The sequence below is a fragment of the Aspergillus fischeri genome, genomic scaffold (genome assembly GCF_000149645.3).
Source record: "Aspergillus fischeri NRRL 181 1099437636264 genomic scaffold, whole genome shotgun sequence".
Classification (NCBI taxonomy): Eukaryota; Fungi; Ascomycota; class Eurotiomycetes; order Eurotiales; family Aspergillaceae; genus Aspergillus; species Aspergillus fischeri.
In genome coordinates this window covers 4,222,227-5,292,270 of record NW_001509762.1, presented here as the reverse complement: position 1 = coordinate 5,292,270, position 1,070,044 = coordinate 4,222,227, and the positions used below count along the sequence as shown (strand labels likewise).

Here is a 1,070,044-nt window from a genome sequence, read left to right as displayed (position 1 = left end):
GAGTATACGAGTCTAGCGTCGTTTTCTGCTTTTCTTTGTTCCCTTCGTTGGTGCGCCGGTGGTCTCGACTGTACTACTGAGATCCGGCCATTCTGCCACTGTCCTCCACCTCTCGTCCTTCCCGCCGACCACTTAGAGCATCGCTCTGACCACAAACGACGGGCCCGCCTGCACGCAACCACCCGTTCGACAATCTCCTTGTTTCTTCTTCTGTTCGACTTGAACTTCGCAGTCTTGCGCAGTGCGAAAATCTTCTTCGTGTGGTTTCGATTGCGCTGCGCCCTTTTTTTCCGTCCGTGTCGACCGAGCCCTGGGATTGCGCCAACTGAAAAAACGCCCCCAAGTCGCATCGACGAGCGGGCTGCGTTTTAAGGAGACCCGAACTTCACCAATCGTGATCACTTGAATTGTTATCATAAATTGGAAGCTGATATGCGGATTGCGACCGTCATCGTTCTGAATTAGCCTCGCGAGGGACTCTCTTCTACCTTGGCAGCGTGACTGGCATTCTTCGATACACCGAGCGTGAAACAGTTCCCGTCGCATTCGGATTCTCTCTATCCTTCGCTGCGACGACAATCGCTAGCACATTGACTTCACTGCTCCTTCTTCGTTCTGGGACTATATAATTCCTGCCCTCCAGCCATCGAGTGTTTACGTGACCTGTCGCCCGGATTATGAAATAGTTTAAGCAACGTGACGTATCACACCTTATAAGCCATCATCGGAATAACCACGAATTTTCGCCATTATCACCACTCGAAACCTCTCGTCCTCTGCCATGGAAACCACTCTCGCCCATCGACCGTGGGAACCTACCACAACAGGGCCGCAGAATGCTCCGGCCTCTTCTGCGCAAACATTACCCTCGATTTCAACTCTCACCGCAAGTATGGCCAGCAATATACCTCTTCCCGCAGAGAAGTCGCCAGGGAACGCCTCGTTGAACACGATAGAACGCGACTCGGGAAACTGGTCTATGCCTCAAAGCACAAGTATGATTAGTTGTTCTACATCTGCCATGTCAGGGACTGACAACCTACCAGGGTCGTCCACCTACTCCACGGCCACAAACGGAACCGGCAATTATCCCTCTCTATCGTTCCTCACTTCCTCTCATCCGTCCCCGAATCGTGGTTCTATCTCCGAGCGATCTCCCTACCCGAATGACCACTCGAACACGAATACCCCTTCTTCTGCCGGCGCTCATCCGTCCCCCAATTTTGGCTCCCAGACGAATCCAGCCCTTCCATCCCTCAACCAGAATTTCGACGCTCCTTCTCAACGCGGCAGCATTGCTGAGCCACCCGAATCGCGGCGCAGCAGTGTTGATAGTAGGATGAATCAGGGAATCAGCTCCCTGGCCATCAATCCCGCCTCTCCTTACCACAGCACAAACGCCTCCCAGACATCAATTGTGTCAGGATTGCAGAGGGAACGTGGAATTTCCATGGACGTAAATATGAACAATTCATACCGAGGACCCCGCTACTCCGGGAGCCAGCCCCTCTCTCCCCTTGGCCCACGAGCCGGAGAGCACCGTAGCTTTGCGGCTGGCCGCACTGCTCCCGCGATTTCATCAAATCCTCGCTCCGAAATTTATGCTGCAGAGACGCCTACCGCCGGTCTTGCCTATGCCTTTCCCGACCCGGATGTTGCGCGATCAAATTCGATGTCTTCCACAAACGATAAATCTCAGCATCCATTCTCAAGGAAGGGAAGCACCGCCGAATCATTGGCCAGTAGTATCTACTCGGATGCGCGATTGCCTCGTGGCCAACATGGTAGGCTTACACTTTTTGTTCTCTGATAGTGCAATTCTAGCTTGTAAACAACTTTGCTGACTGCCCTCTAGAACTCCCTCAGAATGTCCACCACCATACTCTGCAGCACAAACAAGTACGCGATCTCATCGGAGACCCAGAGCCGCCGACCAGCAGTACTCCGTACAGCCGCACGCCCGAGCTGCGAGTAACTCACAAGTTAGCGGAGCGCAAACGTCGCAGTGAGATGAAGGACTGCTTCGAGGCACTGCGCATGCGGTTACCTCAGAGCCAAAACAACAAATCCAGCAAATGGGAAACCCTGACAAGAGGTACTGGTTTTGTCACCGCTTCTTTGATCGCCTTTATACTGACTTTCGTCTAGCGATCGAGTACATTGGACAGCTGGAGAAGATGTTAAGTAATGCCCGTCGTGAAAACGACGTGTTGAGGAGCGAGGTTGAAGAGATGCGAGCTCAGCTGAATCAGCAACAACAAGCACACCAACATTCACGGCCTCCATCAATATTCGAGCACCACCCAATGAACGGACCACAGGCCAATGGACAGTCGCATGGCCCTGGTCCGGCCTTCTCTAATTATGGCCCTAATTCCTCTACAATGATGCAAGATCAACCACGCACATTGCCTCCCCTGGTGAACGGCCCCGTTGCTCCGATGCAGGGAGTGCAATATACCGACGACCGTCGGTAGTCTGGCATCCTAGCAAGGCCCTTGATTTGAATTTTGATACCTCCGCCTCACCCACCTTCAACATAGCGGCAATTTTGTCTCGTGTGCAGCTACATACTTTTGATATTTTCTTTTTCTTCCGACTCTGGGCCCTAGATCTGAAACGGTATGTTACTCGCCTGTAGATCTCATTCGGGTGGTGTATCTTGTTCTGAGCGAGACTTTGTCTGTTTGGCCTTTTGTTCTATCACTTTTGCCCAGGGCAATTCATACCCCGATCATCATTCTTATTTTCGTTCTCTGATCTCATGATATAGTTTTTCAAATATTGTGTGAGGATGTGTATGTGTTACAACGACGGACCACTGTTTTTTGCACGCTCCGACTTTCTCTATTCTCGCTTGTCTCTATTGATGTGTCCTATTTTCTTGCATCATGACATGTTTACTTCGTTCTGCATGGGAGATGGGATTCGCCAAGAGCAATTGATTTTGGGTATGGGATACATTTGATGGCATCTTTCTATCCGTCAAAGAACTCGACCAATGGGGTTGACGATGTTTCTGTATGATCTGTTGAAACAGAATAAAATTTACAGTTTTCAAAATAGCAACATGAAGCCCTCGTCGGGTGTTTTGTATAAGGTGTGAGATGTAGGACAAGAGTATTCCGGAAATAAACAGACTCCAGGACGACGAGTCTGGGTATATTACGCCATCCTCTGGCAGACTCAGTCTCTCTGCGAATAAAATCAAACCGGTTCCTGGCTCTATTTTTGGACAATCTGCTTCTGATTGGCACTCTTGCCTCCTAATAACCGTGCCATTCCTTCTCTCTAAGCGCCCGGCCAGAGTCGAGTGCAGGGCGGCTACAGCTTCGTCAGGACACCCAGCGACCCAATGATATCGTTGAAATCCCATCTTCAACCTCATCCTGCAGAATCTAGTAGTCGACCTCAGTCCAATCAAGAGATTTGGACCGGCAAAATGCAACAGTCACTGTAGCAGCTATGGAGCTCGGAGATTTGCCTGCGTCGTGTGTTGATGCAGGACGAGGTCAACACAATGCTTCATTGGTGTGGTGGGCAGGTAGGTACCTGAAGCATGGGCTCTAGAACCATCGCTAGTAAGGTAGCTATTCATTTCTGCAGAGTTTCTTGCGTTCTGGTCTTCTTTTTCTTTCACGCATCCGTCCGGCTTGTTCTTGCAGGGTACTTGACCGTCTATTTGTTTGCTTTGGGGTACTTTTACTTTCTCTTTCATATCTGCGGCATCTCTTCATTGTTTCCGTGTGATGAGAACAATAGCGGATTCATTGTTGCGTTGTTTCATTCAGTGGTTATAGTCTCTTTTTATTCACTGGTTTCTTGCATGTGCTTTGTTCAGTCTCTTATACTCTCGAATTACTTTGTCGGATCCGGTCCAGAAGAACTTCCTGCTTTTCCTCTGAAGACTCCTGCGGATTTTGTCCTACAACGTACTGGCTTGCTATTAAGGCTTCAAGTCTGTCCTGGTATGTCGTGGGACTGCAGAAACATATACTGAAACAGAGGCGCTCAAGTCTAACACGCTTTCGTACAGTCAAGAGAGGAGATGGCTCCTCAACCGAAAAGGCCAGAAATGCAGCTGCAGATTCCCCAAGTCCCAAATTTTCCACTATCATCCCCGATCACTGAGGAGATCTCCAGCCCGGCTGCGTCCTCAGATGAAGACAGAGAGATGGAACGGAGTCGTCCCTTCGACTACCTGACCAAAGTGTCGGACAAGAACCCGTTCCTTAAAGCAGAATCCACAGGCACGGGGCGAGATCGTTTGGTTGAACGCGAGATCGGTGTGTTTGATACTGTGCGGAGACCGGCGCAGGGGGGTAAACCCAAGGGGTTGAACTTGATCACGGATCTCCCGATTGGAGTTCCCAAGATACAACCTGGGGCCGCCGGTGCTGCCTTTGTGGATCTGAATGATCTGAAGGTGTTGTCAAAAGTTCGTGAGAGGGAGTGGGCCTCGCAGAAGATCAGAGGCATCTTGAAGAACGGGACGGCTCAAGGCTTCCAGCGACTACCTGACGAGACTTCTGAGCCGGGGAGGAGGCGATTGTCCTGGCTCACGTCGGAGAGTACAACGTCGCCGAAGAAGAAGAAGAAGAAGTATAAGGACGAGCTGTCGCCTTCTGATCGGCCCATCATGATCGGGTATACGGTACCGTTCGAGGAGTCGTCGCAGTCTCAGGATGACGGAAGAAAGGGACTGGACAGTGCTGGAAGCCAGCGTACGCCTATGACGCCTTCGATTGTTGTAACGCCTGCAAAAGACGAGGGTTTCTGGCAAGGACTTGCCCCAGAGTTTCATCGTGCCAGAGCCACCTCCAGTATCTATTCTCAGCGCACGTCATTCACTGGAAGTGGCAGGCCTGTGATTCCACCAGTTCCGGCCATACCGGCGTCCCATTTCGAGGAGAAGGGGAATCAGCCCGACGTGTCTCGACGGGAGTCTGTCCTATCAACAAGGAAGCAACGCTCATTCTCAACTGGTACGGTGTTTGAGGAAGAAGATGGTCCACGACAGGGACTGCGTGCTCGTTCTTTCTCCACGGAGAGCTCGAAGAGAGGGCTGGATCGACTGAGTGTGATGACGGAGACCAATCGACACCAATCCCAGGGCTGGTGGACTTACCTCCTGTCGCCTATGCTGGGACGGTCGAGCACGATAGCCAGTAGATCAACACCGACCAGAACGGAGCGGCCCCCCATGCCGACGCTCCTCATGAACTCGACGGTGTCAAGCGATGAGTGGTGGGAGAAGGAAGTCTCGTACTTTTCGCCAGATACCCCCGAGACCACCGTTGCTGCTAGAGGCGAAGTGACCAATTGGCAAGAGGGTGATGCTAACCCCTTCGCGGATGTCTATACCACCGATGAGAAGAACACAGCCGAGATGATGTTCCAGGGGGAGTCGATCCAGGGCGCAGCTGCTGAATACTACCAGGCCTGTGCCCACGAGCTATTCAGCGGAAGGCCGTATTTCGAATGCATCAACCATGTTTGTTCCATCACGCCAAAGGATAGGATCCCGGTTCTGCTTGCCGGCTCTATTGCCGAATCAGAGAATAACGAGAAGAATCTCCTTATCGACGTGGAAGGCGATGTGTCTCAATTAGCTCCTGTGAATCCTTTTGAGAGCGCCTCGCAATCTGGCGCTCGTACGATATCCGGGACCACCGCTGTGGATGACCAACCTGCGTCTCCTTTGATTTCAAACACGGGAAAGAAGTATCTGGAGGAGGACACACCAAAAGAATCAAGAGGCCATTCTCCTGAGCCAGAACCCATCGAGAGAGAGCCTCCTGTCTGTGCAGGTGATCGACCGGAGAAACAAGCCTCTCACCTCATTTTCCAACCAACGAACACTATCGGTCCTGCGGCCACAAACATTAACATCCAACCATCTGAACCTCGACCACCGGCCTCTGGAGCTCCGCAGGAGAGGATCATCCCTCAATATATTGTTGTACCACCTCAGAATCATGGCGGAGGCGGGCATCCCCAACCACAAACACCCGATGCCACGTCTCCTGGTCTACAGCAAGCAACAGCGAGGAGTGGTTCAATTCCATTGACCGAGATAGCTTCTGGACCAGCTCCAGTCTATACCGCCCATCGCAGCGCGTCTCCTACACTGCCGCCTCGTATAGACCCTGCCCCCATCACTCAGGAGCAGATGACGCACCCTTGGTTCGAAAGGGAGAGGATTGAAACGCGACGACGAAGACTGGAAAAGGAGGATGCTATTGGCAGGAAAGCCGGTGGACTCTGGCGAGGCAGAGGTTGTTTCAGTAACAAAGGCTGCTTCGGCAGGCCGGGAAGAGAAGGCCGCCTGAAACGTCGGTGGTATATGGCGATCACGACCTTTTTTGTCCTGATTGTGGTAGTTGCTGTTATCCTGGCGGTCATGCTGACCAGGAAAGGGGATGGCACACCTGTTCAGTCGCAGTGGCTCAATTTGACCGGCTATCCACCGATGCCGACTGGCATTGCGACAATCGCAGGCTCAGAGCCACAGACCCAAAATTCAGGATGCATCACTCCATCTACACTCTGGAGCTGCGCTCTGCCGCCGGAACAGCAGTCAGGCAACAAGCCGTACGCGCCGAATCAGCCCAGCTTCCGAGTCGAAATACGATTCCGTAACGGGACCTATGCGAACAGCACAACGGTTGCCTCCACTTCAAGCCACAAGACCAGAGATATGAATGGATCATTCAACCCATCGCCATCTCCCCCGAGTATCAAAGACCAGACCTTCCTGGGCAATACGACTGAACAGAACGCCATCCCCTACGCAGGTGAAGAGACCCCCTTCTTCATCACCATCCTCTCGACCGCCTCCCTCCGTTCATCCCGACTATCCCGCCGATCCAACAGCTCCTTCCCAGACATCGAGTCCCTCATCCCATCTCCCGATCTCAACTCCGATGGCACAGCCGCAGCCACTACCCTCTATCCACTCCCTGAATCCCAACCCGTACGCCTTTATAACCGGGGCCAGGACACAGAACACTACGGCTTCTACACGTACTTCGACCGGTCCATCTTCCTCGAGACCCTTGCCCCCCTCAACGGCAGCACAACAGACAACTCCGCCGCAGACGCCAACGGCGGTGCCAGCGAGACTGACGCCCGCGTCCGCTGCACATGGGCACAGACTCGCTTCCTCGTGCAGATCTGGACGCAGCCGAGTCGCGCGCGCAAGACGCTCCTCCGCAGTAGTCCTAGCGCTAGCGCTAGTCCTAGTACCACACCCACCCTGTCTTTCCTGTCATCTACCTCCCCCGCCTCAGGGACCAGCAGCCCAACTGCGTCCTCCTCCGCCACGGACTTCGTCCGGCCGGGGTCATTCCCGTACCCGGTGACCATCACAGTGGACCGACACGGCGGTGTCGCGAAGGAGAAAATGGTGTACTGCTACGCAATGGAGGAGAACCAACGTGTCAACTCGACGGAGAAGAAACTGCAGATTGAGGACAGGGGGTTCGGTGGGAAACTGGTCAACCCTGCGCCGGGTATATTCAACCTCACCTCCTCGTCGGACGAGGTCGCAATGCAGGATGGAGTTGATGGTGGGACGGGGGGTTGTTCGTGCCAGTGGGTGAATTGGGTTTCTACGTCGTGATCTTCGAGCTGCATCTAGAGAAAAGTCATTGTCATTGACACCATAAGTACATGTGTCTTGCAGTTTTGTCAGAATCATGGTTGTTCATGTAGAGAAAAGCTGGACTTTGATCTCGAATTGATTAATGATTAATTTGAATTGTTTTACATAGATCCCTGACGCCACGTATGATTGTCCAACAGATTGGCCCATAGCTAAACCAACACCTCATATTAATAACATCATAGCTGATCCCTTCATCTACCCGCCGACATCGTGTCAACTAATGTCAACGACATCCGCTCAAACGAGAACCATCAAGCCAATGGCAAGACTACCTAGAGCAGCGAGGCCAGGCACCACGAGGGTGGAGCCCGGGTTGGTATGACGGGCCGTGGTGGGTTTAGCGCTTTCTTCAGCGTCGTCATTGCTGCTGCTGCTGCTGCTGCTGCTGCCGCCGCTGTCACTGTGGCTGCCACTGCTGTGGCCGCGACTGGTGCTCGACTCCTCGCTGGGATCAACGAGACCAACGTAGTCGCCAGTGCCAGTAGCCTTGGGACGCGCGGCAGTCGAGATGCCGGCGGCGGAGGAACTAGCAGCGGCGGAGGAGGATGCGGCGGCGGTGGGCTTGATGAGAGGGATGCTTGTCGTCTCGGCGGGATGGGCATCCGCGCTGGAGAGAACGGTGGGGACCTCATCGCTCTCGGTTGTTGCGGGGGTGTTGGTCTCGGTGGCGGAGACCTCTTGATCGACGACGGGGGTGGCGTTTTCGGTTGGGGTAGTGGTTACTTCGGTGCTAGTGGATGTCTCGTGTGCTCTTCTGTATAGGCTTGCGTTGGCGCTGGCGGCGAGGGCCAGGCCGGTGATAAGCTGAGCGGAGACACGCATTGTGGATTTTAATGTATGAAGATGGAGAATAGATGTAGAGATAATTTGAGTTGAAGCACGGTGCTAGAAGAGTCTGAGGCAAGGTGCAAGTTGCGAAGGTCAAGGAAATCAGTATAGAGTATCACAGACGCAATAGATGCTTGATAGAAAGGATAGCAGGTGTTGAACGATGTCGAGGGGAAGCTGATCAAAGAAGCCTTGAGGTTCTTATAGACCAACGAGGATCCTTAATGCGGCTTCCCTCGAGTGTATTCGATGGTCAAGCGCATCCATGTTCGTCCTCGTTCAACCAGAGGGCTATTCCTGAATAGGTTGATCGTCAACACGCAGAGTACTGCATCTGGAAGAGCACAGACTGAGCAAACACATGATTGTCCATTTCTAGAACCTGCCTAGGACCATCCCTTGTAAAACACTGCCTGCAGAAGTCTTTCCAGCTGCAGATGTTGATCGCCTCCAAGAGGAATGTTGTGGCACGTGATATACGGCTTCAGGGCTGCTTCAACCCTATCTTCCTCATCGCCGGAAACGGAAAACAGTGTTGCCAACAAACAAACGAACGGATTCAGTTCACTCATGGCAGCTCCTTGCATAAGCCTTTGTTTCCGGTATAACTTGTCCAAAGAAGCACTCCCAGCCAGAAAGGACCGGAATGTGGCCTGGACTGCGTTCTTTGACTTCCCCGCAATCAGCTCCTATCACCTGAGTAAGCATATACGCATCTCCTTCAAGAGTCGATTCGTGATTTAAAGATTTCATGCAATTGACAGAGTTGGAAGACGGCTGGAGGAGATTTTACTGCAATGATATGGTTAACGACCAGCATAGGCTGGCGGTATAAGACCCCGGGTATATTGCATATGCTGGATTGTATGACCGACGGATATTAAGTGACAGCCCTAGACAAACAAATCTCTTATATTGCCAGCGGAAAGGTTGCTGCAGGGACTCAGAAACACTTGCTCTAGCCGTTTATCTTCAATGGACTTGCTGAAGGCCAGCCTCATGGGTCCGACGAGTTCCTGTCCCTCATGACATGTTCTGGCGGTATAGAATTGAGCATATCCAAATCAAGCTTGGGGCGTCTGATTTGTAAAATGTGATAATTGGGCTGCAATAGACACCAGTTATCTATCTGTCCATACGCTCATTCTTCTCGATATCGATGTTAAAGAGAACTGAGTCTCCGAGAAGTGTTGATCGATGGAGATACGTAGTGGAGAGGTGGGAAGAGGCGCTAATCTGGATTAGGTAAGGCAAGGCTGATCCACTTCGACATTATTATGGACGAAGCCACTTGAGGCGATGATTATCGTCTACGGAGTATGCTGGTTGCCATCAACACTCGAACCCTCACTTCTGCAATTTCTACTCTGTGTATGTCATGACAAAGGACCTGCAGGACCATGCCTCCGAGACCTGATCTTCTCAGTCCCTCTCTCCTCTCCCCGGGTGATTACGACGATGATGCCTCCTCCTTGCGATCCCTATCAGAGCAGGACTCTGACCCCGACGATGACGAATTCCTTCGCAAGACTCGCACTACACTAGAGCTAGCCGAGCATGATCGTGCAGTCCTGGAAGAGGAGGAAGAGATGGAGAAATTGTTGGTCAGAAGCGGGCCAACTCATGGTCTGCGACGAATCTTCAGCCCGAACGGCAGCAGCGTCAAGATCGGGAAATACGAGCGGAATCGGGACCGAAGGAGGAAGCGCCACGATGAGCGCAAACGGCGCCGTCGTAGTGCGGCAGGAGAAAACGGAGAGCTAATGTACGAGATGGAAGAGGGCTATCGAGAGTCCGAATCCTCTCTGCTGAGCGGCTCGTCATCGGAGCTAGACCAGCGCCTGGAGAAGCAGTATGCGGATATTCGAGTAAGGGCGGACTCTTAATTCGTTTCTGTCCGACTCAAACTGCTAACCTACTGTAGCCACGGCGAATTTCTAGGACGAAATTGGTACTGGTCTTTGCGGCGGTCTTGGTTTTGTTCCTTATATTCCTGCTGGGTGCATATAAAGCCTCCAGTGGCTTCCGGGCTTCGCATTCTTCCCAGCATCTGCTTTCCAACGGCTCCGCTCTCTTTGGTCCTACTACCATATTAGTTTCCCTGGATGGGTTCCGTGCGGACTTCCTCGATCGTGGTCTCACGCCGACACTGAATGCGCTGATCGCCGAAGGCGTTTCGCCACAATATATGCTCCCCAGCTTTCCCAGCGTCACATTTCCAAACCACTTCACTCTGGTTACGGGCTTATATCCAGAAAGCCACGGTATCGTGAGCAACACTTTTTGGGATCCTGCCCTAAAGGAAAATTTCCACTACACCAACCAGTCAATCAGCATGCAGCCTAAGTGGTGGAATGCCGAACCCTTGTGGATGACCGCCGAAAAGCACGGCCTTAAAACCGGGATTCATATGTGGCCTGGCTCCGAAGCGCACATTGGAGGAGTAGACCCAGCATATTTGGACAAGTACAATGGGTCCGAAGAGCTCCCGCGAAAAGTCGATCGGATCCTGGAGCTGCTCGACTTGCCAGGCGGGGAAGAAGAGTCCTTGATTGTCCCTGAGCGACCGCAGTTCATCGCTGCATATGTTCCCAATGTTGACGCAGATGGGCACAAGTTTGGCCCCAACAGTACTGAGATCCGAAGTACAATATCACAGGTTGACAGCATGTTGGCTGAGCTGATGTCTGGCCTTCGAAGCCGCAATCTGACCGATATTGTCAACCTTGTTATTGTTTCTGATCATGGTATGGCCACAACTGCCACGGAACGGTTGATACAACTGGATGATTTTATTGAGCTTGGTCTGGTCGATCGTATTGACGGATGGCCATTGCGCGGTATCCGGCCGAGAAAGCCTGAGGATCTTGAGATCCTGCAAAAACAGCTGGAAAACCTGACGCTACAATACCCACATGCGGTGGAAGTCTACACACGGGAGACAATGCCTGAGCGATATCACTTTTCCCACAATGACCGAATTGCTCCCCTTTGGGTAATCCCTAAGACCGGATGGGCGATCGTCGAGCGACCAGACTTTGATGCTCAAGAGGCCATCCGAACTGGAAGAGTTTATCATCCAAAGGGTGTTCATGGTTACGACCATGAGCATCCTCTGATGCGCGCCATCTTCATTGCTAGGGGGCCTGCGTTTCCTCATCCACCCAACAGCCGGCTGGAAGTTTTCCGTAAGCGAATTTTCTCCTACAGCAGAAAGATCGAGTATAAGCTAACATGGGTGCAGAGAATATCAATGTGTATAACTTGGTCTGCGATTCTCTGGGGATTGATCCGCTCCCCAACAATGGAACGATGCGCCTTCCTCTACAGCCAGTGGGCCTTCATTCTGATGAAGATGCGCCGATTGTCGACAAGCCTGCTGACCCTCCGATCAGCAGCGCTAGCGTGAGCGTAGTCCCCTCGCAAACCATGACACCGGCCTCAACACCATCAGAGGTGTCGTCAACAGCTCTTATCCAGCCAACTTCACCATCTGAAAATGAGCCCAGCTCTGAGCCGCAAAACGAACCGGAAAGCGACGACGAGCAGGGCCCTACTTGGTGGGGAACCCTCTGGAGCAAAGTTGAGGAGCTCAAGGAATGGGCTACTGATATAATTGAGACCGTCAAGGACAATATTGCGTAAATGTGGATAGACGGGCGATGTTACGAGGGACGTTGATTCATTTCCTGGAGCGTTCCATGTTGATAGAGCCGACTATTGTCGGAGTAATAATCTAGATACCCCTTTGCTTGTTTGATGAATGCATGTTCAATCCACCCTAGAAGCATGAGTAAACACTAACCCATCAATCATGGACCAGAGACCAAACTAAACCCACTTGGAACCCCGATGTCTAACTTTGCTCACTATAAATGTGGACCATCGCCCGATCAGCTGTGGACCTACGGCCAGTTAACTAAAGCGGCGCATCTCGATCGTCGAATGGCTCCGCAGCACTGAGTCAGTCCGGCGCAGTGCCGCCCGACTTTTGCCCAACTTGATCTCCGACGAGGTCCACCTAGCCTCTTACTCATTAGAATGTAGTCATAAGCGCGGCACAGTCAGTTAAAATGACGCCGCCGTGACACTGGCCTTTCTGCATGGGGCTTACGATCATGAGGCTCTTGCTGTGGGCCCAGGCCAGCCTTGTTGATGCTGCCTATTGTTTCCGCCGTGCAACATGCGCGCGGACCTACAAGGCTACCGGCCTATAAAGGCCTGAGAAACCTATATAATGAGCGATGAAGACGGGTAGTCTTCTTCCCTCTTCTTTGACTTCTCGTCGTTTTCGTGGTTGATGGCTATACCGAACATGGCGTCGTATTTGGACAACAATATCAGCAATAATAGTAGAAATGCCACCGCCATCGACACGGCTGTCCTGGACGCCTTTATACCGGGATACTCTATTCTCTCTCGCTTTCTGGTCTCGTACCTCCATATCGATCTATCGTACTACCTGCCGTTCCTTGTGATGGCGGCTGCAGCGGCCGCCTCCCTGCGCTACAGTATTAAAAAAATTATCCGTCTTCTGGGGGAACACTTCACCTCGACGGCGGAGATCCGCCTCGACGACGAAATTTATAATTATCTTATGTTCTGGATGGCGCAGCAGCCGTTCACGAAGCGGACGACGCATTTCGTCGCGGGGACGAAAATCAGCAGCGGGATGCGGTACTGGGATTCCGATAACGGCGAGGGGTCCGACGACGAGGACATCTGCGAGGACGACGACAGCAGTGGCGGCGACAACAGCGACATGCTGGCCAACTTCGATCGGTACTGGCAAAAGGTCATCAGCAAGGACAAGTACCGCACGCTGCGGTTCACGCCCGCCGAAGGGACGCATTACTTCTGGTACAAGGGGCGCCCGCTGGCGTTCATCCGGGAGCGGGAGGAGAACAACGGCGGCGTGAGTCTGCGGTGGGTGCCGGAGCGGCTGTACCTGTCGTGTCTGGGACGGGACCCCAGCATCCTCAAGGAGCTGCTGGCCGATGCGCAGCGGGCGTATGTGGCGCGCGACGGCAACCGGACGATCATCTACCGCGGGCAGAAGAGCGGGGTGGACGACTTCGACTGGGTGCGGTGTATGGCGCGGCCGCCGCGGCCGCTGTCGACGGTTGTGCTGGACGAGGCGCAGAAGCAGGCGTTCATCGACGATATCAAGGAGTATCTGCATCCGAGGACGAGGCGGTGGTATTCGAATCGCGGCATCCCGTACCGCCGGGGGTACCTGCTGCACGGCCCGCCGGGCACGGGCAAGACGAGCCTGTGTTTTGCAGCGAGTGGGCTGTTGGGCTTGACGCTGTACCTGCTCAGTCTGAACTCGAAGAGCCTCGATGAGGACAGTCTGATGTCGCTATTTTCGGAGCTCCCGCGGCGGTGTATCGTGCTGCTCGAGGACGTCGACAGCGCGGGGATCACGCAGAAGCGCGCAGAGGATGACTCCGCGGCGTCGGCCGTGCTCGTCGAAAAGGACAAGTCCAGCGCCGAGGAGAAGGAGCCCGAAACGAAGGCGAACAAGGGTGTTTCGCTCTCGGGTCTGCTCAATGTCATCGACGGAGTCGCCGCCAGCGAGGGCCGGATCCTCATCATGACCACCAACCATGCCGAGAAGCTGGATCCGGCTCTTCTCCGGCCAGGTCGCGTCGACATGACTATTGCTTTCGGATACGCTGACCGCGACGCCATGCGCGAGCTCTTCTCGGCCATCTACAGCATGCTCGAGGGTGACGCGCGCGCATCCAAGATGAAGTCACTTAGAAAAGCGTCTGGACAAGGGGAGAAAAAACATGCCGAAGCTACAGTCACCCAGCGGAAGCGGCAGCGCTTGTCAAAAGAAAAGATCGCTGAGCTGGCATCTGAGTTTGCATCACGCATCCCAGAGGGTGAATTCACCGCTGCGGAGATACAAGGCCATCTACTCAACTATAAGAATGAGCCGGAGGCTGCTATCGATGCGGTTGAGGAGTGGGTGAGAAGTGTTCGAGCCAAACGGAAGGAAAAGGAACAGTCCAAATGATAGAGACCAGTGATACCCGCAACATCATGTGCCATGGAATGATACGTTAAACAGATTGAACCATCACCATGCAGTCTGTGAAAGTTCACCCAACTGACAAACGCTTACTAAAGTCAAGAAAATGGCTAGTTTATACACTCCAATAATAAAGTCTTAGGACTGATATCAATGAGCTCATCATAAAGGCGGAAAATATGTAGTAGTATGTATAGACAGCCCAGTGGCAGAAAATATTGCAAGAAGAGTATCAACAGGACACCTCACAGCCCAATCAGTCAATCATAGAAGTGTAACCTGATCACCATTGATGGCAAGGTTCGCAGCATATGTACACCGCTTGTTGGCCTCACAGAACCCATGGAAGAGCATCCTGTCACCACATCCACAGACGGTACCTCCACCAGGTGATGTTAGTCCATAGTCACCGGTCTTGAATAGCTTCTGACCAATCTTGACATACGGGCCCGTGATGGATTTCGAGGTGGCCCATCGCACGTCGTACTTGGGATCCGTAAAACAATGTGTGGAATAGAAAAGAAAGTACGTGTCGCCGTGCAGAATCAGATTGGGAGCTTCGACCAAAGGTCCGTCGGTATCGTCACGGTCAAGTATCGGAACGGCGTCGCCAAGTGGCGTGAAGCCGTCGTCTGCCACTCTCTGCAGAAGAATCGGCGTAGATACCAGAGGAGGAACGCCGTTGTTGCAGTCTCCACCATGACCGATGCTATTGCCGTCTACTTTGAAGACAACATAGCGGCTACCGTCTTTGTCGAGGAATCCCGCCGGGTCGATCGAACCTCCCTGATCCAGCCGGCATGATAATGGCGTCTCGTTCGGCACATATGGTCCTCTGGGGTCTTTCTCTTTAGAGACAGCGACGCCCACACAGTGATGCCTCACCATCTCTTTGGCCTCGCCTGAATAGTACATAACATAATAGCCATCGTTCTGGAGTAAATCAGCAGATGCTAAGTAGAAATATACTAGAGAACATACCCTTCTGATAACGTCTGGTGCCCAATGATCTATTTCAGTCTCCCACCCTGCAAGCGTTGGCAGTGCCTCGATGTCGAGAAGAGTCCATGTGTTGAAATCTTGGGATCTAGCCACTTGGACGCGCTTGCCATTGCCGTTTGTGCTAAAGGCATACCATGCCCCTTCTGCATCCTGCACAAAACTAGGGTCCGGAAAGTCTGAATTGATTGCCATCCACGGCCCTCTGGCTCGCTTCTCAACGGGGGAAGCAAAGACAGCTGTCATGGTAAAGCCCAAGGCCCAGAATGTTGATCGAGGAACCCACATGCTTGCAGAATGGATGGACAAAAACAGAGGAGGAGATCGTCGAGTTTAATTCTGTATCAGCGAACCTCAGGCTCACAATCTGACGATCTCTCTTGGGATCAACGCAAGAAAGAATTCTACATTACGTCTGTAGAGCTCGGGATGCGTCATTGCTTTATACTCAAATGCTTTCGGCATTGCCGAGAAAGGGAGGACCGGCATTCCCAGACTGAATTGCCCTTCGACAACTATCCTAACTTAGTTTCCCTTCGACGAAATCAGCAGTCATGCGATATCGTCCCACGACAAGTATGCGGCAAGTGGATTCGAGCATTGAGATAGCGGCTGGGTCTGCTGGCCTGGACATTGGGCGCATTATGCAGCATATTAGGCAAGGATCGCTGTAGAAACAACATTTGGTATCATCGGACATTTACTGGGTCATCAACATAAACAACAATAGTCAGCAATATTGAACCATGTTTGGGCCGTCGTTTGGCTAAGGTGGCGCATATTTGTCGTTCTGAGCAATGGCCGAGAGACTAATGCCCATACGACTGTAACACTCGGTCACTGGGTCCTCGTGGATCTTACAGAGCCAAGGAATTTCAATAAGCCTGTAATCTGTATGGTGGAGCAAGCAGTTGTGATGACCCGGAAAAGCGAATGCAACAACCTGCAAATCCACTATCATCTGAAGACTCAAGAATATCCGAAAACGGCAATCGAAGCATGAGTTGTGGAGAAGTCCCGATGCCGAGCTGCCGATCATTTTGTGGGGACTGGCATCTATCAAGCCCTGACGATTCAGTAGCAGGAATATGTCCTTTATCATGGCACACGGATGATATGCTCCGACACTGTGACCTGTGAATGGTGCATTGAGAGCGCATTATTCGCTCAGGGGAGCGACGCAAGGGCGATGCAGACCGCCCATACCCGAAAAATGTGGCTCGCTCGGGCTATTAGTGATGAGGATCGAGGCCTCTGTGGTGGACCTGGTGAAAAAAAAAGGGTGAGCGAATAGTTACTGCAAGGAGTAACATACGAGAGGCTCCCATGTCAGTTCGGTTGGACGCACTTACAATAGGGTCGCTCCAGAGAACTTTCCAATGCTTCTGCATTTTTTCCCTCAAGTACTAGCGCGCCGTGGACACCAGACCCTTGCTTGTCTCCTGCCGGTCGGTATGATTCAAGCCAATCACAATAGTCGAGACGTCCAAACACCATGCATGATCTGGTGTCAGACGTTTTCGGAAAGTCAGATAAGTTGAACAAATAAACAGTGTTGTGTTTGACCAATATGAACACAAGAGGCTAACGAAATCCATGTACCATGTGACTTAGCGATTCCCAGCAGTCCAGCCGGCGAGTTTGTCCTCTTCTGGAGAAGCAGAATAGTAGGGTTTTGCCCGATTCTCAAGTCGACCAAATGGCACCAGGCTTAGAAGAAGTGCCGTCCATCAGAGTCGCAACACATGGCCAAGTGCGCAAGGGACCCCTGCGTATGTAAGGTTTGCATGTCGATCATCAACTTATCCGGGTCGTCTGTGGTATCACACAGACTATTATGCTTCCTGAAGGCCATAGCCTCGATAAAGCGCGCAGGATAAAGGGAATTGATCAGAAGCTATTTCCCACCAACTTCTCCGCTGTGAGCCCAACGGTAGGTAGGTGAAGACAGTCGGCTATGGTGTGGATGCTTTCTGGTCATCTCCGCTAAGAACTTGTTTTGTTGCCCTTAATGGGCACCATTAAGCTGCGTTGGCAGCTTGGCAAGAAGTCATGAGTCTTAGAATGGCACTTCCGTCAGAAGACCTCTACCCCACAAGTCGATGATCTGCATCTAGGGCTGGGACGATAACGCCTAAATCTTGGTGCGGGCCACCAGATTAGCTGGTACGCCTCAAGTGCCGCCGCATGGTAGCATGGATGTGCTTTTTTGCTGGACTCACTGCCTTCAACCACTGACTGAATAGAATACCATGGAGAAGACAGTCATGCGAGACGGTTCTTCGACTAAACCTCACCTCTCGGCGTTTAAGGCTCAGGTGAATCAATTCTAATCCTGGAGAGAAACCGACATGATGCTAATACCAGGTCACTGGATCATGTAGCTGCTCGCAGCAAGTTAACAAGTCACCCTTGATAATGTGGAAGAGCAAACCAACATCAACCGGGGATTATTCGATGAGCTCACTCGCGCATAACAGGCCGTTGATCAGATATCTTCCATGAGGTTTCAAGTGACCTGACCAGGCTGGAAGCGGATACAATCGGATGCAGTCTGTCTCGGGGTTGACAAAGAGTCAAGCCAATCAGTCTCTATAGCTGGTTGATTCAACGAGGCCCTTGGAGAGGTAGTTATATGATGATGTCAGAGTACATGGTGTTGAAAGAGATGAAAAAGCAGGGTCAAGCAGAGAGCATATTCCTGCCAGGTGATGGCCTCGGGTCTACCGATTAGGTAACCAGACTTACCTTATATATATTCTAATGTAGAAACAAGGAGGATAGAACAGACAACCGCATTCCAAGATGATAGACCGACACTCATAGTTCAAGATGTCATTATAATTCCCGAAGAGAAGTATACACATAAGCAAGCCAGCAAAGCATAAGACACCAAACCACCGTAACTCCAGATACATGCACAGAAATATAACATTATCATGCCGATTTTCATTTCACACGAGAACCCGTGAGAAGCCATGACTCAAAGGGGACCCCCCGCGCCTGCTGCTTCCCATTCTGCTGGGAATTATACAGCACAGGCTCAAAGTCACAGGAGGCAGCGTACTGTCTAATCAAGTGTCTCCAATAGCACGACTCCGCCGCCGGAGTCAAGTATCGATCACGAAACGCTCTCACCGCGTTATCGGCGATCCTTTCCGCAATCTCAGGGTTATCAATGAGGAAGCTGATCTTCCGATCGAGGTCTGAGAAATCCCGCTCGACCTCCACGTAGTTCGCTTCAGGACCAGACGCAACCAGCGCCGCATGGTGCGCCTCTCGCCAGACCAGCTTGTGCGAGACGACCACCGAGCGGCAGTTGAGCAGGTACTTCCCGCGGCCGGAGAAGCTGCGCCCCTCCGTATGTGCCAGAAACATATACCGGCAGTGTTCCTCCATCGGCAGCAGGTTGTACCGAACATCATTCTCATTGTCCCAGTCGATAACCCGAATGCTAGCCCAGCTTCTTCCCTGCGCTGCTTTCAGCAGTTTCCCCCTGACCTCGGGGTTCGTCGCCACGCTGCCGCGCCACACGAGCTGTTTCTTCTTCTCTTTGAATTCCATTCCGGGGACCAGGGAGCCGTCGGGGTGCACTTCGCCCTCGTCCACAGCGGCGATGCGCCTCCGAATATCCTTGTACGGGCCAACCTTGACTTCCGGCCACGCCCAGTACCCAAAGTCCGGCATGAGCCAGATACTCTCGTCCTCGTCGCGCTTGGAATACGACCAAACAGGCCCTGGGACATTGCTGAAATCATCCGCCGTGAATACAAACTCGATATCGGGCAGACTGTGTCGGTCCGGAAACGACTGCAGGGCGCGATGCAGGGAGTTCAGTGTTGCCTTTGCTCGGGAGTACGTATACGGCTGTGCCGCGTAGTCAAGAATATACAACTAAGCCACACACTGTTAACAAAATGCGGTCACGGATGAGTAGACACGCTGTAAAGAGGAACGACTTACCTCTCCCCTCCATATCGCGGCCCGCACCATTCCGTCCTCGACCACAACATCGTCCACCTCCTTGAACGTAATCGGTCTCTCCTTTCGCAGAGACACAGTCTTCTCAATCTCGACAAAGAGTTTTGGAAACGCTATCTGACACTGCTCGTCCGAAAGACCGTGGTTATCCCCATCGCGCTGAACCTCAAACTCCCAGTCCGCGTCGGTGCGGTTCGTCGAGGTACAGTGAGGGCTTGGCGGGGTCGTCTTCAAGGAATTCTTCAGAGCGTATTTGGCATAGTCACTTGAATATTGAGATCCCAGGATAAGGAATGTGACGACGATCATTGAGATTGCGGCGCCCGGAACCAGGAAGCGGGTCCAGGGGGGTTGTCCCTGCGTCCAGCGCATTGGGATATACTCGTACAACAAAGTAAGATATATATATATAAATTGATGATAATGTATGAGCAGACTCTGGACAGTAAAAATTGAGACCTGAGAAAGCACTGGGACAATTGGCCGTCCTCGCTTATCGAAGCTCTATCGCTTTCAGCATGATAAACATGTGGCTGTGTTACCATGGCAACGGCCACTCTTGGTATGATATCATCAGAGTATAGGGCTACCATTTGTCTCTTCATGGATGCATTCTTTGGAAATTAAGGACTATTACAGACAATGGCACCCTGGCCCAGAGGCCTAGGCTTTCGGTTATATGAACTGGTCAAATCTATGTGTCAGAACAATATATCTCAAGTATGTACAAGGGGATCCGAGTGCCACAGTAGCAGATGTATGTATCCAGGGGTATCTCAAAAGGAACCAGGAAAAAATGAAACAGAGGGTGCAGTCAACGAATGCTGTATAGACGCCCGACCCTAAGCTCAACCAACGAATAGAAACGTGGGAAGGAATAACAAAGTTGTTGCGACTTGAAAGGGTAGCCAGTTCAACAGGACGGTAGAATGTACAAGTGGCAGCATGAGTCAATAGCTCCGCATTGGGAAGCCATGCGCATCGAATATCATATTAATTTCCGTTGGGTGAAGCACGAGAGGCGCCGTTGCTAAAGTAGCTCTCGTCAATCTTCAAAATCCATTCGACCTTTTGCGCCTCTGTCCGCGCTGCAAAGAGGTATGTGTTTTGCGTTCCATAAATTGCAAATACGTTGGGACGGCCTTTTGCAGACACTCCGCTGTCGGACCCGGAAAGCAGTCGTGCAAAGTCCGGATCGTGATCGACACGAGAGTTGCGCAAGTTGATAGCGTTGATCTCATCGCCGTCCGGAACAGAGTATATGTGGAGATAGGGTCGGCGGAGTTCGACAAAACGTCGCACCCAGTGACTGTTTGTGTCATCGGGAGTCAGTAGGTAGCCGGATTTCAAGGAAGACGTGTTTTTCGGGAGTGTCTGGACCGTTGCGATGAACCGTGGCTTTAATAGTTCCTGGTCTGATACAGAACTGCCATCATCAGAGACTAGTGAAGACTGCTTCGCGCGCGACGCGAAAGCGGCTCCGTCCGATGGAGGCTCCGTGTTGCTTCGAACAAGGATTGCTTCAATGGGGTCGGTCTTTGTCGCCCAAAGATCCAGATATTTCCGAAGAAGTCTCGTTTTCCGCTCATTCAGCTCTTGGCTCCGGAGAGGTGTTGAGCGTCCGCTTCTGACTGGCGTAGGCGCAAGGCTATTGGCACTGAGAGCCCCTTTGGCTGCATTCAGCTCAGCAAGACGCCGGCGTCGTTTGCGAGCTGCAATATAATCTCGCACCAGTGAAACCTTTCGAGGCGACCACCTTGCCAAAAGTTCCTCGCCTTTCACATAATCGTTCTGTGTGTTCATGCGCCAGAGATCAGCGGCACGTTTGGCGGAAACTGGACGGATGGCGAGAGAGAACATGCGAACTGTTGAGTGGACAATTCGAGTCGAATTGAAAAGTTGCTTGAACATGGACTGCGGGCGCACATAGGTTCGCCCTTGAATCTGAAGTGTGAGATCTACCTCGAATGGAACAGGATCTTGCAAACGGGAGGATGTGAGATCCCAGCGAACTGTGACTTGCACGCGATACTTGTCCGCAGTAACGCGATCAAGCAGAAGAGAACCATGTAAACTCGAATCCCATTGAGCGACCAACGTGACGTTAGATGTCCCATCGGCATTATCTTTTACAACAGGCTCCTGAACAAACTTCAATGGCACATCTGGGGTCTGAAGGTCTTGGTCGGGGATCTTGCCCCATGGATCCAGCAGTCTCACAGAACCAACGCGGATATTGGTCAGGTCGTCCCAGGGAAGACCCTCGGTGGAGTTGTAGGTTAGACTGACAAGAACACGACGTTGCAGACCTTGGTGTAGTTGATACGTGCCCGCATCAAGACTATTGCTTTGTACCACCTCGACAGGGAGGTACTCGCCAGACTCTGCCAATTCGAGGACTTGCACCCTAGCAAATACATCATGTCTCTCTTCAGAAAAGAACTCTGATTCAGCTATGCGCGGGGCCTTGCGTTTCTGGGGAGGCAGCTCCGCGGAATCGCGCATCTCATCCCAACTGATGAGCTTATCCAGATGCATCTGCGTCACACGTGCATAGATGCAGATCTTAAGCGCTGACGTCCTTGGACTCGAAAGAGGCAAGCTCATGCTATGCACACTTTCAAAGCGGATAGGACTTTCATCAAAGCCGCTAATCATCTGCGTGGTAGTAGCTCCTCCTTCTTCGGAGATACCCGGAACAAAAAGTTGGGCATGCACATCCGTCCCCTCCCATTCAGCAAAGCCAACCATATCACGCATGACCACATTGAATTTCAGCGTTGATGACGGCGCCTGTGCCGATGAGGGCTCCAGTGACAATCTGACTATACCCACAACGTTCTGTGTGTACGGCGATATGACCTCGACAGAAAAGTCCTGAACCCGTGTCTCGAAGACAGCTGTCAGGGGGATATCGGCATCACCCACAAGGGAGTACTGCGGAGAACAAGGCTCAGAAAAAGGGTTCTCAAGCCTGAAGTGCTGGATGTAATCCGGACGATCTATGTACTGGTGCAATTGGCGCATGGCCTGGAGGCGACGATGGAGCTTCTCGATCGACCAAAGATGGATGACGCGTTGTTTGGAGTCAATCACCCGAACTGCGATGCAAGGCTTCTTGGCCTCCTCAAGAACGATATCCTCATCTCCCGAGATGCCGTTGAGCACGAGGTCGTAAGACGATGCCATATTGTGTCCATGGTCAATGATTGCGAATTGGAAACTGACATTCTTGTCCATGATTTGGCTCATCACCTGGGCCTCTTTCAGGAGCGACGCATGCTGTAATATTTTCTCGGCCATGCGGACGTAGTTGTGCTGGGACCAGTGCCGGAAAACTGAGGTTGCGATTCTGATTTCTCGTTCATCCAGCTTTGCAAAGCCATTTTCATAAATTCTCGGCACTGGCTGGCCCATTTCTTTCATATGATTCTCAAACGCCTCTTTCTGTTTCCTTAATTGTTCTTCGTACTCCTCTTTTGTCGTCCTGAGGGCTTCTTCCATCCTTTCTTTCTCTAAACGTAAGTCATCGGCATCTTGATCGGAGGCCTCAGCAATTCTGAGTTTGTCTTTGAATTCCTCCTTCTGCTTGTCCAATTGCCGCTGCATGTCCTGTCGGGCAGCCTGCAATGTAAAGTCGCTTCCACTTTGTCCCTCGCCATCGTACTGCTGACCAGGGGTCCCAGGCATGGTGATGGCGGTGTCAAGCGAAAAATTGTCAATAGTACCATTTGACATATACTTGTCACGAACTGGGAATGAGCTCAGAGAATCTGAATCGTCTTCATTTTCTACGAGTCCTCGACGCGTTGCTCGCACTTTCTGCACGTCCTCGAACAGAGCATCCAGTTCGTCGTCCGGCATGTGCGAGATGTGATCAGGACCCAGGATCGCACTTACAGCTTCACGACGAGCGTAAAACCAATCTGATTCGCCACCTCGTTGTGCCTGCATTGGCGAGTCGGCCCTACTTGAGTCTCCATCCAGCTCTGAGCCAGTCTTGCTCATAGTTCGGTCGTGTGTTTTGGTCGGCGCTGGCGACCCAAGTTGACTGGTGGTGACAGAATGGCGCAGCAAACTTTGCTCAACCCTTTCGGCGCGAGCCTCTTGCGGATGGTTGAAACGAAAGATGTGGAAATCGCCGAGGATTATTCGAAACCCACTTTTGAGACGCTTGGGTTTGTCGATTCGCAAACCGTTAACCATGACTGCCGCACCCTCGCTGGGTACAATGGTAACGACATTGTCCACATTTTCAAACGTGCAATGGTTGGGAAGGATCTTGGAGCCGTTCAATCTGATCTCCACATGACTTCCTTGCTCCATGTTTCCAACGGTTGTAGTTCCAGGCTTTATATTGTAGACAAGACATTCAGCAAGTAGCGGGTCATCGCTCAGATTGACCAAATGGGGCATTTTCTTCGGAGTGCTCAAGCCAATGAAGCCCTTCTCGATACTGATACCGAGCTCTTCAAGCGCAGCCTCACGTTCCCGGTGGATCTGCTCCGTTTTCTCTAATTTCTCCTCCCAGGTCTGATTCAAGTCCTTGTAGAGCTTTTCGCTTTGATTCAGCTGTTCCACAATCTCCGCCTTGCTGACCTTGGTGATAGTACCGTCTGCCTTCTGAATCGAAACCATCTGCTTCTCCAGAGGCGTGTCGGGTGGATAGTACTCCTCCGCAGGCATACCTCCAGCTGCTCCAGCCGTCGCGCCGCCTCCCAGCTTAGCTCTGAGCTGTGCCAGCTCCTCCTTCAGTTCTCGGATCATTCTGGCATTCGGATCTTCATTGACAACAGCATGGTTCTTGATCCGTTTTGCTGAGTCGGCGTAACGCAGGGTGCTGAGTGTCTCATCGAAGTTGATATCGGCTGGCGATATAGCCGCAATCATCGCTGTCATCGAATTACCTCCCAGAGAATCCTTCAACAACCACGTCAAGATGGAATCACGGTATGGGACCATTGAAGCATTCTTCTTTTTGCCAGAGGCAACGTCTGCGAGAGCTGCAATGACACGGCCGAGGGTTGATAACGATCGGTTGATTTCCGCTCCTTCTTTCAAGCGGGCGCCAGTGGCCCCTGTAGAGTTTGCTCTCTCTGAACCGGCAAGATCAACCAGACTAATTCTAGAAACCTTCTCTGTATCCATCGAGGTCTCGGCATCGTGGCGTTTCTGCGTCAAGGTCAGAGTGAAAACGGCGTGCGAACGACTGGAGGTCTCGTTCATGTTCGTGGCAGCCACAGTTCTAGCCTTGTTACCCTCGTCCATCAGGTGGTCAATCTCCTCGAAAGAGCGCACGGCGAGTTTGGCGAGGTCTTCGACATATGGACCAGTTGACGGATGCTCACGGACCTTGAGGTTCCCCTTGTTTGAAGGGTTGAGCAGATCGCGAACTCTTTCATTGTAGATTTCGAGGTAGGACACTTCGACTGTACAGTTGAGGTTCTTGTCTTCTTGCATCTTGGCTATGCGCTGGAACATCTCCTGGCAGATTCTCGGGATCACACCGTATTCCTTGCCATAACCCATCATCGAATAAGACTTTCCGGAACCCGTCTGACCGTATGCGAAGATACAGTTGTTGTAGCCTTGAAACGCATTGTCCAGCAAAGGAACACCCAAATCCGCAAACAGATTATCTTGACCCGCATAATTGGGAGCATTCTTGTCGAAAGACCAATACGACCTGTCAAAGGCGAAGGTCTTCGGCCCCTCCACCGCACCTTTCCCGCCAGCTTTTCGCGATTTCTCATCAGCGCCGGGCGGTGGTACGAGGATGGTCTGGTTTCCTTTCATCTGCACGATACATTTTGCCCCTCTATCGATCTCTGCCGACCAGTACCCAATCGGTCAGTAGACATTCAATCATCGGAGGACCGCGAGTTCTCACCTCTGCTATTGAACGGTCGCACTCTCACCACCACCTTAATATTTCCGCCGCCTCCTGGAGCCATTTTGACTTATACCCCATACACTCGGGGTCCGCTATGCACCTCCAGTTGCCAAAGAGTCGAGTCCCAGGGGACGGGCGCAAGCGCCAGGGGTTGGGTAACACCGATGTCGCGACCGCCGCAAAGAGCGCCGTGTTTTGGAGGAATCGCAATAGGTGTTTTTCAGGGTCTCCTGGGATTGTAATAAAGCTGTTTGTAGCTTTTTGTTGGTGTTGTTCCGGTTGTTTCGAGATCCCAATTCAACATCAACAAAAGACGTCATGTAGTTTGTTTTCGGGCCGTCATATGCTGTTTCCAGGGGAATCTGGTCAATGGTTAATCGAGTCCGTAGGTCGTCAGTCTGCCATGCGCGCGCAACCCTTCGGTGCAAACTGTCTAGCTAAGTGATTGACGCGAAGGCAGCAGAGAAGCGCGCTAGGACAATCAAGTTGAGATTTGCCTGGGAGGCTCCGTGCTCTTCACTTGCGAGGTGTATTATTATTTTCCAGCGGCACGGGGAACAGCCACATGAGACTCCGACCGAAAAGGCGGGATCGAGGGGTGCATTAGGTAAGCGGCCAATCAAAGTGCACAACCCCCTCCATCCCCTTCATCTTTCCCATGGACTCGCAGAACAGAGGCAAGGTACGGAGTATCTTCTCTGGTACGTACCTTGCTTGGCTCTCCTCTCTGAACTGAGACATGCTTAAGATTAATCTAATCAAGATCTAGGATATTCTGGCCCGTTGTCTATGCCAGTAATGTTACCCAGATTGCTAATAGTCAAGTAGTATGACACCAAATGTCTTGAACGAAGCTACAGAAGTACATCAAATGGGACAGCTACGGTTCTGGTCATATCGTCGGTGATGGAAAATTGAGATCAGCAACCATTAATGGCCCCAATGGAGTTAAGGTACCCTGTTCATGTCCCTGAACAAGGTTTTCCAAGCGTATCATACGCGACAGTATACGCGAAGTGTTGCGAACTGAAGGCGCGAGCGGTCTAATAACCGCTGCTATAATGCAGGAGTAACGCCGAGTTTGGTATCTTCGATAATTCTGGTCTTCAAAAGTACAGGATTCTATCTTCTGATGAAAGGCTAACCACCTATGTCGCCGTCATCCATGGCTACTTTGTCTCCATTGGATTAATTAGTGTAGATCTATGCAAGGGGTATTGCATTTTAGAATTCATTGATGGCCAGTAGTCCATCACAATTCTCACCAAATGATTGCATCTGCGGAAACCGGACAATTACTTCTGTAGCGAAGCCCCATTCAAGAAATAGGCGTTGGCACTGCGAGCGGATGGAAAGACAGTCAGAGGTTCTTCCGGTATCTCTCCTATTCAAGTCATCGGCTTTGCATGGCACAAGAAGGTGTCCAATGATCCAGTAAGAGTAATAGGATTATCTCATGAAGAACGGCTGTTTCGTCGTCGCTGGAGTACATCTGCGTCGACTTACTGCCCCGGGGGCTATGCAAGAGTCATCCGGCAGAGGGTTACTCAAGCAGTAACGATGAGCGTCGAGAATTCTGAGAGCACATAAATAGTGCCCTCAAAACTTAGGTCATGGCGAGAAGACCCTCCCCGTAATGATCTTATGGAGCTCACGGACAAGAGACGAGGCCTTGGCTAAGACATGCCATGTAGGGATGCGGGTCGAAGCCGACACTCAAGAAGCCCTGACATATCAATCATGATTCTCATAAGGTTCCCGTTCAATGTGCAGTGAAACATATGTACCGTGACATTGACATATAAGTCAGACGTGCATCATTCCTAACAGCAACCTAGCAAATACACTTAGTCATTGAAGCATGGGTCCCATCACTGCGAGCCCTGTCGCTTTCGATCTGGAGCTGGCAGGTTTTATAGACATCGAGATCACGCAGCCTATTCCATCGAAGGTCCTGATTTGGATGCTCGCAAGCCCACGTTGCGGATTGTTGATGGCGAGTTCAATACCCTGATCCAAATCATATCGGCCACCGTGGAGTCCAGCCAGGCCTCAGTCACCAACCAGGCATCATTCACCGCTCTGGACACCTCATCAATCTCCCAGAAGTCGGGAAATCCCAACTTGTGTGGGTATTGTCGATGCATATAGGGACATGTATTCCATGTACCAAGCTTCAGGGGTCGGCTAACCTCTGTTCGAGACGAATTGAACGCTGGATCCGCAGGAGTAGGAGAAAGCTATACTCGTTCTGTCATTGTACGCCGAGCGCGGTCACTAGATCCTAGCAGTCTGCCGTAAGGCAAGACATTACCGATTAGCACTTGTGTAACGTTAGCGGACAGAGCTCGTACCGGTGTTGCTTCAGCACTGCTGCTAACTCTCGCAGGTGTTCCGGATGAGCTTGTTGCATGGGAACACGCCCTGACGAGAGTCAGCATTGAGACAGAGAATTAGTACCTTCTGCGCTCGTTTCAACAGGCAGAACTGAGTGCGCTGTTGTAGCTGCGGTCCGAGGAAGTTTGCTGCTACTGAGGCTTGGTACATTATGGCGTTCCTGGAGGCTGTCAAGGTGAAGTATGGCGGGATGGAGATGTTCGTGATGAATGTGACTGGTATGAGTAAAGCTGATGTCGAAATTCTTCGGACAGTGTTGAGAGGGGAGTTATGAAGTGATAATATCCGCTTCAGATCTTGTGGTAGAGACCGGCTGTATACTCTGCTTTTGGAGTTTATACTCTTCAAGCAATAAGGTTTCGAACGTTATGCCATATAACCACATTATGCAGGATGTTTCTTCGCTTTGAACTTACAGATTGCTACTAAGTAGGTATCTGCAACAAGAACCAGGATAAATCTTCCTGGTAGTGACCGCATATAACATAACAGTCGGGACAACCTAACCAATGGCTCCAACAAGGCCAGACAATCAGTCGAATGATAAGTGATGATTGAATTCTATTACTGCATCTAATGAGAATATTCTGACATAGGGCGTAAAAAAGGAAGCATATTTGCAGGTATTCCGATTCCAGTGGATTAACGATCCATTTTCTACAGCAAAGAAATCTAGTGGTGTATGTATGTATGCCCGTTGACGTGGTTCACTTAGTGCCCAACCTAGCAGTCTCAACCTGTCATAAATGATAGTGTTCCCATCTCTGTGGAAGATATTGCGTATGATCATCTCAAACGTAGAATTCCTGACTTGTCTTCTTTCGGCCGGCTATATGGTCTACTTGTTCTGTGTTTTTCTACGGACAAAGATCTCTTGCTTCCCTCAGTAATGGAAAGATGCTCTAAAAGGGTGCCAAAACTGCTGCTGTGTCCATGGAACTATCGGAAAGTATGATCATCGTACGGAGGAATTCCGAATGAGAAGAGCAGAATCAGGATGGAACTGTAGGATGGTATGTGTCCCATTTCTCTGCATCACAAAAGAAGATGTCAACAAGTTCTATTGGTGAACGGAAACGTCATTGCAATCGGTTATTGCTGCTTATTCTGGAGGTGTCAATGGATAAAGGTTTCTTATGGGTCAGCCATCAATGTGTGTCGAGGTCAAATTTGCCTCCCTTGAAACAGGCAGCAGAACATACGCGAAGCTCGGAGATCAAGACTTCCAGTCATAGAGGAGAGATAGGAGGAGGATAGCTAGTCATGAAACAACTACGATGACGAGTCAGGAACCAGCAGAGTTCGCCTAGAACATGATAGCAACAGGCGTCAGCTCCAGTATTGGTTATGAGCGCTTCCAGAAGAGCCAGGATGCCTCGTCGCAGGCTGTATGGCCAATGATACACTGCACTTCTGGCATGCCTCACTGTGAGCTGGTGTATCAGGGCGTAAGCACTCATCTTGAGTGCTGATTGGGCGTGTTTGGATGGGGCGAGATTGAACACCTCGTTTCGTGCATGCACAACGCCCACGAGCTAATTCTGTGAAGTCCTTCGATAGGATTCATACGAGCGAGACGTTGAATCTGCGTATCCACGATATCAACTGCGCCTTGCTAGTCGTATTCCTGTCATGCAAAGCGGGTTCGGCGTCAGATGCGGACCTTGACATGGCCATTGGTCTTCTAATGTCCGCGCTTTGCGACTGGCTTGACCTGGGCTTCTTTGAGCACGCTAATAGACAGCGCCGGTAGCTTATATCCTTGTCATGTGGTTTGAGTCGTGACTGGAGTGCTCTTGGTTTGGCACTTATACCTTGTATAAAAATCATAACGTAGGATTTTCTGGTGAAAAGTGCACCTTGACCACGGTAAAAAGTGCAAGCCACGATCATATGACAAGGTAGCCATTGTCCAGTTTCGCCCTTACACTTCTCGAACGGCGCATCGAACAAAAAAGTGATGGCTCATGTAACACTGCTTTGTGAACCGGAATGAGTCCAATTCTTTTTAGTGCACATGCTTTGGCTAGGATATTTCAGGCTTCACACAGGTGAGTGTCGGGCCTGGTCGTCTCCTTCACGCCCTCGAAAGAGAAGCCTTGTGCGATATCGAAGGAATGTATGGATCTCGGTGACACAGAAGTTGAGTCCACTATACGCGTTTCTCCCAGTAGTACTTGGGGTCAAGATGTCTTTGAAACATGGAAGTGTCGTGTGTCCTGTGACTTCTTGGCTTATCAATGGGTTGGGTGCCAGATGCTTTTGCCTTGCATTAAGCACAATTGCTCCTCCAGGAATATGCAGAAACGTTATATGGATCCTGCAGCAAGTACGCACCTTGTCTGCAAAGACGGAAAGAGAATATTGATGCTGGCAAGGTAACTGTGAACTATAAGCCTGTGGATGCGGATATATATGTTTGCACTATCGGACTTTACAGCTTGAGGAAGAAGATGTGTCCGTGTAGCATCTCAGATTGACTATTCTCTTGCATCACTGATGAGCCCTTTGAATCTATGAGCAAATTCACCTCGAGTTTTCTATCCAGTCTCATACTAGAGCACAATCCCGACGGTCATTTCCCATGTTGATCTGGTGAGGAGAGGCTGGAGAGGCGGTGTAGGGAGCTGTTTGAACTCGCTCCCGCCTGACGTCAGGTGGCCTGAGCTTTATTCCTACCTAAACTCTCAGGCTGTTTGCTTTTGTTCCACGTAATTTTGAACTTGTACAACAATGGACACAGAAAATATCATGAAAAAAACCAATCAGTCATTTACTGTATGGTTTTCTTCGAGTACATCGGAGTCATTCCCGTCAAATACCGAAGTATCGTAGTACTAAGTCTCTGGCAAATGCTCTCTGGATAATGAACTGTTTACAAGAGCGAAGAGGCCTGTATCCAAAGCTCCAAGAGAGTACCATTATTCGTAATTGAAGGGTCAAGCTTCCACACGTGGTGTGGGACAGATCGGCGCCATTTGTGTCAGTGTGTTGAGCGAGCTGAGGACTGGACAGCTGCTCGGACTAAGGTTTGTGGTACAGATTGGCTCGAGTCGAGTCTTATCGGTTTTACGGCTTGGATGGAGTCTCTTACCGTGTAATCATAAATGAGGTTGATACATATGAAGGCGCTGTAGATAGAGATAGTAGCAGTACTGTTTTACTCGTCATTCTCTTTGTGAACTCTGCTTGTTCTGCATAGATCTGCGATGGGTTGCCGCTGCCTGAAACCTCGAGCTTTCGGAAATTGTATTACTATGCCGCTTTCTCAACAACGGAACGAACAGGCAACCCTTCGCTCAGATACTGGTAAAATGACGCCACGATTGCTAAGGTATCATTGAGAGGTTAGGGACCTAGCGAGGCACCCTTGTTATTGTTATGAAGTGGAAGGCCAGCTTGGACACGGGGTTGAACTTGAAAGACAGTTTCCTAATCAAGGCATATAGCCGAGGCTGGGTTAGGCCTTCGCAAGGTATCTACGCTGAGCATTCACTGAATGAAGAAAATTTAAACGAGACGCAATTAACAAGCAATATGAGTACTGAATCTGTGCTAAAGAGTATACAATTCTCTCTCGAGCATTTCGAATTATATGGAGTAGTTGTTGACTTTTAACATATCTTTTCTGCTATGCTTCTATGTGTGTTTGAGCAAGCGTCAATATAGAACCATCAATGGCCAGTCAAAAATTCGCACGGGCAGCAATTTTGACAGAACCAGAATCCAATCATTAATTTTGGAAGGTGGCTGGTCCAAGTCCATCGCTTCCGCTTCTCAGGTTTTGGTAACTTTCAGGTTAGACCACACTTCGGAAACTCCCAGTTCCCACGGTAAGGTAATGATAATGCCGGTGCCCTCACACGTGACGTTCAGGTGGTGGCATGGATCATGTCTTCGGGGTGGCCGGAGCTCTCTGCATAAATCGCAATGTGATACTTCAACAAGTTTCTAAATCATCTAGGGAGTTACCTGCTAATGCTCATTAGGTTACCCGGCAATTGTGTCCATGAGTCAGACCAAGTATTAATGCAAATAACGTAAGGATTAAGCCTGGGTCGTTGGGCATTCTTCCAGACATATGCCTTACCGTTTTACCTGACGTAGACACTAGAATTACAAGTGTATCATCGTGACCTTACACAGACCAAGCGAGAAAAGTGGGGCAAGGCCTGACAGTACAAGACTGTAAGGGTTCTGACCACTCGCTGGTCCGAATCCTCGCCGCCTCGACCGCTAAACGAACCGGCGAGCCAGTCAGCTCCCCTCTGGATGCGTCCGGTACAAATGCCCCATCGCCCGCCCCTTCTCGTCACTGCGGCTTTCTCTCTCTGCTTCCTCTCGTTGGTCATCCGGCCTCTCCAGTCCCTTGCTTGCCCTCCAGTCAAGGCTCACGGACTGCTCGTTGTTCTCCTGCTTGGCTTGCGACTCGTTCACTGCTGGTCGCTGGCTTCAGATCACTGATCTTGTACTTCAGCCAACCCAATCATCATTGATTGATACTCTCTTGGGACCACCCCATCGTCATTATTATCTCCGTTCACCTCGTGCTTGATTGTTATCATATCATCACCATTCTACGGAGAGTTACCTCGATAAGCTCTCTGGTAAGGACACGTACTCTGCGCTTGGATTGGTTTACCTCGACACCTTCTTCTTCCACGGTAGCCGGCCATCGAATCATTATTATCCTAGGTATGTATGAATGATAGGCCTCCCCCTTGCACAACCATTTCCGTCGGTTTCATTTCATAAAATGTACACTTTATTCTTGCTCATATCCAATCGCGTTACACTGATCCCCTTTACAATTCCAAACTGACAAATCACTTTTGCCCTTGTACTTGTCTTTTTCTTTTCTTAATTTCTCTTTTTTCCCACTCGCTCCAGACCAATCTTTGGTTATCCATATCAACCAGCACTTGCGTTGCATTTTAGTTTCCAGCGAATTATACTCCCCTTGCCAACCTGTACTCCTACTATTATTCTTCTTTGTTGTCTGCCATTCGGGTCATTATCACGGCGCGCAGCGACAAAACCCACCCGCTGTGGCTTGTCCTCCGTTTACGGATCAACCCGGGCCGGGCTGACATCAGCGGTAGCCTCGAAGTAGTGCTGGGACCGCCTTTGTGCTGTTCGTCTTCTCGTTGGCAGGGCTCGCGTTCCCCTTCCTCTCATCCCCGCGAATCATCCCAGATCATCCCAGGCCCTCTCCCGTGACAGCAAAAAAGCGGGATCAAATCATCGCGCTGTTTCTGCGCCCTTGATTGCTTCGAATTGGAAGCTTGCTGTCAACAGCCATTCGTCACCCCTAACCCAGGTAATTAGATATATCAAACTTTGTGTCAAAACGTGTTGTTGTTGTTGCTTCGCTTCGCGGGCCGCAGACCACGCGCGATCATTCCCTCGTCTTGTTGATGTTACCCACTTCTGTACACGACTTGATTGTCGCATGTATTCGAAGCATTGCAGAAATGCTCTACCTCCCGGTCTTCTGATGCCGTTCTGCGATATATTGACTATCCATGCACTGTTATACCTGTCAACGTCGCGTTCTGCCCACACCTTTCCCCAAACCGCAATGCGCCCCAATCAGCACGCGTCAATCATATCTCAAGTGTGACTCTATGGCCGTTTTCTAACGCTTCATGCTAGCTTCAGACGTGCAGCATACCTCCTTGCTCGCCCAAATTATAGTCTCTTGTGGTCCCTGTTGCCATCCGCGCGGACCAGAAGACCGGGACTAAACTGGAATTCGTATGCGTCGCATTTAAATAAGGTACGTTGGTTGCATCATAACTCCCGCTTGCCAGCGCATACATCCTTCAGCCGTGAACTGTCTAAATTGCCACGACTGAACCCCCACCATTTTTTTTGACAAACCCCGTTTTACTTTCTGACAACACATATTTCGCATGTGGTTGGCGGGAAAGTACATTGCTGATGATCTATAGTAGAGAAGTCTGTGTACAAGGCCACTCAGGCCTATTCTAATATCGATCCCCCTAAGTCGCGCAGAAGTGGCATTATCATCCGAGACCGTGGAGCAGGACAAATTCTCTCCCACTCGGATTCGTTGGACAGAAGTGCAGGCTACGCTACCAGCACCGCCTCAAGTTTCTTCCTGCCCGTCTTATTCGTCTTGCAGAGACGTGGCCGAGCAACCTGCCACCTTTAGAAGCTGAAACAGGTTAAACAGGGGAGCCTGGCTTTTACGAGGTCAATTTCACTGCGTAGTGACGTTCTTACTCTGGTTTTTCTTATTTTTCCCGCTTGCGGCTTCGCCTCGTGCCGGCAATAGGCAATCGTGCATTGTTATCAACCAGATTGCGTTCTCTCTGACAACGCATCGAGCACCGCACTTTCTCAAGGGCACCCTGTCCCGCTGCATCAGAGCCCAACCACGTTACAGTTGTGGTCAACGTATTAAGAGAGAGTATCCACAAAAGAACCCAAAACATCCTGAAGAACATTGCTTGGAGTCATTTTGGCAAACATACGGTTGTTATCTTTTGTGCTGATAGCTCCAAAGTCAGTCAATTCGCGAAACAAAAGTCAAGGTAAGCTTCTCCGTGCAAGCGCCTCTCTATCCCCATAAGCCCCTCACTAGTGATCCAGTGACCGTTCAGCGCTGCGCTCCATACTGACGCGAAAACAGAAGCCTGCAGATTTGGGCATTTAATTCGCCGAATCATCGGTCGCAAGGGCTCGTCGCTTTTTAAGACTCGATTCTTCTTATTCGCGCCCCTCGGCGATAACCTCAAAAGACCCATCCCTCTAACAACCTCTCATCCAGTCATCTGCTTCTACCTTACTTGACCTCTGCGCAGCAATCACATACTTACTCGAGCTGTTACTGGGTTAAGAAAACCCATCTTAATAAGAAAATCTAACCAATCATCGCGTAAGGTACCAAGGTGACGGAATTACCCGTCGCGTCTCCAGCACGATGGAATACCCTCCACAATATCAACAGCCTCATGGCCAGCACCCTCACGCTCCCTCTCACATGGCCGGCCCTTACCAAACAGCGCCACAGAACGCAGGCTCAACTGTTGGGTCGATGTCGTCGCCCACAAATCCACAGGGACACATGCAGCAGCCTCACCCTGCCCATCAAGGCTCTTCAATCGTCCCATCGCAATCCCACTACCAGCAGGCTCAGAATGCCCCAGGCTCGGTACATCAGCAGATGAACTTTCCTCAGTCATATGGCGTTCCAACGGCTATGCCTCAGCCGTACGGTATCTCTCCTACGCAAGCGGCTGCAATGGCTACAGCAGCCGCATCTGGGCAATTCTACCCATTGCACCAAGACTCGATGGCTGGCCAGATGGCACAAGGCCCCCGTGGTTCTCCTCGCATGGCCGGAGTACAAGTAAAAGGTGACCGGAATCCACGATCGCCGCCGCAGATTCCAGGACAGATGCCCCCAATGGGCACTCAACTATCCATGTCCCAAAATGCTCAGATGCAACAGCGTCGTATGAGTCATGCCGGGAGCCCACATGTCCAGACTGCTCAACCCGTGCTCAATCATATTGCTCGGTCTTCGGTTCCCCCGCCGATGGCGCCGCCTCCTCAGCCTGTTCAGCAAAGCCAACCGTCACCGGAGCTTGTCGCCGGCGCTGCCGAGGAGTCTCCCTTGTATGTCAACGCTAAGCAATTCCATCGCATCTTAAAACGTCGGGTTGCCCGACAGAAATTGGAGGAACAGTTGCGGCTCACATCAAAGGGCCGTAAACCTTATTTACACGAGTCGCGTCACAATCACGCCATGCGACGGCCGCGCGGTCCCGGTGGAAGATTCTTGACGGCCGACGAAGTAGCCGCTATGGAAAAGAAACAGGCGGCTACCGCTGCGGGCTCGGGCCAAGAAAACGTGGACTCCGGAAAGCCTGCCGGAGAGAACCCTTCATCCGCGCAAAAGCGGAAGTCAAGTGAAGTTAACGACGACAACGCGAATTCAGCCAAGAAATCTAAGACTGGTGGAGCTACTCGATCAGCTGAGGATAGCGAACGTGAATCTGCAGAACCAACCGATGAGGATGGTTAAGCCTGACGAGCACGACTCTTACGCCCCGTCAGTGATGACCCCGATGACGCCATTTCGGGACGAATTTCTGTGTACTTCTTTGATCGTTTCGCCACTTTTTTCTCGTAGCAAGCGATGTGTGACTACTCATCTCCAACACAACCCTTACCGTTTCCCCTTTCGCAAAGTTCGCGATCTGATGTCTGTTTATATTGTTATGCTGGGACGAATTTCTGATTATTACCCCTTTGTCGATCGGCTCATTAAGTGATGTTTACAGGATTGACTTGTATGAGATGACCGCTTTTTCTTTGATCTCCTGCACTTTTCTTTCTACACTCTACCTCTGGCGTGGTATCTGTGCCGAGTGGGTTGCTGCTGAATGTAGCCGGCTTTTTTATCCTTTTCGCATGGCTCACTCAAACTTAAGTACTGGCAATTCCAGCCGCTCCTCAATAGCAGCGTCTCCAGGTCTTGTGCCCGTCGCCGACAGTGTCCCCTTGTCATATATACACTGCAACCTCGACCACGCCTTTTGTCTTTTTCTGCCCCTTCGTTTTTCATGTTACTCGAGGTCATGTTTGGGATTTAGAAGGAAGGAATCCATCACTGGTAAAATAAGGACCAAAGAATGATTGACGGAGTGACACGGTACCACTGATATAGTGACAGCTAGTTTGAGCAAGCCTCCGAATGCTGATGGATATACGACAGAGGGATTTCCAAGGTGCATCCCATGACTGGAGGATTGTGGGCCAAGTCAGCCCATCCTGCATCTACTTGATTTGCATGTGCAGTTTTCCTGCTTTGATTGCCTCCTAACCCTTTTTCGCCTTTACTTGGCCTCGATCTCCCTTGGAATCCATGAAAGTTTTCTTTGATCAGGCAGCGCCCACTCAGGTGTCTGATTCACTATGTGCTAGCTGATCCGCGAATCTCGAATACCTGGCGCTGATGATCAAAGAACACACGATTGCCTGCCAAGGAGTAGTGGCATGAGGTGGACATTCATCTGTGCATTCATCCTCCTCGATGTCTCTTTATTTATTGATTTTTCATAAATTTGGTTTCATTTCATTTTCTTCTATATGACCCTGTCCAACGTGGTTTGCGAGTTTGTTCTTGTGATTCCCAACGGGCAATTCCCCCGAATGTTGTATGTACAAATATCAAGTCATACTTACCAGCATATCCGGCTTGACACACAGCGTGACCGGTTGAGTGCTGGTCTGATTGTCTACTTAGTTTGTGAATAACAGCCTTAAAAGACACTTATAACTTTGTCATAATCATTATGAAGTACTCCATAGGTAGCTAGCTGACGAGGCTGTTGCTCCATGATAGTGCCAGTTCCAATCAGGACTAGTGTTAGACAAGGCGGTCAGCCACCAGCCTCACCTCTTCACCATAGTTATTAATGTCAGTGTTAGTCATCAGTTCGCATCCGCCAGTCAACTTGCAGTTCTTCTCTCTTTCTCTCTCACCTCCCTCTCTCAGCTATCTCCTTTGCTTCCTCTTTCTGCATTTCAACCACCAGACCCTGTCCCCGGGGGAACAGCAGTCTCTTTCCGTCTGGATTCGTCAGATTGGACGTGATTGGTGTGTGATACCTCTTTCAAAGGCTACTTGTAGGTTGCCTGCCTTGCCCATCATCTCTCTCATTTCATCGTGTGTCCTGTCACTATCAAGTCACCCTTTGTCTTTTGCCTTCCTTCTATTCCCAGCTCAATTCCTCTCGGGACGAAGCTCCCCCATCGTTGACTCCAGACATACTTGCCTTCCGACATCTATTGTCTTTTCCACCTGTCTTACCTGGGTGTCGTCGATCATCGTCGCGCCGTCCACAGCCCTCGAGATTCTCCGTACCTCAGTCGCATATCTCTACTCTTTCTTTCTTCAACTCTCTCTTTCGCTCTTAGGAGCGCGCTCATCTCCTATACTTATGCTCCTTCTTTCCTCGCTTTATTCTTGTCGTTCTTCTGTCAATATGTCTTCCATATCCTCCTTCGCCAGGCTACGGGCGACTACCTCATCTTCTCTTCACCCCGACCCGTCCCTATCATCCTTTACAGCGTACAAGCTGTCAGACACTCATATTAAGTGAACGAACTTGTTCTAATGTTGACGATGTCGGGTCTTAGCTTACTTCCGCGTTTTTCGCTCTCGCACGCGACCAGTCCGTGCCTTCTTAAGTCACTGCCATTTCGCACCGTGCTCTTCTCTTACCACAGAACGCTCGCGCCGTAACTGCACGTACCCCGTGACATCAACATATACCAGCTTCGAGGGTTTTACGCGCTGTAACACGCGCCATAATGGACTCCTACGAGAGTTTTGGATCACCCGGGAGGAACCGGGAGGGGGATCCTTACGCGGCTCGAACGCAAACGGATTCTTACCGGCGCAGGTCACCTGGTGAGTACCTAAGAACAGCTGATAACGATATTTTGAAACTAATCACTCTCCGCCCTTCCCAGGAGCCCAAGACCGGCGTCGCGGTACACGGGGCCGTTCTCGCTCTCCAGTTATGATTGATCGCTACGAACCCTCAGTCCGCCGCCCTTCTCGCGACGATTACTACGCCTCGACTCGCGAGAATCCCTTTCGAGAGCGCGAGGACCGGCGTGCTGCTCCGTCGCCAACCGTTGCCAATATCGACCGTTACGTTCCTGGACAAGAGTCTGGCAAAAGACCACTTCCAACGAACCCTCTTCCGAACCCGTTAAACCTTGACTTTCAAGTTGGATTCAATTGGTTCGCAGAATGGTGGCGTGCTGAGCAATCCATCAAAGAGGAGAAAGATCGCGCAAAATACGGCGGACGGCGCCCATCTGATCGTGTCAAGGGGGAACGCGAGGCTCGCGAGGACCGGGAAAGAGAAAGGGCGCAGATCCAGGCCGCTTATGACACTTACAAGGTCGATCTCCAAATTAAGATGTCAAGGACGTTTGTTCAACATCATCGAAATGAGGAGTGGTTCAAGGAGCGCTATGTTCCCGAAGTCAGGGATCCTCTTCGCCGACGCCTGATGGATTTCCGTGTGGGTGCTTATCAGCAATGGGAGCGGGACCTTGAAGGCGGTCTGTTTGACGATTTCACCCTGGAAGGAATCTACAAGACTGAAAGCGATGGCGCAGGCGGTGTTATCGAGAAGGAAGAAGGCGAAACAACTGCCGTTGGCGAGACACTGGGTGTTTTGGACTTGCTTCCTGTCAGAGGTGGCGACTTGCGCGATGAGGCTTTGTCACAGCCGGCCTTGCTTATTAAGACTTTGGCACCCAATGTGAGCCGCGCGAAGATTGAAGAATTCTGCAAGGAGCATCTAGGGGAGCAGGACGGCGGCTTCAAGTGGCTCAGCCTAAGCGATCCGAATCCTTCGAAGAAGTTCCACCGAATGGGTTGGATTATGCTCCACCCAGCTCCAGAGAGCGCAGTGATTGAGAGAGGAGATGGTCGAGAGGAGGAAGGCGAGGAAATGGATCATGATCAGGGTGCCAATGGGACTGTAACTGTATCTGCGGCCGAGAAGGCACTGGAAGCTGTCAACGACAAGACGATCCATGATCCCGTTCACGGAGATTTTGTGTGCCATGTCGGTGTACACGTTCCACCTTCCCAGACACGCAAAAAGGCTTTGTGGGATCTATTCTCCGCCCCAGAGCGGATTGAACGTGACCTTGAACTGGCCCGACGTTTGGTCTGTAAGCTTGATGCTGAGATGGGTGGAAACGCCGACGGTTATTCCAAAATTGAAGACCGTGTTGAGGAGCTGCGCGGAAAGGGTTGGCTTCAGCCTCCTGTCACAGGCCCTGTCACTGTCAAGAAGCGGAAACCTGACTTTGACCCCGCTGATATTGACGAGGGTGAAGCGGAAGAAGGTGAAGAGCAAGAAGGATGGGACGATGACGAAGTCGATGATGAAGAACTTCTGGCCAAGAAGAAAAAGTTGGACCTTATGGTCGAATATCTACGCAGAGTCTACAACTTTTGCTTTTTCTGCGTTTTCGAGAGTGACTCGGTGCACGAACTTGCACGCAAGTGTCCTGGAGGTCATCTTCGTCGGCCGCGAGCCGGCCTCACCAGCCAGTCGAAAGCCGTCGCCAGAGCCAGTGCCCTTGGACAGCCATTCCCTGTGAAGAAAAAGGAGCCCAGCGAAGAGGGAGAGGAACAGCCGCCTGTAGAGGAGAAGAGAACGCACCGTTTGTCTAAGGCGGAGCAACAGCTTCAGCGCGCGTTTAACTGGGTCCGGACTTTTGAAGATAAGCTCTTGCAGATTCTCGAGCCAGATAATGTGGATATTAGAAAACTCGGTGGCAAGCCCGTGGAGGAGGCCCTTGAGGAGGAATTATCGAAATTTGTCAAGCAGGAAGATGAAGCGAAGTTCCGGTGTAAGGTGCCGGAGTGCACAAAGCTTTTCAAGGCCGAGCACTTCTGGCGCAAGCATGTGGAGAAACGCCACACTGAATGGTTTGAGAACATCAAGAGTGATGTAAGTTGCGCAACCATGTCCGATACTCGATTGAGCTTACAGCTAACAAATACAATAGCTCTCTCTGGTCAACTCTTACGTTCTCGATCCTGCTCGAATCGCCCCCTCGCGTTCCGATGCCAACAGCAATGGTCATTTCCCTCTCAGCTCCAGTCAAAATCAGACCGGCACCCCTCGTGGTTTCAGCTTGGCCAATTTACCGCCCTATCTTGCAAACAACGTCAACATCCCTGGTGGAACCCATGGTCTCCCCGGCGCTGCTGGTATTCCGGGCTTCATGAACGTAAATAACCAGGCCTGGAACGCGAATGGCTTGGTAACCGGCGAGCATGCTGCTAGTCTCCATCATCCTGGTGTCATCCGTCGTGGTGGGGGTCGTTACAACAACCGGTCCGGACCGTATGACCGGCGCGGCAACCGTCAAGGCGCTTCTGGTGGAGGTCATCTGAGTCCCGTCCGCGGCATGCCGAGCATGTACGGTGCCGGAGGTCGTATGGGAGCGAGTGGTGCAATGCCGTATATTCCTCCTGGCCACCCTGCCGCCGCTGCATTGATGGGAGCAGGTCCATTTCCTGATGCGATGGGATCGGGACCTGGCCAGCAGGGCATGGGACCCCGCGAAGCCACCCAGGGCCGCAGCATTAAGAGCTATGAGGACCTCGACGCTGTCGGCGGAGCAGGCAGTGGTGAATTGAATTACTAAGTTGCGCGTTACAAGTATCATTTCTTGATCCAGCCGGATTTTCGCCTGGATCCCCTTCTTTCCGCCTTAAGTCCTTCGGTCGCCAACTCCTTTCAGGGATGTGCTCGTCCCTTCGGTTTCGCTCTCTTTGTGTCCGGATCAAAATCTGCGACTGAAAATCTCTTTACATACTTTGATAAATGTTGTGATTCCGCATAATTCAGCCATACACTTTTTGCTTTCTTTTCCTCTGTCACATTATCACTGGCGTGGTTCTCCTTTCATCAGACTGGTATCTCTTTTTCTATCACTTGTACTCTCTTTCCTTTCTATTTTCTCCTGTTTCAAGGATCTTTGGGATTTCATTCATGGAACCTCCGGCATCCCCTTAAGTGTACCATACTTGCGGCTGAGATCTAGGAGTTAATGGATTGTTTCTGATGAATATGTCCCCAGATACATTTAGACTTCGGACGAGAGATTGGTGATTCAGGTTGATCATAGATAAGCTGCTTGGTACAGAAAGTGACCCTTTCCAACCCTGAAACTCTGAAGATGCAAGCCGTAAACGGCGATACTGTGATTCTCTGTATAGAAATAAACGTGTAATTATATATGAACATAATCCCAAACCCCGCCAAACAAAATCCAATCCCCTTCGTATAACATATGCCAAGGTACAACCGTACGAGGAATCCGCCACGGACTTAGTCCACGGCAGGCTACGCAAGAGACATGACCAACCCCTTCTTAATGGCGTCACGTTCTTCCTTACCGAGGGGGTCCTTACCGTCAAAGCTCGCCTTCTTGCGGTCTGCTGAACTCCAGGTGGTGATGTCCAGGGCGTCGCCGCCAGGGCGAGTCTTGAACCCTTTCCGGCCGTCATGGTAAGAGGCGTAATTGTCAACGTACTCTTTGGTAGCGCCACCCAAATTCCAGGGGTCACCGAAAGGCTTCTCGTCACGCTCGGGCAGTTCAGCCCCGTCATCCAGGTCCTCAATAACCTCGTCAATGCCCGTGGGCCCGACAAGTTTAATGTTGTATTTCTTAGCGTAGGCGAGGATGTGGGAGGGGAAGTTCGACCGAACAAAGGTGAAAGTCTCGTCCGTTCCATTATTTTTCTTGATCTCGTCGGCGACATCGTCGAGGTCAAGGATGTCCTCAGTGGCAGCAAGCTTAATGTAGAGGGCCATTATGAAGCCGAGATTTTTAACCTCAGAATCTGGCTTCAGGAGGTTAAGGTGCTCGAGCTGCGCGAGCATCGCAAGGAACGTGCGGCCAGCCAATACAAGGGTGGCGTAGACGGCGGCGGAATCGTCGATGCTGTAGTCGAAGGAAGGAGGGTCAGCATATTTACTTTCAAACAGCGTGATTCACCAGGTCTTACGAGTTCAACGGGCCTAAAGCGTCGCTCATGTATAGCATCGCTGTAGCCTCGCAAACTGCCCACTGCTCTTCCCAATCAAAGAAGGCCTCGACGTAGTCGATGAATAGGTTTTGCACGACCTCGAGCGCGCCATAGCCCTCATGGTCGTTGAAGGTATACATGTTGAAGGCATCTGGGCAGCGAAGGTCCAGAAAAGTATGCTGAGTGAACCACTTGCTCTTGCCCGCGTTGGTCAGAATTAAAGGATGATTAGGGTGCTCTGCTGCGGGCTTGTTGCACAGGCATGTCTTGCCCCCGTCGCAGGAGGTTTTGGACGTTTCATCTTCCCTGTCATCTTCATTTTCGCGGTCGTCTTCGTCTTCCCGATCGCTTTCATCTTTCCGGTCGTCTCCATCGTCCAACGGCAGCCGACAGATGCATACATAGGAATATGCCTTCACAGGATCCTCGATGGAGGACTTATATGCAGCGTCAGCATTGCCAGATCCGGAGACTCGCGACCAGCGCGTGCTCTTCATTGTGCGGGGGCCGCCCGATCTTGCGTTGCTGTCCACTTTGGCTTTCTTAGAGCCGCTAGAGGACGTGTTCGAAGCAGAGCGTTTCGGAGGCATGATAACAATTATTTATGGGCGAGGGCAATGAGGTCGAAACAGCAATGTGCGCGACGGATTCAGGACTCAGTGTGATATATTCATCGTTTGTTGATGGTTTGTCCGTCAGGCTTAGTTAGACGCGTCCAAAACGCGGAAGGAGTAAGCCAAGATATCCGTATCACATCGGCTCCACCGCCCTATCCGTCCGATCATGACCTTCGTCTCATCTAGTTATCCACCTGCGGAAGACTTTGTAGTCTTGTAGAGGGGATGATCAGTTAGCATATCGATGCCTACTGATATGAAAAGACTTGCAATAATCGTCTATTGATGAGGCCATTCATGATTCGCCAGTAAGCCAAGCCAGAAGGATGACGTCATCAGATATCTTTGGGGCTTTTAGATATCAAATTGCGGTATCAGGGCATCTCAATGACTACTTCATCGCGACCGTCTCGCCACTGCGCGCCCATTTTGCGAATTCTTCGTTCGCTGGCTAAGAAAAGGAGGAGATACATATGAAGCGCGATCTCCCCCCACGCGTAGAGTTTCAGTATCACGGGCCGAACAAAGCTGTGGGGATTAGTCTTTCCGTCAGATATGATCGGCGCTGTCGTTCTCTGTGGCATGATCTGGCGGTCGGTTGGATCTGAGCAGAGGGTTTCAGGCGCATCTTCCAATATGCACCAGACACCCCAACCAGCCCGACCGTCCTTAGAGATGAAATCCGACAGAAAAGACCAGAAGCGGGAGAAGCAGGCTAAATCCCAGTTCCGAGCCTCATTTTCCTGTAGACCAGGAGTACCAAGGGGTCTGTCTCTTTCAAGCTGCACAATATTGATGTGAAGGTACCAATGGCCCCTCTCCAACTGCTCCAGGTCCCTAGTTTGTTTCACAGGCTTATACGTTCGTGCTGGTTTCAAACGCCTTGTCAACATGGCCAGAGTGGGGGTGACATGGGTTACAAATTGCTCCTTGGACACCGGAGGAAGCGAGGGCTTGATGGCTAGTGGAAGACCATCAAGGGATACTTGTGGTGGTCTCTCGGGATCTGGTTGTGGGGTGATCTGCAGAACAGGATGAGGATCAGCCGACTCGCAATTTCTGTGGCGCTCTTCGTTCAGCTTGGGAGCAAGTATGAGAGCGTCAGAGAGAGGTGTAACTTCCTGTAGCATCGACGATAACCCTGAACAATGTCGTTTGGTGGGAGGAGAGCCAAGGGCTACATAGGAGACCGGGCGAAGCCGGCCTTCAGCTTGGCTACGCATCGCTTCTGGCTGCGAGTCGGGTATGACACTGAGCGGACTCTCGAGCGAATCTTTTACAGCGCGCTCATTTTGCGGCTGAGGAAGTAGTAAGACGGGGCTGATTTGATGGCCATTATCAACCTCGGAATCTGGAAGAATCGTCGAGTCTTTGATCGTTAGTGTTGTTGAACCAGCAGTAGCGTTGGGTAGTCCCTCATGTCCTGGGGTGGATCTGGCTGCATTGGAGCGTCCCACTTCCACATCTTCATCGGGAATCGTGCTCTGTGAGTTAGGAAGAAACGGTTGAATGCATTTCGATTCTCCCCTGGGGTCTGCATCAACGGGTTGATCCGTAGACATTGACTGCCCCGTAGCCGGTGCACCATGGCTCCCTCGACGCTCATCGGACGAAAAGGTGATGAGCTGCCGTGACAGACTCTGAAATCCAAGAATAGCCTCGACCTGAGCTCGGTATCGGACATCATCCCGGACTCCGCTAGGAGCGGAGATGTGGACGAGGATCTCGGAATACTTCATGGCAAGAACATCGGGATTTCTGATTGGGCATGGTGATCAGCTTTAAATCAGCCTGAATGCAAAAAAATGATGAGCAGATGATGCTCAGATCGTAGCTAGTGCATCGTCATGATCAACTCAAGGAAGTGTTCGATTGGTGCCGTTGGAAGAAGCAAAAAAAAGTTGAAGGTCCAGACTTGGCCGTCTCAGGCTGCAAGGCACCAATCCCAGTCAGCTGAGGGGACAGTGGTTTCCGTTGATTTTCCTCTATGGGCGCCTGGCGGCCTGAGGCTAGCGATCGACCATCGACAGTCAATAGTCTCTTCCTGAGGGGTCTGAGCATCGCCGATCTCCCAGCCTCGACTCAGAGGATTACGCTACTCGGTTCCAGGAATCCAGGGTTCTGTGTTTCAATCGGGAACCTTGAGTATCGATTTGGTTTAGGTAAGTTTCACGGCTATGGTCGCACTCGGTGATGATAGCTGTTCATCATTAGCTTCCTTATGCTATGCTATGCTATGCTGTTGATGGTCATGCGCTACCAAGTAGTACCGTACTACCAACAAGCAAGGACCAGATTTCCTATCTCTGAATTCGGGATTCTGACAATTACTTTTGAAGATCGGTCTTCGAACGTGTTCGCCCATACCCGGAAAAAGGTGTTCCAGAGAGTAATTTATCGATACCGGCGATTGTCTTGGTCCCCGACGCGAATCGAGACCGTCACGCAAAGGTTGCACCAACAAGGGAGAGAGGTGGGCAACAAATAAAGAGGGGAAAAAAAAAAGGAATTGAAGAAGTGTAATGATCAGGTTAAGTTACATCACCTCTGTAGGCTTCCAACGCTCATAGTATCGACTTCGAGTATCTGCAGGGAAGGATGCGAGATACTGAAGCAGGCAAATAATGAGTTTCTTCTATGCAACGATCCTGTTCTGCCGTTTCCTTTCCGTCCACTTCAGGTCCCGCTGCATGTCACCATTGCTTAGCTTGGTAAAGAGCAACGTTCCAACTTGCGTTCCCGTCAGACAGCTGAAGTGCTCAATTGCTTGCATTCCTCCCCCTTACGCAGAAACGAGGGGAAAAAAAGGACAGAAGCAGAGACTGAGAAGAGAACCCAACAAATGGTGTCCGGATGATGTTGGACGCTCTCTTGGAAGAGAACATACAAGACCGAACGAGTCTACAAAATTAGTCTATCTATGAGATTGCTTACTCTGTCCTGGTCTAGTGTGGTGACAGACGGACCGAGCGCTGAGATCTCTCAATCTATCTAGGCTAATGCTGGTCTACAGAGAAATCAAGCGCTCTGAATGGCCTACAAAAGCGATAGATCTCGTCAATCAGATCCATTGTTGACACACATGGTGGGTGACGCAGCATGACTGATCTAACTCCTACACATGAAATGCTGGAGAATGAGGTCGAGTCCACCTCGTTGGGTCTTGCGTCCACAGTGGCACTACCCAGTCGGAACTCTGAAGGGAACACTGACAGGGGCAGAATGCAGCCTACGACAGCTCTTACCAACAAGAATCAGGGACACGAGCATTGCTTCTCCAGAAGGGTCCTATCTTATCATTGGTCAGTAATGTGAACGATCATATCCATGGCCTTCACTGGCATTGAAATTGAAGTGGGAAGGTAGGAACATGACTATTGACTGCAGAGTTAGTCTGTCTAGCCGATCGCACATGAGGTGATGCGAACGTCTTGGGTCTTCTGCTCCTCCACACGGGTGGATGCATTTCTTCTTGCAAGGGTTTCCAACCGTCCATCTTTGCTTTTGTCACTACCCTTATTGATTACCTATTGATTCTGGGGATGATCGCTGTCGAATAGCCTTCTCAGTTCTCTCAACTGAGAGCGTACTAAGGTATTAGTAATGACGGGAGTCGTTAGTGTCCTCCGTATTATTACTCTATCGGTAACTGAGGGGCAGAAATTATCTAGCAGAGAGAGAAACCGGGTGGCGCGGTGCTAAAGAACAACCAGATCTCCACTTTTCGTCGACCCGCGGCCAGATCTGTTGAGCTTCGCGCCGACCATAGGTCTACAGAGATGAAGCTCGAAGGAGTTACCCGGTAGTTATCTAGCTATCCTTACTAAGTAAAGAATATAGATAGACAGATTTACGGGGTCTCCGAGGCAGGTGGCAATAGTGAGCACAGATCAAGGCTTAAGTATCTCAAATTATTACATTGTTACTGAATGAATTCCTCGAGATTATTGAGGAACGGATCTCCCCGGCATTCTCCAGTGTGCCGGGCCACTCATCCTAGTTACCATAGTACGGAGTGGTAACCACTAGATGACTAGCGTCGGGAATTCAAATATCCAAGACTCCAAAGTCAAAAAGTCAAAAGTCGATCGACTAAAGTAGACGCTGAGGAACAATGGAGGACTCGTGATTATTTTATTGCGCACAACAAAAACCAGGTTTCTGCGGGTAGTCCCCCATTTCTGGCCTTGGCCCATGGACGATCGCCTGGTCCAGGTGGGATCACCGTTCCTAGTTTAGTTCATCTACACAGTACAGTAGTAGTAGTAGCACTCTTAAGGTAGATAGATAATAATAAGAAGAAGAATGATGGTTCGCAAGGCGCATTACGGAGTCGTTAGCCACCGATCTATCCGTAAACTGATCTCTACTACATCACGATCATACATTCATACTAATAAATAGTTGACCCTACTGGCTGCCGTCGATTTTACCAGTCACTTTAGTCGACTCCGTACACTTTCAGTCGATCTTTCTGAAGTCTCTCCCACTCCTAGTTCCCCGTCCCACTCCCGTTCGTCTTTCACTCTTAGTCTTTGTGGCCCTCTCTGCCTTTCAGACTCCAAAAACCGTTCGAAACCTAAAAAAAAATCCATTCCTTGAACTCATCACTTTTCCATCTCTGCGTTGCTACACTCTCCGTTCCTTTATCATTTCATTTGTTCTTCATTGTCCTCCATCACGTCGCCATCTAAGGATTGTCTGGACTTCTCCCAAACATCTGTTTGAAACTTGTGGCCTGCTCTTCAAGTCAATTCTATCGTGTGCGCATCGGGGAAGCTGTTCGCTCCGTGCGTTCAAATCGTGGAAGTTGAAGTTTCAATGGTGAGAACCCCGGGTGCCATATATTCTTTCTCTTATAATCCTTAGGAGAAAACTGACAGACTGTCTAGATGCTTTGAATGTCAATATTGAAGCCCAAGGGTATTCTTAGAGCCGCCATTAATTCTCGACTACGTCCAATCGAAGTTGCGATCCTCCGTCTACTTTGAAACGCGCCGGTCGCATCCGATATCTCTGAGCCTGTTCGCAGACAAATATCACCACAATGGCTTCAATGAACGGAGGGGTTATGCCCGTGGACTATGGACACACACGGGGTAGGTCATAGCGCTCCGCGTTCCTGTTCTTGGATCTCAAATCATTGTACCTCCCTGGCCGCCGGTGTACTTGAGCCATCACAAGCCCCATTGTTTTACCCATGTACAATATGAACCATCCGCAATGCTTAATTCCAAATTCATGGAATGTGGCCGGGTGATCGTCATGTCAAAGTCGCAGATGGACATTCTCTGGCCATGCAGGGTCGATTGTCATTGATCAGATGACATTCCATCCATCATTCGGTTTGTCAGTTCTGGAATGCTTCAGAGTGATGTCGTCGGGCTCTCTTAGATCTGTTGCTGCCTGGCTTCTTTGTGTTGAGATTTAGTGTACATACATGTGCTAATCAGATGCTGTTGCAGGAGCCCCCTCACAAACCAGCCTGAAAACCCCCACCTCAATGAGCACAAACTTCTTTCAGTTTTTTGGAGGGCAGAAAAAGGTTACCCGAGGTTTGTATTCCATATCTTTCTGGGTGCCTCCTGGCCACCGTTAATCAGGATGGTACCTACTAGATGGCCAACCCGCCAAACGACGAGGTCCCAAGCCAGACAGCAGGCCTGCCTTGACACGACGACAGGAACTGAATCGGCAGGCACAAAGAACCCACCGCGAGCGCAAAGAGCAATATATCCGGTCCCTGGAAACTGAAGTTTCCCGACTCCGGGAGGCTTTCACTCAGGAGATGTCTGCAGCGAACCTCGCCGTTGTCCAGCATCGAGAAATGCTGCAGACGGTGAACGATGAGAATGCGATCTTGAAGGAACTTCTTACCGCACATGGGATTCAATTTGAGGCGGATTTGGAGCGTCGCAGGGCGGAACGACGGTCAGCAGGCCGAGGTTTCCAGTCGAGCCCGTTGGCCGGCAGTAGTGTGGTATCTCAGGCGCCCGCAGCACTAGCAGCCTCCAACGGCAACACCTATACCACACCACCAACCACAGTATCGAACGTCTCGTCAGACTTGAGTCCTCTGGCGATTGGGATGGAACGGGTGGAAATATCCCCCACACACGAAATCACTCCTCCACCCCCTATTGCCATGATGACGGCTTCGTCGTGCGAGATACCAGCCAATCTCGATCTATCGGCCATTGCTCGAAATCAAGAACCTGTCCAGGCTGTTGGGGGTATATTCGAGGTGGACCCCCAGCTTCAGATCGATTTTATACTCACGTATGCTGCCCGCGCCCACCCGTCTTATCAATCAAAGCTAACAAGTGCAGATTGGAATCCCCTTGCCGCGAGCACACCGACTATCTGTGCCGAAGATCTGTCACCGAGGCAGATGACGAGGACATGCCGTTCTCAGGCCACGCTCTGATGGCCACCTGCCCCCCGCCGAGTTACATCGCCAACACAACGCCAGAGCAGGCCTATCCACACAAAACCTACGATCTTCCGCACGCCAACCTAACAACTCTACTCAATCTCAGTCGACAGCTCGTGACAGAGGGGCAGATCACCCCAATCATGGCGCTGCAGTGTCTGAAGAACCACGAACTGTACCGCACCCTGACCAAGGATGATGTCAAGGTCATCATCGAGACGCTCAACACCAAAGTACGATGTTACGGCTTTGGAGCCGTTGTCGAAGACTTTGAGCTCATGGACTGTCTAAGCAGTGTCCTGGGGTCCAAGGTGGATACCAGGTTCTCCTGCGCGGGCGACGATACGATGTACTCGTGATGTGATATCTGATACCTCTTTCTCAAGCGGACTGGGGAGTGTGGAGTTCTTTCCTTCTCAGAAAAAGTGGATGTAAGTGAATGGAAGGTTTGGCGATTCTTTCTTTTTTTTTTAGCCTCCTTTCGTTTCTTTTCTTTTGTTTTTTCTTTCATGGAACAGATGACTGGTTCTTGGTTCTTTATTTTCTGGCGTCTGGGATGCCTAACTTGCCACTCTTTGCTCTTCGATCCCTCCTTGACCTTTGTCTCTACTGGCCTTCCCTTTTTTTTCGGATTCAGCCCGAGGATTACCTTGATCCTCATGTCTAATTTCTGCAGGCCAAAGTATGGCATGTAAAACAGCTACTCGCTAGCTTTTCATTGTTGAACTGTTGAAGTCGGTCACGTATATCAAGTTGGGTTCTACCCTACGATCTAGACATTCATGTACCGCCTGTCAGACTCGACGCTCTCCCGCCCTGACAGCATTCTTAACCAATCCAGCACACAGGCAAGAACCTGCAGTCAACAACCTGCAGTCCTGCAGTTCTGCACGCTAACGCCCCTGCATACCACACACCTACAGTCCTTCCTTATTCGTACTCCAATTTCGAGACAAACCATGCCGCATCCCCACATCACCCATAAGAAAATTTCGCTGCCGTGATCGGGGGCGTCCCATCACATACGATATTCCTAAGTGCTAGTAGTAGTAGACCTCCTTCCCGAACCCGGTAATCGGCCAGTTGTCCTGGCTGGCGATTCTGACGCATGACTGAGATTCGTAAGGTCGAATCATCCATATTTTAGCCCTTAATGGAAAACAAGCTGAGGCTACGGAGTAAAAACGCGTGTTTATTATATATGCCTGGGCCTCAAATTCATGCTCACTAGACGATCTGGATTGATCTACTGGAACGGAAACCTTGATAGGGCTCAATGCTGGGAACGAACGGGTTGTCCGTGCGGAATGCGGAGCGTGGCCGCCCGGACTGGGGATCAAGGTTTGGCTTGTTTCACTTCGGAGGAGGAGCCTATTGTGGAGAACGAGTCGAGATGGAGGGGTGAATCATGACGATTTGGGAAGTAACTCCGAGCGGGAAGGTTTCGACACTGATCCTCAAGGACTGGACGCGTGAGACGGCTTTGCGATTCTATCCAAGTGGATATTATATACCTCTCTACGAGAGACTACCGAATATCTACATGACTCTGCAGCAGGGATGATTATGTAGACCCGGTAGAAGGCAGTCTTGCAATGCCGGACATGCCATCAATCTAAGCAACTTTTGAATATGCACACTATAATCGGAAAGACATCATTATACTCCGTGCGATCATGGCAAATCAATGACATCAACAGATCTACTCCTCGGACTCCTCCTCGGCCTTCTCCTCCTGCTCCTCGGCGGCCTCGTCATCCTCCTCAAAAGTGTTCGGGGGCACGCTGTACAAACGGATGACAGGGCGGTTGGGGTCCTTGATGAGGACGTACTTCTTGACCTTGTCCTCCTCCTCTTCGGCATCGAGGGAGCGGATACGGTCGACGATAGTGCGGACGATACCCCATCCGTTGCCGAGGTTCAGGTTCATCTGGGCAGCGAACTCACGGGGCTTGTAGCCGACAACACCCAGGATGACGTGGGAGGTGGCGGAACGGGGGTTGGCACGCGAGATGAAACCAAGCTTCATGGCGTCAGCCTTGGCGAGGATGGCCTGGGTGGTCCAGCGGGCGAGCTTGATGCTGTTGTTCTTCATCTCGGTGGCCACGACGGCACCGCGCTGAGACCAGAGCTTGCTGCGCCAGTCCAGAGCGCCACCGGAGCCGGGGGCCTTGCTGTCGAACTCGTTGAGAGCCTTGACAATCAACTGCTGGTCCTCGCCGCCGACGGGATTCTTCATGACGGCGTCGACCTCGGTACGGACGATCATGTTGAGAGGCTCCTCGTCACCCTGCAGGGACAGATCGAACCGTCTGTACTTATATCCCTTGGAGGCAAGTGGTTCAGTCTCCTCGGCGGCGTTGTAGAAGGGGTTTGGGTGGCTGAAGGTGACCTTGGATTCCTCGGATTCCACCACGGTCTGCAGAGCAAAGTTGTGGTTGATGAATGTGGCTTCCAGAGCAAGAGCACTGGGGGTGTTGATCGACTCCTGCTTGCCGGAAGAGTCGGTCGTCTCCATAGGGGCATCTGCAGCATTCTCGTTGACGGTGACCAAGTCGATGGAAGCACCCTCGCGCTTGTCGAAGTAGATCTTGTCGCCCTGGTGGACGATAACGATGTCCCACGAGTAGACACTGCGAGGAGCGCACATGAGCATGGACAGAATGTCCGAGGTGGCGAAGACGGTCGCCTCGTTCTTCTCGGCGAGCTCCTGGATAACAGGATCTTGAGAAGTAGTGACGTTGTAAGCGGCACGTTCAAGGGCCTGCAGCTTACGCTCGGCGTTCTTGACGGGGGCCTTGTCGTAAGACCGGTCGTAGTAGTAGAGGAAACCATAGGAGTCCAGATCCTCACCCTCGGGAGCCTCGAGGTTCAACTTGGACAGCCGGTTGAAGTCAACCTCCTCCAGCATGGTCCAGTCGGGACGGACGTTGACCGAGGGCTCACGGGTTCTTTGTGGCTTGTCATAGTCCTTCCAGCCAAAACGACGGCCACGGTTGCCGCGTGCAGAGCGGTTGTCATAGTAGCGATCGCCGCCCTGGCCACGGCCAGCACCGACTCTCTGGAAGCCAGCGCGACCACCTCTCTGGCCGACACCACGCTGACCGCGGCCACGGAAGACAGTGCCACCACCACGGGCGAAGGTACGCTTGGTCGATGTGCGGGTGTTATCGACAACGGAGAAGGAAGACTCGTCCTCGGCGACCTGGATGTTGAACAAGCTGGAGGTGCCCGCGCCGTAAACCTGTTGATCTGGTCCGGGTCAGTACACCAATCTCAAAGACGTGCGGGACGATTGGGACTCACCTCTGTAATTCCGGTTGTAGGCCTGACGACCACCCCTGTCACGATCCTTGCCATCACCGGTCCAGTCAGCCATACGGCCAAGCTTGTCACCCTTTGAGAAAGGAGCGTAGGGAACGCCATCGAGCATGTTGTCGGAGGGAGTGGCGGGGCCCCAGGTGTCCTCAGCGGGGAGGGCAGCCACAAGGTCTGCAATGGACATAGGCGCCATAATGTCTGATAGATACTAGGATAGATACCCAGTGACAGAAAACGTCGGTGGTATCAAGAAGAAACGGCGAACGGTGTGTGCGCTGGCGGCGGGTCGATTCTCGCGGTCCCGAATTTTTGCGTTGCGGGTTGTGTGTCCCTGTGGCTGGTGGCCTTGGCTCCATCAGCCACACTCGCTTTGAGCGCCACTTCCACTATACCCAACTGGGAATATCTACTCCTTTCAGTGGATAGCTTCATGATTTGATCTGCTCTACTCTGTAGTCTGCAGTGATGGTGAATTAATACTGCAAGATAATCATAATCTATAGTAGTAGACTATTAATCTGAAAGAAGGCTAAGGTGAAAGGAAAGCGAGAGACAATTATGGTCAAGGTCAATATGAAGATATCATTATTCTCTTACTATTATCTCAGTTCATTCTTACTATCCACTGGCCTTGACTCGTTCCACTCTGCTCATTGAAAGTTGAATATCAAATATTAAGCAGGATTATATATAGCCTCATCTTCCCTTCTCATCTCCATGTTCCCAGCTCCATCTCCCCATCTGCCAGAAACCCTTTTCGAACATCCACCATAAGCAACGCAGCAGATGACAATGCACAATTTGATTTTATCTTCATGGACATACCCGATACTGGACAGAAGGACACAGGCCTCAAAGCAAAGAAATTCCAGAACACTAAGAAGGATTTACAGGAAGTACTCAACCTCAAAGACAATGATGAATGGCTCGAATGGATTCGTTCAGACATGGTGAGGCCCTGGTGGGTAGAACCTGGAATGATCACTTGAGTTAGGAGCAGCCGAAGGAGCGAGGCAAAGGGATCGGCGACATTCAAACCAGATACTGAGTGGCGAGACACACGGTCTCCTAAAGTACAGCATGCTCTAGCCCATGAAAGAGGACTGGGACGTGCGGATCACCTGGCACGCTTTCAATTTAACGTCAAGAACATCCACCTCGGGATCTTCTTATGTAAGAAGCTTCAGCAACGAGATGATGGACAGGATTGTGTGGGCCTTAAAAGGCTCGCTCTGCAAAATGCATGTATCGTCGTACATTAATAAGGCATATGGTGGCACAGCAATCATGGGAACAAAACGCCAAGGTGATGTGCTCTAGGCCGAACCTGAGAAGGCCTTTTCCACAAGCGACCTAACAAATGATCTAGGTGAGGGGGTCGCTCTAAAGAGAAAGGCCAAGGTAGCAGACGGACAATAAGGACGATAGGCCAGGGGTGATCAAAACGGCACAGTAACCATGACACAAAGTACTACTCACAAGAAGGATACTGGCGACGAGGAACTCGAAGAACTCGGTGAATATAAAAAAGACGATGATATTCAAGTCTGAAAGCACCCGAATGAAAGACTGAGATGCTAAACTCAAAACAGCAGGTGCTCCTTGAAAAGAAAATCAGATGTCCTTGATCCAACCGAGACGTACTGGAAGTTTCGCCATATCATGAGGCACTAAACTACACCCCCTTCCATGTTTCATCGACCTTTTATGCTTGTTTCTATGAATCTAAATATTGCTTAAAACCGTCGTTGCTGCCCATTATTCACACCCTATTCGTCCAGCTGTCCAAGAATTGGTATGTGAGACTAGAGGGCGCCACCATGCAAGGTCCTCAAAACCAAAAACAACTCGACTATTGTATTGATGCTTCGCTTAGGTCCCAATTAAAGCCTCACTATGGAGCTCATTATTTCTCATGCAGCTCTTTATCATTGAGACTCCATAGACTCCGTAGATCGCCGGTACCTTGCTGCCGATCATCAGCGCATCACTGATCCGATTCGACGCCAGTCCAGAGTGGCCTCAGGGTTCCAGATCCACTGAGATAAGGAATTCTCACATGAGTTGATGGATCACTATATTTCCTCGAACTACTGACTCTTTTGCTGAAATATTGGATTTACCTATTCTTGGCCTTCAGTGCCGTCCGCCTCCGAAAGTGCTACGGACCTGACTAAAACGCTTCATTGGGTAAATATGGTTCCTGGCGACGATCTTCCTAGCGCCGAGCCATGATATATCCTTGGTTTTCGGTTGCAGCATCATTGTTCTCTATCTATTCCCAAACTCGGTTCCGCTTATCTTGAATCCGTTAATGGGTAGATCTCCTTTCAACCGAATCTTGCGAATGTGACGCTGGCTATCAGCGCCGTCTTTCCGGCTGAATGTCGTTGTGTACTCACTGGGCCTCGAGGCCCAACCTCATATTTCCGGATGTTAGAGATAAGGATCATGACAACATGATTGGGTTAATGGACCATCTCATAGATTTTCTCAAAGGGCTCCCTGGGTAACTTCCTCTGCCAGTGAGGATATAAAGAGCTCGAAATCATCTCGAGGTCATTTCACAAATCAAGACACTATCCAACCGAGACTCTCAAACATCCTCTATCTCCACGTACCTCAGCAGTACCATCAAACTATTCAATATGAAGCTCTCCATTGTCACCTTCCTCACACTTGCAGCCGTCACCGCGGCCATCCCCGCCGAGGATCCGACCACCTCTGCTCTGAAGTCGCGGGTGGAGGAGATCGCTGGCCAGGTCCATGGAGTCGAGAACCAGGAAACCGCCACAGATCTGTCCCAATGCGTTGAACCGAAACTGTGCTGCGGCTCCTTGACCACTCCTTTGGATCCCATTTTGGACCCTATTCTGCTTGGTCTTGGCATAAATGCTGCCCAGATAGTTGGTTCCGTAGGACTGCTCTGTGAGTGACCAGAATATACTCTGGCAATCGACCTGTGCTAACGGATTTCCTGTAAAGGTCACCCATGGACTGAAGAATGTTCCTCTGCTCCTCAATGCTGCACTGAGGCCAACCTCCTGGTACGTCTCTTTCCAAGATTCCATTGGCTCTTGAGAACCATTGGTCCTAACTTAGATCACAGGGTGGGACCATTGCTCTCGGCTGCTCTAAGCTCTAGGTACACGGTCTTGAGGTTCAAGAAACCCATCGAGTGTCCTCGCTGAATTGCCCTTTTGACTGTCTGAATTCGGATAGAAGGTCAGGAAATGAGTGCCATTCGATTGTATTTATATAAATTTTGAATTGCTCTGGTGTGACCTGAAAACCTGTCCCCAACAAGTACAATCTCTAAGAACGAAATTCGCTCGTCTGAGAAAAGCTCTATAACCAGTAGGCTAGTGGATATGCAACCTAGCCATGGCATGTATATCCTAGTTTGATGCTGGTATGCCTAAAAGAGAATCGATTCTCAGCTGGTAGATATATTTATTCCTTCGAATAGTCTAATGCTCTTTTATTTCAAAAGCCTCCTTTAAATCGACCTCTTCCAACACAGCAAGATCATACTTTCGACCTCCATTCCACTTCGGAGACCGGGCCATTGCCTTGATAGAGGACCTCCCTCCCTCTGTTTCGAACCACTAAACACAACTGATGCGACATAGGCCTAAGGTACATTGCATGGATGGAGAACAAAGATACAACCAATCAGTTCCTATTGCCAATCAGAAATCTATCAGGCCAATAAACATGCTACATGAAACACCCAGTACCCTGCACAATACGACCAAGGATAGCCGAAGTAATTAATAACCGCTCGACAAGGTAAACACTCCAGTAACAATTTCTTATTCTTTCGCAGAAATCTTTGGTCATCTGCCATCATTGCCTAACTAAAAGGTATTGCATTACAGCCTGATGCAGCCTTGCACCCATCCATCAGCCTCTATTCCAACACCTATGCACCACGTCAACAACGATCTCCAATCCTATCTACTTCCACCTCGACGGTATCCTGTCCCCCAAACCGCCGGCAAATCCGCATCGAACACCCATCCAACGCATCCATCACACGAACAAGCAAACAAATGGCACCGCATACCATGAGACATGGGCACTTAATCTCAGGCAAAAGCAACGAGAGCCGAGATGCGGCTCAATCACGCAAGAACACCACATAAATCAAGGCTGAATCCAACACCATACCTGAATAGAACCATACCCATAATCAAGAGCATCAGCATCAGCATCGCATCACCCGATGACCTGACCTGACCCAGCCAAGCCACAGGGGCAAACGAAGAAATGGTCGAGCAGTCATTCACGAACCGCTACATCGACGAACAGAAGCTACTGGCACTGCTGAGGGCGCGCTTTCCCAGGAAGACCTATACGGTCCAAGTAAGTACGAAGTACTTTTCCATGTCCATGTTTCAAGATACTGCCCTACGCCCGAAGGTATGGAGTAGTTGGGACAAGTGATTCCGCCTCGTGTTTGTTTCTCGCCCTAAGGACAGAACCCCTGTCTGCTTGCCTTTTGACTTCCCGTCATCCCGCGCTGCCCGGGGCTGTGCAAGCCACCACCCTGCAGTAACAGGCTAATGCGATTCGCAGATAAAGATGGGGATATGGCACATCACAGCGCCGCAGAGTCTTACACAGGTTGGTTGGCTGCTCACATGCAATATTGGAAGGGATGAGATGACACCTTTGTTTGGGTGTATCTGCGTCAAGAGTCACGAGGCGCTAATATTGCTTTCTTTAGGATGAGATTTTGTCATGTACCACTCAGCCTGATTCTGATGGGTCGGGCTGACACATGTACCCTCTTATTGGATCTCTAAAACAGGTGGCTGTATGGACCTCGGAAGGGAGGACGCGGATTGTACAACTTTGACAAGGGATGATGCATTTTGCTTATCATTGCTTGCTGGAGATGTCAGACAGAGTTGAATATAAACATGCTCATCCCCATCGTTAGCGTAGCTATGGCTTCAATCATGTATGGTTGCCTGCGCATATACGCATATCGTCCTTCTCTTGTCCTCTTTTGTTCTCGTGGGTAAATCTTAGAAATATACGTTCAGGCATCCTAAGATGAGCCGAAGTTGTCCTTACAGGCCCACGCCCTTTCGAATCGTCGAGGGGAAATATATGGATCCCCGGAAATTGGTGAAGATGCTCAGGAAAGAATACGGTCAGTCAAATTTTCGAGTAGAGGTGACTGCCATTTGTTCGATGAGCCATACTAGGAAAACGCTGATCAACGCGCAACAGTTACGCCTGGATCAATACAAAATTTACATTCCTGACCATCAAAGAGAGCAAACATCAATTTTGATAGATGTGAGTGTCGTTTGGCTTTTCTTTTTTCAGCCTGCTCAACAGACTGATCTCCGATACAGGATATGATCAATGACTGCCGGGTGTACTTTTAGCTGCAGGCCACGCTGGACTGGACATTCAAAACATCAAGGCAAAGTCTCAAACCCACTGAATACGAGGTTCATAAACGAAACCGACCAGAAAAAAGATTTGGACCTACGGAAATCTGCATAGGCACACCGCTGGTACTGGTGGCACACCCCTAATACGCTTGCTTCAATTGTTCTGCTTCGGGCTCCCAATCAGCCCGTCGGACGACTTCATATTGTCTATATTCGGGGTAGCTTGTACGATGATATAATGGAATCGATTGGTGGCTGGTCACACCATACACATACTTTCCTCTCCATGGACATCTTCTGATCGTAGCAGCCTTCCCGAAGGCGTTTTCAAGGTCGGCATAGTCCTGGGTCATTGTGACGGTCAGACTGACCGCTTGCATGAAACAGGGATCATCATTGAATTATGACCAATCATATATACAGGCACATGCCGTAGAGCTGAGCGATACCAACCTAGTAATAACTAAGAAAGGAATTTTTGCGGCGGTTGGTCACAATACCTGGCGCAAGGCATGCCTTGGCCAGACAGGAAGGTGACAGGCAGCCCCTCGTCGTTTTTGGCCGAGTTTCTTGGTAGCACAAAGCGTATCGCCCGTATTCGTTCCCACCATTTTCAGCCTGATCGTCAAACAAACATCGTCTCCTTCGTACCTTAGTCTACTCATTATTCTGCCTTCAGGGGCTGACGGACGGCACGGGCAAGGTGTCCGCCTCGTCAAATGGGAGTCACCACGATCTGACTCTTCAGCGTGTGGCTAAAGAGACACAGGCGCCTTCTTGCGCCTCAATTAAGCCTCACGTTAAGTAAAGTAGACATTGTATTCCATGTAGTAACAGACCAGAGTTCACAGAGCTCGGCTCTTGTCGAGTGGTATATAGGATGCCATGTCACGTATGCAGTCAAGGGCCAGATCGGCTGGGACATTATCGCACCAGACACCCCCACCATGGCCCACCTGTCTAATCGGACTCGGATCGATCCATATTTGATGGACAAAATTCAGTCCAGAAGGGACCGGCTCTTCAAGGCCCATAAAGATCGACCGCAACTGGAACTCACGTCAATATTCAAGTCGAGAGATGCCAACGGCCGATGGTCTGTTCGACCGCAATCGCCGGTCAAAATCAATGGCGTCTCAGAGTTATGCCAAGTCGAAGAGGTACATCGGTCGAAGAACAGCTCTTAAAGGAATCCCATACTAATTGGAAATTCTTCCGGATACAGACGGACAACGATGCCTCCAGCTGCATTCAGATCTACACAGTTCGCCATCTACGATCTTGGACGACGCTGGACATCTCATACGAGACTATCGAGCACCTCTTAGCAGCCCATAATGTGTTCGATCACTTTTGGCGATGCATATTGACGTTTGGGATCAAATTTCAGGAGAATGAGTACGATTTCCCACCTTTCCGGGCGAACAACAAGCAAAATACGCACAGCCGAGTTGATGGTGAGGATCCCTGTATCCTCTTGGGTTCTTCTAAAAGGGAGGGACGTTGACTGATGGGATAGAGCTCGCCTACGTGATCCGACGTGTGGAACCCAATAATAGCCCGACGGATAAAGGAGTGTGTCCATGGTCGATACGTCAAACGGGAGTTTACCACAAAATGTTATATCCCAACCGGCATAGTCAAAACTCAATACGCAGCACGTCTGTCTTCATCCTCATTGCGCCTTCGCATGCGGCGGAAAAATCCATCGCGCACCGTCTCCCCGAAAACGTGTCTCAGAATGACACATTTCGCCAGGATTTTCTTATCCATGAATGCATCGTCAGTGACAGTTTGAAAGGCTGGATGGACTATCAGGCCTGGCTAGAGGCCGAGTCCAAACAAATAGTATGCTGCTGGCTTCTACTATTCATTGTCAGAAGCCAATATCACAAGAGACGACACTGACGAAGATGATTTCAGGCAAACCGAGTTTTAGTCCTTGATATCCTTCAGAGAGGAAACAATGGGGAGCCTCGCAGCATATATGTCAGTGCCGAAGACCGGCAGCGTCTGAAGCAATTGGAAGATTACATCACCGATATGCTGGTTATCCTCCAGACAATGGTCGACTCCATCAGTCGTATCGGCAAGGCCTGCAGACGGCACTGCCAAACCAGTTGCAATGGCACAGGCTCTTGCATCTGTAGTCACAAGATCGAAGGATTTGAAGGGTATGCCGCAGAAGCTCAGACATCTTTGAACCGCGCGAAGGTGCTAAGAGAGCGCGTTCAATCTACAGAGCAATTGGTAAGACGTCTACCAGCTCGAACCAGGAAATTTGTCACCCTTTTGACTTGTTGCGCAGTGCTTGCACCTCTCAGATCTGCTTGCTTATGAAGAAGCGGCCGCATTGACACAGCTTGCGTATGCCTCCCGTATTGAGAGTGAGGAGATGGTTAAGCTGGCGGTCAGTACAAACGGCCTTCGTATAGTCACTTATCCCTCTTAGACGGCTGACGACAAAGGCGTTAATGTAGGCTCAAAGTGCTCGGGATGCCGCAGCGGTCAAGGTCTTGACAATCATCGGCCTCGTGTATCTGCCAACCACAATAGTATCAGTAAGTGAGAGAACAGTAAACGAAGGTTTTCATTGACACTGGGACAGAATTTCTTCTCAACGGAGTTTGTCCATCTCAACGACAAGGGCAATTTGCAGATCTCTCGCCAAGTCTGGATCTTAGCCGTTGTATCTGTCCCTCTGACAGTTTTGACAGTCATCACCTGGTGGCTGTGCGACCGATACCAAATTATCGAGGCAGTGCTTGGAAGGAAAGAGGAGAGCAATTTGAAGAACGGGGGCAGGCGAGGCCGATCTGAGGAAGGTACACCGGCTCGGTTGAGCTCGATCTCATTAGACACATTAGCAAGACCACGATGACATCAAGGAACGGCGTCGCCTACCCAGGAAGACGCCTCTCTTCCTCCTTCACGTCTATCCATCACTCGAAATTTAGTGACGTCTTTAGAAAAAAGGCCTCACCATATCTGTATGGCTTCTGTAGGACTCTTCGGCCACGATCGGTATCATCAGTTCCTTGCCTGTGTAAACGATCAGTAGCGAAAGAAACGATAGTTGACAAGCAGAGAAAGGTTCTGATGCTCTCAGCGCGGGGATAACGCAAGAGACTCGACTCACTCTACGCTAATGCAGCCGACTGCGCAGTGCATGATGTAGGACATAACTTCGAGTCCTGTCCTCTTACACACCTGCTCACTGACGCACCAACCTGCGGTACTGAAGTAGGTACGAGATTGCAGCCAATACAAATGCATGCGCCCAAGCCGCGCCTTCTTTAGTGCGAGTTCGACTTCAGAAAAGCGTGGCACACCATCGAGCTGTCCGATAAAACGAGTCAACTCAGAAGCACCCGCAATTTGCGACTTGTTTAGACTTCGTCAGTGTAAACATCGCCAGGAGAAGGATCGTCATTCTGAGAAGCTTGGAACAAAAGGTAGTCTTGAGAGCCGAAGCCGGCAATGTGATTAACTCGTTCCTGACCTTCATCCACTGTAGGTATCCTAACTGGTCATCTCGAGGGGCAGCCTCTGTTCTTGGCTTTCTCACCTGTACACACAGCCACCGTGCCCGTTCTCGTCGCTCGTGGGTGTCAACCATGCAACGGCAGATCATGATTAAATGTGATCATTTACATAGACGAGCCGGTTCACTTCGTCTGTCAATTTTTTCTCCATCAACTGATGATCACCTCTCCATTTCTCCTTAGCCTTTCTGTTTTCAACCTTCGATCGCAGTCCCGCCATTGCCTTGTACGAAATTGCTCTTCCAGTCTTGTCAATTTATATTACAGCCTTTTGACCTGCTTTGAGGGGGGTTTTCTCTCTCAGCCGGTGTTGTACTGACCTTTGCTCATGTTTCCTCTGATACTCTACGCCAGGCAAGGCTACGAACAATCGTCAAACAAATCCTGATACTTTGAGTTTGTGCACGTTGTTATACATTTCAACAATGGCTTTTCTGTGCTGTCTTTTTCAACCGTTCATACCTTTGTTTCGACACCTTCATCGCGACAAACATTCTTCCCGGTCTGGAACGAATCCTTATTCCGATGATCATCCATCCTTCCCACCTGCGAACGTATCGGTCGTTGACAGTCAGGTCAGAGTAGATGGACTCAGTCCGCATTACTCCCGCGCTCCTCTGGACCGTCAGTCCTCATCCGGACTACAATCTGATCGCTCCGTCTCCGGGCGATCTTCCTTGCTGGATGTGACCTCTAGCCCTTTTAGTCCTCTTCACGAGCTTCAAGAGTCCTTATCCAGTGCGAGCATCGAGTCTGACAGTTCAGGGCACGTAATGTATGTCCCGCTGTCCAGTCTCAGAGAACTGATCACCGAATCCAAAGTGGAGGACATACTTCGTGAGGAGGGGTTGGTGCAAGATCGCAATGCAGAGACAGAAGCCAGGAGGATTGTTCAGACCTCTATGAAACTATTCGCAATCCTCGTCAGCAGGAAAAGAGGTGCTGATATCTTGAGGTTTCTGGATGAGGGGATAAGTGACACCGATTTGCCTTTCGTCATGAAGCCTGCAAGAACTGGAAGCGAGCGAATGACACTACAGACAAATGGAGGCCGCGATATCAAGGTTCTAAGTGAATGGACTGATCCTGAAATCAAGAGCCTGGCGAAAAAGCAATGGCGTATGTTGGCCCCGGTGTTTGAGCAGGGCAAACATTACGATTTTCCGGTTGCTCAAATCTTACCTTTCACGAATTCGGGACGAATTGAGATTGAAAGCGGCTTCAGTGAGGTCTTTCAGGCCTTTATACATCCTGCTCATCACACCTTTTGGGATTTTCCTGTTTGCCGGGTAAGTGGACATCTCTACTTTAGCGATGCCTGTGAGAAAGACCGCTTAACACCATGGCTTGATGGCTAGGATCGACAAGCCGTGGTTGCAGTCAAGAAACTCTTTTCTTTCGACCCTTCACGTTTTCAAATTGAGCGCGATATGCATATGACTCTTAGGAAAGCGTCCGGGCCCCATCCTCATCTGATCAGTCTTCTATTTACCTATAAGGAGGGGTCCAAGTTTCACCTGGTATTTCCATGGGCAGACGTGAACCTCCGAAATTATTGGAATAGAATCCCACTCGAACAGATTGATTATCAGAGAGTCTTGTGGTCGTTGAAGCAAATGACAGGCCTCGCAAGCGCGCTCTCTTTGATCCACGGGTTTCAGCTGCTGGACGAACGTCAGCCTGGTCGTTATTTCGGACGTCATGGTGATTTGAAAGCAGAGAACATCGTGTGGTTCCCGTCTTACCCTGGATGCACTGACTCGGACGGAATATTGCAAATCACGGACCTAGGCCTGGCTAGTCTTCATAGCATCGGATCGGTATCCAATGGTGACCCGGCCGGCATGCTTGGTACTAAAACTTATAGGCCTCCAGACAATTATCGCAACCTGCGCATATCCCGGAAGTGGGACATTTGGAGTCTTGGCTGCCTATATTTGGAGTTCATTACCTGGATAGTACTTGGATTCGATGCTATCGTGGAGTTTGCCGAGCTTCGCGGTGCCGAAGGTGGTGAGACGGATGAATTCAGCGAAGATTACTTTTACACGACTGATCTCAGAGACGTACGGCCATCAGTGAAGGCGTGGGTAACCCGCTTATCAGAAGATGAACGATGTTCTGATATGCTTTATGGTCTCTTGTGTTTGATCATGCGGAAAATGATTCGCATCGAGCCTAAGGACCGAATCGACTCTCAGCAACTCCACCAACAATTACTTAACCTCCTTGAACAAGCAGCGAGTAATGGAACCTATCTCGCCAGGGCTAGTGAAAGATCCCCAATCTGATCGCGAGATCAAAAGTCAATTGTTTTCTCCGGAGAGACCGCCGCTCCCCTATCCGCAGATACGTGACATTCTAGCCCTTCGCTGCTGTCATATTAGTGAATGGCATATATAGACTTCTTGGGAACTGTGGAACTGTGGTTATAACTGAGCACTTGTATATGACTGTTGCATACATTAGATATGAATTGGATATCTCTGCTTGGGTGTCGACTGTCAGGACTTGGACTTGGGTTGTCATACACTTGGTCGGAGTTCTGGATGAGCATTTGCAGGCTCAAAAATTTACAAACCTTTCAGTGCATTTCTTTCAGATCAAAAATTTTCTTTTTATCTTCTTTTCTTTTTGGTTATTCATATGTTGTTCCGTCATGTGCATGTCAAAATAAGGTCAGTCAGAAGTCAGTTAGAGCACACCGCATGCATCAGCAGATCCGTGTGCCTTGCATCTGCATTCTGTTCAGCTATTCGATGCGCATAAGCCTTCATTTGTGATCCTAGTTACTTGTTACTGGTAACAGTACAGGCAGCTGAGTCCAATTGGTGTATGACATGTCATACATGCACCAGTGGCGCATTGACGGCCGGACACAGAATTCCTCGCTCCCAGTGAGTAAAGAGAGATGAATCAAGTGTTTTTTTTTCAGCCTTACATTTTATCACTATCCTGAACAATTTGCTATATCTCAGGGTGCCTGTCACTTGGCTATCAACGAACTGCTCACACTCGTCGTCGTCGTCAAAGAATAGTAGAGACTGGACCTGTCCGCCTTCATGAAGACCTACCCCGAGTGTTCCAAAACTTCCTCGATGATCCTCTGTACTCTCCTAAATGTGTTTGTCATAGTATAGTTTGGATGTCTCATCTGGCTGCGAAGCAGTATTTGAATCCTCATCAAAGTATCCAACCGAGAGGCGATAATGATTTCAAGAATCCCAGAGTGAAATATCGACGGCATCGGAGCGTGTGCGAGCCACCGGCTTCAACGAAGGCACTCGTTGCCCGAGGTATTTGTCTCTGTCCACAGCTGTGAGTGGTCAACGACCCATCAGGGACATGATGTCTGCAGAAGTCATTGAAAGTTCGCTACCTCAGAGCAGCAACATCGTTAAGGCTAATTGACTCTGACTGTTTTGGTATCGCAATCTGTGGTGTCACAAATCTGTTGTATTTCCAGCATGTATCCATCAGAGTTAGTCTCCCAATATCAACGTACGGTGATAAGCTTCATATGACGGCATCAGTAGAACCTCCATGATGGGCACTGACACAGTCACTCGGGATGGCTAGGTACCAGTATGATGGTTTTCCTCAACATTTCTTGAACATTTGTACCCCTGAAGGTCAGGTGGATGATCTAGCTGCATAAGGACTAGTTGAGGTGCTTGCAAACATATATAATATAATTCAACCTAAACAATCCATGCCGAGTAGCCACATTGTTAATGCCAGGCTTGCCAGAAGTGCTTCACACCATGGCTGAGAGTCAAGGGCTCGTCCTGTCCACGCCAGAGCTGCTCGAATATATTCTCCTTCATCTTGATATCCAATCCCTGCTGACCTCAGCCCAGCGAGTTTGTCGCTCCTGGACCAGGTTGATTCAATTTTCCCCAAGGCTACAGCAGGCCCTGTTCTTTAAGCCGACCCCACCAGAGAAGTGCCACAAAAAGCTGCGTAATCCACTCCTAGCAGAAGATTTTTGGGATTAAGAGACCCTAGACTGATAGGAATCATGTCCGGACACTTTTTTAGCCTAGTAGTATTATATTTCAATAGATTCCTTCCCCCCTGCTTGGGATCCATCCGGTGTGAGAGAATGCACCTACCTGTTGCCGTCTGGGCCGGAGGTGAGTGAGAGGCGCCAGAAACTTTTCCGCCGCGAAGCAAGTTGGCGCTGGATGTTGGTGCAGCAGCCCCCTGCGTCTCTTGCCTATGTGCAAGCTACTCATCCTCGCGGGGATTGGATCTTCAAGCACTATTATCTCCCATGCGACGCCGCTCCTACGACTCACTGGGTTAATGATCAGGCTCAGATGAATCTGATAGGGCTGCGGATGAATATGCTCTACGACCTAGTCTTTGAGAGCTTTTTAGGAGGCCTACGCCGGCACTGGATTTGCTGGGAGGGCCATATGCCTCCACAGTTTGGCCCGCTGGTTTATATAGAGGAGTTCATGCCGTTGGTTGAACAGGCGATACAGGAAGCCGATGTGGTGGTCATTGAGCATTGGCGAACAATCCGGGCCGCGACTATGCCATTTACCTGCTCCTATTTTGCAGACGGCGGACCAGAAGCTGAACAGGATCATCCGGTCGGCTCTCGCACTGGACTCACACCAAATCTGCCTATCGAGACACTGAACAGGGCTGCCTCGGACGTCAGTCGTGCCTCTGACGGTCGATCCAAGTTACTTTCTGCTTTTCGAACCTTGCAGTATCCTTTGCGAGATTGTGGGGTTGAGTCTAAGTCGAAAGGGTGTCTGGTCTTGCTTGCTTGGAGCTGCGGGAGGAGAAGTTCATACCCAGGGAACAGAGCAGCGACAAAGAGAGCGACGACGAGGAATGATATACAAAGTCACTTATCTTAGAGTTCTTCTCGCCATCGGATGGTCGATCACAGTCTTGGATGAAGAGACTGTCGGTCCAGTCAGCACAGAGCCACTCCTGGTCCTTATCAAGCGAGCACGAGTGGATCCCAACAATACACAGGTCGATTTGTGCATCAATGGCCCTCGGAACTGGCCAGGACTGGCAAAGACTGGCACGGACAGCGTCATGACATGGCTATTACTATTTGTACCGGAGCCAGATTACGCCCATGGTGTATTCGAACACGTCTGGATGGCTGTCAGGCCAGCTAATTCCAAAAATTACTGACAAGTATCAACCTTCCTGGGCTCCTTTACAATTGGCGAGGACACCGCCCCAAGTAGTGAGCCTGGCCTCGCATTGTCGGAAAGACCGAGCCGAGTTTAAGAGTACCAGAGGTCCAGAGCCCGGTCACTATGACAGCAACAACCTACACCATTCTTGTGGATCTACTTCCTCTAAGGATGGCAGCGAGACTCGAATGTTTTATACCGAGGCCATCGAATGCCTGATCGACTAACCAAGACTGGAAGGACATAGTCATCTGAGCAACGCTTGAGCACACGCTTTACTATTGATAAGCAATTCTGAGATGCCGCCGGGACATAACCGACAACAGTTGTCTCTCGAAGTCGGTTGTACTTTCCACAACCGTTTATCCTCCTGTCGCATCAAAGCCGCACAGCAATAGCCATTTCGATAGACTTATCGAATACTACAATCCAAGCAGACTTACAAGAGGGGCCAGGCTGTTTTAAACCACGCTCAATCCATGTGTTCCTGCTGGTCTAATGTGTAAGCTGGACATTCCAGTCCATTAGAGTTGTCAAGCATAAGCAGTAAAAGTCTCTGCGATCTGCAAGCCAGCAAAGATATCATCGCATGCGGCTTTCGCTGTAACGGCAACCAGACGAGTGTCCGGATCCTCATCGTTGACAGCAACAGCATAGGAGATACGCGAAGCGTATGAATTTAGATTGGCACCTCACCCAGGATGGCAGCAGTGAGGGTGCTACCCGCGGCATCCTTGGTAAGTCGTAAAAATGCCACCCAGTCACGACTAGACGAGGCAGAATAAGAACCACACCAACAAGGGCACCGACACCGTCAGGATTGCCCACACTGAGGGGGCCGAACCTGACGGCTTTGAAACGCACTCTGGCCCACACCTGAGAAGACAGCCGAGGACAGTATCCCAAGGTCTGTTGCGACTTGGGAACTATCCTGATCGTCGAATTCTTGACGTGGTACTGGGGTACGAGCATGTTGCCGATGGACTTGGCGCCGCTCATAACTCTCCTTTGGAAATCGCCCCGCTGCTTCCGGCCTCGGAAGCGGCATAGACGGATGTCACTGGGTTTCCTATTAAGCAGAGGATTCCGGAGATTCGTGGCAGGCTTTGAAGAAGTTCTCGTGGATTGTCTGTGGTAGTCAGGGCTTAGGGGACAGGTCCGACTGGCCAAAAATATCCTCCAGCTCCTCCCAGGTCCCCGCGGAGAAGACGAGAATATTGGGTGGATGGAATACCCCCAAAGTTGCTAGTTACAATTAGAGCTTTCATCCCATAGAACAGATGGCTAAAGCTGAGAGGCATTAATATTGTTATGCTAAAGAGGCTATTCCTCATCATCTGCAGGATGAGGTAGCTGGTCTGGAGAAAACTAGTATTTAATGCTGCGATATGTTAGCCTGTGCCTGACGATTATTTAAGCATATGATGCTAAGCATGATGGCAAGCAAGGGGAGATCTCGTTTGTAGGACTAGGAGAAGAACCATGAAACCTCATCTATCCTGCTTGCCTCTGGATAGTCCAACAGACTGCTAGTATTGGACTGCGGTATGTCAAAAGAAACATTTACAGTGATTATTTCACAGATTGTGAAATCTCACTTAAGATGTTTGCTTCATCTTCTAGTAGTCCTAGTAGGTAGTTTTGAATTTACCTGTTCAGTACAATATGGTTTCCTACAGATAATATACACACTACCTTGTTTAGTTAAGTACTTGACCTAACTAGGGTCTGGAAACGAGTCAGTATGCAATTTCGAGGTCAGCTGTAGATATAATGAAAGCTATAAGAATTAAATATCCATCATCTTGTCTATCATAAGTCCTCACAAATAAAAGAAACAAGTCCCAGATGCCCCTATCTTAATGCAGTTCACCATCCTGTATCATTAAAACACCTCAGATTATCCCATTCCAAGTGCCTCAACTGGCCACCTTCAGCTTCTCACCAGCAACCTACAGTAATAACAAGGCCTTGGTCATTGTATCACAACAAGCTTAGCACTAAAGTGAAAATTTTCATTGAGCCATTCGCTACATACATAAACTAGTCTCAGAGCTTCCCTGACATTGTTACATTAACTATTTGCTAATGCATTGCCATATGGTGTGGCTTAGACCTTTAGTCTATTAATATTTAGTGCCTGTCCTCGGTAGTCGGTACTGGTCTGTATCGGTGATCCCCGTTGTAGGCCTCGCTAAGAGCAGTCTAGCGCAGGGACTCAGGGTCCACCATACCACATCATTCACATGTAAATTTAGGTGAGACAAGAGTCCACTTGCAAGCACGTACAGGTGGATGGAATGAGACATATCTGCTTCGCTAATTTTATTTGTTCAGGCTGAGCTTGTAAAGTTGAATTTGGACCCTGTGGGGATGCAAAACTGAGTTCTGACTCCTGAGTTGAGATACCCAGAATGGTAAAGGAGTGTTCGACAATAAACTTGCCTGGCATGCATGTCATTCATAGGACTCTATTTTGTGAGTTCTGACTTCCTAAAGGTGAAAATATCAGTCGCAATATGACCACTCGATAGCTACTCGCTGATATGTGTAAAGAGCTTTGCTATTGATTCAGCGTTATCTGATTTCTAGGTTCGTAAGAGCAAGAGACTGCATCGAGTCTCTACCAGGTCATCGGGAAAAAGTATACAGAGCTGTGTTGCCTTGTATCTTAGCTCCAGATTTGATCGACGCGGTCGTGCCGCGCGTGCGATGCATGTCGGAGCAAGGCCGTTAGGCAACTATATTCTATCGTCTCAACTCCACTAACTACCAATCACGAAGAATCGCTCATTCTGAGCTTGACCTCAATAAGGTTAGGAACAAGCCTTCCGGAGGATAATGCACTGCATCCAATTGTTTCACGGTGCTCGGCTGTGATGTAATCCAGTCCTCGCCGTTGACATGCATGCTGAGAAGAATCCAGCTGCCTGGTGATTTTACTTTGGCCAAGTCTGACGCGACGCCACGCAAATTCTGAAACACGGGCTGAGTATATCCCGGCAATTCGGGAGCCGAGTTTCTGTCAGGTAATGCGATGCTTCGGTATCTGCCCTGAGGTTGGAGAGGACGCCATCGTGTGGCCATCGCTGCATCGGCTGTGATGTACTCGTGCATATGATTGAGAATTGCAAAAGAGGGGGTAGAAAATAATCACAGTTCATTTAATTCGTTGTTATCCTCGTAGACTGTCGGGTCGTGCTGTCGCTGGGATGCCTCTTGTATTTGTCTCTCGATGTCTCTTCGTCGTCGGGATGCGCGAATGAGCGAGAGCACAAACATCCGCAGGAACAGTAGGACTACCAACACGGCGCAGAAAAACGTGATGCCTCGAACTAGTGCTTGCGGATGTGCAATTCTTCGATGATGACGGGTATGTCCGGGTGGCATATAGCGCTGGCCATTGCTGCGGTTGTTAGACGGACACAAACAATAGCAGTGGAGGATGGTGCCTACAACATGAGCTGGCGATTTGGAGCAAATCTGACGGACGAATCATCGAGATAGCGGTGTGTTCTATCGGGCCCGTATTTTGGAGGAGCGGATGGATCTTCATCGGCGTTGAAATCGAGCCATCGTTCGTAGTCAGTCGTTGGCCTGGCTCGGGGCCGTAGCTTTGATAGGGGTGACATGGTATTGAGAACTTGCTCTCTTATCAAATGAATGTTGATCGATGATGTTTTGGATGGATAAGTAGATTCACAGTAGTGATAGAGTTGGTAATCAAAGAGTGAACGAGTGGACTGAAAGTAGTCGGTTGGATGAGCGCTTTCTTAATTATAACCTAGTCATTCCTACTAAAGCTATTCCATGTTCATACCAAGGAAAGAGACGCAGGGTCGATTGACAGATCCACAGGACTAGGCTGCGATCTAAGGTGAACATAAACACTTCGCCAAGCTGAGACAAGGCTTCCCTTTGGTCGGTTGGGGGCTTAGGTGGAAGACGAACAAAACATCATCCATCTTTTATCACCCTATCCAGTTGAGCTCGATCAGGAACGATGATTGATTCCATTTTCTCCGACACCTCCTCTTCAATTGAAGGATACATGGTCTATACAAACTTCTCTCCAGTTCTATCTACCCCTCAGTTCTTTCTGGCATCAACTCAGAAGCCACCATCGGTAAGGTATTTTCCCCGGTCAGGTGAGTTCATTTTCCAAAGATTAATCTTACGCTACGGTATATTAGTCCGTGATGGACTCACATTCGAGGCTCCTTGGCACAGACAGCAATATATTTTGTGCAATGTCCTCTCGGCAAAAATAGCCTACGCGACTTTGACCATCGTCCACCAGGCTCACAGCCACTGCCACGGGAATCCCGCTTGTCCGAAAATGGTCCGCAATCCTAGGAAAATGTCTCACAGTCACTCAATTTTGACTCAGCCATTGTGGGCTATTTAAATGCTCCGGAGTCCGAGGAAACCCGCCAAGTTTTGGACCGCTTCCTTGTCTTGCACGGTCTGTCATCCCTTCTGTCTATTGTTTGGAAGCAGCCTCAATCTCATAACTGGCATACATGAAAGGTCCAGCGCCCTTATAATCATCCTGCACCACGGGAACCGAGATATAATACTAACAACAATCAGATCGTTTCCTCAGATCAGGTATAGGTTCATACTCACCTCGAAGGTGCCATTGCTGACCAGACTGCCGACCTGCACTGTGCCGAGCCAATTCAGCGTGCCGTTCGCATTCTTCTCCACGAACTTGTCCACCATGAGGTTGTACGCCTTCTTCGCGGGAGCCAAATAGTCCTTGGAGCGGATATATCCCTTGCGAACGCCCTTGAGGAATCCATAAGCAAACATGGCGGTGCCGCTGCTCTCGATGTAGTTGCGGGGATCACGCGGGTACTCCCCATCCATGATGAGCCACCATCCACCGGACTTGTCCTGCGTCTTCTTGAGGGCTTTTGCCAGGGACTGGAAACGACGCAGGTTCTTCTCATAGCCGGAATGAGATCGGGGCAGGTAGTCGAGGATGTCGACCAACGACATGAAGTACCAGCCCACCGCGCGGTCCCAGACATGGGGTGCGCCGCCGGTAACAGGGTCTAGCGGCGTTAGGATCATCCGCAAAGGTTAGGGAGTTCTGTTGAGACATACCAGCCCAGACTGCCACTTTACTCTCGTCATATCCGTGCACCAGCAATCCGGTCTTCAACCGGCAGTGCTCCTCGATCAGGTCAAACTGCAGCATAATGTCGTCCCATGCGGTAGCATTGTTCGGCTGGAACCACGCGGTGTACTGCGCATAGAAGTTCTCCGCCATGTAAATCCCGTCCAGCCACATCTGATTCGGATACGTGGGCTTGCGGTGCCAGAACCCGCCGGCCTTGTTGCGTGGGGTGAAGTTAAGCTGCTCACGGAGGGTATCAGCCGCAATCTTGTACCTGTCATCCCCCGTCTTGGTCCAAAGCCAAAGGAGATTGAGGCCAATGCGGATGTCGTCGAGCGAGACGGTTGACCCGGGGTAGTCGATCAGTCCGCCGGATGGGTCGACAACAGCATCGACCTGCGACTTGATGTAGGTGAAATAGCGTTCATCCTTGGTCTTGTTGTATGCGAACTCCATGCCGGTGTAGAGGACGCCATTGGCGTAGTTGCGGGACAGGGAGATATTCTTGGTCATGAAGGACGAGGCCATCCATTCGGTATAGTTCGCCGCCTGGGAGAGGCCGCTCAGGGCCGCTACGAGCAGCGCGGACTTGCTGATTGAAATCATATCCGTATGATACTATCTTACTCTGCCATATATAATCCTGCAGGAAGAAGGATCACCATCCTCTCGCTCTTATACCAGATCCCAAGAATTTCCAAGACATCCTGAGGATTGTTTATATTGCCTCGGGCCGGAGACACGAGAGCAAAGACCCCTACGCAGACGGAGAAAATGTTCAAACGGAAAATTAGCTAGCCATCTTGGCATGGAGCATCCACCAGAGTGGTGGAGAAATATCAAGAATCTTCACGATAGGCGTCCGTCATAATATCTGATGTGGAGATTGCGGGGTATGGAGTTGGGATAGTGCTGACAAAGAACCAAAAAGGTAACTAGAGAGCAAAAAAGGTACTGACAAGAGTGGGATTCGAACCCACGCCATCATACGATGATGAGGAAACTCTAGGAGTTTGGTATTAAGGTGTACCTTAACCTCACGCCTTGGACCAACTCGGCCATCTTGCCTTGGAATGTCTGTTTGGCAGATATTTGAATATAATACAATATCCAATATTTTCTCAATATCAGTTGGAGCTGTTAAGCAAGATATTCTTCTACGCCAATACAGAGTATACCAAAAGAACCTTATCTTAGCTAAACTAGACTTGATGATATATCCAAAGGCAGGGATATCCTCACTGGCTAATAGCAATGGCGGTGCACTAACAGTACTAGAACCACAGCCACTCGTAACAAACAATGAATAGCCAGTCGCAACATATATTTCTTTCTGGGACCAGGCAGTCAGCAACCAGGCAGCCATATTCCAGAACACATATCTTCACCATCATCTATCTTCTATCGATCATCCCCATCCAACATAGCAACACCAGAAGAGAGACAATAGGCAACACAAAATGACAAAACCACTTACTGAAACAAACCCCTCCTCCCCCACCATCACCCGCTCCACCACCACCAAAACAACATTCACCAATCTCACCCCCGCAGACTGCATATTCCGCTCCACAGTGGAAAACACCTCCATCGCCAGGAGTCCCACACCCGAAGCTACAAGCAGCGCCAGCATCAGCATCAAACGCAGCAAACTCCAGTCCTGCACACTAACCAACTCCTCCACCCGCCGCTGCACCCTCACCAACACAACCCTCCTCAACGTCCCCGCAGCCCGCTCACTCGACGCAACTAACTCCTCGCTCTCGAATATTCGCCGCCTGCGACGGAGCGAGATCCGCGCCAGCACGGTAAGCGATAGCGCCGTCCGGCGGAGCACGGTTGTGGACTCCAGCGTGAAGCAGTCTCTCCTCCGGCGGAGTAAGCTGGACCGCGTGGACATGTTCAAGAGCAGGGTGAAGAGGGCGGTGCTGACGGACTGCGAGGTGAGTGAGTGTGTGGTTATCGGGACGGAGTTTACGGGGATGAGGTTAAGGTTTGGGGTTTGGAAGAATGGGAGGTTGGTGGGGAGGGTTGGGGAGGGGGAGGTTGTTTTTGAGGAGATGGATGTAAGTCCCCTTTATCTTTGGTCTGGGGTTGAGTATATGCTTATGCTGATATGCTGAAGAAGGGTAAGAAGAGCAAGGCTGTTGCTGCTGCTGCCGATGCAAAGGTTGAGAGGCTTGATTACAAGGTTCTACAGGAGGAGAGCGAGTCGGAGGAGGAGGAGGATGAGTCCACTGCAACTGATGAGGAGGCGGAGCTGCCGCCGCCCTATGCGCCTTGATTTGTTGACTATGGTCATGCTTGATGATATGTGATTGTTATGTACGTTATCCAGCAACAACATACTGCTTGTCCGTCTTCAACTTGCTCAAGGTCTCATTGCTCAGCTTCAGCGTATCTGCCACGATCTGTCGCGGCGTAGATGCAATCCATTGCCCTAATGCGATGTCTGATTCCGTTAGTGTGACGAAAGACAGAGTGAAAAGGGGGCTACGCACCAGTGAACTTGTCTGCCTGCAACACCTCGAGGAAGAGCAGGTCCTCGTCCCCCGTATTCTCGATATAGTGACTGTTCGACTGGGGAAAGTATCCCACATCTCCGGCACGGTAGTCAAACGTCGTGGCCGTACTGGGTGCCGAGAACAGCGTCGCGCGGCCCTGGCCGCGGATGAAAAAAGTCCACTCATCGCTGCTCGGATGCCAGTGGATCTCGCGCATCCCGCCCGGCTTAACGGTCACAACAGCCGCAGAGAAGTTACTGGCGATGGGGAAGGTGACGGGATCCACGATCTTGACTGATCCACCGGCGACTTCGTGGGCGGGCTGCTCTGAGAAGTGGTACGAGTAGCTCTGCATTCTGGGGACGATTCCCGCTGCCGTCGAGACGTTTTGGGCCTCGACGTCCTTGGGGGCTGGGGTGCCGGGGAAGATGTACAGTTCGTCCTCGGGGAGGTTTTCGAATGCGGTGATGGGGACACCCAGGTCTTTGGCTAGGACTTCTTTGGGATTGTGTGCAAAGACTTCCGAGGCGAGGAAGGTATTATCCTCGGAGAAGGATCCATCGTCGAAGACTAGAAGGAACTCGACCCCTGTGTCGAGGGCTTGAATGGAGTGAGGAACGCCCCTAGCCGGTCAGCATCCGTCCATAACGGTGTGACTTGGCGACCTACGGAGGGAAGAACCAGACATCACCTTCGCTCACATCGTCGATGAATGTTTCCCCATTCTCATTGACGGCCTGACGGTCAGCAACATCAATGAAAAGGAGGGAAAACATACCTGAATCCGACAGGATCCATTGAGGACAAACGACCACTCCGCCGCGACATGCCAATGCAGTTCCCGATACGCACCGGGCTCAAGTCTCATGTCAACACCGGCCATGGCTGTTGCGTCCGGCATGACGTTCGTATTCTCCTGTCGGGCCCATCCAGCCCCGTCTTGGCCGAGTCTACTCATAAGCAACGTCCGTCAAGCCGAGAGGGCAAACCTACCTATTACGACTGAGTCCTGTGTCAAGTTAGCATGGTCTACCGTCATGTAGGTAAGACATACCCATCGGCCACTGCGCGTTGATCGTCTGACCATGATCCGTCCCAGGAGGAGCCAGCTTATCGCTATTTATCTGATCATAGTACGTATTTCCTGCGCTGTCAGCCGATTTTGCGTCCTTCCATGCAGCACAAACGACAACATACTCGGTCCTGGGTCCGACCCTCCCAGATCTCCCCGGATAGGCTGGGGATTGTTCACGCCCTCAAAGTCAAGGTACACCCCGCTATTGGCATCCTCCTTTTGCCCAGTCACTAGGGTATACTTGACCTCGGTCGACTGCTCCGTGATGGTATTGGAGGAGGAATAACCGAGCAGATCCTCCGAGCCTCTCAATGGAGGATTCGAAGGCTGGGCCGTAGGGGCTCCATTGGCACAGGGGAGAACAAGAAGGAAAGTTTGCAGAATGTGGATAGACTTCATTGTGACTCTGCTTCATCTGGTTCGAAGTCGAACCCGTTGCGAGAGCTGACTCCCTTATATACCACAGTTCACTGAGGAGAAGAAGAGGGTCGAATTTGACAGACGGATGCTCCCTGTCCAGTTCAGTCCGGTCCAGGCATTCTCGACTGGCACGGCTACCCCTCATGAGAGAAGATCTTCGGGATAGCAGACAGGCCGAGGACCAGGCTGGTGGGGGGAGGGTGAACATTGCAGGCCAATGGGCCGCTTGAGGGGTTAGATAGCCTCTAGAACCAAGAATGTGACAGCAGACATCAGTGGGTCTATTGCTCATTCTGAGGTATGACAGAAACATCAGTCGATACCTGCAGTACCAGTCAGTACCTTATCCAGGTTGATCCCAGCAGTATACACATGTACACATACTCAACACCAACACACATATCACAAACGATACTATAAACCAAACACCTAAAACAAGTACCAAATACTATCCCATCCCATCTCATATTACACGGTTCATACAAACTCAAACAAGCGAACCAAGCCAGCCAAGCTACAAGCCAAGCCGACGCATCCCACCTTATCCCAACCCTAACTCAGTATGGAAACCTCCCCCGAACCTGATCTCCAAATGTAGGTAACCATAACCATAAAACCCGGTATATGCAAAACCCGCTTCCCACCTGCACTTCACCTGCACTGCAGCACAGCCTGTACTTACCAGCACGTCACCACATGCTGTACTATTGTACTATAGTACCATACTATAGCACTGGCTGCCCTGTATACTGTAGCAAGGATGCATATCCCCGCACGACGAGTCACACCCGCTACTAGGAATAGATACACCCCTGCAGGATCTCCACTTTGGTTTCGCTTCGTAGGCTACATTATTTCCAGTTTCCAGTTTCCAGTTGCCGCTAGGTGATGGCGCAAGCATCAGGGTAGCTACGCTACGGCAGAGGATGAGACGACCGTTGGCTAGATGTCCATTCAAATTGAACTGGTGTGGCGATGGGTATGGTGTCCTACCCCGCACGAGGGTATTATCCTACTCTATAGTGTACCTGCTGAGGGAAATACCTTGATACCGGATCCTGGATATATTGGGTGTACGTATGCTTTAATCCTTGTAGCAAGGCTAGGTTAGTCTGGTATGTGGTCACGCACTAGGCAGCGGTGTTAATTGCATTCTGTGTGGTGCTCAGTATTGATGGAATGACGTGACTGGGTATAGCTATAGTCTATGAATTAGATATGCTGTATATATGCAATGTCTATTGAACATCAAAGCAGGCCAGAACAATCATATCTCATCACCGTCAGTCATTAATGGAAGGCCCGTGTCATGAAACACCCTTTGGAACCCGACAGCACGTCCGCGCCTCCTCCGGCATGGTCATGTACATAACATCGCGGACCTCCTTACCAACCTGCTCCACCGCATCCATGGCCCACAGCACATCCAGATGCTCATACTCTTCAATCACCTTGGAATGCACCACCTGAACATGCGGCTCACGTCCGCTCCGGAACCGCTGAAGGAGACGCCGTCCGTCGACCAGTGCATCTGACCCCGCAACCCACAGCGCAAACGGGGGTGTCTGCGGCCCGTACCAGGCGGTGTCAGTGCGCGAGCCCGGTTGGTCTCCGTCTCGTTGAAGACGGAGATCCTCCTCCATCTCCGCAAGGGTGTCTTCCATCGTGGCCAGGATACACCGCTGCGTCGCGAAGCAGCCCTGACCCAACCACCACCGGATCGTCTCGCTGCTGATATACACCGGCGCGAATTGGAACATGCGATCGCGCAGTCCGCGATCCCAGCGGACGTCGCTCCAGCCGAACAGGTGCGCGAAGACATGATACCCCAGCGCTCCGTAGATGCGGGGATGGAGAAAGCGGTGGACGGTCATCATGATGGGGATGAATGCGTGGATGCCGAAAATAGTCCGGAATATGTCAGGCGGGATAACTCGCATGAACCGAAAGTACAACCTCTCGATCAAAGGTCCGGCATATACTGCCGGTGCGAGGGCACAAAATATAGATATCTTCTCGCCAAGTTCCGGGCGGTGGTGTTTGGACAGCGCCACGAATGTCTGCGCGGTACCTTGCGAGTGGCACACAAGCCCCAGCTTCTCAAACCCGGTCTCAAACAGGACCCGCGAAACAAGCGCGGTCAAGTCCAGCACGCCCATCTGCCGGATGTTCCACGTCCACATCCGCGGATCACCAATCGACAGCGTTGTATGCTCGGGCGTCATCCCGCAGCGATTGTTGCCTAACCAGACATCGTACCCGGCTTTGCAAAGATAGAAAGCCAGACTGTCATCGTCATTCACGCAGAACGCACCAGCACTCTGCAACAGCCCATGGACCAGCAAAACAGGATACCTCCGGTTTCGACTGGAAGCATTCGACCTTCTCCGCCCAGTAAACACGTCGGGGCCGCGGGGCCCTCTCTCCTCTTCCGACAACGGCGTATACTCCTGCGGGTTAAAAACATGCCACAACGTAATAATAAATCCATCCTCCGTCTGGACTTTGAACGTCTCCACGTCGAGTCCCACCCGCCGCGCGTAATACCCAACATCACAAACAAGCAAGTCCCGCCCGCCCTCCAACGGCGGACACTCATCCGGCGCCTCCTCGTCAACATCCCTCTTCGCCTGCCGCCGCTTCCACCTCCTAAGCTCCTCCTCTCGACTCAACTGTCGCTCGCGCTCCTCGGCATAGAATTTCCGCCGCGCGTTAGGATCCTCGCCGCTAATCCTCATCCGCAGAGTCTCCAGCTGCGTGCCGGCGAAACCCACAAGCGCACCAACCACAACAATCCCCAGAAACAACAGCGACAGAACGAACGAGACGCACCGCAGCGCCACACAGCGCACCGTGAGCGCAAGCGAAGGCGGACTGTACGAGGGAAGCGGTGGGAACAGCGGATGCTCTGATAGAGCGGTGTCGGGATGGTACCGTTGCTGCGGCTGCGATTGCGTCTGCGCGTCCCCTAGGACTCCGTCCGCGACCACTGTAGTCACTGCTGACTCGACCTTTTCGTCCTCGCGACTGGTCCGCAGGTTCCTTAGTTCCATGTCGGGACTGGAGCGGAGGAGGTTGCCTGTTGCTTTGGGAGTGGGAGGTCGGACGTCGATGGGGTTCGGGTCACTGTGGAGGAGGATCCTCGACGACCGATTGTGTGTTGTAACGTCTTCATCCTCCTGTGTGGGTTCGAGGCTGGCGCGCCGCTCTGCGATGCGTGATGCCATCAACATGGTGTCAGGGGCTAGTGAATGTAGTAAAGACTGAAAAAGGCCTCATTTTGCCCAAGGTCAAAAATAGGAGAAGGGAAAACGCAAGTGAACGAGTGGCCACAGAAGAGGTCATTGTGAACGTTGACCCGGGATTTGGCCATCCTCCTGGAATATATCGACGAGATTGCGCACGGACTCCTTGCTGATTCCGGTTTCAGAACAAGCTCAGGACTTTTTCCATGTGAAACTTGGAGAGCGGGCCCGTTGCTGAACCAAGCAGCCAATCATATTACGCTTTCCCAGCCATGCGCTCATAGTGCCTGACCCAGCCTGAGGCGTCCACGGGATATGGTGCGCCTCAGGTGTCATCGAGGAAACTATTTGAGGAGTTCATGGATACGATGTAAAAATTCAAGAATGATCTAATGATCTATCATTCATCTAACATATCAGTCATCAAAATCCAGGTATCTCCATATGCGCCATAATAACTGCCAATAAACCAAATATGCATGCTTCCAAAGATCAGAGGAAAAACAGATTATGCCTTCTCCAGGTGCTCAAGCTTGTGCTTCTCCTGAGCATCGGCCTCAAGCTGAGAAAGACTGGCCTTCCGGTGTCCCTCGGCCACATCCCGGACATCGGTGAAGTGGACCGTGGGGACGAAACCATTAGACTTCCAGGCCTTGGAGACCTTGCCGTAAAGCTCATCGACTTGCTCGAGAGAGAGACCCTTGGTCTCGTAGATGCAGGTGTACACAAAGACAAGCGCGATGAAGCAGAAGCCACCCCAGATGAAGAACACCTTGGACTGCAGGTTGGCATTGCCCGGGCCGCTGTTGACCATGTAAGGAGTAGCGTAGGCGATGGCCCAGTTGAGCAGCCAGTTGGTGGCGGTTGTGATGGAGAGACACTTGGCACGGGCCTTGAGTGGGTACAGCTCACCAGTCACAACCCAAGCCACAGGTCCCCAGGAGCAGGCGAAGAAGAAAATGTAGATGCAGACGAAGGCGATCAGGACTTTGTTGGCCACATCGGACGAGGTTGCAGTGCCAACGATGGCGACGATAAGCTGGCTGACGCACATGCCAATAGCTCCAAACATCAACAGAGGACGACGACCCCACTTCTCAACCATGTAGAGACCGGGGAAGGTGGACATCACGTTGACAATGTTGGTGATGAGAGTAATGATAAAGGGGTTGCTGATGCCAGAGGCCTTGAAAAAGGTAGTTCCGTAGTAGACTAGACACATTAGCAGTGAGTTCGAGTACTAAAAGAAATGAGGACATACAGATGAAGTTGACACCGGCCAACTGCTGCAGAGCCTGGATACCGCAACCGGTAGCCAAACGCTTGCCGATGGAGCCGCGAAGGATCTCGATGTAGCTTGCAGTACCCATGCTGAGCTCGTATTCATGGTTGGCCTGGATCTCGGACAATTCCTCAATGAGGGCTGGATCGTTGACATCCATGCGGCGAAGGCGGGCTAGAGCCCTAGCGGCGGCCTCGTGCTTATCCTTCTTGATCAGGAAACGCGGGGTTTCTGGAAGAACCAGCATACCAGTCACCAGGATAATAGCCCAGGCAAACTGGATGGCAACTGGAATCCGGTAGCAGCCGGTATCATTACGGTCCTTGGTGGCATTGTTCACAATAGCAGCAATCAGCAGACCAAGGGTAATGGCCAGCTGATAAGCTCCGACGATGGTACCACGAATCCACTTGGGAGCTGTCTCGGATTGATACAAGGGAACTGGTCCTGTCAGCACACGACCATCAGGATGGACAAAAGATGAGTAACATACCAGTCGCTGAAAGAAGACCGACGCCGAATCCGGCGAAGAATCTGCCAGCGACGAACAACGGAATCGAAGTGGCGGCGGTCTGAAGAACGACACCAACGCAGAAGACGCCCGAGTTGATAATCATACCAAGGCGTCGTCCAAAGTAATCGGCAACAGGCGCGGCGCCCAGAGCTCCGAAGAAAGTGCCAGCAGACAACAGGGAGACGATCATCGACGATTGAGAGGATGTGATATCCGGATAGTTGTCGTCAGGATTGATGTAGCCGGTGGAGAAGAGCTTGCGCCAGTACGGCATGGCAAGGATGCCGCTGATGGTGCCGGTATCATAGCTATGTGCAGTCCTCTGATCAGCTGTTGTGCCAAGGTCAATGAGGCCGAGAGACCTTACCCGAACAGAATACCACCAAACGCAACGAACAAACCAATGATGATGGCAGGAGCCGCGGAGCCCACTGCATCATCGGGCTTTTTGATCATGAAGCCCATGATGAAAATCTAGTCTAGTAGTGTGCAAAGGACAAGTGATATGACTAGCAACCCAAGAGTATTGGAGTATGGAAGTCTCGTTACGGAAACGAAGGTCCTGCAACAATGACACAATAGCAGGTGAGGATGGAATGGAAGAGAAGGAAGAGGTCAAGGAATTGACGATCACCCGGGGTATGGGAGAGATTTTATACTCCCCAAGCCGGCTTCGTGAGAGTCAACTTGTGTGAAAAGGAGAACCTGGGGGATAAACCCCGCCATATCCACAGAGGCAAAGCACGACTGCTGGTTGGCCGCAATCAGCTTCCTGGCGCAGTTATTTTCAAAACAACGGCCATTCTACGGGCAGCAGTGAGCTGCGTGTCTGGTTATTGGACTCCACTATCCCGGCCGTGTCTGGAGTCTGGAGTCCGGAGTTTCTCTGGAGGAAAACGGGGCCTGGAGGAGGTCACCGTATGGGATGCCGAATCGGTCTGACGCCCGTGGGGACTGGAGGACACACACGAGGCCGTTTGCATTCGGAATGGGGAAGTAGTCCGAGGTGCTGAGGCATCATTGGCCGGTGGCACAAGGTCAGACCGCATCTGAGACAGAAAAAACAAATAGTCGGTGCAGTAGATGAATTCCAGAAACCCACTCGGTTCGGGAACACCGAACGGTTCATTGGCTGCTGGGGTTGATCAGCTACGTCGATGGCGGCTTAGACTTTTCCTTTTTTTAATTAGGGGCCCCTGAAGCCTGAAGGCTTGACCGGTGCCACTGCCTGCCGGTGTACACTTTGAGACCAGCATCATCCATGTGTGGTCAGAATTAGAGTCAAAGTGAGACGGTCTGCACTCGCACTGTTTGGTTAGTTCTGTTCTGTTCTGCTGACTGGGGAAGAATAAGCGAGAAAAGGCCGAATGCGGGACCTGGAGAAGCGTTTCTAGAGTGAGGTGTAGAGCAACACCGGAGTCGGGAAGAAAACCTGGAGATGCCGGAATCGGGCAAGATTGTCGGGCCCCCTCGTGCCATTTCGGGCCAGTTACACCAGCACGATCCCGGCCACTTTCCGGCTAAAACATCCAATTTACACAGTTGTACGTAATAATAGAAACCCAAAATAACTTAATTGCCAGGTGAAAAATGATTTCAGTGGCGTGGCTTGACTACTGAGAATCAAGTCTTGTTGGTATCTACGGACTACGGAGTAGTCTAGACTACTAGCTGAGACAGAGAAAATTCTCGCATCCGACAGTTGATTCTAATTTGGGGCCTCGAAGCAAAATTCTCCCTTGCTTGTGGCCGTCTGACATGCTTTCAGACTTACAGTACGGAGGGGGGCAAAACGGGGACTCTGTAAACCTTCAATTTCTGTTCATCCACTTAGGTAACAATAATTCAATCAAATAACAGACCAGAATCTGGATCAATCTGAAGCAGTCAGAAACTGGTTGAATGTGAGAAAGTAGAAACAAATAGAACCTCAACCATGGATTCAACAATTTTGTCTTTTCCTGCGCCACGGAAATGTGGATTTGTTCTTATCAGGATACAAGATACCCATGGTCTCACAGTCTACCTCTCAAGAGGAAGTATGCTGGCTTGATCACTTACCTTAGACTAGTTAATATGTCTCTCTAATAAATCACTCACTCACAAGGACGTAGAACAGACTACTGCAGGCTCCCCACCTGGGGTGTAACCCTACAAAGCAAGGGATATCACATCTGTTCATATTCCTCAATTTACCCCAATGGATTGATTGATACTCAGTCCCTGTCTCCTCTCTCCCTCGTGGTGGTTGGTTTCTTCCCATGACAAGTAGTCTAATATTTAGATTGGAATACTTCAAGCCACCAAACAAGAGTCACCAAGAAATCACGATCATCAAAGCCAACCACTATTGAGTGATTTCTTGCCGCCACCGCGAACCTTGCCGATCATTAATTTTCACTGAACTTAAAATGCTGACTCGAGTTCCAAGTTTCTGGCTAGTAACCAGACCCAAGAAAATATGTTAAAAGTGATCTGGCAGCTCTTGTCGAGTTCTAGGTATACTCAAACGCTATTGCGTACTCCGTACGGTTGTCCTTTAGGATGAAAATGCTTTGAATGAGTTTATTACCTTCAATATCATTATACCATGCCTGAACAAAATACTTCTTTTCTATCAAGGTAGCCAAATTACCACCGCCAGATCAAAAAGAAATACCATGCCAACACGACGCTGGCCACAAACTGCACCGAACCAATCAGCTCCCTTCTGATCCTGGCAAGAGTTGAACGGCCAGCCCCGGGTTTCCGCCGATATTCATCGCTCGGCGGTCTGCACTTGGAGTTCTGCTCGGCCTCGTACTCTGCTAGTCCTGGGTAAGCATCATGGTAGGGCTTGGGCCGGGATGGTGCGTTCACAGCGCGACTGGCCAGACCGCGCGGTGACGGAAGTGTAGAGCTAGACGTACTGGAGGATGGGGGAATAGAGGTGATCGATGGCGAAGAGGTGTGCAAGTCTTGTTCGGAGAGAGGTAGGACAGGATCGGGTGAGGTCGGCCTTGGGAGGTACAGCACCAAAACAATTGCCCGGATGAGAAGGATGGTCAACGTAAACCCGAGAAGAATTCCGTAGTGGATGAAAATGCCTAGTTGATCGGGTAGGAGGCAAAGATGGTTCTGGATCGTAGACGAAGCGCGCTCACTCGGCTTCCCCGTTGTCAGATCAATAGGATTCCAAAGACTGGTGAGTAAAAAGCCAGGGTAACGGACGCCCATTGCCCAGCTGAGGCTCTTCACGGTAATTTCCTTAGGCGAGCCACTGAATTCGCGGTGGGAAATCTCGCAGTAGTCATGGTCATCGCCAGAGTAGACCTGCACCAGATTGGACCCAATCTTGGAAACAAGATCTTTTGAGATGGTCTGTGTCAAAACATTCTGGTACTGATAGCCTCCACCAAGCCTCAATGAGTTCGGTTCGTCCTCCTCCAGCTCCCTATCTGAGGAGGGAGGATAGCGTTCTCTAAAAGGCCCGCACGGTGTAGCCGGCCTGCGGTACAACGGCACATGGGTCAAGAGAATCGTCGGAAGACCAAGAGCTTCCCACTGCGGTTCCTTGACGACCGCATTTTCTAACACTTGCACGGCGTCGTGCTTGAAGAGGCGGCCTTTGCTCGCTTGAGTCTCATTGCGCAACATAAGCAGTTCCTCCGTCTCGGCCTTGGCCATATGCCGAGGCACTTCATCGAGGAAGTCCTTCGCCTCCCTCCAAATATGCTCATTAGGCTGCTCTCCATCCCCCGCTCCAGCCCCGGAGCTGCCCGTCCGCGGATCGGGCTGATCCATCGCGCTCAATGAAACCGTATCGATCGATACAAACGTGTGGTTCCCAATAACATCGACACGATTCCCTTGACCAAAGAACGACTGGAACCGATCACGCACGGGTACCTGGACACCCGACCCGAAGCCCAGGTCATGATTGCCTGGTAGACTGGCAATCATCCGTCGACCTCGCGGCTCCGTAGAATGTCCGTCACCCTCATGAAACTGATCAGAAAAGATCTTGACGAATCGATGGTATTCTTGCTTCCAGAAGGAATCTTTGTATTGCTGATAGCGCTTCTCAGGGCTCGTCGTCGATGATGTTCCCCACTCCCTCCCTCCGTCGAACAGGTCACCAAGGAATACGACCGAGTCGGGCCCTAGATTTCTTTGGATAGATGTAAAAGAGCGGCGCATATACTGGTCCGTGTACTTGACCGTCAAGGTCGAAAGGGGCCATGGCCGACCGGGGTAGGTATGGGGATCGACAAGTTGAGGGTCGGCTATAAACACAACATGATGCGGTGTTGCATCCCGAGGCTACCAAAAGTTAAGCACTACATCAATACAGCGATACGTCCAGATCACTCACCCACTTCTCCCACTTGTCCCAGACACACTTGTCCAGACTCTCCTGGAACACAGTACGTTCTCCCCACCACAGCGTCAAAACCCACAGGAGTATCAAGGCGATCGGCACACTAAACACACGCCTCACGAATCGCCAACAGATCTTCTGAAGTCCAGCTCCATTGTAATCAATTTTGGCCTCGCTGAGTGCTGCAGGCATTCTCCCTTCGCGTAGATCCATAACCCATGTTCTGGCCCACAACGGTAGCGCTTGGGTTAAACGTCCGTGAAGATCGGTAGGCTCGGCAAAGCGATCGCGGCGGGACGATCGATACGCATGGGCACTGTCACTGCGCGGATAGGAGTAGCTCATTGTTGTGTTGTCGAGTCGAGGAGATAAGCAGGTGGCTTAGTGTGTAGGCTGCATTGCTCGAACTCGAGACTCGATGACACGAAGTGAAACAGAAGGTTTTGGCGACTTAAACGAATAAGGGTATCATGCTGTGAAAAAGGAAAGTAAAGGAGTGTAACTGATGAGTAGGAGGAAACGGCAGAAATATACAAGTAGGCTGTGGTTGGCAACGTTAAGCCATCGTTCGTCGTTGGCTAAGGAGACCTCAACGTGACAATAATAGTACCGAGGAGCAGAAAGCTACGGCCGCCAAGGCCATTGTCGTTCCTGATTTAGTAGGTAAGCAGTGCCGCCCTGAGGCCGCGCGACCGGGGGGATGTGTGGGTGGATGAATAAGCATGATGGGGGCCGACAATATAGTTATAAGCTTCTTCGCTTTCAAACCAGGTTGTACCTAATTTGCGCATGTTGGCGCAATGCGCGTCCTCTTCGGCTGGGCCCTGAGACCGACTTGTAATGTTGAATTGGTCGAGCTGGAGGAAGTCGAGCTCGACTCCATCGCACCTCTGGAGTACGTATAGGCCGCCTTTGCTCGGCCATCCATACAAACACTGAATTTCCTGATCCAGCACCAAAAGATGTTCGAGCTGTCTGGAACTGTGGGGGACAGTTCTCGTAAAATGATTCATCTAATTGTGATGTCATAGTTGGAGGACTTTGTTCTTAGGATGATCTATTGATATTCTTGAAAAAGAGCCAAGTGCCTAGCAAGAGAACAGTGAGAATGAGCATCATTTTGACTCAGCGATAAGTGAAGCAGGCCAGGTTCAAACTGATGAACTCTAAGACAAAACAGTCAGGCGCCGCCTCAATTTTCGTTCCAATTTAATGATAAATTAGCGCAACTCAGGTTGTCTGGGGCGAACTAGTGCATGCGCAAGGTGTCTAGAATACGTGCCATATGCTTGTACCTAATCAGCCCATAGATCATTAGGAGCAAGCGAATCAGCTTTAGGAGTATTCCATTTCAGGTTGATAAGAATGTATATTAGGGAAATTGAAATTGACGCCCAAGACGCAGTTGAAGCCTGTCAACTGATGTAGTCACCCATTATCCATCATTCAAAAGGACCATCCGAACCCGAATGGATCTATAAGGAGTAGGATGGAGGCATCGAGATAACGTGTCGCAATAACACAATGACAGGGTATGGAAAAATAAGGGATAACGGAAGAACATGCTTTTAAGGACAAGTAATAGAAACGCCAGACCAAACATAATGAATTGATTGCACATAGGCATGAGATCAGATCGATTATCTACGACTTCTTGGGGCAGCATTGTCCCTTTTGGGCGCATTCTTCGCCGCATTCAAGAAGACACGCCTGAGGATCTCCTTCTCGGAAGCTTGGGGCTAGACTTGGCAGCTTGCTGGACCCGGAGGGTTCATCATTGCTTCCACGAGACGACGAAGGAAGCGCTTGATTGTCCTCCGCATCGCTGTCCGGGGCGAACTCGGGCTGGATGGTGGACGAATGGATTCCATAAGCATGTAGGCATTTCCTCACCTGCCTGGCAAGACGCATGTAACGCTCTGATCCTTCACCCTTGATCTCCGTGTCCACCTGGATGTGGATCGAAGCAACAAGCTTAGTGTCACTGAGTTGCCACACATGCAAGTGATGGGATCCGATGACGCCAGGAAGACGCTCGATATCTTCTTTGATGTGATCAATACTCAATCCTGCAGGCACTGCTTGCAAAAGGATGCGAGACGCGGCCTTGCAGAGCGGAATTGCAGATGCAAGGATGATCACTGTAATCACCAGAGAGATACCAGGATCGACGTAGAACCGCCATGAGTAGTCGGTCAGCCAGATGATTAAAGCCGAAACGATCACACCGATATTGCCAAGCGCATCGCCCATAACATGAAGGAAGACCCCACGCATGTTAAGATCGTGTCCATGTCCATGTCCGTGATTATGCTTGCCTTCCTTGGGCTTTGGTTGCGCGTGGTTGTGGGACTTGTGGATGTCGTCATCACCTGTGGGTTCTTGCCGCTTATGAGCTGTATCGCTCTCATCGGTGTAGTTGGTCGCTCTGTCCTTGCTGCGAAGAAGATTCGTTCGCTCCGACGGCTGACCGTCCCCCTCGTCACCTTCTCGCTGGTCACTGTCCGATTCGGAAGACACGTCATCGAAGCGATTCCGACTGGCAGCAATGATCTCCTGTCTCATCGTAGCTGGGTGAACCTGAATGTCTTCGACACCCAAGATACCACGCCCGGTCCCAGTGCTGTACCGACGAGAACTGCGTTGGGAGTCCAGAGTCCGGCGCTTCCGTGAGAAAGGAGAAGATGGTTCGGTACCACCGTTTGCATCGTCGCGCTTTTATTTCGGTTAGCCGGAGGAGTGTAGATAGTGGATGGGGAGTATTTACGGTAGCTGTAGAAGCCCGCTTGTCCGCCACAGGAGTTTCCCCATGACCATGAGCAAGCCCTTGTTCCGCCGCATCGACATCTTCAATATCTTCGTTCGAATGGTCATCTCCGTGTCCATGGCCGTGAGAGTGCTCATGAAACAGGAGGAGACCAAGTATATTCGATAGGAGGCCCAAGCATCCAACAATGCAAACCAACTTCGGATTCTTCACTTCCTGTGGCTCGACGAGTCTCTGGATTGCTTCGAGGAAAATGGACAAACACAAGGCGACGAGGAAGACACCGTTCACCAGGGCACCGAGAGTTTCCGCACGTTGCCACTAATACAGAGGAAACGATTAGCCTCGCTCTTGTTGATCTGATCGCATAGGCGAAAGATATAGGAAAATCTTACCCCGTAGGTGTACATCTTTGACTTGGTTTCTTGGTTGGCAACCTTGACAGCCCATAATCCGACCAATAACGATATGACATCATTCAACTTTGCAGAGTCAGTATGTGATCCATAATCTCAGGTAGTCTCTTCAGAATCAAGCGCTCACCATATGAAAGGAGTCGGCCACCAGAGCGAGCGAATGAACCGAATAACCTATGAATGGCATCAGTCAAAAGACACATCTTGCGCATGGTGACGAGAGCGGACAGACCGGCTATTAATTCCAGGAGGAAAAATGCGGTGTCAATGACCAGCAGGATCAAAATCCTGTTCGTTTTTGAGAGCCCCATGATTGCTGTAGTCTTGCGACGCGCACAGTGGCGCGATTTATCTGTAGAGAGAGATTGATGATGCTGATTGAATAAGTCTGACGGGTCCTACCGAGGTGTGGCAGATACCAAACACACCATCGGACGAGGACTAAGCAGATGGTAGATAGAGTAGAAAACGATGTGACAAGAGAAAGGATAACGAGATAAAAAGAGACGCGACAATGGATAGGTATTTCAAAAAGGGAGGAGAAAGAAGGGGGGAAGATATGTTTGAAAGGATCGAAAGAGGGATGGAGTTCCTGGCAAAAGACTGACGCATTTCCGTCCTACTGCCAAACTAGGCTTTGGCACTACGTACTATGGGTCTATTCCGTAGGAGCAAACGAATTTGTCCGATCGGTCCGATGTGGCGTTGTTATCATTCCTAGTTCAACAGGCGGTACAGTGTAACTACTCCGTACTTTATTTAAGGCGTACTAGTTACTATGTATTCTCGAGAGTTAGACTGCATTCCTCTCCTTGTTTGTTTGTCGCGTCGCGCACTCTTTGATGTCGCATTATCCTTTTGTCCTGGATTGTGGGGCCATTGGCTCTCTCCTATGCTCCTTCAACAGTGTTGATTGAGACTGAGAGTCTTCACACAGATATTGTGAATGAGAGTATTCTACATCTTTCTTTTCAGGTTAAAATGTTCGTCAAAAATTTCTGGGCACTAGATGGAATCTAGACTACATCAAAAGACAGGATATGCAACTAAAGCCATCCTAGAGTGCTGTAGCGTTCTCTTCAGCCCACATATCCCCACTACTGGAGCCCGAGGCCTAGAATAAAAGATGGTCAGTGGTAAGTGATGATTCCCAGCATCCACAGTTCATAAATACTACTGATAAATCTAGCCGTAGTTACGGAGTAGTCCGTCTAGTACTATTTACGAGGTGCCACCGAGGTGAGTGATGATACAGCAGCAAGGTAATAACTATGATTTCCTGGTCTCTGCTTTTGGAATGTCCCAACCCTTGAGCTGCCCGTCCAATTGCCTTCTTGAATCAAGCAAGTCGTCAATCTCGCTTCCTTTCGTCAGTACTGCCAAAGTTCAAACGCATGACATGGAAATTGCATGATCCGTTGCATGCATCGTCTTCTTACTTTAGCTCCAGAGCCCTAGCCCAACAGGCTCCCTTCGCAAGCAACATTAGCGGTGATTCTAAACTACCTTATATTCAATTCCGGTCCATAACGTCCTGCACATGCATAACCAAGAACCTAAAAGGGTTAATTAGCCGTCATCTCTTGCTAAAAAGGCCCGTTTATTGTTTTCAACTTGATCACATCCTCCACCGGTAGTCAGGAGTTCCTATTGGACATACCCCAGTAAAGTGGCTAGTCTTTCATCAGGATTCGACATCATGAACAGCCCGACCGTATGATCAGGGCAGCAGTGGCTTCGGACCAGGATTGCCGGGTTTTCGGTGACCGAAATGCCCAAGACTGATTACATGTGCTCATCGGCCATCACATATGAGATTTTCCCCTTCAGATTCACTACAGTCGCTTCTCCAGCTCCACCACCTCCTTCAGCCCCTCTGCACCACTCTCCCTCTTTTCCTCCTCTTCCGTCCCCCGCAATGGCCTCCGTGCATATCCCCCGTAACCAAACCACACTCTCAATGCACTCTTGACAGCACCGACCCCGCCCTGCGTAGCCACTCGATCCGCCCTCGCAACCACCCCCTGGAGCCTCCTCGCTTCCTCCATCTCCCCCAAATGATACAACTCAACCAGCCTCACACACACCTTAGGCGCAATATTCGCCAATCCCGCAACCACTCCCGACCCACCACCCACCAACGTCTGCAGCGTCGCATCCGCCGAGCCCCCAAAGCACATAAACCCTGAACCCCGCTCCGCAGCCGTCGCAGGCTGCACAGCCGCAACAAGCCGGTTCAGCTTTCCCATATCGTTACAGGTAAGCTTGCACCCCACGAGATTCGGATGTTCCGCCAGCGACGCAAGCGTCTCCGCGTCGAGGTCCACGCCCGTCACGGCGGGGTAGTTGTACACCAGCACTGGGATGGGCGACGCACCGGCCACATCCTCGAAATAGGCCGTTAGGCTCGGAAGCGTGTACTGCGCCTTGTAAGTAGACGGAGGGAGGACGAGCGCGTAGTCCGCGCCTGACTCGAACGCATCCTGGCACAGCTCGATCGTCTCGCTTGTGGATGGCGCGCCGCAGCCTGCGATGAGCGGGAGCTGCGGGTATCCCGCTGCTGCGACGGCGTGGCGTGTTGTGCGGGTGATGCGGGCCCGTTCTGTGTGGGAGAGGTGTGCGGCTTCCCCGTAGGTGCCTTGGGTGATGAGGCCCATGGCCCCGGCTTTGGCCATGCGTATGGCGTGCTGGGCGACTGTGGACTCATCGAGTTCTTCGGTTTCGGGGGAGAAGAAGGCGAGGAGCGGGAAGTAGACGCCTGGTTTGAGGGCTCGGCGGGGGTGTTCTTCTGAAGGAGGGTTGTTGGTGCTGGAGTAGGTTTGGTTGCGGTGCGATTGGGAGTAGATGGTGTTGGTGTTGGGGGTGTTGGAGGCGTCTTTATCGGCCATGTTCAGGTGGGTTGACGTATTCTGATGGACATTAGCATCTCGGTAGTTAAATGATAGCGGCTATAGAGGTTACAAGTGTGGTGGTGTTCTTCAAAGAGAGTATCATAGCTATGTCATTATGTGTAGTAGAGCCGACCAGGGATCAAAAGTCTCTCCTTGCCATCGTGTCTACAGTAATTTCCTTATTCGGTACTCAAAAGAACCAGATTTAATTCGATGATAGCCAATTTGAGAAGCAAATATGGTGCAAAGGTATCTAGCGGTTGGCTCAAAAGCAATCCAAGAGAAACAAAAACACATCCTCAAGTCTTTCCAGTAGTTGAAGCTACCGGCTCAAATAATGCAGCTAGGGCTGTCATATCCCTTGTTTCAATAAACTCAGTGACAGTGAGAAGATCATCTCGTTCCGCGAAGATGGAGCCATCCCATATGAACTCATCATAATGATAGTCAAACTCAATGTCAGCGAACCGGAGACCCAGGTACTCTCTAAACATGTACTCGAAGAATTGATGGTGAGGATACCGCGCAGGGTTTTGGGATGAGAATTCATTGTCACGGCCCGCCATTCGGTACAGATCATACAGGAACTGGTAGATATGCTGAAACCCTACCCCTGATCTTGTCTGTGATGTACGCGAAACGGGAGTAGCGACAAGATGAGAGTCGACTGCATCAGCGGCCTTTGCTGGCGTTGAGATATACTCCGGAAAGAAGGTCCCAAATAGCACAACGGGAGTCGTTCTGGCAGGCTTGTAGAGAAGATCCGGGGCAATTCTAGTTCTCCCATGTTCTTTGGAGCCGTTCCCATTGACGATGATTGGTTGCCTGACCTGAATGCCAGTCAAAACCTCCAAGGCAAAAAACAGCTGACCCAGTTCGACGAACACAACAGCCGCCTCTGAGGAACTAAGGCCTTGAGGCGCTGCGAAAGGGGGAAGGATCTCTGTGGTTTGCTCGTGAAGGTTAGGCTGGTGCGCACGCTTCTTGCCTTGCTGAACAAAAAACTCTCCAAGAGCCTTGAAGCTACCATGAATGCCTCCACTCTCTCCAAGATTGTAGGGGGCAAAGGTCATGAGATAATTGAGCTCGTCTCCACCCACTGGCTCGCTCGACATGTCATCAGATGCCAATGCCTCGACGTACTTCTCCAGGAAATTCGGTAGTCCCCAGTTTGCCGCGAAATACATCGGTTCCTGGTATGCACGAGAGAGAACGGCGCCTGCCAGGAGGACTCGGTAGATAGAACTGTGGAATCGCTCTCTCCACAGAACCCACAGTGCAGCGCCGTCCGGCTGGTCATTTTCTATTTTATCCTTCAAGCCTTGCTGGTCTTCGACATAGATCTGTTCGGCACACTTGGCCAGATGCTCAAAGTCGCGCACCTGCTGGAATTCGCTGATCGACGGCTTGCGAACGGCACCACTCAAAGTAGAAAGGGGGAACGGGTCTGGGGGTAATTCTTCTTTCTGGAAGCTTTCAAGCACGATTTCTGTTGCTCGAACCTGGAGACTCATTTGTCATTCTTGATATCATGTAGAGTATTGCATTACTTACCGCCATCAAGGCATCGTCGAACGCCAGGATTTGCTTCTGCGCAATAGTCCATATTATCTGAGGAGCATGGCATAGCCACACATCATGGAACCGCCTGCATGCTGAAGCGCAGACTACAACTTCTTCCACGGTCTCGAAGTTATTCAAGACTTGGATTATGATCTCGGGGACCAGCTCTGAAGCCATATTGAGGGGGAGGGGTGGCATGGAAGAAAGATGAAAATGTTGGCTGCGTAAAGCCTGTTTACACCAGGTGAGGATGTCTGATCGTCTTCAACCATGGCTCACTTGCTCCTTGACGTGGTTGGTGTTGCTCAACCCTTAGTATTCACCGACAATGGTACCTGCATTGCCTCAACAAATTACAAAGAGATTATTTGCGCAAAGAGCAGAAGCGTACTACTGATGATGTTGTATGATGGCCGGGGATTTGTACAATCTGGGCTCTGGGCTCTTACAACCAAATAACCAGTCGATAATACCACCTCAATGATCAGAGTAGAAAGGTGGCCCTGCACTCATGTCTACCCCGTTTGAGTTGGCCTGCTTCTGTTTGTGCTTTTTCGACAGCAAAACAGGACTGCAAGGCATGCCGACCAGTCTGCGCTCTCGCAAGACTGCGACTCGAGAACAGTGGTCTACCACTATTTGCACAGAATATGACAACGGGCACAAAAACGTTCTTTCTTTTGCTTTTCGAAATCCACAGCTTCGTCAACAGCTCCAACAATGATCCCCTCACAGTAGTTGGGTGCTGGGGTCTACCACGGTTGCCCTTTCTCCATACAGTAAGCAACTTGTGAGTTCATCATCTATGAACTATCTGAATTCTTCGCAGCAGGATCAAGTGAGATTGATTTATCTCCTGTCTTGACAAACGAAGGAACCCCTTTAGGCGCGTTATCCTGCTTTTGAAAACAATGTCAATGAACTTTGACACTTTTTGACACTATTCTCCCATTACCCTCTGCTGGGAAGCCTCATCTGTTTTAAACGAAGCTATATTATAGCCTGCTATGCCTGAGCTACGAAATCAATCTAGAGTACTGAGGAAACTGTGTTCTTCAGTTTCTTACAAGCTGTTGAAGTGATTAAAGCCATATCTCAGTGTCCAAAAGAATACCTGGTAAGTTTGTTTTTAGGGAGGTAGACCAGTCAATCTACCTTCTGTTCAATTCTAGGTCCTTCGTAAAGTCTGCCTGCTTTCAATGACATTCACTCTACTGGGGAGCTTTGCCTCCCTCATCACTGTTCTCACGAGACTCTGTCTATAAATACCCCCTGCACCCCCAACCATCAACCTATTCCTCTTTCTCTTACCCACCCACTTCTTCTGCTATACCAAGTCTCTTTATCATCAAAGCACGAAACTTCATAAGCTGTACCAAGTCTTTGCGTCAGGATGAAACTTCACGCTCTTACCCCTTTCCTTTTTGCCCCTCTTGCAGCTTCGGCTGCTCTCCCTGAGGTCCACAATGGAGTGGTCGACGCCAACAGTGAGTTTCTCTGCTATAATACAGGGATTCGAACATCTAACAAAGCTAGACGATGCTACTCCCGCCAACGGAGCTCTTGAGAATTTTGCTACCTACGCTGATGGTGAGAGCCTTTTTGCCTGAACCTCTCTTGACTCATGTGACTAACTTCTTTTGCCTCAGTGACTACCCACAAGGCTAATTGGGATAATGCTGTTACTCGTGTCTGCGACAGTTATGATTCCTGTGGATATGGCGAGCTTTGCGTTAATGGAAAATGTGTCGTCGGAAGCTTTCCTGAGCTTGCCACGCGTGACGATGGTGAGTATCCCTCACGACTTGCCACACCCTATACTTACGACTCGATTCTCAGAAACCAACCTCGACACTGAGGGTGAACCGCGTCGCTGCAACAATATCAACCTCTGGTGCCCCCCTCATCAGTTCTGCTACCGCAGCGTTTGCGTTAGTATTGGTGCTCTCGGTGTCCGTGCTGATGGTGAGTACTTGTTCTCTTTAGGTGGATATTCAGCCCAGCTAACTCTTCTTCCCGTCAGAGGTCCTCCATGAAGAGACTCGTTGCCGCATGAACATGGATTGTCCCCCTAGCCAGTCCTGTGTTGGTGGAGAATGCCGCAGCAGAATCCCTCCTGTGGCTTGAGCTCACTCAGCCTACCTGGGTTACGTTCCTATGACGAGGTCTCATCGAGTCATAAGGTTTTCGAACCTATTAAACGAAGGGTACTGGATTTATCTTTCAATGCGGAAATTTGAAGTGCAATAGCACTCGGAGGCTCTACGAAGTCTACCACAGCTAGCTTGATAGCATTTACGAATTGATGACTTTTTACAATTCTTCGCCACTAGTAACTCGTAGTAAGGATCTATTGATCATGAAACATATTATAAGAGAATTGAGCCTTGATATTCTCGCTAATGTGAGTGTGCTAATTAAATAAGACCATGCGCAAGCTTTGTTCTTGAAGGAGATGTTGAACAGAGGAAGTTCAGCCATATGCCCGCTTTATCACTGTCAAAAGTGAGACTCGAGTTAGAAGCTTGGAAGCCATCACGTCAACTGGATTTCCTGAGCGAGTCCTTGTGTCTCTTTGCTCAGATTCAGGTACGCAATGTATGTCCGCAATTGATTCAACTCTGTACAATCAGTAGCTGACACAATGAAATCTTAACAGTGACTAAAAGAAAAGCTGATAAAAACCAACCACAAACGAGACTCCGTGATCCAAGGCACAAGGAGAATGACTGAAATTTTGAGTAATGTCACTTTTCCTACTAGAAATATCAAGCAGGCTCTTATACTGGGCAATGATAATCAATCAAGAAGTGGTTGACCAGGATTCAGAGATGGACAGTGATACACCACACATGGGACGTGGCTTGCGTCTCAGCGCCAGACTTTCGATGGTGTGGATTTCATACCCCTTCTTACTACGGGTTACTATTGTTTATTCATGCATACCACTAAAGGTAGACCTGGACCCACCTCCCATACTTTCAGGTGCCCCGGTCTAAGATATACTACTACCTATGGAGGAGAATCAGCTGCTCGCGTATGCTTGGTCCGCTCATTGAGACCGTTACTATATCTCCGACTAGTATGCGGGGGGTGTACGAATAAACCCTTTATTACAAAGAAGATATCTATTTTGTAAAACGATTCACCGCGACATAGATTAATCAATCAAGAAAAGCATAAAGCCCAAGAGAAGAGCACCTAGTTACATACTTCCGGGAAACCTGATTCACACACTCGGCAGTACACTTGAAGAGATGAGGACAGTCCAAGTTTAGTTTAGTTCTTGAAGTCACGAGCGTGCCGGCGGCTGTAGTCACCGCTGGAACAGGTGCTCACAGGGTTTTGATAGGAAGAAGCACCCGACTGGGAAGACTCATCGGAACCGGTGACGTTGGCAACCTTGGAATATGAGCTAGAGCCAGAGCCAGATCCGCCGGTCCAGACAGCAGGACCAGGCATAGGATAATCCTTGTAGCCATTCCAGAGACTGAAGTTGAAGGACGGGTCGTCTTTCTTGTATCCGCCGGGGAACTTGATAGTAGGACCGGGGTTGCCGTTGCCACCGCCAACAACCTTGACCTGGGCGCAGCTGGAGTATGGTCAGAAAGATTTATCGAGCTGTGGAATCAGAGCTGAAACTTACGTGTAGTAGAACTCGGCTTGTCCATCATGGGCTCCGTGAAGACCTGTATTTGCATTAATATTACGTATCTAAGGATGAGGAAAGATGAAAAAATGCCCATACCAATGTGCTCAGGGCGGATGAGGTACTCCCCGTCAGGGAGATCAGAAGGAATGGTAAACTCAATGCGGTCCTTGTCCCAGGTGCACCAGGCATTCTTGGTGAAGTCGGCATTCTTGTTGCAAACGCCTTCTTCGTGAATTTTGAACCAGTCACCATCACCCTCATAGGACTTTGCGCTGCTTGGAGCCTTGGACATGTACACCAAGGCAGGGCCGGGGTGCTGCATAGTGGCCCCGACGGCGAGCTTCAGAGCAAGCTTGGAGCCGGCCTTGACCTCGGCCGTGCCTGTCTTGCCGGCAAAGGTAAAGGCGCCTTTGTTGCAGCGGAAGTCGGTCATATCAGGCGTCATGTTGTCGCGAATGTTCTTCCACTTGGTCGGGTTGTACTTGGCCTGGCGGGTGTTGGAGCGAACGAACTCGTTGCTTTTGGTCTCCTGGCCATCGATAACAAGGACATCAAAGAAATAATGGGCAGATACAAATGGCACCAGGGCCACGGCAGCAAGAAGGGACAGCTTCATCTTGATGAAAGCAGAAGAAAAGAGCGGTTAGGCTGTTGGTACAAGAGAGAATGGAATGGGACCGGCCCAAGAAAGAAAGTTATTGTACTGAGGTAAAAGAAGCGAACAGTAGAGACAGACAAGCGGTGAATCTGCTGAACTCAATAAAGAGAGGAATTGGCGTTCCTTATAAACTTTGAGTTCCCATTGTCTCTATCACCCACCACAGATTGTTATCTGTGTTTTCTTCGAACAAGTTTCACATCCTGAACAGCCTCACTCTATCCGAAATATGCCAAGCGAGGAACGCGCTGGCCATGCTGATTCATGTTGGTGGGTCGGTGGATCCACCTCGTACAATCACGCACCCAAAGCTTCAGTGTTTCACTTAGATTCCTTTGAAGGAGTTCACCCTGGCACGTTCAGGGATCAACTAGGTATGGCAGCTCTTTTAGTTTACCCTTTGAGCTGGCCAGAGTCCAGACACGTACATTTTCTTTTCTTGGAACCCTGAAGTTCGTATCTCAGCTATACTTTCAAGTTAGACTAGGTCAAGGTTCGCAAAGAGGTGAAGATGGTCCATGATGTGGCTGAGATTAAAGACTTGTATAGCTGATAATTGATCCATCAGATGAAGAGCAATGCTTTTAGCACAAATCTATTCCGAGGCATGGAACAACGGAGAAGTCCAAGACAGATAGGTCTGGGCTTGGCGAAGCTCTAGAATTGGCGATTCGATTCACTTTCGACTGCTGTCCTAGAGATGGGAGAGTCTGGGCACTGACATTTAGGCTGAATACATGAGAAGAATCAGAATCTATTGCGTACGCTCGCAGGAGACTATAGTCTTCGGCATATAGGATACCTTGCGCTTGCCGAAGACGAATCCTACATCGCGTCAGATACGTCATGAACTTCAGCGGTCTAGAGGTCAATGTCTCAGTGTCATCCATGCACACTAAACTGAAGCGGCAACAAGTCGAGTTGACTCCGGCTAGACTAACTAGTTGGCCAACCTCAAGTACGGAGTAGATGAGCCACTTGGGGTTATCCATATTCAGTCTTCTACAGTGAGCCGCCAGTTGCAATTGGACGTTGGCTACAAGATACGACGTCTCTGTCACAGAACGAGTCAGTCAGTCAAGTAAAGCAATGCGCGTCGGCAAATGAGAGGTATGCTCACCAGCCGGGCAGCGCCATTTTGGCATGGCTCTAAGGGTCCATCCTATCTTGGCAATGGGTAGATGATGAGACATTCTGGGTCTCAGGGTCTCAGGGACTCAGGGTAGCCATTTCAGACCAACCCCCCGTGCGCCAAAGGGTTAGTAGCCGTCTTGGCACTAGGTACCCTATTTTCGCTCTTCGCGCTAGGTTTAACCGTAACAGCAGACCCGCTCATCTTCGAAAGCCTGCCTAAGAAGGGTCTCTGACGCAAGGCCGAGCGGAGGTGTGCTATAGCACAAGTCAAGATGGTGATACACACAACTGATGGCAAGTCCACCCCGAAAAACAGTATTTGCAGATCTTCTCTTCGGCAATGGAAAGAAATTCATGGTCAACATCAGCCGGGAGGGTGAACCATCTGGGTCGTTGATCAAAGGCATAAATACTAGGCACAATTGCCATCAAGACATTGCTTCCATAGGACTCTCAGCTGCCCTGCGAGCACCATCCTCTTCCATATTATCACCTGCTGTCATATCCACCCATCAACATACCTCGAGGTCTCACAATGGTCCCAACCATGATATATTCGGCCATCCTGGCGCTGAGCGCCTTCACGCCCTCGGTCCTAGCCCAAACTCGATCCTCTGGCTGCGGCAAACAGCCGAGTCTCACCAACGGCGTGCACAACATCAATGGCCGGGAGTATATACTCAAGGTTCCTGACAACTACGATAAGAACAAAGCCCATCACCTGGTCTTTGGCTTGCACTGGCGCGGCGGCAACATGTGGAACATTGTCGACGGCCAAAGTGTCCAGCCCTGGTACGGCCTCGAGACGCGCGCTCAGGGCAGCACCATATTCGTTGCCCCTAACGGCAAAAATGCCGGCTGGGCCAACAACGGCGGCGAGGATATTGCCTTCATCGATGCGATCATCAAGCAGGTCGAGGGCGACCTCTGCGTTGATCAAAGCTCTCGCTTTGCAACGGGATTTAGCTGGGGCGGTGGTATGTCGTATTCGTTAGCCTGCTCGCGTGCGAAGCAGTTCAGGGCTGTCTCTGTCCTGAGTGGCGGTGTGATCAGCGGTTGCGACGGTGGTAACGACCCAATTGCTTATCTCGGCATCCACGGCATCAACGATGGCGTGCTGCCCTTCCAAGGGGGCGTCAACCTGGCCCAGAAGTTCGTCAAGAACAATAGATGCCAGCAAGCCAACGTTGGCACACCACAGCCTGGCAGCCATGGCTCGGTTCGCACGGATTTCAAGGGATGCTCCAAACCGGTTTCATTTATCGCCTATGATGGTGGCCATGACGCTGCTCCTCTTGGTGTGGGTAGTTCTCTGGCGCCCGATGCGACTTGGAAATTCTTCATGGCCGCTTGAATGTTGGCTTTTTGTCTCAGGACCACAACCCTGGTTTCAGAGAAGGGCCCTGGAAGGTTCATGGATCTTTGTGATGTCTATATCCACGCTCGTTAACCATGTATATACCGACATCAGCAGGTAGCGAACAATGGAGATGTATATGAGTGTAAAATGCTAACAGGGCCATGTGGAAGTATGTGAAACGTAAGGAATGTAGAGGTAGCGTCCCATGCGGCAAGGCTATTGAGAGAAACCATCAGCATCGCTGATCTATCAGAGCGTCCCAGAATAGGCACAATGATGGTCTGCTGTTACTCATCTTGCATTTGTGGGCAGTAAGCAGATTGGGTACGTCAGCTCATACAATTCCTTGCTGTTTTCGCTGCAAAAGCGAGAGGAGCGGGTCTGACATTCGTCGAGAATCCCTGTTAACTTCTCGGCACCACTAAGTAGAGTGTCGACTAAAAGGAGAACCACCCATAAATTCATTCCTGAACCTGTTCATTTTGCGTTACGTCCTATCTGATGTACGCACCAAGCCAGCTGCCTGCCCCCACGTGATACCGTCTAGTCCAGCAATAGAGCATCTCTTTCTTCCTAAAACCAGCGTCCACCGTCACTCGTTCGTTCAGGGACATAGTTCGAATGCTGGTACACCATGCAGCAATACAACAGCGATATCTCCATCCTTGATCTCTTTCCCCACGCGTACAAGCGCGGGTTGTCAGTACGATTCTTCACTTTACTTTTTATTTGGCAGAAGACACATTTGAATGGTCACTGACTGAGCTTCTAAACAAGGGAATGCGAGAACAACATGACTGCCAGTGCGCTAGAACCCGTCCGTAATCCTCATCTCACAGTCTGAGAGCATTAATACTTCCCTCGAATAGCATGAAAGAACTTGTACGTTGTTTACGGCCGCAGGAGCAATTTGACTCTCCTTGAGCAAACACTCGTGCAGCCTCTTGGAATCCGATCTGTCCCCCACGAACGCCTGAACACTCGCATCAGCAACACTGGCTAAAGCGCTGGAGAAATCACATCCGTGACGGCGGTGGAAGCTTGGCTGTGATGCTACGATCGCGTCCTCTGCCTACAGCTCTCCAGCCCTCAGTAGGTCGAAGTTACCCCTTGGTGTCCGGCTCAGCCCATGGATTCATAGCCCTGTCGTGCAATACGAGTTTGCCACGCCGTCACAGGTGTGTCACTGAATTCAAGCTTCTATTGCTTAACATTGGTTGAAGTATGGGGCGAGTGCGCCAAACTGGTTTCCTTGGTTCACGGTAGTTCTCGGAAATTCCTGACGTGTATGGGCATTTCATCATCTGCCCGCCCCCGCCTCAATTCAATTTATATAGCTTTTCCGCCGTGCGAATGTGACGGCGTGTTTCAAAGGAAGCTCTACGACGTAAAGCCTCACCCTCACCACATAATGTCTGATCTCGAGAATATGGACACTCTTCGCTTTCGCGAACGAGTCCACCAACGCCGACGACACAGTCAACCACTCACCGACGAGGAAATCACCTATATTACTCAACAGAGCGCAGAGCTTGCCGACGAATCATTAACAGGTAAGGCTTTTGAATATCTCATGTTGGTTGAGGTCTTCCGGGCTAAGAGCACCCGAGACCAGGTGAATCCGGACCAGATTCGATGGGCGTCCAAGGCCGAGCAAGTCTTGAGCAAGCCGTTGAATGAGATCACGATGGACGACGCAAGGAATTTAACCTCCAAGGAGGTAAGAGCTGCTGTTCTTTGACATGGAAACTGGGCTCTTTTCTAGTAGGTGCCTGGCTGACGCTAAGTCATAGGCGCGTGCGTTTGCGGATCTCCCTGCGACCGGATCAGTGGCCTCGCATGTTCATTCGGCAGCGGAAAAGAATGCCGATGGCGCGTAGATATTTTTTGGAGTTAGCTTAGATACAATTTTATTATCGTCTTCGGTGTATTCATTCTCAGTCTAAAGAAGACAATTCTAGTAAATGGATGCGGGGAGTTTTGAGGCTGGAGAAATGGAGCGCTTGGATATGGAGGGGCTTGAATGGGACCGGTTCCGGACAGATTCTAGAAGGCTTAATTGAATGCCACTTAATAATAGCAAGGTCGATAATAGCAGGCTACCGGAAGTAGTGCTTACAATGAAGGAATCGACTACCCTCTGCGGATACGGCATATGCGTAATGTGTGGAAGAGCTCTACATCGACAGCGTTGTAGTAGTTACAGGAGAAACGGCCTCACCCGGTTTGACATTCTGTCGATGTGAGCCCAGTCGACCACAAACTCATACAAATGCTACTTCAACTACTTCGGGGTCCTGAACAACCTCTATCTAATGATAATGAGAATTTCAGCAGACCGACGTCATTGAACTAAGGGGGAGAACAGTGGCAATGGCTACTAGTTCTTGGTTAGACCTCTGATCTCTGGTATTCTGTCTGACCTCTATTATGGCCGAACTTATTATTTAGTCTGTCCCTCACGCTATCTTCAGCAATTGCAACTCAGCATTTTCGTGCGTGCACAGGCTGATCAAATATACCATCATTTGTGTTTCCCAAAAGTTGCTATCAATGTGCTCTCCGTTGTTATGAACCCCGTCAGGTACCGGTGCATGTCAAACGAGTCTTCGCTTTCTTCAAGCGCGGTCGAGTTTCAGTCTCCGACAGTGGTCAGTCCCAGTAAGGTAGGAATACAGCGTAGAATATACTACCATATTAGGCAAGCGTCACATTTAAGCTTTCGGCATTTCCGCATGGCTGAGTGGATGACCCACATACGCTGCACGTGACAATATAAGGATACCCTATAACTATTGGGGAGTACATCTCGTCTGTGGACAATGCCGTATCAGGGAAATGCTATGAAGTCTAAGAGTGGCTTTGTAACTCTTTGGGATGATGTCCTCTTCGAGTCACGTGCAATGAGCTGCAGCCGTCCAAGCCCAGCTTGCCGTCACATGTACAGTACTAACGTATCCAAGAAAGAAGACTGGTTTTATCTGCCAATTAGAGAGAGGTGACATGGGATCCAGATCTCAATTCTCTTTGAGAGAGGTTGAGGTGCGTTAGGATGGAAACGAAGCCAAGACTGATGCATAGTAGGTAAGTCAATCGGCAGATTGATGTTATTACGGGATAGCAGGATGGAGGTTCATACAATATACAAACCGAAGGCTTAAGTTGATGAGAAGCAAAACTCATAGTCGAATTCATCTTAAAACACTATGCAGTCGACATCTAAGTAGCGCTTCGTCGGTTGAATATGATTTGCATCGTTGGTGTAATAGACGTCATCCAAACGGTCTCTTTAGGCTCTATGAATCTCTGGTAAACGAGCGAAGAGCAGAATAGACTACACGCAAGCACTAATCTCAAGTCTTAAGCCGTAGATAATGCATCAGGCCTGATGAATACAGACTTTTGTCTGATATTAACAAACACCGATCAGGTGATTATGTCCAGACAGGTCACAAGCTCAGAACACGCACGCGTTTGGCGGGGTGAAACACCTCAAGTCCTGGCCTTTGCCGCGTCATACAATGCCTGGATGTCGTCTTTCCACATCTTCTCATCTACACGCTTTAGTCTCCGATCATAAGTCAACAGACCATTCACTTCGCCTTCTACATCGGTTGTTTGCGTCCAGATCCCTCCACTGCATGAAAACCGCGTGATTTGATCTTTGAGCTCGCTCAAAAGGAGGTGGCTACGGTAGTTCCAAATGTCAAAATTATCGGCCATCTCGTAAGTCTGGTTGATTGCGTTGATGGCGTCGATGTTGTTCCACAAGCTACTTCCATCAACTGACTGATTGTTCCTGTGGGAGCGATAGACTTACTGCTCGATAGAAACATTTGTGCCAACACCGCCGAATTCACCCTGGATTGCGATTCTGCTTGGGTCATGCGGAATTGACTGTATGGAGTAGAACGGCGTGCCACATTGAGGGTATGAGTAATGATGATTGTCGCTGAAGTCGCCATGCCCGTGGTCAATCCATCCGGACGTCGCATCAACCAGCCTTGTGGGATCCAACTGGCGAACTCGCTCCGTTAACTCGATCTCCGGATAATAGTCCGTTCGCTGACCCCAGCCTTCGTTATAGATTACCTGAGACTGTCAGTGAAGAATCGAAGGATAGTGTTATGAGGAATATACCCATGAGAAAATGCTGGGGTAGCTCCTGTGCTGCTTTACAAGTAGCTCTAGCTGTCTGTTAAATTCCTCCTGCTGGGCAGCGTCTGGCAAAATGGTTTGGTCGTTGCAGTTTGACAGTTTTCGCGACTGCAATGGTCGGGGGGAGGGCATATCTTGAACGACCAGAAGACCGATTTCATCGCAAGCCCGGTAGAAGAGGGCCGGCTCGACTTTGATCTGAGGTACTCGGTAAGCAATGCACGCCCCGATATAATGAATACTTACGTGTTTGCGAAGCATATTGAAACCCAGGCTCTTCAGAAAGTGCAAGTCATACACCATCGCTTCCCGATTTGGGGGAGTGTAGATACCATCCGGCCAATAGCCTTGGTCAAGCGTACCAAAGACAAATGTAAACTCGCCGTTTATCAAAGGCCGCAAGATACCATTGACAGTTCCTTTCGATATAGTACGGAAGCCGGTATAACTCTTGACCTCGTCCGCTCCCATCTTGACGCTAATGTTATACAGAGTCGGAGAATCAGGCGACCACAGTTTCGGAGACTCAACCTTGAAACTGAAGGGTTGGTCGGATGTACCCTTGTGGGATGCAACTTTCTTATCTGAGCCGCCATCGAAGACTGTAATGTCCACTGGTGTCGACTTTCCACTGGCACTGACGGCGGTTACGTTGACTTTTACTGTCAGTTTCCAAAGGAATAATCTTAGACCCACTTTCACGCACCTTGACCGTCCATCCCAGCACTAATGTCCAACTCCGTGATATAGTTGGCTGGAGCCGACTCAATCCAGACACTCTGCCATATGCCGCTGCAGGGCGTATAGAAGATGTGGGCTGGGATGAGTCTCTGTTTGCCAATTGGTATAACATAGTCGCCGCTGTCAGTGGGGTCGTGCACGAAGACCAACCTGGTAAAGTCAGCTTTGGAAATGAGGCTGGGCTAAGTTTCTCACAATTCATTTGCGCCGTCGAAGGAGACAAATTGCGTGATGTCCAGGGTAAAGGAGAAATATCCTCCCCGATTGAAGCCAGCCTGCTTCCCATTGACAAAGACGGTTGCCTCATAGTCCACAGCACCGAAGTTCAACAGCACGTTCTGGTGTTTCCATCCCTTGGGTATCGTGAAAGTTGTGGACAGCCAGGAATAAAGAGTGTGGTTTCCTTGGATTCCTGCACGGTGGTCAATTCTCTGCTTATTCAATCCAAAGGAATGGCATTACCTGATAGAGCACTCTCCAAGCAGGATGGAATTAGGACCTCATTGGTCAGGGCTTGCCCAAACGGGGGAGCTTGGACAGCTTCCAGCCCAGGTGCATTCTGATACTGCCAGATCCCGTTCAAGTTCTGCCATTCAGACCTCTCCAACTGAGGTCGAGGATACTCGGGCCATGGATTGGTACCGACTTTACTGGTCCAGTCTGTGTCTAGGGGTGGGACCTTGGGTTCATACCTTGCAGTCTGCCGAGCATGATTATGATGACGACGCTCTTCAGAGACATTCGCCAGTACCCTACCGGCGAGCAGTAGGGGAAGAAGTTTGTTTAAGAAGAACATATCTGTCGATCACAGCTAACCTCCAATCAATGAGAAAATTTCCGCGATTGACACTGCATGAGCTGAGCAGTCCTTGCAATGCCTGCATGGATTGACATGATGTATATATACAATTTTCACTGGCCTGACCGCCAGTCTTCATGTCCCTAACTCCATGCAGCGCGAAATGATGACAAAACATCCTTTCTCGAGTCGCTACTATCGCATGACCGCATCTCCGCACAATCCAAGCCTTTAGCATTGTAACCCTTGCATGCGAACATACAACAAGCGGTACGATGACCCCGCAACAGTGGGACTCTCGGGGAAATCGAGAACCGAAAATCGACAGATAGCAGCTGATTCCAGCCTGGACGCAAGACACCAGACAAAGAAGAAGGATTCGGTGACTTGATCTACAGGATTTGGGCCGTTTTTGCATGCTTGGCGACATTAGTGATGCGGGGGGGATGAGGATCGACCTCTCGGAGGGCAGATTGGGGCTCTCCATGGACCCTAGCACTGGGTCTATAGTGACTTGTCAACCAAGTGAAATGCACGGCCAGATGCCAACGCAGAACATCTGTCGATAGAGCCATTCCTACTCCTTGATCCCCCTCTCTTTCTGGTTTCGCTGTGATGAGTTGTTGATTCGACCCCGGTGATTACCTAAGCCAAGCCCTAACTGCATACAGAAAAGGGGGTGTTTATATGCAAGATAGTCGGGTTGCTGATCTTCGCGCATCGCACAAATGATGCCGTCATTGGTCGGACAAGACAGGAAAGTTACAATAGCACTTCCTTAGGGCAACCAAGATCTGCCAGCTGTTTACCCCGCAAACACCGCCGAGCTTATCCTGAGTCAGTTTCTGGTCAGAATGCGGGAAAATATTCGACAGAGCAGAGATGCTTAGTCTTGGTCGACTGCCATACACCTGCTCGAAGAATCTAGATTGCCACGTCAGACAGCAGCAGGGATAAAAGAGAGCAGAGCCGGCATGACAACTTGACCTGAATGTTTGGCCATCACCCCTCTGTCAGTTCACCGTGAGAGGCACGAGGTTGAGGGGGTTTGCCCCGATAACTCCACGAGTGAGGGTTACGTCAATGTGGAGCATTAGACTACAACCTTGAACCGGGAGAAGAAATGAACGGGGTCTCCGATATGCTTCATGGACTTGGTGACTTGTGTCTCATGACTTCTACTTTTCACTAGTGCCGTCAGAGATAATCCGAAGGATACACTGACCTCCCTCTTCTAAGCAATATGCTAACAAAGGCAGCATGTGACACTATGAGATTTACATTGACAGCACGATTTGTAGTGAAAGCATCTATCCTGTATCCATATATACTCCAACATCGAGGTTGACATTGGATCAAAGCCCACAAATGCGACTTGGTGGGTCTCCCCAGAATTATATACTTCACACTGGCAGGGAGAATCAGAAGATTTTCCCGGATAAAGATCAATTCTAGAAGAGAACCCAACTGTGGCCTAAACGTTCTGTGCTTTTTTTCCTCTCAAACTCACTGGCACAGTGAAACAGCATCAGATCAGAACAAGAGCATGGCGAGAGCAACGAGAGGAGTGAGGATACTTTCTTCTCAGGTCCACTTCTGGAGCGGATAGGGGGTTGGCACCTGCTTCTAGGCATAGCCAAACTGCTCATCACTTTGAGCACGTTAGTTTGATTGTGAATGGAACCGCTGGTCCTTGAGCGAGAACTCTTTGGAGTCATTTACTGGCTCGCGTTTGCGAAGTTCGGTTACCGGCCTTGAGATAGTGCTTCAGAGTTGAACCTTTCCTTGCCCATGATCGAGATTGGGATGAAGAAATTTGCTATCTGAGCGACAGGGGCACTCTCAACTGGAGGCAGCTGAGACCTTTCTCTTTCCACTGGTGTGTTGTGTCAGTGACTGAGGCTGCGGCAGAATATTGAACGCGTTGCTCAGAGTTGAATCGACCTCTGCCGTACTTGCGTCTCCATGTTCAGTGAGCAGATGACAACATTTTTGACAGAAGATATTATTCAGCTGTCCGTCCTTAGACGTTCCCGTGAACTGTTTGCATGGATAGGGGATGGTGAAACTCCCGAACGTGATGGTAAAATTGCGGCTCCCAGACATAATTCGCAGACCTGGGAACTTCGGAGCCAGCAAAGTCACGGTAACTTCTCCATGAATGCTGGCCATCTGGTCGAGCCTGGGGCCTCAAAATCTGTATACCATTGTACCTGGTAGCCCCACAATGATTTTCGTCTTCTGTTCCTGTGGGAGTTGTAGAATTGGGTCAAAAGAGTCCCGTCTCCATAGCAGGGGTACGAAACGAAGTCACGGATTGCAATCGCTTAACGTGTCTAGTTGCCATAGACCCAGAATTCCCGGGTTCCTGATTTATAGCCCTCTAACACAGCATCAGTATCCTCAGCATGCTCCCCTATGATTGGACTCCCTAGGAGATGGCTGAGCTCCCAATCCTGCATTCTGGAGTCGATTTTGCACGAGGGAGTTTATCAAGTTCTTGGAGAAAGGTAAGGGCAAGGTCAGGATCCGTGTCACCCGATCCCACTTGGACGTAAGCCTTAATAGCCTCGCGAAACTCGGCGGAATTGGACCCAGAATTTCTTTGATTGAAATCGTTGAATGACCGAATGGTACCGGGGGGAGAGCAGGCTTTATTTCCGCCACGTTATAGTTGCATAAGTGAAACGTAGCATTGTATGGGAGAAGCCAAGAGACTTCTGTAGTTTCAACATCCCATCAGTAACCCTAGGAGGCCGTAGCTAAACTTGAGGTTGTCTGCACCGCCTTTAAGTTCGTAGAATTCAGAGCTGGCATGACACTTGCTATCAAGGTTTCCGTTTCTCACTATAAGAAAATCGACTGTACTTGCTTGTTGGCGACCGATCATCGCTCAGTCTGGGGAATTTGGCCGTGGGGATAGTAGAACTATAGTTCAGAGTCTGGGAGATAACTCTCCATGATTTGTCATGGCAGTTGCCTTTTGCGTCGTCGTGTGCTAAAGTCTACCCTCAGCTTGGTTGTATAAGCCGTCCACTGAGCGCCCAGACCGAGGGGCCAGATCTGCAATAGCTTGTACAAAGGAAGCGATGGAATTGTTGACACTGGCTTCGCCAGCACTCCAAACACGTTCCCAAAGAGCATCGCGGTCTTCCATCCGGGTGGCAATATCGTGATTAAGCCTCGTCACGAATCACTTGCTGTTGCTGTATAGCTGGAACCCTGGACAGTCCATAATTTCCTCCAAGGTGGATTCCAAATCGGCTGCGTCTGTCTGGTGGTGACATCCTCTTCACCGAAGACCACATCTTTCAAAGCAGAGCGCAGAGGATTTGTCCAGATATAATGAGTTTCAAGACCAATCCTGGTAGAAAGCACAGCAAAGCAAGGATGAAAGGTCAATGTTGCAGAATAGGCAAGATGCAGTATGAGATGGGGGGTGCAGCTGGTTCAAAAAGAGCTGGTCTCTGAGACAATAATAATCTTCTCTTTGTAAAAAGATGCTTAACGCCTCCCTACATGCAGGAGATGATATTCACTACATTTCTAGAATAGATAGTGAATTACTCAGGTGATAGCAGCTAAAAGGGTCCTAGAGGAGTATAGCCTTTAAAGTAAGGTTAAATCACATATGCTACCTTAGTCATGATGTTTGCTGGAACCCTTGATATCAATAGTCTTGGAGGAGAAAGATAACTTCCATATCTTCCCAACAAAAGCCATCTGGGGTAATCAAGCTCATGTTTAGCAACATTCCTGATGTTAGCAGTCCATAACCTGATTTTGAATGCCTCACTTCGTATGATGAAGCACCATTGCTTTGTTCTCGCAGCCAACAGTCAGGCGGGTCCATGCCACGTATTGAAGGAATTGACCGATCAAGATGGGAGTAATTCATGGCGAGCGTCGCTTTCCTATTGTCACATCCAACACTTGACCATCGGACATGCCAGTCTTCCCGAATTGCTTGAAGAGTGATGCTATCATGTTTGTTGCCTCAAAATCTATGTCCCCTGGTTGATTCGTCCGGTACTGATAGTTCGAAGGTGAGGAGAATCCGTGGAAAATCACTTCGATGTCCTCGACTAATAATTCATCCTCCGCTCGACAGAATGCACTGCTATCATCCATAGACCAGCGGATGAAGCTGGGGTCGAAGAAGGGTATTGAGGCCAAAAAGGTGCCCGAACTAATTTTACACTGCATAATATTTCCACCGACAATAATGATAGACTAGGCGGTGGAAAGTCTGGCCGAGACGGAAGACCAGGGGCTAAGCCTAATTTGCTTGGTGGTTGTGCCCTGATCCCAACTCCGCCTCGTTTTCTGAGTCGTCCATTGGCTAGTAATGGCCCGGTCCCACTCAATCCAATCCAACGACCAACCAATGGTCGAGACATCGTACATAGGACTCCCGATTGGGGAAAAGTCGAGCGTCTTGGCAAAAGGGCGATACTTGGCAGTTGGCACAGCTGAGAACCTTCGACGTCGATCTTCAGGCCTGAGGCGTCATCCTCACAAAGAGACTGGCCGGCCCTTCTCTTCTTTCATCTCTGCCGTCGATTTCTATCAGCATCCATCATGCAGAAGTCCTCACTCCGTCTCAGCAATCATCACCAGAGACGATCCCGCAATTATTACGGGTTGAAACACCTCTTTAGCCGAGCGTCCTGCGATGTCCTCGTTTTGGTTACCTTCCGATACCGCCGTTAATTTCAGAGCGCATGCTCTCCAAGCATGTTCTGGGGTCGTCAGGAGAAGCTGTCCGATGTCTGGCTTCAGCTTACGGGTGAGACACTAATCCTTGTGTGAAAGCAGTGTTTGTTCAGCACATTTCGTTGACCACTACCTACATTCAGCTCGCTATCTCCGAACTTTCGACCGATCCCAGTCTCGTCATGCATCCCCTAGTCCAACCCCCGGGTGGCGGCCGTTCGCCTTGCGCCCGACATATCTCTCCATACTCGGTATTCTCATGCTGATAATGTTGGCGGTGCTTGAGGCACTACGTCGATATACCGATCGCTATGGAGGCCTCGTCTTCTACCAGGATACCACAGACCTTTCCAGCCGCGCCACATTCGCCTACAACTACGTGCCCGTTATCGTTGCCCTGATACTCGTCACATCCTGGTCTTTCATCGACTTTGACGTCCTGCGGCTTGAGCCGTATTTCCAACTTTCTCGCCCCGAGGGTACTCCAGCCACGACGTTATTCATCAATTACAATTTTGGTCAATCGTTTCTGACCCCACTTACTTCGGCCAAGAGGGGTCATTGGGTCGTGTTGCTCGTATCACTTCTCACAGTGTTGATGCGGATCTTCCTACCCGCTCTGCAGAGTGCGGTGTTTGAGTTGAGGGAAATAAGCATCCTGAGCGACGAAACCATGCGAACATGGCCGGATCTTGTGGACCTCGCTAGCCAGGCTCGGTGGATTACCGCACAGGAAAAGAACAATTGGGACTTTTCGACTCTCTCGGCAGGCAGTCCCTTTCAGAAGACTCGCTCTGCCAAGTACGCCGTGGCCCCTGTGGAAATTCCCACGGACGACTTCCGAGAAAGCACGGTATGGACACTGAACCAAACGATATACTGGTCAGAACTTTCTTGCCAGGATGTCATGGTGAATGACAGCCTGGAAGTTTTCGCAAACGGGACGACGGACGGACTGCCAATCATCTCATGGAACGTCACGGGGGTCCAGCTTCAGCAACACGGCCAGGATCAAAGGTGTACCCTGGACTTTCAATACAGCAACATATTCTTCCCTTCGAGTGATTATGTCCAGATTCGCTACTGGGAGCCAGTCTGGACGGACAACGTTTCCCAGTCATTCACCACCAACGGTTGCAACCCGTTTGATCTCTACGGCATACTCATTGGTGTCAACGCTACGCGCGCCACGGGCCTCGATGCGGATGACATGTCACTATCTGGAGTCACCTTCGCATCCTCGGCAACGCTTTTTGCCTGCAGTATCGACTATCGCAAGGCCGACGCAAAGCTCCAGCTTCATGCCAATAGCTCCATCACCTCAGTTGACATACACCCCGGCACCACCACCAAATTAACCGACGATCAGTTCAACATTGACGAGTTTCAGGGCTTCCTGTCCCATAGAGCCCCTTATACCAGCGACATGCTCTTCTTTCGGATCAACGAGACCAGCGGCCAACGCGAAGTGACGGAGTTGCCCGTTATTAGTCAAGAAATAGGTGATTTGGAGCCTGTCGTAGTCCTGGACTCGTCAGACGTCATGACAAAAGAAGAGTTTGAATCCAAGGTTACGCGGGGCGTTAAACAGACGTTTTTGCTTACCATGGGACGACTCTTCAATCTTGACGAAGCCCCGGCCGTCGTACCGGCGACACGGCTCACCCGGCAAGTCACACTCGCGGTGGTCGATTTCGCAGCTTTATGGTCCGAGGTCATTCTTGGTCTGGGCGTCGTTATCACCTTAGGGCTGTTACACGTGTACAAAAACCGGGAAAACGTGCTTCAAAGCGACCCGTGCTCCGTTGCAGCCATGTGTAGCATTGTGACAGACCTGTTTGGACCCTCCAACATTCTCGCCGATCCTCGGTTTGAGTTTCATCAGTATTCCACGCGACAACTCCGTCGGCTTCTTCGGAATTGCTGGTTGCGCTGGGAACCTGGCCCGGGCCCGAATGGCAGACGCCTCGCAATCGTCACCTCAGACGGCTCTCCGATCCAGTTGGACGAGCAGCTGCGCAGGCGCGCTGATCCGATGCCACACTTTCTCGTCATTCCCTTTTTTATTATTGAATTCCTCTTGCTCGCCGCGGTGATCACAGCCATGAGCTTGGTCGTTGCTTCACTGACCCGGGATGGCAAGTTTCGACATCTTACGCAGTCCGACTCGAGCTTCTTTCAAGTGGTTCTGTCAGTTTTGCCGTCCATAGTTGCTTCGGCCGTTGGTTCTCTCTGTACCTCCATTCACCGCAATGTCAGCATCCTTGAACCTTGGGTGCACCTTCAGCGCGGCAGGGCTACGGCGGAGGCCTCATTGTCAATGAACTACTCGTCGCAGACGCCGTTGGCAGTGTTGGTGAAAGCCGTACGACACCGTCATATTTTGTTGCTCCTGATATCAGTGGCATGTGTCGCCAATACGGCTCTTACCGTCGTTGCTGGTGGCTTATTCACACAACAGATGACTAGCTCCTCTCTCCCTACCTCGTCACTGGTCACCAACTACAGCAATGCTGTTTTTCAGCAAACCGATTTTGCGGCAGACTTCACTGAATACGACATCATCCAGACCAGTATCACCACCGGAGTGTCGATACTCCCATGGACGAGTGCCAATCACTCTTTTGTTCCCATCACGATCAAGGATCCGGATTCTGATGCCCTGTACGGGGCCAACACGCTGGGTATCGGAGCGGACCTGGCATGTCAAGAGTTGTCTATCGTCGATAGTCTGGTTGTGAATCCCCAGAATGGATCTACGTATTGGGAATATCAGACTTTTGACGATCCCAGTAGGCACTGTAAAGTCGACATGACTATGCTGCAGCATCCACATGAGGACATTACACTTTCCATTCACTTTTTGTCTCCGGTGGTTACCGAAGACGAAACGTCTGATTGCCAGACATCCACTGTGGTGGTTCTGGGTCGGTGGAATTACACTGCCGGATCGCCCATAACCGACCGAAACACTATTGCTCTGCACTGCGAACCCAGAATCAAGTTGGAAAACTACTCGATCACCTTCGATACGAAAGGCCAAATCCAAGATTTGAGCCCCATTGCCGGTACAGCCATCACATCTGGCCCCATGTACGACAATGCGACCATCAGCATGGGACAGTTCAACAAGGTCTTTGCGGCCATCCCGCAGAGCTACATCAGCAATTCGACTTATGATCGCAAGACATACATCACGTCGTATGACTGGGCCGGTTTCCTAGTTGCACGTTTGTACAGGCGTCGAGATCCGGGGTTTACGTCTCTTAACCCTGAAGACCTTATGAACATGTCCAGAATCGTCTATCAGTGGGTCTATAGCACTTATTTTACCATCTGGAGGGGTATTTACCTGCAGCCGCTGGACAAACCGCAAGCCGCTCCGAACTCGACGGTGATCTACAACACATGGACTATGGTACCGTCCATCCCCTCTCTAGCTATTGCATTGATGATCATCGCCCTCGATACGTTGATCGTTCTTATTGTTTTTGGCACACGCCGGGGCCGCTTCAAGGGTCCCCGCGTGCCACGGTCCATTGGTGCAGTGATGCCCTGGATTGCTCACAGTCGCATGCTCCAGGATTTCCGCGGCACCTATTTTTGGACAAGCATGCAGAGACGGATCCACCTTGACCGACTGAACAAGCGGTACGGATTCCGGATGTTCCTCAATGCGGATGGTCACTGGCGCTATGCGGTGGACGAGGAACCGCCCGAGGACAAAGCGGCAGGTGAATTCGAGGATCAGTTCAAGATGTCGGGGGCTATCCAGCTGCGTGATTTAGGTACGGACACTTCTGACTCGAGCTCTGAAGCAAGTCCTGAGGCAGCAAGCCTTGAGGCAAGAAGCCCTGAGGCAACGAATCCGACGACCCGGGTGGTCGATCGGCAGGAATAATGATTAGCACACGATCTGTTCATGTATCATAGATAGGGAATATATATCCTGATATAAATGGAGTTGGGGATATCAAACGGATGGAATATGTATATACTATAATACCAATTCAATCACCTGCATTGTCATTACCAACAACGTAGAGAGGCTTTATATAGAGCAGCTAATTCAGTAAGTTGATTGAATTACCGGAAACAACCGAGATCGGCCTATGCCAACCCCGCAATCGGCGTCAATTTAACGATGAATATGGAACACCAGGTACAGCGCACCAAACGTACCATATCACAACATGGAAAAAGAAAAGATTAACGTCCTCCTCTATGGTCTAGGAGCGTAAGTCTACCTGAATATATTCTCTATAGAATACTCATAACCCCAGGATCGGCTCCTTCTACGCCTTCATTCTGCACCGCACCAACCGTGTCCGCCTGACAGTTGTCGCTCGATCAAACTACGAAGCTGTCGTCAAGAATGTAAGCAGTAAGCATCTAGCACCTCTGAAACTTACCTACTAATGATACTAGGGCATCTACATCGACAGCGCCAACCACGGCCAGCACCGCTTCCATCCTGATCTGGGTAGGCTGCCTGCATCGCTATCACAACCTCTAGTCTAACCTCAACTGTAGTGATAAAGTCACCATCTGAAGTAACACATCCATATCACTACATCATCTGCGCGAACAAGGCCATCGATCAAGACGCCGTAGCCGCGCAATTGGGCCCTGCGGTAGACGACAACACCACGTTCGTGATCATCCAGAACGGAGTGGGGAATGAGGAGCCCTTCCGACGGGCATTTCCGGCTTGCTCGGTTTTGACCTGCGTGGTATGCCCCGACTCACCCCTCACTTTGTAGTTGCTGCTGCTGACGTGTCTAGACATGGGTAGGCGCAACGCAGACCTCACCGGGTGTGATCACGCACATCAAATCCGAGGATCTGCAGATTGGGCTCTTCCCGAATCCTTCGGTTGAAGTCTCGGTTGAGAACTCCCGTCTGGAAGAGTTCACGTCCTTCCTGACGGTCGGGGGGACGAAGTTCCAGGTTGTGGAGGATATGCAGCTCCCCCGGTGGGAGAAAGTAGTTTGGAACGCGGCGTGGAACTCGATTACCGCGCTGACGATGGTTGATACGCAGACGTGGTTGACTTCGTCTGCGGACGCGGCGCCGTTGACGAGGCGTCTGATGGGGGAGGTTATTGCTGTGGGCAGGGGGTGTGGTGTTAACCTTGACGAAGGGCTTGTGGATAGATTGATGGACAAGATCAATGCGTTACCCGGGATTGGGAGTAGTATGCAGGTTGATTGTCGGAATGGGAGGCCGATGGAGATTGAGGTTATTTTGGGGGTTCCGTTGCGGAGGGCGAAGGAGTTAGGGATTGATACGCCAGTGTTGGAGACGTTGACATGTTTGCTACGGGCTGTGGATGGGCGGTTTCGTTGAGCTTGTGCAGCAGAGACGCTGGGCCGAGGGCACTGAGTGCAGCATCAGAATGTCCAGTTGCAGCATGAGCTTCCCTTGGAGGATGATATTCAGGGGGAGTATTCGCCGTTTCCGCAGTTTGATCCGGTACAGGAAGATTTTGTTTTTTCAGAGCCGCATGAGAGTCATTTGGGATGCAGGTGCGTGCCAATAACCGGGTTTTGGCTCCGGATGCTGGGGCTGAGTTGGTGAAGGCCATTGCGAGACGGTGGAGATGTTTGCCAATAATCTGGATGGTCCTGACTCGGCCCCTCTGGTCTTAGTATCTTCCTTATCTAGAAATATAGATTGCCTGCTACTCTAGTTAGAAGGACTATTCGATCGTCGTCTTGGTCATAGACAAATCACTAGATTCAGAACTAGATACAGTCTTGAGATTTGAACAATATCCAAGCTGAGGACAAAATGGTACTCTACTCGCAATTGAGGAGACCCTTTCGAAAGTGAGCCCTGTAGGTTAGCAGCAAGAAAGCAAATTAGGGGGATTAGAAAGCCCCGTATCAGTACGCCACCGCAAAAACTGACCATTGTACGGCGCCAATCCTAGTCGGGTGGAGATGAAGCTATCCACAAGGGTACAATATATCTCAGCATAAATTCAAAATGCAATAGACTTTTGAGGGATGCCAATTACATTCAGATCGCGGCATTTGACATGAATTAGATTATTAGCAAAACTAGACACATCAAACCGGCGTCTGGCTAAACCTCCGTGGTCCAATTGTGAGTTATTATCATCAGGACAAAGGATTGCCAGTGCCCTGCCAAGAAGAAGGCGTGTTTGAGAATATCTCCGCCTGCATTTCTGAAACACGATCCATCGAATATCGCTGAAAGCTTCAATGAGAAATTGACCAAAACATGCAGTGGATATGGGCCCTTGCCTTGTTGGCCCTCCTGCTTTATTTCCACCAGCCATTCAGCGCAGGCGCTTAACGAGGGCGTTATCCTAAGCGCTCTACTTTACAAGATTGCAAGACCCTTGGCTGACCCTTCATCATTGATTCATTGTTACATTTTCTCTGTGGATTTGAAAGTATTTAAACAAGATGTGAGCCGATCATGTTGATCGTTGATGCAAGTTTTCCTTCTCACATCATTCTCATCTGCTTGACGCAGTTGTCATTCCTTTTACCCACTTATTCATTCCTTTGATCAACAAAATGTATAGAAACTTCCTCCTTGCAGTGCTGGCACTGCTTTCTGCATCTGCTCATGCTCATACCACCTTCACGACCCTCTACGTTGATGGTGAGAACCAAGGCGATGGTGTGTGTGTGCGCATGAACCGCAACCCAAGCAAAGCGAGCTTCCCCATTGAGCCTCTCTCTAGCAAGGACATTGCATGTGGTAAGTCCTCCAATACCATGGCTTTGAGTATCAAGACTAACAGAAAAAGGATATGACGGTGAAAAAGCCGTCGCGCGCGTCTGCCCCGCCAAGGCATCCTCAACCCTCACCTTCGAGTTCCGCGAATACGCCGATGGCTCGCGCTCGGGCTCTATCGACGAAAGCCACAAGGGTCCCTGCGCCGTATACATGAAGAAGGTCGACGACGCGACGGCCGACAACAACGCTGCCGGTGACGGGTGGTTCAAGATCTGGCAGTCGGACTATGATGCAACTGCCGGCAAATGGTGCACCGAGAAGATGATCGAGAATAACGGGCATATCTCCGTGCAGATCCCGGCTGATATCGAGGGTGGATACTACCTTGTGCGGCCCGAGTTGCTGGCTCTGCATGCCGCGCAGGATAACCCGCCCGATCCGCAGTTCTATGTTGGTTGTGCGCAGGTGTTTGTGCAGTCGACTGGGACGGCTAAGCCGGCCACTGTCAATATTGGCGAGGGGACATATGATTTGAGTCTGCCTGGTATGACGTATAATATCTACAAGACGCCGTTAGAGCTGCCGTACCCTATGTATGGGCCGCCGGTGTACCAGGCTGGTAAGACTGTGTCTGCCAGTCCTGCCCCTACCAATACTGCTTCTGCCAATGCTGGATCCGACAAGTCTGATTCTGCATCTGCCAATGCTGCGCCTGCCCCTGCTGCGTCCGGCAGCACTGGATCCGAGAAGTCTGCCGATACTGAGTCGGCCATTACTACGCCTACCAATGCAGCATCTGCCAATACTGAGTCCGGGAAGTCTGCCGATACTGCATCTGGGAATGCCGCATCCACCAACACCGAATCCGAGAAAACAGAATCAGCCCCCGCCAACGTCTGCAAGAACAAGACCAAGAAGAACAAAAAGAAGAAGCGCGCGATGCTCGTCCAGAACAAAGGCCTCAAGCCAGAAGGCTGTATCCTCGAACGAGACAACTGGTGCGGATTTGAAGTGCCCTCGTATACAGACGAGCAGGGCTGCTGGGCTGTAAGTTCCTTTCCCCTTCATTTCATCAAAGAATCAAACTGACAAAATAGTCATCCAAAAACTGCTGGGATCAAGCCGACGTATGCTGGAACACGGCTCTCCCGACCGGCTCAGCACACTGCCAGATCTGGTCCGACAAATGCACGGCGCTCGACGCATCATGCAGCAACAAGGTGTTTCCTGGTCCGCCGAATGCAGGCCAGGATCTCACGCCGAAGAAGGCTTCGTTGGTGGGGTCTATCAAGGTATTTGGGCGGGGTGTACGGTCGCATATCAAGAGGAGGAGACATGCTCATGTTTAGACTTGCGTCGATTTGATTATCCATCAGAAGCACATATCATATCAGGGAAGAACGTGAACGACTGCCATAAATATAGACACATTCTATGACTAGAAACTGATATTGGCTATATAAAGTTCAAACTTCGGCAACTTTACTTCAGATCCCAATCTAACTAACAGCAACGGTCCACGACGCTCCAACAACTAAGACAATATTAGTTGGTCTGCGGAAGTGGTGTCCTCCGATCAATGTCTAGAAGCGGTGCCCTCAAGGGTCAGCTTGGGAGTGCACTTGCTATTTTGATTACGGAGGATGTCTGGTATAATCTTTCGTCTTAGCCCAGAGCCGTAAAGGTGACAGCACGGGTTGATCAACTTGATCATGCTGAATTGGATATAAGCATGTATGTACAAGCTGACTGCATTCAATTGACTTTGAAACCCCCCGGACACAGACGTTGGAAGACACCTTGAGGATCATACTTTCTCGCAGTCCGCCGCAAAAATGCTTGTATTTTATCCCCATAGCTCGCTATAGGGTCCTGCCAGGGCGCACCATGGTTGAGGTCAATATACGGATTATATGCACAAGCTGCCTTTGCGGCGCCGATGATATTGTTCGAGAGCTTCTCAGCCGCCGCGCTGACGATGGGATACTCCTGCGAATGGTTGAATGTAGCAGATAACAGTGCCAGGACGAGACCTTGTCGGGGTACGTCTAATCCCAGGACATTCCCGCCTTTGATAGCACCTTGGTATGCTATAGCAGGGACGATTGGCTCAATGCTAATGGACCACTGGATGCTGGGGATAGCTGAGACTTCGGCGATGCTCGCATTCCACATGTCAAAGACTTGCTTCAGCAGGTCAAGATTGTTCTCAAAGGTGACTGCGAATGTGAGTTGTCTACTGTTGTTAGAACGTACTTGTCATTGTTGTCAATGTGATGTCTTACTGGCGAGAGTTTGGGGACAGCGAACCTCCCTCGGCCGCGAGAGCTTCAAGTGTCATTACTTTCGTGCTGGCCATCGTTTGAGGCTGGATCGAGGTAAATTGTCTGAAAGGCGCTGGGTTCTCTTCTGGACTGGCATAGGCTAATAGATTGGTGAGCATAGGGCCCGTGGCTGGGGTGAATGCAAAGTTGTGAATGAGCCCGGCCTTGACATCGTAGTTCGGATCGGATGTGAAGCGATAGAATGCGTCCAGCTGTTGGTCAAGTGTGCTCACTGGGTAGTAAATGTGTCCTCCCCATACCTGCCCTAGAGGAAAGGTCCTGAAGATGAAGTTCGTTACAATACCGAAATTATTTGCCCCTCCTTTCAGAGCAAGCCAAAGATCGTGCTCATTGTCCCTTGTCGCGTTGACAATCCTGCCATTTGCGAGGACCACCTGAAACTCGACAACGTTGTCACAGGCAAAACCAGCTTCCGTAGCAAAGTAGCCGAAGCCGCCTAGCCTGTCAGATAGGATAAATTCATGTTGATGATAGACTTACCACCCAAAGTAGTCCCCCCGACTCCAACAGGACTATCTCTCCCTCCTGGTACAGACACTCCGAGTCTGTCCAGGACTGCATACACCCTTCCCCATCGCTGTCCAGGCCCGACTGACACGAGGCTTCCGTCCGTTGAGGGAACAACCCAGTTCAAAGCACTGAGGTCAATAGCCACGCCGTCCTGGATGTTCGCACTCCCGGCAATTGCTCCATGGCCACCACTGCGAACAGCAAACTTGCAGACCTTGGGAACAAGAACTCGCAGCGCTTTGGAAACGTCCTCAGCGGAAGTCGCTGACAAAACGCATGAAGGGCTTATCAGCTGCTCTTGCTGGGACCAGTATGAATTTACCGAGGATTCATATGCCGTGCTATTTGGATATAGTACCCTTGAGCCTAGGATACTCGTCAAAGCCTGACACTGCACAGAGTTAGTAAGTAGTATACCAGGAAGAAAAGTCGCCTACACAAGTGGATGTTGCAAGTGCGAACGAGGGTAGAATGGAGATAGCAAATAGAATGCTACCAACGTCCATTCTGACTAGTAGGCCACGAGGAGGCCACGAGTATATCCTTGTCTGATGGCGGAGGTGAACTGCAATTAAGGGAGGGGAAAAAGGCGTAAGGAAATCAGAGCCAGACACATGGACTGCCAACATGACACAGGCTAAGTATAATAAATGACTCCTAGTCTGATCCCGTCGGACTTTCTTGCTTCATCTTCTTTATCTCTTTTTACTTTTTCTCGTATTCATTTCTTTGTCCTCGGATACTAACCTGGCCTTGCAGGATGGAAACCAACCAGCTACCCATCGTCAGCGACAATGCTACCAATCCAGTCGTCGATTCTACTTCTGCCATGAGAATCTGCGTATGTCGATCCTTTGACCCTCAGACCCTCTGCCCGCTTCAACTACTGACTACAACACTGACCACAACAGTGCCTCGCTCTATCCACCATCCTCGGCGACAAAGTCTCATTCCCCCCCACCAATCGCTACAAATCATGCATAGACTCTTATTTCGCACAACAAAACTCCAACCTCCAGCCTCTGTGCATCGTCTCCCCCACCACAGTAGAAGAAGTCTCTACCGCAGTCATCACCATCACAAACAGCAACTGCCAATTTGCCATCCGCTCCGGCGGCCACACCAGCTTCGGCGGCGCATGCAACATCGCCAACGGCATCACCATCGACCTGCGCGCCCTCAATGCCATCACTCTTAGCGAAGATTGCACCACAGTGTCTGTCGGCGTCGGCGCATCCTGGGGTGACGTCTACGCTTTTCTCGATCCGCTTGGTCTTTCCGTTGCAGGCGGACGAGCGGCACAGGTCGGCGTGGGCGGGCTCACCATCGGCGGGGGCATCTCCTACTTCTCGCCGCGGTACGGGTGGACCTGCGACACCGTAACTAATTTCGAGGTCGTACTTGCGAACGGGACGGTCGTGCAGGCGAACGAGAACGAAAACCCCGATCTTCTTGTGGCACTCCGCGGCGGGGCGGCCAACTTTGGCATCGTTACAAGGGTCGATTTCCGTGCGTTTGAGCAGGGGCCTATCTGGGGCGGGACTGTTTACTGTGCCCTTGATACGATTGACGCGCAGCTGCGCGCGTTTGCAGATCTGAACTCGGCGAAGGGGTATGATGAGTATGCGTCGCTGATTACCAGTTTTGGGTTCGCGAAGGGAAAGGGCGCGGCGGTGGTTAATAGCGTTGTGTATACCAAGGCTGAGGAGTGTCCGGCTGTCTTTGAGCCGATTATGGAGATCCCGTCGATGTTCAGTACGATGCGGCTGAGGAGCGTGCATGAGATGTCGCTGGAGCAGGGCTCGTTTGCGCCGAATGGGAAGAGGTATGCATTCTGTCCGTAATTACATGCAGGGAGCACTGACGATGTAGACAATTGTCTGCCGTGACGACACATGCTTCGACTGTCCCCATGCTCAACGCGACGTATCTACGGTGGAGTGCTAGTTTGGCGGCCATCGAGGATGTCCCTGGCATTGTGTGGTCCATCTCGTTGGAGCCGCTCCCACCTGCAATCTATGCTCGGGCTTCTACGACGAATTCTATGGGTCTGTCGGAGGCTTCTGGCGCCCTGGTTGTCACCCTCCTCAATGCTACGTGGGAAAATGAGGCGGATGATGCGAAGGTTGAGCAAGCCGCGCGCGCACTCTTTGATAGAATTGAAGACGACGCGCGCAAGTTGGATGCCTACGAGCCATACGTTTATCTGAACTACGCCGCCGAGTGGCAGGATCCGATCGCTACCTATGGAAAGGCGAGAGTCGAGAAGCTGCAGCGAGTGAGCCAGGCCGTGGATCCAAAGGGGGTCTTCAAGAACAAGACGCCTGGTGGTTTCAAAATTCCTTTCAGTAGCTAGTCATGGAGGCAATCAACTCTTTACACTCTTCTCCAGTTCATCCAATCCCTGCCCATTGCTCATCATCCGATCCTAAACCGTTAGCTCGACACATCACCGAGGAACGTAACTCATAACTCACCAACAACCAGACCGGACACCAGCGCGACAAGATCCTAACAGCAGCACTATTTGGTCCCTTCCAGACCAACCCCCCGCTGCCGCTGCCTTTGGCCCCCAACACATCATCTACAATCGACTCTGCAAACTCCGCAACCGAGCACCCCTTCGGCCCCGCCTGGCCCGTCGCCCACTGCGAGATGACATCCCTAATCGCCGCATAGCGCGAGCCCGCTGGCAAAACCACCCGCGGCTCATTATCATGGAACGAGGTGCTGACGGTGCCCACCATCAGGCAAACAACGCCGACGCCTAGGGGGGCCAATTCCAGCCTAAGCGTCTCGGAGATCTGCATGACGGCCGCTTTGGATGACGAATATACCCCTGCACGATGCCCACATTAACCCATTATCCACCCCAACACGAAACATGCGTCCGAAAGCAACAGAAGAGATGAGAAAAATGAGAAGAGGGGAGGGGATACCAATCCAAGGCGTATTCACAACGGCCCCCACACTGCTGAGATTAACTACCCTCCCCCGATTGGCAACCAGCAGGTCCGCGAATCCCTGTATCATCCGTGCCACACCCCACACATTCGTCTCGTAGACTTGCTTCGCGTGCTCCAGGTCCGCGTCCAGCAGGGGGATGGTATACCCCGCTCCAGCGTTATTGACCAGCACATCCAGCCCGTGGCCGTGATCCTGCACGGCGCGGACGGCGGCGGCGACGGAGGCCGGAGATGTCACGTCGAGCTGCAGGAGGGTGACATTGGAGAGGGTGGTCAGTGGGGAGGGGATTTTAGCGGGTGATCGGGCGGTGGCGAAGATGTGGTGGCCTCGTTTGGCGAGGGAGAGGGCGAGAGCTGCTCCGATGCTGTTGGCTGAGCAGCCGGTTATGAGGATGGTTTTGGGCATTGAAGTCGTATCTTGGAGTTGGACGATTAAGATCGGATGGTGTCTGTTTGAGATTGAGATTGAGATTGACAGTGGATTGTGTCTGCGATGGGGAGATGTTGTTTATGTGATTGCCTAACGAGAACAGGCAGGCGTCTATTATCATTCACTATTATTGTGCTACGGTAAGATAGGAGTTGATTGGATTCTGGCAAGGGTCCCTCTAGTCTCCCTGTTGTTCAATCGTGAGGATCCTACTGACAATCTCCAAAGGAACATCACAGTATACCCAAGATGTCAACCTAAACTGTAACAACGCTTGGCTTCAGCTATAAAGTACAAATAGTGAAGAAGAAAGAGACCTACGAGATGAGCAGATGAGGGGAACAGATCAGGCTGGGAAGACTAACGGAGACTCACCGAGTCTTTGCCCAGTTTGGACTACTGCATCCTGTAATTCCTGTATCTGCAGCTAAGCTCGGCCATCACATCCTGCATCCTGTCCGTGCAAGTGTAAGTGTCGCAAATAAATAACATGTTTCTATTTTAAAGCATGACTATCGCTGCCTGTTTCCATCGAATCATGTCGGGATCCGCGGTAACTAAAGTAGGACGCGGGTTCTACTTGCTTGATTGTTGCCGTTGGTTGGCAGTATTCTCTCGAGAATCCTATCTGATTGACATTATCGAATATCGGAGAAAGTTGAACACGACGCGAGGGGCCAAAATGATGGACTGGACTGGACAGGAAGTTGCAGGGACGGGCCGTCCGTCTGTCTCGAGGCGACGGTCGAGAACAAGTCGAAAGCGTTATCCTGAAGCATGTGAATGAATCATACAATATTAACAGCGATTATCATTACTATTAACAGAAGGTCCCCGACAAGATCCTTGTCTACTCCAACAATACCAGTGATATCATACAATGGAATACTCCCGAATCTCCTGCTCAATGTTGACCTCACGGGAGATTCCCCTTCCCTGCATTGACGGCCGTTCCCCACCCCGTCCCGCCTGTATTTTGGTGTTCGTTGCATAAGCAAAGTCTCTCAGCTCATGGTACTGACCCGTCGTATCGTCCAGGAGATGCGATGGGGACGGTTTATCCTTGGGCATATGATGGTCTACCGTTCCGATGACGGAGCGGCCCCCGCTAGAGCTTAGTCTTGAGCGTAGAGACTTGAGAAGGGCCGATTCGAGGATGTGGCTTCTGAAAAAGGCCGCGAAGAAGGGCATCGAACTGACGATGATGGCGACGTTGTTCTCGACGTTTCTGGTTTGTCATTTGTCAGCGGGGTCTCAAGATGGCTTTCCTGAGCTAGCGTACACGCAGATGAAGAGCGCACTCTGGGTATAGGTGGTGTCAGAGGTGGTTAGCAGCTGAATGCGAAAAACGAGTGCGATGACGCTGGCGACGATACCCCTGCACTACTCAGTATCTCTTCGCGTTTCTGGTATGGGGTTTCACGTACATCATGGCGGTCGAAAAGATGATCAAGAGCTTCCATCGCTTCTTGCGCGGAAGTTGCAGCTTCGAGAGAAGCGGGAGCGGCAGGATGAAGATGTAGATGTCCAGAACCACGGAGAGGGCTCCCTGCACGATACCCCAGTATATCAATTTCTCTGGTCGGTGGTTGACCAGCAGATCCTCCCATGTCTCTCCGATATGCGGTGCGGCGTAGTACGATTCCAGACCGACGCCTGGCCAGTAAAGAAGAAAAGTGAAGAGCAGACCGAACCGGATGGCGTATTTCATCGGTTTCTGGATGGTGAAGATCTGTCGACATAGTAGGAAAATGGAGGATTTCGCAAAGAAGATGACGGGTCCAAGGATGGTGCCTTGTGCGTAGAGAATCTGGAGAACTGCATGGTAAGCACTCGGAGAGCAAGCAACAGGAATTGTCATGCCTTCATGTATCTGGCGGTAAACCAGCAGGCGGGTATATCCCACTGATGACGGGTGTATTTGAGCACTAGACGGATCATCAGTCTAAATCTGCGATGAATCTCATGGAGCAGAAACTGACTATCCAGAACCAAGGCATTGTATGTCGCGGACAGCGCCAGCGCGATGACCACAAAGCCTACAAGCGCTCGTCAATATCTTCTCAATCTCGGGAAGCTCTAGAATCGCTAGTTCGCAACGTACCGTCAGCCCAAGTCAGCTTGCGAAAGTTCGTATACAGCCTCGCTGCTGAAAACAGTGTCGCCCAAGCGAGCGTCACTGTTGTCACAGCGATGGTCTCAGCGGCCAAGTTCGGTGGGTTTACGAAGTTGGATGTCTGGCCTGGTGGAGGTTCAGCCGCTGGAATGGCGCAAAGATCCGTTCCTGGTGGGAGGGAAGACATTATGCGAATACAGCATGGAAACTATCATGCTGTCTGTTGCCCAGATATATCGAGCTGTGAGGACAGAGTGAGACGTTGAGTATTACTTCAATCTAAATGCGCCTGTTGACTTTATTGGGGGCAGCCCGTTTGCTGCTCGCAATGCAGCCAGGCCAGTGTTACATGCCAATATTTATTGCCTAAAAGTAGCTCCTCCCCCGAACAAAGAGCTCGAGGTATTAGCTTTGTAAGTAAATCTTAGATAGCTCTAGTTCCAGGTTTCCGAGCATCGGATCACGGGTTATTCTTTGTTCTTTTAAGTTGTGGGATCAATTATGCTTTGCGCTTATTCCAGCTCAACAAAGGATCGAGAAGTGTATGACGCAGAGGATTTGATGATCATAATCCGTAACCAAAAATGATTTTTCAAGCGAGAAACTCGAATCCTCTTCTTTAATTCATGAAAGCTAAAAACTACTAGTGAGGAGTATATCTCAAATTATTGTCCATGACTCCTCCTCCATACAGCGTACAGGTAAAGATGATCGCGGAACACTCTTACTACTTTACACCACAGTCGAATGAGCATCCATTGGAGGCAACGTGCAGCCAGCCTTACAGCCGATGAAGAAGTTGACAAGTGTGGGATACGACCTGATCCTCTGACTGGTGGGATGTCATTCTGCAGCTTTTATTTGGAGGGGGGCCGCTTACAGGGTATGATGGGAAAGTGGATAGTCCATTCCACTGTAAACAGTTAATTGGATTGTTGGCAGAACGTGCAGAGAGTAAAGGCAGTGGAAAAAAGCAAACTGAGACCTGAATGTCACCATCACCGAGGCTGCTATGGTGTGGTGGAGGTGGCTCGGATGTCGATCTGCTTTTAGCTGCGTCTACACTCTGCAGGATTGCCCCATAGCCAACCACTATTCAAAGCATCATCCTTATCGTCATCACCATCATCCAGTCAACGCTTCTTCTTTTCTCTTGAACAGTACAACCGTCCCTTCACGGGGGACTATGCTTGACCGCCACGTCCTCCACCGTTGGCTCTTGGGATCTTCCAACCGACACTCCCATTTCTCCAGAATACACACCATAATCAGCTTGAGGATTGTTGCGGCGTAAAACCTGCCGGGACTATGGATCATCAAGCATGTCAGCTTCAGAGTATGTCTTACAAAAATAACAATGAGGGGTTGACTTAGTTCCCCTCACCAGGCCGTGTTTCCCAGCCCCCAAATTGGCCAGTCCACGCTAACATCTGTCATCGTCAGAGGGCTATTCTCGGGCACGTCCAGAGACACATCTCCCGCGCGTAATTGCTTATTTGCTCTGGCGAATCGAAACCCGTCGAATGCTTGCGGATTCCGGTATCTGATCCGATCGCGCATCATCGCTCGTTGCGGGATACATACCCAATTACCCTCTGCGACTTCGAGTCCATTGGAGAACACGAATGGTGTCAGCGCTTTTCGTCGGACGGTAACTGCCTACATCAGCAAGGGTTGCATGTACTATCATCCAACAAGGATTGCCAACACCCACTTGCATCCGAGTTAGTGCAGCGAATCGATTCCCGCACAAAACTGTCGAGGAGGGGCATCTCAGCCACCCTCCTCCTGCACGAGCCCGCGAGATATTGTTGGACCTCCGCTCGAAGCGGCTCAACATAGTCGCTATGCAGACAGAGATCTTCGATGGCGTATGTGGTGGTCTAAGTTACCGCTAAACGATTAGCTTTTAAAGTTTCCTTTTTGATCCCAAAAAACGGTTCCTCCTTGCTGAATGCGGCCTCACCATTGCCAGCTGGTGCACCGAACCAAACCAGACGGCGATAATCTCACCAACCATCCTGGTCGTGGTCCATTGTATTTTCCGTGGCGACGTGTCAATCAGCCACTGCATGCAATCCATCTGCAGGCGGTTAGCCGAGCGACAAAAATTGTCCCAGCTGAGTCCCACCGGAGCATCCTCTTGCATAGACCTGGTCGAGTTGGCCCTCGTTGCTAACCGCTTCTCCACAACGGGCTCCAAATAGCGGAATAGTGTCCTAACGGCGTAGTGTTGTCGCGTCACTAGGTTCGCAACGGACCTTGTTGTGGTCAGCCAAGTCTATTCAGTTGCTTTGTATCAAGTGCCCACCGTCGGAGGAAACCCGGAGTGATACGCAAAATTTCAGCGGCTAGGATAACCCTCTGCGGGAATTCCAAGGCAGCCGCGGTGAACTCGGGATTCTGCGCTGCGACACAATAAGCCTGGCGGTGTCTGACATGCCAAGGGTAGTCGTACCAAGTTCCTCCCCGAAGAAGGCAAAGCTGTTGACCTTGGTGACCGTTCGCTTGATCATAGAGAACAATCTGCAACGCACGAATCCTGCTGCAGTCAGATGGAATCAAGCATGACTGGGGCGGCCCCCACTTACCGTCGCTTCCAGGTGCAACAAGCTCGTCTGCAATGGCAGTCTCGACGATCCTCTGCAACTCAGGCATTAGGATAGGCAGGTGAGCCGTAAGCCTACTGCGCAAGGCACGGACAAAGCCGGTCCCCTCGACACCTCGTTGGTCCTGCCACTCAAAGCCAAACATGGTGTATTTAGGCTGTAGAATCTACATCTTGTGTTACCTTCTGCTTCAACAGGGGCCAGGGGACATACCTCTTTAGCTACAGCATGTAGTGACAGGTTTTGAAGCGGCGCGTTGACCAGCTCCGCGATATGCTCGTTCGACGTAACCAACAAGTGATCATTCGAGGGAGTAGATATCTTGAAGGGCTTCCCCTCTGCCTGTTTCAGTCAGAACGTATCACTACCTAATGAGGAACGTTCACGCACTGCAATATACGCCTTGTCGATGATTTCTGGTCCCCGGGCCAGATACCACAGACCGCGGATGCGTCTGAAACAGAATATCAGGAAGGTGACGAGAATCTCCAGCATAACGGCTGTAGTCGATTGTTATCATGGAGGTATAATGCTCAGCAAGCCGGGAAAAAAAAGTCCAGGCGTTATTATATACCAATAGGTCAGACCAGTTCGGCCCATCTCTTCTCGACATGGCCCGGAACGGACTTGCGCGTACGCCTAGGAGATATGTCGACATGGATTTGGCGCTTGCCAACACCAACAGCAATATGCACGGACTTGACTGGCTAGGAAAGATGTACACTTACGTACTCGCTTCCAGTAGCGAGTACATAAACCGAGCCGCATCCGTTACGTCTTCCTCGACTGGATTGTCGCCTCCAACTCACCATGCTTTCTGACGCAGTTTCTGCAGCGATCGACTGGACCGGTCAAGGGATTTCCTGGGTTAATCAGGAGTATCCAGCTCTGACGGTAGCAGTTACCTCTGCTTGTGTTTTGGTCCTATGGAGAATATGGCGGTTCACCATATTGCCTTCGTATCATCCTAACGATCCGAAGGAACTACCATACTGGATTCCTTGTAGGTTATCCTCCCTAGCATTGAATCACAAACTAACAACGTCTAGTTCTGGGTGCGTATTCCTTGTGAGTCTCTGAATACGTACTTTCTAATTGCGACTAGGGCATGGGGCGGCATTCTTCAGCAATTCCAACGCTCTTCTGTCCAGAGCAAGGTGCGTCGCGATTCTCCGCTTATGCGTCATAGCTCACTAGTACCTAGAAATTATTACAACAACATCCAAGATCCGTTCGCTCTGACCATTGCTAATTCTCTCATCTACGTCATCACTAAACCCCAAGACGTCGCTGAGGCGTATCGCAACACCGACACTCTCTCCTTCAACGACTTTGTGCAAGCCATGATGCGCGCCTGCGGGAACACCGAGTCGTGCGTAAAGACAATGTACAAGCCTCTGTCCAAGGACAAGCCCGGGTTCCCCAATCCGCATGGCAAACCGTTGGCGACGCTGGCCCGCCAGATGCACATCCACCAATTATATCCGGGGGATAATCTGGACTTCCTGGAGAAGCAGTTCTTGGACTGGGTGGAACCTCGGCTGACCCTGGACGCCCTCAAACGGGAATGTCCCTATGCAATTCAGAGTGATCTCCCAGCGGGTAAAAAGGATGATGGCATCGTCCTGCCATTGATGCAGTGGTGCTCTGATTATTTCACCAGGGCCGGCCAGCGGGCGTATTTTGGGCCGGCGTTGCACGGGATCGATCCCAAGCTGCCACAGACATTTATTGTTTTTGATGAGCTGAGCTGGCAGGTTCTGTATCAGTATCCTGAGTTTCTGGCGGGGGAGATGAAATCCGCGCGCAATGCAATCCAGCGCGCGTTGAAGAAGTATATCCAATTGCCTCAGGAGACGAGGCAGGGAGATGCATGGTTCACAAAGGCGATGGAGAACGAGATGCGCGCGCTGGGTATCAGCGAGGATGACATTGCGACTATGCTGGTGACAATCTACTGGGGGTACGGCCCCGCATCTTACTTACGATAGCATACAGGAAGCTGACAGCTTAGGATCAACACCAACACGCGCAAAGCAGCGTTCTGGCTACTCACCTACATCCTCCACTACGGCCCGCAGCACTACATCGACATCATCCGGCAAGAGACGCTCCCTGCCTTCTCGTCTGACAAGTCGATCCCCGATCTGGACTACCTACACGACAACTGCCCTCACCTGGACGCCATGTGGAACGAAACGATCCGTCTCTCCGCGTACTCTGCCTCCGTGCGCTTCGTTACGTCCGACACCATTATCGGCGGCAAGATCCTGCGCAAGGGAAACCGGCTGATGATCCCCTACCGGCAACTGCACTTTGACGAGAGCATTTTCGGCGTGGACTACCCTGTGGAGGAGTTCCGACACGAGCGGTTCATGCAGAAGGGCCGCAATCTGACCCGGAGCGACAACTGGCGACCGTTCGGGGGTGGGACGACGCAGTGTCCTGGTCGATATGTCGCCAAGCGGTTTGTGTTGCTGTTTGTTGCGATGCTCTTGCGGCGGTTTGATGTGGAGCTGGTGACGAAGAGGATCCCCGCGGCTGAGGAGGGGAAGCCTGTGCTGGGGATTATGTCAATTAAGGATGGAGAGGATGTGTTGGTGCGAGTGAGACCGAGGTGATCTACTGTACTATGTATTCATCTCAAGTGGTTTGAGCTAGAAGAAGATATCTTCTCAATGAAGCAGCAGGTTGCATGCCAATCAGTCCCAGTCGTTGAAAGCTACACATTCGAATAGTGACAGCTCGGCAGTCCATGTCAAAATATGTTTCACCTCAGCGTGATCTATCACCTTTCATCGGCCTCGTCAGCTCAGCCATCTCCCAAATCCCAATTCAGACAACTCACCATTTTCGGGTCATGATCCTATCTGGTCTAGACTTGATCAATAATCCAAGTTGACCGATCACCAGCGGATGTCCGACTCCGCCCCTCCGCCCAAACATCCCCGTTTCAGGAAATCTGATTCACCCTGCGACAGCCAAACCAGCCACGCTGAACTCAAACCCGATTTACGAGTCATGCTGCTTCAGATTCACCGTTCGATCCAACGAGGTATCAGATGGGCCCTGTCAATTGAGTTTACCGGTCATGCTAGCAGCTAGACCCACACAGGGCTCTGCCGGTTGATGCCGAGACGTTGCAGGATGAAACACGGGGACCACCTGGGCTTGCTCGACTCATTTTTGAGGCTTCACAGCACACCTTCCTTTACAACAGAGTTTGGAAGTGCGAACTAACAATCGAGTTCCGATAGCAGGGAGAATAATGATGCTCTTCAAGCTCAGATGGATTTTCTAAGTCCTGTCCTGACCTCGCTGAGGATATGACTACGGCGAGATATGAAATCAACCATGGCATGAATCTTCGCGAAGAAACCTGTTCCTGTCGCACGATTGATTCAAATATTCGGCATTAGAGCCCACGGTATTTGAACGATAACGGTGATCTCGAACCCAAGCAATTGCCGAGCCGAGTCTCTCTCGCAGTGCTGTCCAAAACCGTCGATCGAACGTGACCTGTGCATCGAAACGATCCCAAACATGAAACTCCCCGGAAGATCCAGAGATTCTCCGAAGATCTTCCGTATCCAAACTTCAGTCCACAGATCGTAGCCCTAAGGACGATCATCTTTCTAGATTCTGGCTAAGCTGGCTGCGATGAAACAGGGGCAGACATCCAGTTCGCCGATGTCTGCGATCGAGTCGGCATTTATCTTCTATCTTCCTCGGTTGAACTTCGAGTAAATGCCGGTTTCAGGATGGAGAGAAGAGGTATAAAGAGTCTGCTCGCGTCGCTCTGAGTCGGAGAAGAGTGTAGAGCAAGCAGAGCAGACAAGGTCACTCCTTCATCTCATCAGTCACTCGTTCCTACTAGAGCTGGGCTCTATTCATTCTTTTGAGAGTTATTCTAAGACAATATGAAGGTATCAGCCACCACCGTTGTCCTCCTCGCTGGGCTTGCCGCCGGTGCACCCACTAAAACCATTCACTCCGAGCTTGAGAAGCGTCAGTTCGGCACCGGCACGGATGGACTGGGTGCTCTGGCCTCTATCTTCCCTATCCTGGGCGGTGGCGGCTCTTCCACCTCGTCTGGTCTTGGTGCTCTGGCCTCGCTCATCCCTGGTCTGGGCGGCTCCTCCTCGTCTGGAAGCGGCTTCAGTCTTCCGGGATTCACCTTGCCCACCTCCATCCCCGGCCTGGGCAGTCTAGGTAGCCTGGGTAGCTCCGGCTCTTCCTCCGGCGCTTCTGGTCTTTCGGGACTGAGCGGACTCGGCGGCCTCAGCGGCCTCAACGGACTGAGCGCAAGCACCACCGACTCTAGCGCCGAGGCAAGCACCAGCGGTACCGCCGCCACCAGCTCCGATTCCAACTCGGGCGTCGCCCTCTCCGGCCTCCTCGGTGGTTAGTCCCCCTCTCCCTTCTAGCAAAGTCGTATGCTAAATACCCAGACCACATCGCTAAACGCGGCCTTCTAGGCTCCATCACCGAAAACGGCGTCAAAAACAAAGACGCCTGCCAACCCCTCACCTTCATCTTCGCCCGCGGCACCTCCGAACTAGGCAACATGGGCTCTATCGCCGGCCCGCCCGTCGCCACCAAGCTCCGCTCCCTCCTCAACAACAAGGTCGTCGTGCAGGGCGTCGACTACCCCGCCTCCATCGAGGGGAACGCCATGCTCGGCGCGGCTGGCGGACCCACAATGGCCAGCCTGGTGAAGCAGGCTCTGTCGCAGTGTCCCGATACCAAGGTCGTGGTGGGCGGTTACTCGCAGGGCGCGATGGTCGTGCACAACGCGGCGAACTCGTTGAGTGAGGGCCAGATTGCCGCGGCGGTGCTGTTTGGCGATCCGTTCAAGTCTCAGGCTGTGGGCAAGGTGGACAAGGCGGATGTCAAGGAGTACTGTGCAGCTGGGGACCCGGTTTGTCTGAATGGGGTGAACGTGCTGGCGCATTTGAGCTATGGCGATGATGCGGCCGAGGCGGCGCAGTTTTTGGTTACGGCTTCGGGGGTTAAGGCTTAGCTTCCTTGCTCTTGGCCTTGACATATGGATATGGATATAATTGAATTATTGAGTAGATGATTCGCTCGTTGATTACGGATGGGATGGATTGGTAGTTTGTCGCTCTTTGGCTGGCATGGCATGGCTGGCGCTGGCGCCTTAGATAGTTTCAATTCTCAACATTCTTGGTTATTGATATGGAATTTCATTTTACATTCTGAATTCTATCCAACGTCCCCAGCAACATGTTGCCCAACATGAGTTCAGTTTTAAATTCTCGGCAGCTTCGGTTATAGTGCAAGTATAAACCAGGCTACAGCAAACTGTGCAGACAGACTGAAATGCAGGCGAAGGTCACGAGGTCTGCTGCTATGTCTTCTCCTTCCTCCAACTACCTAACTGCCAACCTACGACCCTTCGTCCAATTTGTGGACTTCGCCCCAGCATCCGGCATCGCTGTGTCCTTTCATCTCAGCTTGTTCTCCGCAGGTCTTTCTTACTCCAGTCATCACTCAGTCTTTCTGCGAAATCGGCGTCTAGATCCCTGAGGGGTCGCCAACCGCACCTCGCAAGATCATTCCTTTGTCCAATGCGAATGTGCAATGGAGAACGTGGGTGATCCTGGGGAATGAGGGGATGATCCCTTGATGTTGCAGTTTGGATAACCCAGTGGGTCCGACGCAGGTAAGCATGCAAGAATTTGCTAAATGCTGACTGACTCACAAGGACCATATGAGAGTAAGTCTCCATTTCATAGGCAATAGATTCTTCTCAACCGATCCAGGCTAATGGGCTAGCATAAGGTAGCAGTCAGGTGGAGTAATAAGAATTTGACTCGGTAAGACCAGACGCGGCTCAGGAACTATGTAGAACAATAATAACATGGCCAAGCTGGCACCATAGTACAAGACCAATAGGTAGAAGAACCTGCAAAGTCGGTGCTTCCGTAACCGACCCCTACAACATTAGTCTTCAGGGTCGGTTAATCCAAGCAACTTGGGCATAGCACCAGGCTGGCGGTTGATCCGCAGTTGTTGCACGACGATTGACGCCAACCAGGGGAAGAAGGAACGTGCAGATGATTGGCGGCTTGGAGCCAATAATAGTACCAGGGTCCAGGGCTGCAGGGCTAAAATATTCAGGCTGTAACTGTACTCCATAGCAGCAATCTGTCTTTAATGTGATTATGTGGCTCTCCCCCGCGTAGTTTAAAGTCAGACCTAGTCCCAATTAGGCTATGACCGCAGGAGCCCTACATAGTCTATGATATATCTTATTCACATTGGTTGGCTCCCTCGTAACTTTGCCTGATGCTTGCATGATGTTTGCGACTAGTATGGCATCTAGGATATAGGATCAGCTTCATTTCTACTGAATTTGGTATGTCGTATTGCTGCCAACATAGAATACGGTCACATCTCATCTGGACCCTTTGGGCAAAAACACCGGAGTTGATCCGTATAGTTTTTGCCTGGACGCATAAGTAGCGGGAGAGAGTCGGTTATATAAAGGGCTCTTCGTCCTCATCTTTCTTCTCTAACAAGCTGCTCAAGCTCATCAAGTTCATTCTTATATATCAAACCAACCACAGAAACAGTCGCCTGGTCGCCTCAAGATGCAGATTTCCTACTTTGCCATCTTCGCCATTGTGGGGCTTGCAGCAGCAGCTCCTTCGCAAAGCAAGATTGAGAAAAGGGATGAGCATTATGACGTCGGGGTAAGAAAGCACGCGTTGCTTGAGTGATCTTAGTTTGCTAATAACTGGAGCAGGTGTGCAATGGCACTTCATGCTATGTCAACTTTGTTAACACTGTATGTTCAATTGGATCTGTGAGTCTCTATTCCCTGCATTCTTAACCTCATAGACAATAAACTAACCTTTACCTCCCCTCTAGTGTGTGGGTCCAGGCGGTGGTGACGGTGCACGATGCCATGTTATGAAGGGTTGGGGCAACGCATATTGCCCTGTGAACTGTGACAAGTATTACTGTCCTTAAGCCTTCTGGGTTACTCATACGAGCCATGCAAAACAGGACTCTCCCTGATAGTTATCAAAATCCAATCAATTCGAAAATTCACACATATTGCAAGCAAAGGAAGTACACAAGCTGGGAACAGCAGGGACAGAGGGTGACCTTGGGGTAGGATCTCAGCAGCAGAGAAGTAGGCCTAGTAGTCCCCCGTGGGCAGCCCTCCGCTCGTAGGAACATGCTGGCCATGAAAACCAAAGCCTACCGGTCCGTTGAGATGCGCTCTACCCAGCTCAGACATATCGCGGGCATCCAGACAGAGCAAGTAGCTTTTCCCGGTCTTCCCGTCCAGCACAGCGCTCAGAAGGACACCATCATCCTCATCAGCGCCGGCAGGATCAGCGACAAAGATTGCTTCTCCAGGCGAATGTCCATGCTGTTTCCAGACAATCGTCTCTTTGGCCACGCTGTCGTATTTCATGATGCCATCGAAGAAAGTCGATTCGGCGCAGTCAGTCACGGCGTAGGTGTACCGATGCTTCTGCGTGACATATCTCGGGTTCAGGGTCGGCAGCTCAGGAGCATAGCCCTTGCATGCTGTCCAGTTGATGGACGCCTCTTGAACCTCTGAAGTTGGAGCCGAAGGAATACTCGCAAGCCGGAAGCTAGTCAGCGCTGAACGACACCCATCCCGCTTCCCCTGGACAAAGGCCTTTGCGCTGGGAGACGAAGAAAGCATGTTCTCGTAGTAGGTTTTCTTGATGATGGTGAGGTCATCGAACGTGACCAGTTCGGCCACGATGTCGGTTTGTTTGGGATCATCAGCGGAAGGTTCCTGCCATGCGTTGATGGTGTGGAAGCAGAAAAAGGAGCGGCTTTCGTACGTCGCGAGGAGCCCTCGGCTGCCCTTGCGGTCGACGACGTACCATGTTGCGGGTTTCGAAGCGTCAAACGGTTGAATGGCTTCTACGAAAGAATCCTTGAACTTTGCTGGGTTGATGTGCGAGTTCCACACACAGAGGATAACGTAGTCGTCTGTGATTAGCAACGAATGGAGATACGCCGGGGTTCCAGGGAATTGGGCCAGAATCGACGTGGTACCCGTTGAAGCAGACACACAGAAGATGCGGTAGATGGATCCTTCAGGACCGAATGCTAGGTTGAAGTTATATACGTTCCCTGTGACTGGATCGGATCTTGCATGGGCCGCCGACAATGGTCCGGTTAGGTCAGGATGCAGATCCTTCTGCGCAGCGAGTCCAATGGGCTCGAGAGTCTCCGGATCAATTTGCTTGTAGTGGCTGGCATCAGTCTTTGCATACAGAGTCTTGATTCCGGAAGCTTTCGTCCCGCGATCACCGGTTTCATGGCCTAGACCAGGCATGTTGACAGATAACGTCACTCCTATGTTGTGATAGGATGGTTCATTTGCCGGGTCATAAGATGTCTGCACTTTGTGGAAGACAGCCTTGCAGGGATCGCGCTTTTGGCCAAAGCTGAGTTTCTCGAGGGAGCCGGTCTTTCTCACTTCCTCGATCAACAAATCTGTCGAAAAGCGGGAGTTGTAGAATACGCGCGTGGACGGATGGGACTCATCTGGAGCCAAGATCTGGAATCGATGGGTCTGGCTGAAGCCGTCAAACCAGTGGGATATCTTGAAGGTGTCTCCGCTCTCTGTGTCAACTGTATACTTTCCTGGACCCGTGCGATAGAGAACGCCTGCCGCGTAGTCAGGGATATGACCAGTCAAGGAGAGTTCAACCGGTTGACGCTCCTCATAGTTGGCATCGAACTGCGGATCGTACCGGTCAGCAACCGTTCGTCAGGTTTAAGCGTACATTTTCACTTACTCCTTCATCATTCGGCCAGTTATTGAAGTATTCTTGGACGCTGGTCATCTTGCGACGAAGAAATCTGAGCGAATTATGATCTGAATATGATGATTTGACGTTCAGATTCCGATTGAATACAGGTTTCGTGGTCGAACAACAACAGCTTTATCCTTCAGGGACGAATTTATACCTGCCCTGAGGATCGGGGGATGAAGTATCCGAATCATGAACTGGACGGCATACAACCACATTCACCAAAGCCGGATGTATCATACTGATGGTCATGCTCCTAGTCGCTGGGGGGATCCCGACGGATACGAACTGAATTCCTGGTGGAGGAATGGCGCATTCTGGCACAGCCAATCATAATATTTGGTCTGTGGAAGGTTAACCTCGGTTTTGAAGGTTTATACATGACCTATCGTACCAGGTATTCTGGGATATATGGAATCTGGAGATTAAAGTCGCTCTTCTCTTGTCTGAGAAGCTCAACGAGAATCAGAGCGGTCACAGTTTTGGAACTTTTCGGTCTCTGATTTGGAAACTTAAAGAATTGAAGCATTGTCTCTACAGTCCCCTGATGATGAATGTATTTGAGATGGAGTGCTACCAGAGACCAGCCACGTGACTTTTCGCTTAGCAACTGGTGCACATTGCTGGCGGACAAACAGGTCATTTGAGGAAATACAACAGTAACCATCCAATCGAGGATATGTCATTGAACATTGCCACAAATCCAGTGACTGACTCTAAATACCGGATCGAGCCTGTATCGTGGTTGTCATTGAATTCAAAACCATGTCAATCATTGACTGAATCCACGGATCAACCTTGCGGGGGAATTCCGTCGGTGATGATTCAGTCCCGCGCCTCGGTCTCGGCGTAGGCAACCAAAATACCAGATATCTTTCGGCACAGGCAACGTTCAACTTATCACGTCCATGTAGACAGCATATGCATGATACGCAGAGGACAGGGTACTGACAAGGGAGCAAAATATGAGCCCAAACTCCCTGGATGGTCGTCATTTGAGATGTGGAATCTGTTCCTTCACATTTCACCGCAGTGACCACCTCAAACGCCATCTACTCATCCGTAAGTGTGCTTGCAAAATGTATTAAGGCTTGACTGATCGGCTTAGATAAACCTCCTAAGCAATACCGATGCCAGTTCTGCAGCTCTACGTATAGTCGCGGGTAAGGCAGGGCTCATGCGTACTGCGATTGCTGTAGAACTAACAAAGTTGTACGACAGGGATGTTCTTCGTCGACACTGGGCTACGTGCGCTAAGCGGCTGCAGTCAGGGCAGGAGATTCCCAAGGCGGATTCTGGAGGTAAACATAAGCACGCCTGCGATGCTTGTGCCCGCCTGAAAAAGGCGTGTAATGGGCTGCAGCCGTGTGCCGAGTGCGAGTCCCGCGGGAAACTGTGCTCTTATGAACGTTTAACTGGAGGTCAACCGACCCGGGACGAACGAAGGGAGTTGACGTCTGTTTATTCGGAACAGCAGGACTGGGAGACGAAAGGTTTCGGGTATCAGACTCTACTTCCGTCAAAGCCGGCATACCTGAATTCCAGAACCAGTGCAGGAGCATTACCTGGGGTATCAATCGGGGGCCCATAGCAACCAATTCAATTCGAAAAGTATGACATTAACCAGCAGCGCGAGTACGCTGTCAGCGAAGAGGTGAATATCTTCGAGACTGATGACTATTGAAGAATCAAAGGTAACGTACCCATTTTCCACTCACTTCGCAGTAAGCAAGGAGATACTCATCCTAAACGTTGATAAGGGTGAATCACTTATCAATCTTCCCAACAAGAAGCTTCTCAGCTATCTGTCGATACCAACTGTCTCGCAGATACGGAAGGTATGATTCTTCATCAGGGATCCTTATGGACGGGGAAATAGGGTGATTCTGGGAACATGTGAATGCGGGCAGGTGAACTCTCCCTCATCTGATGTGTGGCTTTCCAGTGTGAAATCCGGGAGAGACCGTCTGCAAATGACCTATAACTTTCCTGGTAATGTACATATTCGACATCATATTCTTGGAGAGGGTAATGCCACCTGCAAGAAATACCATACCAGACCTGGACGAGCGCTTTACTAAGCAAAGTAAAGTCGGGCCGGGGTGGGGCCGAAAGCGGGCGGGAGCTAGGTTATCCAGAAGCAGTACTTTTTTGCTTATCGCTTATCAACGCCGTCTACATCAACACGCAAATCGAATCATTCAGTCCGTGTTAGCGCAGAGAGAATACCTATTTAGTGCATTATTGTCGTTGTCGCCATCTAAAGTTCAACTAAGAACAGCGTCTTCCTGCTCCGTTAGATCCTTGTATTACCAGCTCCCCCAAAATGGCTGACGAAATACCGACGGCGTCCAGTCAGGACATCGACGACGACTCTGATTTGTCAACAGCCATGTCAGAAACAGATACTGTGATATTTACAAAAATGCCAGATGGTGTCCAGGCGATACTCCGCGGCTATGAGCCCTCAGATACTAGCGATGACGCGGTGCACGTCCTTCGCGAGACTTTTAAGTACCTACCTGCTGACGGGAGACGCAACCTTGCGCAAGACATAGTTCAGGCTGGAGCGCAGGGCAAGTTAAAGCAACTTGCACATAGCATAATCACTGACCTCCTGACCCCCCTGAAGGTTGCTGGGGGTAAGACAGCGGAGATTACGCCTTCGCCGCGAATTGGCTTGGAAGACTCGCTAGGGAGAGGTGCGCAACAGCAACAGCTCCGAGAAGAAGCACTACGGAGAGATGGCAACAAATGCGTAATCTCTGGCGAGTACGACGTCAATCTAGAAGACGAGTATCCCGACGAGGACACGGCAGACCTCGAGACAGCCCATATTATACCTTTCGCCATTGCGAAATTCGAGAACGATGCTGAGCGCCAGCGGATGATAGCCATTTGGGTAAAGATGTTCCGTTATTTTCCAAGCATTCGGTCGAAGCTCAACTTCCACTACGATCAGATTAACTCATTGACAAATGTCATGATGTTGTCAAACATGATCCACAAACAGTTCGGACGGTTCAGTCTGGCACTGGAACCAACGGACACCCTGAATCAGTATCGGTTGAAGACATTCCGTCGTTTCACCAGAAATTTAAGATATCATCTTCCAGAAAGTGGCGTTGTCAATCTTATATGCCATGACGGACGCTATCCTTTGCCGTCCCCTGAATTACTTCAGCTTCACTGTTCCGTAGCTAATATACTCAATGCCACGGGGAGGGGCGAGAAGATTGACAGAATTCTGCGAGACTATGGTGCCACTGGCGCACTCGCCCGTGATGGAAGCACTAATATCTCGGAGCTCTTGTCTGTTAGTAAACTCGCGTTGTTGCCCACGGTCGATGAGCGCGGCATGAACTAGAATCCTAGAATAGCAATGTTCAGTGATACGCGCAAGAGTCCTACTTTAAGGACAGAGACCGGTGAATCAAAAGAGAATAGACCAGAGTGCTAGTTGCTGGCACAGGCGGTTTAACAGCGAAGATACTCAAATACCTCCAGTCTGAATATGGGGAGCGACTGTATCTGCAGTACACAGAAAACGAGGCTAAACAAAAGGAGCATGTTTGACCCAATAGTCACGCAAGCCGTCGTTCTCAATCCGCCTCCATTCTCCAATATTCCGGTCTTCTTCCGCCTTGTCCATCTCATTTGGTTTGTTGCCAAGTCCCAGATTGTACGGTCGGTACCCCGGGTCAGCTCGCAGCCGTCGAATGACACTGCCGTGAATTTTGGCGTCTTTGGGAAGCGGCCTTCGCGAACCTCTTGCATGCCATCGAGTCATGCAGACAGAGCCATCCGGCGTGATTTTTGGTCGTTTGAAGGGGATCCACTCCAGAAGTCTCCAGAAGAAAGTCTCAGTTGGTCTCCCACTATCATAGTCGAGGGAATCGTGGATCTGCGCGCGCTCAGCCTGGCGTACGATGTCCTGACCGTTTTCACTTGTTGCTGGATCTTGGCAGCCGAGCACCTCAAGCTTGTTGCTTTCGAATGTAAGCCCGGCCTTGATGGCTTCCTGGACCATCCATGTCAGAGGGATCTGGCTTGCGGGCCAGGACTTGCTCGGCCAGCCTCCCCCAACGTCACCGTGGTTTCCGGCAAAGTACACCTCCTCAAAGTCGGCCTCGAGTATTGAGGATTCACCGTCATTGTCCGAGTCATAAATGTTCTCGGGTCCTTTCTTCCAGTCATTAACGCTTTGCTTCATGTCCGGTGATCCCGTGCCCAGCTTGCTCTCGAAGAGTACGGGCTGGAATTTGATCCTCCGCTCATCAATACTGACAGCGTGTCTCATAATCTTCGGGCTTGGCCGCGTGCTGCTCTCCTTGTTAAACTCGGCCACGCTGTTGACCGTATCGAACAAGCCCAAGAAGTGGACTTGGCCAACGGGTCGACACATCGTCTCTCGACTCACGCTCAGGCATCGCATTGCACCCAGACGCTCCTCTGGCTCCTCACCCTCGGAGAATTTCCACTGCGTGAACGCCTCCCAGACGAAGGGGATCAGTTCCTCGTTGTCCGCAGAGAGCAGGCCTACGTAATCGAGCATCTCGTTCAGGAATCGAGCTGTGTATGCGCCTCGAGAGAAACCAAAGAGGTAGATCTTGGCGCCTGGTACCCATCGGCGCGCCAGGAAGCGGTAGCCCCGAATAACATGCTGATCGAATGAGGTCGCAAGCGCAAGGTCAAAGGCCTTTGGAGTCCATGACTTGCCGCTGGGGCGCAGGACGGCGTGAGCGACCGAGCCGGGCGTTATATCTGATCCAATGCCAGCTGCGCCAGATTAGTGGCTGTCATTGATAGTCGGGGATATACGTACGTTGGTAGTAGCAGACTATGCTCGTTAGCACAACATCAATAATCGGGTGAATGGCAGTACATACATCGATTGTGCTTGGTCCGATCTAACATCCGAAAGATCTTGAGGATATTACTCTCACCGCCGTCTGCACGAAAAGTGTTTCCCGTGCCATCGAAACACAGGACGAGCTCTCTCGGGGGTTCGTCACACCCGCATTCGGAGTCCTTGTCCGTCATGTCGGCGACACTTGATACACAAATAATGCAAAAGGGTAGAGATTGTGGTTGGGATACCTAGAGACAAGTGGGATCTACAAATTTATAAGAATCGATACATTTGAAGCGACGGCCCCGTGAGCGACGACGCTCAGCTTATAGGTGAAGGGCCTCATTGCCCAGGATCAGCCTTGTGCATGGCCCCAGGCGGCCGCGGCGTACTATTTAGTAGGTTTGCGCCAGGGTTGGCGTACGTCAGATATGATTTGGTAGTCGAGCGGATGCCAAATGGAGCCCAAATGTCAATCTTTACTTTTCCTTCAAAAGGTGTTTGTCGATCTTTCGTGTTGATCTCGGTAGCGGCGGTGGTGCAGTTCGCGACAGTGGAAACTCCTAACATCCCTCCAATGATCAGTAGTGGTATAAAATGGTCAATGGCAGAAAAGCTGATCTATTAGCTACATGTTACTAAGAAGAAGGCAGCAGCTCGAGATGAGGAGCTGAACAGTTGTTCTTTTCAGGATTCAGCACGACCCGTAAGGTTGGACGCCCTGCGAACTGCAGATGCGTGGCGCGGATCGTCTCTCGGCGCAACAAATCACACCGCCGGATAAGCCCAGCAGGAAGCCTGTCTGTCGCCAGCTGAACAAGATGAGATTACCAATTGGTAGTGCTTAGTAGATCCATCATATGTACAGAGTGAATGCCTCGCATCCAGCCTGATACCTCAGCTGCTTACGGTGCAAACAAGCTGGTCACGGCTCACGGGATTCAGTAAGCATCCAATGCCTCCAGTTATCGGTAAGACTGCAACAAGGCAAGTCAAGGACAAACACCCTCACACACCAAAAACGGAAACTTCATCATCTCCCGCCTGCCATCCTCCCAATCCTCCACTTCCTTTTCCATCGTCCATCCAACACTCACGTTGACCTCGGCGAATCCCACCTCCCGCATCAGATCCTCCATCCATCCGCGCGGAATCCCATGCCTCTCCACCCCTTCAAGCTTATCCTTGGGATGGAACAACCTCGCCTGCGGCCCAAAGTCCTCGAAATCAGTTAGGAACACCCTCCCTCCGGACTTGAGACAGCCGCGCAGCGTGCTCAGGAACTGCCGCAGGTCGGGGACATGATGCATGACGAGGTGGGAGAGGATGAGGTCGTATTTCCGCCTGGCCCCCGTTCCGGGCCCCGTAGACTCGGTTGCGGACGCCGGGGGCAGGACTGGGTCTTCTGGGTTCGTGAGTAAGTGGCAGAGCGGCGTGATGTTCTTGGGTGCGTTTGGGTCTGAGAGCTTCGCGTTCAGGACTTCGATCATGCCTTCTGCCGGGTCGATGGCGACGATGTGCTTGATGTGCGGCGCGACACGGAGGGTGAGTAGGCCTGTTCCGCAGCCGACTTCGAGGACGTCGAGGGTTTGCTGGTCGCCATTTGATAGAGTCGTGATGAGGGGGTGGAGGGTTTCGTAGGCTAGGCGGGTGGCTTCATGTACGAAGGGGTTATCGTCCCATTTGGCGGCTTCGGCGTTGAAGCGGACGTTTGATTTTGCTGGTAGGAACATTGTTATCTTCAGAAACGAGTTGGTCGGATCTCTGATGATTGTTTGTTTGGGTCTGGTTGATCTGGAGAACCACCGGGTAGTAGATGGTGATACCCCAATGCGGGGTCAGGCAGTGGATCATTCCCGTAGTCCTCCCCTCTGGTTCATTATCATCAACCAAGTACAATCCTTAGAGAGATACTATCTTTAATTATCATTATTAGAGAGCTTCCGCAACAGACGGAGCTAGAGTGCATTGTTTGCTGTTGATCCTCAGATACTATTGTTTCGCCTTCTCATTCCACCCTCAGATACCACTCTACTCGCAACAAGATGATCTCATTATCAGCTGTTACTCTATCTCTCTCCATCCTACTGGCAGGCTACCTCAGCGCAATCTGCGTAATACCTCCTACAACAACCCAACGATCCCTCTACGAAACCGACCGCATCCGCATCATCACTGGCAACTTTGCCATCAGCGCAAGCCGCGCCCTGATCATCATTGGCGCTTACCACGCGCTCGTCACCCTCTTCTACACACCAGACACCAATAGCAACATTCTGCCCGCCATCTGTCCTCACCCCGAGAATCTCACCCCAAAGAACCTCACCTGGACTCCGGCGGTGCTTCTCTCCCTCCTGACCATCGCATCCGGCGCCGCCATCCGTCTCTCGGCGTTTGGAAGCCTAGGCCGGAATTTCACGTTTTATCTGTCAGTGCCGGATCGATTGGTTACGGACGGTGTATATGCGTATGTCCAGCACCCGAGTTATACGGCGTTAGTCGTGGTGTGTCTGGGGTGTGCTGGGCTGTCTTGGCGGTGGGACGGGGCAGTAGGAGCTTGCTTGTTGCGTAAGGATGTGATTGAGAGGCTTGATGGATTGGGAATGATGGTGATAGGGGCGTTGTGGATGGTAGGTATGATGTTGGTACGGGTGAGGGTAAGGGATGAGGAGAGGATACTGCGGGAGAAATTTGGGAGGGAGTGGGAGAGGTGGAATGCCAGGACGGCGAGGTACATTCCGGGTATTTTGTAGAGAATATCATTCGGATACTCTTTGTGCCATTGACATGTCTATCCATCATTTGTGACTGTAGATATCGGTGGAGCTGTAGCTAGATGGCACAAAACGATGACATCATGAAATTGGAGATGACTGTGACACCTCTACCACACGTATGAGTACGACATTGAACAAACTATTGTGCTGATACTCGGTTAGGAAAAGAAATTGATCGAGCTCAGCGTGCCATCCTTCTTTTTCTGCTGTTGAAAATAGACCTGTTATGTGTGTAGAGGTACAGTAGCTGTCATCGGAGTTGGTCCGGTGGAGTCTCGTGCTCCCAGCGATCACCTCCCTCAACTCTGCCACATCATCCCGCTCCTTCATCCATCTTCTCTCCTCTCCTCTCCTTGGGCCACATTTTTGGACAGAGCTTAGTAGTCAATTGAATTGCTGACAATGGGTATCTTCAGTCGCTTCCTCAAGCTAACCACCATCGGCGGCGCCGCCACGGTCGGCGGGTTCTTCTGGTACACGCGCAACGACGTCTTCGTCCCGCTGCCTTTAACCGATCGCATCTTCCACTCCGCCCGCTTCAACGCCCTCAATCCCCTTCGCAACCCTACCACCCACGATCTCTGCATCCGCAGAGTCCCCTTATCAGACATTGACCCCACCCTCCTCGAAAAGAAGGGAAAATTAGTCGAGGCCTTTTGCGCCGGAGTCTGGAGCGGCTGGGGTAGGCACCTGCACTTTAGCTAACATCCTCTCATACAAACCAGCAACACTAACAACTACAACGTCAGGCTACGCATTCCAACGCGCCTACCTCGCCCGCAAATACCAAAGCCCCGAAACCGCCAACCAGCTCTGGTCCCGCTCCGAGCTGCGCTCCTCCACCTACGAACCCGGCACCCTGATCACGGACCACTTCGAGGTCGTGGAGAAGACGCCCAGCCGGATCGTCGTGCGATGCGGGGCGTCTCCGCGTGTGCAGGAGGTCCGGCCCTCCGACGGTCTGTTTGAGATGTCTGTGGATGTGAAGCCCGACGAGGGCGTGGCGGAGTTTGGGCTCAAGAGCTGTTTCTTCCAGGGGCTGGGGAAGGCCGAGGCGCAGCCGATGCCGGCGCATATCGTTTGGTTGCATCAGCAGTATACGAAGTTGTGGATGGAGACGGCAATTCGGAATGTTTTGCGGTGATCTTCTGTCTTGTTTGTATATATGGACCGATTGGAGCGATCTATTGTATTTTATTCATGCATGAACTCAGGAATCGATGTTTCAGGGACAACCCCATTGATACCCCTGATCTCATTGGAATCAGATCGGAATCTGGCGGCGCTACAAGATCTATAGGCATGTTTTCTTTAATCACCAACTAGTGACAGTCATGTCAGACGGGAGACCGGCATGACATGACCTGTCCCAAACTTTGAGCATGTTGAAGAAGATTCTCTATGCTTCGATCAACTAGTTCAGCGGACCGGTCTATGAGGAGAAAGGACATATCTGGCAGAATGATGATAATGTTAGAGCAACTCATCCGATGAATCTGTCTTGAAATGCATCTCATTTTTGGTCCACTATGTGTATGGTAGGAATAAGGGAACAATTAAGGCCTAGTGCCTGCAGGGAGCCACAAGGTAATCAGAGGTAGGATCTGAACGAAGGAAAACGCAAGCGCAACGAAAACAGCTCTTTCTAATGTACAACAGGGTATTGTAGGAAGGTTTCGAACCTCCCATGCGAACGTATATTTCAAGAAGAAAACACCGCCAACCATCATCTGCCACCGTCTATGCCAGAGCAGCAATGAACATAACACCGATCAGACCAGAAAGACCAACCGACATTCTGTTTGCGCCGTTGCTGAGGCCAGGAGTGAAGACAACTTCAGACGGCGCGGTCAGTGTCGCCGATCCTTTTGCCGTGCCGGAAGCCCTTTCACCAGCTGTCGGCGACCAGGTAGCAATGGCAGTGACGGATGCGGCTGTAGAACTTCCAGTAGGTCTGGGAACAAGACGAGACGAAGCGAATGAACTGGCGATAGAAGAGCCACCTAAAGCAGCAGCGCTGGATGAGGCTGGCACAGGGATTGTGGAAGGCGCAGCAGATGCAGAGGCAATAGAGCCATGCTCTTCGGAGTCGCCTTGCGCAGTGTCAGAGTCATCGAAGGATCCCGTGCTGACAGCTTGGGAGACAGGTTCCGGAGGTGCTGTAGGGATTTCAGAAAGAGCGCCTGCGGTCAGCTGGGATGCGACACCCTCCGACTTGGCAACAGTAGACGTAGCAGCGGCAGAATTTGCGATGGCGTCGGCACCCGGGTGCTCACTTGTGGCAGCAGCGGGAGCAGCAGCGACGGAAGTTGCAGCGACCTCGGCGCCAGAAACCCCGTTGAAGGGAGCGTCCTTCTTGCCACCCGCGGCAGCTGCGGATGAACTTTCTGCGACAGGGCAGATAGTGGTAGTCGATGTGACGTAGACGGTGCTAGTTGATTCCAACTCCGAATCGCCGCCCTCAGCCGCAGACACACTGGGAGCCCCGGTGGCAGCGGGAACAGTCGTGGTCTCGGCAGACGACTGTGTGGCGTAATCAGCAGCGGAGGTCGCAACAGTGTTGGTCTGAGCTGGCTGGGGAACAGCAGTTGTCTCAGCGGGGACGGGAACGGTTGGCGTCGCGGTATTGGCGGCCTGGACCGAGACCAGAGTGCCTTCGACCTTGGAGGCTGTGGCTTGCGAGACGGCGGCGGACGAAGCAGCGCTGACGCCGTACTGGTAGACCTTGATGGAGTTGATCTCCCAGTAAGCCTCCTTGAAAGCCGCGGGGTTCTGAGCGACGTAGTTGACACAGCTCTGCATGGGGCTGCTGGGATCGCTCATGGGGCAGGTGGATTCGGCAAAAACATTACCGGCCCAGTCACCGCAAAAGGTTGTGTCAATGATAAACTTTTGTGCCTTGAAGCGCTCCGCAAAGTCGCAGGAGCCCTGCAGATGCGCCATAGGGGTTCCGAACGAGGAGGTATCGGGGTTGCCGCTGGAGAGAGAAGCCGGAATCTGGCTGCGAGGGAAGAACCAGATCTTGATAAAGGTGTCAGTCCACTCCATGGCATACACACCACCACCCGCCTCATTGAAAGGATCGCCAGAGCTGCCATTGGTTCCCTTGACTACACATCCGACCGTGCCGGAAGCCTCGCCACACTCAGAGGAAGAGAGAGTGCCAGTCATGTCGTTGCTGCCCGAGACATCGCAGGAGCCGCTGGTGTGAAGGACGATTTTGTTTGCCTTCTGCAAGTTGACACCCTCAATGATATCAATCTCACCGTCGTTGGGCCAGTCCTTACCGACGGACCAGAAGGCGGGCCATGTGCCGCAAATACTGCCAGGCATGTGCTCGATATCGATGACATACAGTCCCTCCGTGTAGTAATTTTTCGTTTCGATCCGTACCGACTCACGGCCGGGGCCGTTGGGGTTCAGGGTGCTCTCGTAGTCGACACCCATATAAAAGCTGCCGCTCTGAGTGACTTTGACCAACCCGGATTGTTCAGCGAAGCTCTGATTGACGTATGTCACATAGCCGTTAGTAGGGTCAGCTCTGTCGAAGAAATTCCAGTCATTGATGAAGCTTTCGCCCTGCCAGGACTCTGCAAGCTGATACGTCTGCGATTGACGAGCCTCCAGGGCTGTTGCTGAGACCAAGGACGAAGCAATGAGAGATCCTACGCTCAAGAAGAGCGACGACGGGGCCATGTTGCGCTGTCGAATAATCAACAAGGCTTTTAAGGAACGATGGTCGCTTGGAGTCCGAGATGTCGAGACGAGCGATGGAGAAGATCTAGGAACGCAGCCGAAAAAGATTCCAGCTGATCGCTACTCAGGCGAAGAATAGAAGACAGAATTGATTGCAAAGAATGGATATGACACCGTCCAGGGTGTAGTCTAGCAATAGCTGGTAAGAAAGGAAGGTGGGCAGAATCGATCTGCGATGATGAATTGAAGAATGAGAGAACGTAAAGGCCTGAGATCGGCCAGCTTAAAAGAAGGAATAACAAAAGGAAATGTTTCAAGATGAAGAAAGGTCAAGTATGTGAGACCATGGCAACAAAGGCAACGGGAGATGCCAGTAATATAGCAACGAGGGCAAGAATGCTCGACCCATTTAGCCGCGCCTGGCCTGTGCTTGCCATTGCCTGCAAAAATAATGCCAATATTATTATTGTCACCATGGTCAATGAGTTGGCGCCCCGTTATTGCCATAGTCTAATAGTCCCAAGGCGCCATTGACATGTCAATACAGGCTCGGGATTGGAGGGTCCCATCTGCTAGTTTGTTGTCGAGACCAGGCCCAGAAGGCCGAGATGAACCGTCATGAAATCACTCACTTGAGGAGAGGGGCATAAGGTACTCTCTCCGTAAAGGGTGACGAATGCCGGCTGCTCAGTATGGCATTCCTCAAAACTCGAGATTTTTCATTTTATCCAATCTTCTAGAGTATGCAGAAGTGGGCGGCGACAAGGGACGGCATTGGTGTGGTGAATATGTGGTCAGCAAATCTGAAACAGTTGCAGCCTCCAATAAGCATGCAGAAGTAGGTAGTTGAAACAGGGGAGGGCCTTCTTTTGTCCACAGAAAAGGACGGCTGTTTCGCAGTGTTGTGGTGAAACAATAAAGACGAATAATAGCGGCTCGCAATTGTCAATCCGTATTGTCCTTTTCCTTCATGATTCAAGTCTGCACTGATTGCCTTTGTCCATAACATTGAGTATGCTTTCGACTTTTCTCATGCATGGTGGTACAGAGAGAGACAATAATATGACCACAGTCCACATTCTGGACATCTCAGCATGACTCGTGGGTCCTGGGAGGAAGGCGAGATGCTCACTGTCGGGCAGACAACTTTGCCGACATTGCCATGAATCAACAATTGAGACACCTGGCAAGTGGCAATTGAGAATACTTCTTACCGGGAGTCAGGAAACGGACATACAACCAATCAGTGACTTGTTCGACACGCTGAGTCTAGACTCTTTAGTGGAGCGACCGACCGTGACGCCGTCGGTCTTGGGTGGATATAACGCGAAGCCGGCCATCTCACCTGGGGGACGACATGTGAAAGAGGCCGGCAATTGGCATTTTTGCTCAATAAGAAGGCGGCAGTGAAAATTGATGAATCTCGAGAGTCAAATTCCTGTGGATGGATTAAGGAAAGACTATCCAATGAGGTGTTCATGATTCGCGCAATGGTAAGACGAGCGACGATCTCATCAAACTGAGGAATTTGGGTGATGATAGTAAACATCACGTGATACCGCTCGACTTGAAGCGACAATCAGCCACAGTAACTATACAGCCACAAGTGACAACAGTTGAGTGGAAGAACTAACCAGAGAAAAGTCCTGTCTTGAGAGGAAGCTAGTATCCTGACAGTATACTACATAATTAAGTATCATGTTCAATCATTAGCCTTCCTTGAAATAATTTTGCAGTACAGTGGATCTCTTTAGTCATATGTTGACCTCCCACCGGACATATATCCATTCTGATACTCATGAACATTAAATTTATTGACAAAACAGCCATGTAGATAACGTTAATCTCAAGTTTGTGAATCTTTGTAAAACCCAGCTCTCTATTACGGTAGCAAAAATCTGGCACATATTCTGTGCCATACCACAATGTTCTTGGACCTTCGTGGATGGTTATGCCAGATCATGGCAGCCATCTAGATGCTTTTTGCAGCACCCTGACTAGATATTGGGCTGGAAAGGCAGTTCCACCATCCAGTCCTTATGAACACATAGCTACATGAAGGGCTTCTTCCACATCCTTACGACGGAAACCCGGCGTCCGGCCAAGGCAGACGCCCGTCTTTAACAACTCTAATGTTCGTCAGTGGTATGAAAACACGAAGGGGAGGAACAGATGCTGACCTTGGATTAAACGTGCCGCGTTCACTATGTTTCGCTTATCACTGGAGTTGTTCGTATCACCCACGACAAATGCAACTCCTTTTTCCAGGAGAAACCCCTCTAGATCTTGTATATCAAACCACTCACCATCAAGCTCATGCTGGACCTCCTGCGGTAGCTCTGACGTGGGATCTTGGATGTTCTCCCACCGCGGCAGAGTTTCGTTTGAGCTTGCCTTTGTCTTGCGAGGATAGTGGGTACCGGCGCCACCGATTTTGAAGTAAGGTATCTCTTTCCACTCATCCAGGCGCTGCCGACTGGCTTTTGCATGCAAGCAGGCTTCAAAGTAAGAGGTTACGCGTTTCCTATCCATCAAGCGAAGGAGAAATCGAAATGGTCTCTGTAACATGTCCATGCCAACAGCGGTATCGCTGAGAGCTGAGTAGCCTTCATAGAGACACGCAAAATGAAGCCGTTCGATAAAGGCGCTCAGATCCAGGGAAGGTGCCTCGTGGGGATACTTATCTTCTGCTGTTCCCCTGAAGCCGGTAGCTTGTAGCGTCCGCGAATCTTCGCTTTCAGTAGATTCTCTAGAAGGAGGCGACGTTGCGAGAGAAGTTTGCCTGCGCTGAGACTCTTTTTCCTCTGAATACGAGTGGCTTTCCTCGCTGTGGGATGACATGTTTGTAGCGATATTTTGATCTCCTGTCATATTGGCAGCTTTCGCCAAAGATAGACAAAGCTGTACAGTGTCCCGTAAACGGAGGGTCAACCGAGGATGGGAGGCCAGGACCTCGGATTGGATCAGCTCATCGCTAAATGACAAAAAAGCTGCGCTGATCTGCTCCACTGCACTCTCAAGCTTAAGAACGCGGCTTTGGAGGGAAGAAACGCTGGCTTCCTTGCGGGAACGATAGGCCCGTTGTGCTAGTCGAATTTGCATTCGACGTCGCTGCCCGGTCAGCTTGTTAAGCAGAATGCTAACTAGAGCAAGCTAAGAGGAGTGTTGACGCACCTCATGAGGATCTTCTCCTTCGCCAGCTGTCTTGCGAGGTCGCCCTCGTTTTCTTGAGAGCGAGCCATCCGTGGGATCGATATCTGTTCTGGTTCGTTTCGAGGACTTATGGTTGGACGCTTCGGGCTGCTGATCCCCACCAGACGGATCTTCCAGATAAAAGCCGCCGTAAAGTTGCGTTTGAGGGTGAGGTGTCGCTGTTTGTGGACTAATAGAGCGTTCTGGGAGTAAGTATGAGGATGCAGACAGAAGCGAAGTGATTTTGTTGGCACCCAGGAGATCCGGTACAGCTGATCGACAGCGGCTGGACAGCACTAGATTCTGATGAACCTCCTCCCAGGTCAGTAAGGGAAACTCTTGCTCAGACATCGTAGATTTGTTTGGGTTCGTCTTCTTTGGTCGAGATATGAGCTACAGAGCTACGGAATGAGCTCAATAGAACTGTGGTGAAAGTCAGTCATGCAATGCAGGTATCTGCTGGAAGGTGGTCAATATGTTTTATTCTTTTTAGTGCCATGATAAAGTCTTGACAACATCATCAGCTGGATGCTCCCCCATCAGGAAGTGGCTTGATTGGTTTGTCGTCGTATGGGCCTCGGCCCGATCACTAATCACAAAGAGACCAAGGGCTTTCCCCTTTACGAGTGATGATCTCCTGTCAACATGTCATTCATCAATAATGGGCTTTAATTTAAACCAATTGAATTGACGTCTTTGATTGTTGAGCTTTCCACAGCGATGTCTGGGATCTCCTCAGATGAATAGTCGAATGTAGCATCAATCTAGATCCGTGCGCCCCAGACCGAGTCACATGGAGCATTTCTTGCCATCAGGTCATATGGAAGGAATCCCAGCAAACCCTGTGGTGATATGATCCTTCCGGAAGGTTGTTGACTGGTTCAAGCATCCAGTGATTCCAGTCTCTACGAGAGAAGAAGAGCATGAGCAAGGTGGGGCACCACGACGCTAAGAGCCTAAGACGGCAAACTGATCATCATCGCATGCATGCAGACGTTTATCGACCTCGCATCTCAAGGCTAAACACGACCTACTCTGGTTATCATCAATATGGTCATTGTAGCTGTCGCCGGTGGCACTGGGGGAGTTGGTAAAACGATTGTCGAGACCTTGGTGGGGAATTCCGAGCACCAAGTCATTGTGTTGACTCGCAGCGTAAGTCCCCGCGGCAACGTATTATCGATGGGTTGGCCATAGTCTTATCGTTTGATCCAGGAACCCAAATCAGATTTTGCTTTGGGTAGAACTCGACAAGTGCAGGTAGACTATGATGATATTCCCTCTCTTGTCCAAGTTCTGGAGCAGCATGCTATCCATACCATCATATCCGCAATTGGGATCTTCGATGCCACGACCAGTCAATCTCAGTTAAACCTCATCCAGGCTGCGGAGAAATCCAGCGTCACGAAGAGGTTCATTCCTAGCGAATACTCTTTTATTCAAACCAAAGAGTATTTCCCCTCTTACTGATGTACTGTTGCTGTTGTCGTTTCTAATCTAATTCGACGTACTAGTCTGCTCCCCGTTGACCCCAGTATCCAACATTGGCTCGATGCCGCTGAGCTCCTCCAGAAAAGTCACCTTCAGTACACGCGGGTTATTCCCGGCTTCTTCATGGACTACTGGGGCATGCCTGTGGTGCGCACGAATCTCACACCCTACACCTTTGGCATCAACATCCAACACTGCCAGGCTGCCATCCCGGGCGACGGAAATGACGTGATCTGCATGACCTATACATACGATATGGCAGCATTTCTGATCAGATTATTGGATGTTGCGGACTGGCCTGAATTCAGCATTATTGTTGGCGACGAGGTCACGTACAATCAGCTTCTGGAAATGGCCGAGGAAATTCGAGGTCAGTGAATTTATCCATTATTTCCCTTTCCTTAAACTAAACCGATGCAGGTGTGAAGTTCCAGGTCACTTATGACAGTAAAGAGAGTATCAAGAACGGGCAGGTCACTATTCCTCCAATGCCCGAAGGGGATCCCTCCTCCTCAGAGGAGCTGAAAGAGATGACTGCCTTGGTGAGCCGACTGACGATAGCCGGTGTTTTCAAGCTACCAGATGAAAATCGCCTGAACGATAAATTCCCTGACATACAACCAGTAAAGATGAAGCAATTCCTACAAGATGCTTGGAAAGACTGCAAAGGAACCAAATAGCATTCGAATAACATTACAGACTTAATATACAAGTGTCATCGGTTGCATTCATCGCATCATTTCGTGACAGCGCTCAACTCCGGCACTGCATTAAGACAAGCGCTTTGTACCGGAGACACCGGAGTCTCCGTATCTCACAACATCAGGCAGATCTTCTTCGTCGGGGCCCTCATTGTACTTGTTTGCAGTCTGGGGCTTTGCGTGACGAAGCCGATCACCGCGTATAATGTTGCTCTTGTCAATGGCCTCTCTCTCGTCGGCGGCTGGCGGGGAACACTTGGTCAGTCGCTCAGAACCATCATGGTTCCTGAAGTAGAGTACGTACCAAGCTGCTGGTCCGTGTTCGAGTGGGGAGGTTGCATGGGATCCTCGTAATCGGCCTGGTCGGGCTGAACGGGGACCTGGTTGCGGAGCTCAGAGCGTGTCTCACCGACGTAGGAGTTGTCGATAACGTCGGCTGAGACGGGCGAGGTATCGTTCTCCGCCTCGTACCTGTCCTCAGCTTCTCTTTCGGCACGGTTGGACATCTTGACTATAGTTTCTCGTAGAATGGTAGTGGTTGAGAAGTTGCAGGAGAACGAAATTGCAGGTGTGGTGGCAGTGGATAAGTTGCTAGTGATGCACCGATGACAATGCTCGGGATACCGTGGGTATATATGTGTTTTTAGGGTTCCGCAAGTCCCAGCATCGCCATCCTGACATCAAGGTGTTGTCAACGTGTTGTCATCGTGGACGTTGAGTTTCCGATTGAGTTCTGAGGTGTCAGTTCCCACCGAGGCCTACAACCAACTACCTCAATGTTTCATATTCGAAGCTTGGTCTAGTGGGGATCTACAGACAAACTGCGGGCACATCGACCACCTGCACCACTTAAGCTACCAGATCGGTTCATATCGACACTGGTTTCCGACATTTGTCGTAGCTATACACAGAATCAAACAACAACAATGCGCAACCATATCTTACGATTCATATTCATCTGAGATCATCATCAATCTGATCGATCAATCGATCAATGATCGATCAATCCCAATCCCCATACCCTGCTTATAACGGACACAACCAGACAAGCAACACCCATCTCCCAGCTCGAGGTGGCGATATGACGCATCACTAACATCAACCCGGACTCATCCGCCGGTCAGAACAAACCAACACATAATAATCTTCAATAGCCACTTCTCCGGGAGGAGGGGTATCCACCAGAAACGAAACCTGTTTAGTGCTTAACCTGCCAGGTCTAAGATAGTGTTTCGATGCCGCAGTTGATACATCAACATCAACAGACCATCTCGATCTCCACCACACCAACCAATCAGAGACAACATCGACAATGTCATACTCAAGGGAGAACAACGAAGTGTCTGCTTCTGGGGAGGACAGGGTGAATGCTATGCGCGGCTACAAGGCGTGAGTAGACTCGCCCTTCCTCACCAATGGATATAATACGGATATGGATAATCTAATGCTGGTCAAGTACACTCAAAAACCCCCGGGTCTCAGACGAAGCAAAGCAGCACGCCAAAGACGTGCTAGATAATGAACTCCATGGGGACCAGCCGCGGCATGATCTGTATGCTGTCCGGGGGCAGAATAAAGAGCCGAACCGAGTGGCTGGTGGGCTGAAGGCGTGAGTTTACTTGCACTTGCACTATGCTTTGACGTCGAGGTGGCTGATGTGTGTTTAGTGCGCAGAGGAATCCGCGGGTGAAGGAGAGAGGAAAGGAGAGCGCGAGCGAGAAATTGGATGCGTTGGGACGGGCGAGGGATGAGCAGGCGCAACAGGATCAATCGCAGGAGCAGCCGGAGGAGTAGATTGTATTTTGTTCTCTATTGTGATGTATAGACCAAATAGAGTTGCGTTGGCTCACTCAATTTTGCAGGTTAAGCTGGAGGGAGTAGGTAACAAGCATGCATTCTAATTCTATTGTCTGTCTATTCAGACGACGGATTGGGATTAATCACATCATCAGGCCATTTACGGAACATATCCGCTAGATGGTCAATTGGTGCAGCCAGCAGCCCGACCACCGTCTCGAAAGGAGGTTTGTTCGGGGTGTTGGGATGCGACCGGGTGGGAACGAACATCTTCGTTCGGCCGAACGACTTGGACAGGCTCTCGCTCTCCTTGGGGGTGATTGCGTCCTCCAGCTTGACAAAGTCAATGGTTTCCTCTTCCTCGATGTGCTTCTCGAGGTCTGCCATCATCGACTTGAGGATCGGCATGAAGGATGCATCGGAGGGATGCATGTCCTGGAACTTTTGAAGCTTTTCTTTGATCTGCAGAGCAGTCAGTAACATGATCAAAGATCGACAAGTCAGATCATGCCGTACCGTCTGATGTTCCTCACGGTCCTTATCGGCCGTCTCAGCGCCGCCTGGGAGATATTTCTCGAGTGCAGGATAGACGACCAGCTCTTCGCCTATCGCATGGCGGGCGAGTTCCCAGGTGAACTTGTTCTGGAAGCGGATTTGCTCATCAGTATCTCTGGAGCTCACGATGATCTTGTAGTATTCTTCGAGCTCTCGGTGGTCCTTTTTGATTGCATCCATAAGGCGGGCCATGTTGATTGTTAAGAATTAACGATTGCTTCTAGTATAGCGACGCCGTCATGCATGTTGACAATTCTATTCAGGAATATATTGCATTAAAAGACTGTCGACGAAAATGCCTCTGTCGCGACCATGGGTTATAGAACAATGTAAACATCACGACACCAACACCTGAGCATCAAAGCGTAGTAAATCCATCGTCTGGTAGTCATATCCTCTTGACCCCGGTTCCCACCGCAAGACAGTGTTTGCTTGGCCCCTGGTCGAAATCACGATCATGGAATGTCGGTCATTGGGCAGGAAGCTGTGACGATACTAAAAGGTACTTATGACAGAGAGTCAGGGCCTTCGCGTACGATTGGAGGCATTGGAGAAGGGAAGAGTGGCGCTTTTGGGCCTTTGTCATACTTACACCGACAGGGAAAATCAGCGAACTGGACCCTGAGGCGTGATGCTTAGTTGTAATCCAGAACGATAACAAAAGGCGACAATCCTCGGACTGCCAGAGTCACAGAGCTCGGTGTGTATCTACTACTTACATTGGTTTAGAGACAGAGGGCTGACAGATCTGGGCACTTGTACACGGACCCGGACACCCCACCATCCCATCCATGGAAGGATTGACGACAATCCTGATGCGGACCGGTTATGGGGAACAACCTTGGCCAACCGGGGCTTTATCCGACATACCCCCAGAGTCTAGAATGGATTGATGACGGCTTGATGGGAGTCTTTCTCCGCTCACTCCTTTCAGTCTAGACTACCTAAGGCTAATAATACCTCACAAAATCAATCAAGTTACATCTTGGTCTTTGTTGCGCCCTGGAACGGAGCCATGACGATGTCTGCCTGACGTAATCCGGATGTATAACCCGCCTGTCATTCGGCGTTGAGTGCGATTTGTTGGCGGGCAAGAACCGGTGCCTGACAGAACACACACGCGCTCTAACTATTGCTGTGGGTAGTAATGCATCCAATATTCGTGTTGCTTTCCTATTGTTTGTGCGTTGGCATTCCGGACGGGGTGGGGGTCCGGTCCAAATTGTCCGTCCAGCCTTATTGGTATGGAGGTCTATGGAGTATGGACACCTACCAGGCAGGCACCGACTATATTTGGCTCTATTTCCCCGCGCCCTCTTGGGCTGGAAATTATTTCCAGATGATACTTCCTGTTCTTGACACTGGTGTTTTGATCGACACTGAGTTTCAAAGTCGTTCAAGTTGTGGTCTTGTGCTTTGTCCCTTGAGTAGAGCCCTCGCGTGACGGATCACATTCACTTCTCACCCTTTGTCACATTGGCGCATTTGCAGCTGCTGCCTGTGGATTGATTAGAAAAAGAGCCGATCTAAATATCTGAGCGCCGCTTATCATTCGCCATGGCGACTACATATGCATATGAAAGGTGAGTCGAGAATCCTCGAGCCCCATCCTCCTATTTCCCAGGATCTCAACTAACTGTTACATTCTGTCTCCCAGATTTCCTTTTCACGAACCCGGATCAGGACCAGACTCCCATTTCACAACGCCTGAGAGCTCTCTGGTCGGAAACTCTACAGCGTACAAATCACACCACAACGACAGTCTACGAAGGTCCAGCATGGGGAAATGCCTCTTACAATGGTTCTGGTCGACACTGATGATCGACGGCTCAAGCACACAGGATAGCCAGGCTAAGCCCTCGAATCTTCGACATGGCGAGCATCATGCCCAGGCTCGAGAGGGTAGCACATTCACTACACGAGGAACCTCTACGGCTGAGCACTCTCATGATGACACGGACGAGGAGAATCCCGCATGTAAAGCCTGTCGAACATGGGGAGTAGTTTGTGACAGGCAGCAGCCGCGATGCTCGCACTGTCTTGATCAACAGATTCTATGCTTCTATGTGGCACCGTTACGAAAGACGATGAAGAAATCGAGCCGATCTCGAGTATCACAACAAGGAACAGGAACAGCAACACCAATGCATTTGCAGCAGCAAAGTTGCTGCTGAATGGATGATACAACCAGGTCAACGAGTGAATTGACGATTTAGAGAATTACTCTCGTTTTATGCGTTGTGTGCCACGACGATCATTTTGAGGGCCCCAGTTTAGATAACGTTATCGCAAGGGTGTATCTCCTCCGCACAAGCGGGGGAATATACCTGGATCCTGGTACATGCATGCAGCGGCGATTGGACTTATCTCCAGATTTCCACGATTCTTTTCAAAAAGGGCGCAATCCATGTTCCTGAGCAAAATGGTGATCGGCATGATGACAGTTTCCGTTTACATGCGAGCCCGTTCTCATCTCCACTTCCACGGAGCAGCATGCCCCGAGACGATTTGCCACGGGCCCACGACACCCCTCAGACCATCAACTACATGAAGAAGTCTTTTGTCGCAGTCCGCCTCACATCTTGCATCAACTCGGATTGCTACCGAAGAGGAAAGGTCACTACATGTTGCTGTCGGAGCACTGTGAGCCGTCTCCGCTCTACAGGCTCAGATGCGGGGTGTCGAAAAAATGTACCTACATGGAAATGATATGAACTTCACTCTCAAACTCTGCAAGTGATTTGTAGCATGCTGTGAGTTATTCTGTGTAGCCTCGAGACGCACTCCAGGGTTACGCTGCGATCCTACCGCAGATACAAGGTAGGCTCTGCCATTTCCTCTAACTCTGCAGAAAACTAACCGGGCATAGATGGAAGCCGAATACACTCGCCTTGCAGAGACAATATGCCAGAAAGCCAATGCCCACAGCAAGAAGCGCTTCCTAGTGGCCATCGCCGGCATCCCGGGATCCGGCAAGACAACCACCGCAGCCGCGGTCGCCAGGCTTCTAAACACACCACCGTCGCCAAAACGCACTACTCTGCTCTCCATGGACGGGTTCCATCTGTCGCGGGCGACGCTGGACCTCTTACCCAATCGAGAAGAAGCATATATCCGCCGCGGGGCACCTTGGACCTTTGACGCGGCCCGCTTCGTCCAGTTCATCCGTCGGCTACGGGATTGGGCTGATTCGGCGCCCTGTGCCTCTGCGGAGACGATCTACGCACCCTCTTTTGATCACGAGGCTAAAGACCCCGTCGAAAATGGCATTGCTATCACCGATGACGCGGAGATCGTCATCATCGAGGGGAATTATTTGCTGCTCGACGAGCCTGAATGGCGGGAAGTGGCTGCCCTGGTCGACTACCGGGTGTTCGTCGAGAGTGACCTACAGGAAGCGCGAGAACGCGTCGCGCGACGGCATGTCCTTGCGGGTATTGAAAAGACGTTGGAGGATGGATTTCGGAGGGTGGACCGCAACGATTACTTGAATGCGGTTACCATTCGGGAGAAACTCATCGCTCCTGATTTGGTTGTTCACAGCGTGACGGAGCCAACTTGTTAATACTCATACAACGTTGATTTGATATAATACAAAAAACCCATATTGGATATAATACATCTGAACCTCAAGATACATTACATCGTGGTCTACTCCTTGATCTTCTGCTTATGAAACACATCTATAGCCATCAGCTATTGTCCTATCCGCAAAAGAACAGGACAACTTACTCGGAATCTCAGGCATCCAGCTGGCCCTCGAACTACAGAAAAACTCCCCCTTGGGCGGCAACGCCTCCGGATCATCTAGAGTCCCAACGCAGATATACCGCGCCTGGTCCTTGACCGCATCCTATGCTTCTTAGCCTTATCCACCGGCTTCAATACTGTCAACTCACCCCATATTCAAGAATGAAACTCCCACAATTATCGCAGAATTCCCGGTGCAGTAACGACCCGGACCCGTTATCGCCCACATGTTCCTTGGGTTTCCCAGCCGTCAGTCTAAATGCATCTTTGGGGATCTTGGCCGTTAGGCCGTAGTTTGTTCCGAACGCTTTCTGGAATTCCGTTAGCTTGCGGAGTACAGGGATGGTAGAGGCGAGACTGACTTTACAGTTCGAACAATGGCAGAGGGAGGTTCGTGCATCGTCCGGGGAGTCAAGCGATATTTCATATTTGATGTTGCGGCAGTAGCAGGATCCGGTGTATTGGGGCATGGTGCGTGATGTTGTAGTTGAGATGGCTCGGTGGGTTGTGCGAGTATACTTGGGGTTGGGAATCTGGGAGAGATGGCGAGTTATAAGGGAGAGGCGGTTCATGTGGTTGTTCTAGTTTTGAAGTCAATTGCTGATATTCGAAAGAAGATGATGCTATACAAAGTGGCTTGGGAGCTTCATATATATACTGGGTATGCTGACGTCACTGTAGTTGCGAGGGAGATAACTCAACAGTTTTCAGTGAATTATACACGTAAATAGAGCCATTTTATCTCTTTCTGGCTACTGGCCAATTGGCCATGTGTGGACGGTGATGTGATCATGACAAAACGCCTACACGCAAATGGCTGCCAACTACTCCACCCCCAGGCTCCTCTTGACATCAGCGTGTGACATTCCACATGGCGTTTCTAGAAAAGCACTGGTACTTTTCCAAGCTTTCAACACTTATCCCGGAGAGTAAACAAATCTACCTGTCGAGATCTTCGACGAGATTTGCGGGGTCGTCGAGATCAACCCCGCACGCTATCAAAATGGCAGACCTGAAGCAGAAAAGAGATGTCGTCTCGTCGCTCATCTTCAAGTTCCCAGATGAGGAGTCCTCCAAACCCAAAGTAGCTCTGTTTCGCCGCAGCGATAAAGTAAGAACGTATCCGTAAGCCCTACCCCTACCCTCTAGTTCATATACCTATTGACTGATTAACAGCCACCACCTCGCCCCCATCTCCGGTAACATCGACTCAACCGACAAAGACCCCCTCACAGCCGCCTGGCGCGAGCTCCACGAAGAGACCACTCTCACACCCACAAACCTAACCCTCTGGCGCGTCGGCAAACCATTCACTTTCAGCGACCCCACCCTCAACCGCGAATGGACCGTCCACCCCTTCGCCTTCAAACTCAAACCCGCAAGCCAGGGCGGCCAAGGCGAGGCAGCCATCCAGACAGAATGGGAGCACGAAAGCTGGGAATGGCACGATCCGGCCTCCATCGTCGACGACGAGGCCTTCGGCGGCGTGCCGCGTCTCCACGAGACGCTCCGCCGAGTCTTCCCCGAGTGCGAGATGGATGAGCGCGCGGGGGAGACCCTAGCGAGGGGACTGGAAAGGTTGCAGCAGGACCATAAGAGCGGGGCGCACGAGCTGACGGGTATCGCGCTGGCGATCTTCCGGGAGATCATCGCGCAGACGCACGAGATAGACGAGGGGTGGTGGAGGACGGTGCGCATGGCCGCGTGGCATCTAATCAAGAACGGCCGGGAGAGCATGGGCGCCGCGACGCTCAACGCGCTGCTCTCAATCCTCGCAACCCTAGACAAGATCGTGAATCAGCCGACAGGCGCAGAGCAGGATCAGAAACCAGACTGGATACTCTCCACCATCGACTCGCATCTCGCCAATCGGACAGCTAACACCACCCGCCTCAAAGACGCATTCACATCCTACATCCAAACCACGTTTCTGACGACAGAACCAAAACGAGGCAGAATCACCATGCTCACCTTATCCGCCAGCTCCACGACGCGAAACATCATCCTCGACGCCTTCGCCGCGCTAGACATCCCCACGCTCGAACTACGGATCCTCGAATCCAGACCGCTCTTCGAAGGCGCTACACTCGCCTCCTCCATCTACTCCCGCTTCCAGTCTCAGTTCGGCTCGACGGACAAGAAACTCGATATCAAGATTTACACGGATGCAGCGGCTGCGTTGGCCGCACAGGACATCGATATCGTCCTCCTCGGTGCGGACCGCATCTGTTCGTCCAAGGGCGTAAGTAACAAAACAGGGTCATTGCCTGTCGTGCTCAGCACGAAGCATGTCACGCCAAGCGCGAAGATCCTTGTTCTCAGTCAGCTGGAAAAGGTGGTTGGGGACGACGGGATACTGGAAGATAAAGTTGAAGATAACGACCCCGACGAGGTATTTAGTGCGTGGCGCAATGAGCGGGTCGAGGGTACACAGGTGCTCGAAGATAGTTTCAGTGGTTCCGAGACAAACAGGGACGAGCCGGCAACTATCCAAGTCAAAAATACCTATTTTGAATGGGTTCCGTTGACGTTGGTGGACGCCTTTGTGAGTGATGAAGGGGTTCTCGACGAGGCAACAATCAAAAACAAGTCACAGCAGCTAGGAAAGCTGGCATGCAAATACTTTGATGACTTATGATTCGACCATATTACCAAATCCACGTCGCCTATTGTCCATCAATCCAATAGATTCTTCACTATGTACATCAAATCCAGCACCAAAGCCACAAAGGACAGCGTCACAGAATGGTAGTATGTTCAAACAGTTCATGGCAAAGCAACTCCAAACACCGGCTGATCAAAGGCCTGCCTGGATCATAAAGGCTGCCTGGACGTAGAGCAAAAGCAAAAGAGGTATCATTAAATATCACGAACACGAGTCTGTCGCTTCGCCGTGCCAATGTGTGTGTTGTGCACCTTTGTAGCAAACTTGAGACTAGTCAATGTCTCTGCAAGGTGAGCTTGCAATGGGCTACACATCACAAACATGAGAGTCTTGGAGTTTCCACCCAGTGAAAATTGAAGCAAGTAAGTGAGCTATGAAACAGAGTCAGTAAGCTTGGACGTTGACAAGAGGCAAGAAGAAACAAACCTTGCTGTTGCGGTAGGGAATGTGTCCACCTTCCTTTCCTTGTCCGAGAGCTGCAATGACATCTCCGAGGCAGCTCAGACTGCGATTGATGTTCTGTGTCTCCTTCAGTCTCTCCCCGGTTGCCTGGCTGTGACTGAGCCGTTCACTACCGGCGAGATCCACTAAGTTCAGGGTTCCCTCGCTGCGTTCGCCGGTAATGCGGTTTTCACCGAGGAGCTTGAGAATGAAGACCGAGTGTGACCGAGAAGATCTTTCGTTGGCCTTGGTAGCCGCCACTGACCGATTGGCCGCAGCTCGTTTTAAAATAGATTCGACCATCTCGGGCGACTCCAGCCGAACAGTGGTGATGTCGGTGATCATCGTCTTACATCTCTGCATATCGTGGCGGATCTCGTGTTTCTTCTTGTCCAGCTCTTCCGCCTTGCCCAGAAGGTCGTTCAAGTTTTCGTTGTACACCTCCACGAAGTTGCCTTCCATGGTGTACCTCCAGCCCTTTTCTTCCAGGCTCTGAGCGGTCTGGTAGATCTGATGTACTGCCCTGGGAATCATGCCATCAAGGGAAGACATGGTGTATGTCTTCCCACTGCCTGTCTGGCCATAGCAGAAGATGCAGACATTGTACCCATCGAGGGCGCTCTGTACGAGTTGGCTGATTTCCTCGAACACCTCAGCATTCTGAGTCGAAGGCCCGAAAACGCGGTCAAAGGAGAAATTGTTGTTCTTCCGGGTAACGGTGCCGAGAGCACTTCTTTCTTCTGGACCCAGAAGACAAATCTCTTTGCACTCTTCCGACTGGTCCGGGTACTCAATTTGAGCGGTTTCCGCAACTTCGGACTCAAGAGACGGGCGCACTCGACAAAACACCCGAATGTTGCCTTTGAGCTCCTGCACCTGATTGTGCAACTTCCTTCTCAAAGTTTCCTCCTTCCTCAGTTTCTCCTTTGTCGCCTCAGTTTCAGCCAGAGCATCATTCATTTGCTGGTTGAGACGCTCAAAGGCCTGAGACTGCTCTTCCCGTCCAGATTCCAGGAATTCTATTCTTGCCTTCAATGCGCGAACCGAGGACTCGAGTGTAACACTGTTGCAGCTTGCCGTGTCTAGGTTCTGCCGCAAATCGTGATTTCCTTTTCGCTCACGCTCCAGGTCTTCTCGAACAGCCTGTAGATTTTGCTGGAGCTTGGCAATTTCCCTATCCTTTCGCTCTAGCTCGAGAAGAGAACGTTGCGTGTCGAGCTCAGTCTGCGAGGTGATTTGGTTGATCTCTTGGAATCGGAGGGCCTTTTCGTCGTTTATCTGCTGCTCGAATTGGCGCCTCAGTTCGCGGAGTTCGTCTTGGTGCTGGTTGTCTAGTGCCTGCAGCTGTTGCCTGCTCTCTTGTCTGACAGTTTCGATTTCGGCGCGTTGCTGGCGTTCTACATCGTCCATGGCAATCTCATGATCCCTTCTAGCGTCCTTCAGGGCTCGCTCGGCAGCATCTAGTCGGCCCTTTGTGGTCTCGAGTTCCACCCGTAATGAGAGGGTTGTGTCGGTCAGTTCCTTTCGTGTTGTTTCCAACTCGCTCACTGTAACAACTGTGAGCACACTTGCAGCTCGAGTGGGTACCCGTACTCACCTCTGCTTTTGTACAATTCAACGGTCTCTTTCAGACCGAAACTCTCTTGTCCGGCCTGGCTGACTCGTGAGACAAAGGCATTGAAAAACTCCTCCATTGTCTTTTCACGCGTAGCCTGATCCCATTCGGCGCCTGTAGAATAGTTAAACGTCTTGATCGAAGAATCTCTGTGCAGAAATGGTATGATAGGTGGTTTCTTTTTCCTGGGAGAATGTTTGGGGGGAGATGCAGGCTTCTCTAACGCCTGTCTCACGGGGGAAGATACGGGGATCTTTGAGGGAGGAGGTTTAATGGGTCCATCCTGCGCGGGGTGCAGGGATTTTGGGTCCAGCATGTCATGGGAGACGGGGTCCTTTGCCGACTCATCCAAAGCAGGACATGGAGATGCCTCGAGTTGGTCAATTCGCAAAGGGGGCTCTTGAATACCAAGGAGCTTCCGTTGCGAGTCAGACCAATCGCACGACATCTTCCTGTCTTTACTATGCGGCGTAATAGATGCAGGGTGGGAATAAATATCAAATAGGGAGAATAGGGACTGCCGCCTACCCTTTCTCTTTCCCAAAATGCTTGCAGTGAAATCCTCTTCTTCATGGGTATCCAATGACGTTGCGGGCCGAGTGATGGAGTGACCGTTCGGTTTTCGGGGACCAGCAAGCGATGTGTGCGGTCGTGGCGCATGCGAAGGAGGTCGTGATCCGGGTCCAACAGTGGAGGAGAAATTGGTTCTGGTAGTCCGTGAAGCAGTCGAGGCCGATCGGGTCAGAGTTGATGATGCATAGGAATTAGTTCTAGTATGAACTCGTCCCATACTCGTGCCTGGACGTGACGGAGGAATGCTTCCTGTTCCAGATCGGCTGGGCTCGGGGGCCTGTGTAGCGCTTCTAGCGCGGGTGGTATCTGTTACCGTAAGAATGTGAAGTCGCTCTGTCAGATGCTATTGTGGTTCACATACGCGATAGACCCGACGTTTTACTCGCAATTGTGCCAGGTTGGGGCAGACCAGAGCGAGAATTGGTCATCCCCGATGTCATGCCGGCCATGGGGATGCGCGATTTAGTGGTCGGCTTTGGTTGCGCCTGCTATTCAAAAGGTATAAGACTTTTTGATACAATCGACTGCATTGGCGGAACTTACCATATGCTCGTTCTCCATTGTCAATTGCGTATGGAATTTCCACTGTAGACTGTTGGAAAGACCGGTCTATGACATCCGGATGGAAAGAGTGTGCAGAAGAAATGAGTGTCTCAGAGCTGCAGAGAAGACAGAGAGTCAACAGTGTATCAACTGGCTCTGCAACATGTCAGGAGGTGGAGCAGCGAAGGGAGGAGGATAAATGGACTGCGAGTCGGAACTAAGGTAGTAGTCTTCTGTTTAGGTGAGCTGAACAGTTTGCGATGATCGAATGTGTTTTGGTTTCTGGAGTGACGGAAAGCGGTAAACAAACTCGGCTGACTCAGCAATTGTCCAGCGGGGGGTGCACTAGTCCTCTTTGAGACAAGGCGCATCAGGTCCTCTTGTTCTTTCATTCGGCATCCTTCACGATAATAGAGAATGCAAATCGTTGTAAATGAGCCTTTGACTTGTCCATTTTACTTCGTACTTTGACCCGCGTCTTCTTTACAATAGTCTTACGAATACGAATCTTTTTACGAGTTTACAGCAATTCGTTGGTGCTCCTTTTCTTACCTCCTCCCCACTGCGCAGCGGGCACCCACTTCTCTCCCTTGTCTGGACTAACTACTAACGGCGGCTGGACTCTTGCGCGCAGACCGACAGCTTTCCCCGTCCCTCCCCAGTGATACAGTTACATACTCGGTCTCCCTTTTTCTCCGTCAACTGCATATTGTGCCTTTGATTGCATTATTTCTTCTTTCGTTGTGTTGTTCTCCTATAAGCCGGTGCCATGTCTGGTCGCTTTGTTCGTTCATCCAAGTACAGTGAGCTTGACCGATCCCTTCCCCTCAGGCTGCCCGCAATCTGACAGGTATTAGGACACGTCTTCGGACGACCAACGAGAAAGGTATTTACACTGAGAAACCCCTGATTAATTACACGTTCTGGCAACGACTCATTCAATGCGCAGGATCAATGCTATGATAACCTTCGCATCTCGAAAAATGCTTGGGATACCAACCTTGTCAAGGTCCGCCTCCGCCGGCATCCCGATTACCTTCCCCCCCTGAAGACAGTCTAACCCCCAAGCTAGGTCAACCCTCGTTACCTCTCCGTGAATTGGGAAGCTGGTGGTGGTGGTGCATTTGCTGTCATTCCTCTTGAAGAACGAGGCAAGCTACCCGAGAGAATACCTTTGTTCAGGGGTCATACCGCAGTCGTTCTGGACACCGACTGGTGAGCACCTGTCGCCTACTGTTAATTTCGCCAGGAGAACCAACACATCCCAGGAACCCCTTCAATGATGATTTGATTGCCTCTGGTTCCGACGACGGCAAGGTGAGTTGATCATAGTTCTATGCCTCCGGTGGACTAACTCATATGGGCTCTGTTCTAGGTCTTGCTTTGGCGAGTTCCCGAAGGCTTCACTCTCCGGCCGGACGTCGAACCTGACGAAGTACAAGACATTGCGCCCGTTGGCAAGCTGAGCGGTCACCCAAAGTTGGTCTCTCCGGCCCCCTCGCATTTTTGTCTCTTGCCGGTCCTAATTTCTGTCGCAGGAAGATTGGGCACGTGCTCTTCAACCCCGCCGCAGAAAACATCCTCGCGACCGCCTCTGGCGACTTCACTGTTAAGATTTGGGATATCGAAGCCGGTGCCTCCAAATTGACGTTGAACTTGGGAGATATTGTCCAGTCTCAAGCGTGGAGCGCTAATGGTTCCCTGCTGGTCACCACCTCTCGAGACAAGAAGCTGCGGATCTGGGATGTTCGCCAGGAGCGACCCGCTCACGAAACCCAGGGACACTCGGGTGCAAAGAACAGTCGTGTTGTATGGCTGGGCGAGCGCGATCGCATTGCGACAACCGGTTTCTCCAAGATGAGCGATCGCCAGCTGGCGCTTTGGGATATTCGTGCCCCTCGCGAACCCATCAACGGCTTCAAGACTCTCGACTCGATCTCTGGTGTGTGCATGCCGTTCTGGGACGATGGCACCCAGTGTCTGTACCTGGCTGGTAGAGGGTGAGTTGTGGTTCTTCACGATGTTCAGTTGACATGGTCTGTACTGATCACCACTAGCGACGGCAACATTCGCTACTTCGAATTGGAAAATGACAAGTTCGAGTTCCTTGCCGAATACAAGTCCGCCGATCCCCAGCGTGGTATTGCTTTCATGCCCAAGCGAGGTGTGAATCCCCACGAGAACGAGGTCACCCGCGCCTTCAAGACTGTCAACGACAGCTACATCGAACCGGTCTCCTTCATCGTCCCTCGCCGGTCAGAAAACTTCCAAGACGATATCTACCCACCTACTATCGGTCTGAAGCCCGCTATGGGCCCTTCGGAATGGTTCGCTGGAAAGGAAGCCATCCCGCCCAAGATTTCCATGGCCAGCGTTTACGAAGGCGAGGGTCTGAAGGAGGTCACAGGTGTGCAAGAGCAGCCTACTCCTACTACGACTGCTCCTGAACCCAAGGCTGAACCTGAACCCAAGCCCGCCGAACCTGTCGCTGCAAAGAAGGTCGCTGAACCCGTACCGACGCCCACACCCGTTATCAAGCCGGAGGTGTCCATGAAGGAGCAAGGTGCTTCTATGGCCGCCATGGTGAACAAGTTTGCCGATAAAGAAGATGATGCCGAGCCAGTGGATGATGATTCCAGCTTTGAGGAAATCTCCAAGCCAACTGAGCGGGCTGCTCGTTCCGCGGATAACGCGTCGCCCTCGATTAAGACCAGCCCATGGCAACAGAAGGAAGAGGCCAAGTCGCAGGCCAGTCCTGCTCCGGTAAGCTTGTTTCCTCTAAATCCTCCGCAGCCAAGAACTAATCAAAACAGGCCTCTCCCGTCGTCCCCGAACGAAGCACCCCTACTGTGTCCACTCCTACCACCACAACGCCCCCTCCATCTGCAGGCTCGACTCTTCAGACCGGCGCCGCTGTTGCCGCCGACGCCGTCCAGCGCGAGGTCTCAGCCATCAAGGACCTGCTCGCAGAGCAAACCAAGATCATTGCATCCCAGGCGGAGCAAATGCAGAACCTGACTGCGGAGATCGAGTCTCTCAAGGCCAAGCTGGGCTAGCCAATTTCTGTTCCGTGTAGCCTCTGCCATGTAGTGTATTCTAACTTGTGTGTCTCGGCGACGTTTCGCAACCTAAAAGAATCCGTCCTCTTCGTTTGTCCATAACCATAGTCGGTGTCTTATATTCTCGGGGGCTTATAGCATGTTGCAATGTCAATACCACTTCATATCGAGTTTACTCCTTTTCTTTTGAACCACTAGATCTAAAAGAGCCATGCGGGGTGGTCTCCGAGGTTGTATGGCCATATGATAGTCACGCTAAGTCGTAACGTCTTGACGAATTCACTATTCGAGCATACTCAATCAGATTCCTGATAAGTCTTATCCATATATCAAAGCTGGTCATTTTGCATTGGACAAGATAGTCTAGGGACCTTTTGCACCGCCAAGCCTGCATTAGAAGAGCCATTAAGTCCATTCTGCGGGCTGAACTGGGCCCTCCTGCTAATGAAATGGTGCGGGTCTTCCAAAGTTCAGAGACCTTTTGCACTCAAAGTTGGAAAGCAGTAGAAGTCAATCAGAATGGGTATACTGTGTAGTTCCCTGCATATGGTATAGCGTAGTGGATATCTGAAGCTATTCAGACGTGTCTCATAATGTTGATGTAGTGATTTTGTATGCTAGTATACGCGTCCTAAAAGCATCGAGATGAGTCAAGAGAGTCATACGGATTGTTCGATTAAGCGGGTGAACCCTTACCTGCCGCCTGATTCATCTTCTCAAATACCTTGGACTGCTTCACCCGCCCTGACAGGGCCCCTGAGGGCCCCTATACCGCCGGCTCCATGGCCGCAGAATCAGAACCCAAAAACGAATCCTAATCAGACTAGTAATCAGCCACTTAGTCGCCTGGGGACCGCGGTGCCTAGGAATTTAGCGAGCAGTCAACCAACATCGCATAATCAACTAGTCTAGGAACCTCCCACAGCCAAATCACCAAGCCTAATGATCTAGACTAGGGACCTCTCGCAGCCGAATCAACAACTCTCACTCATTCACCTAACTCTGCCTCGCTCATTTACTTCACTCTGTCTCACTTATTCACCTCTTACTTACTCTCTCATTCACCTCCCTCTGTCTCTCTTCTACTATCTTCCATATCTCTAGAATATAAAAGCCCCTTCTCTCCCCCCTTTCCTCTTCTCTTCTTCTTCCCCCTTTCTCTTAAAGATAAACTCAACAAGACGTATGCGGCGCCAGAGCGAATGGTCAGAAGCCTGGAGAACCGACCGCCGCAGGCAGGAGAAGAGGGAGGAGCGCGCTGCTTCTGGTCTTGCTAGTGATGAACTCAAACAGACACTGAATAAGCGGATTGAGTTTCTGGATGGTGTCAAAAGGCGAGCTGAGGAGAGGAAAGCTGTATAGCGGCGCAGCAATCTAGTCAACCTAGTCTGGGTGACCAAGCTCGAGAGTTGCCCTGCCAGCGAATGGCGAAGCGAAGGTGTGAGGCCGAAGAAGATCAGTCCGGTGAAGCTAGTACTGAAAGTGAGACTTCTGAGACTTCAGGGGTGTCTCAGAGGCGCAGAAAGAAGCTTCGCAGGATGCGGGAGCAGGAGAGAGAGGCAGAACTCTACAAGACAGCTATTGCTAATGCTTTGAATGCTTTTTGGAACATTCTTTAGTAACTCTCTCAGCAAAAGCTTGTGTGGGCCGATTCGCGAGGTGGAGAAGAAGATATCATCTCTGAAAGAGTTACGTAGGCAGATGAATGACTTGAGAACACTGATGAAGGAGCAGACGAGCCGTATTCTACAGCTTCTCCAAGAGATGAAAGAGGCAGATCTGGTTAGAAAAATTAGCAAGGTTGAGTGTTGAGTGGCGAGCGATGGGCTCGCTTAGCAATTCATGGACTATCACTTTCTTTTTTGACAACTGTGCTCCCAACATAAGGTATAAGGATATCACTTCTAATTTGGGTTACTGCTATGTCATCTTAGAATCACTATCAGCGTCTGATGGAGCTTCCATTTAGTACTATTCAATGTATATGTACATGTAGATTGGATGGGTACTGTGCGACGCAAGTAGAATATGAAACACCGTGAAGCGCTTCATAGATTGCCTGGCATGCGCACTTTATCGAGCAAGTAGCGAGGAGGGAATCTCGAGTGTCTTGGGATCACGCCCATCGGCTAGCCTCTCGCTCTCGTTCCACACGCGCAGCATGCGCCGAATCTGGCTCCTCGTCTTCATATTTGTAGCTGAGCCGACGGCCTCCGGCCAGGATGCGCTCCTGCCGGTTATTCCGCCTGCGACTGGATTTACTCTCTGCGTTCATTGCTTCCCGCCGCTGCTGCTCCTTGAGCATTCGTTCGCGGTTACGGGCCTCACGCTCCAGCGTATGGGGATCCTTCTCGGGCTCGGAGGTCTTGGCTGGCGCTTTATCTCTGGCGCTGTCTTTGTCTCTGTCGCCGCCATCCTCGCGGTCTCGCTTAATACGTCGGGAATGGTGGCGAGAAGAATAGTCACTGTCAGCAGGGGACTGAGTTCGGTCGCGCCGAGAGCGTTTCCGATCCCTGTCCCGCTCGCGGTCTCGGTCCCGGTGGCGATCGCGGTCTTTTTCGCGTTCACGATATCGATCGCGATCCCGGTCGCGGTCTCTTTCTCTTTCTCTGTCACGATCGCGATCACGATCTCTATCACGATCACGGTCACGATCCCGCCGTCTGGAGTCTCTGTCTCTGTCTCGGTCCCTCTCTCGGTCACGTTCTTCTTCGCGGCGACTGGAGCGGTCCTTCCGTGAGACAGACGCTCTGCTCTCCGAGCGGGAGGCAGGCTCCTCTAGGATCCGCGGAAGACGATCGACGTCATGCGAATCTCCGTTGCGGCTCCGACTCCGGCTTCGGCTGCGACTCCGGCGACGGGGTCGATGGGACCGACGTGCATTTCTGCCCTCCCGTTCCCTGTCCCGTCGGTGAGATGATCGTTTAGAATCAACAGACGGAGAACGAGAGCGGCGGTCATCCTCGGCCGTGGAGTGCTCGTCGTATTTGTCTTCTCGACGGGGTCTTCTGGGCGCATCACGCCTACGTCCGCGATCGTCGGCGTCCTTATCCACCGTTGGTGAGCGCTGACGGACGGAGCGGCGGCCATCCACATCGGACGGACCGGGAGATCGCGATCGACTCTTCGGTCTAGAGGGAGACTTGGCTCTTGATCTTGATCTCGATTTCGATCTGGTCCGTGTCCGTGCATCTTCATGGGGCGTTGTTGGGGTTGCACTACATCAATATGTCAGGTTACAATACAGACTGACGAGCCGCTGTACGACTGTACGACTTACCTCTGTTCGCTTCTTAGTGACGCACCTGAAGGTCGTCCCTGAGCAAAGTAGTTCCGTTGTCTTAGAACACTGGTGTTAGGGAGACCCTCACGCATTGCTCTGGGAGCGGCAGGGGCTCCTTCGACCCCCTGACCCCGCGGTTCCTGCTGCATGTTTGGGCCGCCCATAAAAGGGGCGCCCCCAAACCCACCTCCGCGGCCACCTGGAAATTGTCCGCGCATATAGCCTCGTCCATAGCCCATTCCCATGTGGCCAGGCATGCCCATCGAAGCATTGGGCATCGTTTGATAATGGTTGGACTGATCGAGACTGTCGATAGTAGGGATCCCTCGCAATTGGGTTTCCTCTTCCCCAGTATTTCCATTGGCAGTGGGTCTATCTGCAGATATAGCCTCTGCTGCAGTATCCCCAGAAGCTTCCTGAGAAGAAGCTGCCTCGTTTGACGGCGTCTGGTCAGGTTTAACTTGTCCATCGCCGGATGCAGTCTGGGCCTCGTCGGACCGCCTTTCCGTGGCGCTGGGATCGTCCTGCGATATTCCAGTTCCAGCGGGGCCACCTTCCTGCGACTGGCCTGTCGTGTCTTGATCAAAGTCAAAAGAATTAGGGGTTTGGAACGCTGCGTAGTTAGCATTAGGGGGGTAATTAGCCTGCATATGCCCGGCAAAGCCGCCACGACCACGACCGCCAGGAACAAACCCACGGCCGCGGCCTCGGAAATTGCCTCTTCCATAACCGGGGCCATAGTACCCGTTCTGAAAATCTTGGCTAGGGAACTGTTGTTGCTGCATTTGAGCATGAACTCCGTTGGGTTGAGACATATTATATCCGCCAAATCCAGAAGGACCCTCATACTGTGGGCCCATACCATTTGCGAAAGCATTTGGATTGAATTTATCTTGGCCTCCATTCCACATATTGTTTTGAGAGCCGTCCCATCCCCCATACATCCCTTGACTAGCGTCGAAATTCATTCCCATATTCATGCCACTGTTCATGCCATTCATGTTCATCCCGTAGCCTCCAAGCATACCCTGATTCGCGGCCATTGGGTCCATTCCCATACCAGACATTGCTGGAGTCATCATGTCAGTGCCTGAATGTTTTTGAGAGACAGATGAGGAGGAACCTACCCATTGGGTTGGGGAAGTTGAACATGCCGTTAGCCATGAACTGGGCCATGGGATTGAAATCGCCGCTGGCGTTGTTCCAAGCCATATTTGGAAAGGCGCTGGGTCCCATGTTGAATCCCATGGCGTTGGGGAACATTGGTGTCGGGCCTTGTCCCTGTGGCATCCCTTCATCCGCGGGTTGGGGGAGCTGGGGCTCTTCCGTCGCAAGTCCTTCGGTAGGTTTGTTTTCCTCTGTAGCCTCATCTGCCTGACCTGCCTCGGCCGGGCCATTTTCTGCTTGCTTGCTCTGTTTCAACGAATTAGCCATCTCCACATACATCGAAGTAACCATCAACAACGTACTTCAATAGAAGGCATGGGTACTGCTGCTTGGTTTATATCTGTCACGTTCTCAGCAACGGTGTCCGACGGCTCTGCACCGGTCACAACAGCAGATGATTCGTCCCTTGCGACATCACTACTGTGGAGTTTGCCCTCCGGTATCTCCGCCACCGTGTTGCTTGCAGGGGCTTCGGACACGGCTGGTGTCTCCGACTGAGCCGGAGTCACATCTGCAGGCGTCACTCCATTCGAGATCGCAGGCGTAGCAGATTGTCGCTCCTTTTCGCGTTTCTTTTCTTCCGTGCGAAGAAAGGCTTTGAGGGTCGTTCGTAGAGCTTTGTTTGGCTTGCATAGGTCGGAGGAGATGGGAGTATGTGCGCACACGGGGCAGGTTTCGGGAAGCGATATCTGGCCTACAGGTCGGACGGTCAATAGATGTAAGGGCTAAGGTCGTTCGGGACTAGCAGGTGCGTACAGTTCTCACATATGGCCTGATCGCAGCAGGGCAAGCGGAACGCATTAACGGCAAGTTTGTTGCAGATAGCGCATCTCAGCTTGAATGGAATTTCATCCTGAGTGAGGGAGCTGATGGGACAATCGGCATTAGATCACGAACATAGCCTATAGACTTCGGTTACCACAGCATGCACTCACCTTGCGATGTCCATCAAGCCCGCAGGCTGGTCCGTCACAGCCATTGAGAGTGTTCAGAGCCAGTCGATGGTAGTAATGAACGTGAAGAATCGCGCAGCACCTGGGCTTACGACCGGCAAACAGAGGCCAAAATGGCAATATCAAAGATCACGCCTGAGTCCACCATCAAGATGAGGTAGTATCCATCTCAACGGCTCCGGGAGCCAATATAGAGCGTTGCCTTGTAGAGCAGTCTATCTGTTGACCAAATTTGGTTGGAGGTGAACCTGAGGTGGTTGGTATGGAGAAACAAAAGTCCGGTCATCTTTTGTATTAATATTTTTTTCCCGCATCCCGATTAATTCTATGTGTCCCACTTCGACTCCCCACCCAGACTTTTGTAGAGACTTATCTGCATCTGCCATACGGAATAGGGAATAGAGATCATACAACATGTCAATATTGAACAATAACATGAACTATCTATGCATATCAACTGGTTGCAAGCTACTACTGCGCTAGCCTTGTCGTCTAGCTGGCTTCAATTCCCATTATGACTCAAAAAGGCTATAGAAGGTAGAAACATCGTTGGGTAAGGCTGTTTGCCCGCCAGGCTACCAGAGCAACAGCACCAACGACGCGCCATCAGATTAGATCAAGTAATTTTCGCCTTCATCGACACGGAGGCACGTTCGGGCAAGATCAGCGGCGATACCACTTGGTTTCTGCTCGCTAAAACTCGCCTTTCCTGCGTCTTGGGAGCTCTTTTATCATCATCGGCAGTCGTGGTACATGTTGTTAGCAAGATCGAAAGGAATCTTTGTTGTTTTGAAAACATGCACATGCGACTACATTGGGACATGGAGGAGCAGGAAAAACATCAAAGGAAGCAAAAACCATGGAATCCTCCTATAAGGCTGTTGTTGGATTAGTAGTTGCATCATCGACAGTAACTCAAAGGACAAAATCACGGGCTGAAACCAAGCCCAGCATAGAAGGCCCAATCAACGCGCTGTCCGTCCGAGACGCCTTTATGGGCGAAGTGGCGATGAGAGGCTTGTTCAAGTAATCGAGGATAATCAGAATGAATACAGAATAGACCATAAAGCAGTCAGCCACCAGAAATGAAATCAGGACAAAAACAACAAAGTAAATGCATGAAGATCAGGGGGAGGGTTGATGCAGAAAGAAATATTCGAGAAGCCTTGGTACAGTGAGTTACGAATTGGTTTAGGCTGTCGATGATGGCTGGGGAACAGGATCACAGTGGATGCACAAATCACAAAAAAGAGAAAAAAAAAAACCTAAGGCATTCCACAATTTTAGCGCCAGAGTGGAAGGCGGGCGCAGGGTTAAAAAGGGCAGCTGCTGCCCCGGAAGAAAGAAACCCGGCCTGTTCTTCTGATACCTGTTATCGACACGCGCTTTTCCACCCTTTGGCACACGCACCCCCAGGACTTCTTTCCCTCTATCTGTCGGTACTTGGTGCTGAAGAAGCTCGGGCCATCCGTGGCGCGCCATCTAAACATTTATTATTATTTATTATCATCCTTAGTATTTGGGTGCCCGTCGCGACTGTCATTCTATCACCCCCAATCCCAAGCCATTGAGGTCTTGTAAGGGACGCGGTGATATTCACTTTGCAATTGCTTGACGTCCTTTTTGTGATGTATCTACTCGAGTCCCGTTATATGTCCTCATACATATACGTGAAGTCAACTTAAGACGGTCCACGGAAACAAGGTACTACTCCATACTGCAACTATACGCCCCAAACTCAACCACGGCAGTGTCCACATACACAAAGGGAAATAGCCATTGCTAAAGCATCTTCCTAGCAATGACAGATCAGGATAGCACCTACAGACCCCGTTCACCCGATCTTTCCACCTTCCAGTCCTCTATTCCTCCCGCCGTTAACTCCCCCATCTATCCTCTCGCGAGTCCTCTGGCACACCGGGCTTCCTACGACTCCTCACCTTTCTTTACCCCGCAATATCAGCAACCACCGGCCCCGCTTGGTCGGGTCCCTCAGCAGTACATACCACCATTCATAGACCCGAACTCTCCTCTTTCACCAGACATGGCTCGTCGATCCTCCCGTCTGGCACGCGCGACCGAGGTCGTGCCCATGCCAGAGGTCGCATACGCGCAGCCAGTACTCTCGGAAGAGCCGCAGCAGCTCCCACCGCCGCCGCCGCAACCCAACCCGGTGGCTAGCATTGAGGTGAAGACAAAGTTTCCTGTCGCGCGTATCAAGCGTATCATGCAAGCAGACGAGGATGTCGGAAAGGTGGCACAGGTCACTCCTATTGCTGTCTGTACGTGTATCCCGCTTCATTTCGTCCCTGCGTCTCTCGAACTTGTACTGACTGCTATCGTCTTATAGCGAAAGCCTTAGAACTCTTCATGATCTCTCTGGTCACCAAGGCGGCCAAAGAAGCTAGAGATCGCAACTCCAAACGCGTGACCGCGTCGCATCTGAAACAAGCGGTCGTCAAGGATGAAGTTCTGGATTTTCTGGCCGACATAATTGCCAAGGTTCCCGACCAACCTGCCGGTGGAAGGAAGCATGATGACGATGGCAGCGACCAGAACGAGCAACCAAAACGAAAGCGAGGCGGGCGGCGGCCCAAGGATGATAGTGATTAAGGCTTGTCTTCAATTTTGGGACATGATCTTCTTTCATTTCCTCTTTTTTTTTTCCTTCATGAACGACTTGATGGGTGATATCTTAGACGGGAATGGAGAGCGGGCGTATACTCATTTGGCGTTATGCTGGTACGCATGGTCGGGCTTGCATCTATTTCTGTTGATGTGAATAAGTACTTTTAGCTCTGGTTCATTGCCGTTGGTTCCAGGATTTGGGTTCATTTGTCATCTCAATTTCTTTCTATTATCGCTGGGCAGTGCCCACGCGTACTGTTGTACCTCATTGGCTTGCGAGGATGCAGCATGATTTCTGACAACTGTCAGGATGGATGATCGATAGTTCATGAACCACATCAAGAGTATAATCATTGGGCCAGAAGTGCAGACCTTCGTTGTTTGTCCGAATGGTGCGTCTCGATTGCGCGTAGTTGGAGACTTGGAGTACATGGCTCTATACCTGAAGAGGACTCGTGGGTCGACATGCATAATCTATCCCCTAGGACGTGACTGCGCTATTCCCCTTTAGGCACTACTGTTGTCTCAAGCCCACTGCTCCTCCATCCTCAGTCCTCTCTTGACCAGGCGATTGTGGTCGACGAAGGATATCAGAAGTAATATGCTGCTGTCACAGAACGATGGACTTTGTATGTTCCGCCTCCTGACTCTCCGTCCCTTGACATCTCGACGGATTTCTGTCGCGGCTAACAAATAATAGTGGTCTCGTCTAATTGGCGGCTCCCGTTCGCTGTCAACCAAGGGCTTTCGTGCTACGTCGCCCACTGAGAGATTAACAGCTTTCAAGCAGACGTGCAATACTCTGCAAGTAGGTCTTGTTTCTGTCGGCGTATTTAGAAAAGCGCGAAGCTAACCATTCCACCTCCTTCGACAGCAAATATGGCGTTCCACCACCACCCCGTCCGGAAACCTATCAGCTGGAGCTCAAGCGCGCACCTACATTGAACGGCTGAACTCCATCCTGAGCGACGAAGCGCGAGGTCCCGCCCCTCACCCATGCCTAGCATATGCTGCATCCTCCCAGATCTTTGTGACCATCACGAAAGTCACATTATCGTCTTACGATGGTGGCCAGATTGGCACGCTCCGGGCCGCGGCTATATTCTTTAACACCCTGATCGATTCGGAGGTAGATGGCGTTGTTGACAACCGGCTGTTTGCGCGGGCTTTGGTGGATTTGGTCAGACGTGCAGACAAGCATGACGAGGATGTTGAAGGCAGGCTGGTGGAACTCTTGTTTGGTGTCGCCAATAACATTCGTTTACAGCCTAGCATATTACCAGCTTGGTTTGCTCCAAGGTCCGACGACCTGGATAAGGAGAGACAAGCCAATACGGGGACGGAATTTGCTGGCGCGACAAGGACAAACGACTTTCCTTTATTTTACCTGTTGGTGCAATACGTGCATCATGCGGGCAGGGCGGGCGATTTCGCTCGCACGGGCCTCCTGTATCTGATTGAAACAGCGTCCAGGTCCAAGATTCTGGAGAGATGGTTGATCGAAAGTGATCTTGCGACTCTTATGGCTACGGGTTTAGGCGCGCTGTACAGTCAGCTGGGCAGGTTAGTAGGCGATCATGTGGCTCGACTGAGATCTGGTCCAGACTAACAGATATCCTAGCCTGTCATTTGGTACGACCGAAGAAGAAAACCTTCCACATATCGTCGCGTTGTCGGACCATGCAAGACATGAGAGCGCCCTTCCGCCCCGGCTCGATTCGACCATGGATTCGTTTATGTCGTATCTGTTGTTCTGGCAGGACACGATCGACCATTGTAAATCTGCGGAAGTGAATGGCACTCTTTTGGACCATTTCCAGGTCTTGTTTCTAGAGCAACTTCTGTTCGTTCCCCCTTTTGCAGCATTTCTCTCTGATCTTCCTGGTGTTTTCTGACTATGTTAGGTACCCATCGCTACTGGAATCATCCGACGTGGAAGGTGGCTCTACTGCTGCAGTGCTCACCTATCTACACCGTATTCTTGAGTCAATCGAACAACATGACCTGGTTCACCGTATTCTACATTTTTTGCTTGCGTCTCCGTCCGACTCACAGCCTACGTCAAAAGTGGGCATGTCGTCCAGCCGACGAAAGTCTCTGGACGTCTTGGCTGCCTTTTCGGAGGGAGCGGCTCGACCATCTCCATCTCTCTTCAACCTCAGAGACCTTGCACTTCTTGGACTTCAATCCACCAATCGTCAAACAGTGTTAGCTACGCTACGTCTGCTGACGGTTGTTTTAGAACGACATCAGTCTTTCGCCCGGTCCTTGGTCCGGACGGATTCAGGTCAACCTGCTAAGCAGCGAACCGTTGGTGCACTGAATGCCGAGCTCGCACAGCTCCTGGGCTTGGCCACATCGATTGTCCACGACCCCGCGCTGAATGATTCTTTTGAGAATTACCTGAAGGATGCCTCCTGGATATTGGAGGCGCGTCTCAGTATGTTACCAGCGGAATATGATCTCGAGGACGACGGACCATTACAACTGAGAAAAGATGATCCCATCGTGCGAGAACTGCTAAACCTGCTGGGCACGTTTTTCACCAATAGTGTGATAGTGAACCTGGCGTTGACAGAAGTACTGAAGAGCATCGCTTCCTCGCATCTTGTATCTCTTGATGGGTGGCTTTTGGTCGATCCGATGAAATATGATTACAGCGCTGCGCCTACAACGAAGAGCGATTCGACCCTCGAAGTATTGGAACAAATCCAGCTAGCCTATCACGAGCCCAGCTGGTCCAGCACCGATGTACCCGTGCTCACCTGTGTCCTACACGGACTCGTGCAACAGATACAGGGATGGCGCAGGGAGATATCGGACTTTGATATACTGATTGCAGCTCGGCGCGACTTGCTCCACCAAGAAAACGATCCGAGGCAATCCCCTAGCCGGTCCCGACAAGCCTCTGAACCTCCCACAGGTGGTTCCTCCGAGAGACCAATTGCACGAATGGGACAAGGGGGGTCTGACTTTGGATCTCCCCGCGGAAGAGCAGCCCGACCCTTGGACGTGCAGAGCATTGCATCCACACCACGGCGCGCTGCGGCTAGATCACCAGCGCGGGATCCCTCTGTACTATCTGCCGCTACCCGGGAATCGTCCATGACCCGGCAGTCTGCTGCAGAGGAGCTGCGCAAGCGATTGGCCGAGCCTTTTCAGGTGAGGTCACAGCCACAGCGGCCCCGGAGAGAGACAGATGATGCTGGAGACGTCACAGAACCAGCCGGCGTCCATACAGATCGCTCAGAGGACGCGATCATGGACAATCCATCCGAGTCACCATCACTGGGACACGTCCTGACTAATACTGTTATCTTGTATGAGTTTCTCCTGGAGCTATCGGCGATTGTACAAGCACGGGGAAGTCTATATGAAGAGGCGGGGTTTCCAGGAGTTGACGCTGCAGCCTGATAGTAGCCAAAATTAGCTGGGCTGTGCAAAGGAGTTGTGGGCAGGTACCACGACTGGAACAGGATACCCATTCATTTGTTTTACACAGTACAGTAGAGAATAGAAGGTACGGAGTAGTATTGGACATATATACGGAGTATTTAAAGTTCCTTTCCGTTCAGTTATAGGCCATTGCTGCTATTCCTAGCAGAGAGATATCTCCTGTCCGATTTCATTGGATATCCAGGACCAATTTTATAGATGGTCCTCCAGCACATCCCATTGGTGCCTGTTTATGCCTAAGGCCCACTATTGTCGGGCACTAAAATGACCCCTGAATTTAGTCGTGTGGGCAAAGCGCAGTTCCTGATTGGCTAGTGGCACGTGCCGGCTTGAAAAATGCAGTCAATCTTTCCGATTTCTATCTAAATTGTAGATCGACAAATTATTTCAGACTTCAAATCGGACAGAATAGGGGAATAAAGCTGGAGAGAGAATACCATTGTGCCATTGGGCCTCGATTGCGTCTGGAAAGCTGGATGATCGGAGTGAGTCTGACTGTAACTTGGGTCAGAAATAGGTTGGAGATGGTCTTGATTCAGAATCCTGGGGCTTCGTCATCCACTTCGCTTGTCCAGCTCAACCATTCGCGTCAAAAGGGGCTTCCAGTCTCCTATTGATTACAGGTGCATTATTAACAACTTGGCCACTGAGCTATGTATATAGACTTACAGTGGAGCTCTTGTCACGATGGCCAGTGGCTTGGTCCATACTCCTTATCCTACTATTTCAATTTGATTTCCGGTCTCCCAGCTTCCAGATCCCTCCGGCTTCTGCCCCGCTTCCTATTCCCCTGTGACCCTGTCAATTATCAGACCTGTAGGCTACAACTTATCCGATTCGACCAGAAATGATGTCGACCTAGTCATCATCTACGTAATTGCGCTCTATATACGGCGCTCAAGTACAGCTACGGACTACGGTAGCGGAGCACATCACCAATTGCTACCACGGAGTACAGGCAATGGTCCGCCCCAGCCATGGCTGCCGATGCCCATGATCCTCTCGACCGCGAGGACGCCCCGTTTCTCGCTTCTTCCCCAGAAAGCAGCGCCTCGAGCAGTCGTATCGGGGACCAGGACGACGAAGCGGAACTTAAGCATGTCTACAACGACAATGAGGCCGAAGACGATGACGTCGACGACCGCAAGGGAACCAAAGCAATTGAGAAAATCCGCTTCCGCTTCATGGTTACCCTCTTTGCCATGATCCTCGCGTTCGAGGTCGGCATCGTGATGGCCAATGGGCCTATGACGCGCATCTACGAGTCCATTGCCTGTCGGCAGTACTACGCCGAGTATGACCCGCGTCAGATCGCGGCCGACGGGCAGGTCGCTGAATCGATGTGCAAGATCAAAGAGGTGCAGACGGAGCTGGCGGCCGTGAAGGGGTACATGGAGTTCTTTGACGGGGTTTTGAGTGCGTTTCTGGCGATTCCGTACGGTCTGCTGGCGGACCGGATCGGGAGGAAGCCGATTATCTGTTTGAGTATTCCGGCGTTTGCGCTGAATTCGGGGATCATGTTTGCGGTTATGTGGTATTCGGATATCTTTCCGCTGAGGGCGGTTTGGGCGTCTTGTCTCGCTTGGTTGTTGGGTGGTGGGCCTGTTGTTGCCTTTGCGATTATCTGGACTATGATGTCGGATGTCACAGCGGAGGATGAAAGGTAGGATACTATGTTTTGTGCCCCGGAAGGAAAGTGGTGCTGATGCCTGCAGGGCTGCGATGTTTTTCAGATTCGGGGTCGTCAGTATGGGGGCCGACTTCGCCTCCAGCGCCGTCAGTTCATGGATGATGACGTGGGATCCGTGGCTGCCCCTTATGATCGGCTGGGGCATTGTTCTGGCTGGTGTACTTTGCGCGGTTACACTCCCTGAAACCATGCATGTTTCGTCCGCTCGGTGTGCAGAACGCTCGGCGAGCGTGGAACTCGCCCACCTGGCGTCTGAGAATGGCGACCAGAAGGGGGCCCCACAGAAAGAGGAACGGCAGATACACCTTGATGACAGTGATGCGGATAGCGTCGAAGGCGATCAATTGCCCTTTCCCCTGCGATCTGCAGCCAAACGACCCTTCCTGCGGAGGATGTACTCTCGCAGTCGGCAGTATTTCAAACCTTACTCTTTCATCTTTCGCAACAGGCAGATTGTACTCCTCCTCACGGCTTTTCTAGTCTACCGGCTGAGCCGAGGCTCGTCCTGGTTTCTGGTCCAGTACATTTCGACTCGGTATAAATGGACCCTCGCGGAAGCCAACCTTCTCATCTCATTCAAACCGGCTCTGACGATCCCACTCTTCCTGTTCATCCTGCCGGCGCTCTCTCGGCATCTCCTCCGCAGCATGCACACGAGCAAGAAGGATCTCCAGCTGGCCCGCGTCAGCATTATCTGCCTCTGCCTGGGCACACTGGGGATCGGGCTGTCTCCGTCCATTGCCGCGCTGGTTCCCAGTCTACTTGTGCAGACGGCGGGATCGGGCTTCCTCTACTTGATCCGATCGTTGATCACGACAATGGTGAAACAGGAAGAGACTGCTAGGTTGTTTACTATTATTGAAGTTCTGCAGGCCGTGGGCAACGTTATCGCGAGTTTGTCCATCACTACGGTGTTCCAGTTGGGTCTGGAACTAGGTGGTTCCTGGATCGGCCTCGCCTGGATGATGACGAGTACAGCATTTGCGTTAGTCGGTGCTGCGGTCTGGTGTTTCCAACTGCCTCCAGTCGTCGAGGGTAAAAGTGAGGCTGAAGTTGCTGAAGTCTGATCTCAATGCATCCTTGGTTCCGTCGGAACGGACTTTATCATAGCATGGCGTTTTGTATACGGATGGCGCGATTATCTTCACCTGTATAGAACTTTTATCTGTAATATAGACATTCATTTTCACCCATAATATTTGAACCGATACTGACGAGACTGCTGTATCTGTCTTGAAGAGTCCGTAGCCTGGTCACCAGAGGGACAAGCTCTAAGTCAGGTGACTTCGCTTAAGCGTCCTACCACACACCATTTCGGCTTCTCGTTGTTTTACCTTCTTCATCCCTATGTTTTCAAGAACATGACAACCGGATTTGTGTCTCCAGATGGTCTGATTGATTGTCTCGCCATTTGTGTCGAGGAGCTACAATGCAGAGCTTCTACGATACAGTGCATTCGGGACGAATGTTGGACGCTGTAGTAATAGGTAAGGACCACTTTACTCGTCTTTCTTTCTTCCCTTCTCAAGATGAACAATCTTTCGCATATGTCTTACCTTACATCACATATTGTAAACTGGTGACTAGATTTTACCTCATTCTGAAGAAATTACCCTCAGTTGAATATTCGATGTCAACAACAATGTTGAAGCAGTGCTGACTGAGTTGCAGATACGTATTCCTAGACATTCGACAGACGATATCTGATGAGAGATGGCGTCAGGAACGGCATGCCGAAGTCTTTTATCACCTTAGTTATCCTAGATCGGTCGCTTTTGTAGCATTTAGTTCATTAGATATCTGTCTTCTATCTCAAAGTTCCATTCTTTTCTCGGCTTTCTCCTCAGGCATCAACTGGATGTATAGGGTTAGCGCCATGTGGTATCCCGAAACGGGTCTCTCACATGTGACAATTCAACAGCGTCATCTTACTCCTGTACACTGGAATAGTGTTGCGATCCTCCTTTTGACTCGCTCGTTTTCTTCGATAAGGACTCTTGGTGCACGCAGCGGCCCTTCCTCAGCTGCACAAGTCCAGCCTATTATCGCTTCGCTCAGCTCACCTCCAAGCAATGGCTGCAGTGCGTTCTCAGTAGATCCGGTTTTGCTGCCCATTTTCTGCCTTGCTACTACAACCGCTTGACGCACCATTCCGCTATGGAGAAATTCTCCCAATTTCGAGATCGAGGTTTGTACTCTCCTGTCTACCGCTGATTGTTATGAAGGCTGAGTGCCCGTCGTTGCAGGATCGGGCATTGCGCCATTTCTTCCCATCCCCTCTCAACCGCTGGGCTGGAAGCTCCCTCTCGGAATCTTTTTATTCTGCTTTCGCCTTCCATTGCTTATATTCGTGTGCTTGAGTTATTTCTTCCTGCTCCAATGGTTGCCGATAGGCTCGTTAGGAAAGAAGGCTTCGCTCTGGTGTATCCTCGGCGTCCCCAGTATATGGTGGATTGACCTCCAAGTGGACGGTGTGAGAAAGGGGTGCGTCACCTTCCCCTTCCATTCCCTACATACTCAGGCAAAACTGACCAGCTCCGTCTCCTCAGATCGCTATCAAAACAGCACCAAGCCCGTCTGCCCGGCCCCGGCTCCGTGATCGCCTCCTCCTTCACCTCCCCCATCGACCCACTCTACCTGGCAGCCATCTTCGACCCCGTCTTCACAGTCTCATACCCGAACTCGCGCCGCGTCGAACATATCTCGCTCTTCCAGGCCATCCTGCGCGCATTTGCCGCCCCACAAGTAAGACCGCCGCCCGGCGCGCGCCTCGTCGACATCGCAAGCCTACTGGAAAAGTATCCCGGACGGCCCATCGTTACCTTCCCCGAGTGCACCACGACCAACGCGCGCGGGGTCCTGCCGCTGAGCTACTCGCTTCTGGGCGTTCCCGCGGCAACCAAGATCTTCCCCATCAGCTTGCGGTATACGCCGGGAGATGTGGTGACGCCACTGCCTGGGAGCTACCTGAGTTTTCTGTGGAAGTTGTTGAGTAGGCCGACGCATTGTATACGTGTCCGGATCGCGGAGTGTGTGGTCCGGGGAGCGGCCAGCGCTGCGGACAAGGCTGGGCCGTCCAAGCTTGCCCGCCAGCCAAGTTACGATACCAATTACTTTGACACCTTGGAGCAGAGTGACGGTGGTGCGCTTGCTCCTAATGAGAAGGCGCTCCTGGATCAGGTCGGGGACGCTCTGGCTCGGCTGGGCAGGGTGAAGCGTGTGGGATTGGGGGTCAAGGAGAAGCAGGATTTCCTTCGCTCGTGGACGAAGACGAGGCGGACGTGGTGAATCGCCGTCTGAGATTTTTTTTTCTCAATTCCATTTATAGATGTCTATATTAGATTTCTGTAGATTAGTTGGTTCTTGAAGCTTGATGGCATATCACTGCAACCGAGCTGGCAGGCTGCTCTCATGCAATGAGTCTAGTCGAGAAAAAAGGAAAAAGGTATCTGTAATTAATGCGCCTAATCACACATGTAAAACAATCACTTTTCTGTTCTTCGGTTACATCTTTCATTGAAACAGGCGTTTCGCAAGTCCCAATACAGACATTATCCGACCAACGTTCCTCTCTTTGGACGTTTATTCTACAGAGTCAGTAATGCAGCCGTGGCTGGCATCCTTGACAGTTCTACAGCCAGTCAGTATGTCATCATAGGAAACCAAGACAAGGGAAATAGGTGAGGTGAGACATACCTAGCGTATTTACCCAGGGTACCTCTCATCGTAAGACCAGTCTGAGGCAACTTGCCGGCATCCCGGAGAGCCTCCCACTCCTGTCTTCGACGAGCAAGCTCGGTCTCGTCAACGTCGAGGTCGAGCAGACGCTTCTCGGCGTCGATGGTGATGGTGTCGCCATCCTTGACGAGACCGATGGGACCACCGACCGCGGCCTCGGGCACGATGTGACCGATCAGGAAGCCGTGAGAGCCGCCGGAGAAGCGGCCGTCGGTGATAAGAGCGCAGGAGGAGCCGAGGCCGGCGCCCATGAGGGCGGAGGAGGGCTTGAGCATCTCGGGCATGCCGGGTCCGCCCTTGGGGCCGGTGTAGCGGATCACGACGACGGTCTTTTCCTCCTTTTTGATCTCGTTGCGCTCGAGCGCGGCGATGAAGTCGTCCTCGTGATCGAAGACGCGGGCCTTGCCGACGAAGCGGGTGCCTTCCTTGCCGGTGATCTTGCCGACGGAGCCGCCGGGGGCCAGGGAGCCGCGGAGGATCTGGATGTGGCCGGTCTTCTTGATCGGGTTGGACAGGGGCCGGATGATCTTCTGGTCGGCGGGGAAGTCAGGGACCTTCTCGAGGTTCTTGGCAAGGGTCTCGCCCGTGACGGTCATGCCGGAGCCGTCGATGACGCCCTCCTTGAGCAGGAACTTGAGCAGGGAGGGGGTGCCGCCGATGTTGTGCAGGTCGGCCATGACGTACTTGCCCGATGGCTTCAGGTCGGCGAGGAAGGGGGTGCGGTCCGAGACCTTCTGGAAGTCCTCGATGTCGAGCTTGATGCCAACCGAGTCGGCGATGGCGATCAGGTGGAGGACGGCGTTGGTCGAGCCTCCGGTGATGTTGACAACGATCATGGCGTTCTCGAAGGCCTGGCGGGTCAGGATGTCCGACGGGCGAATGTCCTCCTTGAGCAGCCGCTTGATGGCCTCACCGGCCGCCAAGCACTCGAGGTCCTTGGCCTTGGACTCGGCCGGGTTCGACGAGGAGCCGGGCAGCGTCATACCCATGACCTCGATGGCGGTCGCCATGGTGTTGGCCGTGTACATACCGCCACAGGCACCACCGCCGGGGCAGGCGTTGCGGATGATATCGAAGCGCTGGTTCTCGGTGATCTCGCCGGTCAGGAACTGTCCGTAAGCCTGGAAGGCCGAGACGATATCGATGTCGGCGTTGTTCTGAGTCCTGGCGCAGCCGGGCTTGATGGTACCGCCGTACACCATCAGACTGGGGCGGTTGACACGGCCCATGGCCATCAACACACCGGGCATGTTCTTGTCGCAACCGGGAATACTGATGTTCGCGTCGTACCACTGGCCGCCCATGACGGTTTCGATGGAATCGGCGATCAGATCACGGCTCTGCAGGGAGAACCGCATTCCCTTGGTACCCATACTGATGGCGTCGCTGACACCAACGGTGTTGAACTGGAAGCCGACTAGACCGGCCTTTTGCACACCTTCACGCACCCGGTTGCTGAGATCGAGCAGGTGCATGTTGCAGGGGTTGCCGTTGTACCAGACAGACGAAATACCGACCTGCGCCTTGTTCATATCCTCCTCTGTGAGGCCCGTAGCGTACAGCATAGCCTGGGAAGCACCCTGCGAGATGGGTTGTGTGACATTGCGGGAGACCTTATTTAAAGCCGTTTCTTCGCTATCTTTGTGTCTGGGGAGAGTAGTCGAAAGGGCACGGCTGGATTGAGATGTATCGTTAACAGCGATCCTTCTTAGCACAAAAGATCTATTCAGAGCAGCATTGCCTACCGAGAGAAGCTCCGGAGAGCCGAGGGCAGACGCCCTCTGGTTTGAGAGAGGAGCATTGCAGTCAACGATGGAAATCAAGTTGACGACGGCCAATGACCTGCAAAAAAAAGATGAATCAGATTGTCAAGCTCCCCGGATCCAGGAGGTAGCTGTAAGGTTTCAGATTATAATTTTGGGGAGGTTATAATTTTGGGAATCGATGGCTCATTATTGCTACTGCGGGAGAGCTGGAGAAAGGTGATTCCGCCGGCCCCGGAGTCCTGCTACTTCTCCCCGGCGCCGCCCTCCGATGCCGGCAGCAGCCAATCCACAGCCGAGGATTGTCAGCATCACGAAAGGGCCACAGTGTACGCGCTGTATATCGTTTACTGGATAGTTCAAACATACCTTGACTCAGAATTCAGTTTCATTTGAAGACACGACACCCGCCTATCAATGTCTGAGCTATCGTGGCCTTCCAACGCAAACTCATACCACGTACATCATACTTAAGGAACATTGGACCTGGACCATGAGGCCAAGTAGAACATGACGAAAACAAGAAAGGAGGAGAAAAGAAATCATATCTAGGGGTATAAAATCTCCGGTCTAGCCAAAGTAATCCAAGAATGTAGAAGGTGAATGCAAAGGAGAATCGTAAGCATGAAGACCCATCGTCTCTCGGAACCCATCACCAAATGACCATGTATCGCTGAGAATAGCAGAATTAGAATGCAGCAATAAAGAAATCAGACAAACAAAGTATACAACGCGCAAGAGACCAGCTCTATGGCACTTCCCTGTCCCCTCGCTTGAGCCCAACAGGAACATCAATTGCATCTTTGACCCAGTCCAGGGCCGCAATCTCGTCGAGGCCCTTTCGCCTGGTGTTGCGCTTCAGTAGGCCCTCGACGCACTCACGAGCACCTTCCAGGTCCTTGCCCTTGACAGGATCCCACTCGCCATCACTGTCCGCATATCTATACCAGGCCCATTCGCATCGAGCAATGCGGTGCGGTGTCCTGGCTCGAAGTTTCTCGGGATCGCCCCGGGCACCCGGCAAGGCATCAAACGGCAACCGATTCTCCATCATGGCGTAGAGGAGCACTCCGAGGGCCCATGCATCAGTCAACCGTCCGTCGTACGGTTGTCCCATCAGAATCTCTGGTGCCGCGTAGTCTTCACTTCCACAACGGGTCTGAAGCAACGGACTTTCAGGAGGCTCGGGAATACGTCTGGAAAGACCGAGATCGCTCAACGTGACAACAGCGCGGTCATACGTGCGCCAGTCAGTGATCTTTTCCATCGCTGTGGGAGGAAGTGTGACAAGTACGTCTGTAAAGCAATCAGTCAGCCGTTTCATCACAACAAGAGGATCTTGCTCGACTTACTCTCGAGTTTGATGTCACGGTGCACAATGTAATTCCCATGCAGATACCGCACCGCGTCCACAAGTTCTGCGAAGATCCGGCGGATGAGTGCTGGGCTCATAGGCTTGACACCCGATGCAGCAACATCAAAAAGGTCGCCGCCAGGACAGTAATCTAGAACCAGAAGCGCACGCTTCTCGTCGCTTCCAAACGCCTTGAGTTGCACAAGAGACGGATGATTGACGGACTTGAGGATCTCCACTTCTCGTTTGAGGGAAACTTCCAGCCGCTCTTCATCTGCACCGCCAGCCGGTCCATACTCAATAATCTTGACAGCAACCAACTTCTGGGTTGTAGGCGCTAGGCCGTCCATAACAGGACCGTCGTGGACTTCGCTGCTTTCTCGGTTCTCCATGCGCACTGCCAAGGAGACCTGACTGAAAGTGCCCTGGCCTAATTGACGCAGTTTGCGATACTTTCGCGGCTGATCAGTACGGATAGAGCGCACGGAATAAATCTCCTCCGAGGCATCAGGCGACGGAGATTGAAGAATGACGGATTCAGCGTCGCCCGCTTCATTGCCCCTGCTTCGGGGTGGAGTAGGGGGCCGGACGGTTGGTAAAGCAATTCCTCGCTGGATGGCCAGATATTCTTCGCGGTGGAGGTTGGTTGACTTCGAATCAGTACTCACCGATGAAGTCATACCCTGGGGTAAACCGGCTCCCGACACCGCGATCGGACGTGGCTTGATGGGCACACTTCGACCGGGGGGCACATACTCGCTGAGACTTCGATTGCGCGTATGCCTGTGCGTCGTCTCTTGGGGACCCTTGTCGGGTGTTTCTGGAGAAATTTCAGCAGTGGCTTTTCCCAAGCCGGGATATGGTTTGTTGCGCGATCGGGACTCGGTCGGCCCCAGCATCTGCGAAGAGTCACTCAGACGCAAGCTGAGGCTGGAGCCATTCCGTGACATGGCTGAAGAGGTGCGCGATAAGGACTGAGAGCCGCGCCGATGTCTCCAAGAAGTCATACCACCAATCGGCGAGGGCAAAGGCGTGATGTCGCCCATTGCCACTAATTGAGGAGATGATACTGACGCTGGTGAAAGCCCCTCATTAGGGGCCGAGGTAGCGAGCATCGCGCGAAGACTTGGTGTCCGCCGGGGAATACTTCCAGGCGAGAGGCTTTGATTTAAGAAGGGGTCACTCTCCTTGACGGCGTCCATTGATACTGGTCCTGCGATATCCGTGCGAATATGAAGTGATGGTAGGCCGTGGTGGTGGTGCTGAGTTGCATTCGCTGGATCATGGTCCTTATATACCAGCGTCGAGTGATTCCTCCCGTCGCCATGGCTCAAGGATGGCATAATATTCGTCGCATTGTCAGTTGAAAGCGTCGTCGCATCGGTTTCGTGTAACCGGGGGAACTTGGTCAAAGGTAAAAGTTGTGACCTGCCGGTCCGCTGGCTTGAATCCGAGTCACTCATCGAAGGAGTAAAAAGTGCCACTCTTTTTCTGGGTTTCTCAAAGAGAGTTTTCTTTGTTACTAATTTTCACCGTGGGTTGTCCTTCGTCGCGCCGTTGAGCGTCCGAAGCAGACAGGAAAGATTCGTGTTTAGTTGTTGCGGGTGAGACCGGGCGCTTGGTTAGAGAATGTGACAGCCCCGGGGAACTCTCGGATCAAGCTTTAAGCAAATCAAGTCGTGCTTGGCGGGAGCAGATAAAGAAGGCCCTAAGGCCTGGGGGTTTCAGGCGAAGATAAGGAACCCAAGGAAACCTTTATGCCTTTAGTCCGACCATGAAAGCGTTCGAAACTCGGGAGGGTTGAAGGAGAGAAAGAGACGATGAAGGTCGTCCAGAAGCCAGGCAGATAGATGACAGTAAGACACTAACGCGTCCATCTAATAGACTAATGATCTAATAATAATCTAACAGGAACATACTGGTCGTTAGCAGGAGCAGCTACTGCAAATGGTTGTTGATTGATGACGCCGCAGGAAAATCCACGCGGGGTCAGCTGATGGCCCATGCTGGATCTAGACTAGCCCTGTTGGACCAAAAGGGCAGCTAGGTACCCCGCATTCAGTAAGGCTTGGGCTGGAAGCGGTTAGTCATTATCAGGTACAAAGGAAGGCGTCGTCTTAACTAGGCAGTCAAAGTATCTGGAACTACTCTTTGAAGGGTCAAAAAATGGAAACAGAACGTGGATTAAAAAATCTGAATACAGAGCTGTCTACGAGTACGAACCCTCTTTAATCTCAATGTTGACAAAGCTTCATTTATATTCCAATGTTCTTAGCTGCAGAGATGCGAGGACATCTTTGTCGAGTAAGCAGGCGCTAACAGGGACTATGCCTTGCATATTAAGAATGAGGGGAGTCCTAGGGCTTACAGTCTGTGCAGACTTATTCTTTCAATTCCTTTCCTAGCCTTGAGAAGAGTCCACAGCAAAGGGTCCCGCATTCTTTCCCCAAGTGGTCTGAGGCTACAGGCAGTACGCTCCCAAAAAGGAAGTTACATGGTTGCCTAAGAAGATCGCATGAGTCTCTTACCATGAGGCAGTGGCGGATACCTACTCTGTCGTGGTTGATAACAGACAACCCAGATGTAGTCAGACATACAATGCTTAACCCAAGTATGCATCTCTGCTAATGTATGTCATTGGGTCCCCTGATGGTCAGTCTCCCAGAGAACAAGGAGTCTTTCAACTCAGTCTCCTTTGTTCTGTAGAACTAACTGCAACTCTATCCACATCGATCTGGCGAAATATGCATATCATCTGCTAAGCTAATGCAAACTACAGCATTCTTAGATCTTCGTAAAGTTGATCGCCAAGACTACACTACTGATTCGCCAAATCATCAGCAATAATGGACTCTTATTGCCATCTGGTGATTTTCAGAGCTTACAAAGAAGGACTGCCACATTCTCCAGGTGTCGAGGTTCGAGCTGCATCATACCTTGCTGCCTGCACGTCCAATCAATCGTCAGTCTCCTTCATTGGCCTTATATCCAGTATGCTCTCCTGCTGGTATCGATCATCTATCTCCGAGGATATCTGATACGGTGTAGAAGAAGAGATTGAAAGAAATTGCAAACGATGGATAATGACCATGATATTCTGATCAGATTTTATGGCAGTAGTCATTTTCCCGAAGGTGAGAAGCTGGGACATGTAGCAAGTTTTATGAAGGTTGGGAAGTGTATATGATGAAGTTAAGACAGCTCTTTTATATTTGCTGTCTCTAGGCAGTTCATTAAAATATAAGCTATCATGTCATTGGAGGAGACTCATAACCATATTGCTTTATTGGTCGAGTAACTGGAGCATCTGGCCGCAGAGGACGCTCAGTTGCGGTTGAATAAGCCGCCCTCACCATTATATTTTCTTAAAACTGAAACCAATGGTGTGCGCGTAGACCAGTATGTCTGAGGATATGCTACTATGAATGATCCTGTGTGTTTCTATAACTATCAATCGCTCCATTGACAGCTTCATCTAGCTTGAAGCATACAAAACAGCCTTCCGACGGCGCCTTGAAGTATATCAAATTTGTAGGATGGAATCCAAGTAGATGATAAATAACAATGCATTTGATTCACGACCAAAAGTGAGTCAGAACAGTCGGTATTCGGCTCTCCACAGACCTATAGTTCATACATGATAGGTACCACAACATGTCGGCTAGCCGAAGCCTCCCGTATCTGAAAGCCCGTCTGAGTCTATCTGTAGAATGGAAGCATAGCGACAAATTGACTGGACCGAATCTTCTCAGATGTTATGCCTTGGAATGAAGATCGAATTGCGTAACACTTTGTGAAGGATCCCCTCAAGAAAATGCCTCTTTGGAAGTTGAGTTCATTGAAGTGGGTGGCGTTCTTCGGCAAGCCGAACATAAGCCTAACCGAGCTGTATGTGAACTTTTCACAGTGGCTAAAGTAAAAAGCTCTGTAGGAACAATCACCTGGATAGCAGTCCATATAATCCTATTTTCGTCTGCCCTGTTCTTTGAACATGTTACCGGTGCGATGCTTTGAATAGCCTAAAGGGTTCTGACGCGAACAGAATGACAGAGAGAACTCGGGTAACAGATGGACTGTTAGAAGCATAATGATTCTGTCTTTCATGTAAGATGATTAGCAGCATATCACATGTAAACGCCGCCTGCCGAGTGCCCGGTATAGTTGTATGTCAAGTTCAGGCGTGCTTAGGAATAGTATGCTTACGACATGAATCACCTCTGTGTTGAGTCTTTTCATTTGAGCTCCTAAATCATCCAATAAGCAGATCAATGCTCTGACGGAGCCCTGTGCAAAGGCTGGAGGTGACTATATGTACAGAAACCGTAAAATATGAAAAAGAAAAACCCATTATCATGCCGGTCCCAACTCACGGATAATGCAAAAAGATGGATACTCTGAGCGCCGGAGTGAAGAGATTTGTGAGGGACGAGAAAGCCGTTCTAATACAGTTGGGAAAAGAAAATAAGGCGAGAATAAAGGAGTATAGCATGAACAGCAACCGCCCGTTTCGCTGAAATAAAGCATGGAGTTTGTGGGTTCCGCGACCTCGCGATGATTCATTTTCGAGTCGACATGGCTCAAGCGCACAAATTGCAATCGAGCAAAAGTTGGGTTGGTGTTTACAGAAAAGCGCGTCGGATGACCTATACAATAGTTAGCAAACAATGCTACTAGAAGAAAGAAATGAGAATGCACGTACGGCCCAGGTACCAGCGATGCTAGCCACAATACCCCCAGAGATCATCATGGGCTTGAGACCCCTAGTACTCTTGAAGAGCATTCCACTCAAAGCACCTGCAACAATGCTGTTGGCTGCGTCGTGCTTTCCCCGTGCGTAACCCAGTCCCGAGTTAAACCCGTTGTATACCATGGCCACCACACCCGCGGAGTTTCCAAGGAACGGTCCTCTCCTGGTAATCGAGTTGAGAACACCGTTCAGCCGAATCTTGGGAGGCGCTGTAGCTGGTGTACGTTGTAGACCTTCAGCAAGACCCCAAGCACCTCCTATCGTCAGCGCAGTAAGGTAGGTAGTTCCAGTTCCGTAACACAGGTCGTCCGACCATCCACGGGATGGCAATACCGATCGCGACCCCGGAATTTCGTCAAGCGCGGAGTCTTCGAGGGTCAGGTAGTCAAGAGTATCTTGGTTCAAGCCAGCAAGAGGATGAAGCTGAGTAGGATCAGGTATGAGAGCTTCGGAGAGGAAGGATGTGGCATCTTGCGCGGTCGAAGGGTCGAAAGCCTCGGATCCTTGGGCCTGCTTGCGGCCGCTGATTGAGTCCCAAATCGCCATTTTGATGTAGGAAAATAATTAGATTAAGACACGGATAAGAATGTAAATAGGAAGTAGAGCGAAAGAGGTAAAGAACACTACCCCGACAGCGCAACTGGCCTTGATGGCAGGGTTGATGATGACAGACGAATTAATGGAAGACTGGAGAACAAAAACTTCAGCAGTCACTGATGTCCGTCGCTCACATCGTTTCCGCCGGGCCGGCATCGGGAAAAATCCTTGGCCGGCGCTATGCCATTTTTGGAGACCCGCCTCGAAAATCCACAAGAGGCAAATGGGTATGGCAAAACGTGGGGAACGGAAATTTTGAGGGTGCGAGTAGTCAATTGATCATTGTCGGAGATTTTGATGAGCCGCGGCATGCAAATTCAGTAGAGGTCATGCAGGCTTCAGCTGTCTCCAGCGTCTCGGCTGACGGAAGACGCGTAGACATGGAGGAGATATCGCAGACTATACAACTTCTATCGGAGGATACTTTGAGCGAAATCTCCAAGGGACCATTGGTCAAATTTACACAGGAGTGTGATAGCGTCGAGTAAGATAATGCTTTTAGGCTCTCTTCTGGACACTCTAGTCAAGATTTTCTGACACTGCCATAGGAAGGTGAGCCGGGTATGGCAGAGCTTGTTGAAGACATTTTCCACAGCATCCATTCCTAGTTCTCATATGACAGCATCATGTAACGCTGTACGTGCGTTCCTTGATTCCGCTGCTGTGTCCAAGTGCGAAAGCACTAGGCAGCTTGTTCAGTCGCCAGATACGTGGCTCTCCGCATTCGAGATGTTTATAACTCGATTTGAAGATGCGAAACCCAAGTCGATGAAGCAGGTTCTAACCTCCTTGGTCAAATTATTGGCCAAAAGTCGGCAAGAACCTAGCTGCCATTTAATACAAGCTGGCCTGGTAGATGCTATCCTCCCTAGTATCATTCTCCGTGAACCGCGTGCTCGGCTTAAGGCTTTCCTTGTCTCGCTTGAGATTATCACACGCAAGAACGCTATCTTGCCCCACGAATTGATATCTATGCTCCAAGTGTGGCTGTCGAAAAACAGCGAGAAATGGATTCCCATCCTGCAAGAGGATTGCAAAGCCTTATCCATGGATGTCCTCCTACTCTCCAATGAAGATTTCTGCAACACTAAGAGAGTAGAATCCAGAGGGCTTGCTGTGCAGATCCTGCTCCTGGGGCTTCTGAATCAGGCGAAGAACCCAGAGCTTGCCTCAAGTGCTGGTGACACTATAGCTGCATTTTTTCAAAAACTCAAAAGTGATCTTGGTCTTGCACAGGATGACCGCGCTCTCCTTTCAGTCTGGATCCCTCCCGTCAGGTATATGGTTCTACAGAACCTGGACAATCTGGAGCCTATGTCGAATTATGTTCTTCAACCCCTCTTCCACAATGACCCCTCTGGATTTCATTCCTTCTTGGATAGCCTACCTCTCAAGAATGTTTTTGCTGGTGATATGGCCGACGCTGCATTGCCGGAGCTCACTGTCCTATTTGCCTCTTTACAAGTGGCCAAGAAGGCCGGCCTAGTTGACGAAGACTGTGAGTAACGAATATATTTGGTTTCAATACGACTGTTGCGTACTAACTGTCCCTTAGATGGCCCTTCTAAACAGGGAACTGGCATGAAACTCTCCTTACCGGGTGAGGTCATTGGACAATTTTTATTCCACCGAGAATTCAGCATCAGAATAGCAGCACTCTCACTCCTAATATCAGCACCTGCCACTACAAAACCTCTATCATCTGCCGCGATCCGTGCAATACTCAGGGGTTTGCCCGCTATGCACGCTGAGTCTGACTCTTATTCACGAGGGGAGATCATCAGCTTGCTCCGTAAATTGATCGTACGCTTGAAGGGTGGTATATTGGATATCCAGGATGGTCCGGGTCAGGAAGAGCTGTCTACAGACAGAAAGCAGCAGGCAAAGTCTGGCCGGAGCGATTCGGAGACTCGAGCATGTCTCACAGCCTACATTGGTTTCCTCAAAACAGACATGCGGCCCACCGCCTCTTATCCTCGCCATATCATGGCTCTCAAGACAATAAATCTTTTCCTCCAGTCTGGTCTTGATTCCCGTGTTAACTTGGCCAGGCGTGCCAATATGGAAGAGGATAAAGTTCGCTGGAAGTTCAACATCGATATATTCGACCCGAGTCTTATCCGATTGCTCGTGGATCTTCTGCTGGACCCCTTTGAGGAGGTGCGAGCCACATCTTTGACCATCCTGAACCTGGTTCCCCGAGACATGCTCTTGGGCGGCCTTCTACAATCTGCAGACCGATCATCGGCCATGCCATTGCGACTGATCGATGCTCTGACAAAAGCCGAGCAATTGGCCAGCAATACCAGCAGAGCTGACCATGCTGATACCGTCGCCCGACTATACCATATCATCTTCTGCGCCGCAGCTGAGACTCATTCGGGAGGCGATTCACAGTGGTGGGAAACCAAGAAGGGAGTGGTTGATCTGCTTCTGGCAAAGCTCGAGGGCAAAGTTTCTAATCCTGGTGGTCTTTTTACAACCTCGATGCGGGACGCTCCTCTTCACGGATATGTTTCCGCTCTACGGTGCGTAATTTTCCGCCTGCAGGTATAGATGGACGACTAACTTTTCAGATACATTGTTTCGACGTCAAATTATCATCAATTGATTGCAGATCATGTGAGAGCAACCGGCGATGACTGGAGACTTGTTCACACAAGGATAGTGTCTATCTGTGACCGAATTTGGGAGGCAGTCAAGCCTATTCTGTGCATTGACTCGCCAGAAGGTCACAGCGACGAGCCGATAGAGGAGTTCAACATCGGGCCAAAGGATATCCTGTCTTATTCCTGGCGTGCTCTTCGCGAATCAAGGTATTTTCGCTTCTCTGGCAACGTCATCCGGCCGCTAACGTGATAAAGTCTTCTGCTTCATGCGACCCTCGCCAATGCAACATATGCGCCGCAAGGGAAGTCCGGGTTCACTGCCGAAGACTATGAGAAAATAGGGATGTCCAGCTTCACTCAGCTTGCCGAGCTTCGCCACAGAGGAGCGTTCTCGACCGTGTCTCAAACTTTTGCTACTTGTTGTCAACGATGCGGCCAGTCGAACGATCCTGCTATCTCTGCTCTGCCTCAGCGATGGTACCAGGTAAGAGAAGAGGTACGGCGGGGAAATTCAGAGACTAACAAATCTTATATAGGAAGCGAGGAAGATTATATTTGAGGCAGCTTCTCAACTCACAAGGCGCTCGGCAGGTTTACCAGCCTTGGCCACAGGCATCCTTCTTTCGAAGCCAGGAGGGCCGCTCTTTCGACAGGTCATGGATGAGCTCCACGAAATATCTCACCTCCCTGCTGAGCAAGATCGTGTCAAACAAAAAGTCGAACTGCCACAGGTCCATGCTATGAATTGCTTGAAAGACATTTTTACGAATACCAAACTCGGTCCTTTCACAGAATCTTATATCATGCCGGCCCTTACTCTATCAGCTGAACAGCTAGGATCGCCTATGTAAGTACAAGGTTCCCTCGGACGTTTGTTTAGAAAGCTAATCGGACTAGATGGGCTCTTCGCAACTCTGGACTGATGCTTTTTCGTGCTCTCTTGACACGTATGTGCCGCCTATTGACAGGAGCCAATTTTGGCTTTGGCGGTAGCTCCGGATCAGAGCCCGGTGCCAGAATTTCGTTCCACAAATATCCAGGTCTTCTTCAGTTACTGTCAAATCTTCTTGCCCCAAAAGACAAGAAACAGGGTAGTCGATTTAATGATCATGATATCGTCACTGAACGGGTGTTCCCGGCGCTGGAGTTGATCGCTGAAAAGGTTCCATCTGTTACTGACGATGACGATATTGTGCTTCGCAATCTCGTCCGCGAGCAGTTCAAGAGCCCGGTATGGGGAATCAGAGAGCACTCAGCCCGAGTATACGCTTCTCTATTGAAGCGCGCCGACATCTTGACCGAGATTCGGGCTCTGTTGGAAGTCGAGCGAGGCCTGGAGACTCAGGACTTTCTTCATGGCAAAGCGCTCTGTGCCAAGTACGCTCTGCGCAGATTTGCGTCCATCTCTCTTCCGTTCTGGAATAGTATGCTCTCTGCCTTGTTGCATTCGTATATCATGTGCTAACAGGGCATAGATCACTTGAGCGAGGTAGGATCCGTCATACAAGATATCCTTGCAGCATTGTTTCCCTCTGCCCACTCCCCATTTGTCGCCACTACATTGATAGAAATTCTCAATGATGCTGTTGAGAAAAGCATTGAATCAGGCGCTGAAGGTGAGTTCAACCAAGGCTGATTGTAAGCATTGTCACTAAGACCCACCAGATTCAGCTATTCATATCCTCAATCATGCGTCCGACGTTTTCGCTTTTGAAGATATATTAAACTTCCAGTTCGATTCATCCCATCCTCACTGGAGAACTCTAAATACAACTCGTGCCGCGTCTCTACTTCGAAGAGTACTCGCTTGGACCTCAGTCCTGCGAATGTTAATATCCGGTAATGTGGAGAATTTGGGATCATTCTTCCAGAATGTATCCCGCTTCGATTCAAATGCCGGTCGGTGGATAATTGAGCAGATGCAAGCTGTTCTGGGAGAGGGGGGACGCTATAGGGAATCTGTGCTCACATTGTACTCTTCCGTCATACGGGGCAGCTACACAGCAGAAGTCAAAATGGCGGCGGTCTCTTCACTTGAGACTATTTTGCGTTTCGTTCTTGAGTCCCGGGAAAGTGGTTTGAAGGAAATTGGTCTCCCATGGGATGCTCTGCACGAGCAAATAGACTCGGAACCTGGCGAGCAGACACCCAATCGAGACATGTCGAACGTTGAGCTGCGTCTACAAGGATGTCTCTTGACTATTAGAGCATCACTGAATCATTGGAAAGGAATGGAGAGAGATATTCGCCGGTGGGCGACTCGACTCCGTTTCGCGATGCAGGAGGAGACGGTGAGCCATCATTTATTCAGCCCCGAACGCCTGGAGCTGACAGAATATAGGAATTTACAACACGCCATGCTGCGGTGACTTCTCTCACAACTTTCGGGCGCATCTTGCGGCCTGTTGGCAGCCCTCCTCAGGTCGACGCTGTCTTCCTGGAGATTTACCTCATTCTTTATGACATGTTAAATGATGACGACGAGGAGTTGCGTGAACTTGCAGCCTCAACAGCATCCTGGATCCTGTCATATTCCACCGTTTCTCCTTCGAAAGCCGTTACTCTGGCTCCTCGGTATGCCAGCGACCTTCTTTCAAAATTCATCGTCGATAGTTATGCCCAATCTTCACTCCTGTGCACGAGAATCATTCAGTACATTACCGGCCAAGCACCGAAGGTCAGTGGTTCTGTCGACAAACCTAGATTAAAGGCGGTGCCAGACCAGCTCTGCGAGCACAGAAAAGAAAGCACAATTCTCTTCGAAGAGGAGAAACAGAACCTGTTCATCGACGAAGTGCGTGAAGTTGATATCTGGGCTCCAATGCTCCTCCGAATGGCAGAACCATCATTCGACTCTGACCTTGTTCGCGAGATTACCACATGGGTGTTGGCAGGACTATCGTATATCTGTGAATTCGCTGTTGAGGAATCGGGCAGTGATGGCCTTTTAGGCTGGGCTTCAAAGCCCGAAACCTTCACTCTTGGTGTGCGTGTTATTAGTGTTGCGGGCGTTCTGGTATCTCGGCATTTTGCTGCTTCTGGATACTTGGGTGAGGAACAAACCCAGCTCAAGCAGCTTCTTGAATCTCTTTCTGAATCTGGACGAGTGATATCTCTTCATGACGACTGGCTCTCGAGAGCGCAGCAAGCATCGCAATGCGTTTGAGTTGATATTTTCAGGTATAGACAAAAGTCAGGATAGAAATGAGATAATGAATATATGTTTATACAACTCAGTCCGGTCCCACAGTGAGCGCGTTGTCAAGTGTCCGGTCACCGTTGAATGGTGAATTGATCAGTTCCCTCAGTTGCGCCGAGTGAGACTTCTCACTTGCAAGTTCCGGTCAGTTAAACACATACTATGAGAACCTCAGAAGGACTGTGCCTCAAGCATTCCAATGTGAGATGCCTGTGTCAGTGAACTGCACATGGGATCGCTTTTCCTCAGTTTAAGGCCAGTCAGTCTCCAGAGGCCTGTGAGTACTCTGTGATTTCTCGCCCTTCTGGACAACACTAACAGTACCAAGGCTCTACAGGTTGACCAGGTCAATAATGATTTCAAGCCTGACCATCGCTGCTGTCCTCCTCGCAGTGCTCGGATTAGTCGCAATCGGCGTGGCTCTCACATTCAAATGGCGAGCAGAAGTCAGACGGAACCTACGCCTACAACGAGAAGAAATACGACAGAGAGATGCCCATGCCATCGCAGCGCAACTCTTATCAGCAAGACAAGAACGAGGAAGAAGAGCAAGGTCGAGATCAGCGGCTCCAAGACCGTCAATGCCAACTAGAACGAGACGAAGATCGCGACGAGTCTCACCCATTGGCCGACCTGTACAGAGAAACGAGGTCAGGAGGTCTACGACAAGGATAGAGAATACTGTGCATCAGCAACAGCAACAGCAAAGGCCATCAACTCCCCCACCTCCTCCTGCTGGTGCTCCTCCTTCATCTCCTGCTCAACCGGCAGCGCCGCCGTCCTCTCCTCCTAAACCCTCTTCTCCAGTGGCAGCAGCGACAGATGATGAATGGCAGAATAGCGATGCACAGCCAACTACGCAGGAAACCCGGGGAGGAGCAGAAGGACAATATGACCCATGGGCAGCGAGTGACGCAGCACAAGCGCAGAACTCTCAAGGTCAAACTGAGGGCGGATGGAAAGCCAGTGACGCTTTCGCTCCAGCACAGGACACTCAGGGACAGTGGTCAGGGGATGGGAAAGCTGGCGACGGTACAACTACGAAGACGACCGAGGAAGCAAAGCCAGCCGAACCAGAGGCTACCTGGTAGATAGTAGCGTTATTTACAGTAGTTCATTCATAGGGCAATTGGAGAGATCAAGACCAGATAAATGACGTGGTTGGTGGTTCGGTTTGTTCCCGAGGCGGTGACGTTGTAGTAAAAGGAACTCCCCCGCGGATCTCCAGGCGGTGACTTTCCCAATGCATCTTACTCCTCTCCACATACAGCATCTAGCTCTCACTCTGGATCCATCAGCTTTGATTTCTCTTCTCTATTGATTTATCCGATGCTACTGTCTTCTCTGAACTGATCCTACCCGCTGTATGTTCTAGATTTGTTTTTTTGCAAGTGCGTTGAGCTCGGCTGTTCCTGCGATTCCCAGCCCCCAACATGTGGAACGACGAGGATAACAACCCGTACGGCGCATTCGATAGCGAGGCAGGTCTTTCGGAATCGCTACACTCTGCAGCATTGTCACCTCGTAATACTTCCCTTCCGCATAGTCTAATTACGCAACTGACGCTTTCAGCTCTCTATGATCGCGAACACAGTCCGTCACCCTCCAGCCGATCGTCCAACCAGGATCCGCCCGATTACATTTCCCGACCGCAGGATCTGAGCGATGAGGATGAACCTGAAGGCTATGACGCCCAGCAGACGAGTCACGGTTATCCGCGAAAGAGCCATTACGATAGCCGTATAGAACAGATTCTCTACGAGAACCCGGACATGCCGATCCTCATCACGGACGCCGGAAAGAACCATGAGGGCGGCGGTAGTTTCATTGTATATACGATACGGACTGGAGTATGTGCCCCTTGGAGCGCATAGAGCTGAGATGCTCACGAAATCTAGGATCTGGAAGTCCGACGACGATACTCCGAGTTCGCTTCCTTGCGACAGACGCTGGTCAACCTTCATCCCACGCTCGTCATCCCCCCGATTCCGGAGAAGCATACAATGGCCGATTATGCTGCCAAGCCTACCAAAGCCAAGGAAGACTCCGCCATTATCGATTTGCGCAAACGGATGCTTGCCGTCTTCTTGAATAGGTGTCGCCGGATGAAGGAGGTTCGGGAAGATGGAGTATGGTGGAGATTCCTCGATCCGAACGTTAGCTGGGTATGTTGATAATATCTCGGTCATGCAGCCGCGCAAGCTCAAACTGACTTCATTCTAGAGTGAGGTTCTTCATTCCCACCCTGCATCGTCCGTGCCAAAGAATAACCTGAAGGCCCCTCCCCTCGACCCCGCTAACCCTACGGCTGCTCACTCCTGGCTTCCGGTTCCCTCGAGCTCCGCAAAGCTTAAATCGGCACCGAGCGGTGCTACTTCTGGCACTACGGAAGCCGCGGCCAGCGTACCTGGACCTGATGTGCTGGGCCGATTCCCGCCTGAATCGAAGAAACTGAGCGAACAGGATCTGGATCCATACTTCATCAATTTCGAAGCGTCTACGCGGGAACTCGAGCTACTTCTTCAAGGTAACATCGAAAAGGTCAACCGTCGCACGCTGGCGCATCTGTCGTCCCTGTCTGCGGATCTCATGGAGTTGGGCGCGCGGTACAACGGTTTCTCTTTATCTGAACAGTCTCCGACCGTCGCTGCGGCCATCGAGCGCATCGGTCAAGCGGCTGATACGTCCTACATTGCGACCGAGGAGTTGTCGTCCTCGCTAAGCGCAAGTTTCGCAGAGCCCATGAGGGAGAGCGCCCAGTTCGCCAGTGTCGTCCGCAGCGTGTTACGGTACCGAGTTCTCAAACGTGTGCAAGAAGAGATGACACGAGATGAGCTGGCCAAGAAGAAAACCTTACTGGACTCTCTAGAGAGAAGCGAGCTCGAAGCGAAACGTATCGAGCAGTATCTCAATCGTACCTCACCTCAATCTGCGCCGAACCGACCTCAACGTTCCTTGTCTGCCTCATCAGCAGCCAGTGGCGCTGGCAGCCGTGAGGGGGATGGGCGCTCTGCGGGTTCAGAAGACACAGCTTCTGCGGACTCCGATTTCCCACCTACCCATGGAGAGGCGATCAGCTCGCAGCCGCAGTCACACCACACCTCTCCCCCTCGGAGGCCTGAATTGGGGCCATCCGCTCCTCCTGCTCACCGCAAAACGTCAAGTGGCACGTTTGTAGCGAACAAGATATTTGGTCGCATCAGTCACGCGATACATGGCTTTGCCGACGTGGATCCCGAACGCACGCGACGAGACCAGATTGGAAAGACTAAGGAGAGCTTGATACAGGTTAGTTGCCAATTGACGTCTTGCATTGCTCAGCACTGATGCCCTTTCCCTACAGCTGGAACAAGCACTCGAGGTCTCCGAGAAGGATGTTAAGGACGCGAGTGCCGGAGTATTACAAGACTTGAAGCGGTTTCAGAAGGATAAGGAGGCCGATTTACGGCGATATATGGTAGGTTGTCCATTCGCGTCGACAGGCGACCATGCTGATTGTTGATAGGTCGCATATGCTCGCTGTCATCTGGACTGGGCGCGAAAGAACCTGGAGACTTGGACAGAGGCCAAGGATGAGGTGGACAAGATTGTCGCTCGATAGTCTGCACATACCGGTGTATTGTTTCGTTGATTCAAGAAGCCGCGGGGTCGTGACCCGGGGCGTTGGTGGTCGTGTTCAACTACATTGCCTTCATATATCGCAGCCTTAATCAGCACAGTGTGATACCACTATAGTACACTTCTGAGACTATAGGCCATTTTCGTTCTCGTCCAATAAATACCAATCAACCTTTGGTGTGTCTGCCTTTTCCCAGGATATCCTCTGGGGCGTTGGAGGGGGACAAACAGGGTATACGGAGTAAGTCAAATAGGTCGTAAGAAGCAAGGAGTATCCCGTCTTTGAGCATTGTCAATGCTGTCATTTATTTCGTGGACGAAGGATGCAGAGTGTACAAGTCGAGATGTTAGTTGTCATCACTGTTATGTTCCCAGTGCTGTGGGGCGATAAAATCCAGCGGAATGCTTGATTGACTACCTCAAGAACCTATCAGTGACCATAGTTCCTAGCACGAGGATTTGACCAGGGAGCCTAGAAAGGGTCCTTGTTAGTTAGAAGTCCGAGTTGATTTATCATCATCGCGAGCAGGAATTATTTAGATGGTTTACGTGAGAACTTGACCTACCCTCTTTCTGCAGCTGAGACCACTGTGGCTCATACATCCACTGTTACAATTTTTTTTCCCCTTTTGCGCCCATTTTACTGCCACTGGTCCGTCCTTGCATCAACATCATTCAGGATCGACCCTTTCTATGGATCAGGGACATCAAGGTACCGCTGCCACTACCAACGTAATGGTCCTGGCTTGAGAGCATAGCCCCTTGCTGTTGGTGGGTCGCTGATTGGTGCTATTGTCACCACTCATCGCTTGCTGTCATCATCAGCGACGTCTTTCGCCCTCCGAACCACTCACTCAGTGCTCATCACTTGAATCGGCCCAAAAGAAGGAGTGAAATCTTTCACCACCGACTAGGAGACTTTCCTGGCGATCCTGATCCGCAAGCCCTACATATCAAGGACTGAACATCTGTCCGCCTCCCTAGATGGTTATGTACTACATTGCCCCGTAGCAACTTGATCAGATGCTCCGCAATGATGAACTCCAGAGGCATACACTCCTGTCCAAGATGATTGCCAGGGCATCCGGTTTCTCAGCATGGCTTCTGCCGTCTTATACGTGGCCCGGAGGCCATCCTCCGTCATGGCTTGCCCCAATTTGGCCATCAGCCGCTCGTCGTCGTGTTATCAAAATGGCCGTACTGGTAGCTCTCTTCTGCCTTGTCACATGGGCACTATGTACTCGCATACCGCAGTATTCCACGCAGGGGACACAACAGCTGCAACAACCGGAAAAGACACCTCACCCTCATCCTCGGCCTGAAGACCCTTTCCCACCCACGCATGCGGCTGACTTTAAAATCCATGACCCGAGCATCATCCACGTCGATGGCACGTACTACTCGTACAGTGTGGGCAAGCATATTCGCATCCACCAGGCCCCCAGTCTCGACGGGCCGTGGAAACGCACCGGTACCGTCCTCGACGCGGACAGCGTGATCCCCAAGGGCGACCGGAAAGCCCCCTGGGCGCCGCAGACCGTCCACCACGGCGACACGTACTACTGCTTCTACGCCGTCAGTAACTCCGGATGCCGTGACAGTGCCATTGGCGTCGCCACATCCAAGTCCCCCGGTCCTGGCGGCTGGACGGACCACGGGCTGCTCGTGCAGTCCGGGACAGGGAAGGGCTCGGATGAACACCCGTTTGCTAGCTCCAATACCATCGACCCGAGTGTGTTCGTTGGAGAGGACGGTCACGGATACCTGATGTTCGGGAGCTTCTGGTCGGGCATCTGGCAGGTACCGCTAGACGAAACCCTGCTTTCGGTGGCAGGCGACACGAGATCCGAGGCACGACAGCTGGTGTATATGGAGAAGGCGCCGCTGCCGGCGAGCAAACATCCCAACCCGCTGTGCCGGGAGCCGTCGGGTGCCCGTCCCATTGAGGGAAGTTTTCTCTCATACCATGAGCCCTGGTATTATCTCTGGTTCAGTTACGGGAAGTGCTGCAAGTTCGATACGAAGAATCTACCACCTCCGGGAAGAGAGTAAGTGTTCTCTCTGCTGAATTGGCAATGCTGTTCCTGACATTGGCAACAGATATAGCATCCGAGTTGGTCGATCGAAGAGCCCCCGGGGGCCATTCGTCGATAAGCAAGGCAGGGACCTAGCTAACGGCGGCGGAGAGATCGTGTATGCCTCCAATCGCGACGTCTACGCACCAGGGGGGCAGGCAGTGTTGACGGAAAAGAGCGGTGACATCCTATACTATCATTACTGTAGGTACCCCGCCGTACAGAGACCGAGGTGATGCTGACCTTACAGTGAACAAATCTACAAGCTATGACTTTTGGGTATAAACATTCCATAATCTGGAGAGTCAATGACTAATGAGTCGCAGGAAGCTCGATTGGGATATAATCCATTGAAATACGTGGACGGCTGGCCTGTTCCCCAGTAGATGCAATGATCAAATCAGGATAGACTAGAGGATATACATAGATACGGCCTAGATCAGATACAAATAATGCGTAGTCTACAATAGAGCAAAGACTTCAAGATAGTCCAATAGAGAAACGCCTCCAGTCTAAGATATATACACCACATCTATACACCCTCAACCCTGGTTGCCCAGTCTATCTCTACCGACACAAAGCGCAAACATCACCCAATGAACGCCGGCATCTATCACCCACAACATGCCCATCTAAAGTACATCAACGCCCTCTTGTCTACCACCGTCTATTCCGACCTTAGCTCAAACTCACCCCTCTTCCACCCTGTTCCCTTCACCACGCTTGTCCGCACTCGACTCTCGCCCCCTCACCTTCCCACTATTCCCCTTCTTCGTCGTCCTCAACGGCGACAACAAAGGCGACGAAATAACCCTCACAGACACAGCCACACCACCCCCGCCGGCAGCACTCTCATCAACCGAACCCTGCCTCCCAGGAACAGCCAACGACGCCCCCTGTCCCCATTTCCCCTCTTCCCCCCGACAATCCCACTGCGCATGCTTCCCGTCACGCAGACGCAGCGGGCCCTCCTCCCCCTCAACCTCAAACTCAAGACTAGGGCCGAGATCCAGGACGCTGATCTCGCTATCGCTGAGGAGGAGACTCCTCCGTCGAGAAGGGTATTGGTGGGCGTCTAGTGCGTTGTTGGTGTTCCTGTTCTCGGTGTAGCCTGGCACTGCGACGTTTGTATTTGTGTTTGTGGTGTGGAGGCGGATGGTCGGTTGAGGATGAGGATGAGGAAGAGGTGTTGAGTCTTCGTCGAGTGATGCCGCTGCTCTTGGTTCCCGGGCCATTTTGCAGGGACTCGGAAGTAGTGGATGAGGTACTGATTGATGTCGAGGCGTTATAAGAGGAGAAGATGCGAGGAAGAAGCGCAGGTGTGTGGGGGAGGCTTAACTAGTAGAAGGACGGCGAGGGTGCAAATGAACAAAAAACATACAACTATGGGTAATTCTTGATCGTCCATGCGGTTGTAGTGCTTATTGTTTCAGGAGGAAAGAAGGACATTTTGGTTTGTCTGGGGAGTGGGTTGTAGCGGAAGGAACAGGTGAAGTATATATATAGTGGGAAGGATCAGATGATAAATCACGTCTTCCATGAGAATCTCACTCCTTGTGGATAAACAAAGAGTCTACGACGTTCTATGATTTCTTTGAGTTGGAAATAAATCTTAGATTAGAACTGTGACAAGTGGTGATGATGGTGAGGCTCTGAGCAGGTGACAGCTTCATCGGTCTCTGCTCGGTCATCTGATAGTCACTCGAGACATTGTCACTTCCCAGGTCTTACTTATGAACAAGTACTGTACTGCTGATTCCAGATGTTCTACCGTTTCCCAGAATATGAAAATATGATAAGAAAAAAAAAAAGGAAAGCCCTTTATGATGCAAAGCGGGAGGAAGAGATCCTCTACCGTCTGAGACAAAAATAACAATGCTTTTGAACACGGTGCTCACCCGATGCACCTTCATGACTCTTTGTAGACACAATGTAAATGCATGGATGGCTTGTATGGGCCACCCGAGGAAGTATTAAATCTAACACAGTGCCCTCAACACCCACTTCCAAACAATAATTATGTATAAACATCACGGATGGCCGACGGAAGAAAAAGCGACGCAGATATCGCTCCTCACCAGACATGAGAAAAATATGCTGGTTGTCGAACTTCATCGCAGTAGTCATCACACATGCAACAGCCGTATTTCTTTCGCGGTGATCGCCTCTGTAGTTGACCAAGCCGGCTTTTGCTCAGTCCGAGACGATCTGGTCATCATCATTCACCCGTAGCTCCACCACGGGTAAATCTTCACCGTCATCACCGTCTAGTGGCGGAGGGATGTCCTGAATCGGAGCTTCCTCCTCCATGGGCGTGCCTGGGAACACTCCCTGACCGATTGGGCTTCCGGTCAATGCGGCGAGGCGCAAGTCGGAGTCGCTGAGATCTCCGCCGCCCACCGCTTTGTTGCTGGCATCGTCGTCGAACAAATCCTCGTCATCAGAGATCGATCCCGGAGGTACTGTGGTCATCTGTGAAAGGCCATGAGCATCTGTGACTCGGTCGAAGGACCACGTGGGTTGGCTTGAGTAGGGGAGCGGGTTGGCATAGGCTCCATCGCCGAACTCGTCTTCATCAAAGCTCATACCTTCCAGTCGGTTTGCTTTCGCAAGGCTCTGCTCGCCAGCGGCTGGGCTGTCCGAATAGTCGGGGGGCGATTCATCATCGTCATCACTGTCCTCATTCCTCGCCCGGATTCCAGTTCGCAAACCACCATCTCCCGCTTGGTGAGCTGCTCCGACTCCGGCTAAGGCGCTCGACGACCCATTGCGGGAGGAGCCGCCGAGACGCCGCCCGTTCCCCGAAGGCGACTGCCCACGGGACCCAGCCGGGGAGTTGTCCTCGCTGGCTGGTCGAGTTGAAGTTGACGACTCGGTGATTTCTTCCAAGATCTTTCCGCCCAGCGGGCGGTCTGAACGTCGACGGTAAAACAATAAATACGCGGCGGGAGTCACCACACTCTGGGGATCAATTGGTCGTGAGACAGACGAATCTATCAGTTCCCGTCAGCAAACACGGTTATCCTTGAAGGAACGCGGTCATAGAAAGCTCTTACCATTGTACTCGTTCCATTCGCCACTCATAAAGTTCTTCGCGTAGGCCGTATAGTGACCGCCTCCTAATCCACCGTAGTGATTATCAACCGCGAAAAGATCATAGATTAGGCTCTTTCCCTCTTCCGGCGATTCGACACGGCCGCTCATGTCTAGCCCTTCAACGGGGAAGTCGACCAGGACATCCAGCTTGTCCCTGAAACCCCTGCTGGCGCTGAATCTCTTCAGGTGCATGACAAGGATGTCGGGGGTCTTCCACAATTCGAATTTCTTGCTGGCTCTGCGATGCTCCTTGCAGCGGGGGCAGTACCATGCATCATTCTCGGAAAGAATCTCCTCTTTGTTGAACTCGTCAAGACATTCGTAGAGTGTAACGCCCCTCTTCTTCCGGCTCCGGCGAAGATCACGGCGTTTGGCGAGTTCCGGATCAGGAATGCGCTCCACGTTGGTCCATGTAGGAGATCCACGTAGCCCGTCAGTGTCCTTCTTATCCCCACCAAATAGGGCATCGTGGGCTTGATCGTTCCAATCCAGCACGATACCTTCCCCCGGGCGGATCAGAGGACGCTCGTCGGTTTGAGTCTTGACAGCCTTAGGGCGACTGATGTTGGAGAACATGTCAGAGTCACTGTCAGAAGCACTGCCGGCGCTTCCATCCTGATCCGAGTCATCACTGGTTTTTCGGTCGGTCACTGTACCGGATGTTGTCTGCGAATTTTACACCGCTGTCAGTCTGCCTGTCTTCTTTGATAAATATATTTTGCGGCTGCTTACCTTCTGTTTGCTAGCCGACTGTGCCTTGACCCTGGACGACATCAATGGATAGTCTTTGATATCGTCCACTGAAGACCAGCCGAGAGGCACAACCTCGTGGGACGATTTGATAATCTTCATGTCGAAGAGGCTCCGAAGACCAGGTGCAATAGAGCTGCCAGGGCTCGAGTCAGCATTTTCACACTTGATGTCTTGAGGAGATGGAGTATCCGCCTCGTCCGAAGCGTCGCGCATGGAAACGTCCACCAAGCCATCCTCACCGTCCACGGATGAGGTCTTGATTTTAGAATCTGCAGAATGCGCGTCGTCTTCATTCATCACAACGGTATCCGAATCTTCTTGAGTTCCCCCTTGCTCGTCAGCTTTCTTGATGTTCGCCTCATTGAGAATGTCTCGCGTTGTCAACGTGGCAACAGCTTCAAGAACTTTGCGGAGGATGGCATCGTAGTTTTGAGCCTCTTCTCTGCTGATGATTACATACAAAGGAGCGCCGAAGAGTGACCTCTGCATATTCCCGCTGTTATTTGACTTTGGCCGGCAATGCCGATTGAAGATGGGCACTAGCATTCGGTCTGCCTTGGGTGAGTCAAAGCTTGGAATTTCTTCATAGTCTGAACGACCATAAGAAAAGTAACTCTTCTGGCGCTTGTCGGGATTATAGTTGGTGGGAACAGACTCAACCTCGAAGATTGCGATATCATCGCCTTGGCCGATCTGGCAATCAGCAATGGACGCAGAGTTGTCGAACATCTTGTAGAACTTGCACTTGTAGATTTCGGCCATGACGAGACGCTGAGGATCCGAGCCCATCTTCTTGGCTACTAACTCCTTGAGCGCCTTGATGCTGGCGTTTTTATCAATTTCCACGTCAACGATGACAGGCTTGCGGTGGAGAGGGAAAAAGAAGATCTCCTTGCTCCAAAGATTTTCGATCGGAAGCTGAAGCGTCAGGTTGTTGAATGGATCAAAGATGATGCTGACCTTCTCGCAGACAGGACAGACAAGAGTTGACTTGTACATGCCGGCAAAGAGATCCGTGATGACCGAGTCATTGCGGGCTTTGTAAATGTCCCAGCATTTATTGGCAAACTCTTTGAGAGCCTCCTTGTCATGGACCATGTCGTCCGTGGAGTCTGGCTTCTCGATATATGGCTTCTTCTGGATTCTGTTCAAATCTTCTTGCAGCCCATCAAGCAGGAACAGCAGAAATTCCTGCGAATCCTGTTGCCCGTATCCCGAGAATGCTGGACCATAACGACCAATGGTGTGTTTAAACTGGCGGGGAGCGAACGACGACTGACCCGCTTCGTCGTAGAGCATGCGAAGAAGGTTTGCGTACGCCTTGGCTATATCGCCGTTATGGGCGAGAGGATTACTGGGGTTGAGATCTCTCTTATACACATCGTCTACCGAAATTGGTTAGTGAGATAATAGCCACGGGCCAAAGGGAAAAGGTGAGAGTCCGTACTCAGGAAGTAGTATGTGAGTTCCTCCACACTGCGCACGCACTGTAGAGCAGAGTTCATGTAGCAGGTATTTCCGAGGTTGCTCAATCCCGTGCAGCCCCTGGGCTTTCCGTCTTTACGCCGGCCCCTAATAGGTTCTGGAGCGGGAGATGATCTACCACTGTTGGTAGGACTCTTGTTCTTGAGCTTGGCAGGAGCGCCATTCTTCACACTGCCACTCGGAACACCTAGTCGATCGAGCGTCTTCTTGGATGCTTCTGAAGCCCACTCTCCACCAACGCGCTCCTCAAGCACCACAACATCACTGGTAGACAAGCCAACTCGATCCAAGGTAGATCGACCGTTGAAATTGGGATTATTGGTTTGATCCTTGACGTTATCGACCAGTTCTCGCTGAGCGCCGTCCGATAATGAGAGGAACGTATTGAGGTCAAGCACAAGGTTGTTGCCGGCATTGGCAACCAGGGAGGCCGTAGGTGCCGGAGAAGCGCTCCGTGACGCAGCGGGTGTGATTGCAGCCGATGCCGTGGCACTTCCCAGTCCCCCAAGGATCCTCCACACACGAACTTTGGTAGACATGTCAATATTGGCCAGTCCCTTCACTTGCTTCAGCCACTTTTGGAAGTTGGTGTGTCGGCTGGACAAGACCTTTGCAGGTGACATATTCTTCTCTCTTAGACTCTGTGGAGTGGTCCCCGCGGCCGGGTTTGCTAGCTTCAGAACGGTGAAGATTGGTGGATGGAGCTCGTATTGAATATTTTGAGCATCACCTTCCTCCACGGTGTTGTGAGCATAGCGAACAATGGCTGGCGATTGACTAGCCAAGCCGTACCATCGCATGATCAAATCCCAGCCTTCCTGGGGCACTATCTCAAAGTCCTCTCCCATCTGCAGACCTGGACGCAGGGGCACAAAGGGCTCTCCTGCCTCATCATGGAAGCCGGTGATCGCTGGGTCTGTGACCAGCACGAGGTCTGAGTTATCCACGGGTCCAATTTCTCCTTCAGCTGCCGACTTATCTGCCTTGTCGGCGTGGGTCGAGCTGCGAGCGAGCACCCGCTTCAGCCAAGACATGGATACCAGATATCCCTTCTGTTTCTCCTTCAACGGCTGGGCCATGGTGCAGGTCACTTGAGCGACTTGGTCGTCGATAGGAGGGAGATCATGGGACGAGATGGAGGCTTGGGCCTTGGATTCCTTTCGGGTCGCCGTGGGGGCGGTAAAGGTCGACATGCTGGATGGTGTGGGATAGACGTTGTCTGACCCAGAGTTGTCACCGTTGCCGTTCGAGTTTCCCTCCGCCGTGGTCATATCCATCGCGTCTGTGTGCTGGGATAGAGATACAGATCTCTTCTCCGTCGAACCTAGATCCATCTCCACATCCTGGTCGGTGTTAGGAGCCGACCGTTTGATACCGGGGGAGGATGACCGAACGTCACCTCCAGTAGACGGAACGCTGCCATCTCTTTTGTCGGAACCAGACATATCCGTCATAGTGTCGCTGTGTAGGGTGAGTCCTGCGCAGGCGATCGAAGGATAGTCAGCGGTACTACTGGCGGATTCCGGGGTCGGGGAGCGGGCGGCGGTGCCAAGCACTTCTTCCTGCAAATGGGCGGGAATGTAGCGAGGAGACGGGGACACAGAAGGGCTTCGACTTCGGTTCGACCCGGACGTAGACGATGGGCGAGGATTTGGTGGCACGGAAGACGAGTCGGAAGGGGGGTGCTGACTGTGACGTCTTCCAGCCTGCGAGGCAAACGACAAACCCGGAAGGGCTCCTCCTGGTCTGCGAGGCTCTGCAACCTTACGGCGCTTTGTGGAAGACGTCGTGACGGTGAGCTGCGCACGTCTCGTGGCAGCTCTGGGTAACACGATAAATGGTCGATTAAAAAGGCAGGCCAGTAGGTGATGATTTGATGATAATGACCTAACTGGAGTTTTAAAAATAAACCAGCATATGAAAACGAGTCTATAAAAAAAATTAATAAGAGCAAGAAAACCCGCCAAGTGAGGGGAGGAAAAGGAATGAATCGAAAAGAAAATCCGACGACCGTCCAGGCGGGAGTCGTCGTTTAGTCAGTCCGTCCCGGTCGCCAGTCACTTGCTGAGTGGTTGAGGCGAAAAAAAAGGGCACTGTGGGGATTGAAGCTAAAAGGCGGAGTCTGGATAGGGTTGAATCTGATCCACTCTCGATTTTATTGGTAAGTTGTCCTGAATCTTCTTCTGTGTAGAGATTTTGATGGAGTTAGAAGAGAGTGAGTGGGTGGTGAAGTTGATTCGTCTTGCGAGCAAACCAGGGAGGAAAGAAAGAGGCAGAACAGGAGATGGCTGCAGATGAGAGGTATTATTTCACCGTGGTCGTCTTGAGTCTCTGGCTTCCTCTATTGTGTTCTTCAGATGATGCAGAATAAGAGGAATAACAATAGAAGAAACAGACGAAGATTGATTCATGATCGTGATGATACTACTGTGTTAGCCATTGACTGACTCGGAGTTTTGACCGTCAACACAACTCGTATTGATAGTTTTCTACTATAGAAGACGACGAAAGAAAGCACAGTCATGAGATTGGACTAACTTGACGAGTTAAGCCTGTATCTCTTGATATTGTCATTGTATTGTGGGAAGACACAATCTTGAGACTAATTCAATATCTTTTGCTGCGGTTAAAGTAGTCGAGTCACCAAGGTACTAATCATCCTAGTTACAGCTGGCTCCCTTTCCATCTGCCTCCACCTCTCTTTCCACTTCTTCAATCATCTTCACTCCTTGGTATAGAAGCGATAAAGGTCATTCCCAGGCAAGATATATACAACATCAGCACGACTCCCAAACTCTGCGTTTGCCTGGTCGTTTTTGGCAACTACATTGGCCAGGTTCCCACGGTAGGCTTAAGATATAAGACTACTACTTAGTACTACTACAGGCTATTACTAGTTAGATATATATATAAGTATTCTGCACCTATAAAGTAGTGTCTAGTAGGGACATAAGATTATTAAGTAATTATACTAATTAATATAATAATTAAACCTATTATATAATCTTATATATAACCCCTGCAGACAACCTACTACTACTATTAGAAGAATACTAGAAGAAGGCCTAACTATATAATATAGCTCTAAGTAAGATATATTAAGCTCTAGAGAAGGGAGCTATATGCTTTCCTAGTAAGCTATATATATAAGTATTAATTACTAAACACTTAGTATTACTAGATAGCCACCTACTATATTAAAGCTGTAAATAGGTTCCTAATTTAGAACTATTATAAATAAGAATACTATAAGAGACCTATAACTTAGTACTTATAGGCTATCCTAAGAAAAATATACTATATATAATAATTACCTAAAACTTTTACTAGCTAGAGCTCTCTATAGATATCTAATATTTTATACAGAACTATAATAAGTATAGCACTAATTATATATAGTATAAGTAATACCAGGGACTACTTAAGCTATTACTAATCCTAGATTATAAATAGTAAGAGATTATTATTAACTTTATTATAAAGCTACCCACATCTGATAATTATAAAGATATTATGGTAATTAGTAATAGACTTAATAAGAGCATGATCCTAGTGCCCTATAAATAAATAGATTTAGAGATAGTAGTATAGTTATTAATTAATTAATTTATTAGCTACTATAGCATCCCTAGTATAATTATATTAGACTATAGTCTATAGTTTATTAGCTAGTTCTAGGAGCACTTTTATAAGTAACTGTGAGAGCACCTATAAGATGCTCTCTATTAAGCGGTAGATAGCATGGTAGTAGCAATGCCTTTGTAGTTAAACTAATTACTGAGGTACAAGTATCTCTTGTACCTCAGCAGAGATAATATCTTCATGGGTCACATGCTATTCACATGACCACCTGCAGTTTGCTACATACATGTTCTTTATATCTAACAGTAACTAGGTATTAAGTAATAACTCTTAACAGCCTTCTATCTATAGATAGATAGATAGATTAAATAAATAAATACTATACTAGAGGCCTACCTAAGGAACTTCTATAACTACTTCTAGACTAACTAGAAGTTATTATTACTAATAGCCTAGCTTACTATTAATAATTAAGATACTATAAGTATAAGAGTTAGTTTATTCTTCCTAGACTATAGATATAATATTAAACTATTAGAAGTTAAACTACTAGATTAGGAGGCTATTACTATAAATATAGCCTACTTACTAAAAGAGAGAGCTAAAGTAATTATAATAAAGATAAGAGAAGTTACTAATATAGTCTAATTAGAACTTACTACTACCTAATAGTATTAAGAAGAATATTTAAACTACTCTTACTTAGTAGCCCTATACTATATTATTAAGTTAAAAGTCTAGCTAGACCTATAGAATATCTAGATAGATTACCTAAGCTAGAAGCTTAATATATAATATATAAAATTCATAGTGCTAAAAGTTATTAGGTTATATACTTACTAACTAGATATACTACTAGATATGTATAATATATTCTATATTAGCCTCTTATAGCCTACTATAGATAATCTATTCCTAAGTTAGTTAAATAATAATTACTAGCTACTCTTAAAGCTTATAGATAATAAAGCTAAATATATAGTTAAAGAGATCCTAGATAAATATAAGAAGTAATTTATTAAATAAGTTAAAATATAATTTAGCCTTAAGCTAAAGAAGATGTTCTTAGACTATAAGCTAATACTTAGAAATAAATATATATATACTATAAAATCTAAGGGCACTAAGATCTATTATTTAACTTAATATATTAATAAGTAGAAGGGGCTGATTAAATACTCTAGTAGGATAATTATTAAAATAGCCTATAGTATATAAATTAGTACATAATTATTAGAGAAGCTATAGCTATATATATTCTATACTATTATTTATTTATAGAATTAATACCTACGCAGAGAGGCAGTGGAGGAGAATAATTAAATAAAATAGATCTAGATCACACCCTATAAGAAGCTTTATAGTAAAAAGCTATTATTAGTAAATCTATATATATATAGCTATAGAACATACATCAGACACTATAAGATTCTAAGATTAAAGAAGCTAGATCTATATACCTAAGTAGGCTATCTTATTAGCTACATAGCATCTAATATATAGAAGATATAGAATCTACTAACTAGAATAATCACTAATAAGAGAGATATAATATTTAATAAAGATATCTTATTTAATCCAGATCAGCTGTTCTATACTAAAGTAATTAGATCTATTAAAATTAATAAGCTACTAGATATTAATGATTTACCTAGCTTAGTAGGAGATACAGATAATGAGTTAGATAAGGTTAAAGCTTAGGGAGTGAATAAAGTAATTAATAAAGTAAGTAAGGCTATATGTAAGGCTATAAGTAATGGTGCTATGCCTAAAGAGATAGATGGTAAGGCTATAGCAGAAACCCTAGAATATTAACTTATATCTCTAACCCCTGAGGCTACACCTATCCAGAATAATCATCTATTAATTAAGCAAGATATTTATATTATGTCATGCCCAGTGAACACTTAGCATAGAATTCCTAGAGGCTAGATTAATAGCCCACAGAGAGATGAGCCTATTTAACTAGATTTGATGACCCTGAGATCACTAACTAGAATTAATGATTTACCAGAGCCAGAGACACCTATAAGGCTTATAGATACACTGCCTAAGTCCCCATTACCTAAGCCTATAGGATAATTAGAACCAGAAGATTCACCTTTAAAATAGCTATTTAAGGAAGTTAATTAATTAAGTATTAAGCTAAATAATTAAGATAAGCTAGATAATGCTGATGATATCCTATAGAGGCTAAAACATAGTATAAGTACTAATTTTTCACTGGATAACATTATTAAAGGAAAATAGGAATATTAAATTCTAAAGACCTATAATTTCACTGCTACTTAGATAAACAGCTTATAATAATTCTATTTAGTATTTATATTATTTAGAATAGGCCTAAAAGATAAGGTATTAAAGAAGTAACTTTATTAAGATAAAATACTGCATATCTAATAGCTAGAAGGAGATATAGAAGTACCTATTAAAGGAACTCTTTAAAGCAGCTATATAGTTAGAATATAATATATTATTAGCTTAAGGAACTTTTCAGAAGTGTCATGGGCTGCCCCCATGACATGCACCGCATTGTGTATGTGGCTGTGGTCATGTGGTTCCCTGTTAGTCTGTCGCCGTGTCATCTTAGCATGATGACAGCCTGTACCTAGTTTTCTTCCTTCTTTAGCAATTCCACTCCATACCTTCGTGGCCTATTGGGACGGCTAGAGTAAAGCCTCGGACTGAGATATTCTAGCCTGTGACAAGAAGGTTAGAATACCTAGAGATAAGTAGATTATTCTACTATAATAGGTTTTCATATATAAATTTAATTAAGAAGGCTACTTAATTAAGGCTAAGGTATGAATCTGTATATAAGAAGATATATAATAGATAATATATAATAATACTATAGCTGCTACTCTTATTATATAAATATTCTAAATATTAATAGCTATTATAGTAGTATTTAATCTTAATATATAATAAATTAATACTATTAATACCTTTATTAATAGTGAGCTTAATAAGAAGGTCTATATTAGAATAGCTAAAGGATTCTCTAAATATAGCTATATTTATCTATTAAAGTAAGCTCTTTATAGCCTATATAGGGCACTGTGCCTCTAGTAGAGAGATATTTTAAAAGTACTTAAAGAGATAGGTTTATAAAGAATTAATACTAACTTATACCTTTATATAGATAATATACTATTTCTTTATTATTATAAAAGCAAGAAGTATGCTGATAATCTAATTTAGAAACTATAAGAATAATATAAATTCTATAATCTAGGTAAGGAAGAGAGCTTCCTAAATATTAAGATTAGTAGAGATTAAATAAAATAGAAGCTATAGCTTAGCTAATAGGTATATATTAAGAAGATTATTATAAGATATTATTTAGATTTAATTAATTAGAAGGCATAAATACCTATAATAATAGATTAGCTATATCCTTATAATAGAAAAGCTATAGCTAGTAAGATATACTACTATTAATCTAAAATTAGATTAATTCTCTATACCACAGTAATTACTTACTTAGATATTACTAAGATAATATTTAATTTATTAAGATATCTACTAAATCCTAGACCTACCTATTTTAATATAGCTAATTAAATTATTCTATATCTTACTTTAATAAAGGACTATATATTAGAATATAAAAGTAATTTAATAAGGAATATCTTTATTATTACTAGTAATACTACCTATAGAGATTATTTAGATTATAGTAGTAGTAAGAGATATCTTATAAAGCTATTTAGTACTACTATTAACTAGTAAGTAGGGAAATAATAAACTATTACTACTTCTACTACTAAGACTAAATTACTTACTATTTCAGAGGCTATGAAGAATATCTATTAGTAGAAATAACTATTCCTAGATATTAGATTTAATCTAGAGTATGAGATATCCATTCTATATAATAATTATTAAATAGTAGAGCTTCTATATAGTAAAGAGCCTATAATTCACATAAGGCTACACTATATTAATATATATTAATATTAGCTTTAGTAAGAGGTCTAATCAGGCTATATATCAGTTAATTAGATTAAAACTAATTATATACTAGCAGACAGCCTGACAAAGATATTACTAAAGATCAAGTATGATGACTTTTATAGAATAATTAGGCTTATCAGCTAATCAGAAGGCAAAGATTAAGCTTTAACTTATCTAACATCATTAATTTAACATAATTAAATATTTAGGGAGATGGATATGGCTTTAACAGCTATAGAATATATAGCTTCACCTAATCAGCTCAGCTAGGGGGGTATATTGAATTATATGACTGCTTGCCTAATTTAGAAGTGATGTAATTTCATCAAGCTGTTAAAGCTATTTCCCTAAGCCATTTCTTCACTTAATAATCAGTGAATATTCACTCTAATTACAGCATTAAATCAAAGGCATAAATAGGAGCTAGATAGTCATTCATTTAGAAGAATCAGACCTTTATTGATTTTTAATTGGCCATAGAAATTGCTAGTGCTACATAAATCATTATAGTATTATTATTTTCAACAGTTTCTTTATTACAGGTTCCTGGCTCTGAGTATTATTCACTCAAAGCTGCAATAACCAAAGTAAGTAGTTGTGCTTAGTAGTAAAGCACAGCAAACATAGCTATTCAATCAGGACTACAGCCATGCAGAGCCAGGTTTCCTTAATCATCATCAAAATTAATACAAAATATGGCAATCATGGCAAAGAATGAGAAAAATAGAATTGCTAGAAAGAGATCCAAACATATTCTGCAGAAATCATTCTTTATAAAGCAGAAGCCGCAACAATCAAGAGATTCTATGTTACCATAATAGATGAATGATTAATGTTGACAGTGATTGTTGATAACAACAGTGGAAGCTAAATGCACCAAAACCATCCAGCTGAATAAGGCTAAGGGGAGTATTCTATATCTGGTGGTCATGTTGGCCTCGGAGGCGCAGATAGCTATGGTGGTGCATACTCTACTCAAACATATAAAGCTAAAACTGCGAAATGGGTCAAATGTACCACAGAACCTGCCGACAAAGATCTATTTGGAGCCTTGAACAAGTCCGGTTAACTACCTTATGGACTGGAACATCCCAAAAGGGAGCTGACAAGAGAGGAACATCATACATATCTCTCCTTCCTTAGTTATCTGTGCTCAAATCCATGGAACTGCAGCAATGCCAATCAGCACCGAAGCTGTCGGATTGCACCTTGTCGTCAATAAAATATCCATGACAGTATAGTTTTTAAATTGATCCCCGCAAGAATCTCCAACAATAGCACAACGGGAATTCGTCCATGTTCGATCTCGGGATATTCAGGACGGAAGACCAAACGAGATCTACATATATTGGCTTATACTTATCATCGTCGTCGTTTTGTAGCATAGGAGAAAAAAGTTGAAGATGCAGCATGCACTTATATTATCCAACCTCTTCAAAGAGAGTCAGCAAGCCTTACCCCTTGGAATCACCCATTGAATGGCACCAAACACCCTACACTGCCAGGCCTAAACAACTCAACACTAAACATCCAGAAAAGCCAGTAGACCAGCCCAGCTCAAGACGCCAGACTCTCAGCAAGCAAACGCGACGTGAACATCATCCCTTTCAACTCAACACTAAGCTCAAGCCTTACCCTGACAGCAATATCCTTGCCGCATAAATGCCACCAGAAATTATAAATAGTGTCAGCATAAGCACACCCACTATCACCGTAACGACTATAGCCAGTCTTAAGAGAGCGACCGACGCCTCTGCCATCTCATTGAACGTGGCTGTCATATTCCACTCCTTCCTGGCTAGGGCCTGAAAGAGGGCCGCGAAGCCATCCTGTAGCGGTTGCGTCCACTTTCTTGTAGGCAGAGGAGCTGGGCCGGCTTCCAGTCAGAGGAGGAAACATGGCCGTAAGACTGTTGGTTCGAGCGATCGTATATCCCTCGGTACGACGGCTCTCTGACATGCAAGCCGTCTTCAGAACTGGGGTAAGACAGCGGTTGGTTGGTCATGTTGAGTATTAGGAGGAAGAAGGGTATCGATGATGAAGATGGCTGGATGTTTTATCGGAGAAAGGATGAACAGAAATAAGTCAAGTCCAAGAGGGACAGTTGTGAGTTGTCAAGGGCAGGTGAGATATGATTGTATCGTAGTCGTTTCGAAAATATGGTCGATCTAGAACCGCCCTCCCAGGGAAACCTAACTTCATTCCTTGGTAGACAAGCAGGGACAAAAACTATAACTTGTGAGAATCTGTTTCATTTACTACCATTAAGATACATGGTGGACATTCCCTAGTCCTGCTCGTGAATCACACCAAACACCATATGCTCTGAGCCCTAGAATTTCAGCCCTAAAAGGTAGGGGAACGACAGAAAGAACGCCAGCCCAGGGGTATTAACAAGTAAGAAAAAGCAAACTGAAAGGAGCTTTCAGGTCTGGAAACTGTACATGCGCACTTCGCAATCTTCGCTGCCTGTAGCGAAGCGGCTGTCGCCAAGGCCGATGCAGGTCACTGGCCCTGAATGTCCAGTAAATGTGCGCTCGCATTTGCCGGTCCTGGGATCCCAGATCTTGACCATGCGATCCTCAGCTCCCGAAACGATACGGAGAGTGTCGGCCGCTAAAGCCCACACTCCTTCCAGATGACCAAAGAATGTACGCAAGCACCTTCCGGACGAGGTCTCCCACAGCCGAATGGTCGAGTCAAGAGCGCTGGTTACTATGTAACGTGGTGGTGAAGGACGTCCGTCGTCGAAAGCCGGGCCAAAAGCAGAAGAGGGAGTGTCTGAGGTCTGAGCATCAAATCCAGGTATAGCCTGCGGAGAAGCAGCTGGACTGTCGCCGGAGGTGACGCTAACGTTATCATTCTCGCATTCGACATCATGATCTTCGAATTCAAATTCCCTGGGAAGCGGAACAACCTGCTGCACCTGACCAACATGCCCGTGAAATGTTCTGATGCAGGACTTGGTATCCAAGTCCCAGAGTTTGACCGTGCAGTCGTCCGAGGCAGAAAATACTGTTCGGGAGGCCGAGTCAACTCGGACCGCATTGACCCAGTCGGTGTGCCCACGCAGAAGGCAAGTCGACTTATCCTCAAAATTCCAGATCTTCACGGTCTTGTCTACAGACCCAGATGCAAGGATGGTCGCATCGAAATGCAGGCCGACTACACCTCCACGGTGGCCGGAGTAGGTAGATATGCATTCGCCTGTCCGCCAATTCCACACCTTGAGAGTATGATCCATGCTGCCACTAATCAATTTCGTATCGTCGAATTGAAGACAGCGAATGCCGGACCGGTGTCCCTTCAGGGTGCGAAGCTCCTCGCCTGTTTCCGTGTCCCAGATTTTGATCGTAGCATCATAGGACCCAGTAGCCAGGATATTGTCCTCAAATTGCAAACACATAATGCCGTTACTGTGTCCCTTGAACACTCTGATCGAGCAGCGCCCATATTTCCAGTTTGTGCCCACTTTGAAGCGATCCTTGTACACTTCCTTCCACGGTCTGTATCGTGTTTTAAAGTAGTCCTCATTTTGCTCTGATTGAGAAACAATGGACGTGCACTGACGTTTTACCATGGCCGTGTCTTCTTTATCCGATTCAGGTTTTCGCTTGGATCCTGACGCTGCAGTGTCGATAGTAGCCGAATTGCTTTCAGTCTCCGCTGGCTGCTCGCTGACATCCCATGTAGCTGCACGGCGTTCGATTTCGCGCTTAGATTCACGCAACCTTTTACGGTCGAGAAGAGGAAGGCCCCAACCACATTTCTTGCACTTGCGATGAATATGCTGCTCACACATTCGGTGCCAAACTACATCATCGTCGGCCAACGCTCTCCAACGTCTCGAGACCTGCGCGGCTTTGCAGAGAGAGGTCGTGTCCAAGTAACATAAAATTTTGAAGGAGATTTCTGGAGGGAGAGCCGTGAGGAAGTCGATACGAATCAAATCGCGGACTGTTGCCGAGATGAAAGACAGTTGCGGAAAGCAACACTGTGCCATTATTCCCTGCAGGATAAGTTTTCGGTGCTTCGCCGGGGCGGCAGAAAAAATCGACCAAGCATGCGCGATGCCTTGCTGATCACTCTGTGGTAGTGTTTCTAATTCCTTTGCCATCTGTCAGCGCTAGAACGAAGACACTTGACAAGTATGGTGCATTTTGGATGCTGGAAGAAGAGCTTACCCGTTGTAACTTGTCCATTGTTGGTTCATCAGCCTGTCGCCTGCACTTTAAATCTGGTCGGTGACGATAACAGTATTTGGAATTCGCACTGCTGATTTCTACCGGCTGTCCAGTTTGCGAACCAAGAGGAGCGTACTGTTCGGGGATATGCCTGGCCAGAAAGGGTGCGACGTTCTTGCCAGCCAGCTTTTCACGTATTGGTTTTTGGGTGTTGAAACTGTGGGGCTTGTCCTGTGTAGATTCGGGCCCCGTTTCAACATCTTCGACGGTCTCAGATGGGCCAAATACAGATGCAAAGGAAGAATCTCCTGGGAGGTAAAGCGCCTTCTCCTCCGAGGCACACTCGTCTTTCATAGTCGAGGTGGAGGATCCGTGACCATCGCGAAACGACAGTTCATGGGCATCCATAGCGGCACTCAACCACTCATTAGGTATATTTCGAGTCGCGTCAACGGTCTTTTGCGAACGTCGTAGAGATTTGAAAGATCGAAGATTGCAGCAGCCGGGATCACTCGTAAGGTCAATTGAAGTGAGAAAGACGAGGAGGTAGGGTATACGATCAATGTGGCGACCGTCGGGGATGATGTGATGTTTGAGATGAGTACCCGGGAAGGCGGTGGTAACCGATGAGTAGATAAGGAGTACAGAAGTATCAAGATTACTTCGAAAAAGCGAGAGCTTGCTTTATAAATTGGAGAGCGTAGTAAGAGCTAGAATTTGCAGAGCCGCTGATATCTCTTGCCTGTACTGACCAGAGTGATTCATCCCAGAGACATTATTATTATTATCGAAGTGCCTGAATCACGCAACAGCAGCTGCAAGTCTCGTGCTGCGGCCACCATTTTGCGGGTGGGGAGCACGTGATTCGAGATCGATGGCGCCATCGCCGCCTACCGTCGCATCAGATCTCATCAGTGTTCTTCGTCCCGCATTCCATTCTGATGGCGTGAACTGTGATCATAACCACAATATTAAATCTTGCAGTGGTCCACTTTGACTAGGTACCTTAGGCGCTTACCTAGCTTGGAGCATTGTCCAATCATTGAGCCCAATGGCATCAAAAATCGCCATTTGTAGGACGGATTGCGGATCTTCCAAGTTAGTTCGAAATGCGGACTCTAGGAGTCTTCTAAGTTTTGACTTCTACTACTGATCCTGGACGGTCTGCGGGTCTGGGCCTTCGGGGTACATAAGACATACCAATATGGAGTACGGAGTATGAAGGAGATAGAGACTGTTCTCAATGTTGCTCTTTGCTGCAGAACACACTCCGGTACAGGGTCTTACCTCAGCTACTAAGCAATCTGACCTCGACATCAGATCTAACGCCCCCTTTGCAAGATGGGAAATCTCAGGATACACAGCGTCGATTTCGTTCAGCCTATGGTGACTCTACTGAGCGCTTTTTTGAATACGTGCTTCGGTTTCCAGGCAGAGCAGCCAGGAGCAGCTCCATACCCTCGTCTGGTCCGCTTTGGCAACCACTGCTGGCCAAGATCAGGAGAGACCGTTGTAAAACGCGGTGGGAGCAGTAGCAGTCTCACAATGATAACTCCAAGCCACGGCTCAGTGGCCGGTTCTCACCCGCTTCATAGTTGCAGCCATCCTCGGAAAGACGCAGATGCAACCCCGTTCCAGTCCTGTCCGCTGTCGATTCGGAAGTGAAGGCCCGAACGGGTCAATCAGAACGCCAATTGAGGTAGGATGTGAAAGTACTATGCGATCTTCAAACCGCTAGCCATTCCATTTAAATAGTTCTTCCTTCAATACTCTAGCTGATTATCTTACATCTGGTCTATATCCTTGCGCTTCATGCATTAGACTTGTGACCTTCTAACGCGTTGTCAACTGGATATCGGGATGATCATTAGTAGGAATCATAGGCGTCTAAGGTAACGTCGAGGTCCAGAGGTCCAGGGTGAGCTGAAGGCTAGAGATATGATGAGATCATGTGACCATTATCACATGATGCCATAATCCAAACCTGGAGACGGGGATGTCGACAGTACATCCTTGTGAAACATCTTGTGTCATCTAAACCACTTTTGACTTCTAGTTTATCGATAGATCGTCACCAACCATATGTACTATCCCTGTATCCACACCGCCTGTTGACCTGTTGATCTAGTTCCCAGGCCTCAGACCAAGACCAAACATTCCCGTTCTCCGGTCACTCAGTTGGTATCCTGAACATGGCATGTATGCTATGAGCATTGCTTGTTACTATTGACTACAACAGGTAGATATTCTTTATGGGAAAGGCTGGAGCGGTCTCGGAAGATCGATTTCTGTCGCCGTCCCCCCAAATCTTCGCATCAGGTGCAGCAGCTCCTTTTCTACTCCTAAATCGCTAAGCGGCGTTCTGGTACTTCTGCTTCTGGCTCAGTCTATCTATCTGAATTTCCGTTATTTTTTGATAGTTGGAAAGAAGAAAGTTATCGCCTGTCCAACAAGCGAGTCATAGTCAACCTAAAACGCCACTTGAGTCTCGACAGGTATAGAGGCGGACAGAAGGCGACAGAACATCACCTCATTTTTCTAATGAGGTGACTGTGAACTAAAATCACGCCTTCTCAGGGATTGTTCCCTCGTCGTACTGAGCAGCGCAGAACTGGACTTGCGGAATAGCGTGGCTGAAGATCAGCCCTTCCGTGCGTTGTTATTGAGTGCTTGGAGTCATTGAAAGCATGTCATCCTCTGAATCCTCGTCAGCGTCCGGAGGTGGACGTCCCGATGCAGGGCAGCCGCCGAGCGAGGAGCAGGCGATGCCTCGACTCGATACTCTTATCTCACATCTTGTTGCGGCCAAACGATCCTTATCATCCATTAATCATGTGTGGCGAGCCAATGAAATTGTCACTGCCGCTCGTGCTGCATTAGAAGAATGTGTGGTCGTGTCCGCGAGGACGGGCTTTCTCCGTCGCGGGCTTAACAATCAACTGCGGCTCTTGTATAGTGTCCGGACTGAAGTGGAGGAGATATCCCTTCGTGGACGCTCGGAATTTGCGGCTGTCTTGAAGGACCTCGACGACGCGGATACGCGACTGAGACGCACCTTAGAGCTTCTTCGGGAAACAATTGTCCACCCTGCCTTTCGTCCTGAAGGAGAAGATCCAAAGAGTCTGCATGACTTTGTCGACGAGCGAGGTGTAGAGGAACTTCATGCAGCTTTGAAGAGCTCAATAGATCGCACCACTGCGGCACAAGCGCAACTGGACTCCTCCAACCATGCCTTTGATGACGAGCTCCTGTCTATTAAGGAGGCTCTGGGAACCTATAGGACCGCTGCGAAATTGGCCTCGTCGCGTTCCTCCTCGTCTGCATCTTCCTCGTCGGCATCCAATTCCAGCCTGCCCTCCATGTCAACTATGCCATCTATGTTGCATTCGCTGGAAATGCATGCACAGGAAATGGCCAACCTACTGGAATCGTTGGTCCGGCATTTTGATCTCTGCGTAACAGCTGTCAAACACACCGAAGGGGGCGGGGCTGCAGCGAAATCTATCACAGGTGATATGCCCGTTGGTGTACCTGTCAGCGGCCGTATGGGCTCAAACATTGAAGATATAAACGACAATCTGAATGCACCACTGGACCCACTAAGCAATTCCGAGTACCAAGAAATGGTGAATGTCCTGTTCAAAGATGCAGCTGAAGCGGAAGATGTTGTGATGGAGATCCAAGATCGAATAAGCGAGATGGAATCTGTTCTGGAGAACGTATTGGCTCAACGAGACGCTCTTCGGTCCATCTACAATGCCACAACAGATATTTACCAGCATCTTTCTTCTCTTGGGTCAACACGCTTGCCGGGCTATATCGCTCAGGCACACAATTTCACGCAAGTGTGGCACGAAGAGAATGATCGTATAAGTGGTGGCTTAGCAGATCTTTCTGATTTGAACTCACTTTACGATGGCTTCCTTGATGCTTATGACGGTCTGATTGTCGAGGTAGCGCGTCGAAAGCATGTGCGGCAACGCGTCGAGAAAGTCCTCCGTGATGCCAGGCACAAGCTGGATCAACTCTATGAGGAAGATGTCACTGCCCGCGAGACATTCCGGGTTGAAAAAGGGGACTATCTGCCATCCGACATATGGCCCGAAATAGGCCGGGAGCCCATGCGGATCGAATTTCGACGGATATCGGGTGCCAACGTCCAGGCCGTCAATCTACAGAGGCCGCATGAACAAGAAGCTATCACAGGTGAACAAGAGGCAGCAAATCGCCTTGCGCCAGTGGAAAGCAGTGATGGAGACGAGATTATTCCTGATCTGCCGAGAGACCTCGTGGAGCAGGCTTTCGCTCGGCTCAAGGCTAGGGTCAAAGGCGCAACATGATGCGACTCACCCCCTTGAGTGATAGAACTGACAGAGCCAACTTCACACTTGACAACTTCCTAGATTTCTATCTCAGCTTCAATATGACCTATGTCTGATCACGAGCATATTGGTTGGTAGGACAGATTTTACCGTGATGTTCATACAAACCTGGACCTTGCCATTGAGTAATAAGGTTGCCTACATGATGAACTCAGAAGAGGTTAAACCTCACCCGAGGATTGGTTCGAGCCCTTTACTTGTAAGACAACCCCATTGATGACGCATACTCCATATACTTTCCGAGAAACTGGACGTAGGCGCGTTGTGGGCAGTCTAGTATAGGAATGAACCAACATGAGGATCAAAGAGAGCTCTGATGGGTCAGCCAAACTCTTTTTATGCCTATTTGATCAAATATCACCAAAGAAAGTGAATTCTATTGAGGTAAACCATATTCGCCTATCCGCTCTTTCTATATCGACTTGTGTACTCGAAAACCCATATATATATATATATATGCATGCATCCAACCGTTACTTCATGAGAGTATTCCGTCATAAAGACCATAAACAATAAATTTCCCTGAGAAACCGTGGAGGATCCACAAATCTTTTCTAAATGCAAAGGATGACACGACTCGCTCATTTCTTCTTCCTGGACGAAGTAGAGACGAGCCGTTTTTTGAGATGCTTCGGCATCTTGTTTGCGCGTTGCTGACGCCTTTCCTCCTTGACCTTTTGCTTATGCTCACGTTTAGAGTCCTTATCCTCGAACCGCTTACCACGCGGTTGTTTTTTCGCAAACGGGTCTTCTCCGTCGGGCCCCTCCTCCGAATCGGATGCAGAGTCTGCGACTGAAACACCGCCGCTGGCATCTGATCCTTGATCATCCTCCCCATCCGGGATGTTCTTTGAGGCTGATTTACCACCAGCAAGGAGATCACGGTAGACAAGGTCCGAGCCTTCACCCGCCTGAACCTTTTCAGCGTCACGCTCAAAGTCGTAGACCTGCTCTAATGTCTGAGGGATGAACTGCTGACGGAAAACGGCGGTATCTTGCTCGGTTTCGGCTTGATCGGGCTTCAGTGTGTAGAGCTTTTCAATCGCGCCATGCATCTCCTCGCTCGCTTCAACGGTGGCAGGTCCGTCTGCGGTAACGATGAACTCGAAAACGGTACGTTCGGAGAGCGTCTCCACGCCCTTTCGGCTGAAGAAGTCGCTCACGTTCTTGATATCCATGCGCAAGAACTCCAAACTGCGAGGGTGATCGTGCTCCACGCTCTGGCTGACATCGATAATGTACAGCTTATTCTTGTGGTAAAGTATGTTGTACTCGCTCAAATCAGCGTGCACCAAGTGACATGTCTGGTACATCACACGCATATATCCGAGGAGCTCGATGTATAGCTCACGCCATCTTGTCTCAGGCTCTGGAGTGTCGAACTCGACATCCTTCAGACGAGGAGCTGGTAGACCTTTGGAGTTACCGACAAATCCCATGACAAGGACGTGCAGCCGCAGGTGAATTGGTTCCGGGCAGGGGATGCCGGCCGCGTAGATTCTTCGAAGGTTCCGCATCTCCTTCTCCGCCCACAACTTAACCATTGCTCGGTTGTTGCTTTTGTTGTATCCTTGTCTGAATCGGAATTCACCGGTAACGTACTTGTCTCTGTCCTTGAACACCAGAATACTAGTCTTGTAGACTTTAATGGCACGGTGATGTTGAGTCTCCTCCTCGTCGGGAAACCAGATGGCGTGGTAAACATTGGCTTCTTTACCCGTCGACAAACAGCCGTGAATCTCTGCAACGATATTCCGATTGATCATCTGCAACAGAATCATTCGCGTACGAGGATCAAGCACTTGCTCGGATGTTGCCCGGTCGGCCCTGTCGCCACCACGCTCACCACGAACCGCCAATCCAGACTGCATATGGTCGAGCTTGATCTTAGCCGCATGCCGAGTCAATGATTTCACCTGATCATCGACGGAGGCATATGTGTTGACGGTGGGTTTCTGGGTGTTCGTCTTCGGGTAGGTCCATTTGGGCGCATTGGGGTCGGCAGCTAGCTCGTTCACTTTTCGTTGACGGTTGTAAGCTTTGGTGAGATCTGCAGTATTCGATGATGTAAAGTCCTCCTCGTCCAGCTCTTCCTCGAAGATATCATCGTAGTATTCGTCCTCGTCCTCCTCGATTTCTTGCGCCTCGGGGTCTTGCCCCGCCATGGCGGGGACTGTGCCTTCAGCGTTCACATATCCTCTGTTGGGGACATATGTGTGGGAAGGAGACAGCCCATCTGCAAGGCTTATTGCCTGTGTGCTCGGGCCTTGAGTAGACATGACTATTAGAATGTCCTACTCGTTTGTACTGAGGATATTCAAGCAATCGAGTTGGGAACCGTGGTGCAACTCTTGCCGCCGACACTTTTTTTTTTACCATAACTCGGTGCGAACCATGTGTTGACTTCACCGCCCGGCAGAAGCCCCGCGGGCGAAAACGCGTAGCTTCAGTGGATGGTTGATCGGCCTCGCGTGTTTCGATGGTTCTTTACCGTCGCATGCGGAAGATCACCTTCACAGACTATTGCTTGTCTTCCATCGAAGGTAATCCTGACGGCCAAAGGCAGAGGTTCAGAGCGCCTTCTTTGAAACGCTGGCTGCGTGATGTTTTGGTTGCAATAGCTGTCATCTAAATTCTCGCGTCGCGCGCCTCGAAGATGTATGTCAAGCAAATAATCATTCAGGGCTTCAAAAGGTATGTCGCTCTTATCTGAACAAGCTCTAGAAAAAATTGAGAGTTGCGACTGATTCTTTTATGCCTCTAGCTACAAGGACCAGACGGTCATCGAGCCCTTCTCCCCAAAACACAATGTAATTGTCGGCCGCAATGGTTCCGGCAAGAGTAACTTCTTTGCTGCAATCCGCTTTGTCCTGAGCGATGCCTATACCCATCTTGGCAGGGAGGAGCGACAGGCCCTGCTTCATGTATGTGGCGCTCTGTCTCCTTCGATTGTTTCGCTGGCTCACGTTCACTAGGAAGGTTCCGGGTCTGCGGTGATGTCCGCCTATGTTGAGATCATTTTCGACAACTCCGACGACAGATTCCCTACTGGAAAGCCGGAAGTGGTTCTCCGCCGAACTATTGGTCTCAAGAAGGACGAATACACTCTTGATCGCAAAAATGCTACCAAATCCGATGTCATGAACCTCCTCGAATCGGCCGGTTTCTCCCGCTCGAATCCTTACTATATTGTGCCGCAAGGTCGTGTCACTGCGTTGACAAACATGAAGGATTCTGAACGTTTAAACTTGCTAAAGGAAGTTGCTGGTACTCAGGTCTACGAAGCGCGCCGCGCGGAGTCGTTGAAAATTATGCACGAGACGAACAATAAGAAGGCTAAGATTGATGAACTCTTAGACTTTATCAACGAGCGGCTCGCTGAACTTGAGGAGGAGAAGGATGAGCTGCGCAATTTCCAAGAAAAGGATAAAGAACGCCGGTGCTTGGAATACACCATCTACTCTCGTGAACAACAAGAAATTTCTGGCATCCTTGACAATCTAGAGGAACAAAGACAGACCGGCGTGGAGGACACAGATCTTAATCGAGACAGATTCATCGAAGGAGAGAAGGGGATGGCGCAAATCGACGCGGAGATTGCTGAGTGCAAGCAACAAATTGAATTCCTGAAAGTCGATAAGGCCCAGCTTGAAGACGAGCGCCGCGAGGCCTCGAAGGCCCTTGCACAGGTGGAATTGCGCGCCAAATCGCTTTCCGAGAACCAGGCTACAGCTCAAGTGCTCAAAGCACGCCATGATGAAGATCTCAAGACCGTCGAACGCGCGATCAAGGAGCGCGAGGCTGAACTCGAGGAACTCATTCCTCGCTTCAATGCAGTTAGAGACCAGGAAGACAACATCAAAGCGCAGCTCAATGAAGCCGAGACAACCCGCCAACGTCTGTATGCCAAGCAGGGTCGCAACTCGCGCTTCAGGAATAAGTCGGAGCGCGATAAATGGCTACAGGCCGAGATCAAGGAAAACCACACCTCTATTTCCACAGTACAGACCGTGATGGCGCAGACTCAGGAGGACATCAAAGAGCTTGAGAACGACATTGCGCTCCTGGAACCGGAAACGGAACGCTTGCGCCAACAAATTGATGGCAGGGGAGACACTGTCCATTCTGTAGAACAACAGGTTCAAGCTGCGAAGGACGAAAGGGATAGGTTGATGGACCAGAGGAAGTAAGTTCAATTTTTCATCTCTCCCTCCTCCTGCCTTAATTCCATTTGACCCTGAATGAACGAGCTCGATGTCTCTAACTGTTTTCAAGAGAACTGTGGCGAGAAGAAGCGAAGCTCGACTCGATTCTTGCCAACGCTTCAAACGAAGTGGACCGGGCAGAACGCACGCTTTCTCAGATGATGGACCACAATACCAGTCGTGGAATTGCGGCCGTGCGAAGGATCAAGCGTCAACACAACCTTGAAGGAGTTTATGGAACATTGGCGGAACTCTTCGAGGTGAATGACAGATATCGGACTGCGGTTGAAGTCACAGCTGGCCAGAGTCTGTTCCATTATGTCGTGGACACGGACGAGACTGCGACCAAGGTGCTTGAAATACTGCAGCAGGAGAAGGCTGGACGAGTGACTTTTATGCCCCTAAACCGACTCAGATCCAAGCCTGCCAATCTGCCTCGAGCGAGCGATACGATTCCAATGATCGACAAGCTACAATACGATTCTGCCTACGAAAAGGCTTTCAACCATGTGTTTGGCAAGACGATTATTTGCCCAAATCTTCAGGTTGCCTCACAATATGCTCGAAGCCATGGTGTAAATGCGATTACGCCCGAGGGCGATCGGTCTGATAAGCGAGGTGCGCTTACCGGTGGTTTCCACGACTCTCGGCAATCTCGACTTGACGCGGTGAAAAACCTCACGAAATGGCGGGATGGATATGAGAACAAGAAGAACCGAGGGGCAGAGATTCGGAAAGAGCTGGAGAAGTTGGACCAGGTCATTACGAAGTCTGTCGGTGAATTACAGAAGCTGGAGCAACAGAGACATCAGGTACAGCATAGTAGTGGACCGCTCCGGCAAGAGCTCAGAAGCAAACGGGATCTTCTCCAGAAGAAAAACGACAGTCTTGACGCCAAGCGCAAGGCTCTCCGCAATATCGAGACCAATTTGGCCGCGGTGAACGACCAGGTGAATGCATTTGAGGCGGAGCTGAAAACACCATTCCAGAAGGCGCTGAGCAATGAGGAAGAGGCGCAGCTCGAGTCACTCAGTGTCGTTGCTCAGGATCTTCGGCGGCAATATCAGGAACTCTCTGCTCAGCGAAGCGAGTTGGAGGCTCGAAAGTCGATCCTTGAAGTCGAACTTCGGGAGAACTTGAACCCCCGTCTCGACCAGCTTGTCAGCCGCGATACTGATATAGGAGATGATGATGGCCAGGGCAATCTGAAGGAGACCGAGCGGGAGATGAAGCGACTGCGCAAATCGTTGGAAAATCTCAGCCAACGCCTCCAGAAGGTGGACGAGTCTATTGAGAAGGCAAACGCTCAAGCAAATGAGCTCGAGAAACAGAAGGCCGAGATCCGTCTTGAACTAGAAGAGCTGGCGAGATCCATTGAAAAGCACCAACGTCGCATGGAAAAGAATATGCAGAAAAAGGCTGCCTTGACCAAGCAAGCAGCAGAATGTGCGGCAAATATCCGTGACCTGGGCGTGCTTCCAGATGAAGCGTTTACCAAGTACAAGCACACCGATTCGAACACCGTTGTTAAGAAGTTGCACAAGGTCAATGAGGCACTCAAGAAGTATTCGCATGTCAACAAGAAAGCGTTTGAGCAGTACAACAGTTTCACCAAGCAGCGCGAAACCCTAACCAACCGGAGAGAGGAACTCGAAGCATCGCAGAAGTCAATTGAGGAACTCATCTCAGTACTTGACCAGCGCAAGGACGAGGCCATTGAACGTACGTTCAAGCAAGTCTCTCGTGAGTTTGCCAGCATCTTTGAGAAGCTCGTCCCCGCTGGCCGTGGGCGCTTGATCATTCAGCGGAAGACCGACCGTGCTCTCCGACAAGAGGATGACATGGATTCCGACGACGAACGGGCTCAGCAGAGTGTCGAAAATTACGTCGGAGTGGGCATTAGTGTGAGCTTCAACAGTAAGCATGACGAACAACAGCGAATTCAGCAACTTAGTGGTGGTCAAAAGAGTAAGAGCTTCCTTTCCCGGGCACTCCGTTTGACTTACTGATGACTTTGAACAGGTCTTTGCGCACTTGCACTGGTCTTCGCAATCCAAGCCTGCGACCCGGCGCCGTTTTACCTGTTTGACGAGATCGATGCCAACCTTGACGCTCAATACCGAACCGCCGTTGCTCAGATGCTCCAGTCCATCTCGGAATCTACCAATGGACAGTTTATTTGCACCACCTTCCGTCCTGAAATGTTGCATGTGGCAGAGAAATGCTACGGTGTCAGCTTCCGGCAGAAGGCTAGTACGATTGACGTTGTGTCTAGAGAAGAGGCGCTCAAGTTCGTTGAGGAGCAGAAGACTTAAGAATAGCGCACCTGGACGGTGACCAATGACTGAACTTAATTATCCGAGTTTCTTCTACTCACTTGCTGGATTGGAGGATAGCAGGCGCACTATTAATAACATTTCTGCTATGGAGATCAGATTATATCCCTATTTTCGTTTGCGGTATCGGGCTGCTTTGTTTGTCGGGCATCTGTCTATATGTACTTTAAACTTAACCTAGTCTTCTTCCTCTACTTTCAGCCCTGGCATTTCATCAAGTCGAAGATCTATTCATTAGCATCATGACATCTAAATAGGAGATATAGCCTCGGTCTGTCTATGCATAGAACTCCATATAGAGTCCTAATTGGGAAGCCCGTCGCGAGGCGGTTCCTGCGTCCACTCGAAGAGGATGCTCTCCGGCACATCCCTGACAAGAACATGGATATGTTCCAGACTCCTCACACTCTGCAGTGCCGTCCAATTCTTGAACCACAGCACATGATCCTTAGGGTTGTTATACCCCTCCCTCGCCAGCCGCTCCACAAACGTCCTTTGCACAAACTCCTCGATCAGCGCGCGACTCTCATCCGTCAAGTCTCCACCGTGTTCCTGGACAGGCACAGGGGTGCGCAGCCACACGCACAAGTGCGCAATACCCGGGGCAAAACCGTATGGCCAGTCGTTGCGGAGGATCTTGTAATCCGAGGGATCGGCAAAAGGGATCGGGTTGTTGTAAGGGAGGACCGGCTCGCTGTCTGCCACGGCGGTGCCGCTGGAGTCACTGGTGCCAGCGGGTTCCGGTAAATGCCAGCCCAGACGACGCTTGCAGATGAAATTTGTGATGGAGCCGTATTGGGCCTTGGTGTCTCTGGACCAGGAGAGGTATCGGACTAGATCGGATGGTTTCCGCTTCAGAGCGCCGAGATCATTTCTTGCTGTGTGCGGGGAAAAGGCGAGCTATCAATAGGTACTCCCGTTATGTGTTTGTGATGCGGAACCGGAAGTGAGTGGTCGAGGAAGTGGAGAGGAGGAATGAGGGGGAGGGGAACTCGATGGGGGGGTGGTTGGGGGGGTGGTTGCCATCACTTGTTGATCGATCTATCAAGTACTAGGTAGGGTCTGGATCTCATACCGATGATATCTTTGAGGTTGTCCCAGTCGTGGGGGACGAATTGGTCGTCTGTCATGGCCAAGACCTCCCGGTCGGTGTCGGTGAGGTTAAAGGCAGGAGGTTCAGACGTTGTATCCATTATCGCTTTGAGAGATATCGTTTCTTGAGGTAAGCAAGACTTGATGTGATGCCGGAAATATTGTTCAAGACGGGCAATTATTAGTCTAGATATGGCTCAGGATCACTCGCACGAGGAATCCGACGGCTTACCCCAGGAAAGGAAAGCAAACCCCAACGCGCCTCGGATTCCGCGCCTGGTGCTACAGCGGAATTGCAGGGGAATCCTTGAGCTGAGCTGTTGTTTATCGTGAGATCTGAGCTCAGTTATACAATAAATTATGGTTTGGACCCTGTATTCCTGCGTACACATGATATCTACATCCAACTTAAATCTTAAAAAGGATATGGGGTCAACAATGGGACGTTGAGGGGATGTCAGTTACCGCCAGCTCCACCCCAGCAAAGATAAAATAAAACAGAACCCCGGCTGCCGAGCCATCTCCGTCGTGGATCTCTCTTTTTCCCTTCCCTTGCCCCCAACCGCACCTCTCCAGTTCTCCTTCCTCCTCTCCTTCTTTATCTTCAACCATTTTTACCAACCGGAGGATTGTCCGAGATGAGGTATATACTTTCTTCATCTTCTGTCCTCGTCAATTCCAATTTTGTGGGCATCTAGATCTAGCTAATATTCCTCATCACATGTCGCAGTGCATTGTCATCTGAGAATATCAATGGGGTCTACATCCCCTCGGCCCTCCTCATCTTCGGCACTTTTATTGTGAAGAAGGAGTTTGTCCCATATGCAGTGGCTCTGACCGCTATCCTGGCTGGATTGAAGCTGTTCACAGGCGGCAGCAGTACGTGCATCTGTTTCGGACCACAACTAATTTCAACGTACTGACAAACAATCTCGCCTCGGCAGAGCCCAGAAAAGTTCTCAACCCTACCGAGTTCCAGGAATTCGTTCTCAAGGAGAAAACCGACATCTCGCACAATGTTTGCATCTATCGCTTTGCCCTCCCCCGTCCCGCCGATATCCTGGGTTTGCCCATTGGTCAACACATCTCCCTCGCTGCCACTATCGAGGGCCAGCCGAAAGAGGTTGTCCGCTCCTACACTCCCATTTCTTCGGACAATGAGGCCGGTTACTTTGATTTGCTCGTGAAGGCCTATCCCCAGGGTAACATTTCCAAGTACTTGACCACCTTGAAGATTGGCGATACCATGAAAGTGCGCGGTCCCAAGGGTGCCATGGTCTACACTCCAAACATGTGCCGTCACATTGGTATGATTGCTGGTGGTACTGGTATCACCCCCATGTTGCAGATCATCAAGGCCGTTATTCGCAACCGCCCCCGCAATGGCGGCAACGACACCACCAAGTTGGACCTGATCTTCGCCAATGTCAACCCAGATGACATCCTCCTTAAGGAGGAGCTGGATAAGCTGGCTGCCGAGGATCCGGACTTCAACATCTACTATGTTCTGAACAACCCTCCTCAAGGCTGGACCGGTGGCGTTGGATTTGTTACTCCCGAGATGATTAAGGTTCGCATCATTCCTCCGCATGTTGACTAGATTGGTTCTCTTGCTGATACTCATATCTTCCACAGGAACACCTCCCTGCGCCTGCCAGCGACGTTAAGATTCTGCTCTGCGGTCCTCCTCCTATGATCAGCGCGATGAAGAAGGCTACCGAGTCGCTCGGTTACACCAAGGCTCGCCCCGTCAGCAAGCTTGAGGACCAGGTCTTCTGCTTTTAGGTTACGAAAAGCGATGCGAATCTTGATATCCATGCTTGTCTTTTGAGCCTGGTTTCGTTTGCACGTTTTGCATTCCGAGAGCAGATGTCTTGGTCAGGCGTCCGCTCCTCCTATAGTATATGTCTGTGAAACTCTTCGATAGAGCTGTCTGGCTGGGCAGGGAAACAGCTTCATGAGTCAGTGATTAGATCAAAAGCATTGTACGGCCCATAGTGAGAGCCGCGGCGCTGTTGTATTAGCATGAACTACGATTATGAGGTGTATCTAGGTACTAATATCTGTTGTATCATTTGCCGCACGGCTAGGATCATTCTCATTCTCAAGATCAATGCACCTCCAGCAGCTCATCGACCATGTCCAAGAATTTCTGTCGGTATTCGTCTGCCGTCGTTGTGATCGTCATGGGCCCCTGGCGCCCGATAACATTAAAGGTTTGCACCACTGTAGTCATAGCCTGCGCATGCAGCTTGTGTTTCGCCCAGAAGAAATCCAAGATTACCGCGCGGTACTTCCACTTCCCATCAAGAGACTGGAATCCTACGCGCCAAGGATTTTTCTTTCCCACCACGCCGGGATTGGAGGACGCAGGGTAACGGATCAGAAAGAGTGAGTAGTCAACAGCATTTGCTGACTGAAGGAAGCGAGTGTCGGCTTCGAGTACTTTTCGAAACCTTTCATAATCCGACTGCCGCATGTGTATCTTATCCTCAAACTTATCAGCTAGCCTATTCAGGGTCTCTTCGCTGACCAACGGATCCGGTAGTAAGTCCCGCTCCGGGTAGAAGTAATCGATTGGTTTCAAATCATACGTCTCCCAGTCGTCCTTGGCAGAGTCCTCGTCCTTCCCGACTAGCATATTCTCCATGATGATATGATGGGCCGGCGTGGTCTTCAAGATGCTTCCGATGGTTCTGTATGGTGCATACACATAATCTGTTATCCAGACCAGGATTGAGTCTGCATGAGTGCTCATGTACTCGTAGTACGGTTCGAGGAGGTCTTCTCGGAAGAAGGAGTGTTCGAAATGTCGCGGGAGACTCTTGACGAGAAACTTGTTGTTGGATGTGGAAAAGAATGTCTACACTATGTTAGACTCGAGCACCGCTCACCCGTATGTTGTTTCCTAGTCAACATACTGATCCGGACAACCCCAAATCCCCCATCGGCTTCAATGGTAGGGTCTTTTTCTCGCTGAGGAAACACGCTTTGTACTCCACCTCGTCGATCTCCCAGACATCATTGCGAAGCTTGCGGAACAGTTCGTCGCGGTACCTGATGAGTCTGATATAGAAGATACTGAAGAATGCTAGGATACGTCCAAGCAGTGACTTGCGAAACGCTTTCGGGTCACGAAACAGCGCAAGCTGGATGGACTTGGCCAAAGCTGAGTGACGGCGACTTCCTGTCATGGTTAAAATGCTGTTTGCTTAGTCGCATAATCAGCCAGGGCGGCATTGTGAGTGACATATTTGAAGCGTCGCGAAGATTGCTCTTGTACCTCTGGTACAATATCGGGAACAGGTTGTTGAAGTCTGGTGACGTCAGCAGCGATGCCCAGCCTGCGAGTAGGGCTCAGATTGCGCACGTGATACTGGAGAGGAGACTGGTTGAGTCACCGCCTTGGGCAGAAGCTGAATTGCCGCTTTGAGTCAACGAAGGAAAAAGTTGTTCCCCTCGCGAGGTTTAAAGATTCCCCTCCGTCTATGGGTCGTTATCTGCTTAGCGGGGCCCGGCGATTTTCAAGCGACATTTTTCTGACTGTTCGATCCTACAGTCCACTGCAAAGTCGCTTTCCTTCCTACTTTCGTACCTCTACTGATCTTCAATTTAATACCCCACGTCCGTCCCTCTACCCTCGAGCCTTCGGTACCTCCGCTTCGCTGTACGCGCTCTCCGGGAAGCCCTCGAAATTAGTCGCAGCTATGGCATCTGCCGCTGACCTTCCTGTCGCCGTTGAGGGCCTGACTCTCCAGTCTACCGCTGAGACCTCCAAATTCCCCAACTGCTACCCCTCGTTAAATCCTGTCGACGCCTACAGAGTGCACATTGCGGAGAAGCTGGGTGCCGCAGCTGGCATCGAGCCCGAGAAGCTTTACCCCAAGCTGCAATGGACCAATACACTGGACAAGGGTGACTTGGTTCTGCCGGTACGGACTATGCGTGATCCACCAAGCTAGAGACAAGGGACGAGCGAAGGTTAACATAGGTCAATGCCCTAGGTTCCATCTTTGCAAATCAAGAAGAACCCCCAAGAACTGTGCAAGGAGCTTGCAGAGAAGTTCCCCGAGTCCGATCTAGTTGCGCCTCCTGTACCCTTTGGCGTTCATCTGCAGTTCTTTTTCAAACCCGAACCTCTCACCAAGACCGTCATTTCCCGTATTCTGAAGGAGAAGGCTACATTCGGTACCAATGGTAACCAGGGTCTGCGAGACCCCGCGGATCCTTCCAAGGGAAAGAAGAGAATCATTGTCGAGTTCTCGTCACCTAACATCGCCAAGCCCTTCCATGCTGGTCACCTTCGGAGTACCATCATCGGAGGTTTCCTGGCGAATCTCTACACCGTTATGGGTTGGGACGTCATCAAGATGAACTACCTTGGTGATTGGGGAAAGCAATATGGTCTCCTTGCCAACGGTTTTAAGCGCTTTGGTAATGAGGAGGAGCTGCTCAAGAACCCTATCAACCACTTGTTCGATGTCTACGTCAAGATCAACCAGATTGTTGCCCAGCAGGAGGGTCCTATCAAGGAGTTGAAGGAGCAGATCAAGGCCAAGAAGGAGAAGAATGAGGATGTGTCTGTGCTCGAAGCTGAGCTTGCCAAGCTCGTTGATGTTAGCGAGGACGAAAAGGCTCGTCGTTACTTCAAGAGCATGGAGGATGGGGACCAGGAAGCTCTCGCCCTCTGGCGACGATTCCGTGACCTCAGTATCGAGAAGTACAAGCAGACCTATGCTCGTCTCAACATTGACTTTGATGTCTACTCTGGAGAGTCTCAGATCAAAAACGAGAGCATGACCGCCGCCTACGAGGCTATGGAGAAGGCTGGAGTTTCCGAGAAGTCCGAGGGTGCTGTCATCGTCGACTTCACCAAGCACGGCGCTAAGAAGCTCGGAAAGGCCATCATTGTCCGCAAGGACGGCACTCCTCTGTACCTGACCCGTGATATTGGAGCTATCATGGAGCGTGATGAGGCCTACCACTTCGATAAGATGATCTACGTGGTCGCCGCGCAGCAGGATCTCCACTTGGCTCAACTCTTCAAGATCACAGAGCTGATGGGCCGCAAGGATGTGGCCAGCCGCTGCCAGCACATCAACTTCGGTATGGTCCGTGGTATGAGCACCCGTAAGGGTACTGTCAAGTTCTTGGATGACATCCTGAGGGATGTTGCGGACAAGATGCACGAAGTCATGAAGGGCAATGCCGAGAAGTACGCGCAGGTCGAGAACCCCGAAGAGACGGCGGATATTCTGGGTTTGACCTCGGTCATGGTACAGGACATGACCGGAAAACGGTGTGTATATTTCGCTCCTCACCTTGGTTAGCCGACGACACTAACAGACTGCAGTATCAACGGTTATGATTTCAACCTTGATGCGATGACCTCATTCGAGGGTGACACCGGTCCTTACCTGCAGTACGCGCATGCCCGTCTCTGCTCCATTGTCCGCAAGTCGGGCCTGAATGTTGAAGAGCTGGACTCTGCCAACCTTGACCTTCTGACGGAGCCACACGCCGTCGACCTCGTCCGTCTGCTGGCGACCTGGCCGGATGTGCTGCTGAACACTACCAAGACGCTTGAGCCAACCACCATCCTCACCTACCTGTTCCGTATGACACACATTCTCAGCTCCAGCTACGACGTGCTCAAGGTCGTGGGAAGCGAGCCCGAACTTAAGAAGGCCCGTATGGCGCTGTACGAGGCGGCCAGGCAAGTATTGCACAACGGCATGAGGGTTCTGGGTCTCAGCCCTGTTGAACGGTACGTGATCGCCTTGAATCTAGGAAGACGACTTGGACTAACATTTTACCCTTTTTTCCAGCATGTAAATGGCCCAATGAAAGAGAATATGAATACTAAAATGAAGACTTCTTATTACTGAATACCAAATATGTTATCGCTCTTGCTTATGTACATGTCAGGCATCAATCTCACGTAAGCCTGCAAACCAGATATACCAACGCGGTTCGAAGAAACTTCGAACAGAGGCTTCAGTTCAACACAGTAGATTGAGTGATCGAGACATTCCAACGCTTGGAGCAACAATTCAATAATCTAGATGAAGGAGGGTTAGCACAAACAACGGGCAAGACTACCAAAAGCAACCATACATAACGCAGCCATTCTCCGCTAGTCACTGGAGGAATAGCAAAAGCCAGGGTCAGTTCGGGCTTCAAATTCACTCTGTTCTAGAACTGTGACCAACAGACTGTAGCGTTACATGCCGCTTACTGCACAATGCCCACAGCGGGCGCAGTAAGTGGCTAACGGTCATTACTCGTTACCATCTGCATAGCTTGCTAGCACTACGGCTAAGACCGAGACTACTGTATTATCATCTCCAGCAAGGGTCATGATTAGCCGCCCCGTTGGTCGCTCAGCTGCTAAGTAGCTGCATATTTTTCCACGTCGTGGCAGTCCTCAAGTGTACTTTGTGTGTCAGCGCGCAAGGCACATACATGCTGTACCACGATCACCTCGAAGATTAGCATGGTAAGGGGTATCGGACGAGATCAGCGGACAAATTCCTCAGTCCGAGACGGGGTTATCAGATTTGGAAAGAATGAATTATAGACCGATAGATCCCATGGATAACGAGGTGGTAGACGGCGACTGGGCCTGGAATGGGATACCTGAGGCTCCGTCGGCGTCTCGGGGTCTTCGGGGTGGATGTTCTTCTACCTTGATGGGCTGTGGGTAGTATCAATCTACGGAATGAGCTGCATGAAATCTAGTCGACTGTGGCTGCGAACCATTGATCTCATCACACATCGACCCTTGTTTTACTTAACTTTAAGAATCATTAAAAAAATGTCATATCTCCCTCCGCTGTCTTCTTTAGTCCCGCTCTTCTCTCCGTTTATACTTCCAACCGCAAAGTCACCTGACTCAGTTGTTGTTCACCATGGGTACAGATATGATCGGTCCTGACCTGGAGAGAAACGATAGAGACCAGTTTCTGGTCAATCGTACAGTCCACAACTTCGCCTGGAATGACTTGACGGTCACCGTCAAGGACCGCCGGACGAAGAAGCCGCTCAACCTGATTGAGGGTATCAGTGGGAGTATTCAGCAGGGTATGCTATTTCCATACTATTATTGCTGCTATTTCCATACTATTATTGCTGCTATTGAAACTGGCGGGGCTGACATTTGCCAAAGGTGAACTGGTTGCTTTGATGGGCCCCTCGGGATGCGGCAAGACGACTTTGCTAAATGTGCTCGCACGCCGGGCAGCTACATCGGGCGCGAAGACCACAGGGGAATGCTACGTCAATGGAGGGGCGCTCGACAATGCCACCTTTGGTCGGATCACTTCGTACGTGGAGCAGGAGGACGCTCTGATCGGCTCGTTGACGGTGCAGGAGACGTTGAAGTTTGCTGCGGATCTCTCGCTGCCAAGGTATGCTTCCAATCATCGTTCTCTGTGCTACAAGGCTTACGGACAGGGGCCTGCAGCTCTGTTTCAAAAGCGCAGCGACGTGACCGTATTCAGACTCTATTGGAGTCCTTTGGTATTCTAAATCAAGCTGCGACGCTGGTTGGAACTCCAATCCGAAAGGGTATCAGCGGAGGTCAGAAACGGCGAGTAAGCGTCGCAAGCCAACTGATCACCTGTCCGAAGATTTGTTTTCTGGATGAGCCGACTAGCGGTCTGGATTCGACGGCGAGTTACGAGGTGATTTCATACGTCAAGGAATTGGCGGTAGCCAACAATGTAAGACGAATGCCGTTACTGGTGGGAGACTGGACTGACGCAGGTCTCGCAGCTCATCGTCATCGCAAGTATCCATCAGCCGTCGACAACCACATTCCAGCTCTTCGACAAATTGCTTCTTCTGTCCAAAGGCAAGACCTGCTACTTTGGCCCCGTTCCTCAGATATCGACCTATTTCGGCAGTATCGGGCATCCCATCCCGTTGAACACGAATCCCGCAGAGTTCATTCTCGACATTGTCAGCTCCGACTTCTCCGATACAAAAGAAGGCAATGCCGCGGAGCGAGTGCAGCATATCCAGGAATCCTGGTTGCAGTCCGCCGAGCGGAGGGCCGTGGACAACCACATCTCGCAGTTGATCAAGCACCCCGAGCAGGACGGGAAGAAGATCACAATGGGGGAGCTCTCTCGGCCAAACACTACGAGTATCACCTGGTCACTTTTGCACCGCTCTTTCATCAAGAGCTACCGCGACGTTGTGGCGTATGGCATCCGCATCGTCATGTATCTGGGTAAGTAACTGTCCCGGGAACCATGCTCAGGAGCAAGCTAACTCAAGCTAGGGCTGGCCATCATGATGGGCACTGTCTGGCTACGCCTACATGAATCACAAGAGTACATCCAGCCCTTCATCAACGCAATCGTAAGTAATTCTTGCTCCTCTTCCGAATGACGCTCACACTTCGATGTCCAGTTCTTCGGATCCGCGTTCATGAGCTTCATGGCCGTAGCCTACGTGCCCGCCTTCCTCGAGGACCGCGCAACCTTCATCAAAGAGCGAGCAAACGGCCTCTACGGCGCCCTCCCATTCATAATCTCCAACTTCATCATCGGCCTTCCCTTCCTCTGTACGTCCCCTCCTCTTCCCCCACACACCTTCCCCTCCCTTCAATCTAATTGCCACTGCACAGTCCTAATCTCAATCCTCTTCTCCCTCGTCGCCTACTGGCTCTCCAACTTCCGCTCCGACGCAGTCGCCTTCTTCACATGGGTCATGTGGCTCTTCCTCGACCTCCTAGCCGCCGAATCCCTCGTCGTCTTCGTCACCTCCATCTTCCCCAACTTCGTCATCGCGCTTGCCCTCGTCGCCTTCGCTAACGGCCTCTGGATGAGCGTCGGCGGGTTTCTAGTCTCCCCGACTATTCTTAACCCGTTCTGGAAATATGTTTTTCATTATATTGATTATCAGGTACCCCCACCCATCCTTTTCCAAGCTGCAGATTGTGGAAGGCATGTTGCTGACTACCGCTAGGCATACGTCTTCCAGGGCATGATGGTCAACGAGTTCTCGCGCAGGACGTACTCCTGTGGCGACGGGTGCCACTGTATGTACCAGACCGATCTTGCATCGCAGTGCCGTATCCGAGGAACCGGTGTGCTTGAGTCGTATGGGTATGCGACTGGGCGGACTGGGAAGTGGGTGGGAATATTGATCGGGATTATTGCCGTGTATAGACTGTTCGGCTGGATTGCCCTGGTTCTGAGACGGAGTTGAGCTGTTGCGATTGTACTTGGGGTTCAGTGGTTTCTTGGCTTGTTTCCTTGCTGCGATTTCGTTTATTGTCTATATATAGAGTTATCTCGGTTGGTGTGATTAGAGACTAGGACCTTTTATATTCAGGTGAGGTTTATCGATGTGATCCATTGAATTAATCGTATTGAATATGGAATGCACCGACTGGTTTCTACAAACCTATCGGCGGTATAATTGTATCAAAAGACCGGTCGTCCGGGCTTGTGTTAAATGGCGAAGAGTATTCGAAAGGGATGGCCTTGGAAGGGGATGAAATAGAAGGAAAAGTACATCACGACTTCGAGGTGAGAAAACTGACCATCCACCGACTACGAGTAAAGTCGGGACCCTCAGGTAAAGCACAAGTAGGAGAAGAAAGGTACAGGTATCGCTAATGGGACATGAAAACTCGAAATTAAATAGTCATTGGCGACGAACAAACAACTCGGGGTATACCTTCTCCGTCGATTCTAACTTTGTCTTCAAATGCTGATAACCACGAAAGACAACGCAAACAGACAGACATGCATAAGGAAACACATGAGGGCCATCCAAGGCGATTATACAAACCAACGACACTCGCAGAGGGGCATGACGGAGCATAAACATAAACGCATCAACATGAATCATTGCAGGTCATCAGAATCGTACAATCGTTTCGCCGTGATGGGCGTGATCGGTCGGAGTCATTTGACACCATCCATCCTCTGCGCGTAAAATCAAACAATAGAAACAAAGAGCCGCCCCTTAACCAAAAAAAACCACGGAAATGCAATGAGATCTTTTCGAATCATCAGCGAGCCTCCCCACTTTTTCGATCAAAATGACAAGCACGGATGGATCATAAGGTGGTCGGCGATCTCGGTGATTTCCGAACCCATTTTTTCTTCCCGTAAACAAAACCCGAACCTAAAAGAAAGCAGAGAAACTTTTGGTAAACTGCTTCACCACCTGTTCCTGGCAGAGTTGCTTCTGCACAAAGCATAGACCTTGAGGAGGTAGGCAATTCGAGCAAGAAAGAAACGTCTATAAGTGAGCTCAACCAAGAGAGATGACAAGACAAAGCATCAAAGGAGGACAGCGGGCGTCAAGGCGAGGTGGCCTAGTATCGCCCGCTGTAAGTCGATCGACTGGATCGGTGACTGGCCTTGTCGGACCGCCGGTCACCTCGGGGACGCCGCGCGTCTTCCAGTTCCCTTCGGGAAACGCTGCCAGTATAATCGGAGCCGCCGGTGAGATACTTCTTCGGTCGCTTGCCCTCGATGTTCAGCTCAACCGCTCCCGTGTCGCCAGTCCGGACGCTGATCCTCTTTCCCCCGACAGACTTTTGAGTGAAACTCATAGTCACACCATTCATGGTCATGACAATGTTATCGTCTTCCTCCGGCTTGGCCTCGCCGCTGCTACCATTTTGAGTGCGAGCATCACTACCTCGGCTGCTACGGCTCTTCTGACTTCCGCTGTCACTTTCCGCACGCTGCGATGTTTTGGCTTTGCGCAGGGCATCCGCGGTAAGTGGCACCGCTACGGCTTTGCCTGACCTCGACGCCTGATACTCTTCCGCCTCTCGCTGCTTATCCTCGATATCGCCGCCTGAATTGTAGTCATAGACAGTTGTCCGTTGGCGACGAGCACCTTCGATGGCAATCCGAGCCGGGCGCACGGAGTCATGATAGGACGTAGAGCGTCTGCTACCCCTCAGACTCTGGCTTCGCTCGGGAACCACGGTCTCGCGTGAAGACCGCCGGTATCCGTAGCTCGGAAGCGCGTCTTCCATCTCCGATAGATCAAAGCTTCTGGATGAGCGGCGCTCCGAGGTGAGAGACGTGGTTGTTGCTGACTTTCGTGGTGGATCGGGGCGTTTCTGAATGACGTGCGGCCGGGTGTTATTTTTAATCGGCGGAGGCGGCATGCGATAATAATCTTCATCGCGATTATGAGATGACTGAGAAGGAAGGCGTGGTCGGGTCCGGACGGGAGGAGGAGGTGGCGGTTCGAGTAGTTGCTCGTCTTCACTGTCATCGTCGTCTTCTTCATCGTCGTCATCCTCGCTCTCGTCGTAAGGCGGGGTGGGAGGCACATGATCCACGACAGGCGGTCCATAAAGAGAAGGGCGCCGCGCACGTGGCTGCTTCTCTCTAGTCTTGGAGACCGCTCGTTCCTGGTGGTGGTCGGTTGGAGGAAGAGCCGGAAACTCTTGTGCTCCATAATACGGGGACTGTTGGGCATAATGCGAGGCTGCATAGGACGGGCTATTGGCATAAACGGGTGAAGCCAGCGGAGGCCCGGCTTCGTAGCGACTCATAGGGGACGGGGTATACACCATGGGCCCCATACCTGGCATCATCCCATGAAAGCTCGACGGACGAGCATTCGAGTGATACGAGTTGGAGCGACCGGAACGGGCGGAGGGACGGCTGCTGTGAGAGACATGAACGTCCTGGATGACGGACGGGGGGTATCGGCTCTGTGGTGATGGTGGCGGCGGAGGATAGTCGTAAACTGAGGGCGGCGGTTGCGAAACATAGTAGGGATGTTCCATCCGTCTCGGTTCTATTGGCGTTGAGGCATGATACAATCCTTGATCGCAATCCCGGCAGGTACCTGGGACGTGACGCACATAAACACTGTCTCGTCGTGGGGGCCTGGAAGGGGACCGCTGAACTGGAGCAGCAGCGTAATGGCTGGAACTGGGATAGGTTCCCACCTGCATCTTGTCGTCACGCACAGGGCGTGCAGGCTTTTCTTTTGCACGATCTTTGCGAGAGGAGCGAATTTTTTCAAGGTCGGCTCGCTTGAGCGTGGAGTCGAGTTTAAGAGGGACAGGACTTTTCCGGCCCGATGGGCCAGATTGGGCGCTATTGACGGTGGCGGCTGTGCGACTGGAGTATCCTGAATCACTGGCACCATCAACCAAGGGCTCAAGTCCAGATCTCAGGTTAGCCTTGGAGCGTTTTGCAGCGATGTGAGCAACTTGACGGGTTTCGGGGAGAATGACGTTTGCGTCTTCGTCGTACTCCTCAACGAAGGCAGCATGAGGCACTTTGCCAGTCATGACTTCAAGGCAACGGCCAAGGCCCAGGTTGGGTCCCTAACTAAAGGGGAGGGGGCTGGTAGGGAAGGACACAGTGGATGACGTGAAACGTGGTGATCCAGCAGGCTTCGGATTGCTTAGTCGATTAACAGGAGCCACCACTGCTGCTCCTTCAGGTTGACTCAGTTTTTGTTTTTTTTTTTTTTTTTTTTTTTTTTCTTTTCCCCTTCCCCTTTTGTTTTGAATTTCCTCCTTTATTTTACCCTTTCGCCTTACCCAATATGGGTAATATGGTAAAATTCTCCGCTTCGTGGTTTGTTCCTTCAATCCACTTTCTGCGATGGTCCGAAAATGTAGAACGACCTGCAGGTCAGGCAAGCAGTAGTAGAGTGACGGCGCGCGTCTAGATCGCAGTCTGTCAGCGCCGGGCAGTGGATGCAAACTGGTAGTCGTCCTTCAAAGCCTGCAATGTCTCCATCGAATAAATTTTTTCTTTTTTTCCTTTCCTTTTCCTTCAAGGAGATACTAATGAAAATGGAGCAGACAGCGAGTGAAGCCGGCGTTGGTTGGTCCGACGCACGAAAACTCTCCAGCTGTGGTGGACGGAAGAGGCGGTGGGTCGACAAGCAGAAGGAAGTGGCAGATACGGAGCAGAAACGGAGACTGACGGGAGAAAAGAAAAGAGGAGAAGCGTGCAGTGAAAGATCTGGCGAACGGTGAATGGAGGAATGGCGAAAGGAAAAGTCGCCTGGCTGCAGAGTGTAGACGCAGACCAAGCGTGTAACCAGTAGTCTGTCCTAGTAGTGTACCGGTTGGGTGTTCGTTTCTTTCCAGGTGATTTGGCCTTGACGAGTTGACGAGTAGATGAGGCCCGTACTCCGAAGACCGCAGTAGGCTTGAAGGTGGGGTTGGGACGCAAAGAAGAAAATGTGGTGAACTAGTAACTGTGGAGAATGGAGGAGGAGAGTTTAGATAGGTAGATGGACAGAAAGAGGAAGACAGATTGACAACGCGATGGAACAGATCCAGTCAGGGTGACGATACGTATATAATTGGGCAGAATGATAGGTAGAGTAACCAAGGAGGACGATCTGTAAAAGACAATATGAAGACTTGACAGAGAGGGGGAAAGTGAAGGAGGAGAGGAAAAAGAGGCTGCAAGGACAAAGATACGCGCAGATGGACGCAAAGTCTTTTTAAGTCGTTTGTTACCCAACGGAAGGAAAATAATAATAATGGGCAATAAGCAAAGCAAAAAGCTGATCGTGAAGAAACGGCAATCAAAAGACAGCAAGAAGTATACCCGAATGGACGAGGGGATTTTCCTCACCTTTTTTTCTCTTTCTGTTCTTCTTGACCAGTGATGGCTGAGAATGAAGGAAATGATTCTCAACAATACCTTAGATCTAATTGTTTTCAACAGCAACTGTGTGGAAGTACGGAGTACAGAGTTGCTGTAATCCCTCGAATTGTCAGCGAGGTGGGGAGGCGTTGGAAGAGAGAGTGGCAACCGAACGATGCCTGATCTGCCACTAACCAGGTACCTATCTTAGATTAGAATGCTTTAATATGTCTAGAGAGATTGAGGACAGAGAAAAGAATTTGAACCGATGAAACTGTGTCTATCGGAATTCGATAGCCTAGAATAGTTTGCTACTAGTAGTAATATAAGAATGCTCGATGCCATCTGAATCTACGTCACTACAACCTGCGAATACTTATCCCTACTTTTGGCAAGGTTACTGAAGCATCTACAGTTGAGTCAGTCGACAGTCATACTCTCCAGCAGGCAGAACTCACCAGAAGCCTATTGTGCACAGGTGATTGTCCCATTGGACCGTGGCCCAAAACACATTCCGATGGGCCACAGAATGACCATGGAAGACCCAGGATCAATGAGGTTCGGATCTCAACTAACTACGGAGTACAAAACGATAGAGTCATACAGTCATCCTACCACATATTTATTAGGAAGTGATGATAAGAAGTCTACATTGAGCAAGACCAAATACTGCTAGTAATCGTAGTACCCGACGTTGTATCAAAATTGGATAAGGCAAAACAATGAGATCCCTGGCTCCGAACGGAACCAACCATGGAACAGACACAAGTGACACAACACAACCATCTCCACTACTCTACCTTACCCTTACCTTTACTCAACTGTCTGTCCTCCAAAAATGATAACAATAATGCCCTCTGTCTTGGATCCTGTGACCAGATGGATCATTTGATTTTGATAATTGTAGAAGAATTTAACCCTCCTTTTTTCCCTTTCAATTCATGAATTCAGTCCGGCAGGATATCAGCAATTTCTGATCCGAGATTCTCCTATCCCAATCGCTGCCCGAAAACCATTGCGGCCCAATAGTTCTGGCATTGGCCTCCACTGCCGCATCTTCCTTGCTCATGTCTCCATCTTAAAAAATTTTGATCTCAATGAGGGGCAGTTTTCAGTCTTAATTTCTTGAATAAGATGATGCCCCTCTGTCTACATGATTTTCCGTCAGTCTTTTCATGGCCATCCTCTTTTTTAGACATTACCATCAGGCAGCACATTCCTTGTATCAACATAGCGACGACCGGATACCGGCTCAGTTCTAACTTCTAAGTGCTCAGCCTCAAGATCTGTTCATTCCAAAGATCTGAAAAAGGAAAGAATTGTTGCTTGTGAATGGAAATATGATTACCCCGCTTGCCATCTTTGTCTAGTTCTGATAAGATTTAATACACATCTAATGATCTTATTTCATCCCTGGATACAGTCAGAATATTAGACTGAACTAACTGATTCAGGGACCTTCAGATGGTGGGGTGAGCAAATAACATTATTATTACACCGGCATCGAACTCCCTCTAGAAGCACGCTAGAAAACATCTGTCAGTTGAAACCCATGCGTCGGGCATCCTGGTCTATATCAACAATGCTAGGGTTATGCAACTATCAATGGCCATCATGCTGATGACACATATTCAGAACAAAGGTCTGCTGCAGGATCATAAATTTCTATCTATGTAGCCAGGTAAATTTAGAATCCTGAAACCTCAAGGTCATATTTTGGTTGACTGCAGACTCCTTCGATATCCACTCGGGCACAAATGCTATTCTGTCTCTCACATTTCGTCCACAACCATATCCGCCAAACTTTTCTTTGAATCTCTGAGTCATATCTAGATATCAGGTTTCTATGAGAAGTATGTTGGTTCTTACATAGATCAATCAACCTGCGTATCGACTCCTGAATGACCCATCCATCAGGTACGTATTTCCGCAGTGCTTGTAGCTAAGCCATGTACAGCTTACCCAAGAGCCTAACAAGGTCTCTTTTTATGGACGCCTTCCGGATCAGTATCATTTTCAGCTACGGGTGGTATGATCCAGTCTACTCCGTACTTCTTCAGTTGACTGCACTATGTGGTGGATGCTGGTGGTAGATCCTTTGATCGACGGAAGTTAAGAATCACTGGATGTAATTTCCACTTCCCATTGCTTTTTTCAGCAAACTAGTTAGATTTGGTCTTATGTTCAAGCCCATCTGTTTACTGTAAGTTTAGTGCAAGGCTGCCCTTTGGTCTCATGAACCTGCATTAAGCTTCCGTGTTAGCCCAGAGATCTAAGATCCTGGATGCATTCACGAGAAATGCTGAGTTGGACTGTTGATCCCTGCAAGGACTTATTCTATGATTTCCGTGCACTAGTCTGCTATTATTGAGTCGTCATCAAGTCGATCTCATACAATATCATTGAAGAAATCATTTTCAGATACAAAACTGAGCACCAGGCCGTCGGCACCTGTACTTAAAGCTCAGACGAGAGTGGTTATAGGCCCCTAAGGGATATCTTTAAGAGTGTAGCATATTGAAAGACTTGACAATAAAACACACATCTAAAATACTGTGTGTCTTTCTTTTGATCTTGTTAATTCGACTTTTGTTTGTAGGCGTATCATCCATCTTAGTACTGTCGCTTATCGATATCGCCAAATTGGTTAGTTAACTTAGTTAGTTAGTTATCGATAACACAATGACTCAGCAAGTTGCCTGTACAACGCCGATCGCCCAAACAAAAGCGTCATTCCCAGCCTCCCTGATTATATCCAACCACCGCAATTTCAAGGGTTCTACGTTGCTTGACTCAGGTCTACGTCTCTCGGTATATTCTGCGTTTCTTCTCTTTATTTCGTGTAAAACGAATTTGTGAACTGCCAACTGTCGACAGATTTGCTAACATCCATTCCTCATCGGAACCACAGTCATACCCATACCAAGTGGAGCTGAGAGCAACATTCTTTAGAGATACAAAATCCGGGGATCAACCTTAGAGTGTAAAGCCCCTCATTCCACGAGGACCGTCAAAGTGCGCTAAACTGATCTCATCAGAGTTCCGTCTTGAGCTGCGTGCTCTTGACAGCTCTGTTTCTGCCCACTATGCCTCCTGTCCAACTAGTGGGCGACTTCCCCGGTATTTCTCTTGAGTATATTGTCGGCAGAGAGAACCAGGTCGGCAGTCATGACCTTGATACTAGCGACGGCTCCGTTCTTCCATCTCCAGCAGAGGTTGTCAAAACCCTGACCCGCAGAGCAGACGCGGCGAAGACATATGTCCCCGGTCAAGGAACAGTCGACCCCAAGAACATCAACATGCAGGGGCTATTAGCATTATTTGGGTTGATTGGGGCAGCATTTGTTCTTGGCGCCATCTGGTTCTTCTTCTGGGCAAAGAATGGCGGATTCGTCTGGAGAAAAGGAGACTGGGATGAATACAAATCTACCGTTCTGCGACGCAAAGGCCCCGACGGACGAACCCTCAGTAATGCCACGAAGAGTACGAGACTGGGCGGCGGCAGTATCGTTGGCAAAGGGTATAGTGATGATGGGTACACGGTCGCCGACGGATACACAGACACCGCAACGACGATCACCGAAAAGGAGGAAGGAGACCACAAGCGCAAGCGCAGATTCCGGGAGACGGCTAAACAGAAACTCCTGCGCAAACGCAAGGACGAGAACTGGGAGGGCGAAGCCGACGAAGACGTTCGTGCCTACCGCAAGGAGAAACCGGCCCGGATCGGCGGCATCAATTGCGAGGGGGACGGAACCTACCACGGTAGTGACTACGACACCTCCAACCCACCCACCTCCTACAACGCTAGCGAGATGAGCGAGGTACGCGACTACGCGTACGAGCCCCCGCGTCAGAGCCGCAATTTCTCCTTCACGCCCGGAAGCGAGGAGGTCCTGAGTCAGACGACGGAGGAGCGCCAACACCTCCGCGAGCCATCAGCGAGACGACACAATCGTCGCCGAGAGAGACGTCGTGCTCCCCCGACCACCTCATCGCGCCAGGGCAGCCCGCGCAAAAGAGACCGTCAGTCCGTGCCCGGTCATTACACCGAGCCTCTGGATTTCTCGTCAGCGGGCTCCAGATCCGAGTATCAATACTCCAATGTGGAAACGGATGACGGATCGAGGATCAAGCACTACCATCATCCCATCCCAGGACTTAGCAAGGGATACCGCCGCGAAGGCGGACGGAGCAGACGGCGGGACAGTCTGAGCGACAGCGACGGCGACGAAACGCGGTACTCGTGAGAGACTCGAATTTAGCAACGACTTATGGAAATGCGCGCCTTTTTTTTTGCCTTCGTCTTTTTTCGTCTCATTTCCAGCTACAGAGTGTAAATAATACGCCGCTTACATGAAGTTTCATTTTGCGTTTTATGTTCAACGATTGCTACGGGTATGACGAATGGGATGGGATGGATCAGGATGAAACAATACGACAATGGAAGTTTTTACTTTGGCAGGGATGTACGGGCAACGGAGTCTGATCGTGTCATGAAACATATCATCTTATGACTTTTACTTTGAGTTTATTCCCTGAAATCAGCTAAACACTCCTGTAACTAACATGAATGAACGGATAGCCAATTTTATTTGCTCAACGCCAACCACTGCTCCTAAGGGATGACCTCAGCTGAAAAATATCTGAGGAAGGACACTCCATCCGTCCAATACCAGAGTGCGTAGCTGATGCAAGACTATCCACGAGATACCCAGCTCAAAGCACCAACGATACGAGGGACCCCAAGCCACAACCCATCCTTACAAGGACACCCATGCATTACTACGAGCTGAAAGCTCGATCCGCGGAAAAGGGGACAGGGTCAGCTACGGGAGACGTTTCAGACGTCGCAGAATCCATTCATCATTCGGGAATAAAGCTATGCTTGGTTAATATCAGCCATATTGAAATTAGGTATTGTAGTATTGCTGAGAGTTTGATAAGATGCGTCTGCCAATAAACGTGTTCTGATTTGCTGGAATGAAGCCGAAATAGACGAGATGCCGGTGAGGACAATCTTGAAAAGGAGGTGGGGGAAGGAGTTGAATGACACAAGATGAGAAATATTGATGGATGCTACCTATCGATGCGCCGGGCCCAATCCAGGTCTATACATGCCATATGCAAAGTAAACTCGAAACAAATGCAAAACGTGAGATAAGCGACTTGCGGAGGAATAAGAGAAAGGGGTAGACAACGGAAGAGGAAAGTCTATAAAGATAGAGTGCGTAGAGGTGAAATGCAGGAGCCTTCTTTTTTTGGAGTAATGCCGGGCTCAGAGTTGCTTTTCTGTAGCCGAGGTCTGGTGGCCTTGCTTCTCTCGGTAGCGCCCGTGTAATCATAATCATCGGCTTGGGATAAAGTCTGCGGCGAGTTTCGGACTGTATCGTCCGAGAACCACACGGTCAGGGCTAAGCGACTGATATTCGCATCGTCCCACCCTTCATCCGACAACTGCTGGAATTCTGGGGCGGCTTTGAGGCGCGAGATCTCTACTGACGAGTGCCGGAGCTGGTGCAGAAGCCACTTGTTGATGAACATGGCACTGCTGACTCTGGCAGACCCTGGCTCGTAGAAGGGGGAAGAGTCGTCAATCGCCGATGTCTTCAGAGGATCTTCGGGTTGGGATGCGACTTCATCAAGACCCATTCCATATAGAAAATCCATGTCTCCAGTGTACTCTTCGGTCCGGAGTCCTTGTTCGTCGCAGATAGCCCGGAGACGGACAATGTCCAGCATTGTCTCATGGAGTTCCTTCCGGATTTGCGTCCTTGACCCGTCGTATGACCGCAAGAATTGTAGAGACTCCTCATCCAGAGCGATATTGAGCGAGCTTCGCAGCCTCTGTTTGTCAACAATGGTGTACCACTGTGAATCCAGCTCCGCCAAGCGCTCTTGTAGTATCCGCGCATCTCCCACTCGTGAGAGGTAATCAAACACGGCAGGTGGGTATTCCAGAGGCTCGTCATGGAACGAGCGTGCGCCATCATCGGAGGCGCTGCTATCAGCCTGAAGGGTTCCCTTCGATAGTCCTGGTGGCGACTCACCCAATGATTTCGCGAACCGCTGCATAGACTGGATGAGCACATACTCATCTTGATCCAGCTCGTCTTCCATCCGATGATATGCTTGCTCCAGGTCCAAGTAAGATTCCGTGGCCGACTCAAGCCCTTCAATCAGGTCGGCGAGCTGGTGATCTCGCGCGAGAAGCGAGTTGAGTCTCTTCATCAGCGCGGCTCTATGCTTTCCCTCATCTTCTCGCTTGTAGCGTAGAGCAACGCGCATTTCTCGCGCCCGAAGCCTTCTAGCAGAGACAGCCTCTAATTGTTCGATCAGCCGCCCACTTGCGGCCCTGGGTCCAAGTGACGGCACATGGCCACGAGCTTCGCTGGGCTGGTGGGAACCTTGCGACTTCCAATCCTGTCCATGGTCCTCCTGTAGATCATCTGAATGCTCTGTTGGGTTTGTTGGAGATGGCAAAACATCAGCATCCGTGTCCCTAAAGGAATCGCTATGAGACCCGGCCAGTCCGTGCAAGAGTCTGCACACCATACTGTTGTGCTCTGCATGATCATCGTGACCTCCCGAGGTACCAGGTTGAGATAACCTCCTGTGGGGAAAGCTTAAGAACGACGTGGTGCCTGGACCTGGACCCAGTGGATCGGCATGAAGATCCAGCTCCACAGTGTTAGAGGGCCGAATGTCCCCTTTCCTCCTCTGCGCATCATGCGAAATTTTTTAAGTCACTTGGGAGAGCTCTGAAAGACAAGGGTAACAACTGAACATAAGCGACTCACCCCTTTGTAGGTTGGATTTGGATCCTTCATCCGACCCGGCCAAGACCCCATCTCGCAACTACAACAGATCAGGTAGTGGAAGCTTCCTTTATGCTTACATCTTCTGGGTCCAGGAGACCGGGCAAAAGAGTGAAGAAAGGAGATTAACCGTGTATCAAAATTTCTCTCCTAGCCCACGTGTGTCCCGATTGTTGGACTACTGTGTTGTTCTGCCACAGAAAGGGGGGGTTAGGCCGGAATGCTTTTTTCTGTTTACTGTGTGCCTTGTTGCTTCACATTTCTCCCGAGATTTGTCCAGCACCAATATAATACTGACCTGGTCTGCTTTGTTATTGTTTGCTTTTCCCCGGTAGTCTTATTCTTTCATGGTTTTGTTCCTTGGTCTTTGGGTCATTTTCTAATAAGCCGGATGAAAGGGATATTGCCCATATATTCCCTATTTTCCTTGCCTGGATGCGTCACGTTGATGAGTCTCATAGGCGGACGCCAGCATCACTCTGTGCGACCTCCCAATCACCAGGCCGGAATGTCGACAGGCATCATTTCCTGTTAACTCGCAGTTCTCCCCATGACTTCCAATAATAAAAGATTCAGATGCTTGAAAGGACAAAATATATTGATGACAGCCTTGCGAGAGTGTTTCGTGAGTCGTGGCTTTCCAACCACACGGGAGCGTTCGGCCTTCCCGTGCCGTCTTATTGGTGCTACTTATCTTGTGAAGCTGATGATGCGCTACTGAGCGTCTTCTACTGGTCAGACGGACCAAGCCGTGTAGTCTCCGTTCGAGGTGCAGTAGTAGTTCCTGTCAGACCCCTCCCCAATTTCGTGGAGAGACCATGAACTAAGCATGGATGGTTAGCAAAGCGTCCATACGCCAACCCCCCCTTCGAGGCCAATCAAGAAAAAGAGGGTGCTTATCCCGGACCTCGTAAAGCCAGATGCGACTTTCCTGGGTCGATTGTCATGTGCGACATTTCATCTACGAGTAGGATTCGAACAACAAAGTAGCCACACATACCTGGCGCTCATCGTGCATCGAAGCTGTTCGGTCAATCTGATCATTTTATCAATATGGAGGGAAGTGAGTGACAGCAGAAGAGCCTCAATTCGGCTCCTTCAGCCCAGCTATGTCAGTATGGGTTGCCACTACCGTCTGGTTGCCTTTAAGCAGCCATGCAGTCCAATAGTCCAACTGTTTGAGAGCTTCGACTCTCGCACCTCCAGATCTTCTCGATCAAAGTATTTCGATCAATCCAAGCAGTGACTTATTCAATTGTGACTTGTCTTCAACTTTCGGGAAATGAAGTATGGCCAATTCTGGAAGAAGGCACCGACATCAGCGTCCTAGTGGTAGGAGGCCTGCACAAACATTACCTCGGATTCGTCGCAGAAAGCTCATTCATGCATTTAGCTACTCATCGTGACGACGGAGGACAACGCGATCGATCAGCCAGACACGAGGAGTCGAACTTAAGACGGTAGAAAGAAAATTCCATGGCTGCTCACGGTCAATGCTGATGTGACTTGCTTAAGTGATGTTCCACGCTCGTCGTCAGCTCTTCTCTACCGAGATGAAAGTGGTAATCCTACAAGCGATGTGACTCTCGCATCCCCTTCATATGGCCTGTCGTCTCGACGTGGTGGACAGCCGAACAATTTTCCAGCGTATGTTGAAAGCATATAACTTACCTGGGAGGTATGGTCCATGATATGAAAGGTACTGACGGGAGGAAACTTGAATAGTGTTCAGAATATACAACAGAGCTCCCTGCGCCATTCAGTCCATAGCTCGACCTCACCCATCAATTATCCTTCTGATGTCTATGATGGAGACGTGGCCACTGAACGTGCATACAACACCCGGAGTAATTATCGTGCATCTGCTGGGGACTACAATTCTACGGCCATGGACACTCTGACTACTGATTTTGCACATATGGGAACACGCTTCCCAACCCAGGGACCCAGCGACCTAGACAACGATATTTTGGCGAGTCGTGATTATCAGCCGGCAAGTCCTCGCAAGCAACACCAGCATAATCATTTTCCAGCGTCTGGATACAGTCCACCAGTCTTGACTCTCTCGCGCAATCCTGGAGTGCATCAAATTGCCAGTGGTCGCATGATGTACAGTCCTATGCCTGGAATAGGTTCAGATCATACAGAAACACACGTCACATCCGAACAGAGCAGTCCTCCGCTTGGAGTGAGTGAGCATCTGCAGTCCAGATACGACACGTCTCTAATGGCAATATAGACTCTGCGAAACCGAAAGGCTTACAGCATCCGCGGTGAATCAGGCGGGGTGTATGAAACCCCTCTCGATTGGCGTATGTAACATATATTGCCCATCGCCCACCTTCAACCATCTAATAATCTCTAGGCTACCAAGTGCAGAGGTCTCCTAGCGAGTTCTTTATCGTGGGAAGGGTAAGAACTATATGAGGAGCCCCCAGATCACCTCTCTTCTGCAGACCCTTTCCGTACTATCTGCACCTTCTGACAACTTGTACAGGTCTTTGCAATCCTCTGGCATGAAGGCAGAGGACAACAAGGAACCGTAATTTCACAAGGAACCGTGATCTCGGACTTACACAGCCAAGGCAGATCCACCCAAAACCAGTTCACCCGAGGCAGGTTTGGAGAGGAGATCTTCAGCGGTATCCGGCGCATGGTGGTTGTCAAAGCGATGAGCCAATGCGCCTGGTGTGTGTAAGTCAAGCCCATTGAGGAGCTATCCTACCAACCAACGCTGATTATACTGTTCAGACCCATCACCACTTATGGCGGAAAAGGAGTAGCCAAACCCGGCGTCGACCCAGCAAAACATGCCATTGTGTATATGCGGGGATCTGTGCCGACTTGCAAAGCTGATGAGCCACGAATGACCAAGGAACCCTTGGAAATCGAACCAGCGAGGCCTGAGGAGAGACTCGATGAGATGTCTCGTCTGAATTTCGGCAAGGTCTACACCGTCGAACATAATGTCAAAGTGCGCCATGTTGGGATGATATCCTGGACCTCAATGGTCAAATTCAGAGGCTACGCGAGTAATGAATTCAGACTCGATATTTAATGCAGCTTCAACATGTTTCAAGTGCAAGATTTCCATACGGTCAAGATTGTTTGCTTTTGGTGCTCGGGGTGGACACTGTCCCTGTGTCCAACTTTCAGCTCCTTTCTGAGCGTAATTCCCGAATACGATCTCTAACGAGACTTCGGTGCTATCCACTATACGATTTCATCAAGTTTACTCGTTGCTCAGCCTTCTGCCGCTCTAGGAGCACCAGCCCAACAAATACGGTACACGAGCTGATAACCAGTGCAGCTGATTTTCTATTGCTGGTTCTTTTCCTGATTCTTCGCTCTTTTGTTCGCGCTTTTTCAAGTTCTTTTTGGGCTGGAAGGGTGACTGTCACCGAATACGTATTTGCAGCATACCAGATTAACGACAGAGTTTGATCTAGGTAAAAATAATTTGTTCTCAACGCCATTTAGTGTCTATGAATACGGCTTGAAGCACACCAGTGCAGATTTGTATGTGCGATTGCCTTTTCGGGCCATTTTCATGATTCATGTTGCTATCACTTCAGTGTTTCATAAGCATCTTCGCCTGTTGAACTGTCTGAGATGAGTATATGACATAATCAAATTGTTTTGAATTATCTTTTGTTAAGCAATCAAGAAGGGGATAGGAAGAAGTAAATAATACAACATCGAAAAAAATGTCAACATCATTGTTGGATGAGGCTAGCCGGAAGTGGCACCATCAAAGGAGCAAATAGTGGAGAAAATACTGCCGCGGGAATCTCACCGCCCGACAGAATTTCTGAAACCGCCCGAACGAGGAAAACTTTCCAGTCTGCAATATCCTACAATCAAGCCAGCTTCAAGGGTCTTTCTCAACGGCTTTTGGAACTCTGTGTCGTCAAAATGAAACGCAAGCTTGATGCCAATGATGTCCCTTCAACCGAGGTTGCAGAGGAAAAGGAGACAAAAGATGCGGACAACACCGATTTCGAAAGCCTCAATCTCGATCCCCGACTGCGCCAAGCTTTGATCAGAGAACAATTCACGAAGCCTACTCCCGTTCAATCCAAGGCCATTCCGCTCGCGCTTGAGGGCAAGGATATTCTAGGTAAGCACAGAGGCTTCGGTATGTGCTATGGTTTGACGCCGCTAATGAAATCAGCCCGTGCGAAGACAGGGTCTGGAAAGACTGCGGCCTATGTCCTCCCAATTTTACAGACGATCCTTCAGAAGAAAGCTGTACGTTATCCTAGGCTCATATTCCAGAAGACGAATGTTCTAAAACGCATGATTGTCTAGGCCGATCCCTCGTTAAAGGCTACCACTGGCCTCGTCCTCGTTCCCACCCGAGAGCTTGCGGAACAAGTTCAGAGTGTTATCATCAAATTTTCTGCATTCTGCGGCAAAGATGTTCGCTCCGTGAACCTTACGCAGAAAGTTTCCGATGCTGTACAGCGCACAATGCTCGCCGATTACCCGGACCTGATTGTATCCACTCCCGCTCGTGTGATTGCCAACCTGGGTACTTCGGCTTTGTCATTGGAACATTTGACGCACCTTGTAATCGATGAAGCGGATCTGGTTCTTTCGTATGGTTATGATGAGGATATCAATGCATTGGCGAAGGCGATTCCCCGCGGTGTGCAGACATTCCTGATGAGTGCAACCCTCACGTCGGAAGTTGATACCCTGAAGGGCTTGTTCTGTCGGAGTCCTGTGATTCTGAAGTTGGAAGACAAGGAGGATGAGGGTGCTGGTATCAGTCAGTTTGTCGTTAGGTATGATCGATTGTTCTAACTGAGAATGCTTGGCGTCTGGCTAACGATTGTGGCAGGTGCGCGGAAGATGAGAAGTTCCTCCTGACCTACGTCATTTTCAAACTGCAGTTGATTAAAGGCAAAGTCATTATCTTTGTTGGCGATATTGACCGTTGTTATCGCCTCAAGCTCTTCCTCGAGCAATTTGGAATCAAAAGCTGTGTCCTCAATTCCGAGCTGCCAATCAATTCTCGGATTCACGTTGTGCAGGAGTTCAACAAGGGTGTTTACGATATCATCATTGCAGCTGATGAGCAAGAAGTGATGGGATCGCGGACATCTTCCAAGAAATCCAAGGAGGCCACTGACGGAGACGATGAGGCCAAGGACAAGATGGGCTCCAGTGAAGACGAGGATAACGAACCAGAACAGAGCGGCAAATCTGCCCGCCCAGAGAAACGTCGTAAGACATCAGGAAAAGCCAAGGATTACGGAATATCACGCGGCATCGACTTCCAGAACGTCGCCTGCGTTCTAAACTTCGACCTCCCTACCACTTCCAAGTCCTACACCCACCGCATCGGCCGTACAGGAAGAGCCGGCAAAGCCGGCATGGCCCTGTCATTCGTCGTCCCAGCGGACGAATTCGGCAAACACAAGCCCACCAGTTTCCCAACCGCCAAGCACGACGAGTCCGTATTGGCGAAGATCGTCAAGAAACAAGCCAAGCTCGGCCACGAGGTGAAACCCTACCATTTCGAGATGAAGCAGGTCGATGCCTTCCGGTATCGTATGACAGATGCCCTTCGCGCAGTCACACGGTTGGCCATCCAGGAAGCACGTGCGCGCGAAATCCGCCAGGAACTGGTCAAGAGCGAGAAGCTCAAGCGGCACTTTGAAGAGAACCCCGAAGAACTCAAGCAACTGCGCCATGACGGCGAGCTTCGCGCAGCGCGGATTCAACCACATCTGAAACACATTCCGGATTATCTGATGCCGAGCAAGGGAAGGAAGGGCATCTCCAGCGAGGACGTTGGGTTTGTTGGTTTCAGGAAATCTGGAGACAATCGGATTCGCAAAGCTAGAGAGAAGAATCGGGGTAAGGGTAAGGGGCGGAAACCCTCCGGCGTGAGGAAGGTGGACCCGCTCAAGACCTTCAACCGGGGTCGCAAGTGATAGGGTATGTTGATGGATGTGTCTTTCAGGATAGATCTGGAAGGGAATACAAAAGTTTGAAATGGCTGCATAATCATGTACATACGGGCGATTCTAAATCTATAGATACCAAGTGTTATTTTCTATTGACGTAAGTGTCATGCAAGGCGCCGCCAGGCTTCTCAAAAAGTCGTCAGTCTAATGTATTATTTGATCCTTATGGAATGCTCCTGTATATGTGCTGTAATCGATATCACTGCAACGGGTGCAGATCATGAGACAAAACTTCGATAATCTGCCCCAAGAAATTTCTTAAGGATGCCGACATCCAATCCCTCCAAGCCAAAAGAAAAATGCACCCACTTTCCTCGTCCGCTCTGCCGAAGCTGCAGAATATTTCTCTGCACCGCTTTCGCAGAACGTAGAGTCTCTCGGTAGTACTCCAACTCCTTCTCTCGCCTGTACTTGATGCGTTCGACTTCAACGTCCCACGGAAGGTCCGGAGTATCGGACGGAGCGGGAGATGGCGCATGGATGGACGAAGCAAGAGATCGCGATGGAGATGATGGCAGTCGCTCAGCTGCGCCGCTTTGCGGTACGGCAAACTCACTGTCGTCAACATGAGGGAGCCACCCAGGTCCTAGGCGAATATATTCGATATCCCTCCAAGATCCGTTCCATTCGGGACCCGAGGGTAGTGCCTCGCCGTCCGGGCTGACGCCTTCCCAAGTCAACGCAGGGATCCAATCGCCGCAGCCTTCGAGATCCAACCACTTCAGACAATATGTCACGCGCGAGAGTCTGCGCAGAATGGCAGCTGCTTCGGCCCAGTTGTTCTCCATTCCAGAGTAAGAGTCTGTACCGCCGTAAGCGAAGGTGAGGGATCGTTGGGTGGGATGCCTGATGCGCGCGTCCATAGCGTTCGGGGTAACTGTTGGTAAAGGCCAGTGCGCCAAAGAGAGATGAGTAATTGTTGATAGACGCGATAGAAGGTCGACAAGGGCGTTCCAGTTCGCAGCCGCGGGTTTGGGGTGCGCTAAGGAGAGGAAACGAAGATTTTGGAAGCGAAGGCCCTGGCTTAATGCCTTGGGGATGGGCATATTAGGACTTTCATCCGTCAATTCATCTTCTTCGTCATCGACCTCTTCCCATGATGACGGAACGGGCTCTTTAGCCTTGCCTTGCACAAGACTTGCTCCTGACTTGTTCGAGAGTAAAAGTTCATGTGAGAGCTGCTTTATAGTCATCCAGCGCCCTAATGCACTGCTCAAATCCAGACGCAAGATCTCTGAGTCGCCATCTTCGGTTATATCCCCAGCATCACCACTCTCATGGCCATCGGTACTGAATTTCTCAAACAGAGGCTCCAGCCCATGCATCAGCCCTTTCAGAGGTTGGTCTCCCGCATAGATAGCAATATAGCTCAGCAGCAAAATCTTAACGTGACTGGGCAGCACAGCCAGGAATTGCCCATCGTATTCGATATGCCATGCCCATTGCGACGCCATGGTCTTCAGAACCATGTGCAACAAGTCCGACTTGCGCGGGAACGTCGTCCCCGGCAGCCGATCCAACCGGTATATAATCCTCTCTACTCGCGCAGCATTTGTAGCATTCAAATCTTCACCCGATGTATCCTTATCATGACTCCCCAAGAGCCAGCTCTGGGGAGGCGGCGGTCCGGGAGTCCTCCTCAGCCGTCGTCCAGTAACTCCGACGCGGCGTACTTCCGGGCGGGGACGAGGTGGCAGGGTTTCAGGGAGCTCTAGCAAGTTCCGTAGTGACGGATGGACCGATCGAGGAGCGACAACCCGGGTTGGGCTGCCGGCGCCATCTTCAGGCGAGCGGGAAACCTGCGTGCGACGGAGATGGTTGATCAGGTCGTTGACAGATGGTGTCGATGTGCTTGAGGACGACGGCTGCGAAGCGTGAAACTGCTCATTTTGGTTACGAGGGCCGGACGAGAGTAAAGTATGATGAGCGGGACTGACAGGCTTCGCGAAGGAGTGTTTGTGATGCTTTTTGGGCATAGAGAATATGATAACAGAGAGGAACGAGAAGCAGGCGGGGTGTTGACGGAGCGGCGTTGGAGAAGCTGGTGGGGGGGGGGGGGGGGGGTTTAGTTTCTACCCGCGGATGATTTCGTCCCCCTCAGCTGGAGAAGAGAACAGGGCTGGACTCGACTCCGGAACAGCTAAACAACGTTCTATATCCTCAATTTTATGTACACGGACCATTCGTAATCTTACATATGTACCTAATGAACAAAGAGTAGGCGAGCCTGACTCATATGTCCCTTACCCACGACTCATCTTTCATTTTGCCTTCTCGTTGCGGACCTTCTTCAATCCATGTCTCCGCGAGACCATGTTTGGGGTCTTCATCGGAGAGGCCTCTAGTCCGTCTTACCTCCAAGACAAGATCCCGGACCTTCTTGGTAACCTCCTTTCGCAGCTCGACCGCCTCTTCGTCGTGCAGCAGTTCGTCGCTAAGCACCCCGAGGGGAAGGTTGCGAGACTCCGGTGACGCCATCTCGGCCTTTGCCTTAATCTCACGCCATCTTCTTCTCATGTCGCCAAAGACAGCCTCGGAATCTACCTTCTTTCCAAATGTGATGCTAATGTTCTTCCCTACTCGGGGCAGAAATCGAGGAAAGCCACGGCTTTCGTGCATGACCTGGTCAAATCCCTCCAGCCAGATTGGGACAACGTCAGGACACTCGTTTGCTTCCAATATCAATCGAGCGACGCCCCACTTGAAATAACGCATCGTTTTGTTCGGAGCCTGGTGTATTTTCCCCTCGGGAAAGATGTGGACCCAGGAGTATGAGTTGCAGGCGTAGGCAGACGGTGCCAGATGTGAGTCCATTCCAGTAGTGGTGTACGCCGTAGGGAGATCCGAGAATGGATCGACGCAGATGTTCTCTAGGCTCCAGTGCTGTCTTTCAGGAGGCGGGAGATGTGGATCTGGAGGGAACGGCCCCTTCGACAACAACCGGATAGCCTGGGTCACGGCTGGCTGCGCCAACCCGCCATGGGGCGAATGTGCTAGTCGATGTGTGGGTAGGACTTGGCCCATCGTGAAGAAGAGAGCTAGAGGTCTACTCAGGTCCGGCTGGTTAGCCGCAACACCATGACCAGATAGTGTGTTGTTTCATCATACCGGCTTTGATAACAGATATCATGGCTGCCAAAGCCCCATCTCTTGTTGGACGAGGAAAGTCCAAAATTCCACCGTAACGGGATCGCTCCCCACATGATCGGATCATCCATACTGCTCGAGTCAGCGACAACGGTAAGCTTCGTTGAAGTCGCAGATGGGTGTCGCCTCAAGCTTCAAGGCGCATCGTAACGTACGTACACGCTAATATGGTTCGATACTGTCGAATCAATCCCATGTCAGCAGTTGACCTCCGCGCAGCGATCAGACAGAAGCAGAGAAAATTTGTAGAGTAAAGAGGATCGATACCTGTCAGCAAACCCCTCGTCCTTCGCGACGTATCCTGTCGAGATTCAAGTAATTCCAGAAAGGGCTCCAAGCCATTGATTTCCGGACGACTACACATGTACAAGAACGAACGGCATAATGCAGCGACTCCGAAAATCGTCGTAGCCGAAAGCGCTCTCCAAGGAAGAGAAGGGCAATCGCCCGTCGCGCTGCGATCCGTAGAACGGGACATGGTATACAGCTCTACCGAGAAGAATCCATGGACAAAGGTAGATAAACAACAGATGCAGCGAGAACAAAAGACTGCTGCACTTGATAATGCCAACAAGGGCCAAAGAAAGATTGAAGAGCAATGAGGGGAGGAAGACCTACATAAATCCCCCAGACAGAGACGAGCGGCGTGAAAGCAAGAGACGCCTTCATTGGCTTTGGTTTTGGCTTTGCGGCCGCGGAGGTCGGAGGCGAGCACGGACCACCCAGCACCTCCGAACCTCCAGAATACAAGTATTTTCACCCCGAGTCTGCCCATCACCGACAGCGACAGTGCAATTCTTGCAGCACTTTCAGCGAACAACTTGACAGGATACCGTCAAGATGTTCAAGGCCTCGTCACCGCTCTTCTCGGGTCTTCTCTGGTACGCCCCATGCCCCTGACGGAGCCTCTGCAGTGGCTCTTCCCCTCTGTCCTTTTTCACTACCATAAAGCACACGACTAATGGGAGCGAACGAACAGGAAGATCCCATGGCGTATTTCACAGCCCCAAAAAGCACGGCAACGGAAGCGTCTACGCGCCGTTGACCGGGTAGTCGACACCCTGAGCGCCGCCTTGCGACGAAACGGCCAGAGCACAAAAGCCGTTGATCGGTGGTATGCGGAAATGCCTCGGGAGGAAGAGATGTTGCCCAAGGACAAGTACACGCTGTTCGATAAGAAGGAAAAGACCTATCGGAAGGGTATTCACAGTACGTTTGTCTCGACACTGTCACTAACCTGTTCTCAAGGCCGATATATGAGGATGCTGACAATTCGCTTTTAGAACTGCCCAAGTGGACAAGAGTCAGCCAGCGCTTGAACCCTCCCGGTTTCTAAGTTCTCTAGTTCGACGCACAATACTCTTCAAAACCGTCCATACAATCCGCTGAAAATGTTTGTACAATACACCACAGCCCTTATCGGCTAGATCCTCTGATGGAGGTCGAGGTTCAGCTAGAAAGGATACAGGGAAGCAAATCGGAGTTCTCGGCTATTGGGAAATTACACAATGACTGCGATGGGTTTTCAATTCGGCTTACTATGCATTCATACAAATTTGAGAGCACATTTCACACACACACAGATCTTGTTTCTTACCAAGACGATATCTTTGTCATAAGCGTAGAACAATAAATGATAAATTGGGACCTAGAACACTCTGTGAAGAGAGTGGAAATTCTCCCGGTAGAGTCAATATGATACCTATCTGGCCTATGGACGACAGACCGCTTCGTCAACCTCTCCGAATTTCGCCGTATCTGATGCAAGCCTTGAAGAAATGCCCGGCGGCTGGTACCTCTTACGCGGCGGCTGTTTTGGGAGTGTTCAAAGGTTCATTTGTTATGGCCTGGAAGTACCGGGTAAGTCCAACCGCTATCTCCTTCATCCTAGTTCGATTAGCCCTTCCTTCATAGATTGCTTTACGGATTCGATAACCACGGCGCACCCTTTGCCAGTCACCGAGGGTCTCTTGCCAACCTGCTCCTCCTTCGTAGTACTCGTCTTGCTGCGTGGTTGACATTGCAAAGCCTTGCGGGGGCCTTCGAAGAATCCAGCTTGCTGGATCGACTTTCCCATCCCGTGGTTCATCTGCGGAATCTGCAAGTAACGCGAGGCCCTTGACGACGTCTTGAAGTCCTGACGCCCGTCGATTGCGATTGACAGCAACCCTCCAGGAATCCAAATGAGGTCTGTTGGCTGTTTTGCAAGGGCTCCCGGGATATTTGGGTCTCGGCCCCCAGCAAGGTATTGGATATGGAGAATTAGATCGTGGATCTCCCCAAAGACGTCTTGCTTGAATGGGGACCCGTGAAATAGGATCGAGTACAACCCAAGTCTCTCTATTTAGCCAGTGATTGGCAAGCAAGGCAAAGTGAAAAGGCCTACGACCAGGACTAAGCTGTTCGAAGAGCCATTCCAATTTTCGATTCAGGTCGTGCGCTAGCCTCGCCTCCCAGGTGCTTAGACTTCGTAAAGGTTCCTTTCCATGTGCCAGGTGCCTAGCTTTTGTTTGATGTTTCTTCCGCAGCTTCTTGCTCTTGTTAGTTTCGTCCAAGCTCCGCGGTCTTTTTGCACGATCTGAGCGTGGAGAGTTCTGAACGGCGCCAGGAGACGCAGCCTGGAGCCCCGAATCTCTGGCTTCTGCGCTTCGATGTGAACTATTATCGATGCGAAGTTGTGGCTTACAACGTCGGTGTTCAGCTTCAGAATCTTGTGCGCTTTCATCCGACATGTCGCCTCTGTCATGATCAACGTGTTGTTTCATGGATACGGCGTGACTGGTTGCGTCGGAGGAGGGATTGGCGATACTTCTTCCAAAGGTCCTTGGGACCAAGTCCAAAGACGCAGCGTGTTCGGAGGAGAAACTGCCAATAAGTCCAGATTCGGGGCTCCCTGGAGGACCGAGAAGCGGGCTCTGGTTGTAACGAATGCATTTTGACGTTTGAAGTTCCATGCGAGCCGACCACATCTGGTACGCAAGAGCACGAGGTCTCTTCTGAATCGAGCGAGAGCCAACTTCCCCATGTCCAAAATTCTGGCCAGTATAAAATCCTTCTGAGCAATCGACGAGCCTTGAACGACCGGGTTCTGTACTCAAAAGACATGGCATGGAAAGATTTTGTCGCATCGCTATATTGCGCTTCGGGAAAAGCAGGACCATACGGTTGCCTTTGCGTACGTATATTGAATGATTCAATGGCAAGGGCATTCCAGCATGGTTATAGAGTATGCGGAGATCTCGGAGTTGGATTGTGTCAGTCGTGGAGTTTCCCTCGAGTCTTCTATCCAGTTGTCTTGATGCAATCAGCGATAGTTGAGAACGATCGGACATTGACATCTGGCTCGATGATACATTATGAAAATCCCGTCTTTCTGATGACTTGAGCACAGCCATACACAGGTTCTGAGTTGAAAGACTGCGCCTTTCTGTGCAGGAACGTCCTGCTGTATTTTCACCAGGCGCCAGACAACGCCCAACTGAAGGGCCAGGGTTCCAGATGGCATCCGCCGTCGTGAATTCGTAGCTTCTGAAGCATTTTGGCACCCACCTGAGGAATCGTCGCCTTTCCTTGTACTTTTTCAGCTCCTTTTGGCCAGGATCCCACCAGACCCAGCGAAAGTCGGCCTTGGATGATCTCCACGCCATCCAGTCATGCAATCTTTGGAAACATTTTTGGAAAAGCCTCTTGTGGAACTCATGTCGTTGCAATGGTACCCAGCCATACCAGGTCCTCGCGTAGCGAGTGTTAACCGTCTTTCCTTGCCTGATGACTCGGTCCCGCGTGAGGAATCGAATGAACTGCCCAATTTTCCAGAATAAAACCGCGAGCACGAAAATGCAGATAGTTCCCACAAACAGTTGGATCAGTACCCTCAAACTAATGTACCTTGTAACCCGTATTGGTTGTGCGTGAGCGCTATTAAAAGAGTGAGAAACAGAAAAGGATTGATAGTATCGTGTGTGAAGGACAGGCGCCATCTGAGAGATAACCGAGCGTCGGCCAGATGTTCATCGTGATAACAATACTGTTCTTAGATGCGAAGTCATCCATATTGCATGAGATAGCTCAGGTGTCAAAGTCAACGTCACGACACGTGAGCGAGGGCGCAGAGAGCAGTTGGAGCCCAAAATGGAAGGAAGGTGTCTTTCCGTCTCCCTTTCTACTTCGAGGACTGCAGCAGGTCTACTCTTCTAGGTCCCGGCTCAAGTGAGATATCAGGGTGGTTTCTCCTACATGATTTAGACTCACTGCTTGGTGATATTAAATGCATCGTCCGCGATTCCAGAGTGAACCAGACCATCAGTCAAGCGAGAATGAGTTTCGTTTCTGCATACTCCAGGTTCATGCCAATGCAATGGCGCTTAGGAAACAGATCGATGTGCTCGTGAAAATAATGCCATGACCATCGGTCGTGCCATCGCTGGTCTAGGATCGGCGGGAATCAGCTTGAAGCGATTGTATTGAATGGAAAGTAGGTCATCGCTAGAGTCTTCTAGCCGAGGCCAGGTTCATACTTGCGCGTGAAGTAGTAGTTACCTCTAATATACCTTGAGATCACCTTTCAAAATATATATATATAGGGATGAAGCGGGGTTGAACTCTATAGATAGCTCTTTTGTGTTGACCTAATTCATATAGAAAGTATCTATTCGATATTTATGCAACAATTCTTTTCCATGCGTTTTCAGAACGTCGCTAAATCTTAGTCTAGTGTATGGATGTCCATCCGTTGATCTCCGTCGGATTTGTCCGGCGATAACACCACGTCTTTGGCCGTAAGCATAAAAATATGCGCCATTTCGCCTCCACTGCCTGTAGCCGGCCGCTACAGCCGTGCTATGAAATCGACCTAACCTCACGAGTCATGACATCGTGCATAAGTGGAGAGGATATCTTGTGACACTAGACAGTTATGCCATAATGGTACCCCACTTTGACATCCCATCGGACATCATGGTCGGTCTATCAAGCCATCAAGCACCTAGTCTAGCTCTGGCTTTAGCTCTAGCAATGTCACACACAAGGGTTCGAAGCAACAAGCGAATAAGCTGAAGCACTACTGCTACAGCTGGGCCCCGGTGATGCTACCTCGGCGCACTCGTACGTGGCCAGTTATTTAAGCCAGTGTCCATCCTGGATCAGGATCCGGACGATGCAAACTCCTGACAGACCTAAAATAGGATAGAAAAGGATGAGTCCAATATCTATCGTGCTATCCATAGTGAGTGCACTTAACCCACAGACTGCCTGACTGGAAAGCGTCCTGCTGAGCTGACCTTGAGTATAATAGCTGGTAGCAGTTCTGCTTGGGCAGGCTATCTACAATATTTATCTACACCCGCTTCGGAAATTTCCTGGTCCCAAGCTCGCGGCATGCTCGAATATATGCTACATCTGGTGGACAATCTCAGGGGAAATACATGCCAAGCTAAAGGAACTGCATGACCAGTATGGCGATGTTGTGCGCATTTCGCCCTCCACCCTGGTGTACCGAAGCGCCAGCGCTTGGAAAGACATCTACGGTCACCGGAAACACGGTGCCAGTTCGTTCATCAAGGATCCCGAGTACTATATCCCCAGCCCGAACGGCGGGCATATACTTACAGCTGGTGACGCCGATCACGCCAGACAGCGGCGCCTATTGTCGCATGCATTCTCCGAGAAAGCGATGAGAGAACAGGAGTCGCTCGTACAGCATTATGTGGATCTTCTCGTCGAGAAACTACGTGCTGAATGCGCTGCTTCGCGAAGCACGGTCGATATGATGAAGTGGTACAATTACACCACCTTTGATATTATTGGCGATTTGGCCTTCGGGGAGCCGTTCGATTGCCTCCGGGACAATCGCTACCACCCCTGGGTGAAGATGGTTTTCCAAAGTGTGAAAATGAGCGTCTACCTGAGACTCATTCATCTTTATCCGTTGCTAGAATCGCTGGTTAAAAGGTTACTCCCAAAGAAGGCTGCGAAAATGAGAAATGAGCACTGGCGCATGAGTAAGGACAAAGTCAGTCGTCGGCTTGACCTGCAGACTAGCAGACCGGACTTCATGTCCTGCATTCTGAGACACAATGACGAACGAGGCATGACGCGGCAGGAGATAGAAGCGAATGCAGGTGTTTTGATTCTTGCTGGGAGTGAGACAACCGCTACCTTGCTGTCCGGCTGCACTTTTTATCTCCTGAAACACCCTGAAAAGTACAATAAGCTCGTCCAGGAAATCAGAGGAGCTTTTCAGAAGCAAGACGATATCACCTTCCTTTCAGTGGCAAGACTCCCGTACTTGCACGCTGTTCTCGAAGAAAGCTTACGATTATATCCTCCTGTGCCAGGATATCTTCCAAGAAAGGTCCCGATGGGGGGAGCTTCCATTGATGGACAATATGTCCCCGGAGGTGTACGCAAAGTCTTGAAGATCATTTGACACATCCCTTCCGCTAACCGCTTCGATAGGTCTCTGTATCTGTAGTACCATTCTCGGCTTCTCGGGCGAAATCCAATTTCGCCGAGCCCGAATCTTTTATTCCTGAGCGTTGGCTGGAAAACAGGGATCGTAGGTTTGAAACGGATAACAGAGAGGCTTCGCAACCCTTCTCCTTTGGTCCTCGAAACTGCCTAGGCAAGAAGTATGTTGCTGCACTTTCTCCTGCCTCGACTCATTACTGACAAGGGCTTTTGTTCCCTCGATACAGTCTCGCTTATGCTGAAATGCGCCTCATCGTTGCAAAGCTGCTCTGGAACTTTGACATGACCCTCCATGAAGACTACCGCGACTGGGATGATCAGACATCGTATATCATCTGGCAGAAGCCTTCTTTGATGGTGGAACTGAAGGCCGTCAGGTGAGCATTTGCACATGCGGGAGCTCAAGCGTTGCCCATCTGCTTTGTGCGGTTTGGTTCCGGTAGGGTATGGCAATACTCTCATTCGGGATAACATAGGGCTTGTGCCAAGGACATAGGTTCCTTGCTTTTTGTGTAACGTTGATACACTTACTAGCTGCTGATCCGCCTCACTAATTAAGCGCAGTCCTCTGAAAATAAGTCGCCTCCTTTTAGTGGTCTGTAAACTTTGTCCCTATTTGGGACGGGGTGCATGAGCAGCCCTGTCCAATGCTGGAGTCCCTCTTACAGGATGAGATGGATTAAGGTACTTTGTTGTTTTGAGGTTGGTCTTACGAGTCATGACACAAGTGCGAGTCTGTTATAGCGCACGGTTCAACCGGGCGACGATCTCGTGCCCTCCTGGACCATCTCATTCGGCGGGGCAATGGATCACTGCGGCCGGGAGTAAGTGCTGCCACCCCTGCAACGTACATACCTCAGTAGTGGTACTTTTTGGCTGATAGAAACTTCTTCTGTGACTGACTGCAAAGCCGCAGTTTAACACTGTCTTTCTGGGGCCAGATCTGGTCTGGCGAAGCACATGTAATTCACTCGGTTACGCAAAGAGATGCGCGTTCCAGTTGGGGCTGTGGTATGCCTTGCAGTCCACCGGACAATATTGCGATTTACGAGACTTGCCAACTGTGTTAGATTGATACATTTGCTAAAACAAGAAGATCATTTGTCGATGTGTAACCTCATTTAGAAGAACCGGAACCATGCGGTCTCAGGCTCCGAGGATCGAGTTGCGCTTTTGGTAGGAGATCCTCAAGTACATTCTCCACAATCATTCGAGCATTGCGATAGCGCGTGCCGGATACCATTGTATCATCCCAAATAGATTCTCCATACGCTAAAGTCAATGAATAAAGCGGTGAACAGGCTGAAGCGAGTCTCGAGACCCAAGAACTCATGGGCGGATAGTCCCAGTCCGACGGATCTTGCGAACTCAGCAATGCAGACGAGGAATAGGACGCAAAGGCACGGAAAGGCTAAGTTTAGGAAACTGTATCCATGAGACAGATGACGTTTGCGAGTTCATCCTGTTGGATGCCCAGTATGAGAGTCAAAGCGTAATCACACGACATCAACGAGGCATTATGCTGGCCTAGCAACCACGCTATTAGACTACAGATCTGGACAAAGCAGTAGAATGAGGCCCAGAGCTCCAGGCGAGACCGAACCAATGTTTCCTCCTGGGAAAAGTCCTGTAGGAATCCTGGATTCCTCGGTTTCACCGCCACAACTTGACCGTTCATGATCCACTTCAGCCACAGGTGGCTTGTGTGTTATCATGCTGAATCGGCGATCCACAAAGAACTATTGGTTGTATGCGGAATGGATGGTAGATCTCGTCTCAAGTCGTCAAGGAGTGCTCCACGGCATCGAGCATTGCACCGTGCATGAGAGGAAAAGCAAATACGAGGATGCCCCACAACTTGTCAGAGGGACAATGCAGATCCAACGAACTTTTTCATACTGTGTTGGCTGTCGATCAAGGAGCCTTCCTTTGTCCTGTTTCCTGTCATGGAGATTTGACTCAACTGTTCACGAGCAATACCTGAATATTGTGTCCCTGTACACCGCGCAGCAGGAGAAGCCTGAACCCTGGGTTTTACTCCACTAGTCCGTTGCGGGCTGCGGGGGACCACTATCATGATAGCAGTTTATCAAGCAAATAATGGCCAATCTAGACCATATTGTTAATATGATGGTCAGTAGTCAATGATTGGTCGGAACAACTGGTGACCTCGTGGAAGGTCAGGGGATCCTGGGATGGAATCGTGTAGAGAGGAGTGCAGTTCATGACAGTTTAGGTTCAAAAGAAGCAAGTATGGAATGATCGACGTTGGAAACAGGCAGTGGTTTAGTATGTGGGAGCTTGGAAGAGACAACTGCATCCAATAGCGCGATTCAGCAAGGTGATGACCATGGAAGACAGACATGCAACAAAAACAAAAGCAGAGAAAACCCCGCTATTAGAAGTCTGGGTGAGGCTGTAGTGGGGAACTGTGGCTTGTGGCAAGGACTAAACCGGAAGGAGGTGTGGCGAAGTTACTGGCCCAACACTGTCCAAAATTGTCCCTGTTACCCAAAGCACTGTGATCCATCTGATTATGGAGATTGCTTCCCCATCCAGGCTACAGGGATTGAGTTCAATTGGCGCAATCGTCTGATTTTGGTAAACAACTATCTTGGTTGACTATCCCTTCTGACCGTTCTCCGATACAAGAACGGAAAGCTTTGTGTACCACTGCGGAAACTAGGACGTGCTTTGTTCCAGCCCGGTTGTCCGTTCCTCCAGGTTCTGAACTCCATTGGATAGCGAAGAAAGTCTATCTATCGAAAATTTCTTCGTCACGCTGTACATTGTTTGACGGAATGTCCAACGTCTTGGTTTCGTAGAAACACTGCGATTGCCACAACATGTTGACTCGCACACTACAGTGAACAAGCATGATCCTTCCGAGAACGCGTGATGGATGCAAGCTTTGTATCGTCATTCGTCCCTTTCCAGCATTGAGTATCTCTCTGGGCCCACAAAAAAGCAAAGGGAACTTCATGGACCATCCATCTTCAAGTCCAAAGGGTGAAGCATGAGCCACCTCTTCCCCAGAGGTCCACTGATACAATGGTCTACTGTTTGCGAATACGGATGTAAAGGCTAGCGTCCGAGATACCCGTGGAATGCGTTATAGATCTCGCATGATGCGCTAGGATTTGCATCTTGTGCTTCACAATTCGATTGGCTCCCCCCGAAGCGGATCTGACATCTCGACCTTACCATCCATCTCTCTGCTTGATTCCCGGGAATTCTCAGTTGCTTTAGCGCTGTGGAAACTATATCCGTGTTAATTCAATGCGGTGTTAGAGTGGCGTTCGCTTGAGGAGATGGTGCCAGCACAAGGCCAAGAAAAACAAATATGGAGAGAGGCACAACACCACCTGTTCAGAGAATAATATAACGAATGAGAAGACGATTAGAAGAACAGGAGAGGAGAGGCCCAGATGTGGGTTCCACTTTCCCAAAATGCCCATATTGCAGGAAGGATGAATTTTTCATTTCATGCTTATGGGTTCGATTCATGCGAACCCAAATCCAGTAAACACTGGGACAAGCTTGCGGGCCCTTATCTAGCGTCAGCACATAACTGTAATACCACGCAGATCCACATTCTCGCTAATCTTGCATTTCAAGGGAGCTATTGAGATTAGCTTTTTTTCCCTTGTCTGCGGTGGCAAACCTGCTAAGACAGTATTCAGCACTGTCCTCCAAATTGGAAATATGTTATGATGCCCTTTTCGGTAGGGTTCAATCTATATGAGGCCGGCACTCAACATATATGAACCACCCTCGGGAGCCCATTATTATCCTACCTTTTGCTTCTAATTCAAGAGCCATTGTCTCTATTAATTGTCTGGTCAATCCTCTTGCTTGTGCTATGTTAAATTCCTTCTACCGTTGATATCCCATTTCAGGCTAAAGATATAGGCTACTTGCATTGTTGAAGTTGGGCCCGAGCTGACTCCATCGAATTGCTCTGTCCGGTACGATAACAAAGACCACATCGATCTCTAACAAGGGAGGCCTGCAAAAATGGTTCAGAGCAAAGGAGGAAGTTCCCGGGGAAGCTCCAGTCGGGAGTTCGGCATCACATTTGAGATTGAGCCCCCGGCTGCTGTTCGTCCTGGGACGCCATTTACCCTGCCAGTAATTGTGGCAGTCAGGCCCGTGGGCAACCTAGTGAACCCAGCAGTTCAGCACATGGTTGCGCACGCATCGCTCAGGAGCGAGACGGGAACGGCTGCGGCCACCGGACTGGCGGGGACGCTAACGTCCAGTGTGCGCAGTCGAAATGGGAACACGACAAGCGGATTTGCCAAGTTCAGCCCGCTGAGCATTGCGCAGCCAGGTCGGTACCGAATTCGAGTGATCCTCGGTGCTGCCTCACACAGCGGAGTCACCACAAAGGAGTATGTCGACTCGGGGGTCATTCATGTCCATGCAGGAGCAGAAGCCGTGCAACGCCCAAGTATGTATTGTCCTTGGATTTGCGTCAGAGGCCTTGCACAACGCTGCATATTCATCTTGACCACCGACTGACCGGTTCCAGCGCATTTGCAGATATCTAAGCTCCAGGCCTTGACGGCGGAAAATATCGATATAACACCGGCTGACATTGCCGCGTGGCAGAGAGCGGCATGAGCATCTCTCGGCTCTCACTCAATAGAGGGACTTGTTCCCACATCACCCTTCATAGATCCAACGGTTATCATGATTACACGGCCGGACGCTTCCAAGTCACGAACCTGACGGGGGCGGGGAGTGGGCGGGCCACATTATTGTTTATGGGACAAGGAGTACAGCTGGAGAACTGCAATTTCGTGATTATTCGGCTCTGGCGTTCTGCTGCGTTTTCAAAATTTATTTGTTTTATTCTATTTTATTTGCAAAGTTTCCCTTTTGGGTCGACTAGTATCCCATGATTCCCCCTTTTTTTGTTATCACCCCTGAGACGTCCTGCCGGACCAATATTTATTCTACTGTTTAATGATAGTTCTTATTCATAGATTGGCCATAACACACGGTATTAGCCACTAAATTCATCAAACTCCCCCCCCTCGTTCCCGCCGGTACCCTCGTAATGAACACCGGTAAATTGTCTCGGTGAATGAATGCTTAAGGCTTCAAATCCCTAAGCTGCGCCTGCGGAGTGTGGACTCGGGCTTGGGAGCTGCCGACTATTGACGGGTCCCATCCCACGTGTGCTTGCAGTAGAAGAGGCTACGGCACAAGAACCCAGCAATCACGATTAGAAAATCGAAAAAAAGAAGATAAAATATGCGGGTCGAGTTCTTGGCAAATTATCGAAGTATCGGCCTGAAGAGCGTCACCTGCGATTTCTAGACGATCGGGCACGCCTAGTGGTCGATCTGGTGGGGAGCTGAGAGCTGAGAGTTGACTTGCTTACGGAGCACTTACTGGTAACTAATTCATGCAAGGCAGAGTAAGGTCGACTACCTGACCCATTTTGCCTTCAATGTGCTCTCCTTCTGTTTTTGAAATTTTTGTACGTTTGTAAAACAGGTTGTTGACTTGCTACCTTAACTCAATCTGCGTATGACTGGCAACTACGGAGTAGACCGGGACGAAAGGCGCCAGGGTTGCAGGCTAGGTCAAAACCCTAAGTGGATGTGGTGACCCTGACTACTGTTTCATGGAACATTATTCCGAAATCTGCTTCAGGATCTCAAAGATGGGTTCCAGCTGGTGGGATGGTTGATGTTGTTGATGACTTTTATCTTGGTTTCTACAGTGGTGATAGATGATGGTCGGGCTTACTGAGCAAGGTATGTGGTCCATGCACTGGGCTCTAACAATCAATTTAACTATGTTTCAAACTTTCTTCAGATCCAGGTCGCTGACTGAATGAAATTGAAAGTAGTATGCACAATCATAAAGACAAACCAAGACCAGTCATAGGTGCGCGTCGACTGAGTGGCGGAACGCCGAGATGGATACAGCGAATGCGTGGCGTTTCTTTTTCGGATGTCCAATCTCTGGTGCCGTGCATTGCCTGGAGTAGATCCTCGGTTTGATGGAGCTTCTTGCGGTGTTTGACCTCGATGCTCGGACTGTTCCGAGAAAGTGATGACTTATCGAAGAGGATACCGTTCACTGCTGGTATGTTCAAGTGTCCGTCGGTGCGTGTCATGTCTACGATGCTGTTGAACAGTGACACTGATTGGGGCCCAGTCTCAAGTCGAGGACCAAAGGAGAGGCAGAAATGATACCAAGAACGCGACGCTCAGCTCTCTTTTCCATGACGCAAGCGATCAACGCCCTCTCGGACGGTGTCCCGCAAACTGAACCCACCGAACAACCAATCGTTAGAATGACGGCCGTAGTGGTTCACAGTCCCGCTGTAGCGACGATAATCGTCGCCGCTCTTTCTGGACTGGGAGCTGTATGATCCCGAGTCGCGCTTCTGCAGATCAGCAGAAGTTGGACTGGTGGGCTCGATGGGAGACATTGCGGTGGGGCTTGTTGAACGTCGAGGGATATTGTCACTAGAAGTAGGAACCTTTCTAGGAATGGTTTCGCCGTAGTTGTCGGATGTGGAGCGACGAGTACGATTTACCGGCAACTCTGTGCCAATTGCTGCGGGCGACTTTGAACGAGGGCGAAATAGTCTTGCGCCAGATGGGAAGGAGAGTCTGTGGGAGGATTGGCGGGGACTGTCAGTGGCGTTGCCGCTTTGGGAGGAGTCGGATGAGGAGACAGTGGTTGTGTGAGAAAGCGGACGATGGATATTGTTCTGCTCGATTACTGCGGGACCAGCACGGTGCTGATCTTTCATATTCAGGAAAATTTCAAAAGGTATGTAAGGTCTTTACCCGGATTGGGACTTTGAACTTGGAAGAAGAGAATCAAGAGTTGAGAACAAAGACTAACCGAAGCGGCGGACAGATAGTCATATTTATGTCTTTCAGCTCCAGCATCGACATCCTCTTACGGTGTACTCCGGACACTCAACTTCCATTACCTATCTTCTCCCTCCCCGTCGTCCAATCATCGAGCCATGAGGACGGGACTGACATTTCCTGGGGCACCGGGTCCCTGCTCCCATTGACGAATCAAGAGCTGCCAACGATTCTGACTTTCCAGAGTCGGTGAGATTCTCGGCTGGCCCCACTCACTCTGCCCTACAAGGTTGACGAAGAGCCAATCACCATTTCGACACCTGCAGATTGATTCCCCAGAAGGGCCAAATTCACCGCTTCTGCCTGGTGACCTGAATCATCGACAGCAGTGTCACTTGGTAATTATTCGACCTTCGTGAATGGATGATGATAAAGAGTGCCAAACCTTGGATACGACACGTATCACTTCACCTCCGCTGTCAATGATTGAGTTCCGCTCAAATCCTCTTTTAGAATGAACATCCCTCAGTCATCGTTTCCCTTTCACTTCCCCACATGTCAAACAAACCCTCTGAGAAGGCCTAAGCAGCTGAGACCTGCCCAGGGTGGTAGGGCCGTTCTAGCGTGCTTCGAGAAGGATATCGGGCAACTCAATGGTCCAATCACATCATCTGGCCCCCACGAGAGGGTAATTCTTGCATTGCAACTGGCCGAATGGGAGGAGGAGCCTACCCATTATTCTATGCGGGCTATGCGTTAGTGTAGGATTAGCCCAGGATGACTCGGTGACTTCAAGGTAGAAACATTTCTCGACTGAAGGGAGTAGCCCGGCTGTCTGACACGTTTCAGAGTCTGACTCGGTTGACTATGCAGACCTCCTCAAGGCTCGAGCAACCAACTGAAGGACAGTGATTAGCGGCATGCACCAAATTTTGAAGCCAGGACACACGATTACTGCTGCTACTAGTCTGTGTCTACTGCCGAGTGAGCAGCTGCCAAGAACAGAAGTGCAAAAAGAAATGAACGTCTCCACACTTGAGGCTCTAATTCTCTAGCTACTTGGTAATTTGCACTCATATGACATCACCTGATTGCCTGCCAAGTTAAACAGTCAGAGTGCTTCTCCTCGGCACATTTGTTCCGATCATTGCCCCAGGAAAAAAAGATACCAATGCGCTAATAGCTAATAGGAACTATGGCCTGAGATCACCTGGGTTAGATTTCGTGAATAAGGTTCATTCAATCCCCCGCCAGAGATTGACCACACACATCTAAATTCTAATCCTGGCGCTTGATGTTTCACTAATGGATCGAGATTGGTGCTGGTAGTGCCTTTGAATATGGTTGGGTTTTGTGGGACGATATTCAAGGTGTGATTGAAGGACTTGGAGCCAACAGAGGCAATATCAGTGCTTACGCATACAATACTCTGCATATACTATCCTAGCACGGCGGACACATACTCCCCATGCCCCCTTAAGATAAACAATGCAACAACTCACATCAATTAAGACTATGCATATTTGCTCTATAACAGTGTAGAGCAATCCTCGGCCTGCCATGTTCCAGAAATAGCTATATTTTGGAGTGAGAGTGAGGGTCAATTCACTAGTATTCAAAACCATGAAGACTAAAGAAGCAACTACACCAAACGCCAGGAGCACCCGAAATCTCAGCAATCACTCCTCCAAAAGTGTCCACAGACTCGCGCTTGGCGCCCTCCATGACCGCGGCTGCTCCGAATGACACCTCCGATGATTCCTCTCAGCCGCCAAGTAATCAGAATCGTCAACGGCTGTTGTTTTTCTCCCCCGATCAGCAAACATATCAGCTGGTTGTGTCTCAGCCGCTTGAGGCACCCAAACTGAGACCACCACCTGTTTCCCAGCCGAAGTAGTTGTAGGCAAAACGAACAGCGATCGAGCCTTATCCAGAGGCGGACGAATCATCCGTCGTAGCGAGCCTGTGCCGCTGCTCGTCGTAGCACTCCTCTGCGAGGATGTATGATGTCGGACGGCGTGCTTCGAAGCAAACCACCGGTGGGACCGCATCGTCTTCGTCCGCACAATGCCGGCAGATGCAGCATCATCTTCCGGTACATCTTCGGAGACGATGGGTGCCAGGTAGTGTTCTTCGAGCTCCGCGAGCGTTGACGGATCTAGTGCGCTGGAATTCCGGGCGATTCTTCTTTCGCGCAGCTGCGCGGCTGGACTGCCAAAGGGCCAGGAGTGGCGTCTTCGATGGTGACGCAGGTGTGGCATGTTAAAAAAACCAGAGTAAACAAAGACTTTCTTTCTTTGTAGAACGATAAATGCTATGCTCCCTATGCAGAAAATGTATCAGAGAAATGTGGAATGGACCAAGTATCTCTCTACTTCCTCCTTAACGAGAGACAAAAGATAGCCATCCGGATCCTCCCAATAATATCACAGAAGCCAAATGGCCAGATTTCTAATTCAGGCTTCAGCCTGCCTTATATCTGACTTTATAGAGCTCCGCCCTCTGGAAATGATCATGAGGCCACCACGGGAAGGGCGCACGCGTCAGAAGGCGTGAGCAGGGAGTCGCCCGGTGACTAATTTATAGTGAACACAAAACCAGTCTACTCTAGCCTGGGCAAGCTCTATGGCTGTTCATACTGTCAGGGTAAATCTCCATTCGTGATCACAGGGCGCAGAGGGGCCCCGAATTGAGTCACGGAACGGGTAGGCAGCAGGGGCCCGGATCTGGGTAACAGACGATCATCTGTGGCGTACTGAGCAACGTCTGAGTGGCAGGCGACTGTCCGACTGCAGACGATATTCAGGACAGATGCAGCTTCAGATTCGGTGACATCATGAGAAGCTGTGACCGATTCCCCGGACCTATATCAATAGTTGATAGGCCAGCTTGCTGGATGTGTCCTAGATCATTTGGACTTGCGACCGCAAGGGTAGTACAGTCAGCGGATGATGGACGGGAGAAGAGTCGTGGCATCTCGTCACATGTGTGGTTTCCAATATCAAAACAAGGAATTTCTTGATTAGAAGCAATCATGGTTCATCTATAGCAAGTTCGCTTATGAAGGGTAATATCAATAAGCTTCCAACAAGAACCAGAACCAGTCACGTGGTCTAATGGTTATGATTTCTCGTTCACAATCAAAGTGAGCTTCTTCAAGGATACCGAGAAGGTTCCCGGTTCGATCCCGGGCGTGACTACTTTTTTTGTTTTTGCAATTTGCGATCAAGCACTGGGGATTAATTGTGCTAGGACTGCTAAATTGAAGGTATAATCCCCTTGGGCTAAAGCATCATCAGTTCATGGACGTTCCTGAAGAATGATCTGGTATAAACATGGCGCTGGAAGGTGGAGCCGGTCCTTGAAAGCTTGATGGCTGTAAGAATCTCTGAATGGAAATGAAGTCCAGATCAAATCACTAATGGAAAGATTCCATCCATGCCATCACTTTCAAATAATATAAATACATACATACCATCATGGTGCGAATTGTTCAAGGTCGACGAAGGGCGTGGAGATAATTTCCGTAGTAAGTATGCCTAAGGCATCCACGTCATAGTCCCGTTGCGACTAGTGTTTCAAAATCAGGGGTTGTTGATTTGTTCTCACTAGACTCACTCTTCAATCCATCTATCACAGACTGGACAATCTCAATGTGATCCTTCAATAAAAGCTCTGCTCACTTGAAATACCGTCCGTTAATCTACAGACTGCACTTCATTTCGTTCTGCAACCTACTCTACCTCAAAGAGACCTACAGTGATAGACGATAGCCATGTCTTCCACCATTCCTTTCACCCTCGACGTCCCGACGTTACTCTGTATCGGCTTTACCCTATCATTCATGCCTATCGCCTACCTGCTCGGCAGGGCACTGATACCATCTTCTCAAACGCGCAACCGGATACTCTTCTACTGGCACGCCTACGATGCCTTAACCCACATCTTCATCGAAGGATCGTTCCTATACGAGTGCTTCTACAGCTACGCCACGCTCCCCGCCGGCGTTAGCAAAGAGCCATACTTCCTAGGCCACAAGGACCGCGTATACGGCGCAGCCTACGGAACAGGCCCAAGTGCTCGACTATGGCAGGAATACGCAAAAGCAGACCGTCGCTGGGCCGTCGCAGACGCTCCCACCATCTCTATTGAGCTCTTGACTGTATTTCTTGGCGGCCCCGCGGCCGTGTATGTGTGCTACTTGCTTTGGAAAGCATCGAGCAGCCGGTCGACTGCGTCGGCAAAGGGCGCGGCTAAGGCGAGATTGTGGCTGGTTGCGCCTGCGCTGGCGACGGCTGAGCTGTACGGGGGTTTTATGACATTTGCGCCGGAATGGTTGACGGGAAGTTCCCAGTTGGATACCAGTAATCCTGTGTACCTCTGGTTTTACCTCTTCTTCTTTAACACCTTGTGGGTGTGGATTCCGCTCTGGGTGCTTTGGGAGGCTGGCAAAGAGCTGCGAGCGGCTTTTGTGACGGCAGAGAAGGCTGATGAGGGCCGGAAGACCAGGTAAACGACTGCTTTGGTCTTGGACAAATGCACAGAATACGGAGTACATGAGCAGCAATGAGACGAAGGACAGAATTTTGATGCCTGTTTGATTGCATATATCCAGATATAGTTTCTCATCCATGGTTTAGGGTCGCAATGGAGACTCACCCCTAGTTCTTTATGAGACGTTCGATGTTGAGTATACGTCGATACTATCTATATATGGCGGGCTTTATGTAAGTTGTTTGTCCCAGTCGCAACCTGCGATCCGCAAAGAGCTCGCTAGGCGCGTACCTGAGCATGGTACGGAGTTATTGTCAAACGACAATACAAGGCGGACTCTAAGATCGCTCCGGGTGCGGAGCGAATTGGCCCTGGTCGATGGCTGGAGCCTGGAAGGAACAACTCCATCCGCGTCTCATGTATCAGGGGATTGCTGAGTTGATCATCGGCCAAACAGATTGACTTCGTGTTCATCTAATTAAATATCTATTGCCCCTCTAGAGAGGTAATCGAACAGCCAAGGAAATCTACGCCCTCAACCCGTACAGATTCAGCCCTATATGGCCGATTTGTGGAGCGGCCCACCTGACTAAGCGCCTCAGCCTTGCTTGCGCCACATTACTTACTGCCTTGGTGCCATGGATCTCAGGCAAATTCCAAGAGCACAGCCGACATATGACGAAGATGTACCCCGTAGAGAGGAACTAACTTCATCATATAAGTTGACCATTGTCCCTCATTCGCTTTACTTTCGATTACTCCCTTTCCTTTGTCAAATCTTCAGAATTCTTGACATACAGTCCACAAACCGAAAGAAATCCGACTATGTCATACAACCAATACCCCCCACCAAATCGTATGCCCCCGCATCCCTACCAGAATTCTGCTGCCTATTATAGCTGGATAGACTGACTGACCCCTCTGCAGAACCCCCCTACCCTCAGTACGGGGCTCCTCAAGGATTTTCACAACCGCCCTACCCCCAACAACCGGGTTACGGCGGTCCGCCCCCTCCTCAGGGCCATTATAATCGACCACCTCCGCCTGCCCCGTCGCCAGGCGGATATCCTCCGGCTCCCGGACCAGGATATCCCCATTCGCCGCCGCCTCAGCCTCCATATGGCGCTCCTTCGCAACCTCCGTACCCTCCACAAGGCGTTCCTGGATACCCTCCGCCTGCGGGCGGGTATCCCCAACCCGGACCCTATGGCGCCCCGCCGGTAGGAGGGAGCAGCTATCCCGCACCACCACCGCAACAGTTCCAAGGCCCACCCGCCATGCCTTCTCTGGGTTACGTTCCTGGTCAGATGGCACCGGGCGACTTCCGCCGCGAAGCAGACCTCCTCCGCAAAGCGATGAAAGGGTTCGGTACTGACGAGAAGACGCTCATCCAAGTACTGTCTAAACTCGACCCCCTGCAAATGGCCGCCGTCCGGTCCACCTACACCAACCATCACCGCCGGGACCTCTACAAGGACGTCAAGTCCGAAACAAGCAGCTACTTCCGCCAGGCCCTGCTCGCCATCATCGACGGGCCGCTCCTGCACGACGTGCAGTCCGCCCGCGAAGCAGTCCAAGGCCTCGGCACAAAGGAATGGCTCTTGAACGATGTCGTCCTGGGCCGCTCAAACGCCGACCTCAACGCCATCAAGGCCGCCTACGAGCACACCTTCCACCGCTCCCTCCAAAAGGACGTCGAAGCCGACCTCTCCTTCAAAACCCGCTCCCTCTTCTCCCTCGTCCTCCGCGCAGACCGCCACGAACCCTCCTACCCGATCAACCCCCAGGTCATCGAGCAGGAAGCCCGCGCCATCCACGCCGCAACCAGCGGCCGCGTCGTCAACAACGTCGACGAAGTCTGCGGTATCTTCGCCCGCGCGTCGGACCCGGAGCTCCGCGCTATCAGCCAGGCTTTCAGCGCTCGGTACAACTCGTCGCTGGAGAGCCACATCGAGAAGGAATTCTCCGGGCATATGAAAGACGCCCTGCTGCATATGCTCCGCACCGCGCTGGATCCGGCCATGCGGGACGCTGACCTCCTCGAGGACTGCATGAAGGGAATGGGAACCAAGGATGAGAAGCTGGTTGTGCGGGTTGTGCGCGTGCATTGGAACAGACAGCATCTGGACCAAGTCAAGCGCGCGTACCACCATCGGTACAAGAAAGATCTCATCGCCAGAGTCCGCGGAGAGACTAGCGGGGATTATCAGAAATTAATGGTTGCGTTGCTTGAGTGATCAAGATTCTTCGTCGATTCTTTTACTGTCGTTCTAATGTTTATTACTGGGTGGGTTTTTGATTTGTTGTCATGCTGGTTTGCTACTTCTTGTGATACCACGATGATACGTTTTATGGCTTGATGTGTTTCGGCGGTTACAGGCCCGTCATGATTGAGATACGATATGATTGAGCAACCGGATCGTTGCTCAAATGGAGATAGTCCTAGCTAGAGAAAACCATGCAATACAGCTCGATGAAATGCAAAGCTCGCATAAATTCCATGTTTCCGTCGCATTATGTTCACATTACACATCACACATCAATCATAAGTCGTTTCCCATGCAATACTCGAATAAGCAGATCATACACGCCATTTCCATGACAAAACATACAAACTAGACAATCTCCCCAACGACAATAACATGCGATCCGGGAAACAGTCCCGTCTGACCAGCATAGCAGCCCCAAAACCAATCGTCGTTGATGTTCTCAACCTCCGTGATCTCCGCCCCGCGCGGAAACATCAGTTCATCCTGGACATCGTCCTCGGGATACCACGACCAGAGGGCATGGACGATGAGGCCGATTCCACCGTCGGGCGGGAAGCGGCGCAGGAACGCTGGTGAATGGGAATTGGTAGGCGTGGCTGTTTCGGAGTTGGGGCCCGAGCCCGAGCCTGATCCGCTGCCACCAGCGGCACTGATTGGGAATGAGTTGCTGCGGTCATTGTTGGTGGTTGTCCAGGGGGTTCGCACGCGAGAGGCTTTCTTTCGCCGCTCAGACCCTTCCTTCCAGCTCCAGTCGCCGGTTCCGACTTCAGGGGATGGGACGGCGGCTGCGTGTTCGTCTTTAAGGGCGCGGCCGCCGACGAGGTCGCGCACGACGACCCTTCTTTGGCCTTCGTTGCGGTCTTCGAAGCCGACAACAACCATGCGGTGGCCTCTGACACAACGGCGCCAACCATTGTGACCGTTTTCCTTGCTGATTTTGCCTGTGGCGACGAGTTTGAGGTAGCAGTTTGCGCAGACGTCGTAGTCGCCCTCATTGCATTCGAGACAGTGGAACCTCGTGGCTGACGCTGGGATGGGGTATGTACAGATGTCACACTTGGTTGAGAAAGAGAGGATCCTGTATATCTCGTTCCCAGTATCGGCGGTAGTAGAAGGAGCGGATGGATGGTTAGGTCCATCAGTCGAGTCACTACCAGCCGGTACTGGTACGCTCGAGCGATCCCCAAGCGCAAGTCGACAGACAGGTAGAAGCGCGTGCGTGCAGCATCGTCCTTGGTTAACGCATTTATTGCAGAAGCCCCAGTCCCCCTGGTTGCATTCGTTGCATTTCCAGTAGCATTTGTTTGCCACAGCGTGGCAGATGTCGCAGAATAGTCCTGTTTGTAACCTCTGGGCTGGATCGTCGCTAGTCATCTCTGTTCCGCCACTTGTGCGATGGACGTTCTCAGCGGGCCGTGGATATCTGGAAAATTGCAAGACATGCGCTATCTCGCGCGATGGCATAGGCCGACCGGTCGAGGAGGCAAGCATTCTGTCAAAATTCACTTCTGCAGACGGACCGAAACCCGCCCATTGCAAACAGCCGCGGCCGAGACGATAGCACCGCAAGCATAAATGGAAGTTTCCATCTTTGCATTGTAGACATCTTTTGTGAAGCTCATATTGGACATTCTGCTTGCCACACCGGTCGCAAGAGATGGAAGGTTCGGTGAAAGTTGCTGAAGGACGTTGAGTGGCGTGGGATCGAGAAGAGGAAGGTCGAGAGCGTTGGTTGGCAGGACTGCTTACGGCCGGTGCTAGAGAACTACAGACCGGTGATCCGGCTGTGGTCTGTTCTAAGCGCGCAGAAAAAGAATTATTCGGTGTGCTCGGTGAAGCTACCGACGCAGGCGAGATATTGAGTGGTCTGCCCGAGACATGTTGCCGATGATCGCGGTTCCTAGCTTCTGGGGTGAATATATTCGGGACATTCTGCTCCGACGCTGTTGCCCGTCGGGGCCTCGGAGCAGTTGACAATTCGGCCGCGCGAGCTCGGGAGGACTGAGAAGGACGAGGACGATCCGAAGCTATATCGCTGGACGACCTCGCAGCAGGTCGCAACGTGTCTTCCGATGTGGACGCCGCATTGACAGGAGCCGGTGACGTCCTCCTCCTCCTCGTCCCCTGATCCGAAAGACGCCGCTGATGATTAGAACCCTCCGAGCGCGAGACAAGTGGCTCCAGCAGATACGGCCTTGACACGGGTGGATTCCTCGAGGATGGTTGTGGAGCGGACGACGTCGGTGGTCTCTGCACAGATTGTGATCTCGCACGCGGTCGCGGCGACGCTTGTGATGCCTCATCCGCCTGTTGTCTCTGCCGTGAGCGCGGCCGTCGCATGTGTCTTCGGCGATAAGCATCGGCGATGCGCTCAGTCAACTCCTCTTCCTGCGCCGGCCCAAGATTGTCCAGGTCAATACCATTCAGCAGTCCGTCTTCGATGATCTGTCGCAGGATCTCCTCTTCCATCGTTTCGGTATCAGACAAGCTAAGCAGTGATCGCAGACTGGACTGATGCTCGATCCGCCTCGTTCTCTCCGAGTTATCTTCCGTAGGGGCCCCAGGCTGTCGGCGCAGTACACGCTCCTCCTCACGCCGTCGTCTTGAGCGACCGTCCGCTCTCCGTCCATCAGCGTCAACGCCCTCGGCTTGCCTGCTTCTTGAAGATTGTCCTGTCCCCATCCTGCTCTCTCGCAAACTCAATTCACGAACCTCCTCCAGCAACCGTCGATCTTCGTTGTCCGACACCATACCATGTTCCGGAGACGAAAGCACAGGAAACACCGACTCGCCATGCTTGTATTTCTGAGCAATCTCCTCCTTCTCCTCGGCTGACTTGACGCGCTCAGGGTTGGCTGCCAGGACCATGTCCAACAGCGTCGTGACAGTGGCATTGGGTCGTGTATCGCGCACTACGGCCCGACAGGCAGGGCAGGTGAATTGCGGGGTGGATGAAGACGGCCGACGACGGGATGCCTGCGCAGCAAACCATTCTTTCAAGCACGAACCGCAGAACGTGTGTAGGCAGTTTAGGAGGGTGAGGGGCTGGTAGAGCAGTTCTGTACAGATCTATAGATTGTTCGGGGTCAGTCAGTGAGAGGTCAAGTAAGCAATTTCGAGATCGCCCATATTGATCTGTCAAATACTATCAGATTATCCACCGCCAACACGAGGCCGACGATCGAAGGAGAGGGGTTTGATGTTGTGGTCCTCGTGGGTATCCCATCCCACCCGTCGATAAGATCCCGATCAAATGACGCAAGAAGCAGCATGATTATGCAGAGTACATACCGAGCAAGTCAGTTCTTTCTCGAGGTCCTGCAATCCAGGACCCCCGCGAGACTCGTTTGACATGAGAAATGAGGAAGGAGGTCACCCCAGATCAGTTCTGTAGCATATGGAGAGATCGGTAGCGGATCGATAGATATTATTGATGAGGGGAAAAAGTAAACAGTCGGGCTGGATGCGATGGTGCGTCCCGTGGATCTCGGCGAGTCAAGGCCCCACTGAAGGGTGAGAGATCTTGGATAGTGTACGCTATTCTTAGAACTCATAAGAAGGATTCATTACTCTTGAAACCATCAATAAATTTGTACGCTAAGTTGAAATTACTTATGCCATGTAATCAGATAATGCTACGCTCATCATCCATGAAACATCGGACACTGTTCTCGTACACCGCAATTGTAAGAAATCGACAAACAAGCCAACAAACTCAGTCTTGTTCATGCTTCGTTTTCTCCCAGAACCAACGGTACATACCCTTCCACTCTGTCGTCTCATCCTCCACGTAATCTCTCACCAACTCTGCGGTCGGGTTAGTATCAGACCACGGCCCATCAGAGCCAACGCGGTATCCAGTTGAGGCATCCACACCGGAAGATCCAGCATTCGAAGCCGTATCCACAGAGACATGACCCGGATGGTGCTCAAGCATCTCCTCGGCACCTTCCTTAGCTTTCTCTGCCAGGTCTCGCGCACCCTCTCGGGCGGCTTCAGCGAATTCCTCGGCCTGTTCGCGCGCGCGCTGGATCAGTTCTTCGGGCGTAGGATACCTCCTCAAGATAATAAGAAGAAGATAGTAGCTCTGCACGATGAGTGAATAGACAGCATCCTTTGCTAGCATGGTAAAGCCATGCGAGAAGAAACCCTTGAGAACTTCCCCGGGGAGGCCCGCATACAGCGCGGAAACACCCTCGTTGCGTGCAATAGCCAGCACATCCATAATGATCTGAGGTGCAAACGAAATCCCGTCCTCAGAGACACTCTTACTACTCGATTTCTCGATATTCCCCGAGCTATCGACCTGCGCTCTTGTCTTGGCCATGGAAAACGGGTATGTGATCGACGATGCAGCGGACTTGCTGATGGCAGCTAAAAGGAAAGTCGTCGCTGGCGACGGTCTTCCCCGCTTATTCCGCGACAAAAGTGCATACTTCAGGACCTCATTCAGGAAGAAAGTGATGGACGGATTCAGCGTGAGAATGAGCGACGCAGAATACCCGGACCAGAACCCCCTCAGCCCTTTTTCCGTCTTGATCCGCGCAGCGATATCCTTCGTCGAAAGAGCTTTTTTCCCAGACGCCGCCTGCTTCCTCGCCACGATATTAGCAAGTGGCGTGGTAAAGAGCTTCGCAAACGCGCCGGCCAGCACACCGATCGCCAACTCATCGAGAATCGGAAGAACGACATGCTTCGACCGCCGCCCATCGCCATACCGAGCCCTGATCCTCCGCTGCCTGAAAAATCCATACGCAAGGAAAAACAGAAACGAGTCCGCAACTGTCTTGGCCGTATCCTGCGCAAGACCCGTGTAGAAACTCCCCAGGCCCTCTTTGGCGTAGATCTTGCGTGCTGCGTCAAGCACATCGGTGTACTCCTCTTCTTCTTCTTCCTCGTCCACGTCCTCGGTTTCCGTCTTGTTCTTTTTCTTCGTCCTTTGTTGTGCCTGCGTCTGTAGTCGAGTCACAATCAGACTGAGCGGGTACGTGACAACGTTGGATATAGCCGCTCCCACGGCCCCCGCGACTGCATTACCCACGGCAGGCAAAGCGGGACCACGTAGTGCAGCTCTCTTCCAGTCCTTCTCCGGTGGCGGATTATCATATCTATAGTACAGTTGATATGAGTCCTACCCAGTGCCACCCAGTCAGTAATCCTCACGTGCTATTAAAAGAGCTGCATTCCGGGTCCTGTAGATCAACAAAAACAGACGTACCAGTTCAGACTCGTAGGCGACTTTATACTCTGACATGCTTTTAGCGGTTAAGAAACAGAGCAGCAATTAATCAATGATGAGATGAACAGAATCGTTGGCAAGTCAATTGATAGCTCGTCAGGAATATCGACCACATGTGTTAGCCTTATGGTCTGTTGGATATGTACTGTGTAGGTAAGTCCGATTGACAACGTCAGGTCCTGCTGTTCCCATTAACAAAGCAGGAGATGGAGCTGTCCGATTTATGACAGCCACACCAAGTCCGAGCCGTCATATCATGATTTAACTCTAGCGAAAGACCGAGGTCCAACGGCCATGCAGAGGGAGCGCAGGGCGGATAACGTCATGCGCACGTGTTGGTCCGTGCACGATAAGCGGTCGCAGATTACACCATGTGATCTGTCTGGAATCCTTTCAATGGCATGCTACACTACTCCGTATGACTTACAGAATCAGGACAATTCATCCTCAGTGAAATTGATTGTATTCACTAGCCCCAAGAAGCGAGGAATTCACAATTCACTGCAGTTAAAAAAAGACCCAAACCAGCCGGTCCTCCAAGCCCATATGATAAAACCAGCAGAAGATTGTCAAGATCAAACTAGCCCATTCCAAACCCCATTGAAACCCCATAAACCTCAAAGATCCAGAAAAGCATCACAGCATAAACGCATGAAGTCAATATACAAGTCTCCGGGCTTTCCCCCCAATCGACCGTCACCAAGCACTCAACCAGACACAGCAGCGGTCGGAGAAAGCCAAGTGAATCGGAGCCGGAACTCGGGACTCGATGTGATGACGAATAGCAAAGCGTAAACGTTTAGCCACCGAAACCGTAGAGGGTACGGCCCTGGCGCTTGAGGGCGTAGACGACATCGAGCGAGGTGACGGTCTTACGCTTGGCGTGTTCAGTGTAGGTGACGGCATCACGGATGACCGACTCGAGGAAGGACTTGAGGACACCACGGGTCTCCTCGTAGATCATGGCGGAGATACGCTTGACACCACCACGACGGGCGAGACGGCGGATAGCGGGCTTGGTAATGCCCTGGATGTTGTCACGCAAGATTTTACGGTGACGCTTAGCACCACCCTTGCCAAGACCCTTGCCTCCTTTGCCGCCTGTAGGACATGATTATTAGTCACTGTTGACTTCAAAGAGATAAAGATAGCGTAATGGCTGTCAATGTCGAGGTGAGACGGATACAGGGTACTGCACAGATGACGCATTGGCCTAAGGCAGTGGTAAGATGTCACGTGCATCCACCCACGTATCATCATTACCCATCTCAACCGCAAGCCATCAACAACCAAGAATGATAAGCACGACAGAAGGGAAAAAAACATATCAAGGATAATACTTACGTCCAGTCATATTGTAAAATAAAATTCAAAGATAAGATGATAAGAAATTAGATAAAAAGTTGATAAAAACGACCCGCGGAGCTGATGGCAGATGTGGCGCGTCGCTGGCTGGATTGAGTAGTAGTAAAAGGGAAGAAAAAGAGAGCAAGTCAAGAAGCAGGGGGCGAAGAAGGCGTATTCTTAAATATGTCTTCGGGGCGGTCAGCAGGCGACAGCGTGATTTTTCGCGGTTTCAGTGAATGACTAAGCCCAGGGGTTGATCTGGAAGGGTCAAAAAGCAATGAGACGAGATGATTGGCGGGTGGCGGATGGGAAAAAGGGCGTTATGAACGGCTGCTTTCAAGCCCATGTTTCTGCCGTTGGTTTCTGGCGCAGTTTTGCCGCTGTGAACCAGCAACGTGGGCGCATCAGCGGGTAAGATCACGTGACGGCTTGGCGACACACCTTATCACCAACGTCGAGGTATCTATTTACAAGGGAAATTGTACGCCAGAAAAGTATAGATACGCGTAGTCAATGCTAATTATGGATTCTGTCTGTTGTGACCAAGCTATCTCTTACGATCCCTCCCTGATAGTCCGATCGGGAGTTAGACCGAACAATCACTCAAGGATCGAGCCTATCTGGGGTTCTACCTTCCAGCACCCCACATCTAAACTTGCAGCCGCTCCTAATCATGTCGGGGAATCATTCTCTCATACCTCTCACTCGACCGACGCGGTCGAGAAATACATTATCTAAGAATACCAAAAACATGTCAGACAGCGACCTTGAAGAGAGTCAGCAGACTATCGACAGAGGGACATCTTCAGCGCAAGTTGCGTAATGATCCATACCATCAGCAGCTAGACACGCTCGGTTTTGCATCGGCTACAAGGCTACAGACTAAAGGCTGAGAAGTACTGAAACAGACAAGTAATAACCGTGTGTTTAATGTATTGAGAATTGTCGTTGCCTCCACATATCTACCAGAACTACCCCGTGTGGCAGACAATAAAAAAAAGGCATTGTTACCCGCCCAGGGAACCGTAGCAAAGACAGCAGAATGTCGCACATGACCCCAAACTCCATGCAGAAAACTCAACTAAAGTTGAGCAATGTTCAATAACAACAGCGTAAACTGTGTGGAAACTTTTCCTGATTGCAAATGCTTCATCTCATAGAATGCTGTTAAGCAGACTACCAGACTACTATGCAGGAACAAACGCAGAGAAGAAAATTCGTATCATCGTACTCATTGAACAAATCAAGACTGACATCAAAAAGACCACACTGAGCACAATCATGCATGAACATAACTTGCTTTCCACCATAATCATTGCTTCGTGGAAAAGAGGATAACAAGCAAGTACAAGGCACTTCCCCGCGGTTTATGGTACATCGCAAAGGGAAAAGCCTCAATACTTGACCTGAACACCAGAGTAAGGAAAGGGGAAAATAAGTATTAGAACCAGGATACCAAGCCATAGCTATTATACGCAATGGCGACAATAGGTCCCCTGCTAATTCAGCAAACAACTGATCGGGTAGAGAAATGATGGGTTGAGGGAGGGTCGATGAATGTATCCCTCGAATAGATCGTCTCACGAGTGAGTATCAAAGTACTGTGCGACCTTCAACCACAGCGTGAGAAGAGGTACAATGACGGTGAAGATGGACCCAATTTGTTTATCGGTAGTCATGGAAGAGCGAACTCACCCTCTGATGACTGCCGGTGTCGGGCTCTCTTTTAAGAAGTTGCCCTGCATGTGAGGGTGATGAGCATAGTCGAAATGGGTTGGTGATGATGAAGCTGCACGGGGGCTTGAGCTGACTGGGCTAGCAGACGACGAGCGGCTATTCCCGTAGTCGATTCCCAAGACCTCTGTCGAACGCGGTGAGAGAGGAGGCGACAAGGATTGTGCGGGGGAGGTGCTGGATGCGCTCGAAGAATCGGGATGCAAATTCCCGTTACTAAGCGAGTCGTTGGTGCCATTGGAGCCCTTCGATGATCCATAAAAACAGAACTTGTCGACGAGTTCTTTGTACACAGATGAATCATGGTGGGGTTTGCTGGACAAGAGGGACGAGGGCTTGACGTGTTCCGAGAGTGCAAGTTGCGAGCTGACCTCGCTAACTGGGGAGACCTTCTTGACATGTAGACCTTCCGCCGGGACAGGGTCTCTGTTCACAGGGTCAGACTTGGTAGTGTCAGACTTTGCTCGAGCGGTCAGAGTCGTGCGATCATGGGCGGGCTTGGTCCGCATGACGGCGGACAAGGAGGCCCCAAAATCATAGCGATTGCCGAACGCTTGTCGTGCTTGCTTCTCGCGGGAAGCAGACATTCTGTGAACCTCCTTCAACAGATTCTCGGATGAAGATTCCTCTTTCAAGGTTTTCTTGGGACGACCAAAGGATAAATAATCGTTCATATCCTCATCAAAATCATCGAGCGAGGAAGGCATCGAAGAAGGACGGCTGTTGACGCCGGCAAAGCTCTTGCTACGAGGAAGAGCTGGGCGCGAGCTTGCAGCTGACGGACTCCGCGGCTCTGGTCGTGGCCGGGGGATCCGAACGAAGTTGACTTGGTAATTCATGTAATTGTTGTTGTCCCAGAATTCCTGCCCAGCCACGCTATAGCGGACGCAGACAAACATGGTTTTCTGCTCCAAGTTTGCATGGTCAGTGAGCCTGATGCTGAAGGTAAACCGGTCATAGCCGTCATGAGCTTGCTTCCGACGGACATCGTCATTGTATTCCGCAGTAACTTCAGAGACTGTCCTCCAGTAGTCGAAGGTAAAGCGAGCGGCAACGTGCTTCTGAAAAGCCAGATTGGCAACTGCCACCACGCCAACCAATGTATCCTTGTCCGATGATAGGAATAGTCGTTCGAGTCGCACCTTTTGAAGAGCTCTAGAGGAGACATCCTTGGGGAAGTTTGAAAGTCGAATCTCCCACTCGAAGGAAGGCATCTCAAAGGGAAATTCACTTTCATTGTTATAGTCCTCCACAGGAGACGTGTTGGCACTGACCGCCTGTGGCTTGTCCAACTGCAAGAAGTGACGAATGTGTTCGAGCTGAGAGTCAAAATGCACCGCCTTCGCGTAGGTGGGCGTACCCGGCATGCTAGAGGGCCGCCGCCGCGCCGACGGAGGGCGAAGAGCGGGTCTCACAAGTTCTCCTGACTTCTTTCGCACCATAGGCTGCTTCCTCTGGGGCTCATCATCCCTCTCACTCTCTTCCGGTGAGCTTGTCAAGGCTTCTTCGTTCTTCTGGGAGATAGAGCTTTCGGTTACCGACCGAGAGTGTGAGATTTTGCGAGCCTCCTTGGTTAGTGGTGGACGAGAAGACTCCTGCGGTGCCGTACTCGACGACGACTTCTCTGCTGCTGCTTCCCTCTCCGGAGAAGGCGTCCGTCGCTGCTCAATGGACCTCACGGCCGCCTCGAGTTCCTCCAGTTTCAGTGCATCCCGGTGCTGATGCGTCAACTCTTCATCACTTGAATTCGGTGCCGACTCCGGTGGAGAGATCACGGCCCCTGGAGGAATCATGGCATCGCTTATCGGAGGCGGGGATTGCCGGACACTAGCCAGAGCGTCGACAACATGGTTAGTTTTAGGAGGACGATTGTCAGCAGCTGGGAAGACAAAGGACTTGCTGCTCGACGGGCTCCTTCTGTGCCTGCGAACATAAGCGGTAGATGAGTAGGAACGTGGGAGGTGCGGACGCCCAGCTTTCGAAGCGGCCGATGGTGGTGAGCTGGGACAAGAGTGAGAGATGAGTTGAGAGTGTTCAATGTGCTGCGCAGAAGGCGACGACTTCAATGGCGCAGTGTATGGCATCCGGCCGAACTTGTGTGGCTAGACACAAGATGCAGGCTGACGATAGAAAGGTCCGAATGAAACAAGCTGTGACAGATACAGCTTGAAGAGAGCAACCTTGATCCACAGACGAAGAGATCAACGGATGAGTCGTTCAAAGAAACGGCCCCTGTAAATACAATCTGACCGAGAGTTAGTCGGGAAGGGTCGCCTTTGTCAAGACTGTACAAAAGCAGGACAGTGGCAATGGGCCTCTATCTGATGTGCAACCTCATACCAGAGGCAAATGACGGTGTCAAGCGGGTAGATTGTCGCCAAGATAAATTGATCTGACTCAGTGAAGACAAAAGAGGAACCGGACAGAAGATTGGGGAAGATTGGAGGTGGAAGGGCGTTTGCATTATCAGTAGAAGGAGCGTTGGAGCGCAGTCATGTCACCGTCCCGGACGAGAGAGGTAACGAAGGTATCACGGTACAAATCCTCGAGTAACACAAAAGAGGAATCAGGATAGAATAGTATTCGAGAAAAGGATCACCGGCATTTAACTTTTTCGGAAGACAGCGAAGAAGAAAAAGAACATTGGCGAGAAGGGTGTGTAGCATTGACATTGCACAATTGCGAGCTGCATGTACATACCTTGTGGACTCGACATCTAGCGAAGAGGCAAAAGTGGTGAACAAGAGGATGGCCGGAAGTCGTTGGAAGGCAACTGGAGCAGATGGGAGGAACAGAGGAACTTTAAAGTTTTACAGGGCCATGAAAAAGGAACGAGGCGCAAACCGATAACGGACACCCCCAATGCTGTGAGAGGATAGGAAGAGGACAAAAATTAAGCAAGGTCAGTAGAGAGAAGAATGGTAATGGAGGGGGAGGGAAGTATATGAGAGGCGAAAAAAAGAATAAGTGATAACTGAAGAAAGAGGGAGCTGCAGTAATAATAAAAGAATAAACAGGAATGACAGCAATTGATAAGACGAGCAGATCCCCCGTGTACTAAGGTTAGATGTAGACTATCGCCTATGGTCCAGAAGAGAAAGAACTCAGAAAAATCCGGTATCTAAAACATGAGCCTCTTGTGAACCAAAGAACTAATCAACGGAGAGATAGAAGTGGAGGCAACATTGATTAAGGGGAGACGTCCTAAGCGTTGAGACTACAGTATGGAGTAGTAGTATTGCATCTTTTAGTTTGCCTTCTGATCTGCTTTGACTTCTTTTTTTATTTTTGTTTTTTTTTTATTCATCTTTATTTTTGTACGGTGATAAAGAGAGGGGAAAATTCTATCCGCCATGACCGTTGAATAAGGCGAGGAAGTCGGCCAAGCATGTACATAGAGGTACTACTGCACATTGATAGTTGCCGCAGCGCCCGGAAAAGGACGACAGATGAGGTGATGATGGGAAAATGGTGTATTATTGGTAATTACAGGCGAACTTTAAAGAACGATCGAACGGTCTGGGACAGTGGGACGATCCCCAGAAGGCCCAGTCAATGCGTTCCGTTTAGATAGGTGGAGCCATGGCTATCTATCGGGGAGCCTTGGACTCCGGGTGTCAAGAGGACTGTCTGACTATGACTTTCCCTTTGCTACCTACCTATCCCGGTCGCTCTGACATTCGGTGGTTTGACAATCACACCAAAACCATGGACATTCATCAAAAAGGAAAAAAGTTTGATAAGTTAATTGCTCAATTAATAATCAAGTGGTAATGCTGTTAATGCCTGATTACATAGGTAGCCTCGTTTCTTCTTGAGTGTACTCCGAGTATGTAAGTACGAAGTACTTTGGTGTCTATGTGTGGCTTGGTGAAGGGCAGGTGGAGGACAGGTGATCGTCAAGCCTGCATGTTCGGAGTATTGTGGCCCACTTTGTAGATGTACATCCCATTGCATACATACGTAGGTGTCGATGTATGTCTACGCTACTGGAATGCCAGAAATCAAGGAACGAGCGTCCCTTCTTTGGCGACTGACTGGATTGACTATCCATTCATCGCATCTGCGCATCTCGATCTCAAGAATCTCGATCCGGGATCAATTTCTTACTGCAATGTGTTTTTTTCTTCTCTTCTTTTCTTATGATTCCTGGCAGAAGAGGGGTTGATAAGAGGAGCACTGAACCAGAGAAACGTCAATTTTGGAACTCCACATTCAGGAGTCCCCCTGGCCCAGGCCCAGATGTCCCAAATAGATGATACCTCCTTTGTAGTATGTACGTGGAAGGTATACTCTGGAGTACGTAGAAGATGATGAGATGATGTACTCTGCTGTCAGTAGTATTTATCTTGTACGTAGTACGGAGTTATCCACCCCACTCGCCATAGGAGCAAGAAATGTAGAACGCTAGCAAGTAGCCCCGAATTAGCGCCAGCCTCCCGTTCGCCACCACCAACCACAAACAGCAGAAGCTCCTTCTACAGTGGTCTCGGCAGGTCTAGATACTCTCTGCATCAAAAATGTTGGGAGAAAGAAGTGTCATGTCCTTGATATCCGTTCTTTGATAATCAAGCTGAGGCCTACTATACGGTGTAGATTTTGATCATATCAGATACCAAAGGAGACGCCAAGTAGAACAGTATTATTAATGTTTTTGGCCACTTAAATAGCTATTCTAGCGAGTGTTCGTTCAACTTCGATTATCTGTACCACCAACGGCCAGAAACAATTATATGTGGTACCACTGTCTTGACTTCTGACAAACAGAAGTATTTCCCCATCCACTTCAGTCAGTCCCACCAGGGGCACAATTCAGTTGTGGAAGACTCGTTCTTTTACAAGATCGAGAACTGTGGTGAGAATTCTGATAGCCGATGATCTTGAAACAAAACCCTGTTTTCCCGGTGTTCTATTCGATCAATACGAAACCGCATCGTATCTCTTCCGAACTGCCCGGACTGTGGGGGTTTGCTTTACGGGATGGATATGGATATGCCAGGAGTCCGAGCAGGGACTGACTCCAGTAGGATGATAACGACTACACTGCTTTGCGTAACGTTTAGAGCTCACGAGTCACGACGAAGGATTGTGCTATTATACAGACTATTCTGTATACTACACTACAAACAGTGCTAATTTCACAGATCGTAAATGGTAACAATATTAATGACGACAACATAATGACCCTAATTAATAATGAGTGGAATATAGTAGAGCGTTTAGAGGTTAGCGGACTAGTGTTGATGGGGAAAATGCCAACCAGATTTTCCTTGGAAATTGTCTTTGTCTGACGTCAGGATCCTGATCCAAACCTCCGAGACTTCCTCGTTCCCACCACTTATTGACAGGAGTGTTCTAAAAAAGTCAATACCTTGGTAGTTTGACTTTTTCTAGCTGGGATGGTACGTGTTTCATTGGACGTTACCTGTGCATGTACACCAGCCTGCACGGACATTGTGGCTGCAGCTCTTCCTTGGCTATTGGGCCAGGCCATTGACAGGGTTCTGGGTTGTCTCGCTTGCGAAGCTTGGAAACTCCATCACCTCATCCATCGATTTTGGTTACAGCATTTACCTTGTTGGAAGGTCTACCTGAGTAATAAGTATACAAGCATAATACCAACACGAAATGTGTTGATAAACTTGCTGCCTATTAAATGACATAATTTTGCTAGTTAGTCGAAGAATATTTAAGTGTGAGAAGGATTTGGGGTCTCTATTTGGATATATTCGATCCTTCAAGTGCAACTACTTTGTAGTACTCAGCGATATCATCGCCGACTGTGGGAATGGGCAACCATCTCCTGTTGCGATGGTGTGGCCTATGAGCTTTTGAGTTTCTTCTTTTGTAGGTGAGTACGGAGTACTCACTCCGAAAAGTCCTTCATATTTCATACATATCTCCTCGGGCGCCTCTGATGATCGTGGGTAATAATCTAATTTCTGTATCTATATTTAATAATGCTTCGCGTTGGGAGATCAGCGCACTGCTCGTTGGCGCTTGTCTCACCTACAATGGTCACTCTTCCACTTCTTATCAGGAGAGAATATCTGTAAAGTATATAGAGGCTTCGCTTGCATGCTTAGCGCAGCAGAGTTTTATTCGCCACAGTGGCACTCTTTCCCGACAACTTCACCTATCAGTTCAAAGACTAAATCTCATATATCAACAGCAAAGCTTTAGTAAAAACTTTTGATACTAGGTACTACTTTATATCAATCGGAAGAGCTTACCTTGCTTGAAAAAGATCATTTTGTTGAGCTGCAGTGGTCTTGGCTACTGTTTTCCGCGATCAGTCCTCTCCGCAAGGACCTCTTCCCTACCGCTACTCTACTGCAGGCGAAAACTCTTACCCTCCCTCGCGTTATTGAACTTTGTGAGTGATTGAGTTACTGATAGTTTGATAGGCCTTTGTGCTATCAATCAGACCCGTGGTTCCCACAGTACAACTCAAAAATGTTTGTAACTGTACGCTTCTGCTGTTGGCGCAAGGAGAAAATTTGGAGCCGACAGTCGAACTGCACGTTCTCATTCCTGGATCACACAATGATCTACTCCTTGACTCTTGACTCCAGACTCCAAAACTCCAGACATAGCGGATACCTTTTACCGTGCGTATAAGCTAAGAGTCTAGATGCAGTATTTGACCCCTCCCAAGAAAGACCATGGACCCTGGTTGTATGAGATTCCTGTTAGACCATTGGAGGTACCTCCCGATCGTGGATAGTTTCGGCTCAGCCATGTTGAAGCACTGATTGGTTCCCTTGGACGTTATTCAGTCGCATTATCTACATCCATGTTCGCTATTTTGAGGTGACCCGCTGTTGGACGCCCGAGCTGGTACTCGGCGTGACGCCGTCCGATGGTTGTTTTAGACCCTCTGTGGCTCCACTCCACCACTCTCTTCAGTGGACCTCCTTCCACATCGCCCAGGTATCTACGGAGTAGACTACGACTGATACCCTATTGACACTACAACTATGTTCGGGTCGTCAGTGCTCCTCCTCGAATTCCACTCCTCATCCTGACTAATAATCGGTTGACATCCCATCGTAAGCTCTGGATCTGTCTTCCGAGCTCTGATACTTTCGCTTCGCACAGCACGGACACTGCGCAAAACTCACGTCGCCAGATTTCTCTTTGACTTCGCACCAATGCCAAGGTGGAACGCTTCGGTGGAGGCGGTATGCTTTTGCTCTGCAATCTGCATGTCTGGGTTCCTCTGAAGGCAGTGCAACACACATTCTTTCCTCCATCACTCTATGCATTATCCATATGCGGCGTGCAAGGGCTCAAATCTGCAGCCGGTCAGAGTTTTTGAATTTGGACCTTATCTGAGTTTCTTGCCCTCCCCTCTCGGCGCACCGAAGTGGACGTGCTTACTCCGAGCTCGCCTTCTCCAGAAGCTCAAACTCAATGACTGCGATGCGTTGCTGTAGTCTGTGCTCTCACTCGACGGAGGACTACCCCGATCTTGTCCCCGGTCAGCACTTTGTGGAGCCTTGGGGAAAATATGTCGATAGCTTAATGACAGCTTTCCGAAATCGGTGGATTCTGTGCCGCTTCTCTGATAGGCGTGGAAGGTGGGGAGCTCCACCAGCAACACTGATAACAGCAAAGGAGGGGATTTATCATGGCATGATGGCCAGTCCCGCCCAACTGTCTTCGTAGCAACTACGATGCTACGAGCGAGTCAGCAAGTGCAGATGTTGGAGACATGATGCGCATGTTCTCCAGGCGTCAATTGAGTGACCCCATGCGGGGAAATTCTGTTCTAGAGGATCACCATTTGCATACGACTTCACGATGAAAAGACAATTTCTATGCGCTGTAGGAAACTTGTGGTTCATTAACACGCCAGCAGTGTTCGAGCTAAAGTGAAAGGTTGCAAAACACGGGTACGCAGTGTATCCCGAGGAGATACTTTTTTTTTGTCAAATAAGTCTGATCTCAAATCCTTTGACGTTCCTAAACAGCAACGCTCTGTTTCAGTATGCTCCAATTGTTGTCTCTACTGACAGCCAAGCTTGCGCCTTCGCCTCCTCTACCTGGTTCGCGCAATGCTCGAGCATAACAGCTGAGCTTCGTGATGGTGAAGGAGGCCCCAGCAACATGGGAGAATGTATGCATAGATCTGCATCAGCGGGAAGGAATTGATATGCTCCCCACCAGCTGACATTGGCGACGACTATATGCTAACACGAGGAGAGGAGAAATTGTATACAAACCTATCTGTAGCACGGATGCTGTACCTGGAGAAGCCACAAGCCACACCGTTCTAAAAGAATACATAGATGTCCCTAGCTACAAACCTTTACTCACTACCAACAGAAGCCTGCGCAATCAGAGGATACAATTTGGTCGTCTACCAGCGAGGCCCCACTACAGCAGCATCGATGGACGGCCAGAACAGACCGTGCTGCGGGTGAGGCAGTAGTGGGGAGCTTACATGCTGCTCTAGTGCGCAGCGGCGGTTGCAGTAGGCTGAGGCCAAAGCACCCTCGAGCTTAGTCGATGCTCATTTTAGAGCGGTAACGTTCTATGGGTACTGATAGGAATAGTATTGAGATTATAGGCAGGTGTGTCGAAACTATGACCAAAATAATTTTATTTTTGCATGCCAGGCTGAAACCAACTAACACCTAAGGTACTGTCCAGATACTTTCTTCCCTTGCCCAGGTCTGTTTCGATTCTGCATACAACGAATAATATTGCAGCGACAATGCACAGACATCTGTTTTAGTGGCTGCATTCCTTGCCAATATTCAAGACGGCTATACAGCTATACAGCTCAGCTATATTCGGATATCCGTGCGACCTATCCTGGGATGTGCTACGGATCAATCGGGTTCACCATATATGTATATTATTGCATGGATGAGAAATGCATCTGACCAGTGAAACCGCATCCTTCGTCTCATCCTACATTGCAATGGCTGAGACACCAATGACCTCGCTCCCAAGGTCTCTCTTTAAACCTACCTCCCTATCCATGCAGCATGAAGATAGCTGTACAGGACACATGACTCCTGACAAACATCAGACATGCGTCCATGATCCGCCTGTCTCTATAGTTTCTGCATTACCTCCCCATCCTCCTTGTTTCACTCGACCCCGCGGCGCCTCCACCTCGGCCTTCCTCAACGCCATCACTCTCCTATTAGTCCGGATCCCCAACGCTCCGATATGACAGCCATGGCTGTCTGTTCAACTGGACCGGGCGTGTCTAGTAAAAAGCATATCTCGAAGTTCACGATCCTTACAAGGTGTCAATGTACAACCAAGGGGGCCATCGCTGTTTTGCACAGATCCGAGCGCGCAGAAACCCCGGGAGGGGCTTGTCCTTCCCCTCTCTCTCTGCCAGCGACGCCAGCTTAGGTTCCCGATGACAATCTCCTGCGTGCTCTGGGCACCAATAGACGGCAGCTCGGAGATTCCATGGACGAGAAGGTTTGGATCTGGTTCATCTCTTACCCGTTAACGATTCAGATATACATTCACGGATGGACTTTGTATCACTCTCATCCGGTCGGCAGGTACATCACCAGTCCATTATACTTATACCTCTGGATCAATATGACTGTTGCGACATTGTCCCAATCGCACCAACAACATGATGGCACAATGATATGCATAGAAAGTATGCAAGGCAGCCGAGTCTGCAATATCACGCCACGATACGCCAGGTGCAATGACCGAGTGCGGGGTGCAGCAGTGCGTTACTTCCCTGTCCTCTGCCAACTCAGCATCGCCATGATCACGGTCACGGTCGCGGTCACGGTGACGGCCACGGCAGTCCCAAACTCAAGCGCACGGCCCTTTCCATTTGTCAAGATAGGCACCAGCTCGAACACCGATTCTTCAACCTCCGTATTCAATATCAAAACCATCCCCAACCCCGCATGTGATGGCTGAGTCTGCACACATCGTGTATGCGTCAGATAACACTCAGCAGATACGGAGTAGTCACGGTCACAACCCGGAGTTATCTCCACACTCCTACAGACAGACACAGACACAGACACAGACACAGACACTCTGTACAGTGTACATTGGTAAAAGATATCTACATGATAGAACCAACAGCCACTAAGAAGAACGATCTACACCGCCATCTCAACGTTCCTCGGTGGCTGATATCCGCGCTGTCCATTGGCCGCTGGACCGCCGAGAAGATATAAACTTCCAACCTCAATCGCACCTCCCTAGAATGGAGACGCGGAGGCATCCTCTCCATCGCAAACACAATCGCCACTGGTCTTGTCTCGAACTTCGCGTCGAACATGCCTCCGCGGGAACTTGCAAGACATGTAGATACACGACGTAGATGTAGATGTAGATGTAGATGTAGATGTAGATGTATATCTCGCCATCGACGTAAGTGGTATCGGACTCGCCACAGACGCAAAACATTCTGGTGGCAATCGCAATCGTAACTGCAACGGCACCGGCGACAGCGACATCGCCATCGTTGCACTCGGACGACAGCAACAAAGATAGAACCAGACACCGTGCGACCTTGCCAATATCGCCACTTTGCTCAGACTGAGAATAACTCGTACTTGTACGCAAATCCGGATTTCCGTTTCCGGTAATACCAGCCCCTATCCATACCGAGCACTGAAGGGGCAACTGCGACTTTCAGTTCGCCATTACCTCTATCTCTTTCTGCAATAGAATGGCTTGGCTCAGGTGCTTAAGGTGCTTTAAGCAAACGGCAGCAGAGCGAATGATATATCCAAGGCAGCCGGATTCGATATAGGCCTGAGAGTTGGCATGCGGGACATTGTACTCCGGTCGTCGGAGGGGTGGATTGAATCATAACTACTACGTGAAGGCAGGTAGAATTGCTGGCAAAATGTGAAATCGATAGGGAGAGGACAATATCAAGACCAAATTAGATCCTTCATTAAGTATATCTCGTGCCTAACTATATGTGCTATAAGCAGAGAACCTCCAGGGTATAGTAGTAGAAGAGAAATAGAAGAAAGAAACAGACGCTATCCATCCAAAGACCAGCTTCGGATGATAGACAAGACGGTAAACAAAAGCAGAAGAACACCAAAGGTTCATACAGCCGCCAATATACGCAATGCAAATGCAAGGAATAGGTCGCCCTATATCAAGTGTATGAAGACAGTCTGTTTTGTCTTTCCGCATACCTGCCACCGATGAATAATAACTGGTATATTAAACAGATATAGTCGCAAGAAACACGCACGTCGTGTCAAAAATCAGGGTCATTCATCACAATCGTTTTCGTAAGTCATCATCAGCGTCGTTATCATCGGCTCGTGAGGATAGATCAAACACTTGCAGTCCGCCGTTTCACCTCGCTGGGTTTTTGTGCGTATGCAATCAACAGCCGGAATCCTGTGCCTCGTTTCTGACACTCACGGAGAACCCGCTTATCGGCCCAGATACTGGACGATGCATCACCGTTCGGCAGAACTGGGATCTCATAACATCTTGTGTACCACCAGCGCCCGACTTTAGCGACAATCTTCCGTATCGACTCGTCGTTAGAGGGAGACGGGGAGGGATCGGAGAGTAGGTCTCCAAGAGACAAGTCGGTGTCGTTGGATGGCGATTTGCCATGTACTTTCGGTTGTTGCGCGCTCGTCGAGGAACTTGTCAGAGCCGAGAACGCAGTAGACGGCGTACCCGTGGCAACAGATGTGGAGGGATTGGAAGATGTAGTGGACGAAGATGAGGCTGAAGATCTGACAATCACCCCCGTCACCGGAATCCGCACCATGCAGCGCCGCAAACTATCGAACCCTTGTAGTCCCAGCAGCTTCTGTAGGTTGTCACTCGCAGGCTTCAAACTGATATTGGGGTCAGACAAGTATGTCTTCTCCTTGAGCATCCTCACGGCTTTGCGGGTCCGAATTCCCATGTTCACCATGTCCAGATCGAGCACACTCATCTCCATATAACCACCAGGTCGAAGCACGCGCTTGCATTCGGACACAATGTTGTTCTGAACGCTTTCGGAACATGCAGATGGAAATCGCAAGACGGTGGCCATAAAAAAGCTCTTTGCGAAAGGAAACGGTTGTTCCAAGCTGGCCTGGTGGACCGTATGATGGTTCGTCGGTGGTTGCCAAGCAGCTGGATGCTTCAATGGGGTTTTCGCGGGACCGTCGGTAAGGCAGTAGATGTCAGCATTCGGGTAGGTGAGGGCGCAATAAAATGACCAGTCGTCGTTTCCCAGTCCATCGATGACGAGAATCCGCTCTTGCTCGCCGTTTTTGACATGATTATGCGCAGGACTAAAAAGTACCCTTCCAAACGACAGCCAACGGCTTGTCATGAGAGATCCTGAGCGTATGTTGGTCTGGGCGGTTGGTCCCTCTCTATCGCGCTCGGCAATGTCAAAGAGAATGGTATTCCGTTGCCGGCAAGTCTCGAACGTCTCGGATAAGTCCAGTGAAGACGAGCTGAGGAAGGCTGCTTGTTGCTCAACAGGTGCAAGTGAGGCTGAGTTGTCATCTATCTTCTCATTGCTTGTTCGCTTTCCATCTTGATCATCATAACAGTAACTAGCAATGATGTCACTGAACGAAGGTTGGGAAGAAGGGGTAATGGAAGAGTGGAGGGCTGAAGCTATCGCGGAACGCCGCAAGTGAAACGAGCCATCACTTGGTCGAGGTGATGAGGGAGTGAGAGCCACGGTCGGAGTGTCGACGAGAAGAACAGGCGAGTGTTTATTGACATTCGAGTCCATCTCGGCTTGAAGCGCCTTGCTGGCCATGGTGGCCATTTCCAATTTCCCATCCTCGGTAGACTCCCCCGACAAAGTACGTCCTGGAACCTCTGGTGAAAGAACGTGGTCAATGAGGTCGTCATACTCGGCCCAGACCTCGTCCTCGGTGGGGTCTGAACCCAGCATCGGAACCACAGCAGTGACAGCGGCCAAAGCTTCAGAACCGCTTGACGTGGAAACACCCGAATCCTTCCTCGGTGAGAACGTTAGAAATTCGTCTTTGGAGTAAGGGCCTGGGAAAAAATTGAGAGCAGTCGCTATCTCAGGATCGCCAAAGGGGCAAGTGAGGTCAAATCCAAGACCCAACGGACGACGAGGGGCCTCGTTGGACTGAGCTGTGACCGTGGGCTGACTCGAAGTTTGCAATTCGAGAAGAAGATTACCTGTCGCCGGAGCAGCTATCGACGGAGAATCTGCCATGCTAAAGGGTCTCGAGAACGATTGAAGCGCTGGTTTGTGTTGCCGATCCCGCCTTGAGATCACTTCAGGAATACGGCCGACAGATGCCAACCGTCGTGGGCGTCCACTAGATGTGCTTGCCTTGGAGTTGTGGAGTAAAGGATCCTTGTTAAAGTAGACCTTTGGTGAAGCCGGGCGATCTCGACAGAACTCGCCTTGAAGCTTCGGAGGCGATGGAAGCAGGATAGATTGGTTTTGCTTCCTGATATTCAAGGCAGCCGGAATTTCCACTCGTGAGTCCATATCCTCAATCTCCGTCGGAGGCGACTCCTCAACGTGGTTGACGATATCGTCCAGAGGGTCGAAGTCGGCATCCACCAAGGCGTAGTGTGCGACAGGCCGGGATACTAAGACTGGGGACACTGTAGCATGGAGCTGAGGGGTGTTAGGAGATACAAGCGGCTCACGGGTTGGTTTCTTCTCCTTTTGCGCGTTTCCATGTCTCTGGAAGAAACTCCACTTGAATCCTTTGCTCTTTTTCTGGGGTGTTTTAGGCTGCTCAGTCGCCGTCCCACTTCCCCTCGATCCTTCGCCGCTGAACGAAAGCGGGGTCTCATCAAACGGCTTCGATGGACGAGAGGACGCCTGTCCGGGCCCAACATTGTTGGCCTCGGCATGGTCTAGTCCGCTAGAGCTTGCAACAGCTTGATTAGATACCTGCAATCTAGCTTGAGTTGAATTGTTCCGATAGGGATTGCGTTGCTCGTTCTCGGCTGTCGGAGCAGGCAACGAGTCCGTTGAGTAACCAGCTGAGCTCGATCCTGAATACTTGACTAAACTTTGAGCAGATTCGACGCTGAGACCGCTCGTACTCTTCCCACTCTGTGTCTTCGTCAACGAGGCACCGTCCATGCCTCCACCAGTGATGAAGACAGGCTCTAGACGATCCAGCAGGAAATCATCAAGATCCATATCTGTTCGACCTCTGACACTTGTCTTGGTGCTGGAAACCGATCGCGGTGTGCTGCGGTTGGTGCTCGTTGACCTTGCTCTCGTATCGCTGTTGCTGCCGACAGTTCCCTTCCGACCACGCTGTGCATATCTTCCATAACCCTCATGGCCTGTCCCAGCTGCTGGACCCTTGCGGATGTGTCGATCCTCAAGTTTTTGTACTTCCATCTCAGACTTTGACTTCTTCGAAAAGAGACCGTACCGCCGCGATTTCGCGGGGCTCGTCACATCCTGTTTTGTTTTAGGTTCTTTTATCAAAGTTCGCGGCGATTTGCGCATTGACTCTGGTGAGCTAGGTATGAGTGAGGGTGGACGGGCAGAAGACCTTGACTGCAACGAATCAACTGAGGTGGCAGCGGAGACGTTTGAGACCAAATGACTTCTCCCCAATGCGACGGAGCTAGCTCCGGATCCATGTCTCCTATGACTCGCCACAGCGCCAGGAGGGAGGTTGCTACGGATCACAGGTGACGGTTCAAGCTCTAACCGGTGAGTACCCTCCCTACTGGGTCTTGAAGGTACATGCCCTGAACCACTGACCTCGCCTTTCAATGCCGATCCTTTGAGATTCCCGTGACCTCCGGCGGCACCACTGCTTTGCTCCTCGAATGTCTCTGAATTTTCCGCAAGGTTTGGTCTGGTCATTCTCGGCAGGCTGGACTTTGTCGATGTTTTAAGCGGCTGTTGATTTCCAGTGGGCGTAGCAGGCTTCGCGGAACCATCTTTGTTGGGAGGATTGTCGAATTGATTCTTCGTTGACGTTGACAACGTGCGTAACCCTGCGCCAGCAGTCATGCCCGGAAACCCGTCGCCACCTGAATCCAATGGATCATCTTGTGAGTCGGACTTCTGCATTATAGGTGAGAAGATGGGGAGTCTAGACTCGGAAGGGCTCAGGTGCCTGAAGCGAGGACCGACCTTCGCGGAATGGATAATCCCAGGGGAATAGGATGACAGTGAGGTGGGAGTAGAAGTCCTGCTCCATATCCCCGGAGAACCAGAGTATCTCGTCGAGGGGCTGCTAGCCGATGCAAAAATTGGGGTCGGAGGAGGTAGATTTTGGGTGTTGAGTGTAGTTCGTAAACTAGCGAATTCACTGGGCACTTGTTCCACTGGTTGTGGCCTTGCTTTGCTTGCAGTCTTTGAGTGCGAAGAACTAGGCGACGGCTTGTGTCTCACTGGAATTGCTTGGTCCAATGACGGCTGGGTAGCAGGATTCGCAACATGACCGGGGGGAGCACTGCTTGGAATGATCACACTCAGTTTCTCTGGCCTCGCCGGTGTTGCCTTGAGTCCGTAGATGTCGTTCCGCCGACCAATTGTGGGTGCTCTGCGACGCAGAACTTTGCGTGGTCTTTCGCTAGTGGGTTCTGAGACGTGCGTCCCCACCGTAGGACTGGCCGGACGTGGCACAGGTTGAGCAGGTGGCGGGACGGAAGGGGGTAAGGCTGCTGACGGTGATGGATGAGTGTTCGCTCGGGGAAGTAACGACATATGGACGCCGGTAGTGGATGAAGTCTGCGAAGCAGCTAAAGAGGCTTGCACTCCGCGAGCTTCTTCCGCATCTGGAAAGGAGGATGATCTGCTATTTCTTGCTGTTGGGACCATTGACTTCGAAATTTGAACCCTCGAGGGTAGCGCAGAAGGACCATAAGTTCTAGAAGAGGAGTTCACCACCAAAAATGTCCCGTTTCGACGCTGGGAGGTAGGATCTTTCAGCCTGGGGATACGACCGCCCTCGGATTTGTACGACGACATGGTGCAACCCGACTTTGATATCCGGCTCCAGTCCGAAGACCAATGTTTCAGAATCGAAAGGAAGAGGAGATAGGTATGGAATCATTCCGCCTAGAAGTTGTTCTTCCCAGTTGTATATAAAGCTGCAAGATCGTGTCTTCTGTGAGCATTGGTCAAAAAGCCGATTACGGTGCCCATACTTACTCCTTCTATTGCATCCTGTTTGACCGCGAAAGCAAAAGTAATGTGGCGTCATTCAGTGAACAGGTTGAAGAATGCAAACAGACCGCGAGCACAGGGGTATCTATCGCTGGTACGGAGTAGGAAAACGACAATATCAAACGCTCAAGCGAAAAAGATGCAATACGTCGTGCTAATCGTGAAGCTTGCAGTGCAACAGAAATGGTGATTCAATGTTGTAATAGCTGGTAAAGCGACCAGAGGGCCACATGAAGGTATAGAATATAAAATGGACTAAAAAAGAAAAAGAGAAAAAAAAAATCCGTAGATTAAAAGTGAACTGTCAAACTATAGTTGAGCGGATCAGGACATTGCAGCTGCTTCGCCACAATACCGAGTCACTCGTGGCTAAACTGTCAAACCTGTCGAGCTGGAGCTGCACGAACACGTCAGAGAAGGCAAGAAAGATAATGAGAAAACTTATGCAGAGGAGACCAGCTGCGTAGGACGAAAATAAGAGGGAAAAGAAGAGAACAGAACGATAGTCAGGTAAGAAAGGAGGGGCAAAATGATATTTGACCCAGGAACAGGGTTCCCCAAGAATTACTGCAAATCTGCTTTTCGAGGGTTTGACCCCGAGAAAGGAGATTTTACAGGCCAATCAGAAGTTCATTTGGATTGCAGAAATCAAGTGGGGGACGAGGAATCTCAATATTGACATGTTGGAGTGCAGTCCATATGGGTTGGCTAGAACGGGTAAATGTGATGCGAATTGTGCGATCGACGTTGGCGTCTATATTCGAGATCCGATGTGACCAGCACAACCATTGGCGAATGGGTTGCAAAATCTTCGCTTTCGAGAAAGCTAAAGCCTAAATCTGTCGAGAAGCGGCTTTTTTAGTAGAGCAAATGGAACTTAGTGTAGAGCACTCCATAGCGTTGGGGACAGGATCGTGCACAGTAGCAGGCATTTGGATGGAAGTATCGAAAAGGGCCCACTTTTGGATCCAGTCCATTTGCCTTGAGGGAGCGCAGTGAGCGGAATGACTTGACAGGTTGAACTGGAGTTGAGTGGCGGAGATAGTGAAATGTTCTTCGTTCGCGCAGTCCGCCTGATCGGGGAATCCTAATCCGTAAAGATTTCAGGTAAGTCGCTGCATCAATTCTGTTAGTACCGAGTAGCAGCAGAGCAACATTGATTTCCTGATCAAATCATAAAAGCCTTGATAATTCTTGCTTGGCCTTGGCCGTCGTACGTCTGGATGTTGGACGATGATTGATGAACTTCATCGGACTAGTATCGGACAATTTGGGGGAGTTTCTTTTCTTAGCTGTGGGTGGATATTAGTGTGCAAGTCATGTGGTGGTCACTGACCAGTCTGCATCTCTGCCACTGTTGGTCTGCCTCGCAGTATCTAGCCTACTACTGCACGAACTAAGAAGATTAGTTATGCCTCAAGGCGACCCCGGCGAGGCCGATATGGCGTTACCAAAACCTCGTCGATCATTGGCAAGCCCGAAAGGCATGCTCTCGACTGGACGCGCATGGCTCTGCAGAGTAACACAGTTCGGCCTCTTTACTACTATTCGCACTCCTGGTAAGTCTTGCATATGGTAGGAGACCTGCCAAGGACATGGCATGATTATGCTGATGATGATTTCCAGCTGGGACACTTCCCATTATGCTATTGTTCCGCCGATTCTGATGTTCTATGGCATCACTGCAAGGTTCGCCCCGTCCCTTTACATAACCATGGATAGGAGAGCAAAGGACGAGAAACAGAGAACCCACCGCTAAAGGACATGGCCCACGATTGTAACAAACAATTTTAGAGAACTCGGTTGAACAGGCCGCAAACCAGCCAGTGACTGTGTACAAACGCCATGCGACGAGAGCTGAGGCTTGAAGCCAAATTGGCGAACCTGCGGATATGGACCCTGATTGGACTGTCACCATTTATGGGTTTGGAATTTTGCACCCGAAATTTGTGGAGTCGCTGAGCCGTGGGGCTTCTGCGATCCGCCGCTAAACGATCAAGGAAGCGATTTTCGTACTTCTGTGAAGACTGTGATTGAACGGGATACTTAACGGACGGACGAGACGCGGGGCAGTACCGGTTTATCCACCTGGATTGAGAATGATGGCGAAACAGGAAACTTTTCAAATCACCGTATTCGTCAGACGGAAAAAGCAATGACCCTTTGTAGTGGCCTTTGACTTCGGGATTCCAGTGGAGACGGCGGCAATTCAAGCGTGCTCACAGGAGCCGACCTGAGGCCAAAAAGAAGCCCATCGATGTATACGATCACGGGGTTGCCTGTACATTCTTGCAGTCGTTGGTTAGAGTTTGAAGAAACGCATGCGAAGTGGAAAGGAGCAAGATAGAAGACAGAGCTCACGAGATTCTCAAGGCGTTCAGTAATACGAGGATTGCGATGATGGCTTGAAGCCTCGTGCTCTAGGAAGCTGCAAGAGCAGAGAGGCTGCCGATCATCGCGATCATTCGAGATCAGCCGCGTAATTTGAGTGTCGAAGGCGCTGGTTTGCTGCAGGAACCACTCGCACTGGCCGACTTGAAATGGGCCTAATGCACTTTTCAGCTGACTCGGTCGGCGCAGCAACTCAAGCACTCATTGTCAAGTGGAGTCTATCTGTCTACTCTCCTTCTACGGTCTTAGATCATGAACGCCAATGTAGAGCATTTGAACAATGGCATCTTAACGGTTTTCTTTTGATTATTATACACCTTAATGAATCCATGGTACCAATATTCCGATCCAGTAATTGAGACTATTGCTTGTTTCTTTCCTACGTCACAATACCTCAACTTCATCATGAATCAAATAATATTCCAGTTGTAGATATCCCCGTAACGCCAGCGAATTGAAAATAAAGAAACCGAAGAAGGGGGGTCAATGATGGAATGGAGTACAATTGAATGGACGTATCGGCATACCCAACACTATGCCGCAGTCGCAAATCGCTTCTTTCTGGCTTCCATGGCCAGACGATCTTTCTCACTCATGTTACTCTGCTCGCTGGTTTTGCCAGCGTTTCCCTCATTCCGTTGATTCTGGTTTCGATTTCCGCGGCCCTTTCCCCGGAATTTGCCTCTGCCGCCAATATCACGTCGCTTGCCCCCTCGTGAGGCTTGTTCATTATCACCCCGACCTCTCTTGCGAGACTTCTCTGTCGGGAGAGCTTCGTCCAGGCCTTTGACACCGCCAGCAGGAGTAGGTTGAACCGCCGTACCGAACCGCTTCGCCCTCTCGAGTTGCTTCTCCGCCTCTGCAATTGCAGCCTTGGACTCCTCGGTAATACCAAACTTCTCCGCGCGAGCCTTGCGTTTCTTCAACTCCTCTTCCATCTCGGTGATGGGCAGCCCCATAGAATAGTCCGGTGCCGGTTTTTCTTCGGCCGGGGCAGCAGGTGCTGCCTCAGCTGGCGCACCTTCCGTGCCTTCATGCCCTTGCGCCCCACTCTCAGCCGATGGTGCCGCGCCCTTCGATTCGACCTTCAAATCGTCCGTAGTAGCGGGGTCGGTATCGAGTTTCTGGTTCGGAACAGCGACCGGGTTGGCGACTGCACCTTTGCCGCCAGCAGCAATGGCAGCGGCGCCAGCCTCAGTAGAAGGCTTCACGGCGGTAGTATCAGCAGCAGGTACATCATCATCTTCCCAGTCAATGACATCGTCCGCGGCATCAGTCTTTGCAGCAGGGGCAGGGGCCGATGCGGCCTTGGCTTTGTTTTCGTCGTCTTCCTGGAGGCGAGCGACCATCTCCGCCTTCTTGCCTGTGTGAGGAAGCGAGCGAGATTTGAGAATCTCCACTAGCTCCGCGTTCGTCTTCTTGCTGTAATCGGTGGTCATTTTGATGGGCGTTGAGCGGTGATGGTAGGTGTTGTGTTGTTTGGTTCGGACGTCAACGGTCGAGGATAGGCGGAATCGAGATCTTGCGCTTAGTGGGTGATAGGTGTAATTGTCACAAATTAGGCAATTGGCATACTGCGCTTAGCAGGGTAATAATGAGTCAATTGTGCTGATGGAGAAATGAGCAAAACAAATCCGGACAGTGAGCTTTCACTAGCTGATGAAGACGCGCTGAAGTTCACGCGCAGTACAGTTAAGCTGTGGCTTGTTTCCCAGGTTGGGAATAGGTCATGTGACTATGACATATCGCGTGGCATTTACTTCTTTTCCGCCCTAAAAATTAGGAATGCCTGCTTCCACAAGGAGTCGCCGCAGTCTGCGAGCTTAACCGGAGCATCCAAAAGTAAACAGCTGAAAACAAAGAGCTTGGACCCTGGCAGGCTTGGAGCTTCTGACATGGCACCATAGAAACGACTGTGGCAATTCATTGAGCATTTGAATTTTGCATATACTGCGCCACACTTATTGGATCATGTGATCGCCTGGCATAACAGCTCGATATTCCAACTTTGATAGTCGTGGATCTGTGCCTTTATTATTTCATGATTAGCAGGTGGTAATGATTGGACTCTAATTTGATACTCATTGTTCTAAATGTCAACGGGTCTGAGGTACAGCTCCGACTGAATTAGTCCGCATCTGTCAAACGAAGATATCGCCGGTATCTAATATAAAAATTTGGCGGGCTTATATCAAAATAATATTGGGAACTTTCCTTTCTATGTACAAGAAGCCTCGTAGTAGCAGAATCATTTCCGATCGATAACAATCCTTTCTGCGCCAACTTTCTCTGCCTCCCTGTTCAATGCATCTATTTCTGCTTGGACATACGGAATGCCCGTCTTCAATCTCTCCTCGTGCGTGATCTGTTCAATTTCCCCAGGAAAGTAGATGTGATCTACTCCAGCCATTTTCTCGGAGCCCACCACCCTCTGATAAAGATAATCCATCCGCTCCTTGAACTCCTCCAGGCTCATGAAGAGATCCGGCTTGATAGCGACGAGAAAATGCCCTACATCAGCCGGTTTCGAAGGATCATAGGGATTAGTGACATGACCCGCAAATGCCGAGCCAGACAGGACTCCAGAGAATACATCCATCATGACCGCGAGCGCCGATCCCTTCGGCCCTCCCATAGGCAACATCACACCTTCAAGCGCCTTGTGCGGGTCATCCGTAGGCCGTCCCTCACCATCCAAAGCCCAATCGCTGGGAATCTTCTCCCCCCGCCTCGCAGCCTTGTAGATCTTGCCTCGCGCCGCAATCGAGGGCGCCATATCCAGAATAAACGGCTTCTCCTTACCCGCCGGCGCACCGCACGCCAACGGAGACACTCCCATCAACTTCTCCCTCCCACCCCAAACAGGCAACGCCGGCGACGAGTTCGTGAAAACCAGACTCATCATCCCCGCGTCAAGCGCCTGCTGCACCACCCACGCGGACATCCCGAAATGATTCGAATGCTTGACGGAGACGAACCCGATTCCAAACTCGCGCGCCATCTCAATCGCCCGCTTCATCCCGAGATGCGCGGCGACGAACCCGAACCCGTTCTTTCCGTCTACCTGCGCCACGACCGGCGTGATTTGGTTCAGCACGGGGTTGGCTTTGGCGTCTAGCACTCCTTGACGGATGCGTTCCATGTAGGATGGGATGCGATTGATGCCGTGGGTGTCCACTCCGCGTAGGTCGGCGCGGACCAGGCAGTCGGCGATGATGGTGGCATTTTCTGGGGAGACGCCGTTACCTGTTAAGACGGACTGGACGAATGTCCTGGCGTTGTCTGCTGAAACGTAGTGTTTTTCGGTTGCTGGATCCATTGGTACACCTGTAGTAGCTCTTGCTTGTGTGGGAGTTGTAAAGTGAAGGAGATTAATGTCGACTGTCGCAGACTTATCGGATTCACTCTTAAAGATCCGTGCAGTGACTCAGTTCTGGGATTCCTCAATCGCGGAAAGTGTTGATCCCATCAAGCTCAATGTCCCCACCAGATCGGATCGTTGTCCGCATCTCCACCCCGACCTCGGACGATCCCCGCATTCTGTATATATAACGGCTGAAGTAGATGACTTGTTGTTGTTGAACGAGCGTTATGTTTCGGACGTTTCGGCCCAGATTCGTTCCGTCTACGTTGGTTTACTATCAGGTAATAGATGATTCCAATGCGCGGTTTCAGGAAATATATTGAGCAGTGTGGACATGAACTACAAAAAAGTAACACTCCGCCCCAATAATTCAACAAGATACACGTTATGAGAATCAAATGAAGGATAGATCCGAAGGGGTAAGCTAAGCATCGTCCAAGAACAAGAGATACAAAAACGAACGGACCGCGTCAACCATAGAACCAGTATTCTGCCGCATACTCTACCTCAATGCTCTCCTTCTGACCCTTGCAAGAAGCTGGCGGTTGTCCACCGGACGTGTGTATCCGATATACTTCCTGATATGCCTGTCAACCTAATGAAGTGTCGCTAGGGCATACTTAGCTACTTACCCGAATACCTAAACCGTCAGCGAAGCCAAGCTTCAACCACGGAACACTGTGGTCTCCTTCCTTTGAGTGGCTCGATAACTGAGAGGGCGCTGGTACACTTGAACCCTTCTTGGCCTGTAGCCAGTCCTTGTGCCCTCCGATGCGTAGGTCGAACATAGGCGCCCCCGTGCCCGTAAAGTAATGTTCTCCAAGGATCAAGCCACTGCTTGTCCGTGAAGTCATTTGACCGAGGAGCATGGCAAAGAGCCCCAGTGCATCAGTTGATACCGTGCTTATTGCAGACGGCATCTCATGGAGTATTGCAGAATTATGTGAGGCAAGGCAGGACGCGTCGAACAGTGTCGCAACAGCGCCAGTTGCAACCGGGGAAGCAGATTTACCAGATGACGAACAAGTGTAGTTCTGAGTACCCCGACCAAGTGCCACAAATTTCAGCTTCAATCCGTGGGACGGCGCAGGCAAAGCTGGTTTAGTATCACATAGTGGTATCGTGGGATTGACATCAATGCAGTTTCCAACTTGTATCCCATCGAGTGCTTTGGTGATCTTCACAAAATCTTCAGTTAGGACTCGGTTGCCTCGGACAAGGGGGGAGGCTCCCGCCACGATTATTGCAAGGAAAATGGAGATGGACGTCAAGAAGTACATGGTGAATAGGACAGCAGGTTGAGCAGATAATGGTCAATATGTTTGTGCTGGCGAATTTTGGAGGTTGATCCTCTGGATAGTATTCCCAACACCATATTAATAGGCAAGAAGGCAGCTGGACGCATGTACAAAGAACTGAAATATTTGCTCACTTCACTGTTCATTCCAATATAGAAACCATGATTCAGCACTGCCATCCAACAAAGCAAGAACTTAGTAGCCAACATGGTTGATAGAGGCAGCTCTCTCTCTCTGGCTATTTCACAGCTGTAGCGAGTGGCGCTGATCCGGTCTCTTTGTGAAGGAGCATTGGAAGGCATAATAAGGGCTGAATTCAATGCCGACCAACCAGTGGAGGCGCATGACATCTCAGGGTCTAAGATGGACTTTGATAGATGCTACACGGCAATTGAATAAATGAATGACCGGAAAGATGAGCCAATTGGAAAGTATAGGACGAGGGTCCGTGGTATAGTCATTGTTGGTTGCGACGAGGATAAAACCAACAATGTCGGAATGTTAAGCGCCGCCTCGTTATACCTTCGACTTCTTGCAAAATTCGTTCAGTCTGGCAGTCAAAGGGACACAAGAAGACCTGAAACAACACTCACGTCTTCATTCTAGCTAGACTTCTTCACAAAGTTAGGCTTGCGCTGTCTGCTTCAGGTGATTGTGAGAAGCTCGAACTTCTGTCAGTCTTGGGTCATTTCGTCCTTTCTCGCAGCCGTGCTGAGAAACAGTCTCAGCAGGCTAAGTAAATGCGCTAGATTATTTGGATTCCCAACTTTACTATATCTCTGATTGGAAACACGTAGTATCTGAAGTAACTAACGAGATAACGGGCTGAATATTGAGTCGATGCAGAGATCTGTGCGCTTCAGAGAAATATGATATTGCTACCCAGGTTAGGTTTCTTGACTTTCTATGCGAGAGGATCTGCATCGCTTGTTTTCAAGACACATCTGCCCTGGATCTTCTGAGCTACTCTCTCATTCTCACCGCGGTGTTGCTGGAGGGGTATATTCGGTCACAATCCGAACAGCCTGCCTCAGCTCATCAGGAATGGTGTACGGGAAGCGGTAGGTAGTATTTCCACTGCTTTGGTCTTGTCTTCCTGCATTTGCTTGCGGGCAGGCTCCGCAGTAGATCGCATAGATATCAGATTAGAGGAGCCAGATCACGCGTCACGGACTCAGCACGAGCTTGAATCTCATATTTGTTGGTAGCCTTATGCCTCTTATGCATACTCGTACACCGTCCAATCCTCGTCTGCATCCCCCTTCCAAAGCTTATCTTTATTCATGGGCCCCTCTATCGTCTCGCCATTCGGGATCGGCTCTTCGATACCCTCAACAACGGCAAGTCGGGGGAGTTTTTCATCTTTCTCCGCCATCAGCTTGGCAAGCTGTTCCTCAAGCGAGTTCTGCGAAACACCTTTCAACCGCGGCTTCATTCCCTTCTTATAGCCATATATGCGGAGTGACACGAGGTTGGGCGGCAGGTGATCGACAAGGGAAAACGATCCATTATCGACCTGGTCACCACCGTATCCACGCGCATAAAGATAAAGAATATGAACTCCTAGACTGAGGTCCTCCAGTTGCAAGAAATTTCGAAGAGAGCAATCATCTGCAGTCGATTCGTCCTCCGCAGGAAGCTTCTCAAGTTCATCAGCCCACTCATGTAGGTAAACTGGATCGTCCCGGGGAGATTCGTGCTCTTCTTCTTCTGGGGTATACTGGAGATACCTCAGATTATCGCTATCAAGGTCCAGTATACGAGTTTCCTCCTCTACATCAAGATCCAGCTGGCGCAGAGAGGCTCGATGAACAAAAAGCGCCCGAAAGACATGCTCTGGATGGAAGGGCGTCAGCATACCATTCCATGAGGAGTGGCCACCGATCCCATATGTGAACTTTTCCAAGCGCTTGGCTGATTCGATTATATATACCAGGTATGGGTAACTAAGGCTGGAGTGCTGTATTGTGATACAGGTATAATTTCCTGACCGTGGTGGTGGCTCAACACTAGGAAGATTGGCGTCCGCAATAGCATCCATGCGGATAGATTCCACTGCCGGCAGACGTCGCACTAGATTAAGACTTATGAATAGGCCATAGGGTTGATAATATGTCGAATGATACACATCGGTATTCGGATCGACTAGGAACCTAACAGCTCTGAGGTTCTGTAAGAACGGCATGTCCTTCCCACGCATGCTGGCCAGTTCCAGGAAATGCTTGAATACATAATCGGACATGGGAAGCGGTTCGCCGTCCGCTTCTGCTTCCAATCTCAAGAGCTTGGGTGCCTCATATCCAACGGGGCAGAAGCTAAGCGAATCAAGCATAGGTGAGACCGAGACTAAGAGGGCTGCCAGCGCTTGGGCGAGAAACGGAGATCGTGGGTCGTCGTCACTATTCAGAGTTCAGAATGCAGAGGAATGACAAGATCCATGAAACAGAGAACACGGATTGGTCAAGGCAAATTAGGGTGCCCATACTACATGATAGCGGGAGCCTGTAGCATATTTAAAATCTTCTCCTGCTTTTCCACCGACTCAAAACCCAGCCGTTCAATGGCTTTTTTGAGCCTGTGTAGGTCATCTAACGCCAGTGCCCTTTCTGCAGGGCATGGTTCATAGGATTTCACAAATCTGTACCCTACTGCTGGCGATCGATTCAGCTGAATATTACGTACATACAAACCCAGTCGTGGTTTCTTTAAGATGGAGAGTAACATCCCAAATGCCCTTGTGAAATCCACGGTGTCTCGCAACCTTACCCGGCGGTATTTGCGCCGAGTGGACATCTCGCACAGGCGATGTATGCGGCGACATTGCAGAGAAAGTGAGGCAACATCATGATGAGAGGAGAGACAGTCAATAATTCCTTGGAGGATTTCTTCTGGGAGGGTATGGAGGGACATGGAAAGGATGGTTGACTTCGAGCGATATCAGTGACAACGCTCTTTTATTAGGGCGGCACTGGGCACCTACTCATGTAGTTAACGTAATCGGACACCGAACGGGCCACGACACCGAGCGGGCCATCGGAAACCATGATTTTGATTTTGGCCGACGCCAAAAAACCATAAGATATCTTACTACCACACAGTCAATTTAACAGAAATTTTTGAATTATCTGGATCTACTAGGGCAGCTGGTTCTAATATGACTGATTTGATGGCAGTTATTGCATTGTGGTGGCGCATGCTTTCTGGGAACTGATTCCACTAAGTCCATTGCCTGCATGGCTTCTTGAGCAAGTTGCTGACCTTCAGATCCTGTCAGAATACCCCTAGTAGTAATAAAAGATCTTAGGGCTGTATGCTTCTGTTTTTGCTTTTTATTTACTGTGTGAAGCTCAGTCATCTAGTGTTGTAATAGAATGACTTTATACATGGTGGATTCAGCTGCTTTTGCCAGCTGATGAACTGCTTTATTTAGTGGGCTTTCAGAGTTACAACTAATAAGTTATTTAATAAGCTGCATCTGCTTTTGTACCTCCGCAGTAGTATAAGGAGTTTTTGCTATCTATTCCCTGTCTCCATCTAAAGGCCCATGAGCAGTAGAGGGTGGTGTGATATACTTAATGGTAAGCCTATCCAACACCTGTTGATGATTCAATGGAACTAGTCCAGAAGCCCTAAATCCACTGCTGATATTAGAAGGTGATAATGCTTTTCATGCTTCCTTGTAGAGATCCAGAAAGTTCTCTTTATTAATATGATGAATGCTATTTTGAATACTGCGCATCACCTCTGCACTATATACCTTCTTTAGGGGTGCAAAGCAGCCAATATTAAGTGGCTGCAGTTTATCAGACGAATGGGAAGGCATATATAAAGGAATGATTTGATGATTCTTGCAGAATAGGTCAAACTCTGCAGATTCATGGCTAGTATGACCATCAAGTATCAGAAGCCAATATTTTCCTTATGCACGCGTCATAGTATGCTTCTCAAAGACTTTTTCCAACCATAATAAACCAAGCTCATTGTTGGTCCATCCATTATCACTCAGACTAATCAGCCAGTCAGGGTCTATGGCTTGATACTATTAAGATTGATGGACCTTGCCAGAGAAGATGATCATAGGGGGCAGAGACCACCCAGAAGCATTAATGCATTCAACAACAGTAACCCATTTGTGATTCCCCAGCTGTATAGCTTGTACTCGGCTTATTTAATAGTAGGATGCAGTAATGACCTTTGCTATATGGGCCACACCCATTTAAAAGCTAGTCTTATTGAAGTTGTAGATATCCTGTTTGAGAATACCATATTTTACTATGGTATTCTGAACAAGATTAAACCACTGGTTGATGATCTCAGGATCCTCATATTTTGCGCGTTGATAATTATACTTGCGAGTATACTTGGATGTGAGCTCATCATGTTGTTTAATGAATCTAGTGATCCATCTTTCACTGACAGATTCCCCATTTCTCTCATGTAGTAGTGTATCTGCCATCTTGCGTACCATAGCATGAGTAGGTGGAAGACCTCGCTCATCCATATCTAGAATCCACTTCTTTAGGGATGCTTCTTCTAGATTGGTAAGCTTCTGGCAGTTTGCTTGTATATCAACCCGTGCTTTTCGACCGCTGATTCGATAGGTAAGGGTAGACCTTGGTATGTCGTATGCTGCTGCTGCAGCTCGTATGCTTTTAAACTGGCCATTTTTATATGCTTTGACTGCAAGGCTGATTCTATCTTCTAATACGAGCGCTGATTCTTCTTGTTTTGGTGCCATGTTGGATGGAAAAATTGATTCAGTCGTTGGAAGATCCAGGGGTGGGAGAAGTGACCCGCTCGGTGTCGTGGCCCGTTCGGTGTCCGATTACGTTAGTTAGTGCTTGCTGATTACTCAGCTATGAGTAAGAGTCTGTGCCACTCAAAGTCACATGACATAGCTTAGTCGTCAAACTAGCGTGGCCCGAACGACTTCCTTTTTGCGCTCAGTTCATTCTCATCGCAAGCCATCAGCGAATTGCTTCCCAGACCGCATTCACTTACACCGTTATTGCGGTGTTTGATCCGAATGTAGCTACTGCTACCTGTACTAGAGATATATTACTCTCTACCTCATTTGCGGACTACTCATAGCTGCCAACATGTCTGACGGTAGGTCTCTTCCACCCCTGACCGAAGACGCCGTGCTGATTGCCTCTGCAGCTGACTTCGAAGCTGTTCGCAAGCTCCAAGCTGAGCGGAATGCCGCTACAGCTGGGAAGAAAGGTTCTAGGACCTTTGATTCGTCTAGCCAGCGCACTGACAACTCCACCAAGGCCTCCCTGACCGAAACCTTTGATACCACTCTGTACGACCGCGAGGGTCCCGACAAATACGCAGGCTATAACACGTCGATCGCTGTTGATGGCGATGAAGAAATGGAAGATGCGGACGGCGGTCACCGTCTGGTTGGCCAGTATACCGCAACCAAAGATCAGATTGACGAGCTTGCCCACGGCAATGGCGTCGAGGAGGAGGATATCCTTACTGGACGCGAAAAGGCGGCCAGGATTGCGGACAGGGAAACAGACTATCAAAAGCGTCGATTCAATCGAGGCCCTTTGACGCCAACCAGGGCTGATCCCTTTGCGGCGAACACTCATGCCAACGTGGAGACAGATGGCCAGACATACCGTGAAATTATGGCCCTCCGTGAACTAGAGAAAGAAGAAGAGCGTGTCCAGAAGCTGATCGCAGAGAAACAGGCACGTGGCGAGAACGGTGTCACTGAACATGAGGCCACTCTGAAGTTAGAGGATAAGGAAAATGCCGAGGCTGGTTCGACAATCTCTGTCGCCTCGGGACGAAAGCGCAAGCAGCGGTGGGATGTATCTAACGAACCCACAGAAGCTGTTTCTGAAGCTCCTCAACCTTCCGAGACGAAAGCAAAAAGATCGCGATGGGATCAAACACCCGCCCCCGCTGTCCCTGGCACTACCGAAGAGGCTCCCAAACGGCGATCAAGATGGGATCAAGCTCCAGCAATCGCAGCCGCAACACCAGTTGGCAATCAGGGACTCGCGACGCCAATGCATCCGTCTCAAGTAGGTGTGCCTATGATTCCGACCAGTTTTGGAACTGATATTTCTGGTCGAAACGCCCCTCTCTCCGATGAGGAACTTGATATGATGCTTCCCTCAGAAGGCTACAAGATTCTTGAGCCCCCGCCGGGATACGCACCGATCCGAACACCTGCAAGGAAGCTCATGGCAACTCCAGCTCCTGTTCCCGCGGCTGGCGGCGTAGGAGGGTTTATGATGCAGGAGCCTGAGAGTGCCCGCGCATTGGGCAAGCAGCTGCCAACTGAAATCCCAGGTGTTGGCGATCTGCAGTTCTTCAAGCCCGAAGATATGGCATACTTTGGCAAATTGATGGAAGGGGGCGATGAGAGCACGATGTCGGTAGAGGAACTGAAAGAGAGGAAGATTATGAGGCTGCTGCTCAAGGTCAAGAACGGCACACCACCCATGAGAAAGACTGCTTTGCGTCAACTCACGGATAACGCGCGGCAATTCGGCGCTGGCCCTCTTTTCAACCAGATCCTTCCCCTGCTCATGGAGAAGTCGCTCGAGGATCAAGAACGTCACTTGTTGGTCAAGGTTATTGATCGTGTGCTCTACAAGCTAGATGATCTTGTTCGCCCATACGTCCACAAGATTCTTGTCGTCATCGAGCCCTTGCTCATCGACCAGGATTACTATGCTCGTGTTGAAGGTAGAGAAATCATCTCCAACTTGGCAAAGGCGGCTGGTCTTGCTACCATGATCAGCACCATGCGTCCCGATATCGACCACGTGGATGAGTACGTCCGGAACACAACTGCCCGAGCATTTGCCGTCGTTGCCTCTGCCCTTGGTATTCCGGCTCTGCTTCCGTTCCTTCGTGCTGTGTGTCGCAGTAAGAAGTCCTGGCAAGCCCGGCATACCGGAGTCAAGATCGTCCAACAGATTCCCATTCTCATGGGTTGTGCCATTCTACCTCACCTGAAAGGTCTGGTTGACTGTATTGCGGACAATCTGAGCGATGAACAGGCCAAGGTCAGAACCGTCACTGCTCTTGCCGTGGCTGCTCTAGCGGAGGCTGCCAATCCTTATGGTATCGAGAGTTTCGATGAGATTCTTAACCCGCTCTGGACCGGAGCCAGAAAGCAGCGTGGCAAGGGTCTAGCTGCTTTCCTGAAAGCTGTGGGCTACATCATTCCTCTTATGGACGAAGAATATGCCAACTACTACACCAGTCAGATCATGGAGATTCTCCTACGTGAGTTTTCTTCTCCTGATGAAGAAATGAAGAAGGTCGTTCTCAAGGTGGTATCACAGTGCGCGAGCACTGACGGCGTGACGGCTAGCTATCTCAAGGAACACGTGTTGACCGACTTTTTCAAGAGTTTCTGGGTCAGGCGAATGGCGTTGGACAGAAGGAACTATCGTCAGGTTGTGGACACGACTGTCGATCTTGGACAGAAGGTCGGCGTGGGAGAAATTCTTGAACGCGTGGTCAATAACCTGAAGGATGAGAGCGAGCCTTACCGAAAGATGACCGTTGAGACTGTTGAGAAGCTCATTGCAGCCCTTGGGGCTGCCGATATATCAGAGCGGCTTGAAGAAAGGCTGATTGACGGTGTCCTCTATGCGTTCCAGGAGCAAAGCATTGAGGATATTGTGATCCTCAACGGTTTCGGTACAGTGGTTAACGCACTTGGTACTCGCTGCAAGCCCTACCTCCCGCAGATTGTCAGTACCATCCTTTGGCGTCTGAACAATAAGTCTGCTACAGTCCGCCAGCAAGCTGCCGACCTCATATCCCGTATCGCAATGGTCATGAAACAATGCGGAGAGGATGCGCTTATGGGCAAGCTTGGCATTGTGCTCTACGAATATCTGGGTGAGGAGTATCCCGAAGTTCTCGGTTCCATCCTCGGTGCTCTTCGGTCCATTGTCACAGTCGTGGGTATCAACCAGATGCAGCCACCCATTCGCGACCTTCTGCCACGGTTGACTCCCATCCTTCGTAACCGTCATGAGAAGGTCCAAGAGAACACCATTGATCTGGTCGGTCGTATTGCTGATCGTGGGCCCGAATCCGTCAACGCTCGCGAGTGGATGCGTATCTGCTTCGAACTGCTTGACATGTTGAAAGCCCACAAGAAGGGTATCCGTCGTGCAGCGAATAACACTTTCGGTTTCATCGCCAAAGCTATCGGCCCCCAGGACGTCCTGGCGACGCTGCTTAACAACCTCCGTGTTCAAGAACGTCAGTCTCGTGTCTGTACCGCTGTCGCCATTGGTATTGTGGCTGAGACCTGTGCTCCGTTCACTGTGCTTCCGGCTCTGATGAACGAATACCGTGTTCCTGAGCTGAATGTCCAAAATGGTGTGCTGAAGGCCATGTCCTTTTTGTTCGAGTACATTGGCGAGATGGCCAAGGACTATGTCTATGCGGTTACTCCTCTGCTGGAGGATGCCCTCATCGACCGTGATCAAGTGCATCGGCAAACTGCTGCTAGTGTCGTCAAACACGTTGCCCTTGGTGTGGTCGGTCTGGGATGTGAAGACGCCATGATCCATCTGCTCAACCTGGTCTTCCCTAACATTTTCGAAACCAGCCCTCACGTTATCGATCGTGTCATCGAAGCCATCGATGCCATCCGGATGGCTGTTGGCACTGGTGTGGTCATGAACTACGTCTGGGCGGGTCTTTTCCACCCAGCACGCAAGGTGCGCACGCCATACTGGCGACTTTACAACGACGCCTACGTTCAGAGTGCGGATGCAATGGTTCCATACTATCCTGAGTTGGAGGACGATGGCCTGGCCAGGCCAGAGCTATCGATTGTAATCTAAATAAAAGCTGATGTGATGTGGCTTCTTTATGTATTTTGACCTCGTTCCGTCGCCGATCCCGTTCCATATTTTGACATTCTGGGCCTATCTTGTCGCGGATGGTGTTGATGGAGGGATTGGCGCTTATGGCTTTATCTACTTATACTGGAGGTTATAGCGAGCAATCCAATGATATTGTTAAGCCATTGTCTTTTCAGTCTACAGTCGTACCATCGTCTGGTAGAATTCGAGTAAAATTCCGGCGACGGCTACTCTTCTAGACACTCCATTTTCTAAAGTAACAATAAAAGCGTGAACGAACAACCGATGCCAAGACCACACCTACTTCCCCTCCTATCTAAATAGGTACCTTTGGCAACTGACCTACGGAGTAGTTAGCAAAGACTGGCGAGCGGCGAGGACCGCATCGGAATCCTCAAGAACCTACTCCCGCACATGACATCATCCGACAGCACACTCAGGCATAGCAAATCTCCATCCAGTCTTCATATGTTTGCGTGGTTTCCGTGTCACAATCTAACTATCCTCCCGCTCTGAGAGGTACCAGTAGACAATTAGTACTACCGCAAAATGATGAAATGGAGCAAAATTACTCCGTGGTCACAGGTAGATACCCTGTGCAAGCGATGGAGTAACTAACTACCGCAAGAATGAGCTGGCTGACGTATACACGCAGCTTACTCATCCCCATTCTACCCAGTATCTCTTTGCAACTCGCGAGTTGGACCCTGGCTCCATTTCCTGGTATGTACCTTAGTAAGTGCTAGCGAATAGCAGCAGCAGCAGCAATATGAGTTGCGGAGACTTCTGGGGTGGGAATTCCGGGACGCGTGTATGTTTTATTTTTGGACGGGGGGCGGTTACATCAGAGGCTTAGATAGATATCTTCTTTGTCAAGAAGGCCCTGACAATGTCGTATCGCGGATATTGGGTTCTATTACTTCTATAACCGATCTTATCATTGGATTGTTTTGGGACTCTATTCAACGGCATCTCCACTTTTAAAAGCCATGGCGTGCCTGGCCTCCACTGTTTGATTATGATTATGATTACTCAATGCCACTGAGAGTGTTACACTTGTTTGATGATGCTCATATGTGCGATTGTATTCGTGGTGAGACAGGCTATATACTTAAAACAGTACAGGGTTCCACACTTCAATCTTGAGACACACACGCTCATGTATTTCCAGGATGTGTATATTAGGCAATAGGTGTAGGTAGTAGTGGTATAGTACGTAGGTAGCGACCGTAAATGACACTGGATGATGTCCATGCTGTAACAAACTCCACACAAGATGACTCCAGACATTCGAAAACACGTTCCGTTTTAAATGCTCCGCCCAATTGCAATGGGTATCAGCCGAAGTCTTTCCTCCACCATCAATGCCCCCCCCAGTGGAGGGATAGTCGACGTATCGACACAGAACAACTGGAGCGGGATAATAATAAGAGAAAAGATATGAAACGAATCGAATAAGGACCAATGCCTCTAGATGGGGTAAAAAAGGGAAGAAGAAAACGAAGGCCTGCTGCGATAATTTCCCGGACGCAGTTGCACGCCACGGAAACGCAGTAAACCCCTCATAATACGAGGGTCAAAAGAAAGGGTGGGGACGAAAAAAGAAAAAGCAAAGTGATCTAACGAGAGAATAGAACGGAAATAAAAAAAAAAAAAAAAAAACAAAATGAGCATCAACCAGGAAAACAACCGGTACCTCTATGATCATGACGTGGGAATATAGTGTTCATCAAATGTGAAAAATCCCAAAAGTTCCTGTACCGTGTCCTGCCCATCCATGATTTAACACGAAAATAAGAAAAGGGGTATCAATTCTCTGGCCTAGCAGAGATCAGAAGGGAAATGTAAAAAAGAAAAAGAAAAAGAAGAAACGAAAAAAAGTAACAAAAGCAGCGAGGGATGAATTTGTTGTACAAGGGACCAGAGCCCATCAAATTGGTGGGAAAGTGGTTTGCATGTTCGCACAGCGCGATAACCCAAACACTCAATGATTCTGGCATCCGTCAAAAGGTACGGAAAAGGAAAAAGGCATCGGTCTTCGGGTGCAGAGTAGAGAACGGGCTTTCTACTCGTCCTCGCCACCAGATACGTTTTCTTTTTCGCCCTTGTGGACCTTCTTGTGTCGACGGAGATTTGAGACAACAGAAAAGTGCCTTCCGCAACCTTCAACGTCACATGCAAACGCTAGTTCCGAAGTCAGTACCGAAGGCTTCAACAAGGAATCTCACAAATCTCAGAGTACTTACGTTTCTCCCCAGTGTGACTGTACATGTGCGTTTGCAGGGACGACGGGCGCGTGAACCGCTTATCGCACACCTTGCACTTGTGCTTCTTCTGTGTGTTGGATGGCATCTTCGAGCTGAATTGGCTCATCATAGACTGTGGGCCGGGAGGAGCACTCCCAGACAAGAGGTTCGACGGGCGAGGTAGTGTTCGCGACAGATGTCCATTCTCATACGACTCTGATGTTGTGGAACTGTAATCCGTGACAGACGACTCAACTGAAGCAACAGATGCACTGTAGTAGGGGTAATTTCCCCCCGAGGAGATGGATGACCCGGACGAATGGGCCGCAGGAAATCCGTACGAGTCCCCAGACCCCCGGGCACGAGGACCATAGATGTTGCGCGGTGTCAAATCCTGGCTGAGCGCGACCATTCCACGACTAGCATCAAGAGCATCACCAAATGTAGGGCCCGACGGAGGCTGTGAATGGTTACCACGAGGATCGCTGGAATGGAAGGAACTTGTTAGCGGCTTGTGTTTTTATGACCGGTCGAAGAAAGAAGTCGCAAGCTTACACATGTGAAACACGGCGACTGTCCGGGTGTGGGTGAGCGAGAGGGGGAGCATAGCTGATCGGCGCATAAGTCGCAGGAGTGAAACTGCTCATTGACGAGGCTGTGGTGTAGGTAGGAGCTTGTTCGAAAGTTGTGCGAGGCATATCATGCTGCAGACCTATCACCTCCGCTCCGGAGTAGCCCGTGGGGGCTGTCGAGTAGTTGCCGCTTGTGACCATCGAGGGTGCGGAGACAGGAACGCTCGAGTATGGCATGGACAAGGTAGGTCTGCTCACTTCCTCTGGCTTCGTGTGATTGATCCCCATGGAAGTTGCGTACACTGGAGGAGTGGAGTGGGAAGACGTGTGTGCAGAAGCCCAAGGGTCAGTGAATTGGGGTGCGTGATGTGGTACATTATGAGAGTAGACACTGTCGAAACTCATCCCGCCATACTGGCGGTTCTGGTTCTCAATGACCATCGTCATGGAGGCTAGGTGTATGTGTTCCTATGTGATAACCCAAAGGTGTCGCAAAGTGACAAGAGTGAGGATACAGTAGAGCGGTTCAAGCGTGTTGAGGAACTGCGTATGGTGGAGAGGAAGGAAAGAGAATGAGAGCTTGAGGACGATCGACTGAGCGCGGACTATACTCTGGCGCAAGGTAGGCAGTTGAATGAGGAGAGGATGCGCAGGTGTCGGGGGATTTTCTTCTGCACTCGAAGGCAGAACAATGACCAGAAGGGTGATAATCTTCGTTTGTCCAGGTGCGACAGTAAGAAAATGGAGGAGGAAGATGGAATATTAGGCCCTTGAACCCGACAGATAGGAAGAAGGAAAGACAGTCTGGGGAAGGACCCGAAGGGGATCGGCGAAGCTTATGAACAAACACAGAATCTCAGCATGAGCAGTGATGGACCGCAGGGACAAAGGCAAGCCCTGGCGTTGCCGTGTTGGTGCTGGTGCTAGTGCCACTGACGACGTCCCGTCGGAGACGGTTGCAGATCGTTACTTTGGGCTGCTTAGGCTACGAAACGGCGCCAGTGCTAACGAAATAAAATAAAAAATAATAATAATCATGAGGAAAGTAAATTACAGAGTACCAAAAATGAATCTACTAATTGCTAAGTGGGAAATGCTGAATCTCCAAATGGGAACCAGTTCCTTGGGTGACCCTCAAGGTTTCGATGGGTCCTGTTTTCCCGTTTTCCCTTTTTCTTCTTTTTATTATTCTTTTTCCTTTTGTTTCCCCTCTTCTATTTCATTTTCTTTTATTTTTATTTTTATTTCTTTAAAAATTAATTGTTCAATCTTGATTTCCTAACCCTTTCGATTCCTGTGTGCAAGTTAGCACTAGCAAAGTAAAATTCACATAATAAGATTAAACACTTATTTATCGTCTTTATTTTAGATTAGCTTTCCTAATGAGACTGCTTCTTTTTGTTCTTTCATCATGAAGGCAATCATATAAGATTCGAATAATGAGACAAAGTTCAATACCATACCAGTTTTCAAGACAGAGAAAATAGGATTGAAAATAAGCAAAATAGCACCTAGGAAGGGGTGAGAGAATAACAAAAAAGGAGACGCCTGAAACTCCGTGATCGGAACCAAGTATGTGCATACAGCTCGCAGACTGGACTGTTCAAAATCACACGCTAAAAATATCATTTTTAATCAGATAAATCGCAGATGAGTGAGTCCCAACTCCCAAGTCTATAGGCTGGGACGGGAAGACCAAAAGAAAAGAAAGGGGAGGGGAAGATGTGGGTTCCCACCAAACAGAGAGAACACAGAGGATAGGTAGCACCTGGGTCTGATGGGGGTTACTGAATAGTTACGGAGTATGGAGCAGAACTACCTAGGCTTTCTCAGCTTCATTTTGCGACAGTTTCCGACCCTCAATTTGTCAGGCAAGGTAGTAGCCACTGGAGGGCACCTGTAACCAGTAACTAGTGAGAGTACTTTTGGAGTCAAGTGCACATACTCCATGCGGGTACATGGAGTCCAGTCGCACTATTCCAGGATGGGAATCATCTTAAAGGGGGCGGTGGGCCTCAAGCCTACTGAGGAAGGTAAGTAGGATGCACTAAGCCAGTTCTGTTTTGGTTATTAGTGTAAAGGGGGGCCGCGGCGCACCACTCTGTGCCGTGTCTGTGGGAATGGATGACCAGAAAAAAGAATGAAGAGGAAATACAAGATGGCAGGCAACGCCAAGACTTAAGCTTAGATGCAGCGACCAAGGTTCGCCTTGAGTCTTTAAGGGTGTTTCAAGGTGGCGGGGAAATAGCAGATCACAGAGATATGTCAAAGGGTATATCCGTTCCGTGGGGGCAGTCAGCAGCAATTGCTCCCAAAGAGACGACGGGTCCATGGACTCCACTCACTCTTTTGATTCCACATTCTGCAATAATACAGTAGTAATAATGCCCACTGACTAGCTGACGTGACAGCAAAGGGGACCAAAAAAGGAGTGAATAGATGTGGTGAGTATTTCTGAAAAAGTAGTGACATAATCAGGGAAAAGGTAGAGACACTATCCATATATTCATGGAGCAATATCTACTATCCCATAGACCTCGTTCATTTCGATTAGTTTGTCAATAGTACTCGGTAGCACAGTTAAGAAAATAATAACGCCTCCTCATGTAGAGCATCCAATAGTCGATCAAGCAACTTTGCGAAACGGCGAATTGCAGACGCAGCACTCACATTGACAAGGTGAGGTGCTTGAGCAACAGAGCCATGAGTGACGGTCCCTAAGCAGGTCATTGGTTTCTCAGCAATGCCAAATGATGGTGATTGATGATTTGGCCCTGTTATAGAGCTGCACCTCGAGCACCTTACAGCAGTGTGGCTGCAGGGCCACCGCTCCACTGTGACAATTATCGGCAGAATACAGGTCACTATCGAGGCACGGTCGAGGTCACAGGAAAAGTGAATTTGTTTTGGCCTGTGTATGCTGATATTGCCTCTTATAATACCACTAGTAGAGGAATGTAGATTTAAGGTGGGCGATATGTGAGGTTGCTCGGCTTCATCCTGGTTGGTGCACTACATCAATATCATGTACGGAGTTTTGCCTCAGACATGCATACCAACCTAGCAACTCATCCGCTCAATGTGCTGAGAATATCAGAATGGTCAATGGCGGGTTATTATGATCAATGCACTCCATACCGAATCCTCCGAAGTCTGAAGAGACCGAAAGCAATTATACAGTGACACTGTAGGTATCTGTCTCATCATTATTATTACTAGTTACCTCTTCACCGTCTTGGCTGCTCTGGCCTCTAAACGGATCCTATGGTGGTTGCCAATCATCACTTGGAGGAATCCTAACTCCCAAGCGGCTGCCTCGGTAGTACTGAGTACTGTATGTGCCGGGAGGCTGAATGATTGGATGCTGTGATTGCGTTGTTGTAGCCTCAGTATTATTATGAGGGGACTCATGAGCTTGTGGGATTAGTGAGATTAGTGAATGCAGTATGACAGCATAGGATTCAACAGTAGTATATGTTTAGATTGGGAATAGCATCATAATCATCAATAACAACAAGCATCACCAATAGTTGTTTTCTCAGGTTCCAAGGATTTGGAGGCCATCCTCCCGGATTACAGCATGCAGAGAATAGCATCGCATGTGCCGTCGTCATCACAAACCTCGACTGTCCCCGCAACTCATGTCATCATCGCCATGATTGGGAGCAACAGCAGCATCATCCCGCAACCGCAAGCGTTGGTAGTGACTACTTAGAACAATGTCATTTTCCAATGGCCAACAACTCCGAAGTACAGGAGGAATTATCACATAACCACCTCGCCTAGCATGAGTTGTTATGCGGCAGGCAGGGAAGAAACAGAATAATTAATCCCCCAACTTTCCCGTCGGACATGCTCCGGAAAAGTGTCCTGTACTTTATGCGGAGGAAACCAGTATCCGGCTCTGCACTAAGATCCAGTACACCACAACAACCTTGCAAGATCGCATTTAACTTCGGTTCTTGAGATGTTCAGATGACCATATTGTTTATGCAAGGATTAGATGAAAGATGGGCGCTATACGCGTGATAGAAGGGACTTTAATTAATCAACCCGAAAAAGGCTCACGGTCATCCTACCTGCGAAGAACTGTATGACAAGGACGGGAGCCTTGCCTGTCTTCTGGCCCTCGTATCAATTTCATTTGTTGTCTGAGTGTTTTCGATTTCAGTCATACACTAACTGAATGAATTTTCTCTGTGCTGCAGCGCCAGTGTGCCGAACCCACCATCGACTCAGATCGCAGCCAACTTCCCAGGATCCCATGGTGTGTCGAGTTCGGTCCTCGGTTCTGTTTGGCTGCTGGAATGGTGACACGGAACAGCCACCAAGCCACCGAGCAAGCCATCAACTCTGTTTCCCGTTTTCCCGCACATTTCCGTTGCGCTTGGCTCACAAAATGTTTCGGGGATACAGGAAGGATGAATCAGTAGTCTCCAGATAGATAATTTCCCTGCCGACTTTTGTTTTTTTTTTTTGTTTTTTTTTTTTTTTCGATCTTATCCTCCCTTTTCCTGGTGCAGGAGCCTCTCCTGGTGACTATTCTAGTTAACCTGTCAAAAACATCCTCAGGGCGCATCGACGTCAGAGCGCGGCAGAGAATGGAGAATGATGTGTACTATTTCGTCTTAATTTTCCGGTCTATACCACGTTGGTACTTGGAGTCGGTATATTCCGCTACTTAGCCCTCCACCATCAAAGCCAGTCTGATCCGCACTGGGAGAAGGGGAGAAATTCTCCCCTGTGCTTCAAACCTCCATTATTAATATGGAGCACTCCATAGTCTACACTCCTAGTGGTAGATAGTAATAATGGATCATGGAGATCTGAGACCAATACTAGATGGTGGTTAAGAATTCGGCCTGCAGAACGAGTCCTCGACATGACGACGTCAGGATAACCTACTGCGTTCCAGCTTGTGTTCATCTACAGGAAGTATCGTAGATCAAGATCTCAGAGATAATCATCTACCAAACATCCGATGTCTTTATCTACATCCGCCATGGCTATCGACGATCAGGCGTACAAGAGGCGTTTATCTCACGATCATCACCAAACAAGCCATGTCGAAGTGGATTCCCGGGGAGGAGATTGACAAACACCAGATGTGCACTTCTGCAGCCATGCAGTGGGAGTAACAAAGAGGCGTCATTTACACTTCCCTGGTTAGTGAAGAGTGAAATGATTTGCCCGGATTGACCTTGAGGTCATGAGCTAAACACCGACCGTGGACCGCCTGATGAGCGCTGTGAGCCATGATGGGTGGATACTGTACAAGTCATCAGTGCAGGATGGAGGCCCTAGCTCAACTTAAAAACTCAGCAGGTATAGCAAGCTTCAATCGGATGTCTTGAAAAAAAAAAAAGGGGAAACCTGCAAAAAAGCGTCATCTAGCTACATACGATGGAAAATTTGCCCCTGTCGCTCAGCGTGCCCGGGTTACTTGGTTGATTTTTCAGGACCCAATCGGTGTATTGGAAGAATTCTTCAGTCTAGGCATGATTCCTTTTTTACCCACAAATGCAAATCAAGCAAAGACCCAAAATCATGGCTTTGACCGTCAATGTACTGACTTACTGAGTAAAGAGATAATTAAGTGCTCTCTGTTCTCCATGGTTGACCACCTCGAAAACGTGGGTCATGAACCCACCCTCCTGGCACGAGCCTGGCCATGTGAGAAGGGTAAAAGAAGAAGGGAAACCTTCCTTCAGTCCCCCGTCCATGGATCAGGCCCATCAGGGTCGACCCATGCTTGAGAATCGAGACCTGGTACCTCGTACCTGGTAATTAACCATAGCCAACTATCCGTACTCCATAATTCCCTAGAAGGATACGAAATCGCGATTTTTCTCATTTAACCTAAGGATTCGAAATAAATGGGTCAAAACTCACGAGTCAAGACTTCTAAGAAGCAGAGCAAAACTTGGGTGATTGTGGAGCCGGATTCAGGGACCATCCTGTCTTCCGGTTCTTCAGCCGTTTTGGGAAAATGCGAAGAATTCTGGACTGACATTATTGATCCACATTGAAACCCAAATAACGTGTATCCATTTTGAGCTATGGGATTGATGTGTAGGGAAACAGAACGCATACTCGCATGTCGCAATCACATCGCCACAGTCACCGAACCCCTGTTACGGCTCACTTGGTCAATCCACTGTAGTTGGAGATATGCGACGAAGTAGATACTCCATAGGAACGGTCTCCGAGTTCGGGGTCAAAACTAGGGTATGGATGAACAGTGAAAACGGCAGGACAGGCCCATGTCCCAAATGACTAGTGCGCCAAGAGATATAATCTGTAGATTTCATACGTAGAAACGTCGTTAGTTCTGATGTTCTCTGATCCATATGTCTGTGTTTCTATATGTAGAACAACATCTCGATTGCAAGGTCATCCTATAGAATCAGGGAAGCAAGTTGCATATTAGAGCACAGTTTTGTCGAGTATCCAGTTTCATAATCATGGTACAGACTGCTCTAAGAGAGTCATATTGACTGGTCTGTCTACTACAAAGTGGTTGTCAAAATGACTGGCTCCACCATCCCACACAACGAGGCTAAGAAAGTACGAAGCTGAAGTTGATGGATTCAAGGCGCCAACCAGTTCCTCACCGCTTCTCGCACAGAGCTTGTGGGGTGGGAAGTGAACTTAATTTATGAGACTCCCGCACCTGTCCCACATGAAGGGATTGGTTTAATCCTATTTTAGTAAGTCGTTGCCTACCCTTCCAGGAAGGATGTGGGGCAGACGCGGCACATCATCTCCAAAACCGCGTAATACCTGCAAGGGTTTCTGACCAATCAGAAACATGAGGCCGCACCAACACCCTTGACTCTATCCCAAAATCGAGTTCAGGTTCCCAATCAGGCAGTCCAGTAGGAATATGATTTGTCAAAACGAACAAACTCGTATCAAACCGTCCCTTTTGTCACTGGCCTGCTTTCCTAATTAAGGAAGTATTTGGTTCAGGGGTCCCTGTCAGAGACTTCAGAGTCTCAGAACCCAACTCTGTGGCTTGCTGCTACAGCAAGCCGGGTCATCCAACGAGGCTATGTTGACTCTGGGGTTCAAATGCCTGCCACCTAAATCAATAATATTTCAGCTAATTAATTTCAATACCGTGCTGAATGCCGAAGAGCCAGGATTGATTCCTGAGGCTCGCCCTTAGAGGCCAGGAGCCAGCCACTTTCTGCAGCGTGATATTTTTGCAACTACGGATGACTTCCGTAAACCCCAATAATAGCCCTGTGAACAGGGAGTCTACCTAAGGATGCATGCAAAGATTCAGTATGGTTCACTCTGAAGCAGACAGGGCTTTTCAGGATCACTAGATATTAAGCCACTGAGAGGGGTATACGATACTGTCAGTTTTACTGCGCTGGCCAGCTACAGCCTATAGCTGTAAAGGAATCTGATAATGATTATTTCATCCGTTGAGGAATGATCTATCATGTACTATTGGAATAGTCTATGAAAGGGCCACTGGACTAAGGACGAGAGCGTAACATCTTCACCTCATATCAAGGATCGTTACGAAGACTCGGATCCCTATGGGGTCAATTCGATTAGTTATTTCGTACCCTTGGTGTGCTGTATCTCAATGATGATTTTGATAAGGTGCATCTGCCGATCGGCTGTAGCTAATAGGGGCGAACTGGAGGTCGCCGAAAGGATTGGACTTCTTCAGGCAAATCAGATAATCATCTCCATATCAAGCGATCTCAAGCAACGGATATGCATATCCTTCGTGGAGGTTTGAAGTCTTAAAGTTCTATCTACCAGTCAGTGTCAGTTGCACGAGGGACAAATCCATGTTTTCCAACCGGCAGATCGTCATGATTGACAATGCCTCGCAGCTGACAGGGCGTTATGGACGCCAGTCTGGATTTCAGACTACTCAGACTCCAAGCGTCAAGTGGATTTTGACATACTAAAAGCCCTCATAAGCCTTTAAGAGTTCACAACAGATTCCAAAGTCCAAAATCTCAGACCCGAAGCACCACATCCAAATCTTCAGAGTTCTCACAGAAGCCCGAACGGGAAACACTTTCTAAATGATCCCCGAAGATGTGATGGGGTCAGTGCCAAGGTAGCTAGAACTGATGGAAGATGACTGTGCGTTCTATCTGGTGTTCTTTTGCGATTTTGGGCGTAGTGTACCATTATTCAGGTCAGGGAACTACACACAAAGGGCCAAATTGTGACTCATCCCGCCTGCTGTCTGAGCCAAAATATTGCTAACCACAAGTAGAAAGAGCTTATTCCTGAATCGAGTGGGCAAAGGCAAACCTTCTGCGATACACAAAAGGACCTTGCGGAGGCAGAGCAGGAGCTAGGTTGAAGGCAAAGCTGTTTTCATACTCTTGTTATGAACTATTGATTCTGATGACTAGTTAAGCAAAAGATGTGCCTTGGCAAAAATAAGAACATGAAGAATTAATTAATCTGCGGATTAATCAAAATCTAATAGGCTACGCAGTAGTAGTCGGAACCAACCTGCCTGAACCATGAAGATCACCACACATGGTTTAGCGTTGGTCTAAGATAAAGACAGTGCTAGCAGGTATCAGAGACCCCACTCTCAAAATTTAAATTTGCAATTTGCAAATATCTTATTTTTATTTTGTGATTTGGTTTTCACTGACGGTAGGCAGGGGTGGTATGCAGCCACTGCAGCCAAGCTCCCCCAGAGACGGCAGATAGTCGATAGCCGAGCTTGGCATTTAAATTACAAACCAATGAGATTGAGAACACCACAGGAGCTGACGCGTGCACATCTTGGTGCTTTCCTTATTTTGGCATGCCAGCTCAATCGGGAATGAGGACCTGAATACCTTACCTTACCTTAGCTTACGAGATGTCAGCATGGAGCTCGTATGTATTGTTCCCTGATTGCTCAGTACTGTACCGCTAGAGACGGATTCATTTCTCTTCCAAGTGTCGTTGAAATACCTTGTAGAGTGTCAAAATGGATACACCTCGAAAAAGTTGCTAAATCCTGAAGAAGTAGCTAGCTAAATAGTGGAGAGAGGTTCAACTGCAGAATGTTTTGATCACAGTGCATCAAATTCGAATCACGGCCACCATTTGTTGGATTAGAACCCCGCAAAGCCCGTTTGCCTTACCTAAAACCCTGCGTGCGATCCTGGCTGACCCCACTTTCACTACTACTTTGAGGATATTGCGCCTAGCTGCATTCTGAAACACGCCGGCTGATTTCTTGGCCTGTCGCGACTTGAGGTTGAGGATGACTTAGGACGGAAGAGGCTTAGTTCCAAAGCCTTAGTTCAAAACTTCAGACGGGCTCTAGTTTTGGCATCAATTTCGGTCTTATTCTTCCGCCCACTGGGCATCAACAGACTGGTCGATTTTGAGTTCAGACTTGGGGCCTTTCGAAATGGGGATTACTGTTGCAGTTAGCATTGCGAGGCCGCTAATACTAGGGAAAGAGATTACCCGTCGCCATGTCTACTTAGCCATAGCTGTCATGGGGTTCCCTTCGGATGGAAACTTGGGAACTGTATTCTCAACCAAAATTGTTATATTACCTGGGTATAAAATAGACTAATTCATAATAATTGAGATGCAACCGAGTCGACCCTCGCGAGCATGACCTCGTAAGTATTGTATCCGACCAGCTCGGCATTCCTAATTACGACAGCCGTTGAGTCGTGTAGGATGAGCATCCCTGTATTTCTGTTGCAGGCTACCTAACAACTACTTCGTAATCGTGTCTGACTCAACATAGAAGTCGTTAACCATATTGAAGACACCCTTGAACTAGAAACAAGCTCTCAAAACACTCCTCGGCAGCAGTTTGGCCAAGAGTGAGAGTACTCATCACTTATCCCAGTGTGCAGAAATGCGGGACAGCAGACTTCCTTGGCCTATGTCATTGGTTGCACGTTTGGGAGGAGATTCTTTTGGACGACTGCGATGCTCATGCATTATTGAGCATGTGCTACAGCGTACTGCTGTCCAGTGGCTCAATAGCTAATTCTATGCGAAGGCTATGAAAACAGGTTCTTGGTGCCATTGCGTAGTCGAAGAGATTTCCAAGGTTATTTTTCTACTACGTGAACGAAGTATCTACTGCAACCTCACATAAACCCGAGACCATGGGTCAAACGCTCGATAACAATAACCTCTCTTCATACGAACTCATCGGAATTAAATTCCTTGCTAGTTGTCGTACCCTTGAATGCTAAAGGGGGAACACGAGAGGGAGCCATAGATCTTAGACCGGACAATTCTCCATAACAAGTTAACCACCGACGAAGGGTGGATCTTGCTAGGGATTATGCTACAGGAGTCTAGGACTGTACTTACAGCTGAACGTACGTTCCGGAGTAAGTAGTAGGTATGCATGTCGGTAGGTCTGTCTGTCTGTCTGTCTGTCTTATTAATCCACTGCAGACTTTCACGTAGGTACAATGCATGCTGCTTTGCGGAGTACATATAGAGAACAAGAATGAGACTTGACCACTCAAATCCATCTCTGTAAAGCGAGAGTACGTACGCTCTTTCGGGGACAATATCCAATGGACCGTACGTGAGATATAGCAACAAGGAATACACAACGCAGGCGACGTATGACCCATGCCGTGGTCTAACTAGGTACTCCGTCTCTCACAGCACTATTGCCCCTGTTTCATTCTTAGGGAGCAGTTTTTCTGGCCCAAATTGGCGAGTCAGAACCAGTGAACAGCAGAATCACGGTCAACATATTGATTCGTGCTTTGCTAGAGCTACGGAGTACGCAGTACGTACTCCATACTCCATAGGTACCTTTATCCATTTGTCTCAACTCCAAGGGTCCTGTCCTCCAACTTCAAAAAGGAGTAAAGAAAAAGCCACAAGTAAAACCTTCCGCATCAGGCCCTCGACGCTCGAGCCTCATCGCCTCTTTAAGGAATGATTGCCAAACTTGTTCCCTAACTTCTTTCTTGGCCTGCTCAATCTGGCTTGAGAGACGGGTGGGAACCCATCAGGGAACTCATGCCCAATCATGATTGCGAGAAAAATTCTCCAACTGCAATGACGACTGGAATGTCAACGGCCATGACCCAATCAGGGACAATATTCTCAAAGCAGTTGAAATCAGGGACGGCTGCCAAGACCGCAAGCGCGCACATGACAAGAAGGGTGGGGAATGGCTTACGCGGCACATCCTCTGTCTCGTGCATTGTGATATGCTTGGCATCGGTTGCAGTGGCAAAGAGTGGTTGACCAGTTGGCGGAGGCATTTCGGTAGATGAGACGCAGTGTATATTGGTGTGTTTGGGGTTTAGGAGGGGTGGATTACTCCATTTTACAAAGATGACTCTTGCTTAATGATGACGCTGTTGGTCATGCAGAGTGAGGAGGCGGGGTGGTACTATAGTCTGTACCCTGTCCTCAGTAGGCGAGTATGACTATGGAGTATAGATTGCGTTGCAGCATGAGGTTGTGGCTATTCGTCTTGAAAACGGATTCTATACATGCCTGCTGTGCTTAGGAGGACTCTCGAATGAACTGCAGATCCGGTGCTGGTCATAGAGGAGTAGATGGTCGAAAGATAGTGATCAGCCATTGAAAAGACAACGGAACTTATGTCCTAGACTTTGACATGCGATGGGTTGATGATATTCTGTGCACTGAAACAATGTTAGATGGTATAAAATACTGTGTCCAGCTGGTGCGAGGCCGTGTAGGGATCCAAGTATCGGCTGTGGGAAGGAGAGTTAGGAACACATCTCATCCTTGGGGCGCAGCGATTCAATGTAGCGGACCACCTTCGAAAGACAATCAAACATCGCAAGGCTCGTCGCATCTCAGGACACGACGTCATTCAAACAGCTCCGACGAAGAATCAGCAAATCGTTCCTCGAGGTAATAATTAGATTGATGGGTTCTATGAATCAGAGTGATCGGTCTCGCGAATATACAGCTAGCTCGAACACTGAATATGGATGCTCCAACGAGCCACAAAGCCGGGAACGCCGAGAAATGGTAGACAGTGATATGCACAGAAAGCTTATAGATCAAGATGTGAAACATCAACCGACGTCGACTGCACCAGGCGGCCTACGGGTGCATCCGCACGACTGAATTGAATAGACGAGCAGATCCTTAATGAATACGGTCCAGCTTTGCCCGGTTCATAGCAATTTGATCGTCGACGAAATCGCTCTGTAGCAAGTCAGCTGAAGTCCACAGGCACTAGAGAAGCAAGCCGGAACACTCACCTTGCCCATGATCCGCTCTAGGTGTCTGTTCTGCTCGTCAAGTTCGCGGCCTGTGGCACGAGCAAGTCCATTCAGGCGACTGGCAGCACCGGACAGAAGATCCAGGTTCTGCTCGATCTCATCCTCCATAGCTTCATCCTCACTGTCTGCCTCGAATTGATACTTGGCACGCTCCGTGACATTGGCCCTGCTCTTGCCATGCGGTTTACCCGCTTCCCTTTCAATCTCCCTGAATGTGCGCTCCATTCTCTGGTTGGTCTGATATGCCTCATTGCGCGTGCCTTCCCGAGTTGCCCGTTCAGCACGATGGGTCTCAATGATCTTCTCGTCCCGCTCCCGTCGTCTCCTGGCGCTAGTGAATGGGTTTGACACGTGCACCGCGAACATGCTCTTATTGAGAGTTTTCAGCTCCTTTGCTTTCTCTTCAGCAAGTCGACCCTCGATAGTGGCAACATCCAAGGCTTTCTCGGTGTCATGAATTCTTTCCCCTTGGGCCCCAAGGCGGGCGAGCGTTTCGCGGCCGGTTTCCTCAGCCTGCGCAGCGACGCGCAGAGCATTGCGAGTGGATGAGACATCGCCCTGCTTGATGAATCGCATCTCCTGCTTAATGTTCTGGATTTCCTCCTCTTCCTCTTCTTCCGCAGTGAGCTGTCTCTCCTGATACGTGGAAGTGTTGTACTCATTGCTTCCGCCGCCATAAGCATTGTTCGGTTCTGAGTATGGAGGTGGAGGACCATTCTGTTGCTGCTGTTGTACCCGGTCCCTGGCTCCTCCAAAAAGTGCGTCCTTGTCTGCTGCAGCGGGGTCATTCGGATCGGTGCTGCCTAATCCTCCATAGCCACCAGGGCCGTATCGGGAGGTCGATGCGCCGCCAGCATTACCGAATCGATCAGCACCGTATCCGCCTTGATTGCCATACTGGTTGGGAGCATAGCCCTGAATCTTGTTATCGCCTGGGATGCCTCCAGGTGCAGGGGTGCCGATGGGAGAGCGTCCTTTCATCGAGCCTGGTCCAGCAGGCTGTTCGGAGGGCGGAAGAGGGGCTACTCCAGCGTTCATCTTGGCTCTGGTATACGGGTCAATTGGTGCTGGCTTCGCATATGGGTTGGCAGGAGGAGCTGGACTCTTGCTCTTGGACCGGGAACCAAAAAGGGCCCGGCGGTTGGACGAGTCATCGTCGTCGCCGGACTTCTTGAACAAGCCCATTGCGGATTGCCAGGGAGGTGTAGGAATGAAAGGGGTATCAGGGGAAATCGCAGACAGCACAGAAAGCAAAAAAGACAATGGAAGTGTTTACAACAGTCTAAATGAGACGGGGTAGTGGGTGAAAGCTGAGAAGGTGTTAAATGTAGTTGAGACACTCAGGGGAGTTTCAGGCAAATAATCTAAATTGAGGGGGAGGAGTCGAGACCTGAAGCGTTAATACAAATACAGCAATAGGTGAGTAGGCTGGGAATGTCTAACTAAAACATGTGGTAACAGTGTATGAGACACGTATTGTGGCGCAGGGAGAGGCGGTGATTAGCGCTAATCCAATCATAGTTAGCTGGGATGGCTGAGCCAAAGTTGACGCCTCAGAAATAGCAGCAACCGTACTCCTGTTCTCTCTGCCTATTTTCTCCTCTGGTTTGCTGAGAAACTACCACGTCTGGGAGGCTCTACAGCAACCATGGCGCCATATCCTGGGTCTGATGCTGACTATATCAAGGACAAGGCGCGGAGGGACTTGTTGACCCTCCTTGAAGGCGTGAGTGAGGCTCCTTCCTGGTCGTCCCCTTCTCAACAGCATCGATGTTACCGGAAGCCGAACTTGAGCTAAATCAGAACTACACGGGCAGGTGCGTGGTAAGAAGAATCTTGTCATCAGCCAAAATCTGGCAGGTCCAGTTGGGATCTTCGTCAAATTCTCCCAACTCCAAGAATACGGCGTAGATCGAGTCTTTCTGCTCGAGAATGCCAATGTTGACTCATCCCAACGCAATGTCATCTTCCTAATCCATGCCGAGAAGATACGCCAGGTGCAAACAGCAGCAGGTATGTCATCTCGGCTCTATTTCTTGTAAAGCATTGCCTGCATTATCTGTCTGGCCTCCTTTCGGGGACAGGACACATGGGACATCAGTAGATTACGCAGAATCATCCACACTCTACGTAGTCAGTCAAGTTCCCTATATCAAAACAATCCATGTTCCCATCAAGAGGGCTACTACTGGAGCTCATCCCTAAGGCTTTCTTTCTCTGAATTGTCCGATAGAATGCCATCAGAATGAGCTGACATTTCTCTATAGAGCAAATCAAGCGTCTACAGCAGAACGGCAATGTTGAGCATGAATTTTCCATATTTTGGCTACCCAGACGAACATTTGTAAGCAATAAGATCCTGGAAGATGCAGGAATCATTGGCGATGTGAATATCGCCGAGTTTCCCCTGTATTTTGTACCTCTCGAACAAGATGTCCTTTCCCTGGAATTGGACGACTCCTTCGGTGACCTCTACTTGGTAAGAACCAGAAAAATTGTCTCACTGCAACCCATTTGCTTATCATCACGCAGCATAAAGACCCAGGTTGTATCTTCCTCGCCGCGAAGGCTCTCATGGATATTCAGCAAAGACAGGGTTATTTTCCTCGAATCATTGGGAAGGGAGATCACGCGCGCCGACTCGCAGACCTTCTGTTGCGGATGAGAAAGGAGCTCGATGCTGAAGAGAGCTCCGGTTTGAGGGGTCCTTCTGCAAGAGGACTTCTGCCCAGCGCGAGTACCGAAAGTCTGATCATTATTGACCGGATGGTGGACTTTGGCACTCCCCTACTCACGCAGCTCACGTACGAGGGCTTAATTGATGAGTTTGTCGGGATCAAGAATAACCAGGCAGATGTTGATACGGCTATCGTTGGAGCCAACTCTGTTCCCCAAGCGCAGGAGTCTTCCAAGGCTCCTCAACAAACCCTAAAGCAGGGACAGAAGCGGAAGATACAACTGGACTCTTCTGATCAACTGTTTAGCCAAGTGCGTGACGCAAACTTTGCCATAGTCGGCGATATTCTGAATAAGGTGGCCCGGCGTCTAGAAAGCGAGTATGAGACTCGTTATGCGGCCAAGACGGCTTCAGAATTACGTGAATTCGTGAATAAACTGCCAACTTATCAATTGGAGCACCAAAGTCTTCGCGTTCATACGAACCTCGCCCAAGAGATAATGGGTAACACGCGCTCAGATATCTTTCGCAAAGTTCTTGAAGTCCAGCAAAATAATGCTGCGGGCACTGACCCGACGTATCAACATGATGCCATCGAAGAATTGATTGCCAGGGATGTGCCTCTTAAGACTGTTCTCCGTCTGCTGTGCCTGGAGTCGTGCATGTCAGGCGGACTCCGTTCCCGGGATCTCGAGCATTTCAAGAAGCAAATTGTCCACGCCTACGGACATCAGCACATACTGACCTTCTCTGCCTTGGAGAAAATGGAGCTCCTGCAGCCCCGTTCCTCGGCCGCCACCATGCTTATTCCGACTGCTGGTGCTCAGCCAGGAACTAAGACAAATTATAACTACTTACGGAAGAATCTACGCCTGCTGGTGGAAGAAGTCAGTGAGAAAGACCCGAACGACATTGCCTACGTATACAGCGGCTTCGCTCCACTCAGCATTCGTCTAGTCCAGTGCGTTCTGCAGAAGCCCTATATATTCTCACTCGTCAAGGGCGGTGCTGCCTCTGCTACCTCCACCCCTGCAAGCACTGCATCCCCCGGCTGGCTCGGATTCGAGGACGTAGTAAAGAGCGCCCGTGGCGCGACGTTCAGCATCGTTCAGAAGGGAGATGATAAGGCTGTTCGTGCGCGACAGACGCTGAGCGGCAACAATGCCACCAAGACTGTGTATGTATTCCTCCTAGGTGGAGCGACCTTCACAGAGATTGCAGCACTGCGATTCATCGCAGCTCAGGAGGCCCCCCGCCGAAGGATTGTCATTTGCACAACGAGCATCATCAACGGCGATCGAATGATGGAGGCAGCTATCGAGAAGGGAAGTTTTGCAAAGACCGAGGGATGAGAGGCATGTTCTCGGACTGGAAATTCGGTGGGGCCAGTGTCCTGTATATGGACTAATTCAATAACGATCCTGTCAACGTAAATCACGAAATGCTGTTACGATCATCGATAACCTATGTATATTGACTTGCCCAATTGTCCCACCACCCGTCAACGCGTGAGTACTTTCTTCATTTTCAGACGTATAGATTATGGACTATTTAGATCTAATACTTAAATCCAGAGTTGACACCCATTAACCGCCCTTGGTATCTCTCCGTTACTTCACCCAATTTCACCATGACCCCTGCAGCCAATAGTCTGACCTGTTCCCGAGGGTCATCCACTCCCTGTGCCGCCGGAGTTCGATCAAAAACTGACCCAGCCCACTCGCGCAACTCGATTACTTGAGTCGCAAATTCAGTGACGAGTCGTTCCTCGCCGGAGGAGCCTGACGCGACGTTCAAGTCCAGTACTGCGAGGAACAGCGAGAGCAGCGCGGAGACGATTGAAGGGTCCTCCGAAAGCGGTCGTGTGTAGAGCGAGAGGAGAAAAGTCAACGTCTCCTGAGTGAGATTAGGAAGGTACGGGTTGTGGGGCCCCATGGTGGAAAGGATGAGTGTCAGTGTCTGGATGAAGAGACAGAGGAGATGCGGAATCAGAAAAGGGTTGTACGAGGGCGCGGTTGACCTGTGATAGAGGAATTTGTCAATTCTGGCGTCCTTCAGATTTACGGGAAAGACTTGAGTTCTTACGAGGAAAATTGCGTCATCATCAATGCAAAACGAGCTGTTAGAGGATAGAAGAAGCCCTCTGACAATACTTTGTGAAGGTCCCTGACCGTCGACTTCTGTCGCTGCGCATCTCGCTGCTGGCGTTTCTTCTCGACCTCCATTCGTGACGAAAATGTTCGCACCTTGAGTGCATTCGGACCAGACGCGGCGTCCGCAGCTTGAGCCGCGATTGGTTCAAGTGACGCTTTTGAGAGGGTCTTTGTAAGACTCGCGATGGGGGATTCATTGGTTAGATATAAGTCCTCCACGTTTGCCGGCAGCCTCCTGGTTGGGAAGGAAGTGTCGGGCAAGGTTGGCAATCCAAGTGTGCGAGCATCTTCCTCGCCGTTTCCTGCTAATTGGCGAGCACCTAGACCCAACGCCGTGAGGACTGCGGACCGCTGGGTCTGGGACAAATCTCCATCGAAGAATACCGCAGCGAACCAGCGGCCCATTTTCAGCGGTTGCGATACAATCAAGGAAATCATGCTCTGTAACCGACATTCATGGAACTTAGGGAGTTTAGCCTGCTCCTGCAGTCCGACCAGGACAAGAGCCAGCTCCTCTACATTTTCAGCCAGCTCGGTTCCGAAGCCAGTCTTGCGTCTAATCAGAGAAGGAGCAGTGGTTACGGCCAATTCAAATCGTTCGAGGTTCTCCGTATCCCGTAAGCCAGCTATCAGATCGCGAATGTATCTGTTCGAGTCAGTCGTCTGTATCTTCGCAATGTAGTTCTGTCAACTTACACTGGTGGTGTCGGTTTGTTGCGTTGTACAAGAGTCGGGTCATCGTCGGAGTCCGATGGATCCTCGTCAGGCTTCTCGTACGGTATTAGATCATCATCATCTTCGTTCTCATCATTCTCCGAGTCCCCAATCTCTTCTATTGACACAATCTTGACCGATTGTGTGGTGGAGGCTCGCGCACGCACAGTTCGAGAAGAGGATGGTCCTTGAGCGGGTGGACGATGCTCCTTAGGTGATTGTTCTTTCGATATTCTGATATAATCCAAACTTCCCACGCGATCTGCTTTTTTGGCTAAGTCCAGATACGAGACTGCTTCGTCGCTTTCCATTTCTTCAAGATCAAATTTCATAGCTTTTCCCGGCTCCTCAATGAGTTGCGAGATTGCGGTGCCGATGATCATACCGAGAAGGCGGGCTTTGGAGGCTGAGGCTGCTAAACGATTCGAGACGGTGCTCAGGAAAATACTAGAACGCCCTGCGTCCTTGACTGCACAGCTATCCAGCCGTTGAAGACACCCAGCAGCCAAGAGAACAACTTGAGCATTTGCTGATAAATATTAGCGCAAGCTTTGACATTCGGACAATGGGTTTCCGGACTACCTTCTTGACTGCTCATCGGGGCGTGTCTGATGTAAAACTTATCGCCAGATTGTTCGAGGCTACTGGAGAGCAAAGCTTGAATTATATCTGAAAAGCATCTATTAGTTGAATCTCAGAGGCCGCGCACCCCGGAAGACGTTACCCTTTCTATCCGACAAAGCTGCTAGTAGCGCTCGGCGAAGACCGACAGTATGTATTGAGCCAGCTTGACCTTTTGCAAGCCAGTCTGCTAGCTGACTTACTAGGTGTGGACGTTTGCAAATGATGATTGAGCACAAGGCCGCAACACCTTCAACGGTTTGGTTGGACGTACTCGCAAAGTCCAGGTAGGAGATGCTAACCGGAAAATACCTCTTCTGCAGGTCGCGGAAGACTGACTCGAGAAACGCCAGTTGCTCAGTCGGCCGAAGTTTGTCATAGAAAGAGTCAAAATGTGTTGGAAGAGCTCTGTCTAGTAGAAGGCCCGAATAGATTTCCCTTACAAGGTGATCTTGAAAATGAGTTAGTATGAACAAGCTGCCAAAGGATCGTAGGACTTAACCTGTGTAGCCAATACTTAATGACCGCGCCATTAGAAGAGAAGCTGCTTTTAGACCCGCGTCGTTGTTAGGATTAATCCTCGAGACAATCTGACATATATTTGCCCCCAACCAGGAAGCATATTGAGTTCCTTCACCAAGCCAAGAGAGCTTCGCGAGGCCTTCCAGGTCTTTTATCAAGCTCAGTGCTTCTGCAGCGGCAGGTAGGAGTTTGCTGGCACCAAGAAGAGCAATAAGCTCCTTCCAAGCTAGCTGCTTCTGGGTTTCATTAGTGTGAAGAGCATGGATGTCATTGTAAAGGCGCAACACAAAGTCTGTCGGTTTCAGCAGGGCAGAGATGACCGACAGAATCTCTGCAAGTCGAATACGATTATTCGATCCTTCCGCATTTTGATGTGCTGCTCGTGCTGCGGTTATCAGAGAACGAAGCTGAGTGACCAAGCAACTCAATCCAGCAACGCTGCTGAAACATCGCAAGAACATGCCTCGTAGTTTACTAGCTTCGCCCTTTGTCTCTTTCAGATATTCCCAATGATCGGGAATCGTGACGTTCACTAAGACATTGATTACCTGAGTGGTCTTTGCGCTCGGGACCCTGATATCAAAGTCTGGAGGAAGAGCCTTTTTGTTTGAGGGATCAAGTATGGAGAGTACATGAGCGATATTATCCTGATCAGGTTTTGACTTCAGTACCGCCAATATATGATCGGACGATGTCGAATTATTGTCTAGCTCGGCTGCTGACCCAGTTTGGCGTTTCTGAAGACCATCCAGGGAATTTCCCTCCGCGGCAGGCGATAAAATCGACCTGGAATCGCGCGTCGTTATATTCACAGTTGTGAGAGCTTCCATTTTCGATAACTAAATGTCTCTCGAAAACTGGAAAGACACTTGATGGTCATGCCTCAAGTGGGAGGAAATTGTATGGAGCGGACTAGTCACGTGCAGCGGTGTGTCCTGGGGCCAGTCACTGAGCAGTCAACAGTGCACCTGGCTTCTTACTTTCATTCATCGCGATACAACTGGCTATTAATCTCATTTTCCAATTTTGAACAGGGAGACAGGGCTCTGTTCCAGGTCAGATAACTTGATATCGGTCAAAAAAAGTGTCTTGAAGCAGTTCGAAGACAGTTACGGTAAACATCACAAGAAGCATCTAGTGACTGTTATTCGCCGAGTTCAGACTTCTAGCTCTGAATATGGCACCTCTAAGTTCTACGTCTCGGTGGTATGCATTAGCCTGGAGGGCCCAAGGCAAGAATGGTTAACGTAAAGCAGGAAGCACCTTTACTCGGTCTTGTCGAAACCAGGTCCTTACAGCGATGAAGACTGGGTTCCTGGTCCAGAGACGATAAGTGCTTTGGAATCATCGAAGATCCTGTACGTGCTTGCCAAGGTCATGATTACATCAGCTTGCTAACTTGAGCCCAGAGTGATGTCAGTCAGAGATTGTTGTCTACGACCATGATCAAGTCACTGATGAATTTGATACAGTGGCGCGGGTGGTTTAGGATGCGAAATTCTCAAAAACCTTGCCTTGTCAGGATTCAAGGATATTCACGTTATAGACATGGGTAAGTGTTTCTATCACCATACGGCTTTGCGTAATCCGTTGGTCTAACTCCAAAAGATACGATCGACATCTCCAACTTGAACCGGCAGTTCCTGTTCCGGCAAACTGACATCGGCAAGCCTAAGGCAGAGGTTGCTGCATCATTCGTAGAGAAGCGAGTCAAAGGTGTCAAGATCACGCCATATGTCGGCAAGATTCAGGACAAGGACGAGGATTACTACATGCAGTTCAAGATCATTGTATGTGGTTTGGATAGTATCGAGGCCAGACGGTGGATCAATTCTACTCTTATCGGGATGGTTGATCCGGAGAATCCTGAGAGTCTCAAGCCTCTCATTGACGGGGGAACAGAAGGTAAAGCCATCCGACGCTACCGATGTCGTTGGTCACAAAGTTATGCTAATCGTAAGTAGGTTTCAAGGGTCAGGCCCGTGTAATTCTTCCAACTCTGTCCTCATGCATTGAATGCCAGCTAGATATGCATGCTCCTCGGCCTGCTGTTCCCCTTTGCACCATTGCAACTATCCCCAGACAGCCTCAGCATTGCATTGAGTGGGCTCACCAAATCGCCTGGCAAGAGAAGCGCAAGGACGAGGCCTTTGACAGCGATGACATGGAACATATCAGCTGGGTTTATAACGCCGCCCTTGAAAGGGCAAACCAGTTCCACATCCACGGTGTAACCTTTCAAATGACCCAAGGCGTGGTCAAGAATATCATTCCCGCTATTGCTTCGACAAACGCCGTCATCGCAGCCGCGACCACGTCAGAAGCACTGAAAATCGCTACCTCCTGCAACCCTTACCTGGAGAACTATATGATGTACGCTGGTGAAGAGGGGGTCTACACTTACACATTTGAAGCGGAAAAGAAACCAGATTGCCCAGTTTGCGGCAATCTGGCCCGAAAGATTACTGTAGACCCGAACATGACGCTGGAGGAATTCATAGAGAGTCTCGGTGAGCGAGCCGAGGCCCAGCTCAAGAAGCCGAGTATGAGAACGGAAGAAAAGACACTCTACCAACGCTTCCCGCCTCAGCTGGAGGAGCAGACCAGGAGCAACCTGAAGCTAAAGCTGAAGGAACTGGTTGAAAATGGTCAGGAAATTGCGGTCAGCGACCCCGCGTACACTATTGACTTCCGCTTCCAATTGATCTTCAAATGAAGCGGCGTGGCTGCAGCTTGCAAGCCTGAATGGGACATGGTTGCGTTACGACGATATGCGATTGAGTACATTGCCAGAAAGACACACAGCGACTTGAAGAAAGAATAGCTGCATTTTCTATTATCTGAAGAAGATCCCCACGCAGACTCCTAACGTCGTAAAGGAGGTTTTGACCAACTTTTTTCGTAGATGTACAACAAGCACAGAGATAACGAAAACCAACGCCGGCTAATGCATTATATACTTCGAAAATTGTTGGGACAGGCCGCATGAATGTTATTACCGCATGAGATCCGTCAAGCCTCGCTTCCATCTCGCGCATTTCAGCTTGAGCACCTTCACACTTTCGAGGAAAAGATAGTCACTTTCAAACTGGCCAGTGCTCTCAACGTTGAAGATGAAATGATCGCGAATGCGGCCCAGCTTCACCTTGCCTTGGAATTCTTCGTGTCGCAGGCACTCTCTGCTGACGGTATCCTTGAAAGGGTCACGAACCACGGCCTTCATCTCGCCTGCACGACCCTCATATTCGCTTCCTTTCTGCGCGGCTTCCCTCGACGTAACGGGCTCCAGCTCAACAACTCCCTTGGGGAAGCATTTGGCGAATTTCTTGGCGTCTTCACCGATGATAGGGCGGAGAATCTTGATGTCTGGCATGAGGCGGTATGTTGCGGTAGCCACGGGCGAGAACTTGGCGTGATCAGCTCCGATCCCTTTGATGCAGTGCAACTCCATATCGATCTTCTGTCCTGGACGTAGCTTGGCGATCAGAATATCTGGATTGACGGGCTGAATTGCACCGTCGCCAGTGAAAAATTGTTCCTGACGTCCGACCGGGTGGAAGGTGATATCCTTGGCATAAACATGCGCGTTCTTGTAAAGTTTGCGAGGGTCATCCTCGCCCGGAGCAGCATTGGGGTTCTCGGTACACTCAACATCCAAGCGTAAAACGATGGTGTTGTAGTCGGCGGGGGTGCTGCCAGATTCAGGATCGTCCTCTGTGGGCTTCTTAAACCAGCGCATCCAGTTGAGACCCTCTACTGAGCCTTTCAACGGGATCAGACCCAATCGCGAAGCGAGAACTTCGTCCTGTATAACGGAAGTGTTGTTGTGAACAAAAACATACTCGATGGCCAGGGTTGGCACTTCAGCCATCAAAATTCGACGGAAAGCATTTGCGATGGAGGCATCAAGTCCAATCAAGGAGAAGGAGGATTCGAACGGGTCATTGCGATGAAACTCGACTCGGAAGCCCTATGAACAGCAGGTGTGAGTTGAAGAAAGTTTTCGCCATCGCGACACACGATGAAAGCTAATATATGAAAGGTGCTCAAGTAAAACGCACATCTCTGAATGTTTCCAAATTCCATTCATGCGACTCGCCGGGCCAGTGACCCGGAAAATCTGTGGAGGGGATATTGGTGACCGTCTCTGGGTTGATACCGACGATCTAAGAGCTGGTTAGTGTCGAGGATATTCACAGACGATGTGTTAGAAAGTAATGTACCCTTCTACGATCAAGCTCCTCCTGCGATGGGATAAGAGGCGCCATGGTGGCCGACAACACGAGGTAGATTGACTGCTGAGGACTGAGAGGTTCAATCGAGAAATCAGCGGATGATAATTTCTTTGGGACAAGCGGCAGTATTTTCTGCAGGCTTAAGGCGGTCATGTCCTCCCACTTAAACGGCACCCATTATAGAGACAATCTTGGTGCTGCTGGTCCGTCCGGATCAGAAAACCAGTACTGTGTTCACCAATACAGGTTTAGCGCGGGTACGCTTTAGAGACCATTGAAAGACCAACCAGAGGCGGCGTGATGACCCGAAGCATTCATCACGTGATTACCCAATTTGTCCCGCAACCTCCAAGCGTCAGTTCGCATCGACCGTCCTGTAAGAGTGCCTCCTTCACTACGTCCGGACTGAGGACAGTCGGCCAGTTTGATCCCTCATCCTTCCTTGCGATATTTCGAATGGCTGCCTCTTTCGCCCGTCTGGCGGGCAGTGCGCCCAAGAAGCTCTGTCTTCGCCCCTCTACCTTCGCCAGAAACACCCGTTCGATATCGACGACCCTTCCCCGTCGGTACGCGGAGCCTACCAGCTACCAGGCTACCAGACTCGTCCCGACGGATCCGACGTTCACACATCTGGCCAACAAGGCTACCGCAGAGTCCGAGGCCGCTTCGAATCTTGAGTCGCAGGCGGAAGGCGTCGACCGCAAGATCCGTCACTACACTGTCAACTTCGGTCCCCAGCATCCTGCCGCTCACGGTGTGCTTAGATTGATTCTGGAACTCAATGGCGAAGAAATTGTTCGCTCAGATCCCCATGTCGGTCTGCTGCACCGTGGTACCGAGAAGTTGATCGAGTACAAGACCTACATGCAGGCTCTGCCCTACTTCGATCGTCTTGACTATGTTTCTATGATGACGAATGAGCAGTGCTTCTCGCTGGCTGTTGAGAAGCTGCTTAACATCGAAATTCCTGAGAGAGCCAAGTGGATTCGGACTTTGTTCGGCGAGATCACGCGTATCCTGAACCACCTCATGTCGGTTCTTTCCCACGCCATGGACGTTGGTGCTTTGACACCTTTCCTTTGGGGTTTCGAGGAGCGTGAGAAGCTCATGGTAGGCGGCATCTTTTCTCTTAATCGCGTATGATCGGAGAGCAATGCATTGACCTTTCATCTTCAATAGGAGTTCTACGAGCGTGTCTCCGGTGCCCGTCTACATGCTGCATATGTCCGCCCTGGTGGCGTATCGCAGGACCTTCCCCTTGGCCTTCTCGATGATATCTACCAATGGGCCACCCAGTTCGGCGACCGCATTGACGAGACCGAGGAGCTGCTTACAGATAACCGTATCTGGAAGGCCAGAACTCAGGGTGTTGGTGTTGTCACCGCGGCTGACGCCCTTAACATGAGTTTCACTGGTGTCATGCTCCGTGGTTCTGGTGTCCCCTGGGATATCCGCAAGTCGCAGCCCTACGATGCCTACGATCAGGTTGAGTTCGACGTTCCCGTTGGTGTCAACGGTGATTGCTACGACCGTTACCTTTGCCGTATGGAGGAGTTCCGCCAGTCCTTGCGCATCATTCACCAGTGCTTGAACAAGATGCCCGCTGGTCCTGTCCGCGTCGAAGACTACAAGATCTCTCCTCCTCCCCGTGCCGCCATGAAGGAGAACATGGAGGCTCTGATCCACCACTTCCTTCTCTTCACCAAGGGATACGCCGTCCCTCCTGGTGAGACTTACTCCGCCATTGAGGCCCCCAAGGGTGAAATGGGTGTCTTCCTTGTCAGTGACGGCAGCGAGAGACCCTACCGCTGCAAGATCCGTGCTCCCGGCTTTGCTCATTTGGGTGGATTCGACCAGATCTCTCGTGGTCACCTTCTGGCAGATGCTGTCGCTATTATCGGTGGGTTTCACTTTGTTGCAACATTGATCCCGAGTTCCTCCAGTCCGCTAACATGTCAATTGCCAGGTACAATGGATCTTGTGTTCGGTGAAGTCGACCGGTAGAGATATGTGAATTATTACATATCTAAATATGTGCAAATGCATCATCATGTAGAGGCAGAGGATAATCAGAACAGAGCGAGCTCCTCTAGGCGCCTTTCCCTCAGGTCATTCTCTAATTATTCAACTTGAAAAGTGAACATGCTACCGGTTGAGTGCATGGGGTGCCAGTGTAAATGGAGACGTGGCGATTCGACCGCCGAGCTGTACCAATTTCTTCCCATGGCGTTTTGTTTCCTTCCATTTTCTTTGTTTTTCTGTTGCCATAAACCTGTTTATAGTGACATGTGGATCTTCAATACAATGTCATGTGCTGAATAGAATTATGGGACTACAGGATTCTTAACATAGACCACTGCGGTCTCCCTCTTGGTCAAAAAGGCAACTGCTCCGGATTCCATAGCTGAATCTCTTGCTACCAACCTTATCTCGGTGAGCAAATGAAAGTCTCATGCAGTTATATCACTGCGATGTCGTAGGCTGTTGTATGACAATATGTAGATAAAAGAAACGAAGAGGAGCAGATGGAACTCCCAGCAGCACAATATCCAAACCAGAGCGCCCTAGTTAAAGAAAACAATGCCGACGCCGACGCCAACGCGAATGCGAACGAATAAAGGTGACAAATCAACACCTGAGAATGTCTACTAACCCTCGAATAATGCCAGATTGAGGACCGAAGACTATGCCGCCCGAGCCATTCCGCCGAAAGACCAAGGCAATCACACCGCCATGAAGCTCAGCCCCGGACCAGAATACGGACTACACATTATCATCATCGTACATGAAAGCGATATCGCGCGGGCGGCGCTTGTTATATGAGACGAATTCAGCATCACCGGGAGGCCGTTCGTTGCGGTTATTCGCTGTCAGCATGCTTTGGATACTCATGCAGACGCTTTCAACCGTTTGCACAGGCGACCATCCGGCAGAGCTGAGGAGGTCGAGGCAGATGATGCCGTTGCTATAGATGTGGGGGTGCATGGGGATGGGCCGTGGGGTATCGGATGTACTGGGGAGTTCGATAAACTGGACTTCTGGTGGTTCTGTGGTATCATTAGCGACGTTGATGCAAGCGCGGGGCTGTGCGGCAAGAGAGCGGGCTCACCGATGGGATATTTCGACCCAAAGGTGAATTTGAGTCGGTAGGTCTGGTCCTTGTAGAGCGGGTTGTCATCAAGGACTTTAATGTCCATTTGCCATTCTTCGAGATTATCGTCTTTGATTATTGAGATGCCTGGCGGGAGATGTTCCTTCATCTGAACAGAGATTGAACGTTAAAATCATATGGTTGTGGCGATGCTGCCGTCTTTGTGATGCTGGGACCAAGGTGCAATTATACGGCAGGGAAGTGTAGGTACCTTCAGGAGCTCCTGTAGATGTGCATTCAGCGTCAGTTTATACCATTCTTTATCGAGCGGGGAGATGGAATGGAATACTTTGCTCAAACGCTTTCCGGCAAACATCTTGGAAGACGAGCCCCTTGAGCGGAGGCTGAGAGGTCTTCAAGATACACAAGCTAATGTCTGATGTAGGGTCAGGTACTAGTAGTATCGAACGCGCGTAGAGCTTGTTAGGGCAGCTGTGTATGACGTCCTGATGAGGCGGGGCTCTTGATGTCGGTAAGGTAGACGAGCGATTGCGGGGTACCACTCAGAGAAGTAAGCTAGAGGAGAAAATATCTATCAAGTGAGGGCAACTTGTAAAGCTTTAGAGTAAAAGAGACTGACCAAGAGAGAGGAAGGTGAACGTTGCTGGATGTATATAAAGGGAAAGCTCCAAACAGCAGGTACCTGTAGTGGGTAAGGCAGCCGATCACCTGCAGCCGGTCATCTGATTGGTCCGAGAGCATCTGACATCGCAGCACGTGATCCTTTGATATCAGTCTCTCCAGGATTATAGCACCTACATGATTCGGTTGGCGCTTCACTTATTAATATTAATGACCCGATGACACAACGGTTAAGTAAACGGTCGGTCCACTTTTTAGGACATCATTGGGCAGAACAGGTGGCGCAACTTTGAAATCAGGTGGAAGGGCGAATACGGTGAAATGCCAGCAAACGAAACTCCGAGAATAAGAAAAGCATCTGAATCTGCACAGGAATCATAGAAATCATATTCGAAGATCAACTCGAACATGATCCGGATACACAAGATATGAACAGGCTCTTATAAACACGAAAGGAAACCGATCGACTGTCGGTTAGAATCTCAAGAATGGGGAGTTCGCTCTCGAGCCTCCCGTTCGATTTTTTCACGCTCTTCGTTCTCCTTCATCTCGCGAACCTTGGCCAGAACGACTTCGCGGAAGATCGCGCCGCGTGCGATCTTGCTCAGACTCCGCTTCTTGGTCCCACCGGTTGTACCATCAACAGGCGCAGGGGATGAGCTCCCATTTGCCTCCGACCCTTCGAGAGGAGGAAACGCTGTTGTGTCACAGGATTTGCTGGGTTCTGCTGCAGCTGCCGCCATCTCGGCAGGGCTGGGGATATCGTCCTCTTCGTCTTCTTGCATCTTGAGCGCTTCAATGCGGTTCGCCAGCTTGATGATCTCGATTCCTCTCCGAAGACGGGAGCGGGCGATGTAGGCACGGATCTCAGGCAGCAAGTCGCGGTCGCTGGCAGACTCACCAGTCAGCCACGGGTGTTTCAGGGCATCCTGCGACGTGGGCCGCTTGGCGGGGTCAGGCTGGAGCAGGCTGAGAATGAAGTCCTTGGCATCCTTGGAGACATCGCGCCAGTAGCGTTCATGGAAGACGATCCGGGCAGCGCGGCATTCTTCGATCAGATCGGACAGGCTTTCCGATCGGAAGGGCGAGTATCCGCACAGCAGGGTGTAGGTAATAACACCGAGGGACCACAAGTCGACGGCCTTGCCGTGGCCTTGCTTTAGCATGACCTCAGGCGCCGCATAACCAAACGAGCCCGCCATGGTTGTGAGGACTTCGGTAGGGTTCTCCAGCATTTTCGCGATACCAAAATCAGCCAACACCAGGGGGGATTTGGGGTCGCGAGTGAGATACAGGAGGTTCTCGGGTTTCAGATCTATACACGAGCCAGTATTAGTGCGATGTTCACCCACAGGCAAAAGTTAACTGGAAGACTAACCTCGGTGGACGATATTGCGCTCGTGAAGGTAGTTCACAGCACCCAGCACCTGCCGGATTGTCTGAGAAGCGTCCTTCTCTGTGAATTTGCCGTACTCGCAAATCCGGTCAAACAGCTCACCACCAGTGGCCAGCTGAGTGACAATGTAAAATTTGTCCTAATTCACCGTCAGACTGCGATCGGCGGACGGTAAGCTAAGCTCCTGCACCCACCTTGGATTCGAACCAATCTACAAAGTGAACAATGTTGGGGTGATCGAGCGCCTGCAACATCTCCAGCTCGTCGTAGACCATGCGCTCATTGCCGCGGACATTTTTCTTCAGGATGATTTTGATTGCGACCTTTCCCCGGCTGCTCTCTGCTTCACGGACGATACCATAAGTGCCTGCACCTAGCGTCCTTCCAAACCTATACAGCGCTCTAGAAGAGGTGAGCATAATGTCTTCAATGGGCCTGAGATGATAGAGAAGGAGGCTAAAGGGCTCGAACACCGTACTTTTTTTCGTAACTCTCGGGCTGCCCGGACAGCTTGTTAAACATAGTAGAGACTAAGACAACCATGCCATGATTAGCATCTTTCCGCACAAGGGACAGCAGCTCCATTGAGAAAAGGCGAAGGACAGAAGACAAAAAGAAACACAATGAGAAACTCAGATCCCACGGGAATGCTCGAACCAAAGAACAACAAAAGAACGAGTAGTCCGAAAAGACTTGCATTACTACTCGAGAGGGCTAACGGTAATGCTAGCAGGGACATGATCGCACGAAACGAGTTCAGACCAGCAGGCTCCAGTATTTGAGCGCAAGATCAATGGTAGGACATAGGGTGGAGTGAAGCCAGCCACATCACACAGGGCATTGACGAAGCGAAAACAAAGACAAGCGAGACTCACAACTCATTGTGACGAAGCAGGGTCTGTCTGACAGGGACCCAAGCTCGAAAATAGAACGTGTGGTGGAGGGCTGAGGCCAGCGGACAGAACGAAGCTGATGGGAGACCCCGCACGTGAGGGGGCAGGAGGGCGGGGCGAAGGAAATGGTATTGGGAGGGTTTGGGAACGTCGAGGAGGACGATGTCTGTTTCTGTTCCCTCTCTTACGATTCTATCGAGGGATCGAATGTCAGTACATGATCTCGACTAGCCAGGACGGAGCGGCGACTCGACATTAGACGGAGTAGATAGCTGTAAGTCAATAGGGGATAGGAAAATAAACATACTGACCCTCTGAAAGATCACTCCGATCGGTGGAATTGATGCAGATGCACGGGAGGAAAGGTGCTGGAGTGTACAATGTCTCTTCACAAGAAAGATGGACTGAAGAAATAAAGCTGTCTGGACCTTGGACTATCCATAGTTTATTTAATTTTACCACACTGTCAAGACTCCAGACCGTCTCTCTGAATCGCCCCGAGTCTCACCAGCACAGCCACGGAGTCTTTACCTCCAGCTGGTCGAGCCTTGGGCAGCGGCGGGGCTGATCCAAAATATCCCGAATTGGATGACGGAGTACCTTAGTATACGGAGTCCTCTCTAGACTGTCGAGAATGGAATCTCAGTGGCTGAGGTTTCCTTTTCCCCCTAATCATTTCACTGACGTTCTGGACTACCGTCGTAAAATTCGCGATCGGCTATTCTAGGGGCTACGATGCTTGACCTCAGCCTTGTCAGTCCCTTCAGAGTTCAAACTTCACTCGGTTACAATGCATCGTCCTCTTACGCTATCTATGTAGCAGTTCAGATCTCAAGTGGTGTCAACCGTCTCTCGAATTCGATCAATCACATCTTGATCATTTCTGCATTACAGAGAACACTAGGACCCTTAGCCCTTCATCAGCATGAAACGCGCCAGCGACCTTGTGCGACCTTTTTTTGTACCAAAATATCAGCCTTGAAGCCGGATCCACTTTCAAGGCACCACCCAAAAATAGTGGGACGGTTGATGGAGTCAATTCTTCGTCTGTGATGGCTCATGTAACTTCACGTTATTTTTGGTCTTCTTTTCTAGATAGCTCACAATCCATCGTATTCGACACCATCCTCAAGTATCATGAGCAGATATGCGCTTCAGAACCCCGCTAGGTGCAATGAATGGTATACTCCGTACTCTGCCACAAGAAAACCCCAATGTCAAGACGGTTGTCGAACCCTTAGTTACACCTCAAGATACAATTCGTCCAAAACAGAATTGCAGTATGCCTGGTAGTACGCCGCTCCCTTCCAGCCCCGGACCGGAGACCTCAACCCGACCGTCTTCCATCCCTCGGCGCGCAGTCGAGCAATCCGCTGCTCCTTGGTCTCCTTGACAATGACTCTCCCCGAACTACCCAGTTTCTCTTGACCCTCAGGACCCTCCTTGACGGGACTGAAACTCCAGAATGAAGCGGATCGGCGGAAACTCTTCGACGTTTGACGGGCCGACTGCAACTCCCTGATCTCGTCCATCAGTGCGTGGATGTCGGCAATGCTGGAGTTGATCTGAACTCGCAAGGACTCGAGGGTGCTGTTATATCGTCTAATGGACTCGGCGCGTGACGGTGTCACGGGCGTTCGTTTGTGCTCATCCGCATGGACGTTTCCTCCACCCTGCGCGCGGGGAGTCCTGTTAGGTCCTGAAGGTTCGTGGTTCTTTTCCATGACGTCCGCAGGCAGAATCTTGATAGGAAGAGGAGGGGGACGAAAAAGTCTCGCAGGTTGATTCTGCCGACCAGCCTGCCGGAGATCAACCGACGACTTTCGAAGTCGAAGGGGCGAGGGCATGAGTCGCTGATCGTCCTGTGGAATGCGGGGTGGAAGATTCTTTGGAATGTCGAGAGCCAGGTCAACCCAGCCCTCACTATCTGAGATGAAAGGATCATCGTCTGGGCAGAGCATAGACTTGTCGATGATGTCCGTGATGCTGCTTACGAGGGCCCCGACAGGCGAAGGACTCTCCGAGAAATCTGACGCGGTCCATGACTCCACCAGCGAAGCAGGACTCGAACTCTCCGAGTTGATGCCAGGGACTGGAATTGTCGAGGGCAGAATTGCACTACAGGTGACGAAGCTGTCCAGAGCGGAATTCAGCAGAGGAAGCTTTCTTCGGGAGTAGTTATGGGCTGCTCGGCCCATCTCCTCGTAGGAAATGGCGCTGTAGAAATAAAGGGATGTCTTGTAGACTGGATGGATCTGCCGATCAAGAGCCTGTCAATGCATTTCTATCTTGGGAGTAGCAGACTTTACTCACTGGTTCTTTTACAGCCTCAAGGATCTCAAACGAACGGGCGGCGCATTGCTTGTACTGACGCTGGAAATAAAGCAGCTTGACATCTTGAATTGTTTGCTTCCATTGCTCTGGCGACTGAGGCGACGAAGGAGTCTCAAAACGAATGAACTCTTTCGCGATTGACAGAGCCATTTCCAACAAGTGCTAGAACGAAAGACCTGGACGATGACTGACCGAACACAAGACATGCATTTCTCCGGGCAATGGGGACAAATCCAACTGCTGGATAGGGGAAAGATGGATGACCGGACTGAGAAAAACGAGCGTGTGTCAACTTGAGACCAGACGCGTCAAAGTATCGTCAACAATGACTAGATGCGCTGAGGATGAGTGCGGTTCTGAGCGCTGCATTCACAGGTAGCACTTCAGCCTGATTGTGGCATACCAGGAAGATCTAATATGATAATGCTGAAAAGTACTCCATACTCACCTAGTAAATACTTCATTAGTGACATCAAGTCAAATGGCATCAAAGAAATCAGAACCTTTGAGCAATAATAACCATGATGTCGATGGGAGATTCTATCCTCAAAACATACATATAGCTCGTACCTAATTAATCATGACTATTGAGTAACAATAGCATGAACATGACGACTCTCCGCAGGCAGTCATCATCCATCTCATCTACTCATCCAAGCCTTAATGAAATCAGAGCCCAACGTACCAAGAGCAGTCTCTAAATGACCTCAAAACTAATCCCTCGACTCGCGAAGAAACTACCCACTGCAAAATCCACCATGAGACTCGACCGCGCCAACCCACAGCCCTTCTACCACTACTTCAACAACACCTGGACGCCAATCCTGACCTCAACAGACATCACCAAAACCGGCAGCACTGCTAATCTCCACCAAACCCACAGCAAAACCATAACCAGAATCCGACTAACAACATGGAACATCGATTTCCAGACCCCGCTCGGCCGCGAACGCATGGCCGCAGCACTGGAGTACCTGTCCCACCAGCACAGCACCCAGCCCGACAACGAGATCCCATCAATCATCTTCCTCCAGGAGATGGTCGAGTCGGATCTGCAGCTAATCCAAGAATCGGGCTGGGTACAGGAGAAGTTCTTCATCACCGACATCAGCAGCGATCATTGGCGCGGGTCGTACGGGACGACGACGATGATCGATAAACACTTGGTTGTGCGGGGCGTATTCCGGGTACCGTATTCGAATTCAAGGATGGAAAGGGATGGATTGTTCGTTGATGTTGATGTTGGGCGCCCTGGGGCTGAGGGCGGTAAGTTGCGTTTCCCTTTTCTGGTAGTGACAGAAGCTAACGACGCAAAGAACGCATCTTACGCCTGTGCAATACACATCTCGAGAGTCTTGTTTCTCACCTGCCCAGACGGCCGGTGCAGCTACGTCTCGCCTCGAGCTTCATGCATGGGTCTGGTCCTGCGCCTGAACCGCAGGATGAGGGGATGTATGTGCCGCCGACTCCCCATGCGGCTATTCTTGCAGGTGACCTCAACGCCTTTGCGATGGAGGATCGCTCCGCGCCGGAGGAGTGTGGTCTCAGAGACGCGTTCTTGGCTCTGGGCGGGAGAGAGGGGACGGAGGAGAGTTTCACGTGGGGTCAGCAGGTTCCGGATTGGATGAGGGAGCAGTTTGGGTGTAGTCGTATGGATAAGATTCTGTATTGTGGTGGGGTTGGGGCGAAGAGTCTGAGAAGGATTGGGGAGGGGGTCACGGTGACGGTAACCTTTAATCAGTCTGAGAGTGAGGATGAAAATTTCTCTGATGAAGGAGTCTGGGTCACGGATCACTTGGGTCTACAAGGGGAGTTCGAAATCTTGTCATCGAGCTGTTGATTACGCTTGCAGTTGATATTGACAATTGTCTTATCCAGGGGGTTATGTACAGTGTCCATAATGAGCTTCATTGATCAATACGAATATGACTGACATATGTTCAATGGACAGCCTGTCTGTACTTCCAAGTATCCATCCAAGCGCCTGTCGCAAGAACTAGGGTCGATGCCAAAAGAAACAAAAGTTCACTCGGCCTGTTCAGATATTGACGGTCGACGTCTTGCTGTCTCTGGAACGACGGCGACTCGGGACAACGCATCTCCAGTCGCAGAGAGGGCATCCAGAAAATCGCCCAAAAGTCTGTCCAGTTCGGCAGTCACAGCGCTTTCTTCCGCCCCGGCCGTCAGAGCCTCAAGTCGTGGCGGTACGAGATCGGGAAAGTAGACCGGCTCCATATCATCCCTCGTAGCCGGGCGCGGATCACGCCGGGCTGTGGGCAGAGGCTCAATCATAGGCGACTCAGTCAGCGTTGGAAAAGGTTGGTGGGGCTCCATCTCTTTAGATGGAATGGCTGTAGGGAATGGTTCTGTATGTGAGGGCTGAACACCGATTTCTGTGCTGCTCTCCCAGATCACCGACTGCGAGTCTTCCTCATCTGGCCCGGGCCCGTCTAACACTGACGTCCGTTCAAATTCGCCGTAGCCCACCGATTCTAGCGTTTCCGGTAACTCCTTGTTGAAAAAATGCCCATGTGCTTCAGCAAGCTCACCGGGGGGCGTAGGAGGACGGTCGAACTTGAAGGGATTATAGTCTGTATCTGAGTGAGCTGAGATATCTGAGCCAGTCGATGCCGAGGTGGAGGGTCGCGAGTCCCCAGGCTCTCCAATGGTAGACTGTCGAACGGTAGCTGATGGCTGAAACTCAGGAAGCGGCGCTCGAAGGGTATCGTGACGGTCGGGATCTTCGCTATCCAGTGGCTTAGCAGCAGTCATGTCCGGGAAGGTCCAGTCCATAGTTGCTCGTTTGTCTTTCTGTTGGGCCTCGTCCGGGAAGGTCCAGTCCATAGTCGCCCGTTTATCCTCCCGTTGCGACTCTGGCGCCTTCGGTGACTGTGCCGTCTCCAGTTCGGCCTGCTCTGCTTCCGAAGGTTGCATAAATACCGGAAATTTCCAGTCCATCGTCGGAGGGCGTGGGCCAGTCTGGGGCTGATAAGTTAATTGCTCGGATTCGTCATGATCATCCGCATCATGACTCGATGATCGTGACCTGCCTTCAAGGGAATTGTGTTGCTGTCGACAGGTGGATCTATTGGCCCTGATCGTATCCGCGTCTGCAAGTTGGAACGGCTGTGCCGATGCAGCTCCAGCCGCATAATGCGACGAGTCGAATGAGCCGATGTCAATGTCAATGAATGTAGACGTCACGGAAGACCGGTCTGTCTCCGTGCGAAGAGGCAGATCAGACGCTGGAGGCTTGGGCTCGATGGGCACAAAATCGTTCTTCGTTTCGTACTTGTAACTCGGCATGTCTTCGTTGAATAGCCCCTCCATCGCCGCAGCGCCTCGGCGGACACGCTCGTCGAAGTTGGCCTTGTCTTCCATGGACATTTCGGATCCCGCAGGCTCATCGAAGGGATCGCGATCCTGCTGATTTGTTGTCGTTGGACTCATCTCCTCTTCTAGCTCAGCCAACGAGGCCGCTATCCGATCCAGATCAATGACGGAAAATCTCCGTTCAAAGCCATCTGTTGTACTGAAGTTCCAGTCTTCTTCAAAGTCCGGCTCATAGTCGGGGAATTCCGCAGCGGCAGCACCTCCCGGATGGAATAACGAAATTCGCTGCCCTCCCCGCTGAGACCATTGATAGTAGATGCGCACCAACTCGCTGAGTGAAGAGGTCGGGTACTGCTCGTCTGTCCCAGCAATATACGAATGTGACATGATGTCTGCCATTGTCGGGCGCGATATGGGATCCGACTCGAGAGCGAATGATACCAGGTCTTTAAGGCCGTCACTGTATTCTTCTTTTGCAAGACGCGGTGTGGCACGGTTGAGTTGCCTTCCAATTTGCATCCGCTCCCGTAGATTGGAGTTTGGAGGATTTCCCGTTGCGAATTCGAAGAGAGTGCAGCCATATGCCCACACATCGACCTTGTCTTGTCAGTATTCTCAAGGGACTGAGCAGAAATGACAGCCTCACCTCACTTCCATATTTGTGGGCTTCGCCTCGAGTTGAGAACATTTCCGGTGGCATCCAGTGAGGCGTCCCAATCCAGGTTGATCGCTTGTCCACGTGCGACTGGAGTACTCCCGCGACGCCGAAATCGCAGATCTGAAGCCGGCCTTCCTCGTGGATCAAAATGTTCGCAGCTACCAATAGCGTCAGAAGTGAGTTAGAATCAGGCAGCCGAAGCTACATACCCTTAATGTCCCGATGGATGATCCCAGCCTCGTGAATCGCACGCAAGCCAGCAGCCAACTCGCGCGCGATGGGGATGATGAACCTTTCATCAAGCTTATCACCAGTTGCTCTCATCTAGACATTGCGAAGTCAGAAAATGACAGCCGGAGGAAAGCAGTAAGGAAGCAAGGCCTACCAAAGTCCTAACACTACCACCAGGGCAGTACTCGCAGACCAGCCACAACTGGCTATGGATCGAGATGGCCTCAATCAACTCATTGATGTTTTTAGCACCAGCATCTTTGACCTGTTTCATAACTTTCGTCTCATGTATGAAATCCTTTATCGATTCGTCCTTGAGGTCTCTCACAGACTTGTAGTCCATCGAATCAATATCCATCACCTTGATCGCGACGACTTTGCGCGAAGGTAGCTGATGGCCCTTGTAGACACGGCCGTAGGAACCCTTCCCAATCAACTCTTCAAACTCATACGGCGGCGGCTCTGTTTTTGCTCTGCGACACATCTCGCGCACGGCGGCGCCCTGTTCACGTGCCAACTTGATGGCTTCTGCTTTGTGCTTGCTGATGGCAGCCGCCATCGCGGAAGTTGGGTCTAGAAACGCTGAGGCGCGAGAGTCGTCCATATTGAAGTACACAATAAGGCTCACAGTGGCAATAGCAATAGAAAGGTTTTATTTGACCAGACAGAGCTGACTCAAAACGTCCTCGAGGCGTCGGCTGGTAAGCTAGCCTGTGAGATTCTCAATGCCTCTGGCGAAGGCATAAACAGCGAATATTGATGCTCAAACACAGTCAGGTCTGAGATCTCCCATTCCAGACGGGACACGGGAGACAGTAGCTGTAATCAAGTGCAAAGTGTTGTGTTGTTCACCTCGCCGGCGCCTGTTTCGCCATGAGGGAAGGTCGTTCAAGGACACCCCAGCCTCAAATCAACATGTCCGCAGACTCCGATGTAGCGACAAATAGTATCTAGTAATATTTACCCAAGTTGATCCCCGCTCTTTATTTCACAAACCTTCGTAAACGTGTTGAAAGGAGCTATACTGAGTACAAGATGTTTGATGGTGATCTTTCTTTCTCCTTTGAGAGTGAGAATGTGGCAGTGAGTGTGAAACCACGCTAAAAAGCGGACACTAATTTAGCCCCAACCCGAAGACCCCAATTTGTGCTTGTAAGGGCGGCTACCTTCTTAGCTTTGAACAACACTCATTGTACTGACCATATACTATTGTGACCATCCAGCCAGAAATCTATGCATTGATGAGTATTCAATTATGCTGTTTTAGTTTAAGCCGCGAATCCACTGATTCCATAATTCTAAAGGGGACCTAGCATCAGGATTGACTACTGTTCGGTCTACGCTAGCCTATTCGGCTGAACTCGAGAGCATCCGAATTCTGAATGTATGGAGTCTTCCCCAGTTCACTGCGCAAACTCATGGTAAATAATCATGCGTCACATTCTATTCCCGTAGATTACCTAGGATCATCACGGTCAATCATGGTCAATCTATCTACAAAGAGAACTCGGTTCTAAGGGCAGTTGCGAACCGAGCAATAGCCTCTGCAATGTTTTCGGAGCTGGCAGCCGCAAAGGTAGCGCGGAAGAACAGGTTGCCCTCGTTGCGACCAGCTGCGGTGAACCAGCTGCCTCGCGAGACGAGCACGCCGTTATTCACGGCAGCATGGAAGACAGCCTCCTCGATAGCCTCGCGGGACTTACCCGAAGCCACGGCAGGATGCTTCTGCCAATCGATCTCAATCCAATGCTAAGAGGGTATCAGTGTCAGCCAATTTGCCTTTGGACCATGATCGTCAAATCGCAGGTGGAGGAATACTCACAAACATTCCTGCGGCGGGAGGGTTCCACTTAGCAATATCCCTAGGAAGATATTTCTCGCAAGCGTTGACAATGGCGTCTCTGCGACCGGTATACTGCATACGCAGGTTGATCAACCAGTCCAAGTAGCCGGAGTGGCCCCAATGTTCGTCCAGAAGCTTGAACAGAACAATCTGTGAGATGCCGCTTGGATGTTGGGCACCTGTCTCGCAATTGCGCATGAATCGCTCGACAAGCTGCTCTGGGCCAACAATCCAACCGGTCCGCGAGCCGGGTGAAAGAACCTTGGAGAAGGATTCAAGTCGGAGCACACGCCCATCGACATCTAGGCTCAGGTACGAAGGAATGAGAGACTTGATGAATTCACCGTGGCTGGCAGGAGGAGGAACAGGCTCGCGGTCGGGTCCGGTGTATGGCTGCATCTGCAAGAAGTAGTAAGGCTCATCTTCCACGATAATCAAGTCGTGCTTCTGTGCCACTTTGTATACAGCCTTGCGTCTCTCCAGCTGCTGCGTGGCACCGGTAGGGTTCTGTCCAGTTGGAATCGTGTACAGCACAAATGGCTTGCGGCTGCCCCGAGAAGCTTCATCCCAGTTGCTCAAGACCTCGTCGAGCGACTCGGGCAGAAGACCTTCCGCATCCATCTTGACCGATGCCACCTTGACTCCCAATGGAAGAGCGGTCTCCTTGGCGCTAGAGAATGTATACTCCTCCATAAGGATGTAGTCGCCTCTGGTGCAGAGCATTCGGAGGACTGTATCCCACCCATATGTGCTACCAGCGTTCAAACAACATTGCCAGTCGGCATATGGGGGGTTGTGAATAAGCTGATCCTGTTAATCACCGCAGGTACTTTGGTTCTTCAGGAGCTCATACCTCGGTATGCTCCGTCACGAATCTGAGGAGCTGAGGGGAACCGGTGGATTGTCCGTAGTTAAGAGCAACCTCGAGGTCTGCGGAAAAATCAGCAACGGATATGTTCCTCGAAGTTTCCTTACGTACCGTAAACACTTCTGCCAGCTTGGACATCCCCTTTCTTGGCAGTCAGGACAGCGCCCGATTCCTGGGTCTCGTGAGGGGAGAATCCCGGCGGCGTTGGGACTTTCACGCTAATCTCTTCGAAAGGGAAATATTCTGGCGACGGCAGACCGCCACCCAACGAGATGAGACCTACAGTAGTCAGCATCAGCATTTCACTTGGACCAATATCGCGGTTATGAAGAGATTGACGGGATGAGATACCTGGAGTCTTAAGGTAACGCGCAGCACCCTTCAATGTAGATTGCTAAGGCAAAGTTTAGCCCCATTTCCATTCAACCAGTTGATTATCCAGCGGGCTAACCTGTCGGGACTGTGCTTCTTCGGAGAGGTAGTCTTTAGATCGATCAGCGAGATTTCTATGGCAACCAAGACAGGTGTATGCATCCGGTACTCCGGAAGACTGGAAAGACTTACGGTCCCACCGCTTCGCCTTCGGCTTGGTATAGCATGACTGGAGAGAACCAGGACATCAGCGCCGTTCGCAATCGCCCAACCAATTGTACTCACAGGGCTCTTGAACATATCACTGCTCGTACCAGGCGCAACACCTGTAGGAATTGGCGCACTCTTTGCCCTCAGATCTGCAATGCCATCGATTGTCAACGGGCCGGCAGATGTATCCGCGCTCCTAACGTCGATCGAAGGACTCATTTTCTCGTCTCGGGAATTCTGTTCTGGTGGCGGATAGCAATTGAAATTGTCCAGGTAAGTTAGATCAGTCTGCGATATTCACAATCACAATAAGTAGTCAGGCCTGGAGACACAGTAGTTAACAATCCCAAAGAATACTGACTAAACAATAGCAAATACCCCGTGGATCAGTGCAGGAGGAAAGTCCGGCAATTTGAGTCACGATACCAACGCCATTTTTGTCTCCGCCGACGACACATCCGAGAAGGCGGGTCCGTTCCGCCCGATGGGGGTTGACGAATGTCACGAATCACCATATCTCGACCTATGGAGGTCACGCACAACTGTCATTGTTCGAAGCTGGGAAGCGGGAGAGAGTGCGCTGGACGCTTAATGGATGGAAGGTACCCCTGCTGAATTTCTCTTATCTAATTGACCTGTTGTATCCGCGCTTCTGGGTCGCGGATTAAGCAAGGGCCTGGTCACTGATCATCTACAGGGCGCGGGAGGGGAATGCTAGCAGACTACCTAATCGGGTTGGTTGTACGGTATCGTACGGCTTGATACGCCTTCATAATTGCATCATCAGTTGTGCTCATCGTTGAGGACGCTTTACAAGGCTTAGGGTCATGGGCTTTGCGATTGATTCTGCTCCTATGTTTACAATCCTAGTAACAATTGCATAGGTACCCCGACGGAACTCTCTGTTCGTCCTGTGGACTATATTGTTGACTCGTACAGACGGTTACTGTAACTGTAATCATGTGCCCCGCACGCATAGATAAGGCTACCGCCGGGATCGGAGCCCGTTGATTGATAAGTGCCGGACAGCCGATAAGCACGACTTTCGGTCAGAATGGCGACGCTGGGCTGGGACAATTATCATCAACATGAATTAGATTCTAGTCTACTAAGCTAAAATCCGCTCTATAAAGATGCCAAGAGATACAAATTGTGGATAGAGTCGTCTTCTAGGCGAAAGCATTCAATTGGCCAGGAAAAGGGCAGATGACCTGACGAGTCTCCCCTATTTCTTCTCAACATACTTTCCAGTGGTCCCGTCCAGCTGGGCTTCCAGGACAGCTGCGGTCCCGCTGAGCACACTCTGGATAGCCTCTGGTAGAAGCTTGCCCAGCTCAGCTACTGTAGCCGCGCGACCAGCCCAAAGCTCACCTCCAGCTGCAGCCTTCGCGATGCCTGGATAATCTGGGGTAGGAGCGAAAGAGATATTGAGATCTTCGTTTGTTGCACGCGAGCCATCTCCATTGGGGTGGACCAGAAGCATGCTTCTGCGGGGTGCATTCCAGCCCCTGTTGTTCAGCACAATCGTGAGCACTGGGATATTGTAGCGCCGGGCAATCCAGTAAACGGAGCCTGGTACTGAGAAGAGGAACGTCCCGTCGCCCACCACCTGGCACACGAATCTACCCTTGTTCTTTCCTCCGTGCTGATCGTCGGTAGCCAGCTTGATTCCCAAGGCACCGCCACCGGACCATCCAAGGCCACCACCACCGCAGTTAATCCAGGAGTTGGGCAGGGTGGCATTGATCTGGTCGGCTACAATCGCAGTAAGGGTTACCGCTTCAATGGCCCAGATGGTGTCTTCTGGGCAAGACTTTCGGACTTGAGCCATGAGGTAAGATGCATTCAATGAAGCGTCGTCGCCTCCCAAAGGTACTGCAGCAAGGTCGGCAACAGCTTGACGCGTCTTCTTATATTCTTCTTCCCGGCGCTGACCTAATGCGAGTTGTTCTTCAGAATTGACCACCTCCTGCAGAGCCTTGCTAGACGCGATGAAGTCGTTGATCTGCTTGAATGCAGTCGCAGACTCCGCCCGAAAAGTCGCTAGAGAGGGAATGTAGAAGACAGGGATTTGCTGCTTGAGCGGATCAACATCAATGTGGATAATCTTGGCTGAATCCGACGGTTTGCACTGTGTTGGGATCCATGGTACATCGCAATCGGCAACTAGGATGAAGTCGGCGGTCTTGATAGCGTCATGGACACCGTAACGGAGTCCTAACGATGCAGGATGGTCGCCCGGAAAGCACATGTCACATCCGCCCGTGTCCAAAACCCGGAGTCCCTTGAACGTATCCGCGAGTGTGACTAGCTCTTTTACCCCTCGGGGAGAGCGACCTGAGTAGCCTACAATCGCTAGAGGCTCTTTGGCAGCGGCCAAATGAGAGGCGATCAGCTCGACGGCCTCTGGTGTCAGAGCCGATGGCGCAACCGGTCCCCAGACGCCTTGAGCTAGCGTGTAGGGCTCTATCTCCTCTTCCATAACCTCTCGAGCACCGGTCAGGTAAACGGGTCCTTTCGGGTCACTTGTGGCAAACTGAAGTGCCCGGTTAACCATCTGTTTTATGTTCTTGCCAGACTTGATTTCGGCCGTATAACGACAGTACTGGGACACAATCTGTTTCTGGTCGGGAACGTCTTGGATCCAGTGTATATATTCGGTGCGAGAGCCGCGCATCTCTCCTTCGATTGTGAATGGGGAGAGGCCGGCGAAGATCAAAACCGGAGCACGACCGCAGGAAGCGTTGTGTACAGCAGCGGCTAGGCCTTGTGTTCCGACATCTACGTGAACAATCACGCACTGAGGCTTTCCGGTAAGTCGAGCGTAGCCATCTGCCATGGAGAGAGCGACCATCTAGCGTAGGAGGCAATGTCAGCAGGCTGAAGTCGGACCCGTCTCCGAATGAGACAGGTATGAGAGGCGAATCTAGAAATACCTCATTGGGGCAGGTGATGATCTTGGGGAATTGGTCTGGCTTCTCCTTCTGGCCCTTGACCATGGCCTCCAGGATCGATGGATGATCGGAACCCAAGTTGACGAACGCATGTGTGACTCCAGCCTGTAGAAGTCAGCCACTGAGATGTGTTTGATGGCTAAAGCTTCCTACCTCCCAAAGCGCCTCGAAGAAGGCGAAAGATGCGGTATAAACCCTGGTCACAGCAGTGTCAGCTTTTGATGGTGTGATATTTAGAATAAGCACATACATCGTCGGATCTACCAGTAGAAAATTGAACTGAAATGATCAACTTCACTTGATGGTAAGCAAGGATTCCAGATTATGTAGAACGAGTGAAGAGAGGCAAACTCTCAGATTTCCTATAAATGCCTGAAACTCAGCGGAATCATCGCCGTGATGGAGAGAAGTCCGAAGGATTAATAATGAGCATCGCACAACTCAGGCGTTTGGCTCACTATTTCGGCAGTTTCCAATGGTAAACAGTACCCCAACAGAGGGGGATGCCCGAGGATTAGTTTGAAGCCATCGCAGCATCTCCGCTGCGGGGTAAAGTCCATTTGATAATTGGGTACTGGTATGTGGCATTGGTTTCCTTATTGTATGTATACAAGTTAGTACCATTATGGGAATTGCTGAAGAAGAGAGGTGTATATTGAAGTTCTGGTCTTGATGTGTGAGATTCAGACTCGGTGACAGTGGTTTCATACACTCATCTGCCGGTTAGTTCAATTGTGAACCTGTTTTGTAGAATCAAGACAATCCTACTTGACCCGCCAAAGTCGCCGGCATACTGAGAACGTAACAGATGATGTGGAAGTCCCCTTGAACACCTCTCACTGATCTGGGGGCATGAGCTATATGAGGTCTAACTACTGATAACCTGACGGATCCGAAGCCCACGATGCCAGATGCGTATGTCTGCGAAGAACTACCTGACAGGTTGCAGCTGTTACCTCTACGGGAAATTTTCCTTCGATATAGCACTGTGGGGCCTTGCTCAGCAAGCTTTTATCCAAGATCTAGGGTGATTCGTGACGTTGAGTGACATGGGTAAACCATTGCCACGGCCAACTAGATACTAACAAGTGCATCGCCGAAGAGTCCAGTGCCTGACGTTTCCTACCATGTGGTCGACTTGTTGCATGACCTATGACCGGGTGGGAACTCTCATGATGGCAAGTCCACATACTCAGCTAGTGCTGGGCCTCGTCCTATCCCTCAATCACGTCTGCTTGGGCCGCTGGATATACATAGTAGTCCGCCGGGGTTGATCGACGCTGCGAAGCCTGCGAGTATAGGAATGGGCCATGACATGAGTAGTTAAAACTGTTTAGTGGCTGCTAAGCTTCTTGACTGCCTCTTAGTGGGTGGAACACGGTTGAAACTGGACTATCGTATAGTCCCTGCGATGTCCGATTGGGGATCAATAATAGGTTGATTGAAGTGTCTTCTCACCTATAAAACCAGTTTGTCGAATCGCTCTGATCGAGGATTCCCAAAACAGCAGGTCAAAATGGAACTGAATAAATCATGTGAAATAAGAATATTATTTAGGCTTATTGGGAACTGTAGATGATATATACCTGAAAATGCTGCCGGGGTGCCTGCGCCTATGACGTCGGCCTCATCCGAGAGCCCGCTTAAAGTCCACGCTTTTCGTCATACGCTAAACGACGAAGATGGCGATGGGACAGAACATATAATTAGAGGGTTGTCGAGGTTGGGATAAATCATGCTGCCTGTTCTTAGTTGTCAGTATGGCTCGCTAAGGTGAGATCTGGAACAGAAGCCTTCTATACGTCATTCCCAGGAGTTTAGGACATGTCTCAGGCGCAGCAGTTATCTGACCAGCCTTATGACTCTATGCTTGCAGCGGTTCTGAAGCTGTCTGGAACAGTCTTTTCAATCTGCCTGAGCTCCCTGGTCATTTGGATGATTCGCCAGCCAACGAGCGATAACCATACCTGCTGCGACATGATCTCAGATAATGTGTACCGACTATGCCACCACGAGAAGACAGTAAGCTCAGAGCTAGCGAGAGATCCAAGCCAATCACCGGCAAAGTTGTTTCATAAGCTGTATCATGAGCACAAACTGAAGGAGAAGCTCGTTGAAACCAAGCAGTCGACCGCTGACCGTCAAGACTCTCTGCAGAGAGCGTATGACTGTGGAAACTGGGGCACAGCAAAACCGAGTAATCTATTTCTTAAGGTTAGTTTGAATTTCCCCTCCATCCAAGCAGTATTTATGGTAGGTATGATGAATTATTTCTGACTCGCATTTATCAAAGATATATCATGATGCTCTCTGTACGTTGGACAAGAACCCTCTGGGAGGAGTCGTCTCTCCACCACTGATGGGCAGTCACGGAGTCGTTCCCTTGACCATTGTGGCCCCGTTGCCAGATCTGTGTCGGCATGTGGCAAACTGTATTGCTCGAGCTGAAAAGGAGGTATTCTTGGGGACCAATTTTTGGATATACTCCGATGCATCGACGCTCGTAACCAACGCGTTTCGGGAGCTGTCAAGACGAGCGGGCGAGCGGGGGAGCAAAGTGGTTGTGAAAGTGTTATACGACCGGGGAAATCCTCAACAGCTCTGGGATAATCACCTGAGTGTGGGTGAAAAGCAGTATGCAGATCCAAATGGCAAAGTCCGACTGCCTCCCTCAAACGAAATCCCCAACATCGACCTTCAAGTCACCAACTACCACCGCCCTATCTTTGGAACTTTTCACGCCAAGTTCATGGTCATTGATCGAAGGATAGCCTTGCTTCAGAGCAGTAATGTTCAGGACAACGACAACCTTGAGATGCTGGTCCATGTCGAAGGACCCATTGTGGACTCGTTCTATGATACTGCGCTGATCTCGTGGGGGAAGGCGTTCAAGACGTCCCTTCCTATGCTGTCCTCTCCGGCCGCAAGCGCGGACATTCCCAGCATCTCTGCTCAGCATTCACAGTCTGAATCTAACGAGGACCTACGTTCTCCGTTACCTGAGCACACGACGCAGGATCCTCGTTATGATCGTGATATCCAGCACGAGGCGCAAAGGGTCAACGACACTATTCGTCCCCGAGCAGGGGAATCAAAAACTCAAGCTGTCACTCGTCATCTGAGTATATTTCCTGCCCACGTGGATTGACCGACCGCAAGCTAAATAGTCATTCAGATACTACAATTCAGCGAGACACAACCGGCGACGCCCCAGATAGCGACCAGGAACCTCCAATGCGACCATACGTGACTCTACCACCTCACAAGCCATTTCCCATGGCCCTGGTCAACAGAGAACCCTGGGGAGGCAAGGTCCTCTATTGGTAGTCGAGAAAGAATACAACTGCTAACACTACTTCAGCGCCAAACCATACCAGCATCTACACTCCACAAAACTCAGCCTTCCTCTCCGCCTTCAAACACGCGAAGCACTCCATCTTCATCCAGACACCAAATATGAACGCAGAGCCCATCCTGGAGGCGCTACTCGACGCAGTCCGTCGCGGTGTCATCGTCGCATGTTATCTGTGCCTTGGCTACAACGACGCAGGCCAACTCCTTCCCTTTCAGAACGGCACGAACGAGATGATCGCGAATCGACTATACCGCTCCCTGCATACGGACGAAGAACGCTCCCGACTGCGCATATACAATTACGTAGCCAAAGACCAAACCAAACCGATCCACAATAAATACAAAAAGCGAAGCTGCCACATTAAACTTATGATCATTGATGAGCGTGTGGCTATACAGGGTGAGTACCACACGACCTCATGATACAATTGTACTGACGATTCAGGAAACGGAAACCTCGACACTCAATCCTTTTACCACAGCCAGGAAGTGAATCTCCTTCTCGACTCGCCGCTTGTGTGCCGTGTCTGGTTGGAGCAGATAAACCAGAGCCAGAACACGGCCCTTTATGGCGCTGTGAGCACTAAGGACGGGTGCTGGCATGATCCGGTCACTGGTGAGATGCCCAAGGGTTCTATTGGGTTTGACCCTGGACGCTTCAGTTGGGCTAAAGGGGTTATTGGTGCTGTACAAAGGGTGAGAGGTGTTGGAGGATTTTAATTTTGCTTATTTTGCCCGGTATATATTTGCTTTTACTGACCTATATTTTGCTTTGGGTGAGCTGCCGCCATCTACTTAATGTATATATATCTTTTCAGTCAACCTTGTCTATATCTCGAGATGTTTTGGCAAGTGATGGCTATGATCCTACGTTGGATGTATTATGTTGGACATGTACTACTATCCTGTGGCACGTTTGAGTGTCGATGTCCTCAGGTGATACCTTCAATGCAACCTCACGCTAGCTTTTAGCATATGAACTAAGATCGCTGATGACGAGGCTTTAATAAATTAAATCAAGCATCGTTATCATTTACCTGCCTTCCGTCAACCTGGGCGTACTCGATCCTTCCAACAGCATGTCCTGTCCATACGACCAACCCATGATTGACATCACCCAGTATGTATTCCACTACCACATCGACGACGAAAAAGCCTGGTCAGCTGCACGGGTGGCCCTCCTAGACGCCATGGGATGCGCCATCGAAACCCTCTCCACGAGCGAAGAGTGCCAGAAACTACTGGGCCCGACTGTGCCAGGTACAGAGGTCCCGAATGGCTTCCGACTGCCAGGGACGAATCTCAGCCTGGACCCGGTCAAGGGCGCATTCGACATGGGCACTTTAATCCGGTACCTGGATCATAACGATGCGCTAGGCGGCGCAGAATGGGGACATCCCTCTGGTAGCTAGACTCGTGCTCCATATCGAACTGAGTAGCACTGACGACACGGGGATAGATAACCTCGGCGCCATCCTTGCAGTCGCAGACTGGCTATGTCGCGCCTCCGCATCAGGGAGATACAAGCATACCGGGCCCCCACTCACGATGCGCACGTTGCTCACCGCGCTCATAAAAGCATACGAGATCCAAGGCTGCTATCAGATCAGGAACGCCTTCAACGCCTTCGGCATCGATCACGTCATCCTTGTCAAGCTGGCCTCGGCCGCCGTGGTCGCCTGGCTCCTCGGTCTAACAGAGGAGCAGACGCTGGCGACGCTCTCGCATGTCTGGATGGACGGCCATCCGAGCAGGGTGTACCGGACGGGCGCGAACACGATCCCGCGGAAAGGTTGGGCGGCGGGAGATGCGTGTATGCGCGCGGTGCATCTGGCTCTGCTCGTGCGTGCTGGACAGCCCGGTGCACCGACGCCGCTGAGTTCGTTGCCGTTTGGGTTCTATGCGCGGACTTTTGGGGCGAGGGGGTTCGAGATGCCCCGGCCGTTTGGGGTGTGGACGATCCAGAATATCTTGTTCAAGGTGATGCCGGTGGAGGGGCATGGAATTGCGGCTGTTGAGGCGGCGCTTGTCCAACTTGGTAAGCTGCGGGCGAGAGGGCTAGGGCCGGAATGTATTGCCAGAGTTGAGGTTTGGACAACCCAAGCGGCGGATTTGATCATCAATAAGCGAGGGCCGCTGTATAATGCTGCCGATCGTGACCATTGCATCCAGTACGTGATTGCGCTCGCCTTTCTGAAGGGCTCGGCGCCGGAGGCGAGGGACTATCGAGATGAGAGTTACTGGGCCAGGAGCGAGGAGCTGGCTTCTCTGCGAGAGAGGATCTTCATTCACGTTGACGAGCATCTTACGAGAGACTATTTGGATCTAAATAAGAAGAGCATCGGCTCTGCGCTCACAGTCCACCTGCAGGATGGCTCTGAACTGCCCGCAGTTCTGATAGAGTACCCGGCCGGTCATGTACGAAATCCTGCCACAACTCTAGCGGTGCAAGAGAAGTTCACCAAAAATTTGCGGCTAATGTTTACCGAGAAGGAGATCTCCAAGATCCTCCAAGAGGTTGAGAAGGACGACCTACTCATCATGGATTTCGTCGGTCTTTTCGCGAGGCAATCATCACCAGGTCCGAGATTGTAGTGGCAATGCTGGAGTGAGGCGTCTTGTCATCAGCGGGAAAAGAAACTTTTATCTGAATATCTTAATGTGCTCGAATAGGCAGCATGTGGCATGTGAGTTAAATTGCCTTTGAAGTGCTTCATGGCAGCATCCATCACAGCGGTGAGCGCCAAAGCAACCAGTCAGAACCTCAATAGACGATTACTCAATCTTGCCAACTCCTTGAAGAGTAAGATAAACATCCGTCCCCCAGCCCCACAGACTCTGAATAGCGATACTGCCACCAAAGTATTCCGCGTATGCTCTGCTAAGCGGCAATCCATATCCAAGTCCCGCAATACTGCTCAGCTGGCCTCCACTAGCAGACATTGTGTTCAGGGCATCGAGATTTCCGTTATCCGACTCCAGCAGGTTTGAATCGGAGAACGTTGTGAAACTATAGGACCAGATGTTCGGCAATACCTCACGGGGAATGCCACCACCCCTGTCCCGTATCCTAATGGTTATGCTCTGCGACGATGGCGTTGAGAATTTAATTGACTCATTGGCATCTGCCGTACCCACCACGGTGTCCATCTCGAAGCCCACATCGGCATCAGGGTAGATACCCGGGGCATTTGACGTTATTCCAAGTGTATTGTGCACCTGATGGGTCGGGACGTCTGGGGCTGCAGCAATTGTAACTTCAATGGGCTCACGTTCGTTTCCTGACTCAATAACGGCGCGAAATGCGTTCTTCAGAAGCTCGGTGATGATGTACTCGACATGCACAGGTACGTGCGCAAACGTGGCGTCGGGTTGTCCCCCGATCTTTAGCCGCGGCCGCACGCCATATTTCAGCTCACAGATCTCCCCAACGAAATCTTCGCAGACCTTCACTATGCGAGCCGGCTGAAGGGCCGTGTCAATCACACCTATATAATTCGACGGGACCGTGTTCTCAGACGACTTCTCTATTCTGGAACCGACATCACTAACTGGCTGCGAGGCAAAGTGAAGGGCCAGATGTTGCTCTGCTATAAGCCGGGTGCCAATCCTCGCTCGTAGATGGGTGTCTAGGAATCGAGTCACATCGGCTGCACTGATATATTTCCTGCATTCAAGAAACCCCCGTGCCAGTATGGGTATGGTATTTGCATGCGTATGCACTAGGTCCGCCAGTACATCTGCGAACTTATTCTCCTCCTCCAGCGTTGTGACCTGCCGTTGCTGATAGGGCAGAAGAGTCGATAAGGAGTGGACGTAATTGTTATAGATCTTCGAGATGTGTGGGTTTGAAACGACGATAAAAGGGAGGTTTCGTAACGCTTGTATACGAGATGCCAGTCGGGCAGGTAGAAGGGATAGTGTGAAATTTGCAGACGCGAGTAGCGCCTCTTTTGATAAAGGCGGGCGTCCGTGCCTGAAGGAAGACAGAGTGGTCAGAAATGATCAGATGTCTCGAAGAAGGCTGCAGTGCCTCACTCACTTGAGTAGATCTGCGAGCGTCAATGGGCATCGACGGCTAGCCGCAAGACGTGCGACTTCATCATTCGCTCCATGTGCAAATGGCTGATGTAGAGCCGACTCGTGTTGATCTGGAGATGGTGATGTCGAGTAACATCTCACCTTGTAAAGGGAACGAGAAGGCAGTTGACCTTTCAGTTGATGCTTGTATATCAGAGTCGATACCTTAAGAATCCTTGTGGCTGTCATCATGGACGCTAGCCATCATGAATGGAGCCGAGCGACAATGGTTGTCAAGTCATTATTGATATCCAACGATGACTTCACCTTAACTCCGGATCGCCGTCGCCATGCGACTTTACCGAAAATGGATATTGACACGTGATAGGTATCCCCTAAGCCATGATCGGCGCATCACATCGAATGTAGGTGTCTTCACCAAGTGCAACTCTCTCCGATATGAACGCATCAACATTAGTGTTTCACATTTAAAGTCTGTCTTGATACTCTGATCCAGTGATGAATAGCCTTTGCCCTTCACTGTACGATTCTCTTTTTCGTGTTCTGGTCTTTCATTTACCAGCTCGCAGTCGATGTCGGCTATGGAATAGAGGACTCGGAGTCATTATCCCGAACGGAATTACCACGTCATAAGTATACTAGTAGACTATCTATAACGCATACATATAGCTACACATAACTGTAGCCGAGGTCCAGCTCTGAGGTTATGCCATTCAGATAGGGTATCATCCTCCGAAAATCACAGGGATCCACCAAGTTCAGGTCCTATGGAATGGAGGATGAACCACGGTGAGAGTCGAGAGCCCTGGTCGGCATTTTGCATCACTGAATCTTTACTTCTTGATCCTTCTCGACGTGGACGTGGGGGTTGCTCTCGAGGATACCGACTTGCTCCTCTGGGAATTCAACGCTGATTGAAGGTCAGCCGAATAATCTCCAACTCTGCAGTGCAAAGGAACAATGCCATACGTGAACGCCTTGATGAGTGTGAATTCGTGCTTGATGGTTCCCCCTTGTTCCTGGGCCGACTTCTTTGCTCTAGAAGGGAGAAGGTAGACGTAAGCATATGCGGCTGGAAGTCGATCATTAAAGAGGGCCTCACTTCTCCAGCTCCTCGGGTTGAGCATCTGGTTTCAGGGTGATCTAGTATATACAGATCAGTCAGAGCCTCCGTGGATGTTGAGACTTGTTACAAGAGGGCGACAGACATTGTAGAGAGGCATCTTCGAAGACGCTATGGGGATGCTATTAAGGTGTTGAGTTCTTGACTGTTGCGACAGGCAGGAAATGACGATGCGAGAATCTGTTCGGAAGGCAAGGTAGTAAGCCGTAAGAGAGTAATAGAACGGGTCAGGTGGGTAACTTGAGGGGAGAGGGACGATTTATATGGCCTGCGGGGATCCCAGACTGGAAGTGGAAGGGGTCTGATAAGGAAGCAGCTCGAGAGGGGAAGCTAGTATGGGAAGGCAACCACCTGTCGGTTCCAAAGTCATGCCTCCGGGCTTACGCTATCAGAACCATACAATAATTAGCACTCAAACTATGAATAAAAGAGCTGATCCATGGTGTATCTATCTAACTCGGAACATGCTGAAACGTCTGCGTGATATGTTACAGCGATAGAGATTGCAATGGTGTTGTCATTGCGGGAAATCAGATGAATGTTTATACCCCACCCGCGCAAGTACTACAATGCAGATGGAAGCAACCGTAACATAGGCATTAAACTTCTTTTCAGGTTGTGTACACTTGTGCAGGTCGAGCGAGATGACGCTATTCTGCCAACAAATTAATCAACCTGATAGATCTTTGCACCGACAAGGTGGGTGACAAGGCTCCGCGCATCTGCAGTGCAGCAGCACGATGACGATATCGAGTGAGCTGATGAATTAAGGCGGGGCAATCGGGTCACGTGTAGGTACACAATGCTCTACAGCCCTAGAACATCATTTCAGAATGCTTCTTTTGGAGCATTGTATAATAAATTGAACAGGTTTGTAGATTTTAGCTACTCAGTCTACGGTAATTGCAGGTCTTTCGTGGAACTGCCCGCTATTTGTGGGAAATGTCGGCGCTGACATTGGAAGGACACTGTGATCTGGTCTCACATCTTCAGAAAAGAAACGGGAACTTCACTGTTCGACCAGGTGGAGTACACTTCGTGATTGGAACAGAAGTATGAAACATGGCGCATATTCGACTCGGATTCCATTTGCGCAGAGCTTCCTAGGAGGTACAAAATGGCTCATGGAACGCAACTATAAACCAACATAGCCACTATCATCGGTTTCCCGTCGTGGCATTTGCAACCCATGCAGTCCCCTATAATTGGGGCTCTCAGGCTGTTTCCAACCATCCAGTATCTTGGGATCAGCCAGCTTGTACACCTCCACACCCAATGGACGGGTAGTAGCTCCCATCTTCTCGCCCTTCTCCTCCCATCCCCATTGAGAGAGATCTCCTGCAGTTGACTCATTAGTATCCGATCTCCAGCCTGGACTCAACATGGAACACATGGAACCATACCTCCAGGGCAAGTCGACAGTGCACAGAGCACATCTACTTCGGCAAAGAACTCAAAGTATTCTCCCGGCTTAGCTGGCGATGTCTCCATGAAGTACTTTCCCTGCTCATCCAGACCGGTTACCTGAAAGACATTAAGCACATCATGCACATCCAATTCAGTCAAGCCATAAGGTATGACCGCGCGTGTCAAGTTCGAGTGGCAGTGGAAGTCAAAGGTTTCTCCACCCATAAGCAAATTGACGTAGGGATCGCATCTGGTTCCAAGCAAATCATGAACACGTCCACCCCATTTCGATGTGCCAAAGCCAACACCCTCCTTCCGTTGACCGTTGACTTCCAAAACCTCATGCAATTGTCCACCATTCAGAGAGTCTCCGGTTATGGTGACGAGGGGCCGTAGATATGGCAGGTTTGACCACAAGCGGTCACCGACCGACACATGGGAAGCGTGAATTTGACGCGTGCGAGCAGCCCAAAGTCGCTCTCGGGGATTATTCGCATTCCAAATATTGAGATCGCCCACTTGCGGCCCTTTGGGTGTAGTCAGTCGACAGATATGCCCGGCTGGCACCACCCAGGCCTGTCCGGAGCAGGGACGGATAGTGAATGATGTCTCGAGAACCCTCCCAGAATCGCTGGAGGCACTCTCCGAGATATTCCTATAGACTTGGGACGTGCCATACACCGCTGAATCCTTAGCGGCAGTGTACGCGGGTGGAGGCCGACGAGATGTAGACATTATTGTGGTTATGCTCGCTGAAAACCGCTGCTATATAACCTTGGCTTAAAGCCAATTGACAGTTTGCGCCGACGGATAACCTCTGGCTTTAATAGGGGAGCCAATTCGGCTTCACTCCGCGGGCGGCCGTATGCCACATGGTGTCAAGCCCCGCTCATTACCCCAAGAGCCCAGAACTGCCCCATGTTTATCAGCGTTTTTGGTTACGAGATGGATACTGAACTCCTCCGTCTCTCCAGATATGCCGGGCCGGATCCTAGGGCACTTGTCGCGCATGACCGGACCGGAGTGGGTCCGATAACGGCATGTTCATGGTCAAGTGACTATTATTCTGCCCCAGGCGATAAGGCCACAACTCTCAGCAAAAACTTTTTTTTTGATTGATATCGGCGGGAAGAAATTCCGCGCCGGCAAAAGGAAATAATAATTTGGGTCTAGCTTGATAGAAGATCAAGAAGAGATCGCCGGTTTTGCTTTGCTTTGCGCTGAAATCTTTTCATCAATAGGAAATTACTTTTCCTTAGAGGTCATAGACCTCGAATTACCACGATGGAGGATCAAGCGAACAGGGCGCATCGGCCCGCAAAGGAGAAAAAGAAATACAGCGGTATGTTCAGTGCTTGACAAGCTCGTTACGCAGACTCGACATTTTGGCTTGACATTTTTTCTGTGAAAACAACCATACTGATATGATACTTGGCTCTCCAGGTCCTAACCCAAAGGCATTCGCATTCTCAAATCCTGGAAAGGGTGGCAGACAGGCTGCGCGATCCCACGATGTACGCATCTTTCCATGCATTATCTCCGCAGAATTTGTTCGCTGATTCCTATACCAATCTAGATCAAAGAAAAGAGGCTACATGTACCCTTGGTGGATCGTCTGCCCGAAGAGGCTCCCCCGCTTGTCGTTGCGGTTGTTGGACCTCCAGGTGTAAGTTATTCCGCTCGATGATGACGACCATCCCTAAGAAAGTCTGAGAAGATGGCTCTGACAATCGTTCACTTTCGCAGGTTGGAAAAACCACTCTTATTAAGTCCTTGATTCGTCGTTATACGAAACAGACACTTAGTACACCCAAAGGGCCTTTGACGGTGGTGACGGCCAAACGCCGACGGCTCACGATCATCGAATGTCCTTCCGACTCCCTCGCTAGCATGATCGATATCTCCAAGATTGCGGATATTGTTCTTCTGATGATCGATGGTAATTATGGGTTCGAGATGGAGACCATGGAGTTCCTCAATGTCTTGGCCTCCAGTGGTATGCCTGGAAATGTGTTCGGCATTTTGACGCACTTGGATCTTTTCAAGAAGCAAAGCACCCTTCGGGCGGCGAAAAAACGATTGAAGCACCGTTTCTGGAGTGAACTTTACAACGGCGCAAAGCTTTTCTACCTCTCTGGCGTGGTGAACGGCCGCTATCCTGACCGCGAAATTCATAATCTCTCCCGCTTCCTGTCTGTCATGAAGAATCCTCGGCCGTTGGTTTGGCGAAACTCTCACCCTTATGCGCTTGCAGATCGATTTCTAGATATCACACCTCCAACCCAGATTGAAGAGAACCCCAAGTGCGACCGGACCGTCGCGCTGTACGGATATTTGAGAGGAACGAACTTTCCCGCTCAAGGTGCACGAGTCCACGTTCCTGGTGTTGGTGACTTGACAGTTGCGGGCATTGAGGCCCTCCCGGACCCGTGTCCGACCCCGTACATGGACCAGCAACTTGCCAAGACATCTGGCAGGTCAAGCAAACGCAGACTAGGCGAGAAGCAAAAACTTCTATTCGCTCCCATGTCAGATGTCGGTGGTGTTTTGGTCGATAAGGATGCCGTTTACATTGACGTCAAGACATCGAATTTCGAACGAGATGAAGATGATGACAATCAAGATCGCGGCTTGGGTGAGCAGTTGGTTGTCGGTTTGCAGGGTGAGCGCAAATTGCTCGGTGAGGCAGAGGGTGGTGTCCGTCTCTTCAGCGGTGGAGAGGTTTTGGAAAAGGCGGAAGATGATGAGGGCGACAATGTTGGCAGAAAAGAGAGAAGAAAAGTGAGAGTTATGGAAGGAGAGAACGATCAACAAGAGCTGTCGGATGGGGATGAAGGGTTCGAAAGTGGAGAAGACGAAGAAATAGATGAGGATGGAGAAGGCGATGATCTCAGTGATGAAGAGGATGGTGGCCTGGAAGATGTTTCCGCCCCACCAGATTTTGAAGAGAACTTCAAAGCAAGGCAGAATGGCAGTGCCCATCGTGAAGAGGGGGATCTTGCCTTTGCGGACAGTGATTCCGACCTGGGTTCCATCTCGTCGGTTGAGGATCAAGAGCTGGAAAGCGATGTCGACGAGGACGACGTGGAGGAGGATGACGACGGCGCACTTCGCTGGAAAGAAAACATGATTGCCAATGCGAAGGCCCTTCATGGCAAGCGACCCAAGTTCCGTGTTGCTGACCTTTCCCGGATGATGTACGACGAGTCTATTGCGCCAGCGGATGTGGTGAAGAGATGGCGGGGCGAAGACGATGAGGATGAAGAATCCGAAGCTGAGGAGCACCAAGAAGATGAAGACGATTTCTTCAAGAAGACTAACACGGAGAAGGAAGAACAATCGGATTATCGTGCTGTTCCTGAATATGATTATGAGAAACTGGAACAAAAATGGCAAGATAGTGATATGATCGAGGCTCTGCGGAGCCGTTTCGCTACCGCTAAACTCTCTGGTGGGGATGACGATGATGACGACGTGGACGACGATGATCTCGATGATGCTTTTGACGAAGATGACGAGGGAGACGGCGCTTTCGAGGATCTCGAGACCGGCGAGGTGTTCAATGGACTCTCCGACAACGAAGACGGAGAGGAGCCTAAGAAGGAGGAAGGTCCAGTGGACCTAGAGGCCGAGCGTGAACGCAACGCGAAGAAGAAAGAAGAACTCCGACTACGATTTGAGGAAGAAGACCGCGAAGGTTTTGCCAACTCGAAAGACAATGCGCGACAGGGAGGTGCAGGCGAAGAAGAATTCGGCGAGGACCAATGGTATGAGCTGCAAAAGGCGAAGCTGCAAAAGCAGCAGGACATCAACCGCGCTGAATTCGAAACTCTTGACCCTGCCTCGAGGGCCAGAGCGGAAGGCTTCAGAGCCGGAACCTATGCCCGGATAGTCCTCGAGAAAGTGCCCTGCGAATTCGCCACGAAGTTCAACCCTCGATTCCCAGTGATTGTTGGCGGCCTGGCGCCGACCGAAGATCGATTCGGTTACGTGCAGGTCCGAATTAAGAGGCATCGCTGGCACAAAAAGATCTTGAAGACCAATGATCCTCTGATTTTCTCCCTGGGTTGGCGTCGCTTCCAAACCCTGCCCATCTACAGTACATCCGACAACCGGACACGAAACCGCATGCTTAAATACACCCCTGAGCACATGCATTGCTTTGCTACCTTCTACGGCCCGCTTGTCGCGCCAAACACAGGTTTCAGCTGTGTACAGTCCCTCTCGAACAAGACGCCAGGCTTCCGCATTGCGGCCACCGGTGTGGTCTTGAGTGTGGACGAACACACGGAGATCGTCAAGAAGTTGAAGCTTACCGGTGTGCCTTACAAGATCTTCAAGAACACCGCCTTCATCAAAGATATGTTCAACACGTCGCTTGAAATTGCCAAGTTCGAGGGTGCTTCGATCCGAACCGTCTCCGGCATCCGTGGTCAGATCAAGCGAGCCCTCGCCAAACCCGAAGGATGCTTCCGTGCCACTTTCGAGGATAAGATCTTGATGAGCGACATTGTCTTCCTGCGTGCATGGTATCCTATCAAGCCACACCGCTTCTACAACCCGGTGACGAACCTGCTCGACTTGGACGAGGAAGGCAAGGGCGATAGCGGTTGGCTGGGTATGCGTCTGACCGGTGAGGTGCGTCGCGAGAAGGGTATCCCCACTCCGCAGAACAAAGACTCAGCCTATCGTCCGATCGAGCGGCCTACTCGTCATTTCAACCCTCTCCGTGTCCCACGGCAGCTGGCCGCAGACCTCCCCTTCAAATCCCAGATCACCCGGATGAAGCCACATAAGGACAAGACCTACATGCAGAAACGCGCGGTGGTGCTTGGCGGAGAGGAGAAGAAGGCGCGCGACCTTATGCAGAAACTCACCACTCTGCGGAATGAGAAGCAGGCCAAACGAGCCGCGAAGCAAGAGGAGCGTCGTAAGGTATACCGCGCCAAGGTCGCGGAAAGTCTTGAAAAGAAAGCCGAGCGAGAGAAGCGGGAGCGTGACGAATATTGGCGACGGGAAGGGAGGAAGCGGAAGAACCAGGATGCAGAAGGTGGAGGAGGAGGCAAGAAGCGCAAGTGATATCAGCTCTGCTTTTTTTACCATGTCCCTTCGTCTTACAATATCCCATGGTTTGTTCGGTTGTCAAAAGTCTCTTTAAGTGGTACTGTCCATGCAGTATCCACGTACATATTGCATTGTGGATGGCGTTGTTTGATTCAACCTTCCGATCAGGATATCTGTTCTTCTAAATACCTCAGATGTCTGTTATATATATATATATACCAGTCAATATACAGTAGATCTTCTAATGTACCGCATTCAGCCTATTGCTTCTATCTGGAAAGGCACTAGAGTGGAAAAGCGGCACGTGATCGTGGCGCGAAACGCGTCCTTCAATGATCCCGAAGTCACTTCCTTATCAAGGAAGAGTATGCGTGAATTGTTCCTTTCCAATTTATATTTGACGGGCATATATGCCATATGCCTTCCGGCATCATTTTCCCTAGACTGTTGACAGACCTCTAACTACAGTATCCGCCCATTATCGGGACGTGACGCAGTGTGGGGACGGAAGTTGTTGACAGTTGAATCATCGAGTGGTTGATCCCGTCGCCGGGGTCGCCGCTTGCGCTGTCGCATTTCGCAATCACGCCTTGCGCGTGTATCAAGTAGAGCTGCAGACTACAGGAATACCTCCTTGCAGCGAATTTAAAGAACTCTTCAGTTTGGAGACTTGTTCAAGCCAATCGCTCTCCAACTTGTCTGCTTTCCGCTTTCGCACCCACTTTGCTACATTCCCGCGCCAACCTAGCTCTCCATCGCGGGCAGTAATACCGTCACTCGTGCCACTTGAGGTTGGCGATCGTCCTGGCTGGTCCTGGAAAATTGTCTGTCTGTCATAGAACCCTTCTTGACCGACTTCTGGTATCGGATCCTCATCTGGACTCGAAATTAAGACTTGCAAGGCTGGTTCTTGTCGGGGTTGGGGTCATTGGAGGTTGCCGTTCAGATAAGCCCGTTGTTAGCTACCGCTTGGTCGCTATGAGCGGGTCGAATGTTGACGTGCCGTTAACTGAGCATTCTTCGGCGCATCTGACCTGTCCAAATGACGGCTTATCTGCTGCTGGCGAGGACAATTACCCTGTCTCCGAAAGCGACAAAGTTCCCGACAAAGCTCACGACGTCGCTAAGCAAACATCAAATCCCCCTCTGGCTCTGACACTGCAGTCCCCAGTGGCTCGAGGAGAGCCAGTTGGATCAGGAAGCAATCTCGATTCTTCTCATGCATCCAGAGGTCAATTGCCTGAAGTGGGGACTTTCCCCGGAGGAAGCACTGCACGGTCGCAGCCCTCATTGAGCTCGCAAGGGAATAACTTGACTCGAGGCCTTTCCTCACATAATCTTTTCAGTGGGCAAGAACATGATGTTGCATCAAGTTCAGGGACTCAGCGCTCGCCCCAGTTAGCCCGCAGTCACAAAAGAACCGCGACTGGTGAAATTAAGCCCTCGAACACATCAGTAGCACCTCCTACCCCCGGAACGATTAGCGCGGAGAGGCATCCAGCTGAGAGTATCGGCTGGCGCTCGCGTGGAAGTAAGATCGCTGCGGTAAATTGGCCTTGTAATGCAATATTCTGCGTTGTCCTGCTGGTGCTGATATCATAGACTCAGTTGTCCGTTCACCTTCGTACTCGTTTGTCTTACGCTGCAGCCAAGATAGAGAAAAGCAGGCAATCTCTCGACGCGCAGGGGAAACTGCCATTGGATTTACTACAAGAAAGCTCCTCCACTCCACCAGTCATTGTCAGAAGTCCACCATACGCTGATGGGGCTGATGGTTCGCGCCGGCGAGACAAGGACTCTCCAAACGGTTCGCCAGTCTCCGCGCCAGATATGCCTATCCAGTCCAATCTCTTCCCTCGAAACACACGGCTCTCACCTGCAGCCCGGTCAGACGATCTATCATCTGTTTCCCCATCAAGAAACTCGCCCGGATCACCATTCTCATCTAAAAGAATATCGGCAACACCGAGACTCGCACCTCCCGCAGATATTGTTCCAAGTGGTAGTAGCAGCTCCCGCCGCAGGCGGCCGAATCCAAATCAAGCACTTGAAGCTTCACGCTACATCTCATCATTTGATGACAGGCAGCATCGTTCTCAGCATGGAACTACTGATGGTTCACAGAAGATTCTCGTTCCGGGAACGCCTCCCCTCCAATCGTTATCTCAGCCGACATCGACGCCGTACAACGGCCTGTCGAGGCAGTCAACGCATTCGCAAAATGCATCAATGGAACAAGACGCCATTGAAACCTTATTATTCATGTCCAGTCCTGGTAATTCAGCTTACCACCCGGGTTCCCAGAGACAGCAAAGTACTTCGCACATCAGCCAAACATCACTAAGTACAGAAACGAGCACCAGCGGGAGTCGGTTGCAAGACCCTCAGGCGGCTGGGGAAGATCATCGTCGGGCAGGTCAAGCTCGCTACTTGGAAGCGCAAGCGGGGGACGAGATTGATCGCATGCTTGACCAGATGGAAGATAGCGACAGCGATAACGAAAGGAAACCTATATACCGTTGATTTCGTGGGTTGAGTGTGTGGCATGGCCTCCGTTGCCCTTTCCGACTAAGAAGACCTTTGTCCCATTCTTGATGGGCCTCAGAATGAAAGGTCCTTTCACGATTTTTTTCACTACTTTGCTTTCTCGGTGCCTCCTTGAATCTTTCACTATTCTGTTTTGCATGGCATCATCTTTGGGGCATTTCCATTGCGAGTTTTTGGCCGTACATTATTGCATAATCATACAAGTCCGCTATATGTCAAACTTCGGCCATCTTTGATGGGGACCGTGGCAAGTTGATCAGGGGCAAGCCATCTCTAGGCGCTTTTGTGCTAGATCTTGAATACTCAAGAGGCAGGGACGCTTGCTTAAGGCTGTACAATATTCTCGCATCTTTCTTGGAGTTTTGGCTTTGATATGAGCGGAATTCGGATCCATGCAAGAAGCTGCATTATGACATTGTGCTTTGCAAGTCGTCAAATCATCACACTTATCGCCCATTGCGGGGGCTTTGGACACATTTGTGATTGGTATGCAGCATCATCGGCATTGGCGCAACGAGGCCAGCAACCTCCAACTGCGATATTCCAGCGCTGGCCCACGTTGCTTTGCTCGAACTAACTTTCTTGGATAAATCTATCTGTCAGCAATCTCATGATCTTCAGAAGCTGAAGTCTTGATACTGTGCATTTTATCCGTCGGGCCTAATAATACACCGTATTATCTGGTTTATTGTTTTATCACCCCGCATTTCAGAATACTCCCAATTCTCCTCACCTGGTGAGGCCTAAGCGTCCTGCAATACCAATCCAGCAACCAGGATGAGTGCAGACCAAGGCTCAAACTCATCCGCATCAACGTCCTCCTCTTCTCTCTTTGATCCTGGCGTCTTTCTCCCCGGCGGCCACAACAATGACCCCCCGCTCCCGGAAAACAGCCCCACGGCTGGCTACAAACTGAATCACTTCATGCTCCGTGTCCGCGAGCCGCAGCGCTCGCTCCACTTCTACATCAACCTCATGGGCATGCGCACAGTCTTCACCATGAATGCCAGCCCTTTCACACTATACTACCTAGGCTACCCTCCCACATCCGAAGACCGAGCCGACCTGCCCTCCTGGTCTGCACGAGTCGCCAAACCCCCGGTTCTCACGCAAACCCCAGGGTTGCTGGAACTGTACCATGTCCATGGGACAGAAAAAGCGGACGCCGAGGGCGGCTTCAACATGTCCACTGGCAATACGCCGCCGCATCTCGGCTTTGGACACGTAGGATTCACGGTGCCGGATGTTGCGGGCGCATTGGAGAGGCTTAGGAAGCAAGGAGTCCCAATCATCAAGGAGTTGGGTAGTAGTTCGCGAGAGAGTGTGCCGTTGAGTTCGTGGGAGGAGGAAAGGGGAGTCGGTGTGGGCGAGATTCATTCGAATTATCAGAAGCTCTTTGATCAGATTGCTTATGTCGCTGATCCGGTAAGCTCATTGCCCTTTGAAGAATCGAGCAATGTGTTGTGGCATTTGAAACTCACTCGTTGCAGGATGGATATTTCGTGGAACTGATTCCTCAGGATTTGCATTGAGGTTGGCAGGGCACACAAGGCCGTTTTAGTGGAACTCTTGACAATGTACAGTGTTCAAGGCTGTAAATACACCTGAACGCAGGTCTGATGATACTGGGATAGACACGGTTCTCTTTGCAAAAATAAGCAAAAATCTAACTTCCTTTTTTAAAAATCGCAACATAACGCCAACCACGATATCCATACATGATGCTCAAAAGTGTCGATCGTCGTCTACTCCACACCCCAGCTGTCATCCATCTCCGCAACATCGTAATCAACGTCATGGTTTCCATCCTTGCGAGCATTGAGCTGGTCCGCAGGTTGCGACGAGCCCGCCGTAGACTCCATGACCGTGTCTTCGTCCGAGGTCGGCTTAGTATCCGAGCCAGGGCCCGAGATCTGAGCAGACGCAGTGGCACTGACGGGAGGGTTGGGGACCCAGCTAAGCTGGACCTCTCCAACGGACGGGATGTTCCACGGCCCGCGCATAAATTTCTCGGCTTGGTAGCGCTCCTTGAAGGCCACGACGACAGTGCTTGGCTGTTCAGGGTGAGGTTCGATGGACTCGTACTCGCCGACGCCCTGGGAAGGCGAATTTCAGTAATTATCCAATGCTGGTAAACTCAAAAAAGGGGAAATGCTTACAATGAGGAACTGTCTCAGCGCTTCATCCTTTTCCGTATTCAATTCCACACCCGAGACAGCGATTCTCTTGGGCCGGTTGTCGAGACGGAGAACACCGCCGCGGCCACGGGCAGCACCTCGCCCACGGAAGCTTCCGCGGATTGGAGGAGCGTACCCGCGAGCACGTGGAGCGAACCCTCCCCGGTAGCCTGCATATCCTCGTCCCCGACCACGGTAGGAAAACGGTGTCGCGCCTGCTTCCGAAGCGTTGGGGTCGATTCCAAGGGTTTTGGCTTCGGCCTCGAGAGCTGCCAGCTGCGCGCGGAGCTGCTTCGTCTGCTCGCTTGCGTTCTCGTCGGCGGGGGACTGACGAGCTTCGCCATCGGGAGTCGTGCCGTTGCTTGTAGCGCTGGCGCCAAGTTTCCGTAAGAGCCGCTCCTTCTCCTCCTGCTGCTTCTTGAGAAGTTCTTCTCGCTGTTTCTCCAGCTTCTGTTTGGCCTCTTCGGTCTCCTTTCGCTTCCGCAATTTTTCTTCGTATGCCTTCTGCGCTTCTTCCTGTTGTCTTTGGAATTCTTGAGGATCGAAGACGGGGCTTTCGTCCATTGCGTCTCCCGTGGGTCGTTGGTCACCGTTTCTCTCGGATTTGGGCTTATGCCAATAAACCTTGACGAAGCGATTGTCGAAGATGACCTTAGGACTTGACCATGCCCGCTTGGCTGCTGCGTGGCTATCGTACGTGATCAAGGCCAGTTTCCTGTGTGGTTGTAAAGAGATCTCGGCGATCTCGCCGTATTGGACAAAGAACTCGCGCACCGTTGCCTCGTCAAGCTTGTCATCAGGAATTTGTTCCACAACAATCGTCTTCATTGAGGGATCGTCGCTGGGACCAGCGGCAGAAAATTCAGACCGACGCCCTCGGCCTCCAAAACCGCCTCGATCGCCACCGCGGCCACGGCCACGACCTCGGTCACTGCCGCGCATCGGGCCTCCGTCACGTCTTTGAAAGTCCACCATAATGGAAGCTGATTTAGGATCATATTCTGTAGGATCACTGATTAGCAATAGTCTGCACTCAGAGCGAGATGCTAATCGCTTACCGTCTTCCTTTGCCGAGGGACCTGTATCATGCTGGTACGGGCAGGCTGCCCCAAGGTAGCAGATGCCTTGTGTCTCGTAGAACGGGCACCGCTCAGATGACTTGGCCATCATTTGCTCCTGGGGTTGACCAGCACCACCTTGAGCCGCCATCGGCATTGGAGGCATACCAGGCATCTGAGGGAACCCCATGCTCTGTAGAGCCATCATCGCCGCCATCGGATCATTTTGGTCGAACGCCGGGAATGATGGTGGCATGACCGGGAACCCAGCGCCAGTAGGAGGGAACTGACCAGGCGCACCGTGGGGTGCCCGACCATCGCGTCCCATCCAGTCGCCGCGGCCGCCTCCGCGCCCTCGACGAGGTGTCTTGAAGGTCCGATTGTGGGGCACATCTTCACGTTCCTGCTCTGTCTGGAAGCCCTCGTGGTAGGTACGCTTCCGGTTAATAATCGAGCCGTCAGGACCTGTGTGCACCGGGGCCGCGCCGCGCATTGGCGCTCCGTAAGCACCTGTAGAAGGACCGGAGGGCACATTATACGGGAACGCCTGCTGGGGGAGGGACACGGGCTGTGGCAGATCATGAGTGAGGGGGGGCTGGGTCTGAGTGTGCGAGACGGCGGGAGGAGCCTGCTGCTTCGGGCCAAAGGTGGCGAACAGCTCATCGACAAATTGCGTCGTATCTAGAAGCAGCGACAGTTCAGCGAAGAGAGCTCTGTGTCGAATGCACCAAGCACGAACAACACTTACGCTCTCTCAAAAAGTCCTCCAAATTTTCCACCGACGCCTTCCTGATCTCATCATCGGGAGCATCTGACCGGATAAGCGCAAGTACGTAGTCCGCAAGCACATCGGAATCAGCATCCGATCTGTAATTAAACGATGCCAATCGTGGTCAGCATTCCCGAGTCCAGGGAGGTTTATGCAATGGTACGCATGTGCGTTATGACAGGGTCAACCTACATGTCTTCCAACTTTTTCACCACCCATTTCTTAACCTCCGTCGCCTCGTCTTCCGTGAGCTGCATGTTCGTAGCTGAAACGGAAAGCCGGCTTCTTCTTGTATGAATGCGAGCAGGTACTGAGAGAGGATTCGGCAATTTTTCGAGCACGGATGCGAATGTAGCTTATGTGCGTTCAAAAACGAGCTTAATGATTCGTCGAACGTCCCGATTGGATAGAAGGGGGTCGAGATATCAGGCCTCCAGCAATATCAAGAGGTCAATTTAGGTCATCGTGCGGGTTGAAAGATGAGGGGTGTGGGACAGAGCTTTGCGCCTCGAAGCTGGGGAAACGCGAACGACGCGGATGACGGTGGAGTCACGTGATTCATATCGAGGCCTTCCCTACAGAATTACAAGTGAGCTCGACAGTCAACGCCATCTCCAGGTGAAGAGGCACGGCAGGATCGAATCTACGGAAGAATCTACGATGTGAAAGCACCGAGATATTTGAACTACTGAATGGAATTTTCATGTCCAAGCAAAGAACAGCAAGTAAACTATTTAAAGAGCCCTCGCAGTCATAAACGTAACAAATAGATTATAGGAAGCCATAGCGAATGCACGCGCACACCTGGATTCTACTTCTCTAGGTATTCGAAAATCCACATACGACATGAACCAAGCCCGTGTTGTGTTTCGTTTTGAAATTTCGCTCATTGAATTTTCCTTGTCTTTTCATAGACAATGTAGAGGGTTCGTCAATCTCATAAACATATATTTGCAGCCATGACTGACTGAAAACATATCAGGCGGGGTATGGAACATTTTTACAGCTTGTCGTAGTACTGTGAAAGGTGTTAGCAACGTATCTAGTGAGATCAGAGAGTACCAGAAACTTACGTTGTCGTAACCAGGGACCTGCTCCTTGAGACCCTTGCGCTTACGCATCTCAGCAACGGTCTGACCAGGCTTGGTAGTGGGGTCAAGAGGAGAACCACCAGGAAGAATAGACCAGTGGTCGAAGACGGACTGAGGGAAGGCCTGACCACCGGTGGCCTGGCGGAGATCGCCGTTGAAACCGAAGGACTCGTTGACAGGCAGGTAAGCCTTGACGTTGAACAGAGGAGTACCAGGACGCTGCTCCTCGCTGTAGACGTGACCACGACGGCGGGTAAGGACACCGTAGATACCACCCATGGCCTGCTCGGGAACCTGGATTTCGACGTTGAAGATGGGCTCCAGGAGACTGGGCTCGGCAAGCAGGGTAGCGGCGTACAGCACACGACGAGCAGTGGGGATGATCTGACCACCACCACGGTGGATGGCATCAGCGTGCAGAGTCACATCAAGGACGTTGAAGCGGATAGAGCGCATAGGCTCCTCAGCAATGGGACCCTCACGGGTGGCCCACTGGAAACCAGAGACGAAAGAGTCCTTGATTTCGTTGAGGTACTGGACGGCCTTGGTCTGGTCAACCAGCAAGTTGGCACCGGTGGTGTCGGGACCGAAGCACCAAATCTTACGGGCATCGGTAACATCCCAGCCGTAGTCGTCGGCGAGGAGACGGGCACGGGCCTTGAAATCGTCACGGGGGTTGATCTTGCCGGACTCGATGGCGAGGGAGACCTCCTCGCCGAGGGGCTGAGCAGTGACGTAGAGACGGTTGTGCTTGTTGGGAGACTTGGACAGGGCGGTCATGCTAGACTCACCGCCGACGGTCTCACGGTAGGAGACGACAGGGTCGGAGATACGGAGAGGGACACCGGCGTGGTCCTCCTCGAGATCCTTCAGGCAAATTTCAAGGTGCAGCTCACCGGCACCGGCAACAATGTGCTGACCAGACTCGTTGATCATAGTCAGGACACAAGGGTCAGACTTGGACAGACGCTTGAGACCTTCGACCAGCTTGGGCAGATCCTGGGCGTTCTTGACCTCAACACCACGCTGCACGACAGGAGAGACGGAGAACTTCATGACCTTGAGGTTGTGGGCGGTCTCGGAGGTGGTGAGGGTACCAGACTTGAGCAGGAACTGGTCGACACCAACCAGACCAACGATGTTACCAGCAGGAACATCTTCGATGGGCTCAACGAAACGACCCATCATCAGGATGGTACGCTGGATAGCCTTAACGAAGAGATCCTCCTTCTTGCCAGGGATGTAGTTAGGACCCTGGATGCGGACCTTAAGACCGGACTTGACAGTACCGGCGAAGACACGACCGAAGGCATAGAAACGACCCTTGTCAGAGGTGGGAACCATCTTGGAGACGTAAAGCATGAGAGGAGCCTTGGGGTCACAGTCACGGATACCAATAGCGCACTCGTCGTCCATGGGACCCTCGTACAGAGTCTCGGCACGGTACTTCTGGGCAGTGACGGGAGAGGGCAGGTGGATACAGATCATCTCCAACATGGCATCAGCGGCGGGCAGGAACTTGCGCATAATGACCTTGAGCAGAGCCTTGCCCTTAAGGTCCTTCTCGTCGCTGGCAAGCTTGATCTCGAGCTTCTCAACGAGCTTGTGGATCTCCTCAGTCTTGTCGTTGTTGACAGCAGCGAAGATCTTGAAGATGGGGTCCAAGATGAACATGTTGAAAGCACGCTGCTCGGGTTCACCGGACTTGGACCACTTCTTGGTCTGGGGGTTGAAGTAGTTGTCACCCTATGAAACGTGTTAGCTAGCTGGTTATATTTTCCTTCTGGGGAAATATGATCCACTCACCCAGAGACGCTCAAGCATCTTCTTACGGTCAACGCCGAACTTCTTGGCGTACTTGACAGCGAACTGGCGGACGGTGAAAGCCCATCCGTGGAGACCGGAACCGAAAGCAACGGTACCACGGTCGGGGTAGACCTGAACATCACCAAGAGCCTTGTCGTGGTAGGTGGCGATGATGACGTTAACGGACTCAACGGTACGAGAGAAGGACTGGTAGAGATCCTCCTTGGTAACCTGAAGTTCGAGCAGAGCACGGTCGACCTTGTTGATGATCAGGACAGGCTTGATACGCTCGGTCAGGGCCTGACGCAAGACGGTCTCGGTCTGGACACAGACACCCTCAACGCAGTCGACGACGACCAGGGCACCGTCAGTGACACGCAGAGCGGCAGTGACCTCAGAGGAGAAATCAACGTGACCGGGGGAATCGATCAAGTTGACCAAGAACTCAGCACCATCGACCTTCTGGGGGATTTCCTTGAGATCCTCCGGATCGGGGAACTTGGCATAGAGGGAGATGGCAGTCGACTTGATGGTGATACCACGGTCCTGCTCATCGGGACGAGTGTCCATGTAACGACCTTCACCGGCCTTAGCAGCCGAGATGATACCAGCACGCTGGATCATGGAGTCGGTCAGAGTTGACTTTCCGTGATCGACTATAATCCCAATATGTCTTAGTATTTGTAATCAAGGAAAATCCTGTCTTCTTTTTCCTCTTCGCGAAGCTACGTACCGTGAGCAATGACGGACATGTTCCGGATGTTGGCCGGACGGTCCATGAGGGACCGGATCTGGTCATAGTCAGTTTTGTTTGTCCTTCATCTCGTAGCTCTGTTCTGCTCTTCTTGCTCTCTCTCAAGAGTAGGCTTGGCAAACCCGGCGCGGGGATCAACGAACCTCTTCGATAGTGAAGCTATAAACAGCATGTTAGCAATCTTTATTCTATCCCATCCCAAATATAGTCTTCATTATTCGAGGCCCGAGTATCGTCCAGGGGAGAGTGAAGACTTACTTAACCATTTTGACGGTTTTTTCTTTTTAAGCCGTAGAGGCGGGGTTGTGAGATAAGGTAAAAAGGTAGAGGGAAAGAAAAAGAAAAGTCAAAAGCAAGAACAAACGACACACAGAGGATCAGGATCGAGGACTAGCTCGACCTGACAGCAGAAATTGAATAGGACGTAAAGGACCTATGTGCGCTGCTCAAGAAGCGGGCTGAGGTGGGAAAAAGGAAGTAGAAGTGTGGTGGTGGTGGGAAGAGGGGAAAAAGAGGGAGGGAAAGCGAGGAAGGACGGCGGGTGGGGACGCTGCAATATTATTTGTGCAAGAGAACTCTTTTTTTTTTACCCTCTGATTTTGAAATCTGGGATGTGCGTTTTTTTTCCCGTACTGTTGCCCTGCCATTATTATTACTATTGCCCCTCAGATTTTTCCTGTCGTCTTACAGCCTACAAAGCCCTGGAGGTTGATACCTTAGGTACCTATGTGCCCCTCATCACTGCCTTGTACTATGTAGTATTATCAGAGCTTAGCGATCATCAACCCAGCCATGGATAATGGCAAATTCGTACTCATTTAATGACCTGTTACCAGAGCTAGAGGAATTGACCAGTTGACTCGCAGTATATTCCCTCCCTTATGGATGACCTATGAACTGAGTTGCCAGAGTTGGCAGAGCTCTTCCACCGTGGTTCTTCCCTTCCGTTTGAGTCACATTGTGACTCGTCTAGCTACCAGCTATAGGTTTAAAGCTTCATCAGAGCTAGCTACCATATTTGATGCTTGCTTCTATAAACTCTGTCCTCTCGTAGAGGGCATTGAAGGGTGGCGTTGGGCTCAAGACACTGATATCACGATTATTTCAGTGAGTGTATCAGAGTTACCTTACCACACCTCATCAGCCCACTTTGTTCTGTCAATTCCTGTTACCGAGTCGTTTCGAAGTCCAAGCTAAAGATAACCCCGCTTACTGAAAAGAGTTAGCTCCATTGAGGTCGGAAAGAAAAGCATGAAAATTTTTCAGGAAAGAGACTCTCAGCAACCAATCAGAGCTTGTGAGCAAGGACTTTCTCCACCTCACCGCTTAATTTATCAGACGCGGAGTTAGGAATTAACGAGTCTCGTAGCTTGGATAATTACCTGCCTTACATAGGTAGCTTCCCACATACAGTTCATCTCAAGGGTAGCAGCTTCATGCAGGTCGATGTACTCATTATTGATAAGTTGACTTAAACTATGTACAGTATTAGACATTATGCACAATGCAGGCAGACTATCAAGGACTCGAAATTAATCTCGAGGACTCCCAGAAGAGCATGTAAAATGACCGACTCTGAACCGCCTGAGATGATGTATGATCTGTGGTTGTCAAACACCAGTCCACGTGGTATACAGAGACCAACGGCCATGTAGAGGGAACAATGCTCATGATGATCCCAAAATCTTCGCGTATGCATCCTCCACTTCTTTTGCAATCTCCAACAACGTCACAATAATGATCTGATGCGTGATGTTGGGCAGCTTGTCCCGCTGGAGCCCAATCCACTCCAACGGTGGGGTGGCCTCGCCCATATCCCGTAGCTGGGGCGTTTCGATCACTGGTGGTTCCAAAGCCGTATATGTGTACTTGGACTGGGGTACATTGACCACCGCTGTAATCTTCTCCTCTTGCTTATCCCCATCTCTCTCCGGTCCCGGTCCTCGAGTGATGCGAACCGCCGACGGCTGCAGCGGCTTGCCGAGTCGAGACGCCAACGCACTGGAATGGCGTTCCCACATGTCCCGGATGAAACTGATGCGCGAATAGTTCCAGCCGACATCCACCTTGCCTTCGAAAGTACTGCGGAAGATGTACTCTATCTGCGGATGGCCCGGGGTCTGCCAAGTCTCCATACTAGCCACGAGCCGAGGCACCTTGAGGATCGTTCCCCCCCGAGACCCTATGGCGCGACTGACGATCTCATTGACTAGAAGATCCTCAATGTCCGTACATGTGGGACGGTTGACGGCCGAAAGAGCGACACGCAACTGCCCCAGCGTGAGCCCAAGCGCACTGTGTATCTTGCCCTCCTTCAGCGAGACGTAGAATCGTGCCTGTGCATCGTGTGCCTCCAATTTGAAAATCTGGTTATCGAAGAAAGAGCTCGGGAAAACACCGAGATTGACGTCGGTGATGCTCACGACCACCCCAGTGTTGAGAGATATAGGCGCCTTCTCAGCGTTGGTGTCTTTGGCTTTCTTGGCCAATTCCTTGGCTTGGGATTCTATTTTCTCCGTAGCCACCGATGTTCTCCTGCGCAGGTATCTCTCAACTTCGCGCAGTGATGCTTCGTACGCTGCTTGTTTGTCTTGGGCCAGCCGCTGCCAGCCTTGGATCAGCGCCAGACATTGCGACGCAGTCAAGCTAGTACAGAATACTTGCACTTTATCTCCTTCTAGAATGCTAAAGAGCCGCTGTTTAGGCGCACCATTGGCGCCTCGGACATTGTACATAAGGAAATCGAACATTGAGATATTGGCGACCAGGAACGGTTGGTAATCGAAAGAGACCTTGGCTTGTAGCTGTTGGAAAGAGATGGAGGCCTGAATGAGTGGAACAGAATGCGCATTGGGCTTCTCCTCCGGCCATTGAATGGATGTGCGAATCTTCAATGTCTGAAGCTCGACCGACCCGCTCATGCGGCCTTTACTTTCTACCTCAGTAGACTTGAAACCAATGCTGAGTGATTGTTCTCGATCAGATGTCTTCCTCGATGACAGCCACAAATCGTTGACTGCGAACTGTGCCTTTCCAAGCGTAGACCCCAGATCAAGCTGAATCTCAAGCTTCTCAATGGCAACCGCACTATTCCACGGAAATGCTGGCGCTGCTGCCACTTGTTGGTAACGCTGAACGATATAAGCCTGAGGCTCATTTGACTCCGGTTGAAATGCCCTGCCGCCATTGGTCTCGTCGTTGGAGGGAACCCAGATTTCACGGAAGAGCAGGAGGTCTTGAACTTGCTTTGCGTTAAGCATTACTTGCATCGGACTGACTCGAAGCACAGCCGAAATGCCCTTCGAACTGCTCAGATGTTTGCTATTCATGAGAGACATGACGATGGACTTCACGTCAAAGCTCGCAGTCGACTCGTTTGAGTACACATGCTTGACTGATGCCTGCAAGGAGTTGAAAGCTACCAGAACCGCCAAGAACCTTCCCTGCTCATCGGATTGCACCGTGTTGACCGTTATGTAGACGCTCTCGAAGCCTGCCGTGGCCGCTACTCTAGCGATGGGCTGGCAGCTAAGGCTAAACTCCTGTTTGCGGATCAAAATCCCGACATTCACCTTGCAACGACCAAGAATTGAGGCCGCATCTTTCGTATCAAACGGGGCCTCCTGCATTAGCTTCTGCGGCTGTAACATGGCGGCACTGGATGGTTTCCTTGGCTTGTCGTGGCCTTCCATGACCTCCTTGATGGCGGCGGTCATCTGCTTTATTACAGGAACAAGCGACGGGTATAGGACATTTGTCGAGGCATCAATCTTTAATTCCGCGTTCAATGCGGACACATCCTTGCCATTGTCCTCGAATTGGACTTTGACCGCCACCCCAGGAGCTCTGAGTGTTGCAGTGGTCGCTGCATCTCCTTGGACGTACTGTCCATACTTGGCTTCCGGCCGGCGACTTCCGGTCCAAGATGCAGTCAGCAATGTCTGTTGATCGTCGGTGGATTTGCTCTGAAGAGACAGAACAGCCCCCGCAAAGTCAACGTCTACTAGTACGGAGCGTAGACGTTTGTTTCCAAAGAGAGGACGCTGTTTGTTGCTTTGGACGTTTGGCTTTGCAACCAAGACAGAATCCGCGTCACGTATAATCTGGCTAGCAGAAGCGATTGAATCCCGTATCATACTGGCTGGGAGGATGAAGTCAGATGTTGCTCGCACGTCGAGCGACTTTCCAGCGGCCTGGAGGGCCAGCAGCATCTCCGTTTCGTTTGAAGAATATGCCACGTTGAACACCAATTCAGGCATGAGCGCGGAGTTAAGCGATCGCTTCCGCCTGTCGCCAGAAGCCGGCACCATCTGTAATTGCATGTCTTCAATTCGAAGCTTGGCGGCATTGGGTCTGCTATTGGACAGATCCACGCGCTTGATACTGAAAACCAGATCATCAGGCTTGCGCCCTGATCTATGCTGCGGCAAGGTGGACATGTTCCATCCGATCTGAATATCGTTCAAATGCAATGAATACATGTCCCTGAATAAGTCATTTGGGATTGTCTCATCGCTGATCTTGATCTCTGGGATCTCTGGGGCTTGAGCGGTTAACTCTGTATGACCACGACGGCGTAACTTCCTCAGCCGCTTGACCTCGTGAGATAAGTCGAGCGTCTTGATGCGATCCTGAAGATGGCTAGCAATATCAACAACTAGCGCGGCTGTTTCAGAAGAGAGCTCAATGTCAAACTTCTTGCTGTTCAGATGATACGCTCGCCTGGTTTCGCCATCTTCACGTGTCACGGACGTCCCCTGAAGTTTAGCTTCCACAGCAATACTGCAGAACGAACGACTTTGAGATGCTTCGCGTTTCTTCAAATCAAAGACGATATTCGAAGCGTCGATATTAAATTCCGGGAACTCCATTGGGCGCCCTTGATCTAATCCATTGTCGAGTCGCATGCGTATCATTCCCAGGTTCAAGTCCATATCAGCCGAATATTCCTTACCATTCAGGCCTGGAGCAGTAGCATGAATTTTCGTTCCTGCCATGGATAAACGAGCCTTGTAGAGGAGACCACGCTCTGAAGAAAGCACTTCTTTTTGGTGTGAAGATTTATTGATGGCCAGAACTTCTTCGAGATGCAGCTGCAAGATCTCGGCGTTCTGCTTAAGATCGGACACCAAGTGGGAAACTTCAGGTTTTGTTAAAGCACCCAGGAGACTCCGCACGGCGCTTGCCTCCAACTGAATAAGTTCAATAGTTGTATCGACATCCACCTCCATGCCGCTGGGCGGCATGTTGACCGCAACACGCCCATTGATGGGTGGTATCCCTAATTGTGACAAAACGCGGCGCTCGTCTCTTTCGTTCGAGTAGAAGGTATGGGAATTCTTCTTGAGGTCGAAATCGACCTCGATCTTGGATTCCGTCCTGGGCATGACTGACATTCGTGCCACCTTGCCGGCAATCGTGTAGGTCAACGATGGTAGAATACAGAAACTCAGCCGATAATCGTCCAAGAACATTGCGACATGAAAGTTATTGGAAGCTGATTTCTTCACCGCCGTGCTCGTGCCCGGCCAGGAGTCACCGAGATTCTTAGCAAGCCGATGAAGGTACCGGACCTCATCCGCTATCACTCGATCTGCTGTGTGCGCGAGGCTCACGGGATCTTCTTTCATATCATATCGCAGCTTCCTGCAAGATCCAGCAATCTTCCAGTCGTGAGTCAGTTCCTTCCTTTTCTCTTCCGTGATGCGCGAGGAGTACAAATACGGATCGCTGACGTTCCAAGCCATCAGCGCCTTGGAAAGACTAGATAGTTCAGCGGAGCACATCTGAGCACTGAGTAATACACTTAGGGCCTCGGGATTCTCCACTTCTTTTGATTTGCGGACGATTGAGCTCCTCAGGCCCTTGCTATACATTGCTAATTTGATGTTGATCCCGTCCAGTGTTATGAAACCGGAGTCAACCCCGAGAATGAGATGTAGCTCGTTGTTTTCCATGGGCTGATCATCGGATGCCTGAGCAGAAGATGCGGACTCTAGTTTGACCGAAGACATCGTCTTTAGCACACCATCAACAAGATCGAGAATTTCCCACCGCAGGTGGAGGCCAACAGATGAGCAATAAGTCTGCGAAACGATCACTCTCGTCGACTTCTTGTCAAGTAAAGTCTGCTGCGAGCTGATAGACAACGCAGATGACAAATCCTCAAGGACAAAGTCACTCTCTTTCGGTCCAGGGTCAATGGTGAAGCGAAAGTTTTTGACTGTAAGCGACACTGCTAGTGCTGTAGGTATATCCGACGGCTCCGGCTCTGATGTGTCCCAGATCTTTCGCATCACATAACTCTTCTGTACATGTGCCAAGTCCCAGGCGCGCCACTGGTCGAAACCTGACAATACAGTTGCCTTCGCATTATCCGGAATCGAGATATTGTCACTGGAGCATTTCAAAGTCAGGTCTCGCTGTTGATGTACTGGTAGATTATTGTAGACATTGCGAATCCGGGAAATGATTTTCCATGAATCGTGCTGCCGTAAATGAGTGGGAGCAACCCTAAGAACATGCGAAATGCGAGTGAGGAACGCAGGGTCAGGGATGTTTCCCGCCGATTGGGTAAGGGAATATATTATAAAGCGAAGTCGCTTGCTGCCAATAGAGGAGCTATGTTCAAAAGACCAGGCAACAGAATCAAACATAGTTGTTGCCCGACGAACGAGGACGGCAAGTTGCTCCACCGATTTCGTGGAGCTGATGGTATCAAAGGCACGAACCTGAAGGTTAGACCTAGTGATGGGCGCTGTCACCAGCCAAAAGTCCAAGTCACTGAGAAGACATCTGAATCCAGCTTTCTCCTGAAATGCATCCGCCCGGCCGCCCTCAACAAATCCCGTGAGACTCTGGGCTGCGGCATGAACGGTGAATTTTTTATTTATTCCGGCTAGAAGATCACCTTTCTGTCTTTCAATCCTCGTCCGGAATTCTGTTTTCAGGTTGGAAATCTCGAGGCTATACTCATCTCGAAAACTCAACTCATGATTCATAGGGGAGTCAGAAGCGTTGACCATTTTCGCAACTATGAATGGAGCCCGAATCGCAAAGCTCGTCGATTGTTTCGGTTGTTTCATTGACTTATCATGACCAACTATGTCGGATATGACGTCCTTCTGCAGCGAATCGATTATCTCAATCGGGTGACTCGGTTGCAGTTGCTCGATCAACGATGATAGCAGGAATAGGAACTCAGGTGAGCAAGCGCCTCTAATTCCCGAGGGTAACTCGCATAGGAAATTCGTCTGAGCTGCTCTTTCCTCGTCGAATGCTGAGGATAGATGATCAAATTTTGCAACGAACTCTCCATCTCGAGAAACATCCCCATCTGACATTTGTCTTGTGGGAAGCTGCGAACTATTCAAGGAGATCTTGTGAAGCGTGAATTCGGGCATTGTCCATGCACTCGAGGACTCGGAGCTGGTTGTTGTATGGAGCGCCTTCGGAAATTCCCTGGCCTCGCTGTATGTTGATATGTCTCGAGCATCGTTATCAATCCGTTGCTCGGGTTTTCGATCGCTTCCTATTTCGTGCTGATTTCGCAAAGACATCTTCTTGCGCCTCGTTCGTCCTCTCCCACTTCTAACGCTCGAATTATCTGAAGGCAAGACGAAGCTCCTTGAGCTTTGCTGACTCCTGGAATCGGAGAGACTGTCCGCTGAGGATAACGTATGGAGCTGCTTGATAATAGGCTCAGGCATGGAAGGTATGGCAATTGTTGGAGGAGCAAGTTGATTATTTGGAGTGCGGAACGAACTGAGGTCAAGATCTTCCCAATCAAACATGAGCCATGGTGTTCTTTGAGTCCTCTTGTCGTGCACGCCGATATGTTCTTGTTGTAATTTCCTATTCTCGTCGATATCTGCCCTCCGCTGTGCCATTCTCAGTTTGATCGTTGTCTGGAAAAGCGCAAGGGGAGATACACCCGCCGGCGACGAACTTCCTTTCAGGTCAATATCGCGGCAGTTAACCGCAGCGATGGAAAGATCGGGTACAAGAAGGCTCATGCGCTTTGAGAATGATGCATTTGCCCAGTCGTTGAATTTGGTTGTGATAAGCCCTGAGCTGAGTATCAACGCCTCTTGGTCTGACAACACCGCAATATGAATTGGTTGTATTTTGGCACGAAGGAAGGTGACATCATGGAGTGCAATGGGAACCAACGGCGGAAGAGCATTTTCTTCGTTATCGAAAGACTGATCGAAGCTCTGCAAGGCTGCAGCTAAGCAGCCCAAGAATTCCGCCGAACATTCACCAAGGATTTGCCCTACTTCAAAGTCCCAGTTGCAAACATAGGTCGGCTCCGAAGGAGGCAGGCCAAATAGTCGATGCCCGTGGATGAAAGTTCCATCAATGAACAGCTGAGTATCAGATATGCTGGCTGGTCCTTCAACCCTATGCACCTCCATAGCTGCTCTCAGGGGTGAAATTGAGAATTGAAGGTCCATGTAGTAGTTGGTAAACCGCAAGTCAACCTCCAAGGAGGGAGTTGTGAGCCTAACACATTTCAAGCGGTCATACATATTCTCCGGCAGAAGGGCACAAGCATCATCAACGGCAACATGGACGATAACATCGAGGTCATTCGACTTCCGATTCGAATTAATTCCATTGTGGAAATTAACTCGCTCCTCGGAATATGCCAGTTCCTGAAATTCTTCAAGGGTTTTGAAATGCATTTCGTCTCCAAAATAATTTTCCCTTATCGTCATGAAACTTTTGATCAAAAATCCATATAGATAGAGCTTAGGTGAAACACCATCGATACTGAGCAACAAGGTGTCGGTGAGATCCGGCGCTGTTGAAAGATAATAATTGTATGACCCTCCGAGGGAAAGACCGTCGAGCGTGGCAATTGATCGATCTTGCAAAAATGTGTGCAGAGTATCCCACTGCGGCGACAAAAAGTCTATTCCACCACTGTCGAGATACACGTTGAATTTGACGGCATTTTGCTCCGGCTTATATGTTGTCAAAGGAATCAAGACATCAGATGTCAGCTTCTTGCCCTTGATCACCAGCATCCGGTTGTCATCTAGATCGGAGGGATTGCTTATGATGTTGAGGTCATTGACGTTAACAAAGAGCTTGAAATCGACGAAGGACAAGTTGAGAGTGTAGGTGAACGGCACGAAAGTGAAGTATTCCTGTGGGGGCCCAGACGCCCAGTCACTCACGAGATCAGTAAGAAGGAATATGTGATCGCGCAACAAAAACAGCTCCATGTTATGACTCTTAACGTCAAACGTCCATGTACGAAGATTGTTCCAGGAAAGGGGGTTAGAGAGATCGCAGGTGACAAGCTGCCTAGGACATTGCCACAGCAATGCATGGTTGACACTGGAGGACAGTCTAGAATCACGAAGATCCAGATCCAGAAAATTGTTGAATCCCCTTGTAGTCGAGGCCACCATATCCATAGTATAGGTGACAGTGGAGTCCCCAGCGACGCGGAGGGTCAGCCAACCAAATGGACGGATGTCAGGGCCAAGGTTACTTTTATCACCTTCCGCAGGGCGCGATTGTCTTCTCTTTTGCTGCTTCTTTAGTTTCGTAGCTCCTCTGATCGCATCAGCCCGGCCTTTCCACAGCCAGTCTTTTGACGGCTCCCTTGTCGGGATGCGCAACATTGTCTCTTGGCTCATCTCCAGTCTCATTTTGAAGACTGTGTTTCTTCTTAGGTCACCAGGAGCTAATGGTTCAGAGGACTGGGAGCTGCGGTAGGTGTTCGGGAAAAACACGTTCTGCAAGCCGACACGCTCCCTATCGGCCCAAGGCCCGTAGTTGATAGTGCCCCCATCCAACTTGATGTCGATGCCCCATTCTGGTGGTGGCGCACCATTTATGTCTGAGGAAGCCGCAGAAGTTGACATCTTCCCAGGGTCTCGGTGAGACACCACGCATCCAGGAATATCCCAGTAGTAGGATATGGCCATGCTTGGGCTATCAACAAGTGTTGAAAATCTTCCATACTCAACAGAATGCCATTCTTCATGGTCGTCTTGAGTACTATCGTCCAGATACCGGGATAGACCAATCCAATGGGCATCGTTCCGAAGGCCTGTCTGGTTTCTAGGCGTGTTTATGCTTTTGTTGTGATTATGAAACGACTCAACTGAAGTTTGGAAGTAGGGAATGAGGTCACGTATACTGTGCCATGCCCGCCGTTTCTGGAACTGGTAATTGAAGATAGTGTCTCTTTTGCGCTGCCTGCCTGTTTTGTCTTCATTTTTTGAACTCAATCCATCAGCAGCAGCGAGCTGGCTCTGCTTATAATCTGGGTTGGGTCGCATTTGTATAACAGGATGGTTGATCTGAAAAGAAAAGACCTGACGGTAAAGATCGTACGGACCGGCATTGCAGGCTTCTATGAGACCAGTTCCACTGTCAAAGGTGGTGGTCAAGACTGATCTTGTGTTTTCATTTCCAATGACAATGGCGCCCTTATCGCACGCGATTTTGAGTGGCAGGAGTCGGAGCAGCCTCGACAGACTCTCCCCTATTTCTTGTGAAGATTCAGCCACATTTTGTGACCCTCTCCTTTCCGTGTCATTTTCCTGACGGGTTTCCTTCAATTGCGGCTCCGACGAATCTTTTCCTGTTCCTTGCGCTTCGGCAGAACTCGGTGGAGCTGTCGGATCATCGCCGGCAATCGGCTGGCCAAAGCCGGCAAGGATACTGTCGTATGCCGGCGTGCGATTGTATATAAACCACTCCAGGCCGTAGAACTGAATCGTAATACGACAGGGAAAGTTGTCCGCTCCTTTCAGGCCTCCTTGTTCTCCTTCGCCATTGTCCCTGCCAGCCGTGTCCGAGCTCTGAGTATCGGGGCGTTGAGGTCCGGCCGGCGTCCTTTTATTGCCCGAACTCAGCAAGGACAGATCAGTATGTCTGACTGTGCGCTTCCAATAATGCCATGTTATGAATCCTCCATGCACAAAGATTGTCTCGTTCACCCCGTGGTATCGGATACCTTTCCAGAAGATCCTACCTCCGAGTAGCGAGATCTGGAGTGCATGAATGTCGACATATGCACGGTAGTAGTGCCAGGTATAGGCGCGGATAGCGTACGACAGGAGAGTTGCGAAGAGACGATTAAAGTAGAGCAGGAAAAACAGCACCCTGTTGATCCAATTAGCAATTGGCGTCCTTTCTGGGGGGAATGTCGGGAAAGATACAAGATGCAAGATACGATGAGCTCAAGGAGGAAAAACCTTGGGTATAATTAGTCAATGTCAATATCTGATAGCCACCACATTCCTCACCAGTTAAAGCTGGGATCAGGGGTTAAAGATAGGGTTGTCAAGCTCGTGCTTGTGCTGGCCATCTCTTCCTAATCTGGTGCGCCGATGGCCGCAAACATGGCGACTCAGCAGAGCGAGCGATCTCTCCTCGAATGAAGCGGACAAATGGTGGGAAGGAGGCTCCGACACGACCTCATCGTACCAACTGGATATGTTTAATTCGAACCTCAGCAAACCATAGTGCTCAATCCTCGTCTCGTTGAGAGGTTCACCCTCGGCATTGAACTGATGAGGCTAGGCGGTGTCTTTGAGCCCTCCTGCCTACGCAATGCGGCACGGGACTTGGTCTGGATTTCTTTGGGTTATCTAGCTAGTCGGACAGCAGCTTCGTCCTTTGTTGTTTTTCGGCCACGGGTCATATTTCGAGAAATATCTTGCTCTTGATCTTATTTTTGTCGAAGAGCAGCTGCTTTTATCTTCGAAGGATCATGTTCTGATATTTTTGTTATCTCCGCGAGGTTGCAGCATGCTTTGCGGGTAGACTCAAGCAATCAACGAAACGCGCGGTCATGTACCGCGGAGTCTTCACGACAATGACTGCAGGCTCTTCTTCTGGTGGTACAGGGTCGAGGCTGGCTCGAGCTGTGGTGATAGTTGCTGGCGTCTCTGCACTGGTAGCTTCGATGCTGTCACTTTTGTGAGTAACACATATAGTATGGCTATTACCTCGAGGATCGCTAAGCTAACATCACCTGTTCTTTCCAACTAGGTCCATATGGCTCCAGACGTGCGATAAGACCCTCTGAACTCATCAGCTATGCGCTGACTTGTTTCACAGTAAAAATTACCGAAAACCGTTGCTCCAAAGATACGTTGTTCGCATACTCTTGATGTTAGTGTTTGCTCCTCAGCAGGGGACCATGAGCTCATTCGCCTAGGGTTCCAATATATGCGGTTGCTTCTTGGTCGAGCATCGTTTCACGGCGAGCGTCTCTTTGGCTAGATCCTATTCGCGACGTCTACGAGGTATTGCAGAAGCTCTGTTCCATTGCGCCTTGGTGTTGACGTCTGCTCTTTAGGCCTTCACAATCTACACATTCTTCCAGCTACTCATCAACTTTCTCGGCGGCGAGCGGGCTTTGATTATCATGACACATGGGCGTCCTCCTGTATCTCATGCGTGGCCCCTGAATCACTTCCTTCCAAAGGTCGATATCTCGGATCCGCACACATTCCTAGCTGTCAAGCGCGGGATCCTCCAGTATACATGGCTGAAGCCTATTTTGGCCATCGCCTCAATCATAATGAAAGCGACGGATACCTATCAAGAGGGCTACCTCGGCCTGGAGTCAGGTTACCTTTGGACCGGTATAGTGTACAATGTCAGCGTCACTGTTAGTCTCTACTCTCTCGCAATGTTCTGGGTCTGCTTGCACGACGACTTGCAGCCATTTCGGCCGGTTCCCAAGTTTCTCTGCGTCAAACTCATCATCTTTGCCTCCTATTGGCAGGGCTTCTTCTTGTCCATTTTGCAGTGGTTAGGAGCCCTGTCGAATGGGGTGGCAGGATACACACCCGACAACCTCGCTGCAGCAATACAGGATAGCTTGATTTGTTTTGAGATGCCCATTTTCGCCATCACCCATTGGTACGCGTTCTCCTGGCACGACTACGCGGATCCAACCATTTCCGCCGCTCGGCTGCCGGTTGTGTATGCGCTTCGAGATGCCTTTGGAGCCAAAGATCTGGTGGAAGACACAAAGATGACTCTTCGGGGTGAGAACTACGAGTACAGGCTATTTGATTCCGGCGATCATATCATCCCGCATGCTGAGTCTAAATCTCGAGTTAAACGCGTGATGGACGGAATGCGGTACGAGCGAGGCGGAAAGGCAAAGTACTGGATTCCCAAGCCAGGAGAGGTCAACAGTCGAACTCCTTTACTGGCTGATGCAGAATCGAGTAACCGGAGTCGGAGAAGCAGCGCTCTGGAGCGCTTCCGTTCAAATAGCGACATTGACGAAACCACTCTGGATCCAGACGACGAGGAATTGTTCACCAAAGCTCGCGCGTTAGAGTTTGGGGATTGGAATGTAAGTCTTGCCCACCGTGACGACGAAGAACGAAGTGGAGAGCTGACTTTTTCCAGTACCCCGTAATTACAGCCAACGTAGTTCCAAGAGATCAACGTTTGCCGAGTACTACAACCTACCAGAATGTCGAGCAAGCCGCCGAGCCAGTGAAGAGAGCCCGGAAGCACAGGAAATCCCGTACGATGAGCGGGAAAGGTGAGCAGCGGAATGACCGCAATGGCTCGAGTCACTCCCGGCGAAAAGGCAGTCACGAGTCGCCTTCCCTCAAACGCGGTTCAAGCTCCTTGACCACCCAAGGTTCCCACCGCAGCCAGTTAGTTGACCTCGTAGTCGAAAATCGAGATGCTGAGGAGGAGGAACGGGCGCAAGCTGAGAGAGCTTTTGGTTCAGCATTGGTCGAACCAGAAAACAAACACTTTCAGTAAGTTTACGATTCTTTCGAGAATTGGTTGGGAAATAGCATTAATCATTTCACATTCAGGAGGCCTTCCGGTAAACCAGTCGACGAGGAGAACCACACAGCACCGCCTGCAGAGGGTGGGAGCACCTCTAATGAAAACACAGAAGCTGTTAAAGAGCCTGAAGAATCCGAAGAAGAAGAGTCGAGAACTCCTGTTTGGTCCTATGGGGGCCTGGAAGAGGAGAACGTTTGGGGTAAATAGATGGATGATGTTAACATCACCTCATGCCAAACGGTTAATGACGGGACGACCTGCGATTTAATCATTCTGGGTGTTCAAACAAATTTCTAAGATATATTATTTTCCATTTGGCAATTGAATATATGGGATACGATTGATCGATACCTAAAGCCAGCAAAACGAGACGGCCCTTTTTGCTCACCACGAGGTAATCACGTATATTGGCCAGAAAGCCGATGATAGGAATGACGTTGGTCAAACAGAGAAAGGCTAAATGACTTCTATTATTGTCTCCTGGCGACGTGGTAGTGATAGAAACCTATTAGTTTCTGCGGCTGAGCAATAGCGGTGCCTCTTTACGCGCCGCCCACCACTAAAGCGGGAGAATCAACCACCAGTACTCCAGTCAGGCACCGTCGCTTCTAGCCCGTCGTGGGATGAACTGTCGGCGATCGAAGCCAGTCGATGTGACTTACTCTGCTGCTGCCAACAAATGAGATGCAGAACCTGTCTGAGCAATGATCAACGATCCAACACGCTACTCGAGATGGTGTCCCACAGACCACTGTGACTGGTTCTGATGACCATGTTTTGAGCCTCGTGGGAAATTATCAGTTGATCACAGCTTGCTTAGCGCAGCAGGCGTTACTTGAATCAGGTTAGATGCAGCTGCATCATGCAGGATCGCTATTCCGTTTCATCCTGAGCTGCGTGCTTGTTGTCGCTTGCCCATGCGGCCTATGTATATGATGGATGGACCTCCCCAGGCAGGGGTCTTTTCTTGTTGGTTGAGAGTGAATTGAGTCGTTGGCCTAGAGCTTCCAGCCTCTCTAAAGTTTTGGGGTGGTGAATATCAGCTGGTCTGTCTGTTACCGTTTGCTTGTGGTGATTCATTCTTTATCTTTCATGTTTAACACCTTATTTTTTTGAGACGCTTTCAGTTCTGTATCTCCAAGAAGTGATGGAGCAACAGCTTTGAAGCTCGGACGGCGATGAGGCTGGCAATTGAACAAGCAGGATCCGTGTTCACTGGTTGGATTGCGTCCTGCTTGTCCTGTCTGCGCCCTGAAGGTGATGTTCAGGGCTCACATTACCAGAAAGCAATGAAGTCAAACGGTATGTATTCCTCTCCTGACGGTATGTGTCATCAACAGACTCTAATGTCTTGCAATCCAGGCGTCGAACGAGAGATGAGGATATGTCACACTCAACCTCATCTCGTGCCTCCAATGAAGCTGGTGGTCTATGATAACCTTCCGAGCCCAGGTCCTCCGCCTCGGACCTCATCCTTTCCATCATGGATAACGGAGGGCAGAAGCATCGCCTCTCGAGCATCCAACAGGGCCAGCATGTCGTTCAAGCGGCAGTCCACCACCCCATTGAGGATCAGTGCACCGACAGACTTCAGGAGAGTTGAGTCTTTCCAATCCTTTGCCTCCAGTCCAGCGGAGTTTCAACCTCTCGTGCTGAAGATTCACACACCGGGCAACCGTCTCTCAGATCTGCCAACCTTTGACGAGTTTCTTTCACAGGAGGACCGACGACGATCTCTTGCCTGGCCTGCAAAAGCAGTTGTCTCTCCCACTGACCCTTCACGTATTTCCCGCGCTCGATCTCATCATCACTCTTCGTCATCTTTCCAATTAGCCCGCAAACCCGTAGGATCAGGGTCCCGTCGATCTTCCCTTGCCAACTTGGAGCAGCTTCTGGACAAGCAATCTCCCATCACAAGCCCTGGGATACCTCATTTCTCAGCCCGTACCTCGACCGCCACCGGCCTCAGTGAGGCCTTGTTCTCACCAACACACCCCAGGCTGGAGTCCTCGGCTGGCTACGGGTCAATGCCCCAACGCCAACGCAGCGATATCACGTCGCCCATCGCGGTGCCCCCCAAGACACCCCCCAAAACTCCCCTGCAGGACAGGCCGCTACCACCTCTTCCTACCGGCAACTCCCCATCGTCAACGGAAACATCCACAGCCAACCCCTCGTCCACCACCCTCTCCGAGAACGACGTCTCAACCCAAACCCCAAACACCACCCCATCCCGCTCCGGCCGCGTCGCGCAATGGCTCCTCCAAACAGGCAGCAAAGCCTCTCCCCCTGTCTCCTGGAAACCCCGGGCCGAAAAGAGCGGGAGCGGGAGCGCAAGCGCAAACGCCTTCCGCATCCGCTCACGCACCCTCAGCGGCTCAACGGCCGTCTCTTCCGCACCGAGCACAACAACCACCATAGGCTTAGGTCCCAGGACGCCCGCATCACGGAACACGCGAGACCTCAATCCAAATCAACTATCCGAAAAAGATCTCGAGGCCTTTCCATCCCGGGCCTTCTTCTCACACGCCCCACCAGCCCTCCCATCCACATCCATGTCCATCCCCGACGACAGACCCTACCCCACCATCTACGAAGGCCAGCAACAGCAACTCGCATACAGCGAGTTGGAGTACTACGCGAGTCCCAATCACCGCCAATCAACCATCGGCCTGGCCTTTTGATTCTTCCGCTAGTTTTCCTTTCTGTCATTCATTTCGAGTGCTTTATGCTCTATGCAATTCACACGTTATCGTGGTGTGCTCGAGGCACCTGCCAGATGCATGTGCCTTGCATGCAGGGTTCGATTCATGTCGATAGATATTTCCCGCTTTTCTCTTGTTTTGCAGCCTTTGCTCCGTGTGTGATGAGTCCCCTTGCGTAATGTGCGTGCCTGCAGCATTCGGTCTGCGGGTCGGGTTAGGCTTGCGCTCTTTGTCGTTGGTCGGGAAGTGATTGGATAATAATATACCTTACATTCGATTGTATGGATGATTGCAATCTGTCGTAGGCTACCTGTGGTATAAGAAGCAGGATGTATGGAGTATCAGAAAAGCAGTCACTTGGTATTCTGTCTACACTTCAAGGTCTTGGGATATCCGTGTGCATCAAGGTATATAAAACGATCCAACATCAGGCAGTCAAACAGAACCAGTCTCCAACTCCATGGTGGAGAAGAAAGCAGATTGAGACAGAGAAAGACCAGACATGCAAACACCTCCATACACCATCATTCCACTTGGTATCATATATTGAATGTTTGAACGAAGATTCGACCCTCCAATGTGTTTCCCATGTAAAAGACAAAATCGGCATTGCCGTCTCTCCACACACCCCGGAATAAGCACGAAACAAGAAACGCAAACATATGGCACGCAGACTAATCAGTAACAACGCAGAACGGCCGGTTTTGGGAAAGAGAAGACGCAGGAGTAGAACGTCATTCAATTCAGAACAGAGCAGCCAATGCTCTTTTCCGTCCTACTCGAGAGATCTCCTGGCGATCCCTCTTGCATGCTGTCTGTGGTATCAAATGGAAACGAAACCGAAAACAGGAAAAACAAAACCGCTGAAAACAAACTTCTCGAAACAGCAGATCAAGTGCCTTGGGGTATAGTGCTGCAAACTGATATCTTGATTTAACGCGGTGGCCCAATAGGAGCCGGGTATCCAGAAGTAGAATTGGAAGTACTAGGACGACCACTATCAAAAGATGCGCGGGGATCATGCTTGGGAGTCATGTCGCCCGGCGCGGTACCGAACGGAAATTTGGTATCAAAACGTGCTGGCCAACCGTTTGTGCTGTTGCTGTGGCTGTGGGAACTGCCAAGGACAGGTAAGTCGTCCTCCGGCAGATTCACACCCGAGTCATTCCATGGGTTGCGGTAGCCACTGTCTCGGGACTCCATAGAAACAAGAGAGGCCTTTGACGCGTTGCTAGATGCGTGTTTGAAGAACGAACCGGGAGAGGCCGAATGATTCTTACGACCAATGAAAGAAGAAAACGAGGAGATGCTGCCGGGCTTCCGAAGCCTCTCGAAAATCGATCCTCGTTCGCTCGTCTCATCGGGAAAATTGGGCCGGGTGGGGGAGTCGGTAACAATGGGCGTGGGAGCATGCTGCAATAGCTTCGAGTCGAAGAACGGGAGGGACTCTTCAAACGAGTCGGACTTGGGGCGCGGGATCGCACCCTTGACCGTGGTCGCATCAAGGCCATGGGCGACAAGCCGGGAGATCAAGAAATCGATGGCATCCTTGAGGCCACCGGCGTTATTGCGCGTGTACCCGAGCACAACACGGTCCTCGGGAGCGAAGGTCGAGGAAGCCGAACCGGTCTCCGAGATTGGCGATTCGGGGTTTGCGTCCACCGAAGTATCGACTTCGTATTGCTCTTTCAATTTGCAGCAGACATCTTCGCGGAATTCGGGAGATTTGAAGAAGTCACGCAACTCCTGAGAGCTCTGGAAAAGAAGTTCGTGACTCTCTGGCACCATTCCCAGCAAGGCATCAACAGCCTGAGGGACCTGATACTCGGGCCCAGAAATAGTTACGACATCGCTAGCGAGCTCTGTGCTAGGGAACTCGATCTTGCAATTCCACTTTTTCTCAAGCTCATCGATCTCGGTCATGCGGGCAAGCAGTTCACGGTGATACAAACGATTGATGACAACACGCTCAGAAACGTATTCGGCATCCTGGATGGCTATTAGAAAACCAACTTTTAACGGGCTACCACGACAAGATCGACCACTTACAACTTTCTCAACCATGTCCATGATTTCCTGCTTGACCAGATCGAGCGACTGGGCATTACGAGCTGGCGTCCGGCAGATGACATTGTCAACCTTGATGTCATCATCTTCCTTGCCCATACCGCCGCGGTCCATAGCGTTGGAGAATTTGACGAAGACGGAATACTTCTTCATGATGCGTTGAATGTGCTGTCCGCCGATTCCGATGATCCGCTTGTGGTACTGATCCGGCACATGGAAAGAGATCGAAGCAGGCATTTCCTGCTCAACAAGATCAAGACCGTTCTTCGTGGACTCATATTGATTGCCACAGACGTCAATGTAGAAGTTGTACTCGTTGAAGCCATCGAATATGATTTGAACGTTGCCTGAAGAAGGTCAATGAGACGTTGCAAACAGTTTGTTGGAACGGCTAAGAAGACTTACTCTGACCCATGATCTTATTGATCTTGCCGTTCTTCTTTCCACTGACAAACTCCTTGTGCTCATTTGCAAGCTCGATCTTGACGCGCATTTGGTACTGGCTTCGCTTCACAAATGGAATTTGATTGACAACCATCATTGCGGATTTCACCGCGTCGTCCGACCCATTAATGGTAAAAGTGAGATTGTCAAAGCTGACTTCGGCGCCCGAATTGGTGCAGATGTCAGACAACATTGTGCGGATGTCCGCAGCAGAAGGAGCGCGGAAGCCGCCTTGGGAAGGGTCAGGCATGATGATCCACCATGAAGCACTGTAGAATTGACCGGCCTACACAGTTGTTAGAAAGTGAATCAAATGGGGTCAGAGATTGTACGGCTCGACGCACCAGAGCCATTATTTCCCGCACAGTGCGCTCAACGTGCAGAACCTCGGTGCCCTGGATACGCACAAGGCCCCGTTGGCTGCCGAGTTGCGGGAAGAGAACATAGGAGCCGTTCATTTCCATCACCTTCCGGACCTTGTCGAGGCGGTCAAGCAGAATGTTGTCAATCTTGTTGGAATTGACGATGACATCCTTGACGTAGATCTTGACTCCCATCACCAACTCCCGCAACTTCTGTTTGGCACGAGCAATCTGTTCCTGGGTATCACCCGTAATGTACACCTCATCTTCACTGCGGCGATGGGCGCCTGGAGGGGTGTAGCCGAAAATCCGTGGGAAGGGTGGGGGGAAGTAAATTGCCGTGCCGGTAGCCGCTTCGATGAGCTTGATGTTCTTGCGCGTCCGACCGCAGACCAAAGTATGCATGGTCAACTCCAATCTCATGGCATCCACATGACGTTTCAGCTAGCGATGCATTAGTGCCCAAGGTCAAGCTGATTGGAGAGAAGAAACTCACAATTTGGTCAATCATGATCAAAACTCTGGTCTTGGCATGCTCAGCACTCTCCATGTCACCGTAGATGGAAACCCGGAACCGATGATCCAGCCCATTGTCCGAAGCGTATCCATAGGATGAAACCACCGAACTGTCCGAATCACGAAACTTGGGGCTCAGTAGGAAGATGTCGGTGCCCGTGTAGGCAGCCAAGGTATCCAGGTGTTCCAGAACACTCGATCGAACGCCCTTGGTCGATCCATCCATAATGAGATGTATGTCCACATCGACGGTCGCGCAGCGCTGAGGAGGATAGACAAGTTAGCGGATATTACAACCACCTAGATATGACGCTCTGGATCGGAAGCTAGTTTCATACCAGTAGGATGGGTGTCTCATTGAGAATTTTTGCCCGCATCTTGCGCACAGTCTCTCCGTCACCCGTGATGCAGACGTTGGTCACCAAGCCTTGAGGTCGTCTCTGCAATGAGGGAACCGACTTGGGTTCTGAAGATGTAACCGCCGCTTCAACGCGACCGTTACTGGACTCCGTAATCTGACGGCATAATCTGCGAAGAGATTCGACGTTGTTGGCGTGGACGGGTAGGTTGTAGACCGGGGTTCCTTCCGGGGTGCCTTCAGGAAAAGACCAGCGCTGAAGGGCGCCGGGACTCGCATGAATCACATCATCGATATCGGGGCCGGCGAGGGTAGAGGAGAATGGGACATTGAAAGACAGGTTGACCGTGGGATCAATTCCGGTGGGAGGAGTCATGGGAGGAGCGCCATGCGGCCGCCGAAGAGTGTGGGAGGTCATGTCAGTATGAGGTCTAGACATGCCAAAGGTAGGCGTCATCCGCTCCCAGCCATGACGGGCCTGGCCCGTAAAATTGGAGATCTTGTGCATGACACAAGAATAAATCGAATCTCTGACCCCTTGAACAAGTCGAGGGGAAAGAGAGGAGAGGGAGCAGAAGGAGGGAAATGGCGGAAGTTGATCCGGAAGGAATTTGGTGAAGAGAAAGGAGAGGAGGGATCGATCTCAAGAAGGATGAAGTCGCCGTTCTCGACAGGGATGATTGGGGGAGGGCGGCGTTCGGATGGAATGGTGTTGGTGGACAAGGGCGTTATGGAACCGGAATGGTGGGAAAAGGCAAAGCAATTCGATCAACGAGACAAGGGTATCGAAGTGGGGAGATGGAGGCAGATGAAGAGGAAAGGAAGGAAAAAGTGGAGGGAAAAAGAGAAAAAGAAAGAAAAAAAAGCCAAAAGAGGAGGAAGAATTGTCAATGAAGAGAAGATAATAGATGGGGAGAAGTGGAGGAGTAAGAGGAAGAGAAGTGAGGAAGTGAGAATGTGAGTAAGAGGGAAGAAGACGAGAGAGAAAGACAGACAGACAGACAGCTCTGGGCGCTGAAGGTATTTTCCTCGAACGGTCTGGGTTGGCTGAATTCAGGTTCCTTAGTTGGTCTAAGTACGGCGGACTGGGAACGGGTCTTGGTCTTCGATTCTCCTTGGAAGATTCTTCCTATGATAGTTCTATCTAGTAGATAGTAAATAATAGAAGGTAGATAAAGCATGAACAATTGAGCTACTCGATTCATCTGATCTCGACTCTCTTCGCAGAATGCTATCATTCTCAGCCCAGTGGCCTTGTCTTTCCTTAAGGCGGAAGATGCGGGTCAAAGGTCTGGTCCAGTGTCTAGACTACTGGCTCAGGACAAAGTACGGTTTGATCACCGACAAAGCAATTATAATCATCATGATGATCGTCGACTGTCGTTGACTCGTTGTGGTCAACATGGCTACAATAGTGATGATGATAATGTGATAATGGTTTCTGAGGGTTTGTGCTCTCAAGTTTCCTGCTTTCGAGAGGAGGCAGCCTCAGGCAGATAACCAATCTATATCCTCAGGCACCTCATAGTGGCTTCCGTTGCTCTAATCCTTGTTTTCAAGACAATCCTCTCTTCTCTCACATATGCAAGCCTTCAAAACAGCGAATACCTAAAATCCCGCAAGAAGAGATCAACGAGTCATACTGATCTGGGAGAAAGGTGTGGCTGTACGATTATGGGCTGTCATCTCTTGCTCTTCTCGCATTCGTCTTTCCTGCACGGCCCACACGCTATTCCCTTTCGCGGGTTTCAAGCGAAAATGGCAGTCACCTGTATTTCTTAGCAACAGCTGAGGTCGACAGCTCAACTGACGGAGTCTGCACTCCGCACAGCATGCTTGCTGTGTTATGACCACATCCTCTCAACCACATGTGAGGATACGACCGATCAATGAGAGTATTCATGTCATAAAACTTGGTCCGATTACCGAGGAACTCATGTCAGTGCACGCGAGTTACTAACTACCTCGCCCGGTTGTTCCGGCCCTCGAGCCGACCGAATTGAATTTGCTCGGGAATTGAAGGAGTCCCTTGTTCATAGTGAGCTGTTTGTGTTTACCTGGCCGATTTTATACAGTACTAAGGTACTATTGTTGACTTAACAGCTTGTAATACATGATTTGCCACTCGAACATGCCACAATGGGTGATCCTCAAGGGACGGCATGGAAGTGGGACTTGATCCCTCTCCTGCAGCGAATTTGATTTCAACACACTACGATTTCGTTCTGTCAGAAGACGTTTTGATATCTGTTTCACAATCACCTCTCTAGGTAGTTGTTCAAGTCCGGTATACGAGGTCTTGCGTCACCAGTTCCCATCTATCTCATCATGATTACTGTCGATGCAAGTACTTGGTTGCTCCACCCGGAACTTGAAGGGGAGCGCAAATCAGGACATCAGCAGTACAGTGCATGAGATACCTCTCTACCCCATACTTCCAAGAGGAGCAGCGAAGATTCGGGAATTTACGACCTTGTTTCCTGTTCCCCATACATGACCATCTGTCTACACTTTTTCCTGATCAAGTAGCACCATGGATCTACCTGAAGAATGCCAATCATATCAATGAAATTCGACCATTCCAACTCAATCGAAGCCAAGGGACCTGTAGCGCGCAATTGGAGGATGCCTCCGTGGTATCCCCAGCCCAGCAGGAAAGGTATGTCTCTCAAAGGTATGCCTGGGCACCATCAAAGCAACCATCGCTCTTCACCAAGACGGCCATTCGTACTTTAAACCAGTGTCAACGACAAAGATCCATGCGTCTTGAGAATCATTTAGAGTATCTCTGTAAGAAAAAGTAGCAAATCCAAGTCCTCATCGACCTAAAATCAACGACGTCATCGTTGCTAGTGCTAGTTGTGGGTCTGTCTCACAGAGTAGACTACTAGGTCTGTACTCTGTACATCATAAAAAGTATCTACCGTAGGTAGGTAACTCTAACTCTGCCCTTTAAGCCCAAGGAACCAACAAATGGGCATATGCGCATCAACCAACTGGAATCAATCCCGCAAATTATTCCCCGGATGATGCCTCTGCAATCCCCTGGTAGCCTGCGCCGTGCATATACATCCGTCTTTGTACCGCGCAACTCTGCCATTAGCGACTATCTACCAGGTATATAGCCCACAAAATACCTTAACCATATCCGTAGTTAGGCTTCCTAGCCCAGTGGAAACACTCCTATGAGTCCTGAGCATGGGATGCGCACAGCCCAACACACGCCATGATTAACGCATGAAGACAAAATTTTGCCTGTTGATTCTCACCGATACGGAGACCGCTAAGCGTCTGGACTTAGAGTCCTCCAGCGATGCTGCAGCTGCAGTCTTCCACTGTGAAAGTGGCTACCTTTGCATGCAAGACGCAGCATGGATGTACGCTGTGTGCTTGAATCATGCACAGGTACATATGTGGCCGGAGCTACACTACCTAGCTTAGGGATTCTTCCCATAAACTGCAGAATATTTAACCACTACCACTACCACTGCCACTACCACTACTCCAAATCCTTGCAGATGATGAGCCTCCGTGTTTTGGAAAATACCGTGTCATTCCTTCTCATACTGTAGTGGTATTTCTGATGCCAGTGATGGTTTAGTGGACTGATCTTCGAATACCCTTTCATGTTCTAGAGACAGTGTACATTAGGCGTTAGATAACTTGTGATGGTACTCCATACATGCAAATTAATCACCGGTATGATTCGGCTTCCTCAATAACGCTGGGAAACCTGATGAACTGCCTCTCTCCCATCGAGGACAACCCGCTCCGGCTCCCCTTCATAGTATCTTTCCTCTCTCGCCAGAGGGCGTGGCGCAACATAAACAGGTCGCTCGATATATTCTCTTGGCCGTCGAGCATCATCGTCTACATAAACACTTACATCTCGTTCGGCTGGGCGGACGCTTGCAATCCGCGGGATCATCTCCCGAGGCTCCTCATATCGAGTAGCAGGGGGCCGCACACTTGGCATCCTGATGATCCTCTCACGCGGGATTTCCGCCTCTTCAACGTAGGTCGCACGAGTCGCAGGATACCCGCCAACTTGGACGCTACTGCTGCGTGGGTAAGGCTCTCTGTCATCAACCAGTGGCGTGACGTAACTGCGTCTTTCGCTCGGGGCGGGTCGAGGGTATTCCGTCACCCGTCGATAAGCTGCTGGCGGAGGTGGCATTTCCTGCACGTATCTCCGGCCACCATATGGATCCTCAACAACGGAGACTGCTCGAACGCTACCACCAGGACGTATAGGTGTTGCGCCGTCATCGTAGACCTCGCCTCGCGGGATTCGACCTAGGGGTGGAGGCATTGCCTGCATTCTTGGCGGCGGAGTCCTCTCACGATAGTGGTTTCCATGCTCGTCTATCAAGATCCGCCGTGGAGGCGCCGTCGCACTTCCTTCGATCCAGGCCTCTTGGTAGCGCGGCGATGTCGGCGACTCAACCGCCGGGGCGTAGTGTCTGGCATAAGTTTGGGGCGGGTCGTCATAGTACCTGACTCTTTCTTGCGGAGGACGCTCCACAATAGCGTAGGATGCAGCGCGCAGGGACCGAGAGCTGGGTCGCTCAATGTACTCCCGAGCATACTCGGGTTGCCGAGCCTGGTGCAAGCTTGCGACCCTCCGTAGATCTTGGTCATCACGTACCGGGCGCCGAACACTAAGCCTCGAAACCGTTCTTGGGTATGCGGCTTCAACGTGAGCTTCATGATAAGGGTCGAGCTCATATGCAGGCTCCCGCACCGGCTCGATTCTCTCGTACACTGGTGTATAGGGAGGACGAGGCGAGGCAATGTCAATATAGATTGGCCTTTCTTGAGGATGGATTGTGGGTGCCGTGTCAGTAAAGGGCGGCGGCGAGACAGGCTCTTCCTTGATATATGCCTCGGTACTGCCACCTGCTTGCGGTCTGTAAGAGACTGGGCCGGGTCGGCTTCTGTCTTCCTGTAGTCTCCTACGTTTCCTCGGCATCAACTGCTGGGGCGGAATTTCAGGACTGGGAGCCCGAAGATCCTGTCTCGCATGCTGCATCCGGTTAGAGCTGTAGTCTACTGGTAGGACTTTGGGGTGATGGATGGTGGGAACCTTAGCTATGGCGAGAGGAGAAACTCTTGACGGCTGCGGTGCCGCAGGAGATGTGATATGATTGCGCACAACCCTCACGTTATCCCTAGGTGATACTGTTTTGCGACGATTTTGATGGGGACGAGGAGGCTCCTGGGCTTGTCCACTGCGCTTGTCCGTATGTGGTTGTCTCTGCTCGATCGGCTGTGGAAGGTCTGTGCTTTCCATAGGTGGTATATCTGGAGCCGGAGGCGAATACTCGGGCTCTTCGAAAGCATCCGCCTGCTGTTGAATGGCCTGCAAGTTGTTGTTCGTGGGATCTACCTGAACCTGCTGGGACTGCCTTTGACGGTCTGCAACGGGGTAAGTATCTTGCATTTCCTGATCCGACGCAGGTCTGTTGAGGGCTTCAAGCCGTTGCAACTCATCTGAGTAATTCTCTACTGGAGCTTCAGTAGCAACTTCCTCTGAATTAGAAAGCGGCGCCGAAGACGGCTTCTGCTGAATCGGAGAGTCAGGGGCTCTACTGGAGTCGAACGATTCATCATACGAGTCACTGGGGGCTTCCATGCCATTGGGCCCAGGAACATCGATGGATGGTGAAGGCGGAACCAGCTCAAAGGCCTTGTTCAAAACTTCCGAGACATCAAAGTCTGGCTTCGCGTCCTGCATGGCGGCCCGCTGCCGGGACTCTTGCTTCTTCTGTTCCAGCTGCTCTCGTAACGCCCTTTCCACTCTTTGTCGTTGCAACTGCAATTCCGCTCTAACTAGATCATCGGATTTGGTCAAGAAGATGGGATCAATCTCCGACGTAGGTTTGGGAACAATACGCGTAGACTGAGGCGCGCTGGTCACACCAGATGACGCATTGTTTTTGAGGGTCTGCGCACTCGCGACTCCTGCAGCTGCTGGCTTGGACTGAGATGGATTACCCTGGAAAGGAATCTGACCGCCAGCAGTCTTTACCTGAGCTTGTCTTGTTGGGGTAGGGGGATTAGGGGCATTGCGAGACGCGGTCTTGCGCACAAATTGCTGGGGAACTTTCAACCTAGGGTGAGCACCAGTAAAGATGTCGTCGCTAATTTTCAAGATCTTCTCATATTCCTTCACCTGCTCACTTTCCGGTAAGCTGGCTGATATAGCTGCAGCTTGAAGTTGAGCTGTCCCGGGAGTTGCCATAACGCTGAAGCTCCACGGGCGGGAGGTTCGGCTTATGGGAGTAATTTATATCGGTACTTGGAGTACCTGTAAATCCAAAGCCCTTCTAACCCTAGTTCACCTGTGATGAGTTGATCACTCTATCGACAGGAAACATGGAAGGTTGAGGGCAGGAAAGTCGGGTGTATTTTTTCGCCTTTGACGTGGTCAAGGGAGAATGAAAAAAAAAGTAGCAGAATGCAAGCTTTCGAGTCCGAACGAGTTACTGTAAGCTACGCTAGGCTCAGTCTGCGAGTCCGTGACCTTTGGCGGTCAACGCTAAGCTCTGTACGGAATTGCAATGCGGGCGGTTATTCCCGCGGATCCAAGGCGTCTGGGTTCATGAAGATGTGAATCATAGTGGGGGGTGACTCTACTTCCTTTCTCCTTTATCTATGACTCCTTTGATGTTACGGACTTATCGCATATGCCAGAGAATCCAACCTAGATTTACACTTCCCTCATCTTTCCCTTATAGACCCTTTAACTCTCACAGTGATATCATTCACCCTCGGAGAACAATGGCGACTGCGGAATGTCCCACTGGCGCAGTACCTGATCCCGATCCGAGGCCAGTTTTCTTCTTTGACATAGACAATTGTGTATGTATATGCATTGCTTCTTACATCTGTTGCATTTTTGCAAATCCCCAGGCTGATATGGAGTCATGCGCAGCTCTATTCTCGAGGTCAGGAGCCCCGCCGACTCGAGCGCTCCGATGAGGACTGACATGGCCAGCGCAGAATGCAACATCCATGATGAGATGCAGGCATTGATCCGTTAGTTGCCTCAAATCTCCTCGATATGAACGCATTCGGACGATGAACCCATCTAACTTAATCACCGTGGCAGACCAGTTCTTCGTCAAGCACCTCTCCCTCTCCGCTGAAGACGCCCACATGCTCCACCAGAAATACTACAAGGAGTACGGTCTTGCGATTCAGGGCCTCACACGTCACCACACCATTGACCCCCTTGAATTCAATCGCGAAGTCGACGATGCCCTCCCCTTAGACAAAATCCTCAAACCGGATCCCAAATTGCGGAAGTTACTCGAGGATATCGACAAGTCCAAAGTGAAGCTGTGGCTGCTCACAAACGCTTACATCACACATGCCCAACGTGTCATCAAGTTGTTGAAGGTGGATGATCTGTTCGAGGGCATCACATTCTGCGACTATTCGCGGCCTCCGCTCATCTGCAAGCCATCCCAGGAGATGTATGAGAAGGCGGAGATTGAAGCCGGGGTGCCGAGCACAGAGCAGTGCTACTTTGTTGGTATGCTATTTCCTTTCGCCCTATGACCTTCTCTCAGTATCGTGCTGATAATCGGCAGACGATTCCCACTTGAATTGCAAACACGCCGCAGAACGTGGCTGGACTACTGTCCACCTCGTCGAACCGACGCTCCCCGTCCCTCGGGTTCCGGCCTCGCAATACATAATTCGAAGCCTTGAGGAGCTGCGGACACTGTTCCCACAATTCTTTAAGGCTAATGTGGCATGATAGACTCGACAGACGTTTGTTCATAGAAAGGGTAGTTTGTATATTGTTAGATTAATGAATATATACGAAGCATTTGGGATTGGGCTCGCAATGGCGGGCCCTGATTACAGCAGTTGATTATAGATCAGTGATGTATACGGAATCAAAAGCGTCAATTCCCTGCTGAACAGTCGTAGCTGTGGACACACCATGCGGTCCTAGAGTCGTACCAGTGCCTTCTTTTTGTTTCTACAATTGCTAGGGCTGTGGTAGACTGTCTTCATGACATACTGTGTCGAGGTTGCTGCTCCATCACAGGAATCTCTTATATATTGTCAACGTTTCGTCGTTATGATTCCTTTCTTGTAAATCCACTTACAATGCGTTTGGGAGAAATTAACAGGCCGAGTAACAGTATAACTCGAATCACGACCCTTTCTCTTGGCAAACACTGGTATGGCAGCCTCTCACACGACACCATGGTCACTATTTCATCTTATTCACTTTCTTTTTTCTTTTTAGCCCTTCTCCGTGAACCCACCATCTAGGGTTCTCTACTACTAAGCATGGCACACACCACACAGCCATTTGCCCTGACGCAGATGAAATCATGCGCCTGGCAGTAGAACGATTCCGCCCCAAAATGGAGTCCTCTAACCGGCAATTCCTCCAAGACCGGATCGAGGAAATCGAAGCCATGAACCTCACCACTGAAGAAGAAAAACTGGAAAAGATGCGCCCCTACTGGCGCAGTAATTTAGGAATCAAGGGCGAGGATACCTGGAATCATTGCGCCCCGGTAGGCCCAGTCCGGCAATCTCGCGAGGAGAGAAATGTCACTCGGTTGGCGGACGTTAAAACGCTATACCACCAGTATATGGATGGCATCCAACCCCCAACGCTGGTTTCAGAGGAGTGGCGTCAGATGTATCTGGAGACTGTCCAAAGCGTGTGCAATGAGGCGGCCTTTGGCGATGAGGAGGACGAGAAGTTCGAAATCCCGCTCTGCCACGAGCTGGGTTCCTTTATCAAGTATGCCGATGGTGTCCAGGATCCAGACTTCCGGCGCTCAGGCATCGCCCCTTTCGGACCACTATCTGATACTAAAATATTGCGGTCGATTTCCTGCTTGAAGATTAAGGTAAGATCATAATAGTGAAGCTCGGGGTAGATCAATTACGGAAGAGCTAACCCAGGTACGGTTAGTCCAGTCAGTATGTTTAGTATATTTTGGACATACAGGACCTATGGCCGCAAGCACCTGCAAGAAGAGAATTGTAGCAATCAATAAATTAAAGTACATATGTACATTTTGAGGTGAAAAGAAATGGTGCCATGAGCACAATCAAAAGAATGAAGCAGGCAATGAAAAATCGTGGTAAGTAGAGATACAGCACCAGGCAACATGAGCCAAGATGGCTTTGAAAGCCAATCAGAGAAACCAGCTCATAACCGCCAATGCTGCCCCAGAGACCAAAATACTAGGGCATGGAACGGCAACGATACTCGCAGAGGATTTCTTATCCTCGTCCTTGTCGTTGTTAGAGGGGTGGGTCGAATTGTTGCTGTTGCTGTCGCTGTTGCTCGACGAGACAGTCTTCTGTTTCTCAAAGCCACACAACCCAGAGTTATTGAGTTGTGCGACAGGGAAAAAGACCCTTGGCTCACCAGCGTCCATCTCAACGGTCAGATTGCCTGCGTCATTAGCAGTGAGCTTGGAGCAGCCCAGGACTTCCATGACCTCTGTCCCAGGCGCATACGCATCCTTTAACGCAAGCTGGTACTTGCCACCATTGGAGCCCTGGTTTGAGAAGATTGAAACGATCTGCGCTCCCTCGGGGCCCTTCCTGGTGGCGTACGTGGAGTTGTCGGAATGAAGCTCTACGCTATGGTTGGTCACATAGCGGTTGTCGATGCTAATGGCGTGGTTGCGGAGCTTGTTCAGCGTTGCGGTGAGCTTGAATAGCGGGCTCGTGGTATCATAGTTCGTTGTCCAAAGGGCTCCTCGGTTGAAAGGCGTGTAGTTGCCCGGCATGTGCTGCTCTTGACCTTGGTATACTGGTTGAATTTATTAGCGCTGCCTGGGGACCGCCTGTGTCATGTCGAGGAACGTACCTTGGGGGATGCCATCTGAGAGAATGTTGAAAGCCATCGCGTTTTTTGCCAGCTAATTTGTACCTGTTAGCTGATATAAAATGTCTGGTGCAATCATCCAAACGTACGGTCGTGTCATTGGTCAGTGACGCAAAACGAGGGAGATCGTGATTCTCCACGAACGTTTCCAGAAGCGTGAAATCCTTGCAATCCTTTTGCACGGCTCGGATACTTTCAGCGAGTCCAAGCATATTGCCCGCTGTGAAGGCTTGGATCAAGGCGTAATATAGTGGATAATTCAGGACGCTAGAAACCAAATTCTCGTATTTGCACACCAGGCTTGTGTCTCCGTTGCTGACTTCGCCAATTGTGAATAAACCAGCCGCCTTGGAGAAGCTCTCGACATAGTCGTCATCCATGTGCAGTGCAGCGTCAATGCGGAGTCCGTCAATAGAATAGTTACCAACAAATTGCTTGATCCAATCTCCGATCATTGTGGCGACGGAGGTATCTCCTGTGTTCAGATCTGGCAGGGCAACCGTTTCCACGGCAAACCAGCAATCCTTGTACATTTTAGGATCAGTCCAGTCCGTGATGGCACAGAAAGGATGATAGTACTTCTCATCGTCAAAGGGAAAGAGCTGGGAATAGTCAATCTTCAGAGACGGGTCATCTTTCATGGAACCATTGACAGCTTGAGCCATATCATTGATCACAACATCAACAATTAGGTACATGTCTCGTCTATGGACCTCGCTCACTAATCTGTGAAGCTTCTCTGCGGTCCCAAAGTGTTCATTGAGAGCATACAGATTCTTGGGCCAGTATCCATGGTATGCTTCGCCGTACTTGGTATTGTCCGGGATGTTTTCCATGACCGGCGAGATTTGAATGGCGGTGAATCCGAGGTCTTGGATGTAGTCGAGTTTGTCAATGATGCCAGTCCACGAGCCTCCACAGTACCTGATGGGGTCACAAGGTGCGTCAGATGAGCCCTTTGGGCGAGCAAAGCGGTCTGTCATAACTTGCTACATGGATGACACTGTCAGTACTTTGAGCCGAGACGGTCACGCTTGACGTTCGACCCATGTGATAAGGTTCAAGGAAGACAAACGTAGATTGCTCTCTCAGCCCATTGCTGAGAAGATGGAGCATCAGCCGATGCAAGGCTGGCTAAAGCAGACCAGATTGCACCGTGATACAAAGACTGCCGCATTTTCGCCGTCCTGTTTTGCCAGTTCTGCTGATGACTTTGAAGAGAGAGCTTGTCAGAAAAGGAATGATACAGCAATTGATATGTCAGAATGAACACTGTGGAAAGAGCAGGAACTGCTTTTCACTTATATTAAGGACAACAGCCTATGTAGCGCGGGGTTCCTACAAAGGAAAGGAGACCAAAAAGCCTCGACGCCAGGAGAGAAGACATGTTTATTATACAGGGAGTCGCCCCAATGTAACCCTGCGATATTGACTTGACTCAACCAACAATTAGTCTAGTGGTCTAGTGAGTGCACAAGGGTATTCCTAGCCACTGTTGTAAATGGACTCTTGCCTGCTTGTGAAAGTGTGGATATCACGGCCAGGGCCCGAAAAGCGACTTCACCAGTCCAAGAGAACCATTTTGAGGCTAAGTCTGGATTTTGCGAAATTGCCTACATGGTCCCGGACCAGCAGCTAAGCATCGCTTAGAGCGTATTGATAGCGTCCCACAGGGGTTCGACCGTTCGAAAGGAACGACTCCAAACGAGTCATTCAGAGCCTGCCATGGACGAAAGTCACTAAACCATTGATGCGCTTTCATAGCGAATGGTCCGCTTCCACCATCGAACGGCCTGCAAGAAGTTGTGCTTTTCTGTGTCCTTTTGAGAGAGCTGCCAGACCAAGATGCGGCGCAGGAGGTGTTCCCAACTAGCCGCCAACAGTTCTGTTGACATTAGTTTTGTGGTACAGAACTGAGTAACTTCTTTCGGGTAGATTGCCCGGATGCGCCGACGGATGATTCGCGGCGACGATGTAGTCTGCCTAGTCTACCCAGGAACTACTCTGTAGTCGAAAGCACTAAGGAAATTGGACTGTGGACGCTCCGGCCACTTGCGCTTTATAGTTTAGACGCTTTGGCTAAATGTGTCAGGGGCTGATGCCTCAGGCCTATGGTGCAGCCAATCACGCGGTGTCGCGTCCTGAGGCTCAGGGAGCAACAAACACATCAACACCTCATCTCCTCGGCCATTGATCTAGGCCTGCATCCGAACTTCTATTGGCCATTGATTGAGCAAGAGCTGTCATTCCGAATGTTGTGCCATGTCTGAATTATTTATTGGCCATGTAGTCACTCTGACCGACGGTCGGCAGGCCACCGTCCGGTTTATTGGGACTACGCATTTTGCTGCCGGCGATTGGGTCGGTATTGAGCTTGATGAACCTACAGGGAAAAATGATGGCGCCGTCCAAGGAGAACGATATTTTGACTGTGAACCGGGCTATGGAATGTTTATACGACCGTCTGCAGTTGCCGCTATCGTTGAACAGCCTGTGCGAGAGACGAAACAACCTGCCAGGGGCGGCGCCAGTGCTCCAGCGAACAGAGGACGAGCTCAGACTGGTTCTACAACAAGTGGGATTGCCATGAAAAGACCCAGCGCTTTGCCTGCGAACAATGTCAAAAGACATAGCGTCAGTGCTGCGAGCCCGTCGCCAACGTCGCGGTCCGCATCTCAGCGGACGTCTAGGGTACATCGGTCCCTGCGTGCCAATGTGCTGGTGACTGCTAACATGTCGCAGGTCCAGTCGCCGCTAAAATCGCCGATCAAGTCTCCATCGACCCCCGCCGTTCCTGCTTCCTCAACTCGTTCGTCCATCAGTGGCCCTTCGCGGTCGTCCGCAGTTAAAGCCCGCCCTCCGTCCGGACCAAAGACGTCGATGGGCCCTCCTCCGCCTCCCTCTGCCGCCGCTCGCCAATCTCGACCGTCTATATCAGGACCAGCCAGCAAGGCGGCTAGACCAAGTCTTCAAAGTGAACCAACAACATCTTCGGGACAGTTGAAGCGGCCTGCACTGCGCCCAACCGCTCCCAACAAGTCATCGGAGGAAACAGAAAGCCACACGAGTGCCTATTCGGAGGATCCTGAGATAGATCCTAGAGATGCTGAGCCTGACATGGACGGAAACGAGGCTCCTACCCGCAAGGCATCTGAAAAGGCACTGAGCTCGGGGCGTCCGGCCGGCGGCCGCCCTAGCCTCACGTCTTCCTCGCAACGGCAAACACAAAACAATTCTGCCGCAGTCGCGAGGGAGCTTGATGAGATGAAGACGAAACTCAAGGTCATGGAGAAGAAACGAGCGGAGGACCGAGAAAAGCTTAAAACCCTAGAGAAACTACAGTCAGAGAGGGATAAGTTCGAAGCCATTATCCAGAAGCTGCAAGCAAAGTACCAGCCGCAACAGCTTGAGATTGGAGAATTGCGCAAGAAACTGAAAGACACAGAGGCCAAGCTTGAGGAGGTTGAGCGTCTCCAAGCGGAGCATGAGTCGATCCTGGAAATGGCCGCATTGGACCGTGAAATGGCCGAAGAGACGGCTGATGCGTTCAAGCACGAGTGTGCCGTGTTAAGGACGAGAGTTGAGGAGCTTGAGCTGGAGCTGGATGTCCTAAAGGAAGAGAACGAGGAGCTTGGCCAGGTCATGACTCCTGAGGAGAAATCCAGCCATGGATGGCTCCAAATGGAGAAGACAAATGAGCGCCTCCGCGAAGCTTTGATTCGTCTTCGGGACATGACCCAACAGCAGGAATCAGAGCTACGAGATCAGATCAAGGAACTCCAGCAGGATTTGGAGGATTATGCTGCGATTAAATCCCAGTACGAAGCAACAAAAGACAAGCTGCTTGTATCTGAGAACAATGTTGAAGACCTCAAGCAGCAGTTGGAAACAGCACTTGGGGCTGAGGAGATGATTGAAGAGCTCGCCGACAAGAACATGCGATACCAGGAAGAGATCAACGAGCTCAAAGCTGCTATCGAAGACTTGGAGGCGTTGAAAGAGATCAACGATGAGCTTGAATACAACCACATCGAAACAGAAAAGCAACTGCAGGAAGAGATTGATTACCGGGAAAGCCTGTTCAACGAACAATGCCGAAAGATTTCTCAGCAAGATGAAGTCATCGAAGATCTAGAATACTCTCTGGTCCGCTTTAGGGAGCTGGTCTCTACTTTACAAGGGGATCTGGAGGATATGCGAGCATCTCAGCAGATTTCAGAAGCCGAGGCAAACGATCTTACGACGCGGTCGCGAGCCATGATGGACTTGAATATGAAACTCCAGGCGTCAATGGCCAAGACGCAGACAAAGACAATCGATATCGAACTAGGCCGTATGAACGCAGAGGAAGCTTTACAACATCTATCCATTCTCAAACTTTATTTGCCCGACTATTTTGAAGGAGAGCGAGACTCAATTCTCGCCCTCTTGCGCTTCAAGCGGGCCAGCTTCAAGGCCTCTCTGATGAACAACACAATACGTGAAAACATATCCGAGCAAGCCTCGATAGCAACAGCTCTCGATGACATATTCGTGGCATACGACGTGCTTGAGAAGCTCATGTATATCTCGTCTCTCAGCGACCGGTTTGTCAACTATATCTCTAGCTGCTCCACGGAAAATTTTGAGAGCATCAAAGTAGCATTGTTCGAGATGGAGCCAGTGGAGCGCACGTTGAATTTCTGGATGGAAGGCTTGAAGAAAAATGAACTGAACCTCAGAAAGTGCGCTGTAGAACTCCAGAGATCCATCGCTCTGCTTTTCCATCTCGCAGAAACCCTTCTTCCATCGTCCCTTGAGGCTTTTGCGGATGAACTGTGCATGCGCTCATCATTGACGCAGTCATATATTGATCATGCTGCAACTTGCATGGCACGGTTGAAGGCATTGCTACAGTCAAAGATTACGGTTCCGGAGGAAGGTGACGAGGAGTGCTCTTTGCTCTTTACCAAAGCGGACGGGTTTGTGTCCCAAGCTCGGGGATTGAAAGTTGCCCTCGGCAAGGTTTATCGTGCGCTGGAAGATCTTAGATCGCGATCACTGTCTCTATCACGAGATGTTGCCGACCCCTTCAAGAGCGCCGAAGAAGCTGCCAAGGAGCTCTCTGCTTTGGCACGTCAGCTTGGAGAGAACTTAGCGATTCTTATTAGTGATGAGTCTCGGACCGAACCCTTGACTATTGAAGAGGCATCGAAGACGATGTCAGAAACCTGCACAGCTTATTGTCTAGCATCGGAAGGACCCGAAAGCAATGACACCATGTCCCTACTCCATGATCGATTACGTACCCTGAGCGGCCTCCTCGAGGAGCTGGACGCGGTCTCGTCCGATCTATCCATCACCACAGAGTTTGAGAGGCGTCCTGCCCCATGGATTGCAAGATCTGCGGAGCTCAAGTCGAATAAGACAAACTCTCCAGACGCGGATGAGGAAATACGTCGACTCAAGAATGAGATACATGAAGCGTCGACAGCCCTGGGCGTCAAGGACAAAACAATTGAGGAGCAAGCTCTTCGAGTAGAACTGGTAGAATCCAGAATGCGTGAGGCTACCAAGAAAGCATCCATGGCCAAGGACCTTGAAAGCAAGATTGAGGAGATGCAGGCGAAGCAAGCAGACCTCGAAGGGGTTATTGAGACACAACGCAAGGACCTGCAAGCCTTGGAAGCGGAGCGAGAGGAGCTCAAGAATCGGCTTGAGCGGGTCAAACGACTCTCCGGTACAACAGGAGTCGGGACCACGACGGACGGCGTTGTCATCGATAACAGTCTCTCCTTGGCCGCCATGCGCGAGAACGAGGCTCTTCGCGCAGAAGTCGCCAGTCTACAAGCGGCTGTCCGCTTCCTCCGCGAAGAAAACCGACGCTCAAACATGCTCGACCCGTACTCGGTGCAACGGGCGGCAGATTTGCACTCATGGCTCGACTTGCCGCTTACCAAACCACCCTCAAGTGCTCTGCATGACAAGGTCCAACAGACCGCATCCGAAAGCAGGGACGTCTTTGCTCATCTGCTCAAGCTGACGAAAGAATCCAACGTCTGCGATCTCAAGTCTACCATGTCCCAGAACAATGGCAATCGCGTCGGCTGGCGCCCATCCAAAGTCAAGCTTCGCTACCAAGTGCTACAACAGCGTGAGAACTACGAGCGCTGGGCAGAATGGAAAGATGACATCGTCCGCCACGAGCGTGAGCAGGATAGATTAACCGCTGCGAAGAAGGAGAGAATCTCTCGCGAACGCGCTCAGAAGCATGCGTCGCGGAACTCGGTCTTTGGTGATTTCCCCAAGGGTCTGGGGCACGGCATGATGGGCGCCGCCTGGCAGATACTGGGCATGGCACATGGTGATCACAAAGCCTTTGACCAGCCGATCGAGACTTCTCTGGCGCCTTCTTATTAAACTCTTTGAAGACTCTGCACAGAAGGACCCTCGCGTCTGTGGGTGCGGACATCATCTCTTTCTGTCCAAGTCTTTACAACCCTTCTCGCATCCAAGTACCTCAACTACGTTCTGGACTTTCTTGGTGTACTAGTATCAAATGCCACTTCTCCTAGTTGATGACTCGCTAGATACCCTTTTTCAGATCCTACTTTGTCCGACCACATCTCGGCGCATTCTTTCAAAGTCATAATTAACAGTTTGCCTTCGAGAACAGCTTCGCGTCACTTTCGCATATCGTTGCAATGATCATACCCCTATCTGTCCCCTGCTTCATGAACTTATAACTCGTATATTTCAAGGCGTCCACATGTACACAAAGACATCCCAAGTCAATATTTATTACCTAATGTAAATGAAACCCAAAACTGACGCTCAACAGTAAAATGTGCAGATGCTCGAGAGATAAGACATGAGGCGAAACAGACAAATGTACAACTCCAGGCTCGGTATACATCTAAGGTAAAAAGGCAAATGTAAACCGAAATAGACAAGATCAAGCTCAGTTTGTTGTCATGAAAAAGTAGCAGATGAGTAAGGTTGATCGGAAATGGGCTCAGATGAACAAGATCATCACACTAATCATGAAGATGGCTTTAGCGGTCCGTGAATCCCAAGGTATGTAGCAGATCTCTTCCACAACATCACTCAAAGAAGAAACGTGTATTAGATAAATGAAGAATCTTTATACAATATCGGAATTGAAAGTGCCCCATCGTTTTCTCTGTCAACCGTCCATCCTTAGTGGATTAGGCGATGCGAAGATCATAGGGCGCCAGCAAGAATTGCCTCGGTGGCTATAGATTGAAAAAGTTAGCATATCGCGCGCAATAGGGGGATTGGAAACGTATAGCCCTTACCTGAGTTGATGTAAGGACGCTTGAGGTCCAGATTGACGCCGAAGCGCCTCTCCAGTTCCAATTTGATGCTCTTCTTTGTCACGGACATCAGATCGGCTGTCCGCAAAATTTCGCGGATCTCAGCGAGAATGGCATCGTCGCTTGGCAAGTGGGAAAGGTTCTCCATTTCCATGTCCGCGTGTCGGCTCATCATTTCTGATGGCGCCAAAGACATCCGGGATCCGAAGCGAGGTAGGTCCAGCTGTGACATGGGCCGCGAGCCTGGGAACCCATACTCAGACTGAGCGGGATGGTAAGACTTGGTACCGTAAGAGATACCAGAAACTTCAGATCGGTCATCTCGTGAAGTCTGAGCCTCCCATAACTCTGTCTGATACTCTTCCCACTTCTTCTTCGGGATTGAGGCGGGATCGAACTTTCCTTCATCAGAGATAACGACCTTGCGGCCTTTCTCTCCTGTGATGATACGTGTGTTACCCCAGCTAAAGTCATCCATGTGCCAGAAAGAGTAGAGGGGCAAGGCGAGGGAGAAGACAGGTATCGCAAGGAGGTACACGATCATCCATCCAACCATTTCCCACTTTCGACGAATAATGAAGATAAGAGCCTGTAAGCCGTATATGGCGGCAAGTAGAATTAATGAAGTGAAGGGGATCGTCGATGTGTCCTTGGCCAGCCAGTAGATGAGGTAGATGATGTAGGCAAGAGTGACAGGTTGAATCACAGTACTGAGCAAATCAACGAACACGACGAATCTCATACTGAAGCAACAGAATCCACAAAGCTGTTGCATCGGAATCAGCTCGATAAGGTTATGGACAGTGGAGTTGATCCACCGACGACGTTGTGAAAGGAAGACTGTCCAACTTTCAGGAGCAATGGTCCAGGCCTTGGCGCTCGAGATGTACTTGGTCTTGTACTTGGAGTGGTGCTTGAGGAGAAGTGTGGTCAGGTACCGATCCTCACCCAGATGAAGCAGGTTCTTCATGTGAAGTGTATCAACACGGATCTCAGCGTAAGCGTCGACGACCTCCTTGCTGACGAACAATGGCTTGGCCGTTTCTGCAGAGCGAATCCGATACATCGTGAAACATCCAGGCAAACACGTGACGGACCCGAAAAGACTCTCAAAAGCTTTCGTGAGGTTGTGAGATATGTAGTACTCATAAACTTGAATCATAGTCACCGCAGAAGTTTTAGCATTGGTCAGGGCAGTTTCACCACAGACACCAATAAGACGAGTGTCATTCAAGAATGTAGCCACCATCCGTGTCGCTGAATCAGGAGCGACGACTGTATCGGCATCGACCTGCAAGATAAACTCGTAGAACGTGGGGTTGACACCAATGACGTTGCGGATCTGGTGGTGCATCTCAAGTTCCATAGGGCTCATGGGATGGTTGTAATGGACACGGTTAAGGAATCTCATCAGGACCATCTGGGAATCACGTTTGCCTCGATTACCGGGGCGCGAAACCTCCGAGGGCTTTCCGACCTTGACAATGACCAGGAAAGGGACAATGTGACCCTGGACTTCGTACAGACCCGAGTAGACTTTGCCCATGTTGTGCTGTTTCTGACCTTCTCCCAAACTCTCAAAGCTGAGGGGTTCAGGGTCCACTGACTCCGGAACCCCTAAGATATCGAGGACAATTCTGGGCGTGGGACGATCGTTACCCTGACCAATAATCATACCGTCACAGATAACGACAAGAAGCTTGCGCTTGTCGTCGTACCGCATGCGTGCCATAGAATCAATGGCACGGCGAAGAGATTCCTCGTCTTCTGTGTAGGCGGGGACTTGGCAGATGATGAACTTATCCAAATTCTCGGGTACGTTCTTCCTACCGAATTGTAGAGCCGCAAGGAACTTGAAGACAATAATCGAGCAAATTAGAAGTGATATGGCCAGGATGAAGTACCGAGCAAATTCGCACTGAGCTGAGTTACGCGTGTCCACATGACCGACGAAGAAGAGGTTGTCCAAACAAAGTTGCATGCGGTGACGCAGCGCCGGGTCGATCTTCAAATTCTCCCAGTGTTTTGACAGATCTTGGCCAGGAAGCGATTGGAAGAGCGACACAACACTGCTGTCCATGAAATCGGTGTCAACATCCGGAGGGACCGTCTCGCCGGGAGGTGCTTTCGTCAACCGACCACCAGCGATGTAGTTGGTCAAATCATAGACCTTGCCATTGATGCTGCCAATAGACTGAGACTTTTTACCGAGCGTGTTCAGATACTTTGGCGTATAGCCAACATAACCTTTGAGATAATTTGCTTTGAGCATCACCATTTGTTCATAGAACCAGTCAGGACGGGAGTCGTTGGTGAAGTGCCGGAAGTCATGGTATACGGAGTTGGTATCTGTGCCACTGATCGTAGTTGCTGATCCCGAGATATTGGTCGGTCTGTAATCTAATAGAACCGTGGGGTCAACGCTTCCTGACTTGCCCTGACAGAGTGCAGACACTTGCACCGGAAAGAGACCGGTAGCATCGACCCCCGCGTACTTTTTCAACGCCGATTCGGGCACAATATCTGGATAGTGACCTGGCATGAATTTGTCCAAGTCGAAAACGACGCCGCGAATAGCAATGAATGAACTATGTCCGTCCTTGCCATCGTGCGAAGACAATTCCGCTGCAGAGTAGACGTGTTGCGTGGGACAAACCAGCCCAGGAAAGGCGACGATAAAGAAGATGGCGACCCCACAACTGAACCAAATGATCAGATTGATGGCGAATTTTTCACGCCAGGCCATTCGCACATCTTTGCGCTTTATCCGGCCAAAAAGTTTAATCGCGAAGTCCGGGACGTAGAATGTGAGTAGGTAAACGAGCGCTATCCAACGCTTGCGACTACCGGAGACGGGCGCATCATCAACTTCTTCCATTTTCTTCTCATTTCCCTTCTCGAGCATCTGCTCCCGCGTTTCATGGTTTCGAAACATATCCCCGGAGTTGAACGCAGAATTACCGGCATCAGAGCGTCCATCGAGATCACGGCTGCCGAAGTAACCCTGTTTCGCCTCGTCACCATAGATGAACGCTCCAGGGGACTGATCGGCTGGGTTGAGAAGTCGGACTTTGGAATCCCCGTAGCCAGTGCTACGGGGGTGGAGCAAACCATCACCTCCTTCATCCGACATATCAGCAGCATACACAGGAACAACGCGCTCTCCGACTTTTGCTAGATCGGCCCAGCATCTCTCGCTCAGGAACACACCAGTGCTGCCGACTCTAGCCTCATTGCCCGGCCAACGCTTCTCATCAAGGACGACTTCCGCTTTCTCTTTATCACTGCCAACAACGATGTTGCCAATTTCCGCCAGACCAAGAAACTCAGCGAATGGAAGGAAAACGCTGAAGTCCGCGTTCCGTAGCCGTTGACTGATTTCGGCAATGCCGAACATCTGTACCTGTGCTCGTACGCATTTGCTGTCAAATTGATTTGCAATGCGCCGGTCGTTCGGCTTCAGGCAGAAAATGAAGTAGGGGTTCAAGTTCGTAGAGCTCAGGCATTTATTAACAATGTCCAGCGAGGAAAGAAACTGACCAGCGGCACCTTGTATGCCACTAGTGAGCATAGCGCTTTTCCGTCTGCCGGAATCTTTTGCGATGCTCTCTGCTTGACTCTCAACCTCATCTGCATCTCCCGCATCGAAGGCCAGCCGTGAAGATGGGCTTGTCTTTCGTCGAGCCATACTAGGCATACGCAAGGGCTTTGAGCTAACTTGTGCTTGCATGATAGCCGTTTTCTCCTTAGGATGGGTGACTGTTTGCAAGGCCGCCTGTCCGAAGAGTTCCCTGACGAAGTCGCTTTTGGTGGATTTCATCAGCCTCATGAGGTCCCCGGAGATAAACTCTCCATTCTCCTCAATTAGGCCGTTGACAGAATAATCGACTTCACCCGCAAAGTGCTTTACGGTGAAAGCGGAACGAGCATTCTGTGAGATCAAGCTGGTCCTCTTCGAGCCCTCCACAATGATAGTAGGGTTCTTGTTCTCAAACCGTCTCCTCAGAGATTCTAGTAATTGATTGTCCGTCCGCCCACGCCTCGTTTGATCGTCAAGGATACTGAGTAGCCCATTGCCATGCTTCAACAAGCCGCGGACAGCATCAGTATTATCAAAGTAGCTTGTTGCGGGCACCGAAACCTCTTCCCGCTCCAACTCATCTGCCTTTCGATCGAAGAATGACTGCAGGCAGAAGTTGTACAACAATTCAGTCGCTGCATTGTTGAGAAGTTGATCCAGAGTAGAGCCGGTGGCGCAGGCCTGGGCAAAACCAGGGAAGTCGACAATCGAAATCGTGTTCGCAACGCTATCCTCCGCCGCGCAGATCCGCTGGTTGGCGGCTTCAATCACGTAGGCGACAAGAAGGGAATATATGGTTCGTGCAAGCTCATCGGCATTTTGTCGGGCCCCTTTGGGATCCAGCATGACCGTTACTCGTTCCCGGTGGATGGTCTTAGTCCGGTAGCCGAAGCTATTTTCGAGGTCTTCAACCGACAGACCCAGGAATGCAGCGATGATAGACAGCACATCTTTGTTCTTCACAATAGTGACTGTCTCGCCGCCCTCGTGTGAATATCCACCACTTTCTTCTGCATGAGTGGTTGTGGCTTGCCCACTGGCAAACTCCAGCTGTCCAATATGGAGAATGGTAGCAAGAATCTGACAAATTTCGGCGATCTCGCTGCGCGGGAATTCCAATTTTCTCAAAGCTGTCTTGAAATGCTGGAAACCCTCCACATCATTGACACCCACCTTCAGTTGAGTCGGGTGGCCGAGGTACCTCCACCTCTTATGGCCAATGGCGCCTGAAGAGGTCGATACGTACACGGCTTTGTCGAAGCCTAAGTGAGCCTTCTCAGCTGGACTAGTTCCAGCTAGAAGATAGTACAGCACGTGGAAACTTCGCTCTCCGGTCGGTACAGAGGTGATCCGACTCCGCTCAAGTCTATGGTCAATGATCTTTCCGCCAATGAGAGTTGGGTTGACAGAAGACGAGCCATCATATTGCAGTTCCAAGAAGAGTCCAGCTTTTGAGGCTGTCTGTGTGGTTAAGGATTTCGTGGTTGTCAGGGTGTCGAAGAGAAACGCCGCGTAAGATAGCTTTGACGACAATGGGGTCGAGGAGAACGAAAGGAATGCGGACAACAAGTGGGAGCGGATTGTCGTCTTTCCAGATCCGCTCTCGCCACTAAATGAGCAGAGTCAGATATGATCACTCTATCAAGATCAGCAAAAAGCTTACAGGAAAACAACGGCCTGATTTTCTCCCCTGGCGCCGAGACGTGTAAAGGCACGTTTGGCCAGATCCTCCGCCTCTCCCATTGCACTGCCCTCTTTGCCGCCATCAGGACCCTTAGTCGATGTCGTATATGTGTTTAGACTAATCAGGGCCTGGGATGAGAGTCGGGCCGTTGGTAATCCGACGTGAAAACTGAATGATGCAGCACGGATGTTAGTACTGTGTCAACCCCTCCTGATCAAAAAGATAGGGAGAAGGGGGAGACTGTACCGACTAGCTAAATGGGCTGTCAGGTGGGTGTCTGACTGCAAATGTGCTGGTAATGACGGTAAAGACGACTGCGCATGAGACGGAGCGCCTCCTGCTGGTGACTGCGCAGCCATTATGTGGATGGTGTCGAGTCCCGACAACGGAGGTGCTTCAAATCTGAAGACGAATAATGATCAACAAACTCTGACTTTTCGCTGAACGAAATTCAATCGAATGAAACAAGAAATAAATGATTCGACAGAGATTAAATGAGCCTCAAGCCCGGTTGATCCGTCTCGCCCACGCTCAGGCTGGTAATGAGAATGGTGATCGCGAAGTATTCGAAGACGAAGAATGTTGGAAACTTGTCCAAAAAAAGCTCCTAGCACCAGCAGATAGCTGAGCACATTGCTTGTGCAGATGGCAAATGCAACCTGTTGAGCAGCACCGAAATCAACTTGCACGAAGGGAAGAACGACAGTGGGTGTAAGCGATCGTCGTTGACTGTAAGGTTTTGAGCAGAAGCGACCGTGTGTAGAGTGTTGAAACGACTCGGAAGCGAGGGGCACAAATACTCTCAATTATGGAGTGTATTATTATTATGATGGAAGAAATGGAGAAAATCAAAGTACGTAGCAGAGAGATGACAAGCTGAGAAAGAGACTTTGGCAAAAAAAGCAGCAATGAGTCTCTGTACAGAGTAGTAATGCCTCTCAGTCCACCATGTCCTGTCTGGGGTCACCGCCCAGCGAAGATAAAAAGAGTGGTGCTGTGGTAGGTACATGTGCTGTATTGTTGATTTACCTGTTTGGGATTGGTGGTTTCTATTCTTATGCTGGTAGATTGAGAAATACAATCTCAGCGTTTCTACACTATGCGAAAGGGACCGAAAATTACGCTTTAAAAAAAAATCTCGGTCTGTCACAAGACGGGTTCTACTTCCCCAAACCGAGGACCTTTCGCGTCTTTTCAGGATCTCATAAACATGGTCGAGTCGGCCATCGATAACACCTAATCGAAATAGGGGATGTGGAGATTCCTCGGGACGGCCGAACCGGCAGCGACTGTTAGGGACTTTTGAGGGTCCTCCTGACATACCGTCCGTACGTAAGGTATCAATGAATAGAAAACTATCCACTTCAAATCAATAGCATTAAAATCCTGCTCAATCACCAACGCCACTGATGAAGAAAGAACTGCTAGGAGTATTAGGTACTAGGGACTAGGGGCTCAGGGGCTCTCCTTACCTTCGTTGATTTCAACTTATGATAGTGTCTAAACTCCAAGTCTCGCCTGTTTGATAGATATATGGAGCGAAGGAAGATTGGCTTTATAGTGAGTGCGCGTAGAATCCTCTGGTTGATAGCCATGAATCAATGATTTTCAGAAAACTTGAGAAAGACCAAGGAGTTCAGAAGCCAAATGAAATTTTTCTTGGAAGCTCGAAATATTTCACAGTGAAGATACTGCAAGATACATACCTTACTAAGTACGGAGTGGAGTGGATCAATGATTCGATCTGGCAAACTCAAACAGGGAAAGCGTCATACAAGGAATTCTTACAGCCAAAATCCCCTTCAGTGTTAATACGGATACCACCTACGATCAGGATAGAAGGTGGTGGAAGTTGCTAGGTACTTTTCCTTCGAGTTTTCCATCAGTTTTCGAATCCACTTTCGCTGTCCGAGGACAGAACCTGAGAATAAAGAAAGGTTAGACATGCAGAGCCTGTACAGCAGCATGACTTAAAATAACAATCCGGTGGGGACATCTAATGCAGGTATCGCACTGCATGACTCTTTCACATCTAACATATGACAGATGATTGTCAAGAGAAAAGGATCAACGATCGAATCAAGGCTTGGTGCGCAGAAAATCTTGTTCAAGGTGGCAATTTGATCAATCTCGATTGGTGTGTTTTACTGAGACAAGTGTGGCCTCACCGGCATCAGTCTTAAACCAAAATACATAGTGCAGTACTTACACTTGTATGGGCTATCCATTCATGGATGAGTAACCAGCTTAGCCCAGGTGAGACGATGATGCCAATTATAGAATTTAGGTCGGGGATCTAGTTGTTTTTACGGCTCCGATTGGCTTTTTGATACGCTCGGTCACTGTGGTACTGGTACGCCACCTGACATGGTTGAAAGTCGTGGGTTTTGTCTCAGAAAAAGGGCCTGTCTGTTATCCCACCTCCTGAAACCCAAAGTCTGGTACTGTCCCTTCCCAGACCATGGATGGATTATCATCGGTCGAGATATGGAGTAGCTACTTGCTTTCGAAGGTATTCCATGAATATTAAACAACAGAGCGAATTGATCATCCGCGTATTAGGTACTTAGGAATGCGTATTGAATAAAGGGATGCGCAGTTTGATATCAGAAAGGGAGCCAGAGAATACAAAATTAGGCCCAGGTCGAGTCTAGACAAAATTTGAAAATACCTATCAGCTGCAACTGGCCCGTTAGACTTTGGCTAGTGGTTTGCTAGTATCAACTATAGTGCTTCGCCTGATTTCCATGGCGATATTGCCCGATCCCTTCTGACTGTTATCGCCAATACAACCAGACATAAGGTAGGTTACCTGCGCTATCTCGGCAGAGTAATTTTCAATACGTCCCCTTCACCCTGAACCCGAACCCCGGATACCTGATACAGCTAGCTGATCCTACCGTGCCTAAGGTAAGTTAGCACAACAACACATTGACTGGACTGGACTGACACTGTGAGACTGGACAGCATCACCAGCAACTTTCATCTCTCCCCTTCCACCCTGTCCATACCGCTGTCTTTCAACTTGTTTCTACTTGTCCTCTGTTCATTCTCGAGCCTTATCAGCTGTCGATCTGTATCGACGCAATTCTTTTGCGTTTGTTTAATCCTCCTTTGTTGAACTTGCCCTCAACTGTCCCTCGCTTTACGCTGTTCCCTTAATCGATAATTGCCATTTTCCGGGTTTTCGCCGTCTCAACAGTCGCTACACGCCATATTCTTACCTATCCCACGCTTAATCTCTCGCTTTGAATGTGAAGAGTGCCATCATCACAAATCGTTCGGCCTGTGGAAGTTCGTCCCGTTCCATTCGTTCAGCGACAAGGTTGCCAATCAAGACGTCAGATTTCGACAACTTCGCTCGGCACCAAGGGAAGAGAATCTCACTGTATCTTGGGTCTCTATCGTTAGGAGAATTTCCATAAATGCTCATGTTCTGAACAATACATCTGCAATCGTTGCACCAGCCTTTTCGGGTTTCTAACCCGCAGAGTTCTCAACTATTACGCCTGACTCAATTACAGTGCCGTCTTACGGTCAAATAAGTCATCATGTCGAACAGATTCTCTGTCTATTCCAGTCATTCAGCTGGCTTTTCCACGAGTGGTGCACGATCCGCACCCCAAACCACCCAGGTGTCCACAACGACTTTGCTGAATGCACTTCATGCGTTCTACAATTCCGGTCAATCTTACCAGCTAGATGCAGGGACAAGCTTGGTTGTGAATAGTTGGGCTACCGCCAGGCACACTACTCCCGATGGCCGGACTGGTGGCACCATAGATCGAGAATTAGCCATCCGAGCATGGGAACATGCCCGAAGGAGGGCGGAGGATGGATGTATCGTCCTATGGTTCGAATGGCACCCCCTTCTAATATGTCTCAACGCCGTATGGGTAGTCGCTAACCTTTGTTCAGCTCGGCTCACCAATCGACACCCTCCCTCTTCGAACCATTCCTTGCCGCCTTACCCTTGCCAACACCCAGCATAGCCTTCACCGCACTTGCCGCACTCAGGCCGTTCGTGTCCGCGGTTACAGCATTCAACCCTTCGTATTCTCTATACTCTGCCCTTGCAGCTTCTTACACCTTCACGCTACAAGGAAACCTCGTCGGATTGAGCTTTGCACTGTCGACTTCGGGCATCAACGTGCGAAAGGGACTCCTGGATATTTCCGCGGAACCGGGATACCGTGCATTTGACGTGTTCTATTATCTCGTGACGTCCGCATCGACGCCTGCGGAGCGGGAATTCTTAGCCCTGAAGGATCCATCTGCGTATACATTACTCAACAGGTCGGGTACCTATTCACCTCCGTCATATCTCCCGACCGCCGACGATGCTGCGGCGGCAGAGGATTTTAGGGCAGCGTTGAAGGCCATTGGTATCAAAGGCGCCTCACAGCGCGGTTTACTCTCCATTCTTGCAGGCGTACTCAAGCTCGGTAATGCGGCTGGCTTCCTGGTCGATCAGGAGGAGCTCGAGGAAGTATGCGAAGAGGTTGGGGGACTGCTGGGATTAGATCCGGAGGTGCTTCTTCACAAGTGTTCCACTGAAGATCGCGAGGTGTTGATCGCGGGCATCTATGAGGCACTGGTTGACTGGGTCATCGTGAAGGCCAACGAAACCATTGCGAATGAGCTCCGGGCAAACCAGGAAGGTGATTCTGGAAGCGGATCAGCCGGCCAGTGGTCAGACGAGGACACCGTGGGTATCACGGTCGTGGATATCCCTAGGCCTGCCTTTGGTAAAGCTGTGGCATTGAGAGGAGTCTTTGATGATACCCTTGGTATCAATGCAGAGATGAAGGAGGATGGCGTCCAGATTCCTCCCGTCGGACACTCTGTACTCAATGACTTGAACAATTCCGTAGCCCAGGTCGAGCCAGATTTGGGAATTACCACTGGTCCTGCCTGGCGTGAACGGGAATATGAGCTCGACAAGAGGCAGGAAGTTCTGGAAAAAGTCGGGTTAGAGGTTGATATGGACTCGTTCCTCCGGCAGTTACTGTTTCCCGTGGAAGCTGAAGGGATTACTGTCGGCAAGAGAGGGCGGTTTGACCTCATGTCTACACTGGGTAGCAGTCGAGTCTGGCACCATATCTCCATCCATCCAACCGATGATACCCCTGACTCCTTGCACGCAGCCTCGCCCACCGCCGCCTGGTCTGCAGGTACCGTTTCTCGCCAAATACGCGAGTGGAGACTTACCGAATGGGCCAATCGGCGTCTGAAGCAGATGGATTTTACGGCCGACTTTGACGTGGAGGAGTTTGTCAGCCGCTATTCGCGATTGGGCTGTAGAGAAGGAAGGGACGGTGTGGAGAGCTGGTTGATGGAAAGAGGCTGGACCAACGGCGACGCCTTTGTCGGCCATCAACGAATCTGGATGCGTGAGAACGCATGGTGGGAAGCGGAAACGATGCTCGATCTCAAGCCGGATGAAACACCCGGAGCAAACTCGTACATGTACGGCAGTGGCATGCTTGACACTGGCGTGGCACAATACGCGGCGAATCCCATGGCGGAGTCCGCCAGCCTCTTGGGCAGTCGGGATAACCTCCTACAAAGACAAAGCATGCTAGCACCCAGTGTCGCAGGGGTAGCGAAATCCATCGCTCCTAGTATGCCGAACACGTTGAACATGGCTGGTGACTATGGTCTCGGAACCAAGGGTGACACCAAAAAGTGGGAGAACCATCTTTACGACGGCGACTACACTGGCGAACTTGATCCCGAGTTTGGTAGTCCCAAGCATATCGAGAAAAAGGAAATCACTTTCGGTCGGCGCGTCTGGTCAGGGTTTGTCTGGGCCCTGACCTTCTGGATCCCATCCTTTGTCCTTCGCTACATTGGCCGCATGAAACGTCCCGATGTGCGGATGGCCTGGAGGGAGAAACTGGTCCTCGTCCTCCTCATCCTTTTCTTCAATGCCGTTGTCTGTTTCTATATCATGGCGTTTGGTGACCTGCTCTGCCCGAACAAGGATAAAGTCTGGAACTCCAAGGAAGTTGGATATCACCAGGGTGACAACGATTTCTTTGTCAGCGTCCACGGTAAAGTGTACGATATCAGCAAATTCTGGAGGCTTCAGCACAGTGACAACAATATCGACGTGACTGCGTCGACCATGGAGCCCTTTCGAGGCCAGAACCTGGATGCCTACTTTCCTCCCCCCTTGACTCGATTCTGTTCGCCAATGGTGACGGATCAGTCAATCAAGATCGCCTATAACGACACGACTGCTGACATGTATTCCTATGCAAATCACAATTGTGGTCCCCTGAATTGGCCCTCAACCACCAAGCTCCACGAGATCACCTGGTATGAGGATACCTTCCTCCCAAAGATCCGTGAATACTTCAAGGGAGATCTTGTCTGGACAAGAGGAACCGTTGCGAAACAGGCCGAGGATAGCCAGCGATACTGGGTCATTGTGAACAAAAACATCTATGACTTGACGGATTACTTTTACACATTGGATAGGATGAATAACCAAGACACCTACAACTTCCTACCAACAAGTGTCACGGATCTTTTCAAGAATTATCCGGGCACTGACGTGACCGACAAATGGGGAGATTCTGAGGACTTCAAGAAGTCTCAGATATGTCTCGACTATGTGTTCTACAAAGGGAAAGTGGATTTCCGCGATACCCCCCGGTGTACCGTCAATAACTGGATTCTGCTTGCCTTCACAGTTCTCATATGCTCTGTTATCCTCGTTAAATTCCTTGCGGCTCTACAGCTTGGGTCCAAACGGCGTCCAGCCCCACAAGATAAGTTTGTCATTTGTCTTGTGCCAGCATATACAGAAGGTGAAGATGCGCTTCGCAAAGGTCTCGACTCCTTGACAGCCCTACAATATGACAACAAAAGGAAACTCATCTTCGTCATATGCGATGGCATGATTGTCGGCGGCGGTAACGATCGACCAACTCCTAAGATCGTCCTGGACATCCTGGGCGTTGATCCTAAGATTGACCCCCCCGCGTTGCCGTGCAAGTCTCTCGGACAAGGAAGTGATCAGCTCAATTATGGGAAGGTTTACTCTGGTCTTTACGAATACGAGGGCAATGTGGTTCCATATATTGTAGTTGTCAAAGTCGGTAAGGAATCTGAACAAAACCGGCCGAAGCCCGGTAACAGGGGTAAGCGTGACTCGCAAATCCTTCTGCTCAACTTCCTGAACCGTGTACATCACCGTTCCCCGATGTCACCGCTGGAGCTCGAGATGTTCCATCAGATCAACAATATCATTGGAGTCGACCCTGAACTCTATGAGTACTGTCTGATGGTGGACGCGGATACAAGTGTTCGAGAAGACTCACTAAACCGACTGGTTGCTGCTTGCGCGAATGATGCACGGATTGCCGGTATCTGCGGCGAGACGAGTCTTCAGAATGAGGAACGAAGCTGGTGGACAATGATTCAAGTCTACGAGTACTACATTTCGCATCACCTGGCCAAGGCTTTCGAGTCTTTGTTTGGAAGTGTGACATGTCTTCCGGGGTGGTAAGTGTGCCCGATCCGTGACTTTGGTCTCATCTCAATTTACTGACGCGCTGGTTAGTTTCTGCATGTATCGTCTACGAACGGCAGACAAAGGTCGACCTCTGATTATTTCAGACAAAGTCATTGAAGAATATGCGGACAACGATGTAGACACCCTGCACAAAAAGAATCTATTGTCTCTGGGTGAAGATCGTTTCCTCACCACTCTAATGACGAAGCACTTCCCGACTATGTCCTACAAGTTCATTCCGGATGCCTATGCCAGTACCGCCGCCCCGGAGACTTGGTCTGTCCTTCTCTCTCAGCGACGTCGGTGGATCAACTCGACGATTCACAATTTGGTTGAGCTTGCGGCTCTGGAGGACCTGTGTGGCTTCTGCTGTTTCAGCATGCGATTTGTGGTACTGGTCGACCTGATTGGAACCCTCATCCTTCCCGCGACCTGCGTCTACATAGGGTACCTGATCTACCGTGTCGCCAGTCACACCGGCCCGTTTCCATATATCTCCCTCGCTATCCTGGCAGGTGTGTACGGTCTCCAGGCCATCATTTTCATCGTCAAACGGCAGTGGCAGCATATTGGGTGGATGATTATCTACATCCTGGCCTTCCCAATCTACAACTTTATCCTGCCATTGTATGCATTCTGGAAACAGGACGACTTCAGCTGGGGCAGTACCCGTATTGTCCTTGGAGAGAAGGGCACGAAGCGAGTTGTAGCTGTGGAGGATGAAGCATTCGATCCTCGGAGTATTCCTCTCCAACGCTGGGATGACTACGCCCTGGCGAACAACCTTCCAGGCCGTCGTGGCGACTATGGCGTCAGCCAGGAGAAGATGTACAGCCGCTACGGAGACGAGGCGGTCATGGAGATGGATGATCTTCATTCCACCTATTCCTCTGTGAAGCCGGCATCTACCATCCTTACCGGATTTCCCCAAGGCCGGCACTCGAGTCCGTACATAACACCGCAATCGCCAGCTCCATTTGGCGGAAACATTCCGGGCAACCGCAACTCGCATCTCTCTAGCTTTACCAGATATACCGACAACCCACACCAGCGGAATATATCCGTGGGCAACCTCAGCCACTACCAGGATAGCCCTATGGGCATGAGTCGGCACAGCGTGGGACTTATGCAGAGTACGGACAACCTGCTGGGGGTAGCGCGCCAGAATTCACGCAGTCCCCTCGGCGGTGGCCTGAACTCGAGACCCGTTAGTGCGTTCGACTTCCGGACCGGTGGTACCGGACCGGATGAGGGCGCCATTACAGAAGCGATCCGCAGCTGTCTGGCAGAGGTGGACCTAGACACGGTGACTAAGAAACAAGGTCAGTTCCTTTCCCCATAAATTAATTGGTATTCTTCCCTAATAGCTTTTTAGTTCGTGCTTTGGTGGAACAACGGCTCCAGACGACGTTGACTGGCGACAAGAAGGCTTTCCTCGACCGCCAGATTGACCAGGAGTTGGCGAACATGTGAGGTCGTCGTTTCATTACCTTTCCATCTTACTTACATTCTCAACAAAAATACTCTTCTATCTAATATGCACTGTACCACGGCAAGTGAAGCTATGTCGCAAATAACTTTTCGGTATGGCATGCATGGCGTTTTGGGGAATTTTTTTTTCAAGCAGCAGCATATAGCCAGCGGTCATTACGTATTTGGTGATGGGCTGTTAATACCAAGTCAATGCTTATAGTTTTTGCATTCTATGTCTGTGGATTTATGTATGTATCGAAGAGAGGGCATTCCATGTGCCTGTGGATAGAGAGTTTTCTACATAGCCATGTCAATACACGGATTTGAAGAGAACAAGCATCCAATCATCTTATCATCTCGATCTTGTCGACTGCTGTCAATCCTAGTGTGGCACATGAGGTGGGGTAATCAACGCATTCAGTCTATACTTTGTTTTATCTTGCCCATATCATCAAGTACACACATTATATATATAGCATTCACCAACGCCATCCACCCAAACGCTTCAAACCTAGGTCTCCCTCATCATCATCATCATCATCATCATCATCATCATCATCATCTCCCTACTCACAGTAACCAACAATGTCCACTCAACCACCACCGCCTCAACAACAACAACAACAACAACAACAACAATCACCCACATCCTCACCAACCCCCTCCCAACGCACCCTCGAAGCCAAAGCAGCCTTCACCGCCTCCCTCCGCTCCGCCGGCGCAAACTACGACGCCGAGCTACGCGACCGCGCGCGCACGCTGCACGAGAACGCCGCCGCGCTAGACAAGCAGGAGGCGGAGCTGCGGCGGACGACGGCCGAGCTGGGCCGGCAGAATGAGCAGTGGGAGAGGGTGGCGGATACGGCGCGCGAGGGGCTCAAGGAGATTGGGGACGTGCAGAATTGGGCGGAGTTGATTGAGAGGGATTTGTTGGTTGTGGAGGAGATGTTGAGGGAGGTGGAGGCTAGGGAGGAAGGGGTGGGAGAGGTAGGGGAGGAGGTGGGGGAGGAGGGGCGGATGATGATGGACGGGAAGGGTAAGGGGAAGGGGAACGGCAAGGGAGAGGAGGAGGGGAAGGGAGGGTGGTTGAGGTGGTGGTGATTCTTGAGTTTTGCTTCTTGATTAAATACTAAGTACGTGAACTGATGTTTAGGATGTCAGATACCTCGTGACACCTCTGATGGGCAAAACGGATCATGGATTCCGTAGAAGAATATCAGCCTGGTAGATTGTGGGTTATTCTGAAGCGGAGGGGACATTTCCTTCACGAATTTGGAGGACGATATTCCGTCCCATGGCCTTTCATGGCGTATTATATACTTCACCATAATGAGCTATCCAAAAAGAGAAAACCACCCAAAATCTACGCACAGATTCTATACCCCAGCCTCTTCATCGGCCTTAGCTGCGTCTTCTTCCTCCGCGCTCATTTCCCCCATCTCTTGGTAGTAGTTCCTCCATACATCCAAGCGGTCGACCTCGATCCGGCCGCTTTCTTCGTCTTCCTCTTCATTGTCATAACCATATTCATCCCATTCGTCCCATTGACCCAGAGTCATCAAATGCCTCATGGTGGGTCGTCCATGGGGACAATTCCATGGCTTGTCGATTGTCCCCATGTTTCTCACAACCCGGACCATCTGTGTCTGGGTCAAAGATTTACCGATCATAATGCTGGATCGACATGCTCGCATCGCAAACATCTTGCGGACTTTACTCGGGCGCGGGATATGGGTCTGCATGGCAGACCCGCTGCTGCTGGTTGCTGGCATCTCGGACAGCAGAACAATGAGCTCTTCCAGATCCCGTACACCGAATACAACCTCCTTGCTCAGCGGCAAGGAGATCAGCTTGCAGCGCTGGCCGATTGGCTCGTTGCCGCTGTCGTCGACTTCGACGACAAATCCGTTCTTCTCCAGTGCAGTTCGATTCTCGATTACAATCTCCTCCTCGACCGCGGTGAGGTCGAGTCGTTTGGGCTGGACAAGGCGCTGATTCTGTACCACTGTCTCAGCTTGAAGCCGCTCAAAATTAAACTTTTCGTCCGACGCATGCTGGTCAATAATAAAAAGCTCATCCTTGGAATCAGCGGAGCCATCTTCCGACGACCGGGTAGCTAGGATAAACCCGAGATTGAATTGCCCAATAATGCGCATCCTGGCGAAATCATCCTTGGTAACTGTCAGTGACAACCGTTCTTCTGCTGTGACTGTCATGGCAGCCGCCGTGTCTTCCTGAGAATAGTCCACATTGCTCCTGTAGGAACGGAGGCTGTGCTGAACCTTCTTCATCTGGCCCTCAATTCTAGAAAGCGACCCGTCAACGGTGCTCATCAGATGTGTTGTGGAGTCGCGATGACCAGCCCCTTTGTTCAGCTTGTTCGCACGGTGGATACTATTCTCCTGAGGCAACACTGCTTTTTCCTCTGCCTGTCGAATGAGCCGCTGCACCTCGGCTTCTTCGTGTTTCTTCTTCTCCTCATCATTCATCATCTCCGCAGCTGTAGCTTCGGACTCGTTGACCTCATCATCCGATACCTCTGCGGAGCGATCGTCCTCCTTATCGGACGGACAATATGAACGGGAGCCGTCTTCGGAATCACTGTCCATGATCTCTTCATCTTCCGCTCTTTCCTCCTCCTCCTCCTCCACCTCCTCCTCGGCCTCAACGCTGCTAGCTTGCTCTATCTGCGATCCTGGAGCTGCAAAGGCCCTCATATGTTTGCCAAATATATTAGAACGAGACGGAGTGTGTATCCTCCTCTTGCGGTCTGATCTTCCACCGGCGGAATCAATCGATCCTCCGGTCCTTTTCCTAGGTATTCCGCTTCCTACCATGGACGTAATTGTCTTGTTGCCAATGGTGATGGTGGCAACTTCAGCGGGCATACGTCTGGGTCGCATTCGATCGAAGGCATTCTGTATGACATTGGGTGTCTCCTCGAGTAGATCTGGTTGAGTTGAAGGGGTGTGTTGTCCATAGAGCTCAGAACCGTCCCGTGGCGTAGACTGCTCTACGGCGTCTCTCGGTGACTCTTGTTCCTCGTCCGTCACCTTAGGGAGTTGGGGAGTTTCAGGGGATGGTGTCCCACCCTCTGAAACGAATAGTTCATTATCAACCGTCCTGGTCAAGGATTCAGCCCGACCGGCAGGGGTACCCGGCGCTGCAGTCGAAACCAGTTGCTCCGACTCCTCTCTGCGGACAGGAGACGAGGATTGAGTCGCTCGTCCCTGTCGTGAACCAAGGTTGCTCAGAAAGCTTTTCAGCTTCGCCTGAGAGCTCAGGTGACTCGATTCTGTGTCTTCATCATCATCAGCGGGATGGTCTTGCTCTCCTGTGATAGCCTCCTTCTCGCTTGAAACCCTGCGAGGGGTAACTGCCTGCAGTGTCCCCAACTGCTGTTTAGTACCAGGTTGCTTATAGCCAGGTATTTGAGATTGAGGAACAGTCTGATCGGTCGCTTCGAACATCTCTGTAAGAGACTGCTTGAGGGAATCGATCAACGCTCCTGCGTCATGCAACAGAATTGTCCGTTTATCAGGGGACACATTCACATCATAGGCATTTGTGTCCATATGGAAGTCCGCAAAGACGAAGGGAGACTGCGACACATTGAAAGACTTGTAGACCTCATTGAACGCCTTTGCAATTTGCGGCAGACCACAGGGTCGAGAATTCACAAAGAACATCTGACGATCCGGCGTTTGCCTTCCTTCACCAAATACCGGACGAGAGATGTGCCCTTTGACCTGGATTGTATGGAGCTCACCTTCAGCTGTCCGCCTACCTGCAGCGGATGGCTTAAATTCCAAGGCCAAGTCCAGCGGGATGAGCGCCAGTAGAGTCTTCGCGCCGTAGACATTCGCAATATTCTCCTTTGTTGTCTGGTTGCCATTCGTCGAGAAAACCACCACATTCCGATTCTTTCCCACCGTGTTCCGGACGCTGAAGCGTACCCCCGTGCTTATGCAAGCATAGGCATGGAGCAGATTCAAGACCTTCCCATACTCTCGTTTGATGTTCTTTTCCAGCTCCCGGCGGCGGACGGGGAGTTTCTTGAACAAACCCTCCACCGAGGCTGTTGTGCCCTTTTGGCCCGCGACTATTTGGGTCTTCGACAGCTTCCCGGATGTTTCGAATTCGAGCCTAGTCGCCTTGGGAGCTTGATTAGCTTGAGCCGTGACGATGCGGAAATCGGCTAGAGCGCATAAGGACGAGAGAGCTTCGCCTCGGAAGCCGAAGGTGTGTAAGCGGGAGAGATCCTCATAGGACGAGAGTTTCGACGTGTAATGTTTCAGAGCTACCAAAGGTGAGCAACACTTCATAGCCAGATTTGGAATATCTACCAAAGGAAAGCTTACCGACGTTCTCGTAGTTCTCCGGTGATATTCCGCTTCCATTGTCTTGTACCTCGATCGAGTCCAGCCCGTTGTTTTTGAAACGGACCTCTATGTCCAGGAAACAAGAGCGTGTCAACATTCTATCGCCCGGCATATTTTTGATGATTTTTCCATGATCCTACCGATTGATGTTGCGCCGGCATCGAGACTGTTTTCCACTAATTCCTTCACAACGGAGCACAAATCGACAATCACCTGACCCGATTGAATCTGGTGAACCTGAACGCCAAATAGGGAGATTAGCTAACTGGAGCTCTCGCTAAGAGAGAAGGAAATTAAGCATACCGAACGGGCCTCAATGGCCTTGATGGTCGCCATACTCATCCCATGGTGGTGCCAGTTAGAATGACGCGGGATTATGCGCGTCCCTCGGCCACTTTACGCGGAAACTTTACGCGGAGCTCGTTATCAGTGGCTGATAAGCTTTATCAATGCTTCCCTTCACAGTTGTGCGACTTTCAGAAATTCCAAGTTTGACTACAGAGTTCATCTGACAAAGTGATTATCTGATTTAACCTCGAAGACGATCAACAAGGGAGCAATCCCTATACATATAACGCAAAACGAGTGAAATGAGGGTGCACCTCTGCTCAGACGCCAAACTCCCAAACGAAATCATCCAATCAATGAATGAGGAAGCAACACCCTTCAACCTAATAGATATCGAAACGATCGGGAAGAAGGACGGGGGCAATCAATGTCCACAAGTAGATCGCATAGCACACCCAAGCGCTGATGATCTTCACCCAGCTAGCCCAGTATGTTCTGCCCACAGGCGCAAAGTCCTCTGTGGTCTCAGGATCCAGACGCTGGGTCAGTAGGGTAGCTACCCAAGTCGTAGCCAGGAAAAATATAATGTGGAAAAGAGAGTAGTTGTATTGCGTCGAGCCCCTCTCGTCGTCCTGGGTATTATACTCATCGGACTCATCGTCACTCTCGTCCAATGCGCTAGCCGGCAAACTACCGCTCTCCACAGCAGCACGAAGAGCCTCGGCACGCATCTCACGGCGACTGGGCTGCTGAGTGACGAGACCATGTTCGTTGTCGTCTGTTTTCAACTGCGCGTACTGGCCATGGGCGGCCTGAGACCCTAACATAAGACTTTGGGTGGCGGCACGGGTCGTGGTATATGCGATAGTGGCCATGGTGACGATGGCACCCAGAACGACGGTGGCCGTTCGTGTGCCTCGGGCGCGGATCAGAGGGTTGCATTGGCGGTCATCAGGCTCCATCGAAACGGCAGACATAGTCAAGTACGTGCAATAAACCGTCACCATTGCCGCTTGCGCCAACCCGGCCCGAGGATTGTGTTCCTGCACCACAGGTTGAACGGATACAACCGAGATGATGAGAAAGACGATGAGGTTGATCTGCGAAGTCATATGAGCTGAGTTCATGGTGGTCTTCTGGTTTGTCTGGCGGGATACTCACCGTAATAGCTGCTTGATTCATAGAGCAGTGTTTCTTAGCGAAGAACACATACATCAGCACGGTCATCGCAATCGATGCGATGTACATGCCGAGGGTTGAGCCGATGAGCAGTCCACGCCACAGCCGAGAATCATTGTCCTCAATCTTCTGTAGGCAGAGTTCAGCCCACGAATGCGCCAGATCCACCAGAAGAATGAGTCCAAGGAGGAGGAAGAGCATCGCACAGAAGAAAGCGATGTAATGACCGTATACGAGGAAGAACGACTCCGGGATGAAGAACGACGTCACGACGAGGGCAATCCATAAGATGACCTTGGGGCCCCAGAAACCATTTTGCAGAACAGCCCGACCATTCCTGGACGATTTCACGCCAAGCAACATAAAAGCGAGAATGAGATGGAAGAGACCGAGACCGAAGTTGATACGATGTACCGCCACCCAACCATGACACTCTTTCCCGTCGCATCGTATTTCCATGTAATCTAGCGTCATATGCTCCAACTTCTTCAGCGCCCATGGTGTGAGCATTATCCAGGAAACGATCGAGTTGATCAAGAGAATGAACGCATAAGCGATTCTTGTCATCATACTGTTTGATCCGGCGAACAAGCGTTAGCGACCCGCTGATTCTCCGCAGTCTTTTGAACCGAATTCAACGCAGGAATATTACCTATTCTGAAACTTTCCGCACGCACTGCAAACCGCCGAACATGTTGCAGCTCCACAACACGAAGTTGCGACAGTGATGAGCTACTCCAGGTGTCAGTGGACCTATCTGAAAGACTCCACAAGTGACAACGTACCGTACTGGCGCTGGGGATAGCCAGCAGAGGCAAGGATAATAGAGCTCCCATGTTGTCGTAACCTTTGAGACTGTATTAGGTGTCCCAAATCGAATATGGCCTTCAAATCGAAGGATAAGATGAAGGGGTGCGATACAGCTCGAGGTGGCTGCGATCAGGCGGCTGGAATTGGAGAGAGATGCCGCTATCGTCATATTGCGGCATCAGGTGACCCGCCTTTCCCTCCAGATGCCTGAGGCCAAAAAGAGTCATGTGATAGTACACGTAAGCTCAGGTTATCGGAGATAGTTAACTAACGATTAGAACGTTCTGACGACAGCCATACCTAGATTGGTAGGTAGTAGTCAAGTGTTCACACTCCAGGCCACTCGACCTTGTCTCCAGACTCAAACTGTTCCGCTCATTATTATCACTTTCATCATCTCTCTCCTTTGGTTACTTCCTTTGTCCCTAGCATAATTGTCTAATCGCACTTACCAGACAGTTCACTGGTATGAACTCGCTCTGGTTTGTCTGTTGACTATAGATCTTTCTTGGCGATTCCCCTCCAACTCCTATCCATATCGCAGGCTGTCCCTTGACATCTGTGACCTGGCGGATATCTGCTCCTTACTTCTGCGGAAATCATCTGGAGGCCTCCTTTACAAATCTCATGTTTTAAAGTCGAGTTTCGACTGACAGTGCGCCGATTGATAGCTATGACGGGCTCAATTCATCAGTCAAGGCGGATAATATCCGTTATCGCTGGGACACTCGCGGCACTTGCCTGCGGTACTAATGTATGATCTGTCCGTCAAAAGCATCATCGTAGATTATATGCCAATTGCTGAGTTCTCGAACAGTATGCATATTCCGCATGGGAACCTCAATTCGCGGATCGGATGAAGCTCTCATCAACGGAGAGCAACTTCATTGTAAGCAATCCCGCCTGCATACTACTCAACTCATAAAACACCCAATCTCACTTCTCTCAGGGTGCTGCAGGTAACCTGGGCATGTATGCGTCAGGAATCCCCTTGGGGTTATTAACAGACGCTCGAGGACCACGGCTTACGACAATCTTGGGAGCCATCACACTCGGCGTTGGGTATTACCCAATCTATCAAGGTACGAATTACGATTTTCGTTCAGTGGTGACCTTATGACTGATGTATCATTGGTTGAAAACAGCATATGTGCATGGGGAAGGATCGCTGGGTGTGGCAATGCTGTCGTTTTTCTCTTTTCTCACTGGCTTTGGAAGCTGTTCGTCCTTTTCTGCATCTATTAAGACAGGTATGTATAAAGAACAAGCATGGTCAATTGTGGTACTGATGCTGAAAATCACGGGAAACAGCGGCTTCCAACTTCCCTGATCATCGAGGCACAGCAACTGCGTTTCCCCTGGCTGCATTTGGCCTGAGCGCCTTCTTCTGGTCCACCGTGTCTGCGATTATCTTCAAGGACGACACGGGCAAATTCCTTCTTCTCTTGGCCCTAGGAACCTTCTTATTAAACCTTGTCGCTATACCATTCCTCCGTATCCTGCCACCCCGTGGCCCATACCAGCCTTTGTCGCACCTGGGGGACACCATCGTCGAATCCCGGCCGTTGCGTACTACCAGGTCCACTGAACTACGATCTTCTTATCAGGAAGAGTATGATGAAGCAGGTACGCAAAGTTCTAGTGTCTTTGAATCACAGCCCCACGCGCACACTCGGTCACCCTCACACGCCTCGGATTCCCGCCATCATCATGTCAATAGCCTCGACTCCGACGAGACATCTTCCTTGGTGTCTAAACCGATCTCGAGGCTGTCTCGAGATGCCCTGGATGGATTTCGCGCAGATGAAGACCTGCCCCATGTGACTCTCGACTCACCTCACCCAGATGTTAGAGGCTTGGCGATGCTGCCGAAAGTAGAGTTCTGGCAACTCTTCCTCACAATGGCGCTTCTTTCTGGAATTGGATTAATGACTATCAAGTTGGTTCCCTTCCCTAGCCTCATTCTTCCGACCTTCTTAAGCGGGATACTAATCCTACATTTTTATTAGTAATATTGGCAACAGTGTAAGGTACCTCGTGCTACTACCCACACGTTTTTCTCTAATGTCTTGTAGGCCAAAGCTCTCTGGCAACATTACGATGACAGTGCGAGCTCCCAGTTCATTCATCAGCGACAGGTCATGCATGTTTCCATCTTGTCCTTTGGCAACTTCATTGGCCGCCTCTTGAGTGGTATGTCCCCGCTCATCTATCCATAGAATTAGTTCGAGACTATATTTAACGTTATCTGCAGGCATTGGGTCCGACATGCTAGTCAAGAAGTTGAACATGTCCCGATTTTGGTGCTTGTTCATTTCTGCAACGGTCTTTACGGGAACACAACTTGCGGGAGCTGCGATCTCGAACCCTAATCAGTTGGTTGTAGTTTCGGGGTGCACTGGCGTTGCATACGGATTCCTTTTCGGTGTCTTCCCATCGCTGGTAGCTCATACATTCGGTATCGGAGGTCTCTCTCAGAACTGGGGTGTGATGACCCTTGCACCAGTTCTGAGTGGTAACCTTTTCAACCTAATCTACGGCACCATTTATGATAAGCACTCGATCGTTGCCCCCGACGGCGAGCGCGACTGCCCAGACGGCTTGGCCTGTTATCAAGGGGCCTACTACACGACTTTCTTCTCTGGCGTTGCCGGAATCGTCGTGTGCCTGTGGAGTATCTGGCGCGAGCACCAGATTCACCAAGCTTTTCACAGAAAAGTCGAACATGACCGTCTCGCTTGATAGCCTGCAAAAATTGAAGCAGGCCAACATTTCTCTTGAGCGACGTCCAAGCCTCGTGTGACTTCGCTCCTATTACCCTTCCTGACATTCTCTAATCTTTTTTTTTTCTTTATAATTCTGTGAGTTTCTGGGCGGTTATATAGACGGTTAGGCTAGACGGTGACGCTTAGAGGGCGTCTTTTTACACCCTTCCCTTCATTTCTCTGCTTCATCTCAGCCCGATTTCTGACACCATTACTCGCTTCATGCTATTTCCCCCCTTTCTGAACTGGTTCAGATACCCGTCGCGAATCAATGTACATACGCCTCGGATCGTTCCTTAACTACCAATTTCCCATGGATATCGAAATCTAGTCAAAAGCTGTAAGAACTGTGGGTAGATCGTATATTTATCGGGAACGCCCACATCCTAACTGACCAAGGAGACCGTTTTCGTCAACTGATTAGAAAAAGATATCGAAGAACTAATAGTACACTAGAAGAAGAAAAATAGCAAAAATGGAAGTAGTCATCAATCGCCAACGCTGGCGGTCTTCGGCATTTCGGCTACCCAAAGAGACAGTCAGATCCCTTGAACAGGGAAAGACGAGAGCGAAAAGACATGGTAACATGGAGGGGAAAGGCGATGAACGCAGGCCACGGACTGTATCATCCCTGCTTTCGCTCTGAGGATGATGAAAGCGAAACGATGTGCGATAGAGGCACCGAGGGAATTGAATAGCGTGTCCTGCACTCCTGCCCCGACCGTCACTCTTTTCGACTTATGCCTGATCCTCCCTCAGACGACGAAGAGACAAGGCTCCTCAGACGACGAAGAGACAAGGCTCTGGGAATATAAATCAACAAATTGATTGCGGTGGGAATAATTAGCAGACAGAGTAGTGTTCGCGATTCGCTCCTTTTTCCCTTTCCAAAAATAGGAAACTTTAAATTTTCCAAGCATCGTTCGCTCCGCGAAGTGCTTGTTTTACTTTTAAGATTTGGGTGGAAGTCGTCCTCGACAAAGAACTTCAGATAGACCTCCCGAAGAACGAGCCGAGAAGCAGACAACGAGGATGGGGATGGATAACACAGATATTAGGTTAATCCGACTTATATCCAGCCAATGAAATACTCGTAAAGGGTATCAAGAAAGTTCAGGGAAGTCTGAGATGTAGCAAGACGGGTGTACTTTTTATAGTTTGAGGCGTTGCAAAGGTCGGTGCCACGTTTTCCACGAATGGTTTGACCAGTCCCTGGATTATATGCTCTTTGGCGACTTCGTTGGCGAGGCGGAGGACTGTTCTACCATGTCGGACAACCTGATCTTTTTGGACAGGGGTTCGCCGGGGCTGTCGTTGTTCGCCGAACTGTTCAAGTTGGCCTGGTCGGCTAACTGCCGCTCAAGGTCACTCACGCGCCGTTTGAGCTCTTCTTCTCGGCGCTGGGCTTCTTCGAGAGACCGACGAAGACGTGCTTCCGAATCTCGGACGATCATCTCGGACCGGCGCGCGGTCGCGTCGCTCTGTTCGAGCTCCGCAACGCGGCCCCGAAAAAGCCCATTGATGAGTTCCAGTTCGCTCACACGCGTTTTCAATGATGCATTTGCTGCAAGAAGTCCCTCGTATGTCTGCGGTGCATCGGCATGACGGTCTACTGCTGCCGAAGAGGTCGATGTCGGAGACGGTTGATGCAGCTGAAGGGAGGGGATGCCATTGGGCGGATTCAAAGTATGGTCGGCGAGGGTGACGCTGTCGAACATGTGCTGGGGCGCAATGTTCGAGGTGTGTTGATGTTGCTGTTGTTGCAAGGCAGAAACTCCGGGAGTGTCAGTCCGGGACACTGGTGAATTGGACCGATCCGAATGGCCCGGCGACGTCTTTCGCGATGCGCGACGATAACCCTGCGATCCCAGAGGTGGTGTGCCATCTTCGGACCTCGAGGTCGGAAGACCATTCGCATCTACGGCACTGCTTGACTGAAATGACGCGATGTTAGAATCCAGCGACCCTTATCTGCCCAAGGCCGGGGTACGATGACGAGATAAGAAAATTTTTTAGTCATCAAGACTCACCTTACGCTTAGGGCCTTGACCGGCGGTCTTGACTCTATTGCGACTCTTGATCACATCTGTCTTGAGGCTTATCGGACGAGGTCGGCCATGCAACTTGAGGAACAAGCCACAAGCGTTGCAAAGGACCGAGCCGAGTTCGTCTCTTCGCCAGAGCGGCGTGGTCGAGGTACCACAATTCTGGCAGACAGGCTGTAATTGAGGGCGCTTCTGGTCAGTCAAGGTTGTCGCCATAATTTTGCGAGATCGCGAAAAGTGAGAAAAAGTGGCTGAGGAAGAGGAAAATTGGTGGGAATGAAGCGCCTGATAGTGGATGGATTGGGAGGGAAGATGTGCGATGATGGGTTGATAAGATCGGGAGAGATTTGATGATAAGAAACTGGCAAAAGCGGGTGGTGTGCGGGTGCTGCAATGCCAAGACCGCAGATAACAGAGAGTGACAAAATCAGCAGGGAAAAAAAAGGGCTGGGAGAAGCAATAATGACACGCAGATAAGGTGGAATCCACACATGCGATAAGAACAAAACACTCAGTCGATAGTAATCATTATAATTGAACTGACTGCCAATTCACTTACTGGATTATTGCCTTGTCCACCAGTCATGGCTGCGGGGGATGAAGTTGCGTAAGTCATATTGGCCATGGCTAAATTTGCATCGCTGTTGGAGGCACTAAGCATGTAAGAGCTTGTCAGCAAAGATAACCCAACTGCCTGTGATATTGTACCTGCGGCCTTCCCTTTTCAACCGGGAATAGACGCAGGAATGATTTGCAAGAGAAGAAAAATTACGAAGGGAACCGTAGAGGAAGGGGGAATTAATGAGAGATCCAACTTCCAGTATCTACAATATCCTTGTTTTGCCCAAGAGAGGGCCCGGAAGGCGACTTTATCGCAGGATACCGGGAAAGGTATACATACCGCAGATTGGATGTTGGAGCAGACGCGACTGATGCCAGCGCAGAGAGACCCGGAAGAGAAGGACCAAGAGAGTTGGGACCTGGGAAACCGCTCCCAATCCCGTTGCAGGTGTCGAGGCTATAGTTTGATTGCTCTAAGCAGCACAGATCAGTCCCGATATCGACCAATTGTGAAATTTTCGACGACGCACCCGCTATAGCATCCGCTCCCTGCTGCTGAGACGTAGATTGATCGTCAATGGAAGTGGTACGGTTGTAGCTGGCAAGATCGTGGGTCTGGGGAGCAGGCGGAGACGAAGGATGGAGGGCTGGGTCGATGGGCGACGCCCGGAAAAGAATTGAAGCCACCGTGTAGGGAGTAGTGAAGATTTGCTATAAATTCGGTCTCTGTCAACCGAATTGCAGACGACGGAGGCAGGGAAGAGGAGATCGGGTGTGCTGATGGGTTGTATGCGTCGTATCGGAGAGTTCTCGTGCCAGTAACGCAGGGAGTCCAGCCTCGTCGAGAAAGGGGAATGGATGAGGTGGAATGTCTTTCAGTTCCTCGGAGAAGCAAAGATTATACAAAAAAGAACTATCAGATGAGCTCGTAGCTTTTCCTGATTTTGTAAACAGGAAATGATCAGGGAGTGAAAGATCTCAGACGAGTGTGTCCCAAGATACACCCAACGAGGAGGACGATGAAGGAGAGACAGGCAAAAGAGCGACGACAATTACCATAAAAGGGCCCGTGAAATCAGATTGGAATTGGAAGGAAGATGGTATGAGGACAAGAATAAGAGGACCTTTTACAGGGAAGAGTTACACGAGACGGAGGAAATCCTGAGAGGAAGTTCGTAGTATTATCGGAACTGCTATCTAGCCTATCGCGCGCCTCGGAGACTAGTTATCGATTATTTATCGCAATCGCTTTTCGGGACGGTTGCTTGGCAGAATAGAGCTCGAGTGTAAAGCTATCATTACTGATACTCGTCTGCGCCTTCTGGGCTTTTCTTCCAGACCGATATACTGTTTAGTGTATTCGGTATATCCAAGCCTAGGTTTAGTATACTTCAGTCTTTGCGTCGGATCATGAATGTGCGATGGATGGCTTGGAAAGGCACTTCTTACACCGAAACACATTAGAGCTATTGCTCATCGACGCAGCATGCAGGGCATGCCAACGTAGGATAAGAAGCGAGGACCCAGATAGTAGCGATGTTATTATTCATGCCCCTGCGTCCCCCTTTCTCCCACATGTTTGCAGGAGCGCAAAACCTCACTTCGAAACTATGCGTACGCGCGAGCAATGAGCTACATTGAAATCCCTTGATCATTCCTGGAGATCCAGAATGAATGGCTTCGGCTTTGACCCTGACATGGTCGCGAAATGTAAGAATGGATTGATATTCCAGATCTGTCCGGTTCATAGAAGGTGCCTCGAGCTTAAAGCGTCAAGGTATCGAGGTATCGAGGCAGCATACTCCATCCTCTGTGTCACGGGCTTACGGCATGCTTCAAGCGCACATACGATCCTTTCCCCAGTTCGAGTGGCTTCGGCTTCATGACACATCCTTTCGCCTCAGAAGTCAACAAACTTGAGATTGACCCAGGGTTCTTGTCGAGGTCATGAGTAGATAGCATTCGGCCCCCTTGTCTCTGCTCCTTCAGCGTGCAGGAAACTGAAACGCTGGCTGGAAACGTAGTGTAGGTTGTACAAAGCGATACTCAGTGCGATATCCCCTCAGTTTCCAGATTTCAATCCAATACTTCTCATCACCGTTACTACCTATCTGCGGTAGCAATCGAGGTGACTATCTAGTTACTTTTGTTATCCTAGCTTAACTGCCGACTGGTTGTCTCAAATTTCAGGGGCTTTGTTTAAGCTCTTCTGCAAGTGGAGCCACACGGGATAGGCTTGTGGCGGTGCAGTACTGTAATTTTATTCCAGCTGTGGCTGACTCAGGCTGGACTGGTCCCTGATTTGTAACCATACGGTAAAAACCAATTGTTCATTCAATGGATCATCACGGCGGCGATCCAACGAGACTAACTCCAGGTAACCCTTTTCTTCCTTCGACTGCATCAGTAGAGTTACTAATGCCTTGAGTGTCTTTGCTCTTGTCTTTCTTTCTTTCATTCTCGTCTTTTCTATTCTCTTCTTCTATTGTTCTAGACTTTCGCGTTTCTTTTTCTTCCTCGCCTTTCTGCTTCAGATGAGCCCAACGCCGTTCGCCTCCCGGGCTTGCTGAGACAATCTACCTCCATCATGCCTAAGAATCGCCCCGCGACGTCCGGTTATGCCCGTCTTGCTCAGGAGGAAGAAGATAGAGCGAACGATGCATACTATTATTCGGAGGATGAAGATGACTTGCACGGTCCTTCCAGTACGATATCGCAATCCGCCCCACGATATGCCCCGATCTCCACTCGAGCCCAGATGACTCCTGCCTTCTCTTCGCCACCAGCACACCGAAGGAGATCGAGTGGACACTACCACCGTGGGCGCCGAAACTCCGGTGTCGACATTAAGGCCATCAATGCGCGTCTCGAACGTTGGGCCGAGGACTTTGCTTCGAAATTCAAGATCAACAGAGTCAAAGGGAAGACGCTGGAAGAAGAGAAACTCGAGATCTACCATTCTGTTTTCCAACCACCAGATGGCGTTAGACCGATTTCTGCTGAAGCTCTCGAGTCGGAGGAAGTTGAACGGGCGCAGCGACAAGCACGGGAGGAATTCGAGGCCGTTGTTGAAAGTGTCCGTACCGCCATTGAGTTGGGGGTGCATCCCCGAATGATATCTCAGGGTAGCTCGGGAAGTTATTTCGCTCGCAACAGTGAAGGGAAGGTTGTAGGCGTCTTCAAGCCCAAGGATGAGGAACCTTACGCATCTCGCAATCCGAAATGGACCAAGTGGCTACACAGGAATTTATTCCCGTGCTTCTTTGGCCGTGCGTGCTTGATTCCTAATCTTTCATATGTCTCAGAGGCTGCAGCATATGTCCTCGACTCTCGATTACGCACCAACCTCGTTCCATACACCGATATTGTATATCTATCCTCGAAATCTTTCTTCTACGACTTCTGGGATCGACGAAAGGCTTGGATGGGCAAGAAACCGCTTCCTCCCAAGGCTGGCAGCTTCCAGGTTTTCTTAAAGGGTTACAAGGATGCGAACCTCTTTCTGCGCGATCATCCCTGGCCAGACCAGACCAACACTGGGTTTCGTGCCGAGGACGCTCCAAAGCGTAAGAAGCGACCTTGGAACGAGGCTTGTCGCCCGTCGGGGATACACTCGGATGATGAAGACGAGGACGATGAACACAATTATGCACCTTCTCCAGCGCCGCGGGACGAGAGTGGGGAGCGGCGATTCTACTGGACTGAACAGCTGAAGCAATCCTTCAGAGAGGAATTGGAGAAACTGGTTATTTTGGACTATATCATGCGCAATACCGATCGTGGGTTGGACAATTGGATGATCAAAATCGACTGGAAGACAGAGGACGTGTCTATTGTTGCCGAGCCGCCCAAGTCCAACGGGACACAACAGGACGATGATGACGAGCACCTGCCTCCAGCTCGTCCTGTTTCCACCAGTCCTGAGAGAACTGGCACCGCATCCTATCCGTATAGACGGCATGAGACTATGGTTGCAGTGAGTCGCACCGGAACACCGCTCAATTCAACGGAGCCACAGGCGACTATTCAGATCGGGGCTATCGACAACAGTCTGTCGTGGCCGTGGAAGCATCCGGATGCCGTAAGTTATATTCTCTTCCCCAAACTTCAGATAAGATTTGCTAATTTGACACAGTGGCGAAGCTTCCCTTTTGGCTGGCTGTTTCTTCCCGTTTCTCTAATCGGCCAACCCTTCTCTCAGAAGACCAGGGACCATTTCTTACCACTTCTAACATCCACGGCCTGGTGGAGTGGGACGCAGATGGCACTTCGGCGTGTCTTCTCGCAAGACGCCGATTTCAAGGAGAGCATGTTTGCAAGGCAGATTGCAGTCATGAAGGGACAAGCCTGGAATGTTGTTGAGACTTTGAAGCATCCGGATCATGGCCCCTTGGAACTGACGAGAAGGACTAGAGTCTGCGTATGGGACGATTTGGTAGATGTTCCGGTCGCCATCCCCCTCCGTGGACAACCATCCACCGATGCTCAAAAGCGCAAGATGAGGCGCTATGACAGTTACGACAAACATGACGATTACGATCCAGACAATGAGGAAATGGATATTGGCGCTGCCATGTCTCTGCCGTCGCAACCACAACACGACCTTTTGGGCCTTCATTCCCCTCCGAGTGAGCTTCCGAATCCGAATCGATTCGAGCTTTCGCGCAGCCGAGAGCATGAGGAGGGGCCGACGCGGGATGGTAGCCCCGTCACACTGGGCCGTGACAGTGTTGATGGTCTTGGTCTTGGTAGAGACACGGATCGGAATTGGGCTCCTCTCCCTCCCAGACCCGACCACAAACGTCATCGCAAACAGAGCTCCATGTCAAGTGCACATGGTCAAGCGCAATTTGTCTGGGGCAGTGACGACCTCGAAGGCGACCTCGGCTATGCAGCTGCTGAGGGTATGGAAGGGAACCAGCGCAAGGTTATTGTCGAGCGGTTAGAAGCTGTGAAGAGCAAAAACCCCGTCTTTACTTGGTGCTAACTGTGACCAACTTTTTTTCTTTACGCTAAACACCCTTCCTCCTTCACTTTGTCCTACCGGAAAATCCTTCTCTTTCGGATCCCTCCTTACCCCCCATTACCCCCCTTCCTTCTTCTTCTTCTTCTGTTTAGTCCTAAACCACTTCCATCATCACTTTTACATTACTTTCCCTCCCAATTAGCGTTGTTTTTCTTGGCAATCTGGCATGAGACGTCCTTGTGCTGCAAGAGGCAGCATTGGCCTGGGAGAAATCTTTGTTGTATATAGAATTTGCGCCGGCTCCTCGGCTAATACTCCTGTTTTGAGGATATGGTCGGATGTGTACGTGACAGGCAATGTAGCATATAATGAGACTAATATTAGCATGATACCAATAATTCAATCCTTCCATGCTAAGTATATTCTATAGGTGTCTGTGGGGTGAAGTGACGGTGAGCTGCAGTTGAGGCTGCTTTGATAAGCCCTCTCTTATCGGCGCCTTGGCATTCGCGATATGCGATCGAGGCAGAAACACCCAGTATGAGTGAGGTCATGGCCTACCATTGCGCAGGCATCCTTCTGCTTCTGCTCTCTCTTCGGATAGAGTTTCTCGACGGTCTGAGAGTCAGTTGGCTATGGGTGGATACTGACAAGACCCTTGTCGGGATTCTTTTAATGCTTTGCTAACGCTTTTGCCTCTCTCATTCTCCACATCCCAAGTCATATGCCCTTCTTATCCCCTCCTCGCATACGCGCTTCGCAACCTGTATCTATCTCTATGCTCACCAACCCTCCTGGAACCTTCTATCTCGGACTGGACTTGGCTAGCGTAGTCAGAACAACGATCTGCCCGCCCGTTTGAGAGGCTCGGATACCCGCATAGGCGGAAGGACGGACTATGGCGTCCCACGCCGCCATGCTCCTGGACCCCAAGGCCTACAGAAAACAACTTCAGAAGAATGGTAACGACCCAGAGATTTCATATGCGTCGCCAGATTCCCACATAAGCGCGCAGAATGAAGTGCCTGATGAACCCTTGTTTTTCTTCCCATCATCCAGTCGATGCCCTTCCCCACCAGAGGACCCCGAGTACTTGGACCCAAATGACTTACTCGTCGACGGAACAGGCCAGCAAAATACCAGCGCGTCACCGCGTAGTGCCCCATCGACTGCTGCGCCGGCCGGGACAGTTTCCGCTGCACATCAGCTTCTCAACCCGCAGCGCCGCCAGCAGTCTTCCAAGGTCAGCCCGAAATCGAAGTCGAGGTCGCAGACGGAGTCGGTCCGATCGCGAGGAGAGAGCAGTGCGAGCTCATCACCACACCGGCCAGCCAGGAATGAGCCTGCGCCAGAGATTGAGTTTATGAGCGCACAGTCCGAGGACGATAATGACTGGAAAAGGAACTCGGATCACCTCGATAGTGACGTTGAAGCGCGCCACGCCAGCCTCATCGAGGATATGTACGGTGTGGAGAAACGAGTCCATCAGCCTTACAAAAAGATCAAAAGGGAGAATGACGAGGGAGCACCGAAGACGGTCAGGAATGGGCCGATTACCATCACCGGGGACACTCAGTTCGGCAAATATATGAAAGAGGACAAGGGGAAGTCTGATTATTCCTCTCCGGCGACACCAAGTGTGGTTGATCTGACCATCGGTGAGAAAGAATTCTACGAGTCTGAGATTATCGGTGCTTGTATGCTGACAGGGTCATGCACAGATTCCGCTGGTGCTGCTAATGACGACGACGACTTGCAGGTCACCGGGTCGAACAATCTCAGTGTCCAGCGGGTATGTTATGGAAAGGTGGACAATGCGATGATACAAGCACAAATCGTGCCCAAGCCTGCTGCGCAAAATATCTTTGGCGACTCGGCGCACGATTGGCCTTCAATAAAGCTGGGAGTACATAGACACCCAGATCGAAACAGCTACAGAATTGATGTTTCGGATCCGCATGGGAAGATCTTTGGTGCAGTTGACGCGAAGACTGCAGCCGTGATTGTCCCGTTGCTTGACTCGCAGGCTCTCAAGGTTGACATGACAGCGCGCTTAGACGTTCGCAGAAGGCTGCCGGGTGAAATGCCATGGGCTCCCTGCTCTGCTCTCTATAGAGCGTCGATCAATCTCTACGGTCTGAGGAAAGATGCTGAGCTGGTTGGTAAGCACCTCGGGCAGCACAATGTTTGGCTTGGGACGCCGTTCTCTGTGGAACAAGGAGTACCAGTGTTCAATCCGCATGCTGAGCGGCGGCGAGCTCAGGCGGCCTCCTTCTTGCCATCAATAGCTGCGAGGGGCCGTACGGGTGTCAGCTACGAAATTCGCACCGCGGAAGAGGTCAACGATGCAGTCATGAAGATGTTTGATCAGCTTCAGAGCGCGCAGAATATTCCGGAAATGGAGCCCCCAGATTCGGTGTTGACCCCTCTCCTCCGCCATCAAAAGCAAGCTCTATGGTTCATGACTGAGAAAGAGAAGCCGCGCAAGTTTGGTCCCAAAGAGGAGGATAACAATTCCCTTTGGAGGATAGAGTATCGCGCAAATGGGGTCAAGCGGTATCGTGAAATCATCAGCGGCATTGTCCTCGACGAAGAGCCGCCACAGAGCTTAGGAGGCTTATTAGCAGATATGATGGGTCTTGGAAAGACTTTGAGCATTCTTTCGCTCGTTGTTTCCTCTTTGCACCAGGCTCATGAATGGGCGACGAAAATACCGGAGCCAGACCTTGTGCGAAGCCTACCTGGTATTCGCAACTGCAAGACCACTCTTTTAGTCGTTCCTCTCAGTACTGTCAACAACTGGGTTTCGCAGATCAAAGAGCATTTGAAGGAAAACGCCATCTCATACTACGTGTTCCACGGCTCCTCCAGAACCAACGATGTGGACGAACTGTCAAGCTACGACGTGGTGATCACAACCTACAGCATTGTGCTATCCGAATTGTCTCAGAGAGGATCCAAGCGAGGCGTAAGTCCTTTGACAAAGATGAATTTGTTTCGTATTGTTTTGGACGAAGCGCACACCATCCGAGAGCAAAGTGCTGCCCAGACGCAAGCAATATTCAAGCTAAACGCTCAGCGACGCTGGTCCGTGACCGGTACTCCCATCCAGAACCGCCTTGAAGACCTTCTCTCCGTTACCAAGTTTCTTGGATTGGTCCCCTACGATGATCGAGCCCGATTTGGCATGCATATTCTTAGTCGGTTCAAGACAGGTGACGCGACAGTTCTCGCAAGCTTGCGTGTGCTCGTTGACTCCTTTACTCTACGTCGAGTCAAAGATAAGATTGACATTCCTCCTCGACATGACAAGATTATCACGCTGGAGTTCTCTGAAAAGGAGAAGCAGCTGCATGAATTCTTCCGGAAGGAGTCTAATGTCATGATGAGGGTGATTGCGGGAGAGGACAAGACGAAGATGAAAGGACGAATGTACCATCATATTCTCAAAGCAATGATGATTCTGCGACAGATCAGTGCACACGGCAAAGAGCTTCTCGATAGCGATGATCGTCAGCGGATCAAAGGAATTAGCGTGCAGGACGCAATTGATCTGGAAGAAGGAACGGGCGAATCTGCCGGTGTGATTGACAGGAAGGCGTACGAGATGTTCAATCTTATGCAGGAATCGTCGGCCGATGCATGTGCCATGTGTGGCAAGCGCTTGGAAGAGCCCGGATCGGACACTGGTGTGACGGATCGGAAAGCTCCAATGGCGATAGTGCTACCATGCTTTGACGTCGTATGTCCCGACTGCTTCTCCGGGTGGAAACAAGCTTTTGATGGTCAAGTCGAACCTACGAATACAACAAAATGTCAGGTTTGTGACGGTTGGATTCCTGTTTCGTATTCGACCATCACTGTCGAAGGACTTGAGGAGTACTTGACGGAGCACGAACAAGCAAAGCAGAGCCGAAGGCAACCCAAAACCCTTGGCGAGTATGAAGGACCTCACACGAAGACCAAGGCGCTTTTGGCTCATCTCGCCGAATCTGCAGAGGAGAGCAAGAGACTAAACGCTGAGCCCCCAATCAAGAGCGTGGTATTCTCGGCCTGGACCTCTCATCTTGACTTGATCGAGATTGCATTGAAAGATCGTGGCATGACAGGATTCACACGCTTAGACGGGACTATGTCGCTCGCAGCTCGTAACAGAGCTCTAGAGGACTTCCATACCAACGGCAACACGACTATCTTGCTAGCCACGATCGGTGCTGGTGGTGTCGGATTGAACTTGACTTCTGCTTCGAAAGTGTATATCATGGAACCTCAGTATAATCCTGCAGCTGTGGCCCAGGCAATCGATCGGGTGCACCGACTGGGTCAAACGCGCGAGGTGACCACAGTTCAGTTTATCATGAAGGGGAGTATAGAGGAGAAGATCTTCGAGCTTGCCAAGAAGAAGCAGCAGTTGGCAGACATGAGCATGAACCGTGGCAAGCTTGACAAGAAAGACGTTCAGGAGCAGCGGATGAGAGAATATAGAAGTCTCTTCAAATGATCCGCCTTTGTGATTTGCAGTGGCTTTCTCTTTTACTTCCCCAATTTATCTTCACTCGGACAGCATGGAGGGATGGATTTTGATACCCGAACGTTGAATTTTGGCGTTTGACGGTTTCCCTGGGCTTCGTTTCATATTTCTTTTTCTGCGGTCTTTCATTTTTGCATCTACGCCGTGGAAAGGCAGCTACACACCATTCTGCAGACGCATAGACGCGTCCCTTGAGGGAAGGTATACAGGACGCTACACAAGACGGCTGGACGCGAGTCCACATTTTCATGGTAATGGTCATTTTTCTTTTAGTGCTATACACTGGGCGGACGGGCGCGGGATCATAAAGACATGCACTTTTGGTACGCTAGCATTTAATCATACATCTTATCATAACCGATTGGTATACCTTGTTGTGGCGTAGAGCGCTCCAGATCCAGTTGTCCGTCCAGCGTGGACAGGCCAAAGTCAGCAAGACATCAAGAATATCTCTCAAGTAGCTCCCGATCCCCATATAACCCCGTCTCAACTGCCCTCAGCACATTCTCCAGCGTCCTCCTCAACCTCTTCAACTCCCTCATCTTCAGTTCCCGCTCCTCCTCGACCCGCCTCAACTCCCCCTCCAACTCCCGAATCCGCTTCTCCTGCTCCGCCTCGGAGCTATCAATCCCCGGCAACACCGATATCAAATACTCAATCTGCTGCTCCTTGATGATAAGATCCCGCGCCAGCTCCCGCTGACGACTCGCAAACGTCCGCGGACTATCCGGCGCCGGCAGGTTTGGGTCCGCGCCTGCGCCCGCTGCTGGGCCGGGCGTTTGCCCGCCCTCGCCTACGCTTGTGCCTGCGCCTGCGGCGCCATGCGCGGGATTCTGGGCTGGAGGGGAGGCCTGGGACTGCGCGGGAACCGGTGCGCCGGCGGGAACTGGAGGCGCGGTGGAGTTCTTGGGGATTTTGGCGAGGGCTGGGGCGGCGTCTGGGACGTCTGGGTGTGGGATTGCGGGGGAGTTGTCGTGGTAGGTGCTTAGGTAGCCTATTGTGGCGTAGAATTGGGTTGCGAGCTGTTGAGGTGAGGGTTAGGTTGGTGGTTTTGGAGGGTGGGGTTTGGGGTGGATGGGTGAGGTACCTGGTCTAGGCAGGTTTGGAGTTGGGTTAGGATGTCGGCCATTTTTGCGGTTGATACGTGGTTGAGTGAGGTGTAGGTAGGGAAGTAAAGTCCTCTCGGCGAGGTCTGTTGATGTAGGGCGAGATTAAAGATTGTTGGAGAATCAGCGTGATGCGGAGAAGCCAAAGCGGTGATGCGGTCAGAAGTAGAACAAGAGATAGTTTCCTCTAGCTTCACAACCAACCGTCGGATGGCTTGATATGAATCAGATCCATCTTCTCACCAAACTCTTCCGGCGTAATTTCTCAGCCCGTCCAATCCATCGCCAGCTCGACCCCTTCACTCGCCGCCTTTTCAAGCTCCCTTCTCCTCCGCCGTCGCCATCGCAACACCACAATGACCTCGCATCCTTCCTCGCCCACGCAGAGCGGACCTCTCTCCCAACGACAAGCACTACCTACATAGGCACACACTACGAATACACAGTCCAGCAAACCCTCCGGCGCTTCGCCTTCTCGCTTCACCGAGTCGGAGGTCGCGACGATGCAGGTATCGACCTCGTAGGCACCTGGCACCTCCCGGAACACGAGCACCCGCTGCGCGTCTTCGTGCAATGCAAGGCCCTCAAGACAAAGCTGGGGCCGAATCTCGTCCGGGAGCTCGAAGGGACGTTCCGCCAGTCGCCTGTGGGGTGGCGCACGGGGACGAAGATCGGAGTTCTGGTTGGCCCTCGTGAGGCGACGAAGGGGGTTCGGGATGCGATGGCGCGAAGTGTGTATCCGCTTCTGTGGATGATGGTTGAGCGAAACGGGGAGCTGCAGCAGGCGCTGTGGAATAGTTGCGCTGAGGAGCTGGGTTTGGGGGCGTTGGGGGTGGAGATGGTGTATGGGGGTGCGTCGGGCAGGAGGATCAGTTTGACCTGGGATTGGTCTGAATTGCCTTCTATGGATCAGGTCGAGGATCTGATGATGCAGCGGCAGGATGAGTGGCTACGGCTATGGGATGCGGACTCTGAGATGTCCGCGGCGCGTAGAGGAGAATTATTGGATATTGTACAGCAGCTGTATCCTGACGAGAAGCCGCTCTTGTTAGGAGCTGGTACGTGCACTACTTTGACCGAGGCGGATAGGTCCAAGGTCCTGCAGCAGCTGCGCAACAGGCTGCAAACGCCTGCTGAGGACACTGAAAGTTCAGCATGATCTCATCTGCTCGACTGTGTCGAGGTACAATCTGGTCACTGGCCACGGTTGAAGAACAGTATATCCGATTGACAATACAAACAAATCCCTGGGTATATCAAGCAACAAAAGGCAAAATGCAGAAGTAAAAATCACAAGCGCCGCGTCGTCATATCCCGTGACTCGAAAACTGTACGCCTCAGGTCCACCTGGGAGGAAACCAAACGCCATAACCAAATTGCACAACTCAACCCTGCATGGTTGACCAAAAGTAATTAGCATAGAAGAAACGCGAGAACTTGGGGTCCATATTGACCACATGGACGTCTCCCTTGCGACTGTTGCGAATAACGGCCTTGCCGAAGTTACCGGCCTCGTCCGCCTCGATATCAATGCCCAAGGACCGGTAGATCTTGAGGCGAAGTCTGTCGCATAATCAGTCAGAACTCTCCAGTAAAAATAGAGAAGCACCACCCACATAGTCGCATCATCGGCCTCCCTCTCTCTCCGCGTAGCTTCATCGCCCTCAAGCCCCTGCGCTTCCAACTCGGCCAGTCTCTCCTTGAGCATCTCTAGCTCGCCTTCCAGCCTCTCGCTCTCAATCTCCAGCTCTGTTGCGGCCTTGGCAATCCGGAATTTCTTCGTGTCAAGCTCAACCATCTGCGCAGCGTGCTTTGCCGAGTCGTGTGCCGACACGGCTTCCTCATGTTGCGCGGTCAGGGCATGCAGGTTACGGGAGAGTTTACGGAGTGCCGACTCGGCATCGCGCATACGGAGCTCGCGAGATTGTTGCAATGTAGATAGGGAGTCATTGATGCGGGTGACGGCTTGTTTGTCCGGTTGGATATTGAAGTTGCCGATGGTGTGGTGGATGAGCTGCGATTGTTAGTCTTAGTCCGGAAAAACATATTCCAAAACATACTGTCGCGGGGTCCTCGTCGAGCAACATTTTGTATAATGGAGAGAAATGTCACAGCCGGTCGTTGTTCTTTGGATTGCGTTGATGGATTAAGATCATGGAGGATATGGACTGTTGATGGTTCCCGTTGGGGGAGCAACAGCCACAGCGCCACACGTGTGCTGACACAGCCACATGTTGGTGGGTGACGAAACATTGTGATGGGCTTGCTTGATGGAGATGACTAGACTGGATGCTTCTTTACTCAGTGAAAAAGTAATCTCTCAGTTGAAGTTCCTGATCTGCTGTTATAGCCATATACCCAGATCCTTTACTATAATCCGGTCTACCACTCTCACGAATATCTCTACGCCATGATGGGGTCCAACCTACCATGTATGTCGTATCCAGGCTACAATCATTTTCTGCTTGGGAGTGTATCGAAACTGACCACCTTGCTTCCTTAGATGCTGCGGACGCTGAAAGGTTAGCATTATCCGGCTGTCGATCGCTATGCCCTCGCTAAATTACCTGATTCCAGTCCGTTGAAACCAGCAGAGCTCCAAGTCTTGCGGGCCCAGTACGAGAAGGAGGGTGACTATGTTGGAATCCAGACGAAATTCAACTACGCATGGGTATGCCGACTGCTATTTCTGTTTCCAGTCAACCGGCTGACAAGATAGGGCTTGATCAAATCCCACGCTCGGGCGGATCAACAAGAGGGCGTCCGTCTTCTATCAGAGATCTTCCGCGCATCCCCAGAGCGACGACGTGAATGTCTCTACTACTTGGCTTTGGGGAACTACAAGCTCGGAAACTACGGCGAAGCCCGGCGATACAATGATCTGCTCCTGGAGAAGGAACCAGGGAACCTGCAAGCCGCCAGCCTCGGCTCGCTGATCGATGACAAGGTCTCCAAAGAGGGTCTGATGGGCATCGCGATCGTGGGTGGCCTGGCTCTTGTGGCCGGCGTAGTGGGCGGTCTTGTCTTCAAGGGTGCCGCAAAGAGACGATGAACGGGGTTGGCTCTTGGTTTTGAAAGTCGTGTATATATCATGGTTCTCCTACTCTTTTGTCCGGGCTTTATTTAGCATATGAGGCGTTTGTCTGTTGTTTGAGCGCAGGAGCGCTGGGATATTTTTAATCCTTCGAGAGATGCTGGATGAATTATGTGTACAGTGCTGTCTGTCGTCTGTGTTGGTACCTGAATCCAATCCAATAATGAAGTGCCTAGAATGTAGCTGGCTGTGGGAATGTGAAGCTGTCAGTCCGCCACTCGGTGAATCAGCAGTCAACGTCATCCGCCGCCGGACATCGGGCCTGTTTGTTCGTCTGACGTGCTCCACTTACTCTTCTTCCTCGGCCTCATCTATTGCATTCCTTTGCAATTCATTTGCTCTTCTTTTATTATCCTTTACTATCAGGTCATTCTCATGGAGATAATGTATAGCTTCACCTGGTGAAGGGAAACAACACACTGCTGTCAATATGTTTCTGGATGATTCAGGGATCCTAAGGAATAAGACACGCGAGTTTCCAACTGTCTGACCTTCCGCTACTCTTGTATCGTTTCTACCTCTCGGTTTTACATACTTACTTCATCGATTTTTCTCAACATCTGTTAGACTTTTCTTCCTTCTCATAACGTCATGGACAACGTTGCTATGGCTGATGCGGGGGACCGCATGTTCTGCCATGCGTGTGGTGGAGTTTGGCTGAAAAATGCTGCTAATGGGTTGGACTGTCCTCACTGTCAGTCTGATTTTACAGAGATTGTACGAACCTCAGGTTACCTGCTCTTTATCTCAGACCTCTGCTAATCGTCGATATCAGATTGAAATCCCGCCTGATACAGAAGACCCCTCCTCTCGACCGACGAATGACTCCCCACCCCGCGAAGCGAGTAATCAACCCAACGTCAACCCTTGGGCCGATCATAACCCCTGGGCAAATGAAGAGGATTATGGAGGAGACGACAACGCATGGCGGCCAGGGTTCTCACGTCGTACATATAGGTCCCCCGATGGCCGGTTTACTTTCACAACCACCACCACCACTTTAGGTGGCGGCGGCTTTGGCATTGGCCGATCTATGGACCAAAGACAAGTGCCCATAGACCCGTTGATGCCGGTGGTGCGCAGCTTGGATACTATTTTCCACGGGTTGGCCGACACCTACCGGCATGGCCAGAATCAGAATCAGAATCAAAACCAAAATCGGAACACCACAGGTCAGGAAAATGAGACGGACGCCGACGAGCAGCGTGCGCGGAGTGAGTCACCCGAATTCCGTGCAACCGGCAGGCTATTTGCGCGAGATGCGGATGGTCCGCAGCCGATGGCACCACCTTTGGGCACCCTAGGCGAGTACGTAGCCATTTTCTTTTAGCCGTCTATTGTCCATGGCTGACTTGCTTGATAGTATCCTCGAACTGTTTCGCGCCGACTTTGGGGGCGGTATGGAAGGTGGAGGAGTGCGTGTGATGACTGGTCCGAATCCACTGGCCATGCTTTCGACTCTGCTCAACTTCGATCGACACGGAGATGCGGTGTACTCGCAGGAGGAACTGGACCGGGTTATTTCGCAGTTGATCGACCAGAATATCAATCGAAGTGGGGCTCCCCCGGCTCCGCAAAGCGCTATTCAGGCCCTGCCGAAGAAGAATGTTGATGAGGAGATGCTAGGCAGCGATGGCAAAGCAGAGTGCTCGATTTGCATGGAGCAAGTCGAATTAGGCACGGAGGTCACTGTCTTGCATTGCAAACACTGGTTTCATCATCCCTGCATTGAAGCCTGGTTAAGCCAACATAACACATGTCCGCATTGTCGCAGGGGGATTGATATCCCACAGTAAGTATTTTTCCAAGGGTTATCAATAGTGATACTGACCGATTCACAGAGCTGAAGGAACCAGGCAGGATCCTGTTGTCATTAACGACAGTCCTGAACCTACATCTCCCGAGCGCCGTCGTAGTAGTGGTCTAGCTCAGCATAGCGGACAGGCCCCTCCCACATGGGGTGAACATCCGTCGTGGAACACTTCAGAATCAAACGAGCATAATCGAGGTCAGTCCAGTTACAACGAAGGTAACGAACATAATCAAGGACAATCCGGTCACAATGAAGGTAGCGGTAGCGGCAGCGGAGGGTTTAGCGGGTGGGTTAGGAGTCATTTTGGGGGCAGCTAATCGCTCATTCATGAAGCATCCGACTTTGGGTTAGGTCTTTATAGGCTACGGCTCCTAGGTACATTGCGTCTGACTGATGATTACTCTTTTTATCATTATCCTGGGCTTGATTAGCATGAGCATGGGATGAGCCCGTGCATTGATGTAAATAACGAATCCAGCATTGCTGAATATATCCTCAACACCATCCAATACCAGCAGAATGTCTAGGTGTCAGCAGCGACTCCAGCATCAGTCTCATTCAATCCAACCTATCATTCGACTGAACACAGTTGTGAACTGGACAATTCGACCCTTGGATTAGGTTTATTCGAAAAGTATTCTCCACAACACGAAGCTCCACTGTCCCCGCCCCCGCCACGCCTTGTGAAAGACAACTTGGACATAGCTCCTAGTAGACGATATATACGAGAGCCTTTCTTTCACAATTTCTTTTTCATCTACTGCCATTATCCCGTCATTCGCTACAATATGAAAACCGTTTTCATCAATGGCCTCATCGTCCGAGGCAACGGGAGCTCACAATCGGAGCCCGTCCTGGGCTGCATGGTCGTCGAGGACGACAAGATAGCATACATTGGCGCCGAGAACGATGAGCCCGTCGCACAAGCAAAACAAGCACCAGGCGTCGAGCTCGTAGACCTGCACCGGCGAACCGTCATCCCAGGGTTCATTGATGGGTATGTCTCCCCCGTTCATCTTCTATAAGAATACTACACTACGCTACAATATGGTTGGCTACGCTCGCAACTAACAAAAGACAAGACACATGCATCTCCTCCTCTTCGGCGCAGGGCTCTCCAAAATCGACCTCGGACACTGCAAATCCCTCTCCGACATCCGCTCAACCATCAAGACCGCCGCCGCACAGCTCCCGCACGCCCCCCGCCTCTTCTGCCGCGGGTGGATGCACTCCATGACAGACGGGCAGGCGCTAGCCAGCATGCTCGACGACCTCGACCCGCGGCCCATCTTCATCGACTCGAAAGACCTGCACAGCGCATGGTGCAACACCGCCGCGCTGCGCGAGCTCGGCGTCGCGGACACGCCTGACCCGGCAGGCGGGGTCATCCACCGCGGGGAAGATGGCACGCCGAGCGGGTTACTCTCCGAGGCGGCGGCGGTGAATATCGTGTGGCCGCATGTGGCGCGGGTCGCGACGGCGGAGGAGAAGATGGGGTTTGTGCGGAGTGCGGTGCGCGCGTACAATGCGGCGGGGTATACCGGGGTGGTGGAGATGGCGACGGACGAGAACGTGTGGGGGACGATGCTGGCGCTGCGACAGACAGAAGAGGTGTCGCTGCGGCTGGCGGCACATTGGATCATTACGCCGGCGGCGACGGTGGAGGAGTGTCTGGCGCAGGTGGACCGCGCGATCGAGCTGCATGCGGTGTATAATGCGCGCTCGTCGCCGGATTTCCGCATCGCGGGGATCAAGGTCATCTGCGATGGGGTGGTGGATGCATGCACGGCGGCGCTGCTGCAGCCGTATGCTGCTGCAGCGACTGCTGATGGTGACGGGCAGACGAACTGCGAGCCGCTGTGGCCGGCCGACATGCTGCGGGCCGTAGTGGCCAAGGCGGACGCAGCGGGCCTGCAGTGCGCGCTGCATGCGATCGGCGATGCGACGGTGCGGCTGGCGATCGACACGCTGGCGGCGGTGGGCACGCCCGGCCGGCGGCATCGCATCGAGCATCTGGAACTGACGGCGCCCGAGGACGCGGCGCGGCTGGGCCAGCTGGGGATCACGGCCTCGGTGCAGCCGGTGCATGCGGACCCGGCGATCCTGCGTGCGTGGCCGCGGCTGCTGGGCGAGGAGCGGTGCGCGCGCGCGTTTGCGTATGCCGAGTTTGCGGCCCACCGTGCACCGCTGGCGATTGGGACGGACTCGCCGACGGCGCCGCATCTGCCGCTGAGGAATCTGTATACGGCGACGACGCGGCGGTCGGCGCGGGAGCCGGAGTCAACCGTAACAGTCAACCCGCAGTTCAAGCTGTCGCTGCTGCAGGCGGTTTCGGCGGCGACGGCCGGGTCGGCGTACTCGTGCTTTGCGGATGGGTTCACGGGGAGTCTGGAGGTCGGGAAGAAGGCGGATTTTGCGGTCGTGGAGATGGAGTGGGAGGCTGAGAAGCTGCTCGAGGCCTCAGTGTGCGAGACATACTTTGATGGAAGGAGGGTGTACAGCCGTTCCTAGGCAGTTTGTGACGCGGAATTCAAGTAGATATATTGAGGAAAGTATATACACGTAGGAAATATCACTATCACAACTTTGGCTCGACAAACTTCTTCACCAGCTTGTTGCATAGCTCGCTCAGCACACCCGCAAGCCACTCGAAATCGCTCTTCTCCAGGTAAACCTGCGCACTCAGCCGGGTCCACAACCACCCGCCATGCGCAAACACAGGCACAAAGGTCCCATAGTCCCGCACCAAAGCCTTCTGCATCTCCCCAGCAACCTCCGCGGCCTGCGCAGCCTGCAGCGTCAATCTAGCCGAGGCCGTCTTCGGATCCTGCTTACCACCAGACACGGCAAACGGCAGCCGCACCGTCGCCATGGCACAGCGGCGCAGCTGACTGACCTCTCCGGGCTTCAAGCCGGGCTCCTGCATCACCTCCGTGCCCAGCGCCGCGGCAACAATGTCCCCGGCCTCCAGCGCCAGCTTCTCCAGGTAAGCGTAGATGCGGTCCTCGCCGCCGCAGACCTGGGAGCGGAATTTCAGCGCCGCAGGAACACACAGGTACGCCGTGTCGTCGGTGGTCGCGACGAACTCGAAGAGCTCCTCGAAGGCGGACTTGCCCGAGCTGCTGCGCATGAGCGAGGGCGCGGTGGCGGGGGAATCCGGAGATGGGATGAAGCCCCAGGAAGTGGGGAGAGTAGTCCGGATGAGATGCTGGTTGCGAAGGGGGACGTAGAGGATGGCGCTGCCGCGGGGGGTATACAGCCACCTAATCACATTATCAATATTTAAAACTCGGGTGAAAGGTTGAGGCAACTCACTTGTGACAATTCGTCGTAAAGAAATCCGGCTGCAAAGCACCCAGATCCAGGGGAATCTGGCCGATCCCATGCGCCCCGTCCACAACACTCAAGATCCCCTCGGCGCGACACGCCTCGATCAACCGCTCAAATGGGAACCGCACGCCAGGCATACTGACAATCGTATCAAACACCGCAACACGAACCTTCAATCCCTCCGCCTTAGCACTCGCCACGACCTCCAGGAACTTCCGCACCAGCTCGTCATGGCTGATGGGGAGCTGGTACTGGACCTTGCGCAGCTGCAGCGGCGTGGTCTCAATCAGCGAGACAAGGGTCTTCTCGACGGCGCCGTACACGGTGTCGAAATACACCAGCACATCGTCCTGCTTGAAGACAAGGTTGCGCAGGACGGTGTTGACGCCCGTCGAGGCGTTCTTGACGAACACGCACTCGTTGGTGGGCACATTGAGCAGCGAGGCCACGGCGCGGCGGGCTTCGTCTATCAGTTGGGGCTGGATGTGCCGGATGAACGGGTCCGGACGGGCCTCGACTTGAGATTGAAAGTGTCGCAGAGCTGTTTGAACTGCGAGGGGATATGTGCCGAACGAGCCTGGGGGGTGTTAGTCAGGTCAATGAAACTCTCGAGGGAACCTGCCATGGTTGAGATTTTTGAAGTCGGGGTCGAACATGAAGTGAGATTTTGCCATAGAGGCACCAAAGGGTGCGGGAGCGGACATTTTGGTTTAAGAACAATCCCTATAGTTAGAATCTGGAGGGAATCAAAAGGAATGGCAGAAACAGCGGAGGATGAGAGAAGATAAACAACTCCGTACGAATACGAGGACCTTGGATGGAGTCACTCAGAAGGCGCCAGTGAGTCATACAATCTACGCCCTATTGATAACACAAGATAGATAGTTACGGTAGCACACCGACTCTTCGCAGTTACAAATCAGTTCAGCTCAGTTAATACGATCCGCTACCATGAAGGGTGTCTGTGGCAGCACAATCGTGGTACTGCGGATATCGTCGGATCTCGCACATCACAGCCAGATAATCATACTGCGGACACTGTCAATGAGAAACTTAACTCTAACAAGTGCCACAGGACGCACTTGGCGTAATTGAAAGAGAGGTATTGAACGATTTATCCTAATAGATTACACGTGCAAAAGACAAGCCCAGCTGCGGACAACGCGCATACCCAAACAGGCCGTAGATCTCATATCTACACACAAGAACAACAGGATACTGGTCCATCAAGTATTCTCGACATCACACAGCCCATGTACAGGTTCATCATTCACCGCTTGCCCTTCTTACGGGGGGCCACCACCTTGAACGCTGCGTTACTGCTCTCTTCTTCGCGGTGCGCATTGGACGACCCCTTCTTGGCCACTTCACTCCATCCGCCTCCGGCAGCATTCTTCTGGTCCGCAAGGGCGCTGGGTGCCACTGGGTCAACAATGCCCTTGTCTGCTAGCTTGCGCCGGCGAATGAACTCCTCCGCAAATCGCCGACCATCCAGCGTCTGCGAGTTGGCATACACCGAGTCCGAGATGATCTCCGCCTCGGCAGGCAAGAGGAGCAATTGTTGCACGAAGTCATCCACTGAATCACATAAGTTATTTGCTTTCAATGACGCGTAGATGTCTAACTTACCATTGATATTGCTGTTCAGCCCCTTACCCAAAGACAACTTGGCCCATTTGGTGAACTCCTCCAGGGCGCGGTTGGCGTTTGACGGCGGGGCGCTACTGACGGCCACAGGTCGGGGAGAGGCAACGGGTACGGCCCGGGGCTTTGCGGGCGATGCGGCCAATGGAACATTACCGCTGGTAGCGCGGGGACCAGATGGTGCAGCAGGGGGAGGCTTGGGCTTGCCGCCGGCGCCCACGGTAGTCCAGGCACCGGAGCTGACTGCGGCAACGGGGGCTGTCGCAGGAGCCTTGCTGGCGAGATCCGCATACCGCTTGCCGGTCGATGTCGCGGGTGGAGAAACAGCTGCGGTCTGAGCAGCGGCCGCGGCAGCCGCCAGGCGCTGCTTGCGGGCTTCCTCTTCCTTCTGGATCTGAGCAAGCGTCTTCTTCGCCCCACCACCCGTGGTAGTGGCCTGACCCTTGTTGTTCCAAACGGAACCGGTGGACGTCGGAGTAGCGGGAGATCCAGAACTGGCCCAGTTGGCAGTGGATGGAAGACCGGGGGCCTGCGCTTGCGCTTGGCTCAAACGCTCCTGCTCGGCAAGGAGTTGCGCACGACGAGCGGCAGCAGCCATCTCTTCCCTCTGAGCAGCATTACGAGCCTCCGCCTCTTGAATCTCCTTCAACGAAGGTCCCTTGGGCATTTCGTTACCCCCTCTGGCCCAAGGCGCGATGGACGTGGTGGGAGCCTCGACAGGAGTCTGTGTCTGGGACCGCGAGTTTGCTGCCAGGGACTCGGCGACATTCTGACGGTTGCGCTGTGCGGCAGGAGCAGGGAGTGGCGATGCAGAAGGCGGAGGGGGCATAGCGGTGTCCTCTTTGGCGCCCCACACGGAGTCGGCTTGAGACTGCTCATTCTGCTGTTGCTGCTGCTCCTGTTGTTCCTGCTGCTGTCTCTGAGCGGATGCAGCTTTCTGGACTTGTTGAGACAGAGTGAGCGGGGCTTCCTCGCTTGGAGCGGTGCCCTGGTCAACACCAGAGCTGGTACCGGTCTTCTGAGGAGAACCAATGGGTGCCATTTCCTGCTGTTGGGAAGGCTCGGCAGCATGATGGGAAGGAAGGCCTTCAGCACTTTGCATGCCGAAATCGCCTTCCTGCGCTCTTAGTGCATGAAACTGACGCAGCCGGTCTTCGCGGGCCTGCTGCTCGAAAAGGCTGTCTCCCTGACCACTGTCAAACTGTTCTTGTTCCTGCTGCAGCCGGGCACGGTCTTGCAACATCGTGGCTACTTGTTGGGAATGAAAGAGATTGTCCGGCTGCCGAGCCGCAAAAGACGACGGGCTGCCAAACGCGAACGGATCCGGACGACTCATGTTCAAGCGATCAAGGAGCGGCGCAAGTTGATGCGGGCTATTGACCAGATCGGTTCCGACCATCTGCGGGCCCTGCCTCAATGGTGCTGCTGCATCGAAGAAACCAGCCACAGACTGGGGCGGCTGCTGCTGCATTGGGCCCTGAATCGGAGATGGCTGGAATCCAATGGGCGAAGCAATGCTGCCAAAGCTAGGCTGGCTGTGAAGGCTGTGGGCGCTGGAATGATGCTGAAGTTGAGGGTGGATGCCAGGATGGACGGTGCCTTGCAACTGCATCTGCTTCATCATCGCCTGCTGCTGAGCGAGGTGCTCCTTCTGTCTGGCCATCAAATATTGTTCCTCTTGCTTCCGACGCTCCAGAGCGTTCTGCTGCTCGGCGGTTAAGGTGGTACCAAAACTCGGGAAACTGCCAGGGAAGGGAGGCTGCGCGCTACCGGTGGTGGTTCCGGTCCAAGGAGCACCAGCGTTGGGGTCGGGTCCATGAGGAATTCCGATCTGAGGTACGAGGAAGGGTTCTCGGGAGTTCCCAATGCGTCGCACCAGCTGCGCCAATGGTTCAAACTCTGGATCTTCGAGCTTCTTGATCTGCAGATCGGGGCTGAAGAAGCCAGCCTTGAACCAGTCGTGCATTTCCAACCCGGTCCATGGACCTTGAATGTTACCCTGAGGGTCACGGTAAATCCAGCGCATTCGGTCGGGCATCACCATGGTCCGTTGTTGAGCAGGAGGCACAGACCCAGCGTTGCTTCCGGACTGTCCTGGAGTTTGACTCGGTTGTGGTGCTTCGGAAGCCATAGAGGCCGGAACGGAACCGATCGCAGAGACAGGAGTCTGGGACGTCGAGGTTGTCGTCGGTTGACCAGCTTTGTCTCCTTGTGAGACTTCTTCAAAGAGGGGTTAGTGTATGGAAAATCTATATAGAGCATAATCAGACCTACCTTGATGATGAGAACCATCCTCCAAACTGCCTTGTCTGAGTTGATCCCCTTGCATCTGCTCCTGCATTGCCGGGGGAAACAGAGAGCCTAGCTTGCTGGAGCGGCCAATGCTGCCGGTACCCGTAATACCAGGGCTGAAGATGCCACCGCCTCCCAGTGTTGACAGACTAGGCGACTGAAGATCAGCCATGGTGCCGAAGATGGGATCGCCGAACCCGGTAGAGAAGGCGGACCTCTCCCGAGTAGGAGTCCCAACAGCGCCAGAAGACCAAGCCGAAGCGCCTCCCAGAGTAGGAAGACCGCCGAGACCGCCCAGACCAGAAAAGCTGCGGTTGCCTGCGGCACTGGAAGTCTGGCTACGGTCGATAGAAGGCAGATCCATGCCCGACCCTATTCTTCGCATCGAGCTAAATGGGCCGGACGTATCTCGAAGACCTGAGAGACCAGGGTGGTGGGTGTTTTGAATGTCCGATCCGTCGGTCTCGACATCGTCAGCGTCGATCCGTTCGCCGTGCGGGCTCTGGTAAGGATTGGTGTTGGTCGGGCTAGTAGGCTCCTGGCCTTGGAGTAAGCTCGGCGTGGGGTTGCGGGAATTTTCATGGCTCTGCATGAGCTCTCTGAAGCCTGGAATACTGGATGTCATTCCAAAGGCGGAGAAGCCTAGCTGGTCTGCGGTTTGAGACGGCGCGCTCGCGTCCTGAGATCCTCCAAGTGCAGCGCTTCCACTACGAGTCTCCTCTGCAAATGGGTTCGTCTCACTGCGGCCAGTGCGCGTCTTGACGGTTTCCCCCCAGGGTGACTGCGAGCGTTTCTCCCCCTGGTCTTCGGCCAAACGTTCCAAGTTGCTGAGGGAAGGCTTCTCCTTGATGGAGGCCGAAATATCCTCTGAGCTATCCTTGGAGAATAAGCCCTTAAGGCGACTCTCCCCGCGCACACTTCCAAAGCCCGGCTTCTTCTCCGTGGCTGGAGTTTGAGAAGCACTCGTTCCCAAGGAGAAGGCCCCAAAGGCACCCATGGGCGAAAAGCTAGCGCTTTGCGAAGCGGCGCCCCATGGAGAGCTTGGTGCCCCAGTCGCAGCAGCTGTAGGATTGGTAGCGCTCCGTTTCAGAGAACCAAACGGAGAGGCCACTTCTCCAGAGCCACCATCACGGGCAGGAGCTTCCTTATCCTTCTGATCCCACTTGGAGGTAGACGTAGTCTCGCGGAAATCGGTTTTGCGGCGCAATAGAGACGGAGGCGGGGTAGAGGTAGACGGCTCGTCGCGGAAGAAACGGGAACCACTGGTGGTAGGAGACATGGCGTTACTCACGGAATCGCCGGTCTCCCGACGCCTAGGGCCAGGGCGCGCGGAGCTGGGGGAAGACGTGTTGTAGTTGTTCATGTGGCTCTGGGGATACGAAATGGATGACTTGCGTCCTCCAGTGGCAGCACCGGTATTTTCCTTGGTGGCACTGGTCGGGGGAGGCTTGAGCGGAGAGTTGACCGAAGCGGAAAATAACTACACGATTCAGCACGGCACTTTCCAACATGAATCAAAGGGCGATCTTCAGGTGTTCAGAACCAAGGGGGCACACAAAGACAAAACCAACCTCTTTCTCATCATCAGTCATATCCACTAAGCCCAAAGGCTCCACCTGCCCGCCATGATCCCAACAAATCTCAGGTCCCGAGGGATTATCCTTGGAATCCTCTCGCTTTCCCCATGCTCCGTTGGTGGGAGGAGTCTCCACGTGAGGGTTCCAGTCGGCGATAAAGTAATCCGCAACGTTTTTACCTAGAGCACCCGACTCACGCTGAGCTTTGTAGAGACTCAACAGTTGTTCTTTGGAATAACGATTCTCGCCGGCCCCGTTGCGGAGTGCGCTGGATTGATTTGAGGTCATGTGTGGGGGAGTATAAGCACCGACCGTCGGATGCGTAGCAGATGTAGTTTGAGGGATGTCTCGCGTTTGAGAAGGGTTCGTTGCGACTGACGGACGGCGGAAAGTCTGTGTTGCTCCGTTCATGCGAGTTCGAGACCTAGTAACGCAAGGGTATCAGTTGTCAAAGAAAGTTTCAGGTTAGGTAAGGACACGTCCGCGGGGGGAGGGATGGAGAAGGAAAACAGAGGAAATATGTATTGACAGGGAAATGCTCAGAAAACATGATTGCATACCATTCTCCACCGGCAGTTCCGTCACCTCTCCTGCTAGAAGCGTCCTGAGGATTGCCAGCAGCGGCCGAAGCAAAACTCGAAGGAAGTGGCGTAGGCATTATGGAAACAATGGCTGACTGATGAAGGTAAATCACCGGTTCAGCGAAGAGGGAGTCAAGTCAAGACAAAACTCGATCGCGTGAGAGAGTTGGTTCTCAGTATGTTCTGGTGGCGGATTGGGAAAGTTGAAGGGAACGTTTGCGTGGGAGAACGACGCACGACACAAGAGCAAAAGAGTAGGTAGCTAGAAGAAGACTAGTAGATCAGTAACCGACCGGAGAAGCTGCAACAGGATGTATTGGAGGCAACATTCGAGGAAGCTGTTGACACAAACCTTTTTCTCTTTTTAAAATGAGGGAGACTGTTTATTCCTTGGAGAAGAGGATAGAGCAAAACCGGGCAGACGATCCAGGTCAAGATCAGGAAGATCGAGTAAAGTCAGTCGCAGAGAGTCTCAAGGTGGAAGTTCCTGGCTGCTGTGAAAAATGGACGAGGCGGCGGGCGAATGGCAGGCAGCGCGTGGAATTATCACACGGCTTTATTTAAGTGTCTGGGGGGCTTGGACTGTTTTCATTGCCAGCCACTTTTACGCGGTTTTTTACCATACAGGGCATCCACAAACGCACAAAGAATGGGTACAGCCTTACAGGTACCTTACTTTCCTACCTAGATCAGAAGTATCAAGTCAATTAGAAAACAGTGTGAGGAGACGTGTATGTAGGACACGCGTGAGATCATAATTGACTCGTAAATCTATCATACGATATAGATGATTATGATTGATTAGATTTCATCTCAGGAACATCAGCGACAAAGCTCCTGCTATCTATCCACCAGCCTTGAATCGGCAGGTGATCGGTGTATGGCATGAGTAAACGACTTTCCACAGTGTGTGGACATAACCCACATGGTCCTACTGCCACGTCCATCGGGTCACTGGTGCTGTCAAACGCCGCCTTTAATTACACTCTGTATGGACCCCTCAAGATGGCTGGACTCCATGAAGATGCAATATTTCGTTTGTTTGCTGGAACAAAGGGTGAAAGGGGAAGAGATTTCTATGGTGCATAGTGCTTACGGTATCATCCTTTTATTCAGACGCAGAAGGGATGCAAGGTATGAAGGCAAGGTGGATGGCATTTACCGGTCATACATGCAACATGCCTCACCATCACCAACCTCCGCGTCTGATGTTGAAGCCTCAGGCACCGTATCCTCATGACAAGTCTTTGTCTGCAGCAATCATCAATCGTCATTGATGGATACCAAGATTTGGCGCTCTGTTTGTCTGTTTGTCTGTTGCTGAAAGACTCTGTAGCATGGCCATCTCCACAATGCCCGTACTGTTCCGATATATATCTCAAGCATGCTCCTAAGCCAACAAGCACATGTCTACATCACAATACACCAGTTTTCCCCAAGATGAAGCAAGAGAAGCAAGACAAGACCTCTGTGCCATATGCCTGGTACTGGCACGGCAAACCCCCCCGGACTGGTCTTGCACTGGGAGAGAAGATCAGACCCGTCTGTACAGGATCACATATCCTCCAGACATCCGACCACTGTACGGCTGATCGGCCATGCTGTCCTGCCAATATCCCGGACAAACAAACCTATCCATGCGGACATGGATATGGACATGGCAACAACGCAGAAAACCACCACTGGATCCCAGAGCCACCGCAGCAGAACCCCAACTCCTGCTCTCCGGGAGTGCATCAACCAAGACATTGCGGTCCTGAAGGCCAACAGGATCAGATCCCCAGCTGCTCCGCCCCGACTTTCACCTGTCAAGGCTGTGCACGCGACACTTCCCGCCCAGAGCCCTGCTCTCTAGACAGATCCTGCACATGTACAGCCGAAAGCACCTGTCTCCCGGGAGATCCATACTGCCAGACCCCGCAAGACATCTCCTACCCAGCAAGCAGATGTAACTTCTGTCCCCATCCCAAGCCTGAATTGTCCTGCGGCGACTCACCAAGACCGAGGAGCCATTATCCGTCTGCACCGGTAAAGTGTCAACAGAGCTTCACTCGGTTCGAGAGCTGTGATCGCTTCGACTGCTGCGAGGATACCTTCTTCAGCAAGTGCGAGTATTCCACCGAGGAGTCGATGGAGACGGGCCACCACCACGACGCGGACTTTGAGACGAGGTCTTATCATCGTCGGCGTCCGTGGGTGAATCGTCAGGTACATCGCAAGTATTAGTTTAATTCTATACCATTGATGTTCGCGGTGTTGGTGTGAGATTGAGGGTGATTTATGAGGTTGGCAAGCAATTCAGGAGCCGGATGCAGGTCCTCCGTAGAAATTCAAGTAGATGGGGTACTCCTGGTAATACGACTCAGCGACAGTAAGAGATGAAAAAAAAAAAGAATTGATTTCTACGTTGTGATTATTCTATTCTTGGACTCGCACTTCTGTCATAGCTACAGCCGTGGTGGTTTGACAAATAAATTATGACTTATCCGAACCAAGGTTGATCAAATTGCTTAGCTACTGTGCACTTCTTAATATACACCAAATTGATACTAGTATCATGCAAAGTAAAGATCATATCATCGTTTTGACAGTCTGATGGTGATGTCGATACTCAATATCAGTTTGCTTCGCGCAAGTCACCGCAACTCCGTGCAGCCTCGGTTATCGATAACGGCCGTCATCATCGTCATCCCCGCACGTATTACTGATCATCGATGTGCGTTGGGGTAGAATTTCCAAACCTCAAATTTCCAATTCTCTCGTCCATCGCTGTCAATTATACGTACTGAACTGGCAGACACTCATATTACTGTCAAAATGTCGAAAGCAATCTTCATGTCCCAAGTCGATGGCAAACCCGGCCAAGTCTACTACCCCCTCTCCGTCCAGACATTGCCTTTGCCGACACCCCAGGGGCGCGAGCTCCTGGTGAAAATGACTGCGGCCTCACTCAACCATCGCGATGTTTTCCTGCGGCAGCATCTGTACCCAGGTGCCACTTTCGATGTTCCCCTAGGCGCAGACGGGGTGGGAGTGGTTGTCGGCACTGGCCCCGACGTGACAAATCCCGAACGCTGGCAGGGCAAGCGAGTGATTCTGAACCCTGGAACCGGCTGGAACGATTCTCCGGACGGACCGGAAGATCCCAAGGGCTATCGAATTATGGGCGGAACAAAGGTCTACAACAAGGGTACACTGCAGGAATACCTCACCATTGAAGAGTCCGAGGTGGAAGAAGCTCCCGAGCATCTGTCGGATGCGGAAGCCGCTGCGTTGCCATTGACTGGATTGACGGGATGGAGAGCGTTGGTGGTCAAGGCGGGCGAAAGGAACTCTGGCAAAGGCGCGGCTGTCTTGATCACGGGGATTGGCGGTGGTGTTGCGCTGATTGCTCTCCGTTTCGCGGTGGCCAGGGGTGCGGATGTCTATGTGACCAGTTCGAGCGAGGAGAAGATTCAAAAAGCCGTGGCACTGGGCGCCAGAGGTGGTGTGAGCTACAAGGAGGAGGGATGGGAGAAGAAGCTTTTGGGTATGCTTCCCAGCGGCAAGCGGAACTTTGACGCCATCATCGATGGTGCAGGTGGTGACTCTATCGAGAAGGCCACCAAGTTGCTCAAGGTATGACGTCCAACTGCGCGCCCGCCTGAAACCCAACTGACCGAGACAGGCTGGTGGTGTCCTCTCCGTTTATGGGATGACCGTGTCCCCCAAGATGCCATTCCTGATGCAGGCTGTTTTGAAGAACATTGACGTTCGTGGCTCTACCATGGGCTCTCGCAAGGAGTTCAAAGAGATGGTCGATTTTGTCAAGGCGAACAAGATCCATCCTGTGATTTCTCGCGTTGTGCAGACCGACCTGGGCGATATCGAGGGACTTGACCGTTTATTCCAGGACATGAAAGAAGGAAAGCAGTTTGGAAAGCTGGTAATCGAGTTTGGAAAGTCTTCAGGAAGCAAGCTATAATCTGGCTTCAGAGTCTTTGACACACTTCTCTAACTAAATAGACGCGATAGAGTACATAGCTCACGAATGATGACATTTAACTGTGCCTTCCATGTAGTGGGTGGCTCTTTCCTTGGTGATTCGATCATAATTGTAGTACTATAGCTAGTAGGACACATCTACAGGCATGAGAATTCGTCCACACCACAAGCTCAGCGCACACGAGCGACGGACAATCATTCCTTTAGCAGCAGCTTATCTTGTTCAACAGTCTAGTCATTCATTCCTTAGCATCTATCACAGTAAGAAGCAAGAGCCACTGAGCGCCGACCGAGTCACCATGAGTCTCAGACTCCGACCATACGACCACAGCATGTCCCCCGATCTATCCATCTCCCAATCGACCTTGGACTCTGAATCTTCCCTCTCATCAGTAGAGGTGAGTCAAGCCCACGCAAGCCGGAATCCACAGACTGACGACCTCCTTCGCAGAGATACTCCGCAGCATTGGACGCCCTGAACGCCAGCAACCACAACCTCGAATACAAGCTCGCCAAGATCCAAGCCCGCAATCTGCGCCTCAAGCTCGACCTGATGAGACTCCAACGACACATTACGTCGTTTCATCACGATCTCCTGGCTACCTGGGAAGCCGACATCCTGACGAGCCTTATCGAGGTGGTTTACCAACGGCAAGGTCGGAAACTGCACCGCGGACAGGACATCGACCTAAGAAGGCTCGATCGGAAGGCTCTTTCGGCGATGTATACCATAGCAGCGGGGAGGATCGGCAGGAGGGCGCTTAGGGGTTTGTTCGGTCTATCGCAGCATTATTGGTTAGCGTTGCAGAAGTATGATGAGGTGAGAGGACTCGGTTTTTTGAGGGTTGTTGCTGTATCTGACTGAGTAGATTGCGCATCTGCGAAGTACGAGTCCCTCTCGTACGGAGGGGACGTTTGCTCGATGGTTGATGAGCGAAAGAGAGAGCAATCCGAAACGAGCGGGTTTCTGGGCTAGATTGTTTCCTGTTTGTTATGGTAGGACTGTGGAAGAGAGCTCGAAAATGGTGTGAGGATGGTTCTTCGGATAGGAGGATAGAGAGTGTAGCTGATGTGGACGAGTCTTTCCTTTTCATGCAGTAGATAGAGAGTATTGCTACGTTTATTTACAGGCTTTGTTGGGTTGCTTTGAGTCTCAGCATGATGTCCAAGATGCCTCGCCGTTAGGAGTCAGTCAAACCACATTATGGTAAGCGTGGCCGGGTGGAGACAAGCTCGTTCTGAAGGACTGTTTCAAGTCAGGCAGTAGGATACTCTGCAGAACTACGACTTGTACATGGTCAAGAGTAGTTGTAGTAGTATATTCTCAGCAATTCAGAATAGCCTTAACATCATCCATTCCAGAGCCCGAACACCAGCTTGCTGAAATCAGGCAGCTAAAACCTTGAAAGAACTCGCTGAAAACACCCTGGGACGCCATCTTCTACACACGCAAGCCCTGCGACAGGGAATCGACGCAGTGTCTGCTACTCTGGGCAGGCAAATGTGAAACTAGTGCATGGCGGTTGGACCTTGCGAACTCCATCCATTCGCCGATTGTCAAATCACCATTCGTGCCCGCGGAGAGTTGAGGAAGTGGTCCGTGGCTATTGGACTGTGTGGTATGAGCCTGAACCCCGATATGTTATTCTGATGTTATTCTGTCTCAATTGTCTCCTTGGGTAGTTAGTCGCTGGATGATTGGTGTCGTCACTCTGATGCTTTCGGGCTTGTGGGTGGATAGAGAACGGTATTGTAGGTGTCTCTATCCCATTGTGCGCAATGCAGTCAGCAGCATAAGTGAGGTGACTTGAAATACAGCACAGGAATTGTCTGGTAGAGGGGTCATATTGCCGTGGTGGCTGGCTGTATATCCGGACGAAAATAAACCGAAACATCGACAGAAATTGATGCCGAATAACCCAATCGACAAATGAAGACATGTAGACGAGCCATGGGTACAACAGCAAGTTGTAGTCGGCCACAAACTGGACGTGGTTGAGACTGGCGTAGAACGCGGGCTTTATTTAGTATACGCGACTCAGACATTGTGTCGTTAGCGGCAGGGTGATACTATTCGTAGACACGGAAACCGGACACCTAAGGCGCGGTAAGCTCTGATTCAGCTACACCTGACAGTGCAGCGATATAGTTGGCAGTCGATAGCAGACGAGCATCTCTCTCTCTCTTTTTTTTTTTCTTTTTTTTTTGTTTGCTGATGAAGTCTGATTTGACGTTAGAAGTAGGTATTGTGCTGTATACTGTGCTGGTTGACCATGCATTTCTCATCTGGCGGACGTCTGCCACTGAGCAGCCCGACGCAGCATCTGAGCACAACAATCGTCACTCTTCTCATCAATCAATACCTCTCTCTATTCACCAAGATGCAAAGAAGGATCGATTGCATGTGCAGGAATCTGCAGATTCTCATCCAGTGAAGTTCCTAAACTCTGACCGATCGGGCAATCGGTCGACTTCAAAGTCCGCTGACCAGACGGTGACGATAAATATGAAGTCATACAGATGAAGACAGGTCTTGTCTTCTCAGCCATCCCACCGGAGTTATCACCGCACAGCTTTCCTCGGGGTGAGATCGACGGTCGGCTTTGCTTTGGAGTTTGGCTGGGTGGCTATGCCTCGTTGCCAGGAGTCCAGTTGAGCGGGAAGGGTGAAACATTTTCTGTTTTCGATTAGGGTTTGGCGAAGATCAGAGACCAGGGCAACCGTGGGAAGAAAACTTTTGGGGGCGACGTTCCTGATTTTGAGATAATTGAGATGAGATGGAAGGAATCAAATCAAAAGTCTGGATAGATAGATAGTCTGACAGCATCAGCTTGTGTATACCAACGTCAGCGTCAACATCAACGCAGCGTACGCAACACCACGCAACGTGTTGGTTAGACCGTTATATTAACCAACCAACCTTGGGCGACTGGTGACAAGCCAGGAGTTAACCAGACTATTGAGTTTTTGTTCCGTTTCCCCTGGCTATCTGCTCTCCAGATAATTTCCAAGCTTCGACTATCATCAATCTGCCATGCTCCTGCATTAGTCTAGATAGTCTACTCCGGACTTGCACCTGCACGAGCAGCACTTGCAGTCCAGTCTTTTTGTAAATCCTTGATTTTCTAGTCTACCCGCGCTTGGCACTTAACGGGGTCCTGAGCGCAACTATACTCCGCAGTCATGCGCTAATGGTGTAGAGCTCTACAGTAGTCTACTCTAGCCGTTGTTATATCTCCAGCTAGTGACTTGGCATAGGAGACTTCACCCGCATTCTGTATTATGATTTATGAGACCGAAGTAAGGGTTCAGTTCCTACCGGCCTCATTTCGGATCGTGCTGATTAGGTGCCGAGGCAAGGATCCAGGGTACACTGGCGGGGCATGCGTGCTGGAGATCTCTCTGAAGCCGAAGGGACACCTGCGTCGACTCCTGAATTCCCTTTCATCTACGGAGTATTCAGAACTGGCCAAAATCAGTCATTCAAAATTTGGTAGAGAACAAATATCCCGGGCAGATTCCCAATCCCTCATGGTTGATAGGTACCTTGGTCTTGGCGGAGGAATTCTACCAAAACAGTTAGTAACATTTTCTTTAGCTTCTTATTGTTGATCAGCGAGTAAGCTCTTGGCTTTAGTCGCACGGTTGAGCTTGATGGTGGTGGTTTCATGGTTAGCCTGGTACCGATCTGTAGATATTATTCGAGCGGCCTATATTCCTTCACATTTCTAGACTAGTAGTACATGGGAATGCGAGGCATGAGCTGGGGGATTTGAACTTTTAGAGCTGCTTGGGCCCCGCAAGGGTTCGCAAGGCTAACCAGGTTAGGGCAGTGAAACTCTATCTCTATTGTCTACAGCGTAGAGTATCTACTGTCTACTGTTGATATTAGTTACTGGTGTGTTGCTGAAATACATAGTATACCAATTAAAGTACCGCCGGATACTGCAGGGATATTCCAGGGGTTCTTGGATAAGCGCCTGAGACTAGATACCCTGTACAGAGCACTCCATAGTAATCACAATTAGATTTGAGGCACCGCACCCACAACATTCCATGGATCATCCGTGCTTTCACAACCAAATCCTGCAACAACGTGGCCTTCAAGCTTGTCCCTAGAAGCATGAGACAACACCCTCATCCGCAAATCAGAGGCACTGTCCTTGTCGGTCCGGAGGCACCGTCGGGGATGATGTTCTTTAGGCATCGAGATGGTAGATAAACTGTAAAGTACATCGGAATCCGCGGAATCCGGCACTAACCGAACCGCTGCTAAAAGTTTAGTGCCTGAACCAAGGTTAGAGGTTGATGGATGCACCCAAGTTGCCAGGTATCTAGGCATCCATCATGTGTAGGTATCGAGGAATCAGGAATCATAACTACTCCGAAGAGGAAACGGAACTCCTCCGAAGAATCGCCGATGTTTACTTTCTGGTGGGTTTCATGCGAGAAAGAAGGAAAAAGTTCAGGGTCGTACCACACTATGACACCATAAATTGAAAACTTAGGTTTTTCAAGGGGGCCTAGGTCGAAGAGCCGATCGTCAACAGCGTCACACTCGGTAGATTCGACTGCATTTTTGGGGAGGCAATATTCGTATGTTTTTTTACTCTTTAAGGTTTCTATAGCCCTTACCTACAAGGTCCAAGTGACCCAAACTCGTCTGTTATGGACTACTGATCGATCGACGATACGATGATAACCAGCCTTATGAATTAGGTAGATAGCTATTTCGGATGCCAGGAATAGGTTCCTGCAAGCTTCAACGGAGTCGCAGTAAATTCCGCCCTGCAATCCCTACCCGTCCCTCTGTCTCGGCCATGGCCCTGAGCCGAACGTAACCCGGTTCCGAGAATCCTCGAAAGATTGTGGGAAATAGGCACCCGCCTTCAAGCTCGAGAGACAAGAATATTCGGACTACTCCGTATCTCTCGGCAGGATAATGCTGAAAGGATGTCGCTGATCAATGATCATACTGGGGGCCGAGGCCCACTTCACTCGCCGAAGTATTTGGCGCGAAGCGATAGTTGGCCCTAATAAATAATAATAATCTACCGAGTCCTCCGTAACGAATTACCACGTTGACCTCGGTGAAGCCGTGAAGGAGCAGCGGTCAAGCCTTCCGTGCTCCAGCTAGCCATTGAGATTGGACGTTGCCGAATCCTGGTACTAGGAGTAGTTGATCAACTACTTTCTGCTCTAGCGATATTTGGTGAATGGTGTGGCGGTGGACGCTTCGAAATAGGTTCTAGTGATTTGCTGCTTGTGGTGTTAGACTGTCCAACTAACTTTCCCGCCCAGTTCAGCTATTATCCGTGAGGGACAGAGGGACAGTTGGAAGATCATTGGCGATCTGCGGTTCTTATTCTTTTTCGCCCCAATCCCTCCCCCGTCTCTCCCAGTGCCAGGACTCCCAGGTCTACCACTCTAGCAAGGGTCGATCTCACGAGGGGGGTCATCTCATGGTGACTTCAACGCTTCGGAGTTCCCTGGAAGAGAACCAGATCTCCCGAAGTTCCGTGCACCATTGCCAGTAGCCTACTTACCTCTTTGTTTACAGGTATATGGCCATACCAATAATAATGTGTCAGCCACTGTATCAGCTTCTGTCAAGGACTCCTGCCACTGCTGAGTAACGTCATACTTGATCCATCCCTTCCTTGACCATTGACTTGCATCCCTGAGCAAGAAAAGACAGTTTTTCATGGTCGCGTTTGCTCTCAAAGTGTCGACTTCGAGTATTCTTCCCGTACAAAGATAGACAGAGACTTAGTCAATAAGGTAACAGTGCAGAGTTGCTCTTGCTGCTCCCATTGTGCCACTTCGGACGATTGTTAGCAAATCATTGTCGAAGCCATTCGTCTTTGAAAGGGGACGGGTTCGACCTGGAGGCCCCGGGTGGTGGGGTGATCCACCCCAGCCTTTTCTGTCCAATAGGAAACATTAATCCTTGCATAGGCGAAAAACCCATGCAAGGTTTGCTATGTTTAGCAGCTGGTTAGATCGCCCGCAACATCCGCGTTTTTCCCGATCTGGTACCTACACTTCCTCCATCTGGTCAAGTGAGGTCATTAGATGACTTAGCACAGAAGTATGATCATTAACTATTGAGCTGAGCGGTGACCGCTATCTATGATGTAGAGAGGTACTGCAACAGCGGTAAATTTTACAGTCCCTCAGAGTTGGTAGTAAAACTCTTCAGGTCTTCTTACCCGTGCCACCTTGCGGGCTATGATCGAATAGGCCTGTCCCTGTATGCAGTTGTCCCAAAATGACTGCTAGTCCACAGCTGCTTTCCACGCACAGGATGCAGGGAGCCAACTGATGAGAAGGAACAAACTGACCACCTTTGCATGTGCAGAACAACCCGAATATGAGCCATGTGAGTAATCATCCTGACTGATCCTGACACTGCACGCTCGTGTTCAAGCCTCATGGCAATGGGCCGACTTTGGCAAAATATGAATAAACTTTGGCAGAAACCAGCCCTCAGTGGAAGATATTATTAGGTCACAAGAAGGCGCTCGCTTGCCAAATCCCATGACACAACGCATCTGGCCTGCGGAGAGTAATAGTGTAATGTCGCTGCTGTCATGGGTTCGAGTTTGGTATGTCTTTTTTGTTCTTTGAATCCAACCTTAGAACCATCTTATTCACGATGCAGATGTCCAGTGGGGCGGATATCCTTATACAATAATGTTAAGATTGCTGTCATCACTCAAGGTCACTTGCAAAAACCGAACTCCATTCCGCGGAAGTGTAGAACGGCAGGACCGTTGCTCCATCCAAGAGGTCAAGACCCTAGGGCTTGCTTGTTAGGTAGGAAGTGTACGGAGTACGGATTAGGTGTATCAGATTGTACCCAGAGCCCAGGAAACATAGGAAATGATTTGTCAAGTCCATCCATAAATCGCTTTAGTCCCCCATCTGTCAGCCATGCGCTTTTTATCGCAAGCTGCCTAAGTACGGAAGAATGCCCAATTAGGCAAGGACAGCGTCCGGAGTCCCGTTTGAGGGGTCCAAAATAAGAAATCGCTACAAGAAGGGTTCCAACCGGGCACCGGGGCAGGTGATATCAATTCTTGATATGGGTAACTTGGTACGAGCCAGAGAAAAGGTGGAGACCCTTTCCCATACGGTCCATACCACCGATAACAGTGAAGTAATAATAGCCTAATAATACTCGGCTGCGGACTTGGGTGCTCGAAGTCAAACCACGGTGTAAGCACCGGTATTATTCCGTGGTTCGGGAGAATTGCCTTACACATGGAGTTTACCCTACCTGGAGATCAGGAATATGGAAATCGAGTTGGTTTGGCCCCAAGGATTTCGGTAAAGATCTCCAGAGTGTTAATCTTATTGGATCAACAACGTGCAAACGAATTGGGCCAGTCTTCAACCACGAGGTCGAAGGAAGAGGTTGAGACCAGAAATTATTGGAAACAGTTCAGGAAAGCAAGAAGAGGCGGTGCAGTCACCAGATACTACCTTACCCTGCCTTAGTTACGTTCTTAGTGGGAACTACCTAGTCGTACTAGCTACGGAGCTGTCCTTTCCAAAAAGGTCCTGGCCATTCAGGCAGACTCTTTTTTTTTTACTTTTCCTACTGTATTGGTGGATACTAGCTCTACCCTCCTAACCTCGGGCGGTAACGGCAGAGAACAAAGAACCCGCAAAACAAACTCCACAAGCATCATCGATTTATCCAGAAGTATCCGTATTCCTGTTATTCAACGTCTCTCGGATTCCTTAGCCATCTTGGTATTGTTAGAATCAATGTGGACTTGATTGAAGGAGCAAGTGCTAGGTAGGTATCAAGTAGGTATAGAATACAGTAATCCTACAGACCTTAACACCAACCACGCATTCCCTCGTTCCCCCACCGTCCTTCTGCAGCCTTCTTGAATCGACCCCATGCTTCCTGGGAGGATCCACCCTTACCAGGCGGCGGCGTGGACCGATTGAACGGTGGCTTTCCCCAAGGGCCCAAAGCTACCTACAGTGTACCACTTTCCCTTTGCCAGAGCTCATTACTCTGTGGCTACTTTATCCTCTCACGCTTGCATGTCACAAATAGATGTGAGTTGAAAGTACGAGGAACTGTAATCATTCATCCCTACATCTGTACAAGCTGCAGACAGATGAATGACTCAAGTACTCGGTACTCCTAGTCTAATAATTCATCATCATTATGTTATAGCTTTCTGCTCGCCATTTTTTCGCAACGTTCTACTAACTTCCGACCTATACTGCGTAGATTAATATTAATATTGTTTTCAATATCTTTTTTGCCTAACAGCTCAAGCTAACTCGTTCCAGAAAGAACGCCTCCACTTATTTCCTCTCTTGAGTCTTTAATAGAGTGCTAAAACAAGGAAAAATTGATACTGGTTAGGAACGAAAATAGGAAACCTCGGTCTCCCGTTCTGTTTCTGTATGGCTCTCCGAATCAGCGGTCACGATGGGGTTTACGGTGGTAATGGTAGAAGATGTTATTATTATCGTCATATTGATTATTATCAGCATTACCTGATTATTATTAGAATCTGCTGTTACTATTACTGAGTGGAAGCATTAACGGCTCACTATTCAGCTGGAGAGGTGGACTCCATAACCCAGTCCAGGGATCCGATGAACAGAACAAAAGAGCTTTCGGCCAACCAGCCATTAAGTTAGGCTGTCTTCGGATACGCTCCGTATAATTATTATGATTGGGTAATAGAATAGACTGGAGCCGGATATCATGCTCACACGAGTTAACTTGAGTCGCCTCGCGTAAGGAAAAAAAAAAAAAACAAATAACGGGAAAGAAATAAGGAAATCGTGCTGCTGGGGAAGAAATTCGTGGTACGTAGTATTCAGGACCCTTGTACCACAACTGCTAAGTACTAACTTAAGGTACCTTGCTAAAGAAAACCACTTACTGCTTCGAGTGCTAGATAGGTACCTAGTAGGGCATCCACCCACTTCCAGCACCACCAGCAAACCGTACTTTGCAGGACCGTAGGACTAAAAAAGATCTAATGATGAAGACTAGATAAAAAAGCTACTCCATATCAATCTACTAGTCTATTCCTTTAGATAAGTTCCTTGACACCGGTGCGTTGTGCATCCCCCCGCCACACTGCCCTAGCAAGTACTCAAAGTCACCATCCCATCAATCAGTCCGTCTAGTCTACCTACTACGCTTCTTACCACCGCAGCCTCGGTTTTAAAAAAGGAAGGGGGGAAGAAAATCAAGAGAAAGCAGATAATCTTATATCTCTCGTCATCTCGTACTCCTACTTCTACCTCTCTTACCTCTTCTTCCATACATCTATCTTACCTTCCCCCTCCCCTCCACATCTTCCTGAGATGGCAGCTTGAGGAATTTCGATTCTTCTTACTTTCGCTTTATTACATTCGCTCATCACACGTCCGCCATCACGCTCGCTTGTTATTTGCGCAAGGTTATTACGACGTTCGCTATATCTGTTGGCTGAAGAGAGAGAAAGAAGAGAAAACGACATTGGTGGATCGATTTATTCAATATTCAATATACCCTATAATAGTTAATCGCATCGTTCGCGAGTATCACGCCCTCGTTGATTGTCGACCACCTTCCCCTCCATCTGGGCCCGAATCGACTATATTGCACCTTCTAGGGGAAATTCAAGGGAGGATCAAACCAATATTGACGGACCATTATTACCATCTCTTCCGCTTGAACTACCTACCAGTCCCCGTGCGTTTGTTCGGTCTCGATTCGCAGTTGACTGTAGAAACGACTTCCCCCCCCGCAAAGCCGTTTGCCTAGAGATCATCTGGTTACTCTTTTGGATTTTGATCTCCTTTCCAGCAATCATCCCTTTCGGCTTCATCTGCGCCTTGAAATCAATATCAAAGTGGGACTCAGCTTGTCCTAATTTCCTGCCCGCAGCAACGTCGTTCAGGAGGTGGTGGTGATTCTGGACCCTACTCGTCTTGGACAGGTGTCTCGGTTGAAAGCACCACTTCTTTCCGAAAAAGCAGAGATTATCTCAAACCTCGCCCCTTTTGGGAAGCAAGAGAGTCTCTTGGAAGTGACAGGAGCTCGTTAATTTGACAAGGTTAGCCCTCCCCTCTTCCCCTTCGCCACTGCGCTGCCAGTGCCTTGCATCAAAATCAGTCCCCTTTCGTGTCCCCTTTTGCCTTCCTCAACTCCTTGCTTCATCCAGGTCGTGCCTCTGGTGCACCAGGCCACTAGGAAAATTAGGATTCGTGTTAATTCAGCATGCGCTTGTCATAATTTCCCCGTGAACCTTGTGTGTTTGTTGTTGACATTGTTAGGGTGTAGGTCATTTCGTCAGTCGTTTCGGTGGACCTTAGATTTTGCATATTAGCTGTCAAGTTGCCTCAGGTGTGACCTGGTTAGACTTTCTGTTGTTCTTTATCTCACTCGGTAAGTCTTACTAGTCTATGCAGAAAGCCGGCCCTCTTTGCTTTGCGAGGTTCGTGCTCACCAGTTGAGTAGTTCGTGGCCCGCCTGCAACCGAATCCCCTCTATGGTCAGCGATTCCAGGAAATCCTGAGACTTCGTTCGCTTAGAGCGAGATTAGACAAGCGAACAAAAAGAAACGAAAAAACGCCTCCTCAATTTCTGGTCTGTTTGACAAAGATCGCTTGCCATCCTGAGACCGTCTGACGGATATCTCACTGTTGTCCCGTCGGGATCGGCCATACTTGGAGAGTCAATATATCGTGTGCAAATGCACCCGCTGCTTTCATAGGGTGTTTCGGACTAGATTTTCTCAGTAGCGTGGCCTGTCTTTGACGCCTAGCCTGCTGCCAACATTTGCTGGTTTCAGCCTTCGGTGTTGAACACTGGTCGTTGATTCGAAGCTGCGTCGTTACGCCTCTTCTTTTGGAGACTAACAGCCACTTCGTACCGTCACTCGTTTTGTCTCGGAGAGCTCCCTGTGGTGCCCTTCCGACATCCTATCGTTTTTCAGGATATATTGCCTGTCATTCGCTTCTTTAGGCTGTTGTGTTCCGTTGCAGTTGCTGCAACATTTTCAAACTGGCTTACTCGAAGACACACGGTATTCTGGTAAGTCAAAGTCCCGAACTTCTGTTTCTCTCGTTGCTGCCCAACTGCCACTGCTCTCTTCCCTTTCCCCCTTTTTGAACCCGTCAGTTTCTCAATGTTGACTCAATTCTTGTCTCTCCGCGAAACCCCTGGGGATTGTGTGCTCTTTTCCCTCTTTCTTGTCCTGACCTCTTCGCCTTCGCAGTTCGACCCCGACTTCCAAACACCTCTGATTCTAGACGAGTCGCTGGACTTCTCGGATCCTGAAGAGTCACGATTTGCCGGCGCGTTTTCAGACGGCCTCCTGGCCAAGTCTGAGCCCTTCTTGTCTATGTCGACTTTTCAGAAACCCCCGTCAGCGGCCTTGCTAGGTAAGTTTGTGCCCTCTTTCTTCCTTGAGCACTGCTGCTACTTTGGCAAACGCAGACAGACGGACCGGCTGACTCTCTCAGATTACGAGTCTGCGCGATCTCTGCATAACGGTGCTTCCTATTCCACCTATGGCCAGACTCCTTATGTGACCGCTACCTCGCTCGTCCCATCCCCCATGGCTGATCAAGCCAGCCAGATTTCCGATTGTGGCCCATACTTGCCAAATCAGGAGTACGCTAGCTCTTACGAGGAGAGCCGGTCGCCCATGCTTGGTGCAGAGTCCCGTCAGCTGCCAGAGGTCATCTCATATAATCCCCAGAGAGGATCAGAAGGAACACGGGTATTTGTGCAAATTCAGTGCCCACAAGATCTTCACTCATCTCCGTATGCGACTCTCTATCTTGCCTTCGGGTCGAAGAAGTGTGAATGTCTCCCACATTTCCTCGGCTTGCAGGGGTCGTCCTTTCAGTATGCTCTCTCCGTTGACACCCCCCCGTTCCTCGCCACGGGATCCCCGTCACTTGCCGTGCCCCTGCAAATCGTAATCGATAATCATCAAGGAGGCTCTGTCGACACGCTGCAAGTAGGCGTTTACACATATGAGCAGACCTCGCAAAACTCACCCTCCGATGAATCGCGCAAGAGAAGGATTGCTTCCTACTCGGAGAATGTCGCCTACAGGCCAATCAGACGGGCTCCAGGACAGCAGGGATATGAAGATGGCCGTACGACCTCCTATTCACCCTACTTGCAGCCGCTCCCCGCGATGAATGGATTCCTGCCTCCATACCATGCGAATGCTTCCCCCAGGGTTGCGCCTGCGCAATATTCTGCTGGATCATCCGCATCGCACTCGTCCATTCGAGCACCTTCCCCGCTCACCCCGGCATGGAGCCCTTCAATTGTCAATATGACTGGCGATTCAAGGGCCCCTGCCTACGCGATCGCTCACAGCTTGCGTCAACACAAATCATCCTCGCCGGCAAGGCCAGCTAATCCGACTCTTATTCGGACGTCGACCTTGCAGCAGGCGAATGGCTTAGGGCACGCGCAATCATTCAATCCGTATGCTATGTACCCATCAAAAGCCGTCCTCAAGCTGAACGGGGACCTGGACTCTATGATGGAGGGGTGGACAAAGGAAGAGCGCGAGGCCAAGCGGCGTCTGGTTCAATTCACTCGCATGCAGAACGGAAGCACGATCCACGCCGACTTCAAGCCTGTCTCCCCGGATGAGCGCGCCCCCAACAGTATTTGCATCAGCTGCATCTATTGGGAAGGCAAAGATGAATGCTTCGTGACAAGTGTGGACACCATCTATCTTCTTGAATCCCTTGTCGGCGTCCGTTTCACCGTGGAGGAGAAGAATCGCATCCGCAGAAATTTGGAGGGCTTCCGACCCCTCACCGTCTCCAAAGCCAAAGCAGACAGTGAAGACTTCTTCAAGGTTATTATGGGCTTTCCCGCCCCCAAACCTCGAAACATTGAGAAGGATGTGAAAGTCTTCCCTTGGAAAATCCTCAGCCATGCCCTCAAGAAAATCATTGGAAAATACGTAAGTACTTCCTTCAGATTTCCCTCAGCTATGGAGGCATCGACTAACGCAGGGTGGCCTTAGTCTGCAAGTTACTCATCAACCGCTGGGGCGCTGCCAACGCCAATCAGCTCCACCTTTGCTGGCAACGGAACAGCGTCGGATTCGGGAACGGAGCCGTACGCTGCAGCTTCTCCCCAGTCAGTCTCCGACGCTGCTCCGTCCAGCAGCTACTGTCATAGCATTGCAACACCAGCCTACTCCCCCCCCACTGGTTCCTCGGGTCCCCACATGACCGGAACGTCTGAACTGCGAGCAGTGCTACCTGCAGTCACTCAACCATATCATAGTATGGCGTCGGGATACGCATATCCCGCTGTCTGCCAGCAGCAAGGACAACTCTCACTCACAGCTCCTGTCAGTCGGCCGTCATGGGATCCCAACAGCCTTGCCCATCACCCTTCGGCAAGTGCGGCCCCCAGCTATAGCTATCTAGGTCCTTTGCCTTATTCATTACCCGACCCTTCCCACGGGTGTTGATTCACCCCCTTGTCTCGCACTATGGCTCCTTGAAATTTGGCCACTGGAGCATATAGGGGTCCCCTATATCCCTTCTCCCCACTGCATTTACCGGCGTTTTGGCTGCTTTGTTTTTATATTCGGTTTTGGTTGTTTCGGTGCTGTTCTTGTGCGCGACAGTCCCGTCGCCGGTTCTTCTCGTCACTCCTTTGGTATTAGCCACGGCGCTTGGTTATGATCACTCGCAATGATCTCATGTCTCTCCTTGAATACTTTGATGTCTTAATGCCCGGAAATGTTCTTGTTCTCTGTTGATTCTCTGAGTTTTCTGACATGGCATACGTTAACGGTGTGTTGTACATTCCTTTTTCAGCTTGGGAACTTGTGCGGGCATTTTGATTCCACTCCTTGCGACGGTTGTACATTATATGGCATTGCATGGCGCTGCAGTCGTTCCTTTTGCATTTCGCAGGTCTGGAAAAAATCGTGATTTTTGGGACGGATCTGATAATGGGCAGCTCTGGCGAAGTGACACAAGGATCTTGTGGGTTTACTCAGGTTGGATTGTTCATTTTTTTCCCCCTGTCTGCCGCCGCTCTGTGTATTTGGGCATCTGGTTGAATATACAGGCATCGGCATACTCGTCCTTGTTTGGCTTTTGCGTGCATCTTGAGGCCGATGTTCGCACCTTGAGTGTCCAGCTTATATGCATAGCTAGGCGTCTGGTACATTCTGCTTTTCCGGTTTTGGTAATTAGTTCAGCTTCGTCGATTGTCTTAATTATAGTTATCCGAGAAGGATATTGGGGAATAATTTGATTGTCTTTATTCGGTTTATTTTGTGCAAAATGGGGATAGAATGCCTCAGGATGCCGTGGTTTCTCAGGCAATATCAACAACGTTGGTGTATGGTATGGTAACCGGGATACCGCACGAGGGGCCTTATCTTATCGGCGAGTCACCTGACCGGCGGGTCATCGGCGCATCGGCGGGAAAAGAAAAGAGTGACTCAAACCAGGAACAGAACAAGGACTGACTGAGCTGACAGTGAGACTGACGCTGTGTGACCCTTGCCTCCCTCTCCTTTCAATCCCTTTCCTTTCAAATCTCTCTCTTAATTTTCCCTCAATTCCCTCTCCATTGACACACTTTCACTCCCTCCCTCTCTACTGTCAATTCCTTTGATCCCTAACATCCTTCAAACCTTAAAATCCGCCCCTCACTTTGAGCAGTTTCCCGCTCCCATTCACACACGCCATGGAAGGAATCAAGAGCACTTTTGCCAGGTGCAAAGAGCAGAAGCGCGCAGCACTCGTAGCATACATCACAGCCGGCTATCCCACCGTCGAGGAGACAGTTGACATTCTCCTGGGACTAGAAAATGGAGGCGCAGGTATGGTTCCTTACCCCGCCGCGCACCCTCACATTCGCCTCCCGGACCATGAAGCCTCAATGCTAACGCAATCCGTTGGATTCCGACAGATATCATCGAACTGGGCATTCCCTTCACAGATCCCATCGCAGATGGCCCCACCATTCAGAAGGCCAACACCCAGGCTCTGGCCAATGGCGTCACGGTCACCACAGTGCTGAACATGGTCCGTCAAGCTAGAAGCAGAGGCCTCAAGGCCCCGCTGCTTCTGATGGGTTACTATAACCCTGTCTTGCGGTATGGTGAGGAGCGTATGCTCAAGGATTGCAAGGAGGCTGGTGTCAATGGGTTCATCATGGTCGATCTTCCTCCCGAAGAGGCGGTGCGGTTCAGAGATCTGTGTTCTAGCAATGGGTAAGTATTGCGTCTTGTGTGCGAGCCTCCGACAGGCGCGGGGTTCGATTCGGTGAATGTTGCTAACTTACTCTCATAGACTGTCTTATGTCCCGCTTATCGCTCCTGCTACCTCCGAGTCCCGTATGAAGCTGCTCTGCAAGATCGCCGATTCTTTCATCTACGTCGTTTCGAGAATGGGTGTCACCGGCGCGACGGGAAAGCTGAGCTCGAACCTCCCCGAGCTCCTGAAGCGCGTTCACCAGTGGTCGGGGAACGTGCCCGCTGCTCTGGGCTTCGGTGTCAGCACCCGTGAGCACTTCTTGAATGTGCAGGAACTCGCCGAGGGTGTTGTCATTGGTAGTCAGATTATCACTGTCCTGGGCCAGGCCCCTGCCGGTCAGGCGGCTAAGCACGCCGAGGAGTACTTGTCGAGTGTCACTGGCCGCAAGCTCGAGAGAGATGCACAGGGTATCCTGACTGATGAGATCAACGTGTTGGAGGCCGTGGAGAAGGCCCAGGCACCGGCTGTCTCGCAGCCTACCGCTGTTGTTACCGAGGCCGATACTCCTGCCGGTCCTGGATTGGCCGACCAGATCGACGCTCTCAATGGAACTGGTAACCCTGCTGCTCAGCCATCGCGCTTCGGTGAATTTGGTGGACAGTACGTCCCCGAGTCTCTCATGGACTGCTTGGCCGAGCTCGAGCGCGGCTTCCAAGAAGCTCTGAATGACCCCAAGTTCTGGGAGGAGTTCCGCTCTTACTACCCATACATGGGTAGACCCAGCAGCCTGCACCTGGCCAATCGCCTCACTGAATATGTAGGAGGTGCCAACATTTGGCTCAAGCGCGAGGATCTCAACCATACTGGCAGTCACAAAATCAACAACGCTCTTGGTCAGATTCTCATCGCTCGGAGACTGGGCAAGACCAGAATCATCGCTGAAACCGGTGCTGGACAACACGGTGTCGCCACGGCCACTGTATGTGCGAAGTTCGGCATGAAGTGTGTGGTGTACATGGGTGCTGAGGATGTCCGCCGGCAAGCCCTGAACGTCTTCCGGATGAAGCTCCTTGGAGCCTCCGTCGTGGCCGTCGATGCCGGAAGCAGGACTCTGCGTGATGCTGTCAACGAGGCCCTTCGTGCCTGGGTTGTTGACCTGGACACCACTCACTACATTATCGGTTCCGCCATTGGACCTCATCCCTTCCCCACCATCGTGCGTACCTTCCAGTCCGTCATCGGCGAGGAAACCAAGCAGCAGATGATGGAGGCCATCGGCAAACTCCCCGATGCCGTCGTCGCTTGTGTCGGCGGTGGCAGCAATGCCGTCGGCATGTTCTACCCCTTCGCCAAGGACACCAGCGTCAAGTTGGTCGGCGTCGAGGCCGGAGGCGACGGTATCGACACAAACAGACACTCGGCGACCCTGACCGGCGGCAGCAAGGGCGTGCTGCACGGTGTTCGCACCTACGTCCTCCAGGACGAACACGGCCAGATCTCCGAGACCCACTCCATCTCCGCCGGCCTGGACTACCCCGGTGTCGGCCCCGAACTCAGCTCCTGGAAGGACAGCGACCGCGCCCGCTTCATCGCTGCCACCGACGCCGAGGCCCTGATCGGCTTCCGCACCCTCGCGCAGACCGAGGGCATCATCCCCGCCCTGGAGTCCTCGCACGCCGTCTGGGGCGCTATGGAACTCGCCAAGTCCATGAAGACCGGCGACATCGTCCTGAACCTGAGCGGCAGAGGAGACAAGGACGTCCAGAGCGTCGCGGACGAACTACCCCGTCTGGGTCCCCAGATCGGCTGGGACCTGCGGTTCTAAGCTGCTTTCCCCTGTGTGGACTTTCAGCTTATCTTGCTTATGAGCGACGTTTGGGCACTTACGATTTTCTTCTTCCCATCTTCCTAATTCTTTCGGTCTGCTTAAAATAGGACGATGTAGTTTATATATAGCATCGGCGATGAGAAAAGCTCGATGATGATTCATCCTCTTTCGGGGTTACACTTGTATCTAAAAGCTGAATCAAATAAATAGATTTTGCATGCTGACTGAAGTTATGACAGCAACGCCTACTGAGTAGTTCGTACCAACACCACATGCTAAATCTATCCGGATATATCTTTATTTCCAAGAGATTGACTTATACTGTGCGAACATACAACTACATAACAGAAAAAAGAGATATATGCAAGCTCTTAAAACGAAAGCTTAACGGCGCGAGCTGAAGACGACGAGATGTAGAAGAAAGAAACACCGCCCCTCGGCGAGGACGAGCCACGCATACCTCGGCAACGAGAAGGACAACGACAACACACGCTTATATGAAAGATTTAGGTCTCGATGAGAGGAGCAGCGCCCACGTTCTCCGCGGAGTTGTCCCTTGTGTCCTTGGCCGGCAGCTTGCGTGCGGAGCGGGCGTAGAACTCGTCCAGAGTACGCTTGGGGATACGGTTCAGCAGTTCCTTGGGGTAGATGCGGAGCAGGTTCCAGGCGATGTCGAGGGACTCGAAGATGGTCCGCGACTCGTAGGGACCTTGGCTGATGAAAGTGCGCTCGAACTTCTCCAGGAACTCGAGGGAGAGCTTGTCCTCTGACGAAAGGGCTTCCTCACCGACGACGGCTTTCATGGCGGCTGTGAATGAAGTGTCAGTGCGCATTCAAATGATGATCCTTGGGGATTCTGTCAAGGATAACTGACCGGCATCTCGTCCAATAGCGTACTTGGCATACAGCTGGTTGGACACATCGGAGTGGTCTTTACGGGTACGACCCTCACCAATGGCAGACTTCATAAGACGTGATAGAGAAGGAAGGACGTTAATCGGCGGGTTGACACCCTTGTTGTACAGTTGACGATCGACGAAGATCTGTCCCTCGGTAATATAACCTGTCAAGTCGGGAATGGGGTGGGTGATATCTAGAGACACAGTCAGCACAAACTGCTAAGCGAACGCAAGAGAATCTGCTCGCAAATCTGCTTACCGTCGTTAGGCATGGTAAGGATAGGAATCTGAGTAATAGATCCATTACGGCCCTCCACACGACCGGCACGCTCGTAAATGGTCGACAAGTCAGTGTACATGTAACCGGGGTAACCGCGACGACCGGGGACTTCTTCTCGGGCAGCGGAAACCTCTCGAAGGGCATCACAGTAAGCCGAGAGATCAGTCATGATAACCAGGACGTGCTTCTCGAGCTGGTAGGCGTAGTACTCGGCAGTGGTCAAAGCAAGACGAGGAGTAATGATACGCTCGATTCTGGACAGCAGTTAATCAAACAAGGCAGACAAACGGAGCAGCACAGGCAAACGTACGTAGGATCGTTGGCCAAGTTGAGGAAGAGAGTGACACGCTCCATACTGCCATTCTCCTCGAAATCCCGGGTGAAGAAACGGGCCGTTTCCATGTTCACACCCATAGCCGCGAAAACGATCGAGAAATTCTCCTCATGCCCATCATGGACGTCCTTGGTGGGCTTCTTGACCAGACCGGCCTGCCGACAGATCTGAGCGGCAATCTCGTTATGGGGAAGACCAGCCGCAGAGAAGATGGGAATCTTCTGACCTCTGGCAATTGAGTTCATCGTATCGATGGCGGAGATACCGGTGGAGATCATTTCCTCGGGGTAGACCTGGAAGTTCCACGTATTAGCTTTACCACCCTGCAAGCCCTGTCATTGCCATGACTGAAGGGCGGATACATACTCGCGAGTAGGGGTTAATAGGTTGACCGTTGATATCCAGATAATCTTCCGCCAGAACCTTGGGACCCTTGTCTATAGCGCGACCTGATCCATCAAAGACACGACCCAGCATGTCCTCGGACACACCGAGCTTCAAGCTGTGGCCGGTGAACTCGACTTTGGTCTAGTATGAGGGCAGTCAGCAGCTGATCCAGCTCCAGAAACCCACCACTTCTACCATCCAGAGGTCAAATGTTTACCTTTTTAACATCGATGCCCGAAGTACCCTCGAAAACCTATAGTAAGTCGCGAAACCATGAGCACCCCGCATAGCAAAAACCGAGCTTCATAGCCTCGCATTATCGGGTTGATTCACACCTGTACAACTGCTCTGTTGCCTATTCATTCGTCCCAGATATCAGCCGTCACGAACCTGGCAGATCTATCGCTCTAAACGCCAGGAGTAAGTCATACCTCTAGCTTCAAGGACCTGACCCGACCGCTCTGTCCCGTCGGGCAGAGTCAAAGAGACGATTTCATTGTAGCGGGGAAATTTGACCTTGTCACAGACAATGTCAGTATGCCATTCCGTTCATGACGCAGATAGGTTTGCGTCGACGCTGCGACCCCAGGCCAATTACGTACGTTATCAAGGAAGACTAGCGGACCGTTGATACCTCCGATGGTGTTGTAGCGGATGCGAGGCTTGATGTTGGTCATCCTCGGGTCAACGAATGATTCGGTCATGGCTGCAGGATCCTTGGCGGACGACCGTTAAGCGCTGAAGGAAGCTATAGGAGAGGGGGATGAAAGGTCAGGAAGAGCTGCTCCTGACGAGGGGGCCAAGTTGTCGTCCGTAGGTGATCGATGAGGGATCCACGCCCGCAGCTCTAGCTTGGCGGTGACGCATGCACGTGATGCTCCTCCGCTCCGTCAGGATGATCTCTTTCGAGACTGTCTAGTATTAATTATTGATTATACAGGCTTGTCGAGATTCCAGGAGAGAATGATATTTTGTCATTAATTATTATCATTTTTTTATTGAAAGGGCTCAGCCCGTTTATGAGGGTATCCTCATACTCTGACAACATAAAAAGATGGGACACAATAGAGAGTGATGCTCGAATAGAGAAGGTAAAAGAGAGCCAGCAAGAGCAGATTGCAGATAGAAAAATCATCCTTGCCCCCCATGGTAGTAGATCATAATCATACATCAAGAAAAAAAAACCTCCATCATTATGGAAATATGAGAAAACGCCCGCCATGCATTATGGCATCATAAAGACAACCGTAGAAAGGATTGTGGAAGCCATAAGACTCGTTCGCAATCTAGTCGACCTTGGCAAAAGCTAGCTTCTTTGGTGTTGCAAGATTGTTGGAAAGGCGAACATTGGTCTTCTTGTTCTTGGTCTGCTTTCGTAATTTCTTGCGTGCCACCATGACCGGGACAGATGAGTTCATGACCAAATAATTGGAGAACGATCCAAGGAGGACACTGCTCAAGCAACATTATATTAGCTTCATATAGATGCAGACCCGTCATCTCGAGCGACTCACCCTTTCAGAGCACTTCGGCCCCTAGCTCCCACGATAACAAGTGTAGGCTCGAGACCGTCAATCTAGCGGTAGAGTGGTCAGTATATCTGGGCAAGCGTTGGTCGCGGACTTGTAAGCACCAGGACGAGTACGTACAGCTTCTGTGATCATGTGTTTCGGGCTCTTGCAATGAATCACCTCGACAGCAACTCGGACTTGCAAAAGGGTCTTTCTGAGCAAACGGACACAGGTTTGAGAAATAATCTCCACCGCACGGTTTCTCTCTTGTTGGCCTTTGGGCACACCCCGGGCATCGACAGAGCTTGGTTTACTGTCCGTGCCCTGTCCTAGACGACCCAACAACGCACGAGGCAAGTTACTGGTGATCGAATCATTCTGTGACTTAAAGACTGTTTCTTCCGTCTGGGAACCAACAATTGCTGCCGAGTCCTGCATTGCTTGGGCGCCCTCTCCGATTTGTACCGACGACCCGAAGGGAATGCCCAGCTCCTCGTTAACTGCACAGACAGCAAACATGGTGTCCCCGTCCCTGAGGATGGTACCGATTGTCCACTCCAGGGCGTAAACAGACTCTTCGCTGAGGTCAGTGGCAACTAGATACTTGCGCTGCCGGCGACGTCCGCCCTCGCTCTCTTCCTGTAGTCGGGCGAAGTCGCCTCGAATGATGGTTCTAATCGATCTGTTGGGGACTGAAGTGTCAATAGCGGACAGTTGCATGGTGAGTTTCTGAGCTCGCTTGATATCCGACAATTCCGCTTCATCGTCGGATCCGAACGGTGTACTGAGAGCGGAGCCAGGATCAAAGCTCGTACGAGGATGAACATCAAGCATATGCGGACCCTGCTTTGCGGAGTGCACCAGAGTGGGCTTCTGATCTGAGAGAGATGTCACCTTCAACTTCTCCTCAATCACCTGGTCGCCTGTGTAATGTTTGTCAGTACGCGGAAGCTATAGAGATCTCAATGAAGCAATACATACGCTCATCCGTAGCACCATCTACCTGCCCTAGAGAAGGCGCTTGATCACTTGCATTCGGAGCCTTCTTTCGGCCACGCTCGATCTCACCATCGCTGTCATCATCACTCGACGATGACTCATCGGGTTCGTCTTCGCTGCTGTCCATTGGGTTGTTCTCGCTATCGTACAGATCCTTGGCCAAGCGCTCATCCCCAGTGGACGATGTAGCAGTGTTAATGTCCGGTTCTGGAGATTCGCTCTCCTGAGGGAGCGAGGTCACACTGGTGCCATTGCCGACTGACTCCGGAAGGGCGGGATCGGAGTGATTGGTATGAGTGTTGTTCATGGGGGATGGTTTTTCCTTGACCGTCGCCGGCTTGGCCGGCTTTGAGGATGAAAGGTTCAGCGGATTGGAGCCAAGTGAGCGATTTTGAGAGCCGGACCGAGCACGTCGTTGGGGAACCCGAGAGTCGAGTGACGCCCCCCGGGACGAGCTCTGTCGCGAGGGCGTCCTTCCTCTGGCAAAACTTGGGAGACTGACTTTCAAGTCAAATCCCGACATCATCGCAGCCATGGTGCTCTTGCTCTGCGATGGCTTATGGTGGTGGGAGGGTTCCCTCGGAGGCTTCTCCGGTAATTGAATTTGAATAGTACGCTTCGGTAACACCGGCATCTCGTTATTGTCGAGTTTATTTCGGTCTACTATTTTTTTCTTTCCGATCGAGATTTGATCCGAATTGTCCGAAGCCCTGCGAGCTGCAGACGGTTCTGATGATTCACCGGGAAATCTCTTCAAAGAAGCGTACGATGTTGCAGTCCCTGGAGCACCAGAGCCCGACGGCGATGCTGAATCCGAAACAGGACCTGCCCAGCTGCGACGATTATTAGCAGGAGAAGTCACACCAACCCCAATACCGGCGATGGAGCCATGGCGCGGAGGCAATATATCAGGAGATGGAGCAGTGTCGAGCCGGCTCCGCACTGGGGCCGCTTGGGCTGGGGGCCTTCGGTTAGACGACGGGCCGGATTCGAGACGCTCATCTTCGACCCATTCAAGACGTTCCGACTCCAGAGCACCCGCCAGAGATGACCTGGCTCGTCTTTTCGTCCGGTTGTATGCGCTACTATTGTATGCGGCCATTCTGGGTGGTTCCGCCCGCGGCGGTTTGACAGTCCCAAGTCAGATAATGGATAATATGCTTTATTGTTTGCAAGACTTGGCCAAGCGTCGAGGAATGTGGAGAGAGATCGATTAGTCAACGATGATTCGTCAGTTTCGCCTTTCTGGCTGATGTATACGTATTCAAGTTCCGCATTCAGGACCAGAAGCTCTCTGCCTTTTCCAGTCCAGAAGTCGGAAGGCTGAGAGACCTTGACAGGCCAGTAAGTGTATTTGCTTGGCTGACGATGCTCTGATCCGGCCGAACCACAACACGGAACGGAGCTGTAGACAAGAGGCGCTGTTCTCTCCGCCCCTCAAATTCGAGAATAGATAGGGATAACTAGAGAACTGCAGAGGCTCGCAAGAGAAAGTTGCGAAAACGAGCAGCAGTTCGAAAGGAAATGAATATCTTTTGTCCGTCACAAACGCGGTAGGAATCTCCCACGGTTTCTCCGCAAAACGCCAAGAGAGGGAAGGAGTCGAAAAGCGCCACAGACAACAACCGCACCGAGGCTCGGATGGATCGAGATGGATTAGACACGGAGGGAGGTGGTTTATGAGATGGAAAAGATGCAGAAACTTACAGGGGTCAAGAATGATACAAAAAGGGGGTTGCCTAGAGAAATAGGGAGGAACACAAAAGGTTCTGCCCGCTGTCACACACAGTCGGGCACAACGTCCAAAAGGCTCGGCATAGCGGGGCATCATATACAAAGCACATGAGGCTGAGGCAAATATTGCTCTTTGCCATCCAGAAGAAGAGAGAAGATAGAAGAGCCAGGGTTCTCATCATCTTCATTCTACAAATTATCCCTTGCATGATGTCACAAGGCTTGGTGATCATGGAGAAGACGATCCATTGCTTGAGTGAAATCTTGTGAAGCCTAATTGCCTGAGGATAGCATTCCAAGCGGGTAATAGTAATAGTCTCTGCCGCCACAAAATAGGCGATTATTATATGTCAGATTGGCTTCGGATTGAATCAATGCTATGTCCTTGAAGGCATAGAGAGCATACGGTGAGCATAGAATTCACCTGGCCTGTTTGTATTTACTGGTGTAGCAACTTCAGGCGGAGATTGCCGCTAATAATGCATCACATGTTGAATGCGGATCGAAAATGATCAACCATACATACAGGAGCAATCAAGGGGGCCTGATAAAAAGCAAATACCGGGGTATGCTACCCCTCTAATATTGATGGGTAATACTCCGCAGTGATCATGATAGTAATGATCTAGCATTGTGTCCTGCTACATATTATCATGCTATTCTTAGCAATGAGCATCATAGAAGTCATAGAAACACCAGGTACCTTCAGTTCGCTCAAATATGATATGCAGTGTGATGTGCAATCCTTCCGTAAGATGTCCACCTTCTTCCAAGGGTTCATGTAGAGACCTGCCAAGTACCAAAGACTCCCGACGCCGGTCGAAAAAGGACAAAAAATAAAAAGGGGAGATCCCAAGTGGGCCGCTCACGCTTTCGACTTCTTCGTCTTCTTGGAAGCCTGACGAGCAGCGGTGGCAGCAAATGCTTCCTCGGGCGGCTCCTCAAAAAGAGTCTTCCGTTTAGTGCGCTTGCCGTTGCCTCCCTTGAGCGTGTCCGCCTCTGTCTGCCATTTTTCCATGAGCGATTCCATGCGATTGGCTTGTCGTTGTTTGATAGCTGCAGCGAGATCGCCGAGATCAGAGATGTCCTTCGACTTTGCCTTCTTCTTCTTCGTCGGCGTCTTTTCCTTGACTTCCGTCTTCGGTTTCTTCTTCTCCTCCAGCTCCTTGGCCAGCTCCTCGGCTTCCTTTGCTTCCTGCTGCGCCCGCTTGATTCTCGCCTGGCGCTTCTTTGCCGGCTCATCTGTGTACTTCTTGTAACCCTCCACCTTGCCTTCGGCAATAGCCTTGTCAATAGTAGCGCGGAACCGCTCGTCGTCATCAAGCACATTGCTCAGCATCACCGACTCGTAGACGCGGTCCATGTCACCTCTGTGGCGGTCGAAGGCCTCCAGGATATCCTTCTCTTCCTCCGCAGAGCCCTGATACTCCTTCTTTAATTTGTCAATCGCATCCGTATCGACCGAGTTCGAGTATAGGTCTCGGTAGAATTCCGTCCAGTCGAAATCTTCGTCGCCGGCGGCCGCTTCCGCAGTGCTGCCGGTGCGATCGAACCGCCTGCGGCGCTTTTCGTCCGACAAGATCGCATAGGCGAAGGCAATCTGCTGAAACTTGGAATGCGCTTGATCTTTCTGGTCGGCAGGAGCCTTGTCTTTGTCGATTTAATCAGTACCACAATTCAATAATCACCGGTTGTGCTTGGGCGGAAATCTCAAGGTAGTTACCTGGGTGATGCTTCAAGGCCAGCTTCCGGTAGGCAGACTTGATCTCGTCCTGAGTCGCATCCTCTTTGACACCGAGAACCTCGTAGAGATCGGTTGCAACTGGAGGGCCAGATGGTCCGTCTTCTTCGTCGGAGGTGGTTCCTTCATCGTGATTCTCTTCGAACACATCCTCGGAATCAGAAGGCATGTTTGCGCTGTTTACGGTAGTAGGTGTAGGGGAAGGATATGGAGAGAAAGACTGGCAAGATATGGCCCAAAATGGTGTTAGAGTCTCCAAAAGACCCCCAAAAATCGATGGAAAAAAGGATGAAAAAAGAGTCAAGTAGCTGGTTTGCTTTGATATGGTGAAGGTGTATGACAGAGGAAACGCGACTTAGGGACGCGACACAAAACCACTTTGATTACCTTATCGGGTTAGGCTGGGGATAGCTTATCAGCTTTCGTCATTGTTTCACCGTCTGGAGAGCCTCGCCCACAAAGCAGACATATCACCAGCAGCTGTTCATTATTCCTGCTGCTCATTGTACAATCATCTACCTCTCTACAACAATTCTACTTCTTGTGAAACCTCACCTCACTAGCTCTCAAATCAATTGCTTTCTCACAACCACCCGCGAAATGACCGCATCCCCCCACCTCGACTACCTCCGCCAATGCCTCTCTCTAGCAGAAAGGTCGCCTCCACGCCCAACCAACTTCCGCGTCGGCGCGATCCTCGTCTCCCACAAAGACGGCGACCTCGAATGCAAAGATGACCGCATCCTCTCAACAGGCTACACAATGGAGCTAGCCGGCAACACCCACGCCGAGCAATGCTGTCTCTCCAACTACGCCGCTGTCCACTCCGTCCCCGAGGACAAAGTCGCAGAGGTCCTCCCGTCCGAACCCGGCCGGAAACTAGTCATGTATGTGACGATGGAGCCATGCGGGAAGCGACTGTCGGGGAACGTGCCGTGTGTGCAGCGGATCATCAGCACGAGGGAAGGAGGGCGGCCGGGGATTCAGAAGGTATATTTTGGGGTTAAGGAGCCTGGGACGTTTGTTGGGGAGTCGGAGGGGTGTCAGATGATGACTGCGGCGGGGGTTCAGTGGAGGGTTGTCAATGGGCTGGAGAGGGAGATTCTGACGGTGGCTACGGCGGGGCATGAGAATAAGGAGGAGGAGATCAAGGCGGCGTTGGATCAGGTAGAGACTAATTTGGATGATATCAGTGATGAGGAAAGGCAGAGACAGGCGCAGATACCTCGAAATCCTAAAAAGCGTTGAGCCATTCTACTGTATTGATGCGACTGAGTTTATAGGATATACGCATTTGTGGAGCGCGGCAAGTAAGTCATATACAGGTACTCAATTTCATGGTCACAATGACACTTTCTTGATAGTGAGGTACAATGGACAAGAATGCAGGGTATCTTCTTCACTGAGGATACTAGACGATGCCTCCTGCACACTATATCTTGATCTCTGGTGATACTGCTTTATATATAGTTGCCGCATCAAATGAAATACTGCGCAAACTGTCTCAAAACCTCCAATGGCATGCCAAGGGTATATCAATAGCTCGGGACCACTCGACCAAAATCAATTATCTGGCCCTGTCCTTCGTATCTCCATCTGCTGATATATGCTGGCGTGGACCCGGCACCACCGTTCGACGTGGCATACGCGCCAACAAGCGAGCCTACATCAATCGTCACTACTCAGCGATAACACTTGGCTTCAAGTGTTCAAGGCTACACTTACCAGTAAACCGTCCCGTATCACCACTGACAATGAGCGAGTTGGCGCGGCCGATGATTTTCTTCTGTGCAGTGTGCCGAGCCGGGGCAGCCGCAAAGACATACTCGGTGTCGCTCACGGCCTGGATCTCAAGCCGGATGGTCTGTCCACGCCATTCCTTGGGAACAGGCACAGTGGCTTCTGGAAGAGGACCTTCGTAGTTACCGCGCCCTTCAACGCGGAACCGGAAGGACAACGACAGCCCGTCGGTTGTCTGGAGAAGGACAATACCAAGATCGATGTGCTGCTGCTGGGTAAGGAAAACAGTCACCCCCGCCTCTTCATCGGCAACCTTGGGGTCAAAAGACACGTCCACGGTGTACGTGAACAAGGTGTCGGTCTGTTTGCGCATAACAAGCGACAGGCCATCATCCGGCTTGAAGTCCGCAGCTCCGGTGAGGTTATAAAAGGAAGCTGCGAGCCGAAGAGTATTCGGGTGGCCTCGAGGGGAGACGGTAAAATCCTCTGTCTTGGGATATCTCCAGTAGTGGAAGTGCGCCGGGATCTTCGATCCGGGCCTGAAATCAACTTTGTCGGGTTGCTTGATCCATCCGCCCTCGCCGCGAGGAAGTCGCTTATTTGGTGGTGGAAACGGCCCCTGCATCTGGCCTCTCACAGGCTGGATGACAGGCCATTCACCCTTCTCCCAAGCGGCAGGGGCGAGCACCGTCTCCCGACCCATGGGATAGTTCTTCCATGCAGGCCCTGACCGGGTGCTCAACGCCACGGCCCACCAGTTGCCGTTCCCATCCTGGAACAAGTCCGCATGGCCCACAGTCTGGAAGTACTCCGAGGTGCCCTTGTTCGACAAGAGCGGGTTATGAGGGTATGGCTCCCAGGGACCTGTCCGGGTTCTAGATCGCGCCATGGTCTCCGAGTGGCCGAGCTCGGTACCTCCCTCTGCGATCATGAGGTAGTAGTATCCGTCTCTCTTGTAAATGTGCGGGCCCTCGGGCCAGACTCCTCCGGTGCCGTTCCAGAGGTAGTCAACCGGGCCAACCGCCCCGGTCTTTAGATCAAGTGTATACTGCTTAATCATCTGATCCTCGGCAGACGTGACATAGACCGTCCCATCGTCATCCCAGAAGACATCCGGGTCGATGCCGTGTACCGCGAATTCGAGCGGATCGCTCCACGCGGCGTCATCGTACGGATCAGACGAGGTGAACAGCAAGCCCTTAGTCTGCGGACCCAGGTACGAAACGATCAAGTAGAATTTGCCCTCATGATAGCGCAGAGTGGGCGCATAGATACCCGACTGCTGGCCATCCGTGATGCGAAGATCAGGGATCTGGCTGGGCCGATTGAAGGTATTGCTTGCCAGTTTCCAGTTCTGCAGATCTCGGCTTGCATAAAGAGGAAGACCGGGGAAGGCAATGAAGGTGGACGTCACGCAGAAAAAGGTGTCCTGCTCCGATACGTAGGCACAGCTGGGATCAGAGTGCCAACCAGGGAAGAGAGGATTGGTATACGATTGGTTACGTGTGGGATAGGATAAGCTGGGAGCTGCCATTGCCAACAGTAAACTGGCAGAGATCTTTGAAAGCAGACTCATGACGAGTGATATTGAGTATCAGTTACAATCAAGCTCCATTGCCCTGCATTGACGACCTTCCTCTGCTTCTGGACCCTATTATATACCCCAGACTTACAGATGCGGGGAAAGTGAACTATAATCGCTCGATTTCCACAACTGGCATAATACTGAAGTTGATTGCATTGCAGGAGCATGCATTCCTTCAAGGCAGCCGATTCAGGCTGAATAGCCCATTCTATGGGTAAACTCATCCGGAAGACTTCACGATTGGCGACTATGAATAAAATCTGCACTTCGGTAGATAGACATGCCGAACGGGCCAGTGATGCTACATCATGGTGAACCTGAGAAAGACTGATTGGAGGACTTTTTTCATGGCCAATAAATAAGCCCGAAAACTAATCATTCATTGATGACCACCTGCGTAGACACATAGATGTCTTTGTGAGGATAATGCGCCAAGGCAGTTGGCTCCGGCTAAAGAGCATAGAGACAAGAGTGATGGAATACAGCGGATGGTCTAAGTTGTGAAAAGCGAAATCGATTAATCGAGGACCAAAGTAGCTCACGAAATCTAAGAAAAGAACACGATTGATCATGACAGATTTGCCTTCATAAACTCCGAGATATCCTTGACGGCCGGATTGACATATTTCTCGTCGTCGTAAAAGTCCATATGGGCTGCATTCGGCACAATCACCTTCTTGGTGGCCCCTCCTATCTTCTTATCCAGGTTCTCCGTGTGCCAGAGAGAACCGGCCTTCTCGCCAGCAATGAGGAGAGTGGGCTGCGTTAAGAACACATCCGCCAGGTGGAATGCGTCAAAGGTGAGGACACGCGGGAAACTGCGAAAGAGCATTCTGTTCTCAGCACGGGGGTGCTGCGCCCGCGGTGTAAGGTAGTAGTCGTGTGCTTCTCTGAGATCTGCGGGAGTCTTGTCGTCTAGTTGAGGTGGCACGTAGGGCGCAGCAGCCATCTCAGCGCCTTTGTTTTCGGCTGAAATTTGCTGCGCAGCCATCTTGAGGGACTCGACATGCTTAGAAGCAGGTTCATCACCGTACCAGCCTAGTCGTGCGGAATCGCCAATGTTGACCATACTGACTGTAGCGAGAGCTTTCAGACGGTAATCTGCTTTCGCAGCTGCGACGGCGTAGCCTCCGCCAGCACAAATGCCCAGGACACCGATCTTGCTTGCGTCAACATATTCCTGCTGCTCGAGGTAGTCGACAACGCTCCACACGTCGCTGACTCTTGCCGCTGGGTCCTCCAGGAAGTGGGGTTCGCCTCCGCTCTCGCCTTGGTGAGAGGCATCGTAGGAGACGGTGACGAAGCCCTCTTGAGCGAGCTTCTTTGCATAGAGACCGGCCGTCTGCTCTTTGACGCCACCGCCAGGATGTACGATCACAATTGCCGGGAGCTTGGCGTTGGATGATGTTGCAGGCATGTGCAGTAAGCCGGCGAGCTGAATTGGTCCTTTCTTGATCGAAATGGACGACATGACGAAGGTTGGCTTGGAATTGCAGAGTTGAATGAGATGTATGTTCCTGACTGTTTTCGACTGAATCCTTGCAGTGATTCACTGCTTTATATATTGTCAATCCATCATGTTCACTTATATTGATAATCCCGAATATTATCGGATGCGGGCTAGCATTTCGGGCTCGGATCCTCTGACAATGGATATTGACGTCAAGACAGACGCCCGAAGCATATCAGTCTACATTTCAAACGGAGATTGGAGATAGACACTCTGATTACCGTAAGTCAGTTATGCCCGAGATGACTTGAGAATGTGTTACCAGAGCCGTTGAGTGACAGATCAGAGTTGAACAGTCAGAGCTATCACGTGCAACAGTCCGCCAGCCGACGCAGCTCTTGAACTGCACCAATCTCTCATTCATGTCATCCCAGCAATATAATAATGAATTTCATTCGCGTGCGCAATCATCTATCTTGTCAACAGGTGCTCAGCAGACCATCACAATCATAGCAAAGCAGCTGGCCTCATATGGCTCTTTTTGGCGCGGATCCAGCACGGCAGTGTCCCGTGGCGCAGTCTGCTATCAGTAGGATTATCTGAAGGTTGCGGGTTCGACCCCCGCCGGGAGTGGCACATTATTGTTGTTAGCTCCCGTGGCGCAATGGTAGCGCGTCAGACTTCTATGCTTTGGGCCTGTCATCTCTTCTTTTTGCTTCGAGTCTACGTTTTATATGCTCTGTTTCTCAGCAATAATACTATACTATCTGCTATTATTTTTTATTGCCAACAACGTTCCTGCAACCTGAAAATCAATTGACAGTCCCATAGTGTGATCCTCACGTGACCCAATTCGCATCGGAAATGCGCTGTCTCTGATGTTTCTATCTTCTTGACATCTCGCAGCAATATCATCCGGAATATTGCTTAGAAAAATGATCCTATGGCGACAGCTGAGAATGGCAATCTTACGTTTTACCCGGCATTTTGCTTCAGGGCATCCCCGACCCATTTCACCTGGGTAAAAATGGCAGCGGCGGATGTGCATCGACTCAAGAGACGGCCGGGATTTGAAGGTATGCCAGCGTACTTGTCTAGATATTCATTACTTTGTGCTTTTCTGGACGCTGCATCGTCGCTTTTGTTTTTCTGCTTCTTTGCTTTATGCACACAGTAGTCTATGTCAGTATTTGTTACTACGGTACTACCTGGTTGTCACCATTCACAAATGGCTTAGATACATACATACCAGCCAACCTGTTCAAACGTGGCGCAGACTAGACGAAAGTAGCAACTCTAACGAACACCCAGGCCAAAACATCTTCTTTTATCTCAACCACCCCATCCGCTTCGTGACCCTGGTGGGCATCATCGTCGCCAGAACAGACGTCTTCAAACGCACAATCCTCACACTAGACGACAGCAGCGGCGAGACCATCGAAATCGCCGTCCTGAAAGCCGAGTCCTCAGAGCTGGACTCTGCAGAGCGGCCTGCGCACCGACAGCAACTGCCACCGGAAAAGGCCGCACGCCATGTCGCAGCAACCAACAGGACTGACCTGGACATATCACCCCTTGTCCCGGGGACCGTGGTGCAGGTGAAAGGCACGCTGACGGAGTTCCGAGCTGCGATGCAACTACAGCTAGAGCGCTTCTTCCTGATCCGGAACACGGCCGCCGAAATGCGGTTCGTGGATCAGCGCAGCCGGTACCTGGTTGAGGTGCTGACCGTCCCGTGGGAATTGACGGGTGAGGAGGTCGAGCAGTTGCGGCTTGAGGCAGAGGCGGAGGAGGAGCAGGCTGAAAAGGAGCAGGAGCGAGCGCATAGGAGGCATAGGAAGCATGCGGAGCGTGAGGAGAAGGACCAGCGTCGGATTCAGAGGATGTGGGAACGTGAGGAGCAGTTTAGGGAGAAGGAGGCGGTTCTGTGTCAGGAAGCTGGGCGCAGGGCCATGCGCGCTATTCAGCGCAAGCGCGTCATGAATATAAGCAGTGAAATGTGAGAGCGGGTATCTCTATATAGAACGGGAGGTGTTTCGGACAGGGCACATGTACGCTTATGAGAAATGACCGTTCATAGATTACCGCACGTCCAGATAAAGAATTTCATCAAGTCTTTTTTTAAAGCCACAAACACATTATACAGACACAGAATCCGAAATCCAATGCGTATCAGCAGATCGTTACACGTAAGTCATGAGCTGGAAAGAATCAAAACCAAAAATAAGCACTATCATGTCATATCAAACCAAGGTATCTTTGAGGACTGGAAAACGCCGAAAGAGTAATGAGCCTGTCTTTGAACAAAGACAATCTACCTCAAGTCCATCATTTGTAGGTATATGTCTTGTAATCGTACCCGCCACCGCTGCCACCGACTGGGCCACCACCTTGACCGCCGAGCAAGCCACGGTAGTATTCTTCCTCGTTAGCCCAGCTGCTTCGAGAAGGAAGATGGTCATGATATTTGCTCTTTTCGCGTTCCTTTTCCCTCTCCCGAACAGACTCGTACAGCCGCGGATCGTCACTCTCGCGGTACCGCCGACTATCCTCGATGATATCTCCAGGAAGCGTGGATGACGTGGTACAGTAATCATCGCTAGAGACGCCAGAATATCGACCTCCACCATTGTACGAACCGGACAGCAGGTCACTCTCTGAATGTCTGTAGTCACCTCCTCCATGTCCACCTCGAGAAGAGCTCCGTGCCCGGCCATGTATACTTATTGGACGCTGAGATCCGCAACTGCCTGCACGAGGGTACAGAGGGTCCTGGCCGTACGTGTCGTACGCTTTGCGGGCTACAGGAGGGACTGATCCCTCTTTGGAGCGGGAGCCAGTGGAGAAGGAGTCCTTGTGTCGGTGGGAAAGGCCACCTGCCTCTTCATATACCTTCCCTCCTCCCGGCTGCGCACTATATGGCTTCCTCTCACGCTCAATCGGCCGAGACGGGACCTCTTCCTCATCGTCATCTATTATGGCTGAAGACGACTGGTGCTGCTGCTGCTGCTGCTGCTGACGGCCCCGCTCTGCCACCGAAGAAGCTGTCTCGGCGGCCGATGCAGTTGAGCTCGTAGACATCTTGTGGCGGTGCGCGGCAACCTTCTTGAGCTCCTCCTCGGTGACTGGAGGCAAGTCGACACCACAATGCTTCGCGATGAATTTATCGAGCTCATCTCTAACCTTAAGATTCGGTGCCTCGGGGAATAGCCGGCGAGGAATCTCCTTTGGAAACCTTTCTCGTCTGTCATCTGGGTTGCTGATAGGCATGTTCAGGACTGCCTTCTGCAACCGTTCGTACTCTTTGTCTGGGTGCGCTTGAATCATCAAGGTAGCCCAGCGTTCGAAACCTCTGGGCGTCAAGCCCGGGATATCCGGCCGCTCGTTCAGTTTAGCCTGAACAAGATGATGTTCGGCTTCCACTTCACGGAACAACCTCGAGATTGAAGACGTGCGGTCATCGAAGATGTCTAGAGATACTTGAATTAGATTTGAGTCCCAGATAGGACAGCATTACACTTACCTTGCCACGGGTAGAGGTCTGAAGGGACTTTCGTATCCTCGTAGAACTTCTGCAGCTTTTCGGGAACGACCACGATAGTGTTACCTGGAGGGTAGTCCTCGATCTTGCACACTGTCAGACGCAAAATTTCTCCAATCATCGGCATCCATGCTTACCAGATGGACTGCTATGCCGCGCAAGAGCTGGCCTAGTCTCTTGGTTGGCTTGCCTTCCTCAAAGAGCTTGCCCCATATTTTCTCCAATGTTGTCATCTCCGTCACGGTTGTTTCCCTCGACGGTGGTTTTGGGCGTGCTTCCATTTTCTGGCCTTGATCGCTTGCCTGGCTATACGGCGACCCCCTTCTCTCGACAGCAGGTACGGGGGAAAGTCGTGCACTAGGTTGAGCGCTGCTCGGATATGTGCTAGTTTGGGAGTACTGCTGGTAGTCGGGAGTGTCGGAGACTGCAACTGGTTGCGACGAAGATGGCTTTGGTGGTACAGGAGGTGGCGATTCATACTCGTTATAATTGTATTGGGGAGCAGAGCTGGGAGGCGGAGGCACCCACTGTGACGGCGTCGGACCGGATGGTGGCTGCGGCGATGGTTGCTGCGACTGAGGTGGATGCTGAGCTTGGACGTTATCCAGACCAGTTGCTTTGAGCTGTTGAATCACGGTCGCAGTGATTTGGGACAGGACTTCTGGCGATAGATAGGTGGGCGTGTCAGCCTTATGGAAAGCCGAGCTGACAGCCTCATTGATAGTTCCAGTGGATGGCTGCTGATACCATGAGTATTGCTGAGGTGACTCCGTATATTGGCCTTGAGTTGACGATGGAGCCGCCGGAGGCACTTGGGGCTGCGGCATGTTCAACCGATCAGGGCCGTACTGGGAAGGATAGGGAGGAGGGTAGGTCGAAGAACGATAATCACTGGACTTTGTTTGGCCTATATTGCCCGCCTGGTCGTACGGACTCGAGCTTCTCTGGAAGCCATCGTAAGCCATGCAGACTGTCGCAGTCACACAGACAAGTTAGCCACTGTCCACCCTGTGCAAGTGTCACAATTTCCGCTAAGCCTGAGCCACACTCTGGGATGAAGGAAAGCGGGAGAATTCTGTTGGTAATACCAGGAAGCGATGAAACTCTCGATGTGGTATGCGCGGCGTGGGACAAAAGATTTGAGAAAGGTAAGGTGTCTGCGCAGGTGACAATAAGATGAGGGGCGCAAGACGGAGGGGCTCAGAAACAGTGTGGATCTTCGCTTTGAAACAGTACGTGCGTCGTGTCAGGTCGCCAGCAAGATGCTATCATGAAGGGAGTTCTGTAAATATCTGCCCGCGCACAATGGAAATTAAAAGAAAAAGAAGATCATCGATGGAGACATGCAGCGACGTTGACTTGCGAGGCTAATCTCAGCCTCCACCACGGGACCATACGTCACCGCCCCAGCGCCGCTGCAGAGGAGGGGGAAGGTCAACGGCTACACATATTAATTAGTGATTATCAGCATTATGACTGCCGGTGTACTTTGAATGTGTTTTTGACGAGGCTGCACTTTCCCTTGCATGTTGCTAATGAGTTTGCGATACAGTCCAGAGCGCTAGAGTTCATGCGAAGAGACATTGGAATATGGACATCATCACCACTGTTTGCTAGATACTGTATGACAATTCACGAGAGCCGGAATCGCTGTTGGCAGATAGTACAGAGCTGTCGATACTATTTCACAATTCAAACCCATGGATATCGCAAATCACTTCTGGGTCTTGCGGGGAAACGGAGCAAGCCGTCTAGTACCATGGTTCAGCCTGCTGTGGCCGTTGGGACATTGATCAAGAAGACTAAAGCAAAAGTCAACATTTATTTTCTCTTTCTAACTTAGTTTAATTAACTAACTGACTCTGTGCCGCAAATTTAAGAATCGACTAGAGGTAATCTTCTAATCCTGCGTCGTCACCAGCCTCATCGTCAGAGGGGACGGTGGCGCCAATGGGCTCGGGGACTCGCATTGTAGGCGCCTCGTGTTTCTCGAAACGTTTGCTCTTCTCGAATTCAGCAAACTGTCCATTGGCAAGGGATGCACTCATTTTATAAGGGACTTACTGGAACCTTGGCAAACTTGGAGTTGCCGCCCTTCTTAATGGGTTTGGTGACAGTAGAGTTGACGTCCACTCCCCAGGTCGCCCAACCGCCGTGAACGGACCCTGGGGTGCCAGAAGGGGAGCCAGAGCGGCGGTGGGCCACTCCGTTAGAATCGAAAGCTGTAAAGGGTTGTCCTCCGCGCGCCGAGTTCGCCTTCCTATTGTGATCTTCAATGAGCGACACGCCGCCGATGTCCTGCTCACCACTGCTGTCAACATGTTGGGCAGTGGGAGCCGCCTTCAATGTGAGTCGCTGGGTTGATGCAATCAAGGAAAGAGAGTCGACTTGTCCCTAAAATTGTGTTAGTACCAGGATGTACGCATTTGTGGAGCATTTTGAGGACGGATCTGCGTGACTGACAGTTGTGTACGTATCGGGGGCAGTTGAAAGCTCACTCTCAGTCAAGAGTTTAGGCTCCTCGAGAACTGGTTCGGCATCGGTGTGACTCTGCACGCAATTCATGCATCTCTGGGAAGAACCAGATGTCAGCTAGATCCTTAGCCAATAAGAGAGACATGAGGTAGTAATCCTACCGCTGCGTCCCTGTCCTGTCTTTGAGCTCTGGCAAATTCATCAAGACTCTTGATCTTATCACAGATACAGCACTTGAGTTCAACAGTTTGATTTCCCGAGCAGATGCGGCATTTTGCGTTGTTCTTCGTCAAAGCGACATTCACACCGTGACTCAGGATGGCATGACGAAGGGCTTCGAGTTGCCTATTGGAGTAGTTACTCGAGGAACGAATCTTGTTGCAGGTTCCACATTTGATCCTATTCTATGTTAATTGAATCCGTGGATAAGAACGAACAAGCAACGGATAAATGACTGACTTTTCTGGTATGTTGACGCTCTGGAGCCTGCAGTTACCCTTCCATCAGTTCCTCGGTGTTATTGGGCAAAAGTCTCTCATTTGCTTCTCAGTGGTATAAGGAAGCGAGGATGTGAATGGAACCTACCGTTTCTTGATCTCATCGCTGTAGCCTCCAGCATACGCACTTCGAAAGGATGGAGGCATCTTGTCTTGAAGGTGGTTCAAAGAGGAAGGTCGGTGATGGGAATCGTAAAGAGTCAGTGGTTCGAAGAGAGTAGAGACCGAGGCAAGCAGTTAAAGTGAAGAGACATCGAGAAAAGGCAGTTGGTGGGATAAATACTGCTCACCAACACTTCTGGACAGTTCCGTGCACTTCAGTCTTGGGCAATGAAGTGGTCTCCGGTGAATGGAACTCTAATCAAGTGAATAGAGGGGACGGTCATTCCAAGCTGTTGACTGGAAGATGATGCTAAAGAGTGGCTAGAGGGGTAGAAAGATAAATTCACAGCAAACAGAAGTAAAACATGATGCATCTTAGTGTCCAAGAAGAGGGTACGAAAAGAGAAGGTTCCATGTATTCTTTCTCTCAGTGAGCAGCCACCTTACAGTGCAGAATAGAGGAGCACCTGATGTGTGGTTCCTTTTCGGGATGAGATCAATAAGTTTGTATTTGGGACAATCAACCTGTTTTGACTATCTGCCAGTATCCTTCATGGCATATATGCACCAACAGTATGATTTTATTCCCTAGAATGTAAACATCTGCAAAGTGAGGCAAGTGCAAATGCCGGAAGAGCAGTCAAGCCAGGCGCAATCAAACAAAGAATGGAATATCGACTAATATGACGATGAGGTGAGGCGAAAGTCATTCAGCCGGAGCAGTGCCAATTAATATTGACATCAAAGTCAACATGTATTCAATATGTTTAGGGAGACCTCGTCAGAGCCTCTGACATAAGGAACTGGATTATATGAATGTGTATTAGCTACGGATGTCCAAGTGAGGGCAGAAGGGAATATGAGATGCCTATCTGCATAATAGTAAGATGAAGAGCTCGCAGGAGAGTAGCTGAACTTCCTGGCCTCTAGCTGCGACATCCTTCAAACCGCATCGCAGAATTCTTAGTTAGCTTTTGCTCAGCTGATTTCCGGCCTACTGAGTAACCATTATTTGCAGGCTACAGAGGAGATCAGGAAGTTCAAAGTGTGTGTACTAGATGCGAAACATGACTGAGCCAAACGCAGGGAACAGGTTGAAAGCAGTAAGCAGTTGTTATTGAATGCTGTTTGAAGGTCAATCTTAAATGTCTAGGTATCATGTTCATTTCCTCCAATCAACCCTTTACACAATTCATAAGGTGTACAACGTATTAGGTACTACTTGTGCATGGCTGGGAACACCTGAGGTACTCGTTACTCCGATATATCTGAGAGATGCATGCAAAGATTTGTTGTACGATGGGTCATGTAGGGTCGACCAAGGGACCCGGGAAATCCGAAATGCTGTGCAGTTGGGATCCATCCGTTTGGGATGATAGCGTCCAAACGTCGCCGGTTTGGCCTCTTGCTCGAAATGAGCAAGTCATATCCCACTGGTCGCAGGAGCAACGAAGGATTGCTCAGGAGATCCCGATTCAAGGTTCGAGATTTCAGGACAATCTTGGTCAGGATATGTCTAGCGTCATTCCAGAAGCATGTCTATTTGACGAGCCGTGTCTGGCAGGGGCTGCTCTGATGATCCTCCATGGTTGGTACATGGGCAGAGACGTGACAGTATCGGTTAGTCTCCTCCAACGGTTTAATAATAATTGGACTGCTAAGACGGGGACTCCCGCAAATGCAGCGAGCTTCTGCGAGTTCTCTCCTGTTTTCCAGGCAAAGGAGATGGAAAAGGATCCGTAACTTCCCCTGGAATCCTGGATAATCACCCGTCCTATCATCAAAATCCCTCATACATAATAATTTCTGTCTCCTTAATCTAAATCCTTCTAGAAGGTCATAGATGCGCAACGGCTTCAACGCTTAGATCGTACTAAGTATCACTAAGGGGTGATAGTGGTCTGAAGGTTCTCCATAATAGTTAGAGGTAGAAGATGATGATCTTGGCAAATAAGGAGTGTAGTACCGGAAATCAGTTGTTGCGCATCAGAGTCTCCAGAGACTCCAACTGTTTGACAAAGCTGTGTCAGTGTGACTCTCTATTTTGAATTTCCTTTTTCTTTTTTCAACTCAGGGACGGGTCACAGATGAGGTGGTCCCACCACAGGATCCTCTTTGGCCCCTCTTTCCCCAGCGAACCTTTCACCGTTCACTGCACTAGTAGAACTACCGACCACTAAGAGACTAGAACAGTGGACAGTCTCTCGGATAGCTGGGACGGGCCTACAGCGAAGTGGGGATCCGCATTCCCCGAGCGACCCGGCGCAATCAGGAGACCCACGAAAAGTCGAAAATCCGCAGACACAATCCACTCCTCTCTTCCCGGCTGGACGGAACCATCAATCCTGGCCAATAATACTAGTTAGGTCGGCCAGTTTTTATTTTTGAGCGAGGAGCCACTAAGAGCTGGTCTTTCAATAGATGGGCTATTGCCACCCACCGAGGTCTAGCCCGTCTTTTGCTGGTCACGCACTTTTCCTTCTATGTCCGGGTGCCCAAAGGCCACAGTCTGCCGCGTTTCCCTGTTTGTAACGGAAGGGAATAAACACTAAACACCCGCTAGTCAACACAGAGTAGACACTCCGGATAGTCGACCTTTTTCGGAGGGGTTTTTTTCAGTCGATTGTTCTCTCCGATTTCCGGTCTTTTTTTAACTTGTCCTAGGTATCGACTATCCCTACATGACCAACAGTGCAAGGCCTGAATTGAGCGGCAAGTCAGCAAAGCAATCATATATGATGCCAGAGAGAGCTCAACGCGGAAGAAAATGGACATCATAGGTTGGATAACAATGTGATATGTTGTTCTCCCTAGGCTCCTAGCGTAAGCACATTGCCACGGCAGTTGCATCTACTTCGCATAGTAATCCAACGGAGTACGGAGTACACAGAACACCATCTGAAACCTGATTTTGAAGCTCATTTTCACAGCAGTAGAGAGTACCTGAACCAGTCTCCCTTCAGCTGATCAGCCTGATCTGCTCCCTGCTATGACATGTCTCAAACTGTATTTGGAAGCAAGAAGTCAAAGCTGATCTCGAAATGCAGAACGATTAAGCATATCGATTGTACATACTTAGCAGTCAGCACCATTCCATGGTCCATGGACGGGTCGGACGGGTGTCCCCTGCCCCTTGTTAGGTTAAATTGCACATGGCAACTCTGTTTAGATGGACTATGTGGCAGTGGGTCAATAGCCCATTTAGGTGACACAGTGTCATAACAGTCCAAGGAACTCGAGCAGTACTATGTATTACCCGTCTTTGCAACGAGTAACTACTCAACCGCGCTTGCATGTTGATGTGGTTACGCCGTAATAATCGAGTACTCTGTACCTGTCTCTGTGCCCAAACGGGTGATGTGAAAATAAATAAGGGTCGAACCAGGCGACAGTTCCTTTCGCTTGTTATCTATCTGATGCTAACAATCATAATCGGTAGTTACTATGATCCAAGACTGTCTAGATCGTAATTCGACGATGAACTGCATGGATCTACAATACAGAACTGGGCTGATCGTACAGGGAAATATGCAATGCAACAGCGATGAACAGCATCAAGTTACTCGACAGTCTCAAAGCATGAATCATGAGTGCAGGTCTTCTCATTGCCCATTTGTGAGAGATGTATTATGCAGGTCTTCAGCCTTACCTCTTGACTGATGATAACCGATTATATTTACTTACCCCTCTACCTTAGTATGGACAAAACTCTCTGGTCAAGAGCGACAGCCGCTGCCACATGTGACATGAGAGAACGGCGGATCATGTGGATCGATGCATTTTATCAGATATGATATAGATATGCGCCGAGGTCGAAGCAGGGCGGCAGTATTGCTTTATTATTGGGGTCGAAAAGCATTTATCCAATAGTTGGAAGTGAAGATCATCCCTTGGTATCATTTCTTGTGTCACCATGGAACGCAGTAAGTACTTATGAACAATGACGCAGTCCTCCACCACCTTACCTCCCAATGAATCGGTAGTTATCGGTCTGACAGTAAGAAGCATTATGTATCCGAGGAACTCTGATTGTCACATACCAAGCTGATATCAGAAGATACCTGAAGTGAAAGAATAAAAGCGAGCTCATGGCGCTGCTCATATTATGAGTGGTCTATGCGTGCTGTTGCGTATGTAGCCTCTCCTCAACTAGGCTTCATCATTTGATCAATATGGCTCTGCTTTGTGCAGACTGGAGAAAGGTCTAACCAAACCTCCTCCGTACTCCGTGTATCGTGTGTCGGCAGTCGCCAGACCAACGCGCAGTCATGAGATCATTACTAATCTGATAGTCTCGTTTTCGAGATCACTTGCCACCTGTTGATCGTTGTGGATGGTGGCGGTCAACCGGCTGGCAGTCGCCTAGCTACATGTCCAGCCACTGTCGGTAAGAGATGATAGGCAGAAGTCAGGACGTGGATACTCGATAACTGTAGGAGTAGCCGCGGGGAAATCAAGTGATGAAAATAAGAAATAGATAGATGGCTATGCACAAGATCCTCCTCTGTACACTTGCATGAACTATCGCTGATCTGATGATTTTACCTCTCTGTTAGGAAAATGTACTTCAAGCTATCTTACAGTGTACGAATACCCACTTTGCCCCAAATGAGCTCCTGTAGTGTTAATTGATGGACAGACATGATTGTATGTAAGCAACTACTATTATTGTTCATGTTTTGCCGGACGAGTTCGAGCTTGATGACTACATACTATGACAGGAACCCAGACAATAATCGGAGCAAGGAAAATAGCGCATTAACTTCCCGCACAATAATCCATTTCGAGTCCTTGGAGGGTGGCGGACAGGAGCCGCCGAATGAGGTCAGTTGCACATACCATAGCAGCATCCCATACATACATGTCACATTATCCAGGTATCTGATTTGTGAGCTCTGAGGTTTTTCGCGCTTTTGCATAAGCAGGATGAGGGACAGAGTGGGATGACGACGATGAACACAAGGCGAGCAATAGCAGCGAGTCAGCAGTCAGAACTCAATCATAGCCAATTGGCAATAATATAGGGCGAACCTTGAACGGAAAAAGTGAGGCCCAACCCCTGGCCATTCTGACTAGGGCCCGTCTAACGATCGTTAGAGGCGGAGACCAAGTGGAACTTTATCAGGGCTGGACTCTGAAGCCCTCCAGGGCGACGCTGTGTTGGTGACTTGGTGACTGTTGATGACACTACGGAGTAACTAATCCCAGTCCAAACTCCCAAGGCTCCTTGGCTCCGGATGGCTCGCCAGTCGCCAGTTCGTTTCCTTGCTGCATTGACACCCAAACCCGGTGCGAACAAATTTTCTACCTAAATTCCGAGCTGGCCAAATCTTCTACTGGCCGGCCTGATTTTAGTATCTAGTAGCTATAATATTTTCCATCCAGGAAGACATGAAGTCGAACCACTTGTAGGTGGATCTTCTTGTTGATATTTGATACCCCTCCTCAGGTAACCTTGAACAAGAGCTGACCTCATGTTCGAGAAACACTGAAGCAATGAGGTGCTGCGTAAAAAAAAGAATATTTTTCACTAAACCAAACTACATGGATCCATTTTGGTCTAAATCAACGGATTTCATTCGATGGAAAAATGGTCATTTAAAAAGTCACCCCACCACTCGTGTAATTTCGCTGTAACATTATGAGTTGCAAAGTGTAAACATCCGTTGCTTTATTGCTGGAACAGACAAGACGCACTGTCTATTAAATAAGATTACTTCTTGCTTTCACACTGTGGCAATGTGATAGATGATAATTGATCAGTACTTTCAAGCAGCAATAAGTAGTCTTTTCCTTTGTTCCATATGAGAGGACCTGAGTCCTTGGGACTTTCAGATGTTTGGGACTCTACTGAACAAACTGTTTTATTTACTGAGAAGTTTTCATTGTTTACATGGCCTGTCAGTTGTCCATTCATTCCGAGGCTAATTTGAGTGTTTCCTATTTGGGGTCCCATCTACGTAGCATAGTATCTGCGTGTATTCGATGTTGACTGTTTGATTATTCCGGCTGCGTATGATGAAACTCCTTTTTTATGAGTGGACCTCCGTTTTCTTAACCATTCCTTTCTCGCTCAACACGACCGCCGCCTATACCATGCCAATATTGTCGGTACTAAATCGATGATTTTTGACCATAACAAATGATAATATTCTAGGTAGATATCAGGGTTTGTCATTTTCTATTATTTTGGTTTGAGTGTCGAGGAGACTCGGGAACACTACCCAGGTAAGTTGTACGGATAGTAACCAAGGTACGGCAACTCATCTTACTTCCAATAATAATATCATCAACATGATGCTGCTGCTTTACCCGTAGTATTATGATTATTATTATAGTCATGGATTGGGTGCTCTGCGCGTCTCTAAAATTGATAATAATTATCCCTCTCTTTTTACCATTTACACGCGCTTCCCATTATCAATATTATTCTCTGTCTACTCTGTACCCCCAGCCTCTTCTAACTCACTTATATTCTACATAGCAGTAGTAGTACATCTAAATCCTGACCTATAACCCCATCCGCTTCGTGTCTTACTTGCCATTGCTCCAAAGGAGAGAAAGAAGGACAGAAGTGCTCCGGTTATTTGTCCATGTCTTCAGCATCATCACTCCCCTCCATCCTGCTTCAATATAATCCTGCCTGCAGCTCTGCATCATTATCGACATCAACATCAACATTATTGTTACCATTACACTGAATACAGTGTTTTCATCAACAGAGTTTCTGTGATCAGCGCCATTGATCCCCCAAACCTGGTCCGTTGTCGACCGCTTCTTCAGTCCCCACGGCCCCATCCGAAGTCTCCTTAGTTCGTACGAAGTACGTATTTAGTATTTCGGAGGCTTTGGGAGCTAGACTAGCAGAGCTGTCACCGTGTCAGGGGCTGCTTTACTCTTCCTCTCCCACACAGTCACTCTCTCTCCTCTCCCACAAGTCGCAATGATAATTCTCACAAAGTTACACTCCCTCAAAAAGTCGGTATCCAATATTCTTTCTTCCTCTCGTTTAGCAGTTCCCACCCAAACGGGTCCGGTGTTGTCACTACAGTGATCACGGTCCAATCCTCCGGGTCTTCCATCTTCCTTCCAGATCTCCCTCTCCTCCACCTTCGCTTGAGCTACTACATAGTACAAAGATACATGACCACCCCCTTTCCTCCCCTCCTTCTCCCAATCGATCGTTCGTCCTGCATTCAATAATACATCTAACCAACCCCGCGCTCCCTTTAACTCGACTTTACTTGTTTCCCCTTCTTCATAATCAATGGGATTGAACCATCTACTCCTCCACTCCCTCAAGCTGAACTTGATTGCATCGCAGATGATGAACACCTGCTTGATTTGAACCATCTCGCCGCCGAACTAAGGTCTATATCATTTCTCGGAACACTGTCATAGTGTGATACCGTGAATGACACATAGAAACCTTGGACTCTCGCTATTGAACAAAGCCTGGCACAGTCATCAGTTCGTCCTTTGATTCATCTGCTGGCAGAAGATATCAACAGAGTCAACATGACTATCAGCTACGACTACCCGTCACGGGTTCCTGCTGCCACTTCAATGGCTACTCTCGAAGACAGATTCGAAGTCATAAAGGAGGTCGGTGATGGAAGCTTTGGCAGTGTCGCAGTTGCTCGTGTACGGACAGCCGGCTCCAATGTTGCCAGGAGAGGAACTATGGTAAGGAACCCAATTGCGGAGGAGATCAGCCCCTCGGGGCATGGACCCGTGCTGATATTCTGCTAGGTTGCAATCAAGACGATGAAGAAGACCTTCGACTCTTTGGCCCCTTGCCTAGAGCTGCGTGAGGTCATCTTCCTACGGACTCTACCCGCTCATCCCCACCTTGTCCCAGCCCTCGACATCTTCCTTGATCCACTCTCCCGAAAACTCCATATCTGCATGGAATACATGGATGGCAACCTCTACCAACTAATGAAGTCCCGAGACCATAAATACTTGGAGGGCAAACACGTGAAGAGCATCCTCTACCAAATCCTGTCAGGTCTGGACCACATCCATGCTCACCACTTCTTCCACCGTGACATCAAACCCGAGAATATCCTGGTATCGACATCTGCTCCGAACGACTCAGCCTTCAGCCGCTATTCAAATCTTGTCACTCCCCCTTCCACTCCTCCGACTTACACGGTGAAGATTGCCGATTTCGGCCTTGCACGCGAAACTCATTCGAAGTCGCCATACACGACATATGTCTCAACCAGGTGGTACCGCGCGCCTGAGGTTCTCCTGCGTGCGGGAGAATACTCTGCGCCTGTAGACATGTGGGCTGTTGGTGCCATGGCTGTTGAAATCGCGACCCTGAAGCCGTTGTTCCCTGGTGGTAACGAGGTTGACCAGGTCTGGCGTATCTGTGAGATCATGGGCAGTCCTGGCAACTGGTACAGCAAGTCAGGCACCAAGCTGGGTGGTGGTGAGTGGAGGGAAGGCTCTCGCTTGGCTCAGAAGCTAGGGTTCACATTTCCAAAGGTACGGAGATTCGTCATGTTCGTGGGATTAGAGAGAATTTGCTAACGCGATCGAACAGATGGCGCCTCATTCTATGGAGAGCATCCTGCAGCCTCCTCACTGGCCAGCATCTTTGAGCCATTTCGTGACGTGGTGCCTGATGTGGGACCCTAAGAACAGACCGACTTCCACACAGGCATTGAACCACGAGTACTTCGCAGATGCTGTGGATCCTCTGCGGCCGAAATCTTCCACCTCGCGGCTGCTTGGCCGCAAACAGTCGGATAGGAGCTTCAGATCTCCCACTCCTCAATCTAGCGACTCCCCCAGCGTGTCATCAAAGCCTTCGTGGTTTAGAAGATCGCTGATTGGAAGATCGGAAAGCCCAGCCCCAGCTTTAGAAACCGACCAGGCTGTCCGACCGTCTGTTGTGTCGTACAACACTACTCCCGATCTGCAAGCCACCAAGACCAGACCTGCTGCCACTAAGCGCGCCACGTGGGCCAATGGGGCTCCTATGCCTATCCTCCCTTCAATCCGACCAGTCTCTCCCTTGTCTAATGCAGTTACAGCTCAGGCGAACTCGACTCTTGCTCATGGTGGGGATAATGCCCAGTCCGGTGCTGGAAGAGCGAGCAAGAAGATTGGCCGACAGTTGTCTCTGAATTCCCACGGTAACCACTATGCCGACGTTCACAGGCAAGAGGCAGAGCGAACGCTCAACGGAGCCGGGACTATGAACGCTACACTCAACCAGAAAGAGAGCTTCTTCTCTCACCTCCGCAAGAGGGCTCGCCGGCTCTCCGGTCGTAACCAGGCCAATTTGGCGACCGATATCGAAGCCAACGCTGGCTGTATGCCGTGGTCAAACCGTTCCTCGCTCGCTCTGGACTCTGTGAATGCGGGAGATGCGAAGCAGAATTCCGACCTGAACGAGTTGGACAGGGCTTTGCAGAGTGTCAAGTACTCGCTGGACTCGGCCGCTCTCGGAAACGTCCCTGTCCAAATCACTTCGACTGGGGACGTCAGCAAGCGGCAGTCCATGCCCCAGGGATCCATTCGGTCAATGACAGACAGCCCAGTCTCAACTAGCGGTACTCCCGGACCGATTTCGAGCCGGACAAGACGTGCGCTTCAGATGTCTTCTCACCCGGTTCACCGTTATGAGACCCCTGAGGAAGAGGACGAGCTCTTGGATGAGGTGTTGCATTCGGCAAGCAAGGCGGCTAGACGTTTGGCACAAGGCGAAACATTGTCGGATGCTTCCTCCAACTACAGTCGCCAAGCTCCGGGAAACGACGGCTCCCGTCCCTTGCCTAGCCCCTATCCCACTCCATCACCGTCGGCAAAGTGTGACGGTGTCTCGTTTGGTCAGCAAGACTCGACTCCATGCAGACGAGACGAGAAGATGGACCATGCCAGTTCCAATCGCCAATGGCCCACCCCGCCTTACGAGGAACGGGACTGGATGAACACGACATCTTCCAATTTCTGACAGAGTCAACATTCAAATGATTTCCTTGCAAGGCCATTTTTATCCTCCCTTCTTCCCTTCTTCCCTCTCACTTTTTGAAACTCGCATTCCCGGAAAATTTATAAGAGGAGAAAACGAGGTCATAATGCGCATTACCGGCTATCTCACCGAGCACGGCGTACTGGGTTTGGTGTCTACCCTGATCACATTTTATCGGAGGAGTTCTTCTGTCTTCTTTCTTATTTCCCTTTCTGTTCTGCATATTGTGTGCTTTTATCACTTGGTTGGTATCGGTCTGCCCTGGGCTTGGGCTTTTTTCACTGGTTCTTTTCGTTCTCATACCCCCAAAGGCCTTTTATAGATGGCGGGCCTCGCAACGCGTTTTCGGCATATCTTGTTTGTCTTCTGATCTTTCTTTTGCTATTTATATTTCGTGGCATCTGCTCCCTTGCTCTGATATACCCTGATACCGAACGCGCGAGTCGCGAGATCTACCATCACTTCCTATATATACACATATCCTCTCATCAGTCCTTGTCTTCTAGCATTCAGATCTTTCCTTTGTCCTCCACTCTTTCTCTTTATCCCGTGTATATTCTATGGCATATAAATCGTCGCCTGTCATTCCTTTCTGTTGCGCCCGGGGGAGGTTTTACGACCCGTGTTGTCGAGCGAACCTTCCATATTCCCCACTGTACAATTTTTTCCCGCCATTCCCTGAGTACGACGATGATAGTCGAAGCCCAAAGATCCTGTAATATAGTACCCATTTATCGGCTGCAAGCCCTACCTTTATATACACATATACACCTAATGCAACAGACAATGAAACTTCTGTGCTCATGTCGATCCTTCAGAAGGAGTAGCTGTGTAGAGTATACCCTCAGTGGTACGCCTATTCCATGCACAGAGTAGAGAGGTATGGAGTAGTCCGTGTCGGAACAACAATTATCCATCCTTCATCAGAATTTCCCGAAACAGTACTTCAGATATCATGGCCATCAATTCTTCTATTATTGTGTTGTATGAGACTTTCTGCGCCTAGTCCTCCTATGGATCTGTTTTATTGATATCCTTCGCATAGCCGACAATTACCTTCGCGCCCCACGGAGCCATTGAAGGCCAGGATAGCTGAATTCTCGATTGCGTCCTTCTGCAGACGGCAGGCTCGGTATTCTTTACAGTCACTCAAGAAAACCAGAGACTCAGTCCTCATCACGCCGCTTGGATCAACAGTTCCTGCTCTTTCCTTTCTGGAAATCCACAACCCAGAATGTCGGCCCAGCGACAAGCCTCATCTGCCTCGCAGACCCCACACCTCTCACCAGCAGAACTTTCCTACCTCTACACCTCGCTTGCGCTTCCCGACAGTCCCATTCGACCAGACGGGCGCTCTCCCACACAGTTCCGACCCTTAACAGCGGAAACCGATATCCTCCCAGGCACCAATGGCAGCGCGCGGGTCGGATTCGCAGACGGCACGCAAGCTATCGTCGGAGTGAAAGCGGAGGTTGAGAAGACAGCCCTGGCGGCAGAGGCCCTGAAGGTCTCGCAGTTGTCATCGGGGGATGATTACACGGCCGATCAAGGCGCGGACGGCAAGGAGGGGATGGGCGCAGCGGGCGGGCACGAATCGTGGGTGCAGATCTCCATTGAGATTCCTGGTTTTCGGGACGACGATGCCTTGCCTGTTTTCCTGTCGGAGATGATGCGGGAGCCGCTGATTGAGTCGGTGTCGAGTGCGCAGGGAGGGGATGTGGAGATGGCTGGCGGTCTGAAGGGGAGGCTGGTCATTAACCGCCGGTGGCATTGGAGGTTGTATATTGATGTAAGGGACCTTTGCTGGACGGTGCATGTGGCTGTGGCCGTGCGTTACCCGTTGCGTTGTCTTGCTGACTTTTGGTCTCTTTACTATAGGTTTTGCTGCTCTCGCAGCCTCTATCGTACCCGCTTCCTTTACTCTCTCTGACGACACACCTGGCGCTTTTGTCGACGAGACTGCCCAAACTGAAATCCAAGGGCGAAGAGGACCCGTTCTTCGACGATGATTGGAACGTGGCGGAATATCTCTACCCTCGCCAGAGTTCTGGGAATGCTACCACACCCTCACCTTCGCAATTCGTTCGACCTCCAGTGACGCTGCTGGTCATCTCCGTGGCCGATAACATCATCTTCGATCCCAGCAGGGAGGAGATTGCCGTTGCAGATACCGTCTTGGCGCTTTCGGTCTGCCGCGACGGCGAGACTGGTAGTCTGAAATTGCTCTCTATGAGAACGATTGACCCTCCATCCCGTCTGACACAGCCGGGTGTGCCCAACTCGGAGAATGTCGCTACGATAGGGTCTTCGGCTGCTGCAGAGGATGCTGCTATCTTGAGCCCTTCCACCGGCGAGGAGGAAGTTCCCGGAGTCTGGAGACCTCGACGTGGTGGGGTTAAAAGAAGCACGATCGCGCGCATGGTGAAAGCGGTGCTGGAGAAGGGTGGTGTTGGCGAGGATGTATTAGAGGGACTAGAGGGAGTTTCCGTCGGTTGAGACGATCGTGCATTCTGAATTGAAGACAAGCTCTACGAAGCTGCCCTCTGCGGGCTCAATGTGTATCAGTTGTCTGATCCACTCAAGCGGCCGGGCTCATTCGCTGCAGGTAAAGCGAACACAGACGGGCCTGCTGTGTGGGAGAATGGAGTCGGCGCTTTAAATAGAGACTGATATTCCAGGTCTATGCCGGTCCTCTGGATGCGAAACAGACGTGATGACCAGGAGATATATCATGACATGTACACATAGAACAATGCATGGGTAGACACAACGTCAAAAGCAAGCTCCATAGCAACTTAATATACAGCGCTGATTCGGGTTCCTAGCCCGCCAAACTCATTCTCCATCCATCCGGCAACAGTCTACCAGATACCAAGCCACTTCTTGACCGGCCTCTTCTTCCCTTCCCAGTCAACGTATTCATCCGCGCCAACCGCAGGAACATCGGCCGCGACCGGCGACTGATCATCAACCACCTCCGCAGTCTGTCTCTCAGTCTTCTCGTCCGGCTCTTCCAACCCATGCGCGATCCGATACTGCCGCCTCTTCTCCGCATCCTCGACCCGCTTGAGGCGCTTCTCCCTCGTCTCCATCGAGTTATGCTGCACATGCATGCGGAAGACGGCAAGCGCCTGCCCGATCGTGTCGATCGGGTGAGTCAAGAGCGCAGACCACGGCGGCAGCAAGTGCGCGTACGGCGAGGAGTGCTTGAAGTTCGTGGTGAAGGTGAAAGTAGCCAGCGAGGTGAGGACGCCCTAAATGTCACAGTTATCAGCCATTGTCGCCATTGTCTCCAACCATCGTAAGGTAAGGGGGAAAAAAACCAACCATAGCAATCCAGATATGAATCCACCGACTCGTCAGAAACTTGTACATGATCGTCCCCTCGGGCGGAAACATATTTGGGTACTTCCTGGTCTTCTGCTCCTCCTTCTCCTTCTCCGAGAGTCGTGGACCGGGGTAGTTGATCGGTCCGCTGACTACCCTGCCATTGCGGGTTGGTACCACCCGGCGCGCGGGGTGCGAGGGTGGTCGGAACTTGTCTGGTTTGGCGAGCACGCGGGGTTTGCTGCCGTCGTCTGATGAGGCGCAACGGCACGAGGAGGGCACTGTGGTTGCGAGGGTGCTCGGGTTGCGGCGGCGGGTGAGGGCCTGCAAGGTTCGGGAGGAGGGTATCCCGCGAGGGAGGAGGAATTGGGGGATGGCAATGGGTGCCATTGTATATGTCGGGCGTAAGTAGAGGTTCTCAAGAGGGTATGTTGTGGAGAGGCGCATATACTCCGTGATTTGGTGCCTCTTGTCCGCTACATTTCCGACTATTTTTTTCTGTCAGCGGTGTTGATATAATATCACGTGACTACATAGAACACAGCAGCAGTTCCTGCCTCATGCCATGACATTGCTATCTGATGTTCCGACACTGATAGGTTTAATTTTAGGTCAAGTAGACATAGAATTACAGGAATGAGCATTATGTTCGCATGCATCGATCCAGGTCACTGGGATGTGTTCGAGCCTGAATAGAAACGCCGGTCGGTGTATCCCTTGACGCCTTATATTTCAGGCCATCAGTCCTATCGGACCACCAAAGCCGGCGGAGCGGAATTATTTCGAGTAATTGGGTCGGCGATTGATAGCGGGCAAATGACGACGCTGCCATTTCCAACCCTAAGGGACTGGTTCCGGCTGCTGCAGTGATGCAGAACCGGTATGTTGACCTCGCGCAACTCATGGAAGTGAGATTCAAGAAACATGAGCGCATGTCATGTGTACCATAATCGCATGCGTATGTGTGTTTAATATTCCTCTCTATGCTGACTGAGGCTTAAGGCGACTTATGCGTCGAGAAGCTAAGTCTGCGCCTGCGATGAGATCATAGTCTACGCGATGTTGGCGATTGCCATTGGGAAGGCAAATCGCAACGTGAAGGAATTTGGACGTTATCTACTCGTCTGCACTTAGATTAAGAAACACAATTGCCTAGAATAGGTATCCAGATGCTCTATCCGTACTTCCGTAGATGGTTTTAGCAAAGTGATGCCATTGACGTAAGGCAGAGACAAAAAAAGTCCACACCGGGCATTTCCCATTGTGTGACTGTGTCCCGACAGCGCCCGTTTTCCGTTGAATCATCATGCATCTGATTGGCGGATGTTCTGATCACGGGAGTTGCCGGGGGCAAGGCCGGCCGCATCAATCTACAAATTCCGCCCGCAAGTTTTTCTCCCTGCCAGCTTGCTCCGTTTCTCCCCCAATTGATTCTCCAGACTTTTTTGGATTCCTCTGTATTCCAATTCACCTTGTACAAACACTTTTTCAATCTCATAATCTTCATTCACATCTAACTGTACATTCAAAATGGGCAAGGACGAAGGCTTCGCTCCTGGTAAGCATACCTTACTCTTCTCTTTTCTCGCGGCTTCCTTGTTTCACTCTCATTGGAACCTGCCATCATTGACTGCGACTGCGGCGTCCTCTCGGTGTTCGCTTCAGAAGACGTCCAGTGAATGATGGCTGGATCTGGGGGAGGAGAAGCGTGTTCCTACTTCCTAAAACAACATCCACTCTGGTAGCAAGGATCAGCTGGTATCGCAGTCGTCGCGTCTCGTCGTTACAGTTCAAACATCTCTCAACCCGGTGTCTACCATTTCCACGTGCACGCTCCAAGCAGAATGACGAGCTTCGATACCTTCTGTCTCCTCGCTACCATCGACATGCGCGAAGCCGAACTTGAAGCGGCGGAAAAGGCCAAATAGATGGCTAACATTATCGCGACTCCAGGTGACGCTAAGAAGGGTGCCAAGCTCTTCCAGGTGAGTACAGAACAACGGCCATAGTATCTACTGGGATAGCGACTAAGATGCTCGCTCTAGACCCGTTGCGCTCAGTGCCACACTGTCGAGTCTGGCGGTTCCCACAAGGTCGGCCCCAACCTCCACGGTCTCTTCGGCCGTAAGACCGGTTCCGCCGAGGGATACGCCTACACCGACGCCAACAAGCAGGCCGGTGTTACCTGGGACGAGAACACTCTGGTATGTTTGTCATTTTCCCCCACTTGCTCGACATGAGCCATGCTAATGCGCCTCTACAGTTCTCCTACCTTGAGAACCCCAAGAAGTTCATCCCCGGTACCAAGATGGCCTTCGGTGGTCTGAAGAAGGGCAAGGAAAGGAACGACCTGATCACGTATGTGCTTTTGCCGAAGGCTCACTCTGCCATGGTTGGCATTGCAGGCGCTAACTGTTTCTCTCCTACAGCTACCTCAAGGAGAACTGCTAAACATGTTCGCCCTGAAAAGTCACTTGTCTCTTCGACCTTGTCTGGGAAACTTTGTCGCGCCGATCCTCCTGTGGTAAAAGCAGATGCACGGCAAGTTCAACGGACACGGCATGTACTATACTACAACCTTGTTTAAACGCAATAGACCTGATATTTTCTGTGTGCTGGAACATGGCGGATATCATAGAGTCCTGGCGTGCAGAATTGTCTATTATCCTTTTCCGATGGTTATGTCTTTACTTCGGATTTTGTGTACCATGACCGACCATAATGAATAAGAGAATCTCCTCTCATGATGACGATGCTTCTTGCTGTGTGTTCTACCTCAGACTGTCGGCCCACGTGCGTCATCGCTGGTCACGTGTTGGTGTAGGTGCCTGCTGACAAGGTGGATTCCTGCCTTGCTGCCTGAAGGAAGTTACTCGTCCTATCTTCTGGCTCTCTTGTCTTCCCCCAGCCTGCTGACGATTCGTGGATATTGACACCAAGTTTCAGGTATACTCTTAGCTCCAGCATCGTCGAGTGGAGTCAGACTCCCGTCGTCTTCCAAGCTCGTCCTGCTGTTCGCCCGTCGACGGTTTGCGACTCTCCTCGCCAATACAACAGCCATCTGGTGGACGATCCCTGCAGCCATTATTCAGTCATTGTTCCCTGATTGGTCCGGTCCGCAGGCCACGCTGTTCGTCTGGTCTAGCTCTGAGGATGTCCTGCTAGGTACATCCACTCATATGGTGGACTCTAGTCTAAAACGTTTTATGAGTGATACCTACAGTATGATGTTGCTAGACTGGAGACTACGATGACCCTGTACGGTACAGTACAGCTGGAACCATGGGCACATGACCCTCGGCTGGCTGGCTTGATTGGTCCAGCCACCGTCTGCGCCCCCTCATCCTCGTGTTGGACCAATCAGCACGAGGCAGACATGCCCCCTTCCCCCTCCCTTTGGGTATGGTACCTAAGGTACCCGTACGGAGTTACCAGTGCAGTTACCAAGCAGCTTATCTGCCTTGATAAACTCGGGTACATCAGCCCAGGAGCAGGAGCATATCTGAGATCGGATTCCCCCTCCTGTAACTTGTCTAGGGTAGACTGCGATCAAAAGTCTTGCAGGCATACATTCCATACCAGAGATTCATCCATTCTTGTTGGCTGAAGTCCATCAGCGCGTCTTCACGTCTACTGCTAACTAACGTGGGTGCTTCTACATCTTACAGAACTGAATTTCCCGGGGAATGTGCTGGTCCGTTTGATGCAAGCGCCTCCTGTTTGTATGTACCTCCCGGACCACACCACCTACAGTACTTTGTCCCAGGCATCGGCACGGCCAGTGAGTGACTTGTCGCTCGACAGTTAGTCAGAGTTAGCTATTCGGGTTTCGGGTCCTCAGGCATCAAGGCTTCCCCCCTCCCTCCACTGGAAACCTCGCGCAGCGCATTCCCATGTCTTGCATCTTCCCGTTGCTGCTTCTTGCATTCGACTTACTAAACTCTTTGCTTCTTATCCGAACTTCTGATTCTTTGCCTCGTCGTTTATTTCCGACAGCACATAGATCAGACCTCACCGGATCTTAGCGCGCTTGCGACTAACCCCTCCTTCAAGCTATACAATCCATCGCTGTCTCAGAGCTGCACCTCGAGTGGTCGCTTTGACAGCGCACTGACTGAAGTGGCTTTACAACTTCGCTTTAGATTGTGCGCAACGCCGTCCATCATGCTGGATGAGCTGGATAACGTGTTTGACGACCATCCGTCGCTGGATGCGTCGCTAGAGGACTTTGAGAACAACAGCAATGCGCATCGCTCTCCCGTATTCGGCCTCCCCTCGCAGCATTCTGGGTTTCGCTCAGAGGAGTCGGAATGTGAGGAAGAGGATACCACTCCGAACGGTGAGCGCTGGTCGCCTCCGGGCTTCCGCAGATATGATTACGTTCAAGGTAGCGGGTGGTATCGCCATCAACCTTATCTGCGCAAAGGCGAGAACGATCGGCCGGTGCTGAAACCGACCGTGGGAGTCAGCCCGTCGCTGTCGCGCGAGGCTAGTCCACAGTATGAAGATGCGATCGAGACCCCATCGGTGAAGAAACGCAGCGAGTCGGCCGACACGGGGGATGCGACCATCGCTGCCAACGTACCGTTACCTTCTGAAACACCACTTAAGGGACGGTCCCCCAGTCCCGCTCCGGCGCTCAAGGCAAGCCCCGCGGACGAGGGATTGGACTTTGGGCCGGAGAATAACTTGAGCAATTGTAGGCTCTATCTTGGTTTGCACCCTTGACCAGCAAGCTGGCGCGGGATACTAATAGGTGGACGTTTTCTCAAGATATCCGGTTTGCTGTGCGCGCAGAAGTCCAGCATCGCGAACCATTTGTCGCATTCTTTAGTTACTTGCGATCCAAGTTCGACAGAATCACTAGTTCCAAATCCAACACCACACTGTCCATTCTAATTGCGCTTCTGTCCATCGCAATCATGCGCACATTGTTCTTACCTAGTCTCCCTCAATCGATTCCGGATCTGGTGAAATTGTCAAGCTTTGCGCGATCGTTTGAGCCTCTCATATACTACTCTGAGAATGGAGTACAGCAGATTGGAACGCTGCAGGAGACCGGTGTTGCTGTCTGGGATCTGAGTGAATCCGTCCGCGGTACCAATATGACCAGCGCGCCGATCATTGTGCGCCAGCTAGATGAACTGTCCGAGTCGCTGAAAACATTGTCGCTCGAGCTAACGCGCTTTTTCGCCAACGTCGACTCCGACGTCGACTCCATCCTGATAGTCATGGACTGGGCCAAAAGAGAGCTGGAGACTTTATCTTCGCAGCCTCCAAGTTCTCTGCCGTCCATTGTCCTCGACAATGTGCATGATCTCTTATCACGGCTAGGTACGCTGGAGCGGACAGACGCTCCAAATGGTGAGGCAACTAGCAGCCAGCTCACAACCACCCCAACCACATTTGGTCTCGTCGTGACGGCCGTATTGGGTCAGACTTCCGCCCAGCGCACACGGGCCACTCTCACGCGAACCTTCACGGAGTTCCTATCCGTGCTTGAAGAGTCGATCAATAGTGAATTGACCCATTCAACTGCGCTATTTGCCCTCTTTGAATCCATAGATCGCCAATTTCTCAATCTGCAGCGTACCGTTGTGCGCGAGTCGGACGCCCAAGAACGTGCCGAGGGGGAGATGCTGAGCTCCCTATGGACCCGAGTGCTCGGTCCTGATGCCGCTATGGTTCGCAAATATGAGAAGAACAAGCGCCTTTTGGCCAATGTGCGCAGCCGAACAGTCGCCAACAAGCATCTCCTGATGGATCACCGCGGCCGTCTTTTGACACTAAAGGTCAACTTGGAGACCCTGCGACGAAAGTTGGTCAGTCCCCTTGTCCGTCGAAATGACTCTGTGAGCTTTGTCGGTGCTGTCGAGGGAGGCAGCGGGCGCAGTCACGGACGGATGCTCGGGCCAGTCGAAGCGGTCATCGAAGGCCAGATCCGCGGGCTGGAGGGTACATACGAGTACCTCCGATCTGTCCGAGAAAAGCAAAAGGCCAAACTCATGGAAATGGTATATGGAGCCGGGCGCAAAATCCCATCACCTTCCATGTTACCAGACGGATCGGACGATCTAGGGTCAGATACCATCGAAGGGGTCTGAACGCCGCCAGAGGAGGGTTGCAAGGGGTTACCGTTACCGTTACCCCCGTTCACACATCCATCTTACGTCTGTTGTTCTCCTCTCCTCTCGTCCCTTGGCTTAGTCGTTTAGTCATCACGGCGTTTTTCATCCCCTCGCTGCAGGCAATTCGCTCGGCGTTCTCGATCGATTACTACCTAGACATCGGGCGTCATCATTGGTATCTGGTCTGGTCTGGGTTGGCTTCCGTCCAGCGAGTTTATCGATCTCGTCTCTTCTTTTCTCTCTCTCCCATTTCCCGGCGAAACTGAGGTCAAAAGCAGAATAGACGAGTGGTCTTTTTGTTTTTCTTTTGTGGCTTGTTGGATATGGAAAGGGCCGGTGTTCTGTGATTCCGTTCTTTCAGGATACATACAGCAGGTAAGGAAGGAAGGTGCAGGATGGCGCTTATATTGGTTCTTGGCTTTTTTATACGGTCTTTACTATATCGAGATGCACTCTTTCATTCCTAGCATAGGGTCTAGCATGTACGAGGCATTTTACAACTCAATCTACAAGATACTCCAATCACTTCTTCATGTTTGCGGTTCTGGATGATAAGTTCCGAGATATCATTTTCGCAGCAAGATGTACAGGTACTGTATTGTTTAGATCCAAAAGAAGATCCCACCAGTCAAAGAGAGAATATGAATATTGAATGGAAGAGAACCCCATCGAAATTGAAATTGCGCCCCGTAAAACCTGACAAAACACCATAGAACTCCGTTTCGGATGCTTGCGTAGGCTACAGAGAAGTCGAAGTCGCTTTCCCTCGTTTCCTTCCCCTGCCCCAATCACTTTTCATGTTCATTTTCAGTTTAGTTTTAGTTTCAACTCGGGAAGATTGAAAAGGACTACAGCCTAGAAGCCGTACCCACTGCCACCGTACGGCGTCGCACCGTAGGGAGTTGCCGCGCTGGCTCCCCAGGCACTCGTACCGCCGTTGGCGTACGCTGTGAACCCGCCGTCCATGCCCTCTGGCGGCTCATAGGCGTCGGGACTGCGGACGCCCATCATGTCCTCGTCTTCAGGGAGGCCGTTGCGGCCGCCGTTGCCGGCGCCGGAGAGGGAGGAGATGACGGTGGCGAGTTTGCGTTGGAGGACGATGATGCCCTGCTGGATGATCATGTCCGGGTCGAGGTTTCCGATGCTTTCGACGTCGATGTAGAAGTTGTTTGGTTGAGCGTCGTAGTCGAAGGGTTGGTCCGGGGGCGCGGCGTGTTCCCAGGCGGCGTTTGCGGAGACGGGCCTGGGCGGATCATTAGCGACTGCTTTTGCAGCGTAAAAATTGGACGAGCCCGAAAAGAACGAAAAATAGAACATACCATTCCTTAATGGGATCCTCCTCGTACCAGTAATCCACATGCCGGAGGTTATTGTGCGGGTCATACTCGAACCCAACCGCCGCAGTGGGCGCCCACTTTGCATGCTCCTTGGCTATCCCCTTCTTCGCAACACAGGTCATCTTGAGTTCCTGCCCCCGCCGCAGCTTACAGATCAGAGGGCCCTTTCCCTCCGGATCCGTGATAACAGGGTCCCCCACCCACTCGTTGGCGCGCTCGCCGCTGACGACCAGATCCCGCGCATAGACGGGCATGATCTCGTCGCCTGTGCAGCGCGCGTGCAGTGTGAGCGTAACGCTGCAGCGCGCGCAGTGGTCCTCGCATTCGCAGTCGCGCGTGTACTCGACGTCCTGGTCGCAGTTTTTCGAGTTGAGGGGAATGAGGCCCAGTCTGTGGGCGAGGAATTCGTCGGGGAGTACGGAGGTGTTCTTTTCGACTTCGACCAGGTCGATGGCCATCGTTGGGACTTCGGCGAGGATGACTCGGCGAAGGGAGTTGGCGAAGGCGAGATCGACGGAGCTGAGTTTGAAATCGACGCGGTATGGCTCGGCCTGGAGAAACCCATCAGCAACGTCCTCTCTTGAAGAGCTGTTTGATTCAACATTGTTCAGAGACAGCTCGAACACACCTCTCTCACGGTCACCTGGGGCCCAGTGGGCTCAATATCCATCTCATAATCCATTTTGGCGATAAAGACACAGTGTTGCTGGTCGCCACTCTTGTTTCTCTGTAGTTGGATGCTATACTCGACTCATGCGATTCTGATGAACCACAGCCTGGCCCTGCAACTGTGGCTGTATAAAGTCTCTTGTGAAGAGAAGACTTTGTGCAGTGGTGGTTGGTGACAACAGGGAGCTCTGGGTTTGGCTTTGACCGATGCACTTCCGCCTTTTGGCGCTTTGCCTAATTAGGCATTATGAGCAGCGGCCTAGTAAGCAGTCAACCAACTAACGTATTTCACCACCGAGTGAGACACCACTACCGAATGATCCACCTCACGCGTTTTGACCGCGGTCGAAAACCTCACTTAATTCAACCACTAACCATGCCTCCAAAAGCGCGTCAAAATTCAAGAAATTCAATTGAGAAAGAGGGAAGGATTATACTTGCTATTTCTGCTTTAAATAAGCAAGAAATTAGCAGTATTCGCGAAGCGGCGCGCATCTTTAATATTTCACATGCAACTCTGTGTCGTCGAATCAATGGAACAACTTCGCGCTTAGAAACACGCGCCAACAGCCATAAACTGACTCAAAATGAAGAGGAATCGCTTGTACAATGGATTCTATCGCTAGATCGACGTGGAGCGCTTCCCCGACCATCACATATTCGAGAAATGGCCAATATTCTTCTTGCTGAACGTGATACAACACCTATTCAGACAGTTGGAGAGAACTGGGTCTCTAAATTCATTAAACGACGTAATGAATTAAAAACCCGCTATACTCGACGCTATGATTATCGACGCGCTAAATGTGAAGACCCTAAAGTTATTAGGGAGTGGTTTGACTGCGTACAAATCACTATATTGCAACATGGGATTGCACAGGAAGACATCTACAATTTTGATGAAACTGGCTTTGCTATGGGCCTAGTAGCTACTGCACGAGTAGTTACTAGAGCTGATTACTATGGAAAGGCCTCTCTTGTACAGCCAGGCAATCGTGAATGGGTCACTTCGATTGAATGTATTAACTCTACTGGTTGGGCTCTTCCTCCATGTATTATCTTCAAGGGGAAGGTCCATATAGAGGGTTGGTATCAAGATTTCAAGCTCCCGCGCGATAGCAGAATTGAAGTTAGTCCTAATGGATGGACTACTGATGAGATAGGCCTTCGCTGGCTGAAAAATCTCTTTATTCCTGCTACTTCTAGTCGGACGACTGGGAAATACCGTCTTCTAGTTCTTGACGGCCATGGCAGCCATCTTACGCCTCAATTTGATCAACTATGCAGTGAGAATAATATTATTCCTATCTGCATGCCCCCACATTCTTCCCACAAACTTCAACCTCTGGATATAGGCTGCTTTTCGCCTTTAAAAAGAGCGTACGGGAGCTTAGTGGAGCAGAAAGCACGCTTAGGAATCAATCATATTGATAAGCTTGATTTCCTAGAGGCCTTTCCGCAAGCTCGCGAAAGCGCTTTTCAAGCAGAAACTATTCGAAATAGCTTCGCAGGCGCTGGCCTAGTTCCATTTAATCCAGATAGGGTACTCAGTCAGTTGAATATTCAACGAAAGACCCCTACACCACCAGGCAGTCGATCAACTAATTCAGCGCCTAAAACACCATATACTGCTAGGCAGCTAGAGAAGCAGGCATCTGCAATGAAGAAACTGCTTAGGGCGCGTGCGCAGAGCCCTTCATCTTCTCTAGAAACGCGATTAGACAAGCTTATTAAAGGTCATGAATTACATCTTAATGAGCTTGTTCTTGCGCGCGAAGAAATACGCAAATTTCGCGCTGATAATGAATGGAAAGGTCAGAAGCGGAAGCGATCTAATAGGCAGCTAGCTATTGCAGAAGGGCCAGCTATTCAGGAAGGCCTAGAGCAATTTCAGCGTGAGAATGAGGTCCATGAAGCTCAAGATGCGCTTCCTATTGACCCAGTGCTTTCTGCAGTTGGACCGCGCGTACGAGCGCCACCGCGCTGCAGTGATTGTCATATTCTAGGACATAAGCGATTGCAATGTCCTAATCGAGTTCATAATTAGTTTTTATATAGAAATGCAATTATTTGGTTGATAAAGGCTCTAGTATTTAGCCCATGGGCAGGAATATGGAGGCGGTGACTCACTCGGTAGTGGTGTCTCACTCGGTGGTGAAATACGTTACATGATACAATCACCTTCATGGTCCTTGCATTCCATGCTGTTAATCAAGAAATCCGACCGCAGAGTAAGTTCTGAAGTAAGTCTAGACACTTGGGGGCTAACCCCAACTCGTGAATTCTGCGAGATTTCCAAGCTATAATACATAGAAGCCAAAGGTACAGGAAGCCTGCTATGGGTGTACTCTGTGCCATTAGATATTACACGTTGATCCGGGGTTGCTAATTGTGCGGTATTCATTCAAGATCCAAAATTGCAGGAGCAAGGTCAAATAGCATCAGTTTCAGCAAAAGCAATGCGTCACTGTGTCGATGGCTGATCCAGTAGGCATCACCAATCCCAGTGCAATAAAGATCCTGACTGTGGCCTCACCCCTGACTTCCGCTGAACGATCAGAATTAGGCCAGATAGTAGGTTGGTATCAAGTAGCCCACCGACAAAGCTTCCACGAAGGACTTGTATGCAATCCCAAGTCAAGTCCAGGTAACAGCAACAGCAACAGCAACAGCAACAAAATTTGCTTTTTTCGTCCGTCCGCAACAGCACTATCAAGCTGTGCGTCTAACCTTCTATACTGACGAACCGTCGAAGATTCTATAGTGATGAGCACGTAGAAACCGGGTTATGCACAAAGCCATCAAGCCGCCGCCCGCTTGTGCCAAGCAACAAGATACAAAGACTCAGAACTCCGAGGCTGTGAGACCGACCATGACAGGTAAAAATCCCCGAGTGACACAGACGCAAGCAGAAAACCAAGACAACGAGTCGAATTTTTTGAGTGGAAAATCGTATCAGTTCGTAACAAGATCAAAACGCTGACAAACAGCGATTGATCATCTCTTTCCGGTTCGCCTGGCGGTGAAGAAAGACAGAATCCTCTACTATCTTTTCAGAGAACTGCGATTTAAAGCCTCCAATAGTTCAGGACGGCTTGCAAGAGCGGCGGCGGCTTGTGCATAGGTAACCCATTGCCGTTTCCGCTTGTGCATCTCTGGCCACTGGTCTTCTTCACGATCGACCGTCACCTCAAAAAACTGGTACGAGGCCTTGGGGGCACTCGACGTCAGAACGGAGGACGGGCGCATATCTGGGATCAATCCCAGATCCTTGTGGACCGTGCAAATAACACCGGCCTCTTCCCAAGCCTCTCTGCAAGCGGCTTGTTGCGCTAGTGCCTCATCTGTCTCCCATCCTCCTTTGGGGAGGACCCAACCACCACTTCCTACGGACTGAATCATGAGCACCCGCGTTTTGTCATGAGAAAGAGGGACGACACCCGCCACGAGCCTTTCGCCTTTAGAGCCGTAGCCTAAGGATTCCGGGTTAATTAGCTTCTTGTCGGGTGTGGAAGTCGTTGATGACGACATTTCTGAGCTCCTGCATGAACGACGTCCGCAAGCCTCTAGGGATGGTAGACTCACGTTGGTTTTTCCGCCCTACACGGGACTCCATTGAGCGAGATTGTTCCGCCATTTTCGACATTTTGATATGTATATATATATCTACAAGCGTTCTTGTGAAAACGCTTGGAGAGGGATCGGAAGGGAAAGGAATTGAGCGCTCGTCAACGACAGCGGATGCCGTGATTAGAAGGTAAAAGAATGGTAAAGGCAACAAAGGGAAAAAAAACTATGGGTTTCGGCTAGAGCTTGGGAGCTGCTCAATTCCAAAATGACCGGAGGATTTCAAACAAGAGCCCTGGCCTCAGTAAAGAGCCGTTTAGGGGAGGAAATCAGTGTATTCCCCAGACCGTCGACCTTGCCTTCTTTCTTCTTGGAGGAGAGGCGGTCGAGGGAAATTTTTTGGGGCGACTGAGAATAATTTTGCGGAGATGGAAGAGAGGAACTAGGTATTCCCGTTCACTCCCGTAGCGGACGGGAACCTCAAAGAAGATGTGAAGGTGACAATAGACATCATTCAGGAGAAATAAGTATAGAATAGGGAGGAGGATAGAAGAGGAAATGGGAGAGAGTGTGAGAGGAGCGGAGGGGGAGGGTCTCAGAGGCAGCTTGGTATAATAGCGGCGCGGTCCGGCAGGAAGTACGGAGACCCCTACCTAGGTAAGGTAGGGTATTGTGGTACGTGCTGGTAAGGTATTGACTTACAGTCGGGTGCTAGCTAAGGTACTGTCCAAGTGGTAAATACTAATAATAATACCATCAGGTATTGACGGACTTACCATAGTACTAAGGTACGATTCTTTTAGAGGCCCCTAGGCCCGTGGTTTGGTGACAACACCATCTCTAATCTAGCCCTGGACGGTGCTCTGCCAGAACGGGAATGTACAGTTCCAGTTCGGCGTCGTATGCAGGTCATCCCATTTGCGGTGTCGAGGTGTGAATGGTGGTATGATACGGAACAGTAATACAATAACGACCCAAGTAAGTTTCGTCTCCCGTCATCAAGTACTGAGGTCCAGGGCTTTCTTTATTTTGCCCTCTACGCAGGGTGATACTTTAGTTGTGTATAGCAACTCCAGTGCCTAACATAGAGGAGCAGAGGCGCCTCTACACTATCTATGTCCAATTTTTCTCACTTGCGATGGTGCATGTACTCTGTTGTCTGCTACGTGGGTATGAGACACAGGTACCGACTAGGGCAGAGATGGGATTTCACCTATGGATAAAATTGTCTAGCTTAACTCTCAGTAAATATTAAAATAGAATAAAAAGTAAAATAAATGGAATAAACGGCCGAAGATATTTGCAGACCGCTGAATAATAATAATCTGTCTACTTTAACTAGTTTAAGGCTCTGTCATTGTCTCACCAGACAACCGACGACCACCGTCTATATGGAGGATGAGAGAAGCATATGGCGGGAATGTACCATTCACTCTTTGAAAGTCGGAGGACTGAGAGCAAATTGATTCTATTCGAAATGAAGCGTCCAAACTTAGCAGATATCTATAAAGAGAGACGGAATAATATTGAATGGTCTGTTCGCATGCATAATTTCTGTATTCTTGTGTCGGAGAAGACCCAAACTAAATCAGTTTAACTCCGCCATCGTCTTGTCTCTAGGGCTTTTAGTCGTTCCTGTTACCTCGTTTAGTTTAGATTAATGCCTTTTACCCTTCCTACCTATGGATCCAGCTTATTATTATGCTTCGAACCAGGGCTGTAGACTAGATTGGGTACCAGAAAGCAGGAGCACACTTGCATACATTAGCCACTCAAAACGACGATCCAAACATCGGATGCGGGGCACAGCAAACCAGTCTGGTCCAAGAGATCCTGATCATCAAGAATGACCTTATAGCATGCTGAAGGGGACTCTTAAGCAGAGGTCACAGGTCACAATTCAGATATCTTCATGATGGCTTCAGTGATCTCTTATTTTCATGGATTACTGGTACAATACAAGGTACATACTGGATGTCTTAGGTATATGTTGCTGCATAACCCTCTCAAATTTGAATCGCATGTTCCACCCAGCTTGGTGGGCAGTACTGTATACTTTTCTGCAGTGGCTGGTTGAGTTGTAAACTTGTAATTCGTAAGAGCCAAAAGCCTAGGGACGTGCTTAGATCTGTAGGCCATTGATGGTCCAGAGGCTTGAGGATCGCTGTATTAGCAATTGGAGTTGGACGCGACAACGCAGCAAAGGCCTGTAGTCAGTGCGGATCCTTAATCTCTCTAAGATCCTAGCAGGCTAGCACAGACAAAATGACGGTGGTCATAATGCGTGGACGTTGGGGATGTTCGCACATGATGTCACTTGCTATGAATATGCATGTAGTCGTAGTAATGCATTGAGTGGTACTCGTGAATCAAGTATCAAATGTTTGGGTATAGTGCTTTAAGAATTGTCCTTTAGACTCAGAAAGACTATTTAATTAGAGTCATGAGTCCTCACACTCATCATAGCAGTCCATAAAGACCCCTTCAGATAATGAAGATTGACACTTGGCCAACTTCCAACTCGAGACATGCAAAAAGGTTAGATTGTGGTACCTATTAATCAGCTCCAGGTACTTCGTACAGTGACCATAATTACACACTGCGTATTGTGATACAGGTACGTGTGTATTGTAAGTACGGCATACGCTGGCTGACCATACAATACCAGAACATGGAAGACATGGAAGCTTCTCCCTTTCGGCCGTCAGGTACCATGAAGCTCTAAACGTCTATGCTGTGGAATGACGGAACAGGATCGGAGGGATGGAAAAGCGCAAAATCTAATATGTTCACATTTCGTAGCCAGATGCTACATATCCGATGCAAGGACAAAGTCTCGCTTGCTGAGACACCTACAGTGGCGAAAATAACATCAGGTAGAGTCGAAAGTCACCTTTAAGCCTCCTGCACCACATTCAAGAATCCAGTAGAAATGACAAGGATGATTTGGTCCTTACATGTGCAGCGACAGGGCTTTAGCCTCTTCTAGAAGCGTCATGAACGCTCTTGGGCTGGACTGTACTTGCATGGGTTGCTTCTTCATCCTCCCGCCAGTCCAAAGGTCATCCCAAAGTCATGCTTGGCAAATGAACATGCAGTCGGATTCTGAGTTCTGCATCTCGAATAACTCTTCATAGAGCACCTATCTACGTATCAGGCTGGGTAACTCAAGTATCTTACTCTTCATGACATCGCTTGTGAGCAAAGTGGTCTTGAGGATGGATACCTAAGGCTGCTTCATCGAGGCTCCATTCCGGTACTAGATTATACCAGTTGACTGGCCGTATGGGGAGTAGTGAGCAATCCATTTTCTCTAATCTACTAGACATCAACAACGACAACAGGGACAACAACGCATCATCTCAGTCCGTTCTCCATTCTATGGTCAACCGTCATCGTCGGATCCAAGTACAGAGTGACCAGCTCATCGTTGTTAGTTCCTCCTCGTGGCTCTCTTTTTGCCGACTCCGAACTCCAATACTCATTATTTCTTCCCTTCCCGCCTTGAGCGCTGGCAATAATATAACTGATCCGCTACTTCCATCGCCATCTTTTCTCTGAACGATCCGATTGAACTATTATTCGCCCTACATATCACCTCAACATGGAAGAAGACGACTCCGTGGAGACTCTGGATCCCGTCGTTGACGCCGAACGCGCGAGGCAGCTGTCACTCTTCCGACCTCTAGGTAAGGAGCCAGTCAGAGTAATGTGCCTTTCCCCGTGCCCCCATCACTGGTCGTGATCTATCCGCTTCATCTTGCCCTGCCCCTCCCTCGATGGTTTCTATTGTATTTGCCCCTCATCCGCCGCGCCATTGCTCTCTGTATGTGTTCTTGGCTTCCATATTCTAGCCTTCTGAAGCTTTTGGATCTGGATAATTTTCCCTGATTGAGCACACACCGCTTGGAGCGCTTTGCTTTTCGTCCTCCGCTTCATGCTTACTATGACTGTCCGTATAACTAACAATATCCGCATACAGGATACCAGCGCAACTCATGTGGTTACTGCAAATCTGACAATGGAAGTGAGTGTGTCTTTTTGATCACCTGCCCCACTTCCTCTCACCTACCATCATTCTCTTAGCTCTGCTTCGATGCCTTGGCTGATCAGTATATGCAGGTGCTGCCTACTACACTAGTTCTGTTTCAGTACGCCCGGAACATTACGATATCCTCGTCAATCGCGGCTGGAGAAGGTTGTACTCGCTCATCTGCATGCAGTCAACATGCAATCACCTTCACAGCGCATTGCTAACCTTCGTCTAGATCTGGAACGCTCTACTATAAGCAGAATCTGCCAAGGTCATGTTGTCCGCACTATACGATAAGGTGCATACCCCGTTCTTTTCTCTAGTTTTGTGGCATTGGACGCTGGACTGAAATTGATGCAACTCTAGACTTGAAGCATCCGCTTTCAAACCCCGAAAGGATCAACGCCAGGCTGTCAACCGCTGGAACAAATTCGTTCTGGGTCCCGAATACATCCGTAGGGCAGCCTATTTGTGCCCCAAAACGAGGGAGTGAGTATTTCGTAGTTTTCCATGAACGCTGCCGGTATCATGCACGCATAAACTTACACTTTATTCTCTGTTCAGAGAAAAGAAACATCGGAAATGCAATTTCGATCTGCTTACTGCGGTTCATGAGGCCGAGTACAGCAATGTCAAGCGGCCCATTGATCCAAAGACGAAGAAACTGCTGGAGCCGGCCCATCGATTTGAGGTCAACATAGAGGGAGACTCTATTTCCCAGGCAAAGTAAGTATTGATTGAGCCCTGGTATTATTTCGTATGCTAACCGAGTCCCGAGGTTCGATCTTTTCGTCAAATATCAGACCAAAATCCACAAAGAAGACGTATCCAAATGGAAACAGAAGGATTTCAAGCGTTTTCTGTGCTCAGGCATCAAAAGGTCGCCCGCAGAAGCTAAGTCTGCGGAACGAAAATTAGGGTCATGGCATCAATGCTACCGGCTTGACGGGAAGCTCATAGCGGTTGCTGTTTTGGACTTGATGCCAAGTGGTGTGAGCTCTGTCTACATCTTGTGAGTTTAACGCCATGGCCTGTCTCTGAGCCTGTAGCTAAGTACTCTAGCTATGATCCGGACTATGAGCAGTGGGAGTTTGGCAAGCTCAGCGCCATGAGGGAGGTCGCTCTTGCGCTGGAGGGGTCTTATCAATACTACTATATGGGTAGGTGACTCTGGTTTTGGAGTGGAGAGAGGAGTATATGTTGATGACGACTCCAGGGTACTACATCCACACATGTCAGAAGATGCGCTACAAAGGCGCGTTTCGGCCGCAATACGTCCTCGGTAAGGATGACATGGGCTCTAGTAAGAACGAAAAGCTAATTAGATCCCAGACCCCGAGAGCTACACCTGGGACCCGCTTGACGGGGAGCTAACGAAGAAGCTGGACGAGCGGCGCTACGTGTCTCTGTCCCGCGACAGACGATTGGCCGCGCAGGGTCAGCCAGAGTCCACGGAGCTCGAACCGGCGGAGGAAGAGATCAACGACGAGGAGATGTCTCTGTTTGACCTGCACATGCCCGGAGTCATGACTCTCGATGAGGTAAAGACGCTAGATCTGGACCACTCGCTCCTCCTCGTGCAGGGCTCGCTTGTTCATATGATGGTGAGACGCTCCTATTGCTGGAGCATCCAAGCTGGCCTGCTAACATGGCTGGACTCTAGGATCTTGTAGGCTGGGAACGGATGCCTATCGATAACCCCCAGTCCGTCAAAGGCATTGTCGCCGAACTTGCCGCTGTGTTGGGCAAGGAAGTTTTCAAGGATTGTGCGGTGGTCCTGTTCGATTGAATAGCCCTGGATTTATATTTACAGTGCGACATGCGCACTTTCTAGTCTTCAAGTAATAATACTAGGATAATCTACGTAGAAAGGAGCAATGCAGTGGTTTCGACCAATTCGTACGTATGACAATATGTGTACTAGCTCAGAGTCTCGTGTCAGAGTAAACATATAGAGCAAAGTGCGGGTTCATAAACAATGCTTGTAGAAATCAAACCCCGACCGAGACGCCTTCCATGATGATACAGTCACTGAAAACCGAAATGCTGCCATAGCAACACAAAATACCCCATGCATGCCAATATCATTATCAGGAACAAAGACACCCAAATGCATCGAGAAGAAAGACCGATGAAAAGCAATCAATGCATCAACTCAACTGGCGGGCGCGCCGTCTTCGGCGGCAGCTTTTTAACCGACATGTCAATCGGACTCATCATCTCGACATCCTCATTGTCGGCCTCGACGGTCGTATCCTCGACCATCACGGCCGGTAAACCGGGACTACCACCATGATCCTCGGGATTGTAGATCAGCGTACTACTCCGACTCCGCTGCGCTGACATGGCGACGGGCCAGCTCCCCGTCCGCTTCTCGTCGGACATCGACATGGGCGTCCCGGGGTCAACGGGCCCAGAGACCGGAGCAGATTGTTCCGTCTTGAGCTGCGCAAGCGCCTGGGCGAGATCACTGGCGTGGACCTCCTTGTTGGGGGGTTCCTCGGTGCGCATGACCCAGCCGTGTGGCGGGCTCGGGGGCGGACTGATGAAGAAGAGCTTGTCGAGATGCGGGGCCTCGAGGAGTTTGGGGCGGCCCTCGTCGAGGAGCGGGGTCGGTTCGCCGAAGTAGATCTTTGTGCGGACCTTGCGGCGGTTGAGGAGGGACTGGCCGTCGAGAAGTTTGCGGACGCGGAGGGCGTCGTCTTCTGAGTGGAAGGAGCAGACGATGCGGCGCATGGAGGGGAGCGGGGAGAAGGAGTTTAGGGGGGCGACGGACTCGATCTGGGAGCGGATGGAGGCGAGGGAGGCCGGTTGGAAGAGGTAGAGGTCGTGGAGGTCGGTTATTAGGAGGGTGTTTGAGGGGGGAGTTGGCTGTGAGAGAGCAGGGAGATTGGAGAGGTCGAGTGAGAGAGCTGGGCGCAATGAAGAGGAGTGGGAGGCGCGGTGGGCGCGGAATGAGGGCGATTGAGGGAGGGAGTGTGGTGGTGATGTTGTTGTGATGTCCGCCATGATTGTTTTTGTTTCTTTGTTTCTGCAATCTGAATTGGTTGATGCAGAGGTGCGAGGATGTTGAGTTGTTTAGATGTAGTAGATGGCGGATGGATAAGCAATTTTTTTATATGACGGATGCTTGCCACCGAGTTCAGGCCGCAAATGGCGACTGATGGAGGGTTCAGGGGAAGAGAAAACCTTGATCGGGAGAAAACTTGATGAGATTGTTCGTGTCTTTTGAAGTTGATGAGGAATGGCAAAATACTACTCAACGTTCCGTTCCCAGCCTTTTAAAAAGAGAAACGGGTCAACCCCCCCAAGAGTTGTTGTGAGGCGCAGCCAGACACACATGAGTGTATCGCCATGGCCTTCGGATGCGGCCTCCCCTGGGCTCCGCTATGGGGGCTTTGACTTGCCTCGTTCCTCGTAATCACAGAGAGACAATAATTCTAGCTTGACTAGGGATCTACTGAATATCTACCTTGCTTTGCATTTCTTTTTTGGTTCCTGAAGATCCATCCAGCATTACTGTCGTATAAACATCCACTTCCTATTTGGGATAATATCTCGCTGGTTCGTTAGGTGCGGCTTTTGCCACGCCAATAATTAATTCCACAAGTGGACTTCTCCGTGTGGCTTGTACTTCCTTTGCTCGGCGTTGCCTAGTATCTACACTTGCAGAGAGCAATCGTGGATGTAACGATTGCCACTAGTTACTTAGAGTCTTCGTCGACTTATCCTACTGTGATATCGAATCGGCTGAATGTTTCCGATGCCTAAGGGAAGAAGATTACAACCCCTATGCCAAAGCTAGCAGGTTCTCACTTGACTACAACCAACATTCATAGTAACCATATCATTTAACGTTCCAGCCTTTGCCATTATTATAGATTCTATGAATTAGAGCTCGGAATTATGAATACCTTTCTACTGACCAGATCATTAGGCGGGTCTTCTCCGCGTTGCTTCAGTAGTGATTTCTGGGTCAAGACGAAGTATATGGGTCTGCTCCGCTGCTCCGCCCCTTCAGTGGATGTGACAGTTGAAAACACAGCAGTATGCCAGTAACTGCCCAGAGGTCGGTAGTTCTTCGCTCATGTGGCTTTGACAGATGATGGACCGACAGATGCACATATCTCTGATCAATTTGGCTTGATGCAGGCTCGTAGGACGCAAGTGGCTGGTCACCACTCTCCTGGATACCTCTTCCTCCCATAGCCCCGGAATCTCACGGTACTTGGCATGATGACATTCCTCTTGATGAACGGGCATGATCATGCCGAGGAACTCTAATTTCACTATCTGATCTAACATGGTCTAATATTCTGCTCTTGATGATGTCTGTTGGAATGTCCGTCAGTCACCTGGACCATCCCTATGCTCAGCCCTCGTCACCAAGGCTCTACATCTTAACGAGGCTCGCAATGCCTTCGGGTCTTCCATTATGATGATTCTTACTCTCAAAATCAAATAGATGAATTCGTCTGCCTACTTTCACCAAAAAGCAGTGCTGCTTGGCAGACACCGATTTTGGCTTAGTCCGGACGTGTGTCTTCGGGACGGCGGAAGTTGTATGGCATAGCCACGACTACAAGAGTATAGACTGCGGAATGCGGACTGCTGGCCGCAAAGGATGCAGCTTGGTTCTGATATTTACACTTCGGGTTCCGCACACTAACTTCTTGCACAAACGCCTTGCTAAACTCAAAGAAGCCAAAAAGTCGCATGCAATGCTGCCTGGTTGGACAGCATCATCTAGAGCGTCTGGACAGCTCTGAATCGATCCGCAGTGGCACGCTTTGTCGCCTCAGTGTGCGGAGCATAGACCTCAAAGGCATGAGGTAGGCCAGGGTATACGTGTAGTTCTACACTGATGTTGGCGGATGCTATTCTGGCCGCGTAGGCAATATCTTCATCTCGAAAGATATCCAGTTCGCCGACGTCAATGTACGTGGGCGGGAGGCCTTGCACGCTCACTGCGCGCGCGGGCGCAGCATACTGTGAGACATTGTCCTTGCCAATGTCGGTCCCAAGAAGCGCAGTCCAGGCAGTGATGTTATCATTACAGTCCCACAGCGCGAAACGTTCCAGTTCAGGATTTGGCACCGTGTTCCGGTCATCCAGCATGGGATAAATGAGTATCTGCTTGGCGATCGGAGGCGCCAATGCTCGATCGCGGGCCATCAGGGTGATTCCCGCCGCCAGCAGTCCCCCCGCGCTCTCGCCCATAGTGGCTATGCGGCTGCGGTCCACGGAAAACTCCTCCGCATGTTCGTACAGCCAGGTGAGCCCAGCGTAACAATCCTCCACTGGCGTCGGATGAGGGTTCTCAGGCGCCAATCGGTAGTCTACCGAGAACACCTGAACCCCCGTCTGTTGGACTTGGATGGAAAGAGGCTTGACGAACAAGGCAACATCGCCTTGTATAGTACCGCCTCCATGGGTGTGTAGCACGGCTGGACCAGCAGCTGCTGGAGTCGACGTCTTCTTGAAGAAACGATGTACTTGGATGGTGTGCCCGTCGTACGATTTCACAGGGTAAATGCTATGTTCCACATCGGGTGCCAGAGGCAGCTTGTCAAACATGGCTTCGTAGTTGGCTGTGATGTTTCTTCTCCGGGTGGCAACATCGTGAACTGCAGCTTTGGGGCCTGATCTAGTCGAGAAGAACTCGACTGTGGCCTTGTGATATTCCGGATCGTAGCTAAGAGGCATTTCGGCAGTGTGTGTTTTCGGGGCGTCTCAATTGACGGCTATGGATTAATCCACCATTTCTTGAGTCGCATTGAGGGCTTTGGATTTATGAAGCATTGCTCGAGGCAATGTGGGGTATTTCGAAGGTAGTATATTCATGATTGACCAACAAGAAGTCATGATAAGTTCCAAATTTGTGCTGAAAAGGGTATGGATAATCGCCCTCATAGGGTTGGTACACGAAAGCTGTCTGATACTGGCCATCACCCCGCGTAGCTACTCTGGTAGTCACTATCCGCAGTTGATATTCGCTACAATTAGCTTAAATGTCCTTCTGGGTTGTCGTGGCATGCGAGACTGGCTCTCCAAGGATATACAGAGTACGATGGCTGGAGCCATGCGGTTGACGAAGAAGCCAGACTGGACACTTTGTATATTAGCAATATAACATTAACAGCACCCTCATCATCCTCTAGGTGTACAACATTCAGTAACAAGCATGCACAGAACAATGACCATAATCACAATTATGGATAATGATCGTCTATTCTCTTCTTTCCATCGGCCCGAAGATCCCTACCATGACCCAAAACGGTAAGCGGTCAGGTGATGCCATGCCTGTAGCTTCGAAAGTTCTGTTTTTCTGTCGGTAAAAGAACTGGCTCTACCACAGCTTCACACTGCTTACTCTTTCCCCCTTCAAAGCTCCATATTCCTTCTTCCGTCTCTGAAATATCCCTCATTCATCATGTTCCAAAGAACTTTCCTCAGACAGGCCCAGGCCGCCAAGTCCATTGTCTCTCTCCGCGCCACATCTACCACACCTTCAGTCATCCGCCGCACGTCACAGTTGCAACCACAGCTGCAGTCTGTTCGGCCGTTTGTTCGTCAGCCGACTTACCGCTTCTACTCAACAGAGAACCAAACTCAGAACGCTGAGAAGGCCGAGGCCAAGGAGAATGAAGCTGCTGAGGAATCCTCAGAGGAGAGCCTCCGCAAGGAACTGGAGGCAAAGCAGAAGGAAATCGTGGATCTGAAGGTATTAATCACTATTTGTGGTTGGTGGAACATTCGCCGTTGGGATGAAAGCCAGCCCATGTTTGCAGTTGCTAATTTGCATATAGGACAAATACATGCGTTCCGTTGCAGACTTCCTCAACCTGCAAGAACGCACCAAGCGTGAGATGGAGAATGCCCGGAACTTCGCCATTCAGCGGTTCGCCGTCGACTTGCTCGAGAGCATTGACAACTTCGACCGGGCTCTCCTTGCTGTTCCCGCCGAGAAGCTCAAGGCCGAAGTGACCGAGTCCAACAAGGAGCTGATGGACCTCGTGTCCGGCCTGCGGATGACCCAGAACATTCTGCTGAACACTCTGAAGAAGCACGGTCTGGAGAGATTCGACCCCAGTGAGCCCGCTGAGGACGGCAAGCCCCAGAAGTTCGACCCCAACGTTCATGAGGCCACGTTCATGACCAAGGTCGAGGGTAGAGAGGATGGCGAGATCATCCACACACAGACCACGGGCTTCAAGCTCAATGGCAGAGTTTTGAGAGTAAGTCATTCTTCAATCGATCAATCTTGTCCCGAGGTCTAACCAGTGGCTTCACAGGCTGCCAAGGTCGGCGTTGTCAAGAACAACTAGACGACAAACTTGAACCATCACGACATCCTGCTATGCTTGACTCGCCTGGCTGCGTCTATGCCCCACCTGCCGCCTCTCTTCTTTTCACATCTTTTCCTTGTACAATATACGACATGTCTTTCTCGTCATGATGGGGTAATGCATTCATCGTCCTTCGATAAGGGCATAAGCTATTTTGTTTAGGATTTTCTTCATGCGACTGGAGGCGTCCGGGTTGTCTTCCCGTCGTATGGGCTTTTGATTTTCGTTCCACAAATCTCTCCTCCTTATTGTATACTACTCACAGTCAGCGGCATGTTTTCCGCTTTCATACACCCTTGAAAAGGGCAATGTCGTCTTTGGAAGTCTGGCTTTGGATGTGAATGACCATGTTGCATGGACTTGATTCATCTCGCCCTGGTAATACGGGCGGGTGCCAGCCTAGAAGAAAATGGAAAATCTAATGACCAAGATGAGGTTCGGTATCATTTTGTTAAGAGTAATATACAATATGTATGGACCTTGGAGACGTAGTAATTCTATAACATAATACAGGGTGATTTGATTTCTCATGGCCGCTACCGCAACTCGACGCCCAACTGGCCGACGAGCTTTTCGCGTAGTTTCTCATGCAACCCATTCGTCTCTTCGTTGGTCAGCGTGCGCTCCAAACTCCTGTAGTTGATCCGGTAGCACATGCTCTTCCTTCCCGTCTTGGGATGGGTGAATTCATCGATGAGCCGGACATCTTCGACGAGATCCCCCGCCACGCCGCGGACAATCTCCATGATATCGTTCTCGTGGATGGGCACGGCACCACCCGCCGCGCTGCCCCCGCTCACGGCCGCCGACGGCAACCAGAACGCCACATCCTTGTAGCAGGCGGGATGCTTGGAGAAGGGCTCGAAGCGGGTGATCTGGCCGGCCTTGAACTGCGACAGGAAGCGCTCGTCGCGGGACCAGAACAGCCGGATGTCGGGGATGTTGAAGAGCAGCATGGCGATGCGCTCGAGGCCCAGCCCGAAGGCCCACCCGATGCGGTCCGGCACGTCCGAGTTGATGAGCAGGTCTTGCTTGATGACGCCGCAGCCTAGGATCTCGAGCCAGTCGCCTTGCCAGAAGACTTCGAGTTCCCAGGACGGGCTGGTGAAGGGGAAGTAGGCTTCCACCCAGCGGACCTTGAGAGGTTCGGCTTGCGCGGCCGGGTCTGCGGCGGCGGTGGCCTTGCGGGCCTCGCTGAAGATCTTGATGACCATGCGCTCGAGCGAGCGCTTGAGGTGCGCCGCGACGGCCTCGACTTCCTCGGCGGCGTGGTGCTCGGCCTGGAGCGGGTTGCGCTCGACGTGGATGGTCGGGTTGGGGTCCTCGACGGGGACGCCGTGCGCGGGGATGCGGTTCACGTCTTCCATGATGGCTGCGGCGGTGCGCGCGGCGTGCTTGAGCGGGTCCGTCGCCGGGCGCTTCCACAGCATGGCGCCCTCCATCTGGTGGAAGACCGGGTAGTGGCTGCGGTCGATCGCATCGCGCCGGTACACGTCCGCGACCACCGTGTACCCTACCTCCTCCGGGCGGGTGGCCTCGTTGCGGTTGATCTGCTGGAAGTAGGCTTGCTGATGGGCGCTGGTGTGTGTTCGGAGCACGGTCTTGTCGTTGATGTAGTATGTATCCGTCCGGCTGCGGCCCGGGTGGTCCGGCGCGAACCCCAGGACATCGAAGTTCTGCGCAACTGATACGACGGGGTTCTTCTCCGAGTAGTTACCGTATACCGGGCCTGGGAATTGGCTTTCGATCAGTTTGCGAGTGATTGCAAGAGGGTGGTTCTCGTCGAGGTAGAGCCGACGTCCAACGTGGGACAGTATTGTGTCTGGGGTGTTGGTCCATTGGTCTGTACGGTAGGTCTGGCCTTCAATGGTCAATGACTGCGAAGGTGATGGACCAGCCGTAGCTTTCTGCTTTGTCTCTGGCTTTTCTTCTGTCATCCGGTTCGCTGTCGAGCTCAGATTTCTCCTCGTAACGGTGACGGTGAGAGGCTCGATGAGATGCGAGGTCGATATCCGAGGGCTCCTCCTAGGGGTCACGACAGACCATCTGCCACTGCTGGCCCGTAGCGCTCTGCCGGTCGCCAACAAACGCATGTCTTTTATTTAGTGTCCGATGGATCACTAGCAGACGACTGTGATATGATAGCAGTCGGGTGCGGAGATTGAAGCTGGAAATCAACAATTCGGGCCGGGGAAAAGAGTCGCCGGTGTTTATACGGGTACATCTGGGAGTGCTTCGCTTTTGCCTGCGAATTATTTTTCCCATTATTCACAAAGATGGCTCTCGCTGTAGAATTACGAGTTCATCTTAAATGTGGATTTCGAATGACTATATATTCCTCGGAATCGTTTATCTCATCAATCTTGCCTAGATGTCGGCAGGGGTCAAGAATATATAGTTCGCATAAAGCAAGTCATGGTCAAACTGCCTGAACATTGTGGTAACTGTGCCTAAATATGAATGATTTCAAGTCATCGCGACCTCGCGATACATCATATCGGTTCTCAAGGTATATTTGACCCCTCGAAATACTGGGTCCCCAGCATGAAGCAAGTGGTACTGCTGAAAAACCAACGCTGACCCTGTCTTAGGAAACACTCGAAGTATACCATCTCCCTGCTTATAACTCGTACTGAAGGATGTTGCTCCTCCTAGGAGCTTACCATCAGGATTCATATTGACGCTGGCCTCAGGACCTATCTCCGCCTTCTTACTCACTTGCATCAACTCCTCCAGATCCTGCTCTCCATCGCCGTTCAGATACAGATGCAGAGTGTAAAAGGACTCCTCCTCCTCATCCAATGTGATGTAGTTTGAATCCCAGTGAGGGCGAAAGTATTCACCACCCTCGTATTTCAGGAACCGCAGTTTTTCATTCAGCCGCGAGAGCCTGTATGCCTTGCCTCGTCCTTCGAGACCGGTCACGAGCGGCTGATTGTTGATGTGATCAACCCCTTCTTCCTTCAGAAATGGCATCAGTCGAGCGAGCAGTTTGTCTGCTAACCCAGGGGTATCGACAATGATTCTCCCACACTTGCGTTGATCTGTAGCAAGTATTCCCCCGCCTCCGGTGTTGATCATCGCGCGACCCCATGTTGGAGTGCCAGAAGTATCCTTCACAGTCGAGGCTTCTGCAATGGGAAGCAACTGTTTGCATTCTTCTTCCGTCAGGAGGTTGTCGATAACGACAGCATTATAATCCTTGTACTGAGGGATAGGGGGATCTGTATTGAGAAAACTGATCCGCCGAACAGTGGCATTGGCCGGAGCCTGGGGCGAAAGAAAATCTTCAGGTACGCTGGATGACCCCATAGTGGCTCAATGGCGGGCTTATACGTTATTAGCCTTATCGACTGTGGACGGAATTGTCGCTTACCTTCCGTCATCTACAATGATTTTGTCTAGAGAAGTATGGCAGGCCTCTGGCTTTGATGGCTGCGGTATTTTAAGAGGTCTACCAGGGCCTTATGTACTGCAGCCTGATCCCAGGTGCCTTGCGATTGAGCATTGGATCCATGTCATGCTGGGTACTCCTCACGAGGCTACCTGAGCTGGCTGATGCGTTATTGGTCGCTGAGATGCAGTAGCCACAATCCGTAGTCGTCCAGGATATACCCCAGATCCTTGTAGAATCTCAGCGGTAATATGTCTCTACCTTATCGAAGATGATATGTTCCATTTCATCGAATTTGTCCGTGCCTATTCCTTGGGCCGTACGTAGTATGGTTCTGAGATAACTCGGGATTTGCTCGGACAGCTCCTCGAATCACTTACGCATCAATTTCACAGACTTATGTACTTTGGTTCTCGAGGTGCAATGAATAAATGTGAGAGGAACTTTACATTTAATTACGATGCCCATGACAATCTTGACATTGTAGAATCAAAGTCAGTCATCATATGCAATGAAAGTACTGTACTTGTGATGCAAAGCCCCATACGTCAGATATAGATCACGGTACGCCAGTTGGTGGTCACTGTCCTTATCCGAGGTGTTAGATTACAACGCCGCTTTTACCAGTACTTTGCAGTCGCGCAAGGCATTCCTCTGCCTTAAATGGCCAGCTAATCATTTGATAAAATTCTTAACAAATTTAGGTGTCTCTATAGTCTCCATTTCAAAAGTATGGCCGACATCGACCGACTATCGCCTTGTGTATCGGCTATTACAACTTCATGCGGATTGAAATACAGTAATATTACTTGTTATTACATCGAACGTGCATGACACCCTCTCAAAACCGAGGCTCTGATTGGCTGAGAGGACCCGGGATCGGTTGGCATTGCCGAAGCACGCAGGGCTCGGAGGCTTGATCTATCGCCGACTCAGAATTTATCTAAGGCCCCCTCTGGCTGACAGAGGTAGTCTTACGAATTACGACTTATCGCGGCCATTCACATTGCTGTCTCGGTGATAGGGCACCACCACTCTCCGCTCTTTCTTTTTCTTTTTGATCTATGGCTGGAATGTCCACACCTTGTTGATCAAGATGGCTGGAAGTGGAAAGTTGGAGGAATCTCAGCAGCCCGCGAGGGCTGTTGTCAAAAAAGTGCATTATCCTTTTTGGTTTGGTGGTTCTGCATCATGCTTTGCTGCAATGGTCACACATCCTTTGGATCTTGGTGAGTATATTTCGCATTGGCTCGTTTGAAGTATTCTGGAGGGCTTTAACTGACATTGAACTTGCAGTAAAGGTACACCTCCTTATAGTCTGCGCGCAACGCTCATCTCAGCCGTCCCCTTCCGCTTTGTGTACACAACGCTGATCGATGCGCCGATGAACTACAGGTTCGCTTGCAAACACGTGGGCCAGGAGCGCCTACGTCGATGATTGGAACATTTGGTCATATTCTCAAGCATAATGGAGTCCTGGGGTTGTATAGTGGGGTATGTACAATATCTGCATGGATCGTGATTAGGAAGACGCAAAGAAGAAAGTCTCCATGGATCTCGCTCACATCTGCGCCCTTTTGTAGCTCTCTGCGGCCATCCTCCGCCAAATAACCTACTCTACCACCCGCTTCGGAATCTACGAAGAGCTCAAATCCCGCTTCACCTCGTCCTCGTCACCACCCGGACTTCCCACCCTCGTCGCAATCGCCTGCGCATCAGGCTTCATCGGCGGGTTTGCAGGAAACCCGGCCGACGTCCTGAACGTGCGCATGCAGCACGACGCGGCGCTGCCCCCGGCGCAACGGCGCAACTACAAGAATGCACTCCATGGATTGATGCAGATGACTCGCACCGAGGGCGCGGCGAGTCTCTTCCGCGGCGTGTGGCCTAATTCAACCCGTGCCGTGTTGATGACAGCCTCGCAACTTGCCTCATACGATTCCTTCAAGCGTCTCTGTCTCGAGAAGCTGGGAATGTCGGATAACCTCGTCACGCATTTCACCGCGTCCCTGATGGCCGGATTCGTGGCCACAACCGTCTGCAGTCCCGTCGATGTCATCAAAACCCGCGTGATGACCGCACCACCGACGCAGACCCGGGGCCACAGCCTCCTGGGCTTGTTACGAGATATCTACCGCAAGGAGGGCTTCGCGTGGGCCTTCCGCGGGTGGGTGCCTAGCTTTATCCGGCTGGGTCCTCATACCATTGCCACGTTTATCTTCTTGGAAGAACATAAGAAGCTCTACCGAGCGTTGAAGGGGATTTCGGGGGATAACACCATCAAAGTATAGACTTCTCTTCTTTTCGCAGCATATTGTTTTTGGGGGTTCGTTTCTACATAGACTTCATGTACATGGCATCTGGCGAAACATATTGGGAGGGCAAAAGTCGTGTTCAATGCTGTACATAATCATATATATGTCCATGTCTTGTCATTTCGCTTGTTGTGTCTTCCACCCGTCGATACTGGCTGTGGTTGCGGTGTGTTGGATGACCTCACTGAGATACCTTCAAACACTGTCTTGAGATTTGACCAGCTACTTCTATGTGCGGAGAGAGGGAAGGTATAACCGAATTCATTCTTGTATCTATCGACCGCCACTGTAAGAAAATAATATCTACTGCCGGAGGAAATATATGTCAAAGGGAAAAAAGAAAATTACAACATCAGCGTCATCCCTGGGAACTCAAGCACAGATGACACGATGCTGGCTATAGGATTGATATACGGGTGTTACCTTAAAGATAGGAAATGCACACAAACGGCTCTTCAACTAGGGCCTATATACATCGATTTCTCTGGCTCCCTCATACGAAAAAGACCTCACAAAGAAGAGGATTTGTATTCCCGGTCTGATCGTGTAGAGTACATGTTTGACACCAAAAATATTCAACAGCTAATCGACAAGGACTAAAATCATCTACTCCAGACGAGCAGGGAAGTTTCCAGCCTCTGTAATACCAATACGTTAGACCACATTCCTCCCAAGGAAAGAAAAAGTACGCACCGCGTTGGTTATCCCATCTGTCAGTCCAGGCCTTGGGGCACAGGGAGCGGAAAGCGTGGTAGAACTGTGATGCACGAGTCAGGACATTAATCCTACTTGGTTTTCTTTACTCCAGCAATTGAAATAAATACCTGACGGCATGGGCGGAAATCCTCGCCCTTGGCGTTGACACACTTGTAGTAGTCAACGTAGTTCTGCCAGCAGTGCTTGGTCCTGAGGTTGGTATTAGCATTGTATCAAAGCCGGTGTTGATAGAAGAACGAGACGTACTGGTTCTGCTGGGGGAAGCGAGCGTCATAGCCTGTCGTTGCATCACAAATGGTCAGCATCATACGAGGTAGCACCAGCGACGAAAACCTGGACCAAAGCGGCACAACAGGCGAGCAAACAATCAATATCCTAAATTCAACGTACCAGCTGCAAGTAAGTTAGCAATTGAGCTTAATTCGAGGCCATTGGCCCTGCAGACAGCTTGGGATGGACTCACCTGTCACGAACTTGAAGGGCTTGGTCTCCATGGGCTCATCGGGATCGGCTTCAGGAATGGCACCCATTTTGAATATGTGAGCTCAAATAAACCTTTGCACTGGTTATGGAAAACGGAGACGGAGTGTGGAGGGTGGGAGGGGAGGAACGTCGTTCGGAGAAGGAAGATGGGGAGGTTTGCGCCAGTGGAGTGGAATGATCCCGTGAAGCTGTGAAGCCGGAAGTGACCGCGGGCGGTCTAGCGAGCCACTCATGCGGCAAGATTTCCTAAACACCCGAACCAGCCCAGTCCAAGTGCTGCTCCCTTCGAAACGTCCCGTCCTGAGCTTCCGTCACCACATCCGGTCTTCTCATCCCACCACCACCACCACTACTCTTTCCACCAGGCATCGCTCTCGCCATCGCCATGTACCCTACTCGTGCTCTGAGGATGCAGGCCTCTCGGCCTTTTGCTTTCCCTACTCCTGTAAGTCTCCAGTTTATTGCGACTAGGTCAGAAAAAAAGGCTTGGCAGACCACGGATGCTAATGGTCGTCTGCAGAAGGAGAACCAGAGCGGTATGACACGCCTCACGAGACGCAATTGAAGCAGCAATTGCTGTACTTGACGGACTGTGATTGTACTAATTGATCGGTAGCTCACACCATCTCTCAGCGTCTGCGGACCCTGAAGAGAGTCCCCCCGGAACTGATTCCCCTCGGTACGTTGCTAGTCTGGAGTTGATCGCTTTATTTGCACTCATCTAACCACTGTTGCGATTCGAATAGGTATTGTCCTTGGGTAGGTTGACACCACGCCGTTTCTATCTATAAGAGACATGGATTTCCCACCTGCCAGCCCCATCATTTCCGCTGACGCAATTGTTACAGTGTTGCCGTCGGCGCTGCTATCTACTCTAGCACCCGCAAGCTCATGACCGACAAGACTCTGCGTCTCTACCGCAATAAGCCCGAGGACCGCGAACACTAAGCATGTACCAGCACGTTTGATTGATTTGCAAATGGACATTTCGTTCTGTCTGTCCGTTTGTTGAGGACCTGTATTATTCACAGAGTGATTTGTCGCAGCAGAGAAAATTGAAGTCGATTGTTTGAGCGTCGAAAGCGCGTGTATATAGTACGGCTTTGACCCAAGAGGGGGACTCTGTCGGAGTAGCATCGCAACTTTACTGTTGTCTGGCTTCCTTGTGCATTCAAATTTCGCGGGGTATCATGTAAGAAAAAACTCATTCTGGCTTTGGGCCAGCGACATCCAGCTCCTCTAATCCCTGCATGGGATCAGGAGCGCCTTCGCTTGCTGCTCTGGCCTCCGCTGCTGCCATCTTATCCTCCTCACTGACCGCGTATTTGGCCAAATATCCTTCCTGTACACCCGTAGTTAGCGACAACGTCCGTGTAAGATCGGGTCAAAGTGACCTACCTGCTCCCAAATAGCTGTCTTGCTTCCCAGTCCCTCGTTGCTTTCCTTCTGCGGCTTCGCGGCGGCGACCTTTATTGTACGGCCATAAAGCTCACTTCCATCCATATTGTCAATCGCTTCTGCAGCGTCCTCAGGCAAGTCGAACTCCACATATCCAAAGCCGCGATGAAGATCGCCTGAGTTGGGCACATCAGGCTTAGGTAGCGTAATATCAACGACTTCGCCAAATGGGACGAATGCCTCGGCCAGTGTCTGCACGGTAACGGCCTGGTCGAGACCCCCCACATAGACAGTACATTTTAGGCGAGCCTTTTCGCTCATTGTGCAGCCGATCAGAAGTATTGATGAGAGTGATTATTGAGCCATATGAGAACTGTCTGGAAACGAGCGAACAGGCCTTGCGTCACGATCGCCTGGTTGATATCTGTTCCGCCCTCTCCCAAGTCGATTTCTTTGCCTGGACCCTCAGCGGAATGAATGATGTCACGTGCATCCGCGGATGTTTTGGCGAGGTCCCGATGGAGCTTAGCGTCACTCCCCCCGGGCCCCCTCCAGAAGGACACTTGGTTGCTTGAGCCCAAGGCATCGGATCGTTCAGGTCTCGATCACCTCTTAACCTATAAGCTCCTTTCCGTTTACTGATTAAGGAGGGGACCTGTTGCTTCTGTGAGCTTGTCTTTCCTCAATTTCTTTCGCTCCATCTTTTTCTTTGTCGTTTAATGATTATCATCGCCAGACGGTTCTGAGTCTGATCCTCCCCTAATCTATACCTACCTGTCATCCCGCACCTCTTACTTTCCAGCATGGTGCGTCTGAGGGAGATCCCCCGGACGGCCACCTTCGCCTGGTCCCCTGGTGCAGCATCGCCATTGATTGCTACCGGAACTCGGGCCGGCGCCGTCGATGTCGATTTCTCAAATGAAACATGTCTTGAGCTCTGGGATCTTGGATTGAGCAGCCAAGATGCCAGTCAGGAGCTGCAGCCCATTGCCAAGATTGGCACTGATTCTGGGTATGATCCTTCTATTGCTTAATTTTGGCCGTTCATTGCGCAGAAAGACTGACTGTTATTATTCGTAGATTTAACGACCTGGCATGGACAGATTCCGAGGACAACTCAAGGGGGGTGATCGCTGGTGCACTGGAGAACGGCTCCTTGGATCTATGGGATGCCGACAAGCTAATCAACGGTTCGAGGTTCGTCCGCAGACAGAACCCCCGCGCTATGATGAATTGGCTGACGGACTACAAGCAGTGACGCTGTCATCTCGAGAATGACCAAACATTCAGGGGCTATCAAGGCGTTGCAGTTCAATCCCAAGCACTCGAATTTGTTAGCAACTGGTGGCGCAAAGGGAGAGGTAATTGTTTCAACCGACTTATTGCTCATGTTATGGTAAGGCTCACTGCTGCAGCTCTACATCTCCGATCTCAACAATATCGCGAACCCGTACCGACTCGGAAGCGCCGCTGCCCGCGCTGACGATATCGAATGCTTGGACTGGAATAAGAAGGTCGCACACATCCTGGTCACGGGTAGCAGTGCTGGTTTTGTCACTGTCTGGGATGTCAAGACGAAGAAGGAGAGCTTGACCCTGAACAACATGGGCCGGAAAGCTGTTAGCGCAGTGGCGTGGGATCCTGAGAAGGTGAGACTAAACAAAATCAACCGAGCTGATCTTATCTCTGACTTTGGACAGCCCACGAAACTCATTACTTCAACACCACTGGAGTCCGATCCTCTTATCTACGTTTGGGATCTCCGCAATTCCCATGCCCCAGAACGGGTGAGCTCCGAGTTCCCTCTTCCTCCACAGGCAATAGCACAAGTATAATTAATGCTCTCTAGACCCTTAAAGGACACGAATCGGGCGTGCTATCGCTTTCCTGGTGCCCTCAGGACCCCGACCTACTTCTCTCCTCCGGCAAGGACAACCGCACTCTCTGCTGGAACCCTCAGACGGGACAAGCTTACGGAGAATTCCCTGTTGTTACGAACTGGACTTTCCAGACTCGCTGGAACCCACACAATCCAAACTTCTTTGCCACAGCTTCGTTCGACGGGAGAATTTCGATACAGACGGTTCAGAACACTCGTACTGACACCGCTCGGGCTATCGCTGATCAGAACCAAGCGCTCGACGGCGCGGATTTCTTCGCGAAGGCACAGACGCAGCCCCAGGTATCGAATTTCTCGCTCCCGAAGGCCCCCAAGTGGCTTGAGAGACCTTGCGGCGCGTCTTTTGGCTTCGGTGGCAGAGTGATTTCGGTCGGCCTAATCGAGAAGGGCAAGCGCGCATCGAAGATTAAGATCACTCCGTTCGAGGTTGACGAGGCTGTCGCAAAGTCTACGGAGACGTTTGAGAATGCACTCAAGGAGGGTGACCTTCGGAGCATCTGCGAAAACAGAGCTTCCCAGGCCGCAAGTGACGAGGAGAAGGCTGACTGGAAGGTCATTGAAGCCTTGATTTCAGAAAACCCTCGCAAGGGTTTGATCGAGTACCTGGGATTCCAGGATCAAGCCGACGAGACTGCTGATAAACTGGCCCAGCTTGGTCTGGATAAGGAGGATGACGAGGTGAACGGGGAGTCGGCCAAGGAATCCCGCGGGTCGGGAGCCAAGAAGCACAAGCGCCTGCAGTCGATGTTTGACGCGAACCCTGAAGCTGACAACTTCCTGTCCGATTTAGCTGCATCGAAGGGAGCCAAGACCAACAACCCATTCCAGATCTTCAATGGCTCTGAGACCGAAGCGGACAAGGGCATTACCCGAGCTTTGCTTCTGGGAAACTTTGAAAAGGCACTCGATGTGGCTCTGAAAGAAGACCGCATGTCAGACGCGTTCATGATCGCAATCTGTGGAGGCCAGAAGTGCATCGAGAAGGCGCAGGAGCATTACTTCTCGAAGCAAACCGATGGGCCGAACTACATCCGCTTGCTTGCATCCATTGTTGGCAAAAACCTCTGGGATGTCGTGCACAATGCCGACCTGTCTAACTGGAAGGAAGTCATGGCTGCGCTGTGCACATTTGCCGATGACAATGAATTTGCCGATCTCTGCGAGGCCCTTGGTGACCGCCTGGAAGAGCAGATTCGAAGCACCGAAGACAAGAGCCTCCGCAAGGATGCCTCTTTCTGCTTCCTAGCTGGATCCAAACTCGAGAAGGTTATTGCCATCTGGATCGAGGAGCTTCGAGAGTACGAGCAGAAGAGCATTGAGACGGCTGCAGACGATACTTCCTTCTCAATCCACGTTCGTGCTCTGCAGAGTCTGATCGAGAAGGTCACCATCTTCCGCCAGGTTACCAAGTTCCAAGACACGGAGCGTACCAAGGATGCCGACTGGAAACTCAGCATGCTCTATGACAAGTATATCGAGTACGCCGATGTCGTGGCCACTCACGGACGACTGCAAGTTGCCCAGAAGTACCTCGACCTTGTCCCTGAGAAGCACCCTGAAGCCGAGATCGCTAGGAACCGCATCAAGCTGGCAATGAGACACGCTACACCTCAGCGCTCACAACAAACTGTTCCCACCACCAGGACACCCGTCAACAAGCCCTTGCCACAAGCCAGCATGTACCCTGCGCAGCCCGCCTTCTCTGCAACTGCCGCTGCTCCAGCAGCTGCAACTACTGCTCCTCGGAATCCTTATGCTCCCCCAACGGCTGCTACGGCGCAGCCCGTAAATCCTTATGCTCCTCCCAGCGCAGCTGCGACCCAGCCGCAGACAAGCAACTCATATGCACCAATTGGCGGTGGAGGTTATACTCCTGCAGGATATCAGCCTCTGCAGCCGCCAACTTACGGTGCTCAGCCGCTCGGCGGCTCCGTTCCACCACCTCCTCGCGCTTCCAACCAATCTCCTGCTACTGTGACCACATACACCACAGCGACCAATCTGCCAGCTTGGAACGACTTGCCGGAGGGCTTCACAAAACCTCCAACCTCCCGCAGGGGAACACCCGCCGCTGCCGCGGCAACTATCAGCTCGCCTTTCCCCAACCAGTCTCCAACCCTTTCTCAAGGTCCTCCACCACCTGGAGCCCCGCCTACTCAGCGCGCCCCTTCTGTCCCTCCTCCACCAAAGGGCACGGCTCCTCCTCCCCGAGTGACCTCGCCACCTACTAACCTACCAGGCCCTTCACCCGCGGCCAACCCCTACGCTTCCTTGCCTCAGTCCCCTCCAATGGGCTCAGCCATGGGCGTTCCTCCCCCCGCGTCAATTCCTCGCGGGCCATCTCCGTACAACGCCCCGCCTTCGATGCCACCACCGTCGAACAGGTATGCACCTAGCCCGGCGGCTCAAGCAGCAAGCCCGCAACTCTCCACCAGAGCGCCTGTTCCTCCTCCGCCGCATGCAGCTGCTTCGCCCTATGCTTCACAACCAGCGTCGCATCCTCCGCCAGCAAATCCTTATGCTCCTAGCACGCCACCACCAAGTCAACTGCCGATGCAGCAGGCGCCGCCGCCCCAGGCTCCACCCTCGAGGCCAAGCACCGCTTCGTCGCAACGGAAGGCTGCTCCCGCTCCCCCCAAGTACCGTAAGTCATTTCTACTTCTTTGATTTCCAATCGTAGTTCTGACTTTGATAAGCACCCGGCGACCGCTCCCATATCCCCTCAGACGCCATGCCTATTTACGAGATCCTCTCCGCCGACATGCAGCGCGTGAAGTCTCGAGCGCCATCCTCCTTCAAAGCGCAGGTTGAAGACGCGGAACGCAGGTTGAATATTCTGTTCGACCATCTGAACAATGAGGATCTGCTCAAGCCTAACACTGTCGCCGACATGGCGGAGCTTGCTCGGGCTATTCAGGCACGCGACTACGAGACGGCCAAGACTATTCATATTGATATCATGACGAACAGGACAGAGGAATGCGGTAACTGGATGGTATGTCAATTTCTGATCGATCCCGCTTAGGTTGACTTATGCTAATTCTGGGTCACTAGGTTGGTGTCAAGCGTTTGATTAGTATGAGCCGGGCCACGCCTTGATGAGTTAATTATTGGGGATGTAGGATGCAATGTGGTTATGAGTTGTTTGTATAGTGGTTGGCGTTGCCGCCATCTCACCAGCTAGTTGTGGATTCTCCTCGCTAGCCTGGTTCTGGTCGGGATATCTTCACATGTCTATGTTACAGTGATGTTTCTGCTAGTTTCTTACCTGCCGTATTACTATAGTTCAAGAGAGCAAGAAGAGGAAAGGAAAAATGACTTAGACTTTGACTTTCAGCTAGAAGATTGCTCTCTACGTAGAACACTCTTTTCAACCAACTTTGTTAGAATTCAGAAATAGATATACATGGCCAGCAGTATGCAAATGAGTGCTTATCTTTGAGTGGATCGATGGGAGATATCAATCCAGAAAAAAACAGCATTCATATTCAGATTTGAACAATGCTCATTCTCTCCTAAACTATATATACACATCGACCTTCACCTTCCAGACAGAATTCCTGAGCCGGTTCTTCCCCGGCTGGCGGGGAAGTTCCTCGCACTCAGCAAGGCGCCCTTGACACCTCTAATGTCAGCGCGGAAGCTGGCCATTGCGTCCTCCTCGGCTTTGCTGATGCCCGCCGAGGGGCCGGATGTGGTCTCCAGGCCAGGCGTGCTGTATACCCCATACGCCGTGACAGAACTATAGCTGGACCTGCTGTAGAGCAGGCCATCGAGGTAATGGTGGAGTTCGCTCAACCGGGTATGCACGGAGTCGTCCAGCGCACCTGATTCTTTCTCCGAGGAGGCCACTTCGCGGAGATGCGAGGTGATGTTCTCGAGCCGCTTGAGGTGCGTGTTCACTGTTGCGGTGGGGTCGGGTGTTGCCTCATTGGCGGGGTGCTGATCTGCTTTGTGCGGGAGGGTGCTTGCGTCCAGATCCTGGGAGGTCTGGGTTGCGACGTCGCGGTGGAAGAGCTCTGTTGGGTCGGAGGTGATGGAGTCCTGCTCGTCGTCTTCGGAGTCGGCGGGCTCGGTTTGTTTTGTGTCCTTTGCAGAGAGATGGGGCGGGATCCGAGAGACGTTCTGTTCGAGTTTCTCGTTGAGCTTTTGGAGGTTGATGTTGGCGGTTTGGGCGAGTTCCAGGCGGGCGCTGGTGAGGGTGGCGAGCATTGGTTTGACGAGGTATTCGCTTGCGCCGTAGAGGCTTGCTCCTAGACCGGCAGCACCGTAGAGTGTGTAGAGAATGCTGCGGAGGGTGACTAGTGGTGGGGGTTTGGATTGCTGCATGAGGAATTCGGGGTAGGTGATTATGGGTGGGACATCGCGTGGCGCGGAGTTCTTGGTGGCGGTTGGAGCAGCGGGTGTGGTGGACGAAGATGCGGAGGATGTTGGTAATGGAGAAGATGGTTCTTTGGGACTTTGCGACTCATTGCTGGTGGATGATGTGGTAGAATCCGGGGTAGACTTGTTCTCCTCGGCGCTGCTGCGGCTGCTTGAGTCCGCATCTCTCGAGATGGCCAGGAGACTGTCTATTTCCTCGTTTCGAAGGCCCTTGGACTCTAGAAAAGCTATCTTGCGATCAATGGGCGCATCGCGTATGCAGTCATCCTGTAAGAACTTTTTGGCTTGCTCTATGAGCTCTGAACGGGGAGTCTCATCGGAGCTCGGCGATGGTGTGGAGGTGGAGTTGTCGGTGTTTGTGCTGGAAGCGGCAGGTTGCTGCCATTGAGGGATTGAAGGGGGTTTGGGCTTGATGTCGGACATGTTGCGCTCCACGAGAGGGAAAGGAAAATATCGACTTCAAGGAGAGAGTGAAGTGACGGAGGAGATAAGGAGAGATGGACATCGAACTCCATGTGAGCGATGGAGAGGTCGGCCGTTTCTTTGGGGTCGATTTCCCCAGACCTCGGCTGTATGGTAATGTAATGTAATTTGCGGCGTACAGATCACCTGATCATTTAGAGGTACATTATTCTTGGACTCTTCACGTTGATATACTGGTATAAATGATATCCTCAGACAGATAATATCGTCCTGTATCCTTGGTCTGGGAGTATTCAATGAACCCTCTAGTATTCGGTTCCAGAATTAATTCCAAGTAGATATTCTGGATAGAGATGTACGCCTGCCAAGAACACAGACCGCTGAGCGGCAGAATAATGAGGATGAGGAATAAATCAAAGACCGGCGGACAAGAATGGACATACAGAGCACTCCTGATATCATCCATTAAGAAGTGCTGCACTTATAAAATAGCACATATATCCATCTTTCATTGTTTCACCACTGACAATCGCTCTTTGTCTGAACTCTATATATATACCTGAGATATACAAGGAGATTGCCATCAAGATCATCTCGGACCCTTCCCCGTCGATTCCCTCTATCAACGAACCATCTATTAGTTCCTTCTGGTCGAGTGAGTATCCATCCTCTCGTATTGCTCCTTTTTCCTGTCCATCTGCACAATAGCCCGGGACTTGTCATTGGTGTGTTTTTCGATCCTTGATTGTTTCAGTCTTTGGGGTAGCATTGCCACGGTCACTACAAGGATTATACACCCCTGGTATATTATTGTGGCGGAGAGAAACGAGCGCACAAGCGTTGGAATTCACCGCGTCTGCGATGGGTTCGTTGTCTTAGTCGCTTGTCGCTTTGGCACGGGTGTCCTCCATCCCATCCTAAATCGCAACGCCCTAATTGGTCCCCGTCCTTGATGCCGGTTTGCGACTTTTAACTGGCGTCAAAAGTGTGATAGGCGTAGCTTGCCTGCGTCTACCCGGAATGCATGGCCTACCTACACACGTCTATCTACAATGGCCCACGTATCCATCATCCTATGAATCGATGTTTGCTCGATGACCATCATCTTGAGCTCATCCGCCTACTTGTGGATATTACCTCCCATTCACTCGCATCCCCGCTTCACCTGCTAGAATCTTCATAGTCAGGCATCGTCGACGCATTCACCCTGCAAGCTTCTTCCCATCAACCCTCTTAAACTGTCTTCAGTTGTTGCTTAAATCGCATCGCATCGCTGGATTTATCACTACAACGATCTTCTCTTCATCGTCTTTCCTACCCCTCATTCCTGTTCCCCATCATATAATTTAAGAAAAGTCTCACTTGTTTTCCTTGGCTATGTCTATACGTCGCTCTCTTCGCTCTCGTCCAGTGCGGGATGATCCATCAAGCATCGATTCTGACATGAGTCCAAGGCCTACCAGATCGACACGTGGTGTCCCATCTGCCCCACTAGTAACAGTCACTCGGTCTGTTTCAGGCAGCGCAGAGAACCCCATCAGATCTCTTTTCCTGACTGTAAGGATGCCTTCGAGCAAGCTTCGCGAAGCTACTGGGGGTAGCGCACGGGGTAGCACTTCAACCAGACGCTCCCACAATGTCTTCACTGAAAATCCCATCATCACGGGACCGCGGTCTAGCCGGCCCAAGAGGAAGCTCGTAGAGGTCAGCACAAGTGAGGGGGATGATTTAGAAGACCAAGAGGAGGATGAAGTCGACGAGGATGCACCTGGTGAGGATGACGCCGATGCGGATGGCGATTTGGAACTGGACGATGCGCCGCCCCGACCACCAACTTCAAAAAGACACGCCAAGGGTGCTGCCACATCAACGGGAAAGGCTGTAAAGAGCGTGGAGGAGAAGGAGATGGAATTGGAGGAGGAAGATGACGAAGATGATGAGGAGCTATCAGAGCTGGATACGGATGCCGAGGGTGAGCCTGATGACCAGGACGAGAGTGGGCTTGGCAATGGAAATGGAGGAGACGAGGACCTGGATGAAGAGGATGAAGAAGACGAGGAGGACGATGATAGCGAAGAGGTCACACCCGGAGGCGACCTTAGCCGGTTAACCAAGCGGCAGAGAGGAACCCTCGGCAATGACTTTTTGCAGCTTCCCATGGGTGAGTTTCCCTTCTGTAAGTGTTTCGAGTGAAGTGCCGCTGCTGACCGAATACCAGAACCTCAAGTGAAGAAGCACCTAACGGCAGAGGAACGTGCTATGCGTCGTGCTGAAATGGCTCGAAGAAGAAAGAACCTCAGCGAGAAGCGGAACGAGGAAGAAAAGGTAAGTTGGGCCGGTGAAGCAGCCGTTCTCGGTCTCGGAATTCCGCTATCTACTCGCTGTATCACGTCGCTAACGCATAAGCACAGATGGATACGATTAATAGGTTGTTGCGCAAGCAGGCTCCAAAACGACGTGGTCGTATTCCAGTTGCTGAAGCGGAAGCCAACGCCGCCGAGGCAGAGGCAGAAGAGGCAGAGAAACCACAGCCAACGATGGTCAGATGGGTCAGTGGCCGCGAGGGCAGTCGTATCGGTGTGCCTGAAGAATGGCTCGGAACTCCTGCGGGACGCGTCTTTGGGGAAGCTCCTAGCCGGCCATCAAAGCTTGTAGAGGAAGTCTGATTTTCGGCATGACAGACTGGGAAATGGCGCTGGGAGTTTTAGGCGGCATTGATTGTGTCTACGATATTGAAACTGGGAGGGCTAATGATTCGTAAATTGATTCCGTCCATGTATTTTACCTTCTTCTCTCAAGTGTGTATCATACCCTACTCGGTTGGTCTTTCAGATAGAAAAAGGAGCGTAGAAATGCGCTAATATACCTTTGCTTGGTTTGATCTTTATACAGCACAGTCAGATACTTGTTTTATAACACAATGGAACACCGTCCATGAGTCGATGGACGAAGCATACTTCTCAGATGGGAAGCATTAGCGACTGCCGTCCGTGACGATTAGTTTCAGCCACCAAGTTGTAAAGCAACCCGTCGATACCTGTAGACGCCGATTCGACACTAGCAGGAACTAGTTAGCGATGAGCTCTATTCCATCATGCAGTTAGCTGCCTGGTCCCGCGATGGCGCAGCGCGAGGGCCCTCGAGATCGCAATCTGAAGTAGTTCTATCTCCGGGCAGAGATGTCTTGTACCACGCCGCTCCCACATGCTTCATCGAAGTTCCTGCGCCTGCGAAAACTTTCGATCTTCAAATCCGCCTTTATCCGGCTTCTTGCTCAGCGCTACCTCTGCTGGTCCGACGGCTTAGTCTCCGAGCTTGACGCAGCAGTCTGAGGCTTCATTTGACTATTCCCCGATTGCTCAGTCTGTCCACTTGTCCTGCGTATGTCCATCAGCATACGGCTAACTCATCTTCTGAATCAATGCGCAGCGGCTCGTCGCAGAGCGTGGAAGAGCGAGACATACGATAGAGGCTTGCGTTTTTCAATCTGCAGTTCTTGGAGTGCGGGTTGGAAGGTATAGTAGCCTGAGAGGAAACCCAAAATTGTAAGTTTGTGGGTTCAGCAATCTGAAGGTTGCAGGATCATACCGGTCAATATGCCCACGCCGATGGCCAATGCCGCGGGGATGAAGTTGCGACTCATGTTTTGATGGTGATGGTGCAAGCTGCTGCAGGTAGGTCGAACGAAATCGATTATCGTAGTCGGAACAAGATAAACAAGTTATGACCGATCATCTATATCCGTAGAAACTCCGACAAGAAACGTGCAGATCAGGAGATCAACTTGGGTTTATCCGTATCTAATTGGCACTTTAACGGCCAGCGGTTCCAGGCTCCTAGGCTCCCACTGCGGAACTGCTCCATATCATTAATCCACTTTACGATTTCCGCCTTTTGGGAACAACGCGTCTCCACGCATTTTCGACGCGTCTAATCAACGAACAACTTTGTTCGACCTGAATCACCAATTCGACAAGACGTTTGGTCTTGACCTTTACGCATTTGAATTCTTGTGGTCGGTTCTCATCTGCATCGGTCGCCGGAATCTTGGACGAATTTCACAGCCGCGGACGAAGCATGGACGAATAGGGAAATGGGCAAGCAGCGCCAAGGTCACAAATGGAATCATGGCGGGAACGAGGGTTTGTACCGGACTCGGACTCGGAGGTTGACTTTGACAGTCAGGAATTAAAGGTGGTGAATGGAAGGTTCGAGGATGTTGATGGAGGGACCGAAGAGGTTGTTGCGCCCAATGCGAAGCTCACTGCGCCGGCTGCAGACGATGAGACAAACGAGGGAGAATTGGATGTCGCTGGTGATGATGGTATCGACAAAGCTCAGAATGAGTTATTGGGCTTGAAGAATGCTGAAGAAAGCACGCCCGCCGTTGATAAGGCTGAGGAGGACTCTGCGACGGTGGATTCGAGGAAGAAGACGTCTCAAAGCGATTCTGGCTCTGTCCAAGGAAAGCAGAAAGATCCGGCCAGCCAGAGTGCGTCTGCTACGGCAAAGGTGCCAGACTCGTCACCCAGTTCAAGTGGTGTGACCGCCACGAATCCCAGCACTACTCCGTCAACGCCTCGCACCCAACCGCCGGCCGGCATATGGGACATTCCCAGCTCCCCAGACGAGTTACAGTTCGATTTGCAGCCATCACGGAGACGGGTTACTTACTTTTCAAAGAGGAAGGACCCCGAAACCCAGAAGAACTCGCCGACTGTCGATGAAGCTGAGACGCAGCTAGTGAACGAGAATGACAATATCTCTCCTCTTTCTTCCCCTCTCTCATCCCTTCGTTCGATATGTTTGGGTGAAGATGATGAAAGTTTACGAGATAGACAAGAGGGACAGAAGGGGACAGAGACCACAGAAACGCAAGCTCCCCAGAATCGAGAGGAACCGTTGCTGCCTTTTGAGATTCCGGACCACATACTACAGGAGATGTCACAACCCATGCGCAGGTCATTGAGACAGCGGAATCCTATCCAATTACACCCATACCTGCTCGAAGATGCGAAGTACCGGAGTCTCATGAAAGCCAGAGGCCTGAAACCCGTACGGGTACCTCTGCATCAAGCTGTACATGAGACAGCCGACGAGAGTCAAAGCAAGGACTTCGAGCCTCCTTCAAGCAGTCCTGTTGAAGACTTTCAATTTCCGCCATCATCTCCAACAATGGATCAACCGCTGCCTGATAGACACGTCCACAAGGATTCTCTACACCGGCGTGGTCGTCTAGACCCACAACTCCAAGACCATTTAGCGAACAGACCAGATGCTCGTCCTTCAAAACGGCGCAGGGTATCCCGACCTGGAGATGCTGACCGACGCTCTCTGAAACATGCGCCCCAGCCAAAGGTGGTCATCGGCCAATCTCCTGCACGTCCTGAACATCACTCTATCTTCAACATACCGAGTCCACCCCGCTCAGGAAGCATCTCTTCCACGCAAACCAGTCAGCACGCTGAGGGATTCCGTTTCCCACTTGGATTCACGCCACCGACCTTAACTACACCGGTTACGGAGCCTCGAGTCAATGCACGCAATGCTATAAATTCTGACATGACGGATTGGTTGGCCGGCGCTGACGACCAGGTTTCTGTGGATGGTGAATCAGCCACTAATGAGAGTCAACCAAACTCAGACGTGGACGAGGATGCACCTGAAGAAGATGATGAGCAAGTCGCAGTGAGGGCTCTACAACGGAAGATCAAAGGTGTACTACCGGCATCTTGGCTGCGACTGGACCAAAAGAACCAGAAGCAGGGAAATCTCCCTTCCACGCAGCGACAGCGTGATAGACAGGCATCCCATCGAACAGAAAACGCTAAAGGTGTTGCCAGGAAGATCACGAAAAAGAATGATTCAAGGATGGATTCAACTGCTAGGGAGCCATTGGCCTCGTTAAGTCATCTTGCGGATGATGACAGTGGTGAAAGTACCGGAGCAGAGGAGAGCATGCCTGGCGACGCCCACAAAAAGCTAGCTGAGTTATTTGAGCTCGACTTGCCTTTTGACGACGATATTGCCGGAGACGACATTCCCGAGTCTGATCATATAGACTACATGTTCCCGCCAATGCCTCGGGGACCAACAGGCCCACGAAGTCGAAATCCAGGCAAGAAACGCCAGAGGACAGAAACAGGTGGTTCACACTCTCATAGTCATCACAAAAGACCACGATTGAAGCGACAGACAAGAATTACTGATCCAGAATATGGAGCGCGAAAGGAGAGGGCTGCGCCGCGCCAGCTTTCTCGGCTAGGCATTTTAGATGCTCCAGATGTTGCTCATCGGCCTCGAAATGAACAGCCTCAGTTCTTGAGGGTCGCTGCGCGAAGAGCACGTTCCCGTAAAGATATGGGCAGGAGAAGCCCATCCCGCAAGTTCATCAAGCTGGGATCACGACTGGACACCGAAGATGCTAACAAGGCATTGGGCGAGTGGTGGAAAGGAAAGCTCCGGCAGACGCAATTGCCACAAATACAGACCAAGCTCTACGCGCGACAACCATTGTTGGACCGCCCTGTCAATCAGTCAGGCGTCGGTACCAATCATAGTCCTCATTCGAAGAAGAGAGGCTTCTTGCCAGATCCTAAAAGGACCGCTCAAGTAGATCTGACTGGCGATGCTCCTGATGAGACGCAGCCAGATCTCTTAGCAATCGCTGCAACCACAGAAAGGGACACTTCGTCGCGTCTGAAGCCTGCGTCTGGGCAGCAAGGTAGGAAATGGGTCATTCGTCGAAACTTTGCCGTTTCATCTCTGAAGAGAAACGGCCCACGCCCAGCGGAACCCGAAATAACAGACGCTAGCAGAAACTCTGCTTCACCGTCGCTCTTCCAGAAAACGCTTGCACTGCTGAATCGAGACTACCGGCATAAACACCCGACACACCGGAGCTTACCCCTTGATCGTTACCTTGCAAACAGTCTCACGCCCTCTCTCCCTACCAAGGTTCAATCAGATGTTTCTGCCGAGATCCCAAACCCGGCCACTGATGCGTCTCCTACGGCTCCAGGCCATAATAGGCGCCGTCAGTTGAAGAAACGGCCGCCTAGGCGACTGGACCTTGGTGCGCTCGATAGTCAAGGGTTTGACGCTCGAGATTCTGGCACTACCATGCCGGCAGATAGTGTTGTTCTGGAACTCTCGCGTTCCACAACCAGCACTAGCAACGGACTAAAGACTTTTCGGCGCACTTACACCGTTGACTTCGACATCACGCCTCTTTGCCCTGGCACATTCTTCCATGAATCTACGTTTGTAGGGAGTGGCCAGTTCTCGCGCTCTCTCAAGGTTGAATCGCGCAATATGGATGTGAAAACTGGTCTGTCTCGCATCAAATTGGGGGACCAGATTTTCCGGTGGGGTCCTTGGAACGACACGGTCTCTTCTGAACTCGGCCAAGTCTTTGACGTTATGATTGAAGAGATAGAGAAGGCCGCCTCTGAGATTGCAACAAGCATTGATCAAGGAACGGCCTCCCGCGACGCTTGTGCATTGTACAGGTCGTTGGTCCAGTATATCACAGAACACCTGGCATTTGAGGATCCAATTGATAGGCTGGGATTTGTCAAAAGAGTCCAGAGTCTCATTGCAAAGCTGAATGAGCAACTTACGGTATCGTTGAGTGACGAGCGCCAGAGGGACTATCTCACTCAGCTTGCGTCCTACAATCTTGTGTTTGCGAGCCAAGCGTTTCGAGTAGCTTGTCATCCTCTTGTTGATCGGAAGATTGCCCATGAGATCTCAGACATGGTCAAGTTTGCTGCCAGACGGGTTCTGGGCTTCATTGCAAGCCGAATGGCACAGATACAGATGCGCACGTTCCTTCAAGACAACAAATCTCCTACAAAGCGTGAAGCGGGCATCCAGGCGAATCAATCTGTCCTTGAGGCCTATGTGATTGTGCGACATGTGTTGCAGTCCATGGATGAACTCAAAGATTGCTTCGGTGAGTTGATTGCCGAAGCCTACTTGTCAGCTGGAGGGGATCCGAGTAACTCAAGAGATATCGATGGTTTCGAGAATGGATGGCAAAGCTTGTTCACTGCGTTGCCGCTCAACGAATTTGATTCCTGCGGGTTGGTCAGAATTGGAGCACGCTTCCGGGAAGCCCATGACAACTGGTTGATGGTGAAACGATTGCTCTCACCCGTTCTCGATAACTACGACACCAACGCTGAAACACAACCAATCTCATGCAATAATTACTGCAGAGCTCTTTTCCGAAGATGCTACCATCTGATCAATGGTTGGGGCTGGCGAGATTGCAGGCCTATAATGCAAGTCCTGTATGACTTCTTTGCGAAAAGGCATCTCTATGATTTGAAGCTCGAGGAGAGCTACAAGTCTCCTTCTTTTCTCGACGAGCTCGACCGCAACCCTTCCTTTGAAGTCCAGCCAGGTGACCCATCTTTTCATATCTTTTTGAAGATTCTGGCAACCGGGCTGCGATTTTTGCCACTGTCCTGTGACAAGAAACAGATCCGGAATTTCGCTTGGCGACTGCTACCAAATCACGATGGAAGGTATCCCAAGGAAAAGCCCATTTCTCAATCGGACTTGGATGCTGTGAGGAACCATCATGATCTTCTGTGTACTCTCTACTTTGCTGTTCCTGATGGGTGTCGGCCAAGACTGGAGATCATTAAGACCCTTGTTGACCCTGCCATTTCCCATCGTGAAACGTGCAACATCAGCATTCGGGCATGGAGCAGACTCGTGCGGTTCAAGTTGTCAACCGACGAGGACCTATCTGGACTCGAGCCATTTGCCGATTGGCATTGTTATTTCCTCAGCGAGTTCTTACGACAGCACTCCATCGCACGGAAGGAGATTGAAGCCCAGAACGCTATAGAAAGATTCTCTCATGAAGAGGTCGAGAAGACAATCTCTCAGAACCAAAGGCAAATTGAATCGTTGCTCACCATGGCTCTCGGCGGCCTACAGAGCGCTGTTCGTGCGGCTCCTACGCTGGAGCACGCGCGAGTCGTTGTATGCAAGGCGCCTATTCGAGCAATTCTGGGTCTTTTCAATCCCAGGGTGGCTCGCGTGAATGCTGTAGTTTCTGAGGCGCTACAGGTAATCATTGCTTACATTCAGAAGTGTAACGGGAACCCCGTCCCTGCGGCGAAGACTACCACAGTTCCGGTTGACGAAGACAGCCAAGAGTATGGGGACTGGACTGACATTGAAGCAATATACGGGGACGAAAGCCCTCCAGTAAGCAAAGGTGTTGAGCACGTGGAATCGGTTTTCCTTCCTGCAGTATCCCGTCTTGTGTCGAACTGTTTTGGCGAAGATTACTGTCCTGAAGATGCAATACTCCTGAATGTTGTTGATTGCTGGACTTCCATTGCCTCGGTTCTTGTGAAGCACGGGCTGAAACATTGGGATAATTATCTCGGCCATTACGATGGAGAGTCGTGGTCGTCGCTTCGATCGACTGTGCAGACAAGGAAGTTTACACCCCTCTTCCTTGCAAGCTGTATTGAGAAAGACCCAGAATGCCTGTCTGAGTGTAGGCATTTGATACTGAGCATGTGGCTGTCGAGCTTGGTGGAACGGGTATCGATGCTAAAATTCCAGCATCGTCTCACGGAGGCGCTATTAAACCTCGACACCACGGACCCGTTATTGCACAACTTACCGTTCTCGAAAGATCGGCAGAATGATCGGTATTCGATTTCGTTGGACGATCTCAGTCAACGAAGGCTGTCACTTCTCTCAAGTCTACTTTCGAACATGCGAGCACATGTGCAGGGTCTGGAAGATACAGAAAGTCGGGAGCTGTCACGCACGAGGCGGGACTACAGAGAACTGATTCAGCGGATGATGGCATCCATGAAGGCGAACTACCAGGAGCTGGGCAATGGAGGAGCCAGAGCACAAGGAGCTTACGTTGACTTTGTCCATCGGATCGTTGGGTTCCTGCAACAATACAGCAGGGATATCTGCCCTATTGATCCATTCTTCACTGATCCTACCTCTTTCCCACTCCCGTCGGCGGATCCAACCTACATTGTCGCCAGACTCAAGAGCTACGAACCGAAGCTGTGTTCCGAGAAGGTAGTGAAGACCTTGATTGTGTTTGTCCAGGGTGTATCGGAGAGAGCAGCCATCGATGGGCAGCAAGTGTATCTGGTTGACCAGCTCCATACGTCCATGGCAGATATCTACGAGACTGGAGACCCCTGTAAGCCTACTTTGCGTGCAGTCCTCCTACAATGCGTGTTTTCCGCCTATATCGAGTGCGCTTTCAGCAATCCTGCCGCATGGCTTCTCAGTCGACCGATTATACAGACGGTGTCTCTCGTCTTTAAGGACTTGCTCTTTTTCATGGATACCACGGATGTAATGTGTCGGTCTTCCGTCTTAGCTATTCTTGGTGCTGTCTTCCGGTCGTCCTACCAAGCCTTTCGGTATATCACGGGGAATCCCCTCATGCTTACCGATTCTACCGTGATCGCCACACTTGCTAGTCTTGTCGAAATGATTACCTCTGCGATCCAAGTTGTCGATTACATTGATCGAGCGACAGATATGGGAGGATGTGCCGTCTCACAGATCGGTGCTCTTCGTGAACTTGTTCTTTTTGTCACGTCTTCCCTTCGTGAACAGCCGCTGGCTAGCGAGGTATTGGACCGGGGACATTCATCCAGGGCCTTCGATAACGTTGACACTACGAACCATGCTGTCCCGTCGTTCTTCCATGATCTTCGCACTGCAGCAACACATGAACTGCAAGCCTATCTCAACGACAGCTGGTCTCAACATCAGGGAAAGTACTACTTTACCCGGCGTGGCGGTCACCAGCCACAGGAAGTCCAGCTTGAGCCTTCAGTTGCGGCAGAGATTGAGCGCACACCAGTGGCAGCGTTTGACCAGGCTGTCCAGACCTTTTTGGGTACGGTGAGGGTCATTGACTTATTTGATGAGGCGGATTAACCAGCTCTGCTCGTCAGCTATGTAGTATATACTCCATGTCGGAGGGCGTTGAACTGGAATTTTATTCACTTTATAGATTATGAGATGACAACTGTATTAAATGAATGAAATAATGACTTGCAAACTCTTATATCAATCCTCAGAAAGGAACCAGTACCAGTTTATTGTAACAAACTACTCTGCCTAGCCAGAATAACAGCCTCGAAGAGCTCGGACATACCCTGTACAAGGATAGTTTCGGCCAGAGGAACCTAAGAAGTAGGGTTTCCAATAGATAGTGAAGGAGTCGTTCGAGCCGCTGGGTAGGTCTTCTTGTAGAATGTGATTGCTTTTTGGGGAGCTTTGGGAGGCGATCTGCACTTGCAGTAGAATGGTTATATAAATATGTGTATCTGGTTTGGGGTAGGAAGTGGGAAGGTGCGTGTGGACTTACCCATGGGCAGATCATGTCTGAGATTGTCGATTGAGATTGTGGCCATTTTGAGGTATGTCGCGAGCGCTATGAAACGAGTGATCATGAGGAGGGAGGTTTTACGTGCTTGTGCTTGGGGATTTATGGTATGGCGGGTTAGGGGTTATTGTTATTATGCTCTCATCGTGAATATAGACCTTGTCTAGTTGATGGCGGTTTGGCCTGTGCCTATGGTAGTTATCGAGTCCAGATACAAAGTGATTTCGTGTAGTGATTCCGCGCTACATGGGGTTATACCCGGCCTTCCATCATGACAGCCATATAGTACTGAGTCGTCGATTTCTGATCGTCACACAAGTCATGACAGTAAGGAAGAAGAAGAAGACGTAACATAGACAGAGTAAAACATAAGCCACTCCAGACGATGCATCCTGTTCGCCAAAGACCGTCCGTAGCACCAGTCTAATGCAACCCGAACATGAAATCCGAAGTCAAGTTCATCACAGCAGACGCAAAACTGAAAACTCATTTGCTCGGATGCTCAGCACCCAGAGGATCAGGCCCTCCATCCTTGGGCTGCCCGTCGTGCGCCTCGGGGTGACTGCCATGACTCGAGCCGCGGCGATGGAACGGGTTCGAGTGGAAGCCGGAGAAATGGAACACCTTCTTCACGGCGCCGACGACGCTCGATCGCCGTTTAGACTCGCGAGATCCCTGTGCATCGCCTGCGGCGCTGCCGTTCTTATGCACGATAGAGTCATCCGGGAGGACGATGGAGGTCGGTTTGGGGGGCCACTGGCCGTCTGATTTCCATCCCTGCACCATGGCCTTGACGACATCGGCGAGGTTGATGGGTACCGTGGGCGTCAGTGCCTGCACCACCACCTTGGAGTAGATAGACGGATACATGGCAGGCGTGATTGAAGCGCGCACGGGGTTGCTTACAGGGATGAAGGACGGGGCGACAGGTATGAGGGGGTCGCGGACTTCGCCGGCGGACAGAGGTGGTGGTGGTGAAGAGACAGACTCATCATGCGAGGACTCCGGGCCTGGTACGGCCAGGCCCGTCTCTGTCGATTCCTTGGCAGCTTCATCGACAGCTTGATCTGCCTGCGTCTGCCGCAGCTCCCCTTCCTTCTCAGCGATCGCAAGCGAGCTCCCTGTCCGCGCAACAAGATCAGCGGTGCCATCCCGCTCATCACCCGTAGCCTGTGCCTCCCCCGGAGTATGCACGGCAGGGCCTCGTTCTCGATCCTCTGTCGCCAAAACCTCCTCCTTCGATCGCGCCCCCGTCCACGCATCCCGCCTCTCAACCCACGTCCGCAACCCGATATTCCACCGCATCTCATCCTCCTCCAGCTGTCTGCGCCGCTTGCGCCGCCGCTCCCGCGCAGTCACCACCCGCGACGAATCGGACGAGTCACCGTCCAGCTCCCCAGGGCTATCTGGCTCATCCTGCGGCTCTAATTCGGACCCGGAGCTGTCGTATTCGCGGAGCCGCCATTCGAGCCATTGCTGCTCGGGGGCTTCGGGCGAGGCCGATGCTGGCGCGCCAGAAGTGGCCGACGAGGGCTCAAAGGCCCAGTCGTTCCGAACGACCTCAAAGACGTGCCGTTTTGCTTCTCGGATGGCTGCGTCGCGTGCCTCTGTCGACATGGTAGGAGGCTTTGTGTGAGGAGAGGGGTAGACTAGGTGAGGGGAGGGGCTGCGGAGGGTCGTATGGGCTGATCGACAAGGTATCTTAGAAACGGGTCCGAGCAGGCCCCTTGCTGTGACCCACGTGGAACCCGTAGAGCACGAGATTAGAGACGAGGGGTTCCTGGAGTGGGAGAGGTGTGTTGGTGTGGCGGAGTTGCAGCGAGTGAAGGGGGCGGGAGAGGAGAATTCGACGATGTCATGGCGACAAAACAAAGTCCAAAACTTTGTGCGTGATGGCGCCAGCAGATCAGCAGTCAATAGTCGATACAACTATCACTGCACTTTCAAATTGTATTTAAGAGAGAGGGCACGCAGATTCTGATGAATATATACTCTTTTTTAGGCAGAATACTAGTACAATTCCTATCTATCTATACCATGTCGCTAATAGTACACAAGTCGTCACATAAATCCCGAGTCCATACCATGTATTTCTCCTAATCCAAACGAGGTCACCCAATGCTTAGTTCCAAATCTAAAATGTTCAAGTACGGACACGTGCAGCATCCGTTTCAGCCTGCTCCGTACCGAGAGGCATGAATCCCCATCCGGCGCTCTTCTTGCGACGGCCTTTACGATCACCGTACTGCTCGTCGAACTTCCTGATGGCCGACAACGAGGACATATCTTCGCTGATCGAGGCGCTGATCTCTTCCATTCCCCGCTCAAAGTGCGCCCGAGTCAATATGCGGCGCGCGGGATACTGGTACGGCTCGGGCCCCTGATGTTTGGCCGCGAGGTCATTCTCTTCTCGGACGCAGGCCAGAGCGGCCGCAACGCAGAGATTCTTCAGATCGGAGCCGGAATAGAGAGGAGTTCGATGAGCCAATTCTGCTAGGTCGACCGACTGATCGAGGGTCTCGTCCTTGAGGTGGATCTTCAGAATGGCCAACCGATCCTGCTCCGTCGGAAGGTCCACAAGAAGTCTCCTTGGGAGACGTCGAAGGACGGCGTCGTCGAGGTCGAATGGTCGGTTGGTTGCAACCATGATAAATGCAGACATGTCGTTCATTCCGTCCCACTCTCGGAGGAACTGATTGATGAGCTCCCGATGCGAGGTGCGACTACTGGCGCCCGTCCGGGAACAAAAAATGGCATCTGCCTCGTCAATGAAGACCACACAAGGGCTGAGTTTCTTCGCCAGAGTGAAAATGGCCTTCACGTTCTTCTCGCCCTCGCCGACATACATATCGTACACCTCGGAACCGCTGACCTCCAGAACAGTCGCACCACTCTCCCGAGCAACGGCCTTTGCAAGCAGGGTTTTACCGGTACCTGGCGGGCCGTAGAGCAACAATCCCGGAATTTTGTCCGTAGCCAACACTCCATATGTGAAAGCTTCCGGCCGGATGAGGGACAGTGAGGTCAGCGTCTTCAGAGCATCGATAGTCTCTGGTGGGACATGGACATCGGCAAATGTTGTCCGGATATTGTTGGCATCGACAACGCCATTCAGCAACTTCTTCTCGTGGGAGTTGCAGGTTTTACGCAGAGAGTTCAATAAACGCTCCCTGTCGGTACCTGCCTCAAGGGTAGATTTTGGCGCCCTCTCTCGTAGCCAGTCATTCTTGGTTTGGTCTGTCTTGAGCATCATCTCAATACCACGCTGGATGTGTTCAAAGCCCAAAGGCTCGTTGGGGCCGACGCTTCCAAGGGCAAGGGTTGTCGCCCAGTGGATCTGGCTGTAAGGCCAGTAGCGCTCATCTAAACCGGACTCTTTCACTAGGGATGGAGATAGTGGCCAAGACCGATTTTCAAAAATGGAGTCTTTCACTGCAGAAGAGCTCTCATTCAGCCGGGTACGAAGCATATCCTGCATGTGGCGAATGTTGATGCCCAGCGTACGCATCTTGCGGTCCTCTGTAAAAGTCTTTTCCACCACTTTTGACTCCATTCCCGGTGTAATGACCAGCATTTGTGAGAAATGGTCGTCAAAGGCATTTTGCATGAGTCTCGCCGAGTCCGAATCGGGGCTGACTTCCTGCGCCGAGGTGCCAATGAACAGCAGTCGAGTACCGGCCTTTCTCCGATCCATGATAGCTTTTTGTAATAGAGTAATAAACTTAGCACCTTCACGTGTCGCCTGGATTTCCCCATAGTCCTGCACCTGCACGATGACGTCGCGAACGGCGGCAGCCTGAGCCTCCGACGGCGATTCTGTCTCAGATACCGGCTTGGACCGCTTGCTGGGTGAGCTAATTAGCTCGTGAACAAGTCGAAGCCGCCTATCCTCGACTCTATCACTCGGGCTCTGTGCCGTGGCTGTACCATCCAGAGGCCCGTTGAATGAGGTCATTAATGATTTGAGCCCAAGAATACTCGGCAATGGAATATCACCGTTATTACTCGCGCTCGAGATCGTGATAAATTTCGCTCCCTTTAAGCCGGGTCGGAAATTCCTCGGCGGCACCGGAGCGTCGATAAAGTCGGTATCGTCTGCTTCACTCTCGTTGAGGTTGTCTCCCAAATCCTGCCACGATTCCGCAATAGACGGCCGGTAGACCTCGTAGCCTAGCGACCTGATAGGCGACGTCGCACCGCTGTCCACCATGTCTTGCTCACTGCATAGTTGAGCAATGTCCTGAGCATCCAGCGTCACAACATCGGCGCCTAGCTCCTGGGCTAATCGCTTCACCACCGCATCCAAAAATAAGATGCCATCCGCACCCGGGTATTGTAGGACGAGGTGCGACTTTTGCGCCGAAGGTTCTTGCGCGTATTTGGGTGGTGGAAGCCGTAGGCCTGCTTTTGCAGACGCGCGGAGTTCTTCCCATAGCGCTTCGCTTAGAACATACCGATGGCCTGTGTCGCTTTGTGCCTCAGATGGTAATGGGTTGCCTCCATCACCACCCTGGGACTGGACATGCGCTTCCGCTTTCTTTCCCTCCGTTCCTAACCGTCGTATTTCAACCTGTTGTCGGAACTGTGCAACGGCTTGTCCTTCACCACCATGCAAAACAGTATTCCGTTCCCGGAACCATTGCGGGACAGTTGCTACCGGAGCTATGAAATCTTTGCCTTGTCTCCGGTTCCTTAACGCCCTCCGTACACCTGACCCATAGGGACCCGGATCTTTCTTCACCACTCGTTCTGTTGATGCTACCGGACTTGTCGAGGGAGCATCTTCGGAGGGGGTATGCTCCGAGTTTAGTGCCGGAATATCATGAGCGACGCTTTCCGGAGGTGAGTTCCGAGAGTCGCTGGGATCAGACGGTGCGCTCGACAGCCATTTTGGCGTCAGATGAAAGCGACGTGCAGACGAGGCGAGAGTTGGGGGGTAGCGGCGATGGGCGACGAAGCGGCAGGGTCGGGCGAGGGACGAAAGGAGCCTGCCCTGTACCATTGACGAATACATCCGGGGCAAATGCTGCCACCGGAACTAGGGTATGAGGGTTAAGCTGAGTTGAATCGCAAACGTCTGCATCAACCAAGTCGTGAGCAATGAACATTGTCACAGTTGCTCCGATGCTGATCCATTTTTGCCGACGGAGAGCGTAGTCACGTGATATGGCTTGTACGGGTTTGTTTGATGGCTGACAAAGATGAACAAGCTGAACAACGCTTTGCGGCTTGGATTTTAGACATTGTGTGGTTTTGCAGGAGATATGCTAGCAGCTCAATTGGCCTACCAGCCCAGAATCATATGTACAACCTGGGTTGAGCATATCCAGAGCCACAAGCATAACCTAGACTACAGTAAAAATCAAGGGTAATAATGGGCTGACGTATGATCGACACTACATGGTTTTCATGCGTGGTGACCGTACATCAGTGGAAAGCGGAAGATGGACAAGATTTACTATTACTAGATCCAACAATGATATTGAAATCAAGAATGACATTGATGACTATGGATTATCTGTATAGCGACTGTTCTATGTGACGGCAAGATGATTGAATCCGGGAAGACAATGTAACAGTATGGTTCGACTCAATTCATCGACATTCGATAACCGGCACTACACTGATCCGAAGTTAGCAGGTATTTCGGACTATATGGCATGCAAACACAGAGCAATTGAGATAGTTCTCAGACAAAATATACTGGCAAGTAGCAGACCAACCGGGAAAGGGAGGTCCGAAATGTCTCGTCAAGGGCGACTCGGAGAGTAAAGAAGTAAAAAAGGTTTTGTCATCTTCGAAGATGTATTTCATGATCAACAGGGAGAAATGGAAATAGTAGACTAACCTTGTCAAATATCCCATGAGCGTAGCTTCAGAGGTGACCTGATCTATTAGCAGTGGTATGATCATGCATCAGGATGTAGAACCAATGCATTGTGATTCGGCATCCTTCTGCACACCATACAATGATCCAAGCATTTCTACATAGATCATCCAGTTCTCATATTCACAGATTGAAGAGTTGACAGTTTTATTGTCAACAGCGTTGAGAAGATGAAACGAAAGAATCTTTCTGTGGGAGAGAAGAAGGCAGAATAAAAAGAAAAGAAACAGCGGGAACAAGCAACAATCTTTTTCCGATACTCACGTGATACCTACCCCATCCGGACTAGCGGCTTCTCTGATTCGCGCTGGCCGACGGTCGCCGTCCAGCAAAAACGAAAAGCCTCAAAGGGACGGGGGACTCTCTCTCTCGCCTTATGAGTGTCTGTCTTCTTCTGATTTTTACCCTCTGGTCGATCCCCCCCTAACCTTGTCCACCTTAACTGGTGGCAGCTTTTTTCTTGAAAGTTGTACGTGGTTTGTATTGTTCGTGTTTTTTGAATTTATCCGATCAGTCAGTCCACCAGCGTTTGTTTTCTGATCAAGAAACGAGCGATCATCGAACCTGGCGATCGCGACGGGGTGCCCGTCTGCCTTTCTCTCGCTCTCACTCTCTCGTTGGCCCCTAGCCCCTCCACATCTCCGTCCGGCCTCCTAAACCCATCTCATCGTTATTCCCTATTCCTTATTCCTTATTTCCAACTCTGCTGGCCTGGCCCTCGTTACTCGACAACTGACCCAATTTTGGTTTTCGATAATATAGGAGTCGAGTGGCCTGGTGGCTAGAGATTACCAGGGCCCATTTTGATCAATCCATGCGCCAACAACGCTTGTCTAATTCTCAACGATAACGACGCAGGTTCGGTCGCCCGACTGCTGCGTCTTGGCCTCCGCCCCGACGCTAAAAGCGGCCTGTCGTTCCTCCACGTCAAAGAGCGCGCTCTTTTTTGACTTTGACAGACGTCCGCTCTTCAATCTAAATTGTCGATATTCTTACTTTATTATTTTATCCCCACCAGTCCTGTCCCGTCCTCAGTGTCACCATCTCTCCCTTTCACCGATTTTAGGAGTCCCGATCTCGGCGACTTCGCTGCATAGCGATGATGATGGCGCAGCCATTTCCTGCCCATCAAGGCATGCCGCAACATCCTGGCCTGCCGCCAGGTCATCCAATGGCCCCAGGACAACATCCTAACGCTCATCCTGGTGCCGGGATGGTGCAAGCGGTGCACCCGGGCGTGTCGGCGCCAGGAGGGCCTCAAGTCACTCAAGGAGGACCGATGATGGGAATGCCTCCAGGCACTGGAACAACTGGCCCTGGTGGTCCTGTCCAGGCTCATGCTCTTTCTCATTTGGGGCCTGCGCAGGCGCATCTCTTCCAACAACCGCAATTTGCTCAAACATGTACGTCTCCGTCCCTTTGTGCCACATTATCAATTTGGAGGAGGTCAACGGTTCATGCTGACTCGTTTTCAACTAGTTGCCAATAACCCTCAATTGCTACAACAACACCAACACCAACAACAGATCCTTCGACAGCGCATGATGTTCCAGCAGCAGCAGGCAGCTCAGCAACAGCAGCATGCAGGTCTCCCTGTGTCATTACCCAATGGCACACAGGGTTTAAACGCTGCTCAATTAGCCGCCATGCAAGCGAATTCGGGAATGCGACCGGTAAATCTACAAATGCACCTTCAACAAATGCCTCATGGCCCTCAGAACATTCAGCAACAGCAGCAGCAGCTCTTTGCTATGCAGCAGGCTCAACAAGCGCAACAGGCACACCAGGCGCAGCAAGCCCAACAAGCCCAGCAAGCTCAACAAGCCGCAGCGGCCGCCGCTGCAGCCGCGGCGCAACCGGGTCAGCATACACCGCAGCAGCGTCATGCGGCACATCCCCAGAATATGCATGATGCTCAAAGTGTAACACCTCAGCCGCAACCCCCACCACATCAAGGAAGCAGCACGCCTCAGTCGAACCCTCCTCAACCTCCCTCCAGTCAACCTCAGCAGCAGCCAGGTGCTGCCCCTCAACCCCATCCGACACCAAACCCGGCGCCGCAACAGTTGCCGCAGGCTCAGCAACCCGGCCAGCAGCCCCAGCAGCAACAGCAACCACCGCACCAGCAGCCCCAGCACCAACAATCACAACAGGGGCAACCGCAAGGCCAGCAGCAACAAATGACGCCCCAGGAGGCTCAAATGAAGGCCCAGCAGACTCAGAATCAAGCCGCCATGATGATGCAGCAGAGGATGGGCATGAAAGGCACTTCGATTCTGGCCTTGCTCACTTTTGCGGAGCATTTGAGTAACTTTAGCGTACGTCGAACCTTGTCGCAACATTCGAATGCTTGTAGAGATTGTGCTAACTTGATGACAGAGCCGCGGCGAAGCTCAGGATTTGCTGTATTGGCAAGCATTTGTCGATAAATTCTATTCTCCGGTTGGCGTTCTTCGACAAGGGGTGTACAATCCCCAAGCGGGTTCGAAACAATTCGAGATCTCGACGCCGGCCCTAGCACGGTATTATCTGACTCAATTTACAAGTGGAATCCGTCAGATTCAGATGCTGGTTGAAGGTGCGCGCGAGAGAGATTCGCCCAATGGTGGTCGCATTGTGGAGAGTCGCAGAACGTCGTTTATCTACTGGTTCACCAATGATTCTCAGGTTCGTCTACTGTTCGTCTTGTTGTGAGATGTCTTGCTAACTTCCCGAAAGCTATTCACCAACGGGACACTTATCGCTCACTTCGATCACAATAACAAGATTGAGATGCTTGACATTGTTGTGATGAATCATACCGAGTATCTTCCACGGAGTCAGCTACAGGCGCTGGAATTGTCAGAGCAGAAACAGAGCCCGAAAGTCTCCAAGAATATGGGCAAACGGGCTCAGCAGAAGCAGGCCCAGCAAGCCGCACCGTCTTTGCCCGAGTCTATGGTGACGGCCAATGGTGTGCCAACAGCGGTCATGAGTTTCTTAGAAGTGGCGGAGACCATCTCGCATATGCAGATGCTGTTCCAATTCTCCCAGCAAAACCCGCAATTTTCGCCTCCTGAAGCACTACGGAATCTGGTGAACACGCTGCAGAGCCAAAATCCCAATCCGGGGTTCATGCCAAGCCCCATGAACCCGGCAATGCAGCAAGGCCAGAATCTACGAGGACCCCAAATGAACGGGCCTAATCAGTTCGCATCTCCCGCAATGGCTCATCTTGGGTTGCCCGCTCAAGGCTCTCCTCACCTCTCGGCCCACCCGAGTCCGGCCCAGAGCCATCTGGCCGGCCCTCCTGGCATGGTACAACAAGGACAGATGCAGCCCAACGTTGGCCAGGCCACTAGTGCTAGTGCCAGCCCGCAAGTGACCAACAAGCGTCGACGGGCCAGTACCGTCAAGGTGGAGAACGACGATACTGGTGGTCCGGAAGTCAATGGAACTGCCAGCCAAGGTGCGGCCAAAGTCAAAGCCAGTCCTCGGGTCGGCGGGAAAAGACAGAAGGGTACTGCGTAATATTAGAGATGGTTTCCGTTTCCGCCTGGGTTCATTCATCTCCTTTCTTGTCCTTTTATTGATTCCTTACCGTTCCATTTCAGTCTCAAGAAGCGGGGAACTGGCGTACCATAGGATACCTGTTTGAGGCTTTTCTTGCTCTTCTTTTGCTTACGAATCTGGGTGCGTTTCATCTTCATCTCGTCGCTTGAATATATCGGATGGTGCGTTTTTTTCTTTTTGTTACATGTTCGAATCCTCTTTCCCGCTCCTGCATTGCATGCGATTCCGCTGGCGACCACTCGGTACCGGTTGTCTTTATCACACCAGCGAGATGGATGATCATGTCCATCTCTTGTCCTGAGTCGCGAGTGGGATGCCCACGGCAATTTTTCACGTTGAATATGAGGTCTCCTGATACAAACCGATATCAGCCTAATGTACTTTATCTACTTGGTCGTTTTCCATCCGAGGCTTTTGGTATGGATTTGTTAAATCTGGACTTGGATCGCACATTCTATGAGCTTTTTGCTTTCCTCAACGGTTCTGAGGAATGATATCTTTTGGGTCTTTGAGCTCGATTCCCTAGCGTTGATGATAATTGACATTGAATGCTAGTCCGCTTGCTTCTGATATCCGTGCTATACAGTCCATCTTTTGATCTGGCGTCAGGTGCTTGCTTGCTCCATTGAAGATTCCGCTTCTTGCTTATCGTTTGCTTGCTATAGCTGTGTGACTCTAAAACGGGATGCGAACGAATAGCAATCACTCTTCCTTCTGACTTGCTTGCGCTTGTAGGGGTCCACACCTTTCAACTCGTCACTCGACTCAGTAGATAGACTAACTTTTGACTCAAACCGTAGCCCTGTAGCTTTTCTTTCAGTGATCGACGACAAGATTTAAGGGACCAATTCACTTCTTATCGATGATATGTGCCACGTCTTCAAACAAGTGCAGACAGACGGCAGTTGCTATCATAATCGGACATAAATTCTATATGATCTTATCACTATGAATCAAGCCTTATCAAGAGTTCAAACAAACTAAATAACATGTCTCATGTACTGTCATCGGAGTCCGCCGTCTTGGCCAAGTCCCCCAATACAGCTCTATCTGGGGCTGCCCCTCACCCCGACATAAGGAACCCCTCCATGGAGCCACCACATTTCTCGCCCTTTCTACATTGAACTTCCCCAGCTCACTACAGAGTATTTTCAACCAACAAAAAGCGCCATGTCACACTCCCACTCCCACGACCACGGCATGAGCCATTCCCACGATGACCCCTTCAACGGCCACGGCCACTCCCACGAGATCCTCGACGGGCCGGGCTCATACCTGCAGCGCGAGATGCCATTGATTGAAGGCCGCGACTGGAAGGACCGCGCCTTTACCATTGGTATTGGGGGGTATGTTTTTTTTTTTTCTTTTCATTTTTATCTCCGGTTTACGCTACGTTATATACTAACGGCCCATTGCCATTCAGACCAGTCGGATCCGGCAAGACGGCGCTGATGCTCGCGCTGTGCCATGCCCTGCGAGATGAATATAATATTGCCGCTGTGACGAATGATATTTTCACGCGGTAAGTCCCCAACGACCCTATACTGCCATGCACAGGACTGATTTTGTTTGGACACAGCGAAGACGCCGAGTTCCTCACGCGGCACAAAGCCCTCTCGCCCAGCCGCATCCGCGCCATCGAGACAGGCGGATGTCCGCACGCCGCCGTCCGCGAGGACATCAGCGCGAACCTACTCGCCCTGCAGACGCTCCAGAAGCAGTTCCAGACGGATCTGCTGCTCATTGAGTCTGGGGGGGATAACCTCGCTGCGAACTACTCGCGCGAGCTGGCGGATTTCATCATCTATGTGATTGATGTAGCGGGGGGTGATAAGGTGCCCCGTAAGGGCGGGCCGGGGATTACGGGCTCGGATCTGCTGGTTGTGAATAAGATTGATCTTGCTGAGGCGGTGGGGGCGGATTTGAAGGTTATGGAGCGGGATGCGGCGAAGATGAGGGAGGGGGGGCCGACGGTTTTCGCGGTGGTCAAGCATGGGAAGGGGGTGGATCATATTGTGAATTTGATTCTCAGTGCGTGGAAGGCGAGCGGGGCGTATGAGGTTAGTCTGGAGAGGTGGAAGAATGGGGCGCCGAAGAATTCGGGGAGTGTGGACGAATGAACAGAGACATCAATCTACGATTGAGCGGGATTTATATGTGATATGCATCTGTGAATGTACATTCAATGACTGACGACGATGACTACAAACGACTGTCACTTTTTGCCCCGTACCAAACCTTACCAACGCCCGGAAAATGCAGGAACAAGCTGTGAACCGATGGTCCATGAGAAACTGGGAACTGGGTATCTATCACCTCTCACGGAGATGAGCAAGGAAGCAATCAACATGCAGCAAATATCCAAGACTTGACGCCAATCAAATCTCCTTCTTGGCGAACCGCGCCAACGCAGGACCCAGGTCCTGCCGCTCGGCGCGGAGCTTCTCCTTTTGCCGCGCAGCGTGCTCCTTGCGCAGCATCTCCGCCTTGACGCGCTTGTCGTCGATGACATTGCGCCGGCCCTTCTTGCGGAGGTACTTGCGCAGGGCGCTGTTGCGGCCGCGGCCGCGGTTCTTGAGCTTCTCGATCGGGTCCTCGGGCCGGCGGTCGAGATCCTTCTCCTCGCGGTTCTTCTGGTCGCGGATCGTGTCCAGCTTGCCGACGAAGTTGGCGTCCAGGGAGATCATCTCGGGCTGCAGCTTGTTGAGCAGCGCGCGCACCTCGGCCTCCTGGCGCTGTTTCGTGTTCTCGTACGGGTTGACCTCCAGCGCGTCGAAGTTGGGCTCTCCGGCGCCGGGGACCAGGATGCTCGCGAATCCCTTGTCGTGCGCGACTCCCAGGACGTCTTCGTATGGGCACCAGCGCAGGTTCTCGATGCGGTGGCCGTCCCCGCCCCAGGCCATGTACGGGCTCTTCACTTTGCCCTGGTCCGCTTGCGCAGCGTCGAAGAGGCCGCGCCATACGCTTACCTGCGTGCCCCAGCCGACTGCTGTCAGACCGCGGTCACTGATCGAGACCGATGCTCCGGGCTGGTAGCACGAGTAGGAGTGCACCTCCCGGAACATACGGATATCCCACACGCACATCTTCTGGTCCTGGCCTGTTGAAACCATGTATCGTCCTTGTTTGTCCACCGCTAGCGAGCGAACGGGGCCGCGGTGCACGAGTGCTTTGACGAGGTTGGTTTGGGAGTTTGGAGACCACAGCGTAACCGTTCCATTCTGATGCCCGACGTGCATGATGGCGTTCCATGGGTTTTGGCAAAGCGATGTCGGGGCGCCGAGTCGTGTGGGCAGTTCTGCGACCATCTGGCCGGTCGATGTGTCGGTGTATTTGAGATGACCGCTCATTTGCTGTGTAGACATGTGTTAGCAATTTCAGCAATTTCCAGGTATCAGGTCCAAAAAGGTCAATCTTACAGCGCCAACGAGAAGGAAGTGGTATGGGAGAAAATCGAGAAAGACCGGTTCGATATACTTGTTGAGACAGTGTAGCTCAACACCGGCGTGGTCGTAGATGTAGACGTGCTTCCTCTGCGCAACCGCAAAGTACTGATTGTTATGCAACCACCGAGCATCGCGAACTGTCTCTCCCAGTTGCAGCTCACAGCCCAATCTGCCATTCCGCCAGTCCATTGTCGCAACGTGCCCTTTCCGACCAGCCAGAAGCAGCTCCCGACCGTTCCTTGTGTAATCTGCCCGGTATGGACCGAGATCTTCCAACTTCAACTCGAATCCCTTCTTCGCCGTCTCGATAGCGACATTGTCGCGGATCTCATCCTGTCGCACCTTGTATGTCCGTTCCAGCTCCCCTTCAGGCTCCAGGAATCCCGCCTCATGCTCGAGCAGAATTTCCGCATCTTTCGCCTTGAGAGCGGCTTCCTTGAACTTTGCCTCCACAGCCTTCAGATTGCTGCGTAGCTTCCTATCCCTCACGCTCTGTACATTGATGGGCTTGCCACGTCCGTAGGTTTTTTGCGCTTCGACTACCCGTTTGCTCTTTTCGCGCTTGCCAGTCGGCGCGACGGCCATCGTCGGTGCGGATTCAGACATTTGCTTCGTTCCTCCACTATTTCAGGTAATCTAGAAAACTCGAAGGAGAAATTGGCAAAAATTCACCTGATTCGAGAAGTATTCCTGTCTGAAAAGATGATCGGAGGTAAGGTTATCTGCGGGTCTTGAAGGAAAATTCATGCCAAGATTTCACGCTCGCTTGCCCACACCTTAACTAATGGATAATTTTTTTTTTCCCTGGCAGAAAAGACCCGCTCTCCGAGATCTTGTCTTGTCTATCGTACAGCGGCTTATCGTGGTAGATAGAGTCTTTTGAGATTTTCGTCAGGGATCTCTTTTGAACATATTAAAACTCTGTCTATTTCTAAAGCAAACTGGACTCTCTTCCTTTTCGATTCAAAGGGTCCAGCGGTGCCAACATGGCGCCCACCCAGACGGTGCATCATCACCGCTCAACTACCAAAACATCCCACAAGGCATTCAAGTCCAAGCATGCTTCGAAGAGTGCTCTGAAGGACATCAACAAGGGTATGAATGCATTAATCTGCGTTAATATTACTACTCTGGAACATCGCTAATTGTGATCTGTGAACAGGCAAGGTCGAGCGGGGTACTCGCAAGACCCCTCACCAGCAACTCATGTCGAAGCTCGATCGTCGGAACCAGGCTCGTCAAAAACAGCAGCTCAAGCATCAGGAGAAGGCGCAGGCCAACAGTATCTTCACTGGAGCGAACGGTGCCCCCCGCCATGTCGCAGTCGTGCCGCTTTCCGTCGATGTCGATGTCGCTGCAATCCTTCGGTCTTTGAATGAAAGTGTGGACGTTTCAGCCGATGTTTCCGCGGATACGATCTCTCGTGTGCGCATTGATCGCTTCAGACAGAGCCTGCAGTATATTCCCGCGAAATATGACTTGATGGGCGCTTTGGATGTGTGCCGCATGGCGGATTTCGTTGTGCTTGCGTTATCGTCGGAGGTGGAGGTGGAGGAGCACGGAGAGCAGCTGTTGAGATCCATCGAGGGCCAGGGTATTTCCAATGTTGTGGCTGTCGTTCAGGTATGTCGGGATTCTTCGGTCTTGGATTGTCGGGCTACTAGGACTAACCGTGGGTTTATTTTCTAGGGTCTCGACAAGATCAATCCTCCCAAGAAACGTCCGCAGGTGGCGTCTTCCCTTAAATCATTCATCAACCACTTCTTTCCTTCTGTCGAGAAGGTCCTGTCTGTCGACTCGAGACAGGAATGTTCCAACGTCGTCCGGTCCCTGTGTACCGCAACACCGAAGGGTATCCGCTGGCGGGATGAGCGGAGCTGGATACTGGTGGAGGAGATGAAATGGCCCGAGGCCACAACAGAAGTCGTCGACGATGTTGTTTTGACCGGCGTTGTTCGCGGAAAGGGACTAAAGGCCGACCGTCTCGTCCATATCCCTGGATGGGGCGACTTCCAGATCGATTCGATCACTGCAGCACCACTCCCGAGTGCCCGAGCGAAGCGCGATGATGCCATGAATGTTGATGAGAATGAGGCCCCACAGGTGCTGGATGTTCCCACTGCTGACCGCGACGACCTCGCCACTGTGGCTCCCGAGGAGATCGAGATGGAGGAGGATGATATCTCTGTCGCCGACACCGAGCGCAAGGGTGTCCTCCTAGACGACCATCATTACTTCTCCGATGACGACTCCCATCTGCCCGCGCGCCCTAAGAGACTGCCAAAGGGAACGTCAGAATACCAATCGGCGTGGTTCATCGATGATGTCTCCGACTCTGGCTCCGACATTGAGGAAGAAGAGGAGCAGGACGAGGCTATGGCTATGGATACCGCTGGAAACCCCGAGGACGGCGTATTCCCGGATCGTCAGGATGCTATGACAGAAGCTGGACCTTCTGAGTACCCTCAGTCCGAGATGTTCCTTGACCCTTCGCCGGAAGACGAAGCTCAGCAACTGGAGGAGTATCGGGCCAGTCGCCGCAAGGAAGCGTCGGAGGACCTGGAGTTCCCAGACGAAATCGAACTTCATCCTAATGTGCTTGCGAGAGAGCGGCTGGCTCGCTTTAGAGGTCTGAAGAATTTCAAGACTAGCCCTTGGGAGACTACAGAGGACCGTCCGCATGAACCAGAGGACTGGCGCCGGCTGCTGCAGATCGTGGATTACAAAGGCTCCAAGAACAGAACTCTCCGTGAAGCTCTGGTTGGCGGTGTGAACCCTGGCATAAGGGTTGATGTCCACTTGCGCGGAGTGCCATCCTCGCTCCGTAACCGCCGGCAGCCCCTGTCGCTCTTCTCACTCCTCCGTCACGAGCACAAGCATACCGTAGTCAACGTGGACATGCACTTGAACGCTAGCGTTGAGGAGCCCCTCAAGTCCAAGGAGGAACTCGTCGTTCAATGCGGCCCCCGCCGTCTGATCGTCAAGCCGATCTTCTCTGCTGGCGACAACACCCGGAATAACGTGCACAAGTTCGATAGATTCCTGCACCCCGGCCGCAGCGCGATTGCTACCTGGATTGGACCTCTCACATGGGGCGCCGTTCCTATCCTCGTTTTCAAGAGCAAGCAAAACCAGGATCCCGAGGTTCTCGACTCGGCCGATGCCGACGCAGAGGCCCCGATCGATATCGACAACCTGGAGCTCATCGGCAAGGGCACCGTCGTCGCCCCTGACCAGTCCCGCGTTGTCGCGAAGCGAGCCATCCTCACGGGTCATCCGTTCAAGATCCACAAGCGAGTCGTCACCGTTCGCTACATGTTCTTCAACGCCGAGGACATCAACTGGTTCAAGGCCCTGCAGCTGTGGACCAAGAGAGGGCGCAGCGGTTACATCAAGGAGAGTCTCGGTACGCACGGTTACTTCAAGGCTACTTTCGATGGCAAGATCAATCCTCAGGATTCGATCGGCATCAGTCTGTACAAGAGAGTCTTTCCCAGGAAGGCGCGGGCTCTGGAGGAAGTTGTTGCATAGATTGGTGCTGGCGAGGAGGGTTTTATTTGATCAAGTTTACATGAAGGATGACATGATACCACAAAAGTTACATTGCATCGTTGGATTTTTCGCAAGGGCTAGCAGAGCATTTCCACGTATATAGACGAAGCATTAGATCCTACTTGCAGATTCAGAGCGTTAATCTGGCTTCGCTCCGACTATTTTGTTTTCCAATGGCAAAGTAGATAATGAGTATTCAAGGTTAAAACCACCAAGCAAGTGACAGATGCAAGCAAAACCACAGGATTATTGTTATCTCCTCGATATATAGAATGGAATTAACACCGGTACAGAGCACGCATGGATTCGGATCATCACAACATCATCTAGCATAATCGACAAATATCTGGACAGTCCAACCAGGGACACAATAAATTCAACCCTTGTTCAGCTATCGACACTATAACGAGAATCACGCGAGGCAAGGTTAAGAGAAATCTTCCTCCGCCTCTTCGATATTGCTCTTAATGCGCAGCAAGAGAGTAGTCTTCCACTTGTCCAGCTTGCTGAGCTGGTCATACTGGAACAACTTATCGGAGAAGGCTTCCTGGTCACTGGCCTCGATGGCCTGCACCAGATCAACGAGCAGCTGGTGCTCTCGCGTCGAGGCAAATGTAGGATCGGTGTCGCGGTAACTCTCGAGGGCACGGTTCGCGGCGACAATGTCCTGCAAGACGGTAAGCAGAAGAATAAAAGCTGGTGCCGTCGAATCGAGACATACCTTGCTTGCCAAGTGGCAGATACCAGCCTTCAGGAAGTAGTCCTTGACCGACCACTTCATGAGATTATTGGTGATGGACGACCGGCCGATCCTCTCGTAGTTCTCAATGGCCTTGTAGTAGTCTCCCTCGAGAGCAGCCAGATCTGCAACTTTCAAGTAGTGCTTGTTCGCGAGCCTGTACGCAGTCACGAGTCAGTACGACCGATCTCCTGCATCTGTACGACAGAAAAGAAGCCACATACGCTTCCGCATTGTCACCGTCAAACCACTCCGCCGCTTTCTCATAGGCTTCCAGCGCCTTCTTCGTATCGCCCAGTTCAACCTCGTACACCTCAGCCAGATGCTGCTGCTGTGTGGCGGCCCGGCGCAGATTCCCCTTTAATACGTAGTGTTGAATCGCCGCCGAGAGCACGCGAGCGGCGTCCTCGGGGTCGGATTTGCGGTACACCTTGAAGGCTTCTTGCAGCGTGTTTGCTGCGTCGTCTGGCTCATTGAGGTTCTGCTTCTGGATTGCGGCGGCCTTTTCGAATGCCAGCCCGGCTTCCTTGTCTGATCACCAAGAAGGGAAGATGTTAGTGACACGACTGGGACTCGAGGAAGAGTGAGGCGGGGCAGATGCGCGTACTCAGCTTCTGCACTCTGAAAGCATTTGCGGCCTGCGTATACAAGTCCGCAGCGTTCTCGTACTTTTCTGTCCGTCCCCCGAAGAAGCTTAGTCCGCTTGAGGCGCCTTGCAGCGCTTTGTCTGCCTAGAGACACGATAATGTCAGCGATCGTCACTTGGGACCTTGAAAGTGGGGAACGCAGGTTACCTTCTGAAGCAGGACTCGGGGATCCTGAGCCATGGTAAGTGGTAGTCACACTGTGAGAAGCTATATCAAACGGAAAAAAAAGGGTATTTCGGGCACTTGAAACTGAATAGATATGGTGGGAAATGGTCAAGTGGGGAATAGATGGATCTCATGAAGCTGAGCTTGGGGTAATCAAGATGCGGCATGCCCGCCTAACGTAGGCGGTGGGCATTTTTTGGATCTTCATGCGTTGCTTTGTTTTCGCTGACATCAACGCTCTTCCAATCAACAAGGCTCAGTCTGCGATCGCCTCGAATATTACCAATATCCTTCAATTTGTTTATTTTTTCAGCAATCGACATTAGTCTGTGCAGTTACCTGCAACTTGAAATAGCCAAATGCTGCTCCGCCCGAGTTCTCGGATCGTTCCTGGTCTGCTTCCAAGACGTGCTCTGAGGTTTGGAGCTTACGGTACTCGGCCTTATTCCTCTTCAAAGTCAGACGAGGTGGACATCGATGCTCTTCTGGCGAGACCTAGCTGGTCCGTCAAGTCGCTACTCCCCAGCGAATCCGCCATAGAGTCCACCACGGTCACTCCAAAGCAGCTACATCATCTGCTACGTCTATCGGCTCTACCACAACCCGCCAGCAAAGAAGAAGAGGATGCGATGCTTAGGACTCTCGAGTCCCAGATTCACTTCGTAAAGGAGATCCAGAGCGTCGATGCGACCGGGGTCGAGCCTCTCCAGGCTATTCGAGATGAGACTCCGGAGGCGATCAGGGAGAACACGATCGGACTAGAACAATTGAAAGAGGCCATGTCCAGAGAACGAGTGGTAGGACGGAGCAGAAGGATACATCGCGTTGAGAGCGCCAGAAATGACCGTCCGGACGGAGATGCTTGGGATGGGAATGCGCTTGGCTACGCCTCCAAGACTAAGGGGAAGTTCTTTGTCGTCGAGTCAGGCAATAAATCTGGCAATTGATTCGGAATGCCTCTTTCCCAAAAGCCATTTCAATATTACGGCACAATGGCCTGCTTCATCTCCCGTGCGACGGGCTGCACCCCTGCTATGAGAGACCGTACGATACTACTGTGCTGAGTCAGCATCGGATGACTTCATTAGATCTCGACAGTCAACAGCATTTCTCCACTTAACCATCTACGAGCTAAGACGGCACGGGAACTGGTTAATTTTGTTCAAGTCATTTCACTTCAGCGCGTTTTTTTATCAATGTGGAAATCTTTCAAAGAAAAGCATGCCAGCAAGTTTGGGGGAGGCTCGACTGAAGCGGCGGCCTCAGACCGTGGCCAAGATCTGACCACGATATTGGATAGATCCCAACGCGGGGAATTGACAGTGCTTGTCGCGCTAATCGCACAGCGGATGCGGGATGGAATTGAACAAAACTTCTCCAATGCCACGCCTTCGTCAGGCCAGTTGGCCAACTACGAAGAAAAAGGGACAGGCTCTCTGCCTCAATCTACAGATGCACAAGACCAGTCATCCTCCAGCAGCGCAGCGAAAGGCTCAAGAACCGACCCTGAATTCAAAGACCCCGAGACTGCGACATGTGCTCTATCCAATTATGACGACTGGAGAGACTCTGTCCTTCTTCGAATTGGTGAGGTCGTCAACAGGGATCCAGAGCATGGTGAAGTCCAGGCGAACCAGAACCCGCCCTCGGAACAGCAATCCCAGCAGATCCGCTCAGAGGAGGATGACCGTTCCATTGGTAAACTACGTGAGGTCTTCCCACCGGTGGAGACCAGCCTCTCTCAACTGCCAGAAGCAAAGAAACTCTTAATTCTCCACTCATTGCTACTCCTAGTCCTGAGTCTTGAACACTATAACGCCTGGTCTCGGGTCCTGATGCTGTACGTGACGTCTAGCTTAGGGCTGGACGTGAAATTACTAAACGAAGACGAAGTCAAAGTGGCGAGGGGTTTGCTTGACACTGCTCTGGCGCTGTCGTCTAACGCCCCAACGCAGGATGAGAGTCGAAGTCGCGATTCATCCAGAAAATGGAAGGTTGGTATCGCGTCAGTTGCGGGTGCTGCCCTGATCGGGATCACCGGTGGACTGGCTGCGCCCCTTGTGGCAGCTGGGCTCGGAACTGTCATGGGCGGCCTTGGGCTTGGAGCCACCGCCGCGGCAGGGTATCTCGGAGCTCTCGCTGGAAGTGGTGTTGTCGTCGGCGGACTTTTCGGTGCTTATGGTGGGCGGATGACTGGTCGTATGGTTGACAAGTACGCGCGGGAGGTGGATGATTTTGCCTTTTTGCCCATTCGTGGTTCTCGGCATCGATCCGAAGACGAAAGAGAAGCTGCGCAGCAGGATCATCGACTGCGGGTTACTATTGGCGTGACCGGGTGGCTGACAGAGGAGGACAATTTCGTGATCCCGTGGCGAGTGATCGGAGCGGAATCGGAGGTGTTTGGTCTCCGTTGGGAAACCGAGCCCCTGATGAATCTGGGAAATGCGCTTGACCTGTTGGTGACCAGCGCCGCATGGACTGCCGGTGAACAAGTCCTGAAAAAGACATTCCTCTCCCAACTCTTGACCGCTGTCGCGCTGCCGCTTGGCCTTCTCAAGGTCGCACGTGTGGTGGACAATCCGTTTAGCGTAGCGAAGGCTCGGGCGGACAAGGCTGGGGAGGTTCTCGCGGATGCTCTTATCAGTAAAGTGCAGGGCGAGCGACCAGCCACCCTCATCGGATACTCCTTAGGGTCTCGAGTGATTTTCGCTTGCCTTCAGAGCTTGGCGAAACGGCGCGCGTTCGGCTTGGTGGAATCCGCAATTCTGATGGGAGCTCCCACCCCGTCGAATACAGAGCAATGGTGTCGCATCCGCAGTGTCGTGAGTGGACGCCTTGTCAACGTGTTCTCTGAAAACGACTCCGTGCTGGCTCTCTTGTACCGAACCAGCAGCCTCCAGCTTGGGGTTGCAGGCTTGCAGCCTGTTGAAGGCGTGTCAGGAGTTGAGAATCTGGACGTCAGCGACCTGATCAGCGGCCATCTCCGTTACCAGTTTCTCGTTGGCAGGATCTTGAGCGTCGTTGGACTTGAGAGCATTGATGCTCGCGAGGTAGCACGGGAGGAGGCCGCATTAGAAGCCAAGGATCGGAGGCAGGAGCAGGAAAGGGCTCATAACGAACGACAGGCTAGATTCATGGGCGAAGGTCGGTCGCCAAGCCAGCAGCTGGAAAGCCAGGAGGATCTGCAGGGCGAAGAGGACAGACTACAGAAAGAGATGGGAAGAGCACGAACGCGGCACTCTTAGATAATACATCTCAAAGCGAATGGAATAATAGCTATGTTGATCTATCCTTGTTTTTGGTTTATATTATAGATGGACGTCTAAAATCATTATCCCACGATGCTCGAAGCAATGGGAAATGACACATGAGGGACACGCCAATCAGGTCAGTCAGCAGTTGCAGTCTACCCCTGATAAACTCACGGACAGCAGCTAATATCCGACAGATCCGAGACAATTCATTTGAATTTGAGGCTAAAACATGACCAACTAAGCTTCCAACCAACCCCGCCAGTCACTGGGGCCGCAAAGCTTGGTCTAGTGAAAGTAGCCGATCACTAGACCAGGCAACCGTGCATCAAATGGCCTGTATGCGAACATGATCCCTGGTTTACGGAAGCCAGTCTGTCTCTAAGCGAGGCCACTGATTCCAACGGTCTCTCTCTAGTGCTTGTCTCCCTGCAACCAGGCATGGTATGATTTGTCGGCCTTTAGTGCCATTTCCTGAGTCAAGCAGGACAAGGTCAATGTTACATTCGAATAGATTGAGCCGGCTTACCAGTAACATATTAATAAAAAGCAGCTGCCTGGCCCTCTGCCCTCTTTTCCTTTCTTTACTTTGGGCCTGACGTTGGTTACGTGTCTATTTGTGTCTCTCCTGCTGCCTCGGCTTATCTTTCGAATCTACTATACAAGTCGATCCGGCTACCATCGCTCGTTCTTATCAGAAATGAGGTACTCTCTCGTAGCAGGGGTTTCCCTGCTCTTTGGATGCGCTATTGCTACTGTCGCAAACATTCAAATCAAAGCAAGTTCTTGATGTATTCGGCGCAAGAGGAAAGCTAACCTGAGCATGATAGGGCTCCAAGTTCTTCTACGCGAATAATGGAAGCGAGTTGTGAGTATTGTCCCTCACTCACAGTGCGATGACTCATTCTTCTTAGTTACATTCGAGGTGTAGCATACCAAGGTATGTTACCGACCAACTTGCCCATCCAGGCTGCAACTAAATGAGATAGAGGACTACAGCGGTGGAGGAGCAGGAGGAACAGGCCAGTCCGACGCGAACTACGTCGACCCCCTGGCCGACGGCTCCAAATGCGAGCGCGATATCCCGTACCTTCTGCAGCTGCGGACCAATGTGATCCGGACGTATGCCGTCAACCCGTCCTTAAACCATGATGCGTGCATGCAGAAGTTGTCCGACGCCGGGATCTATGTCATCACGGATCTGGCGTCGCCAGACGTATCCATCACGTCCAACTCTCCCGTCTGGACAGTCGACCAATACGCCCGCTACACCAGCGTTATCGATGCTTTCCAAAAGTACGATAATGTGATTGGCTTTTTCGCCGGCAACGAGGTGGTGAATCAGGCGAATCAATCCGCCGGCGCTGCATTCGTCAAGGCCGCCGCGCGAGACATGAAGGCCTACATCAAGACCAAGGGATACCGGCAATCGCTGGCGATTGGATACGCGACCACCGACAACCCGGAGATCCGACTCCCGCTGTCCGACTACCTCAACTGCGGCGACCAGGCCGACGCGGTCGACTTCTTCGGCTACAACATCTACGAATGGTGCGGTGACAAGACCTTCCAGACCTCGGGCTACGAGAACCGCACCGAGGAGTACAAGGACTACTCCATCCCCGTCTTCTTCTCCGAGTACGGCTGCAACACAGAGAAACCGCGCAAGTTCACCGACGTGCCCGTGCTCTTCGGCCCGCAGATGGACAATGTCTGGAGCGGCGGCATCGTCTACATGTACTTCGAGACAACCAACGACTACGGCCTGGTCTCGGTCTCCGGCTCCGCCGTCACCCCAGAACCAGACTTCACCTACCTCTCGTCCGAGATGCAAAGCGCCACCCCGACGGGTGTCAACAGCGCCAGCTACTCGCCCACCAACTCGCCGCGCGCCTGTCCCACCGTCGACGACACCTGGCTCGCCAAGTCCAGCCCCCTGCCCCCGATCCCCAACGCACAGCTCTGTAATTGCATGGTATCCAGCCTGTCCTGCGTAGTCAAGGACTCCGTCGACGCCGACAAGTACGGCGAGCTCTTCGGGCAGGTCTGCGGGTACGGCGGCGGGATCTGCGACGGGATCGCGCACAACGCCACGACGGGCTCGTATGGCGCGTACAGCGTCTGCACGAGCAAGGACCAGCTGTCGTATGTGTTCGATCGGTACTATAAGAGCCAGAAGAAGGCTGCCTCGGCGTGTGACTTTGCCGGCGCGGCGTCGGTGCAGTCGCCCAAGGGTGAGTCGGCGGATTGTAAGCCGCTGGTTAGCCAGGCTGGTTCCGCGGGGACGGGGACAGTCACGTCGCAGCCGACGGGGGGAAGTGGTGCTACCGGGGGTGGCGGTGCTGCGGCGAGTACGTCCACGTCTAAGGGTGCGGCTGCGGGTGCTGTGAGTCCTGCTGCCGTCCGGGTTGGCGGCTGGCCGTTGGTTGTGTATGGGGTTGTTGCTGCGATGGCCGGTATTTTGATGATTTCTCTTTAGTAGATTATGTACGGTTAGTAGTGGAAGGAATGACGGTCATGGTCAATCAAAATCTATGCGGATAGACTAAAGCTGTCCGGACGATGTACTCCTAGTCTAGAATACATATCCTTGTCATAGTAGTTGATATCTCCGCCTGTGTCCTTTGAAAAGTCTCCCAAAGGTAGCCATGAACCCGGTCTGTATCCCAATGCGCTAGGTTGCAGGGACCAATTCCTTCCATCGCAGCCAACAATGCTAGCGAAACTGTGGATAGTAATAAGCACCAGCTTCTCATCCTCCACCCTCGGAAAGAAGTATTGCAAGAGCATGCAGAACGCACCTCCCATCCTTCAGCTTCTGCTGCATAACAACCGTTGCGATGGATATGAAATACGAACGCCCCTGGTTCTCAGGCCCCCTTATGTTTCATTCAAGAGGGACGTGTATTCCGTCCTCGATCGTGAAAACCTGACTGCCACTGTCGCCTGGACCAGAGAATGGAAGCCAGACACTCGTTGCACCCATTATCTCCATCCCTTTCTGAAGATCGTTGTCATCATCGCCATCATACCATCCCTGAGGTTGGAAGCCCCGCTGGAACGAGTATCTCCCCACAGCGTATTAATCCACAGAGCGGGAAACGCTGTACCGAGAGTCCGTCGCTGCTAGTATAGAGCTGATACTAGCTATTATTCTGTCTTTAGTGGGAAGTAAAAAGACAAGTATAGCGGAAGTGGAGAGAAAGATGAAAGCTGTAGTGTTTTGATGTAGCACTACCTTCTGCAGAGTTTCGCAATATCTGTATATGATGCTCTTTGGGACCTTTCTGAGCTGCAAAACTAGGATGCTGCATCCTGGTTCCTCCGCCTTTGTGGAAGAACCATAGCTTCGGTTTCAATAAGGGTTTGGAAAGACTACTTTCGGATGGTGTTGCAGATCGCAAAATAACCGTTTCTGAGTTTCTAACCTCAATTTCCTCGGAGCCCTGTCTTTCTCTCGTCCCAGTGCGCTGGGTTGGCGACGGCCGATTTGATCTGCACGTGAGGCCGACCTGCGCCACGCTTCTTGGATGCCCATGTGTCCATGTCATGGTAAGAGTCTGCCATCTGTCCGCATGCGTAGTCTAGCAGATCGTCAGGGCATTGATTGTGCTCGGGCCGTTAGCTTGTTAATCTTAGGGTTAAGCGTGATTGCCTCAGCAGTGATGTCTTGCAGGAGTTGCCTGGTAGTATCTTCTGTCATATATAGGCTGATGTGATATACCAAATGTGACCAGGTTAGCCACATCTGTAGCACTGTTTCTGAGCTGTTCCTTGGGACGGTTGCTGCAGACGTGGTTGCTGTCGGGCCGGAGAAGGGCGGGGGGAAATCTCCTGCAATAACACCGATATTTGATGAAGCTAAGAGGCGCTGGCTCATTTTCTCCTCCAGTCCTCAACCCGCCCTTTGATCGGAGATTGAGTCAACAAGGACCATTTGACAAGGAAGACCAAACGTGGGGGGCGCCGCCCACCAGCCAGGGATGTTTGTCTCTGATGAGACGAGGGTATGATTCGAAACACCCAACTTCAAATACAATCGTGGGCAAAGTGCATCCATGGGGCTTGATATAAAAGCCAGGTTCTCTGAAGGAGAGTGTGTACGGGGGTTGCAAATGAATCATAACCGCAGACAAGTTGAATTTCGCGAGTTATTCTGCAAGACTTCCAATAAGTTGGCTCTGAAGGCCCAATAACTCATCCATAGAAGGGAGGCGGCAATTTCTGCCGCAATCTGGGCGGTTTGATCATCTTCACAGGCTCGCGCCATCCGGATCAAAGTCTCTGACCACTACCTCAAGGAGTCTCCTCTCTGTCCGATTGAGTAGTCCCTGGTAAACCCATTCGCACTTGGCATCAATACACCATCTCTGATGTACATCGTGTAACTCAGTAGGCATTATTCTGACCCAGAGTGTCTTAGCCTCTGCAACCTTAACAGTGGGCTGCGCGTTCCAGAAGTTGATCTCGGCTAGCTGCAGCAATGGAGACCTAATGATCCCCATAGCAAGCCAGGTCAACATGGGCAGCCGGGATTCCCTCCCCAGGGGCGTCAAGATGGAACTCGCCATCCTCGGTCCAGCTGCACTGAAGCATTTTTGACCAATTGGGTCAGCCTTGCACGATGAGCTTTGCCCACCACTGTCCATAGACAGGGGTTAACGGGAGGTAAAACGTCCTCTTGTTTGCTTCTCTTGGAGCGGAGCTTGCTTATACTCATCGATCCACTGAAATAACATCCTCTGCAGTCAGTCCGATCCAATCTACTCCTCGTCGATACTCTTGTCCAGCTCGTGCGCCTAAAAAACATCCGGTTGAACAGGGATGTAGCTGTGAAAACCAGATACCGCAAGAGCGCTAAGCCAACATGATTCCCATGTGTCTCTGCAGCCGGCCCTCCTGTAAAAGGCTGCCTTGGCCTCTTCCAGGTCGCTTGGTCATTCTCTCTCGCAGTCCGCTTGCCCACCCAGCTACGTTGGGTCGAAATAGCTTTTAGTAGCTGTTCATATCGACATACCCCCCTTCGACTTTGTCCGGTGTTCTATAGACAAAACCATCGCTTTCATTAAAGTAATGTTTCAGGAGGAGGTCCCAGACGCCAGTTACGGTGCCCTCATAGTCCTGAGCACTCGCGGCCGGTACTCATCGTGGAAGGTCAACACGGTATCATACTTGGACGCCAGGGAAAATCAACAGGTGCACAGCACAGCACTTCGAGTCTTTGGGCCATTCCACCACGTTGTTCTCGCGGGGTCGGTATCAATAGGGCCCAGATGGCGGCCTCCCTGGCTTCTTTCCGATTGGAGAGGGTTGGCTCTTCGAACTGATACCCGCCGATATGAGTTTGGAGCAGCCCGCCAGACGGGGGCACTTCCCTCTACGTTCTGCAAGAAACCCTTACGGGTCAGATGCTCATGTTGGCTGAGAAAATGGTAACTTGGTATATGAAAGTGGTAAATGGCTGTTCCCCAATTAGCTGTCTATCAATATACAAGAGATATCTGAGCTTACCTTGCTGTAATGAAGATGGTAGAAAATGATTGTCAGAATTGTTTCTTAGGAGATCTACTGATCCTCCATTCAAGTGACCCACCGCTTGATGGAATTCCCTGTGAATGTCTCAAACTCGTGGCCTTCTTCACTGACGGGTATGCTTCCAAATGCGCGATGGATATGACTGGGTGGATACGCCAAGTGTCTGGTATATCCAGCTTGTAGGCCAATGGGCCTACGCGTTGCACGATGTCAAATGGACCCGCGTACTGGTCGCTGTATTTTGCAGATAAAGCTTTGGGGATATCATATCCTTTGTGTAGCCGTAGCAAGACCTTATCGCCTGGGTGGAATAGCATAGGTTGATGTGATTTGTCGTGCTGTCTTTTCATGGCTAGGGCTGCCATTTTGAGTGCTTCCGCCGCGTCGACACGAGCCTCAATAACGCCTTGGAATCATCATCGTCGTCGGAAGCTTCATCGTAATCAATTTGGGCTGGCAGAATGGTGGGCTTTGCAGTCTCAGGGTAACCTTAGCGCGGAGCTTTCGTATTGCCGCCTCTATTGCCGCCATTTTCCTTGGGGTGATGTCCTTCGCTGCGCCATTCCGGAACTTTTGCGCGTAGGTGATGGTCGACCACGCGGCCGAGCCATCCGGATATGGTCGTTTCGACTCGCTTTGCTTGTCGAGGCGCTCGCCCTTGGCCATCGATATAATCATGATGTTGCCCCGAGGGGAAACGGCCGAGCAGGCTAGCTTCCCTCGACTCCGGAGAGAAGCGAAGAATTCAAAGCCTTCAGGCTTTAACTGGCAAAGCCTCTTGTAGGTACTGGCATCATGAGCGTAACTGTACAGTGTCAGTGATTCCAACCCCCACGGTGATGGAAGAAGAGGTCGTACCTTTGAGAACGTGCATGGGACCAGCATTTCGCAACGGTGGGCTCGCTGTCCCATGTCACCTCATACAAGGTCATATTATGGGATTCCTTGATCAATCGATGGCAATTGACCCAATGCCGGGCCACGCCATCGTCACCCCTGTAGAGAATCGACTGCGCCCCCAGTTCTTGTGAAGCAGTCGCCAGCACGTTCGCATATAAAGGGGGCGGAATCGCAATAGGTTTGGTCTTCGGTTCTCCATCTCTGCCGAAGGACCATTCGAGATTACGAACGCCATCTAGCAGGGTCACACACGATTTCTCCTGAGCGGTCAAAGCGAGATGGTGTTTTCGCGGCGACCTCTGCGACAACGCCTCGTCGGTCAGGGATATGCATTATGTCCTCTGCAAGCGAATCAAAAACGGAATGATAGCGAATCAATTGGCACAAGCGAATACGCTAAAGCCTGGTAAAATGTTCGAAAGCTATTTTCAGCTGCCGTGAGAAAGAATTAGCTTGACGGTAGCTAGAGGATAAAGGCTAGGTGGCACTCACGCTGGTATAATTGAAATCGGGAGCTTCGATATATCTACCGTCTCGCATCGCAAGAAGGCGAAAGGCAAGGAAGCACTGCCGAAGGGATGGACTGGTTGCTTGTTCATCTATTGGGAGGAACAACTCAAAAAGGAAATCACCCGTTCGATGAACAAACACCGTGGCACGATATGACAAGAGAAAGCCGTGTTTTATTTGTTAGTGTGCATGTACTAAATTAATTGCCCTAGACCGTCGGCAAGTGAGCAAGTGAGCAAGTGGTTGTAAGCGTTCGTAATACTGAAATGAGGCTGTATGATAGCCATGTTTGCTGGACCTTCATTCACCGGGTACTTTTCGAGCTCGACTGTCCAATATGTTTTGAGCATCCCACGACGAGGACGGTCAATTATGGCAGAGCAAGCAGGACGACGTCTGGTACACCAGAATCTGTCTGGGCAGTGGTTTGGAAGTTCCCACAGGCAAGATATAGCTCTGTCACTGACAGGGCCTTGGCCACTGCGTCGCAGATATGTTTATGGAGTCTGCCAGCAAGTCCCAGCTACTTCCAACCAAGAAGTGTTCATTGTCATCTGAGTCATCTGTCCATAGCAGTAGAGCCTTTGAGGATGATGGCGATGGTGATGGATGGATTGATGAAGTGATCCCAAGAGGGAAGACATGACACCAGTTGTGGACTTGTGGTCCCAGAAAGTGAAAAAGAGCGTCCTTGCTTCAACATTCACTTGATCACAGGTAGATCAAGAGTGTGAATATAAATCGAAGAGAAGATGCTAAACCAACCAGGTCAAAAAGACTGGTGAGATAAAAACATATAATAGCATTTATATGTTGGTGCTCACCCACTCTAGCATCTGTCCCCTTGCCACTTTAATGCTTATATTCTGGTGGCCTTTAGGTGAATAATCAGGTGCTTGAATATTCTGCACTTAAGGTAAAGAAGTCACTTTTTGGCAAATAGGCATAAAACCCATGATGTGTCCATCTTATTCCATCTCATTTCCTTCCTCCAGGTTAATCGGACGATATGCTACGAAGAGATCCATTAGCGAAGTTTGACGACTGCGTGATCAATCTTAAAAGATTTGATAATGAAGATATCAAAAGAGCGGTTCTTCCACAAACATCCAAAAAAATGAATGAAGTCTGAAACTTTTCGATAAGTAAGTCCCCTGAAGCTACAGAGGCTCGCCGCTCATCCTCTCCAGATATGTAAAGGGGCACCCCGACACCCTCTCTACCCCAGATATCTGAACATATAAAGCCTTTTTGGTATATTATGCAAGTCACATAACATTGTATTAAGGGAAAGCCTACACCAGAGCCCATTGAAGGTTTTTGCTAGGATTTTAAGACAGGTCTGGCTTGCATGAGGGGCTTTAGTGTCCTAGAGAGCGTGTCTACTATAAAGGAGGTATACATTCTTATGCCCCATCTAGCTCTACACCTAACAAATGTCAAAGTGGATCAGATTAGCTCTAAAGAATGAAGTTTCTCTGACAGAAGATGCTGAGATAGAGTTGCATTCGGACCGAGTTCGGGCGAGTCCAACTATGGTTGGAACTGAACCGCTGCGATTTCGAGTCCAAATTTCAGAAATCAGAACCAAACCTGACCCATTCCGATTTGGTTTGAGTTTAACCGCAAAAGCTTGCCGCTGCTGCCTCTAAAGGCAAGGCGCATATCCACGCGATGGTGTAGTCGTTAGGTGTGAGGGAAACCATCGTTGTCACAACAGGAACCGGGTAGAAATATAGCCTAGATCAGTTGGACACTCACATCGGAGGTGTAGAGGTAATCTAACGGCGTACAGGGACTTAATGAAGAAACTCTCAGGTTGGGAAAGGAAGAGGGGTAATCAGCTTCGTGTCCTGCAAGGCTGACTCACGTGAAGCTCTGGTCGTCTACCTGTGATTCTTCTGTAGAAATAATGAAATATCTATGATCATTGATCCCTTATAGGCAGTATACGTCAAAATCTATACTACCAGTCTTGTATTAGTCAAGTCACTAAATCTTCGTCTATCATGAAGGAAGGAATGGGCGGTGGCGGTAGTCCTGTATACTGAACTGTCATCTATCTCAGTGCTCATCTGGCCAGTGGAATTGCTGTCGCTATCCCCTAGCTGCGTGTGTTTCCCGTGGCGTCCAGGTATGTTAGCCACGTTTGGCGACCAGAATTTCCCTGTGAAGAATATGGCATGACGTCTTCCCTCAATCTTCACTGCCCAGGGTCACCTTTGGGTGTAAACGGACGCAAAGCAAATCTGAATTTAGCCGGGAACTCGGAGAAAGACAGATCCCAAAATCGTGGAGCTGTGTCGTATCGTCCAATTCAGTCCCATTGTCGAGTAGATATTCCTGCATTTGCGGGCACCAGTACTCTTGCATGAATTGCATGAGTGGTAGGTTGACGCTCTGGTACTGCTTCATGAATCTCGCTACGATCTGATCACACTCCGCAATGAGTTCCTCTTCCTCATCATGAATCCTGTCCGCTTCATCTGGATCAAATGGCTTCAACAAACATTGGCTTGGACGTAGCATATACGCCTTCCTGCAACACGTGTGTGTAAGGTCCAAATCTGTAAATGTCGCGAGCCGTATCACTGTCTCTGCCGTCTCGGGTGTTCTAGGTGCTATTTTCAGAAGTTCGCGAAGAAACATATGTATTCGTCCTTTTTGCCATATCAAAAGTGAGAGTAGCTCTTTGAGGCCGACAGATAAGGGAGTGCACCCCCTCCTTGGCGAACAGGGACAGTTACAGCCATCGTACAATCTGCTAGTAAAGGCTTGGTATAAAAAAACAGCTGCTTCAAAGCTGAAAGAAGACGATAGTGCGGTGTCATGGGAACACCGCCAGAGTTGCTCTTCGAGTACCCGTATGACCCGAAAGGTTCTAAGGTGGATGGCGGATATCGAGGTGCCAGGTACACATTTGGTCATCTCAGCACCCTTGGACACCAGCCAGCCTGCCCGTTGAAGTAGCGCGTCGGCAGTCACGTAGAAAGGGTTGATCATCAAGGGAGTATATCCAGCGGAATTAAACGTATCGACATCCACGAAACCAGCATTGTACAGCCGATCCATAAGCTGTCGGTCCAATTGCCACTGATGAAATATGGTGCCATACTCTGGTCCAACATCCCGTGCGTGCGATCCTCGGGGGTCTATGCTTTGATTAACTGGAATTCCGGCGTCTCGGAGAGCATCAAAAACCATCGGGGCATTCGCATCAGGAAGCACATCCCCGGAGATACCCATTGTGTGTCTTAGGCTCATTGGCAATGCCATTAGTGCTAAATCACGGAGTGTTTGGCGTCGTTGAATTAACTCCTCGACCAGGACATCTACTATCTCCGGGGTCGAGCGGGTGACCGCATAACTGATATGATCCGGCAGGAGCGCGGCCCCTGCGCGAAGAAAGACCAGCAGAGAGGCTGGACAGTCAGAGGGTATCACCCACCGGAGAGGGTTACAACACCCTACATCCCACGGATCCAGTATGCCTCCTTTGCCCGCTCTAGTTATATCTGCACCTGCATCCAGGAGGATTTTGATACCGGCAGGCCAGCCTGCGGCGAGCTGCAATGCCGTGTAGTCACCGATAATGCAATCACCAGAGAGCTGGCCTGAGCCCACTAGGCTCGTCAATTCATGCTCTGCCTGCTGAAATATTACTAGAGCAGGATAGGACACAGAGACAGCTTGTGGAGTTAGCCCTCGCTCAACACGTGATATGCCCTCCACACGTACCTTCGGGGTGACGAAGAATTGTGTATCGGATTAGCGGTCTGTTCCACGGGTTCAGCGCGTTGTCTGTAATACAGCACCCAGCATTGGCCATATCGGAGATGAGGGCATGCCCCGATAATTGCTTCGGCAGGAGGTTTCTCAACACGCTGTCCAGAGCTGTCAGACTCCCGTCAGTCGGTACGCCCTCTCTAAGCAAGTAGCGGATCACTTCGCGCAGCTGCCTAACGTCGCTTCTTCGGAATACTTCGAAGAAATATCTATCGGCTACCCACTGGGTTTTGCTTTGGTGAGTGCGATATTAGCTGCAGTTGCAGGAGTACGTACATCTAGCATGGTTTGTCCTTCCAGATTTACATCTGTGGGTCTAGCCTTTCCTGATCTATACACCAATTCCAGCCATTGCAGAATTCCTCTGCCGTCTAGAATTGATGTATAATATAACTTTCCAAAATCTCGAAAGTATTTGTAGGTAATCATGGGGCTGATGGCGCAGCCCCCGGCACCTTTTGTGATGGTGAGCGACACAGTCAAACTGAACTGTAGTAGTTTGTGGCACATCTGAAAGCTCTTGTTGAAAATCATGCGATCCCCTTTTTTCCTACGTTGCACGTCCTGCGGAATCCCTATCTCTGATTAGGCTTAGGGTAAGCACTAACGGACTCACTGTTCAATCTCCACTGCTGATCTTCAGTCTAAGAGTAACGCTGTCATTCGTTCACTACTACTAAGCTTCCTTAGGTTATGGACTTGTGGAATCAATATATCTTTCCGGGCAAGGTCTTTATACATCACAGACATAAATAAGGGAAATCTGGCACTAAATACTAAGCAGAAGAGATTATTCCCTATAAGACAGACACTGCATAAGCTGGATACACATCAGGACCATAATTTAAAACAGGGTAGAACAAAAGGAAAGCACTAACTGAGAAGAACCCCAAGCTAATAAGAGGTACGATCCAGTGGATATCAGGCGCGCACTCCAGCCAAACTAGAATAGACAGATGGGGATAAAACAACCACTGATGATGGCTAGAGGAAGACATGCTTCAGGTAGTACATTACCATTCTCATTAAATTAGGGCTCAAGGTATTTATACATCCACCAGTAGTAGGGTGGGATGGTGATAAGAGTAGCAATGAGGATACCAGGAAAAACAAGGCCTTGTTGGCCGAGGTTGAAGTGATAGATTCCCTTAAAAATGATGGGAAAGGACTCAAACTAGACATAGAGGAGGCCGTAGATGAGTGCAATATAGAGATTAAGGAGAAAGACCATCAGCTTCATGAAGTTGAGAGTAAACGGTCTGACCAGGGTAATCATAATAATCTCGCGTCCCATAGTCCTTCACTTTCGATCTCTGGTCCGAACTTTAGGTTCTCTCATCCAGTGAGTTTACACAGTTATTGTGTGTGTTAATAGAGGGATATTTACTGATAATATCTCAGGGAGTAAGAATAGTAACATGAGAAGTGAGAATCCTAATAACCACATCAATTCCTAGATAGTCCATCACCGTCTTTTGCCTGTGCTGTGAATCCTTTGACTAGCAGTCCCAGGACAAGACCATATATAGTACTAATGCCCCAGATGCTGATTGCATAGGCATATTTTACTAGCTTAAATATATCAGAAATGGTGCACCACCCTGCTTATGTTAGCTCACTGTCCCTCTTGTTATAAGGCTCCATACCATAGCAGGAGCAGGCGACCCAAAGAATTCTGTTAGAAATCGAAAAGCGAGCAGCGTCCCTAGGTTTCCCGCCAAGGCCTCGGGACCTGTAACACTGTGAATATAGCCAAGGTGAAGATGTAGACTGGATTCCATCCTATCTGAGGAACTTCACTCATATGTGACTAAATCAGCGGACTAAGTCTGTATCCTGCAACAGACGATGTCAAGCCCAACATTGCCATCACAGGACTGATTCCAAAATCCTTGGTCACTGTGACAATCCCAAGAGTATAAATAGCACTTCCGATATAAACACTAAAGGGTAAGAGACAGATTTTGAAGGTGACAAAGACCTTCTTTATGCTATTGGAACACGGAGCCGATGCCAACGCCCAGGGTGGACGCTATGGCAATGCACTGCAGGCTGCCTCATCCAGAGGACATGAAAAGATTATGCAGATGCTCTAAACAGTAATTCTACCTGCGAAGCAGACACCTTGTGATTTTCCTTCTAAGAGGTTAAAGTGCTGGAAAGGACACGTCAGCAGAACAGGGGTCGAGCAGGGTCACTGGGTGAGCAGTACGGAGTATTGAGGTGAGCTTCAGGTGAACCGAGTGAAGAGGGTGAAGACAGGGCGGCAAGGATACTAAACAATGAATTAAAGAAACAAAAAACATACAACAGTCGGGATTCGCTGGTGGTCACCCACCCAACTACTAACCGGCCGGCGTGTGGCTTAAGTACGGCTGAGCGGACGGGAAGCCCTGTTTTCCACACCCTGTGGTCGTATGTGCTAGACATAGGTTATGACCGGTATATATCGAGACAAGTCATTAAAACCGATGTGGTCATACTCAAGAAAGACAAGAAAGAGAGAAAGACGGGGAAAGGAGAATGGTAACTGACTCCAGTCGCAGTGTGCGTCCTCTTTCGCTTGCCAACAGGATCTAACTTGGATGTGCGTTCAGTGTCATTGAACCGGTCAAGTCTGAGAAAGTCCAGCTCTATGCTGAAATAGTTACGCAGGACATAGTCACCACCCTTGGAGGGGTACCCGAACATATTCACCCCAGGGCCGGAACCATAGGCTACCCAGAAGCGACCTTCAGGATCATGTGTTGTTGTTAGCATGATCTGGCTGCCGAGTCTGTGACATGTAGTTGAAGACTGCGGGTTCTTACCGAGTAAACTATGCTGAAACTAGGCTGGCTGACTGACCCAATTCCGCCGCCAAAACCTGACAATCATAGATGCAGGTAGATACCAAGTGAACAACACTGTTATACTAAGCTAGCTACACTGCTTTTCTTGGATGCTTCTCCCACAAGAAACATGCTGTTATAAGACCCAGAGCTGTGAGTGCAGTCAGGAATACATTCTGTAAATTATAGCCCTCAGCAAACGCCTTTTTCACTGCCGCCTGCTGCGATGGAGTCAAGTCTTGGATAGCAGATAGTGAGTTATAGATTGCCTGTGCTTGCTCTGGCGAGACAATTGACTGGATGCGAGGCTTTACATGATTGTTGAGGATTGTTGCACTATTCTTAATCAATAGACGTCTGAAATGGGAAAGGGAAAGGAAATTACCAGATTGCAAGTGATATTGTCCCTCCTAGCACGCGGATCTGCGTTATGGCACCCATCACGACCGCTTAATGGAGTTAGTAAAGCAGTGGCAGTGGTTATTTTATTTAGTTGAAACTTACCTATATGCTTCTCCTCTGCCACTGCACGAGCAAATGTGAGGATTGTAGTTAGTCCTAGTCCAAAACCTATCCCCATGATCACTTCAAAGCCATATTGCGATGGAGGAACCTTGGTCTGATCAGTGGGGTATGAGCAGGATAACCCAACACCAATAAACTGTAGGATTGATGCGCCGAGGATAAGGTAAAAGGGTGGGATTTTCAAATTACTGGTTAAGTAGCCAGATAAGGCTGTTGCAAAGGGGGATGTGAGTAGTAATGGTAGCAAGGCAAGCCCAGCCCTAAGTGGAGGCAGGCTGCTCACTGCCTGTGCTCTTTGTGGTATATTAACAACAATAGCCACAAATGGGAAGCCAATAAAAAAGGCTGTACTAATCAAAGTTAATAGGAGGGCACTAAGGTCTCATAGCAACTTACAGCAGCATCACTGTCAGCAGCCTATCCTTAAGAATGCTAGGAGGAAACACTGGCTCCTGGACAGATCCTTTCCTTTCAAGTAAAACCTCCCAGCTTGCGAGAATAATCACAGCAATGATCGCCAGCACTAGTGGGGTGATGATGGCAGTGCTGTCCCATGGGTACCGACTTCCTCCTTCCTCTAGAGCAAAGACAAGTAGAACAGAAGAGGTAAGCAACAAAAACATGCCCCATATATCAACTCGTACAAACCCTGACTTGGACAGCTTGGTCCCCAGGCGTTTGCGCAATGTAAGCTTTGAAGTCATCTCAGATGCTGGTAGACACCACACGATCAGGACAAGGGCCACGAGACCCCCTGGGACACTGGGATTGGTTAACCTCATTCAATGAAAGCCCAACACTTGCAGTCTGCTTACTTAAAAAGAAATACCCATCTCCATGAAGAATGCGTGTTGATGACGCCACCAAGGATGGGACCCAGGACACTGGCGACAATGAAAACAGTTGATACAATGCCCATATACTTGCCATATTTCTCAGGAGGGACCATATCTGGCGCAATCACCATGACCATAGAGTAGATCCCTGATGCACCAATACCCTGGAATGCACGGAATATAATCCTAAGCCATACATGAGCATTGGCAGGATGGCCTGGTGGACCGAGTTCTATAACTCACAGTTCAATAATCGACGTAGAGAGGCCACAGAGAAGGGAAGATAAAGAGAAAATAATTAGTGCAAGGACAAGCATTGTCTTCCTTCCAAAGATATCGCTGAATTTAGCAAAGATAGTGAGGAATCCTAGACCTGTTCATCAGCTATTCTTTATTAGTTTAATCCTCTCTAGTTACTGACCTGTGTAGGTTAATAGGTAAGCAGTGACAACCCAGTCCTTAATAAGGAAGCCATTCAAGGCGTTGGTGATGGAAACCAGCGAAGTACTAACAATGGTGGTCTCAATAGTAGAGAGAAAGAGGGCAATCCAAACACTACACAGTGAGTTTACTGCCTTGCTTGCCTCAGGAAGCGCCTAACCAAACATACCCAATTGTTAATAGCCATAGTTTCCAGCCTGTCAAATACTTCCGGGGCGACTTGTTTTCTTGCTCCCCTTCCGCCCCTTCTGTGCTGGATTTGATTGCCACAGGACCAGTATTAACTTCTGTTGGCACCGACTTTTGTTGGCTTATCGACAGACGGCGGTCCATCTCAAACAAGGCAGGGGACGCCTTGTCGAGTGTCTGCTCGGTGGACGCCATAACAGCACCTCGAAAAGGACGATGTTGCGGAAGACGATGCTACAGGCAAGGGATGTAAAGAGGAAAAGTTCGACGTGGGGTTGCAATCTATTGAGACAATTACTAGCCACATTATGGTCAGGGATTAGACAGTAATATTGTAAGCCGTTTCGGCTCGATACCTTTCAATTCATCATTACACCCCTATGATTTACAGCATGGCTGCAACCTAAAAACCAAGCAACTAAAGGCTGGCTCACGAGTGGACGGAGGTTGTGCCGCGCTGATTTCTTACAGTGAACGACATTAATGTATGGTACACCCTTGATACACCTATTGACCATCTTGTTGGGATCAATACCACATTGCTGCATAGAGGATGAAATTAGCCCTAGAGGAATCCGCTCATCATGGTATGAAATCTTACTGAGTGGCAATTCATCCTAAAGTCACCACTTCGTTGATCTTGGCTAGCTGCAGCAATGGAGACCTAATGATCCCATACCAAGCCAGGTCAACATGGGCAGCCAGGATTCCCTTCCCCTATCAACCCTGCAGAGACACCAAGATGGAATGGATGACTTTAATCTGAGCCTTCCCACTCCTGGAGGACTGTAATGTTAGTCCGGTTGCTTCAAGGTCATCTCTTTCTCCCGAGACCATTGCCTGGCTGATTTCCTCAATGTCCAGTGTGCTACTAATATCTGACTCATTATCGATCTCCAAATTTTCGTGGTGTTCCAGGGACTCAGGAGTCAGAACTTCCAGAAACTCTGCTGCTCTCCAATGACTTGTTGCTCTTGGAACATGTATCGTATTCAATTGAGCCACTGGGATCTGCAGAAATGGTTTAAGCATCCTTGGGCCCTTCTTGCTGCATCTCACCATAGAGATCCCTCATCTCTTGCAGTTTCTCTGGGGGAAAGACATGTGAGTTATTTCTTGTCTTTTTCCTCATTAATATCTTGGTAGTTGGCATGGTGAAAATGGAGCTTCTCATCCTCAGTCCAGCTGCACTGGAACATCTCGGCCAATCGAGTCTGCCTTGCACGACGAGTTTTGCGCACCACTGTCCATAGACAGCGGTTAACAGGAGGCAAAACTTCCTCTTCCTTGCTCTCGTTGGAGCGGAGCTTGCTTATAGTCATCAACCCACTGAAGATGACATCCTCTGCTGTCAGTCTACTCCCAGTTCGTTGAGTCTTCTGGATCACCTGTGCCATCGGAGTAGACCCAGGGAACTGGTTGTGTCTGGGCGAGTTAAGATGGAGGGCTTCCCGGGCGATCGATTATTGCATGGCTTCAACCCAACCATCTGCAGTTCCTCTATCAAGAGGAGCATGAAAGTCGTACACCCTTGCCTCTTTCATGGCGATGTCCTCAGGGTCCTTTCCGCATGAGACTTCCAATGGCGAAATAGTCCGTTTGCGGCGATAGTGGCCCGGCTCGTATGCCTTCAATTCCTCTGGCAGATCTTCAACTATCGCGTCTGAATAGAAGTATCCAAGGAGAATGCGACAACGTCGGACCGACTGGAACCGGAGTATAGGATGGCTATATAGCCACACATATCAAACGTCCGGTTGAACACGGATGTAGCTGTGAGGAACCAGATTTGTCATACTCCCTTGCGGTCCGCGTGTCCTCGAAATAGCTATTAGTAGCTGCTCATATCAACATACCACCCTTTGACTTTGTCCTGTGTTCTATGGACAAAACCATGACTTTGATTGAAATAATGGTTCAGGAGGAGGTCCCAGACGCCAGTTACGGCGCCCTTATAGTCCTGAACACTTGCGGCCCGGTGCTCATTGTGGAAGGTCAATAAGGTACCATATTTTGATGCCATGGAAATCAGGAAGGGCACAGCACACAGTTGATCAAAGAAATGCTTCTCGTCGGATGGGTTTGCTTTGCGATGATCTTTTGGATCCGTACTGACAACGACTGCTTCTTTTGTGAACGGGTAAGGAGACCCTCCGACGGAGACGAAACAAAGACGTCCGGAGTTGTGGCCTTTTCGACGACGTCATTCTTCTTCGACGGGGTATGGGCAGCAGGCTGGTCGACTGATTCAAGGGGCCAGGCTCGGACAGGATCGCCATTCATGACAGCCAAAAGGCCGCCCCGTTGAAGGAACATCCTATTCGAATACCATTATCAATAAAAAGGGAACCGAATGTGGATATTCAAGGAAGAAACACTTACGAGTCATGTTTTGCGTCCCAGCCGCGTCCTTTGCCAAGATAAAACGAACACTGCGAGCCTTTGGAGTTCCATAAGCAGTTTGCGCATCCTGGCCTTCCACCTGAACAGGACCTGGTGTAGGGCGGTCGAAGAAAGTCGCTGCCTGATGGATAGCGTTCGAGGTGTGCGATAGATATCACGGGGTGGATCCGCCAGGTCTCCGGTAGATCAAGCTTGTAGGCTAAAGGGCCGCCACGCTGCAGGACGCTGAATGGGCCAGCGTATTGATCGCTGGACTTCGGGGATACCGCTTTGGGCACACTGTAGCCCTTGTGTAGACGCAGAAAAAACTTATCTCCTGACTGGAAGATAATTGGGGGGTGTCCTTTGTCTTATTGGCGCTTCATGGTCAAACCTGCTAGCTTCAATGCCTCTGCGGCTTCGACCCCAGGTTGAAGGCTCATTTTGGCTGGTGTAAGTGGTTTCTGGCAAAGTGGTAAATGGCTGTTCCCTGATTAGCTGGCTGTTAATATACAAGATATCTGTGAGCTTACATTGTCTGTATGGAGATGGTAGAGAATGATAGTCAGAAATATTTCTCAGATGATCTATTGATCCTCCATTGAAGTGAGCCACCACTCAGTGGCACTTCATGTGAATAGTCGTAAACCGCGTGCCTTTATTGCAGACCACGCAGACCAACCATCGGACATGGTCGTTTTGAATTGCTTTGCTTGACAGGCCTTTCAACCGGAGCCGAAGGCGTCTCTCTTAACTGTGTTATTGTCATCGTCCGTCTCCGCGGCCTGGATTGGCGGCCCCTTTCTTGGGGAACAATCTTTGTGGAATGTGCTAACAGGATACGTGTATCTTATCCATATTGGTGTGAAAGCAGCGCCAAGATGACAAACAGTTGGCCTGAGACGCTGGATGTCCCAAGACTGTGTACATCTCTGGACGGTCTGGGCTCATAGTACTTTCGCCGCAGGCCGGCTTGAGCTCAAAGTCAAGCATGGTCACGGCCTGCGTCTCCGGCGAGTATAGCACATTATGCTTTCCAGAATTACCCAATGCTTCTGAGCACTTTAATTGCTTTGCGGATGGCGGAGCGTATGTGCTCCTTGTGGTCTGCCGAGAGAATGTCCCATTGTTTTGCCAAGGCGCTCGCCCTCGGCTTTCGATATAATCATGATGTGGTCTCGAGGGAAGACGAACGAGCATGTTATCTTCCCTCAACTCATGTGTCTCTTACATCGTCACAGCTGCTGAAGTCCTCCCTCCAGGTGGCGTTGTCGTTCTCTCTGGCTGTGTCCGGGAACAGTGCAGAAGAGAGGTGAGAACACATCAGGCCAGATAGACGACAGAGAGTCCGTACTAGCCTAAAACTGTTCCTGATCTCCCCCCGTCCATCGTTCAGCTGCAGAAGGGTTATTGGAGACTCGTTCAAGATGGGAACATCTTCTGCTGTGTCTGAACCACCAGTATGTCTTCCGTGTCATTGGTGGTCCTCATTGGCTCTGTAGGTTTGTGGCTCCTCCAGGACATTCAGTATGCGGCAAGAGAAGTTCCTCTTCGTGGCACCAGCCGGTACTGGGCCTAGAGACGACAGGACCAATCCAAGGGGAGTCTGCCATCAAGACTCATTCTCGATAACTGGGGCAGGTGTAACGTGTTGAGAGTCTGACGCGGTGGGCCTCCAGAATGGTAGTTGATTATGGTCATGTTTATCGATCTCAAATCTGGCTCCTTTGAGCGTTCTCTCTCTTCCCACGCCGGATTTCTAATGCGTCCCAAAAGGATGGCTCTCGTAATTGCAACCTGAGCTCCCCGTAGTTCTGGCATTGCCTGTAGAAACCGAATGAGTATCCTTGCTGCAGCTCTAAGTGCGGCTCTGCGTGGAACAAGCCCTAGAGCGTATATCACTTCCCAGATCGTCCTCGCGTCCTTGGCGTCCTGTTTTCTGTTTCCCGGACAGGAACGCATGCTGCAGCAGTGGATCTTGTAGACAAGAAGATCCAAGGGGCGACAAACGGCAGATGGCTCAGTCCACATCGAAGTCTATGTCGTCCAACGTCATTGCATGCGCAGGTAGGTATGGCGGCTGTCGTCAACCACACGGTGGGCACCAGACTGCCGAGGACATTGTCGATCCATTATAGCAAGTATGCCGATGCTGATCGAAGTCTCATTGCTGTGCGGTGTGGGCAGTTTCGTTGTCTGGAACAATGTATTCCGATCAGCAGTTAGTCTTTCTCTGGATATGTTCTGGTTTAAAAAGGATGGCAAATCACTCCAATTGTTACTAGTGATCGTTCATCTGCACAAACGCCCAGCACTTGGCCCTTGGCCCGTAGCGGAGAACCGCCCAGAACGGGACTCGCCAGAGGCGAGCTAGCGGGCTGCGGACTGGCGGCGGGAGGCTGGCTGGTCCGGGGCGACATGGTACTCAGCGGGAGACTGAACAAGGACCCCAAAGGGGGAGAGGTGGCGGCACCGGAGTGGGAACTGGTGGACTCATCGTCCTCCGAAGAGGAACCAGACGACACAACGACAGGCAAACGACGGCGGGCATTCAACGCGACGAGCAGATCATCGGATGACTTACCTGGTTAGCAACCATGACTCGACGCTGACGAGCTGAGAACTCGAAGGAAACACTTACGGAAGAAGAGGGAGCAGGAGAAACGCCTGTAGAGAATGACGGCGGATTGCTGAACAGAATTCATAATCGGCTTGGTCTTTGGCTCACCGTCCCTACCGAAGGACCACTCAAGGTTACGAACAACATCAAGGAGAGTGACGCACGACTTCTCTTGTGCAGTCAGTGCAAGGTGATGCTTGGCCGCAACCACTCCGCGGCGATCAGGAATGTGCATCGTATCGTCCGGGAACGAATCGAAGAAGGAATGGTAACGAATTAACTGACGACGACGAATGCGAGAAGTAGCCGACAACGGTTCCAATAAACTTACGACTTGTTGCGAACAATGACCATAGGCGCAGTGTTGCATCTTGATATACGGCAGTATTCGACGAGGTTTTCTGCCTGCAATGGTGATGTGCTATCCATGAGGTGATAACTTGGTGATATCGATTGCAGCGCGTTGGCGAATGAACCCGGAGAAAGCTCATATGACAAGAGCAAGCTTAGCAAGCCTAACCAATGGCTTTACCTGAGCTCCGGAACTCCCCCAGATTGGTGCTTGAGCCATCCACCGTCCTCTGCAGTTTCCTGCATCTGGACAGGAGTGTCCGGGAATGATGAGCTCTGCAGCCCAGGGCCTGATATCCTGGTCTCCTGAACTGGTTGGTAATTCTGCGCAGTTTTGGATTCGATGCCTTTGAACAGTGTCGGCGAATTCACCCCAGATTGATCAAGACCTGAAGACCTCAGCGGCTCCTTGCAAGGTTGTTCATCATCAGCACAGTTTTCATTTAAGTTCTCTTGCATTCGGATCCTTTCTGCCCTTTGCATATCTGAAATTCCGCTTATCTTCCAGGATTGCCCGAATCTCCTTTTCAGACTTGGATCTTATGACCCAGTGCGTTGTCATTGTGTAAGACACAGTGGATGTAGGCGTGAATCTGATGCCGTCTTGCATTATTCAGAAACCGCAGGGTCGGCTGCTCTCTATGAATTCAGCCCACCGCTGCGATGGAAGATAGGCGGCTATTGATGTATTGATCAGCCTTCGTCCAATGCCAGAGGTGTGAAGTTTCAAGCAAGCTTACCAACTCCTGTGGGATGTCGTCCACCTGGGTCAGCCACTGGGATTGCTGGTGAAGTATATTGGCTGCGCTCTCTCCTCGAACCGGTCTGGTAATTGGGAGACTAATCGGTGACACGTAGTATATCAACATCCTGGAGGGTGAGTTTGTGAGCAGAGTTGGCAAATAAAGGCAAGAATACCAACTCACCCTGGTCATCCGGTAAGTGGCCGCCTTTGTTAAGAACTCCTGGGCTTCACTGATAGGGCCACTAAATAGCAGTCTCGTCTCGCCCATCACGCCTGGATCATCCCAGCCAAGCTGGCCTAGGGATGCGGCTGCTATGTGGGTTTTTGGCATCAGAAAGACCGACGGTCTCAATTGCAGAATCTTTTGCAGTCTCGAAAAAGTGCTGGAGCGTCTTCTTATCAACCGTTTTGCCCGCCTTGATGCCTTTGGCTTCCACACCAGTCTTCAGCTTACTGCAGATAGTTAGTATGCTCTCAGCGTGCAGCGCAGACTCAACATAATGGAAACCCAGCCTTGAGGTAAGGAGAACCAACTTTCTCAGCTTTTTCCTATTCCATACGTACTTGTTCGGATCGATCCGACTCTTGATGAAGAGTCCGCGCTTGTGAGCCAGCGAGAATTCTCAGACTCGTCGGCTTCGAGGTCATTGAATTTTAACTCAACACCTTCCGCTGGAGTGGGGGGGTATCAGCGCCAATCCTGTTGATGAGTCAATGCGGATTGTACGCGGTTCTCGGTTCTTCCTGTAACTGCTTGCCGGAGCTTTGGTGATCACCCAGAAATCATAGTAATTGTCTCATGCAATAGCAGGAACGAGAGCAGATGTTGCCCACAGCCGCAAAGGTGCAACGGAGCGGTGGTAGAGACTTTTTGGATGACAGAGATGAATATGGACGAACCAAGTCCTCCCCTTTAGGGTCATGGCCACTAATAGTGACTCGCCATCATCAGGATCCTCGGACTTACATCTCCCCCAACATCAGCGGGAACGACCACTAAAGGCAGTGGCCGCTGCCCTCTCCAGGCGGGAGGTCCACAACATCCATGCTGTCCAGCCGCCGTTCGAGAATCCTTGACAATTGAACTGTTGAAGGCGAACGAACCGTTGAATTCTTGAATGAGCGAGATCCTGTGTCAAGTACAATATGAGCCTCCTTCCGGTCATAAGGAAATGCGATCCATATTCTGAAAGATTTGCCGCTGGAGAGTATCTCGACAAGGTGTTTTTCCACAACATTGATGGCATATCGGGTGTGTATCACATTCCTATCGATTTGGCGAGGGCAACCAGTATTGTTTTGGTGTAATGCGGTATGATCCTTATATTATTTAGTGTTAGGAGATATAGGGGATCGCGTTGTAAGATGTTGTCCGATTGTCATTGTCCCCTTGCTGAAGAAGTAACCGATATCGGCTGGCGGCCAGTGGCCGTTGCCGCAGACTCTCGCAAGGAGATCGTCTCCTCGGATGTGCGTCGGGTTCTGACGCCAAATCTAGGGAAGCGCATAGAAGGTGTCGGATAGCATCTCGCATAAGCGTGGAGCTGCTCGAGCTTCTTGGACGAAAGTCCTTAATGCTGGTAGGTCTGCTACTTGGAGTCAGGCCCAAAAGGAAGCGGATACAGCCCGCGTCTCACTTGCCTGGCCAAGTTCCAGCAAAAGAGATTCCCTTCCATCTGGAGACGGTAGAAAAGGGGCATCTGCTCGTAACCAGGAACCATGGTATATCACTATGGCCGAACGTCGTCTGCCTGGGATATTTGGACCGGAGTGTCGTCCACATCCATTTGGGTCGAGTGGGTAGACCGATCTGTATCTTGATCCAGAGCTTGCCTGCCGCCTCGCCGAGTTGATCTGCCTCTGGCCATGGTCTGTTTCATAGCAGATCGACGAAAATTCTCAAGAGGCAACACAGTTAGCCCAATACTGGTATAGCCCGGAGAACGCAGACCCTACTCACCCAGCGAAGAACTGGAGTGCACGACTCCAGAACCCCACAGGAGCAGCCGCAGCCATGGGAGAGCCTGGCGCAGAGACGAACGGGGGGGTCGGGGCCGACGCAGGAGGGGCACCACGCGGCAGAGCACCGTCGCCCAAGCGGCCCGGGCCTTTCTCCCCTGCTGGCACATGCCTGTTCAATAGTTAGTGATTGCGTAGACGTCGAAATAGGTGGGTGACCTTCATGCACTCGTTTCTCTCATGACACTCAGACTGCATGATCTTCAAGTCGTCGTTGTTGCTAGTATTATCAACAGAGCCATCTCCTTGTTCATTAGAAACAACTCATTTGAGCTCTTCCACGACGCGAATGCATGGCTGCCTTGGTAGCATCTTCCCACCAGGTCTCTCGTAAGTCGAATAAAACCCGGAGACACACGGGCCATCATCCATATAACGCGCGAGTTGGCCCGACAACAAAGGCAAGCATATACAAGCGGTAAAGTTTCTTTGTCCTAGTCTGTATCTTAACAGGTGCTCTGATTGTGCCGGCAATGTAGAAAGATGAGCAACTGGGAGGGGTTTGGAAATCAGGATACACATACCTAGTCCTTTACAGCGCTCGGATCTGCCCGCTGCGCAAACTACAGTCTATATGACGCAGTTAGCCCAATACTGGTACTGCCAGAAGAACGCAGACCCTACTTACCCAGAAAAGAACTGGACAGCGGCGGCCCAAATACCTGCAGGAGCAGGCGCTGCCATCGGAGACCCCGGCGCAGACACGAAAGGGGCGGCAGCGGCAGCAGGGGCGGACCCGCGCGGCAGGGGACCGCCGCCCGCGGCGACCCGAGCCCGAAAGGCCCGAGCCGCGCAGGCGACGGCCCCCAGGGCGACACCAGCAGCACGGGGATGCGCGACCTCCAAAGCCACCTGGGCGGCGACGACGGCACGGGCCTCGGGGAGGGCAGCCGCAGGGAACTTCAAAAGAAGAGCAAAAATCAGTATCTGCGACGAAAACAGAGCACAAGGGAAACGCACGGATTGGCAGGGCTGGTGGAGGGCCCGACAACGGAGGCACTTCGCCCCATTCTGCCGATAGCCGTTGCAAAACGGCAACGGCGCCCCCCCCACCCCGTCCGGGCGCCTGTAGGCACCGGTAGCAATGCTCCTCGACAGGAGCGCGGCCCGGACCGAGGAGGGGGGGCGAGAGACGACGCAGGTGGGCAAGGCGTTTGAATGTGTAACTGTAGGGTATAGTGTGTGCCACCTCTAGACTGCATGGGACTCATTAGCTGACCATTCAATGTGCAGGTGTTGCTGTGCTTCGTAAAGTGCTTTGATATTGACAAAGAAGCATATGTAGAAGACGTATGCTTACTCAGGCATGAAGGATGTGTGCTCACTCCGGCATGTTGCTAATCGCTGATACTGGAGTGCAGGTGGTTGCATAACTTAGGGTTTGATCTCAAGGTCCCCGACAGATGCATTCTGGCGAACTTTTTTTTTTTTTTTTTTTTTTTTTTTTTTTTTTTTTGTTCTCCCCTTTCCCTCACGACGGAACAAGCCCAAGATGTCTTCTTTGGGCGCCGTCCGGGTTCGTTGAAAGCTAAGGATCAAACCTCGTATTGCTTGCGGGTTCCGTCGTGAGGGAAAGGGAGGACATGCGACGTTGAGTAACTATGACAGAAAGTGTTAGTATAGGGTTTGGTATCAGTCTGTTCCTCATTCGAGCTTCTGCGCAAGGTTTTATCATCGCCAGGAAAGAGACTACTCACGAAGATGACTCGGAGAATAGCCCGAGCAGAGGAAGCAAATGTATCCTTTGCAAGGACAAGTCCCATGGAGCGATGAAGTGCGACAATCCAGACGCTCCGTTTGCGCTGTCGGAAGTCTTGCGCGTCCAAACCCAAGACCATCAGGAATAAGATGAAGTATTAGGGGTACAGAGACAAAGGGAGCAGGAAGGCGGAAGTGAGATGGAAGAATAGTGTCCAGGGAGTATACCCGTTGCGCGGTATGTGGGCGCTTGGAGACACCGGTAGCAGTAGGACGTATTCAATGAGAAAAGGATGGCTCCACAACCCCTTTACGGCACCCCTCGGATACTTTGGTAGAATACCAGAGAGTCATTATTTTGAAATCGTGCGTCAATCGTCAGTGTCGAGATCGTGTGGAATTCCGTGATGAGATAGGGGTTCTGAAAGTTATTAGCATCATACTAAAGGAGAGTTTCGGTAGCCTTACCGGTTCGTCTTCCTGTCCTTCTGCGGCCTGTAAATCGGAGGTTGACAGTGTATAATTAGTCGAAAAATTCGCTGTCGGTGCTAGCTGGTCTGTTGCGTAGAAGCTGTGCACCCCTGAAGCTCCTCCATGTGAACTTGTCTGGGTCCTCGCTGTTTGCCAGGAGCTCGAATTCGAGAACGATAGGCCGGAGGCTCAATAGCTGGCGATCCGATCTGCAGCCATCCATCAAGATCTAGAAGGCCGCTGACTGATACCACAGCGAAAACGAAAGACACAAACCAGGACTCATAGCCAGTCATGGTGGCTCTGATTGAAAGGCCACCGGCTCGTTCAGTCAGCAATGTCACCGCAACTGAAGACTCAACAAGTGCTCAACAATAACATACTGATAGTCGGAGGGGTCCCAAGAACCCTTCATACCAGAATGGTAAGAACAGAGCCCGGTCTTTGAACGCCTGTTTACCGGCCATCTCGGCTCTCCAGGAAGTCCATTAAATGTAATCATTCGAGTCACGGAAAATCTCTTGCTTCCAGCGACCATTTTCTCAGAAGGCCAAAAAGAGAAGAGAAAAAGCTCCAAGAGTCTGAGACTTTGTAGGGCGCATACCTCAGCGCCCAGAATGTTGCCGAAATAGTATTCTGGTAAGGGCGCTGCGAGCTCTGAGATAGCAGTTTCACTCTATATCACAGTTAGACATGGACTAGCAAGGTCTGAAGTCGCAAACCCACCCATAGAAGAGCCAAACGAAACCCATAATAACGCCGAAAAGCGCAGCAAGGCCCCGGCCCCGGCCAGCGGGGCCGGGGCTTTTGGGGTTTCTTAACATCCGAGCCGTGGCGCTTTAGCTCTTGTTGTTCAGCGATGTTGTCTTCTCGCACTTTAACTCCAGGTGTTTGGGTTCTCAACGGTGACAACGGAACAGAGGTATTTGTTGGCGTTCTTCAGTGCCACTGCGGAAGCATGGTCGAGGTACTCGATGATCATGAGGCGTATCTGTTGCTTGACGGAGGACCATAAGAGATCTTTTGGGAGTCATGATGGCAGTAGCTTCGACACTCTGTTGTCTCTCGAGTCCGTGGAACATCTCGACGAGCCACATCACCATCCCCCTGGCTGTCACCGCCAGGGGCACCCGCGTCATACGCCTCTGCGCCAGCGCTGCCGTGGCCCTTCTTCATTTCACTCAGGAGCTTCCCAAAACGGGTATTGTGGTCCTCGTGTAGCCTTGGTGGGTTTCCCAGGTCAATGGTCATTATACGCAGCGGAGGGATGTCGTCTCCGATTAGTCCAGTCGAGCGAACGTAGTATCGTGTCCGACGTCTGATTCTAGAAGGCAAGCTTAACGGAGCCTAACAAAGAACAAGAAGTTAGTAATCCAGAACGCTAACGCAAGCCGTATGAGAAGTAGATTGCTTGCTGTGTCTTAAGAGGGTGTGAATATCAGTGTCACCATCAGGGTTAGCAATATCGTACAGTAGAATGCAGGAGACCAACATGTGTTGTGAACCGAGGTTTTGCTCTCACCAGTCAAATTCTACCTTTCTCATCCAGTTACCATGGCATTCATGTGCCAGATTGGGTCTATCCTTCTGTGTAAACTCGATGATGAGGGCGACATTGACATATGGATGGCCCCCAATCATATTCTCCATAAAGCGTTTGTGAGACTCTGACCAGCCAGCTTCGATAACTGCGAGTGGCGCACGGAAGTCATAGTCTTGGGGAGGCAAGGGAGAAGTTGAGTAGGCAAATTCGTTCCTGGCGTCGTCCGATGTAGACGTAAAAGTCTGCGAAAAAATCTAGCAAATACCTGCAGGAGACGTATAAGCGAAAGAATCTATGGGGAAACGATCATCCATAAAGAGGCTTATGAAGGTCTCAGACGAACTCGTGTCCAAGAAGTAGAGGAGTCCAGGGGTACAATCTGCGCATACCTAGTTGCAATCAACAACACTGATTCTTTCAAAATGGTTCGTTTGAGATCTGCGACGCGGAAATGGTGTCTGTATGCATGGCCCCAGTTGAACCTCGCAATCTTGATCACACCAGCTGCTACATCTCAAGACAGTAGTTTCATTGTTCGCTAGGCCTTTCCCAATGCCCCGAGCAGGTTCAATGTCTGCAAAGGACCAGGTGTCGACGTTTTTGAACTGGGACTTTCTCAGTTGGACCTTTGCGATAACTGGCGCGGCCAGTCTGGACGCAGATATCCTTGACATGTTTTCGAGGCCGCAACGACGCATGCACTCGACGGATTCGTTGCCGGGTAACCGCACATATCAAATGCACGGTTGTACAGCGGCGTAGCCGTGAGGAACCAAACGTTGTGCACTTCCAGCCTGGCAACCGCTTGATGGAATCTGGCCCGGATGGTTTTGACCGCGTGGTGTCCTGACACGCCTGGTGCAGATCCTTGCAACGGGGGCACTTAGCACCCGAAGCAGAGTATCCTGTGCAAAATGGGAGCACGCCGGAAGCCCGGTAAGCCGGGGACTGGAGACACTTATAACATTGCTCGAAAGCAGCGACGCGAGCAGAGGCGGCATTGCGGCAGGAGGCAGAGCGTGTGGTGACCATGTTTCTATACGCAAAGTCGGCAATCGTCCATTCTCTGTGATGTAGCAGGCCGCATAGTTTATCAGACCAACAGGTTGCTCGCAAACCGGAAGGAAATGTCAAAGGGAATGCTTACCTCCCTGGCAATGCCTCTGCCTTGCCTCTCTCTTCGCAGGTTTCTCAGATTGACCGTCATGAGGTACTGGAAGACAACTGACGGTTCAAACTGTGGTAGCAGTAATGAGCAAGCAAGAAAAGATAATTAGGAAGTTGTGGTAGAAGTGGAATAATTAGCAAGGAGGTCGTGGCAAAGCAAATGAAGAAGAGAGATAGGGTGAAAGATGGAACTTGATTGAAAAAGTGGGCGCAGGCTTGTAATAGTGAATGAGATACATGGAAAAGTAATGATTACAGTGAATAGACGCCCCGGTGGGAAGTGAATTGGTCCATTAGTGAAGGTACACAGTTCGAAGGACAATATGATAAGAACGAAAAAAGTATATAGTTGTGTGGCGATCGTTTGAGGAGAACTCTATGAAGATATTTATGTTGCCAGAGTTTGAGCAAGATAGAAAACTTGTTGCAAAGATAGTATGAAGGGAGAAGTCTACGCAATGCTGCAACTTCCCTTACCCAAACGAGAAGACATGAAGCTATCCGAAGCATGGCCACTTGCAACAAGGAGCTTATACTCCTAGAGTAATTGCTACCTACAAACAACTACCATTCCGAAGAAAATTTGGGTGAAGTTATTCCTGAGTTGTCCTGTCTCATTGTCAGTAGCCGTTCATCACATGTATGACTTCATCCACAGTATAGACAGCTGTCCAGTTGCACTGAGAGCGCTAGAATATCCAAATAAACATGTCATATATGCTATCCAAGAGTGTTTGGATTGATCTTTTTGTTTTTGTTATACGGGATCAATGGGATTGGGTGAGGGATGCGCCCTTTGGACGACATTTGATCCACCGATACCAAAATTCACCTCCCCTGCACCATGGATGTTTGCAACTTCATTTTTTCTTCATCAAGACAGTTAATTGAAGGTTTAACAAGATGCATCAATCCAGCAGTGCAGACAGCTACGAAATAGCGCCAATACACCAGGACCAACCCACCAATCCATTGGCAGAGCCAGACGGAGATATGCAAACGGAGGGCAGAGTCAGTTGGGCCTATCCAGAAGGAGGCTGGGAAGCCTGGACTTGTCTCCTGGGCTCATCTCTGATGATGTTTCCATCGTTTGGTTTTCAGACTGCAGGTATCCATCTCCATTTTCATTCTAACGGAGCACGGCTACTGACACACGACAGTCGGATCGGTCCAGGACTACATCAGCACCAACCAGCTGGCAGAGTACACCGTCCGTGATGTGGGCTGGATCACCGCTATTCTTGTTTTCCTGACTCTATTCCTTGGAGTCCAAGTCGGGCCTCTGTTTGATCGATATGGACCGCGGATTCTGTTGGTGGGTGGATCCCTCGCCAACATTGCCTCCTATCTTCTGCTGGCACAATGCAGAGAGTACTGGCACTTTGTCCTCTGTCTCAGCGTATTAGGAGGCATCTCATCTGCTGTCATTACAACCGTCTCCATCGCCGTGCTGAGCCACTGGTTTAATCGTCGCCGGGCGCTTGCCTCGGGAATCTGCATGGGCGGTTCCTCCGCCGGAGGGGCCATCATCCCGCTGCTGCTGCGCAAACTCTTCCCGCAACTGGGATGGACCTGGGCTATCCGGGCGATTGCATTCATGGCGATCGCCTGCTACACGGCTGGTATTATCCTGGTCAAAGGACGACTTCCAACCGGTCATCGCAGCCGCGCAATCGTTGACTTTGGCGCTTTCAGATCTCCACGACTGTGCTTCCTCGCGGTCGCGGTCTTTTCGTTTGAGTTTATCATCTTTGGCTGCGCAGCGCTGTTACCCACTTACGTCCGTTATGCTGGTTTCCCTCTTGACGTGCAATTCTACTCCCTCACCCTACTCAACAGCATGAGCTTTTTGGGGAGGGTGCTTCCCGGTTTAGCAGCCGATCAACTCGGCCGGTTCAACATTCTCCTGGCGCTGGTCGTCATGACGCTTTTGGTGATGAGTTCCGTGTGGCTCCCGTTTGGCTCTCGCGGCCAAGCTACATTGTACGCTGTTGTCGCCATTTTTGGCTTTGGGTCTGGGGGATGGCTGTCCCTGGCGCCTGTATGTGCGGGCCAGCTGTGTCGGACTGAGGAATATGGGAGGTTCTACGGGACCATCTACAGCGTTGCTGCGTTTGGGGTGTTGTTGACTGTTCCTGTCGGAGGAGAGCTGCTGCAGTCGACTACTCCGCAGGTGCTGATCGGTTTCTACTCGGCTGTTCTCATGGTGGGACTGGTGAGTGTAGTCATGGCTCGATGGGCCTTGTTGGATTGGAGGTGGAAGTGGAGGGTCAAGCTGTAGTGATGCATGACTCGTCGTGTTGACTAAATAGAGTGAAAGTCATGTTTGACCGCTTGGAATTCATCCGCAGTCCTTGAACTCGGATATCGTCGGTCCACTTCATCTTTCAGCAGCCTGCGGACACGATTAACTACTGAAATACATATTGCATCCGTGTTTGTAGATTTCTGTCCGTCGCTACCGGTTACATTTATGAGAAAGACATACAGTTGGATCTGTCTCATGAGCCCTTGGAGGTTGGGTAACATTATCCTGTGTTCATCTGGTTATATATACCTGCCGCTAGTCATTCAACTTCCCCAACCATAAAACAATATGGACTAGAGCTCCAGATGGGAGAGCATGCATGCTTGGCCTAGAGCGTGGAACATCAACTGATGTCCTCAATTAAGAAGTAACGATGTCTGTCATGTATATGACATATGAATGTATTGATGAGAAGGAAGAATGTTGACTGGTGGCCTTCCGAAACAGGATAATTTAGCGAGACATATCATCGTTCAAGTATATCAAGACTATCTAGCTACGTCAGATCGTTATTTGCCTCATTCTGCAGCTAAGGTAGACAAGGTTCATAAATTCAGTGGCTCAGCGATTCTAGGCCCCAACATGACTCATTAATAATTGGTGGACGAGGTCCGTCCGCTTGCTGCTTATAACACTACGCACTAGTACTACTACTAGTATATATAGACTGTCCGATCTCCACCTGTTCAATCATTCAATCATCCAACAAGTTGAGAACCAAGATGACAGTCACATATCTCTGCGGGTGTAGCTACTACACCCACCCTCAAGCAAAGCCAGTCTACCTCCCCCGTATTGGCATCAAAGCCCATGCAAGTATCCTCTCATCCGTCTCCAGAACGGTGCTCACTCAAACGTACACAAACCCATCCAAGAACCCCCTGGAAGAAGTCTCATACACCTTCCCGCTCTACGATGGCGTCAGCGTAGTAAGTTTCGACTGCCTGATCGGCGACCGCACCCTGCACAGCCGGGTCAAGCCAAGCAAGCAAGCCAAGGCGGAATATGACGATGCCGTCTCAAAGGGCGAGTCTGCAGCGCTGATGGCCCATTCGCTGAGTGCCTCGGATGTATTCTCCATTCGACTTGGGAACGTCGGGCCTGGAGAGAAGGTCGTCGTGGAAATTACCCTTATCGGAGAGCTGAAGCAGGATGCGCAGAGTGATGCGGTGCGGTATACGCTGCCTAATTCTATTGCGCCGCGGTATGGCTATCGGGCGGAGGATATGAGCATGCCGCTGGAGGCAGATGTGGAGGGTATTTCTATTACTGTGGATGTGCAGATGGAGAGTACGGCTGTTATCCGGGAGATTCAGTCGACGAGTCATTCGCTGAGCGTGGCGCTGGGACGGGTGTCGGTGTCGGTGTCCGGTACGTCTGACAAGGCGTTCAATCCGGCGCAGGCGTCTGCAAGTGTCAATCTTAAGGAAGATCGGACGGCTCTGACGCGCGACTTTGTCCTCCTTGTCAAGGCGGATGGACTCGACACGCCCCGTGCGATGGTGGAGACGCACCCGACTATCCCAAACCAACGGGCGATTATGACGACTCTTGTCCCGAAGTTCGGCCTTGAGCCGATTAAGCCGGAGATTATCTTTGTGATCGATCGCAGTGGGAGTATGATGGACAAAATCGACACTCTCAAGTCAGCCCTCAGAGTCTTCCTCAAGAGTCTCCCGGTAGGAGTGTGTTTCAATATCTGCTCGTTTGGCAGCGCGCACTCCTTCCTTTGGATACAGAGCCTTTTCTACACTGCCGAGAGCCTTCAGGAAGCTCTGAGCTTTGTCGACGGCGTCCGTGCAGATATGGGCGGAACGGAGATGCAGGAGGCCGTCGAGGCTACGGTCCACAGTCGGATGAAGGACAAGGAATTGGAGGTCCTGATACTGACGGATGGACAAATCTGGAACCAACAGACACTCTTCAAATTCATTCGTGAGACGGCAGCTGACAACAGTGCACGGTTCTTCTCACTTGGAATCGGCAATGGGGCGTCGCATTCGCTCGTCGAGGGGATTGCGCGGGCTGGGAATGGCTTCTCGCAGTTGGTGGTGAACTACGAAGAGCTGGACAGGAAGGTAGTGCGCATGCTCAAGGGAGCGCTGACGCCACATATTTCCGACTACAAGCTGGAGATCGAACATGATGACACTGGCGAGGATTTTGAGGTCGTTCTCCCGGAGCGGCCGAAGACCATGGCTGTCGATGAGACGGAAACGAAGCAGCATCCGATTTCCCTCTTTGATGCAAACTACAAGGAGGACGAGCAGAAGACGGACAGCGAACCCCTGCCGATCCTTACACCTCCCCAGACCATCCAAGCACCATACAAAATCCCTCCTCTCTACCCTTTCATTCGGACCACAGCATACCTCCTAGGTTCAGCAAACATGCAGAATCCCAAAGCCCTCATTTTCCGAGCCACATCCAAGCAAGGTCCGCTTGTCCTGCGCATTCCCATCGACGACATTGGCACGGGAGAGACAATCCACCAACTTGCCGTTCGAAAAGCCATGATCGAGCTCGAGGAAGGACACGGCTGGCTCGCCGCCGCAACCGGCAACGGAAACTCATTCAATAATCTCCATCCCGCCTCAAAAGAACGCATCATCGCTCGCGAATGCGAGAAACTCGGAACCCAGTTCCAAGTAACAGGCAAGCACTGCTCGTTCATCGCCCTAGAGAAAGACAGCACCTCGGACCAGGAGAAAGAGAGGGATATTGCCGACCTGCCTACCTCCAAGGCTACTGGCGAAGGAAGTACCGTCCACCAGGTTAGCGCAGCAGTACCCGGTCCTGCTCGCGCCAAGTGCAGGAGGGTATCCTCAAAAGCGCATAGGAAGATAGTGCCACCGACACCACCGTCACAAGGGACCCGGTTCAGTGCACGTTTACGGGCAGGAGAAACATCAAGGTCGTCGAATTCAGAGCAGCGCTGGGCTAAGACTTCAACAGCAAGGGCAGTCCCAGAGTCGTTATTCGGTGCGCCTGGAGTTGCAAGATTCGTGGATATGAAGGCATCAGCACTGGCTCCGCCTTCGGCTCCAGGGATGGGACTTGGATTTGATGCACTGACGGAGCCGGCAATCTGTCCGCCCGCCCACGTCTCGGAGGATATGATGGAGATGGAAGGCGCAGACTCCGATGGCGCTGTTGGGTATACCCCGACGTCTCCTATCTTGTCTTCTACATTCGGCAATGAGACGACCGGAGCAGCTAGCAGAGTCCACAGGATTATTGCCTTGCAGTCGTTCGAGGGTTACTGGACATGGTCAGAGGAGCTGATGAACGCCTTAGGGCTGGATGAGCGAGATATTCGTGCTCGGCTGATGAAACTATTCCAGAAGGACAGTAGAGGCTCTAATCTGACGGTCATTGCGACCATGTTGGTCATGGCGTACCTCATCACCAAGTGTGCTGGTGATCGCTCGGTCTGGGAATTGGTGTACGACAAGGCTGAGGGGTGGAAGAGACAGCAACTCGTGGAGATGGGAGAGACGGGAGATGTCCTCAAAGCGAAGGAGAATAAGATCATTGCCTTAGTATGAGCTTAAATGTATGGTCGTCGCTGGCGTTAGGACTTTGGCTATAGTTCAATATTTGTTGGTGTACCAAATGACTATATCTTGATTGAAGGGCTCCAATCCTCGGGGTTCTGAGGTGATTGATGCTTTTGGCAACGCAGAATTTCGTTCAGGATTTTACTTTTGGCTGCAATTGGCCTCATTGAGTAGATAGGTTACGAGTATTACAGTACTTTGATCTTACTGTCTTAATTCGCTTGCTATACATGTCGCTCTTTGAACAACAATCCCCTCGCAGTGGTATCCCCCGGTTGCTGGACTCATTGCCGTCGACGGATGAAGAGAGGTATCCAGCTAGCTTAGCATCTGTAATGCAAGGAGGGGAAGGAGAGTACATACTGTATCCCTTTAGTAGACAGCTCGTCAAAGGGAATATCCGCTTTGAGTTGTTCATTTCTTACAGGGATGTATTTGCTGTCTCTGATCCATATTCACTATCTTTGTAATCCACTTGCTATAAAGAGGCATTATTTTACAGCATTCAATATTTTTCATTCACTACTTTCCATTCAATCATATGATGTCTGGCTCTATATAAAGACTGTTAGTTAACCCCTTCAGATACTTCCTTCTCCTACTCTCTCATCGCCTGCCTTCCCTCCATCTGGTATATAAAACCCGTTTGCTATATCCATACGTCCACAAGTAATCGATTTAACTTCTAACTATGTCTGAAGATTCTTCCAGTAAGACGGATTACCTCCACACGAATGTTCTCAGATATGGTACTGACTTCAGTGGTTCATTAGATAGATACTTATAAGCGGCTTGGCCTGTCTCATGATGCAGAATCTGGATATCTGGTTCCGCAAGAGAGGTACTCACTGATGGAATAACGAACTTGATTCCGGAAGGACACGCGGCCTCACTCACTCTCGCCGTTTTCATGGAGACGCCGGGGATGTACGTCACAACAGCTTGGGGCTCCTCGGGAGACATTCATATACCTCCCACCAGATGGGAGTTGACCTGACTGAAGACATAATTGAGGCTGGAGCAAACAATACATTACGCCAACTTTCCCAGAGCATTTTCCAGGCCTTGTCGCAGCCCAAGCGCTGCAGACTTCCCCATCTGCTGTCCCTGCGTGCAGGCAGGCCCTACTGCCAAATACATGGCACTCCGCGATGGCTTAAATCTGGTTGTCGTCCCTAGGCGCCTCCTTCAAGTGTGGGTGAAGGAGTGGAAAGACACAGTTGAACCGCACCAACTGCTGAATATGACCCTGCTTCTCGGACACGGTACTCCGATCCAGGCATCAAGACAGTCAAGGCATTTCCGCACCGTAACTTACGATCGATCGCTGAGGCTGGAGAGTGGCTTCGTGCACGTGCGTACATGGAGAGCGCTAACCAGAGTCTACATACGCAGGAAATGCAAGCAGTTGCAGCAGCAGCTGAATTGATAATTGACTCCATAGAGATGGATTCTGTCAATCATCAGACTCACCGCAGGAAAAAGACAACTCCACTAGGAAACTCTGGCATCGGATCCTGAGGACAAGGAGAACCGCGTCCAGATGCCGCGAATCAAATCAGACGTTACGAACGTCCGTGCAGTAATTGATGCGGCGGAGCTTACCGATGCTAAGTCGAACACCGATATCCTCCTCACCCACGGGCTGAATCTTCACAGCGAATGCAGCCGTGTTATTCTCCTTGAGCCACCGCTCAACATGAACACCCTCTTTCAGGTGGTTGACCGCGTCCACCGGCTGGGGCAGCGCAGCCGGTAGAAGGTCTGGTCGATCTTTCAGGAGCACACTATCTCTCGTTGGGTGGAGCGTAATAACATGGTGAAGGCACTCTCTGAATTGGCAGCACAATTACATGATCTCCTTCGGCCCATGGTGACGGCAGCACGTTCCGACCCGTCTTCATGATGGGGCCGACCTGGCAGAGGTCGAGGTCATCCAGCGAGCTGCGGAGGATTGTCTCCGCCGCATGCTCAGCCAGCCAGCCAGTCAGCTAGGGGCGCAGGCCCTGTATGACCTCGTCCTGCCACAACAAGATATTGATCGAATGAGGGCGCGGATGACTCCGAAGGGCCGCAAGCGGGAGAGGGAGACGCAGGGTTCGCCTCGTGAGCAGCAAGCGCAGCAAGGCTGCTCCGACGAACATCATTGATGATAAGACCATTCCGCGCAAACTTTGGGTCAAACCATGAAAGGAGTCGTTCTGGTCAAGAACATCTCGCCCGTTCGCCAAGAACGTGACTCCATACGAGATGCGTTTCAAAAAGCGCCCCAAAGTTATAGCTCTGTGGATTCTAGGTTCTGTTGGCTATCTTACGATTGCCGACGAGGTCAGATCAAGGCAGGGCGTCACGAAGATTGATCCAGGACCTAGGCAGAGGGACGACACACTATCACAGAGACGGACTACCTGAACCCGGGGATTCAGGTAGGGTCATGTCCAGGAGGACGTTCAGACTGTGAATTGACGCAGTCATAGTTCCCAATTGCGATGAGGATCAATTCCTCGGCTTTCCTTTTCCCTGGAAACCCCCACTTGAAGGCCGCCGCTGTCGCTGGTGACTTGAATGACTTACCGCAAATTCTGCTTTATGACTTTGAATATCGCTGCTGTACCAATCAGTGGTCTTCTAGATCTTGATAAATGACTGCGGATTGATCGGCAGTCTTCTCTCTTCTTTCTCCTCTATGAAGTTTGAACTCAAACTCCAATATCAGCAATTAGCAACATAGCAAAGTAAGCACAGCTTCTCCATATTCTTCTTTCTTAATTATTAGAACGCCTGTTCTCGTGATCTCATGCTAATGTTACGCAGGACAGCAACTCATACCCAATGACAGACACCAGCAGTCGTATGGTCATCAACAAGCTACAAACAGTCGTCTCTTTGTCTACGTGTGAAGCTGAATACATTACACTGATCCAACTATGGTGAGATACTTCCTTCGCGACCAAACACAAGAGTCTCTGGGAGCTCTACTGGAGCGAGCTTGCGATGTCGATTGGCCATCGAAAAGCGATGTCGGTATCACCAAAGAGATCAGAAATGAACACCAAAATGCCGTTCTACTCCAGACGCGTGGGATCGCGGCAACGGAGTGTTGCACTGCTTGTTCGAAAGCTCCAGGCAGGTTTATCCGTGGTAGGAGGAATAGCAAACTGCCGTGGAGGTTCTGCAAGAATGCGCATGCCTCCTTGCCCATTTCTGATGCACCACCAACATTGACAACACGGTGGAGAATCGGATGACATTTCCAAAGCAGCCGAGGTGCCAACTATCAATCAATTGAAGCAAGGACATCTCTGTTCAGGCAGTGAGATCACTCAGATGCCGTTCTTGGCTTGAAAATTGTTGCCACCACTGGACGAAGCTAACGCCCTTGCGATACCAAGGCGATTGAAGATATACGGCCGACAAGTCCCGGCTCCTTGAAGGAGCAAGTGACCTGCGCTGTATGGGATCGACTGCTTTCTGTGGCCCATCTTGAACGCTATCCTCACCCTGATCCTTCGAACAAAAGCAGGCTGAACGGCCCCTGTTGTCGCCGAAGGAATACCGCTAGGACAAACCATACGACCTCGAAAGACTCCTGGATAGATTGGGGACGGAGGATCAAAAGGGGTAGGGGTAAAGACCGAACATCTTGTCAAATGACTTGGTTAAGGGGACGAATACAATCTAACCCCAGATCTGTGCCCAAAGAATATGGAGTTGCTCTTCATAGCGCCAACCACTTAGCTCTGGTGAAGAGATCACGCTTGAGACGCATGATCCAATCCGGAGACTCATCCGCTCCCAGATACTTGGCTCCTTGAACTGTAGTGGACCCTGAATCATTACTTGCCTAAGGGGCGGCGGAGAACCAGAGGGCCCGGAGGATGAGTCGGATGGAGACTCGGATGAGGGACTTGACTACAGTGTATTTCGCACAGGCCTGTGTTGCCATCCCTGGGTCCCTGACCAATATCGCGAGCGACCAGCCCAACCGACAGCAGCAATGGAGCGGCCTAGGCGCCAGCGAAAGGCTGCGCAGTACAAGTTCTGATCTATCTATGCATCCTCTACTTTTGGCCAGGGCCGAAATTGCTTCATCATGTCTGGCGGCTTGCACAGCTTTTCCGTTATTTTTGCCGTCTTAATCGGCCACTGCCAGGGTTCGCCATTCATCAGCAACTGCATGTATCATGCTCTGTGTTCTGGTACTCTGGGCTTTCTATAATTAACTAGCATTAGGATGATTATTATTTAGATAGGTGGGTGGTGGTTTTACTTGCCCCCTCGATGCACAGGGACAAATGAGATTAATGTCACTACCAATCAAATGGTAGCTTGGGGCTTACAAAGGACAAGAAAGACTAGGCTATATTCTGCAGGACCTCCCTCTTATCCCATCTCACTCTATGTTGAAACATGCTAGTTAGACAAGAGGTATACACTTATTGGAAGAGCGAGGTACTGAGTAACAATCCATTCGTTATATTGCCATGAAGTAAGCTACTATAATCCAATTGTACGTTCGGATTGATTAGCTTAGCAACTACCATACACAAGTCCATCATCAGAGAATCGGTCCAGACATAATTGCTGCGCTTAGCAGTTAGAGTTGGTCTGCGTGAGGAGACCAAGCTTCCAAGGAAGCAAGTTGTAATCCCCACCTGCAGACGGGCTCAATCCCTGATACAGATACCGCAGCTTGCAAGGACTGATAGTCATAGTCTGATCAGTCTGAGTGCGAATAATCTCCCCGTGACTGATACTCTTTGTCCAAGGTGTCCCGCTGAACGCAACGTTGTTCGAGCGCGCAAAGGGGTTCGCCTCGGTGTTGGCCAGGCCCCTCCACGATCCGGTCAGACTGTTGGCAGTCCAGGAGCGGAAGTACCGCTGTCCATCGCTGCCGATGGCTTCAACGAGAAGAAGATATTCCCCGTTTCCTGTGTGGTAGACGTTGGACGCCTCGAACAGGGCGTTCTTGTTGGAGTCGGACAGGGCAATCACTGTATTGCCCATGCCGTTGGGGAAGTTGGCCAAAGAGGTCTGCGAGCGGTACAGATGGCCGTTGTCGTCAGAGGAAAACAGGTAGCAGTTGCTTGAATCGCAGATAGTCCACATGTCGACCCAGTTGCCATTGCCCTTATTCTGGGCGATGATGCTGGGCATGCTACTGAAGAAATTCTTCGGTTTGCTCCACCCGGCTGGGTTGGCAATGTTTGGATTAGTCGAATAAGCTGCGTTGCCATTCTGGAAGACCAGGTACCAGAGGTTGTGTGGCTTGAAGAAGAAGACCTGCGGTGCGGCACGATAGCCCGAGCCGATCGGGGTCTGGTCAAGGTAGTGGAAAGTGGCCTTGTTGGCCTGGCTGAAGTCCTTGAAGTTGAAGTAGACGAGGTTGTAGCCGGATTTCGTGGCCGTGCTGGCGAAGACGTGGTACGTCCCGTCCACTTCGACAATGGAGGGATCCTTGATAGCTGCGATGTTGCGGCCATCGTTCTTGGGATCGACCAGAGGCCCGCTGGAGCTCCATTTGAAGCTGCTGGGCAGGGCTGCCGCCGCAAGGGTGGAGATGAGAAGGAGGAGGAATAGCTTCATGGTGTTGAAAGGGTGTGTGCATTCCGTAGAACCATTCTGCAGGCCGCGATGGCTCTTTATATGTTCCCCTCTGTCTCATGTCTGAAGAAGTCCCAGTCCCTCCAACCAGCAATGGAAAAAGTGCCCGAGGACTCCGGCTAAACACACGATAAAACACAACATCGCCTGACGAAGATCGTACTTTCCGGTACGGTGACTCTAAATCTTGGCAACCAACAAGGATGTGCGGAATATTACCGAGACGGGCTCGTGTGCCTTTAAATCCGAGACAAAACAGGAAAACGGAGGACTGCAGCGCGGCACTTTCAACTTTCCATTTGCCGTCAATCATTTATTTCCCTTCATCCTGGCGCGGATTGACATCCCCATTACCCAAAATGACATCCAGTATGCGGAGAATCGACCATCTTGGCACTTGCTCCGGACCCTGAGCCCCACCGAGGGGATTCAGCCTGAATCCGTGACGAGCTTGTGTCTCGGGATGTCTTAGATGCGGGGAGACAGGGGCTGGCTCAGATGAGTCCAGGCACTGACAACTCCGTGATGGAAGAGTAGTCAGCGGATTTGACGTCTGTGAGGGTATTATCGAGATCGAAAGCAAGGTAGACTGTCATACTGCACCTGCCGTCTCCAACTTCAATCTGCATTCTGTCTTCGTGACGATCGAAGATATTGTCCTACGACCAACCGTCATGACGGCACGGCTTTATTAAGCCAGCCTAAAATTACAGGGGAGGACTGCCGTTGTGGAAGGGCAAAGCTTAGGTCTTGAGTAAGTGGTTCTGACCTCCTTATGCTTCTTCATTCTGCGAGCGGGATACTCGAAATGACAAGGAAGATTCGACCTGCGGTTGGCTTGCAAAGAGGGCTTTCCTACAATATTATCTATTGGGAGACGCGGAGAGTGCATGCGTTCTTCTCCTACTATGTTCACCCCTGATATACTCCAAGCTGCGCAGTGAAGTATCTAGGCTGTTTTATACTGTTAATATCTTGACCGCAATTATAAAGCCACACTTGTTAAGCTCTTGTACTACAGAAGAACCAAGGATTGAATCAATGATCTCCTTTGCATCCTGTACAAATACCATAAACGCACCTACCAAGGAGCTCAACTCGAAAACAATGCATTCGGACTCTAGCCAGTACTACTAAACAACGTCACCCGCTTGCAACTTCACCTCCGACAACCATCGAAAAGCAGATAAACCAAAAAATATCAAAAGAAACGAAAGACCAATAACAGAAAAGCCACTCACATGTCGTCCACCCATTCTCCCCCGTCAAGATCCCAGGCCGAACCATCTACACAGATAGTCAGCGGCGCTTTCTCTGCTCCCTCCAAGCCTGATAGTCCAGGAAGCTCCATCCCCAAGGGCACATTTTATCCTCCGTAACCAAATACAGTCCCTCACCGCTCAGCTCGCCCTTGTCCCAGTCCATGATCAAATGCTGGACCTGCAACCGAACAGCCATGGTGATCTGATCGACATTCAGGCCCGCAGCGGGCAAGGCAAAGACCACGTTGCCGCGCTTGATGGCGCCGGCGGCTCGGAGAACGTCGAAGGATGGGTAAACCTTGACGTCGCTGTGGTGGAGTTTGTGGTGCAGCGACTCGAGCAGGATGGGGGTCAGTTTCTTGGGTGAGGTTTTGATTTCGAACAGGACGTGAGCGAATTCGCGGGTGTCGGTTGGTTCGGTTTTTCCATTCTCGGAGGTTTGGATAGCAGGATCGGTGGACTGAGCGGTTTGCTCGGTGGGATGAGCGGAATAAGGAGGAGACATTTTGACTGAGGATGCGTACCTTTCTTGAAGAGTTGGATGTGAAATGCAGAGGTCAAAGTTTGATTTGAGAGTTGATGGGAGAAGCAGAGGTGAGAGGATTGGTTTGGATAAGAAGACTTGGGCAGGATATCGGACTGAATTTATACACAAGAGTAAGACGTCTCGATGCAGTATCTGGACGGATAGTTCCACTATCTTGAAGAATATCAAAACATGCCGTCCTAGATTGAGAGACATCGTAGAAGAGCTGAGATTGCTCCTTTACAACGTGTCAAGTGTCAAATGAGGCTGAATGGGAAGAAATCTCATCTGTCTCAGAAATGATACCGTACAACCTATTGACATTGTCGGAGAGACAAAGCACAAAGCGCATTATATATGTATGTGATGTTGTCTCATATCGCTTGTCATCCAACTCGCAGCTTGATCCTTTTAGACAAAGGATACCGGACACAAAGCCGCCACACCTTTATGCTCATTACTTTATGCACAGGCTCCAGTATTGTCCATTGATCTTCATAGGACATTCAAAGGGCATAGATGAGACTCGTCATCTTTGCCGTGATTGATACGTCCTTTGACCAGGTGTCTCTGATTTGAAGACATATCCCTTCGATATTCCGTACAACATCAAAAGCAATCCCGAGTCGTTATCTACTCATCCCACAATTAGCGATACCATCAGACACAAATCAGTAAACAGGAGTCTAGATTCCTGCCCCAGAACTGAGTTCCTGGAATTGTCTGAGGCAAATCCCGCCTTCATTGAAGCCATCCTCACTGTAGATATTCAATGTGGAGTATACGAACGGCTCAAACGCTGCCTGCCAGTGACAGCAGACGGCTGTACATGCAACTAGGGAAGCACCTGCATTTTAAGATACCCTGCTACCTCAGCTAGAAGCTCAAGTGGGAGTGAGGCTGCCATATCTGTCGCAATGGAGAGTGGTTTATAGCAGGCTGGTTAACAGTCAACCACTCTTGAGTTGGAGGTTGTACGTCCTACGGCGTGTAGAAAGTAGTAGAGACTGAAGATTCTGGGGATGAAAAAGCACACAGGGGAGAACCAACTAGGTTTAGCGCATGAACATGAGACATAAACTGGAGCCACAGCCTGAGCTAAACGAAGGTAGTTAAAAGCAACGCACCGGAAGAAGGATGTGTACCTCAAATGTACTCACTCTTCTTCAGAAATTAGGTGTTTCTGGGAGATTTCTCGGCTCTGAGGCTGAGTCCACCTAGTAATGATACTGTGGCTTATTTTATTAGAGTTAGAGAAAAGAAACATGTGCAACAGTGCAGAGTGTGGAGGGAGATAGTAGGGGGTACTGATCATTCGTGTCTACTGGATTTGTATGGCATCCACCATACGACTCTGATGTAGGTAGGAGCAAATGGTCATCTTCGGCGTCGATTTCACAGGTCCTCATATTCTAGGTGTAATGTGCAAAAGTATAGCTAACCGCAGGTGTGAGACTTTATATCATGTTGGTCGCAAGGCGGGACAAACTCCTCACCAAGTCTTGCAGGCGAATGTCCTTTTTACAAGGGTCATGAGGCCAGAAACTCGTATTTCAGGCAGCAAGAAAACCAGCCAAGATGATAGAAGTTTATATGATATTCTGGAATAATTCAGATGGATTTCCGAGCTTTTATTGCAAGATCACAACAAAGTCAAAATTACTAGATCCTATATGCTTCAATTAAAGCTTGTGAGATATATCTCCGAGCGCGCCGACCAGCTCCGAAAGAGAAAGCACGACGGGAGAAACTCGCTGTATAGGTAGAATATCAGTGAGATAAAGGTAATTACCTCGTGTGACACAAGATGGAGAGATTAGTTGACAGTATATCTACATATTCCACGAGGTTGCAGGGGGAAGACGAAGGTGCGGCGGAGGTCTTCCGCATCCCCCGAGGAATACCATTTCCGGACATCTCAACATCAACGCCAAGAGAATCGTCAGAGTCGTGGCGAACTTCAAGTCGTTTCAAATGACGGGAGTCTTCCCAATTCCTCGTTCATCACATGTAAGAGCGATAATCGTCGGATGAGGCTGGCTGAACTAGCGCACAATGAGGATCCTTACAGACTATTGGAAGTAACAGCATAGGCGAGTTCATAAAGCGCTCCTCATTTGTCACAATAACTGATGATAAAGTACAGTGGCCACGCATTCAACTTAATCCGAGGGCGACGAGAGCCCTGATTTGCCAGAGGCTGCTGGTCTGCATAATCTATCACATCCTGCAGGGATCGTCCTCGCTAATGTGCGACTCCTATATAGCTGATCAACGATGAATGTGGTTGGTTCTAGGAGTGGTCACGCAGCATAAGACGTGCATGAGCTGGAACCATCTCCTCTTCATTTTCAGTCAGTCAAATCAAGGGAGTAAGGAAGGGTAATAAATACGGCAGTGGTTCTATCTTGCCGCAGGTTCTTTTTTGTTTCCGCACGTCCCAGTACCGAGACAGTGGTCAAGTCAATTGCAACGATACGCCCAACTCTCCAGTTGTTTGCAGGATGGACAAAAAGGCAAAAGAGGATCTCAGTCTATCAATGACGCCCTCAACCTCGGCCGTAATTGAAGACTTTGTCGCTTCCTACGAGAAGCACCGCGACTTCTACTGTCACACAGCAATTGCTGTTAGAAGGATCTGCGAGGCCGCCCTCGAAAAACATCACATACCATGTCTGGTCAGCCATCGAGCAAAAGAAGCGGCAAGTCTACGCAAAAAGCTGTATGCACGACAACTTCTCCGAGGCCATGCCTACTCAAGCAGAGAAGAGATCAAAAACGACATATCCGACCTCGCTGGCGTACGCATTGCTCTCTACTATCCTCGGCACGGAGAGGAGGTCAAGCGCATTCTCGATGACGAATTTACGGTCGTGGAAGAAAAGACCATCAACCGTATGGGCATCGACGAGGCAATCCGCGGCGGCTACGATCGGTGGTTCCCGGGCTACTGCGCAAAGCACTATCGAGTGCACCTCAAGAATGGAACGGTCAATCAGGAAGGCGTCCCCACCCACAACACAAAGGTCGAGATCCAGGTCGTCTCTGTGCTGCGGCATGTCTGGGCCGAAGTCGAACACGACGTGGTCTACAAGGGGAAGCTCAGGGCGAGCAGAGACGACCACCGCATCCTGGACGGGTTAAGCGGGGCCGTCTTTCTGGGCGAATGCTTCCTCGACCAACTGTATCAAACCCAGGTGGCCAGGGCTACCACCGACGACAGAGGTTTTGAGAACGTCTATGCGCTCGGCTCGTTTCTGTGGAATTGGACCGCCTCCCTCGGCCATTGCCAGGTGGAATACCCTGTAGAGGTCGAGTTTCTGAAAGATCTGCTCGGTATTCTGGGACTCAACAACCCAAGGACGCTGCGCGATATTCTCAGCCAGATCGACCTGTCCACTCGAGAAGGGAGCGAGTGGCATTCGTTCCGGGCGGCGTTTCACCCCGCTCGGTCCAGTCTTACGATGTTCATAATGGACCGGATCCTTACAATGCCGGTCGGAGTCAGCAGGCTTGAGAATACGCCGGTGGACGATCCTGGGATCGATCATGTGAAACGCGAGCTGGGCCTTATTTCCAGTTCCCTGATCTGGCTCGATCGGGTGTATCCGCTCTCGTCTCAATTATTTGGAGCCCTCTTCGCAAGTGACTCATGGGACTGTTATCTGCCTGGAATCCGGTGGCTTGATTCGCGCAAAGCCCAGGATTATTGGAGGGGTAATGCGGTGCTCACCAACGAGGAAAGGCAGAGGATCAACGCAGTTTTCCAGTGCTTTTCGCGGAACCGGGAAAAGCCTATTCAGCTTGCGTTTGCGCTTGCCAGGTTGGGTGTTCTGAAGAGATACGCTGCTGACTGGTTGGCGTTGCATCGCGTCATCTCGCCGTTGCTGATTGTAATAAAGGCTCGATATTAGTACACCTTCCCATGGAGACTGGAAGATATCGTGTGATGTAGATGTCTGCTGCCTAATTCGACGCATCATTCTGATTTAGGAACATCATGTATGGTAACCTTGATTTGCTGTGTACAGTGGAGCAATGGAAATATTCCCAGCACTGTGCATAAGCGAAATTACACTCCTGCAACCGAGTACTCAAGCAGGCATGTTTTTTTGTTAAACGGAGTGGACAAGTCCAATGCGCAGTATCCATGCAGATAGTCCTACAAACCTTGCCATGACGATGTCAATAGTCCGCAGCAGCTACGGCTGCCTAACGACACCACCTTCAGCGAGCATAATACCGCAAGCACTCCTAGCCTAGACAGCCATATGAGATATCACCCCATCTTGCGAAAACCTGCCAGCTCAACGGTCGACTTGCGGGAGACCGTGCCAATAGTCCTTGATTGGTGAAATGGTACCAGGGCAAAGGCACGCTAAGCCCTAGCTGCATGGCGGGTTCCGGGCCGTGCGTTAGTGGCCCGCGCTTTGGCAGCCGGACAGCCGGTAGCCAATCGTTCAGTGAAGAATTAGGCCCGCAGCTGTGGAAGGGGGAGTAACCGTTCTCTCGGGATTTGGTTCATATTCTTTTAATGGGTTTGAGGGTGATATGCTGGTGGTTTTGCCAGGGTACGATGTATTCAGCCTTTGGTGATTAGAAGACGGATTTGCAATGCGGTTTACTCCAATTTGTGTAAGGTATTGGTAGTCCTTGACGGAGTACCACTCAATCAGGTCGTTCGCAATTCGACGATATATACGATGATATATACTCAACATCTCTCTACTACCACTCGCAACGCTTCTAATAACTCTTCAGTAGCATTAGAGTACATTGCGGGATTTGATAACCGTCGCAGAATCTCGGACTGAAACAACGGTCAACAACCCATCCCACTGCTAACGCTTCACATCCCTGTCGGTCTTCAATGAGTCACTTTTCAAACAAAGAAAAAGCCTACGCCAAGAATTGGCGTACATTTGGGAGGCTTGCAAGCTCAGACGCGACATGTCAACTCAAAATCTACCACAGTGTCGGGTTCGCCCGTAGCCCCGTCAGAAGCCACATCGTTGAACTATTGGCCGTTATCGTGCTAAGGAGTCGCATTACAGAGTTGCAGCTTTCATTGGTTAGATGCGTTCTGAGGAGACTCCTGCCTGAATAGGAGTTGTAGGTACTTCGTTAGGATTTGGCCAGGCGATGGCCAGGATGTGAGACCTAAGACTGGTATTTGGGTGTTGTTTCTCGTCATAGCCATTGCTTTGTTAGAGAGACCATGGGCTTGTTTTGTTATTGTGTCCTCCGGTCATAATAATAGATATCAACCACTTCGAGGACCGGAATACCCATCTGCTCTCAACCTTATTGTACACATTCAATGCCCGGTACGCTTTAGATAGCCTCACTACCGAACAGTATTTCATCACGCTAATCGAGCAAAGAACTCACAGATCTCCATTGTCTCCGCATCATTGAGACACTCCACGGAAGCGAGGATAGCCTCGATTCCGAAGAAAAGGCGCTCGTCCTTAGAGTCTCCCGGCTCGTCGAAAGCGAAGGATGGTTTGGCTCCGAGCGAGACATGATCGTTGTATCTTTCATCCGGTTTCTGCATGCTCTTGCTGTTGGCGAGGAGATGGTTGAGGCAACCTGGTGTCAGTATATAAGGATGGAGTTTTATGCATGTTTGTGTGAGATGTCCTGATACCAAAAGACCCGAGTCTGGAGATTGCTAACTTGGGATTGTACAGTAGATGCAAGGGAGAAGAAGGGCATGTAGTAAGACAGGATACAGGCTCTTCATGACAGTTAGGAACTCGAGAGTGGGAGACAAGCGATGGTCACTACCAGCATTTTGACTGTGAATACTACCATACAAGCATATACGAGTTGTGCCTTCTCATGAACCTGAACCGAGGAGAGCATTTGCTTATCAGCTCTCCTTGACGCATAGCTGACTGCTGCAAGCTTCGTATTATCATATTTCTATCTTATACTTATACTTACTATTCGGATCTTTATCCGAGGGTGCAACCTGTCAACCAAGATGATGGTTTGAGTCATGCCCGATCCGTAGATGCCCGAATCATCCGAGGTTATCCGACCAATACATAACGTCCTCATCATCACTCTTCTCATCTAACAACAACGATAACATTATGGCTTCATTAAGTCAACATAATCGAAATGAGTGTCCACTCACTGCAGACCCAGAAATAGTCACTTCCCACCCACCGACCATGGAAGTAGAAGAACCATTGCAAGATGAAACGCCCACAAAAATGTAGGTCGTCTCGGCCAATCTATAGCCCCTTCTAACAATTCAGGAAATCTACCCTGGTGGTGATAGCCGCCTTCATGAGCATCTTCACCGGCTGCGGCCTCAACTTCGCCTTCGGCGTGTATCAAGAGCTCTACGAATCCATGGCCCAACTCCCCAGTCGCACCCCATTCACCGGCGTCACTCCCGCCCAAATTGACCTCATCGGGACACTGGCCGTCTCCATGATGTCCCTCGGAGCACCATTCGCCTCGGGCTGGTGCAAATCCTACTCCCCCCGCAGGATCACCCTAGCCGGGACGATCATCTTCGCCACGGCCAACGTCCTCGCATCATTCAGCCAGCACCTCTGGCAATTCATCCTCGCCCAGGGCGTCCTCCTAGGCTGCGGCACATGTCTCACCTACATCACCGCCGTAACCGTCGCCCCAGGCTGGTTCACCACGCACCGCGGCCTCGCCATCGGGGTCATCTCCTCCGGCACCGGCGTCGGCGGCGTCGTCTGGGCACCTGCGCTGCGGGCCCTGAACGCCCAGATCGGGTTCAGGAATACCCTCCGTCTCACGGGTGGTGTCTCCTCGGTGCTCCTGGGCGCTGCCTCGCTCGTCCTAGACTGGGACCCGCGCACCAAGCGCCAGATCGAAACCGAGCGGGAGACATCCTCCTCGTCCCGACTCCGCGTCACGCTTGTCGACTGGCGCGTTGCGCGTACTAGGAAGTTCATCGCGCAGTGTCTCTCCGCGGGGCTGCAGGGCGCAGCGTACTACGCGCCCGTATACTTCATGTCGACGTATGCGCGCACGCTGGGCTACTCTGCGGCCACGGGGGCGATGTTCATCTCTATTTCGAATGCGTCGTCGGCGGTAGGGAAGGTGGTTATCGGGCATGTGGCGGACCGTGCGGGGCGGATTAATGTCTTCCTGATTACGACGCTGATGAGCGCGATCGCGACGTTGGGGCTGTGGTTACCGTCGACGATATCCGGGGGTAAGGCCCTGTTCGTCGCGTTTGCGATGTTCTATGGTGTGTTTGCCGGGGCGTATGTGAGTTTGTTTCCGGCGACACTGGTGGAGTTGTTTGGGGTGGAGCACTTTGCTAGTGTTAATGGGTTTCTGTATATGGTGCGCGGGTTTGCGGCGTTGGTTGGGACGCCAGTGGCTGGGGCGTTGATCCGCAGTGCTGGCTCGCATGTTGATGAGGAAGTCATGAGCAAGCTGTTTTTTAATACGAGTATCTTGGTCGGTGTTTTACTCGTCGGTGCTACGGTGGGGGTGATCTGGGTGCGAATCGAGGCTGCTGTCAGTATGGTGGATCGTAGGGCTGGGTTGAGCAGAGGGTTCAAATGGAGGATTTGATCTAATTTCCACTTCTTTGTATATATAATTGACACTATCGGCAATCAATGCACTCCCCTCACTTCAGCATCCCAGAACTCTCGGCATCGTATAAACCCTGTCAGTCTCGCACTAGATACTACGAACGAATACGAGCTTAGTTCGACTAGCCACGAGCTACATATATAAACCCATCCCACAACAATATCATTCTCTCGTATTACCCGGCGAAGCAACAAAATGCGCCTCTTCAACGCAACAACCCATCAACTAACCGACTTCCTCGGCGAGGTTCCCCCCTACGCCATCCTCTCCCACCGCTGGCAGGACGAGGAGGTCATCTTCCAAGACATCCTTTCAGGCACGGCACGCACAAAAAAAGGGTACGAGAAAATCACGCAATGCTGCGCACAGGCCCTCCGCGATAATCTGGGGTATATCTGGGTCGACACGTTCTGCATCGACAAGACCAGTAGCGCTGAGTTATCTGAAGCGCTGAACTCGATGTATGAGTGGTATCAGAAGGCGGAGGTGTGCTATGCTTATCTGTGTGATGTTGCTGATACTTCGGTTGAAGTGACGTCTGGAGGAAGCGAAGATTTTCGTGGCAGTGTATGGTTCACGCGCGGCTGGACACTGCAAGAACTGCTTGCGCCTGCGCGGGTGGAATTCTTTAACTCGAGGTGGCACCCTCTAGGCTCCAAGGCTGAACTGAAGAGCACCATCGCTGGGATTACCGGAATCCAGGAGGCGGTGCTGGACGGGACGCTCCGACCACAAGAGCTGAGCATCGCGCAGCGTATGTCCTGGGCGTCGCAGCGTGTGACGACCAAAGTCGAGGATATGGCGTATAGCCTACTCGGCCTATTCGAGATCAACATGCCAATGTTGTACGGGGAGGGCAAGCGGGCGTTTATCCGGCTGCAGGAGGAGATTATGAGGCAGTCGGATGACCAGACGCTGTTTGCGTGGAAGAGTTCGACTTCGTTGCCGAATGCTGATAATACCTACCATGGGCTGCTGGCGCAGTCGCCGGCGGACTTTAGAGACAGCGGCGAGTTCGTGCAGCCGGAGCAGAGGTTCAATCGGAGTCCGTTCGCCGTGACTAATATGGGGATTAGTATTGAGTTGGCTGTTGTGCACTGGACTATGGACATGTACCTCGCGGCGCTGGACTGCGAGATGCAGAGTAAGAAGAAACGAGTTGGGATCTTCCTCTCGCCGTTGCCAGAGGACAACCAATATGCGAGGGTGATGTGTGCTGGAGACGACCTGCGGACGTTTCCAGCAGACATGAAGTCCGAATACCGCAAGGTCTACGTGAGACAGAGAATCGCAGGGACAAGAAGGCCCACGGAGCGCATGTACGGATTCTGGCTCCGTCAGTTTCCCCCGGTTTGGAAGGGCCCTCACTCCCAGTTCGAGGTGACGGCGTACCACCCCTGGGACGAAACGGAGCGCAAGCTCTGCATCCCTCCGGGGAAACGGGGGACCGCGGGAATTATCAGATACTCCATGCGAGAGGACCACGTCGTGAACCTGCGCGTCGGATTCGACGCCATGCTCAACCCCGTTGTCCAGTTTGGTGGCTCTCTCATGACAGACGCTCGATTCAAAGCCCGCGATCCAAATGCCTTTGAAGTGCAGATGGCAGACGACTGGATGGACGAACGGAGGGAGCGCGTTTTTATCGGAAACAGGAACCACGGACTCAACCTGAACGACGGGACAATCCGGATACTAGTCCTGGAAGAGGTCGTTAAGGGACAGCGGATGTGGGTTGTCTATATCGCAAAGCCGGAAAACGGAGCCTGGCACAAAGACTGCGTCTGCGACGGATGCCTGCTTACGGTGTTTGGGACTCGATATCGATGCAAGTTATGTCCTGGATTTGACTACTGTTCCGACTGCTTCCAGAACGCGAAGCACACGCATCCGGGCCATAAATTTCAAGAGGACAAGCCTGTTTGGCATGCTGGAGTGTACTGTGACTGGTGTGCGGAGGTGAGTATGCTTCTTTCCTTCTATGCTGCTTTGGCTGACTCCACAGGGGATATATGGAACGCGGTATAAATGCAATGACTGTGCAGACTTTGATCTCTGCTGTTACTGTATGAAAGAATCGGAGAAGATTCATCCCAGACATCGGTTCTCTGAAATTGAACGTCCTGGAGGTCAGCCTCGAGAGATCGTGTCTATCCGAGGACAGAACACAGTGTCGATCAGTCAGCTTCAGCGCATTACGAATGACGCCGGCGCATATAGCCGGCCATCTCCTAGGAGATCCTCGCAATGAGAGCGTACCTCCCAGATGTATCTACATTCTTGGCAAGGATGCTGGGAGGAACAGTGAGAGCCAAGGTCGACTTCGTTTGGATGCAAGAGTAGACGGATCAAGGACTGGTGTGTCATAGTAATAGATGAGGAAAGAATACAAGGGGGTCCATCAGTTGAGGGCGCCTCAGCTGCCGATCTTCTATAAAATCTATAGTGCATGGCTCAAGCAAAGCAGTTATCATTTAAACCAATCTCTAGCAACAGCAAGCGGGAACTGTTAAACCTCCATAGCATAACCTAAGACATCTGTCTTGAGGTCCAGGCAACACTAATCATCCGCAACCTCAGTCTCACTCCATGGACACTCCACATCCTCACCCCACAAATCCTTATACAACTGGCGAGGCGCAGTCCAGTCATGCTCCCAATCACCATCCGAGCTGTCAACGCCGTCAGCTTACTCCAACAGACCATCATCTGCGACACTCACCTCAAGCTAACACAGTTCGGAGCCAGCATAGCCGCCCTGAGCAAGATACACGCGACCACCTCATCATATGGCTTATGAACCGTCTTGATGAATGAAAATCCAGCGTTGCCGTGTCGGTCCAAACAGAGAGGCTCGTGTCCGTCGTCTCCCACTCCGTTGAGGTGTATTCCCTGCTTTACGTCGATGATTGGTGGGCCGGCGTCGAAATCGGGACCGCCAATAGGTACGCTGGAGTTGTCGATGATTTTTTGAGCGTCCTCGACGAGCTGCGGCCAGGTGGCTCGCCATTCGCGGCTGGAGGTGTTATCGATGGTGTAGTAGTGAGTGTAACTGTTGCTTGTTAGTAGATGATGTGTATGATTGTTTGTTCACATACCCCATCTTAGATGTATCTCGCCTGCAGTACTGTTGGTTGTCAGGGGTGGAGTGATGGACGCTGATGGTGAAAGAAGCTGTGGTGAGGTGCGAGTGTAAATGACTGCATGATGATCCTGATATTCTGCAGGTGCTGTTTGTGACTCTGGCATACAAGGAAGGAGTGTCCTTCACTGCACCAACATTTATTGACTATTCACTCTCATCATAACAGCAATGATGACAAGGACATGAGAACACGCTTGTACAAGTTGAAAATATCAACTCATTCCTACAGCGCAATTGCAACGTCCAGTCAAGGATGCGCTTGTAGGGAGTTGACTATCATAGGGGATGACTGCCCTCTGCTCTTTCCTGGGCGTACACTTAATATAAAAGCTTATAGTCAAGTAAGTTAGAATCCGAACAGTATTACAGAGCTTTGAGGAAAATGTATTGAGAGTTGTCCGTGGTCACGATACATTAGGGCAAAGGGAGAAGATTTCGACGAGTTGGCCCACCCACTCGTAGCAGTATAATCTTAATGTCTGCTCGATATCTTATGACAGCTATAATTCTTATCGAGTGCTTATATTGATATTAATGGGATAGGCTATGTAGTTTGTGTGTGCTGTCCTCAGGAGAATACCTTGTCCCATGATTATACTTGCAACATCTATAGTGACATACTATCTGGTCTGGTCAATCATCTCACTAGGATCGCCAGTAACCAATGTACTCACTACATCATCTAACATATAGATGCAAACCATGAGAATAAACATACAGACCATCAGAGGCTGAATGGATTAGTAGATGCGTGGGTTGGTCATTTCATCACGAGGTATTGCTTAACCCGGTAGATGTAAGCTGGCCGTCTATTTCTAGGTCGTGGCGGAATCAGACAACGCATCGCCTCAATCTTCATTATTCCCGAAAGCCAAACTGACAATTCAACCAAATGGCGAAGTAATCGCACCACTCAATATGACAGCTGCGGCTGAGATATGCGCGACCAATCGAGCGGCACGTGCAGCGACAGCCTGGAATACGAAGGCCAAGCAGAGATGTCTCAGCCCTGACGTACATAATGTCAGCTGTAGGGCAGTATTTCAGACAAATCTCCAGATTTGGTATGTTCGAATCAGGTGAAATGGTTTGAGTTTCGAGGCAGATGCTTCTGTTTGGGTGCCATCTGGCATGCATGAAACACCACCATAGAGAACATTGCCTAAGCGACATTCGATTCTGGATGGACTGGAGGCTCAGAGGCTGGAAGATGTGAGATCTGATTTTGTAGTCATGCAAGCCGAGATACTGTCTGCCTGAATGCACACTGTGGTGAGCTCATGATCCTAACCGTTGACCGAACTGCCGTTCTTTCCAAACATATAAAGGTCCTCCTGTCCGTAAACATCTATCTACATCAACGCATACCATCAGAACATCAATATCACACATTTCAAAACACAAACTACACCATGCACTTCCTCACATACATCACCCCCCTCCTCTCCCTCCTCCCTCTCATCAACGCCCTCCCCAGCCCCACCAGCTGCACAACCGTCACCCCAGACATCGCCCGCGTCTCCCAAGCGGACCCAGTAGCCTCCTACCTCCCCGGCTTCCGCATCTCCCAACAAGCCGGCGGCACCAACAAAGAAGACATGTTCGTCGAATTCAACGTCACCTCTGGCAGCTGGGGCTGCTCGCTCTCCTACTTCTTCCCCGCCGGCACGCCGGTCACCACATCTGGAGCCGCCGCGCCCGTCGAGATCTTCGCGGTGAACGGCCCACTCAGCCGGTCTCCTCACGGCATCGATGTGTCCTGGGCGTACTGTCCGGCACCCGGTGCGCTGGTCGGGAGTACGACATTTGAGTCGGATCCGAACGAGGCGAGGACGAGGTTCGTTAATAGTTTCTCGTGCACGGATAAGATGACGTATCGGTTGAGTATTGCCGGGTGGTATAAGCAGGCGACTAGTGTGGAGTTTGCGCAGGGGCCTGGGGTTGGACTGAGGATGAGTCATAATTGTTAATTCTGTGTTGAGAGTGAGGTTCGGAAGTAAGGCCAGTTGAATAGTGAGATCATGAGGTTCTTGGATATGTCATTCTTTCAATAGTTAGTCTACTTGTTAATGGCACCTGATAATGAAACAAAAACATATGCAAAATTCCTTCCAGTGTCTCTGGTAAATGTAAATCTCTTTGACAGCGAATTGTACAGTATCGAGTAATGTGCCTATGGTGAGGCATCTCCTGCGTAGATCCACAGGCCTCACCTTTTGAATATAGTAGGCAACTAAGAGTTAACAACGAGGCCTGGTCTCTTCCCTCCGCCTTGCTCTTAGCCTGATATCACTTTCTCTCCGTTGCACCTTTGATCACGACAAAGAACGCTGCGATAACCAAATGCTGCGCTTCCCTCGGTGATTTCAGAAGCATTCAGATATCAGCCAGTCGTCAGCTGGTAGGAATACTGGAGGGGAGAACCTCATATTCTCATCTCAATAAGCAGTCTTGCATGAAATTATCCCGGTATATTGAAATACAGAGTATAGGCTGGTGTATTCCGTTGAAGTACTGTCTTCCCGTCCCGAGAAATCAGACCAAAGCTGGCTACATCTTCCGACGACGAGTACGACAAAAGACCCTGGCCGAAAATGTTGGTGGCTAGAACGTATGGTACTGATGATTCAAACGATGGAGATGATGAGACTGATCGTATTTGATGATTTGATAATGAATGCTTAGATACAGACGCAGAAGAGAGGGAGAGTCAAAAGTCGTAAAATGTTAGATGGAGGGAAGGTGGTCCTTATAAAGAAGTAGATATTAGAGACTGCAGCACTGTGGTCAGTGTGGTGCTAAGCAGCAAGCTCTCTTAAGAGAGTTCTACCACTCCTGCAGGACTTGCTTAGCTTGCTCCCTGCTGTGTTAGAGGTGGGGTAGTTAGATTGCCCCTAGTGACATTCTATAGCCATGTTAGCTACTATGCATGAGTCTATACCCAAGCATCAGCTTAAGATCTATATTAAGGGGAAACATTAGGCACAAATGTAGGGGACGTACTGGGTCCGACTGCTGGAGCTCAGTGATTAACGCGTCTTAAGCATCCCTGTAGACTGAGCTCATCAGGCACACCCATGCTGCCTGGGATTTCTCTGGGGTTGGTCTGCCCGGTAGCTGTGGTTGTTGTCATCATCGTAGTCATCACAGCCAGTGTGGTCATTATTCCCATCAGTGCCATCAGTGCCCCGCTCTCGAGCAAAAACGCGCAAATCCTCTAGGTCTAAAGCGAACATATCGGTGGGGTTCCTTCCCGGAAGCATGTGTTGAAGCACCACATCCACTGGGGCTGGGACTGTCTCCACCGTCAGTGGCCAGGCTGCTGCCATCAGACTAGCCATCAGACTTGCTCCCACTGCCTTGCTCATCATTAATGCCAGACCCAACCTCTAAGCCCATTCGCATGGTTTTCCAGAGTGTGTTAGGCACTCCAATCCTGCAATATGGTCTTTGTGTGTGACAGTGGTGCCTTTGTCGAGTGTATTTATCATAGGTAGCTTGCTTTAGTAACCGGCTGTATTAACACTCCAAACACCTCCTCTTCCTAGGTAGGCTGTCACAGGCCCTTTCGGAACAAGGTCTCAGGGCGGAATGTACCTTCAGCTGCAAAGACGGTTGAGGAGACCCAGCGTTGCTTTACAAAGCTGTCAACACAATATACAGTGCAACTGATCTTGATGATTTACTAACCTGAAATCAGCAGCTGCTCATACAACCCACCGGCTGTAAGGTAGCCAAGCAAAGCTGTCCTACCACACGTACACTGTTGTCTGTTAGAGTCTCTAGTAACTCGGAGATAGAAATATTCCATCAACTTACCTAGTGGATGGATGCATCGTTTCCTGTCGGACTCCATCAAGGGGAATTCAAGTAAGCACAATCGTAGAGCTCTTTCGGCTGTGATACAAGCCACGACAGTATCGTCTGTCCCGTAGCCAGACACATGTGCCCAGTCTAGAGCTTTTCGTGTCGCGATTTCATCAAGCCTCAGTATGCAAAAGATTCCTCTGATGACCTTGCAGCTTGCGAGTGCTGCAAATGATTCTAGCACATTCCTTTCCAGAAGGCTGCTGCAAGAAATTACACGACAAAAGAGGCAGCTCTAGCTAGTAATATATTGTCAAGACAAGAGGAGTTGAAAAAGGTAGAAGGAGAATGAGGAAGGAGATTATATTGCTAAAGCATGTGAATGACCCAAAGACAACATATTCACTCAGCCATTGATTGTTCTTAAAGGGCCATTCAAATAATGAGGCTGAGACGTCAAAGTCAGAAAGTGAATAGGAAAACTAACCGATGTGAATGTGCCAATCAGCGGGTAGAAGCGTGGTCTCAAAAACCATGTTTCCATTCTGGGAAAACGTGGCGCTATTCCCGTTCGCTTAGCCAGCTTCCATCCAATAAAGGACCAGACCAATTCTTATACGGGATTATCGCCAAGCTTAGCAAATTAAGCAGCGTCAGGGTTTGCGGCTCAGCAGGAATACTTAATTTCAACATGGATACGCCAATCTGACCTTGGAGGAGAAATGCACCATGTGTCTTCAAGACAGTGCCCTCCCACTATGGCACATTTTCTGCGCCTTACTCTGCACATCCATCAGTGTGCTTTTCCAACCAGCAGGCCATGTCTCAATCGTCGATGACTTGAAAGTCAACGCCGCATTTCTATCACCCATCACAGGGGCGCTCTGGACTCTCCGCACTGTATTCGGGGTTCTCGGGTGCAGGGTATCCAACGTGGCAGACCTCCCGGCAGCTCTATGGATCGCATCGGAGAAGGAGTTCCAGGGTCATGGTGGGCCCTACGTGATGAGTGCACTCGGCAGAGGACCACGGAATATCTACATTACTGCCCGATGGGGGTTTTTCGTCCTCGTCACCATCCCGCTTTACTTCCGTCTGGTCTACTCCGTCCAGATCTGGTGGGCGACAACATGGGCAACCTGCCTGATAACCAAATTCCTCTTACTGGAACTCCTGACGGGATACTACAACCCACCGCGGACAAGGATAGTCGTACACACGACCTGGCCTGAAGTCCCGCTCATCACTCTGTCCAGCACATCCAACCCGAACCCCGTCCACGGGAAGGAGGTCATCGCAGAACAAGGCATCGACCCCAACGACGCAAAGACCCTTCTCCCCCTCTGCACCCGCATTGAGAGATTCTGCTCCATCGTAACTGAAAGCCCCGACGACGTAGAACGAAGCCGCATGACCCCAGCTAAAGACTTCTACCTCCGCAAAGCCATAAACCACGAATCGCTCGACCCCAGACTCTGCTGCGCACATATGCGGTGTCGTCTGTTTAAACTGTTTCATGTCCTACGCCACGCAATGCCGTATGTATCATTAACCCTCGAGGCTCTGGCGGTGCTTTACCTGGGCCACCAGAACCTACGCACAATCACCATCCTTGTCACAGGGTGGATCATGAGACCCCGCTGGGTGATGTTCGTCGTATCCCTGGGTACGAGGATTACCGTGGTGCTTCTCCTGCCGGTCTTTCTGGGGTCGGTGGTGATGGCCGTTCTGCGTGCGCGCCGCCCGGCTACGGGGGTGACGTTTACTCGCCGCGTTTTGGAGGTTATGTGTTTGGGTGTGCTGTCGGTTGTCTGTGCGGTGTATTTCTTGGCGTTTGGGTATCCGCCTGTTTCTCCGTTTGCTTTTGCGTGGGTGGGGGAGGTGATCTCTCTTCCGTTGATACTGGTAGTTGGGTTTAAGTTGGCCAGATGGCTTGTGCGAGGGCCGCGGCGGGGGGTCGATGCTTGGTCGACTGGGGAGGAATGGAGGACGATCGGCGACGAGAAGAAAGTTGCAGATGACCCGCCGCTGTTGGAGCATCTGTTTGTGTTTGCTTGGACGGTGGTGTTTCTGATTCCTGCGGTTGTTGGGTGGGTTGTGATGAAGACGGTGTTTTGTGCTGCGATTGCCTTACAGGAAGTGGATATTCAGAGGAGGTTTGAAGAGTATTATCAGCATCCAGGATTTTAGTAGTCCTATTTGCAGTCTGCCTCGAAGCTGATTATGTATATAAGCTATAGTTTCAACATGAGCATCAAACATCTCAGCGGCTTGTTCTTGCCCATCTTCTCCTCCACTCTGTCCAGTGTCTCTAGCATTGTAGTAAACAGCTTCTCTAACACTTCCAATGTATACGCCAGGCTCCCGACCTCCTTCATCTCGGCCAGAATACGTAACTTGTCGGCATGCGACAGCTGCGCTTTCCTGTCCTCTCCGTAGATGACCTTGAATAGCTCATCTGACTTCGGACTATGCTCAAGCAAGTGGAGGACCGGAAACGAGAACTTACCCTCGTCGAGATCATCGCAGAATCCTTTCTTTGCGGTGTACTATTCAAGTTAGACTTGGAGCATAAGTTAAGCCGAGAGACCCACCTCGTCGGACGCGAGATTCTGATAATCGTCGCGGATTTGATAATATCTCCCAATGAGGGTAATCAAATGTTCCAGATCAGGGTCAAGTCCAGAGCCTGACAGAGAGCACAGGCCACGTAGTAGCAGTCGAAAAAAGCCTCCAGTCTTATGATCGACCATGATGAAGTACTCATTGAGAGTCGGACGTGTCTTGTTGAACGTCCAGTTAAGATCTAGCGCCTGGCCGCGAGCAAGTGTTTTGATTTCATCTACAAAACCAAATTAGTATATAGTCGGCCACGGGACAAAAAGGATTTACCTAGTACTATTTTCAAACAATCGGGACCAAGATGCTCAAGAGTATAGCCCACGGCCTCCGCATGCAGAAACGTGGCGGTGTTGACGGTCTGACCGAGTCCGAATTTGAGATGTGCAGCGGGTTTACCCCGGCGAAGTGTTGAACCATCCTCAATATCATCCAATCTGTATCATTAGCGAGTTGGCTTCTTCTAGTTGGGTAGACATACAGTAGTGTTGAATTGAAAAGCATGACCATGACCTCTCCCAGGACTGAACAGATATCATCTGGTACACTGAACCACACTCGTAGGCAATTGTTGAATCTGGCCAAGGTGTTTTTGCCAGGAAGAGCCTTGATATAGTTGAACGGAGTCATACAAATCTGAAAAATTAGCTATCGGTAGCAGTTGAGGTGAAAAACTAACCTCATCGGCATCGGCAACCTGAAAAGGTGCACAAACATCGATTCCCAAGACGGTGCCGTTTGCTGCTTTGGGTCCCGGGAAATCTGCTTCATGATTCTCTCTATTCACCGTCTTTTTCTGGTTCCCATCGAGCGCTGCCGGAGGCGGATGTCCTTCTAGTTTAAGGACCGGGTCCCGTCGCGGTTGAAGCAACCGAGCTCGATCCTCGGCTGTGGTTGTAAACCCATCGTTCCTATACCTCGGGGTTTGGGCCTGCCAGTAATTTGCCCCGCCAATTGATAGAATGAAAAGGAGGAGATAGGAGCGAAGATCATCCGACTTGGATACCGACGCCTTCTCCCAGTGTCTGTATTGGTCCATCAAGTTCTTTTCTGCGGTAACTACCTCTCGCTTCAGAATATCTCCTGCTTCAAGCTCGGTATACCCATACTCAGCCATCAGCAGTGCCATTCCATTGTGGAATGCATCAAGGCTACCAGAGCGAAAATGGTCGTCGAACTCTCGATGAAAGCTGTAATAGTCGTTTGACAGCGATAGGCTCAAAATACCACAATCGACCATTTCCGACACGGCTTGCCGTTCATCTTCCCTCAGCCGCAGGCCCTGCATGTAAGCAATGAGTTCGTAAGCTTGTCTGATCCAGGTTAGCGATTACCTGAATCCGTAAGTTAAAGGCATCGCTCACCTGGCAACGGAACTCTCCATCCGAGCTTTCTTGTACTCTTCGAGCGACATGCCGGACTGGCTGCCGGTCGACTGCGCAGCAATCATCTCTACCGACGTTTTGAGGAGCAGTGACCTTATGTCTGGCGTGAAGTCGGGCAAATTATTCAAGAACACTTCAAACCGTTTGCTTATGTCATACTCGAGCGCAGCTGGTTGACCAAGTTTCCACATGGACAGGACGCTCAAGGTGGAATCAGTGAGGACGTCTTTTTTCTGCTCGGTGTCAGTACCTTTCCCTCGAAGAAAAGGCGAAGAATCTTACGCTTTGTGCATCAAGCGTATCAATGTCATCTATAGGTCATAAGAACACGGTACCTCAATAATAAAGGAGGCTTGAATACCGTCATAATGCAATACCAGTTCGCACATCTCAGCCATCAGGGGCACCCACGCAGGTGGCAATTCGGGCGCACCCAACGAGATCAGATGACCGGTAGAAGCGATACATCCTCGAGAAAAAAGAGTCTCTGGACTCTTGGTCGAGTTTTGAGCGACTTTTTTGATTACGTCGAGCGAGCTAGACGTGGCCGTTTCATGGAATCGCGATTTGCGGTAGGGTAGCGTGTTGAAGAACAACGGGGGAAGTTGTTCATTTGGGTCTGGAGGATCTGAGTAGAGATAGCTGTATGAAAGGTTAGGAAAGTCGGACATGCTGGCTAGGAATATCCGCGATGCTTAGTATGGTAGATGTTTGCCAGGTACTCCGTAGACTCGGGGGATTGGGATTCTTATCGAGTCTGTCCCCCCCGAAAAAGCAATTCGGCGTCCCCATTCTGGCGGGTAACGATTGGCTGCGCTGATGTGTTGCGCAGAATATGCACGCCCCTCCACGTTGCTCATTAGTTATTCAGAGGTGATGGTGTCAGAAGAATGATAGTCCAGAGGCCTTTTTAGCCGCTAGTGGTGGTATATTTCAATAGATGGTGATTGTGGCTTGCTTGCGAGGCTTCTACTGGGCTTTAGGGGCTTTCGGACGCAGATTAATCTGCAGGAGAAGGTTTAGTGCCTAGGAATGTCAACCTGTCAACTATTAAACCACTCAGCTAAGAACGTGTCTAGACGCCATTTGTAGCGCCATAGAAACAATAGTGCAACTGCAGTCAATAAGATACTAGGTACTAATTCAAAGTGGCCGGAGTCTAGTCCAGTGCCGTGGTTTAGAATGATACATAGATGATGATGAAAACATTGTATATACCTAATGAATAGGAAAGAAGACAGCTTCCTCATCCTCTGGCACTCAGACAACTGACTGTTGTAAGGCAGCAACCACAGAAATGGATAGAGTCCTTCTCTTTTCACTATGACGAGTCTACTTCCAGTGAATTAATGCCTGGGAATCAGGCAAGCCACAGGACCAACTTCATGACATAAGTATGAGAGGAATGATGACAGCCTTCGACGCGCAGAGCAGTCATGCTGACTCGAATTGAAAGTGACTCCTTCCAGCAGCATAATGTCATTCCTGTAAGTCTTTGCCTGAGTCATCCAATACCGAGCTAACCTAAACACTGATGTTTCCTCGCGCAACAGATCATGGTAATATCTTTCATGGCAGAGATGAAAGGTAGGGTGCTTCAGGCATACTTTGGTGACGACGAGCTGGTCATTTACAAGAGCAGACTTGTTTCTTTCGAAGGACTACGCAACGCCGAAATGTCCGCGGAGTTCTCTCTCGAGTACATAGGTAGCCAATTATTAGAACAGAAGAGCCAAGATAATTCCGAAAACAGTGAAGAATTCCTAGTATTGGACGGACTCAAGCACCCGTTGTCCTCAAGCTGAGGTTGGTCGGATAGGAATTTCCTATTCGGGTAAGGATGTCGGAGTAAAGTCGGACTGAGTTAACTGTGATCCGATATACTAGAGCACACTGATTCTTCACACCTCATCCATCAGAAAGGCACTTGGTTTCTCTTACTCTCTGATACTCATATCTGAACTCAGGATTCGATGTATCGACGGAATGGAAAACCCACGTCGTGTGAGCCCTGTCGTATCTCTAAAATCCGATGCGACCATGCACCGGTCTGTGGACGATGCAGGGCTCGTGGCATTCCAGAACAGGTAAACAGCGTCGTAATTTCGGAGGTAAAACTCATGCTCTACAGTGCTTCTATCATCCAGCCCCGATGACTCGTCCGAAAACGAAGTATCGGTACTACCACGGTGAAAAGGACGTTGGCCGACCTTCGAGGAGCGCATCGCCTGAAAAACAACCGAGAAGTCGAACAACTGTAGGAGAGCAACGACAGAGTTTCGACGAAGAGGGTACAAGTCCTGATCTGAGTCCGTCGGGATATGTCGGCTCTTCTAGCATTCTTTCTATATGTCCGAGATTCTCGCCTGTCATCTCTCGCAAACCAGCACATCCTCGAGACAAGGACCCTTGGCCATTTGATGCCGTGAAGCAACAATTCAGAAAGTTGTTGGCTTCTCCGGAACGTGTAGACCGACTCATTACTCAATATTATAATAGCGGTCGTTTTACCGTCATCCCGCGGCCTTTGGTTCTCGACCCGATCTCCGCGCTTCTTCGCGAGTTGATTGCGAGTCAGAATGAAGAAGCGATTTTGGATCATCATTTTCAAAATGCCAGACGAAATCTACACAAGAGATTCCCATCCCTGTCGGCTCATACCACAGTGCCTGACTTCCTTGGGTATTTCACTGCTGAGAATTTTCGACTAGAGTTTGTTGGCCTCATATTTGCTCTCGCTGGGGTCTCCGTTTTTTATAGCCAGCAAAGCCTCGCTGCAGAAATGTACACTGCCAGCAAGATCTGCGTGGGAATCTGTGAGGAATACAATCAGGTGAATGATCTTACAGTTTGGTCGCGGTTTATGAACTTTATTTTAGCATCGATTCTTTTTGGAGACGCAAGTATGGTCCTCTCTCCCTCGCCTTCCAGACATGAAAATGCTCACCAGCTGTTGCAGGTAATATTCTATACCACCGAGCCAGTGACTTTACGACCGAATTATTCGTCATGGGTTTCCATCGACTCATATCCTCACCACCTGAAGTTCCTTTCTTCATCCTGGAGACCCGCAAAAGAATTTTTGCGTTGGCCGTTACTAAGGACAAAAGTCTTTCTACTTTCCTTGGTAGGGCTCCGCGGATAGATAGCGATTTTTGTGACTTGCCAAACCCGTTCGATCTAGACGATGAAGAGGTCTTGCTTGAGAGCAGCCGACTTGATGCGGCTTTGCAAGGCCTTGACCGGGATGGGTGGAAGTGTCCTAACGGGAAGGATAAGCCCATCCGGCCAGCCAGTTTGATTCGACTTCGGTACCAACAAGCTCACCTTCGCGACAAGATTCTACGCCTGTCATTGGGCAACAGGACCCAGACTTTCTCGGAGACTCTCTCGTATGCCATACTCACCATTTACCATGCCTTGCTAATAGATACGCAGGACTTTGTACGGAGAGTATCAGGACGCGTGGTCAAAGGTTCCACCGCAATACCGCTACAACGAAAGCGTCTGGGAAACATCGAACCCGCAATTATGCGTGGCACTTTTAATTGTTCATCTGGACTATCTTTACAGTGGATTCTTGATTGAACGAATGCTCACTCAAGATGGTCAAATGACTAAGACTTGCCTCCTGGCAACATCAGCGAAGCTGCTTTCGGGCGTACTTGAGTTCGTTCAGCAGCAGCATTGCTATCCTGAATTACGCGAGCGGTTTACATGGACGGTGCGCTGCCGCCCTTGTATCTTGACTGCAAGCTAACCCCAAGTGCTAGTTCCTTTTCTACGGCCTTCCAGGTGCTGGGACCCTTGCCACCGAACTTCATCATAGCACTCTTCTCGGACTCCCATTACAGACCTCTATTCCTTGCGCCAACATCATCCGCGACTTGAGCGTATTACTGGCATGGTTCGAGCGCAAATGTTTTCCCGATCGGCCTGACTTTCTCGTCTGTGTTCAAATTAGCAAAGTCATTGGTGCTCTTTTGGATGATACACTGAACAAGGAGGGACCTTCATCTCACATTGCAATTCCCTGGGAAAAGTGGCAGCCAAATCAGGATGCGCCGAGCTTATCTCATCCTTGTCCTGTAGGCCAAAGCCACCTTGGGATGGTCCAGCCGCTACCTGACGCAATGACAAGTCAAGACTTTCTTAACTGGTTTGACGATTTGGTGTGGGACGATCCCTCCATGAATTTTGACTCCATCTGTGAATAACTTTAGCGAGCAGCCTTGAATTTATTTGAGGTTGATGCTCTCAATTGTTCTATAATAAAATCAAAATGTGATATTGACAGGAATACTTGGGACCCCCATTGTCGGGCACCGTTTAGGGCTTGGTACCGAACCCTAGATACTTCAGGCAGAGCGACCGACTCAATGATACCAGCACGGGATATCTACCAGCACCGCTTATATGCGGACAAATAACCCAGTTTGATCTGTTCCGGGAAGCAAGCGATGACTTTTGAAATACGAGGTCACCTGATAGCAGACATATAAGTCTTCCCGTCATCGTCCAACCCCTCATTCTCCAAAACACCGCATCGCAAGTCTCTTAACCAAAATGTCGACCGCAACCAAGATTCTAACAGCACAGTGTCACTGCAAATCAGTGCACTTCAATATCAGCATCCCTGTAACATCCCTCCCCCTGCCAGTCCATCTCTGCCACTGCAACATCTGCCGTCACCAACATGGAACCCTCTGCGTCTTCCATGCCCCGCTTCCATCCGGCGTAAGGCCAGATTTCGTAGCACCATCGAGCATGGCAAATATAACTCCCTATATCCGGCCCGAATCGCCAGCAAAGAGATACTTCTGCAGTACATGTGGTTGCCAAATTGGCGGTGAACTGATGGAAACTGGTGACTGGGTGATCTCGACGGCCATCTTCGACGCAAACCGTGATGATACTGGGATCTGGGATATCAAAAAGCATATATATACCGAGCCTACGCTGGATGGCGGGTTAGCGGAGTGGCTACCACGAACCGGGGAGAAGGAGATGACAGTGTGGAATCCGCCAGACGACACAATCGATCATCCGCAAGAAACCGACGGAAAACTACTGGCGCAATGCGACTGCGGAGGTGTATCATTCCAATTCTCCCGTCCAACACAGGAAATCCTCGATGACCCAGAGATGAGATACAAGTGGGTATCCCCCGTCGATGAGTCGAAATGGATTGCTTGTTTGGATGCTTGCGATACTTGCCGACTCACAGACGGGGCTCATGTGATAGCCTGGACGTTTATCCCAAAGAAGCTCATCACGCCGCAGATCCCGGATGATCTACTCCTCGGTTCGTCCAAAGGCTATGTCTCCAGCAAAGGAGTGCGGAGGACGTTTTGCGGTACTTGCGGTGCGACGGTCTTTTACGACTGCGATGGACGGGAGGACATCGTGGACGTGGCGATAGGACTTCTCCGGGCGCCTGAGGGTGCCAAAGCGGAGAACTGGCTGACGTGGAGGACGAAGCGAATGGCCTTCCCGGAGGATGGGATGCGGTATGATCCTGTGTTGACTGAGTCGCTACGACAAGGATTCGAGGAGTGGGGGAAGCGGAAACATGGAGACTTGCTTGATATTACCATCGGATAGAATTGTATGACCTTGAAGTGAGAAGTGTCAATATTAAGTCGCCGGAAAAGGACTGCCACTGGTGGTTAGTCTCCCTCGACCTACGTGATACTTCCACCCTCCTGCTTCCCTCCTCCATTGCCCTTCTCTCCGTACAAGCTACATACTTTCGTTGTTGGAAGTAAACCATCCGAGTACGTACTGCTTACCGGTCAGTAGCCTTTACATCTGAATCTGATCTTGGGATTCCCTCCTATTGTTCCTAATCGACGACCTAATAGTAAAGCAAGTATATTCTTCGCCACTACCTTGATCATAACCTTGATTCTGACGCCATGCTGCATATCATAAAAGCAAAAGTATATTCTATCTTAAATCAGCTCTGATTACAAAAAAGGGGAACTTGAGAAGGAGACAGCTTCTGACATGACAACAGTCAGGCCTAAGTGCATTCTAGGCATTGTTCAGGACTTGGCGAGCATTGTAGATATAGTAATATCTCAAGTCTAATATCCCTTACTAGCTAACGAAGCAGAGAGAATAGGAAAGAAAGTGTCTACATCTTCTAAAATACTTCGACAGTGAATAGTCTTGAGTATTAAATGTATATACTTTCTTATTCGCACCGGAGGTATAACTCGGCACTCCTATTCAATCTACAGCTTATATTCACTAACTGGTTCTTTGATAGTGAATAGAGATACTTCAATGAGTCTTGTAAGTCCTGATCCCTCAGCATAAATACACTGATCTCCCTCTGTCTAACTCTCCTTTCCTTCTACATCTTTCCACTTTGCTATTCATCCGTTTTCCAGTTCCGAAAGACTCGATTTTAAATCTTTGCCTGATGGGCCTCTTTGCTCTGAGGAAACATTGCTCTTCTTTTTACGGAAGGTTCCGTATTCGTAGGGTTTTACCCTATACAATGAAACACTTCCATGACTGACCATGGATCCTGCTTTGTGGCTTTCGTTATCGCTGTGGTATCAGGCAGTGGCCTGATGCTCGGCATTTGCTTCTCCTGTTTCGGAGAAAGTCCATAAAGTAAGAACTCTGAAATGTTTCGACCCTTCCCAGTTGACGATACCTTCGACGGCCTTTAGTTCTCCAGGCTGGCAGTGTGTTCAGGGGGAGGCGGCGGAGCTGGTGATTCGGCGGAGGCTCGCGGTACATGTACATCACCCTACCGTATACACGTGGAGACGCTCTTCATTAACACCTGATGCTACAGACAGATGCCGTTTCAGCAGCCCGGGGCTAGCGTGGAGGTTTCCGTCGGGGCCGTGGTGGTGGCCCTGGCATTGCCTCGCAGAACTTGATAAAAGCTCTCGTGCAAAATCAGAGGCAATTTGTTGTACCCACCACGGCCCCAATGTTCAGCAGTGGCGCCTTTCGCCACTGACTAGGTAAGCTTGACATCTGAAGAAGAAAAGGCTTAGGAGGACACATTGACTAACCAAATAGTTCGCTGCCTCCGGAACCCGCAAGCCAGCTAGGACGCTGTAATACACTCCGGAAGAAGAATTATGACGGTTAGCGTCCACCAAGCAGGTAGGTCGTTCCATGTGGAATCCTGAATGTTGCAGGGCAAGTGAGTGTCTAACGATGAACAATCAAACCAGGCGATAAGTGGAACTTAGGGGCCTACGACGAGACCACCGAACTCCCATATCCCGAAGACTTTTTCTGAATTCTCTACCTTCCTCAGTGAATGCCATCTTCTGTTAGAAACAGGCTGTTTACTCATTTACCACAACAGACAGGGCCCTTGAGTACCTGGAACTCGCCCAGGATGGCTCAAGCGCCAGTCGGGAGGAGTTCTGGAGCTCCGGGAAAAAAGGTACATATACCTCACTATGAACGTGATTTTTATAAATACATAGCTAACAGATCAGCCGCCTCATAGTTTATCAGGGGTATAGAGAGGTATATCTCACCCTCATGTCTCCAGGTACTCGTTACGTTGAGTACCTGGACAGGACAGAGCCCTCCACCAAAGCCGACGCGCAAGTCCGCGCACTCCTCGACGTAATTCTTGGGTTGGTGCTAGGATTCACCAAGCAAGACGGTCGGATCATTGGGGCTACGAGACCCCGTTCTGGAAGACGATTCACATCAAATTTCGGGAGAAGATGTTGCGTGGGTCGACCTGACTCCGCAGTCTGGATGGCCAGTGGCCGCGGCCACCCCGCAGGTAAGTCATTCCATACTAGATCTTGAATATTGCCGATCAAGTTGTGGCTAACAATGAACAGCAGCTGCCCCCCTCTTTTCGCCGCCGCCGTTTGGCCATGTAAGCAATTGATCTTCGAAATTGAACAGTCCCATTATTGAGTATGGTCTAACTGTGATTTACAGCGGCCAAACATCGCTCTCCATCCGGAGTGATGCGTTTTCAATGGACACACAATCAATGAAAAATATCCTCCACCATGGGCAGGGAGCTCATGGTCAGGGTAAGTTGTCCATGCCCACAGTCCCAAAAAATGAGCAATTCCTGGCAGCCCTCCGCACCCTCTCCATCCTTCCGCCGCCTTTCCGCCCGTACTCGGCCGGCTCGATGATCGCGCCGCAGCCTTAGGCTCCAGTCCAGAGCTGCCCGGCTAGATTATAGAAAGCAGAAGAAGGAACGCACGGTGTTTCAGCCGATTCTGTGGCATATCCCGCATTGGAATGAGGGGCAGGGGATGCTCCAGGTATGGGATTCTGGAAGGACAGAGGGCGGTCTTGTTCCAAGTCAATCCGAGGATCCTGAGGAAGGGAGAGGCAATATTGAAGAGGCCCCCGGAAAGGGGATATTCTACTTATTTCTACATTATCTGTCCCCACTGGTGTTTCCAGTCAACTACGTCTTTTCTCCTGCGATTACACTATCTGTCTGGTGTCTTGCAAGCATGCCATTTGCGCTGCTTAACTAGAGATTCAGTTTTTTTCAATTCTCGGGGCTACATTTAGTTTACAATTATTAAAGACAGTATTTTTGTAGTACCAGTTTTCCCTCCTCTACTCTACTCCGAAAGTTGTATACCTTTCTTGCCATGGTGGTAATGTACAACCGATGTTCTTAGGGCTTCGACCATCACCTGAGTCAGCATCCCGATCAGCGATCAGGATCTTGAGTCATGAACGGAGTACGGAGTATTACGGAGCACCCTCCTACTCAAACAAGGAATATCCCCATTAGAGAGCGATAGACCGGACTCCAGAGACAACTTCAAATTGAATGTCTGAAATTTGTAATGATCTTCCTGAGTGACTTCGGCCGACGGGCTCGTTGGCACGCAGCACATGTAAGCGTTCAGCGGTGGGTCCAACAAACTTCCATCAAGTGGGACTGGATTGTAGATCTTCATAACGGAAGGGCCAACCATTGATTGTGGCCAGTCGTTATACGAGGTTTCACGATAGTTTGCCCCAGTTGACTTGTTTTTGGAGGTCTCTCAAGGAGTGTTTCGGTCGGTGGCCGATTGGTTCGACTCTGATTATTGGTACTGATCAATACTTACTTTTGTGTCTCACTCAAAGAGTATCGAAGCAGGAAGGAAGTCGCTGAGGCATGAATATGTGTAATTAAGGGGTTGTTGAGGCCAAGTCAAACATACATCATCATCATCCAAGATCTCCATACATTAAATAGTATCTAACAAAGGAAAAAAGAGGTTGTAATAAGAAGCAGGACGATTATCTGCTGAATCGATTTGGCTTCCGTAATGCCTCCTCTGGCTCTGCGGCTTCGTGCGTGATCTCAATAGTCGTTTCTTGGTACACTCCGTGGGCCATATTGCTCAGCTCCATGTCGCCTTTCGGGCCTTTCGGTACAATATCTTCTGTCGAGTCGCCTCGGTCATCGAGCACCGTATCGTTGATGCTTTGCAGCCCACGGCGGAGGCGAGACTTGACCCGAGACTTCTTGCTCTCAGGGCCCGCAACGGTGGTGCTGACGTGCGTGTTGTACAGATTCGAGCCGGTGTGCGCGTAGTAACGATCCGACGTGCTGACCTCGGTGTCCAGTAGCAGATGCCGGCGGGTCAAGGTGTACACAATGACATCCACAAGTCCGGATAGAGCCATGAGGGCACCGGCGGCGGCAAAGTATTCCTTGCTGGGAACAACATGTCTGGCCGTAGACATCCGCCCTGCAGCCAGAGGAAGGGAGAGAAGAACGTATACCAGAGGATAAATAACCATGTACACGACGACTCGGTTCAAGCGGTTAAGACTTTCCTGGTGGTTCTGTCGAAGGGCCGCTGCTTGTTTCATCCGACGCCGGAGGTAGAAAAACATGATGCCGTACAGAACGATGGTGCCAAATTCGGAAAGGAAAATCCATACATAGTGTCCCCAGAGCCGCTCATCTTGGGCTTGCGGACTGAGCCAGCACTATTGAGAGTCAGTACGTCCAATCTTCATTCATCGTCAAGGAAGTCACTGAACAACTCACCCAGCCGGCTTCCGAAATCACAAAGGTCTTTGAGCCATACAATCCGACGGCAATCAATCCGAGCAGAATGATAAAAGCCCAGAGCCCAACGACACACCAGACAAACGTCGTAAACGGTAATTGTCGCCCACGTAGCACAACTACACAAGTATGTATCGCAATGGCCAACACGAATAGACCACTTCCTGGATCCGCGGTCTGAATCCACCACCCTTGCAGAACGCAAGCCGCACTTGGATAATTTACACCGCCACGGGCGACCCAATGCAGGCAGAGCAAGAATGCCGTCGCTTGTTGGATGTCAACGAGAAGGAGGTTATAGATGAGAAAGACATATTGATTGTGCGCAAGAGGACGCTTGTAGTAACGCTGCCAGAAAATGAATCGGTACGTTAGGAAGGAAATGAGCGAGAATGTAGCGATCCACGAGCAGAGAGCGACTGCTCCTATTGCAATGAAGCCCGCCCGAAGGCTCCCCGTCAGAGGCTCGTCGGCGAATGTCGGCGGCTGAACTTCCTGAGAACGAGCGGTGAGGTACGGTTTGTCGCCATTTTCGCTTCGCAACAGTAGCAGCGTTCGAACCAAGCTAGTCATCCTCGTTTATCATCGCCCGTTCAAGGCTGGTTGCTGATGCGGTCGTTGAGAAAGATGCCAGACTGATGGAGTTCGGCGAGTAGGTTCCTGATTCCTAGCATGACAGGTACTCCTGGCTCTAATATGGAATTGTCGACCACGTCAAGGCGAAAGCTTTTATTACCTTGGCTTATGCCCAGCTAGGTAGACAGATGGGTCAAGAACTTGGGAGAACCATGGTCTTGAGTTTTCGTTCCGTAACTGTCCATTTCGCTAGACAAGCGAGAAGTGATGCTTTAGGGATGAATCTAGCCTAGGCTATCCTCGAAAGCACCTGTTGAGGGCCACATGGCAGGGGATAGTTTCCCAGCGGTCTAGGAGACAGGACAATACGAGATCCGCAAGAGGGGCAATATGGCTCTGTTGTCTCCACAGGCGATCCACCAAACGGCGGTCTCGAGCCGACGACATTCCAGATACAGTAGATATTAGATAGATAGTGCTATCCGATATGTAGGAAACAAGCCATGTCAATTTTTGCCGAGCTGTCTGGGCGCAAAACACGTGGCGTTAGGCTGGGGGTCAAAGCACCCTTTGACCTGCATCGAGGGCAAATTGAGGCGTAAATGACCTGCGTGGCTGCGAGCATGATGACTTTTCTGGCGAGCATAGGAGCAGATCTCGAGGCGATGGTCCGCTGTACCATGGGCTGGACCCAACACAGTGGTAGTCTGCTTGATCAGCAAAACAGTCCTGACTCTATATGGTGCCAGACTGCCAGTGGTAACATCAAATTCCCCGCGGTTGATCACGAGCAAAAGTCAAAACGGTAGATATGACCTAGGTAATACCTATGCACGTTTTCCTAGCGAATCGGGTCGAGAATTGCAACCAGCAGTCTGGAAGATCATATCGATCTGCATTCCTATTGAATGCAGAGATGATCTCTCGAATCTTGTTCAATTTCATGAGAATACACGGACGTTCAAAATCCGCCTTTCGAGATCCTAAGGTCTCAAGGTTCGACCAGACCACACTACTAGCAGGCAATGTGGAGTGGTAGGTTGCCACTTCTTTCAAACAGCTCTGCTTCAGCCAAGTTTGGTGTTGCACAGGCCAATGAAGACAAAAGGTCCCTCCAATATCACGCAAGTGCGCTTTTAGGAATTGTCCCTTATGAGAATGGAGACACCCACCAGCAATTGAACTGGCAAGGCTAGGACATCCAATGAAGTTGCACTTTAGAAAAAGAATCAGGAACAGAGGCCAGATTGCAGGCAAGCGGTTCCACTTACTTCATTGGGATAATGTAATGGAGACAGCCATAGGTAGATTAGGACAACTAACGAATGTCCATCGCGCTATTACATACGCATGTCATTCTTAAATTGCCTCGCGCTCTGGAGTCGAGTCGTAGTCTGTGGAAGATCGACTACGCATAACTTCACCAGTGCCGAAATGGAACTTTCTCCGAAGCTCCAAAGCTTGTGGGTTAGGATTTGATTTGTTTCTGTGGAATCGAATGCTTAGGATAGTAGACGGTCCGGTCAAGGCGCCGTCCAAAGCTTAAACCTGTCCGTATGCCGATCCCCTCCCCTCAATTTCAGTCAGGAGAACTGCATGTTTACCATGGGAAAACAGTTTCAATTCCAAGATTTGACTGAATACCGACAAATGGCCGCAATCAAGGTAAGCGTCGCGGAGATTCCCAGTTGATCCATTGATCTCATCTGGAATCTGGATCAAGAAAGCCTCATGAACTGCGGCGCACTGGCTCAATTGTGGCGGCTTGGAGGCTGGTACTAGCATCTAGCACGCAAAAGACATGTTTGTTTAGAGTTCACCTGTGGAAGAGATTTTCGAATGATGATTGATGACCTCGGTCGAGAGAAACCTCCAGAATGGATATCCATTGATCCGGTCAGTAGATACCGTTTCCGCAATAATAAGAAGAATCAAACCATCTACATCGACCCAGTTCAGGTAGCCTGTCAAATATTTGTCATACATTTGATGCACTTGCACAATAGCCATAACAAAATCGCTTACGGGAATACGCTTATTTTGGATGCTTCTGGATGTTCCTCCCGTTCGGAAGTTAGCGACCGGATATTACCCAATCCGACAGCATTCTCAACCGTGCGTCATGCGTGATCCAAAGACGATAAAGATCTTGAGAGCCTTCGATATTGAGATATTTCTTCAGTGCGAATTGCTGATGCTCTCCTTGCCTTAGAATTCAGAAGCTCAATGCCAAGGGCTATCCTTGCATCGGGTGGCGGCTTGTGTCAGAATGTATATTTAGCAACAAGCATACCACACGTGAGACGATTTCCTGTTTTGTCACTTAGCCTCATCGAATGCTTACTGTGTATGGTCTGACAACTGGCAAACGCTGTGGAATGCTCAGCCTTACCTTAACCGGATTCCCATCGATCAAGGTTCGACCTTTAGATCCTACCGATCAATGTGGCGTCTGATGGACTGGAGGCCTTACCAAGCGGTCAGTTCGTAGGCGTACAAGCAAGCCAGAATAGGCATGATTATTATGGCTTGGCGATAATGCTGGGTCTAAGGCGTCTCGTTTATCGGGACCATCATTCGTTCAACGGAGTGGTATCATCAACTCAGTGCGCTTTTCCGCAGTTGTGTACTTGAGAAGTATCACAAAAATGTCTAAAAAAATCGACGGTGTCACCCGAGCCGGGTGGAAGTTGCTGGAAGAGGGTGAAGCTGTATGTCTCATCGCAGGGTGGACTCAACCTCATCAGATGACCGAGCGTTACTCGAACGGGTGTCAGTTGCAGAGTCTTGGATCCCCGCATTTGGCACTCCACTGTCATCTGTAGTACCACTGTCGTGTCATGGCAACGATTCCTGCCCCATGTCGATCTCAGTTGCCTAGTAACTTTCTACGGCCAGCTGAGGGGGTGTCTCACTCATGTCGATATGCGATTGATCCGGTTTCTGAGGATCGAGAGTCGGCCTACCCATGGGTTGTGATGGATTCTTCCAGTGTCTCTCCTCTCCGGCAGGGCAAGACGCCTGATCGGTCGTAAGTATTCAATATATCATTGCTAATAATAGACAGGGGAGCGGGACAGACTGGGAAAGAGACATATATAAAGCTTCACGATCCCAGATACCACAGCCAGGACTATAGCAACACCAAAGCATCTAACCACTCAATCTCAAACTTCTCTATCAAGACAATTACTTTCGCAAAGCCACTCGTCCTCTCAAGATGAAGTTCACTACATCCGTCTCTCTCTTCTCCCTCTTCCTCTCCTCCGCTCTCGCGGCCCCGACCCCAGAGAACGAGGCCAGAGCTGCTATTCCTGTCTCCGTCTCCTACGACCCGCGCTACGACAATGGCGGTACCTCGATGAACGACGTCTCCTGCTCCAACGGCGTCAACGGCCTCGTGACCAAGTGGCCTACCTTCGGCAGCGTCCCCGGCTTCGCTCGCATCGGTGGCGCCCCCACAATCCCGGGCTGGAACAGCCCCAACTGCGGAAAATGCTACAAGCTGCAATATAACCAAAACACAATCTACGTTACGGCGATTGATGCCGCACCTGGCGGCTTCAACATTGCAACGAGTGCGATGAACCAGTTGACGAACGGCATGGCGGTGGAGTTGGGCAGGGTGCAGGCAACGTATGAGGAGGCCGATCCATCCCACTGTGCCTCTGGTGTATAGAGGGATCTTTGGCTGCAGGGAAGACACAGGGACAGATCAAGTGGTTTTTCGCCATTGCATATGCATAATGACCTGGCTTTCAAGGCCTCTTTCAATCCTTAGACTTGTTGATTTATGTTTATATACAATCCTTTAATGTCATCAGAGTGAAGATTCATACAATCTATGTATATGTACATTCTAGGGCATCAGTCATCAAGATACAACCTCCAACATCTCTTCCACTCGCCCAAACTTATCTCGAACTTTCCCCTTCTGCTGGCCCCTCTCCCGCTCTGCCTTGTCGATGCGTTCCCAGTCCTGCCAGGTGGTTGGCCGTAGCCCGCGCTTCTCCGCCTCGGGCCGTACACCGTCCCAGCCGAGACCTGTGCTATTGGCCGGCCCATTCAGCAATGATCCTTTGCCTGTTTGACTCGCCTTGTCCGCAGCCAGAGTGTCAGCGGTGGTGAATGCATCGGTCATGGTTGAGGCGATGACACCAGTTGGGCCACGCTTGACCCACCCGGCACAGTAGAGCCCAGGCAGATGGGTGATCAGCGAACCGTCTGGCAGTCGCTCATTACCCCCTGCGGTGGTCGGGACGGTAATTCTACCAAAGCCGTCGTTGGGGAGCACACCGCGATCAGAATCGAACTGGATGCCTAGATCTTCCAAACCAGGCAGAGGGAGGGATTTGTAGCCGACACTGCGGAAGAAAGTGTTGGCGGGTATGTCGACTTGCGCCCGCTTCCCGCTTGAGAGGTACTTTGGTGTAACCTTGGCACTAGGTGTGTGAGGGTTGCTTGGATCCAGTTCATTGCGGGAGAACCTGACGGACGAGAGGCGGTAAGGATGCACAGGCGACCAATTCAGGCATTCCGGAGAAAGAAGAAAATCTAAAGACCATGACTTGGTCGCGGTATTGGGGTCATTGGTCGAACCCTTTGCCAGCAGCTGCATTAATCTTTTTTGTGCCCGAGGAAGCGTGGATATAACCTCGTCTGGTGGAAAGAGGTCTCGAGGAACTGGATCAAACGACACAGAAGGCAGCTGGAGAAGCTCTCTGAGCTCTTTGATCGTAAACGCGGCCTAAGAGCAGATTAGCATTGCATACCGCGGAAAAACTTGTCAAACGTACTTGCAACGGCCCGCGACGGCCTACAACCCGAACACGCTTGATCTTGCTCCTGACCAACTCTTCCACCGCGTACTCTGCGATATCTGTCCTTCGTAGAGTATTGATATCCGACAATAGTATCCTTGCAACGTCTAGGGCAACGTTTCCCTGGCCAACAATCACAGCATCCTCACCGGCCGTAAGATCCGGTGCGAGATCACGGTGCTCCGGGAGGCCATTGTACCACCCCACAAACTCTCGCGCCGAGTACACATTCCGAAGTGCATCCTCACCAGGTATACCCAGCTTCTTATCTTTCGGCGCCCCGTATGCGAATAGAATGGCGTCGTAATGTGGTTTCAGCGCTCGGAGTGGGAGACTTGTGCCGAGTTCGACGTTGCCGATAAAGTTGAACCTCGGAGATGCTGCAACTTCAGTGAACTTTTCCTCGCAGTTCTATTGCCAAAATGGAATCAACATGGTTTCCCCAGACGTGCTTAAAGGCATTGAGCGTACCTTGACTTCCGGATGGTCCGGCGCAACTCCGTATCGTGCCAGGCCAAAGGGGACCGGCAGTTTCTCATACATATCCACCGCGGCATCCTCGACCTTTGAGAGCAGTCTATAGGCTGCATAGAATCCAGCTGGTCCTGACCCTACAATGGCAACGCGAAACGGACGATCGGCCCGTATCGTCTGGCTCTGGTGACGGCGCTGGACTGTCAATTGCGCCAGTCGCTGAACATGTGGACGGTATAGCGACGCGTAACTAATTTTTGAACTGCATTGTGCGCAAAGGTAAGAAGCACGTTTGAGATTCATCGTTATTTAATGGAAATACCCATTAGAAAATAGCACTCGTAAAATAGACAATAGAAATCTAGTCGGCTAGCTATGACTCCATTTCGTTCCGAGGCCCGCACGTGACCCTTATCAGCTGGTTGCCGCGCCGACTATCGCCAGTGTTGATGCTCCACCCGATTGGGAGCTGTCTTCAAAGGGCCCGATCTCCGATCTCTGATGATGATTATCACCTAAGGTAGACTAATATCTTGATGACAGTCTCCTCTTCTCCTCGTGCATTCTTCCCGTTCCATGGTTCCGCGCGTGCTTCTCGAACCACATCCCCATCGTACCTTGCATACTTATTTTGGTTGAACACCCCCCAACATTCCTTTCTGTCTGGGTCATTCAACGCCCACATTCCACTCCTCGCGTGGATGCGCCGATAAGCATCATCCATTGCGGCCATGGGGAGATCATTGCCTCCATTCCTTTACGGTCCTTCCTCCTCGCATAGTTTCTATGGTCCGACGGATCGTCCATTCAATCCAAAGGCCGTGACGCAGGCGAGCTGGACTCGTCCGAAGCCAAAACCTAAGCAGAAAGGGCCTTATGTTAGCTTCAACAGACACCCTGACTCGGTACGTTAATTCTTGAACTGCTCTCGACAGCGCGCATGTGCTGATTAATGCTCGATCAATAGTATTCGAACTTTCCTGATGGAGCGTCCCGCTGGACTCCCATGAGCCCCAGCACAAAGGGGAGAGTGGTCTATGGTCGAAAGATACAGCTTGGTCTGCGTGTGCTGGCTTTACTCGGCGCTCTCGGCTCGCTCTTTTGTGCTATTGTCATCAAGAATGTTGCTGTCACGATCATTTGGATCATTCGAGTCGGGGTGAGTCCACAAATATGGTTGAACACGAATCCAGCTAATGTCTGTGTAGCCTATCGTTGCCATTCTTCATACCCTCTATGGAATGTACCACCTATGCCGCTCGCCCGTTACCAGACCCGCTGGATCACAGGCCAGTTACATGGTCTTTGCGGCGACGCTTGACCTTGGCTTGGTTCCATACTATGTCTTCTCCGCATACATCGCGTACAAGCAGATCACAAACAATGCCTACCACTGGAGCACTCTGCTGAGCGCGGACGCTGGTATCACGGACAAGATCGCTCATTCCACTTTCATCCTTAGCATTGTCAACGGAAGCTTTCATTTGATCTCTCTCTGCATTTCCGTCTGGCTGGCTTTAATATTCCGGCAGATCTCCCAACTGCCTCCGGATCTGAATCCTCTCGAAGACAATCTGACCGCTCGTCCTCATAAACGAAACAAGTCGGAAATCAACGAAAAGCATCTCAGCCAGTCTACTGTTGCATCGGCCACGTCCATGGAAGAACCCCTGATTGGCCCTGCTCGGCAAGTGCCATTCATGCACACCCGCAACCAGTCCTCAGAAGATGGCTCGAGTCGGTTTTCCGTTATGAACGAGAAGAGGCGATCACAACAATCGATGTACTGTGACACGGCTGTCCCACCCGTACCACCTGTTCCTCAACACTCCTTCCTGGCGCAGCATGACCAGCAAGCGTCGGTGCAATCGCCCTTGGCAGATTCTCATAACGACCACGCTCAGCAAGTCTCTCGCGACCTTCCTGACAGAGCTCAATGCGTAAGCCCAGACTCGGACAACTGGATTGTCTACCCTTCTCGGTCACCCTCCCCGGCAGAGGCTGGTTTGAATGAGAACCTAGCCCGTCGAGAACCCTCGTCAGCCTACAGTCAAGCGGAGAGCCTTATCTCTGCAGGTAGCAGTTTCAAGGACTGGCTTACTTCCGCCCAGCGCTACGAACTGCACCTTAACGAGGCTATCTCGGAGGACGTTCGCGGCGAGTACGAGTCACTAGCTTTCCACGAACACTATGCGAATGACGAGGACATTCATGATATCCCTCAGGTGACACGATTCTATGACAACGCCGAGCAAGACATTGGCGACCACAACATCAATATCTTCCTGGACCACAACGACCGCGAGCGACAATTCTCCGCCTCCCTCCAGGTCAACCCTCTAGCCCTCAACCCTCCCACCCCACAGCCAGTCGAGGACGAGACCGACAATGCACCCCACCCCTCGACCCGTGCCCCTCTCACTGATATCCCGAACCTCGCTCCTAACCCTCCCGCTTCCCCTCCCTCCCCAGACAGCCCCGAGAAGAAAGGCCGCTTCTACGGAGAACTCAACACTAAGCCTTGGCTCAGCGTTGCGCGCAGTGTAAGCGGTCAGAACGATCCCGACTCGCACGATCTGGACCGGAAGAGGAGCAAGCTCGTCAAACGCAACAGCCAGAAACTAAACACGTACGGTTCGCTTAAGCAGCACGACGCCGATGATCTGGACGTCGAAAATGAGATCCCTCCTGTACCTACGGATCCTGCCGTTGCAGACGGTGATCGCAAGGGCCGTGTTGTCAGTAACTCTGGGGCTGACATCGGTCGGCATGATTTTGGATCAGGCTCCTCCTTGGCGTACGGCAATTACATCGCTAACTTGGGTGTGGGACGACGACGCGATGTGAGTGGAAAGATCGCCGAGGAAGGTAGAGGTGGCGTGGTCACCGAGAGTCCGAAGCCGATTAGAGCTGCCGGATGGGCTCGGTTTGCTGGGCTCTAGACCTGCAAGTTGGGATTCATGGTAATATTTGGATGATCAGATTTGTTGACGATGGAATGGTCATTTTCATGATGGAATGGAATTGTAACGAGTTTTACGTGACGGATTTTCTTTCATGTTTGATAATACATTTTTTTGCATAAAGGTGAGTTAGGTCGTTAGTAGCTTCCTCAAATCCAATAAATACTGTTTCGCAGCAAATAGAAGGATTAGATGTGCGTGTTATATCGAAGTATATGTGAGAAAAGTATATGTGAAAATGGACGAGCTACGAAGGAACACCTTCGTACTCCCACCCTTGAATGACCCTTTTGCCTCTCCTCGAATTTCTCCGGTTCGCGTTACATTTAACAAATAACGTGAGCGCAGTGATGATGCAGATAACGATTCCGGCAATGGCAGCGACCAATACCGTGCGGCGTTCTAGCTGGTTTGGATCGGCTACATACGGGCAGGGAGTATCAGGGCCCCCTGTTACCCAGCAAGATGCAACGTCCAGGGAGTTGAAATCAAGCCAGACCTCGTACTTTGCGGGGTCCGTCGCTGTAGGGTTCAAGGTGTCCTTGGATCCATCGAGCAGGAAATGGTATAGGTAGGTGTTCTCAAGGCCAGTCCGGGGTATGGAGAAGGATGTATTCTCCGGGCAAGCGTGGTCGTACGCGTCTGAGTACGTATACGCTTCCGATGACAGGGACCAGGTGAAGGGATGGTTTCCCACACGACAGGCGGCGTGGCGCTCTTCGCTGCAGTTAGTGGAGCGCCAATGGCCCCCCAGTGAGAGGTCCATTACTGCACATCGCTCGGTGTGCTGCGAGTCCTCGTCGATGCCAGGAGGTGAGCCGTCTCGAGGTTCACCAATAGCCCAGGACCACGAGGCAGAAGTGGAGATGTTTTGGTACGGTGTTGCGTCTGAATCGGCGGTCTTGTTGAACAAAGTGCTACTGAGCACCGGAGATAAGCCGCAGACTGTGAGGTTGACGACCAGATCGCATATTTCTCTTAGAGCCTTGGTTTCGTCTGAGCTGTTTATGATGGGTATGCTGCTCGATTGAGTCCACGACGAGTTGACTTGCGACACCGAGGTAGCTCCCGGCTGGTAGAGACAGCCAGAAGTCAAGGTACCATTATCAGCCGCTGTTGTCGAAACGGCATTTGTCAAATAATGAGGAGGAAATATGACGTCGTTGTCTGCGTTCAAGTCATAGCTCCCCAGCTGCGAGTCAACCGACCCATATTCCAGGAAGAGTCGTCGCTCTTGCGCAAGTTGCACATATTTCGAAGAGGGCCAACCATCCGGCGTACTTTGCTTTCCATCCGCATCCTCGTGAAGGGTGAAGTATTCCGTGATAGGCTTGTATCCATCGTCAACTGCATACCATGATTCGTTGAGGTTCTTGCGCTCCTTGGCTAACTCGGACGGCCTGTAGATATATGTAGAAAGAGGAGCATCAAACAAAGAGCTCACGTATTCTGACGGTAACGGCAGCTGCTCGTTGGTGACGGATGCAGCTGGCTGATCTAAAGATGCAGAACTTGATGCCACATGAAGGTTTAGGGTGATGAATGTCGTATACACATTCCATTGAGAATTGGTGACTCGGAAATGCTCTGCGAAAATATCAACTAGCCCAGAAAGATCCAGATTATCGGAGCAAAGATAGGGACCGAGCTCGTAGAGTAGCGAGCCTGACGAATCGGCGACTGCTGTGACGGCGCCTGTGACTGCACTGGCCGTGGCTGTGGGAGAAGGCGTCGTCGAGACAGTGGCAACTTGAGCGTTCTGCGGTTTTGCGACTGGGCAAAAGGTCCAAATTCGCTGCTCCACCGACCAGTATATATCAATCAGGAAACGACGGTAGCCGATAGCGAGCAAGTTCGAAATGCATTTCTGAGCAGCACTGTCGTCGTAGATGTTTTTACCGAAGCATGCTGCAGTCAGCGAGACGGCCGGTACGGTAACAAAGTTGATAGGAATCTGGCCGGCAACATCTCTTTCACTCTAATCAACCCATCGTCAGTCAAACTTCATGCAGGATCAGTTCGCGAAGTCAACGCACGAGTAGGACAGCCACCCATGTAGAGTTCACAAGGGAAGCATCAGGATCATAACTCAGGCCCATGGAGCTGCATACAATGGGCAGCGAGGATCAAACTAGGAGATATAACTCATTTCAGGTCGGATTCGCAATTGCACCGAGCAATTCGAGTGACGGAGAATGGTTAGTCGAGGCTCAAACTGCGGAGACGCGGGCGGCCGGTGCGATTAGTGAATGACGATCGACCCTTTACCTCTTTGGGCGGGCCAACACCATCTATCTGGCCACTTTGTGTTCATCACTCCCCTGTGATTTTCCGGCTTCTTTCATCTTTCAGCCAAACCACTTTGATACACTCCCCTTCCCAGCTTCATGCTCATGCTCTAGCATTTATGTTTCAGTCTTTCCTCTGTTAATTGATTTATTAACGCAAATTATCCAAATTCCCTTTCAACATGGCGGCTCCAGGTGGGCCTAGCCCACAGCAGATTGCTGCTATGCAGCAGCAGTTCGCCGCGGAAGCAGCGAGACGAGGAATGACCCCCGAGGAATTTGCAAGACAGCAGCGCGAACAACTGAATGCAGAGGCCGCAAAGCACGGCATGACGACCGAACAATACGTTCAGCAGTTGAGGATGCGAGCTATGGCCGCGCACCAGCAGCAGATGGCCCAGCAACAGGCTCAAGCAGCGCAGCAGCAGGGACAAGCGGGCCCCCAGCAGCAGCAGCAACAGCAACAACAACAACAACAACAACAGGGGCAGCCTGGACAGCCCTCTCCACCCCAGCAACAGATGCAGCAAGTCCCCGTGAACCCGTCGAATCCTCCCGACCCTAAAGCGATCGCGGTCGCCCAGTTCCTACGCTCCCAGAACCTCAAGTCTCGCACGTGTATCCTGGACGGACAAAGAAAGGACATGTTCAAGGGTACTTTTTCTCTCATACTCCTACGAGTCTCCGACTCAGTACTGACGAGTAGCATAGTCAAACGCGCCATCCGCGCCCTCGAATCCCCCGCCTACGCCAAAGCCGCCGCCAAAAAGAACTCCCTCCTTCCCCCCGTCACCGACCGCGCCTCCGCCGAAAACGTCTTCAAACTCCTCCCTCTCTCTCTTCTCGCCCTGCGCGTCTCCAAAGTCGACCCGCACGCTGGCCACAACCACGCCAAACCAAAGACCCGCGTCAAGGGCCTCTGGACCGTCAAGATCGAGCAGCACCAGGAGACAGATCCCATGATGCACTACGTCTGGCTCTACGAGGGACCACAGTGGAAACAGAAGGCCATGGCCGCTGCCGTCGTGGCAGGTATCTTTGCGGTTGTCCTCTTCCCGCTGTGGCCCATCATGCTCCGCCAGGGCGTCTGGTACCTCAGCGTCGGGATGATGGGTCTGCTGGGTCTCTTCTTCGCCATGTCCATCTTCCGTCTGATTCTGTTCTGCGTGACCGTCTTCGTCGTGCCTCCTGGCCTCTGGTTGTTCCCTAATCTCTTCGAGGACGTCGGGTTCATCGATAGCTTTAAGCCTTTGTGGGGTTGGCAAGAGGTATTCCTTTCTCTCCCTACAATCTCCCCTTTCGATAGATGTACTGACTGTATCATAGAGCAAGAAGAAGAAGAAAAAGTCCAAGAAGGCCGTCGCTGGCGCTGAGCCACAAACTGCATCCGGCAAGGGGGATGACTCTACCCCTTCCGCGACCACAACAGCAACACCTGCCGCAGATGCCTCCGGTGTCGTGAAGCGCGATCTAGCGCCCAAGGTGGAAGAAGCCACTGAGGAGTAAATGGCATGATGGGTTGCACTTGGGCATGATTCTAGGATGCATCGTATCCGCTCGTCGCTTTGCCTTTTGAGTCATTGTGGTTGTTCTGGGTTGTGTTCTGGACTTGGGCTTCGGGGTCATCGGATGAATAGCCACGTATGACTATGTTTCCTAAATGATATATGTTCCTTCGGGTTGGAGTAAGGTTCCGCGTATTTGAATTGATCAAAATCCTTGTGGATCATAGAGAATTCTGTAATTCCTATATTATGATTCTTAATCGTGAGGATGCGCGTGTCAAGTCAGAAGATTTCGCTGTGTGAATGACCCTAGGTTGAAATATTCGACATGGAAGAAGATAATCTCCACTATGTAACTGTATGAGGCATCAAAACCCAAGATAGACCCACATAAAGAACATGTAAATAGGGAATAATGAAACAGAAGATGAAAAGGAATAGTTGAATATGGCAACGACGTACAGCGTGGATATCTTCAACAGCGGCTGTAGAAAAGGTCAAGAAGACGGGTAAATGCAATGACAAAGTAACAAAGGTGTTTGGTATCAGTGGTATATATAAGAAAGCAAGTCGCCGAGGCATCGCAAATGCAATAACTCTCCAGGCGTGAAGACAGAATTTTCTCAGGAGTGAGGGGGAGTATAAAAGCACTTTTCCAGAATGCGCAAAGCTATGTTTTCGGGGCCGAGATGATGTACACGTCTCTATAATATTACCGACGCCTGAAGATGCAGAATGAGCCGTGGGTACAAAGTAGAAAAAATCGATGTGAGGTGGTATCGCTTATAATCCGGAAGATACCCGGGTATCTATACTTGGAGCAGTAGGAAGATTGATATGGGACGTGGGAGGATTGATGCTGGCAAAGCTTCTTTGGCGGTCTCGTAACGTCTTCGAGGGTGGCAATTGGGAGGAACGAGTTGTGAGGGAAGCGCTTGGTAGCAGAACAGGCCTATGTGGATCGATTGGAGATGGGATTTTCGGTAAGGGGCAATTGGGGGGAGGTGCCGCTGGGGGCCCAACTGATAGTCCCGGCATGCTCTTGCGCCGAGCCATGCTGGGAGGACAACCGCTGTGGTCTGTGGAAAACATTTTATCCCGTTGGAGCTCAAGGCGGGCTTGATTTCCGTAATTTGTGGTTGGTCGTGTAGGTTCCGGGTCAGATGGAAGCTTGCTTAACGGGTCAATGGCTATGCTCGGAGGACGGGAGTGCGTTGTCATGGTATACGTTATCGGTAGACGTGGGTTGGGTAAACTCTTGTGGTCATCATTTCTTTGCTGAGGACCTGCCAGCGAATCCTCGGAATTGGATACCCGCAACTGTCGCCTAGGGGAGGCGTTGCGGACGGTAGAAGGATCCTCATATATGTCGTTGAGGCCCATTCTACTCATGTTCCGGGTTGGCGACTGAGGTGGGGAGGGAAACGCAGACAACGCATCGAGTTGCTCGTCAGATTCCTGATGACGGAGCTCATTACTCCGGTCACAGTCCAGACGAGGATCTTGAAGAAGCTGAGCTTGAGCGGTCTTCGCAGCAAACCTCTTGCTGAATGATGGAACACTGAAGTTGGGTGCTGGAGGCGAAGTGCTTCGCAAGATTGGCTCTGGCACCGTTGACGGCGACCACCCAGGTTCATGCCCCTCCGTGCTCAAGGATCCTGCCAGATAGGCGGATAGGCGGTTGGTCAGACTTGCCGTGGTTGGGCTCGGCGGTACACCCGGTTGGGATGCTCCAGGAACTGCGAGGCCATTAGGAAGTGTAAAAGGACCACTCGGCGGAGGGACCGAAGGATACAACCGCCCGAAGCCGTTGACAGGCGGTGTTACATCCGTCTGTGTGGTCGACATCGAGTTGGAACGGGACTCAGCGCCAGACTGACAAACGATCGACCGGCGTTGAACAGATATATAGGAGCTGCGGCGGGATTGATCGCTGAGAGCTTGATCTTTTTCGTCGGAACCTGCCGACTGATGAGGCTGTAGATAGATTTTGGAGAAGCGGTTGGGGTCCCTTTGCACCATCTGTCGGATACTCGGTTTCGGCCGCAGCTGATGCTCCATGCCCTCGTCGTACAGGTTTTCAGAGATGTATTTTTTGCCTCCGCGGGCTTCGATCTGAGCTCTGACAGCCAGGAGCCAGGAGCTCATTTCTTCGGCATTGCAGAACACAAGAAGGAAAGTACGAGTCCATCGCCGGGAATAGGATCGATGAAATCCCAAGCGGGAAAACAAGGGCCGATAGGTATCAACTGTCGCCGTGCTGTCTTCTTCCGAACTCTGAGAAATTTGAAGCACGTAACGCTTACCAGGAATCGCGTCGCTGGCAAAAGCCACTGATCTGGGGCCCACCTGCAACATCTTCTCCGGTAGTCGATCATGCTTCCCGCTTGCTGAGTATTGCAAGATATAACCAGATGTGACCAGCACATAGATCTTTTGGGACCACTCAGTCTTGCCGATAGTGTCGGAGACCGTTCGCATATGTTTCTTTTCCTTTTCTTCCTTCTTCTTCCGTTCCGCGGAAGCTTCCTCATGTGGCGGCTGATTACCCTGAGGGTCTATATCGTTGGAGCTGCTGTTACTCTTTGCGGTCGCCTGGATGCGCAAAATGGAATCAGCAGACAGAGCCGGGGCCCAGAGACAGTCGTGCCTGATTGCCTGTGGATAGGCCTGAAATAGCGGAGGCGGCTTCCACCCATGGTCACCAGCGACTGGTCGACTGTCGCTAAGCTTCCCTCGGGACTTCGATGCAAGTTTCGTCCGACTCGCACCGCCCGGCGGAGAGGCAATCAAGGTCGACATCGACATCGCGGTCTTGGGGGTGGCACAAACACTTGGCGATAGTGGTGTGTCCGACACGGTCACCGACTGTGTTACAGTAGTGTGCGCCTCGTCGATTTCCGCGAGCTTCGTGTCAATGTTGGACTTACGAGAGGGCTTCTCCCAGGCAAAAAGTCCGCGCAAACCCGACTTGGATGTCTGACGCTTGACCGGAGTTTGTTGTAGCGGCACCCTCTCTCCCTCGCTCTCATACTGGTAGTCCGTGGGTCGCAGACGTTGCAATCGAGGGGTTGCAGACAGGGTTGACGCTGCATCGGGAACCGTAGATAAAGTCGGAGATTGCACTGAACCGTGAGCATTCGGACGGCTGAAGTTCGTTTGCAGAGGAGCTAGTCGTTGACCTCTGCGCTCGCTAACGGATGGGTGAGGGGGCTGCTGATCTAATCTCATCCTTCTGGAGAAAATTGGCTTTCACCCGACATCAAAACGCGATTCCAACTGATCGGTGATGATGCGATGGAGAAGTCGTTAATCTGAGGATACGGAGCTTCAAGGGCGTGCGTGATTCATCTGGAGAACAGTTCAACTGTGGTGGGGGTAGTGTTGCGCATCGATGTGGAAGCGAAGACTGGCATTGCAGGTGGACGCTTGTATCGACGGGTCCAGTGATGATCGCAGCCTGAAACCGAACCCACTGGTTTCAGACTATATACAGGTCAAGAGTGGTTAATGCAATTGTACAGATCGCGATTAACTGAAGTGAGGACAGAACAAACAGAACCGAATAGGAAAGTGGGAGAGAATCGCGTGGAGGCTTGGAGCGGAGACGGCGGACCCGAATTTTGGGAGCTCACGATTGGAGTAGAAGTACAGGCGTAGTTTCAATTCAAGGGAAGGGAATTCAGTTGTAAGGAGTGACTGAGAAAATCGCAGTGCGATATCAGGGCAATTCATGCAACTCCATTGTGCTTCTCCTAGGGTTAGAAAGAGAGTGTTGAGGTGGAAGAAGAAAAAGGAAGGGAAAAAAAGAGAAAGAAAGAGCAAACTCAGCCCAGAACAAGCAAGCGGATGGAAACTCGGAAGCCAGATCGAGTCTCAGTCAGGACTTTTCCTCCTCTGTGTGAGTGTGGTCCCTTTTTTCCCGTTAATTTTCTTTGTCTTAATTTTTAGGCTTTGATTAGCTATGAATCACAGTCAGTAGTCCAGTTTTAGTCTACTACTTGTTGAGATTGGAGTGAAGCTAAATCTGGCTGGAGGATCTGAAACAGTTGGCCCCCTACGGAGTAATAGGAGCAGAATCAGATCAATTCGGACTATCATCGGTAGTAATAATAATAGACAATTATTGCCTGTCGAGAATCCAGATACTATATGCGCCATAACGTCTATAATTGGCAACCTGCCCCTGAACAACAGTTTTGGGACAGGTCCGGTCCCACTTTGCCGGAATAGCATCATGTTTATTTACGTAGGGCTATGGTGAGAGGGGGAAAAAAACCATAGTTCCTGCTACGGAGTAGGAGTACCGAAACTCTCCTCATTATTCTCTAAGTAAACCTGAACAAACTGCGCGGCCCTTGATATATCGAGAACGGGCAATCTACTCTGCAGCAGATTATGAATAAGTTGTACCAGGTGACGGAACGCAGCAGATTGCAGCAGTCCATACTCCTTCAAGGCATGAGAAATGGCGATCAACGTCAATGGATCGTCGGTCGGCACGAGTTCATAAGTATGATCGTATCATATCACTTCCAGTTCTGAGCGGCTTGACTTGATTCGGTTGGGTCGTGAAGCCACAATTGACAGGTCAATCATTGTTTCTCGAGTAATACGCAATTGGTTCAGAATAATAAGGTACAGGAAATAAATGCCTCCTAGGCTTCACGCTCACGCGAGGGAGTTCCCAGCAGAGTCACCGAGGGCAGCGAGCACTTCTTCCCCTGCGCCTCGGCAACAGCCCCCATCAACTGCGCTCCCTCCTCACAATGCTGCGCCATAGCAATGTCTTTCGACGACAGTCCTCGTGGATTATGCGTCGTCCAATGCACATCCACGCTTCCAATCCTCTTATCACCACGGACCATCAGCATATCGCAACCTTTTCCCCATTCAGAAGGTAAAAAAAAAAAACTTACAACAGTCATGGTAGGATGATGCTTCTTTATCGCGCTCTGCGACGCAACCACATTCACAAAGCTCTGCACCAACCAAACAATCAGCCTCCCTAGATATCTCGCGAAGAACAACAATCAAGAGAAAACCCACCACAGCCTTAAAATAAGACCGAAAATAATACGTCTTCTGGATCCCCATCCCCTCCCCATCCAACACCCACCCCTTCTCAAGCAACCGGTCCAATCCCCCCCGAACCTGTTCTGCATCCTCACCCTGCGAGATCTGCACCTGCGCCTGCGCCTGCTCCTGCTCCTGCTCCTGCTCCTGGTCCCCAGAAGCACCAGCAGAAGTCGAGTAACCCACACCCGCACCCGCCATCACAGGCGTAAGCAACCCCCTCCCCTCACGGAGCGCGCCGCCGCGGAGCGGAGACACCGTCGTGCGGGGAGAACTCCGCGTCGAAACGGATGATGACGATGACGACAACGACGAAGACAACCACAATGATGGATAAATGACTCTACCAGATAAAACACCGGGACGAGAGATGCAAGCCCGCACCCGGCGTTGCAGGACTCCCCGCGCTGCGTCCATGCTCGAGGTATAATTTAGCCAGGACTCTAAGATACCTTATCGTCATCACCAACAGAAGTTGACATTAACAACGGGGGAGTTGACAGCAACGGTAGCACCTCGCGGGACGGAACAGTCACGTGATCCCCACAGGTATCCTCCAAGGCTCCATCGTCCACCCCCACCGAGAAGGTTGAACGTTTTCGTGCCAGACAAATGGTTCCTGCAGAACAGCCTCATCCTCACCCAAATCAGGCAGGTTTTTACGTGTACTCCGTACTCCATAAAAATACCCTGACTCCCCTAGATAAGAGATCGCCGGATGTAACCTCCGGGACCAGACAGCCAGATCTATCCCACAAATTCTCCGCAGACGGTTAACCCAAAAGCCAAGAGTCCGTGGAAGTCACCTCCGCGATCTCTGTCGATGCGTCTGGCCTCCATTGCGGAGTTCGTACTATCATCTGCCCGGTGATCTGTTCAATGACGTTTGGTTCTTTTTCTCAGACCAACTGCCTCGTACCTTGGCTTTGATAGACTATAATACCCCCTCCTCATAACAGATCCATGGGGGGACAGGGAACCTTAACAATGTGCTTTAACTCTAATACTTACTCCATGTATGGGTCCCTCCGCATTGAGCCCGCATCCCCAATACCTTGATTTCTACTCTTCCGTCCATCCCATCGTTCAGCCGCGCTTGAGTCCCTCTGGTGGATTACGTCGACATGAGGCTTTACTGCCTACAGATTGCTTGAAGCTTCGATAGAAAAAGCATCATTATTTTTCGTATTTTTTCACTAGCCACCAGCAGCCGAGGAGTCTCTCGTCGCTAAGTACTTCGATCCTGCCGTCAAGACACCATCGCTAGAAAGTAAACATCCACCTCGCTGGCAACACAAGCATAGAGAAGACAGACCACCGTTGAAACAGGAAATCTCGTAAGCCGCAGAAAGAAACAAAGCTTAAGCCACATAAAATCCCAGATACAATTAAAAGGCCATCGAAATGGTACGAAGCCGACGCCTGTTTGACTCGGGTGTACCGACCAGACTCCGCCCATTCACTCTGCAAGGGTGCAATGCAAACGAGTTCTGAGAGTCGGCAGTCTGAACACGCAAACAAGGCGTAGCACTAGGGCCCTCCACCACAGACGGAGATGAAAGAAAAGAGACAAGAGAGATAACACTTGCAAAGCCCGGCCCTGCTCAAGAAATGAAAATTGCTTACAAAGGCAACGAACAGAAGAGCCACAAAGCTCACAAAGCTCCCATAAAGCGTGTTGCTGCCCGAAACCCTGCGTCACTGTAGATCATTCACTCCGACCATGATTGGCATCAACGACAACGTCTCCTCAAATCACCCATCGGCTCCAGGCCGCTCGGTTGTGGAGTTGTGATCATGCTCATTCGGCGAAGGAGATACTGTTTCTGCGCGACTGAGCACGGGAGCCCGCGCGAGAAGGACCACGGGATGCCACATAGCTGCCCTGTCGGCTTCCAAGGGCCTGGCGGATTCGGAGATCCTGGCGAGATCTTGCAAGAGAATTTGCCCTAGAGCCAGTGGGAATTCTAGACAACTGTCGGATATTGAGGTCGACTTCGACATCGTGGCGAGCAACCGACAGCTGTTGGGCGAACGTAGAGCGCTGGCGGAGATAAGGACCGCACCAGTAGATGACATAGACCGCAATGACGAGGACGAATGAGATGCAGACTAAAGAAGGTCAAGATCAGTCTCTGTCCCTGGGATGCTGTACAAGCAGATTAAAGACTTACACAAAATCGTAGATGCGTACTCAAGATGACGCTTGCCACCAATGTCTGTGGAGTCCTGTGTCAGCTGCTGTGACCATAAGGCGGATCAGTGGACAGGAAAACTTACTCTCGAAGAAAGGTGTGGCAGGAATGGTAAGAACACCAGCCAAGAAGTCTCGAGACCAGCCATTTCCACCGGTTGCCGAAGCAGAGTAAGGACCATAGGCGCAGACCATGTAGTCAATCGTCGCCATGTAAATGCTGTAGTTGGCAATGCCGACAATGGCTGAGAAAACCATGGTACCAATCCAGTGGACGGGAGGACCCTGGCTGGTCCAAGCGAAACCAATCAGCCCGATGGGCAGGCAAGGAGCTGTGTAAAGAAGCCACCATAGGCGAGACTCGTATTGAGCCCGTTCGTCCTGGGGCTTAGCGCGTCGCTCTTTGATGTTTCGTTTAATGGCTGGGATAAAAGATATCCATGCAATAAAGTACCCTACTAGGATGGGTAAAAACGACAAGCCGAGTTCAACCGTGCCAAAGCCCCACTGCTTGTAAACAAGACCGAACGACTGGATGAACATAAAGATCAGAGCGTCGCTGAAGCCACTCAACAAAGACAGAGACAGGACGATGGGCTCAGTCAAGAACATCTTGAAGGGGCGGATCCAGGTGGCGAGAATTTCCCGCATTGCAAACCGCTCCCGGAACTCAAGCACCTCGTTAGGGCCCCATATATCCTCACCATTCTTTCTTCTTCTCTTAGCAATTCTGTCCATCAATATCGTCGTGCGAGTCTCCGGAACACAGACTAGGTGAGCGAGCTGAACAGCTCCTCCGAAGATCAATTGAATCCAGATGTTCCAGCGCCAAGGAAGGTATTCTTCGACGAATCCACCGACGACAGGACCAATGACGGAGCCTGCAACGGAGGAAAAGACGACACAGGCCACGGCGTACTGCTGATCATCTGCTTCCCATAGATCGGCAATCATTCCCAGCGTGACGGAGCCACCGGCAGAACTCAGACCACCCAGGGCGCGACCAACCATGATGGAGGCAAAGTTAGGAGCAAGAGCCACAGGAAGTTGGAAAGCATTGACGAGGAACAGACTAGCCTGGAGAATTGGCTTGCGTCCGAGTTCCTCGCTCCAAGGAGCCCAGAGTTCGCAGCCAAAGGCATAAGTAACGAGGAAAATCATGGCACCGCAACGAGCAGCCTGCATACTGACTCCATACTCTTCAGAGATGCCAGTCAGAGCATTGGAATACAGACTGGTGTTGAAGTTCATGGAAGTCTGGACGAGGAAGATCACACTGATGATCGTCCACTTTTTCCATGCTGGCCAGGAGTAGCCGAGTTCATCATAACAATCTGCCTCCTTAATGACCTTGTCCGCCCTCGAAGGCAAAGGCTTTTCTTCGACAGCTTCCACGGTCTCGACATTCTCAATGTCGGCAGTAGGCTCTGGCTTTTCAAACGGGTCGATGCCCTGGTCCGCGTGAGTAGAGGACGAGGCCTCAGACTCATGAAGATGCGAGTCTCCTATCTCCATGACCCCTTCAGAGGGAGGAGGCACTGCCATTTTGAGATAGCCTGCTCTGTATCTCGCGTATCAGAAACCTAAAAAGACAGTTAGAGGTGTGAACGCGTAACAACCATTAGGTAGACAATGTCAACTTACTTTGATAAGCAAGAGGTGTTTGACTTAGCAAGGCTATCACAAGCAGTATATGTCGATAGAAGGGATTATAAGCAGAGTAAACACTGAAGAGGGGGCAGGAAGAGGAAAACAATGAGATAGAAGCTTTATCTCGCGAGGTAAAAAGTGGTTGTGTGAGAGAAATAAGACTAACACTCGGCGAAGTGTTAATGTAAGCAAAGGTTTGGGAGAGAGGAGTGCAGATCAAAAGGTGGGTGGGAGAGAAGAGGAATAAAGAAAAACAACAGTCGATTGAACAGGGTAGAAGAAGTATGAATGCGGTCAACAAGAGGCGCCTCAGGCTATCTATATTATACTGTGTGGCCTGGCAGGAACCCCAGAAAGGGAAAGGACCGGGGAAATACCTGATGCTACTCTACCACCCATGGACAAAGCCCACTTTGTGCCTGCACTTTACTTCCCTTCCAATGGAGAGAACCCGGGGTAAGTCAGTACGGGGCTTCTCTGTTGATTTCCCAAACTTTCTCTTGTCTACTCTAATGATCCATTTAGGTTACAGAACTGCTAAGAACAGAATATACTCATCAGCCTTTGCTGTACGTTTCTTGCTAAACCCTGTCTTTTTTCCCACATTTTGCCTCTGTTCCTGTACTAAAAAATCATTTATCTCTTTGCAGACATGCTCGCCCCTTCCTTTGCATAATTGACTAATTTTTTCTCACGCAAAGACTGCAGCCAGGACGCTGCGCATTGAACATGGTTTGGGCCACCGACGCAGCCGGATACCGAATCAGGACCGGACATTCGAGCCCACTCGCCACGCCGTCCAGGAAGAATGTCCTTCCCCATTAGTTTCGAATATGGGACGTCTGGGAATCTCAGGGTCCAGTCAGCGTCTGCCCTCGTCATCTGAGCCAACGGAAAACGGTGATAGGAAACCCCACGGGCAAGTAGAAAATGGCCGCAAATGGCCATGATTTATGGTGCCCCACTCGGAAGTTGAATGCTAGCCCGAAGAGTACCACTACAGAGGCCGCTCTGGGCCGACAGCTTCAGGAATGCCCGTTTCGGGAAACCAAGCGGCCAAGCCATGGGACGACGTCGAAGGGAAACCTACAGTACAGTCAATTCTGCCAGCAGAAATACTCTACTGCAGCGTTGGTCTCGTTCCCAATGGATTTTACAGGATTTACAGAGTACAGACTGACAATGAAGAGGCTAGCAACCCGTATTGACGCAAGGAGTCGGGATAGTTGGCCGGCCGTGCTCATGGATCATTTTTGTGTGGCTTGCCGAGGCGGTCGGGTAAGGGCGATCTTTTGAACTTTCTTCGAGGTTTAGCCGCCAGAAAATTCCCAGGATGAGTTAGGACTCCTCGGACTACAACAGATTACGACGTGCACATCGAGACGATCAATGTTGGTGTGCGAACAATCATGATACTACCATGTTGGATACTGGAGTAATCCAGGAGATTTGACCAATTGCAGTGGTCATCCTCGGTTTCGTGGGGGTGTTTTTTCTTCGGGGCAACCGCGTGTGACGTCAAGCCTCTTCTTTTCCCTTTCTTTCAAGTCGGCTCTTACGCAGATCGTCATTCCGAGTAGGACCTGGACTGTTTTACGACGACAACTTTAGTCATGCATTTGTATAACTTCTTGGTTTCTAAACCTGATCGTGAGATATTGTCTTAGTTTCCAGAATATTTCATAGAACATTGTCAGATGTGGACAATCCTTGTCGCCTGCATGAGTACGTAGGAGGCTTTCTCTGTAACCTGCAAATGTAGTAGTATTTTTGATCACCTCGGACGTGACGTTTCAACAAGCAGATCGGATCCACTAAAGGTACATTTGTCAAAGGAGTTAGGTAAAGAGATCATACGGCATAATGGTAATTCTGTGTTTATCATACGAGAATGCATAGGTGCCTTCTGATATTCCGAGTAACCTTACTCTTTCAAAGCAGCGCATGGAGTCAGCATGCAACCTTTCTGAAACCCATGGGAATGTTCTCACTGTCGTTGTCAGTTTCAGATGCCCGACATAGGCTAATTCTGCTCAGTAGAATCTAGAAATTGGTTTGCCTAAACGGTGATCCAAAGCTTACTGTCCAGGGTCAACCCAGGTTACGAGTTCCTACGCACAAGGCCCGTACGACATGACAAAATCGCTCAGTCAAGGATCGTTGCCAAGGCGATAATAGGGTCTTGGGGCGGAATTTGCAGCTTCAATCCGAATAGAAGAATCCATCATTGAACCTGGATTAGCTTCTATCGGTCGTATTCTACTCGGGCGCTTGACACTCCTTACTTCGTAGCACGTTACCCCGGCCCCATCTCACTGATCTACAAGGGCTTCACGTTTTTTCTCACCCTACTTCAACCTTAGGTTTGGAGACTGGAGAATGTTCGATTGCACCCCCTCACATTATAATTCTTTCAGAAAAAAATTCCCCGAAACCCACGCCCACGAGGAAAGAAAGATCGGTTCCATGTCACGTGGTCCACCTTATGAGGTCAAAGGAGAAATCAGCCTGTTTCTCTAAACCGACGGATCCGAGACTCAAGCTTTCTGGCCGACTGGCACACTTCTTGGAGGGGTTGGCTGCGTGACTGGTCCGCTTGCGGGTCTTGGCCCCCTCACTATCCCTAATTCAGCAGCGGAAGCCGGTACCGGCTGGAACGGTGAAATTCAGATGTCTTTCAGAGTTCACACTTACCGACTTTCTTCTAAAAATCTAATAATAATGCTCCTGCTCTGGTGTCAGGTCTCAGTTCCTTTCCCCTCCGCTTTCTCCTCCAGGTGGTTGCCCATGGGGTAGACAATAATGTCTCAGTCCCCGGAATTATGATATCAATGCATCAATATCACCTTGATAGTAGTCAGCTGACAATCCCCTTTTTCTGACAAACTTCCTGTCATGTATGAGTGAACTAGTTGATGGTACTATGATCTACGGTCGCATTGTGGCTGACATCTAGATTTATACTCAGAGTATATCTTTGACTATCGCCATCACGCAAACGCCGCATTGGGCTTCTTGAAGCTCACGGCGGTCTGATCCTAGTCATGTGGCGTTGCTCTGTCGAATTGAGATAAAACTCCATCGGAACTTTCAAGTAGATCAGCTGTAACCTTCCGGCTCTCTAAGAGTCTAAGCTCTGTCCCTGATCTTCTGGCTCGGAGTAGTACTTCGCGCATGGGCGAGGTTCGTGGTTTTGACTAGATACAATCATGTCTTCGTTGACCGTTGGCACCTGAAGAAACTAAGTCAAGCTTTTGAGGGTGCAACAGTATCATGTTGAGCTCATCGTTCCGGCAATGCAGAACCAACTTGTCGAGCTTCATGCTTTCTCCATCCTCATGAGAGTCCCCGGCTGGATTCTGGCATTGCATTCCACGGCATGTACTTCCGGCTCGCAGCCAAGACAACTCTGGTAACCCATAAATTATCCTATGTAGAAACGATCGTGTTTTCGGGCCTTGTGCGGAAATAGATGGTCAGCATATGCGCGTAAGTTCTCTTATCGGTCCTGGTCTCTCGAGTAAACAGTCTATTCCACCCAAGACACTGGGTCAAACCACAGTGCATTGCATTCTAGGCATTCTGTCTAAAAGAATCCAGCCCGTAGGCCCAAGTGCTCTGGCTGAATCTGTCGAGACTATAGGCGATAAGCACCGCTAATCTGTTTTTATGGAGGTTTGGTCATCTGGCACTCGGTTGAAAACTGATCGTACTCACCCTGTCTCTGAAGATCTCCGAACTTATCAGCTTCTGAGGCTCTGACTTTGTATGCTGATGCTTCGCAAAGCGAGCAGGTTGATATGGACCACTGATGTGGCTTGGATACTCAGCCCTAGTTAGGTGCCCTAAAATGAAGTCAGAAATGGTCAAGCTGTGGCGCAGCAGGCTGAATTCAGAATAGCGTGACTGACTAACAGCTGCTGCTCTGGTTGCGGCATCATCAAACCAGAACCCATAACCAGAGCTGAGTTCAAGCAAACAGTGATTGTAATCATCATCATTAACATCATTCTCATCGTCATTGTATCACATCACTCTTCTTTCTTCCCGGGCTCAGCCTACCACCTCTTCAGCCCAAGGAATGCCTCCTGATCTCAATTCTCTTCCACCATCCCGTTCCCCCTCATCCCCGCGTGCACCGCGGACAGTCCCCGCCTCTTCCGAATCTGTGTCAGCGGTCTCCCCTGCAGCGTCATCTACCACCATGAATAACAATACTAATGCCACGGACCTGTCCCGTCGGTCGTCACGCGCTTCGCCTCGTACAAGGTTGTCAATTTCAGAGCACCGCCGACCTCCCACAGGTACCAACTCAAACTTGAGCGAGTCCGAAATTCCCTCGGCCGAGCACCGTTCCTCCCTGAGCCATGCACTTCGCACGGCAAGTCCCACGATCGGAGGCAGCCCGATATTTGCTACAGGCGACCCGCACCACCAGCGTGCTCCGTCTCTAGGGGAGCTCCACCAGGAATTGGAGCAAGAACAAGAAGCGCAAGTGGTATGATTATCTATGCGCTATCCTCAAAAATGCAAATTGGCTATGCATGCTGATTGGGCAATAGAACCGACTGTTGCAGATGATTCGGAGTCAACAAGCCCAACTACAACAACTCCAGCAGCAGCAGCAGCAACAATCAGGCACTGCTGTTGAAGATTCCACACCACCGTCCGAACGGTCGGTCGGTGTCCCCATAATACCACCACTCCCTGCAGCTGGTAGCGGTCGGACATCCACTCAGTTTCCTTCATCCCTGTCTAGCCACCGGGCGTCGCGCCCTTCCAGCCAGACAGCCTCTCCCAGTCTTCGGCCGCTACCTTCTGCTTCTCTGCATGGAACGTCGGTCGACTCGTCCCGTGGGCCCGAAGGGTTGGACCTAGTAGCAGGCACCAGTGAGACTTCGTCCCGACGTGGTAGCAGGGATGAGGTGGCTTTCCACCAAGCCGAAGCATCCATGCTCAATCGCGAAAACCAGATGCTTCGGCAGCGTATACGCGAATTAGGTTCGTCTGCTGTTTCCCCTCCGTCTGTCATCTGTGCCAAGTCTCGGCATCTGTTCATCTCCTATGTATGCTCGGAGCTGAAGATCCAAACGCTAACAAAGCCAAAGAACGACAAATTAGTGAGTTGACCACCTCTGGTGCCCGACCGGAGCAGAGTGCGCCACCTGCCACACAGGGGACCGAAACCGCCGATCATCATGCATCTGCCGGTGTGGGGTCGGCTACGGAGCCCACGAACAAGTCCTGATGGGGAAACATAAGGCATGGATGCGCTGTCGGCCGTCCACTGGCTTCTTTAACTTCCGGCTTACACTTTCTCGGCGTGTCTTATGATCCGAAAAATTTTTTCGTTGTCAGTATCGGCGAACTGCCAAGTTTGTGTGAGGTCCTCCGTGTTTCTGCTCCTTTCCCGCTGATGTGCATTGATACCCTGAACTATGATTATCTGTGTATCCATTGGATGTATTTGCTGTCACCACTCAATAAAGGGCTCAAAGCACCACAAATCCCTCGCAATTCTTTTCGGCCTACCCATAGTGTCTATTGGACGGTTCGTTATAATTGCCAGGCAGCAGTGTCTGTCCACCAGGCAGGTCTTCGATCGTTCTAGAGCCTCCTTGGCGAACTCTGCATGCATAATTTCTTCTTATTGCATGCAGAGCGCATACACGGTGATCGTCGACCGGTTACTGTAGGCATCATCGAGAGCAGTTGTAGTGCAAGTCGGAATCTCATATAGTTGATTCAGCTTGGCACTACGCATTTTGTCCTCCATTTCCATGACAGACCAAACTCACCTCTTTGGCATACTCTTCATCCAATCACTAAACTGGGACCGCCGCCATTATCCTAATAACCCATGTCAAACATACTCCCTAGCCAAGACCTCCAAGACCTCGGAAACGCGAATTCTCCTCTCCTTGCCGAGTGCATCCCTCCGCAGCCTTAGCCTTGACTTTGATCTTGACCGTGGGCTTCTAGACCTAGACCTAGGCCCAGCGACACAGGTCGATATGCCCCGGGTACACTACCCACGCGCTCTCCCTCATTCTATTCCATTCCCCATTTCACAGCCTGATCAGTCAACCTCAGCCGCTTTCTCGAAGAGAACCCCCCTCTCCTCACCACGCACCACAACCTGATCCGTTCCGCCCGCGAACACCCCAGCCGCTGTTTATGGTCTCGGCCTCGAACCCAGCCCACTGCATGTCTCGTCGCCCTTGCCGATATAACTCTTTAAAGCATGATGTGGTGCGAGCGTTGCATTCGAATTCCGCATGCAGACGCAGACGTGAGTAGATAAAGATAAAGATGAAGATAAAGATAAAAATCAAGCAATCTAGACCTCTGTAGAGCGTGAGCTGTAGAGGGTCGTCGGAGCCCGGGAAGATGGGTGTCTACCCTAGACTCTCCCGTCACGGCGCATGAATTCTCAGATATGGTGATGTACTGGCTAGTCTACACATGTTCGGCGGCCACCCAGGCCTAGTGCAGCTGAGTCCGCCGGTCTCCGTAGGGTTGGCTCAGCTATCGAGAGTCTGCTCGCTGCCTGGGGCAGGAGCAGTTTTGCGGCACACTCGCTTTATGTTAGCATTGAATTCTTAGGTGGATAGCTGGCAGGATAAGGCACACGGCCATGTAGAACAGATGGCCTAATCCAAGATCGACGCTTCTACAACTACATTGTGGATTACTGGAGTTACCGGCCAGAGGGAAAAAGAAGTCATGCCATTTATAGGTATAATCTAAGACTGTACAAGGAAAAAAATATAGTTTACAGCTTGGCCTTCTCGCTCTCGGCCAGTAGGTCAGGCATCAGCAGGTCCCTCAAGTCCGTCGCCGCCTCGTTGAGATAGTAGCTCATCCGCTCTGCTCCAAGGCGCTTGCAGACAATGTTGAAGTTGAGGCTGTAACGGTCGTTAGCAACTGAGAGAGACTAAGGGAAAGGGACATAGGACATACCTGTTCTCGTTGATCATATAAGCAATTCCGAATCCATCGTCGATGACCTGGCTCCATCCGTAGCCGTTGAAGAACTCCGAGCTCAGCTGGCTGGTCGACAGGTACCAGGAGCCGCTGTAGGCGTAGGCGGGGTCTTCGTACAGAGCCGGGAGCTTCTCGCCCTCGCGCAGGAGCTTCTTCAGTCCGAACAGGTGACGGTCAACTCCCTGACCATCGCTGGCCAGGGCAGTATACTTGGAGTGAGCCGCAAGGGCTGCGCGGAAGAGGCGCACGACCTCCTCGCGGGGGACGGAGGGGTCGGCCTGGGCCTTGCAAAAGGCCACGCTCTCGTCCGAGACACTACGGATAGTCTCGGTACGACCCTCCTGGAACTTGCGGGTCGAGGCCGACTCGTACGTGGGGCGGTTCTTGCCGTACATCTTGAAGTACGCCAGTTGGATGATCATCTGCACATAGGCGTCGGGGCTGCACTTGAACTTCTTGATGAGACCCTTGCCGTATCCCTGGTAAGACTGCACCTTGAGCTCGTGAGCAGACATCTGCTGGCGGTGCTCCTTGGAGGCCGCGTCGATGGCCTCGAGCACCTCCGAGTTCAGGTGAAACTCGATGGAGCGGGGGTCGGGCAGGTTGGAGCGCACGGGCTTTTCGGAGAGGTCGATCTTGTTGTTGAAGATGAGGTTGTTGAGGTGATCGTTCATGCGGTGGGTGGGGCTGCCGTCCATCATGCTGTGCTCACCCATAAAACCGGCGGTGCCGTTGTCATTGATGATGAACTGCAGGGGCTTGTCGAACCAGCGGTTGGTGCCATCTCCGTGCCAGTACTGGTGAGCCCGCTCCTCCAGCGTCACAGGGGTGGCATCGTCGAGGCAGACGACGAAGCCGCTGGACTCGATGTCGCGCAGAGCCTGCTCGTTGGCGGGGTTGGCTGCCAGCAGCTTCTTCCGAGCATCGGCCCACAGGTCACGGTTAGCGACAGTCAGAACGCCGACCGGAGGAGCACGCTGCGCGATCTGATAGATGCGCTCAAACTGCTTCTCCAGCTCGGAGACGTTGAGACGCTCCCCGTTGACAACTAGGGGCACCTTGAAGAACTGGTTCTTGCGCACAACCACAATGTGCTCGTTCTCCTTGGCGGGGTACTTCTGGGGGTAGTCGGCGCCCTCGGCGGGGATACGGCAGCAGTTGAACATGTACTCGTACGAGCTCATGGCCATGGGCAGTTTGCGCATGTACTCGGGCTCCAGGGAGCCATCATCTACCTGGCGCTTGAACTCGAGGGCAGCGGTCGTGATGGACGCCGCACGCTTGACAGGGTTCCGCCGCATACGGTCATCCTTGTATGAGTAGAAGTAGGAGACGTAGGGAATGACAGGGTCCCGGTAGCCCAGGTAGGCGGCGTGGTTCCACCATTCCGTGAGCCAGTTCTTGGTCTTTGGATCGGCGGCGCGAGCCAGCAATCTTTCCTGCAGAGGCTGGCCCTCACCACCGGGACGGATAAAGGCCTCGACGGCCTTCTTGGTGCGCTCGTACTCGGCCTCGGAAACCACGGCGTGGACGGATTTCAGGTAACGGCGGCCGGTTTCTTCTAACGAGGGGACCGGCAAGCGGGGGAGTGATTCTTCAAATCGGAGCATCTTGCCCTTGGAGAGATCTTCTACATATCCTGCGCCAAGTCAGTCCCGCCCGGTCAGTGTAGCAAAACGAGCGCATGTGATTACTCACCCTCAGGGACTGAGGAAGCCTTGCGACGAGGAGCCATGATGGGAACCTGTCACACACATTCAATTAGCATCTCCACGCTTGCTTTCCCCGGAACCCGCGAGTCTTACTGCAGCAGAGCGCGCAAGGAGAGAGTTTGTAGGAGCGAGACGAGGCCGTGTGAGAGTGGTGGAGAGACGGCTTCGAGCAGAAGCCGTGAACATCCCTCTGACTGTGAGTGATACAGATGGGAAAAGAGAAAGAGGAAGATCGAGGGAAAGGGTATATTTTGAGGAGTAGAAAAGAGAGAATATACTCCGTAGAATTATGACGAAAATGTGAGGAAGGAGTTAGAAGTTTAAGACAGGAGAAGCCAACAGAGACACACGCGAAAGTTGCCTCGGCTGGAGGGAATCTCGTCTCAGCCGACCGGTGGGTGACTATGGGTACTTGGTTTGGTGTATATTACACGTATTTCACCTTGGGCAGTATCATCCGTCACAAAAAAAAAGTGCATATCATCATAAGGCCAAACCGCAGCAGATAAAGGCGCGTGTGACCCATGGAGTCTGCCGTATATACATTCCATTCAAGGGTTACCAACTTATTTATGCCCACCTAGCTACTTAGTATCCTAATGTCTTCGTCGGAGAACGGAGCACGGAGACCTGCGTAGTTGGTCAGCTCTGGTATTTCCGGAGTATCTCAATAATACCAAATGCGTAGGTACTCCGTAACGAACAAGTTTCTCCCACAGTCCCCAGACTCTCATGAGCCTCGGCCCGTTGCGGTGGAAGATGGCCGGTTGGCAAGCGGATGATGCACGAATCGGAATGACGGAGACCGAAGTGTCCATTTGCAGATGATCCCTGAGCTATATCTACGGCCTTATGCCTGTGAAGTACCTCTCTAATTGGGAATGATCGCAAATGTTTTATCGGAGCACTCCTACAGCCGTGCCGCCCGACACTCGATCCAAGGTGGAATAATGCGGGGGGAGCTGCCAACTATACGGTACGTATCATGACCCAAATACAGTACCAGCTTTACCTCGTGGTACACCATTAGAGATGAAAAACAGCGTTCAATAATGCGTGTCACTCCAACATCATCTCCAAAGTCAACTGTAGACTGTACCAGAAACGTCCAATGCCAGACTTGCCTCTTTTCTCTCCTTGCAGGCGCTGTTCACCATTAACTTCCCTTCATCCGTCCCGCTGATCCGGCTGTCATATGCTTCTACCTGTAGCCAATCGAATTAGCTGAATATGAAGAGGATGAATTAGACATGTGGCGCGCTCGATCAGGTTTAAAGTACCAAGTTCTTTGAATCGGGCGATGATTATGTGAATTGCAGTTCACCAATTGCAACTAGGAATAGAAAGTAACGTCAAGAGACCCAACTCCGCGCCTCGCTAGTAGACGAAGACAAAAAAGAGAAAAGAAAGTATACACCCAAGATCGATCAACACATAATAGCTCCCCCAAAAGATCCATCCCGAACAATATCTAGGCAATACAGCAGAAGATATCCGATCTCATGGAAGACCCTCAAGAAACCGGCTGAACCGGCGCAGACGCTTCTGGCTTATCCATTGCCCTATTCTGGCGCCGCGGCACTTGAATGCCGCTACGAAGCTGGTCCAGCTTGATCACTCCTGGCCCAGTGCAAATCCGTCCCGACTGCATCAGATTGCGCAATCGCTTTCGTCGAGCCTCGCCGCCGCGTTCCTCGCCGCGACCAACACCCTCATCAACCCACTCCACGCGGAGCACTTTAAAGCTCATGCCGTCGTGGTTGCCATCCCAGGAACGAGACTTCAGTCCGAAGAGGACGCTGGATTCATATCGTTCCAGCTTCGGCAGAATCAGGAGTGTGATGTGGAGATCCTTGTCTGTTGGAGGTGCGGGCGGAATCCGTGGTCGGTCTCCTGTCAAGCCCATATCCTCCGCCGTCTTAGGCGCGTGTTGATATGCGTCGCGAATCTCGAGGTCAAGCATATCCACGTCAATCTCCTCACCCCAAGCACCGCGGAAGAATCCAGAATGTATGGCTGCCGCCACAGGGTCCGAATCATCCGTATAGATTCCAGTACCCCAGAGGGCTCGCCGCGCGCATATTTCCTCGCGGCGGCCCGCGTCGATACGAAATCGAGGTACACGTACGGTAAACGTGCAGTTTTCCTTGCCTTCGAATCGGGGAATCGGGAGCGGAGTGGTGGTGTAGCCGAATTTGGCGCTCTCCAAGGTAGCTTTCGCTGAAGGAATATCAATACGTGGAATATACAGGGTGGACCCAAGATGATGCCGCGGAAGATGGGCTACACTCGAGACAACAGGTTCAACCGTAACCACAGTGCGAGGTTCACGCATCGGTGACATAGCTGCGGAGTTCGCCGTGGAGGCTGTCGGACGTGAGGTATGGTGGTGATGGTGATGGTGGTGGTGATGATGATGCCCCATCGGCATTCCGGACGCAGTGGCTTCCGCCGGTGTGGACGTGCGGTGGAAGAAATTCATCGAGGACACAGGCCGATGGGATGCACTCGAAGCGGCAGCATTATCTTCTTCAGGCTTGAGGCGGTGGTGATGATGGCTTGGGAATGTTAGGTTAGATGAACAAGTAGATAAATAACCATGAGACTAGACGGGATTATCACTTACTGATGATGGTGGTGATGGACATGACGACCGCGCCTGCTGATCGCAGACGCACCGAGTCGATCTGTACCAGGCTCACTATCCGCCTTGCTGTCCTCATCTCGTGATTTTCGAGAACGCTTGCCTGTAGTGGATGCAGGCCGGTTGGTCTTAGAATCATCCAGTGTCGCCTCGCTGTTGGTTGAACGACCAGCAATGCTATCGCGCTTGAAGGGACTGACGGTCATCGGTGTGGAGGGCCCACTGCCGGCAGTAGCCGCTGTGACGCCACCAACACCACTTCCTATACCCGAGAAAACGCGGCCCAATTCACTCTTGATGCCAGCTTCGCCGGCCGGGCCAAGGATCTGAGCCTGCGCTCCTTGGACGGCTTGAGGTAAAGGCGACGCACGTCCTCCGCGTTTAGCGTCAAGGCCGACGCCGAGCAGATTTCGATGATGTAGCAGCTCGTCACTCCCCTTTCGGCGCTGATCGTCGGAAGAGGCAGAATGGGCCAGAGACGACGGTCCTCCTGACGGTGCCGAGCCGAACAGTCGTGATTCCGTCTGGAGCTTGTTCAGGTAGGATTGCTGTTCATTCGATGGGGCCGGCTGGTTCTGACGGGGTTGCATGGACAAAGATGGCTGCCGGGATCCCCCTGGCTGTAATCCGAGAGACTTGGTATAGCTCTGAATGGCGCCGAAGCCGAATGCGGAGCCTTGCTCTGGAGCTGGGAAGCGCTTGGTTTCCGGCGAGGGTGGTTGGGAGCGACTGAGGTCCCAGGAAGATGCACCAGAATGGCGAGTTCCCGCGGCGTCGCGATCGCCGTAATGAGGACCATATCGAGACTGAGCATGAGAGACTTTCGATTCAGCTTCATGAGCCGCCGCCCGCTCCCTGTCGCGATGCGCTTGCTCCTCCGCGAGCCGATCACCATACAAGTTCCCAAACCGGCTGTGCTGCGATTCGGGGCCGACGTAAGATGTTGCGCGCTGATGTCCAGAACCTAGTGAATGGTCTCCAGCTCCCGGCGCAGGCGCTGGTCGCGACAGTGGACTATAACCCGCCGACCGCGTCGACCGCTCGAGATGTTGCGGCTGGCTGTTGGGACGAGGGACGGGTCCGTTGAAGCTCAAGCGGCGCGATTCATGGTAGGACGGCTCTGTGGATGCAGACTGCAATTGAGGCGACGCGTGGGAAGAGCTAGGCTTGTCTGGAAACTGTGTCGGAGGTTGGCCGCGCGATAGGCCTGCAAACCTGGCTTGTTCGGGTCCTGGTGGACCTTGCGATACACTACCAGCGCCTGCTCTGTAAGGACGGCCGGGCTGGCTCTTGGAGAAAGATTTTTCGGGGGTCTTTGACCGACGGAACATTGGGTAATCGAGCGTTGAGGGCCTGGCTGGAGCAGTAGGTGGTGACATTGCGCTTGGGGCGGACGGTGGAGGTGCGCTGCCATATGGGCCGGAGGATACAGGAGCACGAGGGTAGATGGAAGCCGAGCCGACATCCCGGGCTGGTCGGTCAGCGTCCGAGCCTAGCATGGAAGATATCGACATGCTGCTCCCAGGACGATGATGAGCCAGGTTGTTGGGAGGCTCACGAGACATGAAAGGAGCAGGCAGCGATGAATTTCCCGACTGGCCCCGTGATGCATAGTGCTGTGGTGGAGAAGGGGGTGGCATTCGGCGGGTTCCTAAGGCACTAGACGCGGACGACTGGTCTTGCGGACCTGTTTAGGCGCGATCACTGTTTGTTAGCAAAGCGCGTAATCATAAGGGATATAAACACATGGTGTGCTGAGCGAAAGACTGAAAAATATGCATATAAGAAATAATGAAAAGCAATGATGGAACTTGATCCATCGCAGGCTGTCTGGCACGAGAGCCTCAACGGCGGACGCACCAGAAAACACGGGACTGCTGCTGCTGCCCAAAGACCTCCGACGACCCTGGTCGTGCGACCGGGGAGGATTCATGTCGCACGCAGAGGAAAAGGTAACAACGAAAATCAAAAGAGATGCACGTAATGAATAGAAACTGAGATCAAATCGGGAATATGATGACGCCTAATCTAGGGGGTTAAGAGGAAAGGGAGAATAGGGGACTGGGGATAGGATAGCCGATGGGACAATGATGGAAGTTCCATAATCATAAAAGGCACTGGGGCGGATGAACCCGTGACTCTGGGCCTGGACGTAGCTCGACTAGCGCTAATCCAGGTCAGGCAAGGGGGTCCTGAACAAGGAGGCTATTCCAAACCAGGACTAGTGCTCCCGTGCCAAGCTGTAGTCGATCAGGCGCCAGCCGCGCCGCAGACGCGACGGATGCAGGACTTCTGATTGGCTGACGGTGTAGTACTGCCTGACAGGTGGCACACCAGTAGGTAGTCTGGTACGATCGTCGTCCATAACGTCAGGAAGCTAGTACAATCGCAAGTCATTCAACGCTGACTAGAGGCCATTATGCCTCAGATTCAATTTGGACATTTTACGCGACGCGACGTTCACGCCTTGAATGGCCTGCGCATGGCGTCCAGCGATCCACTGCAGAACGACTTGGGGATAAACTGGGGGAAAACACGAAACCATAAGGAGTAAAACGAAAAGGAGAAGAAGAAAAATCAAAGTAAATAGCAGAGTCAGAAGCAAAGGAAATAGTATTGCCTACCTTCGCGATATATTAGCTGATCATGGCTATTGTTGCGGCTGTGGCTTCGACGGTGACGCTTATTGTGATCCTCCTGCCGATGATCATGTCTTTTGGGTTGTTCATAGTCCATCTGCGGCACTTGATAGCTGTGATTGTCTACCCGTAGCGCGGCCGACATGTTATATGGTGTTGATGAGGCAGGGGTCGGCGGAGCAGAAGACATGGGTGTAGAGTAGGGGTAGGCCATTGTGTTCGCAGGTTGGCTTGATGGTATTCCGTGCTGCTTCAGCGAATCGTAGTAGACCTGTTGAGGGGGAGGCACACTGTAGGTTGGAGGCGGCTGCGGAGCGGCACGAGGGTCGTGTGAGGCGCCAAAGAGCGACGGATATTGAGGAGGGCGCTTCTGAAGATCCATCATCATGGGCGAGCGACGATGATCTCAGGTCAATTTTATCTGAGGAACAGCAGGATGAGAGTTTGGTGCATTCAAAACAAGGTCTCTGTCGACGAATCCCTAGGTTAGTGATGGTGAAAACTGAGAAATGGCGGTGGAAGCCGATGCAAGCCAGATAGGCGCTGCTGTCTCCTCAGAGATGTCGACAGAATCTTAACAGAGCTGTGTGTTAAGGGGGAAAATGCGGTTGGAATATTCAAGATATCAAAAGAACATGGCCCATCAGAATGTAACCAGAGGCAGGTATGTAGGCAGATTGACTGCTGATATTGATGTTGTTGTGGTTGTGGTGATGGTAGAAGAAGAAAAAGCCCAGAAAACGGTGAGCGATAAACTACTCCGTAGAGGAAAAGAAAAAGAAAAACAACAGGCATGCGACAGGACCAAGGATTACAGGGAAGATGGAGTCAGAGAAATGGAGCGAGAGCCAATCACAGGGGATGCGGAGCTGCTAGTCTGGATGATGGATTATTGAATCTGCACAATAAATACTAAAATGTAAGTGTCTACTAAAAAAGCGGACGAATCTGAATCAATAAGATGGGGCCGTCATGGCAGCGGGGAAAAGTGGAGTACTCCGTACTACTCCGTACTTACACAGTACATAGTAAATGAACATGATGAATGTCTTCTCCATATCCTACAATGAAATACAGAGGTAAACATCCTGTAGTATCCGGTGGTGACTATCCTACGCTGGTGATCTACCAGATCAATCTTCTACAACCCAAAATCCCCATATGCCATTCCTATGGCCACACTGACATAAGTTTTCGCCTCATCAAGGTAGGTGCGGTTGAATTACTATACAATGTTTTCCTCGTTGGGCGCAGACTCCAACATACTTGGCATGGCATGCAGCAGCAGCCCATCGACGTGTCATGTTGACAGTTTGTATACACCACATACCTACAGCCTTTACATGAAATCATTTCTGCTGTCTTGTCTACTGATACGTCTGAGTCGTTGGAGAAAGAAAAGACAAAAAACGGTATCTACTAGAGTCCTCCAGACTCTAAAGCTCTATCCCTTTGTTCCTTGGGTTGAAGGAATACAATACTGTACTGTGGGATCATCATCTGCGCCAAGGATGCTGTACATACACACCGCACCTGCATGCAAGCCTACTTATCGACATCTTCTTCTCGGCGATACGTCGAGTTGTCAAGTAAGGTTCTTGTATCCCAGCTCTGAACTGTCGGTACGAAGTTTCTTGTTTCAGCATCCAGTAGAAGATCCTGCGCTGTCTGATATGGTTTCGTAGACAGAGCTGTATAGACGGAACTGTAAATTCCGATCAAAGGCCCTTGCATGATTGCCAAAAAGGGGAAATTTATAACTACTAATTAACTTAGAAGAGAAGCCTGCACACATTTCCTTTTGAGAGGTTGGTGTTACACTGGCCCTTTTGCGTTATACATTCGCAAGAAGCAAGGAGTTGTATCCTCATCTGCCTCAGGTTCTAAGGCGCCATTTTTCACTGTGGGCGAATTGAGTTTCTGCATGTAATATGCTTTTGGACTGTGCAGAAAATCACTCCTACATGGAGACCTTAATTTGGTAATCCAGGTACTCTACTGCTAACTTCACCATCCTCCAAGGACGAGTTCCACCACGGTCGCTCGCAATCGTTCTGGACATTCTCAATAAGATCAACCCCTTCCTGAGCTAGTACTCGCAGGATCAACCTGCGTAATTGCAGCGGAAGACACTGGATGCCGGTATACCGGGCCAACAGTCCATGCTGATGAGCAGCACGCACTTGGGCCCGAATCAACTCAATCTGCTCTTTGGAAAATCGGCCCCGACGGGGGAGGCCGACAGATGCTTGGAAATCGGCAGTTGCCATAACAGTCCTTGTTGTCGAGTTCCTTGCCGGAGAGGCTTTTGTACCATGAGATGCGGCTTGGTTGTCGCCACCGGTTTCCTCACCACCTTCTGCGGGATGCGCTCTAGTCAACGATTCTAGTGAGGTGTCAACGAAGATGACGTCTGACTCGGTCAGGTTGGTTCGATCCTGGTAAGATAGATTTTTGCTTGAAATCACGACGGTGACAGGTCTCACAACTAGTCGCGTCCCGTTCATGTATGATAGGTGCCTCCCTGTCCTCAATTTTTCCAACAGTGACGTTAGATCCGGCCACGCTGCTTCAACAGGAGATCGTAGCTCAAGGAGAAGGACTGAAGAGCGCTCAGCTTCCTGGTCGAAGAACCCCAGAGGGCTCGCTTCAGCGGAGCGAACAAGCGAATCCAATCGAGAATTCATGGCGTTCAGCTTCTCTAGCATTGATTCGAAATATGCACTGCTTAGCACTTCCGAAGCGCTGACTGCTGCCATTGAGTCGTTCGCCCAGAGACTGCCATTCTGCATCCAAATATCCACCTTGACTCCAATGCACCTGACTGCAGAAGAGTCTCCCATCGCATTTCGACCGGCTTGCAAATGATATGCAGCGCATTCTGTATGCCTGTGACTCAATGCAAAGTTCCGTCCGTATTCTGTGAGCTGCGCATGAGGTAACAAATGTATGAGCCCAGAAGGCAGTATAGATAATTGTATCACAATCCTGTCTCCAACAGCGTGGTCAGCCCAAGTTTATGACAGTACTCTCGGGGAACGAACGTGACCATCAACAACAAACAAACCCCTCTGAACAAGCGCTCTCCCCAGTTCTGCCTTGCCGTCATGTAGCAGCCGTGTATAAATTCGAACAATCCGGGACAACAATGAGTTGGAGGAGCGCGAAGTGGGTGGTCTTCCAGTAGCGTCCATGAATACCACTCATCGTAAGAAATGTCCACAACAGCCTCTCCGGGGTATTCTAGCCCATAGGGCGCATGACCTCTAACCGAAGGTGCCATTTACCGTCTCCTTAATCTCGATCAGCGGTAATGCATTGACCGCGATTGTCCGCAATGATCGACGTCCCGCTCGTTAGAGAAATATAGCGGTGAGGGAAATAGATCGGTATTAGATGCAGGAAAGACAGCCAAATTGCCCTCGAGAGTCAGAAGTAACACAGATATCGAAAAGCGATCCATGGTCTTGTGTGACATCGGCGTATGTTGAACTAAATATGAGGATGAGGAATTGCAGAGAGCACGCAATTGCTGGTCTGGATGGCTCACGGTCTAAAAAGACGGCCAATTTCAATGGGCGTCGACGTTAGATTGTCGATCCGATGACGAGATAGCAGATGACCCGCATTGTTATTATCGACTGACCGCTGGATCAACAGAAATCCAGACATGCTTGCGGGATTCCGAGATAATAATTGAAGTCAACAAAGTCAATTCAGCAGTGAGGTCATAAGGTTAGCTTTCTATCTATGTAAGTATGGGTCGTGTGTATGGTTCTATTATCATTACAATTATTCTGCTGGTGGAATCGTCACCTGGTCCTTTTCATATCAAGCAGCCATTCTGCTCTTGCTGCGGATTCGTGCTCCGTAAATATATAGCAGCAGCGGAATTGGGATCATCAATGCTCCCACACATCCAAGCAATGTGCAAGCCCATTCCACACCTAATCCATCAAACTGTATCAAATTCAGTCAGTTTCACAATCGGAAAGCTCGAGATTTGGTGACTGACCATATATGTTGCAAATAGTGGGAAGACGCCTCCCGCGACCGACCGCAGGAACGTGTGTGCAGCAACGGCTGATGCCGCTCTGATGATACCCAGTCAGTCCATGCATCGTCATAGTTGACAATATTGGGAGTACTCACTTCTGAGGACGGGCCTCTACCAGATAAGCAAGAGAGGGAAGGAACATGGTCAACAATCCAAATCCCGTCAGCAGCCCCGACAGAGTAGGCACAATCCAGTGGATGCTCTGCTTGTATCCCGACCATCCCAGCCAGAAAAGCCCTGCAGAGAATGCGACTGCACCCGGGATAGCCACAGGAAGACGCCACTCTGGCATCATCACGCCACCGGTTTGCTTCAGCTTGCGCAGAATCCAGGGTTGGGTCGCTGCGATGCCAACGGCGCCTAGGAGCTGCCCGACAATAACCCCCAGATAGGGCAGCCCACCCACACCTGGGTTCATACTATGAATCTTCTGGAAGATAATGGGGTATGCGGTCAGGAAGAGATAAAGCAGGCCGTAAACGAAAGACGCGAAGACGCACATGCACGTGACGATAGGGTCGAAAACGAGCATCTTCAGTGGCAGGGCGAGATACTCGGTCAGTATGGATCTAGGATCAAGACGCAGCTCGTCGTGTTTGGCGTGAAGTGACCAGTTACCAGTTTCGCGGCGCAATCGATCGGCTTTCCGAGCCAGGATGACGGGCTGGTAGGTCTCCTCCAGGAACACGACTAGAAGCAGGAGCACGGCGCCGCCTAGAATACCAGGAATATATGCCGTCCAGCGCCAGCCCAGCGAGGAGTTCATTACCGTGAAGCCTCCCACAAATGGAGCAGCGAGAGGACCAATGAACACCATCAAGCAGAACATGACGATGGGAATCCCCCGCTGCTCCGGCGAGAACATGTCTGTAAATGATGCTCCGGCGAGTGTGAGCGGACCAGAGCCAAAGAACCCAGTAAAGTATCGAAGGATGAACAGGGAATGGAGGTCTTTGGAGACGGCAGTTGCAAACGAGAATATCGTGAAGCCGAACATCGAGATTACAAGAGGCATGTATCTGCCCTTGACCTCCGAGAAGGGGCCGAAGAACAACGGGCCGAATGCGAATCCGAAGACGTAGAGGGATATACCGAGGGTGCATACCTCCCGGCTGATACCATATATCTGCATCACTGAGGGCATGGCGGCGGAGAAGATACTGCTTGCGAATGCAACGACCATTGTGCTGAGACCCAGTATGCCCGAAATATAGACCCTGATGTCCCATCCATGCGTCAGTCATCCAATATCCAGAGATCAAACACGGACTGGACGTACCTTTTCCTCATGGGCCAGTTGAGGGGATTAAGAGGATCATCCGGGCCATCGAAGTCGACATGCTTTTCGACTGTCATCTCGTTTGGCAGATATTCAACAATGTGTCAGGATACAGATTGTAAGACTTCAACCTATGTCAATACTAGATAGGATGTATTTCGATGACGAACTCTAGAAACGAGAACACAGGACAAAAGGAAGCAGCTCAGCGCCCAGGCGACCTTCTTAAACCCCCTACCCACTCATCACAGAATCCTCTAGCATGCCATATCCAGCCCTATTCTTCATAAAAAACCCAGCACAAAAAACCAATATAGCATGATACCATCCTGCCAAGATCTGCACAGAGAAAAGATCTCCACCAGGCATAAGGAGGGCCCATTCGGGCGTCTACATATCCCGAGTAGATAACTGGATAGTCTGTGGCCTATTTCGTCATTGCATACGGTTTCTGGCCTGTTGGTTTTTCATTTTTGACTCATCGCTACCAGAAGTGATGGTGCAGTTGATTCCGTCCGCTCGGTTTGCCGAGGCATAGTTATCTATTCGGGGAGATTATGCCAACTGTTCCGACGGGAACGCACACTTCCACGTTTACCTACATATCACCAGGGGATACCCCCTTCCGTTTTATTAATCGTATTAAAGATACTGTGACGAGCAAATGCCGGAAAAGGCCGGCAACGTGGCAGGGTTTGGTTGATTCTTTATTTCATTAGTCGATTGCTAGGGCTGAGGCTACCCTTGCGGTTGAGGAACTTCATGTTGGTTTGTCGATGGAGAGGTGAAGAACATAGCAGCAAACGCGGCTTGCTATAGCAGAAGCCAGGAATTTTCTAGCACGTTGTCCGATCACATGTAGGGCTCAGGCTTGTTTCTGTGTTGATGGGACTGCGGATCGCTTGAGATGGATTCATTGTCATATCAGCCCTACCTTATCCACGCAATAAGGAGTGGATAGTCATCACTAAGGCTGGAAGGCTGGAACATTGCAGAGCTGTAGTCTAGAGACTAGAAGTAAGCTGATGGCTCCATTCTGCGTTTAACGGTCGGCCCGATTGGAACGGCAAATGGTCTGACGGGCTGACGGATGTATGGACAGCATGCATAAGAGCCAGCTAAATGCAGTAGCAATCTTCGCTGAGCATCAGATGATTCCGATGGATGGATGCTTGGCTGTATGAAATCGGGTATTGTTGCTACTATTATTGTATGTTGGTACTATTGTATAATTAGGCTGAAATCAGATCCACATTCACATGAAGAACTTCGCCGCAATCACATGCCATATCAGATCTTCAGCTTCACATGCTTCACGAAATCGAATTTCTTTCTATTTCTGTTCTAGGTCTGGGTATTTACGCAATAATGAAAAATTCATCTCGCTCTATACATAAGGCATAAGTATGTATCGTGTTCGTGTCGCCAATAATATCGTTCTCGTTATCTCAAGGCGTCTGCGCTCCCTCCCCGATTCCCATCAGCCCGCCCGCTAAGCCGTTCATTCTGCGATCCAAGAGATCCTCGTGACTGGGAAGGCTGTGGAGACTTCTTTCTCGTTTGCGAAGACGTACTGGGCTTTCCAGGTTATCGGACATGGTGTCGTCGGAAACAGGCAGAGTGAGCTTGGTCGGGGCGAGACGCCGTCTTCTACCGAGCCCGCTGGATGAGTCCTTTCGGCCCCTGGATGAACTTCTTTTTCGGATTCCATGCTTCGAGTCAGGTCTGCAATCAGGGGTGCCAGTAGCCTCCCGACGGGGACGATAGGGCTTCTGTGACGGCATGTCCTCCTTGGATTGCCGAGTCTCGCTTGAGTCGAGATTGCCGTGCGCAGGTGTCAAAGGGGTCATTCTGCCCATGCTCATCTCCAGAGGCCTGTCCTCGTCTGCAGAGGACTCACCTGTCAAGCTCCGCTTGTGGTTCCGGGGACCCGCTTTCCCGTTTGTTTCTATGGTCAGATTCTTGTTATCAACAGGATTATCGTAGAGCGACTGTAAAAGGCTAGAAGACGATTCCTTGACTTCATCCGTATCGAACAGATTCTGGATCCACGTAGCGCATCGGTTGATGTGTTTCCAGCTGTCAGGGAAAAATCCGGCCATCTGAAGGAATCCATGTGACACTCCTGGTAATAAGGAGACCTCCACGTGGTCCTTTTCATCGAATTCCCGATGGGATTTTTCAAGCCCGAGTTCCTGTCTTTCCCGAAATTGGTGTAATTTGGCCTGGCGTAGTCTGCCAGCGAAGATGACCGTGTCGTCCACCAGTGGATCTCGTTCCCCTGTGATGAAGTAGGTCTTGGGAAACCTAGTAAGAAGGCTCTCGGGAGCTAAGACAGGCGATAAGAGAAAGTCCGTGCTAAAATCGGGCCGGTTATGAGGTCCAATGTAGAGGATGATCATGGCTCGCATCATCTCTGGGGTCAATATGCGATCATGAACGTATGAGATCATGGAGGACACGGCTAAACGAGTCCGGATCTGTTTTGGCTGATGTTCAACAAGTGCAGCTGTCTGAGCTGCGAGACTATCTTGGTTCAATTTCTCGGCAAGTCTCTTCGAAGTCTTCTCCCCCAGGTCATCCGCATCCAAGCCCGCGTCAGACAAGAACTCCTGCCTCAGTTCTTCCGTAGATGGTCCAGGCGATGCAAATGGCGTCAGCCTCTGATAATCCATATTCTTTCTCTGCAAAATGTTCCTATTCGTCCGGCGAGCGCTCTTATCCTGGATCAACGACATCTGCTCCTCCGTCATCCAGCTCTCAACTCGCATGTTCAAGGAGGGATACGCCAGTACCAGACCATCTGGGCGTGGCATCACATCCTCAGTCCCTGACTGCAGAACCATCAGGACCGTCCCGACAGCTAAGTTTCCGCCAGCACTATCACCAGTAACCACAATACGTGGCCGCGTGACTCCACTCAGTCCCAGGCAACGGCCGCGCGTGGTGATGATCATGTGGTAGACATCATAGCATTCGTTCAAAGCGTACGGGTAAGGATACTCGGGTGCCTTCTTGTAGTCTAGACTCAAGATCGGCAGTTTGGTCTTCCCTGCCCAGGTGAGGAGTCGATCTTCCGAGTTGCGCGGGTTCATGGCAACATAACCACCGCCCGGAATATCCAGAATCACACATGTCTGATCTTTCAGCGCGCTTAGCGGTCCGTCAAAATATAGCCATGCATTCGTCGGCTCGGTGTAAATAGATTGTTTAGGGCGAGGGATGCGGATGGCTCGAGGTCCATAACTCGTCAACCGGGGCCGGACCAACTTCTGAAGTGCCCAGAGATATGGAGTGGTTCCCTTGTTCCACGACACTCGCAGATGTTCCACGGTCAGGGTTGCGCGGACACGGCGCACCATATCATCTGCTTGCTCTGCCGCGAAAAGATAGTAGACTGTGAATATTAACGACGCGATATCCCGTAGCCACTTGGGTTTGATCCTCATTGCAGTCCAAAAACCGGCGTCGAGTGCCGTGGTGACCCATGTTGCGCGGAAAAACGACCGAGAGTACAGATTCGCCAGGGGTTCGGGGCTTTCGAGACCAACAATCTTGGCGAAATTGCGGCAGATATAGAGCCATAGAAACACAGCTACGGTGGTTTGCCAGACGGTCAATTTGCCCGACAGGCGGGACGAGATATTGCGGGCGATCGGAGGGCCATGCTTGCTTCCCCTATGTGGTATGATTAGCAGATCTTCGTCCTCTCAATTCCAGCAGTGTACGACTTACTTGAACAGATAGGTAGACCAGAATAGGACTACTCCAAAAACTTGGATCTTTCGGAATTTGGTGGAGGGTCTCCCTAGAACGTGATCTATTGCCTGTCAGTTGTCTGCTTTGACAGAGCTCTCGGAGCGTTCATACCTATCATCTCTGTCAGGCTTCCTGAAAAGCCACAGCTCGATTATCCCCTTGACTCAGATCGACGTTATTGCGGATGCAAGAACAAATGTCACACTTCAGGTTCATAGAGTCAGTTGGCGAGAAAAAGAGGAAGGGAGAGGCAGAGGGGTGATGAAAGCGAAGTACAGCTTCCTGATTGTCCTATAAGATAAATAAAGAAACAAAGCGTCTATCTGGACCTGCCATCCTAAAAATTAGGTACGCAAAGAAGTGTGGGGACCCCAGGATCATGTTGGTAAACGGGGTATTGCAGAAACTGGGATCTCCAAATGCCACACGAGGAGAGTGGGGCAGTGACGCGACAAACAATTATTGCAAACAGCAGGAATTGAAAGAATCTCCGGCGTCCAGCAAGTCTGGCACTGACGATGTTTGTTCCTGGGAATCCATTTGGAGGATAGTGGATGGGCTGGCGCAATAATGGTCAGTAGGCAGGCTGCTTAGGGTGATGATGAATGGTGGACGAGACCGTGACTGGGGCGGAGCATGTGAAAGTCTCCACAAGGATTATCCGGAGATGTTGGAACAACAGGGACTACCAAATCATACGAAGCTGTTAGGTGCTCGTAAATGGGTCAATGGGTCAAGGCCTTTTTCAATGTGGTTGATTAAAGAGAGAACCCATGGTTGTCTGAGAGTTGCTCGTGGGTTGTGGGCTGTGGATGGCTATCACATGTCAAACCCTCCACAACCCGTGACGCTATCGGTTGATGCGGTCTAAGTCAGATAGGCAAGTTGCAGGGCATCCTGGGCAAATAATATAGTGTCTATTATATTCCGAGCCATTCGTCATCATTCTTGCATGATGCATCTATATTCTCCGGCAGTAGTCCCGCCCATGTGTGACTTGCCAGTCACAAAGCCAGACTTCGAAAACCATACTGACGAAGCCAGCAATGCAGATACCTGCTGCATCGCTGACTGTTGTCGCTCCTAGGGAGAATTCGCGCTCTTCCTTTGGCACACGATCTCCGATCTCAGCGAATGTGTTGACATAGACCAAACCGCCCAATAATCCCTCCCAGAAGATGATAATAAAAATGATATACACACTGGGAATGAAGTTGAAAACGGCTTGAAGGGTCAGTAGTACCAAGTTCAGAATCTGCAGGAAAGACGGGAGGTAGAGGTCATGGATACGGAAAAAAGGTGTGGAGGATCGAGAGATAAAGACCCCCACCTGGTAGATCGCATTGTATGCTGGATAAAACGCACGGAAATGCGCAAAAGGCGATTCGTCAAGCGGAAAGAGCAGTGTCGGAGACACTCCTTGGTTTATCGTATACTCCGCGACGTAGACCAGAAGTAGTGGAAGCATACTAGCGTTTGAATGTCAGTGTGGCACCAATCGTCGCCGTTCAACTCTTCTACTTACAATGGGAAGAAAAGGCCCCGAACACGTTTCAAGTCCGCCTTGAAACGCTGCCAACCGGCTTTTTTGCTCTGATTGAAAAGATTCGAAGCTCCCAAAAGTCGTTCCCCCTCGTCGAAAGTCGCGTCACGGTCGCCCTCCATGAATTCGCGTTCCTCCGCGAGCTCCTCTCTTTCCTCGACCGCACGGTACCCAGCGTATGCGGCCGAAATAGGCTGCAGAGGAGATCTTGGCAGGACCATGAAAAAGCTGACTACCATGACCGCTGGTAGACATGAAGATGCCAACAGAGTGGCCTTCACACTGAGACCCAACGAGGTAGTGGCCAGGGCGTACGCACCAGCTCCAACCAGACCAGCCGCTCCTGTTCCACTTCCCCAGGCAGCCAGACTGAAAGGGCCATAGAAATGTGTCAATCCAACGAAGCTCAGCTCTCCACCTCCGCTGGACAAGCTAGCCAGCACAATACCAGCAAGTTTAGTGGCTATCGTCCCGCCATCGGTATACGGAGGGCTCAGCGCAACTAGGAGCATGCCAGTGGCAGAGAGGAAGACGAATATGATGATTCGCACCGGGTAGGGCACCATATGGATGAAGTACGGGGCGATGAGTTTCGTTGCGAACGAGGGTATCACGTCCGCTAGAAGGACGACTCCCTTGGGGACACTGGGCCCGACCAGATCGAGGGCGGCAGACAGGATAACAACATACAGGACATTGTTAATTAGGCCTATAATGATCAGGCAAAGCGCAGAATTGTTAGCATCAAGGTAAGCTTTAATCTATGGGACGGCCTCGGCTTGCATTGACTCACCAAAGAGCCAAAAGGCGACGCAGACGCGAGGATCCGCGCCGCTGAACAAGGCACGGAATCGCTGGCAGAATTGAGCCCATGATGAGGATGGAGCACCAGGAAGAGGCAGCATAGGTTGTTCTTCCTCTGTATCGGAAGCAGCAGGCATAACAAAGCAAAACGAGGGAGGTAGGTTAGTACGTTACAAGTCGATAGATAATTCTATGAGACTCCATATACATCCATCACTCTGGATGTACAAAAAAGCAAGGCGGCACAGCTTTCTGATCGCATCAATCAGGAAATCGCCAATCGCTCGTCGTTGACAACTGGTGAAGGACGTAAAGTCGATGCGGTCATGATAAGAATGGCAACTGGTCTCGTGACCATACCCTTGGTGCCTTACTGCCTGAGAAGCACCAGGCATCACTAGAGTAGTCATAGTCATAACAAATAATTCTTCTCAGCACTGGATCGAGTGCTTTAGCTAATGCTCGCGAACATTATGCTTGCTTTTGTATATCTATCTGAAAAAAATAAATAAATAAATAAGTGAAACCATCATGCCTGGCTGCAATGGAACAAGAAAACATTCGGTCTATGGGCAGAATAGTGGTAAATCGAAAGTAAAATCAACTTCAACTACTCAGCAATTACCTATGCGTTTCTGAAAACAGCATCGAATGTCTGCTCCAAGGTCTTCAGAGACGTTTGGATCTGCTCCTCGGTAATAGTCAGAGGAGGGACGAAGCGAAGACATCCTTCACCAGCAGTAATGATTAGCAGTCCTCGCTCACGGGCTGCGGTGATCAGGTCCGACGCTTTGGCTGTGTGCACCTTGGACAGCTGAACGCCCAGGATCAAACCACGTCCGCGAATCTCAGAGATAACATCAGGATACTTCTTCTGAAGGCTCTGGAATCCAGACACAAACAAAGAGGACTTGGCTTCCACAGACTTTTGCAACTCCGGTGAGGCGAGGCGCTCGACGATGTGATGAGCGACTCGGCACGCGAGCGGGTTGCCTCCAAAAGTAGTACCATGATCACCTGTTTTAATGTGCTCCGCAACAGTCTTGCCGGATACTATGGTAGCGCCAATGGGAATACCATTACCGAGAGCTTTGGCCGTGGTGAGGATATCAGGGTGGGCGGCTTCGCCCGATGCAGGCTTCAGGGAGGGGTGAGCATGAGCCCAGAATGAGCCGGTTCGAGATAGACCACATTGGATTTCATCAAAGATCAGGACAGCTCCGACCTCGTCACACCGCTTGCGAAGAGCCGCGAGGAACTCAGGAGTCGCCGTATTGACACCGCCTTCTCCTTGGATAGGCTCCACGATCACACCACAAGTCTTGTCCGTGATGAGCTCCTGAAGTTGCTCGATGTCATTGTAGTTGCCGTACTTGAAGCCGGGCACCATAGGTGAGAAAGGAGTCTGATACTTGGGATTGGGTGTAGCGGATAGGGCTCCCATTGTGCGGCCGTGGAAAGAGTTGTGGAAGGAGACGAATTCGTGTTTGGCTCCGGAAGGCTCAAGAGACCGGCCAACCTTACGAGCGAACTTTATGGCAGCCTCGTTCGCCTCGGTTCCGGAGTTAGAAATGAAGACTTGGGAAGCGTCGCGCATTGCGCCGGATTGGTGTGTCAATGCAATCAACAGTTTGCTAAGAGCACCAGTCCAGGCATTATGGTAGAGGTTTGAAGCGTGGATAAGTGTCTCGGCCTACGGAGCAGGATACGTCAGCTACAAACCCTTGGTGGTCAATCAACCTGAGTATACGCACCTGTTCCGCGATAATCTTTGCGATTTCCGGGTCACAATGGCCGAGAGAGTTGACGGCAATTCCAGCGGTAAGATCGAGATACCGCCTGTTCTCCATATCCCAGACATAACACCCTTGTCCCTTAATCATTACGGGAGTTGGCCGCACGTATGTAGGCACCATATACGGGGTGCGCTCCCTGATGAAAGCCGCTGTCGCAGATTCCGCCGCAGGGTCTGGGTTAGGCAAAATTGCCTCTTTCTATGAAGATCGCCATTATTAGAACGGACAATGAATCCAATTTGATATGACCTACAGTCACCTGAGCCTTCACATCTTGAGGAGCATTGGATGTTTGTGTTCCTGCCGCTGCAGAAGCGAATCGTCGCTGGACCGATGACTGAAATCCAGGAACCAGTCGCTTTGTGAGCGGTAGCCGCCGCGAAGCCACACGCATGAAAGTCATTGCGAGTAGCAGTGACACTAGAAGATTGAAAATAAAAGACGACTGAAGCAATTGACTCAGGAAAGGACTAAATAGATAGGAATCAAAGAAGGAGAGTCAAGAGTCATAAAGATTGACGACTGTGACTGTGACTGTGATGGACCCAGAAAAGTGCCGCGATATCGGGAGGGCCGCTTATCGGGCAAAGCTTACGCTGTAAAATGACTCGATGCCATCTCCGCCACTCCGCATTTCCACTTGTTCCACATATCCTTGACGTCTCGTCTGACACATCTTTTGCATCTCTCCAACAAAAAACATCATGGCTCTTTTCTTCGTACCTCGCCGGGTATTCGTACGCTCCAGCTCTAGTCTCCGAATATTCTCCTCCCGGTCCTTCTCATGTTACTCCGTTCTTCGGAACGACAAGCCGGCTTTCGCCTTCGGCCGCGGCCCAGCTCCTCCAAGGCTACCGAAGGAAGAGCAAGAGCTCTTTGAAGAACTTCAAAGACGATCGACCGGCGCATTTAGTACGCCTCGCGCCCCTCCCAAAGTCAACCAGTCACCACATTCCCAACCTGCCGCTGAAGAAAAGCCTGAGTTTAAGGCCACGGGCAAAGGAGAGGAACTTCATCCGGATCTGCGGGGAGGTCTCAAGCCTGAATTTGAGGGTGAGAGAAATCCCAAGACTGGAGAAGTGGGGGGACCCAAGAACGAGCCACTGCGATGGGGGGCGGAGGGCGACTGGAGCTACGGTGGTCGTGTCACAGATTTCTGATTGTGAACTGGGATGATCCTACGTTCTACATGTTACCATTGTGACATTGCTATTCTGGTGAAGCTTTGTATATTGCATCATTTGGCGTCTTGCATACTGGCTTCTTGATGGACTTGATCAGTGAAGAGAGATACTGATCACCCTTTCCATTTGTACTATAGATGAGCGTGGAAAGAATGTATGATCAAGGGGACTATATTAATTGTATGACATGATGAATTACTCATTAAAAGACTTCTTGACGCTATTTGAAATATAAAACCAGTCACGAAGAGCAAGTACACAATGCATAAGACATAGCTTGAACATGGAAGCGATGGCTATTGACATGAAATCAATATAAATGGTTATTGAGCAGACTTATATTCACTGTTCCTGAATTCTCGCAAGAATTGCCTTTCCCGCCCTGCTCTCATTGAACCGGCCCAGCTCGCTGCTGATCCACGAGCCAATCTTGGACATTTCTTCCAAGTTGATACCAGTATGCATGCCAAGTCCATGCAGCGTGTGGATCAAGTCTTCGGTTGATACATTGCCAGTAGCACCCTTAGAATAAGGGCAGCCACCGAGACCCCCGACACTGCTGTCGAATATCCGAATGCCGTGCTCCAGGCCCACTATGGTGTTGACGAGGGCTTGGCCGTACGTATCGTGAAAATGAAGTGCCAGATCTGTGTTTGCGATACCGGCAGCCTTGAGTGCTTGCAGAAGCTCAAGTGTCCGCGGAGCCGTTCCCATACCGGTGGTGTCGGCAACCGACACTTCATCAGCGCCCATTTCAAGAAGTGTAGCCGTAATGTCCGCGACTCTGGAAGGGGGAACATCTGGACCTTCATATGGGCAGCCCAAAGCCACAGAAACATATCCTCTAACCCTGATATTTTTCGTCTTGGCCAACGCTACGATGGGGCGGATCCGCTCGAGCGACTCTGCAATGGTACAATTGGTGTTGGCTTTGGAAAATGCTTCCGTTGCTGCAGCGAAGAGTGAAATTTCAGTAGTGGTTGGAGGCTTGGTGGCTGAGCCTGGTGTCTCTGCTGTAGAACCCGTCGCATCCATAACCTTGATGAGAGACTCAAGGCCCTTGACGTTCGGTACCAGATAATTATAAGCAATAGCATGCTGCGACTGGGGTGGTGACTGGAGCAGATGCTCGCAGATTTCTGCAGTGCTAGCCATCTGATGGGACCCAAACCTGTCAGTCAGAAAACTTCATGCGCTACTTCAAACAGATCTGCGGATAATCATGAGATGTATACCTGTGGAACCCATTTCGCAGGTACGAAAGATCCTGCCTCGATGGTCGTTACTCCCGTCTTCGCCAACTTCTCGATGAGCTGCAGCTTCGTCTCAAGCGGTATAGATTTCTTTTCGTTCTGTAGACCATCTCGTGGACCTACTTCGACAATGCGAACATGGTCCGAGGTTAGCCGCGCCTCTGTCGCAAAGCGTCGAGCAGGTGGAGCAGTTCGAAGGGCAGAGAAGAGATTCAACCTCGGTCGGAAAGCCATGATCCAAGGGAATGCAGTATGGCCAAAAGACAACGTCAGTCGAAGAGCTGATCGGGAATGCACGAGCAGGCTTAAGAGAGGAATGAGCAGCTTGCCATTGCCTCCAGACGCTTTATCGAGCCGAGAATGCGGAGAAAAGCCGCTTGGTTACACTCGGCGACCCCACCTGATCCATCCGCCACCATCAATATTTGTGGTCCATCTTAGTCAGGATAGGAAAAGAAAATCAGACCATCCCACTTTGAAACGAGCAGAATTGACGGTCCATCATGACAGAGCCATTGCTGTCTTCTGCTGCCCCAGAAACGAAGATGGAAGAGACTGCATCGTCTAGCAATCTTCGGCAACCAAAGAAGAGATTTGTCGGAAGACGTACAGCAGATGCGCAAGCACAGAAAGATGCCTCTACAAATTCGAAAGATGTCGAGTCTACAAGCATTCAACGAGGTGCGTGTCCGGTCTTCTGTTTCTGTACTGATTCGCACTTGCGAACATAGGCTGATGATGCTTTCTGACAGTCGCGCCACGAAGAAACCCAAGAACACTGAATCAAGTCCCGCCCGAGATCCTGGAAGATCCTGAAATCCAGGCCGCGATTGAACTTCTGCCCAAGAATTACTCGTTCGAGGTTCCCAAGACGATCCATCGGATACGGACTTCGGGCGCCAAACGTGTTGCTCTACAGTTTCCAGAGGGTCTACTCATATTCGCTACCACGATATCCGATATCCTAACCCAGTTTTGCCCGGGGACGGAGACTTTGATAATGGGCGATGTCACCTACGGCGCCTGCTGTATCGACGACTATACCGCTCGTGCTCTAGGATGCGACCTGTTGGTCCACTATGCGCACAGCTGCCTCATCCCCGTTGACGTGACCCAAATCAAAACGCTGTACATCTTCGTCGACATCAGCATCGACACGTCTCACCTGATTGCTACGTTAGAACGCAACTTTCAGCCAGGAAAGACCATCGCAACCGTCGGCACGATCCAATTCAACGCAACGCTTCACGGCCTCAAACCCGTGCTTGAACGCGCCGGATTCAAAGTCGTCATCCCGCAAATCGCACCGCTGTCCAAAGGCGAGATCCTAGGCTGTACCTCGCCGCAACTCTCCCCCACCGAGATCGATATCCTCCTCTACCTCGGCGATGGCCGCTTCCACCTCGAATCCGCCATGATCCACAACCCTACCATCCCCGCATACCGCTACGACCCGTACTCCCGCACTCTCTCCCGCGAGACCTACTCCCACGACGACATGCACACCCTCCGCCGAGACGCCATCAACACCGCCAAATCGGCCAAGAAATGGGGCATCATCCTAGGCTCGCTCGGCCGGCAAGGGAACCCGAACACCATGACCATGATCGAGAACCACCTCAACGAGCGCGGTATCCCGTTCGTCAACTTGCTTCTAAGCGAGATCTTTCCCGGAAAGTTGGCGTCCATGTCGGATGTCGAATGCTGGGTGCAGATCGCTTGCCCCAGGTTGAGTATTGATTGGGGCTATGCATTCCCGCGACCGCTTCTGACGCCCTATGAGGCGTTGATTGCGTTGGGTGTGAGGGAGCACTGGGATAGCGCGAACAGCGGTGTATATCCGATGGACTTCTATGCTAAAGAGGGACTAGGGAGAACAAAGCCTCAGCAAGCTTTACAGGGGGCTGCTTGATAGTCAGTTTCCGTCCATGATCGAAAGGCATGAGAGAAAAAGAGGTTACGATATCCAAAAAGATGATGGTCATGAGAAACAAGAAATAAGACTGAATTCTTGTGCCGAATGCCGAGAACGTCTTACCAATAATGCTTGGTGAAATCGTTCGTATTTCCTTTAGATTCATTTCATGATGCCTGTCGCTGGCTTGTAACAGCGCTCTGGCACAAATATTCTACACATACAAGATGGCCTTTCTGGAATTTGAAGGCAGGTCCCTTCCCGCTAATCATACATTTCATCCAATAACTTTCAATCCGTTCCAATGGCATGTCATGGCCCCTTGACCTCATCTGCGCTATCCGTGTTCAAATCGCTCGTGCTACCTCTTCGAAGGGATAAGATGCTCTTGCTCGCTAGTTCGTCAGCAGTGCGTTCTGCCGCCCGCCATCTCGTCACCGCTTGCTCGACGTCTTCGAACATCTCCAGAGTGTCTTTGATGATGCCTCCTTCATCCGGTTCGGGGACTTGCGTGCTCTCTCGTGACCCACTATCGCTGATCATCGGGAAGGCAGGTCCGAACCCACGTTGCGGAATGGGATTGAACATGACGGCGTTAGCGAACATGCGAATTAATTCTTTCTCCAGCTGTGCCGAGTTGACTATGGCCTTGGGAGGAATCACGTCTTCAGTCTTTGGCAGCACTAGAACAGCGTTCTTGGACGTCGTGCCTGCATTGGGAGCCGGGGACTCTCCATCTGCAGCTGGCGTGCTGGCAGCTTCCGTTGCTGCAGCCACAGCTCTACTGCCTTGATGGATAGACGACTTGATGGATTTCAAATCTTGCGGTCGATATATGAGATCTCTATACCCAGGTGCATCTCGTTCAGCCAGCGGCTTCGCAAATATTGAGGCATGCTTATGCATGGTCACATCATTCATGATAGGTGCCCCCGTTCTGGGAAAGTTACGCGGACACAACACGAACGATGTGGACTGTGTCGATTCCGGCCGGATAGGCTCAGTTGGAACTGGCTCTGGCTCTGGAGCGTCACTGATCCCGCGCTTGCGTTTCGGCCTTTCCCTTCCTGGACGTTCTTCGGTCTGAGGCAAAGCGGCAGCGCCTTTTCGGGCGCCACTGGCACGACCCTCCAATTCAGATGGCTCTGGGATATTAGCCGGTGTACCTGGCAACTCATGCTTGATCTTTCCAATAGGCCCGTTTCCGGCCTCGGCGACGGATTCCTCATCGCGAGATACTACGGACCTTCCCCGGCTTCTTGAGGAGGTCGTGCTTCGATCCCGTTTCTTCCCAGCAGCGGACCCTGTGGCTTTTTCTACCTTGGGTTTCAGCCGCCCTTTAGGTTCCACATCTTGCGGCAGGCTGGGTTCCTGGATTGCTCGCGCCCCCTTTTCTTCAACAGCTCGGCGTTTGTTTCGTCGGCCTCCTGTTTCTTCTTGAAGTGGCTCAGAAAACTCAATTGGCGACGGGGCGCTTTCGCTAATGGGGCTGACATCCTCTGGCCGAGGCCGAATCGGTGATCTAGGCGACGGAGGAATGCTAAGGCGAGGTGTCTTCTTCCAAGGTGTAGAAGATCTCGTATCGACGGAGAGCTGAGGGCGATGGACATTTTGCGCTTCCGAAATGAATCCTTGCGCTGCTCCGACAGGCGTCTGGTAACCCCGAGCATGGCCGTTGACAGCCGTTGATACGATCGGTGCCGAAGCAGGCCCTGGCGTAGAAGGTACAGGCGTCCGGGGAGTAGCTTGAAATGGCTTCTCAGGCTCGGGTTTCGGTGTATGTTGGAGAGGGTTGGCGGATGGTCTTCCCACCATAGCACGCTTATCTGCCTGTTGTTGCGGGTAGTTAAAGGGCGGTGGCTGCGGGGTCTGTGGTGGCTGACGTAAGGACCACTGCTGAATTATTGGCTGGGGTGTGGGAGGTTGAGGTGCTGAGACAGATGTAGCAGCTGAAGCACCCTTCTTGCCTGCAGGTCTGGCTGCTGGAGACGGTGATGGAGCAGGAACGGGAGTAGGTTTGTGAACGTCATGCTGAGCTTGCAAGGGCGCCGCGGTAAAAGTTGGCAAACTGCCCGGGCTCGGAGTTGGGGCAGCGGCGGGCTGCTGCGAATGTACAGCAGGCCCATTCTTCGCCTTTTGCGCCGAAGACGTTGTCGGAGGCACATTGGCTGGTGCTTGTTGAACTGCCGAGGGTGCCTGACCATCAACCGGTTGCGGTTGCGATTGCGGTTGCTGCTTCATTCGGAGCTGTTCTTGATGCGGTTGAGCTGGCGGTTGAGTGGGTAGCACCTGGGGTTGTTGCATCGCTGCGGCCGCTGTCGACGGCGCGGTCGGTTGCGCTAGCTCTTCTTGCGCTGGAGAGGGTACAATATCCTTGCGCTGCGATTCCTGCTCTATTTGCTTGACCTTGGAATCCAACGGCGGCTGGACTGCGGCTTGGCTGGGTTCCTGCCGAAGTTGCTGAGCGGGCATCTCCTCCTTGACATCCAAGTCCATGGGCTCCGGCGCAAAGTCTTGTTTTGCTTGTGGTCCTCGTAATGTAGATGTCTGTACAGACGTCGGCGCAGGTGCTGGCTGTGAGGGTTTCTGACGCTCCTCCTTCTGTAGCCTTTCAATTTCATCACTGATTTCTTTATATCTCCTCTCCTCGTTCCGAATCTCTCTAGTCGCGAGTTCCTTGTATCTGGCATATAGATGAGACACTAACTCGGGAAGAAAGCTGGCATGGCTTCTTCCCTTATCGACTAACACCTCCGGACGTGGACTCGCGATCTTACGTTTCAGCGGGTTAGTGGGTTGAGCGCCCTCGGGATGTACACCATTTTGTTCGGGATGTGAGATGGCTCCGGCGCCATCTAGTTCTTCTCGCATCAAGGCCGTGTACAACTCCTCGAGGGCCTCCGGGCTGAGCCTGTCCGCATTGAATGCGACATTCTCGCGAACGAACGTATTGTTACGTAGAATATCGGAGATGGATGCGAAGTTGATAGGACGGGTACCCAAGGTGGCGAGAGACTGGAAGAAGAGGAGAGATTCAAAAGGAGTGTAAGCCGACAGAGGAGGCATCCCCCATTGCCCGTTTAGTCGGCCACTGGGGGAGAAAGATTTAGAGATGGGGGCCACGGTGATGGACGATGTCGGCGGTTGACCCGATGGACCCGGATCCTCAAATCAACCACAATTGGTGCGGCTAGCGGTTTAGACCATTAGTGCAGAAAAACGCAGGGAGGAAAATCTTGAAAGGGAGACAGTCTCCAAAAACCGACAAAAAGCGAGCCAGTAAAAATAGGGGGGAAAAGAATGCTTTGGGATTAGAGAAAAATTTAACTTGAAAGGTTGTATTTGATGAAAAGGACAAATTCTTGATGGATTGAGAAAATGGTGATGAAGACGTTGCTGGGTGCAGAGGGATGAGCTACTGCTATGACAAGACTGCTCTCTGGTGGTCTCGCTGCTTCCTTCCAGAGAGGGAAAATTTGACAAAGGACCCCGACCGCCCAACAGAGGGGCTAGATCACGTGAGTTAATCCGACTGATCGACATGCCCAAAACTATTATGTGGGACTCTGGTATGCAATGCTTTAATAATGTAATCACTTTACAGTACGACCTCCTGCGCCTGATTCCAGGGGTCCATTTCAGACGAAGCACCTTGGAGATGACACTACTTTTATCTTGCAGCATGACGGCAAATCGCATGTCATTATATTATCTATGTCCATACCATGCGTGTTGTAGGTCCAGCAATGGCATTAATCAGCCATATTGATCCTGGAGAATGAGAATCAACGATTAGAGTCACACATTGGCATGCTATTTGAGAATTTAAACTGTCAGTCTTTCCTCACCCATTCAAAGACCCCAGAGATGCTTTGACCATCGACGAGTACATTATTACCGACGAGGAAAAAGAGCAGGGACTGAGATACCTCAACTACTACTGGAGAATTTACCTAGGATATCATTGTATGACGTCTGCCACTGGGACTTTCATATGGCGGATGATAGAAATGCTGCGACTTTACATGACTATTACAAAGGTACCTACCTTAAAATGACAGTACCCCACATCGTCAGGGGCTTCTCTCGACTAGGCAACTCATAGATTCAGCCCAGGTAGCAAGTTCAGAACCCCCTTTCTCGAAGCTCCTTGTCGAACTGTTGGAAGCTGATAGTGGCATTGCAGTGCGCGCTTCCCAAGTGGGTAAATGGCTGATAGAGTCACGACAGGATTTTCGTCTCGTTGAACCTGTGGCATCTCCAAACATGAGAAGGTCAGGAAGTATAAACAAAGGCAGTTCCTGCAGTAGCGGACGGTGGACACCAAAATGGAGCTTTTAATCTCCCCGTAATTTTAGATTCGACGACCTTTTGTATGGAGAAATATCCAATTACTGCAGACACGAAAGAAAAGGAGACAGTAGACGACCGACCTAACCACGTACTGTAGCGCAACAACTTACTAAGTACTACTGATCAACCTGTACTATCGGTTATTATTTTTCATCTTCTTGTTTGTTTCTATTTCCCTCCCTTTCTCATCGATTCTGCTTTGGTCTTTGGTACTCCTGCTGCGACAGCCGAACACCTGCTTGTTGCGCCTTGCAACTCTCCGACCGTGCACCGTCACGCTGATAGCCTCCTCGTTGCTGCTCTTCTGCTCGGTTCGCAGAACGGCTCCTCCCCTTGTGGTCTATAGGAGTGGCAGCATATCCAGCAATCAGTCCCGTCCGTCCATCAAGCTTTATCATAGATTCTCAGCCGGTCCTGGTCTCATGCTACTATATTAATCTCGCCTTATTTCTTATTTCTTTTAATTTTACCCTTTTGCCTGATAGACCGAGCACATTAATCCACCCCCTTCCCCCTCCTGACGCACGCTCAAACACCCGTCTCCTCCTTAACGGGACAAAGACAACCAACCGATCTGACGGCGTCTATACTCCTTATCTTTCTCGACCAGATTGTACTTTCGTACCGCATTTGATCTCAGATAATCGACACTGTTGACACTAGGGCAAGATGTCGGACATGGAGCAGGAATGGAAACCAAAGGGTCGCCCACAGTCGTTCGTCTTCCCGTTTGCGCCCTCTCCGATATCAAAACGTTGGCGTTGACCAAGACATGGCAGGACCATGGCTCAGGCCTTTTCCTCAACGCTGGATAGCGTCTTCGCACTGGATTCGGATGTGGATCACCTGTCGCAGACTATAGATCAGAAGTAAGTTCTCGCTAGAGGCGTTTCACTTGTATGAAGAGGTAGTTGGGTTGACCAATGGTCCTGGTACCTCAGGAGATTCCAAATGATTATACAAACGAGAGAGCTGGAGGAACTGCAGGCCAAGATCCGCGAGACCGAGCGACGTCTGAAAGCTCGTCAATCACTCATCGTGGATGGAAACGGCTCGGGAAACAGCGCAGGCGCATCGAAGGTGGAGAACGAATATCGGACAGCAGGTAAGGAAACTGAAACTGACGGTCTTCTATCGGTATGTGTATGAGTGCGGCTTACAAGGTCTCGTCCGAAACATAGAGTCCTCCACTTCGACCGCGACATCTCCCACAGATTCAGCAGGGCAGTACTCCAGCAGTGACGAACAGCGAGAGCAAGACCGAAACCGCAACTCGTGATCGGTCTTTGCGGAATCAAGACTGGTCTCGTCCAGTTTGTATGGGTAACGAATGCGGCTTCAGTGAAATGAATTTCCTCTTTTCTTCACCACCTTCCAAGGGACATGGTTGAGAGCATCAAGTTTGCTGGTGACTTCTGTCCCCATTCTTATCGTCTTCCAGCGACATGTATCCCGGATCATGGGCAATGTCGGAACGCCTTTTGTCCAGATTGTCATGAGCTTCTGGAGAGCATCGCAGCCACTGGCGTACTTGGTCAAATCCGTGCATGTATATGCCGTGCGGCAATCCTCCTCATCTGGAGACTGGTGTTCACTTTGTTGTGGCATACAATGTTTTTATCGTTTACTACCACTTAATCATAATTTTTGTCATGCTGAGAAGACATCTTTCTTTGCAACCCTTAACAGGCGTCGACTTTCAAATGTTGTTTACTAAATAGATGGTGGGGGAGGAATTGTGAGTGTCTCGGTTTGACTCTATTTTTAGGGGAATCCTGCATGAGCAGGCGAAGGGTCCGTTGCGCTTTTAGATAGAGTACTTTCTCTATGGGCGTCCGATCAGTCTGCCACTGTCCCAGTAGTTTGAAAGCAATTCTTATTCGGCTTGACATGAAGGAATCTACTTTAGCCTTCTGCTTGGACTCGAGAGCGAACAGCAGATAATAATGTCAAACACAAGCATATAATGTACATGAGATCCACTTGCTTATCACAAATCTGGCATTTACTAGTTAACTAACTCTGTACATCTGACTCAATCCTTTCTCGTATGAGTCGCTTGCCACCTAGCATTTCCACTCGCAGCGACGAAAAGTGGCACGGGTACGCCACTTCCTCGGTTCTTTTCCTTGCAGCCAAACTGGTGTTTTCTGAATAGAAGGCTGCTGGAGAGCTCTGCATCGTTTAGCATAATATAATGCGCTTGTCGAACATTATTCACTCCTAGGAATTTCCCAAGCCAGAGGGCTGCATTCTGTAGTTATGCCAATCATCCAATGGATGCAATACAGTGGACGGGACGTTAGGCTATTCCAATTTCTAAGTCAAGCAAAGTTTCTAGATGCAGGGGATTCTGATACTGGTATCCCTGTTAGAATACATGTAGCTAGCTTGCTGCAATTCGAAGATGCCCAGGAACTGGTCGTTATGCAGTGAGAAATGCTTGCTAACCTGAGAGGATGTACCTAGATGTTCCCATCTGGCATCTGACCTCCAATACCCATTGATCTCTACGTTATCAGCGAAGTCATTCCGAGTAGATGCATTATGACGGAGATGAATATTTAGTCATATCTACTTCTAATCATTAACAATTATGCACTACTATACCTAGCTAAAGCTGCGATACATTTCCCGAATCTACTTGAGCGTCGATGATGTCAGATCTGGCCCTTACTTGTACCCCTCTGAATGCTCCACCTTCACAGCTAACAAACCTTGGAAACCCCCAGCAATCCAGAAAGATGCACCGAGCGACGAGTCCAGACTACTCTAGCTATCAATTTCTGATAAGCCGCTGCGGTCATCGGACAAATCAGGTTCTGTCCGTCCCTCAGTTATTGTCAATCTGTCTTGCTGAGCTGTACGTGCAGCCCAGAAAAAAGTAGCTAGAGTCCTCCCGCATCCAATGTAGCTACACCCAAGGTCAAGGAACAGAGCTTGCCCTGTCGGTTAGTTGGTAGTAGTGTATTATTATTATTATTATCTGGCGTGCCCGCACACTCGCTCTTCAACCTTCTTTCTCTTCTGCTCTTCTATCTCAATTACTTACGTTTTTCCCTTCTTTCCCTAGATTCTCCGGAGTATCGATCTCCGGTTTATCTAACGATGGTTTTGATTGACAAGCAAGAGTACCTCACCCAGGAGGAACAGCGTCTCAAGGAGGATCGTGAACGGACCAGATACTGGAAGAAATGGGGTCCTTATGTCGCAGAGAGACAATGGGCCACAGGTGAGTTCTCATTCTATTCATGAGTCGCTGCGAGTGGCATCACTGGTGATTCGGAACTTGTCCGCTGATAATCTCATCCGCGGCCGTCTGCAGTTCGAGAGGATTATTCGTGAGTGCTTCTCCTCCTTCAGAGTCTTGGACGTTATGTTTATTGCGTCCAATGCAATACTTTGTTTTACAATTACTGACGAATTATCAGTGAAAATGGAGACGCGTGGAGTTGTAAGTCCATCTTATCCACATGTGAAGCACGCGGGGTTGATCGACGTATCTGTTACGGTTAGATTTCTCCCACGATCACTCCCGGTCAAGAACATATCGGTGGGGCGAGGATGGAATTGCTGGTGTCTCGGATACCCATGGCTTAGAAAATATCGCTTTTGCCTTTTGGAATGAGAAAGAGTATGTCTACGCTTTCTGGATATGCGATCTGAGCGGAGTTCTGACATTGACTGTTGAACAGCGACTTCTTGAAAGAGCGCCTGTTTGGATTGTCGAATCCCCAGGGAAATCATGGTGAGAGCATTAAGGAAGCTCACTTTCACCTGGATAATACCCCAACCGTAAGGGACTCCCTGTCCACTGCTTAACTATCTGTCGCATTGACATGCGCGTTTCTAGCACTCGTACATGAAATACCTCTACAAGTACCCTCAGAAGAAATTCCCCTACCAGGATTTGATCGATGAAAATGCGCGGCGTTCAAGACAGGACCGTGAATATCAGCTTCTCGACACCGGCGCATTCGAGGATAACCGCTACTGGGATATCTTCATTGAGACCGCCAAGGAGGGAGACGATGAGGAGGAACTCATGTTCCGTGTCATCGCCTACAACAGAGGCCCGGAACCCGCTCCATTGCACATAATCCCTCATATCTGGTTCCGGAACACCTGGTCTTGGGGGTATGAGAACGAGAAGGAGAAACCCTCAATTGAGAAGGTGTCGCCGCTTACAGCAAAATCCTCTCACAAGAAGCTAGGAGAGCGATACGTACGATTCTCGCCCTCTCCAGCTGTCGGTGATAGCCAGGAGGATGTCATGCCTCGTATGCTGTTCACTGAGAACGAGACGAACAACGAGCTCCTGTGGGGCACTAAGAACGACCAGCCCTACGTTAAGGATGCCTTCCATCGCCATATCGTCAACGAAGAGAAGGATGCCGTTAACCCTGCCAACAAGGGAACAAAGTTCGCCGCTTGGTATGCCTTTGACGAGGGAGACGGCATCCCTCCAGGCGAGTGCGCAGTCGTCCGCTTCAGGTTCTCCCGCAAGAACGAGCAATTCATCGACGAGGAAGTGCTGGATGATACAATCGAGCAGCGAAGGGCAGAAGCTGACGACTTTTACTACCGAATCAGCCCTCTCCCGATGAGTGAAGATCTGCGTAATGTCCAAAGACAGGCATTTGCGGGCATGATGTGGACGAAACAATTCTACCACTTCATTTGGGACCAATGGGCGAATGGAGATCCCGGAATGATACCACCACCCCCAGGAAGGAAGCATGTGCGCAATCAGCAATGGAAGCATCTATACATTGATGACATTCTGTCTATGCCGGACTCTTGGGAATATCCCTTTTTCGCAGCTTGGGATACGGCTTTCCACTGCATCCCGCTGGCCATGATCGATCCGGATTTCGCGAAGAAGCAGCTGGACCTGCTTACTCGTGAATGGTACATGCACCCGAATGGCCAGCTTGCGGCTTATGAATGGAACTTTGGGGACGTTAACCCTCCTGTCCATGCATGGGCCGTCTTCAGAACGTTTAAGATTGAACGGAAGATGTACGGCCGGCAGGACCTTGACTTCCTGGAGCGCGTCTTCCAGAAGCTGTTGCTGAACTTTACCTGGTGGGTCAACCGCAAGGACTCAGAAGGTAAAAATGTTTTCGAGGGCGGTTTCCTGGGTTTGGATAACATTGGACTGTTCAACCGTTCTGAGCCTCTTCCGACTGGAGGTGTCTTGGAACAGGCGGACAGTACCGGCTGGATGGCCTTCTATTGTCTATGCATGCTCAATATAGCTCTTGAATTGGCTAAGCATCGCCGAACTTACGAAGACAGTGAGGCAACGTTCTACTAGGTCACAGACTTCTCACTAACTGAAGCTAGTTGCGTCCAAATTCTTTGAGCACTTCCTTCTCATTAGTGATGCTATGACTTTCAAGTCAGGAGGCAAGGAATCCTCCCTGTGGAACGAAGAAGACGGGTATGTGTCATGCGACAGTCACGAGTGCTGGACTAGCAGCTGATCCTTCACAGCTTTTACTACGATGCGATTTCTTACGGCGAGCCATGGACACAACAGCTCCCCGTGAGGTCGCTGGTTGGCCTGATTCCTCTGTATGCGGTTCTCACGCTCGAGCCTGAGCTGATTAACCAGTTCCCTTCATTCAAGAGGAGAATGGAGTGGTTCATTGAAAACAGGCAGGATGTCGCAGAAAGAAACATTGCAAGCATGAAACGGCGCGGGAAGGACGACCGCCTCCTTCTGTCGCTGGTGAGTAAGGATCGTCTGGAGAAGATTCTCAAGAGGATGTTGGACGAAACCGAGTTCTTGTCCGAGCACGGTGTCCGGTCTATGTCCAAGTACCATGAGAAGCACCCGTATTCCATGGATGTCAATGGCCAGACATTCAGAGTCGGCTATGTGCCAGGTGATTCCGACAGTGGGTTGTTCGGAGGAAACAGCAACTGGCGCGGACCCGTCTGGCTGTGTGTCAACTTCTTACTTGTTGAGTCCCTTCTCCGGTTCTACATGTTTTACGGAGATTCTTTCCAGGTGGAGTGTCCCACAGGCTCCGGAGACTACATGCATTTAGGCCACGTTGCCGAGGAGATTCAGCATCGTCTGCAGCACCTCTTCGCTCGCAACGACCAAGGTCGCCGAGCTGTCAACGATGGCTCGGATCTCCTCGATTACGATGAGCACTGGAAGGACTACATGTGGTTCCACGAGTTCTTCGATGGTGACACCGGACGCGGACTGGGAGCGTCCCACCAATGCGGATGGACTGGCCTCATCGCCAAGGTCATCCACGATACCGGGTAAGTTTATCTTCGGGAACCTGACACTCCATCTACACACCTCTAACCTTCTCTGCAGAATCAACTGCCGCCTCCCACACACCCCCCGCTCCCCCTTCGCCGCCGCATCGCACTACTTCGACGACATCTTCACCCGCTCAGGCCGGCCCCGTTCCAGCCGCAAGCCCAGCTTCCGGCGCTCCTCGACCACCCGCTCCATCGGCAACCGCAGCGATTTCGAATCAGCCTTCGCCGGCGCCGAGACCCCCGCCGCAGAAATTCTGTCAGAAGACGAGCAAGACCGCGGAGTCCCCCGCAACGGAGTAGATGAGCATGTCTCCAATTACGTCGCCAGCCAGCTGCAGCGCGTGAGAAGCTCCGCGTCCATCGGGACTTACGAGGATGAGTTCGAGGCGCAGGCTGACCGCACGCCGAACGGTCATTAGATTTCCTATCTGTAATACATCTTTGGAAGAAGTGAATTAGGGTGAAATCGAAGTGCATGCGCATGTTGACGCTGCATCATGGCATTATACATAGTTGATCTAACGAGGTAGGATTGCTTTGCAAATTGTTTTTGATTAAAATCACATACTTGTAAGTCAAGAAGGATCTATTTCGATGGGCCTGCACAGATTTTTCAAGTCCGTTGTCTTCAAACCTATATCTTCATTCCTGTATTTTTTTCCCATGTGAGAATTGCTCGATTTTCGGTAAAGAAACTGCCAGATTTTATACCCTGCAGGACATGTGACACGCTGTTGTGATACATGGCATGTTACTTATTAGATATACTGGCAGAAATCTCGCGACTACATATCAACTCCTTGAGATTGGACCTCTACCAAGACGCGAGGCATAGCATAGATATCTACATATTCTCACTACCTCATCCACATCACACCCTCCCCTCATGCTCTCACTAGAAGAATATAAAAAAAAGATGAAATGCAAATATCAAAGTGAAAACGAACTCTCATCCTGTCCATTCATTGCTTTCCAGAACTCGAGAATTGTCTCTTGGGAGCCGCGCGGACGACGCGCGACTATAGGACTGTACGATACATGTCAAAGGAAAAATCAAATTCTAGCCTATTTTATAATCTACAGAGCATCGGTAAGGGCCTTGTTGAGCTTGGCGATCTTGGACGAGACGCTGAGGTCGATGGTGCGGTCGCCAATCTCCACGACGAGGCCGCCGACGATGTCGGGGTTGACCTGTTACACAGACGTTAGCTAGGTGGTCATGAATGATGGAAAATAGTGATAGGCGTACCTTGGTAACGACCTTGAGCTTCTTGCCCTGGCTAAGCTCGTGCTTGGAAACGGCCTTCTCAAGGCGGTTGATGGTCTTGTTGTCGAGTTCCTGGGAGGAAGACTAGTGTAAGCGACAAGTCCGACGTGACAAAGCAATAGCCAAAACGCACCTGGGCACTGGTGATGGTAACCTCCATCTCACCACGGTGAGCACCCATCAGGGTCTCGAACTTCTCGCAGATGCCCTCAAGGAGACCGAGACGGTTGTTCTCAGCCAGAGTCTGCAGGAAGTTCTTGATGATGTCGCCCTTGTCGTTACCGGCGATCTTCTGGAGCTCCTGGATGATCTGCTGCTTGTCGCTGGCGGTGAGGGTGGGGGCAGCGATGATGCCGGTCAGCTTGCGGTCGGTCTTGAAGGTCTGAGCGAGGCTGGAGAGAGCCTTGGAGGTCTGGTCGAGAGCGGAGGTCTTGGCAGAGGCAGTGTACTATTCATTGTAGCTGTTAGTTCATATTCAATCCCCTTTAGAAATTCCTGCATGAACGATATGGATTTTGACGCGATTTGCAGGCGGAGAGGGGGGGCCGGGTCAACGGAGCGGAAAAAACGCAGACTGTGACCCAATCCGCAGAGCATCGAAGGAGAATCCAGAGAGAAATGCGAGTCGTACCAGAGCAGTGGCATAGGTTCCATCAACGCCGAAGAGAGCCACGGGGGGCTTGACGTTCTGAGCCGGGGTAGCATAAGTCCTCAAACCATTGAGAGCGGCAGTGCGAGGGACGGAGAACTGCTGGGTGGCACGCAGGCCAAGACGGGCGACACGAGCGGTGTTCATCGTGGCGGAAATGTGAGAAGACCTCGAAGGGACGGAGAGTGGAAGGATATAGGACGTGGGAACGTCGTTAAGAGGGGTGCAATGGCCGTTGGTCTGCTGCCGGAGAGTCTCTCACGAAGTTGAAGCGACGTCCAACTTCTCCCGGTTCCGGTCACGTGAGATTCCGCACACGCCGAGAAATTCGGGTTCTCTTAGTGACAGCCATCTCTCCTACCACTGGAAACGAATGAAGTCGAAGACAAGTGCAAATAACATGCTGACAGAAGTGGTTTACTTCAATACTAATGCATACTCTTACATTGAAGAATCTCTCTTACTGAAAGATGTATCAAGGACAGAAATGTCTCTGCCAACTCTAGGAAATGGATCTGAAAGAAACGCAAACACCGTAACGCCAATATTTCCTCGACCTGCCTCCGACCGAGGAGTATTCCGACCCAGTCATCAATCATGAATCGCATTCCGAGAACAGAAATCAATCACTCCGCAGCATGCTGTCAACGAGATCTCCCAGAGGACCCCAATAATCCTTACCGGTCGCCAGCCGATGTTCATCAACGAATAGAACATAATGTTTGAAACTGGTATTGAGATGGGGCTCGAGTCCCAAGTGTACAACCACAGGGTAGTGGTGGCAGTAGATGTGTGCATACACTCGATAAAGTCGCTTGAAGATCTGGCGAATCAGACTTGAGAATGCTTTCGGGAAGGGGACTCCTGTTATACTCGTCAGCCTGCCCCATCGTTGTCCTTGAGATTAAGGCTATAGTGGTGTCATACCAAGTCTGCTTGGGAACATCTGTTCGTTATCGATATTACTCTGGACCCAGCTCATCAGATGTTCGATGTACTCTGGCGCAGACATCTTCGTCGGTCGCTTGAAATTCTCCGAGTCTTGCCAGAGATACTCGAACCTGTCGCATCAATTTTGGTCAGCCGCAAGTCTTCGGTTTATTGCCGAAGTGAGAGGACCTACTCATCGGTGGCTTTCATCTCCGGACATGACTGCGGGGAGCAGAACTCGGTGATGGCGCCGTAGAGGAGGTTGATCTGATTGTAAAAGTCGACCACTAATGCGAAAATCCACCTAATTAGCTATCCCCAAATTACACTCAGGGCCCCGCAACAATCCTTCCAGTAGACTTACCATTGACTGCAAGCCACTCATTCAGATCCTCGCCCTCAGGGAGCTTCACAGCCTTCCTCAAGCTCCCGCTCCCCAACGTCGCCTCTGCAAACTGCCTCAACTGATAACTGCTCGTGCCCTTGGCAGCCGACCGGGGCTTAAACGGCGCCCTGGTTCGCGCATTGCTGGGAGGCGTCAGTCCACACAGATTCTGCTTGAGCGCGCGAACAGCAGGAGACAGGTAAGAAGGTGGCTCCGAAAGCGGACCACGGAAAGTATGGATGGTGCTGCATGAGATTGACGGGGTGAGGGCGGAGAGTTGGTGTGAAGGCGGGGCAGACGGAGAAGTAGATGAGGAAGAAGTAGAAGCAGAGGGAATAAAGGGTCTAAAGGGCACGAACATGGTGGTGATAAGTGAAGCCATCCTGCCTCTGCTTCTGTGACCTCAAACACCTCCTTGGAGGTATTCGCTATAAGAGGACAAACGGCGTTTCTTTTGATTTTTCCCGTTTTGGAGGTATGGGCTGGAAGTCTGAAAATGTGACTGATCTGCGTATGCGTTGCTGAGTGCGAAAATGCGCCTACATTCCAATGCCAGAGGGGTTAGCTATCCAGCCGTATCGGGTGTTTCTAATCTCTGGAACCTCGATCTCACTAACCGGAAGAACGACGAAAGCCAGTGCTTGGGGATATGTCGGACGGTCGGTTGAGAGGGAGGGGCAAAACGCGAGGAAATTAAGTGTCGCGTTTTAGAACGCACTCAGGCACCAAGGGGGCAAGGCTAATATCTTCGATGCGGACGATGAAGAAAATGAAAAAAGCAAACAAACAGATTAGCTGCAGGAAACGCGATGATCAACAAGCAAGCTTAAACCTGAAGATATGACGAGTAGACTACTAGACCTGGACCTGGCCCTCAGCTGGCCACAAGCAGGAAATCCGATCGGATCCCACAAGCGGAGCAGTCTGACAGTCAGGATCCATGGATGCCTCAAGGGAATAAGACGGAAGGCCCCATTGGTTGCCCCAGTTACCACCCTCATCCAAAGACTTAACTTCTCTACTGAACTGTGATGTCAGACTTGATTATCGAGTATGTGCGGTTTATGGGATACTAATTTTGATATATTTGAGCGTTAATGGAATTATGAGAATATTCATGTTGGTGACCGCTACAATACGAGTATCATAAGAAGACCATGGGGGAATGGATCCGATTCATTTAAAGCGCAATGGGTATGATCAACGCTCATGAAAGAAGAACATATACCTCTAGATAGAATAACCCTCGTTCTCTTCCGGGAGCCTCTCCCGAACAGTTTCCCCGTACACCGTGACGGGGATTGCGATCTCAAAGGACTCACAACCGAGGTTCTCCAGGCCTGACATAACCTGCCCACGGTCGTCCTCGGAAACCACTTCAAGCAGCCTAGCACCGGAGAGGCCTGTCCCCAGCTCACGGTGCAAGCTGGTAGTCACAAACTCGAACCGTAACTCCCATTCATGGTTGACTCCGGTGGTGATGATAGTCGGCGTTGCGGAGACGGGCACCGCAGGACTGAAAACAACTCGAGTGGAATAAAGCGTATTCTCGAAGAAGGATGCATGCACACGTCGCGTGGCTCGGTGGATGCTAGCATTTGACCGAACTGCCAGTGAGGATGCGACCTTCTCAAACGACTCCAGCGTGGCCCGCAGGGCGTAGCATGGGAGTGCCACATCCGTGAAATTCACTGTGGCGGTGATGGTTTCGCCCAATCGATGTGCTGGCCGATTGAGCACCACCACAGCGATCCGACGCCCATTGCGGGCAATTTCAAACCGGTTGGGGCTGCGCGCCGTACTGATGGCTTGATTGCTTCGCAGGATGGCCAAGTCAATTGCGTCTTTGCAGGAAAGCGGGCCGGCCAACGGTTCATAACTTGAGGAGCGTCTTGCGTTGACAAGGTCTGGTGGCTGCAGTAGATTTTTGCGAGATTGTTGCTCGAGGAGTTCATCTACGTAGGAAAGGAAGTCTGGTGCTGACGTCCATACATGCCCGCTAATGCTCTTATTCTTAGACACTGGCGGCGGGGGGGTAGAGCCTATTTTCTGGACCCTGGCTTCGTCTCGAAGAAGAACATAAGGGCTCATCAGGTTATGCCCAAGGATCTCTCCTTGACCTGGGAGAAATTAGTCACAGGTGTAAAGTAAGGAGGACGACCGATAGAACTTACTGTTGACTCCGCTGAAGACACGGAAGGGGATAGTGATGCGATTCACGCGCTGAGGTTCGTTAGACCCACTCGGCCTTTGAGTACCTATGACTAGGTTATATGATATCTTGATAGCTTTGCCCCTATGACTCGCAGGAAGTCCCTTGGGAAGAGTGAAGGAGAAAGAATAGGACTGTTCTTCTCCTGGTGCCAGTCGCAGATCCACAAAGAGAAGAGACTGCGGAGTGGATAATAAAGGTATCGATCGTGATGATGTAACGCCACGCATATCACGGAGACCATCGAGTTCGTTGTTGGATAGAAGACCGCTTATGGAGTCCTCTATCGCATTCCACCTGAAAGCGCCCCAGAATCCACCACTTTTACGACTTTTGTCGCTGATGGGGGCGGATCCACCACTGAGCGTACCAGCTGCATTACCTTGACTGCCAACGACCCCTTTACGTTTAACTTCTTCAAACACTGCCTGGTTGATTAACGAGCCATCGACGGTAAAGGATGCGCTGACTTGGGCATAGCCCATGAGGAGGGTTTGGCCGTTGGGTCGTCTCGGTCCCGTATCCACACTCGAAAAATGACGCGCGTGACGAGGACCACTCGGGCGATGGGTATTTGCAGAGTAATTCGTGTATTCGGATTGAAGTGTCTCTGAGGAGTTGTCGCTGGCGGAGTAGAACTCGCCGCTACTCCTATGACTTCCACTCAGGCTTGATGTCGAGATTATTCGTGTAAGCTGGGGTAGGTGACCAGGTGGAGGCATTGCTGGACTTTCTTTCCCACTTGATCGTCCCGTCGACACGGAGCCGGGATTCTCATCAATGGATGTTGCCGCAGGAGAAAGGGCCGGGCGATTGCTAGGATCGGATGTGGGAGCAGGCGGGAATTTGAAATCCATAGGCGGCAGCTGAGGCCTGCGTCCAGGTGTACGCGGTGATCCTAGATGCTGAATGGGTCTCTGCCCGTTGGATCCGGAGCGACTGACTCTGCTGGGCCCATCCAGGTCTTGCCTCAGATTAGCCGGGAATTGGTTGGTGCCAGCCTCGGAAATGCCACGGACGGTATTTCGCCCAGCTAAGTAGCGGAATACATGAGTATCATCGATCATCACGTCAGGTAATCCGAGCCTCACCTTTTGCGAAGCCATCTTCATACCCCTCATACCTTCTAGGTACGACTTGCAAGCTCGCAGAACGACCATGACCCTTCCCCGGCCGGGAACGATTGAACTGGAACGACGACCTCGGGGTTTTATCCCCAGTTCCTTCACTTTCAATTGACAGTATAGACACGGAGCGCTTGTGCTGGTGCCCGGGGTTTTGGTTATTTCGCGGGGTGGGAGGAGGAAAGCTGTGCGAGCCGATCAACGGGGAGCTCATCGACGAGGATATTCGATGCGAAGGGCTCTTCCTGGGCGCAACGGGAAAGGAGCGGCGGTGAGGACTAAACAATGAGTTTTGAGGAGCTTTCAATGAGAAGTAGGAGTCGGAGTTAGAGGCCTGAGCATTGCCAGCGCGGGACTGCTTTCGCTGATGGGAAACCTGCCCTCCATTGTTTGTCTCCACGTCTGTCTCTGCCACGTTCTTGAAGGTGATTATACATTCCACATCTTCCCCTGCAAATATAGTCTGGTCTTTCCACTTCACAAAGACCTGTATGTCCGATTGCATGGCGAGGGTCGCAGCGTCACCATGCGGGCGGTGGAGGAAGAGGTGGAGGGATATAGGAGTCGGGGGAGTGACCGCGGGTACCAGCTACCACTCTCTGTTTTAGAGTTAGCGGACGTAGTCTCATGCATACGCCAGCATCGACATGCTGTCATATGCTAAACGAAGCAGACCATTTTTCTAGTGTTGTATGGTTAGAGGGCAGAGGAAGAGCTCCAAGCGCTCTGATCGGCCAGCAGTCGGTTGGTCAATAACGTCCATGGTTCCATTGACCGGGAAGTCGCCTCGGACTGCGTGGCGCTACCGCTCAGCTACCAAGGAGTTTGCATCTACTTCTACAGAACATTATTGAAGAACTGCGCGTAGCAATGTATTGTGTCGCGTCTCTCAATCACAATTGAAGAATTTTCAATTGATTCTACTAGTCATCTTCGCAATTCTGGAGCCGGAGAATCTTTGAGCTCGTACAACTAATAATGATCACGAGCCAGGAGAATTCAATGCATGGTGCTTCTATTCTTAGGGTATATGATACACTATAATACATAGAGATCGACCAAACGGAGTCTCAAGCTGAACGCTGGGTGAACATGGTGGACGAAACTCCTCAAACAGGCTTATCATACAACACCTTTACGTCCGAGAATTTATCTGCGCTGCGCTTTGGACGCCTGAGACCCAGCTCAGACATCTGGCTCCAAATGCGATCGTGTCTTCTTTCCCACCGCTCTCGTCTCTTCTCCATTTCTTCTGGCGAAGGCCGCCATTTGCTCTTCAAGATCCGTCTGATTGCTTCCGGAGAGACCTGAAACTGCTCAGCTAGCACAGGAGTAGTGAAGCGATCGGGTGCAACAGCGTGTAGGTGTCGAATCCCTTCCAGCGCGTCGGGGGATAGCTTCTTCGGCGGATTCCAGCCCTCTTTAAATTTCTTCTTCAGGGCTTCCTTTTGGATTTGCCATGGCTCTTTCTTTTTCTTCGACTTGGAGAGGACGGAAAGACTGGATGTTCGAGGGGCTCCTGAGCATTTCTTATCCGAGGACTCGTTTGCAGCTGGCTTTGCTCCGATAGTTGCTTCCGAGGCAGACGCTTTCTTATGTTTCGCAGAATCGGTACGAGGAGAAGAACCAACAATCTCAGAGGGATCGCTAGACGCTCTTATTTCGCCGGCGCCAGTCTTGGCTGGTTCGTCCGGTTGTGGTACACTGCTAACATTTGCAGCGCTCGAAGGTGGTTGTTTGGATGTAGTAGGTATATCGTCGGCCAGAGTCAGCGAGCTGAACTGTCGAGGCCCTCTAATCCTGCGATAGGCCAAGGGTGCTCGTTGCACGGCGAAGAGACTTTTGTACTCAGAGCGAGGTCCAAGATCGGCGGCGAACTCAGAACGAAAGACATTTCGCAGTAGGGTGGGAAGACTGAGTCTTGAGGACGCGATACATATACTGTTTGCCATAACAAGAACTCGTTTGCAAATTATACGAGGAAAATAGGCAGATCAAAAAATTGTGGCAGGAGAAGATTGTTGTTGATATGGGGTAGCAAGGAATACTTTTTTGATCGATTGAAATTCAAGATTTCGGCCTAGAACAAATATTATTATGGCCTGAGGCAACTATGGAATCATGTGACTGTCCAGCGCGTGTATGCCTACACAGAATAGACAGTGGAGTCTCATGCAGGCCAGCACTAGAGCATTTGAGAAGTAGGAGTAAACATGATAATAATTGCTAGAGCAATCCTTATATATACACTATGAGTGTTAACTATTCTTGTGTGAAGCTCAATGCTATCAAATGCATAGGGGCTGGGTAAAGGCGGTAGAAGGCAGTCTTGGGACTGTTTTGAGCTTGGAACCCTGGAAGCCTTAGGCTAACCTTGTCTTGATGGCAGCATTATCCGGGGTCCCTGGAAAATTGACTTTTATGCGAGTGGGTAATGTATGTGATTGAGGATCTCTAGATGTACATGGATTCCGATAATTGCCATCAACTCTCATTGACAATGAAAGTGAAGTGAGGAGAGGTCATTTCCACAGCTCAGATTAGTTAGTGTAGATCACCGCAGCTATCTTGATGGTTCCCGCGCCAATCTACGAACCTATAGAGCTTTAGAACCAACCTAGTCTACTTTCAGGATTAGACGACAAACTAAGATGCCCGAAGGAATCAACTTCAGGACTGAAAGTTCAATGATCATATGAGATGTCAGTCTTCCAAGGTCAGGGCTTGGGGAACTGCTTGTCACTGTGTCATACCCACATTCCCATTCGCCCATCCATTTTCTGCTGGAGGGATCACTGGAATGTGCTGCTAATGGACTCGAGCCGGAGCTCCCCTCCTTGACAGTGTGTGTGTGCACTGTGTGGACGGGCGTATTTACTCCTGCTTTATCCCTATCACTAAACCTTTTCTTTTTCTTCTCGTACTTCTTCTCTTTGTCTGTGTCACTCCTTTGAATACGCATTGTGATTTGTTTTCCTCTCTCTAGGCCCACGCTCTTTCTCGACCTACTGATCACTCTTGTTCATTCTTTTCCACCACTCTTCATTCAGCTGAACTTAAAGCTGTGGTGATCGCCAGGCAACTCTTTTGCTATATCCCATTCTAACACAATTTGACCCTCAGCAAACTATCGCTTTACTCGATCGTTATCGGAATTCGCTTACAAGCACGACTGATAAGGGTATATCTACTGGATGCTTCCGTTGACAGTACGGATTAGCTTTGACAGGTGATCCTGGCGTCACGACAAATGCAACCCGGGCTTTCTAGCACCCTTGGGGGAACGTGAATATTCGCAATCTGAATTCGGCTTTTGAATGGGATGGCGAGTGGTTCATTGACGGTCAAAAGCAAGAATGCTGGGCCGGGTTCTTCCCTACGCATCACTCCTTCCAATTCGCCTGGTCTAAGAGCTCCCCGGTCACCTAACAAGACCTCCTTGCACCAATCCACCCTTTCCCTCCGGACGGTTATCGGCACGACTACGACGGACCCGAACGGCTTCTCAAGCCACGATCAAAGCAGATCGTTTGCGCTATGCGCCGGTTCGGCGGCCATCCTAGCAGAGCTGGACGATGAAAACAATGTAAACCAGCGCTTTTTCAAAGCACGACCCTCCGCGAGCAGCATCAATCCCGTTACGTCTTTTTACAACCAATCCACACCTCCATCGACGCCCGATACGAGAGCAAAATCGATATCCAACATCAGAGCAAATGCGCACAATAACACCCACAATGGATCTCCGTCTAGCGACCTGACCGAGACTAACAGCCCGCGGTCTTGGTCGTCGAGGGAAAAGATAAAGGCGGTTACCAGTGTGTCAATCAGCCCAAATGGAAGATTCCTTGCTGTAGGAGAGGTGGGTGGCATTTTCTGTACACAAGTGAAGAGCGTGGGTAGTCAGCTAACCTGGAAAACAGACTGGATATAACCCTCGAGTCTTGATCTTCTCTACGGCGAAAGACGCATCTCCGGAGGTTCCTCTGTCAATTCTCACCGAGCACACCGTCGGCGTTCGCAGCGTCTCCTTCAGCCCTAACTCCCAGTACCTTGCCACCCTCGGAGAGGTGAATGACGGTTTTCTCTTCGTATGGGCTGTAAGTCTGAAGACCGGATCGGCCAGGCTACATTCGACAAATAAGTGCATCAACATTGTTCGCCACATGGGCTGGACGGGACAGAGTCTTGTCACGTATGTTATTGGATCAATCCCTGCCCGTTACCGGTAGCAAGACTAACTAAGGCGGCAGCGTCGGAGTTCGACATGTGAAGGTATGGCGTCTCCCAGAAACAAGACCCGTGTCGCCATCGAAGTCCCGCCTGAATGCGGATCCGGCCATTAGCTCCCCCAGCCTGGCCCCGAAAGCGCTTTCGGGACGAAACTGTCTCCTCGGGTCTTTCGGAACTTGCGTGTTCACCTGTGTCGCAGGCATATCAGACAGTGAAGCTGTAGTAGGCACCGAGGACGGTGCTCTCTGCCTCCTGGACGATAGCGAGGTATCTCCAAAACTATCCCTGATCAAGTACGTGGGGTTCGGCATCTCCTCTTTGACCATTGATCCAGATCATGGTTACCTCTGGGTCGGTGGTCGGGAAAAGAGAATGCAGAAGTTCTCATTGGAGTCACTTCGGCCGTCGAGCCCAATTTCGCCAGAGCCTTCTGGTCGAACCTCAGCGAGTAAGAAGACCAAGGGACCTGCGATCACTTGTATGGGATCCCTCGGATCACATCTAGTGTCTGTCAATTCCAACAAAGAAATCCAGATCCATCTGGTAGAGTCAATAAGTAATGATTGCGAGAGAGCACTTGCGATTGCCGCTCATAGAGATGCGGTCCTCGGCATTTCTCCGTTACCAGACCACAACGAACTCCAAGCCAACTTTTTCACGTGGTCGGCCAACGGGACCGTGAAATTCTGGGATACAACGGGCAGGTGTAAGGACTCTAGGACAGTCACGGTAGAGCAGCCTTTGGGCAGTGATGAAAGTCAAATAAATGACTTGAAAATCTTGAGGGCGACTGAAGATTTGAAGTTGTTCGTGTCGGGAGACAAAATGGGTGTTTTGAGGTATTTAACCACTCCTTCCATTGAAACAGAAAACATAGGGAAGTGAAACGTTGACTTGAGCTTAGGGTCCTTTCGGGACAGTCATGGAAATGTGTCAATCAGATTCGGGCTCACGAGGCAGAGGTCACTGATGTGGCCCTTCACGTGGACTCCGACTCCTGTCTCATTGCCAGTTCTGGTCGAGATCGCATGGTTCAGCTTTTCCGTAGCACTGAAGAAAGCCTGGAACTTGTGCAGACCATGGATGATCACGTCGGGTCAGTAAATCAGCTACTCTTCATCAAGAACGGCGAGAAGCTTCTCTCGTGCTCCTCAGATCGCACCGTGTTCATTCGAGAACGCATGACTCGAGAAACCAGCGGAGAGACAGCTGTTGCGTATCTGGCATCCAGGGCTGTCACGCTTAAGGTATCTCCGGTTTCCATGACTCTATCTACAGAAGACCCAAATATTCTCATCATATCCACTGTTGATCGTTGTATACAACAGTATGATCTCGATTCAGGGAAGCACATTCGCTCTTTCCGAACCACCGATTCGGATTCAAGCGACACAGTGGTCATGACTGCCCTGAGCATGGCTTCCCACATTCCAGGAAAATGTCCCACGTTGCTTATGGGAGTCGCAAGCACGGACAAATCAATTCGCGTGTACGATATGGAACGCGAAGCGCTTCTTACTGCCGAGTTCGGGCATGCCGAAGGCGTGAGCGATGTATGCTTGCTGACCAGAGATTCTGACTGCAGTGGGAAACCTCCTAGTCGGACTCTGGTTAGCGCTGGTATTGACGGTGTCGTCATGATATGGGATTTACTGGTGCAACCACAGCAATCTCCGGATTATACCCAAACCAATCTGTCAGAAGAAGAAGTCGACAGTGCGCCGAAAAAATCGACGGTCTCCAAGCCGCCTCTGCGCAAGATTCTATCCAAACACGAGCTTGCTGGATTCCAGCGGCAAGACAACATCACAGGAACCCCAACTCCTGTGCGGGACTCCTCACAGTCACTGGCTCGCAAAATTTCCAAAATCTCCCTCACACCCTCTTCCTTGAAGAATGAAAAATCAGCACCGGCTACGCCTTCTCCTTTCTCAAGGTCTGACCGTCGCTCTCCCCCTTCGCACTCTCGCCTTCAGAAGTTGCGCAAGTCTCCATCCCCAACCAGAAGATCCACACCTGGTAAAAAGCTCAGCAACACAAACAATCATTCTCGTCGCATATCACTGGACTTCCGCTCCCGTAGCAGAAACTTGTCCAAGAGCGAATCTGGAAGTCTAAATTCATGTACGGAGCAGGTTTGCCGCACATTGAAGGCTTACCGGAAAAAATTGAATACCTCCACAGAGCATCTCCACTCCCAGAAGGAACTGCAGCGCGAACTGGATCTAACACTTCGAGTCCTGGCTGCTCGACCTAGAGGTTGTGGAAATGCTGAAACCGAGACCGACAGCAGCGGAAAGGAAAATGACAGAAATCAAAATTCCTTACAAAGTCCACATCGGATGCAGTCGGCTCCAAGTTTGCGCCCAAACGGCACATATAACCGCTCGAGAATTGTATGTTCTAATGATAATGGTGAAAATTCGAGCGAATAGCGGATTCGTTAGTTCCAGTGTCTTGCACTTTTCATGCATTCATCTGTTCTCTTTATTTCTTCCACATTCGCCAGCGGTCCTATTCTGGGTCAATCGCATAGTTTTTGTTCAACATGGCATATCACCCTTACTGCCCATTGCATGCTGTGATTCATTTTCGGTCTTGCTGTTAGCTACAGCAAAATATCGATGGAGTTTGAGGTTGGATTTATCACAATCTTTTGCATCTTATTTATCGATAGTGGCGAATCAGACAGACACTGGAAGCAATTTACGAAGAATTTCCTAACTGGCCCTATGGTCCGGACTTTCTTTGGACCTCTTCAAGCCTAAGTATATAATCGAATTGTGACGACTCCCGTAGCGTAATATATAAGCGAGTAAACATCGAACCATAACTCACATAAGTTTGGCATAGTTTTGCCGCAGCATTCTCAGCAGCGCACCGCCATCATCCTTTATCAAATCAGCCAGTGTAAAAGCAATCTCTCCCCATTTTCGACAGTCCTCATCAGCCGAGGCAATATATAAATCGACCGCTCTATTGAAAGCCATGGTTGCCAGCCATTTGAGCTCGTCGCTCGGATATACAAACGGCAAGTCTGTGTCTGCTGAGCCATCCCGAGCTAGAACGATAGCTTGGTGAAGGACTGACTCTGCCAGCGAGTAGTCTTTCGCCTCCAGGGCTATTTGAAACAGGCACCGTAGATACCGGGGAAGTTTCTGGTGGAAGGCCCCAGCGCTGAAGGATGGAGACGGCGAGGAGTGGAAGATGCAGATTATATCCTGTGCATTTGTTAGATTTAGTCCTGACATACAAGAGGTTGCTTTGATGGATTGTGGGGAGGTACCTTGACGACCTGTGCGATGTTGGGAGCTGGCGCCCCAGAGCGGAGGATACAGTCTAGGAATGCGGAGCAGAGCTTGTCGTTGAGCATATTGCTGGCTCTGTCGATTATGCTCGGGATGTCGTTCCACTGTTTGAGATTGATGGCTGCTTCGAAGTCCAAGGCGAGAAGGAGACGGTACTTATGCGTCCATACCCCACGTTCGGGTGTGGTGTTGCATGTATCAAGTTGAGCTTGCATGTGGGTTTCGAAGCGCTGTACGGATTGGCGGATTTGCTTGTAGACCTGTTCTTGTCAGTCCGGCGTGTCTCAAACAGATGGCTTGAAATACGACCTTCGCAGATGAGGGAGTATGGACACGGGCATCCGCTATCAATTTGTTGGATTTGACGTACTCGCCAAGGAGATACATAAAGACTCGGTCTTTGGTTCCGGTCTTTTTATGGTATAGGTCTGTGAACTATGCCGATGTTAGAGGATATAGTATCGTTCTCCATGTTGAGGTTACCTCGAGGGATATGTCTAAGAGGTGTAGGACAGTTGCTGAAGGGGAGGTTTTATGTATGTCAAGGGCTATGTTGTAGCTCTTCCTCGCAAACCATTCTAGTTCACTGGCTGAGTAGAGTGGCAATCTCCCTTCGTTGTTGGCACGTTTCAAAGCTATTTCGGCTTAGTATTCGACATCCTATGGATTGCGCTGAAGCTCACCTTCTTCAAATGTGGATATGAGATGGGCTATTGAAGCCGCATTGTCGCCGTCGTCTGATTCCAAGAGTTGAGAAAGCAGAATTATGCAATGAATTAGCTCAGTGACCATTTGCGAAAGACGGGTACACATACTGGAACAGTGTTGAGCCAGGTACTTCTCCAAGCGAATCGCCATCCATGCCTGCTATAAGCTGCTGAAGACATTCGATCGTAAATCGAGTATTTCCCGAGCGTCGAGCCTCTGCAGCACATGAAGGAAGATATATCTTTCCCTCTTGCTTTAGCTCGCTCAAGGACCTAAGACATGTTTGCCCTGGGTCCGGTTAGATATTTGACAGTATAGAACGCTCTCCAGACATACCAAGAGTATAGTCACCAACCCGTAAAGCTGCCCCATACAGCATGTACAGGGTAGATGCTGAGGTTTTGCATTCTTTGAGGTGTCTAACAATGATTTTATGCGCCTCAAGTGAGCTTGGATCATCTCGGGAGCAGGAGATCAGCTTCCTGTTAAGACCTCGTTGAGTAATCTCCTTGCATAGAACGCTGCCCGGCCACAAGAATGCCTACCTTAGAATTTTGCCTTTACTGTCTGAGGATATTTGGAATAGGGGCTGTTCGAGGAGAAATTCACAGCATCGCTCTACGTGTGATATGTCTCGCTTAGATATCGCTACATCGATGTGCTTCCAGACCAGCTGCGTCAAAAGTCAGCAATTGCAAGTGTACGCCAGTTCTACATGGGTTCACAATCAAGCAAGCATTGGTTGTCCCTTCGCTCAGAGATTGGCATCCAAACTCAAGGAGACTTTGAGTCACATCTTGCATGACGGCGATGCAGTCGACAGCACAAGGATAAGATTCAGTCAATGCCCAAACGAGGCTGATGAAGACGCGCTCTGTCCATGCTCTTTTGTCTGAAACAGCAAGCTTGTCACACAACAGCTGCTTGATCCTTTCCAGGAAGAGCTGGGGCCTTCCTTGTCAATACCAATATGTCAGAGAACAATACATGGGATCTTACCTGGATTCCCTGAGCTTATGGATGAAGTATAGGATACTGTTTCTCCTTAGACGATTAGTATGCCAGAGTAAGGAAAGAAACGTACGTCTTTAGATCAGCATCGTTGAGCTCCAGAGCGGCAATGGAGCATCGAAGGACTGAAAGATTGTATGAGTGGTGGCACACATTCAGGATAGGGTCGTCTTCTTACTTTCAGCATATTCATCGTAGTCAGAAATGTTCTTCTTGCTGAGAATCTCGAGTTGAAGAAGTTGGGCTTCAAAAGCATCATCGTAGTCCTGCAAATTGTCAGCAGCAGTATGATACGTTATTCTTCATCTTACACTTTTCAAAGACGCTACTGCCCTGTCGAGACCACGATTTGCATCTGCCGTGTCGAGATGAAGACTAACCCAAGCTGCAAGCATTAGCTCACTCGAAAAGCCCATAGCCTCATGGCAACTTACCCAAAGCGATCAAGACCCGGAGCCTCTTATCCTTCAGGTCCGAATCGATTTGTTGGGTTTGCTCCTGAAGAAGCTCGCTTGAGCTCAAAGCTCTTTCAAGCCATCGAGCTGCCACATCAAGCTGGCGACGTGAGATTGCCTGTGCCCCAACTTGATAACAAATATCCATAACAGTCTCTTGATGTCCGCCTCGGCTCGCTTGCGGGACCTTGGAAAATAAATGCTCTGCAATATCGGATCTACCTTGCAGGCAGGACTATGTCATCAAAGTCAGCTATGTGAATATTATGTGTGAAATGCTCATTACCAAGTAGATGCGCAGCATGTAGTATTCAGTCATGTAGGCTTCTACTTTTGCTCCGTAGTGGCTGCTCCGGTTTGGAGACATATCGTTCAAGCGAGTCGCCGCTACACTGATGATCTTCTGGCTCAAATCCAACTGTCCCTGATCTGTGTTGAATGTCATCATCAGTATCGGAATTTCGTAATGGATAGATTAGACTTACCCATACAAGTACGTGCTGCTCTCAAAGCTAGCTCGAAGCTTCGGCTGTTTTCTGGGGAAAGCCTTCAGAAACCGTCACTCATTCACGCAGGTGGACTCATACCTTGATTGGGGGCAGACGTGGCACAATCCAGCATTACAAAAGCAAGAGCTTTCACTGCGATGGTTAGAATTGCTGCCGAAGAAGCAAATTGTGAAGTTGTCAAACCTTTACTCAGTAGCCTTACCTCGCAATTGTCAGCAGATATTGCCATGAGTTGCGTGCATGCATTCCATAGCTTCGTCCCTTCAGTATCCAATTGACGACGAATGGTTGATGAGGGTACCGCTGTGAACAAGGGTATATCACCGAGATAGTTGTCAAGGAGTTCGACTGAGGTATCCGCTATCTGGGATTGTTCAGAGGTGCTTGCGTTAGAGAGCCAAGTTTGTATTTGCGTAGCGAGGGCTGATGGATGATGAATAATTAGCGATCATGGATGAAGAGAGCATGGGGTGAGATTATATTGCGGTCTTACCTAGGACATTGAGTGAACGTTCTTCAAGATCCTTGGATGACATTGTTCCCGTATCACAACGGTTGCTACTGTAGTTGGACGGTTGGAGTCTTGACTATGCCACTTGGATGATGAGAAGCAGCACTTCTACTAAGAACCTGACGGTATATATTGAGTAGAAATCTGGTTGCAAGACCGCAGTTGCTGGATGATACTATCGCTGGCCTAGGAAACTGGCGTTCACCTGACTGGACTAGTCCAGAGACAAAGATCAAGACACATAGACATGACAGCATAGGATATATAACCACTCCGACACTCAATCAATACAATTAGTTCCTCGAAAAACTTTGAGGGATATGTAACATCATTTTTCTTGATACCCGTGCAAACGTACAGAAAGGATATCGAACAACGTTCTCTAGCAGCACTGATATGGACGGGTCCAAGAGCCAAAAGAGAAGAGAATAAGAAAAAGGACGAGCGCGAGAACTATGTACCGGAACAGTCCAACAACAAAGCCTGGGTCCCCTTAATACGCCCGTAGATTGGCCCATTTTCAATTCCAGATAACAATCATTTGCTTCTGCGTTGTGACGGTAAGAAGTTGCCAATGATGAGTGAGGGACTAGGTGTACTGTCAGCAAATTTTCAGGCTTGCAACGAATGTTCTTGACACTCACATATTATGATTGTCCCTCCGAATTGTGAAAGAGAAGCAACATGGAATACCATTCCCTGGATTACTCGAATTCGGATTCTTTAGTGTGCAGCTTGTGAGCATTGCCTTCTGAGTGTTGTCGAATGCAATAGCACCGAATTTTTCCCAGTAGCTCACGAGCTGATCCTCTACAATGATCTCGTGGATTGCCAGCTTGCCATCTCGCAGACTCTCTATTGGCACGCCAATAAGTTCTGCCATCTCCTTGTTGCCGCGGAAGATCTCCCCCGTCCGCCTCCAGCAGCAGGCGGGAATCGCCATGCTGGCAAAGACACGGTCATATTCCATCAGACTTCGTTCGAACCACATTTCCACGAGAATGAGCTCGATATCGGTTAGGCTTTGCATTCTCTCCCTAAATTTAGGCCGGAATTTGTCCAGCTGCCGCAAAATCTTCTGCCGAGATGACTGCTTCATGTTCTTCTCCATATACTGGTTCAAGCGAGCGTAGCCTTTCACATAGTTGAAAGGTTTCAGAAGACCAGCATCGTATTTCGCCTTGAGAAGCTTATTCATCCGTTCTTCTGGTGGGTCTGAGCCTGACGGATCCGCCGCAGTCATATAATAAGTCTCTCTTGCCTTATCGTTCACCACTGTGGAGCTTGGACCTTGAACCGAATCATTCTGAGGTGGTTGACTCTGCGTTGGCTGAGGAGGCTGAGCTTGCTGCAGTAAAGCCGTATTATCCAGATTGGCCATTGAATTGATCAACGTTGGATCGGAGTATATCCCTTGTAGATTATCGTTCGGGAACATCCCCCCGTCATCTAGAAGGCTGCTGCTGAGAAAGTCTCCCAGGAGGTTGTATTCGTTCGTGACTTCCGGGGCATTGAACATGTAGGACGGGTGGAAGGTGTGCATATCCTGAAATTGGCTTTGGCCTCCGAGCCAGTCGTTGTAGCCCAGCACTGTCCTATCATTAGCACCAGTCAAAAAATAGAGGCAGCCGCCTTAGAACTTACGTTGTTGGGAGTTGTGGCCTATGCTGTTTTGCGCAGAGGAGGAGGGGATGTTGTTATGCTGCACAGCACTGACAGACGAAGGGGGAAGGGCGATAGTCCCATCGGGAAGGATTTGCTGTCCGGCAGCATCTTGAACATCAACGTTTCGAGGCATGCTTTGAACATTTGAAAACTCATTGTTCGAATGACCCTCCTCTTCAGCAGTCGAATGCTCGTGTTCGCTCCGCGCCCGCTTTGAAGGCTCCCTGGGTTCGTCATGACACAAGTGGCCTATGTTGCGCTTTATACAACGCGTGCACGGCCGCTCCTGTATTTCATCCACGTAGAAAAGTCAGCTAAGAACATTTCACCCAAATAGAAGCCTGCGATACATTTCACGGACGCAAAGCTGAAGAAAATGGATCAGGAAGGTCGTACCGAATCGCATGTCATATGCTGTGGCACATAAGGAAGCACCCTGCCGTCAGCAAATGAATTCTCACCAAGTAGGTCTTATAGTGACGATTGAGAGTCGCGACGCAGGATAACGTGGTGGATGAAGATACACGGGGCCAGTAGGTAAGATGTGGGCTTACCGATCGTCGACAGTAGACGCATGCTGCAAAAGCGTTGGCACGATGGTCAGCAACGTGGTCTAAGATGCGAACGCGGAGAGCGGCCGCTGCCAAAATCCCTGCAAAATGCATAACAAGGACAGTATCTTACCATGATTAACTTTGCGACGCTTCTTGGGGCTGGAGTGAGTCCCCGCAGCGTTATTGTCAGCTTTCACCGGTGGTGAGGCAGTATTCTTTGAGCCCGACTCCATTCTCGATGAGTCGCCTTCCGCCATATTCAGTTTGACATTCTCCATTGTACCATTTCGCGGCTGTTCAACCGGGACTGTGCCCGTCTGCGCGGCGCCGTTCTCCGTCATCGATCACTCTGATCTGGCCGGGCGCAAAGCGGTTGCGCAAAGCTCGGCTCGCTGATATCGCTGTTGGTGGTGGGAACACGAAGGAGCAAGTCCGATGGCGACCTGCAGACATCGAAGATCAATTTAGAGGAAGATAAATCAGACGCATTTGCAGGAGCAGACAGCAGGTGCCTAGCTGCGAGCTGAGGGGTGCGACGACGGCGAGTGATTGTGATCGCCTCATGCTCAGATTTCCCCGCCGAGATGACTACTGACGGCCGGGCGGGCTGCCCGTCCTTTTTCCCGGGCTCCTCCGCACTGGGGAACCACCGCGGCGGAACTGTTCCTGCTTTCGGGGTGTGGTGCCTCGGGCATGAGCCATTATTGCAGTCCATCTACCTATTATTATCAGCCATCAGCAAACGAAAGCTGCATGGCCATGTGCTACAGGCTACCTCGGTCTGAATCACGTTCTGTTACACAAACTTGGTACATACTAATATTTATCGCTTTTTGCATATTTGGAAATTGTAAAAAAACTTTTAATTAAAGTAGAACCAAGTTCTATGCTCCGTTCGGCTATGCGAAGCATGGGGTATTATAGGACTCCACACAGGCAAACCACTTCTAATCAACACCATCTATCCCCTAGTCCGTAAGGGGTATGCTCCCATCTGCTCGGCAGACTAAGGCTGTGGATGGTCATTCCCATGCAACCACAGAAGATCGTCACAATTTGACGTGGTCGGGCCGAGGTGGCTACACCCCATTTGGCGCTGCGTTAGGCGACGAAAGTATCTAGGTACAAAGTAGTACCTTCGATTGTTATTCATCGGATCCAAATCCTGCTATGGGCAGCTACTTGCACTTGCGACCTTTGCTGATAAAGTGAGGCCCTGATTCCCCCGTTTCAGCTCATTCGCCAAAGCTGCTGTTACATAATTGCGGATTGGATGCGAAGATCGCGCATGATTCTTGTAACGTGGACAAGTGAGCAGAATGTTCTGGGCCGTCTTGAAGCATCAGTAACACCTGTTTGGTTGGGTTTGCCACGGATTCGGCGTTGAGGTTGGTCTGTGGAAAGAGCTTCCTTTAGGAGCTCAAGGCCAGTTTGACGGTAATAGACTGAGTCAATTTGACTGTGGTAATATAAGGCACTTCACTCAGGGTGCTTCCGGTGCTGAGAATAGACTGAGAGCTGCTTCCGATCGGGTGAGTGCGTCCTTCAGGCCAGTGAGAGGGGCAACATTGTTCTGCATCGATTTCAGATGGCCGTTCAATTGTTTCAACAGGCTTGAGATTTCCGGGTCGTTCTCCAGCTAGAGCAAGACGTCAGAAAAGTGGCAAGTACTTGAAAAACCTATTTGGTCCATACCTCATCAAAACCTGATTGTGAGTCTTCTGCTTCCAGAATTCTAAAATGAGCCGCTTGGCCCTGAGTCTTGGGGAAATCGTCGAGCTGTCGTAGTGCCGGATGCTCCTTCAAAATGATGAGCGACATGTTGTATGACCAGAACCATTCAAGAGAACTCACATTTTTCATCTGCCGTTTCCTTTCCGCTTCGGCTCGATTGGCGTTTTTCTCCATCTCCTGCAGTTGCTTTGTTTCTTTGGCCAGTAAGGCCTCCTCCCTCCCAATTTCCGCCTTCAAGAGATCAACACTATCGGTCATAGTCGCTAAGCTAGATTCAAGAGACACCTGGACTCAACATCAGTATGGCACCAAACAATCCCACGAGAAATCACATACATGCTCATTTAGCGCCGCTTCGTAGTCAAACACCGACTCCTTCGTGACAGGAGGAAACGGCATTCGAGGAAGTCGCTTCCCGAGACTTGAAAATAAAACAAGTCAGTCAATAACTACCATACGTCTCGCAATCACGATCACGCGACAGATTCAATACTCAATAATCGACATACTTCCTAACAACTGCCTGCACAGCCGCCTGCGCTTCGATGCGTTTTCGTTCATTCGGCTGCCGCACGATAACGGGCCGTTCAAGCGCTCGAAACATATCACGAATCTTGTCTTGAACGGGCTCAGGGAGCGTTGTCCATTTCGACTTGATAGTCCGCTCGGAAACCTGCCGGACTTGGGGCTTCAGGTACGCGAAACGCTTGTTGCGCGCTGCATCGTCATGCGCGTCGCTTTCTGTGGAACGCTTTCTCTTTGGGGGCATTGCGCTGTTTCCGAGCTCCTTATTTTCAGACTCCGGAATCAATCGTAGATGATGGATACAGAGTGAGTTTGTTATTCTAGTCTGCCAAGGAGGGCTATTGGTTTGCTTTGATGTGCCGCCAACAACGCGCTACGGGTACTGTCACATGCTTAATCAGCCCAGGACTAACCATTGTTGAGTGAGTGGGGCACAACCAACGTTTGGAAATGTATCGCCAGATCTATCTATGGAAGTACCTCTCCTACATAGTATCTATTCCATAGCACGAGAACATCCTCTGAAGGAGAGTGGCTTGTCTACTTTTTACAATATCACGACAGATATGAAGATATATTGCACCCAAACACTCTCACTGCCGAGATCGTCTGTTCTATATCTCTGAGCCATCAACATAAACGAGCGGTGCGTCCTCAACGACGCTCTAGATGTATCATAGATCAATGTATAGACATTGGCGTAGGTGTGGTAGTATTTGATACGATATCGAGATATTTCAAGGGTATAATGCTATATACCAGTAATACAAATTAGAAGAAACGACATTATTGTGGCAGCAAGTGCAAATGTTGCTGGTATCTGATTCCAGATCTGCTGGAAGGTAACGCCTGCGTTTTCCTCTGGGAAAATGTGCACACTCTTAAATCGCTAAAACGCTTCAATATAAGGAAGTCGAAAATAAGGCCATGTCTTGCAGGGGACTAGAAACGAAAAGATATCGTCAACGCGTAAGTTGTTCGGTGATCATCGGGGCATCACTAAGCCGTTCATCGTCTTCAATTCTGCTAGTTGTGCCTTGAGGATTTCGTTCCCTCGTAAAATATCCTCAAGCCAGTCAGCAGCCTGAGTGAGCATTGCGCTTTTGCTAAAGCCCCCGCCTTTCAGCCCAGGCACAAGTGAACACAAGTCATCAAAGCCTTGCCGAATGAGATTCCTGCGCTTTTGTTCGGACAGAATGTGATTGTTCCTCTTCTGCTCTTCTGTGAGATTCTCACGGGCGGCTTTTGCTCCTTGCTGCAGCTTTGGCTTTCGGATTGTGTCATTTGATGTTCGCCTTGGTTTGCCACTAGCCGAGCTCTTTGACCGTCTTGATCTTGGTCTCGTGCTATCTGCATCGGATTGCTCGTCGTCTTCTTGCTTGATCGAAGTCCTCTGTCTTTTCTTTGGTTGCGAATAGTCATCTAGGGCGTGGTTGTATTCTCGTTGTAGGCTGTTGAGCGGAACTGGCCCGCCGGACTCTCCCCAATGAGAATTGTAACCACCTGCTGTCCGCTCCGGGCTAGGTGCTCGAGTATTCGCAGCGCTGCTTTGAGGTTCAAGGCACTCCAAATTCCCAAGCAACTCTTTTGTTCGCTCTTCTTCATTCGGTTGATCAGGCGGCGCGATGTAACCTTGGTCCATAAAACTAACATCAGAGCCCCAGTGGAGCGGGCGTACCTTTGCAGATGCTTGCTGTTCGGGGGAAATCGGTTCCCGAACATCAAATAGCATCTCCGAGGTATGGAAGCCAACAGGCAGCCGCGTATGCGACGCGCTTGGCTGTTTGGAAGATATGTGGTTGCTGGAATGCTGCGTCTTACCGTGACCGTTTGAAATAGAGTGATTGAAATTGAGCTCCGGCATGGATGGGAAATGCTGCTGTCCGAATCCCGGGTTGATTTCAGACCCTGCCATCCCGTTCTGATAGAGCATGGAAGCCGCGGCAAGTATATCAGAGTTCGCACCCTGGTTATTCGGCACGATGCCAGGTTTCTCTATTCCTCGATGGGAAAGTGACGGTTGTCCGAGCGAAGTAGTAGAGCCTTCAAACGTAGGCGGCAGTTCAGTGGACCACTCGAAATTGACCGGATCAAGGAATTTATTGGGCTGGTTGCGCAGCCAGAAATCATCTGTGAAATGACTTGAGTTCATCGTAGTGAAGAAATTATCCAGCATGTTCGATTCATTGTCGTCAAGAAGTGCAGGACCCGGAGGTGGAGCGGGTGCAGGTTCGTATGGGGTGTCCATGGGCGATAAAAACGAATCTAAGACGCAAAATCAGTTAGAGATATAGCAATAGAATGATTCCCCTCAAAATCACATACAACCAAAGGGTCCGAGTTGGGCGTCATTCTGCCCAGAACGGGAGTCGGGATCTTTCATAGTCATCGTGATGTGTAAAGGAGCGACGGATCGGAGGATTATTGGGATAAAAGCCTCGAAAATGATTGCTGCCTTGGTAATCTCAAGCAGGCCTGAGCGAGAGACAAGATGCGCATGCCTCGATGCCGTAATCTCGGATCGCAATACTAGATACAGCCGATACGGTAGCGTGCGATTTGGACGATCCCAGAGTTCTCGAAGGAGCAAGAGTGGCTAAGGTAGATACTGCGCCAAAGAACAACCGAGTGTTTTCTGTTCAGATATTGTACGAAATATGATCAGAAGGTAGGTACGAGACTTGATCGCGGGGTACAGTGCGTTTAAAAACTGATAACAACGGGTATCATACAGATGATCAACAACTGGACAAGATCGTTCCCCGCATTTTAAATTCATGTGCAAGAAGAGGAAGAAGCAGAAATATGACGATGGGAATCTGGAGACAAGGTCTCAGGCACGTACATAGTTTGGCGGAGAAGGAGGAATCCGTCGGTCTTTTCGAGTCGATCACATGCAAAAGTTCGTGCGTTCTAGAGTCGCGTGACGTAACCATATTACCAAATTACAGCTCTGTTCTGGGGAAGTTTGGTGGGCAGGCCGTTGCAACTCTGTAATATACTGTCATGGATATCCTCGGAACAATTTCCCAGAGCAGAAAGAGCAGCGATGGCTTCCAACTGTCTGTCATGAAACTGGTTTTTGAGCTGCTTCTCCCAGTCTCGTTCGCAAATTATGGGAGAGTTTGGGGGTGGTTGTTCTTAGATCTCTTTGATCATTTGCATCTCATGTTCCAAGGTTAAGGCTTGGGAGACCTCATTTTTGTGTTCCTGCTACTCCGTACTTACGGATGATCGTCGTCGGCCATTGCATCGCCTAGTCTTAGTTCTTACGTTTCTGACCCCTGAATCATCCTACTCCGGGCCAGTAATTAACTAGGCAAGCCTATCAGTGTCTTTCAATTCCCTATGTTCTAGTCTAAGGACCGAGGTCGAAATTGCCGTTGCACGGATCCACGGTAGATCATACGAAACATTGCTACATACGGATTGGAGTAGTAGCTGTCTAGTGTCTACTACTGCTACTACTACCCCAGAATACTGTTCCTCACTGCACGGAACTTTTCTCGATACCGAAGGGTTTACTTGTGAGAAACCTAATATCCATGTCAGCATTTCATACTTGAGTTGCCTGTGTCTCTTGTCGATTGGATTTCCTATTTTCTCATTGGCAAGCTCGGTCTCCTGTCAAACAAACAGTGGTCCTGATCGAGGCTAAATTCATTATCATGATTGGTCCGAATTATGAGAAATGAGAGTCAGAACGAACTGAACATCATTCAGACATCATGGATACTCCGATGCTTGCTCGTGGGAATAGGAGCAAGGCTCGGATCCTCCAGCCGTAAGTCCGAAATTCCTTTGAATATTGCCATTTACGGCATGGCATGGAGTGTCTCTTCAACATCTTGCATTGGTGCTTGGCCATTTAGCAACGAATCACTGACCTCGCTCTTCTGTAGCGTCCTGCGTGCGTATGCGATAGGTTATCTATCCTCAACAACACCAAGGGTCGTATCATATTTACGCCGGCTGAAAGATGATAGATTGAGCAACAAGGAGAAGCTCGAAGAAGTAGGTCATCCTTTCGCTGTCATAAGTCTACGACGATTGCTCTGCTCGTAGTTGATATCCTTCAATCTTGCTGGTCGTTATCCCGAAAACACCAAGGATAAACTGACACTCATCGTGCAGTTGTCTCGCACATTGACAAATGCTATCCGTCTGGACAGTTTTCCGACATTCTGTGCACTTTTAGTCGCGGGCTCGACTGTCTTACCCGTTTTTCTTTTGCGACTTTGTGCACTTGTCAGCAGTAGAATTGGTAAAATATCCGGGCTGGTAAAGTCTCGGGGCTTTTTGCGGTTCGTTCGCTTCGTCGCTGCATTTGTTTCTGCCTGGTTTAGCTTTCAGCTGCTCAATCAGAAGCCTATAAGGCACCAGGGCAGCGATGTTATCTCGATCCGCACAATTGGTAACAGAGACAATGCCGGCCATAGTCCCGAAAAGAAGATCACCCCTCAATACAGTCCTGGTCTTGCCGGGAGGACTATGGATCTCACTCTTTTCACTTTCACTAGAGCAATGGATGTTCTTGTCTGTTTGGGATGGTCACGCTGGCGAGCTTTGCGGAGAAGTCAGAATCGCTGGTCTTTAGCTGAGACTGTCGCTCCTGTGCTTGCTGACACAGGGCTTTTCGCTGCCAGCTCTGCTGTAGTAATGTGGGCATGGTTTTACCTCCCAGAAAGGCTTCCTAGATCCTATGGAAAGTGGATTGGCGAGGTGGCGAAGGTGGACATTCGACTCATTGAAGCACTTCGACGGGCCAGGCGAGGGATATTCGTATATGGAAAAGAGACTGGCCAGGCGCGTCTTCTTGAGTCTATGTGCAAGGATTACAACTGGCCTAGAGAGTGGGGAGACCCAAGCAAGACCATTCCCATCCCCTGCGAAATGGTACACATGGGTTGCGGTCCCAATTGCGAAAAACACGCTGCTTGGCGATTTGCTAGAACATTTAAATTCGCTTGTGCAACCTATATTCCGCTGCAAGTTGTCTTCCGTCTGCGATCAATGAAAACGATGTCGTCTCTCTGGCGGGCCCTGGCCGATGCCCTACGGTCATCTACCTTCCTTGCTTCATTTGTGAGCATTTTCTACTATTCTGTGTGCCTGGCCCGAACGAGAATTGGTCCAAAGATCTTCAGCCGGGAAACGGTGACACCACAGATGTGGGACTCTGGCCTCTGTGTCGGGGCCGGGTGTCTCATGTGCGGATGGAGTATATTGGTTGAAAGTGCGCGGAAACGACAGGAGATTGCGCTGTTCGTGGCACCAAGAGCCGCCGCAACTGTGTTACCCCGTTATTATGACAAGAAGGTATGGTTAATGAGCTTTCTTCAAGTCACGTCGCTCGACTCGGGGATGGTTACATTTCCCCTTATCGTTCCATCCCCTCTTTACCATTTCTTTCCTCCCAGCAGATCACCTACTACTCAGAGTGTACCATCAGTTACTAACATGATCCCAGTATCAATCCCGAGAGCGCGTCACTTTTGCTCTCAGCGCTGCTATCCTTTTCACCTGCCTTCGTGAACGACCCAGCATGGTTAGAGGTGTTTTCGGAAAAATTGCAAAAAGCGTGTTGAAGTGAAAGGAGAGCATTTTACATTGCATCCATAGAGTATTTGTTGTGGCTGATCATTTCGTTTATCGATCGAATTCTCCAGGAGAGAGTTCGTGTACATCAGTAATAGACGCGATATGAATAACAAACTCTGTAAGCAGTCATCCTTTAGCTCGAGAGATACGCTTGATCGACGATAGCCCTAGTTCTACCATTGACTTCGCGAGGTATTTGAACTAGATACTTTCCATCAAAGGCGACTTTTTCGTCCCAGCAAATGGCAAATGCATGTACCTCGAGAAGTCTTGAAAGAAAAGAGCTTATATTGAATCAGACATCTGTCATCATCAAGACGAGCTGCGGCACAGCCGCCTTGCAGCCTAAATTCGCGACGAAATAAACAGCGATCTGACCGTCTTACATCATTTGATATCTCCCAAAATCTCATTATTATCGACTTTTTCCGCTGAAATTAAAACTCGATATGCCGCTTTGCGAGATCTGTGACTCTCTTGACCTTGGGCAAGATGATCTTACGGATTCTGGTATCAAATTAGGGCCGTTCAAAGACCTGCTTACGCGAGCTGAAAAAGGCTGCGGCGCATGCGAATTCTTCTGTAACGTGTTGGAGACGTCTAGTCGATGGACGACAAGGCTTGACGAGCTTGCCGAGCGAGTGATCTTTCTTGACAGTTCCCGGTTGGACGCGAGGGAGCCGACGAAGCTTAGTAACCGCACTTATTCCGCAGACGACTTGTGTTTGGACCAGTGCGTTTCAGAGGATTATGAGGGTGTGCACAAATTATGCTGGAAGCGTCGCTGTTGAAAGGCTGATCTTTACAGGCCCACTGAACGAGGAGGTCGATCGTGTTCGTCGCATCCCATTCGACCTCAGGGACGAAAAGTGCCTTGGTCTGGTTCGAGGTTGGACTGCTGAATGTGCAGCCCATAGCACCTGTTCCAAGCCTTTGGCAGTTAAACTGCCGGAGAATATCATTGAGATCGCGGCAGATCCTGCAGTTGCCCCCAGGCTGTGTTCGTCGAATGGTAGATCAGGGTCTTATGTGATTCTGAGCTACTGCTCCGGGAATTTCGAGCCTTCGACTCAGCGAGAGTCGGGTAATACCGACTTCTCGGCTCCATTAGATGGGCCTTCCCTGCCGAAGACTTTAGCAGACGCGATAGAAATTGCACGCAAGTTAGGGTATCAATACCTGTGGACCCGAACCATTTGCACTTCCAGAGAGAAATGGGGTAGCGATCCAGCTCGAATTGCGGCACTATACGGCCAGGCAGCTTTGATGCTTTCAGCGGAAGCTGCTGAAGATGCGGGCTCGGGGATTTTCCATGACCGACGGGTAATCTACTCTCCTGCGCTAGGTCGCAAAAAAGACAAGTACCTTCGGCAGCGGCTCCTGCGATGGACATCGGATATTGAGGAGTCGCCGATAGCGGGACGGGGGTGGGAGATTGTCGAAAGAATGCTAGCTCCGCGCGTTTTACATGTCATGAGGCGTCAATTGATCTGGGAGTGTTCTTCTGGGTTCCAGTTCGAGGCCTCTGGAATTGTCGACAAAAAGACAGGCTCCGGGCAAATTCGACAGTGCTACGTCAAGGGAGCCGTGCAGCCGTACATCGACAGGTTTCTCCAAGATCAAGTAAAGGATGCTGGTGGCGTTGGCGACGAGGTGGACATCAGCAAGCGAGTGGCACGACTCGAGGCCTGGCATCGGTGTGTAGACGCCTTTTCAAAGGGATCAGTCAGTGTGACATCCGACAAGCTACTCGCCATGGCTCCCCTCGCATCTGCCATCAATGACGGCACTCTGGGCGAGTATCTCGCGGGAATTTGGAGCAGTGACATCGCCTTCGGGCTCGGTTGGTCACGGCCTTACGGTGTCTTACGTCCAGCAACAGACTACAGAGCCCCAAGCTGGAGTTGGGCCAGCGTAGACGGTACAGTGAGCTCACATGCTCTGGCGTGGCCCCAGGATCTAATGCGCGGGCATGCTAAGGATTCCTCCTGGCTGGATAAATACCAACCGAGACTGGTATCTCACCACATTACTCTCGCCGATCCCCAACGCCCATATGGCCAGGTCCTGGACAGCTCACACATCCTCGTGGAAGGCTCCTGCATTGGACTTAAGACACTTACCCGAAACTTACGCGGCAACGAAGCCTTTGGCTTGACTTTGGTCCTAGATCAGTCGCAGATCTTCGATTGTTCATGCTGTATTCCCAGGTCGGCAGATACCCAAAAAGCGGATCTGGACAAGTTCAGCAGCGATATTGAACACTATTTCTGTATGGTTATACAAGGGGACGCATGGCGGGTAGAAGAAGGCTGGAATCCCCATCGTGGGTTTTGCGATCTTCTCATTCTGAAACCTTTGGATGAAGTGGAGGTTCTCATGAGGGTAGGAGTCCTGCGGATTTCTGCTGGATCATTGATTGATCCACATCCGGAGTTTGATGCGCTGCCCTGGGAAAGACGCAAGCTGAGACTGGTCTGAAATTCTGATCGTGTGCAAATGGCATAGCAAACTGCTGGTGATTTTTATCCTTTCCTATGACGAATAACGTTCCAGAATGAACATGGAGCACTCGATAGTTGATGTAGAGCCCAATACATATACCCTCATATGGGACAAGAGGGACATGATGGATATGAGGTTCATGTGGCTTGTAAGGCAGGGGCAATCGTTCGTCACCGGTAGTTGCACAATATAGATCTGGGCTTCCTTGATAGTGAACACCACTTGGTCGGTATCCAAGAGTGGTTCCATGTAAGCCACATTCAGCATCTGGGCATTTGTCTTAGGGTGCTGGGCACTTTTGAGAGCTAGCATACAAAGCAAACAGGCCTGGTATTGTGCATGGTGACACCTGCATTGAGGGCCGCTTTGTATCTTACCGAAGCGTTGGGTCGTTCCCAAATATGATCACATCATCCAGCCCATACTTGCAGAAGCATGGTGGTAGGGAAGGATATCCTCTTGTGGTTGTTTCACACGGAGGAAAGTCATCTCAGTTGATGTATATCTATCTTCGAGAACCAACGAGTGCTTAGTTTAACCAGGTCACTTCGGAACTTGCATCATCCATTATACGGGACGGCAGATAGAATACTGCTTCCTTCTCTGACGGCTTGATCAGATCTTCTTCCTCCTTCTGCCCGACATTGAGGTCCGCGAGTTGGGATGTATCGAGAGGTACCAATGTGGCTGGTGGACTGTTATATAGTTCTTATCGATAAGAGGACAGATCATGTGACATGATTTTCATATCAGCTCCATTTCTCAGACGATGCATTCCCCGATAGATCCGCAAAGCAACAATTGACAGTCATGTTTGCTCGTGGGCCCTTGCAATGGGCGCATTTACGGTCGGCAGGGACCGGCCTATGTTCAGGGCGCTTGAACATGCGCTATTTTGACTTTGGGAAGAAGTTTTTCTCTCACAATTCGTTCCTTCGCCAGGAACTGCACCAAAATCCCGCATTTGCGCCTTTCAATACACCCCAGTCGCAGAAACGGAATGCATCCGTAATGTATGAATTTTGATTTTCTTCTTACTGGCGACATGATTGACGTCTTATAGGTACTACACCGCAAGTATCGTTGTTGGAACTTTAGCGCTCGCTTATGGCTCCGTTCCTCTATATAAAATGGTGCGTGGAAGCCTTAATGGAGGTTTGCCGGTCTCTGCCCAGACATGAACCTGAACAATCTTTTTTTGCAGGTTTGTCAACAGATCGGCTGGAACGGTCAACCAGTACTTGCACATCGGACCGGAGACGGCGACACCTCATCGCGCGTAACGCCAGTGACCGATGCTCGTCGTCTTCGAATCACCTTCAATGGTTCAGTGTCGGATGTCCTGCCGTGGAAATTTACACCACAGCAGCGTGAAGTCTGCGTGTTGCCCGGTGAGACGGCACTTGCTTTTTATACCGCCACGAATAAAGGCCCGACGGACATTATCGGTGTTGCAACGTACAGTGTTACTCCTGGTCAGGTCGCCCCATATTTCAGCAAGATCCAGTGCTTCTGCTTTGAAGAGCAGAAATTGAATGCTGGAGAGTCTGTTGATATGCCGGTGTTCTTCTTCATTGACCCGGATTTTGTGAAAGATCCGGCCATGAAGGGCATCGACACCATCACTTTGTCGTATACTTTCTTCAGTAAGAAATAATGAGTCTAGAAGCTCGAAGTTGCATGGAACGCTAACTTTTTCATAGAAGCGAAGTATGATGACAATGGAGTTCTGAAACCGATACCCGCTGCTTAAAGCTCCAGAAAACCGGCTTCTTTACCCTCAGGACGCAGCGGCTCTCGAGTCGGCATATAAGGTTATCAGACGTATGCCTCGGAGCAACTTTAGAAGTCGACATTCGGCCAACCCCCTCAATCCAGAAGCGCACACATCTCTTGACGTGGAGCTTGATTTGGCCGAGTCTCTCCACATAGACAGCGTGTCTACGTCCATTTCATCTAGATGGACAGCGAATACTATCTCCTCTCTAGAATTAGCCACATTGGATCCGTCCTTCCGTGTATTATACAAATGCGTGTACTGTACATATGATTTTTTCAGATTACAACTATCGTGTCTTTGAAGTAGATATGTGAAAGCATTCCCTCCATGTAAAACGCAAAGCACCCTGCTCACTTGGTTTCGAATTGAGGACTTTGTTCATGGCGTTTGGACTTTTAGACGGGCAACTTCACCTAGATCACGTGGGATTCTACTAAAACTGTTCTCGGAGCTATGGGCAATGGGCACGGGCCACCAATTAAGCTCACGCGTCACGAATAAACGCGTATCGAGGTACTCTACAACGGCCGTTGATCTGTCTTGTCACTATACTTGAGTTTGTATACAATTGCAGACAGAGGCACTAAAATGGCTCTTTTAGTGGATAGATTGCGACCTCGTTCGCTTGATTCTCTATCCTACCATCATGAGCTTTCCGCGCGTCTAAAGTCATTGGTAAGATGCACCTGTTGCTGCTGAGTGATGAGCAGATCATTGACCTTTTCTTGAACCTCCGCAGGCTCAAAGTGGCGATTTCCCTCATCTCCTGATGTATGGGCCGTCGGGTGCAGGCAAGAAGACCCGTGTGATTGCGACGCTGAAGGAATTGTACGGCTCGGGAGTAGAGAAGATCAAGATTGATGCCAGAGTCTTCCAAACGACAAGCAATCGAAAACTTGAATTCAACATCGTATCATCCGTCTACCATCTCGAGATTACCCCATCCGACGTTGGCAACTATGACCGGGTGGTCGTCCAAGAGCTGCTCAAGGAGGTCGCGCAGACTCAACAGGTTGATCTATCTGCGAAACAACGGTTCAAAGTCGTTGTCATCAACGAGGCGGATCATTTGACTCGCGATGCACAAGCGGCGTTGAGACGAACGATGGAGAAATACAGCCCCAACCTGAGACTGATCCTGCTGGCAAATAGCACGTCGAACATTATTGCTCCGATCCGTTCTCGAACCCTGCTGGTCAGGGTCGCCGCACCTACGGAGGAACAAATCTGCTCGGTATTACAGAACGCTGGTAAAAGGGAAGGCTGGCCGGAGGCCCCTGGACTCAACAAGAGAATAGCCAAGGAGAGCGATCGCAATCTTCGGCGAGCGCTTCTCATGTTCGAGGCGATATATGCTCAGACGTGGGTGCTCCGTGCTGTTTGTGATTGCCGGTGTGTAACTAACAATGCTACTCGATCAGGGAGAAGGTCACGGACAACACGCCAATTCCCCCGCCTGACTGGGAAGCTCTTATCTCATTAATTGCAGACGAGATACTCGCTGAGCGGTCACCGGCCCGTTTGCTGCAGGTCCGCGCGCGGTTATATGACCTCCTCACCCACTGCATACCGCCTACGACAATCATCAAGGTTCGGTTGCCACACTCGATCCACGTCCGAAATGGCTCCTGCTAACAGGTTCACAGACCCTGACTTTCAAGTTAGTTGCAAGAGTCGACGACGCACTGAAGCCAGATGTAATTAAATGGTCCGCATTTTACGAGCACAGAATCACTCAAGGAAGCGTAAGGGTTATCTGCCTAGACCAACACGGACAATATACTGACACTGGGTACAGAAAGTGATTTTCCACCTAGAGGCCTTCGTTGCCAAGTTTATGCGCATCTACGAAAGGTTGGATCCTCCATCTGTCGAGCGCGCTCTTTGACCAATTGCTGACGTTATTTCGCAGTTACTTGATGGGCATGGACTTCTAGACACATCTTTTGCCATGACTAATGAATGTTTAAAATGGGCTGTATCCCAAACGTAAGAGGTATTGATTGCATTGATGGATGGACCCTTGTGATACCGGCTTGCATATACTGTAATACCTAGTCCATAAATTGAGGTGACTCGATCAAATCTCTTGCGCAGAGAACGGTGTGATTTTGTCAGTGCACAGCAGTAGTCATTTTACATACCAAAGCTGAATGGGGTTTCCTCATGTTATGTGTCTTGCACGCTTGAAGATCTCTAGCAGAAGTGATCAAGTCGCAAGCATGAACTTGGTGGACTCCGCGATGGTGTACGTCATACCTACCATGACCATATAAATTGAGTTGACCCGCCGAAGGGCGAGAAAAGCAACGCAGATATCAGCAAGCAATTGAAGCATCAATTACTATTCACTTAGCAAATTAGTTCGCCCTTTTTATTCAGGGACCTACTAGCCATGTCTAACCCCAACCTTTTGGACATTGAACCCGGTGGAGAGAACACCCAGTACGTACTGCTGCGAGCACCGCAACATATTTTCTCCACGAGATTATAGGATAGACTAACCTTGGGGACCAGATATGAATCCATTCGATTATTTACAGAGACCCCACACAAACAAACGGGACAGCTGGGTGGTACGCTGAACTCTCAGGCCGATCTGCGCCCAGTTCATTTCGAACTTTTGTCTGACCGGGATGTAGTGAATTCACCACACACGAAAAGCGAAATGAGGACTTATTTCGACTCTGACAACAACGGCCAAGAGCTGAGAGATGAGGACCAAGAGGAGGCGCAGAGGCTTGAGGGCGAGTTCACATCTAACATCTCCGGACAAGCGGATAAAGGTATAATACTCTTGGATTTTCCTTCTATTTAACTCCGTGGATGAAGACATGAAACAGTGAGCGTACAAATACCACAGAGAATCCGAGGCTGACAATAGTATACACAAGACTCGAAGGAGAATGAAGCAGCGGCGAAGACGAGGCGGCAACAAGGGTATGGACCTGGTTCCGGCGTCGGCGCTTAAGCGACGCTAAGAAGGCGTGAATGACATAGCGTGACAGAGGCGGGGTTTAAGGAGAAGCGGATGAGCTGGATGATGTGGAGCTGGGAGGTGTGGCCATATTGTCTGTACCTAGGGCCGGACTCCTCCGTGGTCTTTTGAGGCTTTCGAGAGTGACACCGTTGCCGAGTTTTGTGATACCGACGACGGGTGGGTCACCCTTCTTCACAAATTCCCAGAGACCTGTTTGCAAATAGGATATTAGGATTCCCAATTCTTCCATAGCATGAGGTAAACCATACCGGGTAACTTGTGGCCTGCCAGTCGGAAAGCTTCCCTCGCAATCTTTTCGTGTAGATCGCCCTTAAGCTCAAAGACGATCCTGCTGACGGCAACTCTTGCAGTCCAGTAGTCGAACTTTCCCTTACCCTTACCCATACGTTGCTCATTGCCCTTGGTGTATACACCAATGTTGGCGCTGACGCGCTTGTACAAGGTATAATTCATACCTCTAAGTCGTCTCTTGATAGTTTCCTCCGCAAGCTTGAGAGATGCAGCAGGTAGCCGGCGATCATGATCCTTCATCCGCAATCCGTAGTCACCCCAGACGACAGTGGTACCGCGAGAGGATCCGCCGGTAGGGACATGTGGTCGACCTTTCGGGGACTTCGACCTTTCCATGAACTTCGGTGTAAGCCAATCCAGGGCCGGCGAGGATGTTGAGAAGCATCGTGATAGTTGAAAACCTGCGAAGGGTGACGATAGACCTATGGAATCGACGTCAGTTAAATGTGCGGAAGACGAAGAAAAGTTTTATAGAGACACCAGGAAGCACTCACAGGTAGGCCGGAGAAAGGTCACTTGGGGACCCGCCAACATCTTCATTTGAGGACCCATTGCAACGAACGACAGGGTCCTTTTGTGTGAGTTGAACAGGTTCAAGGGACCGCAGACTTTCAGGCTATCGGCATATCTGCATATCCGATGTCTTCTGGAACCCAAAACGGCAGAGTGTGGTGCGCACGTGCCACGAGATTGCCGCTTATGTAACCAAATTACTTCACGTCGACGAACCAGCTGCGGGCGTGGCAGGCGCGTCATTCGCGTTTCCGAGGCGAGCTCGAAATGATTATCAGGTAGAAGTGAAGAGTCCGAGGTTGCCTGTTTGGGGTCTACTTTTATTTTAACTGCGCTTCTCGCCTCCTTAGATTGCATGTCAAGCTCAGAATCGATACAGTATCACCATGCCTACCGACATTAGGAACTTCTTCGGTGGCCAGGGCTCTAGTGCGTCTCCCGCGAAACCGCCAGCAAAGAAAGAGGTAAGCTGATACCTTAAGTCAGAAATGACACTTGGATCCTGCCATATTGAAATAAGGAGTGTTGCTGAGACCCAATTTTTTAATTGCAGGATGCATCAACCGCTAGGAAGAAACGTATGTTCGGCCATGGAGCAATAATTTTGGGCCATATTTACTAAGCGATATAACAGGAAGCAGAAAGGTGGTCGATGACAGTGATGAAGAAGAGGAATTAAAACCCAAGTCACCTGCGCCAAAGTCAAGGGCAACGAGCACGCCGTATGTGAAAGACTGTTGCTCGCTGCTGGTGTAGCACTAACGATTTCTGAAGTAAACCAGCTGAGTCCCAGGGCCAGCCGACAACCACTTCGGACTATTTTGCGTCCTCAAAAAGGAAAACAAAACCTGGCAAAAGCGAAGACGTGACGAAGACTAAGGAGGTCCGGCCTTCTGATACTGCATCTCTCAATGGCCGTGACGCTGAGGACGCTTCTGAAACGAAGAACAAAAAGACCGCCGACCAATCACCCAGACAACGCTCTCGCAGGACGGCCAAGAAGAGCACAGTTGTTCTGGACGACGACGATGGCTTAGGAAATGATGACATTTTCGCGACAGACTATCGAAAACCAGGTAAATACGACGACGACTACGTTGAAGAGGATGAGCACGACGGAGATGATGACTATGAGGAAATGGAAGTCAAACCGGCCAGTGCGGCTTCCGGCAAGTCATCGCGCAGAAAGAACGCCAGTGCAGCCGAGTCAGCCGACGTGGCCATGAAGGACGCACCAGCAGAACCCGAAAGAGCCTCGCGCACAGGCCAGAAACGAAAGTCTGCGGCCGTTGACCGGGATGGAGATTACGAGGATTGTAAAACCTCGGAAGGTCCTGTGCGCGCAAGAGCAGCCCCATCGGCGCCCGCTGCCAAGAAACAGAGAGGAGCGGCTACTAAAAAGGACGAGCCTGAGAGCAAGGAAATCCAGGATATATTCGACAGCATACCGACCATCAAACCACCCTCCCCACCACCGCCATCAGGTGAGAAGGCGAAATTCAACTTTGCTGCTACGCAAAGATCGCGAGATCCTGTAGCAGGCGGGACCGCAGAATTGCCCGTTGGCGCTGAAAACTGCCTGGCTGGATTATCATTTGTCTTCACGGGTGTTCTTGATACCCTCGGTCGCGAAGAAGGACAGAACTTGGTCAAAAAGTACGGTGGCAAAGTTACCACAGCACCTAGCTCAAAAACCAGCTATGTGGTTTTAGGAAGCGATGCTGGACCCAACAAGCTCAAAAAGATTCAGGAGCACAACTTGAGAACTATCAATGAGGAAGGGCTGTTTGAACTTATCCGCCGACTCCCTCCCAATGGTGGGGACTCAAAGGCAGCTGAGAAACATGCGGCGAAGAAGAAAGTCGAAGAGGTCAAAATCAAAGCAATGGCCGCTGAAATGGAAGCAGAAGAGAAGCGGAAGCTCAAGGCTAAGGGAACAATGACACCTAAAGCATCTGCAGGGTCTCAAGCTCCCTCGGCGTTTCAAGGCGCCAAGGTTGATGACCAGCTATGGACTACGAAATATGCCCCGACGGCCATGAATATGATATGCGGCAACAAGGGTGCTGTTGAGAAGCTCCAAACTTGGCTTCATAATTGGCACAAGAATGCCAAGTTCAACTTTTCAAGGCCTGGAAAAGATGGGTCTGGGGTCTATCGCGCCGTGATGATCCATGGACCTCCTGGGATAGGGAAAACGACGGCAGCGCATCTGGTAGCTAACCTTGAAGGCTATGACGTCGTCGAAACGAACGCGAGTGATACAAGGAGTAAGAAGCTCGTGGAAAGCAATCTTCTGGATATCTTAGACACAACCTCCCTGCAAGGTTATTTTTCCGGCGAAGGCAAGAAGATCGAGAGCACGAAAAAGAACCTGGTTCTCATAATGGATGAAGTTGACGGAATGTCTGCTGGAGATCGAGGTGGTGTGGGCGCTTTGGTTTCCCTGGCGAAGAAAACCCACATACCCTTGATTCTAATCTGCAACGAGCGAAGGTTGCCGAAAATGAAGCCCTTCGATCACGTCACTTATGAGTTGCCGTTCAGGCGCCCGACAGCCGAACAAATCAGAGCCAGACTCTCGACTATCTGCTTCAGGGAAGGCTTAAAGATTCCACCCCCGGTATTGGATAGTCTCATTGAAGGAACCAACGCCGATATTCGGCAAGTCATCAACATGCTTTCCACAGTCAAATTAGACCAGCAACATCTTGACTTTGACAAAGGAAAAGAGATGTCCAAAGCATGGCAGAAGCATGTGATCCTGAAGCCGTGGGACATTGTCAGCAAGATCTTAAATGCCCAGACCTTCTCTCCCAGCTCTAAAACCACTCTGGGTGACAAAATCGAGCTGTACTTCAATGATCACGAGTTCAGTTATCTGATGCTTCAAGAGAACTACCTGAGAACCAGACCAACGCTAGCTGGCAATTACCAGGGCAAGGAACAGAAGCTGAAACTGCTTGAATTGGCGGACAATGCTGCCTCTAGTATCAGTGATGGCGATCTGGTCGATAGGATGATTCATGGAACGCAGCAGCAATGGAGCCTTATGCCGACTCATGCTGTGTTCAGTTTTGTTCGCCCCGCAAGCTTTATTTACGGCAATATGGTGGAGCGGCCCGGTTTCACCAGCTGGCTGGGGCAGAACAGTAAACAAGGTATGTCTCCGTGATGCAGTAGTTGCGTTTCCGATATTAACATGGCATGTGCAGGGAAACTCTGGCGTTATGTCAAGGAAATTCAAGGCCACATGCGTCTTCGTGCTTCTGGTGACCGCGATGAGATCAGACAGCAATACATCCCGCTCCTCTGGAACAAATTGGTTCGCAGATTGATGGATGAAGGCAAAGACAGCGTTGAAGACGTCATTGACTTCATGGACAGTTATTTCCTCACGCGCGACGACTGGGATGCTCTCGTCGAGCTTGGCCTGGGTCCTATGGACGAGTCCAACGTCAAGCTGGAAACACAAACAAAAGCCACCTTTACACGTTTATACAACCAGCGATCGCATCCACTGCCATTCATGAAAGCCAGCAGTGTTGCGGCTCCGAAGAAGATGGCGAAGGAAAAGCCTGACATCGAAGATGCCATTGATGAATCGGATGAGGCAGAGGTCCTCGAAGATGACGCACAGGATAACGATGAAAACGAAGAACTTGATCTGAAGAAGGACAAGTATGTCCGTGTGCCCAAGAAATCAGCGGCGCAGAAAGGCGCGTCAGGCAAAGGCAAAAAGGGTAAAAAAGCGAACCCCGACGACGATTTTATCGACGATGACGAAAAGCCTAAGAAAGGAAAAGGCCGAAAGACTAAGGCAAAGGCCTGAGATGTATTTGTTTCGCTTCGTGATGGCGCCCGGGATTTGTTGTCTACCTCTGTTTATGAGCTCCTGGCAAGATATTGAGTTAAAAGGATTGTATATGACATGCGAAGCGGTTCCATATCATCACAGATTACTGTACCATATTTGAAGCCTGACCGTGATACAATGAATGACCTATTTATACTATCTTACGCAGTGATTGAGATACATCAGAAGAAACTGTCTGACTACTCTGTATGCCTGTAGGTAGGGTCCATACTTTTGGCCAGATGTTGTGTGAAGGACCTAGGCCAGGGTCTTGGCCGATCTGCGGAGTAGTGCATACATAGTAGGTAATGTTTTGGGGAGCACCGCCACAGAATGCGCGGTCTCCTCCAATAACTACTAGTCTACTCCTCATCAGGAAGATCAGTTCATTCTCGCACCCCCCGCCATCAACCCTTTAAACCAACTACCCCAAGGGTACATTCCTTCTATTCTTTTTGTTTTGAATAAACAGGCTGGACCTGTTTGTGGTGAACTGGCTTTCATCTTGATTATCTGCTCCATGTGCTCAGCGCATATCTTCCCTTCATCACAGCCCTCCGTCTCCCTACGGTCTGGAATATTACACTGTGTCTTCGCTGGGTTCAATATTTGTCGGCCGATTCCATTAGGGGCATAATCTTGGAAACTGAATAAACTACGCTGACAAGATGTCTCTCCTACATAATGATGAGTAAGTTGCCATTTCCACCCCGCGCCGATCTGCTTTGTGCAGTATGGCCGCGACTCGGGCACTAACCGATCGTCAGCTTTACCATTTGGCAATTGCGCACCTCATATCTATCAACGATCAAGGACGGAGTCGGCGAACGGCTTATTAATGTGAATAACTCGGTCCTCAATACGCCTGGCTTTCGTGCCGCCGGGTGGTTCTCAGGATCAACCAACCTTAGCAACCAAGCCGCAGCAGCGCAAGCAAGGAGAGCCTCTTCCCCTCCTATTCCGACGACGGCTGCCGTCTCCTCGGAGTACTATCGCTTCGGCGCTTCAAGAGATGCCAATACCTTGCGCAGATCCAGGTTGGGGGATTACGGAGAAGACGAAGAAGGGGGCATGGTCACTGGTAAAAGCAATGTTGATGTGATCGGTCGTCGGCACCAGGGCCGGAGTGGGAAACGGACGCGCCGCCGGGATCGCCAACAGAGCGAACAGCAGAAACAAAGAGAAGCCGAAGAGGATGATAGTAGTGACTTGAGTGATGAGAGCGACGATGATGGAGACAGCACTCGGAGGTTAGTGTCCGGTAGCATGTCGTTTGATATTGTGCCGATCTTGTGTTTTCCTACTGGAACTACTCACACTGATGCTGTAGTAGGGCTTCTCAGATTCAATTTTCCAAGGTGCCAATCCGCACACGAGCCGGATCGTCGCCCATCCGTTCGTCTGATCGTCATGAGGGCCCGGAAGTCATGGTCACATCCCCCTCACACCCAGCAACAGGAGCGCATTTTCGCACTGGATCATTGGGCACGGCAGTGAATGTGAATGAGGGACGACCACGACGAGATACTACTACCAGTAGCGACCTGTCTACAGATAACGAGACCAACGAAATGGACCCTTCATTCAAGAGGCGACAAATTCAATTCTCGACCAAGGACAAAATCATAGAATATCAAGACCCGCCTCGCAGCACTAGTAACAGGAATGTCGACACTATAACGCTTGGAGGGCTCAGCGAGGCCGCGGAGGACTCTGGCGCTGAGTCTGTAGGATCTGTGCTCTCATCCGAGTTCGACGCAACGGCTGGATCCGGCTCGCTTTTGGAAGACGTCGGGATCACTGGTGGTTTGGACTCATCCTCGCCTGTCGCGTTGATGCATAAGCTGCAGAACGGAGCTGGATCCCAGACTGCATCTCCAAGGAAACCCAGAACTCCAGCACCCGAGTTGCAAAATCTGCCACCGCCACGCCCCATCAGCAGACTGCAACCTACCAGTTTACTGACGCAAGCGCTTAAAGCACGCATGAAGGCGCCCACAAATCCTGTCGAAAAGTTTGCTGTTCTTTCCGGTAAAGGGTTAGCGGACGCCCTAAACATCAAGCTTTATCTTCCATTCTCCTCTGACCCCGAAGAACCTCTCGACCTTCAGTTGGCCAGGGAATCTAAGCTTGCGGATCAGCCGGCGCCGGTCACTGTTGCGGAGGCTATTGGGCTGGCTCTTTGGAGGTACTCCGAAGAAGGTCGCGAGCCAGCCATCGAGCGTAACAAACTCAATGTGAATCGATGGACACTACGGATGGTTGAGGATGGAGAGATTGAATACGATTTTCCGCCTCTGAGCCGTGCATCACACATGGCAGACTTCACTTCGAACAATAACAATAGGGCCACCGGAGTGAGGGGCCGATCGCGGGGAAAGCAATATGATGAATTCGCTTTGGTGGAGGCTTCTGAGGAGGAATTTGAAGAGAATGAGCGGCTGTTCCCGCAATACAGTCAGGAAGCACCGTCAGAGGAAAACGTGACGACGCCTACAGCGCCGACAGTGCCACTCCTCCAGCCTACTCCGCAGAGTAAGGCCCCAGCAGTTCGCGTGAATCCCATTCTGGGACAGCCGTTCTCATCTGCTCTGAACGACAATACCTTGACTCCAGCTGACCGGCCCGCGGTGCCCACATCCCATGCTACACCTCGAATGGGCGTCTCCAAAACGCTGAAGATCCGATTTATGAACCTGGATGCTGCCGCTCACGTTACAACCCTGAACACCTCTACCGACAGCTATATAGCAGAAATCTTGGACTCGGTCTGCAAAAGATGGGCGCTCGACAAGGGCAATTACATTCTCAAAGTGGCTGGATCCAACACGATCGCGCCGCTTGATCGGACAGTGGAGGCTCTGGGTAACATTACCGACCTCGACCTTGTACGGCGTCGATTCGGGGCAGGGCCTCTATCATTAACTGGTTCCCCAGGAAGCTCATCCCCCAATGCGCCGTTACTCATCGATAACAAACAGAACGCTGCAAGCAAGAAGAGCAAGAAGAGCGGACCAAGCATGCTACATCCACTCACCCAAACACAGGAGCTTACGGGTGGTTACTACCGGCGCTATCATGTGTTTCGAAAGCAGTCAATGTCCTTCACGACATCGAACCATCGCATCTTGACCTTTGACAATGATTACATGCACATCATGCCCGGGGATACAGGCAAAGCAGCATCCGACACCAAAACCCGATCGATCAGCTTCAACGATGTGGTGGGATGCAAAGTGAGCCGGCGACACCCGAAGAACTTCCGGGTCATTGTTCTACGGGGCAACGATGCCAATGAGCAGAAGCGGTACGATTTTGAGGCGCGAAATGCCCTGGAGGCGGTCGAGATAGTGGATGAGATCAAGAAGAACATGGCTCATTATCGTATTTAGTTATGAGAGAAGGGATCGGTATGGCGTTTGGGGACAAGTCTTGCATTATGTAGGGACATGCTGTTTTGATGCCATTGTCTAAGGAGGTTTGGTTCATTGATGTACAAGTTACCCCTGGCATGAGAGAGAATCCACGAAGAAATGATATGCATCACTACTAAAGATACTGCTGCACACTAGGCAGGCGATTAATTTAGGGAATAGTGCCGGTTGGGCACAACAGGCCTGGAAGCGGGGCCTTCCGGGGATCCGCTGGGGGTAATGAAGTCACCAAGCTAGAGGCTTTGTAGGGTCAATCTAGAGAGGTACTGTTGGATGGAATCGAGATATTTGACAATTGACATCTGGTAGGTATAAAATGCTTAAATTCGACAGTATATCAAAATCTCGTATCAATGCTGGAGTAATCCAGCGGAAAACAGGACCTGAAGTTGTGGTGGGCCAGTCATGATCTCAATGGTACATGGTCCCGGATGTCGAAGGATCTAATATTGAGTGATGATCTCATAGTGTCTGAGAGGTCACTCTCCACTCTCTTTCGTAGAACTTCATTGAAATCTTCTCTAACATGGTCTAGGACTCAACGGCTCTTAGATGATGCGAATTTAGAGCGAGGTGTATACAGTGTAGTTTCTCCATCGACTGGTTATTTGGAGAATGGCTTGAAGACGCAGATAGGGTCGAACAAATGAGTGAGATGAGTGAGTACTATAGGTACTCCGTAGAGACAATTATTCCCACTTTAATCGAAACCTTACGACAACGCTATATTATCATCATCACATCCTTATCATCCGCAAGTAAGGGCATCATCGTCATTCATCATCTTAACTATGAACTAGTCCCTCCCCACCCTCTTGGCTTTGCCTCCATTTACTCGGTACCGCGACCACCACGATAGTCTAAGATAGTCTACGAGGAGAGATTGAACATTCTGATTAATTGACCTTGGGATATAAGAGAAAGCCACGAACAAGAAGAAAGACGCATTCAATCAATCAATCTTCAGCTCACTTTTGCCTTGAACGTTGGAGTGTTCTGTTACGCACGATCGGGGGGTGATTGACTCCATTCTGGTCGTCTCTAGCCCCCGGGAGGCGTCCGCAGTATCCGCGCCAAAGCCATCTCTCGCTCCCTCGTGTGTCTTGTGTCTCCCCCCTCTTTGAAAGCTTCCCCCCCCCCAGCCAGAAGAGAAGAGGGGTTGATTTCGCTCACACAAAACTCCCGCACCCCCTAACCTACCCTGCCACTCACCAACCCTATGGTCTATGTTTCACCTTATCTCTGACCTCTTATACTCTTAACTCTCATTTCCTCGATGCCGACTTTAGGAGGTCTCTTGAAGAAACGGCGGACGAAGGATTCGCATACCCTCTCCAAAGAACTGGAATCAAGTTCGTCACCCACAGCGGCCCAGACACAGACGTCACCCAACTCTGCCGACCACGACCACCACAACCAGCACAACGATCAAACCCACCATCATCAACATTCGGCCAGCAGTAACACCAGCAATAATTCCGCAACTCCCTCTGCTGCTCAGCTTCATCGCTCATCCAACGACAACCCCAATCGCTCTTCAGGTACAGATCAAAATTCCGAGGGTCCAACTGCCTCCATGCAATCCGCCGTGACGCAACCCCATCCCTCCACCCACCACAACTCAGGCCTCCACCACCTACAACACCAGCAACAACAGCCACAACAACAACACTCCCATACCTCTAGGTTACACAATATACTTCACCCCTCTCATCATGCGTCACAGGCTTCTGCCGAAGGTTATGCAAACTCCCAGCAGGCCAATCGGGCTGAAGCCCGCACTACAAAAGGGAAATATTCCCTAGACGATTTCACTATCCAACGTACACTAGGTACCGGTAGTTTCGGTCGTGTCCATTTGGTGCAGTCGAAACACAATCATCGCTTCTATGCGATCAAGGTCCTGAAGAAGGCGCAGGTGGTCAAGATGAAACAGGTCGAGCATACAAATGACGAGCGACGAATGCTCAATCGTGTCAGGCATCCATTCCTGATCACATTGTGGGGTACCTGGCAAGACGCAAGGAATCTGTACATGGTAATGGACTTTGTGGAGGGTGGAGAGCTCTTTAGTTTACTTCGCAAATCTCAGGTGAGTGCTCTTCGCGTCCATATCAATGCAAGTTCCGGTAGGCTGATGTCATGGGCCCGTTGCAGCGGTTCCCAAACCCTGTCGCCAAGTTCTATGCGGCCGAGGTGACTCTTGCACTGGAGTATCTACACTCTCAGCAGATTATTTACCGGGACCTGAAGCCTGAGAATCTGCTACTAGACCGGCACGGTCATCTGAAGATCACCGATTTTGGGTTCGCGAAGGAGGTACCTGATATCACATGGACTCTTTGCGGAACGCCCGATTATCTTGCTCCAGAAGTTGTTTCGTCCAAGGGATATAACAAATCGGTTGATTGGTAGGCATTCCCTTCAATGAACTTTGCGTTTCCATTGGCTGACTAGAGCCAAGGTGGTCACTTGGAATTCTTATCTTCGAAATGTTGTGCGGCTTCACACCCTTCTGGGACAGTGGCTCTCCCGTCAAGATCTACGAGAACATTCTCCGCGGTCGTGTCAAGTACCCGCCCTACCTTCACCCGGACGCCGTCGACTTGCTCTCGCAGCTCATCACAGCGGATTTGACCAAGCGACTGGGCAACCTTCATGGAGGTTCCGAAGATGTGAAGAACCACCCTTGGTTCGCGGAAGTCACCTGGGATCGTCTTGCAAGAAAGGACATTGATGCTCCTTATGTTCCTCCTATCCGTGGAGGTCAGGGTGATGCCAGTCAATACGATCGGTATCCCGAGGAGACTGAACAATACGGCCAGCAGGGCGAAGATGTGTATGTGTCTCGGTTGCGAATCATTTTAGATCTAAGTACTAACCGACACTCTTGATACAGGCATGGCCATCTTTTCCCCGACTTCTAGTCCAATATACGACATTTGATAGAGCAATGAACATTGGCAATCATTGACTGGAGATGCCCACGATACAAATGCACTAGCCTCTAGTTTAGGCTCCAAATAAAAACTGCCTCTGTTCACTATTGTCTTGAAAGATCGTGCCTGTCTACGACTTTAATATGTCTCGTGACTCGACCATGATGCTCCAGGCTCGCAAATGAGCCAGGAGCGTGCGTGTGGAGCTCTATTGGATTCTACTTCTGCAAAAGTTTCGTGGCTTCCACAGGGACTGATCCTTACCTTCTTTCGGCATTGACGCATCTGAGAGATTTTCTTGGAATTCAGGTTGTCCAATATTATGTTCTTCTATTGGGTTCGAAGTCTAGCCTTTGAACATGTCGGTGGTGTTCGTCTGGAGAACCTTTGGTCGGCTACTGGATCCTGGATGATCGGGCTCGTCATTGGTTATCTTGTGTCGCATTATGTATATCTTTCTCAAGACTTGGGGAGCCTGCAAGCCATCCAGGTCATTTTTTTCGCCTTCTCTTCGCGCTGGCACACTTGAATGGGTGAGTGTTGGTTATGAGTACGGGATAAAGGTCGCTTCTGGCCTCATCCGTTGTCTTTCTATCTGCGTCAATTTCGTCTTCAGTCCTGTATAATGTACATATCTTCGATGTCTTGAACAAATGGAAAAGGAAGGCGTCAAATCTGAATATTATCAAGTACAGACCAGTCGTCTTCCATCTGAGTGGCTGGCAACCGGTCTCGGAGGCTCTGCTGCGTCGTCTTTAATTTTGGACGAGTACTCTACAGAATAGTCTCCACCCGTCACCCGGTATATAGTATTGTACAGAAATCTTACCGGTTGAAGGTCACGGCAAGAAAAAGCAACGCCTTTTTGAAGCACCACAAAACCATTCGAAGCAGGGGGTGAGAAAAGCACCAAAAAATCTCGTAATGTTGCAGTCACGGACACAATCAGCCTTCGACTCCCTCCTCAACAAATATCAAGCTCCGATGCGCCAGCGCTCACAGGCTGGATTCTCCAGACTGAACAAACGATGCGTCGAGGGCACCACCACCGTACGCCTTCCTCTCGTTCGCGAGACGCGAAATGTAGCCACGGCTGACGGCGTTCCAGAAGGAGATGTACTTCTCCATGCACTGCGAGAGACAGGTGTGTTCGGCGGAGGAGAGCGATGTGCCGGGGTTGGGAATGCAGGCTTCGAAGCAGTGTTCGTTGACTTTCTACAAGCGGGGAGAAAACCGTCCTTGGTCAGCTTGGTTTGATCCAATGTGCCGTCTGGTAGGTTAGGGATATACATACACCGATCAGATTCCGGGCGTTGGTCACGGCGGCTTCTTGCCGCACTTGGTTCATGAGGTGGGTTTTGATGTCCGCTTCGCTGGAGGACGCGGTGTTGGAGCTCGAGGATCCCCAGATGGCCATTTTGCTGGTTGTATTGTGATTTTGTGGACGTCTAAGAGGAATTAAGCGTAGGAAGTGAGGTGGATTGAGGGGGTATCCGTGGATTGAAGTTTGGATGTTGGATAATGACGCCGACAGGATCTTCGGAAGTAAAGGAAAAGTGTGGCTGGTGCGGGCCGCCCGTTCGTGAGGGAGCTGCGCCACATGTAGGGCGAAGTGGACACTTGGATGTTTACTCGATGAGGTGGGAGCATGGATCTGTCATATACTCCGTCTTCTAACCATTTCTTTGGATCCTTGCTTCCTTTCAATTCTTCGCAGTACACAGTGAAACCTGAGTAGTGTACTCCTTTTATCCCTCTTCACTATCGTTCATTCCTTTCCCCCATACTGCCATTCCCCGAGCTACCCTCTTCCATTGAGCTTGTTCTCCAGCAAGGTATACCTGTCTAGGAGCTCGCTGATGTCCCGGTGACATTGAGCCCACCCACGCCGATCAGTCTCGAATTTGATTATTCTTTACTCGCTAGCTGCAGTCTGCTCTCTACCGCTTGACCTTTTCGTTCTCGCAATTTCCACAAACATTCATTATCCTAGCTTCTCAGACTCCATCCAATCACATCGGTCATCATGCTGCTGCCGCGGCTTTCCTCGCTTTTGTACCTCGCTGGCCTAGCTACCCTCCCGGTAACAAGCGCCTACAACGGCGACGAGAATATCAAGAGCATTCCGGTACGCAAGACCATTTTCCATGAATGCGCAAATGCCCCTCGGATCCGCTAACCTGGACTCTACCAGCTCCGAACTCACAGTCTTGCTCCGGTTGGTCCTCGTTCCTCACCTCGACTTCTGCTGAAGCTTTAATGCGAACATCGTAGTTGACTTTGCATAGCCATATCTGGATTCGGACTTCCAAAGCCGCTGGTTCGATTTTGGTGGTGATACAATCATCCGCGCTGACAAGTATGCGACCAAAGTCCCCATAACACTCAGTGGGAGATGAGGAGAAGTTTGAGCTGACTGGACTAGGTACATTCGCCTGACGTCGGATCGGCCATCGCAGCAGGGATGGATCTTTTCTCGGGTCCCTCTTACTGCAACGAATTGGGAGGTTAGTGGTGGACTTTTATGAGGGGAGGACTTGACAATCTGACATGTGACCCAGATCGAGGTTGAGTTCAAGATCCACGGCGAAGGGAACTTGCACGGCGACGGGTTTGCCATGTGGCTCACCAAGCAGCGCGCAACCCAGGGCCCTGTCTTCGGGTCGACAGACAACTTCGAAGGTCTGGGTATCTTCTTCGACACATACAAGAATAACCGTCCCGGAACATCATTCCCCTACGTCATGGCCATGATGGGTGACGGGAAGACGTCTTACGACCAGGCCCATGACGGAAAGGCCAACGAAGTGGCTGGCTGTTCTGTGAGCTTGTCCTAAGGTTATCCTGGTCAATCACTGTTGCGCTAACGAATTGATGACAGGCTCGTGGTCTGCGCGGCGCTTCAATTCCTACCAAGGCGCGCTTGACATACTTCCAGGACAAGTCTCTGACCCTAGACTTGCAGTACAAGTCTGAGGACACCTGGACCAACTGCTTCACCCTGAACGCTCCCGAGACCAATATCGCCATCCCTGCCGTTTCCTACCTGGGCTTCTCTGCCGAAACTGGCGAGCTGAGCGACAACCACGACATCATTTCGGTCAATGCTAAGAACCTGTACAGCATCGGGGGCAGCGCCGCCGCCGGCTCCGGCCGGGGCCCAGCAAACAACGGCAGACAGGACCGGGCCCACGTGAAGATGCCCAAGGAAAAGGGCGGCTGGGGTTGGTTCCTGTTTAAGTTCATACTGTTCCTTGGTGCCATCGTCGGCGCGTACGTCGGTTTCACCATGTATCGGACCAAGCAGCGTTACTCGCGGTTTTAGTTTGAAGGATGAAAGCACGAAAAATGCAAAAAAAAAAATTACAAAAACATGTCTACGGAGTCAGATTTTGTTTCTGATTATTTGCGCAATTGCATAGCCGTGTCATATTTGTCTAGTTGCGGGTTTCTACAGTCGTTTTGATATGAAAGCAAGAATATGATAAGCTATTTCCTGAGCCTTTGACTATGGAATGAAATAATAGGAATGAAATGTAGTCGCGATGACTAAGGACTATCGATTGCAGGGTATCATGCTATCAAAAACGCCGAGAAATGCTGTTCTAAACCCTCGTCTGACCACGTCAAAAAGTCCCCAGCAGTCTACGACTGCTTCGCCCTCGTCTCATTCCACATATGATCGATGATCTGGAAGACCTCAGTCACACTCGCCAACACGCTTTCATCGACCCCCAGCGCACCATACCGATGCTGGATCTTATCCGGATGCCAGCGTATCCGCTCAGACTTGAGCACCGAAAGCAAGCCAGCCGTGCTATCCGCCCCATCACCGTCTCCCATCCCAGAAACCTCCACCGGCGCATGGCGCATAAACTCCTCCACCGCTTCGCGCGACACATCCCTCCGTTTCCCCGACTCCACCGGCCAAAAGACCAGATTCCGGAACGCCCTGCGCTGGCCCTCCCCCACATTGACTTCTTGATTAACCTCCTCCCAGGCACGCCGATACTCATCCCAGACCGTCTTCCACACCTTGAGACGCCGTCGCTCCCGGCCCCGCTGGAGACTCTCCTCCATCGCGCGCTCGAACCGCATCCTCTCGCGCTGGCTCTCTGCGCTCTCCTCCTCCCGCCGCTTCTGCCGCGCCCGTTCGGCGCGCAGGCGCTCTTGCTCCTCGAGCATCCCCTCCCGCGTCCGCGCCCACATCCGACTCCGCACGTACGCCGCGTACTCCTCCTCGGACATCTGCTCTAGCTCGCCGTCGGGACCCTTGGGGACGGACGGGATGGGGTATTTGTGGATGGGCTGGCCGTATATAGTTTCCCAGTATGCGGCGCCTTCATCGTCGCCGAGGGCGTCGAAGAGGGACTCGCGGAAGGCGGTGTCGGGGGAGAGGCGGGATGAGTTATCTTGATCGTGGGGGTTGGGGGAGGGCGAGCGCTTGGATTTGTGTCGTTTGGAGGAGCGGTGGTGGGAATGGCGGTGGGAATGGCGGTGATGGGGGCGGTGGTGATGACGGTGGTGGGTATCGTATGGTTCGTCTCGGTGAGATTTGGATTTGGATTTTGAGGATTTGAAGCGGAATTTGCCTGTCGCTGGGCGGGTGTATTCGTTGTCTGCGCTAGGAGCCTCGGGGGATGCCTGTGGTTCTGAACCATTTTCTGCGGCGCGGTCTGTGTCCATGGCGTAGTTTCATTATATGCTGTACATAGATATCAGGCTAAGTTGAATTGTGTCGTGCTTTTGCTGAGATGAGAGGGGATCCTGACGAACGTGTGGAACGAACTGAAGACGTTGTTGCCATTTCTCTTCGCAGATGCCAAATGTGATTAGTCATTTTTATCTTATCTGATCATCAGTTATTCCCTCCTCAGACTTATGACGTCATCTCCATGATACTATTTGGGACGAGAACAAACGGCACGACAGTTAATCAATCTGATCCGAGTTCAGATGCTATGATCAGTATTATGGTAATTGTATTCCATACTGTGCTGCCTGCGCGCGAAGCTACTCCAGCTATAAGAGTAAGACGATATCTTCAATCTGGTGGCTAGCCCTGATCTCCTAGACCTAATCAATGTGAGCAACACGGTTGTATCTTTCCTGAGTCAGATGTGAATTTATCCAAAATTACTGAAGCCGCAGAGATGAGCGTTATCAGAGATATTTTGCCCTTGAGTTGTGCCTGGCAAGTTTAGGCGGCATGTTGGAGTCGATAGTGACACCATATAATTCAGGCATCAACAAGCCGCCTCAATGGGTGTATCATGGTCGCAGCACTATCGTCATCTTCCGCAACGCATTTCTAAATTCTTATCAAGACAACGCCCAGCCAGTCCAACCAAAAATGGCTCTCGTATCGTATTCAGACTCTGAAGCTTCAGACCCAGAGCAAGAAACCAAGGTCACTCAACCATCAAACAAAAGTCAAGTTCCCACGCCTGCGAATCCACCCAAGCCCTCCTCCGGCGCAAATTTTGTCGTCGACCGCAGTAACCCCCGCAAGATCCGCGTCGCTTTACCGGATATCAAGCCCGAGAACCCTACCGCAGATGGTGAAGACGAGCCAGCCCGGAAAAGGGTCAAAATAGGCGGAGGCGGGGCATTTTCAGGTTTCAATGCCCTTTTACCACCTCCTAAGAGGGCCAACGTCACGGCGGAGAAGGATAAGAAGACGGCTGCGCCAGCTCGGAAGGTCTTCAGCTTGAAGACCGGCGCGGCTCCTGGTTTTGACCGCGAGGCTGATGAGGAGTTTCGGAGGGAACAGGCGTTCGATAGCTTGGCGGGCGATGGCGATGATGAGACGATACCCAAGCCGGGAAGTCTTCGGAGTGAGCAGCTTGGCGAGAACGATGCCGCGAAGGCTCAGGTAGACGGAGAGAGGAAAGAGGAGGTCAAATTGAAAGGGAATCCGATGATGTTCAAGCCACTGTCCGTGGGACGAGTGTCGCAGAAGAAAAAGAAGCAACCGACAAAACCTGTCTCCTCTCCTTTGCCAACCGCAAACGAGACAACAGCTTTGCAATCCTCGCAAGCGTCCAATGAGCAACCAGCACAGCCAGCCACGCCCGTCCCTCAGAAGCCAAAAATCAGTCTGTTCTCCTTGTCCACAGAAGAAACTACGACTTCGAAGATGCCCGAACCCCAAGCACAAGCCGCTACTTACGAGCCATTGGTGTACACCACAGACCTAGAAACCACCCCGGCCGGCCCGGAACCGGAGCCTGAACCCGCGACGGCCCCCTCACAATCACCGACGGATCAAACATTGGGTAACATCGCAGACGATCTCAACTTGTCCCGGGCCCAACGGCGACAGCTCTTTGGACGCAATGCCGACCCGTCCAAGTCGCGAATTCTGCACTTCAATACAGACAAGGAATACATTGCCAACCAGGAGTTGGCCCACCAGACAGACCTTGCTGCTGCTCAGCACAATCCTGTTCGGGCCATTGCGCCAGGCAAACACACTCTGCAACAGCTGGTCAATGCGGCCAGCACACAACGGGAGGCTTTGGAGGAGAGTTTTGCCGCTGGACGAAGGAACAAAAAGGAGGCCGGATCGAAGTATGGATGGTGAACTTCGTGTAGTCTCTGGTCGTGTTATGCAAGTCTTTCTGGAAGTAGTCTATAGATACCAATATATCCGCAATTTATTGTTCAGACTAAAAGAATGATATCTTAAACTCGTCTGAAATGTTTGAATGAAGAAATAAAACTGCTTCGAAGTCATCAACTATACATGAGATGCTACCTATACAAATGAAATCAACCATATAAACAAAATGCCCAACCTTTTTTATCTACCATAACCATGCATAAATCTCACGATGATACATCAACAACCTCTGCAAACCATTGTTTCAACGCCGTAGCCAGCACAGCCGGTAACTCCCGAACGTCACGAACAACCAGGTAGTATGGGAAGGGGAATCCCTCCAGGTATCTCTTCATCTTCAACTTCATCTCCCCAGTTCCACTCTCCGTATCAGGCTCGAAGCTTGCCTGGCTGAGATCCAAGATTGAGCTGCCCTTGACGGCGTCAACAATGATGAATACGATCATGATCCGCTCCTCTTGAGCTTGACGCACAAGGCGTCGGATGGTATCATGATCTTCGCAGATACCGTCGGATATGATGAGCTCCAGTTGCCACAGGTCGGCGTTGCCTCCTGCGGGCGATTGTTTCCAGCGAGCTTCGCGGAAGAGCGCAATGGAATCGGCGATCAGTTTGCGCACGTTTGTGCCGGTCTGCTGGTAGCTGAAATGTTGGAATACTTGTGTTCCGGCTTCCGAGGAGAAAGGTTTGCCGAACTCGTGGGCGACTCGGACATGGTCCTCGTTACCGAACCCGAGCACACACAGGTCGCCTACTTCGAGCATCGACAGACTCTTCGCGACTAGCGCCAGGGTCTCGAACGCTAACTGCCCGCTGCCACTCTCCAGCATAGACTTGCTGTCATCGACTGCAAGCATGATTTGGTAGTTGCGCTTGGAGGGAATGGACCGGCGCATCCAGATCTTGTCACGCTTGTACTGTGACGCAATGTATGGGATGATGCGCTTGATATTCAGCCGCTTCCCTGTCCGGAAATCGCCCCGCAGCTTTGTAGCAAGTGTGGGGGCCAGGATCAGACGTAGCTGCTCCGTTAAAGATAGAGAGAGGTCGTTTGTGGCATTTTCGTAGTGCGACCAAAGGCGCTGGGCTTCTTCCCGTGGAGTTAGTGGCGGTAGCGTCGACGACAGGTGAATTGCCGCAAGATGGGCGTCCACCTCATCCAGCTCCTCGTTAGCCTCAAGTTGACCGGTAGCGTCCGTTGTTCGCTCCTGTGTACGGGAGCTGTCGGGTATCAATGCGCCTGCGGTTTGCCCTTCGGTAGGAACTCCTTCTCCATCTATCTGCATGTCATCCTCCAATCTATTCTCCTCCGCAATATCTTGCGGCTCTTCGCCAGCGTCCGGTAACATATCATTATCACCAGGTTTGACGTCCGACTCCACGCCCTTGTTCTGGTCCAAGGCCTTTGCTTGTTCTTCACTGGCCTGTCCCAGTGCTTGCGTATCGGCAGCATCATCTTGGTCCGCAAGATGCTCGAAATCAGCATCGGCCATATCTGTATCCTCCGGCAAGGGTTTCCGCGACTCGTCATCATCTTCCTGCTTGGATGCGTCCATTATCTCTTTTCTCCTCCGATGCCATTCATCAAGAACATCACCCAACTTCTTGAACGCCTGTAATTGAGGGTCTTCGGGGCTCACATCATCAGCACCGCCAGCATCCCTCTTGCGCTGGCTGTCCTCTCCTTCTTTGGCACCGCCAGTTGGCTGTTCTGCGTTTGCGGCCGGATCAGTGGAGCCATCGTCCTGCTGAGCATTGCCGGCTGCGCCTTGCTCTTTGTTTTGGTCTTCATCTGCGCCCAGACCACCGTTAACAGCTTCGCTAGGAGCAACCTCCTCACCACCAGGTTCATTGTCATCATGCTGAGTCAAGAACTCTTCTTGCTGGGCCTCTGATTCTTCCTCCTCAGCTGCATTGGCTTCATCGGTTCCCTCAGCCTCGTTGGCCTCTTGGTCCTCCATGGCTTCTTCATCTACCCGGTCAGGCTCCTGCTCGTCGGTTGGATTATCCATATCTGGATTTTCAGCATTGTCCTCGTTTCCCTCAGCCTGTTGCTCGTCCTCCGCAGGTGCAGGACCGAAATCCGACATATCGTCCATGCCGTCGTCACTTTCGGCACCGTCATCTTCCTTCTCCTCGCCGTCCAGTTGCATCTCCTCAGGTAGGTCAAGCGCCTCTTCTTCCTTGGCATGAGGGTCCGTCACTTCCATATCTTCTCGTCCAACAGCCTCGCCTTCATCCTCGGGGGCTTCTTCGTCTTCTTCGTTCTCTTCTTCCTCACCCTCCTGCTCTGCATCCTTGTCACTCTTCTCCTGGGTCTTTTCTTCCTCCTGCGCTGCGGTTTGCTCATCGGATCCAGCTGCTCCCTTGCCTTGTTCATTCTCTGTCTCTTTCTGCTTCTCATCATGGTCGCCATCCCACATCTTCTCATCCACTGCGGTGTCGTCGAGGTCGTTGACGCTGCCTACTTCCTCATCAATATCGTCTTCTCCTTCAGAGCCGCTGGCGTCTTCATCTTCTTCTTCGTCCTTCGCCTCGCGATCAATCTCTTCGCCTTGCATTTCTTCATGATCCATGTTCACTGCCTCCGCAGAATCCTCCATGTCCTCAGAGGGCTTCTCATTCTGTTCTTGCTGAGCAAGCTCAGATAAGTCCTCGTCATCCCCGACGTCTTTGCTAATATCTTCAGCACCTTCACCCTCGCCAAGGCCGGTTCCACTTTCCAACTTTCCAGACTTGCTTTCTTCTGCAGATGGCTCCGCCGGGGTACAGAAACCTTCTGAGGCTATCTGCGTGAATGACTTTGCGAGAATGTACGTCATTTTGCAAGTCTCCCTGTGCACAGACACAAACCGCTGAATGATGTCTCTGCAGATGTAGAAGTATCGGTTCGTGATGGGCAATAAGCTCGCCACCAATGCTGAGGCAAGCGCATAAGTGTTGTTGGTGTTGGGTTGCAAATGCTGCAGGGTGTCGAGGACAGATTCGAGGGAGGAAGTAACATCAGACAAGCGGACAGCCTTCATTGCCCTCGTGAAGAACTCATCACTCCGCGACAGCGAGCCCGTGGAGGCAAGGGAAGCAGGCACGTCTTTGAGTTTCTGAAGGCTGACCAAGATCTTGTCAATTGCTGCAAGGAGTCTGGCGTCAAATTCCTGGATAGCGAGACTATCCTGGCTGTCAGTCCTAGCAGTCGCATTTCCTTTCGCCTCCGCCCATGGAATGATTTGTGTTAATGCGAAAGACAAGTCGGGGCGTTCTGCGGTCCATTTTGAGACATCAGCGTTCAAGCTAGCAAGAGAAGACGACACCTCTTCCAAGACATCATTATAACGCTGAGAAGTCAGGCAAGAAGGTAACTCTGGAATATTGACTAGTGATGACTTCAGTCGACTAAACGTGGATCTCCAAGCGTGCAGGCCATCAGAAACGTTTGAGGCATCGACTTCAGAGAACTTGGCATGTAGTTGCACAATTTCCGCAGCGAGGCCAAGTATGGGAGTAAGCCATGCCACAGCTCTCCTGAGGTCTTGTCTATCCTTCGAGAGATCCGAATGCGACTTGCAGACGGATGCGGATCCAGAAGTCCAGAGATTTGACATTTTCATAATCGTGGACTTCATCATTTCCAAATGAGACAGTGCTGGAGATATGACCCCACGCTGCTTTCTTAACAAGAACATCAAGTGCTCGACAGTGCCAACGCTCCTTGAGATCTCGACGTTACTGAGATCTTCTGAGTACTCGCGAGAGGCTTGACGTACGCGAGGTAGGAGATCCAAGAACCGGTGGAAGTAGAGATCAGAGCCCTTGATGAGATGAGATGCCGAGTTCCCGACTTCCAAGCTTGGGGTAGTAGCGAGAACCTGAGCAACGGAAGATTGGCTCTCAATCAAGTTAGTGCTTGCATTGCGTTTGATACCCATTTCCAGGAGCCGTTTCAATGTGTCTGCATAGAAGCGACGCTTCTGGACCTTGAGATGCTGGACATCATCCTTGTTGTCCTCAGTCAGCACTTTAGGAGTCTGCGATTTAAATTCCGTGATGCTCTCAATGAAGAATTTGACGAAGCTGTCGAGATCCTCTGAGATGTCAAACTCATTAGGCATTGAGGAATACAGATCTGTCATGTTCCCGGCTGTGCTATCCGCATTTCGGAATCTGGGCGGTCTGCTTGGCCATATCGTAGGCTCCTCCTGGCACAAAGCGAGAGCGTCGGGGAAGCTTGTCGAAGCCAAAACGACTTCATCGGTGACCATGTCCGGTTCATTTGGTTCGTTTGTCATTCCCTGCTGTAGAATCGGCTGCGCAGGTTGTGCCAGAACTTCACGATACTTTCGAACGAGTTTGAACAGCCTGAAGTGTGATCGCCGGGCACTTTCCTTGAGCGCAATGATGTTTGTATCCTTCCAGCTAGCTAGCTGAATCTGTTGCTTGATGTCCTTCTCAATGGCGGCTCTGCGGTCTTCCATTGACTTGTGCACTGCAGGCTCGAACGGCCTGAAGTGTTCGAGAAAATTGTCCAATGCAGATACGAGTTGCTCCAGAGCTGGGTAATCGCGAACGTAAAGCGCAAGCAGTGACCGGAAATTAGCCACGAGCTTGAGTCGTTCGCTGTATTGCCCGACAGTTGTCGACATGAAGAATTGTTCCAGCGTAGAGATGACACCTTGGATATGGCCGCTCAACTCGGCTTCCCCAGATGCTGCGAGCTGAATGGGGGCTGCAATAACTGCTTCGTAAGCAACAAACCACCATGAGCACACATCTTGAGCACACTTCTCCTTTTCAAGATCGAGCAGCTTGGCCCAGGTTGACAGTTCCAGCCGGCGCCAGCTGATGATCAGATTGGTGATCTCGTCGTAAAGAGAAGCTGCCGAATACTCTCTGCTTGCCACAAGCTGCCATTCATGAACAAGGGCATGGAGCTTCTCAACCTTTGTAAGGAATTTCGCGACAGGCTCCGTATGCTTGAATTGAAGCACCTCTTTGCAGCAGATAATAACGTCCTGGAGTACTGCATGCTCCGGCCAGGCCTGCTGGATCTGAAGGAAACGGGACTTGACGGAGTGCGTCAGACAGACGAGTCTTCTCGCTTCAGAGAAATTTGCGTCGGTGTAGAAGTTATATTTGCCAGATGGGCTGCGATTTCCAGCGTTCATGGCATCTTCAAGAAGTAAAAGAGCTCCAGAAAGATGTTCGCTTGGGCGAATGTGAGACTTCGAAGAATCGCCTGCAGACCATATGGACCCCAGCAGCTTGGCAGACTGCTTGACATAATCCGACAAGGCTGTCTTAGTGTCTTCAGATTGGAAGAGCTCGGCATGGAGTGTAGCGAGCCGGACCGAAATAGCCTTTGGATCAATCCGGGTGACTTTCCCATCATCTTCAGATGTGTCACCTTCGTAAGTAGGGAAAAGCTGGTTCAACTCATTCTGGTCGACCTCCTCCTCATCTTCCCATGAGCCTCGATAGCGGTACAACTCGGATTTGCGCGCTTCTTCCTCTTGATCCTCACGGAGCTTGGCTTTCCATAAGATATGGAACTGTTCGAGTATCCGGTGAAGCGCATGGCGCCCGGCTTCGCTGTGGAGGACATCCGGATCTGTATTAATGGCAACTCTAAGGGAAGATAGTTCATGGAAGAGCAATTCAACAAAATGAGCTTGGTTCGCTGGCCCCGTTTGGCTTTCCAGTGCTGAAACGGGATAGACAGTGCCCCCAAGGAATGGTGTTCTCTTGCTGACTGCCTGCAAGATCCGAGAGTCACTTGACCGTTGGGTTTGGCCGGACTGAAGGGATAGACCCAGATCCAGGATTTCCAAGAATCGGACGACAAGCACAGTAATATCATCGTAAGATCTGTAATTCGTGCTCAAACGCTGGGTGAGCTGCCGGATATTCTCACGAAGGAGAGTCAGCGTTCTTTCTGCTTCCGAATCATTTCTTTTCGCTGCGGTTACATCGAGTTCGATGCATCTGTTCAAAACAGAGTAGAGCAAGCTGGAGAATTCTCCCTGCAAGATACTGATCTCAGAGACCGGCGGCCGAGTAACTTGAGACGGAGGCGGCGCGGAGCCCAAGCTTCGTAGTTCCTGCTGTATAAATTCCTGCCGCATGTTGGAAGATCGCCCAGAGTAGTTCTGCTCAAACACGGCTAGAGCTTCGGATTTTGTTGTCAGCTCTATGACACGCTGTGTGTGCCTTCGCCTCTGCACAGTCAGACCGAGAGAGGGATCGAACGGTTTATCGGGCACGAATAATTGCAGCAGTAGACTGGCCATCTGAACCAACGCCAATCCAGTTTCCTCGATGTACTTCTCTGTATCCTTCGGGCCTGTCATCAACGAAGCGATCAATTGTGGAATGGCGTACTTCACGATTGGTTCAAAGTAATGATCTTCAGACAAGCTCTGATCCAAAACGACAGCAGGCAGATCCGATGAATTGCACCACCCTTGTTCTTGGATCTCGCGAAGCGTAGCCAGAACGCTCTCGAGAGACTTTGGCTCAATGAATTCCTTGTGCATGCTGAGGAGTTCAGCAGCGAGCGCCGATAAGACTTGTCTAAGAAGTTGGAACTGGTCCATGGAGATCTCGCGCGATGTCAGAGTTACGGCTTTAGAAAGAGTTCGCTTTTCCACTTCCAAGCTATCCATCTGGTCCAGAGTCGTGGTGCCGACGAACGCCAGCTTCTCTAAGAGCGACAGAGAGAAAATGCCATTGACCGCGGAGCCAGACATGGAGGACTGGTTAGACCCTGCAAACAGAGAAAGTTTGTGGAGGACACGGGGAATCTGACTTTGAAGACTCGATGCGTCGAGGGGCCGCGCTTGGCGACCAGCCAACAACGGTAGAATAGAACTGACAACCGAATCAGGTTTATTTTCGGTATGCTGTATCGACGACAGATCGTGATATTGGCACAAGGCTTCAAATTCGCTCATGAAGTAAGGCGGCTGCGCCGAATCAGAAGCCTGCACCACCTTTGCCAATTCCATCACCGTCTGCTTAAGTGCCTCAACCAGCCGTCCTTCGTCCGCACCGTCCAACAAAATGGTTCTCTGAGCGTCCACAAGGGAATTGCGTACCCGGCTCAGCTGAGCTAAATCCAGATGAGTCTTGAGAGCAATGTCTGTGAATTCGGCTGCCATTTTCTCGAGGTCCAACTTCGACCTCAGCTGCTCCTGAGTGGCGGGAGTGGCTGGCCGCCAGGATTCCCATAGCCTTTGCATACTGAGCCCTGTTTTCAAAGCCCAGTTCTCCTGGAAACGACCAAGACACTGAGACAATGCCAGAGCTACGGACTTTAGCGGTGGCCAGGAGTCGAGCAAGAAAACAAACAGCTCCTTTCCAATTTGTAGATAGACTTGGAATTCGCCTTCATCCACTTGACCATCTCCAGAGATTCTGAGAAGGTCAGCACAGAAGCTGACAACAGCACGAAGAGCATGCACAGCCTCAGGAGTATCAAGCACTTGGCGGTCTAAGCTCTGTATGAAATCATAGACCGCTTGCCCGCAGTCCGCGAGGAAAGAGCCGATAGGTTGCGTTGCATCCTTCATCAGGGAAGCTATCCGCCTTGATGCTAGGGATCTCTCCAGAGAGCTCATCTGGCTCGGTTTGAGGAGTTTGGCTGATTCATCAGCGCGCAACAAGCTTTGCCTTAAGCGATGGAGATTGAGCTTGCACTCTTGTAAGTGAGCCAAAACCATGAGCCGCGATAAGGTCACATGTTGCCCCAGAATCAAAGCAAGCGGCTCATTCACGAGAGGATGTAGAGGTTGGTATTGGCCATGAACGGCAAAGGAAGCACCGCTCAAGTTGACGGCTTGCGCTTTGCAAAAAGTAGAAGGCTCCCAGGAGGAATCTTCGAGGACAACGGGCACGTATCGGTCTAGCATCGAGGGCAAAGATTCTCCCGCGGAGAACTCCAACAAGCCCGCCGATGTCATCTCTGATGATTGTTGGATGATTCTCAGATCCTCGACCGAGAGATGGTCAATTCCCAGTTCACAGAGTAGGCGAGGAAGCTCGCCTCTATCCTCAAGCTGATTGAAATCCCAGATATGCCTCAGGCGGTACAGAGATGACTGGTAGGTGTAAGCAGGGATGGATCTGTTAGCTGGTTCGGGAATCTCCGAAGCCAGAAAGCAAATCTCGACACATCGATTTCGCATTGCGCGAGACAACTCCCCGTGACGAGGATCCATCGTCAGGAACAGGCGGAAGTTGGGATGGGGTCTGACAATCTTTGCAGAGCCATCTTCGGTACGTTGCTCATTGAGTATCAAAGCTCCATTGGGTTCGGTCAAGGAGTTCAGCCTATCGAGGACAGAAGGGTTGCACAAGTTGGCATTATCAAGAACAACCCAATGCCCCTGCTGGACAGCTTGCGTGAGCACACCTTCCGTCCATTCGAAACCAACCTTCATTTTATTGGACTGCTTAGAGAGTTCCATCAAGTGCTGTGCTCTCCGAAGGAAGTCTTCAAGAGCCTCTTGAGGATGAAGCTGCATCAAGACAGGAAGGGATGAACACACAAAGTCCAGCGAGACGTCTGAGATCTGTAAGCGTTCAAATAGCTCGAGAAAGGCTGAAAATGCGTCTGTATTATCGGTCGCTGAGGATGCAGAAATAAGGAGGCGGCGAAGGTACAGCGAAAGCTCATGTACAAGAGATGAAACCTCCCTCTTGTAGTCAATCTGCTCGAATCCTCCAATCAAATCCATGGTGTCTGTGTCAGCGCTCAGGGCTAATTCAACTAAGTCGGCACCGTTCAACGCAGCAAGCTTTCTGATCAGAGTGGTCTTGCCACAGCCTGATGGTCCCACCAAGATGCTCGGCCATGACTGCTCTATGCAAAGCATGAGAGACTCCAGGATCGGCAGGTCACCCGGGAATATCTTCATTTGCGGCTCAGGAATTTGCTGAAGAAGAGCATCCCTGCGCATAACTCCGAACCCAACTTGGAAATACTCGAGAGTCAGATTGTGGTAAAGGCTTTTGGCAACAGTCGGCGCATCCGTAAAGACGCGTTGGTAGAGCTGAGAAACCAGTTTCCTATCTTCTTCACTCCTGAATCTCTGCGAAATGACGACATCAAGGAAATTGTTTGCTGGCACTTGAAGATCGCCGCGATCCGCAAGCTGGAGCCATCTTTGAATATCACGCAAGTTGACCTCCCACGGTCCACCAACAGCCCCTAGCCTGCGTTCCTGGTTGATGGCCTCATTTAAGAGAGAAACAAAATCCACCAATCCATCGGTTTGCGAAGGGGGACTACCAGGGAATAGTTTTGCGCAGATTCTTTTCAAGTCGGTCTGGGTGAAACTATCGGCATATACCACGGTAAACCGATTGACAAAGGATGCGGGAAGTCCCTTTCTTCCGCCACCTTGATGATGGGGATTTTGTGCAGCGAAGAGGACAAAATCCGGGTGTCTGCTGAAAGTCTGGTCAAGTTCAGCCACATAAACCGTCTGACGGTGGTCCAGGCAAGAGTTCAACCCTTCAAGGACGGATTGGGACGCCAAATTCATTTCGTCCAGCAGAACCCAGTCACCGCGCTGCATGGCTTGCAGGAACGGTGCATCGCGCCAGGTAAACTGGCCAACATCGCCGCCCTCTACAGGCACATCAGATCCAAAAAGGTCAGTGAGGTCTGTCTGTTCCGAAAGGTTGATACGTGTGAGTGGCTTCCCAAGAGCTCGAGCAAGCGCAGTAACAAGGGTTGTTTTGCCAACACCTGGGCTACCCTCAAGGAGAATAGGCTTTGGCAGTTGCAGGCCGCGCGCGATTCTGACCGAATTGGCAATCGTGGTAGGGGCGTCCATAATGAATTGCGGATCAGGTGCTGCATCCCCACTGATAGGTAGGGCAAAAGGTCCTACACGCAGTGCGCGATCTTCAAGCTCAATTGTCGACTTTTGGAAGTAAATGCCGGAAGCATCAACGTCGAAAAGTTCACGAAGCTTTTCAAGGCAAAGCTGGCGGTTCTTCTCGAGATCGTGCAACGACACAGCGAGCATTGCAGCAGGGTTGGCACCAAGGGTATCCACGAACACCATTGCCGCACCCTGAACGATCGAGAATTTGAAATCTGTCGTTTGACACTTGTTCACAAAGTCTACCCAAGCGAGCAAATCTCGGATAGAAAGGGACGTAATCGATGAACTCTGGAAGGTTGTCTTGAACCACTTCGCGAACCGTAACATGGCCTTAGGGATATCCTCTGACTCTGTTCGGAGTTTCATTCTGAGAATGGGCAATATATCGTTGTCCTCCGAGAGCTGAGGGGCCCAGATTTCAGTCATTCGATTTCGGAGAGCAGCTGAAAGCTCGCGCTTTCCGTAATCTCCGCCAGGGTTCATGGTCGAAAGGAACTGGAATCCCTCGTGCGCGACGACCATGGAATCAATAGGGCCTTTTTCCGCCAGGAGTATCGACCTGTGAGGTTCAAGAACACTGTTGAGTCTCTCTAATACCGAATCATCAGCGAGAGAAATCTCATCAAGAAGGAAAAATTGTCCAGTCTTCATGGCTGTTATAAGGCTACCGTCAGACCATTCGAAGAGGGCGTTCAAGCGAGCAATGTTCTTCTGAATCCTTTGAACTATTTCAGAATCGCATGCTTCCAATTGTTCAACGGTCATAGCACTAAAAGTGCTCCTCAGCTCGTCAAGAGATCTCGGCTCAGCATCGACTGTGTTGACGACAGTTCGAAGGTCGTTGAGTAGCTGAGTCTCGATCGCCGCTCTGTTCCTAACTGGTCTTTGAGCTCCTATTAGATCCCCAGTTTCCAAATTCACATGGGCATTGACGATGAACAATTGCTTCCTACAAATTTCTGCAACTGCCTGGCAAAGTTGTGTCTTGCCGCACCCAGTTTCTCCCACGAGAAGAACGGGTTCGTTGTTCTCAAGCGCTACTGAGACCAGGACGAAGAGACGACGCATGGCTTTTGTCCAAACAATGCCAGGCGCCAATTCCTTCAGGTTAGGAGCGCGCTTTTCCAATTCAGCAGCACTGTAGATTGTGTCTTCATCAATGGGAACTTTCATGACCTCCTCAATGACAGCCTTGACAGCTGCCCTTTCTTGTGGATTGCGGACGCGTTCTGCAAGCAGCATAAAGCCATTGACGGCTAGTTGTTCACGGTCGTCTGCCCGGCGCAGAGCCCATCGGAACAAATCACGTAGAGTGGCAAAGCTGTTTTTCTGTTCAAATAGCCTGTTCGCTTGGCGCAGAAGGGAAAGCTTTCGATAAACAGACACAATCCTGGTGCAGAAAGATGGCGCAATCTGCGACCGCTCTTTCAAGATGAACTCCAACTCGCTCTCTGGGATATCGTCGAAATGCAGCTCGAGGAAACGATTCCGAAACGCGCGAGACAGTACTTTCCGGCCACCATACAAGCCGGCCGGGTTCTGTGTCGCGAACAACATGAAATTCGGATGCGGGTGGACGACTTCCTGTGTCTCGGGTATGAATAGTTCGCGGTTGTCGTCTAGAAGTCTGTTCAATGCTTCCAAGACGTCCGACGGTGCAAGATTAAGTTCGTCAAGAACGATCCAATATCCGTTCCTCAGTGCTTCAACCAGCACACCTTCCTGGTAACGCAAGGTTCCATCATCACCAGAGACATAGGAACCAAGATACTCCTGCAAATCGGTGTGTTCATGATTGTTGATTCTAACAAACTTGTTGCCCGACACTTTAGCAAGATACTCTATCATACTCGTTTTACCCGCTGATGTGGGACCCTGCAACAGCACTGGGAATCGACGAGTGGAGCTCGCTCGAACGAGATTCTTGAGATTCTTCTCGATAAAAGGAGTGATGATATAATGGGGTTGGGCCTCTGGGATCATATTGCCCTGGCGCATCCAATAATGTTTGAACTGCACATAAGCATTCCCATCATTCGGTGGCCTGGGGGTTTGTCCTAGTAGTGCCCTTGCATTCTTCGCATTGCCAAAGACATACCGCTCAAGCAGAGGCAAGAGTAGCCGCTCGGATTCTTGGCTTAGAACGGTCAAGAAACTCATACAGTAGCCCTCAAAGATCGCCCGGCGCAAACCATATATGTGGGCATTTTCGAGAACATATATAAGAGCACGAACGAGAGTTCGGATACTGAAATGAGGCCGTTGTCCCGCTCCGTCAGTGAGTTTGTTCTCGTTGCTAAGTTTCTTGGTTTCCATGTAAAGCTGCGCTAGGTCCGACACGATCCTTGAGTCGCCTATTGTGAGGTCACCCAGGTATTTCTGAATCAAAGCACGCAGATCGTCCAGGTCGGTATCCGGAGACTGTACATATACTTCCGTGAAACGAGATCTGAGCCCAGGAGGAAGATCTTTCTTTCCAGCGTCAGTTGCGGGATTCATGGCACCGAATATGCGAAAGTCAGGATGACCAAAAACCCGTTCCACGTCACCGGCTTCGGATAGCAGAACAGATGGAGAGCCTTCGCTACCATGATGCAGAAGACTGGCAATATTCTCAAGAGTATCTGGGGAGGCTAGATTGACCTCATCAAGCAGGACCCATTCTCCATTGCGAAGTGCACGAACGATTTTTCCCTGGACGAAGGCGAACGCGAACTTGGCGTCACCTTGCGAAACTTGTGCCTCAAAGTCGTTCAGTTGCGCGGCAAATCTCTCCCATCTCAGTCGAAGCTGCTGGTACTTGGGCGAATCCAGTTTTCTCTTCTTCGTCGGCTGCTGCTCCTCCTCACCGGCCCGACTCTGCTTGCTTGGTTTAAAGACACCATCGGCAAGCCGAACGGCTTCATGCCAAAAATTGACCAGACGCACCCAGTTCCCCGCAGCAACGCTTTTCGAAACAGAAGACAAGAATTTCTGGTTCTTCTTTGCAGAGAACGTCAATTCGAAGAGTGTGTTAAATTCATCGAGCATAGGGACAGCCATGGTACGGATATTGACAGGCTTGAAACCACCCAACAGATCAGTACTTTCGCTCTGCTGAGACAAGTTCACTACCGTGAGCTTCTGCCGCATCAAATTTGCAAGCTGTTGGACGACTGTAGTTTTCCCAATACCGGTCTCTCCGACGAGAAGAACAGGCTCGGCCATTTGCACAGCGGCAGCAACCTGTTCCATCAGCTTCAAGGCCGCTCGAGTCGATGCAAAGTGCGAGGAAGCAGCTGCAAGCTTTGAAACTGATCCACTGGGTACTTTATTCTTTCGACAGATCTCCCTTCCAAGGGTCACGCTGTTCCCATGGTCTGAATAGGCTGGGGTCCGTTCATGAAGACAGAATTGCGCCCGTTGTGGCGATATCTGGAGTGCTTCCGCGACAACCAATGCGAGCGAGTCCGCCAAAGTTTTCTCGGGAATGTATCTAAGGAAGACATCCACAACGTCCAGAAATATCTCATCCTCGACAGCTTCGGGTGTCGCTTCATAGCCAGTCTTGGCTCCCAGTCGCTGCAGTCGCATATGCAATCTGGTGCAAAGCTTGATCAGATCGCGAAGACCCGGAGTCCTTCCTTGTGAGCTTTTGATGGCAAGGCTTCCGTGGAATGAAGAGCAAACCCTTTGGTAGATATCCATGATGACGGGAACGCGAGATTCAAGAAGAGGGAATTTGCGGATGATCACCTCTCGAATTTCTTCTATAGAAAGCGAGTCTATCTGTACTCTCTGCCACAATCTGCTTCCCAACAGATTGGTGTTTGGCGCAATCTCTTCGCCCGCAATATTATAGGTCGACTTCATGGTAGCAATGATCTTGAAACCCTCGGCGCACTTAATACGTTCCTTTCGACTAGCTATGGTCAACTCGCCCTTCTCGATGATCGGCAATATGAGACCGATGACTTCAGATGGAGCACGATCAAGATCCTCGATCAAAATCCAGCGACCTTCCCTTGCAGCCTTGGTCAAGACACCGGGCTGCCAAGCAAAGGAACCTGTAGCCGGGGATGTTGAGTACATTCCAAGAAGACTCTTCGCGTCTGTTTGTTCGTTCAGATGAAGGGTAACCATAGACTCTAGCTGTCCCATTGTCGCAGCGACGTCGTTGACCAAAGTTGTCTTGCCTGAGTTTGGTAGCCCAACAAGTAGGATGGGCTCAGACGCAAGCAATGCTTTCGCAATTTTCCGTAAATTGCCCACGGCGGTTGGGGTCCTCACAATGGAGGAGGAGGGTGAACTTGGTGATTCATGCAGTCGTGGGATCAACACGCCACAGACCTCAGCTGTTCGCGCAGTAAAGTATTCTCGCAACTGTTCGGTAAGTAGAAAATTGTCCGACGTTTGTCGAATCGATCTCACTTGCTCAATCTGCTGCTCGAGGGACTTCCACCGACGCTCTTCCCACAGACCAAGACAACGATAATCGATCACAATGTCTTCCCACGGTCCTTCAATAGGACCATCTGCGAGATAGGCCCCAACCATTCTCTCTGTAGCAGCATCGGCTGCACGCATGTATAAGGCAAAACACCGTACTGCTAGGTATCTGATAGCCTGGTCTCGGTGTTGGAATAGGGACTGGAGTTGCGAGGGCGATACAGTCGTCGAGAAGGCCTCAAGGTCATAGGACATAAGTCGGAATATGGCGAGGAGTAGCGTGCGGAGGGTAGCATCTTCCAGTTGAAAGGTACTTTGTTCTTTCGATACAGCCAAAGCCGAAAGAGGTCCAGCCCACGAGGCGGCATATTGACTGGCAAAAGATCGCAGATATGGCGCAAACGGTAAGATACGTGCAAAGGCGGAAATTATTTGAAAATTATCGACATGAAGGTCTGACGAAAGCCATCGCGCTGCCAGATCAACAAATATCGGTTCGTATATGCTGAAAACACTTTCTGTGCATTTTGACCTCAATGCGCTAACCGCAAGCGCATTCAGGTACTGAGTCCCAGAAGCAGTACGAATGAGTTCCGCAAGCTCATTCGGAAGCTGCTCAAGGATCTGGGACTCACTAAGAAGCCTCTCATAGGCAGGTTTTTCATTCATTATGAACCCTGCCGCCAGAGGAACTCCAGTGATATGGAACGAATGGACAAAAAATTTGTAGTACCCGACGATATTATTTTACGGAAGAAAATGGCCGTCTTTTTCACCGCCTGCCCTGTGGTAGAAACCGCTTGTCCATGAAAAGTAGGCGGTCTCAAATCAAGTACTTGGCGATTGTATTAATCCGGCGGCCTGAGGTCTCTAGGAGTCACACCATCCCTCATGGCCTTTTATTTCTACCCTAAACAATTAGAAAGCATGACGCAGAGTTGAATACTTGTGGTGGTCTTTTAAATGTGACTGCTTTCAGGTGGTCTGGTAGGTGGGTATGAAGCTTGTAATCAAAGGTCAAATTCTTTGTTTTCCTATGTCTCCGAAGCTGTGTTCACCGCCTTTGGCCTTGCGGAGTCTGCGCCACATCTCCGATATCGAGGACATGTTTGATCGCGACGCGAGATTCTGATTGCTCAATTCCTGATAGGGGCAGTGGTACAGCTGCGATGTTGACATGATATGCTTCCGTGATCCGTCATGTCAACAACGATTTCAGGGTCAGAAGCCGGAAGACCGTCTTCATCTGCGCAGGTTTACGACCGGTCGTCGAACCTAGATAACGATACCCACCAGAATCCTTCAAATGAATCGCTGGCTGGAGGCCTAACTGAACCGTGAGTCTTAGGCCTCTTCAACCCTGCGCATATTCTGACTGACCGGGTTTGTAGAATTTCTTTCAAACGCAAGCAAAAACAACCTGCGAAGTTCAGTTTTTCACGCCTGTTTTTCAGTGATGAACCCGAATCTACAATCCCTTTCCGGGCGACGAACACAACGAACGAGCAGACGCCGGAGGTTGATTCGTCCTTGACCCAGCTGAGAGCGCGAAATGGGAACGGAAATCTTAACGCACCAAAAGACGGAGGGTTCTTGGATTGGTATGTGGAAGGCCCAGGGCGTCGAGTAGGCTACGACGATTTTACAGCCATCGATTGGATCTTTGAATATACAAAAGAGCGACAAAGAAAGAGGCTGCTCTACTCTAGCGCGCCGGGTCTTTCAGGATATGCCCGCAGGCTGTTGGAGGCCAGTAACGTATGGGTGGTTTTGATAGCGACAGGCGTTCTCGTTGGAATTATTGCGGCATGCATCGACATCACAAGCGACTGGCTCGGAGATCTGAAAACGGGCTATTGCAAGAATGGATCAGGAGGCGGCAAGTTCTATCTGAATCGAAATTTTTGTTGCTGGGGTCATGACGGTAAGGTGTTCGTCCTCAGCAGTGCTCGTCTGCAACTGACGCGGCATTCCATCAGACATATCTGATTGCTTGGATTGGACACCCTGGCGTAGAGCTCTTGGAGTCCGTTCTTCCAGCGGAGGCTATACGGTAGAATATATATTCTACGTCCTCTACTCTGTAAGAAAGACTCTTTTTCTACTTGTTCTGAAACGCTTACTGACAAACGATAGGTGGTCTTCGCTGTCTGCGCGAGTTTTCTGGTCAGAACATACGCAATATATGCAAGACACAGTGGTATTCCAGAAATTAAGACAGTCCTTGGTGGCTTCGTCATTAGGCATTTTATGGGACCCTGGACGCTCGCGATCAAATCTCTAGGCTTAGTAGGTGTCCTGTGCATTCTCTATGTCCTGCTTCTTGGATGCTTATCGAGAAAAAGTGTCTGGCAGTTGCTTCGGGGATGTGGCTAGGTAAAGAAGGTCCTCTGGTGCATGTTGCATGCTGTTGCGCCAACGTCATGATGAAGTTCTTCGATAGTTTGAACCATAACGAGGGTATGTGGTCAAGCCGGCATTCAGCGGGTCATACTAAGTGATATAGCGAGAAAACGTGAAGTGCTCTCCGCAGCCGCAGCTGCAGGAATATCTGTCGCGTTCGGTGCACCCATTGGAGGTGTTTTATTCAGTCTCGAGGTATGCCTCTCGGATTTATATTCCCATATCGCCTCGTCTAACGAAGGATAGCAATTGTCGTACTACTTTCCAGATAAAACCATGTGGCAGAGTTTTGTCTGTGCAATGGTTGCTGCTGTCACTCTTCAAGCGCTTAACCCTTTTCGAACAGGAAACATTGTGCTCTACGAAGTTAAGTATACACGTGGATGGCATCGCTTCGAAATGATGCCTTTCATCCTCCTGGGTATCCTTGGTGGTCTGTACGGGGCATTTCTGATCCGCTTGAACATGAAAGTTGCGAAATGGCGACGATCCCGAACTTGGTCTCGCCCAATATTAGAAGTTACGGTCATTGCTCTTCTATCTGCTCTGATCAACTTTCCAAATATCTTCATGAGGGCGCAAAATTCCGAGCTTGTCCACTCGCTGTTTGCCGAATGTGGCACGGGATCCGATGATCTGTTCGGTCTTTGCAAGACTGGTGCTGCATCTGCTGGTACAATAACACTTTTGCTTATGGCCGCCCTTCTTGGCTTCTTTCTCGCCTCATTTACGTTTGGATTGGACATACCTGCCGGTATCATTCTTCCTTCCGTTGCCATTGGTGCCTTGTACGGCCGTGCATTTGGAACGATGTTTAAGATGTGGCAAAATGCCTATCCAAATTTTTTCTTCTTCAGCAGCTGCGAGCCAGATGTTCCCTGTGTGACACCGGGAATATATGCAATCGTCGGAGCAGCTTCAGCTTTAGGTGGCGCAACACGGATGACAGTGTCAATTGTTGTGATCATGTTCGAGCTCACAGGTGCCTTGACATATGTCATTCCTATCATGATTGCCGTTATGTTGTCCAAATGGTGCGGTGATATTTTCGGCAAACGTGGTATCTACGAGTCTTGGATCCATCTCAAGGAATATCCCTTCCTTGACCATCGTGACGACACTACTTCCCCCGATTTACCTGCTCATAGAGTCATGACAAGGGTCGAGGATCTCACAGTCATCGTTGCCAATGGACATACTATCGATAGCCTCCGCAACCTTCTCATGGCCACCTCATATCGCGGATTCCCTGTCGTGACCGATTCATCGAATCCTCTTCTGCTGGGCTATATCTCACGCAACGAACTATCGTATGCATTGAAGTATTCCTCATCTCGTGCAGATCGCGACTTGCCTGGCTCGACGCAGGTCTTCTTCGCCCATCAGCCGTTTGCAGACCCGACTGAAACCCTCGATCTTCGGCCCTGGATGGATCAAACGCCTATTACACTTAACAGTGGGACGACTTTCTTGATAGTACGACGCATGTTCCAGAGATTGGGTCTCCGCTACGTCCTCTTTGCAAACAAGGGTGTCCTCCAAGGCCTACTCACTAAGAAGGACGTTTGGTCTATCATTGATGGTGCAGAATCCAGCAGGGTTAAAGTCCTAGACACTGATTCATTCAGGCAAAGAAATACGGCCGAGGGCGTTGGTCTCCTTGAAAGTGATGACGGAACGAGTTTTGCCAGTTCCCTGGATAGACGTCCTTCACTTTAGATATTTGCGGAGTGGAGTGGACTTAGCGAAATATATACCCTTGTAGAGGAGGTTTTTTGGATATTTGCTTTGGTTTGGAATGTGACGCAACTGATGAGTGCTGTCGCTCAATCTCTTCAATATACCTTCAGTAGAACATCTTCATCTATGTGACCTTATGATACGTAGTCTTGTCTTGGGGGAGCCGCTGGTAATGCTGGTAATGCTGCTTTATATCGCAGATCCCATGACGATCACCCCACATTTTCTGCCGGCAGAACAAGACCACCGCCTGCAACCGAATATCTTGCTGGGATTCAGCTATGTCTTATCGCAGACTGATTACTTTTCGAGGCAATCGGACTAGTTGAACTTTCTAAAAACTCCAGAACCGCAACCATGATGGCCGATCCCTTCGAGGTTCGCATGCGCTTCACTGCGCAGCTACAGCATCTTAATGCCTCCGTGACCTCGTCACAGAAGGCAGCGCATTATGCGTTGAAATACCGCGACATGGATGAGGATCTCCATTCCTGTATCCTGGAACAACTTGAAAGGGTAAGTATGTCTCTGCTGCCGTGCAGGAGACTACTCTAACTTCTGACACGAACCTTTCTAGAACAACATGAATAATCGAGCCAACATCATGTACTTCATCGAGCAATTCTGCGAAATGGCCACTAAGGAAAACCATACACCCTATGTCCGGATGATGCAAAGGGATATTCTACGCGTCGTTGATGCCGTTGTACCACCTGATGGATCAGGAGCTGCAAACATCAAGCACGTCCGGCGTGTTCTCAACGGTCTCCAGAGTAAAGATATTCTCTCAGCCGAAACGGTAGCTGAGATTGATGCCGGGCTCAAGGAGCGGGAGGCCCAGGTGGCACATCTCGACTTGGATGCTGAGGAGGAGGTCGACAATGGTTCCAAAGCGAAAGGTGGAACGCCACGAGGCTCCAGGCCGAGTGGGATGCGCGTGGACAAGAGGCAGATCGAGCAACGGATTGAAGAAGACCGTGAACGGAATAAAAGGCTGCGCGAGAGTATGTGGACGGTCAGTGGGGATGATGGTGACGAACATGGCAAGTTCTGGGATGAAGTCAGTGATATAGGTGAGGATGACTTCCTGGGGGCGCAGGAGGAACTCATGGAGCGCAATCAAATGGTTGCTGCTCAATGATAAGAGAGTCTTAGATTTGGGGCTGGCTATTATCGCTGCCTTCTTGTTGCATCTAATGGGTTGGAAAAGGTGTTAGGGAATTTGCAGCTATATATCCCGGGCTTGATGCTTATATTTACAGGCGGAGTTGGTTGTACGATAAAAGATACCTGTTCAAGTGAATTTCGAGGCTTCCTAAATTTTAGGGAGTTAAAGCAAACTGCATTACTACCTAATATTGGAGCCGGGCTTCCCAATTCTTGTTCAGATCTGTTGCACTGCTCTATGTCACGTCCTCTGGTAATGTCAGTGAGTGGAAACCCACAGGATGGGATTCTTGGCACTACAGTCCCGCCTTCGGATCAAAATTGCACCGACAGATTTTATCAGTTGAATTTCTTCAAGAAGCTTATCTGCTCGTCGCCGAGCGCAAAATTAACGTCTCACAATTTTCAATTGTTTAGAATTCATAGTGGGATCGGTGGATTCTCTATGTTTTCTCACATTGTCACAGCAGCAAAAGGTCTATTTGCACGGCAAGAAGTCGACGAAACCAAACTCGACAACAGCAATACAACCTCGACAACGTCAACAAGTCCAATTGGCCGCAAAGCAAAAATGGTGACGGCAACGAGAAGGAGGAATCTCGAGACATTGTCGACAGCTTCTGGGGATAGCAAGGGCGTCTCGACCTCCGCAAATGGGAAGCGCAAGCCCGAATCTACAAGCGCTGGAAAACCCGAGTCACAGCACAACAAACGGAGAAAGAGAAGCAGTCTAGAGGCTGCTGAAGAGCCGGAGAGGGAATTGTCGACTGAGAGCGCCATGGTTGAGTCAGATTCGAAACGATCAGAGGCACAGGCGCCTGCTTCTAAGACGAAACACTTCAGATTCGACAGCGAAGAGCCTGAACTGCCGGTGGAGATGGAGACCGAGGCGCCAGAGCCTCAGCAGAAGGAGCAGGACAATGAAGACAGCAGTGATGATGACGAAGCTCCTGAAGCGATTGACAATTCGGCTCAGATGTCCAAGATCAGACTGGAAGCTAAAAAGCAAGAACGAGCAAGACAAATGTTAGTATCTCCACTACCTCTAAAAAAATCCTTTTATCTCTAACTCGAATCTACAGTGAGGAACAGCTGAGAAAGGAGAAGAGAAAACAACTGGATGAACTCCGCAAACAGCAAGCGAAACAAAAGGAGGTGACCAAATTAGCAGCCGGTTCTGCTGATGACCAGCTTTCAGAAAGCACGGAGACACTGCGAGGTAGTACCACACAAGATGCCCGCCGATCAGCCCTCCCAGCTCTCCTGCCGGATGAGATTCTCAATGCAGCTCCTGTCGCCAGACCTCCAACGCCTCCCTTAGAGGAGCTTAATGTTTCGCATAAGAAGCCAAACAAGTTGAAATTTCTCGATGCTACAGAGAAACGCCCCAAGGATGTCAAGCTGGGCGATGTTACCATCCGTGTGTTAGATGAGAACCCGACCAAGAAGGCCAAGACAACCCTGCCGCCCAAAGCCTCAAAGACTGGACGCAATGCCAAGCAGAATTGGCTCAACAGAGCTCGCAGTACCGCCACTGTCAATGGTCTTAGAAGAACCGCAGGTGGCCCTTCAGGGTTTGTTCGCAGATAAGAAGTCTAGTCTATCGGTTTCTGCGTATTTTTGAACCCGGCGACAAGGTGTTTATGGAGTCTTGATGCAGGTTGAGATCGGCTTGGAATAATGACTGGCATTTGCTCGTCATTATACATCATACATCAGCTACGGGCTATTGAGTGGCTTGCGCCGTTCTCGACAGGCGACAGAGCTGAAGCTGACTCCGCTTGAAGTCCGCGGTATTTACCACTCTTAATAAGGTCTATAACGCTTAAGCATCACCGGACCAGGGGGATGAAACGCCTCTGAAAGCTCTAGCTGTACAATTGCTTGATGGTTGCCGTAAACACCCAGTTCAAGGTCACAGCTCCAGCATTGTACAACATGGAAATGGACTCTCATCTGTCCGGCCGATGCTGGAAAATAGCTCTATGGTTGAATCATTGGATACCCGAATAAAATTGTGTATAATGAAGCAGTAAATGCCTTATATGGACCACTATAGCAGTAATGAATGTAAGCAGTACCTTCATGGGCGAAAACTGGCTGATGGCAGCGTCTGGCGGGAGCACGTGCAAAGCTTCGTGCTTTCTGCGATCCGTCCGCTTTGGGCTTTGGCTTTTGATCTCTGCGGCTAGCCCACAGAGACCTTTTCTCCTCTTTTATTTCTTCTTTTCAGACATTGATCTGTCTTTCCATGACAGACGTCTCTTGATTGTTTTATTTAACAAAAAAACAGGATGACTTCGGCAGCAGAGACAACCCCGCTACTCCCCCAATACCAACAGCAGCCAGCATCCCCCAATACGTCACAGCAACGAGGAAGCCGTCCGCCGCGGACAGTGACATTCAACCCACTGGCCACAGTCAGTACATACCATGATGCTACTGCCGCTGCAGATCCCACTTATAAGCCATTGAGCTCCGGTGCATCGTCTGTTCCCAACGCTCCGTCCAATCAATCTAGACCGACCGGCCTTTCTGCCCTGAACAGCAAGCTCCGTCGCCGCAATAGCCATGGAGCTCCCTACAGCACGGCAGTGCCTTCGATGCCACCAGCACCCAAGGTCGGACCCCAGCGAACGACGAAGAATGCACAGAAATTAAAACTGCTTCCGGATCCTGTGACAGCTGCCGAGGAGGACATTGCGGACGACGAGTTCCCGCGTGATGTGTATTCGCAGATCACTCGGATTAAAGAACCGACTGCAAGAAGTCACGCTGCCAGATTGGGGAAAGCAGACAGGGAGCGACTTCCACGAGTAACGGCATATTGTACGGCCAATTCGTACAGACTCGAAGGCGTCATCAAGTTTCTCAAAGCACGGTCAAAGACCCGCGGAGCCAACCCGAAGCTATATGACGAATGCGTTTACTCTCCCTATGATTACTTATATGAGGATAAACAAAGAGCGCCTAGGAATTTGTCGGACAATGCGCTGGGGCTTCACCCTATCTCGTCAAGTCCCGATCGGCCGTCTGGCGAGCGCAGGTATTCGGACAGTGCGGTCGAGGTTGAAGATAATGCGAAATCACGCAGAGAAGACCTCATTGACCTGCGAGAATCGCATGACCAATCGCACCATGACGCTCATACCGAGAGCTCCGTAGCAGTACAGCGGACAGACGAGACGCCAGACTTTGATACTACTATCCACACGCCGGAGGTCTTTCTTTTCGATTACGGGACAGTTGTCATATGGGGCATGTCACCTGCGCAAGAATCACGATTCCTATCTGATGTTTCGAAATTTGCAAACTCCATTCTGAGCCCCGAAGACACGCAGGTTGAGAATTTCAACTTCTACTATGCTCGCGAGTACCAGGCACGGATATACAACGACTTTATCTCGCTCCGTGATCCTCGAAACCATATGATTAAACTTGCCATCTCACATGCATTGTCTCAATCAGTCAAAACGTCTCTCTTCGAGGATCTCGTCTCGGAGACCATCTCGAATACCGCACCACTCCCGGCTCAAATTGCCCAAACCGGCAGTGTCAACATGACGCGAAGACAAATCAACATGCAGATTGGAGAACTGTTCATCTTACGAATAAACATTCATTTACAAGGCTCTGTCCTCGACAGTCCGGAACTGATGTGGGCAGAGCCGCAGCTGGAGCCGGTCTACCAGGCTGTCCGAAGCTATCTGGAGATGGACCAACGAGTCAGTCTTCTCACAGAGCGACTGGACGTCATTGCGGATCTTCTGGCAGTGCTGAAGGATCAGTTGACTCACCGCCACGGTGAGTATCTTGAATGGATCGGTAAGTCCCTTACTTCCAGCCGTCGTGTCAACTCCTGTTTGGCTCACCAATTACAGTCATCATCTTGATCGCGGCGGAAATCCTTGTTGCGGCCATTAACATCGTGGTCGACTTGTACGCAGGAGTTGATTAGACGCTCATCTTGTGTTCCTCCAAAGTATTCCCAATCGACCTTTCACTGATCTATACATTGTGCGCGACTCATTTTCATTTTGCACTCAATCTACACAAGCTCACTGCATCAGTTGCGGCCCATATTTAGCAACGGAAGTCTTTGCGTCGGGAGTTGAGGACTGGGACTGGAGTTGGTCATCTTCGGTTGGGACCCTTGCATCTTTCTTGCCTATATCGAGGCAACCATCTTTGTATGTACCATTAGACAGGCTGTTAATATTGAACATGTCCCCTGGGACGTCCATGATGAAGCATCGTTTTCATGAGTTTTATTTGTTACCCAATATGCACGAGGCGTGGGAGTAGTTCGAGAGCGGGGGCGCACTGTGTGGCCAGACTATCTTCCATATGCGTGTCTAGCTGCGAACTCCAGGCACCTCCTTGTCTGATTTTCAAGTAAATAGGAAAAAGGCATCCAGGCACTGATCATAAGCGCTACAACGAGCGTCAACATCCCGTTGTGAGGAAACAATGTAGAATAGGCCCTCCTTCGATATGGGAACAGCTGCATGCGAAATGAAACAGAAGAAAAAGGGAGATTAATCTAGAAGAGGCGAAGAACGAAAAAAGAAAGAAAAGGAAACGAAAAAGCCACTCATCATCCCTGGCTCTCCTCTTTCGGCGCCTTGTCCACATCCATCGGTGTCGTCGAGAGCTCCTTTGCCCTATCTGCAGCTCCAGACTCCGGAGCTTGACTGCCACGCTCACTAGTAGCATGACTGTTCTCTCCTTCGTGTATAGCGCCATTGCTGCCTGTGCGAATGCGAAACGTGGAGGTCATCTCCTCCTGTGTCGGGGCCGGCGCAAGTCGCGGCAAGCCCGCTGAGCCAGCAGTCGAACCTTCAGGCGGGGCGCTGGTCGAGGGTTCATCATCCAGTCCTACATCGCCGACATCGCCAATATTCGACTTTCGAGACCGTTTCACCCGCAACGGGCGTTCCTGAGGCTGTTCATCTCATCTCGTCAGAACCCTCACACCGGGAAAGCTCAACAGCAGCCAAAGACCCAAAACTCACCGTAGGAGGCTGCTCGTCCGAGCTCCCCTCCGTCTCATCCTCCACATACGCAGCCCCATTACTACCACTACCAGCCGCCACGCCCGCGCCCACCGCCCCGGGAAACCCATTCAGAACGCCGGCGTTGCTCATCATGGCGGCCGCGCGGGCGCGCAGCTCGGGGTTCACGCCCGCCTGAGCCTCCTCGGCCATGCCGGTGACTTTGGCCAGGCGCTCGAGCAGGATACAGGACTCCAGCCGCATTTTCTGGATGTATTGCCATCCGCGCTTGTTGCGCATGCGCATCATCTCGTTCTCGGCCTCGATCTCGTTTAAGCGTTTTTTTAGGGCGATGCATTTGCGTTTGTAGGCGCCTTCAACGCTGGGGGGGTTCGAGGAGGGTAGTGATGAGGAGGGCTTGGTGGATGTGTCCATTGTGGTGTTTTATTTCGTAGTCTTCCTGGCAGTCGGTTGTATCCGCGTGAGGTTGAGAGGGAAAATTAGAGGTTTGCCGAGGGTTGAGAACGGAGGATGAAGGTTGTGGAGGTTGATGAGAGTTTATAACGAGGCGTTGGATGAACACTCCAAATGGCTATTGTCAATGGTCGATTCGCTATTGTTGACGTTGGAAGGGTCGAAGCTGCAGGAAGAAAGAGAAGCCGATCTTATTGTCTTGAGATGCGAAAGTGATGATTCGATCCCTTCCACGATGATTGGACGGATATCAGCATCAGCAACGGGCACGAGGGCTGTCACTCAGTCAATGCTTTCTGTGCAAAGGAAAAAGACTATATTATATAGAATTAATGTGAGAAATGAAATTGAAGACTTTTGTGCCAATACCAGACATCGCCATCAAGGACGCTGCTCCGACAATGGAGGATTCGCGGCTATTATTCTGCCGGGTGGTTATCAAGGGCGGTCAGTCTACTGCGTAAAGCAACAGAATAATGATTCCGAGTCCTGCATCTAGACTGTATCAAACTACATATGCGATAACGCCAAACAGCCTGTCATAAAAGCTCCAACACCTTAATGACCACCAGTGGTCGGGAGTCCCAGGAACACCTTGAAAGAATCATAACTGTTTCCGATGTCAGCGAACGGGCACCAACAGGACAATCAGGACAATAGACTACAGCACGACTTACATTAGCCATTGGAAGCCGGTCAGTGTACCAAGCATCACGATCCGAACTGGCAGGCCGTTCCAGAGACCCGAGAATCCGATCTTGCCGTAAATCCGCGACACGGCCGCCATTGCCGACTCGCCAGCTGCAAGCCTGTTAGCAGAACGACAGAAGGTTTTCGAGAACGCACACTTACCATTCCGATCGGCATTTAACTTGCTAACCATGACATCGGCAGGATGACTGACGATAGCGCAAAAGACACCGGCAATATAGCCTCCCAGGAAACTGACGCCCGTCTGCTGCAGCGCGTTGAAGCTCTCCTTGGGCCTCCCCAGCGTCCGGTAGATCATGTTCACGCTCTCCTCAAAGGTAGCAAACTTGGTCATGGTGTAGGGGATCTGCCGCGCCCAGAGCGGGTACAGCCCCTTGTACAGACCCCCGAACCCTTCCTTGGCCACGACTTTACTCCATCCCTCGCGCAGGTTATGCGCATACGGCGGCAGAGTTGTCTGCATGCGCACCTTGATCGCTTCGAACGGGCAGAGGGCCATGTCGGCGAAGAACTCGGCTGATGCGCTCGCGCCTAGGAATACCACCGTGCGGTTCATGTTGGGGAACATGCGGTCCCCGTACAGGTATTTGAAGTACTCGTAGAGACCGTATTTGCCTGCTCCCTGGAACGAGTATCCGATGAAGGTAGGTGACCAACCAAAGAACACGCCGCGTAGGCCTTCCTTGGAGAAGATCTGGCGCCATGCGGAGAGATTGGACGTGTAGATGCTGGGATCTACCTGGCGACGACATTTGACCAGGTCGAGGGGTGTAACTGCTGTATGCGTAGGTCCTGATCGAATATATTATCAGCGGGGAGAATTCCAGCAAGAATTCGAATCCACTACCACTTACCACATGCTTCAAATGAGAAAACCACTGCGTCAGCATAACTCCCAGCACATTGTAGCTTGGATGCAATATCTTACCGACAATTCCACCCAGAGTACAACTCAGAAAGTATTTCGATGAATTGGGCTCGATCTTCCCGAATGGAAGCTGCCGCTCTTTCGAGGTCATTATGTTGCGTCGAGTTCTCTACGATGTATATAATCGAAGATGCAGAGGATCAGACAATTCAATGCGCTTTTGAATAAAGAGAACAAAAAGGAGATACACAAAAAGCAGAGTCAATAAAATTAGTCTACCTGACAAAAGAGAGCAACACCCGCCAGAAGCACACACATATCTATACCCCAAGGACCGATGTCGTCAGAGGACGGAGACCCAGTTCCTAGCCAGACCCGAGGTCTCCAACCCACTTGCATTTCTCAATCAGGACTGGAGTCAGCCAGTGGGAGCTATGAGATGTTACTGTCAGCCCTAAGTTCTCCGCTTTTTCAATAATAATGTGATGATAAGGATAATGCGAACGGCTAACCGGCATGGCATGTTGCTTGTCCATGACATGGTGATGCGGCATAGCATTCGCGCATCTGCTTATCCAGACCTACTGGGGTATCTTTCTTTGTGTCCGAGTGCTGATGCATGTATCTATTAATATTTGCTAGCTACCAGTAATTCTCAAGGAATGTCGTAAATGTTCCAGAAGGAACATCTATATCAATGACGTCATTATGTCACTCACTGCTACGCTGTACCTCTCTATTAAGGTACCAGAAGGTACCCGTGGTAAGAGATGGATATGATCCTTGAAAGTTATTTATGTATAGTAGAAATATATGACAAGAGTAGCTTATAGACAACTGATAAAAAGACTATGTACTGCGTCAAACACATCAACAACTCTTACAGTGGAGCAGTGGTACAGTAGTACGGCAATGGCTATACCACAGTTGCTTCACGGACGATAGTGTCGCCTTGGGCGGTAGGGGCTATGTAATTGACCTCCCCCTCCCCAGCTAGTATCAACGCCAGTTTGATACCCAGGGTAGATCCTACCCGGGCCAGAATGGTTCGGACCTGGTGGCTCTGTTCTGGAGTTGCCAGGCCGCACGATGAGATATACCACAACGGCCAGACCATACTGTACCCCTGGAAAGCACGAATGTGCAGCTTCCCCTCCGAAGAGGTCGGGATCGGATTGCCCATCGCATCAACATGTCCAAAAGCAAAGGGGATGCTCCGGCACACATCCGTGATCATTTCCTGGATCGACTCCAGAATCATCGGCTCCTCCTGAAGAAGCTCACTGTACACTCTGAATTCGCCAACAGCCGATGCAAGAAGGTCGCGGAGCCGAAGTATGACTTTGAGTAGGATGATGCGAACCGCACGGTAGTAGTTCCATATCGCTGCGATCGTTATCTGCTGATAGGTCATTAAAGACTCGTGTGTCCGCGAGTAGACGATGAGCGGGAGCCAGTTATCGGGCAGACCCTGACTCCACGCTGCGAACTCCAAATCCACCGATTTGGCGTCTTCCATGCACGAGACCAGCCTGCCCACATCCTCCGCTCCGGCCGAGGCCTGCAAGGACGAACTCTCAAGGAATATCTGGCTAACTTTCGATGCGAGGAGCATCAGCCGGTGCACGGGATCCGCACTGTCCAGCAGTCCAGCTATCCAATCAGTCTTGAATCGAGGCTTGTCGCCCAGGGCCAAGAACTCGGTATGCTGATGCTTGTCAGTCTCTACCCGCAGATACCCAAACGGAGACAAAAACATACCGTATGCGTATAGGCAAAGTTGAACAGATCTCGACCCTGCGCGTGGCCGAACTGACTCATACCCCTCAGTTTCATCAGGATCTCCAACCCCACCGTATGCGAACTCGCAAGTCCATTGCGCTCCCCAGTAATATCCTCAAATATGGAAAGCAGAACCACCGACGCCAGCGTCTCGTCCCGGACAGCTTGTGTCCGAGATTCCAGCGCCTGCCGTAGGCGCTGCAGAGCCATACCGTACAGATACCGCGCCTTGACAATCAACGAGGGTTCCCGGATCTCATTGCTAAGAGTGACAAGAGCCGTCGCGTCCACCGCCAGTCGCAGCGACGATGACGATGCGGAGCACTCCTTCTCGCTGGCATCCCTGCACAGAGCGTACAGCGACGGCAGGAACCCCAGGTGGCTGATACACTCGCCCGTCTCATTCGAGCAAGTGTACTGGTCGAAGAAGAAGCAAATCGCCCGCTCTTCCCACGTCGAGTCGGCGATCTGACGAGTCAATAGAGGAGAACACTTCTGTCCCGAGTCGTCAACCGTACGCGGCGTTGTAGCCTGGATCTTTCCCGCGCCGCTAGAAGTCGACTTGTCAGACCGGTGTTTCTTCACCATGCGCTGCACCTTCTGCGTCTCGTCCCTGAAAATGGTATCGGGCCGATAACCCGGACATGGCCGGCCATAGACGACGCAATTCCGGCACTCTGGCAGCGCCTCATCGCACTTGAATATATTAGCTCACGACAGCTTAAAGATAGGACAGGAAGCAAGATGATTTTGACTCACCCGCACTTTTCGTTTAAGGCAAAGATAGCAACCTGTGCTCGGTCTTCCTCCATATACCATATTTACATCACTCGCAGAGTTACAGAACGGCAGAGAGCCTGAAGAGATCGGAGATGATGTGTTGTGACTTTAGTTATGGTTGTGGCTTCAAATCCAAGATGCAGATGTACTGAATCCGTCTGCCTGCCGCCTGGACATGGTTGATGGTGTGACCCAGTAAGATGACGGCCGGCTGTAGGTTCCTTGTATCTGCGCTTCTTTCTGAACCTACGACAAGAGATGAATACAACAAGATATCAAGACAGAATCTTGGTAGGGACACCCCTGCTTTGTTTCATGGATAATCGTGGAAGATTGGACAGAGGCTCCTGCCGGCTGACAGGGACATGGATGGAGTCGTGTATTAGTCATTGCCTCGGATAACTGCCCATCCCAGTTACGCATAAAGGCACATGAATCCATGGTCAACAGCATTTAAGGGTTTCAACAGTGTCTCAGCTCGTAGCCAATTTCCCGCTATTTACGAAAAAGATAGCCAGCTGTGCGGCGGATCAAATGAGAGGAACAGAGCTTGGTTCTATAATGCCTATTGATATGCAAGTATATATGCCGGAAGCAGTAACAACATGACAACGAAGACCGCGACTATGAGACCACTTCTCGTCACAAGATGGAAACCAAATTCCTAGATGCAAATACATCGCCTCCCGAGGTGGGTATCATCGAACCGGCGAGGAAAAATTAAACCACGTCGAAGGTACTGTATCAAAACCCGCTGACTCCCATTCGAAACCCGCTGACTCCCAGTTGGTATGGATGACAAGAATGGAAACGAAAAGACAATCCAACACCCAATATCTATGCAAAAGGTTTGATGACAAAAAGTTAGCTGATCTCGAGATTGTGGCCCACCACCCTGCTCGCAAGCCTGACAGACGATCATCGACGACCGGTGAGATTAGACTTAAATTGCACATTGTCCAATGCTCTTCTCAATGGATCAAATAGTGCACGGAATAGAGGTGAATAGAGGCGCGATGAACTTATTCAGTCTCGAATAGTACGACAGGAGAATAATCACGAAGCAGGGGCATCCGGCATGAGGTGGTCGTCATCATTATTGTTCAAGGGCATGGTCGGAGGTGGATCTGAAAAGAGCGTTCGGTGTCTAGCTGGACGAGACGAACAATTCAAGGAGAGGTCATCTTGGCTGCTTTGTTGGCGTGGGCGTAATCCGGGAGTGCTGGCGGTACTCTCCACAACAGCACCACCATCATCATCTTCTGGAGGGGAGAATGTCCACACCTATGGAATTATATCAAGTTAGACATGTATACTGAGGTTTTAGTTGGGCCACTCACCTCCATAACAGTCCGACCCGACCGGTTAGCCAGGATCACCGCCTTTTCGTCTTCAAATGCAACTCTCCAAACTGACTCTGCAGGCGTGGACAACTCTCTGAGGAGTTGGCCTGTTTGTAAGCTCCACACCTTGACGCGACCATCGCTACCACCGCTGACAATACGCGAACTATCGAACTGAAGACTGGTCACGCTATTGTCATGAGCCGCCAGACGATGGATAGGTGCCATCTTCGTCAATGACCAAACGCGCACCGATCCATCAGATCCGCCAGTAACCAGAGTGTCGCCTCGCATCTGCAATTGCCCGACAAGGGATGTATGTCCCTGAAGAATAGCATGACACTGACCAGAGTGCGGATCCCAGATTCGGACACTGGTGTCCAGACTGCCGGTAGCGATTCGCCTGCCGTCAAAGGCAATCGCGTAGATTTGACTGAAATGGCCCGACAGTGTTCGTTGACACCGTCCTTCTGATATGCTCCAAATTCGGGCGGTAGTATCGTAGCTTCCAGAAACAATGATATCCCCGTGGATGGCCAGACACCGAACGCTTGCCTGGTGCCCGACCAGGACATTTCGACAGGTGCCTGTTGTCAAATCCCATATGCGCAGCGTGGTATCTCTTGATCCAGAGATGGCCGTATTCTTATCGGACATCTTCAAGCAACGCACAGTCGATGTGTGGCCCCGTAAAAGGTAAATGCCAGCTCTGGTGGCACTGTTAGCCATTTTCCTCCCAGAAAAGCCGAGCTGAGACGTCCACAGCGTCATCAGGTACCACTTACCCGGTAGCCATGTTCCAGACTCTGACCTCCCGGTCGCAACCGCCACTCACCAGAATGTCGTCCCACGGTACCATGGCCCAAACACCCATGACATGACCTTGTAATGTTTTCTGATTGTTCCCGTCGGTATCGTATACATGAATTTTGGCGTTGTCCAGCGCAAGTACGATATATTTTGAGGTAAGATGCAAGCTCGTGACGACACCTTGATCTGGCGTGATGTGCCGTTGGGTGCAACGGCCTCCTTTGTTCCAAGCCGACTCCACCATGTATTTTTGCTTGAAATGAGATCTATATGACAAGGGTCGAGTCCGTCGCTTCCGTGAGGCTAAAGAGAGCCAGTCCGCAGAGCCAGAGCGAGGTAGATCGAAAGGATTATCTGAAGGATGTAAACCCGAGACTTTCCTCTGCAGCCCGTTCAGGGAGCGTGTGCTCGAAACCGAAGGCAGGTGGAAGGGGTCAATGAAATCTCCCGACGGTCTCCGGTAAGCATAAGCGTGCTTCTCGCAGAGGTTTTTCCAGGTAATATCGTCGCTCAGGAGGTCACGCCAACGTCTTGAAACCTGAGAGGCTCTCGCCAAGGTTTTCGGGTCGTCGATGAATGAGAGAACCTAGTGTAATGAAGGGCGCTTAGGTCAGTTCTGTCCGGCAAAGTCAAGCGATCGTCAACGGAAAGCTTACCCTCAAGCAAAGTTCAGTTGGGAAGACTTGAAAAGGATCTTTCCTTAACCGTGGAGTGACATAACTTGACACAAAGCTGAGAAGCTGACTGTCGCACAGACCGAGTACACCCTCCAAAAACCTCTGCTTCTTCGCGCTGGACAAAGAAGTAAAATGTATCCTGGCATTCAGGAGAAAGGCATCATCGTCCTCGTCTGAAGACTGCCACGTTGGAGGTCTCTGGTGAGGGGTCGGGCTAGGGGCCGGAGTCGGAGGTGACGCAGGTGCGGAGGGTAATAGACTCGGAGGAATAGCAGTAGCGGTCTTGTTGGAGGACAGAGATCTCGAGTGGGAGCCTGAATTCCGTGCGGCAGATGATCTGGAATGTGCAGTCTCCAACTGCTCAGAAACAATACGCGGAGTCATCCCGTTGTCCACCCGTTCGATGAATGACGCCCGACGAGTGTGTTCGCGAACTGCCGTGGATGGTATGACGGTTACAACATGCACTTGTGTCGACGGCAAACGACGATTATCGATATGGACTTGCAAAAGCCTTTTGAGGATCGACTTCGATCATAGAGAACGTATCGCTTCTCTTGAGAGGGAGCAAAACAAATATTGTAAGACAGAAAGGTGGTGAGGAGGTCAAACGAGGACTGATATTGAGTGAGGAAAGAGAAAGTGAGATGATGACAAACGGATAGACTCCGATGCGAGAGCGCTAGAGGAAGCGCTCTGACGAAAGAAGGAAATAGGGGGGATAGGGAAAAAAACTGAAAAGAAATGGGAGTATTTTATTTTATTTTTCTTTTGAGAAAGTGAAGTTGGGAAAAATTACTCGAGGAGGAAAACGGGAGAAGGTCAGCTACAGCCAGCAACAGCGGCTACTTTGACGCCATTCAGATGCCTGAAAAAGAAGGCCGAATGTATACCAAAACGGCAAGCAAGCGGTCCTAAGACTGGCGGGAGGAGAGACAGTGAGGTAGCGTCTGGAGTCTGGAGTCTGGAGTCTGGATCATGTGGTGGACGTCTTGCCGGGTCAGGTGCGGGCCTTATGAATAGCATAATCCGGAGTCAATTACCCTAGAGGCTTAGGTACGCGGTATCTGGGCCACTCCCGTCTAGACGTGGGAGAAATAGGTACTTTGTAGATAGTTCTCCGCAGATCTTGATATGGCACAGGAAAAGCTAGGTCTCTCAGCGTCGGAAAGAAAAACACGTCAAGTCTGCAGTATGAGACAGTAGTAGGCGAATAAAATCAACCAATTTTCATCTGCTTTCAAACGATATGATGTTGAACAGAGGTATATGATTTCTGATGATCATCTTGTCTCCACAGTTGACGATAAGAGGATACCAGGTTCCACAAGGCGAAAAAATAGTGGTAATGACAAACTCTGGGCAATCTCAACAGACACAATCACAGTGAGCAAGAAATCATATAGATATGTACATCTGAGTTATCTTTTCCTTCGCAGATCCCTCGTCACTAGTAGACTTCTTAGTATGCTAGCTGAAGAGCAGAATCCAGAGGTATAATAACCCCTCGTATTGGCGCAGTGGCACAGGCAAACCTCCAAGCTCGCAAGTCTGGCGTCAAAGGAGGCGAAGAAAATTGCAGAATTAGTCGTACTTCAGCCACCACATGCCTGGCTATATCTGCTTTAATTGACTAATGTCCCCATGGAGTGTCAGATGGCTCTATTCGATTATCTTATCAGTCGCTTCGGATCTGCAACATTCTGGGCCGAACAGAATCAGCACTCCAAATACGTATCTCATCCATGGACTCTTTAGCCGTTCAAATTCCCAGATTTAGTGATACGGTTGTCCCGAGACCCTGGGTTGGCAAACAACAATATCTTCAAACCATGGAACAAAATGTCCCAGGTATCGTCCGGACATGACGAATGGTTTCATCATCAATGTGAAGGCGCTGAACACAAGGCTATACTATACAGTAGTTCAACCGGCACAAGCACACAAACAACAGTCGCATATAAAATTTAGAATAATACAGTAAGTCAGAGCAGAGCGACAGCTCTTCCAGTAGAATGAGGTACCGGTATAGCACAAGACAGGGTAACGGTTAAAAAGACGCTATAGCTCTTGAGAAGCATTTGGATCCTTCCTTTGAACGCGCAAAGTCTATAATATTCAAGATCGCCATGAGTTCATTCTTCTAGGCTCGCGGAGGAGTCCCAAGTCTGAAACCAGACCGGAGCCAGATTTCTAGTCAAATTAGATCACAGACATAGGGATTAGTAGGCAAGAGGGTTCAAAGCAGAACCACGTTAGTGAGCATGACCGAGTTGCAAGAACATCGGCAGTATCATGCCGATGACAGAAGCGACCAGATCCCGCATGGACTTGTCGGCTTTAGTAGGGATGTCTCTGGACTCGCCATATCCATTCATTGGTAGTTCGCGCAACTCCGAGTTCGGGCTGTTCTCCTGCATTGTATGCATGGCAACGTAACTAAAGACGGTTAGTCACCATTGTCTCTTGCAGTCAGCGAGACCAGAAGAAAACCTACAGAAACGTTCCAGCAGAGAATAGCAACAGCATCCCAGTCCTCCACAAAGTGGCTGCCTCGTCACTGCTAGAGCCCGAGCCCACGATCCGCACGAAGAGAAATGTTGCCAATGCGCCAAAGGGAGCCGCCAGGCTGAAGACCACCAGATGCGCTCTCGCGGTCCGACTAGACACGCCCTGCTTGAGCAACACCGATGTAAGACCAAAGGACGCAGGAGCTTTGTGCACCATAATAGCCAGGAAGATGATAAAACTCAAACCGGTATCGGAGGTAGATGCACCCAGAGCAATGCCGTCAGCTGCCGCATGGATGACGAGACCGGTGGTTGTCGCAAAGCTATGGCTTCGACTAGAGGTACTGCCGGCGTCCAACAACCCTCCTTCTCTGGAGGGGGAGGGGTTGCGTCGCAATCCGGACCCCAGATTGTCCAGAGAAATGTGGTAGGGCGGTCTTTGTTGCTTTGAAGGCGTTGCGAAATCGGGTAGTTTATCGATAAGGTACATCAGGATAAAACCGCTGATCAGGGCAACTCCAATCCAAGCATGTGAAGAGTTCTCTTCTTTATGTCCATTGTGTTCATCCTTATTCGAATCACCCTCGTCCTCTCGCTGCAGCAATTTAGACTGGTCGTCGCGCGTAATGCCCACTGTCTGTATGAGTGGAAGTGTAGAATCTGCTTCCTTGTTCGAGTTGGAGAAATCGACCGCAGCGACATCCGGGAATGATCGGTGTTGCCATTCCACGGCCGGCATTGAACGAGTGCTGAGACCTTTTCGATCATTATGCGAGTTCGCACTGTAAAGAGTCTCCACGCCCTCAGGAATGATAACAATTAAAGATGTCCCAACCAAAACTCCCATTCCAAGGGAAGAGATCAATCGCAACTGCGAGGGGGAAAGTGTAAAGGCGAGCGGTAATGAGCCAACAACGAAGGATCTACATCAAGACGAGACATCCATTAGTTTTCTATTTTTCCCAGAAGACGAATATGATCTCAATGCTCACGTAATTGCCATCACAATGCTCAAAGCGAGCAAAGTGAAGAGTCCCTCCATTGTCAACCTTTCGTCCCAAGAGCTTCTGTCTCCGCCTTATAGGACCTCAAACATGATGTCAGTTGCGCGATTGGTCGAATAGCTTGCGCTGGTTGGGTGTCAGTAGGCACTGAGGCTATGACTGAGCCTTGACAGAAGTGTTCGAATGAGAATATAAACGAGTCCGATTGAGGAGTAGATAGTCTATACTGAAATTACTCCGTTTGGGATTATGAAGGAGAGACCGCAGACGGACGACTAAACGTGGCGTGGCCAAGCAGATTGTGATCCGCCGCAAAGGGAACAGTCCCAGAGACCCACAAAGCAGAAGAGGGAAATGTTTCAGGAACAAGGAGACTTAAAACTCCGCACGGAGTAGATAGTCGAGCAATAGCAGTGATTTTTCAAATTTGGGACTAAATAATAGGCGAGCAGGTACATGCCGCTTCTGTCAATTCTTGATGAAAGGCATGAATCTAAGTTCGCCAACCAGCTGGTTCTTTGTTCCTCAATTCTTCTCAGTAATAATTGCGGATCGACATCTAGCTTTGCACGTGCTGACGTCGAATCCTAAGGATCCAAGGCTTCGTTTTTGAGTCTCAGGACCTTCTAGTACGATTTCAATGCTACTATATCACAGAGCTGGTATGGTAACGCAGCTATTCAATAGTGGCTGAATAGCATGAGGATAGCCGACGTGACCAAGCCCTGAATCCTGATCAGCATTTGACCAAGAATTGGTCATACTGAGCGGTCTACTAAACATTTGATGAAGAAGCCTCAAATTCAGCACGACACACTATCATAGTCTCTGCGTCTTCTGATTCCCGGCAATTCTATGATGAGAATGATGCTCTTGCCTAATGTTCATTAAATGTATTTATTAGATTCGACATTGCCTCGGTCACATCTCCATACATGGCAGTCGACCAGTCAAGGTTGGCATCAAAAAAGCCCATGTACCACTTAATTATCGCCAACAGACCAAGCACATTGAAGACAAGATAAGCAGGGGAAAGAAGGACATTTAGCATCAGTTCCGTTTCCCTTCAACTCACCGGGCAGGTAGCTTGTCTGTGTGTTACAAGCGGTCCTCTTTTGATATCACTGGACTCAGGCCTTGCGGGCTTCAAGTTCATCCTGTGCTCTTTGATCGCTGGCAACAATGCAAGCTTCATCACAATTATTTGTTGAAGTTGATGGACACAGCTGGCTCTGACGCAGATCTGCCCCAGTGGATGCTACCCCGGGATCTGCAGCCACACTCTCTCGGACACGAAGCCGCGTGGATGAAGATCCGGCCTGGCACTGGTCACCAAATGCTATACCTACGCTATGCGTCCCGCCATCGCCATCTGTGATTCTGCATTTACTCAGCTCCAGATGTCCTAGCAACATTGTAGCGTGCCTCTAGCTCCTGTTCCGGAACATTTGGGATTGCATTAGCCCCAAAGCTTTCAATGTCATCCTGCCGCCAGAACTTCTCCTGGATGGATCGCCGCTACTGTTGCCTTCAAGGCCGGCCGTAGCGTCATAGTCGTGTAGTACTTGTTCGATCTCCTCGCCCTCACCGGTAGCATGGACTATGTGAGCAAACGCACAGTGAACCTGAAGGTTTGTCGACATTAGAAACCCTCGCAGGTTTCTACCAAAGAACACCGTTGTTGCTGAAGAACAGAGACAACAGTTTCCACAAACAGTTCTTTCTGAGTCCCTTCTGCGCTATTCGTTTTTTCTTCAAATACCCTGCCTCAGTCTTGGCCATATGTTGACTGACAGACTCGGGACCTGTAGAAGAAGGCATCGATAGGTTGCCCCTGCATGGTATTGATTAGCTCTTTGAGGCCCTGATACGATAATCTTATCTATCCCCTTCTTCATCTATGATGCAGGTAGCGACCCATTGAGCTTTGACGAGAGGCAAATGAGATTCTCCGGTACACTATCTGTGGGTTTGTCGGGATTGAGGAAGCTCGCATGTTGCCACTGGAGAGCATGATTATGGTCCAAGAACAGAGACAGCGGCTTCCGCAACTCAGGTATAGATTGCGGAGTGTCGGTTCGTCCAACTTGTGTGTGTAGAGATTGTGGTAGCATCATGACATATGCTCGGTGATCTGAAGACAGGAACGTCCGATATATCAAGCAAGTAGACTCATGTAGTCATAATCTAGAGTGTTGAAACGGCCGATTTCCTCTTTAAAAAACCATTGCCAAAGGTGCTTCCTTGAAGGTACTTGGTATAGGATGCATCATATGATGCCTAGGTAAGGTAGATTTCATGTCGATCTTGGGAGACTAGAAGGTGTCTTAATAACATAGAGTATTAGTACCCAGCCGACAATGCTAAACGAATGATAAACTTACTAGTTGTTAATGGGCATTGTGTGTCCCTTGCGCTTATCCTTGAGTATCCAAGTGACCGTCTCAGCATTTTCTTGCATGTAAGGTCTCTTTTCCGAATATGAGCCTTGATTTCCACGATTAAGAATGCTTCTTCAACCCGATTGAGTCCATACATATAGCTACTGCATGGGTTCCCATGCTGGCTTGACTGAAGTTAACCTTGAAGGCAAGACGTCGTCTACGCCAATTACAGTCTGAGTCAGGGATATTCACAGCTAGCGCGTTGAGGAAAGCCTCAGCGCCTGATTGACATATCCCTCGTCGCTGGTTTGTTTGAATGCCTGGCCCTCCTGCTCAGTCGCCGGTGTCAAATGCAAGTCAGTTGCCCCCGGTTAATACTCGTAATAGAAGTCAAGCCTCGAACGAACGCCGGGCAAATAGCGAGGAATATTTTCCCAGACAGCGATTTTCTGCTGTTTCTCATATTCATTTTTGTTCGATCACGCAGTTCACAAAGAATGGATCCATCTCGTTAGAGTCCCGATGCTCGACGTTTTTGAATTTAGCTACAAAGGCAGAATATATGCCCTTCCAAATCGGCAGTCACTTCATCAAGATACTCATCCTCTTTGTTAACATCGTATTCGCGGGATATGGCACATTTCTCCCTGCCTCTCTCAAGTGCAGCCTCTCGCGGCCGTTAGGCAATGATATGTGCGGTGCCATAATCAAGCCGGGCTCTGCCCGTGTGTGGTCGAGGAGCTCTGTTTGCCATGTCTGCGTGGTGTAGAGTGAGGTGCAGTCAATGTCATAGTAGATGAAGTGCATGAAGGTTATCGAATGGTCGATATCGATGGTAAACCGTTGGTTGTTGTCATCATCTCGCCAGCTCTCCCTTCAGTGTCACGCTGGCTCGTCTGCAGGGCCCCTGGGGTCGAATTTGTCTGACCGGGAGCTGCAGGCTCACCATGACCCCCGTTACCGCCAGGTCCGGCTTGATTTTCTACATCTTCCGCGTTGGGCTTCGGGGCTTCGGCCTACTGCAGGTGCATCCCGGCCATTTGAGGATTGCCAGCGCCCCGTCCAGTGCCACTTGTGGACTCCAGCCTGATTGTCATTAGCCGCGAGGCCTTCAAGATTGATCGTTTACCATTCAAGGCCCTTGGGAGGCTCCCACTTGAGCACAGGGCGCTGCCGGCCCCTGACAAAAGGTCTGAGTCGTTGCCCACCAAAGAAGGGGGCAATGTCGGGGAATGGTGGCTACCGAAGTGAGCGTCAAACAGAATAAAATGCGACCGCCGATGGAGTATGTGAGGGAGAGATTAGGGCATAGCTTTTGAGTCAGCTCCTCACGTGTCATTGACGCATCCATGATACTAGGAAGACACTCTAGGGAGTCTTCGGTCCCTATCCGTGGCGAAGGAGTGGCCTCGACCGTCTTATTCCCGGCCACCTTCATGGGTTTTAGAAGGCCTGCAATGATGCTTGAACACCCGATGAAGAAGCTTGAGCGTGACCTGACTGAGAGAACACCGTTACTGTACACGGCCACCGCCTATACTTCTTCCATAACCAGGGGAAAGGTGTACTTGAGCTCGCGCAAGCGAGCTGCGCCTTCCACAGTCGATTCCGCCTCCGTAACAGGGGGTAAATGCAGTACGGGTTCCCTCGACGAATGCATTCTGTGCAGCAATCCATGCCACATAGCCATCGTCTCCTGGAAGGAGACTGAGCAGGCGCTGCCCGCGGTAATGATGCCATTCATCTTCGGTGAACCCGACCCCAGGAGGCTGAGGGTAGCCAAGCTCAGAGTGACGAGCGGCGCAGAATTTCCTGCAGGTATTCATTTCCTCGTTCCGAACCGTCAATAAACCATTATGATATCGGAAGGGAAACATTTGCATGACTTACCTTGATGACCTTCTTGGCTCCTTTGAGCCTGTGTGTGTCATCATTCACCCATGGAACAGTAGCCCTTCAGGGTGTTCTGAACACCGGCTGACCTCTCTGTAAAAATGACAGTTTCTAGGTACTTATGATCTCGTCGCGGTCAATCAACTCGCTTAGGTCCGGACTGGACGGCAAGACTCTTTCATCAGCCATCTTCTATCAGGATCCAATACCGCTAGACTGTCCAGACGATGTACTCCTGTCTAGGGATTACATATCACAGTTACGGTGTTATAACCTTTTGACAGTTATCTGAGATGGAGAATGTGAGGAGAGATCTGCGGCGCTGGAGCAGGTCCGGTTGGATGCTTGCAACTCAACATAGAAAGTGAATGATGCAAGATTCTCAAGGCCTCGCTCTTAGATAATGGTCTGGTCTGGTGTCGAAGACATTCACAATCAGGTTCTCCCTGCGAGATGAAGAGCAGGGCAGTTCACAAGCCAGTAGTTCCCACCCTGATCAAGGCAATTGACTCTGCTTTTTTCACTGTCATTACTCTGATTTAGATACACCGATTTGGATTTAGTACGGTGAATAATACTCGGTTCGCCCAACTTCCAAAGATGAGAGTAATTTCGTTGACATTTTCCAGCAGAACTCGGTTTAACAGATTTTCAGGCTGTTATGTTGCCTCTCCAACCAATGCATTGAGTCTACCCAAGACAAAGAATCAAGTCTTTTGCATGATTTGAATAGTCACCTACTGCGGCGGTTGTGGTCATCGCGAATCAGGGTTCCAATGGGGGCGACGTCATGCGGTAGGCAAGTATGCACTTCAGTAGAGCTAATATCTCCATAAGACGGTGCGGTGAAGACGGCCTGTCAAATTCGGTTGTCTCAGTCGTCTGTCGAGCCCATATCATCGAAGCGACGCAAATGGGGCATCGATGCAAGCTTAGTCACAGATAAGAGCTGCGAGATATTGGCAATTCCGTTGCTAGCGAGGCCACCAGTCGCATCAGAGTCCCCTAGCACTCGGGCGATCTTCGCACCTTCGCCGGTGGCATGGAGTATGTTCGCGATGGCACAGTGAACTTGAAGTAAAATAGGTGAAGCCAATGGGGATCCACCGTGGGCTGTCATGCTGATAGTTCCACTCGCTGGCAGCTCAGCTCGATGGGCTGTTGCAAAACCACGGTAGGTCTTGACACGATATTGGTTTATAGTGTCTGTTGTCTGTTCGAGTGCAAGACTGAATCGTCGAAATTGCGCGTGCATAGGTAGGGAGAGCGTCATCACACTTACCATGGAGTTAATGTCCTGGTAATTGAAGTTCAGTTGGGAACGAACGCTCGGGAAATAACGAAAAATGTTCGTCCAAACATCTAAGAAGGTCTGAAACGATACTCTGGGCAAGTTGGTGCAACTTATTGCCCGCCCCAGCCTGAGTGTGCCTCGGCAAGGTTAACTCTACCACCTGATGGAAGGTACCTGAACGTTTCCCGGAGGAGCTTCACGGTCTCGTCGTCCGCATCCAAGGGCACGTAGCTGTTCAGTGTGGAGCGTACTTCCCCGGGCATCTCCACGGAAAGGGTGAGATTTTTTGTCGCCTCACTTAAATCAGAGTAGCTTGTACCCCGATTGGGCTGCATGCTTCGATAATCGGCCATCTTTTGGTTGCGAATCGAATAGATAGTTATGATCAACATTCAATAACGATAGACGGGAAAGATATCTGGACGATGTACTCTATAGTTCAGGGGTATATATAAGAGTTATGGTGATATAGATAATTTTTTGACAGTTATCGGAGTCGGAGAAGGTGTGGAGAGATCTGCGGCAGATCCAGTTGCAGCTCGGCTTACAATGAGACCTTTCCAATTCAAGACTCTCAGGGCCTTCGTTGCTCTGATAATGGTGGCTGATGCACAGACAGATTTGAGTGAGGTTGTATGATACAATGGTTACCAGCACAATATCGCTGCACCGCGCATTTAACCATGGTATCCTCTTCGCTGAATCCTAATCCGCTGTCACCAGAATAGTATCACCCCAATAGTATTACTTAGGCAGCAAACTTGGAACTACATTACCTCTCCTTCAAGAAACGACCCCGCATACGAACCTGCTGAACTTCTGAATATGGAATCAGTAGCTCAGTACTTGACTCGGATCGTTCGACAAACCGAGCAAGTTCAAGCTCTTGCTAAATTGGCGACTGCAACCCTCGCTGGCCGTCAGCCAGATGAACCTAGCCGGGTTACCGCTCAGCAAGAATCATCTCCACCAGCCCAATATGAGAACTATCTCAGAGACGGTGAAGGACTCCAACTGTATGTCCCCTTGTATTGCAGTTTTCGCGGGGATATCGTGATACGGGAGCGCGAATACGCCCGAGAGTATGCGCTATTAGCATCTGGGCTGCAGCCTGAACGAGAATTTCAGGACTCGTGTGTTTTCTGGGTTGACAGCTCCTTTGCGAGGACTCGTCCCCATACTTCAGCTGATCCAACCAAAAGAACGTCTGCTGCGGCTGCTGTGGTGTACAAAAAATGGCCTAACAAGAAAGAATGGAAGTTTAGAGCTTTTGGTCTGGCAAAAGTCCACTCCTCTAACTTAGCCGAGCTCTTCGCTATCAAAGCGGCGCTCGAGGTGGCTGCGGAGATTGCCCAAGAGCACAACTGTTTGAGGAAAATGACAATCTTCACTGATTCTCAAGCAGCATTGATGGAGATTTCGAAGTTTCCCTATGCAACAAGTATTGCGGAAAACATAGTATCGTCATTCATCAAAGCGGCATTGCTGCTATACAAACTGGGTATTCGGCTTGAGGTGCGGTGGGTTCCAGGGCACAAGAGGGTCCCAGGGAACGTGGCAGCTGATTCACTGGCTAAAAGAGCTCGGAAATCTGTCGCGATATTGCCTCTCAATTTGACGTTTGAGCAGGAGGCATTGTTCCCGTTGCCATAAACACAGCCTTGAGCGAGGATACCTGAGCAACGTGTGAGACAATGCGTTGTGATACACTACCTATGGAAGCAAGATTTAATTAGCTGACATCACGAGACCTGGAGTTATCAATAGAAGTGTCTTTCGAAAATCTATCAATTAATGCTAGATCTAGGCGCAGCTTCATGATAGATGGACGGGTAACAACTAAGCAACTGCTCCCAATGGCGCTAATCCTAGAAAGGTTATACCTGCTAAGCTCTCCGCGCAACGCGATCATCCGCAACACGCGTTGAGAAGCAGGACGAGAGCTTATCTTCAGCTTTGGTCTTCCTCACTGTCCCTTTCCCTGTCATCCGTGCATAGCGTCTCAGTATGGAAAACGAAGGCGACTGTATTTTCCCACCCAATTCCACGTCAACTCTTTTCCTTACTGTCATGGATCCAGCTGATCGTGAAATGCATTACTCCAGGGACGTGCGATGCGAACGACGCCGTCAACATTACCATAGTCCAACCCGACGAACAGAAGCTGAAGACCGTCTCTAGCTTTCATCCTCAATTTACATACCCCATCTTCGGCGATGATGAGCGCATCTTCGGTTACAAGGGCTTGATTATCCGTCTACGGTTCGCGGCGCATGACCTCCGCCCGCAGCTTCACATCTCGTACGATGAGAAATTCAAGCCCGTTGAGGATATTGCGGCAGTGGATATTCTGAAGACATTAAAACCATGGATTCCAGAAGGTTAGTACCACTCACTAATATTGCTCGGTTTCTCTCTAATCAAGATCAACTTGTAGAGGCCTTTGTCACCCTCCCCGATTATGAAAAGGCCGTGCTAGAGGATAAAGCCGCGAAAGATTTCAAACCCCCGGGCAAGTTGGCACACAGCTATGTTTCTCGGACTAGAAACTATGAGATCTGGGCCGGCTCGCTGGCCGACCCTGAAGTTCGACGGTTGCTGGATCGCGCTCAAATCTTCGTGTCGCTCTTCATCGAGGCAGGCACCCCTCTTGCCACGGATGATCCCGAGTGGACGCTGCAAAGATGGACTGTCTACTTTTTGTATGTGGATCTGCTGTTCCATGACGTGACGACCCCATCACAGCCGCTGATGAGTCCCCTACAGATATGAGAAAGTGAAACCTCCAACACCCACTGCTTCCGAATACTCCATCGTCGGATATGCGACAACATATCGCTGGTGGCATTACCGCAGGGACAAGACACAAGTCCCTGTTGTCAAGAACGATCCATTTCCCTCTGGACCGGAAATTCATCCTTCACAGCTCCCATCGCGACTGCGTATCGCCCAATTCCTTATCCTCCCTCCTCATCAGAATTCAGGACATGGCAGACACTTGTATACCACCATCCATTCGGCGTGTGTACAGGACCCCACTATTGTTGAATTGACCGTCGAAGATCCGAACGAAGCCTTTGATGTTCTCCGTGACTCTGCGGACTACCACATACTGCGTCCTGAATTCATCAAGCATGAGGTGAACATCAACCCCGACCCGTACGAGGCGCACTCAAGAAACCAACGACCACGCCGTGTTCCTACGGCCGCCCTCATTCCAGTCAAACTCCTCCATGACATTCGTACCTCATACAAGATTGATTCTACCCAGTTTGCTCACATTCTCGAAATGTTCCTGTTGAGTCAAATCCCTCTCAAGAATAGACATGCCGGCGGAGCAAACATGTCGCGGCTCCTGATTAAGAAGCACAGGGCGGAAGATCCTAACGAGCGGCGCTACTACTGGTGGCGCATGCTCACCAAGCAGCGCCTGTACAAACGATCCAAGGACATCCTGATACAGCTAGATCTCGATGAGCGCATCCAGAAACTCGAAGAGACCGTGTCAAATGTCGAAGAAGGCTACGAAGTTCTTTTGAAAGAATTCAGTGAGCGTGAAGAGAAACTCAAGGCCAGAGGGGCAGACGAGTCGCCAGCTGCCGAAGTTCCAGATGATGCGAGCGCTGGACCCAGCGGTACTAGCAGAGATCAACGGGTCAAGCGAAAGTTCACGGTAGAGGACGACGAGGACGAGGTCGAAGAGGAAGATTCTGCCAAGCGAACAAAAGTGTAGAGGCGTATGACAATGCCTTGACGGTGCAGTTGGTATTGAGAATTTGCACAACGTCCCTTATATGTATTTTACCAATTGAAGCCCAGATATTCGTTGTCCTACACAAATGTATGTGATCGTATCTACTTCCAATCGCACGAATTCACCCAAAGCCGCTGATTGGAGGCCAAAGTACTTCAGGATCTGGTCACCGTGCGGTGTACAGAGCGCGCTGGTCATGGCAATTGTATCTGCTGAGCGATAATGAATGACCCATCGGGGATACAGTGGATTGGATAGAAGAGTGTCAGCATGGAAATAATAATGAACAGTATTAAGCTCCAACTGTTGTCATGATCGCGAATCTCGGAACTTTCTTTCTCCGGTCTCTGCAGTTGCGACCACCCGCCGCTTGTAAGCTCATGTGGAGCTTATTTGATATCCTTGGACATATCATATAACTTCGCTCCAAGTCCTGGTCCTGTATCACGCATTCTTGACTGTCTTTTCCAGTATCCCTTTCCTATTTCATTGACCGGGAAAGGCGCTCTTTGTGCCGCCTTGAACGTGAGCCCCAGCCAGCCTATTCCTCGTCACATCTGCCCAACGTCACCATGGTAAGTAACCTCCCCCAGGGAACATGGTTACTGCTTCATACATTTTACATCTCGTGTCGCTAATATATCGCGCACCTCATAGTTACCATTGGGTCTTCTGACGGCCGCGCAAGGCCACCCCATGCTTGTGGAGCTCAAGAACGGCGAGACACTGAACGGACATCTTGCCAACTGCGATAACTGGATGAACTTAATACTCAAGGAGGTTGTTCAGACTAGCCCTGAAGGCGACCGCTTCTTCAGATTACCAGAGGTCTACGTGCGAGGAAACAATGTGCGTTACCTACATCCTACACTCGCCGTGCTCTCATTCCAAGCTAATGAGCGTTTAGATCAAATACTTGCGAATCCCGGAGGAAATCGTGGAGATGGTCAAAGAACAGCAGCAGAGCCAGCCGCAGAATCGCAACCGTGGTGGCCGTGAGGGCAGGGGCGATAGAGGCCGTGGTGGTGGCCGTGGCGGCCGAGGTCGCGGCCGGGGTCGTGGTGGCAGTTAGATATGGATATGATATTGCGTATAACGAGAACAATCGATACCCCGGGGAGATCAAGCATGTAAATTGCTAGGAAAGACCGGTTGGTGAGTTTGTCGAGCATGGCCTTGGCGTATCTGGCTCGGTGGCTTTTTTTTTTCAATGGGATTACTGCTCTTGGATATGGTCCAGTAGTAGATACTGTCCGTAAAGTACAAAAACTTATCAGAAAACTCGGATTATGTCAACCCCATCTGTCCAGGTTGAATTCTGGGTATTTTTCAGACGATGTACAAGTCACGTGAGCGTGCCTCTCTTCTTCGGCTGCCCGATGCGCAAAGACAACTCCGCTTTGCATGGGCTCGAGATGCGCCGAAGTACGGTCATTCTCGATGGACTCTGGTATTGTCTATGTCCATCGTTTCGCATCAGTACTCCGCATAATGCCAGGCTGCCGTTCGGGGGGAAAAGGCCGCAAAGACACGATTTCTCATCGGCAATTGCCACTACTCCGCGAAGATGTCTGAACAGCGATGCTACAAAAGGTAGTGAGGAGCCAAAGGCGCAAAGAGGTACTGAAAGCCACGGGAATGACCCCAGCGGGTCCTCAATAGCGCAGCAGTCTTCGAAACGATCACAATTGAATTCTGAGCGCCGGGAAAATGACAGTCAGCCGCTCAATTCCAGCATTACCCTACCTCCGTCTCCCGGCGTACCCAAAAATCTCGAAGAGCGGTCAACGTCGGACCTTGAGAATCGACTTCAAGAACTAGCAACGGGAAGCCCTAAAATCCTCAGCGCGTCGCAGATATTACGAATATTGATCAGAGACCGCCATGTACGCCCCGAAGTACGACACTACCGAGCGCTGATCCTCGCCAACTCCGATGCGGAGCGCGGTTCGCCGGAAGTTGTTCGCCAATTACTCTCGGAGATGGAGAAGAATGGGATACCTGCCGATTCCGGTACACTTCATGCTGCATTGCAGGTATGGCAGTCTCACTACGTCTAACGGCATAGCTCTACGAATGCAGGGTTCCTTGACTAACACGGACGATGTTCATAGGTTCTCGCTGTTCATCCTGATTATCTACTGCGTCAAGAAATACTGCGCACCCTCCGAGATCGATGGCTGCCTCTTAGTCCCGCTGGCTGGCACTACGTGGTGGCCGGCCTCTTGAGAGAAAACCAATTCGAACTCGCACTAGACCATATCGCGCACATGGAGCGAAAGGAAATCATGGTCGAGAATTGGCTACACAGTCTGTTAATATACAACCTCTGCGACATTGGGGATTTCGACGAAGTGCTCCGGCAGATGCGCAAGCGGACAAGTCAGGGTCATGACATGACGACAGAACTGTGGCTGTATGTGTTGGATGTGGCAGTCGCGGCATCTCATCTCGAAACTACTCGATACATATGGACGCAAATGGTACAACTGGGGTACCTCCATCCTTCGAGGGTCCTGTGTAGTGACACTCTGACGGTGGCGGCCGAAAAGGGCGACACTAAGCTCGCTTCTTTAGTGATCCGGTTTCTTTCGGAGGGTTATGTCCCGCTGATCTTGCAAGATTACGAGAAGACAGTAGAGGCGCATGTCAAGTCCGGCAAGCTCTCGTCGGCGTTTGAAATTCTCTGTAAGATGCACAAAGCCGGTATCAAATTGGAACACACTTCGACGCGGGCCATTTTCAACTACATGGTTCAGACGAGGACTAGTCCACGGCAGGCATGGGCTATTCTCAAGAAGCTGAAGTCCTTGAAATACCCGGTTCCGATGGAATGCGCGCATGTGGTCATCGAGCTTTGTGACTATGAATCCTTCAATGACCCGTTTGCGGTTGATGAAGGGATCTCACTCTACCAGGAGCTCTATACCTTATGTCCAGGCAAGGCCGACGTTTCGATCTACAACACCCTTATAGGGATGGCTCGCAGAGCGAAGAACATTCAAGCCGGCATGTTTGCAGTAAAGGAGATGTCCTCGCTTGGAGTGATCCCGAATGACAAAACTTTTGAGCACCTAATTATGATGTGCTTAGATGCGGGCAATTTTGAATCGGCGTACAGGTACTACCAGGATTTGGTGGCGCGGGGGTTCCTTCCCGATGCATACACGCGCCAACAGATCAAGAGCGTATGCTCCGAGTCCAACGATCAATTTGCGATTCAATTGAGAAACGATCCGCAGATGCAGGATGACCCTGCCGACGATCTCATTGAGCGCAATGAAGGAGAATCAGACCAGTCGGTTTTCATCAGAAGGATAGGGTCCGAGACGCCTCCAAGATATGCAGACGGCTCCGAGCGTCGCATGCGGGTTCTTCTCTCCAAGGAAGCCCGTCGAGCGGCCAGCAAGGAAAGACGAAAGAGGAAGCGAAGACGCTTAGCGATGGCCAAGGCCCAAGAAGAGGAGGGCTGGATGGACTATGAGCCAGGAGGCCTTGTGCCGGAAGATCAGTTGAAGCCTGATGAGACGCAAACCAGCTAAATTTGGAGACGAGGGGCTGAAAAGGGACCCTGTCGTCCGGTTGTATATGTATCACAATTTATACCTTGTATAATACAGTTGTATACCCGTCAAATACGAGGAAATGAGAAATGATACCACCACTGGAATTATCTTTGAGCAGCAGAGGTTGTCAGGGCGTCGGTGACAGCCCTAAGGGGTTGCTCATGACCGTTTCTTTTCTTGGTGTTCAACCATCGGATATTTTAGCCCATGACTAGTGGTAGCTGTCTGGAGTAGCACTGCTTGAATCTGGGTGAGACACAATGGAACGTCAAGGAGATGGCCTAAACTTTTCGTGAAACCCCCAGTGCATTGACCCTGGTTGAAGCCAAGAATCGGTGGTCAAACACTCAAACTTCGGTTCGAACTTCGAACTCCTAGTCGGAAGTCTGGCAATGATCAACAGGAGGGAACTCAGAGGATAGCCGATTCGGGAGGCACTTAACCTGGTCGCTGGTTTGATCGCGATATCTATGCTTAGTGATCCTGATCCCTTTGTGAAATTATGCAGTGAACGATCCAATGCGACACTGCATACAATACAGGCATCCGGGAGGATTGCAGGCCAACATAAGCTCTGAGAACTGACACTCTTGCGATCGAACCTTAGTCGACAATGTGAACTATAGTTCATTGCACGACTCCTTCATAGTTCACGCTTTACGGAGCATCCGAGTAGCCGTTCAAGGGGCGGAGGAACATCTCAAACGCTGGACTGTGACAAGTGCCGAACTATACATGGATCTTCGGTTTGCGATCGTCGGAGCGAGAAGCCAGTCAAGTCAGTCACATCGTTTGATGATCAGATCTTGAGACGACAATGGGGTTGCAATTGATTCATCGCACGGCAGACATTAGTCTCCTTTAGTTGTCAGTACTTGGTTACACCTACAACGCGGGTTCTCCTGCTGGTTATAATTAGAAACCAGACGAGACATCCAGTGACACAGCTTCGCGCACCTCGCAGATTTGCAGGAGATCGACATCCGCGGTTGGAAACCTAGGCACACGGCAAGGGTAAATGATCATTATGATGTTTTCGATTCTAATTGACTGACATTTTGAGGACGCTGGAAAGTCTGCTCCACCTACGCCAGCAGGCCAGAAGCAGGTCTCTCTCCCATGCTTGCGTGCCCTAGAACTTGTTTGGCTATATATGAGTCGCAGACATTCTTGATCACGTCGTCTTCTCTTTCAGTATCCTTCTTCCTCTTCATTGCACACTTCATTCTTCATAGTAAAGTCCTTAATGGATTGTCGCCACGCTTTCTGTTGATCTAATCTAATACTTAATATCTATCTTGCCGGTGTATATACCTCCTGCACGTATATATTTCAGTCACCTCTATCTATCTATAATTTCATACCGCGATCATCCACGTCAACATGCAATTGGCTACATTCTTGCTGGTCGCGCTCTTGTCGATCTTCAACATATCATTGGCAGCTCCCACCTATCACCATTACACCGTGAACCCTGCCAACCCTGCCCTGACCTGGCATGTCTCCAACTTTTATACCGGCTGCTCTCATGGGGGCTGTGCCTACCGATTCGATATTCTGGGAATCGCCACTCCAAACACTCCCGGGTTCAACACTACGTGCAACGGCACCGACGTGGAGACAGACTACACCTTCTGCAGAGACAAACATATCAAAGCTAAATTGACAGCTTTGAAGTCTCGTGCATGGAAGGTCGAGGTCATGCACGCTTGGTTCAAACCTGGAGCCGAATTCTATGCCGAGGGTTCGGCCAACGTCACATCTTACATGCGGAACTTTACAATTCCTGTGACGGATACATACGGTGCTGCTTGAGCTAGCTGATGACGGCGCTTTACTACTTGATCATGAGATGGCATGATCTGAGAATCAGGGTCTTTCATAGAAGGAGTTGATCGCGTTGATCCGCGAAAACAGGCCCTTACACTGGCAATGTGAGGGTCAAGAAACGATGTGCAGATTGGGATCTGTATCATTGATATGAAGATTGGTCTGTTTTTGCTAATGTCGACTTGATTATGAACCATGTCATCGGGATATTCCCCATAACAGCATGTATTTACTGTGTAATATATCGGGCTCGAACTCACGGTGGTTCTGTTCTCTTGTACCTAATAGACTAGCACGAGAAAAAGAAAAGAAGAAACCAAAATGCTTCCTTAATACTCGTTATCTCTACCCATGTGCATGTACCACTGCAGCTCTAGGTAAATTATAAACAATCAGGTCGCCGCTCTGGTGGCTGTGACATCATCCCCGCTTTGTCCCAGAAGCATCCCCAAATGGAACAGTTCAGGCCCGCTTATCAAGTATCACTATTCCCAAGGTTATGATGATCTTTCTTTTGCGTGAAATATCCAGATCGCTCCAATTAATTAATTCACAACATCTGATGGTCAGTCTGCAGTAAGTGCATATTCCATTTTGACCACTCATCAGAAGATCTGGACTCGCGTGTTCGATTCGATTAGCATCAGCTGCAACCTTCTCCGCTCGCCTGGGAAATTGTGAGACCTCAACGAGAACGAGGTCTTTGCAAATGGTAAGATAAACTATTTCGGGAGGTTTCTACGAATCTATTTACTTACAGAAAGAGATACAGCTGCTTCACGGCACTTGATACCAATGGTACGTCTCTATGATTTGCCCCTTTCTCCCATCCCTAGATCCTGCAACTTGTTTGACGCCTTGCCGAGACTGACCAACAATGCTTGGCTCCTTGATTGATGCAGGCGTCGATCCTCCGGCAAATTGTTGCTGGACCCAGAATAAGACATCCTGAGGCCGGCCTGGACCTCTGCTACGTCACAGACAACCGTGAGCGCTCTGTCCGTTCCTAGTAGTGATGTCTCGAATTGTTCTTCCTATTACTCAGTGGGCTCCTCTGACACTTATTCCTTGCGCATAGTCATTGCAACCTCAGGGCCGTCCTCTAACTATCCGCAACGTGCATATCGGAATCCTCTCGATGCGTTAGTGAACTTCCTCGACGCCAAGCATGGCAAGAACTGGTGGATTTGGGAATTTCGAGCTGAGGGCACTGGATATCCTGACTCGGAGGTCTATGGACGAATCCACCACTACCCATGGCCGGATCATCATCCGCCGCCGTTTGCGCTCATCCCAGCGATCATGGGAAGCATGAGGAATTGGCTGCATAGACTCGATGATCCAGATGGGGAGGGGGCGTCGCATCCTGTCGAAAGGAAGAGGGTGGCCGTTGTGCACTGCAAAGCCGGTAAAGGACGCAGTGGGACCATAGCGTGCAGCTATCTGATTAGCCAAGAGGGATGGAAGATGGAAGATGCCCTTGAGCGGTTCACCGCGAGGCGGATGAGAGTTGGCTTCGGGCCCGGTGTGAGTATCCCCAGCCAACTGCGCTGGGTGGGATACGTCGACCGGTGGGCGAAGCAGATGGACAAGAAGTACATTGAGCAGCCGGTTGAGATCCTCGAGCTGCATGTTTGGGGCTTGAGAGATGGCGTCAAAGTTGCCATTCAGGGGTATGTCGACGAGGGCAAGAAGATCAAGTGCTTCCACTTGTTCCATCGCAGCGAACGGACGGTCGTTGACGACGGCAAGACCATATTTCCAGCGAAGAATACCCAAGATGGCGACGAGAGCAGTAGTAGCAGCAAAACGGATACGACCACCGACTCGCCCTTACCCGCTTCCCAGTCTTCTACATGGCCAAGCAACATCGCTTCCACTTCCTCCCCCAAGCCCACCGTCACCGCGCCTCTAGCATCAGGAGCTGAAGGCCTCAGTGCTGCTCCACAAAGACGCATCTCGGCCGTCATCCTCCGCCCCAGCACACCAGTCATCGTCCCGTCCTCCGACGTGAACATCGACTTCGAACGGCGCAGCAAAGCCGCCTACACCGGCTGGGCAATGGTGACCTCCATCGCACACGTCTGGTTCAACGCCTACTTCGAAGGCGGCGACAAGCACGACTCGGGCGTCTTCGAGGCAGACTGGGAGTCCCTGGACGGGATCAAGGGGACCTCCAAACGGGGCGTCAAAGCTCTCGACCGCCTCAAGGTCGTCTGGCGGTACGCGCCACCTTCCCGCTTCGGCATCCGCGAGCCAGGGAAGGAGGACACCGCCATCATGGCGCAAGCCATCACGGAGCCCAAACCAGGCGAGCCGATCCGCGAAAGCCACCCGGCCGACTGGCGCGGCCAGGAAACAGGCGCCGCCGATGAGCACGAGCGCGAGCAGGAGAACATTCCCACGCGCATCGCGGAGGTCGACACCGGCACCAAGGGTCTTACGAGCGCGACGGAGCATCCGTTACTCACGAGCGTTAGTACGACGGCTGCTACGGCCGTATCGGCGACTGCGCACTCGATCCACGGACTCAGCAAGGAGCTGGGGCTGCGGAAGCAGACAGATGAGAGTAAGGACGTCAGTCTTGCGGAGAGCGAGGCGGAATCAGGACAATCGAAGACGGGTACGGCCAAGGGACATGAGAACGGGGATTTCGAAGGCGTCCGGCCATATTTCGGGGACAATGGTGATGATTCCGAGCACCATTCGGGCGATGCTGATTCTACGAGGAGTCCGCAATAGATCACCAGGCTTGTTCGTCGTTTCCTCTGTATGCTCTTATGTATGTATATTGTGACAGTATAATCGAGACAAATGTAAATCTTTAAACACCAACCTTTATCCCAATATTACTCCACATCGTAGTCTAACAAACTATTCTTACAGTCGCCATCCAAACAGGCAAATATATTGATGCGGATACCGACACATCCGGGTCAAATGGGCACAAACCCTTCCATCCGCCCCCTATGCGCCCGCTCCTCCCGTCGAAGTCTGTCGGATTTCTTGCGCTCGTAGACTCCCCGAACGACACGCTTCACTTGTTCTTCGCCCTGCGCGAAATTCGCTTTGGCCAGCCCAATCACCGAGTCGATCTGTTCAGGGGTATAAACAAAGTTCCAAGTGGACAGGAAATCATCCACTTCCGGGTTAATCGTACTGGGGTGCGGCGTCAAAGGGCGTGCCCCGTCCTTGACGTTTGCAGAAGACGTCGTCTCAGACTGCTGCGCGGGGACGGGTTGTTTGGACATCGAGGAGCTCGGAGGCAGCTCCGGGGCGGTGGGGTTGGGCAGCAGGGGGAAGTAGACGACTGCGATGCCTGCGTCGGGATGCATGAGATGGAAGTCTGCTTCTGAGTCATCTCCGTGATGGGGATGGAATAACCGTTTCGACGGTGGTGGTTCCTTGTCAGACACCCTTTCTTGCTTTGTGCCGACCCACACGTTGCAGTAGCCTAGATCAGTATCCTGAAGCGATGGTCGGTCGTCGCCGGCTTTGGGCTCTTTGGGAAGCTCCATGGGGTGCGATTTGCCCACTCCGTCTTCATGGTCCTGGGGGCCGTTTCGTCGTGCGTCGGACATCTTCTCGTCTACCGCATCTTGCGTGATATTCTGCGGCTCTCGCAACAACTCTTCTGTCTCCTTCAGCCCGGTGTCTTCTTTGGGCCAGCCCGCTCCAAGTGGCCATCCCTTGATGCCTCGTTGACGGGCGTATCCATCCACGACAGAAAGCCAATTCTCTTGCTTGATGTCCGCCGAGGCGTCAAAGGCGACAATTATATCCACATCTCGGCCTGGCCTTAAAAGCGGGTAAATAGGTAAGTTGTTGCTCATTCCCGCATCCATGAGCCGGAGATGCTCGCTCTGGAAGATCGATTCCGGGCAAGAAGGCGGTAATTTATCTTTCATGCCTAATACGTAATTGGGGATGGTCGCAGGGTCAATCGGATGCACACGGATCAGGTCTTTGGACTTTCCTTGGATTAAAGAGTCTATGCCACCGAAGCCTACGATCCCTCGCAGCAGCGGTCGAACCTCCTTATAGTAATGGGATAGCGTCGCGCAGAAAGCACTACCCCACACGCCCATCAATCCCGGAACACGCATCTCAGGCAATGGGTAATCCCCTTGCGGTACGACGTTGTGACCACCATTGAAATGCCTTCCCAAAGCCCAGGTGGGAATACCTGCGCCGAGTTCCTCGCAGAAAAATTCAAAGGGGGTAAACTCGAACCATTGAAACCATGCTTCGCTCTGTGAAGCCTTAATAAGCTTCTCGGGTGTTAATTCCTTCTTAGGCTCTTCATCTTCCACGGCTTCTAACACCGGGATCTCATGACGGACAGCGGTGTATATAGGCATGGGGTGAGCACCATTGTAAAGATTGTACCTCTGGTTAGACAATTTCAAATCTTGGTGTGCGACTCCAAGTTCTCCTTTGGGAACTAAAAGTCTCGCGGCAAGTAGCATGCCATAAATATCAACCAAGCCAAAATCCGCGCCGGGGTCGCCTTTCAATTTCTCGACCAGTCCACTGAGCAGATACTTGTTGGTAGGTGCAGTTGTGAGTAGATTGAGAGCCTTGGGTGGGAATGCTATGTGCACCCCAAGTCTGTTCTTCAGATGATCGACCAACCGATTGTAATCCCGACCAGCGATCGATGAATGGTATAGAGTCTGCAGCCAACAACTGCCACTGACGCCGGCGGTGTAGGTGACACAGTCCCACAATCCCACTTCCTGAGCAGCAAGATAGGAGCCAGTGCCGGCCACGAGGGCGCGTAGACCACCTCCCGAACCGCACATTGCAATGATAGGAACGTCATCCGGATGAATATCCTCCTCAGGAATATTCAAGTACGAAGCCAATGCCTTTACAGCGTGCTGTTGCCGCTTGCGCCGGAAGGCCAACTCTTCGTCGCACAAGGTATTTCCGACACGGACTCTGGCTTCTTGAAGAATCTCTGGGTGCACATCTGGATCGTGAGCTTCTTTCCAAATTTCTTCCGCAAGAGATCCAGGTGCCATGGAGAGCTCGCGTTGCAGTTTCTGCACCGTCACAGGAAGCAATGAGGTCCAGTCGGGAATGATCGATTTCTTGATACTATCAAGTTCGATCCATTCGGCATTACCAACTGTCTGCTTCACACCGTCGAATTTTTGGATGATGTTGGCCCAAAGTCCCGTCTCTGCATATTGAGTATTGTCCTCATCGCCAGCACCTGAGCTTCCTGCAGACTTCCTTTTTAACCGTTCGTTGGCATTGAGCACGGAGGACACAGAAAAGTATGCTTTTGAATCCGATTGCAACAACTGATTATTGCGATCAGCTGTTTTATAAAGTACCCCACTACCCAGAAGGCCCAGCGCAGCAGGAGGGACCGTCCAGCGCAGACGATAAACTCCTGCTGCACCCATTGTGAGGCGGGCAACGTGTGACGAGGCAAAGGAAGAAGACAAATGCATCCGCCATTCACTGCGACGCTGGCAGGCCAGTTGTGGATGGCCAGACCATGGCGATCGCTTAACTCAGATCGGAGGTATTTGTGGCTTGATAATCTTCCGCATCTCTCCCTGCTTTACCTTTCCGGCCTTTTCTCGCACCGTCGGGAATCGAGGGGATAAGGAGTATGACGACATGTCACGTGGATAGCAGCGGAATTCCAGACGGGCCGTAGCTCCTTTTTAGGCTTAGCGCATATTGCGGAGAAGGGAGGATGCAAATCATGCAATCATCCGCTTTTGTTAGACTGTCTGGGGGAGAAGAAGCCCAAAGCTCCATCCAATCGATCATGCTTGTCCCTTGAGGCCAGGAGCCTCATCGGCCAGCTGTTCATCTAATACATATTATTGTTTTATCTCCATTAACTTATTCCTCTTATTCGAAGATAATGACAGCTCTTATTAGCAGCTCAACTTCGCAAATAACACGCTTGGTTTCGAATCCTTGATTTTGGGGTCCATTATTGTGGACCCTTCCGGTTGAGCAGCCATGGTCGCTCCAAGAAATAATGCTTATGCAGAGGAGAGCGCAGAGGTCGAGGTGCTGTACGCCAACCTCGAGAAGCTCAAGCTCCTCACCAAGAAGATTCAGGGCTCCCTGGTCCGCCTCGAGACCGGGGGTAACGTCGTAAAGCATGCGATAGGTCCTATCTACAGCAATACACAATCTCTCCAGATAACCAACAGCAACATCGACAAGGTCAATGAAGCCATCGAGCGCCTTCGTCAGCCACTCGATGCGAAGAATCGTGAGGAGGGTATCATCCGCGCTGGGTAAGCGATAGCCTTGCTTCCATTTCGACTACAAGTTTCACTGTGTGCTGACTGGTTCCGAAAAAGACCACAGAGCGTGGAATTGTCTCAATATCTGGCAGCGATGAAACGCGTGGACAAAGCTCTAGTCGATCTGAGTTCAACAAACCTCAAATCTAATCAGAAAGCAATCTCCGAATTCAACTCCCTCCTTAGTACAGGAAACGCGAAACTTCAGGACATGCTTCGTGGGATCTTGAATCAGTATGCTAGTCCGATTGAGCCATTGCATTATTTAACGAAAGGTATGAGATTGCTTTACAGTCGATCAAACCTTAGACCGATTGCGCTGACGTCGATGAACGTTTGCAGACCTCCCGTTCCCATCAATACCCCAAGAGACGATCTCGGAGTTAACGTCGATATGCGCGGCAATCGACTCAGCAGCAAGCCACGGACCACAGCGCGGTGATGGAGGCAATCCGGCTCTCAAAATATACGCCGATGTGCGTGGGGCTTACCTGACGTCAAGCCTACAGAATCTTGCCATAGCCTCGCTGAATACTGTCAAACGAAGAGCTGCGGACGGCCCCTACAAGCAGGGCACTAACGGCATAGGGATATACTCCAACGCGCTCGAAAACTTCATATCTACCGAATACGAGATTATTGCGCAGATCTTCACAGGCGACCAGCGAGGGCTGGCTCTGCAAACGACGTTCCGATCTGCGCTGGCCGAATACTCAAAAACCTTGCGTGAGCTCAACGAGTATATCAAGGCCAATCTGATGACGGACTGCTTCTTAGCGTTCGAGATCATCGAAATCGTCACGGCGATGTCTTACCGCGTTGACTCGAGGACGGGCGAGCTAAAGAGCTTGTTCATAGAAGCTCTTCGGCCAGTTCGTGAGACGGCAAAGTCTTCTCTCTCGGAGCTGCTCGAGGAGACGAAACGGAAAGCCGCGGCCATCCCGGTTCTTCCTCCTGACGGCGGATCGGTCCCTCTTGTGAACGAAGTCATGAGCTCGCTCACTACATTGACTGGTTATTCCGGACCGTTAGCATCCATCTTAACTTCCTTAGGAGACGGCAACTGGCGCTCCACAGCCAATGCGTCAGGGACCGCTCCTTTAGATGTCAGTCCAGACAGCTCGGCTTTGTTATCACACTTTATCCTGGATATGATCGAAGCTCTGATGAGTTCTCTCGAGGCTCGAGGCCGAGCACTTCATCGATCAAAAGCCGTGCAAGGCGTCTTCCTGTCCAATGTCTTCTGCATTGTCGATCGCGCTATTCGACAAAGCCCTGAGTTGGCACGCCATTTGGGCACGCCAGACAGTATCGCGCGTATAGACACCTTTCGAAAGCGGGCCACGTCAACTTATCTTGATGCGTGGAAAGAAACATCGCAGTATCTCCTGGATGTGCAGTATACATCGCGTGCCGGAGCCCGACCAGCTTCCGGTGGCATTGTCGATTCCAGCGCAATAGTCAAGTCACTCTCATCCAAGGACAAGGATGCCATCAAGGACAAGTTCAAGGCATTCAATGCAAGCTTCGATGAACTGGTCAACCGCCACAAGGCTCTGTACATGGAACGAGAAGTACGCGGAGTATTGGCACGTGAGGTACAGGCCGTTTTAGAACCGCTATACGCGCGCTTCTGGGACCGCTACCACGAAATTGATAAAGGCAGGGGCAAGTACGTCAAATATGACAAAGGAAGTCTCTCTGCGCAGTTGGCTGCATTGGCATAAAATCAGCACAGGGCTTAATGTTTTCTCCGACATCGGCATCCTCCGCTGAAAGCTGGCCCCTGATACAGTTGGAAACTATTGTGCTCCATGTCTGCAGAGTTCAAGAAATGGGGTTTTATGATCAGATACCCATGCAGCTTCCCACATATACGTCGATTAATTATAATACTTCTAGTTGGACATGTACATAGGCGTTTTTGTTGCTCCATCATGTGACGATCTCCGTGGTTGATAGCCCCTCCTGATAACGTGACTGATAAGCCACCCCGCTAAATTCTACAAAATTTCCTTGGGGTACGCACACATCGTCGTTCGACCTTTTTAGTTCTTCATCTCCAATTCTCCTTAGACAAGGCCGAATTCCTATCGACAGGATGTCTTCCAGCAATGATGTGTACCAGACTCCTCTCAACTCGCGTTATGCGAGTAAGTGTGCCCCGCAATTTGCACTCTCGAAGCCGTGGCCGACTTAGTCCCGCTTTGTAGTTACTAATGGTTCATTGATATAAAGGCAACGAGATGAAGTATCTTTTCTCTCCCAGAAACCGATTTTCAACATGGAGACAATTGTGGTTGTGGCTTGCGGAGTCTCAGAAGGGTGTGTATAACCGATTGCTCGCCTCCCTGAATGCGAAGGGGAGAACAGTCTCCCTCTAACGGGACTCCACACTGAAGTTTGGAGGGCTAACAAGCGCAGAGCTTGGCCTTCCTATCCCCGATGAGGCCATTGAGCAGATGAAGGCCCACCTCACTATTCAGGACGATGAGTTCAAGGTTGCTGCTGAGGAGGAAAAGCGTCGGAGACACGATGTCATGGCTCACGTTCACGCCTTCGGTCAAGTTGCTCCCGCAGCTGCCGGTATCATCCACTGGGGTGCTACTTCCTGCTACTGCACGGACAATGCGGATCTTATCTTCCTCCGTGACGGATTGGATATTCTCATCCCTAAACTCGCAGTTGTCATTGATAAGCTCTCTGCTTTCGCTAAGCAGTACAAGGATCTGCCCTGCCTGGGTTTCACCCACGGTCAGCCTGCTCAGCTTGTGACCGTTGGAAAGAGAGCCTGTCTATGGATTCAGGACTTGCTCATGGATTTGCGGAACCTTGAGCGGGCCCGCGATGACCTCCGTTTCCGTGGTGTCAAGGGTACCACTGGTACTCAGGCCTCCTTCCTCCAGATCTTCAACGGTGACCACGACAAGGTTGAGCAGCTTGATGAGCTTGTTACCAAGAAGGCCGGTTTCGATTCGGCATTCATCATCTCCAGCCAGACATATTCGCGCAAGATCGATGTTGACGTGGCCAACGCGCTTGGCTCGTTTGGATCTACTTGCGAGCGTATCGGTATTGACATCCGCCATCTGGCTATGCTCAAGGAGGTTGAGGAACCTTTTGAGAAGGACCAGATTGGAAGCAGTGCTATGGTAAGTCGAACTCTTGCCCACAAGGTGAAGAGAATGTGAACTTATCATGTCATGCAGGCTTACAAGCGTAACCCTATGCGGTCTGAGCGCCTTTGCTCGCTCGGAAGGCACCTCCAGAACCTGCCCAAGGATGCTTTGGACACCTACTCCGCACAATGGTTCGAGCGTTCGTTGGTAAGCTATACTCCCCAACGTCGTTGTGTACAGGCAACATTATCATTGACCGTTTCCAGGATGACAGCGCCATCCGCCGTATCAGCATTCCCGAGCTTTACCTTTCGGCCGATGCCTGCTTGATCCTCCTCAGTAAGTGGAAGCAAATTATGTGTTGTGTTTCCAGCATCTGACGCATATTTCAGACAACGTCACTTCCGGTTTCGTTGTGTATCCCGAAGTCATCAGACGCCGTGTCAACGACGAGCTTCCTTTCATGGCAACGTAAGTCACTTCTTGTTGTCACCTCTACTGCAAATAATGTACTAACTCGGATTTAGTGAGAACGTAAGTCTAATTCAGAGGAATACCCTGACGAACACATATACTAACTGAACAGATCATCATGGCATGTGTGAAGAAGGGTCTCTCCCGCCAAGACGCTCACGAGGAAATCCGTATGCCACTCCCTAGCCTCTCTTACCGCAAAGTATCTCGCTGATATCAGGGCTCGCAGGCGTCCTCTCCCACCAAGCATCGGACAACGTCAAGAAGCTCGGAAAGAACAACGACCTGATCGAACGCGTCCGCCGCACCGACTTCTTCGCCCCCATCCTTGACGAACTCGATACTCTCCTCGACCCCAGCACCTTCGTCGGCCGTGCTCCCCAGCAGGTGGAGAAGTTCACATCGACAGAGGTCAAGAAGGCACTTCAGCCCTACGAGGAGCACCTCCTCAAGGCCGAGACCGCCGCTCTTTACGTCTAAGGCTGCGTCCCACACCACTATCTTCTCGGAATCTCATAACGGAAATAACTTCCGTTAGAATACAATGTTGGAAAATCCCCTGGGAGGGAATGGATCTCAACCCTGCCTGAAGAGAAACTATACTGGCACTTAATGAAGCGGTACGACGAACTGTCTGCTAATGCCATGGATAAGCTACGATTGAGACGCGCTATACACAAAAGTTTGACGAGTCACGCTGAGTACAGTGAAGGGAGTTTTTCTGATATAGATATGTAAATATACTAATGATATAGGATGATTTTTGAATAATGGCCTGCTTACTTTCTACTGCTAGTCTAGTAGCTAGGCGTGAATTTGAATCCCGCGTAACGATACCTGCCAGTCAACGAAGCAGACTGCAGGCACACAGGTATATGCTGTACTACATGCCACAAGCCAGCCGCCTCCACGTCCTCCAGGTTACACGGGCTTTAGTCGAACCATCCTACGTCAAAATAGCATGCATACTAACTTTGGCCTCTTATTTTTGTCAAGCAGCACCACATCGTAGAAGGTATTAAGATTAACGTGCCCAGTCGCGATGATGAAGACCGGTGACGTAAATGGCGACTCGATACATGGCCCCAATTCTTCCCCTTTATTCCATTATATTCGCCCTCTTCATCCCTTTATGAAAAGCAGGAAAGGGAGGTCATCAAACGGCAAAAGGCAGAAAGCCACCCATGCTGAGGAAATGCACCAGAAGCAGATATGGCGTTTGGAGTCCGCCGAGAATTCACGGACGTAGGAACATTGAAGAGAAATCTAAACACTAGAAAATGACCCGAAGAGAAGCAGCAAAAGACGTAAGTTGAAAAGAAGTTGGAGAGAAGTTGGAAAGAAATGAGAGGTATATCCAAGAAGCGCAACGGTGACTTCAGAGTCGCTGAGGGGAAGGACGAGGGAAAGCAATCTTTAAGCAGAGAACGTCATGCACGGCATAGCTTCATAAGAAGCATGAGCGCTATACCTACTTGTTCGCTCCAGTCATCATCCTGCTGACGGGACATTTCACAATATGATATCACGTTGAGCAGCTTATGGACATGACTTTGGTCCTTTAGAGAGCGGATAGCCAGTTGATAATCTGCGGAACGTCAGACCATATAGTCTGCTTAAGAGCAGAGACGAGAACTTACCATCATGGCTTGCATGATAGCTACCTTTTCACCGTAATGTTTGCCGTCCCAGCTAGCAGCTTGCAAGGTTGCATTGTACATGCCTAGAACTTCCATCCCTCTACTCCGAGCTGCTTTTGTCGTGTCTAGAGCATACTGCCACACGGCACTGTTGGCAGGAATATTGGTATCGGTGGACAGCTTCTCATGACCGGGAGCCGTGGGCCCCACCCAAAGCAGAGGCGTGGATTGTTTGTTGACTTTCGTCAGAGCGAGCCATTCGTCCATGCTACTCTCGGCTGCGGACAAGGAAAATGATATCGAGAGCGAAACACTGTGAATCACAGGGACAGGCTTCTTTTGGCTGTCAGAGCGAGCGAGCAACTTCTGAATTTTCTCATGAGAGTTTCTTGAGGCGGGCGATCCAACTACTTTCACAAAAACATGAGGAACATCTGAGTGACAAAAACGTCAGCGCTAACATGTATGAATATCTTCTTGAAGTTGATAACTTACGGGTTGAGCAGGCATAGGTGCTTCGAGGTCCTGATTTGTCGCCCGGGAGAAACATATCCTCGCTGGAACTGATTCGCTTCAGCCAGCAGGAGGGGTTGGTGAATTGAGAGTCACATCTGCATTGTTCACTGTACATGTCATTCATCTCCCAATCTTTCAGAGCGCCAGTGGCGAGATTTTCACGGAGAAGGATATTGAATCCAGCATAAGCATCAGCCAGTGATTCGTCACCGATGAAAGCGATTCCGTCAAATTTTTGGAGTATTTCGCAGATCTGAGAGCTGCTATACCAACGATAGACACAACCTAAGCATGTCAACAGAACCGTAGCAAGCGCCAGCAGAAAAATTTTCGAAGAGACGCATTGGTGAGATGGCGTTAGGGTCAACCAATCCCGCTCGTACCTTGTGATGTATAGGCAGCATCAAAGCCATGACGACCTCCATTGCTCATTGCGCTGAGCAATGAGTCTCGAGTCTGGCAATATCGCTGGTCTTCTGGGGGGTTGTATAAGGAGACTGAGGAGATGCCGCACTCCTGACGACCCGCATAGTGTGCTAGAAAACTGAGGAAGAAACGCTTCGGTAAGTATTAAGCTGCCATGACAGCTGAACAGACAAGGTCACAGAAAAACTTACTCTTTCCCCGCAGTTCCAGTGGTAGACTCCGTTTCTGACGGGGCGAAGGGCAGCCAAAAGAGGTCCCTTATAAGCCAGACGATGTAAAACACGCCCAAGACCCAAAGGGACGCCATGAGTTTGTAGGTCGACGAACGCCAGGTGACTCTCCGAATCAACCTTCGTCCGTTAGGGCCCTCGATAGGGCCACGCCTCTGGGGCAAATGATTCTGCTGCATACCGGAGAATGGATATGCAACAGCCTCGTTCATAGTAGACGATGAGGCTATTGATTCACTGTTTGAGGCACGGCGACGGGACATGGTTTGCTGACCGTTCGAACATGCAGACTAGAGCACGAGATGGGGGAGACGGGAGACGTGAAGCTGGTGCACCCATGCAGCAACAACCTAGCGATCCTATCCTCTGCCTCTTCGAACAGTCAAGCTGAAGGAAAGCAGGTTGTGGACGGCCGAGGAATTGCAGAGAGTTAAGCGTTCAAAATGAGCTGGAGGGACGATGGAAAATTGGGGGACGGACTTGAGCCGATGATGGCGTGAGATGACAGCAGAATGCGCGGTGGGAGTAGCAGTGACTTAGGCACAATGGTGGCTCGGAAGAGGGGCCCTTCTTTGGGATGAAACTGAGTCGTTAGGGTCTTTCCTGATTGGGATGTCCTCGACCTTGTTCTTCTGTCTCTCTTCTTCTCTTTCTTCCTCTTCCTCGTCTATCTTCCTTCTCTTCTCCTTCTCTTCGTATTTTCTCACTGTCCCTTTCTTAATGGGACTGCTTCACTTTTTAAGAGAATATGGGAAACAGAAAATATCTCGGTGGACCGCCAAATGAATAGCAATAATACTAATTATTATAGTGAATCTTTGCCAGGCGCACAATGAAACACAACGGTTGGTGACTTGAGAGGGGCAATTTCTCCTAAACTGGAGCCAGTCACTAGCAGGAATATGGCATCGACAGCATGAGCGCAAAATAAGTAATTCCTGAGCCCAATTTGCGGATCCTTCCTCTCTATCGGGGTTGCTGATTAGTGAATGCATAACCGAGAGACAACTTCACTAAAAAACATCAAGCAAAAACCACGGCCAACGTGGAGAATCGGTCGACGCAGCAGAGAGCGAAGATCGCTGCATCATCGTCATCACCTGCATCATTTTTCACCAGAGCAGCCAGATGAGGATAATCAGGATTATAGAACCTTCGAGGGTTCTGGCCAAGGAAAGTTCCTTCTTACTAAAAAGGAACGATTCATCGGCGGGTAATGGAGATCCACCCATCCTCGTTGAACCGTGGTCTATTTTCTTTTTTCTTTCTCTTTTCGCGAGAGACGAAGCTTTGAAAAGGAAGAAGAACTGTCCTTACCTGTTGTTTACTTAATGCCTTTTTCGGGCCAGCCAAGCGCTTGTCCTATTTCCCTCCTGGGGTAAAAGAAAAAGCAAAGATGGACGGCGACGGGAGTCAAACGATGTAGCAAAACGAAAACAGTCCACAGAGAGGGAAGAACAAAAAGAAAAAACAAAAAAAAAATTAACACAAAATAGAACTGTGTGCACTGTGCAGCAGGGGAATCGCGAACTGGAACCAGAAGTTCCAGACAGCCCGCTGCGGTGAATTGACAGCCAGTTAGATAAATCTGCCGCTTGATTATTCTCCAAGAGCAAGTGGGCGACCGTTGTGTGGTTGGTGGGCCAGACAGGTGTCAAAAGGGAAAAACAAAAGACTCCACTGCCAAAAAGGTTTCCGGGCGCCGCAAGATCACGAACTCAATACAAAACGGCTGTCTTGGAATGTCCTCTGGGTGGGAGAGTTCGGAAGCGCCTCAACCGACCAGAACCATCAGCCCAAAGCACTCGACACGTTTCACTGGGAGATACGGAGTAGATAATGGGCTCTTGCCGTTCCCTTTGAGCTTCATCATCTCGCAGTTCCACTTCGCCAAGTGGCAGCGGTCCTTTGGGCGATCAAGGGCGCCGATGATGGTGAAATGATGATGATGATGATGATGATGATGATGAAAAGGTGCATCCAGCTCAAACAAAGAAAGGACTGATCTCGCGAACAATCATTTCTTTTGGTGGGGTTAAGCTGTGTTGTCCTGTTCAGGCGTCACATAATGATCATTGTGGAGCAAAAGTACGTTCCGTATTGCCAGCATGCTGATATGCTCCTGTAGGTACGCAGTAGGCACTGGGCAATCGGAAAATGGTGAGGACGACGATTGACCAACAAGACAGTTTAGTCGTTGCCGATGTCGTCTAAATAGTCTACATCTACGCAGGTTCTTTTCCTCTTCCATGGCTATTCCATTATTATCGCTCATCAGCGACCTTAAATCCTGTTTGGCGGGGATCTGCCTCATGCATGTAAACCAGTCTTGGATAAGTCGACTGTTGCGACTGTTGCTTCGTCATTCATAGCCACGGTCCAGATTAAGATCCTTGATCCCCCTGAAAATGACGGCAAGGAATGGCTAAGGAGTTGGCTCGGAGAGAAAGAAGCAACGTGAAGTCACAAGGCCAGCTCAATACCAGATGGCTACGATTGAACTTTGACCAGTCCAAAGATTCCCTTTTGATTACGCGATGAACGCGTCTCTACTCGAGAATTGATGGTAAGGGTCAAGGTCGACCGGAATATCAATCGGGTTAAGACATTTTCCCCAAGTCCAGAAAAGGAGGTTCCCTCCAAACGACGGTGCCCATCCAGAAATAAATAGTATAAATAGTCTCGCGGACTGGAGAATAAAACCGTGGGAAATCGTGGGGTGTCAATTGTCAACCGCATCTCCCGGCAACTCAATTTCCACGAAAGAACTGCTGCAGTAGCGTGATAATTAGCCTCATTCGAGTCTCGACAGGCCGAATGACCGAGGAGACCGTGGCTGAGAAGCTGTTAAGTGGTCTGCTCCTTATCTAGATGATTTCAGGTGAATCTGATGTACGGTAAAACTTCCGCCTCCATTGACAGTGTAAGAGCGTATGTGGGCTTGCCGGCAAAACACAAGTCAAGCTTCTCGGGCGAAGGGGAAATCCGGAGGATCTCTATTATTGTTTATTCTCATTTCCACCCGCTCTTCCGCTGCCATATGGGGCTGGAACCGCTGCTGGACAGGGAGAAGATGACTGCCAGAACCAGTCTGGTCATGTAGAGCCGCTCTCTAGGTAATTTTCCCGAGCAGAAAAGGCGACCTCAACATATGGATCATCATCACGAAGCCTGTCCGGGCCGTGGTCGCGCGAGAATCGGCTGATGGTCACCCGTTTTGCTCCTTCGGCCAGGCACGGGTACATCCCCACACGTGACCCCCGGGGCTCCGCAACAAGCAGCACAGTACTCCGTCGTGACTGATTTAGTATGGTCTTCTCCCCCTTCGGTTGAGGGGAATTCTTTTTAGATAGAATGTTTTGTAGCAGAAGCATTGAACCTCCTTAAATCGTACGATACACTCGTGAAATTGTGCTCTCATACCACTTCCGAAGAAGCATATTTTCCTCGTCCGCATGCCCATCCCTATCAAGCCCCTCTTCCCCTCATTCCCTCCGAATCGGAGCTTCCAGAGCTCTTACCGCCCTGCGCTCTCCCTTGTGACTCAACAACCTCGGCAGCCGACGTCCGGGGTACATCGACTGCTCTCTTCTCTCCCATCATCATCGTGTGCATGCCAACTCAGGTTCCCATCGCATTTCCAGTCGTATCATTCGGATTCTCTGGGTTAATAAAGCGTGCACATCAGGCCGTCTGGCCTGTATTTGAAGACGACATGTGGAAACCGTCGGAGAGACTGATGGAAACCATCAGACACTATGCGAGCTTCCCCGCCACAGGTGTCTCTCTCCGGCAGATGGTCCAGTTCGGTGACAGGCCATCGACAGGTATGTGTATCCATCTAGTTCTTCTAGGATATCTTGAAGTGTTTCAATTGGGCCGCAGCCAGGGCTGATCTCATTGTCCGTCGGTTGGAGCAGGAACCCTCTTTCGTGCCTCTCAATTTCTCTCCGAAGAGTTACCTATTCGCTTAGCACATCGCGTTCAGGATCTTGGAGAACTTCCTGATGGATTGAGTGAAATGCCATCGATCAAGAAGGTGCAGGACTGGTATGCGCAGTCGTTCGAGGTATGACTCCACGCTTCTCGCCTCTTGCCGTAGTGATAGGTGCTCACGTGCTCCGCAGGAAATCATCAACCTGCCCCGACCAACTCTTTCCCAAGAAGTCAAAGCTCGCCTCTTACGGCCTGGGAAGATGAATGGCGGCTTTTCTAAAATTCTTTCTGAAACTACACAGAATCCCAGCATCAAGGAAGGGCAGTATCGGTCCTCCCCCACGAACGGGAATGGAAACGGGAAGGGGCATGTCAGCCGAAGATACTTCTACCCATCCGATGACCAAGGCCATTGGCCACCCGAATTGAACGACTACAACCAACGGTTTGCGAAGACTCTGCAGCATATCAAACGGCGACACGACAGCGTCGTGACCACCGTAGCCCAGGGCATTTTGGAATGGAAGCGAAAACGCCAACGTTTACAGATTGATTCTACCGTCCAGTCATTCCTAGATCGCTTTTATATGTCCCGTATTGGTATACGAATGTTAATCGGTCAACACATCGCCCTGACGGAGCAAACGCATGTTCGCCACCCGAACTACGTCGGTATCATTTGCACCAAGACAAATGTTCGAGAAGTCGCACTCGAGGCCATTGACAATGCTCGTTTTGTCTGTGAGGACTACTATGGTCTTTTCGAAGCACCGAAGATTCAGCTCATCTGCAAGGACGACCTCAACTTCATGTACGTTCCCGGTCACCTGTCACACATGCTCTTTGAGACTCTCAAGAACTCGCTGCGTGCTGTGGTGGAGACCCATGGCGCGGACAAGGAAGCATTCCCTGTGACAAAGGTCATTGTGGCCGAAGGAAAGGAGGACATCACCATCAAAATCTCTGATGAAGGTGGTGGCATACCCCGTTCTTCCATCCCGTTGGTGTGGACATACATGTACACTACCGTGGATCAGACGCCCAATCTGGATCCGGATTTCGATAAGAACGACTTCAAAGCTCCCATGGCTGGCTTTGGGTACGGATTGCCTATCAGTCGCTTGTACGCTCGGTACTTTGGTGGTGATCTCAAGTTGATCAGTATGGAAGGGTAAGCACATTCCTTCGAGGATGGTCAAGTTTGTCTCGCGCTTTCAGACATTGACATTATTTGCAGATATGGCACAGATGTCTATCTCCATCTGAATCGGCTCTCTTCGAGCTCGGAGCCCCTGCAATGACAATTACCAGTCATGAGGGACGGTCGTGTTCGGTTCTCCACTTCCCACAGACTGCATCCTTTTTACTCGGAACCCGATCCGCCGCCGTCCCAAGGATTGACGCTGATGAACATTCAAGCTGCCCGAATGCGAAACAGGGAAGTTTCTGAGCGCAAACAGGTTGGTGATGCTGAAAGCATGCTCAATACTGAACATTTGAGCACGTAAAAGCCGCTACCAAGCCTGCTTGCTGTTTACAGGCATGTCGAAAAGGTAGATACCTGCGATAACGGGAGATCTGCTGATATCCATTTCTATTGCTGCAAAGTGCGCTGGAATATTAAGAACTACTCGATTGTCAGCATGGAAACATGCTGAAACCAGATGCTGACAATCCACTAAGTTCCTAATATTCCAGCGCACTCGTCTTCTTTCTATCATGAGAAAGAGCAGGACTTTTTCATCAGCCTACCTGATACAACCCGCATACGAGGTAAAATGTGAATGATTGTACTGGAAATTTCTAGTGGGAATTCGCAAAAGGGGAAGAGAAAAGGGTCATTTTTGATACCCCATTGAGATTTTTTCAGTGCGGCAGTTGTCGGGAGCTGGCAAAACTTGGTGTTGGTCTGCATTGTATATATGAGATGGCTAGACCATGATGTACGGCTTTGGTTTCACCGTTTTCTTGATGGTCTCTTGTTTTTCTGTTTGCGATGTTCTCGTTTTGGGCCATGTATAGTATGTCACATTATGGGTGGAATGGGGTTCATGGGTGTGGTATGTTTAGCCATATATCAACATATAACAACGACGCACAGCTTGAGCAGATTCGCTTTTCTCTAATTGCCAATCCGATCCGGGTCTCAAGGTATCATCAAGATTACAAAGTTCAAAACAGCCGACTACACAACTGAAACAAGAATCAAGGCGAAAACCTCTGCATAGAAGGAGACCCAGGATCATCGCGCTCAGCACCACTCCATCTCCGCCTCCTCTCCCTCTCCCTCTCCCGTTGTTGCTGCTGCTGCCGACTCGCCGATACCTTAGCTTTACTCCGGGCCCGATCGGGAGTCTCCTTGCCCTTCTTCTTAGACGCCGAAGCAGGCGACGAAACGGCCGACCCGGGTCCCGACCCCGACCCCGCGTCGGGACGGCGCCACCCCCCATCGTCCGTCTCATGGACATCGACGATTCCCCGGCTGACGGTCAATGGGACGGACGATGAGGAGGACGACGACGATGCAGTCGTCGATGGATGCTGGATGATGAAGCGGTCCGCGCGGATCTTCGCCGCCTCTTCGGGGTCACCCGGTGCAAGAAGCTTAGATAGGAAGCGGCGGCGGGCTTGGGGGAGGGTCTGTCGTCCGTTAGTATACTCATACAACAGAAGATAGCATACACCTATCGGATCTCTGTCATGAGATATGCGAGGGGATGTACCTCTTGATTAGCTAGTGCCTGCAGGATGAGCAGTTCGCGGTCCAGGAGCACGCACAGCGCGGCGTGTCGTTCCTCACGCAGCCGGCTGCGGACTTTCTTCTCCTGCTCGAGGGTCGTGTGCCAGGCTGGGTAGCCGGGGCTGGGCATTCGGGCTGATGAGGCGTTGTGGCCTGTGCCTTTGGTTAATCTTGGTCCAGAAATCAATATTGATGGTTCTTGGGTTGTGGTTGGGATGGGATGGGGTGTACTGTACCGTATGCCATGAATGAGTGTTGGGGATGCTGGGCTGCGGCGTAGTCCACCTGCATTCCGCCGTTGTCCTCGTCGTCATCCTCGATGACGATGGGACGGCCGTGGTATCCCGTGTTTGGGATGTTCGGGTTGAACATGCTGCTTGCCTTTGTTTGTGGTTTGTTTAGTTGAGGTTTGCAGGGAGCGAATCAATACCCAGGCCCTTGGTGACTTAGATATAAGAGGTACGAGATGGTCCCTCCGTGGGGAAAAATGGATGAGGATGAGATTCAGTTGAAAATTCCAGGTCCAAACTTCAGTCACATAGAAGCTAAAGATGCATCCAAGCAAATAGTTCTGTAGGTTGTAAAGAGCTCAAGCGTGGCCAATGCGGGGAAGATTAAACTGGGAAGACCATTCGCAGTGGCGTCCACATCTTTTGCTCAGACAATCCCATTAAAGCTGGATTTGATGATGGGGCCAGGATATCTCACCAGGAGACAGTCGAACATCTGGCTTGAGAGCAATGAGAATACGGAGTACCTGGGAAGGAGAAGCGCAATGAGGTGGATCACCTGCACAATGGTGATGAATTTGCTTAGTCACCTCCTCAGAACACAGTTAAGTTAACCGTAATCCACGGCCGAGCTACGCATACGGCCGAGCTACGCACTTTCGCCGCTCCCACTACGTTTTTTAAAGCTCTTCAACTATCAACACCAATAAATTAAACTATCTGGAATATGAAATAAATAGCTATTTAATAGGGCAACTTCTTATTGTATGTCCAATAGACCAACAGCCACTACAGCGTGGTGGAGCTCGCTGGCGAGGCATAGGTGCAGACTCGGAAACCTGCTCATTTCGCGGTATATCAAGCTGCTGAACGCGATTTTGACCTTCTTGTACAGATAAAAGAGTTTCATCACCGAGATTAGCACGCCTCTTTGCCTTCTTTTTCATTTTCCGCTCGTTTTCAGCCTGTAGAACCTTAATTTCGTGTTTCAGAAGAAGGTTCATATTCATTGCCATTTGTGCTGCCTTTTCAAGATGTTGGATATGTGATACTGGACTGCTGGAAAGCTTCCTTTTCTGAAGACTTCTTTGCAGGCTGCGGATCTTGTGATCTAGCTGCCGAGGGTTCTGCGGTGTTTGAAAAGCAGAAGAGATTGAGCCTTCAACAGGCAGTGGTGGTGTGGGTGTACGAAGTTGAAAGGTGATTTTCTCAAGCACCCGGTCTTGATTAAAAGGTTTAAGACCAGCGCCTGCAAAGCCACTGCGTATATTCTTTTGATTAAAGACCTTCTCACGCGCAGATGGATATAGATGTAGAAAGTCTTCCTTGTCAATATGGTTGTTTCCAGCAACCATCATTCCTTCAACTAATTTCCCATAGGCGCGTTTTAGCGGGCCAAAAACACCCACATCCAGTGGTTGCAGAAGGTGAGAGGTGTGAGGTGGCATGCAGAGGCAGATAATGGCATTTTCCTTGCAGAAAGCATCAAATTCTGCAGTCTGGTGGCTAGAATGGCCATCAAGAATAAGCAATCTCTTTGCACCAGTTGAATTCCGCCTGGAGTGTGGTTCAAACACCTCCTGAAGCCAGCGAAGGCCTATTATATCGGTTGTCCAGCCGTTGTCACTCTTTGCAATTGACCAGCTTTGAGGAACTGCCGGTTCTTGATACCAGGTAGCCTGTTGTTCTTTCCCCTTCAAGATGACAACTGGTGGTATAGAAACCCCCTTTCCACTCACACATTCAATGATTGTAACCCATTCACGATTCCCTTGAATAACTGTACGGGGTCTTTCACTGCGATCCACTGCAGTGATAACCTTGGATGTTTTACAAAGTCCCATTGCAAAGCCAGTTTCATCAAAATTCCAGATATCATCGTCATGGATGCCATGTTCCTGAATAGCTTCATGTACAGTTTCAAACCAACGCTGTATAACCTTTGGATCCTCCTGCTTTGCTCGCTGGTACGTAATCCTTCGATTATATCTTGTACATAGTTCAGGACGGCGTTTAACAAAGGAATAGGCCCAGTTGACTCCAAGGACTGCGGTTGAATCTTAGGAACATTCACGAAGTAAAATCTGTGCCATTCCACGCAGAAACTCTGGCCGAATTGAAAAACCTCGTTTATCTGCATCTAGAAGTCGCTTGACAAGAGTTTCTTCTTCAATAGCAGTCAGTTTATGGCCATTGGCGCGTGTCTCTGATCGTGGTTTGATTCCTCTCAGCCGACTGCGAAGCGTAGCTTCAGGTACACCAAATATGCCAGCAGCTTCTCGTTTTGATTGAATTTTTTTGTTTTTAATAGCTGAGACAGCCATTTGCATTCGATTCTCTTGAGAAAGAGACATTTATAGGGTATAACTAGAAGAAGGACGCGTTGAAAAATATTGGTAGTATAGTATTTTGACGCGACGGCGAAAGTGCGTAGCTCGGCCGTATGCGTAGCTCGGCCGTGGATTACGTTAACTTAGTTAAAACTAACAAAGTCATAATGCCGTTCGCCTGATTTACTCTTATGCTTATAATTCACGGAATGAAACCCGGGTTTCTATGTTTGATGACTTGACGCATTTATCAAGCCAATCTTTGACTGGTGAAGTCAACTGGTGAAGTCCAAAGCACCAAGTCAAAGGTCATCAAGAAGATTGGAAACGAGGATAGCAACGATGAATGCTCATTCTAACCAGTATAAGATACAGAATCGAGTATGTAGCCGCACACAAGTGCCAAAGCCATCGAGTTTTGCGCGATACAATAGGAGACATTTAGCATGGCTTGAGCTCTGCAAGTCCGTCGGGCCTCCGTCAGAAAGATTTACACGCCTAACACCAAAATGTAATGCTGATAAAATATTCGTGCGCGAGGCCAACAAGAAACAGCACCTTCGACAACGAGGCTTTGTTGGCAAGGTAGCCGGGAAAACATAGACAGGCGAATTAAGTGGGTCTTCTAGTCATCATGGCAAGATGCAAAAAAAAAATGATTCCAAGGTGAATTGACGAAAATGTTATAAAGCTCCTGAACACCCGTGTATGAAAGAATTGTTCGGCCATTTGTATCCGGCGTCGGACCTAGGAAAAGTCAGAAACACATCGAGAACGCGAGCGAAAAATGAGAGAACAAACATACCATGTCGTTGCGTTGGCATTGCGGTAGGCTTTGGGATGCTTCGAAATGTATTCGGTCGTCTCATAGCCCGGAGGGTCGCAAGTGACACTGATGTTGTGCGGATCCTGGTAGATCCGAATATAATCGAACCTCATGATACCAGGCATGTAGTTCCTGATCGTGTCATTGATGGCCGCGAAGTTGTAGGCCATGCCCAAGTTCATGACGACGGCCAGCGGCTCAAGCGGAATCATGCGCTGGCCAATATTACCATTAGGACCAATAGCTCTGGCATCCAAGGTCCAGGTTTTATCCGCCCCGACAAACCAGGTGATCTCTCCTTGAGCGCCGGGGGTATATTCAAAGGCATAGACTTGGTACTCGGTGCCGTTGTACCACTTATTGTTCAGATTAGTGAGACCGGACATGGCTTGCTGGTAGGGACCTCCTCTATAACTATTTATTTGCGTTATCTGACGGTCATATACAGCCGTGAATTCTGTAGTTTGTGAGCGTGAGATCAACGTCTCTAGTACGACATATAGTGGTCGTCCTTCGTGTTCAGGGTGAGTAAAACTTACCGTAATCAGGCATGTACCATATGTCAAACGGCGCCATCTGCAAACTCTGAGAGACAGAGCCAATAACTGCATTTGGGTTATTATTCAGAGCAGTCACGCTTGCCTCGATCACATCGATCTCTGGCGCACTTCTAGATTTGCCAGGGCTTGGGTGTTCCTCGCCTGCGCAGGTACAGGCAGGCAAGCGCATCCCAGGGAGGTAACTGATACCATCGGTAGAGCTCTGGTTTGGTGTGATGCCCGCATCACACTTATCATGATAACTGTATGGCCACATCCCTTCTGTGGTCGCAGCGTATCCAGGCCGCGCCAGATTTCCCATCGCCCAGAAACCGGGCCAGAATCCAGACACATCACCGGCACCCGGCAGGGATATGCTTGCTTCCAAGCGACCCCCGGAGAAGCACAGCTTGTTCCAGCTTTGTACCATTCCTGATCGGTATTTCAGCTCATGGTTGGGGAACGAATCGAAACGAATCTCCAGGACCCCATTTCTAGTCGTTACCGCATCTGGGTCGTACCACTGCAGAGATGTCAGTCTTTACTTCAGTTTGCAATACACGTATTATGGCTGACCTCCAAGTCCTGCGTCACGCCGTACCAGAGATCAACCGCCTGATAAAACGGGTCATCTCCTTCATAAAACGTCCGACCTTCAGTATTGAATTCGTCCGAAAACTGGATGATAGATGTCAGTTTTCCGTCCAAAGAGGTGACGAAAAGCGAAAGAAGGGCCCTCGGCTTACTACAAGTGTCCACTCCTTCCCATCTGCGGCTTTCTTCGTTTTGGCGGAATCCGGCGTGTCCGGATCTATCAAGCCTCTTCGTATGTTCGAGAGCAACGGGCGTTCCCCTACTTCTAGACAGAGTGGATCGCTCGGGTTACATTTAGGCCCAGATTTATCTAGCATGCCTTTCACCGCCGTTCTAGGAAGCCATTGTGGTCAGTTGATGCATAGGATCGCTATGGACGGGAGAAGATCAGAACATACATCACGGGATAACCAATGAAAAGTGCAAGAAAACCTAAAGTCAGCAGTACTAGACCCGTCACATTCATGATGCCGCGTCGATTCCACAAGTCGCATTGTCCTTCTTTATCGTTGGGGTCTGGGTTATGCAGATAATCGTCCTTTTCCTCCGGCTCAGGAAAGAGAAGCAAGCCGTCCGTAGGCGTGATATTGTACTTTTCGGCGACTGTCTGCGTGTTCACATCGTTTTCATCGCTATCTGCTCGGGATGGGGCGCGTGAATCTTCAAATTGGCTGTAAGGATAGCCCCTCGTATCATAACTCCCAGCCTCTGAGCTCCAGCTCGTTCGCCTTGACGAGCGTATTGAAGGCGCTGGTGATCGGTATGGTTCGTACTCTTCCTTAAAACGATGTGGGCGCGGTGGTAGCAGAAATTCAGACGAGTCTTGCAGATTGGAGGACCCGTATACTGTGTGTAATGTCCCAGCAGACGGCGAAAGGGCCACACCTGGTATCAAAGCTCGCCCAATTTGATGACTCGGGACCCTCGATAAGCGATCTTCTGAATCGGTAATGGGCTCATGTTGGCCAGAGTTAATTCGGATCTGAATGCGAGGGCCATCCCTAGCGCTATGCGTTGAGGAGCTTTCGGACATTCTGACGTAGTCCGAATACTCTCTCTAAGGATCTATGAACCTGTGTAGAGGCCGGCGCTAGAGACAGTCGCCGCCGACGCTTTGCCGACAGTTTTTTTTTTGTAGCAGCTTGGTGGCAGTTTGGCTGTATGCTGATCACCAAAGATTGACTTCTGACAACCCGTACCAATCCGTGTTCCACCTCTTGCTCCAATCTGCTAGTCACTCTCTCGATCCTTTCGATTGCGTTATCCGAGGACCATTGCCAGAAGATCCGCTCTCACAAAGTGTGTGGCTTCAGAGGCCGGGGTGTTCATTCAGCCTTGCCAAGTTTGTAGATCAAGTCAATGTTTGGGATCCTGAGATACCTGCCCTGCGCAGAATGTCTGAATGGTGAATCGTGACAGATGGTGCGCCACTTGTTGGAAAGATTGTTGGACAACGGCAATAAAAATAATACTCACTGGTCACTTTCTTGAGAAAGTAAGCTCAAATAGAAAGTATGCGAGAGACAAAGAGGGACAAAGTGACTGGAGACTTGAGATGGCAGTGAGGGTGTAAACAATGGTGTGGAAGGCCGGTAGAATGTGTCACACCAAGAATTACGAAAAAAGAGGGAGAATGATCAAAAGCAAGTGTGAGAGAGAGGACAAAACAAGGTATTGCAACTATTCAATAGGTGAAGGTTCTTGGGGGATCAGAAAGGGATAGGAGAGCAGGTTTGCAGTCCCTTTGTGCCTGGTGTGCTTACATAGAACGGTCAAATGCCCTCTTCCTTGTTCTTCCAGCAGGACAATGATCAAGGGATCCATATTCCATGAAGGTGAACCTCAAAATACTTTGCATTGATTGGTAGTAGTAACAACAGCGCCGAAACAAGCATAGCAACTTTAAGCATTGAGGCAATCCGCCATGGTTACCAAGGGTTACCCTCCCATCAGGAATGCTCTCGTTTAGGAGGGGCAATGTTTGGGAGTACTAGCCAGCCATCGAAGGCCCACCATCATTGACTGAGCGTTTTGATAACTTGCAGAGAGGTTCGAATGGTTGGTGGCTGTAAGATGGCTGGGGACTTCGGAGGCGATTGTACGCCGTACAGCTAGTTATCAATCATTGGCATCAATTCGTAGAGTCATAAACTCCATTCTGAGAGCACGGTTGGCTGAAAAGACCATTCAAGTGCGGGATCAAGGGCCAAAGGACCGAATTGAGGCCACAGAGGGTGGTTGCTAGTCAGGGTCGCTCTGGAATGGAGGATGAAGGTCGAGGGAATTCCACGCCAGAATGGGAAGGTACGTGCATAATCAAGGTAACTCATGTATGGACATGTGGGGCCTCAGTCATGAATCAGGCACACCGCAGCTAAGCCGTTTGGGGTTAGTGCATTGATCGTTTTGGCTGCTGTTCAAGCATCAAGAACAAGCAAAATCATTACATATAACACCAAGAGTCAACCGTGTTAATATGTGTCGAGATTTTATCTCGAGTCAACCCAGTCCATTCTCTGCTGGTACACTTTCCCGTTGATGGCTTCGCTGAATTAAGTTAGGACCCTGGAGCGCGGGATACAAGTCTTCCTCTACATAAACCCTAGGACAGCAACAACAACAACAACAAGGAGCCAAGGACAATCTGTCTCAAATCAATGGCAGTGAAGGACTATCTACTTGCTGGTTTCTTGACTCCAGAGGCTGAGATCAATTCCAGCCGATGGACTTTGAATGTCTCAATCAGACATGTAATTACACACATGACAGCCTAAAACAGGGCCATTCCAGAACACGCGTCCTTTTCTGAAGTTGTGAACCTTGACTTGCAAGGCAATGATATGCACTAATATTTCCATCTATGGGCTCACAGTCATAATGTGTCAACTGTCGACTCGTCAGTCTAGCCAAAGAAGGCCGAAGAAATCTGCCGATGCGCTCCAATGGTGTCTTTGCGTGGACAGTCCGTTGTCATAGTTATCCTCATTCCTCCAACAAGACATATACATACCCATATTCCGCCATCCCAACCGGGTCAAAAGCTAGTCAGTATACTAGATGTGTGTCCTGGCAGGCTGTCACTCACGAGGTCGTCAATCGTGATTACGCTGCTCATCGGCCAAGTTGGTGTTAGATACATGCTTGGACTGCAGCATATAGATTTTGCCACGTTACTCTACCTTGAATTGCCGCTTAGCTCTATGTGCCCTAGCTCTTTCTCGGTATATCATGATATTAATGGGACGCCGGTGGTGGACGAAGGCCATCCGAATTATTAGCCAAGAGCTGAAGAGGTCCTATATGAGGCAAGCGGAAGCACACTTGCTGTAGATGATATACATGCATCAAAATCCGCATAACGATCACAATGCTCTGCAGGTAAGGAATTCGCATGCAGAACTTGGCCGATTCCTACACTCATATATCTTACTTATGGCTACTCATTTCGTAGTATGCAAGAAGGAATATATATTATGTCGACTTCGTACAATAAATCCCGAAAACACTCGAACCAAAGAGGGCAAGATTCCAAGTTATCTTAGACATATATCACATTAATGGTCATCCGGCTATATCAATTACGAGATCACAGCTGATCGAACAGACAGACCAGAGTAAAGAAAAAAGCAAGCTAAGACTCGATCGCCTTCGCCCTCAATCCCACAATAGTCCCTCCCTCAGCATCTAGTCCCAAAATATAATACTCAACGCGCGATTTGCCAACTTCCACCCGGTACACCTTAACCTCTACATCTGATTCATCGATGCCAGGCTCACCACCTCCAAACGTCTGCGCGACCGCGGCCCGCACCGCGCGCAGCGCAGCCGAGTACTGGTTCTTAGGATCGAAGGTCGAAGGCGTCAATGTCTCAATGGACGAGGAGAGGTCAGCGTCAGGGGAGATGAGTCTCGAGAATTCGGCTGTGCGGATAAGGCATCGTTAGCGAATGCTTTGTCTTTTCAGGCAACATGACTCTCTCATCGGGATACACGAACCAGGACCGGGCCAAGTTCCCTTATTCGCGCCCTCCCATCTCAAAGCTACCGGCTCAAAGGGCTCGTCTGTCTCGGAGACGTAGTATACATCCACTGATCTGAGCGGAGCGGGAATCTGAACGGCAACGTCGACAGTCTCCGTGCGCACGCCGGACGACTGCTGGGTTTGTTGTGCTCGGGCGTTATTGAGGTCGGCGTTGGCCTTATCTAGGAAGGACATGTAAGCGTCGTCTGAAGACATGGCTCGAGAGATGATGGGACTGCGGCGAGGGTTCGGTGATGGGATGGTGTAGTGGGTTTGGTGGGACGAAACTAGAAGTGTCTGATTCTGCGGAGAAGTTCGAATATGCAAGTGGGAATATAAGCGACGGTGAGAGGTAATAGAAAAACCCCGAGACTTTAAGATTAGAGACTGGGGAGAGAGGGCAGCCCGATTAGGTGATGCAGTGGAAGTTGAAGCCCAAACCAGGTTGCGATTAATGACGCAATATACCCTGCGGCTCAGCTGCCACCGACGCATGGATGCTTCACAAACGACCAGTGCCTCTTAGAATTGACAATTAGATAAAGAAATGCAGGTAAGACGATAAAATATCACATGGCAGGGACGGACGAAGTATTGTCTGCAGAAAATGAGACCTAGGAGAGGGCTAAAAATTGCAGGAGAGATTTCGGGAGGCGTAAACTTTTACCCTCAAGCCCTTGGCTCTCAACACTTTATATATACAGTAATTTTGGAGTGTACACTATTTGATTGCCTTGTGAAGACCACTTTCTTGGAACATCATCATATTACCTTAAGCTACATGAGGACTTGGAAACAGGCATCACTGATCATTCAGCGGAAGGCGTAGGCTTTGAAGGTATTGTTCGCTTTTTTATTGAAAAAAGTAAGAAGCTGCACTACACCAAACCGACATAAACACCTTAAGCAGAAGTAACAAGGTCCTTCTTGAGGGTACCCATGAATGCACGCTTCTCCTCGGGAGTCTGGAAAGCACCATGGCCGAACTTGGAGGAGGTATCGATCCACTTGAGCTCGACCTTCTCGGTGGCTCTCCGGCTGGTCTGGGGGTACAGGGTCTTGCGCAGAGTCATGACACGCTTCTTGACACCAGGAACGGAGCCCTTGACCATGACATAGTCGTTCTTGACCTCACCATAGCGGACGAAACCACCCATGCTGTAAAGATATTTCATCAGCGATTATGGTTCAATCTAGCAATCCAGTTGACTTGGTACTTACGGAGTAATCTGCTTCTTGGAGATATCGAACTCGGTGGAGGCGTTACCCTCGTCAGAGCCCTTGCCAATGCGGAAGACCTTGTGGTTGCAAGAGGTACGGTGGTGGTAACCCATCTGACCGGCACGGGCAACAGTCCACTGGACGTGACTAGGGTGCCAAGCACCGATACAAGCAACCTTACGCAGACCCTTGTGAGTCTTACGGGGAAGCTTCTTGGTGCCCCAACGGCTGGTGACACCCTGGAAACCGTGACCCTTGGTGACGGCAATGACATCGATCATCTCGTCCTTCTCGAAGATGCTGTCGATCTCAATGGGCTTCTCGAACAGGTTGCGGGCAAAGTCAACCTTGTCGGCAACGGAGCCACCGTTGACCTGGATCTCCATCAAGTGGGCCTTCTTCTGCTTGAGAGGGGTCTTGCGGATCTGGGTGTGGGCGAGGACACGGACGACAGTGCAGTACTTCTTGATGCGCTCAAGCTCACGGGTGATGGAGGCACCGCTCTCCTCGGCGTGCTTCTTGGCGTACTTGGTGAAGGCCTTCTTCTTGCTCTTGTACCAGTTCTTGTAGAAGCGGCGCTTGACCTCGTCGCTCAGGTGCTCAGCCCAGACAGTGGTGAGCGAGCGGAGACCACGGGGAGTCTCGATGTAACCGACAACACCGACAGCAACAAGCTATAGATAAATAAAGTGTAAGTGACCGCCCAGTTTCGTAACCAACCAAATCCTTGGGTCAATGGACATACAGGAGGAGTCTCGATGATGGTAACAGCCTCAACAATCTCCTTCTTGTGCATCTTGGCACCGGGTCTGTCAAGATCACGGACGACGGTGGTCATACCGGCCTTGTAACCCATGGAGGCCGTCAGGTGGACGGGCTTCTTGGGGTCATCCTTGGGGAAGCTGTCGCACACTCAGCATACTGTCTTTTTTTTGGTCTCGAGATTGAAAATTGTAGCGGCTAAACTAACCTCTTGACCTTTCCACGGTGTCTGGCAGCGCGCTTGCGCGGCAGGAAGGCAAGAGAGCCTGTGAGTACGTTGGTCAGTATATCGCACACAGAGAGAGCGCAGAAATTTCGAAGCCATCGAAGGAGGAAAACGAGGTTGACGAACCGTGCCGAGGCGCTTCGTACTTCCGGTGACTCCTGAACAAAATATAAAATCAGCGATTCTGTTCTTTAATATTTTAATTGATCTGTATTCGAGCGCAAAACTTACATCTTGACCCTGTTGTCGTTAGTCGTCGAAGTGGTGAGTGAGAGTGTCTATCTCCAAGTGTGCCGAAGGTCGTTATTTTGCACGGTTAACGAATGTGGGCTGACCTAAGCGAAGTCTTGGCGACACATTTCCTCTTGCGGATAAGCGACCCTGTGGTGACTAAGGCACTGCAAACCCGCACATTGCTGCCTGAGGCATATTTTGCCTATACTCCGTACCTGCTATGCCCATGAGCAAAACTCGTCATATAATGGCACTTATCTCAGCATGGTACAGCTTACCCAACTTCCTTAGATATATGACCGAGGAGGGTACTATGAAGAGAAGAAATGTCGTAGCATCGAATTTAACTTGATTCAACTACTTGCAACTACCTACCATATCGAAATTCCCACTTCAAGAATACAAAGCTGCGTCTACAACAAGTCAACGCATTCATCCCAATACCGGAAACAAAAATCGTGTCCTGAAAAAAGATATTGTCATTTCTGAAAGAAGAATTCTGAATCATGCACAGGGAATTGAACGGTAGTGGAGATGAGAGAAGATATCGGGACAAAGGGGGGCTCAAAAGACGGGTACAAGAGAGGACGTAAACAAGTAATAGTTCCTTCATGACTACGACACCGATAGCTTTCATAGAGTACAGACTTGAATGCGTAAGTAACAGCTAGCGTGAATGCCACCGGAAAGGAGTACCATAAAGAAGAAAGGAAAGGGGAATTTTGAAGGGTAAACGAAGGTACGAAAGAATGTTCATAATAGACATCTTCGGAGACATGTTCGCTTGTACAGCGCCACCCTGCAATCTCAGATGAGCTACGTGGACGAGAGAGGATCATGTGCTTAGGCTGCAGACTCCTGTTTCGACTGGGAAGTTTGGGCGCCACTGCTCAGCACCCCGTTGCTGCTGTTGCTACCGGCAGTAGGACTGCCCTTAGCGGCAGTGCTAATTCTCTTCTCGTCATCTCCATCATCGTCGTAGTTCTCATCGACGTCCATCTTACGCGCAGCAGGCTCATGGGCTGGAACTTGCTCATTGCGAGCCGATTCTTCCTTCACCTGCACCTGGGCTGATGGAGCACCTGCCTGAGGCCCGTTGGAAGCCGGGGCAGGGCCCTCGTTCATGGGAGGAAGGCTCGAACCGGTCGCGTGTTGAGGCATGTGCTGAATGGATGGGAGGGTTGGGGGATGGTGAGCAGCCTCTGATGGGTGGTAGCTCTCGTTCACGCGGCGCTGGTCCTCGCGTCGCGCCTCCGAGGAACCACGACGCTGCATCTCGCCAGGCGACGGCATGCGGTTCGGAGGGGTTACGCGGCGAGCAACTTGATCATCCAAGCGGACACGGGTTTCCTCATTGGCAACCTTCTTTGAAGGGCCCGACTCCCCTTCCCATTCCCGACCCCGCTTCATTGCCGAGGTTGGGCGATCTTCACGTTCTCGTGCAGCGGCTTCGGCAGCAGTGATCGCAGAAGCTGGAGCAGGGGCACCACCTGCGATGCCAGTGCTACTAGCCCCCTGAATTGGCACGCTCGGGCCATGACGATACTGCTGATGAGGGTAGGTAGAACCGGGTGATGATGGTCTCTCCTCGCGAATGGGCCGGATCTCTGTCGGCGGGGTGAATGGGCGAGGGTATGGTGGCAGAGGTCCAGCAGAAGCAGGGGCACCGTTAGGCCCAGTTGGGCCTGTGGGGGGTGCAGCAGAAGTAGGAGCGGGTGGCAAGGGTCCGCGAGTAGCAGAGCCGAAAGGAGTAGTACCGGCGGGAGCTCGATCATGTGGCGGCGGTGGTGGGTTGGGCAGTTGGGGCAATGCGTGCGCAGGTGCAAATGCACCAGGGCCCGCAACCGTGGTCTTTGGAGAACGAGCTGCTGGAGCACGCACACCATCAGGGAATGCCCTACCCGGCTCTTGTCGTGGGCTTGGTTGCTGAAGAGCGACCGGTCCCCGGACTTGGTCGCGGTGATCGAAACCGTTGGCTGGCTGGGGCTGCGCCTGATTTTGAGATTGTACTTCGTTGATGCCGCGATTCCAGTCGGCGATCTGCCTTGGAGGAGCGGGAGGCTGGGGAGGCGGGCCTCCAGTTGGAGCTGGCGCTCCCCACTGTGGAGCTGGAGGAGCGCCCACACCAGGAGCCTGGTAAGCCTGTGGATGAACGTCCTGAGGTTGAGGAGCGGGCGCAGGAGCGCTGTTTTGGTTGGAGCCTGAGAGCTGGCTTTGCAGCAGTTGCAAACGAGCCTTGATGTGAACATTCGTAGGATCAAGATCGGCGGCGCGACCATAAGCGTCAAGAGCATCCGCAATCTGGTTGTTGCAGGATTCATACTGCAAGAGCGGTGGTCAGCGACTTCAATCTCTCGCGCGTTTTTCCCCAAACAAACGCCCCGCAACTTGACATACCAGAGTTCCCAGATCGTACCACACCTCCGAGATGTAAGGATTCAGGCGGATTGCACGAGAGTAAGCGTCCAATGCATCGCGATACTGGTTGATCTGATAGTACAAAACACCAATCGAACACCAGAAAGTCGGATTGCGTCCATCACGGTAAACAGCCTGTTGATATGCTTCGTACGCCTTGGGATACTTGGCTTGCGACATGTAGCAACGACCAAGAAGGTACCAGCTTTGTGCGTCGCTGTTGTCTAAGAAAGGCAAGGCTTGTTAGCGCTTGCTCAGGGTCGAGGACATGAGCTGACAGCTTACCTGCACTAACTGATTTTTCAAGGTATTCAATGGCCTTTTCTTGACTAGCATAGCTGTTGCTTTGCTGATGGTAAAGCCAACCAAGTTGTTGAAGTACTTTTGCATGGTTAGGATCACGGTCTAGGACCCTCCTATAGGCTGCCTGAGCGGACTCAAACTGTAATGTTGTCAGCCTATATATGAGCAGCCAAATGAGAATGCGAGACAACTTACGTCCTTCTGTTGCTCATGGACGTGGCCAATCTGGAACCAGATATCTTCCTCTGTAAGAGGACGAGGGGGGTCGCTGACAATGTATTTGAAGCACTGTAATTGCGGTAAGCAAAGAGGCTACATATAGAGAAGAGACCGATGAACGTACCTCTAAGCTCTGGTTGAACTTTTGTTGTTGTTTGTATATGATGCCGAGCCTGAAGTAGATTTCATTGGCCTTCTCAAAGTCGGGAGCCATCCGCATGACTTGAGAGAAAGCCTCCTCGGCATGGTCAAGGGAGCCATAGCGATCATATAAGATACCAATTCCGTACCAGAGTTTGGGTTCCTGTCGGAACACTGCGGTTAGCCTTGTAGAGCGAAAGAATTTAGGAGAAACACGAACCTTGGGGTCACGCAGGTGATATAACGCCTGCTGGTAAGAAGTATAAGCTTCTTGGAGATTATCCATCATTAGATGGCAATGACCTGCAAGATTTGTCAGTCACCGTGATGAGACAGCAAACAAACCAATATCTTGAGGGGACTCCTAATTACCTAAACTACCCCAGGTTTCTCCACTCGTCGGGTCTAATTTGAGGATGTTCTGAAGGTACTCGATCGCCTTCGGAAATTGTTCCTTGGTCCGGAGGATGCACGATATGGCGTTCATAGCAGGGATTGACCATTGGTTGTGGCGAAGCGCTTGCTCATAAGCGTTCATGGCACCATCAAGATCGCCCATCAATTCAGTAAGACTACCTATAATTGCGCAAAGACGGCAAGTCAGCAAAACAGGGAACAGAGGCGAAGCACCTTCTAACGGCGACGATGACGAGTAACGTACCAATTTGAAGCCAGACCTGTTCATTAAGCGCTGCGATCTTCTGGGCAGTAGTCAGAGGAGGACCCTTCTGGCCTTGAGACTGCAGCGGCATATGTCCATTGACTTGCGGGTGGGCTGCAAGATGGCCATGGTGAGGAGCTACGCCCCCAGTAGGCGACGGCTGAGTGTGAGCCATTCTGCTGGCGAAGAGACTATCCGAAATCGCAACACAAAGAGGCTAAGACACTTCTGTGACTTTCTATCCCATAAACCTTGCGACACGATGATGCAATCGATGTTCGTGTTACTGGAACGTTGCACAGCTGGCGATTTCGGTGCGATTGCGATGATCTGCGAAGTAAATGTGTTCTCTATCAGATGACTAGAAAACTATCTCGCCAACAGGTGCGAAGAATCCCGATTTGAGGAACCCGGATGAAGGAAATGACAGTTTCTCGGTTGAACGATGGGACCGATTGAAGGAACAGGTCCCGTCACTTTCCTTAAAGAGAAAATGAAGATTGGCAGAAAACTCCAATGATAGAGAGCTGCCGTACTAGAGCGCTACCAGCCGCAACAACGAGGAGAGTTGAGATGCGGCTGAGCGGCGCCAATGAGGCGAGAACAGCAACGGCGAAACGGAGAAGCACGAGAAGAAAAGGAGAATAGAAGTGCGAAACCAAACAGGATGTAGTAGATAAGGGGATAGAGTCAGTGAGTGGGGAAAGGGATGATGCGCAGAGGAAAAAAGGCCGAAAAACAAGCAAGAGGCGGAAGCAATAAGCAGAAGAGAGAAGAGAAGAAGGGAGAGATTGAGAGGAGAGGAAAGAGGGAAACGCCGAGGGGCTGGTGGTAAGAGAGAACATACTGCTGCTCGAGAGCTGCACAACCACTAGCGCGGTAATTTTCGTATTTGTATTACAATAATTACATGCCACCACTCCCGCCCTCCAGCAAAGTAAGCACAGAAAAGACGAGATGGCGGTCGTCCGGCGCCAAGCCAAAGACAGCAGCTTGACGTCCAGGAACGGTCTAGCCCGGTGGAGACAATCTGGAGTCGTGTCTGCGGGTATTTACAGTTAATATTTTCCGTGCGCCGGAAGTTGGGACGGCTTGTGGTGAAAACGGCGTAGTCGTCCCAATGCCAGTTTCCCACCCTATTTTTACCAGGACACAATAATTGACAAAATAGGATAAATAGTAGGAAAGAATAAGTGTTACTGATAAATATTTTTTTATAGTCCCCGACGATAACCCAGAGTAACTTAAGTTCTTGACTAATGGCGTCTCCATTCTTAAGCTTTATTAAGGATTAAGCCTACAGCATCCAGATACTCAAAGCGGAGCTGATTCTTTTTAGCTTTTTTACAAAGGTATCCCTAAATAAATCCGTTTATTCTTGAACTTATGAGTCTCATTCTCTGTAGAATGGAAATTAAACGCCAAAATACTACTACATACTGCCTTTCTGCTGTGTGCATGTCTGACTGTCCGTCAGACAGTTTGACAGATAGGAGGCTTAGTAGCTAGTACCGGGTTGGCAAGCGGGGCTCAGCCAGTAACACAACTAATAATAGGGTAAGCTACTCCGTACCATCCCTGTACTAAGAAATAGCAGGCTAGCAGCAACTTAGCAAGTTACATAGTGACTGACCCTGAGCGCGATTCTGAATCTGAAACAGTCGATTGAGAGGGGAATCCATTATGAGTACGGAGTAGTCTCAAAGACCTAGACCGTCTTGAGCGCTGGCAAAAGCATGAGCAGAGTGAAAAGTGTGATCATCAAGTAGAAATTTACATGTTTAACATATTGATTTATGAATTTGTGGGTATTTATTGGCCTTGGAGTGTTACAGAATCCCAGAGTCAGACCTCGAAGGCATGTCACTGATTTGGCGACTGCAAGCGCTAGAATCAGCGACGCACTGCCGTGATGTGGAAGGTCTAGCACGAACCCCCGGTTGTGACTCGCTGGGGGCCTGCTGGTGGACCATGGGAGAGGGATCCACTATCTCTTCCCCGTGCCATGAAATTAGTTGTGGTACTACTAATTTAATTGAGTTTGCCACTATTTTTTTCCTTATGATTTAAAATAAATTAAAAAAAAAAAAAAAAAAAATTCTTAGCGCGTCATTATTACGCAGCCGCCCATGCTCTTTGTTGGGGGCGATGGGACCCGAGCCCCGTAATCGACTGGCGAATGGTCATAAGCTCAATAGCCTAAGCTCCCGGGCAGCCCTAGTCAGGCATGCGGCGTATCTACGGAGTAGTAATAAATACCCCACTCCCTGTCCACCTGCACAATGTTGCAGAGTAGGCTTGCACCCGCCCCGTCGCCCCCTCCATCAATAAAAACAATTAACGGTAACAATAATTCGAAAAGGAGAAAGGGAAAAAAAAAAAAAAGGAAAAGGAAAAGAAAAACCCTCCCCACCTCATGATTATGAGGCTAGGGGATTGGTACGCAGAGTATTTGACAAGTTGCAGAGATCTCTGTACTACAACAGCCAAGACATCTTCCATACCTAGTGGCTAGTACCTTACCCATAGCCTATTGAGCCGAGTCACAACTCACAACCCGAGTTAGGTCTCCCACAAACCTACACCGGTCAGGCCATATTTCAGGTCAATAACAATCAATAATTATCATTATCCAGTTTGGCCGTCCTTTCTTTTTTCTCTACAAGAAGCACTCATAAGGTAACAAGAGTGCAGTCTTTGCCATCTGTCAAGCTGATCTGCGTGCAAACTTTCATCGGGAGCTGCAGGTATGAAGGGAAGGGGTAGAGTCGGGTAGTATTTGGCTCGAGTGTCCCATTTCGTAATTCCAGCTCACCAAAATTATTCGAGGAAAGCAGTTCCTGAAGCCCATTAGTTCATTATTATACTTTCCAGGCCATCCGAAGACGGTGTTTTTCCAAATCCCCATTCCCCTTTTTGCCCCTCCCGTCATTCATTGTCACCAAGCTTGCTGCAGCTCCACAGCAACCGCTTGCCTGGAAGAACCGTCAGCACCAGCCACCAAGCAGCCCACAGGGCCACAGGGCCACAGCGCCCCAGCCACATGCCTGATGCAGTGATGCACTTGCCGCAGATGTGCTTTCCTAGATCAACTTACGTCCACACATTCCAGATTGTGGAGCCATTCCCGGCCGAAATTCTGATCAGTCGCCGGCTTCTCTTGGAGCCTTCCTAGGGCCTCCGTTTCTTGATGCAGGATACCTCACTTGGCTCTACCACCAATCTCCGATCGTTATTTACTCATTTTGGGCTTTGCTCTCCCCTCTCCAAAGTACGTACACTTTTGACCCCTCAGGGGTGTTTATGGTTAGTCAATAGTGATAAAAGTGTCAGCTCTCCCACAATCAAAATACAGTACTCGCAGAGCAACAAGTAGGCCGCTCTTTCTTCTTTGAAGTCAGGTTGAAGCTGATAAGTCATTCTTGATATTCCAATAGAGACTCCCGCCTTTTCGACAATTCAAAGACAGCCTTGGCCCGAACTAAGTACGGAATGTTCCAGGTTGTTTTCAATAATTCTTCGCACAAAATCGGGCGGCTGCCCTTGCTGGCGGAGAATTACCCAAAAGCAATATAGCCATAATACGAGCAAGGGATCGAGGAACAACCACGATGATCACTGCGGGCACTCCCCATGCCCCATAACTCCATATTTCATCCCTGAGACTGGCATGACGACATTTAATTGTGGTAGATGCAGACTTTGAGTTATCATCACAGAAGTACCATAGACTGCGCTCGAAAGTCAAAGGATACGTAGGAACTAAGTAGGTCATGGTGGACAGGGATTTTATGCCTATGGTCTGGCTCTACTCTTACATAACTTTTTCGGTACGGAGTAACTACCTGATCAGCACATGTCTGATCTGAAACATGGCGTCCAGATCAAGGCGTCAACAAAAACAATGTGTGCAAGATAGGCTGGCATGTGGATACTTGCACTGTTGCACATAGTTATGTTATGATACCCCTGGAAGGACAGTCCTAGCATCTCCATTCTACTTTAATCTATAGAAGACAAGGCTCTATCCTAGCTTCTCCATGGCTTAGTAGGACACCAAAGAGCAATAATGCAGATGAGGAAGATCTACAATAATGACGCCCGTTTGCGTCAATCACCTTATCTACTAGATTGTCAACAAGTACTGAGCATACCTTGGCCACTACTTTAACACAAGGAGTAAGTAGCAGCAAGATAATAAAGTTTGAAAGAAATCAATTAACGAATAATGCCGATCAAGGCAAAGCCAACAATGGAGGGGGGAAAGAGGAGGAAGAGGATAAAGACAGATCCAGCTGTCAATATGATTCCTGTCCAGTTCTACAGCCTGCAGGTTACACGACAGGATGCAGTGTGCAGATTAACTCGCTAGGTCTTTTTTTCCTTTTTCCCACTTTCTAGATGATACTTTCCCAGCATGCAGACATCACAGAATCAGGAAATCTAAGGCTAATAGTCTCCTCGTTGATTGGATAGCCGCCAGCGCAATGGACGGAAGGAATCTGGCCTAGACAGCGCCATCAATGTGCCACAGCGCCATAGTCTACAGTCACCTAGACCGGCATTCCCTCGATTACTATTCTGCCTATCAACTCTGGAGTAACCAAGCACACACAGGTGATACCTCTAGGGTCTGATTAGAAGCAACTAGGTAGTTCCTTTGTAATAATAATTTGGTTCGTGGACTCGATTAGTATAGCGCATGGGCCAAGCGTACTTTTACTGCTTGAGCCTTGCGGGACCACCTTGCATGGCGGCATCGGATTCAGATGGTGGTCTAGACAACTGACATCTTGCATAATGGCATTTACTGTAAGTGTTTTTGATCATTATTTGCAACCATTTGTACCCCATATGTCATGAGACACAGGTGCGCCGAATTTTGTGATGTCAGACATGATTTCTTTAGCTTGTTTAGCTGTATGTTCAATGTAGTATATTCTGCTTATGTAGCTACAGCTTGCTAATCCATTATATAGTCGCTTACTAGCTTTCTTGCTGTGTATATAGTTCAGTCAGTCCTTTAAACACTAGTAGCTTTTCCTCTACGCACAGGTTTATCTACACTCCTCGGATCTCATGAGAGGTATATGAGACGAATTCAGAATGGCACCAAGCAGTTATCTGAATACCTAAAATCCAAGTTGATAATAAAAAGGTAATATCTTGACTCAAGCTGAGATGCTAATGGACGAATTCAGTTCCATGTGGTCAGTGCAGAGACAAAAGGACTTTGAGGAGCGATGCGCCTTATCACAGACAATGCTTTACATGCCTTGAGAAGAGCGATCCGATAGATCAGACGATCGCCCAGAAGTCAGCAGCCCTGACATACCCCGACTCCCAAGCGTGCATTGAATGGACGTGCATCTAGCATTGCCGAGATCAACGGCGCTCATACTTGTTTGGGGTGACCTACTGAAGCAATGTCCAATGTGAATTCCGCTTCCGCCAGAGGCATCTACCATACTAAGCCAGTTCCTCAGTAAACAGTGTGGTGGACTGGAAAATTGGCCAGCTCACAGTGTAGCGTGGGCCTTTGTAGATATTGTCTCCGGCGTCAAGGGCCACGATTACTCTTCTCAAGGACGGGGAGAGGTCAACAACAAACACACGCCTGAAGCTGATGCAGTATGGCACCGGAAACGAGGTAAGACTGAGCCACCTGACTGTATGGTGTGGATGCTCTTCCTCTACATATGTCACGACGACGACTGCTATCACAGCTCGTCAATTTGTAGTGAAAAGGATGCTAGGAGCCATATGGGCTATTCTTTGTTCATGCTGAGTTGAATGCGCGACGACGTGCACCATCAAACTCATCATACTGGCTGATACCATAAATGCTCAATGCAGGGTTTGCTAGACAGGAACTAGCAACCCATGTCCTTCCTCCTGGTGGCAGCTGAAGTCTTTGCGGTCATGGTTAATGTGCCCTCTGCTGTCCTATAAGACGCTAATCCTTGCATCACGGAGTTGGATTTATACTCCGACCTTTCATAGCTCTTGCAATGCTCATGGTCGGTTAGACAGGCAAACAATTAATGATCAAAATAGTCATTGGAGGAGTTGCTGTGCTTTGTCTAAGCTTTGAGTTGGTTGCTGTCATCCTTAGCCAGGATGTCTTGACATCCCTTAGAACAGTGACCTCTCTGAGCCTGCGATTCTGTGTATGTTCAATCAGCAAAAGGTAAAGTAGAAAGCAGCAATGTAGAACTAAATCCCCTAGTTCTAGTGTTGGCATATTGTGATCTTTCTTGAACTTGGTCGAAAGGGGACGCTACCTTGCATAATGAGACTTCACAGAGAGTGCCACTGTCTCTTCAATACGCCATCTCCAATATATTCGTTCAAGATTACCTTGATCTCTGGATGTAATGAATACGTATTTCGACTACACATAGCAGAGTAAAGCTGATCATTCCCGTCAAGAGTTGTCGTTGAGGACTGACGTGGCTAGCGCAGGAACTTCTATGCTGGCTGAAGTATGGTCGTTGCGCTCCTTGACCACAAGAATTCCGTGTGGGTTCTGTGACCGTTGCCTCTTTACAGACAGGATCATACGGCTTGGGAATAAACGCTGATTTTATACAAGTATATGCATTGCTAATATATTAATGATTTTGAAGAATTGACGATATCACGGAGCATCAAGAGTCCACTGAATATTGAGAGATTTACACCAGCGAAAAAGGAAGCTCCAAGCAACATAGCATATATATGAAAATATATATATGAAGATAGATACTGACCATCTGTTCACACAGGGCTGACTAGATACAAACCTGGCAAGTCGGGATTGTATCTCCGGATATCCAGGCGGCATATTCCGACGTGCCTAGGTGACTTACAGCCCAGTCGGGCTTTATATCGCCAAAAACCACGCAAAACAGCCACCTGCAGGGGTCCTATTAGCCTGAATGGGTAGCATTTGCTCTCGAGCAAGGAGAGCTGATACACCGAATAGATAGGCACCATCGCCGTTGTCTCAGCGTCGAATTGATTGGAGAAGCCAAGAATGGGTCGGCCGCCGTGAAAGGTAACGACCCAACACTCGCAAAGTGCCCAGACAAGAGGAGGAAAGGGTTTCACATGATTATGCACATCCATGCCAGCTCAGGCGAGCTCAGGCCACCCTTTGCCTGCGGTGAATCGCCATGCCATGCGGATGAAACACTGTCAAATGCGAGGTCGTTCTGGGAGCGATATCCCGCGAAGTGGCTGATGGGATGTTTCATGGAGCGATATGTTCCAAAGCCCCCGGAGAGATTGCAGCTCAAGTCCAGACTTCAGAGTTCGGACAAGCTGTGCGAGAAAACAGCTCTATGTTTAGGTGATGAAGATCATATGCTGGCAACCTCGGCGGTGCATCCGTATGATCGACGAGATCAACTCCAATAGGTAGTACGCTTACCTAATGATATTCAGACAACTAAAGCATGTTGCACCAGCCAGTTCTGCTTCGGCGACAGTGATGGATACGTATTTCACGGCAATCTCTCGGCAGGGCTGGGCGACTGGCTCGGCGCAAAGTTCCATGTCGAGACCTCCTTTCCGAGGTCGGCTTTAATCTCTGTGTAATGTGTTCTCTAATGACGAACTTCAGGATCATAGAAGATACGTCGAGTCATTGGATGGGTTTATCTGTATTCCCATAAGATCCAACGGAGTGCAGGAGTCAGTACAAGTAATTTATCGACCAGGTTCTATCGTGGCCGGCCTCGACACCTTCCTTACTTCTAAAGTTCTGCCAAATGCAGGAAATCCTAACCGGCTATCCGGCGTACGCACGATACCATACGAGATGCTGCCAAGCCAGCGATGGCACCTCCGAACGCGGATCATGGCCCTCTTTTTACGGTCTTCTAGCCAACCATATCCGCTTGGGTACCACAAAAAGCCCCCGCAGTGCCTTGGCAGCTTGGCATGTCCTCTGGTCGTCGTAAGCCTGATACCGTACCAAACCGTTAGCGTCTTCGGAGGTGTCGGTGTCTCAACATTTTCGCATCTTCCCCCGCCCAAAAGGGAAAATCCTTCTAAAGAAAGGTACTCTGGCTTCTGCCGTGCGGGCCTTCGGCTCTTGTTTCGTACGTGCAACACGAAACAGATCTCTCTGTCAATTTGGAGATGCCAAATCTCGGTCTTCACACAAAGATCATTGGGGAAGAATTATTAGTGAAGAACTCGTCTGCTGATGAGACCCTTACAAGATGATATGAGACGGAAACCGTTGACTTGCCTTGTCCACCATCACAGGGAGTCCCTCCCCTTTCGCTCTCAGGTTTCCTTGGCTCTTGTCTCTTCCACGCAGCCACGCTGGATGACTCCTCAAGTCTCCTGGTCAAATCATAATGTGACTGTTCTTTGACGTCGGCCATGCCAAGGGTCTCGGCATCTGGGCGTCTTGGCGCAAAAAAGGCAGGCTCACGCAGTGATTCTCTCCGCTGCAGAGCGCCGCCTTTTTTCACCCCCTCCTAGGGTCCCCAAGACAGTCTTCATTTCTTCCTGTTTCTTGGGTTTCCGCTCATGTAACTTCCCTTGTGTCTTTATGGCGCTCTTATAAGGCTCTTCTCCTATCCTCCGCTCCTCCCATTGTCCCTCCCCATTTACATTCCTCCCTTGCTACTGGTCTCCCCTCACTTCCCCCCTTTCATCACCATCTTTCCCTCCTTCCTGCCTTAGATACATGTTATCAGTGCTTCGTCCGTGTCTTTGAGAGCTCTGGATCCCTTGCATTTGACACCATGCGGTGAGCCTGTCTTGGTTACCTTGTGTGCACTCCTGTACAACTTTGGTGCACCTTCCGCCGCATACTTGAGTGGAAATATCTCTCGTTGGCCCTTGTTTGGCTTTCTCCACCAAAATTTCTCATATATACTTTCCTTGCCTTCTATTCTTCGCCCGCCATGCGGCAGCCGGAGATGTCTCACTCTCCTGCTTACTATCAGGACAATGATCAGCTTGTGACGGCATATCTCCAAGATGTACAGACCCCTGCCACACTTCCAGCTGCGGTACATCTCCCTACCAAATCGTCGTCCTCTCGGCAATCTCTGACCCAGAGGAGTGTTGCCGATGTAGCCCCTTCGGATCTACGTTCTATGCACGACTCTGGCTCGTACGCTACTCCCGATACGACCAATACTTCAGACGATCACCATCGGCACAGCCAGGGATTGCGGAAGCTCGAAAACTATAATCAGGTGCCAGTTGGATTTGTTTATCCGGTCTCTGAGCAACTAGTGGTGACTCCGGTGACGTTCGTGGCCCCTCGACCGTTGAGGAAAGGTTCATACTGACTGCATCAATAGCAACGGAGCTGTGCGCAAAGACGAGCGCATTCGTGGCAGTTGGACCGACCATTCATCATACATGTCCGGCGATCATCATCCTCACAGCGCTCCCCGCGTCCACAAAAGAGCCATACCTGAAGACGACTCTCTCGTGGATGAGAGTCAGGATGCGCTATCGATGCTGGTAAGCCCCATCCCAAACCGTCCAGCCCTTCCGCAAAGACGTAAGATCAGGCTGACCGGTCCTACCATTGTATAGTTTCGACTCTCCTTTCCTGTCCCGATCTTCTCCCTCTGCACATCCTTATATACTGTCTTCGGTCTGATCTTCGTCGTCCTCGTGTCTCCCCTTCGTCTCTGCTCCTTCGTTCCCTATTTTCGCTCGACGTCGTTTCGTGCGCAGCTCTGCGATCTTCTAGTGCCTCAGTTGCACATCCACGAGCGATTAGTCCTCCTGCGAAGGTCCACCGAATCAATATATAATGATACCGAACACTCATCTCGTGCTGAAGCAATGGAGTGTTATTCTGTGGGGGGGTTATTAATGGTCCTTCTGCTGTCCTCCTTGCTGTCGATCGCATTCCTCCTTCTCGCCTGGACTGCTGCCTTCTTTTGGGTATTTGCTATGATCCTTGGCAATCCCGACGGCACCGAGCGCAAGGATGATGGCCGTGCCGCGGTTCTCGGCGTCTGTCGATGGTGGCACTTGTGGCTGGGCAGAGCCAGAAAGGCGCCTCGCTAACCTATCGAGTTCATATTCCTCGTTATTTCCTCCTAATGATCTCTGAGCGCGGGTCTTTTGATGGTCCGACCGATATTCTTCATCCACGCGTCTCGCTGTTTGGCATGATACCAATGTTTGGGATATGTGAAATGACTTGGCCTGCCAATTGGCAGCTGTTTCTCCTTTCCTGCGTTTTCCCTCTTCATGATATCCGCTCTCCTCTACTACTTATACAGAAGATTGGAGGTCTGATTGTACCAGGGCGTCGGGAGTTTCGTGCTCTTTTCTGTGTGAAGGAGCACCCTTGATCATCATGTTGGCATCCATCAGAAAACACCATGGCATCAGGGGACTGTTACTCTATTGTACTTGTATTTTTTGCTATTGCGCGCAGAATGATACCCGGGCTGGTCTCATGTTTCTAAGTCTTCCCCATCATATTCTATCAATCGACGAAATATATCTTAGATTTTCTTATTTTACTTACCATTTTGTTAACCTATCAATTCCTTTAGCCATGTTTTATGGCAATCCTCTAAAGACTCACAGCGCTTAAGTCGGATCTGCAGCTACGGACTAGACACCTGCATTCGAATTCCGATTTATGAAAGGTAGGGTCAAGAATACTTTTTGGATTGTTCTTTCAGCCTAGGATAGATACGTCAATCTATCTGAAATGAACAAGTGGAATCGCATATGAGGCATAGGCATAGAAAAGGGTATAGAAGATACCAGTCGGACCGACAACAGGACATCAGATAAAAGAATATGGAATGAGAAAAAAATAATGCAGAGGTCGTACGCCCTGGAAGAGAAACGGAAAAGGAACGGAAAAGAGGATTGCCATATTTTGTCTGTGTGCAAGATGCAGTAATACCATTTGTTCATGTTCAAGTCCCAGGTCCCAGTGTTTTATGTGGTCATTGCCCGTACTCCGTACATCAGCATTGAAAAATACTGCCAGTTGCCTCGCAAGAAGCAGGCAGCCCACTTCATCGTCACCTTCACCGTCTCTTCCCAACACGGATGCCGCCGCGTCCGCTCTGTCTTCCCCCCCTGGGAGGATTTCTCCGTTTCTGGATCCGGCCGTTGGCGCTGGGGCCATGTGTCTTGGGCACTCCGAGCCCGCGACGGGTGGACTGCGGGCCCTTGCCATGGTTGGATGCGGAGGCCGGGGCTTCGTCGTCGTTGTCGTTGTCGTCGAGGTCCATGCCGTCGCCGCCGCTGTTCTTCTTCTTCTGGGCCTGAGACATCTTGAGACGGCCCTTTTGGCCGCGGCGGATGGCGTCGGGTCCGCTGACGGCGGCCAGGTAGGCGTTGATGCCGCTCTCGCCTGGGGCGGCGTCGCCGCCAGGTGCACCGGACATGTCGACGTCGTCGTTCTCCGCATCGCCGATGAGGAGGCGGCCGTCCGGGCCGAACTTGGCGGCATGCTTTTTCCGGGAGCCGGGGCCGGTATTGAGGAAGCGGACGCTGGGCTTGGTGGTAGAGATGCTGGCCAACGCGTCGGGAGCCAGGAGATCCAGCGGGTTGTCCTCCGGGGACATCTCACGGATGTACTGCTCGTTCTGCTTGCCCTTCTTGCCCTTGCGGCCGCGAACGTGGGTGTTACCTTGCTCGTCGACCTCGATCTCGCTGGCGTCGTCCTCAGAATCGGAGAAATCTGAGTCGTAGACGGCCTTGTCGAAAGCGTTGCTGTAGGCGGCTTTGCCGGCGTTGTCGGCCGCCTCGTCCTCCTCGTCTTCGTCACCGGCGCCTTCGCCTTCCTTCTTCTTGCGCTTGCGGCGCTCGCGCTGCTTCCGGATATTGACCACCAATTTGCGGTCGGCCTCGCCGACCAGTCCTTCAATAAGAGGAGCGCCAAACCGGCGGATCAAGCGATCCAAAATACCCTTGACTTTACTGCGGAGACGACCCTTGTGCTCCTTGTTCCAAACCATGAGATTGGGGACTAGAGTATTCAGGCGGGGACGCAGAACGTCGTCGGGGAGGACGACAACAGCAACCTTGACGAAGCCGAGGACGGACCGAACGATTTCCCGGTTGTTGCTTGTAAGGAACAACTCCACTGTCTGGACCAGGTCAATGCGGACCGAGGGCTCGAGTTGAGTGTGAAAGTCAAAGAAAAGGCGGGATAAGGCTGTGACGGAGGCAGCGACCATGTGCGGCGAGCTACCAGCCAAACCAGCGGAGACCATAGTGAAAAACTCCTCGATTGTCGCTGGGGCATCGGGGGCGTCGTTGGGCATATGAGGCACCAGAGAGTTGCGAATCTTAGTTCCTGGCGGGTTCCGGTCGGAATCAATGGTCCGCTTAGCAAGGTGGATGAGAAGGTCAAAGGAGGCTGTCCGGGCTTTCTCGTTACTCTCTTTGCAACCCAGAACAACCTCTGAGAGGATGGAAGGAATAAAGTGTAGATCAGATGTTGGGAGGTAGGTAATCAGCTCGTAGATAGCTAGGCTTCGATCCCGACGGGCAGAGGCGGGCGTCTTGTCTGCCGTCTCAAGCATGAGAGACTGAAGCTCTGCACTGCGCTCAAGGAGAGCAGTGCGGCCAGTCTCCGTGGTCGCCAAGCGGGGAATTAGTTTGTAAGCTTTCTTAATCAGTTGCTGATCGGTCGTTTGACCATTCAAAATAGCTGCAGCAAGTGCGAACAGGCTTGCAAAGCTTGAGCGGGGCAGGTAGATCGACATGGCAATGACCAAGTCGATCAGAGTGTGAGAAGTGGGAGGCATCTTGTCGCCAGAGCCGGTCTGCTGGTTGCCCTGCTTGGCTGCTTCCTGCTCTGACACCACAGAGGACTCGAGCATAGAGGTAACACGCGCAAATGTTTCATTGAGCTCCTGTAGTTCATGTGAGTTAATGGCATTCGTCAGATTGAATATAGAGATTGGCTAACCTTTTCGGGGGTAATGCTCAAATAAGCATTGATACACTGCAGAATGTAGCCTCTGTAATGCGGGAGTGTCTGGCTGTAGACGTTGAACAGCACAGCGAGTAAATTGCTAGCAAAACCAGCCAAGTGGGCAATGTTCTTCTTCGCAGTCGCTTTTGTGATCCTCCTCTGGAGAATCAGGTCGTCCTCTTCGGACTCAATGGACAAAATAGCTTGATTCGACTCGACTAGGGTCTGCAAGGCATTGCATATATCAACACGCAGCTCGGTTTGTTTATAAAGAACGTTGGACAAGAGTTCTGCAAAACTTTGATCGAAAGCCTCGACCAAATCTAGAGGAAGCTCGCAGTAGCCAGGAAGAATGGCCCAGGTCTGCTGCACGAGCGTCTCGAAAATCTTCTTCTCAACGGTCTTCTCCGCAGCCCCATAGTCGACGACCTTTTGGTACAATGCTTCGCTCAGAGGAACAAGCTCAGAGCGGAAGTGAGCGAGATTGGTGTTGGTAACGCTGTCTCTAAGAATCGGAAGAAACCACACGCGACCGGGCTGGCCATTCTTCTGCTGAATGATATTCAAAGGAAGGATTTCCAGTACCGCCGCAGGGCCCATAGCTTCAACGGCACTGCCGAGGACCTCGTCAGCCTGCTTCTTTCCATGGAACGACTCATTACTGCGTAGGTCCCCAATTATCTTGACAATATCGTCAAGGAACGGGCTCGACCGCCACTTGAAGCTGTCGAACATTGCAGAGCAGACTTTGAACACCTCAGCCCATGCCGCTTGGTACTTCACTGAAAGGAGGTCTTTTGCAGCTTTGGCAAGCTTCTCGAGGGTCTTTTCATCGTAGACTGAAGGCTCGAGAATGACATTCTTGGGGATGCAGTTGGCCAAAAAAGAGATCAGGCATTCCGAGGCGGAAACACGGATGTTCATCGAGGGCGAAGCAAGGTAGCCCGAAATCATGTTAAACAGAGCCGGCAATTTTTCAAACGTATCCTCTGGGTTGATCTGTGCAGACACATCATATCCACGGGACAATACCGCAATCCAGGGAGGGAGCAGCTGCGAATCGTTCTGAGCGGGTTTGAGCTCGGAGATAGCATCTAGAAGACGGGGCAGCTTCGAAGACGAAAATTCATCCGCCATGCTGGAGAAGATGACTTCAAAGACTTCAAAAGCACCCATTGTGATGAACTCGTTGCTGGACCGAGACGCATTCATCAGCAACTCACAAAGCGGCTCAATCTTCTTGCTTGGCCAGCCTCCCGATGCGGTCGCGATCGTCTTCACCAGCTGGAGGGAGTGGATTACCAGGGGATCGTGGTTCTCCCGGCTGTTCGCATCATGACGCCCCCGTTTGTGCTTGGCCGCAGCCGCGATGCTATCGCCCAGTGTCCGTAGTCCTGTCTCTGCGCACATGTCCGCCGCGGGGTGGTCGAGCGAAGGGCTGGGGGGAGGGTTCTTGAGGACCTTGATGAGAGCTTCCTGCGCCCTCTTCCGGACCTTGGGTCGGTGGTCCACCGCCAGACTCAACAGTCCCGCAATCGCTCGACGCGGGCCAATTTGTGTGTGCGGGAGGTTCCATGAGGCAGCATCCTGGGCGATGAGCAGCGATTCGAGGCAGCCAATCGATGGTCTGAGAAGAGGAGCATCGACTTCCGGCAGAGAGAGCGCGGGAGCAAGGCTGGTGAGGATCTGAGAGAACTTCGAGCGGAGGATGGGCGCAGGGACGTATTCCGTTGTGATATCGAGCAGGTAGACGACGGAGGTTGCTAAATCTTTGTTGACAATACCCTGAGTAGCTGACACGGACTGCGCCAACAACGCAAGAAGCGCTGCGAAATAAGCTGTCGCGGAAAAATCTGCCTTTTGGTCGCGAAGTGTATCTTCCACCGCAGAGAGCACCACAGCCGTCTATTAAGATGACAAGGTTCGTCCGTTAGCAAGCTATGGGAGGGGAAGTCGGTGAATGGAAGCTTGTGAGGGGACATACATGGTGCTGATTCTGCAGCTTCGGAGACTTGATCTTCTCGAGCTTCTCCGCCAGGGTCGCCATTATGGGAAGGACCGACCAACGGGCAGTTGAGAAGTCGTTCAGAGAGGTGCGATGATTATCGTCTTGAGGGTAGAGACTTGCAAAAGAAAAAAGAGGTGGTGGTGGATGCGGAGATTTTTTTACTACGATTTTAGTGGTCCGAACAAAATTTTGGGTACTGCGATTCTTGGCGGGCCTATCGATAACATCAACAACAGTAGAGAGGTATAGAAGAATTTATCACTCGTAATATCTGCTATGATTTGTGTAAAGATGCAGACGTAACAAGGATCCAAACATGAGGTGTCGAGCTCGAAAGCGTTCTCTCATGTCTCGCTATCATGGTATCTCGAAACAAAACCCGATCATGCCGATGAACTCCACGTCTTCCGGCTCACAATGTCTGCATATAAAATATAGAGAAAAAAAAGTCATGTCAGAACACACAGATCATCAGACATTGCTTCCGCCTCGGGATCATTGGAGATATGCATCTCACATCCCTTATCCCATGTATTGGCTGCAACGGCTGTCTTTAACTTGAAGACCTCCCAGCTCTATTTCGTATGGGTCTAACCCTCCCCATATTTCTGTCCTTCCCTTCCCTTCCGGTGCTGTCGTCGTGTGGCGAGAGAGTCAAGAAGAGACTGCCTTGCCCCCGTAATGTTGTTTGAAGGGCATGCCTTGTGATCTCGGCCGTCGATATAACGAAACCCGTGATCTCTTACAGAACGATATTTTGCGTCTTTTCTTGCAATCGTACGAAACGACGCATTCAGAGAGGGGTCGAACATAAGCGGATCCGACGTCAACGGCTAAAATAGGATCTCCCCGCTGTGCTCGGGTTCGAAACCGAGACTTTGGAGTCTGTTATGACTCTTCTTGTCCGTGATCTTCCGCTTGCTGTCCTCCTTCTTCTTTAATTCAAACACTTCTTGGAAGGGCGCTTTCTGGAGATGAGGGGGAATATCGTCTTCCTTGTCGAGGTCCTATAGCCCGGAGAGTCAGCGAATAAAAAGACCAAGAGAGGCAAAGCAGCCGCAAGGAAGAGAAGTCCATCATACAATTTCACCCAGAAGCAACACGTTCTCTCCCCGGACAAGGAAAATGCCTCGCGGAATATCGGCGTAGAGATTTCCGGCATAAAGTCGTTCAATGGTATCTTGGAGGACAAGGTTCGCTGTGGCCATGGCTCATGATTAGCTAATTTGAAAAAGAGGCCAAAGAAGCCCTGCGTTTCTGCCCGAGATCATACCGAATTGATCCCAACTTCTGAGCACGCCGATCAGTTTTCTCCCATCTCGCAGCACTAAAACCAATTTCTCTTTATGTAGGCGTTAGCCAGGCCCGCGCAACCATCGCAATTTCTTCGATCAGGCAAATCGCTTCAACGTACTATCTGTCAAGTCCAGCAACTGAGCGGCTGTAGTGAACATCTGCGGGGGTAATTGTGGGGGTCCCTGTGTCATCGGTGCAGAGGGTCCCAGCATGTTATTCTGCTGAGAGAATGACTGCGGTGTATTCCCACGCTGAGCGCCTGCGGGAGGATCGTTCAAAGAGAGTCTCTCCATGCTTATCCGGCAGGGATGATGGCGCAATGAAAGCGATGATTCGTTTGGCGGAGGGGCAGAGTCGTGTGTGTGTTGTGACGGAAAGGCTTGATGAAGCCTTGGTGGGAGAAATTCAGATTAGAAGTGTTCGCAGAATCTTGTCATTCTGCAGCAGGGGAAGGCTCGAGGAAAGAAATGTATAAAATGATGCCGAGCTGTTGGCACTTGACCGCGAATTACTGGCTCTTGATCGGAGATCGTAAGGTGGAAGTGGGCGACAAGTTTGTCCTGTTTGATTATTTGAACATACTGCTCCAGTTGGGTCAGCGGCATACTACTAGCAACGAGACATCGGTGCATGGATACCACTATGTACCTAGGGTTCATGGCATTTTGAATCTCACATATAAGGATATCGTACATATTTTGGATCTTATTATTATTTTCTGTGCCCCTGAATGTGTTGATACTCAGTGGTACCATGAGGTCAGTGAGCGCTACTTCATGTCGATATATTTTGCTCGGACAGCATCGAGGGATTAGAAAAGAGCTGCGGACAATCACAGAGACAAAGATTACGAAGATATATGATATACAGATTCCAATGCAATAACTCGGACCAGACAACAGATTCAGTTCATAAAACAACAAGAGCAGCCTAATAGATAACACCTTTCCGTGCCTCCATTCACTGCTCGATCGGCCCATATTCATGAGATACATCTGAATCTGGTGCTCACCGTCTCTCTTTTTGACAGATACTGAGATGATATGTCAATTCCGTGTTCAGACACTTGTCAGTATGACTTCTTAACATATAATTTTTGCTTGCTTCCCAGATCCTCCAAAACACTCACTATCAGACATATCAATAGAAAGGCATAGTTTGAGACTATGGACAAAAAACAAAATCAATCAAAGCCCTACTATATACTAAGAAGGTATCTTAAGGAATCGTGCTTCAAGCAGCCAGTGATATAGCATCCCGCCTGACCAGGCACGGTGCCCCAATGGATGGTCTCAACAAAATAGAACGCCACATAAACTAGGTAAAAGGAGCAAAGCAACAAATATCTGAGCGTTGAGAATCATTCTCAGGCGGAGAGAACGAACTTAATGAGGGATCTGAACAGCCCAGACAAACATATCCTCTCTCCTCCGCTCCGTCAGACCTCCTGGCGAGTCTAAACGAAGCGCCTGGCCACAGGACAAATGTCCGATAGGCCGTCTATGAAACACTGACACCTCGATGTTGACCACGCATTCTTTGTTCCCTCCTTCGACTGTATGGAGCGCAGTATGGCTCATCCGAAGAGCCGATATTCGCCCTGACCGTCTCCTGAGACCGATGGTACGCGGGACTCGTCGGCGGCGGCGGAAGTTGCGTCACCTTGAATTGATCAACACTTATGATTCGTAAGCGGTACAAGTATTGCATTAGCTCGAAGTCCGGCCGACTGCCCGCCAACGTTTGACCCTGCTGATAATGAGCTACATCGACATGGTCGAGCATGAGGTCCCAGGCCCTGCGGTCAGGAGCGTCGTTGAACCTTTCGCCTGGACATAATGGGCACCGGGCCGTTGTAGGTGGCTCGTGAGTCCGGAAGTGGCTGAGAACATGAGTCCTCCACAGATCGGCGTCGTCGAAAGTCTCACGGCAGTCGAGAACGTGGAAGAGGCATATGTAGGTATGCTGACGGCGGTGTGGGGAGCGCAAAGGCACGACGAGAGTCCCATTTCCGTCGTCCTGGAGGATTTCATGGTGTGCGAGTTCGGAGGCCAGTCCGGTGTCCAGGGACATGCCGGATGATGATGCAGACGCAGACGCAGCGTCACTTGATAGGGACGGGACTGCATCCAATGAAGCCACGGATTTGACCATGTTTGCACGGTTACTATGGCTGCTCGTACTCTTTTCTGCGTCGAGAGTATTCGCAAGGTTGAGGTTACCGAGCGAACCCCCGCGAGACGTCTCAGGCATCAAACACTTCGACTCGACACAATCCGGACGACAGCTGAAGCGGTCCTGCTGTCATTTATTTAGTCTGGAACTATGGAGCGAAGGAGGATCCCAGTGCCTGGTTGCGACCGTTATTTTTTTCATCATTTCATTCCCAGACGCAGCCAGATCGGACTGAGGGGTTCGCGAAATGAAAACAATAGACCTAGCGGGGGAGAGACACTCGTTACCTTTGGTATATGAGATACAATAAGCGCCTGTGAGAATCGACGAGAGGGAGCAGGCGTGTCTCCCCCCATCCCAGGTTCCCCTGAGCGCGAAGAAGATCGATACTTTTCTTTGATTTTTCTGACGGAAATCGAGAAGCGATACCTTGCACTATCGCGCGACAACTCCTCACGGGAACTCCTCCGATTTTAGATCTTGGAGATCTGGGTGGGGTAATCACCGGCCATCATTGATTTTAGAGCCTTAACAGTCATTGTAGCGGGGGAGCCAACTGGTCGAGAAGCAGGAGAAGAAGAAGAGGAAGGAGGAGAAGGTAGATTATCAGAATGGACTGAAAAAAAAGATACAGTACCCTTCTCTCGAATTCGAACGCTAACAAGGGAATTATGTACCCGCAGTCGCTCTGGGTGCATAAAGCAAATCCTGCCTGAGTAATACTAGCCAGCGTGGAAAGGCCCGATCAATTCAAGGCAGCGCACTGGAGCCACGTTCTCCCGTTGGGCTGACGATATCGTGCGAGAACGACAGATAGGTCAGCTATGATTTGCAGACATCAGGCCATCATGACATTGGTGGATAAGTCAAGCGAGTGTCTTGGCTTCCTTAGGGAACTTCAATGGAGTATATGGCAGCTTCCTCTAACTAACTTGAACGGGAAATAGACTCTTCTTGAGAAAGCCATGATAACGACCTAGAATGGGACATTCGATGATCTCCATGGCGTGATTGAACGCACCAATCGCACTTCAGCAAGCCGCGTCTCATTATTGAAGTCAAGCGGAGTACTTGGAGGATACCATGTAAGTGATCTCTCCAGGTCTAACCGAAAAATGCAAATCAAATGGAAAGACGGAGATAATTAGGCCGGATTTCATAGGCTGGTTCCTGCTTGAACCCCTAAGGTAAGCCTAGGTACCGCACTTGATCACTTCAAGGCCCTGGTCGAGATTCATCACATGCAGATGCCGATAAGAATCACATGGTAGCCAGTCCAGCAACGGGGATTCATCGAGGCATGTACCGGAAAGATGCTCGACCTACGAACTACAGAGGGAGAATGAGCGTGATTCGAAACAGTGCTACCCATTTCAGTACCATTCTGGATCTATTTCACAAAGGAAAGAGAGGAAGGAGAGGAAAAGTTTGACATGGTATGATTCATATTATTCACACAAAGGCCCGTAGCCTTGGAGAGGAGAACATAGTGAATAACGGCTGAAAAGCCAGTTTCAGACATGGTTGATAGAAGCGAAAAGGGGAGTGAAGAAGAAAGAATTAGAGAGAACAGGAACGAAATCCGCCAGTCTATAGAGTAGTGATGCCCTGCGAGAAAATTCAAGAAATGAGGAAAAATAGAGAAGAACACCGTCCAGCCGACACCTGTGTCATGCCCAGAAACCACCCTGTAAATGCACAAGTCTATTCATTTCGTGACGCACATGAAAATTTGGAATGAGTGAAAACCCGCTTTTTGTACACATGAGATATCATGTAGACTCCGGCTGACTAGAAACGGTCCGCCAAGTCACCGCCGGCGACGGAATTACTGGCCGAGGACGACACTGATGTGAAGCCAGGACTCAACAGGTCCTGGACGGCCACCTTGGGTACCTGGGGAACGGGGAGTTTGCGCTGCGTCCCGTCCGGCTTCGACATGATGTCACTGATACTAGGACCAACATGGGGCTGAGTAGGACTGTAGTAGTTGGGTCCCTCGGGCTGCGGTTCCATTGGAGCCAAGGCGGGTGTATGATGAAGTGACAAGTGACGAATTGAAGGGAGTTGTAACTCGCTGGTACCGAGGGGCCTTAACCGCGGAGAGTGGGCAGGCGTCGCCAGCGGAGTGTGGTCGGGGGTAGGAGAAAGAGAGTCGTGAGAGAATGTAGGTGAAGAGGGAGCTGTCGAGTTGGGAGAGTTGGGTCTCGAACGCTTGACGCGATGCGAGTACATATCGTCCTCGTCGTGCGAGTGTGAGCGCGACATATTTTGCGAGATAGCGTACGCCGAGAGCGACGGGAGGCGGTTGCTGTTGTGATGACGTGAGCCGAAGATATGATGCCCGCGCGGGCCATTGTGGAATCCATAATGTTCATCACGCTCGACCTGAGAAGCGGCCGTAGCCAGCAGATTGATGTCCATGCCCGAAGATGCACGATCGCTGTTGCGAGCATAAGGTCCCAGATTCGATCTCATATGGCCCGCATAATTGGAAAACGAATGAGGGGGAGAGATATCGGGAGAGCCGACCTGCGAGACAGGCGCAGATCGTGTGATGGGCTTGCTGGGAGGTGGCATCATTGACGCAGCGTTGCTGGCCAAAGCATTGTCTTGATTTGCTGCGGCAGCGGCGGCGGCGGCGGCCAGGTGCTGAGCCTTGTTGTTGCGTCTCGAGTTTGGATTATTATGAATTCTCGAGTGGCGTGTGAGTTCATCGGATCGACTGAAGCGCTTTGTGCAACCAGGGAACTGGCAGGCGTGCGGCTTCTCGCCGGTGTGAGTGCGGATGTGTCTGGTCTGATGCTCCAGACGATGGAATGCGCGGTCGCACAGAGGACATTTGTAAGGTCGAGGAAGATCCTGACGGGGCTCTTCGTTCGCCGGACGCGCTCCCTTCATCAGGGGAGGCAGCAGGCTTACAGAGGTCATGTTTGAGTTCGACTGTCCAGTTGATGGGGTGGAGGGAGCCGATGACTTGTTCGCAGGTGTCGAAGGAGTTGACTCTGGGTTCTGAGGGTTCAGTAGATCAGAAAAACCCATAGAGGAAGCTGATGGCGGCATGTGACGCTTGACCTAGTTTAACGCCGAAGAGAGCAAAGAGGAGTGGGAACCAGTGTTAATATATTAACACGATCCGAAGGGATAGAAAAAGCCGAGGCCAAGTTGCGCTGATCGCGGCAGGGGTTCAGGCTAATCCGGGAAGTCGATCCCCAGCCGATAACGCCCCAGAGTCGACCTGGGCAAGGGAGATAACCCGAGAATACCGCAAGGAGTATCACGAGCCTTGCGAGACGCTTGACACGGATTTCGATTCTACTACACGAATCAAAACCAATGATGCCCGACGATAGGGATGTGGTATGTAGCGAAGGTCTGTTGTGTTGCGATAGCGAACCCGGATTCGGAAGGATAGCCGGGATTGACAGTTTGTGTTGAGCCGAGTAGGTGAAGTCAAAGAGACGAGAGTCCAAAGAAAGATGAGGAGGGAAAAAGTCTGGAGAAGTTGGTCTGGGGGAGAGAAGGGGAATAAAAAGGAACAGCCGGAAGAGAATAATAAGGAATGGAGGGGAAGAAGAGAGAAATGGAGACTCAGGAGGGGAGAAAAAGCAGAAGGGAGTATAGAATGGAGGGGGTTTATCGGAATCGGAGACCAGGAAAAAAAAAAGAGGGAAAAAAAAAAAAAAAAAAAGGAAAAGAAAAAATGACGACGTACTTTGTGTTGTGTGGGGTGTAAAAATTCGGGGCGGCAAAAAATGGAAAGGGTAAAAAAACAAAAATGAAAAAAGAAAGAAAATAATAGTAATGAAAATCAAAAAAGGGAGATACTCCGGACTGGTAAAGAAAACGTGCTTGAATCAGCTCTGCTCACTGTACAAAATCCTTTAGACAATCAACCTTTCTTGGATATCCTGGGGAAATTATCTGCAAATTTCTTCTTCTTTTCCTTTGCGCCTACTGTATCTCCCTAATGTTTCTCTCTAGCCAGCGACAAAAATTTGAGATGACTGCACGGAGTACTTAATCGTTGCCTGTCTTAGTGGTTGGTCTTTTTGGTTCGACCACGCACAGTGTGTTGAAAAGAAAAAAGCCTTTTACGTATCTCTTCCCAGCGAGGAAAACCCAGAATGTGGGGCGGACTAGGGTCGATAGGGATTACGGAGAAGAAAAATGCAGAAGTGGCTGTGTGACCTGGAGAAGTGCGTGCCCCGTACGGAGTACAGCGAGCCATCGTTAGTCAGCCGGTCAGTATGTAGCATTTATGGGGTGTAACCCAATCGATACATGTAATAATCATAGCAGATACGGGGGTGGCTGTGGAATTGGTTGCCGCTTGATAGCAATAATAATAGTACTAGATACTTGATACTCACTATTAGTGGTCTGAGATCTGACACTCAGCATCAGTGCTTCCGGCTATCGCGGATAATCTGGAGAAATATCCTCGATAGGTAAACAAACAGATAAACACCTGAAGGGATCAATAAGTAGATACATAGTAGCTACTAGCTTGCTATTAGGTAGCACCTTAGTACGTAGTAGCGACGGGACGCACTAACTAATTCCGCGATCATCTGTACATCAATCAAAAGGGTCAATTGATCCATGTGATAAGCTCATTTTTCGACAATAAGGTATCATATGAAGGCTGAGAGTGGACGGTGACTAAGTGTGGTTATTATGTTCCCCCCAAACTTCGCCTTTCATAGTTTGAAAAGATTCAGCGATGACTGAATTACCTTGGGGACGTGATGATGATGACAATGATGGAGGAATGAGGTGATGACGGCCACCAAGGATCTCCATATCTAGTCTACCTATCATACCTACATGCTCCCTGACCCTTTCCACCCCCCAATTTGCTTGTCTCACGTCTGGGGGGCAGAAATAGGACCGGGGAAGCTGAGGAACTTGGCGAACCGCCCAGTCCAGACCAGCTGATCGTCCATGAGCGGTCGATGGTTGGATAACGGGATGTTCCAAAGATAAGTGAAAGTAGCCAGCCAAAGCATTACAGAGGTCGAATAGAAAAGCAACAGCATCCCCGGCGTGACGGATGGCAGCGATCATAGGTTGCGTCGGTGTCAAGGAAGCGCAGGTGCAATCTGGCATAGTCATACGATAAATGAGCGAGACCCAATACCTCATAAATTCATCATCAGATGTGGCTATTCTGCCCAAATCCCACGGCTGAGTTGGAGTACGAAAATAAGCCGGAATGACCGCTTTGTGTATCTACCAAGGTACTGCGGTGAAGCTGGAGCATTGCATCAGCCTCACCATTCCAAAAAGGTGCGGTCGGCAGTACGGAGTACGGCACCCGCATATGCTTCTCCATACTTCATAATCGTCCAGATCATAGATCATATGGATTGAACAGCAACAGGCCCGAGGCAAGTGTTTCGATAATGCCGTGGCTCAAAGGATCACAAACTGGCCGAGGGTTGTTACAGTATTCAGACTGGGGAATGGCTCGTTTCAGCCATGACACAAGCCAAATTCCACCTTACTATTGTGGTTAAGCAACAAGAAATCATCATATTCATATGCATTATCTGCTACCTTTGGTAATCCTCTGCAGATAGATGAGTCCACATCTCGGCCCTTTGGCTTGACACCCTGGCATTGCTGCAGCCAAACCAGTGGTCCAGGTAATTTTCTCAACCCCTGAACTAGTACTTCACCATCCTCTCTAAAAGACACCCTGCATCGTTTCACCTTGTGGCCCCTACTTCAGAGGGGTAGTACCTATCTCATCCTAAATAAAATAAATACCACTCTGTTATCGTAGTATGAAAAGTCCACAGCAAAACAAGAGGAATTCGGAAACCATTTCTCCGCAATCCCCCAGATCCGCGGAATACATTGTCCCGGATGAGGTTCCATCAGCTTTCGCAGTTCACAGCGTGTATATTTCCCCTTTCTGGGGCCGTGGGTTCTGGACAAGACTCTGGAGAGACCTCCAGTCTAGGATACGGCACCGGATAAGAACGCCCCAAGAATTTTGAAGCGGAGCTCCTCCGTACTCTCCGTTCCCTAAATAGCCGCCGCTCTTCTATATCAACGTTGCAGCGGTTTATAGTATTCATTTAAAGTGGCAACATGCCAATCAAACCTATACCCAGTGCATTGATAGTTGTAGCATGGGTATCTGTACTGTAGTTCTTCTAAAAGACCAACAGATAGGCGCCCCCAGGGGATAAAGGAGGGCATGTGGTCGGAAAGTCCCCCCCGCCCAGCCGCAAGGGTGTGTTACCATATCCGGCAGAAAGTGTCCGTGAGAAGCGCCACCAGATCAGTTCGCACTATATCTGCCTCCGCTTCGCCAGATCTACTCAATATGTCGCCATATTGGATCATGGAGATCCGGGAAGAGAGCATGCTGGAAGAAGTGCACTTTACACGCCTATACAAGGCGGAAGTGAATTCAAAGGCAACAATACTTGGAACAATTGGTCTTTTATTCTGAGTATGCAAGGCTCGAATCCGCGTAGACCAGCAGCTTGGCAAAGATGCAATATAGCGAATAGTTGATGGTTGTGAATCCAGGGAGTTGGACAATATGCACGAAGCCGTCTGAGCTGTTTCCTAGTGGTAGATCTCTGAGAGACCTTCATGTTGATCAAGCGGTATCATTGGGTAGATGGGGCAGCTATCAACTGGGATGACTGCATTATTGCTTTTTGGACTGTAGGGTCCAGCTGGCTTCAACGGTATTGAATGGACCGGGGAAGAGTGGCATTTTCAATTGCATTGGATTATTCTTGCAGTCTTTTCAGTGCTCCGAAGCCAGTCGTCCTACTTGAGCAGATGAATTCGCAATTTTCCAGCACTGCCCTCATGGTGGTTTGTATTCCGTAAAAATCGAGGTGAGCTTTCGGTCCATCCCACACTATCATCGTTGCAACTAAAGTTGAGGTATGGAGAATGGTGGGGTGAATCACGGAACCAACCCCTGATAGTGATGGCAACATCTCGGCAACCGGGCCGGCATCAGCTGGCAACAACAGTACAGCCAAGAAGTGTTCCTGCTGATAATGTATTTTGTGTGGTCGACGGTGAGTATCCAGATTCCACAATCTATGCATGGACATGCGCAATCCAGAGTACTACTGTTTTGATGTTCTTCTGGTCTCTTATCTAAGCTGGTCTGGTCGTTATGTTCAATGAAAAGCTCCGGCACAAGCCCGGCAGCTAGCTATCAAGGTCTTTACTGTGTGGACCGGAGACTCTCGCGGATCACTACTGGCAGAACACCGAGTCTATCCTATCAGAAGGATTCTCTTGGCCTCGTGGACCTTTTCCCAATTTTTAGATGATCATTTTACTCGCAGAGATGCTAACCTAGAATCCGCAAAAGTGGATTAGATAGAGCTGAGCTGGGACCGGAAGTAGAACGCAGGTACCACCTCAGGATTTGCTATCGGGCTCCTATTTCCCGCATTTTACCGACCTAAGAGTGACGGACCGACGGAGCTAATTGACTAGATATGAATTGCCTATCCTGGTAATCATGAGCTGGAAATCCCACAAAAGTTGCCCTTATCGCTCGCTGGCTTGTGGACGAGTAGAAAACACCCTGTCACGAGCTGCTGCAACGAGTTCTGAATGGCCGAAGAAATGATTAATTTACCTATTTGATTTGTCGGATAATCCGCAATTTCTCCGCGGCTATGAATTTTCAGTCCTGTCGTAGGGTAAAACACAAGCTGGAATGATATGGTGACGGGGTTAGCGCATGGTCCCCAAAAGTGGATGGAAATTGATGGCTGAGGATCATAAGACTCAACTCTCGTACACTTTCCTAATTCGCTCATTGTGGGAAAATGTCGGACTTTACGCGGTTATCTGGGGAGATCTTCCCCGCCCTGATCTGTATTGATGATCTGCACTACTCAATTTTGCTTTTTCTTTCCCTTTTGTATTGGTGATGATATTATGTGATGGATACCTAATGAGAATCCTCTGAGTACCCCGTACTGCTGATCATAAGACGGGCCTGGGTTGGGATATTGAATACGTATTTCTATTCTTCCCCCTTCCTCCGACTGCCAGCTTTTTGAAGAAGTCTCCATGAACAAGTTCTTACGCGATGCGGCGCTAGCCCTTTCCTTCTAATGTATTGGCTTATCAGTGATCAGTGACAAACGCCGCTCAAATTCATGGATCATGCCTTCAAACACTTTTTGGCTTTCAAATTGATCCAAGCAAGTACGTACTGTTAAGCTGTTCGAGTCTTCGAGCCGTTTATCCGTCTTCCCAACGCAGCGAAGTGGCTCAGCAATAATCACATTTCCTCTCGGCCTATGATTTACCGGACTTCATGACAAAATGGATATACTTGGAATGAAATGGAGATACCCGGAACATTGGGCGCATGCGCTACTGTAGCAATGTTAGTATGAATTTTTTGAGTCTCTCGTTATATTCATTAGCGCAATATATTAGCAGATAACATGCGCATTGTTCAATGTGGGATTGATGCGGAGTAAGAGCACATCAATCCGGGGTGACTGTTTTCGGTGATTCGGTTAGTAGAGTCAATCATCCTTCCCGTTTCAACAGCGCGATATACAACAGTGGTCCTGATTTTGGAGAACCTTCTTCCACTCAATTTTCATCCGGCGTCGCAGCTTCTGATGCCGCAGAACGGATGCTTCTCCAACAACGCGCGTCCATACTGGTAGCTGAGAATTCCAGCCCCAGTGTCGCCAGACTCGCATGTTTGGCTTATGCACGTCTCACGAACTTTTGATCAAGAAATAGATTGCCGACCAATGGCCACAGGTTCTTAGATTGTTGAATAGATGAGGTGCGCCTTGGGGAGATCATTAGGTAACTAGACCACTACATTGGTGTTGCCTAACTCTGCTAAGGTGGGGTACAATGCAAACGTCAGACAACCCGACACAATAATATACATGCGTGCTCCAGCTCCGTCCACATTATTGATAATGGATGTTATCAATATGATCTTGTAAATGGTCGAGGCACGCGACCGGTGGGATTCCTGTTGACCAGATACATCACTAGAGCGCCTTTTCCATCTCTCAACATAAATCCTCCTTATCTCACTCCAAAAATCAAGGCAGAGATAACGCTGATCGACGTGACCAGTTAGCAAGAGATCGCCATCACAGTGATCAGCAAAGACACTCTTCATCCTTCAGCGCTGAAGAAGCTGAAGAGGATGCATCTTCATGCCGGTCACCCCGCACTACATCAGAGAACGAGGCGGATCGTTTAGTGGTGTCCTCACAGCTCCTGCAGCTCCAATGAGGAAGAAAGTCGTTATCGCACCGGATGAGCTCTCAAACTTGATCGCTCATTGGGTACGGGCCTTGAGATACTATTGCTAATAGTGTCACTGTGCGACACATCAGCGGTTCCTATTCTTTCAGATGTAGGTAATCACTTTCAGAAGGGGATCGCCCAGCGGCAAGTCATGACGTGCTCTCTGGCGCGGACTTGGTGATACGACCTGCTTGCGTCAGCGAGGCTCAGGAGAGCAAGACCCCGATTGATCGCCAATCGCAGCATGCGGTTGGACTTCTCGTTGTCAAAGATGAGACATTGACAGTGCTATGTGCCCGTTCTCTGCGTCTCAGCTGGAAAAGCGACAAGCACGAACCCCTTGGTTACACTCGGTCCGCAATTTTACTCCGACTTCTGAAAAAGAAAAACGAAGTGCAACGTTGCGCATTCCGTAAACGTAACAACAGTGACATTTTGATGGCTTGGCGACTGTGTGCGGGGGGCGGGAATCCGGGGAAGAGCCATGGAATTGGGAATGGTCGCTTATTATTACATCAAAGTTATTGATACCACACTGGGGTGACTGCATCCAAGGTATTCGATAGGTTTCTGCCTAGATTACTGAACTCTTGAGAAGTCAAGGTAGGGTGCTTATCAGTTACAAGTTGGGCAGTGTTATCAGCAAGGCGTAACTCTCGGTGGAATCTAAGAATATGATTGCTCTCTGCCTCCGTTGCAGCAAAACCATAGGTTGTAATTTTACAATCATTGCGGAAGGGCGCAAAAGCGACGCTCTTGACAATCTGCGCCACGCACTTGGTGGACCCCACAAGGCTCAGAAGGCAGCGAATCAAAAAATAGACTGACAGAGTGAGAAAGAAAAGTCCCCACAGCTTCTGGAACAAGAAGCTCAACCAATCAGCCTGCAGAGACGGTAACACGCTTCGCTGGCTTCGCAGCCGCCCCCAGGTTGCGGGGCCGTTCTTCCGAAGTCTGGACATAATGATTAAGGCGGTTAGATAGTTTTCAGCGATAGACAGGGAGGCGGACCCGTGCCAATTGGTGGAAATAGATAGCTTGTGTTCTTCCTATCTGTCGGCCACAGGGGCGGATAATTTCGTTTCTGCCAGTGCCTGTTAGTCCGGAGGATCATGATCTTATCATTCATTCTCTAGATAGATTTAATTTATTTCCGGCTAAGATCGATGATCTGAGCTGGAGTTCGTCGGTTGGTCCTGTGGAAGAAGGGTCCATTGGATGAACATTACGCGGAGTAAAGCTCAGATTATCCGACAGAGATAACGAACTTCGTTAGTTCATTCTGCCCTGATGATGAGGCGGGTGACCAGAGAAAGGAAGAGGCGAACCCGTCCGGTAGACCTTCCCCCTGCAGTTAAAGTTGCCGGAGTTCCTCCACTCCATGGAACGCATTATGTAAATACCAAAGGACTAAGCATAAGTTAAGGCACTCCGTAGGTTGTCTGTCGTAACATCATACCTTAGTAATAACATAGTTTGACACTTGATAGTATAATTTACATGTGATAGACATTTCCATTTTGTCCTGCTACGACGTCGAGTATACCAAAAGGGTCGGCTGGCAACTAACTACCAGGGTCCCAGCGAGGTACAACCCGCAATACTGTAAGGACTGACGGGAACTGATGACACGTCGCCTGAAAGCAGTTCACAATCTCCGCCAGAATTTTCCAACGGCTATTGATTTTCAGATTCGCAGAAACTATTGGACATGAGATGCCTGACACATGTGCTTGAGGAGCACCGCATCCCCTAAATTGAGCTCGATTACTAGCAGTACGGAGTAGCGTGTTGATGGAGTATGGGGTAGACAAGCCGCGTCCTCTAGTTTAATCTGTACCTGACAGTCTAGACAACAATAGACTGAGTGATAGATTAATTAAAAATCTTCTAGTGTGTGGGCTCACATGCTGCAGAGCTACAGAACTACAGAGCTGCAGATATGCTGGGATTGCATGATTTTGGTTCTCAAATCAAAAATACCGTGATAAAAAGGGATTGTCTTCTCCGTACACGAAGTATAGACAACTTCAGACAGAAAGGGAAAGGGACCGGACAATGACCGGATATTGCGTCATGTCAATGATTTGCAGCTAGTCCAGGAGTCGAGACACGGGCCTACCTCAGTGGCGGCCTTCTAGACGGCAATCTCCCGCTCCAGAATCCTTGATCAGTGGTACAAGCGAAAAATAGAGTGCAAATTGATATCACTGCAGTCTGCTGCGGTACAGCACTGGAAAGAGTTGTAACAAAGTACCTCTTGTAGAATTGAGTATTATTACGATTTACAAGGCTTCGTACAGAGTTAATACTCGAATCAACAACGAGATCACAGATCCAAAGCCAGCTCAGCTGGGATCGGATGATTTCGGGGAAAAGCCGGTCCTTTCCCAGGCCGGGGCGAATTGCGAACGCGACTTCCAAATTTGGAGGGGTCCCCTCTCTCCGCACAGTCTTGTATTTCCATACCGTACCATTTTCAAGACCACTACTCCATCTTTAGACTAGTGGCACCTAGGAAGGAAAAGATCCGGAGACTGTCAGCAACTGAGCGACCAAAAGAGGTTCCTCGGTGAAGAGGAATTTTTCCCCGTCTCTTTTCCTTCTTTAGACTGGAGAGTACCTCCCTACCTAACTAAACGGTTCTGTTCTAGTCCTCTACGGTATTCCTCCGGCATCTTCTTCCCGAGTGTCTTCGAAAAATTTCTCAACTTGCCGAGTCTGTCCCGATCCCGTGGTGGTCTGAGGCAATCTCCGTGGTTGATGGAATTTATGGTCAACCGGTAGTTCTCCGCCAGCAAGAATTTCCTTAGGCTGTGTATTGGGGTCTAATCCTGTTCCCCCGGTAGGCCAGCTGAGCTTACCATTTTAGGTAATCATGTAACTATTCCAGATTCAGGGGATGAACTTTCGGAAGTCAGTGTCTGGATTCGCGCTCCCCGATTCGCGAAAAATGACTCCATTGATTCGGGGCACCACGTTCCACTAAATTGACCTTCTGTTTCTCGTATTGACTTTCTCTTTGGGGATCCGAAGCAAACGCAAAGATAGCGGTGAGCAACACGTTTCGACATTATCAACTTATCAGGCACCACCGCCAGAAAAACGATCGAGCCTCCGTATCGAATGCGGTATACCACGTCACGATGAGCAGTCGACTGCCGTGCTTTTGCAGGTTGAAATGGCAAGTCCATGCGTACACGGTACACCTCTTTGTAGACATTTAGTCCGTCCCTCTCAACTTCTTGATGAACAAGGGAAATGATCCTCCAAGCCCAAGATAGTGCCACTTCACGTGCACTTGAACAAAACCCTATCATCAGCTTCAGCCGGCGTCATGCCCACAACTCTCTCAGTCTTATGTCTTATGTTCCAACTTTTCCCTAGGGTCAACTCCACCACTGACCACTGTTCGCAATGCGACAGATTGAATCTGACAGTTCATATGTACTCTCGATATGCTCATGGTGACCTCGATGAATCACATAATTAGGGCTGATGCCATCACTAACCCTCAGCTACTAAGCCTAAAACAGCCAGAGATGTCGCGCCTCGGTATTCTGCCGCGTGTCGCCGCCCGGCATCAGAGCCGAAGTGGTTCCTGTTCATTCTTTTTATCGTTCAGAATCGATCCTACGCAGTGATGATGGTTTGCTTTTGTTGATGATCTAGCATGATCCTGTATTGAGTTCTGTGATTGTCCTGAAGACAGGCTCATTTCGCTTGTCCATAGCTCAATCAGACGCACATCTTTGTTGCTGTACAATCTCCTTTCTCTCTCATTTCTTTTCTTTCCCCCAAATGGCTCCCCCGCGACAGCGAACTGCAGGCGTCCAAGATGACTCTCGATCGGAAGCATCCAATGGCACTAGAGAGCAAAAATCAACGACTGCAAAAGGCCGCAAGGTGGCCGGAGCCTCATTGGCGCTGAGTTCAACCTCTAGTCGTGAGGTCAAGGTCTCTACAGCCGTTGCCAACGTCACCAGTGCCCCCGCCAATCCAGGCGACCAGCCAGACGATTTGCCAAAGGTATCATCGCGGATTGTCTTGTCCATCCGAGTCTTAATCAACCTGCTAACTTGTGACTACCTGGCTCAGATCCAATGGTCCGAAATGTCCCTCGATTTCCTCCACTCCTACCGCCACGCCTACAAACTCTCCTGCCCCAGCGCCTTCTCCAGCGACTATTCCCGCATCCTCCTCTCTCAAGGCATCGGCCTCCGGTCTCCCACCTCCATCGCCGCCCAACGTGCTAAGCTCCAGCAGCAAAATGAAGCGAATGGCACCAACGGCATCACCGGCCGTTCCCATCATCGCAAGCACCACGGACTCGGACCACCGGAAGTAAAAGCCGCCCTGAATCGCACCATCGGCCAGGGCCGTGTGAGCAAGACCCAGCTGGCGACAGCCGTCCGCAAGCATTTCAACAGCGCCGCGCTGGCCGAGCAGGAAGCTATCGCTCGCTTTCTATACAAGGTCCGAGAAAAAGGCAGGGGAAGACAGTTCCGGTTAAGGTTCCAGCCTTAGCTCGTTCGTCATTCTTCTTTCCTCTCTTGTTGCCACACCGTTATGGGACGGATGGTTCAGTCGATTTCTGCTTTCTTTATCGGCGTTGGGCTGGAGCTTTGTATAACTGGTTGGACTGATCGGGCACCTTTTTTTGGGCTTCACATACCTCATCGCTCTCACTCGTCCACGCGAGCATTGCCCCTTTCTTCATGATACCCCCTGAGTTTGTCTGTTTCATCTCATGTGTTTTCTCTGTGTACGGATATATAGCCTCCATAGTTGCCTTCTTGTTACTCTTACAGCTTGCACCATTGCCGAACTGTCTGGTGACATGAATGTGTCGCATCTGCCATAGACTTTTCTTTTCTACCTCGGGATGCGGTTGATCTTGATCGATGTTCTCTTGGTGTATGTATATTCTCTGCATATGCTTCTGCATATGCTTCTGCATATGCCTCTGCAGAGCTGCGTTGATAGGTACTATCACGCGTCTCCCGCGTTTTATATGGGATGATTGGTCAGGGTAAGACCATGGCAATAGGACTTTGAAACATCGTACATCATTTATATAGTCCCGCTGAACAAATCATGATATAATATATAACAGAATACCTAGGGTGAGACTTGAGACGCGACGGCGCGGGGTAAAAACAAGAAACTGACGGAAAATACGGCAAAAGCATGAAACCATAGATCATATAGCCAACGCCGGAATGCGAACCATTCAACATCCCCTTCTCAAATGTCTATCATACTTCATAATGGCTAATAGTCGAGATCCGTACCCGAGAGTTTCATTTCCACGCGTTGAGGCCCGCCCATGGGTCGGTTGAGGAGGATGACTGAGACTGCGACGGCGCCTTGTGATGCTGGCTCGTCCCGTACGGCCTGCTTTGTGCGTATCCCCCAGGACCGGACGGGTATGGGCCTGTGGAGGGTGGGTAGGATGGTTGCTGCGGCCGCGGCGGTGGTGGAGGGGGCACGTAACCCTGTGGCATGAACTGTGACGGAGCGGTTGCCGGTGCTGGATTTGAGTATCCGCTGTAGGGAGCGGGCGTGGACGAATAGTATTGCTGACTAGGGGGAGGGGAGATCGAAGCGGGCACTGGATATGCCATCGGGTTGTAGCCCTCTGACAACGGTGCCGCAGCGCCCTGTTGGAACGGCTGCCCCTGCATGTAAGAGACGCCGCTTGGCGGAGCGGCATATTGACCATAAGGTGCGGGGGAATGGGAGAGAGGGATGCCATGCTGTTGGCCAGCAACACCGGGCGCAAAGTGTGGTGACATCTGAGGAGAGGCAATGCCCGGACCCGGGTACCCGGGTGCCTTTACGGGTGGTGGAGGGGATTTGGCCTTTGAAGGGGCCGTTGATGGTGAGGGAGTAGATGTAGGTTTTGGCTCGGTCGACAGGCGCTCCATGAGCTGCCGCAGCTTCTCTCGTTCCCGGTCCTCCTGGTCCGTTGCAGTGCCCGCCTTCTCCCGCTCGATCTGCCCGAGGAGTTGAGCTCCTTCGGACCGTCGGTTGTTGATAAAGGTTTCGACATTCTTCTTTAGGCTCTCCACTGTTTCACCCATTTCCGTGTAGAAGGCCTGCGCTTGCACGATTCCGGAGAGCAGACCATTGAAGGCATCGTATATCTTCTTGTACCGGGCCATCACGGTGTTCCGTTGGCGGGTGATGGTTTCATATTTCGATTGTTCAGACCGTACTCGCTTATCCTGAAGCAAGTCCCCGTAGACCTTGGTGAGTTCCTTCATTAGCGCGGCCTGTTTGTGATTGGCTTGGAGCAGCCGGTTCTGGTGTGGACGAAACTTCTCCAACTCGGTCTCAAAAAGTTGACTCTCTTGTCCAGCAATTGACTTTTTGTTCAAGATCAAGACGTTGGAAATATCGTCATTATGAACCTGCATTTGTACCATTAGATCAGAGCGAGCGCTGTCGAGAATGGCCGGAGAATGCGTACCTTTTCTTTCAAGTCTTTCAACACCTGGGACCGTTCCCGCTTCACTAGGTTCAGCTTCTTCAGAATGGATTCCACCCTGGCGATTTGTTCTGCCACCGAAAGGCTTCCCTCATCGTAGACGTCATCTAGCAGGCTCCCCTCCTGAGTCGATGCATATGGACTGCCGACTCCATTCTTGCCTTTTCCGTGCTTGGATCCGGCTTTGATCATTGCGCGCTGAAACAACACATCGGCCTCGTTTGTTTCGCCAGCAGAGCGCATTTCGTCGAAATCCGTCTCGTACTGTCTGAGGGTGGCTAGAAGCTGCGAGTCGCTGGCACTGGCCTCGTTGATGGTGTCCCGATACGTCCGAATGTCACTGCGCAGTGTAGTATTGAGCCTGGCACTGGGCTGCTGACTCCAGTCTGCTCCGTACTTTGATCGCATTTTTTCGCATACACTCTCCTCCAGGTCAAGTTGTTTTGAGCATTGGTCTAATTGTGAGAGTATCTCGCCTTTTCGGTCCTGAAGGGTGTCAAACGCCTTAGCGAACGATTGATGACCCGCTAGTTCCTGGCACCATTGTCGGAACTCGTCGTCGACCGTCATTTCTTGGTCCATGCCCCCTTTGAGGATATTGAGACTTCCCGGGAGCTTTAAGTAGTCCAGACTGGCAGCCATCTCGCTGTCCGCTGTCTCGACCTTTTCTGTTTCCGCACGTATCAACTTGGCCTTTTCTTCGTCATAGAGACTAGCTGTCTCCGTCACTGACATGGGAACGAGCTTCTGGAATATATCTGGTCCGATAATACGTTGAATGTCTTGTCCCTGGTAAAGTTCACTCACGGGGATGGCCTTGGCTGCTGGCAGCTTGGCAACAGAGGACAGGCCAGCTTCGTTGGGAACGGGCTGATGGTAAATGAAGTCGTTGTCCTTTACAAAGGTGGCCAGTTTGGCCTGCACATTCGCCTGGTGGTATTTGATGGTGTCAACGAGATTGGCCCCCGACTCGGAAGTCAGGTTCGAGTTGGGCGTGACCGATGTCGGGAACGACTTGGCCCATCCCATTGCTGCACTTGAGTTTTTGTCAGCAAGCTGCAGCCTAGCGATAGCAACCCCGTGGGAGTTGCTCTCACTGTCCGCCAAAGCTTGATAATACGAAGCTACCGACGCCATGTGAGCCGCTTTCGCTTGCACAACGATGGTCCAGGACTTGTCAAAGACACCCTTGGCATACTCCTGGATTCCTTCAGCAGCCTGCGAGTAAAGATAAGCCGCCTGACTGGCCAACTTGGCGAGAAATCCAGCTTTCTTTTGGTCCGCCACTTGTTTCTCGAGGAAGACCTCCTGCGCCTGGGCAAGTGTAATGTTGATCAATGTCTTGACCGTCTCCCGGTTAAGGTCGGTCGAAGGGGCGTGTAGGAAGTTCTCGTTGATGTATGTGAACATCCCTGCTGATGCCTGGAAGGAATGGTATGCGGTTTTCAAGCCGCTCTCTTCTGCGCGGTTCTGGTTGGCTGCATGACATGAGAGGACGGCAGAGATATTGAAAATAATCGACGCCTTTTCATAGGCCAACGAGTACTGAGAGGTCGGTTTGTGGGTAAAGGCGTCATACCTGTCATGGGACCGTTAAAGCGTCAATTAGCAAGAGTGAACCATTCAGCCAGAGGCGCCCATCAACGAGCTGGGAAGCCATACCATGTAAAGGAGATTTTGATGTGATTCTCATCGACAGGAAATCTCAAGTCCAAAAGCTCAAGCTGCCCATAATACCGGTATAGTAGATCGCGGCCCGTCGCGCTGTCCTTTCCAGCCCCCCTCATATCCTGTCGTAGGCGGTTGAGCGTCGCGCATTCTTGATTGTATCGTTCCGGGTCTTCCCCGTAACTCTGTCTAATATAATCCTTCAGAGGCCGAATCCAATCAATCTCGTTGGTCTGCTTTAATGGACATGACAGCATCGGAGACTGAACCATGTTGATGATCGCTCGGAGCGGGGGGCTCCCATCAACGCGCAGAGAGAGGTTAGAGGTATATAATATATCGGATCCCGAGGTGACAGCGAGCAATGCAGGTATTGAATGGTGAAAGTTGGGGACAGGTCGACGGATCGGGGACTGTGATGTGATGGAGCTGTGCTGCTGTGGGGTAACCAGGAAGGGGGCACGGCCTAACGTATGTTAGTCGAGCCAAGATATATGACGAACATGTTGGAAACGGGGAGGCGACTGACAGCTGAACAATACAAGCGCAAAAAGCACAGTCTACGCAACAAGCAGAATTCACAGGAGAGGGATGGAAAAGCTCTTCTGGATGAAGATAAGAGGGGCAATGACTGCCTAAATAGGCGGAATTGACTGAACAACAGGGCCGACCGCCAGCAGAGCAACAGAAGCTTCCGATGGGCGCCAAAGCAGAAACACTGAGTGGATTCGCGGCTGGATACTGACGTCAATTCAAGTGAAAAGTAGAGATGTCTTCTTCATGTTGTAGCTCAGGTAGTCCTAATAGTACATTCATGCATGCTCACATACAAGCCAGAATCCCCCAATAACATCTCGTCTAACCGTCCACGCAGCGGTCAAAAAGGCGAAAATATCCCACCATGATGATGAAACAGGAACCACAAACAAACACCATCTCGCCGGCGCTATGATATATATCCAAAAAGGAAAGAAGTTTAATACATTTCAGGAAATGAAGTAGATCCACAGTATGCAAAATTCAGCTGTACAGGTCGACGAGCTCGAGGCAGGGGATTATTTGCTTTCCTTGTCGCTCTTTTTGGCGTCCCCCGACTCTTTCTTGCTTGGATTGCTGGCGGAGTTTTCACCGTCGCCGTTCTTTGTGCTATTCATGAGCTTGTGCCAGGCGGACTTGAGGAAACCTTCGTTCTTATGGGAGTGGTTGGGGGCGTTGCCAGCATCTGATGGAGGGCTATTTCGTGCACATACCACGGTTAGTATTCTCTACCAAGGAGAAACACTTTGCAACCAATCACCCTTACCTGTCTTTCCCGATGTTCATCGTCCGTCGGGCAGTCTTGTCGTTCATCTCATCGGCGAGGACTTCCAGAATGGTGCGCTGGTTGGCCGTCAAGTACTTTGGCATGGCAACCTTGAACTCAACCTTCAGGTCACCTGTGGGCGTGTACCCTCTGGCCCGACCTCCCAGCTTCTTCATGCCCATCCCGGAGAGCGTAATCCGATCGCCGGTGCCAGTTCCAGTGGCTACCTTCACTTTCACTTCGCCATCCAAAGTGGGTATGGTCACTTCACCGCCGAGCAGAGCAGTGGTGAGGGGAATGGAAGCAGTGTAGAGGATGTCGGAACCGGAGCGACTGAAGCGATGGTCAGGCGCGACCCGAATAGAAACGTAAAGATCGCCTCGTTGAGTGCGAGCACCAGGGGCGGCTTGCGTTCCTGTAGGAGGCGCGTCTCCTTCGCCTGCCACCCTCAAACGCATGCCGTCCTCAACACCGCCAGGGATGTCAACCGTAATAGTTTTCTTGTCCCGAACGACTCCGTTGCCCCTGCAAGTACCACATTCAGAACCCCGAGGGACGATCATGCCTGCTCCTCCACAAGCATCACAAGTGGCTGCCACCTGGAAACCACCCTGCATGAAGTGCACACGAGTGCCAGAGCCGTTGCACTGGCGACATTGAGACCGCTTGGCACCCTCTTTCAGGCCATCGCCTTTACAAGTACCGCATTCAGTTAAGGGCGTGATGACAACATCTTTTGATGTACCTTTCGCAGCCTCCATGAAAGAGATATTGGTCTGGACCTCGATGTCCTCGCCTACCAGAATCTCCTGAAAAGGGCCGCGTCTGCCCCGGCCGCTCCGACGTGCGCCGCCCGTGAAAGCACCGAATAGATCCTCGAAATTGATATCAGCAGCAAAACCGCCGGGGAAGCCCCCACCAAACCCGTGAAAGCCACCAGCACCGGCGAACGGGTTACCACCAGCTGCGGCGTTGGGATCGAAGCCGCCATTTTGATCAAATGCAGCGGAACCAAACCGGTCGTAAGTCTCTCTCTTTTTCGCATCGGACAGTAGTTCGTAGGCCGACTGAGCCTCCGCAAATTTTTCCTTGGCGTTTGGATCTTTGTTGGTATCAGGATGATATTTTTTCGCCAATCCATAGTAAGCCTTCTTGATGTCTCCTGCTGAAGCATTCCTATCCACTCCTAAAACCTTGTAGGGATCGGAAATAGCAGCAAGAGCTGCAGTCGTGTGAAAGCCCTGCGAAGAAGAATTTGCGTCAGCAACTATTTAGATACAATCACGGTATAGATACAGTGCTGGACAAATAACCGACAACTACCTACTCTTGCCGAGACGATTGAAGGGAACCTCCTAGCATAGACGCCATCACGCGAATGATTCCCGGAGGATGCGATTGTCGAGACGTGGTAGGTTCGAATATGAGTCGATGATCGAACTTTGTTCGCTGGGGTCTGATTTGAGCATTGTCGTGAAGTCCGCAACAGACGAGCGGGGATAGCCGCAGCTTTGGGCATTGCTGCGGCAGTGGAATTCATGTTGGATATCGATGGTGTAGTGAATCACTGAGGACGTTGACGGCCACAAAGACAGGAGCACAAAAAAGTCAATGGCGCTAATGTAAAGAAGACCTGACTACTAAGCAGGGGAACATCGCAAAACGAAGTTTTGCCGAACCTGAAGCTTTGCGGTCTCTTAGAAGCTTCTCGAGTCGGCTGTTGAAAAAGTTCCCCGAATCCGACCGGAGAAACAATGATGCGCCGGGTGCTGCTGATGATGAAAGCACCTGCTCAGCTACCGAAAGTGTCACTCGGCTTCCGTTGAGCAATGCTTTCTCTGGTCTTTATCTATTAATTTTGTACTCTACAGCTTCTTTTTCTCTCTGACCCTCTTCGTTATAGATATACAACGGAGTTTCCTGCATACCCCTTCTCTACCTCCTTTCGTCCCTCAACACAGTAGCATGCTCCGCGGCCAGTCACTCCCCTGGAGAGCCGCGCTCCACCAGACGCCACGGCCGTTAATCCTTCGACCTCTACTTCCTTTCGCTCGAAACAACGGTTCTGTACGTTCGAACTTAAGTTTATCCCGCCTCTCTCGCTCGTCCTCACTGTCTCCGCGCGCCTTTTCTACGAGCTCTATCCGACGGAAAGAGAAGCCTCCATCGGGTGAGGAAAAGGAAGACTCAAACCTGCAAGAGCAGAAGGACCCGAATGAACAGAAGGACGGTGACCGATCCCCTGAAAGTCGAAGAAGGTCACCCGACTCCACAGGGAGGGAACCGGGAGCTCCGACATCGGGCTCTGGACGGCGGAGAGATAAAGTAGTGGGCGAGAAGGAGCAACGTGGAGTGGAGGAAGATGCAAAGAAAGAGAACGGTGCCATAGAAGGGAAGTCGGATGCTACGGAGAATCCATCTCCTATCCCTGTCAGTGGAGGGGGATCTTCGGACACGAAGTCCTCTCCGAGCAACGGCGGGAACGAAGATGGTGGACGGAAGGGTAAGAAAAGCTCAGGGGATAGGGCTTTACAGAAGCCATCCGTTCCAGAGGTCTATCCTCAGGTCATGGCTATCCCCATTGCCAAGCGGCCTCTGTTCCCGGGCTTCTACAAAGCGATCACCATCCGAGACCCGAATGTAGCAACAGCAATCCAGGAGATGATGAAACGAGGACAACCGTACGTGGGTGCCTTCTTATTCAAGGATGAGAATGCCGACGGCGATGTGATTGAAAATCTTGACGACGTGTACGATGTCGGAGTGTTCGCTCAAATTACTGCTGCGTACCCTCTTCGTGGAGAAGCCAGCGGCGTGACAGCCGTCCTTTATCCTCATCGTCGCATTAAGATTTCATCTCTTCTTCCTCCTGGTGAACAGACTAAGGCTGGCAACGCTGAGGATAAGGCTCCCGAAAAGCGGGGGGATGTTGTGGCGAGCTTTGAAGAGGGCGTTGCCGAGCCCGCGCCAAAGGATCTCTACGAGCCTACTTCTTTCTTGCGCAAATACCCCGTCAGCTTGGTGAATGTGGAGAATTTGGCGGAGGAGCCTTTTGACAAGAAGAGCGCCATCATCCGTGCGGTGACAAGTGAGATTGTCAACGTCTGCAAGGAGATTGCCAGTTTGAACCCCCTCTTCCGTGACCAGATTTCCGCATTCTATACCGACCAGTTTCCGGGTAATCTCAGCGATGAGCCAGCTAAATTGGCAGACTTTGCCGCGGCAGTGTCTGCTGGAGAACTGCATGAGATGCAAGAAGTTCTGGAGATCATGAACATCGAAGAGCGACTTCCAAAGGCATTAGTAGTGTTGAAGAAGGAACTGATGAACGCACAACTCCAGTCTAAGATATCCAAGGATGTGGAGGCGAAGATTCAGAAACGTCAACGCGAGTATTGGCTGATGGAGCAGATGAAGGGTATCAAGAGAGAGTTGGGTATCGAATCGGACGGCAAAGACAAACTAGTGGAGAAGTTCAAAGAAAAGGCATCGAAATTGGCCATGCCAGAGGCTGTCAAAAAGGTGTTTGACGAGGAGATCAACAAGCTGGCCCACCTTGAGCCAGCCGCATCGGAATTCAACGTTACTCGGAATTACCTTGACTGGCTGACTCAAATTCCATGGGGTCAGAAGAGCGTGGAGAACTTCGGTATCAAGCATGCCATGACTGTCTTGGACGAAGATCACTACGGCTTGAAGGATGTTAAAGATCGTATCCTTGAATTCATTGCGGTTGGAAAGCTCCGGGGAACCGTTGAAGGCAAGATTCTCTGCCTTGTAGGACCCCCAGGTGTCGGAAAGACCAGTATCGGCAAGTCGATCGCCCGAGCTCTGAACCGTCAGTATTACCGGTTCTCCGTTGGAGGTCTCACGGATGTTGCTGAGATCAAGGGACATCGTCGGACCTACGTGGGTGCACTTCCCGGCCGTATCATTCAAGCCCTCAAGAAGTGCCAGACCGAGAATCCTCTGATTCTGATTGATGAGGTGGATAAAATCGGACGAGGTCATCAGGGCGATCCATCATCGGCCCTGCTCGAACTTCTAGATCCAGAACAGAACTCATCCTTCCTCGATCACTACATGGATGTTCCGGTCGATTTGTCGAAGGTTCTCTTCGTTTGCACGGCCAATGTCACAGACACCATTCCTCGGCCTCTGTTGGACCGCATGGAACTCATTGAGCTGTCCGGTTACGTTGCGGATGAGAAGATGGCTATTGCCGAGCGCTACCTTGCACCTGCTGCGAGGGAACTCACGGGTTTGAAGGATGTCGACGTTAACCTCCAGAAGGACGCTATTGAGGAATTAATCAAATCGTATGCCCGCGAGAGTGGTGTTCGAAATTTGAAGAAGCAGATTGAGAAAGTCTATCGCAAAGCGGCTTTCAAGATCGTCCAGGATCTTGGCGAGGAGGTTCTTGGCGAAGACAAGGCTCTTACTGACGAGGGTAAAGCCGCACAGGAAGAATCGAAGAAGGAGACCGAAGAAGGAGATCCCAAGGATCCCCCTGCCGATCCCGAAAAATCGACAACGGAGACTCCACGTCTCGCGCTCAAGGTCCCTGAGAGCGTGCACCTCAGTATCGGCAAAGACAGCCTTACAGATTACCTCGGTCCTCCTGTCTTCACAGCGGACCGACTCTACGACACCTTCCCCCCTGGTGTCACAATGGGTCTGGCCTGGACCAGCATGGGCGGAGCCGCACTGTACGTCGAGTCGATTCTGGAAAATGCTCTGACTCCCGAGTCACGACCTGGTATCGACATCACAGGAAATCTGCAGCCTGTGATGAAGGAATCCACACAGATTGCATACTCTTTTGCAAAGTCGGTCTTGGCTAAGCAGTTCCCGGAGAACAAATTCTTCGAGAAGGCGAAACTTCATATGCATTGCCCTGAAGGCGCTGTTCCCAAGGATGGTAAGTCGAAAAAAAAAATTCTTAGCATGTTTTACCCTTTTGCACGGAGGTCTAACAAGTGGATTCAGGTCCATCTGCTGGCATCACCATGGCCACTTCTCTTCTTTCGCTGGCCCTGGACCACCCTCTCGACCCGACAATAGCAATGACAGGAGAACTGACCGTGACGGGCAAAGTCCTCCGTATCGGCGGCTTGCGGGAGAAGACGGTGGCTGCTCGTCGTGCTGGCGCGAAGAAGATTATCTTCCCTGCAGACAATATGTCCGACTGGTTAGAGCTGCCGGAGGTGAGTAGATTCCAAAATACATCTTCCTTGGTACACTCTTCGAGCTGACAGTATATACAGAACATCAAAGACGGTATTGAAGGCCATGCGGTGAGCTGGTACTCGGAAGTATTCAACATTCTCTTTGCCGAGCTCGACAGGGACGCGGCCAATAAGCTTTGGCAGAAGCAGCTTGCAGGGACGCCGAAGAAGGAACCTCGCGAAGAGGATGATTGAAAGAGATCATTGAGTAGGTTTCAACGTTGCCGTAATACGTAATTCGGCCGCTGCTATGCTATGTATCTCACGTTGGTTCATGAGATTGCTTTGATGCCTGAGGCGTTCATTATGGGAAGCATGGGTCCGGAGTTTTATGTTTCGTAGATTTGGGTTCGGACTAACGATTTTGCTTTGACGGTGTCTACAAAGCAAACCTCGTTTGGATACAGCATGTTGCCTTCGTCTCTTCTGGACTAGGACCAGAGAAATATGGACGCCGACTGCGGCCAGAGGGATTCATGAAAACAATCTCCGCTCTTCAAGAAAAGGTCATTATGACTGGTTTGTCCCATTCGTGTTGCATGGGAAACGTGGGCGGTACCGTGCATCCTCAACTATCCGTTGGAGAGGTGCTGTCTTCGTCTGTATGTATATATGAAGACGTGGTGCGTTCTTGATCTTGTCAGCTTGGCCTGGGAAGAGGCAAGACTACCAGTGAAAATACCATACAAAGCTATCATATTCACAAGCCAGAAAAGAATATCCTCGTACTATTCCTAGCCGGACCTGGAAACTGGTCAAAATGAACCTGTGCCGATGCCATTTCTGACGATCAGAGGAAACCTGCTCAACTCGCGCAGACACTCAAGATCGGCTCGAGTCGGCTGCACATGGACCGAGGGGTTCTCTGGTCCTCTGGGCTTGAGATGACCCCCAGATGTACTAGTATAGTAGCACACCGTACTTTAGGTCTTGTGCATCGCTGGTGAAGCAGTACGACTTGAGAGTCGCATCTGATGTCAATCTTGAGAGCAGGAGAGGTAAGTGATTGGTGTTGGATATCTTTCTGCGATGATTGGATGCATCGGCTGGGTTCTGGTCGTTCTATGGAAGCATCACTTTGAAACTCTGTACTTAATCTAGTAAATGACACCGGTAATTATCATCTCAGCCTCGTTCTGCATCTTTTCTTTCTATTTTGCTTTTGTTTATTTTCCGGATTTCATGTTGTTCAAGTCCTTGGTTGATCCGCTATGGTAGACTACTACCGACCTGGCACCGGCAGGTTAGTCGAGGTGTCTTTTGACTGTCTCACCATGCGGGTAGAGCGATACGCTGGTTAGGCCAACGCCATCATCAACTTTATCATCATTATCTAGTCTGTATGTTATGGATGGGAGAAGTACAACGGATAGATGGAGTATCCACTGTAGTAAGCCAGCGCATGAGATTACCGATATCATACGCTCGATCCTTTGAGAAGGCTAAGGTATCTACTCCGTCCATACTCCGAACAGCCAACCAAAACGGACGACCTAAGGCTTCGAGAAAGATTTGGGCTGTGCATTAATATCTACCTAATGCATCAAGAAGAAAAGGGATGCAGGTTCACTGGGATAATTTATTGTTTTGCTATCAAGCGAATGTGATACCAGGGCCAAATTACAAGGCTGTTGCAATTGAGTATTTACCGAGATACCTTGATTATCTATTTGTGGTGAGAGAGAAAACATTGTATTGTGCCTTCATGAACTCTTCTATACTACGGATATATCAGGCACATATCAGGCCGCCATACAGCTTCAATATTCCATTTGTGCGTTTGGATATTGAGCGTTAGTCTAGTAATCTATCTTAGAGGATGTTTAATTAACATTATTTCTGGCGATCGACAATTTTCTCTCGGATTTCTTTTGTTGTTTTTGATTTTCTGTATATTGCTTCTTCGTCGTGCTGGACACGCCAGCTAGCTATCCTGGTTTATACTCCATACAATTGACGCTCCCAATGAAAGGACTAAACCAGGTGGAAGGAGGGGTGACGGATTATTAGTTGGCTTTTTGACAGGATTTTTCATCATATTGCTGCTCCAACCATTATCCTTAGTTCAGCTAGATGTCAGAAAGAAGACTTGGATCTAAACGAGTAGACGCCTTGCAGCAAGCAGGGCAAAACCACCACCATCAAAACTGTTGCCCATTGGCAATTATCCATCTATCATATCTTTTCCCTCTTGCATCTTCCAGTATCGAGTCTACGTATCTATCTATCTATCTGTCCGTCCAAAGACTACCTACTCAGTTTCGTGATTCTTCTATCCCCGTCACAAGAATTCCCCTGACTCCTGATGCCCTTCACCTTGACTCATTCTACCTCGCCCTCATTGTTCGATCCTCATTAGGCAGTCAAGAGGGAAAAAAAACCCAGCAACCCAGCCACAGCCCAAGCTGGCACGGACGAAGCAAATTTTCATACGACCAAAATTCAAACCTCACCGACTTCTCAAGGGAACAAGATAGAAAAGAAAAACAGGAAAAATTTTTTCTTCTGTTAATTTTTTGTTTTCTCTTTTCCCAATCATCATTTTGCTTCTCTCTCTTCTATCTCTCTCTTCCTATCTTCAGGTTGTTCGACTAGACAGGTGAAAAATCGGCTGCAGTGCGAGTGAATTGATTACCATCGTCCTTCCTCCCAGTGCCGGCCTCAATTCTTATGGACGTCGGGAATCCAGTTGGCGGGGTGTTCAAGTCGTTCCTTGCACGACAGTGGAGCGACAGAATCGATCTGTATGGCCATCTCCATCGCAGACAGTTCATATAGCCCCACGAGGCACCTGGGTTTTCTACTTGACCCAGAAAAGGTCAATACTCGCCCCAAACAGAGCATGTGGCATCGACTCGGTCTTCGAAGACTGCTGGGCCGTGATGATCGCGACTTATCCTCCCGGTCACCTTCTGGTGACTCCTCACCTCCCGCAAACCCTGCCCCCACTGGAAACAACAACGGCAATGCCCACCATTCTTCCAAACCCCACGATAACCTGACCCGTAGACTTTCTCGCAGGGTAGGTGTCGGTCTGCCCCGTTCGACAACATTCAAGAGACAGGATTCGGAACGACGAGATCGTCTAGCCCCCGTCGAACCAGAGCCCCGTCGTGCCGTTTCCGCCGACCGTCGTTGCCCGTTGAGCGCCCAGCGGACCAGGTCCCCACAGCCCACCTTGGACCCCAGATTGTCCGCGCCCGAGGTTCCATGGCACGACCACGCGGAAGAACCCACGGTGGAGGAAGTTGAACCACCTGCGACGACGAATGATGACAGTGAGGTTATGTCCGATTGGAATCCGTGTCCTGAGGTCGCGGATGTTCCCGAACAGCCGCCGGAGGATCTGATCGAGATGGAATTGGAAAAGCGATGGATACTGAATCTGAGTATGCATTTTCGTGACCGGTCGGAGCGCGAGAAATTTTTCGTCACCTACGCGGAGGCCCCCAACCGATGGCGCAGAGTCACCATTTCGTGCGATTATCGGGGCGCTCCTCCCGATTCGCTCGAGCAGGATCTGAAGGAATTGCGCTACCAGCGAGACAAGTGCGCTCGAATCTACGAGTCCATCCGAGAGTCGCTTCCAGAGATTCAGTTTTACGACACAGTCACGAATCTGAAATTGGAGACGCGTGATGGCCGGCTCCATGTGCACGTCACCGAAGACGTGAACGAAATCATCCCCTACCCTCCGACCTCCTGCATCGGCCATTTGCCGGAGGCTCGCCTTGTCCCTGAATACCAGCTGCATTTCGAGGCGCACCTGTCGGGCTTCGTGTACAATGTCCGACTGGATGGTAAGAACTATATCAAAAAGGAAATTCCCGGTCCCGACACGGTCGACGAGTTTCTCTACGAGATCAACGCTCTACATGCCCTCAACGGTTCACCAAATGTCATTCAAGTGGAAGGGATTGTTGTCAACGACCGTCGAGACGTCGTCAAGGGGTTACTTATCAGTTACGCCGAGCAGGGAGCATTAGTTGACATTCTGTATGAGCAGCGGGGCACAATCTCCTGGGAACGGCGAGCGCGGTGGGCGAGGCAAATCGTCGAGGGCCTGGGTGAGATTCACGAGTCAGGATATGTGCAAGGAGACTTCACATTGTCGAATATTGTGGTAGACGCCGATGACAACGCCAAAATCATCGATATCAACAGACGGGGCTGTCCTGTGGGATGGGAACCCCCTGAAATTGCCGCCAAGATCGAGAGTAACCAGCGAATATCCATGTACATCGGGGTCAAAACCGATCTGTATCAGCTAGGAATGACTTTGTGGGCGCTGGCCACCGAGGAAGACGAACCTGAACGACAGCCTCGCCCCCTCTTGCTGGGCGAGGAGGTGGACGTGCCTGATTGGTATCGCAGGATAGTATCGATCTGCCTGAGTCCTTCTCCTCGCCAGAGGCTCTCAGCAAAGGAGCTTCTAGTCTTCTTCCCACAGGAGCTTTCAACAACAACACCGCAATTCCACTCGACGCATCTTCCCCACGGGGGCCTCGGGGTTGGACTGTACAACAGCCCGTTACCTTTATACAGTGCTCGTGCCATTACTACGGCCGCAACTTTCGCCGGTCCAAACAACCGGCCATTTTATCAACCTGGTCATTTCCATGGAAGACCAGATTCTCTGGACGAGACAGGGTCTCGGCTATATGCCAATAGCGTTGACTCCTTTCCAGCATACCCTCCTGGTGAAGACTGTTACAGTTTGTCCCTTGACGACGGAAAAGTGCCGACCACAAATGAACTCTCAAACTCCATGCACGAGTATGCAGCTGATAATCGGACTTGTGAGGTGACTTTTGATTCTCGAAATTCCGAGACAAATGGCCCACGCCCTCACTCCTCTTCAGATAGAGGCGTATCAGAGAACAAACATAGCAACCGCACCCCCGATTGTGATGGAGCAAATGAGAGAGGACGATACACTAACGGAGGAGATTCTATCCATCAAGCACATCCTGGCGATCAATCAGCGAACTCGTTACATTTCCAGATTGACCGTATCCCGGCGGAGCTGGAGGGTGTCAGTCGAAATCCAGCCTGCTCGTCAGGCAGCACTCGAGAACCATCTTCAAAATCGGTGGGATATCATACGTCTTCTGCTTCATCAGCAACAACTCAGTCTACTCATCCGCATTCATCCTCGACGGTGGACCTCGGGTACCCCTATATCCAGAAGCAAAACTGGTCCAGCGAAGCGCCAACAGACTCCGTATCATCCCTTCTACAATCAATCTTACCAATCAACCCCGCATCGGGTGAACCGAAGCAAGAACGTACCGAGCTGAATACAGACCGACTATCACAGTTGGCCATTCGCTCCGCTCTCAACAACGCAAGGCATGGCCTGGCGCAGCAAACACCCTATTTGAGCGAATCTCATCTGCCCATCAACCCAGCAACCCCCGACAATTTCTCGGCATCAGTATGACAGTGGATGCATACCCGAAATTAAAAAAAGCCTTTCTCACGACCCAGCATTTCTTCCCAATGATTTAGCCACGCCTCAGCCCGAGGCTTCATAGTGCTCGATACCCATGATACACGTTTTTGCTCGCGCTGTACAGTTACCTCGTTGGCTTCCCTTCCCATATTTCCCATTCGTCCCAATGGAACGAGATTCGCAGAAAGTCGATAAAGGCGAACTTGGAGTTTTGGTTTCTACTGTCCAGTCTTTTGTTGGTATGGCTCTTGCGCCATTATTGAATAGAACCCAACCGCAACTGTTACTCATACTTTTTTTGAGATAGCAGGGCATTGGAAGTTGAAACATTTTCTTCTCAGAGCAGGACCACCGTTGTCTAAGTACGACCTGCGATTTAGAGATGCGCCTAATTTTTTCTGCGGTGCCAGGTCCTCATTTACGATCTTCTCATGATAATACGATTGGCGGATGTCATCTGATATGTTTTCCTCCCTTTGCAAGTGGTTCCATTGTATACTTTTGCGATGTCCGTGTCATTTTTCTCTTTCATGAAGCTGTATTTATCTTATCAAAATTTTAATTGATACCTTTTTGTTGCAAAGATATGGATCATGCAGGGCGCAGGTACGTTAGAGGGCATTGAGCTGCCCTATGTGCTTTGGGTCGCTGTGTGGCCACCTCATTCGGTAAAGCTGTTCTTTGCAGCTTCGGCCTTGCCGCGTGTTTGCTCCTGGCTGGAAATAGAATGTCTTGCAGATGACTCGTACCAAGCGGCGTGTACACTCTCTCGGCTATCACGCCTCTAAACGCTGCGCTACGGGCCAGCCTCCAGGAACGCCTCAAAATTCCTCCGCCACGGCTGCGCATCCTGTCCCAAGCCCCGGCCGATCAGAACGAGCTTGCAGTCGCCCCCGCCGCTTGTGGTTGGCTCCGAGTCTCGGATCTCGAAGACTTCCCGAACAGCCTGGATAATCTTACAGGACCCGTCTTGGAAGACTAAAATGCCTTTTAGACGATGGATCTCGAAATTATTGAGGCTAGAAGTATCGATATTGTCCATTACTGGGATTTTTGATTCCCATAGAACGGATTGGAGCCAGGCATCTACCCGTGAGACCTTGTCGGCGGGTATAGGGGGTATGATTATGGCGATTGTTGATATTGCCTATAGGATATTAGCAGATGGTTACTGATGAGAGCAAGTGTAGTATTACCGGGTCGATGTGACTGTGTCCCTTGGCTCCAAAGTCCAGGCTATCCAGATGGTCGTATGCATGGAGATCCAGCACGACGCCCTCAATCTGTGGTGTCCTGCTGTGGTCTGTGACGTGGATTTTGGCGACGCTGTTGATCGCCAGGATGCGGGAGCGAACGTGGTCGAGTTCCTCCTGGGTGACGAGATCCGCCTTGTTCAGGATGATCACGTCCGCGTGGGAGATCTGCATGTGCGCCATGGAAAGCACAGGACCCGAGTGCCCGGGGCCCTCGTTCTCCGTTCCGTCGGTATGGCTCGTTGCGGTTTCCTCTGGCGCGGGCTCGTCCAGTAGACGGAGGATGTTCTTCGCGTCGACTAGGGTGACAATTCCGTCCAGGTAGATGGAGCTGCCGAGGTTATCGTCTACCCAGAAAACGGGGGCGAGGTTGCCTGGGTCGGCGAGCCCCGTTGTCTCTAGGAGGATGTAGTCGAATGTTCCCCGGCGCTCCATGAGTGACTCGATGGCCATGACGCCGGAGTCTCTGCCGACCAGCTGCTCAGTCACCTTGTCTTGAGAGCTTGGGGGAGCAGCGCTTACTTGACGGAACAGCAGATGCAGCCGTTTCCGACTTCCATCCACTCGGTGACCTCTTGGCCGTTCTGGTTGACCGTCAATGGCTTTTCGATGTCCGTCGCTGGAGTCAAGTTAGTTTAATGGCTGAATTGTGTCATGCCGTGCCAACTTTACAATCCCCGAACTCTAGAAATACATATCAGTCATGTTTCTTTGCAAGATCCTGGACAACAAACCGTTCATGATCACGGCTATCTTTTTGCCATGTTTCTCACTCAAGATGTAATTAAGCAAGGTAGTCTTGCCCGCACCGAGATAGCCTTGTCATTTTGTGAGCCTCAAGCATAAGAAGTTCATTTCTGATAAAGTTATACCCGTTACCAGAGTGATTGGCACGCGGTCCTGTGCCGGCGTGTCTAATGTTGTAGACGGTGTCGTGGAAATATTGGGCTTTTCCGAGTCCGGTAGGGCGGACACATCCACCAGCTCTGGGGGAGCATCATCGTCGTCGATAATATCTGCCGGCATGGTTTGAGTTTGAGATGAAAGTTCACTCAAACGGTCTATGAACTATGAAGTGATCACCGTACCTTAATCCTGCGGGGAAGAATGACGTCTGTTCTCGGAGCGGAGGCAGCAGTTAGGGCTCAGGGCTTCCCCGGTCATTGGCTTCGGGCTACGGTAGCCTTAGAGCCTTGGAGCCTAAGGATCCTGGCGGTGGTCTCGGCCATCGAGCTCCGCAGCAGTAGCTCTCCATCAATCACCACCAGCATCAGTGTCTAGTGGCCGCCGTCCTGACAGTGACAGGCCGTGTCTTGAGTTTTTATTTTTATTCCTTCTTCATCTTCACCATGGCTGCTGGTGGGGCGTCGCCGTCCAGCTCGCCGCGCTTACCTAGTCCTCCCCCGTTCACGGAGGTACAGATCGGGCCCAAGTCACCCTCGGTCGGCGATTCGTTTGGGAGAGAGACGCAAGAATTTCTCGCAGCGTCGAAGGGCAATGACAATGCTTCTTCTCGAAGGATTCGTCCTGGAACTAAGGCAGCTGATATGGCAGTCGGTCCTCCATTGATTCCTTTGTCGCAGGTGAGCTCGTGTAAACAAACAAGCCAAAGGTGTTTATCTTCGCTAACCAGGCCCTCTGTTGTCCAACAGCTCGACTCTCCATTCCAGCTTCAAGAACACCTGAAAGCGCTCTACAACCACTTCACCCGACCAGAGGGATCCGAGACCGTCGTGCCTATCAGTCGAGATGTTGCGATACAGCTTGCGGAACCGCCCGAGGGGGTGGACAGGTCCCTGTGGCTCTACGAACTCTGTCGTTTCCTCACCATGAAAGTGAATAACCTGATCGTTGCTTTCTTCGCCGAAGACCCGCCATGCTCCGCGCAAACGTGTCCTGAGATGCGTGCATCCGAGTGGCAGTATCTTTGCGCCGTTCATGACCCCCCGAAATCCTGCTGCGCGATCGACTACTGCTGCCATACGCTCGATTGGGCCACCAACATCCTCACATCTCCAAAGCATTTTCCAAGTCGCCTTACGCTGGGTTCCGAGGCAGGCGGTGGCGCGCAGGCAAGCCTGAGGTACCTGACCAACATATTCCGTCGACTGTATCGCATCTTCGCCCATGCCTGGTTCCAGCACCGGGATGTGTTCTGGCAGGTTGAGGGTAATGATGGGCTGTACATATTTTTCAAGACGGTGTGCGATATGTACAAGCTTATCCCTGAAGACAATTATACGGTGCCTGCTGAAGCCGAGGGGCTCGATGCCAATCAGTCAATGCAGGAGCAGGCAGACAACCGTCGGATGACGATCCTACGAAAGGACAGCGAGGGCCCGCTGGAGAACATTGAGCCTTCGTCCATTAGCACTGGTGCAACCACCCGGCGCCACAAGAATAGCGCGTCCATCAGTTCTCGCGTTACGACGATCAGTGAGGGTACCGAGGAATCGGAAGAGCAGCAGAAGGCGGAGCCTGTGATGGAGTCAAAGGATGAAAAATCTACTGAGGCTGTACCCGAGGTTGAGTCTGAACCACAGCCTGCAGAAGAGGTTGCAAGTGAGGAGCAAAAGGAAGCTGCCGATGCACCCGCACAAGACCCAGCCGAGTCGCAGGTTACCGTTGAAGAGGTGCAAGAGGACGGAGAGGGGAAGCCCTCAAATAGGAATACAGAAACAGCAGCAAAGGATGAGCCGGAAGCCGTCCAGCCGCCTGAGGAACCGGAAGCACCCAAGGCCGAGGAGTCGCAAGCAGAGACACAAGCCAGTACAGAAGACAGCACAGAAGCAAGCGAAGAGAAAACGCTCTCGCCTGTAGAGGAAGCAGCTACTGAACAGACCCAGCAAGAGCCTGAAGCTCAGACGACAACCGAGCAGGAGCCTGAGCCAGCGACGGAGCCAGCCAAGGAGGCTTGAGATCAACTTTGTTCGAGGCTTATTTATCTCTATGATGCGATTACTCCCACTCTCAATTGAGCCAGGTGGAGACTCAATCGACATGTAATATACAATTGAGGCTGTCTAGAAATTAATGATACCCATTATTTGCAGAGTGTTGCCAACAGTGGCCTTGCTATCTGTTGTAGTACATAGTTGTATACCTCATGGGGAAGGCTTCGATAACGCTCAGCCAGCTGGTCCCGCTATCAAGCCAGGTCCCGCATAGCTTCTCCGACTCGACTCCGCATCATAAGTAACCTAAACCACCAAAACATCCGCCTTCGAATGGGATCTCCCCTTACTCCTCCCCAAGCATATCCTTAATCCCTGACCAGCCCATTTCCGAACCGATAAAAAATAAAGTTTCATGTCCGTCCGAGACCCCGTCCCCGCCATGTCCGCCGCCCTCAAAGGCGCCCAGATCTACTTTGGCCCATTCCTCGTCACCTCCCAGGTAAAGTACCCTCCCATCCCTCACCGGAAGATTATCAGTCTAACAGTCCACAAGGTCTTCCACCTCACACCACTCTCCTTCGCCCTCGTAAACCTCAAACCCATCCTCCCGGGCCACGTCCTCGTTTCCTCGCGCCGGCGCGTTCCCCGCGTCGCGGACCTGACCGCCGCCGAAACGAGCGATCTCTTCCTTACCGTGCAGCGGGTCGGACGGATGGTTGAGCGCGTGTACGGCGCGTCGAGTCTAAATATCGCTGTGCAGGACGGGCCGGAGGCGGGGCAGAGCGTGGCGCATGTGCATGCCCACATCATCCCGCGGAAACGGGCGGATCTGGACCATCGGGGTGGGATAGATGCGGTTTATCATTTGTTGGATGGGGAGGAGGGGGATCTGAGGCGGGCGTTTGGGGAGGGGAAGGAGGGTGAGAGGAGGCCGAGAGCGAAGTTCCCTGCTGTTGATAATGAGGGGCGGTCGCCGAGGAGTATGGAGGAGATGGAGGCTGAGGCGGAGATGTTGGCGAGGGAGATGGAGAGGATGGAGAGGGAGATTGTGGGGTGATTATGGCGGTGGCTTATAGCTGGTTCTATAACATACTTGGAGAATATATATTAGATTCATTATGAACTGTCAACCGTGCCTCGTTGAATGTCATGATACCCATATGGCTCATACCTAGACTCATGCTATCACACACTATCCGATCTAATTCTAGAATGCCAACCCAAACGCCTCCACCGGCCGGGCTCGGTGGATGATGGACCAAACTCAAAATGTAAAGAATGACGCCAAGTACGAATACACTCAACCTTCCTGCCTCCTGCGATAAGTCGTCTATGCTGTACCATTCGTGTTCGCGGCCATTCCTTTCCAGAAAGCCTCCCGCTCCTTGAGAACAGCGGCCGCCCATTCCTTGACCTCGTCCAGCTGGATACGACCGGCAACGTGACAGAACTCCGAGAGGTCAACCTTGTGGGTGCGCTCGTACTCGAGCATCTGCAGCAATAGCTCCATCTTATCGACGTCGTGCACAAATTGCGCCTCAAGAGTTTCGTTCGCTTCGTATTCGTTGAAGACCTTCAGAATCTCCTCGCCCGTCAACATGCCTCCAGGTACACCGCCAAGCAGGTTCTTCGCAATGTAGTCCATCACTTCGGCCTCGCGGCGCGCCTTTTCGGTCTTGTTGACCTTGTCCACAGGGGTGATGTCACCCACAATCGACTCGGCCATGTCATGGATAAGCGCCATCTTCATGCAGTGGGGCAGGTTAAGGCGGGAGGCAAGTGTAGGAGGTGCAAGCATGGTCATGATTGACATGCGGTACATGTGGTCAGAAATCGATTCGCCGGTGCTGATACCAAAGCGACGCCAGCCTTCGCGCTTGGTGGTCTTTAGACGTTCGAGGAGGTGGAAAAATGGTATTGGGGAGGCGGAGTTTTCTTCGGGAGGGTGAGGTAGTGTGGACAACACTACAAGTAATTAGAACCACCAAGGACGGAGATTAGCATTGAAGTAACTAGGTGGATCATACCTGACTGAGTGGTCCAGAGAGGATCGGAAGGTGCGTCGGAACCCATGATGCTGTTGGATGAGGGGTACGCTGGTAACGATTTGAGTGGAGAGATACAGCTAATTCAAAGACTGGATGATCTGATATCAATGGAAAGAGAGACTGTGAAATAATGCGCAGCGCAATGGGATATATGAGAATAGAAGCGACTGCGGTGATAAAGAATTAAAAGTTGGGGTCAAATGAGAGAGGGAAGAAAAGGGAAGATCTCTGCGGGGAGATCTCTTTCTTGTCACCGCCAACTTGGTAGGAGGGGGGGAACAAGCAGACGGCGCAGCAGCCACAGGCAATCTTAATGGTTATGGAAAATTATCACCTACTTCTGTTACAGTCCGCCTTTTATACTTGCCTGTCAATTCTATAAACCAACCTTCTATCTATTTGTCAGTCGTCGTCAGTCGTGTTAATTGTGATGCTCCTGATTGGGCCTCCAATGCAAACCATGCAAACTGCTTATCGTGCAGATAAACAACAAGCCAGCCTTGTAGAGAGGTACCTCTGTAAGGATTGGAGAATTGTCAGGGACTATCAGACTGATTCAATCCATGAATAGCCATTGGAGACAAGATACCTTAAGATGCATATTCTGATATGATATAAATAAGCTAGGAGAATTTTTTGCGGATGATAGTCATGCATTCTTCTGCTTCAAACACGAACATTTCAGGACCTAATTCACGTGATTACACCATGCTATTCCATATTGAAGCTCCAGTATCGCTTGAGGACAGGATGACCGGTAATAGCTCTGGGAAATGAATACTGTGTTGAAGTAAATAATGATATGCAAATGATGTGCCAATGGATAACTTGTGCCCCTCCCGGTTCTGAGACGACGCCGTAATAGTGGAGTTCTTCATAGTGTGTGCTGGATCTTCGGACCATGGAAGCTTTGTTGACATTATTATTCCCCCCCCCCCATATCATCTGCACGCATCCACCATGCAGTCCTCGAAACAACCTCTCCGGCCCAAATCTCTTAATTGGGCTCACCCATCACACACATGCGTCTTCATTCGCAATTTGAAGCTGCTGCAACTTGACCTTCAACCCGACTGGCCCGACATTACTGTCCGCTCTCTTTCGCCCTCATCGCAGAACCAGCGCCAGCGTATTAGAGCGGTCGAATGGGCTCTGTATCACCTGGTAGTCCTCTGGGATCCTAAGCTTGCTCACGATGTATGTGATGATTTGCAATCATTGTCCACTAAGCGCATGAATCTGACCAGCTACCGTTGCTAGAAACTCCGTCCTTTCTACCCTCCGTTGGAGCCGCTACAATCGGTCAATCTTCGTGCCGCTCTATCTCGAGTACTTTCAGATCTGAAGAAGAATGGCGATCTCGGCAGGGAAACTATCTTTCGCAAGTCCATGTTGGACGATTGCAAAGGGGAGAAGGTCGATGAGCTCCTGGCCGTCTTCTCCACCGCCGTCTTGCGCAAGGTCCTGGCTTCGTCGATGGACGGTCTGCCAAATCCTGCCGTGAGATTGTCCATGGCTAAGGGCGTCACTCCGGATGAGTATCAGCTGATGCTGCCGCTGATTCTTGCCCATCGTGTCTCTCTGGCCACAATGGGTGGACGTCGGTCCCGGATTATGGACCTTCATGAGAAGTTCTCTCAGCTGCTGGACAGCAAGAAGACTCAGCTAGACGATAGTTCTAAAGAGGGTCTGCCTGCTCTTCCCAAGGATGTCGCCAACCTTGATGCCCTAGCACGCGAGCTGAAAGAGAATTGGATGGGTAGCGAGGAGTGGGCTGATACCCTGCTCCAGGGCGGCGCTCGCAGTAGCAGTGATGCCTTCTTAGAGCTGCCGTTTGCAGCAGCATGGTCCAAGGCAAACGAGACGACCGTGGAGGATCTGACCGTCAGCACGACGCCCGACCTGCTGGTTGACTTGGAGTCCCGCATCGCGCGTCAGCGCAATCGGTTGCAGAAATGGCGCGAGGTCGCCCACTCCATGCGCGAGAAAGATGGTGCTGGCGCCCAGATGTCGGAAAATACAGCAAACAAGGCGCCACTGGCATTCAAGGACCACCAGGCTCTCACCGTGGCCAGCATCTCAAAGGCCGTTCGCCAGCCGCTAGCTCGAGCTGCTCCCCGACAAGACGACCAGGCCCTTCTACAGTCGATGAATGAAGCTCTTTCCCGCATCGACGGTAAGCCTCGTTCTTCTGGACGAGCCGGCCCTCCACTGCGTGTCCCTGCCATGGAGCCAACCATCACAATACCGTCCGACGCTGAATCAGCCAAACCCTCGATTTCACAATACTCCAGACCTTCCTACTGTAAAGAATTGAATGAAAACGAGGCCGTCCCTTCACCGGACAACCAATCAGCTGGAACAAGCTCGCCTGCCGTTCAAATCACGCCCGACCCTGACAGTGAACCCAGACACGACCCCCGCCTCAACACGTTCACCCTCGTCGAACGCACCCGCAAATCCATGTCGCTGCTTCCGCCTCCGAGCAGCCGACCCCCACAGCAGCCCCGTCGCTCGCGCAAGTCGCGTGTCTCCCTTCCCGTCAACCAGTTCGAAACACCCGAGAAACTGTCGCAGACTCGGGCGTCAACTCCGCGGGACGAGCTGTTCGAGGAGGAGGCGGACTACAATAGCGTTTTCAAGTCACGGCCGCGCGTCGCGCATAGTCCTATTGCCTCGCCGGCGGTGCATGTAGCACCGTTGGAGGAGTTTGATCCGGATGCAGATGAGGACTCCATTGGAGACCTTGAGGAGATGGACCTGATTGCTTCCCCGTCTGCTCGTGGGCGGAGGATATGATGCTTCCTATTTATTTGTGAATCTACATTGTCCAAACTGGTCTACGTTGGTGGTGTGCATATATTGCGTGAAATGTATATAAGGTTGTCTCGCGGAATGTAGATCATTAGTTCATTCGTGTTCATCGTATGATAGAGTAATTGTACATAAGTCATCCTGTGCATCCATCCCAGAGTCCCGCCCAGTGCCGTGTACCCCGAAGCAATCTTTATCTGCATAAACGCCTGACCGTACCCGCCTGAAATTCATTATGATTTGCCCCTTGTCCTTCGACCCGGATTCCGAGTGCGCCTGCGCGTCGAGGGTGGCTCATAATCGGAAGCAGATGCTGACGGCTCGGCCGCTTCAGAATCCGATATCTGCTGTGGAGGCGAGAGATCGCCGGGTCCGTCGGAGCTGATGCTAATGGCATCGTGACCGGGCCCCTCCTCATCCTCGTCCTCGCTTAGAGCTTCAGTTTGCTGCACGGGCGGATGAGTCTGGCGTGGATGGTGATCCTCAACGACCAGGTCGCCGTCGTCGCCGTCGTCTTCACCAGGAAGAAGGAAGCCACCGCCACGGTCGGCAGGTTCCCCATGCCAGTCATGCAAGGCCTCCGGAACAGGGGGTGGACGGGCTTGACTTCGTGCCTGTCGGCTTGCGAATGGGTTATGAGATTCGCGCTCCATGTCTCCGTCTCCGTCTTCGGCTCCGTACTCCTCGCGAACGCGCTCCGCGATGCGCAGCCCGAAGAGGAACTTGCGCCATGTCTGGAGGATGCGTTTCTCGGCCTTGAGTTGCTCCTTCTTCCGTTTCTCGGCGTCTTCGACGCGCCAGGCGTCCTTGACAAGATCTTCGTTCTCGGAGGCTACAACCACGCCCTGGATGACGGGGACGGCCATCTTGGACCCGAACTCGAAGCCGGTGACCGCTTCCGCGTAGTCGATGCCAAGCTTCTTGCAGATGCGTACTGTGCCTGGCCACGGAATGTGGACGGCACCGCGGGGTACCATGCTGGGTACGAAGCAGTCGATGTTGCCGTATTCGTTTTTGGGGATGATGCCGTCCCGAATTGGTGGTGGTATTATGTATTCGGTCTGGTACTTGGCATATAGGCCTTGCTTGGGCTTCTCGCCCGTTTCGCGTTCCATCTCGTCGACTTCGCGCTTCCGGAGAAGGGTGACGGCGCGGATTGGCACCAGTTTCAGCGGGGCTTCCCCCATCTTGATCTGGCGTCCTTCCTTGTGCCAGCTCTCAGCGGACAGGCACTTGAGAACATCAGCTCGCCGGTAGACCTTCTCCTCTTTGGCCTTGTCGCCCTTGCCGCTCACAAACGTGCGGACAGGCTGGGCCCCAGGTCGAAGGGCTTCTTCGCGGCGCAGAAATCGCTCCAGGACGAATTCAGTCGACGAACGAAGGCTCTGCAGCGTGTCCCCTTCCTTGACCTGTTTTTTCTCGGGTTGGTTAGGGCGTAGGTCTGTAGCGTCTTCGACCTCATCGACTTTCGTGCGATTTTTCTCGGAGCGCTCATACACCCGCAAAATGGTCCGAAACCAGTCATACTCGAAAAACTTTCTCTTCCGGCCGGGAACAGGAATTCTCTCTACTGGTATGCGATAGCCCTTGGTCTTGCCTGGCCAGGTTCGACGGCGGAGGTAGCGTGTCGTAACATCCTTAGCAGTCTTGTCGGAAGAGTACGCAACAACGTAGCATATGACCTGCTTGGCCTTCTCAGCTTTGGCCCCACGAGGCTCAAATGCAGCCTGCAGCTCTGGAGTTGTTGCCACAGGGTTTGACAGTATCAGAGGATCAATAGGGATTATCTCGTGAGTGACGGGTGAGGCTACCTCAGTCCAATAGATGGGAAAGGGAAGGTCCTTGTCGTATTTTTTGGGATTGTACTTATGGGCGGGAGCGCTCTCAGAGTCACTGCTGTCGGATTCTAGACCAACTATAGTCTCAGACCCCCCATTTTCCTCCACAGTCCCTTCTTCCACTTTGGGTCTCGGCGTGTAAGCCTCCGCTTTGGTCCAGCCAAATCCAAGGGGCTGCAGATTGGCGACCAGACGGGCTTCCATACCTAGAGCGCGGACCAGCGCGGTGAACAGCTGAGCCCCAAGATCTCGAGAGCCCTCCATTCGCTCTGCTGCAGACCGGAACTCTTCTATATCGCGTATTCGCTCCCCATGTCTCTCAGGATCGTGTTCGTCTTTTTGGAAAGAAGATATTTCGGCTTCCAGGCGAGCCATCGGCCGATAACCACCCTTTCGTAGTCCCGGCGCGGTAATCTTGAATTGCTTTCTCCAGTAAGCGGCCAATATTCTAAGCAATGAGATGATCGGATCCCCGCGACTCATATCCGGCTTCCCAGGCTCTACGCGCGATGAGCCTTCACTCCAATCCCGATCTGATTTCCGAGTTTTGCCTTTCTTTTTCTTGGACTTTATCTCCGGCTTCTTCTCGGGAGGGTCGAGACCGGAGGCGACGCGCCATCTCTTGACCTCCTTATGAATTCCAGCAGGGATCTTTTGACGTAAGATATCGTGGACTTTGGTATCGTTTGCCCAGGCGTTGCGCACGGCGTTGTGGTAAAGTAGGAATTGGACGTGTAGACAATGCGTGGCGATGCGAATTTGGCGCTCAATCTTGGATGGACCCTTCTTCCCATCTGCGATATCAGCCAGATGTACCTCATTCTTGTCCAATGTCAATTCGAGATCTTGCACAGCAGGAGCCGGCGTCGAGATCGACGTAGAGGTGAATTTGGAGTCCATCGCGTCCTCCCAATCCACCTCGTCGTCGTCGTCGGACTCGGACTCGGATTCGGAGCCATCGGAGGCTTGTTTCTTCTGTTTCTCAAGGTCCCTTTTCGGATGTGGTTCGTCGTCAAAGCTAGGCGCATCACTTAAGGATGAATCGGAGTCAGAGTCTTCGTCAAAGTCTGCGATCTCCACGATGGGGGTGGCATTCTGACGCTTGGCCGTGGGCGGATCCTCGGAAGAGACACGCTTACGGGGAACGAAGGGTGGCATGCGATGGAGCCGTGAAGATCAAGGTTGCAAAATGGCGAAATGTCAACAAGAGATGATGAGATTGGCTCGGAATATCGAAGAAAAGATAAAAGAACGGCGTGGCGACAGGTGGAACAACCGAGGATGAATGACGGAAGGAAACCCATAAAGATCTCCACATTCTCCAAGTGGAGCCATATTCTTCATTTCGACAGACGATAACTGGTATAGATTCGATCTCCTGGACTCCAAATCATCGCTCACATATATTTTTGAAATACGAAACTTCAGTCACTACTGCATCAGTGCCTAGTTTTGTCGCCAACGCGTAATCTTCATGGACGCCGTCAAACGATTCTTCTCTTCCCCGCGCTTTGCGGTTGCTGGAGCCAGCAACGATGCGAACAAGTTCGGCTACAAGAGTGAGTTATCATTGAAGGCAGCATGGCATACGGATCTTCAATCTATCAAGGTTCGACCATTGAATCGCTGACATCGGAATACTGATAGTCCTTGCTTGGTATCATCACCACTCTCTGCCCGTCACTCCCTTGAATCCTCGAGCACCACAGATCAATCTCCCCTCCAAGTCTTATCAGACGGTCCCTTCGCCCAGCGCTCTGCCTTCTCCCTCTCAAACCTCGCTGTCGGTTGTCACTCCTCCTGCGGTAACGCTGCCTCTGCTTCAGGAGGCTCATTCGGTCGGGATCCCGGCGGTCTGGTTGCAGCCGGGGACCTTTGACGATGCAGTGTTGGAATATGCCCGAGACCACTTTGAAGCAGCGATTGCAGGAGATGGAGGACGAGGCCACGAAGGCTGGTGTGTGTTGGTGGATGGAGAAGAAGGATTGGACGCTGCTGGAGTGCAGTGGACTAGTCAAAAACTGTGAACATCTATGATCATCGCCAAGCTGATGCATATACACTGTAAATGACGAAATGTGAATTGATCTATAGCGAGTGGTGGTTGTTGTAGAAACAAAGAAAAAAGAATAATGATAGATCCATCACATTAACATCATCGCTGCTTCTTAGGTATCATAAGGTGACCAAAAGAAGAGTGGTCTATGCGTCTCTCCCAGCCATCTTCATACTCTTTTCTCTCTTTCGCTTTTCTTTCCCGCCTCATCAGATTTATCTCTCCCAACACACCAAGTACTTGTCAACATCATCATCGCCAATATCATTCGTTCTTCTAGAGTTAGTCTAGTTTCTCTCCTCTAGAAGAGGTATCTAGAGAAATGCCAGACTTCTTTCTTGATTCTCCCGTCCCTCCCAAACTCGATCTGGCTGCCGCTCCTTCTCAACTATTTCAAGTCCCTCAAACTCCGTCAGCATCGTCATCGCTCTATCGCTCCATCTCCCTTCCCAGCCGCAAGCGGTCTCGCTTTGAATCCGGGGAAAGGCGTCCTTTCTATGACTCCCCCGTCGATCTCGCCAGCCCCGCTCCTTTGGTCAACACCGACTATCATCTCGCCAGCGGGGAAGAATACAACTATCAGCAACAGCCGTATTACCATCAACAGTTCTCCCGCGGTCCCTGGCTTGTACGCCGCGAGAATCCTGCAGAGGTCGACTACCGTCCCAGTCGCTATCGAGATCATCCTCTTCCGGCTCCTCTCGATGTCAGTATCGAGTCCTTGACCCCCAGTGAGGCCTGTGGACCCAGTCGCAAACGCAATCGTCGGGATTCGAATTTGCCATCCAGCCCCAGGCAACCTACCCATGATGAGAAGAACAGCTCGCAATCTGAGCCCGTCAGCTGGAGCCGGGCAGTCTTCAATGTCGTTGGCAAAGTGTGGGAGTTCTGCTGGTCGGGTGCTTTCCGAGGCTTCTACGCTGGAGGTGGCCGGGGATACAGTATGGGAGCCGATTCTGGTTTGAGAGCCCAACCTGATGAAAACTGGGAGGCACCAGTGTCAACTGAAAAGGAGGACTACATGGCATCCAACGATGTCACCCATCAGCGAGACGGATCATTACCTGTCCCTGGCCGGTTTCCGAAGGATGAAATTCAACAGAATTGGGTCATGGTTCATGAAGATACTCAGGATGGGTTCTTGCAGGTGGTCAGTCCATCCCCTGTAACTGCTCGACGCGTGAGTCGCCGGCATGGAGTCGTCCCATCCCATACTCGTCGCAGATCAGGCGTGACGATGCCTCGGTCTGGGAAAAGGATCATGCCATCAACTCCAACCAGATCACAATTTTCCTCCCCAGCAAAGCCGCGCGAGAGTCCTGTTTCAGTGGAAACGCAGCGCTACGTGGCTCGGATGCGCCGCATGGAGCGCGAAGAAGACGCTAGTTTGCAACGACTCAACGAGCAGCTTCAAGCGATGATTAAGGAAGGGAAACAAGCCTTGGGGACTCGGGTTGAGGTGGACGATCTGGATCTGGACGAGGATTATTGATCTTCCTCGGAATGCGCTCACAACTCAAGACACTCTTTCATATTGATACCCCCAAGCGTTCGTTTACCTTTTGAATTTTGGACGATTACTATCAGATGACCACTGTTCTGCTGCGGTACCTCGTTCCTTTCTTTGTTGTTTTGCGGTCGAAGACCTGTTTAACTCGGACCTACAGCCGAGAGAACTTCAGAGTCCCTCGCTTCTGCTGAGCAGTTGTACTTTTGAGGCATTTTTACGAGTGTATGAACGTTAACGAGAAGAATGACTTGTTATGATCTGACCCTTGACTTTTTTCTAATTCACATCGATCCCGCAGTCTCAATTGCGGTAGTGATCATCACGTCACGATGGAAGGGGAGCGAGTGTTGGAGGGTTAGCGAGTGCGTCTCCGACAGGCTTAACCAGACCAGAAAAATTGAAAGATTTGAAAATCTCCGGATTCAGCAGGAGATTGCCGAGCGTGGGGGACTCTAGCCGGGGCTTGTTATCGTTCAAGTGGGAGGGAGTATTCTTCGCCCCGATCTGCCAGTTTTGAACTATCAGTGAGGACCGAGCTGCTGCTTCTGATATAACAGGGTAGACTCACGGGAATAGGTGCTGCTGCCGCCATGGCCACGAGCAGGGTAATGACTACAGTGGATGACTTGACCATCTTGCTTGTGCTTCTGTTAGTCTGGACTGGGTCAGTTGAAACGCAGGTATGAAGCTGCGATGCGACTTACTGTTTTCGATATTGCACGTACTGTCGAAGACTCAACGGATGTGCGCAACGGGTCAGTGAAATGTTTTATGGTCTCCACGAGGTTTATGACTTGTAGGAGCTGTTAATACCAGACGCGACGAGTCATCGCGTTTGTTACCCCTAGATCATGGCTACATTCCAGGAGCCGGATCATGTATCACTTCCTTATCTAACGCTGGCCCCTATGGTGAAGTTTCTGCTGATCAACGGACTTCACAGTCCTGCGTAATCGACACAGATCTAATTTACTAACTTCTAATGTCTAATGGTTGTCTCGCAAGCAGCCTTCAACTGTGTATCTGCTCGACAATGTCTGTCTCATGCACACTACACGAGCTCATAAGCGCGAAAGTTGATTATCTCGCCTCCTGTGCTTGGTGTCTTGCATTCTCAATGTAAGGGATGGAATGTATCACTCATAGGCAAGGGTCGAATCAGAAACCGTACGAGGGGAGTAGCAGGGGGTCTTGGTCTATAGTGACAATGACTTGGGGTAAAGCACATGAAGGTGGCTTAAGGCTTGTGTTCGATGTGGATCAAACAAGAGCGTCACGGCGGTAAGGTGCATCAATATGCCTATAATCGCTTCGGTTGGAGGCAAGGGTATGCGCAATGCCCATTCTCCGAGCGCCATATAGATACATCGTGACATGGAGTCCAAGGCAGCTAAGCAGGTAGTTTAACGATGGATTGGATCGATGCTCAGTATCAGTCGAAGACGACTGCCAAACGATGATGAATTGATCCACATTTTCCTAAACCAAGGGTTGAAAGCTTAGGATCCTGGCTTCTTATATCCAATGACTTGAATGAACCTTTCTTAACTACACCAGAAAGAAAAAAATGCCAAAGGTGAAAATCAATGCGAGAAAAGAAGCAAAAAAAAAAAGAGCAGCACGCAGTGAAGGAAATTGAAAAAAAAATGACCTACGCAGGATTCGAACCTGCAATCTCTTGATCCGTAGTCAAGCGCCTTACCATTGGGCCAGCAGGCCATTTGATGGCAAGGAAAACCATCTTTAGTTACATAAGCTAAACAAAGCTAAAGTCCAACCTGTACTGCCATTTGCCCTAAATGCATCTACATGTCTGAACACATCGACCAGATGGTAATGACCTAGGAATGAAGGTCAGCCGTCCGAGTCTCCTTCCCATTGTTAGAGAAGCATGCTAGACCCAAGACACGCCTAATTAAAGCATATATCTAATTCATGCGGCTATAATTGGTACAGACGTCCCTCAAACGGTCTCAGAAAGATGAGGTCCGGAGTAGAGCTTGCTTCGCACGTCATGTGGTTCGACATGAGTAGCCTGGATGTCGACAAGTCGACGTCGTGATTTACGTAATTCCACGAGGAGGCGCAGCCGGAGAAGTTGAGCACGACAAGGTAGCATTTGTGTTTGGATGTTCGCTTGTAAGCCCAGATGATGGGGTTTTCTACGTCCAAGCATTCGTATGACCCGTAGTACTGGAAGCAAGTCAGTATCAGAGGATATGGTCAGCGCTCAAAAGGTGTGCTTGCCAGAGTCGGGTTGGCCTTTCGCATGGTGATCAGGGAGCGATAGAATGACCAGACCGACTCAGGACTATGTCTCTGGCTGGCGTGGCACCATTCTCCGCCATGATCAAAGGCTGGAAGCCACGGTTTGGCTTTCGGGTCTGTGAATCCCCCATGGGGATCCTCAGTCCACTGATAAGAATGTCTGTCAGTGATATGGCGATCAAAGTGAAGTGAATGCTGCTTCTCACCGGAATGGGTATCCGAGTATTATCGCGACCTTTCTGTATGATGGCCTTTTTGGCCAACTCGAGCTTTTGTGGTGCTTCGGTTCCTGCCTCTTCACAAGCTCTTCGTTACGTGAGTAATTGGTCAATGTGCCTGGCCAGAATAAGTGACACGTACGCTTTCCAATACTGGATTGTCTCAATGTCTTGATTCATTTCTTCGGAAAAGAGTCCCGGGTTGATCATTCCTAGCTCCTGCCCCTGGAAGATGAGATTTGTGCCCTGGAGCGTGAACTGCCATAGAGCTAGCAATTTGGCACACAGGGCCCGAAATCGCGGACTGTTGGTAGTAAACCTGGAGATGCCTCTTGGCTGATCGTGATTCTCCATCCAGACTGTGTTCCATCCCCCATTGTTAACCAATGTTTCTTGCCACTCGTTGATGATTCGTTTCAATTCGGGGAGCTCCCATTCCCGCAGCATCCACTTGTCGCCATCGTGGCAGTCGAGCTCTACATGCTGGAATTGAATGACTAGGTTTAGTTCGGGACGAGCATTGAATCGTGATGTATATCGAACAGCTTCAGGAGCGGAGACGCCGCAGGACATCTCTGCTAGGGTCATGCAGTCATAATGGGAGAACACTTCCTCGTGCATTTCCTGCAAGTACTCATGAATATGAGGTCTTTGGAAAGCATGTCAGCCTTGCAGCCCCGACAGGAATGGAACTTGCGGTGGAGTAATCATACCCGTTTGCAAACAAGTAATTTGCCGGCTGCCATATTGAACCTTCCTTGGAGATGGGAGCATCTGGAAAGGATGATGTCTTTGACACCAAGTTCATCGTGTCGAGCTTCGCCAGTGTGACGAGTGGTCAGTCATGAGGGCTACAGCAAGGCAAACACAACTGCTCACCCGGAACCCATCCACTCCCTTATCTAACCAGAACCTCAACACACTGTACAGTTCTTTTCGTACTTCCTCACAATCCCAATTCAGATCGGGTTGATTTTTGCCAAAAATGTGCAGGTCTTGATCTTCCGTCAGCCCCATATTCAGACATTAGAATGACGAAGTACGCACAGAACTCGCCTGCCAGCTCGTCCCACTCCCAAACAGAACCTGCCCCAGACAGAGTGAGCTTTAAAGACGAGGGATGAACATGAAAGCTCCGGGACATACCAGTAAATGTACTCTCCCAGTTATTTGGAGGTATACGATTGCCAAACTCATCTAGCTTCCCTTCGCTCCAAAAATACCAGTCTCGCTTACCTAGCCTGGGATCTTTTCGAGCGCGTCGAGAGGTTTGGAACCATTCGTGCTTGGATGAATACTAGTCAGTACGCCATTATTATCCTATCATCCATCGTGAACTCACCTCAGTTGCAGTGTGATTGAGGGCGATGTCCAAGATCAACCTGAGTCCTCTTCGATGTGTTTCCTCTATCAGGAGTTCCATGTCCTGCATGGTTCCAAAAACTGGATTAACCTTTCGATAGTCACTAATGTCATACCTGCAATCTTCTCGTCAGTCTCTCGACACAACGCTTAATGTCCAGCTCGTTTTCATACCCCATGTCCCGCATTGGCGATTCATAAATAGGGGAAATCCAGACCACGTCAATACCGAGCGCGACGAAATAGTCGAGGTGATTAACTATCCCGCGAAGGTCCCCTTTGCCATCTCCATCGGTGTCTTGAAAGCTCTGAATCAATACCTGATAAATGGTTGCTTTCTGCCACCAACGCAGCTTGTCGAGACTGTCTGACTCTTGACATTCTTTTGATGCATCAGGGCTCTGCGCCCTGTCTGTGTTGATCGGATGAAAATCTGAGCTAGACATAAAGGAGACGTCTTCTCTCGCGCTTGCGCTTCCATGCTACAAGACGGAGCGACGCACGAACGTTACAAAATCCAAAATCATTGCATATCTGGTGAGAGGTGGTATTTGCTCCGCGGCTTTGTTTTCCAGTCAACTTCTAACGGTCTTGTTGAGGTCATAGGATGGTCACTTCGTCCGACGGATATCTATTCCATGGGATGTCCGTCCTACGCTTCGAAAATACATCATCAATGATGATGACACCATCAAATAGATCATCTTGGGAGGCAAATACTGCCCCAGCTGCATAAATGACTACTTATTCTTCCATGTCAATCGCTTCGGCCAAGGATGTTTCAACTGAGACGATTTCTTCTTCAGAGAGCCTTCCGCTGTAGGTTGCGAAGCTTGCCTCCCACATCTGCCAGATCATCTAAGTCAGATCATCAATACTACCAGCCTCCAATAAGCTCTCTCATCAGACACAAACCTTTTTCGACAACCGCAAAAATGCCATGTCCAACGACTCGGAACAAGTGCGTGACGGCGTCCGGCACGTTCAAGCCGCAAATTCTCGATATGGATCGAGAATGGTGGCGAGAGATCATCATCTATGAGATCTACGTGCAGTCGTTCCAGGATAGCAACAATGATGGTATTGGTGATCTTCGCGGCATCATCCAGCGGCTCGACTATCTGAAAGATCTTGGGGCGGATATGCTGTGGCTGACGCCAATCTATGAATCACCACTTGAAGATCAAGGCTACGACATTGCAAATTACAAGGGTATCAATCCCATGTATGGGACCATGAAAGACTGGGAAGACCTTGCTGCAGAAATTCATAGGAGAGGAATGAAGATAATGATGGACATGGTGTTCAACCACACCAGCTCTCAGGTGAGCGGATCTAGTGCCGAAACATCATTACTTCTGCTAATAGTTGGTCAGCATGCATGGTTCTTGGAGTCGAAGGAAAGCCGAGAAAACCCGAAGAGAGACTGGTACTTCTGGCGAAGGGGAAAGATAGGCAAAAATGGAGAGCGCTTACCTCCTAACAATTGGGAAAGTCTGTTTGGAGGTTAGCAAGTCTCTCTATTCAGCCAGCCAAGCAATGCACTATCATACTAATGCATCACATAGGTCCGGCATGGAAGTATGATGAGCATACAGACGAGTGGTGTAAGTCTTCCAGATATAGGGTTTACGCCAATGATAGAAGGCTCACCAATAACAGACATGCATCTGTTCTCGCCATCCCAGCCAGACCTGAACTGGGACAACCCTGAGGTGCGGAATGCAATTTTCGACGTTATTGATTTCTGGGGACAAAAAGGAACAGACGGCTTCCGGGTATGTCAACCATGACCCCCGAATAGAGATGTTTCTGACGAGACCTATTTGTCCTAGTTTGATGTTATAAACCTTGTCTCCAAGACACCTGGTCTTCCGGATGCACCCATTGTGAACCCTGATAAGTACGAGCAACCTGCCGTGCCATTATTCACGAACGGGTAAGCCTCCCAGGGAAAGCAACTCGAAGCACTGAGCTCTGACAAGACCCAGCCCTAATATCCACAAATATATGCATGAGATGAATCGCAACGTGCTGAGCAAATACACCAATTGCACAGTTGGTGAAATGCCGTGTGGTGTGGACGAATACGAGTCCAGTCAGTATGTGGCCAAGGAGCGCCAGGAGCTCTCTATGGTTTTCCAGTTTCACCATATGGATCTGGATGGTGAAAATGGAGACAAATGGAAGCCTCGCAAGTGGGAACTCTGGGAATTTGAGAAGGTGTTCAGGATTTGGCAGCAGCATATGCTGGGCAACAACGGTAGGTGACCACTCAATTCATCCTTGGGAAGCAAGAGCTGAGAGACCCAGGTTGGAATTCTCTGTATCTTGAGAATCATGACCAATCCCGGTGTGTGTCACGATTTGGCAACCCTGATCCGCGATACAGAGCCGTGTCAGCCAAGATGTTGGCTACAATCCAGCTCTCTCTGAGAGGAACCCCTTTTATCTACCAGGGCCAGGAATTGGGTACCCCACATCCGCAGAACTGGAAGATTGAAGATTATAACGATGTTGAGACCCATGGATACTACAACGCGTAGGCGATTTTCAGCCAATCTTCCCTTGGTTTATCATTTACTGACTCATTTTACAGTCAGTACAAAGCTCGCAAGGAAAAAGATCCCTCCAAGGAGCCTGACATGTCCGATGTGATGGATGTCATTCGCCTCAAAGGACGGGACAATGCGCGTAGCCCTATTATGTGGAATAATGCGCCCAATGCAGGCTTCACTTCACCAGATGCCAAACCTTGGCTCCGAATGAACGATGAATATGCCGATGTCAACGTCCAGGCTCAGAATCGTGATCCCGACTCGGTCCTGAACTACTACAAGAAGCTGTTGCATATCCGCAAACAACATCCGCTGATGGTATGATTAATCATAATGATGAAAGATGAGCTAGTTAAACATGCTGACCGGAGGTTCCAAGTGGTACGGAGTCTATATTCCTATCAATGCGAGTGACCCCAAGGTCTTCTCTTTCCTGCGGACTCAAGGGCCGTGGCGCACCTTGATCTTCTGCAACTGGTCGGCGGAAGAGTCCGATTTTGAGATTCCCGAAGAGATTGACGTTGACTTGGCTATCATGCTCATCGCCAACTACCATGTGGATGAATATCAGCTGCAGCAGAAGGTCCGACTCAGGCCATATGAGGCCCGCATCTACTCCCTTCGTAACTAATCAGGCAGGCGATTTTAGAGCCAGGATAAGTTCAAGAAGTTCATTATGCATTGCTGAGATTGCAACAAACTGCTTATCGCTGGCTACAAAATTTCTCTCCTTTCAGGCGTCTTGCAGCTATCTATAGAATTGAGTTATATTCATTGACATAATCTAAACAGAACGAACTCTCATCATCCAACTCGATTGTTGGTTCAGTAATCCTGATCTGTAGCCCATATATTCCTAAAGCTCACTGCTCATTCTCAAACGGTAACCCCGACTCCTTCCGAATAGCTCCATAGACAGCCGCGATATCCCCTTTCTCGCCCTTCTCGGCCTTGACCTCCTGCAGATACGCATCCGTGACCTCAACACTACGCAGCCGCATACCAGCCGCCTCAGCCAAGCTGGCCGCATGCCGCAGGTCCTTTCGCGCCAAGTCCACCGCGAAGAGCGGCTCCTCACGCTTGTAGTAGTCGCCCGTACACATCCGGTCCGCGTATTTCGCGAACATGCCCCCAACCAGCGCATGCACCCACTGCTGGTAGACATCAGCCCCGAGCCCGGACTTCTCCGCCGCCACGAGCCCCTCTGCAATTGACTCGACCGTGTTGAGGATGAGCGTGTTGCCCAGGACCTTGAGGGTGCTGGAGCGGCCGACGTCGTGGCCACTCATGTCGATTGTGGCGCGGGCAGTGACGCCCTCGAAGAATGGCCTGATGCGGTTGATGGCGGCTGCATCGCCGGCGGGCACGACAACCAGCTGGCCTGCGTCTGCGAATGCTGGCGCGCCGAAGACGGGACAAGCGATGAAGGAGGCGCCGCGGGGGTTTAGGGCGGCGTGGATTCGGCGGGAGGTGTCCGGGTGGACGGTTGAGCAGTCGACGACGACCTTGGAGGTGAGGTCGAGGGAGGAGTCGGCGAGAATGGTGGTGATGATCTGGTCGAGGGCGGGATCGTCACCGACACAGATGAAGATGATGGAGGCATCCTTGACGGCTTCGGGGATGGTGGAGGCGACGGTGACGGGGGCTTTGGTTGAGCCGAGGGATTCTGCGAATGCGGAGGCTTTGGCGACGGTGCGGTTGTAGAGGGTGAGAGAGGACTGGGGGCCTTTTTGAGCGATGTTCTTGCTCATTCCCTGGCTTGTGTCAGCTTGTTTATCGGGTGGGATAGATTTGAAGATATACCCGTCCGATGTTTCCGAGGCCAATAAAGGCTACGCTTTCACCAGCCATTTTCACAGGTACACTAGGAGGAAGTAATATACAGCAGCACTGAAGTAAAAAAAGGAAACTGTTTGAAGATGGCAATGCTAGATGCCTTCTTTATTGTATGAAAACAACTGCGGGGCAGAGTAGACGGTGCGGGGAGAACACAGTGTAGATAAGCCGGTACCGGCAAGAAGATGACTTCAATTCACACTCTACGTGAGGCAAAAGTGAGGGGAGAATCATTCCATTTAACTACCTAGGAGCGTAAGGCACCTTTCTCTGTGCATCCTCTCTAACTCAAACAAACACTGTCCTCCGATTTCTCCCCAGGCCGTTAACGGCATCCGTCCTTCCCGCGCGGTCCGCACGTTCCCACCTGTTCTGAATCTCAACCACCACCAGACTACAATCTCAACTCAGCAACAGACCGACCCCTCCCCAGATCGAACACACTGACTTCTAACCGACCCCTGCTTCGCCGCAACGTTGTAGGGGTCGGTTAGAAGTCAGGGAAGCATGCACAGCTGAACAGCTTCCTCTAGTACAAGGCGTTCAGAGTTCCCAACGCGATCTCCTATGAAGTAAGCACCTCTGGGGCTCTCTCCTCGTTTCCGACTGCCAGCTGTTGCACGTTCACCTCTCCTGCCTGGTCTTTCTGAGGTTGATCCTTCTTGTCTTCGCCTTTCTTCTGAGCCTTGATAACCTCGATGATTTTCTCGCAAGCGACGACGCGTCCTTCCTGAGGACCCAACTGGGCGGCAAGTGTTTTTGCGTTGGCAAAGATTCTGGGACTGTCATTGCTGGCCAAGACTCGAATCAGAGCGCGCCCCAAGTGCTTTCCATTGATAGCTGGAGCGGTCTTTCTGTTGGCCCAAAGACCAATTTTCAGCCACTCAACGCGGGCAGCGAAGTCGTAAGTGTCGAACCAAGTGGGAAGGATGACCTGCGGAACGCCAGCTCTGCGAAGTCATCGTCAGTCGAAGCTGCAAGGACGGAAGTGTTGGCTCGCAGACTCACCTGATTGCCTCGTGGAAGGAATTGGAACCACCGTGATGAATGATGCATTCGATGTGGCCGCTCATCAAGAGAGACATGGGTTCGACACGCAGCCAGTCAGTGATACGCACGCGTCTATCTGCGATAGCGCCGCGAATGCTCTCGAATGCCTTGTCCTCAACGTTAATCTCCGGATTCCACTTCAATTTCCAGAGGATCTGGGTTTCGGGCCTCCTCTCGAGCAGCAGGGCTATGCCTTCAGCGAACTGTCTGGCCGTGGCATTATTGAACACGACATGAGAGCCAAAGTTGGCGAGGACAGTGGGACCGCGACGGACAAACCTGGCCAGATCCGCATTCTCTGTTTCCAATGCGTCCCAAGGACGGACGATGGGGCCACAAAGAGTGAAGTTGCTAGGGACACGGCGAGAGAACTCGTACTCTTTCTTCGAGGGGACAAGAAATGGGGTTTTGTCACCGGAGCGGGAGATCATACCAGGGGTCTTGCCGCTGAGTTCGTTCTCGTTACGGTATCTCTTCAACTCCTTTAGCTCAGATGAATTGTGGATGGCCAGTCCGAGCCCCAGAACCAGAATGGTGTTGGGAATGACCTGGTGCAGGGGCAAAGGGTACAGGTATCCAGAGCAGAGTCTATTTAAGTGAGTCAACACAAGAAGTCGCTGCAAGATGGAGCTACTCACGCGGGAAATTTCCAGAAGTTCGCGAGTCTTGGCTGACAGTGGTCCTTGAGAGTATTGGGACTCAGGACGAGATACGGCATCTTCAGCTTGAGGCACGCATCGATGGCCGGAGCAAACAGTGGATCAACCACAACGACGACTGGCTGGATATCCTGAATGACGGAAAAGCACTGAAAGTACACCGCCATGTATTCGCTTCCGTTCCAAGGAGCAAGAGCGTTGATCAGCACAGACTTGTACGCGCTCATGGCGCCCCTCAGTCCGACACGATGATTGTTGAAAGTACGGCGGTTACCGACCTTCTGCATGTACGCGTCTTGCATCGACAGTCCGCACAGCGGATGGAAAGTAGCTTCCTGCTGAGCGGATGCGAGGCTTTTGGCACGTGCATTCACCATCGTGACAGTAGGGCCAAGCACGGGGAAGGAGGCGATATGCACATCATACTCGGGACGCAGGAGGAATTCATGAGTGACAGCCAGACAAACAGAAGACTGTCCCAGCTCACTGTTAGTGAGGAAGAGGACTTTGGCTTTCTCGTCTTCGTCCATCTTGACTGGACCTTGACTGCAATGAACGTGATGAGACTAAACGAAACAAATGAGACGTGACGAAGCAATGAAACTTGATCGTGAAAGATGATACACTTGGAGCTAAGCGAGCAGCGACGAGAGTATGAGAGAATGGGTGATTGCGGAAGAAAGTGATGGTGATGAGAGAAGGAGAAGAGAAAGAAAAGTGAAAATTGTGTTTCGTGTGTGTGTTGATAAAGAGGTGAACGACTCAGCGACTCACACGGCACATGACGCCTAAGTACGCTGTCACAGCGATGCGATATCTCGGCGTCAGTCAGAACTGTCAAGTGCTGGCGCTTTACTACTCATAGGAATACTACGCCCTGGCGGCGATGTACCTAGTTGAAGAGAATCATTTGGCCGCACGGTCATGTTCATGAAGCCACAGGCGCAATCCTCTTTATTCTATCTCCATACACTGATTTCCTTATGCCTTTGGGGTGATTGCGACGACAAGAAAGCCAGAACATGGTCATCATCCCTTTACCAACAATAAATAGTCTCTGCTGATCGTTTCCGGGCCCGGCTACCAGCCTCTCGTTACCACAGTCCCCTAAATGCAGGTATTTACAGACACGATCACTACCTTCCATCGCAACATAGGAAGCCAAGTCAATTGCCGCGGGAGACACATTGAGTACACGGAAGAAGTAGAGACTCAGATACACCTTCCGCTAACTACTGCGTCGTTTCTAGATGCCCTGCAATTGCACGACATAGAGACCTACCCGAATCCCGGATGGCTGACGGGATGACGACCGATTCATCAAGCGGCTGAGAAAGAGAGGCATCCACATACTCGTAAGAGTCATCTCAGGCCTCGAAGCTGACGTTCGACTAGAGCTTGCTCATAGCTCATGTCACAGATGTCTGCGGTAAGTCTGCGTATGGATTATAGATGGAAGGCGCGCCGTTCTGCGATGCTAACGGAAAAGATATGTGTCTGCGCAGGCATATGAGCCGATAAGTAATCCTTGAGCAACGTTGACTCCCGGCAAAACTAAGGGTTGGATGGTCGCGGCTTGGAAGTCTGGAGTATAAGACACGCTACGTCAATCTCAAACCAACGGAGTCTTTTGAACGTGGTATGTATGGTTAGGACTACATTCCTGTATGTCTCGCCATTGTGCATCTTGCTTCGTGCGAGCAATGTCGGGCAAACTTGTGATTGAATGTTGATTAGGTTCTGTCCGATCTCATCTATATACAATTGGGTCAGGTTACTAGGTATGAATAACTCGGAGAGGTCGTGCATGTTAACGCGTCATTTACACAAGCGTTCTGCCGACACGTTCTGCTCTCGCTCTGCTCAACAACAGCCAAGAATAGATGCTACCACATAGCTAAAATCTGCGCGGTGACAGGAACTCCAGTTAGATTGACGGAGAATGAGTCAAGTCATGAAGGCGACACATGAGGCATTTTTAGGTATGACAAGCTAATGCACATCACCCTTCTCAACTAATCCCTCTGACAATGTCCACTTATAGCAGAATTGCGAGTGTTTATTCGATCGATATCATACGGATTCTCCTCATACTGAGTCGCCGTGCGACCCAGCGAGCGCCCAGACATCTTCGACGCGCAAGACGCCCTCCTACTCATATCAATCGCAGATGGAACAGTGGACAGGCTGTCAGTCTCACTATCTCTTTCCACGTCAACCGCAGCAGCCTCCACCGCAGCATTGGCCTTCTCGATGACAGGCTCTTCGCGTCGAGCTTCCTGCTGACTGCTCTGTGCAAGACGTTGCATGAATGCGTCGGCCTCGGCGGCGTAGCGGCAACGCTTCCGGATGCGCGCGCCGTATAGATAAAACACAATGGGTATCGGGACGCAGGCTAGTGCCAGGAACGCAGGAATCGATGACGCCCAATGGATCCCTACGAAGCAATTAGCGGGTGGTCAACAAAGGGGTGATATCACGTGACTTACCCAGCCCTGAGTAGAGGTAGCTGGTGAAGAGGGGAAAGGCTGCGCCAAAGAGAGACCGGAGGGCGGAGTTTGCTGCCAGGACGGATGCAGAGTAGATAGTATATGCATCTATCAGGTAGTTGAATACGCTGAGAAACACGAGAACTAGCCCGAACCCAAAGGGTGCTCCGGCGGCAATCGAGACCATCCAGTGAATTGAGGGCGAGTTGGTCCAGGCGAACCAGAAAAGACCGATAGGCAAGGCAATAGCACCGATGATACTTGGTGGCAGGCGGACTTCGGGAGGAAGGTGACCCGTTGTTTGTCTGCACAATTTGGCGTAGTGCATGTTCTCTGGAAACGTGTAGATGACAGCGATGATCATACCGACCAGAATTCCTAGGAAAGCCAATCCTCCAATACCTTCATTCCAACCGCGGGCTTCCTGGAAGACGATTGGAAAGGCGGCAAAGCAAAGGTATAAGATACCGTAGATGATAGCCATATATATGCAAAATAGAAACACTATCGGCTCACGGAACAGAAGACGCCATGGCCGTGACAGTGCTGTAGTCAAAGTCTGCTGCAGCGACAGTTTACCTCGTTCGATGTCCAGCTTACTACGGTAGACTTTGCCACTAAGTTCCGAGAGCTTTTCAGCGCGCCTGCGCAAGAGAACTGGGGCGTACGTTTCTGGCAGAAAGACACAAAGGCATATCCAAATGACACCCGAAAAGATGGCCAAGAACCCTTCCACCCAGCGCCAACCAGCACCAGAGCCAAGGAAACCTCCAATGATTGGGCCGATAGCCGGTCCGCAAAGGGGTGCGGCAGAGAAGAGGCTGATAGCAATGCCCCGTTTGGCGGCCGGAAACATATCGGCAATACTTCCACCTGCATTGCCAAATGGAGACGATCCGAAGAAACCAGCCAGGAATCTCAGTATGATCAACGTTTGAATATTCCCAGAACCGGCACATCCAGCATTGAAGGCAGTAAGTAAGCAAAAAGTGATGGTGAAAACGTTGCGGCGACCAAATACTTCGCTCATCGGTGCCCAAATCAGCGGTCCGAACGCAAATCCAAGGACGAAAAGGGATATTCCTAGAGTGGTGACTTCTCTTGAAGAGCCCAACTCTTTCATGACCTCGGCCATGCCTCCCGAGTAGGCAGAAGATATCAACGCAATCGCCAGGGTAGTCAAGGAGACCAGGATCGTGAGCGACCATTTCAGAAAAGAGCTGAAATTCATCGGATTGCGCGAGTCGCCAGAAATCCAAACAACAACAAAGGGATCATCATCGGTGCCTCTTCCAGCGTAAGGGTGATTGATCACTTCGTCGGTGACCACCTTTTGATCAAAGACCAAGCGCCAATACGGGATCTTGGAGGCTCGGGGCGCCTCGACTTCAAAGCCAGCCATAGTTGGCGCGACGACTGTACCAATCTTCTGTTAGAGCCCGCATAACAAAAAGGTAGTAGGCTAATATTCAACCTTTAAAAGTCCATAGACTCACCTATCGATGTCTGATTCGATCGGAGATTCCAGAGATCATTTGGCCTGAGCTTTGTTCTCCAAATATTAGGATGACTCCTTTCTTGGATGCATCTTCATCTCTTTCTTCTCTGTTCGCAACATGAATGAAGATCGCCAAGTATGTTTTGAAAGCATAATGAGACGATATATGGTAATGGTATCGAGTGCCGAAAGAAGCCTCGGCAAGACAGACGGAATTGATTATAATCCAACATATTCACGAATCAGAGATTGCAGGGATCAAGTTCTTCGCCTAAGCCTCAGTTAGTCAATAAACCTTACGCAATAATACTGAAGGCTTGAATGTTATTTGAGACTCTTGTAGATTGCGGGTCCAGAATCCGCGAGATGAAAAACATAAATACGCCTCTGTCTCCACTGGCACGTTTGAATTCGATGTCAAGCGTACTGACCATTATCAGCGACCAATATGGTTGGAATTGATTTCTCGGATCCCGGCAAGATGTTGGATGTCAACGAGAATTCCGATCTGCATAAACATATTCGGACATCGTAGTGACTGGTAAGGTAAGTAAGGTAACCTAAAGCTGATCGATTCTTTTCTTTTCTGCTGTACATAGAAACAAGCAACGGAACCCAGGGCTCGGCAACCGGGCCCAGCGCTGCGTACCTGAACCTCTGAAATAGGCCGGCTTCCAGAGAAATTGGTAGATGCTCAAGACATCAACATCGCCCGTTATTATTCTCAAGCCTCTTCTTCTCATTATCATGATAGTTTCACCCCCTGGAGAATAATGCTGCTGTGTTCGGCATCTCCGACTTATGCTGGAGTCTGGACTCGTGAACCAGAGACCGGCAAATCTTGCCGATAAGCGGGCCCACCAAGTAGGCGAGCTTCAAGATATACCCGGAAGTTTGCTGCCGAGCCAATCGAAACCGACATTGACTTCCCAGGAGCAGAATCAGGGTTCGATGTGCAGTGTTGCTTCTTCTGATTGCTTCGGTGGTGCATGGTGGAGGAATAATTGTGGACAAAGAAACGAGATCTGGTTCGACAACGCTATTCCTTCTGCGACGCAGAGTTTTGCGTGGAAATCAGCAACTGGCTGTTTGTTTTGTCTCATGTGTGAAATGTAGGTAGAGGAGTTCGAGGTCGAAGCAACGACAAGCACTAAGCGTTTCGATCAGTCTGAAATTAAGAAGTGAGTGTCAGTACGGAAACAACAGGCAGCCAGATGAGAAAGAACATGCCTCTTCTGAGCGGCAGGACTCTAGTTGGGCCTTTATGGGTTTCCATAATAATGATCATGAACTTTTGCCGTCGGTGTATGGAGAGTCTCAAGCAAATGTAGTACCTGAAGGGAAGCAGTTGTTGCATGGTAGGTGAAGTTTGTTCACTGTGAGAAGAGTAGCTGCACATGACTACATGCCCTTAAGAATGCTCAACCATATACTATCACTTTGCTACAGATTCGACGAGGAAGTAATCCTAAACAAGTATTGATCGTAAGATTCTTCGCAAAACTGCCATCAACTACGTATATGGAACATAACTTGCACTTAAGAGAAAGTGCATACGAATTCAAGGCATCAATGACTGGAACTACTGGTGCTCTCATAAGGGAGATATATAAGTATATTGCAGGAAATCGTCTCCAAGCAGCTACCCACAGAGATATCCGACAGCATTTCTAATTATACAACTAGCTCGCGAATAGCCTGTGCGAAGAGGAGATATATAACCACTTAATAATTCTATATCAGTGCATATAAGAAGTAGCTAATGAAAATATGCAAGCCACACCATTCTCCTTCAATGAGAGTGCAACCTGTATATCCTTTAACGTTCTGTTGATACTTTGAGAAGCTGCTCGTCGCCCTTCAGACAATGTATTCACGAAGATGCATGATAAGAATAAGCATGTGTTTGTCCTCAATCTCTATTCCACCCGAGGCTGAGTAAAAATTACAGCCCTGGTGTAATCTCGTTGGTCCTGCTGTGACTGTTCAACAGCCAGTAGCAGGCGTGTGGTACGGATATGCAATTCTGCAGTGGATAGCTGTCAGCATCGGCTCTGGTTCGCGGAGTAGCGGTATCACCCAGACCTTCAATATCAACCTCATAACTAGCAGGTGGCATCTCATCACGATGCATAAGAATAGGGAATTGCTGTTGGGAGGCCTCCTTCTGTCGTACCCGAAGTTTGAGACCTACATTCTGGCCTGTGTCGACCCATAGAATTGGACCGTCGGTTGAGTTGCTGGGGACATCGCTACGACTCCTCTGTCCTTGGTCCCTTAACCAGTCTCGGAAGAGCCTGACCACGCCATCTACGACCTCGATGGTGCTTAAAAGGAGATCAGTTCCGGGCACTACCTTCACCACACTCACGACGACGCATAACTGGGAGAAATTCTCGAAATCTTCAAGATTGACAGGCCTTGTTACAGCCGGATCCTCTTTGCCGAGTTCACCCTCAAGGAGGTCTATCAAAGTTGTTGTCAGCCTGGTCCAAACACATGGCTTTCTTCCTTCCGGATCTGTCACGCAGGCCTCATACCCGAAGATGGGGTTATCCTCGCTTCACCACCTATCTGCTCAATGGTCACCTCTGGACGAAATCGTGAATAGAGAGAGGTCAGTCTTCCTAGTCGCTTGGCCGTGTCTACGTCCTCGTACAACGAGCCCTTCCCCTCATATCGGTCGCTTAAGCCATCTGTGCCAAGATACTTGCAGAACACGTGCGGTTCGGTAAGCTTAGAGCTTGGGTGAAAGCATTCGAGGATAAGCTTGTACTCTTTCAGGGCCGCGGCTAGCAGAAGACGATAATGAATGATGCGTAGGACCAGGTCATGAAAGCGATGGGAGATGGTCGCTAAAGGGAGCAGGTCACGGGTGGAAAATGGAGATAGGATGTGCACAAAGACCTAAAATCCGAAATGAGGTTATATTAGTCTACGGCAAGGACTTAAGGTTATGATCCCTCATGGAATACCTCATTTGGCAGAGAGTAGAGATGAAGTTGCGAAGTCTTGCTGGAAGCCATCCTGCTGTCCAGTCCAGCCTCGATGACGTGGGGAGCCCGGCGTTTGGTCGGAGTTCATCGACCAGAGTGACGGCACATCCTAGGAGGCACCTTGAACATGAGACTGATCTCCCACAATCTCAAGGACAGGCACAGTTCGAATATCAGAAGCAGACCAGATTGTGGCTGATAAGCGTTGTTGATAAGCTCAACAGAGCTGCCCCTCATTTATCCGAAGCCCCTAGAGAGGTACTAGTCTACTGACGTCAGCCCGAGTCCGTTGCGATGATGTGTTTCGGCTCGGCGTGGGAAAATTCGGCTGCCCGTTCTTCAACAGGAAAATGGCCCGGTTTGCGATTGAGCTAGGAGTATGGAAAAACATGGCTAAAATGAATTTTACCGAGGCCAATTTTGAGCTCTCCTCGTATGTCTTGATTGATTGCGCTGGTATCGGGTTATTTGACTCCGTGGGATATCGTAGTATGGATTCGACCTTGGTATCAATAACAGCTCTCTAGAACACGTTCAGATGAAGACCGTAACATCAAGCAGTAAGCGTGCTCAAAGAGAGAAGCATATACAGACGGATTGGCTGATCTATCCGACCATATTCAGCCGAGCGTCGCGTGCTGCGCGCCTCAGTGAATGGAAACAAAATGGACCGGGCGGAGACGACCCCGCGCGACAACTTTTCCGGAGCCCCGCCGCATTGACCGGCCTCCTGGTTGGGCAGATGACATTGAACCCTTTCTCTACTGAACAGTTTTCCTTTTTCTTTCCTTTCTTCTTTTCATTTCTCAAGGTCGCTTGGTCTGTTCAGTCTTTTGTTGAAAATCCCCTCGATCAGCTACGATGGTTGAAACCGTTCTCGACGACATCTCACACCGGAGGTTCAACCCCCTCCGGGGATCTTACATCCTAGTCTCTCCTCACAGGACTAAGCGCCCTTGGCAGTAAGTTGAAAAGATACTCTTGGCGATGAAACATCATTGACCAAGTGATCGCGCAAACAGAGGACAGCAGGAGAGCCCCTCCAAGACCACCCTGCCCGCTTATGACCCTGCTTGCTATCTCTGCCCAGGTAACAAGCGCGCGCAGGGAGACACCAATCCCAAGTATGAGAAGACGTTTGTCTTTGTCAATGATTACAGTGCCGTCAAGGAGGAGCAGGCTTCTTATAACCCTGAGGGCGGAGATAGTGCGTTCCCAAATGCAGAGACGAGGAAACGACAGAGCTGTCACTGATGCGCAATCCTCCTAGGTGTCGAGTCATTCTTTCTCAAGGCGGAACCTGTGACGGGCAAATGCTATGTGTTGACCTTCTCCGCGGCCCATAACCTGACCTTGGCGGACCTGTCGCCAGCCGAGATCGTCCCTGTCATTGACGCATGGACCGAGATCTACTCAGCCCATCTGTCGCCCAAGTCTCCTCTGGCCGCCGTGGCTCCTGCGACCACACTGCCTCCCAACTCCCCCACCGCCAACTTGTCCAAGCCCAAGGAGCAATACCGGTACATGCAGATCTTCGAGAACAAGGGCGCTGCTATGGGCTGCTCGAACCCCCACCCCCACGGTCAGGTCTGGACCACCAGCTCGCTGCCTGAGGAGCCAGCGATAGAACTGGAGCAGATGAAGAAATACCGACGGGAGCACCAAGGCAAGCATATGCTGGAAAACTATGCCGCCCTGGAATGCCGGAAGCAGGAGCGCGTGGTGTTTGAGAACCAAGCGTTCTTGGTCGTCTGCCCGTGGTGGGCAACCTGGCCGTTCGAAACCATGATCGTCAGCAAGGAGCACAAGCGCGCGCTTGTTGACCTCAATGAGAACGAGAAGGCCCAGCTGGCCGAGGCCATCGCCGAGATCACCAGACGGTACGACAACCTCTTCGAGACGCACTTTCCTTACAGCATGGGCATTCACCAGGCGCCGCTCGAGGGCACCGACGAGGAGATCGAAGCCTCGTACCTGCACCTGCATTTCTACCCTCCGCTGCTGCGCAGCGCAACCGTGCGGAAATTCTTGGTCGGGTAAGTCCTCTACAATTCGCACCTTTGACATATCTGCTAACCAACCCAGCTATGAGATGATGGCCGAGCCCCAGCGTGATATTACCCCTGAACAAGCGGCTGCGAGATTACGTGCTTGCCGAGGAGAGCTGTACAGGAAGAAGATGGACGCGTGAGGCGAGTCTGAGGAACCAACTTTTGTATAAATAATTAGGTTAGTGCTAGGAATACCCATATCCTGTCTTGGAATGACGGATACGGTCTTGACCTCCGTCAGCTTAGTACCGAGCCGATGAAACAGTACCCCAAACCCCAAAGTTGTAGATGAGGTATCCATGTCCATACAGAAGTTCAAGACCGAGTAGCATTATTAAAACTCTACGCAGAGAGATAAGCTTCCCTCTGCGTCAACATCCAGGTCAACGTCAACGACGCAACAATCAACGGGCTCACAAACCGCCCCTTAAGCTGCGCACTACCGAAAGCCAACCACTCGCCGACAAAGTGGACAAGGGCAAGGCCAAAGCTCCAGATTGCAAGGTCGTATACAGCGGGAGTGGTGATATTATAGGCCGCGTACATCCGGACGACGGCCGAAAGGAAGGTCCAGGTGCCAAAAGTGCGGGAGGACAGAGGGGTTGCGAACGAGCGGCCATCAGCGGTTCTGGCATTGTAGAGCTGTGCGGCGTAGTTGTCTGAACGGTAGGATTGGAGGCTGTTGATCGCAGAGACCACGGAGACCTGTTCAGCAAGGATGGTCAGTTGTGATTCTGTTGGGATTTTTGTTTACAGCAGAGTCGAGCAGTAAACACACGTACCAAGACGAGCCATTTGGGCAGAAGACCCTCGAAAGGGGGTAGGTAGGAGAGGAGACTGGTCATTATGTAGATGGAAATGCAACTGCTATTAAATGGATGAGGTTACAGCGAGTTTGGTTGTCATATGCATCTACCTTGTGGACGATGAGGGTGAACACCAGACTAAGGGGCCGAGGTGCGGCGGACTATTGGTACAATATAACCCACTCCGCAGCCAGGAGTACCTAAGGTAGGGAACTTTAGATAACTTTGAATACCACCGAATCATCATAGACTTCCTTAGGGATATTGAATCCTTGATAGATATTAAGTCATTGTAGAGTATATGTCGCATTGCAGTGTCCTTACTCCGTATATATGTTTTGAATGTCCTGTCACTAGTGGATCTCCCTGACAAAATGTCCTTCTAGTTTCTACCCCGTATGCATAACGCTCTCTTATATGAGTATTCCGTGTCCTTGCTATATATACGATAGGATGGGTTAAATCAGGCTATAAGATATTTTCATATCCTAGTATATGTGCCATGAAACGAGTGATAAGCACCTTTTGTATAAGCTGTCCGCCGTAATATGGCCGAGGATGTTTGGTCTTGGCGCGATGTTTCTCCCCAACAATTTTGACTTCTCCGCGTGCGGCGCGCTCCTTCAATTGATAATAGCATTGTACTCCCGCCGACAAGCTTCTTTATCCTAACAACTGCAGTGTCAGTACGGGAGAGGTCGTCGCCATGGAGTTCCTGTCGAAGTATACAGCTTGTTTGTCCAATTGGGGGCTCAACCTTGAACCCGGCCTACAGACTGTGGGCGCTGCGGTCCTGCTTACCACGGGGAGCTTGTTTATTGCTTCGCGAGTTTTGACATTTGTCAGAGTGCTCTTGAGTCTGTTTGTGCTTCCAGGGAAACCGGTACGTTTGATATTATTATGCTGTTACCGAGTAAAGTCAACTTTCGTACTGACAGTAGTCAGCTCCGCTCGTTCGGCCCCAAGGGTAGCTGGGCAGTGGTTACAGGTGCCTCGGATGGATTAGGCAAGGAATTTTCTCTGCAGCTCGCTCGCGCCGGCTTCAACATTGTGCTCGTGTCCCGGACTGCCTCCAAGCTCACCACGCTTGCCGAGGAGATCACCACCAAACACTCCGTGCAGACCAAGACGCTGGCAATGGACTTTGCCGCCAACGACGACGCAGACTACGAGGAACTCAAAGCCATAGTAAATGGACTGGACGTCGCCGTCCTGATCAACAACGTCGGCAAGAGCCATGACATCCCTACCCCGTTCGCACTGACCCCCGAGGACGAGATGACGGATATTGTGACCATCAACTGCCTGGGCACCCTGCGCACTACGCAGTTGATCATCCCCGGCATGATGCAGCGCAAGCGCGGTCTCGTGCTGACGATGGGCTCCTTCGGTGGTCTGCTCCCCACCCCTCTACTGGCTACGTACTCTGGCAGCAAGGCTTTCCTGCAGCAGTGGTCGACGTCCCTTGGCTCCGAGCTCGAGCCGTACGGCATCACGGTCGAGCTAGTGCAGGCGTACCTTATCACCTCGGCTATGTCGAAAGTGCGCCGGACCAGCGCCACGATCCCGGACCCGCGGGCTTTTGTCAAGGCCGTGCTGTCCAAGATTGGTCGCAATGGAGGGTCTCCGGGCTATGCGTACAGCTCTTCGCCATACTGGAGTCATGGTCTGATGGCCTGGTTCTTGACCTGTGTGATGCAGCCGATGGGCAAGTTGGTTGTCGGCCAGAACAAGTCCATGCACGAGGCCATTCGGAAGCGTGCTTTGCGTAAGGCGGAGCGAGAGAAGGGGAAGAAGAGTACTTAGCTAGGGCGGGCATTGGTTGGCTTTCAGGCTGTATGTGCCCTGACTAAGACAGCTAATGTTGGTGACTGCATGTGAATTAAGGTCCAATGTTGGAGGACATAGTGACCGAAGACTGATAAAACTATCAACAAGGATGAATAACGAAAAGATTTGTTAGAGTACGCTCCACTATAGACATCCCTGTTGGAACAGCCGATCCAGACTTGGTTTGCAGGGCGTCTTCGAGTGTTATGAGGTCGATGGCACAAGCCTTTACCATATCACTCCATGCTCCTGCTTGATGGGACGCTAACGTCATCGTTTATGGAGTGTCTTAAGGACAAGGCCATGAGGATAAGAGTCAACACTGTCCTTCGGTCAACCCTCGGCCAGATATCTTGCGTGCTGCCATAAACATCTAGAGGTCTAGATCCCAGCAATGTAGCAGGTAGTGCGAGGACATATAGATGCTACACTGTGCGGCCATTACACATTTTCACTTAAAATCATTCTCATGGACTGAACCAACCCTTGCCAAAGGCATTAGGAAACTACAGACAATATTACACCACGCCATTCCTGCATCCTGACTCCATAGTCCGGACGGCTTATCATCGGACTCGGTATCCTTCTGTCTACGTGTGATCAAAGCAATGCAGTAACTATTTTAGATTGTAAAGGTCGCATGATTATTTTGCGCCTTTTCAGATACTGTACCCTATGTAGAGAACTGCGTCCCTGTATGAGACGCGACAGTTACGACAGCAAATATTGCCACCATGCGCAAACCATTTTGCAAGACAGCCTCGACGGCCACACTACTGCACAAGTCGGCCCGTCACTTACCGAGTTGAGTGAAGCGGCATGCCGAGTCTCACCGAAGTCTAAAACGGTCAACTAATCTGTACGGTAATCACCGAGCGATCAAGATTACGTCCTGGAAATCCCAATCCCAGAAAGTCCGGTGAATATCCGAAGCCTGCACGTTGCATGGTACGCCAGATGGGTCCCTGGTCGGGTATCTAGACTACTTAGACCAGGGTAGGAAAGAGAAAAGCCAAGTTCAATGGCTGATGATGATGCTGATCGCCTGGTTCTGGCATTGAGATTGATTGGATGGGTGTTACGGAAGACTTCGGACGCTAAATATAACTCACATTTTTTTGCTATGTCGTCTCAGTTATTGATCATCAGTCTGTTGATCAACGGATGCGACCCGTTGACTGATTTTTCTTGTGGGTCGGTGGTGGTCCCATTACGGAATCAGTAGACGATGCTAAAAATTATGGTCTGTTGCTTCTTAAAGATGATGTTTTCAGATTTGAGACAGAAAGAGATGCGCACTTAAGTACAGTTACAGTGATTCTTGTGAATAGGAGATAGTTAATGCTACAAAACAGACGACACATAATAGAATCATCATAAGTTTAGAGAGATACAATGAGATTGAGATAATGACGCACTATGCCGACTAGTATGTACAAGAAGGCCCACTATGAACTAGTATGATGCAGATCCACCATCGGTGAACTAGAACAGGACGTGCAAAATTTTCATGGCTCGGGCTGGGCTTGCTGTACTCCATCGGCACACCGAAATCTTTCAATCCCGAGTCCGAATGAGCGTGCCGATCCTGATCGGTCGGAGTCCGTCACCGTAGAAGTGTAGAATCAGCACACTCTCTGCTTATCTATTCTCAGGACATTGATATCGAGAATTATCTTGGAGCTATAATCATAAGTAGTGACTAGAATACATATCGACAGACTTAAAAAGATATACCTCTACCTCTCCTTCTCTTCGTCACTCTTTCCTGCAGCCTTTCCTGTCCTGCTCTCGGCATCGTCTTCTCGGGCTCAATGAGCAAAATTCTTCCCGACGGCCCCACCGAATGATCTAGTGGTCAGCTAACCACAAACTAGGCGCTGCTCTCAAGCCTTGAATCATGATCTGCCTCGACCTTGGAAACGTTTCGCTTGGCTGAGGCAGCCGAGAGAGGTACCTGCTTGTAATAATACAACTTCCTTTTAGTCAATGTTACAACACAAAAATGAAGAAATTAAACACAAGGGAGGGGCCGATGGTGGATCCCCTGCTTGAGGTTGCTCTTCAGCTGGCCTGGACCTGAATCAAGGGACCTGAAGGGATTGAAGAATGAAACCTCAAATGAGTTGGAATCACTAACACAGTAGTTTGTATACAGGCAGTATGTCGCAATTGTATTCAAGATTCATCCAACTGTAAGATTGTAACTGACGGTGTAACTACATGTCGTGCTGTACTGAGAACTGTCCATCGCTCACGTGGAGTCCCAATCGGGAAATGCCCGTGGCATCACGGAGACGTCGAATTCTCAGACTCCATCTTCATCATCGTCGCATTCCAATCACATCCGTCATTCAGATCTTCAAATTACTCCGTACTTCCGACCATCCAGGTACGTACAACCCGATGAATAGTCTCTGCTTCGTGGAAATCACCTGTCCTCCTCTTCCTCCTCGCCTCTCCCCTTCTCCACTCCCCACTAGAATTTTCCAAGAACACCACCCCTCGTTCTGGTCGACGCTCCCCCTAGCTTCACTTGTCTGATGTCGCTGCGTACCGTCCAATCATCCCCAATGTTTCAGTCACTTTCCGACTCTTCCAGATGGGGTCCCCATCCATTGTGCCCCTGCCATTCCTCTGGCCCATGGGCGTACCCCGGGTGGAAGTCAATACTACTGCCGACGGATGAAGACTTTTCAACGCTCTGACTCCGTATATAATTTCCCCTCACTCCCCTCTTTTCCTTTCGCTCTCTTCCTCTCTTTCTTTCCTCTATCCCCGTGAGCCTTTTCCCCCCTCTGGATGAACCGCCATCATGGGTGTCTCCAATCTCCTATCAAAGTTCGGCAAGCCTGCCGTGGAACAGCATGAGGACTCGCAGGCTACTACTCCTGCCCGTGCCGACTCGACGCTGGAGAAGGACAGTGACCTCATCGATGACAGTCCCGTCAAGTATCTTACATGGCGGTCCTTCATCCTGGGTATTGTCGTCTCCATGGGTGGTTTCGTTTTCGGTTACGCAACTGGTAAGTTATCTCTCTAGGACCTGTCTCATCGGTTACAATCGCTCACGATTTCACTATAGGTCAGATCTCTGGTTTCACCACCATGGATGACTTCAAGAGAAGATTCGCCGAGGTCCAGCCCGACGGATCATACAAGTTCAGCAACGTTCGCAACGGTCTCATCGTCGGTCTTGTACGTGATCATCATATAAACGTCGCATCATTCTTCGCTAACCACTCGAACAGCTGTCGATTGGTACCATGATTGGCGCTCTGGTCGCTGCTCCCATTGCTGACCGCATGGGACGCAAGTTCTCAATTTCCTTCTGGTCTCTGATCCACATTGTCGGTATCATCATTCAGATGGCCACCGATAGCAAGTGGTACCAGGTTGCCCTCGGTCGTTGGGTGGCCGGTCTGGGTGTTGGTGCGCTGTCCAGCATCGTTCCCATGTATCAGAGTGAATCCGCTCCCCGTCAGGTCCGTGGTGCCATGGTCAGTGCCTTCCAGCTGTTCGTGGCCTTCGGTATCTTCATCTCGTACTTGATCAACTACGGAACCGAGACCATTGAGTCGACCGCCTCCTGGCGTATCACCATGGGCATTGGCTTTGCCTGGCCCCTGATCCTTGGTGTGGGAACCCTCTTCCTGCCCGAGTCGCCCCGCTTTGCCTACCGCCATGGCCGCATTGATGAGGCACGCAAGACCATGAGCAAGCTCTATGGCGTTAGCCCCAACCACCGTGTGGTTGTGCAGGAGATGAAGGAGATGAAGGACAAGCTGGACGAGGAGAAAGCTGCCGGCGTCGCTGCCTGGCACGAGATCTTCACCGGTCCCCGCATGTTCTACCGTACCGTTCTGGGCATTGCCCTGCAGTCCCTGCAGCAGCTCACCGGTGCCAACTTCATCTTCTACTATGGTAACAGTATCTTCACCTCCACCGGTCTGAACAACAGCTACGTCACCCAGATCATCCTGGGCGCTGTCAACTTCGGTATGACCTTGCCTGGTCTGTACGTTGTCGAGCACTTTGGCCGCCGGAACAGTCTGATGGTCGGTGCTGGCTGGATGTTCATCTGTTTCATGATCTGGGCCTCCGTCGGCCACTTTGCTCTCGATCTGGCGGATCCCTCCAACACCCCCCAGGCCGGTGCTGCCATGATCGTCTTCACCTGCTTCTTCATCGTCGGCTTCGCCACCACCTGGGGTCCTATCGTCTGGGCCATCTGTGGTGAGCTGTACCCCGCCCGCTACCGTGCCATCTGCATAGGTATCGCAACCGCCTCCAACTGGACCTGGAACTTCCTCATCTCCTTCTTCACCCCCTTCATCTCCAGCTCCATCGACTTCGCTTATGGTTATGTCTTCGCCGCCTGCTGCTTCGCTGCCGTCCTGGTCGTCTTCTTCTTTGTCAACGAGACCCAGGGCCGCACCCTCGAGGAGGTCGACACCATGTACGTCCTGCACGTCAAGCCCTGGCAGAGCAGCAGCTGGGTGCCCCCCGAGGGTATCATTCGTGATCTGCACCCCGCTCCCGAGGAGAATCAGAAGCAGGAGGGTCAGGGTCAGGTCGAGCACAACGAGCCCACCGAGATCCGGGAGTAAACATCCCGTCTCGACTCATGTACAGTATTTCTGGGGACGGTTCTGCAGTTTTTTTTCCATGTTGCATATGAATGGATCACTCTAGTTCGCTTGATGTGCATACTCATTGCAAAAGATACGGCGTTTAAACGGTTACTGGGAGCATTTAGACCATCAATCAATCATCAATCAATCAATCAATACAAATCAAATCTCATATCATCCCGACTTCTGTACAAACCCACTTTAGGCACTGTAACTGTCTGCCCTCTATTTGGCCAATAGGCTGTAGTTACCAATTGGTAGACTTTTGCACTTTACATCTTGACGTAGCAATTCCTCTGGCCCTAAGCATCCAAGTCTGCGGAACTGTTTACAACTCGACTATGCGATTCACTACATCTGATTGCTGGCAGAAACACATACAACGATCTACCCTTGAATTTTCAATTATACTTAATGCCATACCATAAATTGATTCTTGACTCTAGGGATATAGACCAGGTATTCAAGCGGTGTCATTCAAATCAGGCGGAAAGAAATGGAATAGAATGGAAGAATGAGAGCACAGATAAAAGGACCCCAACGCCGATTTTTGACACCCGTTTCCGTTTCGAAACAATATATGACTAAGATTAGGAATGGACTTCGTCTCATCGTCGACTTCGATCCTGACCACGAATGCAACGCGGATGCCTTTACCGGCGCTGGGTCTTGCCGATCGTACGCTTTCCGGTGTACTGTTGCGTGATAAAGTTAGTGGATGAGGGGAATCACAGAGAGAAGAAAAAAAAGGGGAGGGGGGGAACGTACCAGATGCTTGGGCAAGGAGGCGGTCGTGTGTCGGTCTGCTTCTCCGGCTCTGGCCATGCGGTTCATCTTCTTCTGGCCCAGCTTGAGAAGGCGCTCGGCCTTGCTGCGGGACGTCGTGTCCGTCACACCGTCCACCAGACGGTTGGTGGCCGCCTGGCTGCGGGCGCGGCTCTTGGCGCGGGCAATCGCCTGGCGAGGATCCGAGCCGTCGATCTCCATGGCGTCGCCGGTATCGATGTCGCTGCGGGTGGTGGTGCGGCCGCGTGCCTGGCTCTGGGAGCGGGCGCGGGCGGCAGCCGCATCGGCGTCGTAGCCGGCCGCGTCCAGAGCCTGCTCCATCTGCGACAACTTCTTGGCCTTGGCGCTGCGCGGGATGGCCGCCCGGTTCTTGAGCGACTTGCGCAGCTTGGCGTCGTTGCGCATCAGCGCGCGCTTCTCGCGGATCAGGTCCGCCTTCATGCGGTTGTCTGCGTCCTCGACATCCTCGACGCTCTCGTCCGAGTCGTAGAAGCCCTCCGCCTCCAGCTTCTCCTCCTCTTCCTCCAGCGCGGCCAGCTTCTGCTCGATGTCCGGGTCCACAAAGTCGTAGACGTTCTTGCCGTTCCAGACCTCGGGGATCTTGTCGTGCTTCCACTCGTCGTCGGCCAGCGTGTAGTTCTTCTTGAGGTCGACGTTGTACACACCGGCACCGCCGTTCTCCTCCTCGATGTCCCGCTCGAGCTTCTTCCGGTTCGGGTCGTCCTTGTCGTACTTCTTCAAGTTCTTGACCGCCTCGGGAATGAATGCCTCACGCACGCCTCCAACAGGCTGTGCCACGTGGATACGCGCCAGCACGTCACCCAGACGACCTCCTGGGGTTCCGGAGCTGTTGGTACCGGACTTGAGCTTCTGAGCCACCCGCTCGGCCAGGAGCTTGTCACAAGCAGCGTTCTTCACAGCCGTGACACCCTCAGTGGTTGCGCACGACAGCTGCAGCATCTCCACATCACCCGACTTGAGGATCTTCTGGATCTCCTCCTGGTATTCCGGTTCGAGATCCTCGGGACGACGGACGTCAATCTTGTTGACCACCAGGAAGACGATCTTGTTGGCAAACAGTGGTCTGATGCTGTGGAAGAGCTTGATCTGATCGGCGACCGAGTAGCCACATTGCTCGGAAAGATCCATGAAGTACATGATGGCAGAGCGAAGATGGGCAATAGCGGTAATGGACTGCATTTCAATCGTGTTCATTTCCTCCAGAGGGTGGTCCAGGATACCAGGGGTGTCAATAGCCTGGAATCGCAGGTACTTGTAGTCGAAATGGCCGACGAACAAACTCTTCGTGGTGAAAGCATAAGGCTGGACATCGACATCGGCACGGGTGATGCTGCGCAAGAAGCTGGACTTTCCGACATTGGGGTATCCACAGATCAGAAGAGTACGGGTGTTGGGGTCGATGGAGGGGAGACGGCCCAAATGCTGCCGAACCTGCTCCAGATAGACAAGGGGATCCTTCAGACGTCTGCAAATGGTGGCCATACGACCCAAGGCGGCACGCTTGAGCTGCTTGCACTGAAACAGAGACTGAGCATATTTGATGAGACGGACATAGTCGCGAGACACGGTTTCGATGAGATGCTTGGCGGTCGACACCTGGCCGAGAGCGATTCTGAAGTGGTCGGCGTCATAAAGGGTGTTCATCAAATCCTTGTCTGAGGGATGTTAGTTACGAAGCAAATGAAATCGCGAGTCAAAAAACATACGGAAAGGATGGATATCCTGCAATCTGGGGAATCCATCGAGAATTGCCTGGAACTTTTCGCAGAATGTTTCCTGGGTGTATTTGACCTTTCGAGTGTAGAAACCTGTTGTTGCGCAGAGAATTTTCGTTAGTGCCACTACTCTTCTTAGAGGACATGAAATCGGACGGATATGGTATCCGTTCACAAATCCACGCAAAAAGCTGTGAAATCGGCCATACCTCTAATACGACTGATCTTGAAACCCGCACGGATCTGTGTAGGGAGCTGTCTCTGTGTGCGACTGAGAACGATATCCAAGAACTCCTGGTTCGTTGGCACAGGTGGGATCTAAGCAAGCGGTGAAAAATCCATCAGTTTTTGGGATGTTCTGACACGGTATGTGAAAATAAAATCCATCAACAAGACAACTTACATCCTTCCAGGTCGTCTTCATGATGGGCACCGGCAAGAGAAATAAAACTTGAAAAACTCTTGCGATGTTTTCCGGTGGACGAGCTGATGGAGCGTTGTTGATAGACGGAGGGAAAAAAATTATTTGCGGGCGGTCGGGCGGGCAGATTTTGGCGGGCGGTGAACAGCGCAGATGTGGGGAGGGAAAAGTAGCGAGACTGGTTACAGCGAATAGATAGATGATTGATGAAGGAAAAGGATAATAGATAATTATTGCATTCTAATCATAATCATGTACATTGACTATCATCACGGGAGTATGGTTACACATAAGATGGCTGAAAACCCAGTCCCTCCGTCCCAGATCCATGACAGAACTCCGTTGCTTTTTCCTCGTAAAGCCCACCATCTAAGACCAAAAACCAGCGTGTGACCCATTAACATGCAAGCTCGTGGGGAGATAAAAGACAGAGTGAATAACAAAAAAAGATGAAAGATGACATCAAACTTGCCGAACAAGGACACGCAATACAGAACTCGAAGTAAGATGAACCATTGGTCATGAACTCATGATTATTCCTGGGCAAATTCCAGCACCTGATCCAGTTAGCATTCACAGTCTGAGGAGGCCATAACACCTTCTAATCAGTCAAGAAGAAACTCACCAGGTCAGTCCATCCGCCACCGCCAAACTGACACTTGCTGGGACCACGGTTCTCGAACCCAAAAGACTCGTAAAAGGGCACCAGATGGTCATGCGCAATGATGGAGATGCGCTCTGCGATCGCGGCTTCCCTGATCCGCTGGATATATGACTTCATCAAAGTGCTTCCGACTTGCTTGCCCTGGTGTTCCGGAAGTACAGCGAGGGAATGGATGGCGATGGTGCTGCCATACTCGTCGTGTCCGATGGTCTCTCCATTCTCCGTAACGACGCGTGCACTCCTCCAGTTGGACGGGAGCTTCATGGCATTGTCTGTGACAAGTTGTGTTGAGGTCCGCGTAGCAATGATATGACCGATCAACGTCGGACGCGGCTTGGGTTGGCCCTTTGGTACAATGGGAATGGTGAACAGGCCTAGACATAATTCAGGGCATTTTGTGAGGCGGTAGATGAACTGGCAGAGGACAGAAAAGGGTCAGGAGGACATTTCGATGAACTAATTGACTAGAAAACACACCTTTTCTCGGGAGCAGCGCTCGTTCTCTGGAAAAGCATTTTCGACCTCGACACAATCATCGACATTGGAAACCGTCAGGATTTGGACAAAAGGATGCAATTCATCCAACTTGGTGCGATGATGCACAGGCGGGCGCCGGAGCCAATATGAGAAATCACTGATCTCGTCAGGGTCGACTGCGACATAGTCTTCGTCCACCTCCTCGTGGTCTTCGTCGGCAGTCTCCAAGGGAAGACCATTCGCCATGGCAGCCTCTGCCCGTGGAGACAAATCGCTGGCTGTAGCAGGCAGGGAATAGTCTTCGGCGTTGGACAAGGGCTTGAAACCGGTCATGGTTTCGGTCTGATGGGTGGGTTCCGCCATGGCCAAGGGAGTTCAAGAGAACTGATCCGTTGGGAATACCGATAACTCCCAACTAGACTCACGAAAAGAAAAGATGGTAAAAAGACCAAGACTCAAATCTGTGACTGGCGCACAGATACCTAGGTAGTAATAGCGATGGCGGAGAATGATGGGGGAGGGCTGAAAATTAGAGGGGTTTCCGGTTCGGCGGGAAAGCCTAGAAAAAGTGAGTAAGTGGACTGTGGAGCAGCTTAATGCGGGTAATATGATATAGCATTAGTGGAATGGATTAAATTAGACTCTTTACAAAGGTTTGATTTTGAAGATTGATGGCATTCTATCTATGTGATTACTCGATCTATAATTCTTCAGTTGCATATTGACCAGGATAGTGATAAGGGACCTGCATCATGCAACTCGAGAGGATATCTGATTGATTGTGCTATCTCACAATCTGCAGACTATGCGGTTGCCACCAGGGGAAAACTCTGTAACTAGTAGTAGTAACTCTCTAGTAGTACTAGGTAACTTGATTCGTGGCACGTCTATCGAGCATTCTTCAGGACAGAATTTCCAGCATTTCTTCAGACATCCAAGTAACGTGACTACCAATAATGTCCCAAGTACCTCTTACTGTCACTTTTTTCCTCCATCATGAAGCTACCAAGCAGTGATACCCGCCTCGACCAGTAAAAAAGCCGAAGGAACTATCGGAGCGGATTTACTCTACTTACATACTAGAGGGGTATCCGTACTAGTTATCTAGTACCTCCTATCGGAGTATACATACTGTAACTCGGTTATAGTGTCGGCCATACGAGCAGTAACACTCGATACTCTGAGCGATTATCCACCATTCCGACTGGACATCTCATAATGAGTAATTAGAATGAGGCGATTTCTCATATGTTGACTGCAGCCTATCATGATGGAAAATCCGATTATCAGGCAGTTTCTGCGCACAGAAAGAGAATAATGAATGTAACAGCCGACCGACAGCGGAGTGCGTCATACTCCGGAGTAAAGAAAACTAAATCCCGCATCGACTCATACACTCAATATTTTCTTTGGGCTCCCTCGACTTGTTAGGTAGCTTCTAAGCCTGTCGCCCTTTTTCTGGCTTCTGGGTTGACCGCTACATATAACTCATAATTTCATTCCTCTTGACCCTCTTTATCCTTTTTTCTTCCATGCATCCCTTTCTGGTCTCGTTCTCGTGGGTCTTTGACAGGAACGAAACATGAGCCCTCACACCGGTTGGCCGCGGACGGTCAACTCATCTCTCCTCAAGGTACCAAATCATACAACAACTCGATAATTCAAGCGTCTCTGACCGCATTTATAATGTCCAGAAGCATCGTTCTTCGCTTTGCACCTGCCAGCATACATCATCTTTCTTACCTCGATCCTTTTCCACTACTGCTGATCGGCATGTCCAGCAGAGCGCCGACTTTTCTTCTACTAGTCGGAGTTATGACCGGTTAGGCCGACGGGCAAAGGAGAAGCTGCTCGACCGGGTACAGTCACACTGCAGTGCGTGGTTCTAAGTTCAATTGGCTAACGGGTTCACTTTTCTCGCAATTGCAGGAATTCTTTCTGAGCTTGTTGAGCTCCGCATCCACCAAGCGAGAAGCCAAATCCTATCTGGCTCGGTTGAAGGCTCAATACCCAAAGTCACCCGATGAGAACAAGCCCGAACCCGAGAAATTAGCTACAGCTCCTACCTTACCCTCTGGTGTCAATCTGGGGTCGTTCTACGGAGCCTCCAGATCCGTCTACGAGAGTCCCGTCTTCCGACAGGGTCCCAGCCCTACCGCTCCACCTTCGCTGGAGCCAGTCGAACGACTGCATTTGGCCTTGGTCAGATTGTCCACCCCGCAATCGCTTGATGACAACATTATCGACGGCGTCGCAAAGACTCTGTCTCAATTGAATCGGCTGGGCTTGACCTGCTGTGTTGTGGTTGATCCGGGGACGGAGGGAGTTGCAAGTACTCTGCGGCAAGTTGCTATTGAGCAAGCCGATCGCTTGGCAGTCGCTATTCAAAAGCAGCCGGACTCTAAATCTCTTCGACTCGACTCGGTCTTCTCCATTGACGCTTCCAGGCCTGGTCTCCCGCAAGTTTCCTCTCGAAAGGCGCTGCTGAATCCGCTGCGCCATGGCCACACCGTCATTCTGACTCCCATTGCATACACCGAAGATGTTCCTCGGGCTATCATAGTGCCAGCGAACGATGCTGTGCTCGCGTTGACGAAAGAGCTCGCTGGTCTAGCAAGCACCCCGGACCCTGATGAGGATCCTATGGTCACTGCGGAAAGAATCGGCCGCCTTCAGAAAGAGGTGTCCTTGGACAGAGTGATTCTATTAGATTCACTAGGTGGAATTCCGGCATTTAATCGGCGACAGACATCCCATGTTTTCATAAACATGGAGCAAGAATACGATGATATCGAAAACGAATTGCTACAAGCACGAGAGATGGTGCCTGCCACAGAGACAAGCCTGTTAAAGGCGGGCCCCAGTTCCATCGCAGACAACAACCCAGTTTCAAAATTCGTCAACGCAGAGGTCGTGCCGGTGCCCTCGGGTCCGACACAGGAACTGAAGACTGCGGCCCCCCAAAGGAGTGCAATTGAAGGTCATCTGGAGAATCTGCGTGTTGCCCAGAAAGCGCTCACTATGCTACCCGCGGCCTCATCAGGAATCATCACATCGCCATTCGAGGTCGCGAGCTCGGCCCAGCCATCGCCCACTTCTGAGTTTTCCGCAGTGGGCACTCGACGGCAGAGAAACCCCCTAATCCACAATCTACTGACGGATAAGCCCTTGCTATCGTCGTCCCTACCCATGAGTCGGCGTGGACCGACGAACAATGGGCAAGGCACCGTCTATCCCGTCACCTCGCATACTACGTTTGTCAAACGCGGTATGCCGCTGACTATGCTGCCCAATCCGTGGACGGAGCCGTGGACACCTCAGAGTCGGCCGCGGCTGAAGTTGGACGATCCTAGTATCGACTTGCCTCGCTTGGTTCATCTCATTGAGGATTCCTTTGACCGGAAACTCGACGTACAAGACTACTTGAACCGTGTCAACGACCGCCTTGCTGGGTTGATCATCGCCGGTGAGTACGAGGGCGGCGCCATTTTAACCTGGGAACTTCCTCCTGGCGTGGAGGATGATGGCAGTGAGGCCAGTAATGCTCGAATGGTTCCCTACTTGGACAAGTTCGCGGTGCTCAAGCGCAGTCAAGGGGCAGGCGGGGTGGCAGACATTGTCTTCAACGCCATGGTGCGGTCCTGCTTTCCAAACGGAGTATGCTGGCGCAGCCGCAAGAACAATCCGGTGAACAAATGGTATTTTGAACGGTCTCTGGGCACTTGGAAGCTATCCGACACCAATTGGACCATGTTCTGGACCACCCCTAGCCTGGTGGAAGATTCGCAGAAGTTTCGGGATTACGAAGCTGTATGCCGCAGCACTCAGCCAAGCTGGGCCGACGACACCGGCGTGGTTGATTGATTGGGCTCTGCTTTCCATTCTCTTGCATATATTCATTTCTATTATAAATATATCCTTCATAGCGTACATAGAGGTGTGAGGAATTGAATTGTTGATAGACCGGCAATGCTATGAACAGAAACTCACCGCCTTCGGGATTGCCATGGCTTGTCTCCGTCCACCGCAGCAGCAGCGCAACCTGCTCCATGATCTCTTCTTCTCTCGACAAACCATGGATCAATCTATAATCATGAATCAATGACACGATGCCCATCTGCATCGAATGCTCTTACCCCGTCTCGCACCTGTATAGCACTTACAGCCGCGCCGACGACCGCTCTTTGGGCAAGGGCGTGCGTCTGACGCAATGTCCGCGCTGCAAGCGCTTTGCGGACAAATATGTGGAACATGATTTTGTGGTGCTCTTTATAGATCTAGTCCTGATCAAACCTCAGGTATTTGGTTGATTCTACTTTTGCTGGTGTAACCGATGACTGAGTGGCCAGGTCTACCGACACCTACTCTTCAACAGACTAGGGGGTAACAATAATCAATTCGATGTACGGACCGACCTTCCTACTTCTTGGCTAACCGCTGATTCGTCTCGTTTATAGCGCTCAATTATCCGTCTGGGAATTCTTCTCCTTCTGTTCGATGTATACCTCACATGGGCGCGGATCGAGAAGTCCCCCACGCTCGCGGCGTCCTGGCTTGCCCGCACACCGATCATCGTGCAATACCTCTTCTTTCTAAGCTTGAACGCCGTCGCAACTCTTGCGCATCATCTCACAGTTAGGCTGCTTGCATCTTTTCTCTCACCGACACCATATGGCAGCAGCAGCACCCACACAAGCGGGGCCGAGGGACCTGTCCTTTCGAATCCCTCCACCCCCGTCTTCCCGTCGTTCTCGTCCCAGTCCCAGTCGGTTACACCGTCAGGGCAACAGTCGCCCACCGCCGGAATGGCAATGAGCCCGACGAGACTTACACCTCACGGTTCCTCCCAGGATGTCTCACTCTCGGCCAGTGCTGCTGCCCTGGGCACCTCGGCGTCCACCACCAATCTCGGTACCGACCAACACCACCACAACCCCGCGTCTACACCGCAGGGATCGTTCCCCTTCCCCCCGCCGCCTCTGCGCCGTGCGTCCACCGCGCCGGCGCAGAGCGTCCGACCTTTGCCACCGCCGTCCCCGGCGAGCCCCACGGCCATCAGCACCGCCCTGCTCGTCAGCAGTTGCGCGAAACTCTTTCCTATCCTTCTCGTCATCTGGGGTCCCGACGGCAGCGGCAGCTCGTCTACACCCGTCGAACAGGAAAATACAAGCGCCGGCGGGATGACACATTCGACCCTGACGCAGCGGATGTTGAGCAGGTACACCCCGACCGCGAGCGCAGCCGCTCCCGGCGCAACGGGATTGGTGTCCTCGATGTCGTCGTCCCTGCTCGACAAGCTGGTCTTCAGCCTTGCGTGGTTGATTCCGGCGTCGGTGCCAACAAGCTACCTGACAAGTTGTGCCGAGCTGGTCGGCTCGCTCTTCTCGCTTGGCGCAGCGGATGCGCACCTCGGCCTCTTGAGTAATATCGAAGCGCTATATATTCTGCTTGGATGCGGATATCTGCGCGCGGTGGCCTTGGCTGTGACCGGCCTGCTCGCGCGGTGGATGGTGCAGAGGGTGATTCTGGGTGCGGTGGGCATCGGCTAATCCAGTCTACCATTTCAGTCACCATATCTCAAATTCATGATACCTCAATCTGAATTAATCTCTAGAAAAAGCGCTAAAGCAACCAGCCTTGTAACCAGTCCGAGTAATTTGTGCCCGCATATAAAAACATAGGCCACTATACAGCCACCCTCTCCCAGTAACCCTCCACCGCCAATCACTCAAACCCCACCAGCAATCAACCAACTGGTAGAACTAATGCGGTACGCGATCAGGCCGAATATCCGACCTCTTCGGCACAATAAGCGGATGCCACTGCGCAAGGAACGTAATAGCTGTACAGCACATCATCAGCACTTTGCCCTCTACCCTAAAGCAAACCCCCAGCCGGAAAAGGAAAGGAATACATACCCCACATCAAATAACACGACGCAAGCGATAGAATCAATGTACTCCGCCATAATCTATCATATCGTCAGCATCAGCTTTCGCACCCTAATGGAAACGGAACGCAAGGAAGGGAAAGAAGGAAACTCACGTCTGGTTCTCCCCCTTGGGACTAAAGATCCACGCTGCTAGGGCTGCGAGGACGACGATCACGAGGCCGATGATGAGACTCCATCTGTGTGTGCATGCTTGTTAGGGTTTTGTTTGGTTTGAGGAGGCGAGGAGGGGGGGAGAGAGAGTGGGTGACGGACCCGTTCGCCATGGTTCTGGTGGTAGTGGTGGTGGTTCAACGGTGTTCTGGTCGAGGGATCGGGTGATGTGTTGATAGACTGCGGGTGTACAGGGCCAGCCTGATACTTTGTATATCCGATCGAGTTCGTATGGGATGGAGTTGGGGAGCTGTGTCTGTCGGAGATGAGGCAGCAGAGCTCTGGAGATGAGCTAGAGGTACGGAGTAGAGGTAGCGGTAGCGGTATCCTCTGTGACGTTCGTATGGGTCTTGAGGTTCGGTAGTTGGTAACAAGCTTGGTTTACAGCAGGTTCGTGCGCGATTGGTTCAGGCACAGCTGTGGACGCAACGGGTTGATAGAGGCAAGACTTTAGATTACTTCTCTTGTCTGCAAGGTCGGCGGAGCTCTGAGGTTCTCCATACTCCGTGCTTGGTTGGTGTCTTCGCGGCCTGAGGGCTGAGGCAGCAATGCGGAACCGTCTTGGCACTGTAGACGTATCTGTGGCGGTGCAGTGAGGCTCATGTCTACGAAAGAGATAGTTCTACAGTTACGATTGTAAGTAAGATAGATGCATACCAATGAATCAGCAGTCTACATTTGCGGAAAGGATATATGGATATAAGTCTGTCGCAGAAACAGTAGCGTTTATCACAATGTGGTCGACGAGAAGGAGACAAAACTATAAGGAGAGAACAGCACAACCAGACGCAGTCTAAGCACCCTCACGGCTCTTACGGTAGCTAGCCTGATGTCAATTAGAATGGGTTGGACATAACCAAATTGCAAGGCTAAATGACATACCTCTTGCTCAACCTGCAATCCATCCACTACAGGGGCCAACTCGCTGAGAATCTCGTAGGCTCTCTTGTGGAATTCGAGTTGCGCGGCAATCAAGTCTGCCAAGTTCCGCAGAGGCTCAGGGGTGTCAAGAACCTAGACCATGTCAGTGTGGTTGTACTCTCATACAGATGAGGAACGAAACATACATTCTTCATCACGCTCACGGCCTCCTCAGTCTGGCCGACAAATTCATCCTCCGCCTGCTCAATCTCCGCACGCGCCTCCTCACTCAGGTTGTCCAGATCACCGCCGGCAGCCGCCTTCCTCCTGGCCTTGATCGAGTCGAGCATGAGCCGGGCATTCTCCACGTTCTTGCGCGCCTTGGCCGCAAACATCAGGTTGGTGTTCAGGGTGGTGTTCCAGCCAGCCAGGAAGCGCGACTGGATCTGAGCGTCCTGCGCCAGACGAGCCTCGCCCACCTTCTCGGAAGCGAGCGCGTACTTCTCGAGCGCGGTCGCCAGCGGGTCCTCGCCGGGATGGACCTGTGCCAGGGTCTGGGATCCAGCCAGAGAGGCGCGCGCGATGGCATGGTTAAACGTCTTGGGCTGCGGTTTGGCCGATGGAGGCGCGACCAGGGCCGCCTGGGCCTCGGCAGGAGAAGAGGCCTGCGACAGGAGCTGGACCTTTTCGCTGATGGTGCGGCCTAAGTCATTGAAGGACTCGCGGATGTTGGGAGGGTAGTCGTAGGCCTCATTGGAGTACTGGGAGCTGTACAGCAGGAAGGGTTATTCATCATGTGTAGAGTCAACGGGGGTTCCGTCTTGACACCTACGTCACCTGGAGCAGCTTCTGGTGTACCAGCTTCAGCGCATCCACGCGCTTCTCAAGCTCGATGTATTCATCAGGGAGCTGGGTCTTGTCTTCAGCCTGACCCAACTGCTCCTTGATCAACTGCTGCGTGCGCGCAGCAAAGGGGGTGAAGCTCGCACTGTGGAAATGACACCGTCATGTTAGCATCGCATGTTGTAGGCAGATATGCAGAATAGCCCAATGACAGGAGCTTTCGAATCATCTCATCTCACCTGAGGTTCTTCCCGAAAGCTTGGAACTTGTCCATGGTGACAGATTAATTCGTGAACCGATGAATATAACCGACGTAAGCACAGCCTCGAGTACTGGCAGATTGAGGAATAGAATCAATTTATTTGTAGCAAATTGGTTTGTTTGGGGATGACCGGGCGGGATGTCTGACATCGCCCGTGCTACTCGACACCGCCTCGATTCCATCGCACCGCCACTATTTGATCCTTCTCAAGAATAATCCCTCAATACCTAAGGCACTCTACGTCGCTACAAGGGTAGTGAACCTCCATCTAGAGGCTGCTATGTCTGAATTTCATTGATTACGAATATGAATCTAGGGATTTCCTGATTACCACTCTGGTTTCTCTATCGCCGTCCATTGCCAACAGGCCCATACATATAATCATGATAATGCAAACATATTAATGCACGAGGTCGCAGATATGCAACATCAAACACAGGGGTCGTATACTAATCAGCAGATCTATCATCAATCAATAAGAGATAAACATCGTCAACCGCATCGCCAGCATTACCAGAAAATAAACATACTGCTCCAAGGAAAAGGACTACATCCATAATGATACAGGAACGAACATGCAAGAGACCCGAAAATGAAGAAACAAGCCGTTAGTCGTGATGAAGTCGGATGTAGCCGCATGAAGTCATCCTTCAGGTTAGGGTTGCCATCATCGCGCGGAGGATTCGGGGATTGGGACCTATACAAAGTCTCAGAATCTTGACAGCAATGCTTCATCGGAACAGGGCCAACCTACCTCTGCGGTCTTTCCTCACTTCGGTAATTTCCTCCACCTCACCACTGGGAAGGGCAAGCTGGGTGTCACGAATCATTTCGTCTCGTTCACTTATCTCCAATCGTCTGAGTTCGCGAAGATCATCGTCACTGTCTCGAGGGCGCACGACGATGGCAAGAGGGCCGGTATCCCTCTTGTCGAAATCGACGTGATCATCATATCGCTCCACCATCCGTACTGGAGAGGAGAGTCCGCGACGACGCCCATGGACTGATATTGATCGGGTACGAGAGACGGCCCTCGTCACTCGCTTCTCGCTGAGCTCGTAATGGCGCGATGGAGATCGGTGGCGGGAGGGCGATCTTTCGATGATCAATGTGTCCTGGGTGGCTCGGGGGGAATAGGTCTCCATCGTAAGTCGCTCGACAGTTCTCTCTCTTGGCCGCGCACGAATCGGCGACGGGGAACGGCGAGTATATATGGTCCGAGCTGGGACAGGAGTCAGCGAACATTACTTCACAATGGAGCACGTGGCTACTGACTTTCTGTCTGGCGCCTGATCTCCCGACTCAGGCTGATGACTTCATCAATCTGTTCTTTCGAAAGAGCCAACTGGATCGTGATTCGGTCATCCTACAAAGCTTTAGCACCGACAGATCCCTCCTCGTGCGATTTGTATGTCATCCACGTACCTCTTCCTCATACGGATATCCCAACTTCTTGATCGCAAGTGTGTGCACCAGTCTTCGTGGCATGCGAGTCTTGCCCTTGCGGGGATACGGCTTCTCGTATCCAATCTCTTCAAGCACTTCCTCGCGAACGCGACCGGTCGACCGGCGCGGATGAGCCGCGTACCGATCTCGCTCCTGGAGGATTCGGAACTCCTCGTCACCGTAGTAATCTGGCTCCGCGATGCGAATGTCTTCGTAATACTCAGTCTCTCTGTGTCTGCGGGAGGGACGTCTCCGGGGAATAGAAGGCGCACGCGGCTCGCGAGGCAGATGCCCGCGGATGTAGTATTCATCTAGCTTGCGTGAGGGGATGCGGTCAAACGTATCCAAGGAAGACTGGCGACGCAGCAGGCGAGGGCGCGGGGGAGGGCTGTCACCGCGCGACCGTTCGTAGGTGACCAGCGGACCCGAGGTATGAACCAGATGGTCGTCCTCGTAAAATCTGTCCGACCGGCGGGCAGGAGGACCGTATCTGTCAAGCTCATGTAGGCGGGATTCGAAGCGCTCTTCTTCAGACCGACGGGGACGGTCGATGACAGGAGGCCGAGAATAACGGCGCTCTCGAGTGCGCTCCATCCTCTCGGAGGAGGAGCGGTAGTCATCGTACCGCGACATGATTACCGTAGATTAGCTTCGACCGTGTGACCAGACAACGGATCGAAATATCGTGGATTGATGATGGTCAACAGACCTTTGTATATGACCTGGGAGTGAACCGTGGGTGACGACAGCGGCTGACTCGACGGCCCGCTGACAGCGGGGTAGGAAGAACCGTGGATAAGAGGGGGAATTTCAATCACAGCAAAGATCAAGAGGATGAAGAAGTGAGAGGAAGTTGGGGACGAGGACAATAAAGATGGAAGAAGGAGCCAGATATGAAAGAAAGATTCGAGCAAGAAGAACAAAGGAGGCCTTGAGTGATCTTCGGTAGAGAACTAGTAGTACCTCAGAGATGGGCCAAAGCTGATAAGACGAAAATAATAATGAGTGGATGACGTCTGGTGTGGAGATACAAGGCGTTACCGTAATATTCCATCGTTCCCATACAAACTGCCTGGTGCCTTGGTAGGGCCTCTGTCACGATCCAATACCTACCTACCAGGTATCTATCATCGTAGATCTATTTCTGGGCGTCTCCCAGGCTCATTCTTTCTTTCGCCATGATTGCTACGCCTCCCTTCAGCTCCTTTCTGATGTTGCGAACATTCTCATCCTCTAGAAAATCCATAGCCTATAGTCTGACTTATTCTCCTTGCCCCGGTTGCGAAAACGAGAATCTCGTCGCTTATCTATCCCCCCTGCAGAAGCTCCACTTGTGACCAGGGAACCTCGCTGCCCAATCCATACCAGCCACATGACTTCTTTCCTGACACATTCGAATGCGTTCATCATTCCTTATGACCTGGGACCATGAAGCGCGAGCGTATCTATTACGATGAAGGAGGGACAGGGGCATAAGGAAAGTTTCTCGAATACACTAGCACTGACAGGAAGGATATCTGCTGCAGTTGGGCGATCTGAGTGGAATGCACAGCAGGAATTGAATTCGGCCAAGTGGCTCCAAGCAGCAACGGGCAGAATTTTCCAGCAATCGGTACGGGCGTATAGCTCTTCTCCTGTAAGGAGACTGGCTGCCCGATGTCTGCTATGTGTTGGGCCAAACGCACGTCCATGTGTACCTGCATTGCCTTCCCACGGTAATGGTTTCGTTGTCATGCATGTATTATTGTTTGCAGACTCGAGGCGATGAATCATTGCCTGTGCCACTGGAGAAAGTTCAAATCGCCCACTTGCCCTTGTTCCGCAGGTCGGGGTCGCCCCGATGAGGCGTTGTGAAACCGTTTCATGAGCACGGCTTCATTATGTGGCAACAGTCAATCTTCCTAGTTTCTTTACTGGCGCTGTGAAGAGTCCAGCGACGACGGTGTGTCGTCCAAATGGTCTTGCATTTCTGAAGCTTGAGTTCATGATCTCAAAGGGCCAGGTGCCTGAGGCATCTGTCGCGCAAATGCGACAATATTACCTGAAGAGATTGGGGAAGCAGCGACTGGTAACCTTATCACGTCTCAGCTTAGCCGAAATTATAGTATACAGTTCTGCGATGTCGAACGCGTGTGTCTGTTTATGAGAAGCGTGTAAAGGTCCAGACTCGGAGTCAGGCTCAACGGTTCCGCGAGCGTTGATGCTGGAGCTAGACAGCACGTAGCCTTCCTGGGTATGCGCTTGACGCAAAGAAGTAGTTCGCCACCAAAGAATATCTGTTATCTTCGGTCGTCTGTTTCCAGGTTCAGAACATCGTCTTCCAGGCTCAAGAGCCCCATTGCCCAGTGAACATGCATCGATTTACTAATAGTAACGAGTCTCCTCTCTGTGTTGACACCTGCATGGTGTTCTTCATTAACGCCTTCCTCGGGTGACGGGTCCGCCTTGGGTCGTTTGCGGAGATTTCCTTGCGTACGCTCATACGGAGGACCGCGCCCCTGCTTTGCGGCGACGGCCCATGCATTTTCGCAGCCAAGGGCTATAGCTTCAGACGATTTCCAGCCAGTTAAGCGTGAGACATCGCGTAGCTTTGAAATAGTCCAGCCGCGCTGGGCAGCGTCAACGAACTGAACGGCTGCAAAGAAGATAGGCACAGTCATCTCAATCAAGCAGGCTCCCAAGGTAGGACTCAATTTCCCCGCCTCCACGTTGAACCACTGGGGGAAATATATACCAGCGGCCATTTTTCCGATAACCTGAGCGTAATCAGCAGTCGTAGGCGCTGCCACTCCTGCAGCGACCATCATAGCGGGTGGCATTGATGGATGCAGTCTGTGTAATAGGATTCGACCTGCATAGTAGAATCCCCACACCACCGCAACCGTATGCGTGCGATACTGCAGCGCTGGCCCGAATGGGGTCGATATAGGAGGGATAGTGTCAGCTGGCAGAGGAAGGAAATCAGGACCGAGGGCACCGGCGAAGGTATCAAAGGCAGCCCGAATATCTTCCCATTCGCTCTCTGCATCTTCATATGACATGACATCTCCCTCTTCATCCTGACCCGGCGACGGACTTCGATGTGCTGTGCTAGCAAACGCGGAAGGGAGGCGTGTCGGTCCTCTCGGTGGAACCATGCCATACATGGGAGGTGAATTTCCTCTCCCTGCACTGGGACCACCCACGGGCGACTGGCGGTTAGGTTCAGGCCCACTGTTCTGTACAGATCCCGGAGGAGGCCCTCTTGGTACGTTCGCGCCGCCCTTGGCAAAGCGAGACATGAATTTGTGAAGACCCGGACCTGGTCTCCAGTCTTGACCAGTGGTTCTAGCTACATGCAACTTTCGTTTTCTGTCGCGGTAACCGAAATCAGTGAGCCGGGCGAGCAGTAGCCATAGATGGTCCGCTGAACCGTAGACAGCATCCAATCGACCGATACCGGCGCGCGGTGGGCACTGGCCCCAACGGGAAAAAGGTAATCTAGCTGACGATGAGCATGTTAAAAGGCCAATGATCAAAAGAGGGCAGTCACTAACATAAGTCCGCCGCCCCCGATGAAGGCCTGGATCATGTCTTGTTTGCAGTACCACCAATAGAGATCACATTGGATTCTGTAGGTCTCAATGTCTTTCCGGGTGAAATGTCTTTCGCGCGAGCGAATACGCCCATCCTCTATCTGGCCAAACTGATCAAAATTAACCGCTCGACCTAGAAGAGATCCTATGAAATTCTCGTCAATGCTGCTTTCTTTCTCAGCGAATGGGTCATCCTCCAAAAACCCTTCGTCGAACGCATAGTAAGCCGCATAAGCCGACTGGGCTTCCAACATTCGCTGCCGTTGAGCCCACACCCTCCGCCGGTGAGATCGAATATCACGTGTGAGAGTGGCAAAGTCAATCTCACGTACCAACTGAGCCGATCCTGCGACATGGCTGTTCCACTTCGAATGCTCGGCAGTCATCACTTCGTAATATGCCAACAGGAGTGTAGCAGCCAGGGTGCCAACCTGTTTGCGCCTTTGGGGCAGACCTACCGCATGACCGACTCTCTTGAGCGCATAATGATAGTGCTTCAACGAAACAGTCGGGGGCGCTTGTTGCAGATACGAGATATGTAAGCTGCTGAGAGCAAGTATGGCTTGAAGCAATGCTTGGTGCTCTAATGCCTTGAGAGGCATTGTATGTGTCCACAGGCCTTGCTGAGCTGCTGGCACAGGTGAGCCAAGCGTGTGTGCAGAATCTGCAGGATGTCGCTCGAAGATTGATAAAGACGGGCCAGTTGAATGGATAAAGTGGACAAATATTCGAGCCGTTTTTGGGTTATTCAAGGGAGACGAGCCAAGCGTAGGGCGATAAGAAGCAAGCATGTTGGGTTCGTTCAGGTAGGTCGTGAAAGACCGCAGCTGCCGTTCATCTTGATTTGCAGAGGCCACAATGAGGCTGAGTTGGTTGAAGTCTTCGGCCGATGTTTGCTCCTCCATTTCTTCATCAGATTCAACATCATAGTATTCTTCGCTTTCGTCGTCCACGTAGATGAATTCGTTTGAAGATGTCATCAGCGGGATGGCCGTAGGTTCATGCACTGATTGTCGTTCCTGTCGCGTACCGGAAGCGAACGCGGTTGTGGTTGCTGGGCCAGCTTGATACAACTTCTGGTACAATGTTTAGTAGGAAGTGACGAGCCCGATTAAGATGTGGTCACATACCTGGGGAGTTTGTGCAGTTACAAATGCTAGGGTAGGGTCCATCGATGTCCCTTGCGGATTCATGACCGGCACTGGAGGTTCAGGCCACGTTGAAGCCTGCTGAGGCGGAAACTGCTGATCTGCTGTTGGAACGACATTGTAAGTTGGCGCACCTGTTCCATGTCGCAAATGGTCTTGATTTTGTATATCTAGTTGGAGCTGCGGAAATTCAACCGGCAATGTTGGAGCCTCTTCAGTTCCGGGTGCGCTGGGAACGGAGACAAGAGGTGCTTCATACTGCTGCGGTCGAGGTCGCAATGGATCCATGTAAGTTTCTTGTACTCCTGCACTACCAGTTGCGTTAAAAGTAGACTGTCCCGTGGCTGCTAGTGGGAACGGCCTCGGCGCCAACAACGGCCTGTTGGAGCCAGCCTGTCTCAGCTGAGAGAGCTCCTGATTATAATATCCAGTTGGGAGCGGGGCTCCCGAGGGCGTTGGCTGCATCGGGGCATTGAGAGCTTGGTTAGCGTTATAGGCTCCGAATATGCCGATGGGATTTTTGAAGATGACACGCTGAATATAGCCCTTGCATTCTCGTTTTGATTTGATACAATTGTTGCATATGGGCTTCTCTTCTCCGCACTTGATGCGACGTTGTCGACAGGCTAAATTTCAACGGTCAATGACTGTTGTGGACCTCGCCACCACCATTCACATTTTGAACGTACTAAGACAACCTGTTTTGGTGCGTTTCTTAGGGACTTTCTGTGCAGATGTGCTCTTCGGTTCAGTTTCAGCCTCTGGTTCTGCAGCCGCAGCTGATATATCTGCGACCCGATTTGCGTCTGAATCATTGGTCAATGGCTCCCGTTGAGGGCCCTCGAAAGCTGTTGTCTCCCCCATAACGATATACTTTGTGCCGAGGTGAGGCTGTTTCCATAACCGAGAGGCAGCGTGGGCCGATGAGGTCGAGAAACTGATTTAGGGAGTGAAAAAGGGATAGAAGAGAGGAGATACTTCTAATATGAGTCCCTGGGGGCACGACAGTTTGCATGAGTGGGGAGATGCAGTTCCACTAACTAGAGGCAGCACTGGAGTGGTAGCACAAAAGATACAGCCCTCGATTGGCCTGAAACCGTCGGCCAGATTTCCCAGGCTTCCCCACTGAAGTCTATTTACTATTTAGTTTCTTAGGTTCCGCGGCTCGCCGCGGTGTTGACGTTCTGAGGTGTGGACAGTTCGAATAATAATAATCATGCTTTCTTTTCAGCACGGCCGGTCATAAGGCTCAGAAATTTGCCAAAATATGCGATTGACTTGAGGTGGTGCCTATTGATCAATTTGAAATCGGTGGTTACACTCACTGCCTTGTTAGGCCTCAGGCTAGTCATCCAGTCTGCGGATATGGTGACTGCTGGCAAGGGTGTTCAATTGCTTTACTTGGCAATCATGCGCCTGGAACTGAGGTATATTGCATCTTCTAGCTTGGTTCTGGCATAAATATCATGAGCAAGGGAGTTGAGCACTCTTGGTTGCACGAGTACGAATCTTGCATAAGCCCAGAATAAGAGACCGAGGCTCGGACTCCGCATACAGGAAGTCACTAACCCCAGGTCTCCTCCCTGTTATGATGGATCAAAAGAGAAATGGAGGAAGGAGCCAATATAGAGTGCTCTCGACCAAGAACAAGCTTAAAAATAGCTTGATTCTGACACTCTTGCTGTCTGCTGATCATGAGGGGCCGGGACACGGAGTACACAAGGCTGACCGCCTTTAGCTTGGACCAGCAGAAATACCAGTCGCTTCTCACCGCCAACGATATTTTTTCCATCTTTTTGTGTAGAGAGGTAGAGGCTGGACGCTAGCCTGAAAACGACACTGGCAGAGGAAATTGCTCGGCTTGCTCTTGCATACGGTTTTGAGTCAGCGCAGTATCAATAATTCTAGATTTATCGACAGATATCTCACTTTGCGCAGATATCGTGGACTGGCTCATGCAATCATGTTTGCCGTCCCAGGATGGTCCGTTCCGAGCTCTGCTCTGAAGCAACAGGAGCCTGCATCGCAATCTCAAAACCAGTCTCAACAGACCAATGGATCGCCGAAAGCAGGTGCTAAATCCAACAAGCGCAAGCGCGGCAATGACCATGTCACCAAAGCAAATGTTGACGAGATGTACCGTCGACACATCGAAGGTCACAAGGGCACCCCGAAATCCCAGAAGCAGGGCGCGAACAATGCTGTACAACCTAGCAAGAAACAAAAGAAGGAGCATAAGCCAGGCAACGAAGGATCTTCTACGTCAGGAAAGCAGAAGAATCAGATGAGGAAAGATGACCACGAGGACAAAGAGGATACATCGAGCGGTGCTCAGGATGTCGGGAATAAGGCGGAGAAGAAGGAGAAGAAGAAGAAGCAGAAGAATAAGAACAAGAATCAGACCGAGGAGCAACAGCAAGAGCCCAAAGAACAGAAGCAAGCCACTTCTTCTGCCGGCGAACCCGTTATCCCTCCTGCTCCTCCGAAAACAGAAGCGATTCTTACACCCCTTCAGCAGGCTATGCGGCAGAAGTTGATATCTTCCCGTTTCCGTCATCTGAATGAGACGCTGTATACAACACCCTCTACCAAGGCCCTTGAACTGTTCACCTCCAACCCCGAGCTCTTCGATGAGTACCATGCGGGATTCTCTCGCCAGGTCAAAGAGTCGTGGCCTTCCAACCCCGTTGATGGCTACATTGCGGCTATCCGCAAGAGAGGAGGCATGTCGTCAGGTTCCAAGAAGGGCAACAAACCTGACCACAAGAAGAACGCGCAGGCTCCGCCGCTTGCCCGGAGACCTAACGGCCTCTGCACAATTGCTGACCTGGGCTGCGGCGATGCCCAGCTCGCGCGGGCTTTGACACCCTCAGCGCAGAAATTGAACCTGAAGTTGCTCAACTTTGACTTGCATGCCCCACAAGGCTCACTCATCACCAAAGCAGACATATCTAATCTGCCCATTGCCGACGGATCCGTGGATGTGGCTATCTTCTGTCTTAGCTTGATGGGCACCAACTGGGTGTCTTTCGTGGAAGAAGCGTGGCGGGTTCTTCGCAGCGATGGCAAGGGCGAATGCTGGGTCAGTGAAGTCAAGAGCCGCTTTGGCAAGGTCGTCCGCAAGAAAGCTCAGATTGGTGCACGCAAACCGCTTAGCAAGTCCGAGAAGAAAAAACTCAAGAAGAAGCAAGCGGGTGAGGACGATGCTGGCTCCGATGTGGACGATGCGGATATTTATGCAGAAGACGCTCGTAAGGCCGATGATGACGAAACTGATATCTCGGCCTTCATTGAAGTGTTCCGCACGCGTGGCTTCATCCTCAAACCGGAATCGGTTGACAAGTCGAACAAAATGTTCGTGAAGATGGAATTTGTTAAACAAGGTGGTGCCCCGATTAAGGGCAAATATGCCTCGGTCGCTCCAGCAGGAGGACCCGGCAAGAAAAGATTTATCGACAAAGCGACTGATGTTGGCGCTGGCATGTCTCCTGAGGAAGAGGCACGTGTCCTCAAGCCTTGTGTCTATAAGATTCGGTAGGAGACATGCATACATGTCTATTTAGCCATCAATAGCTGTATATACTACGAATACCATTTAGCTAATCTCCTGCATAACAATGAAAGCTCATTGTACAGCTGCAAGTTTACGACAAATCGAGTGAGTTTTCGCAGAATGGTAAAGTGTCATTGCTTCTCTATCAGATGTCAAACAGACACCGGTCCGCGGTGGACGTCGTAAGTTTTCCTGATATATGTAGCGGGAATCTCAAGATTCGTCCATTAAATCTTTGCTCATTGATTACCGCCCAATTGCGCAACAGCCCGGCCCATCTCCTCGTCATTGTAGATATGAAAGCCCTTTTCTTTAGTAACGCTAGCCAGCTGGACATTCTTCGCATCCAACTTCTCCTCCATAACCTGTTTCAGCGTTTTCAATACCAGTGTCTCGGCCTCGGGCAGTGTCAAGGAACGATGGTATTCATTCTGTAATTCCGCCTGCGCACCTTCGCTTCCGGACCCGATGGCCTTTGCATCATATCTGTAAAATGTGCCGGATGGCTCGGCGTGATACCTGAACCGTAAACTCAGATTAGTACAATTCAACGGCAGAACCGGCCAACGGGCGGCTTAGAACATATGACTGTGTGATGCTGCGAGTGTACAACGTACAGTTGCGGCCCATCCTCATCGTAACCCGCGATTAATAGGGCAACGCCAAAAGGCCTGCTCATGACACTTTCATCATCATCACCGGTCTCGCCGAATCGCAGTGCAAGGTCGCAGATCGCTTGGGTCGTGCTCTCTACTCTCAGAGGCTCTGCATAGTGAAAGGCATGGTTCTGACACTCAACGCGGGCGTGCTCGACGAGGGACCGGGCATCGGCCTGCAAACCGGACATGGCACATCCGATGTGCTGGTCAATCTCGACAATCTTTTCGACGGACGACGCTTCGAGAAGCGTAGATGTGACACGCTTCTCCACTCCTAGAATGACACCTTCCGAGGTAGCTACCTGAAGGGAAGTTAGGGAAAGACCAAACTAACTCTTCCGTCTCCGCCAGTAAAAGCAAAAGCAATTCAATTAAGAGAGCCTTTAGTGAGGGATGAACGTACACCAATCGCTGTCGATCCCAGTTTGATAGCTTCAAGCGAGTATTCGACCTGGAACAGACGCCCTTCGGGGGAGAAGGTGCTGTGATAATTTGATAATCAGAACCGGAGATTATGGCAAGGAGCTAACAGAGGAGACTTTGGGTCCGTACTTGATTCCACGGTCTATTGGCAGAGCTGGTGTTAGCTGACCGCATCGGAGAGGAGGTGCTATAGAGCTTACCATATTCCGATCGCGCGATGAACATCTTTGATTATCTCCGAAGTAGGAAGTAATAAAAGAGGGTTCAGCAAAGAAAGGTTCAGTATAGAAGCGGATCAAGAAGAGAGACGAAATTGGGAAGGACGGCAAGTGGTTGGTGAGGTGGGTGGAAGCTGTGTCTTGGAGCTCGGGTGAAGCTCTCAAACAACTACGCAAGTCGACGGAGCCTGGCAGAGAGTTGGCGAAGGCCTCAGGCTGCAAGGCATCATTTGCGCCTGATACCTTAACTCCGCTGCCTTACCGGATCAGGAAGTGTAAACTGCGGTACGGTACATGCTTGGCGGGCAGCAACTGGGTCTGTTCTTGTTTATTATTATTGCTCTTCTCAATCAACAGTTCAATTGCCTTAGCTTCAATCTGTCCTGATTCCGCCACATGGTTGACACCATATCCTCTGTCTCGCGGGATCATGTCCGTCAATGAGCGTCGCGCCAGTCAAATGGGTGCATCACGGCCCCGCGTAGCATCAAATCGCGTCGACGCCGAGAAAGCTGCTTTGCGCGCTGCTGCGTCCCCATTACAATCGGAAAATATGGATCAGCTTCGTGACAGTGCGTCCAGTCAAAAGAGCAGAGCTTCCCGAGATCAACAGAACATCACCACTAGCGAAAAGCGCACCGAAAGGACCACGATCAACACGAGAGAAAAGGTTCAAGTGCGCACACGGAATCCAGTTAAAGAGTCGGCAAGCGCGGGAAATAGAGGAGATTGGGAAAAGTTACGGATGAAGAGGGCTAGTCAGACAGATGGTGCGGCTTCTGGTAATGCCCGGAAGAAGGAGAAAGAGCCGGCGGAGCGTCAGTAGAGAGAGATCATTTGCGCGCATTGCGACCAATGCTGACTATGAGACAACAGAATCTTGGACGCCGCAAGCCTCGTTGATTCCCCATTCGACCGCACCTTTAGCCAGTCGTGTATCCGTACCTCCTCTTGCCTCTGCACTGCCGCAACCACTTCATCCCACACCCCTTCGCGAACTTAACACCGACGCGCAGGAGGCAGTGATCTTGGAAGACCTACTGTTTGTGTTCATGGGATTCGAAGGCCAATATATCCATTACCATCATACGTTTGACCCGAGGGCGGAGAAAGACCGCTTGGCTGGTCCGGCTTTTCAACTGCCGTCCGGGCTGGACCCGACGCTGAGAGACCTGACTTCTTCCATGCTGAAGATGGCGACGCATTACAGTGCATTGGAGTCGTTCGTGGAAGTACAGAGTCGCGCTGAATACGGAGCCGTTAACCATGCATTGTGCGCTACGATTCGACGGATATTAAAGGACTATCTAATCCTCATCGCTCAACTTGAGACACAGCTGCTGAACCACTCGAATTTTACACTACATATGCTGCATCTGCACACCATGCCAACAAGCCAATGCTTGTCTCAACTATACTCTCTCGGACAAGAACTCTTGAGACGCAATGGGCTGTTGGATCAGGATATCGATGAGTCGATCGACGACTTCGACGATGTCGACAATATTCTAGAGCAGTTGAAAGAAGGAGGAGACCTCATCCCGGGAGCCATGTCAAGCAAGAAGATATGCAAAGGAGGCAATGTCCTTCGGCTGCTCACCGAGCGGCTGGCCACATTCTCCGGCGATCCAGCCACGAAGACTCTCCTGGAGAAGCTGCTCCGCGACGCCAGTCGGCCGTACATGGCGATGCTTAATGAGTGGCTGCACCACGGAGACATCAAAGACCCTCACGCGGAGTTCCTTGTCAAAGAGCAGAAGTGGATCAAGCGAGAAAAGCTGGAAGAAGACTACACAGACGAATACTGGGAGAAGCGATATACCATTCGCGATAACGAGGTGCCTCCCCAGCTTGAAGGTGTCAAAGATAAGGTGCTCCTGGCTGGAAAGTACCTCAATGTTGTGCGAGAATGTGGTGGTGTCGACATTAGCCAAAAAGTGACGGACGTTCCTCATACACTAGATGATCCCCGGTTCCTAGACAACGTTAATGCCGCCTACACCTATGCCAATGCGTCTCTGCTGAACCTCCTTCTCACTAAAAACTCGCTCACGACACGATTCCGGTCTCTCAAGCACTACTTCTTTCTCGATCGCTCTGATTTTTTCTCATACTTTCTTGAGCTTGGCTCGTCAGAGCTGCGCAAACCAGCCAAAAGCGTCAATGAGAACAAACTTCAATCGCTGCTTGATTTAGTACTACGTCAACCCGGCAGTATTGCAGCTTCTGATCCCTTCAAGGAGGACGTCAAAGTGCGGATGAACAAGATTGGGCTAACAAAATGGCTGATGCAAGTGGTGAGCGTCTCCGGCATCGACCAAGACAACCCCGAGGCTGTCCTCGAGAGATACCAGGCTCCTCAAACACAAGGCGGAGAGGACGACAAGGATATTGTTGGTTTCGATGCACTGGAACTCGATTACTCCGTCCCCTTCCCACTGTCACTCGTCATAAGCCGCAAGACTGTCCTTCGATATCAACTAATATTCCGACACCTTCTCTCGCTGCGCCACCTCGAGACCCTGCTAACTACATCTTGGTTGGATCAGAACAAGGTTATTGGCTGGCGGCACAAGTCTTCTGATCGCAGACTGGAGATGTGGAAGAGGCGCGCATGGAGTCTGCGCTCCAAGATGCTTGTATTTGTCCAACAGCTGCTGTACTTTTGCACAGCAGAGGTTGTCGAGCCCAACTGGCAGAATCTGATGGACAGAGTCAACGGCACTGATGCTGATGGGTCGGAAGTGACGATCAATGGCACCAAGCAAGTCAATCGGACAGTGGACGAGCTTATGCAGGACCACGTGGATTTTCTGGACACATGCCTTAAAGAGTGCATGCTGACCCAGGCCAAGCTGCTGAAGGTTAGTCCCATACTGGGACTTGATTGAGGGATGCTAACTAACTTCGAAACCAGATCCATTCGAAGCTGATGACCTGTTGCACTATGTTTGCGTCCTGGACCGCTTCCTCCCTTGCACGAGCTTTGGTGTCTGCTGACGTGGACTTGTCCGGGAACAAGGCGTCTAATCCCGATGGTAGAGGCTATGACCCGACACGGATTGGCAAATTAGAGGACACATTGAAAAGATACGAGGACCATTTCAACCGCCATCTGCGCATTCTAATGGACAGGTATGGAATGGCTCAGACTACAGATAATTTGGTTACCAACGAATACTGATTATCCGTGACTACAGCTTGAACTACTTTGCCGCGACAGAAAGTGTTGTGCTCCTCAAGTTGGCCCACGCTTTGAGCTCAATCAGCAAAGACGATTGAATATCCTATACCTAGCCGACCATGCTATATACCACTCAAGCGGACGACCGCAGCGTGCTCGAAGACACTGTGCATGCTTACCACTTGCAAGATTCGAGATCAGATCTTCTCATAATCATTGGACGATATCCGTCAGTGCGCAGCAGGTGCAATATACTTTGTTCTATTTGAAGAGCAGCTTTGCACAGACCAAACTAGCACTGGGGCCACATCCTAGTTTGTGCCTGCTGTGTTAGCGAGTTAGTATGACTTTCTACCGATGACTCCAGGAGAATAGCGCGGAGTCTCGCCGTTCGCAGACTCTGTTCTCTTGCATGTTGACAGATACGACGGCTTCACGAAGACGACTACTTCGTAAACACGCACATCATGATGACATATGGTTGGAAATGGAAGCGAATGAACAACATGAACATGAAATTCGATTTAGATACCCTGATGCATGTTTAGTCTGGCTTCCAAACAAATACAGTTGTTGAAACAAGGTTTCTCATGCTTAAACATAACATTCTATCTGCACTTAACTTTGTATAATCCTTTCCCTGATTCCTGGCTGCAATTAACAGTTCCTTACAACATACTCCAACGAGAACCGACTGTTAATCAAGCTCCGTAGGGAAAACGGGACATGCTGTATTTCTTGCTACAGACAACGCAGGTCATAGAATAAGTAAGCAAATCAATAAACTTATCTATAGAAAAGAAAGCCCGCGTAACGAGCCACATCGGCAAGGAAAAGTAGCCCAATATACATGGTCACTCCATCGCGACTATTACTTCGATCGAAGAAGGGAATTAGCAGTTAAGTATCCCTTGCATACGTGCTCTTGTCACGTAATTGTTCACTATAAAAGCATAGGAACAGTGTTGAAGGAATTCCAATGAAGACTGTAATGAATGCTAGTAGACTGTGTCCCTAAGTAAATCCAAGGGTAGTATATCTTCATATGTTAATAAAGCTTTTACACTGCATTGGGAATAGGTCATAACCTACAGACTGGGGGCTATTAAGGGCAGTGCAAACCCCAATAGACTTCGTAGAACCATGATAGTGGCCATGGCACTTACGGCAAAAAGCTGGTATATATTAATGAGATAGCCTTAGATATAAACCAACTGTACAATAGTAGAACCAGCGTAAATAGCAGCACTAATGTTACTTCTTGGGGTCAGCAATAATCTCCTATATAGATTGACTGTCCATAAGGGAATACTTACGGCATGATCTAGTGAATGCTTTGCTAGGCACTCTAACTATATCAGAAGAGTCTAATAGGGATAATGCAAGCTCCTACAAAATTTAGGTCTAGCCACCCTTCCATTATTAGCACGCAGTTATTAGTAAACATAGTTGGCAATGCAAGTCCCTAGCGGCATTATGATAGCCATTCTAACTGTGAGAGAAAGATAGTTTAGTGATCTAATTAATTCTGATTTAAGATATATTGTCGTCCAGACGTCTGGGAATGTAGACACCATCAGGTATAAGATGCTGTTGAGATAAGCCAGATACAGGCTTAGTATCTAGATGATAGGCTGCGTGGCCAGCAAATAGAATAGTTAAATCAAGTTCTTGTGCAGCAAAGTGGTAGAGGACATGCTGTTGTATTTAGTGTAGAGGTTAAGGTTTCCTGTGGTCTTACGCATTTAAGCACATTTCCTTTGCAATAGAATAGGCCCATATGTCTCATGAAGTAGGAAGAATGCGGCAAGCTGCACAACAGCGGCAGCGATTGAGACCACATAGGGGACATTGAGCTCAAGAGATTGAACAAGGACATAGGAATGAAGACCATCTATTTTTGACTCGCACGCCAGTTTTTCGGAATCTCAAGGTCATTGGGACCATCCCACGTCACCTACCAGAGACTTGTGTTAGATTTGAAGATTATTCCCCTTGTATGAAGAAAATCTGCTGTCATGAAGGGAGGCTCACCAGATTTAGATCAGGGGCAGGTGTTCCAGATAAAGAAGAGGAAGCTCCAACAGGCTGAGACTGACTCTGAGCGTCACCGTCTTCTTCCTCGGCCAAGTTTCTGTTTGAAGTAAAAGGCCTATGATAGAAGAATCCCTAGCCAAGGTGACCCCTATTGTTCAACTCTCTGAAGTGTGATGCGTTTATGGCTTCCTTTGTTGATTCCAGGAGAAGTCAAGTAGACCTGGAAAGTCAAGGAGACAACGTAAGGTATCCATATGCTCTCAAAGACATCCTAGTTGACTGAGTCTTGATTGATTGGTGGCTACGGAGTAGAGCCTGACACCTATATAGCTTTTGGTAGCTGATACTTGGGCGCATCCATTGGATGGAGGATTATTCGGTCCATGTCACGTTCGCACCAGCCCATTGTAAGTCAACTGTGTAGCTAGGTCAGCGAGAATCAGACTCTATGCTTCCATTTGTTCTCTGTCTTGCTGGTAAGAAAATCAGTGGATCAGGCTAAGGACAGCGCGCCATGCTCTGCCCGGTGATAATGTTCTCCATGCACTGACATTAGGAAGAAAGCGCGCTTGACTCGCAGAGCATCTACTCATCTATGCCTCAAAGACAGAGGAACTGCCTTTGTGGGTTGACGGCTTCAAAATCGGTCATATTCGACGCTGGCAGCGGTGTTCTCCATCCACCAGGATTTTGGCTGTGCATCTGGGCTTTTATAGTTCCTTCACAGCGAACAATGGCGAGTGTAAAGGACACTTTCATCAGACCTGAGCCCCGACTTCCTCCTGTTTTTGGCAATTACAAGCCGGAAATCCTTGCACGACTGCGGGTCGCTCAATATCACAGTGTAGGCTGGAAGAACGTAAGGTAGAGGTCTCCCAGGGCTGCAAGAAAAATTCGTTCTCTGCAGAGGAGGAAGAGCTCTAAAGACTACACAGGTGCACAGACAACACAGAAAAGACTTTCAGCGCACGAGGCGGGTGGTTCAGTTTATTCAGTTCTCCGTGCGGAGTACTCTGGCCAGTGCAGCTAGGTATGTAACGTCGGACCATCGGCTGCACTAAACACGCCAGCGGGTTATGGCCCCAGTAGCCGTTTTTTTCACGAGCAGTGAACCATGGTTCTGGAATTGCTATCATCGATCTGACAGGCTTCGAAGCTCTCATTATGTTTCAAAATGAGAGCGAGACCCGAGAGCCTGGATCCTTTCAATCTGAGGGCATAGCGCCCGTAGATCGCCCATAAGGAAAACCCACGGTAAGTGGTTGCGTCGAATTCATACTATCCATACGCGCTAGGATGACTTGATCCGGAGGGAGTCTGAGATGTCCAGCGCCATATTCGGTTTCAGAAGACTTTTCCAGGTACCATCTTCTCACTTAGGCAAGCCCATTTGCTCGTCTTATGATTCTGACTGTCCCAAAGACCAGTGGACGTCATTGCCCCGCTCTTAAAAAGAGCTGCAGACCAAGCATGCCTGTTAATCCGCGGTATTGTTCGTCACCCAATCACATTGGCTGAAGTAGTCGTCAGGATTGTTAACACACCAGCAAGAAGCGGTGAAGGGGCGAGGTGGTAGCTGCAGAGAGAGCCAGGACAAACGAATGAATATGAGAGACAGTGAGTCGTAAAAAGAATAGTTCATGCAGTCCATACTTTGTGGCTCATATTCTCAGGGATGAGCACTTATGGGAATAAGGCCCTATAAGCAATGCGTGCTGCGTAGTTATTTTCATTTGCACCATCTGCGCATTATTGCTGATCTCCTTTCCTCCTATTTTCGTACATGAGGAGCCCTAAGCCACTCAGAGTTTATCCCCACCAAGCTCGGTCGTCGACACAGTCATTAGTTTACTTTCGTTGAGCTCTCTTCGCATTCTTGAAGTCAAACGAGCAAATCTTTCAACCCACAACCAGGACCAAGACGCAGGCATGAGTGAGAAATTTATCATGTGATCGCCACGACAATGATTGCTGAAATTAAACAAGGTTCTCTAATGATTGAGGATTACCTTGCATGCGCGTTGACTTTTCATGCAACAACCCGTTAGTCCAGAAGACGTTCGGCGTCCCTGCATTGTCTGTGTGCTGAGTTCTTTGGGAGCCAAGCTGAATACTGTAGCGCTTCGTCCTTTTGTAGTGATGGAACCTCTCGGCGGCTTAGCCTCTGTATACCATTTAAGTGCATGCAGGCTGTCGCGTAATCGACATTTTGGTGGGTATCGGGATCCATTGCGTAACTGTATACATTGCATGAAGGCGCATCCGTTAGCTGGTCCGAGCCGTCGCGTTGAATCCTCGAGCGAAAACAACTGAGACAGACAAAACTAAGTGGTAGGAGCACCAAGGTCTCGCTCATACGAAATGAATCAGTCTGGCGTTCTTCATCAAGATCTAGAACATAGGTTGCAGGAGCCTTCAAATGTCCCTAGACGCAGAGCCAACCTGTCAGGTAACCATTTGAAGCTCGATAATCGATTTGGTTCAATACCCAACAGCCCAAGCCACAGAGAAGACCCTAGAGATCTTCCTCTATTTGATCTCGTCGGCACCAGTGGCCCCTCTGGAAGACACCGCCGACCCCTCCTTTTCCTGCCAATTTGCTTGGAGGTCAGACTTAGTCCGAATACAGTAATCAGGCTCGCTCTTGTCGACAATGAACACTATCGTAGCTTGAGGTCGCAGTGTAGTAGGATGGCTCAGAGACCAATCCAGCGATGATGCTTGTCCTTTTGTAGGAGTTTTCGTCCACTGAATTTTCGCCAACAGCATTGTTTTGTCCCTGGGCAGGATTGGGGCAGAGCGGGTTTTCCCACCGTCCGCGCATTTAGTAAGAGCCTCGAGTTCCGCAAAGTACGCTCCTAAGACGTTTCATGGGAAGGGGATCTGCTCTTTTTCTCGTCTGAGTCGAACAGAAAGAGCTCCGCGATAGTATCTTGTACCACGTCAACCGCCACCAGTTACAGGTCCCTACCCTGACATTGTTTCGCGTTCGCTTTCCTCCTATATACCCGCTCGGCATCGGAGGCCTTTCGCCGCCCCTCATCGAACATTTTGAACCAGACATATTGGGACAGCAGACTCTCGAACGACGTCGAAGAAACAAAGACGGCATGACGTACTCCCTCCGATACACCTTGACCACATTAATGCGAGGGCGTGCTGACACTTCCATAACAAGGAGCCCTGGTTCAGATACAGAAGAATTGGACGAAGTATACCTCCACACCGTAACGATTCAGGGTCGAGAATTCCACAAGTTCTCCATCGATAACCGGATAGCGTTTGAGCCTGTTGATGATGTACGCCTGCCGTCTTCAAAATTGTGCAAGCACTGACCGTTCTTCATTATCAGGAAGAAGCAGAACGCCTCGACCTCCAGCATCGAGTGTTCGTCAGGATCTTCGACAGCCGACTGATTTTTCCACCGATCCCTCGACTTCGCAGAGTACTCGACTGCGGTTATGGCGCTGGCTCTTGGGCAGTCGATGTGGCTACGCAATATCCAGATTGCAGGGTGAATATCGTCTTACTCAACGCGTTGCACACACAGAGGCTGACAAATTTGGCTTGAGCAAGGTAATCGGTCTTGACATATCTCCGCATAAGAATCCGGATGACATGCCCGAGAATCTATCGTTACAGGTGAGCGGAGTCTTCCAACAATCCAGAGATGGACGCATAGCTGCAGGCTTCGGCTGGTCAGGGCTCCTGGAAAGAGCCAGACTGACATCTCATGATCAGGTCGATGACCTCAACCGTCGATTCACCTTTCCCTCCAACCATTTCGACCTTGTTCACTCGAGTCTCGTTGCGACTGGCATCAACAGAGCCAGATGGCCGTCCTACCTCGCAGACATCAGAAGGTGCGCTCTCTGTTAAGCCAGGGCTGTCGGCCTTATGGCAAATTACACAAGAAATGGCCGAAGGCTGACTTGGACATATTCTTTAGAGTCTTGAAGCCAGGCGGATGGGTACAGTTGATCGAAATATACTTCAACGTCCAATCGGACAACGGTTCGATAACCGAGGAACATGCTCTGAGACGATGGAGCAGACAGTTCATGAGGTCATACGAGGGAACAAAGGATCTGCGTGTAGGAACACGGTTGAACACTCTTCTTCGGGATGGAGGTTTCGAAGAAATTGACGCGAGAATGATTCCTCTTCCTCTTTCGGCGTGGTCCAATGGTGAGTTCTCACTGTCCGTTTCGTTCGCGGGCCGCTGAACCGGTGTGCTAGACCGTAGAATGCAACAAATCGGCATGCTCAATCGAGAGAATGTCAATAATCTCCTTCCATCATTGGCACTGTATCCATTGACTCAGATTTCCGGCATGCCTCAGCAAGATTTCCAGGACCTCATTACTCAAGCACGACGAGAGGCGGAAACAGCGAGCCTGAAGGCGTACTTTCCCTTGTAAGTGACAGTGGATCGGCCGATTATGCCTCTCTTCTGATGGTTCTGGTAGGTACGTTTGCATTGGAAGAAAGCCCGGATAGGTGCTCTGAAAATTGAGGAGGAAAGAAGGTCGATGGATCGTTCTGTCTTATATGTCAAGAGCTGACGGGCCGCTCACGTTTCGGTTCACTTCGAGGCTCACTCATTCCTGGAATTCGTAAAGTGAATCATGTTTGCCCGTCATTCGATTAGAGATCTTGGTTTATACTAGCTCCGAAAATGAATGAGACAGAAATCGGTCAGTCAAGTGCCTCTCTCCCAACTTCTTTCTGAACTCTGTGACTGCGAGACAGAATATCAACCTCACTGGTTAGCATCTGGTTTTGTTCGACAGCATTGAGTTTGCAGCATTATGAACTGAGAATTAACGCTGAGAATCGAGCAGTGGCTTTAACTCTGCTGTTCTGTAGCATGATCAGCTTCCAGGAGATACCAAGACATGTGTTGACACGCCCCGATAGCTCGTCATCAATGTTCGTTTTACCCAATACGTCATTGAACCCATCGTTCGAGAGGACTTCCTGTGAATCTTCAGAAGAGCAGCCCGCGCGACCTTCATTATGAGTACGACGTGCCGCTCATTAGGCGCTGGGGTGCAATCCTCGAGAACCGAGCATCTACCATTGCGAGCTTGGTCTATTTTTGGAAAGACATGGAGATATTGAAGATTGAGCAGCCTCTCCAAGCAGATGGATTTCGATAAACAACCAGTGGCGAAAGCAACGATAGATACTCAAAGGCGAGCAGTGAGTAAGGAAGAAAGAGGAGGAAGACTTGAATGAAGGGGCTCGAAAGATGGACCGTCGCGGGTCCGGAACCAGAACCAAACTGACGGGACGCTGACTATTTAACCTTACCCAGGACCAGACCGCGAGCGAGAATGGAGTTTCGCATTCCAGACGACGAGATAATAACCGAACACCTCTCTCTGTCTTTTCTCTACAACATGCGATTGAATAGCTGAATGCCTTCGGACTTTTAAGAATCTGTCTATCAAGTCTGGGATAACATCATGCTAACCCCACGTCTGCTATCAACCCTCCGAGGAGATCTCCATCAGTGGTGTCCGCATTGGCAGTTTGGCGGTTCAGAGTTTTAATGCCCTCTTAGGGCTCGAGAACCCTTCAAGCTCGGAAACTTGACAGACTGAATGTGAACTGTCCAGGTACTCAACGCTCCGCGGCTGTTCTGACATATTGTCTTTTCAGCTCCGAGTCTCCGCCCCTTTTACTAACCAAGTAACATCATTGGCCGTCAATAACGATGCGGAATATTCTGGTTGTCACTGAACGTAGCCGGAATAAATAAGAGGCCCAGTCAACGAGCCCGAGTCATGGAGGCGGCATGGTACTGAAGGAGGGCGAGATGGATATTACCGGAATGGCAAGGATTCTTTTTTGTCAGGAGAAAATCACGACGATGTTCTACAGATGAAGGAGAAACAAGACAACAGTGTCCAAGTGGCTTGATGGATCAATCTGCTAGTTTTATTACAATGTGACGGATATAATGAATCAAATTGCACCCATCTTCGCAACACTTCATAGGCACGCTGAATTGTCATACGCGCATCCAAGAATCATCTCTTCATGTACAATAATGAGATACAGTGACAGCAATTATGACAAGTAAAAGAAACGCATAGTCAAAATGGCTCGACTACCGAGCATGTCGAGAGTACACGTTGGTGATCGCGCGTTTGGGCGCTTATGGCGTTTGGTGCCTTACTGGTGCCTGAATTCCAAGGCTACAATAATATCCCAATGGGGTAAGTGTCCGCGCTCCTGGGCGGGGAGAAAAAAAGTTGGATCCAGCTTGAATACCGATCATTATCTTTTGACAGCACGCATCTGCTGTTAATCAACGCAATTCGGCCTCATTATGCCTTCCACATACAAGAGGGACAAGCCGTGGGATACGGACGACATCGATAAGTGGAAGGTACGTATTCTCAGGATTCATCTTGCGACATTCTATTCGATTCTAACGTGCGATCACTTAACTAGATCGAAGAATTCAAGCCAGATGACAATGTCGCCGGTAGTTTTGCGGAAGAATCGTCGTTTGCGACCCTATTTCCCAAGTATCGCGAACAATATCTGAAGGAAGCTTGGCCGGTGGTGACGAGAGCTTTGGAGAAGCATGGAATCGCCTGTACGCTGGACTTGGTGGAGGGTAGCATGACTGTGAAGACTACTCGTAAAACCTTCGACCCTGCAGCCATTCTGAAGGCTCGTGATCTGATCAAGTTGTTGTCGAGAAGCGTACCCGTTCAACAGGTGAGTTTTCGCAGTGACGTGGCCCCCAACCCCCCGCCTCACAACTGACGACCATGGTCCAGGCCCTGAAAATCCTCGAAGACGGTGTCGCATGCGACATCATCAAGATCCGTAACCAAGTCCGCAACAAGGAACGCTTCGTGAAGCGCCGACAGCGGCTCCTCGGCCCCTCCGGTTCCACTCTGAAAGCGCTGGAGCTGCTCACCAGCACCTACATCCTGGTCCAGGGTAATACGGTCGCGGCGATGGGTCCGTACAAGGGGCTGAAGGAGGTCCGCCGGGTGGTCAACGACTGCATGGCCAACATCCACCCGATCTACCACATTAAGGAGCTCATGATCAAGCGCGAGCTGGCCAAGGACCCCACGCTCGCCAACGAATCCTGGGACCGGTTCCTGCCCAACTTCAAGAAGCGTACGTTGTCGAAGCGCCGCGTTCCCTACAAGGTCACGGACAAATCGAAGAAGGTGTACACACCGTTCCCGCCGGCGCCGGAAAAGAGCAAGGTGGATCTGCAGATCGAGTCCGGCGAGTACTTCCTGTCCAAGGAGGCCAAGGAGCGCGCCCAGAAGGAGGAGGTTATGGAGCGGCAGCGCCAGAAGCGCGAGGAGAAGATGAAGGAGCGCGCCAAGTCGTTTGTTCCCCCCGAGGAGCTAGAGGCCGAGGAGAAAAAGAAGGAGAAGAAAGAGAAGAAGAAGCGGAAGCGCGAGGCCGAGGCAGAGCCCGACGACGGCTCCGAGAAGAAGGAAAAGAAGAAGAAAAAGAAGAGCAAGTCGAAGGACGCTTCTTCGGACGGCGAAGCATAGAGGCATTCGTACCACAACTGCCTTCTGTGTTTCCTGCGACGTTCACATTCAGCTTCCGCTGTCTTTTTTCGTCTGTTTGCTCTTCAAATATAAGGCGCTTAGGCATAGCATGGGTTGGAGTTATTCTTAATTTGTTTATACTTGTGTTTATACTGCGTTTACACTTACCAAGGAGGGAAAAGTCACGTCGATGTTCAATTTATGTATGTATACCAACTGACATGGGAATTCCACAGTGAGACTTGCAATCTAGTTCGTCTTCGTTGAAGTTACTACTGGCGCCATAATCTACATCACATGTTGACTGAACTCTCTGAAGCAAGCATCCTACCCTTCTCTCTCAGGAAAACCTCCTGCTCTCTCCGACTCTTCTCCAGGTCAACCCCAAGCACCAAAATCACAAAACTCACCACGCTCAAAGCGAACAGAAAATAAAACGGTGTCGACACATTCCCCGAAGGCGAGGCATCGATGATCGCACTGGAGACCAGCGGCCCAATGAACGAGGACGTCTTGCCGATGATGCTGAACAAACTGAAAAACAGAAACTCGTGGCCGCGCGGCGTGACCTCCGAGATCATGATCTGGGAGTAGCTGTACCAGGGGCAGACGAAAAGGCCATAGAAGGCTTGGTAGAGCTGTTGTGTGCTTGTTAGCAGGCGCGAGGAGACTCTATCTAGCTGGCTGCGTTGGGCTGAACACTTACCCAAATCTCCCAAGCATGGTGGAAACCGAATCGCTGCGTCCAGATGCCGATCATCCCCCATCCGTCAAGCAGGATGATTCCCACTGCGATAGCGTTGAACATGGTCTTTGTGCCGAGGTGGTAGCGCCGCTGGATAAACCAAAAGGCGTAAATGCCAAGTGCCTGGAGAGATCAAGGTGTTAGCGAGAGCGGGTCTTGGGAACAGAAGACCTACCTGTGCTGCTATGCCTACGATCAGGAGATATGTCAGTTCCAGTGTGTTGTATGCGACGATGCTATTCTGCAATGTCGCAATCACCGTGACTGTTGTATTGAGTGAGTCGCCGAGGAGGAAATATCCTGCAGGAGGGTGCTGGTCAGCTTACCATGAGGGAAATCCTGACACAGCACATGACCTTACCTATAAGATACAGCAGACTCTGCTTGAGTTTCCACACCTCCCTTCCAGCATGGTATAGCTGCCTCAATCCCGCAAGGATAATGTTCCGTCCGGGGTCCTGCCCCGGCCGTCGTTTCTCGAGAACAAACCACGGCAGCGAGACGAGCAGCCACACCCCCGAGGCGAATGCAATCAGCACACTCAAACCCCAGTTATTATTCGCCTGGCTCTCATCCACCCTCAGCCCAAACATGATCCCCACGATGACAGCGAGGATCACAATCTCCGCCACAGACTGCACATAGAACGCTACATTGGCCAGCCTGCTGCGCGCCATCGTGTCCGCATCGTCGTACTCCTCCCGCGAGATCCTACCGGCCGCATACGCATCTGCGCGATCCTTCATCTCGGCCGTATTCCGCGCCAGACCCGGAAACGCAGCCGTCCAGAACGTCAGTGTCGTCTGATACGCGATCAGTCCTACAATGTACAATCCCACCGCGATGTGCCACTTCTCTTGCGTGTGGACGCCCAACCAGCCGAAGCCGATGGCGTAGGCGATAACTGACAAGACGATCAGGATGTTAGGCCGCCAGGTCCCGAAGTCGGCGAAGCTGCCTATCACCAGGAAGACGACGACCTGGATGGCGAAGGAGATGCCATTGCTGAGGAGGACGATACTGTTGATCGAGCGCTGGCGGCCTGCGAAGGGGAGGGTTCCCTGGTCGCCTGCGGCTTGGTAGAGGAGGTTCTGGAAGGCAGTGGGAGCGAAATCTACACCTTCATCAGTTTCTTTTCCGATCGATTCTCAAGACGGTAGTAACGTACTGAATAGCGACAGCCCGTTATTCCCAATGTAGTAGCTATGCAATGTTAGCGGTTAATTAGTATGTTGGTTCGCACGCACGCATAATAGGCCCAGATCTCCCATTTCGTCGTGCGATATCTTTCGTCAAATACATCAGGCGCTACGAGCTCTTCGGAACCCCCATTATCAACAGCGTGAGATGTCACTTGCTGCGTGAGTTTTGCATCGCAGGTTGCAGATGCTTCCACGTCGTCCAACGCTAAAGAGGACATGCTCGTGTCTATACGCTCTCAAAACAGGGATATCCAGGGGAGAGTCTGCAGGCTGCAGAATGTTAAAATATGTAACCCCGCGCATTCTGCAGAATTCAAGTAGACAGGGAAAAGCGAAAAGCCAAGATTATGACTCGCGTAGTGGCTAACACTAACGAGATCAAAAGTGATTCTTTCCCTGTATTGGTGGGAGAATCCCGTTAGCAGTCTGTCGATCGCAGCCACGCAGTATTCTGTATGCATAGTATTGGCTGGATCTTGTCGAAGAGGCTTCCTGTAGTGGGACAAGATTCTGCCAAATTACTTGAAGCTTTCTCGGACCTCTTATTCGACGTATGACACTCGTCGCATTGACCATCTCCAGTGTTGTTTTTCAAGGTATCATTGTCCAAGAATGTGAATAGCTATCTACTAGTAATCGTCTAGTATATATATACAATAGGTCAAACAATCACAATTTGGCCCGTCCGCTCTCTATTGAAGCCCAACTCTGCTCGTCTAGCTTCTGGTATGTGGGGCCGTTCAGCCAGTACAGCTTGTCGCCCTTGGTCTGAGTACGGGGATCCCAACCCATTTTGGCCAATTCGCCCTTTGCCTGCTTGAATGTCACGCCAGTTGCTACCCTAGATCGAAGGAAGGGAACATTAGTCGAAGAAGAAATTGTGGGTATTTAGACAACAAACTCACTTCTCGGTCAGCCGAACAAGCCTCGGCATGGCATACGACGGTACGCCCTTCTTTTTCAGCGCTCGGTGCAGGTTCGCCATGAACTCGGCCTCTGCTGCGGGATCTTCGAGCGTAATACCGGCAGCGCCGGCTTGGCCGTCGTATCTGAAGCAAGAGTTAGCATGAGTGACCCCAGGCCGAATGAGAGAACATACCCGCTCAGTTTCACGCCGTAGACCACGGCATCATGGACACCTGGGATGCGACAGACGTGATCCCTGATCTCCCCAGCGCTCACATTCTCGCCCTTCCAGCGAAACGTGTCTCCCACGCGGTCCTGAAATTTGACCCAGCCCGAGTCGTCCTGGACGAGAAGGTCGCCGGTGCGTTGATACAGATCACCCTTGACGAAAACGTCCCGCAGGAGCTTCTTCTCAGTAGCTTCCTCGTTGTGCAGGTATTCGGTCAGCAGAGCCCGGTCCCTGACTCGGCCAATGGCCTCTCCCTCCTCGCCCAGCTTGGCCTTGACGCAGAACCCGGTCTTCGGGTCCCGGTACGGCATCTCGGTATCCGGATCGTACTTCACGATGAAGACGTCCTCTTCCAAGAATCGTCGGATGGGTCCTGAGAACCCTATTTTGCCTGCACCCCATGCACCCACGCCGTGATTGTCGAACTTGGCCACGCCTTCGGTGGATCGATAGAATTCGCGGATCTCGGGGACGTTGAACCTTTGCCGGAACCGCTCCCAGATCTCACCCCGTAATCCGTTGCCTGCCGCGACAATGCAGACGTGGTCCTGGTCGTAGGGAGATGGAGGTGTGGCTAGCAGGTATCGACAGAGTTCACCGATATACAGGATACGGGTGGCTCTAGAGTCATGAACATCTTTCCAGAATTGGGAGGCGGAGAACTTGCGGCGCAAACACAGGGTGCCTGCATTGCCGACCGAGTAGCATATACCCGTAAAGTATGCGGTGCCATGGAAGAGAGGAAGAGAGGAATAGGTGCGCAGTGGGTAGTATCTGGAAGGGTTTCTGACATCCGTGCTCAGAGGATTCGACGTCACCATGTTCATCATGTTGCGAATGGCACATGCTTTGGGGTTGCCCGTTGTGCCGGAGGTATAGATGAGTACACACAGATCACGGACAGATCGCTTGGCCGGGATCAAGCCGGTGGGAGAGTATTGCTGCAGGTCAGCTGCGGTAACCAGCTCTGTCGCGCCGACGGAAATGCCATCAAATGACCCAATGTTCAGCGCAATATGAGGCAGGTCTACGCATACAAATTGCGACAGGTCTGGTGTGGAAATGATGAATTTTGATCCGGAGACATTGAGGCAGTGCATGAAGGTGTCATCTAGCTCAATGGGGTCAGTTCAATCGGTTGGGACAGGGAATCCTCACGAAGCTCATACCTCGCAGGTTGTTATTGATCAAAGCAGCCACAGCACCCAGCTTCGCCAGAGCGTATATAGTTACCACCATCTCAGGCGAATTTGTGTTGAATACGGCGACAAAGTCGCCTGTTTTGATATCTCTAGAGTGCAGCAAAGCGGCGAAGCGATCGACAACTGATAAAGATAATCAAGTCAAATTTTGAAGAGGAGAAAGGACAGGTTTGTAGCAGTAAGAGCAGACGCACGATTTTTCAATTGACTATATGTCCATGTCTTGTTCTCAAACCAGAGCGCCTCACTGTCGCCGCGTCCTTGCACCTCCACGACTCGCTCCAGCATCTTGTACAGGGTAGCTGTATCACCAAGCTCAGCAATTCGCTGACCCAGCCGTTTTGTCCAATCTCGATCATTGCATATCGTGGTCAAATCCGTGGAAATGGCGAGTTTTGCGTTCAGATACGCCCCTGCTGCGACGGTCAGGGCGGAGGCGACCGCCAGCGAAGGGGCTGATATCTCGGAAAAGAAATCCATAGAGAATTCAGCCGGGTCGAGGAAAGGATAGTAGTAGACGTAGTTAGTCGACAGTCGGGCGCAATTGATCTTGTTGCTATGGTACTTTCCCCGCATATATATGTTTTGCGGAGGTACCTACTCCGGAGTAGCGTCCGATTTACAGAAAACAACAGACATACGGATGCATCGATATGACCTTAATTATCAAGACCCGGCACCCAGGCAAGTGCCCCAACTCGGCGAATCGAGACGGGAGCTGAATTATGAGAGCTCTGCCGGCCATGAGGCCCATGACGCGCTTTCAGGAGACAATCTAGATTGTGCGGAGACGGCAATCGAGGAACGGATGAGATCCGATAGTTACTGTAATGGCTTTCTAATACGTACGGAGTACTGTCGGGGGATCTGTCTCATACCCACCTTGAGTGTCTGTCCACCTGTCCAGGCTTTGTTAGAGGCTTGAACAGGTGCTAATAGTCATGACTTATTAAGGTATTTCCAGTTCGACATCCAAGTTTCCGTGCCCAGAGTCCTGACCACCCACAAAATCGAGGAGCATATATTTCGTAAAGAATACGGAGTACTACTCCGTACTTCTTCGACCGCTCCATCCACACACTCATAAATTGGATGTAAACCTGTATTTCTATCATAGAAAAGTGACTGGACAATTTAAGGCACACAATATTTCTACAGTACGGGGTACCTCATACCTTTTTTACCTATACAACGGCACTCCCCGTGGGAAAACGTGTTGCGCGGGAGCGGAAACTTGTGGGGCTGACTGCTTCTTCTCCAGTCCCCAGTTCATGTTCCTCCCCGACTCAATGGGCTTTGAATACTCAATACCGGCACATCTCCGGGTCCCAGTGAGAAGCATGAATTTCACAAACAATTCTTGAGTGGCACTTAGAAGTACGAGTCAACCTATCTACTATCTCTGCCCTGCAACTTGCTGTATGCAGGACCCCCCTATGTCTGTGAAGAATTACCTATTCACGCGTAGATCCACCGGTACGTATGTACTTAGTACTATACCGCCTAAACAAGATGCGATACAAGGTCCGACAGCCGAGGCCACTGCAGCCCTTGGATGCGTACGGTAACAATACCAAAGCAATACAGCCCAGTGGCGGCAGTGTCAGTCGGGAACCGGCTGGCTCTCATTCTTGTTCTATCTACCTACCACAGTGGATCGATCTATATGGGGTTTGTCTTGAACTGAGACTACCCCAATTTATGCAACTGGGTGCAATGCTTTTCCGTCCCCATATTCCGTATTCTTATCCCAATTGGCTCTAATATTATTAATCTGGATCTCGGCTCGGCCTTTCGCTCGTGATCCTTCGGCTGCAGTGTCCTTTTTGCCCTTTGCAGATCAATATTGTCCTAGATACCGCGGTTCATTCGCCATCTCCGGACTATAACAAAGTGCGGCCATTCTCGCGGGGCAGTTGGCCTTTCTATCTCTCTCGGTCTTTCTTCTATCTCATACACTTCTTCAAGACTCAAGGAACATTCCTGCAACGTTCCCGTAGAAGCACTGAAGCCAGAATCATGTCTACGCCACAGCAACGGTTGTCCTCGATCGCTAACCAGGTCGCTGGTTCGAATGTGTCGGCGAAGAGCAAGCTGTTGGCCAAGAATCCCGATGATATCGTACGTCTGAACAGAACTTGCGAAAACTAAGACGAAGACTCACCTCCCTCAGGTAATCACGCTTGCTGTTCGGACCCCTCTCACAAAGGCCAGAAAAGGTGGTCTGAAAGACACCACAATAGATAATCTCCTAATTTCATTGCTTACAGTATGTTACCAAATCAATATCCTCGCCAACCATATTCTATCCTAACAATCTGCAGTCTATCCGCGAAAAATCCAACCTCGACCCCAACCTTGTTGAAGATGTCTGTGTCGGTAACGTGCTTGCGCCTGGTTCCGCATACGTCGCCCGCTCCGCGGTGCTTGCAGCTGGCTTCCCTGTGACGGCCGCCGCCTCCATTGCCAACCGATTCTGTTCTTCTGGATTGCTGGCGATTCAGAACGTCGCTAACCAGATCATGGCCGGGTCTATCGATATCGGTATCGCTGTCGGGGCCGAGAGCATGAGCACCAACGCCGATGGAGGGGCCCCAGAGATGTCGGCTCAGATCATGTCGCATCCTATTGCCTCCCAGAACATCCAACCCATGGGCCAGACCTCAGAGAACGTCGCTGCCCAATTCAACATTTCCCGAGAGCAACACGATCAGTTTGCCGCCAAGAGTTATCAGAAGGCTGAGCGCGCGCAAAAGTCCGGTTGGACTGCCGACGAGATTGTACCCGTCAAGGCTCAAGTCAAAGATCCCAAGACAGGTGAGGTAAAGGACGTCGTCGTTGATCGTGACGATGGCATTCGTTATGGCACCACTGTTGAGTCCCTCGGCAAGATTCGCTCTGCATTCCCTCAATGGAAGCCCAGTGCCACAACCGGTGGGAATGCCAGTCAGATCACGGATGGCGCCGCCGGTGTCATTCTTATGAAGCGGTCTCGTGCCCAGGAACTCGGACAGCCCATCATTGGCAAGTTTTGCGGAGCTACAGTTGCGGGTTTGGAGCCTAGAATCATGGGTATTGGCCCTTCCATTGCTATCCCCAAGATCTTGTCCAAGTTCAACCTGAGCAAGGATGATGTCGATATTTTCGAGATTAACGAAGCATTTGCGTCCATGGTATGATTGATCCTTTGTACATCTGAGCTGTACTAACTAATGACTGTCTAGGGCGTCTACTGTGTTAGCAAGCTGGGTCTTGATGAGAGCAAGGTCAATCCCAGAGGTGGAGCGATGTGAGTCATTTTGTTATCCTTGAGCGTTCTTCATCGTTTACTAACCTATTGCAGCGCACTGGGTCATCCGTTGGGCTGCACCGGCGCTCGCCAGGTCGTTACTGCTCTGTCTGAGCTGCGCCGTCAGAACAAGAGAATCGCTGTCACCTCGATGTGTGTCGGAACTGTGAGTTAACCCTGCTTTGGTCTCATCTCTGAATTTTCACTAATATTAACTAGGGCATGGGCATGGCCGGAATTTTTGTTTCGGAGCATTAAGATGAATGTTTAAAGATTTAGCTTGCGAATTGAAGTAGAGCCGTCGGTCTGGGAATGTCCATCTTGTATATATATACCTAGTCCTGCATGGAAATAAGAGCATGTTCATAGCTTCTGTACGTCAAACTCTACGTCAAACTCTCGCCCATCGACTGCTTAGTGGTACGGTAAGAAATCGGTTGCTCCATATCAGCGGAGTATTGAAGCGTCGGGTGGGTCATCCCCATGATTGACTCCGCCTACTGCCATTTCAGCGATTGAACTACGAGTCCAAGATGGTAGCATAAAATGCAAGTAGGACTGCAATTTCAGCATCGAGGGTATTCTGAAAAGGCACACAGTGACGATCTTGACAATCGGCTTATCTTCGACGCGGAGCTCGTGACACAATTAGTGCACCCCGTGCCTGCATAGTCACGTGCACCTCCACCATCGTCATCCCATACAACTATCCAGGTACTTTGCACCAGTGGCTGTGGCTCATCACCGCTTCTCCTCATCTACGACTACTCGCCTGTTCGTCTGCCATCAGACACTCCTTGCAACTTTGTCCTACATATACCACCTCTCTCCTTTCTCTTATACTATCAAGAGCGGTATCTGATCTTCGTTCTGTCATTCTCTGGTCCCAGTCTACTACGACCGCTGGTTGGCTGATCCTGCGACCATGAAGCTCATATCAACCGCCGCTACCTTGTTCGTTTGCCTTGCTCCTCTCTCCGCCTCAGCACGGTCGATCTCCTTCTTCGATTCTGCGCAGGCTCCAATTCAACTTGAGACCTTTCCTGTCAAGGGGGATAACCCGTTAGAATACTGTTCCGACCCTTCGGGCAATATCCTGCAGATCGAATCGGTGGACTTGTTTCCTAACCCTCCTCTCCCGTACGTACTGGCAGTCCCTATATCGTATAATGTCGGGTGAAGAACGATTGACTGATTCTTGACCACAGTGGCCAAACTCTCCTTATCAATGCCAGTGGCAACCTGTCGGAACGGGTGGAGGAAGGCGCTTATGTCGCTCTTGAGGTTAAATACGGTCTCATCACCCTGATCAAGCAGACCGCCGATCTCTGCGAACAAATCAAGAATGTGGACCTCGAGTGTCCCCTGGAGAAAGGCGAGATGACTTTGACTAAGCAGGTTGATCTGCCTTCGCATATTCCTCCTGTACGTTTGCCTCTATCCTGGTATTTAATGGTCAACCAGTTACTGACGACGATGAACAGGGGAAGTACAACGTCCATGCCGACGTTTATACCAAGGACGGCAAGAAGATTACCTGCCTTAATGCGCACAATATCGAGTTCAAGATCCGGCCATGAGGAGACGTGTTGGCTACCAGCGCTACCCTTCCACTGGATGATCACTGTTGTGCCTTTCGAATCCGCTCCTTCATACTTACGATCGCTTGATGAATTGCCCTTACGAGCCTCTGTTCTCTGTTTCATTCTTATGTTCGCCGTAAACTGCCATAGTCCTCTACAGTCAAAGTTGCATGCTCCTGGTTATAACCGCTTTGCTTGATAAGATGATGTGCTATATCATCCGGCGTCGGGGCAGATCGTCATCACTTGCTTCTCGTCATGCCTGCACAACTATGTATATGCCCGAACTACCGTCTAATACAGAGTCTTCATTCGAGTAATTCACGACTCTCAGAAAGTAAAGCGGAGGACAAACATAGCAACCATCACTACTATGCGGTGCGCGGTAGTATCTCCGCGAGGGACAATTCCAATGCCGCTCTCTCGGACAACCAAGCATCCTTTCGGCACTGACAATATATCGAATTCTATGTGCATAGATCCTAGATAAACGGGTATCTTCCCACGACTCGCACGGCCACCCTAGAACGCATCCTAACAAACGAAGGTGCTGAAAACAAAAGAAACCTAGCAGTTACCGTCTATTCACCAAATAGCCGCCGCACCCGCTTGAGCACACTGTCCTTTTCGGGGTCGTAGGGATGGTCTTTACTCGGGATCTCGAGGACGGCGGGGAACGGGTCGGCGAAGGAGTCGACGCTGTGTCTGATGCGTTCGGCAATCTGATTCCATGAGCCACTGATCCCTGATGAGGTAGAATGCAATAAAACGTACGTGTTGGTTGATCAGCAGCACGGCAATGTCTTTCCTCTCCTGGGTGAAGTTCTGGAACGCCTTCTCGATAGCAGACGTTTCGGTCTTGGAGTCGACGACGAGGAAGTTCCGCTGGGCGTCGGGGCCATCTGTGACGTGCTAAGTGCAACGTTGTTAGTTGTGCTTTTCGAGGGGATAGTATCTCGCCGTGGTGGTATACGTACACCAATACCTGCGAGGAGGAGACCGGTAACGGAGCTGGATGCGATTAGCGGTGGTGTTTCTGTCTTTTTTGTCTTGCTACCGGAGGTGCTAGTTACTCTTCATCGCCGATGACGGCGAGGAATTGCCGTTCCTAGGATTCAGAGGACAGTCAGTGATATGACCATGTCAAGGTGAGGATATGCAACTGTGAATGTACCTTGTAGGACACCGCCGAGGCTGCCATCTCTGGACAAAGGATCGGCTGGACTGAGCCTTTAGAAAGAAGTAGGATCTACCCTGCAGAGCAGCTACCGTGGCAGATCGATCAAGTCAATAATGAACTTGTGGATGAAGGAGTCGTGTCCCGATTGTCGAGAACCACTTCAGTGAACGTTCGTCATAGCAGACCGCTACGGCTTATCTAAGCGGGGCCGTGATGTGTTTGTTGTTTAGCAGCGGAACGGAAAACTTGGCGTATGTTTTGTCCTTTGTCGCTCCTCCAAAGGTTCGTCTTGATAATCAAGTTATCTAGCCGGAGCACATATGAAGGGTAATGCAACGTCCCTGGTAGCGATCTACAATATCTGTGCCCCGATATCACCATGCCCCGGCTTGTACGCCGCCAACCGCTCGCGGAGCGCATCAGATCGTACTTGAATCCACTGGACTTTTTGCTATGGCTGTCAGAGGAGATCGATGCCAATGCTTGGGATCAGATTGAGAAGGATTGGGCGCTGCCTTTGGGTGTTGTTCTCAATTTAACCTTCCTCATTGCGAGAGCGAACAGCCGACCGAGTGGCAGCAGAGCCATTGACGATGTCTTCGGAGATGATGACGGAGTGCCGTGGATGAGCTGGTTTGTATGTCGCCGACAATTCAAGGAGCTTGCTGGGGTTCACAGAGGATGAGTCGCTAATCGGTGGTTGCTGGCAGGCTTACTTCATTGTTCACCTACTTGCGTGCTTCAGCGCGTTCAATACTTTCTACACCTTCTATCGGAAGCGACTCTATCGTCTGTTTGAGGCTTCGATAGATCAACCACCGGCTACACCGTCGGCTCGCCGTGTCCGTGTCGATTCAACCCCTATGACAGCTTCGCCGTTGCGGTACTTTGCAAACGTGATTGCCGGATCTGCTGAGTCCCGGGCGCATCCCGACGCGCAACGCGATGTCTGGGAACTTGCAGTTTGGGATCCTCTGCCGATTTGCCTTCGACTGTTCTGCCTCTTCAGCCCCGGCCACGTCCTAGTATACTGGGTATTTCTGCCGACGCAACTGTCCGATCCCCGGCCAAGCGTTACTATCGTCACGACTGTCTTCATTACGACCCTGCTGTCTGTGCAGATGTCATTCCTCTCTTCCTCGTTCACTCAGCAAGCCAAGGATTCCATGGTGGTTCACAAGGAGGTTCTTAATGAGTACGACACCAAATTTGTCCATCCGAGGACCCAGCCCGTGATGAGAGATGTTGGCACTCAGTTCTCCGACCCCAATACCTCTCAACCTGGTTCCGATGCCAAGTATAACAAGGTGGACACGTTTACTCCTACCCGTGTGATCCACCGAGGATTCAAAACCAGTCCCAATCCGAACTATGTCAGTTTGGTCGACCCCGAGGGGGCGTCCGCCAGACGTCAGACATTCGCTACGCCAAATACTTCTCACAACTATACGTCGCTGCAAACACCCAGTCATCTACGAGATGCCTCCCCGGTTGTACGAGGCCCCGTCGCTTCCATACGGCAACCTCACTTCCGACCCACACCGAGTGCTACGGGCGACGGCGGCAGTTTGGGAGTCTTCTCGCACGCAAATTCCCCCTTGAGGCGATCTACGCCGGCCAATATCGACCGCCGGGTTCCGAATCCTCCAGACTTCCTATTCAAAGACCGAGGTACTCCTAAGAAGAGGCTATCGAGTCCCTTGAAAAAGAGCAATGTGCCCGGTAGTGCAACTCCGTTGACCTCAACACCAAGACGGACTCAGAATGACCTTCGTCGTGAAACGGGCCGGTTCTGAATTCAGTCATGGGATTGGACATCTCGCAAATTGACGAAACAAGAAGAATCGCCGATGTATCGTTGCCGTGCACGGGTCATTCTACCATCCTGTCATTTGTTCATTAAGCGTACACACCGTGTAACCATGACATTTTCCAGCATTTGGCCTTGGCGTTTGGAGGTCCACTTCGTTTTCACATGATTTTCTATTCTCATAATGTCTTTTTCATGACGTTTCCTCTCCAGAGTGCCATTCAGAGTCGTCCTGTTTCTCTATTGACTGGGAATGTTGGCTGGGGGGGGTGACCAGCCACTGTAGTATAACCATGTTCCGTCCCTGGCGCAGCGCGGTCTGGCCCATTGTTGACTTGTCGGTACTATGGAGTAAAGTCTGGGCTATAGTTTCACTCCAGTGTCTTGATTTCGAGGTGAAGCAGTTCCTTGGGTGTTGAGATTGGTCGATGGGATACTGTGACTTTGATTTTGTGAGATACCCTTGATCCTTTGACGATCAACATTTCCGATCTACACAATCTGCCAACACTTAGTCTACACTACGATCATCTTGTCCCACTCCATCAGACAGACTGCCGACATTCTCCTACGCGGCTGCAGTTTCCATTCCAGAGGGTGGACAAAACCAGCAGGCGCGCATTCCGCAGCGGTTCCTTCAGTCCGCGTGTGTGTTTTCTGCTACATTCCACGGCATGGCAAGTCGGATCACATAGCATTCCCCGCATATAATTACAAATCTGGGCATATTCTTTTGTCAGGCTGGGAATTATTCTTTGGCTGGGAACCTGCCACTGCACTTGGCGGGCCAGTGCACGCGTCCAGTCGGTCTTTTCTGGCAAGCACTTCGCCATGCTACGGCGATCCTTCATCCTCAGCCTCAGCGTTCAACGAAATAATCGTCAAAGAGCCCTGAAGCCGACCGGACCAAAGTCATCAACAACAAGATAAGTGTCTGTTGCTCAAGGAATGGGTAACTGTGGAAGGTCAACCTGGCCTTGAAGTCCAGCCTGTCAATCACCGTCACTTTCGATACAGTATGGATGAGCTTCTGCACTTACACCAGGGGCACTTCATGAACCTTTCGCCCCGAAGGCGCCACGGTAAGCGGGAGGAGTTGGACGTGGAAGAAGTAGAAAATACGCAGCAGGAGAGAAATACATCAGACCGCGGTGGAAGCCCAATGAAGTCGAGAAACAGTGATTCTGGAACTGGAACTCCAACCATCGTGCGCAGGACCAGACCGACGAAGCTTCCTCTGCCCAGGGATCTCGCAAGCAAAGCCAAGGAACAACAAAAAGATAAACCTGCTACGCCTCAACATCGGGACTATGGTTCTCTCAGGAACGTCCGACCAAGGAAGTCGCCTACAACTTTATTATACAGCAGTCCGGAGGAGGTGATGGACAAAGATCGAGAGCAATATTGGCGAAAGGTCAGGGATAAGTTTGAGAAGGAATCCCCATCGGCGAAGAGCCAAGAGAAGGATAAAGAGAAGGAGAAGGACAAGCACAAAGAGACTTACTACGGAGCCTACAAAAAGATCATATCGCTGGCCAGCTCTCCAAAGAGCGAACTGGTCAAACAGAAACTGAGGTCGGCCGGTGGCGACCTACGAGGTAGCCCAAAGTCGCGGATTGCGAGCCCTATCATCCATCCTCGGCTTCGTCCAGGCTACAGCTCTCCCAGCAAATTTGACAACCAGTCCATCAGTCAAGGGAAGCGACAGCTCAGTGGAGTTCAACGAAAGAATTCTGATACGGACGAGAGCATTCTGCACTTTTCCACGGACAAGACGGATAATGCTACCGACTCGTCGATTAATTCTCACTCTTCTCTGTCGCCCGTGTCGGGCCCCAGCAGCTCGTTGACGGAATGGGAGGACAAATTCGTTGTCAACATGCCATCCGCCAAAGAGCCAAACCCACCGACAATGAGTGCACAGCAGATTGCGGAATTCCAGCAAAGCATCGAGCGGGTGCACAACGACGGGGGTGCCATGCTTGATCCAGACTCTCTGCCTAGTCCGCGTACCGGGACGCCCGAAGACAAGGATTTGTCTGCTGTGCAGCCAGCGAAGCCGACCTCGTTTGACGGTCAAGATCCTCCTCCCCCACCTCCCCATTCGGCCGGGGTTGAGGAAAGTCCGCCATCCCAGCCAAAACATCCGAGGTACTACTGTCCCGATGAGATCGGCAAAAATCGCATCAGTACAATATGGGAAGAATCTGCCTCGAAATCCGAAAAGGATGTACCAAATGTCAATCCAGATGGCTCTTTTTTAGGGTGCAAGGAGATCAATGGGCCCAACGACAAGAACCCCGACGAGATCCTACTGTTTTCGCCCGTGGATCGTCCCCGGGTAGTCGATGTGTCGAGTCCTATGCCCAGAAGCCCCAAAGAAAGGAAGATTCAAGTGGTCCGCCAGAGGAATCCGGACCTCGGAGAGAAGACCGTCGCTCGAGAAGAATGGAAACCAGGTACTCCGAATATGAAATTTGTCCAATGCTCGAAGCCATCACCGAGGACCGTGTGCCGCGAGACCACCTGCCAGCAACCAGAAAAGACGGCCCAGGACCCGAGCAAAGCGGACCGCGAGTCCCCGCCACCTTTGGGCAAGCGCCTCGAGGACAGAAAACCGACTCCCAGGGACGACGATGTGTTCATTATCACACCCACTATCATACGCACTATGGTGAGCATGTCCGATATCAAGGGCGCGGCGCAGAAGGGACCTCCCGTTGGAATACCCACGTCGCGCACCGCAGGCGACATCATCACCGACGCTCGGGCAAGACCGCAAGGAAAGCCTTCGCCACTGGGACTGAGACGAGTGGCGCAAAACTCGCAGGAAAAATCAAACGTATCGTCGCCCGTGCCCTTGCGAAGCGCTCCTGTGCGGAGTATCCCCGTGGTCAAGCATCGAGCAGAAGCCGGAATGCGCAAGGTCGAACAGTCTCGAGATATGCGTGGGTTCATCCGTATGCCAGGCACGACACCACCGTCTGCAGAAAGTCAGGCAGAGCGCACCGGAAATAACCCAACACAATCGCGTGCTTCGAGCACTGGATCGAGCAGCGAGAACTCGCAAGTGAGACGAGTTACGGACTCCGGCCAAGCCAACAGGTCGTCGCTGGTTGTCAATATCTCCCCAGTCGGTTCGATCGACAGAGGTCAGCCAGATTGTGGTAAGACAGTGCCAGAAACGACCAAGGTGATAGAAGTAGCGGAACTGGACGGATTACAAGTGGTAGAACACAAAGAAAAGACGCCACCGCCTCGAATCACTCCGTTACACGCTGATCCGCCGAACATGGAGATGGAGATGGAGGTGGCGGGTCCCACCAAGAGTGCGACAAATGCGCTGACCCTCGCCCTGATCTTGGAAATCTTCGTCCTATCAGCCGCTCAAATGGAGGCTCTCTGGCAGAGACTCGTGTCAAATCGGCATTCCAAGACCGCCCTGCTCAAGATTGCCATTAACAGCGTTCTGCAGATGCTCGAGCATTGCCTTCAGGTTCTCCGGACATGGCTGACGGTCTTTTCCGTTTACAATGCCACTGGGGTCTGGCCGCGACCGGCAGAAGGCGATCTCGCTCGGTCTGTGACGGATATCTGTCAGGCGATTGCTTACCTCGTTGTTCTGTGCTTTGTGATGATGGTTGTTGAACGGGCAGCCGGGTACATAGTCCTTGTTGGAAGTTGGGTTGTATGGTTTGCGAAGCCTTTTGGATGGTTCTTTGTAGCAATAGGAAGGGCTCTCTTTACATGATTCTGCAAGTGGGCGGGCCGGATGTTTTCCCGGCATGATTGTATCACATAATACTGCTGCATGGATGGCGCGAGGGGTCCTTGACTGGTATTTTCAGCTATCTATCATTACTACGCGAAAGTGTGGGCACCCACTCTTTGATGACAGGACTATTCTTACACAGGCGGATAAATATGACTCCTACTTGTGAAACTTTGTGATAGAGCAAACAAGAAGCGATGTGACTCGAAAGCACAGACTACAGTAGTCTTGTAGTCCAGGTATATATCTGTTCGAATGTTGGAGGCTACAGGTGTCTGTGTATCTGTCTCCATCCAACTTTGACTATGTCTGCTACCCAATCTTAGCGCAAAGACAAGGGAACGCATCACCGAATAGAGTCGTCGATGCTCTTTGTATTCTTCTAGAAGGGAGACCCCTAAACAGCGAACGGGAAAGACATATAGTGAGGAGAGAAGAAAAGAGAAGGAAAAATGCACCAAGAAGATGGAAGGTGATGAAAAAGACTCCGTATCCCGTGTTGAAGAGGGTCACTTTTGCTCTTGAAAGATTTGACCGACTGCCTATCCGCTGAAACCAAACTCCGTCATCCGTCATGTATGTTGAAGTATCGTCGAAGGACCCATTCCTTCTATAGAAAAAAACTATGCTTTTCTGTCTATGCAAAGCCTCTTTTTGTTGGAAAAGAGGAAATGTGAGCAAGGACTTTCTGTTCCGTAGCGTCTAAGCTGATACCACATTAGATGTTGAATTTCGTAATCCTCCTCGCTCGTGATCAATGATAAAAGAAAAAGATGAGAGGGGTATATGGGAAAGAGAAATGTTGAAAAATGTTGAAAGTGAATAACGCCCAGGGAAGAAATCGTTGAGAGGTCTTCAGTCGTGTCGCCATTAAACATGATGCCCTGGGGTTTGGAATTGTGTCCCCGGGCTGGTATCGTTGAGATAGATGTTGAATAAGGGGTATGAGAGGTTGGAGAGAATTTTGGGGTAGAAAGAGTCAAGGCAGGATTTGAGGCTATGGCTCCTGGCCTTAGTTCTTTATGGCAACTTCTTCGGGGACTGCCCCGTTTGGCTGGGACTTGGTCTCGACTGTGTCGGGGCCGACCTCCACGTCAAGGTCTTTCACTTCCAGACCGTTGAACAGGTCGAAGAGGTCATACGTGTTGTGGAAGTCGTTGTTAACTAAGATATCCAGGGTTAGCAATTCGAATACATGCAGCGAGCGAACGCAAACTTACCGATGTTGACCAGGTACCAGTTGTCCATAATATCCTGGATCAACTTCCGACTAGGGCTGCTGGCATCATGACATTTGGCCCAGTCTTCACCCAGGCGGTATGCCTCATCCTTCCAAGCTAAGAAACTGATCGTCTCCACAATGGTCGGCTGGACGATTTCTCGTCCGGCGAAGATACCCCAAGTCAGAGCATTAGGGCTGTCACGAGTGTTGGTGCGCAATTCACGATTCTTGGCCACGGCATGGTAGGTCAAGTCGGGATTCTTCTCGATCCGAGCGATCAGCTCGTCAAGCAGATAGGGAGGTACAAAGAGCTCGAGGTATGCCTTCTGGTAGACGAAGCCGTTCTTGGGACCCCAGCCAAACACAGGGTGAGACGATCTCACACCGTTCACGGCAGGTTGCGAGTTGACTGTGAGTAAACCCCTGCTATTCAGCTGGACCAGGTTGTCCTTGATGGCATTGGCTTCGCCACTGATTGGCGAGTCGCTCCATGGCAGACGGTCCAGCTTCCCTTCCAAGTAGCGAACGAAAATCTGCGTTACATCGCGAATAGACTTGGGCTCGCCCCAAAGTTTGATGTTCTGTTCGTTTGTGCCCTTGAGGCCGATGCCATAAGCGTCGAGCTCACCAAAGGCAGGGGACCGAGAGTCGGTCCAACGGCCGTTCGGGAATTCATCCCATGTCTGTGTACGGGCAATGTAGGAGGAGTTTCTGTTGCGCCAGAAAATGGGACGGACATCCTCCCCGCGGCGGTTGAGTGCGAGTGACGGCCGCCAGGGCAGGGGTCTCTGAAGCGGGGTCTCCTCCGAGGGAATCAGTTTAAGTTCCTCAAGGACTGCCTGTGTCGCTTGTGCCAGGTTCATGGTGTAGCTAATGTAAAGTCGCATTTAGCCACGTGAAAAACCATTGATATACTGGGTAGGAATAAACTCACAAATGCAGGTGCTTGATGCCAGCCGCGAGGAGACGTCGGCACATGTCCGCAACCAGCCGCTTTCCGATCTCCTTGACAGCAGCATCGTCATTCTTCACCGGTTCCAGAGCCTCGAGCCAGTCTGGTGGGATCCGCGCCTTTGTCCAGTTCGCTCGTCTGATGAATGCGGCATATGTGGAGATAGGCATGATACCGGGAATAATAGGCACTGTGATGCCCTTGGCACGGCATTTCTTGACCCATTCAATGAAATTGTCTATATCGTAGAACATCTGCGTGATGACGAAGGAGCTTCCAGCGTCGACCTTCTCTTTCAAGTGATCGATCAGCTGATCCACATCCGGGTTGTCGTCTGCGCCTTCAGGGTAACCGCCCACACCGATGTCGAAATGATTGCCGTACTTCTCCCGAATATACTTGACCAGATCCTTTGCATAACGGAGTCCTCCTTCAGTGGCTTCCCATGCCTCTTTGTCACGGGGCGGATCACCGCGAAGCGCCAAGATGTTGGTGCAGCCTGCCTTGTAAGCAGCACTGAGTGCAGCATTCACTTTTTCTAAGGGCATGTCTGTGCAGGTCAGATGCATGCAAGTCTCCAAGCCGTACACCGATTGAGCAACGTTCACCATCTCGCAGGTCAAATCCGACAACCGACCACCAGCACCCCAGGTGATGTCGATGAAGGAGGGTCCTAGAGAGTGCATCCGATCCATTCTGTCGTAGAGATTCTGAACACCCTGGGCCGTTTTCGGAGGAAAGAATTCGAAAGAGATACCGACCCTCCCGGCGGACTCGTTGTCCGCGAGCATGTCTTTGACGTGCATCTTGATATATTACAGTCTGTCCGTGAGCAACAATCAGCTTCACATATGGAAAGGTCAAAGACCGCCAGACTTTTTAGCCGGCGTGTCGGCGACGAGTGCAAAACAGCGAGTGAAGTACTGGGCGCTAGAATATGCAAGAAAGCAGAAGTGTACCGTACCTGCAACAAAAGGTCGAGTTATCTGAGCTGGCCTGCCGTTAGATGTCCTTCAGGAGCTGTGGATAATCGCCCCGTTTCGCCCACCGATCTCGCCAGCGACTGCGATGAGGGTTCAAAACCGAAAGTCAAAGTAAACAATGCAAAACAAAGGTTGAGAGAAACCAAAACAACAAAAGTAATAGATTAGCAGAATCGACTGCAAGGTAAACGCAGCAGAGCTATGGGAAAAAGAAACAGAGAAGCGGGCTGCTTGAGAGCACCGGTGTGAGTCGGTGTCCCTTTCCGCTGGGGAGGCCGGATTTCGGAGGACGTGGCCGGCACGTGGTTTCCACTTACTCAGCGAGCAACTCGCAAAGGGTCGATATTTTTAGATTTTAAGTCTATCACCGAGTTTGTATAAAGCAAGCAACAATACTTTCCTATACTCCGAAATTTCAGTGTACTACGTGTAGCTTGGGAGGTTGTTTGTAGTTTGTAGCAATCCACCGGAGGACAAAATACGGGGAGCGCCGATTGACACCTCAGGCCACTATCACCCCGCTGTTTTGCCCCTCCTTCTTCGGCGGATAAGGAAAAAGTAGAGGGGAAAAAAAGAAAAAAAAAGAAATGGTCTCCGTCGAACTATACTCTGGTCTCTGCATTCGGTGATATAAGATATTCGGTCTATTTTTTCATAGTTATCCCTCATAACCCCTCAAATCCAATTGCTAGAGTCAATTAATCCTACCTATCAATTCACAATGTCTGCTTCCGTTCCTCCTCCGGCCGCCGATCAGGATTACAAGGCGTCACTGCTCCCACTACTGATCTCCAACAACGTCCTTTCTTTCGGCACATATACCCTCAAGTCCGGTCGTGAATCTCCCTACTTCTTCACTTCGTCTCTGCTTCACACTGCACCTCTCCTCCGGGCCACATCTGCCGCCTACGCCAGCGTTCTATCCGCCGAGCCTTTTGTAAAGACTGCCGCCGATGGCACACTCAGCCCCAACTTTGATATCATTTTCGGGTACTTTCTTCCCTTGAAGCGTCTATATCCCTTGATTTGAAGCAGTACTAACCGGTCTGATAATAGTCCTGCTTACAAGGGCATCCCCATCGCCGCGGCCGTGACCAACGAACTAGCCGTGCGTGACTCTATCGGCGGAACCCACACCTGGGACAATGTCAGCTATTCATTCAACCGCAAGGAGGCCAAGGATCATGGCGAGGGTGGAAATATCGTCGGTGCCCCATTGAAGGGTAAGCGGGTTGTCATCGTCGACGACGTGATCACGGCGGGAACGGCTTTGCGCGAGGCTGTAGGCATCATCCAGAAAGAAGGCGGTATTGTCGCTGGTGTCGTTGTCTTGCTCGATCGTGAGGAGAGGGTCAGCGATGCGGAGCCCAAGAGCGCTGTCGGTGTTGCGCAGAGGGATCTTGGGGAGAGCATCCCCATTCGGGCTGTCATTGGTCTCCATGATTTGATTGAGAAGCTGGGTGATAAGATCGGCGAGAGCGAAATCCAGCGGTTGAAGGACTACAGGGCTCGCTATGGTGCTGAATAAATGAACCAGGAATGTAATATATTGAATGATACCAATGAGTCTTGATGATGTTCGTGGGGTTTTTGGGCTTGATCAATAGAAGTTTACAATCCTGGTCACCAACGTATAAAGTCATATATGCAGCGGTTTTGATCATTCTTCGTTGTAGTCTTCCGAAGGACCGTCATGAAACTGCGCTCTTCGAGTGTTTTTCAAGTATATATCTCGGTTGTTCACCTGAAATGGCTAGATCTGAGCCCTGTATACGATTGTACACACCTTGCAAGACATACTACATCCCTTTGTTTTCCAAGCCAAACTACCAGCCAGCGTTTGAATGACGATATTCTCGACCTCAAACCACTGCTAATCCCCCTGGATACTGCTCTGACATCATACACCATTTGCCTTCGAAGCAACATCACCTGGAATGTACGGACTACGTGACACCACAACGAAGGGATACTGTGGGGTAAAACCTGTCTGAAACATGCCTTGGCTCATGCTAATCAAATATGTCTCACTAACCATGGGGGTGTACTCACGTTCCAGCTAGAAATCCAATCCTTGGGAGATCATCTCCCACGGAAAACATAATTTAGAGTTCCAATGCATGCCATGCTGGCTTGGAGTCATACAATTTTCCCTAGTTGATAATTAGTTAGCTCATTCGGTCTATGCAATTTCAAAGAGCATGACAGTGTATGTCATTCCCAATGTATAATGTACTGATACCGAGTGTCGAAGGTGAAGAATTTCATCGATTCAAGTGCCTCTTTCAAGGAGTGAAAGGGCGCCTTGGCAGATACCGTGCAGTCCGATCAACGAAAAGTATCGAGGCGGTCCTCTGCCATAAACTCATGAGAAGCCATCTGCCTTCTAGGAGGCTACGCGGCGGTCTCTAAGACTCGACTATAATTACCTTACTAGGACGAGTCTGGATGACAAAAAGTTTTCCAACCAAAAGCCGGTGAGGAGGACATTTTCACCATAGATCCCTAAGTTTCATCTTGCAGGAGATAATGCGAACAAGATCGGCGATCTCGTCCAGCTCTCAAGTCGGTGAAGATTGGGATAACGAAGAAAATGAGCTCCTTCCGGTAGCTTCCAAGCGGTCGGCTCACTGACTCGAAGGGGCAAGCTAAATGTGATATGTGCGCGAAGACGCTGACTAGAAGGATGTAATGGCAAACGATGCTGCATATGATGTATCCTTGTTGCATGTGCCGAGAAATCCTACAGCGCGGCACAGATTTTGTTGTTGCGGCTTGAAATATCATGTTGGGTAACAAGTGTTGGCATGGACGTGGGGCCTGTATGCGGGTTTTCAATAACTCATCGGGCCTGCGTCCTGTTGTGGATTCTGGATGCCGTTCGATGCGCTCTACCGGTGGTCCCCTATAGAAAAAAGATGGCTTCGGCGGCTTCACAATCGAGCGGCATTTGCCGCAATTGGAATTGCAACAGCGATGTTCACCAGGCCGGGTGCAGTGTTCACTTGGCATATAACGAAGAATACCTCAGCAACTTCTCATAAATTTATACCATTGTCCGTTCGTTGGAGGTGAAGATATATCCTGCCTGAGAAGCAAGAGCGAAGAAAGATTATTCAAAGTCTGCTACCGCACTGACTGTTACCAACCTTAGCAGATGTCATCGTACACCGTTAAAGTCATGATTCATCCCACATGCAGAAATGGCGGCTGGGATTGTTACGCAATGATCTGTGCTACGCTGCAAAGCATGACGATGATGATCCGGCATCGATCATGTGTATGCCGCTGATAAGACCCTTGTAGAGATCACCCGAGGGCCGAGGGCCTGCCTACGTACCGAGTACCTACTTACATAGATAGATAAATAGGTAGAGAGATCTCACGGAGCGGTCTGGCTGTCTCCCAGAGAGAAGAACTACCTAAAGAACACAATATTTATGAGCAGCCAATCAGGATAACAGACTGGCATTTAAGGTTGATCTGGTCTGGCATCAAAGCTTGGATCATCCGCCGTCCAGGTCTTGGCGCCCCACTGTGTTATAGTATAATCTGTAACACTACGGAGTACCAAGCAGGTTATCGAGCTCACAGTGAGAGTGTAGTGTTGATATGCGCGCAGTTTTCGAGTCAGTGGTCACAGTTTTCAGATTTAATCATGCAGTATACGTGCGAAATTTGATTGGCGACTTTTAACCCAAAACGCCACAATACAGGTAACCGCACAGAACTACTGATTCTAGAAGCAAGGGCGAAGATCCACTGACAGAGCGCAAAGTTTCTCATACAGAACTAGGGATACTGAGTTTGCTTTATGATATGACGATATCAATCTCGCCAACTGAATTTAGATTACTACCGGAGCCAGGTTTGTGGTATCGGCAATTGGTTTCTGCTCTCTTTGACTACCCAGCAACATGCGCTGATTTCAGTCTCCGACTGCAAGCGACCCATGAGTACTCCGTAAGGTATGTCTGCTCGAACGACCCCGACAACATCTGTAGTACGTCTCATCCCTTTGTCAGGTGTCCTGTTGTTTTCACGCTGGACTTTGTAGAACCCAGGGCTATACGAATAGTATTTGGATCTTCAACCATCTCCTTACTGTACTGACCATGACAACAACATCCCTTTCTCCCTTGAATATGGCCACAATGACTCGGGGAGGTCGAACTGAGACAAACTTGACCTGACTTGAGACATGTTCAAACGGCTTGACAAGGATTGGTTCGTGGTGCAAATCGCAATATCCTGAAATCGCAACTTCTATTATCCCTTTGGCACTACTCAAGCAAGGAAAACCATAATAGCCGGTTGTCAGTGCCCGGGGACCTGTGTATCATCCATACGTAGACGTGTAATTTACAGTAGCCCCGATGAGTGAACCTTCTGGAATCTCTTGTCACTATCAATATGGCGTGCTGGTACATGAAGCTGAAATATCCAATCTTTGCCATGACATAGAAGGAAGAGTAGGAGAACCTTAATAGCCAAATTGCGAGAGACAGACTATTGCCCATGATATCGTAAGATACAGATTGTCTAACCCTTGACCATGAATGTAGAGAGACAGTTGTTACTACGTCCAGTTCTATAGCTGATATTAATAAAGGTACGCACGCATTGAGTGGTTAGGCCACCGTGTCACTAGCACTACGGTGATCTCTTAATATTAGAGAGGGAAACGCTTCTGAGTAATTGAGATGTTATCCGATCCGATGCTTCGCGGCCAGTCAAAGCTTCCGCGTATCGATCTATATCGGGTACCTAGTACCGGCTCAGAGGTTTTATCCACATTTTGCATGCATAAGCGAGAGGCTGACGGTGCATCTCTGATATGCTGGATTGAATCAAGCACGCAATTAGCAGGAGGTAGCTACTATTGAGAAAAAGGCAGGGCCCGTGTTACCACAGTCCATAACCAGAATCTTGGATGCGTCAAGGGTTGCTTCCACAGTGCTATTGGCTCTGAGGGTCATCAGGAGTCACATATCAGATTATAACCACATAGCTGCCCGATTATCAAGGTCTTTGGCGGCTATGCGAATGTTGAACTTCGCATGATATTTTTTGACCACGACTTGTGCATTGAGAGTGCATGTGCTTTCAACCACGCAGCCGTGATGAGCAGCCAGTACCTAGTGAATGAAAGGACACAAGTCTCATCACCGTACTCAGATGTAAGCATAGTTAGATATTACTACTAAGTAACTGCGTACTGTCCGTTTGACGACAGATCAGACAGAAGTGGCTCACCACTCTCAGCCACCATACTCATACATGCAGTATGATATTCTCTCAGAAGACACCGTGTACTCCGTAGCATTCAATAAACTAATGCAGTATGCCAATGTCATTAGGCAAGTAATCAATATACAGTGCAAAGGAGACAGAGGTAAGAAAACAAAAACAAAAAAACCCGGTATGTACGAGAGCATCAGCGTAAGGTACCCACTGGCCCCACTGGGGTGAATACAGTACCCACAGCTGCCTAGGAACCTAAGGCATCTAATGTACCTAGGTGCATTCATCATACTGACTGACTTTCCTCCTTCCTTCATCTTCTTCATAGTCACCGTCAACTTTCCGGTCTCGCTTCCCTATGCTCAACTCTGACACGGTCTCCAGTCTCCACTGCTCAATTTTACTCCACTGCAATGGCCTTGGCTTCACAGGGGGCAGATGATCTGCCGAAAATTATCATATCATGCAGGAAGTCGATGGCTGGTTCTGGAAATCGAGCAGGAGGTCCCGAATCTCAACAGCACGACTTTGAGACAGACCATCTCTCACCTACTTCTTTTCTTCCCGTCTCTCACTCCCTCGGCTATCTTTTCTTACGTTTGCCGTTCTATCTGCATGCGAGCTGCGTCTACCATCCGTCTAACGAGTATCATGCAGCAGCATCAGTAGGTAGGATAAGCGAAGGATAGTTGTCGTCCTGCTTTGCTTGCTCGCCCCCACGATCCTTCGTGGCGGACTTGTTGTCTGTACATCTTTGGGACCCATACTCGACTTGCCTGTTGGGCCTTCTCTCCCAGTTAGACCCCCCTTGTGCATGTTTATCGGACAAATTTCTTTCGTCTCGATCCTCTTTCTCATTGTCCCCTCGACTATCGTCAGCTACTACTGCTGGCGCCACTCGTCCTCTCGACCCGTTCCATTCTCCCCGAGCCTAATCTCTCAACTGCAATTGGCTGGAGTTAACTTTTAATAACTTTTTAGAGGATAAAAAGAGGGAACAAGCAAAGAGTTGTTTGAGAGAGCGAGGGTGGTCTTAAGCTACCTCATAGATCCATTCTCTTTCCCTGCTCTTGTCTGAAATACCCTTCCAAAAGACATTCTTCGACCGTTGAACCACATGCTGCTCTCATAATACGGTAGCACCCATTTTATTGTACGGTCGTCGGTCGACTTGAACATGGGTTGGAGGCTTCTGGGTTCGTTGCTTGCGTTCTTCGCGGCAACCTCGATAGCATGGCCTTACGACGAGGCCCTCGTTGACTACAATCTCAACACGAACAAGCAAGCGAGCAATCCTGCTGAATACTCTACAGATGGACCTGGCCACAAGTACACACCGTCGCCTGACAATTGGCGTTTCCCCATGTACACCCTTTTCCTGGACCGTTTTGTCAATGGAGATCCAACCAACGATAACATCAATGGCACCCTCTTCGAGCATGATCTGAATTCGAACCAGATGCGTCATGGGGGTGACGTCGTCGGCTTGATCGACACACTGGATTATCTTCATGGAATGGGCATCAAAGTGCGTTTCTGACTTCTTTTACTTGCCTCATCTACGTTGACTTTGTCTGCCCAAAAAAAAAAAAAAAAAAAAAAAAAAAGGATTCTTTACTAATATCTCACGAACAGGGCATCTATCTGGCAGGCACGATTTTGATCAATCAGCCCTGGGGTTCAGACGGCTATTCAGCTCTCGATACTACCTTGCTCGACCACCACTTTGGGAATATCCAGACTTGGAGGGACGCAATCTCGGAAATTCACCGACGAGGCATGTATGTCGTTTTCGACAACACAATCGCGACGTAAGTAATGTCCACACTCCTTGCGCAGTAAGTGCTTGGACTGACCGGTGCCCGTCGCGTAGCATGGGTGACTTGATTGGTTTCGAAGGATACTTGAATACCACTACCCCTTTTTCCGTCAAGGAACACAAGGCACTTTGGAAGACTGACCGCCACTATGTCGATTTCCACCTTGGAAATGATTACAACGAGACCTGTGACTACCCGCGATTTTGGAATGAAACTGGCTGGCCAGTCGACCAATCCGTCAGGGACCAATTGAATGGGTGCTACAACAGTGACTTCGACCAATATGGTGACCGAGAGGCTTTTGGTGTCTATCCAGACTGGCAACGTCAACTGGCAAAATTCGCTTCCGTTCAAGATCGTTTGCGCGAGTGGAATCCCAGTGTCAGACAAAGATTGACTCGCCATTCCTGTATGATTATCGAAGCCCTTGATATTGACGGCTTTCGGTACGACAAGGCCACGCAAGCCACCGTGGATGCCCTGGGGGAGATGTCGCTCGCTTATAGGGAGTGTGCTCGTAAAGTTGGCAAGAACAACTTCTTCATTTCCGGTGAGATCACTGGAGGAAACACCTTTGGCTCCGTTTACCTTGGGCGTGGTAGGCAGCCCAACCAATATCTGGAGTCTGCCATCGATGCTATGAACATGACCAATTCATCGGACCACCAGTATTTCTTGCGCGAGCATGGTCATGAGGCTATCGACGCAGCAGCCTTCCACTACTCGATATATCGCTCCCTGACTCGATTTCTGGGCCTAGATGGTAACCTGGCAGCTGGCTATGATACTCCAGTTGACTGGACTGATGCCTGGAACCTAATGGTCGTATCCAATGATATGATCAATGCCAATACTGGGAAGTTCGATCCTCGACACATGTATGGTGCCACAAATCAGGATGTTTTCCGTTGGCCGGCCATTGAGTACGGTGTAGAGCGCCAGCTCCTTGCTCTGTTCGTCACAACCCTGCATCTTCCCGGCATCCCACTGCTTTTGTGGGGCGAAGAACAGGCTTTCTACATCTTGGATGCTACGGCCTCCAACTATATCTATGGACGTCAAGCAATGTCACCCGCCACAGCATGGAAGACTCATGGCTGTTTTCAACTGTCACCATCGCAATACTACAACTGGCCTATCCAAAAGGGTCGCCAGGGCTGCCATGACGAGACGGCTACGTACGATCACCGTGATCCTTCCCATCCCGTCCGGAACATTATCAAACATATGTACCAGATGAGAGAGAACTACCTTGTCTTGAACGACGGATGGTGGCTACAGAAACTATCCAAGCAGACTCGTGAAATTCATCTCCCTGGTTCAAACAGCACTCCTACCGAAACGGGCATGTGGTCAATCCTAAGAGACGTGACCCCGGGTATCCAGAGCCTCGGCTCAGACAAGGACGACCAACCGGTGTGGCTGGTATACCAGAATGAGAACCATACCGTTGACTACAAATTCGACTGCGGCAGCAATGACTCTGCCTTAATCGCTCCGTTCGCCTCCGGAACGACAGTGCGAAATCTGTTTTATCCACATGACGAACACGTTCTAAAAGATAGTCCAAAGAAACTTGGCTTGAATGGCTCCACAGACACCAATGGCTGCCTCGACAGCCTGACTCTTAAGCCATTTGAGTTCCGGGCCTATGTCCCAAAGAAAAGATTCATTGCTCCCCGTCCCATGATCACTCAGATCACGCCTGGCCACGATACCCCATTACTCTCAAAGGTCGCGCCTGACCAGGCTGAAGAGATAGATGTCAGCATCTATTTCTCGGCAGAAATGGACTGTGACTCTGTCACGAAGTCAATCACACTGAACTCAACCACAGAATCCGGGAAAACGCCATCTGTCGACAGCAAAAGTGCGAGCTGCAACAAGATTCCCGCGACTGACACGCAATGGACCGGTCAGCTTCCAAATGTTTGGGTTTGGACCGGAAAGTTGACTGGTGTGTATAACGGGATTCACCGGTTGACGGTCACAAACGCAAGTGACTCCGCTGGGACGAGCGCAACCAATGCCATTGACCATTTCTTGTTTCGTGTTGGCCAAAGTGACAATCCCATGGTATTTACCTCGGCCAATTATTCCAGTAGTCTGTTGCACGAGCACGAGAACGGCACCCTTTTCATTCAACATCATGCTGCTGGTGCCGACAAGTATCGCTATTCCACCAACTGGGGAAGTTCATTCTCTAATTGGATGGACTACAAAGGCGGCAATGAGACAATAGAGGAACTTCCCTGGTCCGGAACCAAGAAGCAGAAATGGCAGGGAAAGCATGTGCGCGTTGAGTATTGGAGCAAGTTGACTGGGAGCAGCGACTATGTCCAAGAAGGAGACTCTGGTTGGGACTCCAACCGCCCACGGCGCTTCCCTCACCTCTTCTTTAATGGGCCGTATAATCAATACGGCTATGATGCTGGACTGAACAATGCGGTTCAGCTAGGAGAGGATGGACTCTGGCGGTTTAGATTTGTGGCTGAGTGGCCAGCGCAGGGCCAGTTCAATGTCTGGGGCATCAATCCTGATGGTCAACCTGACCAGAGTTTCGTGTTTGGTGATGCAGATAGGGACGGCGTCCTAGATCGCATGCCTCCCTCTTCCCTCAGTACCACACTGATTAACATCACTGACCACCCGCCAGCGCCCCATCTGGCATGGGTCCTTCACCTGGATGATTCGACTCTGCAGTTCCGACTCGAGCCAACAGGCTCCAGGGCAGTTCAGATGGTCGTTTTCTTCCTCCTTTGGCTCATACCAGTTTTGACGGCTGCTGCATGTGTATACGGCTTCATGAAATCGTTCTACCAAGTGAAATTTAACCAAGTCGGCGTCAGCGAGAAGAAGACGCTATTGCCATTATGGCTCCGGAGGAAGATCAAGCGTGTACCTCTCGAAGATGGCGAGCCTATGAATCCTCTTGTCCGCTTTGCAAACAGATCAGGCTTTCTCCAAAGCAGGTCTGCATTCAATGAAGGGGCCTTAAAGCGGAGGACTGTCCTGATTGCCACAATGGAGTACGACATTGAAGATTGGGCGATCAAGATTAAAATCGGCGGTCTAGGCGTCATGGCACAGCTTATGGGCAAGAACCTGGGGCACCAGAACCTGATATGGGTTGTCCCTTGTGTTGGTGGTGTTGATTACCCTGAGGATCAGAGGGCTGACCCGATGTTTGTCACCGTACTCGGGAACTCTTACGAGGTCAATGTCCAGTACCATGTTCTCAAGAACATCACTTATGTTCTCTTGGATGCACCCGTTTTCCGCCAGCAAACCAAGACAGAGCCGTATCCTGCTCGGATGGACGATCTGGATAGTGCCATCTACTACTCTGCCTGGAATCAGTGTATCGCACAGGCAATCAGGAGATTCTCCGTCGAACTGTATCACGTCAATGACTATCATGGCTCGATTGCTCCACTCTATCTGCTACCACAGACTATCCCTATCTGCTTGTCCCTTCACAACGCTGAATTCCAAGGACTATGGCCAATGCGAACGCAGAAGGAGAAAGATGAAGTCTGTTCGGTGTTCAACCTTGACCTTGATGTGGCAAGTCGTTACGTCCAATTTGGTGAGGTCTTCAACATGCTTCATGCGGGTGCAAGCTACCTTCGGCTGCATCAGCAAGGCTTCGGTGCCGTAGGTGTCTCAAGGAAGTATGGGAAGCGCTCTTATGCCCGGTATCCGATCTTCTGGGGACTGAAGAAAGTTGGAAACCTACCGAATCCTGATCCTACAGACACGGGCGAATGGAACAGAGAGCTAATTAGGCAATCTGACATCAAGGTGGATGCAGCTTATGAGGCCAGCCGCGGAGAATTCAAGCGTCAGGCACAGGAGTGGGCAGGACTGGAACAGAATCCTAATGCAGATCTTTTGGTGTTCGTCGGAAGATGGTCCATGCAAAAGGGTATCGACCTCATTGCAGATGTTATGCCTGCAGTCCTGGAAGCTCGGTCTAACGTTCAGTTGATCTGTGTTGGTCCGGTTATTGACCTCTATGGCAAATTCGCGGCGTTGAAGCTCGATCGTATGATGGAATTGTACCCCGGCCGTGTGTTCTCAAGGCCCGAGTTCACAGCACTTCCGCCATTCATTTTCTCTGGTGCTGACTTCGCTTTAATCCCATCGCGCGATGAGCCTTTTGGCCTTGTTGCAGTGGAGTTTGGACGCAAGGGTGCTCTTGGTATTGGTGCGCGTGTTGGCGGCCTGGGTCAAATGCCTGGTTGGTGGTACAATGTTGAATCTACAACAACATCGCATCTTCTCCATCAATTCAAGCTCGCTATTGGTAGTGCATTGAGCTCGAAACCCAAAGTTCGAGCCATGATGAGGGCACGGTCCGCGAAGCAACGCTTTCCTGTTGCTCAGTGGGTGGAAGACCTTGAAATCTTGCAGTCTACTGCGATTCGAATTCATAGCAAAGAACTGGCGAAGTCAAGTGGACAGCCATTGACTCCATCCGGGTGCAACACCCCGAGCGGAATGATGACGCCTCCAGTTGCAGGAAATCTGACTCCAACGGGCATCCAAACTCCTCCTTTGACCCATTCACGGGAACCAAGTATCTCAAACGCCAGTAGGCTCAGCGTCCTCGGCCCCCAGCAACGAAACACAATTGTATACAGCCGCGATCCAAGTCCTGGAATGATTGAAAAGCCCAAGTCAGGTCTTAGCCGGCAGTTATCCCTTGGAGTAAGAGCTGGACCTGGGCATCTGGAGCGCCGCGGCCGTCGTAAGCTCAAGAAGATGAACCAAGCGGGCAGTGATGACAATCAGAACTCAACGACTGACGTCGAGTCAAGCAGCGATGACGATATTATCCCCAGCTACTACGGCGACGACGAATACACTCTCACGCCTGAACAAGCGGAAGCAGGGCGACAAATAGAAATCTCCCAGCAACAAGGGCATCATTCCGTGTGGACCCCTCGGGACTTCTTCAGTCGGAGACATTCAAGTCAAACGTCTATCTCTTTCAACACTCCCCTGTCCCCCACCAGCACTGGTGTCACTGAAGCCGACGACACTTTATTCCCTCCTGCTCGGCGGATGCTGGAACCTGCTAACCCGAGTCACCGCCTTAGCAGCGCCTCTGTGCTCTCGGTGGATTCGATTGTCGGCGCCAAGAGAGACTATAGACTCCAGAGGGTTGATCCTTTCTTCACAGACAGTACCGGCGAGTTCTACAGAATCTTTGAAAAGAAGTTGGAGACGTTGAATGGTTCAAACAGTGAATCACAGCTCTGCATCGAGGAGTACCTTGTCAAGAGCGAGAAGAAGTGGTTCGATAGATTCAGGGATGCTAGACTAGGTCGCAATCAGTCTCCTGCTTCTTCCGTTTTCCAGGTCAAGCGAGATATTTCGTCCAACGATACGGTCTCCAATGAAATGGGAGCGCGTGAGAGCGACAGCGACCCACCCAAAGAACGTGATGAGTTCTTCTTAGGATCTGACTATGTTCCCCCCACAGGCCTGAAAAAATGGATGCAAGTGCGGATTGGTGACTGGCCTATCTACTCGATATTTCTTGGATTGGGACAAATCATCGCGGCCAACTCCTACCAGATCACACTGCTCACCGGCGAAGTGGGCCAGACACCTGAAAAGCTCTACGGTATCGCAACAACATACTTGATTACATCGATCATCTGGTGGTTTTTCTTCCGCAACTTTAAGTCAGTGGTTGTCCTCTCGCTTCCATGGCTGTTGTATGGCCTTGCGTTTGTCATAATCGGTGTCGCGCATTTCGAAAGCAACTCATTCAGTCGCGGCTGGATCCAGAATGTGGGAAGCGGACTGTACGCTGCTGCCTCCTCCAGTGGCTCCATTTTCTTTGCGCTGAATTTCGGTGATGAGAATGGAGTGCCTGTCAAACAGTGGGTTTTCCGTGCATGTGTCATTCAAGGTACCCAGCAGGCTTATGTGATCGGCCTGTGGTATTGGGGAACCAGCCTTGCTCAAGCAACCAACAGTGGCATTATCAATCCTCAGGGTGATATAACAAACACTTGGAAGATAACGTACGTTAGATGCCCTTCATTTCCGTCTACTGTCACAATTCGCTAACTGATATTCTAGTGCTATTTGCTTACCCATCGCCATCATCCTGTGGAGTGTCGGTTTGCTTGTTTTCTTCGGTCTGCCGAATTACTACCGGCAGATACCCGGGAAAGTCCCATCTTTCTACAAGTCTGTCTTCCGGCGAAAGATCGTTCTGTGGAACTTCGTCGTTGTCATCGTTCAGAACTTCTTTCTGAGCGCACAGTATGGACGGAATTGGAGCTGTAAGTCGTCGAACCGTGGGATATTGCAATATCCTCAAGGGCAATGGCTGACATTTCTCGCTTTCTCTCTGCAACAGTTCTCTGGAGCTCTAAGAATGCGGAAGCCTGGCAGGTGGGAATCTTGTGTGCCTTTTTCTTTGGCGCTGTCTGGGCCGCGCTGCTATACTTGTTCGGTTACCTGTCCAAGTCTCATAGCTGGATCATTCCAGTGTTCGCTTGCGGCTTGGGGGCTCCGCGATGGGCCCAGATGCTTTGGGGGGTCTCAGGGATTGGGCTGTATCTTCCCTGGGCTGGCGGGGACGTAGGCGGGGCCCTTGTTTCTCGGTCCCTGTGGCTCTGGCTTGGAGTCCTGGATTCCTTACAGGGCCTCGGATTCGGCATGATCTTGCTTCAGACCTTGACTCGGATGCACATCTGCTTCACTCTGCTGGCTTCTCAAGTGCTAGGTTCAATTGCGACCATTTGCGCCAGGGCGTTTGCTCCGAACAATATTGGTCCGGGCCCGATTTCACCAGACCTGACGGCCGGAGTCAGCTCGGTTGCCAATGCCTGGTTCTGGATTGCTATTTTCTTTCAGCTGCTAATATGGTAAGCACATTATCCTCCAAGCATTGATATTCGAACCCAAGACTGACAAACACTCTTCCGCAGCGCTGGGTTCTTGAGGTTCTTCCGGAAAGAGCAACTTTCAAAGCCCTGAACGGCAAGTATCCCTCGACTTTCTGTATTGGAACGCTCTTAGCCTTCTGCCTTGACGGCGACGCGAGGTTCCGTGACACTGCTCTTTATCTATGAAGATATAAGCGCCTATATACTCCGACATTATATATAATCGTCGGTCATTTATTCGTTTCTAATGTTCTGGGCGGTTTCTTCTGCTCTGGTTTATGAGGAGTGTACTATTTTAGCACTTTTGCTCTGGCCATTAGGCACATTCGCATGTTGTGTACATTGATCGCGGCTCTTCTTGCTACCGACGAGCTTGTCTGACTTTTCTGCTTCGAGAGAAAAGCAGGGCATTGCATATTGATGGGTTTCTGTGGTTGCACAAATCTTGGATGTCATGTCGTTCCTTTGTATGACCTGCCGATGCTATTTGTTTCGCCTCGGGCTGGATGTATCACGAGGGAAACTAGACTTTTGCATTATGTCTGTTTGTTTGGGATTACGATATCCATGGTCAATTAATGATTCTTTATCTGCACAGTCAAAGCTACGGTCTCTGTATTGCAAATAGAACGATAGCATTAAAGATATCCGTATGTGGTATAATAAAAGCGAAGAACAGTATTCCCGAAAGCCCGCCCAATGCATTGCAATAGAAAATCAGAATCTCGAGCGAGGTGAAATGAAGCACCATCCAGGTGAAAACAGCAGAATACGAATGCATGAACGGTCGTAAAATTTTTGCTGAGTGAACGGGAAAAGGAGCAATCACGAAAAAGAACATTTACCACTCCAGAGGCTCGGTCTTGACGTCTCCACGGTTGGTTTTGGGGACGGGGGCAGCCTGGATCATGGTGGCGCCGCCGCGGTTACCGCGCTTGAGGTAGCCGCTGCCGTCGAGCCAGGGGGTCTCGAGGGTGCGCTTTGCCTCGAAGGTACGGATCTTGTCCTCCATCTGGAGGGTGAGGCCGATGTCGTCGAGGCCGTTGATGAGGCAGTGCTTGCGGAAGGCGTCGACGTCGAAGGAGGCGAGCTTGGAGCCGGCAGCGTCCTTGATTTCCTGGTTGACAAGGTCGACCTCGATCTCGCGGCCGGCGGAGGCCTCGGCGGCGATGGCGGCGAGGGCGGCCGGGTCGGAGATGACGACGGGCAGCATGCCGTTCTTGAAGGTGTTGTTGAAGAAGATGTCTGCGAAGGAGGGGGCGATGATGCACTTGATGCCGAAGTCGAGGAGGGCCCAGGGGGCGTGCTCGCGGGAGCTGCCGCAGCCGAAGTTGGGGCCGGTAACGACGAGGATCTTGGCGTTGCGGTAGGGCTCCTGGTTCAGGATGAAGGACGTGTTTTCCGAGCCGTCGGCGGGGTTGTAGCGGAGTTCATAGAAGAGGGCGCTGCCGAGGCCGGTACGCTTGATCGTCTTGAGGAATTGCTTGGGGATGATGGCGTCGGTGTCGACGTTGGAGCGGTCCATTGGGGCGGCGATGCCGCGGAGGGTGGTGAACTTGGGGAGACCGGCGCTGGAACCGGCGGCGGCCGTGGCGGCGGAAGAGTTGGCGTGCGGCTCATTGTCGGCCGGCATGTCCATGATGCGGTCGAACTCGTCTTCCGTCGTGGGGTCCTCGTGCTCCTGCTGGATGTCCAGGTGGGGCTGGGCCTTGGCCAGCAGAGGGCTGGCGGTCAGATGTTCACGCACATCGGCAAGGTGGCCGGCGATGGCGGCGGCGGCGGCCATGGCGGGGGACATGAGGTGAGTGCGGCCGCCGGCACCCTGGCGACCTTCGAAATTGCGGTTGGAGGTGCTGGCGCAGCGCTCCTGGGGGGAGAGGATGTCGGGGTTCATGCCCAGGCACATGGAGCAGCCGGCCTCGCGCCACTCGAAACCAGCGTCCGTGAAGACGTGGTCCAGCCCCTCGGCTTCCGCCTGCTGCTTGACCAGACCAGAACCGGGAACGACCATGGCGCGCTTGATATTGGCGGCAACCTTCTTGCCGCGGACGACCTTGGCCGCGGCGCGCAGATCCTCAATCCGCGCGTTGGTGCACGAGCCGATGAACACCTTGTCGACGGGGATGTCCTGTATCCGGGTGCCGGCCACGAGACCCATGTACTCGAGGGCGCGCTTGCAGGCGACCTTGCGGTTCTCGTCCTCGAAGTCGTCGGGTCCGGGAACGACGCCCGTGATGGGGACAACGTCCTGCGGGGAAGTACCCCAGGAAACGGTGGGAATGATATCCTTGCCGTTAAGGACGACGGTCTTGTCGTAGACGGCGCCCTCATCGGACGCGAGGCTCGACCAGAAGGCGACAGCCCTCTTCCACTCGGAGCTGTCGTACTTGGGGGCTAGGGGTCGGCCCTTGAGGTATTCAAAGGTGGTCTCGTCGGGGGCGATCATGCCCGCGCGGGCACCGGCCTCGATGGACATGTTACACATGGACATGCGGGCCTCCATGCTCAGGCCGCGAATGACAGAACCGCAGAACTCGATGACCGCACCAGTACCACCCGCGGTGCCAATGACTCCGATAATGTGCAGGACCACATCCTTACTGGTCACGCCAGGAGGCAGCTCACCATCCACCTGAATGCGCATGTTCTTGCTCCGGCGGGTGAGGAGGGTCTGAGTGGCGAGGACGTGCTCGACTTCGCTCGTGCCGATACCGAACGCGAGGGCGCCAAAGGCACCGTGTGTGGAGGTGTGGCTGTCACCGCAGACAACGGTGGTACCGGGGAGAGTGAACCCTTGCTCGGGACCGATGATGTGAACAATACCCTGGCGCCTATCTCCCATGCCGAAGTATGTGAGACCAAACTCCTTGACGTTCTGTTCGAGGGTGGTGCATTGCAGACGAGAGTCGGTCTCTTCGATGAACTCTTCGACATTCTTGAAGTTTTTCCGCGACGAGGTAGGGATGTTCTATTGCTCAATTAGCTTTGATTGATCTCATACAAGGAGATGAGAACAGCATACGTGATCAACTGTGGCGAGAGTGCAGTCCGGCCTGCGGACCTTGCGGCCAGCATTCTTGAGACCTTCGAATGCTTGTGGGGAAGTCACTTCGTGGACGAGATGTCTGTCTGTGACCGGTTAGCTCTAAGACAATTGGGAAAATTAGTTACGAGTCATCATACCGATGTAGATGAGGAGGGTACCATCCTCCTGCTCATTGACAATGTGGTGATCCAAGACCTTGTCGTACAAGGTCTTGGGCTTCTTGTCTGCGCCAGGCATGAGGGGCAAAGGCGAGCGGAAAGTCTGGTAATACGAGACAACAGCAACAACTCCCTTTCTTGGCTAATCAGTAAGAAGAAGAAAAAATGAAAGACAGATGCTTCAATGCCTTGGAGATACTAATAATGACAATTATGATGCCGATGCAATCTCAAGGAGGAGCTGCAACATTTTATCGGGGATGGGTGGTCGCGATGTCGCTCAGAGACGATGAGGGGCGGATCCGACATCGGTCCGGTCAGCAGAGATTGGGTTGGCTGTGATTGGTTGGCTGCAGAGGATTCTCCTAGGGGCTCCCTCCGGTACCGGTCACTTGGACCGCTTAGTCGCGGATGTCACAACGAGGCAATCAATAATCATTGACTATTATGAGTAACGCGGGTGCTTTGATTGACTTGTCTGTTTGGGGTTAATCGTTGTAGCGTGTGACGGAGTCTATTGGTTTGCACTACTTCAGATGCGAGAGTCTTAGGAGACCCTGGAATATGATTCATCTCCATAGGGAGCTCAGGAAGGCAGCAAGGCAGCAGGCAGCAAGCAGGCAGCAAGGATGAGACACTGTCTTAGTTTGGTCCATCCTGCCGGTTCCTGTCGGATCTCAGTGGACACACTGTCTATGAGTGAACAATCCGTTCCACATAGGATGAGCTTTTAGTCTACTCCGTAGATCATGGAAGGCCGAAGGCGTTCCGAGTTTTTCAGTAAGACTCACGACTGTTTTATGACTGCAGTAGTACTATTGAACTGACCTCGATTTGTGTGCAGCATATCCAATAAGCAGGAAGATACCGTCGAAACATATTGCCCTGCGAGAGATAAATGTAGTACATACTTATCGCAATGCATGATGCATGTGCTGTTCGAAAACTGATGCCGGGAGCTTGGGTAAGTTGAAGTTGTGCTTCGGTGGAATACATATACAAAGTATCTTGTCTGTCTATGCAGACTTTCCGATTGAATATGCAACTACACATTACAATTCCCATTGAACATATTATATACAATCACGCAACCCAGTCATCTATCACGCCTGCCCAATTGGCTTCGATCCAGTCTCGAAAACAAATGGTGCAGTGGTAGCCAGCCATAGTGTAGGTTTGCCAGTCACCTTGGGATCTGATCCAATGAGGTTACTAGGAAAACCAAGATCCATCGGCTTCACACTCTCCAGGTACTCGATCTGCTCCGGGGTCAATTTGATGCTCAGCGCCTGAATGTTGTCGTGCAGGTGCTCGACCTTGCGCCCTCCGACGATCGGGAACACATTCGGCGCCTTGGCCCGCACATAAGCCAGAGCAATGGCCGTCACGGACTCGATACCATGCTCTGCGGCCACCTTCGCGAGAGCCTCACTCATCTTCACCTCATCCTCCGTCTGCTCCCTGGGCCCGAGCATGCTGCGCAGGCCCTCGCCCTTCTTCTTACGCTCCTCGAGAGCTTTCTTGGTCTGAAACTTGCCGCTGCCCAGTACGTCCCACGGCGCCAGGGCCATACCGAAATGCCGCGCCATGGGGATGATCTCGCGCTCAAAGTCCCGCAGCATCACGTTCCACCGCCCCTGGTAGACGCTGAAGGGCGTCTTGCCGTGTGCACGCGCATACGTGTTCGCCGCGCTCACAACCCACGCCGGCGTGTCCGAAATCCCCAGGTATAGCACCTTGCCCTGCTCCACGAGGATGTGCAGACTGTCCATGATCTCCTCGATGGAGGTGGTGTGGTCCCACCAGTGCAGGTAGAGGATATCGATCCAGTCCGTCTGCAGCTTCTTGAGCGAGTCGCGTACGCTCATGTGCAGACTGCGGCGGTGGTTACCGCTGTGATTGACAGCATTGCCTTTACCTAGCGCGTGGGCCTTGTAGTCGATTGTGAACTTGGTTGCGAGGACCAGCTGGTCGCGGTTCTGGCGGGCGGCCATCCATTCTCCGATCCATGTCTCCGATTGCTCGTCCTGGTAGTTGTTGGCGGTGTCGATGAAGTTGCCTCCGGCCTCGACGAAGGCATCAAACAGCTTGAAGGAGGATTCCTTGTCCATTGAGCCCATGACATCCGACCAGGCGTCTCCGATCGACATGGCGCCGAGCTGCAGCGGAGACACGCGGATGCCCGCGTTCGAGGAGAGGATGCGATACCGACCAAGCTCGGTGCGAGGCTCGGGTGCTGGCCTTAAGAATTCCGACATGTTGAGGTTGTTGATAACAATAAAGGGGCTTATCTTTATTTAGGCTTGTGTAGAATGGCCAGTTTGAAAAGGGGGTCCTTGTTGATGCTTTTATAATGGCATCTTCCTCCGGGTTTAGGAGACAAGCGGATCCATGATTTCATGACCTTATCTCCGTTAACCACTGCGAAACGGGAACAGAGAAAGTTAGTTTGGCCTAGCAAGAGCATTGGGGACGTAGACAAAGAAAGTCTGTCTGTCGTGGCATAGTAATGCAACCAGATGACAGAAAGCGGAGATATCCCCTGGAGAGTAGATGGTGGCGATGGAATTATCTAGGTAAGCAACGCATTATAGTACCAAGAATGAGGAAGAAACCAAATCTGATGACAGTAACTCCGTGGCCCGAGTAGATATCAGAAAACAATGATGACGATGACGATGAAGCCTGGGGTCTTAGGCTTACTGATCCCTAGTGGCACTGGATTTAGGCTCGGAGTTAACGGTTAGCGTCTAGTCTTACCCAAGCCTCGGCAGACCCAGAGCTAGGAACCTAAGTCGCTAAGTGTCATCTCGAGAGGATTTGAAATACTCAATATACTAATTTTTGGTGATACGTTGATGTTGGTTTTTCAGGCCCGCATCGATCTTAGCCGAAGCTGCGAATAATGGCGCCAAATGTAAAGAAGTTGATCTAATTTACAACTCGTCTATCACACACAAAGACTATACGCCGTATCCAAATGCTCTATTATCTTGCTGAAACACCAGCAACGCCAGACGATGTCGTACGAACAAGCCCAAGGCTCCACAGACGGTCTGAACCATGACCATGTGCCACGCCAGACGATCCTCCCGCATCGGTCCCATCCAGACGAGCCACAGATTCAGGATCGTCAGATTGGTCGACTCGACGATCTCACCCTTCTCGTTCTTTGTAATGCGAATCAGCCGCAACCTGTGCAGGATCTCTAGGCCAGTGGCTACCACTGGGGACGGAGGCACGGTCCACTCGGTCACGGACGCGTCCAACAGCCCGCTCATGGCGTTGAACTTGGGGAGTCGGTGACGGGGACAGGGGATGATGTGGAAGAGCTGCGGAGTCGAATACAGAAAGTTGAAGATCTGTGGAATGAAGAGCAGCAGGAGGGTTTTGCTGAAATGGCCTAGAATCCCCACCACGGCAAACACCATCCCCGCAAAGTAGCAGTAGGTGTCGCCCACAAACACCTTCGATGGATACCAGTTGTGGCACAGCAAGGCCACCGAAACCCCGATGAAAGGGAGCAGGAAGTATAAAGAAAATAGATGCGAGTCGGTAGCCGGGTGCGGGAATGGCGTTGTAGGTGCAATGTATAAGAGATCATTCGCAACCAGTAGCACCGCAATCACGAGTGATTGTGCAACTTCCACTCCGTTGATCCCCGCCAGCATGTTGATGGCGTTGGGGCAAAATATGGCAATAGCGGCCATGTACACATAGTATAGCAATCCCAAATCCACGAAAGCGCCCAAATACGGCTGCAGGGGCACCGGCACGACAACATGCGTAACACCAAAGTCCACAAAGTAAACAATGAGCATGGGGATTGCACCGAATGCAGGAATGAGGACTTTGTGTCTCCAGCGTATATCGAGCAGATCATCTCCTATTCCTAGTATGACAATACATTGCAAGGAGAGGAGCCCCGACAGATAAGACGCAAGCTTCAACATGTCAGTTACCTAAGTGTGATAGGAGAACTGGCAGGACGGACCTTGGAGTGTGGAAAGCGATGAAGAAAGCGACCATTCTCGACATGATCAATCTCGAGCACTACATCTCGATTACCACCACCCGAAGTAGCTGCAACGATGTCCTTATAAAAGGCAAAGGGAATGAAGAAGATGAGCGCCAGAAGATACACAACAGCGCAAACAGCCCCCATCGTCTCCGGTCTAGCAAATCAGTTAGCATGATAACTTCATATTTACACGGCTAGTAGCGGACAACTCGAGGAGCAAGGATGAGAATTATCGAAAGGGAAAAAGCAACAATTCGCATGTGTTCGTACATTTCAGGTCTTCTTGGCTTCGCCATGTCCTTTCCCTTTAGGCCGGCTCTCATGAAAACCGGTCCCAGCCATCGAATTAGACTAAACGTCAATGCAAAAGCAACTGCGCTAAAAGCAATGGATGCGATTAGAGGTGCGCCGTCACCTTGAAGACTATTCACTATGATTCCAATACCCGCTCCCGCCAGCACCAAGAGACGCCAGGTCTCCCGACGAGAAAGCGAGCTTGCATATGCTGAGTTCATTGTCAGGGAAACAGCTGCAGCATTACTGTGCTGTATATTAGTCCTGAGCGCGAGCTCCTGAGAAGAAAAGAAGGATCAATTTCTGGCATTATTGCATTCAGGCAAAGGGTTGCAATCTGGCATCATTTCACCCTCGACGCTCCCATGCCGGTTCTGCCGGTCGTTTGAGACCGCCCACATGGCGGTGAGCGCTTGACATGCTTAGCTGATCTCCAGTCAATCCGCAAGAGGAAAAGTCTCCAATTCAATTGGCCCCACAAGATACAGACAGTTATTGTTGTGATGATAATGAGAAGTGCTTCCGCCTAATTCACTGGCACCTCTGGCTTACCTGTGTACAAGGGTGGTTTGCTGCTCTTCTTCAATTGAAGTCGACACGCCTGCTTGAATCTGCATGGTATTCCGGTCTGTCTGTCCCAATTGAATGAACCTGGTCCCCGGGATCCTTCACAAGGGAACACCTGATCGGCCCGACATGTCCTCTGGATTCGCCGACTTCGATGCCGGCCATCGTGACTTGGTGACTGTGACCAAATTCAACTTTTATGGCAATCGCATTGTCACCGCTTCTTCGGACCACCGCATGAAGGTGTGGGATCAGAAAGATGGTGAATGGCAACTGGTCGATACCTGGCGCGCTCATGACGCTGAAATCCGTGATGTAAGCATCCGCTCCTTGGGCCCATTGCGCCCGCAAATACTCACCTGTGACAGGCGACATGGAACGGTCCGTTTACTGGCCAGCACATAGGCAGTGTAGGCGAAGACATGAAGTGCAAAATCTGGCAGGAAGACGTCACCCAACCACCCAATTCGGGGCGACGCTTCAGGTCGATCTTCCGTATGACGGCCCCGCAACGGCATCCGTTCGTTTCTATGGACTTTCGCAACATTGATCTTGACACCTGGCTCGCTGTAATTACTCGAGATGGCTACCTTATGGTCATGGAACCCGTCAGCCCCGACTCCCTCGCGGACTGGCAGCCCCTGGACCAGTTTCGAGTTTGCACTGCGCCTCAACGCGGTGAGGAAACCAGCTTCAAAGTGCAGTTTCACCATGATCCAACAGATATTACTCACTTAGTCAATCCGAGCTGGGACCGTAAGAGCCTCTCTCTTGTCGTCGCCGCGATGGACAGCGTCAAAGTATACCGCACCGACGCCAATCGTCGCTTCTACCACGCTATTGAATTGACTGGGCATGGCGGGCTTGTCAGAGACATCTCCTGGGCTAATGGCTCTGTTCGAGGCTACGATCTCATTGCTAGTGGCTGCAAAGATGGCTTCGTACGAGTCTTTGAAGTTTATACTTTGATGTCAAACAGTGGTTCGCAGAACACCAACGGAAGACACGTCGAATCTCATTCACAGTCACCCTCCTTGCGTGCCACCGCACAATCAGGGATTGGGTCCGCTCTTGCAAATCGAACACCTGAGTCGGTGACAAATCGTCCAGCGACTGGTGATTCTCAGTTCAAGCATTCGTACAAGGAAGTTGCTTGTATCGACAGCAAACATCTCGATGTATGGCAGGTAGAGTTTTCCTACGCAGGTGAGTTTTCAGGGCACTCTTGGAAATCAATCCCTGGCATGCGACTGAACTATTCTAGGTGACTGTCTGATCTCTTCTGGTGACGATGGTGCTGTCCGCTTCTGGAAGAAGTCCTTGTCGGGCAAGTGGCTCGAATACGCTGAGACCGGTATAGACTATGAGTGAATTGGCGTTTGTCTTCTGACGCCGATTGACTACCGCAATTAACTGCTCATCGAGCCTTCACCCAAAGGTGGCAGCTACGTAGTTGCTGCTCGGCGTTCTCGTGGTTATGCGTGTCTGACAGGGTTTTATACTCTTCTCTTCTGTCCTTGTCTCCATTAGACTATGATACCCAGCGATACCTGCTTGCTTTTCCTTTAAGGGCGTCTTTTCTTTCTTGTCAAGGTTCCGGTCGGGCTGATGGATTTGATTTCGTTTCGAATATGCCAATAGACTCGCTACCTCGAACCTCGTCAACGGCTCTTGCTCCTTTCCTTTTTCGCAAAATAGACATGAGAATGTGTTGTTTTGACCCGGGCGGCTGTGTGAGGCAAGAACGATCATCACTCATACGCATTATATCCTCTACATATTCCAGCACCGTCCCTGGAGTATCTCATCCAACCAGGCGGACCTCCTGGCTTCCTCGCTTTGTGCACCGTATCTTACTCATATTATCATTCTTAGCTGGAAATCATGGCGGTCGGACCGACCCTTGGGACAGGCCTCTTTATCGGAGGTGGCCAGGCGCTGGCCGCCGGGGGTCCTGCTTCCTTGCTCTTCTCCTATTTGTTCTTGTCTGTTCTGGTATACTGTCTCGCAACCTCCTTGTCGGAGATTGCGGCTCATATGCCGGCCCAAGATGGCACAATGGTCTCTCACAGCTACCGATACGCGTCGAAACCCTTGGCCTTCTCCATGGGTTACCTTCGCTGGTTTTCACTGTCGATGCTCATCCCGTTTGAAATCACGAACGCTATTGTCAGCCTTGCAATGGTAAATCCCTCGCCTGCGGTTGCGCTTCGTGTCAGCATTCCTACTTTGATCATATTTGGCTTCAACATGCTTCCAGAAAGATCGTTCAAGAAGTCGGAAGCTGTTTTTACCTACTTGAAACTGATCACGGCCACGGGCCTCGTCTTTCTCTCCATTGTCTTTGCCATTCCAGGTGTTTCTCACTCTCCTGTTCAAGGATTCCATTACTGGAACGAGCCGGGCCCCATGAACGAATTCATATACGATGGTCACCTGGGCCGGTTTCTTGGCCTGCTCCAGTGCCTCCAATATAGCATGATCGCCTTCGTCTTTACGCCGGAGCTCATCGTCCAGAGAATTGAACAACTTGACTCGAAACAGCAAGCCAACATTCTGAGTGCATCCCGAATCGACATGATACATCTTTTCGTGCTCTATATACTCAACGCAGTGGCCATGGGCGTGATGAGCCCCTTTAACGATCCGTCACTTACAAACCACGGGGTTGGCGCTGGGACCTCGCCTTATCTGGTGGCGATCAAGAGGAGCGGAATTCCTGTTCTTCCAGTGGTGGTGACCGCGTTGATCTTCCTGTCGTCTGTCGCATCAGGCCGTTCTTTTCTCTTCACCTCTTCACGCACGCTGCATTCATTGGCCGAAGCTGGGCATGCTCCTAAACTTTTCAAGCGGCGCAACCGATGGGACGTGCCGTATGTAGCAGTCATAACGTCTGCACTTTTCTCCAGTTTCGCATATTTCTCCGCGATGACATCCAGCTCGATTGTCTTTAACTCGCTGATGTATTTCATCACCACGTGCGGATGCATCTCCTGGGTGAGCACGTGCGTCGTCTATCTTTACTTTCGCAGGCAGACAGAAGCCTTAGGCTTTACCTCTGTACACCGGGCCAGAATACAGCCCTATGGGGCGTACTTTGGCATTGTCACATGTACACTGTTGCCTATTATGAACACTTTCATCATAGCGACTCCGTCGCAGCTGGCCGCGAGCAAGTTGCTTCCTGTGTACTTCGGGATATCCTCCTTTGTCCTACTCTATATTGGCCATCGTGTGGGGTATGCTGTTATTCGGAGACGGGCTAGGATGAAGGAAACCAGTAGCGAGGAGCCTGGAGATTGGTCTATAGAGCTACCTTCTACAACGTCCAACGACAGGACAGAAGGAGCAGATCCGTCCTTACACAACACAGCCCTTTGAGAATCCATCCACCATAGGAAACAATTTGAAGCCAGAGTGACAACGGGCTGGCGCTCTTTATTTGGGACTGCGAATGTTTTGGATGGACTCGCATTTTGTAGGCTCAGAATTGCGTTTAACGATTTGATATCCTTATGTTATTTATAGTGACCAGCAGGTTAATCAATTATTCTGTTTCCTGGACTCTAAAATGATGAAATTTATTGTTCTGTAATCAATTTCTTGGCAGTACAACAAGGTCTGAAGATGGTATATCAGTCCTGAAAATCCAGTTCAAACTTCAGCCTACCAATGTTGGCAGGCATGGGCCCTTATTTCTGTAGCGAGGCTTCCAAGTTCTTTTGGGAACGATCAAAGTATGAGAAAGTCGATCGAAAATTAATTCCGCCGTACGTGCAGCTTGAGCCGTTCTCAATCTCCCAGCCACTCAATTCTAGTGGCAAATTGAATAGTGCGGTGCAATGGAAGCTCACTATGTCTGTGCCGACTGCCTGAGGCAGAAAAGGGAAGGATGAGGTTTCCACATTGCGGCCATTCTTTGCTCTTCCTCACGGACCACCAGTACAAGGAATTGTTCTTAAGAGATTTATCATTGACGACGACTTTTAAATCTATCTACTCTACGAGGTGAGTGGATGTTTAAGACGGGATTACAAGCAAATCATGAAGGAGAAAAATCCTTGTTGCCATCGACAACCCGCTTTAGGAAGCGTCTGGGCTTTTTAGTACGCGGTGGGTTGGGTTGGGCCATCTTGCTAGCAGCGACAACGAGACAGGCAAATTCTGCTCCATTACCATTTCAATTAATACGCAGTAATGCCTTTTGATTTCGCCCTCCCATCTTTTCTTTCCTTTGTTTACTTTAAGAACTGCTCTTCGTCCGCCGGAAGCTTCAGGTCATTCTTCTTCTGGGGGCCACCGAGACAGACAGAGCAGATGACTGCTTTTTTCTTCCGCTACCCTCCTCCCCTCTTCCTCCCCAAAACACTGATTTCCCCGAGGGTTCTCGATACACTGTTATAGCAAGTTGAATATCTTCTGTTACAGTGGCATCTGACAATCTTCGTGTTTTTTTCCTTTTTTTCTTACTAGCTATATCATTCCCTGTTCGCTTTTCTCTCGGTTCTCCTCTACTTGTTCCCTATCATGCTCCAAGCAAGCGGGGAGAGGTTCAGGAAGAGAAAGAAGCGATGAGCAAGGGGGAAAGATGACCGATCTCTTCACTCGGTGCTTTGCCTCCGGAATATTTGCCTTGCTCAGCTGTTCCCTGAATCATGCTGTTCTGTCTGATACCTGGACGGCCCCCGGCTTACTCGCGGTCTAATGTCCCTGACACAGAGCGAACGAGCGTTTTCTCTCAACGACTTCCCTGCATCATCTTGGCTACAAATCTGTTTACTCTCAGTCATTGCGTGGGTTGGTCTTGAAACCATTGTCTCACAAAATAATGGTGGCAATCCACCAGATTCGCTGGGGTTACCTGACTCAGTTGGTGGTGCCTATTGGGCGATGTACAACACGCGGAAGATCCCTCCGACTTCCCATTGCTCTCTCTCGCCTGACATGATCGCTCCTTTACTCTCTTTACTAACCACCATTGATACTAACCGCCGCTCCTCTTCCCTACAGTTTCTTTGAGACTTCCTTCCATTGATCCCTCTGTTCTCCCGTGACTGGAGTGAAGATAATTTCGCGTCCCTTGAGATGTTGGAGGTACAGACGACCAGATAGGAATTGCCTCATTCCTGGGCTGTCTGCCCGCTTAGGGAATGGTCATCAGAGTCATGGTCGAGTAATTTGGTTACTGAGCAATTTTTCCTTTACTTTTCATTTCCATTGACAATGGGATACGGCTGATCGATCACTCTTTCATATTTCCATCCACTGTCGATGTGATATGCTCTTTCTTCTCTCCTGCTGTCTCTCGCTCTCTCTGTCTGCCACTTTCGGTTTCTTGGACCCTTCCCGCGTGTCATGTGCATCCCCGCTATCCCCAAAATGGGTCAGACTAACTACACTTCCCCTTCTGGCCTAGTGCCTTCAACACCTACCGGAAACAAGCTAGCGGGAACTCACTCCAGTGCCCAACCACCCAGGCAGCCAGGCAACAATTCTCTCCTTTCACCCCCATTGAGGCCTGACTTCTCAGGCCGCCAACCCTTCCCATCCTCGCCCAGCAGCTCACTGGTCGTGTTCGTTTCCGGCAGCTCCAGGATGAACCCGAACTCGAAACAAACCGCCTGTTCTGGTCTAGGTTCTCTTGCCTGCTTTCTCTCGCATCTTCCCCCCCTCTTCTCGATCTTTGAGACTCTTGTCGTTGACTCGTCGTCCCTTGGATCGATTCCTCGATGGCCGGCTGGGCTGACATTCGTCGGCTTCCCCCTTCCCTTTTCCCGACCTTTTCACAATCATCGTCGATATTCTAGTTTTATTCCCGACAAACTTTCAGTGTTTTATTTTATTATTTTGTTAGATTTTGTCGAATTTCCGATTTCTCAAAGCGATGATCAGGCTCGTGATCTCTAACCAGATTGCCCGAAGCTGATCCCCAGAACTGAGAGCGGGTGGGAAGAGAAAAAAATTCCACGCTTTTCCTCTTTCTCTCTGGGACTTCTGGAACGCCGCTTGAATGGCCCATCCGTGCCTTTAGCCTCTCGCTGCTCTCTGTCTCTTGTCTCTTACCACACCTACCCGTACCTAGTACCTTCCTCTCCTCCTCGCCCTCCCTCTCTCGCTTCCCTTCACTCTGCTCCTCGCTTACCCATTTTCTTCTTCGTTTCTCATCCAGATCCATCCTTTATTCACCATTTTTTCCCATCATACCATCTTTCCATTCACCTCATCATCTTCTTCTTTCCTTCCACTTTCCCCCGTCTACGTACTCCTGCTCACCCTCCAGCTCCGTTCTTCCTTTGAACCCTTTCCAGCATTTTCGAGTCCTTCAACAGTCGAATCGTCCTTTCGCATCTTCTCTCCATGCGATCCGTGACCCGCCAGCCTCTACACGATCGACGGCTTCTAATTCTCGATACGGTAACCTCGTTTCACGGTCGCACGCGCAATCCAGGTCCACTGCTCTGAAGTCTTGCTTGCCTCACCTCGAGCCATAATTCTCAATCTTGACGTTTGGCACACCTCAGCAACGATTTCTCGGTAGAGCTCGCGGTTCTTTCGATTTCGCGTCCTATTTGGGGCTACTGTTTTCGATCCCGCTTTGGAGGACCCAACTATATTCTTTCACTCTATACCGCAGGTGTTGTCGATTATTGGGCAAGAACTGAGTAAAGACGTGTAACCATCGATTTGGTGGTAGGTGGCATGCCTGTTGGGTCTGAACGGGTTATTTGAAGCCCACAACCGCCCAACAATACACCACAGCGCGTTTTTCATTCATTCGTGGAGGGGGTACTCTGTCAGATTATGACAGATACCTCCCCAGTCGCCATCACGCACTCAACCACGGAGCCCTATCCGGTCACCGTACCCCTAAACTCACCCGCCCTCAACGGCGCCGTTTCCGACTCTGCCGCCCCTGACGAGGAGGAGCCGTATACCATCAAATGCATCTGCGCGTTCGAAGATGACGATGGCAACACGGTCTTTTGCGAAGGGTGCGAGACTTGGCAGCATATCGAGTGCTACTATCATGGTCGCCACGTGCCTGAAGTCCACAATTGCGTGGACTGCGAGCCCCGCTACCTCGATGCTAAGCGTGCCACCGAGCGGCAGAGACGTCTCAGGGAGGTCGGCGACAGCGGTGACCGGAAAGCGAAACGTGCCGGAGCGAAAGGTCAGAGGAAAAGGGTCAAGGATCATGGTGACAAGGTGAACGGGTTCCATCAGCGGGCGGACTCGATTGCTCGAGACCAGCCCCCTGCCAAAAAGGCCAAAGCCACCCATCGCGCCTCCGGATCCATCAGTTCTGTTCCTGGTGCTGCACCATTCCCACTCGATGCCCGCAGACGTGTCGCAACTTCCATGAGTCCTACTAAATCCCTTGGGCCGTCCATCCCCCTTTACTCGAATGAATTTCTACATCTCTATGACCATGATCAGGACTATGCCCCCATGAATAGCAACCTCTTTGTCAATCTCCCTCTTGCGGCGGACCTGGCGTCCTGGGTGACAGAACCGACTGCGCTCGCTCGGGTTTCCAATGGGCGATCGTCTCGTGACATCTTCACCTGGTCGGATACTGCGCTGGACCGGTCGCTCTGGCCTTCGCTATCTACAGAAACAATCACCGACCCCAGCATCGATATCGAAGGGCAGCATCCAACTTGGAAGGTACTCAGGACTCGCGAGAGTGTCTCCAAAGACCACATTGTTGGTGAGATTACTGGCAAGATTGGTCTTTTGCGAGACTATTGCCTGGATCCCAGTAATCGCTGGCAGGAGCTTCGTCATCCGGAACCTTTCGTATTCTTTCACCCCCAGCTCCCCATCTACATTGACAGTCGACACGAGGGTAGCATTCTTCGTTATGTGCGTCGTTCATGTCGACCCAATGTCACGATCAAGACTTACATCACCAACGAGGTGGAGTATCATTTCTGCTTTGTTGCTAAAGAAGATATTTCGGCCAACTCGGAGATCACGGCCATGTGGTATCTGGATCCCCAACTCTTCGAGTCGACGCACGGTCTGGTCAAGCAGGAGCCGAGTGACAGCGCTCAGGAAGTAGCTGCAATATGCATCAGCAATGTGCTTGCAAATTTCGGTGGCTGCGCGTGCGAGCCTCCAGCTAATTGCTTACTTGCTAGCGTTGATCGCCGGCGGCACCCAAAGGCGCTCGAGTCGAAGCAGGTCAACGGTAAGCGGAAGAGAGCCAAGACGAAATCCGCCGCCTCGCCGCCCGCGACAAACAGTCGCGCAGGCAGTGAAACGACCAAGAATATGGAGGATGACGATCAGCCCGACAGTCGCTCCACATCCGGGTCTTCACGGGGCCAGCCGCGCAGTCGGGATCTTACTCCTACACTGCAGCACGATGGCGAGTCTGAGTTGTCCGCTCGAGAAAAGCGCAAGATTGCGGCAGCGGAAAAGAAATTCCAGCAGCTAGAACACGATCAGCAGGCGCACAAGAAGAAGAAGCGAAACAGTGGCCAAGCAACCTTCGTACCTCAGATCCAGGCAGGCCAGTCAGCTCATCAGGCTGTATCAGCCCAAGGTCATTCTCGCTCGTCCTCTTCGGCACAGCCCTCAGGATCCATGTCTAGGAAGCCCTCCGGTATTGGCGCATCCCACGGGCGGTCTCCGCTGCGACGTCCGCACTATGTGGACTCGGCCATTCAGACGGAGCCCGAGGCTGATACGTCAGTGCTGTCTGCTGCGCCATCCCTACGGCGGCCTAGCTATGTACCCCTCACGCAACGGTTACTCAAGCGCTGTCATGCAGATCGTGTTCGCTTGGAGGAAGATAGTCGAAGACTGCCATCGCAGTCTCCAGCGGCGCTCTCACCTCTGTCTTCGAGTCCTCACGGCGGCTTGTACCCGAATGTTACACCTCTCAAAACTCCCTTGACCGAGAAGGAAGACGTGGAAATGAAGGATTCCGACTCGCCTACAGTCTTGTCCTCCGGTCAATCACAGACTCAAGAGGCGGAACAAAAAGCATCGACTCCCCCGTCAGCTCCTAGAGCGTTGACCAAGCCTCCACTACCCCCTCCTTGGCCGTCCACTGCTGCCCACAATACTCTGTTACCAGGAAGCAGGGTGAACAACCACCGTACAAATCTCTGGGTTCCTCTTCCCCCCGCTACTCACCCCGCAGGACCGACTTCCATCAGTCCGGGATCGGCGACGGGGTCGACGGTGTCATCGCCATCTACCCTGGATGCACCAGCGCAACCTGCCGCGGCAACTCCAGGGTCTGGGGTGACTGCGCCGAGCCCTGTCAAGAAGAAGCTTAGTCTTGGTGATTATCTCAGCCGAAGGGGAGCACTGACCACCCCGACGTCCGAGAAGAGCCAAGCGCAAGCGACTGCCATGCTTCCTCCACAGAAGCCTGTTTCCGATCAATCGACCGCAACCCGCGATGCATCCGCGCCGGTGGACACACTGCACCCCGTGATCAAAGCGACTGGAGAAGCTGAAGCAACTAAGCGAGAAAATCCCACATCTCCGGACGTGACTGTGAAGGACGCTCCTAGTTCGGCGCCGACCTCACATGTTCCCTCATTCTTTTTCTAGGCACATTTGTCTGCTGGTAACGCTTGCTGCGCTTCTGTGGTAATTGGCGGGATCTTTCTTTTCGTTCTTCCACGTTGTCTCCTAAGGGAGCACATTTGTGACCGTCTCCTTTCTAATCTGCTTGTCTTTCTACACATTACTATTTCTGTTCGTGTACACGGTGGGAACTACGGCGTTCTAGCCATGGAGTCGGGTTTGTTTTGATACACAAAAGGCGTGTCTGGCGTTGGTTGGAAGCGGAAATATTATGGGCTCGGGATGGGCAAATGGGATTTGGTCTAATCGCTGGTGCAGCGTCTGCTTCACGATTTGTCTTTTTACTATTTTGCCGTTTCTACTGTGACTTCTTCTCTTCTTTTTCATTATTCTTAGGATTTTTTTTCCGAGCAGTATCTGCGACGACTCTGTGTCCCACGGAGACTAACGGCATTATGATCTGATTCATCAGTTGAGATGACCAATGCAGATATTCACAAGAGATACCTTTCAGAGATTATAATTGTCCTGGCGGTCTAAGTCTGCCGTATTGAGGGTTTGCTCTCGGAGACTATTTTCTAACCCGACCTCCAGCGGCAGAGTCCGACATTCTGACGTTTGAGCTCAGAGTCGTTCATTGAATTTCCATTTCTGGCAAACATGGGATTCCGCAAGGTTTGCTGACATAGCCGATAATCTATATCCGCCCTAAGCGTCCCTTGATCTCTTGGTCCATGCTCCATATTTTAATCGGATGTTATATGGTTCAACTAATTCTAACCTGAGATCTTCGTGCCTGGTTCAGCCACCTGCCTGTCACTGGTGATGATGCTCATTTTACCTATAGCGCTTAAGCTGGGCAGTTCATTGGACCTGATGCCATTACCCTGAATGGATGAATATACGAACAGTTATGGACTCTGCAACCACCAACTGTTCTGAGGGTCGTAACTTACCTTACTGAAGGCGACGGGGCCACCAACAGAGCCAGCCAAATGGACACATTCAAGCTTGCCCTCCAACTGATACTTCCGACCAATGGAATGATGAGACCGGACTCGGATTCAAACGACGAGAAAGTGCACGTCTGTACCTAGGGGAACCTTGGGTTACACCACAAGTACTTCTGACTGACAGCGCAGATGTTCATCTTGGGGACCAAAGACGCCAACCTAACTCTTCCAGATCCATTCCTATTCCGAGCGCACTACCGCATTGCAGCCTCTTTGTATCTATTCCATGCCGAAGAACGAAGCGCCGAGGGTTGGCCCTCGCCTCCGTTGTGTATGGGACACTGGTCCCTGCATATGGGACTTACAGGCTGATTTAGACGCTTTGGATAGTCCAGCTGAATGCAAAGACACAGAATATATTACGCTCTCTCTGGCATCTCGTGCCCAAATTGATACGTGTCGGTGCTACCGCGTGCTCCTGAAACTAGGCAGCTCCTCTACCCGGGGTCTTTCACCGTCTCTCATACGAAGACCTGAGGAGTGTTTTGTCGCAGCTGCGGTGCATCCCGAACCATACCCCGTATGCCTTCGGCAACAGTAATGGCGGCCCGCTGAATGACCACCATTTGCCATCCGGTACCTGTGGTCCATTCAACTCGATTTCTGAGTTCAACTCCTTCCTAGTCCACCGCTACGTGCGTAAGGAGACAAAGGACGAGATTGAGGCTATCCACGCCGCTTCATATTGGTCTGTGTTCACCCATGCCGACCTGCACCCGAGCATATTCTTATAGATCGTGGACGCCTGTCTGAAATTGTGTGCTGGGAATGCGCCGGCTTCTATCCCGAGTACTGGGAGTTTACAAAACTCATGTATGGTGCAGAGCAATTTCCGTAAATTCAACAGACCATTCGCGATGCATCGCAGAGGATGAGTATGATGGGGAGATTACGGCTGAGACGCTACTATGGAATGACACGCCATTTGGTGGTTAAGGTCTTAACTCAGTATCGAGATACCGATCGCGCTGAAGAACAAGTCCACCCAGCAAATGATTATTTCTGCTGATGAGTGGTTGCTTGTTCACATTTGAGCAACCAAGCTCACTGAGCAGTGAGGGCTACATGAGGAGGTTACTCACCTGCTTGAGAGCCTCTACTGAAATCCCAAGGCATCCGAGTCCACGTCGTCCTTCGCGTACTTTGCATAACCTCCATCACTGTCGTTACTCAGATCTATCGTCCATCAAACACGCTCGAGCAGATAAAATATTAAAATGGCTCATATGACGATCGCCCACCATTTTGGCTATATCCTTCCAAGAGTGAGGTGAGATTGGTTGGTTGGAAATGGTATGGTGCTTTGAATTTTTTTTTAACTCAGAGTGACAGCTTCTCGGATAGATGAGACATGGGTCTGGATATGACTCTATATTATTGTATTCTGAACTCGATGAAAGTGGCACGGTCTGGTTTGCAATTATTTCTCCTGTCGTTGAGCTGTATCTACCTGTCAACACCGGTATAAAATCACGTGACAGATCGGGTCTCTTGCTCTCATCCAGCTTGCAACAACTCTTCCGAAGCCCAGCAGCTCTCTTCAACACAACCACCTTCTATACCCGCCTGGGCTTCAGAGGCTGTTCAAAACATTCCCCTAATCGTTTTTGATCAGTGTCTCTGCCGTCTATCATGGCTTCCGTCGACCCCTCCCTCCACGATCCGCTCCTTGCGCTTCGCCGTGCGATCGCAGCCGGCAGTCTTCCCACGCCAACCACAACCTCCGATCTTTCGGATGACAATGCGACCGAGGACCTGGCCAAGGCTACTCATCTGTACTTCCGCCAGCCAATTCCACAGACCATTCCGCTGACGGCGCCGACGCGCTTCGTCTCCGCCTCGTCAGACTCCGCCGTCGATCTCCGCAGCATCTTCTTCGCTTGGCAGAAGAAAGATGTCGCAATTCCTGAGTACATCGCCTCGGCGCAAGAATTGAACGAGTCGCTGAAGCAAAAAGAGCGCAAGGAAGGCGAGCCAGAGGAGAAGGTGCAGAATCTGGTCTTCGTCGAGCGGCTGGATCTCATCACTTGGCTGGAAGGCGCCTCGGATGAGAGCGAGTACATCAAACCCCTTGAGGGTGCGGCGGCGGCCGCACCCTCTGCCGCTCCGGCGGACGCGTCTGCTGCGATTGCTCCCGGGGCTGCACGTGCTGTCTCTGCGGTGCCTGGTGGTGCTCAGACGGCTGTAGCTGCTCAGGGTGGACGGGCGCCGAAGGCGATTGATCCCAGATTACAGGAGATCTACAATGGAGAACGGAAGATGGGCGATCGGAATAGTGTCCTGCGGGGGATCAAGCCTACCGTGAGTTCTGCACCCCCGGCGGCTTGAGAAGCAGGCCAGTGGAGGGCAATGCTAACGGGGGAATCTAGGATTTCTCACACGTTCGCAAAGTAGCAGAGACCTTCCTCGGACGCAACCGCTCACGAACAGGACAGTACCCTCCCGGCGCGAAGCCCGGAAGCAAGCCGCAACCTGTCGTGCCTGCCCCGTCCGCGGGACTCACCCAGCCCCGAAAGAGCGGCAGCTCCAAGAACCAAGACCCGATCATCCTCCTCTCCCCCTCCGCCTCATCTCTCATCCGCATGTCCAACGTCCGCTCCTTCCTGCAGGACGGTGTCTTCGTGCCCCCCGACCACCCGACCCTCGCCATGCCCAGCTCCTCCAACAACCTTCTCTACATCTACCGCCCCCTCCGCTCAGAGGCCGGCTCGACTTCCGCCTCTCGTCCACTTGGTGCTTCTCAGCCCGGAGCAACTTCCAAGAAACCCACCCGCTTCATCCTCGTCGACAGCACCGCCAACTTCCGCCCGGACTACTGGAACCGCCTCGTTGCCGTTTTCACAACGGGCCAGACCTGGCAGTTCAAGTCGTACAAGTGGACCTCCCCGCCCGAACTTTTCAAGCACGCCACAGGCATCTACGTCGGCTGGCGCGGTGAAGACGTCCCCCGCGAAGTCCGCGGCTGGGGCCGCGGCGTGCAGAGCTTCGCCGTCGAGCGATGGGACGAGAAAGGCGGTGTCCATGGCGCCGGCCGTTGGCGCGATCGCGAAGTCGTCGAGAATATCTGGACGGCCATCGAAGAGGGCATGAAAGCGAGAGGGTGGGGAGCCGGGTCGACGAAATAATGGGACCCCTTGATTTCTGGTCCTCCCAACCCTAACCCCTAAACCTCTTGTCTGAATCAGCATCCGAGTATTTCATCTTCACAGCATCTGCAGATCAGGCAAGATTTGCAATGCTCGATTCGCAAATCAGAAGCGTACGAAACGTTCCTTTGTGAGCCGCAGCTGCTGAAAGCACCAGACAAGGGGCCCCGCCCGATGTATCTTTTATCCACTTTTGACTTTGATCCTTTCTCATATAGCAGGAAAAGGCGTGTTGCAGGCGTTCACTCAATCTGTCTCTTTGATATCATTCCATTTCTACTGTTGTTCATATCCTCTTTACATCGAATCTCTTTGGCGTTGAGAGAGTGGTCTTTTGCTAGACATGGTACATTCTGACTCCGCTGGCGCAGCTCCAGGCACAGATGATTCAATGGTATTCATTCCGATCTACCTTAAAGCATGGAGAAATAATGACTACCGGCGTTGAGAAAGAACTATTCTATTCCCAATATTTTATGTATTGTCACTGACTAGGTGGAATACACTCGCTGATAGGTTGGAATGTATCACACAAGAGTCGAAGGAAATTGGATGCAGGAAAGAGAATACTTAGACATGTACATGATCTCTCTTCACGTGGAATATGCTGAAACAATGGAAACTGAAAGAAAATGATAACAGGCTGTGCGGCCATGCATGCAGGCAGATGTAAATGGACAAAACGCCTTTCTAAATGCTGGAAAACTGTCGGGGTTCAGCCTCCTCTTCAATATGCGAGGGTCAAACAAAGGAAAACATATTATAAACACCCCAGTTCCGGCCATCTCTATCACATGAAATAGATCGTAACATCTTTCATCCGTCGTGATGACTTGATTACAAATGAAGGTTATCATAAAGCGTGAGCTGTTGTTGAACTCAACCGTGTATCAAGCGTCGGTGAAATGAAAAAGGAAAAATTTATATGGAGTAGGGCGGAGTTACTCCGAGTCGGAGGCGCGTAACGGACGACGAGGTGAGAAAATTCAAGACGTATCAACGGGCCCTCACCCTCGATGCTCCCATACTGTGGGAGCGGCGGGATTCAATCGTGCCAAAATCATCTGGAGACTTCGGAAGCCGTAGTAGTCTCCTTGCCCAGTCCAATAAAAGTTTGCGTGCTGGACCGTGGACGATATAACACCCCGTGTGTGCTCGAGAACGTTAAGAGAACGTTGGCAGAGCTGCAGTCATCTCTTACAAGGAATTCGCGCTCATGAAGATCGCAGAACGTATTCCCTCCTCACAGTTCAAGAGCGTGCTGAACGACTCATTGAGCGCTCCGGAACGGGTGCCGGAGTAGGTGAGTAAGCCCTTGGGGCACCGATCAAGTCGACATCATGCTCCTGCAGGACAACCGCATACTTCGGATCACGTAGGAACTTGGGAACAGAGTCCTGATCCTCATCAGCGAACTGTGATTAACCAAGCCGTTATCGAAAGAAAAAGAACTCACACTAGACATTAACTTGAAAACGGATGTTTGAGCCATCTCAAACAACTGCACAACCTCCTGAAGGCTTTTGAACATAGACTCGTCATCACCTACAGCCTTTGTCATACGGCTCGCTAAGCTGTTGCGCAGTGCGTGATCAATATTGAGCTCGCACGGAGAACCGGGGGCAAGGAAAGCATTGTAAAGACCTGGAAGAAAGTGAGCAAAAACTGTATAACCAATCAGAATCCCCTATGAAGAGTGGCTTACCATATGCCGCAGCCAGCGTTTCGCGGACGGCGTCGGCCTTCTTGAATGCACCCATCTTCTCCGCCTTGTGGTAAGCAGCGGTAAATTCCGAGACATCAAGGTAAAATGACAGGTTTTCTTCGCATAGAGAGAAACGCAGGAATTCACGGAATAGCAGTCGCAGAGCAGGATCTTGAAGAATGTGGTTCAAACGAGCGTTGTTGGAGTCTTTTGGCATACCACGGTTGTCATAGAACGTCTCGCGGGACTTGTCGCGCGCAATCCAACCGCAAACCCGCTGACCCCGCTCCGTGATACCGTAAATAGCGTACTTGGATGGCTGGAAGACGACAATGGACGCATCTGGCTGAGGATATCCCTTGTCTTCTTGAAGCATTGTGATCAGGCCGTATTTGACGAAAAGCTCCGCAATGAGGACGGTTTCCCGGCGTTCAATGGTTGTCGAACAATCCATCAGCCAGTCCACGGCAGCCTTCCCGGTGAAGGTGTTCATGTAGGTCTTGTCGTTGATTTTCCGTTCTTTGGCCATCTTAACCCCAACAAGACCGTTTGAGTAGTCACTCAACGAATCCGAATCCGAGGTAGAAATACTACTCTTCACATTGGGTCCATCCTGACCAGCAAAGCGGCGAAAAATGACTTCGATGGTGGCTCGATCATGCGACAGTTTATCAGTCTCCGTGTCGCGCTCCAGATTGACCAGTTGCATCGTGTTGCGAGGGGATTCCAGCACATCTATCACGTGTCGAGCGGTGATACCATTTCTCTGGCAGAATCTCTGCAAGATATTGATGCCCTTCGGAGTGAGCTGAAACAATGCGCCTTTCAGTGGGAATATCGGGAGTGCTTTGCCATCAACGGGTTCGATAAAGCGGGCGTCAACGAAACGCTGGCATACCGAGCGAGCCATCTCCTTGGCCATAGAAAAGGTGGTGGTCGTAGTCGTGGTCACAATGCGAGAGGGATCCTTGGGATCAGGCATGCGGTTCGATTGGGAGAACTTGAGCGATCCAAGGTTGTTGATGGCTTCCTCGCTTGTGAAAGTGTGGTCATACTTCGTGAATCTCACACGATGCGAATCCAGCTTCAAGCTGACCATAAGGGTCGAGAAAAGGTCCATGAAATCCTACAGAAAAGAAGCCGAAATCGTCAACAAACATTGTCTTCAAACTTTTGAGCATTCTATGCGTCATGCTGAGATAGATCCAGAGGCTCCGGCTTTCTTTTCTTCCATACCTTTGTAAAGGGGCGGTCATCTTCCGTCATACGCAACAGTCTCGAAGACGTTTGGTGCATCTTGGACGGGAGTGCAGCAAATCCGGCTTCCAGCTGTTGCTCTGAGATAGGTGGATTGCGTTGAAGAGTGTGGCGCCGCCTTCCGCTCAAGCTCTGCTGGAATTCTACCTCCGAGGTCTCGATGCACGCGGGGCTCGATTGATTGCTGCTCGTACTTCCGTCGGATAACGGCGGGGTCAGAGGTGAAACACCAGCAATTTCGTGGGTGCTAATCTGCGATGGCTTCCGCGAATGCTTAGAAAGGCTTCCCGACGAGGCTGAGGTCCGGAGCGAGGAATTGGTGGTGCTTCCGATGGCCGAAAGATTCGCAAGAGCGTTGGAGGTCTTCTCACGGGCTAATGCAGCGAACGACCGTCGGTTGCGTCGTGAGATTGAGCCAATCACAGAACCAGTGAAACTAGTCGTCGTGGTGGCGGTTGTATTGGCCCTCGTAGTGGTGCTGGACGTCGTGGGTGCGGGTGAAGTGAGAGGGGAAATGATAGAGGAAGAAGGAATGTCGGCCGGGGTGGAAGGGACCGGCACAGATGTAGTAGATGTATGGGAATGGTAAGAAAGATGGTGATGCTGAGAGGAGGGAGGAGATCCTTGGTCGAGGGGAGTGGAGGATATGGTTGGCATTGAATAGTGCGAACCAGATAAGAAAGTGGAAATGGAAGAGCGAGGAGGGGGGTTGTTGTATGTATGTATGTTCGGTATGAGCGTAAGATAACCGGGAAAGAGAAGGAGGAAATTCGGTGTAAAAAAGAAATATAAAAAATGAACAATAAATAAAAAAAATAAATAAATAAATAATAAAAAAAAAAAAGAAGGAAAGATTAGAAATAGAAATAAAAATAAAATAAATCGGGTAGGATGTATGGAGTATGGTTGAAAGGGACGTCGAAGAGAGGAATGATGAGATCAAAGAGGTTTGTTTTAAGGGGGGAAGTGGGAAAGAAAATGAATAATGGAAGGGGAAAAAAAAAAAAAAGAAAAAAAAAAGAAAAAGGGAGCGGGGAGCTCGGCTTGGTTGGCTTCGTTTTCTGTAACAAACTATTTTCCACAATTACTTACCTGTATCGGTCAGGCTGTAATGGGACTGTAATGGGTAGGAGATCCGCTTCGACAAGAAGAATGAAATCAAGAGAGTAACAGGGCCACTATTCTTATACCTAGGTAGCAAAATTAGGACCTCTACAGCATAAAACTAACGAAAGACCGACATGGAGTAAGACTTGTAATAATATTTGAGAGAGTCTCAGTCATACCTACCTACCTGCTTGCAGTTGCAGGAACCAGGATTGAAAGCCACTGTAGGGGCGTGAAGAATTTGGCCTGTCATTCTTGACCCACTGTGCACGCGGACAGTTTCATGCGCCAGGCAACGTGGGCCAAGGACAGCAGATGGATAGATCATCCCTTTTTGGGCGATCAGAGGAGAGAGGGAAAGCCCCTTCCCTGCAGAGTCAAGACTAGGGTGATATTTCCCGTAAGCTGTATGTAAGTCGAGGTATGTATGTACCAAACACTAACAAACTGCTGGTAAGCAATAGTTTACAGCCACTACTGCTTGATTATTGTTTCTGATAGTACCTATTACCATTAACGTTGGCTTTGCTTTGCATCATGATGGCCAGACACATATGCTGCTACCCTGATGATCCCTTTCTGTTTGATGCAAGGATATTTCGGTTCAAGCAGAAAGGACCATCTTTTAATTTTGGTATTTAACCATTTTGTTAAGATACTCTTAAGCTGTATATAATTGCTTTTAAGGCCCTGCAAGTGTCGGATGATCAGCACAAATTTAAGTACAATTTAAGCTAGGGAAAGTGTGGAAGAGATCGCCCCAGAGATATCCCAACTAATTCACTCTACTCCGTATGAAGGAGCGCAAACAAGTACGGAGTACTATTTTATCGATTTACCCTGGTCTAACTTGATATAGGTATGATCGTACTCCCCAGAGCTTAAATACTTTGTATTATTTGGAATCATTCTTTTGGTTCTTCCCACTGTCACAAATGCTTCGTCAATCTAGCAGAGAAAAACGTGGCTCGCGACGCACCCTGATACCCATCAACCAGGGCATTTGTATGGTAACCACTGACATGTCCCCGGCAAGACCGAATGAAGATCGGACAGATGCCAACTGGCCGGGGACGCCAAGTTACTGCCACTTACTCTGTACAGTGACAGCTTATCAGAGTACAGGTCTAGCGCACTCACCTTCCAATTTTGGTATCGGGGAATTCAGCATACGGTCCAATCCAGTATTGATCAGCGGTTGTTGAGTCATTAGCGGTCCAGCAGGAAATCCCCCCTGGGTTACAGCCAATCAGGAGTAGGCTATAGACAACCTGACAATCAAGGCTCTTGCCTAAAATTACTCTAGCTGCATGCCCAGGTGGCTAGTCCCCGAGCCACACAACCTGGGAAAACTGGGAGCGTTCGCCAATCATAATCCCCAGAACTGATTTCTTAATAGGACTTCCAGAGTTTCATCCCTCATTGAGAGACCTTTGCACCTTGTCTTTAATCGAGGTCGTTTGGTGGCCACTGATCGTAAGCAATCAAAAACCTTTAACGGCAATAGACACCACAAAGCTACTGCTTAAGTGAAAGGACTACAGAGAGGTCTTGATAACCTGCGACTTGGAGGTCGGCCAGGTACTCATTGTTTCAGGGGTCCTTCATCCACTCCACGTGGAATCTAATTTCCTTCCAAGCAAACCAAGCATTTCCCTATCGCAGATCAACAGTGAGCCTCAGGCCGTCAAACAGACAATTGTACTCCGTAAGGTGGAGATGGGTTGAGGTTTGAGCATCAACACTATTGTACAACTGGAAAATCGATGCTGGTACAACAGGTAGATGCTTTGTGGTGTTTGCATTCATTATGAGGTCACGTCAAAAAGTTTATGGTTGAGGAATGATCATCTCAGTTATTTTCTTCGCTGATTGCAACTTGTAGAGCAGGTACCATCAAGGTGTCAGAATAGAATAAGGTTGGAATGATTCAGTTAGATTCTCAAATAACTATTGCAGGCTCTCTGTATCCTTCAAATGCCGTCCAATAACGTGATATAGACGAAATGGAGGAAACTGTGGAGGCAATAGGTACATAGTATTTACTGCCTGAGTGGAACGGGGCGTATTCTGGAAACCAATTAATGGCGGAAATAAAAGCCACCCTTTCCCTGCAAACCAAGTCTTGGGTTTCTTGCATCCGTCCATGACATTTCCAAGTAGGTAGCTTCCCTTTCCTTACATGTCCTTCTCCATACGTGAGACAGAGCAAGAGTAAGACCCATCTGAGCGGTCCCACGTGGACGCACGTGGAGGAAGCGCTGGCGGATTGGTGGGCTAGATCTTGTTGCTAACTTGTTGGTGTGGCCGGCCGTTTTGACCTGCAGTTGGGTCCGTCTCGTAATGGGAGAAGGGGTCCAAGTCACTGCATCCTGTGATTGGAGATTTGGAGCCAACATATGGCGATTTCAGCGATATGAGTCAATATCCTGCCTTCCCTGCCGAGGTACTCCTCTGGGTACCGTATGTCCTCCTGCATCAAGGATCCTTCCAACCAGTAGATTAATAGCTTTGGAGGAATAATACAAATAGTCGACTCTATCATGTTGACATGAACTGTCAATAAACTTCATACTCTGCATCGGACAATTAGTGAGGAACTCAGTCGCCTGCACTCACCGCTCTATGGCATCAACCAGATGCTTGACTTCGGTCCCACCTTGGGAGTGGGTATATTGTTTTAGATTTACCGCGTGGCCCGCGACAATATTAAAAACCATTTACTATTATCTAGTGCGAATTATGGTTTACTCTGTACATAGTACACCAGACCAGTCTGGTTTGTAAATCTCTAAAACATTGATATCATCAACATGAATCTCTTGTCAAAACTCACTGTCAAAGCGGCCATTTGCCGTAGGGTCCGGCTAAGCTCGTAAATGGGATCTTTTGGGTAGTCCATCAATTCAGCAGTTGGCAGCCACTGGTTCAAGGCATCCCAGAAAGTCTAAAACAGCCACGCAAGCTGTACGTCCCCCAGATTGAAACACACCCCTGGCAGTGGCTTTCTGGAGTCAAAGCTCCTTGGGAGCTGGGTAGGTCCAGCAAAAGCAATCATGATTGCTCAGCATGGTGTCATCTGTGGTGAGTCCGACTCGCCTGTCCTCTGCTGCAGTCTGCGGCTGCAGCCTGCAGGTCTGATCGCCGTAAATCTGACATGGCCATGAGGCATGAGCCTCATATGTTCTGGATAGAGTTTGGGCTTGGGCACATCGTTCATCGAAGGATTTTAGCGAGGTTTAGTAGCTGATAGCGGCCCCTGTAGGCTCAATTGCATTATGATCAGTAAACCTCCAGGTTTGTTAGATAGGTAATGGTCATTACCACTGTAAAACCGGGGGAGTCGATCAATCTTCCTTTCAGATTTATGCTTTACATGCTCCGTACAGTATGCGTAACCAGACTCTTCTGGAAACGTGTCTCTGGTGTCCAGTCCCACTTCTATTCAGTGACATTATGACATATCATCTGAAAACCAAGCGGTGAGACCCCGACCATCAGGACTCTGGAGTCTTAGTGATGAGTCTTTCTTGATCGTAAACTGTACAGGGAAATGTCTGACTTGTCACAATAATAACTCGGGAAGGAACTGCGGTCAGATGAGCTAGTCTTTTGGCGAGAACTCTATTATCGTTGTCAGCCTGTTTCATGCCAACCCTTTTACGAAGACTGATCATGAGCCCATGCGGTGTCAAACACATGGAAGGATTCTTAGACTGCAACTCGTTTCCGATATCCGAGCATTCCAAACATGCGTCTTCGCCTTTGCTCGTCCGTCTTTACCTTTTCCGTGTTTTGCATACGTTCAAGCCATGGCATTGACAGGACTAAAATAGCCCACAGGTGAGGCGAGTTGTCTGACTCTCAGCCTTGAGGGACAAGGGACGGAATTACTCTCCGCGTTTCATCTGTTGATTAGCAAAGTAAAAGTCGGTGTATTCTATATGCATTACATCCGGATTATACTGCTTGTTGCGGTTTATTATGAACGCAGATCCCTGAACGCCACGCGAGAGATGACTTTGGCAGGGATAAGCTATGTTGGTATTGGCAAGGCTGAGTCTGGAGTCTGGAGTGTCTACTTGTCTCGTTGATTAAAGGCACACTCTCAGTATGTCAATTGATTAAAGGATTAAATATAACGATTATCATCGTCGGGGAGGAGGAAATTATCACCTGTCCAGTATTACAGGCCTTGTACTCTAGTATATACTCGCATCATACATTATCAACCATCTCTGTCACCATCAAGATGATGGCTTGTAACAAACAACTAGCTCGCCAGAACTGCAGCTTCTGAATTATTCCACTAACACCCCGCATACTAAGCTGAGCTATATGATGTGGGCGAAGGCGATGAAGCTCCTCTACAGAGACAGTCATATTGATTGGACCAGACCTTTATTTGCGCAAGTTTGCCATGCTACTAACGGAAACTTACAGAACGCCTTAGGAACTGTCAAAGGATCGTCCTGGGAGGATGTTTGCTGTCCAAGACCAGCGTTGATTATCAATCACTACATTACGGCTTCACAGTGCTAACTCACTATAGACCTGTCAAATGTCAAGTATCGGCAATCGGTTTCTAATGAGTGCATATGGGCAGCCTCGCAGGACTATCATCCAAATCAGGCGAGTTATCGGCAAGGAACATGTTCTAGACAAAGTCAAACAGGTCTAGAAGGTCAGACTCCATGACCGATATGCCCATGCTCCTGCAGTGTCACCACTCGCCGTCCACACGGAACGCTGTCTCCAGCCCAGCATATGCAGGCTCCCGAAGCCAACGTCGCTTTGAGAGCTGACATGGATAGTATTCATGGAAACTTATGCTCAGCCGTCTCGAAGCACTATTTATTTTCTGCTTGCAGCTTGCAGCGTTGCTTCACATTTAACCAAGAGAGGAAGCTACCTTAGCTTCCTGGCCCTTAATACTGACCATTTATCGTCATAATGCAGCTTGACCTCAACAACTTTTGGATGCTCGAAGACAATGCTCATTGATGTGAAATCACCGACCCAGCCGTAATGTCATTAAAAGATACCAACCAAGTTTTCAGAAATCAACAGGCTCGACATCCCCAGGTCTCTGTATCATGTATGAAAACATGAAACATGACCCCACATGTAATAGCGGTTACGATGATTGTAACTTCGACCAACTGGTGGGGCAGGTGGGGCAGGTTTGTAAGTTTGTCGTTACGGTGGTAGGCAATATTGTGGACTTGTGGGTCATGGAAGTCGCCTGGGAGTTGGGGCTTCTTCAATACAGCAGTCAGTCGATGATGGCGTGATGCTGGCTAACAAACCTATAACCTACCTCAAAATGATACTAGCTACTTCGCCGTGGTGGAGAAGAAAACGGCGAGGAAGTGGACACTGGAAATCCGAAGAAAATTGAACACAGCCAACGGAGTACACAGAACGGCAAGGAACGAAAAAAACTATGATAGCCACGTGGTTCGATGAAGGTTTAGCACCGAGTTTGCGAGCTTGTTGCGTAATAGAGTTGACAGGTGATCTCTGGGAATCGGAGATATCATTTATGGTAAGTATGTTTTCTGTAGGAATGACTCCGTAAAACTAGGGAGAAAACTTTCATCTGATTATTATATCCGGATTCTGCTATGCTACTATACCAACTTGTAAGGAGAAGTGGGCATTCAGAGAAGCAGGAGTATCTCCATCTGAGGGCTTCATTGATGCAATAGACTGTAGCTCCAGCAAGCTTAGCAGCACTACAACTGCCTATTGTTTATGGACAAAATCAATGTAAACATTGAGCTTGCTTGTTTGTTGCGAGCCTTTCTACCCTGGTACATTTAAAAATAGCTTCAGTTCTTGGCTTCTCATCAGAATCCTAATACCTTACAGAGTTACAACGCAAATAGCGGTCTCATCCCAAGCGACGAGTCGGCACCGGTGGATATCGCATATTCTGCTTCGCTGTCACATCCCAAAGCCTTGTTTTACCCCTGACCCATTGTTTTATTGTAGCGGTGTACCGTAGTAGCATGTAGATATCGCTGCCAAGTTTCCGCTGTGGACACTGGACACAAACACAGACCTTGCCGGATTCCGGTGGTCCATGGGCCAGAACGACATCGTCATTCCATGATGCTTCTGGAAGAGAAGGGAACAATATCCGAAATAGAATAAATATCGAACGGTGAAACCAGATCGTACCGTGGTCGGCATGATCTGTATAAATTGCACTAGTTGGTTTCGGAGTTGCCATCGTCCTCCGCCAAACAACTTCCTCCAGAAGGATCAGATGGGGCGCTAGAAGGCTTCGGGAAGGATTCCAGAACGCATTAGAAGAAAGTGGAGGCGGCAGGTCTCGCTTGACGATACGAGATGTCTCACATTATTTCCGTGGTGAGGCTGTGGAGAGGTTGGGATTGTGTGATGAGTCGATGGATGGTCATATGCAGGACGTAAGGGATGAAGGAGAACTCCTGTGGACATCCGTAAATCCTAGATACAAGGCTCAAAAGTCAAGAGTCGTTGAGCGATTGCGGAGAAGTCCTTCGCGATCGAAAACCTGACGTATCAGTTTCCCCCATCTGTCGATCAATGCCACAATAATGATCAAACAAGACAAACGCAAGATAATATGAAGATCAGCGATTCTAGTCCAATTTTGGATCCCGTTCCTTGAAGGCAAACACAAGGGGAAAACAAGGGTCATATGGGCTTGATCCAAACGCGCAATTGGCTCTCTGACACCGAATGATAAGGTCGGACGATAGGAAAACTCGCGGACTTTGGTCATCTCCGAAAACACACTGGCTGGAGACACACGTGGCTGATCTTCCCGAAGGCGGTAAATCGGAACTCTGCAATGTCACGCAGTAACCGTGAAATACCAGGGCCGTTCTGTATGGTATGGACATTACCTCAGTAGCGTGGTCAATATGCAATGTAACCATTACCAAATCTATCCACATGGTAAAGCGGCAACAGAATCTTACCGAATTCTGGAAATGACGAGAGGCACTAGAGAGTCTCAACACGAGGACCACATATCATCTTGTTTTGTATTATTATTTTACCTCGTATCTGACATCATCCTATGGGTAACGGAGTTCTCCGTGACCCAAAAATTGGGCAAGTTCGGATGAACTGCACCCAAAGCCAAGTAGGTATTGTTGATTACGGCTGATACAGGAGTCTTGACACTCAAACTGCCTTCAGCTGTACTTACGCCTGAATTTCTGCAGAAGCAAGGGGGCGGGGAAAGCATGGATGATAGCCTCAGAAAATGATAAGTGTACAGCAATTTTTTAGGAAAGAGAAAAAGGAAAAAAAAAAAAAAAAAGGCCAAAACCACTGATCCTTGTAGCCCACGCGAAAACAGCCTCGAGGGCAAATCAGAGTTCTGGGCCGATCAACTTGCCCCACTCAGCCTTCCACCACGCTACCGGCCTCATCTCGTCATACCAATCTGGGCCTAGTGTACTTTCATCTCTTGTCCACATGGCTGGGAAGTTACACATCACACACCTGCAGAAGGTGAAGGAAGGACCTTGGAGTTGTTTGCCTCTGCACCACATTCAAGATGCAAAGAGCGCGGGTCGACCATCGCATAATGAACACGCTGGCAGCTCTATCTATCGCTCAGTGCCTCTAGTAGCCTAGATGTCAAGGACTATAGTTTCAGCTGCACTTAATCTACATCTGAGTCATGCAGATTGCCCCCTAAACTATTATATACCACGCCTAAGTGGCTGCTGATCGAACCATTCCAGGCGTCGTTAACTCATCTGCCGACCACCGTCGCCAAGCTCGCTCTCAAGGTTTCTCTCAAATACTCTGCAAGTGTACTTTGTGTGTTTCAACCCGCAGGGTCAATATCTTAATGCTTCCAAGTCCTTTCTACAAATAGGACGAGCTACATGAACCCTGAAGAATCGATGTTACCGCCACACTAGTACAAAGGTCCGCCACAGACCAATCAACAGAGCGCCAGGAGCGGAAAATACAGTCCAAAAGTACGGATTCGCTCCCCAATTTCATCTCCGGCATCGCGACTACACCTCTCCCCAGCGCTCCTGAAAGTGCTACAGAGTACAGCTCAGAATGTGAAACCTCCTCCCAGCATCCGAACATCCCAACTGCGATGGTTGACTCAGTATCTTTGCGCATAGACGCAAAGACTTGGTAGTCATGGCATCGAACTGAACTCCGTACACTCCGCTGTGATTGCGTGCATTAGTGTCTGGCCTC

The 1,070,044-nt window shown here is 50.6% G+C and overlaps 354 protein-coding genes and 3 non-coding genes across 357 annotated transcripts, besides 85 other annotated features; 168 read left to right on the top strand and 189 right to left on the bottom strand.

The window, feature by feature from the left end:
* Positions 1 to 781: 781 nt before the first annotated feature.
* On the top strand, positions 782 to 2,477 carry NFIA_090030 (putative HLH transcription factor (Hpa3); the record flags this gene model as incomplete). The annotated part of the gene is made up of 4 exons (XM_001260941.1): positions 782 to 995; positions 1,047 to 1,784; positions 1,856 to 2,095; positions 2,149 to 2,477. 4 exons carry the CDS (start codon positions 782 to 784, stop codon positions 2,475 to 2,477), a joined length of 1,521 nt encoding a protein of 506 aa, XP_001260942.1.
* Positions 2,478 to 4,048: 1,571 nt separating this feature from the next.
* On the top strand, positions 4,049 to 7,624 carry NFIA_090020 (uncharacterized protein; the record flags this gene model as incomplete). Its single annotated transcript, XM_001260940.1, has 1 exon — positions 4,049 to 7,624. The coding sequence occupies one exon, from the start codon at positions 4,049 to 4,051 to the stop codon at positions 7,622 to 7,624; it is 3,576 nt and encodes a 1,191-aa protein (XP_001260941.1).
* Positions 7,625 to 7,906: 282 nt separating this feature from the next.
* NFIA_090010 (uncharacterized protein) lies at positions 7,907 to 8,491 on the bottom strand (the record flags this gene model as incomplete). The annotated part of the gene is made up of 1 exon (XM_001260939.1): positions 7,907 to 8,491. The coding sequence occupies one exon, from the start codon at positions 8,489 to 8,491 to the stop codon at positions 7,907 to 7,909; it is 585 nt and encodes a 194-aa protein (XP_001260940.1).
* Positions 8,032 to 8,104: a microsatellite.
* Positions 8,033 to 8,058: a microsatellite.
* Positions 8,166 to 8,229: a microsatellite.
* Positions 8,492 to 9,897: 1,406 nt separating the features above from the next.
* Positions 9,898 to 12,142, top strand: NFIA_090000 (alkaline phosphatase family protein; the record flags this gene model as incomplete). The annotated part of the gene is made up of 3 exons (XM_001260938.1): positions 9,898 to 10,365; positions 10,422 to 11,685; positions 11,742 to 12,142. 3 exons carry the CDS (start codon positions 9,898 to 9,900, stop codon positions 12,140 to 12,142), a joined length of 2,133 nt encoding a protein of 710 aa, XP_001260939.1.
* Positions 12,143 to 12,812: 670 nt separating this feature from the next.
* Positions 12,813 to 14,522, top strand: NFIA_089990 (BCS1 and AAA domain-containing protein; the record flags this gene model as incomplete). The annotated part of the gene is made up of 1 exon (XM_001260937.1): positions 12,813 to 14,522. One exon carries the CDS (start codon positions 12,813 to 12,815, stop codon positions 14,520 to 14,522), a length of 1,710 nt encoding a protein of 569 aa, XP_001260938.1.
* Positions 13,187 to 13,259: a microsatellite.
* Positions 14,523 to 14,801: 279 nt separating the features above from the next.
* NFIA_089980 (glycoside hydrolase family 43 protein) lies at positions 14,802 to 15,824 on the bottom strand (the record flags this gene model as incomplete). The annotated part of the gene is made up of 2 exons (XM_001260936.1): positions 14,802 to 15,470; positions 15,519 to 15,824. 2 exons carry the CDS (start codon positions 15,822 to 15,824, stop codon positions 14,802 to 14,804), a joined length of 975 nt encoding a protein of 324 aa, XP_001260937.1.
* Positions 15,825 to 18,485: 2,661 nt separating this feature from the next.
* Positions 18,486 to 19,889, bottom strand: NFIA_089970 (DUF821 domain protein; the record flags this gene model as incomplete). Its single annotated transcript, XM_001260935.1, has 2 exons — positions 18,486 to 19,430; positions 19,500 to 19,889. 2 exons carry the CDS (start codon positions 19,887 to 19,889, stop codon positions 18,486 to 18,488), a joined length of 1,335 nt encoding a protein of 444 aa, XP_001260936.1.
* Positions 19,890 to 20,510: 621 nt separating this feature from the next.
* On the bottom strand, positions 20,511 to 25,471 carry NFIA_089960 (kinesin-3 motor protein uncA; the record flags this gene model as incomplete). Its single annotated transcript, XM_001260934.1, has 2 exons — positions 20,511 to 25,306; positions 25,408 to 25,471. 2 exons carry the CDS (start codon positions 25,469 to 25,471, stop codon positions 20,511 to 20,513), a joined length of 4,860 nt encoding a protein of 1,619 aa, XP_001260935.1.
* Positions 25,472 to 34,756: 9,285 nt separating this feature from the next.
* On the top strand, positions 34,757 to 35,863 carry hapB (transcription activator HAP2; the record flags this gene model as incomplete). Its single annotated transcript, XM_001260933.1, has 1 exon — positions 34,757 to 35,863. The coding sequence occupies one exon, from the start codon at positions 34,757 to 34,759 to the stop codon at positions 35,861 to 35,863; it is 1,107 nt and encodes a 368-aa protein (XP_001260934.1).
* A 2,294-nt stretch (positions 35,864 to 38,157) lies between these two features.
* NFIA_089940 (putative arsenite resistance protein Ars2) lies at positions 38,158 to 41,034 on the top strand (the record flags this gene model as incomplete). Its single annotated transcript, XM_001260932.1, has 3 exons — positions 38,158 to 38,257; positions 38,320 to 40,331; positions 40,390 to 41,034. 3 exons carry the CDS (start codon positions 38,158 to 38,160, stop codon positions 41,032 to 41,034), a joined length of 2,757 nt encoding a protein of 918 aa, XP_001260933.1.
* A 701-nt stretch (positions 41,035 to 41,735) lies between these two features.
* Positions 41,736 to 43,011, bottom strand: NFIA_089930 (uncharacterized protein; the record flags this gene model as incomplete). The annotated part of the gene is made up of 2 exons (XM_001260931.1): positions 41,736 to 42,336; positions 42,401 to 43,011. The coding sequence occupies 2 exons, from the start codon at positions 43,009 to 43,011 to the stop codon at positions 41,736 to 41,738; spliced, it is 1,212 nt and encodes a 403-aa protein (XP_001260932.1).
* Positions 42,719 to 42,795: a microsatellite.
* Positions 43,012 to 43,412: 401 nt separating the features above from the next.
* Positions 43,413 to 44,777, bottom strand: NFIA_089920 (uncharacterized protein; the record flags this gene model as incomplete). Its single annotated transcript, XM_001260930.1, has 1 exon — positions 43,413 to 44,777. The coding sequence occupies one exon, from the start codon at positions 44,775 to 44,777 to the stop codon at positions 43,413 to 43,415; it is 1,365 nt and encodes a 454-aa protein (XP_001260931.1).
* Positions 44,778 to 45,258: 481 nt separating this feature from the next.
* Positions 45,259 to 45,279: a microsatellite.
* A 3,262-nt stretch (positions 45,280 to 48,541) lies between these two features.
* flbB lies at positions 48,542 to 49,830 on the top strand (the record flags this gene model as incomplete). Its single annotated transcript, XM_001260929.1, has 3 exons — positions 48,542 to 48,593; positions 48,657 to 49,317; positions 49,368 to 49,830. The coding sequence occupies 3 exons, from the start codon at positions 48,542 to 48,544 to the stop codon at positions 49,828 to 49,830; spliced, it is 1,176 nt and encodes a 391-aa protein (XP_001260930.1).
* Positions 49,831 to 51,173: 1,343 nt separating this feature from the next.
* NFIA_089900 (eukaryotic translation initiation factor 3 subunit D) lies at positions 51,174 to 52,985 on the bottom strand (the record flags this gene model as incomplete). Its single annotated transcript, XM_001260928.1, has 2 exons — positions 51,174 to 52,723; positions 52,778 to 52,985. 2 exons carry the CDS (start codon positions 52,983 to 52,985, stop codon positions 51,174 to 51,176), a joined length of 1,758 nt encoding a protein of 585 aa, XP_001260929.1.
* A 2,455-nt stretch (positions 52,986 to 55,440) lies between these two features.
* On the top strand, positions 55,441 to 55,937 carry NFIA_089890 (hydrophobin family protein; the record flags this gene model as incomplete). Its single annotated transcript, XM_001260927.1, has 3 exons — positions 55,441 to 55,720; positions 55,778 to 55,839; positions 55,902 to 55,937. 3 exons carry the CDS (start codon positions 55,441 to 55,443, stop codon positions 55,935 to 55,937), a joined length of 378 nt encoding a protein of 125 aa, XP_001260928.1.
* Positions 55,938 to 59,823: 3,886 nt separating this feature from the next.
* NFIA_089880 (uncharacterized protein) lies at positions 59,824 to 60,658 on the top strand (the record flags this gene model as incomplete). The annotated part of the gene is made up of 3 exons (XM_001260926.1): positions 59,824 to 60,054; positions 60,130 to 60,456; positions 60,515 to 60,658. 3 exons carry the CDS (start codon positions 59,824 to 59,826, stop codon positions 60,656 to 60,658), a joined length of 702 nt encoding a protein of 233 aa, XP_001260927.1.
* Positions 60,659 to 62,524: 1,866 nt separating this feature from the next.
* NFIA_089870 (protein kinase domain-containing protein) lies at positions 62,525 to 64,042 on the top strand (the record flags this gene model as incomplete). The annotated part of the gene is made up of 2 exons (XM_001260925.1): positions 62,525 to 63,040; positions 63,332 to 64,042. 2 exons carry the CDS (start codon positions 62,525 to 62,527, stop codon positions 64,040 to 64,042), a joined length of 1,227 nt encoding a protein of 408 aa, XP_001260926.1.
* Positions 64,043 to 65,515: 1,473 nt separating this feature from the next.
* On the top strand, positions 65,516 to 67,149 carry NFIA_089860 (F-box domain protein; the record flags this gene model as incomplete). The annotated part of the gene is made up of 4 exons (XM_001260924.1): positions 65,516 to 65,714; positions 65,817 to 66,447; positions 66,476 to 66,861; positions 66,893 to 67,149. 4 exons carry the CDS (start codon positions 65,516 to 65,518, stop codon positions 67,147 to 67,149), a joined length of 1,473 nt encoding a protein of 490 aa, XP_001260925.1.
* Positions 67,150 to 67,455: 306 nt separating this feature from the next.
* Positions 67,456 to 67,894, bottom strand: NFIA_089850 (uncharacterized protein; the record flags this gene model as incomplete). Its single annotated transcript, XM_001260923.1, has 2 exons — positions 67,456 to 67,613; positions 67,717 to 67,894. 2 exons carry the CDS (start codon positions 67,892 to 67,894, stop codon positions 67,456 to 67,458), a joined length of 336 nt encoding a protein of 111 aa, XP_001260924.1.
* A 3,511-nt stretch (positions 67,895 to 71,405) lies between these two features.
* Positions 71,406 to 72,653, bottom strand: NFIA_089840 (glycoside hydrolase family 88/105 protein; the record flags this gene model as incomplete). The annotated part of the gene is made up of 3 exons (XM_001260922.1): positions 71,406 to 71,501; positions 71,552 to 71,982; positions 72,035 to 72,653. The coding sequence occupies 3 exons, from the start codon at positions 72,651 to 72,653 to the stop codon at positions 71,406 to 71,408; spliced, it is 1,146 nt and encodes a 381-aa protein (XP_001260923.1).
* Positions 72,654 to 73,002: 349 nt separating this feature from the next.
* NFIA_089830 lies at positions 73,003 to 73,115 on the bottom strand. Its single transcript has one exon. It is a non-coding gene; the product is annotated as a tRNA-Leu (tRNA).
* Positions 73,116 to 73,507: 392 nt separating this feature from the next.
* NFIA_089820 (uncharacterized protein) lies at positions 73,508 to 74,331 on the top strand (the record flags this gene model as incomplete). The annotated part of the gene is made up of 2 exons (XM_001260921.1): positions 73,508 to 74,113; positions 74,173 to 74,331. 2 exons carry the CDS (start codon positions 73,508 to 73,510, stop codon positions 74,329 to 74,331), a joined length of 765 nt encoding a protein of 254 aa, XP_001260922.1.
* Positions 74,332 to 74,377: 46 nt separating this feature from the next.
* On the bottom strand, positions 74,378 to 76,025 carry NFIA_089810 (putative oxalate decarboxylase; the record flags this gene model as incomplete). The annotated part of the gene is made up of 6 exons (XM_001260920.1): positions 74,378 to 74,487; positions 74,549 to 75,174; positions 75,221 to 75,288; positions 75,330 to 75,490; positions 75,585 to 75,695; positions 75,749 to 76,025. 6 exons carry the CDS (start codon positions 76,023 to 76,025, stop codon positions 74,378 to 74,380), a joined length of 1,353 nt encoding a protein of 450 aa, XP_001260921.1.
* Positions 76,026 to 77,353: 1,328 nt separating this feature from the next.
* NFIA_089800 (putative ab-hydrolase associated lipase) lies at positions 77,354 to 79,279 on the bottom strand (the record flags this gene model as incomplete). Its single annotated transcript, XM_001260919.1, has 1 exon — positions 77,354 to 79,279. One exon carries the CDS (start codon positions 79,277 to 79,279, stop codon positions 77,354 to 77,356), a length of 1,926 nt encoding a protein of 641 aa, XP_001260920.1.
* Positions 79,280 to 79,799: 520 nt separating this feature from the next.
* NFIA_089790 (sugar porter family MFS transporter) lies at positions 79,800 to 81,552 on the bottom strand (the record flags this gene model as incomplete). Its single annotated transcript, XM_001260918.1, has 4 exons — positions 79,800 to 80,503; positions 80,553 to 81,014; positions 81,067 to 81,395; positions 81,455 to 81,552. 4 exons carry the CDS (start codon positions 81,550 to 81,552, stop codon positions 79,800 to 79,802), a joined length of 1,593 nt encoding a protein of 530 aa, XP_001260919.1.
* Positions 81,553 to 83,718: 2,166 nt separating this feature from the next.
* On the bottom strand, positions 83,719 to 85,792 carry NFIA_089780 (putative manganese ion homeostasis (Fr); the record flags this gene model as incomplete). The annotated part of the gene is made up of 2 exons (XM_001260917.1): positions 83,719 to 85,389; positions 85,442 to 85,792. The coding sequence occupies 2 exons, from the start codon at positions 85,790 to 85,792 to the stop codon at positions 83,719 to 83,721; spliced, it is 2,022 nt and encodes a 673-aa protein (XP_001260918.1).
* Positions 85,793 to 87,091: 1,299 nt separating this feature from the next.
* NFIA_089770 (cation diffusion facilitator family transporter) lies at positions 87,092 to 88,941 on the bottom strand (the record flags this gene model as incomplete). Its single annotated transcript, XM_001260916.1, has 5 exons — positions 87,092 to 88,162; positions 88,215 to 88,535; positions 88,610 to 88,696; positions 88,758 to 88,804; positions 88,863 to 88,941. The coding sequence occupies 5 exons, from the start codon at positions 88,939 to 88,941 to the stop codon at positions 87,092 to 87,094; spliced, it is 1,605 nt and encodes a 534-aa protein (XP_001260917.1).
* Positions 88,942 to 90,465: 1,524 nt separating this feature from the next.
* Positions 90,466 to 91,518, bottom strand: NFIA_089760 (dihydrodipicolinate synthase family protein; the record flags this gene model as incomplete). The annotated part of the gene is made up of 1 exon (XM_001260915.1): positions 90,466 to 91,518. One exon carries the CDS (start codon positions 91,516 to 91,518, stop codon positions 90,466 to 90,468), a length of 1,053 nt encoding a protein of 350 aa, XP_001260916.1.
* A 302-nt stretch (positions 91,519 to 91,820) lies between these two features.
* Positions 91,821 to 93,261, bottom strand: NFIA_089750 (uncharacterized protein; the record flags this gene model as incomplete). Its single annotated transcript, XM_001260914.1, has 2 exons — positions 91,821 to 93,023; positions 93,076 to 93,261. The coding sequence occupies 2 exons, from the start codon at positions 93,259 to 93,261 to the stop codon at positions 91,821 to 91,823; spliced, it is 1,389 nt and encodes a 462-aa protein (XP_001260915.1).
* A 1,216-nt stretch (positions 93,262 to 94,477) lies between these two features.
* Positions 94,478 to 95,245, top strand: NFIA_089740 (uncharacterized protein; the record flags this gene model as incomplete). The annotated part of the gene is made up of 5 exons (XM_001260913.1): positions 94,478 to 94,571; positions 94,621 to 94,674; positions 94,734 to 94,871; positions 94,924 to 95,049; positions 95,160 to 95,245. 5 exons carry the CDS (start codon positions 94,478 to 94,480, stop codon positions 95,243 to 95,245), a joined length of 498 nt encoding a protein of 165 aa, XP_001260914.1.
* Positions 95,246 to 96,363: 1,118 nt separating this feature from the next.
* Positions 96,364 to 97,352, bottom strand: NFIA_089730 (lytic polysaccharide monooxygenase auxiliary activity family 9 protein; the record flags this gene model as incomplete). The annotated part of the gene is made up of 3 exons (XM_001260912.1): positions 96,364 to 96,676; positions 96,731 to 96,773; positions 96,833 to 97,352. 3 exons carry the CDS (start codon positions 97,350 to 97,352, stop codon positions 96,364 to 96,366), a joined length of 876 nt encoding a protein of 291 aa, XP_001260913.1.
* A 1,711-nt stretch (positions 97,353 to 99,063) lies between these two features.
* Positions 99,064 to 99,882, top strand: NFIA_089720 (alpha/beta hydrolase family esterase; the record flags this gene model as incomplete). The annotated part of the gene is made up of 1 exon (XM_001260911.1): positions 99,064 to 99,882. The coding sequence occupies one exon, from the start codon at positions 99,064 to 99,066 to the stop codon at positions 99,880 to 99,882; it is 819 nt and encodes a 272-aa protein (XP_001260912.1).
* Positions 99,883 to 101,299: 1,417 nt separating this feature from the next.
* On the top strand, positions 101,300 to 101,768 carry NFIA_089710 (uncharacterized protein; the record flags this gene model as incomplete). The annotated part of the gene is made up of 2 exons (XM_001260910.1): positions 101,300 to 101,608; positions 101,682 to 101,768. The coding sequence occupies 2 exons, from the start codon at positions 101,300 to 101,302 to the stop codon at positions 101,766 to 101,768; spliced, it is 396 nt and encodes a 131-aa protein (XP_001260911.1).
* Positions 101,769 to 103,380: 1,612 nt separating this feature from the next.
* NFIA_089700 (putative hydrolase) lies at positions 103,381 to 105,528 on the bottom strand (the record flags this gene model as incomplete). Its single annotated transcript, XM_001260909.1, has 8 exons — positions 103,381 to 103,660; positions 103,709 to 103,980; positions 104,029 to 104,244; positions 104,293 to 104,702; positions 104,753 to 104,937; positions 104,983 to 105,199; positions 105,250 to 105,432; positions 105,480 to 105,528. 8 exons carry the CDS (start codon positions 105,526 to 105,528, stop codon positions 103,381 to 103,383), a joined length of 1,812 nt encoding a protein of 603 aa, XP_001260910.1.
* A 4,795-nt stretch (positions 105,529 to 110,323) lies between these two features.
* Positions 110,324 to 114,203, top strand: NFIA_089690 (DUF3433 domain-containing protein; the record flags this gene model as incomplete). Its single annotated transcript, XM_001260908.1, has 2 exons — positions 110,324 to 110,375; positions 110,446 to 114,203. The coding sequence occupies 2 exons, from the start codon at positions 110,324 to 110,326 to the stop codon at positions 114,201 to 114,203; spliced, it is 3,810 nt and encodes a 1,269-aa protein (XP_001260909.1).
* Positions 114,119 to 114,165: a microsatellite.
* Positions 114,204 to 114,495: 292 nt separating the features above from the next.
* NFIA_089680 (ketopantoate reductase family protein) lies at positions 114,496 to 115,651 on the top strand (the record flags this gene model as incomplete). Its single annotated transcript, XM_001260907.1, has 5 exons — positions 114,496 to 114,539; positions 114,586 to 114,679; positions 114,731 to 114,785; positions 114,836 to 115,035; positions 115,088 to 115,651. 5 exons carry the CDS (start codon positions 114,496 to 114,498, stop codon positions 115,649 to 115,651), a joined length of 957 nt encoding a protein of 318 aa, XP_001260908.1.
* A 1,202-nt stretch (positions 115,652 to 116,853) lies between these two features.
* NFIA_089670 (lytic polysaccharide monooxygenase auxiliary activity family 9 protein) lies at positions 116,854 to 118,368 on the top strand (the record flags this gene model as incomplete). Its single annotated transcript, XM_001260906.1, has 3 exons — positions 116,854 to 117,040; positions 117,090 to 118,066; positions 118,117 to 118,368. The coding sequence occupies 3 exons, from the start codon at positions 116,854 to 116,856 to the stop codon at positions 118,366 to 118,368; spliced, it is 1,416 nt and encodes a 471-aa protein (XP_001260907.1).
* A 406-nt stretch (positions 118,369 to 118,774) lies between these two features.
* On the bottom strand, positions 118,775 to 120,380 carry NFIA_089660 (FAD-binding oxidoreductase; the record flags this gene model as incomplete). The annotated part of the gene is made up of 4 exons (XM_001260905.1): positions 118,775 to 119,255; positions 119,305 to 119,800; positions 119,845 to 120,265; positions 120,312 to 120,380. The coding sequence occupies 4 exons, from the start codon at positions 120,378 to 120,380 to the stop codon at positions 118,775 to 118,777; spliced, it is 1,467 nt and encodes a 488-aa protein (XP_001260906.1).
* Positions 120,381 to 120,634: 254 nt separating this feature from the next.
* NFIA_089650 (FAD-binding oxidoreductase) lies at positions 120,635 to 122,230 on the top strand (the record flags this gene model as incomplete). The annotated part of the gene is made up of 3 exons (XM_001260904.1): positions 120,635 to 120,715; positions 120,786 to 121,699; positions 121,747 to 122,230. The coding sequence occupies 3 exons, from the start codon at positions 120,635 to 120,637 to the stop codon at positions 122,228 to 122,230; spliced, it is 1,479 nt and encodes a 492-aa protein (XP_001260905.1).
* Positions 122,231 to 122,242: 12 nt separating this feature from the next.
* NFIA_089640 (SDR family oxidoreductase) lies at positions 122,243 to 123,246 on the bottom strand (the record flags this gene model as incomplete). Its single annotated transcript, XM_001260903.1, has 3 exons — positions 122,243 to 122,302; positions 122,352 to 122,713; positions 122,814 to 123,246. 3 exons carry the CDS (start codon positions 123,244 to 123,246, stop codon positions 122,243 to 122,245), a joined length of 855 nt encoding a protein of 284 aa, XP_001260904.1.
* Positions 123,247 to 124,143: 897 nt separating this feature from the next.
* NFIA_089630 (uncharacterized protein) lies at positions 124,144 to 125,573 on the bottom strand (the record flags this gene model as incomplete). The annotated part of the gene is made up of 5 exons (XM_001260902.1): positions 124,144 to 124,498; positions 124,553 to 124,648; positions 124,698 to 125,175; positions 125,253 to 125,309; positions 125,375 to 125,573. 5 exons carry the CDS (start codon positions 125,571 to 125,573, stop codon positions 124,144 to 124,146), a joined length of 1,185 nt encoding a protein of 394 aa, XP_001260903.1.
* A 938-nt stretch (positions 125,574 to 126,511) lies between these two features.
* Positions 126,512 to 128,490, bottom strand: NFIA_089620 (putative cytochrome P450; the record flags this gene model as incomplete). Its single annotated transcript, XM_001260901.1, has 7 exons — positions 126,512 to 126,692; positions 126,771 to 127,041; positions 127,325 to 127,469; positions 127,518 to 127,605; positions 127,698 to 128,152; positions 128,209 to 128,337; positions 128,386 to 128,490. The coding sequence occupies 7 exons, from the start codon at positions 128,488 to 128,490 to the stop codon at positions 126,512 to 126,514; spliced, it is 1,374 nt and encodes a 457-aa protein (XP_001260902.1).
* A 315-nt stretch (positions 128,491 to 128,805) lies between these two features.
* NFIA_089610 (cytochrome P450) lies at positions 128,806 to 130,616 on the top strand (the record flags this gene model as incomplete). Its single annotated transcript, XM_001260900.1, has 5 exons — positions 128,806 to 128,998; positions 129,045 to 129,050; positions 129,101 to 129,152; positions 129,200 to 129,958; positions 130,010 to 130,616. The coding sequence occupies 5 exons, from the start codon at positions 128,806 to 128,808 to the stop codon at positions 130,614 to 130,616; spliced, it is 1,617 nt and encodes a 538-aa protein (XP_001260901.1).
* A 1,299-nt stretch (positions 130,617 to 131,915) lies between these two features.
* Positions 131,916 to 133,018, top strand: NFIA_089600 (carbohydrate esterase family 5 protein; the record flags this gene model as incomplete). The annotated part of the gene is made up of 2 exons (XM_001260899.1): positions 131,916 to 132,399; positions 132,474 to 133,018. 2 exons carry the CDS (start codon positions 131,916 to 131,918, stop codon positions 133,016 to 133,018), a joined length of 1,029 nt encoding a protein of 342 aa, XP_001260900.1.
* A 2,148-nt stretch (positions 133,019 to 135,166) lies between these two features.
* Positions 135,167 to 136,865, bottom strand: NFIA_089590 (carotenoid oxygenase family protein; the record flags this gene model as incomplete). Its single annotated transcript, XM_001260898.1, has 2 exons — positions 135,167 to 136,759; positions 136,818 to 136,865. The coding sequence occupies 2 exons, from the start codon at positions 136,863 to 136,865 to the stop codon at positions 135,167 to 135,169; spliced, it is 1,641 nt and encodes a 546-aa protein (XP_001260899.1).
* A 2,293-nt stretch (positions 136,866 to 139,158) lies between these two features.
* NFIA_089580 (HNH endonuclease signature motif containing protein) lies at positions 139,159 to 140,199 on the top strand (the record flags this gene model as incomplete). Its single annotated transcript, XM_001260897.1, has 1 exon — positions 139,159 to 140,199. The coding sequence occupies one exon, from the start codon at positions 139,159 to 139,161 to the stop codon at positions 140,197 to 140,199; it is 1,041 nt and encodes a 346-aa protein (XP_001260898.1).
* Positions 140,200 to 140,385: 186 nt separating this feature from the next.
* NFIA_089570 (T6SS phospholipase effector Tle1-like catalytic domain-containing protein) lies at positions 140,386 to 141,875 on the bottom strand (the record flags this gene model as incomplete). Its single annotated transcript, XM_001260896.1, has 2 exons — positions 140,386 to 141,611; positions 141,722 to 141,875. The coding sequence occupies 2 exons, from the start codon at positions 141,873 to 141,875 to the stop codon at positions 140,386 to 140,388; spliced, it is 1,380 nt and encodes a 459-aa protein (XP_001260897.1).
* An 801-nt stretch (positions 141,876 to 142,676) lies between these two features.
* NFIA_089560 (class I SAM-dependent methyltransferase) lies at positions 142,677 to 143,417 on the bottom strand (the record flags this gene model as incomplete). The annotated part of the gene is made up of 1 exon (XM_001260895.1): positions 142,677 to 143,417. One exon carries the CDS (start codon positions 143,415 to 143,417, stop codon positions 142,677 to 142,679), a length of 741 nt encoding a protein of 246 aa, XP_001260896.1.
* Positions 143,418 to 143,729: 312 nt separating this feature from the next.
* Positions 143,730 to 144,437, top strand: NFIA_089550 (methyltransferase family protein; the record flags this gene model as incomplete). Its single annotated transcript, XM_001260894.1, has 1 exon — positions 143,730 to 144,437. The coding sequence occupies one exon, from the start codon at positions 143,730 to 143,732 to the stop codon at positions 144,435 to 144,437; it is 708 nt and encodes a 235-aa protein (XP_001260895.1).
* A 426-nt stretch (positions 144,438 to 144,863) lies between these two features.
* Positions 144,864 to 145,605, top strand: NFIA_089540 (uncharacterized protein; the record flags this gene model as incomplete). Its single annotated transcript, XM_001260893.1, has 2 exons — positions 144,864 to 145,143; positions 145,211 to 145,605. The coding sequence occupies 2 exons, from the start codon at positions 144,864 to 144,866 to the stop codon at positions 145,603 to 145,605; spliced, it is 675 nt and encodes a 224-aa protein (XP_001260894.1).
* A 596-nt stretch (positions 145,606 to 146,201) lies between these two features.
* Positions 146,202 to 148,157, bottom strand: eng2 (putative GPI anchored endo-1,3(4)-beta-glucanase; the record flags this gene model as incomplete). Its single annotated transcript, XM_001260892.1, has 1 exon — positions 146,202 to 148,157. One exon carries the CDS (start codon positions 148,155 to 148,157, stop codon positions 146,202 to 146,204), a length of 1,956 nt encoding a protein of 651 aa, XP_001260893.1.
* A 2,037-nt stretch (positions 148,158 to 150,194) lies between these two features.
* On the bottom strand, positions 150,195 to 151,700 carry NFIA_089520 (bZIP transcription factor; the record flags this gene model as incomplete). Its single annotated transcript, XM_001260891.1, has 3 exons — positions 150,195 to 150,286; positions 150,338 to 151,268; positions 151,332 to 151,700. 3 exons carry the CDS (start codon positions 151,698 to 151,700, stop codon positions 150,195 to 150,197), a joined length of 1,392 nt encoding a protein of 463 aa, XP_001260892.1.
* A 699-nt stretch (positions 151,701 to 152,399) lies between these two features.
* NFIA_089510 (uncharacterized protein) lies at positions 152,400 to 153,520 on the top strand (the record flags this gene model as incomplete). Its single annotated transcript, XM_001260890.1, has 4 exons — positions 152,400 to 152,504; positions 152,565 to 152,800; positions 152,864 to 153,210; positions 153,261 to 153,520. 4 exons carry the CDS (start codon positions 152,400 to 152,402, stop codon positions 153,518 to 153,520), a joined length of 948 nt encoding a protein of 315 aa, XP_001260891.1.
* A 90-nt stretch (positions 153,521 to 153,610) lies between these two features.
* On the bottom strand, positions 153,611 to 154,047 carry NFIA_089500 (uncharacterized protein; the record flags this gene model as incomplete). The annotated part of the gene is made up of 2 exons (XM_001260889.1): positions 153,611 to 153,783; positions 153,846 to 154,047. 2 exons carry the CDS (start codon positions 154,045 to 154,047, stop codon positions 153,611 to 153,613), a joined length of 375 nt encoding a protein of 124 aa, XP_001260890.1.
* A 463-nt stretch (positions 154,048 to 154,510) lies between these two features.
* Positions 154,511 to 154,549: a microsatellite.
* Positions 154,550 to 154,853: 304 nt separating this feature from the next.
* On the top strand, positions 154,854 to 155,335 carry NFIA_089490 (Con-6 family protein; the record flags this gene model as incomplete). The annotated part of the gene is made up of 3 exons (XM_001260888.1): positions 154,854 to 154,930; positions 154,998 to 155,150; positions 155,209 to 155,335. 3 exons carry the CDS (start codon positions 154,854 to 154,856, stop codon positions 155,333 to 155,335), a joined length of 357 nt encoding a protein of 118 aa, XP_001260889.1.
* A 120-nt stretch (positions 155,336 to 155,455) lies between these two features.
* On the bottom strand, positions 155,456 to 156,085 carry NFIA_089480 (HHE domain protein; the record flags this gene model as incomplete). The annotated part of the gene is made up of 2 exons (XM_001260887.1): positions 155,456 to 155,800; positions 155,855 to 156,085. The coding sequence occupies 2 exons, from the start codon at positions 156,083 to 156,085 to the stop codon at positions 155,456 to 155,458; spliced, it is 576 nt and encodes a 191-aa protein (XP_001260888.1).
* Positions 156,086 to 158,762: 2,677 nt separating this feature from the next.
* On the top strand, positions 158,763 to 159,458 carry NFIA_089470 (phosphoribulokinase/uridine kinase family protein; the record flags this gene model as incomplete). The annotated part of the gene is made up of 1 exon (XM_001260886.1): positions 158,763 to 159,458. The coding sequence occupies one exon, from the start codon at positions 158,763 to 158,765 to the stop codon at positions 159,456 to 159,458; it is 696 nt and encodes a 231-aa protein (XP_001260887.1).
* An 86-nt stretch (positions 159,459 to 159,544) lies between these two features.
* On the bottom strand, positions 159,545 to 160,215 carry NFIA_089460 (GFA family protein; the record flags this gene model as incomplete). The annotated part of the gene is made up of 3 exons (XM_001260885.1): positions 159,545 to 159,576; positions 159,626 to 159,746; positions 159,793 to 160,215. The coding sequence occupies 3 exons, from the start codon at positions 160,213 to 160,215 to the stop codon at positions 159,545 to 159,547; spliced, it is 576 nt and encodes a 191-aa protein (XP_001260886.1).
* Positions 160,216 to 160,646: 431 nt separating this feature from the next.
* NFIA_089450 (translation initiation factor eIF-2B subunit family protein) lies at positions 160,647 to 162,281 on the top strand (the record flags this gene model as incomplete). Its single annotated transcript, XM_001260884.1, has 2 exons — positions 160,647 to 160,768; positions 160,820 to 162,281. The coding sequence occupies 2 exons, from the start codon at positions 160,647 to 160,649 to the stop codon at positions 162,279 to 162,281; spliced, it is 1,584 nt and encodes a 527-aa protein (XP_001260885.1).
* Positions 162,282 to 162,502: 221 nt separating this feature from the next.
* NFIA_089440 (putative kinesin family protein (KlpA)) lies at positions 162,503 to 165,498 on the bottom strand (the record flags this gene model as incomplete). The annotated part of the gene is made up of 6 exons (XM_001260883.1): positions 162,503 to 162,679; positions 162,735 to 164,296; positions 164,347 to 164,478; positions 164,893 to 165,243; positions 165,299 to 165,422; positions 165,481 to 165,498. The coding sequence occupies 6 exons, from the start codon at positions 165,496 to 165,498 to the stop codon at positions 162,503 to 162,505; spliced, it is 2,364 nt and encodes a 787-aa protein (XP_001260884.1).
* Positions 165,499 to 166,249: 751 nt separating this feature from the next.
* Positions 166,250 to 168,536, top strand: NFIA_089430 (coronin; the record flags this gene model as incomplete). Its single annotated transcript, XM_001260882.1, has 9 exons — positions 166,250 to 166,283; positions 166,338 to 166,366; positions 166,430 to 166,489; positions 166,553 to 166,695; positions 166,749 to 166,797; positions 166,856 to 166,959; positions 167,019 to 167,480; positions 167,538 to 168,243; positions 168,294 to 168,536. The coding sequence occupies 9 exons, from the start codon at positions 166,250 to 166,252 to the stop codon at positions 168,534 to 168,536; spliced, it is 1,830 nt and encodes a 609-aa protein (XP_001260883.1).
* Positions 168,537 to 169,522: 986 nt separating this feature from the next.
* Positions 169,523 to 169,604: a microsatellite.
* Positions 169,523 to 169,620: a microsatellite.
* Positions 169,621 to 170,655: 1,035 nt separating this feature from the next.
* On the bottom strand, positions 170,656 to 173,968 carry NFIA_089420 (uncharacterized protein; the record flags this gene model as incomplete). The annotated part of the gene is made up of 6 exons (XM_001260881.1): positions 170,656 to 171,757; positions 171,820 to 172,891; positions 172,950 to 173,235; positions 173,292 to 173,683; positions 173,746 to 173,855; positions 173,925 to 173,968. 6 exons carry the CDS (start codon positions 173,966 to 173,968, stop codon positions 170,656 to 170,658), a joined length of 3,006 nt encoding a protein of 1,001 aa, XP_001260882.1.
* Positions 171,050 to 171,236: a microsatellite.
* Positions 171,153 to 171,195: a microsatellite.
* Positions 173,969 to 175,986: 2,018 nt separating the features above from the next.
* Positions 175,987 to 176,555, top strand: nctA (negative cofactor 2 transcription regulator complex subunit BUR6; the record flags this gene model as incomplete). The annotated part of the gene is made up of 2 exons (XM_001260880.1): positions 175,987 to 176,224; positions 176,293 to 176,555. The coding sequence occupies 2 exons, from the start codon at positions 175,987 to 175,989 to the stop codon at positions 176,553 to 176,555; spliced, it is 501 nt and encodes a 166-aa protein (XP_001260881.1).
* A 635-nt stretch (positions 176,556 to 177,190) lies between these two features.
* Positions 177,191 to 179,984, top strand: NFIA_089400 (uncharacterized protein; the record flags this gene model as incomplete). The annotated part of the gene is made up of 5 exons (XM_001260879.1): positions 177,191 to 177,199; positions 177,271 to 177,378; positions 177,445 to 178,133; positions 178,192 to 178,413; positions 178,475 to 179,984. The coding sequence occupies 5 exons, from the start codon at positions 177,191 to 177,193 to the stop codon at positions 179,982 to 179,984; spliced, it is 2,538 nt and encodes an 845-aa protein (XP_001260880.1).
* Positions 179,985 to 181,003: 1,019 nt separating this feature from the next.
* Positions 181,004 to 182,783, top strand: NFIA_089390 (putative MFS transporter; the record flags this gene model as incomplete). Its single annotated transcript, XM_001260878.1, has 2 exons — positions 181,004 to 181,689; positions 181,760 to 182,783. The coding sequence occupies 2 exons, from the start codon at positions 181,004 to 181,006 to the stop codon at positions 182,781 to 182,783; spliced, it is 1,710 nt and encodes a 569-aa protein (XP_001260879.1).
* Positions 182,784 to 183,873: 1,090 nt separating this feature from the next.
* Positions 183,874 to 185,004, top strand: NFIA_089380 (lysophosphatidic acid acyltransferase LOA1; the record flags this gene model as incomplete). The annotated part of the gene is made up of 3 exons (XM_001260877.1): positions 183,874 to 183,904; positions 183,963 to 184,200; positions 184,266 to 185,004. The coding sequence occupies 3 exons, from the start codon at positions 183,874 to 183,876 to the stop codon at positions 185,002 to 185,004; spliced, it is 1,008 nt and encodes a 335-aa protein (XP_001260878.1).
* A 294-nt stretch (positions 185,005 to 185,298) lies between these two features.
* ilv3 (dihydroxy-acid dehydratase ILV3) lies at positions 185,299 to 187,609 on the bottom strand (the record flags this gene model as incomplete). Its single annotated transcript, XM_001260876.1, has 3 exons — positions 185,299 to 185,347; positions 185,413 to 187,296; positions 187,587 to 187,609. The coding sequence occupies 3 exons, from the start codon at positions 187,607 to 187,609 to the stop codon at positions 185,299 to 185,301; spliced, it is 1,956 nt and encodes a 651-aa protein (XP_001260877.1).
* Positions 187,610 to 187,965: 356 nt separating this feature from the next.
* Positions 187,966 to 190,034, bottom strand: NFIA_089360 (putative protein kinase; the record flags this gene model as incomplete). Its single annotated transcript, XM_001260875.1, has 2 exons — positions 187,966 to 188,513; positions 188,570 to 190,034. 2 exons carry the CDS (start codon positions 190,032 to 190,034, stop codon positions 187,966 to 187,968), a joined length of 2,013 nt encoding a protein of 670 aa, XP_001260876.1.
* A 3,156-nt stretch (positions 190,035 to 193,190) lies between these two features.
* Positions 193,191 to 193,864, bottom strand: NFIA_089350 (protein transporter TIM23; the record flags this gene model as incomplete). The annotated part of the gene is made up of 2 exons (XM_001260874.1): positions 193,191 to 193,214; positions 193,271 to 193,864. The coding sequence occupies 2 exons, from the start codon at positions 193,862 to 193,864 to the stop codon at positions 193,191 to 193,193; spliced, it is 618 nt and encodes a 205-aa protein (XP_001260875.1).
* A 170-nt stretch (positions 193,865 to 194,034) lies between these two features.
* On the top strand, positions 194,035 to 199,690 carry NFIA_089340 (THADA/TRM732 family protein; the record flags this gene model as incomplete). Its single annotated transcript, XM_001260873.1, has 10 exons — positions 194,035 to 194,399; positions 194,464 to 195,413; positions 195,471 to 196,443; positions 196,492 to 196,731; positions 196,780 to 197,008; positions 197,061 to 197,371; positions 197,422 to 197,948; positions 198,000 to 198,140; positions 198,190 to 198,815; positions 198,866 to 199,690. 10 exons carry the CDS (start codon positions 194,035 to 194,037, stop codon positions 199,688 to 199,690), a joined length of 5,187 nt encoding a protein of 1,728 aa, XP_001260874.1.
* Positions 199,691 to 201,156: 1,466 nt separating this feature from the next.
* On the top strand, positions 201,157 to 203,324 carry NFIA_089330 (PX and BAR domain-containing protein; the record flags this gene model as incomplete). Its single annotated transcript, XM_001260872.1, has 6 exons — positions 201,157 to 201,247; positions 201,296 to 201,573; positions 201,622 to 201,888; positions 201,947 to 203,011; positions 203,067 to 203,180; positions 203,229 to 203,324. The coding sequence occupies 6 exons, from the start codon at positions 201,157 to 201,159 to the stop codon at positions 203,322 to 203,324; spliced, it is 1,911 nt and encodes a 636-aa protein (XP_001260873.1).
* Positions 203,325 to 204,532: 1,208 nt separating this feature from the next.
* NFIA_089320 (arabinan endo-1,5-alpha-L-arabinosidase) lies at positions 204,533 to 206,495 on the top strand (the record flags this gene model as incomplete). The annotated part of the gene is made up of 3 exons (XM_001260871.1): positions 204,533 to 205,389; positions 205,442 to 205,534; positions 205,934 to 206,495. 3 exons carry the CDS (start codon positions 204,533 to 204,535, stop codon positions 206,493 to 206,495), a joined length of 1,512 nt encoding a protein of 503 aa, XP_001260872.1.
* A 1,114-nt stretch (positions 206,496 to 207,609) lies between these two features.
* Positions 207,610 to 213,161, bottom strand: NFIA_089310 (putative ubiquitin-specific protease UBP12; the record flags this gene model as incomplete). Its single annotated transcript, XM_001260870.1, has 5 exons — positions 207,610 to 208,409; positions 208,473 to 209,178; positions 209,245 to 210,650; positions 210,713 to 212,679; positions 213,064 to 213,161. 5 exons carry the CDS (start codon positions 213,159 to 213,161, stop codon positions 207,610 to 207,612), a joined length of 4,977 nt encoding a protein of 1,658 aa, XP_001260871.1.
* Positions 213,162 to 214,679: 1,518 nt separating this feature from the next.
* Positions 214,680 to 214,711: a microsatellite.
* Positions 214,712 to 217,275: 2,564 nt separating this feature from the next.
* Positions 217,276 to 218,409: a mobile genetic element.
* Positions 218,410 to 220,717: 2,308 nt separating this feature from the next.
* NFIA_089300 (F-box/WD repeat-containing protein) lies at positions 220,718 to 222,884 on the bottom strand (the record flags this gene model as incomplete). Its single annotated transcript, XM_001260869.1, has 2 exons — positions 220,718 to 222,379; positions 222,477 to 222,884. The coding sequence occupies 2 exons, from the start codon at positions 222,882 to 222,884 to the stop codon at positions 220,718 to 220,720; spliced, it is 2,070 nt and encodes a 689-aa protein (XP_001260870.1).
* Positions 222,885 to 225,163: 2,279 nt separating this feature from the next.
* NFIA_089290 (autophagy-related protein 17) lies at positions 225,164 to 226,816 on the top strand (the record flags this gene model as incomplete). The annotated part of the gene is made up of 1 exon (XM_001260868.1): positions 225,164 to 226,816. The coding sequence occupies one exon, from the start codon at positions 225,164 to 225,166 to the stop codon at positions 226,814 to 226,816; it is 1,653 nt and encodes a 550-aa protein (XP_001260869.1).
* A 623-nt stretch (positions 226,817 to 227,439) lies between these two features.
* NFIA_089280 (serine/threonine-protein kinase RIO1) lies at positions 227,440 to 229,137 on the bottom strand (the record flags this gene model as incomplete). Its single annotated transcript, XM_001260867.1, has 1 exon — positions 227,440 to 229,137. One exon carries the CDS (start codon positions 229,135 to 229,137, stop codon positions 227,440 to 227,442), a length of 1,698 nt encoding a protein of 565 aa, XP_001260868.1.
* Positions 229,138 to 229,514: 377 nt separating this feature from the next.
* NFIA_089270 (chromosome segregation protein SMC) lies at positions 229,515 to 233,378 on the top strand (the record flags this gene model as incomplete). Its single annotated transcript, XM_001260866.1, has 5 exons — positions 229,515 to 229,552; positions 229,623 to 229,782; positions 229,834 to 231,044; positions 231,134 to 233,031; positions 233,086 to 233,378. The coding sequence occupies 5 exons, from the start codon at positions 229,515 to 229,517 to the stop codon at positions 233,376 to 233,378; spliced, it is 3,600 nt and encodes a 1,199-aa protein (XP_001260867.1).
* A 324-nt stretch (positions 233,379 to 233,702) lies between these two features.
* NFIA_089260 (GIG1 family protein) lies at positions 233,703 to 234,592 on the bottom strand (the record flags this gene model as incomplete). Its single annotated transcript, XM_001260865.1, has 2 exons — positions 233,703 to 234,277; positions 234,475 to 234,592. The coding sequence occupies 2 exons, from the start codon at positions 234,590 to 234,592 to the stop codon at positions 233,703 to 233,705; spliced, it is 693 nt and encodes a 230-aa protein (XP_001260866.1).
* Positions 234,593 to 234,683: 91 nt separating this feature from the next.
* On the top strand, positions 234,684 to 236,276 carry NFIA_089250 (cytochrome b5 reductase family protein; the record flags this gene model as incomplete). Its single annotated transcript, XM_001260864.1, has 4 exons — positions 234,684 to 234,820; positions 235,222 to 235,370; positions 235,436 to 236,061; positions 236,127 to 236,276. 4 exons carry the CDS (start codon positions 234,684 to 234,686, stop codon positions 236,274 to 236,276), a joined length of 1,062 nt encoding a protein of 353 aa, XP_001260865.1.
* A 325-nt stretch (positions 236,277 to 236,601) lies between these two features.
* On the bottom strand, positions 236,602 to 237,685 carry NFIA_089240 (phosphatidylinositol phosphate kinase family protein; the record flags this gene model as incomplete). The annotated part of the gene is made up of 2 exons (XM_001260863.1): positions 236,602 to 237,354; positions 237,413 to 237,685. The coding sequence occupies 2 exons, from the start codon at positions 237,683 to 237,685 to the stop codon at positions 236,602 to 236,604; spliced, it is 1,026 nt and encodes a 341-aa protein (XP_001260864.1).
* Positions 237,686 to 238,198: 513 nt separating this feature from the next.
* Positions 238,199 to 240,510, top strand: NFIA_089230 (arginine--tRNA ligase; the record flags this gene model as incomplete). The annotated part of the gene is made up of 4 exons (XM_001260862.1): positions 238,199 to 238,423; positions 238,496 to 239,790; positions 239,845 to 240,258; positions 240,450 to 240,510. The coding sequence occupies 4 exons, from the start codon at positions 238,199 to 238,201 to the stop codon at positions 240,508 to 240,510; spliced, it is 1,995 nt and encodes a 664-aa protein (XP_001260863.1).
* Positions 240,511 to 241,402: 892 nt separating this feature from the next.
* NFIA_089220 (putative ABC transporter) lies at positions 241,403 to 243,710 on the top strand (the record flags this gene model as incomplete). Its single annotated transcript, XM_001260861.1, has 8 exons — positions 241,403 to 241,574; positions 241,660 to 241,900; positions 241,957 to 242,215; positions 242,268 to 242,727; positions 242,779 to 242,858; positions 242,910 to 243,063; positions 243,127 to 243,404; positions 243,468 to 243,710. 8 exons carry the CDS (start codon positions 241,403 to 241,405, stop codon positions 243,708 to 243,710), a joined length of 1,887 nt encoding a protein of 628 aa, XP_001260862.1.
* Positions 241,579 to 241,630: a microsatellite.
* A 1,120-nt stretch (positions 243,711 to 244,830) lies between the features above and the next one.
* Positions 244,831 to 246,783, bottom strand: NFIA_089210 (uncharacterized protein; the record flags this gene model as incomplete). The annotated part of the gene is made up of 1 exon (XM_001260860.1): positions 244,831 to 246,783. The coding sequence occupies one exon, from the start codon at positions 246,781 to 246,783 to the stop codon at positions 244,831 to 244,833; it is 1,953 nt and encodes a 650-aa protein (XP_001260861.1).
* Positions 245,735 to 245,789: a microsatellite.
* A 165-nt stretch (positions 246,784 to 246,948) lies between the features above and the next one.
* Positions 246,949 to 246,985: a microsatellite.
* Positions 246,950 to 246,985: a microsatellite.
* A 4,205-nt stretch (positions 246,986 to 251,190) lies between these two features.
* On the top strand, positions 251,191 to 252,354 carry NFIA_089200 (uncharacterized protein; the record flags this gene model as incomplete). The annotated part of the gene is made up of 1 exon (XM_001260859.1): positions 251,191 to 252,354. One exon carries the CDS (start codon positions 251,191 to 251,193, stop codon positions 252,352 to 252,354), a length of 1,164 nt encoding a protein of 387 aa, XP_001260860.1.
* A 964-nt stretch (positions 252,355 to 253,318) lies between these two features.
* NFIA_089190 (uncharacterized protein) lies at positions 253,319 to 254,659 on the bottom strand (the record flags this gene model as incomplete). Its single annotated transcript, XM_001260858.1, has 1 exon — positions 253,319 to 254,659. One exon carries the CDS (start codon positions 254,657 to 254,659, stop codon positions 253,319 to 253,321), a length of 1,341 nt encoding a protein of 446 aa, XP_001260859.1.
* A 2,686-nt stretch (positions 254,660 to 257,345) lies between these two features.
* NFIA_089180 (uncharacterized protein) lies at positions 257,346 to 257,980 on the top strand (the record flags this gene model as incomplete). Its single annotated transcript, XM_001260857.1, has 3 exons — positions 257,346 to 257,387; positions 257,420 to 257,616; positions 257,674 to 257,980. The coding sequence occupies 3 exons, from the start codon at positions 257,346 to 257,348 to the stop codon at positions 257,978 to 257,980; spliced, it is 546 nt and encodes a 181-aa protein (XP_001260858.1).
* An 857-nt stretch (positions 257,981 to 258,837) lies between these two features.
* dbp9 (ATP-dependent DNA/RNA helicase) lies at positions 258,838 to 260,867 on the top strand (the record flags this gene model as incomplete). The annotated part of the gene is made up of 4 exons (XM_001260856.1): positions 258,838 to 259,042; positions 259,097 to 259,173; positions 259,234 to 259,712; positions 259,769 to 260,867. The coding sequence occupies 4 exons, from the start codon at positions 258,838 to 258,840 to the stop codon at positions 260,865 to 260,867; spliced, it is 1,860 nt and encodes a 619-aa protein (XP_001260857.1).
* Positions 260,868 to 261,118: 251 nt separating this feature from the next.
* Positions 261,119 to 262,876, bottom strand: NFIA_089160 (uncharacterized protein; the record flags this gene model as incomplete). Its single annotated transcript, XM_001260855.1, has 1 exon — positions 261,119 to 262,876. One exon carries the CDS (start codon positions 262,874 to 262,876, stop codon positions 261,119 to 261,121), a length of 1,758 nt encoding a protein of 585 aa, XP_001260856.1.
* A 256-nt stretch (positions 262,877 to 263,132) lies between these two features.
* On the bottom strand, positions 263,133 to 263,924 carry NFIA_089150 (tafazzin; the record flags this gene model as incomplete). The annotated part of the gene is made up of 1 exon (XM_001260854.1): positions 263,133 to 263,924. The coding sequence occupies one exon, from the start codon at positions 263,922 to 263,924 to the stop codon at positions 263,133 to 263,135; it is 792 nt and encodes a 263-aa protein (XP_001260855.1).
* Positions 263,925 to 264,887: 963 nt separating this feature from the next.
* Positions 264,888 to 265,383, top strand: NFIA_089140 (mitochondrial 54S ribosomal protein mL60; the record flags this gene model as incomplete). The annotated part of the gene is made up of 3 exons (XM_001260853.1): positions 264,888 to 264,928; positions 265,027 to 265,256; positions 265,331 to 265,383. 3 exons carry the CDS (start codon positions 264,888 to 264,890, stop codon positions 265,381 to 265,383), a joined length of 324 nt encoding a protein of 107 aa, XP_001260854.1.
* Positions 265,384 to 265,846: 463 nt separating this feature from the next.
* Positions 265,847 to 267,694, bottom strand: NFIA_089130 (uncharacterized protein; the record flags this gene model as incomplete). Its single annotated transcript, XM_001260852.1, has 1 exon — positions 265,847 to 267,694. One exon carries the CDS (start codon positions 267,692 to 267,694, stop codon positions 265,847 to 265,849), a length of 1,848 nt encoding a protein of 615 aa, XP_001260853.1.
* Positions 267,695 to 269,241: 1,547 nt separating this feature from the next.
* Positions 269,242 to 270,896, top strand: NFIA_089120 (cytochrome P450; the record flags this gene model as incomplete). Its single annotated transcript, XM_001260851.1, has 4 exons — positions 269,242 to 269,271; positions 269,341 to 270,447; positions 270,504 to 270,676; positions 270,743 to 270,896. 4 exons carry the CDS (start codon positions 269,242 to 269,244, stop codon positions 270,894 to 270,896), a joined length of 1,464 nt encoding a protein of 487 aa, XP_001260852.1.
* A 3,636-nt stretch (positions 270,897 to 274,532) lies between these two features.
* NFIA_089110 (uncharacterized protein) lies at positions 274,533 to 275,141 on the top strand (the record flags this gene model as incomplete). Its single annotated transcript, XM_001260850.1, has 2 exons — positions 274,533 to 274,968; positions 275,050 to 275,141. 2 exons carry the CDS (start codon positions 274,533 to 274,535, stop codon positions 275,139 to 275,141), a joined length of 528 nt encoding a protein of 175 aa, XP_001260851.1.
* Positions 275,142 to 276,744: 1,603 nt separating this feature from the next.
* On the bottom strand, positions 276,745 to 277,296 carry NFIA_089100 (uncharacterized protein; the record flags this gene model as incomplete). Its single annotated transcript, XM_001260849.1, has 1 exon — positions 276,745 to 277,296. The coding sequence occupies one exon, from the start codon at positions 277,294 to 277,296 to the stop codon at positions 276,745 to 276,747; it is 552 nt and encodes a 183-aa protein (XP_001260850.1).
* Positions 277,297 to 279,039: 1,743 nt separating this feature from the next.
* NFIA_089090 (uncharacterized protein) lies at positions 279,040 to 279,621 on the bottom strand (the record flags this gene model as incomplete). The annotated part of the gene is made up of 1 exon (XM_001260848.1): positions 279,040 to 279,621. The coding sequence occupies one exon, from the start codon at positions 279,619 to 279,621 to the stop codon at positions 279,040 to 279,042; it is 582 nt and encodes a 193-aa protein (XP_001260849.1).
* An 841-nt stretch (positions 279,622 to 280,462) lies between these two features.
* Positions 280,463 to 280,560, top strand: NFIA_089080. The gene has a single exon. It is a non-coding gene; the product is annotated as a tRNA-Val (tRNA).
* Positions 280,561 to 281,135: 575 nt separating this feature from the next.
* Positions 281,136 to 281,873, top strand: NFIA_089070 (EXPERA domain-containing protein; the record flags this gene model as incomplete). Its single annotated transcript, XM_001260847.1, has 1 exon — positions 281,136 to 281,873. The coding sequence occupies one exon, from the start codon at positions 281,136 to 281,138 to the stop codon at positions 281,871 to 281,873; it is 738 nt and encodes a 245-aa protein (XP_001260848.1).
* Positions 281,874 to 282,679: 806 nt separating this feature from the next.
* Positions 282,680 to 284,091, top strand: NFIA_089060 (annexin ANXC3.2; the record flags this gene model as incomplete). The annotated part of the gene is made up of 2 exons (XM_001260846.1): positions 282,680 to 282,710; positions 282,782 to 284,091. The coding sequence occupies 2 exons, from the start codon at positions 282,680 to 282,682 to the stop codon at positions 284,089 to 284,091; spliced, it is 1,341 nt and encodes a 446-aa protein (XP_001260847.1).
* A 378-nt stretch (positions 284,092 to 284,469) lies between these two features.
* NFIA_089050 (SH3 domain protein) lies at positions 284,470 to 287,478 on the bottom strand (the record flags this gene model as incomplete). The annotated part of the gene is made up of 2 exons (XM_001260845.1): positions 284,470 to 287,193; positions 287,416 to 287,478. The coding sequence occupies 2 exons, from the start codon at positions 287,476 to 287,478 to the stop codon at positions 284,470 to 284,472; spliced, it is 2,787 nt and encodes a 928-aa protein (XP_001260846.1).
* A 361-nt stretch (positions 287,479 to 287,839) lies between these two features.
* Positions 287,840 to 289,378, bottom strand: NFIA_089040 (putative mitochondrial carrier protein; the record flags this gene model as incomplete). Its single annotated transcript, XM_001260844.1, has 3 exons — positions 287,840 to 289,232; positions 289,288 to 289,316; positions 289,343 to 289,378. 3 exons carry the CDS (start codon positions 289,376 to 289,378, stop codon positions 287,840 to 287,842), a joined length of 1,458 nt encoding a protein of 485 aa, XP_001260845.1.
* Positions 289,379 to 290,162: 784 nt separating this feature from the next.
* Positions 290,163 to 290,717, bottom strand: NFIA_089030 (histone H4; the record flags this gene model as incomplete). Its single annotated transcript, XM_001260843.1, has 2 exons — positions 290,163 to 290,464; positions 290,708 to 290,717. The coding sequence occupies 2 exons, from the start codon at positions 290,715 to 290,717 to the stop codon at positions 290,163 to 290,165; spliced, it is 312 nt and encodes a 103-aa protein (XP_001260844.1).
* Positions 290,718 to 292,401: 1,684 nt separating this feature from the next.
* NFIA_089020 (protein phosphatase regulator GAC1) lies at positions 292,402 to 294,528 on the bottom strand (the record flags this gene model as incomplete). Its single annotated transcript, XM_001260842.1, has 1 exon — positions 292,402 to 294,528. One exon carries the CDS (start codon positions 294,526 to 294,528, stop codon positions 292,402 to 292,404), a length of 2,127 nt encoding a protein of 708 aa, XP_001260843.1.
* Positions 294,529 to 302,450: 7,922 nt separating this feature from the next.
* Positions 302,451 to 302,481: a microsatellite.
* Positions 302,482 to 302,750: 269 nt separating this feature from the next.
* Positions 302,751 to 302,809: a microsatellite.
* Positions 302,769 to 302,806: a microsatellite.
* A 940-nt stretch (positions 302,810 to 303,749) lies between the features above and the next one.
* NFIA_089010 (uncharacterized protein) lies at positions 303,750 to 308,381 on the bottom strand (the record flags this gene model as incomplete). Its single annotated transcript, XM_001260841.1, has 1 exon — positions 303,750 to 308,381. The coding sequence occupies one exon, from the start codon at positions 308,379 to 308,381 to the stop codon at positions 303,750 to 303,752; it is 4,632 nt and encodes a 1,543-aa protein (XP_001260842.1).
* A 3,122-nt stretch (positions 308,382 to 311,503) lies between these two features.
* Positions 311,504 to 312,409, bottom strand: NFIA_089000 (SAP domain-containing protein; the record flags this gene model as incomplete). The annotated part of the gene is made up of 1 exon (XM_001260840.1): positions 311,504 to 312,409. The coding sequence occupies one exon, from the start codon at positions 312,407 to 312,409 to the stop codon at positions 311,504 to 311,506; it is 906 nt and encodes a 301-aa protein (XP_001260841.1).
* Positions 312,410 to 313,218: 809 nt separating this feature from the next.
* Positions 313,219 to 314,289, bottom strand: NFIA_088990 (Ldh family oxidoreductase; the record flags this gene model as incomplete). The annotated part of the gene is made up of 1 exon (XM_001260839.1): positions 313,219 to 314,289. One exon carries the CDS (start codon positions 314,287 to 314,289, stop codon positions 313,219 to 313,221), a length of 1,071 nt encoding a protein of 356 aa, XP_001260840.1.
* Positions 314,290 to 314,804: 515 nt separating this feature from the next.
* Positions 314,805 to 315,614, bottom strand: NFIA_088980 (DUF3455 domain-containing protein; the record flags this gene model as incomplete). Its single annotated transcript, XM_001260838.1, has 2 exons — positions 314,805 to 314,912; positions 314,967 to 315,614. The coding sequence occupies 2 exons, from the start codon at positions 315,612 to 315,614 to the stop codon at positions 314,805 to 314,807; spliced, it is 756 nt and encodes a 251-aa protein (XP_001260839.1).
* Positions 315,615 to 316,851: 1,237 nt separating this feature from the next.
* Positions 316,852 to 318,453, bottom strand: NFIA_088970 (uncharacterized protein; the record flags this gene model as incomplete). Its single annotated transcript, XM_001260837.1, has 3 exons — positions 316,852 to 318,031; positions 318,118 to 318,207; positions 318,323 to 318,453. The coding sequence occupies 3 exons, from the start codon at positions 318,451 to 318,453 to the stop codon at positions 316,852 to 316,854; spliced, it is 1,401 nt and encodes a 466-aa protein (XP_001260838.1).
* Positions 318,454 to 318,633: 180 nt separating this feature from the next.
* Positions 318,634 to 318,665: a microsatellite.
* Positions 318,666 to 318,837: 172 nt separating this feature from the next.
* Positions 318,838 to 320,334: a mobile genetic element.
* A 397-nt stretch (positions 320,335 to 320,731) lies between these two features.
* NFIA_088960 (U2 snRNP complex subunit HSH155) lies at positions 320,732 to 324,472 on the top strand (the record flags this gene model as incomplete). The annotated part of the gene is made up of 1 exon (XM_001260836.1): positions 320,732 to 324,472. One exon carries the CDS (start codon positions 320,732 to 320,734, stop codon positions 324,470 to 324,472), a length of 3,741 nt encoding a protein of 1,246 aa, XP_001260837.1.
* Positions 324,473 to 326,132: 1,660 nt separating this feature from the next.
* Positions 326,133 to 326,160: a microsatellite.
* A 398-nt stretch (positions 326,161 to 326,558) lies between these two features.
* NFIA_088950 (C2H2-type zinc finger protein) lies at positions 326,559 to 327,758 on the bottom strand (the record flags this gene model as incomplete). Its single annotated transcript, XM_001260835.1, has 3 exons — positions 326,559 to 326,677; positions 326,740 to 327,224; positions 327,295 to 327,758. 3 exons carry the CDS (start codon positions 327,756 to 327,758, stop codon positions 326,559 to 326,561), a joined length of 1,068 nt encoding a protein of 355 aa, XP_001260836.1.
* A 780-nt stretch (positions 327,759 to 328,538) lies between these two features.
* Positions 328,539 to 328,558: a microsatellite.
* A 3,214-nt stretch (positions 328,559 to 331,772) lies between these two features.
* Positions 331,773 to 331,805: a microsatellite.
* Positions 331,806 to 337,690: 5,885 nt separating this feature from the next.
* Positions 337,691 to 337,714: a microsatellite.
* Positions 337,715 to 339,425: 1,711 nt separating this feature from the next.
* On the bottom strand, positions 339,426 to 340,747 carry NFIA_088940 (putative plasma membrane SNARE protein (Sec9); the record flags this gene model as incomplete). Its single annotated transcript, XM_001260834.1, has 2 exons — positions 339,426 to 339,485; positions 339,542 to 340,747. The coding sequence occupies 2 exons, from the start codon at positions 340,745 to 340,747 to the stop codon at positions 339,426 to 339,428; spliced, it is 1,266 nt and encodes a 421-aa protein (XP_001260835.1).
* Positions 340,748 to 341,210: 463 nt separating this feature from the next.
* NFIA_088930 (Sec1 family protein) lies at positions 341,211 to 343,591 on the top strand (the record flags this gene model as incomplete). Its single annotated transcript, XM_001260833.1, has 4 exons — positions 341,211 to 341,288; positions 341,380 to 341,575; positions 341,830 to 342,041; positions 342,095 to 343,591. 4 exons carry the CDS (start codon positions 341,211 to 341,213, stop codon positions 343,589 to 343,591), a joined length of 1,983 nt encoding a protein of 660 aa, XP_001260834.1.
* Positions 343,592 to 343,796: 205 nt separating this feature from the next.
* Positions 343,797 to 347,079, bottom strand: NFIA_088920 (telomere length regulation TEL2 family protein; the record flags this gene model as incomplete). Its single annotated transcript, XM_001260832.1, has 6 exons — positions 343,797 to 344,259; positions 344,325 to 345,038; positions 345,089 to 345,635; positions 345,689 to 345,775; positions 345,816 to 346,178; positions 346,230 to 347,079. 6 exons carry the CDS (start codon positions 347,077 to 347,079, stop codon positions 343,797 to 343,799), a joined length of 3,024 nt encoding a protein of 1,007 aa, XP_001260833.1.
* Positions 347,080 to 347,426: 347 nt separating this feature from the next.
* Positions 347,427 to 348,965, top strand: NFIA_088910 (NEDD8-activating protein UBA3; the record flags this gene model as incomplete). Its single annotated transcript, XM_001260831.1, has 5 exons — positions 347,427 to 347,455; positions 347,506 to 347,607; positions 347,722 to 347,801; positions 347,858 to 348,154; positions 348,214 to 348,965. The coding sequence occupies 5 exons, from the start codon at positions 347,427 to 347,429 to the stop codon at positions 348,963 to 348,965; spliced, it is 1,260 nt and encodes a 419-aa protein (XP_001260832.1).
* A 279-nt stretch (positions 348,966 to 349,244) lies between these two features.
* On the bottom strand, positions 349,245 to 350,517 carry NFIA_088900 (DNA-directed RNA polymerase core subunit RPC40; the record flags this gene model as incomplete). The annotated part of the gene is made up of 3 exons (XM_001260830.1): positions 349,245 to 350,219; positions 350,311 to 350,415; positions 350,473 to 350,517. 3 exons carry the CDS (start codon positions 350,515 to 350,517, stop codon positions 349,245 to 349,247), a joined length of 1,125 nt encoding a protein of 374 aa, XP_001260831.1.
* A 423-nt stretch (positions 350,518 to 350,940) lies between these two features.
* Positions 350,941 to 352,488, top strand: NFIA_088890 (NADH-quinone oxidoreductase subunit D; the record flags this gene model as incomplete). The annotated part of the gene is made up of 3 exons (XM_001260829.1): positions 350,941 to 351,594; positions 351,664 to 352,384; positions 352,451 to 352,488. The coding sequence occupies 3 exons, from the start codon at positions 350,941 to 350,943 to the stop codon at positions 352,486 to 352,488; spliced, it is 1,413 nt and encodes a 470-aa protein (XP_001260830.1).
* A 759-nt stretch (positions 352,489 to 353,247) lies between these two features.
* NFIA_088880 (ubiquitin-conjugating enzyme E2) lies at positions 353,248 to 353,951 on the bottom strand (the record flags this gene model as incomplete). The annotated part of the gene is made up of 3 exons (XM_001260828.1): positions 353,248 to 353,531; positions 353,594 to 353,744; positions 353,847 to 353,951. 3 exons carry the CDS (start codon positions 353,949 to 353,951, stop codon positions 353,248 to 353,250), a joined length of 540 nt encoding a protein of 179 aa, XP_001260829.1.
* A 748-nt stretch (positions 353,952 to 354,699) lies between these two features.
* Positions 354,700 to 356,135, bottom strand: NFIA_088870 (serine/threonine-protein kinase; the record flags this gene model as incomplete). The annotated part of the gene is made up of 4 exons (XM_001260827.1): positions 354,700 to 355,532; positions 355,596 to 355,752; positions 355,808 to 356,015; positions 356,092 to 356,135. The coding sequence occupies 4 exons, from the start codon at positions 356,133 to 356,135 to the stop codon at positions 354,700 to 354,702; spliced, it is 1,242 nt and encodes a 413-aa protein (XP_001260828.1).
* Positions 356,136 to 357,747: 1,612 nt separating this feature from the next.
* Positions 357,748 to 358,990, bottom strand: NFIA_088860 (uncharacterized protein; the record flags this gene model as incomplete). The annotated part of the gene is made up of 2 exons (XM_001260826.1): positions 357,748 to 358,761; positions 358,820 to 358,990. The coding sequence occupies 2 exons, from the start codon at positions 358,988 to 358,990 to the stop codon at positions 357,748 to 357,750; spliced, it is 1,185 nt and encodes a 394-aa protein (XP_001260827.1).
* Positions 358,991 to 359,598: 608 nt separating this feature from the next.
* NFIA_088850 (endonuclease/exonuclease/phosphatase family protein) lies at positions 359,599 to 360,680 on the top strand (the record flags this gene model as incomplete). The annotated part of the gene is made up of 2 exons (XM_001260825.1): positions 359,599 to 360,106; positions 360,157 to 360,680. The coding sequence occupies 2 exons, from the start codon at positions 359,599 to 359,601 to the stop codon at positions 360,678 to 360,680; spliced, it is 1,032 nt and encodes a 343-aa protein (XP_001260826.1).
* A 185-nt stretch (positions 360,681 to 360,865) lies between these two features.
* Positions 360,866 to 363,666, bottom strand: NFIA_088840 (putative serine/threonine protein kinase; the record flags this gene model as incomplete). Its single annotated transcript, XM_001260824.1, has 4 exons — positions 360,866 to 362,770; positions 362,820 to 362,989; positions 363,041 to 363,155; positions 363,217 to 363,666. The coding sequence occupies 4 exons, from the start codon at positions 363,664 to 363,666 to the stop codon at positions 360,866 to 360,868; spliced, it is 2,640 nt and encodes an 879-aa protein (XP_001260825.1).
* An 890-nt stretch (positions 363,667 to 364,556) lies between these two features.
* NFIA_088830 (aminotransferase-like domain-containing protein) lies at positions 364,557 to 366,574 on the bottom strand (the record flags this gene model as incomplete). Its single annotated transcript, XM_001260823.1, has 8 exons — positions 364,557 to 364,811; positions 364,885 to 365,709; positions 365,759 to 365,835; positions 365,885 to 366,052; positions 366,125 to 366,167; positions 366,225 to 366,256; positions 366,338 to 366,374; positions 366,431 to 366,574. 8 exons carry the CDS (start codon positions 366,572 to 366,574, stop codon positions 364,557 to 364,559), a joined length of 1,581 nt encoding a protein of 526 aa, XP_001260824.1.
* A 1,006-nt stretch (positions 366,575 to 367,580) lies between these two features.
* NFIA_088820 (putative thiamine pyrophosphate enzyme) lies at positions 367,581 to 369,561 on the bottom strand (the record flags this gene model as incomplete). The annotated part of the gene is made up of 3 exons (XM_001260822.1): positions 367,581 to 369,209; positions 369,292 to 369,414; positions 369,463 to 369,561. 3 exons carry the CDS (start codon positions 369,559 to 369,561, stop codon positions 367,581 to 367,583), a joined length of 1,851 nt encoding a protein of 616 aa, XP_001260823.1.
* A 1,572-nt stretch (positions 369,562 to 371,133) lies between these two features.
* On the top strand, positions 371,134 to 373,383 carry NFIA_088810 (IQ calmodulin-binding motif protein; the record flags this gene model as incomplete). Its single annotated transcript, XM_001260821.1, has 5 exons — positions 371,134 to 371,523; positions 371,603 to 372,431; positions 372,485 to 372,616; positions 372,671 to 373,063; positions 373,109 to 373,383. 5 exons carry the CDS (start codon positions 371,134 to 371,136, stop codon positions 373,381 to 373,383), a joined length of 2,019 nt encoding a protein of 672 aa, XP_001260822.1.
* Positions 373,384 to 373,742: 359 nt separating this feature from the next.
* NFIA_088800 (putative 2-methylcitrate dehydratase (PrpD)) lies at positions 373,743 to 375,258 on the top strand (the record flags this gene model as incomplete). The annotated part of the gene is made up of 2 exons (XM_001260820.1): positions 373,743 to 374,067; positions 374,123 to 375,258. 2 exons carry the CDS (start codon positions 373,743 to 373,745, stop codon positions 375,256 to 375,258), a joined length of 1,461 nt encoding a protein of 486 aa, XP_001260821.1.
* A 180-nt stretch (positions 375,259 to 375,438) lies between these two features.
* On the bottom strand, positions 375,439 to 376,932 carry NFIA_088790 (alpha-ketoacid dehydrogenase kinase family protein; the record flags this gene model as incomplete). The annotated part of the gene is made up of 2 exons (XM_001260819.1): positions 375,439 to 376,639; positions 376,706 to 376,932. 2 exons carry the CDS (start codon positions 376,930 to 376,932, stop codon positions 375,439 to 375,441), a joined length of 1,428 nt encoding a protein of 475 aa, XP_001260820.1.
* A 2,030-nt stretch (positions 376,933 to 378,962) lies between these two features.
* NFIA_088780 (urea carboxylase-associated family protein) lies at positions 378,963 to 379,969 on the bottom strand (the record flags this gene model as incomplete). The annotated part of the gene is made up of 2 exons (XM_001260818.1): positions 378,963 to 379,165; positions 379,231 to 379,969. The coding sequence occupies 2 exons, from the start codon at positions 379,967 to 379,969 to the stop codon at positions 378,963 to 378,965; spliced, it is 942 nt and encodes a 313-aa protein (XP_001260819.1).
* A 549-nt stretch (positions 379,970 to 380,518) lies between these two features.
* NFIA_088770 (GTPase BMS1) lies at positions 380,519 to 384,313 on the top strand (the record flags this gene model as incomplete). Its single annotated transcript, XM_001260817.1, has 4 exons — positions 380,519 to 380,576; positions 380,678 to 380,748; positions 380,811 to 380,900; positions 380,981 to 384,313. The coding sequence occupies 4 exons, from the start codon at positions 380,519 to 380,521 to the stop codon at positions 384,311 to 384,313; spliced, it is 3,552 nt and encodes a 1,183-aa protein (XP_001260818.1).
* Positions 382,684 to 382,752: a microsatellite.
* A 963-nt stretch (positions 384,314 to 385,276) lies between the features above and the next one.
* On the top strand, positions 385,277 to 386,821 carry NFIA_088760 (uncharacterized protein; the record flags this gene model as incomplete). Its single annotated transcript, XM_001260816.1, has 2 exons — positions 385,277 to 385,843; positions 385,901 to 386,821. The coding sequence occupies 2 exons, from the start codon at positions 385,277 to 385,279 to the stop codon at positions 386,819 to 386,821; spliced, it is 1,488 nt and encodes a 495-aa protein (XP_001260817.1).
* An 801-nt stretch (positions 386,822 to 387,622) lies between these two features.
* On the top strand, positions 387,623 to 388,377 carry NFIA_088750 (putative lactoylglutathione lyase (Glo1); the record flags this gene model as incomplete). Its single annotated transcript, XM_001260815.1, has 2 exons — positions 387,623 to 388,270; positions 388,336 to 388,377. 2 exons carry the CDS (start codon positions 387,623 to 387,625, stop codon positions 388,375 to 388,377), a joined length of 690 nt encoding a protein of 229 aa, XP_001260816.1.
* A 213-nt stretch (positions 388,378 to 388,590) lies between these two features.
* On the bottom strand, positions 388,591 to 391,106 carry NFIA_088740 (CCCH zinc finger and RRM domain protein; the record flags this gene model as incomplete). Its single annotated transcript, XM_001260814.1, has 4 exons — positions 388,591 to 388,941; positions 389,005 to 390,761; positions 390,829 to 390,947; positions 391,042 to 391,106. The coding sequence occupies 4 exons, from the start codon at positions 391,104 to 391,106 to the stop codon at positions 388,591 to 388,593; spliced, it is 2,292 nt and encodes a 763-aa protein (XP_001260815.1).
* A 743-nt stretch (positions 391,107 to 391,849) lies between these two features.
* Positions 391,850 to 394,525, bottom strand: NFIA_088730 (elongation factor 2; the record flags this gene model as incomplete). Its single annotated transcript, XM_001260813.1, has 4 exons — positions 391,850 to 391,867; positions 391,923 to 393,686; positions 393,747 to 394,402; positions 394,480 to 394,525. 4 exons carry the CDS (start codon positions 394,523 to 394,525, stop codon positions 391,850 to 391,852), a joined length of 2,484 nt encoding a protein of 827 aa, XP_001260814.1.
* Positions 394,526 to 396,167: 1,642 nt separating this feature from the next.
* On the bottom strand, positions 396,168 to 405,835 carry NFIA_088720 (putative fermentation associated protein (Csf1); the record flags this gene model as incomplete). The annotated part of the gene is made up of 2 exons (XM_001260812.1): positions 396,168 to 405,630; positions 405,774 to 405,835. 2 exons carry the CDS (start codon positions 405,833 to 405,835, stop codon positions 396,168 to 396,170), a joined length of 9,525 nt encoding a protein of 3,174 aa, XP_001260813.1.
* Positions 405,836 to 406,900: 1,065 nt separating this feature from the next.
* On the top strand, positions 406,901 to 408,507 carry NFIA_088710 (OSTA/TMEM184 family protein; the record flags this gene model as incomplete). Its single annotated transcript, XM_001260811.1, has 3 exons — positions 406,901 to 407,845; positions 407,902 to 408,266; positions 408,327 to 408,507. 3 exons carry the CDS (start codon positions 406,901 to 406,903, stop codon positions 408,505 to 408,507), a joined length of 1,491 nt encoding a protein of 496 aa, XP_001260812.1.
* Positions 408,508 to 409,715: 1,208 nt separating this feature from the next.
* On the top strand, positions 409,716 to 410,984 carry NFIA_088700 (uncharacterized protein; the record flags this gene model as incomplete). Its single annotated transcript, XM_001260810.1, has 1 exon — positions 409,716 to 410,984. One exon carries the CDS (start codon positions 409,716 to 409,718, stop codon positions 410,982 to 410,984), a length of 1,269 nt encoding a protein of 422 aa, XP_001260811.1.
* A 954-nt stretch (positions 410,985 to 411,938) lies between these two features.
* NFIA_088690 (KH domain protein) lies at positions 411,939 to 415,260 on the bottom strand (the record flags this gene model as incomplete). Its single annotated transcript, XM_001260809.1, has 6 exons — positions 411,939 to 412,994; positions 413,055 to 413,419; positions 413,478 to 413,802; positions 413,861 to 414,322; positions 414,375 to 414,656; positions 414,733 to 415,260. 6 exons carry the CDS (start codon positions 415,258 to 415,260, stop codon positions 411,939 to 411,941), a joined length of 3,018 nt encoding a protein of 1,005 aa, XP_001260810.1.
* Positions 415,261 to 418,224: 2,964 nt separating this feature from the next.
* Positions 418,225 to 418,255: a microsatellite.
* Positions 418,256 to 418,467: 212 nt separating this feature from the next.
* On the bottom strand, positions 418,468 to 420,996 carry NFIA_088680 (uncharacterized protein; the record flags this gene model as incomplete). The annotated part of the gene is made up of 1 exon (XM_001260808.1): positions 418,468 to 420,996. One exon carries the CDS (start codon positions 420,994 to 420,996, stop codon positions 418,468 to 418,470), a length of 2,529 nt encoding a protein of 842 aa, XP_001260809.1.
* Positions 420,997 to 421,681: 685 nt separating this feature from the next.
* On the top strand, positions 421,682 to 422,520 carry NFIA_088670 (putative pyrimidine 5'-nucleotidase; the record flags this gene model as incomplete). The annotated part of the gene is made up of 3 exons (XM_001260807.1): positions 421,682 to 421,793; positions 421,867 to 422,292; positions 422,351 to 422,520. The coding sequence occupies 3 exons, from the start codon at positions 421,682 to 421,684 to the stop codon at positions 422,518 to 422,520; spliced, it is 708 nt and encodes a 235-aa protein (XP_001260808.1).
* Positions 422,521 to 423,142: 622 nt separating this feature from the next.
* Positions 423,143 to 423,600, top strand: NFIA_088660 (uncharacterized protein; the record flags this gene model as incomplete). The annotated part of the gene is made up of 2 exons (XM_001260806.1): positions 423,143 to 423,531; positions 423,573 to 423,600. 2 exons carry the CDS (start codon positions 423,143 to 423,145, stop codon positions 423,598 to 423,600), a joined length of 417 nt encoding a protein of 138 aa, XP_001260807.1.
* A 331-nt stretch (positions 423,601 to 423,931) lies between these two features.
* NFIA_088650 (alpha-amylase) lies at positions 423,932 to 425,809 on the bottom strand (the record flags this gene model as incomplete). Its single annotated transcript, XM_001260805.1, has 4 exons — positions 423,932 to 424,557; positions 424,615 to 424,666; positions 424,722 to 425,621; positions 425,708 to 425,809. 4 exons carry the CDS (start codon positions 425,807 to 425,809, stop codon positions 423,932 to 423,934), a joined length of 1,680 nt encoding a protein of 559 aa, XP_001260806.1.
* Positions 425,810 to 426,894: 1,085 nt separating this feature from the next.
* NFIA_088640 (putative dynactin) lies at positions 426,895 to 431,031 on the top strand (the record flags this gene model as incomplete). Its single annotated transcript, XM_001260804.1, has 1 exon — positions 426,895 to 431,031. The coding sequence occupies one exon, from the start codon at positions 426,895 to 426,897 to the stop codon at positions 431,029 to 431,031; it is 4,137 nt and encodes a 1,378-aa protein (XP_001260805.1).
* An 804-nt stretch (positions 431,032 to 431,835) lies between these two features.
* Positions 431,836 to 437,571, bottom strand: chsE (chitin synthase class Va; the record flags this gene model as incomplete). The annotated part of the gene is made up of 4 exons (XM_001260803.1): positions 431,836 to 431,867; positions 431,931 to 437,137; positions 437,192 to 437,380; positions 437,459 to 437,571. 4 exons carry the CDS (start codon positions 437,569 to 437,571, stop codon positions 431,836 to 431,838), a joined length of 5,541 nt encoding a protein of 1,846 aa, XP_001260804.1.
* Positions 437,572 to 440,763: 3,192 nt separating this feature from the next.
* Positions 440,764 to 446,210, top strand: csmB (putative chitin synthase; the record flags this gene model as incomplete). The annotated part of the gene is made up of 4 exons (XM_001260802.1): positions 440,764 to 441,065; positions 441,131 to 444,727; positions 444,786 to 446,059; positions 446,113 to 446,210. The coding sequence occupies 4 exons, from the start codon at positions 440,764 to 440,766 to the stop codon at positions 446,208 to 446,210; spliced, it is 5,271 nt and encodes a 1,756-aa protein (XP_001260803.1).
* A 522-nt stretch (positions 446,211 to 446,732) lies between these two features.
* Positions 446,733 to 446,773: a microsatellite.
* Positions 446,734 to 446,773: a microsatellite.
* A 22-nt stretch (positions 446,774 to 446,795) lies between these two features.
* On the top strand, positions 446,796 to 447,311 carry NFIA_088610 (uncharacterized protein; the record flags this gene model as incomplete). Its single annotated transcript, XM_001260801.1, has 1 exon — positions 446,796 to 447,311. The coding sequence occupies one exon, from the start codon at positions 446,796 to 446,798 to the stop codon at positions 447,309 to 447,311; it is 516 nt and encodes a 171-aa protein (XP_001260802.1).
* Positions 446,820 to 446,849: a microsatellite.
* Positions 446,821 to 446,849: a microsatellite.
* Positions 447,312 to 447,586: 275 nt separating the features above from the next.
* Positions 447,587 to 450,928, bottom strand: NFIA_088600 (ATP-binding mismatch repair protein PMS1; the record flags this gene model as incomplete). Its single annotated transcript, XM_001260800.1, has 4 exons — positions 447,587 to 450,510; positions 450,572 to 450,658; positions 450,733 to 450,829; positions 450,896 to 450,928. 4 exons carry the CDS (start codon positions 450,926 to 450,928, stop codon positions 447,587 to 447,589), a joined length of 3,141 nt encoding a protein of 1,046 aa, XP_001260801.1.
* Positions 448,842 to 448,870: a microsatellite.
* Positions 450,929 to 450,986: 58 nt separating the features above from the next.
* Positions 450,987 to 451,010: a microsatellite.
* Positions 451,011 to 451,263: 253 nt separating this feature from the next.
* On the bottom strand, positions 451,264 to 452,629 carry NFIA_088590 (serine incorporator domain-containing protein; the record flags this gene model as incomplete). Its single annotated transcript, XM_001260799.1, has 2 exons — positions 451,264 to 451,980; positions 452,042 to 452,629. The coding sequence occupies 2 exons, from the start codon at positions 452,627 to 452,629 to the stop codon at positions 451,264 to 451,266; spliced, it is 1,305 nt and encodes a 434-aa protein (XP_001260800.1).
* Positions 452,630 to 453,839: 1,210 nt separating this feature from the next.
* Positions 453,840 to 455,611, top strand: NFIA_088580 (putative MFS transporter; the record flags this gene model as incomplete). The annotated part of the gene is made up of 6 exons (XM_001260798.1): positions 453,840 to 453,951; positions 454,015 to 454,119; positions 454,181 to 454,808; positions 454,879 to 454,894; positions 454,945 to 455,062; positions 455,124 to 455,611. 6 exons carry the CDS (start codon positions 453,840 to 453,842, stop codon positions 455,609 to 455,611), a joined length of 1,467 nt encoding a protein of 488 aa, XP_001260799.1.
* A 777-nt stretch (positions 455,612 to 456,388) lies between these two features.
* Positions 456,389 to 456,438: a microsatellite.
* Positions 456,439 to 456,851: 413 nt separating this feature from the next.
* On the bottom strand, positions 456,852 to 457,895 carry NFIA_088570 (putative GATA transcription factor (AreB); the record flags this gene model as incomplete). The annotated part of the gene is made up of 2 exons (XM_001260797.1): positions 456,852 to 457,568; positions 457,665 to 457,895. 2 exons carry the CDS (start codon positions 457,893 to 457,895, stop codon positions 456,852 to 456,854), a joined length of 948 nt encoding a protein of 315 aa, XP_001260798.1.
* A 2,932-nt stretch (positions 457,896 to 460,827) lies between these two features.
* Positions 460,828 to 463,227, top strand: NFIA_088560 (1-phosphatidylinositol 4-kinase LSB6; the record flags this gene model as incomplete). The annotated part of the gene is made up of 2 exons (XM_001260796.1): positions 460,828 to 462,321; positions 462,376 to 463,227. 2 exons carry the CDS (start codon positions 460,828 to 460,830, stop codon positions 463,225 to 463,227), a joined length of 2,346 nt encoding a protein of 781 aa, XP_001260797.1.
* An 895-nt stretch (positions 463,228 to 464,122) lies between these two features.
* On the top strand, positions 464,123 to 467,707 carry NFIA_088550 (DEAD/DEAH box helicase; the record flags this gene model as incomplete). The annotated part of the gene is made up of 1 exon (XM_001260795.1): positions 464,123 to 467,707. The coding sequence occupies one exon, from the start codon at positions 464,123 to 464,125 to the stop codon at positions 467,705 to 467,707; it is 3,585 nt and encodes a 1,194-aa protein (XP_001260796.1).
* Positions 467,708 to 468,177: 470 nt separating this feature from the next.
* On the bottom strand, positions 468,178 to 468,866 carry NFIA_088540 (med21 domain-containing protein; the record flags this gene model as incomplete). Its single annotated transcript, XM_001260794.1, has 2 exons — positions 468,178 to 468,759; positions 468,825 to 468,866. The coding sequence occupies 2 exons, from the start codon at positions 468,864 to 468,866 to the stop codon at positions 468,178 to 468,180; spliced, it is 624 nt and encodes a 207-aa protein (XP_001260795.1).
* Positions 468,867 to 469,063: 197 nt separating this feature from the next.
* On the top strand, positions 469,064 to 470,002 carry NFIA_088530 (uncharacterized protein; the record flags this gene model as incomplete). The annotated part of the gene is made up of 1 exon (XM_001260793.1): positions 469,064 to 470,002. One exon carries the CDS (start codon positions 469,064 to 469,066, stop codon positions 470,000 to 470,002), a length of 939 nt encoding a protein of 312 aa, XP_001260794.1.
* Positions 470,003 to 470,228: 226 nt separating this feature from the next.
* NFIA_088520 (kinetochore Spc24 family protein) lies at positions 470,229 to 470,930 on the bottom strand (the record flags this gene model as incomplete). The annotated part of the gene is made up of 3 exons (XM_001260792.1): positions 470,229 to 470,406; positions 470,460 to 470,857; positions 470,904 to 470,930. 3 exons carry the CDS (start codon positions 470,928 to 470,930, stop codon positions 470,229 to 470,231), a joined length of 603 nt encoding a protein of 200 aa, XP_001260793.1.
* Positions 470,931 to 471,273: 343 nt separating this feature from the next.
* NFIA_088510 (mitochondrial fission 1 protein) lies at positions 471,274 to 471,895 on the top strand (the record flags this gene model as incomplete). The annotated part of the gene is made up of 3 exons (XM_001260791.1): positions 471,274 to 471,365; positions 471,421 to 471,514; positions 471,563 to 471,895. The coding sequence occupies 3 exons, from the start codon at positions 471,274 to 471,276 to the stop codon at positions 471,893 to 471,895; spliced, it is 519 nt and encodes a 172-aa protein (XP_001260792.1).
* Positions 471,896 to 472,528: 633 nt separating this feature from the next.
* NFIA_088500 (putative RING finger domain protein) lies at positions 472,529 to 474,067 on the top strand (the record flags this gene model as incomplete). Its single annotated transcript, XM_001260790.1, has 4 exons — positions 472,529 to 472,654; positions 472,713 to 473,245; positions 473,301 to 473,729; positions 473,779 to 474,067. The coding sequence occupies 4 exons, from the start codon at positions 472,529 to 472,531 to the stop codon at positions 474,065 to 474,067; spliced, it is 1,377 nt and encodes a 458-aa protein (XP_001260791.1).
* Positions 474,068 to 474,538: 471 nt separating this feature from the next.
* On the top strand, positions 474,539 to 476,261 carry NFIA_088490 (amidohydrolase; the record flags this gene model as incomplete). Its single annotated transcript, XM_001260789.1, has 2 exons — positions 474,539 to 474,747; positions 474,833 to 476,261. The coding sequence occupies 2 exons, from the start codon at positions 474,539 to 474,541 to the stop codon at positions 476,259 to 476,261; spliced, it is 1,638 nt and encodes a 545-aa protein (XP_001260790.1).
* A 67-nt stretch (positions 476,262 to 476,328) lies between these two features.
* On the bottom strand, positions 476,329 to 477,784 carry NFIA_088480 (putative aminotransferase family protein (LolT); the record flags this gene model as incomplete). The annotated part of the gene is made up of 3 exons (XM_001260788.1): positions 476,329 to 477,013; positions 477,066 to 477,657; positions 477,703 to 477,784. The coding sequence occupies 3 exons, from the start codon at positions 477,782 to 477,784 to the stop codon at positions 476,329 to 476,331; spliced, it is 1,359 nt and encodes a 452-aa protein (XP_001260789.1).
* A 566-nt stretch (positions 477,785 to 478,350) lies between these two features.
* NFIA_088470 (GYF domain-containing protein) lies at positions 478,351 to 483,251 on the bottom strand (the record flags this gene model as incomplete). Its single annotated transcript, XM_001260787.1, has 5 exons — positions 478,351 to 478,658; positions 478,710 to 480,944; positions 480,999 to 482,496; positions 482,588 to 483,017; positions 483,154 to 483,251. 5 exons carry the CDS (start codon positions 483,249 to 483,251, stop codon positions 478,351 to 478,353), a joined length of 4,569 nt encoding a protein of 1,522 aa, XP_001260788.1.
* Positions 479,605 to 479,640: a microsatellite.
* Positions 483,252 to 484,651: 1,400 nt separating the features above from the next.
* Positions 484,652 to 485,400, top strand: NFIA_088460 (uncharacterized protein; the record flags this gene model as incomplete). The annotated part of the gene is made up of 2 exons (XM_001260786.1): positions 484,652 to 484,990; positions 485,218 to 485,400. 2 exons carry the CDS (start codon positions 484,652 to 484,654, stop codon positions 485,398 to 485,400), a joined length of 522 nt encoding a protein of 173 aa, XP_001260787.1.
* Positions 485,401 to 485,991: 591 nt separating this feature from the next.
* NFIA_088450 (putative alcohol dehydrogenase) lies at positions 485,992 to 487,138 on the top strand (the record flags this gene model as incomplete). The annotated part of the gene is made up of 2 exons (XM_001260785.1): positions 485,992 to 486,792; positions 486,842 to 487,138. 2 exons carry the CDS (start codon positions 485,992 to 485,994, stop codon positions 487,136 to 487,138), a joined length of 1,098 nt encoding a protein of 365 aa, XP_001260786.1.
* A 319-nt stretch (positions 487,139 to 487,457) lies between these two features.
* On the top strand, positions 487,458 to 488,134 carry NFIA_088440 (uncharacterized protein; the record flags this gene model as incomplete). The annotated part of the gene is made up of 3 exons (XM_001260784.1): positions 487,458 to 487,556; positions 487,610 to 487,991; positions 488,028 to 488,134. 3 exons carry the CDS (start codon positions 487,458 to 487,460, stop codon positions 488,132 to 488,134), a joined length of 588 nt encoding a protein of 195 aa, XP_001260785.1.
* Positions 488,135 to 489,343: 1,209 nt separating this feature from the next.
* Positions 489,344 to 489,369: a microsatellite.
* Positions 489,370 to 498,320: 8,951 nt separating this feature from the next.
* On the top strand, positions 498,321 to 500,651 carry medA (transcriptional regulator medA; the record flags this gene model as incomplete). Its single annotated transcript, XM_001260783.1, has 2 exons — positions 498,321 to 500,132; positions 500,196 to 500,651. The coding sequence occupies 2 exons, from the start codon at positions 498,321 to 498,323 to the stop codon at positions 500,649 to 500,651; spliced, it is 2,268 nt and encodes a 755-aa protein (XP_001260784.1).
* Positions 500,652 to 501,705: 1,054 nt separating this feature from the next.
* Positions 501,706 to 501,734: a microsatellite.
* Positions 501,735 to 501,886: 152 nt separating this feature from the next.
* On the top strand, positions 501,887 to 504,223 carry trpB (tryptophan synthase TRP5; the record flags this gene model as incomplete). The annotated part of the gene is made up of 3 exons (XM_001260782.1): positions 501,887 to 502,022; positions 502,112 to 502,415; positions 502,495 to 504,223. The coding sequence occupies 3 exons, from the start codon at positions 501,887 to 501,889 to the stop codon at positions 504,221 to 504,223; spliced, it is 2,169 nt and encodes a 722-aa protein (XP_001260783.1).
* Positions 504,224 to 504,732: 509 nt separating this feature from the next.
* NFIA_088410 (H(+)-transporting V1 sector ATPase subunit B) lies at positions 504,733 to 506,830 on the bottom strand (the record flags this gene model as incomplete). The annotated part of the gene is made up of 9 exons (XM_001260781.1): positions 504,733 to 505,034; positions 505,101 to 505,319; positions 505,385 to 505,659; positions 505,716 to 506,032; positions 506,106 to 506,267; positions 506,344 to 506,379; positions 506,462 to 506,481; positions 506,558 to 506,642; positions 506,729 to 506,830. The coding sequence occupies 9 exons, from the start codon at positions 506,828 to 506,830 to the stop codon at positions 504,733 to 504,735; spliced, it is 1,518 nt and encodes a 505-aa protein (XP_001260782.1).
* Positions 506,831 to 507,412: 582 nt separating this feature from the next.
* Positions 507,413 to 509,738, bottom strand: NFIA_088400 (universal stress protein family domain protein; the record flags this gene model as incomplete). The annotated part of the gene is made up of 4 exons (XM_001260780.1): positions 507,413 to 507,578; positions 507,641 to 507,702; positions 507,776 to 508,560; positions 508,619 to 509,738. The coding sequence occupies 4 exons, from the start codon at positions 509,736 to 509,738 to the stop codon at positions 507,413 to 507,415; spliced, it is 2,133 nt and encodes a 710-aa protein (XP_001260781.1).
* Positions 509,739 to 511,235: 1,497 nt separating this feature from the next.
* NFIA_088390 (DnaJ domain protein) lies at positions 511,236 to 512,280 on the bottom strand (the record flags this gene model as incomplete). Its single annotated transcript, XM_001260779.1, has 2 exons — positions 511,236 to 512,020; positions 512,094 to 512,280. 2 exons carry the CDS (start codon positions 512,278 to 512,280, stop codon positions 511,236 to 511,238), a joined length of 972 nt encoding a protein of 323 aa, XP_001260780.1.
* Positions 512,281 to 512,711: 431 nt separating this feature from the next.
* On the top strand, positions 512,712 to 513,359 carry NFIA_088380 (putative DRAP deaminase; the record flags this gene model as incomplete). The annotated part of the gene is made up of 1 exon (XM_001260778.1): positions 512,712 to 513,359. One exon carries the CDS (start codon positions 512,712 to 512,714, stop codon positions 513,357 to 513,359), a length of 648 nt encoding a protein of 215 aa, XP_001260779.1.
* Positions 513,360 to 513,646: 287 nt separating this feature from the next.
* Positions 513,647 to 515,427, bottom strand: NFIA_088370 (glycoside hydrolase family 43 protein; the record flags this gene model as incomplete). The annotated part of the gene is made up of 2 exons (XM_001260777.1): positions 513,647 to 513,774; positions 513,837 to 515,427. 2 exons carry the CDS (start codon positions 515,425 to 515,427, stop codon positions 513,647 to 513,649), a joined length of 1,719 nt encoding a protein of 572 aa, XP_001260778.1.
* A 577-nt stretch (positions 515,428 to 516,004) lies between these two features.
* On the bottom strand, positions 516,005 to 516,907 carry NFIA_088360 (uncharacterized protein; the record flags this gene model as incomplete). The annotated part of the gene is made up of 1 exon (XM_001260776.1): positions 516,005 to 516,907. The coding sequence occupies one exon, from the start codon at positions 516,905 to 516,907 to the stop codon at positions 516,005 to 516,007; it is 903 nt and encodes a 300-aa protein (XP_001260777.1).
* A 1,006-nt stretch (positions 516,908 to 517,913) lies between these two features.
* On the top strand, positions 517,914 to 518,889 carry NFIA_088350 (OB-fold domain-containing protein; the record flags this gene model as incomplete). Its single annotated transcript, XM_001260775.1, has 2 exons — positions 517,914 to 517,962; positions 518,198 to 518,889. The coding sequence occupies 2 exons, from the start codon at positions 517,914 to 517,916 to the stop codon at positions 518,887 to 518,889; spliced, it is 741 nt and encodes a 246-aa protein (XP_001260776.1).
* A 325-nt stretch (positions 518,890 to 519,214) lies between these two features.
* Positions 519,215 to 521,392, bottom strand: NFIA_088340 (uncharacterized protein; the record flags this gene model as incomplete). The annotated part of the gene is made up of 3 exons (XM_001260774.1): positions 519,215 to 520,356; positions 520,410 to 520,512; positions 520,565 to 521,392. The coding sequence occupies 3 exons, from the start codon at positions 521,390 to 521,392 to the stop codon at positions 519,215 to 519,217; spliced, it is 2,073 nt and encodes a 690-aa protein (XP_001260775.1).
* Positions 519,878 to 519,904: a microsatellite.
* A 921-nt stretch (positions 521,393 to 522,313) lies between the features above and the next one.
* NFIA_088330 (uncharacterized protein) lies at positions 522,314 to 523,546 on the bottom strand (the record flags this gene model as incomplete). The annotated part of the gene is made up of 5 exons (XM_001260773.1): positions 522,314 to 522,448; positions 522,492 to 522,821; positions 522,891 to 522,998; positions 523,064 to 523,301; positions 523,488 to 523,546. The coding sequence occupies 5 exons, from the start codon at positions 523,544 to 523,546 to the stop codon at positions 522,314 to 522,316; spliced, it is 870 nt and encodes a 289-aa protein (XP_001260774.1).
* A 7,473-nt stretch (positions 523,547 to 531,019) lies between these two features.
* On the top strand, positions 531,020 to 533,471 carry NFIA_088320 (serine/threonine-protein kinase; the record flags this gene model as incomplete). The annotated part of the gene is made up of 3 exons (XM_001260772.1): positions 531,020 to 531,187; positions 531,254 to 531,997; positions 532,056 to 533,471. The coding sequence occupies 3 exons, from the start codon at positions 531,020 to 531,022 to the stop codon at positions 533,469 to 533,471; spliced, it is 2,328 nt and encodes a 775-aa protein (XP_001260773.1).
* Positions 533,472 to 534,723: 1,252 nt separating this feature from the next.
* NFIA_088310 (exosome non-catalytic core subunit RRP42) lies at positions 534,724 to 535,985 on the top strand (the record flags this gene model as incomplete). Its single annotated transcript, XM_001260771.1, has 2 exons — positions 534,724 to 535,278; positions 535,368 to 535,985. The coding sequence occupies 2 exons, from the start codon at positions 534,724 to 534,726 to the stop codon at positions 535,983 to 535,985; spliced, it is 1,173 nt and encodes a 390-aa protein (XP_001260772.1).
* Positions 535,986 to 536,350: 365 nt separating this feature from the next.
* NFIA_088300 (uncharacterized protein) lies at positions 536,351 to 537,206 on the bottom strand (the record flags this gene model as incomplete). Its single annotated transcript, XM_001260770.1, has 2 exons — positions 536,351 to 536,743; positions 536,817 to 537,206. 2 exons carry the CDS (start codon positions 537,204 to 537,206, stop codon positions 536,351 to 536,353), a joined length of 783 nt encoding a protein of 260 aa, XP_001260771.1.
* A 1,140-nt stretch (positions 537,207 to 538,346) lies between these two features.
* On the top strand, positions 538,347 to 539,403 carry NFIA_088290 (cytochrome c; the record flags this gene model as incomplete). Its single annotated transcript, XM_001260769.1, has 4 exons — positions 538,347 to 538,374; positions 538,770 to 538,801; positions 538,862 to 539,020; positions 539,080 to 539,403. 4 exons carry the CDS (start codon positions 538,347 to 538,349, stop codon positions 539,401 to 539,403), a joined length of 543 nt encoding a protein of 180 aa, XP_001260770.1.
* A 1,577-nt stretch (positions 539,404 to 540,980) lies between these two features.
* Positions 540,981 to 542,920, top strand: NFIA_088280 (uncharacterized protein; the record flags this gene model as incomplete). The annotated part of the gene is made up of 2 exons (XM_001260768.1): positions 540,981 to 541,515; positions 541,590 to 542,920. 2 exons carry the CDS (start codon positions 540,981 to 540,983, stop codon positions 542,918 to 542,920), a joined length of 1,866 nt encoding a protein of 621 aa, XP_001260769.1.
* Positions 542,921 to 543,799: 879 nt separating this feature from the next.
* On the bottom strand, positions 543,800 to 544,963 carry NFIA_088270 (DNA-directed RNA polymerase II core subunit RPB3; the record flags this gene model as incomplete). Its single annotated transcript, XM_001260767.1, has 3 exons — positions 543,800 to 544,187; positions 544,264 to 544,832; positions 544,910 to 544,963. The coding sequence occupies 3 exons, from the start codon at positions 544,961 to 544,963 to the stop codon at positions 543,800 to 543,802; spliced, it is 1,011 nt and encodes a 336-aa protein (XP_001260768.1).
* A 408-nt stretch (positions 544,964 to 545,371) lies between these two features.
* Positions 545,372 to 546,874: a mobile genetic element.
* A 726-nt stretch (positions 546,875 to 547,600) lies between these two features.
* Positions 547,601 to 547,627: a microsatellite.
* A 368-nt stretch (positions 547,628 to 547,995) lies between these two features.
* On the bottom strand, positions 547,996 to 548,566 carry NFIA_088260 (NUDIX hydrolase; the record flags this gene model as incomplete). Its single annotated transcript, XM_001260766.1, has 2 exons — positions 547,996 to 548,423; positions 548,536 to 548,566. The coding sequence occupies 2 exons, from the start codon at positions 548,564 to 548,566 to the stop codon at positions 547,996 to 547,998; spliced, it is 459 nt and encodes a 152-aa protein (XP_001260767.1).
* A 3,555-nt stretch (positions 548,567 to 552,121) lies between these two features.
* Positions 552,122 to 554,339, top strand: NFIA_088250 (arginyltransferase; the record flags this gene model as incomplete). Its single annotated transcript, XM_001260765.1, has 11 exons — positions 552,122 to 552,206; positions 552,500 to 552,544; positions 552,640 to 552,715; positions 552,786 to 552,848; positions 552,917 to 553,039; positions 553,115 to 553,276; positions 553,329 to 553,562; positions 553,613 to 553,710; positions 553,767 to 553,832; positions 553,883 to 554,154; positions 554,214 to 554,339. 11 exons carry the CDS (start codon positions 552,122 to 552,124, stop codon positions 554,337 to 554,339), a joined length of 1,350 nt encoding a protein of 449 aa, XP_001260766.1.
* A 353-nt stretch (positions 554,340 to 554,692) lies between these two features.
* cbpA (putative calcineurin binding protein) lies at positions 554,693 to 555,559 on the bottom strand (the record flags this gene model as incomplete). The annotated part of the gene is made up of 1 exon (XM_001260764.1): positions 554,693 to 555,559. One exon carries the CDS (start codon positions 555,557 to 555,559, stop codon positions 554,693 to 554,695), a length of 867 nt encoding a protein of 288 aa, XP_001260765.1.
* A 1,737-nt stretch (positions 555,560 to 557,296) lies between these two features.
* NFIA_088230 (alpha/beta hydrolase) lies at positions 557,297 to 558,256 on the bottom strand (the record flags this gene model as incomplete). Its single annotated transcript, XM_001260763.1, has 1 exon — positions 557,297 to 558,256. One exon carries the CDS (start codon positions 558,254 to 558,256, stop codon positions 557,297 to 557,299), a length of 960 nt encoding a protein of 319 aa, XP_001260764.1.
* Positions 558,257 to 558,983: 727 nt separating this feature from the next.
* grpE (mitochondrial nucleotide exchange factor MGE1) lies at positions 558,984 to 559,878 on the top strand (the record flags this gene model as incomplete). The annotated part of the gene is made up of 3 exons (XM_001260762.1): positions 558,984 to 559,274; positions 559,360 to 559,788; positions 559,846 to 559,878. The coding sequence occupies 3 exons, from the start codon at positions 558,984 to 558,986 to the stop codon at positions 559,876 to 559,878; spliced, it is 753 nt and encodes a 250-aa protein (XP_001260763.1).
* Positions 559,879 to 560,435: 557 nt separating this feature from the next.
* On the bottom strand, positions 560,436 to 561,992 carry NFIA_088210 (phenylalanine--tRNA ligase; the record flags this gene model as incomplete). Its single annotated transcript, XM_001260761.1, has 1 exon — positions 560,436 to 561,992. One exon carries the CDS (start codon positions 561,990 to 561,992, stop codon positions 560,436 to 560,438), a length of 1,557 nt encoding a protein of 518 aa, XP_001260762.1.
* A 373-nt stretch (positions 561,993 to 562,365) lies between these two features.
* On the bottom strand, positions 562,366 to 563,211 carry NFIA_088200 (uncharacterized protein; the record flags this gene model as incomplete). The annotated part of the gene is made up of 1 exon (XM_001260760.1): positions 562,366 to 563,211. One exon carries the CDS (start codon positions 563,209 to 563,211, stop codon positions 562,366 to 562,368), a length of 846 nt encoding a protein of 281 aa, XP_001260761.1.
* A 1,178-nt stretch (positions 563,212 to 564,389) lies between these two features.
* Positions 564,390 to 565,584, top strand: NFIA_088190 (putative mitochondrial dicarboxylate carrier; the record flags this gene model as incomplete). Its single annotated transcript, XM_001260759.1, has 4 exons — positions 564,390 to 564,522; positions 564,590 to 564,594; positions 564,689 to 564,787; positions 564,877 to 565,584. The coding sequence occupies 4 exons, from the start codon at positions 564,390 to 564,392 to the stop codon at positions 565,582 to 565,584; spliced, it is 945 nt and encodes a 314-aa protein (XP_001260760.1).
* Positions 565,585 to 566,214: 630 nt separating this feature from the next.
* NFIA_088180 (cytochrome c oxidase subunit VIb) lies at positions 566,215 to 566,855 on the bottom strand (the record flags this gene model as incomplete). Its single annotated transcript, XM_001260758.1, has 5 exons — positions 566,215 to 566,246; positions 566,302 to 566,365; positions 566,433 to 566,514; positions 566,572 to 566,602; positions 566,789 to 566,855. The coding sequence occupies 5 exons, from the start codon at positions 566,853 to 566,855 to the stop codon at positions 566,215 to 566,217; spliced, it is 276 nt and encodes a 91-aa protein (XP_001260759.1).
* Positions 566,856 to 567,039: 184 nt separating this feature from the next.
* NFIA_088170 (uncharacterized protein) lies at positions 567,040 to 567,756 on the top strand (the record flags this gene model as incomplete). The annotated part of the gene is made up of 4 exons (XM_001260757.1): positions 567,040 to 567,253; positions 567,425 to 567,487; positions 567,555 to 567,567; positions 567,657 to 567,756. 4 exons carry the CDS (start codon positions 567,040 to 567,042, stop codon positions 567,754 to 567,756), a joined length of 390 nt encoding a protein of 129 aa, XP_001260758.1.
* Positions 567,757 to 568,012: 256 nt separating this feature from the next.
* On the bottom strand, positions 568,013 to 568,527 carry NFIA_088160 (RNA-binding protein; the record flags this gene model as incomplete). The annotated part of the gene is made up of 2 exons (XM_001260756.1): positions 568,013 to 568,150; positions 568,207 to 568,527. 2 exons carry the CDS (start codon positions 568,525 to 568,527, stop codon positions 568,013 to 568,015), a joined length of 459 nt encoding a protein of 152 aa, XP_001260757.1.
* Positions 568,528 to 569,009: 482 nt separating this feature from the next.
* On the top strand, positions 569,010 to 573,205 carry sec31 (putative protein transport protein (SEC31); the record flags this gene model as incomplete). Its single annotated transcript, XM_001260755.1, has 8 exons — positions 569,010 to 569,218; positions 569,287 to 569,403; positions 569,462 to 569,567; positions 569,622 to 569,855; positions 569,907 to 569,993; positions 570,056 to 572,750; positions 572,803 to 573,101; positions 573,161 to 573,205. The coding sequence occupies 8 exons, from the start codon at positions 569,010 to 569,012 to the stop codon at positions 573,203 to 573,205; spliced, it is 3,792 nt and encodes a 1,263-aa protein (XP_001260756.1).
* A 441-nt stretch (positions 573,206 to 573,646) lies between these two features.
* NFIA_088140 (peroxisomal membrane protein PEX14) lies at positions 573,647 to 574,912 on the bottom strand (the record flags this gene model as incomplete). Its single annotated transcript, XM_001260754.1, has 1 exon — positions 573,647 to 574,912. One exon carries the CDS (start codon positions 574,910 to 574,912, stop codon positions 573,647 to 573,649), a length of 1,266 nt encoding a protein of 421 aa, XP_001260755.1.
* A 1,563-nt stretch (positions 574,913 to 576,475) lies between these two features.
* On the top strand, positions 576,476 to 577,578 carry NFIA_088130 (PAPA-1-like domain-containing protein; the record flags this gene model as incomplete). The annotated part of the gene is made up of 3 exons (XM_001260753.1): positions 576,476 to 577,073; positions 577,131 to 577,237; positions 577,324 to 577,578. 3 exons carry the CDS (start codon positions 576,476 to 576,478, stop codon positions 577,576 to 577,578), a joined length of 960 nt encoding a protein of 319 aa, XP_001260754.1.
* Positions 577,579 to 579,031: 1,453 nt separating this feature from the next.
* Positions 579,032 to 585,865, top strand: NFIA_088120 (uncharacterized protein; the record flags this gene model as incomplete). Its single annotated transcript, XM_001260752.1, has 1 exon — positions 579,032 to 585,865. One exon carries the CDS (start codon positions 579,032 to 579,034, stop codon positions 585,863 to 585,865), a length of 6,834 nt encoding a protein of 2,277 aa, XP_001260753.1.
* Positions 585,866 to 586,802: 937 nt separating this feature from the next.
* On the bottom strand, positions 586,803 to 587,933 carry NFIA_088110 (DUF4050 domain-containing protein; the record flags this gene model as incomplete). The annotated part of the gene is made up of 1 exon (XM_001260751.1): positions 586,803 to 587,933. The coding sequence occupies one exon, from the start codon at positions 587,931 to 587,933 to the stop codon at positions 586,803 to 586,805; it is 1,131 nt and encodes a 376-aa protein (XP_001260752.1).
* Positions 587,934 to 588,459: 526 nt separating this feature from the next.
* On the bottom strand, positions 588,460 to 591,330 carry NFIA_088100 (ATP-binding protein; the record flags this gene model as incomplete). Its single annotated transcript, XM_001260750.1, has 1 exon — positions 588,460 to 591,330. One exon carries the CDS (start codon positions 591,328 to 591,330, stop codon positions 588,460 to 588,462), a length of 2,871 nt encoding a protein of 956 aa, XP_001260751.1.
* Positions 591,331 to 593,302: 1,972 nt separating this feature from the next.
* On the top strand, positions 593,303 to 595,713 carry NFIA_088090 (LIM domain-binding protein; the record flags this gene model as incomplete). The annotated part of the gene is made up of 4 exons (XM_001260749.1): positions 593,303 to 593,606; positions 593,683 to 594,521; positions 594,583 to 594,870; positions 594,922 to 595,713. The coding sequence occupies 4 exons, from the start codon at positions 593,303 to 593,305 to the stop codon at positions 595,711 to 595,713; spliced, it is 2,223 nt and encodes a 740-aa protein (XP_001260750.1).
* Positions 593,958 to 594,034: a microsatellite.
* Positions 594,294 to 594,382: a microsatellite.
* A 1,212-nt stretch (positions 595,714 to 596,925) lies between the features above and the next one.
* NFIA_088080 (urease accessory protein UreG) lies at positions 596,926 to 597,875 on the top strand (the record flags this gene model as incomplete). Its single annotated transcript, XM_001260748.1, has 3 exons — positions 596,926 to 597,101; positions 597,179 to 597,277; positions 597,335 to 597,875. 3 exons carry the CDS (start codon positions 596,926 to 596,928, stop codon positions 597,873 to 597,875), a joined length of 816 nt encoding a protein of 271 aa, XP_001260749.1.
* Positions 597,876 to 598,133: 258 nt separating this feature from the next.
* On the bottom strand, positions 598,134 to 599,786 carry NFIA_088070 (WDR46/Utp7 family WD40 repeat domain-containing protein; the record flags this gene model as incomplete). The annotated part of the gene is made up of 2 exons (XM_001260747.1): positions 598,134 to 599,108; positions 599,175 to 599,786. The coding sequence occupies 2 exons, from the start codon at positions 599,784 to 599,786 to the stop codon at positions 598,134 to 598,136; spliced, it is 1,587 nt and encodes a 528-aa protein (XP_001260748.1).
* Positions 599,787 to 600,187: 401 nt separating this feature from the next.
* Positions 600,188 to 602,732, top strand: NFIA_088060 (small subunit rRNA maturation protein TSR1; the record flags this gene model as incomplete). Its single annotated transcript, XM_001260746.1, has 3 exons — positions 600,188 to 600,296; positions 600,364 to 600,824; positions 600,891 to 602,732. 3 exons carry the CDS (start codon positions 600,188 to 600,190, stop codon positions 602,730 to 602,732), a joined length of 2,412 nt encoding a protein of 803 aa, XP_001260747.1.
* A 448-nt stretch (positions 602,733 to 603,180) lies between these two features.
* Positions 603,181 to 604,319, bottom strand: sec17 (alpha-soluble NSF attachment protein SEC17; the record flags this gene model as incomplete). The annotated part of the gene is made up of 5 exons (XM_001260745.1): positions 603,181 to 603,420; positions 603,475 to 603,649; positions 603,717 to 604,023; positions 604,100 to 604,223; positions 604,287 to 604,319. 5 exons carry the CDS (start codon positions 604,317 to 604,319, stop codon positions 603,181 to 603,183), a joined length of 879 nt encoding a protein of 292 aa, XP_001260746.1.
* A 143-nt stretch (positions 604,320 to 604,462) lies between these two features.
* NFIA_088040 (uncharacterized protein) lies at positions 604,463 to 605,251 on the top strand (the record flags this gene model as incomplete). Its single annotated transcript, XM_001260744.1, has 2 exons — positions 604,463 to 604,482; positions 604,660 to 605,251. 2 exons carry the CDS (start codon positions 604,463 to 604,465, stop codon positions 605,249 to 605,251), a joined length of 612 nt encoding a protein of 203 aa, XP_001260745.1.
* Positions 605,252 to 605,500: 249 nt separating this feature from the next.
* On the top strand, positions 605,501 to 607,549 carry NFIA_088030 (DUF726 domain protein; the record flags this gene model as incomplete). The annotated part of the gene is made up of 1 exon (XM_001260743.1): positions 605,501 to 607,549. One exon carries the CDS (start codon positions 605,501 to 605,503, stop codon positions 607,547 to 607,549), a length of 2,049 nt encoding a protein of 682 aa, XP_001260744.1.
* Positions 607,550 to 608,410: 861 nt separating this feature from the next.
* On the top strand, positions 608,411 to 610,034 carry NFIA_088020 (glycoside hydrolase family 72 protein; the record flags this gene model as incomplete). Its single annotated transcript, XM_001260742.1, has 3 exons — positions 608,411 to 608,423; positions 608,487 to 608,495; positions 608,545 to 610,034. The coding sequence occupies 3 exons, from the start codon at positions 608,411 to 608,413 to the stop codon at positions 610,032 to 610,034; spliced, it is 1,512 nt and encodes a 503-aa protein (XP_001260743.1).
* A 6,957-nt stretch (positions 610,035 to 616,991) lies between these two features.
* On the bottom strand, positions 616,992 to 617,746 carry NFIA_088010 (uncharacterized protein; the record flags this gene model as incomplete). The annotated part of the gene is made up of 2 exons (XM_001260741.1): positions 616,992 to 617,114; positions 617,363 to 617,746. The coding sequence occupies 2 exons, from the start codon at positions 617,744 to 617,746 to the stop codon at positions 616,992 to 616,994; spliced, it is 507 nt and encodes a 168-aa protein (XP_001260742.1).
* Positions 617,747 to 622,453: 4,707 nt separating this feature from the next.
* Positions 622,454 to 623,303, bottom strand: NFIA_088000 (uncharacterized protein; the record flags this gene model as incomplete). Its single annotated transcript, XM_001260740.1, has 3 exons — positions 622,454 to 622,710; positions 622,900 to 623,033; positions 623,089 to 623,303. 3 exons carry the CDS (start codon positions 623,301 to 623,303, stop codon positions 622,454 to 622,456), a joined length of 606 nt encoding a protein of 201 aa, XP_001260741.1.
* A 914-nt stretch (positions 623,304 to 624,217) lies between these two features.
* NFIA_087990 (uncharacterized protein) lies at positions 624,218 to 625,424 on the bottom strand (the record flags this gene model as incomplete). The annotated part of the gene is made up of 3 exons (XM_001260739.1): positions 624,218 to 624,464; positions 624,636 to 624,762; positions 625,157 to 625,424. 3 exons carry the CDS (start codon positions 625,422 to 625,424, stop codon positions 624,218 to 624,220), a joined length of 642 nt encoding a protein of 213 aa, XP_001260740.1.
* A 2,118-nt stretch (positions 625,425 to 627,542) lies between these two features.
* On the bottom strand, positions 627,543 to 628,345 carry NFIA_087980 (uncharacterized protein; the record flags this gene model as incomplete). The annotated part of the gene is made up of 3 exons (XM_001260738.1): positions 627,543 to 627,686; positions 627,797 to 628,074; positions 628,132 to 628,345. The coding sequence occupies 3 exons, from the start codon at positions 628,343 to 628,345 to the stop codon at positions 627,543 to 627,545; spliced, it is 636 nt and encodes a 211-aa protein (XP_001260739.1).
* A 1,139-nt stretch (positions 628,346 to 629,484) lies between these two features.
* On the bottom strand, positions 629,485 to 629,854 carry NFIA_087970 (uncharacterized protein; the record flags this gene model as incomplete). Its single annotated transcript, XM_001260737.1, has 2 exons — positions 629,485 to 629,655; positions 629,771 to 629,854. 2 exons carry the CDS (start codon positions 629,852 to 629,854, stop codon positions 629,485 to 629,487), a joined length of 255 nt encoding a protein of 84 aa, XP_001260738.1.
* Positions 629,855 to 630,936: 1,082 nt separating this feature from the next.
* On the bottom strand, positions 630,937 to 633,063 carry NFIA_087960 (uncharacterized protein; the record flags this gene model as incomplete). Its single annotated transcript, XM_001260736.1, has 4 exons — positions 630,937 to 631,039; positions 631,167 to 631,337; positions 631,854 to 632,152; positions 632,767 to 633,063. 4 exons carry the CDS (start codon positions 633,061 to 633,063, stop codon positions 630,937 to 630,939), a joined length of 870 nt encoding a protein of 289 aa, XP_001260737.1.
* Positions 632,645 to 632,681: a microsatellite.
* Positions 632,646 to 632,681: a microsatellite.
* A 1,208-nt stretch (positions 633,064 to 634,271) lies between the features above and the next one.
* On the bottom strand, positions 634,272 to 634,645 carry NFIA_087950 (uncharacterized protein; the record flags this gene model as incomplete). Its single annotated transcript, XM_001260735.1, has 2 exons — positions 634,272 to 634,414; positions 634,495 to 634,645. 2 exons carry the CDS (start codon positions 634,643 to 634,645, stop codon positions 634,272 to 634,274), a joined length of 294 nt encoding a protein of 97 aa, XP_001260736.1.
* A 2,362-nt stretch (positions 634,646 to 637,007) lies between these two features.
* Positions 637,008 to 638,385, top strand: NFIA_087940 (putative MFS monocarboxylate transporter; the record flags this gene model as incomplete). Its single annotated transcript, XM_001260734.1, has 2 exons — positions 637,008 to 637,212; positions 637,265 to 638,385. The coding sequence occupies 2 exons, from the start codon at positions 637,008 to 637,010 to the stop codon at positions 638,383 to 638,385; spliced, it is 1,326 nt and encodes a 441-aa protein (XP_001260735.1).
* Positions 638,386 to 639,134: 749 nt separating this feature from the next.
* On the top strand, positions 639,135 to 641,960 carry NFIA_087930 (VIT and vWA domain-containing protein; the record flags this gene model as incomplete). Its single annotated transcript, XM_001260733.1, has 1 exon — positions 639,135 to 641,960. The coding sequence occupies one exon, from the start codon at positions 639,135 to 639,137 to the stop codon at positions 641,958 to 641,960; it is 2,826 nt and encodes a 941-aa protein (XP_001260734.1).
* A 1,150-nt stretch (positions 641,961 to 643,110) lies between these two features.
* Positions 643,111 to 643,731, top strand: NFIA_087920 (uncharacterized protein; the record flags this gene model as incomplete). Its single annotated transcript, XM_001260732.1, has 2 exons — positions 643,111 to 643,326; positions 643,471 to 643,731. 2 exons carry the CDS (start codon positions 643,111 to 643,113, stop codon positions 643,729 to 643,731), a joined length of 477 nt encoding a protein of 158 aa, XP_001260733.1.
* Positions 643,732 to 643,788: 57 nt separating this feature from the next.
* NFIA_087910 (uncharacterized protein) lies at positions 643,789 to 644,122 on the top strand (the record flags this gene model as incomplete). The annotated part of the gene is given in 2 exon segments (XM_001260731.1): positions 643,789 to 643,845; positions 643,856 to 644,122. The coding sequence occupies 2 exon segments, from the start codon at positions 643,789 to 643,791 to the stop codon at positions 644,120 to 644,122; spliced, it is 324 nt and encodes a 107-aa protein (XP_001260732.1).
* A 2,440-nt stretch (positions 644,123 to 646,562) lies between these two features.
* Positions 646,563 to 647,558, bottom strand: abfI (putative alpha-L-arabinofuranosidase; the record flags this gene model as incomplete). The annotated part of the gene is made up of 1 exon (XM_001260730.1): positions 646,563 to 647,558. One exon carries the CDS (start codon positions 647,556 to 647,558, stop codon positions 646,563 to 646,565), a length of 996 nt encoding a protein of 331 aa, XP_001260731.1.
* A 1,255-nt stretch (positions 647,559 to 648,813) lies between these two features.
* On the bottom strand, positions 648,814 to 649,343 carry NFIA_087890 (uncharacterized protein; the record flags this gene model as incomplete). Its single annotated transcript, XM_001260729.1, has 2 exons — positions 648,814 to 648,863; positions 648,974 to 649,343. The coding sequence occupies 2 exons, from the start codon at positions 649,341 to 649,343 to the stop codon at positions 648,814 to 648,816; spliced, it is 420 nt and encodes a 139-aa protein (XP_001260730.1).
* Positions 649,344 to 651,904: 2,561 nt separating this feature from the next.
* Positions 651,905 to 653,278, top strand: NFIA_087880 (uncharacterized protein; the record flags this gene model as incomplete). The annotated part of the gene is made up of 1 exon (XM_001260728.1): positions 651,905 to 653,278. One exon carries the CDS (start codon positions 651,905 to 651,907, stop codon positions 653,276 to 653,278), a length of 1,374 nt encoding a protein of 457 aa, XP_001260729.1.
* Positions 653,279 to 654,627: 1,349 nt separating this feature from the next.
* On the bottom strand, positions 654,628 to 654,921 carry NFIA_087870 (uncharacterized protein; the record flags this gene model as incomplete). Its single annotated transcript, XM_001260727.1, has 2 exons — positions 654,628 to 654,656; positions 654,756 to 654,921. 2 exons carry the CDS (start codon positions 654,919 to 654,921, stop codon positions 654,628 to 654,630), a joined length of 195 nt encoding a protein of 64 aa, XP_001260728.1.
* Positions 654,922 to 655,664: 743 nt separating this feature from the next.
* NFIA_087860 (putative MFS monocarboxylate transporter) lies at positions 655,665 to 656,942 on the top strand (the record flags this gene model as incomplete). The annotated part of the gene is made up of 1 exon (XM_001260726.1): positions 655,665 to 656,942. One exon carries the CDS (start codon positions 655,665 to 655,667, stop codon positions 656,940 to 656,942), a length of 1,278 nt encoding a protein of 425 aa, XP_001260727.1.
* Positions 656,943 to 657,161: 219 nt separating this feature from the next.
* NFIA_087850 (HET domain protein) lies at positions 657,162 to 658,994 on the top strand (the record flags this gene model as incomplete). Its single annotated transcript, XM_001260725.1, has 1 exon — positions 657,162 to 658,994. The coding sequence occupies one exon, from the start codon at positions 657,162 to 657,164 to the stop codon at positions 658,992 to 658,994; it is 1,833 nt and encodes a 610-aa protein (XP_001260726.1).
* Positions 658,995 to 659,526: 532 nt separating this feature from the next.
* Positions 659,527 to 660,069, bottom strand: NFIA_087840 (uncharacterized protein; the record flags this gene model as incomplete). Its single annotated transcript, XM_001260724.1, has 3 exons — positions 659,527 to 659,638; positions 659,689 to 660,018; positions 660,065 to 660,069. 3 exons carry the CDS (start codon positions 660,067 to 660,069, stop codon positions 659,527 to 659,529), a joined length of 447 nt encoding a protein of 148 aa, XP_001260725.1.
* A 1,454-nt stretch (positions 660,070 to 661,523) lies between these two features.
* NFIA_087830 (uncharacterized protein) lies at positions 661,524 to 662,081 on the top strand (the record flags this gene model as incomplete). The annotated part of the gene is made up of 1 exon (XM_001260723.1): positions 661,524 to 662,081. One exon carries the CDS (start codon positions 661,524 to 661,526, stop codon positions 662,079 to 662,081), a length of 558 nt encoding a protein of 185 aa, XP_001260724.1.
* Positions 662,082 to 663,089: 1,008 nt separating this feature from the next.
* NFIA_087820 (uncharacterized protein) lies at positions 663,090 to 663,482 on the bottom strand (the record flags this gene model as incomplete). Its single annotated transcript, XM_001260722.1, has 2 exons — positions 663,090 to 663,126; positions 663,187 to 663,482. 2 exons carry the CDS (start codon positions 663,480 to 663,482, stop codon positions 663,090 to 663,092), a joined length of 333 nt encoding a protein of 110 aa, XP_001260723.1.
* Positions 663,483 to 664,647: 1,165 nt separating this feature from the next.
* NFIA_087810 (uncharacterized protein) lies at positions 664,648 to 666,108 on the top strand (the record flags this gene model as incomplete). The annotated part of the gene is made up of 1 exon (XM_001260721.1): positions 664,648 to 666,108. One exon carries the CDS (start codon positions 664,648 to 664,650, stop codon positions 666,106 to 666,108), a length of 1,461 nt encoding a protein of 486 aa, XP_001260722.1.
* A 44-nt stretch (positions 666,109 to 666,152) lies between these two features.
* On the bottom strand, positions 666,153 to 668,593 carry NFIA_087800 (polyprenyl synthetase family protein; the record flags this gene model as incomplete). The annotated part of the gene is made up of 8 exons (XM_001260720.1): positions 666,153 to 666,467; positions 666,513 to 666,760; positions 666,811 to 666,974; positions 667,019 to 667,173; positions 667,217 to 667,850; positions 667,902 to 668,155; positions 668,205 to 668,233; positions 668,284 to 668,593. 8 exons carry the CDS (start codon positions 668,591 to 668,593, stop codon positions 666,153 to 666,155), a joined length of 2,109 nt encoding a protein of 702 aa, XP_001260721.1.
* A 1,481-nt stretch (positions 668,594 to 670,074) lies between these two features.
* On the top strand, positions 670,075 to 671,510 carry NFIA_087790 (uncharacterized protein; the record flags this gene model as incomplete). The annotated part of the gene is made up of 2 exons (XM_001260719.1): positions 670,075 to 670,825; positions 671,107 to 671,510. The coding sequence occupies 2 exons, from the start codon at positions 670,075 to 670,077 to the stop codon at positions 671,508 to 671,510; spliced, it is 1,155 nt and encodes a 384-aa protein (XP_001260720.1).
* Positions 671,511 to 672,689: 1,179 nt separating this feature from the next.
* Positions 672,690 to 673,526, top strand: NFIA_087780 (uncharacterized protein; the record flags this gene model as incomplete). Its single annotated transcript, XM_001260718.1, has 1 exon — positions 672,690 to 673,526. One exon carries the CDS (start codon positions 672,690 to 672,692, stop codon positions 673,524 to 673,526), a length of 837 nt encoding a protein of 278 aa, XP_001260719.1.
* A 3,660-nt stretch (positions 673,527 to 677,186) lies between these two features.
* gprD lies at positions 677,187 to 678,540 on the bottom strand (the record flags this gene model as incomplete). The annotated part of the gene is made up of 2 exons (XM_001260717.1): positions 677,187 to 677,885; positions 677,947 to 678,540. 2 exons carry the CDS (start codon positions 678,538 to 678,540, stop codon positions 677,187 to 677,189), a joined length of 1,293 nt encoding a protein of 430 aa, XP_001260718.1.
* A 3,223-nt stretch (positions 678,541 to 681,763) lies between these two features.
* Positions 681,764 to 682,222, top strand: aspf13 (allergenic cerato-platanin Asp F13; the record flags this gene model as incomplete). The annotated part of the gene is made up of 1 exon (XM_001260716.1): positions 681,764 to 682,222. One exon carries the CDS (start codon positions 681,764 to 681,766, stop codon positions 682,220 to 682,222), a length of 459 nt encoding a protein of 152 aa, XP_001260717.1.
* A 195-nt stretch (positions 682,223 to 682,417) lies between these two features.
* Positions 682,418 to 684,140, bottom strand: NFIA_087750 (NADPH-adrenodoxin reductase; the record flags this gene model as incomplete). The annotated part of the gene is made up of 4 exons (XM_001260715.1): positions 682,418 to 683,290; positions 683,340 to 683,774; positions 683,835 to 684,037; positions 684,128 to 684,140. 4 exons carry the CDS (start codon positions 684,138 to 684,140, stop codon positions 682,418 to 682,420), a joined length of 1,524 nt encoding a protein of 507 aa, XP_001260716.1.
* A 703-nt stretch (positions 684,141 to 684,843) lies between these two features.
* On the top strand, positions 684,844 to 686,779 carry NFIA_087740 (uncharacterized protein; the record flags this gene model as incomplete). Its single annotated transcript, XM_001260714.1, has 2 exons — positions 684,844 to 684,996; positions 685,046 to 686,779. The coding sequence occupies 2 exons, from the start codon at positions 684,844 to 684,846 to the stop codon at positions 686,777 to 686,779; spliced, it is 1,887 nt and encodes a 628-aa protein (XP_001260715.1).
* Positions 686,780 to 687,047: 268 nt separating this feature from the next.
* Positions 687,048 to 688,899, bottom strand: NFIA_087730 (Lectin C-type domain protein; the record flags this gene model as incomplete). Its single annotated transcript, XM_001260713.1, has 2 exons — positions 687,048 to 688,778; positions 688,837 to 688,899. The coding sequence occupies 2 exons, from the start codon at positions 688,897 to 688,899 to the stop codon at positions 687,048 to 687,050; spliced, it is 1,794 nt and encodes a 597-aa protein (XP_001260714.1).
* Positions 688,900 to 689,270: 371 nt separating this feature from the next.
* NFIA_087720 (Sec62 family protein translocation protein) lies at positions 689,271 to 690,594 on the top strand (the record flags this gene model as incomplete). The annotated part of the gene is made up of 3 exons (XM_001260712.1): positions 689,271 to 689,742; positions 689,800 to 690,356; positions 690,415 to 690,594. The coding sequence occupies 3 exons, from the start codon at positions 689,271 to 689,273 to the stop codon at positions 690,592 to 690,594; spliced, it is 1,209 nt and encodes a 402-aa protein (XP_001260713.1).
* Positions 689,532 to 689,572: a microsatellite.
* Positions 690,595 to 691,376: 782 nt separating the features above from the next.
* Positions 691,377 to 693,824, bottom strand: NFIA_087710 (peptidase family M20/M25/M40 protein; the record flags this gene model as incomplete). Its single annotated transcript, XM_001260711.1, has 1 exon — positions 691,377 to 693,824. One exon carries the CDS (start codon positions 693,822 to 693,824, stop codon positions 691,377 to 691,379), a length of 2,448 nt encoding a protein of 815 aa, XP_001260712.1.
* Positions 693,825 to 695,251: 1,427 nt separating this feature from the next.
* NFIA_087700 (4a-hydroxytetrahydrobiopterin dehydratase) lies at positions 695,252 to 695,870 on the bottom strand (the record flags this gene model as incomplete). Its single annotated transcript, XM_001260710.1, has 2 exons — positions 695,252 to 695,475; positions 695,513 to 695,870. 2 exons carry the CDS (start codon positions 695,868 to 695,870, stop codon positions 695,252 to 695,254), a joined length of 582 nt encoding a protein of 193 aa, XP_001260711.1.
* Positions 695,776 to 695,819: a microsatellite.
* Positions 695,871 to 697,470: 1,600 nt separating the features above from the next.
* Positions 697,471 to 699,408, bottom strand: NFIA_087690 (putative MFS multidrug transporter; the record flags this gene model as incomplete). Its single annotated transcript, XM_001260709.1, has 3 exons — positions 697,471 to 697,781; positions 697,844 to 697,888; positions 697,950 to 699,408. The coding sequence occupies 3 exons, from the start codon at positions 699,406 to 699,408 to the stop codon at positions 697,471 to 697,473; spliced, it is 1,815 nt and encodes a 604-aa protein (XP_001260710.1).
* A 4,095-nt stretch (positions 699,409 to 703,503) lies between these two features.
* Positions 703,504 to 703,547: a microsatellite.
* Positions 703,548 to 703,717: 170 nt separating this feature from the next.
* Positions 703,718 to 704,761, top strand: NFIA_087680 (uncharacterized protein; the record flags this gene model as incomplete). The annotated part of the gene is made up of 3 exons (XM_001260708.1): positions 703,718 to 704,011; positions 704,076 to 704,514; positions 704,622 to 704,761. The coding sequence occupies 3 exons, from the start codon at positions 703,718 to 703,720 to the stop codon at positions 704,759 to 704,761; spliced, it is 873 nt and encodes a 290-aa protein (XP_001260709.1).
* A 1,051-nt stretch (positions 704,762 to 705,812) lies between these two features.
* Positions 705,813 to 705,842: a microsatellite.
* A 446-nt stretch (positions 705,843 to 706,288) lies between these two features.
* NFIA_087670 (carnitine O-acetyltransferase CAT2) lies at positions 706,289 to 708,398 on the bottom strand (the record flags this gene model as incomplete). The annotated part of the gene is made up of 4 exons (XM_001260707.1): positions 706,289 to 706,421; positions 706,477 to 708,139; positions 708,199 to 708,244; positions 708,306 to 708,398. The coding sequence occupies 4 exons, from the start codon at positions 708,396 to 708,398 to the stop codon at positions 706,289 to 706,291; spliced, it is 1,935 nt and encodes a 644-aa protein (XP_001260708.1).
* A 1,327-nt stretch (positions 708,399 to 709,725) lies between these two features.
* On the bottom strand, positions 709,726 to 713,880 carry NFIA_087660 (uncharacterized protein; the record flags this gene model as incomplete). Its single annotated transcript, XM_001260706.1, has 3 exons — positions 709,726 to 710,770; positions 710,839 to 712,543; positions 713,481 to 713,880. 3 exons carry the CDS (start codon positions 713,878 to 713,880, stop codon positions 709,726 to 709,728), a joined length of 3,150 nt encoding a protein of 1,049 aa, XP_001260707.1.
* Positions 710,597 to 710,631: a microsatellite.
* A 1,588-nt stretch (positions 713,881 to 715,468) lies between the features above and the next one.
* NFIA_087650 (uncharacterized protein) lies at positions 715,469 to 716,254 on the bottom strand (the record flags this gene model as incomplete). The annotated part of the gene is made up of 1 exon (XM_001260705.1): positions 715,469 to 716,254. One exon carries the CDS (start codon positions 716,252 to 716,254, stop codon positions 715,469 to 715,471), a length of 786 nt encoding a protein of 261 aa, XP_001260706.1.
* Positions 716,255 to 717,326: 1,072 nt separating this feature from the next.
* NFIA_087640 (MFS transporter) lies at positions 717,327 to 718,908 on the bottom strand (the record flags this gene model as incomplete). Its single annotated transcript, XM_001260704.1, has 5 exons — positions 717,327 to 717,361; positions 717,413 to 717,455; positions 717,511 to 717,589; positions 717,648 to 718,769; positions 718,832 to 718,908. 5 exons carry the CDS (start codon positions 718,906 to 718,908, stop codon positions 717,327 to 717,329), a joined length of 1,356 nt encoding a protein of 451 aa, XP_001260705.1.
* Positions 718,909 to 720,279: 1,371 nt separating this feature from the next.
* Positions 720,280 to 722,806, bottom strand: NFIA_087630 (putative lipase; the record flags this gene model as incomplete). Its single annotated transcript, XM_001260703.1, has 2 exons — positions 720,280 to 722,509; positions 722,796 to 722,806. The coding sequence occupies 2 exons, from the start codon at positions 722,804 to 722,806 to the stop codon at positions 720,280 to 720,282; spliced, it is 2,241 nt and encodes a 746-aa protein (XP_001260704.1).
* Positions 722,807 to 723,551: 745 nt separating this feature from the next.
* Positions 723,552 to 725,074, bottom strand: NFIA_087620 (battenin family protein; the record flags this gene model as incomplete). Its single annotated transcript, XM_001260702.1, has 3 exons — positions 723,552 to 724,059; positions 724,116 to 724,842; positions 724,927 to 725,074. The coding sequence occupies 3 exons, from the start codon at positions 725,072 to 725,074 to the stop codon at positions 723,552 to 723,554; spliced, it is 1,383 nt and encodes a 460-aa protein (XP_001260703.1).
* A 488-nt stretch (positions 725,075 to 725,562) lies between these two features.
* On the bottom strand, positions 725,563 to 727,136 carry NFIA_087610 (acetylornithine transaminase; the record flags this gene model as incomplete). Its single annotated transcript, XM_001260701.1, has 3 exons — positions 725,563 to 726,630; positions 726,692 to 726,931; positions 726,987 to 727,136. The coding sequence occupies 3 exons, from the start codon at positions 727,134 to 727,136 to the stop codon at positions 725,563 to 725,565; spliced, it is 1,458 nt and encodes a 485-aa protein (XP_001260702.1).
* A 301-nt stretch (positions 727,137 to 727,437) lies between these two features.
* Positions 727,438 to 727,893, top strand: NFIA_087600 (succinate dehydrogenase assembly factor 4; the record flags this gene model as incomplete). Its single annotated transcript, XM_001260700.1, has 1 exon — positions 727,438 to 727,893. One exon carries the CDS (start codon positions 727,438 to 727,440, stop codon positions 727,891 to 727,893), a length of 456 nt encoding a protein of 151 aa, XP_001260701.1.
* A 366-nt stretch (positions 727,894 to 728,259) lies between these two features.
* On the bottom strand, positions 728,260 to 729,072 carry NFIA_087590 (hydroxymethylglutaryl-CoA lyase; the record flags this gene model as incomplete). Its single annotated transcript, XM_001260699.1, has 1 exon — positions 728,260 to 729,072. The coding sequence occupies one exon, from the start codon at positions 729,070 to 729,072 to the stop codon at positions 728,260 to 728,262; it is 813 nt and encodes a 270-aa protein (XP_001260700.1).
* Positions 729,073 to 729,673: 601 nt separating this feature from the next.
* Positions 729,674 to 731,082, top strand: dph1 (2-(3-amino-3-carboxypropyl)histidine synthase; the record flags this gene model as incomplete). The annotated part of the gene is made up of 2 exons (XM_001260698.1): positions 729,674 to 729,851; positions 729,923 to 731,082. 2 exons carry the CDS (start codon positions 729,674 to 729,676, stop codon positions 731,080 to 731,082), a joined length of 1,338 nt encoding a protein of 445 aa, XP_001260699.1.
* A 315-nt stretch (positions 731,083 to 731,397) lies between these two features.
* On the bottom strand, positions 731,398 to 734,151 carry NFIA_087570 (uncharacterized protein; the record flags this gene model as incomplete). Its single annotated transcript, XM_001260697.1, has 1 exon — positions 731,398 to 734,151. One exon carries the CDS (start codon positions 734,149 to 734,151, stop codon positions 731,398 to 731,400), a length of 2,754 nt encoding a protein of 917 aa, XP_001260698.1.
* Positions 734,152 to 736,107: 1,956 nt separating this feature from the next.
* Positions 736,108 to 736,717, top strand: NFIA_087560 (uncharacterized protein; the record flags this gene model as incomplete). The annotated part of the gene is made up of 4 exons (XM_001260696.1): positions 736,108 to 736,154; positions 736,218 to 736,307; positions 736,380 to 736,543; positions 736,620 to 736,717. 4 exons carry the CDS (start codon positions 736,108 to 736,110, stop codon positions 736,715 to 736,717), a joined length of 399 nt encoding a protein of 132 aa, XP_001260697.1.
* A 1,829-nt stretch (positions 736,718 to 738,546) lies between these two features.
* Positions 738,547 to 742,148, top strand: NFIA_087550 (uncharacterized protein; the record flags this gene model as incomplete). The annotated part of the gene is made up of 7 exons (XM_001260695.1): positions 738,547 to 738,670; positions 738,955 to 739,072; positions 739,134 to 739,233; positions 739,292 to 740,738; positions 740,788 to 740,884; positions 740,938 to 741,723; positions 741,782 to 742,148. 7 exons carry the CDS (start codon positions 738,547 to 738,549, stop codon positions 742,146 to 742,148), a joined length of 3,039 nt encoding a protein of 1,012 aa, XP_001260696.1.
* Positions 742,149 to 742,806: 658 nt separating this feature from the next.
* On the bottom strand, positions 742,807 to 743,792 carry NFIA_087540 (F1F0 ATP synthase subunit 5; the record flags this gene model as incomplete). Its single annotated transcript, XM_001260694.1, has 4 exons — positions 742,807 to 742,920; positions 742,979 to 743,068; positions 743,130 to 743,444; positions 743,628 to 743,792. 4 exons carry the CDS (start codon positions 743,790 to 743,792, stop codon positions 742,807 to 742,809), a joined length of 684 nt encoding a protein of 227 aa, XP_001260695.1.
* A 475-nt stretch (positions 743,793 to 744,267) lies between these two features.
* Positions 744,268 to 745,342, bottom strand: NFIA_087530 (Mob1/phocein family protein; the record flags this gene model as incomplete). The annotated part of the gene is made up of 4 exons (XM_001260693.1): positions 744,268 to 744,509; positions 744,573 to 744,706; positions 744,769 to 744,862; positions 744,940 to 745,342. 4 exons carry the CDS (start codon positions 745,340 to 745,342, stop codon positions 744,268 to 744,270), a joined length of 873 nt encoding a protein of 290 aa, XP_001260694.1.
* An 848-nt stretch (positions 745,343 to 746,190) lies between these two features.
* NFIA_087520 (putative intracellular protein transport protein (Sat1)) lies at positions 746,191 to 748,801 on the bottom strand (the record flags this gene model as incomplete). The annotated part of the gene is made up of 3 exons (XM_001260692.1): positions 746,191 to 747,080; positions 747,135 to 748,205; positions 748,264 to 748,801. The coding sequence occupies 3 exons, from the start codon at positions 748,799 to 748,801 to the stop codon at positions 746,191 to 746,193; spliced, it is 2,499 nt and encodes an 832-aa protein (XP_001260693.1).
* A 604-nt stretch (positions 748,802 to 749,405) lies between these two features.
* On the bottom strand, positions 749,406 to 750,248 carry rrg9 (mitochondrial ribosome assembly protein RRG9; the record flags this gene model as incomplete). Its single annotated transcript, XM_001260691.1, has 1 exon — positions 749,406 to 750,248. The coding sequence occupies one exon, from the start codon at positions 750,246 to 750,248 to the stop codon at positions 749,406 to 749,408; it is 843 nt and encodes a 280-aa protein (XP_001260692.1).
* Positions 750,249 to 751,618: 1,370 nt separating this feature from the next.
* NFIA_087500 (WD40 repeat domain-containing protein) lies at positions 751,619 to 754,964 on the top strand (the record flags this gene model as incomplete). The annotated part of the gene is made up of 4 exons (XM_001260690.1): positions 751,619 to 752,158; positions 752,220 to 752,491; positions 752,550 to 753,368; positions 753,434 to 754,964. 4 exons carry the CDS (start codon positions 751,619 to 751,621, stop codon positions 754,962 to 754,964), a joined length of 3,162 nt encoding a protein of 1,053 aa, XP_001260691.1.
* Positions 754,965 to 755,363: 399 nt separating this feature from the next.
* NFIA_087490 (uncharacterized protein) lies at positions 755,364 to 756,052 on the bottom strand (the record flags this gene model as incomplete). Its single annotated transcript, XM_001260689.1, has 2 exons — positions 755,364 to 755,750; positions 755,816 to 756,052. The coding sequence occupies 2 exons, from the start codon at positions 756,050 to 756,052 to the stop codon at positions 755,364 to 755,366; spliced, it is 624 nt and encodes a 207-aa protein (XP_001260690.1).
* Positions 756,053 to 759,671: 3,619 nt separating this feature from the next.
* Positions 759,672 to 761,591, bottom strand: acuM (gluconeogenesis transcription factor RDS2; the record flags this gene model as incomplete). Its single annotated transcript, XM_001260688.1, has 4 exons — positions 759,672 to 760,621; positions 760,676 to 760,982; positions 761,251 to 761,273; positions 761,381 to 761,591. 4 exons carry the CDS (start codon positions 761,589 to 761,591, stop codon positions 759,672 to 759,674), a joined length of 1,491 nt encoding a protein of 496 aa, XP_001260689.1.
* Positions 761,592 to 762,733: 1,142 nt separating this feature from the next.
* NFIA_087470 (uncharacterized protein) lies at positions 762,734 to 763,753 on the bottom strand (the record flags this gene model as incomplete). The annotated part of the gene is made up of 4 exons (XM_001260687.1): positions 762,734 to 762,889; positions 762,946 to 763,269; positions 763,321 to 763,405; positions 763,494 to 763,753. The coding sequence occupies 4 exons, from the start codon at positions 763,751 to 763,753 to the stop codon at positions 762,734 to 762,736; spliced, it is 825 nt and encodes a 274-aa protein (XP_001260688.1).
* A 741-nt stretch (positions 763,754 to 764,494) lies between these two features.
* On the bottom strand, positions 764,495 to 765,898 carry NFIA_087460 (basic helix-loop-helix domain-containing protein; the record flags this gene model as incomplete). Its single annotated transcript, XM_001260686.1, has 2 exons — positions 764,495 to 765,774; positions 765,835 to 765,898. The coding sequence occupies 2 exons, from the start codon at positions 765,896 to 765,898 to the stop codon at positions 764,495 to 764,497; spliced, it is 1,344 nt and encodes a 447-aa protein (XP_001260687.1).
* A 2,135-nt stretch (positions 765,899 to 768,033) lies between these two features.
* NFIA_087450 (uncharacterized protein) lies at positions 768,034 to 769,102 on the top strand (the record flags this gene model as incomplete). The annotated part of the gene is made up of 2 exons (XM_001260685.1): positions 768,034 to 768,828; positions 768,980 to 769,102. 2 exons carry the CDS (start codon positions 768,034 to 768,036, stop codon positions 769,100 to 769,102), a joined length of 918 nt encoding a protein of 305 aa, XP_001260686.1.
* Positions 769,103 to 769,559: 457 nt separating this feature from the next.
* NFIA_087440 (putative HET domain protein) lies at positions 769,560 to 771,591 on the top strand (the record flags this gene model as incomplete). The annotated part of the gene is made up of 2 exons (XM_001260684.1): positions 769,560 to 769,866; positions 769,919 to 771,591. 2 exons carry the CDS (start codon positions 769,560 to 769,562, stop codon positions 771,589 to 771,591), a joined length of 1,980 nt encoding a protein of 659 aa, XP_001260685.1.
* Positions 771,592 to 772,500: 909 nt separating this feature from the next.
* NFIA_087430 (cytochrome c oxidase assembly protein) lies at positions 772,501 to 773,368 on the top strand (the record flags this gene model as incomplete). The annotated part of the gene is made up of 4 exons (XM_001260683.1): positions 772,501 to 772,628; positions 772,679 to 772,748; positions 772,820 to 773,261; positions 773,319 to 773,368. The coding sequence occupies 4 exons, from the start codon at positions 772,501 to 772,503 to the stop codon at positions 773,366 to 773,368; spliced, it is 690 nt and encodes a 229-aa protein (XP_001260684.1).
* Positions 773,369 to 773,983: 615 nt separating this feature from the next.
* NFIA_087420 (replication factor C subunit 5) lies at positions 773,984 to 775,283 on the top strand (the record flags this gene model as incomplete). The annotated part of the gene is made up of 5 exons (XM_001260682.1): positions 773,984 to 774,070; positions 774,135 to 774,757; positions 774,817 to 774,985; positions 775,042 to 775,140; positions 775,194 to 775,283. 5 exons carry the CDS (start codon positions 773,984 to 773,986, stop codon positions 775,281 to 775,283), a joined length of 1,068 nt encoding a protein of 355 aa, XP_001260683.1.
* Positions 775,284 to 776,412: 1,129 nt separating this feature from the next.
* Positions 776,413 to 777,239, bottom strand: NFIA_087410 (mitochondrial 54S ribosomal protein uL16m; the record flags this gene model as incomplete). Its single annotated transcript, XM_001260681.1, has 3 exons — positions 776,413 to 776,585; positions 776,645 to 777,109; positions 777,182 to 777,239. The coding sequence occupies 3 exons, from the start codon at positions 777,237 to 777,239 to the stop codon at positions 776,413 to 776,415; spliced, it is 696 nt and encodes a 231-aa protein (XP_001260682.1).
* A 347-nt stretch (positions 777,240 to 777,586) lies between these two features.
* Positions 777,587 to 781,032, top strand: NFIA_087400 (replication factor C subunit 1; the record flags this gene model as incomplete). The annotated part of the gene is made up of 5 exons (XM_001260680.1): positions 777,587 to 777,664; positions 777,754 to 777,778; positions 777,835 to 777,922; positions 777,975 to 780,361; positions 780,416 to 781,032. The coding sequence occupies 5 exons, from the start codon at positions 777,587 to 777,589 to the stop codon at positions 781,030 to 781,032; spliced, it is 3,195 nt and encodes a 1,064-aa protein (XP_001260681.1).
* Positions 781,033 to 781,724: 692 nt separating this feature from the next.
* NFIA_087390 (Sin1 family protein) lies at positions 781,725 to 784,448 on the top strand (the record flags this gene model as incomplete). Its single annotated transcript, XM_001260679.1, has 3 exons — positions 781,725 to 781,747; positions 781,824 to 782,306; positions 782,390 to 784,448. The coding sequence occupies 3 exons, from the start codon at positions 781,725 to 781,727 to the stop codon at positions 784,446 to 784,448; spliced, it is 2,565 nt and encodes an 854-aa protein (XP_001260680.1).
* A 1,318-nt stretch (positions 784,449 to 785,766) lies between these two features.
* On the top strand, positions 785,767 to 787,417 carry pkaC (cAMP-dependent protein kinase catalytic subunit pkaC; the record flags this gene model as incomplete). The annotated part of the gene is made up of 4 exons (XM_001260678.1): positions 785,767 to 786,582; positions 786,648 to 786,901; positions 786,955 to 787,329; positions 787,390 to 787,417. 4 exons carry the CDS (start codon positions 785,767 to 785,769, stop codon positions 787,415 to 787,417), a joined length of 1,473 nt encoding a protein of 490 aa, XP_001260679.1.
* Positions 786,129 to 786,161: a microsatellite.
* Positions 787,418 to 788,425: 1,008 nt separating the features above from the next.
* Positions 788,426 to 788,846, bottom strand: tim13 (protein translocase subunit TIM13; the record flags this gene model as incomplete). Its single annotated transcript, XM_001260677.1, has 2 exons — positions 788,426 to 788,644; positions 788,724 to 788,846. 2 exons carry the CDS (start codon positions 788,844 to 788,846, stop codon positions 788,426 to 788,428), a joined length of 342 nt encoding a protein of 113 aa, XP_001260678.1.
* Positions 788,847 to 789,455: 609 nt separating this feature from the next.
* On the top strand, positions 789,456 to 790,754 carry NFIA_087360 (legume-like lectin family protein; the record flags this gene model as incomplete). The annotated part of the gene is made up of 6 exons (XM_001260676.1): positions 789,456 to 789,557; positions 789,624 to 789,647; positions 789,718 to 789,788; positions 789,855 to 789,936; positions 789,991 to 790,251; positions 790,311 to 790,754. 6 exons carry the CDS (start codon positions 789,456 to 789,458, stop codon positions 790,752 to 790,754), a joined length of 984 nt encoding a protein of 327 aa, XP_001260677.1.
* A 320-nt stretch (positions 790,755 to 791,074) lies between these two features.
* Positions 791,075 to 792,115, bottom strand: NFIA_087350 (uncharacterized protein; the record flags this gene model as incomplete). The annotated part of the gene is made up of 1 exon (XM_001260675.1): positions 791,075 to 792,115. The coding sequence occupies one exon, from the start codon at positions 792,113 to 792,115 to the stop codon at positions 791,075 to 791,077; it is 1,041 nt and encodes a 346-aa protein (XP_001260676.1).
* Positions 791,897 to 791,957: a microsatellite.
* Positions 791,903 to 791,929: a microsatellite.
* Positions 792,116 to 792,638: 523 nt separating the features above from the next.
* On the top strand, positions 792,639 to 794,015 carry NFIA_087340 (PRCC domain-containing protein; the record flags this gene model as incomplete). Its single annotated transcript, XM_001260674.1, has 1 exon — positions 792,639 to 794,015. The coding sequence occupies one exon, from the start codon at positions 792,639 to 792,641 to the stop codon at positions 794,013 to 794,015; it is 1,377 nt and encodes a 458-aa protein (XP_001260675.1).
* Positions 794,016 to 794,260: 245 nt separating this feature from the next.
* On the bottom strand, positions 794,261 to 809,041 carry NFIA_087330 (AAA family ATPase midasin; the record flags this gene model as incomplete). Its single annotated transcript, XM_001260673.1, has 1 exon — positions 794,261 to 809,041. One exon carries the CDS (start codon positions 809,039 to 809,041, stop codon positions 794,261 to 794,263), a length of 14,781 nt encoding a protein of 4,926 aa, XP_001260674.1.
* Positions 809,042 to 809,572: 531 nt separating this feature from the next.
* NFIA_087320 (chloride channel protein) lies at positions 809,573 to 812,494 on the top strand (the record flags this gene model as incomplete). Its single annotated transcript, XM_001260672.1, has 6 exons — positions 809,573 to 809,709; positions 809,764 to 810,296; positions 810,352 to 810,455; positions 810,509 to 810,661; positions 810,718 to 810,832; positions 811,044 to 812,494. 6 exons carry the CDS (start codon positions 809,573 to 809,575, stop codon positions 812,492 to 812,494), a joined length of 2,493 nt encoding a protein of 830 aa, XP_001260673.1.
* A 378-nt stretch (positions 812,495 to 812,872) lies between these two features.
* Positions 812,873 to 813,656, top strand: NFIA_087310 (CTD kinase subunit gamma; the record flags this gene model as incomplete). The annotated part of the gene is made up of 2 exons (XM_001260671.1): positions 812,873 to 813,031; positions 813,093 to 813,656. The coding sequence occupies 2 exons, from the start codon at positions 812,873 to 812,875 to the stop codon at positions 813,654 to 813,656; spliced, it is 723 nt and encodes a 240-aa protein (XP_001260672.1).
* A 471-nt stretch (positions 813,657 to 814,127) lies between these two features.
* NFIA_087300 (uncharacterized protein) lies at positions 814,128 to 815,272 on the top strand (the record flags this gene model as incomplete). The annotated part of the gene is made up of 2 exons (XM_001260670.1): positions 814,128 to 814,708; positions 814,765 to 815,272. The coding sequence occupies 2 exons, from the start codon at positions 814,128 to 814,130 to the stop codon at positions 815,270 to 815,272; spliced, it is 1,089 nt and encodes a 362-aa protein (XP_001260671.1).
* A 704-nt stretch (positions 815,273 to 815,976) lies between these two features.
* On the top strand, positions 815,977 to 817,640 carry NFIA_087290 (YagE family protein; the record flags this gene model as incomplete). Its single annotated transcript, XM_001260669.1, has 2 exons — positions 815,977 to 817,507; positions 817,564 to 817,640. The coding sequence occupies 2 exons, from the start codon at positions 815,977 to 815,979 to the stop codon at positions 817,638 to 817,640; spliced, it is 1,608 nt and encodes a 535-aa protein (XP_001260670.1).
* Positions 817,641 to 818,279: 639 nt separating this feature from the next.
* NFIA_087280 (uncharacterized protein) lies at positions 818,280 to 819,111 on the bottom strand (the record flags this gene model as incomplete). The annotated part of the gene is made up of 2 exons (XM_001260668.1): positions 818,280 to 818,627; positions 818,698 to 819,111. The coding sequence occupies 2 exons, from the start codon at positions 819,109 to 819,111 to the stop codon at positions 818,280 to 818,282; spliced, it is 762 nt and encodes a 253-aa protein (XP_001260669.1).
* A 597-nt stretch (positions 819,112 to 819,708) lies between these two features.
* On the bottom strand, positions 819,709 to 820,880 carry NFIA_087270 (putative mitochondrial phosphate transporter Pic2; the record flags this gene model as incomplete). The annotated part of the gene is made up of 4 exons (XM_001260667.1): positions 819,709 to 819,760; positions 819,828 to 819,951; positions 820,003 to 820,653; positions 820,790 to 820,880. The coding sequence occupies 4 exons, from the start codon at positions 820,878 to 820,880 to the stop codon at positions 819,709 to 819,711; spliced, it is 918 nt and encodes a 305-aa protein (XP_001260668.1).
* A 765-nt stretch (positions 820,881 to 821,645) lies between these two features.
* On the bottom strand, positions 821,646 to 823,099 carry NFIA_087260 (putative C6 transcription factor; the record flags this gene model as incomplete). Its single annotated transcript, XM_001260666.1, has 2 exons — positions 821,646 to 822,437; positions 822,491 to 823,099. 2 exons carry the CDS (start codon positions 823,097 to 823,099, stop codon positions 821,646 to 821,648), a joined length of 1,401 nt encoding a protein of 466 aa, XP_001260667.1.
* A 1,248-nt stretch (positions 823,100 to 824,347) lies between these two features.
* NFIA_087250 (F-box/WD repeat-containing protein) lies at positions 824,348 to 826,505 on the bottom strand (the record flags this gene model as incomplete). Its single annotated transcript, XM_001260665.1, has 4 exons — positions 824,348 to 824,575; positions 824,632 to 825,343; positions 825,420 to 826,030; positions 826,101 to 826,505. 4 exons carry the CDS (start codon positions 826,503 to 826,505, stop codon positions 824,348 to 824,350), a joined length of 1,956 nt encoding a protein of 651 aa, XP_001260666.1.
* A 565-nt stretch (positions 826,506 to 827,070) lies between these two features.
* Positions 827,071 to 827,097: a microsatellite.
* Positions 827,098 to 828,376: 1,279 nt separating this feature from the next.
* Positions 828,377 to 829,673, bottom strand: NFIA_087240 (Mn(2+) transporter ATX2; the record flags this gene model as incomplete). Its single annotated transcript, XM_001260664.1, has 3 exons — positions 828,377 to 828,560; positions 828,619 to 829,554; positions 829,624 to 829,673. The coding sequence occupies 3 exons, from the start codon at positions 829,671 to 829,673 to the stop codon at positions 828,377 to 828,379; spliced, it is 1,170 nt and encodes a 389-aa protein (XP_001260665.1).
* A 3,471-nt stretch (positions 829,674 to 833,144) lies between these two features.
* NFIA_087230 (uncharacterized protein) lies at positions 833,145 to 833,845 on the bottom strand (the record flags this gene model as incomplete). The annotated part of the gene is made up of 2 exons (XM_001260663.1): positions 833,145 to 833,258; positions 833,588 to 833,845. 2 exons carry the CDS (start codon positions 833,843 to 833,845, stop codon positions 833,145 to 833,147), a joined length of 372 nt encoding a protein of 123 aa, XP_001260664.1.
* Positions 833,846 to 834,786: 941 nt separating this feature from the next.
* NFIA_087220 (uncharacterized protein) lies at positions 834,787 to 835,559 on the bottom strand (the record flags this gene model as incomplete). The annotated part of the gene is made up of 2 exons (XM_001260662.1): positions 834,787 to 835,209; positions 835,359 to 835,559. 2 exons carry the CDS (start codon positions 835,557 to 835,559, stop codon positions 834,787 to 834,789), a joined length of 624 nt encoding a protein of 207 aa, XP_001260663.1.
* Positions 835,560 to 836,394: 835 nt separating this feature from the next.
* Positions 836,395 to 836,814: a mobile genetic element.
* A 399-nt stretch (positions 836,815 to 837,213) lies between these two features.
* hat1 (histone acetyltransferase catalytic subunit HAT1) lies at positions 837,214 to 838,939 on the top strand (the record flags this gene model as incomplete). Its single annotated transcript, XM_001260661.1, has 4 exons — positions 837,214 to 837,232; positions 837,312 to 837,587; positions 837,644 to 837,908; positions 837,973 to 838,939. The coding sequence occupies 4 exons, from the start codon at positions 837,214 to 837,216 to the stop codon at positions 838,937 to 838,939; spliced, it is 1,527 nt and encodes a 508-aa protein (XP_001260662.1).
* Positions 838,940 to 839,532: 593 nt separating this feature from the next.
* On the top strand, positions 839,533 to 840,032 carry NFIA_087200 (U6 snRNA-associated Sm-like protein LSm4; the record flags this gene model as incomplete). The annotated part of the gene is made up of 3 exons (XM_001260660.1): positions 839,533 to 839,535; positions 839,618 to 839,809; positions 839,868 to 840,032. 3 exons carry the CDS (start codon positions 839,533 to 839,535, stop codon positions 840,030 to 840,032), a joined length of 360 nt encoding a protein of 119 aa, XP_001260661.1.
* Positions 839,947 to 840,029: a microsatellite.
* A 343-nt stretch (positions 840,033 to 840,375) lies between the features above and the next one.
* Positions 840,376 to 842,502, top strand: NFIA_087190 (pentatricopeptide repeat protein; the record flags this gene model as incomplete). The annotated part of the gene is made up of 2 exons (XM_001260659.1): positions 840,376 to 840,996; positions 841,075 to 842,502. 2 exons carry the CDS (start codon positions 840,376 to 840,378, stop codon positions 842,500 to 842,502), a joined length of 2,049 nt encoding a protein of 682 aa, XP_001260660.1.
* Positions 842,503 to 843,909: 1,407 nt separating this feature from the next.
* NFIA_087180 (uncharacterized protein) lies at positions 843,910 to 844,341 on the top strand (the record flags this gene model as incomplete). Its single annotated transcript, XM_001260658.1, has 1 exon — positions 843,910 to 844,341. One exon carries the CDS (start codon positions 843,910 to 843,912, stop codon positions 844,339 to 844,341), a length of 432 nt encoding a protein of 143 aa, XP_001260659.1.
* Positions 844,342 to 845,252: 911 nt separating this feature from the next.
* Positions 845,253 to 847,098, top strand: NFIA_087170 (putative phosphatidylinositol-3,4,5-trisphosphate 3-phosphatase; the record flags this gene model as incomplete). Its single annotated transcript, XM_001260657.1, has 2 exons — positions 845,253 to 845,343; positions 845,435 to 847,098. The coding sequence occupies 2 exons, from the start codon at positions 845,253 to 845,255 to the stop codon at positions 847,096 to 847,098; spliced, it is 1,755 nt and encodes a 584-aa protein (XP_001260658.1).
* A 194-nt stretch (positions 847,099 to 847,292) lies between these two features.
* NFIA_087160 (putative phospholipase A2 (PlaA)) lies at positions 847,293 to 849,773 on the bottom strand (the record flags this gene model as incomplete). Its single annotated transcript, XM_001260656.1, has 1 exon — positions 847,293 to 849,773. The coding sequence occupies one exon, from the start codon at positions 849,771 to 849,773 to the stop codon at positions 847,293 to 847,295; it is 2,481 nt and encodes an 826-aa protein (XP_001260657.1).
* A 574-nt stretch (positions 849,774 to 850,347) lies between these two features.
* Positions 850,348 to 852,367, top strand: NFIA_087150 (EXO70 family protein; the record flags this gene model as incomplete). The annotated part of the gene is made up of 3 exons (XM_001260655.1): positions 850,348 to 850,631; positions 850,698 to 850,915; positions 850,983 to 852,367. The coding sequence occupies 3 exons, from the start codon at positions 850,348 to 850,350 to the stop codon at positions 852,365 to 852,367; spliced, it is 1,887 nt and encodes a 628-aa protein (XP_001260656.1).
* A 374-nt stretch (positions 852,368 to 852,741) lies between these two features.
* ade13 (adenylosuccinase ADE13) lies at positions 852,742 to 854,713 on the top strand (the record flags this gene model as incomplete). The annotated part of the gene is made up of 9 exons (XM_001260654.1): positions 852,742 to 852,793; positions 852,879 to 852,965; positions 853,065 to 853,792; positions 853,850 to 853,966; positions 854,026 to 854,098; positions 854,152 to 854,230; positions 854,287 to 854,293; positions 854,346 to 854,403; positions 854,454 to 854,713. 9 exons carry the CDS (start codon positions 852,742 to 852,744, stop codon positions 854,711 to 854,713), a joined length of 1,461 nt encoding a protein of 486 aa, XP_001260655.1.
* A 1,081-nt stretch (positions 854,714 to 855,794) lies between these two features.
* Positions 855,795 to 857,308, bottom strand: NFIA_087130 (uncharacterized protein; the record flags this gene model as incomplete). The annotated part of the gene is made up of 5 exons (XM_001260653.1): positions 855,795 to 855,821; positions 855,874 to 856,307; positions 856,369 to 856,674; positions 856,773 to 856,933; positions 857,007 to 857,308. The coding sequence occupies 5 exons, from the start codon at positions 857,306 to 857,308 to the stop codon at positions 855,795 to 855,797; spliced, it is 1,230 nt and encodes a 409-aa protein (XP_001260654.1).
* Positions 857,309 to 858,972: 1,664 nt separating this feature from the next.
* Positions 858,973 to 859,015: a microsatellite.
* Positions 858,986 to 859,015: a microsatellite.
* Positions 859,016 to 860,760: 1,745 nt separating this feature from the next.
* On the top strand, positions 860,761 to 862,282 carry NFIA_087120 (PDK/BCKDK family protein kinase; the record flags this gene model as incomplete). The annotated part of the gene is made up of 4 exons (XM_001260652.1): positions 860,761 to 860,872; positions 860,966 to 861,114; positions 861,173 to 862,152; positions 862,219 to 862,282. The coding sequence occupies 4 exons, from the start codon at positions 860,761 to 860,763 to the stop codon at positions 862,280 to 862,282; spliced, it is 1,305 nt and encodes a 434-aa protein (XP_001260653.1).
* A 904-nt stretch (positions 862,283 to 863,186) lies between these two features.
* On the bottom strand, positions 863,187 to 864,093 carry NFIA_087110 (uncharacterized protein; the record flags this gene model as incomplete). The annotated part of the gene is made up of 3 exons (XM_001260651.1): positions 863,187 to 863,621; positions 863,705 to 863,874; positions 863,958 to 864,093. The coding sequence occupies 3 exons, from the start codon at positions 864,091 to 864,093 to the stop codon at positions 863,187 to 863,189; spliced, it is 741 nt and encodes a 246-aa protein (XP_001260652.1).
* Positions 863,256 to 863,275: a microsatellite.
* A 482-nt stretch (positions 864,094 to 864,575) lies between the features above and the next one.
* Positions 864,576 to 864,607: a microsatellite.
* Positions 864,608 to 864,778: 171 nt separating this feature from the next.
* Positions 864,779 to 866,290: a mobile genetic element.
* Positions 866,291 to 866,379: 89 nt separating this feature from the next.
* Positions 866,380 to 866,411: a microsatellite.
* A 136-nt stretch (positions 866,412 to 866,547) lies between these two features.
* Positions 866,548 to 866,571: a microsatellite.
* Positions 866,572 to 866,964: 393 nt separating this feature from the next.
* Positions 866,965 to 869,273, bottom strand: NFIA_087100 (SKN1/KRE6 family beta-glucan synthesis-associated protein; the record flags this gene model as incomplete). The annotated part of the gene is made up of 6 exons (XM_001260650.1): positions 866,965 to 867,028; positions 867,087 to 867,564; positions 867,647 to 868,169; positions 868,223 to 868,324; positions 868,393 to 868,573; positions 868,639 to 869,273. 6 exons carry the CDS (start codon positions 869,271 to 869,273, stop codon positions 866,965 to 866,967), a joined length of 1,983 nt encoding a protein of 660 aa, XP_001260651.1.
* A 2,598-nt stretch (positions 869,274 to 871,871) lies between these two features.
* NFIA_087090 (uncharacterized protein) lies at positions 871,872 to 872,756 on the bottom strand (the record flags this gene model as incomplete). The annotated part of the gene is made up of 2 exons (XM_001260649.1): positions 871,872 to 872,161; positions 872,237 to 872,756. 2 exons carry the CDS (start codon positions 872,754 to 872,756, stop codon positions 871,872 to 871,874), a joined length of 810 nt encoding a protein of 269 aa, XP_001260650.1.
* A 407-nt stretch (positions 872,757 to 873,163) lies between these two features.
* On the bottom strand, positions 873,164 to 874,703 carry rpL3 (60S ribosomal protein uL3; the record flags this gene model as incomplete). Its single annotated transcript, XM_001260648.1, has 6 exons — positions 873,164 to 873,419; positions 873,483 to 874,156; positions 874,228 to 874,384; positions 874,453 to 874,510; positions 874,597 to 874,628; positions 874,702 to 874,703. Coding segments are annotated over 6 exons (1,179 nt in total).
* An 844-nt stretch (positions 874,704 to 875,547) lies between these two features.
* Positions 875,548 to 878,621, bottom strand: cyc8 (putative transcriptional corepressor Cyc8; the record flags this gene model as incomplete). The annotated part of the gene is made up of 8 exons (XM_001260647.1): positions 875,548 to 877,026; positions 877,102 to 877,346; positions 877,408 to 877,564; positions 877,621 to 877,713; positions 877,769 to 877,948; positions 878,006 to 878,088; positions 878,158 to 878,361; positions 878,447 to 878,621. 8 exons carry the CDS (start codon positions 878,619 to 878,621, stop codon positions 875,548 to 875,550), a joined length of 2,616 nt encoding a protein of 871 aa, XP_001260648.1.
* Positions 878,622 to 880,524: 1,903 nt separating this feature from the next.
* Positions 880,525 to 880,544: a microsatellite.
* Positions 880,545 to 887,352: 6,808 nt separating this feature from the next.
* NFIA_087060 (uncharacterized protein) lies at positions 887,353 to 888,481 on the top strand (the record flags this gene model as incomplete). The annotated part of the gene is made up of 3 exons (XM_001260646.1): positions 887,353 to 887,705; positions 887,758 to 887,923; positions 887,999 to 888,481. The coding sequence occupies 3 exons, from the start codon at positions 887,353 to 887,355 to the stop codon at positions 888,479 to 888,481; spliced, it is 1,002 nt and encodes a 333-aa protein (XP_001260647.1).
* Positions 888,482 to 889,467: 986 nt separating this feature from the next.
* On the bottom strand, positions 889,468 to 893,415 carry NFIA_087050 (90S preribosome component RRP12; the record flags this gene model as incomplete). Its single annotated transcript, XM_001260645.1, has 3 exons — positions 889,468 to 891,306; positions 891,363 to 893,273; positions 893,353 to 893,415. 3 exons carry the CDS (start codon positions 893,413 to 893,415, stop codon positions 889,468 to 889,470), a joined length of 3,813 nt encoding a protein of 1,270 aa, XP_001260646.1.
* Positions 889,643 to 889,691: a microsatellite.
* A 794-nt stretch (positions 893,416 to 894,209) lies between the features above and the next one.
* On the bottom strand, positions 894,210 to 894,965 carry NFIA_087040 (U6 snRNA-associated Sm-like protein LSm1; the record flags this gene model as incomplete). The annotated part of the gene is made up of 4 exons (XM_001260644.1): positions 894,210 to 894,383; positions 894,459 to 894,574; positions 894,650 to 894,718; positions 894,791 to 894,965. 4 exons carry the CDS (start codon positions 894,963 to 894,965, stop codon positions 894,210 to 894,212), a joined length of 534 nt encoding a protein of 177 aa, XP_001260645.1.
* A 1,207-nt stretch (positions 894,966 to 896,172) lies between these two features.
* NFIA_087030 (uncharacterized protein) lies at positions 896,173 to 896,925 on the bottom strand (the record flags this gene model as incomplete). Its single annotated transcript, XM_001260643.1, has 1 exon — positions 896,173 to 896,925. One exon carries the CDS (start codon positions 896,923 to 896,925, stop codon positions 896,173 to 896,175), a length of 753 nt encoding a protein of 250 aa, XP_001260644.1.
* A 485-nt stretch (positions 896,926 to 897,410) lies between these two features.
* Positions 897,411 to 897,445: a microsatellite.
* Positions 897,446 to 898,638: 1,193 nt separating this feature from the next.
* Positions 898,639 to 899,889, bottom strand: NFIA_087020 (C2H2-type zinc finger protein; the record flags this gene model as incomplete). Its single annotated transcript, XM_001260642.1, has 1 exon — positions 898,639 to 899,889. The coding sequence occupies one exon, from the start codon at positions 899,887 to 899,889 to the stop codon at positions 898,639 to 898,641; it is 1,251 nt and encodes a 416-aa protein (XP_001260643.1).
* Positions 899,471 to 899,493: a microsatellite.
* A 615-nt stretch (positions 899,890 to 900,504) lies between the features above and the next one.
* Positions 900,505 to 900,551: a microsatellite.
* Positions 900,552 to 909,942: 9,391 nt separating this feature from the next.
* Positions 909,943 to 910,668, top strand: NFIA_087010 (histone deacetylase complex subunit SAP30 Sin3-binding domain-containing protein; the record flags this gene model as incomplete). The annotated part of the gene is made up of 2 exons (XM_001260641.1): positions 909,943 to 910,170; positions 910,240 to 910,668. The coding sequence occupies 2 exons, from the start codon at positions 909,943 to 909,945 to the stop codon at positions 910,666 to 910,668; spliced, it is 657 nt and encodes a 218-aa protein (XP_001260642.1).
* Positions 910,669 to 911,071: 403 nt separating this feature from the next.
* Positions 911,072 to 911,112: a microsatellite.
* Positions 911,113 to 911,444: 332 nt separating this feature from the next.
* Positions 911,445 to 914,574, bottom strand: bro1 (putative signal transduction protein BroA; the record flags this gene model as incomplete). The annotated part of the gene is made up of 3 exons (XM_001260640.1): positions 911,445 to 912,557; positions 912,617 to 914,213; positions 914,297 to 914,574. 3 exons carry the CDS (start codon positions 914,572 to 914,574, stop codon positions 911,445 to 911,447), a joined length of 2,988 nt encoding a protein of 995 aa, XP_001260641.1.
* A 783-nt stretch (positions 914,575 to 915,357) lies between these two features.
* Positions 915,358 to 917,145, bottom strand: NFIA_086990 (putative mitochondrial DnaJ chaperone (Mdj1); the record flags this gene model as incomplete). Its single annotated transcript, XM_001260639.1, has 3 exons — positions 915,358 to 915,535; positions 915,606 to 916,846; positions 916,933 to 917,145. The coding sequence occupies 3 exons, from the start codon at positions 917,143 to 917,145 to the stop codon at positions 915,358 to 915,360; spliced, it is 1,632 nt and encodes a 543-aa protein (XP_001260640.1).
* A 425-nt stretch (positions 917,146 to 917,570) lies between these two features.
* On the top strand, positions 917,571 to 921,028 carry NFIA_086980 (putative LON domain serine protease; the record flags this gene model as incomplete). Its single annotated transcript, XM_001260638.1, has 3 exons — positions 917,571 to 920,526; positions 920,595 to 920,812; positions 920,873 to 921,028. The coding sequence occupies 3 exons, from the start codon at positions 917,571 to 917,573 to the stop codon at positions 921,026 to 921,028; spliced, it is 3,330 nt and encodes a 1,109-aa protein (XP_001260639.1).
* Positions 920,078 to 920,101: a microsatellite.
* A 2,551-nt stretch (positions 921,029 to 923,579) lies between the features above and the next one.
* Positions 923,580 to 926,276, top strand: NFIA_086970 (protein kinase family protein; the record flags this gene model as incomplete). The annotated part of the gene is made up of 1 exon (XM_001260637.1): positions 923,580 to 926,276. One exon carries the CDS (start codon positions 923,580 to 923,582, stop codon positions 926,274 to 926,276), a length of 2,697 nt encoding a protein of 898 aa, XP_001260638.1.
* Positions 926,277 to 927,084: 808 nt separating this feature from the next.
* On the bottom strand, positions 927,085 to 928,567 carry NFIA_086960 (CobW family GTP-binding protein; the record flags this gene model as incomplete). The annotated part of the gene is made up of 5 exons (XM_001260636.1): positions 927,085 to 927,435; positions 927,485 to 928,007; positions 928,064 to 928,160; positions 928,276 to 928,359; positions 928,414 to 928,567. 5 exons carry the CDS (start codon positions 928,565 to 928,567, stop codon positions 927,085 to 927,087), a joined length of 1,209 nt encoding a protein of 402 aa, XP_001260637.1.
* Positions 928,568 to 928,890: 323 nt separating this feature from the next.
* Positions 928,891 to 930,459, top strand: NFIA_086950 (Mob1 family protein; the record flags this gene model as incomplete). The annotated part of the gene is made up of 2 exons (XM_001260635.1): positions 928,891 to 929,124; positions 929,194 to 930,459. 2 exons carry the CDS (start codon positions 928,891 to 928,893, stop codon positions 930,457 to 930,459), a joined length of 1,500 nt encoding a protein of 499 aa, XP_001260636.1.
* Positions 930,460 to 930,850: 391 nt separating this feature from the next.
* NFIA_086940 (HIT family protein) lies at positions 930,851 to 931,495 on the top strand (the record flags this gene model as incomplete). The annotated part of the gene is made up of 1 exon (XM_001260634.1): positions 930,851 to 931,495. One exon carries the CDS (start codon positions 930,851 to 930,853, stop codon positions 931,493 to 931,495), a length of 645 nt encoding a protein of 214 aa, XP_001260635.1.
* Positions 931,496 to 931,768: 273 nt separating this feature from the next.
* On the bottom strand, positions 931,769 to 932,511 carry NFIA_086930 (HD domain-containing protein; the record flags this gene model as incomplete). The annotated part of the gene is made up of 2 exons (XM_001260633.1): positions 931,769 to 932,403; positions 932,466 to 932,511. 2 exons carry the CDS (start codon positions 932,509 to 932,511, stop codon positions 931,769 to 931,771), a joined length of 681 nt encoding a protein of 226 aa, XP_001260634.1.
* A 935-nt stretch (positions 932,512 to 933,446) lies between these two features.
* On the top strand, positions 933,447 to 935,285 carry NFIA_086920 (uncharacterized protein; the record flags this gene model as incomplete). Its single annotated transcript, XM_001260632.1, has 2 exons — positions 933,447 to 933,683; positions 933,747 to 935,285. 2 exons carry the CDS (start codon positions 933,447 to 933,449, stop codon positions 935,283 to 935,285), a joined length of 1,776 nt encoding a protein of 591 aa, XP_001260633.1.
* A 248-nt stretch (positions 935,286 to 935,533) lies between these two features.
* Positions 935,534 to 938,296, bottom strand: NFIA_086910 (Rad4 family protein; the record flags this gene model as incomplete). Its single annotated transcript, XM_001260631.1, has 1 exon — positions 935,534 to 938,296. One exon carries the CDS (start codon positions 938,294 to 938,296, stop codon positions 935,534 to 935,536), a length of 2,763 nt encoding a protein of 920 aa, XP_001260632.1.
* Positions 938,297 to 938,612: 316 nt separating this feature from the next.
* On the top strand, positions 938,613 to 939,165 carry NFIA_086900 (CoA-binding protein; the record flags this gene model as incomplete). Its single annotated transcript, XM_001260630.1, has 2 exons — positions 938,613 to 938,697; positions 938,786 to 939,165. 2 exons carry the CDS (start codon positions 938,613 to 938,615, stop codon positions 939,163 to 939,165), a joined length of 465 nt encoding a protein of 154 aa, XP_001260631.1.
* Positions 939,166 to 939,516: 351 nt separating this feature from the next.
* On the top strand, positions 939,517 to 940,686 carry NFIA_086890 (uncharacterized protein; the record flags this gene model as incomplete). The annotated part of the gene is made up of 1 exon (XM_001260629.1): positions 939,517 to 940,686. One exon carries the CDS (start codon positions 939,517 to 939,519, stop codon positions 940,684 to 940,686), a length of 1,170 nt encoding a protein of 389 aa, XP_001260630.1.
* A 484-nt stretch (positions 940,687 to 941,170) lies between these two features.
* On the bottom strand, positions 941,171 to 941,338 carry NFIA_086880 (putative pheromone P-factor (Map2); the record flags this gene model as incomplete). Its single annotated transcript, XM_001260628.1, has 1 exon — positions 941,171 to 941,338. One exon carries the CDS (start codon positions 941,336 to 941,338, stop codon positions 941,171 to 941,173), a length of 168 nt encoding a protein of 55 aa, XP_001260629.1.
* Positions 941,339 to 942,351: 1,013 nt separating this feature from the next.
* NFIA_086870 lies at positions 942,352 to 942,423 on the bottom strand. Its single transcript has one exon. It is a non-coding gene; the product is annotated as a tRNA-Arg (tRNA).
* Positions 942,424 to 942,645: 222 nt separating this feature from the next.
* NFIA_086860 (glycoside hydrolase family 13 protein) lies at positions 942,646 to 944,998 on the bottom strand (the record flags this gene model as incomplete). The annotated part of the gene is made up of 10 exons (XM_001260627.1): positions 942,646 to 942,897; positions 942,952 to 943,119; positions 943,179 to 943,278; positions 943,327 to 943,839; positions 943,904 to 944,007; positions 944,070 to 944,185; positions 944,238 to 944,276; positions 944,337 to 944,475; positions 944,533 to 944,668; positions 944,727 to 944,998. The coding sequence occupies 10 exons, from the start codon at positions 944,996 to 944,998 to the stop codon at positions 942,646 to 942,648; spliced, it is 1,839 nt and encodes a 612-aa protein (XP_001260628.1).
* A 489-nt stretch (positions 944,999 to 945,487) lies between these two features.
* On the top strand, positions 945,488 to 947,741 carry NFIA_086850 (alpha-glucosidase; the record flags this gene model as incomplete). The annotated part of the gene is made up of 9 exons (XM_001260626.1): positions 945,488 to 945,877; positions 945,929 to 946,058; positions 946,121 to 946,159; positions 946,215 to 946,330; positions 946,388 to 946,491; positions 946,544 to 946,815; positions 946,866 to 947,094; positions 947,152 to 947,428; positions 947,490 to 947,741. 9 exons carry the CDS (start codon positions 945,488 to 945,490, stop codon positions 947,739 to 947,741), a joined length of 1,809 nt encoding a protein of 602 aa, XP_001260627.1.
* Positions 947,742 to 947,973: 232 nt separating this feature from the next.
* On the bottom strand, positions 947,974 to 948,961 carry NFIA_086840 (NAD(P)-dependent oxidoreductase; the record flags this gene model as incomplete). Its single annotated transcript, XM_001260625.1, has 2 exons — positions 947,974 to 948,864; positions 948,914 to 948,961. 2 exons carry the CDS (start codon positions 948,959 to 948,961, stop codon positions 947,974 to 947,976), a joined length of 939 nt encoding a protein of 312 aa, XP_001260626.1.
* Positions 948,962 to 949,511: 550 nt separating this feature from the next.
* On the bottom strand, positions 949,512 to 951,185 carry NFIA_086830 (glycosyltransferase family 1 protein; the record flags this gene model as incomplete). The annotated part of the gene is made up of 3 exons (XM_001260624.1): positions 949,512 to 949,896; positions 949,955 to 950,584; positions 950,635 to 951,185. The coding sequence occupies 3 exons, from the start codon at positions 951,183 to 951,185 to the stop codon at positions 949,512 to 949,514; spliced, it is 1,566 nt and encodes a 521-aa protein (XP_001260625.1).
* A 1,485-nt stretch (positions 951,186 to 952,670) lies between these two features.
* On the bottom strand, positions 952,671 to 954,546 carry NFIA_086820 (MFS transporter; the record flags this gene model as incomplete). Its single annotated transcript, XM_001260623.1, has 2 exons — positions 952,671 to 953,092; positions 953,145 to 954,546. The coding sequence occupies 2 exons, from the start codon at positions 954,544 to 954,546 to the stop codon at positions 952,671 to 952,673; spliced, it is 1,824 nt and encodes a 607-aa protein (XP_001260624.1).
* A 2,015-nt stretch (positions 954,547 to 956,561) lies between these two features.
* On the bottom strand, positions 956,562 to 957,668 carry NFIA_086810 (F-box protein; the record flags this gene model as incomplete). Its single annotated transcript, XM_001260622.1, has 4 exons — positions 956,562 to 956,668; positions 956,728 to 957,081; positions 957,183 to 957,549; positions 957,618 to 957,668. The coding sequence occupies 4 exons, from the start codon at positions 957,666 to 957,668 to the stop codon at positions 956,562 to 956,564; spliced, it is 879 nt and encodes a 292-aa protein (XP_001260623.1).
* Positions 957,669 to 958,499: 831 nt separating this feature from the next.
* NFIA_086800 (UDP-glucose:hexose-1-phosphate uridylyltransferase) lies at positions 958,500 to 959,829 on the top strand (the record flags this gene model as incomplete). The annotated part of the gene is made up of 4 exons (XM_001260621.1): positions 958,500 to 958,600; positions 958,661 to 958,845; positions 958,909 to 959,674; positions 959,724 to 959,829. 4 exons carry the CDS (start codon positions 958,500 to 958,502, stop codon positions 959,827 to 959,829), a joined length of 1,158 nt encoding a protein of 385 aa, XP_001260622.1.
* Positions 959,830 to 960,031: 202 nt separating this feature from the next.
* On the bottom strand, positions 960,032 to 960,534 carry NFIA_086790 (Erg28 family protein; the record flags this gene model as incomplete). Its single annotated transcript, XM_001260620.1, has 2 exons — positions 960,032 to 960,394; positions 960,472 to 960,534. The coding sequence occupies 2 exons, from the start codon at positions 960,532 to 960,534 to the stop codon at positions 960,032 to 960,034; spliced, it is 426 nt and encodes a 141-aa protein (XP_001260621.1).
* Positions 960,535 to 961,201: 667 nt separating this feature from the next.
* On the top strand, positions 961,202 to 962,301 carry NFIA_086780 (ketoreductase; the record flags this gene model as incomplete). Its single annotated transcript, XM_001260619.1, has 2 exons — positions 961,202 to 961,378; positions 961,441 to 962,301. 2 exons carry the CDS (start codon positions 961,202 to 961,204, stop codon positions 962,299 to 962,301), a joined length of 1,038 nt encoding a protein of 345 aa, XP_001260620.1.
* Positions 962,302 to 965,140: 2,839 nt separating this feature from the next.
* Positions 965,141 to 966,935, top strand: NFIA_086770 (sugar porter family MFS transporter; the record flags this gene model as incomplete). The annotated part of the gene is made up of 3 exons (XM_001260618.1): positions 965,141 to 965,351; positions 965,411 to 965,523; positions 965,577 to 966,935. 3 exons carry the CDS (start codon positions 965,141 to 965,143, stop codon positions 966,933 to 966,935), a joined length of 1,683 nt encoding a protein of 560 aa, XP_001260619.1.
* A 152-nt stretch (positions 966,936 to 967,087) lies between these two features.
* Positions 967,088 to 967,116: a microsatellite.
* Positions 967,089 to 967,116: a microsatellite.
* Positions 967,117 to 967,612: 496 nt separating this feature from the next.
* On the bottom strand, positions 967,613 to 969,905 carry NFIA_086760 (putative GTPase NOG1; the record flags this gene model as incomplete). Its single annotated transcript, XM_001260617.1, has 5 exons — positions 967,613 to 967,654; positions 967,728 to 969,421; positions 969,473 to 969,574; positions 969,691 to 969,799; positions 969,885 to 969,905. The coding sequence occupies 5 exons, from the start codon at positions 969,903 to 969,905 to the stop codon at positions 967,613 to 967,615; spliced, it is 1,968 nt and encodes a 655-aa protein (XP_001260618.1).
* Positions 969,906 to 970,503: 598 nt separating this feature from the next.
* Positions 970,504 to 971,406, bottom strand: NFIA_086750 (polyamine acetyltransferase; the record flags this gene model as incomplete). Its single annotated transcript, XM_001260616.1, has 2 exons — positions 970,504 to 970,980; positions 971,044 to 971,406. The coding sequence occupies 2 exons, from the start codon at positions 971,404 to 971,406 to the stop codon at positions 970,504 to 970,506; spliced, it is 840 nt and encodes a 279-aa protein (XP_001260617.1).
* A 1,219-nt stretch (positions 971,407 to 972,625) lies between these two features.
* Positions 972,626 to 974,907, top strand: arg2 (acetyl-CoA:L-glutamate N-acetyltransferase; the record flags this gene model as incomplete). The annotated part of the gene is made up of 3 exons (XM_001260615.1): positions 972,626 to 972,676; positions 972,738 to 972,902; positions 972,973 to 974,907. The coding sequence occupies 3 exons, from the start codon at positions 972,626 to 972,628 to the stop codon at positions 974,905 to 974,907; spliced, it is 2,151 nt and encodes a 716-aa protein (XP_001260616.1).
* Positions 974,908 to 975,152: 245 nt separating this feature from the next.
* NFIA_086730 (sterol homeostasis protein ARV1) lies at positions 975,153 to 976,592 on the top strand (the record flags this gene model as incomplete). Its single annotated transcript, XM_001260614.1, has 2 exons — positions 975,153 to 975,341; positions 975,501 to 976,592. The coding sequence occupies 2 exons, from the start codon at positions 975,153 to 975,155 to the stop codon at positions 976,590 to 976,592; spliced, it is 1,281 nt and encodes a 426-aa protein (XP_001260615.1).
* Positions 976,593 to 977,939: 1,347 nt separating this feature from the next.
* Positions 977,940 to 979,124, bottom strand: NFIA_086720 (BAR domain-containing protein; the record flags this gene model as incomplete). Its single annotated transcript, XM_001260613.1, has 5 exons — positions 977,940 to 977,972; positions 978,029 to 978,160; positions 978,214 to 978,775; positions 978,840 to 978,995; positions 979,090 to 979,124. 5 exons carry the CDS (start codon positions 979,122 to 979,124, stop codon positions 977,940 to 977,942), a joined length of 918 nt encoding a protein of 305 aa, XP_001260614.1.
* Positions 979,125 to 979,762: 638 nt separating this feature from the next.
* On the bottom strand, positions 979,763 to 981,191 carry NFIA_086710 (uncharacterized protein; the record flags this gene model as incomplete). The annotated part of the gene is made up of 4 exons (XM_001260612.1): positions 979,763 to 979,809; positions 979,867 to 980,334; positions 980,388 to 980,478; positions 980,538 to 981,191. 4 exons carry the CDS (start codon positions 981,189 to 981,191, stop codon positions 979,763 to 979,765), a joined length of 1,260 nt encoding a protein of 419 aa, XP_001260613.1.
* A 1,646-nt stretch (positions 981,192 to 982,837) lies between these two features.
* NFIA_086700 (putative C6 finger domain protein) lies at positions 982,838 to 986,145 on the bottom strand (the record flags this gene model as incomplete). Its single annotated transcript, XM_001260611.1, has 4 exons — positions 982,838 to 984,038; positions 984,095 to 985,209; positions 985,264 to 985,907; positions 985,971 to 986,145. The coding sequence occupies 4 exons, from the start codon at positions 986,143 to 986,145 to the stop codon at positions 982,838 to 982,840; spliced, it is 3,135 nt and encodes a 1,044-aa protein (XP_001260612.1).
* Positions 986,146 to 987,244: 1,099 nt separating this feature from the next.
* On the top strand, positions 987,245 to 988,819 carry NFIA_086690 (rRNA processing protein RRP8; the record flags this gene model as incomplete). The annotated part of the gene is made up of 1 exon (XM_001260610.1): positions 987,245 to 988,819. The coding sequence occupies one exon, from the start codon at positions 987,245 to 987,247 to the stop codon at positions 988,817 to 988,819; it is 1,575 nt and encodes a 524-aa protein (XP_001260611.1).
* Positions 987,636 to 987,678: a microsatellite.
* Positions 987,637 to 987,678: a microsatellite.
* A 254-nt stretch (positions 988,820 to 989,073) lies between the features above and the next one.
* Positions 989,074 to 990,141, bottom strand: pup2 (proteasome core particle subunit alpha 5; the record flags this gene model as incomplete). Its single annotated transcript, XM_001260609.1, has 4 exons — positions 989,074 to 989,353; positions 989,452 to 989,795; positions 989,897 to 989,975; positions 990,086 to 990,141. 4 exons carry the CDS (start codon positions 990,139 to 990,141, stop codon positions 989,074 to 989,076), a joined length of 759 nt encoding a protein of 252 aa, XP_001260610.1.
* A 423-nt stretch (positions 990,142 to 990,564) lies between these two features.
* NFIA_086670 (gamma-tubulin-complex subunit SPC97) lies at positions 990,565 to 993,416 on the top strand (the record flags this gene model as incomplete). The annotated part of the gene is made up of 4 exons (XM_001260608.1): positions 990,565 to 990,952; positions 991,011 to 992,998; positions 993,052 to 993,269; positions 993,335 to 993,416. 4 exons carry the CDS (start codon positions 990,565 to 990,567, stop codon positions 993,414 to 993,416), a joined length of 2,676 nt encoding a protein of 891 aa, XP_001260609.1.
* Positions 993,417 to 998,973: 5,557 nt separating this feature from the next.
* On the top strand, positions 998,974 to 999,776 carry NFIA_086660 (class I SAM-dependent methyltransferase; the record flags this gene model as incomplete). Its single annotated transcript, XM_001260607.1, has 3 exons — positions 998,974 to 999,218; positions 999,305 to 999,543; positions 999,595 to 999,776. 3 exons carry the CDS (start codon positions 998,974 to 998,976, stop codon positions 999,774 to 999,776), a joined length of 666 nt encoding a protein of 221 aa, XP_001260608.1.
* Positions 999,777 to 1,001,695: 1,919 nt separating this feature from the next.
* Positions 1,001,696 to 1,002,899, top strand: NFIA_086650 (90S preribosome/SSU processome component KRR1; the record flags this gene model as incomplete). Its single annotated transcript, XM_001260606.1, has 3 exons — positions 1,001,696 to 1,001,755; positions 1,001,821 to 1,002,093; positions 1,002,156 to 1,002,899. The coding sequence occupies 3 exons, from the start codon at positions 1,001,696 to 1,001,698 to the stop codon at positions 1,002,897 to 1,002,899; spliced, it is 1,077 nt and encodes a 358-aa protein (XP_001260607.1).
* Positions 1,002,757 to 1,002,791: a microsatellite.
* Positions 1,002,832 to 1,002,861: a microsatellite.
* Positions 1,002,900 to 1,003,192: 293 nt separating the features above from the next.
* Positions 1,003,193 to 1,005,064, bottom strand: NFIA_086640 (MFS transporter; the record flags this gene model as incomplete). Its single annotated transcript, XM_001260605.1, has 6 exons — positions 1,003,193 to 1,003,537; positions 1,003,606 to 1,003,767; positions 1,003,820 to 1,003,944; positions 1,004,006 to 1,004,758; positions 1,004,813 to 1,004,847; positions 1,004,892 to 1,005,064. The coding sequence occupies 6 exons, from the start codon at positions 1,005,062 to 1,005,064 to the stop codon at positions 1,003,193 to 1,003,195; spliced, it is 1,593 nt and encodes a 530-aa protein (XP_001260606.1).
* Positions 1,005,065 to 1,005,515: 451 nt separating this feature from the next.
* Positions 1,005,516 to 1,007,759, bottom strand: NFIA_086630 (putative bifunctional fatty acid transporter/acyl-CoA synthetase (FAT1); the record flags this gene model as incomplete). Its single annotated transcript, XM_001260604.1, has 5 exons — positions 1,005,516 to 1,005,687; positions 1,005,752 to 1,005,895; positions 1,005,946 to 1,007,092; positions 1,007,151 to 1,007,306; positions 1,007,378 to 1,007,759. The coding sequence occupies 5 exons, from the start codon at positions 1,007,757 to 1,007,759 to the stop codon at positions 1,005,516 to 1,005,518; spliced, it is 2,001 nt and encodes a 666-aa protein (XP_001260605.1).
* Positions 1,007,760 to 1,009,202: 1,443 nt separating this feature from the next.
* Positions 1,009,203 to 1,010,730, top strand: NFIA_086620 (putative peroxisomal 3-ketoacyl-coA thiolase (Kat1); the record flags this gene model as incomplete). The annotated part of the gene is made up of 6 exons (XM_001260603.1): positions 1,009,203 to 1,009,304; positions 1,009,357 to 1,009,452; positions 1,009,508 to 1,010,356; positions 1,010,408 to 1,010,472; positions 1,010,527 to 1,010,638; positions 1,010,692 to 1,010,730. The coding sequence occupies 6 exons, from the start codon at positions 1,009,203 to 1,009,205 to the stop codon at positions 1,010,728 to 1,010,730; spliced, it is 1,263 nt and encodes a 420-aa protein (XP_001260604.1).
* A 118-nt stretch (positions 1,010,731 to 1,010,848) lies between these two features.
* Positions 1,010,849 to 1,010,872: a microsatellite.
* Positions 1,010,873 to 1,011,397: 525 nt separating this feature from the next.
* NFIA_086610 (ML domain-containing protein) lies at positions 1,011,398 to 1,012,052 on the top strand (the record flags this gene model as incomplete). Its single annotated transcript, XM_001260602.1, has 3 exons — positions 1,011,398 to 1,011,612; positions 1,011,681 to 1,011,897; positions 1,011,957 to 1,012,052. 3 exons carry the CDS (start codon positions 1,011,398 to 1,011,400, stop codon positions 1,012,050 to 1,012,052), a joined length of 528 nt encoding a protein of 175 aa, XP_001260603.1.
* A 584-nt stretch (positions 1,012,053 to 1,012,636) lies between these two features.
* On the bottom strand, positions 1,012,637 to 1,013,256 carry NFIA_086600 (H(+)-transporting V1 sector ATPase subunit F; the record flags this gene model as incomplete). Its single annotated transcript, XM_001260601.1, has 5 exons — positions 1,012,637 to 1,012,777; positions 1,012,830 to 1,012,967; positions 1,013,033 to 1,013,066; positions 1,013,129 to 1,013,163; positions 1,013,230 to 1,013,256. 5 exons carry the CDS (start codon positions 1,013,254 to 1,013,256, stop codon positions 1,012,637 to 1,012,639), a joined length of 375 nt encoding a protein of 124 aa, XP_001260602.1.
* A 358-nt stretch (positions 1,013,257 to 1,013,614) lies between these two features.
* NFIA_086590 (Nur1/Mug154 family protein) lies at positions 1,013,615 to 1,015,031 on the top strand (the record flags this gene model as incomplete). Its single annotated transcript, XM_001260600.1, has 2 exons — positions 1,013,615 to 1,013,872; positions 1,013,946 to 1,015,031. 2 exons carry the CDS (start codon positions 1,013,615 to 1,013,617, stop codon positions 1,015,029 to 1,015,031), a joined length of 1,344 nt encoding a protein of 447 aa, XP_001260601.1.
* Positions 1,015,032 to 1,016,099: 1,068 nt separating this feature from the next.
* NFIA_086580 (putative NTP binding protein) lies at positions 1,016,100 to 1,018,796 on the top strand (the record flags this gene model as incomplete). The annotated part of the gene is made up of 1 exon (XM_001260599.1): positions 1,016,100 to 1,018,796. One exon carries the CDS (start codon positions 1,016,100 to 1,016,102, stop codon positions 1,018,794 to 1,018,796), a length of 2,697 nt encoding a protein of 898 aa, XP_001260600.1.
* Positions 1,016,505 to 1,016,544: a microsatellite.
* Positions 1,018,797 to 1,019,829: 1,033 nt separating the features above from the next.
* Positions 1,019,830 to 1,021,797, bottom strand: NFIA_086570 (methylenetetrahydrofolate reductase (NAD(P)H) MET13; the record flags this gene model as incomplete). The annotated part of the gene is made up of 3 exons (XM_001260598.1): positions 1,019,830 to 1,019,981; positions 1,020,038 to 1,020,909; positions 1,020,974 to 1,021,797. The coding sequence occupies 3 exons, from the start codon at positions 1,021,795 to 1,021,797 to the stop codon at positions 1,019,830 to 1,019,832; spliced, it is 1,848 nt and encodes a 615-aa protein (XP_001260599.1).
* Positions 1,021,798 to 1,022,695: 898 nt separating this feature from the next.
* NFIA_086560 (orotate phosphoribosyltransferase) lies at positions 1,022,696 to 1,023,502 on the top strand (the record flags this gene model as incomplete). The annotated part of the gene is made up of 2 exons (XM_001260597.1): positions 1,022,696 to 1,022,964; positions 1,023,031 to 1,023,502. 2 exons carry the CDS (start codon positions 1,022,696 to 1,022,698, stop codon positions 1,023,500 to 1,023,502), a joined length of 741 nt encoding a protein of 246 aa, XP_001260598.1.
* A 4,893-nt stretch (positions 1,023,503 to 1,028,395) lies between these two features.
* ags2 (alpha-1,3-glucan synthase Ags2) lies at positions 1,028,396 to 1,035,935 on the top strand (the record flags this gene model as incomplete). Its single annotated transcript, XM_001260596.1, has 5 exons — positions 1,028,396 to 1,028,746; positions 1,028,854 to 1,029,029; positions 1,029,092 to 1,035,079; positions 1,035,138 to 1,035,343; positions 1,035,421 to 1,035,935. 5 exons carry the CDS (start codon positions 1,028,396 to 1,028,398, stop codon positions 1,035,933 to 1,035,935), a joined length of 7,236 nt encoding a protein of 2,411 aa, XP_001260597.1.
* Positions 1,028,799 to 1,028,825: a microsatellite.
* Positions 1,028,800 to 1,028,825: a microsatellite.
* An 858-nt stretch (positions 1,035,936 to 1,036,793) lies between the features above and the next one.
* Positions 1,036,794 to 1,039,235, bottom strand: luA (3-isopropylmalate dehydratase LEU1; the record flags this gene model as incomplete). The annotated part of the gene is made up of 3 exons (XM_001260595.1): positions 1,036,794 to 1,038,920; positions 1,038,975 to 1,039,081; positions 1,039,136 to 1,039,235. The coding sequence occupies 3 exons, from the start codon at positions 1,039,233 to 1,039,235 to the stop codon at positions 1,036,794 to 1,036,796; spliced, it is 2,334 nt and encodes a 777-aa protein (XP_001260596.1).
* Positions 1,037,097 to 1,037,158: a microsatellite.
* Positions 1,039,236 to 1,040,259: 1,024 nt separating the features above from the next.
* Positions 1,040,260 to 1,041,414, bottom strand: NFIA_086530 (aldo/keto reductase; the record flags this gene model as incomplete). Its single annotated transcript, XM_001260594.1, has 1 exon — positions 1,040,260 to 1,041,414. The coding sequence occupies one exon, from the start codon at positions 1,041,412 to 1,041,414 to the stop codon at positions 1,040,260 to 1,040,262; it is 1,155 nt and encodes a 384-aa protein (XP_001260595.1).
* A 705-nt stretch (positions 1,041,415 to 1,042,119) lies between these two features.
* NFIA_086520 (UDP-N-acetylglucosamine--dolichyl-phosphate N-acetylglucosaminephosphotransferase) lies at positions 1,042,120 to 1,043,321 on the bottom strand (the record flags this gene model as incomplete). Its single annotated transcript, XM_001260593.1, has 2 exons — positions 1,042,120 to 1,043,100; positions 1,043,151 to 1,043,321. The coding sequence occupies 2 exons, from the start codon at positions 1,043,319 to 1,043,321 to the stop codon at positions 1,042,120 to 1,042,122; spliced, it is 1,152 nt and encodes a 383-aa protein (XP_001260594.1).
* A 795-nt stretch (positions 1,043,322 to 1,044,116) lies between these two features.
* On the top strand, positions 1,044,117 to 1,045,409 carry NFIA_086510 (putative nuclear pore protein (SEH1); the record flags this gene model as incomplete). Its single annotated transcript, XM_001260592.1, has 3 exons — positions 1,044,117 to 1,044,353; positions 1,044,407 to 1,045,244; positions 1,045,303 to 1,045,409. The coding sequence occupies 3 exons, from the start codon at positions 1,044,117 to 1,044,119 to the stop codon at positions 1,045,407 to 1,045,409; spliced, it is 1,182 nt and encodes a 393-aa protein (XP_001260593.1).
* Positions 1,045,410 to 1,045,922: 513 nt separating this feature from the next.
* On the top strand, positions 1,045,923 to 1,047,419 carry NFIA_086500 (putative proline permease; the record flags this gene model as incomplete). The annotated part of the gene is made up of 1 exon (XM_001260591.1): positions 1,045,923 to 1,047,419. One exon carries the CDS (start codon positions 1,045,923 to 1,045,925, stop codon positions 1,047,417 to 1,047,419), a length of 1,497 nt encoding a protein of 498 aa, XP_001260592.1.
* A 3,420-nt stretch (positions 1,047,420 to 1,050,839) lies between these two features.
* Positions 1,050,840 to 1,053,611, top strand: NFIA_086490 (putative PHD finger and SET domain protein; the record flags this gene model as incomplete). Its single annotated transcript, XM_001260590.1, has 1 exon — positions 1,050,840 to 1,053,611. One exon carries the CDS (start codon positions 1,050,840 to 1,050,842, stop codon positions 1,053,609 to 1,053,611), a length of 2,772 nt encoding a protein of 923 aa, XP_001260591.1.
* Positions 1,053,612 to 1,056,232: 2,621 nt separating this feature from the next.
* Positions 1,056,233 to 1,057,725, top strand: NFIA_086480 (CDC73 C-terminal domain-containing protein; the record flags this gene model as incomplete). Its single annotated transcript, XM_001260589.1, has 2 exons — positions 1,056,233 to 1,056,901; positions 1,056,970 to 1,057,725. 2 exons carry the CDS (start codon positions 1,056,233 to 1,056,235, stop codon positions 1,057,723 to 1,057,725), a joined length of 1,425 nt encoding a protein of 474 aa, XP_001260590.1.
* A 1,271-nt stretch (positions 1,057,726 to 1,058,996) lies between these two features.
* On the bottom strand, positions 1,058,997 to 1,061,365 carry flbA (developmental regulator FlbA; the record flags this gene model as incomplete). Its single annotated transcript, XM_001260588.1, has 4 exons — positions 1,058,997 to 1,059,143; positions 1,059,203 to 1,059,390; positions 1,059,452 to 1,060,577; positions 1,060,688 to 1,061,365. 4 exons carry the CDS (start codon positions 1,061,363 to 1,061,365, stop codon positions 1,058,997 to 1,058,999), a joined length of 2,139 nt encoding a protein of 712 aa, XP_001260589.1.
* A 121-nt stretch (positions 1,061,366 to 1,061,486) lies between these two features.
* Positions 1,061,487 to 1,061,586: a microsatellite.
* A 117-nt stretch (positions 1,061,587 to 1,061,703) lies between these two features.
* Positions 1,061,704 to 1,061,734: a microsatellite.
* Positions 1,061,735 to 1,069,106: 7,372 nt separating this feature from the next.
* Positions 1,069,107 to 1,069,136: a microsatellite.
* Positions 1,069,137 to 1,070,044: the final 908 nt, after the last annotated feature.